Source organism: Ostrinia nubilalis, chromosome 5 (genome assembly GCF_963855985.1).
Source record: "Ostrinia nubilalis chromosome 5, ilOstNubi1.1, whole genome shotgun sequence".
In the NCBI taxonomy this organism is placed as follows: domain Eukaryota; kingdom Metazoa; phylum Arthropoda; class Insecta; order Lepidoptera; family Crambidae; genus Ostrinia; species Ostrinia nubilalis.
This window is the reverse complement of record NC_087092.1, coordinates 3,281,980-4,408,202: the sequence shown is the minus strand read 5'-3', so window position 1 is coordinate 4,408,202 and position 1,126,223 is coordinate 3,281,980. Positions and strand designations below refer to the sequence as shown.

General features: G+C 37.6%; 28 protein-coding genes, 5 long non-coding RNA genes and 2 other non-coding genes across 43 annotated transcripts; 17 read left to right on the top strand and 18 right to left on the bottom strand.

The window, feature by feature from the left end:
* The first annotated feature begins 46,608 nt into the window (after positions 1–46,608).
* Positions 46,609–49,736, top strand: LOC135071701 (cilia- and flagella-associated protein 299-like). Its single transcript, XM_063965479.1, has 4 exons — positions 46,609–46,885; positions 47,284–47,461; positions 48,061–48,258; positions 49,257–49,736. The coding sequence occupies exons 1-4, from the start codon at positions 46,716–46,718 to the stop codon at positions 49,425–49,427; spliced, it is 717 nt and encodes a 238-aa protein (XP_063821549.1). The 5' UTR covers positions 46,609–46,715; the 3' UTR covers positions 49,428–49,736.
* A 100-nt stretch (positions 49,737–49,836) lies between these two features.
* Positions 49,837–101,880, bottom strand: LOC135071700 (nitric oxide synthase-like). 2 transcript variants are annotated; one of them, XM_063965478.1, is made up of 23 exons: positions 101,789–101,880; positions 101,140–101,367; positions 66,713–66,849; positions 66,180–66,342; positions 58,873–58,964; positions 58,522–58,663; positions 57,783–57,922; positions 57,390–57,564; positions 56,373–56,554; positions 54,998–55,112; positions 54,476–54,706; positions 54,240–54,344; positions 54,077–54,156; positions 53,893–53,996; positions 53,578–53,807; positions 53,254–53,499; positions 53,012–53,168; positions 52,748–52,917; positions 52,377–52,587; positions 52,185–52,272; positions 51,831–52,107; positions 50,596–50,787; positions 49,837–50,284 (listed from the first exon to the last, which is right to left on the bottom strand). In XM_063965478.1, the coding sequence occupies exons 2-23, from the start codon at positions 101,332–101,334 to the stop codon at positions 50,168–50,170; spliced, it is 3,549 nt and encodes a 1,182-aa protein (XP_063821548.1). In that variant the 5' UTR covers positions 101,335–101,367; positions 101,789–101,880; the 3' UTR covers positions 49,837–50,167. The 2 variants fall into 2 exon arrangements, with proteins under 2 accessions (XP_063821548.1, XP_063821547.1); XM_063965477.1 differs by lacking the exon at positions 101,789–101,880 and having other exon boundaries at positions 101,140–101,593.
* Positions 74,484–74,556, top strand: Trnaf-gaa (transfer RNA phenylalanine (anticodon GAA)). Its single transcript has one exon. It is a non-coding gene; the product is annotated as a tRNA-Phe (tRNA).
* LOC135072217 (uncharacterized) lies at positions 80,729–82,048 on the top strand. Its single transcript, XR_010257372.1, has 2 exons — positions 80,729–81,186; positions 81,278–82,048. It is a non-coding gene; the product is annotated as an uncharacterized LOC135072217 (long non-coding RNA).
* Positions 86,775–89,582, top strand: LOC135071699 (uncharacterized). Its single transcript, XR_010257312.1, has 2 exons — positions 86,775–88,720; positions 88,812–89,582. It is a non-coding gene; the product is annotated as an uncharacterized LOC135071699 (long non-coding RNA).
* Positions 101,881–110,562: 8,682 nt separating the features above from the next.
* On the bottom strand, positions 110,563–139,789 carry LOC135071698 (nitric oxide synthase-like protein). The gene is made up of 22 exons (XM_063965475.1): positions 139,390–139,789; positions 133,805–133,941; positions 132,384–132,546; positions 127,353–127,444; positions 126,536–126,677; positions 125,123–125,262; positions 122,752–122,926; positions 121,877–122,058; positions 119,955–120,069; positions 119,211–119,450; positions 118,675–118,779; positions 118,535–118,596; positions 118,351–118,460; positions 117,786–118,015; positions 117,171–117,419; positions 116,867–117,020; positions 116,363–116,532; positions 114,160–114,370; positions 113,747–113,834; positions 113,228–113,498; positions 112,933–113,124; positions 110,563–112,748 (listed from the first exon to the last, which is right to left on the bottom strand). The coding sequence occupies exons 1-22, from the start codon at positions 139,678–139,680 to the stop codon at positions 112,638–112,640; spliced, it is 3,630 nt and encodes a 1,209-aa protein (XP_063821545.1). The 5' UTR covers positions 139,681–139,789; the 3' UTR covers positions 110,563–112,637.
* A 120,084-nt stretch (positions 139,790–259,873) lies between these two features.
* On the bottom strand, positions 259,874–263,617 carry LOC135072215 (uncharacterized). 2 transcript variants are annotated; one of them, XM_063966163.1, is made up of 3 exons: positions 263,535–263,617; positions 262,225–263,281; positions 259,874–260,412 (listed from the first exon to the last, which is right to left on the bottom strand). In XM_063966163.1, the coding sequence occupies exons 1-2, from the start codon at positions 263,608–263,610 to the stop codon at positions 262,242–262,244; spliced, it is 1,116 nt and encodes a 371-aa protein (XP_063822233.1). In that variant the 5' UTR covers positions 263,611–263,617; the 3' UTR covers positions 259,874–260,412; positions 262,225–262,241. The 2 variants fall into 2 exon arrangements, with proteins under 2 accessions (XP_063822233.1, XP_063822232.1); XM_063966162.1 differs by lacking the exon at positions 259,874–260,412 and having other exon boundaries at positions 261,601–263,281.
* Positions 263,618–289,340: 25,723 nt separating this feature from the next.
* LOC135071709 (UDP-glycosyltransferase UGT5-like) lies at positions 289,341–298,579 on the bottom strand. The gene is made up of 4 exons (XM_063965491.1): positions 297,649–298,579; positions 296,346–296,568; positions 292,475–292,691; positions 289,341–289,921 (listed from the first exon to the last, which is right to left on the bottom strand). Exons 1-4 carry the CDS (start codon positions 298,486–298,488, stop codon positions 289,603–289,605), a joined length of 1,599 nt encoding a protein of 532 aa, XP_063821561.1. The 5' UTR covers positions 298,489–298,579; the 3' UTR covers positions 289,341–289,602.
* Positions 298,580–298,726: 147 nt separating this feature from the next.
* On the bottom strand, positions 298,727–302,666 carry LOC135072214 (vesicle transport protein SEC20). Its single transcript, XM_063966161.1, has 5 exons — positions 302,446–302,666; positions 302,181–302,353; positions 301,888–302,045; positions 300,814–300,917; positions 298,727–298,984 (listed from the first exon to the last, which is right to left on the bottom strand). Exons 1-5 carry the CDS (start codon positions 302,584–302,586, stop codon positions 298,820–298,822), a joined length of 741 nt encoding a protein of 246 aa, XP_063822231.1. The 5' UTR covers positions 302,587–302,666; the 3' UTR covers positions 298,727–298,819.
* A 716-nt stretch (positions 302,667–303,382) lies between these two features.
* Positions 303,383–315,327, bottom strand: LOC135072213 (NADPH oxidase 4-like). The gene is made up of 12 exons (XM_063966160.1): positions 315,107–315,327; positions 311,551–311,646; positions 311,263–311,461; positions 310,369–310,466; positions 309,703–309,881; positions 308,895–309,012; positions 307,242–307,337; positions 305,949–306,227; positions 304,548–304,654; positions 304,327–304,449; positions 303,648–304,091; positions 303,383–303,562 (listed from the first exon to the last, which is right to left on the bottom strand). Exons 1-12 carry the CDS (start codon positions 315,155–315,157, stop codon positions 303,439–303,441), a joined length of 1,914 nt encoding a protein of 637 aa, XP_063822230.1. The 5' UTR covers positions 315,158–315,327; the 3' UTR covers positions 303,383–303,438.
* Positions 315,328–316,379: 1,052 nt separating this feature from the next.
* Positions 316,380–334,302, top strand: LOC135071697 (protein downstream neighbor of son homolog). The gene is made up of 9 exons (XM_063965474.1): positions 316,380–316,597; positions 316,914–317,041; positions 317,118–317,316; positions 317,396–317,529; positions 318,023–318,248; positions 318,637–318,787; positions 319,311–319,546; positions 333,031–333,359; positions 334,036–334,302. The coding sequence occupies exons 1-9, from the start codon at positions 316,517–316,519 to the stop codon at positions 334,265–334,267; spliced, it is 1,716 nt and encodes a 571-aa protein (XP_063821544.1). The 5' UTR covers positions 316,380–316,516; the 3' UTR covers positions 334,268–334,302.
* Positions 334,303–334,755: 453 nt separating this feature from the next.
* LOC135071717 (uncharacterized) lies at positions 334,756–336,076 on the top strand. Its single transcript, XM_063965498.1, has 2 exons — positions 334,756–334,908; positions 335,814–336,076. The coding sequence occupies exons 1-2, from the start codon at positions 334,779–334,781 to the stop codon at positions 335,990–335,992; spliced, it is 309 nt and encodes a 102-aa protein (XP_063821568.1). The 5' UTR covers positions 334,756–334,778; the 3' UTR covers positions 335,993–336,076.
* Positions 336,077–337,567: 1,491 nt separating this feature from the next.
* On the bottom strand, positions 337,568–366,846 carry LOC135071718 (chromodomain-helicase-DNA-binding protein Mi-2 homolog). The gene is made up of 21 exons (XM_063965500.1): positions 366,663–366,846; positions 366,177–366,247; positions 365,888–366,010; positions 364,358–364,502; positions 363,717–363,862; positions 363,019–363,195; positions 362,168–362,353; positions 360,153–360,293; positions 359,644–359,769; positions 356,859–357,034; positions 355,184–355,307; positions 354,455–354,604; positions 351,759–351,934; positions 350,479–350,653; positions 346,914–349,967; positions 346,250–346,588; positions 343,472–343,666; positions 340,197–340,359; positions 338,520–338,665; positions 337,926–337,979; positions 337,568–337,838 (listed from the first exon to the last, which is right to left on the bottom strand). Exons 1-20 carry the CDS (start codon positions 366,697–366,699, stop codon positions 337,971–337,973), a joined length of 5,859 nt encoding a protein of 1,952 aa, XP_063821570.1. The 5' UTR covers positions 366,700–366,846; the 3' UTR covers positions 337,568–337,838; positions 337,926–337,970.
* Positions 366,847–367,155: 309 nt separating this feature from the next.
* LOC135072212 (uncharacterized) lies at positions 367,156–368,468 on the top strand. Its single transcript, XM_063966159.1, has 4 exons — positions 367,156–367,357; positions 367,439–367,571; positions 367,846–367,995; positions 368,162–368,468. The coding sequence occupies exons 1-4, from the start codon at positions 367,293–367,295 to the stop codon at positions 368,372–368,374; spliced, it is 561 nt and encodes a 186-aa protein (XP_063822229.1). The 5' UTR covers positions 367,156–367,292; the 3' UTR covers positions 368,375–368,468.
* A 975-nt stretch (positions 368,469–369,443) lies between these two features.
* LOC135071695 (TRPL translocation defect protein 14) lies at positions 369,444–391,106 on the bottom strand. 4 transcript variants are annotated; one of them, XM_063965470.1, is made up of 9 exons: positions 390,901–391,106; positions 390,576–390,643; positions 390,157–390,194; positions 389,730–389,767; positions 379,275–379,403; positions 377,922–378,058; positions 373,102–373,649; positions 372,643–372,833; positions 369,444–371,179 (listed from the first exon to the last, which is right to left on the bottom strand). In XM_063965470.1, the coding sequence occupies exons 1-9, from the start codon at positions 390,962–390,964 to the stop codon at positions 370,887–370,889; spliced, it is 1,506 nt and encodes a 501-aa protein (XP_063821540.1). In that variant the 5' UTR covers positions 390,965–391,106; the 3' UTR covers positions 369,444–370,886. The 4 variants fall into 4 exon arrangements, with proteins under 4 accessions (XP_063821540.1, XP_063821542.1, XP_063821543.1 ...); XM_063965473.1 differs by having other exon boundaries at positions 371,087–371,179; positions 372,669–372,833; XM_063965471.1 differs by lacking the exon at positions 369,444–371,179 and adding an exon at positions 371,196–371,391.
* A 14,507-nt stretch (positions 391,107–405,613) lies between these two features.
* On the bottom strand, positions 405,614–407,145 carry LOC135072121 (DNA repair protein RAD51 homolog 4-like). The gene is made up of 5 exons (XM_063966075.1): positions 406,803–407,145; positions 406,504–406,714; positions 406,242–406,419; positions 406,033–406,158; positions 405,614–405,864 (listed from the first exon to the last, which is right to left on the bottom strand). The coding sequence occupies exons 1-5, from the start codon at positions 407,063–407,065 to the stop codon at positions 405,614–405,616; spliced, it is 1,029 nt and encodes a 342-aa protein (XP_063822145.1). The 5' UTR covers positions 407,066–407,145.
* A 185-nt stretch (positions 407,146–407,330) lies between these two features.
* Positions 407,331–419,982, top strand: LOC135071694 (FACT complex subunit spt16). Its single transcript, XM_063965469.1, has 18 exons — positions 407,331–407,512; positions 407,583–407,693; positions 407,983–408,144; positions 408,489–408,788; positions 408,868–409,283; positions 410,483–410,627; positions 410,966–411,125; positions 411,736–411,744; positions 412,225–412,464; positions 412,785–412,983; positions 413,397–413,794; positions 414,282–414,495; positions 416,616–416,870; positions 417,331–417,478; positions 417,967–418,099; positions 418,539–418,764; positions 419,150–419,314; positions 419,759–419,982. Exons 1-18 carry the CDS (start codon positions 407,444–407,446, stop codon positions 419,763–419,765), a joined length of 3,357 nt encoding a protein of 1,118 aa, XP_063821539.1. The 5' UTR covers positions 407,331–407,443; the 3' UTR covers positions 419,766–419,982.
* On the bottom strand, positions 419,976–426,556 carry LOC135071693 (protoheme IX farnesyltransferase, mitochondrial). Of its 2 annotated transcripts, none has more exons than XM_063965467.1 (8): positions 426,402–426,556; positions 424,060–424,172; positions 423,577–423,790; positions 422,983–423,178; positions 422,482–422,657; positions 421,438–421,617; positions 420,759–420,893; positions 419,976–420,642 (listed from the first exon to the last, which is right to left on the bottom strand). In XM_063965467.1, exons 2-8 carry the CDS (start codon positions 424,147–424,149, stop codon positions 420,389–420,391), a joined length of 1,245 nt encoding a protein of 414 aa, XP_063821537.1. In that variant the 5' UTR covers positions 424,150–424,172; positions 426,402–426,556; the 3' UTR covers positions 419,976–420,388. The 2 variants fall into 2 exon arrangements, with proteins under 2 accessions (XP_063821537.1, XP_063821538.1); XM_063965468.1 differs by lacking the exon at positions 426,402–426,556 and adding an exon at positions 426,356–426,379.
* Positions 426,557–432,771: 6,215 nt separating this feature from the next.
* LOC135071671 (E3 ubiquitin-protein ligase TRIM37-like) lies at positions 432,772–444,869 on the top strand. Its single transcript, XM_063965439.1, has 11 exons — positions 432,772–433,030; positions 433,115–433,374; positions 433,643–433,853; positions 434,435–434,643; positions 435,897–436,028; positions 436,701–436,910; positions 441,380–441,559; positions 441,999–442,113; positions 442,518–442,716; positions 443,722–443,881; positions 444,389–444,869. The coding sequence occupies exons 1-11, from the start codon at positions 432,977–432,979 to the stop codon at positions 444,786–444,788; spliced, it is 2,130 nt and encodes a 709-aa protein (XP_063821509.1). The 5' UTR covers positions 432,772–432,976; the 3' UTR covers positions 444,789–444,869.
* Positions 444,870–444,923: 54 nt separating this feature from the next.
* LOC135072120 (uncharacterized) lies at positions 444,924–457,032 on the top strand. Its single transcript, XM_063966074.1, has 11 exons — positions 444,924–445,041; positions 445,085–445,207; positions 445,251–445,373; positions 446,550–446,752; positions 448,974–449,079; positions 451,342–451,446; positions 452,635–452,793; positions 453,482–453,679; positions 453,751–453,843; positions 454,363–454,520; positions 456,657–457,032. The coding sequence occupies exons 1-11, from the start codon at positions 444,924–444,926 to the stop codon at positions 456,810–456,812; spliced, it is 1,542 nt and encodes a 513-aa protein (XP_063822144.1). The 3' UTR covers positions 456,813–457,032.
* Positions 457,033–463,106: 6,074 nt separating this feature from the next.
* LOC135072119 (uncharacterized) lies at positions 463,107–562,900 on the bottom strand. Its single transcript, XM_063966073.1, has 23 exons — positions 562,721–562,900; positions 561,512–561,940; positions 561,208–561,429; positions 560,600–560,841; positions 559,141–559,692; positions 558,817–559,031; positions 557,961–558,065; positions 557,118–557,198; positions 556,346–556,516; positions 555,660–555,713; positions 555,164–555,269; positions 553,671–553,767; positions 553,254–553,337; positions 475,007–475,165; positions 473,392–473,581; positions 472,323–472,528; positions 471,578–471,788; positions 471,089–471,232; positions 469,414–469,673; positions 468,570–468,696; positions 467,811–468,063; positions 467,190–467,251; positions 463,107–465,799 (listed from the first exon to the last, which is right to left on the bottom strand). The coding sequence occupies exons 1-23, from the start codon at positions 562,898–562,900 to the stop codon at positions 465,147–465,149; spliced, it is 4,803 nt and encodes a 1,600-aa protein (XP_063822143.1). The 3' UTR covers positions 463,107–465,146.
* Positions 484,379–486,693, bottom strand: LOC135071689 (uncharacterized). Its single transcript, XR_010257308.1, has 2 exons — positions 485,337–486,693; positions 484,379–484,738 (listed from the first exon to the last, which is right to left on the bottom strand). It is a non-coding gene; the product is annotated as an uncharacterized LOC135071689 (long non-coding RNA).
* Positions 562,901–562,903: 3 nt separating the features above from the next.
* On the bottom strand, positions 562,904–920,626 carry LOC135072118 (uncharacterized). Its single transcript, XM_063966072.1, has 4 exons — positions 920,536–920,626; positions 914,660–914,842; positions 871,430–871,800; positions 562,904–563,095 (listed from the first exon to the last, which is right to left on the bottom strand). Exons 2-4 carry the CDS (start codon positions 914,700–914,702, stop codon positions 562,904–562,906), a joined length of 606 nt encoding a protein of 201 aa, XP_063822142.1. The 5' UTR covers positions 914,703–914,842; positions 920,536–920,626.
* Positions 621,416–622,395, top strand: LOC135072211 (uncharacterized). The gene is made up of 3 exons (XR_010257370.1): positions 621,416–621,592; positions 621,805–621,947; positions 622,272–622,395. It is a non-coding gene; the product is annotated as an uncharacterized LOC135072211 (long non-coding RNA).
* Positions 792,807–793,544, top strand: LOC135072210 (uncharacterized). The gene is made up of 2 exons (XR_010257369.1): positions 792,807–793,032; positions 793,369–793,544. It is a non-coding gene; the product is annotated as an uncharacterized LOC135072210 (long non-coding RNA).
* Positions 920,627–926,550: 5,924 nt separating the features above from the next.
* On the top strand, positions 926,551–926,622 carry Trnae-cuc (transfer RNA glutamic acid (anticodon CUC)). Its single transcript has one exon. It is a non-coding gene; the product is annotated as a tRNA-Glu (tRNA).
* Positions 926,623–966,251: 39,629 nt separating this feature from the next.
* LOC135071672 (protein scarlet) lies at positions 966,252–986,855 on the bottom strand. 3 transcript variants are annotated; one of them, XM_063965440.1, is made up of 14 exons: positions 986,600–986,855; positions 984,849–985,044; positions 983,506–983,554; positions 981,847–981,896; positions 981,304–981,440; positions 980,658–980,828; positions 980,082–980,320; positions 978,724–978,919; positions 975,905–976,039; positions 974,757–974,984; positions 973,987–974,122; positions 970,660–970,765; positions 969,823–969,923; positions 966,252–966,528 (listed from the first exon to the last, which is right to left on the bottom strand). In XM_063965440.1, exons 1-14 carry the CDS (start codon positions 986,702–986,704, stop codon positions 966,353–966,355), a joined length of 2,025 nt encoding a protein of 674 aa, XP_063821510.1. In that variant the 5' UTR covers positions 986,705–986,855; the 3' UTR covers positions 966,252–966,352. The 3 variants fall into 3 exon arrangements, with proteins under 3 accessions (XP_063821510.1, XP_063821511.1, XP_063821512.1); XM_063965441.1 differs by lacking the exons at positions 984,849–985,044; positions 986,600–986,855 and adding an exon at positions 984,315–984,334; XM_063965442.1 differs by lacking the exons at positions 984,849–985,044; positions 986,600–986,855 and adding an exon at positions 984,142–984,227.
* Positions 986,856–995,805: 8,950 nt separating this feature from the next.
* LOC135071686 (protein white) lies at positions 995,806–1,020,084 on the bottom strand. Its single transcript, XM_063965464.1, has 13 exons — positions 1,019,823–1,020,084; positions 1,015,378–1,015,609; positions 1,014,848–1,015,086; positions 1,013,908–1,013,979; positions 1,012,721–1,012,900; positions 1,012,141–1,012,298; positions 1,011,540–1,011,720; positions 1,009,125–1,009,301; positions 1,008,345–1,008,476; positions 1,007,575–1,007,803; positions 998,207–998,312; positions 996,823–996,994; positions 995,806–996,112 (listed from the first exon to the last, which is right to left on the bottom strand). The coding sequence occupies exons 1-13, from the start codon at positions 1,019,904–1,019,906 to the stop codon at positions 996,011–996,013; spliced, it is 2,064 nt and encodes a 687-aa protein (XP_063821534.1). The 5' UTR covers positions 1,019,907–1,020,084; the 3' UTR covers positions 995,806–996,010.
* A 1,868-nt stretch (positions 1,020,085–1,021,952) lies between these two features.
* On the bottom strand, positions 1,021,953–1,049,957 carry LOC135071685 (phosphatidylinositol 4,5-bisphosphate 3-kinase catalytic subunit delta isoform). Its single transcript, XM_063965463.1, has 19 exons — positions 1,049,672–1,049,957; positions 1,049,257–1,049,509; positions 1,048,600–1,048,831; positions 1,048,268–1,048,494; positions 1,047,776–1,048,028; positions 1,046,818–1,046,987; positions 1,041,019–1,041,237; positions 1,040,488–1,040,690; positions 1,039,691–1,039,882; positions 1,039,102–1,039,308; positions 1,038,296–1,038,439; positions 1,037,526–1,037,650; positions 1,036,434–1,036,578; positions 1,035,295–1,035,483; positions 1,034,385–1,034,527; positions 1,033,509–1,033,678; positions 1,032,848–1,033,027; positions 1,031,981–1,032,100; positions 1,021,953–1,029,481 (listed from the first exon to the last, which is right to left on the bottom strand). Exons 2-19 carry the CDS (start codon positions 1,049,401–1,049,403, stop codon positions 1,029,359–1,029,361), a joined length of 3,189 nt encoding a protein of 1,062 aa, XP_063821533.1. The 5' UTR covers positions 1,049,404–1,049,509; positions 1,049,672–1,049,957; the 3' UTR covers positions 1,021,953–1,029,358.
* A 74-nt stretch (positions 1,049,958–1,050,031) lies between these two features.
* On the top strand, positions 1,050,032–1,055,273 carry LOC135071673 (28S rRNA (cytosine-C(5))-methyltransferase). The gene is made up of 6 exons (XM_063965443.1): positions 1,050,032–1,050,267; positions 1,050,379–1,050,634; positions 1,052,505–1,052,767; positions 1,053,199–1,053,312; positions 1,053,732–1,053,906; positions 1,054,312–1,055,273. The coding sequence occupies exons 1-6, from the start codon at positions 1,050,145–1,050,147 to the stop codon at positions 1,055,211–1,055,213; spliced, it is 1,833 nt and encodes a 610-aa protein (XP_063821513.1). The 5' UTR covers positions 1,050,032–1,050,144; the 3' UTR covers positions 1,055,214–1,055,273.
* Positions 1,055,274–1,063,005: 7,732 nt separating this feature from the next.
* On the top strand, positions 1,063,006–1,096,522 carry LOC135072078 (echinoderm microtubule-associated protein-like CG42247). The gene is made up of 20 exons (XM_063966025.1): positions 1,063,006–1,063,521; positions 1,075,650–1,075,838; positions 1,077,296–1,077,412; positions 1,077,690–1,077,767; positions 1,077,807–1,077,820; positions 1,078,528–1,078,655; positions 1,079,011–1,079,149; positions 1,080,130–1,080,279; positions 1,080,934–1,081,105; positions 1,081,794–1,081,889; positions 1,085,884–1,086,021; positions 1,086,765–1,086,896; positions 1,087,198–1,087,326; positions 1,087,397–1,087,525; positions 1,087,647–1,087,775; positions 1,088,076–1,088,238; positions 1,095,349–1,095,531; positions 1,095,753–1,095,848; positions 1,095,931–1,096,045; positions 1,096,361–1,096,522. The coding sequence occupies exons 1-20, from the start codon at positions 1,063,006–1,063,008 to the stop codon at positions 1,096,512–1,096,514; spliced, it is 2,967 nt and encodes a 988-aa protein (XP_063822095.1). The 3' UTR covers positions 1,096,515–1,096,522.
* A 2,578-nt stretch (positions 1,096,523–1,099,100) lies between these two features.
* LOC135071669 (alpha-ketoglutarate-dependent dioxygenase alkB homolog 4) lies at positions 1,099,101–1,100,701 on the top strand. Its single transcript, XM_063965436.1, has 2 exons — positions 1,099,101–1,099,926; positions 1,100,011–1,100,701. The coding sequence occupies exons 1-2, from the start codon at positions 1,099,178–1,099,180 to the stop codon at positions 1,100,237–1,100,239; spliced, it is 978 nt and encodes a 325-aa protein (XP_063821506.1). The 5' UTR covers positions 1,099,101–1,099,177; the 3' UTR covers positions 1,100,240–1,100,701.
* An 89-nt stretch (positions 1,100,702–1,100,790) lies between these two features.
* Positions 1,100,791–1,108,115, bottom strand: LOC135071670 (CD63 antigen-like). Its single transcript, XM_063965437.1, has 5 exons — positions 1,107,937–1,108,115; positions 1,104,812–1,105,012; positions 1,104,035–1,104,196; positions 1,103,324–1,103,581; positions 1,100,791–1,101,484 (listed from the first exon to the last, which is right to left on the bottom strand). Exons 1-5 carry the CDS (start codon positions 1,108,045–1,108,047, stop codon positions 1,101,311–1,101,313), a joined length of 906 nt encoding a protein of 301 aa, XP_063821507.1. The 5' UTR covers positions 1,108,048–1,108,115; the 3' UTR covers positions 1,100,791–1,101,310.
* A 2,256-nt stretch (positions 1,108,116–1,110,371) lies between these two features.
* On the bottom strand, positions 1,110,372–1,113,882 carry LOC135072077 (CD63 antigen-like). Its single transcript, XM_063966024.1, has 5 exons — positions 1,113,876–1,113,882; positions 1,113,277–1,113,485; positions 1,112,572–1,112,742; positions 1,111,716–1,111,973; positions 1,110,372–1,111,316 (listed from the first exon to the last, which is right to left on the bottom strand). The coding sequence occupies exons 1-5, from the start codon at positions 1,113,880–1,113,882 to the stop codon at positions 1,111,134–1,111,136; spliced, it is 828 nt and encodes a 275-aa protein (XP_063822094.1). The 3' UTR covers positions 1,110,372–1,111,133.
* A 1,352-nt stretch (positions 1,113,883–1,115,234) lies between these two features.
* LOC135072208 (uncharacterized) lies at positions 1,115,235–1,117,544 on the top strand. Its single transcript, XM_063966158.1, has 4 exons — positions 1,115,235–1,116,116; positions 1,116,204–1,116,356; positions 1,116,482–1,116,580; positions 1,116,793–1,117,544. Coding segments are annotated over exons 1-4 (648 nt in total). The 5' UTR covers positions 1,115,235–1,116,114; the 3' UTR covers positions 1,117,187–1,117,544.
* Positions 1,117,545–1,126,223: the final 8,679 nt, after the last annotated feature.

Genomic DNA, 1,126,223 nt, shown 5'->3' with positions numbered 1-1,126,223 from the left:
ATTTGTCATTTACTTACTTATACAACGGAAAGTTTCTAATTACAAATGACGTAAGTGGTACTGACTAACTTTTACGTCGGAGTAATATATTTGTTTAAATTATTAACTGCCACATAAGCAATTGTACACGGGAACAAAGTTCAGCTACTACTGACCGTAACTCTCACTCTAGGCCCATAGTCCTGCTCGACGAGGCATACCAGCGTCCCGCCTCGTTTCCCAGATAGTTGCATTTTGAAGGCACTCAATACCTTAAGATTCTTCCTTATCTAAGGGGTCTTTTGACTGAAGAATACTTGTAGAACCGGTAAATTTTCTTTGTCAATAGTGCCGGCCAGGTTTGACAGCATGGCATCGAGTCCGAAGATCCACATGGCTCTTTTTTGAGTTCGATCTTGTGGAACATTGAATACAACTGGGTACTAAATGGAACCCTTTTCAAGGGCATGGATATCTCAATATTTCATATTTTCTGTCATGCAGATAGTTTCATCATTACATGAATATCCTCATAAATAAATAAATAAATAAATAACTATCACAGCGAGGCGGCTTGCCTGGGCGAAACAGACGGCATTATGTTCGCCCTAGGCCAGGGACCACATATATTTAAAGGTATCCCTGACACCTTAACCTGACGCCCACACCACTGTCAAAACTAAGGCCCAGATCAAATATATAAGAGTTATCCTGTTAATCACCAGTGGCGCCAAGTATTGAGTGCAAATACGGTGACCTTAACTGTATATAACCAGTGGCAGCTCGCACTTTTTCCAATTCGTCGCCATGCATATGGAAGACAGCTTGCTTTTTCATGGCTGCTTCCCTAATTTGGAGGTCCGAAAACTCTATGTCGGAAGGCTATGGAGAAAGGCCGGGAGCTCTATACTGGCACCCTCAAAAGCATAATTCTGTACAGGACTCCCATCTAAGGCATCACCCTCGTAGGGAAAGGTAACGCTGCCCATCTTCTAAGACCTTAACAGGCCCAGAAAGTCTACAGGGCTACATCGTCGGCTTTAATGCAGCGTGAAGAACGAGGTGAAAGCTCCGCATTAGGAGGACAGAGAAGCCGTTTGACGTGAGACTCGCTAGACTGTGCTGTAGTCTAGTAGTTGATAAACTACCTCGCCGTAGCTAAGTTGGGTCACTGAACTTTATTCGCACTCGTGCAGAAGTTTAAGGTTGCTCGAGCGATCGCACCATGACTGGGCACGGATCCTTCATGCCCTAACTGTATTGTGGTGGCTAGGAGCATACGGCACACCATATTCTTGCGGGATAGCATAGTCAAAGCTATGTGGGCGGTAACAAAACCTGGGTGGTAATGAATCACCTCTATCTGAGAAGACAAGGTGCCGAAAGAAGCTGCGGTACGATAGCGCGACTACGAAGCAAGTGCGGGTGCATTTGAATTCGCTCCAGGGAAGGTGACAGTATGATTGCGTCCTATCTTCCTTCCTTAGTAATGGCCAGCGTAACGGGGTCGTGAGGCTGCACGGGAGGCATTGCATAGGCCACCACCATCGTCTGCTGACGGTGAGTGTGTGTACGGGAAAGCTGTATACTTCCAGCTGCTCTCGTCCCAACTGTCGCCGTGTAGGCGGGAGGTCTTTGTCTGGAACCTCAAAGTTAGCACTTATAGCGAGTGACGGGGACATCAGGGTATTTTTAGTGGGTATACCTCATCCTTCTGACGGGTATGTATGCAATATCATGTAAGCATTATCATGTAATAGTAGCTTCTAACTACAGTTAATTGAAACTTTTGTTTGTAAGTGTTACCTACTTATATTTATTTCTGAATGCCATAATATGCTTGATAAATAAATAAAATAAATTTTACGATATTTTTACAAACTTGTATCTTGTAAAAAGTAGCATAGGAGAAGAACTTGGTTGCGTTAAGTCTAATAAATGACCCTAGATACTTCAGTCGTGTTGTATATCATATTTTATATTGTTTTGTCTTCACTTTTATCTCCACCAGATATTGCTAAAATACAATTTCTCAGCGTAAAACACCGTTACTGGCACTTGCTTATAGACATAAAACAAACTTTTCCAAAGTAAAACATTTATAGTGGCAGTTACGGCTAGAAGATACTTTAATTTTCCGACGTAAAAATAGGTAAGTGCCACTTACTTATAATAGTAACTTTAATTTTCCCTAGTGAAACAACGCAACTACCAGGTTCCTACAGTTAATTGATTAATTTGCCGTTGGTATAATGTTGAGTGAAATAGATTAGGTTAGAAACCATAATAATACCTATTTTCTTCATAAATTACGTATCAATTCATTCGATCTGCGCGAATGAAAGTGGCAGTTGCGGGGCTGGGCGCGCGGGGATAAGCGTGAGGTCCAGCGAAAAATTTCGTAACTCCCACTAATGCAATTTTACTGCGGAAATCGTTCTAATTTTGTAGTTGCGGGATTTGTTTTTTGGGGTTTTAAGGTTCAATTTAAATAAAAAGTGTATGTTTTTTGAACTGAGCCGCAACTGTTGGGTCCTCTGAAGGTTTTGCAAACAAAAACGGCAAATCACGGAACTGGTAGATACTGAATTGTACGTAGGGACCGTCGATATGTATCTGGGGGCACGGCAGTGCCCCCACCAAGTCGAGCAAAAAAGCGGCACGGCCGTACCATCCTTTTCTCGAAGCAATTCAGGCCATTTTCGACCGCCTGTAACTTCGTTGTGGATAAAACTAGAAGGCTGAATTTTCATTAGCTATGCAGGCATTGTAAAGACACGTTATATTTAAAATTTCATTCAATTTGAACCAGTAGTTTAAGAATTATAACGGGTCAAAGTTACTTAATTTTGTCACTCACTGACTCACTGACTCACTGACTCACTGACTCACTGACTGACTCACCGATCATCAAAATTCTAAGGCACTTCTAGCAGACCTAGAAGCTTCAAATTTGGAATATAAGTAGTGTTTGGTGTATGAATCAAGGAAAAACTAAAATATTTGGGGGCACGGTAGTGCAACCGCCAAGTCGAGTAAAATTTTTCAATTTCGGTCCAGTTTTCTAGATACATAACTGCTGTCTACAAAATACAAAAAGAAATGAGATTTGGGGGCACGGTAGTGCAACCGCCAAGTCGAGTAAAATTTTTCAATTTCGGTCCAGTTTTCTAGATACATAACTGCTGTCTACAAAATACAAAAAGAAATGAGATCCCATCAAAAACAATACTTGTCAAAAAAACCAAGTCTCGCAACTCAGTTGTTCTACGGTAAAAAGTTGTGAGATCCATGTAATACCAAGTCCAGGCCAGGAAATCTTTAACGTTTTACATAAATATATTGACTTGGCCATCGCATGAAAACACGTGTAAATTAAATTATTTAGTGCGATGGCCAAGTCAATAATTTATGTAAAACGTTAAAGATTTCCTGGCCTGGACTTGGTATTACATGGATCTCACAACTTTTTACCGTAGAACAACTGAGTTGCGAGACTTGGTTTTTTTGACAAGTATTGTTTTTGATGGGATATCTTTTTTTTTGTCAATTTCATTAAAAAAATCCTTAAAAGTGAGCTCCTACCACATTTGGCTCTTAATTCGTTTTATCAAGTGACATGGTTCACAAATGGAAAAAGAAATATTACCAGCATTATTGTACTGTTAACAACCTCGCTGCTTCATGATGGCTGCCATGCCGGTCGGCAATTTAAATAAACTGACACCATTGATAAAAATTCCGATGGGTGGTTCATTCAATGCATACGAACGAAGCAATTTTCGGATGTCAATATTTTTTAAATTCGCGTTCAAATTAATGTTTTCTGTCGTGTAAACGTGCATGCGTTAATTTTTAATTGTTTTACTGTAAATATTATTCTTTTGATTTTATATCAAACATTTATTTTCATCTGCCTTTATTTGATAACGTTAATAAACAGATAGCTTGGATAATAAAATATGAGTCACGATATTCCAAAATGATATGAATTTCACAACAGTTACTTTCTTTGTTTGTTTTAACATTTGAAAGTATCGCATTCCACTGTACTACAGAAAACTCGTAGCAAGCCGTAGTCCCGTAGAATACGCTACACTTCCCGTAGCGTCTACGAAGTCGCGTTGGTTCGCGTAGCTAGCTCAGTGTGAAAGCTCGTAGAATGTAATTCACGATACAATTGATTAGAAAATAATAACAGTGTAATAATTTTATCAAACAGTAAATGTATAGAAATAGACACTCAGCACAAGAGACTGGCTGTGAAGCTTCACAAAGCTTCACCGTACATTACTTATACACTCGGGAGCTAAAGTATGGAATCACTCTAGTTATTCCTAGATCATATTCGGAACTAAATGACTAATACTCGCAGAAGATAAATAAAATGGTACCATTTTTGGTACTGGTGGGTGGTAAATTATTTTTATATGAATTATTTCTCTTGACCGCTAATCATAAAACAATTAAGAACCCACAAGACTTCCCAAAATAAAACCCCAAGGAGAACGGCAATATATCATACCGGTGTAATCTCTCCTACAGAAAGCCGAACCTCTAAGGCGCCTGTGAGAATTATTTCAGCTTCGCACATCTAGCGGAAAATTGGGCGGTTCTCATTATGTACGAAACATTAGTTTCAACTAGAGAGGTTCTGTTTCTGTTACAATAGCGTACTTGTATTTTTGGAATGCACAGTTGGTTCTTTTTTGTTTTATGCTGAACTGAGACTGTAGCTGTTGTTGTGATTTCACTTTGGTAATACGGTTTGGATTATTTTATTGGTATTTTGTCGGTATTTTTGATTTTATGAAGTCCAATACTCTTTTTAATATTTTCTCGCTTCCTAGTTCGAGCAAATTTCAGTGAAACCTACCAAATCTGTGTAAAACCACTTAATTATATTACCTGGAATTACGCAAATAAAGAAATTTGATTTGATTTGATTTATCGAACATTTATGTGGACGTCATTCGGCTGAAACGAACGAATGAACTTAAATAAGTTTTTTTTAATTTCTTAATGCCTAATTACTCAGTAGACTTACTCAGAAGTGCCTTAAACCTAGGTACTCACTAAGCATGTAATTGAAATTTATGGCGGCAAAAGATATTTGTTATTATTTCGCTATAACTCACATTATTTCGCTTGACCACTTGCTCGTATTAATAATCCTGCCTAAAGCAACTTTCTGGTCACTGACTGACTCACTCTACACGAAATCTCAGAAGCTACAAGTTCTAGGAGTCACTAAGACGGGATTTTGCAAAATTCAACCCTTAAGTGGGGAACAACGGGCTCCACGCGTACGAAGTCGCGGGCGGCTGCTTGTAATATTATAATAATGCACAGCTTTTGAACTATCTGTATAATTATAATATTTTAAACTATTATGTTGCACTTTTTTTTTACTATAAAAACCATGACTCGTGCAACCGAGCCGAAACGTCGGGAGGGTAAATATTTTATTTACCGTTAAAATAGATAGTTATGCATCCGTCAGCTCCCTCTGCTCTAGACTAAACAAGATAAGTCATCACTTTCCGCTCTACAGTGTAAGCATTCGTAGAATTGTTATTCACATAAGAGATGTGTCAGCAGAACTAAATTGTAAACACCGTACTGGACGACTGCGATCGGCCACAATATTAAATCATTATTAAATCGCCTCCAACTCGGCGAGGACGTGATCACTTAGTTTAATTAAATATAATCCTTTTTAAAAAGCTTCCACCCCGCTCCCGAAATCTGACTGGCGCAGCCGGTAGGATTTATTGCTGCAAGTTTTCCTAAAGTTTACGCGATTGGTGTCAAAATCCGCCGTTTAAATTCGTGATACTACGGGAAACTAATAAATCCGCCGAACCAAATAAATTTGTCATCGAAGTACGGGTGGAACGAGTATGCAGAGAACGGTCGGTTGGTGAGTAGAACTTTTCGCCAATCCTTCCACTCCTTATCCTCTGTGTATTTTTCATGCTTTTTAAATCGTAGGGAAATATTGCTACTCCGGGATAGAACTTCTCCCAGGGTATCGCATTTTGTGTTTTCGTCATAAAACTTTATCGTTAACACTTTTCGTTTAGATTTAAGTGAATTAAATATTGAAACAAAGTAAAGTAAATAAATTGAAATAAAGTAAATAAAGTGAAATAAAGTAAATAAATTGAATATTGAATTAAATTAAATAAGTTTATTGTTTAAAGTAAAAATTATTAAAGTTTTTAAGTTAATTGTCTCTCGAAATTGAACAATTAAATTAAGAACCACTCTTATTTTTACTGTGTATTTTATTGTGTATTTTATTGTGTGTTTTACACGGTAATCACTACGTGTATTTTAATTGTGAATATTGTGTAAAGTACTGTTACAAATTCTGACTGGCGCATATCAATTAATAAATTTAAATTCAGAAAAATGGCTTCACCACAAATCGAATCCGTACAAATCACGCCAATACCCAACGAGATGCTCAGATTAATTCCATTTTTTAATGGTGACAAAAAACATCTAAATTTGTTCCTTAAAAAATGTGAGTATGTTATATCGAGATATAGAGGTGGGGTTGAGCAAGATTTATACGTGTACCACGCTATCACTAGCCGCCTTACAGAAAATGCAGCAGCACTGTTATCAGAACAAGAAAATTTAACAAACTGGTCGGAACTTAAGGAAATTCTGACACAACATTTTGGAGACCCGCGTAGTGAGGCATGTATTAATATTGAATTAGAATCATTAAAAATCAGATCGAATGAATCATACACAGACTTTTGCAACCGCGTGCAATCAACCAGGTCAATGCTTATATCCAAAGTAAACACCATAGCAGACGAGTCAATCCGTCACGCCAAAATCACCATATACAACAACACCGCGTTAAACGTGTTTCTCTATAATTTACCAGAAAACCTTGTGCGCATTGTGAGACTAAAGGCACCGTCCACTTTGGAAGCCGCCCTCTCGATTGTGCTCGAGGAAGTAAACTTTATGGACCAATATAACATGCGAAGCAAAATGCATTCGCAACCCAAACCTAACAATTCGTTTACGCCAACTCAACAGAAATTTTCAGGCAATCAGCCTCATTTCGTCAGCCTAATGCTTTCAAACCGATAATTCCTCCACAATTTAAATTTGGCCTTCCGCCTAATCAAGGCTACAAACCCTTCCAGCAATATGGAAATAAACCTTTACAACAATTCGGCTATTTCAAGCCTCCGCATCAACCAGGTTTCAGACCGCCCCAGCAATTTGGCTATAGACATCCTCCTCAGCAATTCGGTTACAAACCGCCTCAATTCGGCTATAAGCCACAGTTCGGTGCTCAGCAAGCCCAACAAGTCCAGCCGCCACGTATGCAGCTGACCGACGTGTCTATGCGTACGGCTACAAAACCAAACAATGTAAATGAAACAAACTTAAATGATCTGAACTACGACGAAGCAGAACAGTCGTATTACGATCAATATTATTGTGAATACCCTATAGATGAATATAATAACATGTACAGCGAACAGTATTACCCTGATTTCGAGGAAACTCCCGAGGAAACCCAGGAAACTGAATTCCAACAGGATTTTCACGAAACAGCCTCCATCAAAGAACAGAACAGATAAACATTAATTGCGATCCGGAATTAACATTACCATATATTTACCTACCGGAACTGGATGCTCGCATGATGATCGACACTGGCAGCATGCGTTCGTTTTTCAGTCCGCGTATTGGCTACCAGTATTTCAGCGAATTCATTAGAAATGAACCGTTCCAAGTTGTGAGTACACATTCGTCGAGTATTCACGATGAAACTATGGAAATCCCCCTTTTACCAACATTTAACAGTGACAAACACCACAAATTTTATTTGTATGATGTAGACAAAAGATACGATGGTCTTATTGGAAATGATTTGTTAGAACAATTAGAAGCACTAATTGATTTGAAAAACAGGGTACTTAGGACTAAAACAGCATGTATTCCGATAATTAATAACAACCTTAATTACGTTATTAATTTACCTCCACGTTCAGAAAAACGCGTAAAGTTACCTGTTGACCAATATTCAGGTGACGCTATTCTAAATTACAGAGAATTTACAGACGGCGTTAGAATGCCTAGTGCAATCGTTAACTGTCGCAACGGATACGCATCCACGATTATTCAAAACACTTTAGACAGACCAATCAGTTATAAAATCACTTGCCCATTTAAAGTTAATAAATTCGAATTGACTGACATTCAAGTTAACACGACACAAAACATGAATGACATCGAAATTGACAATTTGCTTGAAGAGAATTTGGTAAAGTTACGATTAGACCACACAAACGACGAAGAGCGTGAAAAAATTTACAGCCTTTGTCATAAATATAAAGACATATTTTATTGCGATCAACTTCCATTAACATTCACAAACAAAATTAAACATCAGATAAGGACAAAAAATGAGGATCCAATCCACGTAAAGCCATACAGACAGGCCCCAGCTCAGCAAGCTGAAATTACTAAACAAGTAGAAAAAATGTTAAAAGATAATGTAATCCAGGAATCCCACTCTCCTTGGAGTGCACCAGTTCACCTAGTGCCAAAAAAAATGGACGCATCTGGTGAAACAAAATACAGAATGGTTATCGACTACAGACGTTTGAACGACATAACGATCGACGACAAATACCCATTACCAAACATTAATGACTTATTTGATAAATTAGGAAAAAGCGTTTACTTCAGTACGATTGATTTAGCTAGCGGATATCATCAGATTGAGGTAGAAAAATCCGACAGACAAAAAACTGCCTTCAGCACACAAAACGGTCATTATGAGTTTCTCAGAATGCCCTTTGGCCTTAAAACAGCTCCGGCAACATTCCAAAGAACTATGGATAATATACTTAGAGGTCTACAAGGACTCCATTGCATGGTTTACCTTGATGACATAATTGTGTATTCCAGCAGCTTAGATCAACACCTGGAACATCTAAAATCAATTTTCGACAGACTTACGGCCGAATACTGAAACACTACTCAAATCTGTCACTCAGCTGACGGGCTCCTAAATTTAAGTATCCTTCAATTTTAAATGGTATTCTCAAACGCTACTCAACGGATTTGAAGCCGTGATCAGCTAAGCAGCTCTCAAATGTTTACTTAATGGCAACATTTACCAAAAAAAGTATGTTTTCATTTACACAAATGATAACTTTACGTCTTTTATCCATTACACGCAGCATCGTTTGGTTATGTATTGTCTTTTATGGAAATATACTCAATCAACTTAACATATAACAGTTTATTTTTAGTTTCTATTATATATAAATCTCTCTAAAAAAATTAATGCTTGCATTTTTATTTAATTAAAAAAATAATTTTAAAGGTGATACTTTTTATTGTTGAAATCTATTAAGTGGCGATCGTGGACCGAAACGTAACCACAATTGACATTTATATCATTGTTGACTGACAGAGCATCAAATTGACAAATCAACAACTCTTGGAAATGCTGCTATGCGATGTCCCCTTAATCCTCAGAAATAGGCATGTTTATGTAAAGCGATTTCATAGCAGCTATTTTGGTTGTTACTTCGTGCACTATACGATGCACAGTTGGCTGTTAGATTTGGAAGATATCACCTAGTACACGTTCATAACTTCCCGTTGCGTAGAATAGTAGGGTTATAATAAGTATTTGGTCCACTGGTTGTATAGCATTTGGTGAGGGGTTTCAAAGAGCTTCCAAATTATGAATCCAGAAACAACACCGTTTCTTTAGGGACGCGGAACCTCGCTCGGAATTGCATGTCATTATAATAATATTTTTCAATAGCGTTCAGCCTTATTGCGTTCCTGCGATTAGATCTAGGTATTTCCTCGAGGCTCGAAAGAAATGATAACGATGACACACATTATTTACCACTATTTAGGTCGATTTAGGTATAAGAATAGGATTTAAGATACCGCGCAAGCACTCTCAAATTTAACAGCTGCTTAAGACGATTTGACAGTTGTTTGAGTAATGCTTAGCGTTGAATGGCGTTTCAGTATGCGAAAATTCATTTAAGTGGCGTTTGAGTGCAACTTAATTTGAGAGGTGCTTAAAAATTGAGAACTGCTCAGATATTGTTTTGAGTATGCGAAATGTAAGTTTAGGAGCTGCTTAACTATTTGAGAAGCCGTCAAATATTTAAATGGCGTTTGAGTATTCGGCCGTTAGAGCCACTAACCTTAAAATTCAACTTGATAAATCCGAGTTCCTTCGTAAGGAAGTGCTTTACCTAGGACACACCATCACGAAAAACGGTCTTAAACCTAATGATGATAAAATTGACGCTGTATTAAATTACCCAATTCCGAAAACGACCACAGAAATAAAGAGCTTTTTAGGACTTGTAGGATATTACAGGCGCTTTATTAAAGACTTTGCTAAAATTACAAAACCATTAACGTCATGTTTAAAGAAACGAAATAAAATCGTAATAAATCAGGAATATACAGACGCATTTAACAAATGTAAGGAATTACTTACACATGCCCCATTATTACAATACCCAGACTATGACAAGCAATTCATATTAACAACAGACGCATCGAATGTAGCATTGGGCGCAGTACTCTCACAAGGACAAGTAGGCAAAGATAAACCCATAGCGTATGCTAGCCGCACACTCAGTGATACTGAAGCTCGATACAGTACAATCGAACGCGAATTACTTGCTATTGTATGGGCTGTAAAACACTTCAGACCTTATCTCTATGGTCGTAAATTTGTCATTTACACAGATCACAGACCTTTGGCATGGCTTAACTCGCTAAAGGATCCAAACAGCAAATTAACTCGATGGCGTTTACGCTTACAAGATTACGATTTCGATATCGTGTACAAAAACGGGAAACAAAACACAAATGCAGACGCGTTATCCCGCATAAAAGTAAATGCTCTCGATTCAGATAATCAGTCCATGAAAGTAAATGTTAGCAAAAAGGAAAAACGTATTCAAAAACATGTTGATAAAGTAGTAAAGAAAATAGAAAAATTATCATCAGGAAGTACAATAGTAATTTCCGACTCTACATCCTCAGAAGGAAGTAGACAATTAGGTTCAGAATATCCGATTCCGTCGTCAAATAATTCAGACTGTGTCGATGAACAATCAAATAACTCACAAACTATTCATTCCGCAAAGGATACCGAATCACAAGGCATCCCAATCTTAAACGAAGCAATCGATAACAAACCTAATCAAATATTAGTCTTTGAACGATTCGATAATGAACTTTCAGTCAAAAACCTTTCGCGCGATAAGCAAAAAGTTCTTGAAGTACATTTACCTGATAATAATGCAGAATTGGTAAAACAGTTTTTAAAAGAATATATCAAACCTAAAACAAAATATTTCATTTATTTTGAATCAGATCAACTTAGACGAATTTTCACAGACGTAATTATTAAACTTTTTAAGAAAGATGTAGTTCAGTTTTACGAGTGTACAGAACGGGTAAATTACATAGAAGACGAGGGTGAACAAAAAGCAATAGTTATCCAATACCATGAAGGAAAAACATGCCACCGTGGTATTAAGGAAACATTGATTAGAATTCGTAGAAATCATTTTTGGCCTAACATGCAACAAACAGTTTCCGCAATCATTAACGCTTGCGAAGCCTGCCGTAAAATGAAATACGATAGGAAACCCATAAAACCATTTTTGCAATTAACTAAAACTCAAGATTCCCCATTTCAGGAAATTTTCATTGATCTCTTCAGTATTGAAGGAATCACATATTTAACCCTAATTGACGCCTTCAGCAAATTAGGACAAGCAATAGAGATACCAAGTAAATCAACATCAGACGTTACTAGAGCACTTATGAAATATTTCTCATTCTACGGAATTCCAAAACGTATAAGCTCAGATCCAGGAACCGAATTTAATAACGAACTCATGAAAGAATTTCTAAATTTACATAAAGTTGAACTTCACATCGGAACCCCAAATAACCCTAATTCTATGGGACTTATCGAACGCTTTCACTCGACAATTATAGAGATCTATAGATTGGCTAAATACGAAAGACGATGTACAGATGCCGCATCAGTTATGACATATTCAGTAATGGCATATAACCACACCATCCACTCTGTAACTGAGTTAACACCATTTGAGGTAGTTTTTGGTCATACAGATTCAGACAGTCCATTTAGAATCAATTTCGAAAAGCAATATTATCAGCAATTAGTTCAAGATCATGCGAAACGTACAAAGCACTTATATAAATACATAGCTCAGAAAACGACAGCCAAAAAGGAAACCATTAGGGAAAAGAAAGGTGGTGAAACAGACATAGAGTTTTCCGAAGGAAACATAATATTTGCAAAAGACGTAAATAAGCGTAAAAGCAAAGACAAACCACGTTATGTAAAAGCAAAGGTTGTAGGCAAAGCCAAGCGAAACATCTTACCAATTAAAGTAGGTGATAGGACTACCAAAGTGCCTATTAAAAACATTAAACGCCCTCCGCAGGTGGTGCCTTCTGCTAATGATAGGGACGCAGGCGCTGGCCCTTCAACTAAAGATAATATCTAAGAAAATTACCCTGGTCTCAAAAATGTTCGACAGTTTCATAAATATTTCAGAGCAAATAAACAACAACTCTATTATTATTGATGAACGCTTGAAACGAGTTGAAAGCCTATTGCAAAACATAACGTCCACACAAAACGATTGGACTTTTTCTACATACATACTAGGAGTGTATAACATATTCATAAGTAGTTTCCGTACAATATTTATAAGATTAAGTGAAATAGAAACAGCATTAGCATTAAGTAGAGTATCCATTTTACACCAAGCAATTGTAAACTCTACAGAATTATTGTATCATTTAAAGTTAATTTCAAACTCTGCCAATTTAGTTTACCAGCCTACGGAAAGTAATTTGTTAAATTTAGAAGAAACTATTTGTGTAAAATCTTATATGAAACAGGATCAGATAACATTTATTTTAGAAATACCATTGATAGATAATTATACTTACAATTATTATAAGATATACTCACTTCCTATATTCCAAGAATCCCAAAACGTTACGCTTTCCATTTTCCCCAAATTTCCTTACCTTTTGGCGAAGGGTTTGAAATACTTACCGATCGTAACACCGTGTCGCCCGCTTGCCGCCGGCGATCGCTTCCTGTGCTCTACGAACAACCAGGCTCTACATAACGAGCCTACCTGCGTGGAACAGCTGATGAGGTTCAGTAAGGACCTTACCTCCTGCAAGCAGCACCAGATCCAGCTGGAAGAAGTAAAACTCCAGCAGCTCAACGCGAACAACTGGATTCTGTACAGCAGACTGAAAGGCACGCTGACCAAACATTGCGACAGCGAAGTCAGTAAGCAGTCAGTCTTCGGCACGTACATCATCACCATCGATGAGCCCTGTGACCTGGAAATCCATGGCCTGCAGATCCACCATCAACTCTACATTTCATCAGACGCCGTAGAACACGTACCGGTGATTCACCTACCCGAGCTACCTGTAAACGCAACGCTATCCGGTGCACGCGCACTCAATATGCATGGAATCAATTTGGATGAAATCAAATACATGTCGTACGCCCTGAAACACAGTGCAGCAATCAGTGCTAGTGAAAATGAAACAGACACTTCTTATTTTACATACTTTACATTTGTATTAGTTTTAATTCTTTTTATGTTAATTGTGTTAATTGCCTTCCGCAAACATGTAGAAATTTTATGTAAACGAAATTATCGGAATACTCATAAAAATGAAACTTCCGATAATTTCTCACTTAGGGAGGGAGGAGTTATGCATCCGTCAGCTCCCTCTGCTCTAGACTAAACAAGATAAGTCATCACTTTCCGCTCTACAGTGTAAGCATTCGTAGAATTGTTATTCACATAAGAGATGTGTCAGCAGAACTAAATTGTAAACACCGTACTGGACGACTGCGATCGGCCACAATATTAAATCATTATTAAATCGCCTCCAACTCGGCGAGGACGTGATCACTTAGTTTAATTAAATATAATCCTTTTTAAAAAGCTTCCACCCCGCTCCCGAAATCTGACTAGATATTGTTGCAATAAATCCCGTGAAGTGATAATTTTATCTGTATAATTAACTATACTAACCGTATGATACAATTCAGTTTAACTGCATGTGTATGCACACGACACGTGGCGAAATAAAGAGGAAAGTTTGCAAACTGCATACTGCTGTTTTAAAACTAGCGATGAGTCGCTTTATGATGAGTCATAGCAGTAATTTTAAACACTAGCCGAGTTCAGTGGTGGACTCTAGTTTTATGGTATTAACTGCTTTATGTTTGAAATTATTATTAACATAACAGCTTAACTACCTACATTATGAAAGTGTCCGAATGCTGACTCTATAAGTCTTTTGTAAAATCGAATGGTTTCATAATTTGTGCCACAAATACAAACAAAATAATTTCATTTTATGTTAATGAATATTTAATCATTATCACAAGCACAATAAATTGTTCAAATTAGTTCGTGGTTCAAACATATTTATAATTAGCATCACTAAACCTATTTCGCATCCGCTATTTACAAAAAACAATGGCAACATTATTTTGTGAAGCGGTAATTCCCCGGCACGTTCGCAAACCAAATTAATTTATCATGCAGCGGTAATATGAATACTTGATTGATTAATTATTATTTGTGCAATATTGACCAAAAGGATTTTGGTTCGTAAGCTATGAAGTTTAAATTAACTATTAAACGAAGAAATCACATTGCTCTGCAAAACATTTGTTTTGACGTAACTCTTTACGTGTCTTCAAATTGACGAAATTGATAAAGTCAAATATAAAAATAATATGTAAACCGTATGAATTTCGATTAGGAGCAGAAAGGTATTATTGCTTTGTTTCATTATAAAATAATTCATATTTATCTTATCTACCTACATACAAACTAAAAAACATACAGAGTTTATTATACATTTTAATCGAGTATTACGTAACTCTACATATCATTATAAGATTTTATTTTGCGAATTAGACAGAGGCGTAGGTATGTCATTACGATTCTCATTATGTAGAGTGTTCTTCAAAGAATTAGGTTGTAAATCGTATCGTCACGTAAATTACGTTATTTGTTTGATTACTCGTAGATTACATGTTAAAAACGTCACATCACATGTAACTAGCGGCCGCCCGCGACTTTGTACGCGTGGATCCCGTTTAAAAAAAAGGGTGGATTTTCGTAAAATCTTTTCTTAGCGGATGACGACGTCATAACATCTACCTGCATGCCAAATCTCAGCCCGATCCGTCCAGTGGTTTGGGCTGTGCGTTGATAGATCACTGTCAGTCAGTCAGACAATCACCTTTGAGTTATAATATTTAGATGACAGGTTTATTTTTCAGTTAAAAGTTATCTGAAGATGGTAAAATCAGCACTTATAATTAGTTTTTTATTTTCCCCCGGGGTATTTCTAAATGGGAAAGAGTTCTTTGCTAATGCTATGGTGAATACAGAGTTAGCGGAAACGCGTGCAGAGGAAAAGCATTGCCAAACAAAATGCACTCCCTTGACTCCTATCGCCCCTACCAGTGTTACACACACAGGTTAGATAAAGTTACTAAACATATGACAATGTGACTGCAGAATTTCTATATTTACTTTGAGAGATTGAGGAGAGAGGGAATTAATAAACCCATGAACTTAAATCCACTGTAGAGTTTCAATATCGAAAACTTTACGATTTACTCATTACACTCAAAAATATCTTCAAAAAGTTTTGCATGTCAACTTTATTAAGTAGTCCAATAGGGCATCTAGTGACGCCAGTTGAAATAATGATTTTGAGGCAATAACTAAATTCTAAATTCAACTAGCTAAAAAAAAGTGACAGAGGTTCAACTTGAATTGCAAAATGGACAAGAGTGAAGGGAGTTATTATCAGTTGATGGAGAGGAGACGTGGTGTCAACCATCCAATTCTTTCGTTTAAACTCTGCGCTTATTTTACATGTTGCAAATCGCATTTGTCAAACTCTACCTTGTTTTACTTCTAGCTCGATTATCGAGTGAATTAAAACAGTGTTTCATAGTACGGGCGTTTGTCTATTCCCTCTCCATTAGGACCGTAGAGCCGGAGTGACCGAGCTTTGTCCGACTGTTTGCAAACTTTGCATCGTTCCAGCGTTGTTCGATGAAGTAGGCCGCCGTTTGTTTTAGCTTCGATTTGTATTTATTGCTCGGGTTTTATTTATTATGCTGTAGAATAAACCTGACACTACTACCTACAGGTACGAGTAATTATTACGACTTAAAACTTATAAACTGCTTATTTATGACGAGCTTTTGCGCTCAGCTTCACACGCGTGAATTTCTTCCGTCACGAAAAATTTTTGTCGCGTAATGTTTTAGTAACTGACGAACTAAAAATGCCATCCTATTTCCCCCGTTTAAGGGATGAATTCTTAAGAAACCTGAAATACGCGTTAACTCATTTATCGAGTACTTATACTGAATTTCAAGCAAGTTTCAGTTTCATTTAATAATACAAGCCTATACTACTTATTTACTACTACTAACGTACAGACTTAATGCTTATTTAACATGTGAAGTCAGCTCCCAGAATGACTATTAAATTATTCATACGTTTATTCAAGTGCTGGTTATGGTTAGTTCATCACCTTCAACCGTCGGACTGAAGTACAACGCAAATACAGCTCGAGCTATGTTCCGAATATTGTTTGTGTACAAAGAGAAAAGTTATGTACGTGTGTTTTACTGGCATAGTTTCTCTGATTAAATGTATTATTCATTTCGCAATTCAATATTATGAGCCGTGATGAGTTTGTGGAGAGCTATGGTTAAAGCTGAAAATTATTGCCCGCTTTTAACTTAGTTACTTAATTTAATAAACAGTATATTTTATACAAGTTTATGTAAAGTGTATTAATTTAAATAGTCCACCGCCACGTCTAGTTATGTCCGTATAAGCACAGAATACATAATAGTAGCAACAGAAATTGCACTCCTTTGTGTAGGATCAGATGCCGACATTTTAACGGTAATAATAATAATGCAAAATATCCAACGCACATGGTGCATTCGAAATCGCACCTTACACTACGCTCACAAGACCGCAATTTTTTTGTGTTCAGAATTGATCTACCTCACAGCTCAAGCGTCAGGGTTGAATAAGCAAATTAAAATAAATAAAAACTTAATTTTAAGAAGCATTTATTGTATTTACGATTGGTAAACTTTAATCTAGTGGTTTTTTTATAATCGTACCATCTCTAAAGTACCTATTAATAAACTTCAGTGTTGCGATAATTCGAAATTGGACACACAGTTTTAAAAGGTGTAGTGTCGGAAAATAGACACGGTGAAGTAAAATTAATGTTTTTATTAGCTAAATAATTTTTTTGCTACAGTTTTTTGTCATAAGTATTTCAAAATTATTTAAATTGTAGTTTTTTTTAATTATTTAAATTACTACAGTTAATTATTATTCCTAAATATTACGATTTTCCATTAAAGAAGAATAACAGTGCTGTTGGAACAATAAACCTTGATTGCGACGATAATCGACCGAGCGTGTATAGAAATACGCGTGTGCTCACAGGCGCGTCACGGCGCGTGGCGGCCTTGACTGATTTGCAACTTGAAGTTGTCGCGCGCTGTAGGTAATTATCTCGGCCGGCATAGGCGAGTGACGGAGGCCTGGTATAAGTTAATCTCTAAAACTACTTAAGATAATTATGAAGTGTTAAGTAATAATAAGGTTTCACTATTAAAAAGGGACACTCTTTCGGCTCATAATTTAGACCAAAATTTTGCGAAATTAAGCTAAACAGGTTGATGATAATTGTTTATTAGGTAGGAAAAATTGTCCCGTTTTAGAGATTAGTGTTACCCTGCTAAGCCTTAGGTTTTAATTGTGAAATTATAAACAGAAAGCATTGCCTCAAAATGCCTTTTGGTAACCCCTGATATACGAACCCACTTTATGATCCAGAGGTAAAACTCACTCGCGAAAATGTGATTAGTGTTATAGCTCATGATTTAGTACTATCAACAATCATCTTCAAATCGGTAGCCCAGTCCCTGGATAAAAACTTTGACTTTGATATCCCTTTGCTTAAAAGCCTATCACGATAAAAAACGTAATCATTCCTTTAAACGTTTGAAAGCGGATTATTAATGTGAACAACAAAAAGCTATTAGAACTGCAAAACACGTGTCACCAGCCATGAACACCCGGCGGAAAATTAAACTTCTTAATTTACATTGAAACTGTTTAAATCACGTTCTGGTCACAATCAAACTGGATTGCAGTAAGATCCGGTTTCCACCAAGACGGAGCGTAGAAGAGAAGAGATGTGTCGGGCGGATTAATATTTCTATAGAATTTGACAGCGGTGGCGCGGCGAGGCTCAGAAAGGAGAAGTGGAAATAATGAAATCTGATTTGTTATTCAAAACACATCTCCGCTCCGCTACGCTCCACCTTGGTGGAAGCCGGACCTAAGACCATTTTTGAACCATAACCAGTCAGATTTTGTTATTTACATATCTCCTCTTCACTCAGTTTGAGAAATCTGATTGGTTATTCAAAACTCATCTCATCTCGCCTTCTCTCCTTTTGGCTTTGGTGGAAATAGGGCTTTAGTCGGATACAGAATCGCACAATTTATAGATAAGATGCTTGTATAAATTGCAATACAAATAATGCACTGGAATTTTAATGCTTAACAAGTAGGTAACAAGTGTCTCAAATGCAAAAACTATAACATATCTTTGTAATTCTGTTACAAAATTTGAGTTTAATCTGTTTAGAGACACCCACTGAAATGAATTTTATTGTAATCTAAAGTAAACCAAAACAATGTAAGAGAAAATTTTCAGAGTTTGATACAAACTCCTTGTACCACTTAATTATTATTGGCAGTTACATACGTGAGAGACGATGTTATTAATAATATCAACATGATTAAACTTTGGCGAGCGTTTTGTTCTTTGATGCTGAAGATGGGATTGAAGATGGCACGTCAACCTACACACATGACATCTTATGTAGAGCTAATTATTTTCTATTTTTATAAAATAATTAGTTTGATTTGCTTTCAACTGCACTCGTACAACATAGCCTAAACAGTTACCTGAAACTTCGTAAAATAAATGATGATCACGCCGCTCGTGCGCGTCGCACCGCCGCCGCATCGCATCGTATGCTTTGGTTCTCACTTATAGGGTATCTAAGTAAGCATTAATTAAGAGCCCCGTCAAATAAAACCTAGACACTTCTAGCTTTTAAAGTAGAAATAAACAATTATTATCAGGATTTATATTATGTTTGATATTTTTTATCAAACTAATAGGCACTTACCTATTTCATTGTAAACGGACAGAAGCGAAAGGTTGAAATTTCCACCACATTGCTATATAAAAACTTCCCTCTTTGTTGGAGGTCGGAGGGAGATCCCTCTCTCAAATATTTGTCGAGTCATTGAGTGGACTAGACTCTTCTATTGGGACGATGCTTAACGTGGAGCGGTTTGTATAATCAAATTAAATAAAAGAGAAATGTTACGGGTTTATCGTAAGGTAATATTTTATGGTTGATTTACTATTATTAATAAAAGATTCAATAATTTGAAAAGTAACATAGTAAACAGATCCTTCTTTGTACCTGTTTTTCTTTAATTCTTGTGTTAAACCGCTCGATGGCTCATGAATGCACCATTCTAAGGGACCCATTTGATACAAAAATGTTGTCTTGCTCTTATTTGTATTATTTTTATTTCTTTTACCAAATAAAGATTTAGTTATTCTTTAATTCTTTCCTTCCAAGTGAGTAAAGTCGTACTTTATCAACATCAAACTAGTTTTACCCAAACTTTATTTTTTTAACAGATTAGGTACCTTTAGGAATTTTACGAGGGTTTCAAATCCAATTTAAAAATATAAAACCTCTACACACGAGACCCAATACAATACATGCCAGTACCAAACCAATACGAAGGTTGCTGAAAAGAGCTAATGCGGTGACTTTTGTACCCAACAAATATCAGGTACCCTGATAGTTGTAGTAATGGAGCCAATCATTAATTGGATGTCCCCGCAAAGCGGTCGAGATGTCCTCTGAGGTTGAGGGTAACGGGGATAAATGCACAACACTCCATGTCAAGTAGCGTCAGCGAAAACATTGATAAAAAATTCATAAAATTCATAAAATTCATTTATTTTTGCAAATAGGCTTTAAAAAAGCGCTTTTACACGTCCCAATATTAACCCTACCACTGCTTCGGGACAATAAATGGGCCAGTGCTGAGAAGAAGCAGCGCAAGAAACTCAGTCACTATTGTCAGCCTCCTTTTCAAGGTTTTACAGTCTTTTAAATATACAAATTATAGTCATAAGTATTGATGCGAGCTAGGTAGTTAAACATTCCAAACATTTTTATCTTTTATATAATCATCAACTTTATAGTAGCCCTTTTTCATTAAGGTGCTTTTGATATGTGCTTTAAATTTATGAATGGGCAATTCTACAACAGTTTGTGGTAATTTATTGAAAAGTTTAATACATTTCCCCATAAAATTAAATGAATTACCAATCTTGTGCAGTCTGAAATTTGGAACGGCAAGTTTATTTTTGTTTCTTGTATTGAACTTGTGTAAATCACTCTTTCTAGTAAATTGCTCTATATTTTTGCGAACATATAAAAGGTTTTCATAAATGAACTGTGAAGCTACTGTCAGTATATTAATCTCCCTAAAGAATTCTCTCAAGGAAAATCGGGGTCCAAGGTTATAAATGGCCCGCACTGCTCTCTTCTACAGAACAAACACAGTTTCAATGTCCGCAGCTGAGCCCCACAACAATATGCCGTATGACATTATACTATGAAAATAGCTAAAATAAACTAGCCTTGCCGTTTCAATGTCAGTTAATTGCCTTATCTTTCTCACTGCAAAAGCAGCTGAACTGAGCCTTGCTGACAAGGTTTCAATATGAGGACCCCACTGAAGTTTAGAGTCTAAAGTGATTCCCAAGAATGTTGTGGAACTTATGCTATTTAATGGTTCATTCTTCACCATCAATTGTGTGGGAACCTGCCTCACATTAGGTAAGGTAAATTTAATACACTTAGTTTTGTTTGCATTTAACAATAAGTTGTTAACAGTAAACCAATGCAAAACCTGTGAGAGTGTGTCATTTATATCATCAAGGTTTACTTTACCTCTATCAACTTTGAAAATGAGAGATGTGTCATCAGCAAATAACACAATATCACATAGATCTTTTACAAAGTAGGGAAGGTCATTAATATAAATAAGAAATAGCAAAGGTCCCAATATCGATCCCTGCGGCACACCCATGGTAAGAGGTGCTCCAGAAGACTCAGTTCCATTAATACAAACTTTTTGCTTTCTGCCTGTGAGATACGAGTTCAACAGATCAAGTGCCTCATCCGAAACACCATGTCGCAATTTTTTTAGTAAGGTTTGGTGGTCTACACAATCAAACGCTTTTGAAAGGTCACAAAAAATACCAACAGCGTCTTTCTTACTCTCCCAAGCATCAAAGACGTGTTTCAGTAGTGCTACTCCAGCGTCAGTAGTACTTCTACCTTTGGTAAAACCAAATTGTTTATTGTGAAGTAATTTGTTGAAAATAAAATGAGAAAGAAGTTGATGAAATATAATTTTCTCAAAAATTTTGCTAAGTACTGGTAAAATAGAAATCGGCCGAAAATTAGAGGGGTCACATTTATCACCAGCTTTGAACAATGGGATTATTTTACTTAATTTCATTAAACTAGGAAAGCAACCTTGATCAATGCATGTGTTAAAAATGAATACAAGGTGAGGAGCTATGGTGTCAATAATTGTCCCAATTATACTGACAGAGATTCCCCAAAGGTCCTCGGTTTTTTTCATATTCAATTCTCTGAAGGTTTTAATTACTGTATTACAATCTATATGCCTGAACTGGAGTAGAGACTGGCACTCGGTGACATTAGATTTTAAGAGAGACTCTGCAAGAATTGGCGATGAATTCAATGCTTTAGTTGTTTCGGACGCAATGTTTGAGAAGAATGTCTCAAATGTCGTTGCAACATCTGTATCTGAATTTATAACTTCATTCCCGACTTTCAGTGAGAAGGTGTTATCCTTTTATTTTTACATGTTTGTTTATTTATTATGTTCCACGTAGCCTTAGCTTTATTATTAGAATTTAAAATCATGTCTCGAAGATGATTCGATTTAGCAGCCACACAAACCTTTTTAAATATTTTCGAGTAATTTTTAACGTATTCTATAACATTCGGATCTTGCGTATCAGCTTTAAGTCTGTATAATTCATACATTTTATTTCTACTCTTGTGAATGCCGGTTGTAGCCCATTGTTTATAGACAGTTTGAAAAAAAAAACTTTATTTGATCCGAATGGGGTGTTTCTGGTGCTCAGATTACTATTTTACTATCATTATCATCCATAGAGCGTCTCGTAGTGCAGGGAAAAGTTGAGGGCACCAGACCACGTGGTAGATCACCAATGAGATGGACGGACCAGATCAAGGCCGCAACTAAGTGCTCGGTTAGCGAAAGTACCCGGAAAGCTGCAGTCCGCGAGGAATGGCGCCGTATTACGAGGAACATCACTCTGAATCGTGATTCAAGATGATGACCACGACCACTCTGACAAGAGTGTACCGACTGAGAAGAAGATCATTATCATCGTCAGGTCATTTCATCACTGCAGGTATTTACCAGACAGATTGAGGATTTTTCCTGCACTCCTGACGGTAAGAAAAGTTGGGATTGGTGCTCCAATACAAGATTTTTTTTGGACCCATGGAAACCTACAGAAATAAATGCTCATTTTTCCTCACTAAATGGCTGAACCTTTAGTGCTTCTAAGATGAATAATAGAAGTTAGAACTGACTCGCTGCATTGGGGTGGCAAGTAAAAATTGGGCCATTAATTCAGTGAAGTGATATTCGATCACTGTTACACTTACTCGACTGGTGCAGTTGGAATCATTCTTAAACTCAATCAATTTAAAAAATGATTTCGTTTCATAACAGTCAGTGATACTGTTAGATACTGTGGATTCTACAACAACTCAGTTTAAAATTAACTCTACTTTTTCTCAATAATGGGTTTCTTCAAACGATACAGCCAGTATATTCCTATTTTGTAGTATTTTCTTCGTTAGTTGTCATAGTTTTATTAATTTTGTGTAACTTTGCTTCTAACCCTACGTTCTTGAATGGGTTCGCTCGTATTAGTGTTCGGTTTGCTGTGTCGTTTGTACTGATTTGTTCGTAATCAAATGAACGGCTACTCCTCGACTAAGGATAGGGTTTCGTGGTAATCTAAGTACATAATCTAAAACAGATCTTTGCAAAAGTTTTTCAGAGAAAGAGAGAGATTGATTATTTCTTCTTTTAAATCGACTTAGGTAAGGGTTTGCGAAAGATGTTTAACTTCAAAGAGAGAGAGAGAGAGAACGTGAGAGAGATGTTCTTGAGTAGGTACAGTACAGTTGTTGTTGAGTACAGGCCACATTAATCTTAATAACCTGTGATATAACTCACCTTTAATCAAATTTTCTTGCACTTACACACTAGTCGTAGTGATAGGAGTCATTTTGGAACACACACAATCGTATATTCTCATGTATTGTAGACTTTGTATAAGCATTTTTCTCAAACAATTTGTTCCAAATAGCAGCGCGTGGGTGCAACCATTTATATAACGAGACAATCCCGTTAAAAAAACACTTAACACGGTCCAGGAAGGGCTGGAGACTGATGCCTGGTTGTTCCCAGGATTAATCGAAGGGATGGTTTTTACATAATTTTAAACGGGCTATCTTAGTTGTAAGGCTGCTGCACGCAAAATTCGGGGCAGGGTCTTGAACCTTTTCAGGGCAAAGTTGAAATAGTATTTTACTTGGTGCGTAATTATTTCCTATGCAACTTGAATAAAACCAATTACAACAAAGGGTTACACAGACATAGAAAGGAAAGAAAATTACTTGACACAAAAAAGATCAAAGAGAATAAACACTAGGTATTATAACATAAATGGTATTTTTGTGCCAAAAAGGAAACAGATATTCTAAATGTTCATTGATAAAATATAAACAACGTTCAACTTTTTTTTTACAAAAAAATTATGTTGTTTTGTTTTGTTCTTCAGTTTTTCACGTACCTACTCCAATATTGCGTTACTTACACTGTCACAATGTTTGATGATTAATTCAAAATCGTGATCGCTACATCCCAAATTGAGTATAAAACCGTGGAATAAGTATCAACGGTATTAACAGTATTAGCACAGAATAATAATAAGTACTGTATCAGCAACAACATTTTGATGATTGGCTTTCGTAAAGACCTATCAACGCTAAAATTTTCACAGTCATCATTTTCTATCACAGCTTCATGTTCGGACCCCGTATTATTTTTACCTACTCCAAATAGGAGGGTAATGTTTTTACGTAGGCTTTGCACATCCCAATTTGCGGACTCGAGAGGTCCGCAAGAAAAACGATGCCAGAGTAAATAATGAGAGCCTATTTTATTTCCATCTAAACGCCAACATTTTGGGATTTGAATTAAGGATTTATATTCTGTTTGTTGGTGGCTAATTGCGACTTTTCACTGTGATGTTGTTTTAGGCGCTTTGTTGCTAAAATTCCGCGGGAATAAGTTCAAAATATTGTTTACTTATTTTTACGCGGCGCGTTCTAATCGCATAATTATTTAATAAGTAGAGACGCTCGACGTTGCATTAGTTAGTATGTAGGTATGGCTGCAAGCTCGTGCAGGTGGGATTATCATCAGATTATAAAAAAAAGTATTTAAGTATGTTTATATTATATATTATATTATATCCGTTGAGTACCCATAATACAAGCTGCGCTTAGTTTGGGGCTAACGGCGCAGTGTAAAATGTCCAAGGATATTTATTTATTTGATGAAACACGATGAAAATGGCGTTTCCATTTTATTTACGCTCTTATTTTGCTAGATTTCCAATTTCTATCGATGCGCGCAACCATCGAATATCATTAACACTCTCTTACCCAATAGAAAAACGCTTTTATATTTATACCGTTATAAAGAAGTGTTTCTTATCACGCTACAAATAAGATCTAATAGAATTTTTCGCTTTCCAAACCAGTCGCCGCAAAGCCAGGGGCGGATTTGACTTAGAGTCTTAGATCTTCTTTCAGAAATGTGAGAATACGACATAGAATAAGGTGCTTAGCTCACGAATACAAGTCTTATTGTGTTCAGAATATTTTCTCCCAAGCGACAGAACCGGATCTCACGTTCTTTTCAATTTCCTTGTCTGAACAAATTGTTGGTAACAAGTCGGTAACTTTTCTTAATTTCCGTTGAAGGTAAGTTCAATTAGACAATGTCAGTCTGCGTTAAAAGGGAAGTCGCGCTTTTTCCATGTTTGTCAAAGTGTTCGTCTTTATTTTTTCCTTGAAAGCAAAGGTTGTATCATAGATAGATAACATGACCTTTTCGCTTTATTTTTCACACACTTAAATATTTCACTCACTTAAAGGAGTCTATTTTAAAGCAATACAAATGCTCTTACGTTTTACATCGTCAGATTTACGTGGGCTCTTTTTATCCTTACCCTGAGCTATAAAACGTGCTTCGCGGTCTCCAGCGTGCTTCCACACATTCAGTCACTTTTCTTTCTTATATTTAGAGCCCCTCCTGTCCCCAGAGTCCGGGCCAGTGCAAAAGGCGTACAATGCTCGGCGTCAAGCAATCCGCTCATAAAACGGTAGATAGACGACCCAAATCTATGTTCAAGGGATTTTTCTATTATGTTTGAATCCTTTGAGTCTTTGTGAGCGTCTTAAAGCTTTTGTACAAACTGAAAAACATTTATTACATTTACGCATTGTCTGCCGGAAGAGGATTCAACGATTTGATTGCCTACAAAAATTATTTAAAGCTTTGAACTCTTGAAAGGGTGCTTCCAAAGGGCCCAAAGGCATCAAAGGTCCATTGTTAGTTGGGAACTATTTGCGTGATATACCTACTCGTACTTATACTACCTAGTCCGTGACTGGTTAAATTTAGATTTGAGAGATCCATGAAGTAGGTAGTTCTATTTTAGTAGGCTTTGAGAAAATACTCTTGAAGAAATTATAAACAAAATGTATTTCAATTACTTACGTCATCATCATCATCATCATCATTTCAACCACAGGACGTCCACTGCTTTACTTACGTAACTTTTCGTTATATTTTTCTAATGAGACCAATACTGAAAAACAAAAAAAAAGTAAAGTCCACCGCGATAGTTCCAACCCTAATACCGTTGAGCTATTTTCGTCTAACCATTATTATTAAATTTTTAAGTGATCTAACTAGGTAAATAATTTTCAGACATCACGTCTTAGAATTGTTAAGGTACGTTTTACAGGATTTATTCCATTTTTTTGCGGATGCCTGAAGGAAATGCTTCTGTAGAAATGTGTCAAGGCTGTCCAAACTACGTTAGTAACTTGTCGCGGGCTCCATTCGAATTGTGCTGACAGCTAGCTTGCCTGCGCTCGTCGAGTTAGTGCGAGCGCGAGCTAACGAATGCAGATTAGAAGAAATTACGCGAGCGTCTACGTCGCGTGGTTTCAAAGTGTAGAATGAGTGTTGTGTTCCTTAGTTGAAGAAACAATAGTATAAAATACAAATGGAGAGGCAGCAACAAATATTTTCAGGCTCGCACTGTCAAAAAGTTACTAGATCTCATGTAGAATTAAGCCTCAAACTCTACACGCCCTAACTACAATCTCTAACTCTACAAACTACTTATATACTTTTGTCAAATTTAATTAGTAATATGGCTTGGCCGTTTTATAACTACAAGAACTATTTTATTAATAACAGGAAAGTAATGAATGTTGAATTCCGTTAGACTGTATTTATAAATGATAATATTAATTGAAAGTGTTGATGAAGTAATGCATTTCTGAAGCAGGAAAATATTGGAAAATGAAACATAAGTAATTGTTAATTTGAGGCAATATTATGGCTAGATGTCTAGAGTTCGGTTTATAGCAATAAGATCGCCTATTGTGACGTATCTTTTGAATATTTATTTCTTTTTCTTTTCTTGTCTTAAATATGGTGTACAATAAAATGTGTTCTAACTACTATTTTCTCTATTGATTCATAAAGTTGTCATATAAATGTTGTCTATCTCATATAGTATGGCTGTCCGTGCCAATCTATATATTTTTGTATAAATACGGAGAGGTTCAAACTCAAAAGAGCCATATCATTCTTGATTTCGTAGCCTGGGCTCTCCATTCAACAATTGTAAACGTTACTAAAATAGCCCGAATCCCTTTAATAATGAGTTTTTAAACCCCGACATTCCGCGGACGGTAGGCGGAATCTTGTAATGTCCCTTGGAATAAATCAGCCGAGAGCGATTCGATTTACCTTTCCCTAAGCCCCGTGAGCTTATACCTGTCCCGACTCAGCTCAAAACTGTAACCGAACTGAGATCTTTTGTTTTTAGAGTTAACGAGAGAAGTCCAATGTCGGTATGTGGTACATGAATCAGTTAAATGGGTAACAAATAGGTATTAAAATGACGTTAAAGAGTTTTTGAAATAAGTAGCACTGGCACGTTAAGGCGTCTGAACTCTTTTTTCTACATTCCTGTGCAGGGGAAGTGCATGCCCTGTGACATAAAATATCCTCATTTCAGTTTCTGTAGGATAGGTCTTGGGGTCTGTACCTTCTCTTTTCGTTGCTCTCCGAACTCTTGATTACCTACTTATTTCATTTGGTGTGCCAGTATCTTTGGGCACGGTATTTGAGTGTAGCTGCTATCTATCTTGTACGTAGGTACTAAGTTTTGACTCTCTCTTTTATTTCTTCCTTCACTGTTTTGATCCCATGGTTGTTTTGAAAAATAATTGAAAAAAGCTAGTAAAGCCAACAAGAGAATAAAAACCTCAACACTATCACATAGCATAGCAGTCAAAAACGAAGCGCAGGTAATATCCGACGGGCTAACAAGTTGCATAGTCAATTTGGCTAATGAACGGCCGAATACCGGACGATGGCCAACAAACAATTACGGTAACGAGTATTAGCTTTGCCGGCTGATTTCCGAATAAACAACCGATTGTACGGTAAGCGGAATCACTGTCCGATTCCGATTGAGTTGCCAGATCTAAAATTGATTGAGTTCTTTTTTTAAATGATCTGGGGGCACGGCAGTGCCCCCACCAAGTCGAGCAAAAAAGCGGCACGGCCGTACCATCCTTTTCTCGAAGCAATTCAGGCCATTTTCGACCGCCTGTAACTTCGTTGTGGATAAAACTAGAAGGCTGAATTTTCATTAGCTATGCAGGCATTGTAAAGACACGGTATATTTAAAATTTCATTCAATTTGAACCAGTAGTTTAAGAATTATAACGGGTCAAAGTTACTTAATTTTGTCACTCACTGACTCACTGACTCACTGACTGACTCACCGATCATCAAAATTCTAAGGCACTTCTAGCAGACCTAGAAGCTTCAAATTTGGAATATAAGTAGTGTTTGGTGTATGAATCAAGGAAAAACTAAAATATTTGGGGGCACGGTAGTGCAACCGCCAAGTCGAGTAAAATTTTTCAATTTCGGTCCAGTTTTCTAGATACATAACTGCTGTCTACAAAATACAAAAAGAAATGAGATCCCATCAAAAACAATACTTGTCAAAAAAACCAAGTCTCGCAACTCAGTTGTTCTACGGTAAAAAGTTGTGAGATCCATGTAATACCAAGTCCAGGCCAGGAAATCTTTAACGTTTTACATAAATATATTGACTTGGCCATCGCATGAAAACACGTGTAAATTAAATTATTTAGTGCGATGGCCAAGTCAATATATTTATGTAAAACGTTAAAGATTTCCTGGCCTGGACTTGGTATTACATGGATCTCACAACTTTTTACCGTAGAACAACTGAGTTGCGAGACTTGGTTTTTTTGACAAGTATTGTTTTTGATGGGATTGAGTATTTTCTGAGTGATACATTTTGAGTGTAACACGATTGCCTATTAAAATATGCCTTCCTATCTTAGACAGATAAAATCTAAACTATAGGTAAAGTTGCAGAAATGTAGCCAGCAACAGCCACTTTCTTCATAGTCTATCAAAAGAAACAAGAACTGTGTAGCCAGTAACAGCCAGAATCTCAGAAACACTCGCGCGATGATGATTGGTTACCACCAGGCCCTCAATCTCCCTCTTCTAAAATCATTTTATCTACATAATTGTACCTAGTTTGCTTATTAGGTAACTTAAGTATTAACACCTTTGCTGCGGCAGTAACTTTCTAATACTTTCCATTCCTTCGGTACAAGGTCAGTAAACCTGGTATTGAAACTTACATTGTGGCGGCACAAGGCTTAAAGACCTTGTAATATTTAAGATATATTAATTTTATTTTTGGCTTCATGTTAATAGATATTGTGTTTTTTTTCTTTGAATATTAATAATAATGCATTTATTGACATACACCTGAAGGCGTTCGTGAATAACTTGTTTAGTATAAAAATTATAGCTATATTCAAAATACAAGGCTTATGCACCCTGTGCCGCACTGAAGTAGGGAAGTCTGGTGGATATTCTAGGGATGTGAAGTACAAATATCGATAGTTTAAATTAAGTTTTAATAAAAATTGAAAAAAGTAACAAACAAAGATGTTTTAATAATTTAGTCTAAATATTTTACAAATAAGACATACGTGCATAAATACTTAAATAAGCTATATTTAAAGAAAACATATTATTTAATAACATTTAGTTACAACTTCAAATGTTTGTCACGAAAAACATTATTTAAATTAGCAATAAATCGGTAATTAAATTATAATCAATTTGCAGTTTTGATTTTGTTTGTTTCTCTTGACACCATGTCGACATGTGCGTTTCTTACGAATGCGAGGCAACACTGGCTGCACGAAGCTAGCGTGGGGTGCGGTACCAGGTGCGCAGGGTACAAGGTGCTTCGACCTGGTTTCGCATTGTGAAGACATTTTATTACTTCCGTGCGGTACCAGGTCTAAAAACCTGGTATTAAGGTAGGTACATCATTGGATTCTATTTTAAGAATACATCATAGATATATATTCATCACTTTCCTACACCGGACCCAATTGAAGTTATGCCTTTCGCACGACAAGGAAGACTATAATTTTCTTAGCCGCACGGTAAGCGAGACGTACACAAGGTCTATAGACCTGGTTTCGCACTCAACGTGTTAAATATCTTCAAAGCAACAAAAAACAATTTATACAGTAGAAATATAATTTATGTCAGCTAATTTTATTATTGTCCTCTCGCTGATAGCTTTTAAATTCGCAAACTCTCAAGTCGAAGTCGAAATCTACTGAAATGCTCTAGCGACTTTCGAAGTACTGTTTGTTTACTGTTTGGTGCAGCTCTGTTATTTCAATAAATTATTTATGAATTTTAAATTCACCTAGATAAGCATGAACAGTAATGATTAGCAAGTTGATGTGTATCATTTAGTACCTACCAAATAAATATTTTTTCTTTCTTTCTTTCTTTCTTTCAAGTTGTTATTTTGAAGTCCTAATTTAACCTTTATGTAAAAACCTTTATGTAGAGCCAAGCATTTAGCTTTACAAACCCTAACTTCACAAACTCTACACCTTATTCAAAATAAGTGGCTTGGTCGTATTCGCAGATATGCATTTTAACTTTTTTTTTCTAAGAATTAATTGGTCCCGTTTACCTCTCGTACTACACTAGGTAATTTTATTATGCTTGTGTCACGAGTGGGCTCACTACAATAGTCGAGCGGCGGCGGAGTTTGAACCCGCGTTCCTCGGATGACAAATCGGCCAGTCCAACCCCTGGTCCAAACCCCAACACCCAACAGTGGTGACTGAGTTTGTTGCGGCGCTTCTTCTCAGCACTTGCCAAATGTTTGTTTCGAAGCGCTGCAGCGCTGGTAGGGCAAAAAAAGAATGAGACATGTATAGGCTCTAAGAGCATTTGACGATTTGTAAGTACTAATTTAATTAGTCTACACAAATAAACATAATTTTGATTTTGAAATGTAAATATATTTTTTTGATTTTGATTTTAAAATGGTTCTAGCTAAATTCTCTTTCGGAAGATACGTATCCAAGCAATCTAACTTAGCTGCCACTGGACGCCAGGGCGCGCGGCAGACGGCTACCGTGAATTCGTTATCCCCGCAACTTCGGTTTTAATCAACACAAACAATTTTACTCTCACCCACTTCGCTCGCTGAAACCACAGCCTGGATAGAACAGTATACTCACTTGAAGGATGAGGCGATCAAAGATCAATGGTTTTGGAGTAAAGATTTGAGACTTACTTGACTTAACTTGACTTAAGGTCCTCTGTCCCCTAGATGGGGCAGAGGCACAATCTAACTGACACAAAAGTATTACTTACAATAAAAATAAATGTACATCATGTATAAAATAGATTGTGAGAGACTGGTGTCTGAGCTAGGCGAGGGGCCTGTACTATTTATTGAGCTCACCTAAGGGGCTGAAACGGGCGTCTAAAGCTAGAGGAAACAAGACTAGTTTTCTATGATATTATTCGAAACTTCACAGAAGTACTCCTATCGATAAATGAATAAACACGTGTTTCAGTTTTGTTTTTCAGAATTTATCCCTCAAATAGGGAATTGGGGTGACAAAGTATGAAAATCAACATGAGTATTTGTAGGGTCACTAATTGCGAAAACAAAGTCTATATCACGTTGGTACTTTCTGTGACAACAGAATACGCGGACGAAGCCGCGGGCAAAAGCTAGTGCTATTTTAATTACATACTGCAACGTGAGTAGACTCACTGTACGATACTTCAGACATGATTAACTTTCGATTGTTGTGGATCGATGAAACCTTGTGAAGTGGCTGTACTTTACGAGCTGTGCCGAGTCCGTCTACAGAACGGAAACATTTATAACTGCTCTGAACGTCCATTATTCCGAAATACCGAAATGGAGTCGGTTAAAAGACTGCAGATTAAGATGATTATTTTTCATTAGTCCTACTCTTGTTTATTGTCATCGGTTTATGATTTAACCGACTTCAAAAAGGAGGAGGTTCTCAATTCCCTTTTAATTTTTAGGATTTGATCTTGTTTTGTTTCCCTTTTAATGTTATCAACTTCTGTTTAGTAATTTGGATTTAAAATCAAAATAAATCGAAAAATGTATCAACCAGGTAAATGATTTTGGTCAATAAAGTCTGCAAATCTTCAGTGGTAACAACATTTTTAATTTACGCCTTTGAAAATCCACTATTAAAATAACAAGTAAACCTTACTTCAATTACAATCAAAACAGAATGGTCAAACTTTTGTTTTCAAAAAATCTTTACTCTTTAAATAGCCCAAAGCGTGCGCTAAAGAATGCCTCAACTTGAGGCAACTTGAGGCATTCTTGTTTTTATTTCACTTTTACTGTTTTTGCATTATTCCTCAGAAATAACTATGCTTCATCCTACTGCCTACGTTTCGAGGTACGAAAGACCGCATATCATATTACACTATAACATCTATGAGGTTGTAATTGGAACGATTTTGCCGCAAAAAAGTATAAAGTACTAACATGCCGTCGACTGTACTGCCTTTTTCATACTTTTTCGAATTCAAAACTTTTTAATACGCGTTAAACTTTCTCGTTTGTATTCAGAGGGAACTTTTTAACTTGTTCCTGAATATTTTGTGCGCATATTTAAGTGGATTTGACGATTATCATAGGAAGTGGGATAGCTTAATTTTGGAAAAGACCAAAGTTAATACTTGCCTGCTAAGTAAGTAAGTAGGTTCTTATAAGCATTATAAGTCACACATTGTTTAGTAAAAAATATCCCATCAAAAACAATACTTGTCTCATACACTAAATAATTTAATTTACACGTGTTTTCATGCGATGGCCAAGTCAATATATTTATGTAAAACGTTAAAGATTTCCTGGCCTGGACTTGGTATTACATGGATCTCACAACTTTTTACCGTAGAACAACTGAGTTGCGAGACTTGGTTTTTTTGACAAGTATTGTTTTTGATGGGATCTCATTTCTTTTTGTATTTTGTAGACAGCAGTTATGTATCTAGAAAACTGGACCGAAATTGAAAAATTTTACTCGACTTGGCGGTTGCACTACCGTGCCCCCAAATCTCATTTCTTTTTGTTTTGTATTTTGTAGACAGCAGTTATGTATCTAGAAAACTGGACCGAAATTGAAAAATTTTACTCGACTTGGCGGTTGCACTACCGTGCCCCCAAATATTTTAGTTTTTCCTTGATTCATACACCAAACACTACTTATATTCCAAATTTGAAGCTTCTAGGTCTGCTAGAAGTGCCTTAGAATTTTGATGATCGGTGAGTCAGTCAGTGAGTCAGTGAGTCAGTGAGTCAGTGAGTGACAAAATGAAGTAACTTTGACCCGTTATAATTCTTAAACTACTGGTTCAAATTGAATGAAATTTTAAATATACCGTGTCTTTACAATGCCTGCATAGCTAATGAAAATTCAGCCTTCTAGTTTTATCCACAACGAAGTTACAGGCGGTCGAAAATGGCCTGAATTGCTTCGAGAAAAGGATGGTACGGCCGTGCCGCTTTTTTGCTCGACTTGGTGGGGGCACTGCCGTGCCCCCAGATTTTTTTAGTTTAAGGGGTTGAAATTGGTAAACTCTACAAACGCCAATTTGAACGTCGTTTGGGAATACGATTTGCATCGTACTTTTATCTGACCGTAGTTTCTTTCATGACAAGTTTAGATACATAATTAGGTTGAGGGATATTCTTCTTTACCTAGCCCTTTTTCCCATTATTTGGGATCTCGTTCTGAGACGCCAGGACCCAGGACAGTCTGTCCTGGGTTGTTGAAATATTTGTTTAGGCACGCTCTAAGTCCTTGGCCACCGTGGACCACCAGGTGGCCAGTGGGCATCCTCTACCCTTCCTGTTATTTGGCATAATTAGGTTGAGGGATAGCGAGAAAACAGGGGCCTGGGACATCTAAAGCTCATAGCAGACTTATCCAAATATCCACTCGGAAAGGAACACCTTACTTATCGCCTTCCGCGCGCTGTCAATCGCGAGGCGAGGCATTTACGTTACGGTGCAGATAAGTGTGCGTTGCAGTATGAAGTATGAGTCTTCCATACAAAGACTATTGATCGCCTCCAGTTGATACGGTTACGATCCCTCTTCCTCCTCCTTCCTCTTCTGAGTTGGTAAATGTGCTACGTCCTAATACCACACACTACTCATTAAAAGTCGGTGACAATAATAACCAGGGTTTTAGTGGACGAGTTTGGCAACGTAACCCACCACGGGACATTATTATTTCGGCGTTTCGAAGTGGGCCGCATTCATAGCCCGCACTCGAAACAGGCCAGACGGTGGAGTCAGCTGTGGGACTCCCGTACTATCGATTGTAAACTCACTTTTGCAGTCTCACTCATTCTTTTCACATTTGCCCAATCTAGCTTGGATAGAGTGGCAATATAAGTTTTGGGCTGAAAACTAGTTGTTGTTGGCAAGCCAGACAGTGGAGTCCGCTGCGGGACTCGGCTGAAAAGCAACTTTTACGAAAGTTAACCTTGATTGTTTAGTAAGAGGACACACGGTCACATTCAGCCATATCAAGCCTTTGATGACTTATAAAATCCGACACCATTATCCAGACGAAAAAAAGAGGTTTTCAAACACTTCAGAAATGTAGAGATTTACAGTATGTAATGTAAAAAATCAATAGGTAAGGTGAACTGTTATTTAGACACTGGTGCTGCTCCGTTGCAAGCTTTTTGTATTTTTTATCATGTTCCTTAATTTGATCATTTTTTAAATGACAATCATTCGGGAAGCGACCATAGTAACGGCACCCTAGTTATTGGTTGCGCCGAGCTCACTTCACGCCGCAATCACAGGCTACTGTCGCCTCAGTTTTAATAACACGCAGTTAGGAGACACTCAAGAAGCCCATTTATAGGTCTCATTACACTTATCAAGAAACTGAACCGATATAGACTGAAGTTACTCGACTTTCGAGTCGAGCACCTTCGAGAAATGATGGCCGTTGGGCAAAACACTTCTAAAGTGGCGACCACGGGCCGGAAGATGTAGTGTGGACCGAAGATCTGGTGAAAGTCGCGGGAAGTACTTGGATGCGGGTAGCGCAGACCCGGTGGTTGTGGAAATCCTTGGGGGAGAACTTTGTCCAGTAGTGGACGTCACTTGGCTGAAACGAACGAACGAATGAACACGTATCAAAAGACACGTATCACTAATACAAGAATCTGAAGTGATACCGACTGAAGTTACTCGACTATAGAACCTGTATAGGTACAATTTTGTACCTGGCACTGTGGAGATGGCTGGACACTGGTCAAAGAGTCCCGTGAGATTTTTTTTTAATTAGAAAAGTTTATGTCAAAAAAAGAGGGAACGATCCCCGCTCTGGGTGTTGGTTATGTCAGCACTGCAGGTCTCTATTGCCATTCAATCTAGCAATGCTGCTGGTATTGGGGCCCTTATGGATCGGAACATCATCATCATCATCATCATTTCAGCCACAGGACGTCCACTGAATCGGAACTGGATCGGAACATACTAAAAGCAAATACCTAGCAGAGCTTGCTGCGAAACATCATATTGTCGTAATTGGTATAAATAAAATCTTATTATTGAAAATCTTTCATTCCAAGCCAACACAATTTACATAAAACCATTTCTCTTCTAAGAAATAAACACAATTCACATTTCTATCACCCATATCACTTTTCAAAGCAAAGGATCAAGTCTAGAAAAGGTGCGAACTGCAAAGCTTATTTTAAGTGGCTTGAGTCCTCAGGTTGAATTCAAAACTAGCTTTGTATTGTACTAAATATTTAGTCAAGTCTTTGTTCAACTCCACTTTTATTCTTATTTGAACGTCTATTGCTTGGATTTTTTAATTAAATCATTTCGTTTGTGTAGAGAGCTAGAAAATTACAACGTCTTCAAAACAAGTGTACGAGTACTTAGGGACTTAAGTAACCTAATACCTACCTTAAATTATAAAGTTAAATAGGAGTCGAGCGCTGTCTTGCTGTGAGGTCATGAAAATGTATCACTGGTAACAACTGAAGGGATAATTCTGTTGTCAGGTTTTATTGGGCTTTAAAGCAATCTTTATGGTTTATTAGTTATCATTCTCTATGACCTCACTTACGTCTGCGTGGTCAAGTGTTAGAGACTCTTTCTCTGGAGTTCCAAGGTTTAATTCCCAAGTTTAAAATCTAAAAACTAATATAATTATTTGCATACGAAGTCTTTAGTCTGATTAGCCATAACAGAGCTCTCTGGCGGCTCATGAAGACATATAACAAGGTTTAGATTTTCGATGTCTTGTAGATTATAGGTCTCGACTAAAACTCTTGTTTTACTTTGAGAATAGTCCCTCTTATTTCCTAATAAGGGCCCTCGCTCACGGCGACTTTATCAGCATCGCTACTAACGCGCGTTAGTCGCATTTGCAACGCACTACAGAAGTGATGCGAACGCGCTACACGCGCTACAGCAGCGCGACTGCATCGCTACAAAAAGTGGCCGTGGGCGAGGGCCCTAAATAATAATTCCTCCACGTCAATGCATATTGTTTATTTTACATACATACAAGTACATAAAGACAAAAGCTTCCGACACAAGAAAAGGGGGCAAACAAACATGTCGCGTTGTTTTGTTTACTTGTTTACTAACGACGCGCTACGAACTACGTAACTAAGCGAACTGTTCCTTCTTTGATATGAGGTCTGTGATGTTCTGTGCACTTATGTATTTGTACACGTGAAGTACAAAGCTAATTCAAAGACAGAGAAAAACGTTTAAAATATAGGTAATGTAAGGCAAGGCCTACATTGCAGCTGTGGTAAATAATGCTATATCTAGCGAGTACTTTATGAATACGCGGATTACATTACATCGATCATCTGTACGAATGTAACGAACGAACGAGTAAACCTTGCGGAACCTAAATATTACATGGCAATCATTAAGCAACATTCATCATTGTTAGTAAAGTATAATAGGACCCAGTGGTTTCCATGAAACCTACTCGTTTATTAGCGCTTGTTTCAGTCTTGTTTTAAGTCCTTCAGTCGTGTTTCATTTGTTTTCTGGTTCTCAGAGAGTGTATTCAAGATACAGCTGCCGATTTACAACAGTCCATTTACGTAAGCCGGGGTCAGTGTGTGTCAAGCCGTACTAGTACAAACAACAAAGCGGGAGTGTACACCATGCATAATAAATCGGAGGCCGCGCGAGCTGGCGAGCGATCGTGTGTGCGAGCCACCGAGCGACCGAGCCACCGAGCGAACCATTGGACTGAATCGAGGAATGTGATAACTGGGTAAAGGGCCATTCACAGGTGAAATATACGCCCTTGCCTATTAACAAACATTACTATGAGGTCTCACAGTGCACGTAGACGCACAGGATGACACGCGAACCAATCACAAAGATCTATTCAACGCTGTGCGTTCGATTTGCTGCTTCACTTAAGCAAGCATCGTTTGTGAATACGGGAGTTAGTGTAACTAATAAAAGATTTGTTGACTTTAGGATGTTTATAGCTTCAGCAATTCTACACTTGTTTAAGGGTTAAAATGTTAGGTTATTCACATTCTATGCGGCAAAAAATTTAATTAGTATCTTTTTCAGACAGGAATTTCATGTGCAGGGAGTGCTTTATACGCATCTCACAGTTAATGTGTATTCGAAATAGTAATTCACATTTCAACGAAATCATAGATTGTTCAATTGAACAAATGCCATAATACCACGAAACTTTATTCACTCGTGATGCCTGCTGCTCCTGTGAAAAATGTGTTACTTTTCAGCATCAAAATTATTACTAGAAGCTCTTTAGAGCTTTATTATTTTAACTTCACCCTGAAATGAAACAAACAAACCTGAAACAAAACAAAACACATACCTAGTGACATAACAAAAATAATATATTATGTGTAGTGAAAAGTCCCAAATAACATAACTAGGGTGGCCATCTTTTGAGAAAAACTAAAGTTTGCAGCGTGTTTACGTGACCCCACGTCGCGGGTCCATTTGTCACTCGCGCGCCGGCCGTGCGTGCGGCTTTTATGGACTGACCCTTACTTGTTAATACGCAACTACCCTACTATAGTTAATACCTGCGAAAAGCCAAACACACCGCTGTGATCTTTGGGAGACGTCTTAGTAGTAATTTTGTTTTTGCGCAGTGAAATAGGGTTTACAAACGACTACACGAATCTGAGATGCATAAAAAACTTATTCAATTTGTAAAAGTTATCACAAATATAACTTATTTATAATAACTGATTAACAAAGGAACATTTGAACTTCCATAGAAAATTTCCCAACGTCCGATGGCTAATAAAAATATCTCAAATTGAAACACTTTTGGTTGAATATTTTGATGTTTTTGGTTTTTATACTCTGAAAAGGAATGTATGAAGAATAAATTAATGAATATAATAACAAAGACTGACAATACTTAGGCTTAGTTGCACCACCTTACTTTAACAGTAACTATGACGATAACCGATGTGTTTTGTATGGAGTTTGACAGATTTTTGATGTTTGTCAAAGTCAAAGTAAGATGGTGCAACACAGCCGTAAGGCTGCGTTACACCATCTTACTTTGACTTTGAATATCCCCGAATCAGATTCGGGGATATTTTGACAACCTATCGCACTCACTCCATTATTAAAAATGTAAGAGCAAGTGAAAGGGTCAGGCAAACGCCATGTTTAAGTAACCAAAACTTCTCTTTAACTTTAAATTAAGATAATCATTTTGAAACTGAGTAATCAGGCTCAATTTAGATAGAGTTACAGTTTGTTTGACTAATTTAATAACGGGCTCAAGCCACTTCATAGGCAGAAGTTAGTTGACAAGTTACAAGCATTCCTGCGAACTGCGACCGAGATATTTCGGTATAAAGTTCTTTAGCTAAGATAACTCATAGTTCAAGGTCAAGGAACGATAGTGATTCACGCCCGTATTCACAAACGATGCTTGCTTAAATGAAGCAGCTAATCGAATGCACAGCGTTGAATAGAGCTCTGTGATTCAAAATCAAAATCAAAAATATTTATTCAGTTTAGACCACAAGTGGCACTTATGAACGTCAAAATATAGTAAATAATAAAAAAAGAAAAGGTAGCCCTTATGGGGCACTTTACATGTCTCCTTATCTTTCGTTCGATTGGTTCGTGTGTCATCCTATGCGTCCACGCGCACTGAGACACCTCATAGTAATGTTTGTTAATACGGGCGTCAGTCTCCGAAAAGAGCTACCTTGATTAGGAAAAGTGCACTTTTACTAGATAAGAACCGAATAATCTAAACTGTACCAATGTAACTATGGTTATTCCATCATTACAATAATGTTTACCTAGTATTTTAATAGACTAATAAATTAAATGTTAAAGTATTAGTCGACATGTCCTATTTTAAGATCGTTGAGCAAATGCTACCGTACTTTTATTACCTAAAAACCTTTTGACACCTAGTGCGTAAAGTGACATTTAGTTAAAATCTTATTCATTAGCAAGTTTTAGGCTGGGTTACACCATCTTTCTTTAGCTTTAACAAGTCAAAAATCTGTCAAACTCCATACCAAATACACCGATTATCGTTATAGTTACGGTCAAAGTTAGGTGGTGCCACTCAGCCTAAAAGTGTCAAGAGGCAGGTGGTGCCATTTGTCACTAATTAAAGTTATTTAATCAGACACTCAGTGACGTAACATCAGTGTAATTTGGGATTACAAGCTGGTTTATTCGAGCGAAGTTTTTAACTGGTCGTCTAGCAAAATTAACTTTGATTAAAGATAAACTCCAAGGAATATTAAATTTTCTAACAAATTCACGGTAAATACTTTTTGAGCATATTCTGACACTGTGTCAGTTTAATAAGGAAATACTACAAGTTATTTTGGAACCTTGTGAAAATAATTATATGTAGGCCTGTCGATGGCAAACACCTTGGCTTGGTGGTTCGCATAACGGCCTACAATGCTTTCGGTTGCAGGTTCAAATTCTCCTGGGGACACAGTAAGGAGAGTGAGTAGGTATTTATTACGTTTATCCTCCTGCGTACATTTGTCCTACACACAGTACATAAAAAATAAAAAAATCTGTTGGCTTCATTTTACTAGAAAACACTAAACTATGTAACTTTTAATGTTACTTGGCAACACTAATCTATGGTAAAAAATGAAAACGTCAACTATTATCTATAATTTGGTCTAAAATGGCGTCCAGAGATAAATCTGTGACTTTGATTCCGCGCAAAGGTAAATAAATCTTTATTCATCTATAGAAATAATAAGTAAATATGTGTTAGTTTGTGGTAAATAATATATTAGTTGTATAAACTAAAGATTTAAAGTTCTATTTTGTTGAAGAAATAAATACTGTGGTCCTACCCTCAATTTCATTTTTTATGTCCTTTGCAAAGTACAATAGCATGTAATTAATACTAAAATTCTAGAGTTCTGATGTTCTATGTAAAGTACATATACGTAAATTTAAGTTTTTTACAGCGGTTAAAAAAAGATATCATTGCAGATATCTTAATGACTCCAAATCGGACTTTTCTGGTGATGATTCCGATGAAAATCCTGAGTTATTCCCACCAAAATTCCAACAAAGAACAAATGACCATCGTATCAGTGAATCTAGTAGCTCGGATGAGGGAGAGATAGCTTTGATCACTCCTGTGGATTCTCAAACATCTTATGCATCATCAGATTCCTCATATCTACCACCAATAAGAGGACGACTTAGTATTGCATCGCGGGAGCGGGGATATTCGCGTGGCTTTAGTCGTGGCCGTACCGAGGTGTTGGTTCGCCATCGGTATCTACGCCAGAAAGCTATGCAAAACAATGCTAACACTCAAAATAGATGGCCAAATGACACACTAAAAACAGAAAATTAAAAAAATGATGCAACCTGCTTATTTTCCAGAACATAGTGTAAAACAATCGCGCTGCAGAAGCATTGGTTGTAATAAAAAACTACAGTTCTCTGCAAAAAATGTGGGATCTACCTGTGTTTCACTCCTAATCCCAACTTTTTCACCAATTTCCATGTAGAATTCATAAATATGAGTCTTAAAAACTAACTATTATGAAGAACTGACTGATCTCTAATGTTTCTAATGTTAAATTATAGTGATTTTGTAAGAGAAAGTTAAATTTTGAGAATTATGTTAATTAAAATTTGAATTTCGTTAATTTTGATAAAGAACAATAAAAATAAATATTATACATCTAAAATTATGTTTGAAATAACCTATTATTTTGTAGTATATTCTAGAATAACCCGCAAAAAATGGCTATGTCCTTTACAAATGACATGTTGATTAAATACCGTTGTCCTTTATAAAGGACATAGTGAAAAACAAGATTTTCCAATTTGATAATTTTTTTTCTATTTTTTTTATACTAACTTACCATAATGTAGTGCACTACAAAAATTTCATAACGGAACTCCAAAAAAAGTATGTCTGGTACTCAGGAGGTTATTCAAATCTTCCATGACCTACTATTGTACTAGGAAAAAATATTTGAGATGAATCCAGAAAATGAGATTCCTGATCTGATGGTCTCTACTTTGTGTAACAAAAAAGATTTAGTTTGTGAATGTGCAAATACGAATCTTCAGCTTAGTTATTCTTTGGAACAAAATATTCGTTCCTGTCACTTTATGACTCGTATATTCTATTACGACAAAAGAAGCGAGAGATATTATTCATCTACCCTAAACCATTCTCGACAACTCGAAACTCATACATACATTTATAACGTGAATTTATAAAGTTGAAATACTTGCTATCCAAACGGTGGGGAGGTGGGGAGATGGGGAAACTGCAAAAGGACATAATATGGGTAAATATACCCACGCATTCCCGAATTTCGGGGTAAAATATGCGCATGCATTGCCCGCACGTGCGAGGCTGTGTACATATCTCCCACGTGAAAGTGTTTATAGTACCTACAAATTCATTGTTTTCGAATATCGCCCTTATACCAATAACAACACTTTGTTTATTCTGGAAAATTAATGACTACCTTAATACTTACTTACTGAAAGAGTTTCTTGCGCTACTTCTTCTCAGTACTGGCCCATTGTCCAAAAGCAGTAATGGTAGGAATTAAAATATTTAACTGAAATTGTCTTGCGCTGCCTTTTCTCAATGCCCTCTTATTTTGTCCCAAAGCAGTGGTAGGATTAAAGTAATACTGGGACATGTAAAAGCGCTTTTTAAAAGCCAATTTGCTGAAAATAAATTACTTTTATGACTATTTCAAAAAGTACGAGACTCCAAAACAAAAAGTGTTCTACGAGTTATTAATAGATACCACGTCTTCAAAATTAGTGAGCTACTCAAAGAACGTCTCGGCTTCTGGAAATAGTGAATTAATCAAGCCTCTGAGATGGTATTAATTTACAAGGAGCAGCGAAACTTAGCCGCAAAGGAAAATATTTTGTGGCTGATTAATGTACTGATACTTCGGAAAAATGAAGCTGTTCTTGCCATAATCCGAAATGTAACTTTAAAATTTATGTCGTGGACATTTATAATATTTTTTTCGGATTAGTGTATCTCTAGCTCTTCCTCATAACGTATCTAGTTTATGTAATGTTTTAACTTATAGGATGGAGAACTGGTGTCATTTACATAATTCCATAAGTGAATCAAGGCTTGTAGGTGAAAAAGTATCGATAAGATCACTATTTTAACATATCCTTGGGGGAGGCCTTTGACAAGCAGTGAACGTCATTTGGCTAAAACCAACGAACGATTATAAATATCACAGCTATAAATCAAAAGTACTTAACTGAATGTAGAATTCTTATCTTGTCCGTTTATCAACATTTTACTGGCAACTGAAGAAAGGTTTTCTTAATTAAAATTGATTGGAATCTAAGTCAAGAGACGGTTATTTTTATGGTACTTTAACATAGTATTCGTGTCCAAATTAAGCCTGAAGTTTAATTACTACAACTTATTACTAGTTATTAGATTGCTGCTTAAACGGTTAGAACGACAAGACCCTATTGTCGCCATAGTCAACCAAACTACTTTTCGATAGAGTTGTATTATAGATAGGTACATAACTATATCTCTCATGTTATAGGTACTAGCTTTCTACATTATTCCTTCTACGACCTAGAGTGCAATGTAAAGAGGATCCTGTTCACACAAAATGAATCTTATGCCATTGTTTAAAGAGTGAAGATGACACGAATGGAAAATAGAAATAATAATATTCTCAGGTATGAAAACAAGGAACTTTGGTTATTTTCTCGGATAATGTAATGTAAACTCGGGTTGAATGCAAATTTTGTCACGTGTTTGCTTTCTAGAAACGTCTTCGGTTTCATACTGAGAGAATAGTGTCCTATTCGAAATATTAAAATTTTGGACTGTATTTTCCGGAGCTTTTCTGGTGATTATAGTTGGGTTTGAATATAGTTTTAAGTTACTTTAGTAATAAGTCAAACAAGGCAGATTAATCTTTGCTTACATAGATGAGATCTTATTAAAATAAATCTTTTTACGTGCAGTAAAGCACAGCGTGGGATGTCCACCCACAAGGTGGACAGATGACTTTGTAAAAGTTGCAGGAAGGTGTTGGATGCATGCCGCAACCTATCGGCCAATCTGGAAATCATTGGAGGAATCATCACGTCCACTGCTCAGCATAGGCTGTTCAGCAGTGAACGTCCTGTGGCTGAAATGATAATGATAATGATCTTTTTATATTAGAAGATGATAGGTATCCACCTACCTTTCGTTTGAACAACTGGATTGATTACTGAACTGAATCATCGGTATTTGGAAGCAAAAACGTATTCTCTACACAACTCAGTGATAGATAACCCGTTGATTGATGAATGTAGATAATCCGCATCAGAGCTTAATTAGAATTAACTAACAGCTAGGTATTTACCCATTATTATACGCCTCTCCCTACGATTTCACTTCCACCCAATCAGTTTTACAGGATTAAATTGAAATACACGTAACATACTTGTGAAGAGAGGTTTTCAAAATTTAGCTATTGGTCGCGACACACCAGCGAGATTGGAGTTGAAGTAGCAAGACGATTACCTACAGCGGCTGCTTTGTGGTGCTAGACTAGGCGTTCCCTGCGGATTTTACCAGGTGCGACAAATCTATACTAATAATAAAATTATAAAGCTGAAGATTTTCTTTGTTCGTTTAGTGGGCTCAACAAATAGTCCAGCGGCGCGGCGGGGTTCGCAGGGGGCGCGAAACCAAAACCAAAGGATTAGACACCAAACTTTTCTGCATAATTTGTAACGAAAGTTTATTACAAGTATTTTCGAAATAGTGGAAGAACTTACTTTTCGAAAGCTTAGAAAGCTGCAATTACTTTATTCTACATCTAACCATCGAATAATAATTCTATAGTTCGTTTAAAAAACATCTATAGACACAACAGGACAAATTCACTTTTACTTTATAATTTCTACGGCAATTCCTAATGCTTCTCCAGGGGTACTCGAAAAAATTACCTCCACCTCGAAGTTACGATTAAATCGATTTGCCTGAACCGCGTGTGCCACCCTAATTTGGTTGATTTTTATTTGCCGAGTATGTAATTATCTTTGTCAATAGAAGGTGCCTTCCTTGTTCGGAGGCTGGCAATATCTAAAAAGCTTCGGTTTTGGGCTGTGGCTTCGCTGCGAGAGAGTAACGATCAGGCGCTCATTCTTATGTTTAATCAGGTTTCAGACCTTGACTTGCTCTTGAGCTTAAGTTAGTTTAGCTTAGCGCGCTTAGCTGACGCAGTTTTCCATAGTTGTATGCAAATTGCAAACTATACAAACACTGTGGGAAACTGCGTCAGCTATGCGAGCTAAGCAAAAGTAACTATTAACTCTTGGTCTGCAACCCGCAATAAAGTAATCTAGATTTTTTTACATCGTTCGTTCGTTTCAGCCGAAAGACGTCCATTGCTGGACAAAGGCCTCCCCCAAGGATTTCCACAAAGACCGTTTTTTTACATGTTTATATTTAATTTCAGATCGGCACAGTTGATTGATAATTTTTACTTCTCTTCTAATTGTTACTCAGGAGCAAAATAATAATTACCTACTAGCTGATGAAGGAACTTAATCAAAATAAAAATAACTCGAAAAGCCATATTGTGCTTGTTTATATCCCCTCAGTAGTAAGTTGTGTTCTATAACTATATTTATTTCAATGACTCTAGCTCTCAGTCAGGCCACCGCATTAATCCGGTCGTCGCCCACTTTGATGCGCACAACTTGGATGTTTTCCCGCGTCACCTACTAATGCTCATTTAATTACTTTTCTTGTTACCTAATTGTGTGCAGTGTCCCTTTTCGCCTTGTTTCATTTGTGTCCACTCAATAGCCTATTACTGCACAATGTTCGTAGTTATTTGGGGAACTAGGGAAAACTTTCTTTATTTTAAGGCGCAAGTACACTATGCGGAAAATTGTCCAAGTCGAAGCGCTAGCCTGCACACCGAAGTATAGACGACGCACCACCATCTCCTTCCCCCGAAGGAGAAAGTAATCGAGATGATGTTCACACTATTACGTCTTGGCCAATTTTCCGCATAGTGTACCTGGGCCAAGATGAAAAGGTTTCATCAGGGCTGACACATGAGAAACAGCCTAAAGATGGAATGTGGACGTTTTTTTATGACTTAGATCTGAGCACCTAGGAGTATGTATACGGGACTAATCACTTAATAATTAACTTAAGTCCCAGTCTTGTGATAACAAGAATAATAATCATGCTATCATATCTTCTAACTTAGAGCCAGAACCCTAAACTAATGTCTAACCTGAGATACCCAAACTACTTCATATTCGCGGTCAAACTGCGTGTTATTCCAAAGTTGGCCAAAGTCGGTGATCTTGTCCCAAAGTTCAGACTAAAGTTAAGATTATACATAAATATCAAGTTGAAAGTTTTTTGGAAGTATTAGAGGGATAATTTATGTTCGTAACTATTACTTCGTTCGTTCGTTTCAGCCAAATGACGTCCACAGCTGGACAAAGGCCTCGCCCAAGGATTTCTTATTACTTCAATATATTAAACTAAATAGAAATAATAGCGAATAGGAAATTTTACATCGCTCTTTCGTTTACTAAGTGAACAGAATGTTATGTGAAAATAAAATGTTATTTCATTTTAGAGAAGGCTTCAAAGGATTGGAAAGATTGTGTACGTTGGGAAAGAGGATTGTGATTTGTGTGGATCCAGGTCGACGTGAATGGCTCACTCATAGTTTAATGCGCCTTTACACTATATTTATTTACGCGACACTTTTCAACGTGTTGCTTTCTAAAATGTTCTTACAAAAATAATATTTTCTTCAATCACAAACTAGTACGTCAACCTATTTTTTGTAAAAAATAGTTTTATACATGCTAACAATGGACAGATAAACTATTGCAGTTGTCATATAACCACGACACTTTGACACGACATTTGACACCGACCGTGCCATGTACAATAATAAAAATTTATGATACTTACACAGCTTTTGTATAGTTTATTTTGATAAATATTTTTGTAAGCAACCATGGCGATGGCTGAGAAGAAAAATGAATACCCACCGAGTGTGGAAGCAGACCGGAGGCTGTTGCCTTTTGAGACTTGGGAGGAGTATTTGGACTCCCTCATAGAAATTGCTGATCTGAGAAACCTAAGGAGTATTGCTTCTGCGAGGACCATCGCTGCACTTGGTTATAGGTAAGTTAGGTTTTGATAGTGAGCCACTGAATCTAAAGCAAAACCTAACATAATAAAAACCTTGTCTCTTTTTGATAGCAAATGAGCCATTTAATCTGCAGCAAAATAATTTAAACCTTGTCTCTACATAAGTTTAAAACAAAGTCGGTCTTACTCTCTGTGCGCTTATATCTTTTAAAGCGCAACGGATTTTAATGCTGTTTTCAGCAATAGATAGTGATTCAAGACCATGGTTTAATGTGGGCATAATGCATAGCACCCGTGTAAAGCCGAGCATAGTGTAGGAGGTTAAGGCAGTGATCGGTTGGTATAAAATCAGATGTAAAGAATCAGTTTATGCTGCAAGAACCTTCTTTCAGCAGCATTCTTCTGAGATACTTAAATCCTACCTCTTTCAGAGCCAATGGCGACACATTGACCGAGAAAGAGTTCTACAAACGTCGCGCTGTGATCCACGAGGTGGTGTTCCCAACAGCACGAGCGTATGTCCTGGTCAGCGAAGGGGCTGATGTGGAAGACCCCTTCAACAGGGAGCTGGCCGTCAGGGAGCGGGCTAATAGAGTCGGGATATTACAGGTGAGTTTATTTCTTAAGGTGTCGAATACAAGCAGTTTTGAAATCAGGCAGCAAAAGCTTGAGAGCGTTCCATGACCGTAGAGTCCCAAATAGATGATGATGATGGGCGGTTAGGATAAAAGACAGAATCTTGCCGGAGCTCCTAGCAAATGATCACTTAGTGTGTCTTATGCCCGTTTTTACCATAAATCCTACATTTTTAAGTGGCCCCTATGAAAACAAAATTCCTGTTATGTATTACCATAGGGATCACTTAAAAATTATGGATTGATGGTGAAAACGGGCATTAGACAAAAGTCTTTAGAAGTCTACGACTTTTGTATCATAATGATTATTGCGTTCAAACTGCCACCTGATTTGATTATGGATGAAGAGCGCAATCCCTAAATCATGGGAGCTATGTGTAAATTTTACAAGGTTGAAAAATGTTTTAACATTTTATCGAACAGTTTTAGAAATATCTATGGTTATTTTTTGTATGATCCTATTTTTTGAAATCTACAAATATAATGTTTGCTGACATGTTCATCAGCTAGCTAGAGCAAGCAACATAATTTTAATTTTTTCGTTGCGTTAGTTAATGTATTTGTCCTTTACAGTCAATAATCTTCGTCCGCCACTTCACCAAAGGTGGCTTCGAGATCTCAGGCTACATAGACTACGCGCACCGGCTCATCACGGAGAACTGGGCTCCGTTCTTCAAGTCCAACAAGATGCTGTGGCCAAGGGACACAGACCTGGGCTATTACCACTGGCGGCACGGGACAGTTAGGAGCAACATGAGCAGGAATTATAAGGTAAGTGTACTCTTATAGAACGCTAGACTAGGTTTGAATACAAATTAGACTAATCGAGAGAAAAACAAGCCCTTGCAAAGATCAACGATGCGACCAAAATTTTCGGATATTTTTAAATTTGTAAAAAGTTTGCCTGATATCGATGCAATAAAAAACGAATTGTATGGAGAACGAATGACTAAAATACAACACCAATATGAGCCAAAATTAATATCTCAAAACAACTAATAAGTCGTTTAATTAAACGAATTTGGTTTAATTTGGGTTTATCGAATCGGCTGTTTACAAAATACACGAATACATTTGATTTGACTAATTAACTTCATATTAATTAAAAACAACCTATGATCCAGTAGGCCTAAGATGCGCGCCGTGATAACTTTTATCGACGTCAATTTGTATGGGCAAAATCGATAAAATACGTAAAAATGTAAACGTATCTGGTAAAATATGATCGAAATGTCCAATAAAAAGTACTATCACACGGTTCGAAACATTATATTATGCGGGAACAATGCCGATATCGACTGGGTTGAGTTTCTTCGGAATTCCCGAATAGTTTCAGGTTGTCTCGGAGTGTCAGTGACGTCAACGCGATATAGGAAATACTTTGGTGACTTGAAGAATTTATAGGACTTGTAGTGTGTGTGTACCAACCGTTTATCCAGTCAGCAACTTGTTAATTGAATTTATTACATAGGTACCAACATCTAAACATTGGTTTGGAGTTTTTTTTTTATATCCACAACGAGGAAGCTCTTGGCCTGTATCTCAGCTGTTGGTATTCTTATTTTATTTACTTTATAGATTAACTAAAGTGTTACTTTAGGTTAATATCCTATCCTATACTAAAACTTTGTTATCGTAATATTATTTTAAGAAAAAGAGCTATTTATTTCCTACTGATGATGTCGATAACTCTACATTTTCAGTTACACATTCCGCATAAGTTAACTGTTAAAAGTTTTAACACTACAATTATTTTTATAACATTTTAGCCCGTAATGGACACGGAAAAAGGTCTATTGTTCCAAAACCGGCACGACCACAAGATCATATGCCCCGACCCCCAACAGGACCCGGGTCAAAACACCTCGAAGCAGAGGATATTCTCACCAAGGTACACCCAAGTTGAAATTTACGACCACGTCGTTAGAAGAAAGAGCTAGAAGAAACAAGAAATTTTCTAGAATAGTAAAATTGTATGCATCGATTTGCAAAATCTTGGCTTTGCTATTTTCAATATTTAAAAAAAACTACAATTGAAAATAAAACTTTATCCACGCAGAATGTTTGTAATATTATTTGTACAAAATGTAAATTGTTTTTAAGGTTATACAAATAAAAATGTAAAATCTATTCAAAAAGCGTGTCTTTTATTTCAAATAATACATTACTTAGTACTTAATTTCTCTCGATAAAAATATTTTATTAAGCTAACACTTCCTTTAAAATAAGAAAAACGATACAATCATTGTACACAATGGTAACTTAATTAAACAGAATGATAAATCTTAGATAAATAACTATTTTTAATTCCATTAATTGATATTTTTATGTATAGTATTTAAATGCAAGTTCATAAAGAAATTGTTTATTTGTTTGCCCGTCAGAGGATTTCTCTCTCGCCTTGATTATTTGACCCGAAAGTTTAATTTAAAACTTTATTTCAAATATTATTTGCCAGAATATGTGCAAACCACGCGAATCCATACCTACTAATAGTAAAAATACAAGTTTAATATAGAGACGAGCAAAATCGGGGAGATTTATACCACGAAAAGTTAGTCGGGTTATAAACCCTAAACAAAATGATTTTTCTTCAATTGATTCATCCATGAAACTATACGTTTCCATGAATTTTCGTCACAGTATGTAATAAATGTTATTATTAATTTTATAATATTAATTATTGAGATTTTGTAGAGTTCAGGCGAGTCTTTTTGGCGAATTCTCTTGATGCGCTTTGAACTTCAGCTGTACGGAGAGTGATGCCGAATATGTCTTCGTGGTATCTGTTTTCGTCCTAGAAAAATCATTAATCAAAGTTAACCAATCTACTGTAAATCAAGGTAAACCTATATTTTACAATGATTTTCTGGTATAGAATAATTTATGTAATAGGGCCCGTGCTTTTGTGAATGCAGTTATAGTGCCGTTAATAATCTCATAGGAACGTCAAATATTGCTCTACTTAAAATTGGTAATTGAGTACGTTCTGTCAGTTAAGTTACTTAAGCCACTATTACATTTCTTTACAGTCTGCAAAGACAGTCGTGAATCGAAGCAAAAGTACTCAAAACATTTCCTAAAGTAATCTATTTATGGCATCCTTACCATCATCTCCAAAATGAACTCTTCGACTTCTCTATCGGACATGGCCGCATGCTTCTTCACTATTGACTTCAATTTCTGCTGGACCTCTTCCGCCATTTTGCAGTCTCCACACACGTAGAAGTGGCCGTCTTCGTCTACTAGCATACGGGTGACTTCAGCTCCATTCTCTTCTAGGAGAGTCTGAACGTGTTTCTGGAAGAATTAAGGAGGGTATACGAGGGTGGTCTGAAAAGTTTCCGACCTCAACGTGATGATGGCAGCACACATCAATTAAAGTCAGGGAATGTAATTGTGCATCTTTTGACAGCAACACTTCAAAGTTTCAGCCATTTTTGACGCGCGGTTTTTATTTGAAAGTCGTTTGAGTGAGTCGATGTGAGTATTTTTGTGAAAATGGAAAAAATCGAGTATCGAGCTGTCATAAAATATTTGTTTTTGAAAGGGAATACCCCTACGCAAATCAAAGATGAGTTAGATTCTGTGTACGACTCTTCACCGTCATTTACCACAGTAAAATTTTGGGCAGCCGAATTTAAACGTGGCCGTAAGAGCTTGGGAGATGATGAACGTTCGGGACGTCCAAAAACTGTTACTACTGACGATAACATCGCTAAAGTTCACCAAATGGTGTTAGACGACCGCCGAATTAAAGTGAGAGAGATAGCAGAGGCAATGAAAATGTCCAAAGAACGTGTTTGTCACATATTAAATCAAGATTTAGGCATGAGAAAGCTGTCCGCGCGTTGGGTGCCGCGTTTGCTAACGTCAGACCAACGACGTGTTCGAATGAACATTTCCAATGCTCTGTTGGCGCAGTTTAGGCGCAATAAATCCGAGTTTTGGCGCCGACTAATTACTGTAGATGAGACTATGTAGAAAAATAAAAATAAATTTTAAGAAAAAAAATCTTGTATCTATGTTAGGTCGGAAACTTTTCAGACCACCCTCGTATTAGTGAAAGATGTTTTGGTATATGGCGCTACATACTGCACTTGCAAAGAAGCATTTTCTACTCAAAGACTTGTGCTAGCAAAATTGAAAAATAGTCTAAGTTCAATCACATTGGCATGCATGGTGGCTAAATCAGGAAAGTATGATGATACTGGCGAATTAAGAACATTTTTGCTCCTATTATGATAATTTGGGAAAATACATGCACAAACTCTGTTCATCAAAAAGTATATGGGGTAAACACATTTCTATAATAAGAATGAATATGAAATTAATAAATTTACCTTATCACTACATGGTTCTCTCGACAAAGCCAACAACACCTTATCAAGGACCCCATCTTCAAGTGCCTTTTGCTTTTCTTCCTTGTACAAGTCCATGCCACTGTTCCTACATCCAAAGAACAGCCACATAGGTGCTGGTTTCTTATTGTCTGGTCTGAGATTCTTGTTCTGTTCTCTTCTGTGATGCCAGAACCCTCTGAATGGTGCTATACCAGAGCCAGGACCAACCAGGATGAGAGGAACTGATAAGTTTTTGGGCATGTGAAAGTTTGGGGCTCTGAAAAAAGAAGAGTTAATTTAACATAGATTCATTAGTCTTATAACTTTCTAAGATTGTTTTGAGAAAAAGCTTACCGTCTTGTGAATATGAGAAGTTCTTCTCCAGGTTTTGAGTTCTGTAAATATGTGGAGCATACCCCGTAATGTGTAGGGCCTTCTCCATCTGAAAATTTAAAAATGTATATTATAGGTACCTAGTATGTTAGGTCAATTTACAACACATGATTTAGAAACCAGGCCCAATTTTTATTCTCTCTAGAAACTTACTTTGTGTTTTATACGTGACAATGGCGACTGTTATATGTATTCTCTTCTGATGTGCTAGAGAACTTGAGGATATAGAATAGAATCTAGGCTGAAGTGGAGGTAGTAAGGCTGCCAGTAATGAAGCCTGCGGCTGACATGATGGGAACTGTTCTAATACTTCAGCAAGATGAGGAAAGTATAAATGTCTCCAATCATCATATTTATTGGAATCCTGCAAAAGAAAACTTTGTATTTATATTCAACAACTAACTTGTAAAATTGTCTTACTACAGATGACAACCGACCGAAATTTTTCGGCTTATAGCATTGAGCATTCGAGTCTTTGCATTAAAGCAACAAGCTACTTTTAAAAACAATGTGTATGATTTTACTGTAGCCAGTTCTTTTAGTTGATTAGCCTCGTTTTGGTCGCTACATCTACTTGCTAGGTATTTCAACACAGTCGTTGACGGAGGTGTTGTTATGTCCAAGAATCTCGTAAAGATATCCCTAACTGTGGCAGCTGGAAGTCGTTCGTGTTTCTCCCATGTCTTGAAAGTACCTGAAGAAAAGAATATGAAAAGCATAATGATGATAGTTGGTATAAATTTTTGAAGTGAGAAAAAGGTCACTTTAGATTTGTATCACTTTCATACCTGTAGGAGTAAGAGTTTCTTTCATAAGTTGCAATTGTACTGGTTCATCATAATATTGGTCCACGTCATTCAGTCTTTCAAATACAGCGTCCACGATTTCTTTCCTATTACAAGCCATTACTCCGACATGATCACCAGGATCATATTTTACTTCATGCTGTGAAATAAAAAAAAACAATATTTCAAAATGATTCAGGAACTGCTTTTGAAATATGGTGTCAAATCAAAAAAGCGCTGCTTACTTCAGGCTCCATATCAACAAATATTGTCGCTCGATCAGCCGTGAAGTCACCGAGCATTTTATTTTCTTTCACTGTGCATCGTATTAGTTGCTTTCTAAAACCGCATTCAAGAGCTCCTTTCAAAGTCACTGGTTCAGTAGGCTTCCCAAATCTCACCGTCTCCTCCGTCAAAGGCATTGTTCCTAGAGCTCTCTTTGCATCTTTGACCATATCATTTTCATCCAAGCAGAATGATTCACAAGCCACCTATAAAGGAAAATATAATGACGTTTTTACTGAAGACCATCAATATTAAAAAAAAAAAAATGATTTTAGGTAACTTACATGGAAAATATTTGAAGACCAACTTCTAAACTGCTGTTCCTGACCGTACATTTCATCTCCACATGCTATTTCTAGCAATCTTTCTCCACCCAAATCGCCTAATATTTTGTCAACTGTTTTGCCAAAGTTACAAAATTTTGGATACGCACTTGAACCCAGTGCAAACACTGCGAAGCAAACGTTGCTGAGTGGGCCTATTTGTTCTACTGATGATGTACCACCAATACTACCTGTTATGGAAATGGACAAATGTTACAAGTTGCATGACGCATGACATAAGTGTCCACTTAAAGTAAAACAAAAAATTATACATACTTTTATTAGACTCTAATCTTGTCAGTTGTCTTTTGTATTCAATACTTGGTGTCATCACACTATTTGTTCTCATTAGTGATTTCGGTGTAGGAACTTTGATATTCCTGCGAAATACAACACTCATTTTATTAGAAGTGACATCTTCACTAAGCTCCACTAAAATTACTCTGAAAAATATACATACGCTGAGTTGGTATCTGCTGTTTGGTCTCCGATATTCTTAGCCTCATTATAAAACATTTGGAATAGATGATCAGCAAAGTCCTGCAAGCAAAATACTTTAATTAAAACTATCGTAATTTGAAAGCAAACATGATGGTTATTGACTGAATCAAACGAAGTCTTACCATTCCATTGGCAGGAGGCTCACCATTTCCAAAAGTTGATGTCACAATCAGAAGTAGCGTCTCGTGTTCTATTGAGAACATGTCATAATCGGACATACAATGAACCTGCAATTTGAAAACATTGTAAGTTACTTAGTAACACTGTCCTTTAACTAGATTTTATAAGTATGCAAAAGTCTTTATTGGGCACGGACATCGACCAGTCTCAAGTTTATTGGGTGGTAGTTTTCACTAACCTGTGCATTGAACGCGTGTCCGAAAATGGTACCTAGTTCTTTGGCATACTGTTCAGATTTGCCTGTCTCCGTAGCGTAGAGTATAGTAGCCTTGATGCGCTTGGAGAGAGCCCTGCCGAACAGTTTGGAAGTGAACTTGACAGCGCGCGCAATCTGCTTGAAGTGAAACTTTCTGTGTCCGGTCTTGTTGCCGACTGACTTAGTCCACTGGTGAGTCTTCCAGGGAGGTTCCTGCGTGTAAAGTTAGTTAGTCATAATAATTTTAACTTTGAGATCCTTCACGCTAAATATCTAAACACGTGATAAAGCTATATTTAAGACGTGTGTTTAGTGTCCAAAAAAGGGCCAACAAGTATGTATTAGTAAATAAATAATTGAAATTGAAATCTGTTACTTATGATATTCAGTAACATTAATATTGACCAATTTAAGTGTCAGTTAAAAATAGTACAATTATACAATATACATCGGTACTTGGATTCGCAATTTAAAAGAGATTGTTAAACAAATATTGTTACTTACTTGATAATCATAAGATGGCCTGATGTAATACAAAGCCATTTCCTGATGGAACACAGACGTGAGCGAGCCCGACATCGGCGGAACGATCCAGACCCAATCCGAGGGGCACCCTCCTCTGAAATAAAAACGCTGATTCATACAAGGCCTACTGCGGAACGTATTCGTTTGTGGAGCCCTGTAGTAAAATTCTACAATTTTGTTTTGTGACTACTGAGTATGAAAAGAATGGATGTTCTTGCTATGTTGTTGTATGTGTAAAGAAGTCTATTTCCAAGACGTAGCGACTGACTAATGCCCGTTTTCACCATCAATCCTTAATTTTTAAGTGACCCCTATAGTAACACATAACAGAAATTTTATTTTCAAAGGGATCAATAAAAAATTAGGGATTGATGGTGAAACAGGCATTAGTGTCTTTTTTCTGTGATGCGGATTCTGGCACGCGTGCGGTCTGCCCGCTATCGCGATTCAATTTTTTCATACAATAAGTTATTCCGTTCCGCATGCGTGTAGCCCGCATAATAAGAAAAACATGTATGAAATAATGAAATATGGTAAACCCGCATGCGGACCAGATCTGCACGCGAGTAAAATCCGCACCACAAGAAAAAGGCACTTGGGTAATTAAAATTTAAGTAACACCTGTTGTAACTTTAGCAGCTAATTACCTAAAAGAATGACATCAAAGATTCATGTTTGTTTCTAAGACAGATTTTTTCAGGAAGCTGCTTTATTTTTCAGTACTCAGAATACGAAATGATGCCTTAAAAAGTTTTTATCAAAGCAATCCAGGTGTCCCTTGTGCCTCTGACATTTATATTGAGGACGGAAGTTGTAGGGGCACTTCCTAGGATTTATGAGCACTAGGAAACCAAGATGTAATCTTGAGAAGAATTTACAGACATTTTATAAACGTTGCCTTGGTCCTTTGCTGGGAATTTAAATGGTAAAGAGCATAGTTTTAGATCTTAATTTGCCAAGTTTTCTAGGGCTTGAATTTTTAGTCAACACTTAAATAAATTTTTGAGAACAAAGTTTAGAGGCGATAATTGAAAATGTACAAGTAGCAAATTAACATACTATTTGTATTTAAAAGCTCGCAGTGAGTAATAAAATCTTATTACATAAGTCTTTCCCGGGAACTTTACAGACATTTGTTTGGATGCTGAATTTGATTACAAACACTTACAAAACTTTTGGTAACGGTAACATAACATATAAGCTTTAGTAAATAAGCGTCTGTTTTAGATGCTGCAGTGTACTAATCACGATATTATAGGATTATTTTTAAGATAATTCGCGACTGGTGGTTTCAAATAGAAATTGTATTACAAGGATAAGCAAAGCATTAAGTATATGGCAAAGAGCTTCATACCTGCTCTTGTTCTCATTGTCCAAGTGTTTAATAAACTGCTCAGACGCGGAGTGGTGATCCACAATGGACACGTTGTCCCGATGGAAGCTGTGAAGCACGGCTATGTTCACTTCGACCAGGGCCTGGTCACGCCATAGGGTCGCGAAGGAGCTGGTGTCTAGCCCCATTTTTGTTGCTACAGTCTGAAAAAGTTTAAGATTTACAGTGATGCCCTGTCCTGTAGGAGTAATATTCCTTATCTAGCTAATTTGATAGTCAGTATTTGTTCCACTTAGCATTAGCATGACGTACTCTTTTGCAAACGAGAACTTGTGTTAATACCTAAAGTACAGTCATGACCCTTGCACTTTAACCGTTGAGCGTTATTTCGCGTCGTTAAAAATATCATATTATCTCGAATTCTTATCAAATGCAATACAATCTTTATTATTGAATAGCGGCCGCCCGCGACTTCGTACGCGTGGATCTCGTTTTATAATATCCTGTTGTAACTAAGCTTTAAGTTTACTAAGGTACCTGCATGCCAAATTTCAAGCGTCTAACTTAAGCGGTTTAGATTATTCATACAAATGTTTTTTCCCGCTAACTCCCGTTCCCGTGGGAATTTTGCAATATCCTGTTGTAACTAAGCTTTAAGTTTACAAAGGTACCTGCATGCCAAATTTCAAGCGTCTAACTTAAGCGGTTTAGATTTTTCATACAAAAGGATTTTCCCGCTAATTCCCGTTCCCGTAGGAATTCCTAAGTATCCTATAACCTGCCCAGGATTATGAAGAATAATTGTACCAAGTTTCGTTAAAATCCGTCGAGTAGTTTTTGTTTCTATCAGGAACATACAGACAGACAGACAGACAGACAGACAGACAGACAAAAATTTTACTGATTGCCTTTTTTGGCATCAGTATCGATCACTAATCACCCCCTGGTAGTTATTTTGAAAATATATATTTCATGTACAGAATTGATCTCTCTACAGATTTATTATAAGTATAGACAACAAGTGACTCTCAGTCTTACCTCTACGATATTCAGTCGATTAGCGTCACCGAAATTCCGACAGCCAATCTCCGTGCCCATGTACCAGCCATTGAAGGCTGTTCCAGTGAATTCCAATCCCCCGCAGTCCATCCTCATGTTGGAGACAGCTGGTAAAGCATACCATCTCAAACCTAGGTCTTTGAACCATTCGTACCTGAAACGTATTACCCAGTGAAGAGAACGTAGAAGCATGTAGAAAAAATTACATCGACGCTTTGATACGAACGGGGCAAACGTGGGGAGAGTGCGAGGGAGAGTCGCATTCCAGCGAGATACGTAATTAACTCGACCGGGTTGTGATTGTGAGAACAGTTTCTTCTGGCTCTTCATAGGTTTACGAAAAGTTTGGCTTCCAAAAAGTTAGATTCTTACTTTGGATGTTCCATTTGTACTTCCATGACAATTTCTCTGGGAATTTCGAAGAATTCCGGATCCTTGCCATCTGCTGATAGGACAAGTGGCAGTATATCCCACGCCGTGCGGTCTGGTTTCCATCCGAGCTTTATACATATCTGCAACAAGAAGGGCATTTTTACTATTTCAAAATCAACATTATTTTGACTCGGACTAAAGATAAAAATAATATAAAAATCTTCTAGATTAAGAGTAATTGAATACTTTTGATGTAGCGGTACTTCTGGGTGCTATTAACAATCTTGAACAGTAAAGAAAACTGAATGCATAAAATTGAACGGATTCGTGTTTTCATCATGAGGAACTTATAGGTTCAAAAAAGTTTGTTTTAAAACAATTTTTTGGAAAATCCAATTAACTACATGAACGTAATATCGATTATGAGGCAATCAACGTGTTTTCATTGCGGTGAATCCATTGTTGCAAGTAATTAGTGCGAAATTAGCATTGAGCTCCTGTTCAGTTTAAATATAATATTCATTGTTTAAATTTTAAAAACTGGTTTTGGTTTCGAAGTTTCTCTAGTAGGATTTTAAGCCATCTGCCTACATCAATATAGCTTGATAAGAGTTTAAATTGATGCTTCTAAGAGCATCTAGTGTAGTAAAAGCCTTTTTCCCATAGCTTGATTTTACACCCTAAAAACGGTAGTTATTAGCTTTTACGAAAATAGCAATAATCTTAGATTCCCAATTACCTCGGTAAATTCCACCCGAGCTGGATCTCCCAGAACAGAGCCATCAGGCTGGATGTACCCCGCGTAGCTGATGAGCTGAGGATTCCAAATCCTGTAGTCGTGTTTGCCATCTGTTCGTTGTGGAAATATAGTGATCGCTGATCTGTAGGAAAAAAAAATTATAATTTGCTACAATAGCATCTAGAAATATTGCAAGGCTTACTTTCAATAGAGATTATAATCACGATGCTAATGGTGGTTGTGTTGAAGATGATCATGTTATTGATGATGATGCAGACGACAATGATGATGGTGAAAGCAAAGAAGAGAAAAAGCAATTAAAGTAAAAACACAACATCAATTTATTATTACCTAATGTTCCCTTTATTAGTGGCGTACTTGATGTGGTTGCAGAGTGCTTCAAACATCCCACTAGCAGTTGTGACTTCTCTGCAATCGAATATCTGCAATAAAATATTTAGATCAACTTCTACTAACGAAATTCTTGTAATAAGGCGTTCGCATAGTCAGGTTGTATATTAACTTTAGGTAAATTGTTTTTAATGGCGATATTATTAGCGAGTATCCCAAACTGAGAGTATAACAAGTCCAATATACAGCGAGCTATGAAAGGACGCTTGTATAAGAAGGGCAAACAAATTTTGGAAAATAAATAGATCTGGCGGTTATTTTTGATGACTTTTACGATTTCCTTAGAAGATCTCCTGTTTTAATTTCACGTGAATGGAGTTAATATTTGTTTTGAACTTGCTGCGACTGTGACTATTTTCCCAGTTGTTTATTTTTTCCATTTTCATAATTTTAACGTGAAAGTGATAAATTGTTTATATTCTACCTTTAAACACTAAAGCCTTTATGACTCCTATTTAGATTATTAGTATTGATATTGATAGATTATTTAGGTATTTATTTAGGCCGTTTGCATGTTAAGATTTTCGAAATAAGTAAAGGTACAGAAACAGATACAGAATGACATGCTCATTACTAGCACGAAAGCATGCCACTATTGAGCAATTGCTACTTAGTAGCACATTGTGTCGAAACGTTGCTAACAATAAGCATGCTCATTTCGGATTTTTAAGCATGCTAATAAGCGTGACATTGAGCATTTGTAGCTGTATAGTCCCACGATTCTGAAACGTCAAGTGGCGAAATTCAAAAACTAACAACCCAGTAGTAGCGCTAGTAGTTGTCGAACGTGGCAAAAATCGGAAACTAATCAAGAACAGATTGTAGCGCCCTCTTGACAATGTCATAGCTGGGACGGTTCATTGTTGAACATCTATACCGTTATTAATTTAGTGCACTGTCACTGTTAGACTAAGAGCTAGTGAACGCCAGACCCAGTTGTTTCCACATCAGCCAGACAGTTTTGAAAGTTCCAACTCCTTGCCGGACAGTTTTTGTAGGATAGCTGCCAAAGCCACGATGACCAAAACTTCATGATTCACCAAAATTCTATCCTATATTGGGAGCATACGCTGACAAACTTTCAGCTTTTATAAAATGACGTAGGTCTGGCATTCACCAGCTCTTAGTCTATGTGTTGCAAAGATGGCAGTCAGACAACGTTGCCGGCCTCTAACCTGTTGCGGTTAGCATCTGTATCTTACAGGCTAATGATATCCCGTTTGAAGCTCGTTATAAGTTGAGGCTTTAATTAAAAGTTCACCCGCTGTGTTAAGAGACTACATATATTTAACTTTAAGCTTATGTATATTAGACTGTTTAGTTGTACGTAAATCAAGCATTTTTGGAATTGTAATTGGAGTGAATGCAGTCAGTGTAGATTTAGGGAATAGGTTTTACGTCCATGTAAAAATAATTTAGAATTTGGTGTACGAGAAGAAATTCTGAAATTTTGAAAATTTTACCAACACAAAACGTCACATCAGCACATAATATTCACCTTTAAAAGACGCTCTTATGTTAATTCCAAGTTCTTATTTAGGAAGTTTCAATATTTAATGCAAAGTACATAGTTAAGTAAGTAGGTGCCATAGGAACGTGCGTCACTACATAATAGATAAGTTTGTAAGTTCCTTCAGGTGGAAGGTGTTAGAACATAATGGTTGATAATGTTACATTTCATCCCGCGAACTCTCAAGTCTTAGTTCTGTACAGAAACGCGCTATTTGATCGGAATTTCGCGTGCCGAAACTAATACTGGATCATACACATAAAGTAGAACTACTTAACGACTAGACTAGTCTGAATTTTGAACATAACATTTTCAAAATGAGATCCTAACTGGATTCCATCGGGAGCCCAATTCCGAGGGGAATATGCTGTATCCCTCAAGTAATGAGCTAACATCTTTTAACGTCCTTTTTTGCCGACCATACAAGTAGGTACGAACACGCAACTCATCCCGGCCCGTTTTGGCACAAATCTATCTAAATTCATCTTGTCTTGAGTTTTATTATTAGCCGGGTCCGCCGTATATTATTATGATGCGGAGCGTTTTATAGGGTCACTGGACACTTGGAGAAATCGTGACTCGGCTAGTTTTGATTTACTGGTGTGAGGGAAATATCGAAAGGAAAATATTTGGTAGGTATCTATAATTGATAACACCGCAATATCATATTATTATTTAAGTGCCTCTTATTTCTTTTTCGAAATTAAGCCCGGAATACTTAGCTCTTACACTTTTGCAAATCTCTATACTTTAGGGGGTTTCTATAGGGTAATTTGAAATGAGTAACCTACGAAAATATACATGTAGCTTCATTTACTTCAAATGTGGATGCAAAAGAATCAGATCATAGTTAATCATCTAGTTGTCTCAATTCTCATGGCTAGTTTTTGCGGATCTCAATTATGAATAAAGATTTGACAAACTAATTTATGACTTGGCATACAAACGCTAGCCAATTAGCGCCTATATTGCAGTTATAAACACAACGATCTTCAAAACACAATAAACGTAGAAACCCATTTATGTAAAGTCTAAAAATAAACTGTGTTTTCACCTGGCATCCTTGATATCTAAGTCCCCGCAGACTAAAGACTTTTGGTAGGGCTATTAATCAGTATAAACAAGTATGAAAGTAGGTGCGCATATTATGACCATGGATTTGTTATCGGCCGATTCCTCATACTAATTCGAGCCGACCAAACTATCGGCCAATAATAAGTCTGTAGTCTACAGGAACTCTTACTCTGGATTGCACCATCTTACATTAACAAAAAACGTCAAAAATCTGTCAAACTCCATACAAAAACACCGGTTTGAGTTATAGTTACGGTTAAATATTGTTCAACAGCGTGGGACGTTGACAAATCGTGCTGCAATTTATATCCTTTAGCCATTGATTGTATAAATTGATGGAAGAAGTCCGCAATAAGTCGAGCGTCACGTTTTCACGATCGTCAATTGTTGTCAGGTGATGAGGCGACGATGGCTCTATTGTGTCCAAAATTTAAAAGTGATAAAAGAACGTTTAAACCGTGATATCTATTTGAAAAAGCTCAAACAAAATATTATTCTTCCCGTTATTAGCCAGACTTGTCTGACCATCAATCTGACCACTGAGAAAAACTGATTTACTTTCAAATACTCCACGTAACTAGGTCTACTTTAATCTATTTATTGAAAATGATGTTGAAATTCTGATATTCAAGTGTTAACGGTTGACGGATAAAATCGTACAATGTAACTCTATACTGCGATACTAAAAAGGACAATGTTCGTTCTCCATACATTGTTCGCCTAAGAACCAACAATTTTGACATATTACTACCCGAAAGCGAAATAATAAGATTCTGTGTGTAAGAACAATGATTCCTGATGGACACTTGCCATAAAATTAATGATTAAGAATATTAAATCACAGCGATTTTATAATATGTCGTTTATGACAACATGGCGTCTAATGTATTGTGTGAATGTATGAACACCGATTCGCGAAAAATGTTTTGTATTGTCGTCACGCCGAGTCGCAGCCAAATACCTACCTAGTATAAAATAATAGAACAAGTTTTAGAAATACAACTCGGCATTCCACTTATATAATATGCCCACATATTGCACGTAAATAAACAACATGAATCGTAGGTTGTTTCCACCCTTGTCATCTGACACATGAAATAAACTCCTATTGTATTATAGATATCGAAGCCGAATCGTATATAATAATAGAATGGGTTTTGGAGATCACTCGGGGTTCCACTTTTATAAAATACCTACATATTGCATAAAAATAACACGAATCATGGGTTTTCTTTTCACCATTTACATCTGACACGAGATAACAAACTCCTATCTCCATGACTACCGTCGTAGTCTATGCCAAAGACTACAATATTTTAAGCAAGAAGTTTCAAACCTTAGCGGCTACAGTAACCCCTGGGCCACATACATCGTGATAACATTCGGTCGACACCGGAACGAAGTCTTGCGATTATGCAAAAAAGCACCGTATTCTAGTGCGGCTATATCACGTTCAACTGGGGTTTTAATTCGACTAAAGTCCTGACTAAAGACTGGAAGAAAATACGCCGCATTGGATGAGCACTTCAGCGGCTTCAGATCTAGAGCCTACATAGTTTTCTTTCTAATAATATCCGCAAGTAGCGCTGCATGATCTTTACAACAAAAACGGCAATAGTTATTAAGGTGCCAAAATTATATGATTACTTTGGCATGGTATTATCCACGTTCGAAGATCTGTCATTTTCATTCATTTCATCATCATCATCATTTCAGCCACAGGACGTCCACTGCTGAACTTAGGCCTCCCCCAATGACTTCCACATTGCACGGTTGGTAGCGGCCTGCATCCAGCGCCTTCCCGCTACCTTTATCACGTCGTCGGTCCACCTTGTGGGTGGACGTCCCACGCTGCGTTTTCATTCATTTATTATTTTCTTAAAGTGCCGGAAAAAAAATAGTTTCTAGCTGTCCCAGCAACTTCGTCAATAAAAAGTTGTCTTGTCTTATCTTTAAAATCGTAATATTAATTTCTGAACGTATCCTGTTTGACACCTAATAATATTATTTGACATAGCTGGCTCGGCGAATTTCGGCAAATTAATTTTGACATTGCAGAATATGACTTTTGATAGGTTTATCATAGAATTCGGCGGGGATATCCTCACGGAGGAAGTTCGAAAAATAGCGGAACAAGATCTTATAATAATGCAAGGCCGAAGCTGTAACGCGCGTGCTCCTACGTGTAATCCGGCGAGTATACAATAAATAGTAATGTCTGGTAAATAGTGGTAATACGTATCGTTCGTTCGTTCGTTTCAGCCGAAAAGACGTCCACTGCTGGACAAAGGCCTCCCCCAAGGATTTCCACGAAGACCTATCCTGCACCGCTCGCATACAGGCACCTCCCGCGACCTTCACCAGATCGTCGGTCCACCTAGTGGGAGGCCTGCCCACGCTACGTCTTTCGGCTCGTGGTCGCCACTCAAGAACTTTCCTGCCCCAGCGGCCATCAGCTCTACGAGCTATGTGCCCCGCCCCGTCTATGTCTATATGCGCTACGATTACAGGGTATCATTTTGCATAGTCGCAAGACTTCACTCCGCTGCTGTCAAATCATTGTCGCATAATGTTATCGCAATGTGTGTGGCCCTTGGCCAAATCACAGAAGCCTATGCGAAGAAAGAGCACTTGAATGACAATGAAAATCAGGGTTACCATTTTGTAAGATCTCCTCACTATTGAGGGTAACAAAGTAACATTAATAATCTAGCCATTAATTACGTTTATTACCTATACGAGAAAGTAAAGCAACATGCGGTTTTATTTTAATTTGTAAAATATTTGTAACAGTTTGTTCTAAGTTTAGTTTTACAACAGTATTGCTGTTTCAGCTGTCACTGTGAAGCTTTGGGAAAATAAATAAATAGAAAAAATATTAACATAAATATTTATTTAAGTTTTTATGTTCATTATCATAATATAATGCCAATTTAAGTTACACTGTGTGACAGTCTTTGACACTAAACAAACTCTTCAGCTTAATAATACCTACCTACAGGGCGTTTTTATAGTTACTCTTGCTGATGAAACAAGAAGGGTTGATTCTACTACTGAAATACAACTACTTTTCTTACAGGACCAATATCAAATTCTCAAAAAAATTCACATCCTCATGATGGTGATAATTTCTATGGAGAGGTTTTTTTTATATTCGGTCTCTTGGGATAAGTTATTCCATTTGAGCAGTAGAATTAATCCTTTTTATTTGGTCACATATAAAAATAACACAAGTGTTTAGGAAAACTTCTTCTTTGGTATGGTATCACCACGGAGTTATAATGGCGGCAACTCTGTATCACTGACTTGTAACTTTCAAACAGTATGAATAATAAGGGCACCACATTGGTTTTCTTTCTGAAAAAAGGCTTTCACTTTTAGTACTAACCCTTTAGCACTATTTCATTGAAATAAAAATACAATAAACGCACAGAAGACTGAAATTGAGTCAACTGACGTGACATTTATAATTTGTTGACATTATGACAGTTTGAGAAGACTGGGGATTGAAAAAGTTTTAATTGAAAAAGTAAAATGACAATTTATTAAAACGATTCACAAGGATATAATCGATTAAAAATATTTATAAAATGTTCTGATACTTGCCTGTAGCGATTATCCAATCCTGGTTTCTACTGAAAAACTACCTCGTTGCAAGATTTTAATAAAATAATAAAATCTTTTTCTTCTCTTTCACAATATATAAAAGTTCATTTGGTCTATTATTATACATGTGCTATGAATGAGGGTTTTCGCGATTGAAAAATCCGCGAGATGGCAATACGTAGACGTTAGGTCCAAATGCAGCATGATTGGTGGATTTTGACATATCTGTCAATGTCATGTCAAAAATAACCAATCATGCAGCATTTAGACCTCACGTCTACGTATTGCCATCTGGCGGATTTTTCAATCGCGAAAACCCTCATTGGCATAGATTATGAGAGACTGGCAACTATACTAGGTTGATATATGTTTCTCTCACTTCAACTGGCATTGGATTCAACATCGGATTCTGACACTTTTACAGTTATGATACCATGAATATCAGTTTATGGTCCTAATTATTTTTATTTTATTTACGACCTTCGACCAGTTGGACACTTTAAATAGCTTCTTGTAATAGTGTCAATATCTTTTTAGCTTTTAACGCAAATCTAGTCTTCAAAGCAGTGTAATCGATTTATTTTATTTTCAAAATCGATATTTTATTGTCTATGATGGCCGCAGGAACATCACTATACCATGGACTCCCAGCAATAAAGTACGGTAATGCCTTGTACAGATTTTATCGGCAAAAATTATGGAACTTGATAGGTTTTAGACCATGCCACGCACCAAAACGTCCGGAAGTTGTAATAGTATTATAGAATAAACGTTAAAAGACTTATTTATTTAATTTTTCAATGCTTCAGTGTCCATTAGAATGAAAGGGTGCTTAATGTATTAAAAAAATTAGAAAATAATTATGATGGGTTAATGTTTTTGGGCGGTTTTTAGGCGATTTCTGACAATGTCCTTTCACCTGCTTTTTCAATCAAACTTTTCCAATCCAGTACCTAAACCAGACTAACAGAACACCTTCAAACATTCAGGACTACCGCAATCGTGTTTGCCCACCAACTAACTGCTCTAACACAAGCAAATAAAGGCGACCGCTCACTTGCAACTTTTTCCACTGTATCCGGCCGATGCACCGGCTCGCGTTGCGCCAGGCCAGCTTCGCTCCGAACACCAATTCTGAAGTTTTCAATTGATATGTGCCTTTTTCTTTTAATTCCGATTTCACTTGTTCCAGCCGCGCGGTGTGCGAGTCTGTGTTTTCTCTGAAAAATGGTTTATTTGTTGTTTCAACATAGAATTGTAACAGGTGGAATTGGAAAATAGCTTTATCAGTTAGGTATTCTCATCGGGTAGTTATTTTACTAATCGTTTCAGTCAAATGAAGTCCACTGCTGGACAAAGGCAAATGGATCCACAACGACGCCACCCTATGGAGTTTTGCGCTGCTGGCAACTAAGTGCTTCCCGTGACCTTTACAAACCGTGATTTTTCATATTTTCTAACATCGCACTCATAACTATGAGACCCGAAAAATGTTAACTTTAAGAGTTTATGTGCCCTAGTAAGGGCCTATGTACTGAATAAACTATTTGAATTTGAAAAGTAGATAAATTATAAAAACCGTATTCTTACCTTCGTATTGAAGCAAAATACTGTTTCAGGAACGACTGAGCCTCTTGGTACACCTCCTCGGAGGTGCGAGGGCTGTTGCCTCTGCCCGGAATGTCCATTATGCTGGATTGACAAAGTTTTTCTGTACATTTTGTGTTCTGTAACAAAGAAATATCATTAATTGTAATACCTACCAGTAGGTATAATACTATTTAACAAATATTCTAACGTCTGAAGTCTTTTTTGACTTCTCTATTATTAGTCAAAGTTTAAAAAAGTTAGCTTTTTCAAGCATTCCATTTTGTAAATATCATGAAGGGCTTTTTAAATCTATTTCAATGTCAGCCAGTCCTTACAGTGTTAGCTGGCCTGAAAAGACTCTATAAAGGTGCAAATGTAAATATAACATAGACAGAATATCGAAGCTGTTTATAGGATAAAGCTGGGGTACAGTGTGTGTGAAATCTTAAGTTGAAATTCATTGTACACTATCAGTATTTGGATGTACGTCATTCAGTTCAACTGACCGTGAATGTGCATCTTTAAAAGGATTTTTTGTTGAAGGATGCTTTTTTCAGAGTATATTCCATCTTTAGATCCGTTACCTAGTAACAATGGACTATTAAGTACTGTTATTTACTGGGAAATCATATGAATGGCTTCGGCGTAACTCGCTTGCGTTATTATAATTGCTAGAGTTATTGTTCGCTCGTGTCATTGGAAGTAATCAAGGTGGACATTGGCACTTATTTAAATTAGCACAGGGAAAACCAATTAGTACGTCAGATGCAATGGCGCTTGGAACTTCTGAAGACACCTTCAGGTGGTGGAAGGTTATTTCTAGGCCTAGACAAGTTTACCCAGCTCGAGAATATCGCTCTGATGATATTTTCGGAAATATTCTCAATCTGAAGAATATTCGCCATTCGAGCTTGCTGATTGCAGTTTGCCGAGCATTTTTGTCGGCAGATAGTTTAGTCGGGCAGTTAATCAGTATAGGCATGGTATGGAAGTGCGCACATTACATCGATTGATTCTTCATACAAATTAGAATCGGGCCCAACTATCGGCCAACTAAAAATCGGCGGTCTGCGCCTAGGCTATAAAGCGCCACATAATCCTGTTTAACTTATCTTAAGCTGTATTAAAATCTCAGGTCAGTATTGATTCTGACTATTATCCTCATTAAGTCAAAACTAATTAAAAATAAAAATGATTTTTTTGAAGTTTAGTTTGACGCTTATCTAAGCATTGTTCGCCATCGCTGTACGCCGGTTGATCGCGTGTGATCGCGTTGGTTTGTCCGAACCTTAACAGTATTGGCTCTTTGTGATTTTTAGGTTTTAGCTTCTGTGTGACGAGCACGCCGAAGATTTTTCTGAAGTATGAACTTTTCTATTAAGCTATGCTAAAAATCTTAGTTAAGAACCCGGGTGATAGTGTACCACGTGTTTGCAATAGGTATAATCAATCTAAGCACGTATTAACACAGCGCCCCATCAAGCAGAATAGCGCTAAGTGCACAATACGGAATCAAGCACGGATAATCTTGGCAGATCACATTATGAATACTAAATTGCTATGTGCTCAGCGGACTGAGTTAGTGTCTGCCTGTGTAGACACAGCACTATTAATATATTGACTAAGGTACACTAGTAAATGACCTGTTCAAACGTCATTGTACGGATGATGGCACATGGAGCTCAACACTAAATCTAGTGTGTTTGTAATACTCGTAGATGTTATTTTGTTATGTGCTGGTGACTGGCGACTGTACAAAAGCTATTCAGCTTAATAGCGTGAACTACTACTTACGCCATCTAAGGTTACGAATTCGAATTCGGCGGGGGTCATACTCGTACTTAGTAATCTTAGTATGATGAATATAATTATTGAATAACTAGATTACAAGGCAAACTTTGTACCGCCTATAATATTATTCGGAAATAATGTAGGATTCTAATGATGAAAGAATTTTATAAATTGGTGGAGTAGTTTTGGAGTCCATTCAAAACAAACAAACAATCTCTTTGTAATACCACAGGTAATACTAACTTAAGGTAGGTATAAAAAGGGTTAGTGTGTATTTTCTCACATATGTTGGTGTCATGCAATTAGTTAAATCATTAGTCGCTTGCTTCAAACGAATCATCCATGACTGGCATAAAATTGCCATGTTTAACTGTGTGTTTAATTTTGGATGATAATTGACTCCACCTACGCTCTATTGTTAACATAGCCCTCTACTAATAAAAACTAAGACAAATAATGAATTGAAATATTTTTGTGTATCGTGCGGGTTGATAGCCTTAAGTGCGTAGCCTACTATCAAATCAAAATAAGAATCCTATGTAGATTATTATAGGCGCTATTTTGCAATAAAAATATACAGTCTGACAGCATAATAATATGCTGTTGACTGAGGGACAATAACCCAGAGTTATTCGAAGCATGCAACCACTTTTTTACAGTCAGTCTGTTAGTTAGTTAGGTACTTTTTGACTATTCACTATTGATACTATTGATTTATTTAAGAATCTCACATTAGAAGCTCTCCGCTATAATGCCATCCTTAACCAATATCAACAAATCCTGTGAATATCTATTGATTTACAATAATAAGAAATTAAACCATTTCATGTAGGCCGCCACCGCGTAAGGCACTTGTCCCACCCCGGGCGAGTAAGCGACTAAATATTATCAGCTATTTCCTCAAGTTGTTAAGTCAAACAACACATTTCACCCGTTTTATATCTGGAATTAAGAAAATTTGCTAATGAGACAGACGATCCTGTATCCTGTCCTGTAAAGGACAAATGACGACCGGGTGATCTTTCAGCGTCCATTCAGGAAGCATCGCTCAGCGAATTTGTAGTTGACAGCTCTTGTCACTATAAGATGCTAGTAGAGAGAGACCTACGATAGCTGGGTGAAAAATCAGTGATTTATTTTAATTATTAATTATATTTTTTTGACACAAACTCTACATGTAAGTATTAAACGTTTCGAGAAAATAGTATTTTTTTACTCGCTGCCTCGTCGGCGGTGGGTCGGATCCTAAAAGCACATTTTCCGTGACGTGTCACATCAAACACATACAAATCAGAGCGATAACGCCACTGATAAACCTAACACGATTACACTAGCCGGTAATGCACGATATGTCCATTATTTATAATACGGAGCGAATCGATGAGCAATATTCGGTACCTACGTGAAAGTAAACACTGATAGAACTGTTATCTTTTTCGAAATAATACGGAATGAATGAGTATATTTTGCACTTTATAAAACTTGTGTAGAGATGAAAAAACTGAGGTATACATCCATGTGAATGAAACATTAATATACAGTGTGAGTCACGTTAAAGTGTACATATGAAAATAGATGAAACTTGACCTATTTTTATCGACAAAAAAGAGGTCAAAAAATTGTTGAGATTTTTTTTTAATTTTTTATAGATTTTTTTTCTTCCAATTACTTATTGTAAAGAAAACGTAATAACTTTTAAACTAAGCGGTATATCCTGATAAAATAAAAACAGTAATAATGCTAAATAACAGGCGATACTAAAAAAATACATAAAATACACAAAAAATGCCAACAAATAATAAAAAAATTTTGAAAAAAAATCTGCTTTTAAATTCGTGTTTTTTTGGTTATTTGATAAATTTCTCCAAAAAATGCCCCTATAACAGATGGTTTTTATTACTTTTTATTATTCTCTATCGTATTATCTTTGTAAAACCAAAATCGCATGTCTCTATGCCTATCACAACATTTACTATGAACGTTTGAACAAAGGCCTGCCACAACATTATTCTCCGCTACAGGTAGAGACAATTTTGATTTGAACTAAAATGCTTATTTTACTTCGAAATCTTTTTTTTTTATTTGAAATTTAACTTGTCTTTATCAAAATACAAATCTAGAGCCATTTTCAGTTTCGTTGATAACGAAGCTTTGAATGGCGCGCCCGGAGAGGCTTAGTTCAAACGATCATTGCAAACGTTGTGATAGGGATAGAGACATGAGTGATTTTTGGTTTTACGAAGGTAATACGATAGAAAATAATACAAAGTAATAAAAACCACCGGTTATAGGGGCATTTTTTGGAGAAATTTATCAAATAACCAATAAAACACGAATTTTAAAGCAGATTTTTTTCAAAAAGTTTCATTTTTTTATTATTTGTTGGCATTTTTTGTGTATTTTATGAATTTTTTTAGTATCGGCTGTTATTTAGCATTATTACTGTTTTTATTTTATCAGGATATACCGCTTAGTTTAAAAGTTATTACGTTTTCTTTACAATAAGTAATTGGAAGAAAAAAAATTCTATAAAAAATTTAAAAAAAATCTCAAAAATTTTTTTACCTCTTTTTTGTCGATCAAAATAGGTCTAGTTTCATTTATTTTCATATGTACACTTTAACGTGACTCACACTGTATTATACGGTCTCATCCTGAAACGGATGGAAGGAAGGTTTATCAAAATGTACTGTAAACGAAGTTTAATTATTGTAACAAAACATTTTAATTCTCATTTTTTTCCTTTTTCATCACATCCCATCCATTAAGGTATTGAAAAGATATACAGGGTGTTAGGTAAATGGGTATATGAGCCGACACTAGCCCATGTTAACATGGGCATATAAATGGTATGGTGAAGTCAGAAATTTGATATCATCATTTTAATTTTTTTAATTTTCATATAAAATTAATTTTATAAAATCCGATTTGTATGAAAAATAAAATAATTAAAATGAAGATATAAATTTTCTGACTTCACCATACCATTTATATGACCATGTTAACATGGGCTAGTGTCGGCTCATATACCCATTTACCTAACACCCTGTATAGTATTAACTCTAACATAGAAATGATAATCAAGGGACTTCCCAATTTATAAAAATACTTACTTATTTTCATAACAATTAAAATATCTTTTAATATAGGAATTTTCAATCTCGTCACTGATTGGAATTTTTAACAATTAAGCTCGGCTTAATTAAAATAACCAATTAGTGACATTCTAAACACATTTATGTTGCATATTTATTACAAAATTATACAAATGGCCAAAATAGAGTTGTTTGCTCCTTTTTGGGAAAATTTTAAATAACATGAGGTTAATAAAAGAGTCAACAACAGATTATGTCGTAACATAAATTAAAATTTTATGTCTTATTTAAGTAGTGGTAATTTTTTGGTTTTTTTAAGGGACATAATGAATTACCTACGCACAGGGAAATATATTTTTTGTGCAGGTGATAGAAATTTTATTTAAAATCCATGTGTTATTTTAGAAACTTGCTTCGAATTTTTACTATCAACCCAACGATCATAATTATTTGTGTTAGAAGCCTCCCAGGTTGCACCCACGACCTGTGTTTTAGAATCACATAGATATTTCTATTTATTTATATAAATTTATGTTATGTATATTGTAGACCGTTATTGTGACGCCTTCACCCTTAATTAATTATTAAAGTATACAAGACGTGGCAAGCAAATTTTAGGGCAGACCCTTCTCCAGTCGACTGACGACTTAGGGGACTAAAAATATCTATAAAAGGTAACGAAAAAGATATCCTTACTATAAAGCTATTCAAAATTATTTTTTATACGTCTCTAATATTTTTACCACACAATTTACGTCATTCTTCTCATAATGATTATGATCTTATATCCGTTGGCTAGTTTTTAAAGCTCTATGATACGGTATTTGAATTCCCGAACGTTTTGGGTTTTTCCTGCTGATACAAATTAGTAACGGTTCCAATGCCTTCTATAACGCTAATGGCCGGTCATACTATTTCTGATCCTAGGACTTTGACTTCAATAGATTCCAAACAATAGACCTGAAGAATGCAAGTTTTTTCAAAATGATATTAGGATCTGTCTGCACGAGGTCACTGCCATGTGTTACAAATACATAATTATTTGATCGAGTTAAGGTGAGTATACACTAGAGCATTTTCTCGAGCATTCCTATGTAATGAAACGTTGTTACGAATGGTACAATACAGGTAAAATGTACGACGTTTAGTTCGTGAAAAGGCGATTTTTTATGGGACCTCCTGTCCTCCGCAAACAACCAGACGGATCACCTGATGGTACACTAGATCTCGTAGAGCTCGAATATCGTACAGCGGCTCTGTTCTGTTACAAGTAAATGATCTGGTTTATCCTCACCTTAAGTTTGCCAGTCACCTTTCCTAGAAGCCTTTTGGTTCCTAATCGAGATAATTTGTATCACTTTTTTATCAAGACATTGGGGTCTATTCTGAAATTGGCAATTTTATCGACTGTTTCCGTCTTGCTCACTATTAGTAATTTAACAGAGACAGATAGAGTCGGAGTCGGACTGATCGAAATAGTTTTGCAGTCTCATGTAAGAAGTACCTACCTAAGTTTTAGATGTAAAACGACATTGTATTTGAGATAAGACTGATCGAACGGGGTATTCAAAGAGTGACTATATGATTTAAGATGTCGATAGCCATGTCATTTATAATCATTATCGTGAATCATTGGACGTATATTTAATTATCTTGCCTGAGATATAAGTTTTCGTCTGGTTTTTATAACATTTAATTAATTTAAATTGTTTAGTTGATTAAATAGTGTGAATTACAGTTGGTTAGTGTTTAAAATCTTCCTTATTTCTTTACCTGCCACTGCCAGACAGATAAATCACTTATATTCCGCGCCAATAGACTTCAGCAATCTTGCAAACGAATAAAATTTTGGAAAAGTGAAAAATAAAAAATAAATCCTTCCAAAATTCATCTCTCTACTGTTGTTGTCCTTTAAGATTTTTACAATATTGTGATTACTGTGTGAAATAGGTCCCTTATTTTTATCACTGATACTGATTCAATAGATTTTGTGAAGATAGATATCTAATTTTAACATGTTAACGCTGAAAAAACCACAACCTCAAGACCCTGAATGTTGAAATATCAGCTAATTCCATAATAATAATATGTGCCTAGAATTTTATAATTTAATTATTTTCGAGTGTATTGTTTAAAAACTATGAGCTTAACTGTTTTGGAAAGCAAAAAATAAGGTCTAAATGTATAAAAAACACCTTAGCACTTATTCCTTAAGCCTATGGCCGATAGTTGGATCGATTTCCAATTTGTATGAAGAATCGGCCAACTAAAAGTTGGTGGTCTGAGCCTAGGCTAAATCTCATTAAAACCAAATTAAACCATTAACCCATCAACCGGACATCACTAGCATGAAATTCAATCGCGAGCCGCCGGCGTATTTCCCGCATCCTGCCCATCAGCCAGTGTTGCCATGAGCAAAAAATAAATGTTGCCGTCATTTAAATAAAAAACCGGTTAATAGCTATCATTGTAAGAGTAATCGATGTTACTGTGAACTCTATCAGATGGACAATAGGTTCATTGTAGATATAGGTTGTAATGTGGGAGGGATCACGTGCTGTGAATGACATTATAATGGCACGTGCTTTTGTCTTCTGTACATTGATAAATTTACTTCTTTTGATGATTGAAATGAAATTCAAGTCGTAAAAATGTTTCCGAATTAAGTAGCGATAGTAGACTATTTTTATCTTTTCTACCTATTTATATGAAGAATGAGTGGGTAAATACAAAAGATATTCCCATAATGTGATAAGGAATGCTATTTTTAATGTAAGATAATAAAAGATAATTTTCAGAATGTGTAAACACAGGAAAAATGTTGTTTCAAAAGTTTTTATATATCTGTATACAAAGCAATCATTAATTTCGTCAATTCACACATCGCCGAAATAGCTCAGTTGGGAGAGCGTTAGACTGAAGATCTAAAGGTCCCCGGTTCAATCCCGGGTTTCGGCAAGAATACTTTTTGTATTTTTTTATTCGTGTTATTATATTAACTTTTTCAATTATTTTTATTCCTATAATATTTTATTTCAAATTTAATGAACCAAAATAAAATAATTCTTTTTATACTATCGATTTGTTTGTTTGTGCCTAAATCACTGCACAAATGTAGTAAAAAATAAAATTATTGTAAAACCTAACCAAATAAAGTAAATATTCGTGGGATACCTACCGAATGACTGTGACAAACAAACAAGTGTACCCGTAAAGCCAATACCCTTGTAGGATATAGCATTTATCCTACAAGGAAACTATAGTAACGGCTTAAAATGAAACAGGTTTTAATTCTCGGTCAATAACTGTTTGACATAATGAGTAAATATTACCTTAACCAGTCTGCCGGCGGAATGAGTAAAGGTGAAACAAGTTACGTCATCGTATTAAATTGCATGTTAACTTGAACTTGACCGTATTGGTGAGGCACGCTTCAAAGGTGCGCTTGCGCATCTCTTTCTTGGAAATAAACGCAGTTTTAGTTTATTGTTAGGCGTCATTTGCCAACAAGTGTTGGACTGGCTGACTTGAGAATCGAGGAACGCCTGGTTTGAATATAATTTCTTCTCTATCTACGAATTTATCTACAGCTAGCGGTCTGCCCTGGCAGGGTACATTTTAAACATTATGTATTTTAAAAAATATGCCTATGTTAATCAGAAAAAGTATGTGGATTCTAATGATGAAATAATTTTACATTAGTTTGGTTAAAAATCCTATGATTCAGACCACAGACTGAAACAACTTATGCCCATTGCCCACATACATAGGACTCAGGCACCCAATATACTCGTACACCTGATGCTGATATAAATTGGTATTTCAAACATTGTCATTTTGTTAGCAGGTGTCAACACTTTAACGCTAATTGACAGCTAGAACATGTTGTAGAAATGAAATGATATCAGTTAATAGATAGAAAAACAATAACAGAGTTAAATTATCAGCTGTAGGTATTAATAAATCAACTGAATACTCCTTTCAAACTCAAGCAAGGATTCAAATCTGTTTATGGTGCAATTTCACGTTCTTAAATCTATTTTTCTGTGTAAATAACTTAATATAGTCAGCGACAAGTACTTAGTTCGTGACATACAAAGTGGCCAAAAAGTTGAAAAGACAACCTTATTCAAATTGTAACAAAGACGCGTTGCGAACTTTTTGGCTACTTAGGGCAGTCTTTCCCAAAGTGGGCGATAACGCCCCCTTGTGGGCGCTGCAGGCTTAAAGGGGGGCCGTAAGAGACCCAGAAAAAAATCGGGACGTTGTGTAGAGGCTTGGGAGGCGTCATTTACTAGGAGGACTCTTAGACACTGACTGAGCTCGACTCTTGACTGCAAAAATGGGGGGCGCTAAAAATAATTTATTCTCAAAGTGGGCAGTAGATTAAATAAGTTTGGGAACCACTGACTTAGGGTGTCACGAACTATTTGACGCAGACTGTAACACTGTTAGATTTTCTCTTTCGTGTGGGTTGTATGTAACACTAACGGCCGCCCGCGACTTCGTACGCGTGGATCCCGTTTTACCCCCTTAGGTTTGGGCTGTGCGTTGATAGATCACTATGTCAGTCAGTCAGTCACCTGTGAGTTATATATATTTAGATTTTTATAAACCACGGCAGTTTCTATTAAGGAACAAAGCATTAAAATCATGATCGCACATCTTTGACTCTCTAAACCCTTTCTCTATTCTACGTCGTGATATTTAAATTCATATTCCAGACAATGTATGGTAATTGAAATATCATTACTATCTAATAATTGAAACCTTCAATTGGCTTTAATCAATGCGTGAGACAGTGCAATGACAAGGGGCAAGGGGCAGGGAAGATCCCCAATCATGTGCATTATTATGTCTTATAAGATTACCTTTGAGTATACTATAGAAGCTGTGCATTAATGTGTCTTATATGACCTTTGAGTAATACACTTAGAAGTTAAGCCTTCTCTCGGTCGACTGGTTTTGGAAAAGCAGAGGCTTATAAACTGCAGGTAAGATGAAAGACTCATCTTAATCATAAGGGATTCCCTTTTTCGTCTAGGTAATTTAGTATTTTTTTCTTCGAGTCTTCGATACACGAACAACATTATTTTGCATTATTACTATTTAAATAGTTTTTATCCCCGATTTGAATGGGTAACGAAGCGATATCGAAATAGAATCTGTCATAAATGTTGCAGTCTAGTGACCCAGGTAAACTATCGCATTATCGAATATTTTCTTCAAATCAACTAACTTGTATATCAGTAAGAAGTATTATCTATAATACCTGTATTTTCTTATTGTAAGCTTTGGATTACTTAATTATTTTGTTTTTTGTACAGTCACGGAATGAAAAGGTTCGTCAGTTTTCAAATTGATTCCTTCAACGAATCGCGAGCACATATTACCTTTTGAAACTATGTTACAGAATAATCTCAAATTAGAGAAAATAATCTTTAACTGTTCGTCAGTAAAGTTCAAAATTATTCAGATCAAAGTTGTTTGACGATTTATCTTGTCAAGAAGATTATTATGATTGATAAACTAAAACCTTCATGTTGGTTCAACCTGCCATTATTATGTCTATTAAATAAAAAAAACTATTGTCAATTGGTCAATGTCATCATTGCATTGCACTGATGTGATAGAAAAATAAACAAGCAAAACCTTATTCGTCAGTAAACGTCATATTTATTTAAATGTTAGCAGCACTGTTTCTTGCACTGTTATGTTGGCAGGTTTGACTCTTTGGTGCAAGCGAAAACCGACACTAAGGTGACGAACCTTTTCATTCCGCGACTGTACATACTTTCTTTATAATGAAAGCTCTTGATGCTTATATTAAACGTACTTAATGCGTGTGATCAGTACCAATGTAACTGGATGGGATTTTTTCCCAGCGAGTAAAAGGGACTCGTTTGGGTGTGAGTGTGACTCATTGGGAACAAGCGAAATTAACACCTGGATAAATGTAAGGCCGAAGGTAAATTGGATTAGGGGGATCTTGTGTACTAGATAATCACTGCTTTTGATGGAGCAGATCGGTTTACGTACATAATTGATTCCGTTAGTTTAGGAGTTTATCCGCTATTTGCATAGCATCCCTACAGCCTCACAGGGTAGGTACTTATCAAACTGAGCCAGCAGACTTAGGCAATTTGGGAAACATGGGAATTTTGCTGAATTCCTGGCGTCAACTCAGTCTTTGGCGCTAATTCAAAATTCAAATTCAAATATTTTATTTAGTACATAGGCCGTTTCTAGGGCACTTATAGGTACACGTCCCAAATATAGCTTGCCCTACCACCACTTCGGGACAACATAATATGGGCTGGTGCTGAGAAGAAGTGGCGGAAAAATCTCAGTCACCTTTGTCAGCCTCTTTTTCAATAAAATACAGTAAATAATTCCGTCATGGCGCAACAAAATTAAGCTTTTTCCGTATATCATTGACTTTTTCCTTGATAAAGAGTTTAAAGAGCCTATTTCACCGATCCAATGGAAGTTAGTTCTGATCGCGGTTTACGTTCGCACCGGTTTCACCGGCTTCGTTCACTAAAACTTAGATTAGCTTTGACAAATAATGAACGAGTGCGTACAAAGTGTTGCCTTTGTGTCGTCGTTTGACTGAAACGAACGAACGAACGAACCTAATTTGTGTACCGCTACAGGTACACAAATTAGGCCTGGGAATCGAATCTACAGCCTCCGAGTTCACCACGGAAGCGAACACAATGAATCGAAGCCATAAAACGATACTATGGGAATGACCCCGAGTGATTGGTAGATAATTATGCACATGTATTGTTACGTTTCGGAACCCTTGGCGCTAATTAAGGCTAAACTAATTAACGCGAACGTGAATGGAAACGTTTAAGATGGGGAGATATAGACTAAATAATTGCAGGTCAACATTTGTACAGATGACAGCGCATTTGACTATACATTTTTGTTTAAAAATGGCATCTATTTACAACTACTTAAGAGACTTCATGTTCAACTTGATATGCTGTCGTTTGTACGAGTACATTAATTTACACCCCTGTATTAACTGATTGCGTAAATAATGACTCAACAAATACTTTTGGTAGTTACATTTTTGTCATGAAAGCTTCATAAACGAAAGATTTTAACTGAAAATCCACGCCATCACCATCCACCAATGCAAAAAAGGCACGTGTTTAGTAGGCTGCGTTTCCACGAAAGACCTGCGAGGATGCGTAGCGAGGGATGTTTGTAAAGAACCAATAGAATCGCTTAATTTACCGAGGTAAGGTAACCAATAGAATTTCGCCCGAGTAGCAAAATCTGATACTATAAAAGACCTAAGAACGTTTTAGAATATGGTACGTTATGTCTGTCTCGTCTCCGCTCAGCTTCAGTGGAGACGGTTGAGCAGAACTCCGTTCCACTTTATTGGTGGAAATAACCCTAAGCTTCTCCAGTACCGCATACCTACATCTCGTATTGTCTCTACTTTGGTGGAAAACGGCCCTTAATGTCTTAACTACATCTTAATCCCTAAATATTAAAGACACTGAACCGGATATGGTAATTCCACTAATAATAATGCGGAAAATTAACGATGGGAACAACACAATCACAATAAACAGACCTTCATGGAAAAATAAAGCTCTACATTGAGTGTGTATCAAGCAACACATACTTATAATACATATACATAATACATGTGCTGTAGCCATAGTGCATACTATAAGTCTAGGTCTAGCGATTATTTATATTTTATTATATTAGTTAGTGCTTGAGGTATGGGAGCAGCACGGGAGGGTGTTTTTGAGACGTCAAACGTCAGCGAGACCAGATTTGTATGCTCTGTCAACGTCATAATTATGTCTTTATTTATTTATTTATACTTCAATGCCAAAAATATTAACATTAGGCGAACTTAATGCCATAAGGCATTCTCATCCAGTTTACCTTTGGGTTATGCAGAAAAATTAGTTTGGCGGTATAACAAAAAAAAATTTAAATAAAACAAAGCGACGGCAAAACAAATATGCTACATATACACATACCTACATAAATAATATATAAAATATATAATAAATAAATACATACTAAGATGATAGATATAATGATGGATGACGATAAGTTAAAACAGAAACCATTCATGAAGATGATAACATTTGGAGAAAGTGGTTATGGACAGATTTTTTGAACGAGAACTTGCTAGAGGCTTGCCTGATATCTTCAGGCAGAGAATTCCAGAGCCTTATGGCCTGGAGACGGAAGGAGTCGGAGAGAAAACCAGTTCGGTGAAGAGGAGTGGAAAGGACAGACTTATTAGAAGAACGGAGCTGACGTGAGTGCGTTGAACTGAGAAGAGTGAACTGTGACTTGAGATAAGTCGTAATGTGACGTGAGAGATGTCAATGTCACCTCTCCCACACTGACTGAGTTATACCAGACCTATAGCTAGCAACTAGCAATTTAATCACTGAATCTGTTGACTTTAAATCCTGTCTATAAATCAGGCCTAACCCACTGCATACTGAACAACAAAAATATTTGAACTAGCCCAATTACATCAGCCAGCCCGCATGCAATTCACGAGCAAATACCAGCCAATAAATTAATAATGGCCCACTAACTACGTTCGGAAACTCGTTCATTATTTCTGTACGTTCTCCACAGGCCGGCTTTGTTGCTAAATTAGCACGTCATGCATCGACTTCGGTTCTCACGGCCGTAAATCGTGAGAGTTTAGATATAAGCAAAGTGCAAACAGGAGAGCCAGTTATAGGTGTCACTTTTAACTGTGTCCATTGGATGAGTAAATTAATCGAGTATCATTGAGGTGTTTTAATTGAATTACGACTGACGAAACTCTTACTGAATTCGATTTTTTGTTGTCTATACTAATATTATAAAGAGGTAAAGTTTGTGTGTTTGTATATTTGTTAAATTGTAAGGAATAATCTCGGGATCTACTAAACCGATTTTAAAAATTCTTTCACCAATAGAAAGCCATATTATTGCTGAGTGTCATATTAGGTATAGGTTAATATGAATTATAAAAAAAAATAAAACCGACTCCAAAAAACCTACACTAAAACGTAGAAAAATAATTACTAATTACCTACTTATTTATTAGGACGAATTATTAATATTTATGTAGTGTAACGTTGCCGTTTGCTGTTTTTTCACAAATTAATATTTCTTCTCAATATTCTGATTTTGGATACCACTGGCGACATCTATTGGCGTGATTTAGAATTAATTTGCAATAGATGGCGCTTTTTGCTCAGTTAATTGAAATATACTTTGATGAAACATTTCCTAGTGTTTTTATATTGATTATTCTATTTTTCAAATAGAATATTTTCAGTGTTCTGGAAATTGTTTTCATCATGGTTTTATTAGTACAGTATTTACTTTTTCAAACGGCGAAACGAAACGTATCGCGATGTCTATGACAGAGCGGCTGTCAGTGGAGCTGTCAAATCACTTAGGAATTTGTCGATCGTGCGCAACCGCAATTTGATTATTTTCGGGAATGTAATTCCTTTTATTTCAAATCGGGTGGTGCAAAATGCATCCACGATAATTTCTTGATGAATAAATAAAAATAACACACATGAGGTAAGTTCCCGTCGGAGAATTTATTTATTTTTCGTGATTGATATTTTTCGTATTCCAGTACGTGGTTATTTCATGTGATCGTTTCTTTCAGAGATTCCCTAAATCGTATTCGGATGAGGGTATTGGGATGCTGAAAACTGCGAGTAAGGTTTAAATTAGCGAGCGGTTTTCGTGAGTATTTGTTTCCCATTGCGGTTTTTTTCATAACCTAATGCCACGTTCCACTTGTGATTCTGACACTAGTATTTTTCGTTTCAGATGCGGGATTTCATAATTTTACAATATTTTGTAGTTTAAACAATTTCATAAATTTCATAGATTTCATATTTTACATGTTGATATTTCATATATTTTAATTTCTCTTCATTTCGTATCAAATATTTGTCCTTTCTAAACTGCTGATCTCTTCGCATTTCCTCCTTGTCATCAAACCTCTGTCTCTGCAAGAGTTTGGACGCTTACCTGTCGAAGAGATGCAAGAGCTTCATCTGGCACTGCGCGCTTGAGGCCGTGGAGGACGCTGCTTGGAGCCTAAAAGTGTGCGAGACCCGTTGGACCCCGGAAGAAGAGAGGAACGTTCAGGGTAACGGCTTATAACCGCATGGCTTCCAAGGTACCCACTTTTCCATCCTTCAAGTAGGAGTCTTTCCGACCTGACATCGTGCAGTTATCTTAACTATTAGAGTCTTTTAATATTTAGGCTGAGTTTTAAGAAATTTGTAGTGGCAATAATATTCACCAAACCGAACCTAATTAACGACCCTGAATCCCTTGAGATTGGCACTATTACAGTAGTTATTATAATATCGTAATTGTTAACTATATAGGAGCATACGAGATAAAAATAAATTGTGTCAATTGAGAGGGAGCTGTTTTATTTACATTTTCTAATTTCACACAAGGAACGGTAACTTATATAAATTTCTGCAAGCCGGACAACCTCTTTTTCACGTGCAGACAATTCACCATCTTCTCCGTCTGCACCGGTGGCGGTTCAATTCCAGTCACCAAGCCGCCAGGAAAAAAATACTTTCTTGCAGTGGCGCCCCTCTTTGGTGTTTATTATTGCCACCCTTTTTGTAAAAGGTTTATGGGTGGATGGTTAATAAAAGAAGCGACATTGTTTGCTGACTATCCTCTCATACACTTTTATTTAGTTATTTTATTATTGTAATTAGGGAATTTCTCATGTTGTGTGTTGTGTTTGTCCTGTATTTTATTTTTGTGGCCCACATTTTGTTAACAACATAAACTTATAACCTATTTATAACAGAGCGTACTTACTCTTATTTATGAGGAACTACATAATGTTTGGTTATTTTGTTGAGTTGAAACTTGTTTTATAGTTGGGACAAGTAAGTAACATTTTTATTGTTAGGTTATCAATTTAGTATACCTACACTGCTTTAGTGTTTCTTTATGTAAACATATAACCCGTTACTTACTTTAATTTTAATTAATTTTTCAAGGACAAACACTTTTGTTGAAATTTAAAATTAGTTTATGTAATAGGATAACAAAGTACCTATTTACCTGTTATTTTGTACTAAGGTAACAATTTCCTTTGTGTCACTGCGGACATATAACATTAATTTGAAGTTACCTAGTACATTGTTTTTTTTGGTAATTATTTACATACTTGTTTATTACTTGTATTTTTTTTAAACAATAACATTATTGTTGTTATTGTGTGTTTTAGAACATAAGTGAGAGGTTTTATCTAATCTTGTAAGGTGCCATTCTCAACAAATTTGACAATTTAAATTCATTTTCATTCTAAAGTTTTTAAATAATATTTTTGCCACTTAGTTTATTTTACACATAGTTTTTTTTAACAATGGATACCAAAACGGTTTACTACCATTCATTATTACGCGACGAACTTATTTATGAGATAACTGTTCGATCTGAGTCTCCGGAAGATACGGTTCCCAAAATGAAAAAACAACTTAAGTCATTGTGTTCTGAGTTTAGTCCTGAGGAAATTATTGATGAAGAACTTAAACCTAGTGTGGAATTGCCCAATATTTCTGGCAAGTTAAAGGAATTACAATCACACTTAGATAATTTCAAGAAGACTAAGGAGCGGTATCAGCTGACTCGTGCGAAGGCTTTGTATTGCCACTTGCTTCACCGACTGGATAGGCTAGCAGCGTGTAAGGAAACTGTTGACGCAGCTATTCATGCTAGCTTAAGACAGAAGTTGAACTTGTGCTTTTCAGTTTTAGAAGGCTTTGTCACAAACAAATCAGATGGCGAATCTAGTTCCAATTTACAGTCAGACGATTGTAGGGAAACTGTTGTTGTGGACCAGTCATCGAAGGTTAATATTTTAAATTGGAACATAAAGTTTTCAGTTGATTCCAGTGTGCATTCCTTTTTGGAATTAGTTAATGAACGCGCGACGGCTTTTGGTGTTTCTGATAGTGTTTTATTTAAGTCGGCGTTTTGTTTTTTCCATGATCAAACACTTTTATGGTATAGAGGTGTCAAAGATCAGGTCTCGTCGTGGAAGGAACTAAGTGAATTATTGGTTGAGGAGTTTGCACCTGCAGATTATGACTATAGGTTAATAGGAGAAATTCGTTCTCGTACACAAGGTCAGGATGAACCTACCCACATTTATTTTGCTATCATGAATGGAATGTTTTCGCGTTTGAAACGGCCATTTTCTGAACAAGATAAGATTGAGATCTTGTTACATAATATTAGGCCTATCTATGCTGAATTGTTAGCTTTACACGACTTCGACACTGTTGCTGACCTCAAGGATAAATGTCGTAAAATTGAAGTAAGACGTCAGCAAACTAGTACCTTCAATGAACCATCTAAACAGCCGTGTATGAATCCAGAGTACACTTACAAGGGTAAATCACCAAAGCCTGTTACTGCTGTCACACAACCACCCTTTTCTGACAGTAAACCAACTTCTAACAAAAAACTCTTATGTTTGAAGTGTAAGGCAAATACACATAGTACAAAATACTGTACGGATAAACGGTTGTTATGTTTTAAGTGTGGTGAAGTAGGGTACACTACTAAAAATTGTGCTAAGTGTAAGAGTGCTACCAATTCAAAAAACTAGCAGGTAACCGAAGTAATGTTATTTCAGAAGATGTCGAACCTTCTGAAAATAAACAATGGTTGGACATTGTTGATTCTTATTTCAAAAACAACAACGTTACTTCGGTTTTGTTTAAACCTAATATAAATGATGTTCGGCCATATTTGAACGTGAACATTTTAGACATGACTGTTTGCGGACTATTGGATTCTGGAGCTGCAATTTCAATTATTGGTAACGGAGCACACCAACGTTTCATTGATCTGGGTTACTCTTTGGATGAGTCGTGTGCATCAACGGTTACTGTTGCTGATGGGTCTTTCTGTAGCACTATAGGAACCATCACATTACCTATTACATTTAAGGACGTCACAAAGGTAATTACATTTTATGTCATTCCTTCAATTGTCTCTGATGTCATTTTAGGAGTAGACTTTTGGAAAAATTTTAAATTAATGCCAGAGATTTTTCAAAATATTTGTTACGTAGAGGCACCTAAAAATTTTCTTAAAACTTCATCGAACATTGACAAGCCTATCAATTTTATTCAGTCTTTTGAAAACTTAAACTTGGAACAACGTGAATTGGCAGACAGGATGATCAAACAGTTTCATAGTGTTTCTTTTGAAAGCAAGGGCTTAGGTAGGACGGATCTTATTGAGCACACAATAAACACAGGCGAAGCTTCACCGATTAAGTGTAGGCCATATCCCATGTCACCTGAGAAGTCTAAGGAGTTACATAAGGAGGTAGATAAGATGCTGGAGCTAGATGTTATTACACCTAGTGAAAGTCCGTGGAATAATCCCGTACTTATGGTTCCTAAATCTGACGGTTCATGGCGATTTTGTTTAGACTGCCGTAAACTTAATGCAGTCACTAAAGGTGACGCTTACGCTATCCCGTACATACCTCAAATTTTAGACAGCCTTAGAAATGCTAAGTACATCAGTTCTGTGGATTTTAAATCTAGTTTCTGGCAAATTAAATTAGACGAACAGTCACAAGAGAAAACTAGTTTCACTGTTCCAGGGAGAGGCTTGTTCAAATTTAAGGTAATGCCATTTGGTCTTTGCGGAGCACCTGCTCGTCAGCAAAGATTGATGGACATGTTGTTCGGAACGCCTTTTTGTAGTGACATAACTAAAGGAATGATCTTTTGTTACGTTGATGACGTCATAATAGTTGCAGAGGACTTCAATACGCACTTATTATTACTACAGCGACTGCACCAACGTATCCAAAGTGCAAATTTGACGATTAACTTCGAAAAAAGTAAATTTTTTAGACAGTCGCTGAAATATTTAGGGTACATCGTTGATGAGTATGGTTTGAGGACAGACCCAGACAAAGTGCGTGCAATTCTTGATTTCCCGGTACCAAAAACTTCGAAAGAGGTTAAAATGTTTATTGGCACTTGTTCTTGGTACCGTCGGTTCATCCGGAATTTTGCATCCATTGCTGCGCCTTTGAATGCCCTCACCAGTACTAAGACTAAATTTTTGTGGAACCCAGCTGCACAAGAGGCTTTTGAATCTTTAAAAAATTGTTTGGTCTCTGCTCCAGTTTTAGCATGCCCAGATTTTGAGAAGCCCTTTTCTGTTCATTGCGATGCGTCAAGTTACGGCATAGGTGGTATGCTAACCCAGACAGTAGACGGGAATGACCATCCTATTGCATATATTAGTAGATCACTTAATAAGAATGAACGTAACTACAGTGCAACCGAAAGGGAAGCACTAGCGGTAGTTTTTGCGGTAGAGAAATTTGAACCGTACCTAGGCACCAGACCATTTAAGGTTATTACGGATCATGCTTCCCTTAAATGGTTCATGAACTTAGAGAACCCGACAGGTCGTTTAGCTCGTTGGGGATGTCGTCTGTCCCAATACAATTTTACTATCGAGCATCGTAGGGGGAAGGATAATGTTGTCCCAGACGCTCTCTCGCGTTTATTGAATGTAGATGCTATAGATACCTCAGTTTCAGTAGACGTTGATGACGAGTGGTATAATAAAGTGATACATGGTTGCACGGCTTATCCAAAGAACTACCCCAACTATCGCATTGAAAATGGGAAACTGTACAGGCTTAGTAAAGGTAAATATACCCTGACACAGGAGTTTGACTGGAAAGAAGTTGTGTCCAAGTCCAAGAGGAAAGCAGTCATCGCCGAAAACCACGAACCTCCGACTTCAGCACACTTTGGTGTATTCAAAACACACCGAAGATTGAGCCTGAGGTATTATTGGCCGGGGATGTACCGCGACGTCATGGACTTCGTAAAAAATTGCACAACTTGTTCCGCGTACAAACACAAGACTACCTTGACACCTGGACTCATGGGTCAGCCTAAGCAATGTTTCAGACCGTTTCAAGCTTTGTCGATAGACTTAGTCGGACCTTTGCCTAGATCCCGATCAGGTTACATTCATCTGTTAGTGGTCACTTGCTGTTTTTCAAAATATACAATGCTATTTCCCTTGAGACGCGCGACTAGCGCAGCTGTGGCAAATGCGTTCGAGAACTATGTTCTCCTGGCTCATGGAATTCCTGAAACCGTAATTACCGACAATGGGGTTCAATTTACGGGATCGGAGTTTCGTAGCCTGTTGGAGAAATATAACGTCCCTCGTGTACATTACGGTCCTAGATACACGCCACAGATAAACTTGGTCGAAAGGTATAACAAAACAGTAATGACTGCCGTATCTTCGTACGTGAAAGAAGATCATAGAACCTGGGATCTCAATTTGTTTAAGATTCAGTTCGCACTTAACAGTGCTGTGAACGAATCTACCGGATTTACACCGTTCTTTTTGGTTCATGGCAGAGAACCTATAATAAATGGCTCCTTTTATAAGCAAACGGACGACTGCGAGTATGAAGTTGCTATGCCAAGAGAAGACTATGCAGGGGAGTTTGGCGTCTTGAAGGAAGTGTTCGAGAAGGTACGTTCGCATTTGCTGAAGGCCCACGCTACGAACACCAAGTACTACAACCTCAGAAGACGTAACGTCAAACTTTCAGAGGGTCAGGAGGTGTGGCGCAAAACGTACATTCAGAGTGACGCTGAGAAGTTCAAGGCTACCAAGCTTGCCCCAAAGTACGAGAAGTGCATTGTCAAGAAGGTACTATCTCCGCTTGTTTATGAATTAATTGCTCACAATGGCAAGCCTCTCGGTACTTGGCATATCAAGGACATCAAGGTTTAATCCTTGTCTTTTGTTTTCACCCTCAGTTCGCCGAATAGTTTTTTTGCCAGGGTTCTCAGCCGTAGGACTTGTTTCACAAGTGTTGTTTGGTATTCTACCAACAATGACGCCAAGGCTACTTTTCCCTTTTAGGGAAACCTTTAGGTTAGTTTTTTTTTGTGATCGCCCCATTTAGGGTATGCGATTTAATTTTCTTTTTTCGAGTGGACAAGTATCTGCTGTATACTTGCCTCGTGTTTTTTTTTCTCTGTGACTTTATAGTCCAGATTTTTGTTTCCAGGGATGACATCATGTGTTTTGAGCACTATTCCCTGTGGTTGTGTTTTGTTGCGATGACGTCCAATTATATTGTTATCAGCGACGTTTTGTTCTGCGGTTTTATAACCCAGGCATTTTTATTTTATTTTAGCAAATAATGTTAGTTATGGCCGAAATAGCCTAACAACGTTTTGGAAAAAGAACGAGTAGAATTGCATGTCAAGTTCTACTTTACTGGGGAAATCGAGTACCACTGGTTCACAGTTGGGACTTTATGGGGAATTTTGGATGCTCGGACAGGAGAGATTTTTTTGGCTGGTAGAACATCAGTCCTGGTAGATGGATTATTTTGGTTTGGTATTGCTTTTGTGAAAGTTTAGTTATAGTTAGTAAGTTAGTTTTTTTTTCTCAATTGGACTTTTTGGGGGTCTTTCTGGTGTAAAGATTCATTTTTTTTTTCTCTTTTTCAGTTTGTAGTTCGCTGAGGGCAGCTCAGATTCTTTCTCCGTGCGAATGTCTAGGGGGGAGGGTATTGTAACGTTGCCGTTTGCTGTTTTTTCACAAATTAATATTTCTTCTCAATATTCTGATTTTGGATACCACTGGCGACATCTATTGGCGTGATTTAGAATTAATTTGCAATAGATGGCGCTTTTTGCTCAGTTAATTGAAATATACTTTGATGAAACATTTCCTAGTGTTTTTATATTGATTATTCTATTTTTCAAATAGAATATTTTCAGTGTTCTGGAAATTGTTTTCATCATGGTTTTATTAGTACAGTATTTACTTTTTCAAACGGCGAAACGAAACGTATCGCGATGTCTATGACAGAGCGGCTGTCAGTGGAGCTGTCAAATCACTTAGGAATTTGTCGATCGTGCGCAACCGCAATTTGATTATTTTCGGGAATGTAATTCCTTTTATTTCAAATCGGGTGGTGCAAAATGCATCCACGATAATTTCTTGATGAATAAATAAAAATAACACACATGAGGTAAGTTCCCGTCGGAGAATTTATTTATTTTTCGTGATTGATATTTTTCGTATTCCAGTACGTGGTTATTTCATGTGATCGTTTCTTTCAGAGATTCCCTAAATCGTATTCGGATGAGGGTATTGGGATGCTGAAAACTGCGAGTAAGGTTTAAATTAGCGAGCGGTTTTCGTGAGTATTTGTTTCCCATTGCGGTTTTTTTCATAACCTAATGCCACGTTCCACTTGTGATTCTGACACTAGTATTTTTCGTTTCAGATGCGGGATTTCATAATTTTACAATATTTTGTAGTTTAAACAATTTCATAAATTTCATAGATTTCATATTTTACATGTTGATATTTCATATATTTTAATTTCTCTTCATTTCGTATCAAATATTTGTCCTTTCTAAACTGCTGATCTCTTCGCATTTCCTCCTTGTCATCAAACCTCTGTCTCTGCAAGAGTTTGGACGCTTACCTGTCGAAGAGATGCAAGAGCTTCATCTGGCACTGCGCGCTTGAGGCCGTGGAGGACGCTGCTTGGAGCCTAAAAGTGTGCGAGACCCGTTGGACCCCGGAAGAAGAGAGGAACGTTCAGGGTAACGGCTTATAACCGCATGGCTTCCAAGGTACCCACTTTTCCATCCTTCAAGTAGGAGTCTTTCCGACCTGACATCGTGCAGTTATCTTAACTATTAGAGTCTTTTAATATTTAGGCTGAGTTTTAAGAAATTTGTAGTGGCAATAATATTCACCAAACCGAACCTAATTAACGACCCTGAATCCCTTGAGATTGGCACTATTACAGTAGTTATTATAATATCGTAATTGTTAACTATATAGGAGCATACGAGATAAAAATAAATTGTGTCAATTGAGAGGGAGCTGTTTTATTTACATTTTCTAATTTCACACAAGGAACGGTAACTTATATAAATTTCTGCAAGCCGGACAACCTCTTTTTCACGTGCAGACAATTCACCATCTTCTCCGTCTGCACCGGTGGCGGTTCAATTCCAGTCACCAAGCCGCCAGGAAAAAAATACTTTCTTGCAGTAGGTATACCATGATTGATACTTCTGGAGTCGGTGCCAAGATTATGAAACATGTAAAGTTTGCCTGCACCGACTCCAAAAGTATCAATCATGGTATACCTACATAAATATTAATAATTCGTCCTAATAAATAAGTAGGTAATTAGTAATTATTTTTCTACGTTTTAGTGTAGGTTTTTTGGAGTCGGTTTTATTTTTTTTATAAAATTTTACTTATTTCTTGCTTTTTAGTTAACTAATTATTACCTTGATGTTACCACTGAAGGTAGGCAGTACACTGAGACCAAAAAAAATTGGTTCATAATCGGCGGAGATATTGCGTATAAAAAAGTTCATCCCCAATTTTCCACCCTTGGGGGTGAAATATTTTCTTCAAATTCGCATGAAACCACCCTTTTGATAATACCTATTCAACAAAAAAATAATCGTTCAAATTGGTTTATAATCGGCGGAGATATTGCGTATAAAAAAGTTCATCCCCAATTTTCCACCCTTGGGGGTTGTTTTTTTTATTATTAAATTTAAATGGGACCACCCTTGAGGTATTACCTATACGCCGAAAAAAGATTTGTTCAAATCGGTTCATAATTGGCGGAGTTATCGCGTAACAAACATAGAAAAAAAAAAAAAAAAAAAAAAAAAAAAACATACGGGTCGAATTGAGAACCTCCTCCTTTTTTGAAGTCGGTTGAAAACCGAAAAATTCCACGCAGGCGAAGCCGCGGGCGGAAAGCTAGTTATTAATATAGGGTGAGGTTTTTCATATAAATACAGCCTATTTTAGGGTCGATTCGACCAAACTTTTATCCGAGAATAACTCCTGGTATAACTGGCACATTGACAGTTTCAGATGGGAAATATGTCAAACCTGACGATTTATTCTGAGATTAATATTACTTTTGTTTGGTCGCATCCACCCTTAATGTCCTATATTTTATCAGCCAATATTTACAATGCGGTTATGAATTAACAGTTCCATGAAAGAAAACAAATAAGTTAATTATCAAAGTGCCTACCATTAAACCTCATGGTATTGTACTAATGAGAAAAATCCAGTTAGCTATTAGTAGAATAATGTGTGAATTAGCGAGTAATAAATCTGTCGGCCTCTGGCACTCAAGCGTGCCAGCGATATCAGAACATGCATGCATGATCGCATGCGCAATCGATATAGCACTATAGGCTCTATAAACACTGCGACTTTTAATTTGCAGAGATATAAACACGATTCAGTCTCGATTCAGCATCGATAATCGCAAATCGTCACACACGCGTTACTAAGGCTGGGTTGCACCATCTTACTTTGACTTTAACAAACGTCAAAAATCTGTCAAACTCCATATGAAATACACCGATTATCGTTATAGTCACGGTTAAAGTTAGTTTAGTCAGCCTAAAAGTCGCGCGGCTGTTAAACGCGTGTTTGTATCGCTACAAAAGTCGTAATGTATGTATGTACTAAGGGGCTTAAGTTTTTAATTAATTATTGGGAACATTATACATTAATTAATATACCTACTAGTCTACTACTACAAACTCTTTGAAACTGCCTTTTCATAAACTGATATAACAGATTCGAAAATCCCTATAAAACAATAAAAGTTTAGTTTTTACACAAGAAGATGTCTACTTGGGCTGCCCTCGTCTTTACAAAATAAAAATAAAAAGGAAGAAACAAAAACACTGTCAATTCGTATAAAACACTCTTCGTCTGCAATCAAATCCTATTCACATTTGTCTTTTTCCTTAAGAGCTCAGATTTAAGACATAGTTTTTCATGTCTTTTTTTCACCCTTGCAAATATTTCTTTGGTATATACTTAACGTGATTTTAGAGTACTCGCCTGAAATTAAAAGTTTTCAAGCAAAAATCTTAAAATCTTGGCATACTTTTTAGTTGAGGAAAAAACATTTTTATTTTGACGAACTAAAAAAATTACATGGAAAAGGAAAATGGAACATTTTCATACCTTAAAAAATATGTAGAGATCGAAACCACTTTTGATAATTTACTGCTCTTACGTCTCAGATATTGAGGTTTTTGCAATTAGAAAGCTTTTGAGTTTAGTTTATTTAGTTAAGTATTTATTTACGATTAAATACTTAACTAAATAAAAAGTATTTCAAATAAAAAGTATTTCAACAAAAGACGTACCGATATTATAATTACTTAGTACATAATATTTAATAGAGCTCATCTAAATTTTTACCACGCGTTATTGGTTTTAAGTGCGTTATGTGGTGGTATGACTTATTTATGAATAAACAGCTGTTTTTGAAATAGAATTGAATAACAGCGGAATAGTAAAAGAAAATGCTAATTATTCGTCATGGAACGCGCCAAATTGTGCCTGGCTGATTACCCTCAAATTACCAGAGTATTAAAACCTAATTTGTGAATGAGATCTGTCTGTTGCATATTAATGGCCTTGTCCACGAAACAAAGTAACCCTTTATAAGCGAGAATGATACCGCGGTAATTACCCCCCACCAATCTTTGCCGTTAGCTTATTTAACTTAATTAAGGAATTACAGGGGGCTTAATGAAAATAATTTACCACTCAATAGGTATTCCTCACGAAAGTTTCACAGATTAATTTTCTGACTGATCATTGTGAGACGCGGTATAATTTTCGCGAGTACGTTTCGTAATTTTCAACAATTCGCTCGGGTGTAATCAGTTTAACGCTAATTACGTTAACCTTTAAGTGTTCAATTAATTAATTTATAATGGACAGAAAACTTCAAGTTTTGCTTAACTTTTGTATACGCAACTTCATAATGATGAAGTTATAAATTTAGCTTTCCACAGTAAAGTCTTAGCGTACCTAACAACCTGTGGCTACCTTGGTACCTGTGGTACCCTTAAATTTTGAGGTTGAGAGCCATCTGCGCTCACCTCTTTATTGCCCAGTGAAGTGAGAAAGCCACTCACAGCTAGTCTAGCTCGCAGCATAGTCAGTCCGAAAAAAAAACAAATCTATAAACTCGGTTCAATTTGAAGCATTGATATTAAAACTTTTGATTACATAGGTAACTTTGCCAGTATAATTCTATGAATTAAATTAAAATTCGCCAGTATTAATACAAAGTATTTTACCTTTTTCCGAGCATCATAGAGTGTTTCAAGGCATCATGGTTCGGATAAATATTAGATATTTACTAGACTTTAAAGGCTTTTTACCTATATGTGCAGCGCTTGAAGCGGTACAAGGACAGGTGGGAGAGGCGCTTAACCTTTAACTATGGACGTCGGGTCTCAGAGGCCCACCCCCCTTTCCGATTTCTCGGTTTAAACACCTTCCCGCCACGTGCTGCTCTCGACCATCTCAGTAGCTTCAGTTTTAACTGTGTTTGAACCGAGGAGGCATAAAATCGCGTCTTCCGGCACTTATTACGCGAGTAATAACCATCCAAAATTTTGTCCGGGCCTGGGAGACCCGATGACTATAATTTCCATACAAACATACTTGTATGGATGTGACTTGTCAACTATATTTTTTTTATATTATATTATTATAATCTTAAGTAAATTGCTCTAGTTTAAGAATACTTAATGGCAGAAAGTATCTGAGTACATCAGCTATATTATTAGCCCAACTATCTAAAGAACATTTTAGGAGTAAGGTATTACTTGTAGACGATTCTTCTTTTGAGTTTAGATGTCTTAGAATTCACCATTGCTGCAGATTCCGATTCTGAATGGTGTACGTTTTGTCTATCAAAGCTCTCAAAGAAAGATGACACATGCCTGTAGAGATAATTTGTTTTTAGTGTTCTAGGCCACTGTGTATAATTTTAGTAACTTTAACCCTTGTCAAAATTTTTAATTTATGTCCTTCATAAATTTTGTTCATGTTTTTATGTTACATGATTATTAATTAGCAAGGAAAAAAATGATTACTTTCATTTCTTAATAATTGACTGTAATTGAGGAGCCTATATGTGATGGCAAGTCAATTAACTCTGAAAAATGTCTAAGTTTTTTAAATTTGCAAAAAAATAATTAAATGATGGTTAAAATTTGATTACATTTACCACTAAATCCTTTATTAATAGTTATTAGATATATATCAACTCTTTAATAAATTCAAATTAGTTCAGATATGAAAATAAGAAGAATTTTAGATAGGGGTCTGTGAGACCCGACGTCCATGGGAGTGTGATTATTTTTTTACGTCCATAGTTAAAGGTTAATGGGCCCTAACTTCCCATTTATTGCTTGTAGCCTTATCTTTGGGAAATTGTTTTTGGGGATCCAGACCTTATGGGGCTTTATCGGGGGAGGGTGATAAAATGAATCGTATGTGAAGTGTTGTAGAGCTACATTACGTCAACAAATTGATACATCTTTTTTATTTGACAGTTGTCAATATGTAAATCTTCTTGGGTAATTAATCTTCATCTCATTTTATTTGATTTTTCTTTCACTTTAGTGGTATTCTTGTTCTTTTAAATGTTTTTTAAGTACCTAGTAACTGAAGTCACCCTGTTGACTTTTGACACTGATATGGTTCATTTAGACCGGACGGCTTCACACGTCCTTTTAAGTATGTAATCATAATACATATTTAAAAGGACCCCATAATCAAGAGTCGCTAGCTCACAAGACCACGGGTGTTAATATTTCTACTACTAAATGATATATTGTTAAAATCTACAATGCCTTGTAATACCGCTTTTATGTACTTACGCCAAAACATGATCATTGTTTGATTGTTTTTGCGGTAAACCGTGTAAAACGATGTCCAGTGCGACGAATCAGTAATAATCCAACCGTTACGGTGATTACCGTATCCATATACCGGTAACAGCCTTGGGACCGGGAGGTGCTGTGGTAAATTGATTTAGTTTTTTGGTAAATTTCAATTTGCGTCTTATTAGCAAGTAATCGTTAATGTTTAGGTAGGAACAGACATGCCTATTTATGAAGACATATTTTAAAAATATTTTTATATTAAGTTATTTTAAATGGCTCAAATATATGTACTGCCTCTTATGTAAAAATAGAGAAATAACAACCAAATTTAATCAGGCAATTCGTAAAATACTCGTAACTATATTTAACTACTCTAAAATGTAGAGTCTACATAAAACATAGGTAAGTACAATCACCATTAGTAGCTTTCACCTCGACACTTATTAATATCTAAATAAAGTCAGTTTCAATTATTAACACCCGCATAATAATAATTAAATAGTAGCACAAAATATTTAAATCGCCAATATCGATAATATCAATTTTTAACAAACAAATGCGAGATCAGCTTATGAATCGTGAGACAATCGACGAGACAAGCGTGATAATTCAACAATTTTGGTGAACGGTTCACGTTATGTAATAAACGTTACTGACACGATATACTCAGTAACCTTAGTGCAATGAGTTTAGCTATTTCGAATGTGGATAAAAAGTTTAAGGATAGATTTATGAGTATAACGTGCCCTCGAAAAGCGGAATCATATTTCATAGAGACTCCTGAGACATGTATTGTAAAGGCATATTTTATGAGCATTAATTGACGATTTGCAAGTACACACAAACTTACTAATTAATTAGTCTAACTAAACAAATCCCACCAAAAACATTCGTAAAAAACTAGTCAAGTCTCGATGGAGCTGTTTGTTTATCTCTAAAAAGTAATGAAATCTAGACAAAGTCGTGCCAAGTCTATGGTTCCTTACTGCAATTTCTTTATTATTATAGTTAATGTTGTGTAACTTGGCCGTTGAACAACTTTATTAAGATAATCATACATTAGTATTATTGAAATACGCAGCTTTATCAAACCTACAATTGATTGGTTATTTAATCAACGTTTTCCAAGTGGCAATTTTCCATTGTTAATGCGTAGCGGTTCTGGGGACAGATTGGTGCAATTGTGTCATGGAGCACCTGGTTTTGTACCCTTCAACGGCCAAGTCATACAACATTAACAATAATAAAGAAATCGCAATCGCAGATAAAGATATTTTTTTATTTTTTTTATTTGACTCTAACTTGCTTTACTAAGTAGGAACCCAACACATAAGCGAATAACAAAACTTCACAAAGAAATATCAATCGCAAGCATAGATTGCAATACGCTGTACAGTTACGTCATTAATGCATAGGCTATCAATTATGATCATGTGTTAAAAATTACAACGTAAAAATATCTTGCGTTGACAAGAGGCGTGCCAAGGACGTCTAAACAGTGGCTAATGGTTAATCTATTTAAGTACAGTCAACGGCACATTAGACTCTACAATTTTGTTGTAATATCGTATATATTACAAGTATACAAGAGTGTTTAGCTAGATGGCTGTCGATTGTACTTTTATAATGAGTTCCCACAGAATATTAAGTACATCATAACGCGAATTAAATTGGTTACTTATCTTTATCGTAGTCTGAGTAGACTATCAATCTTTAGTAAAGGAAAACATATGGTTTAATTTGAACTGCTATTACCAACACAATGCAAACTTTCGTATGCACAAACCTGTATATAAATAATTGTACAAAAGTTCCTCTTTTTCAATCGGGGCTTAAAATATTTAGATTCTGTTAATTAAATTGGCTAAATAACTGTTAACAACTCAAAAATGATTTTTTTTCTTAGAAGAACTCGGTTTATTAAAATTTCCTAGTTGGTTGGTTAGAGCAGTCGCCTGGCAAACGAAAGAAAATACAAAAATCCAGCCATCAATGGGTAACTTTTGGAGTTGGTGCTCATAATTAGTGATCCGGGTATATGTAGGTAATAGGTATGATTATTATATCAAACGATAAAAAATATACAATGCGATCAATCTACCGCTGACAAGATATTGGTAGGCGGGCCAAGGACTCGCAGCGGCCTCACCATGTTTGTTCTGACAACTATTGTCTAATTTGGCTAATTAACTACTTCGTAACTAGATTGTTCCCAGAATTTTTCCTAGTAAGATTTGTAATTAGCAATTGTCAAACTCTAGCATGAAGATCTATGATTGGTTAAGTGTCGGCGCAAATGGGCCACCGACGACAGCCACCGGTGACCAGCGACGGCGACTTAATACACTTTTTAATATATTTTGTATAGTGGCGAGTCGCGGACACTACTGTAGCGAGTGGCCGCCACCGGATACACGTGTGCGGCGCGTCTATACAGGTGGCCCATTTGCGCCAAACCTAAGTTTTAATATTTATACCAAATAAATAAGTATCCCATTCTTGATTGAAAATTAATAATTTGAAAGAAGCTTTACAATACGTGCCATTACACATATAGCTGAGAACTGAAAATAGAACCTCCTCCTTTTTTCGATGTCGGTTAAAATGACCAAGAAAGGATCTCAAATATTGACGTATTTATCTTCACATTTAGGCAGGCCTATGCCTATGTCTTATTCGTTCGTTCGTTTCAGCCAAATGACGTCCACTGCTGGACAAAGGCCTCCCCCAAGGTTTTCCACAATGAACGGTCCTGCGCTGCCCGCATCCAGGCTCTTCCCTTGTCTTATTACAAGCTTTATATTGACTTCGCTTGTTAGTTAGTGTGGTAGTCTTGTAACTGAATTTATTATTTTTGCATACTTACTCATACTCTTATTTGACCAATTTGTAAAGGCATGCCTTGTTGGCCAGTGGTGTTCCTTATTAATTTCTACTTATCTTTGTCATGATGAGTTGACATTTTGACAATCTAAATAGCCAGACGGGGAACTCAATAATACGAGGGTCATTCTACCGCTTGACATTAAAGTCTTCTTCTTCTTATTTTGTTTATGGCCAGTCATTATAGTCTATGAACTTGTACTTTAATAAGTCTGGTTGCACCATCTTACTTTAACTTTAACAAACGTCAAAAGTCTGTCAAACTCCATACAAAAAACACCGGTTATTTATAGTAACTATTAAAATAAGGTGGTGCAACTCAGCCTATGTAGATTTATGAAGTGTATCGTTTTATGGTCTACCCACGTTAATAGATGTCCACGTCAATGACTCTATATTTATTGGGTCCCATAATACGTAGAAATAATAAGTCGTGGCAGCCATAATCCTTCCCATATACGCGTCAATGTAACCAATTGTCATCCGGTGGGTAGTAAATTCATTGTGTCTTATTGCCCTGTGGCAAACGCTGGCGATAATTGCAGTACATTAATTAAGGCGACTGCACTTTGATTTTAATTAATTCGCAAGAAAGTAGGTACCTGAACTGCGGTATTTTCCTGCACGTTAATAGTTTATTGTGGTCTGATTTCCATAAATGAGTGGTTTTATTGGAATAATTGCTAACAGGGATCAATGAGGCAAATTAACTGGTCAGGCGTAATCGGTACCCAGGTACTGAACTAAAATGTTTCCAAAGCACTTTGATTTTTTAAATATGCTTTCTTGCTTATAATCTACACTTCTACACTAATATTAAGAGGAAAGATGTGATTGTTTGTTTGTATTAAATAGACTCCGAAACTGCTGGGCGCCCCAAGCAAACTTGGCGGCGCACTGTGGCAGTCGAGGCGAAGAAGATCGGCAAGACTTGGAGCGAGATAAAACACATAGCTCAAGACCGAACGCGATGGAGGACTGTTGTGGACGCCCTCTGCCCCATCTAGGGGACATAGGACCATAAGTCAAGTAAGTCAAGAAACTGCTGGACCGATTTGAAAAACTCTTTCAGCATTAGAATCCAAATTTTGGCGGTACAAAGTTCGCGGGGTCTGCTAGTAAATTATAAAAAATGCTATTCACACTTAAGCCAATAAAGTGATTTTTGATTAAATATAGAGATAGTTTAGTTAGACCTAGGGAAAAGCAGAATAATATTTTTTTACCCAATTTTTAAAAGGAAAATCTCTGTTACAAACCGAAATTCACGCGGGCAAAATCGCGGTTTGAAGTTAGTGTCTAGAGTTTATAAATATACATCTAGAGTTAGTTCCAACACACTAGACGGAAGAAAAAAAGATTAGTCACAATGATCGATGACCTTTTGGACACGTTCCATCTGCATCACGAAAAGTTTAGGGAAAACTGATTCAAAAATATTCAGAATGTAGAGTCCGCGAATCATCGTGTCATTCATTAACACACATTTAGCATCTGTCTGAATCTGAACTGAACCGTTTTGAAAACAGCTGTTTGGTTCTACTGTAGCCTACTCCTCAAGATAAGTATATGACAAAGATGTAGGTATGACTATTAGGGCTCCTGCACACGACGCCACCACCGCGCCGCCGCCGCGCCGTCGCCGCGCCGCTATACTGTTTATACGCGCCGCGTGAACACCGCTGCCGCACCGCCGCTGCGCCGCGGGCGAAATTATGCTTTGATGGCGCGGCGGCGGTTTTACTCGGTGCGTATGAACAGTGCAAAGGCGCGGCGGCGACGGCACGGCGGCGGCGCGGTAGCAGCGTCCTGTGCAGGAGCGCTTACTTGACAAATAAAATAAAAACGTGTTTGCTAATACATTTTTATCTGACTCTAGATTTAGCTAATTAGTCACAAACTCCAATCCTTAATTTATGATAAAAAAGAACAAAATAAAAGACTGTAAAAGTTAATGCTTATTTATTTAGGTATTTTTCTTTTAAATACTCCGAAAAAACTTATTCTAAAAATGTTTGTTACTCATGTCACCTTATTCTAGATAAGGTATCTCAGCTAAGTGCTTGTAACTCTACTATTTCTAAGACTCTACTTAGAAATGTGAAATGTTATGCCCTTGTTTTTCGATTGATCTAGAGAGATTTCGATTGATCGAGTAGGATGTATAATTACGATAATTACATAATTTCCGTATAATAATATTTATCTATTTGAGTCATAAACGCTGGAGAGCACTTTACTTATCAGATTAGAAGTTGAGTGCTTATATTTTATCATATTTCATATGTATTTTAAGTGTTTATGGTCTGCTCTTAATGTAAATAAATGTATACAGCTGAAATCAGGCAAAACAAGAAGCTAAATTGGGCATTATTAACTTTATAATAATAAATTTTCCAAGAATCTTATGTTAACGCATCTGAAACAACAAACAACATGCATATTTTTGGAGTTGTTTAAACAAATGTTGACCGCAAAAAATATTATCTTTTATAAAAATGGTGGGTACTTTAAACATTTGTAAGCTCGCATAAACTTTATACCTACCATTGTGGGCAATCATAATAAATCTTACTTAAACACATATTAATAAAATGTTGAATAGTTGGAAGTTGGAACCATAGCAATAAAACCATAGAAGAATGGTGAATGTATGATATCTACTTATAAAACTGAGTAACTAATTAGCAGAAGTTCCAATTAAATTAACACTGTACCTATTCTACGATCTTTTTGTTTTATAACTTGAACTTATGCATAACAAGGCAGGTATTTGGGCACAATCGCACCTGATGTTAAGTGGGATGCAGTCTAGGATGGTACATATCTGCCCTGTAAGTGCCTATTCACTCTCGCCATGAAAAGGCCCGGATTAGGTATAGTCTTCGGGAAAGACAGCAGCAGGCAGCGAATATCTTGAACTTTTTTATTATTACCCTGTTGACCTCATCTCTACTATTTCTGTCCATTTAATAACATATTTTTCGTCTGGATTTGAACTTGAACCATTATTTTAATTTATTAGAGCAACGACTACGAAACAACTTAATTAACATATTATGACAAATTATATCATTAGTAATGTAGACCACAACGCTATCCTTACTACAAAAACAAGTAAATATTTTTTTGTAATCTGAGGATAGCATTGGACTAAATACTAAATATTCAATTAACTAATTACTAAAAATGGGGCTAAATATTGAAATGTAACAAAATCACAGTCTTAATATTCATAATAAATTATTCTGTTGATACTGTCAAATGTTTCTCTCATTATGGTAACATCCTCAGCGTAAACGACTTATGATTGGACTGTTTGCCGCCGTGGGCCGTGGTTAGCGATTATATGCTTGTTCGGTGATACACATCCTTGGCCAAACCTTGGAATAAACTAGCTCAAATGTACGGAATTGACGAAATTGTATTAGTATCTAAGTACCTACTTTAATTTAAATTGGACTAGCTCATATACTGTTATAGCTTGTGTGAAACCTAAGTATTTTGTAAAGGGCAAAGCATTAGACAAACGTAAATAAATACGTACTTATCATGCATAAATATTTGCACTATGCATCGAACGTGCTAAAAGTTTTGGTTGGCTATAGTGAGAATGTTTGTCATTGTTTGGAGATGAACTTGTAGAAACATTTTTTATAAAAAAACATCATTTGTTTTTTTATTATAAATCATGCTTATCGAAGATTTATGTCCCACCATTATTGAACGATCACCAAACAAGTACCCAATAAATATTTCTGGAGTTTCACGAAAGTTTGATAAAGAATAATGTACTTACGATGCTGGAATACTCGTCGGTTCTGGAATGTAGAGTGTCGAAGTTCTCTTCTTGGACGAGATGGTTCTTCAGTCTCAACGGCTGCGGGACTTTGATCCTGAGGTTTGGCTTCACATTTTTCTGCTCCAATTTAGCTTCACTTTCACCACTGAAGGGGCAGGACGCGGGAACGAAATGGCCGTTCATTTGCTCCATTTTCAGAAACGTGTCCTTCACCCCCTCGCCGTCCTTCACGCAGCAATAGTTAAATATGTTTGACATGACTTTGATCACTTAACAACTAATTATTAAAAAAATATCAATGGCTTTAAAAACTTTTTGCTAATTTTAGTGTATAGAACTTATTTAATTAAAATGTAGTGCAATTTCTAAGGCGTTTGTTAAAATCGCGCGCGGGAATTGCGTAGACTGAGCGCGAAGCTACATGCACAATCGTATATATGCATACTGGAGCAGTGCCCAGCCGATACTAAAGTGCCTCCGCCAAGACTATCGTGGTACCATGGGTTATGCGTGAGAGTCACGCTTATTATAGCTTAGCTAATGAGATTTTATGTTTAATAACTTGATGCTGTATTAATTAAAATCCAACTTTTGTTTATGTTTCTGTTTACTAACATCAAAAAATGTATGATTATCCGATTGATACCTGGTCAAAACTGGTCTGCGAAACAGGTAAAGGCACTCACAAAAAACGTCAACAAAAATTGACAGCGACCGGCGGTGCCGCTACACGCTTTGGCGTTTGGACGCAAACTACATTCAGCTCGGATATTATCACTGGCCAAGGTAAGAGATCTAAACAGATAGGTATATAAAAATGTCGTAATATTAATTAGAGAGTATATCCCGCATGGGTGGCGGTGACGTATGACTTTTGTGACTTGTTTGACGTTTATATGTTGTTTTAACAAGAACCATGATTTAAGTGTAATTATAACACGGTTTTTATGGTTTCTAAGTGTTTGAACATATCAGTATAGCCTACAGGAACTAAATTCTCAACACTTTTGTGACCTTTTGTACACTGATTTAAGAATTTATGCACTTCTTAAGCCGAGCTTCTGGTAGAGCATGAAAATATTGAATACCGCATTGTGATTATACAATTTGGTAGGAACAACCTATTTTACTAAATGAAAAATAGCAATACGTATTTTGGACTGTTGTTATACGTGAACGTGAGTATGACGAGCTAAAAGTTTTGTCAGAGTCCCCATGCGACAGAAATATTAAGTGGGTAAGAAATATTTGATATGTGAAGTAAGGTCATATTATAGAGTATTCTGTCTTAAGACTCAAGTATTATGTACCTCATTAAATCATCAGCAAGTGGATATGACGGCAAAAACTAGTTGTAGGTACACAAATAAAGACAAAGCATTATTGAGATATTTATAAGTTGACTGCTAAATAAACAATACATCTTAGAATACAACAGACGCTAATGTACAATTACAAACGTACAATATTATAGGATGTAATATGCAGTAACTTTTATACCTTATTTTCTGTTATTCATGCCTACTACTTACTTAATTGATTTGTGAAATCTAGGTAAATAGTAACTCTACAAATATTATTCTGATTAATGTTAAACCTTTATTTTGGAGCTTTTTACCAGGGAACTTTTAACAAATCATTAAAAAAAATATGAGAATTTTTAGAAATGAAATGTTTTCGATATGAGGAAGAATACTTCAAAAATCTGTAGAAAAACCAAAACAAAAATCTATCACAAGGAATGGTGAGTTTCTATGTACACCACCAATGATTCAGATATCCTAACCTAAAGACGGTGTGGAGAGTCTCTGGGAAATACAGATTTAACAGAATTTTTTACTTTCTGATCGCACGAGGCTGTTTTTAGAACGTCATCAGGACAACCGTGAGACGACACCTCTAATCTTGATTTTTGAAAGCTGATGCAGCTCTTGAAACTTTAACCATTACAAAAGAAACCAAATAATAAGACTAGACCATGCATTAAATTCTAACAAAGTATACAAAAGTCTTATCAAAACCTACTTTATTTGATAAATTATAAGATAGTCTAAAGAAGAAATGCTTAAAAGTTGAGTCTTCAAAAAGAAATGTAAAACACACCAACACAAAAATCATTAGTGATACCTACATTAAGCTAGTAGAACACTAATCTATACTTAATATTATAAATGCGAAAGTAACTCTGTCTGTCTGTCTGTCTCTCTTTCACGCCTAAACTACTGGACCGATTTTGATGAAATTTGGTATAGAGATAGTTTGAGTCCCGGGAAAGGATATAGGGCAGTTTTATCCCGGTTTATGAAAGAGGGACGCGCGCGATAAAGTTTTTATGTGACAGACAAAATTCCACGCGGGCGAAGCCGCGGGCGGAAAGCTAGTATTATAATAATGACGTAATGTGCGTTTCATATCTAATACCAGTGTATAATTTGTGTAAAAAACGTACCGACCCGGAACAAAATTCGCAACCGTAGCTTGTCATAATTGAAACCGTTGTAATGACGTCATAGGTATTATCTCAAAAGCTCAATGACAGTTGTGATCTTTTTTTTTTTAAACAGAATAATACCCTTCCCATTCTACTACCTTGCAAAAAAACAAAAGATCTTGGCGATACAGAAAATAAATTGATGAGAATGAAAAGTGGATTCAGTCCATCTCCACTATAATCTTCTCAATTAATAATTATAATCTTTTGAAAATTAAATAAATTGTGCATTTGAATGAGCAAGATTCAAAGATAAAGCTACACTACAGATGTCTCTATATTTTGCAGTCTCGGAATACATAATAATAACTAGGTTTTAGCTAGAGTTATAAATCGATAAAGTCCTTTTCCACTCATAGTAGTTCAAAAGGAAAATATCCACTGTCAAGTCAAAGTCTTCCTTGTCCCATAAATATCTCAATTTTCTTCAGATTAATATTGTCTTGTTTCCACATTTGTAATATTCATTCGGGGCGTGTTCAATCATTGAAACTAATTATTCCTGTCTAGTGTTTTCCCAGCTACAAAGACAAATAGCTGGACAACAACATAGGAAGATGTAGAAAGCTAAGTGCGTGAGAATTTAGAAATGTGCCATTTTTTACTGGAATCAAATTGCTATGCAGAAGTGAAAAATTTTCATCATCATTTTAGCCACAGGACGTCAACTGCTGAACATAGACTTCCCTCAATGCGAAAATGTTAATCCTAAGCTAATATTTTAATTAGCTTTACTTGAGCACCTTATCCACTTACACAAACTCACTGAAGCATCCATTTTCCTATATCCTGCAAGGGACCGATTTTCATACATAGAGCCTGTGTATATATGACTACTTTTTAGGGCATGCTTAACATGCTCGTATGCTTCGATTTTCGGTCTTCAGGCACGCTCCATCATTTTTTATTTTAAGTGAAAAACCTACTGCTTGAATTTACACTGTGGCCGATAGCCGGATCCTCGCCAGTCACTAACCTAGCACAACGCAAATAAATCATACCTACACGCTTCACAATTATGTCCTTTGTTATCTCAGTCTTATTGTCTGTAACTAATTACTTCGAGAAACATTCGACTTCTGTTCGAGTAGACTTAATCAGGGCAATTTTCTATAGCGATTCATTAAGATTTATCTTTTTGTTAAAGTTTCATTAGTTTTCTAACTTTGAAATTAACTTGTAGGTTATAAATTAGCAATAACACCTTTATTAAACAATGGAGAAAGTTATGAACTAAAAATTCAGTGACAAAATAAAAAAATACGTACTACCATAACTGAATTTGTGTCTATTTTCAGGACAAGTCGCCTTAAAATAACACACTGTATTTATTGCAGCAAACAGATCTGTTAGAAATAGGGTGAGTTCTAACTTCTAAGTCAAAACGACCACTAATTGGATCCCAAAGGTCGGAAAAGGACAGCATCGTTTGGCTTATAAAGACTTATCTCAAGCTTTGATGGGCTGGACCATGTAAAATAATTAGCTTTAACGCGAAAGATTAAATTTGGTTAATGTTATGATCAATCTAACCATACGTGTGATAGTACGAGCACAGGATGGGTACAGGTAACAGGTAATCCCTTTTGGACATTAGTAGTCACACAGTTCATGGTAAAACTTATGCGTTGGTTTAAAAAACGTGTCAAAGTGCACGCAGCACTTATGCTTTGTGTTTTAATGCTTGTAGGTATTCAATGTAGAGATGAAACGGATATCCGGTAACTATCCGGTAGGCCGGATATCCGGCCTAATTTTACTATCCGGCCGGATACCGGATAGTAGCTCACTATCCGGCCGGATACCGGATATTAAAAAACTACGACAATTTCCTATAATAAAATGAAATACTTACATTAACCTTTGAGGTAAATATCAATCAAATGGCTTATAAGACGGCTTTTATTTAAAGTCGAAAAAGTTACAAAAAAGCCATTCAAAAAATTAATATGTTTTGCTGGGCTATTCGTTCTAATAACGAATAAATAAATAGTAAATAATTATTGTTGAAATATTGCCAAATACAATAGGCGATCTTTTTTTCACTGATGGTCTGATGATGCAGTTCAGTCTGATTACGCAGCAAGTAAACTAATTTAATTTTCACTATTCAATCACACACTCATGATGGCAACCGAAATCGCCCGAATTGATCTGCCCCCTAGACAAATGGCAAATCTGACATTCTATTCGGCCGGATTCGATTTTCGAAAAGTGTGACTTGTCTAGTCCACTAGACCCACTGATCACGTTCGAAGCACCTGTGCGGCGCTAAATTCGTCACGACATGCAACGAGACAATGGGCCAACTATCCGGCCGCCGGATATCCGGCTATCCGGCCTAGCAGCTCGCCGGATATCCGGTATCCGGTATCCGGCCAAACAACTATCCGTTTCATCTCTAATTCAATGTATATGGCAGCTGACATTAAGACTCCAATGTATAAAAGGCAAAAGTCAGTATGAAACTTATTTGCTCGATCTACAGCCAAAATCCGAATGCGATCCCAAACCGATTATTATCTCTGAGGTCAAAGACCATAGTCTAGAGCTTCATGTCCAGTCGATCACAAAATAATCATGTCTAGCTTATTAGATAGACAAATCACGATTCATACACACTTACAGACGGCTACTTACCTGTCTAATTTTCAATTGATGAGTCACCAATGCCTGTCCGATGGAGGATTTACAGGTTGTTTTCTGTAAGATGTCTAGCGATTTGATTTGATAGGCGATCGTTGATTTGACAAGTGTAAAGAAACACCCTGTATACACTTGTACATTTTAGCAACATCATTACTGTTATGGGAATACCCTTGGCAGAGATCGTATTGGATTGTTGATTGATACCATTATCAATTTAAAATTGACTAGTATTCATTACCTACTCACGTACCTATAGTTACCATTCATTCATAAATATACATAGTTTCCTGCAGCATGGCGATAAAATTATTTATATAAATAGTTGGCGTATTTACTAAAGCTATTGCGGATGCCGCATATAATAAAATGTATGGTGCGAAAGTCAAACATTGGTTTAGTCATAAAAAATACCTGGTTGTGGACACGAGAACGAAGTATAAGGAAGACGACATCGCGGCAGAGCGCGATCATGGTCACGTACGTTCAAAACTATGCCCTATTAAAATGATTCTTACAATTTAAGGCCTAACTTCACCTTGTTATTATGGTTATTGTTTCAATATGAAACAGAAGGAAATTAGAGTAAAATTGCACGTACGCACCTATTCAAACCCAGCGTTGGTGTTAATGACACAGTGCAGCATTGTCCTGAATGCATTGCGTAAATGAAAAAAAATCCTTCGCCTAAGTCTCTTCCAGAAATTTTACATACCTACAATTTAAGAAAAAACCTTTTCATTCCTCTATTTTAATACGTCACGTGTAAGTATTCTACTCGTAAATAACTTATAGCTATCTTAACTTGAGGATAAAATTAATATTGTGTATTTTTATTAAAAAAGTAAATTCATACATCATCGAATTCTCCTACAGTAACTTCAATTAAAATAACCTAAATTTTTTATATGAAGAAAATTTTCATTTTTAGCTAAAGCATGGAGCTGAATTCTCGCATCTAAAATTTGAGAAAAAAATTTAGGCATACACAATACTTAAGGTTTTTTTCGTGAGGTATATGGAAGCGTACCATTTTCAAACAAATACTTACAGATAGCCAGACAGACAGTCCTTCACATTGAAATAAGTTTACTTTACATGTTAGTTGTGACGCGAAGCACCTAATACGGACTCATTTACAAGTTTAGTCACAATTCCTAATTATATTAGTAGTCCAATATTTACGTATTTGGCACTGTTAAACTCTTCCGGGTCTTGATTAATTTACGTAGAATGAGGTACTTGTGCATGAATCATGTATTATTCAGAGGCGTCAGGAACATGCGAATATTATTGATATTGTACTTGTTTATTTCCTAATGTTACCTGTAGTTCCAATATCTACTTCAATATATTGTTCCCCTAACGTCATAAATGCTACTGAGAAAAAGTGATTTTGTCATTGCTATTGATTTCTTGTTACGATAGCATGGGTTTATGTTTGCGTCACATTTGTAACGTGCAATGTCTCCGATAGATTATTTGACGTGTATTAGCCGATACAGTTCCTAGTTCAATAACTAAATAGATTGCATCTACATTGTTTTGTGTGGGGGTGATCGCCCGCGTGCAATTACCTGCTTGATTATAGAGTTTAAACGGTTTGCATATCATTTTTCTCGTCCTAAACGTGACATAAGATTGCCTTTGCAATTAAGGACGTGTAGAACTTTAAATAAAGCATACAATTCCCTTTGCATGCTTCTAATCCAATATATTTTTAACGTTTGCAAGAGCGAGCGCGGTACGGCGCGACACAGTAGCGCGGCGCACACTAGGAAGGTTCCATAACGATTCGTCATAATTTGATTTACACCACAATACGAGGATTTGTTGATACTGATGTAACAGACAGACAGACGCAATGTTCATTTTGCATAAGAAAAACAATCAGAGTCATTAGGATAACGAACATTTTCTTGGTGAAAAACACGTTGATTTCATTCTCTCAATATCGTACTAACTAGATACCCAGCTATACTTCGTACTTACTATGTATGTAGATACATAGTTATTTAAACCACAAACAGTAAGCTATTAGGATTTAATACAAGTGACAAAATTTATGAAGTTAGCAAAAAGAAGCGCGCATCTCAACATAAAATTAAGAAAGGCATAGTTATCTAAAATAAGAAGGATATATCTATGAAAAAAATCGGAACATTTCATTTTGAAATATCCGTGCTTCTTCCGGGTATTTCCCTGATACCGTAACAGTTCTCTTGGAGTGCAATGACATCATTAGAATTCAATCACAAGAGACAGTACGACGGTGTCCATTTCTAAGAAGGTTCGCGCTATTCATTGGTGCCTACGTGAGAGGTGGCATTTAACACTTCAGCTCTGACTCTTTGATAAAGGACCTTCATCAGGACCTACGTCACTTGAGACAAGGATCCAGTGGGTAAATACCAAAACCAAGTGTCTTTTTTTGGGAAAACCCAGTCGTGGAACTTAAACTAAGCCTTAAGCATAACTATTCGATTCGACATGGGAGTTAGTTCAGCTGTGGCGGAATCTATCTTGTCTCAAAATTGTAATGTAACGCTTACCTGTCAGTTCTTGTCACCATTTAATTCAAGGTAGGTAGTTGTGAGGAGCACTAAAAGTGCTAAAAGCCTTTGCACTCAAAGCTGCGGAAGATTTTGTTGCGGCGCTTCTTCTCAGCACTTGCCAAATGTTAGTCTCGAAGCGCTGGTAGGGTAAAAAGATTATGAGACATGTAGAGGCTCCTTAAGAGCAAAATGACGATTTGTAAGAACTATTTATTAGTCCAAACAAATAAAGAAATTTTGACTTTTTTTTTTTTGACTATTTTAAGTATTCAATATTATGTAGGTAATCGTACCTACTGTTGTACGATACATAACTAACTAGTAGGCTCTGTAAGCTTAATAACAATATTAATGGGGATATAGATATTTTTTGCACCTCTTTGAACAGGCTTAAATACCAACTTCATCATCTAAATTAATGTTGATGAGCCTCACTTTTTTTTAATACTAGTTATATATATTCATTATATACACCTTTAAAGGTGTACCTTGTCAACTTTTCATGCATGCAGTGTTTACCGTACTATTATTGTGCACTTAGTTCTAAGTTATTGTTATCAAATTTTTTGTAAGCATTGGTGTAACAATTATTGGTAAACCAAATAAATAAATAAATAAATAAACTATGTAGTATTTTCTACTTACCTATTAGAGTCATGGCAGCTCTGATAGTTTCATACGATCATTTATGTGCTATATGAATTATTTCTTTGCATTGGCATTTTAAAATCCCAACTAATATTATAAATGCGAAAGTAACTCTGTCTGTCTGTCTGTCTGTTACGCTTTCCCGCTTAAACCTCGCAACCGATTTTGATGAAATTTGGCATAGAGATAGTTTGAGTCCCGGGAAAGAACATAGGATAGTTTTTATCCCGGTTTTTGAAACAGGGACGCGCGCGATAAAGTTTTTCTGTGACAGATAAAATTCCACGCGGGCGAAGCCGCGGGCGGAAAGCTAGTTATAATAATAAATGCACCTTATTGTACACCATACACAGTAACAAGAACAAAAATAGCTACACAGGGGCAGTAGATTTTTTTTTTACCTTTCCCAATTAACTGCCACAAGCTGTAGCAGAAGTTTGGGCACTACGTTACGTCAGGAAAAACAGTTTTCTACTAGTAGTGTGACAAACAGGAAAAAAGGCTCACTAAAGTAGTTTACTATTATTACATAGTCGTACATACATACTTACCCAAGAAAGTTTGGTTGACATGTCATTAGCATGATACATCATTTCGTACTAGCGAGTCGAAGTGATGTAGCGGTACGTAAGTAATCAGTCTATCTGCACAAAATATATTTCGTTTCATCTGTCACCAATTGATGTATTCCGAGCACCTTCAGTCGATATCAAGAAAAACATCGAGCATTAAATCGAAAGATGATCGACAACCTTGGTATGTTACAATTATGAAAAATTGTGAAAGAAAGGATTGCTAACTTAGCAAAACTTATACAGTGTTGCTTCTTTGTTGGTTTGGACTTTGGTGGCATTTCCTTTCTTTCACAATTTTTTATAATGATAATAAATTTTAATAAGCTTTTATTAGAAAGAATAACGCATAAATTTATTGCTAAACTCAAAAACCGACCATAAGGCCCAGTTTTCACCAAAGGGGACAGGAAGGTAATCTGACTTAGGTAGGATATATTATAAGTAAAATACTTTTGGTTCATTTTCGAATATGAAGGAACTTTATTTGATCATTAACCGACAATTTTATATGCTTTTCCATAAACATTTCAAACAGTTTTCGTTAAGATGAAATGGTGCGTAGTTACTTAATTATATTTTGCGTGATATGAATTCCATAATAAGTTATATTATTTTTAAATCACAAAGTGTGCATTCGATTAAATTTAGAAGATATGAAAGACCATAATTTTAAGTTTGTAAATATTCGGTAAAGACAGTTAATAAATGTATGATATAATATTAATGTTATATAAATATTATGTATCAGAAAAGACTCTTGTATAGTAAATTCTTATAACATGAATAATAGAAAATATGGATACATTTCTTATAGCTATTAAATACAATCACAAATTCACACTCACGCTACTAAAAATTTGCTTTAGTAAAAGTCACAAAAATAAAATAGTTTATATTGTGGAATATAAATTATTTTTAAGGAATTTTATACATTTTAATGATAAATATGTCAATGAACATGAATAACAACTAATAATAAATAACAAGATAAATAATTTGAGGAATATACAACACGTAATGATAAAATGTTAGCATACAACAGAAATTGCTTAATTCATAGATTATACAATAAAGTAGGTAACTTAGAATTAAATTTTATTTACAATAGCACAAAATAACCTAACTATACCGCATTCTGTACAAGATTTGGCAATGATAAATATTTTCACACAAAACATCGTCGTTGTATTTACCAATATAATAAAAGAATAAAATGCTTCATACTAAAATTATAAATAGCAATTCTGTTACAATCCATAAAGCCTAACAAAATTATAATTATTCTAATATATTTATTTATCTATATTAAAGTGGACAATATTCAATTTCATAGAATGACATCGATGATTTTTTTATATTCATTTTGTAATAGTAAATAGTAAGTAATTTAAATGGAATAAAATTACACCTAATTCAATTCTATCAAATATTATGTAAGCGGTAAATTCTTATATTTTCTTTTTTCATTTATTAATGCATAATATTTAAGAAGCTGTTGGAGAAAAATTTACCAATACGCTGAAATGCATTTGTGCGTTATCAATATAAATTCACCCTGCTTCAAATCCTTTTAAAATAAATCTCTAAATAGTTTAAATAGCTGCTCTTGAAGACTTTATTAAAAAAATAAAAATACTCTAAAGGAATGTTAATAGTAACTGTAGTGAGGTTGTCAGAGTTCAGTACTATGTACAATATCAGGACCCACATTACGCACAACCTCTGTATCATTCATTTGGCCCGTGAAGCTTAAACAAATTAGATAATTGACTTATCTAAAGAACGACCCGACAAATTAAAAATTTAAAGCCAAAAATTATGAGATCCGTGGAAAAATTCTCGTGAACTTTGAATTCCAAATCGTAGGAGATTCTAGGCCAAACCGCCAAACCAATATCAAATCCTAATGATTCGGGGCCGAAATTTTCGGCAGTTATGAAGCAATGCAGTAAATGATGCAGACATAATTAGCTCTAAAACATTTAGTGTACCAACTGACCAACGGTATTCAGCAAGGATGCTTCGAGTACATTAATTAACATCATCTGCATTCTGTTTAATAGCATTCTGGGCTGAACGATAACTTTGAATATCTGTTGCTATTACATTGCAGAATTTGTTCTATTACTTTTCAAACAGTTTTTTATAGACCTATACATCAATTTACTAATCAGATAAAGGACTTGTGGTTAGAAATGTATTTTAGTTCCGTTAGTTTACTTGTTTTTTATAGCAGTAAAATTACCATCAGTATGATATTATTTTGATTAATTACTTTAGATAATATCTTGGTCAAATGGTTTGTTAATTGAACAGTCAGCTTCTTTCTTATGGACATTATCATTGTCAGCAATGATTTCGTTTTGTAAATCATTGGTTTTCTCTTGTAATTTGTCGTTAGTATCTAGCCTGTTTCAATCATCATCAAATTTTAATCATTTTCAGTTATCCGTTGATCTGTTGGGGTTGTATCATCGTTATTATCAATGGTGGTTTCTGTTTGCAAATTGTCGTCATCAGCTGATCTGTGGGTGCACTTACTGGCTACATAAGCGCGAGGGGGACCCTGGAGGACCGGCGTCAGGGCTGCGCCGCCACTCGGTTGCGGCGCGCCGACTCGCGGGACGCGTTGTGAACTTCGGCGGTACGGAGGGTTATGCCGAAGATGTCTTCGTGGTAGCGGTTCTCTTCCTATGTTGGAAAGTGGAGGTGTATTAGTCAAACGACAATTTAAATAGACATAGACACCAAAAAGTGCTTAAAAACCATATTCAGCAGTATGAAATTAGTTACTAGTCGTAAAGAAATCTGAAATAGCAACCAATCAATTTAAGTCAACATCCATATTTTGAAAAAACACCGATCACAAACTCACCTTTAGCATAAACATAAAGTTCTGCACTTGGTCATCAGTCATATTTCCGTGCTTCTTGATGATGCCTTTCAACTTTTGGTGAACATCCTCAGCCATTTTGCAGTCGCCGCACACGTAAAAGTGGGCTCCACGGTTTATCAACAAGTCGTGGATTTCTTGGCCCTCCTTCTCAGCAACTTCTTGCACATACATCTGAAACATTTTCAGTTAAAGTTCTGTCCAAGTTTTGAAAAAGCCTCGAATTATTTTAGAAAGGACATTTAGAGAACCAAAAACTCCTGAAATGGAATCTCACCTTTGGAACGCACTTCTCCCTGGACAAAGCAAGAAACACTTTCGATAGTACACCTTCCTTGAGGGCCTGTTCCTTTTCTTCCCTGTACAAGTCCATGGTCTTAGTCCTGCATCCAAAGAATAACCAGACTGGTCCAGCGTTCTGCCGAGAGCGTGAGTTCAACATGGCTCTGCGGTGGTGCCAGAAACCTCTGAAGGGTGCAATGCCTGTTCCCGGGCCTATCAGTATCAGGGGAACTGATAGGTCTTGAGGCAAATGGAAGTTAGGAGCACTGAAAGGTTCATTAGAGCGTTAGTACAATTTCAATTGTAACTGGTCTCCGTATCAGCTTGATCGATTTCTTACTGTTCAAAAAAGATAAGCTTGAAATTTTCGTACTTAGTAAACAAAACAATCTTGTATAATGATAGTAAGCAATCATGTTTTAAGACTCTTCTCAAGAGTGAAGCGACCACAATTATTCCACTAAAAGCCGAAGTGTTTAACGCATACACAGCTATTGATGTTAACGTTGTGTACCTTCTAATAAACAAGTAAACCTCATCTCCCGGTTTACGATCCATGAGGTAATTTGAGCAAACGCCGTAGTGGACAGGACCTTCGCCATCTGTTTGAACATGACATCATTTAATCGTGTAACCCAGATATAAAAGTGATCTATTGTTCGTTTACGTTATTAATAGTCGTCAAATTTCAGATTGTGTACAATAACCGTCGATGGAACCAGAAATAGATTCTTGTAATTTTCTTCGGAATTCATGATATCAACAAAGCGTACGTGGGACTTTACGATAATAAACTGTGATACATTAGCGATGTAATTTCGGGTGAACTGTAATTTTGCTTGGAAAGTCAACAATAGATTATGCATGATTGATGAGTGGAGTATAAAAATAGAAAATAATGGCACTAAAGTTGTTTGGTTTTCTTACCTTGAGTTCTGTATGTGACAACCGCAACCGTCAAATGCAGTCTCTTGGGATGAGCAATTGGTGATGAGGAGATGGAATAAAATCTTGGCTGGAGTGGCGATAGTAGAGCGGCAATCAGGGAAGCGCTTGGCCTAGCTGATTGGAACTGATCTAGAACTTCTGGCAACGTTGGGAAGTGGAAGTGACGCCAGTCTTCATATGCACCGGGATCCTAAAATACAAGTCCGTAATAATACAGTGTGAGTCACGTTAAAGTGTACATATGAAAATAGATGAAACTAGACCTATTTTTATCGACAAAAAGAGGTCAAAAAATTTTTGAGATTTTTTTTTAATTTTTTATAGAATTTTTTTTCTTCCAATTACTTATTGTAAAGAAAACGTAATAACTTTTAAACTAAGCGGTATATCCTGATAAAATAAAAACAGTAATAATGCTTAATAACAGGCGATCCTAAAAAAATACATAAAATACACAAATAATTCCAACAAATAATAAAAAATGATACTTTTTGAAAAAAATCTGCTTTTAAATTCGTGTTTTTTTGGTTATTTGATAAATTTCTCCAAAAAATAATAATAATAATAATAATAATAAAAAGTTGTTAATCCGAGTGCTCCCGAGAGTCGGTCAAGACCCTCGTCTTCGGCTTGCCGAAGTGGAATCCGAGAGGGTCTGCAGGACTTTCACCTCTGGCTTGCCTTAACCGGCCGGCCAGAGTGGAGTCGCTAGAGCTATATGCTCCAGGGGTGGAAGTGTTAAAGGGCATAACGCCGCGAGTAACCTCGGAGAAAGCGCAGCACACCTCTCTACACCCCTGAGCTGGCAGACGCCAATGTTGCCCCTCAGTCCGGTCTATACGACCCATGACGCCAGGGGGGGCCCATTTAGTCGCTGGCTAGTCACCGCCTGCCATTTTTTCAGTCCGAGGCTATGAACCAGGCAGGTGACCCGTAGTCTCCATCCATAGCCCAGTAACCAGTCCATCCATCCTTCATCCATAACCCTAGTCCATTCTCCAATAACTGCAATAGCTCCTGTGCACAGGCTGGGGCTGGTCTCTGGCTACATCCCATGATATAGTCAGAGACTAGATCCAGCATGTGCACCACTTTCACTTTTGTCGATTATTTTGCGCTTAAAACGGCCTCTACGTGTTGGATCTGTATCCCCACGCAAGCCTTATAAAGGACCGGGCCACTTTTGACCCGTGAGCTCCAAAGCGTACAAACATAATAATAATAAAAATGCCCCTATAACCGGTGGTTTTTATTACGTTGTATTATTTTCTATCGTATTACCTTCGTAAAACCAAAAATCGCATGTCTCTATCCCTATCACAACATTTGCTATGATCGTTTGAACAAAGGTCTGCCACAACATTATTCTCCGCTACAGGTAGAGAAAATTTTAATTTTAACTAAAATGCTTATTTTACTTCAAAATCTTTTGTTTTTATTTGAAATCTAACTTGTCTTTATCAAAATTACAAATCTAGAGCCATTTTCAGTTTCGTTGTTAACGAAGCGTTGAATGGCGCGCCCGGAGAGGCTTAGTTCAAACGATCATTGCAAACGTTGTGATAGGGATAGAGACATGCTATTTTTGGTTTTACGAAGGTAATACGATAGAGAATAATACAAAGTAATAAAAACCACCGGTTATAGGGGCATTTTTTGGAGAAATTTATCAAATATCCAAAAAAACACGAATTTAAAAGCAGATTTTTTTCAAAAACTATCATTTTTTATTATTTTTTGGCCTTTTTTGTGTATTTTATGTATTTTTTTAGTATCGCCTGTTATTTAGCATTATTACTGTTTTTATTTTATCAGGATATACCACTTAGTTTTAAAGTTATTAGGTTTTCTTTACAATAAGTAATTGGAAGAAAAAAAATTCTATAATTTTTTTAAAAAAAATCTCAAAAATTTTTTGACCTCATTTTTGTCGATAAAAATAGGTCTAGTTTCATCTATTTTCATATGTACACTTTAACGTGACTCACACTGTATAATGAATCGTTGAATTGTGAGTATGCTTTAGTTGATTAGATCATAAATTATATCTATCGTTGTAACTTTATAATGTATTTGAAGTGTTTGCCAAGCTACTGTCCTGAGTGTTCTTAATTGCAACAAGTTTGTACTACCTTATTAACTGATATGAATACATAAGTCTAGTTTTTTTAATGGAACATACCGTAGCCAAAATGCTCAGTTGCTTTCTTTCTTCTTCATCTTCACAGGTCTTGGCCAGATATTGCAGCAGTATAGTCGTTGGCGGAGTAGTGATGTCCAAGAATCGCGTGAAGAGATCGCGGACACTTAGCACGGGAAGTCTTTCATGAGGCTCCCAGGATTTCACCGGACCTTTTAATAGATAATATACGTGAAAAGGAAGCAGTTAAGTATGTATTTGTTTAGTATCTATCTACAACATTCAATGGGATATTTATCGGCTATACACGTGTGACGTAAGTTCATAAAAGAAGTTACGGACAGAAATATAAACATGAAGGGAATGAATATTACCGACTCATCGATTTATGATGAGTATGATAAAGGTGGGTGTAAAAATAACATTTGTGACACGTTCTGAAAAATAAGCCTAACTTTTACAACGTCAACATCCATAACGCCGGTTGTAAATTCTTTACGAGTGTAGATCTAGACGAAATTCTCGCGTGCAAAAGAGACAACTTACCGCTGGATGTGTGCGTTTCTTTCATCAGCTGTAATTGTAATGGCTCGTCGAAGTCATCAACGTCTTGTAGACGAGCGAGCAAGCCGTCCACTAGCTCCTTGCGGTTGCAAGCTATAATTCCTACGTGGTCACCAGGGTCGTATTTTATTTCATCCTACAAATTTTACAAATAGATTTTAATTATCTCTGAGTTGCTAATAACTATTTTTAAATACATTCTATGAAAAGAACCAGGAAAAACTCTCTTGAAACATTAGATTTAAAAATACCTAAGTTCATTACAATACATTCACATTTTCATTACCTTGGGCTCCATGTCGATAAAAATCGTGGACCTTTCTGCGGAAGCGTCGCCTAAGTCCTTGTTGGCTTTCACTATGCAAGTCACGAACTGTTTATTCAGAGCGGATTGCAAGGCCGCGGGGAGGGTCGGCGGTCGCCCGACCGCGTGAGCAAACCTCACTGTCTCCTCACTAAGAGCCACTGTCCCCAAAGCCCTCTTCGCCTCTTGCAACGTCTCATCATCGTCCAAGCAAAACGTCTCACACGCCACCTAAAAGAAAACCTTTTCAAAAACCAAACCTAATTTCCCCAAGAATAATCAAATAAAACCTGCTTCAATTAAGCACAATAAACTTTGTACAATCGAGTTCCATTTCGGGCTTGGGATTCTGATTGATTAGCGTGAACAGTACCTACTAAAATGTAATAAAGCGCGTTTCTCCGTGATACAATTTGAGTAAAAGTTTTTGGATAAATACGATTATGGGCTTTACAGCTTGCTTTATACTCATCGTTCGTCTAAATTGATTGCTTAAGCCTGTGTTCTATTCTTTTCTTTTAAATAAATATGAAAATTTTACTTTAGTAAATTGTATTAGCTAGCAATAGCAGAACTGAAAATTAATCTACAACTCACATTGAAGACACTCGAAGCCCACTTCCTAAATGCTTGATCCTGCCCACACATCTCATCTCCAGTGGCGATATCGTGGATCCTCTCGCCTCCCAAGTCTCCCAGCAGTTTGTCCACGTATTTCCCAAAGTTGCAGAAGTTGGGATACGCACTGGACCCAAGAGCGAACACCGCGAAGCGAACATTGCTGAGGGGACCAAAACTGTCTATGGAGGTCGCATCTGTAGCACTGCCTACAAAAATATACAGATCTGTTTTATATAGTGAATTTTATAACAGCTATTATTTGAAATAGTCATTAGTGATAACTTAAATCAAGTTGAAACTTTTCTTTCAACGATATTAACATAAAAATCCAAAACTAGTTACTTTACTCCGTTTAATAAACTATAGAAAGAAGATGAAAAAGCTTGGCCAATTGCTTATTTCTTTTGTAACCTAATTGGCTGAGTGACTTTACTTTGACTTTCTTCAATTACTATAAAAGATTAGTATGTAGAACTTTCAGCAATGAATCAACATGCAAATAATTTCTTGTATAAGAAGTTTCATAATCTCCGAACTTTACCTTTAAGTGACTCTAACCGACTCAACTTTTTCGGATTGCCAGCGGCATATCTTTGTAGTTCCATCTGACTGTTCGCTTTTATGAAGGATTTTGGTGTCAGCATTTGATTCCTAAAAAGATTTTCAATTTTCAATGGTCCTTAGAAACAATGTAACCTAAATTAAAACTCAAGTTTAAATCTTACCCAGTCATTTCTTCTCCAACTTGATCGGTGTACAGAATCTCGCATAAGTGTTCGCCGAATGCCTTAAAGGTGAAATAAAAATGTTGCATAATTTTCTACTATAAGTACTAACTCCAATAAAGTATTGAAGATATACTTACAACGCCATTTTCTGGAGGATCTCCATTACCAAAGGTTGAGGTAACCACAAGCAATAGAGCCTCGTGCTCTATTGAAGTGATATCATAATCTGCCATACAGTGAACCTATAAAAAATCATTACCATCTAGTAGTTTTCTTATACCTTCAGGTAACGTTAACATCATTAATACACATACACAAATACAAGGAAGGTTCCTTTTCGGGTTCCTGTAAATATAATATAAAAGATATAAATAAGATTGTTACTAATAATAATAAAGGAAATGGTGAAAAGAAAAATAAGTGACAAAACAAAAAGATTCAAATAAAGAGAATGGAGAGAAAGAAGACAAATTAAACTTGATAAGATAAGAAATACGCAAATAAAAAGAAATGTTCTACGTTGGTAAAAATAAACATTATAGCCTAACATATTTTTGTTGAATAAAGTTTTCATAGATTCTTTAATATTCCTTCAATCATCACTCTTTCCTATCAACTATGTATTTATATCCCTAACATCATACATCATCTCTGCGTCCCTTTTGTCACTTACCTGAGCATTGAAGGCGTGTCCGAATATCACTCCCAGCTCTTTGGCGTATTGCTCCGACTTGCCAGTTTCAGTAGCATATAGGACGGTGGCCTTGATCCTCTTGGAGAGGGCTCGTCCGAAGAGTTTGGAGGTGAACTTGACGGCGCGAGCGATTTGCTTAAAGTGGAACTTCCTATTGATAGGCCTCTTCCCAGTGATGGGCTTCGACTTCTGCCACTGGTGAGTCTTCCAGGCTGGTTCCTAGATTTTGAATAAAAAGTTACTTTTTATCCCGAATTTAAAGAATGTGCTACACCACTATCACCTTATTAGTACTATGTCGCCACTTTATGTCATTTAGTCTCCACTGCAGGAGAACGACCCTCTTTAATTACTAGAGGGGCAAATGAAGGGCTAGGCCTAGAGTAGGCCTATAATCCTCCATTTGCCTACCCTGGCCAGACGGGTTGGGGAAACCTGGTTTTCGCATATTTCTTCTTTAGTCACCTCTTATAACATCCACGGTAATAGTGGGAGAAATAATGTGTTACATCTTATGTCAAAGTAAAAACAGTAAAGAAAAGCCACGTGTAAAGTTAGTTTATCTTACTTATGCTAAAAAATAAAAGTTATAATTACAAATGGACTTGGGTTTTCTTTAAAAGAAAAGCACCTTTAATTAAGAATTGTCAAATGTCAGAGGCTCATTAAAATGTATTAGGTCTTAATTAAATAAAAAGTCGGCGACAATGTAACGATTCTGACCTGATATTCGTAGGACGGCCTTAAGTAGTACAGCGCCATCTCTTGGTGGAAGACTGGAGTTATGGACGAAGACATTGGAGGCACAATCCAAATCCAGTCAGCTGGGCAACCAGACCTAAGATACAAGCATTAAAATTTCAATAATTTACACATTTTGATCATAACACAAATGTTTTGTTAAAGAAGATTCGGATCGGACGTAGTGCAAAACCCCTCTTAGAGCGGGCTCAGGGAAGCGTTCTGTGTATTTAAGCTCATTGGAAGCTTATGTAGGCGTATATAGGACCTTTTGCCACATTCAAGACCTATGATACCAAAAATAGAATATTTTGACAGTGGATCTATCAGCAACCGGTAAAACTGGAATTTAAGATTTTGTGTAGAGTCATTTTTATCAACATCTCATCATCGAAATTTAATCTTATCTTGATTCCGATTCTTTGATCTATAAATTTAAACATCATGATAAAATATACAACCACTTGTAAAGTATAAATAAATCTCAAAGATAGTTGGAGTGCTTTAAGATAAGCTCTCAAGCAGTATTTATGATGATATCAAAGAGCTCACAGTACCAATACTTCCTTGCATAAAATGAAGGATATTTTACAAGCCACGTGATGGCTTAGTGCTACAAATTGACAAAGTATCAAGTGAAGCGTCAGACCAAAACAATCACACGGCCGTGTTTGCGTATCCTTCACAGCATGTGTGTAATTGTTCCGACTTGTGAAAACAAATCGCAAGGATCCGACGACGGTTTAATGGCCCGACGTGGAGTCTGCATGCAATTATCTGCGGTTCTCATCTGTGTTTACTATTTTGACGGAATTGCGGCTTTGCCTAGGCGCAGACTACCGATTTTTAGTTGGCCGATACTTGGGTCGGGCGGTTGATCAGTATGAATATGTATGGAAGTATGCACACTACACCGATTTGGTATCGGCCGATTCTTCATACAAATTGGAAATCGATCCAACTATCAGCCAACTAAATAAAAGTCGGTGATCTGCCCCTAGGCTTTGGGTGACTAGTCAGATTGTATGTTTGGCAAATTTTGGGCTACAGATTGCAAAGTTCAGTAGCCAAACTCATTGTGACTACTTATAATCATATTTTTTGCGGGTTACTTAGTAGGTAATGTTTAACTAACGTAGGCACTAAAAAGTGACTTAATTATAACTTTGACCGAAGTTATGACGAAATCACTAATACCCATTTAGAACAGTGACGCACTTATTACCTGGTAAAATACGTAACAAGTAGGTACTAAGATTCAGACAGAGAACGTAAAAATAACTCAGATCAAGACAATGATGTATTATAGATACGAAATCATAAGTGGCATTATTTATTATCATAATTAGCTCATAACATAAACACTGACGAACTTTACAGCCAGTTGTGGGCAATCCGGCTGTTGAAACTGCAAATAATTACGCCATCAGCCATTCGTACTTAAGCAAATAATGCTTAAGGAGATTGTTATGCGTGACTGGCATGCTAGTTTATACGCCTTTATTTACAACTTAGGCACGCCTAAAATTTTTAAAAGTTAGCTGAAGAACTATCTCAAGTTTCATTATTGGAAAATAAGAAAGTTAGCCGTCATTTTAATTTTAATCAGGAACTTCTCTAAAGCAATAGATTAGGCCAATAATTAGAATAATGCAATGAAATAAAATCAGCTACAAAAACTAATAAGAAAACCTTTGATCACTTCTACAAACATTCTTCTTTTTTAATGGCATAGATTTTTGAATGTTTCTTAAAAAGATAACGATACCAAGGTGATTGCAGTAATTGGTGATGTAAACTACCCAATTTTGCTGTCCAAAATCTCTAAGCTTATGACTACAGACAGAGTCATAGAAAAAACAATATTAAAGTTGGCATTAAAAGAAAACTTAAAACATGCTTACCTAAGCCTGTTCTCATTATCCAGATGCTTGATGAAGCTCTCGGATGCGGTGTGGTGGTCGACGATGGTAGCGTTCTGCTGCTGGAAGCTGTGTAAGACAGCCACGTTGACTTCGACTAATGCTTTGTCCCTCCACAGATTCACTGGCGTTCTTGTGTCCAGTCCCATCTTCTGGGCTACTTTCTATCGGGAAAATTCAAAATTCAAAAATTCTAAATAAATTTATTTATTTTCTTATAAGACACATTTACAGGGGTTGGGTGTCTCCTTTTAAGTTTAGAAAACTGTATTAGGAGACGCCAACGGGAAAAGTTAGCAATGAGTTCGGTGATTGTCTTATTATTGACGCTTTTCTGATTAATATAATGATTAATGTATCTAAGTCATTCGCATTCAATTTAATAACACCAGTCAGCCAGATGTTAAGTATGGTATTCAAACTGTTAGTGTTGTATAAATTTCTATAATCATTCCATTTAAAGAGTTGGCTGTGAGTATGCTTAAGACGGACTGGAGAACTTAGTAGCGGATCTTAAGCTCCGAACAGTACCTTAAGTATTCTAAGAGTTAACATTGTTTATAATACCGCCAAAACATTTCATGCATTGGTGTCAATTGTCTTATGCTTCAACCACACCAACGCGTGCAGATCGCCATCGCCGGCGCGATCACGGCGTGACCTGTCATTGGCCTTTGATCGCGCCGGCCGATGTTGAATGAAGCTTCAAGTTTAGTAGTTCCCTACCCAATAGTGGTGCTTATGTACTAGGTATCTAAGTATTTATAAATTAACTTTGAACATCTTTTAAATGATATGGAGAACGTACTAGCGGATATTCAGCTCTAAGACTGAAGTGTTCTAATTCTTATTTGTACCTCCAAAACGTTCAATCTGTTGGTGTCGCAGAAGTTTCTGCAGCCGATCTCGGTGCTCATGTACCAGCCGTTGAAGGCGTTGGCCGTGAACTCGATGCCACCGCAGTCGAAACGCATGCTGGATACCGCTGGGAGCGCATACCAACGGAGGTTCAGCTCTTCGAACCAATCGTATCTGTGAGAGTAATTATAATGTAGTAAATGTAATACCAGGCCTGTTCATCTCCGTGAGTTTACATCGAAAACAAAACACGCACGATAGCCCACCTACAGGATACTATTCGACAAGGCCTCACATACGAGCGAACATTGACTCACGCACGCGTATTCTTGTGTATGATGGAAGAAAATAAAGAAAATGGTGTAGGTATTTAACTGTGCAGTATTTAATTGCCTAAATAGTAATAAAAACACAGAATGTACTTTTTTAAGTTGCCTCAAGACACTGAGAGGTAAATAAGTAGTTAATATTATTCATGATAATTTTATTCATTCTAAATTATGTATTTCCTCCGCCATTTTCCGCAGTTTGGCACCTCACGTCACATCATTTTACCGAAGTCAGCCCTATAGCTTCGGCGCAGTGCCGATCACTGACGTTTGTCAACAAAATGGTGCTTGACTCTTGAGACAGGCTAAATTACACCATATTGTTAATGACATTGAGCATACATTTTTTTAAATACTTTCGAGAAGTAAAACTTCTGTACGTAGTACTTATTATTATTCTGTGGTAATACTAACATTATTGAGTATGCACATTGCACTATTTACAACTACTCAATTTGAGAAATATTTAACAGCATTTCCAATAAACGACGTCTTTGTTTATCAATCGTGATGTTCATAATAGTAAAACAAGTTTCATTTTTATATCGGTAGTAGAAATTACAATCCAAAGCAACATTATTCCGATTAATTGGGTTCATTAAAGAACCACAGACCCTCTAGGGACGTAGGGAAAATAGAAACAGATGAATTGAGATTAATCCCGAAACACGCTTAAGGTCAGCTAATGAGGCCATAAGTTCGCGCAAACTACATAGTTTGTTACGCGATGTAACAAACTTTTGTAACGTACTGTCGGATATATCCGACCATCTTAAAACTTGACCCTAAGTCGACACTTTACTTTTACAACTTAGCCGAAACGGGTAGAGCTATTGTGCTCAATCGCCTTGGGCGCGAACACTCAATTACAACTTATCACGGCATTTTATATCGCATTACAGCCTTTTAACATTATCAATAGCGATACATTATTGAATGGCCGTAGACTTATGGGCAGTAAACGCAGATTGGAGATCACTGGACCACGGTTTTACGATAAGCAATTTAGTCGGCATGTGTGGGCACTCGCCTATTTGCGCGCGTTTACCTCAGCTCACAATATGCATTCCCGTCTTTTTATGTCGCATAAATCCGTGATGGAAGGGTGGTATGTCGACACAAGTATAGCGGTGTAAGGGTGTGTCCACATCGGAATACTTTGCTTGGAAATCGCATTGGCGTAGAGAGTATTCATGCATTATTTGTATTTTTACATGGCTACGAGTAGGTACGACAATATTCTTAGACGCGTTTATTTTCAGGCAGTGAATATACCAAGTATTTAGATTAACTAGGTTAGATTGAAGGCCTTTTTGCTGATAAAAACCTATTAAAGGTCTGGAAAGTCTGTGAATTTGAATACATTTAGTTTACAGTTAGTATTTAGTACTTGTACCTAGATAAACATTGTAGCAAAAGATTCCGTATGTGGACGCACCCTAAAGGTCTCCAACACACCCTTTTGGAGATTCAAAGTTTTGGAACGCGATTGTTGCGATTCTATTCTACGGTTTATGTGTTGGGAGAGATTTTTTGAGTTACCTTTTTATGTTAGGTTGACCGTAACTTTTGTACAGAGAAACGTCTTTATACGCTAGGTTAGACGGACAGTATTGTAATACAAAACGCTATTGAAAACGATTCATCCACGCCGTATTTTTTTAAGCAAAATTTTGTTTGAATGAAAAGGTTTTTGGTGTAGTTTACAAAACTCCGTGATAAAATAAACGTCTTTTTCCTTCCCGTTGGCAGACAGCACTAGTGTTAGGTTGTCCCAGACTTCCAGATGCATTGCAATTCTCACCACCAGTGAAACAGCAGCTAGTCTACGACATCCCATATTCACATTAAATTAATCAATCACTCATCCATGATTATGTCATCTGTATATCCATGACGGTCCCTGGGAGTCTCAAAATAGTCCGGGTCCTTTCCATAAGCAGATAGCTCTAGTGGTAGGATGTTCCAGGTGAATATTATATTGCATTTTCTTACTACAATAGCTAGTCTACGACATCCCATAATTTAACAGGTCACTCACCCAGGATGCGTCATGTGTATCTCCATGACCAGCTCTCTAGGGATCTCGAAGTAGTCCGGGTCTTTCCCGTTGGCGGACAGCACTAGTGGTAGGATGTCCCAGGCGGTACGCGGCGGCTTCCAGCCCAGCTTTATGCAGAGCTGTAAGAAACATCTTGGGTAGAGTAACTACTAAATGAACCTTAGTAACTTGTATCATGGTCGAGAAATTTTTTTTCTAAATAGGCATGAATGGTAAAATGTTTATGGACGGGAACTCGTAACAGTACCTCTCTCGCTAAGAAAAAGTATGTAGATAGCATATTGGTTTTTCTGTGTGCCTTCTTTTATTTTGATTTAGTTAAGCTTTAGCCAAACCAACGCGTGCAGATCGCGTCGGCGATGGCGATCACTGCGCGTGCATAGGCCAATGATTATGACGGGACGCGCGACCAATGTCACGAAGCGCGTTGGTTTGGCTGAAGCTTGACTGTCAGGTTGAGTTCTGCAGACTCTATTAACTTCAGTCTAACACGTGTGATAAAGATTTTTCTTTTTATAATAATAACATTGATTATGTAATTATTAACTGTTAATAACACTTCTTTCGGGTCATCACAAACCACAGTCAACAAGACCCAGCTGCGTTACGTCATTCATAATAAAGTGCAGTAGCCGGAGAACATAATAGTAGCGAGTGGAGTCGGGCAACGTCACGTGGTGTGATTTATCCACAAAATCCGCTATAAATCCGTTATTTATTATTTTTGAGCCATTTATTACGGATTGTGTCAAAAATAATAAAACTGAATCCAGTTTGAATGGCTTTACAGTTTTCAAAGGTTTACGTTCGAAATTATAGGGATGGCACAGATTTGCATCCTGAAATGCTTTCTGTAAAGATAAACACAAACGAAGAGCAGTGGCTGGGAGTAGGTATAAAAACCTGTAAAAATATTATAAGCAAATACAATTTTTTTTAAATAAAAATAAACACTGAAATGCTTGTTTCATACTCAGACTGTTGCCAGAAGACTAATCTAAAACCTAAATGATACCGTCGGGTTGACTTTAATTATATTAGCTGTAGTCATGTTCACAACCTGTGGGTACATACTGTTATTGAGGTTGAACTACCTCTGTAAACTCGCAGTGCATGGGGTCCCCTAGTACGGTGCCATCGGGCTGCCTGTACCCTGCGTAACTGATGAGCTGACTGTTCCATATCCTGTAGTCATGCTTGCCGTCTGTTTGCTGGGTACATACTGTTATCAAGGTTGACATACCTCTGTGAACTCGCATTGCATCGGATCCCCTAGCACGGTGCCAGCGGGCTGCCTGTACCCTGCGTAGCTGATGAGCTGGCTGTTCCATATCCTGTAGTCATGCTTGCCGTCTGTTTGCTGGGTACATACTGTTATCAAGGTTGACCTACCTCTGTGAACTCGCAGTGCATCGGGTCCCCTAGTACGGTACCATCAGGCTGCCTGTACCCTGCGTAGCTGATGAGCTGGCTGTTCCATATTCTGTAGTCATGCTTGCCGTCTGTGCGTTGGGGGAACACTGTTATCGCCGACCTGTGGGCAAAGAAAAAGTATAATTACTCTGCTCTCTTAGGCCAAATTTGTCGGCCGTTTGGTGTAGTGGTTTCGATATGGACTACTATGCCGAGAGGTCCCGGGTTCGATTCCCGGCCGGGCAGAAATTGAAATGATGAATTTTGATTTCTGTGATGGGTCTGGGTGTTACTATGTATAATATGTATATATTTACAAAAAAAAACTATTTAAGTATGTTTATATCCGTTGTCTAGTACCCATAGTACAAGCTTTGCTTAGTTTGGAACTAGAAGCGTAGTGTAAAATGTCCAAGGATATTTATTTATTTATATTCATTTATTTATTTAAATAGGGTGACTCAAAACAGAACCTATATCGAGTAAGCCCTATAAGAAGAAATAAACTGATAAAGATTATAGCTTTTAGACAGTTTGATCGGTTTAGAATTGCTTCAATATCACTCTATGATTAAAACCATTTCCTATTTTGCTAATGTTTTCAAAACAGTTAAATTTCAGTAGAACAAAATTTGACTGAAACTCTTTATAAACGAAACGCATTTCAGCTTTATGTACTCATGCTCGAAAATATTTTTTCTAGTCAAAATATTTCAATTTAAGCTTCAACATATAAAAGGCTTTAAAGTTAGGCTTTAAACAGCATGCATATTAAAGTTCAGTTTGTATGTCGGACCTGATGTTTCCTTTATTTGTGCTGTATTTGATGTGGTTGCAGAGAGCTTCGAACATCCCGCTGGTCGTAGTCACTTGTCTGCAGTCAAATACCTGAAAAGGAGACATTTTTAGTATTTTCGGTCTTCAAAAGTAGGCTTTTGAACGTGAAATTACAAGTGACTTATAAGATAAACTAGCGTTGAAGGGCCATTCCGCGGACGAAAACATTTTTACCCGCGACGGAAGGCTTGAATTTGCACGAAATGACGGGATAAACTTCAACCTGGTATATTCTCGTATGTGTATTAATATGTGTTTTCCTACTCTTTATAGCCATGAATTTAGACAGCATTATCAAGACTATAATAGGTAGTTAAAATTCTCGGTTACTGAACCAATAAAAATTAACGACTTGGCACATCATTTTGAGCGGCAATGATACGGTTGATATCCAATCAATCTCAGTAATTAACGATGTTATAACAAGCCGTTAATTTCTGTTGTCGACGTCTGAAACCCGGTAAATAATACGCAAAAATCAAAAACATTGGGAAATCTATTTATGATAATGATTCCATCATAAATTGGAAAAGATTTCATTTTGTGAGTCAAATTCTTTTTTACTTTTTACCCAGTCAGAGCTCAAATTTTTGCTAAATGAATGTGTACCGCGTCCACATTGATTTATGCTAACAAAAATACAGAGCCCAATCTAGCGCTCCGTTTTGGCATTGCGGTTAATTTCACGGTTAATTCCGGGTAGGTGGACTCGAAATTAGTCGTGATTTCAACCAAACTACTAATTCTTACAAAACTTCCTTCGGGCACTCTACCTAACAGACCAAAATACAGAAAGGTATTCCTAAACGTCATGTACAAATGCAAAGATCGCGTAAATACATCTCTACCTTGCCGTAATCGTTTTAATAAAACCCCTTTTTCACCGCTTCGTAATATTATTAGGGAAAATTGGGTGAACTCTTCGTCCGTCAGGATTTCCATAACATAGATTTGGGGCCAGAAGTGTGCCCTTATAGCTTCTCGGGGTCGCTTGACCTTTGCTTGAAAGTCTGCGGTAGGTAACTCAAGTAGGGTTAGTACCGCAATCATCTTTATGATTTCGTCAATGACAAATAAAGTTGAGAATATGAGAATATTTTTATGCAAAGGAAAAACTCGTGCGCTATCTTTAATAGTTTGGTAATTCAATGGTAGTTGGTAGTTGAAGCGCAATAAAAGCCAAGCCTTTTATTGCGCTTCAACTCACAAAACGGAAATTATTTTTGTATGAATTTAATAATACATAAATTACCCAGCCCATTCAAATTTTCCCATCTACTTTTGAGGGTGAGCAAATTGAAAACATCAGATGTTTTATCATCAGAACAATGCTATTGACCTAAAAACCCAAAATTCTATAAAATCATCCAATAAATTAGTACAACCACGCTAAATGAAGTTCCACAAAATAACGCCTGATGTAATTAGCTCCACCATGCCGCACTGAGGCGAAGTAGCACCTATTTTATCACTGATTCAACGTGCGATGTAGGCCAGTGACTAAATAAGATGGAATCGCTCGCAATTAGTGTATGTGCAGGTAAGTGATTGGTAGCATTTGTAAAGGCGTGAAGATGTGAGTCGGTGACAAAGTGCTAGGTGCGTATTGTGCGGTTTGCGTAACGTTAAGTAAAATTAAATCGAGAATTTTCTCTACTAAGGTTGAAAACTCCGTATCGCAGCATTTTGGTAATGAAAATAAACGTGAAAAAACACTCCTTCTAGCGCAGTCGGCTAAAAAGGGATGTAAGACTAAGCTACCAAATATTCGCACGGAACAGAATCGTAGACTAACCTGCTTGTATGAATTTCACATCGGAAATATACGGAATAACGGAATTAAACAATAGCTTTTTATTAACCTGAAATCGGCTGAATCGGCTCGTAAATCAACTCTATTGAAATGTGTCAAGGTTCAGAAACGATAGTAGGTTTTATAAAGATCTTTCAAAGTTACCGAACCCCAATAATTCGTATCCACTCATCACTTTATCAGTAAACAGGTTCGCTCTACAACTGAAGAGGTGATCGTCTCCGAGTGACGTCATCGCTCACTGTCGAAACGAGCCACTACTTAACGAAACGCACCGTTCACTTAACCCCTATCAGGGAGGGTTTATTTGGGACAGGGCATTTACACAGAATAAACAAATTGAACAAGTTTTAGTTTTTCTAGCCATTACATTGATTTTGTAATGGCTAGAATGGAAATGGAAAACAATTAAATACGTGTGATTTTTTTTACTAATTAAATTGATTACCTTTTATAATAGTTTTCCTATTTAATTTAAGTTATTGTAACCTACTGTCAAGTAAAGTCGTAAAAATAATGTTCACCAAGTCCATTCACATTGTATAGGAAATGTCAAAAAGACTAGAACCGGCTTTTAAACACTGCAATTAATCGGTTTTTAAACCTCCAAATAGTTGATCCAATTTCGTTTAACTGAAGCAATCTGGAAAAGCCGCGTAATTACTAAGTTTATTCGCGATCATCCCCGACCATCAACCGTAAAGACTGGCTCCTATTTCGGAAAGCGATCGCTTTTGGCCGTGTGACAGTTTTCATAGGACTGATTTTTTTTTTTTTTTTATGCTACATTACAGGCAATACCTCAGTCTCAAACTCTACATTTTAATTTACGACTGTGATTTGATTAACAAAGCAAAATCTGCAATTATTAAATACTTTTATTAGCTCTTCTAACTCTCTATCCTTTCCTTTTTATTTCAAACAACTATCCTCTCCTGGGCAACCTGGGGAAGATTTGCCTGGAAGAGGATTAGAGCTTTTTAGCTTTTTTAGTTTTTCTGTCAGTTTTGTGCGATAGGTATGGGCAATAAAAAGTAAGTCTCTATCAGTCGTCTTTGCCACACGTAATACAGAACTGGTAATGTGCCTTAAGTCGGTCCGCCTCGCGACGCAGGAAACTGAATGGAAACGAGCGGATAAATGAATCAGGGACGTCACTCTGCTACAGCTTCATCATTCGATTCGGCGGCGTAATTAGTAAAATATCTAATCCCATTGATGGATTGATGGTTATGTATTTAGTTGATGAAACAGTGAGTACCTATACATTATTTTATTCACATTATACTAAAGTTGTACTTTGTAAACAAACACAAATCGTTTAAAAGAAGTCTATATCAACAAGCATCCAAAGCATGACCTCAAGCCGCTTATGACGAAATTAAAAAGTAAACTTTTGGTACAGATGTCACGTGAAAAACATAAAATTAGACGTACCTAGGTAAAATGCTGCGGTACATGCCCCTTTGGTAAACACATTTTTATGACTTGTAAATAAACTTCAAAGACATTTGCTTCTATGACTAATTGCATGAACTGTGTAAATGTAAAAATATGATAAAATACTAAGTCTTGTTTAAAACTTTGTGTTTTTTTTCTATTACAGCTAAAAAACCTTCTGAACACTTTTGTTTATGTTATGGAAGTATTTAAATCACTATTAATAACAAAGTTTATAAGAATTCGTGTATAATCTGTGTACAATTAATATTTAGCGGTTCAAAGATACATTTCCCGGTACATGTTACAGTAGTACCTAGTAAATAAAAATAAATATTTAGGAAATTCCTTCTCGCGGGCAAATTTGATTCACGCGATACAAAAGCGCTTTGACTACAAAGAAATTGGAAAGAATAGCGCTATAGATTATTCAGTAGCTACGTTAGTAATAGGCACCCAATAGGCCCATTGACTGTGTGAAAATATTACCTACTCACATGCTATTTCATGGATCTTTGACATGAATCATGTATCAAATCTGTGTTTGAATAAAAATTACATATTAGGCAATAATTATATTTTTTAAAATGGCTAATTATAAGAATATTACGCACATAAGCCTAATCCCTAAACTTATCTCTTGGTATTGTCGCATCCAACAAAACGTTATTTGCGCAGTTTCTAAGCATCAGCAATCTTGTTTTGTCAGCCCTTTTGACAAACTCATTGCATAGTACGTCATCAGCCTAACAAATCTATACGAAGCCATTCAACCTAATTATGTTTTAATTGAAATTGCATTATTACTATTATTTACCTACTATCGAGAAAAACATTGATTTGCTGATCGACACTTCTGTACAATTATTGTAATTTAAGTATGTAGCATGTAACATAGTATGTAACAATTTGTGCCTAATCGAATTTGCGTACCTAGAGTCCTAGAGTCGTCTTCTGTACTTAAATTATTATTTTTGTATCAAAAAACCAGTTACTTCATTGTGTTCTATTACTGTATTTTATGTTCTCGCGAAAAAAGTAACAAAATTAGTAAACTCCATTGAAAGGTCGAGAATTTACTCAATTGTAAAACAAAACGAGGCTTTTCTCATCAGTGCCGGCAAATTTATTTAGTTCGTTTTCATCTCCGCCAACCACTTAACTAGTAGCAAAACGAGTTAATTGATTTCAGTCGGCGATTTCCTTTTATCAATGGACCGCAGGTTCATTTTTACAGCTTGTTTACTCTTTCATCGTCACGTCTTGTGCAGGCTCCTTTGAATGTTCATTCAGAGGTAAAACAATCAGTGTGACCGTGGAAAATGTATTGGAACGATAACATACTGGAAGGTTCTGATTGGACCGTAAGACTGTTGAATAAATGAATGAATGTCCAATGTTAAAATTACGCTTGTCGACTATTTCTTAGAAGTTGAAATGATTCAATGAATTAAAAAAATTGCTGGTTTTAAATACGAGTGTATTAAAATCTGTGCAATCTCTTGCTTACAACTTCTTTTTGTATTTTCTTCTGTCATAAATAGACGTGTTTTGTCCACTGCTGGGAAAAGTCTATCCTAGATGATTGCAGCGATCTGTGCCAAGTACCAATACTGGTACAGTATACCTAGGAACATAGGTACACTTTTATTCCACAATCACACCTATAAAACCATCACATGGCGCCACAGCATTGACCTAGATATGATAGATGACCTACATAAAATCCAAACATACCTGAAGCTTGGACCATTGTATCCTTCCTATACAGCGGCTGGCGTTCCTCCATGCCAGCTTGGCTCCGAAGACCAGCTCGGTGGTAGTGAGCTGGTACGTGCCAGTCCGAGCCACTTCATCCTGGACTAACTTCCAGCGAGCTTCGTGCGCGGGCGTGTTGGCTCTGTATTGAAACACAACTTTTTGTATTCATTGGTTTCTTAAAAGGGCTAAAATAAGACCTTAACACAAAAAAAATAGCAAAATATAACTTCAAAAAAAAATAGCGCCTTACCGAACCGTAACCATGAAAACTAAATTAAGGATAAGTAAAAACACAAATTACCCGTTATATTCCCGTTAAGTCCTAAACCTAAGCCAATATTATTCTAGTGTTTAAGAAGGTTCACCACAATAGGTGACAATAGTCCCACGGACCGAACTACCAAATCGAATGGCCGTTACACCGTTATGCTATAGGTAGTTGTGCTATTGTCGCTTCAAAATTATTTCTTCTTTAAGTTCAAGTTCAAACGTTTATTTGCCAAAAACACAGTAATACAGGGTGACAATATTATAGTAGGATCATGTGTTCAGTTTGCTCGCAGACGTGCAAAAATTTCGAACAAAAATACTTGGATTCGGATCAAAAGATGTAAAGATTTTCTAACGATGTACTACATAATATGAATAATAGCTAATATGATTTAAATTAATGCAGTTTCCATCAGAATTAAAATTAACTAAGTATTCAGTAATTGAATTCATTGTCTATGAAAAGCCAGAGCGAGTTGGTATACTTATTAATCAAATAAATTATTTCGGCATTGATACCAACTGCACGATTTCAAATTAAGTATGCAGAACGCTGTTAAGTGATTGGAACATAATGAAAATATCGATTATGTTATCATAATTATAACAATACAAACCCTAAAACAATATAAATATGCGCTATTTAAAATCAATCAATAAATTGTATCCAAGACTTCAAAATTTAAAAAAAAGTCACTGATTTTAGCGTGAATATGATAAATAATCTCAAGTAACTTATTATTCTAGTTTCGAAAATCCTTGAATCTCGCATTTTAAGCATGTTCGGTGTTATACTTACTTCTAATTTTAATTAATTCATAACCAATGACTATTTTCGTACAATATTAAAGCAGATGGGATTGTTTGTATTGTTTTATGCAAATAATCCATACCTATCTTCTGATGAAAGCGAAGTATTGCCTCAAGAAGTCTATGGTGTCGCATTCAAAAACTATTTTTTTTCTTTGTACATACTTCGAGCCAAGGAATAAAACTATACAGCCTACGTTCTGATCGAAGCGAAGAAGTCTGGCATCATTGAACGCTTCCTCATGATCTTGAATAAAAACCTATTGTTTTTTTTTTTCATTTCACTGCATGCAAAGGCATAAAACTGTACAACCTACCTTCTGATCGAAGCGAAGTATTGCCCAAAGAAGTCCTTGGCGTCGTTCAGCACTTCTTCGGGGTCTCGCGGCTCCTCGCCCCGCCCTGGAATGGCCATGAGGCTGCCGAGGCAGGCCCGCTCGTTGCATAGCGTTGGCTGAGGACAAAATGTTATTATTAGTAAAAACATGTTTATGACTGAACTAATTAACATTAGTAACCAATATTTCCAAGGTAAACATTCTTTAAAACACTTGGGTACTATTTAATGAATGTCACATAAGCCACAGATCTTTAGTTAGGTAGGTACTTTAACATATTTATTTAAATTGAGTGACATGAAATAATACTTTATGAGTATCTGTATTTTGCTTTTAATTACCAAGTGAAAGGGCATAAAAAATAGCAGCTTTCATAAATCAAAGAAAAAATATAACACCAAAACAATCTCAAGAATATTTTACTTTCGAATGTAGATTAATGCTATTTGCATGCGACACAGTGTTCGTGCGAACTCAATAAAACAATCGTAAACAGCTGCTACCTGAGCTCAATGTGTTTATTATGGATTGCAATGCGTAAAATATAAATTTGATTCAGTATAAGCCTACAATGAACCAGCTGCCAAATCTGTAACAAATCTAAAACTTATATTTCTCCATGTTTAAAATACTAGCTGTGCGCGTAGTCGCGTGAAAATATTCAAACTATTTTCACATGCACACTATTGCACACGTCCACTTTTGGCAACATTTTTCATTGATGCACTGGTTTTATTGGTCGTTGCGTTATAGTAGTAAGTAAGTATAACCTTTCTAAATAAATGACTATCCAACACAAAAATATTTTTTTTGGCAAATCGGACCAGTATTTCCTGAAATTAGCGCATTTAACCAAACAAACAAACTATTCAGCTTTTAATATTAGTAGGTACCTATAGATTAACATCTCGTCTATGTAAATAAGTTTGTAAAAAATACCTAAATAGTACGAGTATAAGTACATGATTGTAATATTTTTCATTGAGGACAATGTCTCTTGTCTATTTTCAGTAAATCGACAATCACCGGACATCCAGACATAACTATCCATTAAACCCAAAACAAATAGTTACCGCAAAATATTATCGAAGGTAAAAGAAAACATTGTCTCAGCACTCACATTGTTCCACAAATTGTTAACAAACGAACTGGCGCCAAAATGGAACAAAAATAGACATGTTGTTTTTCTTTTTTTTCGCGTCGCCCGTAAGCTCCGTTACAACCAGCCAGTGTTCCATGTTGCGGAATAAAAACTTTTGCGTAGTGTTAATGCGTTAATTTGTTTAATAAATGAGGTTCGTTACGTTTCCAATATTTTTTTAATGGTGTAGTTTAATATTCATGGGATACTAATTATAATAATGAAGTTTAGGATACTTTATTTGGCTCTAAGTATAATTAAAAGAAGCCGAAACCTAATAATGTATTTTTGTATATTTGAATGTAGGTATATCATGATGTAACAAACATTCTGTAAACAATTAACTAATTTCGTTTCTTAAAATAAAGTCCCGTTTTGAATGCCTTCATCGCAAAATAGCCTCCTGCGACACAGACTGCGTATCACTTCACGCCCTGTTTTGTAAGTGGGTTGGACCTAATCTTCGTTTTGCACCTCAATTGAAGTACTACTTGCTGAAATGAGGTAGTTTGTGCATCTTTGTAAGATTATAATGGAAGCGCAGTTTAATTATTGTTTCATATTAAGTTTTTATATAAATAATGAATACGTGGGTAAAGTCGTATATTTTCATCATCTTCTGACAACGCCTTACAGCGAACTTCCGTTCTAATGATTGTCGTGCACGACGTTTCTACGTCAAGTTTTATGGTAGAGCACTATGTGAAATACAAATCAAAACGTTCGATTAAAAATATAAAGTAAGACCCAAAGCTTAAAAATAAAGCCATGAGGATTCGTTGGGACCGTTGGAACCTAAAAAACCCTACAATGCCACATGTAGCGAAGTTCCGCTAAGTTTGCGCGGCCCGGGGCGCTTTCACTGCGAGTTGTTGTAGACTAGTGTTTCTCAAAGTGGGCGACAATGCCCCTTGGGGGCGCTAAAAAGTGATGTTGTATAGGGGGGCGATTTGTAATTCCATCTTCTTCGTATGTTATAATTCACTAAAATTAAATAAATAAATAATAAATATCCTTGGACATTTTACACTGCGCCCAAGAGTCCCAAACTAAACAAAACTTGTACTATGGGTGCTAGACAACGGATATAAACATACTTGATTTTTTTTTATAACTACATTCATAGTAACACCCAGACCCGTCACAGAAATTAAAATTCATCATTTCAATTTCTGCCCGGCCGGGAATCGAACCCGGAACCTCGCGGCGTAGTAGTCCGTTCTGGACCGCTACACCAAACGGCTGACAAAAAATGAAGACCTACCTAGTAATTAGTTCACATTTAAGATCTGGTAAAAATTGTGGGCGCTGAGAAATAATTAATTTCAAAGATACGGAATAAGATTGAGAACCTCTGCCGTAGAGAATAATGCGAAATAAATATTGGAGCTGGTTGTGAATGCGACGCCGCGGGCGGGGTGACGACGTCACGCGGACTTGGGCAGACAAAACGTACCTTAACTGGGACACGTACGAATTGGGGATACGTATGTACGCTTTACGCGTTATATTAAATGAAATTGTTTACGTTTTTTAACCACCGGTTAACGGTTTTATAATTATGGCAAAGAATATAAAATTTTCAGGGTAACATTACTAACTTGTGCCTGTCGTTACTTATTTTTCACATTAATTATGCGTATGACGGTAGCAAAACGGCCAAGCCACATATTTTGATTCAGGTGTAGAGTTTGTGAAGTAAGGGCTTGTAGAGTTAGGGATTACACGTCCCTAACTCTACAAGCGTAATGAGATCTCATAACTTTTTACAGTGCGAGCCATAATATGGTCTCGTTTTTAGAGGTCACATAACATCTAGTCAAACTTGACCTTCACTGGTTGGGATTTTATTGGCAGTTAAGCTGTAGATCCTGGCTACACAGGAGTTGCAGCGGTGGAAATAGTCTCGTTACTTTTAATACGATTAGGTAGGTACTTTTTAACGCATACCTTTTCCTATAAAAAAATCAAAATTTCCAGTCACCCCATTTGTCCAAACGATAACTACCGTGTGTTATGAAACAATCGCCCATCGCTTCGTGACAATAACCGACAGTGTTGCCACCTTAATGACTCGTGACAAAGCAAACAAATCTTTTGTTTTTCCTCGCTCCTCGGGACCAGTGTAAACACATAGACGTTCGGAACGCACCAAATCGCAAGCAATAAAATCAGAAACGCCGGAGTGATATCAGTGTTAAGTAAATACTACACGGATTCCGCGCGCTGGATGTGAAAGGGAGTATCCTTTATTGTGACAAGGGTGGAACAAAAATAATGGAAGACAGTACTTAATAGGTGAAGGAATTGACATAACATCTTTTGTTCTGTACCCAAAAGGATGAAGCAGCGAAGCGATCACGATCTCCGTAGCTTCATCATTTGTCTACAAGTACTTGCATTTCACAGATAATATCTTTTTAAGCAAACTATAGTATTATTTTCAGGATAGAGTCTATCAAAAATAATTAATAGTACCTCTACCTACTAAGAATATATCGACAAATCTTAGCTTAGCATCACAGTTTCAGTACTTTAGTTTATTACATTACCGTTTTAAAAATACAATAACTGCCTATTACAATATTGCCTGCAAAAGTTATTATAATAGTTAGGGAGGCGAGGTAGCTAAATGGCGTAATTCAACGGCGCCGTCGAGACCTATCAAAATCGAAAGATAAAATAATTTCGAAAAGAAAAGCTCGTATGGCAAAAACCATTTTAGCGGTAGGTTTGGCGTGTACGGTTTTTCAAAAATGTTTAAAAAAAACAGTTACTTTGGGCATTCTCGAGCGCGTCAGATATTCATACTACGTATGCCCCGAGTGCCTCTGATAACAACGGTATACTAATCTGCCGGTTTGCGTGGTGGGGGTAGGCATATAAAGTAGTCAAAAATGAAAAAAAAAATTACTCGATCGCGTCAGATTTTCGGAAGGGGTGTTAAGTAGGCCCCAAGGAAGCTCCCTTTAAAAAACTGACGGTTTCGGCGTGACGATAAGTTACGATGAATTTTTGAAAATGCAAAATAAAAAGTTTTTTTGAAATACTCGAGCGCGTCAGATTTTCATAGGGGAGGTTTATCTCGGTATCCTGAAAGCATATTTTTTTAATCTGACAAAAATGTTGGTGGGTTCTCTTAATCTGACCGAAAAAGGTTTTTTGGTTTCTTTTTTGTCCTTTCTTTCTCCTTGATAAAATGGGGAATTTAAAAATGTCAATAAAGCGATAGATACAACCAACGTAAATGTTCATTTAAACTTTTTTTTTTGTAAAATGTATCGTTCGCGACTTATATGCCGTAACGCGTTCTTAGGAAGACGAAATAGCTTCTCCACACTTCCCGTCATGCGGAAACCGGCAGATTTTGTATTTTTAGTAAGTTTTAGATTATATTCTTCAAAATAAAAAAATAAAAAATCGCGCTCGAGAATGCCGGATTAACGTTTTTTTTTACAAGTTCGCGACCCTATAACTCGGCGGCGTCAAGGACTTATCGTCAGATTAGTTAAATTTAGTCTTTAAACACTAAAATCAACCCCCAATATGTTAATCTGACGCGCTCGAGTATTTCAGACTATCTATTTTTTTTTACTAATCTGATTGTCTATCCTAGGCGCGCGTCACTACATATAGAGCTAAATACTTTACAAGGTTGTTCTATTAGGTCTAAGGTATCTCTCATATCTTAAACTGCCACGCTCGAGTATTGCCGAAAATTCCCCTACTCGCCTCCCTAACTATTTAGTCATAGTCATAGTCATAAATGTTTATTAGAAAATCATATCAGAAAATTACACTCATGGACTCAAAAAAGAACCGTAATTTATCATGTTTCTTTATCACAACCAGGTAATTTATATCTACGTTCATTATTTACTTAGTGGGCGCGTGCTTACAAAGTTATATTGTGATTACAAAGTAAAACAAACACGAGATTATCTGTCTATTTACATGTGTCTCATTTATTTATTACTCATAATATACGCTAGTTAAGATTTTAAATTATGTATTGACACAAAACTAAACAAACATTTGAAACATAGTTCGAAGGATTTTTTAGTTTGAGGTATCTTCAAAAAAATTAAGTGTCTTTAGTTTGTACAAAATATCAATAAATTATTTTTGACGATAACATCGTATTTTTATTTTTATTTAATAATTAATGTAATTAAACTTAAGCACTTGTCTATTATACCTATGCTATGTAAAATACTTTGCCTGAATCAAAAGAGGATGATATTGGTATTCATTATACGTTTTAACTATTAATAATAATAGAGATTTGTTGTTTTTTGATATTTTGAATTTGGTCCAATTCCAAAAATTTTACGTTTGAGCACTCCCAAATCACCTCTCTTCAGATCAGACAAGGACATCGGAATTTGTCACACTTTGTAGTCCGTTAAAAAAAGGTACTCACAACTCTTGGACAAGTGTCTTCGTAGAGACGATCGTACAGGTAATCGTGGGACTCGTAGTTCTTCAGCACCTTAGGCCTTATGACCCTACGGACCGGCTTCTTCAGCTCTTTCACCTCCTCAATCTTCACCTGACCATCTTCTGTCCCGTTTTCGGGGAAATCAAAATGGTCGATGGGGCAAGTTTTGGGTTGCACCAACAACTGGTTCATAAAAGCCCCATTGTCAGCCGCGATGACTTCCAAAGAGTTGTTGATGATGGTTTCCGAGTTCTGGATGACTCCGGGAGCCATTTTTAATGTCAACTTTTGATGATTGTATGATTTTTGGATGACTTTAAAATGGAAAAGTTTTTTGTATGTAAGTTGTAACGGTTGATATATTAATGAGGCGGGCGCGAATTTGCGAGCGCACTAGTAACAATTAGGTGCGACTGGTGTATTTATAAGAATTTTATCTTTTAGACGGACTACTAACCTGTGACGGTTTGTCTCTGTAGGCTAGGGGCTAACGTTCAAGTAGGCTACAGTATTAGAGTGCTATAAATAGGTACAAAATAAAATAAATTGATAGTGATGCGTTGTTTGGTTAAGAATTCCATTTCAGTAAGGATTCAGAAAGATTTATCTTTATACAAAGTTTAGGATATTATTCAAAGGAATCTGTGTAGCGATCAAAATCTTTTTATAATTCTAATTTCAAGTACCTACCTATATTGAGCTGCAGAAGGTAAATACACCTATTATTTTTAAAAGATTATATAAATTAGAAACTTATATGCTAAGAGAATAACCTTACTTTTGATCTCATTATAAATGAGATGAGCATGGAAAAAAATCGTTTGATTAAAAAAAGCCGAAAGGTCTCCTAGCCCTTGGAGTAATATTTTACAAATAATAGTCGCGCGCTTCGTTTGTCTTTATCAGCTGACATTAGCAGCAGCCCAGCACTGTCATAACACGGCCACCGACAGCTTGAGATGTTAAGCCTTGAGACAGCAAGCCTGTGCAGTGAAGGAATGTGTTTATTGGTGTTCAAGTTGCATCAAAAATTAAAGAAAACTCATAGAAGACTAAACAGAGACTTACAAAAAAATTTTTTTTGAGATTATTAGTGATTTATTTATATTGCACAAATTACTAATAGTCCCGTTAGCCCCTCGTACTTAGCTAGATATGCTTGTGTCACAAGTGGGCTCACAACAATATTTAGTCGAGCGGCAGCGGGATTCGAACCCGCGTTCCTCTGATCACGAGCCAGCCAGTCCGACCCCTTAACTGTTCGGCTATCGTGGCTATATTTAATTATTGTAAACAAAAGAACATCGATAAGCAATCTAGTGTCTTACAAATAAGTAGACCCTTCATAAATAGAGTGAACATTAAAGGAAATTGAAAAGAAGTTCTGAAATCTAGTAAGAAAGCTTTTGAGACGCGCATCAGTCACTAATCAACACCACAGTCCTTCGGTACACTTCGATTTTGTTGAATCCAAGTCGCATCTTTAAAGGTGCGAGTTGACGAATAACTCGAATCCAGACTCTTATTCTTATAAAACAGAACTCAATTTAATTTAAGTGTAGATTCATAACTTGACTATGTATTATTTCTGTCTTAAATTTTACTGAGTGAATAATCTACTCTCCTATATTTCTAACCGGAATAACAACGAAAATATTTCGAATAAAAGCTAGAAAAGACTTCCATTCTCGAGTAAAACCACGTCAAACTTCGCATAAATCTTATTCCTACGATGTGAAGTCCACTCGTGCAATATTGCAAGAAAACCCGATTCAAATACAACATTATGACATTAGCATTTGAAAGTACAGCCTCGGAATTGCATTTCAAAGTTTAAAATTGTTTTCTACAATATTCACCGGGGCCGAGCGCAACAATATTTCCCAGAACTCTATGTCCTTGTTTCGAAAAGGTTATAAATTCATTCAAAAGCTTAGATTGAAAGTTGAAAATAAACAATATGACGTCATAAAGTACAGACATTTTAATAGACTCTCCGTCTATGAAGTCCTAGAACATTACAGGAGTAGGAACTAGTTTTTCAACTCTTTTGATGTAGCTCGCTTTAGAATTTGCTTATTAATTTTAAATCTCATATTCATCAGAATTAGCTTGGTATCGACCAAAGCGGAAAACTAATTTCATACTAAGTTTGGTGATGGTCTGAAAAAAAAGAAGAAGAAAAAACGATTTTTATGCATTTTGGCGCAGGCAAATTATGCTATAGGACTTTCAGCTTTAAAATACTTTTCCACATTTTCTGAACTACGCACATTATGTAGAGTCAATGTTTTATTCAATACTTACAACATAGATGTAGGTCACATTGTTCATCACTCGATAACAATAAGTTCAAGGTTGTGCACAGCGACAGGGGTTAATAATTATAACATTAAGGCAGTGTTTGATAAATATCCGCAACATTGTTGTAAAACATTCTGTAATTGTTATACTTTCTTCTAGCCTGACAATGTTGGAGTATCAGAACAGTGTCTGTAGTCAACGTGACGTTAGATTTCGATTTGAAATCGTTAAGGCATTGCTACGAACCAAGGATAGAAGAATAAAAAAATAGTTGATCCACACTTATCATTGCAAACTGACTAGAATTTAAAACAATATTAACAATACTAAGCTGTGAAGATGGAGCTTAGATTTCAGTAACTTGGACAATTGCCTTCTTTTTCTTATTTTCGCGTCGACAACAAACCTACACAGTGTCAGCTACTAATTACTATATAGGACTTTGTCCAGCTCTTGCTGAAAACTATTTTTATTGTGAAATACAAATTGGTCTGATTTGTCAGTTGTTTGGATTACCATAATCTGCCCTACCCGTCTTTCTCGAAGATATCAATGGATAAATTTAAAAAATCCTAAATAAAATAATGTTCCGCATGTAGGCCTACAACACAGGATGCCTAATGCCAAAGTAATTAAAATAAAACAAACTTTGGTGACGTATCTATCGTCACGCGTTATTCCAAGTACAGCTTTGAGCAAGTATTGTCACAGTGACTCGTGCGCCGACCCCAATGGAGTCATGTGATCCACAATATTTGCGCACAATCACAGATGCTTGCTGTAATCATTCTGTTGACTGGTGGCGGTCACATTTTAGCTAATCATGTGTTACCTACTTTTATGTGTGTTAAATGAACTTCTTAAAATTACTAAAATAAAGCGTGACGTCAACGAATCGAACCAAAATACAATGAATGTTACATTTTAAAGCATAAAAAGTGAGCTCCAATGAAAATAAAAAATGCTAAATTTCGCTGAAATGTAATTAAAATGTTGAATTTCGCTGAAACACAATCGTTTCGCTGAAAATCCACATAACGTTAGACCAGTCAATTAACAATTATTTAACAAGTTCCATTTTAGTAATATGAATGGATATTAAAAACCATTTCAGGTAGTTCTGTTTACTTAAAACTATCTCTGTTATCCAACAGCAATTCTGCAAATATCACGTATTGGGTAACGCAAGAAGTGAGTGGGAAAAACAATGAACTAGTTTTCATTAAGCCACCCGCCGCGAGAGGTCGGTAAAAGCGGAATTAAAACCCGTGTAATGTAAAAACATGGTCTAAAAGCTCCCACCCTAAAACAGTGTTCGGAAGAAATATAGGTATAAAGAAATATTGCTTTGCACCCACAGTGTATCTACACATGTATTTTCGAATGGGAACCAAGATGTATTTAGGAATTTAAAGTTTTTTATGTAAAGTTATTAGATTTCTCCCCGCGTCCATTTAAAATTGGATGAGCTTGGGAAATCTTCTGCCATGTGAGTGTAAAAGATCATAACTCTTAATGTCAGGATATAAGAGCCACCATAGGCACACATAGGCGTTTAACACGGCTAAGTCGGAGCCATGGGCTAGTGTAACTAAACCAAACAAACAGTAAACATACATTAAAGTGACACTTTATGCGTCCCATTTAGGAATTGGCACTTGTATGAAGATCTTAGGTTAACCACAGGGGCGTCATTTGTAAAAATCTGTATTCCATTTTCAATTCCATTAGACCTACTGCTACTGGTGTTTAATTGAAATGTCAATGCTGGCTGCAATTTAAAACTGGAGCCATATTGTGTTCCAGCCCCTTGCAGGAGCGAAATAAGGTAACCGCAAGAGAGAGGTCGTGAGGCGTGTGACATCCGCCGATAACCACAGCGCGGACAAGGCCGATCTGTTGAGATTGCCGATTGAGGAGAAAATGCAGAGTTACATCATTTGTTCATTATTTTTCTGATATCGATCTTGGTTTGCTGCTGGCCAGTATTTTGAACTGACGCTTTAGAATGAATCACATCGGTGATTACCTAGTTGTAAGAAATTCATCCAACGGATTGAATGCGTGTTTTAAAAATATAATTTATGAGAATCATTTCTTTACGCAGAGAGCCGTATGCGCCTCTATGTAGATGACTGGATACAGAGAAAATATTTAGTTAGGAATGAAAAATCTACAAAAGAAATGAAAAATAACAACGACAAAAATGACATGTTTATTTATTTTAATTCACATTTCAGTTGGTAAATCATTTCCATCTAGATAAAGCTCGACTTAATTTATACCATTCGATAACAAATGATATTGTGATGATGACAAAGGATATCATTCCGTAAAATAATCCAACGTAGAGCAACAAATTCTACGATAAGCTACTTTCGCCGAGGGTAAAATATAAAAGCGGATAAGTTATTTATTATTGTCCTGCTGAAAATAAAAGCATTATGTTATTCAAGCCATGATATTTTTACGTCGTGTCTTACGATAGGATTCATAAAATTTCAGATTGGATTATCGGTTTTATCTCGGCCAGCCGTAATCCTCATCTTAAATTCCGAAAGATAAACTTTTTTGTTCCCTCAAAATTATGTTAATTTTGTATAGACGAAAAAAGCTATATCATTCAGTTTCAAAGAATAATAAAAGGTTTACGAGCCAATCAAATGAATCCTACTTTAATAAACCGAATATTTTTATTGTAAAAATACAAGAGGTAACGTAGACAATGCAATTTAGTTTGGAATGGATTTTTATACGAAAATAACAGACGCTATTAAACAGAACCGTAATTATACGTGGGTTGAACCGTGGCGGAGTCACGTAGTCACAATAATACTTTAGGGTAGGTTCAATAAAAACACTTTAGGGTAGGTTCAATCTGTTCCCAAAGTATTTTCATGTAGTGTTATCTTATCATAAATAACACGCGCATGTCTTGCCGAATAAATCATAAGAGTTTTACAAATGCTGTAGTAATTTTTATATTACGCCCACTAAAGCTTCCATAACGTACCTAATTAGTAGGCATATAAGGTGTGTATATAGTAGTAGTATGAATCTATAAGTAGTACATTACTTATTATTATTCTGTGGTAGTACCTAATGACTGGGATTTTAATTTGCTACATTACAGGTTTCGGTACAAAGTTTTCATTGATTAGCCCCAGCTGTAATTACTATCGCTCAGGGAACTCGCTTACTTAGACGTGATCATCCCGAATTGCACCACTTTTGCTTTAACCGTAACTATAACCAGTATTTTTGTATAGAGTTGGAAGGACTTTTGACGTTTGTTAAAGTTAAAATAAGATGGTGCAACCAGGCCTTAGAATTTTATATTTCCATTACCAAACATCATTCCCAATATGCAAGATTTGGACTACCATCCACATCAGCAGAGCAACTTTCCGAAACTTCACTAAACCAACTTTGCTTTTAACTGCATATTTTATAATTTCACCAATACCGCTTGCTTCCTGTCGGCGAAGTTAACGTGCCATAAATTGTGATTTTCGCTGAAATGTTATTAAAACCCCATTACAGTCTATTGCATGATACATTGACGTGAGTTTCAGGGTTTCGTTAAAGAATTTTGGGATGTCATAATTATATTTAAAACTATGTTTATTTTAAACTCTTTGTAAACCCTTGAAAAAGAGGCTGACAATAGTGACCGGATTTCTTGTGCTGCTTCTTCTCAGCACTGGCCCATTTATTGTCCCGAAACAGTGGTACCTACGTGTAAAAGCCCGCTTGAAAATAGCTTTTCCATTCTAGTCTAGTCATGTCGAAGCGAATAAACACAGTCCTTCCGTAAAGTCGTCTTACGATATTAAAATTAAATATTAGACCTATTTTTCCCGCTCGAATATAAAAATCTAGTAAACTAGTCAGTCACTCGTTCAGTAGCATTTTCCATTGCTTTTTAAGAAACATACGTGCATACGACATCAGTTAATTAAACTCCTTAAGTAACTACTTAACTTAATAACCTGTATATTCCTCTACTCTTTCGCGGTCTTCAGAGCGCCTTGATCTGTCGTCTTCTTAATTACTTAGAAGTAACTTTTAAACGGATCTTCATTAATGACAGACATGTTTCCACCGCTATTTGCAGTAAACTCTAAATGAGTATCAGTTTCAGATTAACTGAGATCATCTCTTTGCGCTGCGGTGAGTGTTAATAAAAAAGTTAATCGGCCGTGAAAGCGCGTCGCATTCCCATAGAGTTACAAATCTAAAGAAACTATTCACTAAATATACTTTAATTTTAAATTTTTACTACATTATCATCATCATCTCAGATATAGGACATCCACTGCTGAACATAGGCCTCCCCCAATGCTTTCCTTGTTTCCCGGTTGGTAGCGGCCTGCGTCCAGCGCCTTCCTGCTAACTTTATGATGTCGTCGGTCCACCTTGTGGGCGGACGTCCCACGCTGCGTTTTCCGGTACTACTATTTTACTACATAGCAAGACATTATTTATTTAGTTGACATGACTTTTTTTCAGTAAAAGTTTCAGAAAGTATGAAACCGCTTACATTCTTTATAGATTGAGGTCCTCAAATACATATTATTTTTATGACAGTTATCGCCAATTCGCTATGAAATATAAACACTTTTTCAGTGGACCGAACCTTAATAATTTTGTATCACTGTCAACCTTGCTTGTCATTTCTGAAATGGAAATCTGGTAAAATTGTGCCCTTAAAAATATTGAATGGCTGTCATAAGTCACAACATCTTTGTGGTTTGTATAAATCGAATACAGCAGCGCAGCACTTTTTATGGGGATGAAAAGTTTGTAGTAGAGCCTCATGCTTTTCCCATTATGACGATTTCTATTTAAATTACGACGGATGCAGGTTGAGTTAGTCTAGTAATAAGCTTAAGCAGATCATAAGTACGCAAAAAATATTAATCTCAGCTATCAGAATTTGAAAGCCTGAAATTAGGAAAATCTGTTTATAAGGTTCACTCTTCACTCAGCTCTTTTTCCGCTGCCCTCGCAACAAATTCGTTGAGCAAAGTTTTAATTACGCCCACTCTGTCCATTCATAAGGCACGGTGACGCAGCCGGCCGATGTACAAAGGTTACGGTATAAATATGCATCGATCCAGCCTCTTCGAGATGCCCATAAAGACTAGTTGGAAATCCTACCTACATTTTATATTCATTTTAGATAAAAACTCATCAACGTCGGTCCACTTTGTGGGTCGACGACGTCCCATGCTCCCATGCTGTGTTTTCCAAACATAAATAACTATTGATAGAGATACCCATAGTTTATTTATGTTTCATACTACTGACTAGTATGTTCTTTAATTGTAAAAAAGTATTGAAACTTTTTTAATAAAGTTCCGTGCAGTGATTTAACATAAACATCCATTTTGTATATTTGTTTTGGAACTGAAATATTGCAGAGTTAATCTACGGTTTTAAATTGCAAAGCTGAATGAAACTTCAGCGTTTATTCTGAATAATACAAACGAGCGCCATCGGAACTTAATTAATATTTTTACATCTCTTCGAGATAAGTTATTTAACAATTGCGAGCGTTCACAAATGTACGAAATTAATTAAGTCTGATGAGGTTTTAATTAACTTGTAATTTTTTCACTGATAGTCATTTCTCGTTAAGGATATTATTTCATTTCCATTTGCTACTTATAAACAAGAATTTTAATCAAATATAATTAAGTACTATGTAAATATATTTCTTAAGCAGTATTTAACTTTTTGACTATTTAATTACCGTCTCAATTTTGTTACAATATCTACTACCAATACCATATCTTTTTTCTCTATCAATTAATCTAATCGAATAGAATTTGAATGTTTCAAAAATACGTCTCTAGTTTTTATTTAAACAGTATTAGAAAAATTATAGTAGCAAATATTACTCATTCTTTAACTAAATAATTACATAGTGCTGAAAAGAAAGTTTGTTCAAGTCATATGACAGTGACTAAGCGCCTAGATTTTATCATTATTATTATGTTAGAGTATCGCGAATGTAAATATTATTATTAGGAAGGTGTCTAAGGCCATTGTGTAAAATAGATATTTGAATATTAGGTGAAGTCCAAAGTTATTGTATTACAGTACCTGAATTATTAGTAATGTTATTTTAGTTACGATGCTTAATAAAAGTTAAGAATAACTTAATTCAATTTTTCTGTATAAAAGTTAAAACCCCAAAATAAATATTTTGTCGTGCATCCATACAATGAGAGTTGAGATAAGTCTTAACCAAATTAGAGCTTCTAAAATAAAAAACTTCTTTACATTTTCACACTCAAAGCTTTCTATGCTAATTTAAAAAACAGACCTGGTCCCTGTAGGATTATACGAGGATTACAAAGAGTTTTAAGTTTTTAAAAGATGACGCTCTCAGTCTGAATTAAAACTAGATGCAGAATTATTTTACCGCAGGAAAACTCTTCTCCACGGGATATATTTTTACGAAGTGCCGTCTTGAAAATCGTTTTTGAAATACATAAATCTTTCAGATATCCACCACTGTAACCAATCTATCTATACATACATTATATGTTGCGATTTTTTGTATGTTTAGGTAGACGGTATAGATATGTTGCGAATTTTCGTATTTAGTTTAGGTAGACGGTAATTAAAATGTACCATGGGCCATAAAACCTAGAGTGAATTTGATAAAATTAAGGTAAATGCAATTTTCACGCTCCCTTTCAAACTAAATTATATAGTTTGTTGGGGGTCCCAAGATATATTAACTTCCCCAAGGATTACTTAATCTTTGTTGGTTAAATTTTATGGGCTCACAAGCTTTAGATCCTCGCTAACCAGGAGTTGCAGTACACTTCCTGGTTATCATGGTCACCATGGAAAATTGCAGCTGTGTAATGAATAAATTGCAAAGAGAGCCCAAATTAAATGACACAAGTAGACGAAAAACAAAGTGTGCCAAAAAAGGTATCCGGTGCTAATCACAATATATGCCACGACGCTGGTTTTCGGACCTTTAGGGCACTGGGGGTTGTGATAAAAAACAAACAAATAAACAACATTAGAAACGACATAATCATTTGAAGAGATTCAAATGCACAAAGCAAATACCTATGTAGTTTGAATTAGAACAAACAACATTACAGGCATCTTGTGATTGTGTGCGGAGGATTAATCACGTGCATGCGCAACCAAATATGGAGCTTTCTTTGCACAGCCTGATAACTATATTAGGTGATATTTGATCAGCGCTTACCGCCAGATAAGCATATTAGGTAGAGACAATAGACAACCCTAACATTCAAATATTTATAAGGGAAACAGTAGGTATTTGTCTTTTCACTTTGTAATGGCCTTAAATATAAAATTTTAGTCGAAGAGCGTAAGTTACTTCTTATCTTATAATTTGGATTTGAAAATTAGATATCATGGAAAATTTGAAAAAAAAAATCACCACTTTGTTTGAGTCCTTATAAAGTTTTAGTAACTAGACAAATTTAAGCTTTCAGTGGACCCGCAAAAAAATAATCAGAAGAAAATTGGAAAAGTACGAAAATAATCATTGACTTCTCTCTAGCGCACCATATTAAGGCTGGGTTGCACCATCTTACTCTGACTATTAAACGTCAAAAATCTGTAAAACTCCATACAAAAAGCACCGGTCATTGTTAAAGTTACGGTTAAAGTAAGTTGGTGCAACTCGGCCTTAGAATGCACCGCGCATATGAATTTCCTTGGAATATATTTCATATTGAGTTAACTACCTGTTAGTGACATTTTTGTCGTCATCGTCTATCAATCAACACCAGATTCCCCTGAAGTACTTGATAATCACTATATCTAACGCCACTCGCACATCGAGGGCAATTCCAGAGAACACAGCCCGATGTTAGATAGGACACGCACTGGCTCGTTACGTACTCAATATCGCTGAGCCCGAAGAGGTCAACAACTATAAATTTTAAACATTATTTTTGCAATTTGGAATTTAATTTCTATTTTGTTGAAAATATTTTTCAACCTTGTTCGCTGTAAGTTCCAACGCATAATTTTAAAAAGTGTTACATAGAAGTTACCTGGTTATAAAATGGCAATGGAGATGATAAATCTAATCAAACTTTTCAGGCATGCATCAAGCCTTTTTAAATACTTAAGTATGATCACAATATTAAAGTAACTCATTATATCGCTCTCCTAAATAGAAATATGCGCTGTGTAGTACCAATTTAAATTCATAATACCCAGCATAACTACATAAAACATGCAAACACCTATTTATAACTTTATAAATCAACAAATAAAACATGGTATTATTTGTACATGACATGCACAATGTAATAAAATTATAATTATTTCGTAAACTAGGTCACTGTTTATTCTCAACCTAGGTTCAGTGTGCGGTCCTATTTCGATGGCTTTACGAGATAAGAACTGCATCAAGACATGTTATCACCTGAACAATAACATTTGCAGTTGCCACTCGTAAACGCCGTGCGCAGTCGGTGAAGCAAACATCACGATGTTTTGTGTTTGCATGGTGAATGTAAAGTATTCGTTGGGTACATAGAGACATGGTAGATGATTAGGTTTTCTTTAGGATTTAATTTTTATTTACCTGACCAGTCCTACAATGGACAAGATGATATCCCTTAATTTTTAATGTAATTTTCAAATCATGCAATAATTTCCAAAATAAGTGATCTTAGGAGTATAATTTTATTTATTTATTTAATAACAATCTTAGCTCTAACATTCTGTTGTTATTTAAATAATAATCAAATACATCGTTTATGATATTCCATAAATAATGCATCGGTCCTTTGTTTTAAGAAGCGATTTGTTTGCGATTAATTAAACATGAGATGAGAGATCCCACGGGCGTCTTGGCTCGGACCTCTAAGCCCTTTCTTGGATGTTAAACCTTAAACAGATGTAAGATACGGTTTACACCTTAAAGGCGATACACAATGAAAGCGAATTGGGCAACCTGAACGAATAATCTTAAGAAAAATTGATAAAAGCTAAGAAGCTAAGGTTTTCCATTTAATTTTAGGATTTAAAATAACAGAGTTAAAAGAAAACAGGTAACATTCAACAAACAAAATTAACCCCCAAAGTGACTCTTGTCATACTAAGACTGCAAAATGTAAGCGAACTTCTGATAGTAGTCATAGTCAGGAAAGTAAAAAATGAAATAGTTAACCCTATTTTCACTTTTACTTGAACACTATTTGATTATAGTGTAAAATTTTATAAATGCCCATTACTGTACTCGTTTCCTTGTTGATTTTTCGTAGCTCTTGTCGTTCCCTCGCCCAAAAATACCGACATGAGTACTTATAGCTGCAAGGAAGAACTTTCTCGCTCTCTTATATCTTACGGTGTGCAACCGTCTTTAATGCTTCCAAACGTTTTAGAGTCGACACTTTCAGCATTAAACAATGTGAATATTTATGGAAGACAAATTGAGAAAGCGTAGTCGCTTTAAAGAACCTGTCTAATGCTCCTGATTATTTTAGAGGGTTTAGACTAGTCCAAAGGCAAGACTGAACTATTCATTAAAGCCCATTAATTATTTTAAAGACCCGCTCAAGACGGTCCACGGATTTTAGTTTAAAGATGATCCTTCTAAAGTGTAAGTTTTATAAGTAGCTTATTGTGAAGCTTGTATTCACCGGCGGCTTCGGTTGTGGCTAAGAAGTCTACTTCCTTGGGAAAAGCACTAATTCCTTCGAGTTACTAACTAGGTACTAAACTTTATCGCAGTCGAAACGTCAAGCCGTGAGTACATAATGTACCTAACTCATTAATAAACGTCGCGTTAAGACCCGTGTCTTACTATTTTAGTTGAAATGGAACGCGAAAGTTTAAAATCTTATATAAAAAGTTTTTTTTCCAGTAGGCAGATATTAACTTACAGTCGACAGCATATCGAGCTTACGTGTTTTAAGATTGGAAAAATGATACTAGAGTATTTTGATGAATATCAATAGTTGTTTGTAAAAAGCAGTAGCTGTATTTGAGCTGACACTGTGTAGGTTTGTTGTCGACACGACAAGAAGAAGAAGAAGAAAAAGTAACTGTATGCTAAGATATCTTACCAAAATGCATAAAATGGGTATCTCTAAAAAGATAAATCAAAAGTTATATTGCGAATTGAAGAAGGAAAAAAAACTTGTCAATTTATTTGTAATATCAAGTTCATAACAATATTAACCCAAACGTGGAACATTACCTGCGTTCAAATTAAGCCGATTTGCGCGAACGTTCGCGCGCGTGCGATGTTCTGTCGGACAGATTACACCGCATTAGCGGAGCGTGTCTCAAATGCTCGCACGAGCACGGGACAATGACGTTTGAGGGCATTGTTTGTTCTGAAACCTTACTTAGTAACTGTACTCGTACCTACATTGTTTTTAAACAAAAGATAATAAGTTATTCTTGATGACTACCTGACCAGGTGATTCGTGTACTGAACCAAAACGCCAGAGTTGCGGGTTTGAAACCCGTGGAGAACAATTTTAGTATGATAAGAAAATACATAATAATTATTTTTATCTTTCTACAGTTCAGCTCTTAGATGAAACAATTCAACCCCCGAATGCAACCGGCTTTTTTCTTCACGAATACGCCTCTTCAAATTCATTTCTGAAAATTACTTACTTGCATTAACATGTTTGACCTTGAGCCTTCTTATGAGGCCCATAGTAAGCGACCACGTCTCAGAGCCATACACCATCACTGGCAACACACACTGGTCAAATACTTTTGACTTGAGACACTGCGGTATTTCGGACGTGAGAATTTCGCGAAGCTTCCCGAACGCTGCCCAGCCGAGTTGGATTCGACGGTTAACCTCTTTCTCGAAGTTGGACCTACCTAACTGGACTGTTTGTCCCAGGTATACATAATTGTCAACAACTTCGAGTGTAGTGTCTCCAACCTTCAGAGGAGTGGGTACAACACGGGCATTTGACATAATTTTTGTCTTGTCCATGTTCATTTTAAGACCCACTTGTTGAGAGGCTCTACTGAGGCCATCGAGCATTGTGTTTAAGTCCTCCACGGTCTCAGCCATGACTACGATATCGTCCGCGAAACGAAGGTGGGTGATATACTCGCCGTTGATATTTATGCCGAATCCGCTCCAGTCCAGAAGCTTGAAAACATCTTCCAGGGCGGTGGTGAACAGTTTCGGAGATATGACATCTCCCTGTCTCACCCCTCGCTGCAACTGGATAGGTTTCGAGTTCTGATCCTGGAGGCGGACCGACATTGTGGCGTTTTCGTACAAGCCCTTCAGCGCTTCGATGTATCTATAGTCAATTTGGCACCGTTGGAGAGACTGTAGCACTGCCCAGGTCTCGATCGAGTCGAAGGCTTTTTCATAGTCCACAAACGCCAGACAAAGTGGCTGATTATACTCCTCGGTCTTCTGTATAATCTGCCGTAGCGTATGTATGTGGTCTATGGTACTAAAGCCTTTTCGGAAACCGGCTTGTTCGGGAGGCTGGAAGTCGTCGAGCCTGCGAGCAAGACGATTCGTAATGACTCTCGAAAACAGCTTGTAGACATGGCTCAGAAGTGACTGACATAGCCCGCAGAATCGCTAAAATCAAGTGGCAGTGGGCGGGGCACATAGCTCGAAGAGCTGATGGCCGCTGGGGCAGAAAAGTTCTTGAGTGGCGACCACGAGCTGGAAGACGTAGCGTGGGCAGGCCTCCCACTAGGTGGACCGACGATCTGGTGAAGGTCGCGGGAAGTACCTGGATGCAAGCGGCGCAGGACCGGTCTTTGTGGAAATCCTTGGGGGAGGCCTTTGTCCAGCAGTGGACGTCTTTCGGCTGAAACGACGACGACGATTAACATGTTGTAATTCACGAAAGCGAGTGAGCTTTACATGTGTGGTGGCTCGCTATTGTTCGTTTTTCAAAAGTTTTGTTATGTAAAGTTACAAGTAAAGCTCACTCGCTTTCGTGAGTTGCAAGAACTATACATTTAACCTTGATTTCCGGGTACTTCTCATTTACACTCAAATTTGATGGTCACACCATAATAGTTCATAAACGGTATAAGTTAGAACAATAACTTTGAAATCAGATGATAAAATATCTATTTAGCTACATACAAAATAAATTTTATCGTAATAGAAGCAAAAATAATACTAAAAAATCACATGAAACGATAAAAAACGGGGTCATTTTTCGCGTTCTCATCGTGTCACACCTTCGGTTACGCTGAAACATTTGGTTACTGCATTCACAATTTTCATTCAATTTGTGTGTAGCATATACTAAAATCATCGTAATTAAATATACTTTCCACACAATAGTCAAAAAAATATCTTCTTATAATTATTTTGAATTGAGAAAGCGAAATATGTTGGTCACACGATTTTAGGTACCTAAAATTTTGAGTAATAATACAAGACTGTCGTTAAACCGAACATCAGCAACCAATCACAGCGTTCTATTCGGTTAACGTCAGTCGCGCTTCGACCATTGGGGAGGTGAGATAGGTCGATCGTCGCTCCGCGAAAATAATACATAACTTTTTGTGATTATCCATAGACATACCGTCGCTTGCTTGAACAATATTTTCCACCTCTAAAATTTAAACAATTTAATTGAAAATTTGCCATTGAAAACTTAACATGTTAGACTTATTTGTGTAGTATTCGACTTGAACCGTTAAATTCAAATTTAAGGATAATTCATAAAAAACTAAAATTTTCGTCACCTTCGTGGCATCACCTTCGTGGTGTTTTATACACGAAGGTGATTTTAGGCCACGAAAGTGATTTCTGGCTTTGGTTTATTTTAAAATTTTATTTATTTATTTCACCAAATTAAACTACATAGTGAATATAGTATCAGTCATATCTTTACATAGTGAAATAAATAAATTAATGAAAATATGGTAACTGGTGTTTATGTTTTTACAATATTTTAATAACTAATAAATTATACGTGGTAAGTAGAGTTCAGTACATCAATAAAAAAATAAGTGCCTCGTGTTTTTGTTGTCTGTCTGTCTGTATGACTGTATGTATGTCTGTATATGTGACTGTGTATCTGTTTGTAAGATAAATTTAATCTGAAGTTTGAGTTCAAAGTTGTACAACAAAAATACGAGGCCCTCTGGCCTCAATCTATACAAATAAAAATGAATTGCTGTTCGTTAGTCTGATTCAAACTCGAGAATGGCTGGGCCGATAGAGCTGATTTTGGTTTTAAAATGTTTGTCGTAGTCCAGGGTAGGTCTAAACGGTGAGCAAATAAGGAAAAATTGCGATGGCTTATTTATTGCCTTTAAGGCGGAACAGAGTTCGCGGGGTCAGCTAGTAAAAAATATATTTTTGTTGAGGTACTGATAATCAGTTAGAGTTCTTTTTTATTGAGGTACTGATAATCCTTTTTTTGCTTCTTTAGCATTTCAGAATGCCACCAGTATCACCCTTAAAACCAATTGCGTAGAATCTTGTAACTTAGTAGGTGACGTTATCGGTAAAATTTTATCTTGTATTTAAGTAGGTACCAATTTATATTATGTTATTGCAATTTATCTATGAAAATAAGACAAAATATATGTTTTATAAACACTTAAGAGACATTTACAGTAGTAAAGTTTGAAAAAAATATTGCTGTGAAGTACAGAATCACTTTCGTGGCATCAAAAAATTCAAAACGTTAAAGCTTCCAAACGAGACTCACTATTTGACTGATTTACTGAGAATACAATCTTCACATTAAGCGCTACAATTTTTGTTTACATAAAGTTGAAATAAGTTAGAAATAAAATTTGCCACGAAGGTGACGATGAGAACCGTGGCGATGAGAAATACCCTTCCACTTTGATAACAGAAATATTAGAAGTTGACCAACCTCAAAATTAGCCGAACCTTTCAAAAGGGATTAACTTAAACGCCATCACTTTTGAAAGCGTTAACAGTTCTGTAAGTGTAAACTCGTTCCCCGTAACGAGCGGAACACATGCGCGGTTCCGGGGCTTAACGTCATTCGGCCAACTTTTACGCCGTGCGAACGTACGTTTAATTTGAGAAACACAAATTAGGCTTTTGCTGTTTAGAAAATGTCGCGCACAAAACTTTGAATACAAACAAATAAGTAGTAACATTTTCAGGTAGTAAATTAGGAGCAAGCTTTTATGGTTGACTAGCGGCCGCCCGCGACTTCGTACGCGTGGATCCCGTTTTACCCCCTTCATCTATCTTACGCGGTTTAGATTTTTTCATACAAATGTTTTTTCCCGCTAACTCCTGTTCCCGTGGAAATTTTGCAATATCCTGTTGTAACTAAGCTTTAAGTTTACTAAGGTACCTGCATGCCAAATTTCAAGCGTCTAACTTAAGCGGTTTAGATTTTTCATACAAAAGGATTTTCCCGCTAATTCCCATTCCCGTGGGAATTTCGGGAATTCCTTTCTTAGTGCACCTCTACGGTACCTAAGCTACGACCCTTCCAAATTTCAAGTGCCTACGTTTAGCCGTTTAGGCTGTGCGTTGATTTGTCACTAAGTCAGTCAGTTTCTCCTTTAAAAGATGTAGCAAAATCACCTTCAGTTTACTGTGAATGAAGCAGTTACGTCAGACATATAAATGTGACGTGTTTATTGCGTCAATATGACGTAGCATCTGGTATCACAATCTACATAATGTATACTATGTCCATGTGAACTCCTACCAATCTGAAATGAAGGTTGAAATTTCAGTTTTATAGATAGTATTGTTATTTTATTGTGTCAATTATAGATTTTTCTATTTCTATTTCTAATAACCATAAAGGTACTCGTCGGTCTGACTTATCAATACGCGAGTTTAACAAGATTAAAACAAAGACAACAGAATAATTGCCGGCATCTCAATTAATAATCTCCAACGTAATATCTTAATAACCCTTCGTAATTCCAGCAGGTTACATCCAATAACATTTCTATGCAAACCTTACGGTCGAGCGAACTTTGCTCGCGGGTCCCGCAGACCACGGATCAAGTCAGAATTTGTCCTTTATTAACACCAGCTGTCGAGGGTTGATTAAATTCCAAGACTCGGGTTAAACTGTTTCAAACTTGCGTGGCGACTTTACAATCTGCTAGTGACAATCAGATTTTAATACACATTGGAATGGATTGAAACACGTTGTTGCAGGTTTTGTTCAATTGCAATAATTGTTTTTAAACTAAAATGGAAATGTTGTGCAAATGTAGAGGTTAAGACTACTGAGGCTGGATTGCACCATCTTACTTTAACTACATAGAACAGACGTCGAAAATCTGTTAAACTCCATACAAAAAACACCGGTTATGGAGTTACAGTTAAAGTATGATGGATTACGTGTTTAAAAAGTAAGACTACGTACCTATGTCGAGTCTGCAATTTACTTTAATTAATAGCTCATGTTGTAATTGAAGCTGAGATCTAAAATAGAGCACTTATTTAGTAAATACCTTATTTAGTCGTTTGTTTAAAAAAAAAGTTAAAGTTCTAAAGCGAATGATAAATGCTTGTCATTATTCTCTGAGTAATAGTTTAATCTCGAAAATGCAGCAGTTTGGAGTAAATAATGACGGTGACGAGATAAAGGTAATGACGTCATAGAGACGTTTCGACACAAAATGAAAGCAGTAAATCTGAGTTTCATGCAGTGCGTGAGGACGCACTGGGCTGAAATGGCGCAGTTTTCTCAAGTTGCTTGATATTATGATATTTTAGTATCTCTCTCCGGTGTTAGGGGCCATAGAAAAAATAATATGAAATTATTTTTTATATTGCTAGCCCTTTGATTGATTGATCCTTTGAACAACTTTCAACTCTTTTGTTAAAAAAGACCGATTTTCTGGCATACATGAGTCTGGTCCTGGTGTATGCGTTTCCACGCTTTTGCCAGAACTTTACGAAAACTTCTTAAAAGTGGGGTACGGACTCCACTCTGTTATATAGCCATGCGGTGCCAAAATTAAATTTTACTCCATTAGTTGGCTATTATATTTTTTATTTCGACTGAAATAAGTATGCCATTGAAGAACAAAAATGAACTGCCTGATTCGCTCTTAACGAACATTGAACCTTTAATACTCCCATAATCTCGTTCTCACTCCAGCAGCTTCCCTGGACACCGAAGTACTCGTCAACGTTCAGACATGTTTGCTTTATGCTATCCCCGCGGATAACTGGATAAAAAGGGTCACCTTCTAAACAAATAAACCGATTTTAGGGCTCCGTAGTAATTCGAGTTCCGACCGTTCCCAAATAACGTCCGCAAACTTTATTAAACGCAAATAAAAGAAATGTAAACGACACAGTAATCTCTTGTTTCCATTGTGTTTACGACCGGGCACATAAAGGTTTACACGTATTTTAAATTGTTTATACTCATTGCTGTTTTCAATTTCGACACGGAAAGAGCTGAAATAAAATGTGTCCTATTTTGTTATCTTGTAATTATGACGACCCGTTTTTCATTTGTTATTTCCAGAATTAATATTACACGTGTTTTCCTATAAAAATACGTCAAAAGATGCATTTTCGTTTTTCATTGACAATAATTCTTTGTTTACTTAATTAACGGACGATTTCGGGTGGAAAACATGATGTTTCGTGAATGTAATTTGACGGTTGCCATTGTTTATATCAGTGTGTCCATGTTTGACAAAGCATAAGTAGATCAAACACACCAGAGAACAATAAACGTTTATACGAATAAGAACGCACACTTCAGATAACATCGCTTGTGATATTTCCGTAAGTATATTATTAAACATTTATTTGTGAGGCCCATAAAATAGGAGATAGAATAAAGAAGAAGAGCCTAAAAGAACATATTTTATGAGTGCCATTAATGAATCTTAAAAAGCAAATATTGGAAACTTTTGCCTTTGTAAAGTTACATTTTTTTTCCATGATCCTAGTTGTACATTTCGTAATACAGGGTGTTTGGCGCATCGTGTGCCAAAATGATTTGGCGGATAGAATGGGTCATTACCTATATTTTCAGCCCCCATAACACGTTACATGCCAGGCGGCTACTTTTAAATTATTATTTTTAGTAATTTCACCAAAATACCCAAATCGCATCATTTAATGTCGATTTAAAAAAAAACTACTAGGCGTAGCCTCAAAGTAAATATTTTGTTTTGATGTGCGTTGATGTAGGGTTGCATCAAATCTAAATTTACTATCAAATATCGTCTAGTTTTTTTTAAATACAGCTTTGAAGTTTTCCGAAAAGTTAAAAATGGGCTGAACATTTAAGTTTACATGGCTATAATTTTTTTTTAAAAGAGATAGCGATCTTCGGATTTTATCAAAACTTCTCTAGTATATCCCCATTCAAACGGTATACTAATCTTGTTTAAATAATAACAACAACTTCACAAATTCCTTAAATTAGTGAATTGACTCTACTCGGACTGATTTGCGAAATTTGTGTGTAAAGCCCCTTTTTGTGTGAATAGCACGTTAAACACCTAACAAGTAAAAATTATTAATCTTATGCAATGTAAAAACCTTTTCCCTATCGTTTTTCAATGTGGATTTCTTGAAATTAAAGACGAAAATAATTATTTTGATCGTTTATTAATTATTACAAATTTTGTTCAAAATGACCGCCTCGGCAACGTATACACTCACGACATCTTCTAATGTCGACTGTTGTCGTATGCAGCCACATTTTTCTTTTTATTACTACAAAGGCGTTTTCTACTCGTGGATTGGAAAAGATGGCCCTATACAGTGGCCTGCACGTTCCCCAGACCTAACTCCGTTAGATTTTTACGTCTGGGGACAAGCTAAAGAACTGGTATACGTAACGGATTCAAACAATAGAAGAACTACAACAACGAATAGAAAACGCCTTTGTAGTAATAAAAAGAGAAATGTGGCTGCATACGACAACAGTCAAAATTAGAAGATGTCGTGAGTGTATACGTTGCCGAGGCGGACATTTTGAACAAAATTTGTAATAATTAATAAACGATCAAAATAATTATTTTCGTCTTTAATTTCTAGAAATCCACATTGAAAAACGATAGAGAAAGGGTTTTTACATTGCATAAGATAAATAATTTTTACCTGTTAGGTGTTTAACGTGCTATTCACACAAAAAGAGGCTTTACACACAAATTTCGCAAATCAGTCCGAGTAGAGTCAATTCACTAATTTAAGGAATTTGTGAAGTTGTTGTTATTATTTAAACAAGATTAGTATACCGTTTGAATGGGGATAGACTAGAGAAGTTTTGATAAAATCCGAAGATCGCTATCTCTTTTAAAAAAAAATTTATAGCCATGTAAACTTAAATGTTCAGTCCATTTTTAACTTTTCGGAAAACTTCAAAGCTGAATTTAAAAAGAACTAGACGATACTTGATAGTAAATTTAGATTTGATGCAACCCTACATCAACGCACGTCAAAACAAAATATTTATATTGAGGCTACGCCTAGTAGTTTTTTTTTAAATCGACATTAAATGATGCGATTTGGGTATTTTGGTGAAATTACTAAAAATAATAATTTAAAAGTAGCCGCCTGGCATGGAACGTGTTATGGGGGCTGAAAATATAGGAAATGACCCATTCTATCCGCCAAATCATTTTGGCACACGATGCGCCAAACACCCTGTATACTTACGTATAATAAATCGAATAAATAAAATATTTGGTACACTGCGCCACAAGTTAGTAAAGCTTGTACTTTGGGACAGTGAATACTTAAGTAAATGCTATTTTTTCAATAAGTGACGCCCGTATTCACAAACATTACTATGAGGCCGACGCACAGGGTGACACATGAACCAATCACAGAGCTCTATTCAACGCTCTGCGTTCGATTTGCTGCTACACTTAAGCAAGCATCGTTTGTGAATACGGTCGTGAGTTTGCTCTATTATTTGACCTATGTCTAGGGCTAAAGAGCAAACGGCATGACGTCAAAACAGTCAGGTGACGGGTGTTATCTCAAATGGATGCCCAATGTGTCAGGCGCAGCCGCGCGGTACGAGGGTCGTACAGCCCTCAACAAGTGTTGGCAGAAACACAAAAATTAAACCCTTTTTTTAAATGTTAAATGTTATGGAAAATACCTATCATCATAATAGAAACTCGCATCGAGTAATTATGTAGCATTTTTATGCATAACAAGGCAGGTATTTGACCGCAATCGCACCTAATGTTAAGTGAGATGCAGTCTAGGATGATACTTAACTACCCTGTAGGTAAGTGCCTAGTGTGAAATTCTTTTGTTTTTCATCAGTCAGCATCATTAAAGACATCTATGTATAATGAACTCTTCAAATTTTTATGCCTTCAAATAAAATTCAGTAAAAAAGCGCAAACTTAAACGTCCTAACTTTTAGGACTGAATCATTGCGAGAGAGAGAAAAAGCCGGTTTAAATCCTTGAATCACCCGGATCATGAATTGAAAACGCCGTAATCAAAATCACAAGGACTCAGCAAATATGTTTCCATTAGAAACTCCTTCCGTTCCCGCGCCCCAAATAGTTTAGTCGGCTGCCGGCGTCCCCCCAGTGCGGACGTCCGAAGTGTCCGAACTTGCAGCGTCTTCAATACGTCCGGAGCGTCCGAACTTGCAGCGTCTTCAATTAAACTTCCACCTGGCATTCTTCGCGAGCCGGACTTTATTATTCATGGCTGCGAATTTTTGCGGAGCGGAGATCCGTAATCCCGGATATCAGAGGCACGGATAAATTTTAAGCGGAGAATTACGCTCTGTTTACATTTCCTTCGGACTTTATTTCATTGTTTTCGTGGAAAGTTGTTTTCAGAGCCATTTTTATTGAGCCATACAAAAATACTGTACCTACTAATAAAAAAGATACTTACATTTTTTATTTACTACTGAGATTCCACCACTCCACCGATCCATTATTATAAAAAGATAACTTCGCCCGTTTCACATACTTAGTTAAAGAAAAATACTGACAATGAGCCTAAAATAAGAAATACAAAATGTTGTAAGTACCTACTATTATTTTATTTTCTTTTCTTTCTTTTTTTATTTATTAATTAATTAGGTTAAATACATATAATTAATCAAGTTAATTCGTAGACGGTATTATAAGGTCGTATATTAAGGTCTATGTGACCTGGAAATTATTTTATTCTGGAGAGAGACGAGTATACAAATCAGCCAATGAATGAAAATTGTCTGATACCCTTAGTGCTTCTTAAACAAAAGGAGAGTCTATTAAAATATAAAGTGATTACGTAAACTAAAACGTTAATGAACCACTTTCCTTGTATTAAGTCTTCCACGTCATTACCCTAACAGATATTTTGCTGACCGTCACCTTCCTTTGGCACTGTATGTACAGACGATAGCACATCAGGCTTAATACATTTTTGTAGTAAACTCGTCACTATTACAACTGATTAAGACCCCACAGTGTATAACTCGTGCTGCCGTCTGTACAGTGCTTAACGCTTAAGTAGAGACGTTAAGCAGGGTACTCATCTAGCCGTGTAGCATGTAATGTATCAGATACTGTATCAAGTGAGTAAATAGACACGAATTGCGAGCTGCTCGCGCGTGGTTCGCAGGGAGATCGCAGCGACCCGCCGAGTGGCGGTATCACTGCGAGCACAAAGGCGGCTCGCAGTAGGAGTCAGGAGCTCGCAGCCAGATACGCGATGACCGTGGACGAGCCGTACTCACTTGAAGGTTAGTTACGTTACATGCTACGTTACGTGCTACATAGCAGGTGAGTACCCTGCCTTAAGGTAACTTTTAAGGAAATCTGGCGCGTTACCCGGTTTTTAATACTCATGAATAACACATCCGGAGTGGGCATTAAAGCGGATTGTATGAGAGCATTTCCTTTTTCATAACCAGGTATGTATTAGCTAAAACGCTCGTTGATTTATCACTATTATATTCTTTTGTGTACTCGGCCCCTCGCGATTTTAGGGTCCGTGTCCTTTGTATTATTGTTTGTCGACGCAAATTTTTGTAATGAAGTGTACATTGCTGCGGTATTTTTGGATCCCAACACGAATTAATAATTGTCGCCGATATGAGCGATTCAGCACTAGCGAGTAGGTACAAAACAAAATACTTGCCTGCCTATCATATATTTATTCAACCAGCTATTAATTAAAAGGATATTAATTAATAATTAATAAATAATAATTAAAAGGATGAATAGAAAATTAGATCAAAATACGGTTCTGTCGAGTGAATAGTAATAGATAAATTAAAAATATAAAGTCGGATATAATATTTAAAAGTACGCAATTCATACAATCCACGATACCAGAAGTGACATTTCCGTGCGAAACCAAAGAGCGGCCGCAGAATCGCGGCGCACAGAACAGAGCCTGTTGACTATCTTAACACCATAAATCTAGCGTTGTTCCATGTGTTTATCGAAACCTTAGTGAACCACAGCCATAACAGCGAGATTAACCTTCTAATCACGAACGTGACAGCTAACCACGTCGAATGAAATTTGCGAATTCGTTGTTATGAGCGACCCCTTAGCAAACAATAATGATTGCTTGGGTCCGGGCAGGAGATTAACAAAAACGAGTTACGAGGACAATGGGGATACCTAGCCTATTGCGAAACACATTCGGAATGTAAATACAAATTAATTGTAAAGACCACACTCCAACAATCGCATGTAGAGACAATAGAAAATCAGGTTACCCGTTACATTAGTTAGACTACACGAGCAAACTCTATTTTTGTAGAGCTTTATTCCTGTGACTATTTTATCTATCCTATTTCTGTTATCTTTTTAATCGCAAGAAACGCGTCCCCTCAACCCCTATATTAACTATTTTTCTTTTTCCTTTGGTTATTGTTATGTTTCATAAAAATATTACATTTATTAGGTTAAGAACTACTTTTTTAAACCAAATATTTCGTCTCTATTCACACAAGTAATAAAACTAACCTGTTTATTGCAAAAAAAATCCGGTTTGTATTCGTAAATTGTTTCATATATTATCCAGGACACAGAAATTAAAAACTAATAACATCACAGGTGCAAATGCGACGTTCAAACAGAATGTAATCAGTAGCTGGCGAAAAGTATACTAGAATTAGCTATGCCATTTGTGAAGCTGCGATCAAGCTCAGCCATTTTGGTGACAGTCGGAATATTAGAAACATCCTCAATAATTCAAGAACAAAGCATTTTGAATACTAATAAAGTTTTGTAATACTAAACAGGGTAGGTATTATTCCTAAGGACCTGTGACAAAGAATGTGCGTGAGCGCAGCTTAGAGATGTCTCATGATTTGACAGTCGTTAGTATGAATGAGGAAATCCCAATACAAAAGGTATTGGGACGGGACTACAACGAATTACAAGGAAGACATGATAATTTTCAGCCACAGGACCTCCACTGCTGAACATAGGCCTCCCCCAATAAACACAGCAAAATCCTTTTTTGAAAACAGTTAAATTGTAGTGATAAAATGGTCAGTTATTCAAATATCTATGAAACATTTGATATCTTAGTAAATTCTACAACTTTCATTCTCACTTAATCTTGAACCGTAAAAATACATCGTTCTGTATTTCAGACTTTCTTCAAGGAAAGAAAGAAGTTATTCAATCATCGGTATTTTTTGAGGCGACAAGGAAAACCCGGTGTTTCGGTCTGGAAAGATTTCAAGACTGATTTCTAATTTCGTTAGGGCTACACTTTCACACTGACTGGTTCCGCACCGCTTAATGTGCACAGAGTAATGTAAACCAGAGAAGAAAAAAATATTCAAAGTAATTATTAAGTAAGTATTAATAATAACTAAGTAAATGCGAAAAGAGTATCTAATGGAATCAAGCATGTCATATCAGAAATTATCCTTTGTAACTATTTTACAAGATGTATTGTTGTCATCTCTGATGTAGCCGTCTTTGGCCATAAAATACCACCAAATAAGAATAAAATCTCCTACTTCAGAGACTTCACCTCTCACTACTCTGTGCTTTAAAAGTCAAGTGCTCTCTTTGGCGGGACTTGTAAATGTGCCTAACGAAAGGCAAACGGTTGGGGGTTTCGTAACAAAATTCATGACAATTATTCTTTCGATTCAACTGTAATTGTTTGTACTTGCTTGACTTGCTTTGGTCTCCTTTGTGCCGAGTTTTATTGGCGCTAACAACATGATTTTCCTTTTAAATGTTGATTTAATGGCTTAATGAAATCATAAGCAATAATAAATAGGCACTTTGGAAAACTTGAGGCAATACTACTGCTTTTGTTATTAAAAAAAATGGTTATGGTTATGGCAACACATTTTCTCTGGTGTGGTGGGAGAAAAAATAATGTTTTCACTTATCAACTATACCTAATCCAATAAAAATCGTTGAGTTTCTTCAAAAATAATCTCTACTGTCAGAAAACTGCATCTAACACTATTTAAACAATAAACAAGACCTTATACAAACGATATAGCTTATGTTTTCGGTCGTCAAGACCCGTTGTAAGCGTACAAATCCTTTCGACGCAAAGTTTACCGATGGACCAAGCAATATTGGGCCAACGTTTGCTAATCCAGGATCAGGCGAGTCAGCAAAGCACCAACATCAGCTCAGCCTTGTCTGATGCACTTTCGATTTTGCATAATTTACTAGAATACTGTTACCTACCTGTTTCGAATTTTGCTGGAATCTAGTATGCGGCGCCACGTGGACCAATATTGTTGGTCGCCAATGTTGATCACAATTTCCTGAGTGTTAAATTCATGACTGTTTTCATTTTTTAATTCATTCAAACTTTAATAAAGTGGCTCTTGGCTCAAAAGGAATGGTTGCAATTAAGTAGTATCATGTGTAAAAACACACACTTATATTATCAACAAAAAAGTGACGAATTTCGTGCGTATTCTACGCATTTTAGTTTAAAAGATGCATTCGCTAATAAGTCTTCTTATAAAGATAAACAACTACTATTCAATTGTTTTAGTCTTAATTTTGTTTCGTTAAAAATTACCTTGCACCAAAAGCCTCAAAAATATGAGTACTTCACATATTTGCTTCCATTATTTTGTGTAGAGCGAGAAAACTTCACGAAGTTTTCTACCAAAGCCGGCTTTATGTATTTAAAGAGTTTAAAGTTTATGTATTTATTTACAGCACGTCAGACTATACATTTTTGTTGCATTATGGCACCTATTACAAGACAAATAAGACGTTACAGTGTTAAGCTTGATTTTTATGTGTGAATTAATCCTTAAACATTTATCACGTTTCACTCATTTAAAAAACTTTAGCAATATGTGTGCTCACGCAATCAAATTAACAAACAATACAATAGACATGAAACTTTCATGCGTCTTGAAATCCAAAACAAAGTTAGTTCCTGGAAGTTGAAAATGACTAAACATAAAGACAATTGTATGTTGCGTGTGCTGATAATACTCCCAATTAGAGATGAAACGATACGGTAAATGCAGGTAGGTACGATACTATCAAGTCGATACCAAAATACCGAACTTTTGGTATCGATACCTTGAAACCGACATAAAATATTAAATAGTTCGTGCGACATTTAGATACTGCATCGGGAAATTGTTTAACAGCCATAAAAAATTACCAGTTTTCATTTTTCTAGAATGGCAGTCAGCAACATCGCTTGACTTTTAAGCCTGCCTCTGGAAGCATTACACTTTTATCTGTTTTTAAATTAAAAACATCAACCGATATAACGCGATATCGAGTAAAAGTATCGATACGTCAGTGGTATCGTTACATCCCTATCCAACTGAGAAACAATTCCAACCGAGCAATTTGTTACAAAATACCTATCCCCCTCAGCTAAGTTATCGTTGTCATGTTATAGTCCCATAACTTATCAGAAACTATGATGTATTCATAAGTTACCTTTATGTAATATTTAACTTTCATATAAGTGAAGGTATTGCTGAACAATAGGAAAAGCATTCTCATTTCCACACGAATCGTGCATTGAATTCTTTATTTGGAACTCTTTTACTCATATATTTTCGATTTTGCTTCATTTGCAACTAATAGAGTTATATTAAAGTCATAAGTTTCGATCTATTGTGATAGACAGATACAGAAATCTTTTTCGATATAGATCTTAACTTTATACATATATGTATTATCTTTAGTATAAGGCTCGATATCAATTGAGGAAATATGTCATTTTGTGGTGGCATCAGGACCATATTATACAGTGTGACAGAGCAGGGTTTTCAGTAATATCATAATATAGAACCCAAGCTTTCAAGACTCCTGAAAGGTTATTAGTCCAGTCATTTCGTCCGAAAAAAAGGCAAATAAAAGAAAATGAATTTGCGCTTCTAATTTTTTAATATGTTGTAGGGGATACCTAGAAAAGCTTAACTTGAAATTGTCGACCAAGCTTTCCTAGGAGCTTTCGCCGCCATCTTGGAAAACGCTTAAAATTTGTTTTTCGGCAATAACTCGGCTATCCGATGAGATTCGAAAATTTTTGTAGGACACTTTTTGTAGCTTTCTTTGTGCTCTACAATAACGAACGAACCATTTTTAGCGTATCATGCATCGTTATCGAGATATCGATAATCACCTCTCACTACTCCCGCCAACCAAAAGCGCTGTGCGTCAACACATTTTCCGGACGTATCTCCAGGTTCAAACCTGGCTCGGATTTTTCAAGGATCCACAAAGATGGGGTTGGCGACAGACCAATCGAGGGCTCGAACCAATCACCAGCACCGCCGAACCCGCTCCGCCTGAACTATTAAAGCTCATTTCCTGTAAATGTAAAGAAAATTGTGAGGCCGCCTGTGGGTGCATGCACTGCAGTGGGCAAACATGCAGTAACGTCGCCAGAGTCGACATTTTGCTTGACGACGACGACGATGTCTGGAACGATGATGATGACGATGCTCTCATCGAATCAGCATCATTTCCAACGGTTCAACAGACACAACAACTCGAAGAATTTACGGAGGACGAAGATCTTCAGCCTGGACCATCCAAGCGAAAAAAGACATAAAAAAAGTCCATCGTTCGTGTCTCGAGTGCAGAATAAAATATTTTTCTTTCCGTTTATTTTGTTTTGTTTATTTTGTATTGTAAAAAAATATTTTTTTTTACTGCACAAACAAATTATTTGTTTAATAAACTACTATTGTGTGATCCTTAATTTGTTGCTCTATGTACTTATTTTTTATCCCATCAATTTCCTGAACAATTTCCCATTCGATTCGACATCCAGACACAACCGAGCGAGCAGCGCGCTCGACGCTGAGTGTGGATTCACCGACTTTGCGGCGCGCTGGAGATCGTAATTTTTGTCCAACATAAAAAAATCCAAGAAGGAAATTGTAGGTCTGAATATGCTCTACAAGTTTGAATTCCACAATTTTTCATATTTATTAAGACCCAAAGAAAAAAAAAAGAAAAAAACAAAAATTGTGTCCAAAATTTTTGACTTTATCGATCGATATCTCGATAACGATGCATGATACGCTAAAAATGGTGCGGGCGTTATTGTAGAGCACAAAGAAAGCTACAAAAAGTGTACTACAAAAATTTTCGAGTCTCATCGGATAGCCGAGTTATTGCCGAAAAACAAATTTTACCCCTTTTTTCAACATGGCGGCGAAAGCTCCTAGGAAAGCTTGGTCGACAATCTCAAGTTAAGCTTTTCTAGGTATCCCCTACAACATATTAAAAAATTAGAAGCGCAAATTCATTTTCTTTTTTGAATGTACGTAATGACTGGACTATATGGATTCATGAGATTTTATAGGGCCAACTACGAATGAGGTATAAAATATATGTTACGTAATTTTTCTCAATTTCAAAATTCTTTTTTACTACCTACGTACGTCGTAGGTACATTACCTATTTACATATAACACAAAATAGATAGCTCGAGTAGGTACTATCCCTACAAAAAATACTCTAAGATCATATTTTCCTAACTAAAACCAAATTAAAGGACGCCTATACATACTTGGCATAGAATCTAACCTGCCTAATTAATCTTAAACTAGCTTCCACCCAACTTAAGTTAAGATACAACTTAGAGTTTATTATCAATGAACAAAGTTGCAAAACGGATCGGACAGCTGCTCAATTAGTCACTGGTCTAGGCGAGATTAGAGATGATTGTGTCCAATACACCTTCGGAAACCCGCGACTCTATCTTTGTACACCTCTTTGGAACTATAAAAGGACATTGTCAGAAACCGCCTAAAAAACCGCCCAAAAACATTAACCCATCATAATTATTTTCTATTTTTTTTAATACATTAAGCACCCTTTCGTTCTAATGGACACTTAAGCATTGAAAAATTAAATAAATAAGTCTTATAACGTTTATTCTATAATACTATTACAACTTCCGGACGTTTTGGTGCGTGGCATGGTCTAAAACCTATCAAGTTCCATAATTTTTGCCGATAAAATCTGTACGAGGCATTACCGTACTTTATTGCTGGGAGTCCATGTATAGTGATGTTCCTGCGGCCATCATAGACAATAAAATATCGATTTTGAAAATAAAATAAATCGATTAAACTGCTTTGAAGACTAGATTTGCGTTAAAAGCTAAAAAGATATTGACACTATTACAAGAAGCTATCTAAAGTGTCCAACTGGTCGAAGGTCGTAAATAAAATAAAAATAATTAGGACCATAAACTGATATTCATGGTATCATAACTGTAAAAGTGTCAGAATCCGATGTTGAATCCAATGCCAGTTGAAGTGTGAGAAACATATATCAACCTAGTATAGTTGCCAGTCTCTCATAATCTATGCCAATGAGGGTTTTCGCGATTGAAAAATCCGCCAGATGGCAATACGTAGACGTGAGGTCCAAATGCTGCATGATTGGTTATTTTTGACATGACATTGACAGATATCCACCAATCATGCAGCATTTGGACCTCGCGTCTACGTATTGCCATCTCGCGGATTTTTCAATCGCGAGAACCCTCATTCATAGCACATTAATAATAGACCAAATGAACTTTTATAGATTGTGAAAGAGAAGATAAAGATTTTATTATTTTATTAAAATCTTGCCACGAAGTAGTTTTTCAGTAGAAACCAGGATTGGATAATCGCTACAGGCAAGTATCAGAACATTTTATAAATATTTTTAATCGATTATATCCTTGTGAATCGTTTTAATAAATTGTCATTTTACTTTTTCAATTAAAACTTTTTCAATCCCTAGTCTTGTCAAACTGTCATAATGTCAACAAATTATAAATGTCACGTCAGTTGACTCAATTTCAGTCTTCTGTGCGTTTATTGTATTTTTATTTCAATGAAATAGTGCTAAAGGGTTAGTACTAAAAGTGAAAGCCTTTTTTCAGAAAGAAAACCAATGTGGTGCCCTTATTATTCATACTGTTTGAAAGTTACAAGTCAGTGATACAGAGTTGCCGACATTATAACTCCGTAGTGATACCATACCAAAGAAGAAGTTTTCCTAAACACACACACTTGTGTTATTTTTATATGTGATCAAATAAAAAGGATTAATTCTACTGCTCAAATGGAATAACTTATCCCAAGAGACCGAATATAAAAAAAAAACCTCTCCATAGAAATTATCACCATCACGAGGATGTGAATTTTTTTGAGAATTTGATATTGGTCCTGTAAGAAAAGTAGTTGTATTTCAGTAGTAGAATCAACCCTTCTTGTTTCATCAGCAAGAGTAACTATAAAAACGCCCTGTAGGTAGGTATTATTAAGCTGAAGAGTTTGTTTAGTGTCAAAGACTGTCACACAGTGTAACTTAAATTGGCATATTATGATAATGAACATAAAAACTTAAATAAATATTTATGTTAATATTTTTTCTATTTATTTATTTTCCCAAAGCTTCACAGTGACAGCTGAAACAGCAATACTGTTGTAAAACTAAACTTGGAACAAACTGTTACAAATATTTTACAAATTAAAATAAAACCGCATGTTGCTTTACTTTCTCGTATAGGTAATAAATGTAATTAATGGCTAGATTATTAATGTTACTTTGTTACCCTCAATAGTGAGGAGATCTTATAAAATGGTAACCCTGATTTTCATTGTCATTCAAGTGCTCTTTCTTCGCATAGGCTTCTGTGATTTGGCCAAGGGCCACACACATTGCGATAACATTATGCGACATTGATTTGACAGCAGCGGAGTGAAGTCTTGCGACTATGCAAAATGATACCCTGTAATCGTAGCGCATATAGACATAGACGGGGCGGGGCACATAGCTCGTAGAGCTGATGGCCGCTGGGGCAGGAAAGTTCTTGAGTGGCGACCACGAGCCGAAAGACGTAGCGTGGGCAGGCCTCCCACTAGGTGGACCGACGATCTGGTGAAGGTCGCGGGAAGTGCCTGTATGCGAGCGGTGCAGGATCGGTCTTCGTGGAAATCCTTGGGGGAGGCCTTTGTCCAGCAGTGGACGTCTTTTCGGCTGAAACGAACGAACGAACGATACGTATTACCACTATTTACCAGACATTACTATTTATTGCATACTCGCCGGATTACACGTAGGAGCACGCCCGTTACAGCTTCGGCCTTGCATTATTATAAGATCTTGTTCCGCCCTTTTTCGAACTTCCTCCGTGAGAATATCCCCGCCGAATTCTATGATGAACCTATCAAAAGTCATATTCTGCAATGTCAACCCACCACAAGGTGGACCGACGACCTGATAAAGGTAGCGGGAAGGCGCTGGATGCAGGCCGCTACCAACCGTGCGATGTGGAAGTCATTGGGGGAGGCCTATGTTCAGTAGTGGACGTCCTGTGGCTGAAATGATGATGATGATGATGAAATGAATGAAAATGACAAATCTTCGAACGTGTATAATACCGTGCCAAAGTAATCATATAATTTTGGCACCTTAATAAAACTGTTGCCGTTTTTGTTGTAAAGATCATGCAGCGCTACTTGCGGATATTATTGGAAAGAAAACTATGTGGGCTCTAGATCTGAAGCCGCTTTAACGAACACGAAGTGCTCATACAATGCGGCGTATTTTCTTCCAGTCTTTAGTCAGGACTTTAGTCGAATTAAAACCCCGGTTGAACGTGATATAGCCGCACTAGAATACGATGCTTTTTTGCATAATCGCAAGACTTCGTTCCGGTGTCGACCGAATGTTATCATGATGTATGTGGCCCAGGGGTTACTGTAGCCGCTAAGGTTTAAAACTTCTTGCTTAAAATATTGTAGTCTTTGGCATAGACTACGACGGTAGTCATGGAGATAGGAGTTTGTTATCTCGTGTCAGATGTAAATGGTGAAAAGAAAACTCATGATTCGTGTTATTTTTATGCAATATGTAGGTATTTTATAAAAGTGGAACCCCGAGTGATCTCCAAAACCCATTCTATTATTATATACGATTCGGCTTCGATATCTATAATACAATTTCATGTGTCAGATGACAAGGGTGGAAACAACCTACGATTCATGTTGTTTATTTACGTGCAATATGTGGGCATATTATAAAAGTGGAATGCCGAGTTGTATTTCTAAAACTTGTTCTATTATTTTATACTATTTGGCTGCGACTCGGCGTGACGACAATACAAAACATTTTTCGCGAATCGGTGTTCATACATTCACACAATACATTAGACGCCATGTTGTCATAAACGACATATTATAAAATCGCTGTGATTTAATATTCTTAATCATTAATTTTATGGCAAGTGTCCATCAGGAATCATTGTTCTTACACACAGAATCGTATTATTTCGCTTTCGGGTAGTAATATGTCAAAATTGTTGGTTCTTAGGCGAACAATGTATGGAGAACGAACATTGTCCTTTCTAATGTTTTAAAGAATATTAGCAATTTATATACAAACTAGCTTTCCGCCCGCGGCTTCGGCCCCGTGGAATTTTGTCTGTCACAGAAAAACTTTAGCTATCGCGCGCGTCCCTGTTTCAAAAACTAGTATAAAAACCGTCCTATATCCTTTCCCGGGATTGAAACTATCTCTATGCCAAATTTCATCAAAATCGGTTAAGTGGTTTAGGCGTGAAAGCAAGACAGACAGAGTTACGTTCGCATTTATAATATTAGTATAGATTACTAATAATCCCGTTAACCCCTCGTGGTAAGCTAAATATGTGTTACAAGTAAGTTCAATATGAGTGTTACAATAGTTGAGCGCCGGCGGGGATCGAATCCGCGTACCTCAGATCACGAGTCTGCCAGTCGAAACCTTCACCGTAAGCTTATCGTCGCTTCATTTCGTAATTTTATAAAATTGCCAACATACAGCAGAATTATCATGATATAACAACAGAGTAGGTACGAATAATGATTACACAGGATATAATTGTAAAACTAATTAGACATTTTCAGTTAACTTTAAGGTCGCTAACTAGAGCGGTCGGGTCGGATGGCGCCGACCCAAGTCTATAATGGCCTGATCAAAACTTTTGTGGCAATGATTGATAAAATCTAACTGTAGTTAAGAGACCCTCGGTTACGATATATTTATCATTCTAAGCTCAACTTATTAATCGGGTATTAAATTCATTCAGTTAGTGAAATGCTTGATTATAACTTTTTAACAATTTTTCCGCCCTGTATTTGTCGAGACAAATTGTCTCGAACAAATATAAATTAAATTTACTTTTCGACTTAATTATAATGGCAAAAACTAGGTAGGTATAAACTATGTTTTTAATTAATAAACTCAGCAAAATAAGTCTTAACCACTACACGATACATTAATTATTTGAACCCATTATGATAGAAGAAAGCCTACTAAAGAAACCTAAAAATAAAGGAAGGCATCATTTTTCTATTACAGGTAGGCGGTGAAAATTTACTTGAAAATTTCGAAGGTTTTTTTTATTTTATTTTTAAATTTTACACCGTGTGCTATAAATGTCAACGCTTAATAGTGATGCATAGGACGCCCTTGACGAAAGGCACCTTCTAAGTTGCTTACACACTATTTATTACATTTCTTTCATATTAATAACCTCCAAGAAGTGATTGATTTCGATATCAAAACACACGCAAGCTCTCAGATATATTGTTTTTCGCGAAATTATTAGAAACGTGCGATGTCAAATTTTCTGGCTGATTTATGAAAGGCCCTTTGACATTATTTGTATCGTAGATGCGATAGGAAGTCCCGGGGGATGCCGTGATCAGATTTGTACCTGCGACATAGTTTTAGTTATTTATATGTCGTACCTACATCATACAGTCGACAACGCGTCTTTCCATTCTATACATAGCCAGAACGCAAGGGTGTGAAACTAATCGAGTATAGTTTGGATGTGACTTTTTTTACTAAGCTCCTCCAAACTATACACGACCAGTACGCATACGCTGCGTACTGCTCGCGTATACTTTGTAGTGACTTAGGTCAATTATCTTACTCCAAAATATACATCGTCAGTACGCATACGGACTAATCATGTATGTATTGTAATAAGTTCGCGATTACAATGTATACGCGAGTACTTAGTTGCATGCTCGTCATTTTGACTTATTTACCTCTCTTTCGACACGTGCCATTGTTTTGATAAAGAGCTTTTTGGTGTTTCATATTCTGCCATAGAAAAGATATTTGTTTTGGGGCTGAATAACTCTTAAATTAAGAATTATGTATGTCAAAATGATTTTTGTTCTTGAGATAAAAGCTTATAAATAAAAATAAAAATCCCTGGACATTTTACACTGCGCTTCTAGTCCCAAACTAAGCAAAGCTTGTACTATGGGTACTAGATAACGGATATAAACATACTTAAATACTTTTTTTGTAAATACATACTTATTATACATAGAAGACACCCAGTCCAATACAAACAAATATCAAAATATGTTCATGCACACAAATTAATGTTTGTACTGTGCGGGAATCGAACCCGCTACCTCCGGAACAGTTATCCGTTTCGAACCACTACACCGAACGGTCGACAATTTTAGTTAATAATGCACGTTTAACTTTCTTCATTCACTCTCACTATTATATAATTGTTATTTAATTTGAAATCTACCTAATCAATTTAATTTCAGAAACCACTTACATTAGTGTTATAAATCTAGATTTATTATAATAATATTATGTAGATTCAGTAAAATAATAATATTTTATGTAAAAATTAATGAATTTAAAAATGGCATCACCGTACGTGATCTACATAGGTAGTTCTTATTTCTAATCTCGAGGACAAAGCACGAGCATAATATCTAATAAATGTAATAATTTTGAATATAATTCCATATTTTATTAAATCAAATAAACTAAACACACTCTAGTCAACTGTAAGTGGTGTAGTATAGTTTGGAGCGAAGACGGAATCCATCCACGATACAAACTATACACGATCAGTACGCAAAATTCGTGTATAGTTTGTAGTGACCGACTTACAAAGAGACACTCCAAAATATACACGAGCAGTTTCCTATGGGTGCGTTCTGGCCATGTATAGAACGGAAAGACGCGTCGACAACTTGCGACTCTATATTTTTGTCTCTATAATCGCACCTAATAAATTAAAGGACATATTGATATTGACTAAAAAGTTTCATAAATAAGCGTAAATTATGAATTACTTTATGTCTGCAATTCTATGACTAAAACCAATTAGCGTGCCTGCACGACCAATTTGGCACTTTATACAATTTAATAAATCGCTAAGTGACCAAAAAGCTCACTATAAATAATGTCGTAAATGAATTCTATACCTTTCAATAAATACTCAAAGGGCATAGGTATGAACGAATGTAAAACCAGCATGCCCGAGACTAGATGTTAGTTACTCGTATCTCGAAGACTTTAGGGTTGTATGAACTTCGCACTCATTTGAAGTAATTACAAATTGAAATGCGGCTAACCCAAAAAGTAGGTACCTAACATTTCGATTGTGTCCTGAGTTGCGTTGCCCCCAAGACCGTATATGCAATATAGTATTATTGTCTACTGCAATTGGTTCATTGATTCGTTCATTCAATAGCTTTGCTTCATTTCCGTGATTGGACCTGATTGGACAGGATTTGGCATACTATTCAATCCCGTTTTACAACACTTGGCGACTGAATTTGTGGCTATAGTCGCCACAAAACATTTGGACTTACGCGTCTGTAACATTTCAGTTAAGTTCATTCTTTGTTTCGTGCTTTTGTTATACTTTTGGCAGCTGTTTTTAATACTTTTTGGCAAACAGTTGGAGCTGTAGTGAAAACCAGTTCCAGCTCAGCGGATTTTAAAACTTTTCTACAGGTTTAAAATGTATGAATATTGTTTTCTATTTAATCATTTTTAATTAAGTAGGTAACTAAATAAGCAAAATTAATACTACATCTTTTTTTTAAATTAAGTGTTGTAAAATAGGTACCCATGAAAATCCTTAATAAAAATTTAGAACAATAAAATCGCGGCAGCGGTACAAATAGTTCTGAATAATGCGTAAGACTCACGTATTGAAACCGATTTTATTCGCTGTTATTTTTTTAACGTGTCTTATATTTTGCAGATTGCCTAAAAGCAGCGGCGCTAAGTGTGTAAATGCGCGATTACTTTGGAATCGCGGCGGATTTCCTTAGATAAAACAAAATGCTTGTATATCAGAGAGCAGGCAATCGTATAAATCTGTCGCGCGGCTGTCGCGTTATCTCGAAATATGGACGGGAACGCCTGTGGGACACACGTTTGCTATTTCAAGTGTTAAGTCGGCGGTAAAGTGTTTTAACATTTATTGAAATAGCTTCTGACAAATTCTGAGATTTTGCGGCATTGATCGCTTAAGCAATGAGAAATTTGCTTGGTCTTTAAGTTGTTCCTTTATTAGATACACCACCCAGTCAACTGATTCGTGTAGGAGACTACAATGCCTGCTGAAATTGCAGATTCAATTCCCACTGGAAGCAAATGTCAGTGTGATGAACACGAGTTAGTATACAAGAACTAGGAGCTACAGTACCTAAGCTTTCCTTTATTTAGCACAAGGTTTATAATGTTTGTATGATTATATTTAAAAACAATATTATTATAAAGTCTACCAAAACATACGAAACCAAAAACAAACTTAACTTCCAGACGTTTCAGCTTCATAAATTGTTGAACAGTTGATCAGACACCAGCAAAATATTATTTTTACAACTCTACAAATGAGTGTTACATAATAATTGAGGAATTGGTTCAACACGATCTGAAATCCGAATGGCGGAAAACAAGCGCTCCGAACGAAAAAAGCTTAATAATTAAAAAACTACAAAAATACAGATAAGACAATACTGTTAATCTTTGGCACGTAATTTCATTTAGCAGTGCCTTTGGCACCTTTTATTTATTTAAAGCTGGACACTTGCAGTTCCTTTTGGGTCTTACAGCACACTGCTTAAAGATGATGTCAAGTTAAACCTATCAAACTCGTTGTTCTCTCTCTCGTACTTTTGTGAATACTTACTAATAGCAGCATTTAACGGACTTGATTGGTGAAGCAGATCAAGGAAAAAATATCCTAAATATTATGGGAACAAGACGAATAGGAAAATCCAAATTACTGATACCTTTAATGTCCATAAACAATACAATTTATATCCCTGTTTTGCTAACCAATTTACTGTATTTATTTTTATGTTAAATCTTTCAAGTCACATTAGTATGTTATATGCTTGCTCAGTAAATATTCAATCACTCGACCTTAAAAGCATTTATAGAATAAATACACAATCACCAAATTCTAGTTAGTTACTTACTTTTAATTTATTAAAGTTATTACGTATCTAATCTGGCGAAGGACTCATTTGTTATTTCTTTTCTTTTTCTTACCAACTTTGCAAAACTTAACACAGCTTTTAAACAGAAAAAGCATTAATCTATCCAGCCTACGTATCTTGGAGCCCAATTGTTGCCTTTGCCAAGGAAACGAGAACTTTGCGAGTTCTTCTAAATATTAAGATGGTAATCTCCACTTGGCGCTTGGCCAATAGTTACATAGTGATCGTGATCGCCTTCTTTGATTCAAACTTTGAGCCCTTAAATTAATGTCGCAAAATGTTTGTGGAAGATAATTGGTGTTTGGGACGCTCTAACAATCATGTCCCTTTAGTGCTGGTGATAAAACTCCTACTATATTATAAGAAGAGTTTTTTTGTGACAAATTGAAAATGTATAAATAAATACTAGAATATTTTAATCAGCTGTGTTGGTAACTTAATACATTGGAATTGTTTTATAGTTAAAAGTTAAATGGTCTCTCATAACTGCAGCATCCAGTACAAATATCAAACCATATTTTACGATAGCTCTCAAGTTCATAAACAACATGAAACAGAAATACAATAAAATATAACTATAAAATGTATTGCATATTGTTACTAAAATAGGTCAGTCCAAACTAAATTTTACGATCATAGATCAACTTTTCGGAATATCCCGGAAAACTCTTAAAGCAAGGCGACTCTACCCACCATAGATATTGGCAATTTTCTTATCGTCTCCTATTAATAAGACAAACACGATTTTGTTTGTTTTTCCAACGAGAATCTGGAGGCATGGAACCAGGACGCTTAAAAGAATTTCTTGGGAGGAACAAATGCTTTCAGCGACTTCATTAGAGTATCTAAGGTTATGTTCCCACTAGTGGCTGGCATTTGTTTATTTTGAGATAGGCAGAGGATACGTACGTCTGTGTGTTTTTTAGAAGTTATTGTTATGCCCCAATATTAAAATTTAATAGTAGAGTATTAAGGGACTTTACGTTACTTGACGTGAGACGTCCACCTACAAGGTGGACCGACGACATCGTAAAGGTAGCAGGGAAGCGCTGGACGCAGGCCGCCACCAATCGATCAGCATGGAAAGCATTGGGGGAGGCCTATGTTCAGCAGTGGACGTCCTATGGCTGAAATGATGATGATGATGATGAAGGGACTTTACAGGACCCTTATGCAGAACTAGCGGCCACCCGCGACTTCGTACGCGTGGATCCCTTTTTACCCCCTTAGGGGTGGAGTTGCGTAAAATTCTTTCTTAGCGGATGCCTACGTCATAACATCTACATGCATGCCAAATTTCAGCCCGATCCGTCCAGTGGTTTGGGCTGTGCGTCGATAGATCACAATTTCAGTCAGTCAGTCACCTTTGAGTTATACATATATTTAGATTATTGTTCAATGGTAATTAAGTACTTTTGTGTGTGAATTTCAGTTCCCTCTCTTCTTTATAAAAATTGCCCCAAGACCTTAATAAGACAGCATTTTTCTAAATGATAGCAATTTAAATAGCCTAATGTAGATTTCAAAAGGCCAATCCTCCCGACTATCCTTTACGAGTCCCAGAATGAGAAGACTAACCATTATTGAAGTTTATCCACTAACTGTTAAAGTGGCAGTAAAGAGCTTGAAAGACAGGGGTCCTCCACTTTTCCAGCATAAAAATAACAAAACTATTACCCCAGTGTGAACACAGCCTTATTTAAGCCCCGCTGCATCCCTTAAGTGGACTTTTTATTGTCTGAGAGGGGAAATAGGCCCATGATTCACCCACCTTTGTGACCACTTACAATAAACTGCAAAAGTGGCCGTAAACGCCAAGAAAACTATAGAAATGTCAGTTGGTCTTATTAAAACTAAAGTAAAGTAAGATTTAAGAAAAAAAGGTTTAACGCTTCATTATTAATGTTTGGTTTATCAGAATAATATGGCGCCTTAACTTTCTTCGTGGCCTTTCCTTGTAGGCTTGTAGGTTTTATAAAAACCACAGTCAAAACAATGATGTCAGACTTAGGTTGAGTTGCACCATCTTACTTTAACTTCTACAAACGTCAAAATCTATCAAACTCCATACAAAAAGCACCGGTATTTGACGTAGGCGTCTGATATAGCTCTATCGCATGGATACTTTAACTCGCCCCCGAAAAACGGAATCAAGAACAATCAAGCTTGAACTGCAATTTCAAGCTGTTCATTGGTTAATAAAGTGCCAATTATGAAACCAATAGTATTGTTTACCTTTACTTATTTCCTTCAATCAACACAGTGTAACTGCGGTAACTGCCATCTTTCATTCATATCTATTGGTTCAATAATGTCACACGTAGGTAAGTTGCGCTGTCAAAATGATTGCCATATTTGGCACGTAAACAGTTTTCGCTTTCACCGACTCTACATTTGTGATAACCTGCAATTACATTGTCATGAACAAACGAAATTGTGCATATTTAACAGATGATAGGAGCGTTATACTTATAGCACAGTTACTAAATGTTGGTCAAATAACAAGATTATGCAATTATTTAAAAAATACACGTCTGATAAAGAACATTAAAAGTTGACACTTGTATGCATATTTATTTAGCCTCCAATTTAGTTTGCGTGGAAAAGTACCTACATTGACCGAGTTTCTAGAAGTTCCTGATTTAGTATGAACATTAAATATATTATTTAGTACAGAGACTACACATTTCGTAGCATACCTGCACAAGATGTCACTGAGTTTACCTTGATGTGCTGTCATCTTTTTTTTAAGGGACGCGCGCTGGTAGCTTTAAGAGCTTTTCCAGCTTCACCTGGCAGAGTAGCGAGTACAGAAGGTACTCTAGCCGTTTGGCGATCGTCGGTGCGGGCGCCGACGAGGCCGAGTGTGGGCTTCGCCGAAACCCACGACTCGTCCGCGTCGGTCGCAGACCCACGTTCGCGATCGGGCCGTATCGAGCGCATAGGCGCCCGATCAGTGGCGAACCCAACTAGAGGGTTGCCCACCGCGGTGTTGGACCAAAGTCCAGCCTACGGCGGGTGCCGTCGTCTGTAGAATAGGTATGGGTTTATTAGTACGTTCTGGGTAAAAATAGTAACTAACGCAGCAAAATTCGTATCGTCACTATGATGACCACATAACACCACAATGCAATTTACCACTGTCATGTCAAAAGTCATGAAGGATTTAGCTAATTGGTAACCACGATAGAATAGAACCACTAGGTGGACCGACGAACTGGTGAAGGTCGCGAGAGGTTCCTGGATGCGGGCGGCGCACGACCGGTCTTTGTGGAAATCCTTGGGGGAGGCCCTTGTCCAGCAGTGAACGTCATTCGGCTGAAATGAACGATAGGATACGAAGTCAATGGTTTTTAATATAACATTTGTGTGTGTTAAGTAGTCCATCTGTTATGCAGTAGTAACGGGAAAGACTTTGACAGGCTTTGGTTTATTGATAAAAACTAGATGCAAACTTAATTGTAAAACTTTTTATCACAGATGTTTTGTTAGCATATCCTTGTGTTTTGCCTAAGCATTATACTTTAATGATCTTTAAAATTAATTAACAAGACGTTTCACGAGTAAGACATTATCATGCCCGTATCAATTCCATTTACGTAAGCGTTATGTTACGTGAAGTGTTACCAGGGTATTTTGCTTCAGTTTCCCGCAGTTCAACTTTGATACAGGAGAAACCATGTCAGTATTTTCATAGTGCAACAATTAGGGAATAGAAAATTTTTTGAGCACTAAAGTCTTGCTTTACTTTTTTTTTTCAATTTCAATTAAATCAAAATTAGTGGCCCACATCTCACTTAGTTATTAGTTCCTATGCCTACATCTTCCTATATCAAGGGTAACTAACCTTATAGGAACACTTAACCGTTGTCTAAGTTAGTAGTCGATCTAAGTATCCTCATTTGTGCACCAAACTGTATATTTTGGCAAGATAGCCAGTTCCTCTGTGGTTAAAGATTCCGGGTGCAGATCATTTCCACTTTCTGATCATCACATTTTACACATTCGCTTCCCCATTAACGGGTAAAAAGCTCCCACATTATAAACCTTAGCCTAAAACATGGCAACACTGTCTACAAGATCGCAACTCCGACGCTACTGAGCGAGCAATTAGCGCCGCGACGCTACACGTCAGCGCGTAACCAAATGTGCTGAATGAAATACGCCGTCGCTTAATTAATTTTACCACTGCAATGAACTAACTCTTGATATTCATACTGTCTATCATAAACAATGACATCTGTCAAGAATGTCAAACTGGATGGATTTTGCAGTTTTCTGTAATGTAAGGTGATTTCTAACACACCAAGACACCGTTAAAATGTTAAAAGTATCGTAAGAAAACCCACATATTATTCATACCTGCTTGAGCATTTAAGTTTAGACTTAACAGTCATGGCCTTATACTGAGTGGATCCATTTTGGTACCTGTGCCTTATTTAATATTATTTTTTGTGATGATGAGAGCATTGTGCCAAATAAAATATTTCTCTTTCTTTCAAAGAATTAGCTCAAAATTCTCAAACCACCGCCTGTAATTCTGTATTTTTTAATTTCTCATTTTCATCAAGAACAACAACAAACACAGAAACGCTGTTATTTAATGAAACACTCGTAGGAAATGAAAGTTCCACGCCAACACTAAGTGAACAATCGCGGAGAAATGCTAAAGGAGTTAAGTAGTTCTCGTTGTTATGAGGCCAAACATTTCCAAAGTTATTTACACAAAAGTTATTTTAAAATCTCTTTAAAGTCCATTCAGTAAGAGGTCGTATACAGGATTAAAAATTTAGAGAAGAATGGAACTTTTCAGTCTGCTGAAGGACATTGATTTAATGACAACAATTTTCTGAATAAAGGAATCTAATTTCAAATGCAATCTGATTATTGAAAAGTCAGCTCTATGAGAGCTAATTTTATTGTATAAATTGAATAGAGGGCAAGCTTTACATCCAATTGATGGTCTTAGACATGTTCTCAATGCCATTTTTTTTTTTGTTATGTTGTTTCTATGTATTATAAAACTTTTTACCTCGGAGAATCCGATTTGAAAATATGAGAGGAACTAACTATGTAGTCGGAAAACTAATAATGTTGTTAAGAAAATTATAAAAATCGCTTTTTGTTACTTACCTACATTTTCTCAAGTGATAGAAATTTATTTTCAGCACCCCAGCCTTATAATATGGATACGTTCGTTATAAATAGACCCAATTTGTAAAAGCGAGTGCAGGTTCATCGTGTCATGTAATAACACTTTATTAGGTAACTTCGTTACTTGCACGTTTCTATTGCCCTTCACTCGAGGCACAGATGGTGTAATAAATGGATTACTTCCTCAACGCGACATCAGCTCTTGGAGCAGTTGTGTCTGCTGAGGGTCAAGCCTCGATTACAGTAGGGATGATGGTACTCATGGACTTTATGGGTAAATAAGTGTGAACACTCTCGTTAATAGTAAAAATAAATATTGGACTTGTCTTACGTGCACAACTGTTCTTGTGCTTATAGTTAACTTAAAAAGTAGAATGGACAAATTCCTTATTTGTCGCAAACAAAAACCGAAATACAACAATAATAAAAAGAAGCCCCTTTTGTTTGTGCCAAAAAGGACACCTGCTCAGTTATATCCAACACCTAAGAGCGGCTGGACACTCATTTCCATCGGGCTCCTCGGATACCTACTCGGAAATGCTGCATGCATAATATAAAACTTATGTTATTCCACTGTTTAAGTTCGTATGTTTTAACGTGACCAAAATTAGAGCTAACTGTACTGTTTTATCTTTTATCAGTATTAATTTCTCATCAATTTTGAAAGCCCGAATGTGTGTGGCTCCAAACAATCTGTGTTACGTGTAAATGCAGTTACAACTGAGACGCAGCCTCAGCTGCTAGTTGTGGTCGGAATTGCCTGCGGTGTTCCCCCGTGTACAGACGATAGCACGTCAAGCTAAACACGGTGGACTCTTATGAACTTAGTAATAGAGTCCATTTTACAACAAAATTGTTAAGTCTGATGAGCTGTCGTCTGTGCCGTAACAACATTCCTTGCTTTAGCTCTACACTAGCATTCTTAGTTTCTCACTGAATACTAGAATAAGCTGTAATTTTGAAAACTTCGAATTCCTTTGTAATACCGGCTGACCATCGGATTTTGAGCTCGCTTTGTGTATTGTGCAGCGACAAAGTGTACGTGACTTAGATTATGTTACTTTCATGCATGCCTTACATTTTGGTCGAAAGTATGTCAAGTTCATTGTAGCTAAAAATAACCTGACATTTCAATTAAGTTAGTCAGAAGGTGTTTAAGGGACTGTATCGTCTAACACAATGATGTTTATAAATTTTGCATTTGCTCCAAAAAGTTCAGCTATTCCTCAAATCTAATTAGTACCGATTCTTATAAAGAAACCATTTCACAAAGCATTTCTGAAACAACAGTTTCACAGCCAAAGCTGCGTACAAAAACTGCAACGAAGCGCTCTGTCATTCAGCAAATGGTTTTAAACTGCTGGTTTTGCTACGAGTCCATCCTACAATGTTGCTGAGTAGCGATGTAAAGCGAAGCGTAGTACTTTTACCAATAATAAAATTGCTTCGTTTGCGTCGAAACCTAGGAAGAACTAACTAAACTACAATTCTGAATTCGATATCTATCTTTTTTTTCTAGTTAAGAAAATCCAACTTTTTTATCCACAACTTTTTCACTCACTTTGCAAATACTTCCAACAGTTGAGGTTGAGGATTCCGGATAAAGCTCGCTTCCACCTTCAGCCTGATCATCACTTACCATCAGGTGAGATACAGGCCAAGAGCTTCCTCGTTGTGGATAAAAAAAAGTGTCAATCCATGTATTTTGTCTGGGTCATCATCATCATCATTTCAGCCATAGAACATCCACTGCTGGAACATAGGTCTCCTCCAATGATTTCCATACGGTGTCCAGACCCAGGTGTGTTCTATTAATTTACGAGTATCTTAAAAATATAGAGAAATAGTATTTCAGAATAGAACTGGGACGAGTGACATAGACTGAAATCCACTCTTAGCCAGCTTCGCGCTGATCCTAGTAAAAATATAATTTCAAAGGTAGCTAGCATTTTTTACAAGATGCTTCCAATAAAGCATCGGCCACCTGTTTCACCTGAGCTGAAGTGGCCATTTACATATACATTAAAGTGGCCGTGCAGCGTCAGCGGTCTTGGGGATTCCTTTGGGGTATTCCTTTTTCATTGAAGACTTGGCTAGGCTAAAATTAGCAATACAGTTTTGCTGACAAAGGGTTTAAATTTTCAAGTAAGTTTGGAATCGAATGTTTTCAAATTAAAATATCGTGAAGTTACAAAATATTAAGCTGGCCTCAGATAAACTCATTAAGCATGGCTTCCTTCCCCATGTGGTAACTGAATGTTGTAAGTTACATCTCGTTCGTCCGTTTCAGCCAAGTAACGTCCACGGCTGGACATAGACAAATGCTTTTCCCAAGGATTTCTACTCTTAATAGCTCACGCAAACATGTTTTTCAAACCTGAAAAAATTTTGTACACAATCTCGTAGTATGAAGGTCCAATTGAAGCTCGCCACTCCGTAGGTATACTTATTAAAACCCATCTGTTTAGGGGCAAAAGCCATTAAAACCGCATGATTATGGTGTTCGTGTTAATGGTGTACCCTGACTAAACAGGAACACGTAGAAATCCTATCGCGTGGGATTAAAATACGTGCGCGTAAGCAATTTTCTTTTGAACGCCTGAATTATACAGAAATGGGACGAAATAATGAACAAATTTTCTATTAAAAAAAACAGAAAGTGATTTTTTCTGGACGGTCTGATAGAATAATTAATTAAAAATGTCTGAAGGCAAAGTTATTTTACTTAAAAATTAATTCTTCTTCTTCTTCTTCCTCGGTCCCTCCTGATGAGGATCGCGACAACATATAGTTTTAAAATTAATAAACTGATAAAAACATAACCCAAAATAAACAGCAGAAAACATCTTCAGTATAGTTTAAGTACCTACCTAAATTAGAATGAATACTTTAATATTGTGATTTGTTAAAAAAATGTAAGTAGAATCAGTAGAATAAAGAAGGTATATAATAAAAACATGGTTTATATTTAAAAAGAAATACACGAGCAACATCTTGGTGATAAAACCTTTTCCAATATTACTTCATAAATCCAATATCAATATTTCAAACGGGAAACTTTAAACAATTTACAAATACCTCCACAAACTTGGGGAGAAGCATTTGTTATGCACTTTACTTCGTCGATAAAGTATAAGATTCGAACTTGCCGTGTCGTGTCTGTAGGACATGGTATGAGATACTTTGTTATGCGACAACCAGTGCCGGATTAGCCACGTAGCAAGAGTAGCAAATGCTACGGGCCCCGCGAATTTGGGGGCCCCGCGCTCCAACGCCTGTCTGACCGAAATAAAAAAAGATTAATTTAGATAGGAGCGTAAAATATCTTGCATGCCTTAAACGCGAAGCGCTTAGGCTATGCTTTACTTTCACTTGAAAATCTAAAACTCTATTTCATCACGTTAAATCATAAAAATAAGTAGGTAGGTATTTTACGAACTTTTGAACGTGAATGTTCTAATGTTTAATTATAATCGATAAAACTCATTTATTTCTGTAAATAGGCTTAAAAAAAGCACTTTTACACGTCCCAGTATTAACCCTACCACTGCTTCAGGACAATAAATGGGCCAGTGCTGAGAAGAAGCAGCGCAAGAAACTCAGTCACTATTGTCAGCCTCTTTTTCAAAGGTTTACAGGGTTTAAAATGTACAAAGTTAACTATAAATATTTATGCGAGCTAGGCAGTAACGCATCCCAAACATTTTTATCTTTTAAATAATCATCGACTTTATAGTAGCCCTTTTTCATTAAGGTACTTTTAATAATGTGCTTTGAATTTATGAATGGTCAATGGGTAGTTCTACAATAGTTTGTGGTAATTTATTAAAGAATTTAATACATTTTCCCATAAATGAATTGCCAATCTTATGCAGTCTGAATAGGCCAGTAGAATTAAACACAAAAATGAATTAAATCGGAAATAATTCCTACAAAAGATTTTATTGCTTTAATGGCTTCATTGGTTGCCCATAAAGACTCTCCTAGGTTTTCGACTTCGACGGAGTTGTGCTTAAGTGGTGGGGGCCCCAGAAAGGGGCGTTTTTTCGGTTTTCCGGTTATACTGCGTAAAGGACTTACCCTATCGAAAAGTGGTCTTCATGACGGTTGAAGGGTACTTAATCCTGCATTGAATAAGACCAAATTCATTATGTTTTGGACAAACCGTTCACGTGCTTATCTTCGACAAAGTAGAAAATTTACGTTTAGTTAATAACCCTCTCTACGTCCAATAGCTCGTCACCCGCAGGCTCCCAAGCCTTATAAAGGGCCACCTTAACCAGCGTATCCCTGTCAGGGCTCGCGAGTTGGATTCGCCTATCCTTGTTCGTCCCAACCGATCCTTAACTGCGGTTGCTGCACCTCTTCCTTGCACTGAACGACACTGTGTTATCTACTATGGTTCCCCCTCTTCCTTGTACCCTCCTGTACGACTGTATTGCTTAGCCGTATGCCTGGTCCAAGGTTCGATGCCACAAAATCAACTTCATACGCGTGAAAATAGTTTAAATACTATTTCCCGTGCTTGCAACATTTTTCTTTACTGCTTCGCCTCTATTAGTCGTAGAGTGATTGTATGTATCCTATAGCCTTTCTCAATTTATGAGCTATTACACAATAATAATTATTTAAATCAAACAACTAATTCCTGAGATTAGCGCGGTCAAACAAACAAACAAAAAACTCTTCAGCGTTTTAATATGAACTTGTTGTTGTTGATTTTTGGCGTCGAACCTTGGACCAGGCATACGGCTAAGCAATACAGTCGTACAGGAGGGTACAAGGAAGAGGGGCAGCCATAGTAGATAACACAGAGTCGTTCAGGAGAGTGCAAGGAAGAGGTGCAGCAACCGCAGTTAAGGATCGGCTGGGACGAACAAGGATAAGCGAATCCAACTCGCGAGCCTTGACAGGGATAAGCTGGTTAAGGCGGCCCTTTACAAGGCTTGGGAGCCTGCGGGTGACGAGCTATTGGACATAGAGAGGGTTATTAATTATACGTACATTTTCTACTTTGTCGAAGATAAGCACGAGAACGGTTTGTCCAAAACATATGAATTTGGTGTAATTCAATGCAGAATTAAGTGCCCTTTAACCGTCCTGAAGACCACTTTTCGATACGGTAAGTCCTTTACGCGGTATAACCGGAAAACCGAAAAAACGCCCCTTTCGGAGGCCCCCACCACTTAAGCACAACTCCGTCGAAGTCGAAAACCTAGTAGAGTCTTAATGGGCAACCAATGAAGCCATTAAAGCAATAAAATCTTTTGTAGGAATTATTTCCGATTCAAAATCTAATTCTACTGGCCTAGAAATTTGGAACGGCAAGTTTATTTTTGTTTCTTGTATTAAAGTTATGCAAAACGCTCTTTTTCGTGAATTGCTCTATATTTTTGCGAACATAATATAAAAGGTTTTCATAAATGAACTGTGAAACTACTGTCAGTATGTTAATTGATTTGGAGAACAGCCTAGGTGGCGAATTAGTGCAGTTTGCAGAGCTTCTGAAAACAGATTTCTTGACTTACTTGACTTACTTGATCTTAAAACAGATGTGGCTACTCTTATTGACAGCAAGAAACAGGAGCCTCTGGAGCAGCAATTTTATAAACTTTTAATAAATAATTCTTTAGAATCGTGTTTTCCAAACTTAGAAATTGCCTTGCGCATTTACATGTCTCTCATGATCACTAACTGCAGTGGCAAACGTTCTTTTTCAACATTAAAACGTATTAAAAATTAATTAAGGAACACGATGGGACAAGAACGTCTTAATCATCTTACTTTGTTGAATATACTCGTAGAGCATGATTTCCTTAAAGAAGTTGATATTGAAAGTGTTATCTCTAAATTTGCCCACATTAAATCAAGAAAAGTTCATTTGCAGATAACAGTTTTGTTTCATTTAATACCCTAAACTTGAGAACCTAAAGCAAACCAAGGGCCCCTTGATAGAAATTTGCTACAGGCCCCGCGCTGGCTTAATCCGGCACTGGCGACAACACAAAAGTTTGAAGTTTTTAGATAATATGTAGAGTTAAGAACCACAGTCCAAAACTTCCTAGAACTCTTACCAATTATAACATGCATGCATGCATGTCGGCCGTTTGGTGTAGTGGTTCAGAACGGACTACTATGCCGAGAGGTTCCGGGTTCGATTCCCGGCCGGGCAGAAATTGAAATGATGAATTTTAATTTCTGTGACGGGTCTGGGTGTTTTCTATGTATAATATATATGTGTTTACAAAAAAAAAGTATATAAGTATGTTTATCCCGTCGTCTAGCACCCATAGTACAAGCTTTGCTTAGTTTGGGACTAGAGGCGCAGTGTAAAATGTCCAAGGATATTTATTTATTTATATATTTATATAATTTTCTGCTACTACCTACCTATTTCAACTATTTTAAACCTATTAAAGTCATAACCCTGCTATTAGAGGCGCCATAACTGATATGACTCATGCTTAGCGTCCTTCAAATCTCAAAATCATGTGTTTTCAAGGAATTAATTTCCACACTTAGCATTTTTATTAAGAATCAGAATAACGATCATGTACTGAAAAAACGCATTCTTTGAAAAAATATTCTTATGACTGTGTATGAGTGAATTAAATAGCTCTTGATATCATATTTAAGTAGTAGAAACTCTATGAAAACAAAAGATAAAATTCTCAATCACTTAATGAAATCCAAGCAAAGTTTCGGTCCCACATTCTTCTTACCTCAGCCAATCACAATATTTGCTCAGGCTCCTTGTTCACGCCGTCGCAGATTAAATTAATCTCCAGTTAATCTAACTTAATGAAATTGATTGCGTCTTTATAATCAAATTCATTGGCGCTAATCCTTTACCTATACTAAGCAACTTCGTGTGTTAAGATTTAATTTGACTAGTTTCTATCATGTCGAACTTATTGAGTTAACCAAACACTCTCGATTCTGCAAGCAATTTTGCTGTGTCTAATACCTATTAGTATACAATAAACAATTAATATTCAACAATAGCAATTACGGGTCATGCTTGGGAGGTATTATGCTGTATTAAGTCCTAGATACTCCGGGATCCAGTCGGTTCCACTCTATTATCATTACATTGTCGCCAAATTTAACTAACCCTGTTTGATAAGGGTGATGTCAGATACGAATTATTAGGCTTATAGGTCATAGAAATATTATTTAATAGATGGATAAAAAATTACTGATATTTACATGACAAGTACCTAATTCCTTATTAAGAATTCAGTTATTTTACTAGGTACTTCAATTTACAGATTTTTTACTTAGAATGACAAGTATTTTTATGATCTAAAGATGTAAAATATGTACAAGTATGTCATTCCCCAATTAAGTTCAAAAGATAGTTTCGATTAATTTACGCTCGATTAATTCAAATTCCACAGCTTTAATAACCGCATTTCTATAAATCACAAAGGATTTAATCTAGAAATCGGTTATATTTTCCTATCAACTTAGTTTTAATTGACACAGCCAACTATTCCAAAAAGGGTCCTGTTCTGGTTCTCCTAATTGGAAAAGGGACAGAACCACAACGAAAACGTCCCCGTTTTTGCAGAAGTAAGCTTTCGATACGACATAATTTAAGTGGGCTTAAGTATACGTTTATACTGACGTTTCTCTGTATCCATCAATTAATCTTACGTTTGATTACTGCACGAAGGGTCCCGTCAGGCCGGATTGAGACACAACAAAGCGGCCCATAAAACAAATAATAAAACCCAAATAGCCAAACGATCGTCGTTAAATTGTACTTTATAGTCTAAGAGACCCGTGAAAGCCTTTGATACGGTTAATTTTCGTTTACGTACAAAGTCAAGCTCTGAAATATCGGAGGGATTCCACCAGTCAGCTGTAGAAACTGTTGAGTCAAATATGGAATATAGCTCAAAGTCTTTTTGGAGTAGCAAGGGACTGCTTATTTAGCATAGAATCATTGACTGTAAACTGTTGAACGATGCATTTTACAAATGGGCTCTCATCTTAGCGGTGCAAGCAGGAACGTAAACGTAAACGAAATGGGACGTGTTTGGGAAATAGCATAGTGGATGCAGACGTGGTCAAGATGGACGTTTAGTAAGTATGCGCAAAAGATTCCCGAAAGGCCGAAGCACATCGTTGGACGGATGTGGGTTCCTATTGAGTGCAATTGTTTAGGTACTCAGATTTATTTTATGATTTGATGTCTGAAATAAGTAAATACATAATGGTTAATCCTAAGTTTCATGATTTTTTTAAATAACAAAATTAAATCAAGGTCAAACTGAAGGTACTCGAGTTACAGTCCTATTTCGTGTACTCAAAATATTTAACTGTCAAAATGTTAAATCTCTGTAAAACAGAGATCGTTCCGTTTTACGTACTAATCCATAAAAATTAAACGTAGCTGTTGTTCCAGTTTTGTTGACTTTAAAACGGAATACGTCTCTTAACATTTTACTGGGGCTATTTAGTCGACATTCAACAATTAACTTTAACATTTTTATTTATGACGTATTCGTTAAGTTAGTTTAGCTGAGCTGACATAGCTGACGCAGTTTTCCATAGTGTTACGTGGAAAATCGAGGTCGTGCGAGAAATAAAACAAAAGAGCAGCGAAATTGGTTGATAAAAAGTGGTTTTTCTTAGCAGCCAGTGTCGCGCAGCCAAGGAGGCAGGCGTGTGCAACTGCAACATTAAAGCTGGTTTTAGTGTCACGCGGACTGTCAGTGCGGATCGCTCCGCACAGCCGATCTGTATGAACTGCTAGGGAGCGAGCGGTTCCTCCGGACCGCATTACTCTAAAACGCTCCCTAGAAGTTCATACAGATTGGCCGTGCGGAGCGGGTCCGCACCGGACGGTCCGCGTGACACCAAAACCAGCTTTAGGTTGAGTTGCACCATCTTATTTTGACTTTAGCAAACGTCAAAAATCTGTCAAACTGCATACAAAAAACACCGGTTAACGTTATAGTGCAACTCAGCCTAAGCATTCAAATATTAACTGGCGACATTACTATTCTCAAATTCCTCATAACCCCACTCAATTTTCATAATGCTAAAAGACAGAGAAAGTGTATTCGTTAACTAAAGTCAGGTGCGCAAACAGAGACCACAAATAGTGGGCAGCAGTGTTCGCAACACAAACAGTTTGTTTAGGTCCACACACGACTGTACGTATTTACTGTGGAATAAATCTAGAAGCCATTTTTCGCATCGGATTACTCGTACAGTTGAGAAACTACGACATTGTGCGTGAGCTGCTTCAGGCGTTAAACTAACAATATTGTCGTTGTTATTCAAAACGAACAGAGGAATTTTAAATTAAATTTGAAAATTAACAAGATGTAGGGTAAAGTTCCAGTCATTGGACGCTACTAGTCTTTGGACAGAACATTGAATATTGCCCTTTTATCACCATCAGTCGGAATCTATAAGGTGTTGAAATAGAAATGCTATTTTAATTCAATTTTAACTGTCTAATAACTCAACTACATGGCCTTCATGTGTCCAATGACTGACAGTTTACCTTACTTAGATTATAGTTTACCTACTTATTGCAAATAAGGTTTCACGGAAATGAATGGCAAAATTTTTGATACGCTCTCTTTTATCACAATATATAATAATTTATTAAACAACTACGAGTATTGATTGTGTAGTTGTTAAAGCAATAATATAACATAAAAGAATGCCATTAAAAGGCACCCCTCCTTTGGCAGTGGGATAACGATGCTTGACAAAATATGGAGCATTTAAAAATAATGATATTTCATGCAATATTCTACCTGGAATCAATCACAATGCAAGTCAAAGTATTCCAGGTTCCAGTCTCTCAACTAAATGGAATTCCAATATAGTATTCCACGAATCTCAACGCTTCAATTTTGCAATCTTTTCGGAGTAATAACTGGAGTTTCATTTTTTGTTCATCATCAGATTTCATTATATCTTTACTATTACCAAAAAGTCATATTAAAGTCGTTGTTAAAGGCTTTTCCAGCAATATTGAAATGTATGTGAAAAACTGACAAATATCTATTCATTTATCTCTTTCATAATAGTGATCTGTGTTTATTGTGCGTACAGTGTCTATCAGTATTTAAATTACTTTTTACTATTTAGTATAATATACTGCGCATCAGGGTATCAGAAATAGAATTTCGGTCGTCGGTACTTACTTTAACTAATACGATTGACAGACAAGATTGACGCTGGTTTTGCACTAGGTAAAACAAATTCTCTCTCAAAACTTATCGTGTGTTTATTTCTTCTAAAGAACTCTCTAATCTTTCTTCAACTATTTCAAATACAATGTAGGTTGTCTTACTATATCGATAATGTCAATATAAGCTGCGTACAGCACTCTTAACAAGCCCGCGGCTGGTTCCACAGCGGCTGCTCTAAAATGCATTGTCGCCATACTTCTGCATTTGCAATGCATGACTTATTGTGCGGCGAGTGTGCATTGTACTTATAAGCTGATTTAAATCCTTAACCGCTTTTAAGCAGCTATTGAAACCAACTTTGGTAGAGTTGATATATTTTTCGTCTAAAACTTTAAACATTACGAGTAAAGTCTAGTTATTGTATTTAAAACAGTAAACAAAATACAAATAAGTTTTTAATAATTTTGTGAAAAACATAAAAGCCTATTATGTTAATCCGCTCATGTTTATAAATTATGTAGTTTTCGAACAATATTAAAAACTTTTCCACAAACTCTAGACAAAATACTCAAAGATTCAAGCCTAAGTTTCTTAATAAGTGTTAAAATTACATTTATGCTTGAGCTAATTTGATTCCAAACAAAATGTTTTATTTCTTGCTGTGTCAACGAAAATGCATTGCATGCAATGCAGATCATTGCAAGCGGGCTTTATTTGAGGTCTGAGTCGAAGCCACGACGCGTGCTGAATCTACGATTTGAATGCCACATTATGTGTTGAGGCAAAATATTTACCGAATTATTATTTGAAAACTTAACTAGAACCTACTTTTAATTTCCATGGTGTTGCGTTTCAATGACGTTCCAAGTTGCAGTCCGAAATCGCTTTGCAATTTCCATTGATCGAATAAGTGTTTGTTAAAATAGAGAATCACGGGTCCCCCCAAACTCCCCAATCTCACGTTACGACCGGTGACTCTTTATTTTCCACCAAACGTGTTTGCAAAGTTTTAGTTACAATAACTTTAATACTAATCTGCTGCGGAATTTACAGCAATATACAGCTTGATCGCTTCCTTAATCTCACGAAATGGGGATCAAGCAGCAGATTCGGGCAGTATCATAAGCATTCCTCAAAGTTCCAAGGCTTAGAAACATTGTTGTGTTATAAAACTTGTGTAAAAAATATCCGCTCGTTAACTCCTAAATCCTTCGGGGAAACTTGCTTCAACTCCCATCTACTGTTAAACTTCAAATTGGTTTCATTACAAACTCAAGCATAATTCCCAAAGCCGACGTTCTCTTGTACTACATAATTAATCGCGCACCTTTTTTCCTTGCTGTGAGAAGTAGATGCAAATTCAGTTAGTGGGTTTACATCCTGAGAGCAGATAGAGATGTTCTGAGTACCATCTTGTATAAAGGATCAAATTCAAACAAACGTAAAAATACAGGTGCTTAAAGTAACGTAAAAATTAAAAAACATTTAACATAACTCAGAGCTAAACATAAGTTCTTTACTCGGCAAAAATAAATTAGGTCTATTTTTACAACTTTTACTAACTTCAAAACTTGAATATTCTATAAATAATATTTGTTAGAAAAATTACTTCGCATCTTGCCCTAATAGGAAGAGGGACTAGAAAGATTAGCAACAAAGTTATCCCTAAAATTAAGCTTGTCAAGGTTCAATATTTCTCAACTGCTTATGCAAACTAAAAGCTCAAAATAGAAATATTCTAGTTGATGGCAAAATGGCAAAAAAGATTCTTTAAAAGTTACTTATTCTTCAATAACTTGGTTGTGTAAGATGAGTCCCGTGATGAGGGTAAAGGAACAAAGGCACAAGGAAGGCAAAATTCCCAAATTCCTCCAGGCACATCACTAAGGCCGTACGTCCCAGGTGCCTCCTATACATCAGCTCATGATTGGATTTATCGAAAGACTCATTATTAGCCATGAATATAAATTGGTGCGAACGAGTATTAGCTCCCATACTTACTAGGAAATTGACAAAGGAAGTGTATGCCAAAACTAATTGATTTTATTACTGGGTAGAGACGTATCCTGATTTGGTAAGAGTACAAATTGTTGCAGGATATTTACTACCAGTATGGACAAGTTGGAAAAGCTAACAGTAAAGTCATTTCACTGTCTAGGTATTTTGATTTAAGCATTTTGGGTGTGTTTTCATGAGTATTTTTTTTTATTTATGAAGAATCTTCCGCGAATGGAACACGAACGAAAAAAAAATATTTGTCGTATAGGTAATTCTCAATTTTGATTTTCCTTCAGTATTTCTCACATAAACCACACAGAAGTCTTAGAAAAATATAAGGCACAAAGCTTAAAAGTCTGCAAAACTATCGGAGCTCGGAACGCTACTAGATCTCCAGAACAAAATTACACTAATATAAAATCCAATTTGGGAAGGAGACTTTGTCCTTGAGCACTAGCGAAAGTTTTGAATCAAGCCACTTTATGTACAAGGAAAGTAACGGTGAAGCTATAAATTCAGCTGATTTAGAGTTCTGGACGTGAAACTACTTAGTAAATGAAACTTTTGGAGCTAAAGTTGCGTGTAAGGAATTCATTTTAGAACTCTTCTAATGCAGCTGAAAACAGAAAATAAAAATAAAAGTTGTTTTTGAAAACACTGCAGCAAATCACTTGCACGAGGGAAGACCTAGTTAGGTCCAAGGGAAATGCGGGTCACACAGTTTTGGTGTGATGCGACCGTTGATGCGAGAGAAGAAGCAAGATTTTTTAACTATAAGATTTTACTTTCGCGTTTCATTTCAACTAAAATAGAAAGACACGGGTCTTAACTTGTCTTGTCTTCTTGTAACCACGGCTGCAAGATACAGAAACGTCAAGCCGTGAGTAGGTACATAATGTAACTCATTACTAATAAACGTCGCTTTAAGACCCGTGACTTTCTATTTTAGTAAAGATTATAACTACTGATAAGATGTAACTGCGAACCTCTAAAACGGCATATAGACGAATGATTATGAAACTAAGCTGATCCCGTGAACCACTGCCTAACAGTCCAAGTCATGTTGTTTTATTCAACAATTCAGAGAAATCTGTCTAGCCATTCTACATTGGTGAAAATCCAACTTTGATGTATATTGATAGACTACTCTGTATCATTGGGGTCTAAACAGTAATATAATATTACCCTCACTAATGCAGTCTTTGACGAGCCAACCGTAGACCATACCCCAGAATTACTTAAGCAGTTTACTAACAGCGTCGACACGCAATTAGTTAAGATTGTCTCCGCTTGTGATACGAGTAGTACGCGTTTACACAGGATATATTGCTGTTTAGTCGCGTCCAGTGTTAGCGAAATTATGTTTAAACACGCTGCATACGTTAGTAACAACATTTGTTTAAGCAGTACTTAATAAGAATCAGTGTGTAGAGACTGAACATATTTTGCTGATTTACACCACCTAACCTTAACATAACCGGTGTTTTTTGTATGGATTTTGACAGGCTTTTTGGCGCTTGTCATAGTTAAAGTAAGATGGTGCAATCCAGCATTAGTGTTTCCAAAATTGCTGTTACATTTTGAATGCACATAACTGATGTAAGTCACAGTCATTACAACAAACCCATACTCTAAGGCACTCTTTCTCCAAAAAACAGTTTTCTTTGTGAATGCCCAATTAGCTATCAATAGGCTGTAAAATTGTTTGAAAATTAATATCAAACTATTGATTCGATAAGCAATTCACGTAATAGGTTCCATTCTTTAAAGGGAATCGTATTTTGACAAATCATGGAAGAAAATATTGATTCATTGACTGGTAAAGACTTCCCAATTGTATTAACTGTAAAATATTTTTATAAAAAATCTATCACTGGAAAAGACTAAACGGTAAATGTTAATTAAATGAATGTTAGAGTCAAATCTTAATCTTCATCTACTTTGTATACATTTAAATTCTTTTGGCTGGAACTACCACCAACCAACCAATAAATCTCTCGACTTCATGTCTTGTTAGGAAATATGCTCGTTTATTATATAATGGAACAAAATGGAATTGTATGATGTAAAATTGAATTGTTCATTGCGCTGGCCAAACAAGTTCCAATTGCGTTCCACCGACCAGGTCAGCCATGCAAACGGCAACGTTTAGGATATGAGCATGATAATTGTCTTCCGAATAAAAATCAGATCAGGAAATAATTTCACTCGTTTCCGCGGACTCGATCAACCTTGGTTTAAAACGAGCAAATATTATGCTTCAAGGGACGCCAATAAAGTGCCCTCGACTGACTTCACTGGGAAAATTAAAGATTTATCGTTATAAATTTTATCAGATATTGTTATAAGTTATGACTTTTTACAGAAATAACATTCTTAATTCATTATAACTACGTTTTGTGGTAGCATTAACTTCTCATCAATCCGCACTGCACTGCACTATACGGTATTTTTCTCATAACTTTCATTCCAAAAACATAAATTCTCTTACATCGTAGCTAACATAATGTATTAAAAACTTTATTGAAGAACTGGCTAGAGGCAGGTCAAAAACTTACAAAGGATTTTACAGCGTTACCGTTGTACAAAATTGCGCGAATATCCCATCGGCTGATCTACATTTGATTCTAGATTCCTGAATCAAAATGTAGATGCAAATTTGACGCACCCAACTGGTAGAATTGATGAAGCCTGACTGTTAATATTTATTCCAGCGGCTGTGCTGATCCTCGCCCAAAAGGGAACATCAAACATCAACGGCAATTTGCGCGCCGCACACACCTCGCTTATTTGCTTTTCAAAATTCGATGAGTAATGCTGTCTATAAAAAATTTCGATATGATATCGATAAATAACAGCGAAATACAAATTTAATCTGGCAATGATTGAAGGAAGAGGCCTCCCGTGATCCTCATCACAAATGATGAAAAAAAAAAAGGTGTTTGAAAGGGGAACAATTGTTTCTAGAACTACACAAGCAATAGGCTGTCTCTTGGTGTGTTGCATTTAGAGTCCCTAGACTGATTGCTTAGCTTTGAATGTGTATATTGTATGAATAACATAGTGGGTCGCAAACATCAAAGTAAATTCGTGCTTACCACAATCTGTACAAAGGGCCAATTAATATAGACTGTAAATGGAGCAGATTGAACTGCCAGAGAGGTATGACACAAGACACAGCTTAGTAATGGCTGTCTATGTCAGTTGCGTAGACAGACTATTTGATATGTTTGCAGATCAAAGAAAATGCCGAAGTCTGTAGCATACGTCTTTAAGAAAACATGTCAAATTAATATTTAGGTACGCTCTCTGTGAATTTGAAACAACCAGTTTCCTATCTGTTTAATTACACGCACGCATTTTTTACACATTTACATCGATAAACTTTCAAAGGTCAAGTATCGACCATCGAACGTCACTAAATTGCTGACTCCCGAATCTCTCATTGCGGTTTTTGTATGCGGCCAAGAGTTCCTCTGGATGTGGAGGTGCATTATTGATGAAGGTGTACACATTCTTTACGTAGGTAAGCCCGTAAAGTTCAAGTGCCTTAGTGTTATGATAAATTATGGAGCAAGCTCTTCGGCTTATTGTACAGGAAAAGTTTAAAAGCTCAAGATTATGCTAAGATTTACTGAACTGGAACAACTGTGCTTATTTCAACATTTATCTTCAAGTGCGATTGAAACAAGCTTTTGCTTCGTGCACTGCTTACTTTTAATTGTCTTTAACTGTTTATTTTTATTATCTGAGAAAAAATATAATAAACTAAGCTTATAAGCTACGTTATTCAAATACCTATAATTTTGTCAATTTTGATTTCTCATCATTTTCAGATATCTACTAGAGGAGCACGACTCTCTCTAATAACTTAACTAGAGGCAAATACAGGAATAGGACTACACTCCCAACACATCAGGTTAGATTCTACTGAGAACTTTTTTACGAATCAACAATATAACCACGTAATATTACACACAGTTTATACTACTATCGCAAATACAGTCACGTGCGTATACCCATTCACACTACAGAGCGTTTTCAGTTCTAAAAGCGGCGCCGCCGTGGGTGTTAAAACGTGTACATATTTTCGCAGCTGACTGTACTAAGCTCGCGCTCAACGTTAGGCGTTTAAGCCGCTTACAGCAAATAGACGCAAGATGCTCACGTATTTTGCATCAAGCGCCACAAAAATACGTGAAAATGTTTGCGAGTGCTGCGTGGAGTCATTTGGTGAATGGCAAGGATTACGCTTTTACTTTTGTAAACTGGCAATGCTGGAGTGGTGTAGAGTTTCATAAATATTATTTTTGTTAAAGCACTTTGTTTCTCAACTAGATATAAGACCTACTCGCAACTATAGGTATATTTATGTTTGTGTGCTTATTGCTTATGTTTTGTTTTGAGTTAAAGTATGCTTGATGTCATTAAAGTGATCGTTTTTTGAGGTCGATGAGCATGGATTATCGATGTACCTAAATATATATTTTTTTTTTATGTGATAGGAGGCAAACGAGCAGACGGATCACCTGATGGTAAGTGATTATGATTATGGGGTGCAGTTACATCAAAAGCTTCCTTGGGTGTTTCAGTGTATTTTTAATTGAATTTTATTTTATGATTTCATAAAATCTTCATCACACATCAATTATTATTTAAACCAAAAATTTGTAAAATATAATAAGTATGCAGTTGTAAAGATAAATACCGCAAAATGACTACAAGCATGTTCAAAACCCTAAACAAAAGTAATTATGTAAATGAATTAATTACTTGGCAATTTTTTGGAAACTGCGTTGAAATATTAAACATTTAGATGTATTTGTATTTCACTCCTTCTCATAATAGCGCACGCTACATTCGCTCCACACTGCATAGCCATAAAGGTGCCAATAAAATACGGCTTATTTCACGCGCGCGCGCTATTTCACGTGGCAAATAAATAGGTACAGTCAGCCACATTATACGCGCGCCGTGACTGCGGCAGGCGGTAATATAACAATTTTATTTGAACGTTTGCTTTACAATTTTGATGTGCACAGAAATGTAGAGTATTAAGTTCAAAGTACGTAAATTGTTAGATATTTGACGCTGTAACATACCTATGTTTCAAAATAAATCATCTTGTTCTTGTTTTATTTCAGAACCAATTGAAATCAATATTACTATAATTAAACTGTTTGTACTCAGTTGTACGCGGAAATGTTTAAAATTGCAGTAATTACTGATTTTCATGATCAATACTGGTCGATGTCATCAACTAATACTCGAGATCATCAATCAATTGGTTTAAAGCTTGACCGGCTCTCTGCAAACACTCGCCCTTATTGTTATACTAATCAAAACAAGAAAGGCAAGTTACGGCAAATATCATAAATACAATTAAATTCGACGTAACTATTAATAGATCAATTCAAGACCTAGGTCTATTTCTAGAAAACAAGGCGTCATCGCTCCACGTCAAACTATTAGATTGACCTGCCTTAATCCCCGGCACGATCCGCGTTGATTAAACCAATATCGCCCGCTAAAATTAATATTTTGCACCGAACTGTTTACTCGTAGTTTGGGGAAATTATTAACGAAGTTACTAATCCGTTAAATAAGTCGGTTAAGACATTATGAGTTGCTCTTGCACAGTCTCATCTCGACGATGTTCTTTTAGCATTTGGCCTTAATTCAATTTAAAATTGTTAATGACTGTACTTAGGAATGATTAGTGAACTTTGTAATTTGAGATGGGGCTTGAGTGGTTGTTATCACATAATTTGTAAAAATTACTAGAAACTTTGAAAAAGTAAATGTTTAAAGTAACTCAGATTAACACTAATTCAAAATTAATCATCCGTTTATTTTACTAAGCGAGGGTTGCTGTTATTTTAACTGCTCTAGTCAAATTAGTATTCTAATGTATTCTGTGTGTATATTTTCTTGTAAATCGTGCAGACGACGACGAGACTAAAATTAAGGTAACTCCAGATGGAAAATGAGCGAGACATTCCGGAGATAGCTATTAATTTCAAAGACTCATATTAAAATTTCAACTATTAGTTCTAAGTTAGCACAAAATTTCAGTTATTTTAATTATAATGTCTCCAACTATTTATTTGATTTCTGATTTCTGGTAACTATATTTATTTTTGTAAAAATTATCAAAAATGAGTGATCTCATCAAGACAAACATTAACGAGCCCAGACACGATATGGTTCCTGTAAGACTTTAAGATGATCTGCAGGTGGCCCTGATAGAAGCATCAGGTAAAAATCAATATAATATTGCATTATCATCAAGTTTATGCAGAGGACTAAAGCTACAGAAACTGGCTTAAAATTCAGTTACATTTTACTGTAAAACAAACTTGATGACTGATGAAAAGCTTGTTAAAGCACAGTTTTTTAATATCCTATATCCAATAAATAATACCCTATGCTTTATTTTTTGCTAGGATCGTATCTCGTGACCCAGGGTAACGATCCGGGGATGTCAATCTATTCGTTAAATTGCACTGAAGAATGCAATCGCATGCCTGATATAGCTCAGAATATTCATTTTACACTCGCTTGGGCCGCAACCGGTCTCGGGAACTTTCAACTGATTTCACGATTATGAACTCTTGAGCTACTTGCACCAAGTTACTTTGAAATGTTTGAACAGGATAGAGGCGCGGTTGATTGGTGACCGTTGAGGTAGAAGTCAGGTGGAGACAGATTACTAGCTTTACATTGTTTGAGGCTAGCCAAAATTCACTTATATCTTGACACATATAGATAATCAAAGAACTTAGGTAAACCTAGGTAGGTATGTGTGTTTAATTATTTTATCATTACAATAATAATTTTGTGGAAACCAAAATACGAAACGTTCCCCTTTTTAGTGTCTTTTTAAGTACTAGGTAGTATAGAAAAAAACATGCCTCAACGGCATTGCTTGTTTCTTATTAAAGTAAATGTTACATCTAGATTAGATCTAGAAATGGAATATGGCAATGAGAATGTACAAAACCCTCAGTTAACGACTAGTTTTTCACATCTGCAAACCGAACAAGAAGCCTTTCAAACTGGCACCATCAGCAATCCAGTTAAAGTTGAACCGGCAAATAAAAACTAGCGATCTCCGGCCCCTGCATCCTTCGTAAATAATTCCCTCCGTCGTAAGTAGCGGCAGCAAACACTCCACTCAGTCGATCGACGACAAACAGCACTGACGACGGATGGCCTGATTCGCGACGAGCGCAAATAAAACTGCTCGAGCCGAAAGATGCATCGAACGAGCTTGCTCTCTTTAGATATGCACGCTCAGGCCTACATGAATATTCTAGCTGTAATGTCGGAAAACTTTAAGAAAAAGCCGCGGAAACAATGTTGTCTCAATTTTTTACTTCGTTTTATCCTAATTATTATTCTCACATCTAACTACCAAAATGAGTGGTGCCTAGAAAACTTGAAAAAAGCCGCGAAAACAACAATGTTGTCTCAATTTTTTACTTCGTTTTGTCCTAATTCTCACATCTAGCTACCAAAATGAGTGGAGACTTGAAAACTTAGAAAAAGCCGCGAAAACAACAATGTTGTCTCAATTTTTTACTTCATTTTGTCCTAATTCTCACATCTAGCTACCAAAATGTGGAGACTTGAAAACTAAGAAAAAGTCGCGGAAACAATGTTGTCTTAATTTTTTTTAACTTCGCTTTAACTCTTACATCTGGCTTCCAAAATAATAGAGAGTTTTCTTTTTAACGCGTTCTTGAAGATAAAAATGTTAACAAAAAAAGTAATTCCGTGTTTCAGTTGTTATTTACAAGGCACTGTTTATTGTGGGACGTGATCGTTCCCCCTGATAAAAGGTAAATTGAACCAGGCTACAACAATCTTATGAAACTTTTGGGAATTTATGTCAAAACTTGCGAACAGAGTCAAGTGTCGTCACCTCTCGAAGGCTTTTAATCAAAACAAAGCTCTCATTATAAAAACAGATCGTTTACAAGCTCCTTTGCACTTTACGACTCTACATATTTATGTTTTGTCTAATTATGAAACTTCTTACATAATAGTGAATACAGTGTTTTGTTGTTTTCTTTTATTTTACAATTTCGAATATATAACTATCGATAAAAGAAGAAAAAAGCAAAGTGTAACTAATTAGGGGAAAATTCGATATATTGTATCGGCGACTGAATTGGATCACCCTCCTATTTCGTCTAACTTTGCATCAAGATGTGGTTTCGTTGACCAACTTATTAGTTATACCTGCTGAAATTGTAAATTATCTGAGTTTGAAAGCTCCCCTGACCTTATAATGAAACACTTTTTTGCAAAGTTATTAAACTTAAATTAACAGACTTTAATTATTCAAATGTTCGGACGAAACGGCCGACTAATTAAAACAGGGCAGTATAATTCGCAGGACTGTTGAAATTCATACAAAATAATAAAATTATGTCGTTGGGTTCAGAATAAGTTAGTGCTAACCCAAAACTTCTACTAACAGTTTAGTTAATCGATAAAGTACCAAATAATTAATATTATTCAACAGCTTAGAGACGAGATTATTTTTTTGTCTACTATGTGTGTGAAGGTGGTAAAGAAAATTGTTTTCTTCATAATTTGCTCACCAAAGAGTAATTTTGATTACCTTGAGAATTAATTGTAATTTTTTATTTAGATTACTAAGCAAAGCCAAAACCCAAACAAAGAAATTATATAAAATTTAAAACACATATACAGGGTGTTAGGTAAATGGGTATATGTTAACATGGGCTAGTGGCAGCTCATATACCCATTTACTTACCACTCTGTATACAAAAGTCTTTACTATATTTTCATATACTAAAACCGAACGTCTCAAAGTTAAAAGTGTATAAGTTGTATAACATCGGGTGAAGACGGCTTTGTATTGGCTTATTGTTATCTAACTCAGCAGCTTTATTACCGCCGCACCATCTAATCCGGCTAAGAGACAATTGTATCGGGGACTTAGTTGTGTCGACACAATGAGAACCTACTTGGACGTCTTTTTTAATTACGAAAGTCCACTGAAAACTATTTTCAAGTTTCGCCTTTGAGATAATGATCTGACACAATAATGTTGTGTGTTTAGAGAACATTGTAACAAAACAATGGATTACCACTGTAGAATAGGTTACAGAAATACGTAATTGGCCCTTCTAACACACACACACATTCACACACACACACCACATTCACACATATTCACACACACACACACACACACCACATACTTACTGTTACTTTATTTGGCTCACTAATTTAAATTATACTTTTAATCGAACATGTACTTAATTTAATTATTTAAGTTTTACATAGTCTCGATGTTTAACTTTAACTTTCATTTTTGTTTTTCTTTTGGTTTGAAATGTTTACTGCACCCTACCAAGGTTTTTTACAATGCTATGCTATGGAAGAGCGGCTACCTCTGACACAGGTGCTTATGTACTTAATAGAGGAAGTCCACACCTAATTTGTAACCCTAAAATTGCAGCGAATAAATGTTTTATTTATATTTATTTATTTATTTTATTTATAAAGGAGAGTGCATTGTTTATTAATACAACAGAAAGAAAATTGGTGCCGGTGGTGTTTTAATAGGTAAAATCGAGTTCATAAGTCACTTTTTTGTAAAACTCAAAGTTTAGCTAAACTCAGAAATCAACGGTCAGTCAGTTCTTTATCCTTAGCATTTTGTTTATATCACGTTCGCTAATACATTAGGTACTAATTTACTCGTATTATTCAGTGTTAATCCTAATTTGATTGGTCCAGCATTATTTTCGACAATAACGTAAAGTCAGTTAAAACCGGCACTTTAACTAATTAGCATGCAATACCCGGATTAAATGTTCTTTGTGCTTATTACATAAATGCACAATATAACATTAAGCAATAAATGAGCAATTCGGATATGGAGGCCGTGCCGCACCAATTAAATTTTCAACGATTCAATTAATTTCAATATTGGCCGATGTAATAAACACATTCGGAATAATTATACAATTTTTAATTTAACTGATGATTAATCAACGCATTGCAGCTTATGAAAATAACTTTCATTTTGTGATATTGGACGAATGAGTGAATAAATAGGGATGTTTCCTGGTTAAAAAAGCAAGAGATTTAATTAGTCCGTCAGTTAGCTTATCAAAAACTACTCAACACGTATTTTTCATTTTTTTAAATTAATGAAAATGTAAAGAGATAAAGCGTGCCAAAGTTCTAAAGAAAAGGCCCGTGACGTCAGTGAGTGCGTAAAAGTGCAGCACTTTGTGACGTCGCGCGGAACTTAAACGAACTATAACTTTGTAATTATTTGTTTGATTGACAATTAAAAATATACGTGTCCAATATTTTTTATACTAAAATTGACGGACTAAAAATATTTTTTTAGGAAACTAACCTTTCGTTTCAAATTGTATTAGGTAATTCTTGGAATGAAAGCGTATGCACAAATATCAAAGTTCAATTATTGAATTATAGCTAAAAATATTGTAAAAGAATTGTATGAATTTCTGATTTCATAAACATATCGCCCGCCACTCGAATGACTCGAGTCGTAGCACTTGAAACAGCTCGGCACATTAGAGAGCTAAGTTGCAAGTGATGTATTGTTATCGGCCTGATAACTTACTACAGCACGGTTTTCCCCAATGTAATATCACTTTTTGTAGATTATTATGGTGATAATCTATTGTTTTGGTTTATGACATTATTAGACAAAAGTATTATCCTTGCCGTACCTACTGTGACACATAATGGAATATTTCGATATATTTTTAATTAGATGAGTAGAGAAAAATACGTCATGACTAAACATTGTTTCCTGACTCATGCTTAGGCTTCGGTTTTGATCACCTTCGGCCAAAAAGGGTTAAAGTTTTGGCCGAAACCGAATGTTTCTAATAGACTCTGAAACTGAGGTGATGAGCCGAGAGTTTTTAAGAATATGCTTTGGTCTAGTAATAGACCTAACGGTCGGGCACTAACAAAACGCTGCTTTACTCTCGAAGTACGAGTAATCCATTAGTTTCGACAGTTAGTGCAAAACCGACAGCACTTCAACAAACAAAAAAATCTTATATCTACACTTACCATAGTACTGTTCCCGTAGAGCGAGTCATAGGACTCCGCCTTGGACGCCACATTGCGCAATTTGCAGGGCTTCTTCAGCGGCGGCGGCGGCTGCTTGTGCGGCGACGCCTGGTTGACCGTCTTGCTCTCTTTGTCCTTCTCCTTCTCTTTCAGCTTGCTGTTATGAGTCAGGTTGTTCTTCGTGAAGTTGCCCAGCTGCTCGAACATGCTCGTCAGGTGTTGTGACATCATTTTGACAGTCTTTTCCTTCCAAAACGTTAACCGAACCCGAACACTCGCCGGTGCATCTTTCGTTACACTTTGGTGGTTCAGATTTAATTGTTCATGCTACGGTTGGAAACGGCTGCCGAATGAAAATTCGCCTTTAAAAATGGTTTATAAAAAGCTATACTCAACTAAATCATTAGGTCCTATCCTATATGAGTTATGCATATTTTGTAGAGCGCAAGTTAATAAATTATTCATCCGCTATTTTAGTCAACAAGCTTAATTAACAGGTAATTAATTAGGTACCACTGGTTTTATAATAATGTGTAACCTAATAAATTGAATAGTTATCATTATAGCTTTAGAGACTGATAATTTTGTGGTTTGTGCCATAATGCAATATTTTCAGAATTAATTGTTATAATACTTTTTGCACTAGGTTATGTAAAAGTATAACACAAACAGGTCTATAGACCTGTATACAAACTAAAATCTTTGAGTAAGTATCTTCTATACCGAAATATCGTAGGTAGAATCTTAGTAGCATGAATACATTTGCTCTTCCAAGCTTGTAATTAAATAGATCGAAAAAGTTTCTAATTAAGTTCTATTGTAGCAAAAATACCCACTGAACTGAATTAATTTTCGTAACTCATTTTCATAAATTAATTAGTAATTACGTTTCTAAAATTGAATGTCCCATCTGACATTTGAGGCAGTTGTCATCACACTTGATTGTTTAGGATCTATCCCGAATATGTGAAACCTTTCACAAATTAGCATAGTTTCGCGTTATCGTATATTAATAGACGTCACTGCAACAGTTTCCGAAATATCTGCGACTGCGGGACGCGGGACAATGACGTCACCGCTCCGATAGTGTCACCGGAAACGCTGCCTCGCGCTAGAAACTGCCTAGGGTTAACATTAACGTCTTTAAAACTTTATTACAAAACTGAGAAATATTACGAGTATTAATAAATAGAATCCATACATTTATTTGACACAGTGACATAAAGATCCCAGTCAGCCATCGTTGTCTGAGTACCTATGCAACAACGTTGATTTTCCGCGTGTTATTTTTTTACATAAATTAGTTTCATTAGGTACAATAGTTAAGGGCTATATCAGAATAAATTTTTCTGCATTAGTACGCTCCTGTATTGTGTACAGTCCACCTTCTTATCTATAAATGAGTATGTAGTTTATTGTACGAAAATGCAGCAAAATAAAATAGTCATGCGAGTGTTTCAGTCAAACGCTTAAACGGTGCCAACGATCTAGTTACATAACATATTTACCAAACTCAATTGTGTTTACAAATACGCATCAATAACCTATAGGTACTCATGGTAAGTAATTATCAGTCAGTTTGTCATAATATGTTATGTGACCCTCAAACTAAGTTGGAATAACATTATTGTGTAAGTGGCAACCCTGCTCGTCAATAAACTTGCGACGCTTAGAAATACAAATGGAAGATCGTTAACAAGGTGTTTAATATTAAAAAAGTTACATCGCACCTGTAACGGCGGGATGCCTTTGTTTTACAGAGCTTGTTTAACTTTAAAATGAGCAGGTGGCGATGGGACTTCGGTAAGTTCGAAAATAAACTTAGCAGGAATAAGAGCTATTGAACTGGTTTAAGTATTTGTGTTTTAGTTGTTGAAGTTATAGTCATCATGACTTCTATAATTGGATTATTCTGTAAAGCTAAGAAGTGCCTAAACTGGCGCCCAACTTGTTGATTCGTCATTATGTGACAATGAAATAGAGCTTATAGGTATCGTAATTTCAGTCAAAAATGCTACAAAACAGCTGAACTAGCTGTAACTTGATCAACTTTACGTGATGGGCGAATACGTGGTTGGCTTTTTATAGCCATGGAGGGAGATTTTCGTGCATTACCGCTACGTGCGGGAAAAATGCAACAATACTATGAAAATTTACGGCTTCCGAGGGATGCGACAGACGTGTGCGAGTGACTACTGAAACGTTTCTATGTATTTTCGCTGCTATATATTTTCATAGTGCGAATTTTTATCTTAACGAAGAGTCTATTAAATTATGTCAGTCAACAATGTAGAGTTTTAGGCTGAGTTGCACCACCTAACTTTGACCGTAGCCGTTTTTGTATGGAGTTTGACAGATTTTTGACGTTTGTCAAAGTTAAAGTAAGATGGTGCAACCCAGCCTTAGTTTCATTACGCGGTAGTGTAACCTATGTTCATTAGTAAATCATGTAGACACAAATACCGCTAATAGCCAACTTTCGAATGAAGACATACCTACCTACCTATTGGAAAGCTAGATTATTCAAGACGTTATCATCCTAATGGACCATTACAAAATAATGTGCTGGTGGCGTGAAGGATAATAAAAACGTAGTAGATTTTTCATATAGCAATTCAACTATGTACATGAAAAATCTACTCCGCTTTTTATTAAATAGCTTTTTAATAAAACAAATTGAAGTATACAACAATAAAATGTCTATATTAGTAATGAAACTGGCAAATGATCGCACAGCATCTGCTGCAAATTGCCGATCAAGCGCAAGTGGAGCGAGCTCAGTCGACTTGTTGATTCGATATCTCGCTAAGTCGCCGTGAGTATCGAATTCGATACTACCGTTACTACAATACGTATAGCACACACAACATTTGGAGATGAAAATCTACCAATACTTTGGTGTTAAATGATAAATAAAGATATTTGAATCGTTTTACGACTAGGTACCTACAATATTTCGACTGCATGACACATGATTGTGACGGTAATAAAAATCTCATAAAACTCATTTATTTTTGCAAGTAGGCTTTTATAAAGCCCTTTTACACGTCCCAGTATTAAGCCTACCATTGCTTCGGGACAATAAATGGACCAGTGTTAATAGTAGTCAAAAGGCAATCTAATCAACCCTAATACGTTAAACATTGAAGTTTAAGTATTCAGAAAGTCCCCAAGTACTACTTATAATAATTTTCTTAACGTTTCCCGCAAATCTCCGGAGCAGCGGAACTTCCGTTTCTATTCTCAGAGGCTATCAAAGGAAATTCGCCGCAAAAAATATAATGAGACAATATTTTGAAAGGAAGTGTTCGTCCGAGACAAAGCCCCAAAAAACGGGGACTACAAAAGATCGATTTTCTATTATCGCCAAGTTTTTACAACTTTGTTTTATTGATAAAATTCATCGTTGATCGAGAGTGATATTAAAATAGCTCAAATCGTACGGCTTGTTAAATTGTTTTAAATTTCTAAACGTTTGCATTTAAGATACTAACTTCTGCTTAATTTCATTGCATAAAATAAATAGTAAACTATCCCGTGGGATAACTGAACATTCACCGGTTGGGTTTTTAATCATTGTCAAGCTACAAAGGAATTGCAGCGAACAGTCTGTAACAGTTATATGTAGACAGACCAAACCGTTACATCATTGATTAATAATTTTAAATGTAGAGCAAACATAAGTAAGCTTAACATTGGAACGTGTTTAATTAAAGAAAATGGTATGCAGTATTCAATAAAAAATTGGACGAAGATACACAACAAAGGGGTAAAGAAGGAAATTCAACGAGTGGTGCGTTTAGCAATCGATCCTTTGGTCGAATCGAATAATTCCCCATTGCTTCGGAAGTGAACTAATTAATGTTAACCCGTTGACTGATTTACGAGGTTATTCCTGACTTAGGAATTCCGTACAAATGTTTAAAAGGTCCACAATTAAAAAGTACGGAAATAAACTTAGGAATTTAACAACAACAATTTGGTCAAACGGCTTAGAGAGGGGGTCGCTCTGTTAGAAGTGAAAAACATTTCGTACATTGTGTAGAATTGTTCTAATGCACTTTTGTGAGATTGTTTTTAAAATCATTGTTTGCCATAGAATTAAATGAAATTAAACATTTGTGCCGCATTGCAGCAAGAGACTTGGTACTTAGTTAAGGATGTTTTGCAGCATAACATTTTCAAGATATTAGAAAGTTAAAGTTAATTCCATCTTATCTCACCTTACATTGTAAGATCTTTTATGAGAATGTGTTTTTATGAATAAGTAGGTACCTAATAACATTGTTATCCTTTATGTTCGTTATATTTAAATGAAATCTAGCGTTAAAGATAAAGATTGTAAAAATGAAGCCATCTAAGGACGCTTGGAAAAAGCGTGAAGTAACTTCATTTAAATATCAGAATCAACTCTAATTTACTCATTATTATTTCAAAATGAATTCAAGATAAAGTAGAATCCTTCTTAGAAGGCAAAAACATTCAGCACCAGTCAAGTGTTAACCCGAGCCAACATTTCCAAGTGGAACATGATTCCACCCACGTCCTCAAGCAAATTAGAGCCACAATGTCTAATTAATGTGATAGTATGAGCGAGTATTTCGGTGGCAACTAACATTCGCTTGTCGGAAAACATCAAAAATTTCGAGATATACGAAGAATGATGGTAAAGACGCTTGTACACTGCACTATCGACCGCCAAAATTATATGTATAGAGCTATGCAGTCAAAACCCATTTGATACATTATTTAACTAGATAATCCTTTAGTTTTGAATGTTGGTTTTAAATCAGTTACTTATCAAAGAGATGATAGCAGACAACATTCTTGCACTGACAGATGGAACATTATCTACAATAACTAGTAACCGGGGGTCTAACTCTACGTAACCGTAAAACGCAGGCAATGCAATGAAAGTAGAGAAGTCCCTCAGAAAAGTTATAATGGACATGGCGCACAATTTTTGTTGAAGATGCCAAAAAAAACTACAAAAAATTAGAATGAATACTGTATTTTTACTTTTTTGATATCTTTAAAAAGGACTGAAATATTCAAGCTCAAAGTGCGCTCTTCCGCTAGGAGCGATTTTCCGCGCGGATTTTGAAAATGTGACGTAGTAACATGAAAAGCTGCATGTAAGATATTATCTGTGTACAATGGTTAGAATGGTTAGTAGGGGAGCCGAAGCGGGGATTTCGGGACTTACTAAAGAGTGGCAGACTAACATACAAGGAAATACTTTGTACTGCTTTTCTCTCTAGAGTTTTCTTGTCTTGTCTCCTAAATAGTTTTATATCTGGCACTCAGCCTGAAGGATATCTTAGACTTGGCATGCTCACTAAAATGTCTCTGGGGTAGTGGCGTGTGAGTCGGGTCGTTACATTCCCTATAATATGGTCGAGTGAAGCGATGGCTGGTTCACACGTCATGTCTGTGAATAGGCGCTGCCTTCGGGGACTGGTCAAGGAAAGATATACCTGACATAAAATATATATGTATCAAAACGCAACAATTAACCTAGAAATTAGCACGGCACTAAATAAATATATTCAAATCTGCCACGCGGTCTCGTGCTAGATGGGCGTCTTAAAGGCCACCTTCTATCAACGGGAGCGCGTGGTAAGTAACTTCCTTCTAAATGTATTGTAACTTCCTACTTTTTTATATTTTTAAACCGGCAGACAGTGGTGACTGAGTTTGTTGCGGCGCTTCTTCTCAGCACTTGCCAAATGTTTGTCTCGAAGCGCTGGTAGGGCAAAAAAAGAATGAGACATGTATAGGCTCCTTAAGAGCATTTGACGATTTGCAAGAACTAATTTAATTAGTCTAAACAAATAAAGAAAATTTTGATTTTGATTTTGATTTTGTACCTGGTTGATTACCTCTAAGTATGAATTTTTGATATAAAACGGCATTAGTTCTTATGCCTCTCACCCAAAAAATACCTCAATTAAGCCCAAATTTGAGACCGCAGCCAAACTTTGAGTGACGATGGAAACTAGCCTAGATGGAGGACACATGAAATTGAACTTCTGCTTCTTCATTGATAAAGACTTATCATTTACCATACCTTATCATTTTGTATTCCATTTTCAAGTCACTTTTTTTTCGCTTACTGTAAAACAAAACGTGGGTTTTTTTTTTAAATCTCAGGTCTTTTGAACGCACATCTGAACGATGTCTGGTTTTAATTTCTTCAGTTACTCCGTGACCATGGCGCTTGCAACAGTGCCGAAATATTGGAAACTCAAAACTAAGGTACATGGTAGCAATCCCGTCAGTAATAATAATAGGAAAATGTCTTGAAAAATAAGTAAATCGTATATTACTTTATGTAGCTTATTTTATTATGTATCATACTTATAACTAATCACTTCATTCAGAACTAGAAAACGATTCCAAGGATTCCACTTTTCTTCAATAGATGATCAAGATAAAGAGGTATTTATTTTAAATTACTCTTCCACCATTTCAATTATTCTATCTTACATCTTACTGTCTTGATGAAATCTTTTTCAATTTTATTTACATGGTCATAACATTTCACCATTCCTCTGCACCAATTTGTGAGGTACACCTGAAACCCCCGATAAAGCAGCTATTATAAGAATAATATTTAAAAAAAACCCTTCTGACGCAGTTAGGTAATAAACTAAATGTATCCAATTTCACTCCAACTTACTGTCAACTCAACGACGCGCTTTAAAATCAAAGATTGACTTTGAATTATGCCTTATTTTACAATACACATTGAAAACAATATGACTTGCTTGAGCTTTTTCGACTTTTTCACAAAAATAACAAATAGGCATGAAGAGATTACAAAATTTCTGCAGCGACTGACAGTTCAATTGATTTACTTTGACAGGTGACAATAAATCCATAGACATTTGCCATATGAAAGACACACTTTTCCAATATTTTTGTTTGCCATGAGATTCTGGTACACCTATACCTATCATTTAATGAAAAGATAAACTAAATTTTTCAGCACAACGAAAATCAGTTTTGGCGCGTAGCAATGCAACGTGACAATTCTGCAGTTCGGACTTCTTTATGCGTCCACTACACATACAATAAAATTCGAACTATCGCACATTTTTTCTTTTTAATTCTAATTTAGTAAAAAATGTTTTTGAAACCTTCATTCAAAATTCAAAAGTTATTATCATATGACAGAACTTATGACCAGACTATGTACATTGAATAAAATATTTTTCTTTTTATCATCAAGCTTAGCAGTCTAATAAGTTACTATGACACTCGAGTTAATCCACATTCAGCACCATAGCCTCCCCTTCTACAAGGCCCTCTACAAATGTCAAAACGTCACTTAACCCTTTTAGCACCAGTTCTTTTGTTTTTGAGAAGATGTACCCAAATTTTTATATCAATTAAATTATAGTCCAGTCGTTTGGTACAAATTAACGTGGTTACCTGGAAAGTGTTCCGGGAGTTTTGAAAATTGGTGGTGTTGTCAAACCTCCTTTTTAGTTATTTATGGTTTTGTCTATTTATTTTACTTTTTTACTTTTGTCTGTTGTTGCATTACAATGGCGTAACAGAATTGCTGTGTTTTTATTTCTATTCACATTTTACATAAGTTTTGCCCTTTCGTTAACAGGTGATTAAAATAGATTTCGCTATACTCTCTGTTAGTCTGTTAGTTAAGTGTGATTGCCGCGCTCGTTGCGAAATTGGAAAAACGCTGCCTTAGAGAAGATTTTTGATAGTTACATTCTTTCCTATTTCGTCGTTACAGCCAAATGACGTTCACTGCTGGACAAAGGCAAGAATCCTTTGGGTTTTCCATAGGTTTTTCATAATGAACAGTCCTGCGCTGCCCGCATTCAGGTTCTTCCCGCGACCTTTACCAGATCGTCGGTCCACCTAGTAGGAGGCCTGCCCACGCTACGTCTTCCAGCCCGTGGTCGCCACTCAAGAAATTTTCTGCCCCAATGGCCATCGTCTCTACGAGCTATGTGTCCCGCCCACTGCCACTTGATTTTAGCAATTCTGCGTGCTATGTCGGTCACTTTGGTTCTCCTGCGGATCTCCTCATTTCTGATTCGATCACGCAGGGAAACCCCGAGCATAGCCCGCTCCATCACCCTTTGGGTGACCTTGAGCCTTCTTATGAGGCCCATAGTAAGCGACCACGTTTCAGAACCTTAAACTTTCCTATTTATTTCACGACTAGCTTTTGCCTGCGGCTTCACCCGCGTGAAATTTAGTGTCACAGATCGGCATAAATTATAGCCTTTAATATGTTAATCTGGGTTACAAACAATAATATTGTACAGTTTCAACAAAATCCGTTGAGTACTTTTTGCGTGAAAGAGTAACAAACCTGAGCCACAGGAATCTTCCTAGTTCAGGTATCAACCCACCAACATTCTTACTTTTTGTTTTTCCTAATTGTTTGTTATCATAATATCATCTGTTATGTTGGTGAGAAATAAACATTACTTTACTTTATTTTAAACTTCCAGACATCCAAACTTTCGCATTTACCTATAATATTAGTAGGATACAATTATGTAATGTAGAAACAAACAAGACAAAAAAAATGTATACTTCAGCAACGCGAATTTTTTTTTACTTCAGCATATATTATTATTTAGGACACCCGGCAGCGTGTCCTGCCATGATCAAAGAAAAAAGAACTCGCAATTTAGCAGGTACATTAATTTAACTGTTTCACAACTCTAAATCTATTTAACTTACATTACATGAAAATCACATTTATCAAAGCTTCTTAGCTTGTCTATGTCCCAAAAATTATAAAATGAAAAAATTCCGGAAAACTTTCCAAGTAAAATTAACAAAACTGGAATATTTACTCGTTATTGAGCACAGAGACACAAACTTGGTTATTTTTCCAGAAAATTTATATTTAAGTGCATAAATGTAAAAATGGCTTCATATTGCACAAAATTGGCAATAGGTGGCATAATAATGGTTACTTTTTTAGCGCCTAGTTTGAAATGTGATTGAACGATGACAACTAACAACACAGTTGTCAGTTAGGTAAACTTTTATTTTAGTTGGAAAAAGACAAAAAGTGGTAAATGGGTTAACGTGCGGGGGCTGCAAAATCATGTTGTGACGTCACGCGCGAATATTGGAAATTTTTTAAAATTTTAAAAAGTCCGTAAACTTCTCGAGGCTCTATCTTCGGTAATACTGGATGGATTGAGGTGAAATAAAAACTAGTGTAATGTGTGTGATCTAAACTTTAAATTAAGTCATAATTTAACTTAATATTACAACTTATGCGTGTTGTCCATTTCGCAATCGAAGTAATCATATGTGAAAACTTGCAACAGTTTAAGATCGGCTTCATAGAGCCTTGAGGTATGATATTTCAGCTTTACAGCACGAACACAATATTTTATGGGGACCTCTGGGTTACATAATTATAAAGATTTTCAAACTTTATAACTAGTCCTTATAATGTTACAAATCAATCCAAATCCAGAACACACTATCGCCCGTATTCACAAACGATACTTGATTAAGTGAAGCAGCAAATCGAACGCACAGCGTTGAATAGAGCTCTATGATTGGTTCGTGTGTCACCCTGTGCGTCCACGCGCACTCATAGATTACTATGAGGTCATAATATGATATTTGTGAATACGGGCATATGAATCAGCAAATAAAACTACCTAAAAAACCTCGCTATCGTATCTCTGCAGCCATCGGCAGTCTGCAGGGACCATTACAGTAAAACAGGGATATGAACACACATCACGGTCGCGACGAAGTACAAAGCACATGAATATCTTATTATAAAGAGACGTGTTTCGCCTACGAGAAACGATTCCAGGTATTTTTAAATTTAACTTTTTTCATACTTTGTGGTGTCGTTTGCTACAATGTAACGCAGAAACGAATATCTGCGCGTATTTGTATGAAACCAATATGAATTTTCTTTCATTAACATTTTAGTACTAATGTACTTAAATGGCATTCATTATGTTTATAGGTTAAATACTGTTAAATATCTATAAATTATTGTCGGTTTATGTAACTTCTAATGCTATTTTTCGTGGCTCTAGCTGTTTGCGTTAAAGTTTCCTTGGAAGCATAACAAGAGCAACCGTTTTACTCATCTTGAACATTTCTTATGATCAAGCAACCTTCCTGCCTATTAAACATTTTGATGTCAACACAATGTAACTTAAGAAAACACACTACTATTTCAGTGCTAAATGGCAAAGCAATTGCCTTCCAGCATTCTACTAAAAGTTAGGAAAGATATTATAAAACAATAGACGCGCGGCGAATCGGCAAGAGTTGTTATAATTTATTGCATCGGGACCGCGCCGAGTTCCAGAAATGACGTGACTATTCGACGATGTTCCAAATTCAAATCAAACTCCTATGGGACGGTACATGTATTCAACTTTTTTTTACAATCTAGTATGCCTAGTACTGCGTTGCCAGTATCATGATTAAATACTAGTTCTTGCAAGTGAGAACAAACTTTTTTTAAGTCGACAAACTAGCTGTTAACGTACCCGCATTCTGCTAAAGATCCTTTTATGGTTAGAAAAGATATTAAACAATGGACTTGCGATCAGGAAGTTTATTCTAATTTATTGCATCGGGACCACGGGGGGTCCCAAAAGTGCGGGGACTTTTTAGTTGACGTGACGATTCGGCGACGTTCCGAATTCAAATGAAGGGGATGACAAATTAGGAATGTAACTCTTTATAATGCTCAATCTGGCATGATTGATGTGCCCACTCCAAAAACATTAATTATACCTAATTCTGTTAATAAGTAAAAGTGCAAATAAAACTAATACAATTTGATGATGAGCGATCGATGGTCGTTCAACTAATTGCGAAAAGAGGGATTTGCATTTGGCTTTACTGGGTTTACCTACTCAGTGACTAATGGAGGATAGTCGTCACCCGTCAGGGGAATCCCACATGACCTGCTGTCGTCCCCACGGCAGTAGCAGTACCTAGTTAAATCCTTTCCAATGTATAGTATAGGTACTCATAAAAGATGAAAAACTACCCTTTTAACGCAGCTTACGATAGAATAAATAAAACTTTAAAAAAAATAGATCGTAGAGAGTAAATTCAATATTTCGTTGCATTCGTTCGATTAAAAATATAGACATCAAAATAAATATGAAAATGTTAGAGGCTTTATATTTGCAAAATGCTCGGGTTTCATAAAAGTTTAACTGAAAATATTAATTAAGTACGACTTCGCTCGTATTGCGGAATTTTAACGAACATATTAACGCGTCATTTCGCTTATCATCGGTAAATAAACATTTTTTCGATGTGTCATATTTTTTATTTTAAAATAACGAACGAAAGCATTTCAGTTTGCGAATTCAGCGTTTTTGTGCTTTTGCTTACTTTATTATTCGATCCGATTTTAATCGAATAATTTCGTTTGACTTTTACTAAATTATTTGGTTGCTATTCTCGGCATAAATACTTTATTTTTCGCATACGAACATCCATTTGAGATTGAATAACACAAGGGAACAGCTTTTTTGTTGCATGAAAAATATTATGACTAATATTATGCATTCTAGTGCTGATTTCAGATCTGAAGTCAGATGGTTTATGTCAGCTTTAGTTTTTGAAATATAATTAAAACGAATTTTTGAAGCCAAAAATTTCAACGTTATAAAGAGAACATCCTCTTGTTTAGAACAAAAACTGCTTTTTTAGAAGCTTTTATTTAAATTATAGCATCAAAATGGCATGCGTCTACATAAAGGGTGCCTCACACGGTGCGATACGAACGGTGCGGATTACGGTGAGAAACGTGTTTTTAAGAATACGTTCGGTGCGAGAATATTAGTCTGGTTTAAGGTAACGGATGACGTCGATGCGTCACGGACTTTAAGTACCGTGTTACATACATGTGTGTTACACCCATTACTTATTACAAGTGTGCTTTAATACTGGGACTATTTTACCTACCACTGGTAGTGGTAGGGTAATTAGTGGGGCGTGTAAAAGAGCTTTTTAAAAGCCCACTTACAAACTAAACTATTTGGATTTGGACTGTTTCGAGACAATAAATATGACAATACTGAGAAGAAGCAGAAGGAAACGATATAATCCAAAATCTGTTTGTAATTGCATTATAGATAGCTCTATCTTTGCAAACAAGACATATAAGTGTTCAATGAACAATACCTACATTCTAACTTAAAACAAAAGTTCATATTTCAAAGACAAAGTTCCTACAGAACAAAATGTTGTGTGTTGTTTACGGCATATTATTGCAATAAGTGACAAAGTGAATCAAAAGCAATATTTCAGATGCGTACGTGCGATACAGCTAATAGCCGTTATAAAGAGTGAATTAACGGAAATTTGACTGGTTTTTGTACGCTAACATCCAATTAATGTAATGATAAACCATAATAAAACCCATAACAATAGATCCGGCACAGATAAGAATTGTCACAAATGATAATTGTCGTTAATTCTTATATTAACACTAACGAAAGATACGTGACATACTTTTAAGTCACTGATCAATTAACTCAAACCTATTTTTATATTTGTAGCATATGGATCAATGTCATAAAAACAGAATTGGACTGCTTCAACTAAAAGTATACTAATATAAATTCGGTAGAACTACTTAGTCTGAAAAATCTGTGCGTCTACTAAGTTTTCACGCCTTGGGCCTAACCCGCTAAGCTAATTTGGATGAATTTAGGTATATAGAATGATTTGACCTGGGCGAAGTACATAGGCTACCCTTTGTCCTAAAATAGTTAGAAAGGGTAGTGAAAAGCCTATTTCTTAAACGAGGGATAAGAAAATGCTTTTGCTAATAAATAAGCAGTGTTTAAATATTAGGAACGTTTTAAATCGCGTGACGGAAGAAGCCACGAACAGAAACTATTAGTTTATATTTTATAATTTTAAGAGGATCAACACCTAAATTTCCCTCAAGGTGTGCTCTATAAAGCTGGCATTATAAAACGCACAGCTCACACGATACGCGTTATAAACTGCCGGATCATCCGGATTGAACGCTCGATGGGACAGCGTTACGCTCGTACGCTCGTTACGTTCTTATCCCGGCCCGAGACGCATCGAGTGACAACTGTCCTGTCATAAAAATAAATGCGCAAAGGTAAATTGTTTTTTTTTCGCATACGAAAGAGAACGATCCTGGTTCTGGTAAATGGACGTGTTGCAGGTGGTACGTTTTGTCTTTGAACATTCGCGTATCATTTTCTTTATGGAGAAGTGTATAGGAAATGTCAGCTGTAGATTATGTAAGATATTCGTTTTCCTAAATTGGGTACTACCCGTTCGCGCTAGTTTGCCGATCCGTGGAATGCGCGTCCCCTAACCGCGATTAAACGCAATTAGTTAGTGATTAAACGCAATTAATGTGTCTTATTTTACGCAAACACATAATAAATAATAAATATTTTAAATATAGTTTGATAAAGTTATAGAAGCTTCCCTTCGAGTGACGTCATATCGCCAGCGGCAAACTTAAAGCGAACGGATAGTAGTCGAAACGACTCTCTCACATAGATTTTGTATAGCAATAGGAAGTAGGAACTCTATTATCATCTATCTCACTATTTCGCCACCTTAGTTGACATAATTAATATTTGTTAAGTTCTAGGCAAATAGGTTAGAATCTAATTTGACAATTAATTTGAAACTAATTGAGTTTTCAGAGCCAATATGAAATGATTTTTGTGTTCGTTTCTTAACTAATTCAGCTACCCATTTTGGGTATAATTATTGAAAAGACTTTGAATATAAAGGCGGTTAGGTACTTAACGGATAAGCAAAATGAGTTCTAGTAACATTTAACGTTACAGGCCGATGTGATAGCCGTTTTTCGTTTAAACGGGTGATCTTACGTGGCAATTTTTGGTAACGACACGACTATTTAATGGCACTAAGGATTTTGCTCGCTGTTGACTGGTGGAATGAAGGGAATTGTAGTACTGCTTTAAGTTGCTTTCGATCTACTTGTATAATATGGAAAAATTCATTTTAATTTTAAAAGTTGTGCAAACTATAGTCAATTTGTCAATCTGTTTAATTTGTTTATTATTTTTAGCTATTAAATTTATAAGACTCTTAAAAAGTTATAAAATTTAAAAATTAAGTTATTAAAGTTTTTGCATATTACTACGAGTACGTGAGAAAATCAATAGCCACTTTGAAAAAAAAATTAAGGGTTTTATCATCTTAAATCAATATAAATTTCAAAAATTCCAATCATGAATTTTAAAAACTTTAATGACTGATTTAGTTATCACCGTTAAAAATTGACTAATGAATCTGAGGTTTTTATAAATTTTTTTTATGCATGACAAGGCAGGTATTTGACCATAATTTTAAAAAATATTAATTAATGTAGGTATGGGGTCAGTCTTTCAAAAAGAGTGATTTTTGTGATTTATATAAACTGAAAAAAGTTTTAAAAATTAGAGAACAGTTGTTACTTACAGCTTTTGAAGACTGGGGATATAAATTAATGATTGAAATTGATATATTTTTTATATTAATTGTAAGTAGGTACTAACGTAACTAAGTTGAAAAGTAGTTTAAAAGTTTTGTAGGTTAGCCAGAATATTAATTAGAAATATTGCAGTTATGTAATACTATTTTAATGCATAATTAATTCAAATAAATCAATCAAAAGACGAATTTCCATCGGCAAGCAAAAAAAACTTATTTACTTTCAAAATTTTCGAACTTATAAAACTTGTTCCAACTTTGGTCGGAGTTGCAATTGTTTTTAGAGTTCAGTGCACTACGATCGGTGGGTGCAGTGCATGCTGCGACCGCGAGCAACGAGGGTTCCGCGACGACTGTCCACTCCAGCATAGCGATGGGCGTTATTCGTTATCACGGGTTATTAAACGAGTGATCAGCCTGACCAGTGATCACTCGTTATCCAGAAACGCCTAAACTAGTTTTTTTCTTAACGTCATACAACGTTAGAATCTCTTCGTTATTCAACACGATTGTTTCCACAACGCTCTAAAGCTAAACTGAATTCACTCTTAAGCAAACAACATAAGGTAGATGTTTGGTTGACATAAAAAATAACGTGTTTCCCGCTTCGTTATGACAGATTTCAGGACAACGTCGTACATTGACGATTCTTAAACATATTTTTTGTAACCTAAAGGAGTAAAGCGAGTAATGTATGGTGTCCAATTAATAAGGATCGCAACGAAACGAGTGCGTGTGCGAGTGAGAAAGCCATAGGACGTTAACATAAGTGTGGATGAAATAGGTATAATGTTCGTCGTACGTTAGATATTCAATTGAATTTGAGTCTTATTTTGAAGGTCATAAGTTCCTAAATGCCTTGCAGCTAACCAAACACCTAACGTTATAATTATCACGCTTGCTTGAGAGTTGTGGAAATAACTTCGTTTAAAAAAAACTAGTTTTGAAAACGTTATTCGTGATTCGAAAACCGTCGCGTTTAGTTATTTCAAAAACCCATAACGACACATCTTTACTCCAGCACCAGGAGTTGGCGACCAAGAAGCGAAGCATTTCTTCAGCGGACCCACCGCGCATGCGTGAACAAACTCCGCCCAACAAAACTTTTTAGACTTCCATTCGCGTGAACTTTTGGTAGACATTCTTACTAGGTATTGACGAAGGAACACTTTATTACCAACTATCTATGATCATAAATTTATAGAACTGTGACGTCATAAGTACGTCAGCGGTTGCGTCACAGAGGCGATAAAGATTTCATAGCCGAATTTCAGATGATTTCATAATATGTTTGACATTATGATTTGCATGCTTTAACTGGGTTAATGTGTGTGTACGTACATTATTACGTAATAAATCCATTAATTTCTGATTCCATTGTTATAGCGATTTTGACATGAAAACATTATCTTTCGTGTTTAATGCTAGGTAACCTACTTACTTGTAACTATATTTTTTAACTTTCCCGTTGACGAAAAATGTTGACTGCTTTTAATTAAGCAACCCCTATTCCAATGGCAATTCAATAACAAGGAATTCTGCAGGAATGGTTTATCCTCCCTCCTAAAGATACGCACTCATATTTTGTGTAATTAAATGGAGGTATTATAAAGTTATAATAAGTTTCCTGCGGGTTCCAGGGTAGCCTGCTTATCATAAAAGGGCCTACGCACTGCTCGCTCGTGATATTATGGCAATGAAATTTTTTGGTGCTCCAATATTTGTGAACTTCAATCCATGCTTAGTATTGAAATTCCAACTGAAATAACCTTTCCAAGTTTATGACTTACAGTTATAGTTAGGGTGAAATGAAGTGCATAACTAGCACTACGCATTTTCCGTATTAAAATCCCTGAAATTAGAAAATATAGAAAAAAATATTATAAGGTCCATCATATCATATCATAGTATCTACAATATAAAATTTCCAAACACAGTATGAAGTTTGAAACCACTACTTGAAAAAGAGGCTGACAATAGTGACTGAGTTTCTTGCGCTGCTTCTTCTCAACACTGGCCCATTTATTGGCCTGAAGCAGTGGTAGGGTTAATACTCCCAGTGTAAAAGTGCTTTTTAAAAGCCTACTTGCATAAATGAGTTAATGAGTTTTTGCTATTTAACATCAATGCTATCAAACCATTGACTTATTGAAAATAGCTAGTCATGTAAATATCTGTCTGCCATTCCAGTTAACCTCTGTTCCTCTAACCGACGTTAAACAAACTGTTCCGAGTACCTATTCAAGGGATTTCAGATTAGTTTCTCATGCAATTCAATATCAACAACCTCAATTGCACTAATTAGCTTTCTACGTAAATTAGTTGTGTTAAGTTTCACACGCCGTGTGCTTCAAACTGCGTCTTACGAGCTCAATCTTGGGCAAGACTAATGGTGACCACAATTTCTACAAATGCTGCATGGAGTAATTTAAACAAAATAAGCGCTGATATAAAGCACTAATTCGGGATTAATACTGATAATGTCAGATTTTGGTAATTTCTTTGAATAATATTCTACTTTCCCTATTTTCATAAAAATAACACTTAACTACTTTTTAATGTATCTATGTCTTAAACAAGTTCCTAGGTTCATGTAGGTGCTTACAAATTGTACAATGTACTGTCGCCAACACATCGGTATATCAAATAAAAAATACAACTACAGATCCGAAGGACTAGAACTAGATGTGCCGTCGTCAGTAAAATATTCAAGCCAACAGTTTAGTTTTTAGATTGGGGGGGACGCCCTACTTGAACAAAAATTGGCACTTTAAACTTTAATAATTTGCAAACAGATCCTTAAATGGAAAAATAGTCTAAGATACCCCTAAGCCATTTTAAAAGATCTATCCAACGATAGCCCACACGATGGGGTAGAAGATGAAAAAAAAATTCACCGCCACTTTACATGTAAGGAAAAAAATTTTTTTTTTAAATTTGATTTTACCGTTTTGTCGGCGTGATTAATATACATACCTCCACAAAAGTACAGCTCTCTAGTGCCAATAGTTACTAAGCAAAACCTCGGACAGACAGACAGACATATTGAAACTATAAGGGTTCCTTGTCAGGACTACGAAACCCTAAAAATATATAAGTATTTTTTGCAAATAGGCTTTTAATAATCGATTTTTTATGCATATCAAGGAAGATATTTGACCACAGTCACACCTGGTGTTAAGTCTAGGATTTTACATATCTGCCCTGTAAGTGCCAATTCACTCTCGCCTTGAAAAGGTAGATAGAGCTTTTATAGCTAGGAGAGTTATAACTAAACTATGAGATAAAGGGGAACTATATTTAACTCTTTCAAACGGAATTCTCGTGTTATTGAACGTTCCCATGAATAAACCGTGTTCGGGGAATCTAACTAATGGTGTGACAGATAGCCGAGTATGATATTCGCGGAAACATATGAAAGATGCATTCAAAGTCTGAGAATTTGCAATTTCGACTAAAGCTTTCAGTAACAATCGTTCTGTGATTTTTAGATGCTTTCATTTTATATTTATTGAAATTGAATTAAATATGACTAAGATTAATATCTAGTTAAGATAGATTATCTCTCTGCTTAAGGTCCAGAATAGACGGTGAAACGCAACTGCAACGAAATTGCAACTTTCTGATGATTCTGATGAATGAAACTGAAAGTTTCAAACTGACACTGACTCTCAACGGACGCTATGGCAGAAACTTAGATGCAACTCAAAAGTAACTAGCAGTTGCAGTTTCGTTGCAGTTGCGTTTCACCGTCTGTTCTTGGCCTTAGTCTAAGAATTATCAAGATATAGAGACAGCAGAGTTTTGTTTCATTATGTAGCAAGAGATTTCCGAAACCACTTTCCTTAACATTAATTGAACATTAAAATGTACTTTTTCAAACGGCTGTTATACAGGGTGTTGATTTCAATCCTCGCCATATTTAGGGAGTTGATTAAGTAGCTTATTCTGATCACGAACCAGTAAAAAAAAAATTAATTTGATTTAAAACGAACTTTAACTTTAGTTAGTCAAAGAAAAAGTTTACTTTTTAAATAATGTACCGTATAAAATTAATGTGTCTAAAGAGTCATTAAGAAAATCTCTCTCTAATCACAGCTATATTAAGAAATTAGTGCCGTTAATAGGTCTAGCCCTAGTAGGTACTACTAATACCTTTTTTTTTCTTTTTTATGCATAACAAGGCAGGTATTTGACCACAATCGCACCTGATGTTAAGTGGGATGCAGTCTAGGATGGTACATATCTGCCCTGTAAGTGCCTATTCACTCTCGCCTTGAAAAGGCCCGGATTATAGTCTTCGGGAAAGACAGCAGCAGGCAATGAATTCCAGTCCCTAGCTGTGTACTTTATGTAGTATGAGTAGAGTAGTGATTTGATGCGATAAACGTGTTCGAAACTCTCGCATTCGAGTATAACTAGCAATGCAACGAATGCCTGCTGCACAGAGCTGTTCCACCAAACTTTACTACCCTTTGAACATACGTGTTCAATTCCGGGATGCTCTCGTTTGCATAGAAATATGCTAACACTAATCCTACCGGGAAAATCGTGGGTAAATATTTCGTGTCAGAGCTCAGGGTGCCTTTATACCTGCCTGTAAACCGTTTACAGCCGCGACACGGTCGCTTTACACCCAAATCCGGTTTTAGAGCCCATCCCGTTACCCGTAAAGCCAAATTCTGAATCGTATTTAATAGCCACACTCGATGCTCTATTCTGAATTTAACATCTGTTCAAAGGTAGGTTTGATAAAGATAGGTATTTTGGGAAAAAGTTATAAAAAGTTTGAATACAATTTTAAGCAGTTATTTTAATTTATCTCGTACACAATTGACGGTGGTTTTTGCAATGGTTTTATGGCAAAAATATCCAAGAGCGTTGTGAGTTTTTTTGTGCATTAAATAATTATTACATGTATAAGCATAAGGCTTTAAGATAACCTTGATTGATGATCGACAGTTTTACCAATGTTTCTACGGAGCGACTACTCTGACCACTGAACTACGGTACAGTGGTCAGAGTAAGTAGTCGCTCAGCAAGCCAAAGGTCTTGGATTCTAGTCCCAACTGAGGTATGTAATCAACTTTTTAAATATAAAAATAATGTATCACTTTTCTTTCACATGATTTTTTATTTATAAAGGTCATACATAAACTCGTAACTGCATGTATCACAACAATTAAAGAAATAATAGTGGTGAACGAACAGACAACTGCTGACGACCCTCGTCTATATGGTTATGAATATGATCGCGCTGTTTCAATACAGATTGTGTTACCTTTATGTATTCGAAACTAGTTCGATAAGTTCTTTATGTTTTTCAGTATTGGTAAAATTAATATTGGGTACCCCGCTAAGCAATTTAAAACTTATCATCTCATCTTAGTTATTCCTTTTTTTATAATCTAGCTTTTGCCGTTGGCTTTGTGTAGTTATAGTCTATCCAATATAGCTTGATTAGAATGACAGCTGTCAAACGAATGTGACTAGTGCTGGGTATGTTTCGTACGGTTCACATAGATGTATCGATAAGTTTTCGAAAAAATGATATAAAAAAATGCACCCAATTTTTCTTCATATCTTTATTCATAAAAATGACAATTATAATTTAAATTTAAAGACAGTAAAATTTAAAATTCATGTCAAGGGTGTACAACCTAAGTCGTAGTCATTATCATCAGTGTTCTTCAGTGGTTTTTTCCTCTCGCTAGAGGGCGGTGGGCATCTCTTCTAGAGCAACGGTGCTATGAATACCCAAAAAATTACCGGTGATTGATTTCCGATGTTTGATTATTTAAGAATGAAATGTTTTTTGGTTTTTAATAGTGAACATTTAGAAAAACGTATAACTTGACTTAAATATGTTAAAAAATTAGTTAAAAATTTTTTTTATTAAATATGTTAAAAAATTAGTTTTAATTTAATATGACATTTGTCGATATGTCCCAACACTAACATTTTTGTAACTCGAGATAACCTTGTAGAGACGTCGTTAATACTCTAGCTTGATTTTTATAATTTCGAATTACTACTTATTGGTGTAATTTAACGCTGCATTTACACGAAATTAACATTTTTATTGGAAGCACTGTCGTCGAAAATATTGTTTGTAGGTCAGACGTGAATTATTTCTTGTCCGCCAATATTTAGCTCTCATTGATCGCTACTACAAAGTTATGTCGTTACTTTTGATGGCAGCTGTCATTCTAATCAAGCTATATTGGATAGACTATAGGTTCATTATTTACCTACTTAGTATTTAGCTATACAGGCTGTTGATTTCAATTCTCGCCATATTTATTTAGGTGATCTATTAAGACTTATTTAAACGCATTATCCACCAAAAAATAAATTACAAACGAAAGTGGAATTTTTAGGGAATATTTTCCGTGCGTAAACACTGTACTGTGGCTCGCAATATGCAATACGTTTACACTGCGCCACCCATCGAGCTACGTGGATCGCTCGAATATCATGTAGGATAGCCTACTGAAGGAAGCCACGTAAAGTTGGTAATGTAAATAGGTATTTTTAATACTACCCAACAACTTTGTACAAAGCCTGTATAGTTAACTAGCGGCCGCCCGCGACTTCGTACGCGTGGATCCCGTTTTACCCCCTCCATCTATCTTACGCGGTTTAAATTTTTTCATACAAATGTTTTTCCCGCTAACACCCGTTCCCGTGGGAATTTTCCTATTTCCTGCTATTTTCGTTTCCTATTGTAACTAAGCTTTAAGTTTACTAAGGTACCTGCATGCCAAATTTCAAGCGTCTAACTTAAGCGGTTTAGATTTTTCATACAAAAGGATTTTCCCGCTAATTCCCGTTCCCGTGGGAATTTCGGGAATTCCTTTCTTAGTGCACCTCTACGGTACCTAAGCTAAGCTACGTCCCTTCCAAATTTCAAGTGCCTACGTTTAGCCGTTTAGGCTGTGCATGTCAGTCAGTCAGTCAGTCAGTTTCTCCTTTTATATATTTAGATTAATGTACCTATAACCGTCCGTCCTTATTTATCCCAAATATTCACATTTCCTATACCATAAATTGTTCCTTTATCCCGTAAAGGACGAGTTTATAATGAGCGTTTTTACTACTGCCCCCGCTCGCGCCAGATTAGAAATGTTATCAACCGTTTAGCCCTCAGATCATAGAAAGAGAATAGATATGAAGTCGCGCGTAACTACAACGAGAACCAGTGTCCCCACATTTCCCCCACCACAGCTCCCACACACACATTCAACTGTGTAAAAACAAAGCGACTGAGAGTCTACGACAACATGTGCAACCGGCTTAAAAGTGCTGTGATTGGCCAGAAGGCGTGCCTTATGGCCAATCAATGGCCGCGTGACGTGACGCACACTTTGAAAAAAGCAATTAGAGAGAAGAAAGATAAAATGGAGTCTATAAGATATCGATACTTTAAATCCTGGGGGCAAGGCTCGAAATTGGTTTAAAAAATGCTTGTATGAAAACCTTTTTATTAGGGGAGAGTTCGGTATATTGTACCGCCGGGTAAATTGTACCACCCTCATATTTCGTAAAGTATTTATTGAATGTCTGTAATTGCAACACTCAGCGATACACAACTAAAATCAATTAATATCGGCCATGTGGTTTTTTCCGTGACAACAAACACGTGTGTTTTATTTTGAAAAGTATTTTTTCATTGTTTTCAAGTAACTTTTGACAATACATGTTTAGATTGTAATTTTGTTAAATTTAATCACAGGGTGTTTCTAATATGTTATTTAGAAGCGTAAATTAGTGTGGATTACAATTATTTGAAACATTTTTCGGTATTTATAAGCTATATTTTTTACCGATTTTTTAAAAGCACTATCACCTAGTCGGCTAAATTGTACCACATCAAGTTGTATGGAACTTTACCAAAGGATTTTGAAATTTTTTTTAGTAAATCATATTTTGAAGTTATAATAAGCGTAGTTATGTTTGACTAACAATAAATGAAAGCAAAAGATAGGCAAAGTAGATTAGGTACATGTGTGCGTTACGATAATTGGAATTACAAAACTTATACTCAAAATCGTGATAACGTGTAAAAAAATATCGATTGTCTATGTTATTAACTACTGTTCCTTTTCGTTTCCTAATTTGTTAAGAATGTATCGTATAATATTTTGCCATAGTTTTTTTATAGGCTTGAAATTTATTGAAATCCAATTTAGTAACCCTGTGGTACAAATTATCGAACCGGTTGGCTAAATTGGACCGAAGCTCTGAACTCGTACTTTGTTGATTTGTGCTAAATATACAACAATCATGTTAATTAATACTTATGAAATAGTAAGTTGAATAATGTATCTTTTATTATATACCATGGACATTAGCAAAAACAAAAGAAAACTATGTGTAAAATGGGATTGAAAAAAACTGGTCCAAATTAGCGGACTCTCCCTTATTATACGTTATTATTATGTTCTTTAACGATTTTTGCATAAAGGAGTCAGTTCCATTTTGTATGGACGAAAAACTCAGAATCAATTATTGGGACTAAATGAAGTTACCTTATAATCATTTACCCCAACCAAAGCTCAATGTCGTTATCGATGGAGTATAGAAGTTATAGACTGACAAAGTTTGTATGAAAAGTCATGGGTTAAGTAGGTACTTGCGATTTTTACCAGTATTTACAATATTGGTAATATATTATTATTTACTTTAATAATAATAACAGGATCACTGTAATTATTATTAACTACTATATATATGGATTGTGAAAGAAAGAAATAAATGCTTTTTATTATTTTTTTTTTTTTTTTTATTACTATCGCGCATAAACTTTTTAATTATGGCGAAATTCGTACCGCCTATGTTTATCAAAAATAATGCCTATATTAGGCTTTCAACTAGCTCTTATAGTAATTACATAGTTGACAGTTACTAATCCCTTCTACTATTGTTATTGTTTTTGTAAAAACTTAAAAATCGCAAGCAACTTATGATTTTTTCATTCAAAATTAGAAAATAGAAAATAATAATTTACTTCTATTTATCGATAATAGGAAACCGTATTAGAACACGAGCCCTGCACTATGTTACGACCGGCACATGCGGCCGTACTGTGTATTTTCACGCGTCAGTGGATATCGGAAGAAATAAAATACATTGCGCAGTAGTTACGCATGACATAAAGTGGTTGCTAACTAAATCGTCAATGTACAACGTGTTTGAATTTTTATCACCACTAATTTCGATATCGCAGTAAATGTCACGGCACTGAATTCGTTCGTAAAAATGTTTAGTTTTTTTTATTTATAAGCAAAATACCAATGGATTTGCAATACTTACATGTGGTAAATGACTTCATTGTTCCTGTAGTTCTTCGTTTCACTTATGTTATTGCACGTTACGACGCATTATCCAACAATATCGGAGAACATTTCCTCAGTACGACTGAATCGCGACTAACCTGGCGTCGCGGGCGATGTTCGTTTCTGGGCATATCGCGGAGACACGCGCCACGCCCCCGTTTCACATCTATTCCCTTCTATGATCTGAGGTTTAGCCGTATTCTGTTTGGATACACACAAAGTTGAAATTGCTTGCAGCCCGTAAAACAAGCGTAAAAGTTGCACAGCTAACAATGTATGATTACTGTACGAGCAAAAACATTTGAGGTGCTTTTATGAATGTTACGTTTTGGTTTACGGTTATAAATGTTTTATCAGGTTATTTGGCCTTTCAAATGATTTAAAACCTTGTCACACTGGCTAAGTTTTTATTGGCGGTCAAGCTGTAGATCCTGGCTACACAGAAGTTGCAGCGGTGGGAAAGAGAGGTGGGAATAGAATCCCGTAAATGTACTTATGATTAGGCAAGTCTACAATTGTTTCGTTTCATTTATTGAACATGATTTTTCTAATACTTCCGTTAGTCCCTCGTACTAAGCTAAATATATGCTTGTGTCACGAGTAAGCTCACCACAATAGTCGAGCGGCGGCGAGGACCGAACCCGCGTTCCCGGATCACGAGTCGGCCAGTCACCATTCGACTATCGTGGATTAAAATGCATGCATTCATGAAAAAGTCATACATAGGAAAGTTTAAGGCCTTACGAATATTCTACTTTCTGGTATCTCAACATGCAATCATGGTTCATTCAACAGGTGTAGCATAAACAAGGCATCATGGCAATCACGAGCGACGTAAAAGGAGATAGTCCATAAAGCGAACGATCCATTCCCTTTTAAAACCACTATACACTCTATGGCTTGATAACTATTTCGAGCCCCATCTTTGTGGCCCCAGTTTTATGGGAGCTGATGAGTTCGGCCCCCATCATACGCCATAATAGACATTAACTCTTTAATCAAAAGACGTATTTTTTATTTTATAAAGTAAAGCTATAAAATACACCTGTTAACAGGACCTGTCAGGACTATTCAGTAGACTATTATGGAATTATCCAGCCCAGCGGTCGATGAGGGCTGAAATAGCGAGCTGATGTCTCGTTCAGTTATGTATTTAAGGCTTTGGATTTCGTTTAAAGCTCAAAACTAGAGTGACTCAACTAGGTAAGCTACTTTCGTGAGAATTAGATTTATCAGATACTAGCTTTCCGCCCGCGGCTTCGCCCGCGTGGAATTTTGTCTGTCACAGAAAAACATTATCGTACGCGTCCCTGTTTCAAAAACCGGGATAAAAACTATCCTATGTCCTTTCCCGGGACTCACACTATCTTTATGCCAAATTTAATCAAAATCGCTTCAATGGTTTAGGCGTGAAAGCGTGACAGACAGACAGACGGTCAGACAGAGTTACTTTCGCATTTATAATATTAGTAGTATAGATTTAAGCCCTTTAAGACGCTGTTTAGTTCAATTTTTTCTCTATTTAAGCGCCCATTTTCGCTTGATAACACGTTTTCCCTGCTTATCACATTTCCTGTGCCATACCCAGCAGACTAAGCGTTCGTTAGACATGTAAAGGCGCTGCGGGAATCTGTAATATCCACTTCGGCGGATTGACGTCGGTGTCAAATAAAGGAGATCAAAGGAGCGCGGATCCTATAGTACGAGCGCACGCAGTATTTTGTTATTTCACGTCACTGAACCGTTTCGGCGAACTATTTGTAGGGTTAAGTTGAAAGTCGAGTTTTATATGAAAGCTATAATTGCGTGCGGATATTTTAAGATTGGTGTTTGACTTGAATGAAAAATATCATCTGCACTGGACAATGATTTTTCACATAAAACTGTAAAAATAGATCACAGCTTTAGTTTAGTAAATGGATGGAGGTTTTGAGATGAAGTTTGTGCTTTAAGCTTGAATTTTGAAGTTTTTTTCCTGGTATAAATAAATTACGTTTAATTCTCTTTTTGTTAAATAATTACTGAAAGGTAAATCATTTTGTTTTGTTTTCGTGACAGCTTATGAAAATATTTCAGATTAAACTTAGATTTAACTGTGTTATAAACCATATTCCTTTTCATTATCATCTAAGATGCAACGACGTGCAAGATAGTGTCGTGTGACTAAAGAGAATTTTAACTTCTCAATATCCATTCCCACGATCACGGCATTCGAAGCATTGTCTTCCACGCAACGCGATAAGATACAAAACATGGTTGTTGGATTAACATTTGTGAAAACTACCAAGGTTTTTTCTGTTATTAAAGTTTTATGTGGTTTCCAAATGAGCAAAGGAAGTGGTGCTTACGGTGCATGGGGCAAAATGTGTGCATTATAGTACCCGGTTCAAAATAGTCACGACCGATAAATGTAATTATTTTGTGACCCAAACACTGTCCAGGATATTGACCACCTTCTCAAAGTTTCTCCGAGATATGCCCAACAAAGGGAGACACATGTAGCCCTATGTCATCACTTAGACGTGTCTCCATTCGACATACCAGCACTAACAAATAGTGAAATAGCAATTAAGTCTTTCGCGGAATTCTGTAAATATATTGTAAATACCCTTAAGGAATATAATTATACATAGTTCATAAAAATGCATAAATAAAAATTTAAAAAAAAAAACAAAACAAAAAAAAACAAAAAAAATATAATGAAAAAAATGACAAAAGAAAAAGATCTTGTAATATAACCATCATCATCATTCGCAAATATAACCATCATCATCATTTGTAAATATTGTCTCGCATCAATGTCTTTTTCAGTTTGCTCGTAGAAAATTGCGAGAAACTATCCTACTCTCTCAAAACTCAATAAAAGTAACTTAATAATAACTTAACATCCAATTAAAAAAAAACATTTATTCTGGTAGCAAAATACCAGTAAAAAAAAGTAGTTTTCAACTACTGATATCCATTTAGTCCCAATTTCATTGAATTTTTTTATCCATGCAAATGGTCCTTCTTCTTTCTTCCCATAAAATATTATAGCTTTATCAATGGACACTTGCATAATAAAAAACTTCATCTAAAATAGCGGATAATGTACACTTAAAAACACGTTTGTTAAATTCACCAATTAGTTTTAAATACAATACTGTGGTTTACGATTCAATGATTCTAAGACCGCTATAAATTACTGTAAAAATTTACGGTGTCCGTAGTGTGTCGCATTTTCTCTTGGATATCGCATCACTACCATAGATCCATCATCATCATCATCATGAATTTTCTTGTAAGTAAACTTATTATTGTTATTTTCATTAAATAATCTCACAAATAAAGCTTTTGTATTGTGGTAAATACAATACAAAGACTTACATGTTGTAAACTTCTAGAAAAGCGGTATAAAACAAGTATTGTGTAACAAGGCGGGTGTGGGCACCGTTAACCTAAAATACATTCATATCACGTAAATTCTGTGCACGTAAATAATGGCTATGTTTTATCAGTCTAAGAGTAGGCGCACACCATCTGGGGGCACGGCAGTGCCCCCGCCAAGTCGAGCGCGAAGCAAACACTGCCGTACCATCCTTTACTGGAACCATTTCGCCGCATTTTCATGCCCCTATTTGAGAACCTCTGGATAAGACCAGAACGCAGAAATTTTCGTCATCTAGTAAGCTATAATCACATAGTTAAAATCCAAAATTTCAAGTCTGTAGGTCATTTAGTTCCGAAGTTAAGCGAAAGCAAAGTTTCGCATTTATGACACTCACTCACTCACTGATGATCATCAAAATAGAACTAGTACTTCCCATAAACTCAGAGAGCTGAAATTTGGTACAGAGTTAAGGTTTAATGGCCACTTAAAGGGAAAACTATAAAAACTAGGAAAATCGAAGGTCTGGAGTAACACCACATTCATAATCAATACTACTAGCGCCACACCGGCACCGTGGTGTTCGCCTGTACCGCTCACCGCTAGATGGCGCTAGCACTTTGAGCGTCGATTTTCCGCACCGCGGTGTCCAGATTTTTTTCCTTTCTAGACCCCCCCGTCGATTAAGTTGAACGTTGTGTAGTTTTAATTTCGTTGATTTCGTTTATTATATCGTGAGGTTCGCTATGGTTATGTTATTAAACCAATCATTCTGATTTTGTCCATTTTAAAGGTCGTTGAGTTAATTTATGTTTAATATCGTAAAAAAAAATGTCGGTAATATTAAAAGACGACGACGTTAAATAATAATTATGCCACTTTCTACAAAAAGAAGTGAAATCCCACCAAAAACATTCTGTAAAAAACTAGCCAAGTCTCGATGGAGCTGCTTGTTTATCTCTAAAAAGTAATGAAATCTAGACAAAGTCGTGCCAAGTCTATGATGGTTCCTTACTGCGATTTCTTTATTATTATACTTAATGTTGTGTGACTTGGCCGTTGAACAATCTTTATTATGATAATCATCCATATTAAGTATTATTGAAATACGCAGCTTTATTAAGCCTACAATTGACTGGTTATTGAATCAACGTTTTCCAAGTGGCAATTTTCCATCGTCAATGGGTAGCGGTTCTGGCGACAGATTGGTGCAATGATGTCATGGAGCACCTGATTTTGTACCCTTCAACGGCCAAGTCACACAACATTAAGTATAATAATAAAGAAATCGCAGTAAGGAACCATCATAGACTTGGCACGACTTTGTCTAGATTTCATTACTTTTTAGAGATAAACAAGCAGCTCCATCGAGACTTGGCTAGTTTTTTACAGAATGTTTTTGGTGGGATTGATTTTTCGTCGGCCGATAGTTTAGTCGGGCTGTTGATCAGTATGGGCATGTATGGGAGTGCGCACACTACGCCGATTCGATTTGGCCGATTCTTCATACAATTTGAAAACTATCGGCCAACTAAAAAACAACGGTGTGCGCCTACTCTAACTATATTATTATGATATGAGCTTAGGTTTTTGATAATAACCTTGATTTTTTTTTTGTATTTGTACTATTTTGCACCGCCCACTTAAATTCTCTGTTTTGTCTAATTTTCTGGTTAACTGGAAGAGAATGCCACATGGCATTAAGCTCGCCTGTTGTACCACTGTTTCTTATGTGTGCAATAAAGATTTTAAATAAATAAATAAATAAAACCTGATCTTATATTATGACCGAAAAATTAGGTAACTTTTCGCGTGTATGGTTAAAAAGTAAATGATAGTAATTAATGGGAACTGTAACTGAAGGTTACCTTAAATAATTAAATAAATAGACTAATTTATGATGTTCCAGCTTTTAGTTCACCTGCAAACCTTAAAGTAACATGCACACAAATATTGAGTACCTATGTTATAAAGTAATCAGCAAATAACTTACTTGAAACGCCTGTTTTTTCCAGAAACTTTTCTTCGCCATGATCCTCCTAGCCGCCTGCTTAAGCTTGAGCGCTGCCAGCCACAAGGTTCTCAAGGTGGACAAGCCCCCGGTAGACCCATTCCTGCCGGTGCCCCCAGCGGATCCCGACCGCGCGCGTATCTTGACCATCTTGGAAACCATCCGCAACCCTGGCACCGTCAACCCGCTGCTGGCCAGCGCATCTGCAGGACGAAAGTGAAACAAATGAAAGTTCTGAATTCCTTATTTGAATTAAGAATGACGCATGAATGATTTGAATGAGTCAATCTTTTTTTCTTATTCTTTTTTTTAAAGGCTGTTTGACTTACAAAACTTTTTTTACGTTATTTATTTTTAATTTTTAAGTGATGAGTTAGCTACTCTTTGCAATATTTCTTATTTACCGTCATAGGTACTCGTAGTTTGTGAGGCACCTGTCTCTGTTCTGTTCTTATTAAACATTTTGTTGAATTTTCATGTTTCTTTATTTAACTTCGGAACTACTTTTTTGTTTTTTTCTGACCGTTTATTTATTCAAACTATGGCTTTATATTTTGATCTGCGCTAAATGATTATGAATTACGAAATTAAATCTGGTCGCCGAAAGCAAGCAAGAAAGAAATTAAATTACTTTAAACGATCGCTAAAACAGGCTATAAAACAAAGCTAGATCGCTGTAAATAAGGTGTCCTTTCTGGTACCTAATGGTGCAAGTAATTTTGAATTGGATGCAGCGGCTGCGCGGCCCGCGCCTCATCACAACGCAGCGGGGCGGAAAATAAGCGCGGGCGCAATGGACTGGCAGATGCAGCTACGGAGTACTAAATCAGTCTTACATAATACGTATTTGGAAGACGTAGCGAGGGCAGGCCTCTTACTAGCTAGATGGATCGACGATCTGGTAAAGGTCGCGGGAAGAGCCTGGATGCAGGCAGCGCAGGACCGTTCATTGTGGAAAACCTTGGAGAAGACCTTTATACCCAGCAGTGGACGTCATTCGGCTGAAACTAACAAATGAATACGTATATGACACTCAGAACTCGATTCAACTCTCAGAATAGGTATTAGGCATCGATACTTAGTTCGTCTTTTAGGCAAAAGCTAGAAAATATACGGTTCCAGAGACTGCACGTAACGCGATTAGTACCTAATCTGCAATATCGAATAAATATTACGATGTTGACAACACTAGTCGTCCTAATCCAGACATAATTAATATTTATTTATCCTATTTGTCAGGGATTCTAATATTTATGAATACGGAAGTTATTCTCATAAAGGTTTAGTGGCCATCTTATATTAATCATCACTGATCCAAAGCATAATATCCAACTCATTTCACATTTCATCCAACGGCGCAAAGAACGTATTAATTCTAATCAGCATCACTTTATCATAATCAAAGATCGATAAGAACTAGTTTTGCTGGAAAAGCCATGCCTTATGCTATTAGCAGATTTTCAAAAAATCTTATTAAATAATAACTAAACATAATGCCTCAATAAGTGTGAGCTTTCATAGAAAGAATGGTAGATGCCTCAACTAAAAGTTTAATCTCTCTCAACATTTGTCTTATGATTTTAGACTAGTTTCGCGATTAAATAGATCCCTTTCACTACCATTAACTGGTTCTTGGCCATATAAAGGGGCTTTTACTAATGTACAGTGAAACGAAAAACAGCATCCAAATACTAACTACCTATTAATTAATCTATTAGTTAGTCGCAAAATAATAAAATGTCTTGATACTTCTAGCATACTCTACGTCTGCAGTGCGTCCACAATGTGGCGCTCAACATGTTGCCTACCCAGATGAGCGTACAAACGAATAACAATCGCCAATCAGGAAATAAGAAATTCCTTTGTCATTTCCAACATGAACTATATTCCAGATTCTAGAGCTTACAATGTGAGTACGTTGCATCGCTCCGTTTGCCCGGGCCGGTGATCAAACGCAGTGACTGCGCAAAACTAACCGGGAAGAAATTGAAGTTCCCTTTCCATATTACTTAGAAAAGTGATTCTGCTGCAACATAGTCCTGAGAAGTTTTAAAACCTGATTAACTTCCAAAGTAATTTCTTATCGAACTCTCAGCAAAAATATTATTTGAACTAATGCGTGAAATCCTTGGTCTTTAGCTTTCGTGGCTTTATTCAGTTTATTTCGTGTTAACCAACACTATTAATTTGATTCTGACATTTCTAGCACGTCAATTTGTCAACCCACCTCTCCTCTTTCTTAAAAAAAACCTTAAATTTTCGTTATTCTTCAAATTCATTATATTTGCCCACAAAATGATTGAGTCCACGCGACAGCCTAGTAATTACTCGGCAAACATGCGAGGCGATGACCTATAAATAATCAATTTACAAGCCAATTATAACCACGATCCTGCGTCTTTTGTGAGCCGTGATTTATGAACACATTCATGGAAGCAAGTAAAATTCTATTTAGTTAGCTAGAAATTGAACGGCGATTGTATATAACTACTACTCGACCCAAATATTATAGAACTATTCCAATAGAAGTCTATTATAACCGTGAAAATTGGAAAAATATGCTTGCGAATGTACTCCATACCAAAAATCTATCATACTGCTCTAGGCGAACATTTATTAAACCTCAATAATAAAGATTTAAAAATCATTCAGTCCTGTCCGAAACATGAAACTATATTCCGTGTTCTTTTTTGACGTGGTAAACGTAACTGAAACGAAAGTCAATTAATTTTCCAATTTAACCACAATCTATAAAAACGCGTGCGCGTTCATATCTGATTTCCACCATCCTAATAGTTACTTTGTTAAAGTACAGTGGCTAAACCGAAACTCAAATGGAATGATAAATTTTAAAAAGTCCTCAGTCAAAGCTATCAGATAGCCAGCTGGAATTTGTGGCAGAAATTAAACCGCAGCTTCGACCCAAAGTGTGAAAATTCCGGGAAATGCTGAATGCCCCCAGGAAAAGCCACCAAAATCTGTTCTGTTAAAAATTGAATGGATTGCCGAATTGGAATTGTGAAGCTAGCAGATACATTTTTAGTAACTGTAAGTTAATAACCCGATTTTTATTTTTTGTGGCTTGTTGGACAAAGCCACAATATAACAACCACGATCTATTTTCTTTTTTCTTTCTGCTTCACCATACCATGTCATATTGTCCTGTGGGTAGTAAGTACCTACTATTTTATCCTACTTTTAGTACTTTCTGTTTGTAATGTGTGTTTCTGTTATGCAAATAAACGTTTTATTTATCTATCTATCTAGTAAAAACTAGATGTACTTACCTACGTAAATTTTACTAGTTTAAAATAGCTAGCAAAATTATCATAAAACACTATTGCAGCTAGATTTTAATCATAATATTGTAGCCATAAAGTCATTTTCAACTATTCAAGCGGCTTCAACCAGCGGCAGCACTACTCTACAAACTGCCTGAACCACGCATCTACTCCTTTTAAAACCATTACGGCTTTAGCTAAACGATTTAGAGCAATTATAGTGTGGTAGTCATTTTCATTTCGCGCGCGCGGCGCTGAAGCGATTGATTCGAACGGCTGCGACCGGCGGCCAGCGGCACTAGCCCGCCGGAAAATTGGACTATCATGCGGCTCGCGGATATTTTTAACTGCCGTTTGTAGATTCTTATAGCGCTTTGTGCTACGTTATTTAATTTTGTGACACATTCCCATATACATTCCATGATACTGAAGAAAAAATATTCCCCACGACACTACTGGTAGTGTGGTTTGGTAGTGCGGTGGGTCAGAAGGGAAATTTTATTGGGTGGAAGAAAGGTATTTGAGGAGTCTTTGTATTTTTTAAATATTTATTTCATACGTTATTTAATTTTGTGACACATTCCCATATACATTCCATGATACTGAAGAAAAAATATTCCCCACGACACTACTGGTAGTGTGGTTTAGTAGTGCGGTGGGTCAGAAGGGAAATTTTATTGGGTGGAAGAAAGGTATTTGAGGAGTCTTTGTATTTTTTAAATATTTATTTCATACATTCATACTTTCAGCGACTGAATGTACAAAACGCATGTTTATGTGTTATAATGAAATATAATTAATTTTTTTTCTCATAAAGTATTCATGCGAAATATCTCGTCCACCAAAGCACAGTCAAAATCATAACGGGTGATGCGTGAAACGCGTGCGCGACATCTGTTACGATGAGAACCGCGCGCTCATACTGTACCCAATTAATGATGATGACATAATATTATAACAATAAATATGGAAAATTACTATTGACATATTTTATAGGTCTTTAGTGTTTCACTTTTAAGAAAACACAACTTAATAAGAAATATAAATGGGCTGACCTTACTATTTAACTATACTATAGTAGTTATAGGTTTAATCCCGGGAGGATAGTCTGTTATACTAGTTACAGTATTTTATTTATGAATCTATCCGTTATTGTGGTACCATTGAAAGCTTTACGACGCTCTCTTTAAGACACTTCCACTATTCGTTCGTTCGTTCGTTTCGGCCGAAAGACGTCCACTGCTGGACAAAGGCCTCCCCCAAGGATTTCCACATAGACCGGTCCTGCGCCGCTCGCATCCAGGCACCTCCCGCGACCTTCACCAGATCCTCGGTCCATCTAGTGGGAGGCCTGCCCACGCTACGTCTTCCGGCTCGTGGTCGCCACTCAAGAACTTTCCTGCCCCAGCGGCCATCAGCTCTACGAGCTATGTGCCCCGCCCACTGCCGCTTGATTTTAGCGATTCTGCGGACTATGTCAGTCACTCTGGTTCTCTTGCGGATCTCCTCATAAAACAACACTCTCACCTCTCTCTCATCACTCCTCATAAAACTTCCTCTATAAAACAAAACAAATAAACAAGACAAATGAATGTGTCAGCAGAAGTCATTTACCTCCAATAAAGATTAGCCAGCGTATTCCACAATTCCACATGCGTTTCACTCAGGGCTGCGGGCGCGTCTAGTTAATGTCAATCAAATAAAAATTCCGCGCGCGCTGTGTCAACCCTGAGGCGGGGTAATTCGTCAAGTCGCAGGGCTGCGGCAACATCAGCTAATCTTCCTCAGGGGTGAGCGATAAATAAATATGTGTGAAGAAGTTGTTCTGTTATATGGCATAATATAATTGTAAACTTACGTCATAGCGTGCTATTGGTATTCTGTAAGTGTCAAGGTTCTTTAACACTAAATACATATTCATATTGGACTGTCAAATTGGATCAGCAACGTCAAACATCTTTATTATTACCTAATTAAGAATCAAATCCTGACTAAAAACTATACATATTAGTATCTAAAATAGCGGCACTCTACTTTGAAGTAGCGATTTTGCTACGAAAACCAGCTTTTGAACAAACATTCCTTGCCTAAACTTCTTACGATGTAGAGTTAGTTTTCTTTCAGGAGTCGCGAGTTCTATCGAATTTTCTTATCGACTAATTTACTTATTTATTGGAAAAAAATACTATGATTACTCTTATCTCTTATTTATTACCTACTTAACCCGGATTTATGGACTAGTTACTTAAGATAGTTATGAGTGCAAACTTTTACCACGTAGAACCTAGGTTAAAAGTAATATTTCTCCACTGAAAGTCCACTTTTTAAAACTTACTACTTCAACTCTAGAAAAGGGAGACAATTATTCATAAGTGGACGAAACATAGACCGAAAGGAAAACTAATCAACATAACACACTGTACAATTTCCAATAAGTAATCAAATCTTAACTCAAATCAGCAGGCAAACTTCAACCCGGTTCATTTTCCTGGCTGATCGGGCCACAATTAATCCCTGATCCCGTCGCTAATCCGTCGCGCCGATTTATTACCTCCTCGACTTTATGGCCCGGGCAAACATATCAGGCGCTAAACCGGCCAGGGCTGGGCTAGGACTATTGAAACGTAAGTGTCACGTAGTTCAAAGTCAAAGTCAAAATTTCTTTATTTGTATAGACTATTAAATAGTTCTTACAAATCGTGACTTTAAGTCGTGAGGCAATCGCGCTTGTTTCAGAGGTACTAACTTTAGTACATCAAAAGCATATAAAGGCTTATTTACACATATTAAGTAGTTATGTAGGTAAATAAATTAGTAGCAACAAAGAATTTAGTAGCAAGTTGCAAGTTAAAAATTATAATTAAAAAAAACTTTTTTAAAAACAAGCTTTATTCTGAAATGCAGTTGTACTAAAACGAAAACAATAATTGTATGCAATGTTCAAATTCAAATAATTTCGAAAGCTTGTATCGCGCATGGAATTTATTCTTCTTTTTTCTCTTTGCGCTACAACCTTTTGAAATTATTTGAACATTGCATACAATTATTGTTTTCGTTTTAGTACAACTGCATTTCAGAATAAAGCTTGTTTTTAAAAGTTTTTTTTATTATAATTTTATTTTACACTTTTTAGTTGTATCTCAATCTGGGCCCTGGTCATCAATTTTTTACATCAATTAGCACCAAAGTGCTCGGGAAGACGAATCCAACGAACCCAAACTCGATAAGTTTCCGCCGTTTCGTTTAGGAGTTCTTATGGCCACCTCCCGAATCCATCATCAGGACCCTGGACATTATCTAGCACTAAAGTGCTGAAAAAGACAAATAACGAACCCAAATTCGATGCGATTCCGCCGTTTCGTTTAGGAGTTCCTATGGCCACCTCCTGACTCCACCATCAGACCAGCTCAATGGTACCATAACATTGCATTGTCATCGTACTTACATAGGTATACCAAATTTCAGCTCAATCGGTTGAAGAGAACTGGTCTTAATTTCAGTTGCAAGATTTGTCCCACACATACTAACAAGTGAAGTCAATATAAAGCTTGTAAAAAGCTTGTAAAAAGCTTGTAAAAATCACTAAAAATGAAGATAAAATTTAGTTACCTACTTAACTACTTAACACATGTTAATCAGCCTTAAACGAAGCTCAGCTTGCCAACATTGAATTGCACATGTGACATAAATAAAACTATCGTTTGCGACTTCTGATATTAAAAATCATAAGACAGACACATAGTACGATACTTGCACTATTTATAACGACTAGAGAGAATGACGTGACTTTTTGCGAAAACACCGAATCCGGCCCTGACAGGACCACCTTATTGTTTCACGGCTGGGAGACGGGCCAATTTGTCTATCCGGTTTCTGTCACCCTTTTTATCTGGCCCGAAATGATGTACTGCCCGAAGACAACTTCCGCGCGGTGCGTACTCAGGGATACGTTTTATTTGAGATTGTCTTTTGTTTATGTTCCTCTGTCGGCGGCGAATTCGCTGTTTAAAAAGGTTTAAAGGTCCCCAAAGTCCAAACATACGTAAATCTGTTATCTCTGAGGGTAATGTAAAAGCAACGAAAGTTGTTTGGGCTAAATACTGTTTAAAAATTACACAGTCTGTGCGAGGATAAATAAGAAATTTATAATTTACAGGTATCTGACCAATATAAATACACCAAGACCATAACAAGACAAAAGTGTGTGAGTATTATTGTTATGAGTAGGTAGTTAAGTGTCGAAAGTATCAATTTCGTGGAAAGTCTACGTAACACTTGTTTCATAAAACGCGCTCAAGCACAGAAACTCATCTTGTCCAAGGTTCCAAAGCAACATCGCAGACGTTTTAGCCCCGCGTAATAACCGCTTCTACTCACTGTGGTGCACTGTGCATCACATCTGCAACAAGCATGGCCCGGGCCCAATGGTGCGTGGCTGAACTACGTAGCGGCAAATTGTAGCGCGCAAACTCGATATACATAAACACTTTTTGATAATAAATAAAATGAAACATGTACTTACTCGCAATTTTTCAAATATTTAAGTGTTTATGACTGGAAAGAGAAGCCATTTTTCTATGTTTTTTGTATAAAAACAAGAATTGGTATAATGTAGAGATGTAGGTACCTTAAAAAAAGAAGTAAAATAGTCGAATTTAATTCTATGCAGATGTAACATAATATTGTACAAATAATCATAATTTTTATAACAACCAATGTCACCATAGTGTAGCTAATTAACAGTCCAAACAATTTGGTACATTAACCACATTAACCAATTCCATTTTTACATTAAACTGGAAACCACAGAACCGTTTAAGTCGCGCGACTACACCGCATTCACAGATAATGTGCGTACCGACGACGGCACATCATGCTGAATGCTATAGAACCTTATGTAGTAGAGCTAGAAATGCTATTTTTCAACAAAAATGTAGAGTCTGCGCTGCTGCTTGTACAAACAGTAATATTAAATATTAATTGGAAATCATTGTGTGGTCGCGGACATCTGCAATAAAGGCTTTTCGCCGAAAGCTGAAAGCCCAGTGTGCAGTGATACGAAACAATGTTGTAAATATAAATCTCTTGCCTGATTAATTTTACCTAATTTATGTAAGTAGGTATGAAATTAATTCAATTTCGACTCCAAATTCTTCTTTCAGAATATTTGAGTAGGTATCTTCCTATAATAATTTATGTCTTGAGCATAAGATACAGGTGTAGATAAGTTTTGTGGGTTTTGAGGTGTGATCAATACAGGTCATTAGTCAGATTATGTTGTAGGTTAGTTTTCGTCCAACTTGTGGTGTATTTTTTCATTATTGGATACTATCTGTTCATATACGTTCTGATCGTGCTCAGACCTGATCTGATCTGTTCCTAAAATATTCGCGATCGACGAAACCCTGAATCTATTAAGTAATTCATTCTCCAAAGTATTTGACGGCTAATGTAACCGTGAAATATTCGGCGACAGACTATTACTCTTCCAGGGCGGGATCTAAATGTTTTTCAGCCGCCCCTCCCCATGAAAACAGATTCATTTAAGGTAAGTGTCATTACGACCAAAAATATCGCGAAAAAACATTTTTTTAACTGCAAACGTCCAAGAAACAACGAGGGTAACAATTTTAAAGATCTCCTAGTCGCTGTCTGCGATAAAAAGGACCCTCGTCGGATGTAAAAGAAATATTTCATTTTCTCGAGAAATTTACTGATGCCTACAAATATTTTGCCCGGGTGAAACGTCATAGTTTTTGTAATAGAATTTTTGGAATGTTGTGTGCATGACTTTGTACGAACGGGTAACAGGATTTTAGCTTTATCTTATCATTCAAAGGTTTCTCTTAAATCTCATTTGGGTTTACTGTTACGGTGATTTAGGTGATATCTATTTTAGACAGCTGAAATAAACCGTCCTTCTTCGATTTGTGAGTGATCTCTTGTTTGTTTTTAATGTTAGCTTTTAAGACATTAAGGTACCTACCTAAGTAGGTACTTTTTTTTAACTGCTATTTTGCTACCAGAATCAATGTTTTTTGTTTTAATTGGATGTTAAGTTATTATTAGGTTACTATTATTGAGTTTTGAGAGTAGGGTAGTAGATCATACTAAATACACAATGCAATTCATAGCTAAATATAGATCTTAAACAATTCCTTTTACTTGAGTAAGATATATTTACTTCGATATAAATCCGAGTACAGCATTCAAGGCAATAAGTTGTACTTTGTTACGTTCATAGCAAAGTCACAGTGACGATAAATTCAGCTGCGATTTTAGCGGCAGGAGATTTGTTTTTGCGTCGCGACGGTACAGGATTTCGGCACATACGCAGATAATATCATCTATACTTATAATAAATCTGTAGAGAGGTCAATTCTGTACATGAAATATATTTTCAAAATAACTATCAGGGGGTGATTAGTGATCGATACTGATGCCAAAAATGCAATCAGTAAAATTTTTGTCTGTCTGTCTGTCTGTCTGTATGTTTCTTATAGAAACAAAAACTACTCGACGGATTTTAACGAAACTTGGTACAATTATTCTTCATACTCCTGGGCAGGTTATAGGATACTTAGGAATTCCCACGGGAACGGGCATTAGCGGGAAAATCCTTTTGTATGAAAAATCCAAACCGCTTAAGTTAGACGCTTGAAATTTGGCAAGCAGGTACCTTAGTAAATTTAAAGCTTAGTTACAACAGGATATTGCAAAATTCTCACGGGAACGGGAGTTAGCGGGAAAAAAACATTTGTATGAAAAAATCTAAACCGCGTAAGTTAGACGCTTAAAATTTGGCATGCAGGTACCTTAGTAAACTTAAAGCTTAGTTACAACAGGATATTGCAAAATTCCCACGGGAACTGGAATTAGCGGGAAATTACTTTTGTATGACTGACTCACAGCCTAAACGGCTAAACGTAGGCACTTGAAATTTATAAGAGACGTAGCTTAGGTACCGTAGAGGTGCACTAAGAAAGGAATTCCCTAAATTCCCACAGGAACAGGAATCACCGGGAAAATCCTTTTGTATGAAAAATCTAAACCACTTACGTTAGACGCTTGAAATTTGGCATGCAGGTCCCTTAGTAAACTTAAAGCTTAGTTACAACAGGATATTGCGAAATTCCAACGGGAACGGGAGTTAGCGGGAAAAAACATTTGTATGAAAAAATCTAAACCGCGTAAGATAGATGAAGGGGGTAAAACGGGATCCACGCGTACGAAGTCGCGGGCGGCCGCTAGTATTAAAATAAACCAAGTAATTGTAGTAATCTAAACGAAGTATCAAACACAGCCCTTGTTGAAACACCGACAAGAAATTGCTAGAATAAGTTGTTGTTTCTAATACCTAATTAATATCTTACCACTGGTGGTTTTTCTCACGGTTTTAATATCTTGGTGAGGTGCTCGTCAAAATTATAAATAAATGTTTCATTTAGTGACAGTAATCAAGGAAAGGGTTTATTTTTAATTACTCTAATTACTCTGTAATCTGGAATCCATAGTACATTTCAGTTTCCTACAAATAAATGTAGAGTACCTACATAAAAAATACTTATCTCGCTAAGTATCCATTTTAAATGTTTTTCTTAAACAGTGGTAAATACCTAATATAGTGCCAGTCAGACAACGTAACATCATTTCATATTAGGATCGCTTCATTACATCACCACTTTACGTATACTAAAATAACTTCATAAGAACCTAAGGACATTATACCTAACATGTCTCAGAAACCTACCATATCATCTACAGGATCAAATATGTCTACGAATGGAATTCCAATACATTTAACATAGTGAACAAATCTGGTTTCTAAGTTAAGCTACTCAGAATTTATTTTTAGAAGGGCACTCGCACAAAAAACTGAATCTAATAATGACAGTCTAGGACCAACATACTCGCCTTTAATTAATATTGAAGGCCTTTGCCACAGTGTAGATTGACGCAGAAGCTTTATTCCATTCCATTATGTCAGTCGGTAAACCAGGACTTAAGATCAGCGGACAAATAATATTGGATGTCTGTGAGAAAGAGCAACTCTACATATTTTTAGGACCACTGTTTACTTCAAATAAACTGTGCCACAGTTTATTACAGCTAATACCACCGGCTCCGGGATAAAACTGGGTAAAAAAATTTGCCATAGTTGAGAGGTTAGAACTTCTAACCTCTTAGAAGAATTAGAAGATATAACATTTTAATTTGAAGATATCTACGACAGTCTTCTTCTTCTCTTTTCTTCCTACAGACATCCACTGCTGGACAAACACCTCCCCAAAAAACTTTTACAATGACCTGTCTAACGAGTAAACAGGTTAGGCCCAGAACAGACGGTGTAACGAAACTGCAACTGCTAGTTACTTTTGAGTTGCATCTAAGTTTCTGCCATAGCGTCCGTTGAGAGACCACACATGACGCGACCAGTTTGAAACTTTCAGTTTCAGTTTCATTCACCAGAATCATCAGAAAGATGCAGTTTCGTTGCAGTTGCGTTTCACCGTCTGTTCTGGGCCTTAGTGTCTATTAACTGATTCAAATGTCAAAATTGTTAAAGAAAAGGTCTAATTCTTATTTGATCAGCTATATTGTGGTAGTGTTCCTAACGAAGAATTCGAGGCTTGCGAAAGTCCCATAACTCCGGCGCCTACACAATGTGGGGCAAGCGCTCGCGCAGCTGATTTATCTGCCCGATTGATTGCCAATACACTGTTTAAACTTGGTGCTAGACTATAGCTCAGCTATTATGGCAAACCTACACTGTCTAAAGATCTACTTGGAAGATTGCTTAAGAAGGAGAACGCGTAATAGGTCTTATGTCTTTCATCTATGAACGCAGAGCGATGTGCTAATTGTTCTAAATAGTGGCTTTAAACAACATTAGATAACGACTTGTTGAATTAGGAATAAGACATAAACAAAGATTGACAAGCCACAAGGGGAGATAAATCAAATTGATTTGGTGATAACCGGTGAAGACTGCACTAGCTATCACTCAATAAAAAGATCATATTATCAGACACTAGCAAATCAATTCAAGTTCAATATAAATTCGCTTAATTGAAAAAAAAATAGGGATAAAATAACAAAAATAAGCACTCGTTTTTCATGAGTAGTTCAATTAATTAAATAATTGTATTTTGAGAAAACTCTCAAGAAAGAAATGTTTCAAAAAAGATGCTAAAAATAGAATTTGCGTAAGATCGCTCGTAGATTTATCTGCGACCTCACAGCATCCACCTTGATTGATGGACCGCCCGATACGATTCCTCGCGATATGTAACTTTGTCCAAGGATATTGCATAGAGCTGTTATCACCTTTTCCTTATTGATTGGTTCTTAGAAAACTTACACAATGTAAATGCACATACTACAATTACATATTATTATATTATACTCGTATAAAATTATACAAAATTTAATAGATATATCTTTGCAAACTGCCATTAGGCCTGAATATTTCAAAAAATGATTTGTCTTGTTCTAATTTTTTCAGATATTATAATAATGGACATTTATTAAATGTAGTTTAGTATACGTACGTAGTAGTTACGTAACTCACTTTTTCAAGATAAAATCTTCACTTAAATTTGACTTTAAACACTTAAATAATCTTATTTCCGGCGAAACGTTAAAGTATCACTGGCATAATAATTCACTTTTTTATATCTCAAAAATACCCAAGTCATACGAACTAACAACCGAAGTTTCTTTTACAAATTTTCTTGAAATGTGATAATAATTGGTTTGCCACTTAAGACCATGACTTTAAAGCATCCGCATTTAAAGTAATGACACCGCCTAGGACGACGTATCAATGTAAAAACACACCTTCCGAAGTACCTACGTTATACAGTGTGAGTCACGTTAAAGTGTACATATGAAAAAAGATGATACTAGACCTATTTTTATCGACAAAAAAGAGGTCAAAAAATTTTTGAGATTTTTTTTTAATTTTTTATAGAATTTTTTTTCTTCCAATCACTTATTGTAAAGAAAACATAATAACTTTTAAACTAAGCGGTATATCTTGATAAAATAAAAATAGTACTAATGCTAAATAACAGGCAATACTAAAAATACATAAAATACACAAAAAAGGCCAACAAATAATAAAAAAATTATACTTTTTGAAAAAAATCCGCTTAAAAATTCGTGTTTTTTTGGTTATTTGATAAATTTCTCCAAAAAATGCCCCTATAACCAGTAGTTTTTATTACTTTGTATTATTCTCTATCGTATTACCTTCGTAAAACGAAAAATCGCATGTCTCTATCCCTATCACAACGTTTGCAATGATCGTTTGAACTAAGCCTCTCCGGGCGCTCCATTCAACGCTTCGTTAACAACAAAACTGAAAATGGCTCTAGATTTGTAATTTTGATAAAAACAAGTTAGATTTCAAATAAAAACAAAAGATTTCGAAGTAAAATAAGCATTTTAGTTAAAATTAAAATTGTCTCTACCTGTAGCGGAGAATAATGTTGTGGCAGGCTTTTGTTCAAACGATCATAGCAAATGTTGTGATAGGGATAGAGACATGCGATTTTTGGTTTTACAAAGATAATACGATAGAAAATAATACAAAGCAATAAAAACCACCGGTTATAGGGGCATTTTTTGGAGAAATTTATAAAATAACCAAAAAAACACGAATTTTTAAGCAGATTTTTTTCAAAAAGTATCATTTTTTATTATTTTTTGGCATTTTTTGTGTATTTTATGTATTTTTTTAGTATCGCCTGTTATTTAGCATTATTACTGTTTTTATTTTATCAGGATATACCGCTTAGTTTAAAAGTTATTACGTTTTCTTTACAATAAGTAATTAGAAGAAAAAAAAATCTATAAAAAATTTAAAAAAAATCTCAAAAAATTTTTGACCCCTTTTTTCTCGATAAAAATAGGTCTAGTTTCATCTATTTTCATATGTACACTTTAACGTGACTCACACTGTATATTTACTGGCCTTACCAAAACTGTATGAAGATTTTTAAGCAAGATAATACCGGTTCCGGGATCGTGGAACTTTTTAAATACGAGTTCCTGGAACTTTATTACTTACCACCAGTGTAATTCACAAAAAAAACTGTTTCAGAGCAAATTTTACTCGTATACAGATAATAATAGAGATACGTTGTCAAAGTGAAATTATATCTTTAATGGTTCCAACTGACTTATTGAGCACTAGCGGCCGCCCACGACTTCGTACGCGTGGATCCCGTTTTACCCCCTTCATCTATCTTACGCGGTTTAGATTTTTTCATACAAATGTTTTTTCCCGCTAACTGCCGTTCCCGTGGGAATTTTGCAATATCCTGTTGTAACTAAGCTTTAAGTTTACTAAGGTACCTACATGCTAAATTTCAAGTGTCTAACTTAAGCGGTTTAGATTTTTCATACAAAAGGATTTTCCCGCTAATTCCCGTTCCCGTGGGAATTTCGGAAATTCCTTGTTGTAACTAAGCTTCAAGTTTATTAAGGTACCTACATGCCAAATTTCAAGCGTCTAACTTAAGCGGTTTAGATTTTTCATACAAAAGGATTTTCCCGCTAATTCCTGGTCCCGTGGGAATTCCTAAGTATACTATAACCTGCCCAGGAGTATGAAAAATAATTGTACCAAGTTTCGTTAAAATCCGTCGAGTAGTTTTTGTTTCTATAAGAAACATACAGACGAACAGACAGACAGACAGACAGACAAAAATTTTACTGATTGCATTTTTGGCATCAGTATCGATCACTAATCACCCCCTGATAGTTATTTTGAAAATATATTTCATGTACAGAATTGACCTCTCTACAGATTTATTATAAGTATAGATAATTATGACAACTACCAAAAATCATTACAATAAGTTATTAATTGTTAATAGTGGCGCAATAAATAGAAGTATTGAAAGTTCTTTTCAAGAACTAAATGAACGAGCAACTTCTTCGAAATCAGTTAGTGACATTATAACAGCTCTATGTATTTATACATCTTCAGGCAACTTGTTTAAACTGGATAAGTGAAACAACAAACTACAACAGGGATCCTTTAGTTGCGCTCGCAGTCCGGACGACTTTATCGGACGCCCCTCGGGCTGCGATAGCGCTCCTAAGCGAGACTACTATACTTTATACAACTTCTATTGTGTTATAAGAACTAATAAATAACTATCCTACTCCTTCTTCTATCGATCAAAACGTACCTAATAACTGGAGCTCATCCTGCCAGAGTTCTGCTTCTGTTGTTCAAAACGTTAAAATTAGAGCTCAATGTGCCAGAGTTTATAAGTCACAATAAACATCTGACAGCTCAATCGGACCGATAGCTTGCCCTCCGAAACACGGAAAGATATTACTTTTTTTCAGGTTGAATCATTTATGCAACCTTACCAACCAATTTGATTTCCAACTCGACCTTAACAATCTGAGAAAAATAATCCAAAAAAATATTTTACAGAAGTTACACACATTTCTAAGGAAGACACAAATTCAATTCAAAAGCGAATTTCGATTCAAAGCTCAAAACTTCCAGAGCCTTCACTCTCTTACTTCTCACCACTAGAACATGGAGGCGTTAACCTTATTATGGGTATAAGTACAAGTTGTTAGTCGGTGATATTCTAGGAACCCATAAAACATATCCCACATAAAGTGAGCAGTAAAAAAAATTATTTGCTTATCCTACAAATCCTACAAAACGTGCTAACAACTAATGTTGTAAAACCTTGAAAAAAATGCTTCATAAATCGTCCAGTTATCATGTAAAAAGTTTACATTGCGGGTAACATTAAAAAACCTGCCTAAAGCATGATTCATACTCGACAGAAAGCTCTACTAAATTTATTCACCTGAAAGACGAACCATCATTGGACGAACAATCTTCAAAAAACTATTTTTCAACAAAAAATTGTTTGGAAGTTTGGACAGTTGAAATTGAATACCATCTACGAGAGCATAATCCTAAATGCATAGCTTCATCTTATAGGCTAATGTAATGCATTAGCTGTCAACACTAGAATATGGAAACGAAAAGTTACGAATAGAAGACAATCGCAAGAAAGAAATCAGTGTTGAAAAATACGGTCACTAAAACACATTTTTTACGACCCATCGTACTTTTGAATTGCCTCGATAGTTGTTTTGACTACAAATTATTTAATTACCTTAATTTACTTAAATAAACAATAATTTTACTTTAAGCATCATAGTGTCATTAAATGTATTTTAAACATTCGGTTGATTTTTCTGCCATAGTGAAGCCAAACACAAAAGTGTGCCTAAACTGCCAAAAATATTATTGGTATGCAGCTAGCAGTCTGCATTTTGAAGAATTAATATTCTAAACACTTGCTTGCGATAACATCTATTGTGTTTTTATTTTAAATTATAATGTAAGTTCGTCATAGATAAGTACCTACATCAAAATACCATTAAAGGTACACAATAATAATATTTTGTAGAATACCACAAATCAATAAGAAAAATATGTTATATTTATTTCCGTTGCTTTTAAAATACATGCATGTAATTTAATGGAACTGTATAAAAATACATCAGAAAGATGTTAATGTATTGCTTAAACCAACAAATAACAACACCAACCTGTTAGATGTACCATACTCACCTAAGTGTTTAAGTCCCAGCAGGGGTTTGCAAAGCTTTTTGCAATAGTTTTCTCTAAACAGCCTCTTTATCAACAGGCTACATGTAGTAAATGGGAATGGAAATGTTATCCTACTATACTATTCCTACTAATATTATAAATGAGAAAGTTTGTATGGATGTCTTTTTTTTTATCCACAACGAGGAAGCTCTTGGCCTGTATCTCACCTGATGGTAAGTGATGATCCAGGCCGATGGTGGAAGCGAGCCTCACCCGGAATCCTCAACCACGGAGGAACTGGCTATCTTACCTGTAGGCTCTAACTGCCGGAACACAACAATGCTGTTAACATTGTTGTTATGGCGACAGACTTAGGTAAGATGGTGGTAGCTAGCCAGACGGACTTAGAACAAGCCCTATCACCAACCGAGGATGGATGTTTGTTACTCTTTCACGCAAAAACTACTGAACGGATTTTGATGAAACTTTAGAGTATTATTGTTTGTAACCCAGAATAACATATTAAAGGCTATATTATGACGATATGTGACAAACCAAATTTTACGCGGGTGAAGCTGCGGGCAAAACTAGTAATCCCATAATTATCTCGTAGTAGCCTTCCTCGTAGGTATAATAATGATCACTATTTCGTCTCTCTCTCTCTCTTTCGGTCCGCGCTGCAACTTGAAGAATGCGCCTAGGCTGGGCATTATGTGCAAGTATAAATACACTCGACAGCAAATAAATCGCACCACCCGCGACGCGAACTTTAAAGATTTTCTTTTGACACAATAATGGTGCCCCAACAATATTGGTGTTATTTGAAAGCCCAATAAATATCCTTAAAGAAAAACACATTTAATTTCTTAATAAATGATTAACATATACCATAAATGTGACTTGAAAAAAGACCTCACTTTGGGCTCACCTCTGGGATCAATTAGACCAAATTTTATGGTTATAAAACCAAATAATGATCACACGTGTCCTCTTTAACAGATGGATAGCGATTAATCCCAACTTAACAGTTTTATAGCCATAAAAGTTGGCTCAAGCGTAACTATTTATTTTTTGAAGAAGTGACTCTGGATCCTTCTAAAGAAACATTTTTGGGGTAAAAACCTTTCCTATAATGAAATGAAGTTTAGAACTAGGCTTTTGAATGGTATCAATATTGGTGTGAAGTGGGGATGCATACGTTTGAAAGCGCTTGTCGCGGGTGGTGCGATTTATTTGCTGTCGAGTGTAGTTAGCCTGAGAACTATTTATAGACTGCTCTAGTATCTAGCACTCTGAAAGTAAAAGTTCCGATACTATGGTATGTTGTCAAAGCATAGATGATCCGATAACTGTAGTATGATCGAGTTTAAGTTGATGATTTGCGTCAATGTGCAGTCCACCTTATTCTACCTCAAAATAGCAAATTTCCTCAATTTATTTAAACCTCATTACTTACTAAAGATTAACCCTACTTATGTCTATCCTTAATTTTATTGCCAATACTGAAAAGTAGCTGAATGGTGACTTAGGTTTTTCCGCTGCTTTTCACGCAAATTCTTACGTTTTGACCTAAATCAGTATTAGGGTTACCTATGTGATAGAGCTTTTAAATATCCACTTGAAAAAGTTGAAAGTACTTTTATGACTCATCGAGAATAATAATTATGAATATCGCCTGTTAGCAATAAATCGTTTAAATTGTAACAAGACTTAACAGGGTTATGAATACGTTCAGCGTGTAATGTGTTAATCAATCAACAACGCCAGCTAACCTTCAGGCATAATAACTGAACCACGTCGTCTGACAATCCCCTCCAGAATGACTCCCACTACAAATATTTTACATAAAAATTAAATGTTAGTTGTATGGATTTTTAGATATTGATTTTTTTAATCTTTACTTTTTGAGAAGGGTTTCTTCTGAAAGAAAATGACACCCACATAGAACTCACACAGTGTCACCATAATAGTAATTATACACCACCATCCACCATAGTAGTATGTTACGTCGGGTTATCGCAATTTTTACAAGAGAGTTACAATATTTGCCGAATCTTTTGTTAATAAGTAAACATTTTAGGTATTTGGCACTGGAACAAACCTGTAAAATAAATTTTAAAAAAATACAAAGAGCTACATGAGTAAACGTATAGGACTGCCGTGACAGATCTTTTAAATAAGTAGGTACTTTTTTTTGTGCGTATTTATATTCTCAGTTTTCCTTATAACCGGGTTCATCACCCGATGTTCACAAATAAATAAGTAGGTATAAAAAATCCCTGAAACAATTACATTGTTGTTGAATATTTATGACTAGATATCGCATAATAAACCGATATTTTGTTTTGACAAGCAAGGTCTTAGGAATTTTAATTATTATGTTTTTGAATTCATCTCGTGTAGCAATTGTTTGTAAAAAATAATCAATTCAAATTATTTTTATGCATGTCACATAATATGGTGTTGGGTTAACAAACCCAAAGCTCATGTTAATAAAATAGGTACAAGTTGTAACACTCAGTTACGTCTGTAGCAGGAGTTAGTAGAGTAGTTATAGAAGACAAGTAACGGGACTATTCCCACATCTCGTTTTCACCGCTGCAACTCCTGAGTAGCCAGGATCTACAGCTAGACCGCCAATAAAAACCCAACCAGTGAAGGTCAAGTTGGTCCCGGGGGAAAGTTAAACTGTCATTGGACCCGCAATGAAATAAATCAGAAGAATATAGGAGGAGTTCGAAGTTAAGGAAGACAAGTAGGTAGTAGAAGAGTGAGACTCTCTCGCCTATAATGGTTTTGAGTTCCACTCCCAGGTAGGGCACACATCGTTGACAATCACTGTGTGTTGTGTATTTATGCCCAGTCTAGACAGTAATCTGATGGAATTTGAGGTCTTGCGATGCGACCAAGCGATGTGGAATATATTGAGGGAGGTCTATGTTCAGCAGTGGACGTCTTATGGCTGAAATGATGATGATGCAGTCTTAAATCAATCCGATTGCCTGAAGAAATATGATCCCGTGCGAAGTCGCGTCCCGTCACGTATGGTGGTTCATCCAGTATCTCTGACCTTAGTTGTTACATCCCACACAATGGAGGATATGATGATTGACATAATAATACCCGTGTAATCAATAAGGTAATACCTGTTTAGGATTCAGAATGTACCTGACTCGCTTGATAATAAAATATCAATCTGCAATAAAATGTTGACAGCAAAACACGAGGGGGAATCCAGCGCACACTTATATGGGTATGATTTTTATTTAATAGGTAATTGCTTTTCCTTCAGTTCTGTAGTATTTTCCCTCATTGAAAACCAGTTTCATGGACACAAACAAGACTAAGCTGATCAGGGTGCCTTTTTATATAATTATGATAAAGTGTATACTCGTAGTTCCCAAATTACTAAAACATGCTTTGGGTTCACCAGAATGTTGCAGCACACGACGAGGATTCAACTGCCATCCCTCGAATCGGCATGGACACCTATTGGGCTTATGTCCAATCCTCTTTTATTTTTAATATTTTTACTTTAATACGAGTACAACTACGTTATGTACTTACTTAGTTCTGATTCGTTCTGTCCGCAATAATATTTATTAATTGTATAACTAAGGTGGAAACTTTTAATTGGCCTTACTTTAATCATAAAAATCACCTAACGTAACATTTAGCTGTAAGTTTTCCAAAAAATTGTAAAATAAAATAAATAAATAAAATCCCAATCCTAATTATTTCTTTTATTAAAAACTAGCGGCCGCCCGCGACTTCGTACGCGTGGATCCCGTTTTACCCTCTTCATCTATCTTACGCGGTTTAGATTTTTTCATACAAATGTTTTTTCCCGCTAACTCTCGTTCCCGTGAGAATTTTGCAATATCCTGTTGTATCTAAGCTTTAAATTTACTAAGGTACCTGCATGCCAAATTTCAAGCGTCTATCTTACGTGGCTTAGATTTTTTCATACAAATGTTTTTTCTCGCTAATTCCCGTTCCCGTAGGAATTTTGCAATATCCTGTTATAACTAAGCTTTAAGTTTACTAAGGTACCTGCTTGCCAAATTTCAAGCGTCTAACTTAAGCGGTTTAGATTTTTCATACAAAAGGATTTTCCCGCTAATGCCCGTTCCCGTGGGAATTCCTAAGTATCCTATAACCTGCCCAGGAGTATGAAAAATAATTGTACCAAGTTTCGTTAAAATCCGTCGAGTAGTTTTTGTTTCTATAAGGAACATACAGACAGACAGACAGACAGACAGACAGACAGACAGACAGACAAAAAATTTACTGATTGCATTTTTGGCATCAGTATCGATCACTAATCACCCCCTGATAGTTATTTTGAAAATATATTTCATGTACAGAATTGACCTCTCTACAGATTTATTATAAGTATAGATGTTAACAACCAATATAATCATAATATTGTTGTGATTTGCATAAAAAATGTGTTGTAATAAGTAAACACGGAGATTATTTATTGCCAGTAGATCGTCAGAAAAGGTGTTTTATCACTAACCCCGTGAAATGAACGGGATCGTAAAATGTTTATGGTGATGTTCACTGCACTAAACTCGTCTAGGGTAACTATCACCTCTCATTTACATAAACCTTATTGAGATAGCCATAGAGTAAATTTTGATTTGCCTATAACTGCGGAAACCTTCTATTGAAGTTTACGCACTTTAAGTTTACAAATACTGCATCAATAATAATATAACTTATTATTTAAGAAAACTCTGTATTAGCTCATTAGTTACTACAGACTAAATTAATTATTATTACCATGATGAAAATGTGATTGTATTGTGATGTATTTTGTAGCTAATCAAAGTTTTTCATAATGTGATTACAAAGCTTTGAATAACAATACACCGTGTAGGTATTATTATAATTACTCGTAAATCTTACATCGTATCGAAATCAGGCAAATTAATACAAAAATTTATGAGGGAAATAATTTATTTACTACATAATAATATTTACAAACGAACATGCATACTAACTGTAGTATTTTTTTCTTACACATAGGCGAACACTATCCATGTAAACATTACCTTTGGCAGTAGGAATGATTGGCAGAATTTTTAACCCAATTTGGATTTTTTCTAAGTACAATAAGCCAATTATGAATAATCCAACATTATATTCACAAAGTAACATCGCGTGTTCTATGCACTGTTCATCCGGCGATACATTCAGAGAAACTAGAGCGATTAACTATTATAGTATATTACACACGAATATATTATCACAAGGTTATCACACCGAGATAAACTTTGTATCACACATCGGCTAAAGTCAACCAGAACACTAAAGCAACAGAGAGTCCACATAACATTACTCTCACAGAACTAAGATGAGAGGAAGATCTACTGATTCTACTTTATTTACATCACTAATACTTTGCATTAACAACAATAGACGTTTGGTGCTAGATGGGCTTGACATGGTGACCTCTTTTGTAACTGACACCAGGCAAACTGTGTCATGTTAAAGAAGCTTCGATCGTGTTGCACAGGACGTATGAATCAGCCCATCCTCATAATGTTGCGGCGTCGGAGCAGGCGCTCCACGGCGTAGAACACGCGATCCGACCCTCAGTAGGGGCACACGATGCCGCCGGCGCCGGGCACGGCCACGGAGTCGGGGAAGTGCACCCTGCAGATCTCCTTGTAGGTCTTCCCCTGGCGCGGCGCGCGGTCGACGTGCTTGGGCGCGTTGTAGCTTGGATAGTAGCCGTTGTAGCCGCTGTAGTCGTAGTTGCCGTAGCCATAGGAGCGGCGGCCGTTGCCGTTGATGGCGTCGTAGATGGCGTCGAAGAACGGCGCGGCCTCGCAGGCTAGAAGCGTCACGAGCAGCACGGCGAGCACCAGGCGCGGGGAAGCCATCGCGGAAGGGTTGGGAGCAATTGTGCCAATCAGTTCGCGGTCAGTCTGGCCTCGTTCTGCGGAAGCTCGCGGCGGTGGCGGTTAATCGCGAATGGTGCCGGGTGTTCAGGCCGCCGGCTTATATACCGGCCTCGGATCATCCGACGCGAGTAAACAGATGCGCGCGCGACGGGTTCACGGTCCGTACCCTGGAATCGCATTGACGCGCCGATTACTGCGGAATATTGGAAGGGTACAATTTCGTAATGCGCTCGTTTCGACACAAACAGGAAGCGTTTGATATTGTGGAACCCAGATAACATTTTATTCGTGAGCGAATTGGCATGAGCTTACAACACAGGCGGCCGGAATCGGTTTAAGACATTAGGGCATATTATGGGTATTATCGTACGTATTGAATAACGAGGCGAGCATTATGCAACGTTGCGGTAATGTTTGTAGTGAACAAAGCAAAGGTAAATCCGAGTCAAGTTCACCGCGAATGTCGTGCGTTCACCTCTGCCCGCGAATGCGCTCCTTGGCCATCACCTGCGCGAGTGCTGTCTACTTGTGCAATCGCTACTCACAAACCGAACATATATAATTTTTTCTTAAACATCTTAAATACTTGTTATTGCACAAGTTGTGTTCTAGTGCTATGGGGTCTATAGACTGTCGAATAGCTGACCTACATTGGTAGTTTATTTAGTTGCGGCAACGGTTAGGAACCTATTCTGTTATAAATCGGCCGGCCGTTAACTGGTAATAATTGTTGACATTAGGTGTAGTAAATTATCATTTACTGTCCTGCAGCAATTTAAAACGTGAGTAATATGCACTGAACACGTCAACCTTAGGAGTGCCGATGTTTCTTGGCCGACTCTATGAAACACCATATAAGTGGACGACATACTGATTAACTATATTGTCCTCAGACAAGGGCCTGTCATTATTTTTTACGGCTTTCCAAACATAGTGAGACCGTTGCATATTTCAATTAACTAGAAAGAATGTACTGATATAGTCGACTCTACCTCCTATGTACGAGTATTTTCAATCACTCATCCCGTAAGTTCGCATGTAGACAGACTTAGAGGTTGTTCTCAGGATATAATTGTAACATTACTGTAACAGTCTTGCTTGTTTACTTGGTAATAAATACATTTTCCTCATTAAATGACGGTGATTCAATTCTAATTAACTTCAATCATAAAGACTAAATACAATTAATATTAAAGCTTATCTTTTGCACGAAATTGCGACGTGCGTTCTAAGTTTAATAATATTTACAGTTATTTACATAGTACACATTACATTGCGACTAATTAATACCTACTGAGAAATAAGACAAATTACTTATGTAACGCTCCTATAAATAGAACGTTCTATATAAGAATTATGTGATAGCAGACACATAAAATAATAAAGGTTGAATACAAGCAACTTAAATAATAATGACCCGTTCAATACTTATTATGCAACTTTCTTATTTACTTTTTTCTTATGTACCTACTTTATACTCAATAACAGATTAAACTATTCTAGAAAAATTTTGAGCTTGTGCTATAAACACAAATAATTGGTCGACACTTTAAAACGGCGCACCCAACCCTAAATATTGCCAGTTAAAAGTGTCTGCAAGTTCATAAATCTATTTTCCATTAAACGTAATAATCATAGGTATTAAATGGAAATACTAGTCATGGTAGCACCACGGAATCGATAATGGTGGTAGTACGCACGCCAGTGCGGCTGGCTGCGCCTACGGTGCTATTCTGTAAGCCAGTGTGAATATTTTTAGCTTTTTGTCATCTCTCTCACACAGCACGCAATACGGTGAGGTGTAAATGTGACAGGTGAGCTGAAAATATGGAAAACACGTTGCGGAATAGGCCCTTTTGCGCGGGCGCCCTTCACTGACCGATATTGCCGCGCTGCGCGAGAGGAAACCATGTCCTTTGACTGCACACCTACAGACAGATCAAACAGCACCAATAGATCAAATGTGAACTTCATGATCCAGAAAGTTCGTCGTTTCATCGGAAAGGGGCACTATTATTCAGAATATTTTCAAGTTTAATTAACGCAAAAGTTTGCATTCGATGCGCAGTTACTAGGGCCAACAGAGTCAAAGTCTTCTTTGAGAGAGTTTCCAGGTTAAGATCTTCATTAGGCCATTTTTGAGATAAATATTCTAAAACGGTGTTTGGGTTCCATGTAAAGTTATATTTCGGTCTTGTTGGTCTTAACCTGAAAACTCCTTTCATGAATCTTTTGATTCGATCATCATTAAGTACATTATTTCCAAGTAATAAGGATAGAGCCGACTTATGGCTGTTAATTGTTCCATATTTGGCACCAGAATCAAACATTAGAGTTAAAAAATGTATTACAATCGGTACTGACGCTGCTGTATAATCATAACTATGTGAATTACAATAATCAATCCATTTTCTTATAGAAGAATCATATTGCTTATAGGTATTTTCCGATAAGGAAGAAAGCATTATTTCGACAGATCTGTTAGACAATGATCTTTTCAATAAAGCTTGCCTGATAATTTCGCGGCAACCAACCTGAGGCTGCGGTGTAAGTTGTGAGGTTGTCTGGAAGGCGAGATCAAAAGGTTAATATCAGGATCAAATGTTATAATGCTATTGTCAACAATTAGAGTTTGAAAGAGTGGAAACCAAGGCTGGGTTGGCCAATAAGGTACGACTAAAATGCCTTCTGCCCTGTCATTAATGATCTTTTGAATGCTTTTTAAAATGAGTGAAAATGGAGGAAAAGCGTAAAAGAATATTTTATGCCAAGATATTGTGAAAGCGTCAACGGCCCATGCATCAGGGTCGTTCTTCCAGGACACAAAATGGTGACATTTTGTATTTTGGCGAGTGGCGAACAAATCAATGTTAGGATTTCCAAAATGGTTTTTTAGTTGTAGAAATACATAGTCTGCCAACTCCCATTCTGTATCGCTAAATTTCTTTCGCGACAATCTATCAGCATTATGATTGTCCTTTGTATTAATATACGAGGCAAAAATAATTATTTTTCGCTTTTCACACCATTGCCAAACCTGTCTTGCAATATTATTTAGATTTGGGAATTGTAAATTACCCATTTTATTTAGACAAGAGATTGCAGTTACGTTATCAATTCTTAATAATACCTCACAGTGTCTTAAGTCGTTGGCAAATAATTTAAGTGCAAAAAAGGCAGCTCGGAGTTCTAATTCGTTTATGTGTAATTTTAATTCATCATTTTTCCAAAAACCATGAGATTCTTTTGCATTGCAATATGCGCCCCACCCAGATAAGGATGCGTCAGAAAATATTTCTATACAAAAGTTATTAAAACGTAACCGTGAAACGTCAGATTTTACGTGTTGCACCCACCAAAGCAAATCATTTTTTATCTCAATTGAAATTGATATATTTTGTTCGTAACTTAGGTTTTTCATCAAAAATAAATATTTGTGTCGTTCTAACAATTTAGTGTACACCCAAGAATAATCAATAGCTGGGCAGGCGGATATTAACAGTCCAAGTAGTCTAGCAAAATCGCGCAATTTGCAAGATTTTATTCGAAGAAATTTATTTAAAGTGTCTGTAATTTTTAAACGTTTTGTGTCTGGTAAATAAATAGACATATTTTTTGAGTCAAACACGTATCCAAGAAATTGACAAACTCTGTTCGGTATCAAGCAGCTTTTTTGAAAATTAATGATAAAACCTAATGATTGCAAAAATGATATAGTGGCTTGTACATTCTCATCACATTCTTTATAGGTACGTCCGATGCATTGTAGGTATGTCATCAAGATAAATAACCGATAAAAAATTCTGACTTCTTAAATATTGCATGACTGGTTTGAGTATCTTAGTGAAAACAAATGGTGCTGTACATAAACCGAAAGGTAAACAATTAAATTCGTAAAGTGTGTCGTTATAATTGAACCTGAGATACTTTCTTTGTGATTTGTTTATATTAATTAAAAAGTAAGCGTCCTTTAAATCTACTGATGCCATATAACAGTTTTCGCTTATTAACTTCATAGATGTTCTATAGTCTTCCATTTTAAAATGAGAAGGCTGGATAAATTTGTTCAGGTTTTTTAAATTCAGAATGAATCTTTTTTCACCGTTCGGTTTAGGTACTAAAAATATGCTGGATATAAATTATCCCTCAACATGATTACATTTGGAAATGGCATTAATATTTAACAATTTTTTAATTGCAATTTCAAAATCTAATGACTCTTGTTCTGATTTTGGGTAAACGTTTGGTTGTGAATACTGTATAGGTTTTGATTGAAATGGAATCACATATCCTTTAATCCAGTCGAGAACAGTTTCATCGTCGGTTATGTCAGTCCACTTATGAGTGTAATTGCTAAGACGACCAGCGTACTGTACCTCGGATTGCTGCGGTTCTAACGCCGATAGTGTTGGTGTTGCTGGGTCCTGGGGGGCGGCGGCGGCGGCGGCTGCGGTGAGCGGGTGCGGCGGGGCGGCGGTGGATGAGTCCTGGCTGCTGGAGGTGCTCTGTACGCGGCTGAGCGGTTCTGCCCCGCATCGAACCTGGCCGTTGTCTGTCTGGGATGCAGGGCTCTGGTGTTTAACCTTCCTTTGGGTTTGTCCTTGTTGTTTACATTATTTTTACCAGTTTGTGGACGCTGTTGATTTTTCAACGTGTCACCTGATTTTTGGATAGTTTTTGCCGCGTTTAATTTTTCGGTCAAATTTTCTCCGAATAAAAACTTGTCTCGACTTGCCTCTATAAGTGCACCTTTTAGGTTATAGTTGATAGACGATATGACGAAACTACGCCTTGTTTTCGTCTCTATGTGGTGGCTATCACAGAGAAGACGGCTGGCATCACTGAGTGGTTTTAACAATTTTTCTCTTGAAAATTCGTTAGATATCAACATGTCGGTTACCTGCGCTAGGGCGGCAAGCGCTGCTGCTATACCTTTTTGTTTATTTAGCAATGAAAAATCTCTTTTTACCAGAGCGTCCGGGAGTGCCGCTTTCGCCTCTGGATTTAAGATTGGCGGTACCAATAGGACGCAGTTGGCAGGAATAAGGTATTCACTTACCAGTTTTTCTTTGGTTTCTTTGGGTAACCCTTTGGCGAGTATTTCTTGCCATCTTGTAGCAACATCTTTGTGGATATTGTTTCCAAAAACAGTTTCAGGTTTGGGTGCATCGCCCAAGAGACTTAGTATAGAATCATCGAGGTCTTGTTCGGCTGCTGGTACCGGAACTGTTGGTGCTGCGCATGCCGAGGATGGTCCAGGCTGTGGCGACAAGTCTGCCACTTGAGGAAGTGCAGCTTCTTGGTTCGATGAGTTAGCTGGCGGTGATCGCTCGCAATTTGGTGTCATTGTGCCGGCCCAATCACTTGGCGGTAGGTAAATAGAATCGTCATCCTCGTTATATGCGAGGCAGAAATCTTCAGGTATGTATGGGCCTGGAAAAAACCAAGCACCATTTTTAGTAATGAAGGAGAATACCCAGTGTGGTAAGCTCGCAACATCTTGTATTTAACGGTAAAAGCCCAGTGTGGCAGTTACGCATTTAAAATTTACGAATATTGGTAGGTAGGTGAACAAAATAATCACTATTTTTAGCTATGAAGGAGAATACCCAGTGTGGTAAGCTCGCAACACAATGAAAGTTTTTAACGGTAAAAGCCCAGACAGAAAACAGCATAGTTTACTTACTTGGTGATCTCTCTGGAGGTTGATCTTTATTTTTTACATTCTTTAACTTTCCTTGTAACTTCTTAATTTTCTTCATTATTTTTTCGTCGTCCATATCCATATCTTCATACTTTCGTTTTTTCCCCATCTTTAGAGTTCAGAATAATATATTTTTTACGAGTGACTGTGGACGTGCGAAGGCTACAGCACGGACACGCAGAAATGAGCAACAACTCGAAATCGTTGTCGGAAGAAGGGTAGGGATAACAACTACGGTAGTCAATTGAGTGACTTTTTTATTTTTAATTTTAAATTAAAAGGAAAAAGTCATGTAAAATTGCTTTAAAAAATCGTGCAAGGCTGTAGCGTGGCAACGCTACTACACTATGTTATATAAATCGCTAAGAATGAAGCTGGAAACATAATTACCACAGTTAATATTAACTTTGAACAGAAACTAAATGTAAACGAATGAATGAAGAGTGGAGTTTATTAACTTAAGTGTACGCTCTAACATGTAACTGAAACAACCAGTAAATAGATTAATAAAATACTCGGTACCTACATTTGATCCCCAGGTAGAGAAATCAAAGCCCAAAAATCAGTTGCAGATTAATTAGGGTAATGCAGGATTAAGTCAAAATGTTTGACCGATAACCAAAACTTTCGGCCATCCCACAGCACTAAACGAGGAAAAAAGTTACACGGTTATTTAAAATTACAATTTAAGTATATCTTTGTATAACAACCAGCTATACAAAGATATACTTAAATTGTAATTTTAAATAACTTTTAATTTAATTCTGAAGGAACAGCTCTTAATAAAACACGAAAGACACATGAAAGTTAGCTTAAAACAAATAAGAACCACATGCCTTTCTCCCACAGACTTTAATTATATGCGGAGCTAAATTTATTGAGGGTAATGTAAATGGATAATGCCAAATTAAGTGTTAACTTTTCAAAATGTTAACTTCAATTAGGTATTCGAGTTTATTAAAAGTTTGCCATTTCTTATGTAAACACTGCCGAAATGTGAAAACGTAGGCGCAAATAAATGGGGTCTAATGGAGTCCAGCCTCGCAATTACGAGTATGTGTAAACACAATATTAACCGCAATATACATAAATAAAATTCGCTACTTCAGAAATTCATTCACTCGTTAAAGTATTTTTTAAATATAGTATGAAAAATCTGAATGTCTCTACTAGATTAGTGAGTTTAGACATGTTAAAAATACCAATATAAGAACTAACGCCCATATTCAAACACGATACTTAAGTGAAGTACTTAGCAAATCGAACGCACGGCGTTGAATAGAGCTCTGTAATTGGTTTGTGTGTGACCCTGTGCGTCCACGAGCACTGTGAGACCTCATAGTAATGTTTATGAATACGGGCGTTAACCTCGTATGTCTAAAAACGGACCTCGTTCGTTTTCAGCCAAATGACGTCCACTGCTGGACAAAGGCCTCCCCAAGGTTTTCCACAATGAACGGTCCTGCGCTGCCCGCATCCAGGCTCTTCCCGCGACCTTCACCAGATCGTCGGTCCACCTAGTAGGAGGCCTGCCCACGCTACGTCTTCCAGCCCGTAGTCGCCACTCGAGAACTTTCCTGCCCCAACGGCCATCGTCTCTACGAGCTATGAGCCCCGCCCACTGCCACTTGATTTTAGAAATTCTGCGAGCTATGTCGGTTACTTTGGTTCTCCTGCGGATCTCCTCATTTCTGATTCGAAAAACGGACCTACTTACCAAAGAATCCTGAAATTGAATCTGTCACGAATTTTAATGATGGTTGGTCTAATTAGTCTAATAAGTCTTTGTCTATTTTTAGATCTTGGAGTAATACTAAATTACTAACATACTTACTTAATTTATGACACTATATTAAAGAGCCTGGTGTACTTAAACCCATTCCGCGGCCGTCTCCATCTGTCCATCAATCTTCGCTGAAACGCGCTTCATTAGTGAGGCCCCTGCAAATGGCTGGCAAATGTCGCGCCTCACAGTTGTGCACTATCTCCAACGTAATGCTTGCGTCATATCACAGGTGATGTAGGGTTCTCAACTTTATGCTGAAAACTTACTCAGATAATAGAATGTTGTACTAAAATTTACTTGAGACTGGGACTCGTTAATAGCAAACTAGCAACAAACGTTAATAGCAAACTAATTAGCTAAAGCTAACAAGCAGCTTTTATAAAAATATAGTATCCTTTCATCAAATAATTTTAGCAAATATTGTTTCATAAAACAAAACGATTGTTACATTTCTGTACTTTCTATGTATAGTTTATTAGTGGACTGGATTATACCGATTATGCCGTTCTGGCACTATACCGTAAATTAAACTACGAAATCGAAACATTTGACTGAAATTACCTGAAAATCTCAAAATGCACAATAAACAGATTTGTGGTCAATTAAAAAAAAGATAATTGCTTAAACTTAAGATCGCCAACCCTACAAGCTAGCGGTCAGCGCTAAATCACAAGACCTTACAGCCGGGTTACTAACGCTCATCGCCGTTGTATTCTCTTTATAGGGTCATATGCAGATAGCTTGAACTTTATTATTGAACACTATTCTAAGCACCAATCCGACTTTACACCTCTTACATAACAAGAAATAAAATGTAGTTTCTCAAAGCGTTAAGCTTTAGGGCTTGAAAGCTCTCCTAATATAGATAGATCGCGATAGATACAGTCTTCAGTTTTAATAACAGCGTCGTGTTCTGGGTTTTATTTACCACTCCAGAGCATGACACATGCTGAGCGGTGGCCAGTTTTGGTTCTAACTTGTATCTGTTATCTGTTTTTTTTGTTATCTGATTTTGTGTGCTATATTTTAAGTTGGAACCAAATAAATGTTTTTCTTTCTTTCTTTTTTTCTTTCTTTCTTCCCTGGACTAGATCTGCTGCTATAAATTATAGCAAACCGTAGTAAGGCCCACCGAGTAATTTTTTTTTATTCACAACGAGGAAGCTCTTTTATTTCATCTTCTTTTATTTCATTGCTGCAGTCCACTGCTAGACGTTTATTTATAGAGCACCAAAAAGCTCGATTCCGCATTTTTCATTCAGGCACAGTCTAGGACACTCTGGGAGCATCTTAAAATTATCTTCTTATAGGTAAGTATTTTAATTTTAAAACCGTTTGGCACAGCTAAATTAAAGTCGGCAATTTCAAAACTTTGCAGTAAAACGTTTAACGTCATCGCTCAATTTTGTTGCACCAATTTCAATCCCCAGACGGATCGCAGCCGCAGTAAAGCACTGCAAGACGTGTGGCCACTGTAAACAAGCTATAAATGCTGTGTAACCGATGCTCGTATGACGTCGGCCAGACACATGCTGTGACCACACGTTACGATGTCAAAAATAGGATAACTAGCTTGGACGCAACAGCGTCTTTCCGTTCTATACATGGCCAGAACGCACCCATAGGAAACTGCTCGTGTATATTTTGGAATGTCTCTTTGTAAATCGGTCACTACAAACTATACACGAATTTTGCGTACTGATCGTGTATGGTTTGTATCGTGGATGGATTCCGTCTTCGCTCCAAACTATACTACACCACTTACAGTTGACTAGAATGTGTTTAGTTGATTTGATTTAGTAAAATATGGAATTATATTAAAAATTATTACATTTATTTGATATTATGCTCGTGCTTTGTCCTCGAGATTAGAAATAAGAACTATCTATGTAGTATCACGTACGGTGATGCCATTTTTAAATTCATTAATTATTACATAAAATATAATTATTTTACTGAATCTACATTATAATAAATCTAGATTTATAACACTAATGTAAGTGGTCTCTGAAATTAAATTGATTAGGTAGATTTCAAATTAAATAACAATTTATTTATTAGTGTAATCATAAATTCATTTAAAATGAGAGAGAGTGAAAGAAGAAAGTTAAACGTGCATTATTAACTAAAATTGTCGGCCGTTTGGTGTAGTGGTTCGAAACGGACAACTGTTCCGGAGGTAGCGGGTTCGATTCCCGCACAGTACAAACATTAATTTGTGTGCATGAACATATTTGTTTGTATTGGAGTGGGTATCTTCTATGTATAATAATGTATTTTCAAGAAAAAAGTATTTAAGTATGTTTATATCCGTTATCTAGTACCCATAGTACAATCTTTGCTTAGTCTTTAGAACTTTTATGCCTTAAGTCACATTTCAACCTCGACGTGGGGTCTAACGTTTAAAATCCTCCGAGTAATATATTCGGCCACTTATTTAAGCTCCATTTGCTATGGTGCACCAGTTTGGGCTGACAGAGCTACTATAGGAGCCGCTCGACGGAAACTACTCCAAAGTCAACGCCTTGCATTGATTTTTCTTTGCAAAGCTTACAGAACTGTGAGCACGGAGGCTCTGCCAGTCCTGGCTGGTGTACTGCCGGTCGACTTAGAGGTACAAAAGCGTGCGGCTATGTACTTCGCATCAAGGGAAAATATAACCTCCGATTTCTTAAATAGCCGCGATCGTTCTAAAATAAGTCGATTATTTGATTCCCGAGAAGTCGTTGAAGAATATTTACTTAATGAATGGCAAAAGAGATGGGATACGTCAGTCAAAGGACGTCACTTATATAAATTCTTCCCGAATGTACGCGAACTTCTAACTAGGCGATGGTTAGAAATCGACCATTGCTCGTCGCAGTTCCTCACGGGACATGGCAACTTTAAACATAAACTTCACGAATTCAAACTAGTTCCGTCTCCTTTTTGCGAGTGTTCCACTGATGATGTCAGTCATGAGCAGTCTGCCCATCATATCTTGTGGGAGTGTGATCTTTGGAAACATGAACGTGATATAATGCTTAATTCAATACAACATACATCTGTTTCCGCAATTTATTACACCGATCTTGTCGCGACAAGGAAAAATTTCCGTGCTTTTAAGCGATTTTGTGAAAAATATTATTGGCAGGTAGTTGCTAATTGCTCATAAGATAGGCCCCCTTAATTTATTTTATTGTCCGTGGTGCATAATCTTTTCTTGAAGGTTTTAAACCTTTGTTTGTCACCTGTCATCCGCTTTGCGATGGAGGGAAGTCGAACCTTAATTTCGAACTCCTCCTATGTTCTTCTGATTAATTTCGTTGCGGGTCCAATGACAGTTTAACTTTCCCCCGGGACAAACTTGACCTTCATTGGTTGGGTTTTTGTGGCGGTCAAGCTGTAGATCCTGGCTACACAGGAGTTGCAGTGGTGGGAACGAGAGGTGGGAATAGTCCCGAATCTTTGCTTAGTTTGGGCTGTGGTTTGGGACTAGAAGCGTAGTGTAAAATGTCCAGGGTTTTTTATTTTTATTTATAAGCTTTTATCTCAAGAACAAAATCATTTTGACATAGGTACCTACATAATTCTTAATTTAAGAGTTATTCGAGAATTGATAAAATACAGCCCCAAAACAAATATCTTTTCTATGGCAGAATATGAAACACCAAAAAACTCTTTATCAAAACAATGGCACGTGTCGAAATTGATTCAATGTTTAAAGTAGACACGCAGATATGAATTAATATGTAATAGAAAGAGAGGTAAATAAGTCAACATGACGAGCATGCAACTACTCGCGTATGCATTGTAATCGCGCACTTATTACAATACATACATGATTAGTCCGTATGCGTACTGACTATGTATATTTTGGAGTAAGACAATTGACCTAAGTCACTACAAAGTATACACGAGCAGTACGCAGCGTATGCGTACTGGTCGTGTATAGTTTGGAAGAGCTTAGTAAAAAAGTCATATCCAAACTATACTCGATTAGTTTCACACCCTTGCGTTCTGGCTATGTAACTATAGAATGGAAAAACGCGACGCAACAGTTGAAGATTATTACTGCAGGACATGAAGGAGATTACAGACATAATAACAGCTGAATGTGCGCCAATATTGTACCATACCTAATACAATTTTAATTTTGATAGTATATTTTAAAATACCAAATAAAAAACTAAATAAAAATAATAATGTTTGGAAAAATTTTTCCTACTTTCTTTCTTTCAAATGCCGGTGGTTCTGACAGAATGGAATGAACCTACCCGCACTCCTCCCTTGGTTGTCCTAAAGTGACACATAGCCTCCCCAACCCATAGTGGCATAGACCTCCCCAACCCATCTGATCAGCGTGGAAATATTCGTTTCAGCCATATGACGTTCACTGCTGGACAAAGGCCTCCCCCAAAGATTTCCACAAAGACCGGTCCTGCGCCGCCCGCATCCAAGCACCTCCCGCGACCTTCACCAGATCGTCGTGGAAATGTAAGCCAATCTATCTCTGAAAATTGGAGAGGGTCAGGGTTGTGCTCCCGCGGTAGAGACTAAAATGACCTGATGATCATAATATCAAATTGAATATTTTTCTGTCTTATGATCTTCAAAATATTTTATTCGTTCGTTCGTTTCAGCCGAAAGACGTCCACTGCTGGACAAAGGCCTCCCCCGAGGATTTCCACAAGGACCGGTCCTGTGTCCCTCGCATCCAGGCACATTATTTTATTAGTATGCTCGAAATATTGAGATAAGTAACCATAACAAAAAAATTGGAGGTACAGAGTCTATCCACATCATTATAGTTGGTCTCTCACCGTAAGCTTTGCCGCAGTTTCGCAAGCACGGTCGCTGCAGTCCGGAGGCAAACGAATAATTAGCTCTTTGAGCGAACCACTCTAAATGTATCAATCATTGATTCGGCACCGCTTTACAATTTGTTTTTAGACAAACATAGCCTCATCTTGGGTTTGTTCCTTCGTTCGTTTCAGCCAAATGACGTCCAATGCTGGACAAAGGTCTTGGGTACTATTAGATTATGTAATTAATACCTAAAGGAAATATTTGAAAAATAACTATATTGAAATTTCAGGGTTCAAATTTAGTGTTTATTGAAGTTTTGTCTTGGAATTTTTGGAGAATGGTTACCTATTTTTAAATAATCAATAGGTAAATATCAGTTGTAAAAGAGACCTAACCGTCACAAGTCAAATTCTTACTTCATTAGATAGCTATTTTGTCATTTATTCCCTTTATCATGTATAACACCATTATTTAAAAGTTACCCAATGCACCTCACAATCTCCATGCCGTGTATTTACAGATGTACCCCATCGAATCACTTTGCCATAAAACACAGTTTGAACAGTCACCATTTTGTCTCAGGGAGGACTCTTTATACTCTGTGTTTTCAAAACGGCACCCTAGAGGACTCTGCCATGTTTGTATAGGACCCGGCTTACTTGGTTAGTACCCAACTAAGGCTAATAAATGTGAACTCTATCCCTTTACAGATAAAAACTAAAGTTAACTGACGAATTTCCAGAATAAAATGCTCGCTTATTGATATAAATGCTCAACCAATATCCTAAGCATCTATTACAAAGGTGGATAAAGTCAATAGACGTGATATGGCCGTAATGTTAGAACATCCGAGTTGTTTTAACGTGTTATTAAACCAAAACCAAGCGGTTTGTTGATTTGTCAATTTTATCGTATAAACTATAATTAGAAATATTATTTTGTGTACAACAGCTAACACTGGTTATTTCCTGTTGTCTCGTAATTATGAAATTCTACTGAAAAAATCTGAAGATAAATTACTGAATTTCTTTCCTTCTTTCAGTAATCTGCCGCGCCGCTACGAGCTTTGAGTCAAAAAGAATTCAAAAGAAGTGTCTAAGTTAGACATAAATAATTACTATAAATTCCCCAAGTGATTGATGATTGTTAAATTATAACTTTTATACGGTATTAATCAAGTGTGAAAAATCGGTATTGCAATTTTTCCCTAATACGAGTAGACCGGAGTACCTACGGCAAATCAATCTTATCCGCTAACAACCCGGCCAAGACAAGCATGCGGTTGGCATAGTAATTGTACAATTCAGTGCAACTATATTGCTTTCACGTCCAAGTGACTCAAATTGTCAAGCCAAACCGCAGAGTTGAGTGACTCTGAAAGTTATGTATTCGAGGAGCACGCTGCACGCGGCGATAATGCCACGTACCCTGTTTAGCGGCTACACAGAGCCGCAACTCGCCCGCAAGACTTTCAGTACAAACTGTATGTTTGTGATGTACTTGGTAAAGTACAGTCGACAGCTCAACATATATACATTTTTTGTTGCAAAATCACCCCTATTTAAGAGTTCCTTATCAACTCAACTACAGTTCTTTCGTCAGGACTTAGGAGTTTAAACTCAGCGGGGCTACATCTCACCTATCGCGTTGTATTTCTAGTCTACCAGTCGTTGCACTTAATATGATGAGCTAAGACCTCGAAAAGAGGGATTAAAAATAAAATCATAAGAAATAATTAATCACAATGAACTTTTTCATTAATGATCATATTCATCAGAAAAACTAGGTGCAATAATATGCTGTATTCTTTGATCTTATTTCACATTGCTACGAGTACGAGGTACTTTTTACGCATTTCCTGTTCAAATAATTACCAAGATTCAATACAAAGAATCGCTTTGTCCTACTGCCACCTTGGTATATTAAAATTCATACTGTGCCGGTATTTATGCGTAATCAAACGATAAAAATATTGTATGGCAGAGTCAACAGCGTGCATTAATATTCTCATCTTTATTTAATGTAAATCTAGAGACCCTAATCGTTGTATCGGTGAGTAATATCCTCTAATAAACGATGGGTGACTGACAAAGGTATTATGTAGCCTACACGCTAACACAACCTATTTTATTGGTTTATTCTAATAAGGAATACCCACTACCTGACTGCGTATTTAGTGCGTAGATGTACAGCCAGCAATTCGATCAATTTTTTATCGTAAAATCGCACTTATTAAGACTGCATAAGATGCTACAGTTAACGATTAGCTTACTTGATGGCATCTGTTTATACCTACATCAGATACAAGTGTGTACTTTATATCAGGTTATTTACTGTATGCGGATTGCTACGTAGGTTTTATAATTTCCTATAGCAATTTTATAAAAACAGGAAAATTAATTACTTGGCACTCGTATGAGTAGTTAATCTTCAATTGGAAAATACTATTTTTCTCTAATAAGTATACATATTTCATTACGTTGTTATTGTGAAAGATTTAAATCACATTAGTATTCAGAAAACGCAGTATCTTTATCACCGTATTAGACATTATGGAGCCATAAGTAATAAATAAGCCTTTATTTATTAAGGATTTGCTTAGTTTTGTTTATTTTACTGCCTAGATTGCATTACAAAACTACTTTAGCTAAAATATAAATGCCAAATGGAAAATGCTTGCAATACCTACTTGAGAAATATTTGATAAGTATTTCATTTTCAATCTACTGGCGATTGTAGAAAACTATAAGAACACTCGTTGGAAAAACAATGATTTCCTGGGGGCAATCATAAACCGCAGCTACAGAGTGTATATTTTATATACAATACTGAAATCAAATTAAACTAGGTACATAATTTTATTATTTCAATGTTTTCAATTATATTGCTTTCACCGTAGCTTGGCTTGGGCGGCGCGAGTGTTTGGGCAGCAGTAAACTCTAGCATGGAGTCGATAAGTAAGTAGTTTTAGGGGTAGATTGAATTAAATGCTAAGTACTTCTAATAGTTACGATAGTTACACTAAATTAAACAAAACTCAAACAATAATACGCAGTAGGCTTATTTGAAAGTAAACGACGTCGATGCCGCGATGGGCGGCGCAATGGTTGGGCGGAAGCACTTTCATCTTAATTTAATTATTCGACAACATTCGACAATTCGAAATTGACCGAAACTCTAAACAATAGGTACTGCAGTAGCTACGTATAAGGTTACATCGGTTTAGATACAACCTGTACGTAAAGTTAGCGATGTAGACAGACGCGTGGTTGCTTGGGCGGCAGTAAGTGCTACAATAGAGTTGCTTATATTTCAAATGAAATAAATAGCGAGTAAATACTCGCCTAGTCTTGCTATCTATGAATAAATGATTCTAGACCAAAAAGTTGATAAATAGGTACTGCAGTTTTATAAGGTTACATCGGTTTAGTTCCAACCTGTACGTAAAGTTCGCGGCGTTGATGGGCGCGCGAGTGCCTGGGCGGCAGTAAACGCTCGCGGGTGCCGCATTACGGACGTATAAACCCATAATGCACTCGGCCTCTGATAACTCCTGCTTTTAGCTTCACGAGGATAGTTATGGAGGATTCCTTTTTATGTAGGAAAATAATGCAGGACAAAAACTTATATGTCTAGTTGTAAAAGCTTGAAAATTATTATTCTCTACTAAAAAGCTCTACATTAAGAGTAGTAGTATTTATTAGATGACTTGACAATGAAAATATAATTTTTACTGGTAGTCGAATTTTGTTGAAAAATTGTGATAGACTGAAACGCACTGAAACTTCTCAAATAGATATTAATAATAGCAAAAACTACTGGCAAATAGACGACTATCTGATATAGTATTTTGATGTTACACTGATAATTATCTTATTTGTAGAGTCTACATTGCCTCTGGATTTAATCTCGTGTAAATGTATTCACGAGGTAAATAGAACTGAATTTACCAATTCGCCTACAACTAAAAGCAAAATTATATTTCAGTCTTCATAACCAAATATGATTGTCGTGGAAATTACCTATTTGCCTGCAGTCAGGTTCTAAAAATGGCACAATACGAGTTCCGCCGCTAGGTCGGCGCATTATTGTGCCCAAATTTGCATCACAATAGTAACGGGGAAATTCAATTATCTAGAAGTACCAAACTTCGAGGGAACACGCCCTATCCGCGGTAAATAACAGCGAAATGAAAAATTGCAATTGCTTATACAAAGGCACGGTAGAGCACTGGCCACTGTTTATGCTGCTGCTACCGCTAAAAAAAGCGATTTACTGGGATGTTATTGCGTATTTCTAGTTGAATACTGGTCATATCAAGATCGCTGGCCAACCAAAGCCTATTTTTGTTGTGGAATGTTTGACACAGACAGCAAGAAAGTTGTACTTCCTCGCTAGAGAGTTTGGTAAGAAACATGACTACGCATTTTGCTGGACTGCACATGGTAGGGTGTTTCTTCGTAAAAGAGAGGGAAGTACTTCCGTCCGCATTGACTCTCAAGCTGAACTGGACCAATTGCTCTCTCAATCTGATAAGTGACTAGAACTATTTTGTGAGTTTCTGTATTTTTCTTGGATATTCCAGTATATAATAATTTTATTTTACTCTTGTCACTACTATTTCTGTCAAGTACACTCTCTTTTTACATCAAAAATTTGTAACCAAATTAATGTTTATTGTAGTAGCCCATCACACTTACATTCCCACACTCACACTTACAAAAAACACACATTAATTTCATCTGTTTCTAGTTTCGCTATTGCAAGAAATAGCTACACTCTGTCAATTAGGATGCGGGTCACGGAATCTAAATGCAAAGGTTATGTTTATTGATAATATTACTAAAAATATCGATTCCATAGAGGTTTCGGACTCGATGATCTGCTGTCCCGAGGATATTAAACACTTCACTGACGTTTCACAGAAAGCTCTAAATATTTTCCATACCAACATACGCAGTATAAATTGTAACTTTAATGCCCTTGAAGTTCTTCTGGCGAGAATTAATATCCAAATTGATATACTCATACTAACAGAATGCTGGTTGAGTAAAGCTACAGTAATTCCCGAAATAAAAAATTATACATCCTATATGTCTAACTTTAAAAATCAAAATGATGGTGTCATTATATACGTTCTTAGTAATTTAAAACACACTGTAACTGCACCTTCAGTGGCGGATGCGAATTGTCTTTGTCTAAGTTATAATAATGAATTTACTATATTCGCTATCTATCGGTCCCCTTCTTATAAAAACATTGAAGATTTCTGTGACAGTCTTGATCTGTGTATCTCATCTTTGAAAACTGCTAAATCTATCATTATAATTGGAGACATCAATATAAATATATCTCCGGGCAATGGTGACTCAAACTCCGATAAGTATTTGGATCTCATGGCACATCATGGTCTTCTACCAGCTCACGTTTTTCCTACTCGAAATGATAATTGTATTGACCATGTAATGCTCCGATCAGACAAACGTGCTAAAACATTTATCTTAGACTCTCTGGTAACGGATCATTCCCCAATAGTTTTCAGCTTAGATTATAAAGTTCAAAGGTATAAAGCTAATACATTTTTTTCGAAAATAGACTTTCCTGCCTTAACAAAAACTCTAGAAAATACGAAATTTGATGCTGTTTATAATACGGATAACGCTAACACTTCAGCTGAAGCCCTTACGAACATAATCTCAAGTGCTATAAAAGTTCACTCTAAAAATATTAAAGTTCCTCACCGCCGTTAAACCATGGCTAACTCCGGGTCTTGTACGCTGCATCCGTAACCGAGATAAATTACATATAAAAGCTAAGCAAGATTTAAATAACAAAATTCTTCAGATTACTTACACAAGATATCGCAATTTTTGCAACAACCTTCTAAAAAAACTGCGACTAGAATATGAGAAACAAGAACTGCTGAAAAATAAAAGAAATCTTAAAGGTTTATGGTCCACTATAAATAAAATAACAAACATGAAGCAAACTTCTCCCCCACCTAGTGAATTACTTAACCTAAATAATGACCCTACTGACTCAGTGAATCTAGTAAATGATTACTTCGCTGGAATTGGTGCAAAATTGGCAAACGAAATTCTGAACAATCGATCTTCAAATGGGATTGGAGCATTCAATGACAGTAACCAATCCACATCTTATGTTGACTCAATGGTACTGTTTAACACTGATAATAGTGAAATTGAAAATATTATAATAAATCTCAAAATTAACTCAGCTGCAGGCATTGATGAAATTCCAACTCAAGTTATCAGGAGCTCCAAAAACTTTATTATTCCTCCCCTTACATTTCTTTGTAATCTATGTCTGTCTACTGGCGTTTTTCCTAACGTGCTAAAAAAAGCTCTGGTGCATCCTATCTACAAAGCTGGCGACAGGGGCAGTGTCGGAAACTATAGGCCGATCTCGGTATTACCTGTAATAGCTAAGATCCTGGAGAAGGTTTTGAACATAAGACTCACGAAATTTTTAGAACATAATCATGTCATTGCAACAAATCAATTCGGTTTTATGAAAAATAAATCCACTGAAGATGCTACTCTGCTACTAACCCAAACGATAGCTAGTCATCTTGATAAGAAACAAAAGGTTATAGGCGTATTTTTGGATCTGGCTAAGGCTTTTGACACTGTCCCTGTGCCTCTTTTGATTCGTAAATTGGAAAGTATTGGTGTACGTGGAATTGCATTAGAAATTTTTAGTAGCTATTTGTCTGACCGTACACAGTGTGTAAAAATAGGAAACTTCAGAAGTCGAGATGTAGGTATCTCTTATGGAGTGCCGCAAGGCAGTGTACTAGGTCCGACACTGTTCCTTGTCTATATTAACGACCTGTGTCAAAAAGCTATCCCATACTGCAATATTGTCACTTACGCAGATGACACAGCGTTAATCATACATGGTGAAGATTGGGAGGTGACTCGAGTACGTGCTGAGGAGTCTATTCGTGAAGTTATGAAATGGCTAAATCAAAATTTACTTACCTTGAACATCAATAAAACAAAATACCTAACTTTCTCTCCCAGTATTATTACGCAACCTCCTAAACTTTTTCATGTCAAAGTACACACGCTGTGTGATCGAACTGATAAGTGTACCTGTCCGGAACTTATAAGAACATCATCTATAAAATACCTGGGACTTATCATTGACAATTTGTTAAACTGGGATAGTCACATTAAAAACATTTCTTGTCGCATCAGAAAACTGTTACCGATATTTAGAAAGTTGAGAAATTCGGCTGATCGCGAAACATTACTTTGCGTTTACTTTGCTCTCGCTCAGAGTATTCTTCAATATTGTATTGTTACGTGGGGAGGTGCTCGTGTTACAACTATGCTACTTGCAGAGCGATCGCAAAGGGCTATTCTTAAGGTGCTGCTTGGGAAACCTCGCAGGTACAGTACCACACTACTATATTCTGAATGCTCAGTACTAACTGTTAGACAACTTTTCATTATGCACGCCATACTTCGAAAACATAAGGAAATAGACTTAGATAAAATATCCAAACGCAATAATAAAAGACCATGCCTTAGCCAGCCCCATAAAACTTCGCTTGCCAGTCGCCAGTATTATGTCTGTAGCTCCCACCTATATAACGTAGGAAATAAGCATAACGATATCATTTCGTTGCCTCATTACAAATGTAAGCAAAAAATTCGACAGTGGTTACTTAATACTAACTACAAAGAAACAGAGGAATTACTTTCAAAACATTATTAGTAAAAAGACTTTTCTTGGTTACACACACACACACACACACACACACACACACACACACACACACACACACACACACACACACACACACCTCACATACACTTACACAACACACTCACCGTGAGGAATCACTCAGTCATACACAACACATACATGTCTAGTTTTATTGAGTATTATTGTTTTCTTCTATTATGTTCTGTCTTTCGATACATAGTTTAAGCTTTGCCTGGCTCCCATAGATTTTCGCCACTAGCCATCCAGTCTGCAACCTTGTCGTGTTGATAAGGTCATTAGATCTGATTTTCATTGGCTTTTAAATTAAATTGATTGTGTGCCGTTGCGATTCTACACACGACCTATAATCTTTTAAATTTGGTGATTGCTCCTGTGGGAGCTTGGCCTCACAAATTTACTAACTTCTCATTGTAACTTTGAAGGTGGAAGACGCTGACAGCTGTGACACAGTGCATACTAGTACAGCTGTCATCGTAAACCTCTAATAATTTGCTTAGACCTAAGTTAGTTGATATGTTTATACATATTATGTAGCTACTTAAGAGGGCATATTTTTGTAACTCCGGATACATTAAATAAAATATTATTATTATTATTATTTTATTCCATTTCTTTTCTCCACCTTTTTAAAGATGGGTTATTATATCTGTTATGCGGGCCTCAGCCAAGCATAACAGCATTAAATGACGTTAAGTCCGATGACAAGAATTTACGAGTGAGACGACAAGTGTTCAGAATTACGGCCTTTTGTAGCAAGTATGTTATTTTTTCATTGATGTCAAGTACTTTAAGGCTCTTTGCCAATGATTTAGGAACTACCCCTGTGGAAGATATTACTATAGGCACTATGTAAACAGCATTTGCACTCCATTGTGTTTTCAGTTCTATGGCTAGGTCATGGTACTTTGTGAGTTTTTCTGAGATGGTTGTTTGTAAATTATGTGTGTTGGGGATCGCAATATCAATGAGGTATACGGTTTTCTCAGATTTGTTATGTATTGTAATGTCAGGTCTATTGTAGTGTATTGTTTTGTCTGTGATTATGGTTCGGTCCCAGTAAATTTTTAATTCGTTGTTTTCTAGGATAGTTGATGGTGTATATTTGTAGTACGGAGATTTATTTGGGATCAATTTATGTTTGTGTGCTATGTATTGATGTATGATGGCTGCCACTTGGTCGTGTCGATGCTTATAGTCAGATTGGACTAGAGATTTGCAGGCGCCGGTGATATGCTGGATAGTTTCCGGTACGCTGTTACATCTTCGACATAGATCCACCTGCAATTCTTTAGTAATGTGCTTGCGGTAGTTACGCGTCGCTATCACCTGGTCCTGTATCGCAAGCATAAAAGCCTCTGTTTCAGGGAATAGCTCGCCGCGCCTCAGCCATGCGTTCGATGCATCCTTATCGACGTGTGGTTGGCTAAGGTCAGCTTTATGCCTTCCGTGAAGAGACTTTTGAGCCCATTGCGCAGCTTTCTCCTGATCAAGTGAGCATTTTTCATTCGGTTGTGTGCTTTTGTCGTGTAAGTTAAGAGGTGTTAGTTTTTTATCTGTCAAATTAAGGTTGTGATAAAGTGGTAGTGTTTCAGCTTTTTTGTGGAAGAACTTTCTTAGTGTAGTGATCTGTCTATTGTGTAGATTTTTTATGTCAATGAGTCCTCTGCCTCCCTCGTCTCTTGAAAGAACGGTCCTCTGTATACACGATTTTGGATGGTGTTTTCTGAATTTTGTCATATGTGTATTTATATTACGTTGAAGTGTGTCTAATTCTGTTTGTGTCCAAGAAATAATGCCAAAAGAGTATGTGAGTACTGGAATTGCGAATGTATTAATTGCTTTGATGAGATTTCTAGAGCTGAGATGTGTTTTGAGTATGGTTTTAAGTCTGTGTTTAAATTTATTTTTTAGTTGTTGTTTTGTTTGTTTCTGCAATAGTTGTCGCGCTTGATAAAAACCTAAGTACTTATAGCTTGCTTCCTCGTTCATTGCTTCTATTTCTTCGCCTGTTTCCACAAAGTATGGGTTGTGTTGGACCTTACCTCGTTCGATGGAGTGTACTTTGCATTTATCAATTCCAAATTGCATTTTAATGTCTCTAGAAAATGATTCTGTAATATTTGCTAAAGTGAATAATTCTTCTTTACTGCTTCCATATAACTTGATGTCATCCATATACATCAGGTGAGAGAGTATCTGGTGATTATTTTCAGTTGTGATGTCGTACCCTAAATTAACTTTGTTTAATAGATATGAGAGCGGGTTTAATGCTAAGCAGAACCAAAGTGGGCTTAAGGCGTCACCTTGGAATATCCCCCGTTGAATTCGGATAGGTTCGGTCGTTACTGAAGAACCATTCTGTTGGATTTTAAGTACTGTTTGCCAGTTTTGCATTGTCGATTTCAAAAATGTAACTATAGTCGGATGTATTTTATATATATTCAGAACGTGTATTAGCCAGCTGTGAGGAACAGAGTCGAATGCTTTTTGGTAATCAATAAACATGGTATGTATATTTTTTCTCTTTCTTTGTGCCTCCCTCATAACTATTGCATCGATGGTTAACTGCTCCTTACACCCTTGACTGCTTCTTCTGCATCCTTTCTGTTGCTCTGCGAGGATACAGTGATCATCTAGGTGTTGATATATCGCTTCACTTACACAAGACGTCATAATTTTGTAAATGGTTTGCAAGCAGGTGATGGGCCGGTATTTAGCTGGGTTACTTGTGTCATGATGGTCCTTAGGCAACATATAAGTCACCCCCTGTGTTATGAATTCTGGAATAGTATGTGGTCCCTGTATGAATTGGTTAATGTGACTATGGATGTACGGGTAAGTGCTAGTAAATTTTTTATACCAATAATTGTGTATATTGTCTGTCCCAGGTGCTTTCCAATTGTGAGTTCGTTTTATTACTTGAATAAATGTGTCTGCAGGTATGAATTCAAAATGCATTTCTGTAGAACTTGGGTATAATTCAGAATCATTAATCCAGTCGGCATCATTATTGTGTTCTAGTGGATTTTCCCAGATTTTGGCCCAAAATTGACGGAGTTCCTGTGGCAAAGGTGCTCTATTGTCCGGCTGATTGAGTTGGTTTTGGTTTTGATCGGAAGTGAGGTGTCTGTAAAAGTATTTTTCATTGTGTCGAAACTGATTATTTTGAACTTTGCGTGCTGTACATGTAAGGTATCGTTTGAGTCTGCTGGATGCTGCGTTTAATTTTATTATTATTATTATTATTATTATTTCAAACTAGTGATTTTGTATCGATATTTAAATATTTTTTTCCACAACGAGGAGCTCAGTTCAGAATTGACCACAGAGGTCACTAAGGCTGAGTTACACCACCCAACAACAACCGGTGCTTTTTGTTGTAACAATAACCGGTGAGTTTAACAGATTTTTGACGTTTGTCAAAGTTAAAGTAAGATGGTGCAACCCCGCCTTACTAAATTGCTTAAATTACTAAAGTAATGTAACCACACAGTGTGATTTAGTAAGTAATCACTTTCCACGCCTGTAATTTACATCTTTAAGATTTTAGGCAATTCCAAGAAGCGAATTCTATTAAGAACGCCGCGATCTCCCGCAAAAAACTACCTACCCCTGTCTACACGCTTAAGTAAACGTTCCCCAGAAATTAACGGGAAATAATTAACAGCAAATAAGTGGGAGTGGATCGGCAAACATCCATCTCCAGCAAACACGCTGACTTGAGTAATTCTCATTATGCGGCGCGCCGCTGCGTTACTTACTACGTGACACGCACGGTGCGTAGTGGAATCGATTTGGCTTAAGGCAGCTTCAATTCAATGCGTACTAAACAATTAATTAACATAAAATATAGACAGTTATTTGCGACAAGAGAGAGCTAGAGAGCTTTGTTTCAGTAGGTACAAATAATTTAATTCTTCATTTGTACAGTTAACCAGCTATATAATTACGTTATTTTAATAAATAAATAAACAAATAATAATATATTGTAAATAAAAGGTGGACCGACGACCTAATAAAAGTAGCAGAGGAAGGCTCTGGGTGCAGGCCGCTACCAACCGTGTGATGCGAAAGTCATTGGGGGAGGCCTACGTTCAGCAGTGGACGTCCTGTGGCTGAAATTATGATGATTGTAAATAACTCAAATCTTCTAGGTTTATTACTTAATTGAAAAATTGCTAACTAAAGGATCTTACCGTTAAGGTTTTGGGTAAATCCAGTTATTAAAGTTAATGTCTTGGATCTAAGATATCAATATTGTCCATGAAACACTTCGATCGGCAATGGTCTACATTAAGCACAATGAGGTATAACGTCTTAATTAATAATTATTTAATCATTTAATGTTTACTTTAATCATGTAATGTGCGGAAACGTAATTAGTTAATACACCACAAAGTAATGAAGAGTTTGCGTGTAAATCGTAACGTAGAGCCGGTTTTCGGTATTCCAATCAACAATCACTACCTTCTTATTACTTCCCAAGTAACATTTTACTCCATTTAAGAGTTCACATTTAGTTCCAATGTGTACTTAAAACATTAGTACAGTTCACTCGTGATGTATAAGCTGTATTATTGCAATTAATTACACCTATACCTGTCTAAGGGACTTATAGGAGTGTAGACTAGTGTAAAGTTATACTTTTATAATACGATTGTTGGATGTTGGTGTTATAATACTCTAACAACTATCCTTTAGTCAGCCATCTGACTAAGAGCATTATAGGAGGGTAGAGATACGGCAACCGCTGTTTAACGGCCTACTTGTACGATGTTATAGAGCTAGCATTTTAATAGAACACACGTGGTCATTTATAAAGCCAAAGGCTGTTATGTTTACTTGTTTTAGACTGTTATACAGCTAGTAGCTGTAGTAGGACTTGTTTGTGATAATTAAAATAACCTTTTTTTACTATCTGTACAAAAGTGTTTCAATGGTTCGCATGTACACTGTAGGCTGTTAAAAGGACTATATGTGTTGTCCATTAACATCAATAGCAGTTTATTTGTCCACAAGTACTACTCTTATTTGCTTTAAGCTGAACACGAATGTGAATGTGATATTCTATTACACATTTCCCCAAGCCTGTTTTTAGTTGTTCATGGTGGTTCTGTATATGATGCAGAGGAAAATATTATGCCTGAACCTGAAATTTCCCTTCAAAATATACCAGATATCAGAGTGTGATGATTGCAGTTCTTGTGATAATGAATACCATTTTGATTTGGACAATTATTTAACCTTTCGCAAAAAAAAAATAAGAACATGGGCTATTGAAAATCGTATTCCTCATTCCGCTTTGAATAAATTGTCAAGCATAATAAACGAATTTAAACCGGAAACACTACCGTCTGATGCTTTAGGTATTCATACTTGACTATTAGTACCTGGGCTAGGCGATTTAACGGACATTAATAATTTTTATTGCGGATCTCTAAAATTTCAGTATTTGAAAGAATTAAAGATACACAATTGACCTGAACTAGGTACATCTTAAAGCTGTACATAAGTTCACATTAGAATAAATTTATAGACATTAGCGCTGTAGTGGTACAAATGTGGAACTTCATATAGATAACAGCATTCTAACAGAACACAAGTGAACCTAATATACGCTCACCGCATTAAATTGGAGTTATAACAGTTCACATAGCCGTATTTCATTTCCACCATTTTGTTCTACATAACCTAAAATATTTACCAAATAAATCTCCAAAATTAATGCAGATTTATCACAAAATTCGCAGATAGAGCGATTGAGTTTTGGTTTCATGTTATAATTAATTACCGTAATATAATTATAATGCCAATCCAATATCAAAAACTGAAAATTGTAGATTTCCTCTCAGCCAGTTTTAAATATTTCAAAATGAATATCGCGTTTTTACAGAGGCGCGTAAATATTTTAGCTGTAAATATGTATACATTTCACGATAAAGTTGCATTCCCAATGGCATTAACATTATTAAGTATTTAAAACCCGTGTTATTATTTGCATAAATGATTATCCGCCCGAGTTGTTTCCCTCTTGGCACTCACGTACAAATACCAAACTAATATTAAAATGTGGAAATAATTTAAGACACACGTGAACTTTAGGTAGCATTGGAGTACTTTTGTCGGACTTTATAACTTTGAAAGCTGTGCATTTAGCCACTTGTTACTCTTTATTGTCCTCACGTACGTTGTATGGTTCACACTGCGTCCCATATAGTGCCGTAAGTCAGCCTTAAGTACGATGTTACTACTTAAACTGCTATTATAATGCTATTATACTGCCAATGTACAGCCATAGTGAACTTAAAGCTGTCTAATTTGTGCCCAAACTGGTTCTATAAAAGCATTATAGCAAGCTATACAGCTCGTATACAGCTGACATACACAGCTTGTGGAGTACATGTGAACGACTATTGAACTCTTAAATGGAGTAAAATGTTACTTGGGTTAGTTTAGGCTTAATCCCAAACGTTTACGTGTAATCATCATCAGACAAGATTAAGGGCCTTAATTGGAGAAAAAGAATTGAGTGGCTTTAACTCTACATTTATAAATAAGACCCAGTACCATGGAATAAGTAATAGTCAGTACTAGTATTTATTCCTACTTACTTATTATTTGATTATTATATTATTCTTGTTTTTCTATCGTGTGTCGCGCGCGCGCATCTGTACTTATGAATGGGTATGTATGTGACAAGACTCAATTAGGCTAACGTGTCATCTCAAGCTTGAACGAATATCTCAAGACATAATATGACGTGCATGTACTAGGGCTGTACAGTATCGAGGCACAGCACAGGGCACAGATGTTAGGGCGCTGAAAAAAACCAACTAACTAAAGGGCTGAAGAACAAGGGCGCAGTTACCTATAGAAGCACTGGACGTGTAAAAGGCTAACTTACGACACAACATACGTACTCGAGTATGCAATATCATAACTCAACTGAGAACCAACAAGTACTTAAATGTCACCTTCTTTGAGACCACTAATATAAGACATAAGCATATGAATTCATTTCTCTTACTACTACTGCGGAAATATAATATGTTAAGGATATGTTTATGCAAAGGTTCGCGAAAGTAGAAACATTTCCTTCGTGGAGCAACAAACGGTTCGGCTGGTTGCGTGCGCGCACTGACCTCGCCCAAGTTCAGTGTCAGCGCGCGATGCGCTTCTTCCTCCTCGGTACAACTACAACGATACCGATACGATAAATTACCGCCTTAAAATAGGCATGCGTCAATACGAGTTTTATCTTCATTATATGTACTTCAATGACATTGATAATATTTTTTCCAAGTAAATATTACGATTTTACTTTTAAATTACGCTGCAAGTTTGAAAACAAAAGTTTCAGTTTAGTCCATTCAACGTAAGATGGTGATTATGACAGTTCTATTTAGTGAGGCGCTCCTTATAAACCTAATCGATATTTTTTAGAATCGAGAATATTTTCTATAGAAATCTAATCGCCTTTTATTTGTTTGATTTTTAATCTTGATCAAAATTATATCTATGAATTTGAACTATCTGGAAATGGAATAAACGTGAATATTCTTAGTGGTACAAAATAAATCACAAAGAATTAAATATATGCATTTTATTCAATAAAACATCAAAATAACAATAACAAACAATACGTGGAGAAATCGCATAAAACAAAACCGTCATCAAAGGCAAACGCACACGTACTGACTTAGCTTTGACCTGCCTGAGATAATAATCGTGATTCGATGGTAAGATGACCACCATGCCGATTACTGATTTATTGCGATTGTTTATGTCCCATCCCTATGAGCAAAAGTTCCGACTAACGCAGAAGCAATTCATTTAATATTTTTTCACAATTTTTTCTAAATAATAAACTAATAAATAATTAGAAATTCTTGTTTAGGTTAATTGAGAAAGATTAGTGATTGATATTTTGGAAGGATGAAAACACACAAAAGTAATTGATTTTTACAACTCAATATTTTTATTCGTAGAAAGTCAGAATCATAAAACGAAACGTTTTATCTGTCTAAATCACCATCATAGGTTGAATGAACTATAATAGTATGTTATAGCTGCATTTGAGTTTTTTGATAAATCAGTGGGTCTAGACAAAGTGCAAATTATAATCGCAAACCGGTCGATAAGTGGTCGAAAAGCCCCTTTTTTGTATGGAGTTTCGACGGATTCGATTTTCGATTCGATCAAAAAGTGCGTTTTGTCTAGGGGGGCAGTTCAATAAGTAAAGCAAAAGTTGGCTTGAATTTTATTAACGTCGCTAAATGACGCATTTAAATTATTCCGAATTCATAATGTAGACTGTAGAGCTTAATCTTTCGAAAACAACTCAAAACGTAAACACATAGTCATAATCATTCAGTATCATGAACTCAAAACAAGGATACGCTCTTTCAAGGCTTTGTCATTTGGTATATAGCCTGGTATACACTTGTTTATTCAACTAATAAACAACACGCTAGTAATTTCCCGGCGCGAGCGTCACAGGATCATTGTTAACTGCAATCAACTCTAGGAAGCGTTCACGCGATGGAACGCCGAGCACATTAAAACTTCATTGCCAAACAAATTTTTCTATCAGTCATTTCTCGCGATTCGGCCTTAGAGTTGTGCCGAAATCAATCCTAATCGGTGGAGTGAGGCCGACGCTGTAAATATGTCTCAATGCCGCAGGGTGGAGGCCAGTTCACACACCAGGCTGACTCACCACTTCACCAGCCATCCCGCCACTTCCAGAAATCAATCCGGATTAACCCATAATATGAAAATTAAGCAATTGCTTAGGGCATCACGACTTAGGAGCACCAAAAAGAGCACCAACAAAAATTTGCTTGCACATAAAAAAAAACTGTTTTTAGCGAATTTAAGCCGCAAATTTCAAGTCGCATTTCAATAAATAAAATAAAAATGCTTAGATTTATGGATTTTTAAATAGGGCTATAATAGGTGTGGATTGCTTAGGGGCATCAAGTGGTCTTAATCCGGCACTGTATCCTATGTAATCCTTCATTAATACCTACTCGCAAATATTGTCGGACAAACGTTTAGCAACATGATCTGATTAGTGATGGCACATCCTCGATCTAGCCACTTAGGGCAAGACGTTTATTGCCACTCTGGCGTGTTTTATGTTGTGATGATATCGTCCCAGAAACAGAAACATGTTCAGAATTTTCACACATTTCTTTTTTACGTTAAACGCTGTGACCTTGACTTGAGTTACATGCCCTGACTCCCTCTTCCCACATCTATTTCCTCTCTCAAAAATAATACTTTGCAGCATAAATACTGTTTTTCATCTCATTCATCGTCTTTACTTTTCTCATTCCATATTTGCACATTGGCAACAAAAAATAAATTGAAATGAGTTTCGCTCGAAAGAAAAATCCAATAAGAGGTGCAATTCAAATCAAAAATTAATAAACGCTCGCTGCAATTGCATTACAATAGGTATGAGTTTTACATATTTCCATCGGAAAAAAGCATAACTGGAACGTCCTAAAACGAAGCTTATTGGATTGAAATACCGTGAATAATAAAACACATTACAAATAAGTAAAAGCCCATTCATATGATTTAAAAAAGGACCTCATAGATTGTATCAAATCGGAATCATGTAGCATCTCTACATTACGACAGTAATAACGTTCTAACCGTCCCTAACTCTAGTCACATTTAGGGCACGTTAGGGCCGACCGGTTCGCTTGAATCAGGAGATATGGAAACTGAAACAAATGGCAGTCTTTGTACCCCAACGACGCCCGGGGTACCAATATCCTTGAGAGTTCACGATCCTTAAGATCACTTAAGAAATGTAATGATGGGACTGTTTTATGAGTTTGGTAACCCCAAGTTATGTCCTCTCCTCGGATATTGATCATAAGTAAGTTTCGTTTATTCTTTGGAGGTTAATTTATGGATTTGTTAAACTCTTTTTGCCAAGAAAGCCTAACTCTAAACTCAGTTTCAGTCTCAATTTTGACTATCGACTATTGTATTTCAAAAAGATAATATTTCGTGTTTAATCGATTCCTTATATCCGCTCGTCCTTAGCCTATTTTATTGTAAGTCTGTTTCGAGCAACTTGCTTCGTGCTGGCTAGTATTCCAATAGTTAATAGAACAAGCATAAAGTGACCCAGCAAGTCACTAGGACCCTTAAAGTACATCTGTACCTATATTGTGGGTACATTAAAAACAGTAGTAAACAAACAAGGATATTGCAAAAGTCCAGAGTCAGATTCCCGACGGGCCAGGGTCGCGCGATTAGCTGGCCTTCCCGCGACGCGTGCTCTGTCACGCGGCGACGCGCGCGCCATTTGAGAGCATTTAGCACGAATGCACGAAGTACCCTCAGATCATGAAATCTGAGAAAGTAACTAATTATTGTGTTCATGCCCTACTTTCTTACGTTTCCCTGATTTACTTTATAGCTTGACACCCAGCCAAGCCACAGGAAATAAACACGATTATATCAGATCTGTTAGTCTTACATACCTACTAACGTATCATTATAGAAAAAATCAATCCCAAAATCACCATTATAGGTGATTTTTATTTTACTCGGAAAAAGTAACAATTTAATAATGCAAATGCGAATCTCTATTTAAGCATCCTGTACAATCTGTCAATCAGCATTAACCTTAACTATCTACAACACTGGCCACAAGTGCATGCACTCTATTTGTATGTATGTAATAGACTATACAAAACCGAATACCGGTGAAGGTTAAAAGTTGTCCACATCGTTGCATCATTGACTATGATGCATCTTGTTGTTGAATAGTGGAATTAACAACACAAAGGCAAGAGATAAACCAGTTACGTTGCAGTGCAGATTGTGATACTTCAGAACTGACTTTTTTGAAGATCTTGAAGCAACATCACATCACTATTTTGTTTCATCTCACGCGCGTTCACGAAAACTGAATACACTATTATTTCACTGAATTTTATTTCACTGAATTAAACACTTTACATTATTTTTATTTCACATTAATATTAGTTTGAACGTTTTTTGAAACTAAACTGCGCTGACGTGACTTCTTTTTTCGTAGATTCGGTGTGACAAAAGACCAATGACGTTACTAATTTTAACCCCCCGATGAAAAAACGACGGGGTATTGAAGTCAATTGACTAATTTATTAATTATCAATTTAAAAAGCAAATACTTAGATATCCATATTTTCAGTTGATTGAAAACTAATAGGTAAATAATTGGGATTAAATGTACAGTGAAATGTTTTTTTACAAAAGATGTAAATTATAGGCTAAAATCTCAACTATCCTCTCATTTTGGTGTCACGAAAGAAATAATAGGTACTCGTAATAGAGCTGAATGTGTATATCGGATTTTAGTTGCAGAAAATTGCAGATTAGTCTCAGTGGTGTGTGTGGGTAAGTGGGCAATTTGGTGTGTAAAATAAAAGAAATACTTTAACCAGTTATAACTTGTAATGATTGGTTTATTTTATTGACCCTATTTATTACTTATCTTACCTACATAAATAACACAACACATTATTTATTATGTACAGCAGATACAGAAAGTGATTGTAGTAAAATAAATATTAAACAGAACAATTTATTGTTTGATAAAAATTAAAGCTTCTACTTAAAATTATGATTCATACTCGTAATACATTATTGTCAACTGAAAATTAATACTTAACATTATAATTACATTAATTAATGCTATTGGAATTCTCATTGAGCTTTAACTTTTCGACTTTTAGCTTTAGGCTCGACTTGTCGACATAAAAGTTTACCTAAAGTCTTACGTAAAATATATTTGAGCATTTTGAAAACAAGAGAGCACAGCCAAACAAATAGTGCAAAAATCGCAATGAGGAAACAGGCGACATCTAGTAGCAGAGTCTCGAACCACGCGCTGCGGGTAGCAGGGAGAGAAGGTGGGGAGGCGCGGTGTCGCGCTACGTACTCCGTCCAGTAGATGGCGCTATCCAAGACTGGCATGGGCCGGTCGTGGAAGAGTTTGGAGACCCTTTGCGCACTTTGTTGCATCCTGTCGAAGGAAAGTAAAGGGCTGTAAAACTTATGGAAGACAAAAACAAAGCTGAAATTGACGATCGCTCGGTACAGGATAATTTTGTCCTGGAACAACTGTATACAGGCAGGCGCGGATCCAGCCCTCAAAAAAGGTTGTGGGCACAGCCACCAAAAATTAGCAAAGTGAGAGGTGTGCGTTACCTCAGCGACATGGTGACGCTAATCAAGATGTGCATATGGGTCATTCCATAAAAATCTGTATATTTTCGACGTCATTTTGTCCGTAACTTTTTTAAGATGCTTTTGAATACTTTATTAGTGTAAATTATAGTTTATTAATTAATTATGTTATGTCTAAAAGGGCCAGTCACTTTATGCTTTATTTTAGGAGAAATTATAATTTTCAATTTTTTCATACTACATTACTCCTATATGACTTCTAATAAAGTATAAAACTTATAACCTTAACATTTATAGATAAGTTAATATACATAATGTAGTTGTTTTGTTATTATCACTATATAAAAAACATCATTCCCTAAATAGTAATTTAGTCCCAAGTGCCGTTTAAAGCTAGGGCCTGACGCTCTAGGGACTGACGATTTGGAGTAAAACTTAACACAAATGCAGATTAACTTTATATTATAAGATGCTTAATACGATGTGCCGAAAATAGCCAAAAAACCACACGTAAATACTAATTAAATTATATACAATTTCTTACTGTAATCAATAAAGCTACTCAACTAGGGACTGACGAAGTGACTGGATTAACACATTTTTCCGCAACAACTGGCACGTTTGAACTAATTCAAAAAACGGCTACCGCAAAGCCAGTATGGTCTGAGGATAACTTCGTATCGTACTTTAAACTCAACTAAATGTCATTCACTCTAAATACATATTAAAGCGCAAAATTATAAAATCAGTCCGTGGCGAGGGAATGACGCTAAAAGCTGTAGACTCTTTTTCAACTAAAGAAAATCAAATTATTGTTTATTGAAACCGCAAAATATTAATAGAATTTGGTGTAATATACATTTAAATAGATTATTCGTTAATTAAAACAAAGGATAAAGTTGATGTTTTTATAAATGTGGGTCCCAAAACACAAACTTTTGGAGTACGGACATGCCTAGGGAATGACGTTTTGGGTCATTCAAAAGGAATTTAAGACGTTTTAAAAACAGTTTCAAAAAATATAAATGGGTGATGAATAAAGCACATTGCGAGCTGTTATTTAACAATTTTGGAATAAAATATTAACAAATATTTCATGTGAAATGTGGCGCGGACTAAGAGTTGACATATTTTTGTGGAATGACCCATATGTGGAAAAGTTAGTGCCTTATATCTTATCTTTCTTCAATCTTATTTTCTCCAATTACTCCAAAACCTTAATGGGTACAAATGCAAGATTCTCGGCACATTTACAGGATATAAGGCACTAACTTTTCTATATAGGCACATCTTGATCAGCGTCACCATGTCGCTGAGGTAACGCACACAAGTGAGAGTTGGATCACTACATGCCCGGACAAAGACACATCGATCTTATCAATAGATCATAATTAAAACAAGCAAATTAGGGTTGTGGGCATGCCCACAGTGCCCACAACGGTGGATCCGCGCCTGTATACAGGGTGGAAACGATAAGTGATCTCACTCGATTCTAAACTATAAAAGATATCGAAACACCAATTAGTGATCTTGAAAGTGCTTCATGAGCTCTATCAAACGGTATCAATAGGTTACAGAATAAACTGGATCTGTCCGAAAATTCAATGTTTCCAGCTTCATTTAGTACAGCCACACAATAAATACAAGATATCAAAAAACTGGCTACTGATCGTTATCACCAATAAGTGATTATTATCACCAGTAGTGTACATTGATACTACTTACATACTTAGATAACAGTCTAGACTAAGTAGGTTAGCACCACATTACGCAACTTTATTTGTGTAAGAATGCTATGGATTTATTATTCACTAGCTATTCCCCGCGGTGTTACCCGCGGTAAAACGTAGCCTATGTGTTAATCCAGGGTGTCAGCTAACTCCATACCAAGTTTTATTAAAATCGCTCTAGCCGTTTAGACGTGAAGAAGTAACAAACACACACACTCACAAACTTTCACTAATATTATTAATTAGTGTGAAGTGTGATAATATAGTGTGATAATCTTATGTTGATTAGGTACCTATAAGTACTATCGGCAACAGTGTTAACTACCCATTGCCTGTCATGTCGTCTCGTTCCATCGCAAAGAATCACCAATTGATAAGAGCGAGAGCATAAAAGGGAAATGGCTAGTAAACACTGATCGATAGTAAATATCCCCAAATACGATAACGATACGACCGTGTAATACACGTACCTACTAAAAAATATTTTTTGTGGATTTTCGATTTATTGGTCCCATAAAAAGTTTTTTAATAAATTGAAGATGAGATAGTTCTTACAAGTTCTATGTTTATGTTTTATGTACCTTTACCTATCTGTGTGACAACTTTGGAAATTCTGTTTTAGACTTGAAGTGGTTATAAAATGCTAAAATGATCCTTACTCGTCTGACGTCAGCTTCATCAATGCTTCATATAAAGATTCCTCCGTGAGGTCTTGGAAGAAGATGTATGTGCCCATGCCAGACTCTTTAATGGCCGCTGCATTCGAGAACTGGTCCCCGAAGAACGGGACAGCGATCAGCGGCGTCCCGCAGTAGGCGGCTTCCGAGTAACTCAGCATGCCGCCGTGGGACACGAAAGCCAGGACTTTCGGATGACCTGAAAATTTTAAGATGAAGTTCTGTCATGTCGGTAGCACTTTTATTACAAAACCTTACTAATTAACCGACGTCTTCCTGGTTCTTCTGATCCCTACAATAGCAACGATTTGTATTGTATTTATGGTTATGCAATAAGTGAGAGGTAGTGATAGAGTTCGGCTCTCACAGTTTAGGTATGCAATAATCGTTATTTATTTATTAAAACGCTACCACACCTGCTAGGTCAAGGATGCTATATTAGCGCCGTCTGTAAAGTGACTAAATAATTTTGAATCTACAATAGAAGATAATTATAATCTAGTATTTTGTATGACTAAAATGCTTAACACGTGACGGAATTACTGAATATCAATGCCGCGTCTTTCCGTTCTATACATGGCCAGAACGCACCCATAGGAAACTGCTCGTGTATATTTCGGAGTGCCTGTTTGTAAATCTGTGACTCCAAACTATACACGAATTTTGCGTACTGATCGTGTATAGTTTGGAGGAGCTTAGTAAAAAAAGTCATCTCCAAACTATACTCGATTAGTTTCTACTACACCACTTACACTTGACTAGAGTGTGTTTAGTTGATATTGATTTAGTAAAATTCAGTAAAATATGGAACTATATTTAAAATTACATTTATTTGATATTATTACATAAAATATTATTATTTTACTGAATCTATAATAAATCTAGATTTTTAAAACTGTTGTAAGTGGTTTTTGAAATTAAATTGATTAGGTAGATTTCAAATTAAATAACAATTTAATTAATATGAGAGAGAGTGAGAGAAGAAAGTTCAACGCGCATTAAATACAATATTATGCGAGACTTTAAATGCTAGGTTTGTATTGTCGGCCGTTTGGTGTAGTGGTTCGAAGTGGTAGCGGGTTCGATTCCCGCACAGTACAAACATTTGTGTGCATGAACATATTTGTTTGTATTGGACTGGGTGTTTTCTATGTATAATAAGTATGTATTTACAAAAAAAAAGTATTTAATTATGTTTATATCCGTTGTCTAGTACCCATAGTACAAGCTTTGCTTAGTTTGAGACTAGAAGCGCAGTGTAAAATGTCTAAGGATATTTATTTATTATTTATTTTATTTATTAACTTTTATCTCAAGAACAAAATCATTTTGACATATTTCCATACCTAAAATTGGTGAAATATCAGCCCCAAAACAAATATCTTTTCTATGGCAGAATAAGAAACACCAAAAAATCCTTTATCAAAACAATGACACGTGTCGTAAGATGATTCAATGTTTAAAGTAGACACGCAGATATGAATTAATCTATCTATACAGGGTGTTAGGTAAATGGGTATATGAGCCGACACTAGCCCATGTTAACATGGTCATATAAATGGTATGGTGAAGTCAGAAATTTGATATCATCATTTTAATTTTTTTAATTTTCATACAAAATAAATTTTATAAAATCCGATTTGTATGAAAATTAAAATAATTAAAATGAAGATATCAATTTTCTGACTTTACCATACCATTTATATGCCCATGTTAACATGGGCTAGTGTCGGCTCATATACCCATTTACCTAACACCCTGTATAAATAAAAATGAATTGATGTTCGTTAGTCTGATTAAAACTCGAGAACGGCTGGGCCGATTGAGCTGATTTTGGTTTTAAAATGTTTGTCGTAGTCCAGGGTAGGTCTAAACGGTGAGCAAATACGCGCGCGATATTGTTTTTCTGTAACAGACAAAATTCCACGCGAGCGAAGCCGCGGGCGGAAAGCTAGTATGTAATAGAAAGAGAGGTCAATAAGTCAAAATGACTAGCATGCAACTACTCGCGTATAAATTGTAATCACGCACTTATTACAATACATACATGATTAGTCCGTATGCGTACTGGCGATGTATATTTTGGAGGAAGATAATTGACCTAAGTCACTACAAAGTATACGCGAGCAGTACGCAGCGTATGCGTACTGGTCGTGTATAGTTTGGAGGAGCTTAGTAAAAAAAGACATATCCAAACTATAGTCGATTAGTTTCACACCCTTGCGTTCTGGCTATGTATAGAATGGAAAGACGCATCAATGCCATGCCACTTTAGAAAAAGACCGGAGCAAATTCTCGACCAGCTGCAGACTTCCACAAATTAAAGCGTTTCTTTTATACTAATAGCTCTACGAACCCCGTCCTTGTCCATGCTTGACGTCATAGGAATCTAATTACCTCATCTATCTCATTTATCTCTTTAGCACACTTAATTAGTTTTCGTTTGCTTTTTATCGTGAAATCGTTCTTTCAGAGCAAAATGAACAAAGCCCAATCTGTTATTTAAAATTGCTGTGGCAATATTAAACTTTCTTTCATTGAAATGGTCAAAGATCGTAACAATAAATAAACAATATTGTAATATAATTAAAAAAATGCATTCATTATGATAATAGCTTTTGCCCGCGGCTTCACCCGCGTGAAATTTAGTTTGTCACAGATCTTCATAAATTATTGCCTATATGTTATTCTGGGTTATAAACAATAATACTGTAAAGTTTCATCAAAATCCGTTCAGTAGTTTTTGCGTGAAAGAGCAACAAACATCAAGACATCCAGACATCCAAACTTTCGCATTTATAATATTAAGCTTTCCGCCCGCGGCTTCGCCCGCGTGGAATTTTGTCTGTCACAGAAAAACTTTATCGCGCGCGTCCCTGTTTCAAAAACCGGGATAAAAACTATCCTATGTTCTTTCCCGGGACTCAAACTATCTCTATGCCAAATTTCATCAAAATCGGTTGCGAGGTTTAAGCGGGAAAGCGTAACAGACAGACAGACAGACAGACAGACAGACAGACAGACAGACAGACAGAGTTACTTTCGCATTTATAATATTAGTTGGGATAAGTAGGATTAAGGAACTCACACATGATTGTTGTAATTTTAAATCGTGAAGGGAAAAGGCATGAATGTAAATTACTCTCTAACACGTTGATTATTATTTAAATCACAGCGGAATCTCAGAATCACATGTTACCTTGGACATACAAACAAACGACGTTTGCCTATCTTGACTAAATGTTTGAAACAACTTTACGATTGGGCTAAGATTATTTTGCATCTATAATACACGGACCGCTCTTGCTGTCTTTCGTCGTGCTGCAAAGCGCCCGAAGCAGTCAGAACTGCTCGAGCGGTTCCGTGAATCTGTGTATGTAAAAGGTGTGTAGTTTGCTATGCAGTCGCACCTTGAAGCGGTCGATACTAGCTGCTTCAAGCTGTCCGTGTATGGCGATCCTAAGTAAAACTTTGAAGTTCATTGTAGTATCTACATCATTGAGTTATAATGTTTACTTCAATGATCTACATCTATAAAAGCAAAAGGTCACTGATTGACTGACACACTCACTCATCACGAAATCTCAGAAACTACAAGTGCTAGGAGTCTCAAATTTTGCATGGGGGTTCCTTTTAGAACGTAGGTGCTCACCTCAGATCATAGAAAGGGAGTGCTCACTAATAACGGATTTTACGAAATTCCACCCCTAAGGGGGTAAAACGGGATCCACGCGTACGAAGTCGCGGGCGGCCGCTAGTATTTCTATAAATATTTATTTGGTCATGATTAGCCTACTAAAATACCTACACTACTAAAGAAATTAAGATGGGATCAAATAAAGAATATACTCACACAAAACGTCGACTTGTGAAAACCATTTCTTGGCCAGGATATTATCGTGTCCCGCCGGGAAGGTGTCGTTCTCCCACTTCCAGAGGACTTTCTGCGGGATCCTCTTGAGGGCTCCCAGGAACTGGTCCATTTTGTGAGGGGACATCGTGCTCAGCCTCAGATTCGAGCCGAAGCTAATGTAGATTGCCCCGTGCTCGGCTGTGGCGAGGAAGTCCTCGATGTCCTGAAATAGCATTCATGGTTTATGAGATTCTAATGCTAAATATTAAGTGCACCTTCGAGTTCAACTCAAGAACTAGTAAATAAATGAAAAAAATACAGATTTGTTCATATAAAAACGCAGGATGATCAAGTGTTCATACCCCTCTTGCAAAAATCCATTTGCGGTGAGCACGCGGTCCCGATGCGTCATAAATGCAAAAACTGATAAATCTGATTATCTTATTTGTTATCATTAAATATACGAAATACATAAAATATAAGTTTTAATTTGTTAGTCTGTCAGACGAATGTTTAGTGAAACCGTTACATCAAATTATGTTTAGTGATCTCTAGGGAACTAATTGGTGACACAATTATTAGAATACTTAGCTTAGATAAGACCATTATTTACTCGTATTTATTAGTTAGCTAACACAATGCAACTAAATGTTGAGTATGGAATGGTTGTTGCTATGCTGGCCCACAAAACCAAGCGATTGCTATGCTGGCCCACAAAACCAGCGGTTGCGGGTTCGAATTACCTACCTACAGGACGCAATGTGTCGAGTACGATAGTACGAGTAAACCCAGACGTTTACTAAATGGTCTGTATACAATCGTCATGGTAACATAGTGTCTGCTTAGTTTGGAGTTAGGTATGTAATTAATTACCTACTTATTTCGTTGATCAGATTCGTTATTACTTCTTTTTTATTTTATTGTTGTCTATTATTAGAACAGCAGCTTAGATGCTGTAAATCAAATGGTATGTGTTCTTAGTACTTAAGTGTACGAAGGTCACTTTTTTAAGAGTTTAAAGTTGGATTGTGGTTAGGTAGGCAGTGCACATAATAACATTTTAAGATACATAATTACAATTAATAAAGACACTTATGAACGTTTCTTTTATCATATGCAAATAGGTAGCTACTTTATGTTTACACATAAAAACAAACATTACCTAAATCTGTGCGCAAACAAAACTATGTACTCGTACTTATTTAGTCTGATAGTTTCACAAGTCGATAGACAGAATCCAGTTCATATTATTGTGCTTGAAATCTAGACATCGCATGATGAAATAAAATTGATATACTCTTACCTTCGGTACAGGTTTAGGCTTGGATATGTGAGCGCCAGCAATCTCCAACAGCTGGGGCGCCAGCAGCCGCGCGCCGGTTATCGAGTGGTGCTGGTACGAGAACATCATCTTCGTCCGCTCCATCACCAGGCTCTCGAAGTCGAACGACAGCTGCGGCTGGTGGTACCTCATCGCGTCATACATACACTGCTGCCTGTGCCAGTTGAACAGCACATTGAAAACAAAGTACCCGATTGTGGCCTGAACCTTGTTAAGTAGAGACGGGTTAGAACCCCCGTATAAGAAATAAAACGCATCCGTCGCAGGGTTGAAAGGAATCCCCAGCCGCCGGTATGCCCACGGCAACAGCACGTGCGACGTTATCCCAATGATGGGCGCGTCGAACTGAGTCGCTGCGTACACCAGCCCGCAGTCCCCCAAAAATTGCTCCACAAACACAACATCGTATTTATTCCCTTCAGCTAAATGAGCTGACGCGTTTTCATTCAAAAACAAATTGTCACACTCCTCACGGACCCGCTTCGGCGCCAACACCAAATGATGCCAAAAGTTAGACACCGGTACCAATGAGGCGTACGCATTTTCGTAGCTCTCTAGTGTGGAGGTTTTCGATATATTCGTATAATTTCCGTTGATATCGACAAATCTCAGGTTCTTCAAGGGCTCCTCATCAGGAAAATGATTGATTACCGTGACATTGTGTCCTCTCTTTGCAAATTCGCGGAATAATGGCTTGAAAGCCATGTAATGACTTTTGAGCGGAATAGAAACGATGGCAAGTATATTGATCGCGCACACATGGCTAGCGAGCAGCGAGACTATGATAATTTTACTCCACATTATATTGCCGCGATTGTAAGGTCATTGATCGGAACAAAGCGCGGCACGCGGTAAGCTCGCGGCGTGGTCGGTGATTGACTGAGTCACACGGTCACGCCGACTGACAAGGACCCAGACGAACGCGCGTGCAAGTCGCGATTCGCGCCTTGCATAGAGTTCACAATAGGGAGTCAGCATTATAGTTAACCGCACGGTAACACCGAACAGGAAAACATACCTACATAAAACTAACTTTATAGATTCGGATGTATATATTTCATAATAAATACCTACTTATAATAGAATTAAATTAAATTATAAAATCGATAACCATTACAAATACATGGGGTTCCTAAAACAACCTCTTCTGCACAATGTAGAGGCAGACGGCTAAGAAGAAGAGGAATGCAAAGAACATAATGACTTTGTCCGTGAACTCGCGGCGGCCGTATTTCGTGAGCAGCTTGCTGGACTGCGATATTGTGCTAGCAGTGTTTTGTAGTTCCGATTTTGTGCCCTAAAACAAAATACATAAAGTTCTTTATGCTTGCTCGGTAAGCTCCGATTTTGTTCCCTAAAACTAAACACAAGTAGTACTACAAATTGCCGCGAGAATCTTGTGAATACATAGACTGAGACCATGCATCTTCCCGATAAACCAGTTTATGAACAAGTTCTTACAAACGCATGCATTACCCACTAATAAGCCTACAACGATTTACCCATGAACCCATAATAGCTTTTGACATCTTATAACAAGTAACTAATTTAATAAAAATGTATGTATGGACAACTACAATATTACTTACTAACAACACAGCTACCAAAAATTAAGATTTTTCGCTATTGCGGCCCTGAACTACATCAGCTCAGAAAAGTGACAGTTTATTTTTCCTGTAATGCATATTTTGGCACGGTCTGGTGTAATTTTTCATCTGGTTTCATTATTTCATACATGTTTTTCTATTACGTGGGCTACACGCACGCGTGCGGAAATCCGCATCACAGGAAAAAAGGCACTTAGCAATAAGCCAGTAAATCATTAATAAGAATAATATAATCTGTTTGCAAAAAAAGTATCATAATCTCAGAGCCATGGCATGAGTGACAGGCGTGAGACAAAAGTATATAATTTGCTATCAATTGATTAATTAATCTCAAAAGGAAGTTAGAATAGATTATGCAAAATGCCTTTAAATCTATACTAATATTTATATGTATGTTACGGTCAAAGTGATAAATGTGAAAATTATGAATAATCGCCGGTTATTATGAATAATTACCGCATGATTTGGTAAATGTGATTAATATGAGGTCATTTATGTGTGTATAAAACTAAATAGGCGGCTTAGGGGTGGCCCAAGGGCCACCCCCGCCGCAACTTAACCTATTTTTCACTTTAAATCAAAACATTATGTTATAGGCATCATGGAAAAGTAATATTATGCAAGAAACATTCCAAACTCATTATGCCAAATTATATTAATATACGATATCAAAACGTTCAAAAGTTTGGCTGTACACGAACACGTACACAAGATGTTGTTCTCTTTTATGAAATTTGTTAGTACTAAGGTTGAATTATTAAATAATCACTGTTAAATGTGATTAATTTATCACTTTTACCGCGACTGTCGGGAATTATTCATAATAACCGGTTATTATTAATAATTTTCAATTTATCACATTAACCGTAACATGTATACTAATTATACTAATTTACTAATAATTTACTAATATATTACTAATTTACTAATAATATTTACTAATAACAGTAACTCCGTCTGTCTCTCTGTCTTGCTTTCACGCCTAAACCACTGAACCGATTTTGATTAAATTTGGCATAGAGATAGTTTGAGTCCCGGGAAAGGACATAAGATAGTTTTTATCCCGGAAACAGGGACGCGCGCGATAAAGTTTTTCTGTGACAGACAAAATTCCACGCGGGCGAAGCCGCGGGCGAAAAGTTAGTAATAAATATTTTCCCAATTCATGAATGATGAAAATAAAGAATGCAAGTCTGCAACATTTATAAAAATTAATTAAACAATTTATTAAACAATTGGGAAGGTCCAGAAATAAATCACCAATGTAGACAATGTTGTATAATGAAATTACACAAGACATGATAAAGATACTCATCCCAAAAGTTAACTGACAGAAAATGCCTTATGAAATAAGGTTGATTTACTTAATAATGTGGCACTGAAGACTAACCCCTTACTAATAAAACTTACACGCTTGTTGGACAGTGTTTTAAAGCGATGTTTAGTATGGAAATGTCATTTTAAAACAGTGTTCAACAACTGTGTAATTTTTATTTTTATTTATTAAAATTGTACTCACATGCACTGTGGAGCTGGACGACACTAAGCTATCCAGCGTGTCTTGGCTCCTCTGTGTTGTGTCTGCCAATTGTCTGCTGATGGATAACAGTTTATCTGTCACACCTACAACAAAATAATGTGTCATTCAGTAACATTTCAATAGTGCCAGGCCTGTTCATCTCCGCGAGTTTACATCGAAAACAAAACACGCACGATGGCCCACCTACAGGGTACTATTCGACAAGGCCTCACATACGAGCGAACATTGACTCACGCACGCGTATTCTTGTGTATGATGGAAGAAAATAAAGAAAATGGTGTACTAAATACTGTGCAGTATTTAACTGCCTAAATAATAATAAAAACCCAGAATGTACTTTTTTAAGCTGCCTCAAGACACTGAGAGGTAAATAAGTAGTTAATATTATTCATGATAATTCATGCTAAATCATGTATTTCCTCCGCCATTTTCCGCAGTTTGGCACCTCACGTCACATCATTTTACCGAAGTCAGCCCTATAGCTTCGGCGCAGTGCCGATCACTGACGTTTGTCAACAAAATGGTGCTTGACTCTTGAGACAGGCTAATTTACACCATATTGTTAATGACATTGAGCATACATTTTTTTAAATACCTTTGCGAAGTAAAACTTCTGTACGTAGTACTTATTATTATTCTGTGATAGTGCCTAGAAGTTAGAATACAATTTGATTACTTTTGTTTTATTATTTTTTTCAGAGGAAATAGATTGGGTTTATTTCTTCATTAACGTAATTTAAAAAAATACTAATGAAATTATTAAAATAATCCAAATAATTTATTGAATTTAAAACATACATTAACAGTTTTTTGTTTCTGTATTAGTTAAGGTATATTTAAATTCAATAAATTATTTGTATTTGCATAATGTCCTCAAAGCTTTGTGAGTAGGTACCAAACCTTAACAAACCACTTTTAACCAATAAAGCCATAATCACATTAGACTGAGGAAACATACTTGAAGGGTTAATGGCAAGTGTCACACTTCTAATAACAAAACTCTAATATCAATTTAATAAATACCATTATTAATTATTTCTTTAATCTATTTACCTGTAGACATTTTTAATAAGCCATCCCTGTCAACGTTCTTCTTTCTTTGCGTCAACACAGGCTCTTGTCCCTCCACCGGCCTCAGCAATTCTTCTCTTTGCAATTTCTCTATCACGAACAATGCAAAAATGTTCGCATCTTTGAATTCCTTCAGAAGTCTGTATAGAAAAACAAATTTATAAATTAGAATATGAAACAGCAATTATTCTTTTTAATAAATAATTAAGAGTCAGAAGTGCAATAGTATTATTAACTACGGAGTGGTTATTTTGCCTAATAATAAACTTATTTACCCAGCTAGTAAACGCCTTTGCGTCTCCAGCTCAACAACATATGTCTTGTCTCCACTGTCTTTGCCATACAGCTCCATACTTTCCATTTCTTCCCTTAACAATGTTATCATAGCTCGTCCCTTCTCATTCAATTCATTCAAAGCATCCATGGGACCTCTACATTCTAAAATATCCTGAAAAATAAAATGTTTACAATAGAATATTTTAATACTCAAATTCAGTTCAAAATACACCTGTAATATTCATAAAATTAACACAAAATTACCTGTATGATAGCTTTGACTTGAAAATGAAACTTCGCTAATCTTTTCACATAATTTTGATAAGTCACTTGGGGATTTTCTAATAATTTTGGGAAGAGCTGTTGGTACGCTTCCGTACTATTTATATCGTTTTTAATATTCATTCTGATGAATATTTAAAAATTCAGAAAGTTCTTGTGCTGTTTTGCTTTTGCTTTGCAATTTTTCAATTTATTTGTCATTAATGTCACTGTCAAAGTGACAGCGCGACGTGGGCTGCGTTCCGATTTCAGTGCTTACAGAAAAAAATATTATGTTCCGAATTTGGTGGAGCGAAAGACCCGGCACAGCTCCTCTACTCAACTCCTCGTTACTTCAGTGGAAAGGCAACCTTATATTTTGTTTAAATCGCGATCAATAATCCTAATGAATAATCGAGGTTTTAACTAATTACCGCTACCCCCGCTGCTGCGTCTCAAAACTCTCAAAATCATCGCTAGATGCGATTTTACTAAACTGTCCTTGGCATATTATCTGCATTCTGTTTCACCCAGGTGGAAAAATAGGCTAGGCATTTTATTCACCTGATGTATTTTTTGGGATACGGAGGTTCTATGTGTAAGGTGGTGAGGGTTTCAAGAAGTGTATTAACACTGGGATCTTCAAACACTGTCTACTCTAGTTTAGGTATTTATAGCCTACTTCATTTACACAAAATTATCTCTGAATCTTAAACCATTATTTCCCAAAGCTCTATCTAAAACCACAGTAGGTAATGGAAATCCATGGAAGAACGAAAAAGAATGGTCTGAATCTGATTTATAACATAAAGCTCCTTGAGCCATTATATTTCTCTCAACATCTAACACATCGAAGTGCTCATAAATGTTATCTTTTGGTACAGTAAAGTATTAATGTCGATTGAACCTCATAATAAGTGTAACTGTAAAATAAAACAAATTTCATAATAAATGCATTTTAATAAATAAATTAAGGTAATTGTAGCGTAATACTGATCATGAAAAACCTTCGTGAACGAATGTAAATTTGGTTTTTGTCGTGCTAGAGATATATTTACACTTGTTTCTTAACAATTTTACTAACTTCTTTGGTCCACAGCAATATAAATTCAATTGGGCTCTGAAACAAACATATTTTTTTAATATTTATTTGTTAAATCGACTGTAAGTAACGAAAAGTAAGATAAATCAAAATAAATACTCACTGAGGGTACAAATGCACCCAATACCCAAACACGCGGTCCCAGTGCGGTCGTCCCCTTCGTACCCTACATCCCAGCAGTGGGTACTCTTTAGCTATGCTATACTCCCCAACACTACTCCCTTCATTATCCACCCCCTTAACTAAGTTCCCATTCCTTCGTAAATTCGGAGTCAGAAGCGTTGCTTTTTCATCGTCTGTAAATTCTCTTTTATGAACGACTCCTTTTCCATTAAATGTAACTAAGTGTATGGTTTCTTTATTCTTAGCATTCAAGTTGTTCTTGGTACTTGTGACGTATAATTCAATGTGCAGGCGGTCAGGTCGATTGGAATCTCGTAGCCGCATCATAGTTTTGGTGGCTAAATCAGCCAGCCAAGTTATTTCTTCTTCGTGTCTCACTATCCATAGGAGGTGGATCCTCCCTGGTAAATAGCTTCTTGGGTACCTGAGAAAAAAATGAGGAATTAGTGACGTGTTTTAAACGAACAGCTTTTATTTGGGTAAGTGCAAAGACAATGGTCCTTCGAGCCGGATACTGAAAATATTAGATTTAGACATTAAACGACTGTTTGTATCCGGCTCGAAGGAGTTAAAGTGATAATAATATTTATTATTTAATATATCTTCGTAGTTTATTTTATACAGTATAAACAGTACTAACTATGACAGTAGTAACTTACAAGAACATATTCCTTAGTAATGCGACAAAAGGAGTAATGCCAACACCGGCAGCTACGCATATCGCTACCGAACAGCCCGCAACACCTTCCATGGGGCTCGAGAACGGACCATCCACTAATACACTGGAAACAACATAAAAAAGTTATTGATGGAACATCTTAATAATACATAGATATTTGAATAGAAACAAAAATATAAGTAATTTGGCAGAATAACCCACCTTAGTCTAGCAGGATCTTTATCTAATAACAGCCTCTCTAAAGCTTCAGTCCAATCACCCGTCACTCTTATCCATATAACAAAATCGTTTTGACTAGATTCAGGTATCTGAAACAAAAACAAAGTTACATCCCAACTAATCCCAACTAATATTATAAATGCGAAAGTAACTCTGTCTGTCTGTCTGTCTGTTACGCTTTCCCGCTTAAACCTCGCAACCGATTTTGATGAAAGGATAGTGCCAGGGTCTGGACCAAGTGCTGCCCAGAATCAACACATAGTGCATTTTGTTCCTCAGACCTATACTAATGTGTGAACAAAAGCGCACTGAAATCTATCCCTGGAGTTAAGAGAAAAAAAGAGTTTTGTTTTGAATTATTTACATACAAAATATCATCGATGTATACGTACTACGCATAAGATTTCGCGATTGTGGCATTAAATAACACTCGCTATGTTGAACTTAACCATACTGCATCCGTACACGTTACTTTAGTGCGATTTAGGCATTCTTTATAAACGATCTAGCGCTGTTTTAATTGTTTGGTAAGTTGACAGAAATTAATTATTTCCAAAATGAAGCAAGAAGTTTTAGTTTTTTATCCTTGCAAAAAGTTAATGTATTGGTGTATTACAATCGATTATTGAAGTTATTGTAAGCAAAAACTTCTTGCTCCATTTTGGAAATTATTAATTTCTGTCAACTAACCAAACTACTGCAACAGCGCTTGATCGCTTAAAAATAATGTCGAAGTCGTACTAAAGTAAGGTGTACGGATGCAGTATGGTTAACTTCAACATAGCGAGTGCTATTTAATGCCACAATCGCGAAATCTTATGGGTAGTACGTATACATCGATGATATTTTGTATGTAAATAATTCAAAACAAAACTCTTTTTTTCTCTTAACTCCAGGGATAGATTTCAGTGCGCTCCAGTTTACAAATTACTATTGGCCTGAGGAATAAAATGCACTATGTTTTCATTCTGGGCAGCACTTGGTCCAACTTCCATACATGGATTGGCACTGTCCTTTGGCATAGAGATAGTTTGAGTCCCGGGAAAGAACATAGGATAGTTTTTATCCCGGTTTTTGAAACAGGGACGCGCGCGATAAAGTTTTTCTGTGACAGACAAAATTCCACGCGGGCGAAGCCGCGGGCGGAAAGCTATATTACATATTTTGATAAATTCCATGAGTGGCCGTGAAGACTCAAACGCTTTCTCAAAATGAGCGTTTATAGCGCTCGTGTACAGTTGACCCTTGTTATCATTTATTTTATGACTACCCTCGATCGCGATCATTACATCACTGCAGCAGCACGTACTGTCCCGCGCGGCAGGCGAAGCCTTCGTGGGACAGCTGAGGGTCAGTATGATAACTACCCTCACAACATCTCACCTTGACGACAGTAAAGGGGTGCCACTCCAGCAACGACGCGTCAAGGCACTGTAGCAGCACGTACTGTCCCGCGCGGCAGGCGAAGCCTTCGTGGGACAGCTGAGGGTCAGTATCATGACTACCCTCACAACATCTCACCTTGACGACAGTAAAGGGGTGCCACTCCAGCAACGACGCGTCAAGGCACTGTAGCAGCACGTACTGTCCCGCGCGGCAGGCGAAGCCTTCGGGGGGACACCTGAGGGTCAGGCTCATGGTTCGCCCGGCCATGTAACTCACCTGAAACAAAATGTTTAGCTGAAAAATACTACCTATAATTAAAAATATAGACACAATAATATAATCTTGTACGACTAACAACGTAAATCACGATAGAGAGTTGAGGTTTTCAAACACAGAAAAAGCTTGTTCTTCTTGTGGCTTATCAAGTAGCAACTAAAGCGCATTATAGTCGAGTCTAATATAAAACCTAATGGTTTTATTTCCTTCAGAAAGCCTAGCTACAATGTCTTAAACAGATTGGGCACAAATGTCACAAAAAGCTCTCATTAGGTAGGTACTCTACATATTTTATAATAAGTAAGTTGTACTACTTAGGTAGTTAAGTCATATTATTCAGGAAGACGGTCGACGGTGCTTTATTATGTAAGTCGGCATCCTGTCTGGAAGCATTAGCGTGCAAATCCTTCGAATCCAATAATACGCGTTCATAAGTGGATAATACAATATAATCGGCCTACATTATTGCCGGGATTGCGCCATAAATCGCGCCCTGTATTGCGATAATACATAATTATTGCACAATTAGTGCATTCGCAGGTAGACAATACATTAAGTGTATTTTGTTCCATTTCTACTGTTAATTACTCCCTGGACATTAATTATGCGTGTTGAGTCCATGTAGAGCCACAATTACAGGTATCTGTACCGTACCGTAAACAAACAACATACAAATAGCATAATTTATAAGATTAGTGTTAGCTAACTGCCAGCGCTTTCACTCTATTTGCTTTATCCGCGTTAAAGATCAAGGTTTAACTTTATCGAAAAACACAATTTAACCTACAAACTCACCCCCTACCACTGACAAACTAAACATACAAAACTGAGTGCAATATTTTTACGACCAAAGTTAGTTATTATTTATTTATTTATTATATAGCCTTCTACAAGGTAAGTAGCGTTATGTAATAAAAAGGTAAAGTTACTCGTGCATGAGCATACTGAATGTTACTAGCTACTTATGTAATCAATTTAATATTTACGTATTTGATTTGAATATAGGTAACTTACTTGTAATATATTGACTCTCGCCCGATTTCTTGACAAAATTCGCCAAATGAGATCCATTATAAAAAAGCTTAGAGGAAAAGCCATCCACAACCAGGTCTGAAATGAAACAATGTAAATTGAGCTTCCAGTTTATTGATGTTATTTTCCCAAACTGACGCACTTTGAAGCTAACTCTACAAATAATGCCTAGCCTCTGTTATTTATTTTGACTTCAATCTAAACTACGAAATATTTTAACGCTAACCAAGCGGTAGATGTTGGATCTCAATAAACAAGCATAAATTCAAGACTGCGATTTGTTGAATTTCAATATTTTGAATCAATTGCAGAAAACCTATTCAAGATTTTAGATTTATTCCTACTGCCTTAGGTCAGTAATAGTCCTATTGATATTAGGTAGTTGCATCATCTGTAGCTGTACACATTATAGTATCATCCCTATTCATCCTCGACTAAATACAGGCATTGTTGTACATTCCCACGGAGCAAATCCATCACAACAGCCAAGGTTTGAGACATAATGAGAGGCGTGACCATCGCTGACGTCCATAAAATAAACTCTACATTGGATTAGACCAATAATATCGACTAGTAAACGACTGTTGTCACTAATTGAACCATAAATTGCAGTTTGATACTTTGGTTTAAGTGGATACGCATCGTCGATCGGACTGACGAAATGACTCATTAAAATTCTAATTAATATGCATATTAAATCAATATCAAGTAGCAAACTGCGCCCTGTAAGCACATTTTCAATATTTTCCCTTTGTAAGCACAGCATCATAATGAAATTACGTAATTGGAGCTTCCAAATGAAAAACTACTTAGTTTACAAATTATAGAGCCCATATTATATACCTAACATAACAATGTACCTCCTTTGATCAATCTTATGGAGTATCGTAAACTACTGCTTTGTAGTAGTAAGAGGTTTAAAAAAAACACTAATAAAGTCGTAGATTCAAGCTCCAACAGGGGGCAATCGAAATTAAGGCAACTGTGTTATGCGTTCCTAACATTTTTGTTAAAAAAAAATTCAACCATTATTTATCTACTGATAACTATCTCCTAATGTTAAAATGCTTTATCGTGTTACTGGCATTTTACCTGAAAATTACTTCATCTCCCCAAATAATATCACGTCATAAAGGGGAGAAATTAGATGCAGGATCTGCAATTTCGTGTAGCGACGTGTCGACAGTAGAGTGGCCCATTCCGATCTATTAGCTTAATATATTCAATTACAGTGAGAACTTACAAGTACTGCATGTCACGTCTGGCGTAGTAGAGATTGCCGGTTAATTACTACAGTCAATAGAGGGTGTTTCAGTTAAGTTTATATTGTGATAAAAGCTAAAGTTTTTAAACGTAACGAAGATGATCACTGAGTACTTAGAGCCACGTTGCCAATAGATAGCGAAAAATTTCAGAAACTACAGCACTAATTTCAGGAATTTCAGATTGATTTTGCGTGTGAGGAAATAGCAAAGCGGTTATGAAATCGTAACTTAAAAGCTTTTTCACAGATCTGAAAAACTCTATTTGTAGAGTTCTTCCAGATCTGTGAAAAAGCTTTAATGTTATGACATTCATTGGTCAGTACATACTTTCTCATTTTGATGAATGAGTAAAGGCTTTTTGTACACTTACCTGAGATTTTATAGAGACGAATTTATGAGGAACATTTTCTGAAGAAGTGTTTGAGTAATGCATGTTTTGACTAGTGAGACTAGCGTCTTCGTCGATGACCTCTTTCTTTAATACTCCGCTAAAACAAAAACGAAATGTAAATATACAGGGTGTTTACTAAATTGATCAGATGAATTTATGTGGGTATAAGTTGATATGTTTACTGACGTGAAATATTGTTGTTAAATAAATTAAGATTAACAATCCTTCGGGTAAACCTTGACATGCTCGCGTCTCGATTTGGTATCGTCTATTAATATTGCCCTTGCTCATGTCGCCTCAAAAATGAGTCATTGTTGCTGACTCAATTTCAATAAACGCGGTCAGTTCTGTTTGAGCAATAAACAACAATAAAGCTCTACATGTAAAGACGATAAAGATGTAGGTCTGTATGAACAAGGAAAACGTAGGCAAAGCAAAATTACACAGAAAAGTTCTAAGAACTTTAATGTTGAGGAAATTTAGTAGTAGACAGGACCTACTTAGTAAAGTCTTACCAAAAGTGCGAAGGAACTGACAAATCGTAGAGTCCGGTGAAGACTGTTACGTTTTGACAAGTAGACGGTGTAGGTTCCACAGTGCATACTAGCTACTAAATAAAGCATTTTATTCATAAAAACAGTGGTTTGATATTGGTACATGTATAATAGATGGACATGTCCATCTATTGCATCCCTCCAAAGCCCGTCAACCCCAAGTGGGTGTAAGTGGTAAGTGTACGGTATGAACATAATTTTGAACAATCATTAATCATTAAACTTCAACTAACCTCAAGGGATGAACGATCAGCAGCACCAAGAACAGCATGTAGAGCTGGTGGGTGTACCAGAAGGCGTTGTACAGTCTCCGCCGAACTGCCCTCATGGAGGTCAATGCCATGCTTACTACTATCAGCAGCATCGACACACCCGTCAGGCCTGCTTGGCTCATCAACAGCGATAGAGGATTCTAAAAAAATAACATTGTAAAATGGTCTTAAAATAATAATTTAATCAACCAGCGTGCAGCGCCCACTTCACTTAGGCCACTAAGGGAGAAATATGCGAACTTAAGATTCTGCACTGCGTGGCGTAGGCAGGCCTCCCACTAGGTGGACCGACGATCTGGTGAAGGTCGCGGGAGGTGCCTGGATGCGAGCGGCGCAGGACCGGTCTTTGTGAAAATCCTTGGGGGAGGCCATTGTCCAGCAGTGGACGTCTTTCCTGAAACGAACGAACGAAAATTCTGCAACCCATTTGGCCAGCGTGTATGTGTGTGTAGGCCATATCCCATAAATTTGCCTTATGGGAAATTGGAGGGTCGACTGCAGAGGAAACTATGGCCTGATAAGTAGGCTATGCTGCACATTTGCTATGAAAATTTATCGTATTTGTCCACAACTTCAGCTACAAGCATTTGTACAAACTTTCAAAGGGACGTAACTTTAGTAACTAACCTGATTTTTATAGTTGGCGAAGTTTATCTCGCTCCTTTCCTCGTCGTAGCCTCTAGAGAAATTCCACAAGTTCACAAAGTGAGATATGGAATGTATCACTGAAAACACGTTCTAAAATTATTCATACAGCCATGTGTTATTAAAGTATTAATGGGAAGTTATTTCACATTTTCCAGCGGTGAGTGAGACAAAAGCACCGTGTAATTTATGGGCAGACATCTTATAAGAACAAACAAGTGTGATCTCCCCTTGGTCCCATAGGTAAGGCACAAAAGCTGGTGCTAAGCGGCAGTGACGCCATTAGCTTTCGTCTCGAGGACATAATGGTGCCTAGAACAAGAGCCTTTTAGGTTTAACGGTGATTTAGTGTTGAAACCACTTTGGTTGGTTTCACACTAGGATTATTATAAACCGTGCGCGGGGGACTCATTGAAGCTATCGCTCGTTATTTGCTAAAGCATCGTTTGACGTGATTTACACGCCTATAAATTCATTCGGAGCTCAAACGTAAATAAATGCATTATTACCACTTCGACAGTTATGATCGGGATTTACGAAAGTAGTTTTAATAATAGTTGCTTGCTCTAACCGCCAAAAATAATTCACGTCATGCTGCCTTTCCTTGAAAGTTTTAAAAATCTCAACTGCTCAAAGAAGTTTCAATTTTTTAGCTGTAGCAGCGCCGAGTAGAATTTTATATAGCCTAATCCAATCGAAGAACTAAGAGCAACTAACAAAATTAACTAAAGCTGTTCATGTGCGTTCCTTCAGTTTTCTTAATTAGAATAGTAACTGCCCAAATTTTCGAAATACATAGCTAAAGTATTTATCACATAATAAGCCAAAATATTAAATGTAGAGTCAACTCGTAATGGCATTGATTGATTAACTCACCAGCAAATAATACTAATGTAACAGCAACAGTCATGTGGAAGCTCTTGGCCTTCTCCAGCCAGAAGAAGAAGACGCCAGGGCAGAGCCCCGAGAGAAGGCGGTAGACCACCAGGTTGAGTTTTTTGCAGAGTGGAAGAAGCACCAGCGCTGAACTTATGTTAAGCACCGACGCAGTGCCTCTAGACACACATAGCCCTATCTGGAACATACATTGTTAATAGTAGAGACCTTTTTTCATACCCGAATTTAAAACTTTTAATACAATAGTACTTTTGGTCCAACACTTACCCCTAAAATTCGTCTCAAATAATGAAACTCACGACCGTGGAGATAATAAATAAAAGTACTATAAAAAAGGTATATGACTAATGAGATCCATGATATCTGAAACAATGAACACAATAATTATGAATTATTTTAAAAATTAAGAGAACGTTACCATTTAGTGCTAACATTAATTTGGACTTTGGTCATCACTTAAAATTAAATCCGACTATCGTTAACTGAGTGTTCTTCATCCTAATCTTAACAAAAACAAACTGTGGCTATTTCTGCGAAGCATTCAATTAAATCTGGAATCTTTCGAATTATAAACAGTGATCAAGGGAACTCTATATTTACTCTTCAATCTGTTACTATGGTTTTAAGAACATTTTGGATGCCTTTTATGAAAAGATTTAAGTATTTGTGCATTTCTAGCTTTAGCCTCGCATACCAGAACAAATGACTTGTCCTGGATTCGTAATCCACGTGCAAGTCGTGCAAAGTTCGCTGAAATTCATTTTTGGGTCATATCAGTGTGAATGTCCACTCACTATATCTCGTTTGCAACGCGGCGTGAAGTGCGAACACAAACACCGCGCGCGTCCGGCGTGTAAACCGATGTCTACGTACAGCTCTACATCAGGCAGACAGCATTCAGGATGTCCGCTCTCCGACACGTCTCTACCCTAACGATTGCTTTGTGATTGTAGGTATTGATTGCATATCCATCTAAATATTGATTCGGTTCTTTTGTAAGCAAAATGACGCTCGAGCTCATCTAATAAGATTCCTACAGATAAAAATTGTGCATGAATGAAATTTCGAATAGTTAGTAAAATTTTAAGATCCTTGCACACTACCCTGGACCTAAGATCGCCTCAAATGATAAGAAAACATTTTATGGAATTATAGGGTGTACCTACCATTTGATTTTTTTTTTACTGCAGCTTTGTTTCATGACCTAAATCCTACTTACTTACAAGACGAGACGCTTGGAGCTTTTTCCTAAACTTAAACGCTAAGGGACAGTTTTAAAGGGTATCTTTGAAGAAAATCGCTGAACAACCGAGTGAACGAACTAAACTCTATCAAAATAAAACACTCGAAGATGCAACTGCACGAGACGTTTTCAGGTTACTACGGTCCACGACCTGAATGAAAGAAGTGCAACACAAACAGCCGTGCGTCGGAAGTGTAGTGTAGAACTGTAGATAGTACAGCCAGACTCTATTCAGGGTGCGTATCGCTTTGACAGGACCACTGGCCCATTGAGCGCTGAATGGCCGATGCGCGGCGCGCATTAATTACCAATGCCGAGCTATCATTGCATCTCATCTGCATGTGACGGGATTTGTTCCAATAGCAGTGTTTAATAGGCTAAACAGAAGGTTAATGAACTTTACTTGCAGTACAAATCTTTAGTGTAACACTCTGTCTCTAAAAATGACCAGTTGATTCATTAGGGTTCTGTAGTCTGTGACTTTCATCTGCATTTGACGGGATTTGTTCCAATAGCGCAGTGCTTGAAGTCTGTATAATAGGCTACACAGTTACACAGAAGGTTAATGAACTTTAATAACAGAAGCACTAGGTACAATCTCTCTCTGTGTATGTAAATTTAAAAAATACTAGTCTGATTCATTATTTCGGTTAAGAAGTAACTTAATGTCTGCGGTTAGTAAAAATTGCCCCATAAATTATTATCGAATATGTCTCTCTCCGATCGTCTCGATCGGCAATCAGAGAGATCGCTCTTGGTGATAGGAGCGCCAAAATGGCTACATCGTCCTTCTGAAAATGTACGGTCTCTAATTATCACTTCAAATCGCACGATGTCCAAAATTGAGGGCGAATATTTTTGTCCATTAATAACTGGACATTATTCAGGATGGTAAAATAAAATCGTCAAAATTCATTGAACTGTACCTACTTTAACATTATTGGTCTAAAATCTAAATTATTAATAACCCCTTACAAAATGCTCTCGTAAAATTTGATAATATTCGTATAGCACTGTAGCTGAGCCTTTGAGGCATTACGGGCAAAGTAAAGAAGTCGCTGGCTCGAGCCATGCATATTGTAGAGCGTGCGGAGCGCTGCAACTAAGGCCTTGACTCAAAAGCTCTCCGTAAAACTATTTCGTCACATTCGACTTTGATCCGACTCTTTCAGTCCTATGAAAGATAAGAGAGACAGGTAGAGAAAGAGAAATCGAAATCGCTCGATTAAGATAGACCCACAGTCACGTTCCTTCGAGATTAAACGAAGTGAATCATATTCAACTCTACATTTACATCTCGTTGTCTTATTAGCAGCTACTACGTAATAGTAAACGCATATGGGTGACACAATCTTATTTCGGATCGGTTGACCCATTGTCGGTACAATAACATTCAATACATCATTTAATGTTTTCACTCCTTGCAGGATTCGACCCCTGATCGCTGGAACTTTAGTCATGGTGCAACTACCGATACCGGCATAGTTACCTTGGTAACACCTACACAATTAAGAAGAAACTAGTACACATTTGTTATCATCATAATTTAGTTTACATTAGAGCTGTCTGTGTTTAACATTATCTTTGCGTGGATGATGATCAATCAACTACAAGTTCACACGTACGCGTCGTCAGCCGTCATCGTAGTTTGTTCTATAGCTACATGACTAAACTTCTATTTCTTACAGGAACATTTTCTCTCGCACAATTTTTATTTACTATGAAGTTCAAAGTCAGACGCCGTAATTTACGCGGATCGTTCATTAAAACGAAAGTGCCTAAAAGCAAGTTCTTTTTTTTATTTTACCCTTTACTTTTTTGAGTTTTGGTACTCCGTGCTTCGTTTATCCGAAGACCGAATCATTAAGTAAAATAATATGTAGAATGTAGAATACTAAACTTATGTTCTGCGATGGAGTGGTGACGATTTTTTTGTTGATTGTGGTTCTTGATTTCGTTTGTTTAACTCCTAACTACGCGACTTTTTAGTGCAGATTGTAAAAAAATTATACGTTACCCGTTGATGGATTGCCTCTTTATTACCTGTGTACATGATTATGGTATATTCCATGATACGTTTTATGCTGACTACTTACTCATTATAGGATAGTCTAGCTAGATGAACCACAAAGCCCTTTGAAAGGTGCAAAAATAGAAAAAGAGTAGGTATGTTTTTTAATACTTTCAAAATTATTTCATACATGGATAGCAAATTATTATTATTCTTAAAAATAATAGTTAAATATCCTACTTGCTAACTAATTTATGATAGCGCAAAGATATTACCTAAATCTTTCGCCTTTTAATATAGAATGTGATTGTAAAATAATGTTGAAGCTCAATTAACCGCATAAAGACACGGTTAAAGTTAAACTAAAGTAATAAAATATGCCGCGAGCTGAATGTCTTTCGGAACACGTAGCCTCTGACATCATCGCTTCTCGGAATATACTCGAGCCTTTAAAATGTTTCTTACTTAATATCCTCCTGTAGATTAAAATACCTATTGTATAGTTTTTAGATTATTTTATTAACCTTTAAATTAGTTATAAAATATTATAAAATAAATACAAAACTTACCAAAAAGATGCGACGCCGAAGAAACTCAAAACTTTCGCTAAAAATTTTCATTTTTATTGAAAAGTTACCAATTTATTGTGTAGCCAAGTTATCGTAGTTTTTGAAAATGGAACAACATTTCCCCGCTCTTTTCTGTTTGCTTTTTAATTTTATAGCTCCGACCGAAATAGCACAGCCATGACATAAGTTCAGTGTGCAAGCGAGGGAATTCAGCGTGCGACTGCCGGCCGGCCCGGCCGTGTCGTCATTGAAAACGAGTTGCGCGGGCCTGTCGCTAAGCCCGCCTATGTTCAGGCATAATGTATTACAGCATACCCAACATAACATACCAAAGAAGAACGGAAAACTATTCAAGTCTTTGTAACTTTGTTAAAGCTTTAGAGGGCAGAGGGCTATTCATGAATGTATGAAACTATAAGTTCGGGCGAGTGCTTTTGCGCTTGCCTATCACGCAACGTCGCATGCACTTTAATTCTAAGAGCTCAATCAACAGATTCAAACTTATTTTTTAATAATAACTTTTACTTAGGTACCCACTTAGAAACGTACCTACTTATTTTCACGATTTTTTAAGTTACCAAATTCAATCTTGGCTCAATATGAATGCGTAAAATTAAGAAACAATCTTACTTTGATCAGTTCTTTATTTTCTTTTTTACGTTATTAATACTACTCGTAAGTACTATAAGTAAGCAGCAAACTTTTATTTGTTCATGACAATGGCAAAAAAAATGAATATAAAAGAACATGACACATTTCATTTTTTTTTTGCGACGACTGGCTGAAGTGGCCGATCCTAGGATCTCGGGTTCGATCCCCGCCGCTCGACTATTGTGGTGGTGAACCATAAAGTTAATATTCCTCCATATTAACTTTATGTGGTGATGAACCTACTCGTAACACAAGCATAATATTTATTTACCTTACCACTAGGGTTATCTTTATTTGTATTTACAAATTGCTAATAAACTTTTTAAATAAAATAAAAATTTCGTTTGTTTTTTTGTGTACCTAAGTACTGATTCAATTAAAGGCATGCGGACAAATTAAGCTAGCATAAAACTCATTGTAGAAAAATAAACTGCCGTTAACCGATTCAGCGTTTTTTATGGAGCGTTAATTTATTCAGCGTCATTTTATTGCCTTTTTACTATTTCCGGTAGTCAAATCTGTGGTCTATGGTCGTAAGTCGTAACGGAAACTTCATTGATTGATTGGTTCGCCGTTCATTCCATTCATTGAAATTTGAATTCATTCATTCATAAACGTCAAAAAGTTGTGTGTTTGGTGGGGAAGTAAACATTATGTTTTTTCTCGATGTATTTGAATTAAACTAGAATTATTATCATAACAACAATAATATATTGTTAGATATAGTGTGTGTGTTAGCTGATAATTAAATCAAAAGTTATGGAGCCGCCTTCACCATGGAAAAGACCAAACGAAGTTATGCAATTACACAAGTTGAAAAGACGAAAGAAAGCTTTGCAGGTAACTTTTCTTATTTAGTTATTGCAATACATTTCATATTATGAAAATATAATTTTCTTTTTATTAGTATATTTACCTGTATGATACTTAAAAAGTTGTTGTTTACAACAATAGAAATTCATCTATATACGTTCGTATTCTGTAAGCGTTTATGTTTGTACTATGAAATCAGTTTTACAGTTCATTTAATACTGTATTTTGTAGAATTTATAATATTCTAACGTGATTATTTACTAAATTCATGTCATAGTTCAACCACACAGCAGGCATAACATAACCTCTATCAAAACACTTGCTAACTACTATATTTTTTCAGGAGCGTATGAAACAACCGGCTCCTTCAACCAGTAACGAGCCAGTTGCCACGAGCCAAACAGTAGATCTAGATTTTTCCAGATTAATAAACGGAGATTATGGAGACAAAAGAAAAAATCCCTTTTCGAAGTAAGCTATCAAAGTTTCACTATTTCGATGCATGTAGAATTAAAAACATATTATAAGCATCACAATTATATTCTAGAAACAACTCTCAAGCAACCAAAAAGCCGAAAGTGGAAGTGGAATCGCCTTTAGACGAGTCAAACGACAAAACATTATTTGCACTGCTGAAGTTACCTGCAAAATTACCGCAGAAACCTCCCCAAGACCTGGACACAGAGAAACTATCCACATTCTCCAATTTATTGCAAAAATTCACAGCAGAGCATTCCGTAGAACCTGTAAGTGTAAAGAAATAGTAATATTTTCATGTTATAAAATCCTAAACAATATTAGTTACTTAGGTAATATTATTTTCAGCAACATATCGAGAAGAAGTATAAATATCTGCCCATTGATTGGGCATTAAAAACTAAGATTAGATTAATGTCCCCAAAGCCTTTTGCTTGGACATCCAAGTTGAAAGCAAGTGAAGAAGCATCAGGAATCACTGGGTGAGTAATTTTAACTTTTAATTCAAAATCTAAAAGTGGCTTATTTATTTATTTACTTATAAATAAAAAAGGTACATTTATTAAGATAAGTGATAGAATTCATTGGAAAAACTGTAGATCCTGGCTTTGCATTAGTTAGAAAGAGCGGTGGGATCAGTCCCGATGTGGCTTACAATAAGTTACAATAGATATTTTCTGCATATTTATCTACAAGCGTTTTCTTGGATGACTTCTTTCAGTTGTAACCAAAAACACACACAAATTAATTATACTCGGAACTTTAAGTATCATAGTGCAACTAAGGTAGCTAGCCTTTCGATCTAAGCGTCACAGACGCAGTGTCTTTAGCTTTGGTATTTAGTGCCAGTAACGCTGCGTTTGAGTGACATTCCCTAGAATTTCATACATTTGCATAGAACATCTATTTGTCGCTCTGTCGCGGCGTCATAGTCGCGACGCCACTGACGCTATAGATTTAATATAAAATGTGTAGATTCGTCCGCTGCCTCGACACCACCTCGTCATCGTCCCTGGACACATCTCCCCGTGCGCTGTTCCACCAGACCTGCCTGTACTGGCAGCACCCGCACCTGCCGTGGCTGCAGCTGTTCCCGCGCTCGTCGGGCAAGGTCGCGGCCACCAGCTTCATGGCCACCAATGAGGATGTCAAGCAAGCCCTACATAGGGAGTGGACGGAGAGCTTCAGGTCTCTGTTTCAGGTAAACAGCTAATTGATTGAACAAGAGGAGTTAGATATGTTGTGTAACATTTTAGCATAGGTATAATATTCTCTATTGACTGAATCAGATAATTTTTATGTTAGTCTCCAAAAGCCCCAACTTTTTTAATCATAATTTTCTTACATGCTGCCAGGTTTGATTTACTGGGTAAGTTTGATTGCTCATAAATGCGCCTTTGACTATGTAAGATGATAATAGTTACACTCTACTGATTTGTAATCAGTTTACAAATAGCATACAGTTTCCGTCTTCCCTAAAGTGAAGCCTAATAAAATTTTGAGGCTCTGTGGTCATTGAGAGGTCCAAATTGTAGCTACATTACCATTGTCTTAATCTTGAAGATTTGAATGTAGGTCTTTCCTTTCAGCTAGTTCGCGCACTGCACTGCCCATACTTCTACGTGTGCGCGAACACGTTTACGGTACTGTTCCGCGCTGCCGGCGTCTGCGGCGTGACGGAACCCTGTGCGCTCATCGCGCCCACCTCACGTGGATTCCGGCAAGCGCTGCGGCAGGAAGGTATATTATATCTCTTAAAAATATACATTATTTTTATGCCTCAATACTTACGGGACTTATCCCACCACTGCATCTCCTGTAGGATCTGCAGCTTGGTCTCTAATGTAAATTAACCAGTGAATTTTGAGTAGTTCTGGGGATAGCTTTCTCTTTTGCCACAATAATAATGTTACTCTTAAATTGAAGACCAACATCTTCGTAGTCTTGTAGTTTATACTGGACTCGCAGTGGTTGTAAATTCGCTTCTCTAGAACCCATTATGTAAATTCTCTGTGTGTACATTATTTGTTACCAGACCTATTAGGATGTATGATTGAATCAATAATTAATAATGACCATACTTCAAATTAACCATGCAAAGGCAGATCTTAAATTCTGACACCGTGATGGTGAAACGATACGGTAGAAAACATAAACTTGATCTTATAGATTTGACTTGCGCTCATGATGACACTCCAAGATCACTTTTTAGTCACCACTTCTCAATAAAACACTTCTTTTTTTTTTTCATTTCTGATATCAGATGTTGAATTCACAATGCCGCTCCGTTCGGACGCCAAGAAAAGACTGAGCAACTCCGACGAGGAGAAGCCGAAGAACTCCTCATTTGACAGCTGCTACGACACCATGGACGAGGGCTCTAGGCTAGACCCTCCGGAGGGCAAGGAGGACGACGGGTCAGGGGACGAGGACCCTGACCAGTTCCTCTCACAGTTGGGACTGGAGACGGAGGTTATAAAGAAGATCAACATCAACCAAGTAAGTTATTGGTCTACTTTGTCTAATAAACAAAGTAACTTTTTGTTGTTCTAGCCCATCTCTTCCTACTATCGTGGGAACGATATAAGGAATGTGGGAATTTTTTTAACCTTTGGCAACGCTATTTGACGTTAGCTATTCCTCATACCTATACGTCAACTATACCCAGTAAAATTCGCGAGTTCCGCGGATACAGAATGGCAAAAGATCGTTGTTGCAGCATGCTTTCCGCCGTACCAGAAACACACTCCTGTCCCATTCAGCACTATAATTTCATACCCATTTTCTTGGAATTCTAAGTTGTAAATCTGTAAATAATAGTACAAGTTTTACAAAACAATAAAACTTGTATTATTGAGCAGAGACGATGCACAGCATCTGGTGAGAGAGATGCGTCTACTTCCGGTGTAGTTTTTTACCATTTTATACCTTAAATGACGTCATTTCCGCAATTATTTAATAGGAATTGATTTGACTTACTTCCGTTTGTCGCCATTTTAGTCACCTGGGGGCGAGCTTGCTCGGAGTTCTTCATAGAGAGCTCACCAGGAGGCCTTCTTGGGATGCTGTGCATCGTCTCTGCTCAATAATACAAGTTTTATTGTTTTGAAAAAATTGGTCTATTATTCGGCATGTGACGATGCACAGCATCTGGTGAGAGACTTGTTTATTAGCTCCTGGTGACTACTTACCAATGGCGCTATGTGATGAAAGTTTTCGAGTTTCTGTAACAGAACTAGATTAGAACATGATTAATTTCAGGGTATTAACATATTTTGTTCTAAATGCCCAGTGAGAGCAGCACTTATATCACAAAGTAGGAGGGTTTGTACTTTTGTATGTTTGAAATGAATAAACTGGAAAGCTACTGAACTGAATTCAGAAATTCTTTCCTCATTAAAATGCAGATTGAGTGTGTATTGATATAATTTGCCCGCATGGCAGTGAGATTCATGCGAGTCATCAACATAAGTTTATATTACAGGCGTACGATGTGATTGAAGAGGATCCAACATGCTTTAGATCTGTTGATTGAAAGTTATTAATTAAATAATATGTTATTTGGCGTATCGGTCGTAGATCAGTTAATAAAAGTGTCTGCCTTATAATATTGCTATTATTGTTCTGCCTACGCCAATATCTCATCAAATAATTTCATCTATGGCTAAATATCAACCCGAATTAAAGATGCCACAACGAAGTCAACAATGCCAAGAGAGGTTTTAAATCCAACAACCTTTATACTGTTTTTATCCATGTAGATTCCTAGTATCACTTGGTGTTGAAAAATAAATAAATAATGTGTTATTATATTCCGCTGTTCGCCTCTGCTCGCCTGATTCTAGTGTAATGATTTTAGAATTTATATTGTATTTTATACGATTATTGGTTACTTTTAAATAGTTATTGCAACAATTTTAGTATTTGTATTGTATTTTAGAAGAACCCAAAAACCCATTATTAAATTAAAATACTTTATTTGATTACTTCCTAGGCATTTTTCAGACATTAGAATGATTTTAGAATTTATTTTGTATTAAATCCAATTATTTCATATTTATTATTTAATTTAATTATTTTAGATTTTTATTGTATACATTTTAGTATTTTAAAAATTAAGAAAACAGCTAATTATGAAATAAGTATTGCATTTGACTAGTTCCGGAGCATGCCGTCGATAAGTCGTTTTGAACCGGTCGACTTTCACTGATGGAAGGGGAAGTTACCTTATCGCTGGCATGCCGCTGGACAGTCAGTTCGATTTGAGCGTTCAAAGCAAGAGGTACTATTAAGATGACGTCATAATGTCGGAATTGTGTAAATCAGTGATGCTGAAATACAAGTTAGAACAACCTACAAGAGTGTTTCATTTCAACTCAGAAGTGGTACGTGATCTACAGCTCATAAGGTACGTTTTTATTTATTTGGTTAAAAAGTAATTGATTTTAAAAGTTCAAGTAGAAAAACGTATGAATATTTCGTTTAATGCATGAAATAGTTATTTTTAAAAACGAGGCTAGACGCGCCTTCAGTTTATCAGGCTAGATGCGCCTTAGACTATGACTAAGACTATGACTATGACTAAGACCATGACTATGACCATGACTAAGACTTAGTATAACGAGGTTAGACGCACCTCCAGTTTATCAGGCTAGATGCGCCTTTGACTATGACTAAGTATTACAAGGCTAGATGCGCCTTGGACTATGACTCAGTACAACGAGGCTAGACGCGCCTCCAGTTTAATAGGCTAGATGCGCCTTAGACTATGACTAAGTATTACAAGGCTAGATGCGCCTTGGACTATGACTCAGTACAACGAGGCTAGACGCGCCTCCAGTTTAATAGGCTAGATGCGCCTTAGACTATGACTATGACTTTGACCATGACTAAGACTTAGTATAACAAGGCTAGATGCGCCTTTGACTATGACTAAGTATAACAAGGCTAGATGCGCCTTTGACTATGACTAAGTATTACAAGGCTAGATGCGCCTTTGACTATGACTCAGTACAACGAGGCTAGATGCGCCTTTGACTATGACTCAGTACAACGAGGCTAGACGCGCCTCCAGTTTAATAGGCTAGATGCGCCTTAGACTATGACTATGACTTTGACCATGACTAAGACTTAGTATAACGAGGCTAGACGCGCCTCCAGTTTACCAGGCTAGATGCGCCTTTGACTATGACTAAGTATAACAAGGCTAGATGCGCCTTAGACTATGACTATGACCATGACTGACTTAGTATATCGAGGCTAGACGCGCCTCCAGGTTATAAGGCTAGATGCGCCTTAGACTATGGCTATGACTTAGTATAACGAGGCTAGACGTGCCTCCAGTTTATCAGGCTAGATGCCCCATTGACTATGACTAAGTATGAGACATGTAGAGGCTCCTTATGAGCAAAATATTTGACGATTTGTAAGTGCTATTAATTAGTCTACTAAACAAATAAAGATATTTTGACTTTGGCTTTGACTTTGACTTTGACTATAACTATGACTATGAACTATGACTATGACTATGACTTAGTATAACGAGGCTAGACACTCCTCCAGTTTATCAGGCTAGATGCGCTTTTGAATATGACTAAATATAACGAGGCTAGACGCGCCTCCAGTTTATTAGGCTAGATGTGCCTTGGACTATGACTGTGACTTAGTATAACGAGGCTAGACGTGCCTCCAGTTTCATCAGGCTACATGCGCCTTGGACTATGACTGAGTATGACGAGGCTAGACGCGCCTCCAGTTTATCAGGCTAGATGCGCCTTAAGGGCCCCATTGTTTAGGATAGTCTCTAGAATGAAAAGCCTTCTATTACTGACATAACAAGCAAGCCGTCCAGTTGTCACATGAGTTGTGTGTGAAGGTCGCACTGAATAAAATACAAGTATAAATACAAAATCTTTATTTGTGATGCATAATTATGTATAATAGAAACATGTCACAATGGTATTTTACTACACTTTGCTCAGGGAGCATAATATTAATTGTCAAACAAAAGATTTTTTTAGATTTATTTTTTGAGATTTAGATTTTTGGAAAAGACACAAATCAAACTTTTGCTTAATATAACATGAACATAGCTTCCATATGATGTTGAGTTGATGCTGGTCAGACACAGTTTATTTCGTCGAGTACTTTATTTCACAGTTGAGTACAACGACTACTGAAGATGGAGCTCGTATGCCGCCAGGGACACCCGTCAGCTGACGATGAAATAAGCGTGCTAAGCGGACGAAGTTGTCGTCGTCGTCCAGTAAGAAGGCGCCACCACGATCGTCTTCTATGGGGCCAAGGTTAAAGAAAAATACGCGAAGGAGCTCATCTTCTTCCAGCTCTACTGAAAGAGCTGTGCCACATGAGGTTCGTAAAATTTCTGGTAGACTCTAGTGAAGAAAAGTGCCTATTTTTTTATTGGTAGTTTTTTTTTTATTGCGCACACATTATGAAATATTACGCATACCTACAGTAAAATGGGAATATTAGCTTATGTAGTAAATCTTTAATAGTAATAATTAAAGGTAATGATAAAGTATTCGATTATAACGTTTAAATTAACGTTAGAGTAAATGTGCTAAAAAAAAAAAATATTTTTTTAAATATTTTTACACAAGTGAATTAATTAATGATTCGTTTATTTTAAAATTGTCGTCGGTTCGGACTTTCGGTAGGTTCTTTTGCCAAGTACAATATCTTGTCTATAGATCTATAATTCCACTTCAAAAATATATTTCGAATTATTCTGACCTCTGATTACATTAGTCTGACCTAGATAGGTAGTTTCTAGTTGAATTAAGCTTTTTCTTCTAATTTAGTTTTCTCAAAGAACTACATCAGTTAGCGAGCTCAAATAAACACAATAGGTATTATATTACTGTAAGAAGTCATAAAAAAAAAGTCATGCAATTTGTAACTATAAAAAGAACTTAGTACCTGTACCAAGGTTTCATAGGTTAGGTTAGTCATTTTTTTGGTAGAGCAAAAGATATGAAACGTCAAGGTTCCATAATGAGCAGAAGTTTAAAGTTTTTCTTTTAGTAGTCTTTCATTTTATGACAATTTTGTGAGCGCTATTATAATAGCTAATGCAAATAAGAGAATTTTGTCTTTGACTTAGACATTGCAAAAGTTAATTGGCTTAGCTAAGAGAACTACGGACGTCTGTTAGAGGAAATTTTGAATCCTGCTACTTGAAAGGATGAACAGTTTACGTAATTATTTTTATGACAAAAATATCTGAGACTGTTTTGGTAAATGAAAAATCATTTTAAGTGTTGGTAGTGAGTGCACTTGTTGACGCAAAACCGATGCTGAAACTAAGTATAGTTTGGCAGATCATTTCAATATCAATTCCAATTGTAAAAGTTGTGGTCAATCATCAGTCATACCTCTAAGTATAGAGCTAATATAAACAAAAATGTTGATGAGATTGACGCTGTTATAGAAGTGTTAGTGATTGATGATGTATAGCAGACTTCACTGACAATGGACGATTTGACACCGATATTGATTCGATATTACAATTTATTAAAGACATTCTGATCTTGAAAGCTTAATTAATCTGAAATGACCTGTAAATTATCATTTTTGGTCGGATTGTAATTAAGAAAAGTAGTTTGATTAAATTCACAAAATAGCGACGTCACTTGCTTGTCGTGCCATACGAAATCTATGGGAGTTTGATTTAACAGTTTTTAAAAGTACGTCAATTAACTGGCGGTGTCAACACGTCTATTGGTCAAAACTTCACGCAACTGCAATTTCTCACGGTTTTGAATACTGACATTCTATAAAATTCCTGGTCAGAATATTTTCGAGAGCCACGAAAATGACGGACACAAGTGAATACCAGTTAACATAAATTTCTAGTTTTACAGAGGATAGTTTCTGGCGTTTACAGTTGCCTTTCGATTTAAATTTTTAAAATAACTTGACACCTGGCGAGCTTAAGGCCGTGGGTTCGATTCCCGCCTTAGGCGGTTCTATATTTTCAAGTGATATTTTATAATGCGAATAGCTTTCCGCCGAGGGTTCTTCCGCGTGGAATTTTGTTTGTCACAGTTGTTTGTTTTGTATGTTATGTATGTAAATTAAACAGGGGGCTAAGTACCGGGTGTTTAAAAGAGCCTTTTTAATTCACAACGGCAAAGGTGAAATCGTTTTTGGTAATTTGTCTCCTAGTCCAATAACACTTAAAGCAAATATTTTAATAGCTACTTCAATGCATTTTGGAGCATGTCCAATATGTCATGTAAATCGAATTGTAAAAGACCCCTCAGCTATGGATACTCTCGATAGAGCTGATATTATGACTAAGCCCGGACTTAGTTCCGACATGTTCTGGTTAGTTAGATAAGCTTTATACTCTTTTGTGAAATTATCGCGATTGTATTGCTATAAATCTGACTGAGATAGGACGTACACGTGCAGTCTTTGATGTCAGGATGAAAAAGAATGTGCAAATACCACCATTACCACTTATCTCATTACAAAAGGGAAAAGGGTTCAGAAAACCATAGATGACTAACTTGATCCAATGCTATGATTATCAATATTATTCAGGACTCTAAATCATATTTAAGTCAGATCTTGATGATAAAGAGAAAAGTCTTCAAAGTTCTGTAGCAGTCACTTACTTTAGTCGACCCACAGACAGACGACCCCTGAGGAAAGACATCTTCAATGAAAGACAACTTCTATGAGTTAGAGACACTAGCTGTGGTGTGTGTGCTAAAAAAAAAGGTATGTCTTTTACGACTTAAAAGTTTCTACTGGTTATGCTGCCTTAAGAACCACGTTAAAAAAAAAAAGGAGAAGAAATTTAGTTCCGCGAATAGTCCAAATACCAAAATTCAGTCATAGAATCTGACGACAACCCATCCAAACATCGTAATCTCTTCAAATAGCAGATACAGTAAGGTTATCAAATTATTTTTAGTGGTCCCACGTACAGCTAGATGGCAAATATGTTGCGCTTATCGTGATGAAATCGAGCATCACAGACATTCAGAAACACATAATATAAGGACACTGTAATTGTACCTATTGGTTTCAAAAACTTGGAAAATTTGTAAAGAAGAAAATTATGTTAAGGCCTTAGGAATACATAATTCTGACGAAAGTGCCTTTAGTGTTAATCATAAATCGTGACCACAATTCATTATTTGCCAGATTACGGTTACAAATGGATATAATTGGATATACTTAATATTAACGTTTTGACATGTTCTTATAAACTTAATAACTTTCACATGGCAGTCATGGCAAGATACACTGTAATTAAATTGATTATGTACTAACATCTAATGGACGTGTATTTATGTGAAATAAAAATTTGGATTTAAAAAGAGAAGTTTCCAATATATTCGATATGGTAGTTTTGAGAAAATTATAAAGTAAAACGATTAATATCTGAATTTCATGCAAATATCCGTTATTGGTTATAAAATAAGTCATTACGAATAATATAGATTAGGTGAAAATGTATAGTGTGTATAAATGCCTACAAGATTTTTCTCCCTTAACATTTGTTACTGGTTTAATATGAAGAATAGTTTCTAAAATGCATTATTAATGTTAAAACACTTGTTAACAAGTTGTCATAGAATTGTTTATCATTCTACTATATATAAGGTGTTATTTTTTGTACTGATCATACTTTACCAACGCATCTAATAAAATCATACAAATACAACCCAAGTGTTTTTAAAAAAAAATTCAGGCTAGTTTTTGTTTTTACTTTTCCTAACAAAAAAAAGATATTATTTTTACAACCATCCTGTCTTCACTCACTGCCTCTCTCTCTTTCTTTACTCATTTCATTCATACGAGTACGAACAATGGCCGCGCGCATTCATTCAACGTTCACACACATAAAGGTTAGATTACACTAAACCTACGTTACCAAAAATTATCACTCGTGAGTATGTACGATGTTACGTCATGTTAATAGGTACTACGCGCTGGGAGAAACAAAATCTAGCTACATAAGTAGGTAAATAAGTGTATTTTCATTAGTGTAATAGCGGGGGACTTTTCCAACGAACCGAGGCGAATCATCCGCGTTAAACTAGAAATTTAAAAAAGGATAGAAATTGGAATTCAATATCTACGGTTTCGTAATGCCTACGCAATTTATTTAGAGACGTAATAAAAAATTGATAGGTACATACCTATTACTACTTCGCTTCGCTTCAGTGGAAATGCACCCTAATATTGAATATGAATAGGTAGGTGTTGTAAATAAAACTCACTGATCAATTTTCCTGGTTTTAATTCCTAAATTATGATTTGCCATCACACTTTAGATTCATTGATTTTACTTATTCACACATTTACCTATTTTGAATGTTGTTATTTAAAGTTCCTAGGTTATTATTACACTAATCACAATACATTTTGAACGTCAAGCCTTTGTTGAATGTTCACGTAAACACTGTCTTGCACTGTCTAATCTAGCCACGATCGAATTGAGGTAATGCTTTCGGGCTGCACACTTGCTTGCTGTTCACTAGACACCACGTCGGATGTTGTATTCACAATTCGCGCACTAACTTTTTTACGGAAAAAGTCCCTTTCGCGTAAACAAGCACTCATCTGTCCAAATCACACTGTAGGTATGTACCTAGGTAGACTTCCGCAATAACCATCGATAGAACTAGGTCGCGGTCGTGGCCCTCTGGCAACAACTCCTTGATAAGGCATTCCGTATTTTTACGCAAAAGCCGCCGTCTGCGGCGCTCGCATCTGGGTACCGCCAGCACTGTGCCGGTGATTGAAATTGAAATCCAGAACTTCGTCCTCGAAGCGCACGGAATCTCGTCAAGTCAGGATACGGCTGCGCTCCCTGAAGCGCTGCGCGGCTCCAAACAAGCAAGGTATGAAGGTTTTCGACTCGTCAATGTTTCTCGTCGGCCAGTTAGTGTGCCCGAAACATAATTTCACCTGCGTTTTGTTATTGATCAAGCGCGGCATTGTAATAAATCACACATACACTGCAATACGTTTGGGCGCATTGGACGGACTGGGACGATTATTTATGTTGTTGCGCTCCCGCATGTCGATCGGCGGCTCGGCGCGGGCTGTGGGCGTGGAGCGACTGGCATGGCAGCGAGCGATATCAATATGGCCGACTCACGCGGCGCGGCACGTGGCAGTGGTCGTTGCCCTCGGCCGGCTACTACGATAGTGCGTACAAACGAATACTCACCGCGCTCAAAGGATGATTTATTTTTTATTTTTTTCGAAACATTCTTTGTCGTTTTACTCGAAAACTAGCCTGAATTTTTTTTTAAAAACACTTGGGTTGTATTTGTATGATTTTATTAGATGCGTTGGTAAAGTATGATCAGTACAAAAAATAACACCTTATATATGCTTCATATTGTAATATTGTTTGAAAAGTAATATTAATGATTTTAGAATAAATCCTTATTAGACGTGAATGCCGGGAGGCATCACGGTGTCGGATGGCCGAATGTAATGATTTTAGAATTTATATTGTATTTTATACGATTATTGGTTACTTTTAAATAGTTATTGCAACAATTTTAGTATTTGTATTGTATTTTAGAAGAACCCAAAAACCCATTATTAAATTAAAATACTTTATTTGATTACTTCCTAGGCATTTTTCAGACATTAGAATGATTTTAGAATTTATTTTGTATTAAATCCAATTATTTCATATTTATTATTTAATTTAATTATTTTAGATTTTTATTGTATACATTTTAGTATTTTAAAAATTAAGAAAACAGCTAATTATGAAATAAGTATTGCATTTGACTAGTTCCGGAGCATGCCGTCGATAAGTCGTTTTGAACCGGTCGACTTTCACTGATGGAAGGGGAAGTTACCTTATCGCTGGCATGCCGCTGGACAGTCAGTTCGATTTGAGCGTTCAAAGCAAGAGGTACTATTAAGATGACGTCATAATGTCGGAATTGTGTAAATCAGTGATGCTGAAATACAAGTTAGAACAACCTACAAGAGTGTTTCATTTCACTAGTAACTTACACAACCGTAACAAGGGCATACCTATGTTGTTTTTTGGGATTTGCCGTCATTTTTTCCAGTTGTTTGTATGATGCCGTAACGGTGCCGAACTTACTCGTAGGTCAAGGTTTATTAACTTAATCTTGAAATTATTCAGGTGAGACTATGTTTTATCATGTCAGCAGCTGATGTAGATGGTAGGAGAAAAATATACATAAGCCAGTCTGCGAGAAGCCTCGTAAAGGTCACATTTTAGATACCTACTGTTGGGTTTAAGGCCTTTATCAGGAAGTGAAATTGGTTAAGCTTTTATGCTTAGTAAGAAAATTAAAGTTATCTTTAATATAGTTTTAGATTAGTAATACCAGCCCCCCTAGACAAGTAGCACTTTTTGATCGAATCGAAAATTGGGTACGTTATAACTTCATATAGAAAAAAGAAGGCTTATCGACCATCCTTCGACTGGTTTGCAATTTTAAAGTGAATTTTGTCTAGACCCACAGGGCATAAAGGTAGTAGAAGAGTAGATAAACGATTTAGTCTAGCAAATAAATCTTGCTGTCGAGCTTCAAGAGGTAAGTATATAGCTACGACTGTTTTCCTTAGGCCATTAGTTTAACAACCAAGGCCAGGTTATTTTATAAGTTTTTAAAGTGGATTTTTGCCAGGTATGTTTTAGGAACGATACCTTATTACCCCCAACTCAACAGACTAAAAAATTACATGTTACCTGATCCAGACGTGGAGGTCACCATGTGGTAAGAACATGGTGGAGATTCTGTATTTTGAGGGTCGGCCTCGAGCCCTGCCTGGTAAGACAAGCCAGAAAGGTCACTTCGAGGTGCTAAGCAGGTACCTTTTGCCGTGGTGAGAAACGGGACAGCAAAGATTTAGCCTAGTTTAACACCATAGCCACCCTGGCTGAAGACGTTGCAAAGGCTGCTGGTGAATCTCTGTGGGGTCTCTGGATATCCGGTTTCCCGAACTTTTGGAATATTTACCGTTGGATCTGAACGCAGGAGATGCCACTAAGTAGGTTGTTTTCCCCGTAAATCGACCTAGATCGTCAGATAAATTTGATTGAATCGACCTAGGAGATAATATTTTGCGCTGTCAGAGCTATTTTTACCCGACTGAACCGGAAGGAGGTGATGTTTTTCAAGTTGAAAAGTTAGAGAGACAGTTCCAATAGAAACTCTGAATGTGCCCCTTCCTCCCTTAGTTTCGAGTATAGGCTATGCTTTGATTGTCCGATAGCAAAATTAGTGAACGCACATGAAATGAATGAAATAATGAGAAATCCCCCATCGCTGATTATGATTTCTGATATTTTATAGACATCCAGATGGTTGTTAAGAGATGCTGAGCTGGAGTCTTGTGTATTGGATCGGTTGTGTGGGGTCGAGTTGTGATGAGCCCTCACTGGAGATCAAGCTTACCATTATAGGCACTTGTTGAGTCGTATAGATTTCGTATTTACCGACAAAACCCTTACAGATGACGACTTGTTGAACCCGAGTTCACGTAATTGACAAGGTTTAAAGTGTTCCAGAAGATGAAATGTTACACACAAACCTTCCGTTCTAGTAGTTGCTGTCTCGTCTGGTTTGTCAAAGGTGACGAGGTTTAGTAAGTAGTTTGTGATTGTATCAATGTTTTTCGGTATGCAGTAGATAACGAGATATTGATAATTTTAGGGTACCTTGACAAGACATGCGGAGAGGCCGGCGATGTCTCTGTGATCGGTATCTGCATCCAGATTTAGAATTTAGCATTCAACTACTTCAGATCGGATCAATACTTACATAATTGTATCTACTGATTAGGACATTTAATAGAATAGGTTGTTTGGTCTGTCCTTCTTGCGAAGGGATAGTGTGGGGAGCAGGCTCATGCTGAGCGGTGCCTTATCTGGTAATTTCAGCACCTGTTTTAACAGGATTTCGGTTTATTTGGTCAGCGTTAGACAGTCAAGAGTGTTAAAACGCTGAATAAAGCACGGCGTTGCGTTGAAGGGACAAGCACCGGCTTGGAGGTGAATGGCAGACGCATCCCTGGAACCATTGTCAGGTAAGAGGTTGACCTCCGCAGTCTGATGACGCCTGCCACTGCCCAAGATACGCTCAAAGGCAGCCTCCGTAGAATTTACTGAGTGGAAAGTCACTTGACTTTGCTATTCTTATTTGGTCAGCGTTAGACAGTCAAGAGTGATAAAACGCTGAATAAAGCACGGCGTTGAAGGGACAAGCACCGGCTTGGAGGTGAATGGCAGACGCATCCCTGGAACCATTGTCAGGTAACAGGTTGACCTCCGCAGTCTGATGACGCCTGCCACTGCCTAAGATACGCTCAAAGGCAGCCTCCGTAGAATTTGCTGAGTGGAAAGTCACTTGACTTTGCTATTCTTATTTGGTCAGCTTTAGACAGTCAAAGTGTTAAGACGCTGCATAAAGCACGGCGTTGCAGGGGCAAGCACCGGCTTGGAGGTGAATGGCAGATGCATCCCTGGAACCATTGTCAGGTAACAGGTTGACCTCCGCAGAATGATCTTATTACGCTGCCCTGCCCTTCATTTCTAATGAATTTTATAATTATTGATTTATTGGTCGTCAAGGGGACCTGAAGGGACTGATTTGGAATCCTTGGCTTTTTGTTCTAAATCGAAGGGAGTTATTTTGAGGCTTATGTATTTGCTTTAAAGATAATAAGATGTGTAGGTAAAGGTTACTTACTTATTCGTATTTGACGATTTGTAAGAACTAATTTAATCAGTCTAAGCAAATAAAGATATTATTATGTTTTGATTTTGCGTGAAGTGACCGGCTAGAGAACCAAGGTCGGATTATTTTTTAGATATCACCAGTACGAGCACAGGGTGATTTTGCCGAACAAAAATCCAGCACTGGGAGGGTGCTCCTCGCACAATGCTTATTAGGAATTTTAGCCAGGATACGCTCGTGACATGTTCAAATTCAAATTCAAAAACGTTTATTGCATGTCACATTACAATTTATATGTTGTTGCAAAATAGAGGTATACATGTTAGATGCACTCAGCACATTTTGTCATACTTATTAAGCTTCTTGATTTGCAAAAAACATTAGAATTTAATAATTCAAGCTGTAAGCTGGCTCAAGTGTTGGGGGTGGCCGCCCAGTCTACTAATAGTTGTAGTTTAAATTGCTTTGTTGATGTGGTAAAGCATTTGTAGGTGCTTTATTTTATGAGCGTAATGAGCCTTTTTAAAGGGGTATTTATTAAGAAACTCGTACCAGAAAGAGTTATCGTTCGATTGTGGTGATGCTAACAACGTATTTCGATTGGTACCTAATGTTTGCGATTGGGGCTGACGGGGCCGCCGTTAAAACTGTATAAGATGGTTGTGGGTACGTTATTCAATCTATTTATACAATATAGAGATTCGCGAGAATGCTCATTTGATCGAAAAGAGTGTTAAAACTATTAGAATCCCACGTACCTCGTTTCATCCGTTATGGATCTCGCCGGGGTCCGAGTTTCTCTGGTATCCGACGCTCTGGGTCCACCTGCTCGTCGTCCGGAAGACACCCGTCCCCTTTGGCGCCAACCACCATCACGTACATGTCGTTCGCGGTCACACACGCGCGGTCAATTGCACTTTTTAATTTTAAACTTAGTATAAGAACGTTGAGAAATAAATTATTTCAGTAAAAATCTGAGCAGAGTTTCTGCTTACGATGTTGCTAGTTTGGAAGTTAAAGACGCTATGAAGAACTCCGAGCAAGCTCGCCCCCAGGTGACTAAAATGGCGACAAACGGAAGTAAGTCAAATCAATTCCTATTAAATAATTGCGGAAATGACGTCATTTAAGGTATAAAATGGTAAAAAACTACACCGGAAGTAGACGCATCTCTCTCACCAGATGCTGTGCATCGTCACATGCCGAATAATACATCTTTTTGTTAGGCAGATAATTTAAATGGAACATTTCCTCCAGACCCGAGTGGCCCAAACCGCGGAAAGCAGCGTGGACAGCGCGGCCGAGTCTCTGGTATTCGTGCGCGGCGCGGACGCGCAGGCGCTGTTCAACTTCCTGCTCAACTGCAAGTCGGTGGTGGGCCCCACCGGGCCGCTGGCCGGCGTGCCGCCAACGCTACTCGCGCCCGTGGCCTTCCATGGAGGCACGCTGCAGGCGCTCAAGGTAACATGTTCCACTTCCTGCCCAACTGCAAGTCCGTGGTGGGCCCCACCGGGCCGCTGGCCGGCGTGCCGCCCACGCTGCTCGCGCCCGTGGCCTTCCATGGAGGCACGCTGCAGGCGCTCAAGGTAACATGTCCCACTTCCTGCCCAACTGCAAGTCCGTGGTGGGCCCCACCGGGCCGCTGGCCGGCGTGCCGCCCACGCTGCTGGCGCCCGTCGCCTTCCATGGAGGCACGCTGCAGGCGCTCAAGGTAACATGTTCCACTTCCTGCCCAACTGCAAGTCGGTGGTGGGCCCCACCGGGCCGCTGGCCGGCGTGCCGCCCACGCTGCTGGCGTCAGTCGCCTTCCATGGAGGCACGCTGCAGGCGCTTAAGGTAAGAAGGTCATTTAATCGTTTGGACGCAAATACCCGTTAAAGTACAATGTCTTTACGTTGCGTTGGGCCACACAGTTGGATTCCGATATCGCTTGGAACGCCGGCGCACGTGCTTTGTGTGAGATTTCATTACAGTTCAGTAGTACGGCGCTTGTCAAATTAATGTTCCGCAGCCAGTGTAAAAATGCTCTTCGCATGTCAGTGTTTGCTGGGGACACTTACTACCACACCACATTATGAATCTTATTGTCCTGTCAAGGTCCACAAAATATAAAAAATTTGTAGTTCCTGAAGCTCAAATTTAATTTTTTGCTCGCTGAAGGCCAAAATTCAGCAATGGAATCCTCTGGCTGATATTGATTATGAAGCTCAAAAAAACCTGAGTATTCCACTCTCAACTTGACATCTGTTTCTCAACATCCAGGTCCGCGAGAACACGGTCCACTCGGACAGCAAGAAGTACTACTCGATCGAGCTGCGCGGGCCCGTGCTGCCGACGGCGCTGCACTCGCTGCTGCGCGTCCTGCGAGACAGTTCTGCTGCTACCTTCAGCGCCACCTGCGCGCACCACGCGCCCTCGCGCGCCTTCAGCACGCCGCGAGCGCACACCGCGCCAGGTGAGCGAGCACGCCGTGCACTCGGACAGCGAGTACTAAAGCCTGGTCCGGGAGCACGTAGAATCCAGTCCAATGACCCCAAGCTACCCATCCTTATCGCTCGCGTGTAATTATATTGCTGTCGCGCTCGCACACTCACTGCGGGCGCGCGTCGCACAGTGCTCACGGACCAGGCTTTACTCGATCGAGCTGCGCGGGCCCGCGTCCTGTGAGACAGCTCCGCCGCCACCTTCAGCGCCACCTGCGCGCACCACGCTCCCTCGAAAGCGTTTAGCACGCTGCGAGTGCATACTGCGCCAGGTGAGCGAGCACACGGTACACTCGGACAGCGAGTACTACTCGATCGAGCTGCGCGGGCCCGTGCTGCCGACGGCGCTGCACTCGCTGCTGCGCGTCCTGCGAGACAGTTCTGCTGCTACCTTCAGCGCCACCTGCGCGCACCACGCGCCCTCGCGCGCCTTCAGCACGCCGCGAGCGCACACCGCGCCAGGTGAGCGAGCACACGGTACACTCGGACAGCGAGTACTACTCGATCGAGCTGCGCGGGCCCATGCTGCCGACGGCGCTGCACTCGCTGCTGCGCGTCCTGCGAGACAGTTCTGCTGCTACCTACAGCGCCACCTGCGCGCACCACGCGCCCTCGCGCGCCTTCAGCACGCCGCGAGCGCACACCGCGCCAGGTGAGCGAGCACGCCGTGCACTCGGACAGCGAGTACTAAAGCCTGGTCCGGGAGCACGTAGAATCCCGTCCTATGACCCCAAGCTACCCATCCTTATCGCTCGCGCGTAATTATATTGCTGTCGCGACTGTGCGACGCGCGCCCGCAGTGAGTGTGCGAGCGCTACAGCAATATAATTACGCGCATTGGACGGGATTCTACGTGCTCACGGACCAGGCTTTACTCGATCGAGCTGCGCGGTCCCGCGTCCTGCGAGACAGTTCTGCTGCTACCTTCGGCGCCACCTACGCGCACCACGCGCCCTCGAAAGCGTTTAGCACGCCGCGAGCGCACACCGCGCCAGGTAGGCACAGACATAAACAGACGCAAACTGCGCATGTTTCCTTCTACGCTCAAGATACGTGCCGGCGCCGGGGTCACAAGAAACTTTCGAACTATTAAAATGTCAGAAATAAAACACAGATACTTCTACACATGTTTTGTCAACTGTCAACAACAAATGTCAACATTCATGCAGGGTCACACAATACATCTGAACTGTTCTAACGTCTGAAAAAAACGTCATTCTCATCCAAAATATCATTATAACCAGTGCAGAATGCTACTGCTGCTGGTAATTGGAACAATGTTCCTGTCAATGGCAACTGTTCAAACGTCTGAAAAACCTCATTCTCATCCAAGATATCATCATAACCAGTGCAAAATATCAGTTATCATCATAACATTCTGCTACTGCTGCTGGTAACTGGACCAATGTTTCTTTCCATCATAATCATCTGCCTCTAGACTAAACTAGATCTCTTATGACTGTCGTTCCAGTGAGTGGTACCTACACCTGACCTGTCGCTGCCCCTAATTTAAAATTATTATGCAGCACTTTTTCTTATATTGTTTTCATTTTACAGACGACAGCTCCAAAGAGAACGAACCGAACGCGTTCAGCAAAGCGTTCAACAAGGAGAACCTTTCCGACTGCGGCATCAGCGAAGACATGCTGCAGCACTTCTGCTCGCCAGACCCAAACCTGGTCACGCTGCTAGACAGCGTCAAGTACAACACAGAAGACGACACTTACTCCTGGTGACACGCGTGTTTTATTTATAACTCTGTTGTTGAATGTGTTTTGTATCAATTGAGATCATGAATTAAAATATTTTTCATAAATAAACCTTTTATTTTCAATATAAATAATGCGAGACGTAGTGTACATAAATATGTGTCGCTTAACTTCAAACTCGGATAAATCCAATTCTAAGATTTTTTGAGATTTTGGTGTCAAATCAAAGAGAAAAAAAAAATGTTTTAAACATTTTTATCAGTCGTGTATAAATCAGCGTGGTTCTTGAGAAATAAGCCGTTAAAGTCGTAATATTTTATCTAAGAGAGATAGATCCATGAGACATTTTTTTTCAAACGTAGCTAAGTCCATGAGAGCCAATCAGGTAATTGCATTTCTTCAACATGGCCGCCAGTTGACGAAAACTCAGCGACCAGTGGCACCATGCGCTCCCGCTTTTTATTGTTTATTTGCGATATTCAGACAGTTCCCATGGATAATTATATTAAAATTGTGTCACCAACTAAAGCCCGCAAGCGGCTTAATATAAAAGTTCGCCTTAGGAAAGAGGAAAAAGCGAAAACTCGGTTTTGAAATACCTATCCCTGTGCGTCGTTTGGAATTTGGAGTTGGCACTAGTGTTGTGTTAACCATTTTCGATTATTATTTTGTCCTTCTATTGTTACAGAATATTTTGGACATAAGTATGTTTATGATATACCTAATATTGAGTACATTTCTTTCTCCGATCCAATTTGTGTAGGTATGTTCATGTAAGTTTTAGAATATAAGACATGCTTTGTGGAGTTGGGTCGTCTGGATATGTTTTGCAGTTTTTTGCTAAATATATTAAATTTGTAAATGTAATTATGTGAAATAAAATATTGATCTATTTAAATGATTTATAATAAACTAACTTTTTTTTTCCTTTAAGTTAGGGGCTGGAAACGCACTTTAGCCAATTGGGCATAATGGTCATTGTTGGTGGAATTGAAATATGTATTATAAAAAATGCTTAATATTGAAAATGTGATAGGGCGACCAATTCACGAAGAAGAAATTGAAGAAGATGACTGAAGAAATATTGAATTGTGTTTAAAATAATTAAATTGGGTACTTCCTTTTTTTTATAAAATAATAACTAGATTTTCTTATTTTGTTTTATTGTTCTATTCAGTTTGCTGCTACAAATTTGACTGTCGATGGTATACCGCGATTTCGTCACTACCACATGTGCTACCACATCCCTAGCTCTAATCGTGTTTTTTCATAACTAGATAAATCCGAATCTATTAAATCAAAACTCTATAAATCCTCATTGCGTTTTTTCAAATTTGGATAAATTGCATTCCGTTATATCAAATGAAGGTAAATCCAAACCAAATATTAAATTTTTGAGAGAATGCGTGATTTAAATACTGAAATGAATAAACAGGATCATTTTCTTCAATAGTAGTGCCATAATAAAAAAAGACTGCCTTTTAATTCATTAAAATAAGACTACACTTTTTATTAAATATCTCCGAACAGGGTAGAGTGGATTTATCCGAGTTTGAAGTTAAGCGACACATATAGCCTGGATAATACAAAAAAAGTCAAGTCATCACTTAATTGTATGATTTATTCAATTTTCATTTTTGGTAAATTAAAAATAAAGATTTCATAAGTCCACAATCACTTACACGTAAACAAGATTCATACAGATCAGGATGAAATAAATAATATTGTGAGAGTTCTGTTTCAAACGACGTAATATTATGTTACCTAACATAACTGCACTAATCACTATAATTATCACTTCAACCAAGGTGGAACAGGAATCTTGGAAAGCTTACATCTAAAATATTCATCTATGTGACCATTCCTCCACGCTCTGGAACAAAAAAATAAAAATTAGTATTTACTTGTTAATTTAGAACAGAAAATTATGTTTAGTTTATATCAATGTAAAACCAATTACCTGTAGGTGTGTCAAATTGCAATACAATGTATAAGTTACGCGGGCTTATGATTTCTGAAATAGAAAAAAGAACATTGAATTAGATACAGCTAAAATAATAATTTCAAATCACCAATGATTGATGATGACCTCAAGATAAATAAAGCGCTTTTACATACATTGGATTTGACTAATAAGCTGATCTAGCTACTAGAGGCTATTTTAGCTATAGAATTACCGAATTATTTAGGTTCATCTTTAAACGTATAGCTAGATCTACACATCGGCAAATGAGGGTTTTCGCGATTGAAAAATCGGCCAGATGGCAATACGTATACGCGAGGTCCAAATGCTGCATGATTGGTGGATTTTGACATATCTGTCAGTGTCATGTCAAAAATAACCAATCATGCAGCATTTAGACCTCGCGTCTACGTATTGCCATCTGGCGGATTTTTCAATCGCGAAAACCCTCATTAAGTAATCAAGTCACCCGGGGCAAAAGCAACTATGAGGCTAGTGACTAATTGGTTTTATTCTTAATCTGATGGATTTTGAACAAAGTGTTATCTGTTGAAGCATAAAAAAGCAATGATTGGTCTATGTTCAACTTACATTAGAAGATCCGGTGGATGTGGGCTGTCCCGGCACGGAGTACTGCGGGCGGAAGTTGGAGAAGTTGGCGGCGGCCGCGGCGGCCGGCGAGAAGCCGGCCAGCGAGCCCGCCGCGCTGAACCCGCCCGGGAACTGGGGCATTTGCGCTGCGAAACAAATGTACACGTCAACTACTACTCGTATCGTACCTTAGAGTAGGCGCACACCGTTGATTTTTAGTTGGCCGATAGTTGTGCCCGATTTCAAATTGTATGAAGAATCGGCCAAATCGAATCGGCGTAATGTGCGCACTCCCATACATGCCCATACTGATCAACAGCCCGACTAAACTATCGGCCGACGAAAAATCAACGGTGTGCGCCTACTCTTAGTCATAAAGTTAATATTCCTTCGGAATAGAGCAACAACCACGAGCTGTCAAACGAAACCGATTTTGGATGACACTGGACGTCATTTGTGTGTCAGTGGTCAGGATTATTTCAGTTTTGTACCAATAAACCAATCACTATTGGTTCAGTGATTACCACGATTCTGAAGCACTATTTCTTATAAACATCCACGATATCACTGACGTAAAATCTGAAAACATCTCAGACTTCACGTTTTCAGTGTGTCAATAAGTGCTACTAACGAACTGTCATACTTACATACATACTTGTAAAAATCGGTACTGTTTGACGTGACGGCGATGGCATCACGCATCAAGCTATCAGCGCTACCAGCGCTTCGAGACAAACATATGGCAAGTGCTGAGAAGAAACGCAGGAACAGTAGCGGCGTAAGGGGGGGCGGTGGGGGCGGTCCGCCCCGGGTGCCACAAGCGGGTGACACAAGTCGCGCAGATTAGTACTCACCGGCGCATCTGCATATCTGCATGGCAAGTCTGCAGGTCTATGTCATGATACTGGGGGGGTGGGAGGGATGCGATTGTCTTTCAATCTTCGAATCGGTAGTTCACCCCAAAATTCTGGGGGGGTACCAGGGGGTGCCTTAGGATATGGGGGGGGGGGGGGGGTGATCGCCCCGGGTGCCAAGCCATGCTACACCACCACTGCGCAGGAACAAACATCTCTTTTTATCACACAGTGTCGCTGCTAGTGACGTGCCGCGACACGTCCGACTGCATGTCCGACGCAGGCCAGCTGCTTGTGTTACCACAGAATAATAATAAGTACTACGTACAGAAGTTTTACTTCGCGGAGGTATTTAAAAAAATGTATGCTCAATGTCATTAACAATATGGTGTAATTTAATTTAGCTTGTCTCAAGAGTCAAGCACCATTTTGTTGACAAACGTCAGTGATCGGTACTGCGCAGAAGCTATAGGGCTGACTTCGGTAAAATGATGTGACGTGAGGTGCCAAACTGCGGAAAATGGCGGAGGAAATACATGATTTAGCATGAATAATATTAACTACTTATTTACCTCTCAGTGTCTTGAGGCAACTTAAAAAAGTACATTCTGTGTTTTTATTATTATTTAGGCAGTTAAATAGTGCACAGTATTTAGTACACCATTTTCTTTATTTTCTTCCATCATACACAAGAGTACGCGTGCGTGAGTCAATGTTCGCTCGTATGTGAGGCCTTGTCGAATAGTATCCTGTAGGTGGGCCATCGTGCGTGTTTTGTTTTCGATGTAAACTCGCGGAGATGAACAGGCCTGGTGTTACTGACCGGCGGGCACGGGGTTGCCGGCGGTGGCGGCGAGGCGCGACAGGATGGAGCGCTCGGACATCTGCAGGCGCTGCGCCACCGGCGGGATGCGCGCCAGCGTGGCCGGCAGCCGCGACACGTCCGACTTCATGTCCGACAGCAGCTCCTCCAGCTGGTTCAGCACCTGGGAACGATCATTAAATAAAAATAAAAATTCTCCGTCTCATACAGGAGGTACCTCCCTTGCCGCAGGCGCGGCGGCGGCCTCGGCTGAGTGCTCCAAGCGGCGCAAATATGCAGCTCTCAATGAGAGTTATATATTTGTGCCGTTTGGGGTTGAGGCTATGGGACCATGGGGTCCAAGCGCTCGTTCCTTTTATAAGGAACTGGCAAAGAGGCTCACCGAGGTGACCGGTGATCAAAAGGCTGGCAGCTATTTCGGCCAGAGAATTAGCCTGGCCATTCAACGTGGCAATGCTGCCAGCCTTTTGGGCACCATTCCTGACTGCGGCGCTGGGGGTGAAGTATTTTTTATTTTGTAAATAGTTTTTATCATTAGTAATTTTAAAATTTTAGTTTTTAAGTCATTTTAAGTTAATGTATTATTATAAAATTTATTCTCTAATAAATAAAAAATTTAAAAAAAATATCCTTGTACATTTTACACTGCGCTTCTAGTCCCAAACTAAGCAAAGCTTGTACTATGGGTACTAGACAACGGATATAAACATACTTAAATACTTTTTTTTTTGTAAATACATACATATTATACATAGAAAACACCCAGTCCAATACAAACAAATATGTGCATGCACACAAATGTTTGTATTGTGCGGGAATCAAACCCGTAACCTCCGGAATAGTAGTCCGTTTCGAACCACTACACCAAACGGCCGACAGTTAGTTGTGCCCGTGAATGTGACCTTGAGAGAACATGAGCCGTCCGAAGATTATTACTAAAGCCCGGTCTGTGAGCACGTAGAATTTTGTCCAATGACCCCAAGCAACCCATCCTTATCGCTCGCGTGTAATTATGTTGCTGTCGCGCTCGGGTGCCCGTCGCACAGTCGCGACAGCAATATAATTACGCGCGAGCGATAAGGATGGGTAGCTTGGGGTGATTGGACAAAATTATATGGCTCGCAGACCAGACTATAGACAAGTTGTTTAAGGCCTATGCGATAACTTGCACAGGTGCACGGAGCCCGCTCCGGATGTCTGACGCGGGTCTGCATATTGATACACAGAAATGCACAATGTGGAAGCCTGTTGCACGCGTCGCGCTACAATTCATTTATTTATGGGGAAATGTATTAAATTATTTAATAAATTACCACAAACTGTTGTAGAACTACCCATTCATAAATTCAAAGCACATATTAAAAGTACCTTAATGAAAAAGGGCTACTATAAAGTCGATGATTATTTAAAAGATAAAAATGTTTGGGATGCGTAACTGCCTAGCTCGCATAAATATTTATAACTATGTATTTTGAAAACCTGTAAACCTTTGAAAAAGAGGCTGACAATAATGTCTGAGTTTCTTGCGCTGCTTCTTCTCAGCACTGGCCCATTTATTGTCCTGAAGCAGTGGTAGGGTTAATACTGGGACGTGTAAAAGTGCTTTTTTAAAGCCTACTTACAGAAATAAATGAGTTTTACTGAGTTTTTTTAAAGCGCTATCATTTGCTGGGCACTTTTCATAAGAAAAAGAATACACCAGTGGCGAGTCGATAGGTGTTGCCACACACCCATAAGGTAATTCTCTTCCATATGGGAACATTTGACAGCACATCAGCCTATTCATTTTTGTTGCACAAACTCTTCTCCACATAAAGTGCCGCTGTTTAGCTTGAATGTGCCGTGTTCTGGACCATAAAGTGATTAGGGTACCCAGTAAGCGAATGTCTCGTGATTGGGGTTGGATTATGTGAGTAAAGAAAATCGTCCATTCAGCGTCTTTCTCGTGTATGTTTGAGCATATACCTTGTGCAGCACGGCGTTGGCGGGCTTGTTGCCGGCCAGCGACTCCTTGCTGAGGTGCTGGTGCGACTCGGCGAGGCACTCGACCTCGGCGAAGCGCGCGTCGAGCGACATGGCGAGTGGCCGGCACATACCTTGTGCAGCACGGCGTTGGCGGGCTTGTTGCCGGCCAGCGACTCCTTGCTGAGGTGCTGGTGCGACTCGGCGAGGCACTCGACCTCGGCGAAGCGCGCGTCGAGCGACATGGCGAGTGGCCGGCACATACCTTGTGCAGCACGGCGTTGGCGGGCTTGTTGCCGGCCAGCGACTCCTTGCTGAGGTGCTGGTGCGACTCGGCGAGGCACTCGACCTCGGCGAAGCGCGCGTCGAGCGACATGGCGAGTGGCCGGCACATACCTTGTGCAGCACGGCGTTGGCGGGCTTGTTGCCGGCCAGCGACTCCTTGCTGAGGTGCTGGTGCGACTCGGCGAGGCACTCGACCTCGGCGAAGCGCGCGTCGAGCGACATGGCGAGTGGCCGGCACATACCTTGTGCAGCACGGCGTTGGCGGGCTTGTTGCCGGCCAGCGACTCCTTGCTGAGGTGCTGGTGCGACTCGGCGAGGCACTCGACCTCGGCGAAGCGCGCGTCGAGCGACATGGCGAGTGGCCGGCACATACCTTGTGCAGCACGGCGTTGGCGGGCTTGTTGCCGGCCAGCGACTCCTTGCTGAGGTGCTGGTGCGACTCGGCGAGGCACTCGACCTCGGCGAAGCGCGCGTCGAGCGACATGGCGAGTGGCCGGCACATACCTTGTGCAGCACGGCGTTGGCGGGCTTGTTGCCGGCCAGCGACTCCTTGCTGAGGTGCTGGTGCGACTCGGCGAGGCACTCGACCTCGGCGAAGCGCGCGTCGAGCGACATGGCGAGTGGCCGGCACATACCTTGTGCAGCACGGCGTTGGCGGGCTTGTTGCCGGCCAGCGACTCCTTGCTGAGGTGCTGGTGCGACTCGGCGAGGCACTCGACCTCGGCGAAGCGCGCGTCGAGCGACATGGCGAGTGGCCGGCACATACCTTGTGCAGCACGGCGTTGGCGGGCTTGTTGCCGGCCAGCGACTCCTTGCTGAGGTGCTGGTGCGACTCGGCGAGGCACTCGACCTCGGCGAAGCGCGCGTCGAGCGACATGGCGAGTGGCCGGCACATACCTTGTGCAGCACGGCGTTGGCGGGCTTGTTGCCGGCCAGCGACTCCTTGCTGAGGTGCTGGTGCGACTCGGCGAGGCACTCGACCTCGGCGAAGCGCGCGTCGAGCGACATGGCGAGTGGCCGGCACATACCTTGTGCAGCACGGCGTTGGCGGGCTTGTTGCCGGCCAGCGACTCCTTGCTGAGGTGCTGGTGCGACTCGGCGAGGCACTCGACCTCGGCGAAGCGCGCGTTGAGCGACATGGCGGGGTGGTTGGGGTCCTGCGTCAGGTTCAGGTACGCCGCGCGCCGCAACTGTTCTTCGATGACCAGAGCTTGTTCTAGGAGCTGAAACAATAAAATAATATACATAAGCCCTATTTAGTAAGATGTATAAATCATTTGGTTTTGGGACGAAGAAGATGACGAAGTGTAAAATGTAACTCCTCATGAACTTCCGTTAATTATTTGGAAAGGTTTATTGATGATGGCGAAGCGTCTAAAGTATGACGATACTGGCTAAAGTCCGGTCGCCGAGGGTCGCACACTCACTACGGCTGCCCGTCGCACAGTCGCGACAGCAACATAATTACGCGCGAGCGATAAGGATGGGTATCTTGGGGTCATTGGACGAATTTCTACGTGCTCGGCAACCGGACTTTAATGGCGAATAGTAAAGGCGTCTATGCCTGAACTACAAAAAACTACACATAGACTCACCTTGAACTGTCGCGCCAGGAACTTGTTCTTGATCTCGAGGAAGTTGCCCTTCCCCACATCCATCTTGAAGGGCTCGTTGATGATTGCGAAGCGGAGATCGTTCTGTATGTCCTGCCAGCGGCCGCAGCCATGTGTCACTATCCCAGCCAGTAGCCAGTAGTCATGGCTTCAACGAAAGTTCTATATTAGAAAGAGACTCACCTTGAACCGTCGCGCCAAGAACTTGTTCTTGATCTCGAGGAAGTTGCCTTTGCCCACATCCATCTTGAAGGGCTCGTTGATGATTGCGAAGCTCAGATCGTTCTGTATGTCCTGCCAGCGGCCATAACCGTGGGTTACAATGCCAGCCAGTAGCCAGTAGTGGTGGCTTCGACGCCAGTTCTACAATAGAAAAATACTCACCTTGAACCGTCGCGCCAGGAACTTGTTCTTGATCTCGAGGAAGTTGCCTTTGCCCACATCCATCTTGAAGGGCTCGTTGATGATTGCGAAGCGGAGATCGTTCTGTATGTCCTGCCAGCGGCCATAACCGTAGGTTACAATGCCAACTAGTAGCTGTAGTCGTGGCTTCGACGCCAGCTCTATATTAGAAAGAGACTCACCTTGAACCGTCGCGCCAGGAACTTGTTCTTGATCTCGAGGAAGTTGCCCTTGCCCACATCCATCTTGAAGGGCTCGTTGATGATTGCAAAGCGCAGATCGTTCTGTATGTCCTGCCAGCGGCCGTAGCCGTGCGTTACTATCCCAGCCAGTAGCCAGTAGTCGTGGCGCCGGTGCCAGATCTACAATAGAAAGAGACTCACCTTGAACCGTCGCGCCAGGAACTTGTTCTTGATCTCGAGGAAGTTGCCTTTGCCCACATCCATCTTGAAGGGCTCGTTGATGATTGCGAAGCGCAGATCGTTCTGAATATCCTGCCAGCGGCCGTAGCCGTGCATCACTATCCCAGCCAGTAGCCAGTAGTCATGGCTTCAACGAAAGTTCTATATTAGAAAGAGACTCACCTTGAACCGTCGCGCCAGGAACTTGTTCTTGATCTCGAGGAAGTTGCCCTTCCCCACATCCATCTTGAAAGGCTCGTTGATGATTGCGAAGCGCAGATCGTTCTGAATATCTTGCCAGCGGCCATAACCGTGGGTTACAATCCCAGCCAGTAGCCAGTAGTCGTGGCTGCAGACGCCAGTTCTATATTAGAAAGAGACTCACCTTGAACCGTCGCGCCAAAAACTTGTTCTTGATCTCGAGGAAGTTTCCCTTGCCCACATCCAACTTGAAAGGCTCGTTGATGATTGCGAAGCGCAGATCGTTCTGGATGTCCTGCCAGCGGCCGTAACCGTGGGTTACAATGCCAGCCAGTAGCCAGTAGTCGTGGCTTCGACGCCAGCTCTATATTAGAAAGAGACTCACCTTGAACCGTCGCGCCAGGAACTTGTTCTTGATCTCGAGGAAGTTGCCTTTGCCCACATCCATCTTGAAGGGCTCGTTGATGATTGCGAAGCGCAGATCGTTCTGAATATCTTGCCAGCGGCCATAACCGTGAGTTACAATGCCAGCCAGTAGCCAGTAGTCGTGGCGCCGGTGCCAGATCTATATTAGAAAGAGACTCACCTTGAACCGTCGCGCCAAGAACTTGTTCTTTATCTCGAGGAAGTTGCCTTTGCCTACATCCATCTTGAAGGGCTCGTTGATGATTGCGAAGCGCAGATCGTTCTGTATGTCCTGCCAGCGGCCATAACCGTGGGTTACAATGCCAGCCAGTAGCCAGTAGTCGTGGCTTCGACGCCAGTTCTATATTAGAAAGAGACTCACCTTGAACCGTCGCGCCAGGAACTTGTTCTTGATCTCGAGGAAGTTGCCTTTGCCCACATCCATCTTGAAGGGCTCGTTGATGATTGCGAAGCGCAGATCGTTCTGGATGTCCTGCCAGCGGCCGTAGCCGTGTGTCACTATCCCAGCCAGTAGCCAGTAGTCATGGCTTCAACGAAAGTTCTATATTAGAAAGAGACTCACCTTGAACCGTCGCGCCAGGAACTTGTTCTTGATCTCGAGGAAGTTGCCTTTGCTCACATCCATCTTGAAGGGCTCGTTGATGATTTCAAAGCGGAGATCGTTCTGTATGTCCTGCCAGCGGTCATAACCGTGGGTTACAATACCAGCTAGTAGCCAGTAGTCGTGGCGCCGGTGCCAGATCTACAATAGAAAGAGACTCACCTTGAACCGTCGCGCCAGGAACTTGTTCTTGATCTCGAGGAAGTTGCCCTTGCCCACATCCATCTTGAAGGGCTCGTTGATGATTGCGAAGCGCAGATCGTTCTGTATGTCCTGCCAGCGGCCATAACCGTGGGTTACAATCCCAGCTAATAGCCAGTAGTCGTGGCGCCGGTGCCATATCTCGTATTCCCGACCGGGCGCGGCGGCGCGTTCTTCGTTCAGCCATAATGTATGCAGTTCCGTGAAACCGCCGTCGGCGATGTTGAACATAAACTTGCGTCGCTCCACTTTGAGATCTTCCTCTTCTTTTACTAGGACGACGTCGTCGTCGTCTTCGTCCTGCAACGAATTATTGATCATTATTGAATAAAATGTTAAATCAGTTTTGCTGACAATAATCAACAACTAAAGCCTGGTCCGTGAGCACAATGACCCCAAGCTGCCCATCCTTGTCGTTCGCACGTAATTATGTTGCTGTCGCGCTCGCACACTCACTGCGGACGCGCGTCGCACAGTCGCGACAGCAATATAATTACGCGCGAGCGATAAGGATGGGTAGCTTGGGGTCATTGGACGGGATTCTACGTGCTCACGGACCAGGCTTTATAAAAAGATTGATTTATATGTAAGTCTGTCATGGAGAAAAAAACAAATATTTACATACCTTCTTCTCATCCTTCGGCTTCTCCGAAGCCTCCGACTCGGCCTTTTCGCTCTTGGCGTCGTCCTTCTTGTCTTCATCCTTGACCTCCTCCTTGAGCTTCTCGGGCTCCTTGTCGTCCTTCTTGTCGTCGGGCCGCTCGTCGTCGCCGTCCTCGTCGACGGACATGCGGCGCTCCGGCTCCTTGGCTTCCTCCTTGACCTCCCGCGGCGCCTCCTTGTCCTCGGGCCGGTCGTTAGCCTCGGCGGTGTCCATGGGCTCGTCCTTGGGCTTGTCGTCCTTGTCGGAGCCGGCGGGCGAGGCGGGGGCGGGGGTGGCGGGTGCGGCGACTGCCGGGGTGGCAGATGGGGCGGGCGCGGGCGACGGCGCGGCCGATGTGATGGGCGTGGCGGAGGACGGCGCGGGGCTGGCGGCGGCGCTCTCCGCCTTGACCGGCTCGACGGGCTTGCGCACCAGCTCGGGCATGCTGTAGTAGCCGTTGATGTGCTCGAACTCCTGCACCTTCTTGCGGATGAGGCTCATGACGCCGATGCGCGTGAGCACGTGCTGCCGCGACAGGCCCTCGCGCGGCACGCCGTCGGCGAAGGCGTCGGCGTTGTCGGCGCCCGGCTCGCACAGGTGGCGCATGAACAGCGACACGTAGGCCTTGAAGTTGCGCTCGGACTTGCCGCGCAGGTCGCGCACGAGCCACTGCGAGTTGAAGGCGTCCTGCGGCGGCATGCCGTAGCGCATGATGGCGTTGAGGAAGGACTTGCGCTGGCGCGCGTTGAAGCCGAGCACCTCCATGTTGCCGCCCACGCGCGCCAGCAGCGGCGGCAGCGGCCGGTCGCGCTCCTCGCGGCGCTCGAGGCGGCGCTTGGAGCGGCGCGAGAGCAGGTCGCCGTTGTCGTTCTTCTCGTCGAAGTCGTCGTCCTCCTTGTCGTCCTCGGAGCCCTGCGAGAAGTCGGAGTTGTAGTCGGAGCCGTTCTCCTGCCAGGTGGAGTCCTCGCGGTTCTCGGTCTGCGCGACGGAGCCGTCGTTGTAGTTGACCTGCTTGCGCACGCGTTTGCCCTTGCCGAGCGTGCGCGCCTGGTCCTCCTGGTGCTGCTCGTAGTGGTGGCGCAGCAGCTTGATCCAGTAGGCGGGGTCGCTGTTCTCGGCCTCCTGCTTGATGATCTCCGTGTCCACCTCCTCCTCGCCGTCGCCCTCCTTGGTGGAGTAGCTGGCCACCTTGAACGAGCTGAGGTACTCGTTGGCCCACGACTCCTTCTGCTCGATACCCTCCTTGGAGCGATCCAGCAGTTCCCCGACCGCTTTGTCGTCGTAGTGGATGGCCTCCTCCTTGCCCTCCTCCTCCTTGAACAGCTCCTCGGTACCGAACCTCAGGATGTCGTCCAGTTCCTGCTTCGTGAAGTTGGCGCCCTTCCCGCCCATGCCGGGCCGGACGACCAGGTGAGTCAACATCATCTTCCTCTTGGCCACCTGAGTCACTCTCTCCTCGACGCTGTTTCTGGTGACGAACCGGTAGATCATGACTTTGTTGGCCTGCCCGATACGGTGGGCGCGGGAGAACGCCTGGATATCGTTGTGGGGATTCCAGTCGGAATCGTAGATGATCACAGTGTCGGCGGTTGCCAAATTGATACCTAGACCGCCAGCTCGCGTCGACAGCAGAAACACGAATTGCTGTGCGCCGGGAGCGTTAAACCTATCGATGGCTTCCTGACGAATGGTACCGGTGATACCTCCGTCGATTCTTTCGTATTTGTAGCCCTCACCCTCTAGGAAATCTTCGAGAATATCCAACATTTTTGTCATCTGAGAGAAGATCAGAACTCTGTGACCCTGCTCCTTGAGCTGTTTCAACATCTTTGACATGAGCACTAGTTTCCCTGATGCTTTGATCAGCGCTTGCGTGTCGTAGTTTCCGTGGGGCCCCAGCGGCGCTTCCTCTGCGGCTACAGGGAACAGATACGGGTGGTTGCAGCACTTCTTGAGGTCCATCATGACGTTGAGCAGCGACACGGTCTGGCCGCCGCTCTTGGGGTTGAGCGCCTCGTAGTTGCGCGTGAGGATGTACTTGTAGTACTTCTTCTGCATGGGCGACAGCTCCACGCGCACGATGAACTCGGACTTGGTGGGCATGTTCTTGAGCACGTCGGCCTTGAGGCGGCGCAGCATATGCGGCCCCAGCATTTCGTGCAGCCGCTTGACCTGCTCCTCCTTGGACACGTCGGCGAACTCGTTCTGGAAGGCGGCGAGGTCGTTGAACTTGTCCTTGTTGAGGAAGTTGAGCAGGTGGAACAGCTCCTCGAGGTTGTTCTGCAGCGGCGTGCCGGTCAGCAGCAGCTTGTAGTTGATGTGGTAGCCGGCCAGCAGGCGGAAGAACTTGGACTGGTTGCTCTTGAGCCGGTGCGCCTCGTCGACGACCAGCACGGCCCACTCGATGGAGCCGAGGCACGTGGCGTCGATGGACACGAGCTCGTAGGAGGTGAGCAGCACGTTGAACTTGACCTGCGACTTGATCTTGGAGGGGCGGCCGCCGCGGTTGGCGCCGTCGTCGAAGGTGAGCTCGTTCTCGCGGATGACGGCGCGCGAGTCCTTGTCGCCGACGTAGGTGATGCAGTACAGGTCGGGCGCCCACAGCTCGAACTCGCGCTCCCAGTTGATGATGGTGGACAGCGGCACGGAGACGAGGAAGGGGCCCTTGCAGTGGCCCTCCTTGAACAGCGAGTAGAGGAAGGTGACGGTCTGGATGGTCTTGCCGAGCCCCATCTCGTCGGCGAGGATGGTGTCGATGCCCTGCCCCCAGGAGTAGCGCAGCCAGTTGAGCCCCTCGAGCTGGTAGGGATGCAGCTGCATGCCGGTCTCGTACACGAAGGGCGGCTGGTCCTCGTACTTCTTGTTCAGGTTGGACGAGGGCCGCTCGGGCGGCGGGTTGTACTTCTTGGGCTTGGGCTGCAGGCCGCCGCTGTTCTCGTCGTCGTCGATCACGTCCTTGTTCTTGCTCTTGCGGCCGGGCTTCTTGCCCTTGCTACCTTTCGACTTGCCTTCCGAAGTGATGAAGGCACGCATATCCTGTGGAAAAGACGTGGAGATTATTAAGTATTAACCAGATAAAGATCTGGATGCAAGCGGCGCAGGACCGGTCTTTGTGGAAATCCTTGGGGGAGGCCTTTGTCCAGCAGTGGACGTCTTTCGGCTGAAACGAACGAACGAACGAACGAACGAACCAGATAAAGGTTCAGCAAATTAAGTAGATTAGATTTTACATAATAAGTAAAAACTAAGTAAATTTTAATTAATAACAAATTGACTTGTATAAAACATTTGCATGCTTGTTCAAATCTGGTGAATGTGTTCTGCTCTATCTTATTATGTAACATCTAATGTACCACATTCTGCAAATAAATAATTTTCATTTTCATTTTCTGAAATATATTTGTGGTATGTATCTGGGACTGGTTCTTGAATATCTGGGAATGTTTGCTGAGGTCAAGTTTTTAGTAATCTCATAGCTTCTCGTATTTCTTGCTTATAATACCGAACCATCAAGGACATTCTACCTATTTTTAGAAGGATATCACACCTGATAATACTCGATGGCTGCTTTGAGGCCGGCGATGTCCTCGTGCTCGGCCTCCCAGGTGGCCTGGTCGTAGGACAGGTCGCGCCACTTCACCAGGTAGTACGTGGTGCCGTCGCGGCCCGTGCGGTGGTTGATGACGCGGTGCACCACCAGCCACTCGGGTTTTACGCCGTATCTGGAAGGAAAATGATCCATCAGTACACGCGAATAGAGTAGTTCACAGTAATCACAGTATACAATCTATGATAGGGTAGTAAATAGGTCGACGCATAATTTGAAAGCCTAAAAACATAGAGACTCAATGCTCTTAGACGCAATTAGGCAAGGTAAACTACTAGCCTGACTTATAGGAACACAGCGATTTGCTGTCTCATATACGAAACGTGCACAAATATAAGCACGAGACAAGTTTAGTGTTTCGGCTATGAACGTAAACTTTACGTTCAAAGCCAGACACTTCGACGTCGTAGAGCGACACGCGCTCTGTTTGACAGCATACAAGGCTAAGTGATCTAACTCGTCGTGTCACCAGCCTGCGCGTTAGCTTACAGGTTGCAATGATCAATCATAACCAGAAGCGTAGCGTACCTTGGCGGGGCCCCGTATAAAGATGTGTTTGGGGGCCCATAGGAAGGGTAAATATTTCTCAAAAAAGAAAAAAATGTTGGTGTTGCTTTACTCGGGATAAAAGAAATAGCTTTTTTCATACTTTTCTTATTTCTGAAATTTTAAAAATTTGGGAAGTTTTTTTAATTTTTGCTTAGGTACGCACCTTGGGGGCCCCCGTAGGCCGGGGGCCCCGTATAATTGATACGGCAGATACGGCGGTAGCTACGCCCCTGATCATAACTCAGCCTCTTCATTATGCCTCAGTATCATGTTGGAACAAATCACAACACTAGTTTAGTCATCACTGGTATTTCAGATTTTTTTTTTATACACTACGAGGAAGCTCTTGGCCTGTATCTCACCTGATGGTAACTGATGATCAGGCCGAAGGTGGAAGCGAGCTTCACCCGGAATCCTCAACCACGAGGAACTGGTTATCTTACCTCTAACTGCCGGAACACAACAATGCTGTTAACATTGTTGTTATGGCGACAGACTTAGGTAAGATGGTGGTAATCTAGCCAGGCGGACTTAGAACAAGCCCTACCACCAACCAAACCAAACAGAAAAATCTGCACCCACTGGGAATCGAACCCGGGACCTCTGCGTCTGAAGCAGGTAGACTTACCACTAGACCACAGAGGCGGTTAAAGATCTGTATGTATTGTTACCTGTAATACTTCTCCTCCAGTATCTTCTCGTCCATGTACTGGTCCTGCTGCTTCTGGTCCTTGAGGCGCTTGGCGCGGGTGTCGCGCTCGTCCAGAGGCTCCTCCAGCTTGGGCGGCTCCTCGGGGTCCGACTTGCGCATGTAGTACCGGTACATGAGCGGGTGGAACACGTCCAGCTAGGGAAAAAATAAGTATGTTAAACTATAATATGAACTGTAGGTACTAAAGCCCGGTCCGTGAGCACGTACAATTTTGTCCAATGACCCCTAGCTACCCATCCTTATCGCTCGCGCGTAATTATATTGCTGTCGCGACTGTGCGACTGGCACCCGCAGTGAGTGTGCGAGCATGATAGCAACATAATTACGCGCGAGCAATAAGGATGGGTAGCTTGGGGTCATTGGACAAAATTCTACGTGCTCACGGACCAGACTATATCATATGGTTCTAAGGGCCTTGCCACACCGGCGGAATGCAAGCGTATTTTGGGCGGAGCAGCGGCGCGGCGCGGTACGTCCCAGCATTTTGGCGACCGCGGCGTGCCCGCTTGCAATCCGCCAGTGAGACAAGACCGTAAGCTTCTTTCATGTGAGATGCATGAGCGTTTCATCTAGATGCTATCATTCCTTTTTTTTACTCTTCCAGTATCTGTCCTTTTATCACGTGGTGGATTACATCTTTTCTCTTAAAAAAACTTATTCTATTGTACTAAATTTTATTGCTTTTGGACCAACGTGTTTTGCAGCAGTATATCATAAATAAACTAGAAAATACATGATAAATATCCATTCACATAGGCACGAGATGTATCACGGAACGTGTAAAAATTATTCGAAAACGCAAAGGTTCAACCTACCTGGTAATATGGATACCTATAGCTCACATCTGTGTCTGCGGGCACGAAACTGGCGACGCGAAGCGGCGGCGATGAGGAATAGTATTGCGATCGCCCCGCCCGTTTAGTGCGCGTCACCTAAGTATTTGATGCTAATGAAGTTGTACGCACCTGCAGTTCCGAAATCCAGCTGCAGTGCCAGTAGGAGCGCTCGTGCCACTTGACGAAGAACTCGCGGCTGCGCGGCGCCTTGGACTTGGCCGCCTGCTCCTTCCAGCCCGCGTCAGTATCATAGCTCGCAGCTTCAGTGTCTCGTGCTAGAGGATGCAGCTGTACGCACCTGCAGTTCCGATATCCAGCTGCAGTGCCAGTAGGAGCGCTCGTGCCACTTGACGAAGAACTCGCGGCTGCGCGGCGCCTTGGACTTGGCCGCCTGCTCCTTCCAGCCCGCGTCAGTATCACAGCTCGCAGCTTCAGTGTCTCGTGCTAGAGGATGCAGCTGTACGCACCTGCAGTTCCGATATCCAGCTGCAGTGCCAGTAGGAGCGCTCGTGCCACTTGACGAAGAACTCGCGGCTGCGCGGCGCCTTGGACTTGGCCGCCTGCTCCTTCCAGCCCGCGTCAGTATCATAGCTCGCAGCTTCAGTGTCTCGTGCTAGAGGATGCAGCTGTACGCACCTGCAGTTCCGATATCCAGCTGCAGTGCCAGTAGGAGCGCTCGTGCCACTTGACGAAGAACTCGCGGCTGCGCGGCGCCTTGGACTTGGCCGCCTGCTCCTTCCAGCCCGCGTCAGTATCATAGCTCGCAGCTTCAGTGTCTCGTGCTAGAGGATGCAGCTGTACGCACCTGCAGTTCCGATATCCAGCTGCAGTGCCAGTAGGAGCGCTCGTGCCACTTGACGAAGAACTCGCGGCTGCGCGGCGCCTTGGACTTGGCCGCCTGCTCCTTCCAGCCCGCGTCAGTATCACAGCTCGCAGCTTCAGTGTCTCGTGCTAGAGGATGCAGCTGTACGCACCTGCAGTTCCGATATCCAGCTGCAGTGCCAGTAGGAGCGCTCGTGCCACTTGACGAAGAACTCGCGGCTGCGCGGCGCCTTGGACTTGGCCGCCTGCTCCTTCCAGCCCGCGTCAGTATCATAGCTCGCAGCTTCAGTGTCTCGTGCTAGAGGATGCAGCTGTACGCACCTGCAGTTCCGATATCCAGCTGCAGTGCCAGTAGGAGCGCTCGTGCCACTTGACGAAGAACTCGCGGCTGCGCGGCGCCTTGGACTTGGCCGCCTGCTCCTTCCAGCCCGCGTCAGTATCACAGCTCGCAGCTTCAGTGTCTCGTGCTAGAGGATGCAGCTGTACGCACCTGCAGTTCCGATATCCAGCTGCAGTGCCAGTAGGAGCGCTCGTGCCACTTGACGAAGAACTCGCGGCTGCGCGGCGCCTTGGACTTGGCCGCCTGCTCCTTCCAGCCCGCGTCAGTATCACAGCTCGCAGCTTCAGTGTCTCGTGCTAGAGGATGCAGCTGTACGCACCTGCAGTTCCGATATCCAGCTGCAGTGCCAGTAGGAGCGCTCGTGCCACTTGACGAAGAACTCGCGGCTGCGCGGCGCCTTGGACTTGGCCGCCTGCTCCTTCCAGCCCGCGTCAGTATCATAGCTCGCAGCTTCAGTGTCTCGTGCTAGAGGATGCAGCTGTACGCACCTGCAGTTCCGATATCCAGCTGCAGTGCCAGTAGGAGCGCTCGTGCCACTTGACGAAGAACTCGCGGCTGCGCGGCGCCTTGGACTTGGCCGCCTGCTCCTTCCAGCCCGCGTCAGTATCGTAGCTCGCAGCTTCAGTGTCTCGTGCTAGAGGATGCAGCTGTACGCACCTGCAGTTCCGATATCCAGCTGCAGTGCCAGTAGGAGCGCTCGTGCCACTTGACGAAGAACTCGCGGCTGCGCGGCGCCTTGGACTTGGCCGCCTGCTCCTTCCAGCGCCACGTCAGGATCTTCGCCACCTTGCCGTCTAGAGGCGGACACTGCAACGACAAAGAAAAATAGTTTTAAACCTTATAGCCTCGTTTGGTAAGGTACTTGGCGGCGCACTATAGCAGACGAGGCGAAGAAAATCGGCAAGACCTGGAGCGTCATCAAACGCGAAGCTCAAGACCGAACGCGATGGAGGACTGTTGTGGACGCCCTCTTCCCTATTTAAGGGACATAGGAAGTCAAGCCTCGGTTCGAAATAAAGGGTAAGGTTCGAACCCAATGGTTCGTTAATAAAATGAATGGGCTAGTAGCTCTTTTGTACAGTGAATCGTATCTTATGGCCAGTCTATAAAGATATGTAGTGAGTAGCACGGAATTTTTCAGCAAATGACATTGTGTTGTGATCACTTGCCCACTGTCTCTTTTCATAGTTCACTGCTCAGTCACTAGCAACTAGTAACAAAATTTCTACCAAAACATTTAGGTACAAAAAAACATTAAAAAAAATATCCTTGGACATTTTACACTACGCTTCTAGTCCCAAACTAAGCAAAGCTTGTACTATGGGTACTAGACAACGGATATAAACATACTTGAATACACGACAAGCCGGAAAGTAAAGTACTTACACTACATCGAGGACACTTCCATTCCCCGTCAGGTACTTCTTCAAGCGGTGGGTTGAGGCAGAACCGATGGTACGCGGACGGGCAAGAGTCGCAGCATAGCAGTTCGCCGCCATCTTTACAGATTCTGTAACGATACATTTTCCTCTTTAACCCTTTCATTCTATTTAGATATAAATTTGAAGTATGTGGTTATTAACTAGGATGCATAGGAAGCATAACTTTGAGTACTGCAAGATCGAGGTTACAAAGTAAGCGTGCGCGGAGCGTATACGACAAAATAGCCAGTAAGGGTATATGGCGGGTGACTCTGCCGAGAGTCCCTTTAACAAAGTAATGCCCGTTTTCAACATCAATCCCTAATTTTTAAGTGACCCCTATGACAACAAAATTCCTGTTATTTGTTACCACAGGGGTCACTTAAAAATTAGGGATTGATGGTGAAAACGGGCATAAGTAGACCTTCAGTTAGATATGCATTATACAGTTTTATACACAGTTTGCGAATTTTTATCATACAAGAATGAGAAGTCTGCAATCTTTTTTTGCTCAGCGTCCACCCGCAAGGCGGACCGACGACATCGTAAAGGTAGCAAGAAGGCGCTGGACGCCGACCGCTACCAACCGGGCAACATTGAAAGCATTGGGGGAGGGCTATGTTCAGCAGTGGTCGTCCTATGGCTGAGATGATGATGATGTGTCAATAAAGTTTTTTCTATCATATATCTATCTACCTTTAAAGGTTTTAAACATTTGTTTGTCACCTGTCATCCGCTTTGCAATGGAGGGAAGTCGAACCTTAATTTCGAACTCTTATATTCTTCTGATTAATTTCGTTGCGGGTCCAATGACAGTTTAACTTTCCCCCGGGACAAAATTGACCTTCATTGGTTGGGTTTTTGTGGCGGTCAAGCTGTAGATCCTGGCTATACAGGAGTTGCAGTGGTGGGAACGAGAGGTGGGAATAGTCCCGTTTATATCTAAAGCCTGGTCCGTGAACACGTAGAATCCCGTCCAATGACCCCAAGCTGCCCATCCTTGTCGCTCGCACGTAATTACACTTTAATACATTACAATTTATTATTATTATTATGTACACACACACAGTTTTGTTTTTTAAATATTATCTTTTTATTTATAAATATCTTATCACATCTTTTCTACTTCGTCTATATCGTATGTTATTATTTTCTACTACGTCTGTATTTACACTTAAAATTTATACGCGCTCTATTATTATTATTTATGTATGTATATTTTATGCAGTATAGGTTAGTGTCCGTGACTCTCACTCGGCATGGCGCACACTGAAAACCAGCGTCGTGGCTTCCCTCACCGGGGGCCACGGCATATGCTGAGTGGGGTCCCATTGCGATGGGCATCGCTGTGCGACAGGGTGGCACTGCTTAGTTTACTTGCTCACTCATTGTATGTTTTATGTCACCTCTGTCTTATTTGCTTTTTTTTTTTATTTTACCTCTTTTGTCTTTTGTGATGTCCATGGCAATAAATGTTTCTTTCTTTCTTTCTTTCTTAATTATGTTGCTGTCGCGCTCGCACACTATCTGCGGGCGCGCGTCGCACAGTCGCGACAGCAATATAATTACGCGTGAGCGATAAGGATGGGTAGCTTGGGGTCATTGGACAAAATTCTACGTGCTCGCAGACCAGGTTTTACCTGCAGAACTCCTGGTGCTCGTCATCGTCGTCCTGGTCCTGGTTGCCCTCGGCCTCGCAGTGCGGGCACGACCAGCGGCCCTCGGGCGTCTCTTCCAGCTCGGGCTCCAGGCAGACCAGATGGTACGCGCGCGGGCACGTGTCGCACAGGATGATCTCGCCTCCTTGTTGGCACACCTGGAGATAAATGTATGTTTAAACATGTTCCTCCTTATACAAAAAAATTAGCACTGGTTAAAATGTACATTTAGGCTGAGTTGCACCACGTAACTTTAACGGTAAGGCGGTTATCACACTGCGCCGCGCTCCGCCGCGGAGCGCGGGGCGACAGATTTAATCATTGTATGCAAGTACCTCAGTTTGTATAGAAAACACGCGCGGCACTTCACACTGACAACGCGTCCGCGCGCGTCCCAAGTAACATTTTACTCCATTTAAAAGTTCACATTTAGTTCCAATGTGTACTTAAAGCATTAGTACAGTTCACTCGTGATGTATAAGCTGTATTATTGCAATTAATTACACCTATACCTGTCTAAGGGACTTATAGGAGTGTAGACTAGTGTAGAGTTATACTTTTATACGATTGTTGGTGTTATAATACTCTAACAACTATCCTTTAGTCAGCCATCTGATTAAGAGCATTATAGGAGGGTAGAGATACGGCAACCGCTGTTTAACGGCCTACTTGTACGATGTTATAGAGCTAGCATTTTAATAGAACACACGTGGTCATTTATAAAGCCAAAGGCTGTTATGTTTACTTGTTTTAGACTGTTATACAGCTAGTAGCTGTAGTAGGACTTGTTTGTGATAATTAAAATAACCTTTTTTTACTATCTGTACAAAAGTGTTTCAATGGTTCGCATGTACACTGTAGGCTGTTAAAAGGACTATATGTTTTGTCCATTAACATCAATAGCAGTTTATTTTTCCACAAGTACTACTCTTATTTGCTTTAAGCTGAACACGAATGTGAATGTGATATTCTATTACACATTTCCCCAAGCCTGTTTTTAGTTGTTCATGGTGGTTCTGTACATGATGCAGAGGAAAATATTATGCCTGAACCTGAAATTTCCCTTCAAAATATACCAGATATCAGAGTGTGATGATTGCAGTTCTTGTGATAGTGAATACCATTTTGATTTGGACAATTATTTAACCTTTCGCAAAAAAAAATAAGAACATGGGCTATTGAAAATCGTATTCCTCATTCCGCTTTGAATAAATTGTCAAGCATAATAAACGAATTTAAACCGGGAACACTACCGTCTGATGCTTTAGGTATTCATACTTGACTATTAGTACCTGGGCTAGGCGATTTAACGGACATTAATAATTTTTATTGCGGATCTCTAAAATTTCAGTATTTGAAAGAATTAAAGATACACAATTGACCTGAACTAGGTACATCTTAAAGCTGTACATAAGTTCACATTAGAATAAATTTATAGACATTAGCTCTGTAGTGGTACAAATGTGGAACTTCATATAGATAACAGCATTCTAACAGAACACATGTAAACCTAATATACGCTCACCGCATTAAATTGGAGTTATAACAGTTCACATAGCCGTATTTCATTTCCACCATTTTGTTCTACATAACCTAAAATATTTACCAAATAAATCTCCAAAATTAATGCAGATTTATCACAAAATTCGCAGATAGAGCGATTGAGTTTTGGTTTCATGTTATAATTAATTACCGTAATATAATTATAATGCCAATCCAATATCAAAAACTGAAAATTGTAGATTTCCTCTCAGCCAGTTTTAAATATTTTAAAATGAATATCGCGTTTTTACAGAGGCGCGTAAATATTTTAGCTGTAAATATGTATACATTTCACGATAAAGTTGCATTCCCAATGGCATTAACATTATTAAGTATTTAAAACCCGTGTTATTATTTGCATAAATGATTATCCGCCCGAGTTGTTTCCCTCTTGGCACTCACGTACAAATACCAAACTAATATTAAAATGTGGAAATAATTTAGGACACACGTGAACTTTATGTAGCATTGGAGTACTTTTGTCGGACTTTATAACTTTGAAAGCTGTGCATTTAGCCACTTGTTACTCTTTATTGTCCTCACGTACGTTGTATGGTTCACACTGCGTCCCATATAGTGCCGTAAGTCAGCCTTAAGTCCGATGTTACTACTTAAACTGCTATTATAATGCTATTATACTGTTAATGTACAGCCATAGTGAACTTAAGGCTGTCTAATTTGTGCCCAAACTGGTTCTATAAAAGCATTATAGCAAGCTATACAGCTCGTATACAGCTGACATACACAGCTTGTGGAGTACATGTGAACGACTATTGAACTCTTAAATGGAGTAAAATGTTACTTGGGGTGATTTTTTATATGAAAATCACGCGCTCCGCGGCGGAGCGCGGCGCAGTGTGTTAACCGCCTTACTATGACGATAACCGGTGCTTTTTGTATGGAGTTTGACAGATTTTTGACGTTTGTCAAAGTTAAAGTGAGATGGTGCAACTTAGCCTTAGTATGGAAATGCCAACCAAGTCGTCCTGGGTTTATGTTATCTTATGGCCGCTAATAGGATCGTCTGCAAGGGGCATGACCTACGTGTAAAAAAATTCCACATCACTACTGAATATCCCATTTGACATGTCGACCGACAGCACAAAAATCATTGCTCTCATGTAGCATAACACAAACGATAATGATTTTGTCATTTAAATGTTTTGACTTTGATAATGTTTAGTGAAACTTTTAGTATGCATTATTTTAATTTGAGTCTTCTTACCTCGCAATAGTCCTGGTGTTCCTGCTCGCCCTCAGCGCCGTCGGGGAACTTATTTGTCGTCTTCAATTTCTTCTTCTTCTTGCTCTTATTGCCAATCTTTGTCTTTGCCTTCTTCTTAGGTTGTTGCTGAAAAATCAAATGTATAATTATTGTAAGTTAAATCCTTAGGGTAGGCCTTTGACCAGCAGTGGACGTCATTTGGCTGAAAGGAACGAACGAGCGGCAATGGATGCGAAATCTTTTAGGAGCAAACTAGGCCCAGAATGCTGTCTAAGTGTAAAGTGTACATTGTGATCCGTTTATTTATTTATTTATATTAGGAAGACCAGGGTTTACATAATTGATTATTTTACAATTAATAACATTAAAAGTGCGACTTGCTCACAAGCAAGGCAAAGTACAGTGACTTATATTTTAATGTTATCAAATTAATAAGATATCTATGGAGTCTATTGTAAATAATTGATATCACCTTTATTTCTTTTATTTTAAGGTTCATTTCGTCTTACCGGCGCGTTGGGGTCTTCATCTCGCGGCGGCGCGGCGTCGTCGGCTGCGGGCGGCTTGGGCTCCTCGGCCTCTGCGAGCATTTGCTCGAACTCCGCGTCCGAGTCTGTGTTCGCGCCAGGACTGCCTTCTTGCTCCTCCTCCTGGGGGAATAGTCACTATTTATGTCTGTATGGATAAGGGCTACACGTACGCGGAACAGAAGTAATGTAAAGCGGGCAGCAGATCAGATCCGCACGAGTGCCGAAATCCGCAACATAGGAAAAAGGTACTAAGAACATGATTATGACAATCTTACAAACAAAATTTGCGTTAAAAGTTAGTTGGAGACTAAATGTATGATTTCGTAGTCGACTCCTGGCAGCAGCAGCAGACGACGTGACGTTATGACGCGTATACTAGTTTTTATAAGTATTTCTAAGAAATACGACCCGTAGTTAGCAAGACGCTGAGGACCTCATAAGTTCACGGAGCGGGTGCCCGATACGGTCGTCCATCGCGGGTCTCTCTCTGCATCCGCAGCGGGCACTTGATGCATGACCACGGACCCGTCCCCACCGCGCGCGTGGAAACTCGTCACGTGTCCGCGCCACAATGCGCTGCTCACACTATTTTTTGAAAGAGGTACCTCTATAACTACAGTACTCACGCTGCTGGTGCGCTTGCGCTTGCTGAACTTGATCTTGAGCGTGGGCACCTTGGGCTTGCGGCCGGGCTTGCCGCGCGCCGCGCCCGCGTGCTTGGGCTTGCGGCCGCGCTTGCGGGGCGCGGGCGTGCCCTCGTCGGACGCTTCCTGTTCCTCTACCACTACAGTACTCACGCTGCTGGTGCGCTTGCGCTTGCTGAACTTGATCTTGAGCGTGGGCACCTTGGGCTTGCGGCCGGGCTTGCCGCGCGCCGCGCCCGCGTGCTTGGGCTTGCGGCCGCGCTTGCGGGGCGCGGGCGTGCCCTCGTCGGCCGCTTCCTGTTCCTCTACCACTACAGTACTCACGCTGCTGGTGCGCTTGCGCTTGCTGAACTTGATCTTGAGCGTGGGCACCTTGGGCTTGCGGCCGGGCTTGCCGCGCGCCGCGCCCGCGTGCTTGGGCTTGCGGCCGCGCTTGCGGGGCGCGGGCGTGCCCTCGTCGGACGCTTCCTGTTCCTCTACCACTACAGTACTCACGCTGCTGGTGCGCTTGCGCTTGCTGAACTTGATCTTGAGCGTGGGCACCTTGGGCTTGCGGCCGGGCTTGCCGCGCGCCGCGCCCGCGTGCTTGGGCTTGCGGCCGCGCTTGCGGGGCGCGGGCGTGCCCTCGTCGGCCGCTTCCTGTTCCTCTACCACTACAGTACTCACGCTGCTGGTGCGCTTGCGCTTGCTGAACTTGATCTTGAGCGTGGGCACCTTGGGCTTGCGGCCGGGCTTGCCGCGCGCCGCGCCCGCGTGCTTGGGCTTGCGGCCGCGCTTGCGGGGCGCGGGCGTGCCCTCGTCGGCCGCTTCCTGTTCCTCTACCACTACAGTACTCACGCTGCTGGTGCGCTTGCGCTTGCTGAACTTGATCTTGAGCGTGGGCACCTTGGGCTTGCGGCCGGGCTTGCCGCGCGCCGCGCCCGCGTGCTTGGGCTTGCGGCCGCGCTTGCGGGGCGCGGGCGTGCCCTCGTCGGCCGCTTCCTGTTCCTCTACCACTACAGTACTCACGCTGCTGGTGCGCTTGCGCTTGCTGAACTTGATCTTGAGCGTGGGCACCTTGGGCTTGCGGCCGGGCTTGCCGCGCGCCGCGCCCGCGTGCTTGGGCTTGCGGCCGCGCTTGCGGGGCGCGGGCGTGCCCTCGTCGGCCGCTTCCTGTTCCTCTACCACTACAGTACTCACGCTGCTGGTGCGCTTGCGCTTGCTGAACTTGATCTTGAGCGTGGGCACCTTGGGCTTGCGGCCGGGCTTGCCGCGCGCCGCGCCCGCGTGCTTGGGCTTGCGGCCGCGCTTGCGGGGCGCGGGCGTGCCCTCGTCGGCCGCTTCCTGTTCCTCTACCACTACAGTACTCACGCTGCTGGTGCGCTTGCGCTTGCTGAACTTGATCTTGAGCGTGGGCACCTTGGGCTTGCGGCCGGGCTTGCCGCGCGCCGCGCCCGCGTGCTTGGGCTTGCGGCCGCGCTTGCGGGGCGCGGGCGTGCCCTCGTCGGACGCTTCTTCTTCTTCCTCCTCTTCCGCTTCTTCTACTGCCTCCTCGTTCTGGTTGATGATACATTGATTAAGGAATGATGCTGAAGTGAGCATTTAAGTTACAAGTGCTGTTGACTTCTTAGTGCGTTTAAATGCGGCGGCAGCGGAACCGCTAGCGTTCCTTGGATTTTTATAAGGCCCTACACTACACCGCCGTGTTTTATAACGCCGCCGCCGCGGCATAGTGTGTAAGCACGCTATGACTTTCGATTTCAAAGTGTTAGTATTGAATATTCATCATCATCATCATTATCATCATTTCAGCCATAGGACGTCCACTGCTGAACATGGGCCTTCCCCAATGCTTTCCATGTTGATCGATTGGTAGCGGCCTGCATCCAGCGCTTCCCTGCTACCTTTACGATGTCGTCGTATTGAATATTACTTAATATTAGAGTTAACATTCGTCTTGAAGGAAACCTTTTACCGGCAGATTATTAAAATCCCATGGATGGATGTAATTTACACCCATATTTTAATGAGTCGTGAACTATTGACTAAAATAAAATAAAAAACACTGGATTCCCAAATCCACTAATAGTACACAAGTATGAAGTTCCCAAAATTATGTCAAGACATTAATCTGACTCACAGCATCATCACCACTTGATTTTCCTGTTCCACTGTTTAATTACAAACAAGTAAAATGGCAATGAATAATAATTTCACGTTACCTTGGACTCCTTAGGCGTGCGAGCCGAGCGCGACTTCGGCGCGTAGTCCGAGCCAGTGGATGTGTTTGTGTTCTCTTCGGAGCCGATGTTCTGCGAGCCGCCGCCGAGGTTTGGGTTGGTCTCGCAGAATAGCCGCCACTTGGCCGCTACCAGCATCATCAGCTTTGAAACTGGGACCTGATAGGCCAGATAAATATTAGCTCGGTGCCCATTCATCAGCCATAAGATTTTTTTCTGCTCAGCCCGAAAGTAAACTGGCAAAGAATGCCTTTACAGCATTAAGTTCGCCTTATTATGTGGCAGTGCGGGAGGAATGGCGACGGATTTTGAGGCTTGCCACCGTACCGGGTGTGACGACCACGACCACTCTGGCAAGTGTAGCGACGAAGAAGAAGAATTATGTGGCATTAAAGCTTAAGTTAATAAATAATTCTCGAAAGTTAAACACTTAGAACATAGAAAATAGCCATGAGCTGGCAACAACATTTAGATCAGTCAAAATAATGCATCTTAGAAATCTTGCATTCTTTCTTAGGATAAAGTAAACAAATATAAATCAACTAACAATTCAATCTAGGTTTCTGGGTTGTTTTACTTGTTTTGAAATACTAAATGAAAACTTTTAAGTATATTAACTGTGGAAAAAAACAACAACTAGTATTTGATATTTTTTTTGTTTTCATGAATTTGATACTTACTTTGGGATTTTCCTTCACGAGCATGGGGCGCACGTGTTGCTGGAATAACTTGTATGACGTCAAATTTTCAAAGTCAGCATCAGTGTACTGAATGTCAACATCTGAGAGGCCAAATGACGAGCACACTTCCTCAACTGTGGGCATTCCTGTGAACAAATTATGATAATGTTTAGATTTATCCTTTTGCAAGTTTTATTGTAGTGGAAAACATGAAAATCAATTTTTTCCTTCTATAGATAATGGAGTGAGTGACCTTGCACTTATCTAAATAATGACTGCATTTCATTGAACTGTGGGGTGCTGAATAAATGTGTTCGGTGAGCTGTTACCCACAGTAATTAAAGTAAAATTTTTATTTTGTTTATTTTCATTATAGAAACATAGTCTTATTTGATACATGCAGCTTAAAATTAAGTGGGTAATACATTGGCCTTTAAAGTTTTTAAAGCTAGTTTTTACAGTCAATGTTGAAAAGGAGACAGATGTGAAACATAACTGGGCTAAAATAATATTTATAGACATGAACAAATTTTGTTCAAAAGTGATAAGTACTGTCATTGGTTGCGGCGATCTATGCACGTGCAGTGATCGCCATCGCTGACGCGAGCTGTACGCGTTGGTATGGCCGAAGCTTAACTCACCAGATCCCGAGTCAGAAGCTACAGGCGTGGCGGGCGCGGCGTGCTTGCTGCCGCGGCCCTTGCGCGACTTCTTGCTGCTCGACATGGCGCTAAGAGCATAATCGCTGTCGCCCTCCGCCTCGATCTCCAGGCCGAACTCCTCGTCCTACGCAACAAACATTATTCAGGGCTGATTTGACATGTTTTCCATACATTTGAACAATGTGCCAAAACTTATTCTTCAGTTAAGTTATCCAACGATTGAAAAATCAGTCCTAGGGTGTTGTTAATATCTTGCAGATTTCATCACGAACGCGGAACTGCCCGCAGCGTGACACCCGCAAGTTGTCCATTCAAGTATTTATATTTATAATTTTTATTAGTTAATATTTATTTCTTTTCATACAAGTATTTCTATTTATTCTTCTTCTTGTCATGTTAACAACAAACCTACGTAAATACCTAATTAATTATTTATTGTAATGCGTGGAATACGCACGCGGGACGCGGGATCCTGGACAATAGCCCCGCGTGCGTGTGCGCTTCTATGAGTTCTATGAAACTTAAAACCTGTGTGAATTTACTGTCATGCGGAGTGCACGCACGGAGGAAATTTTCTACGTGCGGGTAATCCCGTGTTTTAAAACACCCTTAAATATAAGTGAAAGAGGAAACATCAAAGTGACTTGAATTGAGTATAATCAAACTACCTATTCTAAATTTCATACTGCATAAGTTTGGTAATTTTCGTAAAGTGGATACCACAGCACATATGCAAATTCTGTAGTTGTGGAACTGCCTATTCAAAAATTCAAAGCACATTTTAAAAGTACCCTAATGAACAAGGACTGCTGTAAAATTTATAAATACTATAGGAACAATAGCAATGTTTGGAATATTACAAATGCATAACTTTATACTGAGATGTATAAGTGCTTATAAAAACCTGCTTACACAGTTTTATTTTAGTCCTAATTATGCACAATGTGCAGTGATTGCATTTCATTTTATCAATTTCAATTCAATAACCATCATAGAACATTCAACAAATAAAATGGTGCATGTTCAAAATCACATGGCATTATTCCACCTTACACTTTAGATTAATTCGGTTTAAGAAAATTATAAATAAAGAAATATTTTCTCTTCTTTCCAAATTCTTTCTTTAGTGTCAATAAACTGCAAACTCAGATTCTGCTCACAATTAATGTATTCTATAATGTTTCATCTGCTGGGAAATGAATATTGTGATAACACATATCTTAGATGATTCAGGATAAGTAAACAGATAACATTTATTATCATGATTGCATCTTCCTTCCACTAGCTGTGTGTATTTAATAATTCATATATCATTTGGTGGGATGACCATTTATCCTTTTTAGAAGTTTCATAGCTAAACAACTAAATAACTTTTTATGGTATCTTTTCGGCTTATCAACAATACAGAAGTTTTTTTTTGCAAGTAGGCTTTTAAAAAGTGTTTTTACATTTCCCTGTATTACTTTCACCCTACCACTGCAAAACTATGTAATTAAAATTGCTACTTACATCTTCACTCTCATTCTTTCGCTTCTTTTTTTTCTTTCTACCTTTTTTCTCTTCACTGCGGGCTTTTCTCTTTTTGCCTTTTTTCTTCTTCCTTGCATCTTCTGGTGAATAATCTTCATCCTCCTACAAATGTATCAGTGTTAGAAATAAACTAATAAAAACTCCAGACAGAAATCTGAATTTCTAATACCACCAAATTAAGTTGAAGTTCACCATTGAATTGTAAATCATGCATCACAATGAAGGGAAACTGGTGGCAACTAACAATATGGAATCCAGGTGGCCATACCTTTGGGGGTGCTTCATCACTCTCACCAGAGTTTTCATTCTGACCCTCGCCTTCCTCCACGTCCTCGTCACCTGCAAGTGCACAAACTGGTCAGACCACTCCCGCCGAGCCCCACGCCTGCCCCTGTCCTACGAGCCCCTCGGAACCAGCATTTCACTAAACACGCGCACTCCTCGCGGTAAGGTCACTAATCCCTTTGTTTGGCGGCGTCCATTTTGTTAAGTAGTAATGAGGGATATTGCATGTTCTTTTCTGTCACTGGCTGCCACATAAAAATATTTACAACCAAGCAACAACAAATACGCCATTGAAACACTCACAAACACGTTCTTTGGCAGTAGGAGGTTATTGTCGATGTACATCAGATTACCAGTTTCATTTTGAATCTCCAAATTTTCTCAATTATAATTGCATACACCGCAAGTAAACACATGATACCGCTATTCGCGGCTTACCTATGACATGCTAGCTAAATAGACCGTTTACCTGCAAAAGAGCCGTCTACTTCTTCGTCAGAAGCCATTTGGAACACTATTTAACACAACCTGGAATAAGATTATAGATTTTGGTCCAGAAAAGATAAAGGACGCGCAGTTTTTGCGACAAATGGTAATTAATTCAGAAATTGATGCCGCCGTCACCGAGAACTAGAAGGAAGGATTTGCTGTCTCTTTCACGCATATTGATAGTAGAAAAATAAAAAACTAAATATTGGGGTGACCAGCATAAAAATCCAATTCACCACTCTTAGAAAATTTCTACCACACTGAGCTCCATATAGCTCAAAAACCGGTTTCTATATTTTTGTCTGGTACATCCCTATTCGTCCAAAGACAATAGTGACAAGAACATTTTTGTGCCTGAGAATTTTTGGAACTAAAGTTTGTGGCCAATAGAAATAGGATACGTAACCTAATGACCAATAGAAACTACTGAAGTTTTTTTATTTTATTTATTGTGCCTTATGCACAAGGATCGTAGCACTACTACACAACTGTCAAAATAAAGTCTGCAGTTTGTCTGTGGTTCTTAAAACTCGAAGCGAAAGCAAGCATTCTTCCTCTCGTTTTCCAAAATATCGATTAAAATTAAGCATTTTCATCTTAGTTATCAACCATGAATGCTTTATTAGACTATGGATCTTCGTCTTCAAGTGACTCGGAACAAGAGCAAGATGAAACGTGGGCTTTATTTAATATTTCGCAATGTTTAGGTTCATTGGCTTTTCTTCTTGTTTTAAACTAGTGTTTTATTATTTACAGAATCAACAACGATAAGCCAAAGTTGCCCAAGCCAGCGCTTGGAGAAAGTGCGCTTCAAACTTCGGTATTTTCTAATCCTTTCGTGGAAGCAGAGTTAGCAAAGGCTGCAATACTTGAGAAGCACGTCAAAATGGTACATGTTGACTTTCTATCAACTCTTTACTTTAACATATTTTATATCTACCTACTAAAATATTATATAATACTATTATCACTAAGTTAACGTTCAATGAAACTGCTTTATACTCTGAACTTTATTCAATAAAGTAACCTCTCAAGTGTTACTGACCTCTAAAATGAAATTACACTTACATTCATTATCTCACATAATAACTGCATAGTTAAGCAAGAAACCATAGTATCCAATTTCGCATGTAATCGTCAAGTACATAGGCAATGACTGTAAGGTTCCAGGCAAAGACAACACGATCATGATCAACGGTAAGAAGATATGCTGGAACTACAGAAAGGGGAAGTGTCGGTTTGGCCACAATTGTAAATATGCTCACGACTCCGACATTCAGAAGACTAATGAAGAATTGGATGCAGAAAAGCAGGTGAGATCTTTTGAATAGGTAAATAAATAAAATAAACAAATGTATTTTCTCTATGTAAGTAAGGTTTTATATTTTGTATGGAATTTAGTTAGCAGCTAAAATAGAATTTAAATCGGTAATTGGTGCCATCAAATACACATCTCAATCTGTTTTATTGATATTTCAGAAACTGAAATCAGTTGTTTGCGAAGGAGTGGGCACTGTGACCTCATTACCACCGCCACAGACAGAAGCAGTGGCACCTACAGATGATGCTATCTGGGAAGGTGGAGCAGACAAGAAGAAACTAAAAAGACCAGGCCTTAGTGAAGGCTTAGTGCCAGGAAAGAAAGTCCTAAAAATGTACAAACAGCAAAAAATAAAAGATTCTAAAAAATAATTCAAGTTCTTGAATTTCCTATTACACCTCTCACAGTAAAACTTTGAAATAATGATTTACTATTCATTAATAAATATCTTCTCTTCTTGCTGTATCTTTTCTGGGTTCCTTACCCGTGCCGCGGGTACCTACCTAGTACCTACTTACTCAGATACTTTTGTCTATGTAAACTTGATGATTAGGTATATTATTAAACAAATTCCAGTTAAAAAATAATACGAAACCCGATTAACAAACGAGACCACTATGAACTAAGATTCTTTTTTTTAGAGTGCCTACATACATCCATGCGGAGCAGCGCAAACTTAGTAGGTTAGGTAGTCACGCAATTTTTTAGAGATATTAATCCGGCTTTGTAGTACTCTACAGGCTAGCTAGCACCGAAGTTATAAGTAAGGCTTGTGTAAGACTTATTATTTTTATTCTACCTACTACCTACCTCTAAAATTAAATTAAACCGAAGTGAAGGCTCTGTTCACAGGTGAGACATTATACATTATGTATTCGAATTTCGATAGGATGTTTGTATACAGGGTGGAATTTTGTAATGCCACCTAGAGGGAAGTACTGTTTATAGGTACTGTAGTTAGAAAATGTTATTCAAAGAAAACATTATTTTAAAAAAGAAAGAACTGCATTCAAAGATTTCCAAAAATTTGCTTTGCCACACCCCAGGAACCAACTAAAATCTGTTAAAAATTACACCCTGTATATTTTTATTGCATCGATCGGTTTAAGGTTAAAATCTCTAACAAACTTGATAAATCAAATTAAAGGAAAGCCATCAAGAAAATTGGTTGGTATGGTGGTAAATTTTCTCGAAAATGTTTTGAAAATCTTTGAATGCTTTCTTTTCAAAAATAAAGGAATGTTTTCTTTGAGTAAAATTTTCTAAATAAGCATTTCCCTCCAGGTGACATTACAAAATTCCACCCTGTATACGTGACGCACGCAACCGGTACAGCAGATGTGAGCTTGAAAGAGAAAGCTAAAGATGTATCGTGTGTATATGTGTATCGAAAATGGGGCAGCAGAGGAGTACTCAACATCAAAAAATAAAACAAAAACGAAATTTGCATTTCTTCTTTATTCAGAAATGATGCAGAATGTATAGACATGCAAATTTTAGATTTTTACATCCAATAGCTATATCAGCGACAGCATACACGGAAAAATTTGCTACACAGTAAACAATAGAAATAGTATCACAAAGCCATATTTGTACTAATTAAGTACCACACGTACCGTGTCAAATTTTCATAACAAGTTTATTTCTGATACTGTCGGTAGCTGGTCGTATTAAAAATCCATCTGAAATGAGCCTATACATAATAGTTGTCACATGTTTATTGCCGACACTTGTTAGCTAAGATTGAGCTCTGCATTTCTCAATTATAATAGCACAGCCATTAACGATGCTATGATGGCTATTCGCCAAACGCATGAATAGCCTCATCACTAACATACTCTCAAGTGTAGACATACATACACTGAAGACGCTTACATTTACACTTCTGTAATCAACATTTTATCATTTTGCAATAAAGTAAATATTAGGGCAAAACTGACGTTGCTTCAATCTACCACAAAAATATATTTCAGCATATTCGACCGTAGCAGGCCAGCACAATACTTTAGAGGGGACCACTAATTTCATTAATCGAAGGGAATCTAACATTTGGACCCCTAAATTAAATCTACTATAACGCCACGACATCAAGATTTTTAAAATTGATCTTAAAACTACAAAATTAAATAAATTGTATTATTACATTTTAAAATTCTTGCAGTTACAGTAAACGTTGGCAGATTAAAAGTAGGCAATAACCAAAGAATTCGATTTATGGTGCGTCCACACTAGGCGAACAGGCTCGCGCGGCAAGCTTGTCATCCTGCTCACCTTGCTCTTGAGTGAGCAGGATGTCGAGTTTGCCGCGCGAGCCCGTTCGCCCAGTGTGGACGCACCATTACAAATACAAACATAAAATGAAATGCTATTCATTAGGTAAAAGTAGATAGTACTTACTAAGATAATCTAATCATACTGCAACAATACTTAAATTTACTTTATTGCGACGCATTAAGTACTTGCGACAAAATAGATGTAATACATGTAATAAATATGTTCAAGTATTCAAATATATAATATTTATGTAAAGGCACAAACCATATAAAGTATTATTTTCAATACATTTCGTTTTTACAATATTTTATTTCATAGAGTGCATCGATATTTCATATATGTTACGCTCAAGGAATACTACAAAAATAGATTTCATTTGGCATTTGTACATTAATATGAATAAATACAATATATGATATAGCCATATGCGTACTTTTCAGGTTTATTGGCGGTAGATATAAAAGTTTAAGTATGATTTTATAGTATAGTAGTAATCCCTAAATCATTCTTAATAGTAATTTACAAACAATTTGGTGTATATTGAAACATTACAAAGTGGAATTAAAAAAATTACATCTATAGGTAGGTAGGTATAGTTGAATATCTTGTTTATATCTTAAGCGCAACCTTGGGTATCTTTGGTGATCCGAGATCGATTCTGTGGGAATTCTTTAAGTTTTCCACCTCAATGTCGCGAGCGTTGCCGTTCGGGACGACCCCATTGGTTTTGGCTTTCGGCCCGGAGTCGTGGTGCCCGTTCATTTTGACCCCATTCTCTTTGACGCCGCATCCGTTGATCTTCTCGTGCACGTGGCCGTTAATTTTGTCCCCGTGGCCGTTAATCTTATCGCCATGGCCATTCAGTTTCTCATCACTGCCATTCATCGACCATTTAGCAACTCCTGATAAACCACAAAAAAACACCTTATAACCCCTCGCATCTACACACTCCCAATGAAACACTGGCGCTATTGTGTTAGTCGCGAAAACTAAGTGTTAATGTCCATAACAATGATAAATGTAAATCTTGAACCGTAATATTAGTCCGTGTTAGATGAGTCATCGGTTGACATACTATCAGAGCATTTATGTCCCAGAATAACTGCTTTCGAATCTGCAAAATCATTTTTTGGCTTTAAACAAATACTTGGATGATATACTGAACAGCTATAAACTTCCACACTAGCGGTCACACTACGGTGCGGGACGCTTGAATGTGAAACTAAAAACACCAACAACTATAAACATTTAAAGGAAAAACTAGGAACAGACTAAGAATAATAAAATCTAACACGACTAATAAGGTGACTAAGAACTAAATACTAAACACAATTACGCCAGTGTCCACATGGAAAGTTGTCACATGCATAAGAAATGATTTGAGATTTGAGGAAATGTAAACAACACATATCGCGACAGGTTGGTCAACTGTCTCTTCCGTTTGTTGGATCAACCAAAGTACAGTTCATGGCTGCTAAGAAAACAAATGTATCCAAACAGAAAAATAGAGTTGTAATATTTTGCTTATCACTTGTAGCATAATGACGTCCAAAATATCATTAAGCAGTTAGTACTAGAGATGAAACGGATAGTTGTTTGGCCGGATACCGGATACCGGATATCCGGCGAGCTGCAAGGCCGGATAGCCGGATATCCGGCGGCCGGATAGTTGGCCCATTGTCTTGTTGCATGTCGTGACAAGTTTAGCGCCGCACAGGTGCTTCGAACGCGATCAGTGGGTCTAGTAGACTGGACAAGTCACACTTTTCGAAAATCGGATCCGTCCGAACCGAATAGAATGTCAGACTTTCCCACTTGTGTAGGGGGCAGATCAATTCGGGTGATTTCGGTTGCCATCGTGAGTGTTTGATTGAATAGCTAAAATGAAATTAGTTTACTCGCTGCATAATATGACTGAACTGCATCATGTCATGTCATCAGATCATCCAGTGAAAAAGATCGCTTGTTTTATTTGGCAATATTTCGACGTTAACAGATATTTACTATTTATGTATTCGTCGTTATAGTGAATAGCCTAGAAAACGAAATTAGTTTTTTGAAAGGCCTTAATATGTTTTTTTTGTAACTTTTTGGACTTTAAATAAAAGCCGTCATTATTATAAGCCATTTTATTGATATTTACCTCAAAGATTAATGTATTTCATTTTATTATAGGAAATTGTCGTAGTTTTTTAATATCCGGTATCCGGCCGGATAGTGAGTTACTATCCGGTATCCGGCCGGATAGTAAAAATAGGCCGGATATCCGGCCTACCGGATAGTTACCGGATATCCGTTTCATCTCTAGTTAGTACTGTACTTAATAGTTGGTAAAACAAGCGGAAGTGTTCGGTGGTAAACTCACCATTGCAGTCATTGCCTCTGTAATACCTTTTGGATGTCTTCCAGTCTTCTTTCAGAGACAAGTTATACATTGAGTAGGCTGGGTCACCAGTCACCTCCTTCTCTATGGCTAGAAATTTAGGAAGCGAAGCCAGTAGCGAATCTTGGTCGTACGCGGCACTGTATGTCTCGAGCAACACCAAGCCGCGGCACCTGGAATATCAACAACTACATTTTAGACTACAATGAAAATAACTGACGAACTAATTGAAAAAACTGCACGACTAAACACTACTGAAGCCTCAATAATTTACCTGAAAGAGACGAGCCGCTATACCGTTTTGAGGTACTCAAATAAATAAGATAAGCACATAGCAACACTTTTATTAATAAATATAATACATAAATAAGTATAAAATACTTAAAGCTGCAGAGTAGATAGGTAGATAGTGAAGAGAATCAAATTGAGAGTAACAATCACCTGGGATGCGTGGGCTGTCTATAAATGTCCAACTGGTAGTACTGATTGTTGTAGATGAAGCAGCGGCGTTTTTTGAATATCGTGAAGTGGGCGTCGTCTCTCTGCGGGAGCATGTTGAGATAGTCGCGGTGCGTGAGTTGCGTGCGCACCTCTACGGATTGACCATTTGTAGGATGGAACTTGCGAATGGTGTGAATATACGACCAGTGGCCCTTTTGGCCGCGCTTGCGCAAGCGAACTTGAGCCTTGCGTACGTCGCTCTGCAAGTAATTATGAACGACATCGAAGTCCTGGAAAGGTGGGAACTCCGTGTCGGCGACGAGCGGCGACTTGACGAGGAACTTGCGCTTCTTCGAGTTGACGTTGAGCCGGTCGCCGGTGTCGATGCCGATCTTCTGGCACACGCACGCGATGAGCCGGTTCATCTTCTTGTCGAAGTCGGTGGAGTTGTCGATCACGTCGAAGTAAGGGTGCCCGATCCACGCGGCGGCCGCGTTGTAGTCCAGCTCCCGAGCCAATTCGACGCCCTCCGACCGGCAGGCGTGGTCCTGTAACAAATACAAACATAATTATAGACCCACGTAAGAATTGAAGGTCTAAATTATTACAATTCAACATAATGAACCGAGTTCTAAGAGTTTTGAGAGTAGTTGAATAAGAATACTACTAAGTGAATAAACTTAATTGTTTGTAAACTTTAATAGTGAGTAGTAGTATTGACCTTGACGGTATTATGTCACGAAACCAAAACAATGGTTATCTAAACGATGAACGAGATTAAAAATACCCTACAGATAAGCTGCATTAACACAGATAAGACAAGACGTGTAGTGAATAAAAAGAAAAATAATTCACATCACAAAATACACAAACAATAATATTAATTTGAACAGTCATAAGAATCAAAAATTTTAATTTATCTAACTAACTAAATCATGATGCTTGTGTATGTAAATAGTTAAATAGCGTGTAAAAGGAACAAACTGTTTGTTCAATTTTATTATGTATCTTGACACATTCATAAAGAACCACCTGTCATACACTTGATTAAAATTATTATGCTATTATTCTGTCTCGGAATGTAATCTAGACGAGTAACTACATGTATCGTAGAAATATTATGTGGGACTGTTATAATAACTAGTGAGGACTGGGGTTTACAATCACAAACCATAACTTAGCTGTGTTAAAACACACTTTTTCGTCTCGGAATGTAATCTAGACGAGTAACTATACAACGTGTCCCAAAATTCAAGGATAAGCCGGCGCCGCAGGATGGACATAGTCATGACTACTTTAGGAAAAATAAGAAAAAAAATCTATCTCAATTATTTTTTAAGTTACACAATAAATTATGAAATTCGTCGAAAATTGACACCCCTTATGATATTTTACATTACCACGACTACAATTTTTCAAATACTTCTGTTTTTTTGTTTGTATTGGCAACTTAAGTAGTGCTGCTGTCCACCCCAATTCTTAAAACCCCCAGAATCCTTGCAGTTTTTACACAAAAGTTAATCAAAATATGATATTTCTTTAAAATTTTGAACGATTTTTACTTTCACTCCACTTTGACTCGTCGTTTTGTAAAAAAACAGTATGAACACTACTGCGGCAAGTTTATTATAAAGTTGACGCAACTATCCAAGATTCTAAAATGGTATAATACTCTAAGAAAACTAGTCGCAAAAAAGATATGCGTACCATTTTTACAAGCACTTCGCTTGTTAGTAGTATGGGATAAATCTTGCAACTAAATTTAAAACCAGTTCTCCTCAACCAATTGAGCTGAAATTTGGTATACTTATGTAAGTACGATGACAATGCAATATTATGGTATCATTGAGCTGGATGGAGTCTGGAGGTGGCCATAGGAACTTCTAAATGAAACGGCGGAATTGCGTCTAGTTTAGGTTCGTTAGATTTGTCTTTTCAAGCACTTTGGTGCTAGATGATGTCCAGGATCCTGATGATAAAGTCAAGATGTGGCCAGGAGCTGGCAATAGGAACTCCTAAACGAAATAGTGGAAGCTTATCGAGTTTGGGTTCGTTAGATTTGTCTTCTCGGGCACTTGGGTCATGAGATTGAGAAACAACTAAAAAGTTTAAAATAAAGTTAAAATCGCGCATGGAATTTATTCCTCTTTTTTTCTGTTTGCGCTACAAACTTTCGAATTTGTTTGACCCTTGACTATTTGAACCTTGCATACAATTATTTTTATCGTTAAATTCTTTCGTAAAATTTCGCATTAATTTTTAAATCGCTTGTTTTTAAAAAAAGTTTTTTTTATTATAACTTTATTTTACCTACACTTTTTAGTTGTTTCTCAATCTCATGGTCCAAGTGCTCGGGAAGTCAAATCCAACGAACCCAAACTCGATAATCTTCCACCATTTCGATTAGGAGTTCCTTTGGCCAGCTCCTGGCCACCTCTTGACTTCATCATCAGGACCCTGGACATCATCTAGCACTAAAGTGCTCGAAAAGATATCCAACGAACCCAAACTAGATGCGATTCCGCCGTTTCGTTTAGAAGTTCCTATGGCCACCTCCAGACTCCATCCAGCTCAATGATACTATAATATTGCAATGTCATAGTACTTACATAAGTATACCAAATTTCAGCTCAATTGGTTGAGGAGAACTGGTTTTAAATTTAATTTCAAGATTTATCCCATACTAACTAACAAGCCAAGTGCTTGTAAAAATGGTACGCTTAACTTTTTTGCGACTAGTTTTCTTAGAGTATTATATCATTTTGGAATCTTGGATAGTTGCGTCAACTTTATAAAAAACTTGCCGCAGTAGTGTTCATACTGTTTTTTTACAAAACGACGAGTCAAAGTGGAGTAAAAGTAAAAATCGTTCAAAATTTTAAGGAAATATCATATTTTGATTAACTTTTGTATAAAAACTGCAAGGATTCTGAGGGTTTTAAGAATTGGGGTGGACAGCAGCACTACTTAAGTTGCCGATACAAACAAAAAAACAGAAGTATTTGAAAAATTGTGGTCGTGGTAATGTAAAATATCATAAGGGGTGTCAATTTTCGACGAATTTCATAATTTATTGTGTAACTTAAAAAATAATTGAGATAGATATTTTTCTTATTTTTCCTAAAGTAGTCATGACTATGTCCACCCTGCGGCGCCAGCTTATCCTTGAATTTTGGGACACGTTGTATGTATTGTAGAAATATTATGCGGGACTGTTATAATAACTAGTGAGGACTGGGGTTTACAGTCACAAACCATAACTTAGTTGTGTTAAAACACACTTTTTCATCATTTTATTATACGTCGTTGTTCCAAGTACTATGCTAAATCGAATATCATGCAAATTGCCGTCATAGCGTGATGGTAATTTGCAAAAATATATGTCATGAATAATGACGACCGAACAAGCGAGCTCTAATACCGCATTAGGAACGTAAAACGTAATAACAGTTATTTCTCTCGTTATACCACTTGATTTGTATGTATGTACTTATATTGTGTCACGTTTTTTACAACGTTGACGTTCGCGCACGTGTTTTAATGTAATAGATGATAACTAGATATATTGTAACGTGACATCTCTAGGTCCGAAATATGCATTTGTAGGCGTAATAATTATACAATGTTAAAATGCTCCTTATCTACATTGAATTAGGAATATATTATGTTCAGTATAAACCGGTATACTACATTCTGCCTGTGCAAACGATAAGAGAGGTGAGGTATTGATTAAAACAAAATATTGCCTATAGCGTAGCACATTCTATCACAGTTCATCTAGCTAATTACTAACTTGCGCACGTTCATTCCGCAGCAAGTCAACATACCTCAAAGTGACGTACTTCCCCAATAAATTAGGAACTTAAGTCTTTCAGATAAGGTTCAAATTAATTTGAGATAACTTTTATGTGAATTACCTATTGGATTTTACTGGATTTATGAGCTAGCAAGGTAAATATTATTATAGCTCAGTACTGTATCTTTCTTTAAGATTTGTGATGCGATTAAAATAATCCTACATGAAGACAAAACTAATCCTATAATGGAAGACGATTTATGATGTTTTGTGTCATCATCACCATATAACGCAAAATTGTTTTCAATTTCAGTTCATAATTGTGCAGTGTGATAATTAACGTGATGAATCATTGGCCTGCCAACTTAGTCGAGAGCGAGTGTGAAACGTGACGTCACGAGCCACTTTGCCAAGATTGGCTAGGGACAGGGATTTTTGCCGTTAATAGGTACCTATTTGGACAGCATGCATTAGCGTAATGGATGTATTTTTAAGCGTGATAACGACACCGCAACCGCTACAATATTGCTACAGAGTGTACAAGATTGCATCTTGGATAGCCCTGAAAGTAGGTATAAACACTTTTCAAGAAAAGTGATATAGTATCACAATGATAATGATAACTGAAAAATATGTATAAAGCTGCTTCTATATCACTATCCACATCTAAGATCTTTTTCAACGTCATGTTGGCAGCATCAAAATATAGCTCCGCAATATTGTTGGTAGTATTTAGTTTATATTTGGATATTAACATTATCTGCAACATGCGAAACGAAAGATAATACATTTCATTTGTCTTATTTTACTTTGTCATGATAATGATAGAACAGCTTCAATAATATTCGTCTCAAAATCGGTATTATCATTTCAAATGTCTATTTTGTTTAGGAAATTCCTAAAACAAGACCTTACTGACTGACGATATGTTCCATTATCTCTTAGTTGCTGTCAGCTATTGTATTCACCGTGGCCGTTACAGAAACCTCGATATCGACGACAAAATCTCGATAAAAAACGTTACCTCAGTCGAGTAGAAGTCTTCGGCTCCATTGGCAGCCGACACCATGTGCACGATGTGGTTATACCGGTTGTCCCGCAGCTCTACACTGTTCCAGTTATTGGCAGTCAACATGGCCTCCCACTTCTCCTTCGATATAACTGTAAAGATGGTACTTGGTTAGATACAATTAAGATACTTGTTCACTGAATGTTCGTTAGCATTCACTAGAAGCGTTCGCTTTGCGAATTCAGCTTGCGAGCATTACCTTGCGCGAGCAATGTTATGAAAACATAATCTTTCGCAGGAGGCTAACAGTTTCAGAGAGCACATGAGTCCTGATTCTATGTTTCTAACGCCAATGGTGTCAGACTTCATGAATCGCCATAGGCTGTGTAATGTTTGGATTACACATCGAATGCTCGCAAACTAAATTCGCGGTTGCTCAAAAAGGGTCCTCTTTATTTAGACCATGACTGAAACTAATGTATGTTATTTATGCCATGGCAAGTTAGTGGTTGAGGGATAGGACTTGGTTAGACTCTACCACAATAGTCCCCTGTCTTAGTCTGTGCTAGTATGTCACTAAAGCCGTATTTTCAATGTTAACCTACCACTTCAGGTTTTCCCTGGGAGTGCTCAACAATGTAAGCAATAATAAAGAGTATGATGATAATAAACACAAATCAAAAACGTCACATTCACGTGAGAATGCAGATACTTATCACTGTGTAAGTATGTAGTGACATTTAGATACCTACGTAAGTATATTGATCATCTTTCATACATCATAATGCATATAATAATATATAATAATATTTATCCCAGATTTGCTAAAATGAATATTATTTAAATGGCCAAACGTCATTTAAACCATATCGCATAAAGTTCGCAACTGCAAGATAGACAAATAAAAATAAACCATTTAGATCCATAATCCATTAACTTTCTTATCATTAATCGGTAGGTAATTAATAAAAAGCGTCTATGTGTAATCTATAGGTACTTTTCCAACTTTAGCTCCAATGTAAAAAGATAAGTGAGAAAATAATATGAATATAATTTGTATCTACTAAAAAAATCTGTAGGTGTTTTGAACCGTCCACAGCCACACAAAGACTTACCCAATCTAGACGCTTCCCACAACCTTCAGCAGGTCGTTGGTCTACCATGAAGCCTGCCTACAAGGTCATACGATGCGTGGTCGTCACACGTTTCTTCCCCCAGTTATGCGGCTTACCCCCAGCCTTACTTTAGTACTCATAATAGTCATATTATTTCTGATTGGATCAAGTAGAGATACTCGCTCTATCGTCCTTTCGTTTGGATGGCCTTTTCTCTTTTGAGGCCCATTAACGTATCTTATTAAAAACTTACATGCACTAGCGTCCATGGCGCCACGGTCGCAGATGATCAAACAGTTCCTCTGGCAGGTCCGGCCCAACTCGAAGAACGTGTTCTCAATCTGTATCATCGTCTTCAGAAGGTTCTCCTGGAACTTCGTGGCTGCAACAAACATTTCAGTCATTAATAAGGCTAACAAACTAATTGCTTCGCTTGAAGGAACTGCAAGTGAAAATATTATCTTCTTTGTTTTGTTTTATGTCTACTTTCTAAAATGCATTATGTGGGTTGCAGACCAAGAGCTAAATTCAACTGAAGCAGTTTCCCAGAATTGTGTACAAGCTGCAAACTATACAATAAAAACTGAAAACTACGCTGCGTTAGCTATGAGAGCTAAGCTGAAGTAACTTAGCTTAGCTCTTGGTCTGCAACAAGCTTTAGTACTCATCGAACTTATATTCGTTTAATCCAAAATAAAACCTCGTCGACATACATGATTTATGAAGGTTAAGTCTAAGGAACAAGATATTTTTATTTTATCATTCGTATTTGTAATCTTCTTAATAATAAAACGTACCTATTTTATAGTAAATTGATAAGATACGACTTTTTGACGTCTACGATAGCGGGGCTTTGTTTATTATTGTCAATATTTATGAAGTATGTTTGTATAAGTAGAGGAGCTAGACAGACAAGTTTACAAATACCGTGTTTAAGTGCAGATTCAGAGTGAAATATGGATAATGGGTAAAGTAAGCAAGATACGTATAGCCTAAATTTAGCGGCTCCTATTTATGAGGTCGTTTGGGTCGTATGGTCATATGATAAAAGCAGACTTTCTAAAACAATAAACCTACAATTTGCTCAGTTGAATTGTAGCCAAAACATACGTTGTTAGAGCGACCGCTGCCAATACTAGGGGTTTCTTAAAATTGTCTTTAGAACTTTGTGTTATTTCAGGTCAATGAAAAGACGACTTCATACATTATTTACACTTCGCAAAGGAAACTTAGATTAAAAGACGTAAAAGTCTTCTTTGAAATTCAATGTTACCTCAAAAAATCTTTTCCTGGATAATTCAGGCGTCGGCAATATTAGACTTTGAAATGACTGTTCACAGCAAAATAATACTGCTTTGCTCAAGCAAAATTAGGGTATGTAGAGTTTGCGCCAGCGAGCATTTTATAGGTACTGTTTTTACGACAGACGTCACTAGACGAGATAAATGGCTTCCTCTCGAATTAGACTTCAGTTCGACGATAATGTTGTATAACTGTTAAAAGAATTTGTAAAATCTGAACTTCGGACTTCAACGTTTAATCGACAATTCAAGACCAAAATACACCACTATCTTTGCCAATATTATATAATCGTAGAATAACGCGGTATTAAAACCATGTCAGCTTCATAAAAAACTCATAACCCACATATTGTTGGACGTATGTTTCATATCTCTTTGCATAATCATAATGCAAGTACCTATAATAAATGTGTGCAAGCGCTTTGTTATTCAGTTGGCTATAGGAAAATATCTGTTCACATACAATTCAGTTTTATAAGTGACTAATATAGCGCAGCAAACGAACGAAACGAATGCCAGTCATTTGCAAGCGCATCGATGCACCTTATGCAAACTAATTAAGATGCATCCTCATAAAATACAAAATGAGAATGAATTCATTCATGTTATTCGAAACGCGAACCTTTCGAATTAATTAATTAAGAGTAACATTTCAACGTAAGCATTGAATATTAGGAAACTGATCTAATTTTTGGGCCCTAAAATGCAAATATTTGCTTGGTGACTTCGTATTTACATGTTTCCAAGCACGCCAATTCGTGAACAATTTATTGGGTACGCAAGCAGAATCTAATCCCTAGTCAAATAGGTAGCTCTACATATATTTCATTACCTAACAGCTAGAACATAGTTTCGCTGGTTTTTCCGACTGAGAACACATTGTGATTTTTACCAAACGTCATTTTTTGTGTAAACGCCGTGATGTGGATATTCTCAGGATTGAAAACGTACAATCATCTTTTGCCATTGTCATTCAAAAAGCGCGTGATGGTACAAACCTAAGTATCTACCCATGTTACGTATACGTACGAACGTGCTATCTACACCAATCATCATTGTAAACGTACATCGCTGTGTTAATGACCAAACACAATAACTACCTGACAATTGTCACGATGGAATTCGGATTACATAACATGTATATCCAGTTAAATTACAAATTAACTGATAAGATAGTTTGAAGCGTTGCAAGTAGAGAATTTGGAACTACTTGATTCTGCATCGTCTAGACTCTAGTCGACAAGAAGTTAGCAACAACTGTTTATTAGCAGACTGTTTATGACCAGTATCAGTTTACATCGGCACTTCACTTAGTCGATCTGGCTGACACAAGAGATATCTAGTTTCTACACCGAAGAAGCTTCGATTACAAGGTTTAATAAAAACCGATTCACACAAGTTTAAAACCTTGGTTTACAGGAGTTAATAAAATTGTGAACTTGAGAAGGGTCAGATGCACGACACTTGTTTTCCTTCGAGGTTTCAAACATAAACAATTGTGAAAGTAAACAGACATTGAGACATGTGACTATCCTGTAAGAGCTTTAGAAAAAAAAGACATGTGACAAAATATTCTCGGTCTTGTTAAAAAAAAAGAATACAGTATTTTTGACTCTGGCCTGGGAGACGAGCTGGCCGTGAGTGTCGTGACGATCTAGTTGCGTTTTATTTTCAGCTACCTACTATACGCCAATGAACTCGTCCGCGTACTGTGCTACAAGATATCCTATACTTTTTAGGAGTTATCTAACTATCAATGAGAACAGTTTCATAGAAAACATAAAAAATGTAATTGAAGAAATAATGGCTATTTCGAATTGCGGAAGAAAAAACTGTCTGCGGCTCTTGGCCGACGGACAGCTGCGTCGACCGATTTATGTGATGGTGACAGCCGACAGAGCGAGAAAAAAATATTTAGCATGCAAAATCTCACTCGATGTGAGTCATTTCGATCGCGGAATCGTGATCTTGAACAGGCGCTAAGAACCGTATAGAGTTAAACAAACGTTAATTTATTGATCACTGATCGATATTATAAGTTTTAAAGCAGATCAGTAAAACAATCGATGAAATGAGACATCAACTCACAGGGCAAGGAAATTGTCATTAGATACAAAAATTTCTTGTTTTATTTTATTTAATTAAAACGTAATAAAAAATGAAATAAACGGGGTAATGACAAAGCAAAGAAACAAGGATAAACGTAAACAAGGAAGCAATAGATTTTTTCTTAAAATGTTTCCCTGTCTTTCCGTTTCGGCGACTACCAATTAATTTTTATCAGAAGGACTGTTCTGTAATCAAATAATGGAATTGTTGTAGTTAATTGAATTCTAAAGGTCGAGGGCATTTCTTTCGTACCGAGGACGAATCGAACGGCATCAAACTTTCATGACTATGGGTTTGTGTTGTCAATAACGTATAATCCATGTATCCAGAAAATATCACTAAATGTTATGAAATCAAATTGTTATGTAAATTTTGTGAGCCATCTAGTTAAAACTAGTTGACCACACGCTTAGTAGGTAGGTATCACGCAGACGGGAGGTCAGTTATTATCTGCAAGACCAAAATATTTACGATATTTGAGTTGTATGGTCGATGACATTATGTAACTAAAGATTAATATTCTTATTACTCTGCGTGATCCTCCAACCAACGTAGGGCTTTGTCACACTGACTGGCAATTTGTGAACAAAGACACCATGTTCAAGCTAGAGTTAATAGCGGGTGCACGACTAACATGCCCTGAAGAACCCCTTATACCCATATCAGAGTAAATACCAACCCTTCACTAAAATATTGATCATCTTTCAGTAAATATACTACCGTTTATTGCATAAACAGTTTGAAATGCAAATACAGATACTAAGAATACGGAATGAAACCGAATATTAATAAACATGCAAACAACGAAGACATCGGAGGAAGTTTATTTGGATATCGCGTGTTTTAATTTTGATGTCGAGTTATTCTTTCGTGTTTTGACAACAAAACGATATCCTTTGTTAGATACAAATTACGTTAGGGCTATTAAAGTACCATTACTTCGTATTTGCGCATTAAAGTTTGCGTTTTCTTTGGCAATAAAAGAAGAATAGATTTATTAAGTTTCAACTTTTTTTACAAGTCACATGTAGGTATAGGTACTACGTAATAGAACTGGTTATGACGATTCTTCGAAAAATGATTTTAAATTACAAGTTGCTCCAAAACTAATCAAGTGTCTCCATATTTTTGGCACAGTAAAAGTGGACTTTGCCAAAGTGACGGACACGCCCCTGGTGACGTTAAACAATATTACTGGCTAAGTACTCGAGATTCCTTGGAATATCGTCATCATTGTAGTCAACAATGGAGGTGTCAATGGCATCTTTGGAAACCGCGTGATTTTGAGAAGTGGTTTCCTTTACGGTTGGAAAAGCTTACAGCATGTAGGATTACATAGAATTTCTGGAATTGGCACGGTTTGGAATTATCGTAGCAACATTGCGGGGAATATCTGTTTTTGACAATTATTCAAGAAACCGTGTGATATTGGGAAGTCCTCTTTGGTTACGAAACCTTTCAACACTTTGATAGCTGGTTTCTGATATTATTAGTCAACATTTATAGGGAAAATATTTGTAAAGAATCATGCAAACCACCGAATTGCGCGTTAAAATTGCCTGCACGTTCCAATAAAGATATTTTAATCACCAGCAACCGCAATTAGTAGCTATAATTAGAATTCATAAAAAAACCTAAAACACTTAAAAACATTTTAAAAGTGAATTATTTATGTCATTATTTAATGCGGTCGTACAAAACCGGTCACTTCATTAGAGCGAGATAAGATTTATTTTTACTGGCCCCAAATCAATTATTTAGCTATACAAGACGACTAATTATTTATGGTAATGAACAATTAGATTGCGAGGAAGAGAAGATTGAAACGGTGCGGTATTATGAATTCGACAAGTGTGATCTAGAGGCGCTCAATTCATGTAGACCTGTGAAGCATCAGTGTAAGATTCAATTTTGAGCTCGTAGTAAAAAAAAACGCTCACGATAGAATCTAGCATTTTATTTACGCGATAGCCCCCAGTGAATGAACGCCCTTACAATGATGGCTTGTGGTGAGGTTGCATCACAATAGCGCAAGTCCTACTAAGGAAATGGAAAAGTGGCTGCATGATGATGATCACTCAGACCACTCACCACTGTTACCCTCGCTCGCCTGAGCGACGGCCGCGGCAGTGCACCGCTTGCAATCCGCAGTGCACTTCTTGCCTGAAACACTCACCGGCGATTCTGATACAGTTCACCACAAAACAATAACAATAAAGGAGCCGACCTTACAGCATCAAGTTACCCAATAAAACGTGGATACGACTGGACTAAGAAAACAATTGAGACATGAAAACATCTAGAGGTTACATAAAACGGGTGCGAGGTCACCCCATGAATAGAGTTTCGTAACGATCCAATACTATTTTCTACCTATAGATATCTACTTCTTTTGATATTGAATAACATTGACACTGATAATTACACGTTACCAACCGACTACGCTACTTTAGAAAAAGCCAGAGCGTTTGTTTATTTCGACACGCATCTCAATTTGACAAGATAACGATGTTGCTAGAAAAAGAAACCTAACTTTTGTTATGTAAATGCGTTTAGCTCGAATCAAAACAGTGCTCCTGGCGATTTTAGTCGCAAGATAAGATAAATGTTTAAAGTAGATGCAAACAATGCTGCCTCCTACACAATCATCCGTAGTGTTTTAAAACCGCGATTGACGTCATGCGACGGACATTACATTACCAAAGACGTGATTATTGGACTGCATTATACATCGGTTGAATAAGAATCACTGTTTCGAAAATTTGCTACAGCATTTACCTACTAACTTATTTGAATGATACCAACTCAACATTGTTGTGAAGTTGGTATCAAATTATCAGCGTTCAGAGTCCAGAGACTATTGACCTCTCAAAGATCTAATGGGTTAGCCAAAACGGATTGATGAAAGAACAGAGCGTTGGCCTGATTAAGATCTTCAAGCTACTGATGATTTTGGCACAGGAACTGATATCACGTGAGAATAAGTAACATTTAAAACTGAACTACGGGCGTGGGTGCAGGATGTAGATAGAAGATACGCTGATTGAGATAACGTAAAAATATCGAACTATACACAGATAACATTAACCAAATATGTTTAAAAATAAATCGGTGAAATTCACAGGAGGTGGTAGAGTGAGTCACTTCATTAAACATGCAAAAAGTAAGCAATTCCGCAGTTCCAAGTTGTGCGTCACTTGAGATGATGCAAAAGAATACCGTCATCATTGATGAAGCTCCAAAACAGTACGTAAAACCTAGTTTTGTTTGTATTTGCAATCACGCTCGATAAAGAGCAATGAAATGGTAATAATCAAATGGTACATAGGTCGTTAGTAGAGCCAGAGTCGCTTGGCTCTAACGATAACTATGGTTATAGGAATCATTTCTCTCTATTTCGAAGTGAAACTTTCCTACAACGGGAAACGATGCCAATGATTCACAGTAAAATAGAAGGAAAACCTGTAACTATGATTTCTACAAATATTTTACACAACATACCTAACCAGTATCGGTTGTACAACACTAACAACCAATCAGAGTCATTAAAACGCGCTATTGCGTTTGAGAAATCTGCCTGAACATAATGAGAAATAACTCGAAATATCAAGATGCTGTTGGTATCAATCTATCGCAATCTTGTATACCCATTCTTATAAGATAACACCATACAAGAATGCATGGTAAATTCAGTGAACTGCTCCTGAATCGAATGTACCTACTACTACTATTTATATTTATTTATATTAACCGGCAGACAGTGGTGACTGAGTTTGTTGCGGCGCTTCTTCTCAGCACTTGCCAAATGTTGGTCTCGAAGCGCTGGTAGGGTAAAAAGATTATGAGACATGTAGAGGCTCCTTAAGAGCAAAATGACGATTTGTAAGAACTATTTATTAGTCTAAACAAATAAAGAAATTTTGACTTTGACTTTGACTTTGAACATCTTGATAATGTAACTGAAGACTACAAATGGTCCTAATAAACAAGCCAGATGTATGTATGGAACATAAATTATACCTACCATACAAAGGATTGGACAAAGTAATTTGTATTTACTAAATTATAGCCCTCAGCAGATATTATGACCTAATAATGTTGTCCTCGATTTCGAGTACAAAGTTAAATTGACAATAGCCGAGTTATAGCTAATAAAACTTCGATTTTATACGATAGAATAGAATCATTGTGAAACAACTCAGGAGAATATTTATGATTTCAGAATGAATTATTTTAATGAGCAATGATAATGTTGGTGTTTCGCCAATATGCCGGCGTGCTACGCTCACGTTATTTTGTATGGGTTATAGGCGTGGTGGTACGCAGTTTTATTTCTAGTTCGCGGTGATGCCGTGAACGTGGCCGTGAAATTTTACGTCATCACGTCACGTGCTCCCGCCGCTCTGGACTGAAACCCGGCAAGTGACACACCTCCTGCATATAACTCTATTCATATAAACCAATTAAAAATGCGGATGAAAACACCCCATGTCGGTAAGGAATTACCCAGCGACCTTGTAGATGTTTTTATCGGATTTATTTAAACGACTTATTTTCCTAATACAATAGGAACCAAATCGGATGACAATAGCTATTATTGTTATAAGTAAATTGAGCAATGACCAATTAGGGTAATTGGGCATATCCAAGATAATGTAATGTATAGTCGGCTACTGCTATTATTCTTAATGATTTCGACTAAAATGTCCGTGGTTTTAAGAGTCAGTTGAATTATGAATTAATAAATGCGAGCGTAGATGAGCATAATTTAGTTTTTTTGTTACAATTATCTACGTTCGCGTCATTCGCGTGGGGATTCGCGAGCCATTCTAGTAATAAATATTCAGCTTTAGTTTCGGGGTTTACAAAAAAGCTTTTGAAGCGAAAATAAACCTCACACGTGACTAGTGGAGCTGCTGAATTAAATCGCACAAAGCTAGCGCAAATTCACACAGCTTTGTTACACAATAAACCTACATAAGTAACTATCATTTCGTTTTAATGTAAATCCAAGTGGATCATTCAAAGCGGACTTTAATCCCCTATAGTACGATTTGGCAATGAACTACATCATAACTCTGGCTGAAGTGTCAGAACAAATCATTACAAGTGTAGTAGTTTGTAGAAATTTCGTCTATTTGTCCTGATCTTTGCCAAGGGTTTTGAAAGAACAATTAACATGATAATAATGAGCGTGTTATCTATTTATTTAAATTTCAAACATTAGTTCCTGGTCAACTTTAGGCTGAGCGCGTGGACCAGGTCATCTTCTCATTTTAGTTTATAAAACAAATTTTACATGTTATTATTAACCTTTAGCTACTGAGGTGGATTTAATTTCACGTAAACACTGACGTGGGGGCCTGAGAGGCCCGTACATATATGTGCTTATATTTAAAAATATATAATCTTTTTAGGGTTTTATGTTTAATAATTATTAATAGTGGTTATATTTAAATACAATAAAACGATTTTTATGTAAATTATTTGTTAATAAGTATGTATTATTTCAATATTTAGAAAACATGTAGCATTTTTGGCAAAAATCTCATGAAATCATGATTCACAATGTTATCATGAAAAATATTCATAAATTCAACAAATCAACTTAGAATCTTAATTTTCAATAGTCTTTTTAGCTAATGATAAATCAGTAATCCTAATATGAAATAGGGGGAAAAAATTACACACATCAAATAGTGCGAATTAAACACAGTCTGGATAAACTTGCTTTGCTCAGTGAAGGAAGCCATACATGTTTTTAAAATGTAGATTTCATTTTAATCTTCAAAATACATGTATGACACTTGGTTTCATCGTTTAAATCTTGATAGACAGGTACAGGCTTATCATTTCCTAGCATACGTGCCAAAAACTACTGTTCTTCTATTTTTCGTTAAATACTGGTTATTTTTACTTCCGAGATACCGCTTTCTCTCGAACGACGTGCTGTGGGCTCCATATTATAGATTTTTTCAAATTATTTCAAGAAAAGACAAAAACTAAATGAAAACTGTAGACAAAAAAAGTTACGCCAATGCTGAGGTGGGGGCCTGAGAGGCCCACAAGAAACTTTAAAATTAATTTACCTACTGAAATTGCGCGTGCAATCACGTGCACCGTTGTTGACAGCCTCGGCGCAATGAAACTCGAAGGTACTAAAAGTTTCGGGTGTGTCGTGCACGTGGGGGAGGAGAAATTCAACAATTTGACTTTTGCAAGGCCTGAGAGGCCCCCACGTCAGTAGTTAAAGGTTAATAACAATCTGGGCGTTTATCTTTGTTTTCATTAAATTTATACAAACACTGGTAGGTAACAGAGTATGAAGTGATAAATAATTGAAGTCTTATAGACAGTGTCCGGAAAAGAGCGGGAAATGAGGTCAAACAAAAATACATACGTAGACACTGCAGCCCATTTGGCAGACTTAGTATTGTCGACCTGTCTCACATTCAACCTACGTCAGTGTTTTAGAGGTGCACTAAACATAATTAATGTTGACTAGCTCCTGCCCGCGACATCGACTGCGTCAATTTCGATTGGATTTATTGTATTGGTGAAGTTTCAAAATTTTCACCCGAAATAACTATACATTATACGAGTCCGACATTTTTTTTCTATTTAGTCGTCGATCTCTTCTATTCACGAGAATCGCTCCCGGGTAGAGCCTTTTAAAACTTGATCATGGTCATGCATGGGCCTAGTGCATGGCGGCAGAGGTCAATGGCATCGCAGCGCGTTAGAAACTGGTAAAACGACCACTAACTTAGACAAGGTCGTCTCGTGATAATGAAATTAGATAAGAAAATAACAATTTTAACAATAAATACGTCGACTTTGGCATGATGAATGAGCGTAAACAATAGATGACGTTTTTCCGGTCATAGGTACCTGACTGAACTAGAATTGAAAATTGGCTATTTACGAAAAAAACGCTTACATAGCATGTCGTCTATATGTATACTGTGAATAAAAACAAATAATAATAGGTAAAATACCTAAGCTACCGTGGTTTTATTACTGCAAAAAATGTCGCCTAATGTTCGCATCTTCGAACATAACAAATTGCAACACTAACCAGTTTCATTTCAACTTATAAGCCTGATAGGACTTATGTTAAAAAATAATAACCACTAAGTATTTTTTTCGGCATTATAAATTACAGTAATTATTAGGGTCAATAAGCTTTATGTGAGTTCCTAATAAGATACATTGTTATTAAAATACTGCTCAAACTGACATGTGGTATTTATGAGTGGTATTTTAATAAACAATGAAAAACAAAATAAACATCTTACCTTCATCCGGGCTGAGATCTGCAAACTTCACACCACCACTGCAAAAGAAAATAAAATACTTTGCAATAAACTGTAATCTAAAACAGGCCTGCCCAATTTATTTTATCTAATTTATAAATTAAAATTACATTTCCGTTAAATATAAGGGGTAACAAAAATTTATGAATAACATTACAAATTTCATCATCAGGAAAATAAAAATTATAATTAACACTAGCCATAACATTTTAAATTATAGAACATGAAAAATTTTAATGTAAGTACTGTAACAAATTATTTAATAAATTGTTTTATTGTGTTTTAACACAGAACAAAGTATTTATAATTTACTAGCACTATTGTATTCCAAAGTATATCAGATATCTGCATAATAGTCTGAGGTGTATCTACATGCACTTGGTCAAGTTATGTAGGTTACACTTCGTACCTTAACAGGACGGTAGCCGTTTCCGGCACCCGGAACACCTGGAAATAAACACAATGTGGAACCATGTCTTATCGGGTCTCCGATCGGAGATACCAAACCCTCGGGAACATTTTGGCTGTTATGCCAGCAAAAGATTTCAACATGAACACCATTTTACAACCATAAAACAAAGCGATGACTAAAAGCCACAATCAAATAAAACAAAATTGTTTAAATTTTGGAAAAGTACTGAAGTAGTATTTTTGGAAAATAAAGAATTTCAGTCCAATATTGACAATACACAGCTTACAGTTGATTAAATTCAATAAAAGCATAATAATAAGAGCACAATGGGTTGTAAATGTTGTAATTTTTTTTTTTTTAATAATTTGGACTGTATTTACAAGGCTTACACTAAAATTAAAACAGTGAATGCTCACCTTCCATCCCAAATTCTCGAAGAATGTGCTTAGACGCGATTGTCCCGTAGTTTTTCCACCACAAGGTCCTGTACAGAAAAAAAATACAGACTTCTGTTTGCTGAAATGCGCTCATAAAATAACCCACGTGTAAGTTTTAGGACTAAATACGATTTGTCAAAATATCAATGAGTGGCACTGAATAAAACACAAAAATCTACCGTAAAAGGCACGACAATCACTTGAAATATTTACTGTAATTATTAGGCATTTGATTAGTAAATCTAGCAATTAATAATTCCAGTTAATCTTTGGATATTCTACTAAATATCAAAATGACACTTACCTCCTGTGAGAACAATCTTGTAAACCATTTTCTGGGACTGATTCGCCATTTTGGAGAAACGCATAAATACAATTTAAACTAAAATTACACTACGAAGAAAACTAAGAAGATATAAATATCATAAAAATGTTGAATTTACAAAAGTGTGAAATAGAGCCATCACAAGCTACGCGCATCGCCTGTCAGGCGCGCGATCAAATGGAAGAATGAAGAATGAAGGAGCGAACGCGCAGCTTTAGCATTTTATCACCATTCATTCGTTCATTATTAAGCTAGTTCTAGTAATACACGAACGTCACGAGTCACGAAGTCACGACTCATCTTTTTTTTTTGCACAAATGTTTTAAGGAAGATGGTGTTTTTTTTTTGCATATTATGCATTTTCAGAGATTCAGACCAAAATAATTTGCCTTCATAGTAAAATTTTTGCTTGTTTGTTTTAATATTATTTGTTTGATAAACTTCTTTTTTCCTTCGAATTTATAACAAAAGGATTTACTTTTACTTCTACATTTATGAAAAAAAAACTTAATACTCAATAAGTTTATTGCTCAATATGTTGAGAGGTAGATTATAAATGTATTATTTTGGTATTTTTTTACACAGCGTAAGTGTACACCGACCCTTACAATTAATCAATGAAATCAGCGAATCTGTGCGACGGGAAAAAGCGCGGGAAACGGCGAACTGAGTAGGCGTCTTTTTTTGGCTTTTGTAAATTTAATTTGAAATAAGGATCAAATAAGTGGTGTATTGTATATATTTTGTTACTTTTTATCTGTATTTACGTAGTTCTTGTGTAGTTTCATCAGTTATTCGGTAAGTCATTGCATTTTGATTTTTTCGTGATGTGTGAACCTGACGACCCTGGGGGAGGCGTAGTCCCCCAGGCGTCCAATTTTGTTACGATTTCTAATAATTTAACCGATATGGAAACTGATGGATCATTATTTGAAAGAAATAAGAATAAACGTAAACGTTCCTCTGTGCAAAAAGTTTGTAAACACTGCAACAAAAAACGGAGAAGGAATCGAAAATCTAATTTAGGCGGCACTGCTAGTGAATTTGAATGCCAATGTATCAATGAACTTGCTACTTTAACGCAAACTGCTTCAACTCCTACTGATTCTTCACAAGTAGGTGATACACTTGTCCCAGGTCAAAAGACTAGTGAAATTCCAGGTTCTAGTGAAACACGTACTCCTGTAGGAAGAGACCTTTATGTAGCTACTGACTTAGCCCCTTACACAGTTCATGTGCAAAAAGAACAATCCTCTCCAAACGAAAATTGCACCTTACACCCCGTATCATTTGGGCATTTTCTCAAAAGAAACAATATTAAAAACATTGTCAATGGCAGTCTTAAAAGGATAGGTAGAAATAGAATTTCAATTGCATTCTCCAACTTTGAGGATGCCAACGCTTTCCTCAACAGTAACTTGCTGAAATCAAATACTTACAAAGCATTCATACCCACATTTAATGTGACACGGATGGGAGTCATCAGAGGTGTACCTGTTGGCTGGAGTGATGAGGATATAATAAATAATATTAGTGTTCCTACAGGATGTGGAAATATAATCAAGGTAAGGCGCTTAAAGAAAAAGACAACTTCTATTGGCAAAACTGAGTTTGTGCCAATTGAAACTGTCGTAGTGACATTTGATGGACAGATTTTACCAAAAAGAGTATTCCTATGCTACAATTCGCTTCCTGTGGACCTGTATATTTACCCCACAATACAGTGTTTTCAGTGCTGCAGATATGGACATGTAAAGAGTCAATGCCGATCATTAGCAAGGTGTTTTAAATGTGGAATGGGACACACAGGTGACACTTGTGATGTTGATGAGGAAAATATATCCTGTTTCTTGTGTTCTGGTCTTCATATGGCCACAAGTAGGAAATGTCCTGAGTATGATAGGCAAAGAAGCATCAAAGAATCCATGGCTAAAAGCTGCATAACTTATTCAGAGGCACTAAAATTACATCCTCCGATATCAAAGTCATACGCTGACGTTTTGGTATCGGGGCGTTCTGGCCAACAAAATCCTTTGATTCCTCTCAGCCCACAGCAACCACATAATAATAATAAACAGAACATTTTAAACTCGTCATATAAGAAAACAGTTTTCATAAAACCTAGAACACCGCATAGGCCTGTGGGTCTAGTCAAAATGCCATCGCAAACCGATATGAAGTTTTCACTAATGTCAGTCGCCGCGTCACCAGTAATTCGATTCGATCGGAAAATGGCAGCCAAAATGCACATTGAACCACCAACGACGCGGCGATATAAAAGTTCATTCAAAATCGAAAAAAAGTTAAAAAATGTCTATGACTTTGCGATTGTTTTTACTTTTTTTAGCTTTTTTTTTTTTAATTTGTTTCTTCCTTCTTTCTGCTCTCTGTTTACGTCTATGCTTCGCCGTCAAACTAACTGTCAAAACGACATCGCGATACGGATTTGTCAAAACAGCCTTAGGGTGGGTTGCACCATCTTAGTTTAACGTTGACAAACGTCTTAAATCTGTCAAACTCCATACAAAAAACACCGGTTAACGTCATAGTTACGGTCAAAGTTAGGTGGTGCAACTCACCCTATTGGTTTTTGATCGAATCGAAGCTTATCACCGGGGTTTTAGTAATCGCAATGAAAATGGCGGGTGTTGCGATTCGATTCGATTTTGATTGAGTCTTAAATGCATGTTGGCTAAGCCTTTGTATGGGAAATTTCAATCCAGTCTTTCGATTATCGATAGGTAGGGCTTTGCGATTCGATTTTTTGCCGTTTGACTAAGCCTTTTTTGTTATCGACCTCTTTTGCGATTTGTTTATTTGTTTGCGACTGGTTTGCGATGGGTTTGCGATTTTAAAGTGCGTTTTGACTAGACCCGCTGGTAAAGGTTATGATCGTCATGAACACGAAGCACTAACTAAAGACTACAATACTCCTATCTCCCCCAGTAGAAGCATTCTAAATAATGATACAAACAGTTCACTTTCTAACCTCCCTATTAGAGACCTTATCATTGCGCTTATCACATCTTTGACACATAACAACATATTACCGTCCAACGTTGCCATACCGAAAAATGATGTACTAGTAAATAATATTTCTACTGTTTATGGGGAAAAAGTCCCTAATAGTGCAGTGGAATTGCAGGAGCATTAATAATAAGAAAAGCGACCTAAATTATATAATAAATTCCTTAGATCCGTTTATAATAGCTCTACAAGAAACTTGGCTTCGCCTGACTCTGTTTTTAAAATTTCCGGTTTTTCTTGTATTCGAGAAGACCGTTTTGACAACTATGGTGGGGTTGCCCTACTTATAAGGCACCCAATACCATTTGTAATTCCTATTCCGCAGCATAGTAATGATTTTTCGATTATCGCTGCTTCTGTAAATAATATTTCTTTTGTTTCAATATACAACGTGTCCCAAAATTCAAGGATAAGCCGACGCCACAGGATGGACATAGTCATGACTACTTTAGGAAAAATAAGGAAAAAAATCTATCTCAATTATTTTTAACTTACACAATAAATTATGAAATTCGACGAAAATTGACACCCCTTATGATATTTTACATTACCACGACCACAATTTTTCAAATATTCCTGTTTTTCTGTTTATATTGGCAACTTAAGTAGTGCTGCTGTTCACCCAAACTCTTAAAACCCCCAGAATCCTTGCAGTTTTTACACAAAAGTTAATCAAAATATGTTATTTCCTTAAAATTTTCAACGATTTTTACTTTCACTCCACTTTGACTCATCGTTTTAAAAAAAAAATGTATGAACACTACTGCGGCAAGTTTTTTATAAAGTTGACGCAACTATCCAAGATTCCAAAATGGTATAATAAAGAAACCTAGTCGCAAAAAAGATATACGTATCATTTTTACAAGCACTTCGCTTGTTAGTTAGTATGGGATAAATCTTGCAACTGAATTTAAAACCAGTTCTCCATAACCAATTGAGCTGAAATTTGGTATACTTGTGTAAGTACGATGACAATGCAATATTATGGTACCATTGAGCTGGATGGAGTCTGGAGGTGGCCATAGGAACTCTTAACGAAACGGCGGAATTGCATCTAGTTTGGGTTCGTTGGACTTGTCTTTTCGAGCACTTTAGTGCTAGATGATGTCTAGGGTCCTGATGATGAAGTCAAGAGGTGGCAGGAGCTGGCCATAGGAACTCCTAAACGAAACGGCGGAAACTTATCGAGTTTGGGATCGTTGGATTTGTCTTCCCGAGCACTTGGGCCATGAGATTGAGAAACAACTAAAAAGTTTAAAATAAAGTTGTAATAAAAAAAAACTTTTTTTAAAAACAAGCTTGACTTCATTTGAAAATTATAATTGACTTCATCATCAGGACTCTGGACATTATCTAGCACTAAAGTGCTCGAAAAGACAAATCCAACGAACCCAAACTAGATGCGATTCCGCCGTTTCGTTTAGAAGTTCCTATGGCCACCTCCAGTCTCCATTCAGCTCAATGGTACCATAATATTGCATTTTCATCGTACTTACATAAGTATACCAAATTTCAGCTCAATCAGTTGAGGATAACTGGTTTTAAATTCAGTTGCAAGATTTATCCCATACTGACTAACCAGCGAAGTGCTTGTAAAAATGGTACGCATATCTTTGTTGCGACTAGGTTTCTTACAGTATTATACCATTTTGGAATCTTGGATAGTTGCGTCAACTTTATAAAAAACTTGCCGCAGTAGTGTTCATACTTTTTTTTTACAAAACGATGAGTCAAAGTGAAGTGAAAGTAAAAATCGTTGAAAATTTTAAGGAAATAACATATCGCACCCTTAATAATATAGGGGCACAACTCAAAATTTTTGGTTTTTTACTTTTTGTACTAGAGAGGCATATTTTCGTCAGTTCTACAAGGTGGCTTTCACAGAAATCGAAAACTATGATCAGATTAAAGAGTTCTACATTTTGTGCCCCTTCCATACTTTCATCTATCTTCCCGCTAGAAGGGCTGAATCAGAGACATGCCGATATTTGTCGAATCCGGCCCCCGCGACTGTGGTCCAATTTGGAGTTGTGCCTTTGTGTGACAAACTTTTAAGTAAGTGTTAGTGAGCTAAGTCTAATTAATTCCATATATTTCTAATAATATGTTACATTTTCATTTTTATTACATTGATAAAGTCCCGTTAATCATAGAAAATTATAAAATATAACTTTAACTTTAGTTAGGCGGACCATGGATGGGTGTTTGTAGTTAAATTTATAACTCTCCTATAAAAGTAATTTGCTTCTTGGTATTAAGTTTCATACCTATTGGTTGATTAGGAGCCTATAGAATGTTTTATCGCGATGCTAAGAAATAAAGCGGTGGTTATGAAATACTTCCCGACAAATAAACTAATGATTTATAAAATAAGAGACATACCTACGTGTTAAGGCTATTAACGTTCGCTCGGGGCTCGGGTTGGCTTTTTTCTTTGTTTATTTCATGAATAAACGCACTAGTCAGCCAAAAGGTGAATTACTTTAATATGTTAGTGTTATAATTTATAATAATTATATTCTTTAATTTATTACGGTCACATAAATTGATGCTAATTAATCACTCAGATTCTGAGGACTGAGGATACATCGAATTTATTTTAAAATTATCTTTTCACGTATTAAGTTACTACAATTTTACTGATCAGCTATTAGACCTTGAAATTTTCAGTTTGTCTAAATTTAAGTTCTAAAGTGCTTTTTGTCTTAAAAATGTGAGTTCGTAATGTAATCTTGTGTTAACACCAGTTTTTATTAATATGTGGCAAATATTGTACACAAAAGCAAAGAAAAAAGATCACGGAGTTTGTGATAACAAACCAAGCATACTCTGGGATAAAAATTGTACAAAATAATAAATATTGGGTGTCCAATATCGTCGTAAACCTTGTGTACCTAGACTCTTTGCAATACTGAAGTCAAGCAGGACGTAAAGGGCTTCTATTTGGAGGGCCAAAGATATGTATTGAGCTTTCTAATCACTAAAATGATCAAAAGCAAAATGATGATGAGTACGGAAAAATTAAAAGCAGCTATCTTCGATGGACTGCAAATCCGTGCTCTTATAAAAGACTGTATTTGTAAACCATATAACACAAATTGAATCTGAAGCATGGCTAAGGTGCTTTAGTAGTAAAATATTTTTTGGGGAATGTTAGAACACCAGAATAGATATTCTTGTGTTCAAAATTGGTTGCTAAAATTCTTCAAAAATTACACACGCCAATTTGAGTATTAAATTGTATTTTTTACAATAGCCATTTGAACTGATTCCCACATAATGTGGGTGATTATAGTAAGGGACAAGGAGAACGGCTCTTTCCACCAGGACAGCAGGATAGTGGAAAAAAGATACCAAGGTACTGGCTGTTGGACTTTAATAAGTGATTATCCTGAACAAATCCATAACAGAAAACCTTACAGAAAAAGTTTTTGTAGGTTTTTTCTTTATTTGATAAAAAGCATATTTTTTATAGGGTAAGAGTCCCTATCTATCTAAGTAAAAATATTTTGAATGCATAAAATTAGTATTTTCATGTCGGTTTTCTCAGAGAAATAGCTAATAGTCTTTATTTTAATCTAATTCGACATATCTAATAATTTTCTAGTATTCAGCACCCTACTCTTATACTGAATTGGCTATAAGCTACTAAAGCTACTACTAGCCAAGACGTCGACATCTTTGCCAACTCCTTAGAGTGTTTTGTAAAAAAATTAAGATTGTATTTGTCTACTAACCATAAATAGATATAAGTACTTACTAACATTAAATGTAATTTCAAATTGGCAATGTGAGCGCTTTGGATATAAATCTGTAAGCTCACTTGCATTTTAATTAAATAAATAAATAAATAAATAAATAAATAAATACTATACCGCACAATAACTGTCCCCAATGTTATTGGGCGTAAATCAATATAAAAATCGAATAATACACTTATTTTTAAATATTAGAGAGCAATATTAGGGAATATGCCATATAAAACAATTCAGCCTAAGGATTAGATGGGCACAAGTAAGTAATACCCAAAATCACAACAACAGAAATAGTAAAATAAAGGCCTAACTTTGAAATATTTTTTTAAACAATTTTTTTACATACTCATAATTAATATTTTCAAAAATGTCTCATGTCAAATTATATAACAGATACAAGTGATGAAGTATGTTTAATTTGAAAGTTGTAGCTGATAAAATAAAGATTTTAGAGCCAATTATGTAAAAAACCGCGATCCGCCGATTGGTTTTTTGGCTTTTCCCAAAAAACTGAATTTTGGAGTTGTGCCCATTCATTATTAAGGGTGCGATATTTTGATTAACTTTTGTGTAAAAACTGCAAGGATTCTAGGGGTTTTAAGAGTTGGGGTAGACAGCAGCACTACTTAAGTTGCCGATACAAACAAAAAAACAGAAATATTTGAAAAATTGCGGTCGTGGTAATGTAAAATATCATAAGGGGTGTCAATTTTCGAAGAATTTCGTAATTTATTGTGTAACTTAAAAAAATAATTGAGATAGATTTTTTTCCTTATTTTTCCTAAAGTAGTCATGACTAGGTCCATCCTGCGGCGCCGGCTTATCCTTGAATTTTGGGACACGTTGTATATTCCACATCCCTCAACTTCTATTTTTGATGAAATCGAACCAATTTTGAGTGTAATACCTAAACCCGTTGTAATAATGGGGGATTTTAACTCTCAACACCAATCTTGGGGAAGTACTACTTCTAATCACTATGGAAATCGCATTCTTGACTTTTTGGATAGAAATAATTTATGCTTCCTAAATACTGGAAATGCTACACGGCGCACCCTTCCTGACGAAGGGGTGAGTGCTCCTGATCTCACAATCTGCAATCCCAGCCTTGCGTCCTCTCTAACGTGGTCGACCTTACTTTCTACATACGGAAGCGATCACTATCCGATATCTATAACCTTTCCAACTGACCAAAAGATATATCCTGCTCGTCCACCACGCCAAAAGCACAAATTGCAAAACGCCGATTGGGATTTATTTAAAGAAAGAGTTCAAGAAAAGGTTTCGTCACTGCCTCCTATAATTAATACCAATCATAGCGAATGTGCTGAGGCTTTAGCTTCGTTATTGTTAGAGACTGCTGACGAAACCTTTCCTTCAAAAAATCCTGCTCGTAATAAGTTACCTGCTCCCCCTTGGTGGGACTCTGAATGCTCTGGTGCTATTAAAGAAAGAAAGGCAGCTGAAAAAAAGTATTTTTCGAACTCGACTGAAGAAAATTTTGAATATCTTTCGCAAGTTACTGCTAGTACAAGAAAACTTTTTAAACAAAAGAAATGGGAGAGTTGGAAGAATTTCTGCTTTTCCATCTCTCCGGATACGCCTTCATCTGCAATTTGGTCGAACATTAGACGATTTAGGTCAGCTTTTAAAGAATCCACCCCAAAGGTTCTCCCTACATCGTTAACCGAGAAATTTTTAGATAGATTAGCTCCATCATCTGTCCCGGAATTAATTACTCCCTTGGTTATGTCTATGTCAGATAACGTACAATCTGGACTAAATGCTCCCTTCAGTTTAATTGAACTTAAAGGTGTTCTTTCTTACGTCAAGGACTCATCACCTGGTCCTGATGGAATCCCTTACTCTTTTCTCACTCAGCTTTCGGATTCATCTTTGAATTATTTTTTGAATTTAATTAACTCTATAATATTTACTGGAAATATACCGTTTATTCCCGATGTCCCCCACTATTTGTCCACCACTGGTGGACATCGAGAAAAAAAGTTGCAATGTCCACCAGTGGGGGACAGCGCTACTGAAATCTTCCCGTTGGGCCCTACTGGTGGACACTGAGAATAAATGAGTTGCTCTGTCCCTCAGTGGTGGACATCGAAACCAAAAAAGTTCCGTTGTCCCCACTATTTGTTTTGTTTTCGTGATTATTAAAAAATAAACATTTTTAATTGCTATCAAATATAATTCTCAGTTTTTTAACATAATATGAAGGTTGACCTTCGCGTTGATATTAATAGTGTAAGATACTTATACTTTTATTTTTATTAAGCCAGTGCATCTTATTTTTTTCCGATGCACACATTCCCACACTTGTAATCCACTATTATGCTTTCTTTTTAAATTGTATTGATGGCCTGCAAGCAAAAGAACTTTCCCACCTTTCCTATTTATGTAAACTTTTTCAATTTGTCGTAAACTAGATCCTGCAATTTCCGACATTATTACAGATAATAAGTGCAAAATAGTAACACTACCGACACAATAATTTCTGATAACATGAACATTGTGGGTACTTGGAAAATTAAAAATGACAAAACCGTTCCGATTAATGCACACTTCCTAGGGGCGTCAGTATAAATTAAGGATTGTTTTAAACTATAATAAAAATGCTTTAAAAATGTATGTATTATAATTATTAGTATAAGATTTACTTAAAATTGAAGTGACTTGAAGTGACTGGTCAGGCTGCAGCCGACGCCTTTGCCGAATACTTTGGCTCAGTGTTTCAGAGTGAGGTTCCACAGCTAGATTCTGGTGAGGCTGCACGTTCAGCACGTGCGGATGCCACTGCCATTTCTATAGATATCATTGACAAATCTGATCTAAGAGAAGCAATGAAGCGCATTAAGGCGCGATCATCTGGTGGCCCCGATGGTATTCCAGTGTTTCTTGCTAAGGACTGCATATCTGCTCTTCAGGAGCCCCTTTTGTACATATTCAACCTCTGTCTCAGACGCTCTAAGTACCCGAAGCAGTGGAGGACATCGCGGGTTACGCCTATTCCTAAGGGGGAGTCCACTATGGATGTCTCTGGTTTTAGGCCTATTGCCGTGCTTTCAGTGTTTGCGAAAATTATGGAATCAATTTTGAATTTACGTATCGGCAAACAAGTCAACCACTTGCTGCATGATGATCAGCACGGCTTTCGAAAAGCACGATCGACCACTACTAACCTGGTTAGGCATGTCGATTATGTGCACGCTGAGATGGATGCTGGTCATCAGGTAGATGCAGCCTACTTTGATTTCAGAAAGGCGTTCGATATGGTAGATAATGATATTCTCCTTCAGAAACTGGCTCTTATAGGATTAACTCCAAAACTTTTGGATTTTTTTGCCAGTTATCTTGAAAATCGAAGTCAATTTGTAAGAGTGAATTGATTTGAGTCTGATGAATACTACACACGATCAGGTGTCAGTCAAGGTAGTACCCTTGGACCCACACTTTTCTTAATCTTTATAAATGACCTACCTACATGTGTTAAATTTTCTGAATGCCTACTGTTTGCGGATGATCTCAAACTTTGTTTGGGTGTCTCCAGTGTTCCAGACGCTATAGCATTGCAAAGCGACATTGATGCGGTATTAGAATGGAGTTTCGTCAATCGCCTAGCATTTAATACTGACAAGTGTAAAGTAATTACTTTTACACGTAAACGTTCTCCATTGAATATTAATTATTATTTATATGACACTCCACTGGAAAGAGTCGCTGACATACGAGACCTAGGTTTAATGCTAGATTCTAAGTTGGACTTTCACAAACATGTGACAAAAATTTGTAAATTGGCTAGTAAGTTATTAGGGTTTGTTATAAGGACGTCTGCTCAATTTGACGATATTAGGGTAGCTAAGATATTGTATAGCGCATACGTCCGTAGCAAGCTTGAGTATGGTGCTGTCATTTGGGATCCCTACGAGGATAAATATGCCTTAATGATAGAAAAAATTCAACGCAAGTTTGCTCGCTGGCTGTATAAAAAGAGATACGGATATTACCCCTATTTGTACCCGTCCTTGTTTGTCTCCGGCATGGTTGATTTGGAAACCCTTAAGTTTAGGAGGATAATGTCAAGTATAATATACTATTTGTCGATTATACATGGGAAAATTGATAGTCCACAAATATTAGCGAAAGTAGGCTTATCAGTGCCTACGCGCATACCACGGGATGTTACCGGGATGGTTGAACCGCGTCGCCGCCCTAGGCTGCTACACCGGCCGGTCACGCGCACCACTCGCGCAGCGAGCGCGCCTTCTACCCGCGCATTACGTTTAATCGGGGACTTAGTTGCTCAGCACGATATCGACATATTTGCCGACCGCTTAGGTACAATAATGGTATTAATTCATAGATTTTTGTGTAAGTAATAACTTTGAATAACTTTGACATTGATCTCTGGACATAAATGTATTTATCTCTTATTCTTATTAGTAGTCTTAGGTATGACATTCTATTTTGGACTTAATTATTTTATGTATTTAATTTTAATGTTATTTGACTATTATTTAATTTATCGTTTTAATTATTTGACAATTTTACATATTGAAATTGCTATTATAAATTATCTGTATTGTATAACTTGTTGGCGCGTTGGACTTTCTGTAAGCCTTCAAGCAGATTATAAATAAATAAATAAATAAATAAATAAAAAATAAACGAAAAAAAATGTTTGTATTCATGAACACAAATATGATAGTGGGGGACATTGGAACTTTTTTGGTTTCGATGTCCACCACTGAGGGACAGAGCAACACATTTCTTCTCAGTGTCCACCAGTAGGGCCCAACGGGAAGATTTCAGTATCGCTGTCCCCCACTGGTGGACATTGCAACTTTTTTTCTCGATGTCCACCAGTGGTGGACAAATAGTGGGGGACATCGGGAATAAACGAAATATACCCTCTTCATGGAAAGTTCAAGAAGTTTTCCCTGTACTAAAACCAAATAAATGCCCCTCAGAGGCAGAATCATATCGCCCAATAGCTCTTTCTTCGGTTATGGCTAAAATTGCGGAACACTTAGTTAAAAACCGATTAGAGTGGTATGTGGAGAATAAAGGATTTCTAAGCAATAGTCAGTTTGGTTTTCGAAAAGGTAGGAGCACGTCAGATAGCATTGCAATATTCACCACTGACATAAGACTAGCGTTTTCGATTAATGAACATTTGTTAGCAGCTTTTCTAGATATTTCCGCCGCGTACGATAACGTAGTGTTGTCCGTACTTGTAGAAAAATTGTATAAATTAGAGGTTCCTGTGATTTTAATAAATTTTATTGTAAATATCTTAGTTGGAAGAAGTGTACATATTTTTAATGAAGACTTGGAAAAAAGAACGAGGTTATTATGGAATGGGCTCCCTCAAGGTTCCGTTTTAAGCCCTCTTCTTTTTAATATTTACTCACATGATCTAGAACCTTCTTTTAGTAATGACATTAGCGTACTCCAATACGCTGACGATTTAGTTTTGTATATATCTGGAAAGAATACTGAAATCTTATGTAATACTTTGAACCATAATCTTTCAGTTTTAAAATTGTGGTTAGATAATAATGGCATGACTCTATCCGTACCTAAAAGTTCGGTTGTTCTTTTCACTCGAATGAGATGTCCACCACCAATTACAATTTCTTATGATAACATCCAAATACCGATAAGTAACGAAGCTAAATTTTTGGGAGTCATTTTAGATTCAAAGTTGACAGGACTTTCACATTTCTATTATATTAGTGCAAAATGCGAACGCTTACTTAATATTCTAAGATGTCTGCGGGGAGTATGGTGGGGAGCTCATCCGTTTTCACTAAAACTTCTCTATAATGCAATTATCAGAAGCATTCTTGACTATGGAACACAATTCCTGGAACCTTGCAGCGTGGTTGGTTTACGAAAACTAGATGTCATACAAACAAAAGCACTACGTACTGTTGTAGGTGCAATGAAATCAAGTCCCAATAATGCTTTACAATTAGAATGCGTGGATCCTCCTTTAAGACTCCGGCGACAGTTTCTTAGTGATAAATTTTTATTTCGTGCTTTGCAATTATCTCAACACCCCCTTTATCACAGATTACTAACTTTATCCGAATATATTCAATCTTCTTCGTATTGGACACATAAAAACCCTCCATGTTTGGTAATTAGCTTTCAAAAATTTAAATCTCTTCAAGCACCTACTCATAGATCACTTTATCTCCCAATATTCTCTTCAGATTATGATTCATTAATATTATCCCTCAATATTTCCTTCGATATTAATATATCTAAGATGGACAGATATGCTAACTCAAAGTTTAATTTAATATTAGAAAACGACTGGTTTGATTGGCATCATTTATATTGCGATGCTTCAAAACATAGCCAGGATGGTCCTGTTGGAGTAGGTGTTTTTCATCATCAGTATAAAATCCATCAAATGATAAAATTACCCCCTGAGTCTTCAGTATTTACTGGGGAATGCGTTGGTATACTCAAATCTTTAGAATATATTCTTTTGATGAAACTTAAAAAATCTGTAATTTTCTCAGATTCTAAAAGTGCCCTGCAGGCCTTAGCTAAGTACCCCTTTAAATCTAACATTTTTTATCCAGTAATTATGAAATGTAGGAGCTTGTTTCATAAATGTATTTCTTTGGGATTACAAGTAGCTTTTGTATGGATTCCAAGCCATTGCAACATAACGGGAAATGTCAAGGCTGATCATTATGCGAATGATGCGGTGTCTAATGGTGACAATTTCCCATACAAAAATTACTGTCACGATTTAGTAGCTCTACCTAAAGTGTATCTTCGTCAATCGTGGGAACAGGACTGGAGCATTAGTAGTCAGACCAAAGGAAAACATTATAAACAGATACAACCAACTATTCCAATTAAACCATGGTTTTTCAAATCCTATTTACCTAAAATTGCTACTACAACTCTTATTCGTATGAGACTGGGACATGTGTGTACACCTCAACATTTGGCACGAATTCACATTATCGCTGATGATACTTGTGAATGTGGAGATGAAGTGGGCGATCTAAATCATATCTTTTTTGCCTGCCAGAAATATGATTGCTCCTCCTTTATCCAGTCATTAATATCCCTCCGTGTCCAACTACCTACATCCATAATTTGTCTGTTATCCTCTAATGATGTAAATATTTATAAATGTATATCTATGTTTATTATTACTTATGATATTAAAATATAGCCTGATACGGCTATATTTTATCCTTTTTATGTCTGTCATAAACATATTTTCTGTCTAATGTACATAGTAATATGATTAGTTATTATTATCCTGTAAACAATAACACCTTTCCTGCCTGATCCTTCAAAATTTTCGCTCTTCCCGGGTATTTTCCTTTAAAATCCGTTTCCCAACCTTTACACCTCGTCATTGGCAAATGCACAAGCCGTGCGTGCCACATATAAAAAAAAAAAAAAAAAAAAAAAATCTGTGCGACGCGTGGTGATTTTGACAGGTCAAAGATATAACTCATATAACATAGATGGATAGGGCGCGTTAGACCTTTGCGTGCTTTTGAACGTAATTTGTTTATAATATTTTCAAGTAATCAAAAATTCTAAGTACCTCTCATATACCAATAACTATGATACCAATACGACATATTATTTTATTTTTATAGTTCGTTACATAAAAAGTTTCTATACTTTTCTGACAAAAAAAAAATTTTGCACCTGGGTAGGGTTTCCATGTATTCGGATTAATCCGGACATGTTCGGATTTTTAAGAATAGATAACGGTCGGACTTCGTCAGTTTTTTTCAATTAAGTGAGTATTAAAACTAAATCGCGATGTATCCATTAATGAAATGTAATTAGGCTTTTTGTCAGGGGACTTTTCAAATAATAAATCTTGTTTGGAATACATACTTTTTCTTTTATTTACTTATGGAAGTAATGCCACATGCATTCAATTGTAAGTTACAACTTTTAATATTACCCTCAGCAGACTTCATTTTTGTAACTGTTAAGTGTGAACAAATGTGTTTTCCATCACACAAAATTGGTTGAGATTTATCTAATAATAAAATTACAGATGGGACATGGCGCCAGTAATTCCCTAGGCAGCGATTTCTTTTTTCTATGTAGGCTGTTTCTCTGTACAGAGTTGTTGATTGTTCCTTGTATTCTGAAATGTTAAAATAAATTCATTGTTAACTCACAAAAAATATTATACCTACAAAGTATTATAATAAGCTTGACAATGTTTTAAAACAGGAGAACATTTACCATGTTCTACATAAAGTGGTCTTAATTTTTTTTAATAATAATGAAGTGAAAGTATTTATTAGTCTACCTTCATCCAAGTCTGAGACATCTTGATCCACCCATCTTGTCTGTAAATTTATGCAGACAATACCAAGTTCAATGTCATTCGAAATAAATCTACAGTAATTTACAAAAGTATTCAACAATGCCAAACCTGTAAAAAAGATGAAAAGATGTTAAAAGAAGTACAATGAAGATAAATAAATAAGAAATTTAGTTAAAACATGAATGGCTCACCAATTTTATTTTCATCACCAAGATACTGAAACATCAGGCAAGGCAAAGAATCAACAATAATCAAGGATAGATTATCAAAAACTATTGAATTATTTTTGATCTTCTGTAATATTTCAATAATTTCATCCATTGTCCATACATGTATTATTTTTATTTTGTACATTACTAATGCCATTTCCTGAAAAAACATAATTTAGAAAAGATTATCCTAACAAATATTAAAATTTATATTTAACGATATTCGATCAGAATCTGTTTGTACCTTATGATTCAGACCTTCGGCTTCTAATATTTTTTGTATTCTGATTGCAGAAAAATCACCTTTTGTATCTAGATAAAGAACTGTACCATTAATGTGTTTTACACAGTTAATAGCAAGTTGGAAACATAGCTGTGTTTTGCCAGAGTCTGCGAGGCCAAACAGCTCTGTTATGTGTCCCACAGGAATACCTCCGTTGAGGATGAGATCTAAACTGAAAATAAACCCAAGTTATAATAAAATAGAATAAAGTATCTAGCTATAATTTGAATTTACACCTAACAAAAATAAGTGTGGCGAACCTTTCTATTCCAGTCTGTACAAAGTTTTTTTTCGTCTTAATTCTTTTAAGCAGAGTAGCTCCATTGATCAAAGGTGCTGAGTATTTGTTAAATATATGACTACGTAAAGTAATGATGTCTGGTAAACTTAATTTTGTTAAAGTTGAAAGTTTTTCAATGTCTTCTTGAAGAAACTCTAAAATAGTGATAATGCGACCTTGCGTTAAAAGTTTTAGGACACTATCAGTTAGAGTAGCATGTTTAACTGCTTTAAGTTTTTGCATTTTGCTTTTAAACTATAATCTGACATGCAAAAGAAATAAAAGTTTTTGTTTACAAAAAATTAAACTTCCACAACATTTGACAATGCAATGACACAAATGACAGTTAAATTTCGAACAAAAAAACACTAGTTAGTGATGTGATCAATTTGAAAAATGAGCTCAATGTGTGACGAGAATTATCTTTGGTAGCTTTGTTTGGTCACTGCATTGGTGGTGTATCCGAAATCAGCCATAGACAAAATAGAAAGAAACAATATTTCCGACGCCCGCCATTCGTGTTTGCTGTCAATAGCACTAATGTCGTGAATAAAGTTTTGTTCGTTGAGGCGTAATTATCTAGATTATTGATATTAGTTAGGGTTATTATTACTATACACAATGTCTAATATATCTCTTGATAAGGAGACATTTTACCGCCGTATGAAAAGGCTCTATGCAGCGTGGAAGGTAATCCACTTTCAAAGTGTTTCTTCGGCCACATTTTGAATGATTTAACCACGAAATATGTATTTTACAGGCAGCTGCAGCAGATCCAAAGAGCGAAGATGCCTTGGCGAAAGTTGATTGCCTGGTTTCATGTGTCGGAGTTGATGAAGATACCTTGTACAGTAAATCAACAGCTCTACAGGTTTGTTTTTTTGTTATGCCGAAGTTATCTTCAATAGGTACTGTGTAAGCTTTCCTCAGGTCAATAATGTAAGCAATAGACATGTTATCTTTTAAATACTGCTAGCTTTCTCATACATAATGAAATATCTAAGTGTTTTTGGGGTTATAACATGGCTACAAACAGACAATAATCTAATTAATTACCTACACATGTGACAGACATTATTTGTACTGAAAATTAATGATGAAGAAAATATATTTATAGAAATGACTAATTTTAATGTATTTTTCTTATTACCTTTTTTCAGACCTGGTTGTTTGGTTATGAGCTTCCCGATACAATCACAGTGCTCACAGAGCACAGCATGAGTTTCCTCGCCAGCAAAAAGAAAATAGAATTTCTTCGACAAATTGAAAATGGAAAAGATGAGTCTGAACTGCCCCCAGTTAAACTACTTATTCGAGATAGGGTGAGTACTAATTGCCATTATTATTATTGTCATCTTTAAGGTTTAAAAAACATGTAATTTTATGGTCTCATCTTCAGTTGACTACTTGCATAACATTGTCCAGCATAGAAAATGTGATAAACATGCTCTTGAGGCATCTAAAAGTAGGGTTACTTTCTACGACTAGATTCATCAAACAAAAAACATTTGGATTGTACAACATTGTGCAACTGTTATTTATAAATATATCCTGTCAGTCCTAGAATCAACAACCAAATAGATATAGTTTTCTTTAATAAAAGATGTCTGGCACCAAGCTTGTGACTTGTAGATATAAATAAATATTTATTTATTTTCTATTTTAGAATGATAAGGACAAAGAAAACTTTAATAAACTTATACAAGAGATTAAGAAATCAAAATCAGGCAAAAACCTTGGTGTATTTGCCAAAGACAATTATCCTGGTGAATTTTGCGAAAGTTGGAAAGCCGCTATGAAGGCAGAGAAGTTTGAAAATGTTGACATCAGCTCGTCTATAGCTTTACTCATGGCCCCCAAGGAAGACCCGGAAGTTATCACAGTTAAAAAAGCATGCTTGGTCACAGTTGACGTATTCACAAAGTACTTGAAAGATCAAATCATGGAAATTATTGATTCAGATAAGGTAAGTGTATGAAATGGCTTTTCTAGATTGTTTTGGAAATTAACATTGCAGTTGCATTACTTTTACTCTACTTTTGCAGAAAGTAAAACACTCAAAACTAGCAGAAGGTGTAGAAGCAGCGATATCAGACAAAAAATATGTGACAGGAGTAGACACCAGCCAAGTTGACATGTGCTATCCACCAATCATTCAGTCTGGTGGCAACTACAGTCTCAAGTTCAGTGCTGTGTCAGACAAAAACCACTTACACTTTGGGGCAATTGTATGCTCCTTAGGTGCCAGATATAAGTCATACTGCTCAAACATTGTCCGTACATTGCTGGTCAACCCTACAGATGAGGTGCAAAGTAATTACAATTTTCTATTGAATGTGGAAGAAGAAGTGATGAAGCATCTTGTAGCTGGTGCTAAACTGTCATCAGTGTATGAAGCAGGTTTAGAATTAGCAAAAAAAGAAAAGCCTGATTTGGTGGATAACCTAACTAAAACTTTTGGGTAAGTTTTCTTATACAATTTTTTTTTAATTATGTTTAGATTTATTTTCATTTGTAAATAAAATAGGGATGTTTCCTGGGTCAAAAAGCAAGAGTTTTAATTAGTCCGTCAGTTAACTTATCAAAAAATACTCTACACGTATTTTTCACTTTTTCAAACTAATGAAAAGGACAGTGCCAATCCATGTATGGAAGTTGGACCAAGTGCTGCCCAGAATCAAACCATAGTGCATTTTGTTCCTCAGGCCAATACTAATTAGTAAACCGGAGCGCACTGGAATCTATCCCTGGAGTTAAGAGAAAAAAAGAGTTTTGTTTTGAATTATTTACATACAAAATATCATCGATGTATACGTACTACGCTTAAGATTTCGCGATTTTGGCATTAAATAACACTCGCTATGTTGAACTTAACCATACTGCATCCGTTCACCTTACTTTAGTACGACTTCGACATTCGTTATAAGTGATCAAGCGCTGTTGCAGTAGTTTGGTTAGTTGACAGAAAGTAATTATTTCCAAAATGGAGCAAGAAGTTTTAGCTTACAATAACTTTAATAATCGATTGTAATACACAAATAAATTGACTTTTTGCAAGGATAGAGAACTAAAACTTCTTGCTTCATTTTGGAAATAATGAATTTCTGTCAAATTACTAAACAATTAAAACAGCGCTAGATTGTTTATAAAGAATGTCTAAATCGCATCAAAGTAACGTGTACGGATGCTATATGGTTAAGTTCAACATAGCGAATGTTATTTAATGCCACAATCGCGAAATCTGATGCGTAGTACGTATACATCGATGATATATTGTGTGTAAATACTTCAAAACAAAACTCTTTTTTTCTCTTAACTCCAGGGATAGATTTCAGTGCGCTTCGGTTTACACATTAGTATAGGCCTGAAGAACAAAATGCACTATGGGTTGATTCTGGGCAACACTTGGTCCAGACCCTGGCACTATCCTTAAAAGAGATAAAGCGCGCCAAAGTTCATAAGAAGAGGCCCGTGACGTCAACGCGTGCATAAAAGTGCCGCACGTTGTGACGTCGTGCGGAACTTCAACGCACCATAACTATGTAATTATTTGTTAGATTGACAAATAAAAATATATGTGTCCAATATTTTTTGATATTAAACATGACGGACTAAAAAAATTTTTTTAGGAAACTAGCCTATTCATTATAAACTTTGCAGGTTTGCAATGGGTATAGAATTTCGAGAGAGCTCTATAGTTATTGGTCCAAAAACTTCAGTGGTAGCCAAAAAGGGCATGGTGTTCAATATCAACATTGGCCTAGCCAACTTGACTAACAGTGCGGCCACTGAGAAGGAAGGAAAGGTGAGAATCAGACCTATAATCTTTTGTCTTCTCAAATGGCTATGTTATACAGGTGTTAGGTAGATGGGTATATGAGCCGACACTAGCCCATGTTAACATGGGCATATAAATGGTATGGTGAAGTCAGAAATTCGAAATCATCATTTTATTTTTTTTAATTTTCATACAAAACAAATTTTATAAAATCCGATTTGTATGAAAATTAAAATGAAGATATCAATTTTCTGACTTCACCATACCATTTATATGCCCATGTTAACATGGGCTAGTGTCGGCTCATATACCCATTTACCTAACACCCTGTATTGCCAGATATGTCACACAGTAGTTATTTTCAGACGTACGCACTGTTTATCGGTGATACAGTATTGGTAAATGAGGAGCAACCTGCTTCTCTCCTCACACAGTCCAAGAAGAAAATCAAGAACATTGGTATCTTCTTGAAGGACGACGACGAAGAAGAAGAGGAGGAAAAAGAAAATAAGACTGAAATTCTTGGTGAGTGTTTGAGGAAAATCAACATTTTGTTAAAGAGATAAAGTTTAGTTTTGCTTTTCTAAATTTAACGCCTTGTGCGCTTGTATATTTTGCCTATTTTGTAACTTCAAAATGAGGTGTGACACTCATTCTGCTATTGATAATTGCAGTCAATCCTGCTAGCAATAAGGGTAATTATCAATTGTCCTGTAATCTAAAAATCCTGTAATACAGGTATACTAAATACCTAGCATAGGCATCAGACTCACACAAGAATAAACATCAAACGTATCTTATACATTCACTATGTAATTCTGTTCGATTTTTTGTGTGAGTAAAATAAAGATTTATGTATTATTTATTATTAATTAACCATGATTCATCATGTGATTAAGGTGTTTCATGTTGAGACAATCTGACAATGTGTTTTTAATACTTATGTATTTGAAATAATAAGCTTTCCTTCAGCAAGCTAGTAAAGATTCTTCTCTTATTCATTAGCAGAAGCAAGAATTTTAAACTATTTCTTGAGTTTTAGGCCATGTAATAACTGCTCAGTAATAATATTTAATGAAACTGTGTTTTATATTTATGCATTCTTATTTACTTACATGCAATCATGGATGGATAGAAAATGGAGGTGAGTTGGAATGTTTTACTCAAAATGAGCACTAATTGCATGTCAAGTTGATTCCTGTGTTAAAAACTGAAACAATAGCTATTAGTAGTAATTAAGTTTCATTAGTTATAAAAAGGCCTTTCTTATCATTTGGTATTATTTCATTCAAATAACAGATGTATTTATTGATGAAAGAAAGGTTTTTTCATTGCTAATTAATAGATTTAGAATGATAGCATAAATTTTAGCCCCCATAAGAATATCACTTTAGTAGACCCTGAGTGTGGTAACATTTGATTGTTCATGTAGAAGTATTTTGACCAATTCTAAATTAATTTTGTGATAAAATTACAAAAGTGACTTGATAGATAGTTCTTTGGTAGCAGTATTTTAAAAGTAATATTCACACAGTTATAACAACAGTAAATTGCATGCACAAACCCAACTGAATGCCAAAAAGCATTAAGTTGACGGAGTCGTATAATACTGGAGCGATTTCAGGCAGAGGCAAACGGACAGCGGTAATAGAGTCCAAACTCCGTACGGAACACTCTTCCGAAGAGAAGCGTAAGGAGCACCAGAGGGAGTTGGCGATAGCGCTGAATGAGAAAGCTAAAGAACGTTTGGCGAAGCAGTCCAGTGGCAAAGAGGGAGAGAAGATACGAAAGAGCACTGTTTCGTACAAGAGCGTCAGCCAGATGCCCCGCGAGAATGAGGTCAAGGAACTCAAGCTTTATGTTGGTAAGTATACCGTAATATTTCTAAATGTCTTTTATAGTTTTTATAATTTTGAAGTAATCAGAAACTTCACCAACATTCGTCGTCATTGTTGTTTACTTTGATAGCTCTTGAGAAAGTATTTTTCCTCATCACAGAGCAGCAGAGGGTGACTATTGTGACCTTTTTAGATTCGACGCTCTGATGAAAGAAATTGATAGAGAAAACTTACAGTAGTTCCATTAGTGTTCCACTGTTAAATATCCAGAACTTTTGCATAAGATTAATTTTATTAAATATCTGCTAGAATTTGAACTTTTTCTAATCACTTATCATATTTGTAGATCGTAAATACGAGACAGTAATCCTGCCGATATTCGGCGTGCCCGTACCATTCCACATCTCGACCATCAAGAACATCTCTCAGTCGGTGGAGGGCGACTATACGTACCTTCGGATAAACTTCTTCCACCCCGGCGCTACTATGGGCAGGAACGAAGGCGGGAACTACTCGCAACCTGACGCTACCTTCGTGAAGGAAGTGTAAGTATCTTATACACAGACCGGTTTTGGAGATTTTTTTTATCCTTAATCTTGTCCTGTATCTCACCTGATGGTAAGTGATGATCAGGCCGAAGGTGGAAGCGGGCTTCACCCGGATTCCTCAACCACAGAGGAACTGGCTATCTTACCTCTTACTGCCGGAACACAACAATGCTGTTAACATTGTTGTTATGGTGACAGACTTGCAATGTTTCTTGGCAAAATTGTTTCTTAGTCTGGATTCCATAGGGTTTCTTTCTTTGGTCCTGTTGCCAGATCAGCTGGAATCTAATTCAATTGTTTTCTTTTCTATTCATTTCAATCAGTCATTTGGTTATCTGTTGTGTTTTCTCTCGTCATAACTTATGACAATTTGATTTCGCTAATCTTCAAATTAAAATTATCAATTGCAGCACATACCGAAGTACAAACACAAAAGAGCCGGGCGAGATATCACCGCCTTCCGCAAACCTTAACACAGGCTTCCGACTGATCAAGGAAGTTCAGAAGAAGTTCAAAACGCGAGAGGCAGAAGAAAGGGAAAAGGAAGATCTGGTCAAACAAGACACACTCGTCATGTCCCAAAGCAAAGGCAACCCCAAACTCAAAGATCTGTACATTAGACCTAACATCGTCACGAAGAGGATGAGCGGCTCTCTCGAGGCACACACCAATGGCTTCAGGTTCACGTCCGTCAGAGGCGACAAAGTGGACATACTCTATAATAACATCAAGAATGCATTCTTCCAGCCCTGTGATGGGGAGATGATTATACTTTTACATTTCCATTTGAAACACGCTATTATGTTTGGTGAGTGCTTTTTACATTGTGGTAATATTAGTTTCTAGTTTTAGTTTCTGAAACGAATGTATAGTTCCAAAATACTGAACTGTCCTATGCATGACATTGACAGTGGGGCGCCACCGTCAATACCGGATCGCTGGTTCCGATTTTTGCCATGTTGGAAACCATATAGTTGAACGATGGTAGCGCCCCCCTGTCATTGAGTTTGGTGGGACAGTTCAGCGTGGGTCATCTATAACACGAAATTACGTTTTTATTAGCGCGTTTACGTTCCTAAGAGCCGCACATTTTGTCTTATACGTGCTCGGTAACCGAGCATATACTTATCTGCTCGCTATATGAGCTGATATGATAATCTGAAAGACTCATCGTTTCTTCAAAAAATGAATTCGGTAAACCTGCTTCAACTCTAGTGCTCCTTGCACAGTTTAGAAGCATTTAAAAAAGTATTACTGCTCCTTCGCAAAAACTATAACTACCGTATCTTCCCCAGGCAAAAAGAAGCACGTGGACGTGCAATTCTACACAGAAGTGGGTGAGATCACCACCGACCTGGGCAAGCACCAGCACATGCACGACCGCGACGACCTGGCGGCCGAGCAGAGCGAGCGCGAGCTGCGACACAAGCTCAAGGTCGCCTTCAAGAGCTTCTGCGAGCGCGTCGAGAACATGACCAAGCAGGAGGTCGAGTTCGACACGCCCTTCAGGTGGGTGGCTGGTAGAGGCTGCACGGCGCACGCGACCGCCACCTGGCGGCCGAGCAGAGCGAGCGCGAGCTGCGACACAAGCTCAAGGTCGCCTTCAAGAGCTTCTGCGAGCGCGTCGAGAACATGACCAAGCAGGAGGTCGAGTTCGACACGCCCTTCAGGTGGGTGGCTGGTAGAGGCTGCACGGCGCACGCGACCGCCACCTGGCGGCCGAGCAGAGCGAGCGCGAGCTGCGACACAAGCTCAAGGTCGCCTTCAAGAGCTTCTGCGAGCGCGTCGAGAACATGACCAAGCAGGAGGTCGAGTTCGACACGCCCTTCAGGTGGGTGGCTGGTAGAGGCTGCACGGCGCACGCGACCGCCACCTGGCGGCCGAGCAGAGCGAGCGCGAGCTGCGACACAAGCTCAAGGTCGCCTTCAAGAGCTTCTGCGAGCGCGTCGAGAACATGACCAAGCAGGAGGTCGAGTTCGACACGCCCTTCAGGTGGGTGGCTGGTAGAGGCTGCACGGCGCACGCGACCGCCACCTGGCGGCCGAGCAGAGCGAGCGCGAGCTGCGACACAAGCTCAAGGTCGCCTTCAAGAGCTTCTGCGAGCGCGTCGAGAACATGACCAAGCAGGAGGTCGAGTTCGACACGCCCTTCAGGTGGGTGGCTGGTAGAGGCTGCACGGCGCACGCGACCGCCACCTGGCGGCCGAGCAGAGCGAGCGCGAGCTGCGACACAAGCTCAAGGTCGCCTTCAAGAGCTTCTGCGAGCGCGTCGAGAACATGACCAAGCAGGAGGTCGAGTTCGACACGCCCTTCAGGTGGGTGGCTGGTAGAGGCTGCACGGCGCACGCGACCGCCACCTGGCGGCCGAGCAGAGCGAGCGCGAGCTGCGACACAAGCTCAAGGTCGCCTTCAAGAGCTTCTGCGAGCGCGTCGAGAACATGACCAAGCAGGAGGTCGAGTTCGACACGCCCTTCAGGTGGGTGGCTGGTAGAGGCTGCACGGCGCACGCGACCGCCACCTGGCGGCCGAGCAGAGCGAGCGCGAGCTGCGACACAAGCTCAAGGTCGCCTTCAAGAGCTTCTGCGAGCGCGTCGAGAACATGACCAAGCAGGAGGTCGAGTTCGACACGCCCTTCAGGTGGGTGGCTGGTAGAGGCTGCACGGCGCACGCGACCGCCACCTGGCGGCCGAGCAGAGCGAGCGCGAGCTGCGACACAAGCTCAAGGTCGCCTTCAAGAGCTTCTGCGAGCGCGTCGAGAACATGACCAAGCAGGAGGTCGAGTTCGACACGCCCTTCAGGTGGGTGGCTGGTAGAGGCTGCACGGCGCACGCGACCGCCACCTGGCGGCCGAGCAGAGCGAGCGCGAGCTGCGACACAAGCTCAAGGTCGCCTTCAAGAGCTTCTGCGAGCGCGTCGAGAACATGACCAAGCAGGAGGTCGAGTTCGACACGCCCTTCAGGTGGGTGGCTGGTAGAGGCTGCACGGCGCACGCGACCGCCACCTGGCGGCCGAGCAGAGCGAGCGCGAGCTGCGACACAAGCTCAAGGTCGCCTTCAAGAGCTTCTGCGAGCGCGTCGAGAACATGACCAAGCAGGAGGTCGAGTTCGACACGCCCTTCAGGTGGGTGGCTGGTAGAGGATGCACGGCGCACGCGACCGCCACCTGCAGAGCGAACGGAGACCGAGGTTGAGGTCGACTTGGCCTTCAAGTTGGTTCTTACTACCAATTTGAAGGACTTGTCGAACTCGACCTATGATACCACGCGGAGCTGGAGAGATCACGAGCCTTCGGCCGTGTGTCGATACGCGGCCTGCTACGATCACCACTTCACGTGAGCAAATAAGATTCACCACTCGAACCCGAAAACAACTTTTGGCCTGCACGCTCAGATATAAACCCAACCGTATTATATTGACAGTCAAGCCGTAGTATCTGAATATACAGGAATTGTTCAGCGATGGGAACGAGAGGCTGAAACAGGAGAACCTAACCTAACCGGAAAAGTTTAATGTTCAACTATTATGTGTAAAATTGATTTATAATTTACTTACATATGTCACAGTTCCAGCCCTTATCATATTGGCCGTATTCAACATCGCCCACGAACTAAACCATTCAATTTGCTTTTAGAGAGCTGGGTTTCCCCGGAGCGCCGTTCCGCAGCACTGTCCTCTTACAACCCACATCAGGAGCCCTGGTCAACCTAACCGAGTGGCCGCCCTTCGTCATAGCCCTCGAAGACGTGGAGTTGGTGCACTTCGAAAGAGTCCAGTTCCACCTCAAGAACTTCGATATGGTGTTCGTGTTTAAGGACTACGCGAAGAAGGTGGCCATGGTCAATGCGGTGCCTATGAACATGCTGGATCATGTTAAGGAGTGGCTCAAGTGAGTGTTTATTTATTACAAACTTTATTGCGCATGATACAGAGTATAAAGAACTGAATGCAGTCTCATTTTATGGCATTCTTTACCAATCTTTGGGCCAAGCAGAAAATATCGACGAGTATCTTCATAAATAGAACTTTTTAGTACCCATTTGAGCTAATTTCAGATTCTAAGATCAATTTTATTGAAGTTTTATAAATGTCTCATTGCAATGAGGGTTTTCGCGATTGAAAAATCCGCCAGATGGCAATACGTAGACGCGAGGTCCAAATGCTGCATGATTGGTTATTTTTGACATGACATTGACAGATATGTCAAAATCCACCAATCACGCAGCAGTCAGACCCTAAATCCACGTCCCGCCATCTGGCGGATTTTTCAATCGCGAAAACCCTCATTAAATAAAAATTGAACAATCTTTTCCACCTTCTCAGAGGTATACAAATGCTTTCCTTTCCAGCTCCTGCGATATTCGCTACTCAGAAGGTATTCAATCTCTAAACTGGACCAAAGTCATGAAGACAATCACGGACGACATCGAGGGCTTCTTCGACAATGGTGGTTGGTCGTTCTTGGATCCGGAGTCGGATGAAGAAAATGCTGCACAGGTTTGTACAAAACTCATCTACATGCTATATTTAAAGCGCACTTAGTGCCTGAGATATGGTACGGGAGGGGTGACATTGACAGTGGGGCGCCACCGTCAATACCGGATCGCTGGTTCCGATTTTTGCCATGTTGGAAACCATATAGTTGAACGATGGTAGCGCCCCCCTGTCATTGAGTTTGGTGGGACAGTTCAGCGTGGGTCATCTATACAATCTGAAGTCTCACTGACGTTTGATCGTCACAGAAACACTCCTGTGCCGCTCCCATACCTCAGGCACTGAGTTAAGAGCTTGACCTATAAATACAGCAGTTTTTTAATTTCGTCATTGATTAAATGACCCAGAGACTGATGAATGCAAGTGTGTTATATTCTGCAATGTTATTATCATGTCATGTAATCGCTATAGTTCCTTGCCTTTAAACTTCTTTTCTAGAACATTGACTTGGTAGACTTCGCAGATTTTTTTACTTCTTATTTGTCCCACAGCAAGAGGAGGATTCGGAGGAGGAGGATGATGCGTACGAGCCCACGGACGCCGAGTCGGAGGAGGAGTCCGAGGACGACTCCGAGTACGACTCCGAGGCCTCCGACGAGTCCGACGCCTCTGGGGACAGTGAGGGTACGTTACAACACTGGAACGCTACAATCACTTGCCATTTTAAAACTGCTCTTGTTCTTGAAATAAGTCAAACGGTAATGTTGTAGGTGTTCGTGAAATAAGTCAAGCATCTGGTGTTAAGTTTCATCAACCCAGTGCCACCTGGGTTAAAAACTGCTGAAGCGATGTTTCCATGCATTTTTACAGCTTTCACTTCGGGCTACACTTCTCACATCCACGACATGCTTATGGTTGTCAGTTTGATTCAAATCGCCGCATTTACAGATCTCGATTGATGCCCAGCATCTATTTATTCCATTACTCCTTATCATGATTAGGAATGACATGAACAACGCATGCTTTGAAGTTTGAACGACTTGTAAGGCGCTAGTGCTGCCTTCTAGCGCCAGAATATAAAGCTAAAATATAGCTTCTTCTAATTCTCCCCTCCCCATTCCAGAAGAGGACGAAGAGTCTGGCAAGGACTGGTCGGACTTGGAGCGTGAAGCCGCTGAAGAGGACAAGAAAGAGCGTGGCTACGAGCGCGAGGACTTCGACAGCGCTTCGAAGCGCAAGGCCGGCCGCGACCGCCCGCGCTACGACGACGACCGCAAGAAGCACAAGCACGACAAATCACACGCGCACAAGCCCTCGAGTCACAAGAGCCCGTCTAAACATAGCAGCAGGTGACTGTACTGGCTAGGGCTGCAAATTAATTTATGTACGCCAAAAGTGAAACAACAAAAATGGCCGCCTGCTCTAGTAGTTTGCACACCGGACTACTATGCGAGACACCGCGCATTATTATTATATTTGTAAGCCTTTGGTTTGTTTGAGACTAAAAACGACGTATTATCAACATCAATTCACTAAGAAAAAGCTACACTACACATAACATGCCTCTTATTAAGTGGGTTCCGTATGTCATTATAACTGCATAGCTCGCACCTAAACCGTGACTAAAGTGACCCGAGTTTCTTGAGCTGGTTCATCTCAGAATTAGCCAATTAATCGTCCCGAAGCAGTGATAGGTAGTGCAATTAATTGACTTAAAAATTACCTTCTTTACAGCAGTCCGTCGAAGAACCGCGACAAGCACCACAAGTCGTCCCACCACTCCGAGAAGTCGTCGCACAGCAAGTCTAACGGCGACCACAAGAAGCACTCGGACCGCAAGTCGCACAAGCGCTCGCGCGACGACAGCCGCGACCACGAGCGCAGCTCCAAGAAGCCCAGGTCGGTACCAGACCAGTATTTAGCATAAATACAACTGGTGTGATAAACCTTTAAATTGTCTTACTATAAGATGATAATTCAGGAAGCTGACAATAGTGACAGAGTTTCTTGCGCTGCTTCTTCTCAGCACTGGCCCATTTGTTGTCCTGAAGCAGTGGTAGGGTTAATACTGGGACATGTAAAAGTACTTTTTTTAAGCCTATTTTCAGAAATAAATGAGTTTTATGAGTTTTTTAGCTTCCTAATCTAGACAACAGCACAAATAAGATGCCAGTGTTATTTTGATGTTCTATTCCGTACATTTTTTACTATCTATCAAGTGCTTCGCAGCTATCTTCGTTCTTGGCATTACTAACTGGCTATGTCAAATTCTTCAAACGCAAGTCATAATTTTTTATGTTTTCTGTAACATTACAAAAAGCTATAACATAATTTTTGTTGCAGGAAATAAATTAAGAATCAACATTATTTTGGAGTTAAACGGGTTCCCCTGGCACGCGGCTCGCGACTTCGGTTTTAAGTTTAGATACACCTGCCCAGTGTCCGTCTGCATAATGTTCAAAATCTGATAGCCTGTATGTTCTTTGTATGTATGTAGATTATTTTCAATTCCATCGATAAATGAATGTAATTAAATAGCAACACAAAAATAAACATAAGATTTATTATTTGGAAATTTCATTTATTCCTGTGTCATAATAAGTTAAAGGAACTACTCATTCAACAAAGTTAGCGATATAACAACTGAATACGCTTTTATGTCCACAAAACAAAGAATAGTAAAAGATACAAGCAATAAAAACTAATTATTCTATGCAGGAATGCATAAGTATTACAGCAGTGTACCGAAATCAAATGGAGAGCAATATTAATATCAAATAAAGAGTAATTCTATGCCATAGAACTACAATACTAAGTACAAAAAAAAGTTTCTTTGTCCTGTGGATATAACAAAAATCTCGCGGTTAACTGATTGATAACTTACATCACAATCTAATTGAATCACATAATTAAATTGTACATTATTTACAACAAAAATACTATATCTACGTCCACGTAGATTGTTAAAAGCTATCAGTTTTCTGTTGATTGCTCTGTCTCCTGAGCGGCGACTACAGGTCCTCGCGGCAATACTGATATCCTCTTGGATTCCGGCAACTTACTGACGTCCAGCGCCTTCGACGGATCCTTTTGCTCCTGTGTGTCGCTCGAGCTCAAATACTTCTTATTGACTAGCATAAGTAACATAAGCGCGGGCAAGTGTATTAGAGAGAATCTAAATAGCTTTCTGGAACTCCCACTATCTGATTTCTTGTAGAATTCCCATGCTGAAACAAAAATAACATGAATGATCAATTAATTGAATATAGCCTTGAAAACATATAATTCAATGCATATTTTCCTCATAACAAACTTGGAGTGTGTGGTTAGATTAGAAACTTACCTAAGTACATAAAATAAATATTTAACGGGAGCGATTCGAGCGCAAACCACTTGTTCGTCACTTCAAGGTACGGCGACGCGAGACAGATTCCTGTGATGATCCCGGTATGTCTGAGCGCCACTCTTCTGCATAAAGCTGAAAAATATTGATCAATGTAATATTCTTATTTTCTTTTATTAACAATGAACCTGTGTAACTAATGAATCTATTTTCTGCAATTGCCTGCTGATCATGATTTTTAACATAATCAGGGATGTTACACCCTAACGTTGTTTACGTATTTTCTAAATTATCTGTTACTTGTAGTCTGAGCTGTAGCTCAGACTACAAGTAACAATAGCTGCAGCTCAAGCTGACATCTCGTTTTGCGCGAGAGACCGTTAGACCAACGATCTGGTGAAGGTGAAGGACGCTGGTGCGGGCACAGCAAGACCAGTCGTGTCGTGGAAATCTTTGAGGGAGGCGTTTGTCCTACAGTGGACGACGTCATTAGGGTGAAACGAGTATTTTTTTTATGTGACAGGAGGCAATCGAGCAGACGGATCACTTGATGGTAAGTGATTACCGTCGCCCATAGACACCCGCAGACCCAGGGGCGTTACAGGTGCGTTGCCGGCCTTTAAGGTGAAGATACGCTCTCTTCTTGAAGGTTGTTAAAACTAAATACTCATGTACGTACCAGGGTCAGTGACCGCCATCATCCGGTACCCGGCGCGCGAGTAGTCGGGCCGCAGGTTCCAGGACAGCGCGTTGAAGTGCGGGAACTGCCACGAGTACAGCAGCCCGCCCAGCACCGCCGCGCCCGCGTCGAGTCCGCCCGCGCACCCCGCCCAGCCCATCAGGGGCGGGATCGCGCCCACTGGGAGAATATAGGGGTAGTGTGAAAAGATGTTTAGACAGGCTTATTCCACTATTGTAAAAGTGCTTTTTAAAAGCCTATTTGCAAAAATAAACGAATTTTATTTTATTTTATTCCCCGTTGACAATCCCCGTCAACGGGGATTAGTGAACAAAAAGTTCATTAATCCCCGTTATAATAGGATTTTATTTTGATTTTATAAGTTCCAATTGGCGTTAACGGGGAATAGTGAACAAAAAGTTCGCAGGCCTAACAACGGCGGGATCGCGCCCACTGGCAGAGTATTGGGTTAGGGATAGTGTGAAACCAGTGTTTAGACGTTGTAATAACTATTTATTAGTCTAAACAAATAAAGAAATTTTGACTTTGACTTTAGACAAAGGCAAAAAAAAACGCAAGCGGCGGGATCGCGCTTAGACTAAGCGCAGAGCACCGACTTTTAGTTGGCCGATATTTGGGCCCGATTTTAATTTGTATGAAGAATCGGCCAAATCCGATCGGCGTAATGTGCGCACTTCCATACATGCCCATACTGATCAACTGCCGGACTTAGCTATCGGCCGACGAAAAATCGATGGTCTGCGTCTAGGCTTACTGGTATAGTCCCTATACCATACCAGTAAGCCTAGACTAGATCATGTGAAACGAAAAAGACACATTAAAAACTGTGACCAGCTAACAGCGCGACGGAATCATGATCACGTCTTGATAGAGACAGTATAAAAGAGTTAAATTTACTTGTGTGTTTAGATTTAGTGTAGGCTGTGTAGGTACATGATTACATTGAGGTAAATAGTATCGATTCAAATGTCACCCTAGATTAATTTCAGTAATGATTCAAAGGCGACTCATCCGTTTACTTACCCACAGAGCCCAACCATGTGTTCAGAATCGACATCCTCTTCATAGGAGTATAGACTGAAGTATAAAGGATAAGGTTTCCAGCCCCTAATGCAGCCGTCAGCGGGTTCACGCCAAAATACAAGAGGCCCAGGCCTGTCGCACTGGTCGCCGCCGCGAAGCCGATAGCATGCGATGGCCTGTAATCCACAAATTGAGACATTTAATATTAAATTTCTTATAAAACATGTATTTAAAACTGAAAGCAAACCAATAAATCTTGTTATTCTTATTTATTCAACTATTTTATAGTTAAGTTCCATCTTAATCTCATCTCATGGACTGACTGATGTACATTGTAGTCTAGCCAATATGAGAAGTTTATAATTTCAGGACAGAAGTTTAAATCTTTTAAAGTAAAGACATCTGAAATTGGCAGGGTGAGTGTGTAATAATGTAATTCATAAAACTTTGACTTCATTTGCATACTTAACAATCACACTGCAAGGACAAAACTTCACTTACTCTAGCAATCCTTTCACAAGGACGCGGTTCTTGGTGCGCGACATTTGCGCGTCGAAGGGCACTTCGTGGTATTGGTTGATGGAGTTGGCGGCGGCGGATACCAGGCCAGTCCCCGCGGCGGTTAGCAAGAATGTCGTCAACTCGAAGGGAGCCGGAGCCAGCGCATAGCCGGCCATGGACGTCATTACCACGAGAGCTGAACGAATGTGTGAAAATTAAATTCCAATTCATCTGAATTCAAATTGAGGGGTTCTTTTCAGCACAGCTGTGGGAGTTCTTTGCTGATTCTAAACAGCAATAAAAACCACAAACTTCTTAAAGATAAAAATAAATAAGATAGCTCACAGAGAAGTCGAGTCTAAGAAGAATGAACACAGGAAAAAATTATTACATTACACTTTGAATACACAATTTTACACAAAAAGTAAAAAATTTATAAATAAGTTTTGTGAACACCACAACTAGGAATTTAACTTGTAAAGTTATCAACCAAAATATTAATGCATTCACAATATAAAATATGAACTTATCAAAGTAATGGAGTAAGTACATCATAGGTACTTTTGATATTGAAAAAACATCAATCACACTTACAAGTCAACCGAAATTTGGACAGCATCATACAATACTGTCCCAAATTGTTCTTTCTGTCCAGGGACGGGGTTTCCTTCCACACCCGATTATCCTGCGGCACATTTTTGCCTTTTTTAGTGCTGGTGGGCGTCTGGCTAAGGGTGGTGACAGGCAACTGACTTTTCCAACAACTTGTAGTTGATATTCGTGCAAGCTGCTGGGTAAGGGTTCCATTCTGTTGATATTAAAGTTTAGTAATAAGACAGAACCAAAACTTTTGTATAAATCAACATATTTATTAAATAATTAGATAAAAGACTCAGTAGTAGCATAAATGCATAAGACTGCATGGTAAACAAGTAATGGTACTTTAAACAATAAATTCCAAACCTTGTTGCACAATGTTTTTAAATTCACTGTCAATCACTGTGTACCTTAACCATAATACAATAGGTAATTTGCAGGTATTTCAATGAGTTATTAATCATATTAGAAGATAATTACCCCTATTTTTAGCAGCACAGATCTGGTGGACATGCCCATAGCACCATGTTTGAGGCAAAATGTGCATTGAAGCACTTTGATGTAAGACATAGTGGTATCTTTAAGTCATCATCCTGAAAATTAGGCATACAGCCACAATGTTAACATGATAAGATCGTGCTTGATGAAAATGACATGCTTTGACTATAAAACTATTAAAGTAATTGATTTGTAATTTTAAAATGTTGGCTGGTAAACACGAGAATAATTCCATTTACACAAATCAAATATCCGAAAAGGTTTCAGTAAAAAATAAGCACCAAGTTACATAATAATGTAAATGTTTTGATAGAACACAAACACGTAAACCACAGATTAGAGAGTATGTCTAAAGACAGATAGGAAACGGCCCTAGTATTGGTTTATACGATAAACAAACTGGTACCGAGCTAGATTGTCCAGTAGGTGGCGCTGAATACAATATGGCGTCTGCCGCCCACAGATTAAATATACCTGTCATACTTTTTTATGATCCGTTCCTTTTCATGTATTGCGGTTAAAAATAAAACTATTGAAGTATCAAATGAAACTTTATTGATGAAATATAACATGAAATATTTTGTTTACGAAAATCAATAAGCATTAAAACTATTGGATTTTAAAAGATTACAGTTACTGTTGTGATTACAGTAGGTACATTGTTTTAGTTTTTACATAATGTACTCACGGCTTGACATTTGTATGTAACTCATACAAAATAAGTTGCGTTATGACTTATAGTAAAATAGTTTTTAATGTTCTCCATAAATTCACACGTTCACTCTCACTTTGGTTCTGTCCAATCCAATAGCCACTGTAAGCAGGCCAGATCTACACGTTTCTCACCACCTGTAAAATATATGAAATATTTGTAAATTAAGAGCAAAAAGATGCGCATGTCACCGTAAGACTGTAATCTCCTACATCATCTACATTCTACACTAATATTATAAAGAGTACAGCAGATAAACAAGTGATCTGTCTTATCTACCATACCTATCTTACTGTCTGTTTTGTTTCTAGATTTGCACTACTTTGTTAAATAAAATTAATTTACCTTGTCAAATGTGTACTTGTCAATCAATTACATGTACATTCACAGAATCTGGATTCCACCAATCTGTAATTAAATAATTAACTTTTATTTGATCCTAGTCGAAAAGCGTCAGAGGATAGTGTTAGAATCATTTTGAGGGTGTTTTAAATTTTAAAGGTACTTACCAAATGTTCTTATCAACAGAAGTTAATATTCATCTAATACAAATCTTCCTAATTTAATGCATTTATGTCATGGCATAACTTGCAAATGATATGAGTTCATCGTTTGTAATCAAGCATTCTTGGTCTGGTTTTATTACTTATATAGGTTTCTTCTAAACTTATTTGAATAGGAAGTAAAGGTTGGTTCATCTGGATTTTAAGTAACAGTTGACAATAATGATCAGCACCGGTGATTCCATAGCAAGCACTTTTATTGTAATTGCAGCTTAACACCTTATAAGTTTGATATTAACCTGAAACAAATAGGTACTTAGATTCACTGTATAAAACACGTATCATCATTCACTGTGTCCTGCAATCTATGCCTGCAATGTACCTACGTGTATTGTATTTTGGGTCCAAACTCCAAAGTATGTTGTTACTCCATGAAACGATCCATATTTAGTTTCCATTGATTTAAATGGAGTTATGAATGATATTGTAATGAAGATTTAATCCTTTGTGTGGTTCAATACTTGATAAAACATGATGTTGCTGCAAGCTGCAATAACCTTTCTCGAGTGGATATCTTACTTGAGAGAAATTTCTTCTTAAAACAAACATTAATCCAACTGGCAATCCATGCACATGTAGTTCTTATTAATATTGATTGAGAAATTATTGATTTTAGATAAAATTTGTTTAAAGAAAAACACGTTTTTTCGATGAAAATTTTTGACGTTTTTTTTTTTTAATAATGTCACAGTTGCAGACTTGAGACGGAACTAAATTGATTAAAGTGAAAATTACGACTTTGAATTAATATACTTTTAAATAAACATTTCATTTATAGAATGCAAATAGATTCAATAAAATAATTTATAAATAAAAGTTGAAGTTGTAATTCGAAAATGTTTACTAACTTGATTCCAGACACGCAAAAGACCATTGCCATTGTCGCATAAAGGACAACTATAAAAAAAGTCACTTCCTCTCGGAACTGTCAAAAAAATTCACTCTCTATAGAGCTGTCAAACTCTATGGCGTTTCCACCCCGTGACGTAAACCTGGGATGTACAAGTGTATGAAAATTGTAAACTTGAAAAAACCACACTATCACGCACCTATGAAATTTAACTTAATATAAATAAATATAAACGTCGAATAATATCACACCACTATAAAAAAATGCAATAAACAGGATAATTCAAAATATTGAGAGGTTTTTTTTCAGATAACCCCGTCTGAAAGACGTCGACTTCACAAGTGACGTTTTACTTTATTTTAACCCTCTAACCCTAAAATGTTCAATGGTTCTAGCGGAAAAAGATAAATAAAGTTTCTTGTCTTGTTTATAACCATAGCATTAAAATTGCAGAGAATCAATACTTTTTATTTGCATATGGCAATAATAATGTGACATAAATATGTTGCCAAATTAGTGAGATATTACGTTTTTTGGGGTAATTTTTAAGGGTAGAAGGTACGGAGATTTTGGTCTTGTTGGAATAGTCGTACAGTCGTACTAGAAAAGTAATAGTTTATAATACGAATTATTGCGCAATTAGTATTGATTATTAGATTTGTATTATAGAATTAAAAAAACGTATTTTTGTGAATAGGCCAATTTTTATATTCTCTTAACAAAAACTTGAAGAATATAAGCCTTTGATCATCAAGTTTTTTAAAATCTTATACGAATTCACACAAGATTCTATAAACTTTGAATTCTTCATTCTTCCTCCTCGGCTGAACGTTGCCGCGTTGTGCCAATAGCCATTAATGAATAGATTTCAGCTGCTAGAAATCCACTTAATTCTTTATTTTCTTTAAGACACTTTCGCTTCATCGCTATATGGTCGGTAGCATAATTTCTTTGCAATCATTCGTATTTAAAAATAAAATATTGTTTGGCTAAGATTAGATCTTCCCAAACTTGTTCTATTGTGACGCCCCTTTGGAGTTTGCAATGAGGATCAGTACTGTTGTAGAAAATTCAATAAAACTAGTATATACGTTAATCTTTAAGACATAAGAAAGATATATCTTTTTGAATTATCCAAATCGGACCATTACTTACGAAGATATTAAGTAATAAACAGGCCGTTTTTGCCGCTAAAAGTCAACGTACGCAAGGCCGCGTGACGTCACTATATCCGAATCGAGCGCAGCCGGCGTACTATTGGGATGGAAAATATTTTTTTCCGGCTAAACTATCAGTTTTAGAAAAAAACTTTTAATAACATTTATTCTTCAAAATAAAGTAACCTATCGACCAGTAATTTTTAAAAATAAAAATTGTGAAAAATAAGTATTGCTATGTCCAAAAACCAAATTTTCATAGGATTCGATGCAATGCGGAGACGCGGTTGGGGTGAGTGTAACTTAATGATTGTTTGTATTGAACATAATAATACATAATATGATGCTAATACCCAGTTTCTGGCCTGGGGGGGGGGGGGGGGGGAATAAGTCATACCCAGCTTATTGATTGATTTTGTACTACACTTTTTGCTGAAAGCCAGTTATTGTTTTGAAATTAATTTGTGATTGATTGACACCTTACCTAAATTTTACAGTATTTAAAAAAATTAGAAACTGCTCTACTTTCTACACAATACAATATAATAAGTAGAAGGACGACGAATTTTTAAAATTATTATTGGTTACATAATGGTGTCAATTAACCCACGAAGAACTTGGTGGGAGGGGGGAGAGGCAAGTCATACCCAGTTTCTGGCCTGGGGGGGGGGGGGGGGTAAGTAATACCCAGCTTCCGGCCGAGGGGGAGTCATACCTAGCTTATGCTTATGGACTGGGGGGAGGGGCTAGCCTTACCCAGCTTATGGCCTGGGGGAGGGGGGGGGGGGTCAAGTCATACCCAGTTTCTGGCATTTCTGGCATGGGGGGGGTGTCATACCCAGCTTCTGGCCGAAGGGGAGTCATATCCAGCTTATGCTTATGGCCTGGGGGTAGGGGCAAGCCTTACCTAGCTTCTGGCCTGGGGGGAGGGGGAGGGGTCAAGTCATAACCAGTTTCGGGCCGGGGGGGGGGGGGGGGGGGGGGTAAATCATACCCAACTTCTGGCCGAGGGGGAAGTCATGCCCAGCTTATGACCTGGGGAGAGGAGAGGGGCGGGGTAGTCGTACCCAGCTTCTAGGCTAAGATTAAATAGATTTCCAGCACGAAGCGGCTGTCCTTTCCTGCAGCAGCTGGCCCGCCCATGGGAACGGCGAATAGATAGGTAGGTGCGTAGGTTTAACTCAGAAAAACTAAATAACAGGTAGGTATTGCGTGTACATCGAAATTATTTTCATAGCAATGTCTTGTAGCCTAGGCAGAGTGTATCTGCCTCAGCTATACCTTATTGTTAGAAGTAAATAAATTAATACTTATACATTTTTATATTTTACTTGGAAGAAGATATGACTCTAACAACACTTATGAACACTTTATTTTAATAAATCGCCAAATATACCACCGCGGAGACCCCAATCGCGTCTCTGCGTGCCATTGAATCGTATGAGCGTATGGATTTTTTGCGTTATTTTTCACAATTTCTATTTTTAAAAATTACCTATCGATAGCTTACTTTATTCTGATGAATAAATGTCATTACAAGTTTTTCTCTAAAACTGATAATTTGGCTAGAAAAAAATATTTTCTATCCACGCAGTACGCCGGCAGCGTTCGGATCGGATATAATGACGTCATCGTCCCCGCGCCGGGCGGTCAGTGAACTTTTTTAGTAATTTGGCCATAACTTCGTCAATTTTTGTCGAAGAACATATTGAAACTACACAATGGCGGATAACAGACTGCATTTATTTTATTTCTTTTCCATATTTAAACAGGTTACAGAAGCTATGACACTAGGTGGCGCTAGTTTAATTCGTTACACTTATAACACTCTCTCCTAACGAAATAAACTAAATACTGTTCCAACTAAAACATAAAACAGAACAATATTCCTTGGAACAATCTTAAACTTCTGATATGCCCATTAAATCTTGACTATGGTAGCATTATCTGGCCTATCCACTAGTGTCCAAGTGCCATTATCATCGAAAGACTTCAACTCATCTTGAATTGCACTTTTCCACTGCTCTTTTTCAGGTCCATTCATGACTTCATCTAATGAAATTTGTTCCCCTGTCACTTCCTCCACGCACATATTAGCAAATGTGAATCGATCTGGTTTTCTTCTTACACGTTTTTCTGGAACATTCTCCACATCTGGCTGTGTAGTGACATGAGTTTCCTCGGGGCTCATAGTGTCATGAAAACTGGTGTCAGACTCACTTGAATCTGGAACATAAGTTGGATCACTTACATTATGTCCTTCAACATCTGTGACATCTGTCTGACTGCCCAGAGTTTGGTCTTGAGAGTGGTCTAATCCTTGGTTATCTTCACTATTCTTTACTGGCAGATTGCTGGTTGTGTTATCCTCGTCCTTCATGTTCTCATTAGAGTTCTCCATGACCACAACATCTCTGGCAATAACTATTTTCCGCTGATCTAGATTGTATAAGCGATAGCCTTTTGTGTTTTCCGAATAGCCAACTAGGATCATCTTGTTTGCTTTCTTATCCCATTTACTGCGCTTCTCTTTCGGAACATGGACCATTACTGGACTACCGAAAATTCGCAGGTGACTCAGATTCGGTTTTCTGCCCGTCCATACTTCAAAAGGTGTAACATCGCGTTCCAATCCTGCTGCTGGTGATCTATTTTTTATATAAACTGCTGTGTTAACAGCTTCAGCCCAAAACTTTTTCTCTAACTGAGCATCAAAAAGTAGACATCTGGCTTTTTCAATAATAGATCTATTGTATCGTTCTGATACACCATTTTGCTCCGGAGTGTATGCATTTGTCTTCTGATGAACTATGCCACTTTGCTTCAAGTATTCCTCCATCTCAGTTGAGCAGAATTCACCTCCATTGTCAGATCTTAGAACCTTTATCTTCCTGGATTTCTGGTTTTCTACTAACGTCTTGAATTCCTTGAAGTATCTGAATGTCTGATGTTTTGACTGTAGAAAGTAGACAAAGCACATTCTGCTATAGTCATCTACAAATAGCAACATGTATCTGGCCATTCCGAGCGAACTGTTCTCCATTGGTCCACAAAGGTCTGTGTGAACCAAGTCCAGCACATTCTGACTTTTGCTTTCACTCATAGGAAACGGGAGCCTTGTTTGCTTGCCCTCGCAGCAAATTGTGCAACTGGATTTGTCAATTTCGCTTTTCTCTTGGAATGTCACGCCGTCAACCACTCCATTCTTCATTTTGCCAAGGTCTTTTGAGTTTATGTGACCTAGCCGCCTGTGCCATGTAGTTACTGATGTTTTTACTGTCGCTGCCAAAACTTGCTGTGACCTTGCTATGTTCAATTTATAGACATTGTTCTCTAACTTTGCTTCACCAATGCATTCATTCTGTGAGTTGTAGATAAAACAGCCTTTCTTGTTGAAAACCACTCTGTTTCCACTCGCGATGATTCTACTCACAGACAGCAAATTAGCGGTGAGGTTAGGAACACATAAGACATTCTTTACATTTACTTCATACTGCTTGTTTCCTACTGCAGTCGTAATCTGTAAGTCTCCTGAACATATTACTTGCACACTGGTCTGATTTGCCACAAGTATTTCTTTGGTTTTCGGCTCATACGAAACATTCGACAACATCTTCTCGTTTGATACTAGGTGAGTACTCGCGCCGGAATCCACATACCAGTCATTCTGACTGAATTGACTTGTCAAGAAAACGGCACTAAATGCATTCAAATTTGCTTTCCCTGCTGTACACTGGCTCTTGAAATGTCCAATCTGTTTACATTTGTAACAACGAATCTTTGAAGATTTGTTTACATTATTGACATTGACAGAATTGACATTTTGCGTTTCATTACTTCTTCGATAATTTGAATTACCGTAACTGCCATTTTGACTTTGTCGCTTTGAGGAATTTCTTGCAATGAATGCACCTTCTGTTTTCACCTCAATATCCGTGCCCATATCTAAAAGCTTCGTCTTTATCGCATCAGCACACAGCTTCATCCCCGAGTGTTCGATCGCCATGATCATCGGACTGTACTTCTCTGGGAGACCCGCTAACAGCAAAGAGCCTACCCACTCGTCACTGATATCGAAACCAGTCCCCTTTAGCTTCTGTGCTGTTTCTACTAGCTGTGTAACATAACTAGTCATGGAATCACACGTCTCCAAGCGAATTGAGATCAGATTTCGCAGTAGATTGATCTTGCGTGTGTAGCCGGAGTCGTCAAACAGTGACTTCAATTTGTTCCACACTTTCAGCACTGTACTTTCCCCTTTAATGTGTACGTAAAGGGTGGGATCGATGGTCATGATCATCTTCGCTCTGGCTTTTCTGTCATTCTGTTCATCTAGCACTTCTTTACTAGACAAATCGACGCCTTCGAGGATCATAAAATTTTCAACTGCAAATGCCCAGTCGTCAAAATTCTCACGCCCTTTCAGTTTAGGAACGTTTACTGAGTAATTTCCTGACATTTTACTACTGAACACTGCGAAAATACTTGATAAAAACGGATAAAAACGGGTCTGGGCCCATAACCTATTGAAACTACACAATGGCGGATAACAGACTGCATTTATTTTATTTCTTTTCCATATTTAAACAGGTTACAGAAGCTATGACACTAGGTGGCGCTAGTTTAATTCGTTACACTTATAACAGAACAAAAATTTTTGCACTGTGTATTAAGGATTTCTTAGCCCTATAAATCTGCATTCACAGCTAAAAATCGAAATGATCCTCATTGGAAGATAAAGGGAAAAACCTGGAAAATAATTTTGTTAGTTATTAAGAACGAAAAGAAAATATAAGGACGAAAGAAATATTTGTTTTTCTTTGTTGAATGGTCACTAATTAGAAGGACGTGTATACTTTTCTGAGTAAAGCCTCTCAAAACGAGGCTCAAGTTTAATTAAAAGGACGTGTATACTTTTCTGAGTATAGCCTCTTAAAACGAGGATCAAGTTTGGAAATTGCCACTCTCATATTCCTTTCTCTACATTTATTTTCGATCGCTTCACGACACATCTATCATCACTACATATAAAACAAAGTCGCTTTCCGCTATCTGTCCCTATGTTATGCTTAGATCTTTAAAACCACACAATGGATTTTGATTTTTGATGCGGTTTTTTTAATAGATAGAGTGATTCAAGAGGAAGGTTTATTAGTATACTTAGCACCCGTGCGGAGTCGGGGCGGGTCACTAGTGTGATAATAATTTAGGGCAACGTACAGTTTGGAAAGCTCTGGATTTATTTATAATAATTTCGCCAAGAAATTGAAAACTGAAAAAGAAGATTTCTCTAAGACAAACATAAATAATGAATCCCCTTCTTCGGCTTCTTCATCTAAGTCAAAGAATACTCATTCATACGGTCATACCTAAGTACTTTCTCTACTACTTTGATATTATCAGCTAGTGGGAAATAATTTATCATAGTATGGTATCACATTTTTTTTGTTTTTATTTTGATTCGATTGATATTCGAACACGGAAGTGATTTCGTTTCGTTCGTGTGTTGACGCTCGCATTGCGAAACATGTCCTATAGCTTTTTTAGAACTTTATAAAAATGTCTAAATTATGGTGAACGATTCGTCGGCCCCATAGTAAAGGAAGTAGATCTGAAGATGGCCTCGAGAGGGGACAAAGGGAATGGAAATGGCGAGGAGCAGATCGTAGAGGTAAATCGATGTGGCCTACATATTTTGACAGACAGGTAAACTTGACCCGAGTATTTAATGAGAATGATGTGATGATGGTTGCAGACGTTGGCGGAGGTGTTCCGCTGTTTCATCTGTATGGAGAAACTAGTGGATGCGCACCTATGTCCCCACTGCTCCAAGTTGTGTTGCTATGCCTGCGTGCGGCGATGGCTGACGGAGCAGAGGTCCCAGTGCCCTCACTGCCGAGCCTCGCTGCACCTGCATGAGCTCGTTAACTGCCGCTGGGTGGAGGAGGTCACCCAGCAGATCGAGACCATGCAACAGACTAACTCCGCTAGTCAACGAGAGAGCTTTAGGGATAGGTAATAAATCTTCAGATATTCTTTATGATGGTTTCTTCATTGAAAACTTATAAAGAAGTTCAATTTAATTATTCCCACGAGATTTCTAAATGGGATATGTTTTTATTGCAATATGTGATTGTACTGTTGACAACATTATTTGAACTTCAATATTCAAATTCTAATAGTTTTAGTTATCAATATAAAGATGTGGGTAGATACATATCAAATGTCATATAGATAGTAAAATAACAATCATTATGAGATAAAAACAAATGAAAAACACCAGATGCCCAACACACCAAGAGAAGCTGACGGTGTACTGCTGGACGTGCCGGCGCTGCATCTGCCACCAGTGCGCGCTGTGGGGCGGCACGCACTCGGGTCACACCTTCAAGCCGCTGGAGGAGGTGTACGAGCAGCACGTCACCCAGATCCGGGACGAGGTGGCCCAGCTGAGGCGAAGGCTGATGGAGCTCATTAGCCTGGTGCAGGATGTGGTGAGTCAAACTAGAAATTATTTATGTGGGCACTTTGCAGGGTATTTACATTTAGAAACATGTTCCAAATATAGTTTTGCCCTGCAATAATAGTTATATGAGATTAAATTAGTATTCAAATTTGTTTATTACCTACAAAAACACTCTAAAAGCTATTTATTTATCAATCTATAATTTTGGACCAGTCACTGGTCACCAGTGTGTAGTTTCTAAGAGTATTAGTTGATAATTAAGAAGAACTACATTATTATACAATTTAAAAGACTGGTGTAATATACATGTCTCATTTTTTGCCAGATACTTGTCAGGTATTTTAAAATCTAAAAATCCTTTTTACTGTAGAAGTGGATTATTAGCACAAAAGTTAGTGCCTAGCACCTGCCATTGCATGTCAAGGCTGTCCCCTGAGCCTAGAACAAACAGTACCAAGGTTACAACTTTTAGCAAATAAATATGTAATTTTGAATAAGTAAGGACAGCAAATTCATTCCTCTGAAAAAAAACTAACTGTAGTCAATAGGGTGGTCCTTATTCCTACGAAAAAATTTTTTTTCTTATAAAAAGCCAATATTATTCTTTAGGAGCGCAACGTAGAATCCGTTCGAGCGGCGAAAGACGAGCGCGTCCGCGAGATTCGAAACGCGGTCGAGCTGATGATCTCCCGCTTGGACTCGGCGCTGAAGGCCAAGCTGCTGACGCTCATGGGCCAGAAGAACAGCCTCACGCAGGAAACAGAGCAGCTGGAACACCTGCTTCAAGAAATAGAGCATCAGCTACATGCTAGCACTAGGTGAGAAAACTTATGTAGGTAATACTTAAGAAGAAGACCTAGGGAAAAGATACGGGCGATTGTTACTAGCTGCTGACGCTCATGGGCCAGAAGAACAGCCTCACGCAGGAGACGGAACAGCTGGAGCACCTGCTTCAAGAAATAGAGCATCAGCTACATGCTAGCACTAGGTGAGACAACTTATGTAGGTAGTACATTAAGTAGGAGACCTAGGGAGAAGATACGGGCGATTGTTACTAGCTGCTGACGCTCATGGGCCAGAAGAACAGCCTCACGCAGGAGACGGAACAGCTGGAGCACCTGCTTCAAGAAATAGAGCATCAGCTACATGCTAGCACTAGGTGAGGCTTACATAATGTAGGTAATACTTAAGAAGGAGACCTAGGGAAAAGATACGGGCGAATGTTACTAGCTGCTGACCCTTATGGGCCAGAAGAACAGCCTCACGCAGGAGACGGAACAACTGGAGCACCTGCTTCAAGAAATAGAGCATCAGCTACATGCTAGCACTAGGTGAGACTTAATGTGTAGGTGATACTTAAGTAGGAGTCCTAGGGAAAAGATACGGGCGATTGTTACTAGCTGCTGACGCTCATGGGCCAGAAGAACAGCCTCACGCAGGAAACAGAGCAGCTGGAACACCTGCTTCAAGAAATAGAGCATCAGCTACATGCTAGCACTAGGTGAGACTTAATGTGTAGGTGATACTTAAGTAGGAGTCCTAGGGAAAAGATACGGGCGATTGTTACTAGCTGCTGACGCTCATGGGCCAGGAACAGCCTCACGCAGGAGACGGAACAGCTGGAGCACCTGCTTCAAGAAATAGAGCATCAGCTACATGCTAGCACCAGGTGAGACCTAGGGAAAAGCTAGGGGCGATTTTTATTTGACCGTCGTCTTCTGTTTTTTGAACGTTCTCTAATTGAGACTATTTTCTTTCATACGTTCGAAAGTAGATTATTTTCGATAATTCATCGATTGTTCCAATAGCAATATCAGCGCAATGCGCGTTGTTTGTTACGCCGACTCCACAATCGATCATCGATTTATTTATTTGTTTTCTGCTTCTGTGTTGCGGTTGGGAATGACGAAAGTATAATCCGAAATTAAATCGAGAAATTTTATAAAAAAAATTCGTGTTCGATGTTACAGCTTTGATATAATTTGATACAGCACGGCTGTAAATCTTATGATGAAGATTAATGAACATTGTTGAATAGTTCTTTTTTTATTAATGCCAATATTTCTTGCAGATCCGAGCTGATCGCCAAGAGCGGCGAACTATCGAAAATGATCCATCAAGTGCGAAAGAAACCGATGGCTAGCTTTGTGACCGCGCCCGTACCGGCCGATTTCCATAGGCAAGTTGAGAAAAAGATTGATAGGTACAAATACACACATCTCCTAATACAAGAAACTATTAACAACATTTTAACAACATTATTTATAACTAAATTGCATGGGTAAATGGGTATAGTCCTAATTTCGGTGGCAGTGTAGATCTCAAGAGCTATTGAAAATATTTACTAACAAATTGGCTTCTTTATCAATAGATAAACTCCATTGTTGCTATTACATTTAATTGCGATAACGCTGTTTTATATTAGATTATCATGGATGATAGAAATATTATTATGTGATATCCTTTGCTTTAATGACTCAATAAATGCCTTAGATTTTAGGTCATACACTTTATAATCAAACTCTATTTCAACCTTATGATAATAATGCAAGGCATAACTTCTTAAAGTTCAGCAAAAACCTACAAGTTTATGATTAAGTGAAAAAATGGACATTTATTTGTTTTTAATAACTCCAACTCCTTCCACACACGCAAACTGAATTTTGAAAGAGCGTGCAGGGACTGCATCAAGGCTCTTTTCCCTCCCTCGTTCTTCGCTCCCTACAAACTTTTCTAGTCCGTCCCTTATCTTATCAATTTTCTCTCTTTCGAAACTTGGCACCACAAAAAGGGTACCATGTACCTACCTGTAAGAAAGAAAATCTAAATTACTAACTACAACAGTACACACATTGACGTGATACCGCCTCGACAGCGAAATCGTGCCGAGCTACGACAGCAGTACGTTCCCGCTTACGAACTTCACGCAGCTGCAACACGCGGCGGCGCCCGTGTACTCCCTGCCGCTACACGTCAACGGGTTATGCTGGCGACTGAAGGTCTACCCGGACGGGAATGGAGTGGTACGGGGGAATTACCTCTCCGTGTTTTTGGAACTCAGCGCCGGATTGCCCGAGACTTCCAAGTGAGTTATGCGCGCCTGGTACTTAGGATAAATTTTGAAGTTTGATAGGACTTTTTGAGGGGAAGTGAAGCGTTATGTTTAGTTTTGTTTTATTTCCTAAAATACATATTTAGCCGACTATTAATATGTAATAATGGTGGATTATTACCATTATGTGTTATGAATGTGTAGGCAAATAAAACAAGTAGCTATACAACATATTACTTTGTATTCCCTCAAGAAGTCCACGTGAGGTTTCAGTAAAGTGCCACATCTTTACTGATACTTAAGGGAAAGGGGAGATATCATCATCATTATTTAAAAATCTTGAACAGGCGACGTAGATTATGCAACTCAGAAAAGTAACGAATCGGATCGGAAGTTTATTACGAATATAACATTTGTCTCAAAACACTGAGCTACGTCACCTGTTACATGGTAGATTTGCACAATAATAATAAGTCTAAAGAGTTTTAAAATGTAATACCTAAAAACATATGTTATTATTATAATTATTTCACTGAAAATGTTTTTGCTACATTACAAAATAAACTTAACAATTTTAAATAATTGTTCGATTATCATTTCTAAATTTTTTAACTGATGTTTTTAACTTGTGTTTTAATTATTTAGCGGCCCTATTAGTATCACGATACACGGTATTTACTGTTTTTATAGCTGAATAATGTAGTGTTTCGTTATTGCAAGCACTGCTAATTTAAGGGTAGGCAAGAGGTAAGTGAGACAATCACTGATATTATGACCGTTTATATGTAGTGAAGCATGTTCGTGGCCGTTGCTGATATGTTACAAGATCATTAATTTTATTTAATGGATATTTATTTTTTAACAAAATAGAAAACTATCCTGTTTACAATATGTAACGTGTTTTGCAAGAAAACTTTTTTTTCTTTTATAATTGTGTGTTCTCATTTCAGTCGTTATTACGACATAACACACCTATTATTATACCGTATGAAGTACAGTAATTTATCATGTTCATAAACCGTAAACGACCTAATGAATAATTGAATCTTTTTTTGTCAAAATTAGCTTATTAACCAACCAATGTAGGTCAAGATGAGAATAATATCAAACATCTTAATCAGATTATAATATTGTTGGATTATGTTGTAACGAAAATACAAATTGCTTAACGCTTAATGTTATTGAATTCACTGGAACTAAGTTTTAAACTTATGTTTTATTTCATACAATGTCAATGGCAAGTAATTATGTTTCAAGATTTAGGTATAATCTTCCCTGCTGTTGCATGTTGTTGTTCTATGTTGGCTCTTACTTCCTCTCTTCTATGTAAATTATTTATTCTCAGGAGATTGAGAAGTGTGAAGTTGCGCAATCTTTTAAATTTTGATTAAATACGTGATCAGATATTGATGTTTTACGAAACTCAAGAATACATGTATTATATTTCCTATTTCCCTACAGTTGTGTTACAAATACAAATGATCATGTACTGTTTGTTTCAATAAATAAATTGAGTAAACCTTGTAGTTGTAACTATGTTATGTAATAACTAGTGGGGTTTCATGCTTACCACTTAAGTATAAAATAATATTTCCTTACATGTGCAAAATAATATTTTCTTACATAAACGCTTACTTCAATAGCTTCCTTTTTCGTTGTCTATCGCTGTTCAAATGTTGGTGGAACCCTCAGATCATAGAAACGGAATAGATATGAACTCGCGCGTAACTACAACGAGAACCAGTGTCCCCACATTTCCCCCACCACAGCTCACACACACATTCAACTGTGTAAAAGCAAAGCGACTGAGAGTCTACGACAACAGGCTCAAAATTGCTATGATTGGCCATAAGGCACGTCACATACACTTTGAAAAAAGCAATTAGAGAGAAGAAAGATAAAATGGAGTCGATGAGATATCGATACTTATTTATTTATTTTTTTATTTTTTTTTTCTTTATCTTTATTAAAGAAACATACAGCCTTGTTTGACACATGCAGCTTAAAATTAAGTGGGTTATAGGGTAAACCAGAGAGTGATTGCCCACTGGTAGTGATTGCCCGCTTTAAGAATAATATTGTCAGGTGCTGACTTTGAATCACTCTAGTTAGATTTGAATTTACTGAGTAGAGGGCTCCGAGATCAATGTACAAGTAGATTTAAAATTTACAATAGGAAACACAAAAAAAATACAGTTATGGCGGATTTTGTCAAGACGGGTGAAAATGTTACTCAAACAGGTAAAGACCACGGTAATACTATCTATACAGTATTCCAACTCGGCCATATTTTTGAAATAAATGTCAACAGCCGCGCAGTACGTCACCGTATGACAACATGCGATAGGGCTGCCCACCTGCAGACCCTATTTTTATTACATCTGCCTACTTAGAATTTCTATCTAGTTTTGTGAATGTATTTTGTGATTGTAATTTTTTATTTTATTTTGAAAAACAAAATATTTTGTGAATGAATGATAAAAATGCATGTTGTTTTGTGATTAGTAGATTTAATTAAAAAAATATATTTGTGTTAAAATTTAGTAACAAGTGACTGAGGCGTACAAAATGCTTGATTATTATACAGGATGTTAAGTAAATGGGTTCATAAGCGGACACTAGCCCATGTTAACATGTGCACATAAATGGTATGGTGAAGTCAGAAAATTGATATCATCATTTTAATAATTTTAATTTTCGTACTAATCTGATTTTATAAATTTTATTTTGTATGAAAATTAAAAAAAAAATGATGATAATATCACTGACTTCACCATACCATTTACATGCATATTATGTTAACATGGGCTAGTGTCGACTTATAAACCCATTTACCTAACACCCTGTATAAATAGGTACTTGTAATTATTTTTATAAAAAAAGCACTTACTGTTTAAAAAACAACACATCGTCCGTTTATTACTGTGGCACATTCGTGACACCCCCGACTTTTGCATATCGAGCGCATACCGAGATTTGAATTTCGAAGGAAAGCTCGCGTTTCGTCCGTTTATATGAAGTTACAATACTGTATGATAGTATTACCGTGTAAAGACTTTAACAATTTTACTAAGGAATTACTTGCTTAGAGGTTAATTTTTTTTTGCAAGTTATTTAATATTCAACTAATGGTGTATGGTCATGATGAAATTATAAGTGTTTTCTCCATTATCAATGAAAATAACTGATAAAATTTGCTTTATAACGGTCATTTTAACGGTGGGTAATCACTGCACGTAAATCTGTATATTTTTAGTTATTGCCCACCATCATTTCAGTTATTGCCATATGTTAATGTATAGTTATTGCCCAGGGCAATTATTATTAGTGTTGCCACCATGCAGTAGCAGTGTTTAAGTTGCTCATTGCTAGACTTGTTTTGCAATTTACAGGCATAAATATTGAAATGGCTTTTAATGTTTCATTTTCAGTATGCCAAAGACTCCAAAAGTTCAACATAGCATAGAAAATTTGCAAAAAGCGATCGAAGCTGTACAAGATGTATCCAACAATTTATCTGCAAGATAAATTGTTGAAAAATATGGTTTGGCTTGAAAAAAATGATAAAAATTCAAACGCAAATACAAAAAATTACAATCCTACGTTAAATCTACTAGTGAAAATGTTAATTGTAAGGAAATAGATACAACTTTAGGGAAGAATAACCAATAGCTAATTGAACATTCTGAGCAACCACTTGAACTGATATCAAAGAAGACAAAAAAATAAATACATATAAAATTCTAATTTTTGCGTCATCTTTGTTTTGAAGTAGATGATTCTGTCTCTACCGATTCTGACTTATCAACATCAGCTCAAGAAATATTTGATATTATATTTGATAAGGCCAAACGCAATTTATTTTGAAATTTTGAAGACTGTATTACTAGAATTTAAGTTTAATGTTTTGTTTTGTTTATTTAAACCCTGTTTTGTCATTTTAAAATTGATTATTTTGTTTTAAGATGCTGGGCAATTACTGTGCTTTGATGTGGGCAATTAGTGTAAGTAATGGGCAATGACTGTACTTTTTGGAGGATTTTAAATTTATTTCAATATTTTCTAAGTTACGTAAGTTTTAACTAAAAATTGTTAATATTCTGTTTAACAGTTTATTGAGGTATAAGAAAAAAGTCATAAATGGTCGATAAATTAAAATACTTTCTTTAATTTTTCATCTCAATGTGTTTGCAATCTTAAGTGGGCAATAGCTATACGGTTTACCCTACATTGGCCTTTAAAGTTTCTAAAGCTAGGTTGTACAGTCAAAGTTGAAAAGGAGACAGATGTGTAGCATAATTTATGCATGCAAAAGAAAATATGAACATTAACATTACAACTTTCAATCCTTCGGGGCAAGGCTCGAAACTGGTTTAAAAATGCTTTTGTATGAAAACCTTTTTATTATTATACGCGCCACGCCCCCGTTTCACATCTATTCCCTTCTATGATCTGAGGTGGAACCCCAAACGTTGGCCCAACTGACCAGCACCAACCCGCAGGTACGAGTACCGGGTGGAGATGCTGCACCAAGTGTCTCGCGACCCGTCGAAGAATATCGTGCGCGAATTCGCGTCTGACTTCGAGGTCGGCGAGTGCTGGGGCTACAACCGGTTCTTCAGGCTGGACTTATTGGCCAGCGAGGGGTATTTGAACCCGGAGACTGACACGCTGATCCTGAGGTGAGCATTGCAGCAGTTGGTTAAAGGTACGCGACTATTTGTTGTTGCGTTGAGCACCCATAGTACAAGCTTTGCTTAGTTTGGGACTAGAGGCGCAGTGTAAAATGTCCAAGGATATTTATTTATTTGTATGAACCAAAATGACGCGTACCTTTTAGATTTATTTATTTGATTTAGTTTTCTAATAAGATTCCATTGTGCAGTAGGCTTCAAATGTTGTAAGCTTTTATCGCGCCATTTTATCGATTTTACGCGATAAGCAGCGGGCGGCTGTTAAAGCTTGAAGCTTGTTTCTAATTGTCTATCAGTATAGTTTAACTGGAATCGTTGTGTGCAATTCCAGGACTTTCTAGCTCTACGAAGATACATAAAATCAGTATTGTTTTTAGATTTGTGCTTTATTAGTCACAGTAAATGTGTGAATATTGTTTTGCGCCAGGTTCCAAGTGCGTCCGCCGACGTTCTACCAGCGCTGCCGCGACCAGCAGTGGTACATCAACCAGCTCATCACCATGCAGAACCAGCACGTTCTGCAGATCAATGATCTCAAAGAGGTAATTACACCATCCACCAAATTATACATTTGTAGCAGCTTGACTTGTCTCGTTTTGTATCGTGAGCAGTTTTGGGACACACGATAAGACGATGTAAATGTATTAATCTACTACGCTTGTTCTCCGATCACTCACATAATTTGATATTATTTATAACTAATAACTGGTAACATCATCAGTGTCTTCATTATCTCATTTACTACCACCGCAAATTCGACCTGCACCTAACATAGACGCAGACCACAATAGGTAGTGTTTTTCTAAGCCGATTTTCTTGCGCTGCTCATCTCATCTTTGTCTTACATTGTCCCGAACCAGTGATAGAGAAACTAGTGTATAAAAAGCCTATTTGCAGAAAGTAAATGGCCTTTATAACCGACTGACATCCAAACTGTGTTTCCCAGCGTCTCACTCTAGAGATGTCTCGCAACTCGCTAGCGACCGCCGCGACTCGCGCGCCGCCTGCCGCCGCCGCCACCGAACCCGACAATCCCGCACAGAATAACCCAGTCGATGGGAACAGCCTCAGCGACTCCATGGTCTTCAACCAGTGGAAGTTCAACGCGCATAACATCATGAGCGGGCAGCGGCTGGCTAGTCCCGGTTAGTGTTCTATAGCGTCTCACTCTAGAAGTGTCTTGTCAATCGCTAGCAGTAGCTATGAAGCCCGAGAACCCGGCGCAGAACAATCCTGTGGATGGGAATAGCCTCAGCGACTCCATGGTGTTCAACCAGTGGAAGTTCAACGCGCATAATATCATGAGCGGGCAGAGGCTGGCCAGTCCAGGTTAGTGTTCTATAGCGTCTCATCTAGAGATTTCTTACGACTCGCTAGCAGCAGTTACATAGCTGACAAACCAGCGCAGGACAATCCAGGCGATGGGAACAGCCTCAGCGACTCCATGGTCTTCAACCAGTGGAAGTTCAACGCGCACAACATTATGAGCGGGCAGAGGCTGGCTAGTCCAGGTTAGTGTTCTATAGCGTCTCATCTAGAGATGTCTTACTACTCGCCAGCAATAGCAACGGAGCCCGACAATCCCGCGAAGAACAACCCAGTCGATGGGAACAGCCTCAGCGACTCCATGGTGTTCAACCAGTGGAAGTTCAACGCGCATAACATCATGAGCGGGCAGCGACTGGCCAGTCCAGGTTAGTGTGCTCTAGTGTCTCACTCTAGAAGTGTCTTACTACTCGCTAGTAGCCGCTACAGAGCTGACAAACCAGCGCAGGACAATCCAGTCGATGGGAACAGCCTCAGCGACTCCATGGTCTTCAACCAGTGGAAGTTCAACGCGCATAACATCATGAGCGGGCAGCGGCTAGCCAGTCCAGGTCAGTGTCTGAAGAGATTTTACTGTTTGGGCAAAGTGTGAATTTTTACTTAGTTTGGTGTGTACTGTTGCATAAGAAATGATGGTTGTTGATGACATAAACGTACCCAGATGTTCACCAACTAGACCAATGAAGCCTTTTTTAGACATAACATAATTTCGATTACAACTTTTCAAGTATAACATAAATTTTATCAAAATGTTGAGCTATAGTTCTTCCCATCTGTACTGAACAATAAATTTTGATTACCATAACATTGTCATTGTTTCCCAGGCATTTTGAACACGACTATCTTCGCTGAAGACACTCGCAACAACGAGGTGTCGAGCCAGCCGGCCTACGCTTACGGGGACTACCCGCAGCCGCCGCGTCTGCCTTCCCATCCGCACGCCACGCACGCGCTCGACGCCTACAACCTACCCTCTACTTCCAGGTCAGTTTCTAACCCTGAGCAAACATGGGACTACCCAGCAGACATAAAACAATAATGGTTTGCTATCACAGATTTTCTTTCGCTTCTTCATCTCAACTTTGTCTTACATTGTGCTGAACACTGGTTCAGTGATAGAATGTGTATTGAAAGTATATTTGCAAAAGGTAAAATTTGACCTTTATAACTGTCTGATATCCAAACTGTTTCCCAGCATCTCACTTTAGAGATGTCTCACAACTCAAACGACAGACTATCGTAAATATTGAAAGAGAGAAGTCGATCCTTAACTTCGAACTCCTCCTATCTACTACTAATTAACTTGGCCTTCACTGGTTGGGTTTTTATTGGCGGTTAAGCATTATATCCTGACCACACAGGATTTGCAGTGGTGGGACTCTTGTCTCACTACCGAATAATTTTATGCCGAAATAAGTCTTGATTACCGTCAATAGCTTTTCAGTATTTTTTTTTAATATTTATATTTAGCCCCCGATGTAATGTTTGCAGGTCGGCGAATTCGCTGCACGCGCCCGGCGCAGACAGCATGGCGCTGGTCAGCCTGCATACACTTCTGAGCGCGGGCCGAGCGCCGCGCGCCGCCAAGCCGCCGCGCCTCGACAAGCGCCTCGCGCTCGCCAAGGACTCCTGCACCACGCTCACTGGTACACAAACAATGTGCACATTCCCTACACGCGCCCGGCGCAGACAGCATGGCGCTGGTCAGCCTGCATACACTTCTGAGCGCGGGCCGAGCGCCGCGCGCCGCCAAGCCGCCGCGCCTCGACAAGCGCCTCGCGCTCGCCAAGGACTCCTGCACCACGCTCACTGGTACACAAACAATGTGCACATTCCCTACACGCGCCCGGCGCAGACAGCATGGCGCTGGTCAGCCTGCATACACTTCTGAGCGCGGGCCGAGCGCCGCGCGCCGCCAAGCCGCCGCGCCTCGACAAGCGCCTCGCGCTCGCCAAGGACTCCTGCACCACGCTCACTGGTACACAAACAATATGCACATTCGCTGCACGCGCCCGGCGCAGACAGCATGGCGCTGGTCAGCCTGCATACACTTCTGAGCGCGGGCCGAGCGCCGCGCGCCGCCAAGCCGCCGCGCCTCGACAAGCGCCTCGCGCTCGCCAAGGACTCCTGCACCACGCTCACTGGTACACAAACAATATGCACATTCGCTGCACGCGCCCGGCGCAGACAGCATGGCGCTGGTCAGCCTGCATACACTTCTGAGCGCGGGCCGAGCGCCGCGCGCCGCCAAGCCGCCGCGCCTCGACAAGCGCCTCGCGCTCGCCAAGGACTCCTGCACCACGCTCACTGGTACACAAACAATATGCACATTCGCTGCACGCGCCCGGCGCAGACAGCATGGCGCTGGTCAGCCTGCATACACTTCTGAGCGCGGGCCGAGCGCCGCGCGCCGCCAAGCCGCCGCGCCTCGACAAGCGCCTCGCGCTCGCCAAGGACTCCTGCACCACGCTCACTGGTACACGAACAATGTGCACATTCGTTTCAGCGAAATGACGTCCAATGCTGGACATATATTCAAAACTGCCACGCGGTCTCGTGCTAGATGGGAGTCTTAAAGGCCACCTTCTATCAACGGGAGCGCGTAGTAAGTAACTTGCTTCTGAATGTATTGTAACTTCCTACTTTTTTACATTTTTAAACCGGCAGACAGTGGTGACTGAGTTTGTTGCGGCGCTTCTCAGCACTTGCCAAATGTTTGTCTCGAAGCGCTGGTAGGGCAAAAAAAGAATGAGACATGTATAGGCTCCTTAAGAGCATTTGACGATTTGCAAGTACTAATTTAATTAGTCTAAACAAATAAAGATAATTTTGATTTGATTTGATTTGATTTGACAAAGGGCTCCCCTTTAGGATTTCTACAACGTCCAGCCCTGCGTGGCCCGCATCCAGGCACCTCCCGCGACCTTCAACATTGTCGGTCCACCTATACTCGGCGCAAAGACTCGTGGCAGGCGATGTAGTAATAAAACAGTGCATATCACGTTTTCTCTCGCACTTACACTGGTTATGGGTGACGTCACACAGAGGTAGGCATAGCGTTGTTTATGTTTCAAAAATTACATGTGGCCCCCGCCTGCCATGAGTCTTTGCGTCGAGTATAGTGGAGGGCTTGCCCACGCTACGTCTTCTGGCTCGTGGCCGCTACTCGAGAAGTTCGAGAACTTTTCTACCCCAGCGGCCATCAGCTCTGCGAACAATGTGCCCCGCCCACAGCCAATTTATATCTTGCAAATCATATTCAGTTGCACCAACCCCTGCGACAAGTCAACCCCTGACAAACTTCACCCTGAATCCTTGACCACAGAGGATCTGGCTATCTTAAACCACCAACTGATAAAACTCAACAATAGCATTGTTGTTATGGCGACAGACTGTATCGAATCCAAAACACGACTAGTCTTTTAATGTCTCTATAAACAACTTTCCTGTAATCAACATGTTAAAATCATGCATGCATGCAACATCATAAAAAAAAGAGTTGCATGCTCAATATGAGCAATCTGTTGTAACGAATTTTATGCCCAAACAACTGCAAACTGTACACAGAAAAAGCAATAAATAAATTCTATTCTATTCTAAATTGTATTCTAATTCTATTCTATTCTATTCTTAATCTTACTTTTTTTTACAGCCGTTGCAAGTACTCCAGTGACGGAAGCGAGCCAAGCCGCAAGCAACGTGGTCCTTTGCTCCTCCATTTCGTCGCCGGAGCTGCAAGCCGGGCCGGGGGCGAAGCCCGAGCCGCAGGCGCCCGAGCCGGCCGCGGAGCCGCTGGACAGCTCCAATAATACGCAGGCGGCGCACGCGGCCTCTGAGACCAGCAGCGATACTGGGGTAAGAACTCGTCGTCATTATCATTTTAGCCATAGAAAGATAGAAAGAAAGATAGAAAGATACATTTATTACAATGGACATCACACGTGGACATCACACAAATACAGGCAATTACATAGACATAACCAAAGTCGCTGACATAGCCCGACGGATTAGCAAGCTGAAGTGGCAATGGGCAGGGCACATAGTACGCAGAACTGACGGCCGATGGGGCAGAAAGGTTCTGGAATGGAGGCCGCGTACCGGAAAACGCAGCGTGGGACGTCCACCTACAAGGTGGACCGACGACATCGTAAAGGTAGCAGGGAAGCGCTGGACGCAGGCCGCTACCAATCGATCAACATGGAAAGGGCCTATGTTCAGCAGTGGACGTCCTATGGCTGAAATGATGATGATGATGATGACATAGACATGACAGTGGCACATAATAATGGAAAAAGAAAAAAAAAACAAGAGTAAACTGAGCAGTGCCACCCATCCACCAACAAGATGCCCACTGCAACGGGACCCCACTCAGCATATGCCGTGGCCCACGGTGACGAAGGCCACGGCGTTGGTTTTGGCCTAAGGACTTACACAGCTGAACATTTCCTCTTCTTCCTCGGTCCTTCACTGATGAGGATCGCGACCACAGTATAGTGTTCCTCCACAGGCTGCGGTCATAAGCTGAACATTTAGGCCTTCACGAATGATTTCAATAATGGCAGGTTGATAGCAGCCTGTATCCAGCGCCCTCCTGCTACCTTTATAAGGTCGTCGATCCACCTTATGGGTGGACGTCGTCGTCAGTGTGAATTTTTACACACTCGTGCAACCTTGTGAGGTACCCTGTCCCTGTCGGAGGCCGCGCAGCAACATAAAATATGACATACGAATGTCGCGATGCAAACCGACCGATGAAATTAGCCGAGTAATGAAATCACACACTTCGTGTTCAAACTTCGGAGCACTTCGTCGGCCCCTTTGATTCGAGTGAGCAGTGTAGCTGATGATTCTAATACATCAGCATAAATACCGGCACGCGAAGTGCTTATTCAGTGTAATAATGTTCTTTGCTAACTTTGCGAGTAGTGTAGCCGAGGTATTAAAGCCCGTATTCACAAAATTACTATGAGGTCTCACAGTGCGCGTGGACCTCAGATCATAGAAAGAGAATAGATATGAAGTCGCGCGTAACTACAACGAGAACCAGTGAGAGACGCACACTTTGAAAACGCTAGTGAGAGAAGAAAGATAAAATGGAGTCGACAAGATATCGATCGATACTTTAAATCGCTAGGGGCAAGGCTCGAAACTGGTTTCACAAAATGCTTATGTATGAAAACCTTTTTATTATTATACGTTATTATTAACTACTATCACGCATTTACTTTTTAATTATGGCGATCTGCGTACCGCATTTATGTTTATCAAAAATAATGCCTATATTAGGCTTTCAACTAGCTCTTATAGTAATTACATAGTTGACAGTTACTAATTACTTCTACTGTTTTTTTGTAAAATCTTATAATCGCAAGTAACACATCATTTTTTTATTTAAAATTACAAAATAGAAAATTATAATTTACTTCTATTTATCGATAATAGGAAACCGCATTAGAACACGAGCCCGGCACTATGTTACGACCGGCACATGCGGCCGTACTGTGTATTTTCACACGACAGTGGATATCGGAAGAAATTAAATACATTGCGCAGTAGTTAAGCATGACATAAAGTGGTTGCTAACTAAATCGTCAATGTACAAGTGTGTTAGAATTTTTATCACCACTGATTTCGATATCGCAGTAACTGTTACGGCACTGAATTCGTTTGTAAAAATGTTTAGTTTTTTTTATTTATAAGCAAAATAAAATACCAATGGATTTGCAATACTTACATGTAGTAAATGACTCCATTGTTCCTGTAGTTCTTCGTTTCACTTGTTTTATTGCACGTAACGACGCATTATCCAAAATATCGGAGAACATTTCCTTAGTACGACTGAATCGCGACTAACCTAGCTACGCGGCCGATGTTCGTTTCTGGGCATATCGCGGAGACACGCGCCACGCCCCCGTTTCCAATCTATTCCCTTCTATGATCTGAGGCGTGGACGCACAGGATGACACACGAACCAATCACAGAGCTCTATTCAACGCTGTGTGTTCGATTTGCTGCTTCACTTAAGCAAGAATCGTTTGTGAATACGGGCGTAAACGTGCTATATCTTGGTGCTTAGGAGCTGATGTTCAGCGAGCTGGAGGTGTTCGCGGACGAGGCGGGCGCGGGCGCTGCTGATGACAACTCCAACGAGGAGAACGACGTCGACGACGAGACCATGTCCGGTAAATACAGCTTCATTTCTTCCCATATTCCTCTGTTTTACCACCATTTTCCCTGTATCCTTACTTCCATGTACTCCCCCGTACCTTTATCACAATTATTCACGATAATTTTAAGTAAAGACTGTTTCTTTTGTTGTCAAATAACAACAAAAGTTTTGATATATTTTGTCAGTTTTTGTCGATTTCTAAAAACGTGCTAAATCTATTTTTTATGAATAAGAAATGAATTATTAATTTATCAAAAAACTTCTTGGTAACGTAACGTATGATTCACCGGGATAAGAACTTTGTAGTCTCAAACTAATCAAAACATGTAATCAACTTCAAGCAAGCAATTTTTTCATTAGTATTTTTTTGGACATTGTTTTCCTTAACTTTGCTGAATGGTATCCATATAAACAAACGGTGTCCATATATCGCGTTTACAACAACGATAGGGCCTCCACCATACCTATCCTCTATCACAAGCGTCTCCCCTCCCATCCCCTCCTCTATCCACAGACGGGTCGTCCGCCAGCGAGTCTTGCGAGTGGTGCGCTCTCGGGGAATCGCGGGAATCCCCCGCGTCGCTTTGCTCGGCCGTATCTGGGGCATCAGGGGCATCGAACGCGTCAGGCGTGTCGGGCACGTCGGCACGATACTTCCGTCGGCACCGCCACCCGCCGTACTCACGACGAGCGCGGGCGACGCGACACAACCCTCACCACGAGCACAGTTGCGGAGACAATGACGGATACGCACATTAACTAACACTGATTATGCACCACACTAAGGCCCAGGACAGACGGTGAAACACAATTGAATAGCGTAACAGTTTGAAAGTTTCAAACTGGTCGCGTCATGTGTCTCTCAACGGACGCTATGGCAGAAACTTAGATGCAACTCAAAAGTAACTGGCAGTTGCAGTTTCGTTGCAGTTGCGTTTCACCGTCGGTTCTGGGCCTAACGTAACACCAATCAATGTGTAATAGACCACAATATGAACATCTTTGCGCGAACATGAAGTACAGCACACAAACAAAAATTACTAAAAACACACCACAATACGAGCCTTGCGAAATATACGATTAGTGATCAGAATAGGCATAAAATATTAAAGCAAGACAAAACTGTTAAAACCATAACTTGATTTGAAAAATTGAGGTGATTTCTGGTTCAAACTATTAATATAAATAAAAGTTTGACAGTCACAATTCGATTACATATTTTTTGATTTAGTTACGACCAGACTTGTTTGAAACAAAGTCAATCCTATGTATTCCGATCACTACATGACACTACATTGTGACGCACACATATTATTCGAATCATACACACACTTGTGACAACATATAACATGTTCTCATACAATAACGATTAACGAAATTATCAAATAAAAATACTTCCATTTTGATTCATACCAGTTGTTGATTCGTTGATCTCATTTGTTTAATTTTCTTCAAAATGTTTTCTTTTGTTGTTTAATTTATAATTATTAATTTAAGCATTAAAATTTAATTTGTAATTGTCAGTAAATCTTTCACCTTTCCATAAAAACCCAATTTATTGATTTTATTGAAACATTTCTAACTTTGAGCGTATTCGAACATAGACGTCTTTAGCTGTTATCATGTAAAAAATCCATACAAAATACGATAATGATTTTTTCCTGCTAATGACGAGTATGTTCGAATATGCATTTTACAAATCAAATAGTTGAAGTTGTGGACAGAATTAAACAGTAAGTAGTTCTGGATGTTGTTGCCGGTACACACCAAGCGACCTCGTAAGACAACTGGTGAAACTTTTAATATAAACTTATGAAAATAACTGCTTTCCAAAACTTACTTGTATGCCTCATAATATGTTATTTGTGGACTTGCACAGATTAAAAACACTGTGTTGTCAAAAATCTCTAGCATACTCAAAAAACCCCTAATATTTTTATCAACGCGTTACCAAAAAACTTCTAGCATGCTCAAAAACCCCAAATATTTTATCATTACACGTTAGGTAGCCGTAACTTCAGTTAATTTTCAGGATCAGTCTGTTCTTTATAGTCCATGAAGTCTTTGACCTTATGGTTAAAAACTTCCAGTCCAGGGAACATATTTAGCAGTTGAGGCAAGAGAGTAAAGTTGCGAAAGTAAGCAGAGTTTCTGTTACCAAATTCCTTATTCGTGCAATAATTTTGCCAGATGTTTTCCGTTGATATCTCAACGCTTGGCGTGTACCGCTTACTACTCCGTTTTAAACCAAAGCTCACTGTTTCCCCACCCCCAGGCGAAAACGACATCGAGGGCGCCGTCGCGTGGGGCCGCGCCGGCGACGCGGGCAGCGACATACTCAGCCGCCTGCTGTGCGCTGTGCAGACGAGAGGAGTCACTGGTATGTAACAGACTTCTATCCAAGGTTATGTGGTAATGAGTTTTATTTCACAGTCACTTTATGATGCCGGCATAAGCGTCTGAAGGTCTACGCTAAAACTAGCATTGATGCCCGCCTATTAATGCACGGAAATGCACCACTCGGAAACCTATTTCACGCGTCCGCGTCAAGCTGCACTGTTCATACTGGCCGTAGGCCCTGGCTGATAGCGTCCAAGCTACAAGCAAAAATATAAGAAAACACACCATAAGTTGTTACCCCTACCACAGAATAAATGATTATATTATTATTATATTATTTTTTCTTATTTCCATAGTACTGATTTTTTTTTTATAATAGCTGAAGAATACGTGCGCTTACGTCACTCACTACTCGCTCATGAATGCCTTGTAGATTAAACATCCCAGGAGAGTACGCCGTCGGTGTTTTGTTTTCGATGCTTGCGGAGATGAACAGGCTTGCTACTACTATAGTCTGGTCCGTGAGCACGTAGAATTTTGTCCAATAACCCCTAGCTACCCATCCTTATCGCTCGCGCGTAATTATATTGCTGTCGCGACTGTGCGACTGGCACCCGCAGTGAGTGTGCGAGCTGATAACAACATAATTACGCGCGATCGTTAAGGGTGGGTAGATTGAGGTCATTGGACAAAATTCTACGTGCTCACAGACCAGGCTTTAGTAGTAGTTATGTATGGAAATGCACGTCCGCGTCGGGTGCCCGCTCATATTAGTTTTCGATACAAAAACGCGCGCGGGGATCCGCTTCAGTTTAAGCAGACTTTCATGATGCCGATATAAGCGTGTGAGTGGTCGAGTCCAAGCTACAAGCGAAAATATAAAATACACCATAATTTGTGTAGGCCATATAGTAGATACGTGTATGGCGGTATCAAGACGTGGTCCTCCCAATAATAGTTCTTAAGGATTTACCCGCGCACCATACATTTTAATGTAAATCTTCTCAACTTCGCTAACACTGTTTCCACTGATTCGGAGCGGAGATGAGATGTGTATTTTGAGCAATGTGATTGGTCAATTTTTATAAGTCCCTGCTCAGCTCCGCGCAGCTCAGCTTCTGTGGAAACGCAGCCTTAAGATGTTACATGTATGAACCTTGGATGTTACTTTGTGAAGCTTAGGGATCTCCCATACTTGTGCAATAATTTTACTTTTGTCACCTTCCAGGGCACGGCGGCGTGACGCCGGCGGGCACGGACGGGTCGGCGCCGGCGCCGGTGGCGCGGCCCGAGCACGACCCGCAGCTGTCGACGGCCGCGCACACAGACATGCTGCTGCTCAACCTCATGCGCATCAACGGACTCACGCCCAAGCACGCGCGGCACGGTCAGTACAATATAACATGGTTAAATCGTCAAATAAGTGACATAAGGCGTCATTTATTTGACGACTGATGTTGCTAGCCTGCTCACAAAACTTCATAGTGTGCATTCGTAGCATGCACTAAATGCCAACATACAATTGGCTTAAGTTTGACAGCTCGCGAAAACTACATACTGTAGCCCGGCTGTATCACGGTATAAATTGGACCAATCTATACTAATATTATAAAGCTGAAGAGTTTGTTTGTTTGTTTGTTTACTTGAACGCGCTAATCTCAGGAACTACCGGTCCGATTTGAAAAATTCTTTCAGTGTTAGATAGCCCATTTATTGAGGAAGGCTATCTTACTAATATTTGCTCTTTCACGCAAAAACTACTGAATGGATTTTGATGTAACTTTACAGTATTATTGTTTATAACCCTGAATAACATATAGGCTATAATTTATGACGATCTGTGACAAACTAAATTTCACGCGGGTGAAGCCGCGGGCAAAAGCTAGTAGGCTATATACCATCACGCTACGAGTAATAGGTGCAGAGCAAAAATGAAAAATGTTGCGAAAACGTACGAAGTCGCGGGCACAGCTACTCATGTATAAATGGAGATAATATTACAACGTCTTTTTTCTTAGAAAATTGGTTATGTCAAGTTATTATAAAAAAATATATAAATTCAACGTTACCTACAGGTCCAAAACGCCACTGGGCAGCCAGCACCCAAAGCCCCGAAAGCGAGCACCGCTCTCCAACCAACAGCGGGCAGGGATCGCGAGGACCGCGCCGTGCTAGTACCGCCGCTTCCCGCTCACGTCGCCTGCCCCGCACACCTATGTTATCCCCGGGGCAGCTTAGGCATACGCACCATAGTGAACCAGTGAGACCTGCAGGTAAGAGCTACTAGGAAGTTAGTAACCAAAGCCCCGAAAGCGAGCACCGCTCTCCAACCAACAGCGGGCAGGGCTCGCGAGGACCGCGCCGCCTGCCGCACACGCCTATGTTGTCCCCGGGCAGTTAAGACATACGCATCATAATGAACCAGTGAGACCTGCAGGTAAGCGCCACTAGGACGTCAGCACTCAAAAGTTCATAAATTGAGCACCGTTCTCCTATTAGCGCCGCTGCTTCGCGCTTGCGCTGCCTGCTGCTGTCTCCGAAGAAGCTGTAAGAAGCAAAATGACCACACCCAGAGAACCAGTAAGACCTGCAGGTAAAAGTAGATAGCTAAATTGTATACGATCCAGTCGTACAACTACTATTACAAACGACACTGTATTTACTAGTAAAGTCTTGGTCATACCAGTACGCCTAGAATGGGCGCCGCTATAAGCGGTTATCACGCCATTTTATTGATTTTGCCCATACATTTTGACGTCAATAAGAGTATTATATCACGGCGCGCATCCTAGCCCGACAGGAAACTAAACTGTTGTGTGGTGACTGACAAATAATGTTTAGAGTGCTTTCGCATCTAACTTAGCAATCTTATCAAAGTCTTACTTCAGAAGTTATCATTTTGTATTCAAAAGACGCACCTTTAAATCGATATTCATCACATTATTTCCATCCTCAGAGCCCGACCGCTCGGGGCACTGCTCGGGCGCCGGCGCTGGCACGTCGGCGATCTCGACGGAGCGCGCGTCGTCGCCCGCGCTCGCGCTGCACGACTACTGGCCCTCCGTGTCGTCCGTCAGCGACAATGACGAGGTCGAACTCATTTTGGACTACAACGTAAATATTCACTTCACTACTGCTTTGTAACCACTCGTGTGCTGACTGCTCCGGTAATGGTCTTTGGTAATATGCAGAGTAAAGGCATGAGTATTATAGTGTAGTCCCTAGGTGAATAGACAGGGAAGATCTTGTAGAGGTACAGTCAACGTCAAATACACTGGTCATCACAAAAATCGACCCTCCCGCGACAAGCAGTTTCAAACGTATGCATCCCCACTTCCCACCAATATTGGCACCATTTAAAAGCCTAGTTCTAAACTTCATTTCATTAAAGGAAAGGTTTTTACCCCAAAAATGTGTCTGTAGAAGAATCCAGTCACTTCTTCAAAAAATAGGTAGTTACGCTTGAGCCAACTTTTATGGCTATAAAACTGTTAAGTTGGGATTAATCGCTATTCATCTGTTAAAGAGGCCATGTGAGATCATTATTTGGTTTTATAACCATAAAAATTGGTCTAATTGATCCCAGAGGTGAGCCCAAAGTGAGGTCTTTTTTCAAGTCACATTTATTGTATATCGCGTTTATGTTAATCGTTTATTAAGAAATTAAATGTGTTTTTCTTTAATGATATTTATTGGGCTTTCAAATAACACCAATATTGTTGGGGCACCATGATTGTGTCAGTAGAAACGAGTTTTCCTGTAAAACGTAGGTGGGCCAATTATTGTGATGACCAGTATAGTTCGTGACGACACCCAAAGCGGTCAAAACGTAGAAAACACACTTATTCTAATTTTAATAAAGACGTGTGCGAACTGTTTTGGCTACTTACGGTGCCACGAACTATTTAACACTGACTGTATACAGAAACAATAATATTGATGAAAAGCGTCTTTCTTCCCATTAATATTGTTGTTACTGTATGCCTTTACAAGACCCTCCAAGTGTATTCATTTTGGGTCTGTCACATTATACTATCTAAAATAAAGAAAAGGGATTAATACCTTTTATCAGATATTAATCATAATATACGTAGACGTCTGACCATTATTGGAGCAGTGCTTGTTTTAGCATTTACTAACTGAGCAGCTGAAGACAGCAGCACTAACAGCCGTGGGCGCTTACGACTTTGTGACGTGGATTATGGTGAAGCTTTTTAATTATACACTTATGTATTCATTTTCTTACATTTACTAACATTTTGTCTTTTTGCACATCTTGGTGGAATCAGGTTTCCTACTCCTTAAATATACAGAAGAATCCCTCTACTAATTTTTATTCGAATATACTGTTATGACCCGTCTATCCCAGTGTATATTTTAATATTCGAACTATGATAACGTAAACAATATGGCTTGTTTGTAATACACTTTATTCTTTATGTTTCGACTCCAGAGTCGGAATTGTGCGGGGAGAGAGGTGACTGACCTCACCACGTCCTGTTTGAATTCTCTCGTATGTTACTAATATTAATTATGTGTATAGATAATATGCTATACTACTAATTTATTTTCATATTCTTTATATTGATATAACTTTAGATTTATCTATTTTGAACTGCTTCTAAAATAACCCTAAATTCTTGCGTTCATCTGTAAAATTACACTAGAATTTATGTGTTGCTTTATTAATATGGCTTGTGAAACTGTTACTTCAATGTATTTTTTTAATAGCATGACTGTTAAAGATATGGTTTTCTTTTCCGATTCCGAATAAATAAAATTAACTATCCACATTTATCAATGTTCAACAAAAATGATTATTATTAGCATGATTATTTTTCATGTAATACAAATGAATGTGGAATTATGTAGGAACATTGTTTGCCGCATTCGCAACAATAATTTCAATGCAACTTCACATTTAGAGCGCTCGGGCATTTGGCCTCTAGTCGCCGCCATTGAGTGTCTTCAGAGCTGCGAGCAAACATTCTTGAAATTGTGTCTACTATAATTATTATTACTGACGGGATTGCTACCATGTACCTTAATTTTGAGTTTCCGATATTTCGGCACTGTTGCAAGCGCCATGGTCACGGAGTAACTGAGGAAACTTGCGGGTGAGATGTAATGGTAGCAATTCCGTCAGTAATAATAATTATGTCAGTGACCATGAAAGTTTAAAACAATATTGTGGCTACTAGTGGTCAAGTGTGCGGTTACTTTATACTAACAACCCACCTCCAACAACAGGACACGCTTTTCGATATGCTGCTGAACACGCTATCCCTGGAAAGTCCCGGCGCCGCGCCGGAATGCCTCGGCTCTGAAACCGGCGCGCGCGCCGCCACGCCGCCAGTTCAGCCGTGGTCGCCGCCGTCGGCGCCGGCGCAGCGCGACTTGGATTGACCCGGCGCGCCCCAACACCTGTGCGTGTGTTTCGCCGCGCCCGCCCGCTACCGTCGCGAGTACCACCACTGATAGGCTTGGTTTCGAAAGAGGTTCCCAATTTGCGTAGACGCAGATTTTGACTAGGTGAGCTCGGTGTCATACCGCGTGGGTCCCCGCGGAATTGCGTTGACGCAGATTTTGACTGGGTAAGCTCGGTCTCAAATCGCTTGTGTCCCCGCGGAATAGGCTAGTTTCCTAAAAAAATTTTTTTAGTCCGTCATGTTTAATATCAAAAAATATTGGACACGTATATTTTTATTTGTCAATGTAACAAATAATTACATAGTTATGGTGCGTTGAAGTTCCGCACGACGTCACAACGTGCGGCAATTTTATGCACGCACATGACGTCACGGGCCTCTTCTTATGAACTTTGGCGCGCTTTATCTCTTTAAATTTTCATTAGTTTGAAAAAGTGAAAAATACGTGTAGAGTATTTTTTGATAAGTTAACTGACGGACTAATTAAAACTCTTGCTTTTTGACCCAGGAAACATCCCTATTGCGTTGACGCGGATTTTGACTAGGTAAGCTCGGTCTAAACTGCGTATCCCCGCGGAATTGCGTTGACGCAGATTTTGACTAGGTAAGCTCGGTGTCAAACCGCGTGGGTCCCCGCGGAATTGCGGTGACGCGGATTTTGACTAGGTAAGCTCGGTGTCAAACCGCGTGGGTCCCCGCGGAATTGCGGTGACGCGGATTTTGACTAGGTAAGCTCGGTGTCAAACCGCGTGGGTCCCCGCGGAATTGCGTTGACGCGGATTTTGACTAGGTAAGCTCGGTGTCAAACCGCGTGGGTCCCCGCGGAATTGCGTTGACGCAGATTTTGACTGGGTAAGCTCGGTCTCAAACCGCGTGGGTCCCCGCGGAATTGCGTTGACGCAGAATTTGAAGCGTAAGCTTGGTTTCATACCGCTGTCGATTTGTCTGCGTAGGCCCAGATTCCACATAGCACTGTGGTGCTGTGTTTGTAGCGTCCCCGTGTTTTTGGATGAAGGAATATTTTATTTCTTTTCTCGTTTTCGATGTGCTGATGAAATTGTAGGCATTATTAATGTGTTATGAATGGAAGATAGCACTGCCTGAGCATTTGTGGTTCATTGTTAGTCATTAAAATGTGGACCCTCAGCCTATGCGTGCTTATGTGTATATCGGGTGGTTGTAGAGGCTCTCTCTTGATGTAAGTAAATTCAATTGATGTTGTGAATTATTGTTCTGAACTCTATAATGTTGCTACATTTTGTTCAATGGCTATATTATATTCTAGAAATGTCTATGGTTGACATTTTGGAAATAATTTTCATTAGATATTCGCATTATCATATAAAAAGCTTTCGGAGATAAATAATATCTATGTGCTTAATGTACGTGTGACATGTTGCTGGATAAACATTAAAACTTCTTACAATGTCGAGCCCCCCGATGTATGCATTACATTCAATGAACATGTGTTCTTATACTGTTTTCGCTATTAAATGGTACTAGGAGAACATCAAGGCTTCAAAAGATAAAGATAAGTTTGGTGGACATGTTAATTAAAGATGGCATACCGACTTTTTATTTGTTAAAATGTTCAGGTATAAAATATGTCCATCTAACAGTACTAATACGCCTAAGCCTTTTTAACTTGTAGCTAGAATTCACAAATTGATGATGAATTTTTAGATACTAATCTTTCGAAATGTAGATAGGAAATCACAAAGACACCTTGTCACAAAAATATTTTTGTTTTATATAGGTACTTGGTGATGAATTAATACATAATGAGGCAATATTTTATGTCTTAGCTATGATGACATTAGCGTTTTTGATCAGCAACTTATTCAAAGGCCACTGAAGGCTACTTATCGTGCTGACACTTATAGCCGAATTATTTATTTATACTCATAATGATATTTTTATTTTGCTAGAGAAAATACCTCTTGCCTCTACTTATTTTTTTGTTGTTGTATGGTAAATAAGATTTGTTTTATTAGTTCTAATCGCTTGGAAAGATAAGTACTGCTTGTGTGTATGTGTGAACTGTTTATTATTTTAATGGGCATTAAAATTCTAAAAGATCTCTTAATATTTAGACGGGAAAGTACTAACGAAAATATTTAAAGAAATTACATTCATGACTGATTTGTGTGCTAGGTACATTTTATTTGATATTTGTCTGCATTTATTATATGTATTTCAAATTACTGTACGTTTATTGTTGTTAATGTAAGTATGTCAAATATTTATCTTATACCATAGTTTCAGTGTCTGTAGTGGGAGTGTTTCAAATAATATTACAAATAGTCTTTAGCTATATATCAATAAATAAGCAGTATTATACAAATATCCGAATAATATAATATATAATTTGTATCAATTGTGAGAGTTTTCTACATTTTGTTCGGTTTATTGTCAGTCTACATAATTGAAATCAATCAGTTTCATGATATTAGTAATTTTGTTAAATAAAATCTAAACACAACTTCTGTAATATGGTTTATTATCATGTAAGATTGCCGTTACTACTTACGACGAAGGGGCAATGCCTCTATTAGCTTTTTGGTGTTTTGTGTAATGCTATGGTACGTTTACTTTAGATAAATTTAGGTCGACCAGGCTGCCTTGCTTGCTGTCACGAGAACACTTGCTTTTATGAAAATGAAAAGTTTACAAACTCTAAAAAATTCTGGGTACAACTTCGATTCTTACACTTGGTGAATGAAAATTATATTTTTGATTCTGTATCGTGAATGACTAGATGTTAATGTTTATTCGATGAACGTAATATGAAATAAAACACTATAACACAGTATACTGGCATTTTAAACTAACCCCTATCCTGCTATTCACAAAAAATACGTAAATCACACAAGTCAAGTTTTAGCCACTTATTAACTAAATGACATTAATGATAATATTCAAATTAATTTCAAATGAAAGTTGTTAATTTGAACTTTTTTTTTTTTTTTAATGGCAACCAAACCTCTCTGGGAGGTTTATTTCTGCTAATGTCGAGTGAAAATTGACATAGTTAACAATAGAACGTAGGTGTTTCAGTTCTATTGATTTTTCATGGATTCCGTGGAGTTAAGTATGCCCGTAAGCAGGTTTCAAGACGCCACCGGGTCCAAAGCGGGTTGTTCATACGACAACCCACTCGACACTCGATGCGCGCTTAAATTCGAAGTATTTCAATGTTTTTTATAATTTATCACTTCACTGCACTTTAGAACACAAAATAACACCAAATTTGTACACTAAAGTCCATTAAATAATAAATTGAAACCATTAAAACAGATCGACCATGCTTCCCGTTCAACTACCCTCCAAGTTTGATAAAATAATACGACAAAATGGACATGCCAATTAAAACTACGTAATAAATCTTTACAAGTCTGCCAACTTCACGTCGTATTCTGGCTAAGGTGCCAACTTCACGTCGTATTTTGGCTGAGGTACCAGGAGTGCATAGGACTAAATAGTACTATGTTATCTGTGGCATAGAGAAAGAGAGATAGCAAAACATCCTCTTTCACAACCTGAAATGGCATGATGCGCTTGATAATAGGTGGGAAAGAGAAATGTATTAAGCATTGTTCATCGTCAAAAAATAAGTAGCAATATGTGGATAGATGTGATTTATTAAAGCGAACGATTGATCTTGTGAGACAAAACATATGTGTTGCCAGCTGTTAGAGAGAGATGGAATGTGTGAGTAGTGATGTTCAAAGCAAACTCCTGCGCACTTCTGTGCTCCTAGTACCAGTGCGCAGGTGTAAACTAATTTAGTATGGATAAAAACGCTAGTTTATTGAAAACTTGTCGATTTCTCTGTAAAAATGCAAAGTAGTTCTACAGCTTATGAATGTAGAAATGCAGCCTTACGAATGTTTTATTTTTCAGAACACACACATAATTTTAATAAGAAAAACTTTAATGGGTGGCTAATAATTCTGCTTATTATTTAATTTATTTTTTTATATACTTTTCAATCATATCACAAAATACTAAACTAAATTAACTGTAAATTTCCTGATACGTATTAAATATCACTGAATCCACTTAATAACTTATCATTATTGTCATTATATTAATGATAATATTGAAATTACTTTCAAATGATAGTTATTATTTGAACTTAGTTTGATAAAATAATACAAGATGGACATGTCAATAAAAACTACGCAATATTACCAACTTTACTTCGTATTCTGGCTGAGGTACCAGGAGTGCATCATAGAACGAGTAGTATGTTGTGTGGCATAGGGAAAGAGAGATAGCAGAACAACCTCTCTCACAACCTTATAGACTAAGAGCTAGTGAACGCCAGACCTACGTCATTTTATAAAAGCTGAAAGTTTGTCAGCGTATGCTCCCAATATAGGATATAATGTTGGTGAATTATGAAGTTTGGGTCGTGGTGGCTTTGGGAGCTACCCTAAAAAAACTGTCTTTCAAGGAGTTGGAACTGTCAAAACTGTCTGGCTGTTGGGGAAAATACTTCTAATTATTGTCCAAATATTATACATAAAAATCAGATTTAATGGTATAACGTTAGTAGAATTACAGTCTTTTGAATATACAGAAAAAGCCACCGTAAAAGTTAGACTTACGTTATACTATAAAATCTGATTTTTATGTATAACATTTGGGCAATAATTAGAAGTATTTTCCCCAACAGCCAGACAGTTTTGACAGTTCCAACTTCTTGCCAGACAGTTTTTTTAGGGTAGCTCCCAAAGCCACCACGACCCAAACTTCATAATTCACCAACATTATATCCTATATTGGGAGCATACGCTGACAAACTTTCAGCTTTTATAAAATGACGTAGGTCTGGCGTTCACTAGCTCTTAGTCTATTAAGTATGCCGCATCATGATGCTATTCTAAATAGGTAGAAAAGAGACAAATGTATTAGACTATGTTCCTCGTCAATAAAAATAGAGGCAATATGTGGGTAGATGTGATTTATTACAGCGAGCGATCTTGTGAGACAAAGCATATGTATTGCTAGCGGCTAGAAAGAGATGTAATGTATGAGTAGTAATATTCTAAGCAACTCCTGCGCACTTCTGTGCTCCTGGTAGTACCAATTTTCTAAACTGACATTATCCTAGTAAGAAAATGCTAGTTTTGCATTAAAATTTTGTTTCTATTATGGTTTATGGCTTACCAAGTTTAAGAAAGACGTTTTAAGAATTATTTTTCCGAACTCGTTATTACCGGACCGACTGAAATGGCCTATGCTCATAAAACGAACACATAAACTTCCTTCCCACACAAACTTCGTTAAGTAGTCAATTGTTAACTTTGTTAAATATACTTACTTATTTATTTCAAAACAACTTGAATTAGTAAAAAAAAGTTCCTTCTTCAGTACTGTATGACATGAGACCCGCCTATGTTCGTCCTACCTGCTTAGATCTTGCATTGTTGGCCTACCAATAATAACAGTTCTGCTTAATATTTACTTTTTATTTACTTATTCAATAATATTACAAAATAATAATATGATTTTTCCATGTACTACTGGTACTACTACCACTGAAAAACTAATTAACTAGTAAATAAGTAGAAATAAGCTGTAGGACTATTTTGCACGTAGCAAATGTTTATAGAGAAATCGACAAGTTCTCAATAAACCAGCCTTTTTATCCATACAAATTGGTTTACATACGCGCACTGGTACTAGGAGCACAGAAGTGCGCAAGAGTTTGCTTTGAATATCACTACTCACACATTCCATCTCTTTCTAGCAGCTGGCAATACATATGCTTTGTCTCACAAGATCAATCGTTCGTTTTAATAATTCACATCTACCCACATTGCCACTATTTTTAGACGATGAACATAGTATAATACATTTGTCTCTTTTCCACCTATTTGGGAGCGCATCATGCCTTTTCAGGTTGTCAAAGATGATGTTTTTTCGTCTCTTTTTAGCAGCTGGCAATCTATATTTTCGTCTCTCACAATATAATTCATTCAAAGATTGTGACGTATGATACATTCGTCTCCTTTGCACTTATTTGGAGGGGTATGATGCTTTCTCCGGTGGTGGGAAGGGGCTTTACGTTTCGGACTAGCTCTTTTTGTTATGCAGCCCTGGTACTTTTGATTGCGCGGCTATGTGATTGTAGGTTAGTTTTTGCTTGCTTGCCAAATTTTATAGCTATGCAACTTCAAGGAATAATGTTTCTATTATACCTACAAAGAAAGTTATATTTTTTTGTGGGTTTATATTATTAATGATTGTAAAACAAACACTGTTTTAAATGATTCAATATTTTATTTCCATTGCTCCAAAATATACACAATGACAAGTATATCGTAAACCTGGATAAGTTTACACATTTGCAAATGTCTTTAATAGGTGGTTATTTTTAAGTTCATAGTTGATTACACGAAGAACATGAATAGATTGTTTGAATACAAATGTTTTGCAAGCGGACTCGGCGCGGGCGCACGCCGCTACTGCCGCCTATCCTCTACTTAGAATATTCAGTAAAATTAGTAAATTCACTGTTCCTACATTAAATGATATATTTACAAATAAAACTTTAAAAGGAACGCTTTGCAAACATTCAACAAACTTGAGATCGTCTTAACGTAAAGATGGTATAAAATTTAAAAAAAGTTAAAGAACGAAAGTCAAACATCATTTTAGGACAAAATATTTACAAGAATAATTACAATTTTATAAAAGGAAATTGTGCCAAATCACATTTTACAGCTTCCGAAAATAAATAACAATTGAATTTAGCCTAAAATACTTCTCTTTGATACATAAACAAAACAATAAAAAATAATTGCATTCAACAAAGCTACAATAACAAATTTAATATAAATTAATCGTAAAAGAAATGTACAATTTTTACAAAGCTAAAGGGATCACTTTCATCATTATCACTGTAATGTAGTGTTACGTCAGTTAGTCGCATTAGACGCTATTGGATAAACATATTGTAACATAGCGAATATAAATGTAATAATAAGTTCATGTAATGCGTTACTATTTACAATCGTTACTCTATGCCGAAGCTTTACATTCTACTTGCTTGTCGTCTCCTATCAATAATGGGAAATCTTATGCTCCAGAATAATATTCAAAAAGTTTAATTAGGGAGACTACAGGTAACTTTAATATCCGTAAAATATTTATTAAATTGAGAATATAATTGTGCATAAAATTCAAATCAGCTACAACTATTGTAAAGGCAAGTAGGTGATGTACGCATTTTTCATAATATTATTTGATAATCACTATTGAAATTTCTATTCCGAGCTACCTACGAATATACCTACGCATTACTTAAATTAAGTGGTGTTATAATGTCTGGTCATATATTCTGTACCCTCATGGGTTGTATCACTTATCATTAAAATTACGCCCGAGGGCAATATTATCTAATAAAATTTCATTGTCTGTACTAACTATAACTCTAGTAGCACTAATTTAATGTATATTATGCATTTCATTTGCACTCTCATGTCCTACAGCGACTCCGTAAAAAGTAGTTCAGTACCTACAAAGGGAGTCGAGCTACAAACGTGTAGTTTGCGAACAATCTAATGACAATGGTAGTTATGTACATACACAATACAATATTTTGCTATTCTTATAGGTGTGTTCATTTCCTTGATATGGTTGCTTCGTTGAAGTTCCACAGCACACGAGCTAGTCCGCCGCGCCGCGCCGGGGCGCGCCGCACACTTCATACTCAATTGTCAGTTTCATTATCATTCTTTGGCATTATTTAGTGAGCTAAGTTCTTTTAGGCTTCCACTAACAAATTCTTTTCATTTTAGAAATAATTCTACTACACGACGTTAACCGTATTGCACTGTTAATATAATAAAATTTATGAATCACTTTCGCTTTGTATATTATCATACATAAAATTAACCTACGCTTCGTTACACATGATAAAGTTGAAGATTTGAATACAGGGAATTTAAAATTCACATCGTTCATCGTTGACTTACACGAGTTGAGTATTCGTTTGTATATTTAGATAACAGGTATAGCTCTATGAATATTTGTGACCTAATCTACTCAGTCGATTGAATCAAATCAAAATAATAGCCTCTCTCTGGTCGAAAGCGTCGAACTGTCAGTGTCGTTTCGGTACCGGTCAAGGTGAGGGTCAGCAGAACGAGCGCGACGCTCCCGCGGCCTCCCCGGGCCGGCGAGGCGCGTCTCGTGGGAGCACACAAAAGAAATCCGTCGAAGCACCAGCCGAGTGCGAGCCGCCGACTCGGCCTCAGAGCGAGTGCGAGTGCCGGGCGCGTGGGCGGGCCCGCGCGGGTCACACGTGCGACTCGAGCGGCGGGCGCGGCGGCGGCACGAGCGGCTGCGGCCAGGCGCCGGCCGTGAGGTCGGGCGACGACGTGCGCGTGTGGCGCGCGCTCCAGCCGTCCTTGTCGAAGTCCTTGGTGCCGCCGACGGTGTGGCGGCGCTTGATGCCGCGCTCGGGCATGCCGTTCTTGCGCTTGAGCTTGGTGGAGCGGCTGGCGGGCTCGCGGCGGCGCACGCCGGGCCAGTCGGCGGCGCGGCAGTTGAGGCTCTCGGAGCGCAGCACGCGGCCGGGCGGCGAGGCGGCGCGCTCGCGGGCGGGCGCGGGGACGACGTTTGTGCAGTTCTCCTTCTCGGAGTCGTCGGGGTCGTCGCGGCGGCGGCGCGGCCATCGCTCGGGCTCGTCGCTGCTGGAGGAGGAGTGGCGCGTGTCCCGCGCGAGCCAGGCCGCCTTCAGCTCGTGCGCGCGCGCCGCGGGCGACGCGGGCGAGGCGCGCGACGACGCGTCGGACCGCGAGCCGCTGTCGCTGGACTTGGCCTCCTCGGGCTCCTCCTGGCATTCGTCCGCGTACGGGATGCTGCCGTCGTCGAGCGGCGACGAGTTGTTCAGCGTCCGCAGTTTCTGGTCGAACGTGCTGGTCAGGGACGACACGAGGTCACCGGCCCCTGCGGGAAAACAATAATGTTACATGATGTTACGACAGTCGGGGCGGTGGACAGTGATCAGATGGCGCGTTTTTTGTCGCGTTGAATAAAGATGAAACTAAAATACAACACACGGAAACAACGAATTGTACGAGTAAAAAGCATCATCTGGACACTATCTCAGTTACGAGTAGGTACAGTCACGGAATGAAAAGGTTCGTCAGTTTTCAAATTGATTCCTTCAACGAATCGCGAGCACATAATAAAATTACCTTTTGAAACTATGTTACAGAATAATCTCGAGTTAGAGAAAATAGTCTTTAACTGTTCGTCAGTAAAGTTCAAAATTATTCAGATCAAAGTTGTTTCGACGATTTATCTTGTCAAGATTATTATGATTGATAAACTAAAACCTTCTTGGTGGTTCAACCTGCCATTATTATTTCTATTAAATAAAAAAAAAACTACATTTTGTAACATTGCATGGGATAGAAAATTAAACAAGCAAAACCTTATTCGTTAGCAAACGTCATATTTATTTAAATGTTAGCAGCACTGTTTCTTGCACTGTTATGTTGGCAGGATTGACTCTTACAGTACCTAGTGCAAGCGAAAACCGACACTAAGGTGACGAACCTTTTCATTCCGCGACTGTACATAAGCGTGTTAGAGTCGTCTGTGTCGTTAAGTGATACGGGTCAATGGAGATGAACGATATGTACAGTGGGATGCGATGAAGTGTCCTGTCTTTCGATGCGCGCGCACAGAAGCCGTGCTGTCAGCGGCCGCTGTTCTAAGCGTTAGTTGACGGAGCGGCGCGGCTCCGTTGTTTACGCTTTCGAATTCAAGATGAGTCTTAGTAATAATTGATTTCTTTGACAGCATTAGTTTATAGTAGTAGGCGCTTATTCGGATGGCATTCGTTAAAAATGAGAGTTAGCCCCAACAGCTGTTATTCGGACTCGAAGGACAGTTCCGATTGTCGATCGAATCCGAAAAAATCTGTTGTGTGCTTGGATCCTTAACGAATGCCACCTTTTGCTAAATTAATTTGCACACGTAAACAAAAGAAGCCGTGCCGACTGGCGCGTACACGCACACACTTGCAACACGCTCGCATTCCTATACCTTGGAGTGTGGACAAAAGAAAGGGATTGCTGTGTCTACTCTCTGACGTCAGAACTGGACACCTAGTGGGGCAAATAAGTAGACACCTTTTATAAACTAGAATACATATTAAATATTGGATATGTTGGGAATGGGGTAGCTACTTTATTTAATAGCCTTGTATGCAGTAAAAAAAGTAAATACATACTAACCATAGAAATTACCAAAGATTTTGCGACCATATCAACTAGGTCTTAAAGATCAAATTCATTAAATAAAGTGAGAATAAAAGTAAATTATTTACCATCTATGGAGAAGGTTTCATTGCGCCCGCTTCTTAACGCTGCCATTGTTTCTATTTCGATTCTGGAAATAAAGAAAAAAATACTTGTAGAATATGGTCCTTCGAGCCTGATACATAAAGTATTTGCTATAATGCAATGCATTAAGGTAGTTGACCAATTGACTGTCCAAACGCGATTCTTCCCTACTACTAACCTTGTGAATCTAAATGCATCTAGGCTAAGTTTTATTAAGTAATTTTATTCTTATTCTTATACATTTTATACCTCAATAAGAATCGGGATTCACATGTGACCGAAAAGTGATTGAGTTTTTGAGGTTAGAATGAAGTTTTAGAGAATTCCTTTAGAATTACTGATCCAAGTCTTATTGGACCTGTAATTCCGAAGATATTCTCTAAATGAGGGTTTTCGCTTCGCGTATGAAAAATCCGCCAGATGGCAATACGTAGACGCGAGGTCCACATGCTGCATGATTGGTTATTTTTGACATGACATTGACAGAATGTCAAAATCCACCAATCACGCAGCAGTCAGACCCCACATCCATGTCCCGCCATCTAGCGGATCTTTCATATGCGAAAACCCTTATTGCTTTGAAATATTTCGAAGTTTAGGCTTACTTGTTAACACTCTCGTGCTGGCCGGAGTATCTGTGCGGCAGGCCGTCGTACTCCGCTAGTGACGTTGTCAGATGCGCCGGCGGCGACGTGAGCGGCGACCGCGGGGGCGAAGCGCCCGGCGACGCCTCCGCGCGGCTTTTGTCGGGCTCCACCCACTTCTTGTCGGCTGTCTTGGAGCGCGGCTTGCGCTGAATCTTGCGGTTGGCGGCTGATATGATTGAAGATACGATGTCGCGGGTTGATACGTCTTTACCTGGAAGTTTTATTTCGTTAGGCAGTTGCTAATGGTTTCTGTATACTAATAAGAACATACTGGTACATGCTTAAAAAAGGTCGGCAGAGTGGCCTAGTCGTAGGGTTGTAGTTGCACAATAAAAACATTTGTGTGCCTGAACATAACTGAACCGAGACTATAATTTTGGTAACGTCCTTTTTCCGACTAGTCTAAAATTGTTTATGTTGTTAACAAAAGTTTGCAAGCTTTAGGCCTGATTCAACCAAACTTTTATCCGAGATTAACTCCTGGTATAACTGGCACATTGACAGTTTCAGTATAGGAAATATGTCAAAACGTCAGTTAATTAGACAAGAGTAAATATTAATCTCAAAATAAACCGTCAGATTAATATTTACTCTAAAATTATAAGATTAACTGTAAAATGTTGGTAGATTCCCCCTTAACTTTTTTAAAACTTTAAATAACATTTAGGAGACTATAACTGTTCCTAGACTGCTATAGCCTGCTGACGATGAGCTTACCTTCAATTTTCTTAACATTATGTATGAGCAGGTCGCGCGAGGGCGCCGGCGCGGGCGACAGCTCCTCGGCCGACGGCGGCGGGTCGTGCGGCGGGTCGCCCTCCTCCTCCTCGAAGTACCAATCGTACTGCAATGCAAGACCAATCTGATCAGTATAAGTCTACCTTTGGCTTCATCCAGTGTATCATAGATTTAAAAGATAAAGAGTCAAAAATCCTTTGGTTTCATCCACTTTGCGATTTGAGTTTAGCTACCCTATTTGCGCTCACTGACTAGGTGAGTAAGTGTTCTGCCACACTAGCGGATTGCAAGCGGTTTTAAAGCGGAGCGGCGACGTGGCGGGTATGCTGCGGATGCGCAACATTTCCGCCTAGAGTTTTCGCCTCGTGTTCACCGCTCTGAAAACGCTTGTGATCTGCCAGTGTGGCAAAGCCCTAAGATCCTGTCACTCGCTAGTGGCGCCGATTGACATGCTGTATACGAGCTGTCAAAACACGTTTCAATAGTAATTTGACGTCACACGTTCGGCAACTCAATCGAGTACTTAATTTATCAATTTCAAAGCAACAAATGATTCATTCAATTGAAAACCTGATAGGTTTTCAGGGCTAGAATAAGGCTGCGTTTCCACCAGAGATGTGCGTGAATGCGTAGAGAGGGATGTGTTTATAAAGAACCGATAAAATCGCTTCATATGCGAGGCAAATCTTTGAAACGCAGCCTTAAGTGGTTTTAATGAGTTGTGTCTCCATAAGTAAAAGTGTCGACTATTTAGTGGCAACATACGATTTGTCTCATAATGATTGGTTAATGGTGTCAATTACTGATTGGCAAGGCAACTTACATGCGTCAAGAAGGACTCTATGATGCGGCACTGGCTGGACATGTCATTGACCATGGCCAGCATGTCATCGCTCGCGGCTCGCACGAGAGTCGGCCCGAACACAATGGCCAAGTTACGCGCCTCCATTTTGTTATGCGGCGCCAGCGCCACCACGCGGCGTAGGTGCTGCACTAAGTACTTTAGTGTCTCGTAGTGCGCGTCCGGTAGTGCGCGCACTAACCGCCGTAGTTGACGCGCGCGCTCTGGTGACCGGTCCGCCGCTGAAATTAAATTAAATACTTGTTTACTATGTCTATGACATGATATGAGGACGTGAGATATTGGTTGACAGTGGTTAAGTGAAAAAAGAGACTGAGCTTTTTGATGCTCGTTAAGAGGCTCTCGTTCAACTCCAGTTATTGTACCTAGCTTCTGAGCATAACAGTCTTGTCAATGGGGGGCATACAGATCTTTTTAGTTCTCCTGCGCTTAGGTAGGTATTTAAGGATGAAATATGTATGTACATTATAAGGCAGGTATGTAGGGAATATCATCCTCAAGGAAGTAGCTGACTTCCCTGCCATCCTCATGTACGCCCGTCGTCCTTACGTCCGTTGGTATTAGCTGAGATAATGCGATAATGCCACTGTTGGACTCTAGGCGTGATTACTCTGTTATATAAAAGTTACACACTCACGAATAAAGGCTGGGTAGAGCTCAGCAGTGAGCAGAGGGTCGGGCAGCCGACGCAGGTAGGCCTTCAGTAACGACGAGGCTACATGCACGTCGGCCCAGCGAGCGTCGACGCCACGATCCAACGCCGCCATCGCGTCACATATGACTACGTTCATAGACACTCACCAATAAAAGCTGGGTAGAGCTCAGCAGTGAGTAGGGGATCGGGTAGCCGACGCAGGTAGGCCTTGAGTAACGACGAGGCTACGTGCAGTCGGCCCAGCGTGCGTCGCCGCCACGATCCAACGCCGCCGTAGCGCCACATATGACTACATTCATAGACACTCACCAATAAAGGCTGGGTAGAGCTCAGCAGTAAGCAGGGGGTCGGATAACCGACGCAGGTAGGCCTTGAGTACCGACGAGGCCACATGTACGTCGGCCCAGCGAGCATCTCCCGCCGGCGGGGACTCGCCGCGATCCAATGCCGCCGTCGCGTCACATCTGACTACGTTCATAGACACTCACCAATAAAAGCTGGGTAGAGCTCAGCAGTGAGTAGGGGATCGGGTAGCCGACGCAGGTAGGCCTTGAGTAACGACGAGGCTACGTGCAGTCGGCCCAGCGAGCGTCGCCGCCACGATCCAGCGCCGCCGTCGCGTCACATATGACTACATTCATAGACACTCACCAATAAAGGCTGGGTAGAGCTCAGCAGTAAGCAGGGGGTCGGATAACCGACGCAGGTAGGCCTTGAGTAACGACGAGGCCACGTGCACGTCGGCCCAGCGTGCGTCGCCGCTACGATCCAACGCCGCCGTCGCGTCACAAATGACTACGTTATTAAACACTCACCAATAAAAGCTGGGTAGAGCTCAGCAGTGAGCAGAGGGTCGGGTAGCCGACGCAGGTAGGCCTTGAGAAATGACAAGGCTACGTGCAGCGTGCATCTCCCGCCGGAGGAGGCTCGCCGCGATCCAACGCCGTCGCGTCACATATGACTACATTCATAGACACTAACCAATAAAGGCTGGGTAGAGCTCAGCAGTGAGCAGGGGGTCGGGTAGCCGGCGCAGGTAGGCCTTCAGTAACGACGAGGCTACATGCACGTCGGCCCAGCGTGCGTCGCCGCCACGATCCAACGCCGCCGTCGCGCCACAAATGACTACGTTATTAAACACTCACCAATAAAGGCTGGGTAGAGCTCAGCAGTGAGCAGGGGGTCGGGTAGCCGACGTAGGTAGGCCTTGAGTAGTGACGAGGCCACGTGCACGTCGGCCCAGCGAGCGTCGCCGCCGCGATCCAACGCCGCCGTCGCGTCACATTGACTACATTCATAGACACTCACCAATAAAAGCTGGGTAGAGCTCAGCAGTGAGCAGGGTCGGATAACCGACGCAGGTAGGCCTTCAGTAATGACGAGGCCACGTGCACGTCGGCCCAGCGAGCGTCGCCGCAACGATCCAGCGCCGCCGCCGCGTCACATATGACTACGTTATTAGACACTCACCAATAAAAGCTGGGTAGAGCTCAGCAGTGAGCAGAGGGTCGGGTAGCCGACGCAGGTAGGCCTTCAGTAACGAAGAGGCTACATGCACGTCGGCCCAGCGAGCGTCTCCCGCCGGCGGGGGCTCGCCGCGGTCTAAAGCCGCCGCTAGCGCCGCCACGCCCGCTGCGTTGCCTGGCACGCGGTACACGCCTACTGTGCGGAGACCGTACGCCTAAAATAATAAAAACAATGTGTTAAGTCAGTGTTAAGATTATGTAAGACAAAATGAACGAAAACATTTGTCATAATAGGACACCACCAAGCACAGGGAAAGCAGATTTTTAAATGAAAATGTGAACTAATTGTCAAGCTCCTCAGCTTCAAGGTTAGTTCACTTTTTCTTCTCTTTTTTTGTAGCCTCTTACAAAAAGGCCTCTGAGATGCTCATTTCACCCTGCCTCACTTAAGATGAGTCATATTATGTATGTAAACTCCCTTTTTTTATAAAGATTATTAGTAATTTGTTATGTCACAAATTACTAATACTTCCGTTAGCTCCTTGTACCAAAGCTGTCACGAATGAGCTCACCACAATAGTCGAGCAGCGGCGGGGACCGAACCCGCGTTCCCCGGATCACGAGTCGGCCAGTCCGACCCCTTCACTATCGTGGCTTTGCAATTCCTAATCATAGACTAGATCATAGAGACTAATAGAAGACTGATATTCTTAAAAGAAGGTTGCGTTGGCAGTTGATACCACGCTTACCTCGACAGCCTGTGCCGGCAGCGTGACCGCCTTAGGCACGAGCGGGTGCTCCGGATCAGAGGGACAGCGCTCCAACGGCGCCCCCAACCAGCCGGAAGGTGCCGGGGCCGTGCTGGTGCCTCCATGCATGCGCCGCAGCTGCTTCGCCATGCGCCCCTTCCACGTCTTGTTCTTGGGCGACGAGGGAAGCGTTGGCGTTGGTGGACCTGGAACAATAACATTTATTAGATCTTATACTATCTAACTCCTATGTTTTTCTAATTAAGTTCGTTACGGGCCCAATGACAGTTTAACTTGCCCCCGCCGGGACAAACTCAGCCTTCACAGGTAACTGGTCTAGCTCTAGATTCTAGCTACACAGGAGTTGCAGCGGTGGGAACGAAAGGTGGGAATTGTTCAGTATACATAATCATAATGGCAAAAATGCTAAGCATTAAAATTTTAAGGCTTTAAACACTTTCAGCACAAAACGTAACAATAGGAAATAGAAACGTTTGAGTAAAATATAAAATAAGCAAATTTTTTGCAACATCATTCTAACAAGACAATACTTTAGGTGAGAATCAGAAGATGACCTACTGAAACTGACATTGAAATCGAGGCCTTGGGAAAGGACAACCGACTACGTTTTTCAGATTATGTAAACTAGTTTTCACTTTTATTATTTTTGTATTCCGTCATTTGTTTTGGTCTCGGAATTCGTTTCTTCTAAAAATTAAGCAGGGTCGCTTCTTTTTTTTGTTCGTGTCTATATGAGGGAGCGTTAATTTATAAAGTACGTAATGTCAAAAGTAGACTTTGATGCAGGCCTCTACCGACCGGTCATTATGGAAATCATTGGGAGACGCCTATGTTCAGCAGTGGACATCCTATGGCTGAAATGATGATGATGAAGATGATATCGTCGTTTAAGAATTTAAACGACGATCACCACGTAAGTCATTTTTAGCAACTTTTCAGGAGATTGGACAAAACGACGCGTCTTTCGATTCACTAGCGAATGGTATCAAAATGCCAAAAACTTATATATAAACGACGATATGTGAAAAGGAGAGTTTGTGTTTGTTACCTGTAGGCGATCTATTTCTCCCGATCTTCTTGCTGCGCTGCGGCGGCAGCGGCGAGGCAGTGCAGTCGGGCTGCGCGGGCGCCGGTTGCGTGGGCGGCGCGGGCTGCGGCGCGGGGTCCGCGGGCGGAGGCTCCGCTGAATGTCTTCGCAGCGCCGCTAACCAGCGCTGTGCGTCTGTCGCGCCGTCAGCCTATTGAAAACAAGTCATCTATATTTATAAAAATGAAACCCGTTTCGCGTTGTCACGGCATCACGTGTGAACGGCTGAACCGATTTCGATAATTCTTTTTTTTAAATGTTTGTGGAAGTCCAAGGATGGTTCTTACGGAAAAAAATATTAAGAAAATCTCTACGCTAAGGCGGTACGAAGTTCGCCGGGTCAGCTAGTTCAGTATAATATTTTAAACTTTCGCGTTCCATTTCAGATAAAATAGAAAGACACGGGTCTTAACGCGACATTCTTCTTCTTTTCGTGTCGACAACAAACCTACACAGTGTCAGCCCAAAACTCCGCCACAAAAGTGGCGTTGTCAGTAGCACTCATCAAATCCTCCTGAGTGCAGTTGCTTGGCAACATTTATGAATAAACGTTAAGACCCATGTCTTTCTATTTTAGGTCATTTAGTACCCATTGCAATAGCACGTCTTTCTCTAATTGCACAAATTACTCGTACTAATAGTCCCGTTAACCCCAAGTGCCAAGCTGCTGCATGCTTGTGTTACGAGTAGGTTCACTACAATAGTCCAGCGGCGACCAGCGTTCCTCGGATCTCGAGTCGGCCAGTCCGACACCTTCACCGTTGGACCATTGTCGCTTAGTTACCAGAAGCAATTGGATTGGCCTCTCGTTGGCTTATCACCAATTCAAATCAAGGGTCAGTGGGTAACTAGTAACCTGTTCATTGCGTCACCAAAAAAATTGGGTCAGCTTACTAACGGAAAACTCGAATTTATTCGACGTTTGTTACTCAATCCCATAAATAATGGCTTTCCTATAACCTCATACTATTTATGGAAATGTTATGATGGTATTTCCTAATCACACCGCAACGATTAATGATGAACATAAGATTATTTAATACCTCATTAGTAAGTGACACAAACACGTATAAGTACAAATAAATTCATACGACTATATTTCAATCGACCCTGGTGTGGTGAGAGCGAATTTATAAAGAATCATTTACGCCTACACATAGGTGACTAAGGTGTAATATCAAAAGCCCCAATTTATATTGCAAACAGAATAACGTCTCTTGGTACAAAATTGCAATTAGTTTGTAGTGGCTATGGATGGTGCAGCAACTCTGAATTAAGTTGTTGCCAGTGAATAGCACGCTCTATCTGTGTGATGAGAATAGAATAGCGCATCGTGTATATGCTCTACACCCTGCCTGCTGCTGGTAGGGTATAGCGCATCACCTGTTTATCCGCTTTGCACTTAACGAAGTCGAACCTTAACTCCTCCTATTTTCTTCTGATTAATTGCGTTGCGGGTCCAATGACAGTTTAACTTTCCCCCGGGACAAGCTTAACCTTTACTGGTTGGGTCAAGCTGTAGATCCTGGCTACACAGGAGTTGCAGTGGGAACCAGAGGTGGGAATAGTCCCTTACCTGCAGCAGCAGCTCGGCGCCGGCGGCGGTGGTGACCCTGACGACGTGCTTGCGCTTGGTGTAGTCATCAGCGAGCGCTGCCAGCGAGTAGCGCACGTCCAGCGCGTCACGTGACCCGCTCTGCGCGTCCGCAGCTGAGCCGCTCACAGCACCGGGGCTCTGCAACAAGCAGAAATAGAAAATTAGGATATGGCAAACATATTTGCTGAAGAACACGGTAAAATATGATGATACAGTTGATGGAAATGCAGCGTCTCACTCTTTACCTTATCGGGATAAGTAGGCGTACTTCGTAATTGTGTTCTGTAATAGTTATTGTGTGCTTTTTTGTATTAATGTCAAGTTTTCAGAAATAAATATCTTGAACCGTAAAATGTGATGATTGATTACAATCAAAAACTAAACTTCAGATACAGAGAGCCATTTGCGTAATCTTGAATAAATCTCGAAAACTAAACTTCAGATACAAGAACCATTTCACTTATCGATTTTTTACTAAAGTCAGGGTCTTAGTATTGCGTGCGAAATGCTTATTAAATACTATCTCGAAATGTAGAGCTTTCGAATGAAATTAAAAGAAATGATACTGCAATACAGTATCGCTGAAGGTCACACGACTAACGCGGCTTTTGGCAAGTCCAAGGTGAAATTTGTTTTTATTAGCGATGAATGTCACGACTCGCGATGCCGGTCTCGAAAGATAACTAGATAGCATTTAACACCGTGTGAGAATTTCACGAAGTCTAAAGATGAGAGATAACTTTATTTTTAACGAAACTTTTCAATGTTACACTTTTTCAACTGAAACCCACGGTCACTTAGTTTTGTTACAAATGTACTTATTACTGTTAATGAATACATATTCTCTCTAATACATATTTATTGAATATCCATCAATCACCATCAAAGGTTTAACTCTCCTTTTCGAGAAAATGAAACTTGTTTATGTTCTTTACTGGCTGGTATCACCAAAACAGCAATAGACAAATCGTGTGAACAAAACGCCTGCTCACGGAACTAGAATAAAAATGGCTGCAGCTTTCACCCCCTAATTATAGGTATTACCTTTCAAAAAGAGCAGACGTGAATCAGACAAGTGCTTGAAATGTTGCTCGTGTTTTTGCCTCCATTATCTTTTGGAGGCGGCATTAATCAAATGAGTTGGTAGGGTTGCCAAAAGTTAAGCTGAAGGTCGATACGTTATTTTCAATGCAAAAGCTTTTAGTTTTTAGACTCCACCTAGTGGTATTTATGCAATTCTTTTCTACTTCCTTGACTATTTGACTAAGTGCGAAGTTAAGTAACTTAACATACATGACTACATTATTTTCACTTTCGTTTTGCAGCAATAATGTATGTTTACCTTTTTTATAGATGTAAGTAGAACAAAATATACAACTTATTAATTGGATACGAGCAAAATGTAGATGAAACATTAATTTAAAGTTTTTAGAGTGGTGGCCCTACCATTGGCGCCGGCGTGCGCAACTGGGTTCCCGTGCACTATGTTGACCGAAAAATGTCGCGGCATTCGTCCGTTTGCATTTGTACACGTCTCTCTACCACTTGCCGGCGATGTGTTACACTAATAAGGTAATGCGAGTTACTTGCTCCCACTTAATTAATGAAAGCAGCTCTTTAAGGCGGTTGAAGTTCTTCATGTAACTTGTACATATTAATAACTAGCTTTCCGCCCGCGGCTTCGCCCGCGTGGAATTTTGTCTGTCACAGATAAATTTTATCGCGCGCGTCCCTGTTTCAAAAGCCGGGATAAAAACGATCCTATGTCCTTTCTCGGGACTCAAATTATCTCTATGCCAAATTCCATCAAAATCGGTTCAGTGGTTACAGGTGGTTAAAGAGAGACAGACAGACAGAAAGACAGACAGACAGAGTTACTTTCGCATTTATAATCTACTATATAAAAATAAGTCGGGTTTTCCTCCCTGACGCTATAACTCCAGAACGCACGAACCGATTTCCACGGTTTTGCATTCGTTGGAAAGGTCTCGGGCTCCGTGAGGTTTATAGCAAAGAAAATTCGGGAAAAGGGGGTAAAACGGGATCCACGCGTACGAAGTCGCGGGCGGCCGCTAGTATTAGTATAGATGCAATACTTTGCGTACCCACCTATCTTATTATGTAGTTCCTATTTCTATTGCATAAATCAGTTGAATGTAAGATGCCTCTGATGAGTGTGGCCAATACCTGAGAGCGATTACCAACGCAATTGCAATACACGTTTGTAATCTCCCCGGCCTACGCAAAAATAAATGGGTGCCTTGTGTAGGCTTGCTGGAACATCTGTTAGCCAGCCGCAGGCAACGCATAGTTTGAGGAGGAAATCGAAAGTAGAAACAGACCTGAAGCCAATTTCCGTGGAAAGATCTTCCGTGGCAGGCCGACCGCGACAATGAACACAGGGGAAGCGTGCGCGATGGTTGAAGACACTATTTTGTTTGTCATGTCACGCTTAGTGACCCTTAATAGTGTTTGCATGTATTTACGAATTCCGCAACTTTTGTACAAGCAGCAGCTGTGTCGTCGTGAGCCAGATGATGTCGGTTACAATAATATGTGTCTTTTGGGGAAAACAAAAAGAAATTGTCGTTAAAAATAGCTCTACAGTTGATCACGAACAGAATGCAAGATTTTACGTGAAACTTTTGTTCGAGCTAAAATAACTAGTCTACGCCACGAAATCACGCGGTTTGACCGAAACCAAACGGTAACACAAAAGGAGACAAAATCGAACAGATCGCCGGTAGTTCACAGCTATCTAGATTCGATATCATTCCTTTTTTCGAGTGGTGAACAGTCATGCTTTTTCAATAGAGTTAAGTCGCCGGAGATAGCGAGTAGTCGATGATTTATTGCCGCTGACCTGAATATTCACTTTCCGTATTTGCATCACAAAAAACGTGTTTGATGACCGGCGACAACATTTCACGATCGCAACCTATTCACATCAAATGCAATTAGCGGGTCAACGGTCTTGTCAGAAGTGGCACAGTGACGTAACGTCAATCTTGCGTGCGCCGGCTCAGGAAAGATGCTAACGAACAATTAGCAGGCATCCGTAACGAGGATGCATTTGCCGACCATACGGCTAGGCTAGGCGTTGTTTAGAAAGTGAGCGAAAAAGTCGAAACTCTATGCAATTGACCCGATAAATAACCGGGCGGCGCCTTTATCGGATAGTAATAACATATCACTTGTAGGTCAATTGCTCGTACCTCCCAATGTTGGTAATTGCGCGCCGCACGCCCTCATGGCGAGTCGCTCTCGATAATAGTTTAACGACGGCGAGACGTCGTCCTCAATCAATTAATTGGTATCTCTGGCTTTCAGATTGAGAAAGGCCAGTGTCAAAATCGAAATTGCTTTTATGGCGCTTAAGCCCCAGCTCGGAGGCGATTAGTTTCATTTTCACCATATATAAATTGACGAGTGGAACTTTAATTGCTGTAATAATTGGAAATCTTCATTGGTTCTTTGGGTCAATAGAATTGAAAAAGGTGCCATGAGACTTCCGTCAGTGAATTAGATGCACTTTGTAGTTTGTTGTACTTATGAGCATTTTTTTTAGTCAGGTATCGAAGTAGAAAAACACAGAATCTGCCTACAGCATGACAACGAGAAACCATAGGAATCAAAATGTACGTTAACAAAAGCTCACCAATATATCGGTGTACCAGAGCGTCATGATTTGGCTGAAGTCCACGCGCGTCAGTTGTGGTCACTATACGTCTTGGTCATTGTCACTGCTTGGCAACCGGCACGCATAATAAATGCACTCGTTTCAGTCTGTCTCGAACACAATATACAGTTCCAGTGGCTTTTGCACGTAAATTCTCCAAGAGGGCATCGTCCCGCGTCACCGGGAAGCTTCCAAAATATCACTGGATGCTTCATGCATAATTCACACCGTTCAGTTTTCAGATCGAGGTTACTGGATGTATGAATCTACTTCGTCAGTCGGAGACAAAAGATAATTGCTCGGTTCGATAAATATTTATTCACATGAGCTTAACAAAAAAACGTGCGGAAGCGTTGTTCGCGACACGGGCGGGCGGCGTCCGCGCATGTCTGAAGGACTGTGGCGCGTCGCGCGTCTCTCGGCGGGCGCGCAGAGAAAGTGCTCCCGCGCAGACTCCGCGGCGTCTGCCAAATTGACGTTTTCACGCTTCGGAAATTGATGGCTTTTCCGGACGAGTCGCTTCGAAACAATACTGATTTTACTTTCTAGATTTGAAATACTTGAATAGTTATTGCGGGCGTAATGGACACTTTTAAAAGATCATTAGCACTCCGTTTCCGTCACTAAACTGGGATGTGATTATCCATCTAGTTGTAGTTGTCGATACATTTATTGTCGAGCAACTTACAGGTTATAAAGCTTTGGAAATTGATTGAAATTAGTTACAAATTGATTTGCAATTTACGATCGGAGCTGTCGCCAGTAATTTCATGTAACCCGCTAACGCACCTCTGTAATTGAATTCGTCATACTTTTCCTTCGCGCTTTGAGCATCAGGGTTGTCCGCAATTATTTTAAGTTCATGATTAACGGCCATTGTAGCGGGATGACATCTGGCTTTGTGCTTACCCGTTGACGTTAAATCCAGCGTTCTTGCCAAACGGTTCTAAGAAATAATTTATTGCATGTTCTAATTCTAAAGGACGTTTTCTGTCTGAACGGAGAACAAGGAAGGAAAAGGGGGATTTAGCCATGTGACAACCCTTGTAGAGATTGTCGTCGTCTTGTCATTGACCTCTTGGCAGTCATTTTCGCGCTTTCTGCTAACATTGAATTACTGATGATGTTCCCAACTCATCGTATTACATACCTGTAGGTATATTTAGACGTCTGAGTAGAAAACTTCCGCAGGTAACGACCGCTGTATCTTATGAAATGTAAGAAGATTTTGAAAGCGACGTTTGTACACGACGACCAAAGTCATGCGATCACGTAAGGTCTTAACTCTTAACACTGATTCAAATCTGGTTAACAGCATTAGTTCTTAAACACCGCATCAATACTCGTACTTATACTGTACGATATACTTGTCCTAAGTGTTTAGATTAAAATGCAGTTTAATTTGGCTCGAGCTTTGCATTTGGTATGAGGTTACTTTGGAACCGCAATCGTTTATTTTATTAGCTTTATTTGAGGCAATCTATTTTCTTTGACTCATGCTTATTTCTGAAGGTGTGCGAGTGATCGGTCACTGAATATGTAGGCCGCGTTATAAATGACGGTTGATCATCAATCATTGTTCGGTGTTCACATCCAAATGATGAAATTGTCTAGTGCTTGTAGGTGCGTTGCATAATGCTGCACTTTTGAATGGTCTAATAATTCTGGCTGATGTATGAGCTGAAAGTACTTCGTGACTAAGTATCGGTAAACAATGAAAGTATCGACGGTGACTCAGCAGTAAATGGGGGCGAAGGAAGACGGCTACCGTAACATTTCGGCGATTATGATTCACTATTACGTGATATCGATTAAGGGGTTATGCGAGAAGATCATATCTGATGTAAATTATGAAGGCAAAATAATACAGACACAGAAAATAATAATGTAAAATCCAGATTGTAAAGACGAGTTGGTCAAGTTTCACAATAAATCCAGAACGCTTAAGGAAAATCAGGACATTTCAGGAATTTCCCCCGGAAAAGTCCCGGGAAATTCATGTCGTCACTTGGTAGATCAGTATGACATGGATTAGCGAAAAAAGAACGGAATGTAGGTACGAGTAAAATGGGGTAAAAGTCTGGTTTCAGGATACAAATTTAGTTTTTGGCAACCTGCACCTTTAATAATACCAAAAAGAATAATACCACGTACTAAATTCTTGATTAGCGACGATAGCCGAACGGTGATGGTGTCAAACTGGCCGACTCGTGATACGAGGAACGCGGGTACGATCCCCGGCGAAAGTGTCAATAGGACGACCAATCTCTGGTATCTTTTAATAATAAAGAAATAGATTTAAATTACAACTGCAATCACTGGATGTAACAGCAGCAACGACTGCACAGCAGGGGCATTAACAATGCAGATCGCCCGTTTGTTTTCCACCACCAGAAGATTACCATAGGTATGCATGACTTTCTTGAACTATCCGTAATTATAAAAGAGGTTTATTACAATGTACGCTTTGAAAACTTGATTTTTTCAGTGTTTTTTTCGAACGAACGAACGATGTATGTAATTACATATTTGTTAAGTTAGACAGGTGTTGAGTAGTAGAGCAATTAGCTCCTCAGTTTGATTGGATAAGTACTCAGATGCGTAACTTTTGTAGTTAGCGTTTGTTTTAAGGGCCAATCGGGAATGTAGGTAATTCAAACATTTCATCATGCATATCGAATCGGCTATCCAGAGCATTGCGCAGCCTTACGTCAGGTGCGTACGTCAGCGTATATTTGGGTCAGTTTATTACGGCATAATTTACAACCTATTTTGAGTCTATTTATACACCAACCGGTAGAAAGTAGATCAAACAAAATAAATCGCAAGCGTAATAGATAATGTTCAGGCATTGAATTATTTCTCGTTGATCGATATGATGTGATGGAAACAACCAGTCAAATTGATTGATATATCCTTAAAATATTTTAATCTCAATCATAAAAAATACTAGTTTATAAAATCTATTAAAAATAACAGGTAATGATAGCTTACATAAAACTGCGGAAATGCGTAAGTCACACTCGATTGCAATCCAATTATAATATCAGTAAACAAAAATAATCGAATTAAACGGTATGTATCATGTTAACAGGTTGCATAATCGATCAACGCGATCGGCCTTCTGTTAAGTGGTTAATTATTTCCTTCAATGTGTCAATTAAGTGCTGTTATTACCTGTATTACGTTTTGTTTATTTGTGTGACCCGAAAACGCGTTCGGGCGGCGCAGGCGCACGACGCACGCGGCCGCGCGGAACCGCGCGCGTGCGCTCTGCCTTAATGGGTTTATTCAAGAGTCGCGTGTCTGCGCATGGCCTTATAAGGTAATGTGCAGCGATATGCATACTAGAGGAAACGGCAGACAAACTGTTGTCTAGGGTACCGTTGGCGATAGGGGTTTTGATATCTTTCAGTGTTTAAGTTAAGTAGGTGCTCTATCTTTTCACTGACTTTAAATTTTTCAAATCGCAGCAATTGCAAATCGCAGGCATCACAACCATGTAAGTAAGATGAAACAGTGTTTAGCTTGCTTGAAATATGTTAAATTACAATTTTTAGTCAGGAACTTTTAGAGTGAGCTCTGGACATGTGTGTGGAGTGTAATTGGTGCGTGTGCTAAAATTGCGTGCAAAACTAAGGGTAGATTTATGTTGATATGCAAACCGACTCATTTAAATTAACAACATGCAATGCAAATCATGAACAAACAGTAGGTAGGTATCATTTAAAAAAGTTATATAAACGGTTGTAGGCGTTGTTAGGGTACTCATTGAATGCAACATGTGCTAACTTATAGTGATTCGATCCCCGTATGATTCACGGAACCGCGATACATATGCGATTAGCTGTAGAAAGTAAACAATATAATTGGCAGCGGCCCACTCGCGATTCATAGAGACCATTGTCGCGGAAACTGAGAGCCTGGAAGAGACGTGGGCGATATTGTCTTCAGACATAGGCTGGTACTCATAAACCGATCTGCATTGTAGTTGCTATTTTGATTCACTTAAAATTACAAAATTCACATTATTCTGTGAAAACTTCGCGATAAAAAGTACTTTCCAAAGATAGAGCACGCAGTTATCAATTTGGTATCTCTTTATATGTGAATAATAGAAAGGCATCTGGATAAGGATGAGGATCTGTCTATTAATATCTGCCCTAGACTCTGCTTAGGCGAAAGTCGCACGTAATTATGTGACTAATTTATTGACTAACTCATTGCATAAGTATTAGTATATTACTCCTCCCACAGATTTGGATACACGTGAATGGGTGATCAAGCAATGCATTAGTGTTTATGTAGAGCTAAATAATGCATTGCATTATGTTAGCGGAAATCCGATTTTATTATACTTATAAATATCCACACTCTAAGCATAACTTCGATGCATTCTTGGCTCATTAAAGACATGTCAATATTCGCTATTAGCAGACTAATAACATTAAATAGTCTATTCACGTAATTTATTGCATAAAAATAACATTCGATGAGAATTCAGATACGGGACCAATTAAGCGCCGATTCAATTTTCTTGTGACATAATAAATGCTATAAAGTTCTTATTATAGAGCTAGACAATCGCGAATCGTTTCCAGCGATTTTATCTATGCACTGGTTGTCTATGCACAGGTCGTCGACCCCGGCAGCGATGCGCTGCAACGTGCGTACGCGCATACAAGTGATTCTCGGATAAACGATTGACAGCGGGAGCCGGCTTGTTGAGATTTTATTATTTCAAGCACTGATGAACATTAAAATAGAACTGTGTTCTGGTTTCGCAATCGGTTTGCTATGATCGTGTCATACAACAGTTGATATTTGAATGACTCTACACAACTATACTCGTATACTATTCGCACAGTAAGCTATATAAGCTCTCTTAGAAATCATACCGAAGACAATAAATGGATAGAGACGACAGTTTCCATTCTACCTACTCTACAATCACCGTTGGTTGAGTCGACTACAGGTAGTATGAATTTCAAAAGAGATAACCTGAAGAATTTTCAGATTTGGAAACGAGAGACAAAAAAATCAAGTTACAGTTGAAAGTTTCAGATCTGACATATCCCATGAATAATACAAAAATGAGTCATTATCCTATTTACGTTATTAAACATCTGAATTTACTAATCAAGCAAGTTATGAATCGATCTCAGCATGCTATTTAGCAAGCAATGCGTCCAGACAGCGGGTCTGGCGCGGCGGCCATGTGGCGATGTCCCGCGCTGCGCCGGCACACGAGTGCGTTCAATTAGACTGCCGGTCGCTGCAATTGCACTAAATGCACTTTATGTAGTGCACTTGTGTGTTGACTTTAATGTACCGCGTGTATTGTGTATTTACTTATGAGAAGAAGAATATAATTTTCGTAAGTTCAATCAAATTCCATCATCATCAATCACGTGGATTGTTAGCTGAATATCAATGCTCCAATTTATGACATTGGAGCAACAAAGAGTCAACATGTATTATATCAAATAATCGCACATCTATCAAGGTACCACGGCAGCTGTACAGGCAATGAATCTCATACCAAAATATTCCAAAAATGCGTAAATTCTTTCAATGCCATTAAAATGTCAGTGGAACTATTGTCACGGTTAGTGGCTTTAGGCCAAGTGACATAATAGAATTTAGATTTAATTAGTTAAATAAAAGATAGATTTAAGTTAACAAGTCTTTTATTTCAATTTAAGAGAAAGAGACCTTAAGGGTGTGGGTTACGAGCAAACTATCGTATCGCACGAGATTCGTCACCGGTGGTAGTATATTCAAACCACTGTCCTCGCTAGCATTGATGGTTATGTGGTTTGGTTCCTCGAGTTGGTAGGCCCGCAGAGTCGTCGACGCGCCAGACGGCTAGGGCCGTACGCACTGTGGTGTAGGGCCACTTAGAGTGTGCGCACGGGCCGTCCGACACGGCAGGCAGCTCTGCCGGGTTGAAGAGCCAGGTGGTAGGTTCGGCAGTGGTGACCATGCATGGTGTAGTAGGTAGGCGTAGAAGATGTAGGTGAACGTGAACCCTGCGAATCAAAGCGGACACTAAAGCAGTTGCTAGCTTTTGTCCGTTTGACTGCGACATCAAAATACTAGCGAAGCAGATGGAATGATTTGGTAATAAATGGTGATGTAATGATGTGGCAGTCAAACAGAATTACAATAGGTGCAGTGAAAGTGATTGCAGTGAAGTAGGCAAAAATATTAAATTATGTAGGTAGATAATTATTTAGAATATCATCTATATAGGCAATTAATTTATAGAACAATATAGGTAGGCAATAATTTAGAATAATTAGAACAGTAGAATTAAATCAGAATAGTTCAATTTAGCAAATTAAATAGAATTTGGAATGAGTGTCGTTACAGTACGAACAAGGTCATACAAAGGTCATGACGTGTCGATGTCATTTCGTAAAATCGATTCATTTAATATTTTATTATGTAATAAGATGTAAAATATTACGAGTAACAATTGTAGCAACAGTTAAAATTACGAAATGACATCGTCCAGATACACTGAGCACATGGATTGCACATTTCAAGAACAAAATGGCGGCTAGGTACTTACATTTAGCACAAGTATAAAATCTAGGCATTAAAAATTACTTTTGCAACACTCACCCGGTAGCGGGGTTCACGAATACGCGATTACATTTTGGAGTTTTATAAAGTTACGTACATCGCGGGTCCGGCGGTGACGGACAGCGATACGTCCGTGCTCAATAACGCTCTGGCTCGGACTACGAGACGCGGCGGGAGCATCGAGGCCGTAGGCGCGTCGCTTGCGCATGCATAAAAAACAGCCCGCCCGCTCGACAGAGAACAAAAGAATTATTTAACAACTTGTTTCGCGCGGGTTTGCTTGTAGATTTATTATTTTATTTATTTGATTAGTGTAGAACATTATGAATTATTTAATTAAGTTATTTAGTTAGGTAGTTTACGTAGATTTAGATATTTTATTATTTAAGTATATTTATTTAGGTAGATAATAGTAATTAAATTAGAATTTAGATCTAAGATAAAGGTCAGCGGTAACGCTAACCGTTACATATCCCCCTTTTTACGGTAGGATTTTACCTAAGGAAAATCCGCTATCTTAACTGTACTAGCTAATCTTGAGTCTGACTAACAAAATAAACATTTTAGGTCTGTTTACTTGCAACCTGACGTACAGAGTATATGATTTTTAGTAGATCTCATAATACTCACAAGATTTATTAAGTTAAGATTTAGAGAAAGTCATAAGATAACTATAAATTAAATGAAGAGGTCGGAATATTATCTGTAGGGTAGACTACAGCTAATTACAAGTATGCGCAGTTGTTTAGCAACTGCTGCACCCAACAACTTCCTATCTTAAGTCCTAAGCAATGCAAAGAGGTACTTAGTAGAGTGTACCTTGCAATCCATTTTAGATGGTGCGTCAGACAAGACAGTTAAAAATAGTTTTAGACTTTATAATTAAGTTAGATTTCCAAAGATAGGTTTAAGAGATATCAGTAGGTAAGATACGAGTAGGTATAATAAATTGTTTATTTTTAGTAGTATTTACAATTTATTATTTAATTTAATAGTTTATTTAGAAGTAACGTTTTTAGTTACAAGTTAAATTTATATTTTAGATTAGAATTACCGAGTACGTAATATAAAAAAATACTAGGTAGGCACGCGGGTGTGTGTTGCAATTTACACAATACAACAGTAAGCATTACAATTTAGTTTAACAAAATCTATGTGTGGTAGGTAGTTATTAAAAATTAAATAATATTACCAAAGGTAGGTAGAATTTAGTTAATATTATAAAATGTAGGTAGATACATTTTATATTTAACAAAATTATAGTAGGTAGAATAGTGTAGCAATTCTCCACAAAAATTACAAGTTTAGTACTACCACACAGAGATTACAATATTAGTTACAATCTTAGAACTAAGTTATTTGAATGCCAACACCAAAAATAACCATTCATTACAAGTAAAACTCACTGGTAACGTCTCAAGTGCGATAGAATAGACCGGTATGGGCGCCAATGTCACGGTTAGTAGTTAGATGTAACGGTTAGCGTTACCGCTGACCTTTATCTTAGATCTAAATTCTAATTTAATTACTATTATCTACCTAAATAAATATACTTAAATAATAAAATATCTAAATCTACGTAAACTACCTAACTAAATAACTTAATTAAATAATTCATAATGTTCTACACTAATCAAATAAATAAAATAATAAATCTACAAGCAAACCCGCGCGAAACAAGTTGTTAAATAATTCTTTTGTTCTCTGTCGAGCGGGCGGGCTGTTTTTTATGCATGCGCAAGCGACGCGCCTACGGCCTCGATGCTCCCGCCGCGTCTCGTAGTCCGAGCCAGAGCGTTATTGAGCACGGACGTATCGCTGTCCGTCACCGCCGGACCCGCGATGTACGTAACTTTATAAAACTCCAAAATGTAATCGCGTATTCGTGAACCCCGCTACCGGGTGAGTGTTGCAAAAGTAATTTTTAATGCCTAGATTTTATACTTGTGCTAAATGTAAGTACCTAGCCGCCATTTTGTTCTTGAAATGTGCAATCCATGTGCTCAGTGTATCTGGACGATGTCATTTCGTAATTTTAACTGTTGCTACAATTGTTACTCGTAATATTTTACATCTTATTACATAATAAAATATTAAATGAATCGATTTTACGAAATGACATCGACACGTCATGACCTTTGTATGACCTTGTTCGTACTGTAACGACACTCATTCCAAATTCTATTTAATTTGCTAAATTGAACTATTCTGATTTAATTCTACTGTTCTAATTATTCTAAATTATTGCCTACCTATATTGTTCTATAAATTAATTGCCTATATAGATGATATTCTAAATAATTATCTACCTACATAATTTAATATTTTTGCCTACTTCACTGCAATCACTTTCACTGCACCTATTGTAATTCTGTTTGACTGCCACATCATTACATCACCATTTATTACCAAATCATTCCATCTGCTTCGCTAGTATTTTGATGTCGCAGTCAAACGGACAAAAGCTAGCAACTGCTTTAGTGTCCGCTTTGATTCACCGGGGTTCACGTTCACCTACATCTTCTACGCCTACCTACTACACCATGCATGGTCACCACTGCCGAACCTACCACCTGGCTCTTCAACCCGGCAGAGCTGCCTGCCGTGTCGGACGGCCCGTGCGCACACTCTAAGTGGCCCTACACCACAGTGCGTACGGCCCTAGCCGTCTGGCGCGTCGACGACTCTGCGGGCCTACCAACTCGAGGAACCAAACCACATAACCATCAATGCTAGCGAGGACAGTGGTTTGAATATACTACCACCGGTGACGAATCTCGTGCGATACGATAGTTTGCTCGTAACCCACACCCTTAAGGTCTCTTTCTCTTAAATTGAAATAAAAGACTTGTTAACTTAAATCTATCTTTTATTTAACTAATTAAATCTAAATTCTATTATGTCACTTGGCCTAAAGCCACTAACCGTGACATTGGCGCCCCACGTTGGGCGCCAATGTCACGGTTGGAACTTTAGTAGCTGTGACATATTTAGAATTTAGAGTTAAGTTTAGAGAAATAAAAGATAGATTTAAGTTAACAAGTCATTTATTACAATTTAAGAGAAAGAGACCTTAAGGGTGTGGGTTACGAGCTAACTATCGTATCGCACGAGATTCGTCACCGGTGGTAGTATATTCAAACCACTGTCCTCGCTAGCATTGATGGTGATGTGATTTGGTTCCTCGCTGGTGGTCAGCCCGCCCGCTCGACAGAGAACAAAAGAATTATTTAACAACTTGTTTCGCGCGGGTTTGCTTGTAGATTTATTATTTTATTTATTTGATTAGTGTAGAACATTATGAATTATTTAATTAAGTTATTTAGTTAGGTAGTTTACGTAGATTTAGATATTTTATTATTTAAGTATATTTATTTAGGTAGATAATAGTAATTAAATTAGAATTTAGATCTAAGATAAAGGTCAGCGGTAACGCTAACCGTTACACTATGGGACCGCTGTCGGCGCGAGGGTCCCACAAGAGGCAGCACACACATAGCCAACAATTAGCCGTGCGCTTGCAATATCTGCGGCCAACGTAATGGGTTAATGGCGGCTGCAATAGCTCAGCTGCGCAGGAGTGCCGGCATCCGTTCCTAGAACGGAGGAGCTACAGACAGAGCGACGCTTGTAACGTCAGGATCGATAATATCTGCGACATGCATGATGAAGTTCATTCATTTGTTGTTGCAGATTGTGAAGATTTCGTCAAGAAAATTTCATGATGTTTTCGTTTTAGATTATCGACATTTCATCAGACAGGTCTACGAAAATTACAATTTGTTTGCCATCAAATTGCCCGGCCTAAATGATGAGGTCAGAGATCTCCTTGCGATCCACCGGCGGAGTGACATATCATAACAATACTATCATCTATCTATAGTGACTGTCATCACTTAAAATTAAATATCGATGTTACATCGTCTAGCGGCCCGACTGTACAATGAGCTGGGGCCGATGGTCAGATACGTCGGAAATAGCCGATGTCACAGTTGCTCAGTTGAGTGATGACAGGCCCGGCGAACAAATAGGCATTGCATAAGATTTAGATGCGAACAAGATTACACCGTTCGGCGGCGAGCCGAACAGTGAACACACCAACTCTATAGCTTAGCGTAATGTGATAGTTTTGTGACGTAATGCATTTTTAAAAGCGTTTTAATCTTCATAAAGAAGCTTTCCGAAGATCGTAACAGACAATAAATTAGTTGCTCAATAAACGGCTCCGACTGTGATGCCACTTCCACTCAGATTTATGCATCCATTGTTTTTGGAAATCGAATCACATTAGCATAAATTATGTTCTTACTCGTACAATTTTTTAACATTAATTTGATTGTAGGTTTTATTTCATCAATGTAGAGTCGATGACTAGAGTTTGGTGTCGTCACTGTCTTAGATGCTTGATTGCAAAATGTAAAATACATACTTTGTTCAATAGAAAAAGTAGTATGTTTCAGATGGTTCTATAATCTTTTGTTTCGCCTCGCAGGATGAGACAGATTTGTGGACGTTAGAATCAATTCCCCGCGCCCTTGCTCTAATACCGGCCGTCCCCTATCAATTATGTAATCCGGTGCATATTGGGTCAATGGCGAACGCATAACTCACCATAAAACTGTGATTCTGATTATTTTCGTATCAGAAATACTAGTCGGTGTAGAAACAGCTGAGTGCTGCCAAAGAAATCTCTAATAAAGTGGAGTGCGTGCATGACGTTTGTTTACGAGCCGGTTGCGAAACGGTTCGGATTCGGCGCGTTGTCGTGTGGAAGCACACGTACACCATAGGGTTATGAGTAATGTATTGATATTAGCCGATGACTTCGTCCTGTGTAGGTAGTTTAAAGTAACAAAAGAGAGTTAGAAAGGTAATTACCAACATTTACTCAGGTTTTAATTATAGTCGCGCGAATTGACACAAACTGGAAAATGTTTTTCCTACCGAGTCTGGAATAGTCTAAACACACATGACGATGGATTTTTATCACAGAAATTATTGTTAAAATGTCAGCACAAAAGGTCACACAGATTCTATAGCAATCGCATGAAAGTCATACACGCAAATCAACACGTTGATCCACAGTGACATGATTACATAGTGTTGAATCATCGGCAGCTTTCTCATACATGAGCATTACCGACAGAGCAACATTGTATTGTCCACCCTACAGGTTGAATGCCCGCCTTTATGTCATAGCATTATTCAATAGACATAGAAGTGTGTTAATATTAAATAGTACCACATTCTTACGCAAAGGAAATATTATCAACAGATGTTGAAGAAAACGCAAAACTAGTGAAGTAGAGTTAAGTCCTGGAATATCTGCTTTTTTCTAGTTATGATAGGAAATCTGACAAATAGGTATGCTATTAAGGTTTATTATCATTATTTATTTACAGAGGTATGTACAAATAGGCGCAATGCAGTCTACTCATAATCCTGTTATGAAATCATCATTTTTTTTTGTCAACACACTTTAAATCGTTGGTGAAATTCAAAGTAGTTTTTTTTAATCTAAAATTGATAGCTTTCATACATGATGTTCAACACAAAATCTGCTCATGAGATAGAATTATGTAAATGTGAGGATGATCAAAGTACCTATTGCAGTCATCAGTAAGCTTACATAAAGCTATTGCGCCGCCGATTGATTTACTGGCGATAAATTCTACTTTCAGCGGAAGAAAATATTAATGATTTTTACGATTTGCGTATACTTTCCAAATGTTATTGCACGGGTTCATAATGGTTGAGATCAAAGGATGTTGATTTGATTTTATTTTGCTGCAGGGCATCATCAGATAAAATGTATAACTTTAGATTCTTTGAGATAGTACGCTCGTTGTCATATGGCGTGGTGTTTATGAATTCGTTATGGCGCGCACTGGTCCCCTATATGGCCCTGCAATAGGTTAAAATTGCTGATTGATGTGCCACACGGTGCCCGAAAGCGTCGCGCGCGCAGCCAGCGCATACAAACTGCACATAAATTCGTTATGAAATCAATTGAACAGTTTCGATTGTCATCGCATAACAACGCCGCTGCTGAATACTAAGGACTCGCAGACTTATTGTTCGCTGACTTTTTTTAAGTTATATTATTAACTTTGACACATCTGACAAAATTTTATCCTCTATCTATTAACAAGTTTGATATCAGAGATTTAATCTATTCAAAAAACGATTCAGAGAAGAGTATAAGGAAAATCATCGTTTTAAAAGTTTTTTAACCTTAATATATTGAAATTTATTCTACGAGACTCTACCAAAGGTAGGCATTATAAAGAAAATGGAGACTTGTCCACCCGAAGCTATGGAAACGCCCCAAGGAACGAATTTGGCAAAACGGCTCCGTTTAAAATGTGCATATTTAATCCAGTATCATGTTCGGATCCCACCGCAGCGGCACGCGCGGAAAAATAACAATGTCGTACACTCGGGAGCAAGCTATCAGCACAGTCGGGTTACAACTAAGTGGATTTAAAAGGCGACGCACTATAAACTAATTGCGTTCCCGATACAGGCACGGTTCTTTGTCTATCTTTATCAACGTTATATTTAGATATCTGGTCAGTAACGAGCTGAATTTCGATGTAGAGTATAAGTATTTACATACTTCAAATCACACGACGTGTCATTTTCATGAAAAAGCATCATTATCCAAGTAAACTTTGCATCATCTTTACAACAAGCACTAAATCCTCTGGTTACCAGAGAATATTACGTTTTTTACGTTTTTACCTGAGTAAGGGAGAGAGGGGCTAGAAGTAACAGGTTCCAGCTTACTTAGCAGGTTTTGATTCAAACCAAAGATATCAATCTCAATCAAATAATTGCACGTTCAACTTAAATTTTATTGGCCCCAAGTGTAATTCGTAAGCCTCAAGGACGAACGTAACATTAGCAGGAGGCGCACGCGCACATGGCGTCACATCCTCGACGGAATTGGCCAGTAATTAATAAAGATATGCGCGGCCACTACCTTACTTATACGTACAGCATATCAGACTATACACTTTTGTTGCAAAATAATCTCTACCACAACGACATAAAATGCCACAGTGTTCAGCTGGGTGTGCTATGTTCGGGAACGCATTGTGATGATCTGAGGATTGTTCACAAACGCACCCGAGCCTTGAGTGATGACGGGTGGACAACTGTGAATCATTGAGTGACTAAAACTTTTTGGAATGAAGACTACTGATAGGGCTTTGTTTTTAAGGTACATGATTTGTCCAGAGGTGTGATAGAATTTAATGTCTACGAGTAAACCTACCTAAAATTTTATGCGTCATAAGGAACTTGTAGTTGGAGCAAGTGTTATGAAGTTAATAAGTCTTGAGTTTTGTAATTTTTATTGTTATTTAAATAAATGACACTGCAGTACTACTCGTATATCAATTCTTATGCGCATAACTTAGTAAAACACTTGGCATACCCATCCCAAACATTCGATGCCCGACCCTGGAGTTCACCCAAAGCGCCTATTTCTGTATATTTATCCCACAGAATCGCCACAAATCTTCCAAATCATTGCTAACGTCAAAACAAAGCTCGATATGTAATAATATGTAATAAATTATTGGATGTTTAAACTTGTCTGTATATGGTTATATCGTATTGGTGAGTCATTGAGTAGATAAATAATAATTTCCTTTAACGTGATTACCATAGAGTTTTGCAGGTGCAAGTGCCATAAGGGCAGGGCAGGTGAATATTTAAAAGATAATTAAGTTTAGATAAAATGCAACTTAACTATAACCTCAACTAAATTACTTTAATTTGGAAGCCATAAATAGTCTTGCTCGTTTCGTTGTAATCGACAACCACTTTGTTTCAGAAGCAGCCACGAGGATGACTAGAGACCTCTTGAACTGGCCATAAGATAACGTCAACTTTCAATATCACGATAATTTTATCGAAAACCGGCTTATTATTGTAAAAGGGCCGAGACCTTCGCGGCGTTTCCTCGTCGTCAGCCGTCTTGGGCCGCCATCGCGCAGCTATCGAGCTGTCATCTCCCTATTATGCGGCATAGACGCGCGACCCGGCCGCAAGGCCGGCACCGGGCTCGCCAACCTTTCCTTTGTATGAATACTCCTCGCCGGTTCAAGAACTTGCATGGGAACGCCGCCTCATTGTAAGCACACGCGTGCAACTAATTTACTAATTAATAATTAAACTATCTACTCGATCTTATCTTCTTTTAGCAACCTTTTTTCTCAAATCCATTTACTTACTTCCTTCCCCAACATTTCTGATATAAGACACACAATTTATGGCGGCAATATTATTCAGCTGGTAATTATGATAATCTATTGACGTTTTAATATTGCGGTTGAATTTATGATCCCGGCGCAAACGCATTAGTCCATACAACCCTGTTTCACCAGTTTTCTACTTAATATGTATGCGATAAGGCATTTCTTTCATCGGGTTTATAGATTTGCTTCGCCGAGAGCCGATATAGCCTTAGTTAGAATTATTACGAGAAACAACTTCGTAAGATTCAATCTTTACCACAATATCTAAAGAAAGCCAACCCGTTGAAACGCGGGGACATTGTTGGTTACTTTCACTTCACATAAATAATTTGTTATTAATACCCAACATTTGTTGGTGGCAGCCGGATTAATCTGCAATTTATCCAATTGGTTAGGTTTCTAATCCTTACATCACGCGCGATTATCATTAGAGATCTCTCATTTCTATACGATTCTTTGTTACCTCTGTAAACATACATTCATGGAGTTTGCTTACACAACCTTCCCGAAGCAGTATCGGAACATTTTCGAGGACTTTTAGAAATACGGATTCCGATATCAAAGTAGATTTTCCGTGAGATTCTACGAATGTCATGATTGGTTCGTTATTGAACCGTCAACAAGTCAGCACAATCTTCAAAGCATTTTATTAGCAGAAGGGTGCGTCGACCTCCAAAACCCTTTGGAATGTTACAGGGAAAGAAAAGTTAACTGATCCCAGGAAATTGGAGGCGAAAATCGTGCGGTACGAAAATTGGCGACGTATAAAGAAAATTAACTAACTATTGAGAAAATTGGTGGTCGTTGAACTCTATGAACAGACGAAGTAAACAATTATAGTTACGGCAATTTCCTAAAGGTTTTTTGTTGCAGACTTTTTAGAAAACCTGTATCTAAGTGCCGATGAATTTAATCAAAAGACTTTCAAAATAGGGAGAAAGAAAATCGTTTTCATCCTTTTGTGTAGCATTTGCTTATAATGAGTAAACTCCGTCGACCTTAAAGAACTTGAAGCGGCGTCGTGAAGCCTGTCAATTGAACGGTTTTTACTATGTATTTAAGGGCGTCAAGTACAAGGAAAGAAGGTTCGACAGCTGTTTACCTCGCGACAAGGTTCAGATGTTTTGGTAACATTAGGGTCATAGCTTGCGCCACTGAGGCTCCGCGCGTGGCCAACTGGCCCGCGATAATCGGGAGCTGACTTGTGCAATGCTGACCGCAGGCGAAATACTCGATTGAATGAACGTTTCGATCGATTATTTAATTTTATCGATAAGTCGGTAAAATCGGAAGGAGTTAGCGGATGGAAACGGACGCCGCAGCGACGAGTAATGTGCAGCAATGCAAAGTAGAGTGGAGTAATCTGAGATGATATTCAAGTGCATTATGCATTTTTAATGCAGTATAATAGCCTATGTAAAGACGTAAGATAGCATAACAGAATATTTAAGCATTTTAATATGCTTATGATGATATAACTTATAAATGGCGCCGAGTTAAAGAATAATAATCTTGAAGCTTTCATAAACATAAACGTTATTGTTGGTTAATGTTGCTTATTGTATTGGCTATTGAATGTGAATGAGAAAACATTTTAAGAAATTACGTTTGACCTTATTAGCCGCGCAAGGTGTGAGTCCGTCAATGAACTGTAACAGATTCGACCGTTTTGTTTCACAATTACACCTTATGTCATAGGCAAATGCTGCTTTAATGAAATTACGACACGTCTGGCTCTAAAATATATAAAAATGTGCTTATATATAGCGTGTTTGACCTCCAATGTTTTATTATACCATTGCTGTGCAAAATATCAACAAACGAAATAGAAAGTTTAAACTTCTTCCTGTTTATACGGAAGGAAAAGATCATAGTGATCTCAGTGAATATTTGCAGTATTTTAATGCTCATTCTGAACAACAAATATTTGCAACTGCATGCTTAACTGATGTTAAGATAAAATATTAAGTAACAAGGAAATTAGCTATTGTTTAATGTTTGACACTTTGGCATTAAGTACATAGTTATCTATTTGCCTGTGTATTGTTGTGCCAATGTGTTATATCGTGAGGTTATCTTCATCTTCCATCGTGTGGGTTGTAACGTCTGAGGTCAGAACACTGATGTAAAACTTCACGAGTTTCTATAGGCATCTGACATGGCTCAATCGTATTGATAGCTTAACATCAATAGTTCTTTGTTAAATACAAGCTGAATTGATATTTATTGATTTATACATTTAAAGCTTAGACGTAACAAAAACATTTAGAAGTACAATCGTAATCTAGAAACCTCTTCATTGGTAATTCGCTTATTTTGACACACCACAAGTCACAAACCAAATGGGATAACTATGGTCGTAAATAAACGAGTTATCGCCTATTACGTCGGTGACACAAATGACACTAGTTGCTTCGGCGGCTATTTTTATGCTTTCCGCTTATAATACTATCCATCTCTAGTCTCTACATAGAGCGAGACCATATAAGGGCAAGGGCTGCACGAGGGCACACATGATAAGGCCGCGCGCACACCTGGAGCATGTTAACTCTTAAAATGCAAATAGGATAATGGACATTGATAATGCACTTTGAAAGGTTGAGAGCCTTAGATAAAGCTATCGGATTATTACCTATTCAAACAAGGAACATGTCCGTAAGATAAGTTTAAGTAACCATTTTTTTGTTGGTTGATAAACAGAAGTCTTATAGGTTTGAATTTTGTTTTTACTACTGTTTATTTTGTACATAGTTCACTTTTATACGGAACGAATATTGTAACACATTTTCCAATAACATTACATTCTATTGCAGCTGTTAAACCTACCTATTTTAAATTTAAATATCGTAAGGTGTACGGAGGAATGCAGGTCTGGCTACACCTGGCATTGTGTAATAGGTTAAGCAAATAACGCCGTAGGAAATTTGGAGCAGAAAGACGACCCAAAGACCGTTACTACACCGCACTGCTATATTTCGTCGATTAATAATGAGGAGGTTGGGAAAATCCTCGACTCAGGTTAACGGCATTGTGCTCATAATTGTGGCTCTATTCATCAAGATTATAAAGGTTATTAGCTAGCATTAAATCTAAATAGGCACCTGTTGGCTCGCGTCTTGTGCCCCACTTCCCCGACAAGACAATGCTCGTTAGAGGCATTTCTCAATGTTACTCCCATAGCGTGACACGGTGCCCTCGCCCGGGCTATAAAGGGCTCGCAAAGGTCACGACCAGCGTACAATGTACATGTACTACGGACAATGTGTAACCAAAATTACAAGTTTCCTCGAGCTTTGAAACTTTAAGAGGCATCATCGTAATAATAGCTCACGAACTCTTGAAAATTTGATCACCTCGAAACACTAAGGATTCGGTTCAAAAGGATAGGATTTTTCGGAATATAACCAAATGAAAATAATGTCGTTTGGGAAATATGAAACGAAATTATAGAAAACAGATTAGATAAATCCGAAGCGAGGGATCAAATCGAGATGAGGAAGATTGAGTGTAATAAATTGGATTACGCCCAAATGCAAATAGGGATCCGCCCTTGAGACATGGTGCTCAGAGAATAACAAAGTTCAGAACTCACGGAGAAAACAATAGGCATGTCAAGGTTACATGGTGGGACATGGTGAGACCATTAAAGGGTCGGGTCAAGATCAACACAGATAACAAGGGACATCTGGGGTGCGTCCGAATGTAAATACGGGCCCGCCCAAACCGCATTGGGGACTTGTAGGAATTCAACAGAAATCATATTATGAAACTAAGTTTATTGTGTGTAAAAGATACTTGGATTGCGTCAAACACAACAAGGATTTAAAACAGTTCCAGCATGACTTTTAATACGATCCAGTGGTTTAAGGTAAAATTACGAATAAGTAGGATATTGGTATTATGTTTTTCCTGTTCGATGTTTTGGCGTAATGCTAAACGCATACATTGTAACTGCTTTCATTTCCTTAATTATCTGTATGTCACGGCAAAGTTCATGACGATATTACGAGTATCGGCACTATGACGTTTTATGTACGGCGCTTGAGTAGGTATCTCTGCTTATAGTGTTTGTCCCAATATCGTTGAAAGGCTCGGAATTTCGGCTGTTTGCCTCAAGGATGACTAGTTTTTATCTGCGGTCGCAAACAGGATCGTCTGCTCAAGGACGACGGTTCAAAATCGCGTGCGATAGTCCGATTTCACGGCTCTCAAGAAATTCCTGAGATCGATTAGAGAACACGATTACGTCATATTCTTTATTGGCGCTGTAAAATTAAATATAAAACACTAAATGCATTTGTTAAATAAATTACCACAAATTAGTTTCCATCGCATTACGTATTTTCTCAACACCGCTCTCACTTACAAAAACAACTTCTCACTCATTATGTTAAACAATACATTATAATTGTTAACTAACATAAATGGCAATCAGTGCTACTGGTGTTATTTATTATTGAATCATATATAACTGATTATTTTTGTTTAAAACATTAGTTTTGATGATTATTGGATTTTAAATTGGATAATTATGTCCACTGATAGTATATTATAATCAACACGTCAAATCTACACTAAAAGTGTTTACTAGAAGATGAGTATTTTTAGAAGAAAAGGGCTACAGGAATAATAGAAAGCGGTCTACCTCTCAACTTGCTCATAAAATATGACAAATTATGTCTATTAACTCCTTTGAACCCAAATGTTGTTGCCAAAAAACTACTATGACGTAAGATGGACAAACGCAACGACAATCAATAGGCTTTCATTTATCGTAAAAATTAACAGCTTGTTTAAAACAAATGAATGCAAAAGCGAAAATAGCAATGCACCTTTTGTTTCTAATAGACGTTAATAGAACGACTGCGATTAATTGTATAGCTTTCACTTCATCACTCGCTTCGAGATCGAAATGAAAAATATCCATTCGTTTTAACGAGTAAATATTTAATTTTGTCGAAACGAAATGTTAAAAAGGCACACGTGTGGTGGTTGGATGCATTCCGTTAATTGCAAGGTTTCAAGAATATGTAAACATGTTATAAATGAACCTTGACATATTAGTTTCGTGGTGCGTGGGAGTGGATTTTATTTATACTAAGCGTACGGGACTGCGGTTGTTCAAAAATAATTTATTGTGATGGTGTCGCTACGTGCGTTTACTATTTTAGTTTGGCGTTTACGATTATTTATGTACAAAACAGTTTTGTAAACTGTAATTTTGAAATCAAAACACTAAACGTTTTCATGGTTGTTATGCGTAGGGTGCCATTGAAGTCGTCTTTGTACAAGATTAGATTTTATTTGTTAATTTACAGTGGCTGTATCGTAAATAAAAAGCTTAATAGCAGCAATTGCATCAGTCGAGTCGCTTAGTTTTGTTCAGGAGCTTTAAATGAACATACTATTACGATGATGTTTTGATGAACCGAAGTGAAGTAGAGTCCCTTTATAATAAATTGTACAGAAATTCTAGCTCCAAATGTGGACGCGAATAAATCGTCTCTATTTTCAAACACAGCGAACGTGTTTACTGGCTCATAAAAACAAAACACGATCAAATCGTAATAATCGAAAACGCGAATGACATTACACGGGCGAGCCGGCGCTTGCGCAAGTTACGTAAACGGCACCTGAGCGGAACCTGTTCGATGCGGCCAGTTCCGAGCAAGGTCCTGGCATAGACACTGCGAACGTTACCCCCCGCTGGGATACTGATGCTATATTTTTAACGCGATGCAGCTGTTACAGTTTATCAAGCCGACTTTACTTTGTTACGAGGATCACTCATCCCAACTGTAGATCTATAGCTATGAACTTTCGAAAGCACAAAAGACTAAGTACCCGACAAAAGTTACATAAGAACGACTCAAACAAAGAAGTCAAATTAATAAAAGCATTATCTCCAGACACTATTATTTTGAAACACAATACGCTAAGAAAATGTATTTCTGTTGTGACCTACATACCGAAGCGCTATTTTTTAATTGTAGGAGGTATTTTCTTTTCAAACCACAACATGATCACAATAAACCAAAAGTCAATCCGAATTAATGTCAATGTCGCACAAAATCCGTCTCCAATGTTACAGAAACCACATACGCGTTTAAATGTACAAAATAAAACGTTTTTCATGATAAAATTAATTGGACAATAAAATCAACTTTTATCTGTGTTTGCTAAAATTAAGTAATTAAATAAATTAAATACTGAACTCACTAAAAGCTATAACGAATCCTTTAGGCCGAAAAATCTGTGTATTTATTATATCAATTTATTAAATTAATGTAAACTAGTCATCTAAAACGGTGGTTAATATACCTAATTAAATAACCGTTGCTTTGATAGACGAAACGTGTCTTTCTGATAGAAACGTCGCATTATTTCTCATTATTTTATTACAAGATTTTGTGACATTAGATTTAAGTACGAATGCCGGCTTGTACATTCCTCATGAATCACGAATGCATTATGATTTGACGCTGATTTAGAAGACTCGCCGAAGAACGCGCTTTGCCACAAAACAACTAAAGCGAATCAACAAACAAAAGCTAAACAAAAACGGTGAAAATTGCCTTCGGAGCATTGTTTGTGTTCATTGGGAAAGAAATAAATACATCGATGTAAAAATTGTTGGCAGTGAGATCTACTTTTTTAAGCTTTTCGGGCTATTATGGTTAGTAATTCATGGGATGGAAAGGGGTTATTTTACAAATTCATCACGTTATTACTATAAAAATAACCATTCTGAATTATTACTTTTGTAAACAAAGTTATATTAATAGATTTTGAAGGAAAGAAAGAAATGAATGAAACCTTTGTTTGTTTTTTCAGCAGACTTTAGCAATTTTATATTTTTAATGGAAAACTCTACTGATCTTTAGACTTTTTCTTCTCTTAAACTTTTCAATCAAGGTTTTGAATGAACCAAATCTGCCCACTTCTTTTTTTCACGAAAATGTCATATAACATTTGCGTGGGGAAACACAAAACTAATACAAAAGAATATTTGCTTGGAATAAAACTCGTACAAAAGAGGCTACGTTGTAGACGTCAGAAGAACCCAGGGGGCACAACACGTGCGGGAGCGCCGCGGTCACGCGACGGCCACGCGATCGCCACGCACGACCCCTGGCGATCGAAAGCAATGGCTTCGGCTAATAAAAATGGTATAGACGTGTATATACGAGTATATACAGGGGATAGGAGTTTACGAAGAGAGCTTCACGCGCACGTGAATACGATTTCATTTGATTTGAACACGTGCCATTTATGTGTAAAAGAGGCTTTAAACTTTTAAACTTTACTGCACAAAGAAAATATTATTGAAGGACTTAGGTCATAGAGCTTTCTCAAGCAGTCTTAAGGATAATGTAAAGATGACTCAATCAAGCTTTTGCTATTCCGTAATAATTCAAATGTCACGGTATCGGAATCCAATAAAGTGGTTATGATTCTAATATGACATATCAGTTTGGGAATATAATATGTAGTTTATATGTAAATAGGAATTCATCTGAAAATAGTACAATTCCGAGAATTCCGGAACAGATAGTAAGTTACGTACATTTTTAGTGAGGCAAAGAGTGCGTTTATTCAAACAAATTACATAGACATTACTTAGTCACTGGAAAATCCTTTGTGATTTGTATCCAATTATTTATCTTTCTTTGTGACCTTTATTTTATTAGATATTACAAGGCACCTGCCTTTTGACCACAATCGCACCTTGTTTCATAAGTACAAAATAAAATATTCAGTTAACCGTATAATAATGTAGAGTCACAGGTTATCTAAGATATAGTTGTAGGGGCTGAGAGTAAATGTTTAATTTCGAATTGAAATGTAACATACATACTGATATTATGATATGTCCGTAATAGCTGAGTGAGTATTATATAAATTGTAGAGTATAAATAAATAGGACGTGCAATTAATCGCAATATACATGCAATATTTTGTATTGAACCGGTTTGAGTGATGTGTTATATCTCGTCGATGAAAAATAAATACTTATTTTATAACCAAGTTTAAATAACTATACCGGTTTTTATATAGACATTTTATAATCGCATTTCTCTATCATTTGTCTTTCAACTGATTTTAAAAAGTTTATTTTTTACAAATATACACACAAACAATTTGTATATCAATACAGATTGAGTTGGACGTCCAGGTCAGCGTTAATAGCGATATTTATTAAAGTATTAATTAAGGCTGTCACTCAAGCGATTATACATAATGGGGATCATTTACAAACACAGGGCAGTGACCTTATTATATTTCCGCATATAAAAAGTCAATTGTAATTGTGTTTTGCTTATCGAAAAGCTACATAATATTAAAATGATTCTATAAAAATATAGAGTTGCTAATTAATTAATACTAATTAAATTAAAGTTTAGTACTTCATGCCGCCTATGTTCGTCAGAAATAATATAGTATTTTATCGAATGATGAAAGAATTTTTGAATCGGTTGAGTAGTTTCGGAGCCTATTCAATACAAACAATGAAATCTCTATACATATAATATTAATGTAGATTTAAATTAATCGCGAAAGAACTCTTATAAGAATATTACAAGAGTTCTTTCAATAATTTTAATTTAAACTTGTATTCAAGGTTCGCGATATTGTTTTGTGTATATTAAATGGGCCAACAGGCAAACTGCACGGTTTTCGTAATCGCCGCAATTTGTTTACCGTGTTCATCTGACCGCGACGAGGATTTAATCTATTTGACTACTAATTACAGTTCCGACATCAATGCTTCCACAATAGAGTGGTACAATGTAGGTATGCAAGATATAACTAAAATTTGTAAATAACAACCAAGCAGTGCCTAGGTATCTTATTAGATTCATTAAGTACGCGCTTTTGTTTCATTTGATACTTATAGATTTGATCTTTTGCTTATTTTTATAACGAGTCTCTTAAATTATTTAATTTCGATATCCATATTACGTGGTCCTAACTAAATTTTATGTAGGTATACTAATTCGTAATTTAGTGTAACCTTTGACCTAAGAGTCTGTTTTGACTGTAACCTGTATGTGTACTTATTAAATAACAAAAACTGGTAGACTGTGCTTCCTCTTAAAAATAATAATACAAATAATTATTACACACAAATAATTGGTAAAATCTTAGGGCCTTACCCACGATCCAGTGGAGCCCCAGCGTTTGAGTCTCTTCCCGAAAATGTTTTGGCACTGCGACAGGCAGGACACCGACGCGGCGGGCTGAATTTTACCGACAAAACTGTCCCCTCTGTCCAATGTCATTGTACACAGTCACAATTAGGTACCACTGAAAGTATTTGGAATGTTTATGGCAGTACACTAGTTAACACCGATGCACGGTATCACGAACATAGAACGTTTCACTCGCGAGCGCGCGACATCAGTTCGCCTCGGCTAGCGCGTCGTGAATGGTCGGCGAGCCGGGTTTTCTCACTCGGGAAACTCGCCGCCCGCCCTCGCGCCGCCTATACGTACTAAGCCCAATTGAGCGCTATTTTTCACACTTTTAAGTGGAATCGTATTAGTGTCGTAAAGTGTAACATTATTCTAGTGTCAACGGCTCGTTTCGGATTCCGATGAAGTGTCGCTGGGGATTTCTAGAGTGTAACACTTTTACCTGGTGCGAAAATAAATTGTAATATTTGTTAATGTTCTTGATTGTTTCAGCGCTGTCTTATCTATTTAATAAGAGGTCCAATTGTGTACATATAATATTATTATTACGCATTGTTTTTACTACGATAAAACCATCATCACCCTTCCACGCAACTCCTAAGAATCTAGTAATATCGTTTCCAGCCGGCCACTTACATGGAAGTTAATGGACACAGAAGTGGTTTCGAAAGAACCGTGTAAGTAGTTTCCGCCGCTAGTGCAATGTATTACCTAACGCTCATATGCAGCCTTACGGGGAATATCGTTTACTCTACATCGAGAGCAAAGCCTTTGCGGATATATGAACTTTCAATAATATTCAGATAGTAACAGCGAGAAATACATATACAACAATAGGGTGTAATGTAACCTACGGGAAACACGTGTATAGTTTGATGGCCCCTACACAACAAAACGTGCTACTAGGTATCTTATATTCCCGTAAATATTTTAATTTTGCTCGGGATCTCTTTGTCGCGTTTCTTATAAAGGATTTTGTTATTTCAGATCTATAGGTAATTCAATTTATCTTGGATTTGCTCATCAGACTATACGCACTAATACTTCGTACAAGAACACATTATGAAAGGATGGAAAATGTGTAATGTACGGTTGGCAACATAAGCTAACATAATTACAGTGGAAAAAAGTGGGTTAGTTGGGATTTACGTGGGGCGAGTTGGCTTCACCCCTTTTGTACCCTCGGCGTGTCCAATATTGACAGCCCCTATTCAACTAACGGCGCCTACACCAATTACCCGCACACATAATAAATGTAAGTTACCCCCAAAATCATAACCAGTTAAGTGTAGGAAAAGTACTGGATTCACGCAATAACGCCCACATTCACAAACATTACTATGAGGTCTCACAGTGCGCGTGGTCATACAGGGTGTCAAACAAACCAATCACAGAGCTTTATTCAACTGTGCTGCAAGCTGTGCGTTCGATTTGCTGCTTCATCGTTTGTGAATACGGGCGTAAGTACATTCGTGTAGTAAAGTGCACCTGCAATGTCAGCTCATGAAGAACAAAGAACCGAAAATTATGATTTATGTTTCATCCTTGATTTAACTTGTAGGCACTAGTAGTCACTCTTCTTGTATGGAAACTTTTTTACTAGTCGCCTGGCCTATTAACGAGTAATTAGCAAAAAAATTAAATGTTCTGAGAACTTGCAAAATCTACAACATTTATAAAATAAAATAGTTCTAGAACAGAGTCGTGCTAACACTAGGCTGTATTGAAAATACTTATAGAGAATTATAAATTCGTAAGGACGAGTATAGTGTGCTTACGATGCGTTTACGTTAGGTGTGTTCGCTAGCGACTGTGTAAAATAATTACATTAAATGTATGACTTATTGTGCAGCGGCTATACTTTCAAGAAATAAAATCTTCATAGATTTTTTTGACGTTACTCGCTAGCGAGCACACCTAACGTAAACTCACGGTAAGCACACAGGACAGTTTAGTGCTAAGAAGTTACACTAAGCTCTAGCTCAGTAATAAAAATGTAGTAATGGCTGGTATTAATAAAGTAAGGGTAGCCGCGCCCAGGAAGCTCGCGCCATACTGACACCCTCCTCGGTTGCTAAGCCCGGAGTAGCTCAAGGTCATGCCTTGATTTGATCGCTCTTTGTGTGCCGTGCTACACTTTGATGATGATAATACACTGGCTTTTATTGGCGATAAGGTTCTGACCTTACTTATATACTTACAGTCCTGGTATTATGCTCTAATACAGAGGAAAGGCAGCGAGAGTGATTTTAACTGTAAATACGTCAGTTTAAAATAAAACTCTCCTTCGGGCGCAGTCGATTAAAATGCACTTGTCTACAAAATCAGTTGCATTATTAAAGGTTTAATTGGCAGAGTGAGCTACGAAGAATGCACCAAAGTATTAATTCAGCAGATTGCCAACCTAAGGTGGGGTTCACCATTTTCTTTCGTTGTTACGCAATTTTTACGCGAGTCTACGATACAAATGATACAATACTCAAATATAATAACATCTTTTTTATTACTTACAATAATTTTGCATGCCTATAAACAGCGTGGTTTTAACCAGTTGTTATAAAATATTCCAAAGTCATAGGTACCTACCCAAGTATGATCGTCATGGAGATACTGATGACGTATAAATTGTGATTATGCAAATTATTGAAATTATAATATAGGGATAACGTCATAAAATAATAATTACGGAAAATATTGCTTCATGCCAAATAAGGCGTATTGTACCGATGACTGATCTAGGTAGATATGTAAGTACTCGTACATTATTATAGATTATGGTATCTTCGTTCAAACGTTTGTTCCTACTCCTGTAAACTATGTTTATTTCAGTAACTTAGCCTAACATAAGTAGTTGGAGCTTTCTACTTACCATAGAATGCTATTGAATCACTAGTTTATATCTATTTCTATGTATAATATGTATGTATTTATAAGTACTTAAGTATGTTTATATCTGTTATCTAGTATCCATAGTTACTCGTAGAAGCTTTGCTTAGTTTGTGACTAGCGGCACAGTGTAAAATGTCCAATTATTTGATTTATTTCCTAAGTCCGCGCAAGCAGCGCCACGTACAAAGAGTAGTTACGTGTCTTTATATCGTTTTATGTGAGATGAGAACTCTTTGATGATATCTGAATTAAAGCGATGCTCAGGCACTTTACCCATAAGTATTTCCTGAAAAAATATTCAAATTCAAAAACGTTTATTGCATGTCACATTACAATTTATATGTTGTTGCAGTTGTATTTTTTAGTTCCAAAATTACGTTCAAGGTGCTATTTACAAAAACTGAACGCTAGCCCGACCTTATTACGGAAAAATGTAAAAAATTGATAAATAACATAAAAGCAATTTAACAAGTGAGTAATAAATTAGATTGGAACCTGAATTTGAATATTTTTGAAGGCGTATTTATATCGCTTTTTATATTGTAACAATAATTTACAACTACCTTAGAAGTATATCTTTATAGTTTATATCAAAGAGATACAAATTCATATTATTATTTGATCCCCCTACGCCCGATGACCACGTTTTCTATGCTAATATAATATGTTAAGTGGTTTGTAAGTGAACACACCTATTTATAAAAATTTTTCTTATACAACTTCAAAAATTGGTTAGCAAATTAAGGGAAGGCTCATTAGGTGTTAATAAAAAATCTATGGGATAATCGCGTTTTAACAGTCCATAAAATTTATGTCAATTAATTAGTGGTGTCTGTCACTATCCAATTGCCAAATGCAACAATAACTTTGCGACAAACCAAATTCCAAGCAAGCGACAGCAGGGGCTTTGCTCGTCATCACATAAAAGTCTATATGATTATAAAAAATATAAATTTGATACCAACAAAAATATGCGCGATACAATTTATGGTCCGAATGCTACATTCCGACATTAACAAGCGTTTTAAAAACTATTCCCGACGTTTACAAGTTACCTTCTTAGAAATTACCTCTTTGTGGGCAGGCGATGATTTAGTAACGTTTCAGATGTAATTTTTCGAAAACAAATTATTGTTGGTGAATGAAAAAACGATTTTGCAAACAGTACATTTATTGGGCACTTAATATGATTTTAAATGGCACTATAAAGATCAAGCATCAAAGAGTAGTTGACAAATGAACGTCGCGGTATTTGGTACAGACTTTTCATAAAAATCAAAACGTTAAGTAGGCTTTACGAGTATAATGTAGTGGACTTAACCCATTTTAAATGTAAATAAACTATGATGTTTACAAACATTGTTGTAACAGTCGAAAAGACGGCTTAACTAATTACCAGAAGCACCAATTAGCACTATCAGATTGAACGGAGCCTTTCTAACGGCGGGGCGAGGTCCTTCGCTTACGAAACGGAATCCTAATGTTTCATTGAAGTTAGCAACTGAAATAACTTGATATTTCCGCAGGCAATTGTCTGATATACCTATGAGAATCGCGAATTTTAATTAGTAGAGTCTTCCGCGTGCTTTATGAATGGTGACCATTCTGTTTTTTAAATAATCTATGATAAAAAAATGCTTGCGCAAATTTTAAGCGTTATTTGTTTAGGATGTAAAATAGCTTATAGGTATTTTATATGTAAAACAAGGCCAATTGTAATATACTTTTAACGTATGAGTGAGTCAGTGAACACCTTTTTGTTTTGTCCATCAAAATCAATTAATAGACAAAGCTTTTCAAAAATAGCTACATGAAAGCACTTTATTTTAAAGTTTAAGGTCAGGACTTTGAAATAACGAAACGTAGATATGCACGTTTGTTCCTGTCTGCTCTTGTTCTATATCCGAAGCCATCTCCGGTGAGCTCCGAGCGGACCTTGTGGCTTCCTGTTCTATGCACACAGCCTGGGGTACAGGTACAACTATAGACGCGATCTAGGTCAAGCCCACGGTATATTACCTAATAGCAAAACAGACTTAGCTAGGCGGGTCTGTTGATAAACAAGGTCGTCTGTTATCGACACTAAGAAATTTATTAAGTCTGAGAAAATTGGATACTATGGAAGCCAAGGACTTTTGTAAATTATGCTTGAATGTGACCTTCATTTCAATAATCTGGTCAAAGCACTGCTTAAACTTAGTAATTACGACATTCTTTAGATACTGACTGATATAGGAATATGAGAAATAATGCGTGGAATGAGGAACATCCTGTCAAATGTTGGAAAATTTTACAAATTAGGCTACGCTTACGTCAGTACCTGACCACGATATTACATGATAAGGTACTTCATTACTGGGCGGCGCGGTTGTTAGGCGGGCGGCTGTCTGAACAGGCCTATGGGGTGGCATCGAGTGGCGACGTGCGAACACACCCATCATCCGCATGATTCATGTTTGGATTGCGATTGATTTTCCTATCTGGAATCATGCCATGCCTGTAGTGACGTACGTTGATTAGGGAATGTGTGGGACACCGGAAAATTTCTAGGTGAAAATACGAGGAGAATCAAGTGGGTTACGCTTTTTTGGTAAAGACAAATGACAGCTAATTAAAAATAAATGATGGTCTATGTTACTATTCAGTTCAGTTGTGGCGTGTGATTATGTCAATAAAAGCGGTTTTACACTCGTTGATAAGGAAAATTTAACACGTTTAAGTCACGAATGTGTTAACGAACTCATGAAAATGATATTATTTTTAATGAATGAAATTAATTAAAGAGGGGGAGTGTCATAATGATACCTACCAATAGTGGTCTGTATCACACAATATAGTAAAAGCTGTATATGAAATTTCGACATATCAACAATGTGATATCTCACTACTAATAACAACTTGGTTAACATGTGCGTCACGCTCACGCCCCTTTATGTTGCGTTTGGCAGTGACGCAGTGTAAGGGTTAAGCAGGGAACCGTAGTAGGAAGGATCTTCCGGCCTATCCAAATACGTCAGTATATCAAATCCGTATTAGCCAATACGGCTTGATTACCACAGCAACTGTATCCCAACGTTTCGACACGCACTCTCCGGGAAACACACAAACAATCACAATCGCATCAAATTAATGGCGGCCTTGCGCTTGCGCAATCTCTACCAGTACACTACAAGGTGTATTAATTAGTGCTAAGGCAATCTGATTTATATTAAATAAAAACTCGAAACACTAAATCAATTTCGACATTTCGTTGTTATACTTGTTTCGTCACGGATTGGTATCAATTTCAAATCAGATTTTGTAAAGGCCGAAGATAAATTAACTCATTTATTATGCTTCCTCCTACCATCAAGTGCACTGGTTAATAACAGTGGAAGTAGATTTAAAAAGCCAGATAACCGTTAAAGGTTTAATAGCCACTATCACATCTGGTGCATAGATAAGTAAGCGCTAATCAGCAAGATCGGAGCCTACACTTTTAGATCGTATCTAGTCTGGTTTGATTCCCTGCAATTTTCTGCCTTATTGTGTGGACATAAACGTCGAAATTGTCGCCCATTTTTGGTGTTGAATGCAGATTGAGCTAGCGTAGGCTGGATTCTAGCCCGGCCTAGGTCGCAGCCTACGTCCTAACTTGTTCAATTGCCGATTAATCTGCACGGTGCATTCAGTCTATTCAAAGTTCTTCATTCAAGCACATCCTGGAATGTCGCCTACGCCATGTTTTTTTTTGTACAGGGAACAGAAATAATGCAACCAGACAAATAATAATTAATAGATATCTCATATAGCAATCGCACCTCGTCTTAGTAACAATGCAACTTTAATGAGTATCTTTTAATTCAGGAAGTTTTAAACAAAAGTTTTATTAAATTAATATCACTGATTTATCCTTCATGACTTCAGATACCAAGTCTATTTTTAATTAATCCTATCTTTTATCATATCCTTTAGGTTAACAAGGCTTGGGAATAGGTATTGTAATTGGGTTCCAGCAAGATGTAGAGTTTCACTAAGTTCAAATAGTGGTAGGAAATATCATTTAACTGAGCGAAACCCCAATCGGCAATAGTCTCGGTACTCTACAAACGACTCTCTCTATAACATTTCTATTTTTATATTCCCACTTTAGGAAGCCGAAATGTCATTATTATCGTAAGTGTCATTATATTATAGTGCCGGCCGCCTTTCTGTCAAACAGTGGTCTTTATAGGCAGTAAATCTGCGGCGTAAACTCGCTGCGGTATAAATATACGGTGGAGCTTCTACGACATAACTGTCCTTTGTTTTGTTTCAAAGGTGATTGATTAGTACGAGTAGAACGCTAGATATTTTAAAGATAGTTTGTAGATAAGGATAAACATGATCTGTTTTTTAAACTTTTACAGAAATTTTGATTATTTACGTTTGATATTTTTAGTTTTAGGAAGTGTATACTACATCCCTATGATATTTTAATATTTATATCTACGGGACATGTAATTTATAATTTGTTTGTGAATGGTGCGCCCCAGTACCAGCTTCTCCCTCTGGACCGCATTGAACGGAGAGCAGCTCGAATCGTTGACTGCCAGGACATTTCGGATCGGCTTGACCCCTTGGCGCTGCGTAGAGATGTATCCTCACTGTGCATCTTCTATCGCATGTATCACGGGGAGTGCTCCGAAGAATTATCCGGACTTATTCCTGCCGCCACTTTTCGCCACCGATCTACCCGACAGCACTTCCACCCCCATCACTTAGATGGTTGGCAGTCCACAACAGTACGTTTCTCTAGAAACTTCCTGCCCCGTACAACCAAACTGTGGAATGGACTGTCGTCTGCGGTGTTTCCGGACGGATACGACCTGCAAGCTTTCAAGAGGAGAGCGTATCTTTATCTTAAAGGCCGGCAACGCACCTGTAACGCCCCTGGGTCTGCGGGTGTCTATGGGCGACGGTAATCACTTACCATCAGGTGATCCGTCTGCTCGTTTGCCTCCTATCACATAAAAAAAAAAAAAAAAAAAAAAGAATGAAACTTTATTTCTATTGTTTAATAAAATGAAAGACAGTAGGTACTTTCATATAATTGAAATTTTACGTTCATTATAATGTCTACTGAATAGTTATAATATATTTTAACCGGAATGAATTGTAAGTGTGACTTTGATTTAATTTAGTATTCTCAAAATTTAATTCACGAGTTTAAAGTAATTTTGCGAATACAAACGCTTTGTTTAACATTATGACAAATATTTCGGTTTAACATTAAATTTGATTCCTCGGTACAGAGATACAATTCGTCATGACGGCATTTTAATTATAGAAGACAAAGCAGAATTAAGTGCACAACAGAACTCACCCTGCTGTTATAATTCACACTGAAGGTCAACCTTCCTTTAGGTGTCTTTATAGAAACCACGTGCCAAGATTCAAGAGTTAAATACAGCAACAAGTTCTATAAGATTCAGTTAAAAATGACAAGTGAAATTACGCTTAGATACGGACATTCACCACGTTTCATCATCTTGTCATTCTTTACAGTACATTTCGTAGCAAAAGTGTATGATAAAACGCTGCTATTAATCAACAAAAGTGGACACTTATCACGACGGCATATTTTCGCTGTTCAATTGTTTTGAATAATTCGATTTAAAAACGTTTGCGTACTTAAATACCCACCCACAAGCGTTAATTCGTTTGCGTATTTATTTAATTTTCTCCTGCCGCGTTCCATTTCACCTTTACGAAACGAAATCTGTGACGTTAAATACGTTTACGCATTCACGCGTATCCCGTAATTACGTCCGCAAGGACGTTCAATCAAACCGTTGGCTTTTAAATTAGGCTCAGACGTGGCCTGACGTCGCGGTATTTAAAAATAGAATTATTCTATTTGTGAGCAAGTGACGTCCTCAGGTAACGTGACTTCCCACCGTAAAGAGTGGACGCTCTCGATGGCTCTCGGACATGTAGGAGAGCCACAAAACAAATAATAGTATGGTAAAGGTGTATTTTATAACGCGTGATCGGGAACGCTCCAGTATCTATTGATACCAGATACAATTAAAAATTATGAGAACTACATACTGCAATGTAAATCGTTGACGATGCCTGGGACATACCTGTAACAAAATAAAACATAATTTAGTTTTTATACAATTTTTAGAGTTGGAATTCAATATTGTAGAGCTTGTAAAGTCTTCGTTTTACTTTAATATTTTTTATAAAAAGGAATTGTAATGCATATTTTACAATGCAAATAAGTAAAGTCACAAATACACTTGAAAAGGGACTCTGACAATGGTAAAATATCTACGCCGCAAAGGCACACCGCGCCGGTGGGCGGCATCCAATCACGTTTGACATTTAAGTATTTGCTCCCGAAAGCTTGCTCCCCCAGGACCTCTCACCACAACTCAAAATGCGCTCTATGATTTCCTCATTAAGGTCTGATTTGACTAAATGCCTTAAATGTCAATCTTTCCTATAGAACGTAAACGGCATGAATGTAGATTGCTTTCCAAACTAAACTGATTTAGACATTGTCACCGTACTCTTTGCTAAGTTTCACAAAACTTCCTATGTCGTACTCAACCTACCACTGAAGTCGGTCAAAGTCAAATTCAAAGTATTGTATTAATTTGACTTACGTATACCTGCTTTGCGTAAAATTTTTGCTTGTTAAAAGTATATTAAGTAATTTGTAAAACATTAAGTACATACTCTAATAAATTGCTTTATTTAATTTAATAATTACCGGGAGAGCAAAAGCAATATTTACTAAAACGTTTCGTGTGCGGAACTTTTTAATTTACAAAATATTTTTACAGTAAATGTTACGGCCTTATTTTAAATGTCAAAGTAAGGTCAGGTAATTATCGGGCAATTTAGATACATATTTAAAATTACAGTAAGTAAGTAATCAGAATTGTGTCAAAATTCGGACACCTACAACGATGTTGGCCAATGGGGCAGTCGTCATGGCTCATGCGAAATACAGCGAATGATTCTACGAGTGGCCGCAGTCGGCCGTGGTTGCGCCCCAGTTCTTAGCGAGCAGACTTCTCGGTATGCCCCTTGATCCGATCAACTACTCGTAACATGTTAGGGTTGCTATCTCTACCGACATAGGTACAGCGAAATGTAACAAAAGTTACGAGTGACCAAAATACTGTAGTTTGCACCCCAGTTTTATGTGGTAAGACTTCTCGGCATACCTCATAATACTATCGTTGTTAACACAATACGGCGAAAAGTACCTACGAATTGCAATTAAACTTAGCCGTGGTTGTGCCACAGTTCTGACCGGCGAGACTTCTCGGTACGCCCTCTTGATCTGATCATACTATTCATAACATGTCAGGGTTGCCATCGTTTTCATAATACAGCTGAATGTTGCTACGATTGATCACAATTTTGGCGTGGTGGAGCCCCAATTTTTACAGACGGGACTTCTCGGTATGCTCTTTGATTCGACCAAATTCGAAACATGTGTGGGGATGTCATGTAGAACATACAAAGAAATAAAAAAACATATGTTTTATGTTTAGTAGAATCTATCTAATTAATTTATTTTTAAGGGCGTGAATTTATTTTTATACACTCTCACCCAAGTTGCAGGTGTAATCTGTAATGAAGCGTGCTTGCTCGGTGAAATTTTTTCAAATCCAAAACCTACTACATAGAGTAACCGATGAAATGATCATGCTGGTAGATTTCTTTGTTTTGAAAAACGTTTTCATACCTGGCAACCCTCAATACATGTAACATGACCACCGGAGCGAGTCGCATATTCCTCATTTCCCCGCCACGAATATAGGTTACGGCGCAGACAATAAAACATTTGAGGACGCACCACTATTTATACAAGCAATGTAAAAAACACGCATGCGCCCCGGAAACGGATAATTAATTTACAGACGTTGAAATGAAATCTAAACGAAAGGCGAAAAGTTTGCGCACACACAACAAAAATATTTAAAGTTTTTAAAGCACCAAAAATATTCCTTTGGGTAAGAAAAATAATCTGGAGTAATTGTCACAATCACAATTGAAGGGGTGAGTGGACAAAGGTCATAACTAACAAAATGAGTTATGAGTGTTTGAAAATATTAATCTGCTCATACCACATTTGAATCCTGAAATGTATGAATGCTTGTCAGATAACACCTTTGTTAAGGTTTGACACGTAACAAAATTGCGTGTTTTGAGCTCATTAGTCAATTTTATCATCACTTAAAACCTATGTTCATGCAAAAAAGTCGATACTTCAGTTTTGTCAGATAACACCTTTGTCCATTCACCCCTTCAATTACTTATTAGATGTTTAAAATGTATCAAAGGAGTGCTAGATTCCTACCTAGTTGTCCCCGATTGTTTTACGAATTCAGTTAAAACAAAAGACAAATGCAGTTCGTAAAAACTAAATGCAGATTTATGAATGGCAGATAGAAACGCTTTGAGAATTCTTTGTCCAGGTTTTTTCTTTGGTGACTCTTCATCATTAAAATATTATCAAGATATTAGAATGTTTCGGATAATTTAAAAGATAAATATTAATTATACTCAAAATTGTGTAAATATCAGTCGCGCGAGAATTAGGTCTTTAATCTAATCGAGTACAGTGAACCACATTAATTAGAAGTCAATGAACAATCGAGTAAAGTGATTTTCTAATAATATTTGTCTATTATTTGTTTGTGTCACATTTTTCATACTCATCTATATTCGTGTCATTATAAAAATAAAGAATTATAAAAATAAAAATAAAGTGATTACTAAATCGAGTCATTTCACATTTTTTGTGCAGCGTATAAATCCACGTTACTTTCATTGTACGATTTGAATATGAGTTATTACCAAATTAATTACAATGGATAAACAATTACCCACTGGAATGAGTAAATATTTGATATGAAGTTGGAAAGTCTATTTTTGGGTCACAATAGAGATTATCGGTGATTTATTGCAGTTAAGCGAGCGCGGCCAGTCGGAGCGTCAGATTGTTTTGAAACTTGTGACGGATGGCTCGACCTTTATCCGTTTGTTTTTTAAGTACTTATTGTTTATGCATAAACTCGACTGTAAGTAATGATTATTTGTGCATCGAAAACAAACGTTTGCACAATGTTTGAACATTATTGACTCAGTTTCTAACGTTACATGTTACTCAAAAAGTGACTAGAGAACTAGGTACTAAAGAAAACTAATAACTGATCTCACTACAGTTACCTACCTACACCTAATATTACGTTTGGTTTTTCATTATTTTCATAAAATCCACAAAATGGCTAAATATCCGAAAGATTACAATCTATCTGGGTTTATGACTAAGAAAGGCGGTGAAAATTTATGGCACAAACAAAAACAGTTGATTAATGAACTCCTGGAAAATTAATAAAGTTCCAAAATAGGTCAGTGGGCAACTTTCAACCTTGAGTTTCAGGCTTTGCTTAAGCCTAGATTACGTGATATCCGGCGTAATTACTGATAACAATGACCATTAATCTTTGCATTCAATATTCATTAGCTAAACCATATTTGGAGAGTCAAATTAGGTAATTTATTATTGTGTCTACAAAGTGTAATTAGTGTTGCCATTTATTCTTAAACAATGAGATTAGAATATGTTTTGAGTGGAAAACCCGTGGGGCTTATTCCCGAAAGGTAATGGTTTTTTGAGCAATTTTTGAGTGATATATTTCTGTTTCCGACTGTCCCTTGCTCCGGTGCCATGCATATCTAATATTCTGCACCGCCTCGATCGCCTCCTACGGGAATTACGTGACACTAACATTCACATTTCAATGCCAGGTGAAAACCAAATGCATATTAACTCAAATCCTGTTATGATGGAGATATGCATCAATATGCAAATCGCAAGTTCTCATTGGACATCGCATTAACTGAGGAAATTCGCTTAACCTTTAAAGGGATTCAAAATGTGGGTTTATCGTTTTTCGGAAACAGCAATAACTGCCTTCAGTCTCTGTTCCTTGGAACCGTAAATCTTGTTTCAGTGGAGAAAACGGATTTTAATATATTATGTCTATTCGTTTTGATCGCCATTAATTAGGTTGACGAGAACATAACGTTTTGTTACGGGGCCGTGTCCGAGAATACGCTGGAAGTCCTATTCTGGCCACCTTAATTTATATAAACTTACGAGAATATTTAAATTTTAATGCGACGGAAAAAGATCGTTCTGAGAAAGTTAACATAAGTCGTCGTCGCATCAAATCACCGGAATAGCCGGGATCGTGAGATATGCAAAGCTTTCATCTTCTCTCGGCAGGAAATGTCTTATTAGGGAGCCATGTGTTTTGGCATTGCTTTGTTATACACTTTCTTCGCTTCGCCCCAATTTCTAATGTCTTTGTCACGTCCGAAACCGAAATTTATGTTACTAGGGCTTGCGCCTTAACTTTTCCATTTATTCACAATTTTCTTGAAAGCCACTCAGTTTTGTTGCGCGATATTCACAAGCGTCCTTGATTCATTACGTGGCCGCGGTATATAGGGCGTTCCGAATTCTTAGAAGATCGCGTTACGTGAAAAAAGACCCAATTGCCGGTTGAAGACACCGTATGATAATTATAGAGAGTTAAAATAAACAATGTTAATTTTGGGTGAACGAATGGGAGAATTATAAATAGCCCATGTGTTGCAAAATACATGGCCGAGTTATGTCAGAGCGTCTAAGCGCAGGCGCGTTGATGCTGCGCGCGCGCCTAGAAATTGGAGCTGTCATCGTAGAATGTATGAAATGTGTCTGCGTGGCGCCGTTACACAATTAGATGTTCCTTGTGTAAGTGCTGCTCAAAATATTATGTTTTAATTTATTTTGAGACTCGTTAATCTTATCATTACAGGCTAGTCTACAGAGAATCTAAAGATACTCGTATATTTACGTAATTAGCTATTAAGAGCGCAAACTCTATCGCAGCCTTCGATTTACCATACCGATGATCTTAGCTCTAGCTTTTATTACTCTTTTAAAATACTCTTTAACATTATCTTAACAGGAAAAGCTAATGACAACTTGGTATGAATCTGCTATCCGTTGTTTTGCACCGGCAGACAAGTGGTACGACTGTTCACATAATCAAGTCGTATCGTTTAAGGCGATTACATGGCCGAACGACCTTGAGCATTAGAGCGAGACAACGCGCCTCTCGCCGCGCGCCCGCGCTTCTGCCCGATATCAAAGAGCGCTCAGAATACAGACGCGAAGCGCTGCCAATTCTAACATAACTGCCTACGGGAATATTGACTCGATTTTAATTTACGCAGATCGAAAAACATTGCGATGCTTATTTTGTGTTTCAAAACAGAATTAAAAAAAAATCATATTATACAGAATAATAATAATTCTCGTCAGCATAATTTTCAAACTAAAACAAAATTAAATTATTGAAATATAATATTTCAATTAGTACATCATTATACTTCAATTAGTACCATAATATGAAAAATAAACAGTAATTTCCTCCTGAGGCTGAGGTTGACGATATTCGTGTGTCAAGTGAGTGACCTTCTAAACAGATTTTTTATGTGTGTGTACGTATGTGTACCTACCTAAATGTAAATGTCTGTCTGTGCAAGTATTCAAAATATTGGTGGTAAATATTGAATAAAATATTATTGATCATTGAATACAATTTTAGACTTTACTTTCTCTGTTATCTTTATCACTGTACCATATTTCAAGAATTAAATCATTTGAATTTGAATGAAAAAACAAATTCAAAATTTGTTAGGTATGCATCGCACAACAACATTTTTGGTTTGGGATTATGCTGGCCTGGCTGGATTATAATAATCCAATTTACTGTTCTTTTTTTTCTTCTTTAATGTACCTTTTTACACTTGTAATTGCCATTACTTGTCTCGTGCCAAATAAAGATTTTTAATATACAGATTATATTACATTTCGAGCCTCGTTAGATTCGCAGTGTCTCGATGTTGATCTGCCCCCGCCATTGTGTGTTTTGAAAGTAAAACACTAGAATACATGGAACACATATTTGGCTATTATGAGCCTGACAATGATGAAATATAAGATTTTAAATTTTGGGGTTCCATTTCAAGTAAAATAGATAAACACGGATCTCAACGCGACATTTTTATATTATGAGTTACTTGTCAAGTACGAATACGAATCTGTGTTGTGTGTCGAGGTAACGCCACTACAATGTAACATTATGAAAATATAATGGTAGTTTAAAATATTTAAGCCCACCCGAACGGACGATTCCGCCAGCCGCCAGTCTGCTTGTGATCACGGCTGCATCATAGTCAGCCGAAACATCAATAGCCGCACACAAAAAACTCTTTTTTTCTATGCAGTTATTATTTTTGATTTGATTTTGAAATAAATCATATAAAAAAGATATGAAAAGCAGTAATATCAGAAAAGATGGCGATGTTTGAAGAAACATTCTATGGATAATTTTTGTATTATTTTTCCATTTTCTTCACTATACTTTGAAGTTTTGGCGAAATCCAATATCTAATTCACTACAAGTGATATAGTTATTATCATTGGAAAGAAGAGAAGCTAAAGATGTTTTTAAATGATCTTCAAAACAATCCACTAACACATTTCATAGTTTTAATCAATTTCTGAGTTAAGTTTTTTATCGTGTTTTGTACTTTTGTTAAGCTTTGGCGGCTCATAATTAGCTATCCAATCATTATCTGGATATAAAATGTTTTAATTAGACTAAAGACATATTGGATATTAATACTGAATAAAAAAAATCGGTTGAAAACACGCGAGAAAAAAAAGAAGCAGTTTTAGGTCAAATTTTGGAAAAAAATAAATCAAAAATATAAATAAGAAAAGTAGCTCATTTAGGGTCAAATGGGCGAACTTGTATTCAAAATGACCATTTACGAAGTTTGTTTAACGTTGTTCCAAACACCTGTATATTTTATAATATTATTATCAGGGATCGAAATAGGTGGTATCAATTTACCTAACCATATTCGCGACGAGACGATTGAGCTGGATGAATCGAAAATTCCCTGGGAATAATTCCGATTTTTTGTGGAGACCAATGAGATAAAAAAAACTCATACCAACCAAAACCAATGGACCAACGGAGTACCTTGTAAATTACCAATAATACCAATCGAAACGCAAAATGCACAAAAGTGATGTAATGGTTTCCAAGAAATTAATAAAATGCGTTTCTGCTAATTACAGAATTTAAATAATCCTTTGTAGGTATTTTTTGTTGTCTTGTGATTTCCTATACCTGAGTGCGTTGTTTTATTATTATTATCTACTAATACATTAGAAAAAATACCTAGGTCTTGTCTCGAAGTTTATATTAATCTAGAAAAAATAGGTATAATCAGCATCTTGTGTACTATTTAAATTATCTTAAAATTTTTATAATGCCTATACTTATTTAAAATGACGTACTCAGAGGTGGAATTGTGTAAAGCAATCGTAATCATTTGACAGTTCATAACGTACGATAAAGTCAGTTAAACAAAGTGTTTGACAGAATAATATAACGATTGCTTTACACAATTTCACTTCTGATCACTAATTCAGCCGCCGACCTACTATGAGTACCGAGTGTACCGTCTGCGCTATAAACTCTTTATAGAAAAACAAAGGAGCGGAGCGGGCCGAAATGCGACACAGCCTCCCCGTGCGAACGCCAGTGAAAGACTGAGCTCCCGCTATCGCGCGGCCCGCTTGTGGAAATTACAGGGTATTTTGATTGTATGACACGTAATAAGCTATTTTTGAAAAAAAAACGAACAACAATTTTTTAGATAATTAAATTTTCTATCATTTGGTGAAAGAATCATTAAAATCGCTTCAGCCGTTTAGGAGTAGTAGGAAATTTATTTGGTGAAATTAGAAGAAAGTCTAGATTTTTTTCTGTCAAAACTAATAGTTGTAACAAAAAAAACGAACAACAATTTTTTAGTTTAAGATATCATACATCTCATACATATTTTTTTTTCTTGTTTGGATCATCAATTTAGGAGGAGTAGGGATTCAAAGAGAGGTCTTTTTTGCAGTTTTGCCTCACCTATCGCCTTAAGCCCACTGCCTCGATTACTTTATGACACTGACTTTACTATTCATATCACTGGCACATTAATGAGTAGGTTAGGTACCTTATCACATCATCGGACTTTACCATAAGGTTGATCGCATTTCGTATGAGTAAAGTTACGCATAATCGAATTTTCACCTGATTTTGAAAATGGGACGCGGTTTACTCCAATTTTGCACTCGTACAGTCATTCACATTACAGGACTTAAAAACCTAACCCATTTTTAAGCAGATTTCTTCGTCTGGTGACGTGGTTTTTCAGACTGTAATTTTATTTACAATCGTATGATGAATCAGCTAAGAACAAAAGTTACTCGTTCGATTCGACGTGTGCTGAAAGGAGTAACGCAAGAAAAAACAATTTTATTGAAACAGATATTTATTTATTGTAGGTACTTTGCTATTATTTAACAGATACTAGGATGGTCAAATTGTTCAAAAAAATGTATAAATTTTTGCCTGCTCGACATTTATCGTATGATAGTGTGTACCTGCGCGTGCCACTTACGACAAAATCCGCAATCTCAGCCACGCGGGCCTGCGAGGTTCTATTGCCAGATTTAGGGTAATCATATCAGGAATCCAGGACGAATTTATTTTTGGGAAAATGTCACAATATTTTTAGCGACGAACCAAAAAATATACAAATACCCAAGGTAGTTCAATCAATCAGCTAGGTTACTGTATTAGATGTTACTTGGGAATTCTAGGAATAAAATAAGCCTCAGTTTAATTTTACCCCAAGAAAATTAGAACAAACAGAATTAGAATAGATATGAGTATCTTTGAAGCAGTAACTTCCATGATATAGCACTCTTGGCGGAGAAGCAGATAGCACTTTTGTCACATCGTAAAACAGAAAATTAATATGACTTATATCAAAACCAGTCTTAGGGATCTGCATTTAAATTAACGATAATGAAAATTCCACTATAGGTACTTGCAGAATATGCAAAAATATATAATTAGTTTTGAGACAGGAACTAAAGGATTGAATGTTCGTTTCTTAATGTAAATAGGAACTGTATTTTACAAGGCACCTGAAGCTATGATTTTTATCAGTATACTATAATTATACTGCAGTGCTGTATGTAAATGATTATCAGTTTCTTATCTCGCTCAGATTATGGTAAATGATACGAGACAAAACATAAATATTAGGAATTGTCATCGGTTATAAAGGTGCACAGTCATCGGACTCTCTAAATTTTTTTTTGCAAAGTCATATCTATTAAAACTACCTACATAAAAACAATATTTAATTTAATGTACTTACCTACTGTAAATAAGTGCAATAATTACTTTAGTCTATGTAAGTATAACTGCAGTCTGCTGTTCTGGTCATCATTTGTTAACAATCTATTGTTGTAGACGGTAAAAATAGCCGTATTACAAAGCTCATAACACCACAATTAGCTTGCACAATTTGTTTACAGAGCGATGATTTACAGAAGCATGCGCACGCGGCCTAGATGCGCTTCCCATTTAAGTATCCCTATTTGTTAACATCACGTGAAGACGGTAGAGAGAAAAAATAGATTCTAGACGTGAATTATTCAGAAATTAAACGTAAATTGTGTTGGGATATCAGAGTGACTAAAGCAATAATCGATAAAGGTGTACTCAAATGAGTATTCTACAAATCAAAATCGTCTTCTAACTAAAGCTGTTTCGTTTTTTTCTTATTCAATCATTTTGACAGTGTTACTAAGTGTTTATGAGCTAAAACGGTGTTACAACACTATTGAAGCTTTTAAGCTCCATGAAAACACTGTAATACGTACTTAATCGTTACGTACGTACGTACTTAATTTATATTGTGTAACAATACCTGAAACAAATTACTTTTTCTTTTTTATATTTAAATTGATTTAATTAATTATTTTTTACATTATTTTATTTAATTTAATAAAATAGGCTGAAAAATAATATGTATAATCTAAAGTCATAATTATGATTTATATTGTCAATTAATGTTAAATTAATATGGAGAGCGGGGATATTCTACCACAAGTACCTATTTATTTACTTAAAAGAATTCCTCGATCGCAATATAGAAATGTAAAAAACACCTGGTTATGAATAAAGAAATTTGAATTTTGAATTTGAATTTGAAAATTTGAATTTGAACCTTAATAACTGCGCTAGTCATTACAAAGACGTCTCTATCGGATTACGCACTTCAAAACGCGAAAAGTGCGTAAACGAAACGAATAACAAACAAAGCAACGGGAACAGGTCAAATCGTTTACGATTATTAACCGATCCGCGTATATCCGAGCCGAGAGGTTTACGGCGTCGTTCCGCAAACCGAGTTACGGGGATTACGCGACTACCTGCGCCGTATTACAACATTTTTATTGGGAATTCACACTCGCTCGGGAGCGATAGAAGCGAGCATGTCAAACAAACTGACAGTTTACTTTTTAATCCCACAGGCTTAATAAACTGATTATTTTTGAACTCGACATATAGGCAGAAGGGACGAAAAAGATATTTTTCAAATTCATATCGATGGTTTCACTATACAAGTGGTTTTTATCGTACGAATTGGAGTTATTGAAGTTTCTGTTAGCTCGATAAATAGAACTAACAATAATCGGGTCACAACAATAAGCAGCTAATTAAGCTCTTCTAAATAAGCAATTTATTTTCAGCTTTCAAACAAATAATATAAAACATATTATTATACTAATAAGACTTGGTAAATGATCCTCGATGTTCGTATTAAGGTCACACAAATTCTGTAAATATCGACTTTTTAAGACGCATCCGTGTCTAATCAGTGTTATTTTGGCGATTTTATTGCGCTCTCTGTACGTCTGGGCGGAAAGTTTTTGAATTTTTTTTTTACGCAAATTGGTCGTATTTGCGCTCATTTTCGTCAATTTAAAAAAGTTTATATTTGGGAGCATACAGCCTTATTCATGTTTTCATATCGTTTACATTTCCATTTTGTTTTGACGGACTCGATTTTACGACATTGAAATAATTCGTTCGTTTTCGTGTATTTATGTTACAAACGAACAACACATTTGTGACATTTACGTAAAAGTTACACGATACGATGCGATGGCATTTAAAGTTCATCGCACCGATGTTTAGCTGTGCATTAACAATACAGTATTTAATTATAACTTAGTGTTACTACTGAACAAATGTTTCTATTTTGAAGTCAGCGAAGAACAATCACCTAAAGTAGGTATGCTTTCCACTAAATACTATGACGTGAAGACATATTCTTTGTCGCCTGTTTTCCCATTCATACTTTTCGAGTGTGTAACTGAAATACCTCCATAAATTATGTTCGCTCTGCTTTGATGGACAAGAGCCTTAAACCAACATATATTTAACACGTTCTGCCCTAATAATTCGTGATGTAACGTTGCCGTAAACTGTGGTGGATAGCGATTGACGAAACGATAAGCGCTAAGCGTTCGACTCGAGTAAAACCTCGCGTGTGTGGAGGCTACTGCCGATGGAACGTCGGCGATGCATCATGATGATTGATAAATAAATAATATGCGATGTTTTATAAAGGCAAACCAATAGACAACCAGTCGAGGCAGCGGTTAAGTACAATTTGATAGCAGTACCTAATTGTGTTTTATATCAACTGGCAAATGTGGATTCACAACATTATGTGGTTGAGTCTTATGGCCAAAGCAAAAGGTAAAGTTCTAATTATTTTTCATAAAACTCCTCATTGTTATGATAAGTTATCTTGTTAGAATCTCAGAATGGATAGCAAGGTTTACACGCCTTGCAGCCTTGAGCAGCTATCTTCGGCTGGCAATTAATTCCTGCCGACCACGCGTCCACTGGGCTAATTAAACAATTTGATTGACTAATAAATTTCAGCTCGCCCTGGACCGATATCTTGAGGACAATATGCTAGCGTAGATAATTAATTGTCAAATTAATATAGGAATTCAGACTATTTTCAATTTGAAGTTGAATCGAACCTGGGACCCACAGCTAAAGATTAGTCAGGAACAAGAAACAAGTAGGTAGAGTTTCAAATGCCTCTAGACAACTTGCCTACCCATTTTGATTCTACATAATCCATTTTGTTTCGAGTAAAGTGACTTGACGTAGCAAGCCGAATTGATATCGAATACATACCTAGTCAATAGGCACGGAAGCATTACCATGAATGACGAAAACGCGCTTAATTTGATGCGATTATCAAGTAAAAAACGCACCAAGAAATCCGATACTGCCTTTGTTAACCAAATGCGTTTTATTTCTTTTCCGGCAATTTTTAAATGGACGAATACCCACCAAAGTTAGAGGATGCCGTTTGGCGTTGCTCGCCTTCGCCGCTTTTAAAGAAATACCAAAATAAAAATTCCTCAGCATAACACAATGCAGGAAACCGCGATCACTTATTTCGCTTCGGCATGTAACAGGAACTTTCATACATTGTTCTTGATATATTTTAATTTTAAAATTCATTTTATCACCGTTTTGAATGTCCGTAAATGGGCACCTCATTACGTTTTATGTTGTCGCCGTGTAATCGTATTAGAATTTAGAAAACGATCACTAATTCTGCATTTTACGAGTAGTAATAACTTTATAAAAATATTATATCCTGAAGAGTGAATAATGTTATAATATGTAGTTAAAAAAAGCTTTCAAATATTTTATCAATGAAAAATAATGATGTTTAAAGGGCATTTAACCCTTCAGTGTGTTTAGGCACGCAAAACTGTAAGGTTATTGAACTGAGATACGGCAGTTCAGAAACAGTCGTTTGGTTTCGACAATTTGCTAAATGCTAAACAAACGAAGCCTATCTGAAGCATCGGCACAAATAAAGTTATTTAGAAAGGAGCATAGTTTATTTATACAAACAAACATGTTTAAATGTGAATGCTTTTATAATAAACAGCAGAGAAGATAATGGTATGGCCTAGACTTATGTGACTACGAGTAGAGCATATTCTCCAAAGTAGACCTATGGACATGGATACCTAAAGGACCGGCAGACATGCAACCTCCGTGTGGTAGTATAACCTGTGTCTTAGAACCTTTGAGCGTTCTGTCGTCATTGATATTTCCACAAGACCCCGTGGATTTTATTTGGAAAAGACCCCGTCTTAATATAGAAACCCGTTTTAAAAAAGTACATAATCCAATTTTACTTTTTGATTTGGCTTATAAATGAAATTGAGAAAATAAAAATTATTTATTAAATTAAAATTAAAACCTAATAAAAGATCTGTCGATCAAAACCAATAAATGAAATTAAAAAAATTACGTCATAAAAGATCAAGGACGAAGATGTGACGTCATAGCACTGGAGGGATGATGTAATTTAGGCCCGGAGGGTTCGGGTCACAGGATTTATTTGTAAACGGATTTCAAATTACATTCCGTAAATACTCGTACATATCCGAAATTCTAATTGCATCTAACTTGGTTTGAGCGTGTCGAGGGTTTTTTATATGTCAATATTTTGTGATTTACATACATGTATAATTTTCATCACTAATTAATAAAGGACACTGACGAATGACGTCATAGAACAAGGATTCAATAAATAGATATGTATAAGTAAAATATTATACTAGTAACATCAAAATTCGGTACACTTACCGTAATAGCCTCTCCTTATAAGTCATTGTACGCATGACAACACATCAATCTAAACACTTTTATGCACTTGTAACAAGTGTGATTTTGCAACGGAAAGGTAAGTACTATAGCCTAATATGCCGTCGACTGTACATTGCACTGGGGCTTAGTCCCGACGTGGGTCCATTGTTAGAATTTCAATTTGAAGTTGACGCGCTATCAAAGTCTGCACGTAGCGGGAGCAGAGTTCATCTATTTCGGAAATCTAAACATAGCAACACAATGGCTGAACGATTCAGGGTATAAACACACGTGGACGTTTTTGATTAGACTGCTTAGATTTTATTCATCAAAATGTTATTACACTGACCACATACCAGTATATTAAATTAAAAGATGCGCACAAATTGCATTTGAATGCTCTCAAGTTTTGATTGATATAGAAAATCGATAAGAATTTATAACTTCATAAAAACTGCCACTAATAACACTTACTGGAAACTTCAGCTCTCAAGTTCTTAACCCACATATTTCTGAAATGCATCAAATACTGTTCCAAGACCTAAGAGAGTTCGACTGTTAGTTGATCCAAAGGACCGAAATTCATCCTCCAGCTGGGGCATCCAAATTGAAAAATCTCTTCCTGATTCAGGCTTAAATAAAATGAAATCTACTCTTTAAAACGAGGCGAAATCCACCCCGTGAGATCGTACCTTCAGCTTCATGACGCAGCAACGTGAGGCTCGCGCGCACGGGTATCAGCGCAGATTTGAGGAGCTCGTGTTGTGTGGTCTTAATGGATGCATGTTAATTATAGACCTCACCTATAGGTACTAGTACAATGGAATGAAATCTTTCAGTTTTAAACCACTTCTCTTTAAAACGAGGCGAAAACCACCCCGTGAGGTTGTACCTTTATGACGCAGCAACGTGTGTACCTGCGCAGATTTGAGGAGCTCGTGCTGTGTGGTCTTAATGAATGTAAGTTAATTATAGACTTGTATTCATGTTGACTAATTCTGGAATCCTATTTGCATATCCCAATACTCTAGTAGAGACAGGTGAAGTCTTTGGAATAGGTATTTGGAATCAACGAATCTAATTCGTTTCTTATACAAAAAACGAATACGAATGTTATTAGAAAAGAACAGATCAACTCTGAGAGGAAAAAGGTAGATTATGAAAATACATTGAGTTTCTTCTATCGAATGCTACATATCCCATTTTATAAAACGACTCCGCTCGTGAAAAGCTATCGAACAAGAACTAGTATAATCGAATTCCAAGACGAAAATATAATTAATAGATGTAGACACATAAAAACAACAGCTCCCTACAGCGCTTCCATTATTGGCTCTAATAAGTAAGTTAGCATTAACACAATAAAAAGTTGGGATCTCGACAATGGGTACAGATCCACAACAGTAGGCTCGGTAGCTTTATCCACAAAACATTACTTAGGTTTACTGTTCTATTCAATCCGTGAGTGTTTCTTAATCGGAAATCATTCTTGGAGCTTAGGATAAGAAATTACTAAGACTGGGTTGCACCATCTTACTTCAACTTTAACAAACGTCAAAAGTCTGTAAAACTTCATACAAAAAACACCGGCTATGTTTATAGTTAGTAAGTATAAGATGGTGCAACTCAGCCTAAGAAAGAAGTAAATGATGTAAAGTCCTCCTCTACCGGACTATCCAGCGTAGTGTGTAGGTCAAATTTTTCCTTTTAATTCTGGTAAATTATACAGTGTGGTCCTGGGTCCTGATGATGATGAGTATTGACTTTCTTTCGTGGGGACAGAAATTAGAAGAATTAATATTATGTAAGAGGCTCTACTGAATACACCACTGTTGTAGCGCTCCTACGTCAGAAGTGGTCTATTCTAGTACCAGATAACGATCTCGCTACCTGCATCGTGTTTACCCCCGCTCTATTATTAGACACCGAGTTCAATAGCTTTGTTATGTAATGATTTATTTCAGGACCACGTTAATTAAGTTTCGGTGTTGTTCCAACGGGATTATAACTTGGTAGACAAATATACGAGTATATCTTTCGATTCAAAACACACATCCATCCGATAATCTTTTAGGATAAAATGTTTTTCATCCCGTCATGCTTCAAAGTTGAAGATTTGTAATAACTGATTACTTTAATATTTCTGTGATTTGAAAGAAACTGAGTACACATTGTAATTTCGTATTTTCTCAAATTAAATTCAATTACAATGCTGTACTTACGCTAATTTTCTTTAATCTCATTTCAATAATAAAGGAGGTTTCTCACACAAGTCAAACTTTGAATAGGCACTTTACAAGATCTTCGATAGCAAATCAAGTTTTTAGTGGCAATAAAATTAGCTTATTGAGAAATCACTTAGTGACACGTTTTTCACTGAACTTCCTCATTTCCATTCCACCATAGTAGAAGTTACTAGAGTAGGAACACCATGGACCATTCTCACTGGAGGTTAAATAGGCCTATATTCTTCAAGGTGGCCTATATTTTAGAATAGTTTGTCTTTAGGCTGGTATCATGAGACTCAAACGACAGGATAGAATTAGTTCCAGATAGTAACAGCTTTAAGAAGCTCCGCTGAAAGGATGTGCTCAAGATGCTTAGTTTTCCATTATGTGATCGCACAAGATACCCTGTTTTCAAACGTACTAAAGTGGAGCAGAGCTCTACTTGTGTCAGGAGTTGGATTTCAAAATATCAAATGATGCTCAAAACTGTATTCACACTCAAGCATGGATTTGAGCTATAAATTATTCTAGAGCTTAAATTAATTTTCATCGGTATAACAATACCGAGGTCATTGGGTCACAACCTTTGCCGCTCTTAAAGAGATACAATAAAGAGTTTTAAGATAGATTCTACTGTAAGCCTACTGTATTATGGTCACCCATCTATTGTTATCAGCGAACGTATTTTATTTCTTTACGATAGTGAAAGTCTCCTAACGAAGAAAATGTCGCGCGTTTGCATATAAAATAAATTAAGGTGCCGGTAGAGGCTTTTACGCGAGTGTCGGTACCATTACTATAGGCATTAAACGTAATTTGTTATCTACTATTTGTATGGATATATGCTTCTATCTAAATATGTATAACTCAAAGGTGACTGACTGACTGACATAGTGATCTATCAACGCACAGCCCAAACTACTGGACGGATCGGGCTGAAATTTGGCATGCAGGTAGATGTTATGACGTAGGCATTCGCTAAGAAAGGATTTTAAGGGGGTAAAACTGGATCCACGCGTACGAAGTCGCGGGCGGCCGCTAGTAAAGCTATAAAACTGCAGTTTAATTAGGTGCAGTCTAGAACAAAGTATCCTGTTTGAATTCAGTTCAACAAGACGGGATAATTAATTCAAATAACATAGGATTTTTTGTGGATCTTTGGCGTATCCACAAAAAGTTTCAGACATAACATTAAGTTATGCTACGCATGGATTACCATTAGCATGTGTTTTAAACCAGTTATTGTGTCCGACTGTACCGCATGTTGCATCGCAAATTAGAAAAGCGTGATTGTGATAAATTAATATAGAAATCGTTATCGTGTAAATAAATATGTTTTACAAGGATTAATAATAAGCAATACATAAATATTAAACATTATTCATTTATGTATTTCTATTTGACGCGAAAAGATGGTTAATATCTGTCTTTTACTGTATTCATTTATTAGCCATCTAGAGGCACTTATTTATGAAAATAAGAAAAAAGTTTTTATAGAGTCGTGCTATATTCTTATTACGTAACTTCCAAAAGGCGAATACGAATTCGAAAGGAGCCAGGAAGTAATAAATGGCAATAAAATATAGTGAGCACAGGTCGGATCACCAATTCGTGACGACCATTGCTTTGTCTGAATGGCGTGAATGATTTTATTGTGATTTAACTACCTATTATGAACTTCATGCACAGTCAGCACATCATGATTTACAGTTCTATTGCAAAATCACTGTAACTTAACAAATTTATAATGGTTAAAAATATTTTAGGACCAATTATATTATTTGATCCAGGTTTAGCTAATATGAATAATAAGCCAATGTGTGTGTGTTTTCGCTTTGTTGATATTTTTTTAAACTAGCATTATACTTCAACCTAAATGTCCCTTAACGAATAATAGTAACAGCTTTGTATGAGAATATAAGATTAACCTTTGGCGTGCTATTGAGCCGCGCAAAACTGCACCCCCCAACTGCTACGGTTTTCAAATGTGTTTCAAAATGACAAAGTAGTCTTGTCTTAGATCTGAGACATAGCAGTTGACGGAGGTTGCACAGATCTGAGACAAAGCATAGGAGAGGTTAAAGCATTATTAAATATTAATATTAATGATGGGCATTCGGACGGAAAAATCGGCATTAACAATAATCACAGTTGACACGCAACTTAAATGTTCGGCCATTCCAAAACTGCCCGTTTCCGCTCGTTCGTCGTCACGCACAATTTTATTCGAAATCGAAACGTTTTGACATCATCTTACGTAACAATAACTACCTTAACTTCAATGGTCATCACATTACGACTTCTGATGGCATGTGAAGACACGATAGTGGGTTAATGCTGGCAGGAAAAAATATGTTTTTTACAAAAAAACGTTTTTAAACAAAACACAATCAACTGTGCTGCGTGCAAACGCATTTCCAATGCAAACCACAGATTAAAGAGATATGTGATACCTGAGTGTGATACAAACTTCGAACTATCAGAACTGTCAATTCGGAGGTGCAATTTTACTGAAATATTTTTGGCGAGAATTTATTATGATTACACTACATAAGTACGCATGATGAATTTTTTTTTTCAATTTTGTTCATACACAGTTTGTCGCGCTGAATTGCTGCGGTTGTCTTCGGACTTGCACCTTTAACGAAATTCGCCCTCGCGATAGGTATAGTGCCAAGACAATCTAGTTAGCGTCGAGCGTCATCAGACGCGTGACGTCACCCCGCACCCTATTGTCTCGGTTGACAACTGTCGGCGGGTGTCTTTTGTTTTGTTTCACCGTGGGGACACCAGATACTTTGAACTCCTAGACAAGATAGTGTGCGCTGACCAAAAATAGCTTTCACTCAAGAAAAAAAAAATCCACAAATAATGACAATGATTTATCGGTCTAATAAAATAGTATAAGACTTAATTTTTCCGACTTTGCAGTCATGCTCGCTCATATCAACAACATAGCGAGCAATAACTTTTGGCACAGCCAGTCTACGTAGAGCTTGAAATCTTTCTTTGCCACTCGTAACTAATTATTGAGCGTCTCCGATTGAATTGAACCTGAAGAAGTTTGAAAGAAATGTAGAGAGCTCTAATATTTTGTTTGTTTACCAATAAAATAAAAATATCATCAAAGCTAAAAGTGTAATTTTGTCAATACATTCCATTCATTATCAAAATTATGAAATGTAAATATGATTATCGTATTAATCACTTTGTAACCTTTAGTAAAGATGTAACCTTTTAGAAAACATAATATTTATGACCTTTTTTCGACAAAAGATGACAAAACACATTAAAGGCTAATATCGTTTATCTTTAAAACAAGACGCGAAAGCATTTACATTTAAATAAAATTACACGCGAATGACGCAACATCGCCCGTATGACACCAAAAATTGAGCTATTTCGGGGGAAAATGGCAAAGGTCGGCGAAATTAGACAAGAGGTAATTAAATTACATTGTCGGGAGAGAGGGCTCGAGGTACATACATACGTACCTTAATTGACCGTAAATATAGCCTTGATTAAATTCAACGACAATCAAGACTTCAAATTATGATTTGGGTCTGCTCGATTAAAGGCCAAGTTAAAATTGGTTTATAAATAGACTTTGCGATTCGCAGTTCCATTTTGGTCAGTTAAGGGATAAGGACTGGGTTAAGTTATTCCCATTCTCCTCCACAAAGGGTTTGAAGTTTAGTGGAAAAATTAATACAGCAAAAAAGGCATAATATAAAGTGATAATAGAAAAAGTCAAATGAAAGCACCATAATCTCGTTTAATTAATTTGTTATCTTTCAAGACAACTTTTATAAATAAGTTCTAGAAGAAAGTGAGCCCAATGTCAATTCAATACGCGTTAGCATTATTGTTTGTTTGCCACCTAGGTTAGCTAAATTAATGGAACCCATGCGTGTACGCAGCGGGGCGTGCAATTTTCCCATCGTACACCATAAACAACAACAAGCGTGTAAACGGCCATGGAAAACTCAGCAAAACACTTCTCTGAACGAGCGAAAGTGAAAAACCGTTAAGTAAACATATTAAATTAGATAAATAGTTTACATGACGCATTTATTTTTGGGTTTATCCCTATTTTTAACCCGCACCGATGAGTAGGTGTGTGTAAACGTTGAGTTCACTTTAATCGGAACTGTTTTGACTGGGATGTTAAAAACAATGCAACTATAATATTTACGTCATATTCTCCCTGTTTGTCTGGCCTTGGGATGAAGTTATGACAATTGGGAAAATAATCGTTAGAAACTTCTATCGAAGTGCATTTGGCATGCAAAATGTCCATTCTCGAACCAACACCAATGCCGCATAATTAACTGAGTGACCGGCGATTTACGGCGCGTTAAAAATAGACGCTTTCATTCCTTCCTAATAGAGGGAGTTTCCTCGACAAATCAGGAACCACCCTGCTGTTTAGTCTATGTTAACGTAAGCAGAGGCTAAAGATATACTGACGTCACGTGTGCGGCCTTGGTAAGTGTATTGGAGGCTACGTTTATGCACACTAAACTTATCACGGAGCTTTGTGCAAACTTTTTGTCACCACCCAAAGGGAATCGGCCTTGCTCTTGAGATCAAGAGCTTAGGGTGGTGATTTTGCTGATGTTTTCGTCCGTTATTCTAATTGTGGTCTAATTTCAAAAGTGAGGGCCTTTATGGCTAGTTTTTAGACGTTTGCCCCACTGTGCCATGTAGTTCCATAGTTTTAGGTCAATTTATCAGGGATTTAGCGTAGAAATTAAGGATAAGGATTCCATTATTCAAATCTCGTGGCTGACCTAATAACGCGTTAATGACTAATTACTAGACTCGCTAAAAATAGGTTATTCTCATGAATTAAAATTGGGATTTGACTTTAGTCTTCTGATAACTTCTCAGAACCGTATTGACTAATGAAACATAAATAGGTCAAATCTATTAGTATCGTGTACGAGTTAGTTTTACATGTTCGCAGACAATTCGCGCGCCGTCTACAACTTTATTGAGCGTAGAAGGCGCCACAAAACAATTAATTCTTTGTCTAGTGTTATTTTTGTAGTTTGTGATGAAGCAGTCGCACTGCAACTATTTCAATTTCGGGCCAACTGGTGGCAGTAGGTCAACGGGCAATATCAACAGAGACGTAACATCCATGTTGATTTTGTAAGCGATAATTGAAAATCGGGTTTTAGAGGCAGAAAAATATTGTTTGGCAAGACAGATTGCATATGAGCCACGTACAATAGAACCCACTTAAGAAAATAGGTAAGACAAAGCATCATTATTTTAAGACGAGAGTTTGTAGAAAAATACGAATTTCATTCAAGTTACATTTATTAAGCTTTAATAAAACAGAAATTATGCAGGAAAGTCTACGGGCGCCATTGTTTTTAATCTTCTTTCCAATGATTAATACTTATACGAAATTTTAATGTGACCTTTAAACAAATCCGCAAACTTGGAGCTTCTTTAAGAAGAGACTAAGAAATAATTAAGCGAGGGTTTATTAAATTTGACATTTACAGTAACAGCTTCAAATTAATAAGTTTAATTATTAAATACTTGTGGGTGTTGACAATTAGTATAAAATAGGTAAGATTTAAGATTATTAATAAACGATAAGCCGAGAACATTAAATATAAAGCAGGAACAACGTAATCAGCCATTTCTCGATAAGAAAAAATTTCAAAAAGTCTAATTTACATTTTTCGATACACGAGGCGTCTAATATTTATACTGGCCTCATTAAATGGTCACCAGCGATCAGACGAGGTATTACGGATGGGCGACATCGATTGTTTCGGCGACACCCCTCGGGCGAGGGAGACCTTTGCAAACACCGGATTGTGGGTCAAGCGTGATGGCAGGCAGTGGAAAATTTGCCCCCCTGGGGTTCCCGTGACGTAACTTCAGGGTTGACAGATACTGTCACTATTGAATAGTTCCAGAGCATTGTCTTATGAAACTTAATGTTACACTAATATTATGAAAAATGAAATAAATGAAGATTGTTTGTATTGGTTTATATTCCGAAACTACTAGAGCGATTTGAAAGACTATTTTATTTCACCATTAGATTTCTGATGAACATAGATATGCGGTATAGTTTGCCGGGTCATCTAGTAAAAATAAATCTAGTATCCCCAGTTTGGGTTTATTATGGGTTTCATAGTCGTTGGTAGAGTCTTATGATTGTTTTGTAATATCAAAAAGAGCTAAATTATTGAAGTAATCTGGCTTCATAAGATATTATTTAACACATAGTTGCCATATTTAACACATATGGCAAAACCCTCCACTATAGTGGAGGAGGCTCATAGTCCAGCAGTGGACTGTAAAGGGCTGTTGATGATGACATAGTTGCACTTCTTGTGTATTAAACCATTAAAGCAGTTGATTTTTTGAAGGGCCTTGATTTATATTTGGTAGAGCTTATTATGTAGACAAAAGAGTGTAAACAAAGCCCAAACGTGAAAAAGCGACGTAAATGTGTCATCGCGATAAAAACTTTGTCTCGTGCTCGTTTAATTGTGTCATACGTGTGAAGTAAGACAGTTTGTGTGTCAACCCTGGGGGCGAGTTTATGAGCAGGAGGCGTCGGGTTCACGAGTGATTGCTTTGTAATGAGAGGGGTGGGGGGAGTGGTGTGACATAAGCTAGCCGAATGAGGCAGGTTCACTTGCTTAGAATTAGAACAACCAAGTACTTTATCTATATCTATACTAATATTACAAATGCGAAAGTAACTCTGTCTGTCTGTGTCTTGCTTTCACGCCTAAACCACTGAACCGATTTTGATGAAAGGCATAGTATCTCTATGCCTTTCATATAGTTTGTCATCATATAGTTTGAGACCCGGGAAAGGACATAGGATAGTTTTTATCCCGGTTTTTGAAACAGGGACGCGCGCGATAAAGTTTTTCTGTGACAGACAAAGTTCCACGCGGGCGAAGCCGCGGGCGGAAAGCTAGTGTTGAATAAAAAAAAGCATAAAAAACTTTTTATGTAAGTTTTTTAAGAAAGCACTTTCAATAACACCCCTCTTTTTTACGCCGGAGGTTAAAATAGTATAAACATTATGCATAACGAAAAGAAACGCACTGCTGACAGTTGGTAAAAAAGATCTCACGATTTGTAAAATTTGGTTTTCAAAGTGCAAAACAAGTGCATGTTTGTGTGAAACAGAATGCAGCAAGCATTATTATGAAGCACGATATGAGCCTACTACATGCATTTTTATTTATTCTACTCTACTACACACGTGAGGGCTAGGCTATTTTTGGCATGACACCACGGAGTAATTTAGCCTCACTTGATGTACCTCACGACAGCCTCCGTGACTTGGAACTTTCAGAACTAGAGCACCGATCGAGATGTCTTACAATCTTACATTATTGGGCGATACTTGTTAGCGAAAGACAAGATGAATGGGTAAATACACAACAACAACCACCAAATGAATGTTAGTTCATATTACATAGCTAGGGCAAGAACAATAAAATAACTAGGGCAAGAACAATAAAATAGCTAGAGACAAACGTTTTAAAAAAAGTTACAACGAATGTTAGTGTCTTTTATTCAGGCTTCAGGAATTCTGGCAGGTTTTTTCGAATTGTGCATCGAAAAGCATTCTTTGCAGCCAATTTTATATCCGTAAGTAGAAAGTTCTAGTAATAATAGGACCTCGTGACATTCAGCTAAACTGGCAGTTATCCAGCTAAAAAAACCACCGGAAATACGGTTGTTCAGTTAGATAACCCGCGGAATCTTTAACATGGAATTGTATAATTCGTTACAGATTTTTCGGAAAACCGTCACCGATATAGGGCACCGACACATATGTACGTGTCATGCTCTCGAACGAATAAAAAAGCTAATGAGTGCGCGGTGAAGTGGCGCGGAAGGAATGCGGCCCAGTTGCGGGCAGCAGCTCATTAAGAACAGTTTGTTTACTTCGTTCGCCTGGAATTACAAAGAGTGTGCACTATTGTACTCGGGCGAGAAAGTGTGTGTCACTTGTGTGTATAATTGTGTCATTATAGATTTCTTAAGCGTAACGGGTAATGCGTAAGCCTTAGGACTTAGCAAGGTCAAGAGGTTAATGTAGGAGTCCTAAAGGGTATAAGAGTACAGAGGAATGAAAGAACATGCCTTCTATTTCCAAATAAAATTGCATCATCCTTTGGTAAGTTTCCCTAAGGAAATTCATATCTCAATTGGCCGTTCTTTTCGCCATGTATCCGGGAAACCATCCAGGCAGATCAGCGAGAAACCCTCGGAGACACTCTACACGGAAAATTACTCACACGTCTCTCACTCGGGGCGTGTTTATAATGAAAGGGCGGGACTGTTGGTGTGTCTCACTAAAACCGGGCTTTGTTCGCGTCTATTCGCGCGTATGGACAAAACTGGGGCTTACAAATGTTTTTCCGAGTGTACAAGGACGTTCAAGATACTGTTGTTGGGGAAATGTAAAAGGAATTACGTATGTAATGTTGATTTTCTAAATATTTCTTTACATTGTCGGAAGTTTTTCAAGAATTAATATTATTATTCATTATAATATCCTTCCTTGTCATTTTCGACCAAGAGGTTCACTGCTAGACTAAAGCCTAAAGATTATAGTCTCTAACAGTATTTTTCACAGCACAGATGGGTTTTAGTCTTAAAATAGCCCATACAATCCCAATACTTTCGCACTTACTATTGGATAACGTGTCAGACTGTAATGTCGGCGCTTGTTCCAAAAATAAGGCGGTGTGAATATCGCAGCTAATTGCGCCTGCGACAAGGAGGGCATCCGACGCGGCGCGGCCCGGCTGCGCGCGCCATTCATTCATGCGACGACGGCTTTAAGGTTAACACCATGGGATCGTATGTGGTTGTAATAGAAGCGAATTTGCAACAATAATGTAAAGTCTGATGTACTGTTGCACGTATATTAAGCCCTACGTGCGCTTAAAAATAGGGAAAGAAATAAACATCATTAACTTCAAAGTCTACCGGTTTATGTACTTAAAGTTCTTATAAGTCTCTCATGTTTCATGAAATACTTTTATTCTTCTTATGAAATGCTAATTACTAAACAAATGAAATATGATAACTTCACCTGGTTGAGCGCTTATAACTATTTCTCTACATTGTTGTTCACAAGTATTGCAATTCCGTAAACTGGTTGCATAAAATCTGCGATAGTTATGTGCTCTCTTCTAGGGAATCTGTCGATAAATCCTTTGATTTTCCTGTTTTCACACATTCTACGGAAGACCGCCTCGCAATGATCGGAATTTGTTAGCATTTGTGTTGCCAAAAACTTTACTTGTTCCATACTATCAATTGACGCAAAATTACGCATAACAATGTGCCTTATCTCCCAGCGTTACGGATGAAAATAGTGTGACAACATTAAATGTATAGAGTCGCTCGTATTATTATGTGACATAATTATGACAAATGGACCTTTGTATTGGTATGTTGCGCTTTGTTGCAATGTTGCTGATTGAGACTTGAGCGACGTCGCATTACGCTGACTGATTGAGGACGCGAGTTACGACTTCATTTGATACATGATTTATTTACTACCGACGTTTATTGGTCTACGTATGTTCGCAACGCGCTGAGTGGTCGCATGATGGTATTGAAAGGCCCTCGAATGTAAATTAGATTCATGATCGTAACCTATATAGTAGATTTATGATATTGCCGGATGAAGTTTTAATTGCGTTGAAGACGAATATTTTAGTGCTTGTGATTATGTCATTAAAACGATGACAAAATTACCGCTCTGTGTGTAGGTTTAGATCATGGGCTACTGATTAATAAAAATGTTTGGTGAACTAAAGTGTAACGCGTAAGGAATGTGGGTCAATTTTGGCGTTTTCTGGACAATTTCGCGATAATATCTGCAGGATCACTATCGGCAGACATGATGACAGACATACCTATTACGTATTTGGGACGGCGCCGGATTAGATACCGGGCAGATTGTTTCGTAATTATTCCAGGATGTATTTCGGGACTATTGTTATTGGCTCGGCGATGATTTGTTGTTTAGGGTATCCGGATTTTGGAATGTTTCTTATGAGTTATGTAGTTCAGTCCGAAGTTTCCATAACAATGTTTTGGGTTTAATGTGGACTGTGGATATTTTTATAAGTGACTGTTTTGTTTTAGTTACAATGTCAGTTTTCATCTTGCATACACGTGGATTGGTTTTAGTCTAGAATGTTGTTATGTTTCTTGTAAGTAGGCCGCTTCAGTATGAAAATGTCACATCGTCTCCACTGTTGGACATTTTTCGCCTCCCACAGGTCTACGTACAGAAAAAAGGGGACATCCCTAAATGTTTACTATTGTGATTGTTATAATCTACCTCGATCTATTTCCAAACGAGAGTGGGTAGACCTATTTGTTTGATGTCGCTACATAGACGAATTGATTTCCTGGCGATTAAGGCCATTTATAGCAAATAGGAATAGGACCCTTTCTACTATCGTTAACGCTAGCTGGTAGAAGATTTAAAGAGATGTTAATCTTAATTCCAGACAAAAAAAAGTACACTAATTGCTTCAACTTTTACCAAGAATTTTTTTTTTAATTTATTCTACATTTATTAAAAATAAAAAGTTAATTAATTTAGTCTTTCTACACTAATATTATAAAGAGGAAAACTTTGTTTGTTTGTTTGGTTGTAATGAATAGGCTCAAAAGCTACGGGACTGTTTTTAAAAATTCTTTCACCTTTCGAAAGCTACATTATCCACGAGTAACATAGGCTAAATTTTATTTTGGAAAAAATAGGGTTCCGTAAAATATGCAGGCTATATAATGTAGTCCACGCGGGCGAAGCCGCGAGCGGAAAGCTAGTATTTCATAAAGCTAGGTCAGGTACTTTTGAAGTTATTGAAGATTTTCTAACTTACCCTTTTTTGCGATCCAGTGTTATAACCTACTTTAACCTATTCTATGATAATGTGATTGAATTTATCAATAAAACTCACAACAATTTTAACTAATTTATTAGAACTTGATGTGTCGTCACTGTCGTCCACAATTGACTTGAACCAACTTAGTAGTACCTATTTCTACTTACTCTAATGACGACTGCTTGAGGATGGCATTAATAAGGACGGATCTTATTTCTTTTGCAGATATCAAATATTAAGTCAGTATAAGGCCTCACATCAGTGAAGACCAGTATACTGTCGTTGCCTTTCTTCAGGACAAAACTGCTGACACCATACAACGTGTTGTTGTAAAATAAAAGTGCTCCTGATCTAATACGTTTGGAATTGTCAACGTTTCTGATACAAATGAAGTAGCCCCAGTACCGGGGCATGTACTCTTCGCAATCTTCAATCACACTTTCGTCCTCCTCATATGCTTTTGACCTCATGATGGTATCCCACTCTCGTTTTCTATGTAAATAAGTGTACTTGAACGGTTGATCCAATATATCTTCCTTCCACGCTATCGCCGTCAGCATGGGCCCTGCTTGTCGGTAGCTGGTTCGAGGGCCCACCCCGTACTGTGTGAATGAGTAAAGGCTCGGATTGGGGTCGATGAATGACACGTGCCATCTCTTTATTTTCATGATCATCAGATCGTGGAGTGGACTGAATTCTCTTTGAAACCCATGCCACAGTTCGTTGGGTGACGTGGCGGTAGGCATCGGTATAATTTGATGAAACCAGTCTATTCTAACGTACGGTGTCACATAATTGACATCTGTTTGTGACACCCGTTTCCGCTTATATAAAACGCGTAATCTTAATGCTCTGAAAAATTTAAAGTATCCGTGTAGTTTTATTAAATGTCTGTATGGGTTGTATGATGTCAAAACGTGTTGTTTAGTCAAAAACACGCCTTGAGTTACACGTATTTCGGTGAATCTTTTTTTTTTCAAAATATAATTATCACAGATTAAGAGAACAACTCTGTCAAAGAATATATCCATATCTATGTCCTGTCCATTTTGGTCGGCCTGATCCACCCATCTCAATTGTGTACGAAAGGCACCTTCCGACACGTGCCATGAGGCCAGCGCCAGAACAATATGCAGTTCATTCCTGAAGACAACGGATTAAATTAACAACTGGAAATAATTTGGATGCAACAGTATTGCACTTAATAATTTAAAGCAACAGCCATATTGAAATTATTAGAGCTTAATTAATTACTATTGTAGCAAAGGAACGACATGATAATGCTTATTTATAACTTAGATCTAACAAATGTCACTTACATTTATATGTTTTATTAAGTATATCTCCCGATGTGCTCTTATTCCCACTTCTTTAGTCAGCCTGTTGAATCCGACTGATATCTTATAAGCATATCAATTGAATTTATTGGCACAACAAGCCCTGTTTACAAACAAGAATGGAAGTTTAACAAATTCTTATATTTCTCATTCTTATACAACAAATGGATACAAATAATCGAAAACAAATAAAGACGGAATGTCTTGTTTTGTGGACATTCGAGCCGTCGACATGGCCGCACTGAGTGTATCCTGGAGAAGAATTTTTTTTTTATTCATTTATATGTTGATATCTATCCTAAGTGACTGTAGGTACTTATCAGCAGATCAGACTATTCATACTTGCAACCTGGTATTGTAATTAAATAAATTGAACAGAGACTGACTTAAAATAAACGATAACCGACTACTTTGAAGAGAAATATCATTGTAATGTGACTGCTAGCGATTGTAGAAACTCTACGACATCGCCTGCCGTTTGCACCCTGCCTAAGCGTCCGAGCCAGGATATTTGTCAGCGCCCTAGAACTGTCCAAGGCAGTGTTTGCTGGTTCCCTGTTTTAGCCTAACCCAATTAATTTCATTTAGCCAGGAATGGGGTTAAGTTAATTTGCACTAGGATTCATTACGGAGATAAGTGTTCGGTGAAATGGAGCATCCAAACTTTATTTTTAACAAATTTTTTTTAGTCAAGTCGAAACTTTATTATAAAAACTTTATAAAAACATAAGGTCATGAACTGAGTCTGTCTTTGCATGCAAGTTTTTATTCCCACCTACGTACCTATAACATGTATGTATGTTGTACATGTGATTTAACGGCTTAACAACTCCAATGCTCGTTACTCAGCAAATTAAAAGCGAATATTAGTAGTAATCGTCCGTTTAAAATAAATGGACGGCGCAGTCCCTCATTACCGGTTCGTAGCCGGACCACCATCTTCGCGGCTTACGTTTTAATTTCGTCAATTTAAATAAGTTAAAGGGTAAACCATATTTTACTATCGGTTGGACAATCTTCACTTCCTACCTTCTCTTGGAGTCACGATGTGATTTAACGACGGTGGTACCTTACAAATTACTTTGAACATGGAAAAATAATGGACATGATTTTTTATTGTGCTTACACCAGAAAAGGGAAGACGGCCGGGCTTTTTGATATTTCTTTATTGGTATTAACAATACGCCCATTAAATGTTTATTGATGTATGACGAGTATTGATTGTACGAGCACATCGGTGCGTCAGTGTCTTCCTTTATTAATCGGGTTTATTTAATCGGTAGTATTGTCCAAATATGTACAAACCGCATATGTAGACTGTTTAATAGCTAACTAATAGTAAAAAGTACCTGCCTAATTTTAACAATTTACATCCTAAATCTGAGAATAAAACGTTCAATGTTCTAATGAGTTGACACGTTGATAATTTTCGCCCACACAAATACCAATGCTATTTTTACGTTGCATGATTAAAACAGATCATTAAATATATACTGCGTCCTACATATTTATACTTGATCGCTTTCCTCGGAAACACGATGAGGGTTTAGTAGGTCGGCCAATACTGGGAATGTCTGTTTGTTGCCGTAATCCTGCGGTTAGGCGCTCGCCGCGGATCAGAGTTGTGGTTAGCCAAATTCTATTATCGTAAATATGGCTTCAATCATAGTGGAAACTGAAAGGGCATCAAAAGCCTGACGTGTTATTGGACAAGAAATGTCTGCTGATAAAAGAATAGTTCTCCATGCATTGCTTCAGCTGCCCGGCGCGCTATTGCACACCAACATTCTGTGAAGCGATATCAGCGCGCCACACGCCCCTAGTGCCGCAACCATTTAAAGAATTTTAAAAGCAATATCGTGTCGCGGTTGCGGCGGTAACGCAACCCTCGCCTATTGTTTTGACGGCCCACTATTTAACCCGCTTCGATAAACGCTTCGTCGATAGCCGCAGACGATAAAACATCGTTAACGTCATCCGTTTAATACGAACGCACACGATAGATAAAGCTGGTTTTCGCATCTAAAGGTCCGACGTTGCCCAATAAGGCTAGGTGTCCGATCCGCCACACAAGACGGCGATTACGCCAAATCGAACGCCACCCTCAAATTATGCGTGCGCGCCGCTGTCAGCGGCTTAACGACCTGCCTCAACACCGTAGGAAGTGATTATTGTTTATTTTTATAATTACCTCGGCAGGAAGTCGGGTCGCCGCGAAAAGCCGCGTTAAATCAGGAGGCGCGACACAAAATAAAACAATTTGAGTTCCGACGACAGTAATTGAGTAACTCAGTCTCCGTTTGATTTACGAGCGATTCTGTATCGAGCGAGTGGATTTGGTCCGCTTATTTTGGCAATCGACGATGTGCGTGAATCAGTCGAGAGACAGTTGATGTAGTTGGAACTGCAAATGGATTTACTAGGTTCCATAAAATACGTCATAGAGTTCGCTCGTTATTGGATGTCATCCCTAAGGTGAAAGCCCTTCTATTGACGTAAGAGGTGCTCTAAGTCGGAGTGACAATGTCGTCTGCAGTTCGATAACTCCTCGGTTCATAATAAGTGCAGTTCATCTAAATGTCTTTGAACTTAGATTGGCGTGGAAAATATGATTAAGCTTAGAATTTACTAAGATTGGAACTGATGAGATATTAAATTATTTATTATAATCGTATGAGTGGGGTCATATCATACGTTAAATAGGCATAATGTAAAGGCTTCAAAGATGTTGTGCATAGTCTGGTCGTGTGAATGACGCCCACGGAGCGTAGTGTTGTGGCGAGCGCTTATTTTTGTGGCCGGTGTTGCAAGCGTGGTGCTTCAAGGCCGCGGCTATAAATAGCGCCCTGGCCACCTGTGGGAAGGGTTGCCCACTAGTGATCTGTAAGCCCTAGACGTAAATTTAAAAGGTGTCAAATTCAAATTCAAATTCTTTATTGCTCCAATGTTGGTATATAAAAGTTCTTACATATAGACATAAGTGTGCATCCATGCAGCATCACAAAAACAGAATCAAAATCCCAAGGTGTGGAAACCAGCATCGTTACATGGAAAGAACTACATACAATCCCATGCTGTATTGAAAATACAAAAACCAGGTTGTTTCAAGAAAGGTAGTCTATGTGAAATACATAGTTTTTTTTTTTTTTATGCATAACAAGTTCCATTGGCATAATTTAATTATTAAGGCTGTGTAATTTGATGACCCAACAAAAGTAACTATCAATCATTAAATAATGATGGGAACTTAGCTATCACGTATTGTGTTTTATTTTTGTCTTCCAATTTATTTGGTAGTATTTATTTAACGGGTCCTAAGGCGCGAGGCCGAGTCCTAGTTAACCCGATATTTATCGCCATTGTTATTCTAGTTCTCATAGTTTAGATCGCTCCCGTTTCACACGGGCTCTTAAAACTTCACCACCGCCTATTTCGGGCGTGGTTAATTGACTTGAGCGTTATTTTAACGGCACTTATTTCGGGAACGCAGCGTGAACAACAATGCAGCACAATTATAACATAACAAAAGGTTTATTTCAGATGAGGTCGTATACCTACGCCAAAAATTCTTGCACCTGCGGCATTGGGGAGTGCGAACAATGGATGCGTTGTTTGGCTATCGTCGCGGTTCGATACGATTGATCGCCGCCTGCGCACGATGCCTTTTTGAGACCGACGAGCCTACGTAATGCATGCGTAAGCGGCCGAGACAACTTGCGGCGGACGATGTTCCTTAAATCGTCGCGTCCACTTTCCACAAAGTGACGCCGTATGACGCGTCCGTAGCTGAAAGCAATAAATCACCTGCCCGAACAAAAACAAAACTACGGAACCGCTGCAACAACACGTCTGAAACTTGAATTGTTGGTTTTAAATTAATCGCAATCATAATAAATTGAGCAAAAAGTACTGCAGCGGCAACGATCCATCATATTTGTTAAGAGAGCAATAAAAACGGATGCTTGTACAATAAATACTGGTATAAAACTAATATGTTGTATGCTCGTTAGTTTTTATGGAGTGGCTCGATTGAGTCGCGGAATGCGGGAGCTTAATCTATCAAGTGGCAAAGGTTTTCAATTATATGCGCGATTGTAAGTCATCGGGGCGTGTGGGTTGTTGATCGTGGACGCTGCGCGGGAGACGATCGCGATCGCAGATTGCGCGCTGCCACGATGAACGATGCATTACACGGTATATTTGCGCGAAATTGCCTTTTCGTAATGTGTTTGTCAATACGCGTTCTTGACGCAGTGTTAATATAGTTCGAATAACGCGTTTTCTTCACTCCACATGTGGTCAAATTCAAATACCAATCTAATGAGCGCGTTATGCCATGCCTGGTAATTACACACAATGTTGCAAACATTGAACGTGGACTTATTCACCAATAAACAACAAATCTAGTATGAAAACTTCCATGGACCAAACTAGTTATACAGTAAATTGAATCCCTGTTATCGACATTGAGATCAGCCTAACATTTACCACTCGCCAAGTTCAATAACAACTATTTTTGCAAGTTGAAACCAACTCTACAATAGTTCGATTGGAATTGCCATTAACATAATGAAAAATACTTGAGCTCAGGCCAAAAAGTTTGCAATAAATAAGAGCGGTAGTTAACAATTTTCATATATTAACACTGACAAGCAAGCGGTGCCCGAGGATAAATGCTAAGTAGTATGGGATGGTCGGCCTTGGGGCTTGTTTACAGCCTACTATGGACCTTTTACTGGAGCTATTTTCTTTTAAGGAACTATAAATAGGAAGCTTTTAGCTCTATCCTTTTTATCTTAATATTATGAACCATCTCTAGCTTTATCTAATCTTTTTGTGCGACCGTGAAGTTCTCTTTACTGACTAAAGATAAAACTTAAGTTGCTTTTTAAAAATATGTGAAAAATAACATGCGTATCAGGTTTCTATTTCCGAAAACCCAAGAAATATAATCCGGAATTTGACGTACTAATGCCCCTGAGTTTGCGTCACTGGATTTTTAAAGCTCGTTCTGCGTGATTTATACAACTCTTTAATCATGTATGGAGTTCTTGGTACTGCAAATTAAAATTCTTTTGACATTGATTGACTCTTAATCCTGAAAATTAGTATGAGGTTCTAATAATGTAAACAGGAAAACCCAGGAAGGAACCATAAAGGTTCGCAAGTTTGGGTGGTCAAACCGTCTGGGCTGTATCATCAATTTTACGTTCTGTCTCGTCTAGTTTTCAAAGGCACATTACGCATTCAATCATTCATGTTTGCACAACACGTTTTAACATTATTTTACTGGAATTTTACTATAACACATCACAACAATCATTATTTGGCTTAACTAATAAAGGACTTTTGATTCGAGAAACATTTTAGGGTAGAAAAATAATGCACAAACCTTGAAAGCTTTGAAACTTGAATAACAACAAGGACCAAACACAAGAGATCCATGCCTGTTACAAATAACAATTAATTAAATATTTGTTTCAAACTACAATGGAGGGAGGAAAACGTTACCATTTGCATCGTGATCTGGAATTCCAAAGCATTGCAGTGCAATAGTTATTTAGCAACCATTTGCACTCCGATGGCTTTTACGATTGTCCAACCACCGTACAAAAACATTTCGTGATAGCTTATTGTCTTATGGTATTACATTTTCAATAATAATAAAGCATTCAGTGTTCACAATGGACACACAGTCGTAATGGAATACAGAAGATCAATAGTAAAACCAACCAAAATGATTACTTTTTTATAGAGTCAAAGTAGACGTCAAGGTATACTTGAAATATAATTTCAACACCAAAATCAGCAAAAATATGCAGATACAACTAATATCAAGCCTATGGTCCTTCTATAGAGCAGGTCCCAATAATCAAATAAAGGTGCATCTCGAATGAAAATAACTAAATTTGGTGAGGATCCTAAAACCGAATAAACCACGGTTTGATAAGCACACTCATATTATTGGTATGAATGGAATGGAAATCTTAGAACGAACCTCGTAAAACCGTGGGTAAACATAGAATTCGTCGAACTTCACTAGACTTGTTCTCTAAAATATATTGCTTTCCCACAGAGGTGATTTGCACGTCGTCAAAACATAAAAACCAAATGATTTTTTCTGATAACTAGATGATATAATTCGTTGATATGAATTCGTTGTAAATAACACTGCACAACAAAATTGCAACTTTTGGCTGATGATTGACTTTAATTACATGATGTTTACTAATTTGACGTCGCTGATTCTGAATCTGCCGTCCATTTTTTCGTAGCAGCTCTTGTTTACGTGTTATAGCTTTCACTCAAAAATTGCTAAATTTCAGTCTTAATTCGCCGACAGTTCAAAAAATACTATGTTTTCTTTGTATAATTTAATATGGTAGCATTAAGAAGTGTTTGTGTGATTGATCTAAATCAATTTTGTTTCATTTGCGGAGAGGATATGTTTAAATAATCCGTTTAAATGTGACAAAGTTCGTAAAATTGGCTTACAAAAATTAGTTTGGGGACCCAGTGGAAATGAAAGATAAGCCTTGAATTCCGCAAAAGGCGTGGAAAAGATGCGTTGAGTTTTTACGTTTATAAACAAATAAGAATATGTGTAGATTTAGGTACGAAACCGCTATGATCTGAAAGGAACCCTTGAACCATCGCGACGACTGTTATTTTTATTTTTGAACAAAAATGGTATTAACCAAAAAATATTGAACTAAATGGTAATTCCTTGCATCCGTTTGGCATGTAGATGTCTTTTCAACCCTAAGAAGTCACCTGAACCTCATGTTGATACTTCACATGAGGATTTTGAAGCGAAAACTGTCAGTGTGGTAGAGACTTTGAATGTGACCTGAAATTTTCAAAACCATGTAGCCAAGATGGTTTAAACGATCGTTTTAGAGATTTAGGATCTTCAAGTCTTCCGAAAAGACATGGAATGAGTTATTTTGGCATTTAATTTTTTTTTTTGGAAAAACCGAAAAAATCTTACTATTCTTACACATCGAACAACGTATGAGTCACTTACAAACATGTTTTTTTGGTTGGATGTAATATAAACATCGAATTACACTCTCTTCGCAATCACCTGAACAATTTTATCACAACTCTTAAGGATCTAAGTGAAGAACATGGCGAGCAAATCCACCAGGGCCTTCGTACGATAGAGGGACGCTATCAGGGCCACTGGAACGCACACATGATGGCTGACTGCTGTTGAATCATTCAGAAGAGCTGTCTGCCTTCAGCATCAGCAAGGAAGTCAAATAAAAGAAAGTTTTTTTAACTTAACAACTTCATAAAATAGGATCATCTCTAAAAAAAGAGTGTTTTTTTACAAAAATACCCAAGTGTCATATTTTTTTAACCAGAGCTGATACAGATATTTCAATCACAGATTTGAAATCGTCATTAAAAATTGGACTAATATCATGTAACATAACCCAATCATCAGAAATGCTGTTGTGCAGTGTAATAGTACTTAGCTGCTTTTTATCTTAAAATACTTCAGTATATTTTTAAGAAAAAAGAAAAAACAGAGCAAACATTTTTCTATTCTATTGAGTAATTTCCATGTAAGGCAATAAGTATTTAGAGATAGTATCTATTATAATTCATAAAATGTATTCCATTAAAAATCCTTTAAAACACTGGCGACATAAGAATAACAAACTTCTATTTTTTACAGCTCCGTTTAAAATACATAAGCTGAACAATGATTACTATTTTTAACATGCTTTAAAAAGCATGCTACGATCAAAGAGTTAAAGCTTTTTACTGTGCTATTTCCATCCAGGGCATAAAATATGGCGGTATAAGTCGAGTGAGCCCTTGATTGAATTGCACGGATATTAAAAACGGGAAAGTTGGATGCCCACGCTCTAAGGAAAATATAAGTATTTCAGTTTTAACTTTGCAAGAAAAACTGCTCTGCATTTATTTAAATAAGTTTTATCACAGGTTGTTTGACGTGCATGCATAAATATGGTGACTTCCAAACCACCATTATCTCCGCCGAAAAAAGCAACTTTTCTGCTTCGCATGCTATACCGTATATGGTAAGGCTGGTAAGCGATGAAGTCTAACTAAAATATCAAGAAAATGTTAATTAACTTAATTAAATGTTATTCCCTAATATTACACGTAAAAGTTCTTAAGTCCATTTAGGTTTAGTTACTGCGTTATTCGCGGGATAAACGCATATTAAATAACAGTTAGCTAATCGATTGTGTACATGATTCTGTACGTAATAATAGCTGGAACACAATAATATAAATACTTGTGTGACATACGGATTTTCCATGCTCCGTATATTAATAAACGCAAGCGAAATATCACCGCTTCTCTTCTCGGAACGACTAAATCCATTTCAATGGAATGTCTTCCGTGAAAGTGAAAATGGATAGTAAAATTAGCCTTTACGGCGCCGGTTTAGGGATGGACGGTAGGCTGTAAAGCTGAAAGGGAATTAGTGAAGCATCTTACGTTTTATTACACTGCACCGGAATAAAAATTGTGAGAAAAAATCTATATTTTTTAACTTTTTTAAAATAAATAAACAAAGTGAAAATGGATAGTAAAATTAACCTTTACGGCGCCGGTTTAGGGGTGGACGGTCGGCTGTAAAGCTCAAAGGGACTTATAAGACGGTAGAGCGTCTTACGTTTTCATTAAACTGCACCAGAATAACAATGGTGACGAGAAAACCTTTTTTATGTTATAACTATACAACTAATATTGATCTAAACAGCGTCTGTAAATAATTCGTGTGTAATTTAGAGACGCAGCGAAGTGATCACGAAAACGAATTTATAATGAATGACAAATTATCTAGATGGCAACAAAAAGTAATGCTAATTCAGTGCATTTGATGTGTTTTAACTCTTCATTATTTGTTTTATTACTGACAGTTAAAATTGTCTTCTGCCTGACATTATGTTTCATAAAATGACTCTAACTTGTTTTGTGAGGCTAAATAAATATGATAAATTGTCTGAAATAAATAATTGTCGAAAGGATAATAATTTTTCACACGTTCAAGTGTAATCTGAAAAATCTTCGCCGAATGACACACTCCCTTGGATCCTACGTGATTTCATTTGAGTTTTCCTCAAACATCCAAAATAACGTGTTTATTGCGCAACACTCTAAATATGATCGTGTTGCTGTCAAATGTACAGTCGACAGTAAAAGTTATTATCGACTTTATATCTGAGGGATAAGAAAACATGCAACTTGTGTTGCAGACTGTAACGCCCCGTAAAATGTTCAGTTAACAGTCGTGTTGCGGCGGAATTAACTGTAGGATTAAAACGCCGTGTTCATTAGCCGCAGTGGACACACATTTACGTTAAATTAGGGTATGTGTCCACTAAACAATAATGAACTAAGAAGTTTACATGAGGAACAGCATGAGAAATAGTTTGTTTAAACGAGTAGATCACTCGTATGTATGTCATTGAATTTTCTAACCAGAATTTGCCTTTCCAGCAACGCTTTAACAGCTTCTAAATAATCAATCAAATCGCCAGTGGGAGAAGGCGTATGTGACTGCACCAGACAGTCTGCCAACAGAGAGAGATGGCGGGAGATCGTGCGGAGATGTCAACAATGCCTCAACGTGACTACGACCGTTCAGCCAAGAGCGAAACAAATAGAAGAAGTAACCAAAAGTAGCGTAAGCTCTCTTTTGCGCACTGGACACAGTGGCTAACGTTTCATCGTGACATTTACACGGCGTGTTCTGAAAGGTCGTCCGAAAATATATTACTTTCCCGGATTGATGGCCCGCGCCCGTGACGCGGGAGTCAGCCTTCGGCGCGCAAACAATACGATAAAGGTTCGGTCACACCAACGCCTGCAGCCTGAGTGCGCGATGGCGATGGCGATCAGATGTCGTGTATGAAACTTGTAGCGATGACTACACATCAAAGCGTCCTGTCATTGATCGCCATCGCCGACGCGAGATGCACGCATTCTTTTGGCCGAAGCTTAAGTTCGTCCACGCGGCTCGAAAAGTGGTGTAGAATGAAGAAAAGTGTCATAGAGGTGATATCAATAGACTTTGGATCGAAAACGCTAGTTTAAGATGCTGAAAAACGTAAGGAAGTAGCAGCGCGTATGTAATCAATGCACTAAGTTCGTCAACGCGCCGCGAAAACGAAGAAAAACGTCGTATAGGTGATATCAATAGACATTGGATAGAAAACGCTTCTCTAGCAGATCAGAAACACCAGACACTATACTGTAGTGGTGTGATGGTGGTGGTTGAATCATATCTGCTCGTTTGCCTCCTATCACATAAAAAAAAAAATATTGAAGGAAGGAATAACAGTAATATTGCTGTCATTATTACTAATAGAGTCTGGTCCGTTTTTAAGATACTGAAAAACGTATGAAACGTTTTGGTTTTGATATTATTTAAGATAATATGCTCATATACCTACTTCAGCTGTCTAATATTAGAGTAATTATTATAAGTTAAAACCTAATCCTGTCCCTATCAACTTCGATCAAATGATAGCGATCAAATAATGTTAGATCGAAAGATACGAGTAGGCTAAGTAATTGTGGATTGTGCAAGTGCAACTAATGCCAATTAGAATTTATATTGAAAGGCATATTATATGAAACTTTTAATAGCCGCTTAATTGAATACGCTTGTCATTTTTTAGAGCTTTGTTGATTGATGGATTAATATTGAAATTTTATTTTTACCTGCACTCTTTTGATGACATTCTAGAACAGGTATTCAGTGACTAGAGAAAGAACGATATTCCAGGCTTAACCTTAGCCACTACTAGGTTAGTTCCTTAAGCAGTATACATTTGTACATGCCAGTGTAAATAAACAGCCTAGGATGCCAGTTACTACGAGCACATTACTACTAATAATAGTAGTAATGTTAATTATTATTAATTCGAAGAATTCACGGTAGGTACCCATTGATAACAATCTGATAGTAAATTTTAAGACATCGAATTAAACCATAATGGCTTCATTAGTACCGTATGCTACGATTATTAGCCTCTTACACAAAAATTATGTTAATTTTCAAGATAGAGGTGTGTGAAGATGTCAGCTGTCTCTTCGTCTGTAGAGTCAGAAAAAAATGCAATATCAATAATTAGAGCTGGTTTGTATAAAATTTCAACTGGAAAATAAGATAAGGGATCGCATGATAATCTAGATAAAATATTATTATAATTAAAATTGTAAAAACATATTAATTATAATATTCATCGCCATTATTTAATCACATATTTTCTCATCGGTTTGTCTCAAATGAATAGTTTTTTATCAGTCAGTCAGTATTAGGATTGTGAATTTATTTGCTCTTCTAGGACTGCTTATAGCTGGCAGCTTTTGAATGACAATGGGAAAAGTTCTAGGGAATGTGCACTTACCAGGTGCGCGGGCTGAGAAAAGTACCCATTGAAACATTTTTGTATCAGTCAGTATCAGAATTTTGTACTTATTCCTTCTTTTGGGACTGGCAGTACATTTTCATCAACAGTTTTGTTGCTGTCCCTACTGCGTATCGGTTGGTCACACACGGCGCGTGCGCACGCCAGGTGCGCGGACGCATACGGGCTGCGGGAAGTGCCCATTTGAACAATTTTGTATCACTCAGTATCAGAATTTTGTACTTATCCCTTCTTTTGGGACTGGCAGTACATTTTCATCAACAGTTTTGTTGCTGTCCTTACTGCGTATCGGTTGGTCACACACGGCGCGTGCGCAGGCCAGGTGAACGGACGCATACGGGCTCCGGGAAGTGCCCATTGGAACCAGATAAGCACGCCGCGTGAATTTTGAGTAGAAGTCGCGTGGTCGTAGTCTAACGGCTAAATTGCCGTAATAGTACCTACGCCAATTTTTGGTAAAGACATTGGGAATCAAGCACAAATGCCAATATTTATTATTTTAAAACCATTAATTATATTATTAGTAAGAATCTGTTTATAGATGATTTATAGACTCTTAATCTTGATCTGTAGGTATTAACTTATCAACGCGAAACTGTGATGGATGAGTGTTTGTTTCTCTTTCGCGCAAGGAAACCCAACCTCTACTCTACAACAATTTCATTAAGTAATGCAAACTTCTAAATATAGCCTTATTACATCCAATTACTTAATTGGATTTTGTTTTACCAAAACACGTGTAAACAATAAACATCTTGGGTTAGCATGGTGCAAACAGGGGCGGTATTTACGTGGAATCGTACGCATAACAATATTCCATTACGAGCCTGCGTGCAAAATATTTGCTTGGTACACGGCAAAAACCGGGTATGGTACGGTACACACTTCCAGCTTGATCGGCACTTCAAGGCTTTGCATGCAAGCAAACAATTAGAAGGATAGGCTTTAGGCCAAAGATTGGGTTAGCAGGGTTGTTGATCATGCTTTTACTTATTTGTGTCTAGTGTTTGTTTACGCCACTTCTAGCACAAAACGTAGCAGCCAAACTGATTAAAACGACACTCTGTGTTCAGATCCTAAGGCAAAATCAATGCGGTAGCATAAACGCCGAAACGCATATTGATGGAGTTTCATTCTCATAGAGCTGCAGGCGTTAGTCACACTTTATAATTCGCTTCGTAATTTGATTTATTATCTTTAGTGATATAACGTGTATTGACTACATTGTCTGTAAAATGACTCAAACAACAAAGGATTCCTTCAATTTCGTCAACATAAAAACAATTTAGCAAAAGGATGAAAATAACGTTCGCATTTTATCGACACGTGTCACTCATTATTACGGGATAAGATGTAACGTAAACAATACTCATCCCATCTTAGTTATTTGGGTTACAAAAGTAGGCAGGTACTTCGTTATTTTAGCGTTGAGATAAAAAATGTAAAGTGATGTTATTACGCAAATTGGCCTTAATCTTACACGCTGTTAGTTTCCACAACAAAGCTCGTAATACGACCAGTCTTCAAATTGACCTGATTCCGAGAAAGAGGCAAAAATAAAAATATTGGCTAAGCCTGAAATAACATCTGAGAGTACTGGAGTTAAATACGTTTTAACCTGTGTACATTCCTTCCGAAAATATTGTTTTATTTACGACTGTTGTGTATCAAAAGGGCAAGGGATTATTTGCTAAAGCGCAATACAGAATACTCATAACACCATTGATCTTAATTTGCCCAATCAGTGACGCACTAAGCTCACAGCGTGATGACAGCGACGTCATAGTGATACATTTACAAAGAATACATTCCCATGGTACGAGTAAGTATTTGCATCAAACGTGTTTGGAATGTGATTTTTCATGGTATAGTCAGCGTCATATTATTATAGTTCGGGACACCCAAAGTAGCCAAAAAGTTCGCAACACGTCCTTGTTACAATTTGAATAAGGTTGTCCTGTAAACTTTTTGGTCATAAATCGATATAAATAAATAATACAGTGATTAATCTAGGACTTACCTGACTGGGATGGTGCCGGTACAGATACAGCTTCGTCCCGTGGAGCACCCCCCACACTTGCTTCCACGATCTGTCACTTGCTCGCTGTTAAAAAAAAAACTCATTTTTAGTAAACAGTAAACTGTCATAAAATTACCTCCACAAAGCTACAGGATGTGTATTGTTGAGATTATCTCCACATAGCTACAGGAGGTACATTGTGGATATAAGTTTAATATTTAACGTAAATACCAAGTATGAAGTTGCGTTTTAAAACGAAGATTTTTAACTACTATTTTTCACCAACAGATGGCGTTATTGGTTATTAATATTATATATCCCCCGATGCAAAAAAAACTTTTGTCCTACTGTATCTGATTACAATATTGCGCTTGTATTTTTATTTATTAATTTGGATGGTACACATAGTTTTCTTACCTTCCCATTGCTCACCACCATCTTGACTTGCACATTCCCCTGGACGTCTCCTTCGGCCGGCACAGCCTCTACTGTCCCTTCTCCCTTCTTCTCTGAACTAAGGGAAACATAGGAAAAATATATTAGTAACCGACCCTGTTAAATTATGCTAGAAATCATCATTGAAAAGGTCTTGTAACTTTAAAAAAATATGATCTACTAAAATTGATAATTTAGGTCCCAGTATGGTAAGTATTAGAATGAGAAAAGTGCTCTATAGCTAGTATTTCTATAAGTAACTAGGTCGTATATTGTTTTGAATATATTAGGTTTAGGATTCTAATCTCCGCCTTACCTCCAAAACTTATCATCTAACATAGATAACAATATAGCATGCTAAACATACATTCCATTATAACTACGACATCTTTGTAAACATCCAGATTCATGCAAACATCGAAACTTAAGTCCTCATGCAGCACACGCTATGTTGGTAACTCAAGTTACTTTTGTGGTAATTGTCAACTGTTTTATTAGATTCGCCATTTTAAACCAATAATTTTTGTATTTAATAAAGCTGCTTCCAGACACACATTATTTTAACTTCATTTAACGGCCTAGTGTACTTAGTTGCTCGGCTTTATACACATTAATTTGGCTGTTATATTTCGCTGCAAGTACCAACAATAAACCAATTAACGAAGTATTTTTAGGCAGATGCAGTGCAAGGCTCTCGAATATCCATAATAATTTTCGAGTAGGAGCTACGATATTTTTTGTTACAAAACCTCGCACAATGCTATCATTAGCGCCATCTATTGCTGCAATTGTGTAAACTACCGCACACATCGTAAAAAGCGCCATCTATCGGGCAGCAGCTCAACTGCGTCGTCATGCGACGTACCGCACTGGGAGGACCGCGTGGGGGTCGAATATACGCAGGAGCGGCGTTATGTCGTCCGTGAACCGTGGAGGGCGCCACTTGCGGTGCGCGCTGTATTTATTTTCCAAAACCCAATTTTAGTCACCCGGTTAGTCAATGTATAATTTACAATTTGAATTACCAATCACCTGTATAGTGTTAGACCCACATCTATGTTCAGTGGTTACACACTAACTACTGGGACAGGTACAATATAAAATGATTAACTAACTACAACAAATTACACTTTATGTATAGTGAAATATCGAACAGTCTCAGAAATACATAAGTATAATGATATGATATAAGAGTCTAAAATGTTAATTGGAATTATACAAATATGCTAATATAATAACTATTAACTACTGGAAATTTTATAACATTATGTCAGGTTGAATCATAATTAGTTATCGTTGTAAAAGATTCTAATATTTTAATAAAAAACAGCAGAATACTCATGACTCTATCCTCACACGAATTGTATGCAGACTTTTTGGAACATTATGTTCCTGGCAACCCACATTCAATTCGCGCGCTTTAGATTTAAAAAATGTAATTTGAATTTTGAAAATGGAATGAAATGTCAACGTACTTTCTGAGGGCGTGGTCTGCGTCGGGCTCCACATCGCTGTCGAGGTGCAACCGGTCTCCCCACGTGGCTTTTAGATACGACACCCTTCGCATTGCTCTTTCTTCTTCTGCTTGATGAGGTAAGAGAAAAAAAACATGAGACACATTGGAAGTCAATGATTTCAAATCATTACAATAAATTAGTACCTTTATGAAAAACTACAAGACTTGCAATCGTGCTAAGCTAATCTTTTCAATATTATGCTTGACAAACTATTACGTATATGTTATACGCTATGTAAATGTTGAGAAAAATTTGTTATCAGGACGGGCTCTTTCAGATTATCTTTTTCTCGGCGTGTACATAATAAATTAGTTTCGTAAGTGCTTAATATTCTCCTCGTCCACTATACGATAACGACGACATAAATCTCGAATGAAATACATGTAAAACTAATTATGTACAAATAAATCTGAAAGGGCCCTTTGTACTACAAAACTTAGAACCATGCACTAACCACCAAGTTGGGCATCCTTTTTCTGTCTTCTCGTGACCAAGTCATCGGCAAAACCTGCGAGGAAACAACTTTTTAGTTTTCTCTCTTTCGCTTATACGAATCACAGAGATTAGTATATTAGACACCGAATGATCACGACGGTTAGTCCGCATTAGTAGCACACCTATAAGCACACACATGGCATTCCGTTAATTGATAGAGAAGAAAGGTTAGATCCTGCGCCTCCTCCCCTGGGCGACTCCGAATGTCGTTGCGTACATTTGGAGTCTTGCGTTATTGGTAAGTTATAGTTGAGACCCCAATCACTTTCAACAAGTGTTTTAAGACTTTAACGACTTTATGAATCCAGCAACTGCACGCTAGCGAAGTGACGTTTCCATGCTTATTGTTAACCGATAGCAGCAGTAAAATTGTATGGAAACTTAACAATTCGCTTAATGCATGCTGCAGTCATGACGCAAAAAGATTATCTAAGACGTACTTGCACAATTTGAATTCGACAAATCGCATATTTGTCCAAACGCAGCTAAACGTTTTGTTAGTTAGTCCAATCAATGTAAAAGCTTATTCAGATTCAATGAGAAATAAAACTGTGCAAGTGGATCTAGTCTTAAGCCTAAAGTGAGTGTGGTCTCAACCGCAGCGTAGCAGGCGTAGGGGAGAGGCGGCTAGCATGAAGTCGCGACCTGAGTCGGCGGGTGTACTCGGCGTGGGCGATGGCGAGGTCGACGCCGACGGCGGCGCCAGGCTCAGCTGCGTGGGCCTCTCAGGCCCGCTCGCCCCGGGCAGCGACACACGGTTCATGGCCTCCATTTGCTCCCTGTTCAGCCCCATTCTCCTCTTCGCGTGACTGCCATCTTGGAAAGTGTGTGCTATTAGCCGTGCGTGCCGTCTCAGTGTAACGCTGACCGTAAGCGTTTTGAAGCTACAAGCTAGTGCCCCTTGTGATTGATATTCACATGACGGGTATCGATGGATCTGGCTATTGAATCTCGTGACGTTCTAGTTTACCTTATTGAAGATATGGGTGTATTATTTTACATTTATTTGGGTCGGAGGACGATGGTACTCAAGAATTAATTTTATTTTCACTTTATTAATTGAATATTTCTGATAGATTAGTCTCATCATAAATTAAGTAAATTATTAGAAGATACATTCGTCGATCCAGTAGCGTTCATAGGTGTGTAGCATCCTTAATGTAGGCACGAGATTTAATAGATTCATCAGATCATGTTTCATAAACCGGTGGGTGTAAGACATATTATTATGTGTATGAAAATCTATTCGTGTTGGTGCGAAAAAGTATGATAGGAAAATTAGATCGCTATTTGCTAAGGCCTATTATTATCAATTAATCGATAACATCACTATGATGTGAGTGTGGTGTTGTGTAATTTTATTATGAAACACACATTAAAATTGAATTAAAATGTCATATTTTTAGGGGATATTTACCTGTGGCATGTTGTCTTCTGATGGGTAATCCTTCACTACCGGTACTATTTGACCTTGTTCGCATTTGAACCTTTTCTGTTTCTGGAACAGATATAACGCAACTCAATAAAAAGATCCATTATGTCCAATAACACCTCACTAAAACCATAAAAAGACGACAAATAAAATTTATCGCAATCAAATATGTGTTACGAGTCCGAATATTTACAATCGAGTGTCTTACTCATTCTTTAATCGTATATTTCGGTGTTTATCTAATCAATTCATGTAAACATTAGTAGTAAAGATTACATTATGTATTTTTATTTGCTTATCATTTGGATTGGATCATGAGAACTTGGCAAAAAATTAAGTTACTTTAGGTAAAGATAAAGTTTTAGTTTGATAAAAACAAATCTTCCCGAGTTTTAATTAAATGGATCAATTTTGCGCATTGCAAAATAGTATAGCGAAAGGTCACTGACTGACTCATCACGAAATCTCAGAAACTGTGCCAGGAATCTTAAATTTTGCATGGGAGTTCTTTTTAGAACGTAGGTGCTCATATAAAACGATATCTACGGCGTACGAAGTCGCGGGCGGGATAGTTACATACCTACTTAAAGTCGTGACTCTCGTGAGTGCCGTCCATACACTCGAAATTTGAGACACATAGATTTCATGTAAAAAAATACTAAATTCGCAAAGTTGCCAAGTTAAAGAATAGTGTTTTCCCTGTGTAACTACCGCATAAGGGACTGCAGTTTTTGCGTGAAGGAGTAATTCACTCTCATAAATCACGGTTAAAATATTAGTATAGATGTGTACACACAGCTTAAAAAACTTCAAACAAAATAAGCTAACCGGGCACATATCCTTCTGGAGGTGGGCAATGAAGGTGCTTGCTGCCGGTGATCATGAGCTGGTTGCCGCACAGACTGCCGCCCAGGGGTGTCGCATCGTCCACATCTGTGTAAGGAACAACGGTTACAAGCCAAGCGAAGACATCTCTGGACAGTCAGGGGTCAGAGAAGAGTGCGGGAGGGTAGATTATGGCAAACAAATCCGAGGTTATGAGTTGAAAGAGTCAAAGAAAAACATTTGGAATCTGCTCCTCGTCATTGAGTCTTAAAGATGGTTTAATCAGTCAAAACATTACTCACCAATGTGCCTAATATTTCAGCAGTCTTCATTTAACTTCATCTGTTAATGCTTTTTCTCGAGCTATCATGGGCTATTGCGAGTTATTACTTATTTTTCGAGTGGAGGCACAATTGCGCCAGAGACTGGCAAAAGGTCGAACTTGTTCTAGCTTAATGCACCTTCCAAGATCTGGCCACCAGCCTGGTGGGTTGCGTTTAGATCTCCTTGCGTTGCAGTGCCACACTTGGCTCAAGTTTCCACCTGAACTGGCCCATTGAGAGTTTTCTCCTAACTTACCATGTTGCGGTTGCACGTCCAGCGACCTGGCCTCGCGCCTGGCCGCTCAAAGCGCCACGATGAGCTCAAGATGTTTGGTGAAAAGACACACCGGTTACTGACTACTGAGGGTTACCTTTAGTGCCATAACTCTTACCATGTTGCGGTTGCACGTCCAGCGACCTGGCCTCGCGTCTGGCCGCTCGCGTCAAAGCGCCACGATGAGCTCAAGATGTTTGGTGAAAAGACACATCGGTTACTTAGGGGTACTGAGGGTGACCTCCAGTTCCATAACTCTTACCATGTTGCGGTTGTACGTCCAGCGATCTCGCCTCGCGCCTGGCCGCTCGCGTCTCGAACTCCTTGCGTCGCAGCGCCACGCTGGGTTCCAGACGAGTGGTGGAGAGACGCGCCAACTCGCTGCGAGCCACTTCTGTGCGCCTTTCGCCGCCTCCACGAGCTTCTTCTAGTTGCCGAGTCCGCGCCGTCACTAGTTGCAGCTCTGGTACTGGGTATCTAGATAGAAAACATGGAAGAAAATCATATGTAAAGCATAAGGTTCAATTAATAAAATTGGTGAACGATAAAGAGTTAATTCAGCACATTAAACCGTGTTGGCACGCACCTGTTATCCTGATTATTCGGGTCTTCTTTGTCTCCATTTGTGACAGTTCCAACATTATTGCTCTGAATACTAGGCGCCGTTTCTTGAATCTTCGATAGGGTCGACACAAACTGATTCTTGTCCTGTTTTAACCTGCCTCGGTCGTTGTGTGTTCCGTTCACCTCCCCGTAGCCGCTGTAGGTCCCGCTGTCTACGCTCGCGGAGCATTCCTCTTTCTTCTGTTCCTGGTTCTCCTGGTGTGTGGGAGGGGGTGAGGCGGCGAGGGGAGGGGACGCCGCAGGTGGCGGCCATGCTGGCTTCTGTAGTTTCTGTGGTCGAGCATAGAATTCCTTCTGCTTGATCGGCGGTGGAGCGTCAGGGGTGACCCAACCGGTCGGCTGACTCGGTCGTCGGAGAAAAGCCTCTTTTTGCTCGAGACTTTTGCGTATTCGGGATAAGATGATCGAGTCGTCGAGTTCTCGGCCAGTAAGCGTTGAGTTCGAATCGAAGGAGCCAAGGCTATCTTTGCTCTCGGCAGCTGACGAAGGCAACGACGTATCGGATTCCCGTCTGCTATAATTTAAAAAACACTTTGTTATTTTGTTCGTTGTGAATGCACGAGTAAGTAAATAACTGTTACACGCTCGAGGCAGCGATTTAATTAAATTGGAGACAAAAATAAAGCAAGTATCAAGACAAGCGTGAAGCGTGTAATTGATTGTGAAGTTTCATTCACGAGAATTCGCTGAGGCAAATCAACTTTTCGTTTACGCGACATGCTTTGGATACTTGTTGTAATATTAAAGCCAAGTTTGCTCTATTTTATATTATTACACTTGGTGTATTCGTTGTGAAAAGTATGTGAACGTTTTTTTAAATTCTTTTCTTTCTCATTTTTATTTAGCATTATCAAGATGAAGTCAACGATGGTCGTGACTCGTCTCTAGTTTACAATTTAAATAAATAATTAACACGCACGAATACCAATACTAATTAGGTGCGAGCATAATTACACTCTTACAAATCTATTCTTAGATATTTATTGGCAATGACAATGAACTTTAGTATCACTTTGTTTGCTATTTTTAGCTAATATGGACTATAAAAGACCACGTAAAAGTTTATATGAGCACTCTTCCACCCACATTGGAACGATGATTATTCTACTTAATAAATTCATTTGAAAACCTACGTCATTTTGTTGAAAAATCACCAAACTGCTAAGACCCACTAACTTAGACGTTAGGAATCTGTTGGGGTGGGGATGATTCTTTGCATAGTAATTTTTTCGGCTTAAAATTTTAGGCCTGGTTTAGACACGCGCGATAATTCTCACTCAGGCGGTAACCGTCCAGTTACCCTTTGATTGAAATGTACGAGAACTGTTCAGCGACCCCGATTATCGCTGTTTGAACTAGGCCTTAAAGAAAAAGCACTCATATTATCTTTTGACAAATTTTAAGTAGGTATATTTATTTACCTGTCATGCAAAAGATAGTACTGCGGTCCGGCCAATCTCGCGTCGAACCTCGTCGGCGCGAGCGACGCCACCGTCGCATACTCGGGGTCGTCGCGCAGCCTGGCCGGCGCTTGGGGGGCCGGCAGCGCAGCCCTAGGCCTGCGGTATGCGTCGAACAGCCGCGACTCGTGCTCCGTCACCGGGGCCGGCATCTCTAGTTGCCGCTGGTTCGATTCTGGGTTGTACGCGGCTTCGCTGAAATACTGGAGACGGAATAGGGTTTAAGAACAACAATTCGGAGATGCTGGAATAAGAAATTTATGGCATGAGGCTGATAGATTGTTATTATTTTGATCTCTGCGTCAGTTGGACAACTCTGGCGTAAGGCGCCCTAGAGCGGCTGCAGGCAAACAGTTTCCCTTGACGGCCAGTACTTAGGGCTCTTGTTGTAGCACACTCACCCGTTGTAACAAGTCGTGGTCCCTCGGCACGACAGTAAGCATGAGCGTCCTGGGCTCCTTCTGCGCCAGCTGCACCACTCTGGCGTAAGGCGCTCTAGAGCGGCCACAAACGACGGGCTACCCTTGACGGCCAGTATTGATAACTAAAGCTAACCATAGCACACTCACCCGTTGCAACAAGTCGTGGTCCCTCGGCACTACTGTAAGCTTGAGCGTCCTGGGCTCCCTCTGCGCCAGCTGCACCACCCTGGCGTACGGCGCCCTAGAGCGGCCGCAAGCGACGGGCTCGCCGTTGACGGCAGCACCCAGTGCTATAATAGAGCAAGACTCACCCGTTGCAACAAGTCGTGGTCCCTCGGCATTACTGTAAGCTTGAGCGTCCTGGTCTCCCTGCGCCAGCTGCACCACTCTGGCGTACGGCGCCCTAGAGCAGCCGCAAGCGACAGAACTATAGGTTACTAGTAACACTCACCCGTTGCAACAAGTCGTGGTCCCTCGGCACTACTGTAAGCTTGAGCGTCCTGGGCTCCCTCTGCGCCAGCTGCACCACCCTGGCGTACGGCGCCCTAGAGCGGCCGCAAGCGACGGGCTCGCCGTTGACGGCCAGCACCCGGTGCTGTAATAGAGCAACACTCACCCGTTGCAACAAGTCGTGGTCCCTCGGCACTACTGTAAGCTTAAGCGTCCTGGGCTCCCTCTGCGCCAGCTGCACCACCCTGGCGTACGGCGCCCTAGAGCGGCCGCAAGCGACGGGCTCGCCGTTGACGGCCAGCACCCGGTCGCCGGCGCGCAGGCCCGCCGCCGCCGCCGGCCCGCCCGGCCGCACCGACCTTACGAAGATCGTGTCCATTGGCGCGCCGACCGCGCCCACGGCCAGGTGACGCGCATCCTCGTATAACTCCTGGAATAGACAACGTGTTAATCAAAGTCTGGTTTATACGCGCGTGATAACCGCGCGGTTTCTGGGCGGTTCTTATTGGGAAGGCAATGTCGATAACCGTGCGGTTACGGTTTGATGCAAATGTACAAGAACTGCCCAGCAACCACGCGATTATCGCTGAGTAGGGCCCAGGCATAAATGTGAACATAGTCGACGAATCAGTTTAGCGTGCATGTTATTTCATAAGGTCAGCTATCATGACGATGGAAAAATTGCAAGATTGTGAAAAATCCGAAATTGAAAATGTTTCTGTTCAATTTAGAGTTCTCAAAAATTTTGATGCTTTACAAAAGTTATGTTTTATGAAAAATATAAATATTAACTTTGCTTCTCACCTTCATCAGAGGTGATTGAGGCAGCAGGGGCTAATGAACGTCAAGTTGCAGCTAACTGAATTCTTATTGAAAACAGATCTCGTTTTTGAATACTACTATTTCATTGACCATATCAACGCAGAAATGCTCTGATTTTCTTGAAAGCAACATAAATAAGTAGATATAAACTTAGAGGGCATTGATAAGAATCTCACCTAAAAGAAAACCAACCTGCAGGGACTCCGGCGGGTACACAACTAAGTGTCGCAGCGTGAACCCGAAGCCGTGCCTCGCGTCGGGCCGCTGGATGACGATGGTGCGCGGCGCAGCGTGAAGCGGGCCCGTCGACGCGGGCGCAGCCGTCGGCGGTGGCAGCGCCAACGGTTGAGCGTGAGCGACCATAGCAAACATATCATAGCAAACTGACCTGCAGCGACTCCGGCGGGTACACAACTAAGTGTCGCAGCGTGAACCCGAAGCCGTGCCTCGCGTCGGGCCGCTGGATGACGATGGTGCGCGGCGCGGCGTGCAGCGGGCCCGTCGACGCGGGCGCAGCCGTCGGCGGCGGCAGCGCCAACGGTTGAGCGTGAGCGACCATATCAAACATATCTCATAGCAAACCAACCTGCAGCGACTCCGGCGGGTACACAACTAAGTGTCGCAGCGTGAACCCGAAGCCGTGCCTCGCGTCGGGCCGCTGGATGACGATGGTGCGCGGCGCGGCGTGAAGCGGGCCCGTCGACGCGGGCGCAGCCGTCGGCGGAGGCAACGCCAACGGTTGAGCGTGAGCGACCGGTTGCGGCTGTTGACAAAAAAGAAGGATTTAGTTTTATTGCTGAGACTGGTATTGAAACACCCAACTAGACCAAGGCTACTTATAACTTACCCCCCTTATTAATAAAAAGTTACACCTAGGATGAACTTTGGATTAAAATGACATTTCCCTACTAAATAACAATTTAAGCCAGAGTTCAACTAAGTAGGGTGTAACTTTTATTAATAAGGCCCTAAGATTTTTAATTAAACATTGCTTAGCGAACAGAGCTGTCGCCGGGCAAAAGGTTATGGGTTCAATTCCCACCGGAGGCAATTGATATAATTAAAGAAAAAAATTGAGATGCAACTCTCGCATGCTAAAAATTTTAATAACTTGGGACTTCTGTTAAACATTGAATTTCTCATGATTCTATGTGTGAAAAGACTAAAAGTTATCTACGTGCATCTTAATTGAAATCTCAATCTCAATAATAAAAGCTAGAAATGATGTTGTATAATAATTTAAGCTGTGAGAACAGGAATGATGTTATCTGCCCATTTTATGGAGACATCGAAAGCTCCTGTTGAACTGGATATAACAATCAGCATAAAATTGCTATACATGCAATAACACAAACTCATTTCAGAGCAATAAATAGGAGCGACATGGTACAGTCAGATGCAAGAAATGTAACACATTACTAAGCCGAAGAAAATCAAGAAATATTTTATTGAGTCTTATTTCATTCAAAATTGTTTGGGAATTAAAATATCTTGTTGCCAGGACTTTTAGCTCATGTGTCCTTCTCCTTAAAATAAGTTTTAGTCAGATTGTCTAAAACCGGAAGAGTAGCGGATCTGCTTATTATCCTACCTAGTCGATTTACATATTTTACAAACTTAATTATATTGAGTTAGTGAGAAACCATATAAACTCGTTTTTTTTTATGTGACAGGAGGCAAACGAGCAGACGGATCACCTGATGGTAAGTGATTACCGTCGCCCATAGACACCCGCAGACCCAGGGGCGTTACAGGTGCGTTGCCGGCCTTTAAGGTGAAGATACGCTACGTACGATACGTATAATAAGAGTTACTAAATAAACTTGCACGAACGTTTTTAAAGAAAATGAAAGTAATATCTAGCTGAGTGTACACGCGTAACGGGTTGTCGGTGGCACCGTGTTCTGCACTAATTAATATGCGGATAAGGAGCGCGGGCGCAGCTCATTTGTGCGGACCAGAACCGTCACAACTGCTCGCTCAGTTAGCTGCGCGTGTCATAGCAGACTTGTAATATACTGCTTGACTGGACAAGCTGTTCTGAATAAAAATCTAGGCTAGGCGAGTTCAAAATTGTGAGTCACTAAGGATGTAAATGCAGTCAGGCCCGTAAGCGCTGTACTTAATTAAAATTTCATCATCGAGTATTTAAAACCTACCAGTACCTACCTACTTTTTTTAATAAGCACCACTTAAAAACATACCTGCTGAGAACAATCAATCAAAATCAAAAATATTTTATTCAATTTAGACCACTAGTGGCACTTATGACAATCATACAGTTCCTCTGTAAACGAGGGTTTAGATGGGTAAATAGGTTTTGGCGTACATGACTTTGCGTGAAACGTAATGACCAAGGTTTACAGCAGAGTTTACAGTTCTTAGATTCTTAAGTCCTTCATAAAATGTAATCTCTACTTTATGTTGGTAATTGCGAAGACTAAATGAGTACATTTATCGTCTTCCAACAATATTCGCTCGATGTTTTTTGCGATTTGCCTTAAAGTGGCAAACGTTTAATGGGAGAAATTGTGTGGATTGTGTATAGTGCATGCTCCTAGAGTGGGACACGGGAGTGGGCCAATGTACTAGGACGCTTTCCTTCCAATAAAAACTTAAGTGACGAATAGGAATGGCCATTTAGCACGCGTTGTTTTTTCTATTAACCGTGCGTGTACGTTACCATGAAAGATCGCTTATTACCTACTTATTGTCTTTTTATTGGCTCTTTAGAAACCTAAGGCAGCTAGCTGCATATGGACATGGTCTATAAAATTATTATAAATACGAAAGTGACTATGTCTTTCTGTTTGTACGATTTCACGTCGCTGCAGATAACTTAGGTATCCAAGAAAGATATGCAACTTTAAGTAAATTATTTTATGGAGTCGAAGTCAAAAAGGCACACCTATGATGTTTACTATTTCTTCACCCTGATTTGCAATTGTCCTGTCGACTCTACATTTGCATTACAATCGTTGCAGTAGATTAAAAGTACTTGTAGGTAGTAAAGTCTCGAAATACTTCTGCTCTATTCATCTTATATCACTTCAGCCCATAAATCAAGTATATCCCTTAATAATCCTGCGGTAATCCGTGGCACGTCAGGTTGTCGCAGCGTGCCCGCCACGGACTCGTTACGTCGGCGATTACGCTGCGCCCACGCCGCGTCATCGCTACGACTCGTTTGCGATTTCACAAGTTCAAGACTTGCAGACTTATGACTAAGATACTGGGTAGGTGGAAGATAGAGTTATGTGCATGGTTTTAAATAAAATATTACTTTTAAAGGTAAATCAATGTGGAGCTCGTATGTTTTACAAGTTCAATACATTTATCAGTAAGAAAAGATTTCCTAAGGAAACTTTTTTCTGAACTGAATATTTTGGATTACAAAGTGGAAACTAGTACGTCAGAGAAAAATCTTCGGCCACTTCTAGCACAGGATACCTTTAATTAAAGTGTACAGTCAGCCCAAAAAGTATAAAGTAAGTTTTTTTTTGTAAAATGTAAGATACCAAAGTAGACACCGCCAATAGCAAATTGGTAAAGTAATTGACGAAAATTAAGTTCTCTATCACTTTAGTTTTTATGCAAAAACAATAGTGACCTGTTTGGTCCTATAAACGTGACAATATAAGATAGACATATCTCCGTTCAATGATCCTATGGTATGATTGTAGCGAATTTTTGGAAAACTTTAGAATTTAGTACCTTAACACTACTTACTCTGAAATCAATCAATCGAAATAGCCACAAATGTTTACAAGATAATTTTTTGAAACTGATTGTACCCAATAAGGCGAACAGAAGAAGCCCCACTCACACGCATCATAGTGTCAAATTACCGAGATTAAGACGCCGGTAACCAGATTTCTGGACACGTTCCCTGCTTCCGGCTTTGTAAGGCTACCTTGTGAGGAACCCTTTTTTAATCGTTTTTAATAAGTACCTACTTAAAAATATGATGTTTTCTGCTGACTTCAGTAAGAACTTCGAAAAAAATCGAGCATCAGTAGGTTGAGGCCAATAGTCGCCGGGACAATTCACGATCACTTTTATATTCCTGAAGACGAATATTTTTTTTCCAATGAAGCCCTAAGCGATTGGGTAGGCTACAGCCTTTTTGAAATAAAACTAATTTGAGAAGTGCCAACAAATTACAATAAGATTTAGCCTTAAAAACTGTGCACTGGACTGTCGTCTATTTGTAAACTCGAGGAGCGCCATGTAATCTAATGGCTCTAGACAAGATAGATAGTAATTAATCAGTGAAACCTATATCAGGCTACAAAGCAGTCAGGCCAGCTTGACCATCGTTAGCTTGTCAAATGACAGTTTTACTGTGATTTATTGACCACAGAACATTGTATAATGCGCTCCCAAGATAACCTAACGTAACTCGCGACGTAACCATAGACAAATTGATTAATATTTCAGAGACAAGCAGTAAACAGATTGCTACCTGTTTAGTATAGTAAACACTATGTTTCAAGCAGTCCGAATGTGATTAATGATTAATGAAAATCGCTCGTTTCAGACGTAACACACGGGTATAAAGCGGTAAGTAATAATTCACGTTGAATTACCATAGCGGGAGAGGATACGGTAAGTTCTCTCTAAATCTTCTATGAAAAGTGACTTCCATAGGTGTACAGAACCTCTAGCATGATCAACTTTCGTCTTCAAATCGTTTGCGAATTCGACAAAATTCGATACTCAACCTTCGAATTAAACGATAACGTGACAATTTTGATTATCAAAATAAGTTTTGTGCAACCATTTCTCATACTAAGTTCACTTTGCGACACGTTCACAAGGGCGCTGATGTAGTTTTCGTACTAAATCTTTTGATGGCGATTCGAATACGCAAACGATTCAAACTCGAAAATTTTTCGTGCTAGCCGTACCGACGACAAAACATCAGAATATACATTTTTGTTGATTATGTGCTTCTAGTAAAATGAAAAAAGGCCTTCAGTGTGGAACCTGATGTGCCACTTTGGCCGTACAATGCGTGCGAGTAAATATTAATTGATTCAATTGGAAGGTCCTGTAGGTTATTTCGTGCTTTAGGAGGCATGCAAGTTGGTTACGAGCCACAAATACTAAATGTTTCTATTTAAACATGATGATACCTAAATGAAGATGTCGCTAGGGGGTAATGCTACCTTATACCTCTACATTTTCGCCATATACGGGGTAACTCAGTGAAAATTTATGCCTTTTAATATCTTGTACACCCAACGCGCAAGTCATCCGTCACTGTCTTCATATTGGAGCTTAATTATGAATCTATCTTGCTTAGTTTGTCGCACCTTGTTTCCTGCGAGCATGTTTATTAAAAAGTTATTAAACCCGCACTTGGTAAGGTAAAGGCTTCTCTTCACTGCGGTCAAGGAACTAATATTACTGTATTACTAGTACGATGGGTACATTTTATGAAGACACGCAGGTACTTGGGTAAGTATTTTATGTCTTTGAAAGGTTATAAATACTATTACCTAAGTAAAAGCACGGTAATGCTCGTGGTAAGAGGTAAGCCCACAACTTTTGATGAACTAAGTAACTGATTTACCAAAGGGATATTTTCGAAATTACTTTGAATTCACAGGAAATAACAGCTGAAATGTTATCTATCCGCAAAAATCTTCAGAATTTCAAAAACAATTAGGGAAATGTATTACAGTAAATGTTTAAAATAATTAGAACTCTACGTTAGTCATAATATTAACGCATGCGTGCACCGGATAGAAAATCAAGTAAAAAGAGCACTTTTCATCTTCTAAAAGGTCAGGTGAACACGGAAAGCCGTAATAATTAGTGTTAATAAACAATTTTTAATGTCTAAGCTCGCCATTTTACGATTCATAAAAAGTTCCCACAACTAAGTAAAAGTAAGCGTTGATGACATAAAACGACACATTGCCTAGCAAAGCCGGACATGGGGTCCGTATTTATAAGACAACGTTTGAAACTCGATTCTTAGTCACAGATTTCGCCCTATCTAAGAGTAGGCGCATACCGTTGATTTTTCGTCGGCCGATAGTTTACTCGGGCTGTTGATCAGTATGGGCATGTATGGGAGTGCGCACACTACGCCGATTCGATTTGGCCGATTCTTCGTACAATTTGAAATCGGGCACAACTATCGACCAACTAAAAATCAACGGTGTGCGCCTACTCTAAATATTGAAATTCAACCAAAAGCTCGAGAAGGAGAAAGAAAGCTTGAGCTAAGTTGAGACCTTGCTTGAAATTGAGTCAAGTTCTGAGCTTGATACATTTGTTTATCCCATCCTGTGAAGTTACTATCAAGACTCGAGTCCAACCCAAGCATTGATGCAATCCTGAGATTCTATTATTGACTGTAGATTCATACTCGTTTTGTAATACGGGTCTTACTAAGGCTGATCCAATCGTAAACAATTCGAATAAGTGACATCAAAACTTTATTGTTCCCGATGAAATCGAGAGGATATCACTAAGAATAAACTAACGGCCGAGAGAAAGTGCAACAAACACGCACTCTTTTACGATGCGATCCTTTCTGCATTAATTTACAATAATTATGTAGAATACATGTTGATTAAGCAAATAATGAAACGGAGTCTGTTATTTTGCATTTAAATTGCAAAATGTTATCGAACCATTTCAAGTTACAGTTCATTTCTGGAGAAGTTACTTAAGTAAGTACTTTATTTACTTGAATGAATAATATTCATACATTAGTTGCATTTTGCTCTTCGTGGTACAAAGGAGAGACATATTTATAGCCTAGGCTTGTTTAGGTTTGTAAACATAATAAATTGTTTTTCTTCATAGAAGTCTAGACATTCAGGTGTCTGTAATTTATGGTTTTATGGAGCTAAAGACCGTAGAATATTATGTAATTTAATAGCTGCGACTTTGCAACAAAAAAATAGATTTAGTTGAATCCAATTGGACAAAACTTTGAGATGCCTGGATGCGGGCGCGCCGGACCGGTTTTTATGGAAAACCTTGGGGTAGGCCTTTGCCCAGCAGTGAACGTCTTTCGGCTGAAACGGACGAACAAAAATTTGAACATTTGCATGAAGGATATGATATACCCAAGGATTTTCCTGGCGCATAAAATCACAGGAGATATTTACGTATCCTACCAATCACAATTTTAGTACATTTATTGAGCTTTACATAAGAGCCATAACATAAACAAAATTATATCTTACCGGTTGAGTCGTAAACTTTATCGTCAGTACTCGCGTATAAATATTTACGACTTTAAAATTGTCAGTATTAAAAGTACGTCCGGAGTCTCTATTATTTACATTTTTGCAGGGGAAAATGGCTTTTCCCTGTATCTATACCTACTTATCTATACTAATATTATAAATGCGAAAGTAACTCTGTCTGTCTGTCTTGCTTTCACGCCTAAACCACTGAAACGATTTTGTTGAAATTTGGCTTAGAGATAGTTTGAGTCCCGCGAAAGGACATAGCATAGTTTTTATCCCGGTTTTTGAAACAGGGACGCGCGCGATAAAGTTTTTCTGTGACAGACAAAATTCCATGCGGGCGAAGCCGCGGGCGGGAAACTAATAGTAAATATCATCATCATCATCAGGCCATCTAGTCTCCACTGCTGAAGCACGACCCTCTCTAATTTACCAGAGGCAAATGGAGGATTTTATTTGGCCTACACTCCCCACGGTCAGACGGTTTGGGGAGGGGAATGCCAAATAGTATTAATATACAAATGGCATAAACATAATGTTTAGTTTATGAAACGACTAGATGACAATAATATAAGTATGAACGTTTGCCCAACTAAGTTATTCATCTAAGCATGAGACAGATAAGGAAATTGATATATTTAGTACTAAATAACCTACCCAATCCTTTCATTAGTGTCCGCTACCGTAATTGTGGTGGCTTAATAGTTTGGTAGTGATATTGATCTCTCAAATCGATCCAGTAATGGGTCTGACAATTAAATCCTACCGTTTGTGATTACGTCCAACGATTGCGTTATAAAGTTAGTGAGATTATTGGCTCGTAATGGATCAATTAGTTTTATGTTAAGAGGCAGAATACATTGGATTGTAGTCAAATATTAATAGTCACTGATAAATATATTTGTAATCAAAGATTGAGGGATGTCTCTATCAATATAAAATATGAGCCAAAATAAACTGGTGCAGTTATAAGTTTAGGTTTATTACTTTTCCAACTCAGCGCAAACAAAAATGAACACAAAATGTATCTTAATATAATTCCAAATTGAATGGCCATTAAAATTCAATCATAAAATATTATACGATAGACATGTTAACCCGTCACACCAGACGGGGGTAGAAACGTCCATGACGTCAAAACTTTATACGTTTCGCGATTCGTTGAACCTGAGTTCTTAATGTTCGTATAAATAGCAGATTCAAATTCAGAATAATTCAATTCTAAAATAAAGTCCCCACGAACATTTTGTTTGGGTTGAATTATACATGACCGAATATATTCTATTTTTGGAGCAGATATTAAATTTGTCTACGCGGTTCGTTACAAAGTTCTGTTTGGGCGACAGATTTGTGTTATTTTTAGTACCTAAAATAAACTGACATTGCTAACGAGTCCCGAATTAGATTGGTAGATAACTGACAACTTACTGTGGTTGTTATTATATCGCTCTAAATAGTCTCATAAAGCAATAGTCGTGTTTTAAATTTAAATCGTAATAACATATTTTTTATGGTGAAAATATATCACGTTAAGGCTTGGTATTTCTGCTAAAGTAGGTATTTCACGCTGTCAAAATCTGCGCGCGCAATACTTCGCCGAAGACAGCGCGCCAAAGAGCTCTCCCAGCTACACAGTATAAAAATACCAGTTGGTTAGGTTAGGTTGACTTCCTTCCGTTCAAGCGTCACACTCACAACACTTTCAAATACAAATCATATCCAAGTGATACAAATTAAAACACCTTTCAGAATTTTTGGGAATATATTTTAGAATCGAATAAATATAAAATATAACTGCCAAAGTAAACACGGTTCAAAGAGGCGTGGCATCACCCGACCTTCCGGAAGTTCAAAAGAATTTCAATATTACGTCACCCGACCTATCGGTAGGTCATTTAATAATCAGTTCATCAGAAAAACATTTTATGATCAGTTACTCGTAGTAGCGATTATTTAGAGCTTGGATAATAAATTATAGTTGTTGCAATTCACGAAACTTTGCATGTGGTTAATTACATTAATCAGTACACGCATCAATTTTGTTCAGTCTTTTTGTTTATTAATAAATAAAAATATCATACTAAAATTGCATACATATTTGTTTGTATTGGTCTGGGTGTTTTCCTTCCATAATTTATGTACAACGTATTACGGGGCTCTGTATCGAAAATCACTATGAGCATCACACGCGGTTACCTGGCGCAGGCACCCGCTCTGAGCACTCATAGGAGTTTATGCAGAGGTTGCTAGAGTTTGACTTTGAGCTTTGTTTATAGTCATTACGAAGCAGATTTTGATGGGAAACTGCACTGTCTTGAATTCGAAAGGGTAATTTGACGGTGTTAGGGGAATTCTAGGAATAAATGCAGAGCCTCCTCATTGAGATTGAGACATTTCAATTTGAGATTTCACTTGACATTGATTGCAATCTGACATGGAGTTTTCAAACACTTGTAAAAATAAAAAGTAATTAAATCAAAAGCAGGAAGTATCTAGTATTGATATCAACTTCGACGCAAATGACTCCCAAAATAACTTTCTACCCCTTTCACACGTTTGTCATGAATTATAATATTAAGGAATTGTTAAGCAAAATTTCAAGTAGATTGAACCAAAGAATCACTGTCCCATACAATCTTTGCCCCCTTTTTTCACCCACTTCATTTCATGACCCCATTTCGGAAAATCGGATGCCTACGTCATACAAAGAACACACCTTCCAACTTTCAGGTCTCTACGATATCCGTCAGTCATTTAGGACAAAGCATTTTTACTAGTTGTCCAATACTCTAACGTTCCAGGTATGTCATTGACAGGAGGGCGTTACTATCTTAATGGTTATTTATTAGTCCCAACTTTATGCCACTTGACATTTCAGAATCGTTTGACTTTAGATACCTAAGCGATTTGATATTCAGAGTCTTTTAATGAAATCAAGTTCTAAAATAACTTGAGGTGTTGTACCCGATCAAGCTTTTCATTGCAGGACAGTTAAATAGTTTTATTATTAGTTTCTTCTTTAAGTCTTGATTTGTCAGAGTAGGTAAAGGCTCCATGAGAGCAAAATTTAGCTTTATAATAGTTTTTAATTTTTTTCTTGAAATATTTGACGCCTTGTAATCTCTCGTTAATATAGGTCCACACAAATAAAGACTTAGACTTAAATAATTATTATGCTCGTACATAATTATAAATAAACTAGCTTTCCGCCCGCCGCTTCGCCCGCGTAGTATTTTTCGGTTTTTGTATAACCTATTACACTCAGATATAATGTGGCTTTCTATTGGTGAAAGATTTTTTAAAATCGGTTCAGCAGATCCCGAGATTACCCCTTACAATTTAACAAATATACAAACACACAAACTTTACCTCTTTATAAATTAGATAAAGATAGGTAATTTGAAACCCTATTTTGTTTTATTCTTTTTTTTATTTTAAACATTTCACAATCCAAACTAATATTTACTGTAGGTAAGTAAATGCTAAACTAAATAGTAAAATATTAGTTTGGATTATGAAATATCCTACTTCCTACTAATATTATAAAGGCGAAAGTTTGGATGTCTGGATGTTTGTTACTCTTTCACGCAAAAACTACTGAACGGATTTTGTTGAAACTTTACAGTATTATTGTTTATAACCCAGATTAACATATAGGCTAACACTTATGACGATATGTGACAAATAAATTTCAATAAATAAATAAGACGTGTCTAAAAAGCGCCATCTACCTATCGTCATTGGTTAAAATCTACAGCGCTGGACAAACTACTGTATGACGTTCGTAAATATTCATTTGGGGGAAGCCGTGAAACGCCATCTATCAACATGATATCTAACGGGGGTAAAACGAGGTCTACGCGAATGAAGTCGCGGGCGGCCGCTAGTTTATATAGGTAGCTTTCCCTCCGCAACCTTTTTGGTATTCCATGTATGTGTCTTTTAACTGATTTCTGTTACACATTTCATGTAAAATTTGTCCAGTTATAACTCCATTTACATCTGCATCTGTAAACAAGGGTTCATGTTCTCCAGCCCAGATGTCGAGTAAACAGAATCGTCTTTCAGTGACGTGCAGCTGCCCCTATATTTGACCCACTGACCTAATTTTTTATTATTTATTTGTATCAGTGTCAGTGTCTTCTAAAGAGTGTAAAGACGATTGTATGTAGGTACTATTAAAATGTAATTTTAACTCATTGGTTTTGTCTCATATTTGAGGAATGTACTATGTATCATGAGTAGAGTCTTCGTTTAAAAGGATGCGAACGATTTAAATTTCAATAGGTAGACAAAATTGATAATTCTTAATTATCAAAAATTTTAGCTTTCTCCAGTAGCACTGATATTATTATACTGTGACTCATCAAAGTCATCATTGTCAAAAATATTGACAAATCGCGAACTGTCACGGCCATAAAACTGACACGCGTCCGTCCTCCGTAAGCGCCACCGCGCGACTGATTGAGATTGTCCAAGCCGTCATGGACGATTTTTTCCACATTTTTTAACATAGTAACTAAATAAGACGCAATATAAAAATTTCATCCGTTAAAAGCCCTCAAGTTATTTCTGAACTTTAGTTTAGTAAAAGATTTAGAATCTCAAATCGCTTATTTTAAAAATAAAACCATAAATAGAAAACGAATAGAGGTAACTTTGGGAATTTATTTTATCGAGTCAACTTCATTAAATCGTGTTTCCATCCGTTAATTGCCCTAGAAAATATCCTCAACTATGCCCAATAAAAATCTTAGCCTTTAATTTTACTGTTTAGTACCTCAAAAATGATAAATGAAAACCTCATTTTCGCCATTTTCTCTGCTACCCGGCCTTAAACACTTTCGTGTTGCTAAAGGTGTTGTATTTTCGGAAGTAAACGCTGTGTCATTAATATGTATAAGAGCAACATTAAATCATCGCCTCTACAAAAAACGCTCTACCTCGGCAACAATGTTTCATGAAAGACGACCCCGCAGTAAAAGTTGTTGTTATTGACAAGTACCTTCGGTTCTATAAATATGACACAAATTGATATTAACAAGACCGATATTAGTAAAGAAGACCACTAGTTTGCATAACCAGCGCCAACCTACAAAATTTAAGTACCTTTAAATAAAACACCGACAAAATTAATGTGCGGACATAAAAAAGTACTTAGCGTAATTACAACGTCTACAAAGTAACATAACATGTTGAAATATTAATAACCAAGCAAAAACTAGTATTAAAACAGTAGTAAAGAAGCGTGGGAGTTGAAACCTTGATCGATTTACCGATAAATCGGCCAATCTTGGAGAAAATAGTCACCGGGTCAGGTTCTGTGATTGACAGCCCGACTGGGGCTTATCAAGCTATAAGGCCAGCCATACACGAACTGCTTCAAGCATGCTGCTGTCATTCATTCGCTGCCGTACACACGACTGCTCGAGCAGTCCTATAGTTCACCGCGCGGTCGCGGCTTCAAGCAGTCTGTCTCAACAACTGCTTGACTATAGTTCACCGCTCGGTCGCAGCTTCAAGCAGTCAAATTCAAATTATTTATTGCTACAGTCCGTGTACGGTTGGCCTAATGATAACAGCGGAACCGAAGTAAAAGCTGCAAAGTGGTTACAAGAGCGATGCCGTGGGCTTGTGGGGGTATTTGTGTAGGGTTTTTTACATGAGACAGACCCGTATTATTAAACAATACAAACTTATAAATTACGAGATGTGGATGACTTTGACAACAGGTCAATGTCATGGAGTTTTGGAGGCCATTTATTCGCGTTAATATCTTACTTCGTAATTATAACTCAAATAAGCATTATATTTATTTTTAAGGATACGAAATAGTTTCTGAAAATAATTCACACTCGTACAAACTGTATCGTGATAATTAACTTTATTTAAAATGAATCAATTTTGTAAAATACTATTCGAGTTATTTACAACGGCCATTAAAACCTGAACAAGTTTCCATGGACCATTACGGTCCATTCAATAAATAGCTGTTTCGCCTCACAATTATTACTTTATCCCTAAAATGCGTTTAATCGGAAGTGTAATTATTGTCCGCGGACGAACATGACGTGCAACGAATTGACGTAATTAATTTGAGTGTAAATAAGTGTCAATAAAACGACTTTTCATAAATCGTTTCCGGGCATTGATAACTATATTAAAGACCCAAAACGACAGGTGACGCTAATTATACCAAGCCACACACAGTTTTTTTTAAATACGTACAATAATTTAAATAAAAATGCCCAAAAGAAACGCAAAAGTGAATGGGATACATGTTATCTCAGCGACGCATATGCATACATTACAGTCACTATCTTATTTTAATGAAAGGTATAAATGAAAGGTGTTAATACTAATTAGAGACGGCAGCAAAAAAAAATCGTCGCGTTTAAGCTTTAAAAAATAAGAACAAAATCTCAATGACATTTAAGTTCTCTATAAGGAGTAGGCGAAGTAGACCCAATTAGCGATTAAGAGTAAAGTAAATCAGGACGATATTGTGAGGTCATTGCGGCCCTATTAGTGTACGGGTTAAACCCGTTCGAAAGTATTGGTAATTAAGTGAGGTCGGAGGAGTTTATTGTTATCGGAGGCATATCGTGCGCGCCCGAAGGCCGAGGCTGCGCTATGGATCCTTGTACGGCGCGCGCGCCGACACGCCGGCTGAGATGACGTTTCCCCTCATTCATAAAACCGCGTAATTTCCTAAATGACTCAATTACACCTTTTGCGCAACAACCTATGATTAATGACACGTCCATATTACATACCTATTATACCATTATCGTGTCCAAAACCAACAATATTTTACGTTGTGTGCAATAAAACTTTAAAAGCAGTAATAGTGAGTTACGGCGAGATATTTGCGTTCTCGTCTGGATCGTAAAAAGCACTCAGCGAGAGAGGGTTATCGAAATGTCATGTGCACGATGCGCATTTTAATGGCGGACAGCAGTTAGGTTTTATGCAGGCTATTAGCCGAAAACGGACGTCCGATGATATAACAGCCATTGTTTTATGGCACTTTCACTTATTTGTTAACGATTTTGGGAAGGCAGTTTGTAAGGGGTGCCCTCTTAGACGCATAACATTTTTCATCATAATTTAGTTTGGTATAACAGTATTTGCATAAAGTTTTTACGCATAAACTTTGATATGCATAGTTTTCTAAATGCATAATGGTTTCTTAGGCATAATAATAACTTTCTCTAATTTTCAATACCATAATTTAAATAATCATAAATTTAAAGAACATAATTTTTATATACATAAAGTTTGTTTTTAATAAAATACTATAAACATAATTTAATTATTTATAACATTTAAAGTCATAAATATTGTCTATAAGAGCAACCAACATTGAAGAGAATTATCTATTTGTGATGTTGCGATCGATCCTCCTTCCACCTTTATACTCTTTCGGCCTATAGATTTGCAAAAACTAAATTCTCTGTATCATTGTCATTTTTGTTCTTAATTTTTGACCTGTTTCTTAGAAAACTTAAGCTCGTGAAACTACATTCTGTTTGATCTTGAATCCCTCTTATCTATTATAACGCACATATTATACAGTCCACATTTCTTTTACAACATTAAGCTTGCCTGGTCTGAAATTATGTTGATCCCGACTGGCCGTGGTCTCTTCCACGTGGTACTAGTCTGCCCTATACTAGAGTGTAATTTAAAAGCCGGAGGCGCGGAGGGAGTGCGGTCCTCGCTCGCTGTAACATATATCCGGCAGCCGTGCGAGCTGGAGCGGCTGAGGCTGGTCGCCGAAGGCGACCAGCAAGCCGAAGCTGCGGAAGCGAGCATGGCATGCCGGGTATATGTTACGCCAGAGCGGAAGGACCGCACTTCCCGCAGCGCCGGAGATAAAGCAATCCTAATGCTTGCTTGCATGCATGCTTCCTTGCTGCTTGCTTGCATGCTTGCTTGCTGCTTGCTTGCATGCTTGCGTGCTTGCTGCTTGCTTGCATGCTTGCTTGCATGCTTGCTTGCTGCTTGCTTGCTGCTTGCTTGCTGCTTGCTTGCTGCTTGCTTGCTGCTTGCTTGCAGGCTTGCTTGTTTGCATCCTTGCTTGCATGCATGCTTACATGCTTCCTTGCAGCTTGCTTGCATGCTTGCTGTTTGATTGCATGCTTGCTGCTTGCTTGCATGCTTGTTTGCATGCTTGCTTGTCTATTTATATTTGTTAACTTATAACATTTTTATATTTCATATTTGTTAAAATTATGGTATTTTGTATATTATGAATGATAATATTTATGGCATTGGTTTAGATGCCAATAAATGTTATGCCTAGAAATCGTTATTAAAAAAACAAGTATACAAAAAAAATATATACTAAAATATTATTATAATAAAAGTGGTTATGGCAAAAAAAATATGCCTTATGAATTATTCTGTATGAACGTTATGCGAAATGATGAGTATGCCAAAAAACTTTATGCACTCTTAAATTATGACAATATTTTTTATGCAACCGAATATGGACCCGTTTGTAAGAATGTAAAAGACAAAAGAAGTGAAAAGTATGGTAAACTGACTAATTAAATTGATAGTTTGAACGAAAATGGCAACTACTCAAGTGGGTTTCATTTTGTAATTTTGAATTTTTATATTTGTTAAAACATTTTACTTTTTATAATCATTATAAAACACATATTCTTCGGTGAACTTCTTCAGAGTAACGTAGGTATAGATGCCCCCATTAACGGAACGCAGCTAAATAAGAAGAACCCTGTGGCTTTTTAATTTGAAGCTAACAAAGTCACGGGGTCTGCTTTATTTAATAATATCAAGAAGCCTACTTATCGCCCGTGCCGAAACATGATCTCCGCTGGGATTCGTGTGGACTTTTATTTTTACATTTAAACTCCTTAAAGTTCACCTGTAGTTACAATCAACTTAAAATTCTTCACGTTTTAGACCTTATTCCTTTGCAATAAGCAGGAAAGGGTGATAAATAATATGTTTATATCGGCTCAAATGTCTTTCGCGTGTGTTTGTATGAGGAACTCGGCAATTTTGAGGTTTTAAAACAAAAAAGCTGGAGTTACTGCGTTTATGGCCAGAACAAGGCTACATTCTCTTAGAACGTAATTAACGCGGACGTCATGTTTGATAGCAATCAACAATTAACTGCAATTATGAAAGTTTTAATAAAAACGCAATATTTTAAATTACTCTTTGTTTGTAAAATGGAGCAATATTTTCAACTCTGAAAGCTATTCATTCCCGCATTCAAGAAAAAAATTTAGAAGTTTCGTAGCTCCGTATAGTCGCCAGCACATCAACCTACCATTTCTAGTAACAATTTCTTCAATAGCTGAGAAAATGCAGTTCGAAATCCATTGGAGGAATTTATTATTTTGCAGTGCACTAAATGCTGTATGCGACTCGACTACGAATCACCGATTCATGTGATTGGAGTGACAAAATAATTTGAAGTTAAAAAAATAGCAAAGAATTGTCAAATGGCAGAAGAGTCACTTCAAAGCAGAATCCCAAATCAGCTATAAGTAAACTACCTACCCGCTCACGATTACTACGCTATACTAGTAGTCGTTTAGTAAGCGTTTCCTTCAAAATAAGACATTGAAATGTTGCCTATTTCCCAGAGAGCCCAGCTGCACTGATTAGGATGTGATAACCGCAGTCATTCGAGTACCGACTCTATTGATAACTTTGATTAATAGTCGGAATTATCTTAATGGACGTAAATGTATTACTTAAGTGAAAATATCCGTTAACTGCTCGCACAGCGACATAATGATAAACTCATTTGTACTACGTTATTACGTTCTGTCGCGCGGATTACGATTTTCAGAGGAAATCTGTTATTTAACTGTGAATACTGAATTGATTGAAAATTATTGATGAAGCATTATCTGTAATGTTTTTATCTGTTTCTTACAAGTATTCGCTCTCGTTTCTGTTGTTGTTAATGTTTTTATCAGTGCCTTACAAGTAGTCGCTGAATAAAACATTTCATTTTCAGTACAGTAATAATAAAGAATAGGGCTTTGCTAAGGGGCTGAGATATTGGTGTGATAATAATTAAAGGTTAATAAGTTTCATAACTGAAATTCGAAGAAACCCATTACCTAAATGGAGGCTTTAAATATGCAAAGAAAAAAAAATCTTTTTTTTGAAATCGATAAAAAACAAACTAACAAAAAAATCTGTAGGTACGCAAAGTAAGCACCGCCTCTCGCATCCAATCTTTTTATAACAAAACTGAAGTATTTCACCAATTTGCAAATTATTGAGAAACTCGTACAATTACTGCAACATTAAAGCGATAACTCCACGGGAGCAACAGTTATTACTGTTCGCAGTAACACGATCCGTTCGCGTAATTGCGGGTTGTAGGTAAAAACCAATATAGTCTTTAGTGTTAATCAGGGGCTTTCGATTTCTGCCATTCACGTGCCAATGACTTAATTTCACTCTCTGCGCGTTGATTAAGCTTTGATAGCATCGCTGTCTGCAGCAGGGCGTCTTGCATAGACACTACGGCGAAAGAAATTTAGAATGCTGCGTCTTGAACGCTTGATTAAACGTTATGACATAAATTTATCATGATCAGCCTATCTACCTAAGGTATAGGTATAACAGCCCAATGCATTGCTCCATATAGGCATTATAGGCCTGTATTTGGCAAGACAAATTGTGTCGCATCCAGATTCTGATCTTAATAGGTATTCTTAATAAATTGTAATAACTGAACACGAATTCAAGTCAACACGACGTTGCAATGAAAGTGCAGGTAAGATCAAATTATCCACCTGATCTCTAACATACCAATTTGTATCATTTCGAAATCTAATTTCGTATAATAGATAAGTTTGGTTACTACCAAAACTAGCAATAATTTGATTACCATTCTACCAAAACTATAATATTTTTTGTGAAACCCTCCAAAGTTATCTCATTACCCTGCATTAGTGGTATCATGCGACGCAAACGTCTCCGATTTCACAGCGCAAATTATCCGAAGATTGGGGCTATTGAAACGCTCGCCAGGGCGGCGCCACCGTCGCGCCGGCGATCGTCAGATGTTTCATTGAGTTTTCCTTTTGACGTACGAAAATAGCAATGACGTGGGAAAAATTACCAAACAATAAAAACAGGCATGTTTTTGAGGAATTTCCTCTCATTTCATTATCAAATCTTTGATCTTGGTGATAATCGAATCTTTTTGTTTTTTTGTTATCCCAGCCAGATCCCAGAAAATTAGAAATTGTGAATTTACACTTAGGCTGAGTTGCATCACCTAACTTTAACGGTAACTATGACGACAACCGGTGCTTTTTGTATGGATTTTGACGTTGGTCGAAGTTAAAGTAAGATGGTGCAACCCAGCCTTAGAAAAGATCATACCTACTGATATAAAACGTTCTTTTGTTTTGGTATGTCGGTTAAAAATTAATTTACCAAAACTACTATCTAAAGTTTATCTTATTATTATTCAAGTCAATAATAGTCACGTAATAAATTACTATTAATAACTTTTTTAACGTTGACTTTGACAGTTGAAAACGCAAGTAGCGCCTCTCGACTCTCCGCGAGCATTCATGTCGCTTGCAAATGCATAATTTGCAATACCCACGATACCCAAGTACTCAGCCCGCAGTAATGAGAGTCCGGACACCGAATGGGCTGTTTGCTGAAACCACCTCGTTTCGACGAGAAACTAAATTGCTATGATAAAATGACACCTACAAGGTTAGCAATTTGGCCTCTACCACATTACACATGCTCCCAGCCCGTGTTTGCTTTATACAAGTTAAATCATGAACGTTTATGTGGCCTGAGAAAGGTTGTAAAAGGAGAAAATTTATGTACCTGGATTATGTTATGGTGGGTTGTGTAAGCCTTTTCTAATACGTGCTGAGGTTTGCTATTAATTTTCTTTTATAGGTCTGCAGGCTAATTTATGAGTGAAATGTTGAAAGGAAATCATTTTAAAGTCAATTGCGGATAAATAGTAAAGATTGCAAGTAAATGATTAAGTTTACTCGTAAAGATTAATGGGTATGGTCGTATACATAGAAATACCATTATTAGTTTCTTCTAAATAGTTGTTCAATAAGGGTACCTAGGTACACTGTTTCTTTTTTAGGGTTCCGTACCTCATAAGGAAAAAACGGAACCCTTATAGGATCACTTTGTTGTCCGTCCGTCCGTCTGTCAAGACCCTTTATCTCAAGAACGCGTGAACGTATCAAGCTGAAATTCACATGAAATACTCAGGTCTATTGTCCCTTTAAGCTGTGAAAATATCAAACTTCTAAGCCAAGCCAATCAAAAGATACAGCCGATTATGTCGATATTTTCAACAAATTTTCGACACTCGCAATGGAATCAAAACCTACAGGATACTTCCCGTAAACTCAGAATCTTGAAATTTGGCATAAAGCATTGTCATATAATGCAAATATAGGAAAAATTGCGAAAATTTCATTTTTTTAGTTATATAATATAATAAAAATATTTTAATAAAATGAAACTTACTACCTTATTTCTCACGAACGAATAAAGGTATCAAATTGAAATTTATACCAAATACCTAGATCTATTGTCCCTTTAAGAAGTAAAAAAATCAAACTTCTAAGTTAACGCGATCAAAAGATACAGCAGTTTATACCGACACCTTAGACGAATTTCCGTCACACGCTAGGGAATCAAAACCTACAAGGTACTTCCTGTGAACTCAGAATCTTGAAATTCGGCACGAAGCAACGTTATATAGTACAGATAAAGGAAAAATTGCGAAAATGATAAATTTGAAGTTATATAAAATTTAAAATATTATTTTTGCTTATATTATATATTATTATATTACATGACATAAAATATTTTTTTAATAATTATAAACTTACTACCTACCCTTTTTCACATGAACGCGTAGAGATATTAAAGTTGAAATTCATATCAAACACTTCTTAAATCTAATTGCCTCTAAACTGTGAGAAATTCTAAATCAACGCAAAAATTCAAAACGCTGAGGTAGGTACCTACCTATAATGCAAATATAGGAAAAATAAATAAATAAAAAATAATCATACCGCATATTTTGAAATTCGCCACTACTCGCAACGGAATCAAGTAAGTAATTTGATTTAATACGTCATAAATTGTAAACCGCTACGTTTGTACGGCGGAACCCTCGGTGTGCGAGCCCGACTCGCACTTGGCCGGTTTTTATCTAGAAATCTCAAAGATTGGGCTTTATCATTAACCAAAGCTGAAGAACATGGATAGACATTCTGCTGAAAAAGAGATGAACAGAGAATTCGTACTAAAGAAATTGTTTTTTGTTCTGTGTCATATTTTTGTTGTACCATGCCTTCAATAAATGAAGTTGGCGGTATAGAACTAATATCCATCCCACACGCGAAGTTTTTAACGCGTTATTATCGCTAAAACACACAACACTAGCATGTGCAAATATGTCGGACCTAGGTTTTTTAATATTCCTTTCACGCTTCAACTTTCTATGCATGTGCCGATAATTGGCGATGGCGGTGTATACGCCAATAACAGTTTTAAGTCTCGCATGGAGATGAGTTTAGTGTTGTGAAACATGTAATTGTTGCAATAATTTATGCAAGAATTCGATTCAAGAGATAAAGAGTGTAATTTTGTTTTCTAAAAAGACGTGATGATCAGATTTCTTTTGACGAACTTTGAATAACAAAAAACTTGTGTCAGCGAAACTGAAAGAGTACTTTTTGTGTTTCAAATATCAGTGGTTACCATATTTAATCGATGTTAAGCAGTGAAACACTATATTAGTTAACAGCAATATTGTTTAACAAGTGGTTAAACTTTCAATTTCGTTTACAGCACAGTAAATCAAAAGCGGCAAGCTCGAACTGTATTTATGTGCGCCATAATTCTTGGTTAAAATTTAGACAAACGGGTGCGATCCAAAATCGACTTGATGTTTTATTGTTTTGTAACAATAGTGTTGGAAAATTTAACATTCAATGGATTAAAAAAACGGTTAAATTAAAGATACTTACTTATTAAATTAATCCTTTTGTCCCAAGCGAAGGCCAAAGATATCATTAATTTACTTTTGAGAAAGTTATGTTTAGTTATTTTTGTTACACGAGTACCCGTACGGTCTGAAGTATCCTATAAAAGAATTTGTGTTATACGGTCAGAGTTCCAATTCGCATATTATTATCCTTTTTGACACATTAAGGTTGAGTTGCACAATCTTTTTTTAACTTTGACAAACGTCAAAAATCTGTCAATCTCCACACAAAAAGCACCGGTTATCGTTATAGATACCGTTAAAGTTAGGTGGTGCAACTCAGCCTAAGTCAAAACAATAAGTACCTTGCTCACTCACCAGCCAGTGTCACTGGCTCTTCTCTTTGAGCTACCTAGTTGCGGTCCCCTAACGACAGCATGGTGTGACTGTCCCTCATTACGAGGTATCATTACCGGCGATCCGCGTTGTCACCTTCCATGAAAGTGAATATTATAGCCTATAGTTAAATTTCCCACCGTTTTAGAACTTGAGTGGTGTAATAAATGGCTGTACCGGGTTTTAAGCGACGTTTAGAGGTTTATTTATACTGTAATGTCAAATAATTTGGAACATAAGGTTTCAGGTAGCTAATCGTAGATGTATTTGTGATCGACTATATTTTGCCTGTATTCACAGGCAGCCGTTCATTAGAGTACCTACCAAATCAGAAAGCAATAAGTTGTGTGTTTATCAACACGCAAAATGTTGCTTATTACGAATAACAATTACCATCCAAAACAAGCAGAGTCACGTTGCGCGCCGACTTTACCTAGTGGATACCAAATTGTACGTCAGGCAAGTCTTTGCTTATAGGTCTCTATAAATCAGAACGCATGACAACGATGAGATTCGATTCATCATCCTAATTTCTCATTGTATGCAATGTTTTCTATCCCCAAACCATTGCCAGTTTCGCGTCGACTCTACCTAGTGGATACCAAGTTTTCAAGCAAAGGCGTATAAATCAGAATATGACAACGATGGGACTCGATTCATCGTCCTAATGGAGGCTCGTTATGGCCTAGCTTTCTGCGGTCACTAACGACCGTCTGGTGTGACTGCCCCGCATTACCGCGACAATGCCGTGCTGTCGCCATACACGAATATTTGCCCCTAATTATAGTGAAATTTTTGGTTTCACTCGCGATTTTATGTCGATTTAGATTAACTTAGGTCAAAGTACGGTGGTCGTTTTCATTTTTCACGGAACGAAAGTGAAATGTTCTTTCTTTGTTTCAAGCAAAGTCTTTGTTTTAAAGCTCTTTTTGGCTTCTATTACGGTACGGCTGTCTTATAATTTAGCAAGTTCTCGGAGGACATCATCATGATCATTTCAGCCACAGGACGTTCACTGCTGAATACTTATTTATTTATTTTAAACTTACATGCAAATAGAACGGTGTACGCCTTCCCTAATCCCTAATTTCCAAATAGAATGGTAGCAGCAATGGTTCTTCATGCTACCTATATGAGGTCGTCTGTCCACCTTGTGGACGTCTCACGTCGAAGGACGATTTGTCTAAATGTTAAATGTTTTTATTACAATGCAAGTCCAGAGTCTAGAGCCTCAAGTAGTGTTGGTATAAAAAAGAAAACTGCACTAGAGCGCAAATCTCAATTCTCAGAACACCAGCTATCCATTATTAATAGGATGTAATAATTAGACTTGCAAGAAAAGAAAGTCACTATGTAGGTCAAGGGACGATAGACCAGACGCGCCGTCGGTCAGTCAGTCATTTTGACCGACGTCGGTCACAGTGATTTATGAACACTGGAACACTTTCTAAAACGAAATGACTAATCGCGAAGGACGTCATTGTCTGATGATTTTATTATTATAATGCAATGTGAGGAGCTTTTATGAGCTGTCATGATAAGGTGATAGAGTTGAATTTAGCATGAATTTGACACACGATGTTCTTTTATTATTTCTATTAATGACTTTAGATAGAACAAATGCCAAAATCGAAAGTTTTATTTTTTGTTTGTAATGAATGTTCTCGATAATAATCTTGCAACTCAAAAAAAAATTTTTTGACTGAATAGAGTGATGGATGACAGATTAATTTTAATAGGTTTTACTTGTATGTTTAATCTCCAATTTCCTTTCCCTTTTGAAAAATATTTGTGTCCGCCATATAATTTATGAGATACCCTAAATAGCATAGACACATTCCGAATGAATAAAATATTAATTTAATAAAAACCAAAATTAATGGACTCTAATTTATGACTAGCATCCATCACCTCTATCCTTGAACGTCGACCTCTTTGGCTACTAGCGCCACCTAGACACGCGAAATATTGCACGCAATTATTCAAGATGGCGGCTCGCCCATTAATATGATTTATTTATGGCGAGCTGATGAGTTCGCGGTTACCGTATTACACGTTACTTCTTGACTGCGGTTAAAATGTGTTGAAATGTAAACTTGTCTGTAGCGGTGGAAATGAAAGGGTAGTTCTGAATAAGATCTATGTCATTCCAACCACATGGAGATTATCTCCTCGTTGAGACTACGATCTAGAGCACTGTTTCTTACAGAACCCTTAAGCTAAGCGTCCACTTGTCGGTATCGTACGAAACACATCGTATCGGATGTGCGATGCGTACGATGCGGACAGGTGGACGCACTTATATGAGTTTCCATATAAATAATAAGTACTACGATCCGTTGCGTGCGATACGTCCGATGCGTACGATACCGACATGTGGACGCTTAGCTTTAGGAAATCAAGCACAATTCTAAGGACCCCTTAATAAAAAATATTTGCCGATTACGACACTTTTTCTGGCCTTTATTTAAGATTGTTAAATGGTCCATCCATATTCATAATTCATAATACTTTATTACATAAATAAGGCTGCGGACCCCCATACATATTATGCTTGCTATGTTTGCCCACCGGTTAAGAAATACTGATCTAGATTCTCTAGGATCTGGGTTTAATTTCGTTAGCGCTAAAAGTATGAACATGTTAATACTTAGGTTCAAAGTTTTCCTATGAAACATTTTGAAGGATCTGATATGAAAAGTGAGTGCTTAGGAGGACTTTACAAATGTGAGTTCCACTGCTTTTATTTGTGCTTATTTTAGTAGCAAAGTATACAGTTAAATTGGTTCTTAGTATTCATCAACGTTATATAAATACTGAAGGCTCTGTGAAGAAAATTGAGTGTATTAGAGGTTTTTTAAATCAAGCTACAAACTCTTGTTAAGGCAAGCTACGTGTAAAAGCGGCCCTGGAAAGGGTACTAATTCAAAGTTTTATTTGATTTGAACCATTTCCTATTTAGACATGATTTGGCTGCAAATACCCGGCAGTAGTCTAGTAAATTCCACGCCAACATTCCCAGCCCTAATACCCGGATATCGCGCTCATAACCGGCTCTCGCCCGGTTCGTTAAGCTGCACCGGCCGTGAATCAGCGCAGGCGCATCCCGCCCGACTTCCAAAATAGAACGGTTGACACACATAAATAATATCGGCGCGACCGTAAATACGTGTATGACGTCCCATTTGACGTGGTACACTTAAATGTTTTGGTAATTCGTTTTGGATTTTGAAATTAAATTGTAAGAGCTGAATCTCTCATTCTGTATCACTTAATTTGCACGGTTGATTTATATTGTGTTTGCAAACGCTCAATTAAAAGAAAAGTTATTATGACTGGCAAGAGACCACTAATTTTTTTTTTTATCCACAACGAGGAAGCTCTTGGCCTGTATCTCACCTGATGGTAAGTGACGATCAGGCCGAAGGTGGAAGCGAGCTTCACCCGGAATGCTCAACCACGAAGGAACTGGCTATCTTACCTCTAACTGCCGGAACACAACAATGCACAATGCTGTTAAATTCAGGCAGGCAACTTAATCAACATGGAATAAAATTTAGAAAAAGAAAAATACAAAATTAAATAATTTAGGTACTGGCAAGATACAATTAAATATGCCACTCAGACAACTTATCGTTGTAAACAAAAAAGAAGAAAAAACAAAACAAAATCAATGATTTTCAAATTTAGAATCTCCAGTCACGTCACCTATCCGCAACGAATGCTTTCCGTGCGTAGCCGGCACTTGGAATCAATACCGCGGTCGTAAAGCTAGAAATACTCGCGGACTGCGTAACGCATTGTTCCCGCTGGGCTTGCGTGCGAAACGCGCGGTTTAAGACGGTAAGCATAACAGCTTTCGATTCCTTTACGTTTAAAGTTATTTGACGTAGAAACTGATGCATGGATAAAATAGATTGATGTTCAAACTTGCTCTAATGGAAAGTTATTTTGGTTATTTGTTTCGAGGTTCATTTGTTATTCTCTTTGCATATTCATTGACAAAATATTATTCAACAAGTACTTAAGAGTTTTCCTAAAATACGATTATGGTCTTCTCAAGTAAGCTTAGGATTCTAATGATATTTGCTGTGGTAAAAAAAATGGTATCCTTTGATAGCGTTCACCTAAGAATTTTAGGAGTCTGCTGGAGTAACCAAAGTTCAAAATGCCATACCGTGGAACCGCTCTCGAATATTGTCGGTTGAATTGACATAGATTGTGTTTTTACCTGAAACAAAAATAAATTACAATTATAATAGAGCCACAAAAGCTACACAAAACATCCTAAAACTAAATTTTATTTATGAAAATCTGAAAGTGTAATATTTTGCAAATACGCAATAGCACTAGAGAAATGAGGTTATAGAGCTAATTACTCAAAGAGATAGTCGCGTATGTGCAAACACGGGCGTGGCTGAGGGCAGCCAGTCTGCCCTCCAGAGGTTGTTGTTACGCCACCGCTCATGTACAATGTGCTAGGATGTGGGGTAAGGAAGTTTAGTTATTGTTAGCTTTTAAATCTTATCTTAAATACTCTTAACTCTCTAAGAAGACATAATTTAGCTCTAACAATGCTGAAATAGCACGTCTATCAAGGGAAACTACCACCATGGATTTTTTGCCTATGATTTAACAAGGACAGTTACCCAGTATCTTGCACTATTGCCAATATTACTGTCCAAAAGCTGATGCTTATGCCTGCCGATGCCTACCGATGTAGGGTTGACATTTAAAAAAATTAGAGTATGTTGGACGTGTAAGCTTTTTGAAAGTTTACTTTTTTTAGTTGTTCCTTGATTTATAAATGCATTTTCTCGTACAGTACACAAGGATGTAAAATAGGATGTGTTTTAAGGCTACTACTACTATAACACCTGAAGTTCGTTAAGCTGCCCCATTAAGAATCGCGGATATGTGCGCGCGTACGACACGGGAACACACTTAGCGTTATGGCTCCTTCACTGTTTTAACGCGAATTTTAATGCCCGCGGAACTATTAACGCAAACTGTTTATCGCTAACCTTTTTACTTAGTTCAATATGTATCTAAGTAGTTTAAACTGAGATTGCAGCAGGATAACGGCTACAAAGTAAACATTTATAGGAAAAGTGGACGCTATAGGCTGAAAGTTCTTCTGCTTCATTTGAATCTACAGAGGCAGTGTTGGATCTTTATTTATTTATTTTGACCAAGATTTGACACTAAGTTATGGACTAACCTAGCAACTGACTAGATTTTCTCGCAAAAGACGACAAGCTTTATTTTGTTGCAGTCTTATTCCCTATGGAATTTTGTTTTCAAATGGGTCACTTAAAAATTAGGGATTGATGGTGAAAACGGGCATTAGTATTAGTATTATTATTTTATACTATTGGTAAACTGAGGTGGGATACCAATTTAGCTTTAAAATTTTGAAGCATAAGTAAACTCAGCGCCAGCCAACATGTCCCTAACTGGTGGTTGGTAGAGAGTTATATGGGACGTGTAAAAGCGCTTTTTAAGCCTATTTGCAGGAAATAAATAACTTTTATGACTGTACTATAAAGGTGAATTGGAAACTAATGGAAATTAGTTAAAATCTGTAATATATGTTAGCTAATGATCACTCAATGAACCTGTGGTTCAAAAATAGGTGGTCCGCTTACACCAGAGTCGGTACCGTGTCTAGTCTTCATAATTAGTTGTAAATATATTCGTATTTAGGTCGCCAGACTGTGACGTTCATTAAGAGCCGGTGTCAAAGGCACGTTGGCTCGCCTTTAGTGAAGTGGGTGGAAAGATCTTACCTAACGTTGATGACTATTGGTGCAGTGGAAATTTCTGGATCCACGCAATTTTATACTTCGGTGGAGTATCTAGATTAAAGTATACAACAATGTTAAGCTTTAACCGTAATAACGATAACTGGTTCTTTTTGTATGGAGTTTGAGAGATTTTTGATGTTTGTAAAAGTTAAATTAAGATGGCGTAACTCAGCCTTAGCGTTTCTCATAGGTGTAAATAATACACCAGAAAGAAGAGATAGAAAAAATAAGCCTTTCCATAACATCAAAGCCTTACTACGACGATAATAAAATCTCTAAACGATCTTCATACTTCTTAAAGTTCACACATGAGTAATTTCCATCCTTGAATATTGTACAATTTGATTGACCGCCCTGTATTTACACATTTCACAACTTGACTAAGTAGCAATTTAGGTGAGTATTCGGGCATAATAACAGATCTGCCAGCGTGTGCCAATCGGAGTACAATCGTAAATATCCATCAGCTGCGCACGATTCACCGACCACCGCTATTATACCGCCGCTTGACGGCCCTAATATCATATTGCGACATCGCCGCGCAGACGCGTGGTGTGATATGGTTTGAATGTGTAACGGTAGCGATTTTCAAGACCTACTCACAACAGTAAGAGGGTTCTTTTGAGTGGACTCATAAGCTCAAGTTGAAAATGTCATTGACTTTCAAAAGTGGGACATAAATCTATGATTTCATGCGTTGTCTACGCAGCAACAAATGCATCGCGTTGTGACGTACCGCTATGCGACACAAGAGGCATAATATAGCTAAGCATCGAGATTTAATCCACAATAAGAAAGTCTTGTAATTTCTATGTCTTCCTCACGCCAATACCTGATCAAGAAGTCAAGAACTACGAGTATACCTACTCTAGATTCCATGCGTCTACAGTACGATTCAACACACCACAACTACGTTTGCTACAATCAAAACAGAATTGAACGGTGTACTAACGATAATGTAAGCGACTCTCTCCCCACTTACACCACCCACCATCTGGATCAACAGAAGCTGCTAAGTGGATAATGTCAATTGCCAGGAGCCATTCCGCATTCCTGGCTTGAATGGCCCATTTGACATTAATGCGGCGACATTAATTCATTAAGCACTGCCCTGGACTGTGAGATCTGGCGAAACGGGAAGACCCTGGTTAAGGGGACATGTATGGTAAGTGCTTACTTTAAATTATAGCTCATAAACTATGTGAGAACTGTAACCACCTTCTTGAGTAAAAAACAAATATCGTATAAAGTATAGTAAGGCCATCTCATAAATACCAAATGTACAAATATATCTAAGATCCCCCTTATACAAAATTAAACATAAAATTCTAAAATTAATACAAAAGAAAATACGACGAACGTTTTCTTCCACACAAAATATTTATTTCAGTAACAGGATCATCACAGAGAGTAAAACTTAAAAATAGCCCAATAAAAGATAAAGTATAGCTAAAAATAATACACTTTGACCTTAGAGAAAAGATATAACAACAATACGTTAAGTGATATGAAAACGAATGCCCCTGAAACCAGTGAACCAAAACAGTCTAATAATACAAAGAGAAACTGGGGATAAATGAAGACGACCGAAGCTTACCGTAGTATGTAGGTACAGAAGACGGCACATTATGGTAAACACTATAGTATCTTATGTAGATAAGTTAAGGGCTATTTTGCAACGAAAAGTATGGTCCAACTGATATAAGCTAAATTGATTGATCACTCCTAAACAGATACCTTTGCGCATGAGTGCGTGGAAATGTAAGCAATAAGCAATGTGTACGCTTCATTTGGCCAATTTGTAAGTCTCAACGATGTCTATGACTTATTTGGTCCATCGTTTATGTAATGGACGCAAATTGAAGCAATTGCGGTAAATTCATACATTAGGATAATGTTGCAAGTAACATGCATCGTTACGTCATCGAAATGGTTAACTGTAGTTATTCGGTTTGGTCTAATTTTGGCCTGGTAAGATTTTTTTCGTGTTAATCTAAGGCTGAGTTGCACCAACTTACTTTAACTGTAACTGTAACTATAACAATAACCGGTGCATTTTGTATGGTGTTTGACAGACTGTTGACGTATGTTAAAATTAAAGTAACAGGTGCAACTCAGTCTAAATATGCTTGTGTTACGTACGTAAAAGTGAGTTTGACCACAATAGTCCAGTGGCGGTGGGGTTTGAACCCGCGTTCCTCGGATCTCGATTCGGCCAGTCCAAAATCGACACCATTGATTGAGCTATTGTCGGTTGAAATTGACAGAGAAAAACTATGGATACCAGTCGTTAAAAATAAAAGCTCTAAATTAGAACCATGCAGCAATGTATCGTACGTGAACTCACTAGCCAAACATTTGCTAGGACCGTCGCAAGCGCAGGCCGCAGGAGTTCACTTTACGCACGTTACATATAAAGAATGTAGGGCGACTATAAATTCTTCCCTGACACGATTGCGCAAGAAGGGGGAAAGTGACGTGTGCGCGTTATCCCGCAGACAAAGCGACACCTGTAAAGGACATAGTACCAATAAACAGTATCTTAACTATTTTTCAAGTATCCCCAAGAAGTTTGGCCAGCGTGGGGACTAGTGGGGAGTGTAGGCCAAATCCTTCATTTGCCTCTGGTATTAGAGAGGGTCATGCTCCTGCAGTGGAGACTAAATGACCTGATGATGATGATGATGATAACTATTTTTATTGAGTGACTAATAGTCGGGAGAGGTCTTTGTCAAGTAGTGGAAGTCATGGCTGAAACGAACGAATAGAAACAACAAGACAGAAAACGTGAGATAGGAATGGGCTAAGTTGGTGTTATAGTAAAAGTTTACCATAACGTATAATCAGCATCAGCACCCCTTACTCTACAAAGAACTTTTTTTTTAATCGTTAAATCATAATTTACGGGAAAACTGCTGAAATAAATCTAATGTATGTAGATTCTTACATGCCATCCTAATCGTGAAATGTTTTGAAACAGTTTCCGATGGTAAAAATATAGCTTGCATCGTTTTCATGTCTTTATTTTAATTCAAAGTTGCAATACTTCTTAACATTTACTGTGTACGCCACCTGCGCCGCGCTGTTACGTCAAAACGAGCCTTGTTATTTATAGCATAAGGGTGGTAATGACGTGAGGACTTCGTCATTCAGCCGTAATTTAGAGTTAGAAAGCAAAACTAACGCAAGGACTGGACGAACATAACTTACTATAGACATTATCCGTCTTTACTCTAGATTCAACACCCTTATTCTAAAATACGAGCGCTTAAGCAAAGCGCTTACTAGTTATGAAATAACTTAAGTTACAACCTAAATCTTTCTTAATACATCTATAATTTATTAAAGTTATAAGTTTTATTTTTAAGAAAAAGCTTATAAATATGTTCTCATAAAAAAATGAACATTTTTAAGACTGCTTTACTCTGCAATTTTAAACAAGTAAGGATCTTAAATATTACAGTAAGATTTTTACATATGACATGACTAGGTATCTTGTAAATACAATTTAAGGGCAATAAACATTGATACAGGATTGCCTGTCTCTAGTGATATAAAATACGTAACCTATTTTAATTCCAGTTTATTCTTTCCAATTTAGAGATATCCATTTTCTGGAGTTTTCTTTTTCGTCTTTATCCTGCTGGTTTCCGAGTTATTGCCATCTAATTTTAAACTTTATTGGAATAAATTCCTTTATTCTAAGGCTCAAAACCAAAAGTAAAGAAAAATATTTTCCTCCATACTTGGATAGATGAAAAATATTCCACAAAAGGTTTCAGAATAAGGCCGCAGACATTGTTAGTCGTGAATTATGTTCTATTCTCGAGGCGGTGATGCTCTACAGTCCCGCCGTTTCGTAATTGCACGAGTTTGGTAACCATCTGCAGTTGAAGTTGAAAAACTCGTCTTTTGCCGTTTATCTAACGAGTTGACAAATCTACGAAGTTTTCGCAGATTTGGAGGTTTTTACAAATTGAAGTATTCATTGATTTCAGCTAACGAAGCATACTCGTAGATACACTCAGACATAGATACATTTTAGTACATATTATCACGTAGTGCGAATGCCTAAGATAATAGTTTGACTGAATAACAGAACCGAAAGAGCCTTGAAACTAACCTTAACAAGATTACGGTTTCATTCCATTAATAGAAGGTAAAACCTATGCACTAAAATACAACCCTGAAATCCAAGCTCTCTTTCTCGAAAAGCTCCTAGACAAAAACTATAAATAGTGCCCTCAAAAATAAAAGGCGATAGTAACCTTGAATTGAACACTGCGTAAACAATGCCCATATTACCATAATAAGCCCGAATCAATTATTTATGAGGTCGATTGCATCTCAAGTCTAGGGACGTCGGCTATCAATTGTGAGATAAGACAATTTAAAAGAATTAGAGGTACAAAGCTGCATTTTATCTGTTAGCCCTGTCACGAATAATAGGGATTCAAAGGGATTACTCTGTGGATCGTAAAAGGGTGATAAAATAGAATAGAATGTAGCTCGATTGCGCAAACGCAGCGCAACGTGAACTTTCGTTGCGGTCAATGTCGCTACTGTGTAGCTGAGAGACTTTTCAACCACTGGCCAATTTATTGTCCCAAAGCACTAGTTTTCGCTACTGTGTTTCTGAGTGACTCTTCTCAGCACTGGCCTATTTATTGTCCCGAAGTACTCGTAGATGTAGGGTTCAAATAATGAACGTGGAGAAGCGCTTTTAGAAGCCCATCGCAGAAACCAACGTGAACTTTCGTTGCGGTCAATGTCTCTACTGTGTTGCTGAGTGCTCTTCTCAGCACTGGCCCATTTATAGTCCCGAAGTAGCGCTAGAGTTTAAGTAATATTGGGACGTTTAAAAGCCTTTTTGCGTAAAAAGCTACTTTTATTAAGGTAGTTGCACACAAGTCAGTCAGTAATAATTGTTAACTCATCTGTGACTCAACATCGGATCAGTAGCAGCGGATCATATTTTGTTTCGTTTTGTCAATCATCTTGTTCGGCTATAATATTCGGCTTAACGTCAAGCATCAGGTTCAATTCTATGGTGATGAGAGAATAACTATATCTATTAATGCTAAGTTCTTGTAGGTTATAAAAATTGAACAAAGCTTTTCTCAACAATATCTTAGAGAAAATTCTAAACTATGACGCAAACGAGATCAAACTTAGCTCTTGAAATCCTACGCTTCTCTCTCAACAAAGGCAAAATCCATTACGAAACGTATACGAGTAACATCTCAACACATTATCATCAAAACAAAAGCGTCACGTCACCTCGACATTGTCTTTCGTCCTTATCAATAGATACCGAGTGATACGAGTTAGCCAATAACATACCACTTGATACCGCCGGGTCGTTGCCCTGAGTATAGTAAGATACAAAAACATTTGGCAAAAATTGGCCAAGTGCGTGTCGTGGCACGCGTAGTGTAGGATTCCGTAGTTGTCCGAAAACAGAAGCAGGCAATTACTACATATAATAATATAAAGTCACTTTTCATATTTTCTTCTAAGGATTTTTTTTTTCAAAATTTTATTCTACCACTTTGTCGGCGTGATTACTATACATACCTCCAAGAAAATTACAGATATCTAGTGCTAATAGGTTCCAAGCAAAACCTCGAACGGACAGACGGACAGATAGACATGACGAAGTATAAGGCTTCCTTGTCATGACTACAGAACCCTAAAAATTGTGCTGTTGAACTGCTGCCGAGAGTTTAATCTACTATTCCTAAGGGAATTAAAGCAAATATAGACAAAAAAAGCCAGTGTTTTACCGTAACATCTTAGCTTTATTACTTTCTTAAAAAAATCACTATGATAAAAAAGACAAAACACTTTCTAATTAGAACCGTTGTAAGCATAAGATTTTATTATTTTTTATGAATAAAACCCCTCATAAAGTTACACCATAGTTGAACCCTGTTTTAAAGAGAGTGGTGTAACTTTTCATTAATAAGGGGGAAGGGTATAAGTAATACCTAGCGCCGATACCTGAGACTTGTACTGGGAAGTATTTGGAAAATGTGAGAGCATTTTCTATTTAATATCGCCGACTGTACGTCTGAAACAATGAAATTGTTAGTGACAGCTCAATCCGTCACGGTTTTTATCTAGAGTCAGCAAGTCTGCCTGATTAATGGCAGAAATGTGCGGTGTCACGGGAACTCGTCACTGTGGCCATGTTTCAAATTAATCAGTCCATTGCCAGGAGTGATACAAATGAATGAAATGATATCATGTAAGTAATTATAATTGTCATTAATTTCTCCTCTAAACTACATAAGGTATTTGAAATATTTTTAATTATTAACGCAGTCCTTGGTCAAATACAAAAGAGCAAATCTAAAAGGAGTTAGTGTAAAGCCTCGTTGAAAATAATAACACAAGCTAGATAAGGAGAGAAACTAAAAAAAAAAAACGGAAAAACTATGTCCTATAAACAGACAAAAACAAATGAAAAGCGTAGAGTGTTGAAAGAAAACCAACTTAAAAACTTAGGTCCCAAACAGAAAACAAATGAAAAGCGGTGCTCTACAAAAGTGAGGGTATAACAACGAGCTTTAAGCTACAAACCACACAAGTGGCAGTCGAGACGGTATGAAACAAAAAATGCAGACGTCTGAAGTTCACCTCAAAAGAGATCTGAAAAAAGATAAAGTAAATAGCAGACGGTGAAAAGTTAAATGAAACACGGATGACACGGATTATGTATGAAATATCGCTTCGCTGCGGCTCGCGTTTTAACTCAGAATGCCGTTATTTCTTTATTTTGTCAACTTTATTGCAGTTTGGTAATTTGTGAATTTAAATTGCACTTTCTTCTCTCGAGTTTAGTGTAATTCAGCGGCAAATTTAACAACTTTTCTTGTAGTCGTTTGAATTTTCATTTTGTTCAGTAAATATTTGATCGCTTGTAAAATCAAATAACTGTCAGACTTTCACACAAAAATGACAAATTCATGAAACGATATCTTAGAGCTATCTCCAGATGACACGTTTTAACTCGCGCGAGCGCCAAAACCCGCGAGTGCATGTGGACAGAATGTATGAAATTCTACTTCCTCACGCGATTGAAAACGCGCGAGAAAAAACGCATCATCACAAGCTCTTATTGCAGCTTCCACATTTTCCAATGAATTTCCAATGGCATTAGTGGCGCCGTGGTGCAATTAGCAGACTAGGGTGGGAGGGCGTCAATCAGCATAGCCAAGGTCGCTCCTGCTGGCTGCGACCCAAGCTGATTCACTGTCGCAGGGACGGCTGTCAGCCGAGATGTGGCAACTTGCAATTAGTATTGATTATTCGTCCAAGGTAGAGAAAAGTTTGTTATGAAAAGAGTAATTCTTATGGAGGTCTATGTTTAGCAGTGGACGTTCTTGTGGCTGAATTTATAATGAAGATGACTAAAAGTGTTTTAGAAGACGGGAAAATGCGGACCCCTTTTTGAGAGCAAATACGACAGTCAAAACAAAAAGCAATGCAAAAATATTTTTTAACATATTTTTTTCAAATATGTGTCTAACATAAAAACATCTTCTAAGTTCTGCAAAACTGATGTATTTAAATTGCCCACTATCGTAAAACGTTTTAATCAGACTAGTCCTCTAAAAAGGCAGTATGCAAACTAAATAGCAGCTCAAATGCATACGATTGCCTAAGAACGCTAAGGTCAGACCCGGGCCAGACCATATGGCGTCTCGAAAGAACATAACTTAATTGAATATTTATGTCCAGCACAACTAAAGTCAATGCCTTAAAATGGAGAAGAATTCTAATGTCTTCATTGGAGCTGGTATAAATAAGCCGATACCCGTCGAGGACTTATTAGGTAGAGCAGCTTTCGAATAATGTATCGGTAGCGAGTATTCGGAGTTAGGCAAGTCTAGGTGTGAATGGCGAATAAGTAAGTTCTTATACTTTGTCACGTCTGGCCGCTTTCCTAAACGGGAGATAAGCTTAATAGATTTCAGATGTTGTAGTCGAATATGCTTTGATTTTAATTTGCAATGGAGTGGAACAGTTATAGGAGCTAGCGTCAGAAGCTAACGGCTAAATTAGCGCTCGTGGCTTGTTTGACAGTATAATGCTGTACAGCATAACTCAGAATCAAGTAGTAGAGTTTTAGAGACGAATCACTGCAATAACAATCTGGTGCAGGTTGCTGGAAAAGCCTGGATGCGAGCAGCACAGGACTGGGCGTTGTAGAAATCCTTGGGGGAGACCTTTGTCCAGCAGTGGACGACTTTTGGCAGCACCCCTAATTTATTTTTAGTTGCAATAAATTAATCATTTCCCTTCTGAATTGGTTGTCCAAACACAAAATAGCTCGCGAAATGTTATTTTAGTTTGTTTACCAACTTTATTTCCTTTGGCCAGCAGAAACTTTGGCGCTCTCCCGAATGTCTTAATTGACTGCAACATGTTTATACAGCAAATAGGTTCGGAGTAAACTTGACACAGAACTGAAGCTGCATTGTGGAGGAAATTAGAGATCTTTAATGGTATACCTAAGTATTTATCGATCAAGAAACACTGAGAGACCGCATCTTTTCTGAAAAAAGAAATGATAAGCACAAACACCAACAAACATAACTTTTAGAACAGGATAAAGTGACAATCATTTCATCTTATATTCTGGTACCCAATGATTGGAAGAAGGCTTTTGGTAGAAAATAATCAGGAAGGGAAGAAGTTCTTTAGACAAAGTCAACTGCATACAATAGGAAGCCAAATACTGATGCTGTTAGTAAAGGTAAAGACCTGAAGACGGCAAATATAGTTAAACGCTTCGTTAGTATCTTATGCAACTATAATAGCTGCTATTTTGAGTATGTGATATGCTGTCACCTTACATTCTCAGTCAAGACAAGGTAATAAGATACACATCAATCATGTAACCATTATGCAGATACCTCATTAACAAAATAGAGAAAACGTAATTCACATACCGCACTGAAACAAGAATGTGACAATGCATCAGTGTACACAAATGGAACGATCCATAACGCCAGATATCTGTGTTACATAACTTTATGTAACAATTGAGCCGCTACGTCCAGTGATAATTGACAATATCGATAATCGACTACTGAACTGGTTGTGATTGTGAGTCACACTTGTGTAACAGTTCTACATTTGTCAACAAACCAAATATCACCTTATAATACAACTGTTGATCATGCATGACAGTAGTAAATTAAATCATCCAACACAATAAGCAAATGCTAAATTGTAATAAATATTGAGTATCAAAACATTTTATTCAAGTGTAAATAACTATAAAACTACTATAAATTTATCAATAAATAAATTTGTTGGTGGAGCTTTCCCATGCCGCTCTATGGCAGCCATCTTTTCTATCACTGATTGTAACGCCTTAAACAGTCAACTGTTTTTTATCAAACAAAAAAACATCAGCTATTATTCAACACTGAACGCAGAGTTCGTTGAACTTTAACAATCTACTTGCGAAAAAGTTCACGCGTGTCGAGTTATTTGTTTGGCGCGTGAAAAATAAACGCTGGGGAAAATGCGTGAAAGAAAAAACATTCCTGACATTTTCAATTTCCTTTCTATTACATAAGGTTGTGTATTTCCAATTTAGCTTCTACCTTAACGGGATGAGTCTATTAATAAGGCTATGTAGGCGTACTTCTGAGTTCTGTTACGTCACACTCCATTCAAATAAGCAAACATAATTCTCTTTCTGTCACTGATAACATCTTGATCGTAATAAATATGAAGCATTAAAGATAATAGTTTTGTTTATTAATGAACGAGCCATTATTTGGAAAGTTATGGTAGATAAATAAGATTTAAGGCGTCCACGAAACCGTTTCGGATAATTTAAGACGCTTGTGTTTAATGAAAATTCGGAATTGACTCGATGACATAGTGTTAACGAGCAGTGGAATAAAGATGTCTTGGAGATATTTTGTTTTAATTGGAGATGCATGGCAGTGGGAGAAATTATATCGCTCTCTTGGAAAAGGCAATTTAATAAAACTGGAAAATGCATACGAACTATATCGTGTAGCTAATTTTCCTGCGCCATCTGACAATGTCATGCGTCAGTGATGAAACTAGAATTATCTTCAGCCAGAATTATTCGTGGTTTCATTACATTAAAACTTCAGCCTATGGCTTTAATGCTGAACGTAACCTCGAGAAGAAGACTGGCAGCTAACTTGATGAAAAAAAATAACATCAAACTGCTGCGAACCGTCTTCCTGACGTTGTCGGTCTAAAGGGCAGGTAGGCGTCTTACTTACCTATATTAATCTGTAGTCTTAAGCTGCGGACTTTTAAGATACTTAAAGCATTCCAAATCTTCATCATCAAGTTACATCTGATCCGTCGTCGTTTGACTAACGCAACTGCTGTCGTCACGTGGGTTCATGATTTGTTCTATCACCACCAAGAATTACAATGCCATCTGTCAACAGGCTTCCACGAAAATCGAACCAACCCCAACACGTTAAAGTTCAAATTCCCACGTAGATAGGTGTTAGTGAGCTAGCTATCTTGCCTATTACAGCTAATCCGGTGCCTGGATATAACAAGCAGCCTGACTGATTGATGGATGACTGGCAGGCGAAACCAGGTGCTCTTACAATGCGGAAGGTTCTATAGGAACTATACGCGATTGTAACACTGCTTCTGGTGTGTAATTTGAGACCATTTCATACTAATTCCCATTTGACATTCACTAATTGACGGTTCAAAATACTGCATTTATTTGAAGTAGCCGATACAGATAAGAATTAAGCCATAGTCAAGGTTGACGTGTGATTGGCATATACAGAGCGCGTACATTGAATCTAACAAGATCTACAATTAAAAAACAAATGAGTTCTATTGGCAAAATAAAACAAGTTTAATTTTATCGTGTTAGGCATCGAATTTCGTTCAATGAAGTGTACAATAGACGTGATACAAAAACAATTAAAAGTATCAATTACGACAGCAGTGTAATATTTTATTTATCACTTGTTGTGTGTGCTGAATTCAGGGTCATGGTCTCAAATGTCTGTGCCAAATTGTTTTAAAAGAACAAACACTACTTTTTAGGCATCATGCTATCATGAAAGTAACTGAAACATTATGCTCATTTCTTTTTTGTTTATTATTAGAATTGTAATTGTGGTACAAGTAATTACATAACAATAATTAAAAGCAAAACTCTACATATTTATGTTTCTACCAACTTGGGTCTTTACATCTTGTAATGTTAAGGCTTGGTATGGTACTTTACGCGCATTTAAATCAGTGAGTAACTGAGTATACTTCTGTACTTTAAAATTAAATGTTTGAGTTAAAAAATGAAAATTGTATACTTAAGTATCTCTTCCTGCCTATTTTATCTTTAAACAGGTATTAAACACGTTAATACCACGTAAAGTCAAAGTTTTCCAATAAAAATATTATTAAACCAAAATATACGAAATAGAGATGCACTCAATCGCGCGTAGGATGTTATCGATATGCTTTTTATCGAAACAGGTAGTAACTTACGATTTCACGGTACAGCTTCCGGACAGCGGTTGTAAATTTAATCGACCGTAAATCTCTCATCGCTCTCTGTTTACATGTTTGTAAGTTCGATATTATATTGCCTACTATATCGTTGTTTCGCACCTCATATTCGCCATAAACCCACTCAATAAGATAAGCAAATAAATTCAAATTGTTTGTTTTTGCTCAGGTACAACGACGAGGAACTAAATCACGAACTGTATTAATTTCTCGTTGATATTTGATTTACGGCCATAGATACCGGTGTATTTTCGTCCAACCTATAATTTTGAGCCTATTATGGTGCACTAGTTTGCGCATAATGCTAATTGCTAATTGACTTACGCCCGATTCCCATATTCAATCCTTGTCCAAATCCGGATTACAACTGTCAAATTGAATTCAGTTTTAGATTATATTTCCAAAATTTTCGATGCATTTACACTTTAATTTTGTTTAAATAGTCTTATAAACAATATAAAAATGTAAAAACATCAAAAACTGCAGTTATTTTGGCCAAATACATATTAAAATTTGACAGTTGACAATCCAAATCCGTATAATTTGGATTAGGATTGAATATAGAAATCCACCATTAATTGGTTAACCTTTTGGTACGTAATTTCAATTTGTTTCGCTCAGATTACTGTAATACGATACGCATAAGTAATAAGGCACGTTGAAAATATATTTTGGTTTTAGTTTATCGAAAGATCAAACGCTATGGCCAGAAGAAGGAAGTATTGCAACATATCAAAGTTAAGCCCACTTGCATAGACAGTAACAGCTTTATTCAAAGCAATTAAGCGAACCAATTAACAGGATCTGTTCCTGTTGAATATAAATTAACAATGTCCTAATTACAAGTATTACGATGTTAATAACGAGAAATAGTTTATCGATAATATCGATATTAATAAGGGTCTCGTTTCAACACTATTATATTTCACTGAACGTGTTTTTAATTTTATAACGAGCAGGAAGAACTCTTCGGAGATTATGCAAGCAGTGACCGACATCATTGGTTAAGTATGATAAAATGGGCAATGAAATATGTAACGGAAATTATTAAACAATTGGTCAGTGATTATGTTAATCACCGCTGATTTGTGTTTCTTGGGGTTGAGTTACGTCTAACGGGTTCAAATACGTTATTAATTTAATGTTAAAATCAGACAGCAAGCAATTAGTTTCATAATTCAGTGGTTTCCCACCCCTGAGCTTTTTGCAGTCACTAAAATATTCTGCATTGAAATAAGTATCATTTAGTAGCATTCGCAGCCTACCTAAGTACTGGCTCTTTTTCTTTATTTGGAGTGACATTAGAAAAACAAAAGAAAGAAAAAAGATTCGGTAGTTCAAAAAAAGAACTCTCATCTCGATCAATCAAAGCAAATTACGTCATGCCAAATCGAGCCTCGTAATCGTAACACCATACAACCACACCATAAAAACCATTGTACAAAGTTCATTGACGCACCAGTGATTCATAGCCATCTGCTATCACCATTTATTTATCTCTAGCATTCTAAAAAAGCTAATCAATTTTAATAATGTTTTTTCGGTGCCCTTAACTTTTTGCGATGCGTTTTTATTTTGCTTCAAGGTTGGTTTCGTGACAATGAACGTACTGTCACGCTAGTTAGCGAGCTTTGTTTTTTAGCTTCTTGTTTTTACCTTTTTCTGAGTGGTCAGCTAAAAGAAGCAAGGCGAAATTTCGAGATTTAAACTGGCACTGATCTAAAAAAAAGCGTATCGCCACGATAAAGAGTTCAAAACGACAACATAAACACCTATTTGTTACCTTTAACGGTTGTTAGTCGCAGTGTTTAAATAAGTAATTCTTAATGAAAGATTATTATGATTGATCTTTCTATTGTAGATTTTATAATAAAAGTCGACTTGATAAAAAGGCCACACGCAACATAGAAGGCAAACATTGAAAAAATGAAAATGGTGCACAAATAACAACAAAACATTAATATTTTATGTTACAATTAACAAAAGCTATTTGTTTAATGACTCCCGAAACTGCAAAGCTCGTTCGCGAGCAAGCTCGCCGAACATCGCACCCGTGTGTATCGCAGCTAACAATGGGAAGAGCGCAGTCACGACCCGCGATGTGCCCGCCGATTGCTCTAGCAGGCCGAAGTGTGAAATATCACGATCCGACTGCTAAATGCCGTGAAATGTCGGATAAATATGCAACTTTGCTCGCCCTCGTTAGCAGGTGCTTTCGCGGATTGTACGAGTAGGTATAAAGTATGAAGTATACTTGTTATTGAACGGCCTATGCTCGGACTGCGGGTGAAGTGATCAATAGCGTCATGACGTCACTAGTGCGGATAGTACTTCTATCAATTTTTGTGGCAAAATAGCTCCTACAGCAACCGAATAAGATGTCACAGTGTTAAGCTTGATGTGTCGTCGTCAGTAAGATCATTACAATGCAATGGTACCTGAGACATGGATGACTCCAACAATAAATTCGCAATGTTTTTTTATGATGTTATTATGTCAATTCCTGTACCGGAGAGCGCTGCGTAGGACGTCCACCCACAAGGTGGACCGACGACCTCATAAAGGTAGCGGGAAGGCGCTGGATGCAGACCGCCACTAACCAGCCATTGTGGAAATCATTGGGGGAGGCCTATGTTCAGCAGTGGACGTCCTGTGGCTGAAATGATGATGATGATAAAGTCAATTTATAATCTTTCTTGTAAGTAGGTAGTAATGAGTGCAAACATTGTATTCAAGGAAGATGTCACTTCAAAACTTAATGACGAGGATGCATAATAAAACCATACTTTTGCACAACTCAAAGTTTATTCAAGTCACACGTATGTTTATTCCCAACACAGATTTCCACTTAGCATAAGAGTTCCTTGTTATTCAGCACATACAAGTTAGTGGTGACCTTTTAATTAACGTTATTACGAGAGCCGGGATCTGTGCTCGTTAAACCGCGTTATAACTAATGTTGGCCTTATTTCGCTGGGTTATGTGGGAAAATAGCGTCCTAGCATAACCGGAATGATTAATTAAAGGAGACACCATAAAATATTCAATTACACTTTTGACATTCTTCATTCGACGTCATTTAGATAGATAAATCATTTATTTGCATACACTTAACACACATGAAGAGTAAAGTTGCAGCATAACAATATTAAGGAAAGAATAGAATACAGCAGAATACTATATAAGCATGCATAAAACAAACAAAATCAGTAACAAGTGGAAGAATACTTCCTGCATGATGTGTGTCGCAGCGATGCAAAAAGCAAAGAGCTCAATGTAAACACTGCCCTGAAAAGGGCAGAACACTGATTTTCAGCTCTTGCTCATTTCAGCTACAAAAGTGCTGAATGATTTCCAGATTTGACTAGATTTTTATCAAATAGTAGAAACCTTCTTACTCGTCAAATACAAAAAGCTTGACCAAAATCCTAAAGGCATTGCCTCTACGTGTCTTCTATCGTAATCTTTTTGCTCTACCACTGCTTCGAGATAAACATTTGGCAAGTGCTGAAAAGAAGTGCCGCAACAAACTTACGCCCGTATTCACAAACGATTGCTTAAGTGAAGTAAAAAATCGAACGCACAGCGTTGAATAGAGCTCTGTGATTGATTCGTGTGTCACCCTGTGCGTCCACGCACACTGTGAGACCTCATAGTAATGTCAATCGCGTAAAACAGTAGGATAGTAATTCAGCAGCACTTCTATGAATTTACCACGCACTCTTGCATCTCTAGCATTTGTTTATCCAAAAGATGCGCATGAGTGCAAGTTCGCTTCACAATTTATCCCAACTACACGTCCTAGGTGACTGTGAATAAACGAAAGTCAATGCAAATTACTTTGTTCATATGTACGACAATTTACTATGAATTAACTTTCACACATGCAACTAGTACTTTGTGTACACTTTATAAGTATAGTTCAGTAGGAAACAATTCTAGGAAATATACCTAACTTCTAATGTCACGTGTGAAGCATAGACAATGGAGCGATCGGCGCGTGCACGTCGGATTATACGCTTTGATATGTCCGCTTGTATGAGAACTGTATTCTAGTTTGTTGTCTATGTTCCAAGCGATTAACTATGACTTGGCAAGGTTAATGTCTTTACTCTTTTGCATATAGGGTAGCTATTCTGAAATCATGCGAATCTTACAGCACGTCAGCATAAAAGAGGTATCAAAAATGTACGAGACTTACTGCTCCTAAGCCTTACAAATGTGACTGCCTTACAAAAACTACTAGATACCATATTGAGCTACAAGCACCATCAATATTCAAAAAGGTATTATGACAGACAAACTGTATTTCAAAACACAATGCTACACACGAAATTGTTCAAAACACTTTTGTTTTCAACACAACCATTTGAAAAATTATGTGGTTACAATGACAGCAGAACAATCAAACATTTCGAAACCGATGACGCTATTCCCATATTACAAAATCCGTTTCATCACACGTCCAGCTCCCATAGATTACGCCGAATTTCACTGGATAATTACATTTTTTGTTGTTAGAAAACGAGAGAAATTGACATCTGTTGTGTTGGAAATAGGGCGTATAATGGTGTAAGTGTAACAGGTAATTTTGTTTTGTGGGAGTACAATAGAAGTGTAAGTTAATGAGTTTGACCACACGGGCGAAGTGGTCATGTGTCGCAACGCGTCGTTTGAGATTCAATTGTCGAGTGATTTGATAATAGACACACTTTCTTTGTGCGTTACGGATAAAAGTTTAGTGACATGTGAACTGAATGATGAGATATAAAGTATCTAAGGGACGATAGTTTTGTCTGATTTCACACAATAGATAATCATATTATTTAAGTCCATAAATTCCTTCGGGAAGACGTTAGAGCCGTCAAATCGTCATTTTATCGGTAGAAGCGATCACAAATCGACGGCAATCATCGTAGATCTTCCATTGAATGGAGTAGCCATTTTCTCTCGATTATCATTTACACGTTGGAAATTGATTTTATCATTAGTCTGAACAAACATTAATCATAATGAATTGTATGTGACAGTAGCCATTTTAGAATTAACAATGATAAATAGCTAAGGAATACGCGTGTAGGCAAGTTAATACATAAACAGATGGAACAAATTGAAAATCAATCTGTGAAATCAGTTATTCGGTTGCCTGTGTGGGTAGCGTTAGCTTGTACTTTAAAACTTCTAAGATAAAGGGTTGATAAGGTTCACATTTGGTCCTCCAGCGATGTGAACTGAGGAAGGTTTCTTTATTGCTAAAAATGTAGTTTTGACTTTCAATAAATTTGCTAGTAATCATTTTCTGAGGGCTAAAACCCCCTTTTCCTTTCCTTACAATATGCTACGTGTTTCTGCAACCGCGATTAAAATACACTCGAATCAAATAAAAATAGACGGTCCATTTCTAGAAATCGTGTTCGTTGAATTTTATGAAAGAAAAACAAAAATATATTTAACTTGGAGTTCGTTGGCCCGGCCACGTGTTGTGTGTAAACAAATAGTTTACATGTAGAAATTAATAAACATTCGGGCAGGAAACCCTTGAGATGCTCTAAATAAGTTGCGCGCGCGCAGACGATATGGCGCGCTGGGGTGGTCAAGCGGTTCATTTTTTGCGGACATTCCTGACAGGCAAGTTTTGGAATGATTACATCATTATTTAGTAGTTCTATCGCGATTGTTGTGATTTGTCATACTTAATTAACATAATTTGCAGAGCAACAAATATCTTGGCTTCAAAAGAAAAACCTTTCATTTTCCGCTATCTAATTACGAGTAAGTTTTCTCATGCTTTTTTATGAACCTACAGCTTCCCACTGCCAGGCAAATCTAGATCTCATCAAATGTACCTGTGTAGAGCCTTTAATAAAACTTCATAAGATTATGGACAATTCAAATGATAGTACTCTAATGAAATCCGGTTAAATATTGAACTGTTGGTAATACCACACGCTGTCAAGCACGCATTCGCGAATGTTTATATCAATGAACACGGAATAAAGTTAATTTCGGTTCTCGGAACCACAAAGTTAGCTTCACTTTCTCCGGATAGCGTTGTTTTGTAACATCAAATTGTTTCCTTTGGAAAAGAGTGTAATCTTACGAAATTATAGCGTGGAATTTGAATACGCGTTTTAGTCATTCACGAAATCACGAGTAAGAATTTAAATAATGCTTTTTGATTTCTTTAAAAGTATCAAATGTTTTTGTAATAATTCTCTGAGGTCAGACTTTAGAAATAGCTCAAACTAATAAGCTAACTGAAATTGATATTGACTATGCCTCCAGTAATGTGCGTAAATTATCTTTGATTGCAAATTGAAATAATGTAGAGATCCTAAGACGGGTCAATTTAATTTGATTATCATAACCTTATAACGCAAAATACTAATATTACGTATCTCATTTAAATGTTTGCTAGTGTTATTGTCGCGACTGTGAAGGACAAAGTCGCTCCTAATCACTTCAAGCTATTTGTAATCCCAAAAATACGCAAATGAGATTCACAGATCTCAAATTACATCTGCTTAGCGAAAACCAAATGAGATTTGTAACATTACCCTCGTCCTAGGCGAATGGTGAACCGTCATACCTGCAAGCAAAAAGAAAGATTAGAGCCAATCCAATTGTACAGTAATATCAAATCAAAGGTGGAAACGTATGTAGTCGATAGCACATCATACTATAAATTTTTGTTGAAAAATAGACCTTGTTACAATTGCGTTAGATGCTCTCTTGTTTACCTTGATGTGCAGTCGGTATACACGCGCACACGCACGTGAAGCGTGAAGTCCGATAACGGAACACGCATAATGAGATTAGGGATCGCGTGAAAATGAAGACTGCCGGGATGTAGTCAGCAGGGAGGTGGAAATCAATCAATGCGTGGTAATGAATGACTAAAGCTGGGTTATACTATCTTACTTTAACTATAACAAACGTCAAAGATCTCTTAAACTCCATATAAAAACGCAGGTTATGGTTATATTTACGGTTAAAGTAATTTAAAATACTTTAAAAAGATTTGATGTACCTACCTTAGTACCTCAAGAAACAGCTTGTGTATTGATATTTTGGTATCTAGTGATATAATTATGTGTTATTATTTTTGATAAATTGTGCCTTGATAGATTGCAGAATAATCGCTTTAATACTAGTTATTATTCTAAAACCGCATAAATAGTGAAAATTTGCGCAGTCCGGTGGCGCCAAACAACTAATTATTGCATGGTATGTTCTTCTAATGTTTACTCTTGCTTTGTCTACCATATTGTGCTGAATAAAGACTTTCTTATTCTTATTGTTAATATTCAACTCGACCGCATAGAAAGAGGGTCGGTTAGAAAATCTTCTATATTTTCTTCAAAAGTAGGTAGGTACCTAGCTTAGTTTTCATTTTTTTATATTTCTCTGTTTTGTGTCTGTCAAATAGTATAAGAAGTTATAGTAATTAATACAAATAAAAAAATAACTAGGCCAGTGTCTCAGGCCGGCGGATGGCTTCAAACGGCGAGATAACGCTTCCCGCGGTCTCGGCGCAGGCGCAGCGGAAACAGCCGACGTGATCTGCTTATGCTTTGTTATTCTTATCCGATTGATATTGATATAAATGTATAGAATTAATCGTGTTACTAAAGCCTGATCCGTGAGCACGTAGAATTTTGTCCAATGACCCCAAGCTACCCATCCTTATCGCTCGCGCGTAATTATATTGTTGTCGCGACTGTGCGACGGGCGCCCGCAGTGAGTGTGCGAGCGCGACAGTAACATAATTACGCGCGAGCGATAAGGATGGGTAGCTTGGGGTCATTGGACAATATTCTACGTGCTCACGGACCAGGCTTTAGCTTTTATTGAAATGTAGTGCTAGTGTTAGTATTCATACCTACATTGTCTGTTTTCAAGTTTGCAAACTTTGACACCTAGGCACTTGCTAGTTTTTTGTATTAGGCGAATGTTGACGGCACCCAACTGCCTAGTGCCTATATCTTTACTAAGTAGATTTTTGGACTGCAACGCCTAGACTACAAAAACTCGCTGAGGAAGTTTTAACTCAGACTTAAAAGGGCATAACTTACGCCACCTTTTTATATTCTTGCTTATGTTATGTATATTTAAAATGAATGTAGTTTATTTAAGATCATTAACATACTCATAAACTATCTGCTTGGAACACTGCTATCCTGACTTTTGCAATGTTAAGTTCTTGTATCTCCAATAATACGGATCAGATTACAATACCACAGATGGATCCATTCCAGAAGCTAAGGAGGGCTTGCTTTCACCGAGGATTCAGTTACGAGAGCGATAAGGTCGTATTTTGCTTATCATTTCAAGGTTAAGCCCGTCTTCCACCGCCAAAGTTTCGTGTGCATAAAATAGGATTGCTGCTCCACCGAGAAAGAAGTTCGGGATTTGATGAGCGAGCTCATTTTTATAAGTTTTGCCCCGTTTGACATTTTCCTTCGACTCTGTCGGTGGAAACTGGAAACATTAAAGTTAATATACCTAGCGGGATAGAGGCAACAAAGAACTGAGCGAGCGAGATGGCACTAGCAGTAACACTGTGTGATACAAAAAGAGATGCGCGATGCCGTCGCCGTCACATCCGAACAGAATCGTTTTTTGCAACTATGTATTTGACAGTTCGGAGGTACTTATTGGCACGCTGATAATGTGAACTCTCAAGATATTTTTCGATTTTACGTAAGTGAAATCGTGGATGTTTATGAGAAATTGGGCTTCAGAAACATGAAAGTGATAAAATCCTGACACAGACACACAAACGATATCCAAAATCGGTTTCTTTTGACAGCTCGTGGTTGCTCTCTTCTGAAGGAATATTAACTTTATGGTGGAAACAGATGTTTGCATTTTTATATTGCGAGGTAAACGCAGTCATTAATGGGCTCGCTCCGCTCGCGGTGGAAAACCAGCTTTAGTCTTGCACCTCGGGGCGTGCGCATATCGTTTGATCTCGAAGTGTATGGTGAATTCATTACCGGTGAATGTGTGTAAATGGAACGGAAGCTCTATACATAATTCAGTGTGATACCTTACTTTAATAATAGGCCTAAGTCTGCAACTACTGTTTTGTGCTCACTTGCGTTTTGCATTTGTTTTATTTATCACAACCGGTAAGTTATACAGGGAGTAAGAATTAAACGTTCAGAAATAGTTACATTGAATAGGATCAAGGGCAGAGGCAAAATTCCCTCACAAAAGGAAAATTTTAGTTTAATTATTGTGGCGGGAAATGCTGACGAAAATTACGCCAATGTTGTTTATAGACAACACAATGGTAGATGTTTGGCCAAATCCAGTTTAAAAAGTAAAGAAAAAATGGAACGAGTCTCGGGCTAAATAATAAAAAATTTAACTGCAACATTAAACTTTTGAAAAAATGCGATCACTCACACAAAATTAGCCTAATATTATCAGTCCCAAATACTGCCACCAGAATTTTAGCCGCCATTGTAGTTAGTAGACCCTGTATAACCTTATAATGAGAAGTAAGTGATGATGTATCTGCGATAATTATTTATAAGCCCGTTAGTATTCTCCCAGTACTATGCGCAGCCTTAGCGATTGATTTGTGTGCGAACCATAGCTTTATTCTGCGATGACTGTCTCATTTGTACGACGATCACGACGGTCCACTTCAAGGGACTTGTCGTATTCAATCATAAGGTCGATTGTCATGCTAGTTGTAGGCATTCGCTTTGTCATACTTTAGTCAAGCTTAGATAGTTATAGATAGAATTAGATAGTTATAGACTTTATTGTATATCACACAAGACAAGAAAAGAAAAATAAAGAAATATGCAAAGATGCCGATGGGGCAGCAAGGTTCTGGAATGGAGGCCGCGTACCGAAAACGCAGCGTGGGACGTCCACCCACAAGGTGGACCGACGACCTGATAAAGGTAGCAGAAAGGCGCTGGATGCAGGCCGCTACCAACCGTGCGATGTGGAAGTCATTGGGGGAGGCCTATGTTCAGCAGTGGACGTCCTGTGGCTGAAATGTTGATAATGATGCAAAGATACGACACAATTTGGGCGTTATCGTTATGTTAATATTCTACGCAAGGTTTTCAAGCATTGTCTCTTGACGACACATCAATAGTTGCACTGTGCGAAGTCTCTTTTATTTAGCAATGAATAAGAGGGATTTCATCGATTTCCAGCTGATATTCTGTTGTATTGCAAAAAACAAAGAAAAATGTAATCGCTACTGAATTTTTAACGAGTAATTTATGCCTTCCGCTCAAATTAGTACTTTAAAATTCAAACCTCTTTCAAATACTCCTACACAAAAAAAACATCAGCACAATTTTTAAATTCGCTTTCCAGTTTTGAATACCATAGCAACAAGGTTTGCTCTCGTCTCGTGAAATTTCAATAGCGCCAAACGCGATGGAATTTCAAAAATAGAACCGCGTACGCCAGCGCACTTGGAGCGTACTCGGAGCCTTTGTACTCCCATTTTATCTCCAGAAGCACTTGAATGCAGCCGACGTCGGCTTCGAGGGCGAGGCGAGATTGTCAAGAGTATGGGGTGAATGCACACGTTTGTTTACTTTATTCTAGGTATTGTAAGACTTTTGCTATGTAATTAATTTGAGTTTGTAAATTTTCCTTTTTGGACATGAAACATTATTGTATCCTTTTCGATTTAAGCGAAATAATATACAGTCACATAATAATAGTCGATACGGTTGATAATGTACTCTTGCACTTATTTACAAACACAAGCACATAAGATGTTAAAATGTGGAATCTCTATAACTCGAATCTCAAGGGAAATGCAAAAAAAATCGAGTTAACGAGTTTTCGACTTAACAAGAACTTCGAGATACAAGGACTTAACTGCTGAAATTTCGACTTGTAGAGGACGGACAAGCTCCGCTATAAGTAATCGTGTCCTGTGGCGACAAGGACAAACATCACGTTCACAGCTGTGTTACTTAGAAAGTTTCATTGATGTATTCTTTCATTGCACGTGTACAAGACAAAAACAATAGATTAGAAGCCCCGAACCAGAACATTCATTTTGGATTTTATTGCTACATATTATTTCGGGGAATTCCAAGTAGGTAAGACGTTATTATATTTTACTAACTACGACTTACGGAGTCCCCTTTTTTTTTGGAGTTATAGAGTATAAATATGTATCATCAATACTTCGTAGGGAAATAACATTTTGTTCGAGTTACAAAGTCTAAATAATTCGAGATACCGCGTATTTAGGTGCTCAGCGGAAGGGAATGGCAATTTTTTTCGACTTACTGAGGATTTTGACTTAACGAGGTTCGAGTTATAGATTCCACTGTACTACCTAATTTCATTTGATGTGTTGTCGTTCTGACATAGACGACAAATTAAAAAACAAACAGTAAATTCTTCGTTAAAGAAATAAAGCATTATTTAACCGCTATTAATTTTCAAAAGTTCTTTTCCACACCATACTTTTTCTCAGTCTGGACGGACGATCTATTTAATTAACGAGAAAAACCACCACATTACATCCCCTTCCCCTTCATTAAGGCAGAAACTCAGCAGTGCAGAAATGCACGTATAATTTTCAAAAATGGAACAGCGGGTGCCGTAGACGGCTGGAGTGTCATTGTCGCTTTATCTCCAGGCTCTTCAATGCAGCCGACTTAGCATCGGGTGCTCGGGGACCGACTGAGAGATTGTCAAGCGGGAACGGCCCGGGGTGAACGAACTTGAGGCAGGTCGGGGTTGGCTGAATTGTGAAAATGCATTTTTCATTTTCATGAATGAAACGTGGGCGGAACTATTCATGATATAATGAGAAGTGCTCCTTTCAGATGATTGAGCAGCGTATAAAAAACTTTTTTTAGATATTTTTTTTATGCAGAACAAGGCAGCTAGCTATTTGACCGCAATCGCATCTTATGTTAAGTGAGATGCTGTCTAGGAAGGTACATATCTGCCCTGTAAATGCTTATTCACTCTCTCGCCTTAAAAAGGCCCAATTATAATGTACGACTGAAAAAAACAGTTGATCTAGATACACTTTAATTCCATCATACGAGTGTTTATCGACAAATGTCACACATTCTCAACTATCAATATTGATTCAGACTTGTCACGATCAATATGGAACTGTGACACAAACAATAAAATTCTTATCGTCCAAAAAACAATTTGGGACATGTCATATCTAACCTAGACGTGTTATTTACAATCGAGTTCATGCTATCTAATAAATAATGTAATCTCGTCTGCCAATATCGCAAAAAAAGAGAATGTTGTTTGTTTTTATATTAAAAAGTGACACAAATCTAAATATTGTTTAACTCAAAGGTGACTGATTGATTGACTGACTGACTGACTGACTGACATAGTGACCTATCAACGCACAGCCCAAACCACTGGACGGATCGGGCTGAAATTTGGCATGCAGGTAGATGTTATGACGTAGGCATCCGCTAAGAAAAGATTTTACGAAACTCCACCCCTAAGGAGGTAAAACGGGATCCACGCGTACGAAGTCGCGGGCGGCCGCTAGTCATGCATCATAATTTGTGTACATTGGGTTAATTAGATTTAAACGACGAACGCAATTTAGTCGGATTACAGATTTTACGGAGGTTGACCGGGCTCAGGGAAGAATATTCATAACACCTATTTTCGACTGTATCTTAACTGCCTAAAGTTCAAATTCATATGGTGTTTAATCAACCAAAGCCTGGTAAAATGTTAATCCGACTGAATACGATTACCCGTTTGACGTCATTGGCAGGAGCTAAGTTTCGGGACTGTTGGGACCTGAATAAATTAAGTTGTCTAACAAACTTTGCCTAAACGCTGTTCAGTCATGAATAAAATAATGGTATTAGTCGATCACTGGCCTGTGAATAAGATGATTAATTCCTCTTTAATAGATCTATATCTTTAAAAGCGAAAGGGCACGATTGACTGACTCACTCATCACGAAATCTCAGAAACTACAAGTGCTAGAGTCTCAAATTTTGCATGGGGGTTCCTTTTAGAACAGCGGTTCTTAACCTTTAAGTCATGAGGGACCATTTTACCAAATTTCTGTCTTGTCAGGGACCACCTCATAATCGGTCAAAATCAGTTTGACTGCAAAAATCTGTTAAAAGTGGTTTTAACCAAGGTGTGCAAATACACTACGTGGACCACTTGGAATGTCTCCAGGGACCACCAGTGGTCCAGGGACCACCAGTGGTCCAGGGACCACCAGTGGTCCGCGGACCACCGGTTAAGAACCACTGTTTTAGAACGTAGGTGCTCACTAAGAACGGATTTTACGAAACTTCATCCCTAAGGGGGTAAAACGGGAGCCACGGGTACGAAATCGCATATTAAAGTACATAATAAATAAATAATGTTACGTAGTAAAGAATCTCCGCAGACCAAATTACACCTTTTTGTTCGACTATTGACCAACTTAAAGTCTGTAGTCTAAGAGCTTAAGGAATATCGACCTCAATTAATATTTTAGTATCAATAAATAAATACAATATTGTTGTTGTTGTTCGTGATAGTATTAATTGATGAAATAAAAAAAAACTAAGACTTATTCATATGTATAAACATAAAACAAAACTACAAAGAAATGCATACCTATTATTTCACAACTAATAAAAATATTTCACCGATTTACGACCTCTTCTCAGTTATGAAAACGTTAACAGTAAATTATTATAACGTTATAATATTAATAAACATATCAACTGATCTGATATCAAAACTGGTAGTGTTTACCATCAAAATTAGGCCACGTTCAAACGAAAAAGTTAAAATTTGTTCTGTTAAATTTCATTTTTCTCAGAGATTGAACCAACAATAATCTATCGCGCTGCTAAAGGATGACAGGAAATAAAGTTTTTACACCCGTATTCACAAACACATGAGGTCTCACAGTGCGCGTGGACTCACAGGGTGACACACAAACCAATCACAGAGCTCTATTCAACGCTGTGCGTTCGATTTGCTGCTTCACTTACGCAAGTATTGTTAGTGAATACAGTCGTTAGTGTTTTCAGGTACACTGACACACTGTGGCAAATATTTTATTGATATAGCTAATCACTTGCTCTACCACGAGAAAAGACTGCGAAGTTTCTAGCAGAAAAGACACACGCAACTTCATATTCACTCCCACTCGTATAATTTAGCTCATTTTAAAATAAGCACGTAAATATTAGTTGGTCCCAAAATACGTATCATGTGCACACAGCCTTAAGTGCGTGTTCCAAAAGTGATAATTAGTTAATATCTCCGAGGTGTCCGAACCGTTAGCCCGTATAGAGCCCATCAGACTTTACATTGTTATTGCAAAAGAACTCTTATTAGAACTACGTATGACACCAGTGTTAATCTTGATGTGCTGTCGTACGTAATGGGCTCGCAGAAGCGACCGGAAGGCTGTAAGAGGTTCACCTATATTACTGAATACTAAGTGCTTTACAAAGTGATATTTGTCGCAATTTGTAATAATACTGTATAAGTCTTGTAAAAGTTTTAAATTAATAAGTCGGTAAAGGTAAATTTTTGTTTTGGGTTGCCAAAATTTGCCAATTTGAACCTACCTCGTCCGTACCGACGTCTCTAAAAGACAAGTCTTTATTATCAGCACCAGCAGCCTAAATATAGCCTTCTGTGTCCTATTGATAAAAACATAACCCTCCTTCTGGCGCAGTCGGGTAAAAAGAGGAAATATTGATTAACCTTATTTAGTTTTACTCGTATATTTACGTACATACATCCAGATAAACTACTCGTACCTTCAGTTTGCTCTTTGCTAAAGGTCACTAACTCACCGCCACTTCACTCAGCTCATTTCTCAGCAATGTCAGTGCTAACATTTCTCTATTTTTGCCGCGTTTCGAATACTTGAAAGTAACTTCACCCTTCGTTCCAGGGCGGCTTTAAATTAAAGCAATAAATGGGACTAAATCGCGCTCGTTACTCATGTCTGGTGCACAGCAGGTGAAGAAAAAAAGCAAAAATATGGGCAAAGGAATCGCAGTTGGGAGCCTAGCAAGGCGAATGTTAATGTTCTCGGTGATCGGTACTATGAAATACTTGTATCGCAAATCGCGATCTATATGCGCGAGAGCAGCTGTCAAATACAAACAAAATTAGTTTTCATTATTGAAACGACTGATGCATGCCTGGTTCTTTATACCAATCACATAGTATAGATGACCCACGCTGAACTGTCCCACCAAACTCAATGACAGGGGGGCGCTACCATCGTTCAACTATCAAGCATAGGACAGTTCAATATTTTGGAACTATAGTGGGTCTTACGCTCGTATGCACAAACATTACTATGTGGTCTCACAGTGCACGTGGACGCACAGGGTGACATTGGAACCAATCACAGAGCTCTATTCAATGCTGTGCGTTTGATTTGCTGCTTCACTTAAGTGAGCATCGTTTGTGAATATGGGCGTTAATGAAAGTGTGTTTTAATGAACCTATTTATTGGTTGTTGATGATAATACGTTCGTATAAAAGCCGCTAAGCCGATGTAAGAGTTACGATGAGCCAAGGAATACCAGTTGCGGATCATTACCATAAATGAATGAGTCACATTAGTCGTAAACAGCGGTTAAGTAAAGATTACCAGCATCATTAATCTTCATGATTATCACGTCGAAGGAATATCTAGTGTTGAGTAATGGAGAAACGTTTGTGTTTGAGAGTGAGGTTTGACTATATTTTTCCATCATATTATTTTGACATAAAAAGAAAACGACGAGGAAAACTACGTTTTCAGGAACTACAATATCAATTCGAGGAAAACACGTTTTCAGGAACTACAATATCAATTCAGTGGAAGTGGTTAAAACTACTTAGTATGAAAGTTAGGTTCATCATCATCATCATCATCATTTCAGCCACAGGACGTCCACTGCTGAACATAGGCCTCCCCCAATGACTTCCACACCGCAAGGTTGGTAGCGGCCTGCATCCAGCGCCTTCCTGCTACCTTTATCAGGTCGTCGGTCCACCTTGTGGGTGGACGTCCCACGCTGCGTTTTCCGGTATGCGGCCTCCATTCCCGAACCTTGCTGCCCCATCGGCCGTCAGTTCTGCGTACTGCGTACTAAAGTTAGGTTACATGTCCAAATGTTTGGCAACAGTCTTCGAAATAAAAATTTGATTTAAAAAACATAACCCCTTCTGGCGCAGTCGGATAAAAGTAATGACACAATCACGTCCTCATATAGCATTTGAAAGACCCTCAATGAAGTACTCGCACAATGCATTTGATCAGACCTTTTGCTCAGCGGGAGTGTTGCCAAGTATTCAGCCCTTGAGCCTTTGTGACCCATGTGTCCCAGCCCTGGGCAGGGGTGATACACCCTTCGTAATATTAATAAGAATTATTTTCTAAGCACGAGCATACGGGTCATTATATGGCAACAGAGCACCAATATCATCCGCAAAACTAAAAGATTTGAAGAGAAGAGAGAATAACTTTTTGATAGATTTTAATAAACAAGATGTATCAACACTTCACGTTAGGGTATTAGCTTCAAGAGCACCTGAGCTATTTGCTGACGGATATCTGAAATTATTTAAAAAAAAGGCAGCTGACGATTTCTAGTGTAAACACTGCCTAAGCTGTGTCGTCTCAGTTTTTTTTTGTATTTATTTTATAATATTTTGTACAGTAATAATGTCTCCGATTCCTACCCTACATTTACATCGTGATTGAAAAAAAGTCCGTTACTTAATAAAAAATACGCTTGTGGTCATAGTTACACAAAACAATGTTCGCCACCCCTTATTTGCAGTGTCGTTGCAATGTTCCACAGCCCTTGTGCCAACAAAGCTGATAATGGGGCCCTTCAGTGTAATGGTACCGGAGGAAATAATTGCCAAGAGCAATCATGGCACTTTTGATTTAACAAGCTGGCTGTAAAGAATATTCGACGCCTTTGTTTTGTCTAAAAATTAAAAAAGTACTTTTAACAGTCTTTTATCTGTGCTTGAAAGTCAGCAATCACTTGATGGCACTGGCAGCATGTTCAATGCCTTTGCTTTGTTCAAAAATTTAAAAGTAAAACTTTTAGGCGTTTATTATCTGTACCTGTATGTAGAGTTAACTCTGTGGCAATTGGTGACCAAATCAGCTGATGTTTTATTAAATGTAACGAACATTTAAGTCTATAAGTGATCTATTGTGCATTTGCACTGTTTTGAGACAAATAAATATCTATCTAATTATCTCATCAAACACTTCGCCACGAAATAAGGAGAATTTATATTAAAACACCAAAAATTACGAATAAATAAGTATTTTGAACTATAAATTAATACCTAAGTCGTGCTTATCACATTAATATTTGTCCCCCACGGCAATCGAACTTAAAACCACATTTGTTTTAGGCTGGGTTGTACCATCTTACTTTAACTTTGACAAACTTCAAAAATCTATCAAACTTCATACAAAAAAAAAACACCGGTTGTCGTTATAGTTACGGTCAAAGTTAGCTGGTGCAACTCAGCCTTAGAATTCCAGTATACGAAACATCAGCTGTCGTTAATTGGCTGCATTGGCATGGCTGAAGCGACAACTTAATTACAATGTCTATAAAAAAATTGACGGATAATAACTTGCATTAATTACAGGAAACACAATTAATTGTTCTATTCTTGTTGCAATTTCTTTCTTTTCTTTTCGTGTCGACAACAAACCTACACAGTGTCAGCCCAAAACTCCGCCACAAGAGTGAATTTCTTTCTGTATTAATAGTAAATAGATGCTTATTTACTTGCTATACATAGGTAATATACGCATTTCAAGTTGTACGTAAATCGGAGAAGATCGATCCAGTAAATCTATTCTGGCGCGAATACATAAGGATGTGGCATTTGATAAAGCCGTGGGTGAACTTTATCGATAACAACTTTTATCAATAGTTAAATTAATTTAAATGGAAAAATGGCAACTACTATCGACAAAAGGTATTTAAATAAAAAAAAATGTTGTGTCATTATACGCTAATTAATTGCGTTTAATTGTATTCACTACAATAACTGACTAATGAATGACGTAGGCGCAGTTTTACTTACAGTATCTGTGAGTTCATGGTTGGTCAATTTAACGAAATTGAAATAAGGAAAACCAATATTGGTTTATTATGACTACCCTGCTAACAATGATACAATACAACAGCTATTTTTGATGCAAATTCCAAACAAAGGCAAATCTTAGCCTTATTTCCCATCGACAATCGATATAAAACAACACTGGATCTCACAAACAAACGGCCCGAAGATAGACAAGGCCCAGAACATGAATAGATTAATTAAGTTACGAAACTACGCAATGGGTTCCACAAAACAAACATAGGGCTGCTATACATACACACACTTTCCGGGCGGTAACTGAAAGTGCCCTATGGTATGAAAGAAATTATTCACGTACGGAGGACGGTATATCAAGATAAATACATATTCTGACAGAGTTGCACCACCTAATTTTGACCGTAACTTTGATGATAACCGGTGTTTTTTTACAAAAAATACATACATGGAGTTTGACAGATTTTTGACGTTTGTTAAAGTTAAAGTAAGATGGTGCAACCCAGCCTCTGGCGTCTTAGTTAGGTGGTAATCGGGGAAACCGAGGTGAGTTTTATAGAGCAGAGTTGTGACATTATCGAACTAAAAAACGCGCACTGTTACGAGCTCGCTAGTAGCTGAGAAGTTCCAAAAAATCGACAATGTCAAAACTCTCCTCTATTACTCTAACTCACCAACTCGTTTTAAATGGACAACGTCACAAATCGAGGAGAGTTTCAACACACCACCTCGGTCTCCCCTAAATACATGCGATGCCGTAGACTGCATCCTTGCATTTTTAACTGACAAACAAGTTAATTGAAGCTTGCAATCCCTAACAAACCCGAGTCTTCGGAAGAGTTTAACTTTAACTTAATTTAACCACGAAGAAGTTTGCCCAGTAAAAAGCGTCGTTGTCTATTTGTGTTCAAAAAAGATTTGTACCTTTAAAAGTAACTCACAATACATTTTGTTTGTTTTCGCAACCAAATTAAGCTTCGCATTGCAGTATTAATAAAATAAATAACGGCCCTACGTTCGCGTTAAAAAGAACTATACGAGATCTATGTATGGCCAAGTTCACTTTTGTGAGTCACTAGTTGCAAAGGGCCTAAAGATCTTAATTCTTTTGCGAAAAGCGAAAGTGGGCTGTAGTGTGCGGTGATAGAGTTTATTTCGTGGTGTGTTGGTGGTATCATTTATAAGGTAATAAATAATAATGGATCGCTGGCCTTGGTGAAATTAGTCAGCGTCTCGCGGCAGTAAATTGTGAATTAATGCCGCTGGACGAAGAGGGGACATCATGTTTGTAATATTAATCGCGCGAAACGCAAAAATATAAACACGAAGTGCGTAAATCGGACTGGAATGTGCGTGAAACGTGAACGTTGCTCTGAAAAGTGATAGGACTGAGGAGAATAAATATTTTTTTCGGGAAAATCCTTCAATGATGCAAGATTGTCCTAATAAAGTTGTCATACAATCGCCATAGCAATTTCCGCTAAGTTTGGGGAAGGCTGGGAAAGATTTAAGACTAATTAATTGAAGTTACGTCAAAACATCGGTTGGTTAGAGAGCCTTTTAGGCATAACATACACCTGTATAGAACTCTATCTATACCTACCTACTCGTAAAATTTTTAAATAATGATAATTATTACATTATTCATAGTTTTTACAGATTTATCTATATTAATAATTTCGTCAAGGGGTACGGTAGACTGGATCGAAACCTTATATGAATAACAAAGCATAAAAAAATATCGATTTTGAGTCGACAACATATATCCGCAAAATTCGGATAATGGAGAATTTCATTAAATTCCGATGGCACTGACAAACAAACCATCTTTCTGCTTTGCTGTCGCCATCTTTAGTAGTTCACCATCCACTCACTATGCGATCAGCGCCAAAACCTTAAACTATTTGCTGGGTTGTCATCGATCCATAAATAAATGGAGATCAGTGCGTTTCGCGATTTTTATGATATACTCTTTGTTAAGTGTTTTTTCTTTAAACCTGGTATTGACCGATTCAACCACAGAAAAAGAATATTAGCCATAACCATAAAAGTTGAAGTTCAAATGTCAATGTCATTTAGTTTCGCACAGTGATAAATTCCAGTGACATGCAATTTTTGTAATGGCAAAATATTTGTAAGAAACTGCAAACAAATGCAAATGTGCAGTCGATGTGTGGAATGCGACAACATTATACTCGGTAAGCGGCTTAATATTTTTTTTTATTTAACCCGACAAATAATAATAAATGACCATATGCATAGCCTGTGTTGAGTTGTTATCAACATATACAGAAACAAACACGATTTTTGCACCGTTTTTTCTGATAACGGAATAGACTCCTTCATGCGCAAGTTCCACTTGAGCTCGGCTGGTTCTTATTATAAATAATTGTGTAATGTATTTTTGCAGATAATTTCAATTATTGCGAGTGTTGTGGCTTAGAAACAATTAGGCAGTTAAGAATAAACAAGGCTCGGGCACTATCAAACCTTTTTCCTAAAAAGCAAAAAGCTGCTTCTGCTGCATCACAAGATTTATTTGATGACTTTCAGGTAAGTTAATAGTGTAGGTCACTGAGTAAAGTAAAATAAATATAGAGGTGGGAGGATATACCTACACCTACATACATTTACAATACTTATTATTATTTGAATATTTGTCTAAAAATAAAATATAGGTATTTCTCTTATTAAACTCAGCTCAGATGGTAAGAGCGCGACAACGGAGAAGTCGAGGATGTAGGTTCAATTCCTGCATGTGGTGTATTTTTTCATCACATCTTATTAAATTTGTTTAATAAGAGTAACACAATATAGCATTAAAAATTTAAATTAAATCTTTAAATTAGCTATTCATAAATATATTTATCTTTTAAGGTTGATAACGAAGAGTTGACGCTAATCGAGGATTCATTGATGATTGATGATGCTTCTTCGGACAACAAGAAAAAACAGCTACTGTCAGTCAGCAGTGATGATGCTTCTTCAGACAACAAGGAAAAACAGCTGCTATCAGTCAGCAGTGATTTTATTTCTTTAGAAGAAGAAGAGAAAGAAAACATATCAAATGGCGGGCAGACCCCCGAAAAAACGTAAATATTCAAGCAGGTTTAGTACAGAATATCAGCCCCCCAGGACTAACTATTTATATTTAGCACTTTTAAATATCACCATTCAAGTATCAGTACATTCAGTTGGTTCTATGATTTATGAATGTGTTCAATGTCAAGCACTTCATTTTTAGGTGAAAAAATTAAAAATCATTTGAAGACTGTATCAAAAAACTTAAAACAAAGAGATTTATAGAGAGTAAACCTTAAAAATATGCGACGTAGTTTGTTTGCGGTTCTTCGACGCTTGCGCTTTGGAACCGCGTTAAACTTAGTTTTTAAGTAAATATTGACGTCAACAAATGGTAAAAATATTTTTTGACATAATACTTTTCTGACTATTAATAAGAGTTATTTACATAACCTATATTAACGATTGAATTTGATTGTTTTGTTAATTTGTCTTAAGTTTATTTTGAATGTTGATTTAAAATAAAAATAATTTGTGTAAAAACTTTTGCAGTTTTTATTTATCATATTTATTAAACACAACTAACGAAGCTATATGAATCTATATTTAATATTCTTTGAGAACCGATGACTACAGAAACATCTATCTACATTTTGCACCTAGAATTGTGTATTATGAGTCAAATTTCACCCGAGCGAAGCCGGGTTTTCATCTAGTTATCTTAAAAAAGTTGAATCGATGAATATATGCGTCTCTACTCGGGGTCAGATTCATAATTTATATTTTCACTTGCAAATAACGTCATGCAATTGCAAGTTACAACACGCATTTATCTTAATCCCAAATATTGGTTCGACAGTTGGAATGATTGACTGAAACTCTTGTACTGCGTCAATGTGTCAGCGTAGGTACATAAAAGTACATCGCATATTACAAGCAGCGTTACAAGTTTACGTTTTAAATATTTATAGGAGCTTGTTATTTCGCAAACTTATCGATCACCCATCGTTCGTACAGTCAGCTGCGTAAGCGGCCTAAGGGAATATAAAGTACCTACATACAGTTTTCAACCGACTTCAAAAAAGGAGGAGGTTCTCAATTCGACCCGTATGTTTTTTTTTTTTTTTTTTTTCTATGTTTGTTACGCGATAACTCCGCCAATTATGGACCGATTTGAACAAATCTTTTTTCGGCGTATAGGTAATACCTCAAGGGTGGTCCCATTTAAATTTAATAATAAAAAAAACAACCCCCAAGGGTGGAAAATTGGGGATGAACTTTTTTATACGCAATATCTCCGCCGATTATAAACCAATTTGAACGATTATTTTTTTGTTGAATAGGTATTATCAAAAGGGTGGTTTCATGCGAATTTGAAGAAAATATTTCACCCCCAAGGGTGGAAAATTGGGGATGAACTTTTTTATACGCAATATCTCCGCCGATTATGAACCAATTTTTTTTTGGTCTCAGTGTACTGCCTACCTTCAGTGGTAACATCAAGGTAATAATTTAGTTAACTAAAAAGCAAGAAATAAGTAAAATTTTATAAAAAAAAATAAAACCGACTCCAAAAAACCTACACTAAAACGTAGAAAAATAATTACTAATTACCTACTTATTTATTAGGACGAATTATTAATATTTATGTAGGTATACCATGATTGATACTTTTGGAGTCGGTGCAGGCAAACTTTACATGTTTCATAATCTTGGCACCGACTCCAGAAGTATCAATCATGGTATACCTACATAAATATTAATAATTCGTCCTAATAAATAAGTAGGTAATTAGTAATTATTTTTCTACGTTTTAGTGTAGGTTTTTTGGAGTCGGTTTTATTTTTTTTTATAAAATTTTATGTTGCCAAATATTCATTGATTAGGTTGGTGTGCTGTCGAACATCAATGGCTTTTGGGAAGGAGCCCTTGGTAGTGTGGTGTTCAGCAGAATATTCATGGACAGAATAATAACAAGAACGTTTAGCTAATAATCGTAACTTTTAGACAAATTATTGAAATGAGACAGAACAGCGTTTTATACGACTTATAGTTTTGATGAATACAGGGCAAGTAAATAATTTGTAGCTTTAACAGTGTTTCTGATCTTGGGTTCATATTTTTTAAATAACTCACTTGTTTATGTAATATTTAGAAATACTATGTTAACTCATTTTTAATAAATGAATAATAAAATGTGCAAGTACATTCATCTGATAAAAACTATACAAAGAACAAGTACGTTATTCTTTGGCCAGACTCTGGAATAGGTAAAAACTGTTTATCTACTTTACTGTACCACCTGTCAATCTGACAGGCGCGTGTCTTTCATGTACCCCGTAGCTGCAGGCCGATGTAAAGCAGCCAATGTGAATGTACACAGTTTTATTTTTATTACAAATTGGTATGCGAACGTTTAAAACAATGATGTGCTCTTGAGCGAATGTAAAGGAGCTGAGATCGGAAAAAAGTGATACGAACAACTTACGCAAAGTATAAAAATAATTGTAGTTTCTGGGAAGGTTGTTGATTTGACAATGGGATGCATTTAATGCAACGGTAATACAAGGACAAGTGTTTAGACAGTAGGTACATGAGCTGGGGACTAACAAATGGACTTTTCGGCTGTGTTACGTAAAAATGTACTGTACTCATGATGGTATGTAGTGCATTTTATTATTTAGTAAAATGTCAAAGTCAAAGTCAAAATTTCTTTATTTGTTTAGACTAATAAATAGTTCTTACAAATCGTCATTTTGCTCTTAAGGAGCTTCTACATGTCGCATATCGATGGCTCCTACGTATAAGGGCGAAACTGCCGCTTACGCCTTTTTCCAATTATTTAAGCAATGATTTCACTTTGCTCTAATCTATAACATCAGTAAGAAAAAAAATTTTTTTTTCCATTAGATACAAAATAAAATTTTAGGCAAATAGGCGTATGTGCTAAACTACGCCACGTATAAAGCCCAATCATACGATTCGTCAATCTATACGAGTAGTTGCTTACATAAACATATATTTTTTATAATCCAAATCTTAAATAAAGCCATGAAAATATTTAGCAAATTGTTTTATTTATAAATTATGACACATTATATAGTTATTTAATTTTTAGCGTTAAGAGTCGCATCTCAAACTAATTTGAAAATTATAAATAACTTGAAAAAATCGAACTGCCTAAGGCATCGTGGGTTCAATTCCCGCCTTAGGCAATTCGATTTTTTCAAGTTATTTATATTTGTTTAAAATATGACACATTATGTTAAAAGACCTAACTAAATCTCGAGCACAGTATATGGGCGTATTTGCGTTAAAACTTAAAACGGTACATTAAACGACTTTTTCTAACTGATTTATTATTGATATAGCACATGATAACAATTAACATAATTACATGCATAAATAAAGAGAGTAATCGCTTAAAATATTATATTTACGTTGTCATTTAAGTCTCTTTACGTTGAACAATATACATGAAATTATAGAAATATGCCGACGTAAAAGGGCAATGCGTAAAATCTCAAAATATATAAGAAAAATATAAAAATTGATAACAGCAGTAGCAAAAGCATTACATGTTAAGGCTAAATGTGAAATTTCATTAAATTCGTTTTAGTAGGTCAGAAGATATGACCCCAAAATATGGTTCTGGCCACTAAAATGGCTCTCCTGTAAAATTTACTTTTTTCACTTACGCCAGTATACGTAGGAGCCATCGATATGAATCTCATTAGTCTCAGTTTTAAACGTAACATAAAGCGCAAACTTTATTTATTATAACTTATTACGGAATAACAGTTAGATGGGTCTTGCAGATAAATTAATGAGTCAAGAAAAAAAACTTCTACGTCAACGAACTGCACACTTAATTACAAAGCAAAGACAATTACCCGCACAAAGTGCACCAATTACAACAAATGCGAAAGGTGTGCGCCGGCGCAGCTGCCCGCTAACGTCCGCGATTCACTTAATTGGCCACATAATGACTCCATTGAACGCTAATAACAGCTCTTAGGTATATGGAAGTGTCTAATCAATGTAATAGGCATTAAACTATTAAAGTGGCGACTCTGCCGCGCCGTTTGATCTTTGGCTGTTAAGTTCGTTACACTTGCATTAGTATTGCATATAAATAATTTCATAAAGAAAATTTGTTCCCACACAATAGTCAATTGAATATTGGATTCAGATCCTATTTATTTATTTTACGTAAGAAAAGAAAAACTTCCACAAAAGTCAATTGAATATTTTATTCTGATCATATTATTTATTTTACGTAAGAAAATGAAAAAAGTAGTCAGACTTATTTGCACAAGGGCTTAATCTTTTTCTTAACTAAACTCATCATTAAGTATCATTTCATAATACGGGTCATAGAGATTAATTAATATTCGAGGAGTACTAAAATAATATAAATTATATATTCTTACATCTTAGAATAGCGAGTAGGTACTCGCTTTTCTAAGATGTGCAATGTGTATAATTTACTTAGCTTTCATTAATAAAACTACGCCCTACCGTGACATAATCACTGCAATTAAACATGACCGTAAAGTCACATGAAATTATTATTTCGTTAAACGGTAGAGCAATATAATTCAATGATCTCCGGTGATTATAAGTCATTTTGCAATAAAATGGCAAATGGATTGGCTGTTCACAAGCCGTCAGTTTTTGCCCGTAGGATTTAACCACAGAAAAATTATAGCTACAGAATTTAAACTTCAAGTTAACGTCGTGTAAATTGCTGTAGATGAGCTTAATTGGGATAAACGTCATAAAATAGGAGTAAAGGTGTCTGTTTAACATGAACTGTTTATTATCTTTTAGCCACAAAAGTATCCTTAAGTCGAGTGCACATCATTTATGGTCGCTAGCCAGTGGTAAAAAAATATTCACTTAAATTAGAAAATACTCAGCCTTCCCCATGACTCGTCTTAAAATGCTTTTGCGTATTACCTGCTCTATTTCTTAAATGGTCTTAACATTTCAGGATGCAGAAGATCAGAAAGAACCCCCAAATTTCCGGCATTTTACTGAGAAATATGCACAGATATTACGTTAGCATAGATTTGAATACGTACAAGATATGCACGCATCTTAAGACACAAATTATACTTGACAAACCTGTCTTTAAATTCTTGAGTCACACCCTTACGAAGATACAACGCAGACATTAATCAATGGACCTGAACATAAATATAGGGCAATTCTTAAATAGCCCACGAACCAGTTGACAAAAGGTGTGAGAAAATTATCGACTAAAAATAGCACACGTAAACCAAAACGGTTATAAATTATTGTTTAAAACGAGTGTAATCGATACTCGCAAATTGATCGTTTAAGTTAAAATGCTAGGGGAATGGTTCCAATTCTGTATGAGAGTATTTTTTTATTATAAAATAAAGGCAATTTATTAACATAGGCATGAGTCACGTCTGTTATAAGATGTATAAGAAGAAAAATATAAATAACTTTTGCTTTTACTATGAATAATGTTAGTTTAATGTTCTATTCATCAAGAAACTAGGAAGTCTGAGCAACAAGGCTCTGCGTGTTGTGAATATTCAGTATCGAAATTAATTTACACAAATTATAGTGAAAGGAGCTCATATTTCACCGTACTATTACAGATTTAAATACATGTACAGAGTAGAATCGATTAGAAATGCATAACTGCATTCACTCTCACACACAAACACTTTCGTTGAGCTTTTATTTTCAATATTGATAAAAACATACATCATAGTAGAGTCTGTATTGTGCAAATGCTACACGTACTCGCACTTATTCCTCTATCTTATTAACAATGATGAGTCCCTAAATAAAAATGTATAAGTTAAATAAATAACTATTAGGTAGGTAGCAACATAATAAGCAATGTCGCAAAATTGCTAACACTCGTAACAGAATGTCCCAGTTGATCAAAATCGTTCTTTCAGGCCGAATGACATCCACTGCTGGACCAAGGCCTCTCCCAAGGATTTTCACAAAGACCGGTACTGCGCCGCCCGCATCCAGGCACCTCCCGTCAAAATATTGTAAAGTATTTAGATAATTTGAAACCTTAAGCGCTATTCTACTCCTAACAGTTGAAAGACCACTAGACATCAAACTGAGTACTAAGCATCAGCTTACACACGCATTGCCTACATCTGGTGCTACAATCAAGACAAATATATTGCTAATAGACCTTCAGATAGCGTCGAATCCGCATTCCCGTTGTTCTGGGCTCATCGCATAAAATACCGTACGCCTTTTCCGGCCGTATTTAGTGAGATTACATTATTATTTATACCTCTGGCTGCTTGTTTACAAGGAAACAGCGAATAAAGATAACAGTTTATAGGCCAAGTTCTAATATAAGCGATTTTATAGTCCGTCTACCTGGTGCACCGTACTAAGCATAAATGTGGGAAGAAATAGCTAGGATTTTGCACAGACCATTAAGGGATAATACGGATTTATTTGAAAGCTAAAAAAGTCTAAGAATAATGAGCACAAATAAAAACCTGCAAGGGCCGGATTGTGACTAAGACCGTGGCGACTTCAGAGAAAAATGCAGTTAAAAATAAACCTGGATAGTCTATATGCGTTGCAAGGCTTTTCGTTGCATACATGGCATGACTACTCCACAACCTATTCAAATGTCCAGTTGTCGTACAAACAATCGTTTTATTGAGGCGAGCATCTTGTTTCTCGTACAGACGACAACATCCACAACGAACGTAACCATAACTAGTTTTAATCTTTATGCAGACGCGTACAAGGAGAAAACAAGGAGTTACATCTGCGGTGTACTGTACCGTCTATATTTAGTGTGGGCGATGAATGCAAGAATGTAACATGTAATTAATATGACTGAAATCGGCTGTAATGAAAACAAATGAGCAGTTACGTTCGCGGTTATGATGCAGCTCGCTCTATAGTGGACGTAAAGATATGCGTTATGCAGCCATTATGATTAAGACGGAGGAATTAACGACTAATGTATCGCTCAATTAGACGTCTGAACGACTCGTCTCGTCATTTTAATTGATCCGCATGACAATAATACGGTTTCTTAAATTATTATCATCTCTTAGATGATTTCTAGAGTCGTAGGTTTTCTTTGACGAGGGCGTTTGTGTTTTCAATTATTGTTATTTCTAGATTAATGACAATTTAGTTCAATAGTTGAGAACTTTTTTACTACGTCAGAGGATGTTGATCCTCGCCTAACACAAACATAAGTGTGCATGAAAAAGTTACAAAAGTACTTACGTATTTTGAAACGGTACGATAACTATAACTTTGCTTAATTTGAGGCAAGGTGGCGTAAATGACGAATTATTCAGGTTACATCGTGTTAAGTAAATTATCAGGTTTGTAAAGTGCATATTAAATGCCTGAGTTATCTCTATCGTGAGTTATTTACGATGCAGATTAAAAAAGAGAGTAAAGCTTACTCAAAGGTACTTACATTAATCCTCACAAATGTTGTAAATCCCAACTAATATTATAAATGCGAAAGTAACTCTGTCTGTCTGTCTGTCTGTCTGTCTGTCTGTCTGTCTGTCTGTTACGCTTTCCCGCTTAAACCTCGCAACCGATTTTGATGAAATTTGGCATAGAGATAGTTTGAGTCCCGGGAAAGAACATAGGATAGTTTTTATCCCGGTTTTTGAAACAGGGACGCGCGCGATAAAGTTTTTCTGTGACAGACAAAATTCCACGCGGGCGAAGCCGCGGGCGGAAAGCTAGTTAAAGAATAAAACGGAATTACATAAGCTTGCGTTGTATCCCCGTGTATTTTCTCGGCTGTTACATTATTTAAAGTTAATTAGTTATTTAAATGTAGATCACAATCGACTGTATTTTTGCCACGTTATTGCCTCGGTTAAAAGGAGAGTTAAAGACACTTATTGCGTTTAAAGAAACGATGTATGTGTTTTAAGTTTAATTATTTTCTGTTGGCATTGCACAAGACAGTATTTTTGTTTGTAATTTTGAAGGTGCCTAAAATACACAAATTAATGCTTTTGAGCAGACAATTATTAAGGAAAATCCATTTGGACTAAAGGAGACTGATTTTTGGATAAATGTAAAGTAATATGATGGTCCTTAATATCTATTACTTAGAGCTTAGTATCATTTTAAGAGAGATTAAGCTGTATTAAAAATATTCTTATTACTGATTGACCATACTATTTCACAACCTTATTAACTTTATTAGACTAAACATTTTTGTAATAAAATAGCCTGTATGAAAACGTGATAAAAACTCCACTGTGTTAAGCTCGTTTTCAGTTGTTCATAATCTAGCAAAACAAATAAATAGCCGCATAATAACGATCTTTGAGTAAATTGCTCAATTTTCTCGTAGTTAAAATAAAATAAACACAGACTCAAATTGCATTTTAAATGTGTTTAATGCTGACATGTTACTTCATTATCGTGTGTTCTCGTATAAATGTAATGCATTTATTATGTACTTAATAATGCAATAACGTGCGCTACATGCTGTATTTAGATCTCTTATAGAACCGTTATGGAACCAAAGATGGACGTATTAAAATAGATACATATTAAGTGGTTTTCTTTAGGTAAGTTTATCATACAAAATGTACAGGTTGGATTTTGATCAAACTTCATCTGAGTGAAAATAGTTTAAGCTAAAATTATAATCTACACGGAAAGCAGTTTGGTATCTGGTAAAATGGTACGTTCAAATACTGAATTCAAAATTCATTACCTTAAAATTTCAGGTAACAATTTACTCACTAAAGGAACTTTAATATTCAATCCGCGGCGATTTGCATAAATTAAAAATTGAGGAAAATCATAACAGATATTTGAATACCAAATACAGTGACTGGCAACGAAAGCGTATGCTTCATTCATAATCATTAGTGTTAAAGACCTTTTAATAAGGAGATTTTATTCGGTCTATTCATGCCATTTACGACAGACGAAAGTGTTATACCGTGAAGTTGCGTAATTTAGAAACGAATAATTAAAACAAGAGCAAAATTAAGAATTTTAATTAATTAACACATTATAAAACGCCTGCATTTTGCATAAACGAAATGAAAGTTGTATTTCTTAACGTGTGGAAGGTTACTGAAATATTTAAGACGTAGACAATTAAACAATGAAACTATTAAGATTGTTAAATACACAACGTTATGCAAACTTCTCATTATATTAAAATGACGAGAGGTTAGTAGGTTTCGGAAAATTACAGACGGTACAGTTAAGGCGATGCACTGCTTCTTCCATGGAGTGCTAAAAAGCTCGAATAGATACATTTTATACAGCTTAGGCTGGGTTGCACCATCTTACTTTATCTTTAACAAACGTCAAAAGTCTGTCAAACTCCATACAAATAACACTGGTTATGGTTTTCGTCAGGGTCAAAATTTTACACGTTAAAAAAAAGATGGTGCAATTCCCTTAATACTGTCAGTTGACAGTAAAGGTGACTAAGGGACAAATACGCGTTCACCAGGTCTCCTCAACTCGAACATCTAAATAAATCTAACATTTGCCTCTGATAAATTAAGGAGGGTCAAAGTCCTGCGGTGTAGTGATTTTGTGACCTGATGATGACGAATGCTCCATTCAGGAGAGTATATAATTTGTACTGATATGATCCATCCATTGATTCAACGATTCGACAGCACTTCTCCAAAGATCTAAGCATCTACAGTCGCTAGTACTATTAGTTATGTGCTTAGAGCAAACATTTTCAAGCGTGCGCTAGCGCGGTGACGTCACCCCACGTGGTCACGCGCACGTGGCGCCCATGCGTGATGGCTCCGATGTTATGCGAATGGCAATATGTGAGCACATGATAATAGGCGGCAGTAGGGTTGCCAGTGTAACTTCGTAAATACGAAGTATTCGTAATACGATCAGTGTCTCCAATCACACATGACATATTGGAAAGTGTACATGTCGATTCATGCCTTTTTCATCCTATTAGTTCAAATTCCTCTCTGCATTTTGGGATTAGGAGCAATTTGCATAAGGTGAGATGGCGGCCAAGACCTTGCTACCATAACTTAATAAAAAAAACTTGTCAATTTAACTTGCTAGTTAGTCTAGTTGCTACTAGAAAAGTAGATAGATTTAATTTTACGTGACAACCCTACGATGCACGCGAAGAGGTATGTCCTATTGTTGTGCCCACATAAAGGGGCACTACTAATATCTATTTACGATGTTTACCTGATTCTTGCGAATACATGTTTTATGGAATGCACGTTGCACAATGTTCTTCCAGTATACACCACGTTTGGATTCTTGCAATTTTTGCATATATTGCAAAAATAAACAAATGCCTGCGAGTATTTTAGGGATAGGACACACTAAACCCAGAATGAACGTTTAAACGTGGACAAAACTAAGCTCATGTCCAATGTTTTGTCCTACCCAGTATCGTTTGGGAGCTTCATTCTGGAGATTGTTGACAAATAAGTACACAAGTCCTTGTATTCCTTGGACAAGCTATCCAAGAGGTAGGCAATTTTCAGAGAGATATAACCGTAGAATCCAGTTTGAGAACGGCATTAATAGTGTAGATGCATTTTCGGCATAAATAGAAGGTATTCCGTTCCGAACCGAACGTGCCGACCGGCTTACGTGTTGCTTACAAAAGTGGGCTTCTAGATTAATGGCCATTAGAATCCTTATTCGCTAACCCACTTTCTTGATCAGAACCAGTGTGTAAACTCCAACGCACTCGATTTCACGGTCGAGATCCGAGGCAGTAATTACGCCGAAAAGCGCCGAATAACAATTAACCGCTTGTCAAACAGAGCCGAACGCGCGGAAGTTGTTCACTTCAACGCTTCGAGATACTTGTAGACTAGCATGAGAGAAGCGATAGCGATGTAGTGAGTTAGGAGCTTGGCTGAGTCTTGATTAGACATCTGTAAAAGGGCTGATTTGAACGCGCGGAAGTTGTACACTCCAAACGCTTCAAAAAAAAAAGCTCGTTGAGTAGAGTGAGAGAAGCGATAACGATGTACTTAGAGCGAGCTACGAGCTTGACCAAGTCTTGGTCAGAAATCTTCAAAGGGCTGACTTGAACGGGCGTATGTTGTACAGCTAGGGACTGGAATTCGCTGCCTGCTGCTGTTTTTCCCGAAGACTATAATCCGGGCCTTTTCAAGGCGAGTGTGAATAGGCACTTACAGGGCCTTACTTATTTATATGTTCCATCCTAGACAGCATCCCACTAAACACCAGGTGCGATTGAGGTCAAATACATTCCTTGTTATGCATAATAAAACTCTTAACGCTTCGGGAAGTAGGTATGTTGACTATATTGAGAAAAGCGATAGCGATATACAGCTACGAGCTTGACCAATTCTTGGTCAGAAATCTTCAAAGGGTTGACTTGAACGGGCTGAAGTTGTAGACTCCAACGCTTCGACAACCATGTAGGCTAGTAGAAGAGAAGCGATAGCGATATATTAGATGACAGATAGGTACGAACTAAAGGGCTTGGCCGAGTTTTGGTCGGTTATTTTTCAAAAACCTGACTCAACATGTGATTCTAGTTTGTTTCATTAACAATGGGCCTAGGATGGATGCTTGATTCAACCAGGCGGCTGCGACATTACACAAGACAGTTCTTCAGTTGATGATGATCAATATGTGTGTAACAAGCCTTACACGTTTACGCACTGAGTATTGAAAATGTACTTAATAAATAAATACTACGATAGATAGAGGCCATTTAAAACTTCTAACAACAAGACTGAATTGCACCATCTCATTTTGATTTTGACAAACGTCAGAAATCTGTCAAAATCCATACAAAAAACACTGGTTATTGTTACAGTTACGATCAAAATAAGTTGGTGCAACTCAAACTTAGCCATTGAAATCGTAGGCAACTTAATTTCCATTTGTTTCTTCAACTATTTGCATTAACTATTTCCACTTTTACCAGTCCGCTCTACATTATGTGATTTGAAAGTTAAATTAACTAACGCAGAATTGAGCGTAAACACGAAAACCATTGTTACGTTACTTGACCGATTACGGAAGTGTTACGGAAAATTTACGCACATAACAATATGCTGATGCTGAACAATTTGTGTAGTTGTTGTTTGATTTGTTAGTTCTAACTTTTTTGCTTTTACAGCGCATTAACAAGAATGATATGTTGTTATGTTTGTACTTTTTATTACAACTACTACAGGTAAATGTTTGTATAGTATCGTTCTATGTAGAGTTACCTAGCTATTGTTGTCCTTAGGTAGGTAGTTAGTTCTTACTATCTATCGAGTTGCACCACCTTACTTTAACCGTAACTATAACCACAATCTGTGTTTTCTGTATGGAGTTTGACAAGCTTTTTGTCGTACGTTAAAGTTAAAGAAAGATGGCCCGACCCAGCCTAAGTAATTAGATAAATTATGTCAATTAACCGCAGAACATAGATTTCTATTATCTGTGCAATATTTCTATGATTTGTGAAATTAACGATATGTGATAGCGTTGCAATAGTATCTACATGTAAATAGTTGTAGTTAGTATCTAGAGAATAAAATTAGGACCTTGCCTGCGTCTAAATAACTCCGGTTTCGTATTTTTGGGACTATCAGAATCTGTCGTTGTCACAGAACGAATTAAATTCAATTATTAATTTCTTTCCTATTTCAAGAAAATTTTAACGACATGGCGTCAGCATTTAATTATATTTACTATGTAAGAGGGATGAAGGGAAACTTTGAATCAAACGAGAGTTCGAATCATAATCTTGTGCCTAAGCAATTTGTCCCCATTTCTTGATTGTTACATGAGCTGACAACACTAAACTATATCATTTAACCAACATTGAGCTATCTAATCTAAATTATGAGCTAATACGGCAACTTGTCCATTTTAATGCCTTATTTATGCAATATAATGGTAATCTCATTGCACGTGCTTCGAATCCCAGCTTGTTGGAGTTAATTAGAATAAGATAGGTTATTTTAATGATCACCCAGGCCCCTCATTACCCAGTGAATATTTATTCGGTAGCTGCGTAACAAATTAGTTGGTTATGTTAGGGAAATGCACCGTCATAACACAGTTTGTTTAGAACAGCCAGAAGTGTGAACCTCCTTTTACATACTTAATATTGATAAAAAAAGGTAAACAAACCACTATGAATGTAAGTAAGTAGGAATTTTATGTATTAGTTCCTTTGATTACGAGTAGATAAACGATTAGTACAGGGTTACAGGAGTTTGTAACACTGAAAACGATATTGCGAATAATTTTAGCACACTTTAGTTTTTTCAACAAATTTATAATTAATTACGAAGCGTTTTTCAGGGGTTAGAGCCAAAATCTATTCTTGTCGTAACACTTACAGTTTGAGTTTTTAGTGTAGGGCTCTAGGCTGATTGGTGGTCAAGATGCAGCTTTTGGCTGATTTTGATGTGTCACTGTGTGCCACCTTACCCTTTCTGCGTTGTTGTATGCACTATTGTATCGTATCGTATCGTATAATAGTGGTGAGACTCAGACCCACAGGCTAGCTGATGTTCATGGCTGGGTTAGCTCTATCATGTCATAGTGGTGAGACTCGATACTCCTGCCGGGCTATACATTTTATTTTAGACGACAAATGTATGTGCTTTTCGCGTAAAATCGATAAAATGGCGTGATAAACGCTTATCGCGACGCGCATCTTAGGCCTACTGGCTGGCTGATTAGTTTGTGCTGTGGTGATATTGTGTTGTGTTATGTCGGGTGCACTGACTCCGTTGCACAACTCTGTTTGAGCAGTTAATTGCCCGTTAATTTTGACTTTGGTCTGGGATCGTGCTCGCTCTGCTGTGCATTGTAGGCTTGATAACGCTTCGTTTGGCCCCAAACTTGTTTCTTATAAATACAGTCTTAAATACATCGGGCTGGTGAGTATGCAGTTTCATGAATTTTCAAGCCGAAAAACCAAAAAAAACATGTTATGGATTTTTGAGAGGAGTCTGTAGTGCTGGAATAAGGGTTTGTGAATTGTGGATTTTGACATATCTGTCAATGTCATGTCAAAAATAACCAATCATGCAGCATTTGGACCTCGCGCCTACGTATTGCCATCTGACGGATTTTGCAATCGCGAAAACCCTCATTGCTGCGAAATCATTTCAAATGTTTTTAAAGGTTACTGTATCTGACATTAAAATGAACATCACTTTCTCCAACAAAAAAACTTCTTTATGTCACTACCAGTATTCAACGCTACTGTCTGTCTACCAACTGTCTAAATACTGTTATAAATGCTGCATTTGCCCCAGCGATTTTTTTCAATTAGTTCAGGGCTATAAAATCTAGAGCTCTCATTTTCAGCACCACACACCTCTTTTACTCTGCAAGTATTTTATTTCAAAACAATTCAAGTAGCGCCTTGACCTCTAACCGAAACTAAATGTACCGCTAGTTAGTCACAGTTACAGTTCGGAACTGCGAAAATTGCTAACCGATCAAAAATCGCGGAGTACGATGACCGCATTATAATAGGCTTAGGCGGTCGTGGTTGAACTCCCTTAGGTAAGTAGTGATGGCGAAAAAAAATATCGATATCGATAATCAAGGTGTACATTTATCGATAACATGTCTTAAGCCGGGTTGCACCATCTTACTTTGATTTTAACAAACGTCAGAAATCTGTCAAACTCCAAACAAAACGCACCGGTTATCACCACTAGGTACGATTGCGGTCAAATACCTGCCTTGTCCTGCATAAAAAAAACTTTCCATTGTAAATTAGGAATGTATGGTGGATGATTTATCAGTTTTCCTTAAATAAAAATACCTCTCTAGTATGGTTCGAAGCAAAAGTAAGTATTAATTTTATCTGAGCTCAGCTTTATATTTATATCCGATGAACACACTATCTGCTTACTAAGTCCTAAAAGGTTGCAAGGTTTAACTGCTAGTTCCATTTTCAAGTTTTTTAAGTTACTTGAAGATTTTTTAAATTGAAGGAACAGTTTTGTCACTCTATACTTTTTTATCGAGAAAACATCGACACCTGTTCCCAAGCATCACTAATCAAAGGTCGACGACCCTAAAAGGTACAAAAAGGCAAAAAGCAGTTGAATAGGCCTCATCAATCATAAGGACGTTGAAAGACGCTAGTTGCCTCCAAACACTCTCACTAAACTTCGATGTCGTCAATCAAAGTACTCGGCACATCAAGCTAACATAGCCTTATGTACTTGAAATAAGGTGCCATTTTGCAACCAAATGTAAAGTTGAGCGATTTGCGTGTGAAAAGACTTAGTTGTTAACTTGATTTCTAAAGTTTCTGTTGATTGATAACTTGGAGTATGATAGAGACGAAGTTATGCGTAGTAGTACTATTTATGCAAATATTGCTACTTTTCTTGGAGAAGCTGGAGAACTAACGCCTGCATTCACAAACATTACTATGAGGTCTCACTGCGCGCATGGACGCACAGGGTGACACATGAACCAATCACAGATGCTTCACATAAGCAAGCATCGTTTGTGAATACAGGCGTAAGCTTGTCAATTGCGAATTGATGCTGCTTGCAATATTTAAATAACTAGTCTCTTGCATATCGTCTATCGTTAAAAAAGGGAGATTCGCCATAAGACACTAAAGTTTGTTGGAAATGCTAATAAGTAATTTCAGCCTCTTTATAGTTAAATAAGGTAATTAACATCCACCATATGCAGTACCTTAGGCAGTTAGATTTTTTCAAGTTGTTTATTTAAAAACCCACCATATGTGCTATTCCTAACGATTCCTAAACATGATGTTTTCACATTAAAAAAATGTAACTTGATCCAACATCTTTGAATTACAATCATCTAATCTTCAGTGATGTCCAAAACATCAAATACAATATTCGAAGTCACATGTCACATCATACATCTTTGTCACAGCAAAATTAGTGTAACGACCTCAGCACATTACGTTGTTCTCTCGGAGTTAATTAAAATTAACCGTCGTGAGGTCATCCCAATCAAACGTGTAAACAAACACTAATGACGGAGCCACACGGCGTGAAATCATCGCTAAAGTCTGCAGTCATCGATGATATATCTCTGACAAGTATTATGTGTCGGAGACTCTCTAAAGATGTCGTTGACAACAATGTGTGATGGCACGTGTGATGGCGTATGCAATACTCAAATGATATAGCATCATGTATTAGATGTGGTTCTATGACAAGATTTTTTATTTTTATTTCTAGAGTATGCGGCAATTATCACTGTCATCATCAGATTATTCTGTCCCCATTGCTGGAGCACGACCCCTTCCAATTTACCAGAGGCAAATGGAGGATTCGGTCAGCACTCCCCAAGCTTACCAGATTATAGAAGCTTGATGTTCGCATATTTGTTCTTTAGTCGCCTCTTACGACATTGACAAGAAAATTGGAAATGATCCCATTCCACTCTAAACTAAACATAGTCAGTTTTCCTAGTCATCTTACAATAAGAAACCTAAGTTTTATTTTTATCGTATAATTCTTTAGACTACCTTCGTATCCAATCGCACACATCCCTTTCACAGTTCGTCATCCCGAATTGTGTCATTTGCTGCCAATCAGCACATTAAATCAGCGCAATGCTTATCCGATGAATCAGCGCGTGCGCCGTTTCGGCGACGAATGTAAATGGGCAAAAATAAAAAAGACAATGTGAGTCACTGTGTCGGGAAACTGACACAAAAGTCATTGTCTGGTTGGTTATGCGCAAGAGTCGTGACGCAGTTTGGTTTAAGTATATTGATCGTCATTTTTTTAATGTTATCGTTATTTTTTTATATTGGTATGCTTATTATTGAATATTGATTTCATTTACCTTTATAGAATTGATTGTGTTTGTGTACAATCAATGCAATCAAAAGGAAAAAAATAGGTAATTGTGTGATTTCAAGGTTGTTTCTAACTTATTTCTTATTACTATTAGTCATTAAGTACACTTGCACTGACTTCGATATGAATATTGAAGACGTCAGATTTTTTAAATAGTCACGTTTCTAGTACTTGTGTTCGAGTTAGGGATGTTGCGGATCCACTTTTTTCCACATCCGCGGATGCGGATGCGGATGCGGATTTTAAGAGGCTCACATCCGCGAATGCGGATGCGGATGCGGATCTGTACAAAAAACTTAAGTGTTGGCTTAGTAGAGAAAGAAACACAGCCTTATTTATCATTTTTTATTTAATAATAAAGTAGAGAATGAATTACTTTTAGTAATTATTATATAACTTAATAATTAAATTTGAAAAACTGTCTAAACTACACTTTTAGCTAAATTTTAGTTCATATGACAAATCTAAGATTTTGGATTCAAAATTAAGTTTTACGTAACTCGTAGGAACGGCCCTTATTAAAGAAATTACAAGTTTTTAAATAGCTACCTATATAATTACCCAAAACTACTATAATATCATAAGGATAAATCAGCGATGTCAGACAATAATAAACGCCCGACTTAACAAAAAAATATTGCATAAAATATAACTTACCGGCATCATTTTTTTATTTTCTGTAGCTTTTCGTTATTTGCTTTTTCAAACAAAGCAAACTCCTTAGCGTGCATTGATTTCAAATGATTTATTAATGACGATGTTGTTCGGCCCTTTCGCGAATATGTTTTGTTACATATTTTATATTGCGATTTCTCCCAGTCGTTGTCCACAGGTTTGAAATACGTCCAAATTTCACTTTGCGTAGGTGTTGGCATAGTTCACTTATCCAAATAGTAAATAAAACTTTACTTAAGGTTCGTAATACGAATGAAGGTATTACGTATTACGTTAAACAATACAGTTAGTTCAGTTCTTAACAAAAACCACAATAAAATCAAACGTACGCTTCAGTTCTTGTCACTTGTCACAATTACTCACTAGTAATTACAACAAAACAATAGCAAGACGCGCCACCGTCACCGATTCACTGAGGTCCAAAAACAAAAATCATTGCTTTCCTATTGGTCAATCAACACATTTGGTTGACGCGCGCCACTCGCCGGGTCTGCCCCTTTCTTTCTTGTCGCGACCTGCTACAAATCCGCATCCGCATCAGATCCTCGTCGATTTGTGCGGATGCGGATGCGGATGCGAATGTCAAAATCAATGCGAATGTTCCGCATATGCGGATGCGGATGCGAATATTCGCAACATCCCTAGTTCGAGTCAAGGGGACTGACAATAATAAAGCTAATGCCTTTTATAAGTCTGTCAAGTTATGATTGGACTAACATTTATTATTAAATAGAAGTAAAAAAGATAATTTTTAATCTGTTATCACATGGTAAAAAACTAGACACTCATAAGATCCGAACCCACGACAAATCGCTTATCTCTTACAACTTACGCCACACAGTATCCATGCAATTTTGACGGTGTCAACGGTTGCAACCGTCTCGCTCGACCTTGGGGAACATACCTGCAACAAAACATACAGTTAAACTTATTGTTAGTCTACACATGTACTTATAATTATATTGCACAACGTTTTCACACCGCTTCATTAAACTCTGCTTAATTGATTAGATAATGGTTGTGTAAACAATTGAATTTAATTATTTTCGTTCAGTGTAAGATGTAATTAACGTCATTAATTACTCGTAAACACATATAAGATATGAATAAAGTAAGAAAGACACCAGTTCTTTTATCTTTTACAACACTAATTAAAAATTGGGAAAGATTTTGTTTGGAAGTAAAAAATTTTGGAGCTATTTCAGTATAGGGTCATTTACACACGAGTGCTAATATTTTATTATAATCAAATCGTTACTTGAATTACTGCCATACCTGAATGTACAGTGTTAATATTCAGTTAACCTTTATCGCATTCCAGTAAATAATAACCTAATCGAATACAACCATAATAACACAATCAAAGTACAAACCGCAGTTACAAATATGCGTACTCTAATCATAGGCAAATGATAGTGAAATCGTGCGGATTTCCATTAAAATTATTACAATCACAAGCCAGATAAAGGTTTGTTCACATTGCTACGGGGAGTTGTGCGGGGCGTACGATTTGGATGAAACTGAAAGGAGTAACCCAGGAGGTAGCCAGAAATAACACGTCTGTAGCTTGCGGTCTAGCTTCGCATTAAAAAATATAGCCCGCAACTCCGCTTTTTAGCTCCGCGTCTATTGACAGACAGTCCGCAATTCTGTTCCGCATTACTATTCGCTCACTCTACTCCACTGCCTTGCTCCGCTTCGGTAGACAGTCTTACGCCCCGCAGCAGTGTGAATCTACCTTTATCAATTCCCTTATAACAATTCGATTTGCTAGCAAATGTACGTAAATTTTCAATGAGCAATTATTCCAGTCAGACTGTGGCAGCTACAAACTGAAACGACAGTAATCGCAAAATTATGTATGAGAAACCGCGGAGTCAAGGCCCGGTATGGTTATTATGTCTGACGAAGTGGATTTAGGCGTTTAGGCATTTATTCCACTGTAAAAGATGAGCGCGAAGCGAGAAATTAGGGCTAGAAACTAGACACGAGTTGGTGAGAACCTTGCTGGTGGACAGATGACCTTATAAAGGTTGCAGGAATATGGTTCATCAGGGGAGGCCTATGTTCAGCATTGGGCTTCCTTTGGCTGATATGATGATGATAGCTAGAAGCAAGTAAGGAGTTTGTAGTTATGATAGTTTGTCGCTGGGCTATAAGCGATTGAGCGAATGCCTCGGGCGAGACGCACTGTAGAGTAGAATTATGACTGATTGGTCTTTTGGTATGTATTTAATGGCAGCAAATATCAACTTTGATAGCTCTTGTCGCTGTGACAAGCTAGTGAGTATGGAGTCCTTACAAAGAGAATAGTCAGCTATCGCTTTATAGTCGCTTAATCGCTTTCTCGTTCATGGTATAAGTTCCTTATGCCCTGTCAGATGAATTAGATACAGTGGGATTTAATCTAATGTCAAGATTACAGAATAACAATATAGACATTAAGGCTGCCTGACAATAAGTTACGATTGTTCAATGATCGTTTAGCCCTTTACATGTGTACTGTTATTCGAATGTGTGTTGACTGTTAAGTGAATTCACATCTCAAATTGTGTGACAAAACTGTATATTGAATAAAATGTTTAATTAAAAACAACAGGGTTTATTGCAGAGACAAAAATGTGAAAAAGACAAAATATAATAAATTGATCATAATAAATTTCATTATTACCAAAATAACATTTTCCCTTTGCTTTGTTAAGAAAATATGTTTCAGCTATCTTTATAAAAAGATATTTGCGCAATTTATAAAATATATATTATAGGTACTTCCAAACAACGTGCATAGTGTAAATTCCATGCATTATAGTGCGTTTATGTAAGTACATATGATGTAACCCGATTAAAATTCTTAAAACTTTGTTTCCTGACGTCATTACGAGTATAACGTGCAGCTGTGTATTGGTGTTCTTCGAATAAATACATCGTAGTAATTTTAGGAATCCCCGAGACACAAATATGTAAGAATTAATCAACACTACACAACAACTAATAATTTTAATTGAGCTAAAATTGTTAACCAATCACCAACAAGCATCTAAGCGAAAAATTTAAATTCTCAAATCTAGTTAAGTAGGTACCTAGGTATGTTGATCTATCTAAAAAATTACTACATAATATAAATTAGTATATCAAGAATTATGTGGCTATAAAAATATTGTGAGAAGCTGTGTTTTGTTAAATAAACACAATCTTCTCATAATTACCTTACACTGTCGTAGAAATCTAAGAACGATAAATGTAAGTAAGTAATTAAACATCCAAACTTGTCTACTAAAATGTTTGTTATATCACATCCCGGGATTGTCGCGTAGTATGTTATTGTCACTTGTGCAACCGCCGGATTTGAATGTTTGGCGACAACTTTAGGAATGACATTCGGAAGTTACGTAAAATGACACTAAAATTCTAATTAAAAAGTGTGTGTTTCTTTTCCGTTCGAATTTTTCCGAAGATCGAAGTGACTAAGATGTGATGTGTAGTGAAATAAAGTTATTTTTGTTTCTTATAATAAAAAGGATAGTTATGATGTGGTTATGACGTTGACCCAAAGAGGTGGTTAGATCATTTGGGAAGGATATCTGTAATGTACAAATTCCAATAGAATAACACCTGAAAATTTAAAGAAAAACACTTTTCATTTGCTACGATCGCTGGAATGCTCCATTCTTATACTTAATCCATAGTGACAGTGACTGATGAATTATTTTTGATGTAGGATCTAAATATTAGCTAATTATACTCATTTTATTATTCAGAAGTTATCAATTAGATCTTCCTTTTTTGTCCGTGATTAAAAAAGAACTTGTATTTTTAAGTTTAGTCTGTGGCAAGTATTTCCCGCAAATGTATCTATTTTTATTTTGATCGTTATAATAAACAACTATTCCGTTCGATCCGCATTATAATCGATTTTAAAACTTTCGTTTACCGGTCGAAAATGTTATTTTTATGCACCGATGGCTTGATTACTTCATTATAACATCTAATTGGAATAGTCATTAGCTATTTGTAACTTATGTTTGTTTACGAACAGTAAATTATTGTAGAACAACATCTATAATTACACGAATAGCAACATCGGCTAGAATTATGTTTGGAAGCACGAACTGTTGTTTTAATTTAAATTTTGCGTTCGCTTTTACGTTATAATGACGTTATTAATAAAATGTTGTTGTAAATACTTACTAATATGACTATTATTTAATCACGTGATAAATACCTGCCTATTAATTAAGTATATTTTTTATAATCAATAGAGACCTTAGATTAATAACGCCTTACACACCCGTATTCACAAACATTACTATGAGGTCTCACAGTGCGCGTGGACGCACGGGGTGACACACGAACCAATCACAGAGCTCTATTCAACGCTGTGCGTTCGATTTGCTGCTTCACTTAAGCAAGCATCGTTTGTGAATACGAGCATTAGAGACACTATTTGAAAGTAAGGTATCACTGTCTAAAATTGCTCGGGCTCGGCATGTTATAATCAAAATATATGTATTACAAACATTGTTTACCTTAAGCATTCTTCTGAAACAATGAGAGCGACTTTCAAAGGAAGCCCTCCAAGAAATGTACGTCAGCACGAATATCGAAAGTCGCAAAAATATCTACCAAAATATTCCAATAATAACATTCCCAATGGAAAGTTTCTTAGAACGAAGCCGAAATAAAACTTTTGTTTCGAAATAACCCTTGATCCAAAAATAGAGGTTATGTCTAAAATTTTAAGGTAACTCTTTACCTTTCCAACTTTGTAAGGAGAGTCGTAATAAAGGGCAAAGCAATTAAGAATTGGGCTAAAGTTTTGTTTAATTTGATAAATTACATAATGATAACGATTTTTTACAATGTTACCGTATATCAACAGAAAATACTATCTAGCTTAGGATAAACATACTGCTAATGCTTATTCAATATTGTCTTGAAAAGGCCTATTCACGCTAGCATTAACGGCACGATATAATTTTGATATGATTTTATATCGATCTTTCAACGACTACGATTACGATTTCTTTGAGTACGAGTATATCGACTAAACTGAATGTAAGGCAAAGCATATTAAGGATGCAATAATGTAACACCTCACTACAAAACATATAATCGATGTTAGATTACATGTAAAGTTTACATGGAATCGTTCAGTTACGTAGTTTACGTACGTTATTATTGTTTGGCGGAAATTAAAAACCAGTGCAATGCCCATAGCGGTGTTTGTAATTGTAATTGTAACCGACTGCCGATGTTATCACGTAGCCTACATGACTGAACATCAGCCGACTGAAACATTTGGTCATGTGAGCAAAGAATGCACCGAGGTAGTGATGCGATAAAACGAAAGTCGATAAAACCAATCGACCGTGAAGGTTTTAAGTGTTATTGATTTTTATAATAGCTGGTTAAAAAACAATACGCGGCTTATCCCACCTCTATTTCCCACCTTTGCAACACATGTATAGGTAGCCAAGTTCTACAGCTTGGCCTTGAAACAGTGAAGGTTGAGTAGTCCAAGGGATTAGGAACTTTACGGGACTTATCCCACCACACTTTCCCAGCACACTGCAACTCCTGAACAGCTGCAGGTTCTACACCAGCTTGGCCTCCATTTAAACTCAACCAGTGAAGGTTGAGCATTGGGGGATTGCTAACCGTCTTGGAACCCGCATCGAATTTAATCAGAAGAATATAAGGGTGCTCACTGATCATGTGTAATATTGTGATCCCTGTATTCGTAATCTGCGGTATTACATAGAAAAAAAAATTACCTTCCTCATGAATGGAAACAAAATACCCACTCAAATTGAGTGTCAAATAAAAAAGTTAACAGAAAGTTCCTCCATTCATAGCTCGATAATTTAATTCACATGTGCGCTGTAGCGCATTTTGTAAAATACATGCTAGCAGCGCACCGTAAATAATACAACAAATATTTTTGTGTTCCATTTCGTGATTGGATTTTAATTTGCGTGATAAAGAATGAAGGAAATAAAAACGGATTGAAAATAATTTTATTAGATTATTTATTTTTACTGAAAATTGAGCAAATTGTTTTATTTAAGTTTCATTAAGTAGGTATAATAATACTTCTGTATAAAATTTTGAATAAATATGAAATTTCGAGACTTTATTTCTTTATTTCTCTCTGATTGCGATCTTTTTAAAATTGGAATCTTTTCTTTTATAATGTACAATGGCCACTCGTGCAAATAAAGAATCATGACAGTGGCTACAACACTTAAGCTATCACCTATAAACAAATACACAAGGAAACACTTCACCGTCTCGTACATCACTAGCTCACGCCGACCGCTCGTCGGCTTTCCGAATTCCGATCCCGAATTCGGAAAAGAATTCGCATTCCGTGATCACGACGTCGTGAGTCTTTTTCAAAAGACAGTGTGCTCGACCCTTTATATAGATTTTTTATTCGGAAAACGGACGCTTATTCCGTATTTGGGAACGGGCTGTGTATCTTTAAAGTTAAGGGCCGGAGATGGCATAAAATAGTACCCTTTTATTTGAGAAAGTTGAACATTAAAGTCTTATTTAAATGGCTTAAGATTACTGGGTAAAAGTTGTTTCGTAATTTCGAATGAGCAGTGATTTCATGTCTAGAAACAATCAGAGTTCTAAATTGAATCAGGCGAAATGGAACACAAAGTTAAGGAGAGCGCGGTGCAAGTCATTGCAGACGAAAGAATTATTTAATGGGCGAGATCTAGGAGATAGCAGACCCGCCCTGTCTCAAGTCACGAGATAACAGTCAAACTGTAATGCATTTATGACTTGCTGTTGGTCACTCTTTTGTCATAAACAGGTTTATTTACAAATTCTGTGAGGTTACTTTAGACACAAGTATTAGTTTATATGTCGAGCTTAAAGCCGTGGTGAGATGTAGTAATGAGTAATGTACTTACTCGTAAAAGACTTATTATGCTAATCAGACTACTAAACTACATTTATTAAATGCTTCCCTATTGACACAAAAATAATACCAGTAGCTATTATTGATAGGCTAAATCGTAAAAGGAGTCATGGACGGTTGTTTGACAGTACCTCTCAATATATCTAGGTCAGTTAATTAATTGTTTTGATGAGATGTGTGTACATAAATATATCGTAATGTATTTGCATCTGATGAATGTAACACTGCAAATCTATTTACTTAGAAGATCAACCATAATAGGTAGTTCTCGTAATAACTGTCATATACAAGGGCAGATCTTTTGACTTGCACCAAATCTGCTACAGATTCGTTCGATACGGTACATTACGAAACTGGCCGATACGATCGAACTTTCAAGGCGCTGTGATGACGTCCCCGCTCCGTTGGACAACAAAAACCATGGTTACGTAAACCCAAAGCTTATCTATGAGCTTTCTTAACTGGTTTAAGTTTCGGTGGAACCGTGAAAATGCTGTTAATTATGTAAAACTGTCGAAGGTTTGTGGAACAAGCTTATGAAGTTATGGGAGTGTGTTAACAGCTGCAGAGCAACATCTCTATCTCTAAGTTTATTCTAATCTATTAAAATTATTATGGATCATAATAATTGCCATTATCTTGCTAGCTCATAAAGTCCCCGTGAGTCAGTCAATATTATTTCTGTATAAGGACTCATCAATGCACACCACGCCGAGCTTGATAGTATCTTAAAAATAATTAATATAAGATTATTTTACACGGCCAAGTTTCGTGAATAGCTCTACATACTTTTAAAATATAGGAATCCATGCTGTCTTCATAATCACCTGGACGAATTTTCTGAATAGAGAAATATAGAGAAAGAATTCACAATCTCTACTGAATGTGACAGTGACAAAAGCATATTCGTCGAAAAATCTTATGAGCTTTTACGTTATCTATCTCCTTTCAAGCCAAACATTAAGCTAAAATATTCGCAAGGTCATAAGCTTATATTTTCTAAGATAAAATCGCTCTCATAAATAAGACTTCATTACTTTTTTTGGCTCGGACCAAGTCTCTGATAACGATCTGCGATGGTTTCAATGTGATAGTTCCGGAGTACAGTCAAAAGCAGATCAGACTGTATATTTTTCTTGGAAAATAGCTCTTATTGCAATGGTATTAAGATGGTACAGTTAAGCTTGATGTGCTATCGTGTGTAAGCGAATATTTCGAGTTACGTCATGATCCGTCGGAAGTAGGCGAGCCGGGCCGGTCGAGAATCTGTACGGAAACGTTGTCGACTTAGGAATGTAACCTTTGATAAACTTTAGCTTGTTGCTACGTAAGTTACGGATGTTTCATACAGTTTTGCAAATCGTTCGTTTCAACCAAATGACGTCCACTGCTGGACAAAGTCCTCCCTCAAGGTTTTCCACAATGAACGGTCCTGCGCTGCCCGCATCCAGGCTCTTCCCGCGATCTTTACCTGATCGTCGAACTTTACCCAGTAGGAGGCCTGCCCACGCTACGTCCTCCAGCAAATCCATTTTTGCCAATAAAACTCTTAAAACTCATTTATTTATGCAAGTAGCCTTTTAAAAAGCAGTTTTACACGTCCCAGTATTAACCCTACCACTGCTTCAGGACAATAAATGGGCCAGTGCTGAGGAGAAACAGCGCAAGATACTCAGTCACTATTGTCAGCCTCAATGGCTCAAACGCCGACACCATAAGAAATTGTATGAACAAGTGGTGACGTTGTTCTGGTCAAATGCGTAAGAGTAGTTAGTTGTGAAAATGAGAGCCAACTTGAATTGCGTGGTTATCGATTTCCTCGACAAAAGAATTGACTACGTCCTCCAGCAAATCCATTTTTGCCAATAAAACTCTTAAAACTCATTTATTTATGCAAGTAGCCTTTTAAAAAGCAGTTTTACACGTCCCAGTATTAACCCTACCACTGCTTCAGGACAATAAATGGGCCAGTGCTGAGGAGAAACAGCGCAAGATACTCAGTCACTATTGTCAGCCTCAATGGCTCAAACGCCGACACCATAAGAAATTGTATGAACAAGTGGTGACGTTGTTCTGGTCAAATGCGTAAGAGTAGTTAGTTGTGAAAATGAGAGCCAACTTGAATTGCGTGGTTATCGATTTCCTCGACAAAAGAATTGAGATCTGAATGGATGCCAAGTTCTGAGGATGTGACAGGGCTAGTTTTGTTATTATGTTATGTAATATAAAATACAGCTGCTACATTGCCAGGTCCATTTCCTTGGCTTGAACTTGGCTTCGGAAGTTCTTAGTCACTGTTTTACTTTTTTTAATGATAATTTTCGAAAGTGTTTCCAACCACTCTACCATTAAACCACTCAAACTTTTATTTCACACGAAAATTATTCAAGCCTTAGCACTAGATTTGCGATAGTAAAATTATTAGTTGAGTAACCTTATTATTAAATGACACGCTAGGCAGGTTATTAGTATAATTTAGAAGTGACGACATTTCCTCTCTCTGGTCTTAAGCTGGTGTTTTTTATATCATTTCCGTTCGATCTAGATTAATCATCCTAGACCATCGACAAATTAGCATAGGAAGGAATTGTAGTACAACAATTTCCTGTGTACTTTACGTAGGTGAATTTAAATAACAAAAAATAGAGATAAATCTAGTAATTGGTTCCACAACTAGTGGTTTGATTCTGAAACGCTGCAGAAACATGCGCTGTTCTTGTCCACATGAAATTAATTAAGCTTTAGAATTTGTTGAAAAATATAACTTCCTTTTGCATACTCTAGATTCACATCCTTGATGCAAATCAACCGGTTATTGATTGTAATCTTAGGGGCAAAATCAAAATTATTATCTAGCTAGACTAATGTAAAATAAAAACTGAATCTTTCAAATAATTTATGTAAAACAACCGTTATTGACTGATCTATCAACACACATTTGGCAAGCAGATAGTTAAAATGACAGGCATCCACCAACAAAAGATTTTCAAAAATTCCTCCCCTAATGGGATGAAATGGGGGTCCAAAGTTTTTATTGAGGGACAAGAGGCCAAAACCATGGGTGGAAAGCAAATTTTCCTTTAAATTCCAAGTAAAACGAAAACTAAACGTACAGGCTCATACGTCTGGGCTGCGCGCGCGCAGACGGGAGCCGGTCGTGAGTCACGCGCGTGGCGGCGGACATGTTAATTGCAATAGATTCATGAGCCTATCAGTGCGGATCGTTTCCGTAAATATTGGGTATATTGCTATGTGCTTTGATTGCGTACATAGGTAAGACCTAGATTGTGAAATTTTCAAAATGATGGTCATTTGGTTCAAAGACTTGATGACTTGGGAGTTACTGCTGAAATGGAGGCCTTTGTTTAAGAATTTAATATCTACCCAGATAATAGATAAAACAGGTAATAATTTAAAGGTATAATAACTGCTCTAAAAGACTACTTAGAATACAGTTGCTCTGCTCGGAAATCAACAAAGTTTGTCAAGACTAAGTACCATTTTTTTTATGATCACCGATAGAAAACTAACTGTAAATCATGGAGAATTTAAGTCTGGCGATTATCGCCGTCTCCGTAGGCAGTTCTAGTCTATTTTTGTGATTATGTGCGTTATAAATACATAAACTTATGTATATGTTTACTAGAGCCCTGAGTTATCAAGTTAGGTAACTATAATAAACACATGGGCCCTTAAATAGGTTCTAAAGTCTACTTAGCGGTTATTAAAATGAGTATTACGTAGCGACTGCTCGATTAAATGAGTTAAAGAGCGTATTTACCGGTAATCATAGTTACCAGAGTAAATTATTGCTGTGTAAAGCCAATCTTGGGCAATGCCTGTTGTGACGTGTGGAGCCTGTCAATGTGCTGATTATAAGGGAGGCTATTTTATTAGGTAGAATATTATAAAATGTGTTTTTTATTCGTTGTTATATTCTTGATTTGCTGCTGACAAAAAAACTTATTTTTCTACCTAATAACGTATTTTTAGGACAAGGTGGACCGACGACCTCATAAAGGTAGCAGGAAGGCGCTGGATGCAGGCCGCTACCACTACCAACCGGTCATAATTGGAAACATTGGGGAAGACCTATGTACAGCAGTGGGCGTCCTATGGCTGAAATGATGATGATGATGTATTTTTCTTGTCCCGTCTCTTCAACCGTTCAGCGTAATTTCAAAATGTTCGTAGGATTAATGTCACATGGTTATTCAATATCTCTAACGTGCAAAAGTAGCGTAAAAAACAAATGACTATCAATTAAAACAAAAACAAAAGATATCTCATGACGTTACAGACGCCACACAAACTTCGTGTGGAATATTTTTAATTCCCGCGTTTATCTTTAAGAGCCAGCGTACACTTAAAGCGTGGTTCTGGTCACAAAGCAGTACGAACGTTCCTAAGGAGAGCCGTCGAGGCGTGTCGAGGCGTTCACAGGCGCATTTCACCGGGCGGAGATGTCAACCGCCGCTAATTTACAGCTTTGGCATTTACGAGTAATTATGACAAAAATTAGGGTTTTTTTAAAATGATGATACAAGAGTTAGTGTGAAATCTGGTTATTGCAAAGGTATGATTTTCCAAAACATGAATTGGTATGGCGCTATGGGAGGTATTTCTTGGCGTGTACCATAATAGCTCTGAACAGACTAACGATTGGATCTTGGCGCCATAGTAACTTTTATACTTATTATAAGAGTTATCCAATGACGCATCACACTCATTACTATTGGAGGTGAGTACCAAAACCATAATCCTTTAAATTATTTTCTTATTTTCTTGTCTGCGCTGGCCCTAAATGCGCTTGGCGATAGCCACCGGGGGAGTTCGATAGCGGGTTACGCGTTGTATAATGAATGACAATCTCTGTAGGCGTAATATGTGTATAACTAGTTTATCTTTGGTAAACTGGATTCATGGACAACACGTGTTTTGTTGATGGCAGAGAGTGTGGACATTTACTTTATCACTACTGCTCATCAAGTATGTAAGTTTTAGTGAGGTAGCATAGCAACGCATAGTAAAAAATTGCCGGCAAGTATGATATTTTTCCCTAAAATCCTAATGAATTCGGAAAAAAATCAAGGAATATTGTTAATATTCAAATTAGAACTATACAGGTTACCAACTTACCCCTCACTATTCCTAACTTCCGTGCGTCTATGACGTCATAAGCGGTCGTGTATTCCCGACTCCGGCGCTGGAGCATGTTAAGAAAACGTTGAATACTCCGCACTGCTAGTGTTGTGCAAGTTTCCAAATCTTTGCGTTTTTCTATCATCGTTTATTTAAAATTTATATCGTATTACAATTTAATTAATTCGTCTGTTTAATTCATAACGTTGTACTTATCTTTCTGTATTTAAATCTACATAAACTAAAACGAATTTATACATTTTCATCATAATTAATTTCCATTTCATTAAAATGATGGGAAGATTTTACTACAACACTATGGTCTTTTATTAACGACTGCGGCGCTGAGGTCCTAAAATAATATTGCTTTATGCGATGTGAAATTATGGTGTTAGTTTTTTTTAAATATGTCACGTTTAATAGGTGCAATGAAGTCCGAATTCATGAATTAAAACAATGTGTTCAAAGTATTGGATTTTTTATTATTATCTTTCTCATGGATCGTCTCATTCCCTTAGAATAGAGTGGCAAAAATTCAGTCTGCTATGCCCGACTCCGGCGCTAGTGCCCCCAAATTCTGTTGTCGGTCATACGCGACTGCGGCGGTTAATGGGTTAAGAATACAACTACTTATCTAGATGCTAAATAATGTTCATATAAGTTATCTTTTTAAAAACTAGCTTTCGTCAAAGTAAAGAAGAATATTCTTATTAAACTAACCTTGCCTCTGAATCAAACGTCATTAATTGTCATTGAACGAAAATATCTTCATGCATTAGTGATTCTATAAATAAGTTATTGTTACGGCGAAAGCCTTCATAGCGATAATAACATCATCTCTATTCAGATATAAGCTTCGTGGAAGTTCAAAGTTCCCGACAAGGTCACCTTAGCCGCCATTAATATATTAGAGGTTGATTTATTCATTAATCTGAGTTATTCGTGTTATTTAAAACGAGCAATTTATTTTATAATACTAGCTTTCCGCCCGCGGCTTCACCCGCGTGGATTTTTGTTTGTGACAGAAAAACCTTATCGCGCGCGTCCCTGTTTCAAACACCGAGATAAAAACTATCCTATGTCCTTTCCCGGGACTCAAACTATCTCTATGCCAAACTTCATCAAAATCGGTTCAGTGGTTTAGGCGTGAAAGCAAGACAGACAGACAGACAGACAGACAGAGTTACTTTCGCATTTATAATATTATATTAGTATAGACGTATAGATTAGTATAGAAGTATAGATTAATTTTGTGCGAGGCTTGTTACATTATACATTGAAGTAATTCGACAGCACATCAGATTATACAAGTTTATTGGGAAATGACACTTATTTTAAGCAAATAAGGTGCCCGAGTGTTTGACTTGATATGCAATCTTTCGAACTAGTATACGAACATAATCTAAATTATATAACTCAAAGGACTGACTGACTGACTGACTGACTGACTGACTGACTGACATAGTGATCTATCAACGCACAGCCCAAACCACTGGACGGATCCGGCTGAAATTTGGCATGCAGGTAGATGTTATGACATAGGCATCCCCTAAGAAATGATTTTACAAAACTCCACCCCTAAGGGGGTGAAACGGGATTCATGCGTACAAAGTCGCGGGCGGCCGCTAGTTGTACAACAAAAACTGAACGTTATTTTCATGCCCAGTCAAGTTATTTTCTTTTTGTTTGAAGTTTAAAGACGAACTTCTCTTTAATTGACCACACGTTAGTTAAAGTTCGTGGTTTTTGTAAAGTACAAAGCTACCGACAAAGGATTTGAGTGGTTTGAGCTGTGTTTGATAGCTCTGTCATTTAGTAACGGTTGCTATTAACAGAAGATGAAGAAATATTGACAGAAGACCTCATAAAGGTAGCAGGAAGGTGCTGGATGCAGGCCGATACCAAACGGTCAGTCTGGAAATCATTGGGGAGGAATATGGTCAGCAGGGGACGTCCTGTAGCTGAAATAAGGAGATATCGTACATTTTCAGACAGAGCCGTCTTTGAGATAAATTATTGGGTTAATTTTATGTTAATTGCAGTAATTAATTAGCTATACCAAATAGGGTTAAAAGATGGCTACAAGAACTTTCACAGCAGGTTGGTGTGAAGGCTGAATAATATCATTACACCGAATAGACAATAAACATCAGAGACGCGGCTCTGTCACGACCTGCAGTGCATAAGGGGCATAATGACAACAGCTAAACAAGACCAGCAAAACCAAAGAAAACTAATCGCAGCTGCCGAAGAAGATGAATTTAAAAAATTAAAATAGACGGTGTGAATTCCTGATTTAATTTTTAAGAATTTGGTATGAATGTTGTTTAACTCGTGGACTTGTGAAAATACTAGGCTCATGTATCAACTTATCATCATCATCATTTCAGCCATAGGACGTCCACTGTTGAACATAGACCTCCCCCAATGATCAACTTACGAGTATACCACATTATTATTCTGTGTTACTACAGAAGCAGGAGTAACCTTTAAATTTGAATAACATGCCGGTCAAAGCAAGGAATCGTATTTATAATGGCAAGTTACAAAACGTTCCAAATTATAACTTACCTACACCATTTATAATCTCCATAATTTTCCACGGTGTCGGTGATTGTAATACATTCGTAGGACCTTGATAACGTACCTGCAACAATAACATAAAGCTATTAATTGTTTGTTTACAAATGTAATCATAACTTACAATTACATGCTGGTATAATTTTAATTGATCAGATAAAATGGATGACTTTTTTGCAACGTGTTAAGCTAACTAGGTAACGAGCAAAAGAAAAACCTCAAGTTTATTTCTTGACTAATTATGAAGACCTATTTAATAACCAATCTAGGTCAACACTTACTATGTTTATTGACACTAATATTATGAGTCTTAAAAGATTTCGAGTAAAGCATTACGCACGCCCAGACTTCGACATTCAACATTTCTTAATGAACTGACAGGGCAAAGAGCTCCCGCACAACTTGGCTGTTCTTCTCCGGCTGTGACCGCGATGGGCATAAGGGGCATCATGGCTCAGTGGGAATGGACGAGCCATTGTGATGTCAGGCGCACGCCGAAGCGAGGATGCGAGTGATAAATTTGCGCCGGGTTGGGGTTACGGACACAATTTAGCCTAAGGGAAGCACTACGCTGCGCAGGAGTTGGTAGCGAAACGAGATCAGTAAATCAACGGTGAAATATGATCGGATCTCGAGCGTGAGTTATGATCTACAGCCGATAACAGCTTTTGTCTAGAGCACAGGAATTGAAAATAATAGATTTTGTTTCTTGAACCCTATAGTTAGAAAATCTAAACGTGAACGTTTGTCAGAATGGATGGACAATTTTGATACTTTTTCACCCAAAAGCTGTTGGAGAGATTTTGATGGAACTTCACAATTTCATAAATTATTCGTAAGAACAGCCCATATGCCGGCTACAAGAACCAAGCCGCTGGCAGAAGCTAGGTAACGAATAAATAAAACAGTGCATTTTTATCATAAAAAGCCACTTGGTAACAGCAAAGATAACCGCATAAACTATACCATTAATCTTAATGGCGGTGCATTTTTACCGTGGCATGTCTTACCCTATGCGCGTGCGACGCTCGCACGTTTTGGGTCAAGGCAGCTGGGCCGGTGCAAGATTACAAATTACGGTTTAGTGCATTTATCACAACCTTTGAGTGTGTTCAAAAATCGTGGTTATGCTAAAATACTGCTTATAGTTATATTTATACGTAATAGCTTTAGTGCTGTCTTATGAGATTTTCGTCCAAAAAAAGTAGAGCTAAGTTTAGAAGTGAATCAAAGGATGCATGGTGTTGATGGTAAAAACAATTTATGAAAATGCTATTAGGCATAGATAGGGATTCCCTGAATCAATGGCTGTATTATGGCCCAATATCAATAAAACGATAAACTACATACATTTATCTCATAAACGGGGAGTTCCCTATGAGTCATAAGACCAGACGCACTAATACATAAAAATATGAAAATCTACTGTATTTTTGGGCTCTTTCATTTCATTTTCCAACTGTGAAATCGTATGTAAAGACAATTTAATGTAGATAGTCTATTTTTGCCATCCTTTTGTTATTATTGTAACAAATCTAATTGGTAAGAAAGAGAGAGTTATTGGTGTTCCGGTTGGCAACAATAATTTTAGTTCAAGCACTCAAATAGAGTCAATAGTCACACTTCGCGTACACAATTCAATATGATAAATTCATTGTTAGTTTCCGCGAATCGACGCAGGAATAGTCCTGTTTGTCTTCAAACGATCAAAAGCAGTTATTTTGAACTCTACCCCGATAGACATAGAGCGAAATGTGTAATATTTCCGGATGTACCAAAATACGAAGTAAAACATTCTCGGCGTTGATATATTACATACGTATGACGTATTGGCCGCAAAGCTGGAAATATTACGTACGCGTCTGTGCCAGTTATTTGAAGATATCGGAAATTGATATAAGACTGTAGCTAGAAATTCTACAAGATGGTTTAGATTTGTGTTCTTTTGGTAAAACCACTGCATTTTTACAAGGTGTTTTAATTAAGGAAATATTAAAAAAATTATGCAAATTCAAACGTAGATTAGGCCAGTTATTGTTTGAATTAGAATTTGGACCAATCAAATGCCTAAATCCATTATGTCAATAGACGATTGCTGTGGATATTGAAGTGCATATTGATAAACATACCGACCTTCAGTCAAATCCATGTAAATCAAGTTAATTTTAATTAATGAATGAAGTAGTTTACTTCTAACTCAACCAACCATCGTATTTCAGTAGTGCATGCAGATGACTCAACTGAAAAATCCATCAAAAAGCGAAAATTCCTAGCGTTTGCACACGAAGCGCAGCGTTTCATAATCGTAACTATCCATACGCCTTGATGCCGATTGCTTTTCTGGTAACCGACGTTAACTAGAAATTGAATCTTGATTCAAGCCCTTTAGGTAACTGGCCAAATTGGCGTTGCATAAAGAGGTATCGTATATTTACATGATTGTAAGGTAATAATGCCAGAATCTAGAGATGTCCCTTAATGTAGTAAGCAAGTAAGTTATGTTTTTAAAATTTACCGTATACGATTCAAGCACTAATTGCTTTTTAATTGGTAATTAATATCAATTTTGATAACTTCATTCTTTTTCATAAAATATTGTTAGTTATTGTTGTGTGATCCGAATAGGGGATTTCTCCAAACTTGAAGGCACATCCTAATAAACATAATGCCATTGTATTGTGCCATAAAGTACTCGTAATTAATTAAACGCCATACTGTAATTTACATTTCAAAGGTCATGCTAAACCATGTTGGTGTAACCGTCACGATAGAAGAAAACTTTTTAAGGATCAGTATGTGGTAAATAATGCCTCTTCAAAAAGGCTCATCCAGGATTTACGAGTCTCTACAATTATGGCAATACGGCGATCTAACATTTAAAAGTAAAATAGGAAATATTTGCATCATTTTAGCATTTCAGCACATCACTAGCTAAATCAGAAGTCGGCGGAGCCGTGGGAATGATAATAATTGAACAGCATGGGAATGGCCGGTGGTCGTGATCGCGACGGATCCGCGGCGAAGGACCTAATGGTTTCCATGATGGAAGAGTGACGACTGACGGTAGACCATTACACGATGTTATGTTATTAATGGAATGTTTAAACAGTTGGTTATTGCCTTTTATTTCGCAACGTCTTTTATTTAATAAGGTGTCTGAAATGTTTTGTACTTAGTGCAAATTATTTTCTTGTAATTTTTCGTCTCCACGCTAGCACCTTTCCTCAAAAGAATCCATCTTTTTTGACATTCATTCACGGCTCACTTTTTTTAGAAAAAAGTATTTACGTAATCTCATGGAAGTACTCTACTATAGGTAATATTAATAGCATTAAGATTTATCGCTTCTATTGCACCTTATAATTTTATTGAATGACTCATTTACAGTCATGAATTGATTTGCGTCTCATAACACTGGTAGGTAAATAAAATTTATCAGAATCGCCTTTCAATTCCATTTCAAATTACCCTCCTCACATTTCCTAGGCGTCATGAGGAAATAATTTTGAGTCCCAATATGAATAGTCGAATCGAAACGTCTTTACGACTTTCGTTTATGTAACAGTTGATAAAACGGACTGAAGTCACACGGGGAGTTTGTATAGGTTATATAATATTTAAAAACCACTGGCGCTGTTAATGTCGACAAATAACCACAATTACAGCGTTTTATGGCCTTCGATGGCGACGTTAAGCTGCATAGTGGCGTTTTAAAAAGCGGTAAAGAACACATAATTGCTTTTTGCGAAGATGTTATTTAAGCAAGCGGGTATAAAACAACGTAAATTGGCGATCGGCCACGCATTGCAATATTTTAATGCTGAAGCCTTCTCAAAAGTGATTGAGAGAGATCGTCCCGCAATAACTGATGTGTTTATTCTAGTAAGTGCTCGCTTGAAGATTTATGCCTTTTAAAGGCAACTAAACAGAAAGTTGTCAGTTTTTAACCAATTTATGGAAGGCGATGGAGAATAAATTGAAAATTTAAGTAACTATTGTTCTGAAACGTCTTTATTTATCCTTTCTCCGACTACTTTTTTATTGTCTATCGCAGGAAATGAAAGACTTCCACAGTTTATTAGAGCCTTAATCAAGCATGATACCTTCGAATTCAATATACAAAGTAAAAGTGGAGGGACCGATCCCTTCTTATTACTTATACACATCCTTCCGTGGGAATAAAGACAACAGGTGACGTATCACATGTGTTGTCACGGAATGTGCACACCGAGGTGCAAGACCGAACGGTGAAATGGAATATCGGATGATAAGTCACGTGATATTTATGCTTACGAATCATGTGATTTTAAAATTAGAATCGCAACACCTGAAGCTGACTAGAAAAAGAAACAGCTGTGACTCAATACCTTCGAACATCACGCTCGGTCATAGAAAACAAATATAACTATGTTTTATCTCCCATCGAGCCATTGAACGCGAAAATACACGATACTTCCGCCCGTTGAATCATTTCGCGCTAGAGAAGCGAAAATTGATGCATTCCGATGTGTCACAGTGTCACACGTTAATCACGTTATGCAAGTTATTTACGAAAAGTGATTTTGTGGGGTAATTTATCATTTGGGCATAATTATAGGGCTCAAAGCATCAACTGAAATGAAATACGTTTCTTTATGGGCATAATAATATGATTTAAATTGCATATTTGTTATTTCGTATCTTGAACATTATCATTTGTCTTATGCTTTTTATCAAGGCAAATATAAATCAACAATGTGGTAGCGCTTTACGTAACTGCTTCAGTGTTGATATTAATAAAATACAAATGACATTGGAGAGTCTTTACATGTAAACAGATATGGACGATCAATCATTCATTGTTTAAGTACATTGTATTAAAAACAAGTAGTAGTTATTACGGCAATCAAGATACAAATAAGTATAAAACAAGACCTAGAGAATATCACGCCCTAAATGTTAAATACATAAATGTATGTGCCTAAAATGACGGATTTTCGACGTTTCTTAAAGTTAAAATAACATGGTGCAACCCAGCCTAAAAGAAGCCACAAGATTTCCAGGTTGGGCGGTTGGTAGCAGCCTGCATCCGGGCCTCCATGCTATCAAAGTCAAAGTCAAAGTCAAAATTTCTTTATTTGTTTGGACTAATAAATAGTTCTTACAAATCGTCATTTTGCTCTTAAGGAGCCTCTACATGTCTCATAATCTTTTTACCCTACCAGCGCTTCGAGACCACCATTTGGCAAGTGCTGAGAAGAAGCGCCGCAACAAACTCAGTCACCACTGTCTGCCGGTTAATATAAATAAATAGAAATAGTAGTAGTAGGTACATTCGATTCAGGAGCAGTTCACTGAATTTACCATGCATTCTTGTATGGTGTATCTTATAAGAATGGGTATACAAGATTGCGTGGTATATTAAACAAGGTAGTGACGTGGTGGATATCTTTATGAGGTTATGTCTAAAACCACCAATCTAAAATAACAGTAAAATACTATTGTCACAGTTTCAGAGCTGTGACAATCACCCCCCTCACTAGTTAGTGTAACGGAACGTACCGACATTTGCTAAAGGTAAAGTGGGGTGATCGTCGAACTGTGTCCCCGGTGAGGGGCACACGAACGTTTTGTAAATAACTTGTACTGTGTAGAAGGGTTTTATTTTCAAGACCATTTGTTTCGAGGAGATGATATGAAAAGTATTGAAATGGTATATGACACCACCAATCAATTGAAGTTCTTTTTAAAACTGTCAAAACGAGACTCCCATAGATTTTGCATGGCAATACTAGCCAGTGACGTCGCTATTTTGTCAACTCAATTATATTCCTTCAATTAAAATGCAGCCAAAAATCTTAATTTACAGGTAACTTAAAATTAATAGACCAGAATAAAGTGTCCTTTTTTAAAAACTTTGTGCTTTACAATTATTGAGGAATCGTGTCAAATACCCAATTCTCGTGGTGACACTATTGGAACAGTTATCCTACTAAGCACCACTGGACTGGAATATTTTTTCAAGTGAATCCAATCATAACTTTTACGTCACTATCTGAAAAAACACCTGTTACTTCAATACCATTCTATTATTGCGTCTAAAATAAATCAAATGTTCAATAATTCTTGCTGATATTAAAACACAGTTGTTGGATTTTGGCGAAACATACAGACGACATTAGACTATACATTTTTATTGCAAACTAGCATTTAGTACAACGACTTAAGTTAACATAATGTTTAAGTTTGATATGCTGTCGTCCGTAAAGTCAGCGTCAAATAGTTCAGGACACCCAAAGTGGTCAAAAAGTAGACAACACAACCTTATTCCAACTGTAACAAAGACGTATTGCGAACTTTTTGGCTACTTCGGGTGTCACGAAATATTTGACGCTGACTGTACATCGTTCCTTTGGGACTAACAGATGTTGCGCCGATATTTTTTGCTGTAAGAACACCACAAGTGAATGTTATTGTTATTTTTTGTAGTGCCCTTTTATTTAATAGCTATATTTTGGAGTTGGACAAAAAGTTATGTGGATTTAGGGTTTTGCCTTTTGCTGGATCATCGATAAATACGTAGTTATTTTAGTGAGAAATATACTAGAGCTTGTAAAATTGACATATGATATTTAGCTAATGCTAAGTTTAAAGTTAAGTTTTTAGTAAAATTTTCTGGGATCATAAAATACTTATACGAGTACATAATATAAGTATTCTGTTGTTTTATTATGTATTCCACCCATTACACTACGATGTGTTCATGTCAGAGCTCGATCCAAGATTTATTTTAAAATCCATAATCAATAAAACCAACAATATTTACATCACAAAACAGTAGGAGCGTTAACCCTCCGAGCACCCGATTTAATTCTTTGTTGATTTTTTGCATTTTCAAAATAATCCTGTTTAACAATGTCGCGCTCAACCTAAAGCACGATGATCCATGACAAATGATCAGATAAAGTGGGGTTAACTTGCCATCATCTGGGGGATAACGTATTAAAGTAAAATAATGTCTCTTTACTGTACAAATATTTTACTAACTTGAAAGATATTTATGTAGAGAAATCGTGGAAATCGCGCCTACTTTAATATATTATAGACCTGTGATATTTCTAATGGCCTGTCCTATAAATAAGTGATACATATTGAGGTTGTCTGAATGTTAATATGTTTATAGAGAGTGACCTCTATAAGCAATATGATTATTGTTAGGCTACATTATATATGATAGATAAGCTACATTAGGTACATTCTTGATTAGCGGGGTTACTCCGAATAACTGTGGAATAACGTTGTAAGAAAGTTTCGAATATTGCAATCCCTCTCATGCAAAGCGAAATGCCAGCATGAGTGACGATGACAGATAGACCCGAAACTTCGTAAACAGCGATTCAGCCCTGGGGGGTCTCAAAATATTTTGTGTCTTTATATGCCGCCAAAGGGTTAATTGAGAGCTTAACTGTTTAAACTAACACTTAATATTTATTTATTGGTAAATCAAAAGTGCCGTTACATGTAATAATAAGTGATTAAGCCATTGTCTGACTGACCTAAAGCTCTACCATTATAGGTACTAAAATACTGCTATGATGATTGCTGAACCATTAGCTTTGCACAATGAAAATCGCGTTTGCGTACATCGGTAGCGCGAATTCGCTATTAATTTTGCCGCCATTGTCGCCGCGCGCGCAGCGTGACCCGACTGTTTTGCGCAACGCTTTGTTAAAAAATACGGAGAAAAATTGTTTTATAATGCGCGTGCGCTCTTTGTCGTAAGGGGAGCGAATAAAACGCCCTCTATGGAGGGATGTTATTATCGGTAATCATTTCTCACGGGTAAATTTGACAAAGACCATTTCTGAGATGATTAAATGTTAAGTCAACTTACTTAACTGATCACATATTTGTAGTTTTCCTAAAAGTGAGTAAAGACTAGATTATTTGCTTGTAACAGAACGAGCCGCTCTATAAAATGTCTACATGTATTTTACGTTAAACCCAATACATAGAAATGCTCTAGTCTACCTTTAGAGAAAATATATGAATGAGTGATTAAGAAACTTAAATTTTCCAACTGTGTTTTGCATATACGATAGAGACTGTATGTCAGCTACACTAGCACGGACAAACTTGAGGAAAAATCTTATATGAACTTTAAGAGAAGCGTTTTATAACGTAGCTTAGGATATCAATTCTATTTCACGCGGCTAACATTCTCACCGAACCGAACCAAACGTCATTACACACGGTCGAAATAGCAACGGCCGTTCAAATTGCATTTCCCATTGATGAAGTTATCAAACCTGATGTAGGATTCAGTCGACAGCACATCGAGCTTCAAAATTGTTGCAATATAGTCCTTATCACAATGACACAAGGAACCAAAGTGAAGTTAAGTACAGTGATGCGCTGGCGTTGGTACCACACGCGCCGCCACGCGTCCCCTAGGCGGGAAGGGAGCGAATGTCCCTCCCTGAGGCACCCCACTGTCTCGCAGATTCATTATTTACGCATGCATGGCGCATATTACTGTTATGTGCATAGCATACTGATGACGCAAGAATATGTATGTTTTGGAAGACAATCAGACTAAAAGGTTGGAAAAGTCAGACTTGGGAATTTTTAAGCCGATTGAAGGCACAAGGCAGATTTGTACCACATTACGATATTAGACAATTACCTGTCAATATTATGGAGTTAATAGAATATTAGGATCAAAATAAAACAAAAACGCAACTACACACCCATATGCGATTGAGGAAAACTCGACAAATATTTGCGTTATTTTTAGTGACATGCATAATAAATCATAAAATAAAAAGAAAGACCGAACGGTAATCATTTCTAAATATAACGATGAATAAATCGTACTCTTTTTTCACTGGAAACTGCTTTTCAGCGCTTGATAAAAGTTTATCATGAAGAACAAATCTTATCAAATTGCAGTGAAATGTTCAGGACAATATTGAGAACTTTCTTTTCCACGAAAATTATTGCGCAATCGAAAGTCATGATCTAAATAATAATAGTCGTACAAGTGTCAATAGTAAAATGTATGTCACAAAGGTTGTGCGAAAAGATATTTCTTTTTCCTCGACGGCGAATGTTTGGTTTCCTTGCCAAAAGTGTACCTTAGGAAATGTCACAACCTTATTAAGTCAGCGCCTGAAGCCATCCAATTCCAGGGAAATGTCCCTGCACAGGTGGAAATGGGACCGTTGACCTTTCCGTCCCAACTATCCGAGTTGTACCCTAATAAAATTTGATTTACATTTATCCTACACTGACAGGCGGTATTTGGCCGTTTTGTCCCGAAATAGCGATAAAGGATTGAAAAAATCGACATTATCACGTTATAAATTTTCTTTCCCATTGTCCTGGATCGGTTTATAAATCGTCAAGCTATAGCGGGGTAATATACGTAGGGCACAACCCTTCATATTCTGTTATTCTCTTAAATCTCCAACGCGAGGGGTAAACTCGCAGATTTATTGGAGTATTGACAACGTCAAACGCATGCTCTCCCTGTCGTATTACATAGGCTTAGATAGGGTTAGGTATAGTGTGAGATTTGCATGGGGACAATTCGACCCCTGCAATTTGTATCATGATGTTATTACAGCGAACAATGGGGGTTTCAAATATTTTCCCTTTGATACTAAAATAGTAATCATCTGATGAATAAAGTGCTGTTTTAGTCTTGATTAATTGGAAACATTTTACTTCGATAAAAGCCAGCCATGGTTCAACTTTATTTAGCAAATAAGGATAGTTATCTATATAGTTACATACATACGTTAGCACTATTAGCATAGAAGTATAAATAGACTGTCGCATAAATAGGTATGAAAGCCAGTAAAGCGTGATGCGCGCTCCAAATACCTGCGCGTACGCCGACGCAGCGGAAACGCACGCGCAGCGCACGCATATAACTGTTGCGGTGTTGTTGTTTTGCGTAGTTTGTTGGTATAGTTTGCGTAGTTTGATTGTGGTCGTTCGTCGTTTCAGCCAAATGACGTCCACTGCTGAACAAAGGCCTCCCCCAAGGATTTCCATAACAACCGGTCCTATGCTACCCGCATCCAGGTTCTTCCCGCGACCTTCACCAGATCGTCAGTCCACCTAGTGGGGGGCGTGCCCACCTGGCTTGTGGGGTATTTTAGCAATTTTGCAGGCAATGTCGGTCACTTTGGTTTTCCTGCGGATCTCCTCATTTTTGATTAATGGTGGTTTGTGAATTGTGCTTTAATTTAGTAGTAAGTAAAGTAAATTGATTTTTAAATGTCATAATCGCTTGTAAACAGATAGAGCCAATTAAATGACTCAGGGGCAATGTTGATTTTGAGTTAATAACTATGTAATTAACTTTATTGATAGATAATATATCAATTTAATACAGTTTTTATTTTACAAATCCGGATAAAGGCAAGTTGCTATTAGCTTAAGTATTTCGGTGTCGAATGAGTCTACAAATTATTGAAGTAGGTACAGACGTTCGGAACATATTTTATGAGCGATGAAAAAGTTTTAACTTGACAAACTATTGAAAATTTACCTCTATTCGTACTGATAAATAGGTTGTTTGAAAATGATTTTTCAATACATACTTTATTTCTCGACATTGTCAATTTGTAATGCACAATAAGGAGGATATACCTACCTATCTAAAATTCACATAATAATAGCACGAAAAGGAGAAATGAAAACGAACCGCTTCGGAAATTGAAAGCGCTACACAGATCACTATAGCAATACCAATTCACGATTTACTTGGAAGCAATATCGGTGAGAGTTACCACAGTGAGTTTACAGCGGAGCTATTTGTATTCTATGATTGATTTCCTATTTTCCCTCGCGACCAGAGACCAGTCTTGAGCGCTAAGTAGCACTGGTGCCTTTACACCTAACGGGTTTGCGAGGACAGTAGCCTTTGTGGTGGGCAATTGTTTTAATACCATGAGTTTACATTAAACGTCATCGCTAGCGTGTAAAAACTCTACGAAGAGATGTTCTTGAAAGGAACCGCTAGGGTCGCTGTACAATCTGATATACATTTCATATCATTTTTTTTACGCAGAGGACACCTAATATAAACTTACAGGTTGATTGTTGCTTTACAAATTGAAACACTGATTTTGATCAGTTAATAGAGACTGATTTTCAGACGTTGAATATTTTATGATTCGACAATTATGGCACAAAAGCTTTTTAGATTCAGTAAATGCATATAATGGTAACCAAAAGTCAAAGGAACTAAATAGCAATGACGATTTTTGTAATTCTGTGCTGACTTTGCAAGTATGACGGAGTGTGCACTCAAGCAGGGTAATGAGACTAAGCAAAAACAGTCAAAACGACAATGCAATCATTTAATGATCATATGACTGTCTGTTCAACAATAATTTATTAATGATAGGCATATTTTAAGCTCATAAAATGGTTCTGTGTAAACGCCCTTTGCCTTTCAAACCCGATACTTGGGCAAACTTGTTTCAGCAGATTAAACGTTTATCTTCCGAAGATAAAGCAACAGCTTATTAATGTCAAAACAAACTATCTATCATTGAAATCAAGTTATCTGAATGATGGGTGGCCATGATCTAGTGCAGATACACTGGATTGAAGGTATTGTGTTTAAGTATGGGGATTGGAGAGCTTGGCGCCATAGGATAAGTTTCTATGTTTATTGAAAGATATGAGATTGTTTTTATGTACAGACACTCGGAACGTTGATTTTGAGTAAAATTACATGTAATTGACAAGTATGTTTTGAAACTTCTCTATGTGTTTTATTCATTTAAAAAAAAACAATCTTATATTACGCTAATATTGTCTTCTGCTTACGCTAATAATTTCTTTATGGCCCAAAGGGTGGTTGGGCAAGAATATCCTAAGGCTAAGGTACACATAAATACATATTTAACTGATCAAGGCTTTTAACTCAGTTCCATTTTAAAAAAGGGTAAGTAGCTCTGATGACAAGTGTGGTCAAAGAGGCGAGAGCTAGTCGCAAGTTTCATATTTGCAAATAGAGCCAATCTACCCGCGTACAGTTCCCGGTGACAGCACCAACTTTATGGTCAACTAGTTATACACCTTGACTAGTTGGGCCCACAAGATATGACTAGTCCAACAATAATTATCAAGTTGACATAATTTTTAACTGCTACGGGTCTTCATAAACCAATCACATTTAATGATGTGACAAGCCATTAATTTTTATCGACTTGTCTGAACAAGGTTCATCGATATTAACTCATAGGGATGGTTTGTTTTTTGTTTCTTGAAATTAATAACATTGTATGAATAAATCAATCATTTATTGATTAGATTTTATGATCCCTTTGCTACGTCCTCGTCTCTAAGACTGAGTTACACCACCAAACTTTGACTTTAACTATAACGATAACCGGTGATTTTGTATGGAGTTTAACAGATTTTTGACTGTGAAAGTAAGATGGTACAACCCAGCCTAAGTGATGTGTCACTTGACACAGTCAGATGTATGAGAATCTGGTTTTTATGGATTCTGGTTAAATTACAATCGTTCTCGAAATCAAATATCCTGAAAAATTACCTGAAAATAACTATGAATTTCTAGCTTTAGATAATAGACACGTTAGAGAAGAGAATTGGCAGTTATAATGTTTTGAAAACATACCTACTTGCATCTGTAATGTGTTATGACGTGAAAACTTCAAACAATCAGTAACAAAGGACATTATTATTATACAGACTTAACGAGAGTTTAGCCATAGCATTAGCTGAGAACAAATCAAATCAAATAAAAAAATAATTCCAGTATTTTGGCACTTACCTACTTAGGAATGTCAAAAATAGTAATAAAAAAGAGTCACTTTAGATATCTCCTTATCTTTCCTAACATCTATCTATGTTATTACTTTGCTAAGAGCAGTATCACATATCAAGTAACATTCATGAACCATTTTCTGCCTCTTCGTTCGTTTCAGCCGAAAGACGTCCACTGCTGGACAAAGGCCTCCTCCAAGGATTTCCACAAAGACCGGTCCTGCGCCGCTCGCATCCAGGCACCTCCCGCGACCTTCACCAGATTGTCGGTCCACCTAGTAGACTACCTCTTATTCATAAATAATATGAGCCTGAGCTTATTCATAAATAATTTGCCCATTGAAATCAGTAAATGTTTGTCTATTTTAATGAAAGAAGTAATCTTTTATGCTCTAAACTTATTTTTTATAATAGTACTTTTCATATGTTAAAATTATGAATTGGTGTAAATAAACTTATAACGATACGAGTAAATATAAAAACTATTATCTCCAAAACAACACCCAATGACTGATAAGTTATCATTACCAATAAATAAACATTCGAGAATTTAGAACCAATTGTTGTTGATTATGTTGAAGACACGAAGTAAATAAAATACGATTACTAAGCTAAAATAGCTCCTATATGGTAGCAAATAAGGGTGATCACCAAGTCTAGTTGATTTGAACCTGAAACTGTATTTAACTCCTTAGAAGTTCAATGAAAATTTAAAAATAAAATATCGTACAAGCCAAATTGTTTCCAACCCATTAAAGGCTTAATTTTAATGTCTTGCTTAACTTTTTGCCCCTTTAAGACGTAGTGAGGCATACATTCCCAGAAGTTTTAAAATATTTAACTGCAAAGCATACCAAAACAAACTTTAGTTTAAAGCCTCAAAGATCATTTTAAGTTAGTTCTAAAGTTACACAAGAGACAATGTATGCTCCAGTTCCAAGTACGGCGTTAAGTTAAAATTAGTTAAGTTTGGTCTTAATAACCACTCCCTGGCTTATAGTTTACACTATAGTTAGTTTATTATTACCTGTTTATTATTATTGTCTCTTTAACAAGAAATACTTAATAAACCTGCTTTTGAAAAATATCTTTAACTAGCTTTTGCCCGCGGCTTCACCCGCGAGAAATTTAGATTGTCACATATCATACCTACTGTAAAGTTTCATCAAAATCCGTTCAGTAGTTTTTGCGTGAAAGAGTAACAAACATTCAGACATCCTGACATCCAGACATTCAAACTTTCGCATTTATAATATTAGTTGGACTAGCTATGCCCCTCGGTATTTATTACCCCGCGGTAAAACGTAGCCTATGAGTTAGACCAGGGTATCAGATTTTATTAAAATCACTACAGCCGTTTAGATATGAAGAAGTAACAAACAAACACACTCACAAACTTTCATCTTTATAATATTAGTGTGATTTCTTGAGAAGAGAAACAAAGTAATCGGATTATTTCTTCGAAAAACTTCTTTATCCAATGACCGAAATATAAATATTTGTTTATCGACGGATAAAAGTTATAAATGCAATTCATCATAACACTTTATAGTGATAAATGATAAGGATAAGATAGATACTGCAATATCTGCATTGTTTTTAGTACAGTTGATAAGACATCAGGCGATATTTACATTTGAGTTGCAAAATATTGCTTATTTACAACTAAATAGGATTCCAATTTACCTTGATGTAAGATCATGTATGTACGAGTACATGGCACTAAAATTTTCCTCTTCGTGTTTGATAAATCCATTGTTTTGCTTTGTTTTGCTTATTAATATCTTATCCTTCTTTCGGCATAGAAACTCATTTTGTAACAAAAGGATTATACATTACCTTTTAACAGAATACCTATTATCTTGCTAATGTCCTTTAAATGAATAGCAAACAATGATTAAATTAACAAGCGGTCTTTACATTAAAAGTCGTTTTGTAATCGGTGTATAAGTTTAATAATATTATAGTAAATAAACCTTACAATAATAGTGAGATAAAAAACACGTGATTCGATATTGATAGGTACCTACCACAACAGCTGGCAGTAGTAGAGTAGAATAGTGATACAAGTAACATTTTTATATTTTTAAGAAAGTAGGTAAGTTGTTTCAAGACAATTTCAGGTAATGATGCCGTTCAACATGGTTGCTGATATGTCTACATCTATTAATTTAAGTACCTAACTTATTTTTGACTGCAAAGAGAAACAATATCAATTGTACTATGGTAGTTCATGTATCAAAATCATTTTAATCATTAATTGCTATTTTTTTTTTAATTACCTTGAATTGTGTTGCTGTTACTACTGCACCACTACTGAAGAAGATGCGATGTTCCTAGACCATATAACATTTTCATTTACTTATAAAATAAAATAAAAATAAATAAATAAATTGCATTAGATGAATCAAATAAATGCACGTCAGTTGTTGATCAACAACAGCAGTTAGACCACTATGCTCCCAAACTCACCAAGACAAGTTGGTGACCAAATCAACACTTATTCAAACGATCGTAATTTGTTTATTCGTAGGCCCCGTATCATCCGCCCGCATGCCGCATGCCACTGCGCGGCCAATGAGTTAAGAGCCATTTCACAAAAATATTCCGCGCGAATTTAGCTACAAACTGTCAACGCAACGACAAAAGAGTAAAAAGAACGCCGAAATGGACAAAAAAATCTTGAGCCGTGACCGTATTAAGACTTGATATAAGTTATTAATTTTAAGGTAGAATAAGGTATTAAAACATGATAAATTAATTTAAAATTTTAATAGAGTTTATTTAGTCTTTTAAAGATTTTTATACTTATTTCGATTAATAATGAAACACGAATAGGTATAATATGTAAAATATATTATATTAAGTACAAAATAAAGACAGTCACATAGTGAAAAATATCTGCCCCCTTGCAGCTATCATCCAGGTCCATCATCGGACCCTGGATATCATTTACCTAGACGAAGTATTCGTCAAGGCGAATTACACAAGCCCAAACTCCATAGGGTTCTATTGTTTTGTTATAGAGTTGCAATGGAGGTGGCCATTGCAACTCCTCCAGATCCATTATCAGACAGAGCTAAGAAATAAATAAATATTATTATTATTTAACAAATAACTAAAATAAATTCATCTTACTATCTTTCTTCTTACTAGTCTTACTAATATTATAAATACGAAAGTTTGTACGGATCTTTCGATGTTTGTTACTCTTTCACGCAAAAACTACTGAACAAATTTTGATGAAGCTTTACAGTACAGTACAGCAGTACTAGGCAGTTTGTGTTCAACTATCACTCGGGTCGGACGTTCCTATCGCAAGACCGTTGGTTCACTCAGTTCCGATACGACTCTAGTGCTGTGTGTAATTATTCTCGTGAATACACTAAGTTTATTAATTACTATGAGTGGATTTCATTTTGCCTGAGAACTACGTCATGAACCCTTAACCAGAAGACCCTGTCGCCAGCGACAGCGACGCTCATCCATCCCTGGCGTCGACCAGAATAACAATATATTTATGACGATCTGTAGCAAACTAAATTTCACGCGAGTAAAGCCGCGGGCAATACTACATATTTCATACTAGCTTTTTGCCCGCGACTTTTTCCGCGAAGAAGTGGAAACTGGTACAAATAAAATTAAATTATTCTAAGAAATTATTAATTTTGTTATATGATAATATTTTTTAATATAAAACCTACAAATTATTAGGTATGTTTAAATATCTGAATACTTACAAAATTATGATATCTTTCTACAACAAAATTGAAACATTTCCTTCGGGTGCTAAAATCACCAGGCTATTGTGTGCACATACTCTGGAGCATACAACTTACAACTGGCCGTCGGAGAGGCATAGATTTCCCTTAAGTCTACTCCCGCTACCACATGGAACTCCGCTAAAACTCGTGAGCCAACACTTGTTTTTGTATCGAAAATTAGTATGAGCAGCGCACGCGGTTGCCCGTTGCAGGCTCTATGCAACCACGCTATTTTAAACCGTGGCCCCTAAGCATGAGATGGGAAACTGCACTCTCTAGAATTCTCTTGAATTTGATGGTGTTAGGGGAATCCTAGGAATGAATACAGACTTTCCAATGGAATCTCCTTATCAATATTGAAACATTGCAACTTGCAATGCAATGTTTCGTTTTCATTTGTATTATTGACTATTACTTGATTTTTCAAACACGTGTCAAAATAAAAAAATAATTTAAATCAAAAGCACTAAGGAATATTTAATTGATATCAACTTCGAAGCAAGCACAGATCACAGAAACTAAAGGGAGATGTGATAAGGGGGCGGAGCCGGTGTCGCAACAATATGCCCAAAAACAGAACATATTGCTTGTGAAAGCAATGATGACAGCAGCGACGTTATAATGTAAACAGTTTACATTGCTTGCATACTACTAAAGATTATTCGAACGTGGAATACTGATACCGCAGTGGATAATGAGCACACATTTTGATTTCTTTGACACTGAGTTTCGAACTCAGCGCATTACTTAGCATCTTTCTATATCTCTATGGAAGCAAGTTATCTTCAAAATAACATTCTACACCTTTTTAACCAAATACGAAGCACGTCATCTATCAATAGGGAATATATTTTAGAAGTTAATAAATTATGCATAAAATAATTTCTAAAAACTAGTACTGAAATCGTACTGGAAACAATAAAAAAATATTCATATGTTATCTAATTTATTTATTAAACGACCAATTATCGAAGATTTTGGAGTAAAGTTTTTGAAAATATTTTATAGCCAACATAGGAAACATTTAGTGAAAGAATTTCTTTTCGGAGCCTATTGCCTTCAAACAAACAAATAATCAAATCTTTCCTCTTTTATTACTATTGATTTAACAACAAAACTTTCCTCTCGAAACAAAACGGTTCTTTTTCTTCTTCACGAAACAAAACTCAAAGCGGATAAATAAATAAACAAATCTTTGGACAATTTCACAATACCATCTAGTCCCAAAATAAGCAACTAATATGCTTGTGTTAAGGGTGCTAGCTTAATGGATATACTATGTACTTACAACCTTTTTTATAATTTATTTATTAAATTAAATTCATACATAAATACATAGTTACTCCCAGTCCCGTCAAAGAAATTAAATTTCATCATTTCAATTTCTGCTCGGCCGGGAATCGAACCCGGGACCTCTCGGCATATTAGTCCGTTTCGAACCACCAAACGGCCGACTCAAAACGGACCTCCCGGCATAGTATCAAAAGTATTTGGTCGCCGTATAAATCTCCGCTTCATGACACGAACACACGTAAACGTCATGGCGGGAAAAATGACACAGGTCCTGCCTTGACGGGCGCTCGCGCCGTACTAATCGATGTCGGCTTCCGCATTGTAATTTATACTGATATTCACATCAATATTTTGACAAAGTAGTTACTAATATTTAAACAATAACTGTGGAAATCAATTCTCCAATGAATATTCTTTATTTTGGGATACTTTTATTGCTGTTATTGCTGTGTATTAAAACCAAAAATCACGATCAAAATGTGACGTAAATCTTAAAAATTTGCCAAAATATTTTTAGATTTTACTCAATAATGGTAATGAAATTCAAGAATCCGTTTGATTATTGGACTACAAGAATATATGTCCGATGATTTCTATATATTTTTAAGCTTATTATACGAGCATAAATAATAGATACAGGACTTTGAAATTGAGTCTGCGGCAATTTTTCCGTAAAATGGTTGTGGGAGATGGGGCACTGAGAATTAATCAAAAGAGTTTTAGTAAATCCGTTACATTATTGGTCAACAAAAAGGATTGAACTATCTTTCGCAGTAATTAAATAATCTCTGGGTGTTGCTTAAGATAGTAATTCATGCTTCCAAAATCTTAGAAATTTGCACGAAAATGTAAAATGGCTCTTAAGTGCGATTGTCGATCTTTATGGCCATCGAGGTGGTGACGGTAGGAGGTATAGAAGCTGATTGAGAGGACTTTTATGTAGCCGAGAAAATATTTTTTTAAAGAACATCAGTAACTTGTATCGTACAAATAACTAATAGTTCCTATAAACATACAAAGATATACCTCTAGAGATAGGAATCAATGAAAAAGTCATTAGACAAAATCTGTCTGCCTTGTTCTGCACAAAATAAATACTAGAAATAATTTAACCAATATGTATTTTATTTGATGGTTGTCAGCAGCTAGATATAATCTGCTTATTTATATCAACTCATTCATTTTAAATTTTAATCGAATCAACGCACAACTACCAAATGGAAAGGAATTAGGCGAACTGGAAAAAGTCAGTTTAATTCAGAAGCAGAATAAATATCACGATCAATTTCAGTAGTTCCAAACAGTTTTCATCAAAATTTCATTTGGACGCCCGCCGTTCTGACGTTCAACTTTATTCATTAACTTTTTAACTGCTAGTTACAGTTTGTAACTCCAGTTTTAATTGCAGCACTATAAAACTCCCATATTGAGTTCAAAGTTGCAACTGCATTTCCTGTAAAAATGGACTCTACAAATTAATTTTCCACTGGATTTCATTTATGAGGCATTGAAAATTCACAACCCCAGGTGTCCAATTTACTAACAAACTTTTTTGTCAACACTAATTAAAAATACATTAGCGATGGCCCTAGTTACTGATTACGGGGAATCCCTGCTACACTCACAGATAAATAGAAATCAATAGATCCAATTATCCAAGAGAAGACCCCAAAAGTCACGAGCCACATCAATCAAAAGCATTATTTTCAACAATCTAGCAGCTCATTCTCCATGATAAAGATCGGTCGTGTGATAAGAGTCCGTCCGACGAGGGTTAGGGGATCATCCGTGCACCGTCCGTGATAGGTTCTGAACTTGACAGAGCTGACCTTAAAAATTGTACAGACGAGCACTTCAAGCTGAACACAGCTGTGTCTAATGCAGTTGGAATAGATGCTAAAATGCAAGAAATATGTTTAGGCTGATATGATGTTGTAGTCCTACTCTTATAATGATAGATTTCAATGTCAATCATTTATAAACTCTATAGACGAATGAAATGACAATAAAATTGAAAGAATGCTTCCTGGAAATATCATTTTGACTCCATTCAAATTGGGATTGAAGACAGGATAGTATCTTACAAAAACTAAAAAGTTGCTAGTTATCAATTGCGAAGGTAATATTGCGAAATGTCGTAATCACCATTGTAATTGTGCCATTGGGATCAATTTCTTGTCGATAAATGAATAATTAAACTTTTTGATTTCCAACTAATAATCTAGACCTAAACGAAACAGAGTAGATTCGCTAGTAAAAAAATTGATAAAAATAAATAAATGCGTTTGACCATAACTTCGGGTATAAAACGCTCGCATTCTCACACTAAAATTAGCCCTTTGCAGGATTCGAACCAATTGAGTCATCGCAGTCATCTTTGTAGTCCGTTACACAAACCACCAGGTCTAAATGCCTAACAACAAATCATTATTCTATTGGCTATAGAATCAAATGAATAAAACGCGTTCAAACCGATCGAATAATCGCGTGACTTGTAACCGGGATGGCCGGAAACTAGATTAATTTATCAGTTAATGGCTTGAACTATTTGTTCTAGTCGATATTTGTTTATAGATAGTTAGCATAAACACCGGATAACATACCAGCTGCTACTTGATTATGTATAAACTCGGCTTTATAAACTGTGACACTATAGACTTAAGGCATAAGAAATACAATGTTTATGGTCATATTATGTCTACCATTGCTATCTTAACTAAGTAGTATAACTGTGTCCCCACGAAATCTCAAGTAGAAGATAGACCATTTCAGGAATTAAACGCAAAATAATGTTGAAATACGATGCATTAATTTTTATGAATTTCAGTGCGAAAAGTAGCAATATGCGCGATAAGAAAATTCGCTACGCGGTGTATTAAAATACGCGTAAGAGCAAATATTTTTCTTGCTGAATTTTATGATTAGAAAGATCATTAAGTATGTATGATTGTATATCAAATATCATTCAGTATGTAACATATGCTCAATAATCACTACGATAATAAACTTTCTGTATATTACTGGACACGTAACTACACAGTTCTGACCATCTGCGATTGATTTACGAAAAAATAATGACGCAACAGAGAACATCAATGAATTCATTACCCATTCATTCATTTATCTACGCACCACGACAAAACATTGATTCGAATCACGACACAGGCAAATTCATAACAATATTTAACGTACACACACTCTTATACGCAAATCAACTTCTGTTCTATAGTTCGGAATTTCAATGATAAGAAACATACGTAACAGTGTATAGAGAATATGGGAAAAAAGATGGAACCATTATAGGCTTTGGAGTGCATGAGTCCAGGTTTCTGATAGCTTGGTAGAGTAAAGCGCAAGTAGTGTTAAGAAAGAGAGTTGATTGTGACGTTATAATTGGACACACACTGGGAGAGGTGACTGTAGCCCATATTAGACTTTGGTATGGTGAAGTGTCAGTATCGTGTAGATCTCGCTTGACAGAATTACCCGCTTTGCCAATTGTGAACATTTCTACAAATAAGTTTGAAGTCAAACACCAACTTTTACATTCTCGGAGTAAAGAACGCTCGCATTAGGACCGGTCCAGGTAAGGAATTTTCTCTTTCCCACTACTGTAATTCGCGGAAAAACTTCAATGTGAATTTAATTAATTGCTTGTCACAGAGATCTGTCTGTGACGAGCGATTGAGGTCTCTAACCTAAAGAGATACGGGTCACACTTAAATTGCAATCAGGGGAAATTAATGCCTGCTTGATTGCCGTGTTCGCTGTAATTCATTAGGTCTTAGGTTACCGAGACGGGTGCAGGTTGCGACACCTTTCGCTGGAGCCTATATGGGCCCAGCTGCCGTTTTTTCAACCATAAAAGACGCGTGCTCGACTGGACCGGTCGTTTTATTGTTACCAGGAACATCACCGATTGCTCGAAAACGGCAAAAAAACGAAAGTAACGCAGAATACACTTTCACGTAACTTTTGTGCATTTTCGTCAGAATTAACAGAAGAAAGCCAAACAGCGATCGTGTGGCTCCGTGTGTTTGCTCGCGATAACCAGCGCTGATCGGAACCGCAAACATTGTGTTTGGACATGACAAGACGCTAATCTCGTGAGCCAACGATCCAAGCCCGGTCGATGATCCACACAAAGCAATAGATCTCTCGTCAATGTTTGACGTTACAGTTCTCGGTATATTTACATTTCCCTCGTGTTTTAGTGGGACACGATCGCTTTGTTTCCAGGTAATCGAAGCTTTTACAGCATTTCTCTTGGACTATCAAAATTTATTGCACACATCACTCATGGGATATGTTACATTGTTATGTTTTAAGAAACTAGGGTACTGCTCACTAAACGGTTTCTCGGAAGAGGTTTAGATACGTTCAACACATTCTTGAGTTAAGGAGCAGTGTCCCATTACTCCAGACTAGTTGATAATGCGACGTTAAAGTGGTGTACCGTTACCCACTCTCGTCGTGAGTATTTTTCTCTTATAATGCCCGGCATTTAAAACTATCTGGTTCACGAGACAGTGTAATTACGATAATTTAGATACAGCTTCATGCCTTTTAGCAGACCTCAAAACAAGATACAACACGCTCGACCAGATAGCTGAGTAATTATAACACCTAAATCAACGGTTTAAAACGTGGAATTGGTGATCAGTCAATTCTAATGCCGTTTGTAAATCAATTTAGCTACTAAAAATTTGCAACTAACTGGATACTTTCAAATTGATTTCCATTTTGACGGAAGGACGAATTTATGACGACTGGATTAATCATAATAAACATAAACTTAATTACAAACAACTAACAGCATTAGATCTCTACATTGATTATACGATTTCAATTTCATTCGTACGGAACGATTGAATGTGAAAGACCGTAATATTCGAGATACTATCTACTACAGCAACAAGAACTGGGCGTAAAATATTTTTCCTCGTCCCACGACGATGTTAATTGAAATTCTATTTTAATATAGGCTCCAGGCGGACGGTGGCGGCCGTCTTTCCTTTTGGGACAGATCTTCGTCGACCACATTCCAAATGACCTGCCAATTACGCGGGATGGCAACACTGAAACGCATTTTTTGCTGCAAACCAACCGTTATTCGACGACTTCGACAATCGTTAACAACCCAAACCCGCCGTATAAGGGCAGTCTTGTTCCGATTTTCTAGCCTCATCGCACATTTCCACTTTTTTCCCACACCCGCGACCCTACGCCTGACATATTGGTGTCAATGCAACAATAAAACTTTACGTGCATTTATTCATAAGAAAGACGCATCCAGTTTGCAGCGTCGTGCGAATTGTCGTCGAATTCGATTTTACCGATACGCGACCTCTTAACCAATATTTGGCAAACATTAAATCTTTGGCCGAAACAAATGAGGCCCCACTGTTTTTGTTCGGAAACGAATTAATTTAAAATAATTGCAGCAATCAATCCGTACGACACCAATCGTGAAGCCGATCTTGCTGCGATCTCGGACTGAATCGCATGAAGGCTGTTCACGGATTACCGATACAGGATCGGAAAGTGAAACCGAATCGATATCTAATTACAGCGATTAGTCGAACACGAATAGGTCACATGGACCGGTCGCGAATTTCTCGCTTCACTTTTTTGGCGATGTGACACGAATAAATTAAGTCAAAATTATAGACTCATTGTTTTTTGTTTTCTATTGACACAATTAAACATCCTTGATGCAATTTACAACGCTGAGCTACATTCAAATTCAACAATCAAATAAAACATCAAGTAATCTATCCCAGAAACTCATCCGAATCTAACATCTGCAATTAGACGCTTGACGCTTACAAAATATTATCCAAGGTTACAAGACGAGGGACCTACATAACAACGTAAACGATCCATGAGAACTAATAATAACAAGTAACAATGAGTGCGCTGGGTGCGTGGCGTCATAGCCGCGCGCGCCACTCGTAAAACTAAATCAGTCCAAGCAATTCCCAGCTCAAATGCAGCCGGGAGTTGAGAAACACCAGAACTATTAATACTTAGGACTAAAACCACCGCCAGTCTGGAAAACCACCCAGACAGATGTTCCTTTTCTCAATGAACAACCACTTGCATAAATTCAAATCAATCACTCGAACATATAAAAATATTAGTTTATAGCTCGTTTAAAAACACATAAAACGAAACCGTAAATTTCAATCCGTCTCAGATCACGATATCGGAGCTCACGTTTCTTGCAGAAATTGGAAAAAATTTCGCGCGAAGCTGACGAAAGTTTTACTTTTATGTTGGTCACCGCTGGAATTGCAAACGCGGTCGACAAAAAGTGTCGCAGAAGGGGCTTTCACTGCGCCCGTAAAATGTTAGCCCATCAGAGAGACATCGGGCGTCCACGGGAACGTGATTCAATTTCGCAAACAAACTACACGCGTCAATGTAAAAGTGGATCGAACCTTGGCATATGATGTCCTGGCCAAAGGCCAACACAGCAATTGAATGAGTGACGATTAGCGCCGACCGAACCAGGGGTAGACGGTCACGCACATTCGGTCTATTTCGGTGAGGTCGGATCTTCTGAAGTAGGTACCTGATTCAGAAAGCACTTGTAGCGATCCCATTGAATTAGATCAAAACCGTAGCGATGTGTGCCGTGCCGTAGCTGCGTATAACACTAAATTTACGTCGACCACAAATGCCTCTGTCGAAAGCAATATAATTTCTTGCCAGTGAATAGTATAAAACAAATTGCCTGAAGTTCAACCAGTCATATCATTTATGATACCTAATTATTTCGTATGATTTCTATGAACATACACAATAGCAACAGAAACAGAAATAGATATGCGCAACGCATTTTTACGGGTCCTTTAATAATTCCGACACGTTTAGGGTCGGACCGTTTTAATGTCGGTAATTTCATTTTATGGGAGCCCAGGTCGTTGATGTTCAAAAATCCACGATCCAACGGAGGTTTGTAAGCAAATGGGCGTTTAATACTGACTGTTAGATATGAGGCAGCGAATACTGTGTCAGACGTGACTGGCCAACCAAAGGAGCCTTGTTGGTGTCACGTACGCGGCGCGCTGTCTGACCACCGACTCTTATCTGACCAGCAGTCGCAGACATGATGTGTTCCACAATCGTCAATGTCAATAGATACGACAAGTTCATCAATCAGGCGAAGCGAAGCTAACAAATTGTTTCAAGAACTGGTGAAAGATAAAGATAACACGGATTATGTTGTTCGAGGAATCTGTCCGAATGTAGACCGTATCGACAAAAAAAGGGTTCATTGAACATAAAGATCGGGTAGTAGCATATGTTGACAAGATGTTCGCTTTGTCAATGTCATCAACACTTTGTAATGCAAATTAATACGCTCAAAATATAATCAATTATCTCAAGATGCCGGCAGTCCGCGAAAATTTAGATGGCATTCAATGATAAAATGTTAAAATTGGCCTAAACAACCTGACTCAACAAAATAGGATCGCTACGATAGATTTATATTCCCACCTAAAGGTCTAGGAGTTATCGCATACCGAATAGTAATCTCTTCATTTCTTTAGCAATGTTGTATGAGTAATTGGCTCGATTGGCCAGCTCGTCTGATAACCAGCCGAAGAATTTGGCATCGAATTCGCCACAGAAATACAACGTCATGCATCAGAGAATATTTGAGGTGATTCTACATAAATTCCTGTCGAAATATCAGCAATGTAAATAGTTCGTAAAAATAGCATTGTTTTAAAGTTTTTTCGGATAGCAACGGTGTTTTTGCGTGAAGTAAATTTATTTCGGAATGTTGCCTCGTACATGTTAGACCTAGTTAGTTAAAAACAAGGACCTTTTTCTGAACTCACGTTAAGTCAGTAGGTTAACGACAACGGTAATGAAAAAACAACGTTGATGTTAGCAGAAATGAATGATGTTGGATTCGCTGAGAATAATATGGCGGCAGATAACTCGATAACCATAATAAATTGTGCCCTTGATAAAGTACCTACTTGATAACAAGCATAATAATGATAATGACACGCTTGTACCATAACCTTGGATAAGTACAAAAATGATTTATGCTTTTTTGGTTGCGGAAATTTTCAACGATACCGCGCATATTATTATAATGTATAATTAATATTTGCTTTATCGATGGGAATAATAAAATATATTGGCGGTGCTTTTGATCCTCGAGGTCTCACAGTAACATTATATTTTTTAATAAACATTTATTTTCTTTACCAAAATCATAATCGACATTGCCTCTTGAAATTCTTTCCTAGTATTAATGGGATGAGGTCAATTATTGAGGCGTGAGGAAAACTGTAACTAATGACAGTATGTATTTGTAAAATAAACGTAGAGCACGTAACGCAGGCATAAAACAATAGATTGCGTGCAATAACATTCTGTTTTTCCGTGTAACAAGTTTCTTCTAAGGATTACTTGATGAAACGGTATTGCGGTTTTTTGAAGAAATTTACTTGTGCTCTATCAACTTTACTGTAATTTATGCATCGTTCAATATTACGTATTTCAATTCGACACAGTAACTCGGTAGGTTTTTCTGGTAAACAGGAATTGAGCGTAGGTATTATAAAACTGCGACAAGCGGAACGTTAGATAAGACTCCATCGACGCAGATATCAACGGTCCATGGTTTTTGCAAAAGAAATAACGAACGAAATACATCCGATGTTTGGTAATTTCGCTCACCTTAGTTGCGGAGTTGTTGGCGTTCATCCAACTGTGGATGTGGACTCTTTGGCTGTCGCCGAAAACCGTGTACCACCTCAGTTTATGAATCTCCAAAAACCGCAAACCAACAGCACAGTTCAAAACACAACACTCACACACCGTTCTATTGAGAGATCGTTTTTTGTTTCGATATAACACAACAACCAATGCTGGTCTTTCACATCACATCAAATATTTGCGTAGTCACAGGTGTATGGGTGTAAATAACGCGGCGTAAGATACTGGCATCGACACGTGCGCTTTCGTCGGAAAACCGCGAATAATTGTGGACGGCGCGCGCGTTCCCCTCTACCACGACCGTAGCTCGCACGCGGCGCAGCTAGACTGTCGGCGCGCCGCTGCCGCCCAACCCTCGGCCGGACCCCGGCTCACAAAGCCATACTTTTTACCCCGAGCAAAAAATGAGATGCCAAGCATCATCCGAGCACTGCGCGTTTTAGCCGTGGAATCCGACCGCTTCTTCTGTCAACCGAGTAATTATTCACGCCTTTTAAGGCTCCCTGAATTTAACGTACATGCGTAAATAATGACAGGCGACAACGTCATAACAATTCTCGTGAGAATGCGCCCCTTTTCCTGAACCAGTGTTGGTGCCCATAAATTTCTAAGCGGTGCGCGATTTGCATTTTTATTGGAACAATTTTTCACAATTATTGGCGCTGCTGTCGAGAAAGCTGATCGGTAAGAGGCAATTAATTGTTTTAATCCTCTGGTTTCCTGCTATTATGATTAGAAACGAATTTAAATGTCACGCTGACTTTATCATTATCGGAATAGGTAGCACCTGCAATGAGTTCGTTGCCTTCATTGATGACAGTTTCACTTTCAAATTGTTCTGATGTAAAATTCTAATCCAGGCAGGTGTGAGTAGATAGTAGAAGTAAATTGGATATGTTATTCAAGAGCAAAAGTGTGTCACATCCTGGAGGCAAGTTAATGGGTCGATAATGATAGGCACAGTGTGTCCCGCTAGGCGCTAGGATCACGTAGAGCCAACGGTACCATGTCTGCACATCACCGACGCCAAAAAGGACAGCCAGGTCGTTATTCAGACGCGGTATCAGAGCGCACATTTCGACGGCATATTTGGAGCGCTGCCAATAACTTTGCTGAGAATGCAAGCATACTTCCAAGTTCATTCCCGAATGGAATATACTTGGACCGGATGCTGCAAACACTACCGATAAAAGTGTATTTTAAGCGCAAGATAAAGCCGTCGCTGCTGGATAAACAATGCCAAAAAATATAATTATACCACTATTTGCATATCCGTTTCCATAACTATTTGCAAATTATTCATCAACTAATTATTATGTTGACGGTTTAACAAATAATTCGGATTTAGCTTATCTTCTGTAAACAACATTATCGCTAACTTCATGTTGGCTCCTGATTCATCACCATATTAATCGTTTGAGTTCCGAAACGTGGATGCACGCCAAAATCGATTAACGAAGATTCAGTTGATAGACACCAGCGGCTGCATAACTGGGCTAAATTTTGTGGCTGTTCTACCCCACCTGTGTCCAGGGACGTATTTGAATAATCGTCTCACCTTAGGTTTCGGGGACAATTGAAGCATTGGGTGCAACAAGGGCGTATCTCGTAAAATTGAGTTTCGAGAAAATTGACGATGAAAGTTTTAATGTCTTATATTTTTTTAATGTTTATAATTTGACTTACACTTACTTTATTATTTGTTAGTCCCATGATTTAGCAATAAGATTAAGGTATTATAACTATTTTAAAGCAATCGAAAATATTTTAAAATGCGATTTTTTTTACTTGTGTTATCCGCCCTTGTTGCACCAAACTGGTAAACAGATAGGACGTTAATTTAATTATTATTTTTTATGGAAAATAAATAACAATTTGAATACTTATTTTATTAATTTTAACTAAAATGTAAGTTAAACATGTGTATTTATTACAATCACCTTTAAAATATTCAACTTTCTTAATATTTTTTTCCGAAATTTCGTGTTTTAAGCAGATTTATCAAAATATTCACTAGACTGAAGGGAATCTTCCGAATCAGCTGCAGCTGGCCTGGAAGGTCCAGCCTGATCCTCCAGGCCTGCCTGGAAGGTCAGGACCAGTTTCAACCACTCATTTGGCTCACTTTTAGCTAGGTCTACGGACCAAGTCACCGGATTTAATTTTTAAATATTTTCTTCTATTTTTAACTGGTTTCCGCAATTTCCGGAGCTAAAAAGGTGAACCTTCAATGTTTTTGTTAATACATTAAACACCAAATCAACAAAAATCTACTCTAGAATCTTAGAGTGAGTCCATTTGCCGGAGGAATAAATTATTGAAAATTCAGTCTAGCGACTTGGTCCGTGGACCAATCTAAAAGGGGGCCAAGTCACTGGAAGACTCAAAATTCGTCTACAGTAATTTTTTACATTAATAAGTTTTCAAAAACTGCATACAGGTCGAATTTAAACGCACTTTTGTTACTGTGTGCAACAAGGGCGTAGCGCCACTTGTGACATAAATTATTCTCACGCCATCAGGGAGCGGCTGATCGAAACGAGTTTTTGGGATGTTAAACTAGATGGTACAGTGCATGTTTTGATGTAATAACATCAAAACGGGCTTTCGGTGCCGAACGCCCTTGTTGCTCCCAATGCTTCAATTGGTGGTTTGATATAACGAGTCGTAATTACCGCGGCCGGCATAGTTCGCCGTACATCATCCGGGGCCATCGCGGAGGTGTTTCAGATTTACGATGCGATATCAATTATTATTACGAGTTTATTCTGACGTGTAGCGGTTTGTGCTGTAGGGTTGTGTTATTTGATCATCATAGATAGCATTTCTTCAATAGAGTTTCTGGGTTAAAAGATAGGATTCACAATATAATTTTCAGCATACTTACTCTTTATCTTCTAACTTATTTTCCCTCTATCTTTTGTCTTTTTCACTTTGGACATAATTATATAGATCAATCAAAGTGTCCAATAATTATACCATTCGGTATTATGAAGATTCAAACGTTAGTTGCATCAAAAAATCTAATCCCAGGGTTTACCTCAATTTTTCAAATCTACTCCAAAGAGAAATTTGAAAATTGAAATAGGTAATAAGAGCAACAAAATAAAAATAGCGCTCAAATTGTAGCTCCACTAAGAAAATCTTCCCACTCAGGATAAAATAAATGATAATTAACTTGATTAGAAGCTACGCAAAGTTATTTAGAATTACATGAAAAGGGATTTCAACGGAAGCCATCGCGCGATGGTTTAAGAGAAGATATTTCGTAACGAGCGATCGCCAGTCGGCGAGATTAAACGGAAATCTATGAAGTGATGTTATTAATCATGGCTCGATTGAATCTGATGCGACCGGTGTAGGCCAGGGGCTGGTAATTAGTTCGCTCACTTTTTAAAATATATTTGAATATTTGAAAAATATAATAAAAAATGGTTCGGACAGAGCTAATAAACTGCAAGGATGTAGTAAATACTTACTGAGGTAACATAACTATTCTATTACATAGTACTTTATACTTACGTATCTATATTTTTCTACCAGACAACTAAGAATAATGTGTCGAAATAATTATCATTAAGATCGGGTAATAATAACTCCATAAGTTTTTGTTTTGGTGCATTTTTCATATTCTATCTTTAATAACGAAGTCGTTAGCCCCAATAATAATTTTAAACCTAATAGTTAACCGTGTTTCTAATTTGATATTTTATATGATATAATAATAATAATACTTGGTTTAGGCCCGTGAATACCATTAATGCACCGATGTATAAGACATCGAGATACACAAAGTGTAAACAAGAATAATAATAATAATAAATAACTTTATTTCAGTACCAAAGTTTCTTATAACTAAAAACAAAGGTTGACTCATTCTTTTAAGTGCATTTGCACCTGTGTCAGAAGGAGCCACTCTTCCGTAACTACAAAATGATTGCTATTAACAATTGATACATGTTAAAGTTTAATACATGAAAAGAGAAACAGTAGTGAATCCGCAGTAATTATCCACACCAATATTATAAAGAGAAAATATTTGATTGTATAAAAATTTAGAATATAGTTTAAGTTGTAGTTGTAAATATCCAAATCCTAAGGTAGGTAAAACAATGAGAATTTATCCAGATTTGAGTAGTAGTTCGGTCTCTGTATAATCTAAGGTTTTTAGCCAGGATGTTACCAAAGTCTTAATTTCCCTGCATGGCATAGGATAGATGTCTAAGATTTCGTTTATACGATTGTACAAGAATGATGACAGAAAGAAAAATTGACTTTTAGCAAATTGTGAGTGTATCTGCCTACTAGTGGCCACCTTGTGACGTCTTCGTTTTTGTTGTGTGTTGGGATCGAAAATCAATAACTTGTGTGTTTTTATTACGGAGTGTAGAATGTAAAGTTTTCGAATAGTAAGTAAGTCCGCTATAGAGTATAAAGCCTCTGTTGAAAATCTACGCTTTTTAAAATACATCACCTTTAATAGTGCTCTTTGAGCACGTTCCACATCTAAAAATTTTGTTTTTAGAGCCCCACCCCAAACAGTTAGACAGTAAGTTAGAACGGACTGCGCTAGTGCCACATAAATCCGGTTGAGCAGCTTTTCGGAGGCTATATGTCTCAATAGTTTAAAGATCCACATCAACTTCCGAGTCCTACCCACAACGAGATCGATATGCGATTATGCGATATGAAAAACTAATAAGCGTCAATTCTTTAAAATAAAGGTACTACAGTCCCCAGGCCTTTTTACCCGAGTTCTCTCGTAAGGGACGGTCGTGTCCGCGCCGTTTGATGAACACATAGATTCGATCGGGCATGTCGCTCGTTACGGCCTCTTCCGCATGCTCGCCGCACGCTCGCGCGATCACGAGCGCATTGATCGCTTCATTTGAGAACAGTCTACATTGTCGAAACAATGGGGGTCCAATTCATGTTTTGTCATGACGTATTTTTTATTGTTTACGGCGCGTTCATCTTGGTACCGATTTAAATCTAAACATGAAGTATTAAATGTGTATGTAACTACACTCGCGAGCAAAAGTATGGAATCACTTACATGAAGTTGTTTCCACGCGAACTTGTGTACTAACGAATTTGTTAGGAACAAAAAAAGTAGCACCATTTTAAAGATTAAACTTTTATCTTTAAATTGATACCAAATTCATTTAAATCACACCAGTATTTAAAAAGATATCCCGGCTGATGTGAAAAAGTAACGAAAAAGACATGTATCAACTGTTTGATACGTCGCGAGTTGCGGCCTATTTACCCCCTATAAAAGCACGCGTTTTGGGATTTTTGCTTTCACACGTTGATTCATACACATCTCCGCTTCTTTTGACACTTTACCTGGGATTCTACACCTTCAGAAGCAGCACAAATCGTTGCACTATTGCAAGAAGGGTTCAGCCAGCGAGCTGTTGCACGTCAGCGCCTCATAAGCCAGTCCTGGGTTTCGAAAGTTTTAAGACGCTTTCGGGAGACTGGTGGCTTTATCCCGAGACCAAGTTCTGAACAGCGCCGGCGCACATCGCAGAGGGAAGACCGTTTTTTCATGTCAACCTCTCTATGAAATCGTCATTTGACTGGAATCGACGTCCAGTAAGAGCTCAGAAATGTTCGTAGGATAGCTGTTAGCGAGTAGACAGTTTGTCTAAGACATAAGCAATAGAATTTAACTCCAAAAAGGCCTGCCACAGGCTCGAAACTGACGGCAGGTCACCGATAAGCACGCTTTCAATTTGCTCGTACACATCTCGATGTTAAGTCGAGCAAGCCACCCCCATAAGCCACTGTTTCAGCGAACCAGCACTGCACAAATCGCTCCTCAGGCCGCCTATAAACCCGACCTCTTCGACTGCTGCCCTGCAAACACAGTTTGCATTCATCGGAGAACAGAACTCGCCTCCATTACTCGCCTTCCCATCGAGATGTGTACGAGCAAATTGAAAGGGTGCTTATCGGTGACCTGCCGTCAGTTTCGAGCCTGTGGCAGGCCTTTTTGGAGTCAAATTCTATTGCTTATATCTTCGACGAACTGTCTACTCGCTAACAGCTATCTTACGAACATTTCTGAGCTCTTTATGGAAATCGATTCCAGTCAAATGACGATTTCATAGAGAGGTTGACATGAAAAAACGGTCTTCCCTCTGCGATGTGCACCGGCGCTGTTCAGAACTTGGTTTTGGGATAAAGCCACTAGTCTCCCGAAAACGTCTTGAAACTTTCGAAACCCAGGACTGGCTTATGTGGCGCTGACGTGCGACAGCTCGCTGGCTGAGCCCTTCTTGCAATAGTGCAACGATTTGTGCTGCTTCTGAAGGTGTAGAATCCCAGTTAAAGTGTCAAAAGAAGCGGAGATGTGTATGAATCAACGTGTGAAAGCAAAAATCTAAAAACGCGTGCTTTTATAGGGGCTAAATAGGCCGCAACTCGCGACGTATCAAACAGTTCATACATGTCTTTTTCGTTACTTCTTCACATCAGCCGGGATATCTTTTTAAATACTGGTGTGATTTAAATGAATTTGGTATCAATTTAAAGATAAAAGTTTAATCTGTAAAATGGTGCCACTTTTTTGTTACTAACAAATTCGTTAGTACACAAGTTCGCGTGGAAACAACTTCATGTAAGTGATTCCATAGTTTTGCTCGCGAGTGTAGTATGGTGTTGATGAACTGACATAGCCCGACGGATTAGTAAGCTGAAGTGACAATGGGCAGGGCACATAGTACGCAGACTGACGGCCGATGGGGCAGCAAGGTTCTGAAGCGGAGGCTGGGCCACCCACAAGGTGGACCGACGTCCTCATAAAGGTAGCAGAAAATCACTGGATCCTGGCGATGAGGAAGTCATTGGGGGAGGTCTATGTTCAGCTGTGGACGTCCTGTGGCTGAAATGATGATGATGGTGTTGATTGTTATTTTTTTGTGCTATTTTGTATGACATTATTAAGGATCGTGATCGTTTTAGTCTTTACTGAATAAATCTTAATTCGCTAACATTATACCGAATGAACTTCCTGTATGGCAGTGCAACGAAGTGCCTATTTATTTAACTAACTCTTCCGACTATAATCACAAAGGTCGACTTCCTCAATTTGTCACGACAATTATCACAAATCGTTATTTCCTCACGACTTAGCGTATTTCGTGAGCGAAATTGGAGTCATGATTTGTTTGTGTGCGTGCGATTCGCTATTTATTACTGAAAGAAAAACAACATCAACATGCAAATCAAGCTTGACACTGTGGCATATTATGTGGTTGAAGTTGGAGCTATTTTGCCACGAAAATGTAAAGTTTTACATGCTGTAGACTGAAAATAAATGATTGCGTGTGAATAAAAACAATTGACGTAAGGGTTACCGTGGAAGCAAACAACAAAGATCGAGCAAAAAAGGTAAAAGCAGTTAATAGAGTTAAGTTTATTTACGAGTACCTGTACTTTAAAATATTAGCAACCTTAGCTATGACTACAGCTAAGGCTTGGTAAACCAATCACAACATTATTAGTGCCAAAATATTTGTCTAAGCTAAATAAAATATTTTTGGTTTGATTTGATTTACTTTATACCTACTCTACATGCAAATTTTTCCTAACAAAACTCGTGTAGGTATTTGCATAATGATTAGCAAAATATGTTTCAAGTGTTACAACAATGGACAATATAGCTTGTCCACTTTATTAAGGAAATAAGAGCACTTACACTTATTAATAGCAATAATACCTATCTGGGAACAAATTATTGTAGCGGTTAATCTTTTACTAATTGTTGTGTTTATTTTCCCTGCCCATATTAACCTGTCAAATAGTCATTTTAGTTCAATTTATGGACGCTACTTGAATTTCATGAGCTTAATAAGCAAGTTCCCTTATAATCTGTGTAATTTCATACCTACTTCATTCATTTCTATTTTAGTTTACATTTACTACCTAATATAATTAATTCATTGAAGCTTCATAAGTTTTAATCGTAATGTAACTTCTTTATAGTAATCTTTTTTTTTAATAACTTGGACATTTTACACTTTGCCTGTAGTCCTAAACTAAGCAAAGCTTAGACTATGGGTAGTAGACAACTAAATTAATAACCATCTTTAACATTATTTATTTCTACGTTACGTATTCGAACAGCAACTTTGTATTTGGCCAATCACATTCGCAAATAGAAACACGGTCGTAAATGGCCTCCGAGATCCCATGCAATAACACACAACACGATATCCGCAATGAGAGAGATCACATTAAAACTTTACTAATCTGTTGGTGGTCTTTTAGACTTAAACTACAATGTAAAATTTCACGGTTATTCAAAGGTTAAACCCTAAAGGCGACGGTTCGCGCCGCGACAGAAACAAGTGACCGAGACGGTAGACCGCGACCGTGTCTCTTGCTTACGAACTGATCCTTATGCCGTAAGTACACTCTCGTCTCGTCAAGTCTCGTCCGAGGGCTCTCGCCCAGCCTCGCCCGAATGTTTCGCGAGACAGCCCCATGTGCCAACAAGGGACCGAGAGCGAGAGAGCGCCAGCGAGACACCCAGAGATTCCCTGTCCTCTCTTGCACTCGGCCTGTCTTGTGGTCTCTCGGAGAGCTCTCGGCAAGAGTGTATTGCCAGCATTATACAGTGCCTAAAGTTATAAAGGTCGCAGTCACCCATATTGGTCTCTAATTGTCTCGGTGTGTCTAAGGCCCAGAACAGACGGTGAAACGCAACTGCAACGAAACTGCAACTGCTAGTTACTTTTGAGTTGCATCTAAGTTTCTGCCATAGCGTCCGTTGAGAGACCACACATGACGCGACTAGTTTGAAACTTTCAGTTTCAGTTTCATTCATCAGAATCATCAGAAAGTTGCAGTTTCGTTGCAGTTGCGTTTCACTGTCTGTTCTGGGCCTAAAGGTTCCGTCAAACCAACTCGATTACACGCGATCAGCCGGCGTGCAGCGATGGCGATCAGACTTAAATGCATTGATCGCCATCGCTGCAGCCTGCACGCCGGCTGATCGCATGTGATCGCGTTGGTTTGATCGAACCTTCAGTCGCGGCGCGAAACATAAGTACGTAGCATGTAAGTACGTCACAGAATTTATAGTTTTACTGCTCGCTATTACGGATCCCCATTTACGCGGGCAAAAGCCGTTTACTGTTTTATTGATCCATAATGACTCGTAACTTTGATTAATTAGATTGGCCATTAGCACCGTAATCAGACCTGGGGCAGGATAATATCAATTAGAAAGCGGTATAGCGAATTATTTATGAACGCGATGATACTAATTGTTCAACTCTTGCAAGGGACGTGTGGGAGGTACAGTTAGTAATAGTGATATGTAAATGGTATGTTCCATTGACCCATTTGAGAGGTATAAAGTCTCGTTTGATCACGGAAGTAGGATGTTAGAACTTGCAGCAATAAGTTAAGATAGAGTTAGATAGAGTTTTTCAATATCTTGTATCTTAATTAGAACTCTATTAATACTCGTATCTTCTTTCTGGCATATTTCCTTAGGTTTATTAATGTTATAGGAAATACATAATAAATTTTCCGAGAAATTTTCACGGAAAAAATTAAGGCCTTGCAAGCTGACTTCATGGTTTATGCAGGTTTATAAAATCATTTTGTGATACAAGGTAAGTATTGACACCTTCGACGATTCGACGTCAGTCCACATGATTTAAACCTCTTTCTATGTACTCTCATTTCCATATAATGATCTTTCATTTACTTAAACAAAAAGAAATCCTTCTACATTTCCCCACTTTATTTTTGCCCATTCCAGTAATATCTACTTTCTCTTCCCATTGTAGTGTTCGTTGCGATTTATAGTCGAACACGGACGACACGACTCGGGAATCGAACCCGTGATAACAAAGCCATAAACATGCCCGAGCGGGTTGCGACTGACCCGTTGGTACACATATGGGGCTGTATGGTGAAGTAAGGCGTTTGAATGTTGATAAGAGATTGTCTGTGAGACGTCAGCCGACGCGAACAGTGGAAAGAAAGAAAGAAAGAAATAATAGTTTAGTCATAACAACTCAGTATTACAAAGAGCTCAGTATTACAAAGAGATCGGTTGTGGATTCGAATCCTAGAGGGAGTAAAGATTTCGCACACATAGATAAATATTACAAGTACAGCTATAAATAATTCTTTTTACGTACTTAGTGTTTGACGCAGATTCCGATAATCGTAATAACTCGATACTGGATTTTTTTTTTATGTGATAGGAGGCAAACGAGCAGACGGATCACCTAATGGTAAGCAATTGCCGGATTATTTTGAATTGTGTTGTGCTACACTTTATGTAGGTGTACGGTTTAGCTTTATTATTTAGTAATTTAGGACTACGAAAAATCTGTTTAAGTATCTATCCAATATTCCAAAACTACTCTTACATGGATCAAAATGAGAATAATTCAGCAAAAATATGTTAACGAAACTCAAAAACGGGCTAAAAGAGTGGTAAGTAAACACTGAGCCATGTTAATTGAATTAAATCTGAAGTTGGTAAATTCAGCAACATACAGACCGTGGCTAACGGAAACAGCATATCACGTAGCGATAAATGCCACCAATTAATACCTGCGCGTGCGCCTGTTCGGGGCAGCTACCGCGGGAATAGGGTTGCCACTTTGACTAAAATTAGATTTTAACCACTTTATTACTTGTAGTATTGCTTATGAGTTTATGAGTCTACTTTGGTGATTTGGCTTGATTAATTTAGGTATATTGTATTTAAAATCACTAGAATATGTATAAGTAGATAAGCACCTGGATGCGAATAGCCAGGACCGACTGTTGTGAAAATCCATAGGGGAAGCCTTTTTCCAACAGTGGACGGAAGTGGAAGTGAACCGAATTGCCTTGCCGTCATTAGAAAAAATTAGAAAACATTCATGCTCGAACAAATATGCACCTTGAAGGACAATAAATGAATGTTTATGTCTAAGTTAGTGTTCAAACCATTGTATAATAAATTAGTAAAGTTTTCACTTGATTGATTTGTTTATTTCATTAAAAATAAATTAATGATACTGCCAACCCTATCATGAGAGCGGGAAACATTTCCCCACTAATTGATATTTGCATCGGCTACTGGCTGCTGCACCGCTCGTTAGGGCCGCCACACGGAACCCGATTGCATGTTATTATGCCCGTGGGAAGTGCCACTTCGTAATTTTTTTAAACTTAATTTAAGTGACATTTATAATTGGCAATTAACACGTGCTTATCTTTTCCAAACGCTTCCAGTTTTAACGGATGTTTAGCTTCAGACCACAGCACATAAGGTAATACTGTAGCACCTTATGTAGCTGGAATAGATGCGATTTCACAATAAATTAATAGTCTAATGTGCGCTTTACTTTTACGAGTATTAAATTTATTATGTGTTAAAAGTTGAAACAGTCTTTTTATTACAATTCAGTAATTTCACTCTCGGAAACTCATTAAGGTTGACTTGTAACACCTAACTTTGACCGTAACTATAACGATAACCGGTGTTTTTGTATGGAGTGTGACAGGTTTTTGACGTTTGTCAAAGTTAAAGTTAGATGGTTCCACCCAGCCTTAGGAACATAAAGCACTTAGATCATCTAAGTCTTTAGATCTTTAATGTTTAAATGACAAAAAGCTTAGAAAATACAAACTATTAATAGTACCTAACCAAACAAACATTTACAACGCAGTAAACACCTACTTACATACCTACTTAATACCTAAGTAAACACAATTACTGGGTAATTTAATACTATTCATTATCAAATCAGATAAAACCATTTGAATAAGCATAGTGCTAATTCCGCGCGTTATTTACATAAATTAGAATTTGCTGTCATATCTACTGATCCGGACAAATTGTGTAACGTATCAGTAAATCTTTAAGGTGTTCCTTTACTTGAGCATTACATTGGTGAGGGAGGCGAACAGAGCATTACATACAATGCGCAAATTGCCAATGTCTTCATACGTTTAATGAGACAATTTTGTTTTCAAATTTAAGACGAAGTTCTTTAAAGGTACTTCATGTATTTATTCAAACTTTTTGCACTAAAGATTAGGCGGTTATCACACTGCGCCGCGCTCCGTCGCGGAGCGCGGGGCGACAGATTTTTTCATTGTATGCAAGTACCTCAGTTTGTATAGAAAACACGCGCGGCACTTCACACTGACAACGCGTCCGCGCGCGTGATTTTTTATATGAAAATCACGCGCTCCGCGGCGGAGCGCGGCGCAGTGTGATAACCGCCTTAAACATTGGCGATCTTAATGCCGGGTGCTATTCTCATGTCTGTCGGTCTTTCTTATCTACTTCATTAACATCATAATTATCTTCATACGACCAGTACAGGATGGATGGATCAAAATCGGCAATGTCACATTACAGAGAATAAAAAAGCTCGTCTAGTCAGAGAGGCAGTTGTAATAATGCTCAAAATTGAATTTGGTGTATTACATTACAGACGAATGCTACAGGTGTGGAAGCACCTTAAGTAATGTATCAGTAGAAATCTTTATGAAACAAGCTATTAGAGTTAGAAACACACGGAAATGTCTTTATCCGTAATGTTGTGGTAATTTTAATGGCATTCAATTAGCATAGGTTACTGAAAGTAAAAGTTAAGTTTACTCGTAATAGAGTTCCTTAACATAATATGATTAGGTAAGGTCATTTCTTGATTCTTTCTTTTGATGCAAAAAATCTTGCTATGGTTAAAATGAAAGTTGGTATGATTCAAATAAGTACATTGACCAAGTGGGTGGTAAAAGTCACCTAATCAGTGCAATCCACCACCCCAGTGGCACAAAATAATGAGAATGCGATTATTTATTAAAGTAAAAAAGAATTTCTGATCAGGGAAGGCGAAGCGAGGGCGAAGCCGGAATCAAATCTATACTAATATTATAAAGCTGAAGAGTTTGTTTGTTTGTTTACTTGAACGCGCTAATCTCCGGAACTACTGGTCCGATTTGAAAAAATTCTTTCAGTGTTAGATAGCCCATTTATCGAGGAAGGCTATAGGCTATACAACATCACGCTACGATCAATAGGAGCAGAGCAATAATAAAAAGTGTTGCGAAAACGGGTTTTCACGCGTACGAAGTCGCGGGCACAGCTAGTGCTTGTATATTTCTTACACTGTGACTAATCATTTCACTCACTCATTTAAAGTATTTAACTTAAGCATTAGGTTGAGAAAATGCAAGAATTTATATGTTTTCTTAACGGGTACTAATTACTAAGCTATATAAACTCAAATCTATTAACCTTTTCTCTTGAGAAACTGCCATGTTTATTCAAAGCGACCATAAAAACCAATCTATTAAATTAGTACCTCCGCCTGTTTAGTTCCCACGATATATCAAGAAATGTTTTGTTTTAATTGGTGTCGCGCAAGGAGTTATTTTATGACCTCTATCATTCCTAGTTCGTAAATAATATGATTTAAACGTAATAGCTTTAGAATTAAACGAGGTTATAAATATTCTAACAATAAACGGTTACTTTAGACTATTAGTTGCAAGACATCGATTTCTAGAAGAGGATTCTAACTTTCAATTACTGCAAGTTAGGCAAGGTGTAAATCAGGTACCGTGGCGCACGACTGAATCCTATCACGTACTGCAACAATGTTCAAAGGGCGCAATATAGTTTTACACAACCAGTGAAAACGAAGGTATTCTTACGTTTATTTATGGTTTTCGATTTCGATACAATGTGTGAGACTAGTATATGTTCACGTTGTTGTGTGTAATCGTTTTCCTGGTTCGAGTTGAGTTTTAAAATAAATAATCTTCAGAAATAAGTATGTAATTTACACATTATGTCGTTAAATTATTTAAAAACAATATTAACTAGTATGCTAATATCAGATCCGTTTTAATATTATGGAATATTACGTCACATTGTAAATATTGCCTAGGCACAACAAATTGAAATAACTAGTTGTTTTATACATAATAGAAAAGATAAGATATTGTTGCAGCCATATTATTTCTTAGTTAAGTCGGACACAATAAATGTGAACAACAATGACCTATTCAAAATGAAGAATACATGAAGTAACCACTTGCCAACCAACTATCAAGAATAATTTGATAATAGTATTCAAAAGTATTTTGGATGGTAACGAATGTAACGATTACGTAGGTACTTGTAGAAGCTGGTAAGAGCTTGTATACAACTTTAAGAAATTTTGTATGAAGAGTTCGACGGAAAGGAGTTGTCCCAAAATGTATGGAGCCTAGGCCCACAACCTGTACACCTACCAAAAAGAAGGGCTTTTAAATGTACAACAGTTTCTTACTATTCAATTTCTTTTAAATGGTTTAGTTTATTCGCTTAAAACAAAAGATTGTTAAGAAAATAGCAATACTCAACCACAAAAACCATCATGGTGGACGAATGTCATTTTGATGACATCTGTCACTTTTGACATTAAGTCGTATCTTGGTGGAGAGTGACAGATGAAATCTGACAGCGACTGACATTTAGTTAGTCTATGGTTCATCTTTTTTTTTTTATCTGACGCCATACGCCATCTTGTGTATGCATTTGAGAATGATAATTCATGAATAGTTTTTGATTTTGAGCGGCTAAATTATATGCTAGATATAGTTATTTATATTTTTCCCTTAATCAGTAGATTTTTCTTGATTTTTGATATGGCGTACAACCTCTGGGCCGAAATTGGGACATCTCCTTTAAATGAACTAAAAAACGTATATCAATTAAATAAACGAATTGATACCAACATTGAAACAATAAATAAATACCAAATAGGACAATTATTGAATATACAAATGACGAACTTACACATTCGTAAAAAAAACGGCGATTTTTATGTCATTACGCCTATTATAACTAGTAGTACTTTTTCCAAACAGTTAATAAGTTCCATTTCAAAATTAAAATATTATAAAATGTATTTTGTTTCAGACGACACATCAATACAGACATAAGGAAGGACTGCTAATAGCAGTACGAGTGTGACAACAGAAACAAGGAATATGGACGTAAATATGTCACCGCTATTCCGGGAACAAGTGTGACAAAAACTAGTGTCACTGCGGCGGTAATTGAACACTTGCATCGTGGGAACCCTTGTAACCTTGCGCTGCGCCATTTTAGGCACGTCGTTTATATGATCCAGGTTATAGCATGAAGAAGAACGGCTAAGTCACTTTGGTGAAGTTTAAGAACTACATTTTACACGATTTCTTTTGAATTTTGCTATATTTACATGGATTGCTCTTGGTATATGTATGTATGTAGTCTTCTTTTGACTATTGTTAGTGCAATCATACAATGATGAGTTAAACATAAAACAACGATTGTAAAAACTGCAGTGATATCATCTTATTTTAAAACATTTATGCATTAGTTATATCTTCTATTCATGTTCATTTTACTCCGAAATTAATTTGGTAGGTACTATCTCGAACCTTTTAAGAGAGCATAGGAGTAAAAGCACCAAACCGAGATTACGACTGGTGGGGTATCAATAATAATTGTTTGCCTTAATTCTAAAAGTAGTATTATTTGCTGTGTGAGGGTCCCCCACTAGGTGGACCGACGAAGGTGAAGGTCGAGGGAGATGCCTGGATGCGGGCGGCGCAGGATCGTTCGTTGTGGAAATGCTTGGGGAGGCCTTTGTCCAGCAGTGGACGTCATTTGGCTGAAACGAACGACGAACGAGGAGGTTATACGCCTTATGATCTGGCTGCAACCTTTAAGCTGTGGCCAACTGTTTATCCCATTCGGAATGGCAGCGAATCAACATGAAGACGTTATAAATTTTGACCGCAATAAGAAAATAAGTGTGTCTGTATACATAAACTGAGTTTTATCGCTTCATTCGTTGACGAACGCCGTGACACACCGAGAAGTACTTACAGACGACTGCACGTCAAACTATAGATACTTTTGCAAAATCGCCTTTATCACAAGTACATAAGAATGTCAAGCTCGATGTGCTGCCAGTACTTGAATGTTTATTGTCATGTATTTTACCCTTTCTGATGTTTTTACAAGTATCGGACGCTGTTAATTCACGAATTGTGATATGTTTACTGGATGCTGATGTGTTTGGCCTTCGCTTAAATTAGGTGCTTCATAGTGAAGAGGTGTTTTAAAATACCTATTTAGCATTTTGATGAAAGCAGCAATACCTGTAACAAAAAATGGTAATTTAAATATAAATTGTCTGTGAATACGAATTCGATTAGTGTAGTGTTAATTTCATTTCGCATAACTTACTCGTACATGCCGATTACAAAATATTGAAATTTTAATGGATTTTGATACGTGATATTACAAGGAGAGCTATAAACTATGACTCTACATCGGCTGTAGGAACATCGATATGGAAATGAAAAAAATTACGCGGCTCATAAAAATTCATAAAACTTGTAAAGAGATTCAAGATGAACCTTTTAAATAAGTTTGTATACAGTAAATACATATTTACCAACCGGGCAACATGTAAAGCATTGTGGGAGGCCTATGTTCAGCAGTGGACGTCCTATGGCTGAGATGAAGATGATGATGATGAAATACATATTTTAATGAAATTTAATACAGTTAATGAAATATAGCAAATAGTACCTAGAAATGGTTGAAAAACCAGTGACTAATAAAATAGTGACCGAGTTTCTTGCGCTGCTCCTTCTAAGCATTGGCCCATTTATTTTCCCCAAGCAGTGGTAAGGTTAAAGTAATAATGAAAAGTGCAAGAGCTTTTTGAAAGCCTACTTGAAAAAAACATACTCGTAGAGAAGAGAGGATGGTCGTTGGGGCAGAAAAATTCTCGAATGGCGGGAACGGGACGGAAGACGTAGCATGGGCAGGCCTTTCACTGGGTGTACTGACGATCTGGTAAAGATCGCGGGTAGAACTTGGATGCGGGCAGCTCAGGACCGGTCGTTATGGAAATCCTTGGGGGAGGCATATGTCCAGCAGTGGACGTCATTTGGCTGAAACGAACGAACGAAAGTTTATCCATTTCATTAAAAATTCTCAAGTCTCAATAAAGGTTCTTGCTTGGACAATATCTAGATCAACTTCCAGTAGGTCTAAGACAACCTAATAGCAATAAGCCAGCACAACGTTATCTGTCCGCAACAGTTATTATTATTATTACGTCGATGGCCATTGCCTTTATATTTACGGTAATAACAACTGATTGGTGTGTTTCGAAACTGAACAACAGAACACGTAAATAATGAATAGTAATTGAGGTTGGGTCACTGGAGTATTATTGATGTTATTTTAGGAGTAAAATTAGGTAAGTGGCAATGGCTCGGTGATATCTAGATGAATGAAAGGTGGTAAACGGGCTTTCGACAGCAGATCCAGTGTATGTCACTCATTTGCTCAATGGCGTCTGAAGTCTGATGTCCTCGAGGAATATTTGGGAGTGGGTAAATGAAAAAAGCGGGAGCGAGATCGCGATATTAGCGCTCCTTGGGGAGGATTACTTCTAGCTATGGATTACCTGATGTGATTAACATTAAAATTTTGTAACAACTAACAAGGTTTCTTACAGTAATATTACTAATAAAACTGACAGTCGGTGGACCATGTGTAAGACTGCAATGCCAGCTGTGATTGCGGGTTTGACTCTCGCTGGAGGCAATGTTTGTCATAATACGACATTGATCCCCAAAGTTAAAAACGTTAGTATACCTGGTCTATTCATTTATCTAGTCCAATATGTTCTAATCGCCACAGTATAAGCTCTGCTTCGTTAATTCTTAGAACAATTACTTACTTATTACGTGTCAATTTGGCATCAATGCCCATAAAAGGCCTACCTACGTATAGCAGTAAATAGTACGAATGATGTGTAGCGTATTTTGTAATGTAAATAAGTTGAATTGGATCACACGGCGCATGACTGCGCATAACTTTGAATAGTACTCAATACTCATACTTGTTGCGCTAAATAAATTATGTGGATATTCTAAGGCTGAATCATAAATGTGGAACGGTCTAGTATTGACGGGCCTAGGTAGATTTATTTCAAGGTAGTAAGTACTTGACTTACACAGTAGTTTGTATTCTCCTTGCTAAAATGCCTATTATGAGAAAAAATAACGAAAGAAATTATTTTAATTTAATTAGGTAATCTAAAACCACTAAAGAATTTCGGATTTCTAAATTGAAAATTGTAACAATAACCGTCATAACGCAAAACTTAACATCTCCATTAAACAACAACAAGAACTTTTAAAGACACTTACACACTTTTATTTTCAATCCGTAGGTACACTGCCCTATCTGCATTGTCAAGAGCACTCATTTATAACGTCGGAGGCACCCCCGCAGTAAGTCGCAAATCATCTTACGACCTTTCAAACTAAAATAGAAATACTGAATCAAAATCTAGATCATTATGCATCGCGATGCAGAAAGCGGGAAGAGGACACGCGACCAATGATATATTGCGTTAGCATAATATCGATGGGCTGCTCACTGTTCAGGCAATAGTGTCACTTACGACGTTCTTCTCAGGACCCTTTTTACTAAATCATAAGCGTTCGTATAATATCGATGTGCTGCTCAGGCAATAATGTCACTTACGACGTTCTTCTTAGGACTTCTTTCGCTAAATCACAAGACAAATAACGCCCTTTTGGATTAACCAAAGTCATGTATAAGCGCCCACTACCCAGACAGTTGTAAACAATTTAATACAACGTATGGAAAATAGCTCGACAAGTGACGTTGGTGTTGATTCTATTGTCCTGAGGACAAAAAAATAACGACTGAAACGTCTAGAAGCATTTGTATGTAAAGGATGAGATTATAATTTCAAATACGAAGTCGAGTACTGTACCTAGTACCTACTCGATAGAAGTTTAAGTGTTGCGAATTTTAATGATGTTCGACAATAACGGTAAGGATAGTATTGTCAGCACTTTTTACTCATCACTCTTTGTATTTGATGAATTTAAATAAAAATAGTTTAAATTTAGCAGACGCAGTTTTATTGCAGAGAGATTACCACAGACAACAAGATGGCGACATAGAGCGATTTTTCTATTAACTAGAGACGTAACTACATACTAGTGTAGATCTGCTGAATCGGTAAATAGGGTTCAATATTAATAAATACAACACTCTCACCTAATTTGAACCCTTGTTCTTAAAACATAACTATTTGCGAACCAACACAATTAACATTTTTCATTTAAAGTTAACTTAAAGACATATTAATAACTCTCACCAAAAATTAACAGTTTTAGTAATGTGCAAGTCTCATAATACCAATTTTACTTCTAAGATACTGAAACTTGTCTCTAGGTAAAGCTTTAGTGAATACATCAGCATATTGCTCCTTAGTACAAACATAATTGAGATCAATTTGTTTCTCTACATATTTCTCCTTTATAAAATTATATTTGACATCGATGTGTTTACTACGCTTATGGTAATCAATATTTTTGATTAAACAAATTGCACTTTGGTTATCTATATTCAAACAAATTGAATCCTGATTGAATTTACCAATATCTAATAACAGTCTTTTCAACCACAAAGCTTCTTTTGTCGCAGAACAGGCGGCCATAAATTCCGCTTCAGTGGTGGAAAGTGCAACGCTTTGCTGACGTTGTGTTGCCCATGTTATTGCTGCGCCGTTTTTGATAAACACATATCCCGTCAACGACTTCCTTGTAGACGTGTCTTTAGCAAAATCTGCATCACAGTATGCCTCTACTTGGTTCTGCTGTGATGTTTTATAACACAAACCATAGTCTTTGGTTTCTTTCAAGTATTTCATTATTTTCTTGACAACATTCCAATGTGTCTGATCAAAACAATTGAGATATCTACTCACCAAACTGACTCCATACATAATATCTGGTCTGCTTACCACTGCCAGATGCATAAGTAAGATATTGCTTCATTGTATGTTTGTGGGACTTGTTCTGCTGATACCTTGTTATCTGTACATATATATGTATTACCTTGCATTTTGTTCATTCTCGCTTTAGATCTTGATTAATACCTTTTTCGTTTTGGGGTCCAGAAGCCTATATCCTTTAGTCTGTTCACTGTATCCAACAAATATCATTTTCTCTGCTTTTGTATCCCATTTCTTTGATTTTTCTTTTGGAACATGAACCAATGCTTCGCAACCAAATACCTTCATGTGAGTTAGAATTGGCTTTTTACCGCTCCACATTTCTTCCGGTGTTGCAAAAGACAAAACTCTTGTATGGCATCTATTTGTAATGTAGGATGCAGTAGATATCGCTTCTGCCCAATACTGTTTTTGAAGTTTTGCATTTAACAGCATACATCTAGCTCTTTCCAGCAATGTACGGTTCATTCTTTCTGCTAAGCCGTTTTGTTGAGGCGTGTACGGAGCTGAGGTTTGATGCAAAATTCCAGATTTCTTCAAAAAGTTTTGAAACTCATTGCTGAGATACTCTGTACCATTATCTGAGCGTAAGATCTTTATAGTCGAATCAAGTTGGTTTTCAGCAAACGCTTTAAATTCTTGAAATTTTTGAAATACTTCTGATTTCTTCTTTATTAAGTATACAAAAACTTTCCTGGTATAATCATCAATGAAGGTTACGAAGTAGCGAGCACCTCCAAGAGATGGTACCTCCATTGGACCACAGACATCGGAGTGAATAAGTTCTAGCTTCCTTTTTGCACTTGAACCTTCTGAAGGGAATGGAAATCTTGTCTGTTTCCCTTCCATGCATGATACACATGTCACTTTATCTGCGTTTTCTAATTTTATTCCAGTACTTTCTGACATTTTCTTCAAGTCTTCAAAGTTCAAATGTGCCATTCTCTGATGCCATAGATAACAATCATTTTCAGTAGTAGCAGATATGTATGCCAAAGCTCTAGGTGTATTTAGCCTGTACATATTGTTTACTTTGGTAGCCGCCGCAACTTGTTTCTTTGTCTTGTTTAGTACTTTACAACCTTGCGTGTCAAACTCTACCTTACAGCCACTATTAATGATTTGACCAACTGAGAGCAGGTTGGTAGTCAGCTCTGGAATATACAGCACATTCTGTACTTGGATGGTTTCTATTTTACCTTGCGTATTGACCACATTCAGATTCACCTTACCACAGGCCTTTACGGAGAGCTTCATGTCATTGGCCACTCTTATTGTGGAAATCGGAGGTAGAATTTCATCATACAGTAGGTCACGGTGCTTAGTCATATGCATTGACGCTCCAGAATCAATGTACCAATTACTGTCGTTGTTTGTGGATGCAGACAACACTGCGACATAACCAGAATCGGAGATCTCACTTGATTTTGCGTCTTTCTTTTTGTTTCTGCAATTTTTGCTTATGTGCCCGTATTTATTACACACAAAGCACCTTGGGCCTTTACCACTTTTATTCTTATCGAAAGTTTGACCTTGTTTGACATACTGCGCCTGATTCCCTTTGTTTTTCACAAACAGTGCACTGGACTCAGAGTTTCTAACATCTTGCAGAAGCTTAGTCTTCACGGAATCGGCTGTTATTCTTACACCAGAGCTCTCGAGTGCCATTATCATCGGCTGATACACTTCGGGCAGGCCAGCGAGTAATAGAGTGCCAAGCCACTCGTCATTCACTTCAAACCCGATGTTTCTTAGCTTGTGTGCGGAGGTCATTATTTTGTTCACATAGTCTTCTATGTTCAGACAACTTTCAAGAGTGGTTGTGATCAGATCTCTTAGCAATCCAACACGGCGTGTCAAACCGTTATCATCGAACGCTTTGGCGAGGTTATTCCATACTTCTCTTGCTGTTTTGGCCTTTTGAATATGTACGTAGTTGATAGGATGTACAAGTAAAATTATTTTCGATTTGGCCTTCGTGTCAAGTCTGGAATTAACAGGCTCCTTCGCCGTTATACAGCACCAAAGTTCCTCATGTTCGAGATATGTTTGGACTGCGAATTTCCAAGTGGGATAATTATCTCGTCCTGTCAGCTTTTCGATTAACGCCATTGTATTATTTGACGACATTTTTGCTGAATTTTAAAGATGGAACCACGTGAAAATTTTTGAAATATTTTTGCGTATTTCTCACTTTGCTAACTGTTATACTATTTGCTTTATTCTACTGTTCACTTTTATGCAAAAATCAGGTGGCCTGGGCCCATAACCTGATGAATTTAAATAAAAATAGTTTAAATTTAGCAGACGCAGTTTTATTGCAGAGAGATTACCACAGACAACAAGATGGCGACATAGAGCGATTTGTCTATTAACTAGAGACGTAACTACATACTAGTGTAGATCTGCTGAATCGGTAAATAGGGTTCAATATTAATAAATACAACAGTATTTAAGAAAGAAAGAAGATTTTTAAAATATTTTGTCATATGAATGAAAACCTTCCAGTTAGAAGGTTTTTATACGTTTTTATAACCTTCAAGAATTTTCTTTATAACCAAGTCAGCATGACATATTTTTTAGTAGAACAAGTGATCATAAAGTCAACATTTTTGAATGCAAACCGTGAGCATAAAACAATACGGCCATAATTAACACAAAATCACAAAATGTCGAGGGCGACTTTCACAACTAGAGCTTCTTGGAAACAATATCAGTTTTCGTGCTCTCCAACTATCTAAATGTCACGAAAAAAATTCGATCAAGATTCTTAACAATGAAAAAAGGTCACACTAAGTGCCTGTACTTTTGTCGTTAAGGTCTATTATCATCTGAGATATTTCCAAATTGATGAAAATACTCGACGCTCTTGGGATTCTAGCGAAGTTCAATTTCGCAATACTCGATTGGATTCGTTTTACAAATTGCTTTAGCATAGTATGTCGCCATTAAAAGTGAATACGTTCTTTCCATTATTTATACATACCATTTAAAGTAGGTGGGCCGATTTAAACAATAACATAATAACTTAACTACGCAACTCATTTTCTCGTGCTGTAATGGGCAAAGAATTTTATTCAGTCTCAATTATTCTTCGATTCGTCGAAATCTGTTGCTTGTTGTAATTGATCCGATGCCGAATAAGGGGCTCTACTCTGTAAGATTTCAATATGTTGGATAGTCCCTTTCACTCATTCAAAATATTTGGCTTGAGCGAAAAGGATAGATAGACTCTACTACAAAATTTTGTATGCTGAGAATTGCCCCCAATTTTTTTCCGATTCGCCGGAACTTCTGCGTAAAACTATTGAGCAATAAAAAGTTTTACTGCGACTCTGCCAATTTAAAAGTTTGAACAAGAGCGCTTTTTACGACGATTTTTAATCAAAATTACGACGAATTTTATGATCCCATATTTTAACTTAAGAATAATTAACACCAACTTTCCCCTTTCCAGTGGGAAAATAATAAAATAAATAAGTGAATAAATGTTATACTTAATTGAAGTTGCTGACATCACATGTGTGAATGAGCAATAAAATTTTAAAACAAAATTAAAAAGATAATAAAATAAATAAAAGACGATCGATGTGACCAGACAAGGTGAGTTTTACGGTAATTAAATTGAAACAGTAAAAGCCCGCGATTTTGATCTGTGATGGCGAGATAGCTGCACGCAAGTTTTTATTATGGGACACAATACACTTGCATTATTGTAAGAGGGTATTTAATTGGCAAATCGAAAACAAAGACTTGGTAAAGTTTACGTCCACTGCACGGAGAAGGCAATTTTGAAGCGCTACCTAAACTATGGTTGGATGTAGGTAGTTATTGAACAATTATGAAGAAATCCGTTTCTGAAAAAAAAAACAGTCGAAGTGGTCTGTCCTTCACCAAATTATGATACAAAAGATAACCGCTCTACCGCCACAAATATGTGGAAAAAGATGTGATAATATGACTCTGCCAGACTAAACAAGCAATGAGCAGGTGAATGATGAACAGTAAAGGATCAATGAAGATAGTGCAGGCACAATACCTTGATCAGTCATTCAGTGCTTGGCCCTTTTATCGAAAATTTGAGGGCATTGTCAGGGGAGCTTCCAGAAGTGGACTATCGTTAGATATTTCCTTCGCATTTTTTTTTAGACGTCTCATCTCCGCTCAGCTTCAGTAGAAATAGTAGAGCAGCAGAAATTCACCTCGCTATGGTGGAAATAACCTGCTCGCTATGTCACTCGTCTCCGCACATTTTGGACTCCGCTTTGATGGAAAACGGCCCTAAGTCCGCGATAACCGAAGGGCGATAAGCTCGCACCGGTCGCGTGATATGCCAACTGGTCGCCGCGAATCATTGCCACCATCGCGCCGCGACAATTCTTATTGCACGACGATGCCGTCGCCGTCGACGATGAAGCTTGATATGCATCAAGCTTAACACAGTGACTCTTATGCCTATAGTAATAGAGGCGACTTTGCAACAAAAATGTAGAGGCTGATGTGCTCCATCGCCCTGTAACAATTCTTATGTAGCTAATTAATTGCACGGAGTTAGTTCGGTATCGGACGGATGCTGGCGACACGCAAATTGGTGGGAACCACGGAAAAAGTTGGAACAATAAGAGGAGAGGGCTTTTTGGTAGATCGCATTGGATATGGTCAAAATAATTACATAAGGTATCGTATTCTGCTTTTATAGTTCAGATCTTATCATGTCATGATACATATTGATGTACCAACATAAAGCAAATAAATAATTTCAACATTAGCTGAAATTGTACTTCTCCATAATATTAACATTACATAATCTGGGGGCACGGCAGTGCCCCCACCAAGTCGAGCAAAAAAGCGGCACGGCCGTACCATCCTTTTCTCGAAGCAATTCAGGCCATTTTCGACCGCCTGTAACTTCGTTGTGGATAAAACTAGAAGGCTGAATTTTCATTAGCTATGCAGGCATTGTAAAAACACGGTATATTTAAAATTTCATTCAATTTGAACCAGTAGTTTAAGAATTATAACGGGTCAAAGTTACTTAATTTTGTCACTCACTGACTCACTGACTGACTCACCGATCATCAAAACTCTAAGGCACTTCTAGCAGACCTAGAAGCTTCAAATTTGGAATATAAGTAGTGTTTGGTGTATGAATCAAGGAAAAACTAAAATATTTGGGGGCACGGTAGCGCAACCGCCAAGTCGAGTAAAATTTTTCAATTTCGGTCCAGTTTTCTAGATACATAACTGCTGTCTACAAAATACAAAAAGAAATGAGATCCCATCAAAAACAATACTTGTCAAAAAAACCAAGTCTCGCAACTCAGTTGTTCTACGGTAAAAAGTTGTGAGATCCATGTAATACCAAGTCCAGGCCAGGAAATCTTTAACGTTTTACATAAATTATTGACTTGGCCATCGCACTAAATAATTTAATTTACACGTGTTTTCATGCGATGGCCAAGTCAATATATTTATGTAAAACGTTAAAGATTTCCTGGCCTGGACTTGGTATTACATGGATCTCACAACTTTTTACCGTAGAACAACTGAGTTGCGAGACTTGGTTTTTTTGACAAGTATTGTTTTTGATGGTACCTACTTACACATTACATAATACACACATTTTAAGAAGGAATAAACATCTATTGATGTATATGTGGAATTATTTCCACCTCTCGTTCCTATCACTGCAATTTCTCAGGATCTATAGCTTGACCCTACGAATAAAAACCTAGCCAGTTGATGTATAGTCAGATGTTTAAACCACAAAACATGTGTTATTTACATGAAAACTCAGAAGCCTAAAATGGAACTGCAATAACAATTTCAATTTAACACTATGTTAAATATAAAACGTCAATCGTTAAATATGATTTTAAAGTGTCTAGATAACGCGCCATTGGCAATTTCCCTAAAAGCAACTGCTTCACTAATTAACCTTAGCCGGCGCGAGTTTTCGACAGTTTTCCTTAATTGGTCGCTTAATCGGCTCGATTGCGATCTCACGATGTGTGGTCAGCACTAGTGCTGCGATAGATGCATAGGCTGAAACTAGGTATCGATAACTTCAGTCGATAAAGTTCAATGTCTTAAATCACATAATTACTTCTGCTTGAGTCTTTTCACTCAGAGCTTTTACTTGACACGTTACGTATTACGTGTTATGAATCTGATAATAATTTGTAGCTAAGTAAATATTGTCGTAATAAAGGTAGTAGCGAAAAAGTTACTTAGATTTTATTATATTTTAGACGATTATTAAAGACCATAATCGTTGTATCCTACTTATACCGTCCATAACTGTAAAATATTTTGGGACACTTTCTTTTGTAAGACTGGAAGGACTGTGTTCAATTAATGGGAGTCAAATACATTGTGCTTGCCAATATTGACTATCGATAAACTTACTGCCTAAAGCAATTTTGTCAGCACTAGCCGGCGCTGGGCCTATGCCCAAATCAGCGGGGAGATCTCCGTGACACTGCGCGCGCAATTATGCATGTGGACCACAGACCACACAGCCGAAACGCGTTAAAGTATCGATAAATTGGGCGGTGACGATTGTTTTTGATATGTTTGCATTGAACACTGATTGGTATTTTGGGGCTACCTGTTAATCACAGTTAAGGTGCTAAACTCTGACTTTAATAGGTTTGTTGTTTTAATTTTATTTTTTTGGGCAAGGTGTTGAATAATGTGTAACACAGAAAGGATATGTTCAACTTTTATAATCGCTGGGGCAAATGGAGTCTCGTTTCTCCCACTTAATTCTCCAGTATACCCTGGCAAGCTTGCCCATCAAGACATTGATCTATCTATAGTAGGTATAATACCTTTACAAACACCGTTTATAGATTCAAACATCGACATCTCTTATTAAATTAACTTTCATTCACGCGTGTTCGAGTCAAGTGTGTCTCGCATGCGTAAACGAGTGACATCACCTCATAACACTATTGTGCAACAAAACAGGCGCATCTCTATCGAATCGCACCCCACATCGATATTCCGCTAACTTTCATTCACGCGTGCTCGGGTCGGCTGAATCACGATTCGCAGGCGTAAACGAGTGACATCGATATAATTACCTCATAGCGCCTATTGTGCAACAAAACAAGCGCATCTGTATCGATTCGCACCCCACATCGATATTCCGCTAACTTTAATTCACGCGAGCTCGGGTCGGCTGATTCACGACTAGCAAGCGTAAACGAGTGACATCGACATAATTACCTCATAACGCCTATTGTGCAACAAAACAGGCGCATCTCTATCGATTCGCACCCCACATCGATATTCCGCTAACTTTAATTCACGCGTGCTCGGGTCGGCTGAATAACGACTCGCAGGCGCAAACGAGTGACATCGACATAATTAACTCATAACACTATTGTGCAACAAAACAAGCGCATCTCTATCGATTCGCACCCCACATCGATATTCCGCTAACTTTCATTCACGCGTGCTCGGGTCGGCTGAATCACGACTCGCAGGCGTCGGACACGAGTGACATCGATATAAATAGACTCTCGGATGTAAACTAACACGGGGACATGACAGCGACACCGCGACAGGAATTTTATTCCGTTACATTGTGCCGATTGTGGATTTAGTGAAGGAAAATCTCGCGGGAGAAAGTTTTAACAGGACAACGATATCGATGGGTTTGATAGATAGTGTGTCCTTATCGCGAAACATAAAAGTTTCGCTGGACATAAACGAGATTGTTAAGATGTTTTTTCGGAGACGACCTGTTCAGCTATTGCAGGCCCAAACTTGTTAAAACTTTGAAATGCATCCCGAGGCAGAAATAAAGAAGAACGGTCATCTGTGACCCAGGCCCGACAGAAACGAGACATACCTCAGTTTTTTTGTCATGTCTTAATTAGTTAAATTATATATTTTTTATATTCGAAATCTATGTATAACACCAAAATATTACCCTTTGTTTTTGTTCAGGCGTTATACAAAAACTAATACAAAATGCCTATTTATCACCAAAATTGGTAAATGTATGTACCTAAATGTCTATTACAGCTACTATGGAACGTATCTAGGTGACCTGAAGATACAGCCGGATTATACAGGGTGGAAACGAGAAGTTACAAAATCCAAAAATTCAATGTTACCAGCTTCCATAATCTGTAACCTATTATTGGTACCATTTGAAAGAGCTCGTGAAGCACTTTCAGAATCAGTAACTAGTTTTTCGATATCTTGTATAGTTTAGAAATAATCGAGTGAGATCACTTATTGTTCCATATGTATAACCACCCTGTATAATCCAGCTGTATCTCCAGGGTGACCTGGAGATACAGCTGGATTATAGCAGCTAGGTGACTAGATACATTCCATAGCAGCTGTAATAGACATTTAGGTACATACATTTACCAATTTTGGTGATAAATAGGCATTTTGTATTAGTTTTTGTATAACGCCTGAACAAAAACAAAGGGTAATATTTTGGTGTTATACATAGATTTCGAATATAAAAAATATATAATTTAACTAATTAAGACATGACAAAAAAACTGAGGTATGTATCGTTTCTGTCGGGTCTGGGTTTTTTTTGTATGGGGCGTGACCGTTCTTCTTTAAGTCTGATATTTTCTTAAATTCTTTGAGAAATTCTAATTTACATGGGGCATTACAAAAATAAAAGTATAGAAATGATTCGAAATCCTAAATTCGTCTAGGTTTTCATCTTGTCTCGTTTAATAATAAAAATTACAAATAGTCGAAATATTCTGAATTTAGTAGATCGGTACAAGAGCAGTTAAAGTTTACAGATTGTTGTTGCTCGACTTTCCAAAATCGATTACCAGCTTCGAAAAACTAATCGATCAGACAGAGGCGACACAAGAAACAAGTTGGATATTGTTCACAAAATTGCATAATTGGGACTTTTATCAGTGAAAGTGAGGAATCGCTCACGAGTGCAGCTAATGATAGATGCCGTGTCTTCGTAGAAAGTCAACAATTCATGATCAAGCCGAACCTATTGTTGTTCTTTGACTGATTTACAATCATGTCCGTTATCGTGTGAAGTAGGTATCAGGTGGATTCTGACCTAAGTTATGTTTTTGTTTTTATCGAAAATTTCTCTGTAACGTGTTATTTTGAGTTTTGCAATATGCGACTTTTTACAATTTAGTACTTCAAAACCACGTAATTGTCATCATCATCATTTCAGCCACAAGACGTGCACTGCTAACTACATAGGCCTCTTCAAATGATTTACATTATTGGCCGGTTGGTAGCGGCCTGCATCCAGTGTCTTCCTGCAAACTTTGTGGGGTCATCTGTATAGGCCACAATATAATGCTTGATATGCAGTCATCCTAGAACTTCAGTACTTGTCCTTGTTGAAAGAACTGATTTATTTTGTTTATTGATCATGAATAATTTAAAAATGTAATTAACGATGGGCGTAACTCGACTGGTAGACAGGCGTCACTGCCCCGTAATAATAACAAGTCGAAATCATACAGTCTATATTTAACGTCAAAACTTCGCCAACAAAGGGTTTATCTCGTGCTCTATAATTAACGACTATCCAATGTCACTCTAATCGGTCGATTACAGAATAATGGCCGTTGCGTGACGAAAGGGTGATTTCGCATCGAAAACAAAAGAATGTTGACCGGCGAAAAAACAAAAAATTATCGTGTTGTTGCCGCAGCGATTTTCACGCACAGAGATCTTATTATACTGGTTTTAAACATGGTACGGTCAGCGTCAAATAGTGACACCCAAGCTGGCCAGTGTTGATAACTCAACCAGGCCTGGCTCACTCCGCGCGGTACATCCGATAATTACCTACAGCGAAGCGCCCCGCCGGCGGGTATTATATCAGTCGAGTGTCACGCGCGCGCCCGTCAGGACGCTGGCGTGCGTTGTAGTAACTAATTCTATGATCGAAGTATTATTTAAAAATGGACATAAAGAGAAAGAAATATTATTGTGCGGCGTTCGGGTGTTTAAATTCGAAAAGAAATCTACCGGATTTATCTTTTTTTTCGCTTCCCAAAGATGCTGAAAGGTATGTTGACCATGTAGGTAATCAATAATTCTTAGGATAGTATAGGAACCTAACCTACCATGACTACTGCTCAGAATGCGTTCGTTCGTTTCAGCCAAAATAAATGACGTCCACTGCTGGGCAAAGGCCTCTCCCAAGGTTTTCCATAATGAATGCGTACTTACCTACATACATACCTCATAACAAATAAGTAGATTAATTATTTTTTTACTAGACACTACTAGACAGCAACCCTAACAGCGTAAGAAGAGTTCAGAGGCACGCGATAGAAAGAGACAAAACTTGTAGGTGAATAAAATTGTAGGTACGTAGTGCTGTGCGAGCTGAATTCCACTGTATCGCGTCGTAGCAAGACTCGCATTTATTTAAATCGTCTTGCGGAGTAATCCTTCTGTACCTGTACTATTACTTATTCTGTGACTCAACCTTATTTCAATAGTAACAAAGACGTGTTGCGAACTTTTTGGCTACTTTGGGTGTCATGAACTATTTGACGCTGCTGTACTGGACCAAAAAGTTCACGTTTCGAATTGATATTTGGAACAGTTTCAGCTGAAATAAAAAAATAAGTTCATGGCTTCATTGCGTTTCCAAGTGAACATTAATTTTTCATGACAATGACCTTTTTTTGACTCCACCGTAACTATAGGTACACTTAACAGTAAGTTACTGACATCCTATATTAAATGCGCCAAGAATTAATTAATTATTGCTAAGGCCAAAAACTAAATCACACAACCTACATTTACTCAGATGGATTACTTGCAATCATAATTACAACTTAAAATACAAAGCGCCTTCTCTACAGTTGGTAATTAGTAGCATGAAGGCACGAAACTAATCGTATTATTATGTGCAAGTACTTTAAATACTATTATGTTTTGTTTAGGGTCATTGTTTTGTTTCATATGTATGTATGTATAATCATATAGGGTATTCCGTAACAGTGTATTCCTATATTTTTTTGGAATTGCCCTTTTTGAGAATTCAATAAAAATTACACGGGAAAGGTAAAAAGCTAAGCTAGTAACTATAGAAGGTGATGAAAACATTCAGAAATTTTAAAAACTAGCATTGGATTATTAAGATAGTCGGAGTGATTAGCCATTTTTTGGGCAAACTATCATATTAGGTCATCGTCGACCTTTACTTCAGACCAAAGTAAATAATAAAAGAAAATGAAAAAGAAAAGAGCCCAATAAAAAAGTCAGAATCTCCTATTTCACTAATTTCACAATACAACAACGCCAGTCCCTATTAACAAAAAGGAATTGCATCCAATTCCCATTAACTTTATCAATGGAGTGGCAATTAAAATCTACGTGTAAACAAAATTTAATGTTTCCACTTTCGCGTTTGCGTTTCCACAAGCTGACACTGTGGTGTTGTGTTCAACACAACAGTATTGCGGTGACGACTGTGTCGACACAGAGTTGCCTGAAAGTTGGTGATTGGAACGTTGTAAAGCTGCATCTACATGAACAAGGTTGCATTTGTACCTAAAAAAACAAGAAATGGACATTGGACAAAGCGGATTTAAAACTAGCTACTAGCTACCGGCACTTGCTCGCGAGGATTAAGGTCTGTTACAGAAGTGTTAATCGCACGCTTTGTGATAAAATACACATATTAAGTACAATTGTGACTTAGCAGGTTAAAATATACTGAAAATTAGAGATGAATATTCCTGTTCACTGAACTCTACAAAAAATGCATATTTCAATCAAAATAGTTTATAATAATGACGTCAAAAGGGCTACATTTCTTCACGTGGCAACTATCAATAACGAATCTACAAATGTTTAAGGATTTCCCGGTTTGAGGAGAACATAATAATAATACGAGTATCCTAGGACATGCTAAGAGGAAATCACTTAATAAACCTTTATGAGACAAAACAATTTTTAAACCACATAGCACGCTCACATAGGGTCCACAGACACTCAATCCTGCCTTTCATCTGTGTGCACCAGGCTTTACCCTGGCCATTGTACCCGTTTGTATGACAGGAATTTCGCCGTAAATCACAAGATTTGAAAGGAGATTGTACACGAACCACTTTTTGCTAATTTTATTGTTTTAATATTAAGAATTTATAATTGAATAACGGTTCACGTTTCGAGCAGTTTCGAGCAGTTGTTGCCCGGAATTCAATTACTAGCAATATCAATTTAAAATTTCTATTATAATATTTTTGCTTTGAAATTGCCTATAAAATAAATTAGGAATGCTTGTTTAGGCTGTTCATTGAAATTTTTAAATTGAGGAAATAATAAAAATTAAGTTAGTTCGGAAACCACGTTGAAAACTTGATTAATTTACAATGAATAGACCAACCAACCAAGTGCGAATCTGACCCTGTATGAAAGGTTCCGTATCTTGAGCATTTATTTAAACAGTGCCTTAGTTTCTTACGCGGCTTCTTCCCAGCAGCACTGGCATATTTATTGCCCTGAAGCAGCGGCAGACATAAAGTGCAATATTGTTATTTAGAGCTTTTTTTCAAAATAAATGACTTGCATTAACTTTTTTTGCGTAAAAAGTAAGTGAACTAACCTTTTCTAAACTAATATTTTTGGTTCCAATTTCAAAACGCCGGTACAGCACAGGCGTGACACAGCCCACACGGCTTGCGCCACGCTCCTGCGCCCGCTGCCGGAACCGCGCAAAGCGGGCCGTTTGTCATTGTTTGCTCTAATTGTTTGACATACGCTCCGTGCTGACGGCCAGATGCAAATCGCGAACCAAATAGTCGTAGAAGGGCGGGCTTCTTAATTTTTCGAAAAAAGAACACTAGTATTTGAAGAAAAAAAAAAGATGAGAACTTTCTTGGTAGAACAAACTTTTTAAAATTTTTCGAAATGGCAAAGCGCGCCGTTTGTCATAGTTTGTTCTAATGACTTCCACTCCGTGCTGATGGCCAGATGCAAATTTCGAACCAAATACTCGTTGCTGATGGAAGAAAGAAAATAAAAAAAATTGTTGACGTTCTTCGAAATTAGAACACAGAAAAAAGAAAAATTAGTTAAATTAAATAGTTTGGTTGAAGACAAATTGTCTGACACCAGACTTTAATCTGAAAACCATATTATGTAACCCACCCTAAAACAAACAAGGAAAAGAAGTTTCAGTGGAGCAGCCATTAGAGACAGCACTCCTAAAAAGGGTGGCGCATTTTCTTACATAACTTTTCAATTCCTATCATTGGAGGTCCGAAAATATTTCTCATACAATTTGATACCATAATGATCATTCTTCATAAAAAATTTAAAACCTACATATTTAAAAACATAATCATTGATATTCATAATATCACTAATCATACACTTAGTTTTTACTAATATTTGTTTTCATATATTTTTCTATACTAATGATCGAAACTCATAATCATTCGAATAAATAATTATAATATTCATAAATGTCATGTATCCTAATATTTGTTTTCATAAATTTATTACTCATAAGTGTATTTATCCATATTATTGAAAATCATGATGTCTATATTCGTATTAAATCGTATTTTAACATTAAATTAATTTGAAATGGTCCAAAACAGGCAATATTTTGTGCCACAAAACTAACGTGACAGAAACGAATCGCTGCAAAACCGACTCCACGTAGTCTTGTCTGCCCTACCCCTAGAGTGTAATTTAAAAGCCGGAGGCGCGGAGGGAGGGCAGCCCTCGCCCGCTGTAACGAGGCCCAGGCGCCCGGGTGAGCTGGAGCGGCTGAGGCTGGTCGCCGAGGCGCCGAAGGCGCCGATGGCGATCCAAAAAGCCGAAGCTGCGGAAGCAAGCGTGGGTGCCTGAGCCTCGTTACGCAAGGGCGGAAGGGCTGCACATCCCGCAGCGCCGGAGACGAGGAGATACCAATGCATGCTGCATGCTTGCTTTCATGCTTATCTACTCTATTAAATTATATATGATTTTTTTAAAGATACGAGTATGTCTGTTATAAAGTAAATTATTCTGAACAACAACATTATGAGTTGAAGTATGTTCTTAGTAACAACATTATTAATTAAAATGAATGATGATCAATGAATGTTATGAAGAAAAAAGATCTGAAAATAAAAGTTATGTATTTTAAATGGTTCTTGGTAGTAACAGTATTGATAAAAAAATTATGATTACTAACTGTTATGAGCTCCGATGGTAGTAATAAAAATGTATGAATAAAAAAAGTATGAAAATTAAAATTATGAAGAGAGATTATTATGAACACAAATCGGTAGTAAGACAAAGAATAGGATTAAGAATTTTATGTGAGCCAATATAGAACCCCTAAAAAGTTCTAGTAGTTATTAATAGCATTCAACTTACATCTTTATTAAGATTTCTAAATGTTTATAAAAGAACAAGTTAGTAAATTTTTACGAAACCATCAAAATTAAAGTACAGTTACGAGGTAAATAAAGAAGAGTAGGTACCTATATTCCGATAAGATACTATTATTTTTTATTACATGTTATTATTAATTACGTATGTATGTCAACGCTTGTATTAAAACCGTTACGTATACCAATTATCATTACAACATTGTACGTCACTCTGAAATGTCACTGAACCCACTGGCCAGCAATTAAAACTGGCCGTAACACAATCGATATGAGTCAACGGTATTAAGTTTACAAATCACTCGATTATTATCGATTATCTAATACCGATTATGGACCTCCCACACGACTGTCGCGGATCAAAACCGATGTGATTTGTTGATGCATTAGGAACTTTAATAGCAATTTATATCGTGACAAGTCTCTAAGTTTTGTGCACTACACTATTATTAAAAAAAAACATTAAATTAACTTTTTCTCAGTTCAGAAAGCATGTCCTAACATCACATAGAAATGATATAGGCAAGTGATGGTGGTAACTAGCTCAAAGGACTCAGTCAGAAACAAGAATGTACAAACATAACGGATTAAAAGACTGAACATAACAATTTGTTGAGCAACACAGCAAAGCTTTTAAAAGTTAGAGAGACGATCAAGAGCATTTTGGCAAGTACAAAGAGAGGTTTAAAACTACCAAATTAAAATTAAGTTAAAGAAAATACATAATATTCAACGATACATACGCAAACCCTCGAGTCAGTAACTTAAAAACTATGGCTTGGCACTGACATTGTTCTTGGCCATAACAAGTCATAATAGAACATAGTATGTCAAAAACAAAGTGCGTAGACATGGCTTCGACTTCCTGAATATTGTTACGGTACCTATTCGTAGGCGATCGAAATCACTATTAACGTTCGTATTCCACCCCCCGGAGTTTCGTTCATAAACATTACGTAGTGACGTAGGTGTTATCGACACGAATATCGAGTGATGAATACCATATTATTCCGATTGTTCGAAACTCCTTGGCATTAGTCAATACCGGTTGAGGAAGTAACTATTATGCATTCACTAGAATTATCGCACGTGGCTTGTTACAAGATTCAATTATTACAAAATAAATAGTCTGTTCTGATAAAGTTATATAAGTTTCTACATATTTTATTAGGTTAGAGTTTATTAAAAAGCGATTTCTATCTCCTCTTCAAGGCGAAAGCTGTTTTCTATAACACAAGAGATCTACATCTGGACAAATTTTGTTATAATAAGTGATCACTCCATGTTCTTGGTATTAGTAAGCTTTTATTTTATTTTTTGTGTTATTGTTTTATGCAGAGTAAGTATACCTTACCATACCATACAATGAATTACTTGCTTATATAACTTGAATTCCTGCCTCGTAATTAAATTAAATCAAATATGTAAGGGCAAGTGAATCGATTACATTAAATAAATCGATATAAAACAAGTGATACATCGCAACACTGATCGATCAGCGCTGACCAGTGCTCTTCACCGGAAAATGAGGCGCGAACCGGTCCGCGAGAGTGAAAGCACTCGCGCGCATCCTAACCGCGCGAAAATCTGGACAGGGCCGGTTCACACTGATTGCTAAGCTACTGCGCATTACCAGGCCTGGCTCACTCCGCGCGGTACATCCGATAATTACCTACAGCGAAGCGCCCCGCCGGCGGGTATTATATCAGTCGAGTGTCACGCGCGCGCCCGTCAGGACGCTGGCGTGCGTTGTAGTACCTAATTCTATGATCGAAGTATTATTACAAAATGGACATAAAAAGAAAGAAATATTATTGTGCGGCGTTCGGGTGTTTAAATTCGAAAAGAAATCTACCGGATTTATCTCTTTTTTCGCTTCCCAAAGATGCTGAAAGGTATGTTGGCCATGTAGGTAATCAATAATTCTTAGGATAGTATAGGAACCTAACCTACCATGACTACTGCTCAGAATGCGTTCGTTCGTTTCAGCAAATTAATGACGTCCACTGCTGGACAAAGGCCTCTCCCAAGGTTTTCCACAATGAATGCGTACTTACCTACATACGTACCTCATTACAAATAAGTATATTAATTATTTTTTTACTAGACACTACTAGACAGCAACCCTAACAGCGTAAGAAGAGTTCAGAGGCACGCGATAGAAAGAGACAAAACTTGTAGGTGAATAAAATTGTAGGTACGTAGTGCTGTGCGAGCTGAATTCCACTGTATCGCGTCGTAGCAAGACTCGCATTTATTTAAATCGTCTTGCGGAGTAATCCTTCTGTACCTGTACTATTACTTATTCTGTGGCATTACATACAAAAATTACAAACCAGGCGACAATCTTTTTCCCAGTAATTCGCGTCGCATACCTATCTGCCTACTGTGCCAGGATCACCAGTTGGATTCCTGCACAGTACCACATTTTTGGGGGCTCGAGCGTAAGTATTTACAAAAAACACATTTAAAGTAAGTTTGCACCCTTTGCCTACCCATAATCTAAGCGGCATAATAAAAATGTTGAGGATTTATATAGCTACTACTTCCTATCTACTTGAAGTAGCTTACTCATAAAGCAGACGACTTTAAATAATTTTAAAAATACGAAATTATTTCCATTTTTGAAGTTGCAAGCTGATATTATGTAGCTTTCACTGTGCGCATGACCAATCTGCCAATGCAAAATTAATTCGAATTTGGAATCTTATCAAGGACATAAATATTTAAGTTACAGTTCTCATTATTGCTTTTATATGTTTTTAATGTTTTTAACGAAGATGTTCTGAGAGAAAGTGTTAAATCAAGGATGATCAGTTATTGCTGGTTTGGAAAGTTGTTGTTTTAAATTGAAATCGCAAAAAGTCTAAAGAAACATGTGGTTGAGAAATCTTGTATTACTTTTATTGATTTATTTATAGATAAATCATTGTACAGCGTTTTGAAAGTAATAGTTATGCAGGATTCAAAATATATTTTTCATAGGTAAGTGATAAATAATCATCCACATATAAAATAACAGGTACCTAGCAATATTATTAGCTGAGCATCTGTTCTTAGTTGAACCGTATTAAGGTGTTGTTTCATCTGATATCAAATTTGTGTTTGAAATACAGTCATGGACCATTTCTCTGAACAAGCGATTACATTTACAAAGCGTCTCAATTACTACGGAATGAAATTGTTCAATCACATTAATTAGGAACCATCCTTTCAACATGTTCCATGGACCGAGACCGAAAACGTTCACGTGGGACTGCTCAATGAAACAAATGAACATCTAAAATTGACAAATGACGATCATGAAAATTTGTGTTGTAAACATTTTTCTTTTTCAAGTTTCGAAATTGGAACGAACTCAAAACAAACGAAAGGCGTTGGCGCCAAAGATACAGATTATTTCCAACTTGTAGCGTGAGTATTTGTAATTTTATTCAAAAGCATTGGAGTTAGTTTTCGCCTTTGCCAAAAATCTGCTACAGCTTAAAAGTAATACATTACAAGCAATTTTAAAACAAAATAAACTTGCTGGCTGCAATCCACATGCCCACGAAAGGTTGACTCACCGATTTAAGTGCAATCGAATAATCTGACAACTGATCTTTTTCATACATACCAAATCACTGTATCCTTCACATAACCGCCGGTCGTAGATCACGGTTAAAATATGACGAATCCCAAATAGCGTCCGATTAAGTCGTCCTGGTTGCGACTCGAAAACAATACATAAAGATCGAGATAAATGTTTCGATTAAAATAATCGTGGTGACCTTTTCGATTCCGATCCGTCAGCCAGTAATAGGGTTACCACAAGAAATAATATTGGCAGAGTGCACTTGACTTTTATTGGCCATGCTAGATCGTATTTATCTTTCTTTGATCAAGGAAAAACGCAGGATTTTTTTCAACATAGCTGTATCTTTTTATAGTAGGCTTTCGCCAAATAGGAAGACAACACAAGTCTAACGCCCGTATTCACAAACGATGCTTGCTTAAGTGAAGCAGCAAATCGAACGCACAGCGTTGAATATTTATTTATTTATTTATTTATAGAGAATAGAATAGAGCTCTGTGCTTGCTTCGTTGTCACCCTTTGCGTCCACGCGCACTGTGAGACCTCATAGTAATGTTTGAGAATACGGGTGTAAGTATTTTGACCCATATCTATTGTTCTGTAAAACAAAAATATACGGACTTGCTGACAGTAAAAATACCACAGAAGTACTTAGCTCGTAAAGAGTTTTCATGTAAAACGAAATTACAGTGTTATCATACCTTGTAAGTAAATCGAAACAAATTGGGTTGTTTCTACAATTAATAAGGCAATTTGTAGTTATTTGTAAAGTGTAAAGATGTGTAGAGTTCAGGCGCTAGCACATAATTGTTGTTGCAAATTCAATCCTATTACAACTGCTTAAGAGTCATTAGTGTTAAGCTTGATGTGCACTCGTCCGTACATTAAGATATCTGTTCCGGTCGCTTTTTCTTTGACTGCAACAAATTTGTTCGATTTAAGTTAATAGCATGTAAACCAATGAGGCATTGACTACTTACATTAAGTTATTTAAAGCTATTTTATGTAATTACAAGTATTTACAAGTAATGAGAATGAAATTAAATGGTGCGATTTAAATGTCTAAATTTTTTTCCATGTCAGTTTTTTTTTTCACTAAAATAAACAAATAAATAGTTTTGATTTATTTGCAACTATTTAGTGCAAATGTTTTATTTATTTATAAGTTTAAGTGCAAATGTCTTTATCTTCTCATTTTCATTCTCGTTTCCATACTCTAAGAATTAATTCTTTAATAATTGGCTCTACTATATCTCTTTCACACACATAGACAGATGTTTTGATCCGCTGACAACAGAAATCAATATTGAGTAACTAGCTTTTGCCCGCGGCTTCACCCGCGTGAAATTTAGCCTGTCACAGATCGTCATAAATTATAGCCTATATGTTATTCTGGGTTATAAACAATAATACTGTAAAGTTTCATCAAAATCCGTTCAGTAGTTTTTGCGTGAAAGAGTAACAAACATTCAGACATCCAAACTTTCGCATTAATAATATTAGTAAGAAGTAAGATTTAAGTAGTTTAAATCTAATTTTTCCGCGATTTTCTAAATAATAACTTATTCTGATTTTAACTTATTCAGATACGATACGATACGATAGGGTTTACGATTTTATAATCGTAAACCCTACAACCTATCACATAAAAATATCCCTTGTGTAAATATGACGTGTAACAATCCCTTTAAGGTCACCTGCGCGTGCGCTGACAGAAAAATTGCTAAGTGCGCATTGTCCGAGACGTGTAGGTACTATGGCCGACTTCACCCGGACCCTGGGGGTATGACGTATGATTTATAGTGACGTACAACTTATTCGCATGCGAATTTTGATGGGGCCCATTTGTGGAGCGGCAATAAATGTTCTGATTTAAAATGTTGCAATTTTAAGAATGAAAGGATTGTCTTTTTTTCTGCGTACGGAAGTACAGGTTTTCATCTTGAACTAGCTAACTTGCTTGTTAATAATTTCTATATTTACTTTTGGCTTAGTATTTCATGCTCTATACATTTTTGAGACACTCAAACCGTTAGGCTTTTATTTTAAATGGATAAAAACATATACTAACACACCGACAGAAACCTGTCGTTCGCCACAGCATACTACACGACGCTACACGATGCGACACAATGCTATGCAGTGCCAGTAACACGCTTGGTTGCAACGCACCGCATTTCAGTGTAGATTGACCAAATATGCATAAAGGTCCACCACTAATTCTTCTCGCCAAGTAATAATCGTTGCGTCTAAGATCTGCAGCTAGATCATCATTATGTCTATGGTTTACATCGTAACTTTTACAAACATAGACATCAACATCATACACAACTAATTCAATAATAAACTTGTCTCATCTAGCGAAACGAAAGCGAACTTATGAACAACATAACTTGTTACAAATTAAATGAACGATCTCTGTCAACCATGAGTGTAAATCCAAGTAGTTTTACGATAAACGGTATCCAGACATATACGTTAGAACCATATACTTGATACATAACGGTTAGCAATGAAAATTTTACGTATCTTTTATGTCTATTACAGGTTGATTTATGTTTTGCAGTTCCCTTTCGACGTAACGCCATATCAAGTCATAGTCGTATGTTTTCAGCGTGGAGAGTGTAGACCAAATCTTTCATTTGTTTGTGGTAAATTAAAGAGGTCATTCTCCTGCAGTTGAGATTATATGACCTGATGATGATGATGATGATGATTGGTGACTTACCCCCGACAATACATGTTCACCCCAAGTGGTCAAAAAGTTGACAACACAATCTTATTTCACGACGTTGTTGCGAACTTTATTTTATTTTATGTTTGTAAGTCTCACTTAACCCCTGATTGCCCACGTAGTTTTCATGATGTGTGGGCTTCAAACCAATTATTATCTCGTTAGAAATATGATGTCGTGCTTCCAAACGTTCAGTTGTAGGACATGTTAAAACCGTTAGTTCAGGCGGCAACTTAAAAGGGGCATGTTAATGACAGTCAGTTTCCGAGATGCTTTGATCAGGCCGAAGGCTCGACATGGCCTTCGTAGCAAATAATCAGCTTATCGCCTTATTTCAGGTTCTAGCTGGATAAGAGTCACCTAAGTCGCCTATGGCGGTTATAACACCAGGGTTGTTTCAACCCACGCAAGTAGCGCTTATTAGCCTACTACCACAGAAGGGATAATAGCGCTGCATTAGAGCTAAAAATAAACCATATAAAATATTACATGGAGTTCGATCTTAAACTCGATATGAAATAGACTTATTTTTACGCCGATCACGTCATAGATTTTCGTCTCAGAAATGCATGTCCGTCCATAAATTAAATAAAATGTTGTATGTACTCGTACTTAGTTTCAACTTCCATAAGATCAATCGGATCGATGGCATTACGTATACTCCGAAGTATGGAAATATTCTTTCTTTTATTAAATCGCGCAAAGTACACGCATTTTCAATTTGTGACGAATCCGGGAATCGATCTCCTGATCGAAAGAGTTCACTCACTATAAAACTATTAGACTACGGAAACTAATCTATTCCAATCTATGATTATGAAGGAAGGCAACTCTTGCCTCGGAGTCATAAAACGAATTTCATTTATAACATCCGAAGATGTTTATTCATAAACGGCAAATTATTATTCTATTCCGTTACATTATACAGGGTGACATCGTGTCGACATTCTTGTTAAATTAAATAAAAACAAATGACTGACTAACGCGGTTTATTTGGAAATGAAAAACAAAAAAGAAAGTCAAACAAAAGACTCGATTTTATACTTATTGAAAGAGGTTCATATTTCACAGCAGGTTAAGTAGATAAAATATTTATAATTTATATTCAAAACAGAGCATTTTGCGATCTAATTAACGATAATGAGGTACTATCGGACTTGTACTAGCTATTTAAATGAGAAGAGCACACTGTAGCGACGTCCACTCAACTGGCCCGTTTAAATCTTTAAAGAATAATATTATTAATGTATTCCGTATGACTAGAAGCAAGATGTCAACGATTAATATTTTAAAATCTGATTTTTGCAAGATTTGCATGATCGACCAATTACTGATGTTAATTTTCGTATAATATCTAATGTTAATTTGCATCTAATCCATGTAAATGTAACTATTATTAGGGAAACTGCTTTTTAATGTATTTGTGTCATAGCATGCATAAAGTGGGCAATAATCGTAATTTTGTTAAGGCCTGTAATGGCTAAATAAAACGCAGTGGCAAGTCGCTAAAACGTTTTATGTTCACTGCCTTTTTTAGATATTCGCGGGAAAGGCCGCTACTTATTCCCAGTACTACACTTATGGCGCGGTTACACTATGCGGGTAATGCGGGGAATAGATCGAGACCCGGTCAAAATCAAAATCAAAAATATCTTATTCAGTTTGGACCAGTATTTTTGCACTCATGAACGTCAAAAATAATATTTAAAAAAAGTAGTCTTTAAGAGGCACTTTACATTATCTCCTTATCTTTGGGGCCCTACTAGAGTAGAAGAGACAAACATTATAGCAAGTGCTGAGAAGAAACGCCGGAACAAACTTAGTCACCATGGTAGAGTTAGCTGCACACCCGGCAGTCGTGACGTCACATCGTCACTGGCACGGACGGGGCGAACGCGGGTAGTTGTACGAGTTTGTAAGGGAAGAATAGTCGCATTCCAGCAAGGTGCGCAGTTAGCTCGATCGGGTTGTATAGTGTAAACACGCACTTCAGCTGGTTTCGCCGTGTGTCGCCCATACTTCGGCGTGTGTGCTCGCGCTTCTGTTCAATCATAGTGTAACTGTGCCTTTAAACCTCGATTCTAAATCAACCTTTTGCATGTACTAGAGTTGAGTAAACAGGAAAGTAATGTAATAGTGTCAGATCATTTTATAGGACAGATAACTTGTAAAGCCTTTTCATGATGGTCTCTTGAAACTTAATTTATCATAAATAGTTTTACAATGGTTATAAAAGTAATTTGTTTTCTACATACATACATATAGGCTTTTATATGTCCCAGTATAATTTTATCAATGTCGCGAACCGTCTTTTTGATTAGAGAAATAAACGATTAATAGGTACGAGTAAGTCCCATTTAATTGATTTTACTCGTTTATTCTTGAATATCAGTGTCAATTTTGTTTATCTATACCATTTAATTGTTTTAATTGCTAATTTATATTTATTCCTTTTACAGTTTCGTATTAAACGAGTAGCAGTAGATAATGCTAGAGAGAACTAACCACAAATGACAAAACCAAGTGTTGTGTGACAGCACTACGATTTTGTTTACCAAAAGAAGAATATAAACCGCTTTATACGGTGAAAGTCAGTACACAAAACCTATCCTAGGAAGGGCGTGGATTCAGACAGATATTTAGATATTAGCCCTAATCATTGCTACTAGGATTATTTGTCACCTCCGTATGAAGCCTTCCTAAAGTATAAAATAACCTGCAATATCCATTCTATTTCTACGAAGTCCACTTTATCTATTTACTGTAAATGCTTTCTATCCATTAATACCGCTACCATAACATCATGTGTCCGATTTATTAATATTGCAGTTAGCACTAAAAGCTTCAGTGAAAACTTGAAAAGGAATGAACGTAGTTTCACTAAGTTTTCTTAACCCTTTCAAACCAAACGTCGTAGTATGCCACCAATATTTTAAACGTAACTTTAACCATAACTGGTGTATTTGTATGGCGTTTGACAGGCTTTTGACGTTTGTTAGTAGTTAAAGTAAGATGGTGCAACCCATTACATAGATATGTGCCATTACAAATTCCGTAAATATTTCAGTAAAATACAATATTTATTACAAATTCCCAAGATGACAGGGAGTTCAACTTGATGTAGGTACTGTCGCACGTACAGTCAAGCGTCGAGTAGTTCATGACACCCAAAAAGTTCGCAATATATTTTTTACATTTGGAAAAATGTTGTCAACTTTTTGGCCATTTTTGGTGTCTCGAAATATTTTACGCTGACTGTACAAATTTTTCTCATGAAGCAATTTATTTATTTACCATCATACGTCTATAAAAAAGAAGAATCGTGTACACTTGATGATGAACACAGTTCTTCAGTTGACATGTGAATTGACCATTAGAAATACGTCTATTTTAAAGACTGAAAAGGCTCCGCCGACTTTACGAATCTAATATAAGTTTAGGTGGTCACATAAAACCATTTAATGTCGGAGCAGGAAAATAAACTCTAATAAAGGAAAGCACCTACGTGAACCTGATGTGAATGTTGTTTTATTTTATGACCAAAAGCAAATAGGCTGTAAAATGAGTAGAAAATTGAGGATCGAAGTTACGCAATTTAGAAATTTGTTTCGTTTAGGTATTTATTAATTCTACTAATATCTTTTACTTTCAATGAAATCAAAGTACCTAGTATTTATTTTTACATTTTATTTATCATTTACAGACGACGGCATACAAAACTACACTCAGAACAGTCTGAAATCTTGAGTCTAACGATAATTATTATTCTTGTTTCTCCAACCAAGGCTTACCTTTTATATAGCTCCGTGCGTGCGTCCTAAAAAACCTACTTCACGCCACTGAAAACTCTATTCGAATGGCAGATTTCTGACCCAACAAAAATATAAAACAGTTCATTTGTGAAGAATTGTGTCAAATCTTCTAACCTTGCAGTCCATCATCCAGTGGCACGACAAAGAATAAATCAGGCCAATTCCCCCGTAATTGATAGGACAAAATACGTGAAAACATTCTTCACTCAACCCTGTTTCATCATCAAAGCTTCTTTGTATAAGAATTACTTCCGAGTATTTTACGGCTCAATTCCAGAGACAAATTAATAAGAAACTTACAGAATTTGTTGTACGGAAGCGTGAAATGCGTCACATACACGTCTAGCCGTATCGTAAATCGGGCGACTTCAAAGAGATGCGCGCGCGCCACTTAGATAAAGGGTTGCCACTTGCCACCTTATTTCAAACTCATAAAATCTATATAAATTGGTCATTACGATATGTTATGCATTGATTTTAGTGTCAAGAAGCATAGAACTAATAAAAGGGCAGACCTTATTAAATAATTTGTTCAATTATAAAACTTCAATGAGGGCTATCGTTTTTATACTTAACAGTTGGCACCCCTGGCGATTGACAGGACCTTACTCTACAGTGGCGCCATCTTGACGAGTGCAAATGCGATAGTCCTCCTACCACTTTAGCGCTCACAAGTTGGTGCCACTGTCTTCGCGACTAGCAAGTGACAGGACCTTACTCTACAGTGGCGCTAACTGGTGAGCGCTAAAACAATAGCCCCTCATTAGAGTAATTATGTGGTGGAAAAATACATTTAAGTTGTAGGCCGGCAATTCCTAAGTAATTAACACAAGAAAATACATAAAAACGAGTGTCTACGTTACGTCGTCATACGGCAATTAATATGCAAAACTTTAAAATTTGAATGCCACAGTATTTAATTAAATACTATTATAGAGACGTAAATAGTAGTCCTAGTTAAAATCACACAAATAGGCAAGTTTGTAGTTATTCTTCAATATGATTTAATTCTAAGCTGTTTCTCGTGACAGCCCTAGCCCAAAGCTCTGAATGCGCGGGCGCAGGTCCGATGACAACGATCTTACGTTACGTTGACGTAACGCGTGGGAATGAGGGATGGGGCACGTGTGAAAATACACTTACACGAATTCGCCACATCATCGTCCGTCACACATTGCATTGTTACAACTCTAATGTCGTCTCTTCAGACAAAAATTTAATAATTTTAGAAGAACGGGGTTTATTTCTGGATGATATTCGGGAAGAGATGTCAAGTTCGAAATTATAAGAAGAGTTTTAGTCAGCTTGTTGGTTTCGCATTAAAAATACTTTACATTTTTCATTTTAATGTTGGCCATTTCATTTAGTTTTATCTTAGAATGTTTTCATAAATTTTCAACGTAGAAAATACTCATTATTAAGAATAATTTTCAGCATCAAGATTCACGAGATTTTTCCAAGCACCCCATTTGCAATATCAAGCAGATTTGTTTATTATTCAAATGCGGGGTCCGCCGGTGATCAGGTGAATCGTGTCCACTTAGCCAGCGCCATTAAGTCTACCGTTGGACATCAAATAAATAGATAAAAGCCGGTCCAGTACCGCACGGCCACATACAGAGAAGAGCAGCCAGGGTAATATACTTCCCACGTACTATCATGGAGTGACAGACGAGAGTTTAACTAACAGTTTAACTTTCCCCCGGGATGAAACTTAATTTTCACTGGTTGGGATTTTATATACAGGAGTTGCAGCGCGGGAACGAGAAGTGGGAATGGTGCCTTACCTCCTGGAGACTTTCTATCGCTGCAATATTTAAAGCATTCTGGTGTGTCTTATGAACTTCAGTAACGCTTAGAACAGAACGCTATTGATACTTTTCACGTTTTATTTCATTATTCAAACACAAGTGAATTTCGGTAAAATCCACATTAATACTTACACTTCTATTGTGACCCAATATTCTGTTAAGTATAGTCAGATAAACCAGATCAAAGTAAAATACTTAACAAGAACAAGAACCATTTTATTCAATTTACAAGTACAAACAAATGAATATTTTATTCGGTCTAAAGAGCTAGATTTCTGCAATTTATTCGAATGTGTGTCGACCGTCCTCTTTCGGCTAGAACACAGATGAGTAAATACGATAATCTAGGCTCATCTAGATACAGACCTAAATGTCACTGCGGCCCGTGAAAGCAACATGGCCGCGGTTTCACTTGTCATTCCGCAAATGAGATTTGAACATCATCTAGAAAGTCGATCCAGGTAAATTGAATTAATGTTCAGATGGTCTCTGGTAGTTGCGTCATTAGGGTGCAAGTAAATGTTGGCAGTTTCAACGAACTTCAGCAAGACAGTTCGTTCCGTCACAGATTTGCTCAACTTTCTCGACGTGTGCTTATTTACTACTTATGAATTTGGTACTTACCGAGCGAATCAGTTAATCCCAAAAAAATGGTTTCAAGCGAGGATTCTATCGCCAACTCAAGGAAAGTTAATTTGTTTTGTTTCAGATTTTTTTTCCGGCGTCTTGCCAAATGTCAATAATATAATTTTAGAAACTACAAGTGTCTATATATCAAAAGATATCCTTTTATCATTCAATTAAAATAAAATAAATAAATAAAGTCAAAGTACATCGACCTAATTTGCACGCACCTTTAGCCGCTACTTGACCACTGAGAAAAATTTCTAGTAAACCTGAGCATTATAATTATGTAGAAATTAAATTAACATTTCAATAAAATTAACCAGCGGATTTTTATTGTGATTAACGAGATTAATCAATGACTAATAATTGTGGAAGAAAGTATGTATACGAGTATTCACATGCTTATCTTAGGGATATGTTACGATTTCTTCTTACATGTGTTATGAAATGTGGGTCAAACCAGTGTTTTCCCTGTCTGGGTTTCTTTTTATCGGAGGAAAAGTCTCATAATAACGTGTCTCGGGAAATGTCTACAAACATTAAGTCTGACCTCTGTTAGCTTTTTATTTATTGAGGTCAGAATTTTCAGACATATGTCAGACAGATTTTCTCCTTAGTGCATGAACTGGATTAGATAATATAAATATTTAGAGAAATAGATGATGCAATTTTGATCATGGTAATTGTGCAAACCTATCACGATCATTTTAACAATTGAGTGTATTTAGAATTAGATTCTATTTATATCGGACTGCATTAAGTAGAGGGTATTATTTGAAGTTATGATCTGTCATGAAACAATAAAAAAAAACATAATACTTAATAACAATACTTTAAATAAATTACTTACATAAAACGGTCTCTTGCTTCAAAGAATAGTGCGTGTGTTGCAAAAAATTTGCTTACCTGAAAAAAGAGAGGAATTGTTAAATAAATTATGAAAGTAGCAAAGTTTTTTTTCTTATAAGTATCCATAAAAGCGAAAGGTCACTGACTCACTCATCACGAAATCTCAAAAACTACAAGTGCTAGGAGTCTCAAATTTTCCAAGGAGGTGCCTTTTAAAACGTAGGTGCTCAGTAGGAGGGGATTTTTCAAAATTCATCCCCTAAGGGGGTAAAACCGGATCCACGCGCACAAAGTCGCGGGCGACCGCTAGTATGCTACGAGTATAATGAAAATAAAACCCTGGACCTATAAAGAATTGTACATTCCACTCTGTCATTTCCTACTTCCTTACACCCCGTATAAAATATCGAGATCGGCTCCAAAGCTATACACCGTGAAATATTAGTGGTTGTTTTCCTGCGGCAGAATGATTTACCTTTAGTAGTAGGTACTATCGAATCGTGCGAGTTATTTTTGAAAAAAAAAATGTTCTCAACTAATCAAAAAAATATCATCACCTCGAAAGTAAGAAACAATAGTCTTTTCTTACAAAATGTGACGTATTTGGATACTGCCTGCCTCACGAAATCAATATTTAAAGTAAAAGAAGCTCTCGCACTAAGTAAAACCATAATACCTACAGCATAAACTGAATCTCACACGCTCCGTACAGGCAAATTTTTTATTTGAATTGAAAAAAAAAACTTCCTTAATCTATTATACTAGTAAGATATAATCATTTTACTGCGGGAAAACAACCACTAAAATTTCACGGTTCAGAATGACTGTTTTATTAAACTATGTATGTTAGACCAGTTTCATCGGCTGGTATCATACGCCGCGCCTTCCAACTAATAGAATATTGCACATGTAAACAATGCTATCTTTTAATTGAGATCCACATTTCAAACCACTTTCTTGAAGGTAACTAAAGTTTTTAGAGGTAATAAAATAAGGTACAATCGACCGCACATCGGAGAATACATTTTTGCTGCAAAAGCGGCCTTATTGCTACTAAATAAGAAGCCAGGTAGTTTTTGATGTGTCGAAGTCTGTAACTATCAATTTTACTTTAAATATCGTTTTTGTAGATCAGCGCTTTAGAAGGAAAGTGAAAATGGGGCCTAGTTATAAGTTTAGTTAATAAATTCACCAGTAGCCGAGATTGATCCTAGCAGTTCATAAATATTGAAATACTTCCTTGAATTTAAAAGATGATGATGACAATAGTTAAGTACATTAAAAATTAAAATTAATTATTTGGAAAAAAGTTTCAAAATTGGTTTCGAGAGCTATGAACAAGGATTACAAAGTAGCAAGCCATATTTTTATATGGCGTAATAAAGTAACTGAAACTACTAAGAGGTTACTGTAATACAGAGATACCGATTGATAGGTGATTAAACCAATAGGATTGAGTCTCCTGCTTAAATGCTACTTCCCTAATGGTAATAATTGATGTCCCCGTACTAATTTGCTTATTACTGATGACCATTCGTATGAACCGTTAATTTTTTTTTTGAAGATTCGAACTCCTTTGTCTTAAACAAAATATGTAGTTGCATCTGAGAAGTAGAGTCAGTCGTTTTCTATGGTCACCCACCAATAGGTCGCCCTGTAACAGCTTACGCCCGTATTCACAAACGATGTTTGCATAAGAGAAGCAGAAAACCGAACGCACAGCGTTGAATAGAGCTCTGTGATTGGTTCGTGTACCACCCTGTGCGTCCACGCGCACTGTGAGACCTCATAGTAATGTTTGTGAATACGGGCGTTATAATGCATTATAATGTCTATCCATCGAACCTATTGCGCAACAATAACCGAATCGTTACAGGTGTTTAGGCCGCGTTAACCCGGAAAGCGCGTTATTTATGGGCTGACCGGCGCGCGCGCACCACGTAACCTTTACGTTAACCACTTATTTATATTTAGCTTTACGCCTACGTGGTGCAGAAGTAAGGGATCATCATTTCAGCCACAGGACGTCCACTGCTGAACATAGGCCTGCCCAATGACTTCTACATCGCCCGATTGGTAGCGGCCTGCATCCAGCGCCTTCCTGCTACCTTTATGAGGTTGTCGGGTACAGTGGTAAGGGTTGCTTTTTTAAATTGCTTCAAATCGCCGACACGGGTTCTATTTGAAGGAGGGACACAAGAAGACGGTCAGGACAGGACTAACTCTTTCGGATGAAAGTTGCATTTTAGAAATAATGTCGGATGACATTTATCAAGTTAAATGTCCGTAGCCATAGCTTTTTATCAGGGCTCTTAAAGGCAAAACGAAATGTATTAATTTACTCAAGTATCTTTATCTCAAATCCTTAACAGATATGTTTGTAAATGTGAAATGCAATAAACAATTTGAATTTGATTTTAAACATCTATGGATCGTGTAGAGATGTGAATATTACCTTAATTCGAAAACCATACGATTTTCACTGCCGCTAAACTGTTTCAATTAAGATTAGAACCGTATTTAGATACAGCTGATACAGCAGTTTATTGGTAACTAATTGTTTCGTCTCGCTCTTGCCAGATATCTTTACCAGTTAGATATTTTACGGCAGCTTCTTACTTTCATCTAAATAAGCCTCAGCATCTCAAAGAAGTAATTTATGTAGAAATCCAGAACCCACGTAATCAGTCAAAATGAGCGCAATTATAAAGAAATTAAACAAAATAAGTAAATAGATTATTGGTTGAGTTGCACCACCTTACTTTAAAAAACGTCCAAATCTGTCAAACTCCAAAAAAAAAACACACAAGATAATGTTATTAGTACGGTAAAAGTAAGTTAGTGCCACTCAGCCTAATATTTTTAGAACATTTTGCTTTTGACGAACTGCATTCAACTCGCGCGCTGAGTATAGATGAACACTTTTCAGGCATGAATGTATAGGTATGTATTGGTTTTGCAATGTGTCACTATGAAATTGTAAAAGTACTACTATGTCTCAACAACAACGTAGTCTCTTATCGACTACATAAAATACAGCAAGTCTCTCACAAAGAAAATAGGGTTGATTTAACGCTTTTCCAGCTAAACCCGGGTGTCCAGCCAAGTGCACCGCAACTCGGAAAGCATCGACAGAGCACTTAATCCCGGTTGAAATATAGTTTTCACAACGTATAAATAACTGCGAGCGCGATTAAAATATCAATGGGCTTTCACCGTGATTGTATGCTAACTACGGTATCGTTTATATGGACAATGTATAAATTTTCCAGCGGAGGCGTGAGCCGTGAACACGCCAGGTCGCCAAGTTTTGGGTATACCGTGATGGAAGCATGGATTTTAGTAGATGAATTGGTTTGAGGTTTAATTTGCACCGAAATAGTAACTTGTCTGTTTGGCATAGTTCAGCGTGAGTCATGTGACATATAACGCTCTTTAAAGGTTCTCAAATAAATGGCAACCTTGCCAACTACCAGTGGCTTAATACGGCGGATAAGTCCCTTAACATTAAGCTGTTGGGCCAGGGTACACTCCCCGTAGGCCAAATCCTCCATTCGCCTTTGGTAAATTAGAGGAGGTTGTTCTCCTGTGGGCTGAGTGTGAGTTTACATCTAACGCACTCACTAGTGATCGCTTTACAATCCGTCATACATTTAATGTCATTTTTGATGTAAACTCACACTAGGCCCTCTGCAGTAGAGTCTTGGTGTCTGTAATCATGGGGCATGGTCTAAGGAAAAGTCTGTAGTTTTAGAGGGATGAATCCAAAATTTTCAGGAATGTCTCAAAGCCCTACGCATTTTTGGTGCACCCAGTGCATTTTAAATCACTCCCGCGCATCTTTCTTGCTCTCAGCATTGTTTTACTACCGCATTTTGCATATTTAAATTTATTAATCAATTACATTACAATACATTATGTTCTTGTTCCGCGTCTTATTGTTTTTATATATTTATCGAAGCCGAAGTGAATAATGGTCATTGTGAAAAATAAATTGGAATTTGTGAATCACTTCTTCTGTCAAATAAAGTAACTGCGATGCAGTTAAAAACATATACACGACACGACGTTTACTCTACGAGTAATATCCTCGTAAACTGAGCATCTCTACATTTTCATTTTAAGGTGTGGAATAAAATAAATGGGTAAGAACTAATTATTATTGCTATTAAATTGTATTTTCAAATCGATTAATATTAAATAACTTCAAAATAGGCAGATGAGATTTGTTCTTATCTGATTTAAGTTAAAACCTTGTATTGTCTTAAATATGTTTTAGGTTTAAGGTCTAATATAAACAATCTAATTCATTCGTAATGTACGATCTTAATTTAGAAATGCATTTCGCCGATAATTCAGAGCATATCTAATCACGTCGTGATCCGCCGAAAAGGATGCTGGCATTCCTGTATCGCTTTCACCATAATATAATTTAATTCAGTATGTTCACCCACGACGAACAGAGAGCGCGAGTGTAGCGTTGCAACTGCCTCTGCAATCTATCTTCTCCATAGAGATATTGAAAGATGTCAACTAATGCGCTGAGTTTGAAACTCAGTGCCGCATAAGAAATTCACACACACAAAGTAATCAAAATATGTGCTCATTATCCACTACGGTATCAGTACTCAATATTCGAATAATCTTTAGTACTACACGCAAGCAATGTAAACTGTTTACATTATGACGTCGCTGCTGTCATCATTGCTGTCACGAGCAATGTGTACTGTTTTTGGACATATTGCTGAAACACCGGCCCCGCCCTCTTGTAACATCTCCCTTCAGTTTCTGTGATCTGTAATCTTCTCTATGTACTCGAAAATAATCGTGACAATCAAAGACAAAGACAAAGACAAAGACAAAGACATTTATTTGCAAAGAATAGGTTGATACAGATAGTGTTGTAAATACAAAGTGCTCTATTCTGCTAAAATACATTAACATGCAAATTTTTGTCCAGAAATTCCTGAACACTGTAAAAGCAGGAAGTGGTTAGCCATTCCCTAAGCTTCCTGGTCATTACTTTTGCAGGACCTATTTTAAATCTTTCAGGAATTTTGTTATAAACCTTAATGCACATAGAATAACAATTTTTATGACAAAGTGCGATTTTTGGGCAGAAGTCAAATACTAGTCTATTTGCTGACCTTGTGTTTCTCGGGTATACCTCAGCAGCAGTTTTAAACAATTTTGGATGTTGTGTTACAAATTTGTAAATTTCAAGTATGTACATCCCGGGAACAGTGAGTATGCCTAGTTTCACAAATAATGGTTTACATGTTTCAAAGGGCCCTTTACAACATAGAGCTCGTATGCATTTTTTCTGAGCTATGAAAACCCTTTGTATATCGGTACCATTTCCCCAAAGTATGAGCCCATAGCTTATAACAGAAGCAACATATCCGTAGTAGGCACTTAACGATACACTCAGAGAAGTAATTCTAGTCAATCTTCGAAGGACGTAAACAAATCTATTAATTTTTTTACACACATTGTCAATATGGCATGAAAAGTTTAAGTTTTTGTCCAATAAGATACCTAAAAATGTCAAATTATTTACGTGGTCCAAGGTTATTTCATTATTATAATTTATGTCCATTTTAATTTCTTTACGTCCTTTTACATTGAATTGTATATATTTCGTTTTAGCTAAATTAGCAGTCAGATTATTAAGGTTTAGCCATTTCATTATGTCATTTATAGTATTGTTAATGTCATATTCATAGAGATTTAATTTGTCAGCATTACATTTGATTATTACGGAAAGATCATCTGCAAATAAAATACACCTATGTTTGGTAGCAGATGGTAAGTCGTTTATATAAAGTAAGAAAAGTAGCGGTCCCAAGACGCTGCCTTGGGGTACACCAAATCTGTTAGGTTTGTAAGTAGATCGGCATGTGCTATTTTCGTGATTTGATTTGGTTATTTCAACACACTAGTGTCTGTTCTCCAGATATGTTTTAAACCACTGTAGCGCGTTTCCACGTACTCCATATACTTCTAACTTATCCAGCAATATGTCATGAACTACCCGGTCAAAGGCTTTAGACATGTCAAAAAAAAGCGCAGTAGCACATTGTTTTGAATTTAGGCCAAGGACAACTTCATGGACCAGGTTGAAGCAAGCTAGAGTAGTGGATTTTCCTTTTTGGAAACCATTTTGTTCTGGATTGATAATGTTGAACCTTAGACAAAATTTCATTAGCCTAGCTTGCATAGCCTTTTCAAATATTTTTGATAGCACAGGTATCAACGTTATAGGGCGATAGTTACCAATTTCAGACGTGTCCCCTTTTTTGTATATGGGCTTAACTATAGAAAACCTCAATTTTTCAGGAAACTGTCCTGTCTCAAAAGATAAGTTAATGAGATATCTTAATACAGGAGCTAATTCATGGCTACAGTATTTTAAAATTTTTGTAGGAATTTCATCATACCCACATGCATTAGAATTTTTAAGAGACTGGATTAAATTTATCGTCTCTTTTACATTTAAAGGTTCCAAGAAGAAGGAGTTAGGAGTAGATTTTAAATTAGTTAATACTTTTCATTTTCTTTCGTTGTCATAAATAAATTTGTCACCACATATGTCAGTATAATAGTCGTTAAAAGCTTGAGCTATTTTGTTTGTATTTGTTATTATATTACCATTTAAGTCAATCTTTGAAATACCTAGCTTCAGTTCGCGGTTTTTTGTTTCATTGTTAATGAGAATCCATGAGGCCTTGCATTTATTCTGACTATTTAGTAAAAATTTATTACTACAATTTTTTTGTGCCGTTGAAATACATTTTTTGAGTATTTTACAATATTTTACATAGTTTTCTTTTTTAGTTTTGTCAGTATTTCTATAAGAGGCAAAGCGAAGCAATCTTTTCCTTTTAGTAGATATTTTTAAGCCTCTTGTGATCCATTTTTGTTTTTGAGGTTTATTATTAATTTTTAACTTTACCTTTGGAAAACACAAATTATAAAGCAAACACAAAGTTTCATGAAATATATTAAATGCTTCGTCCATATTTTTCTCTTGGCATACCTCGGAAAATGTCAATGATTTCAGGTAGTTACAAAATTTGTTTTGGTTTTCATTACAGAAATCTCTTTTATATACAATCCGGTGTTGCACTAATGGCACTTTTTGAACGGGTATACTGAGCATTTGTGCAGTGTCATGGTCAGATAGTTGTAGTGGCAATACTCTTCCGACACCATGTTTTATATTACTAAGTATGTGATCTATACAATTTTCGCCTCTGGTAGGTTCGTTTATGTGGAGAGTAAGGTCAAAATTTTTGGCAATATCCATTAAGTAACGAGATTCTTTAGTACATATTAGGGTATTTAATCATTTGGAGTTACTACATTTCTCATATGATTCATCATTTTCGCCTCAGCACTTGTCTTGATGAAGGTAATTGCAAGGAAATCCTAACTAACCAGGCTAATGTTAATTTGCTTAAATAGTAGTTAGTTTCAGACCAAACAGTACGAGGTGGGCAGATATAAAGCAAGATCTTCCATCACAGAATGAAAATTAAAAAAAAGATAAATGTGGCTACGATAACTTGAAGATATAGTCCAAAAACTATGAGGTAATCTTTATTTTTACAGGGGAAAATCAATGTTATCAGTTACAATAACTGGACCTACTGTAATACTTCTACTATGCTTTCACCCAGTTCGGAAGGCTCGATTGTGCAATCGCATATTTGAGATACTTTTCGTATTGTGTTGCTATAATGAGCGCTCATTAGATAATTATGGTCACGCTACGCATTGCCTGTATAATTTTGGTTATAAAACGACTGTAGGAATGCATGCAGTAAAAGGACGTAGATATACACGTAGCGTTATATGTTTTGATCTGAGTCACAAATAAGTAGTTGCTGAACTGAGAGACTAGATATTGTAAATATAAAAACTTATCATAATATATGAAATAATTCAAGTAACAGAATGTCGTTACATTTGAGGTATTTACAGACTACGAGTATTTAAACTTTTAATAGGTATTCGTGACTTCGTGATCTAAACAGTTAAATATTTTTATGAATTTTGGTATAAAGATGGATTGGACTCGAAGGACCTTTTGTAAAATAGGGGCAGACAAGTTATATTATACATTGACATATCACGATCCACCGCCGGCAAAGCTAGTGAGTAATAAAATATTACTTGCTCATTTTAATTAACAATCTGAAAACAAGGTGTATCAAGATCAGTCGCTGACAGTATTTTTAAACCAAATAACACACCATATGCAAACAGTAATTGTAAAGGCACCTTAAAACCATCGAGCGATTAATTACAACACAGACAGCATAATGAGGGCTATCGTTTTAGCGCTCACCAGTTAGCGCCACTGTAGAGTAAGGTCCTGTCACTTGCTAGTAGCGAAGACAGTGGCACCAACTGGTGAGCGCGAAAGTGGTAGGAGGACTATCGCATTTGCACTCATCAAGATGGCGCCACTGTAGAGTAAGGGCCTGTCAATCGCCAGGGGTGCCAACTATTAAGTATAAAAACGATAGCCCTCATTGGGTGGTGCATTGGAGCCTTAGTGTAGTCCAGGGCCTACTTTCACTGCGACCATTCGGCTTGATATTATTTCTTTTGTTTCGACAACAAAAGCTCGGGAAAAGCACAGCTGCTACTTCTGAGTGGATTTATTAAAAAGCTCTCCTCCTCTTTTTAAAGGTTAGTGGGTTAACATTTTATGAAGTAGATTAGTAACGTTTAAAAATATTTCAGCATTTTTGTAACAATAGAAATTTGGGGTTTAGACATTTTCAAAACATAATTATTATTATTTAAATCAAAATTTTCGTATGCATCGGATAAAATAGTTATGCAACTGTCGTTTAGATACTCGTTTTTCTGTTCTTTTTAGTTTTTGATCAAGAAAGCTTGTCTTGTAAGTAGTTCATAGTCTTACTACATTCAAAACCTACTTTATCTTACCACCAGGAAAAGACAATGATAGAGCGAAATTGGTCACAAAGGAAGGAAACTTTAGCTGGAAATAAACCAGCGTTGGGCGCTAAAAGCGGAATTTTAAAGTATTTTCTGGAAGCGTTGAAAAAGCGATTTATTTTATGCTTATCAGATGTGCGCGCGCGCAGAACAATGGCAGCCTCCGCGATAACGTGACAACGCATTTGTGGTTTCGTGCTAGTGCTTACTTTGGGCTTTTAGAGTATCTTTTTGGTGTATCGGTTTAAAAGATTTCCTTGAGCATGGGATAGTATAAAGATATGTAAGGATAACAGGGACTGCGGTATCATTAGTTATAATAGGCTCTATTATGTCGTATGCGCTGTCGCCTTCATCGATTTTTAACAAAACTTGCTCTCTTACAATTTTTTTTTTATACAGGCTGTTTAAACAGTCTTATTCTTTTTAAACAGGTAGCTCAGTAACATGTATAGAAAACAATGCAACTAATCCCTTGGCATAGAAGGTAAATCAATCTTACTTTATAGTACTTATAGTAACTTAAACTTTTTTTTAGTTAGTAACCTTTATAACTTGAGTTTTCAAGTTGGTCCCATACAAAAAGTTGTTGAACCATCAGAATCTCCCCCTTCCCGATTGGACAAGTTTTTCTCAGGCGTTCTCACAGGAAATATTGCTTACATAATTGTGGGGCATTTCATGAATAATCCTGTAAATAATCCGCCCAAAATGTGGGGTAACTGCACTCTCCCGAACAGGAAAAACATCCCGGGACAATAGTCGGCCGACAAAGCGATTCCGCTACATTATTTCGAAGCTATGAATAAAACATTTCGCCAAAACGGTCGCGCTCGGGTCCAATTTTGGACGCGTGCGCATTTATCATCGTACATGTGTACCGCTCGATAACTTCCGTGGTTTTGCGACCGGTTTCCAGTTTATGATTAGCGGTTTTTAGGGTTCGATTGGATGCGGGATTGACGTTTGGTGGTGTTAATGATTTATTTTTTCCTGAAAGTTCATAAACAAGTTACAATTGGCATGTAACTGGTTGGTTTTAGGTTCAGAGAGTCCGATTTGAGAAATTTGAGTTACAATTTGTGAATTGTATGGTCTCACTCTGGTTCCCTGGGAACGGGGACGGGCTTTAGTTTGGGACGTTACATGTGTCGATACTTTAGCCCCTTCCCACCTCAGGGAATCAGTCGCTAAAGCTGGGGCTGCAGCGGAGTCGGCTGAGTTAGCCAAACGGCGCAAATATGAGTCACTTTCTAATGATTACATATTTGCGCCTTTTGGTGTCGAGACCTTCGGACCTTGGGGACCGAATGCTAAATTATTGTTTCGGACCATTTCCCCTAAATTAATTAAAATTTCGGAAAATCTAAATGCTGGCTCTTTCCTTGCACAAAGGCTTAGTATTGCCATTCAGCGAGAAAATGCAGCCAGCATCCTCGCCTCTTTGCCTCACGGACACACTTTCATTTTTGAGTAAAATAAGTTTATATTTTTAATTTGTGAATTGGCAATTACAGACTATCATGACGATATGACAAGACGGTTTAAGCATGCATGCGGCTGGAGGCATTTGAATTCCAAAATTCATTTGTATTTTCCCATCTTGTAAGATATTCGTATAATTTACCTGGAAAGTGTGGAAACACATGAAAACAACACAATCAAAAGGAGTTCATTTTTAAACAGGAGTATCTTCGTGTAAACGATTTGTTTTTTTCTTGTTGCAATTTATCTTTAAACGTGACCGACGCACTCTTGGCCATGTATCATATTTACAACAACCAATCAATTTGTATTGACGCCAAACGTGTTACGATTCGCACACGAGTTCCTTTTAGGAATTTATGACGTCTGATTTATATTTTTTTACAATTAAATTTCCAGTCGCTTGTTTTTTTCTGGCGGCCACTGTAATTGCCTAAATGATGAATGGAGAAATTAATGTTTGTGTTTTTCTATTTTGTGTAAATGAATACTGATTTAATTGAATGTCGTAATAAGGTTTTAAATAAATAATTGAAAAATGTTGAGTGATTTATTTCTATTGATTATTATTTACTTCAATTAAAACGGTTTTCACCAATTACGTTGTTTTGTAACATTACAACGAAGAATTTCATTCATTAACTTTACGCGGTGTCAACTCAATTCAACTATTTACAAGGACCCAAGAAATGAGTGAAAAGAGTTTTTTTTTTCAGGATGTTGTTCAGTCGATTAAACATGAAGAACATCTGAGATATTGCAAACAAAATACCTCAATGTTAAGCTTGATCTGCCTCCTATAGAGTCCTATAGCGTCTCGCTTCAGACTGGCGACCACCCACCAAACCGATGGCGCGCATAAAATTACCATCAGTTATTAAAGCACGCGAACCTCCAACTTTTGGGAAGATGAATGGTCGTTCTAAGGGTCCTTGAACACGATATGTTTGTGGTTAGCTTGTAATGAGCCTTAATTGAGATTTTTATGACATTAACCTTTTAATAAGAAACGAAGTTTAAATTCTATTCAAATTCAAGTAAAAATGGAAAGGCTAACATTAACAGACAGCTAAAACCTTTTAGTACCTTTATAAAATGTGATGTTTGTTACCGATTTATCTTGTGATCACTTCACTATGCCTCCAGTCTGAGTAACTTTATAAATGCTAGACATCCCTATGTGTCCCTAAAGAATCGAAATTGACAATTAATTAACTAGATTCTTGATAAAATCTCTACTTATACAAAGCATTTATGAGTAAAGGAAATATGTAAATATACAAGCCAAAAATATAGGAATTACAGCTTTCTCTTGATTTAAAATGCAAAGTTTACATTGGCTACAGAATCTCAAATCATATCGATACAATGGATGCTTGATTAAATGGATCAAAAGACGTTAAATAATAGCTAAAGTTTCCGTAACAAGCTCGTTTAAGCAAGCTAGTGCGTGCTCTTTATTTATTTTACCGCTAATATCGGATCAGATAACCCAACCAATTTATAAAAGGTGAAATAGCATCATCGGCAAAAAGTCACAGGTTGAGTGTCGCTGTAAATGGCGCTGTCATTTTGAATATTCATTGAATTTAAAACTGAGGACTAATTGTCGACCCCCCGACGAGTCGTGTGGAGTTGGAAGTCGTAACTGTAGAACCATCCTTTTAAGCAGGACATAATAGTACTTACATCAGCACAGTAAGATAAACGTTATGGCATTTATTTATAGCATCTTATGTTCGTTCGTTTCAGCCGAAAGACGTCCACAGCTGGACAAAGTCTTCCACAAATCAACAAATCATCATCTAATGTAGTCGAACCTTAAAATAAAATAAATACCTAATAAATTAACTTCAAACTCCTCCTATGTTCTTCTGTTTAATTTCGTTGCGGGCTCAATAAGTTTAACTTCCCCTGGGACAAATTGGACCTTCACTGGTTGGGTTTTTATTGGCGGTAAAGCTGTAGATCCTGGCTACACAGGAGTTGCAGCGATGGGAACGAGAGGTGGGAATAGTCCCAAAATCTTATGTATTTTATCTTTTAGAGGATCGCAGCTGTAATCAACGTAAAGTGTGATACAGTCTTAATATTATAAAATGTGTGACAAAACAAAATAATTACGAAACATTGCACTCAGATACAGCTTCCCGATGCACTAGATATGCCTGTAAGACGCAAATGGGCAGACTTCTGGCCATAACTTGAAGCTCCGAGGAAGACGGAATAGTTGCGTAAACGCACTTTCGCTACCCTATATGCAGAACATCATTTCGTTACCATATTAGATTCTCCACATCGTAAAAGAGGCTAAAACAGCCGGTTTAGTGTTAACCCTTAACCAGCTACCTCTTGTTTCAGTCCACATAACCACCTACCGGGAGTCTCTCAGACTCCTCTCATCTTAGGACTCTACACAAAAAGTAAGTTGTCAAAAGATAAATTAAGTTAAAAAATGAATTTTTTACAGTTTTATTAAAAAAAAATATAGGCGTAAACAATTTAAGACATTTGTCAAAAAAGCTTAAATCTCTTACAGCGCATGCGACTAGTTACGACAAGAACCAAATTCACCGGAGTCTGAGAGACTCCTGGTAGATAGTTAAGGGTTAAAATTGCAGTTTCTGTATGAATCAACGGAAGAGGTCAGGATATTGCAGTTAAAGAAAATGCAAATGGTTAACACTTATGCATTCTCGATATGGAATGGGACCTTATAGGTCGATAAGTCGATAATCATAACACTATTGCAAATGATCCAACGGTAAACGCAATTGTAGGTGATAATATAAGAGATAATAATAATCATTGGAAATTGTAGTTTATTAGAGCGAGCTCACACGATGTGTTACGCATAGAAATGGGCAGTTACGAATCGCGATATGTATAAGTTTAAAAACTCGCACTACCTATTTCTCGTTCTTGTTATATAAAGAATAGTTTTGTTACATAAAATAATAGCTTTACGTAAAATAATAACCTTATTAAATTATGTTGAGTTTATGATAGAGATGAAACGGATAGTTGTTTGGCCGGATACCGGATACCGGATATCCGGCGGCCGGATAGTTGGCCCATTGTCTCGTTGCATGTCGTGACGAATTTAGCGCCGCGCACAGGTGCTTTAAACGCGATCAGTGGGTCTATTAGTAGACTAGTCACACTTTTCGAAAATCGAATCCGTCCGAATAGAATGTCAGATTTTGCCACTTATCTAGGGGGCCGCTCAATTCGGGCGATTTCGGTTGCTATCGTGAGTTTGTGATTGAATAGCGAAAATAAAATTAGTTTACTTGCTGCGTAATCTGACTAAACATGTCATCAGACCATCAGTGAAAAAAAGAACGCCTTTTTATTTAGCAATATTTCGACATTAACAGATATTTACTATTTATGTATTCGTCATTAGAATGAATAGCCCAGAAAAAGAAATAAGTTTTTTGAAAGGCCTTAATATTATGACTTTTTTGCAACTTTTTGGATTTTAAATAAAAGCCGTCATTATAAGCCAGTATTTCATTTTAGAAAATTGTCGTAGTTTTTTGATATCCGGTATCCGGCCGGATATTGAGTTACTATCCGGTATCCGGCCGGATAGTAAATTTAGGCCGGATATCCGGCCTACCGGATAGTTACCGGATATCCGTTTCATCTCTAGTTTATGATAATAATAATAAAAGTATAGAATAGGTAGTTAATGGGTATAGGATACAGGCTTAGAGCTTCCTCGTTGTGGATAAAAAAAATGAGTTAACAATTTCCCACAAAAATTTAGATTTCTTCACTAACTGCAAATAAACAGAGTTCCATCCATCCATCCATTCCAAACCATAGTCCAAAATGAAGATCACATCACCCCACAAAAGAAATTCTAAGGCGGTGCAATAGAGAAAACACGCTTGCAAACATAAAAACATCGATAAAGATACACATTACAAAGTATAGTGAGTTTAATAAAGAGATTTGTCTTTGCAGGGTCGTTCAAGACGAGTCCATAAACAACAATTAACGTGACAGCGCCAACTAGTGATGGAATAACACTCGAGTGTTCGAGTACTCGTCACTTGAATGACTCGATACTTCAAACAGCTTTATTTGAGTTGCTGCGTATTTGGGATGCACCATTTGAATTCCTGAAATAAATTGTAGTAATATGTCTTCTAGTTTCTAAACTTTTAGGAATTAATAACTTACTTTTACTTTGAGTGAACTCTATTATTAACATACAACTTTTAAGAACTTTTTATTGTTATCAATTTATGTAATTTAATTACATAAAGCATTATGTCTAGCCACTTTTGACAATGATTAGGCATACTTAAAGTAAGGAAGTGAATAAAGTAGTATAGCAATACAAGCGTTTCAAGTGAATCCGATTTTTAAATTATAAATGAATTCGCACACTTAGGCACATAGCTCGAAGAGCTGATGGCCGCTGGGGCAGAAAAGTTCTTGAGTGGCGACCACGAGCTGGAAGACGTAGCGTGGGCAGGCCTCCCACTAGGTGGACCGACGATCTGGTGAAGGTCGCGGGAAGTACCTGGATGCAAGCGGCGCAGGACCGGTCTTTGTGGAAATCCTTGGGGGAGGCCTTTGTCCAGCGGTGGACGTCTTTCGGCTGAAACGACGAAATGAATTCACTGTATTAATGCGAAATAAAGTCATCCATCACAGATGTAATCTCCGTAAAAAACACGTCGCATTACTGTGCCATACATGGCATGCCATATGGTATCATATCGAGTGCTAACTCGATAAAATTTCATCGAATACCAGACCAATCAGATACCAACAATGTAGTCTAGGCACATCACTACCATTTTGAACTGTGATGTGAATTCGGAATCAATCATAAACATTGATGGTACTCTCTCTGCCCTTACAGGGTTACATAGTCGTCCTATACCGTCAATTTGTACTACTTTTAGTCTTATTTTTAAGGTACTATGAGCCACATTCGAATGAAAGATTTTTAAAGTAGAGCACACAGGACGTAATGTTGTCACTTTCTATTAGTGATATCGGTTTTTATTGCTTGTTCAGTCTCTATGACATATTTGTTGTTATTAAGTACTTATGCTAGAAGGAGTGACATTAGCGGTTTGCTTATTCGATTTAATTTAGATCTAAAAATGTACCGAGTAACTGCAATTGGGTGAATTAGCCTCAAAGACATAGTTTTGTTTTAACGTAACTACAATATTTTTAAGACGGAAAATTATTTTACTCTTTTGATGTAGGTACGCTACTTTTAGGTTATAGTCTACGCACTGCATCAATGTTTTTACTCATGTGTTATTGTAATAATTACTGTAAATTGTATCTACACTTATTAAAATAATTATAAATATCATCTGCCCTAATGTCGACTCAATTTGTGATCCCATCCGAACGGGTCCATATTCGGTTGCATAAAAAATATTGTCATAATTTAAGAGTGCATAAAGTTTTTTGGCATACTCATCATTTCGCATAACGTTCATACAGTATAAATCATAAGGCATAATTTTTTTTGCCATAACCACTTTTATTATAATAATATATTAGTATATATTTTTTCTGTATTCTTGTTTTTTTAATAACGATTTCTAGGCATAACATTTATTGGCATCTAAACCAATGCCATAAATATTACCGTTCATAATACAAAATACCATAATGTTAACAAATATGAAATATAAAAATGTTATTCATATAAAATATAAGTTAACAAATATAAATAGACAACCAAGCATGCAAACAAGCATGCAAGCAAGCAGCAAGCATGCAAGGAAGCAGCAAGCAAGCAAGCATGCAAGCAAGCAGCAAGCAAGCAAGCATGCAAGCAAGCAGCAAACAAGCATGCAATCAAGCAGCAAGCACGCAAGCATGCAAGCAAGCAGCAAGCATGCATGCAAGCAAGCATTAGGATTGCCTTATCTCCGGCGCTGCGGGAAGTGCGGTCCTTCCGCTCTGGCGTAACATATACCCGGCATGCCATGCTCGCTTCCGCAGCTTCGGCTTGCTGGTCGCCTTCGGCGACCAGCCTCAGCCGCTCCAGCTCGCACGGCTGCCGGATATATGTTACAGCGAGCGAGGACCGCACTCCCTCCGCGCCTCCGGCTTTTAAATTACACTCTAGTATAGGGCAGACTAGTACCACGTGGAAGAGACCACGGCCAGTCGGGATCTACATAATTCCAGACCAGGCAAGCTTAATGTTGTAAAAGAAATGTGGACTGTTTTTTTTAATTTGTATAATATGTGCGTAATAAAAGATAAGAGGGATTCGAGATCACACAATGTATTTTCATGAGCTTAAGTTTTCTAAGAGACAGGACAAAATTAGGAACAAAAATGACAATGACACAGAGAATTTAGTTTTTACAAAATAGGCCGAAAGAGTACTCGTATAAAGGTGGAAGGAGGATCGCTCGCAACATCACAAATACATAATTAATTACTCTTCAATGTTGGTTGCTTTTATAGACTTTAAATGTTATAAATAATTCAATTATGTTTATCGTATTTTATTCAAAACAAACTTTAGGAATATAATAATTATGTTATTTACATTTATGATTTTTTAAATTATGGTATTGAAAATTAGAGAAAGTTATTATTATGCCTAAGAAACCATTATGCATTTAGAAAACTATGCCAATCAAAGTTTATGCGAAAAAACTTTATGCCAATACTGTTATGCCAAACTAAATTATGATGAAAAATGTTATGCGTCTGAGAGGGCACCCGTTCGAACAACGAGCGCTCGTTCAACCTACATTCGGCTCCGATCAATTGAAAACTATTTCACCATTAAAATCAATCAGATATTGAATTGGAACTAAGTACCTTATTGAACCGTAAGGTGTAGAGTTGCGAAACATTTGGTAATGGTTTTAAAGGTCAAAGTAGAGAAACTCGAGGCGAAAAGTCAGGTAATAAGGCTGGAAGGTTATAGTGTTCACAGACGAATGAAGAAATTTGATCCAGAGAAATGAATGTATTGTTAAGTTTACGCAATTTCATTCACGCGGATATATTAAATGTTTTGATGCTTATATCTTATCGTTTCTTCTTGGTTCTACATAGCCCCGTTTTATCAAATGTAATAAAGGATAAGCAAAAACGAGATCCAATAAAAACTTTTTTTATGGAGAACAAAGCAGGTATTTGACTGCAATCATACTTGATGTTAAATGAGATGCCTAATCTAGGATGGTACATACCATTTTCATGTAAATTGTTGCCTAGACGAGTCCAATGATTTGCATCACGAAAAATATTTTCAGATCTCATATAGAGTCAAGCTACAAACTCCACACCGTGTAAAAGTTGTCAGATCCATCTCATGCAGAGGTAGAGACAAGCTTCTAACTCCACTCGCCCAAACTCTATCCTTACCTTAGTCAAAAAATGTGGCATGGCTGTTACATCACATGGGTATAAGATGAAAAAATTTATCACTGTTCATTACTTAACAGTTTTTGCAGTAACAAACTCGTAGATATTCTAAAATCTTTCCAAAATTAGATACGTAAATTTTCCCCTTCATGTATTAATCTAAACATACACAATCTTAATAGCTTTTCGCGATATTAATACGAACTTAGCTTTACGTGAAGAGAAAAGCTCTAGCAAGCTTTAATTAATAACCTATGTGGCCTGGTGTCGCGACTCCGTGCGATGAGGTCGCGGGTTCGACTCCCGTGCAGGTGCAAATAAACGCTTCTTAGGATGCCGTTATTATTTTATGTGCAAGTTTAATTAACTTGTGTTTAGATTAATAATTAATGCTCTCTCAGATTGAAGAAAGTGTTTTATAAATCGTTGTGACTTATTAACTAAGGACGGATAACATGAAAATATAAAATAACCTTAATAAATAAGATAACCGTAAATGAGAGTGAATAAGAGTCGCCAATTCATAAGGTGCTAGGAAACACTTGTAGATAGTTGCAATTATTTATTTTTATTATCATATAAAATTTAAATTATTATGTTTAATATGCTCTGTGAATTTTAGTTATTTCCTGCACTGTTCACGGATAGAAAGTAAAAAATACTTGAAAAGTTCAAAAATGCGTCGAACGCACCCACCCAGAATTCATTGCATTTTATACCCCACTTTACTATGCATTTTTTCGATTGCCACGTACAAATCCGAATAATAAAGTGCATTTTCGAAATGTCCAGCCAATTTAATTTGGTCATTTTGTACAATTACTAATTAGGTACCGAAGTTATTAACCACACGGCGCTGTTAACCTGGGACTTGACCTGCAAGAAATTTAATAAAATGTACGGCATAGCTGAGACGTATTTGGTCGCATGAGGTAAAACTGTATATCCAATTATACCAAAAACGTATCGCAGTGCCGTGTACATCCAATAAGGTAGTTCAATTAATTATTATTAAAATCAGATCATATTATTGAGGAGTTAAAGCGAGTTAACGATTCAAGATTCAATGAACGGGAAATAATTGTGGTCTTCTGCTGTTGAAGTTTAAACATATAGATTAAAGCATTGAGACATCAAAGTAAAAGTGCTTTTTAAAAGCCTATTTGCAAAAATAAATGAGTTTTATGAGTTTTTTTTTATCAATACTATGTACGGTACAAGAACAAATATTTATGGTAAATTGTAATACTTACGACTAGTCGGCGCTCGCGACTTCGTCCGAGTAAAATAAAATAATTACGAGTTTATTTGTTCAAGGGTTCATCTATACAATGTATTAATATTCTAATAGCAATTTATATACAAGAAAATGTAGGTTTCCCCATTAAAAATCCCTTGTTGCTTCATCGCTTTCAAGATAATTTGCAGCAAAAGGTTGAGTTCGTCCAAGATTCCACAAGTCTCTACCCCAATACCCAAGGTATTTAATTATTCGTTCCTGAAAACTTACTTAGCTACTCTAAACCCGGCAAAGTACATATCAATGAACTGCTTGAGTACAGAATATACTCACACACTGGTTTGCAACGCGTGTCCCTGTTGCGATATTTTCGCGAATCATATCTTTGCCTATAAATAAGCCGGGATCTGTGCTATCTTCAGTAACACTGTCGACAAATCATACAGGCACCACAAGAGGTCCATAAATCGTTCGACAGGGGCGCAGGCTATTCCTCTCGCTGCGAGACAAATTCCCTCCTGTAGGGTTACCAATGTGAAAAAGAAAATTTTATTTGATAACCCTTAAACCCTGGATGCAAGCGACGCAAGATCGGTCGTTGTGGAAATTCTTGGGGGAGGCCTTTGTCCAGGACGTCATTTGGCTAAAACGAAAGAACCCTTCAAACTATAAGGGTAGACTTTGATTTTAAGCAAACTAGCATAATTAAAATGACATAAAAAAGCCTAGAAGGCATGAAGATTTTGCGATTCGTTCAATAAATTAGTAGGATATAATGTAGAGATGCGATGGTACGATTTTTTTATACGATCTTAAACATGTCATTTTACTATCAACAATTTTTCAAGAAGCTGAATAAAATGACAGCATGCTGGATGAAAAGCTATAGGATAGGACCCAAAACATAAGGATACACATAAAAGGGCTACTTTTTTAGGGTTCCGTAGCCAAATGGCAAAAAACGGAACCCTTATAGAATCGTCATGTCTGTCTGTCTGTCCGTCTGCGTTTCTTTTAATCTGATTCAACTTAGACACACCGAAGTAACCTAAGCAGCTTAGTTAAACCCTACTGTCCTGAAAAGTCCTCAAAATACATAACTAATAGTGACCCTACGCCCAATCCGGTGGGGATAAATCACGAGATATCGCTTCTAGTCGTGACAAACGAGCCCTCTTTGCGACATCGATGTGTAGATAAGCGCGTGCGCAAATGGAGAAGACGTTTTTAATCATGACATACGGGTAGGGTTGAATGAGAATAAAAAATATGCAAAGAGCGGTCGCAACTTTGTATCTGAAATTCTATTCATTTATTTGGTTTTGAATTGTCACAGTGTCATTTCGCAGGCGCTATAAGCCCAAAAGCTTTTTACTAAAGCTGCTGCCTGTGATTTAGCACAAACTCTTTTTAAAAGAATTTGTTTCTGTCACCTTACCAAAGCGCATGAAAAAAATACCATATTTATCACAATATACACTTTAGGGGGGGCCTTTTGTCCAGCAGTGGACGTCATTTGGCTGAAACGAACGAACGAATAAACACTTTTAGTGATCTACAAACTTATGGTTTCAGGAAAAAAATCAACTATACAGGCATTTTCCGACCTCTCTTTCCTTTTTTGACCCTATGTAAAGCTTGACTGACGTGACTGCACCAGACAGTCTGCCAACAGAGAGAGATGGCGGAAGATCGTGCGGAGAGTTGTATCCGCCTCTACAACCGATGCGAACAACGCCTCAACGTGACCACGACCGCTCTGCCAAAAGCGTAACGCTTAAGAAGAAGAAAGCTTGGAGGCCAAGTTGGTCCTGGTGAAGGAAGTTAAACTAGACAACGCGGAAACTTTTGAATTAATATTTTTTTCCATACCTTGACATTTTTATTATCAAACCCACGTCTTTCTTCTGCATATTAATGCCACATCCTAAATGAGCGTTCGTACGTCAAGGGCCGACAATGGTTATTGTTTCGCGCCTCCGTCGCGCGCGCAGGACAGACGCTAAGCCGCGGGCTATTGCATTAGCCTGCTTAGGGAGCTAGAAAGCGGTGATATTGATAAATCCTGCTAATCGTCGGACTTCAAATTGGTTGATAAATCGACGCTTTTACTTGTTAATAATATGTTCCGGATTAAATGTTAGAGGAACGAGTGAGCGATAGTCACGAATTTTCCTTTGTCTGCAGGAACTAATAAATAAATTATTACCTACCTTGCACATTTCACACTGCGCCATTTCTTACTAAAAATTTGCAAAGTTTCTAACCAGACCACGGCTATAAACATACTATGATAGGTAGGTACCAGTTTATTAGTTGTAGTTATAGACAGAGCCACCGGGGTGGTTGGGACTAACCCTTTGTAGTAGACCACATAATGGTAGCAGGAAGGCGCTGGATGCAGGCCGCTACCAACCCGTCAATGGGAATCAATAGGGGAGCCTACGTTCAGCAGTGGATGTCTTATGGCTGAAATGATGACGATAAAGACAAGACTTGTTTATTGTTAATTCATACATCTTAAACCATCAAAATGTGTCTGACGTGACTAGCAACATAATTTGTCTACTTTTAAGTTAAGTACTTGCTGTTCTGATAAATTTATTGAGAGAGGCAAAAAATCCTGTCGAAATTGACCTGACACAAATAATCCAAGCATTTTGCAATTGGGTTACAACTAAACTGCGTATAATAAGAGTCCAGACAACAATACGAGCGGCATCACGTAACAAATTACAATGTCGCAAAAACGCGCGCTCGATCTAAAATCTAAACGTGGTTTTTGGCAAAAAATGCGTTTATGTAATTTCGTTGGGTCACGTGGAGCTTACAGAAGTTGCCATTGGTAATATGGTAACTCGTTATTATTTAAAAAATAATCTTTACCAGTAAAAAAACCTAAGGAAAACAATTGATTACGTACGATTACTACATAAACGCAGTTTATTTTTAAATCAGGTAATTTTTACCCTTTAGCTAATCGGTAAGTGCAAGGTAAAATGTTTCCTTTGCTACTTTTTGCGATTCCTATTTCTATTTTCTTATGGCACTGTGATTGAAAGTGATGAGTAATCTTCTTCTGAGATTTTCATTTTTTTTTTCGAGCATAAAAAAAGAAGTATATAAACATAACATAGCGTTATTAATACGACTCATAGATGCCATCAAGCGATCTCAGGATATGTGACTATGGATACGTGACCTCCACACGAGGCCGAGTGGGAAAGTGCCGAAGACAATACTGGCAGGATAACATCGCTACATTTAATTAAGAGGGGACACACGGACACCGAGTTCGCTGAACAAATGTACGTTTTCTCGTAGCGGATTTCAGTAACGAGTAGATAAATGACATAAATTATATCGATACCTTTAGTTAGACATCAACAGAATACATTCTGCCTACGAAACTTTACTGCCTAGCTACAGTCAACTATGGCCTATTCCTAATTATAGACAACGCCTGGCCTCAGCACTGTGGAGTCCTAAGAACCGCTCTGGGGTATACGAACGAACCACGGAGTGACAATGTGGAGGATTCTAGAAGCTGCAGAAGTAAAGGAAAACGTAATCTCTTTAAGTCTTTTGTGGATGGTGGATTGGTGTTGATGGTGGTTTTACAATTTTACTTTTTTGCAACCTTTTTCGTTGCTGCGTTTTCTGGGCTTCTCGACCGTGTGTAACCGCATATGTTGATTAATTTATATAAACGTGCAGTGATATTAATTATGGCCTCCCAGACGCTACAGTTAATAAGCCTCGATTTATTACCGCGAGCATACGTCATGTTCCGGGTTTTGGTCGAATTCGGTTCATTCTGACGTCATTTCTGATATGATTTATTGATGAAAGAGTTTTTAAAAGATCTTACGATAGGTTATTTTAATATACTTGATAATTGTCCAGTTTAATATTTAACAATCGGGTTGAACGGCAAAGAGGTGGTTACGTGCCCTATTGATTGATTTAAACTGTCGTATTAAATGCAAAAATGAACGTTTTAGTGAATGGTATGACAGGGAAAATATGTAGATACATATATCAGTCATTATTTTATTTACTACTCAATCGACTCAATCGAAACTTATAATAAAAGTTCACCACCAAAAAACATCACCCTACAAACGAGCGCTGAAAAATTGAATAACAGGAGAGCTTCAATATTTACAATAAATTTATTAAATTACAAATCTAACAACTTTTGAAGAATTAATAAAATGTTGGCGTAATTATTTATGTTAATCTGTAAATTAATACAATTTCGCGTTTCTCTAATGGATGTAATATTTATAAATATCTCAAACATGTCTAATAAATTAAATTAAAACGAACCAAAACTCTAAACATAATCCTCATTAATACTCGCCTTAAATGAATTCGCGAGTCAAATTGTTTATCAAATGAAATTAAAACGTCACATTCATTAAAAAGTGAAAGGATTTCTTAATTTAACATCAAAACATGGTTAAACCAGGTGGAATGGAACCGTCAAAGCAATTTATGTATTTAGAAACCAGAATGACAAAGCTGCCGGATGGCAAATGGCGAGTACTGCCAATTTCTACTATTGATTATATTAATTGTCTTCGAGCAGATATGTGAGGTACTATTGGTTTGATTGAGTTTTTAAGTCACGCGAGGCGATTGTGAGTTTTGCGTGAATTTCGATAACCCTTCTGTATCTATTATCGAGTATTTGTATTACAGATTAAAACTTTGTATAATTCTAAAATTATCGAGGTTAGCAGTAATAACAAAGTTGTTAGAAAACTGGTTGTATTTTTTTAAGATAGAGTGGGTCATGAAGTGTGAAAATTACCAAGGCATGGCAGACCAATGTTCAGGAAACATTCAACATAAATAATTTTCTTTTCACAGACTCGAATGAATCCGTTCTTGAGACATTTTAATTTTTAAGTGTCCAAGTCCATTGATAAAATACTAGACTTATGTCTGGACATATAAGTATCACATAGAGACTGGTCTTTATGTGATCATAGAACATTTAATAAGTTTGCCTATATCAATAATTTTATCTGCTACATACTCAATCGGAAATTAGAAGTAATTTAATAAGGACACATTGAGATACCCGTGGTAGGGGCAATAGCGCGAATAAAACAATATTTTCGGCTAAACCGGTCCCGCAGGAAGCGACGTGACACGACCATTTCTGTACTATCGGGGACTCGGACGCCTTGACACCTTAAGGGCCTAAATTGTTTGCACACACACGCTCGATTAAGCTACGCCCCCGTTCATTCATGTTTCGGGTCTAAGCAGCGTCGGCGCACCACTGTAGATGTTTGCCCTAGCAAACCAAGCTCTATGTAAAGCGTTTAGGATTGAGTATTGCTTAGCTTACCCGCATCCGTAGCGCTCGTTTGGCAACGTCGCATTTTAGTAAATTTGAAACCCAATAAAGAATCGCTACAAAATATTATATGGGGCTTCGTGTAAAAATTGAACTAGCGATTGCCCGCTCGGATCACAAAATTGCTATCGCACATTCCGAGGTAACTGTGCAATTTCCTGAGAAAAAAGTAGCCCTTTCTATAATTATTGTTGATATTAAGATTGTAAATCTCATGATATTAGTTTAGCTAGTTAAGGCGAGAAATGCAAAATCATACAGTCACTTTCGAATTTTACTTGTTTAATAGGTATTTAATTTATTCGGAACTTATAATTTATAAACTATATGTTATTGAATTAATTAGGAAATAGTTAAGGAATATTTGTGGCTTAAAAACAATTATTGTAAGATCTGGCTACATAATAACTTTCTTAAATCCTTGAATGTAAATAAAAACCTATAATAGGTTTCTATTTATTTTTAATACATTAGCAACTTTTGTTTTCCGTTTAAAAGAAACACTTATCTACGTTATTACAATTTAATACAAATATTGTAACTAGGTAGCAATGATCCAGGTAATTGGTTATTATAAATATTATAATATTAAGTTAGTTTTATTTCAAATTAATTTTTTTATTGCACATTAAGTGTCTTTACACAAGATTTTAAATCAATAAAAATTAAACTTCAAACTAAATAATACTTAAACAGTTAACAATGTATAGATAGATAAGTTTGTAATTAAATATAAGAATTAAGAATTATTTTGAGAGGCCATGATTCAGTAATCGCGCGGAGGTCAATAAAAAGGCAATCAAACAGTCCAATTACTAGCACGGGTCAACACAAAACAAAATCAATCGGTTAGGGATCACAAAACTTCACAAAAAACAAAGGAGAGAATATGTCGACAGTTCGCCAAAGCAAAAAGCAGACAGACCTCGTATAAAAATACAATATTAAAAAAATACATATTATCTATTTGTTTGTAACCAAATTCTATTATTAAAATTCTAAAGCTGAGTTGCACCATCTTACTTTAACTTTGACAAACGTCAAAAATCTGTTAAACTCCCTACAAAAAGCACCGGTTACCGTTATAGCTACGGTCAAAGTTAGGTGGTGCAACTCAGCCTAAAACTAAGAAAGATTGAAGAAAAAGAAACATTTCGTTTTAAACCTTAACCGTATGACAATAAAGTGCACAATGGTATTTCGTATTGCAACCTAAGCCCTGATTGTCTCTTATTGGTCGTAGTAAAAATATAGTAAAATGCGTAACCAATTAGAGACGGGGTGAGCACGTGACCGGAGCGATGCGCTTACGCTAAAATTTCTACAAAGTGGTCAGGCGGAAGAGTCCCCGATAGTACCTACATAATGTAATTAAGGCTATTAATCTTCTACATTTATGTTCGGACATGTGTATAGAAAAAGAATTAAGACAGCCAGATATATTGTTAGAAAGGTCTTAATTTAAATTAACAACTTATTAAGACTGTTTAAGCTTACATAATAAGCTTTGGGATAGTAGGTAGTTAGAAAGAAGAATATAAATAAACTTTGAAATGCAACTCAATTTTCGTCTTGGATTAATATAGATTTTTTGAAAACTATTTATGCAAGGGCGTAATAGAATTCATGGATTTTATCTAATTGCGAATGAATTGAAACAATAATGCTAGTTTTCACCATCAAATCCCAAATTTTTAAGTGTTTCCTATGAAAACAAAATTCCTGTTATGAGTAGTAGGTAAGTAAAATATATAAAAAAATAGGGATTGATGGTGAAAACGGGCATAAGTCTCCTTATCCCATCATCTTCATTTACCTGACTGATCTAAGATCCCTCGCGTTCAGGTAATCATAAAAGCATCAATTAATTACCTTCACATTAAGTAACATAAAGCAATACCATGCTTTTTCCCCACATAAGTAACAGTACTAAAACAATAGATAGACGTCTAAATCATCTCATACGCGTATTTCTTACACGTAATTACTGCGAAATTGCGCAAAACATGACAAATGTAGAGACAGCACATTAATTTAAACACAGTAGCATCTTATCTCATTGTAATAAAGACTATTTTTCAACAAAAACGTGTAGTCTGACGTGCTGTACAAAACAATAACCGCACAAAAAGACAAGTGCAACAGAATCTGCCTTTGTTCGATAGCTATCGAATTGATATCGATGCCGTTTATCAAACGTCGACCTCGGCAAAACCGTGTCGCTCGATAAGAAAGCAGTATCGACATCGGCATTGTCAGTGATATTTTAGCAAAAAACATCGACAAGTGCGAGGAGAACGGTGCTAGATTGTTCCGTACATATTGCAGCAGTTTACAAAGATAGACATGGATTTCTTCTTCAGAAAATCCAGATTTTGTTTTAACTAAGTATGTAGAGTTTACACAATGTATTTAAAGTTTACCAAATGGTTTTAAAAATCTGGTTTAAGGACTCTGACGCCCGTTTTCACACCATCAGTCCCTAATTTTTAAGTGACCCCTTTGTAAACAAAATTCCTGTTAACACAACAGGAATTTTGTTTTCAAAGGGGTTGTATTACCGATGATTGTTATGGGTCACTTAAAAATTTGAGATTGATGGTGAAAACGGGCATGAGTTTATCATGATGCAGGGTTATGCACGATGATAAAATTATGGATTGTGTCTTTATGGCCTGGCTATAAATGAAATAAACAAGAGCCTGATCCTGTTATCTTTTGTCTAATATTATTTTTTTCTTAGATCTAAAAATACAATCGATAGTTATGAAACTTCCAACTATCTGCTTCTCCATCAAAGCACGGATCCCTAAAAGTGACATTAAACTTGCATCGAACAAAAGGAGAGAAAGTGTATTAACCGAGGCCAGGGCGTCGGCACAATGGAGAGCATCCGTCAGAGCGATTATACCCGGGCACTATTACAAAATACGCAAAAACTGAGAGTGAGAATTCAATGGTGATGGGTGGCAAAAACCCGACGTGTGACACGCGATTAAGACATGGGCACATTGTTATTAGGTTTCTCGAAGTTATGGTACAGACGACAAGGACATTAAGCTAAAATGATTTGTTCTAATAGATGCGATTTTGCAAAAAAGAAAATATTCTGCCGACTCTACATATCAAAAAGCTTAAAGCTAGAACCCAAAAACAAGGGGTTAGTAGTAGTTCCACACGAAATTCGTTCGCACGAATATGCGAAACGTCCAAATGCGAATGTCAATAAAAATATTTTTTTTGTAAATATTTGTTTTTCGCCCGGATGTATTAAAAGTATTAAAATCGCGTGCGAATCGACTCCTTCGAGAACTAGTAATCTCATACTACTAATTCTCGAAGAAGTCGATTCGCACGCGATTTTAATACATCCGGGCGAAACGCCTACTAAAAAAATGTTATTATTGAAAGGGGACGTTTCGCATATCCGTGCGAACGAATTTCGTGCGAAACTACTATCAGAGTAAATACAAATGAGTAGGTCATCTTCATAGAAACGCACCGAGCGCGGTTTGTATGACCTACTCATTTGTAATTACTCTGCTACTACTAACCCAAAACAAGACATACCTCTTCTTCACTCCACCTTAACCTCCAATGGAACGACCTCTTATAAGAAGAAGTAAGACCCATGAAACTAGTGTCACTATAGTATCATAAAATTCGTTAAATCAATTATGCTTTAGTCATTTTGCCCAGTAGCAATCCATAAATGGACGTTAGCCAAGAAACTTGCTCAGTGGTTAATCCACAACTGGGCGTAAACCAAGAAGTGGTACAAAGCGAAATCTCCCCCTTTTTGACCCGCTACTAGTTATCTTCTTGAGGTCGTCGGTCCATCGAGCATGATTCCTACGCTATTTTTGCCGAGAATCGAGACGTCTATCTCCATTCGCGAACCCGTTTACTTTTCATCAGTTCTCCGACCCGATATGGCCGTATGGTCGTGCATGGTTTCGTATTAATTTACAAATCTCTATTTTAGTAAGTACAAGTACATCTTCACTGGCTGTTGTTAACCGTACCCACATGTTTACTTCTAACAAGCTGTTTAACATTTTGAGCACATGGCATTAGTACAAAATCATCGGTTTCTGCAAAGGTTAAGTGTGCGTCTGACATGCTAAACGATCGTGCATCTAATTTATTGCAGTCAGTTTAATGTGTAATGTACACTTGTTATAAAGAGGTGAAAATTTTTGTATCTTACTAATATCAAATAAAAATCTGTTTGCTACGTATTCGCACCTAAACCTAATTTAATAAATTTTGATATAATTAGTTAAAATTATCACTTCACGAGATTTTACAACAAAACTTTTACAACGGTAAATAAGATATTTACCCACCCTCCCGACGTATCAGCTCGGTTGCGAGAGTCATGTAAATATCTTATTTACCGTTATAAAGTTTTGTTGTAAGTAAAATCCCGTGAAGTGATAATTTTATAGTAAAAAATGCAACATAATACACTCAACATCAAATAAACCGCACCTTCCGCGACGCGAACTTCAAAGATTTTCTTCTGACACAATCATGGTGCCCCAACAATATTGGTGTTATTTGAAAGCCCAATAAATATCCTTTAAGAAAAACACATTTAATTTCTTAATAAATGATTAACATATACCATAATTGTGACTTGAAAATAGACCCTACTTTGGGCTCACCTCTGGGATCAATTAGACCATATTTAATGGTTATAAAACCAAATAATGATCACACATATCCTCTTTAACAGATGGATAGCGATTAATCCCAACTTAACAGTTTAATAACCATAAAAGTTGGCACAAGCGTAACTACCAATTTTTTGAAGAAGTGACTCTGGATCCTTCTAAAGACACATTTTTGGAGTAAAAACCTTTCCTTTAATGAAATGAAGTTTAGAACTAGGCTTTTAAACGGTGCCAATATTGGTAGGAAGTGGGGATGCATACGTTTGAAAGTGCTTGTCGCAGGAGGTGCGATTTATTTGATGCCGATTGTAGTTTAAAATATTAATTACCTAAAAACCGGACCTGGAAAAAGATTTTCTCACATAAAATCGGGAATCCATAATTTCTCATGTTACCGATATGAAATTGTATGTTTATTTATGCAAAAGGTAAATGGTACTTATAAGGAAGGACATAAGGTCAACGCGGGACTCGATAAAAAAATTGTTTAGTCAAATATCGCACGATTAACCCAGACATCAAGCTACCAGTGATAACTGATATCACTAACTTATCTTCATTAGATGTTTTTGCTTGGTATAAGTTGTTTTAGTAAAGCGGCTATTCTGATGATGACAAGTTTAACGTACACAAAAATATTTTTACAACAAAACTTTCATATCATAATCCTGCTTTCTCAACTTCGGGTTTTTATCAGTTTATTGCCTAACGAGTGCCCGCTAATAATGCTGCGTACAACCGGCAAGAATTTTAATGTACATGTTTGTTTTTGACAGAGATCTTTGTGTGGAGAAAATACATGTAGATAAAATCACACATTTTGTCCTTAAAATAAAAAACGCGTTAACATAAAACAACGAAAGGTTTGATAATAATAACAAGCAGGATTTGTTTTTGACAATGGTGGAGAAGAAAGGTACAAGTAATAAACAGAAAAATAAATTCAGTCCTCTTTCCTAGTTCTTGGATCTAATACTCTTAGGATAAACTAAGACTACCCCGTTTGGTGTATGGCAAATCCTCTATTTTGCTTTTAGTAAGGGTTTAATGATCCTTCAATGAAGACTAAAACGTGATGATGGTGCTAAGACTATGTACAATGATCGATTGTTAAATGTGTTTGTTTACTAAGCTGTTTAAAAGGAAAGATTCATGCGCGTGATGTTGTATTAGTACAACGCCATCTGTTGATCGTACTAAAGAATAACGCTCACAAAAAACGAATTGGTCGCTACGGTTTTATCCCACCACACCGGGACCACCTAGACTGGGAAACCCTGTAACTCCTGAATAGCCAGAATCTACAGCGGGAAAGAAAGAAATGGTCTTAAGTTTCAAAATAAATGAGGCGTAAAGTTTAAAGTTACAATTCCCAGTTTCTATGCTAAAACCATTTTGTTTCTCGTTGTATCCTACACAAAGTAAACAAACATTTCAAGTCGAACGATTCGGTTCGCTTGTCTGTAGCGCGGAAGGGCTCGGTTCCCGTTCAATCCAATCGCCTTTGCATAGGCGTGGGTGGAGAAACGCTGGTCAGGGTCGGTCTGGTAAATCAAAGTGCAAAAGTTCTTAAAGAAATATTATGGGACATCACAGTTTTTTACCCCTTGCTGATAGCGACTGAATTTGTTGCGCTGCTTCGTTTTCAGCAGTGACACTCGATTTGATTGAACTAAATTAAAACATATTCATTTCGTGCTACATACCATAAACATAATTATTTCTGTTGCAATCAGAAGCATAAGAGAAAAAAAAACTAAACTCCTAAATTCCCCTATCTACGATAGCTATGACGAAAGATAGCAATTATCAGTCACGCTCACGCTGTAGTCCATGGCTAGGTATAGCAGAAATACAGTGATGAGATCCAGATGAGATTAGCCGCGTCTCACGTACTCCCAAGTAGAATTAAGGCTCTTAATTGAAGCACAATTTACCACATTAAACCTGTAGTTTATTACTTCACTAGCTGTGCCCGCGACTTCGTACGCGTGAAAACCCGTTTTCGCAACATTTTTCATTATTGCTCTGCTCCTATTGATCGTAGCGTGATGTTGTATAGCCTATAGCCTTCCTCGATAAATGGGCTATCTAACACAGAAATAATATTTCAAATCAGACCAGTAGTTCCGGAGATTAGCGCGTTCAAGTAAACAAACAAACTCTTCAGCTTTATAATACATACTAGCTTTGGTCGCCCGCTACGCGGGCTACAAAAGCTAGATCTGCGATGCTGGCCGCTCCGGGCTTCGCCCTACGCGGCGCTCGGCCTGCGGCCTCGCATTCGGAGCTCGGCCTTCGGCCTCGCAAAAATTACAGGGGGCGTTGTCGTTTGTCACGGTGCTCTTGTGCTTTTTTGACGCAACGCAAGTTTAACTATGGTAACTCTCGGGATTTGAACCATCGCTCGGCCTTCGGCCTCGCCTTTCTGTCTGTCACTGGGCTCTAGTCCTTTTTTGACGCATTAAAAATAAATCTATGGCGACTCACAGGCTTGAAACTATCGCTCGGCCTTCGGCCTCGCCTTTTTCTACGTTAGCTAAGCCCCCCTGCATACAATTTGTATGGAGAATTTAGTCCCTTTAGGAAAACTGGTGAACGCTTGGCGGCCATCTTGGATTTCCAAAATTTTGCATTTTTGCCTTAATCTGGACCATTTTCCGCGCCGAACCCCATTTTTACTTTTTTTCTAACTTTACCCAATCCCGAATTCATTTGTTTCTACAATTTCTCATTCCTCCGTTGTCCCAAAACTTTGAGTTCCCCTAACTCCCAGTGTTGCCAGGTGATCGAGATGAAAATGGTCAAATGTCATTAGTTTGACCTATTTGCAGGAGGCGTCATCCAAATTTCTGACCGAAAGTCGTTATTTCCATTTTTTACATTTTTGGACCAAATCTTCCAAAGTATGGCAACACTGGAAATTTTAGTTTTCCCAAACGATACTCCTTGACAAACTACGTAATCGCCCCATACAACTCGACTTTCCCAAATGTTGCCAACTGCCCGAAAAATGCATTTGAAAAATCAGAAATCTGAAACTTTTTACAAAATGGCCGCCCGCTCAGCCGCCATCTTGATTTTCTGACATTTCGGATTTTTCCCATAATCTGGGTCGTATAACCGACCAAACCCCATTTTTGGATTTTTTCTGCCATATCTCCTTCTGTCCGTCCTTAACTTTAAAGACACCCATGTCGAAAAAAATACTTTTCCCCGTAGCTCCCAGTGTTGCCAGGTGATCGAGATGAAAATGGTCAAATGTCATTTGCACGACCCTTTTGCAGGAGGCGTCATCCAAATTTTTGACCGGAAGTCGTTATTTCTACTTTCGACATTTTATTTATTTATTTATTTATTTATTTATTTTATTGGGCTATCAACATGAGATACAGTATTATACACAATTAAAAAAATTAAGCCAAAGGTCTCTAGCTAACTGCTCTCACACAAACGATAACCACAGCATGCATAATATTATAATGTAAGCAACCCGTGAACTTTACACAATACAATAACATAATATAGTACCTAATTACAACTTTGAATTTAAACAACAAAAAGAAAGCAACAAAAAAATAAAATAATAAGAGACCTCCTAGATGCATGCCACCAGGGGCACGTCACCCGTCTTAATTGTTTTTAAGAAACCAGCGAGACTTTGAAAATGTATATCAAGTTCTGGCAACTTTTTGCTGAGATCATTGTACAAACGAGATACACGAACAATTGGTGAATTGCGACCCATCCTCGTCCTACAAAATCTATTTCTAAACAATCCACAAGGGTAACGTGGTATTTTCGGACCAAATCTCCTAAGGTATGGCAACACTGGAGAAATTTCTTCACCCAAGCGAAACCTCTCGACAGGACACACAACCGCCTCATACAACTCGACTTTCCAAAGTGTTGCCAACTACTCGAAAAATGGATTCCAAAATTTCGAAATTTTCAACTTTTTACAAAATGGCCGCCCACGCCGCCGCCATCTTGATTTTTTGACATTTCGGATTTTTCCTATAATCTGGGTCGTATATCCAACCAAACGTCATTTTTATTTTTTTTCTGCCACGACTCCTTCTGTCTGTCACTAACTTTAAAGACACCCATGTCGCAAAAAAAACTTTTCCCCATAACTTTCAGTGTTGCCAGACTTTTTTCATAAAAATGGTGAAATGTCATTCGGGTCCCCAAATGTCACCAGATTGCATTCCAAGTTTATGGAATTTTTGGAAATTTCCATTTTCTACTATCCGGGGCCGTGGTGGAAAATTTTCTTCCAAAATGGTAGTTTTTTCCGATTCATGGCAACACTCGAATAACAGACCAACAATCGCCCGGAACATTGTACCCCACTCCGGTGTCGCCATCTACCGGAAAATTGCTGTCAAAGTTTAGAAATTTTTTGATCGCAACAAAATGGCCGACGGCTCAGCCGCCATCTTGTTTTTTGATAATCTGTAAATGTGGCCTTGAAGCAGACTATATACGTCACAAAAACTCAAAAGAAGTTTAAAAAAAAAATGACGCATCTCGGAATGACACCTCCCTAAAAACACCTCGAAATCGCATTTTCAATCCAAGATGGCGGCGCGGCCATTTTGTTTTTCCGTTTTTTTCTCACATTTTTGAACACACCTTGGCAACCCCACTTAACATTTAAAAAATAAAAAATTCAGGACCAGAGACAAAAAAGTGCTCTTTTGCTTTTTTGACGCAACACAAGTAAATCTATGGCGACTGTCGGGATTTGAAACATCGCTCGGCCTTCGGCCTCGCCTTTCAGTCTGTCACTGGGCTCTAGTCCTTTTTTGACGCATTAAAAATAACCTATGGCGACTCTCGGGCTTGTAACTATCGCTCGGCCTTCGGCCTCGCCTATTTCTACGTTAGCCAAGCCCCCCTGCATACAATTTGTATGGAGAATTTAGTCCCTTTAGGAAAACGGGTGAACGCTTGGCGGCCATCTTGGATTTCAAAAATTTTGCATATTTGCCTTAATCTGGACCATTTTCCGCGCCGAACCCCATTTTTACTTTTTTTCTAACTTCACCCAGTCCCGAGGAGCAACGCCTTAAAAACACCCATGTCACAAAATTTTGTGTTCCCGTAATTCCCAGTGTTGCCAGGTGATCGAGATGACAATGGTCAAATGTCATTTGCACGACCTCTTTGCAGGAGGCGTCGTCCAAATTTTTGACCGGAAGTCGTTATTTCCATTTTTTACATTTGTGGACCAAAACTCTCAAAGTATGGCAACACTGGAAATTTTCGTTTTTCCAAACGATACTCCTTGACGAACTACGTAATCGCCTCATACAACCCGACTTTCTCAGATGTTGCCAACTACCCGAAAAATGCATGTGAAAAATCGAAAAACTGAAACTTTTTACAAAATGGCCGCTTACTCGGCCGCCATCTTGATTTTCCATGATTTCGGATTTTTCCCATAATCTGGGTGGTATAACCGACAAAACCCTATTTTCAGATTTTCCCTGCCATATCTCCTTCTGTCCGTCCTTAACTTTAAAGACACCCATGTCGAAAAAAATACTTTTCCCCGTAGCTCCCAGTGTTGCCAGGTGATCGAGATGAAAATGGTCAAATGTCATTTGCACGACCCCTTTGCAGGAGGCGTCGTCCAAATTTTTGACCGGAAGTCGTTATTTCTACTTTCGACATTTTTGGACCAAATCTCCCAAAGTGTGGCAACACTGGGAAAATTTCTTCACCCAAGCGAAACCTCTCGACAGGACACACAACCGCCTCATACAACTCGACTTTCCAAAATGTTGCCAACTACTCGAAAAATGGATTCCAAAATTTCGAAATTTTCAACTTTTTACAAAATGGCCGCCCACGCCGCCGCCATCTTGATTTTCTGACATTTCGGATTTTTCCCATAATCTGGGTCGTATATCCGACCAAACGTCTTTTTTATTTTTTTTCTGCCATAATTCTTTCTGTCTGTCACTAACTTTAAAGACACCCATGTCGCAAAAAAATCTTTTCCCCATAACTTTCAGTGTTGCCAGACTTTTTTGATAACAATGGTGAAATGTCATTCGGGTCCCCAAATGTCACCAGACTGCATACCAAGTTTATGGAATTTTTGGAAATTTCCATTTTCTACTATCCGGGGCCGTGGTGGAAAATTTTCTTCCAAAATGGTAGTTTTTTCCGATTCATGGCAACACTCGAGGAACAGACCAACAATCGCCCGGAACATTGTACCCCACTCCGGTGTCGCCATCTACCCGAAAATTGCTGTCAAACTTTGACAATTTTTATGCTCGCAACAAAATGGCCGACGGCTCGGCCGCCATCTTGTTTTTTGATAATCTGTGAATGAGGCTCTAAAGCAGACTATACAACGCCTAAATACTTAAAAGAAATTTTCAAAAACAATAGCGCATCTCGGAATGACACCTCCCTAAACACACCCCCGAAATCGCGTTTTCAATCCAAGATGGCGGCGCGGCCATTTTGTTTTTCTAATTTTTTCTCAATTTTTTTAACACATCTTGGCAACCAAAATAAACTCCCAAAAAGGAAAAAATTCAGGATGAAAAACAAAAAAGTTGTTGTCTCAAAAAATGCCGCCATTTTGTTTTTTGGTTCAAAAAATTTAATAAAGCTGGCAGTCAAAAAATCTAGTTTAAAACAAACACTAACAATTTTACCCCTCTCCCCTCTAAATACCTCAAAAATACCCCTGATCAGTGAGTGAGTCAGTCAGTGGTAATCGAGCTTTATATATTATAGACTAGCTTTGGTCGCCCGCTACGCGGGCTACAAAAGCTAGATCTGCGATGCTGGCCGCTCCGGGCTTCGCCCTACGCGGCGCTCGGCCTGCGGCCTCGCATTCGGAGCTCGGCCTTCGGCCTCGCAAAAATTACACGGGGCGTTTATTGTCTGTCGCGGTGCTCTTGTGCTTTTTTGACGCAACACAAGTTTAACTATGGTAACTCTCGGGATTTGAACCATCGCTCGGCCTTCGGCCTCGCCTTTCAGTCTGTCACTGGGCTCTGGTCCTTTTTTGACGCATTAAAAATAAATCTATGGCGACTCACAGGCTTTAAACTATCGCTCGGCCTTCGGCCTCGCCTTTTTCTACGTTAGCTAAGCCCCCCTGCATACAATTTGTATGGAGAATTTAGTTCCTTTAGGAAAACGGGTGAACGCTTGGCGGCCATCTTGGATTTCCAAAATTTTGCATTTTTGCCTTAATCTGGACCATTTTCCGCGCCGAACCCCATTTTTACTTTTTTTCTTACTTCACCCAATCCCGAATTCATTTGTTTCTACAATTCCTTATTCCTCCGTTGTCCCAAAACTTTGAGTTCCCCTAACTCCCAGTGTTGCCAGGTGATCGAGTTGAAAATGGTCAAATGTCATTAGTTTGACCTATTTGCAGGAGGCGTCATCCAAATTTCTGACCGGAAGTCGTTATTTCCATTTTTTACATTTTTTGACCAAATCTTCCAAAGTATGGCAACACTGGAAATTTTTGATTTCCCAAACGATACTCCTTGACAAACTACGTAATCGCTCCATACAACTCGACTTTCCCAAATGTTGCCAACTGCCCGAAAAATGCATTTGAAAAATCAGAAATCTGAAACTTTTTACAAAATGGCCGCTCACTCGGTCGCCATCTTGATTTTCTGACATTTCGGATTTTTCCCATAATCTGGGTCGTATAACCGACCAAACCACATTTTTGGATTTTAACTGCCATATCTCCTTCTGTCCGTCCTTAACTTTAAAGACACCCATGTCGAAAAAAATACTTTTCCCCGTAGCTCCCAGTGTTGCCAGGTGATCGAGATGAAAATGGTCAAATGTCATTTGCACGACCCCTTTGCAGGAGGCGTCGTCCAAATTTTTGACCGGAAGTCGTTATTTCTACTTTCGACATTTTTGGACCAAATCTCCCAAAGTGTGGCAACACTGGAGAAATTTCTTCACCCAAGCGAAACCTCTCGACAAGAGACACAACCGCCTCATACAACTCGATTTTCCAAAATGTTGCCAACTACTCGAAAAATGAATTCCAAAATTTCGAAATTTTCAACTTTTCACAAAATGGCCGCTCACGCCGCCGCCATCTTGATTTTTTGACATTTCGGATTTTTCCCATAATCTGGGTCGTATATGCGACCAAACGTCATTTTTATTTTTTTTCTGCGATAATTCTTTATGTCTGTCACTAACTTTAAAGTCACCCATGTCGCAAAAAAAACTTTTCCCCATAACTTTCAGTGTTGCCAGACTTTTTTGATAAAAATGGTGAAATGTCATTTGGGTCCCCAAACGTCACCAGACTGCATTCCAAGTTTATGGAATTTTTGGAAATTTCCATTTTCTACTATCCGGGGCCGTGGTGGAAAATTTTCTTCCAAAATGGTAGTTTTTTCCGATTCATGGCAACACTCGAATAACAGACCAACAATTGCCCGGAACATTGTACCCCACTCCGGTGTCGCCATCTATTCGAAATTTGGTGTCAAACTTTAAGGAATTTCATGATCGCAACAAAATGGCCGACGGCTCAGCCGCCATCTTGTTTTTTGATAATCTGTAAATGTGGCCTTGAAGCAGACTATATAAGTCACAAAAACTCAAAAGAAGTTTAAAAAAACAATTGCGCATCTCGGAGTGACACCTCCCCAAAAACACCCCTGAAATCGCGTTTTCAATCCAAGATGGCGGCGCGGCCATTTTGTTTTTCCATTTTTTTCTCACATTTTTGAACACACCTTGGCAACCCTAATAAACTCCCAAAAAGGAAAAAATTCAGGATGAAAAACAAAAAAGTTGGAGTTTCAAAAAGTGCCGCCATTTTGTTTTTTGGTTCAAAAAATGTGGTAAAGCTGGCAGTCGAAAAATCTAGTTTAAAACAAACACCAAAAATTTTACCCCTCACCCCTTTAAACACCCCAAAAATACCCCTGATCAGTCAGTGAGTGAGTGAGTAGGAATCGAGCTTTATATAATATAGACTAGCTTTGGTCGCCCGCTACGCGGGCTACAAAAGCTAGATCTGCGATGCTGGCCGCTCCGGGCTTCGCCCTACGCGGCGCTCGGCCTGCGGCCTCGCATTCGGAGCTCGGCCTTCGGCCTCGCAAAAATTACAGGGGGTGTTTATTGTCTGTCACTGTGCTCTTGTGCTTTTTTGACGCAACACAAGTAAATCTATGGCGACTGTCGGGATTTGAACTATGGCTCGGCCTTCGGCCTCGCCTTTCTGTCTGTCACTGGACTCTAGTCCTTTTTTGACGCATTAAAAATAAATCTATGGCGACTCACAGGCTTTAAACCAGGGTGCGGAAACTTCCATACTTCGGTCTTCCAAGTGTAACTTGCTTGCAAACAGCGACATCGGTGGATAAATTCAAATACTTTTTAACTACCCTAAAACGCTCTAGATGTCGCTGCTCCTGTTTCCTTCATATTTTCATTTTTTTCTTAATTAAAATGTATTTGAGAATATTTTAATATCAATGTGAAAAGATTTTTTTAAAATGAACTTAATTTGTTTTAATTTAAAACTGAACGGTGACATTTTTTGTTATAATTTACATAATAGAGTAGTAGAAATTACTATTTAACATATGGCAACTTTGTTTTTCCTCCAAAATAGCCGGTGTTGTTTTTGCTATGTTAAATGCATTCTTGTTTTCTTAGCGATCGTTTAAGTGTTCTGTGGCCCTATTAAAGTATTGAAGAGTCGAGTCAGTCAAATTAAAGTTCATTCCTTCGTACCTGCTGCTGTTCTGGTTCATCGGAGTTTTGTTCGTTCCTTCGTGAATCGCGAAGAAACTTTCTGTTATGTTCACAAGTGATCTGAGTTTTCTCAATGTGCAAATGCTTTTTTAATGTTGTTGAAAACTTTGCGAAAAGACGCTTTTGGTGTATGATATTATATGTGTTCATAAATAAAGTAAAATTATTAAATTCAAAAGTTTTTGTTTATTTGCATTTCCATGTGCAATGTAGAATTTTTCCAAATCTATTGTTTTGAAAATAGTACAATACGTACACCATAAAGATAAATATTTTCAAAATAATGGATTTGAAAAAATTCTATATTGTACATCATAAAAACAATAATTCTTTGAAGGTTATGAGGGCCTATGTGTGCGTGGACTTTATGTATGTATGTGTGCGTGGACTATGTATGTATGTGAGCGTTACGTACGTAGGTTAAGTACAGGGAATTTAACACCAGGCTGTCAATTAGTAGGTTCAAAAATTTGACAGAGAGGGCTCTCTATTTCCTATGTATTACTTTTCTCTATGCTTTAAACTATCGCTCGGCCTTCGGCCTTGCCTTTATTTTCGGTTATATTATTATGCTTGATTCAATTAGCTTATCTACCTTAGTTATTTGTTGGCTATATATTACGGAAGTAGGTACCTATGAGATTCTCCTAACAAATTACAAATTATTTTATAATAATCAACTCTATTGTTAAATCTTATGCATTCATTCATAATAATAAAAGTAATAGCTAGTGTACCTACTTGTTTATTAATTTTATTGTCGTTAAGAATGAATGTAGTCTATCATGATAATGTGCTGAAATTACAGAATGCTTTAGAAATAATACCGACAGGAGGCACATCGTAGCGCTATCATCATTGATTACTATTTAACAATGCGCCACCTATCGATTTTATTTCCAAGCATTCTCTAGTTACCGTTGTTAATGGAGTGCTATGTTACATGAAAGTTTGAGTGCAGTTTAGTTTAGTCATATTATTAAAATTTAATCATCTTATGTTGTACCTAAATGAAAGCTGTTTAGGAAACAGATATCAAAGATATTAAGCCTGTGTGCGAGATAGTTAAGTCTGTGTGTTAGATATTTAAATCTGTGTGCGAGATAGTTAAGTCTGTGTGTTAGATATTTAAATCTGTGTGCGAGACAGTTAAGCCCGTGTGTGATTATAACTCAACCTACATTGTGTTTATTAATTAATTAATGAAGAAAAAACAAAAAATTGCTTCAAATAGTATATTTATAATGATTAAACAATTATTCTACAACTTTTGAAAGCATACATTTGACTGTAATATTACTATGTCTCTGTAAAGGAGCAATCTACTTTCGTAATTGATCTATCATTTAGTACATTAAATAAAAAGACAAGCTTAAAGGGAATAAAGTGCTACATGTAGCTTCAGTGCTGACAGTCGGATTTAAAAATCTAAGTTATCTAGAATGACTGGATCAAGCTACGATTTTAATATAAGCGAAAAATAAATTCCAATGATAGTAGTTTTACTTAGCTAAGACATGTTTAATTCCAAAATATTATGTAATCATAATAATCATCATTTCAAGTGCAATATTTATAATATGAATGCAAATTGACATTGGCTAAATGATTATGTTACATTTTCCTACACAAATGAAAATATAAAAAATAATCTGGATCAGAGATGGAATTGTGTAAAGCAATCGTAATCATTTGACAGTTCATAACGAACGATAAAATCAGTTTAAGTGTTTGACAGAATAATCGTACGTCATGTTACGTACGTAACTGTCAAATGATAACGATTGCTTTACACAATTCCACCTCAGTTTTATAAAAAACTTATGGGCTGATTTTTCAACCGTCGTATAACTTTTAACTGAAGAATAGTATGAGATATGTCAAAATGTTTATTCTTTAGCAGATATTCAACGATTAAAAAATCAGTCCCAAGTCACCTAAATATCCGAGTAGCTGGCATTTTATGTTCACTAAATTAATATTAGAAAATGAAAAATAAAAAAAAAAAAACAAAAGAGCCATGATGAGGTTCAGCATAGGCTGCTACAAGTCTTGGGTTATGTTATTATTACTGATCAGTAAACAATATTAATTTGAATAAAAGTGCATAACTACTATGTTTTAATTTGTAAATATCTCTAATTATTATTTTCTTGCTTCCTCTGTAGAACGTCAAGCATCTTCAAATCAGTGTTCATCGATAGTTGACTGCTGTCGTCAATCCAATACCGGAACTTCAACTGAGATTTCAAGTCCAATGTCGATAATTCCATGATACTGATGAACCTGGAAATAAAAAGACAGTTGTAATTATTTCGTTTTAATGATTTCATTCTCTTATATTTTATTCGCAAAAAAGGACTATAGGTAATTAAGAAATGACAACATAGAGGTGAGTGGATGCGTGGTAGTAGGTATTATCACATAATACCTAATTATTAGTTAAAGTGGCATCTAAATAAAATGCGGCAAGCATTTATTGTGTGACATTTGCGTTTAAAATAAGATTTCAAATTAAGTATAAATATCTTTAAATAAATAAATATCTTTGGACAATCTCACACAGCGCCATCTAGCCCCAAAGTAAGCAATTAATATGCTTGTGTTATGGGTATGAAATTATGCATAGAATTCATTTTATAAGAATAATATTGAACATGTCTCGGAAATGGATTTGCAATAATATACAATAGGGATGATGACTGGGTAATGAAATCAAAATTATATTTAGTCCGTCAGACAGATAGAAAATATTAGACTCGTATTTTTTTTTCTATAATCGAATATACAGTATTAATTAATTGAGTTGAAATGTCGCGTGACGTCACTTTTGAGTAAAAATTCTACTCAAGCGTGACGTATCGCGCCATTTCAACTCGATGTAGCACTGTTATTATTTAATTATAAAAGAAAATAAAAAATATGAGTCTAATGTTTTCTAATTATCTGTCTGACGGACAAATAATTGAAATTTTGTCATCTAGCCTATTACTTATCTCATATTTCTTGGTCGTTTAACGTAATAATGTTAGGTAGGTACACTTACTTGTCGTGTCGTGAACTACTATTTGCGTCTTGCGTTTATGTTTTGCCTTCTTTTCTTTCTTCATTCTTAGCCTTCTTGCTTCGTAGAGTAATATTTTACGCATTGAGACAGTAATTTCTTCTTCGCCAAGAAAATATGTTATCGCCATATCACTCCTCCTTCCTTGTGAGATGTGATCAATTCTATTCTATTCATGGCGTTTTACCTGTTGGTTAAATTTTGTTAAAAGTATTTTTTATAAAAAAAAAATGCCTTTAAACAAAGGTAGTAGGCGCGCGTGAACACCTGCCAGTAGAGAGGTTATATGACCTAACGACAGTTGGTGAAAAGAAAAAAGAACACTGGCTGAGTACTCCAAAGATATGTCCAAGCTTAATGTTTATGGTATCTTAACACTTACTATTGATTATTGCGATTGAGTTGTAAAATTGTTTTACTTACATAATCAGAAAAAGGTCGTGTGGTGCATTGTCAGGCTCCGGTTCAGTTCAATATGAAGTAGCGAAACGTAGGTAGCTAAGTATTATATTACATTTTAATTTTTATTATTTCTTCTAGTCTATACCTGAAATAGATGGCATATTAATATTATTAATAGTGAAATGTAATAAGACAATTATAATTGTATAATTTATATAAATATAAATCTGAAGATTGAAGTTGCGTTTACCTTAATTAGTAGTTAGTTCTTTTTATGTTTATGAATTCTTCAAATTTGCATTATTTTGTCAGGGCTGCGTTATTAATGCTTCATCTTGAGGAACTTGACTTGCGAGTAGATGTGGTGAGCACCATCGTAGCAATTTTAACTTTTGCATCACTCAAGTTTCTCTTTTGGCTTCTATACCTGAAATAATTAATATAAAATATGTAGTACCTTGTCCAGCAGTGGACGTCATTTGGCTGAAAAGAAGAAAAAGAAGATGTAGTACAGATTAAAATACTAATACATATTAGAAATGCGAAAATTTGGATGTCTGTTACTTTTTCACGCAAAAACTACTGAACGGATTTTGACGAAACTTTACAGTATTATTGTTTATAACCCAGAATAACACATAGGCTATAATTTATGACGATCTGTGACAAACAAAATTTCACGCCGGTGAAGCCGTGGGCAAAAGCTAGTCTTTTTATAAATTAAATAATAATTTTATTAATATTTTTAATACTTACTCTTAGTATCTTTTGAGTGTACGAGTGACAGTCATCTTGATGTCTAATTGAGTATCTTATCCAGATAAGATATAAACAGTGATATTACTAATAAATCGTTTGTCATCTGTAATATAAAACATATTAAAATTAGATTTATATTTGGCTATGCATTGTTAGAGTTTACATCGATGTATAATTAGAGACACATCAAAGCATTGCACGGCTCATCTGTGTTTTGTGTGAATGAGATGTTTCCACATTTATAAACAAGTTAGCTGCCACACACTGCCAGCCTGGTTAGTCCATCTGCAAGCTCTATAACATGACATACAATGTTAGTAAAAGACAGCCATAAATATTAGTTAAAGCCAGAGCCTCGTCAGTAAGACAGCAGGGAGCACCGCAGCGGAGCGTCTCACTCTCGCGGTGAGCCACGCCGCTGCCGCCAACAGCCGGCTGTTGGCGCGAGCAGGTGAGGTTGGCACATGGGATAGTACCATAACATTAATTTGATCTTATAATTAATTAAAGGCAAGCCAATGGTTAGTAAGATTAGTTTTGTTATGCACTCTCCCTTCTACTCCCCATCTACCTACATGAAATGTATAACATTAAAAACAGATTTTAATCATTCGCGTCCCACCCATTATAACTAAACGTCAAGCAGTGAGTACATACATGTAACTCATTCATAAATATCGCGTCAAGACATACCTAGACACATAGAAAGACACGGGTCTTTCTATTTTAAATAAAAACCATTTCATGTAGTTAGATCGCCCTACTGGGCGAATTCGATCTTCTAGCTACAATTAGTTAGCAAATAAATAATATGAATATGAATGAATTCTAAGCCCAAGCAGCGCAAGCATTTTAAAGCAGCAAGCAATTGCAAAGCAGCTACTGAAATGAATCCAAAATTTGATAGATTTGCCCGGGTAAGCCGATATTGTATATGATGAGTGTTTACGTGTGCAGTAATGTAAGAGAAGATGGGAAAGCAAAGTGAAATGGAATATGAAAAATATCAACCCATTACTGTAAGAGTGGTATATCGGAATATAACGTAATCACTTTGGAATCACCATGACATTAGCGCCTGATTCGGAACAGGAGCCTCCTCAGCCAACCAAACGAAGGAAGAGAGAATGATACCGCTGACTGAACGAACTGATTGACAGGGGAAGACTGTTAGGACGACACCCCCAGCCTGCAGGGGACGTCACTGATCCACGTGGGTGACACAGGCAGACGCCTCAGAGAGGGTGACGCCATCGAAGCGAAGAGTGTGAAGGCGACAGCCAACACAGCACGAGCATAAAGTTGAAGAGGTCGAGCGGAGGGAAGATGCAGGGTTAACGAATCAGGGCAGAGAAAATAACCGGTCGATAATGTCCCGGGTGTCAATCAAACACCTCAGCGTCGACGGAATATCAGGGTGTCCAGGTACAAGTACGACTATGTCAATATAACAAACAACACGTGGTTCAGAAAGCAATGAGCAATGGATGTGTTCAAATGAAGTTAGTTAATGCCGTCATAAGCGAAACTGAACGAAATTGTTCTCACCAGCATAATAAGGATCGTCGTATAATTGTCATTTTGTAAAATTAATAATGTAACCGTCGCCTTTTTTCGCATTTCTTAAATAAACATTGCAAATACATCACAGGTTTCACTAAAAAACAGGTACTTTTAAAGGTATATAAAGTGCAATAAACGGTTACAAAAACAAAGTCAAAATTTATTTATTTGTAATTTTAAATAGTACTTAAATATTAATTAACAAGAATAAACAATAACGTTACTTATTTAATTAGTTATTTATTTCAAGTTTATAAAATGTTTAGTAAAAAAACTTTTAGTTATTGTAAATTTTATGAAATTGATCAAGTAGCAATTCCTGGCAAAGAAAGAAAATGTCACGTCCATTATGAAAACCCTCTCAACAATAAAATTACCTCATGCATGATAGCAACAACAAACTTGTAAATAAAAGGAGTAACTTTAATATTAAGAATGTGAAAGTATAATGGTAATAAAATAATTAGAAAATTCTAAACTGAAAATATAGTAAACATTAGGTACAAAAGAAGTGAAAGCCCAAATAAAAACAAACGGTGTAGTCGATATCCAATGCTCACTTGTCTTCAGCAAGACAAGCGATAGGATGTTTTAACACCTACGACCTACAGTGCTCGAGATCCGTCGCACATCTATCTCATCAACGAGAGAAGAAGGAGGAAAATATTGAACAGAGTAGTTGAAACTGATAAATGATTAATTTTAACTTCAAAGACAAGAGGTAATTAGGATAATATTTAGCGAGGGAACAGACAGCAGTTCCCAAAATGGGACCCATTTTTATCACAATTTCATTGTTAGGTTAAAATGGACGAACATAAAATATGTACCTACGTAGGACATTAAAAACAGTGCACCCAAAACAAAATTCTTATTGTTTAAATATATGAAATTATTAAAAAGTACTATTCTGTAATATGTGAATAAGCTAACAAACATAACAAACTGAATTACAATAAAAACATTATAGGGTAGGTGGTAGTCAATATTCATTATTAATTTATAGTTAATATGTACACATTAAGAGAAAAAAGTTTTTGGTTCTTTATTAAGTTATTGCAAATTTTAATATTATTAACAAAGACAGGTACTAATTAATAAAAAATATTATTTGTTGTGTAGCAACATTTATGACTTAAATGTGATTAAAAATATGAATTCCTTTTAACTATTCGTATAGTGTCGATTCGAATTAAAAAAGTATGTCCTAAATGTATAACAAGAAAAGTAACGTTATGTTTTAAATGTTTTTAGTTATAAAAAAAAAACAATTTCTTGTAAAATTGTTAAAAAATCTTTATATCATTTGGTTTTGGACTATTATGTATTCGTTAAATATTGATTAAAACCCAGTATTCATAAAAAAACTGAATACTCCATGCAACAAAATACGTTAAGAAGTGTTTAGGATTTTAATTATTAACAGTTTAATGTCAGAGTTAGTTCTAGCTTTAACTACAACACGGATATTTAACCGGATAATATGTTCTGCGAAAATTGATTTTCTCGCCAAAAATCTTGTTTAAATCTTCTGCAGCCATAGCGTGCAGTAACTAATAATATGACGTGATTGGATTACTAATGTTTGGTCAAAAACGTTTCCCAAATTATCACATCGCAAACAACTTATTTCATTCTTTTTATCGAAATATTCATTAACAAGAGGTGATTCTGGCGCTCGGCGGCCGCTACCGCGGCACGCTGCGCTCGCCTTCGCGCGTTAATGGTCACTGTTCTAACCTAACCTAACCCACTATTTTCTGCAATACCTACTTTTTGCAAACATACAATTTTATTATTAAAATTATTGTTTAAGAAAACTATGATCATGTGCCTTATGCTTTGATTTGTGGGTAAGTATATGAAGTGTTAATTTGATCAATCAAATTATTTGGATATTTGGCAAAAAACATTTGCTATACAAAAATTTGCCATAAAAAAACTTGAACAAGTAAAATTTTGCCAAATGATAATTTGACCAAATGAATTATCGCATCCCACCGCTCCTGCCAAAAGGCCACGGCATCCTCTCTAATGGTGCGCTTCAATTCCCGGCGCTCCCTGGGGGCCAGTTGGATTCCCTCCTCCGCAAGTCGTCCTGCACGAGAGACTTACAGGTAACGCTGCCGTGCTGCACGACCTGTAAGCCTTCGTGAGTAAAATGAGCGCCGGTCGCTGAGTATTCCCTCCAACCACCTTTCTCATTACAAAAATCGATTCCCTCCAACCACCTTTCTCATTACAAAAATCGACGAGCATCGGTACCATACGGCCGCAGCGTATGTCATCGTGGCCACATAAATGCCTGCGTACAGCACACTTAGGGCGGGGTATCTCACGCCCCATGACGTCTTGCCAAAACCATTGGCAGCTTGTAAATCAATCAATTTCGCATGCGGCACATAGGACCTAGCCTCGTCGAGGGTCACACCAAGCGATTGCGATCGTCACATCGTCTGCGTACGCTATTACGTGTACCCACTCAGGACACGGCAGCATCAGGAGGTCGTTGAGCAGGAGGTTCCAAAGTGTCGGGCCCAACATTGATCCTTGAGGACATCCCATGGTACTGCGCTTCCACGACGTTTGAGCCCCTACATAGAGGCCCACACGCCGGTCTGTAAAGTAACTAACCAATGACCTGAAGATATTAGGTGGAGCTCCGGTCTGTTTGGCCTTCAACAAAATCATCGGCCACCACGCGTTGTCAAAAGCACCGGAGATGTCCAGGAAGATCAGCTGCACGTATGACGCAGTACTGTTCTCGGTGATCGAGTTAATGAACTTGAGCGCCGTGACCGTAGACCGGCCACGGGTGAAACCGTGCTGAGCGTCAGATATATGTCGGTGCAAGCAGGGAGCGCAGGAGATGATGACGCGCTCCAGGATCTTACCCAGGATTGGCAAAAGAGTAATAGGCCTATAGGCCTTCGGGTCAGAGAGAGGCTTACCGTTTCCCTTCGGGAGGACCAATAGTCTACCTACCTTCCAGATGTCTGTAAAAGAACCTTCAGCAAAGGTGGTGCGATAATAACTTTAAAAAAAATAAAACCGACTTCAAATGCGTGAACACAAAAAAAAACTAAAAATTAAAAATATTGCGTATAAAAAAGTTCATCCCCAATTTTCCACCCTTGGGGGTGAAATATTTTCTTCAAATTCGCATGAAACCACCCTTTTGATAATACCTAATTCAACAAAAAAATAATTGTTCAAATTGATTTATAATCGGCGGAGATATTGCGTATAAAAAAGTTCATCCCCAATTTTCCACCCTTAGGGGTTGTTTTTTCTATTATTAAATTTAAATGGGACCACCCTTGAGGTATTACCTATACGCCGAAAAAAGATTTGTTCAAATCGGTTCATAATTGGCGGAGTTATCGCGTAACAAACATAGAAAAAAAACATACGGGTCGAATTGAGAACCTCCTCCTTTTTTGAAGTCGGTTGAAAAGTAACAGTTGCTAAAAGTTTATTTGGGAAATGAAACATTGGCGATAAGTTGTTTGCGAAGCGAAATTTGGCGAAAAGTAATTTGGCCAAACGGAAGGATACCGACGCGATTACTATTAAATCGTAACAAATAAGTTTATGAAATGTTTATTTCTAAATGTAATAATATCAATATAACTTTAAAAAAAAACCGACTTCAAATGCGTGAACACAAATAATACCTATTCAACAAAAAAATAATCGTTCAAATTGGTTCATAATCGGCGGAGATATTGCGTATAAAAAAGTTCATCCCCAATTTTCCACCCTTGGAGGTGAAATATTGTTTTTAAATTTGCATGAAACCATCCTTTTGATAATACCTATTCAACAAAAAAATTATCGTTCAAATTGGTTTAAAATCGGCGGAGATATTGCGTATAAAAAAGTTCATCCCCAATTTTCCACCCTTGGGGGTTATTTTTTTTATTATTAAATTTAAATGGGACCACCCTTGAGGTATTACCTATACGCCGAAAAAAGATTTGTTCAAATCGGTTCATAATTGGCGAAGTTATCGCGTAACAAACATAGAAAAAAAAAACATACGAGTCGAATTGAGAACCTCCTCCTTTTTTTGAAGTTGGTTGAAAAAAAAGGTGGCATAGGGGCCCGAGCGCCAGCCTCGCCGCACCTTAACCTATTTATTACACTGCATTAACTTAAATTATACTGGTAAATTACTAATATTAGTTAACCATGCCACCACCCCAGAGACATTTTAGTGAGAATGACAAATCCAAGATATCTTTTTTCATATTCTACTGATAGTAATAATTCAGACTGAAAAAACTTAAACACAATAAGATTGAAGAGGACCCCTTCCAATCGTGTAATGTTTTATTACCAATAATGTGACTGTTTTGACACTAAAGTAACCAAAAATATTTTTGACTATCTATGGGAACTGTGGCAAAGTAATGTTATAACATCACCCCATTCAAAATTAAAAGCGTAAAAATCTGGAAAACTTGGTTTGACCAGTCCCCGAAGGCAGCGCCTATTCACAGACATGACGGATGAGCCAGCCATCGCTTCACTCGATCATATTTTAGAGACATTTTAGTGAGAATGACAAATTCAAGATCTTTCATTTTAATTTAATAAAAATAACAATTCAGACTGAAGATAATCTTGACAATGGAGGGGATCACTTTATTGTCATAATGTTTTATTACTAATTTATGATATTAATTTATGCAACATAGTATTAAAAATAGGTCAAGTTGCGGCGGGAGTGGCCCCTTGGCCATCCCTAAAGCCAACTGTATTTTTTTACATACAATATAAAAAAAATCGGAAAACCGCGGTTTAGACAGCAAGAAACAAACGGACATATTCATTACGTCACGGTCATTGCATGGGTTCAAATATTATATGTGCTCCCTCGAAAACCTACTCTCTACATAACCGTTTAAAGCACTTTATATATCTATAAAAGTACCTATGTTCTTCAGTGTAACCTACGACGCAGCGTGCATTGCTTATTCAAGTAATGCGAAAAAAAAGGCTACCCCTGTACATTATTTCAGCTTCAACCAAACCAACGCGTGCAGATTGCCATCGCCGGCGCGATCATAGGCCAATGACTGGTCGTGCGACCTGTCATTCGCCTATGATCGCGTCGGCGATGGTGATTTGCACGCGTTGGTTTGGTTGAAGCTCACTTTTACAAAATGACAATTATACGATATCCATAATATGCTGGTAAGAACAATTTCGTTCAGTTACGCTTAAAACGGCATATAACTAACAAAAAATCAACACACCCATTGCTCATTGCCTCCGGAACCATGCATATGTTTGTTATATTGGCATACTCGTACTTGTACCTAGACTTCCTGACATTCCGTCGACGCTGAGGCATTCAATTGGCACAAGTGGGACATTATCAAGCGGTTATTAACCTTACCTTGATTCGTCACCCCTGCATCTTCTCTCCGGTCTCTTCCCCCTCAACTTCACGCCCGCAGCTATGCGGCTGTCGAACTCCACACTCTTCGCTTCGATGTCGTTACCTTCCCCAAGACGTCCGCCGGTGTTTCCCACAGCATCAGCAACATCAGCCCACAGGCTGGCGTGTCCCCCCAACAGTCGTCCACGTCTATCCTTCAGTTCGCCCTTCAGTGATATCATAACATCTCTTCTTCAATTTGGTTGACCGAGAAAGCTCCTATTCTAAAATCAAACACCAATGTAAATGGATTTATACTCCAAGTGACGACGTTATACCGATCCACCCCTACAGTGTAGATGATATTTAACATAGCCCATTCCCCCGATACTTCACTATCTCCACTCACACCACCACACACGCATAACTCATATACACAAAACCAACATGCCCAAACAAAAACCACCAAATTTTGAATTCATGCGAAATGAGTATAAAAAAAGCAAAAATAAATAAATAATGCACGTGTATAGGCGTGTCAGCGTGATTTTAATTGATTTTAAAATATATTTACACAAAAGATTTGTCAATTGATTGATGAGGTGAATTATATTTACACTTTCCGAGAAACTGCGTACAAATAAAAAAAAAATAATAAAAAAAGGAATCTAAAGAAGTTGCGGGTATACTACATTATTTAGCAAAAGTTTATTGTCGATTAATTTATCGCGCGAAACTAAAATTTTAATATCCGATTTTTCTTGGACCCGACCTAACGCTACATATAATTGACCATGACTGAACACGTCCGACCGCAAGTCTACGCCTACCCGATTTATAGTCTGCCCCTGACTCTTATGAACAGTCATGGCATAACATAAAGCTAAGGGGAATTGCCGACGCGTCATTTCGATGGGGCTGTCCGGTTCGATCGGAGCTTTAAACAAGATACGCGGAATCAAAAATTCGTTTGTTTCGCCTGGCTTGCGAACAATTATTATGCGCGGCGTAGTTTTTACGACGATAACTTTTGTGCCATTGACCAGTCGGTCTGAAAAACTAAGATTTCGGATTATCATGCACACGCATCCTACTTTTAGTTTTAGATCATGTTCTGGAACACCCTTTGGTTGCAGTTTATTTAACGCGTCCGCGCCTAAAAATATTTCATCTGTGTTTTCGGAAACTACTTTATCAATGGAATAAAAGTGTAAAAGTTCCGACTCTACTCTATCTAATACTATGGAATTAATTTCCCGAACGTTTTGATTGTGTGTGGTGAGTATTGCTCGACCAGCACACGTGTCCGGTTCAACAATGACTACATGTGAAAAAACAAAATCTATTAAATCGTTCAAATCTGTAACATATGAAAGGTGGGAAGTTAAATCTACTAAATTTAAAACTGAACGATTTACTTTTAATGTTTGAACCGGCAATTGATTCGAACCCAGTTTTAATAAAAAGTCAGAATACTCTGGGTCGTCTCTGTTACGTTGGGAAGTGCTCAAATTGAAAATTTTAATTTGCTCCCAAATTGGTGAGGACTTAACTGAACAGTTAATAATATCAGAATTACTTTTAGCTCTAACAACGACAGGAGGTATCTGACGGAAATCTCCTGCGAAAATTACGATTTTCCCACCAAAAATCTTGTTACAATTCATCAAATCGCGGAGAGACCTATCAAGAAGGTGAATTAAATATTTGTGAGCCATAGGGGCTTCGTCGTAAATAATTACGTCAGCTTGTCGGACAAGCTCAGCGCGCTGCGAACCATTGGTAATGCTCCAGTAACCAAGATCATCTACGGGGTTGAGGGGGAATTTAAACATGCTATGGGCCGTAATGCCGCCTACGTAATTTTGTGCCGCGATACCCGAACTCGCCGTACACAAGACAATTCCTGAATTTCCGCGTGCGTGTGCAGTAATTACATTTAAAAGCAAAGTTTTACCTGTTCCGGCAGGCCCGTCAATAAAAATGGCAGTATTGTTAGAGTTTCGGAACTCGCTGTCACTCAGGAGAGTGTGAATATAATTAAACACGAGGTTTTGATCGGGGGATAATTTTGGTAGCCAGCTACTTACGAAGGTATTTAATTCGTCGCGATTATATTCGACGCGCTCGCGGCCTACTTCGGTTGAATCGTCTATAACGCCCGGTAACCCTTGCTCGACAAGGGACGTCCCATGTCTACGGAATAATCGGTCGATTTGGATGAGACAAAGTTTGTACGCTTTTTCTGCGTCATCGGATAAACGCTGCAAAAAATCCTGACTAATTAAATGTCTGTACTTATCCCACAAAGAAACTACCCTAACCCCATTCACAGCTAAGAGTACGAAAAAGCTACGCAGCCGTGGTCCAGTCAAAAATGTAGATGCTTCCTGCATAGCAATCTCATACTCCGCTTCATCGTCCGCGATCCCGAGAGCTTTCGCAGCTTCCTGGAAAGTTTTGCACAATGGACCACCAAGTTTATATAAGTCGTCGTAACTACGACACGGCTGAGACGCTAAAAGAAGACGCAAGTAAAATAATTCACCTCTGTTTGGCGCGACCCAGAATAAACGCGATACTAATTCGCCCCTTTGCCGTCTTGTCAAAAATTTATTATTGCTTAATTCAAAGATTTCAACGTTTCTAGTGGTGGGACGTCGCGAATGAACAATATACCGCTCGTAAAAATCTAAATATGTCAAGTTATCAAATTGTTCACCGAGAGGCCTTTTAAAATAAGTTATTAGGTCCGAATGAGCGCGGCGCGCGGCATCTGCTTCGGTTCCCGGTTTGAAAAAGATGGATTGTTGGCCCTCAAGGTGTACGGCGAGCTGCTTTACGTTCGGTTCGCGAGCTGTTATGTCAAACTCTAAAATACGCCACGTCGCTTCGCAAGAACCAAGGTAACGTTTAGTGACATACTGCTCGATTTCATTATTTTTATCAGAATCGGGAACGACTGTAACGCGCGATTCGTCAGGACCTTTGGTCATGTATTTGAATAGATATTTGACGATCGCGCGTGCGGAATAAGCTAATAAATTAATGTGACAGTCATACTTGAGGAGAAGAGCGGCATTGTACGGAACTACCCACAAATCACTAACCGTTACGTCTCTATTTCTAAATTTAATGGTGGCTTGGTTTTTACTATCACGGCGTAAATGAACAAAACCTCTGTCATCGCAGTAGGTTACAGCCGTTTCAGATTTAGGGAAATACCTTGTGCATTTCATTTTTTCAGTATCCCAACATGGCAAATCTGTTCTATGTGGAGGTCCACATGGGCCGTGTATCATGTGATCAAGCACAGCCTTGCGTAATCTACCACCTGCCTCAGAAGGAGGAGGGATATCTGCCCTTACAAATTGATCGATCTCAAAATTTTGTATGGGACCGCCCCCTTCGATTCTAAAACAAATGTGGGCATGGGGCAGTCCTCGTTTTTGAAACTCTATGACATGCATAATATACATACATCTACCAAACCAAGCACCAGTTCTAAGATCTTTCAAAAGTTGTGCGAGTTTCAAGTTAAAAACTCTTGCACAAATTAAAGGATTAAGCCTTTGACCTTGTGGAATAGATTGTTGGATCTCGGGCCACTTTGGATTGCATGTCATCGTTAAAAAGTATGATGGAGTGCCCAGTCTATTGACCAGTGCAATCGCATCCATATATTTAGTTTTCATATAACGTGGACCTCCAGTAAATGTATTGGGCAGATAGACACGTCCCGGTACAACACCACCCTCTCCCCGTATGGTTTCATCTGCTGCTATCTGATTACTAATCTCTACTGAGTTTTCTACTTCCTGAAGGGGAGCAGATCTAAGAGCAGAATCTGAGGAATGATTCTGCATATGAAAAATGTACTTAAGTCGTTCCTCTGAAATTCTACAAAACATATCTACTATCCATTCCTCAGAAAGTCTGTTCAACTCTGAAAACCGCGGCTCAGATAGCAACAAACAACGGACATATTTATTTTGTGTTAGTTTTATGCCGTTGTTATCGAGTCTATTCGGTAACCAACCGGGATTACCGTGTGGATATAGCAAAGGATATTGGAAAGTTTCATATAGCGGATGTAAAATGTCTACAGTGTGCGGTTTTCGAGCACCTATGCGCCATATGACTATAGCTTTAGGAATATAGCGTTCGCGTTCTGTGCTCAGAATCGCGGCTATTTCCGAACCGATTGGCATGTCTCCTAAAATATTACCATGGGAGCGACGCGACGTGGGTTCAAATATCAAATGTGCCTCCTCGGAAGGCTCCTGACTTAATCGTTTAAAACATTCTATATACGGACTAACATTATGCATGAAATTGGTAATAGCACGAACTACCGCCATGTCTAAACTTTGGCTTACAGCTATCCTTTCGCGTTCGTCGTAAATGTACATACCGATAGGATTATTTGTGTCGGTGTAAGCCAAATCGAAAACACGATGGTAAGTTCGGCCCTGAATTTTTAGGAATGACACACCGGTATTCGGTTGTTGAAAACCATGAGAAACGCCTAATGCGCTAAATGAAAACAAATTGTTAAAAGCTCGCGGTCTTAAAAGGAAAGCTGGGTGGCAATAGAACTCTTCGGTTAACGGCGGTAAATTTTGAACATTATATGCTCCAGAACCACAACACCACTTGACTCTACCTTTTTCCTCAACAAACATTCGCGCCTGACATTGGGGACATCTGAGACTGTCATTCAAAGACAGTTTTTTGAAAGAATGAGTTTGAAGTGAATCTAAGTCGTCGTTTTGTTTTTGCCCGATCAAAATATTGGAATTACGCAACGCGGGTTCTAAGTTTCGATTTACTACACTGTATTGTTTTGACGATTCTTTGTTAACTTCCGGATGTTGTTGCGAATACCGTTTAACCGAGTCCCTATGAACGGATGGATTATTTTGAGTGTATCGTTTTACCGCGTCCCTGTGAACGGAGGGATTTTTTTGAACGTACCGTTGAACCGCGTCCCTGTTAACGGAGGGATTGTTTTGCGAGTAACGTTTTACCGCGTCCCTATTGATAGTTGGGTTCTGGGTAGCATAACGTTTTACAGCCTCTCGGTGTCTAAGGGTTTTGGTTGACGTTACGTTACTAACCCGACCGCTATTTAAATCGACCCGATCAATTACAACGACTGGCTTTAATTTCAATTTGACATCAGAAAGTGTAGTACTGACGGACAAAGGTTTCGCATCATGGGCAATTTTTAACGCAGTTAAATCTACTCTCTCAAGAACCACAACTGGTTTTAATTTTTCATTAATTAATTTAGATTTTTTCGGTGCGGAAGAATCTACTTTAGATTTAGATGATCTCTTTTTTTTGGGTCGACCTCGTTTGGTTGATTGCACCGGTGCAATGTCTATTGATTCTAACTCAACTTTTTCAAGGACTACGACAGGTTTCAACGTTGTTAATTTCGCGTCGCGTGGCTCGAGTGGGACGACGGGATCTAAGTTTAGCGCAAAATTTACTACAGTTAATTTATGTATAGAATATTGCGCCGAGGTATACGCATGTCCTATGAACAGTAATTTTGCGAGATCTTCTAAATTTTGGCAACAAAACAAACGCGCCTTATTTTGAGTTTCGTCCCGATGATTAAATTGATTATTGATGCCAACCGCATGGCTATTAAATAAATAAAATTTGTTGCCAAATTTCCAAAAAGAAACCGTGTAATTGTTCCCGGTGAACAAGTAACTATCCCGAGTATCGTTACGTTCGCGAGTGAATACACGGTCGCGCAAAATATGAACTAACTGCAATGTTGCAACATCAACATCGCGCAGTGAAGCTGGAAAAAGCCCGTTTTCAATCCAGTTGGGTTCCATTGCATTAATTTTAATCGCGAAGTTCCCTACTCGATAATCATTTGGCAATTCGTCTGGTAATAAGAAAACGTGGTCCCGAGGTTTGCACTGCAAGTAAAGTAAATCACCGTACTGAAGAATAGTATTGATATCCGCAACATCAAACACGGCCCGATTTTTAATAACTGACAAAGCGGATGCACATGCTGACATGGCTACACACTGTGCATTATTACCTTTATACCGTGCATCGCCTTGATGGGACAATCCTTTACCAGAAATTAATAATTAATAATAGTCTGATTGACAATGAAGTCGCGCTTATTATGCATTACGAATACATAATTTAAAAGAAAGTAATTTGCTTCGAAATACAAAATGCAGGTGGTTTCTTTATTTTCAGATAATATGCTGATACCTTATCAAGACAAAAATAACGAAAACTCTAAAAAGATTCAAGTCAATCTTCTCTTAAAATTATTGTCATAAAATATAAACGTGTAAAGAATGCAACTTCAGTATCTAAATTGAATGATAAAAAGTGTTATAGATTTATATGACACAGGGAAGATAATTAAAAGATTGGTCACATAATTAATGCTAATTTTCAACTCAGTTAAGTATGTAATATTATAAAAATACTTTCATTATCTTATAAATATCTAAAGCATTTTGACAAGGCCTTAGAACATCACCTTAAAGCAATATCAATCATGCTAATTTTGAGGTACACACAGAAAACAAAATGACAAACTATAGTGCCAACAAATTTTCTGAAAATATAGGTATCGTCAATAAATTCATATTCAGTTATAAATGGTTATGCAATGAACAAGTGATAAATTTTACAATGCCTACCTGATTAATTACTTTTATTGTTTTGGTAATTGAAATTAAGTTTGTTTTTTACTAATAAATAAAAGAAATTAAATTAAATTTAAAAGTAGATATACCTACCTACCTATAGAGACCTACCTAAACCGAAAATCCAAACTCATACAATTAATAGCAGCTAGTGCTAATAGTAATAAGAAGTTTAATGTAAACAAAAGTTTGAAATTTTATTATAATTGAACAACAACATTACTTACTTAAGTAGGTAGGTAATGTATCCAAATCACTAAAGAAAACAGTAAATTGTATTAAAAACAAATGCCTACCAGTTAAGGTATGTTATGATGGAAATCAATGATTACACTGCACAACAAAATTGCAACTTTTGGCTGATGATTGACTTTCATTACATGATGTTTACTAATTTGACGTCGGTGATTCTGAATCTGCCGTCCATTTTTTCGTAGCAGCTCTTGTTTACGTGTTATAGCTTTCACTCAAAAATTGCTAAATTTCAGTCTTAATTCGCCGATAGTTCAAAAAATACTATGTTTTCTTTGTATAATTGAATATGGTAGCATTAAGAAGTGTTTGTGTGAATTATCTAAATCAATTTTGTTTCATTTGCGGAGAGGATATGTTTAAATAATCCGTTTAAATGTGACAAAGTTCGTAAAATTGGCTTAAAAAAATTTGTTTGGGGACCCAGTGGAAATGAAAGATAAGCCTTGAATTCCGCAAAAGGCGTGGAAAAGATGCGTTGAGTTTTTACGTTTATAAACAAATAATAATATGTGTAGATTTAGGTACGAAACCGCTATGATCTGAAAGGAACCCTTGAACCATCGCGACGACTGTTATTTTTATTTTTGAACAAAAATGGTATTAACCAAAAAATATTGAACTAAATAGTAATTCCTTGCATACGTTTGGCATGTAGACGTCTTTTCAACCCTAAGAAGTCACCTGAACCTCATGTTGATACTTCACATGAGGATTTTGAGGCGAAAACTGTCAGTGTGGTAGAGACTTTGAATGCGACCCGAATTTTTCAAAACCATGTAGCCAAGATGGTTTAAACGATCGTTTTAGAGATTTAGGATCTTCAAGTCTTCCGAAAAGACATGGAATGAGTTATTTTGGCATTTTAATTTTTTTTTTAGAAAATCCGAAAAAATCCTACTATTCTTACACATCGAACAACGTATGAGTCACTTACAAACATGTTTTTTTTGGTTGGATGTAATATAAACATCGAATTACACTCTCTTCGCAATCACCTGAACAATTTTATCACAACTCTTAAGGATCTAAGTGAAGAACATGGCGAGCAAATCCACCAGGGCCTTCGTACGATAGAGGGACGCTATCAGGGCCACTGGAATGCACACATGATGGCTGACTGCTGTTGAAGCATTCAGAAGAGCTGTCTGCCTTCAGCATCAGCAAGGAAGTCAAATAAAAGAAAGTTTTTTCAACTTAACAACTTCATAAAATAGGATCATCTCTAAAAAAAGAGTGTTTTTTTACAAAAAGACCCAAGTGTCATATTTTTTTAACCAGAGCTGATACAGATATTTCAATCACAGATTTGAAATCGTCATTAAAAATTGGACTAATATCATGTAACATAACCCAATCATCAGAAATGCTGTTGTGCAGTGTTATACAAATTAGTACTAACCTATTTTACTGTAACTGTACCATTTTGCAGTAAGTTCATATTACAACAAGTAATTTTATTAGGCTAATCCTACCTAAAAAATGCATTGCATTGATACAATATTTCCTAAAATAAAACTAATGCAAATTCAAATAACAGGCTTACCTAACCCCATTGAGACAATAAGTAGGTACCTTCTGCTTATCAAACATACCTAAATTAAATTAGTAATAATATGAATCAAAAGAAATTTAGAATTTATGTTTCTGTAAAAATGAAAAATATTATAGGACCTTTTACTGTAACTGTACCATTTTGCAGTAAGTTCATATTACAACAAGTAATTTTATTAGGCTAATCCTACCTAAAAAATGCAATGCATTGATACAATATTTCCTAAAATAAAACTAATGCAAATTCAAATAACAGGCTTGCCTAACCCTATTGAGACAATAAGTAGGTACCTACCTACCTAATTTCTGCTTATCAAACATACCTAAATTAAATTAGTAATAATATGAATCAAAAGAAATTTAGAATTTATGTTTCTGTAAAAATGAAAAATATTATAGGACCTTAGATTAATAATCTAAGTAGATATAGGACCAATTTCAAACATGATGAATATTGATAACTTCAATCAATTGGTGCACATCTATTTGAATTTAATTAATTTATGACAAGAGATAAAAATTAAATGTTATTAATACCACTATTCAAGTAGGTAAATTATAATTAGTATAATTATTAATCTTGATTTATAAAAGGCTAGATATTATGGTCAGATCCAGACATATAAAAGTTCAAAAAAAAGTACCTATACCTAGTAAGATGAATGTCAAATCAGAATTCAACGCACTAAATTGAAAATATTGATAAATAAATACAAATATAACAAGCGCAGGATATATTTAAGGAGTATCAAATGCAAATAATCCTATTGCAAATCTGAAGGTTTTCAAATAATATTTAAACTGCATTGATATTACCTACCAATATTTGAGAAGGATTCAATCAAGTTCTTATTATTGATTTGATTTCAGAGCAAATCAATTATTTTACTACACTGAAACATTAATTAAATTAGATGTGATTCAATAAATGCTTTGTTTATAATAAGAATTAAAGTTATGCTTACTTGTGTATTTTAAATACATAATGTAACATCAATTTCAACAGTAAATAATCCTACATGTAAAATTATTTTACATAACTATTCATATGAAAACCATCTCAGAGTAAGAAGATCTAAATAACTTTTATTGATAGATAATGTGAATTTATGTTCATCAACAATGAAATGATAACTTGCCTGTTAGCACATTATTAATACAAGTACCTTGTGTGGAATTGACATGTTTCAAAATATAAAGATTTCTTACGTGTTATTAACTATTTACTGTTAGGCATGGACCTTTTTTTATAGGTCCATGATTGTAGGTAGGTGTAGGTAATTTAAATAACTTGGCAAATAGAATAAGGGGCTACGCCCTTGTCAACCATATTTAGAAAATGTGTGAAGTTATTGACTTGAAAAAGCTAGATCTTATGCAGTTATGAACTACCTACAACACCATTGCCAAGTCAATTAAAAAAGAAGAAAAATGGCGGTCCATAACTATTCATCAAAGCCAAACATAGTATATTTTTAACGAACCAAAGGACCTAAACACAGAAAATAATGGAAAGAAGAACAAATAAGACTATAAAAGACTTACCCGTGGCGATGCAGACGGCCGTGGTGGAATCGTAGTTGAAGCGGGGCATCGTGAAACTGCAATTATACACATTTAATGAACTAAAGAACCACAAATTATGGCACTGAAGAACCTAAAATACACTTAAAACTTCGATCATTACACTTTAAAAAGTTTTATACCATAAAAAGTTGTTTGTTTAACATTATTTCATTTGTTTTACAATGGCGTCCCCTTCAACAAAAATGATGCCTACACTAACGGAACGATGAAAAGAAACAATTAAGTTGATATATCATCGAAATTGATTTGTACAATAGTTTTTTATTATTTGACAAATCAATGGATTATAATTTTAATAATATTTACACATAACTTACCGCGATGAAACAAGATGCAAAACAGTTGCGACCGAGAGGGAGGCGGAAGTGAATGAGCGCGAAATGTCTCACTCAACTTTTTTTGGCCACAAAACTTATGACCATAGACAACTTTTGTTTAACCTATTGGTCACCAACCTATTTCGCCTGGAACAGTAAAAAAATATATTTCTGTTTTGAAAATAAAGATTTAGGGTTTTAGGCAATCGCAAAAATACGCATAAAATAACTAAAGCATTTCTATAAGTATTTTTATCAAAGAAATATTGCACGGAAATGTTAAACGTTTTGTATTTTAAAAAAGACCATGGCGCTCTAAAGCATATAGAACGCAACTCAGATTTTATTTAATCTGATTTGATTATGATGATTAATTATGATAGAAAAAGAATTATTAATAACAATCGGTTATTATGAATAATTTGGTAAAAGTGATTAAAGAAATCATTTACGTATGTATAAAATTAAATAAACTGCTTAGGGTTGGCCCAAGGTCCACCCCCGCCGCATCTAAACCTATTTATTAAATTTTAAACAATTCGTTTAAATTTTAAACATTCCAATCTCATTATACTAATTTATGGATTACTAATGTTTGGCCAAAAAACGTTTCCCAAATTATTACATCGCAAACAACGTTTCGCAAATTTTCATTTGGCAAATTCTCATTTGGCAAAACAACTTATTGCAAACTTTTAATTCGCAAATGTCGTTTTTGGCATATTATTGTTTAGCAAATTATTGTTTGGTAAATAAAGTATGTTTTGCCAAATGTTTCATTTGGCAAAAATATTTCACGATAAACTATTTACAAAATAATTTGATTGGTGCATAGAATGGAATACAAATTAGCTTGTGGTTATTATTTTGTTTAGTGGGTAGTAAATATAAAATTTGTTCTAAAATAATTTTCTTATTTCATTCTTTTTATCGAAATTTCAAATGATTCATTAACAATAGTGGTGATTTTAGCGCTCGGCGGCCGCTACCGCGGCACGCTTCGCTCGCCTTCGCGCATTAAGGGTCACTGTTCTAACCTAACCTAACCTACTATTTTCAGCAAAACCTACTTTTTGCAACCATACTACTTTCTGCAGTCTCTTTGTTTTACATAAAATTCTTGTGAAAACCATGATAATGTGCCTTATGCTTTGATTTGTGGGTAACGGTGGGTAAGTATTTGAGGTGTCAATTTGACCAAACAAATTATTTGGGACATAATATTTGACGAAATAAAACATTTGCTATATAAACATTTGCCAAGTAAAATTTTGCCAAATGACAATTTGACCAAATGAATTAGTTGCGAAAAGTACAGTTGCTAAAAGTTCATTTGGGAAATGAAACTTAGGCGATAAGTTGTTTGCGAAGTGAAATTTGGCGAAAAGTAATTTGGCCAAACGGAAGGATACCACTAATTTATCCCAACTAATATTATAAATGCGAAAGTAACTCTGTCTGTCTGTCTGTCTGTCTGTCTGTCTGTTACGTTTTCCCGCTTAAACCTCGCAACCGATTTTGATGAAATTTGGCATAGAGATAGTTTGAGTCCCGGGAAAGAACATAGGATAGTTTTTATCCCGGTTTTTGAAACAGGGACGCGCGCGATAAAGTTTTTCTGTGACAGACAAAATTCCACGCGGGCGAAGCCGCGGGCGGAAAGCTAGTATTAATATATTAAGATATCAAAACGTTCAAAATGTGTTGCTGTACACGCTGTACACGAGCCGGTGTTCTCTTTTAAGATATTTGTAAGTGATAAATTAATGTGATTACTTTCTTACTTTTACCTCGACTGTCGGTAATTATTATTAATAACTGGTAAGTAACATAATATACATAAATTAAAACGAACTGTCCCACCCATGACAGTGACAGGGGGGTGCCACCACCATCAATACCGAATCGCTGGTTCCGATTTTTGCCACGTTGGAAACTATATAGTTGAAATGATGGTGGCGCCCCCCTGTCAATGTGTTCGGTGACACGGTTCAGTTTAAATTGGTTCATCTATATGACTGTAAGTAATGAACAGCGCAGCCGCCGCCGGTCTTATTGATCCTTGAGGGGATAATGACATTAATTAATCAGTAAGACGTACTAAAGATCGAAATAGCGATTTATGGACATATTGATTTTTTTCTTTCATAATTTCTATTTGAAAAAAATACTTATCGAACGTAACTTACGTTATTCTGATGAATAAATGTCGTTAAAAGTTTTTCTCTAAAATCAATAGTTTGGCTGGAAAAAAATATTTTCCATTTTCGTTGTATGGAATGAAACTTAAAGTAATCGATTTCGACTAAGCCTATGGCTTGTTGACTATAATCCTAAACTATCAGCGCGCGCCCAAAGTTGCCCGTTCAGAAGTTACAAGGTTCCAAAATATGAGTGTAATACTTGTTAAGTTGGTCTCGGGGTCGTGAAATAATGTTGAAGGCACAATTCAATCATCAACAAGTATATTGTCAATTTAACACAACGAAATGTACATAAAACTTTGCTTATATCAGTCAAAACAATATCCAAACATCGAAATATTGAGAGAGTAATAATCAAGCGTCGCGGCCATGGGCGGACTGGCAATAAGGTCGAATTTAGAAAAAACGCCGGTTACAAAATAAAGCCCGCCAAATTCGAATGCGAGCATTAACCACAGAGGTCGAGTTACATGAGTTAAATATTTGTCAGTAATTTAAGGTTAATTTAAATTGTTAACGTATGGAATCTTTATATTTTCGTTGAATCTTTAAAGATATTCCAAAAAAAGTCACTTTTACTAACTTTTTTTTCATTTTTCAGAACCACATAACTTGTGAACGGGCAACTTTAGGCGCGCGCTGATAGTGTAGGATTATAGTCAACAAGCTATTTCATTCCATACAACGAAAATGGAAAATATTTTTTTCCAACCAAACTATTGGTTTTAAAGAAAATCTAACGACATATATTCATCAGAATAACGTAACGTACGATAGGTATTTTTTTCAAATAGAAATTATGAAAAATATCGCTATGTCCATAAATCGCAATTTCGATCCATAGTGTGACGTAACCTATCATTATGAATTTAAAAAATAGAAGTTGTGAAAAAAAAACGCTGTCCAAAATTTCGCTTTTCGATCGATCCATAATAGAAGTTTTTTTTTTAAAACATGATGATGACATTCACAACGTTAAAAAATTATTATTTTTATCTCATAAAGATAAAAGTAAATTATGCCTGCTCCACTTTTACCTACTTTCGAGAGACCTTAATTTTTCAGTCGTACAAAACAAAATTTGACAGAAGGGCGCTACACGGGTTAAAATTCACATTTTTGTCCTTTGACGTTTCAAAATCTTTTGATTAAATTTCCGAACGAAACATCCTATCACTCTCTAATCTATGGTCCCTACACCCCCCCTCTTGCCAAACTGTCAAACAAAAGTTAGTTTTGATTTGGTTGGTGTTGTTTAATTCGAATGAAATTAATAAGAATAGTTACTTACATACATATCTCAAAGAAATAATCTATAGCTGAAACAAGTGATCTTAAAAATAATAGTAACAGAAGCCTTGTACAATATTGCAACAATATCTGAGTTTTCAATGTGATACTGTTACGTTAACTCTATGCATATTTTGCCTGTGTAAAATAAAGAGAATGGTGATTGCAGCGTAAGGTAATGCTTGATGATAACTATGAAACGTTTGATAATTGATGGCACTATTAATTATTCAATAATATTTAAGAGGTCAAAGTTTTTGAGGATGAATGTTTTTTACTCTTGCACTCTAAAAGTATTGTACAGTTTTGATGAAATTGTTTAACTATAAGGCTGGGTTGCACCATCTTACTTTAACAAACATCAAAAATCTATCAAACTTCATTCAGAAAACACCAGTTATCGTTAAAGTAACGGTCAAAGTTAGGTAATGCAACTGAGCCTTAATGTTTACAACAAAATGTAAGCACAATATCTATCCATTTAATTAAAGTTATATATTTTACTTTTCAGATGTTAAAGTGATCAATAATGATGTACAACTTGTCCCGGAAAACCAATATTTAATGAAAATTAATAAAATCTTAACAAACCAAAGTAAACTGTTCATAATTCCAAAATATTTAATTGAAAATAAATTGATTATTATCTTTAAATAAGCCTTCTTAATAAATGAGTGTTTTAAAATTCATTGGGTTTTAATTAATATTAAATATCTAATAAGTTGAGATAAAAATGATATAGGAATGTTATCAACTGAACTAAGTACCTAAATATACTATAATAAAGTATCAATCAATCATCAATGTTAATGGAGTTCAAGATAATAGTAATATTTTGATGGTAATGATACAGACGGAGACAAGGCTATTTTCATAAATAAAAATAGATGAAAACTTTTAAATACTATGTCACTTTTAAGAACTTATTCTACATAATAATAGGTTTGGAAGTTCTTTACAAGCTTAAACTTGTTTGTTTGGCTCTTGTGCATAAAATCTTACTTTTACAGGCATGGTATGCAGCTAAATGCATCAAATAAATTATTAAGTAAATACTTTTATCCTTCTTACTGTTAGAATTTTGCTGTGTGTAGGTTTTTCATATCCAGATTTATTCTTAGAGATGTTTTCTTTGTGTAATGAAGTACTACTAACTTAATTTAGTAGTAAGTAGGCAATACTTACCACATTTAGTTTCAACAAATGTCATAATAATACGAGTAAGTACTTTAGTAAGTCCTGTTCTTTATATTTTTAAAAATTATTTTGGGACTGGATGGCGCAATACAGGGTGGAATTTTATAATGCCACCTAGAGGGAAAGTACTTTTAATATTGTAGATAGAACCTTTTTCTCAAAGAAAACATTCCTTTATTTTTGAAAAGAAATAGAACTACATTCAAAGATTTACAAACATTTTCTTGCCACACCCAGAATCAAACCAACTGAAATCTATTAAAAATTACAACCTGTACTTTTATTGCATCAATTGTTAGGGTTAAGTATAAGGATGAAATCTCTTTAACAAACTTGATAAATCAAATGAAATGAAAACCATGAAATCTTAAATTATTTTATTTATGTACAGAATACATTGTATGGTATGGTAGACAATTTTCGAAAATCTTTCAATGCAGTTCTCTTTCTTTTCAAAAACAAAGAAATGTTTTCTTTCAGTAAAATTTTCTATCTTAGTATTATGAGTACTTACTGATATGTAACTACCATCCTAGACTGCATCTCACTTAACACCAGGTGCGATTGCGGTCAAATACCTGCCTTGTCTAGCATAAAAAAAACTTTCCCTCTAGGTGGCATTACAAAATTCCACCCTGTATATCCAATAATATTTATTTATTTAATTAATAACTACAATTTATAACACACAAAAGTTAGTGAGATGGTTGAAAGAAATTTCGGTAAAGGGGGTAAAACGGGATCCACGCGTACGAAGTCGCGGGAGGCCGCTAGTTATTTCATAATGCGCGCTCGTTGCCTCGCACAAGTACCTATACAGGGTGGAAACGTTAAGTGATCTCACTCGATTATTTCTAAACTATACAAGATATCGAAAAACTGATTACTGAATCTGAAAGTGCTTCACAAGCTCTTTCAAACGGTACCAATAATAGGTTACAGAATAAACTGGATCTATCCGAAAATTCTATGTTTCCAGCTTTCTTTTTTATTATTTTCTATAATAATTTTGACGTTCATAAGTGCCACTTGTGGTCTAAACTGAATAAATACTTTTGATTTTGATTTTGATTTTTGATACATTTAGTACAGAAACAGGCATGGCACTCATGTCTTGATAATATTATAGCAAGTAAAGCCTTAAACCAATGTTTTCAAAGAATCATTTTGAATAAGAATGCAATTTACGAGTTCATTTTAAGTGTTTATTATTTAATAAAAAAAATTAATACTTTCAATATTGTTTGGCTGGCATACATTTAGTATGGAGGCTGGAAACATTTAATTTTTTGATAGATCCAGTTAATTCTGTAACCTATTATTGGTACCGTTGGATAGAGCTAGTGAAGCACTTTCAGGATCAGTAACCAGCTTTTCGATATCTTGTATAGTTTAGAAATAATCGAATGAGATCACTTATCGTTTCCACCCTGTATAACCTATGTATGTACAAGTTACTGATTATTGCTTTAGAAATAATAAGAATTAAAATCTATAAAAATGTGTAGAATATAACTACCCACAAGGGCTGCTCCCATGTGGTGGGGCTTATCACTCTGCCAGATGGGTAGGATTATATGAGTTGAGAACGCGGGACATTACCAGGAGTATTGGCGTGTGCCTCAAACATTCGTCAGCGGTCCCTATTCGGTCTCACACAAGGAAAACGTCATTACGTTTTCGGCTTTCAGTGTGCGGCATGAATGTATTGTCCTGGTGGCCACTGTTCGAGGCCTATTAAAAGGGCAGGGGATGAAGAAGTCGATTGGTCATGTGGAAGACTACAGCCGGCAGAAAATGGTCGTTACCTACCTAAGTGGGCTTTCTGGAGCGGTATTATGACCCGTAGCCCGTCAATGCTAGTGTCATCCGGTTGGCAAATGACCATGCTACCCAATGTCGCAGTCACTATGCCTAGACAGCCTCCACCACTCGCCACTGGTACCTCCGGAGTCGTCCTGTGAAACTACCCTTAGTGTAATTAAACGCACTGCCCTCTAATCTATAGATATAAACCAGTTAACCAAGTGCGTGTCGTGCCACGCGCAGTGTAGGGTTTCGTAGTTGCCCGTCGTTACCGCAATATATTTCTGAAGCAAGCAATTAGTACTTCATCTTAACACTTTTAATGGGGGGACGCCCTAAGTTACTCGAACAAAAATTGGCTTCAATAAAGTGCTAGGTACTTTAATATTTTGCAAACGGGAACCGTTTAAATAAAAAAATAGTCTTAGAAACCCCTAAGCCATTATAAAAGACCTATCCAACGATACCCCACAAATGGGGTAGAAGATGAAAAAAAAATCCCCACTTTATATAGGGAAGCTACCCTAAAAAATATTTTTAAAAATTTTGTTTTATTACTTTGTCGGCATGATTAGAATACATACCAATGGTAAATGGTAAAGTGGCAATACCTCCTAACTAACAATACTAAAATTTTTTAAGAAATCGATTTAATTTCCTGTGGACATTTTCCATTCGAAATTTTTCTCCTAACTGATATTTATTTATAGATAGCAATAAAACTTTGTGGAAATAGCTGCTATATGCGCAAGTAATATTCTTATAACACTGGGCTGCAGTCCTGTCTTAAATATTAAAATTAAATGTATGGAAAGAAAGAAAGAAAGAAACATTTATTGCCATGGACATCACAGAAGACAAAAGATGTAAATAATAGAAAAAAAAGTAAATAAGACATAGGTGACATAAAACATACAATGAAAGTGAAAGTAAACTGAGCAGTGCCACCCTGTCGCACAGCGATGTCCATCGCAACGGGACCCCACTCAGCATATGCCGTGGCCCCCGGTGAGGGAGGCCACGACGTTGGTTTTCAGTGTGGCGATTTTCGTTCTTTGAACTATCGTTCGGCCTTGGGTCTCGCCTTAGTAAGCTCCTGTATATAATTTGTATCGAGAATTTAGTTCGGTTACGAAAGCGATTGACAGCTTGGCGGCCATCTTGGATTTTCAAAATTTTGTATTTTTTCTTTGATCTGGACTACTTTCCGCACCGAACCCCATTTTTACTTTTTCTCTAAGTTTACCGAGTTCCGAACAGCAATGCCTTAAAAACCTCATGTCCAAAAATTGTGTAATCCCGTAACTCCAAGTGTTGCCAGGTCATCGAGATAAAAATGGTCAAATGTCATTTGTTTCACTTATTTGCACACGTTTCAGTAAAAAAAATCATCACCGGAAATCATTATTTCCATTTCTTTCATAAAATATAAGGATCAAATCTCCAACAATATGGCAACATTGCAAAAATTTCTTTACCCAAGCGATACCTCTTGACAAGACACATGAACGCCTCATACAACCCAATTTTCGCGAATATTGCCAACTACCCTAATAATGCATTTTAAAAATCAGAAAAATGAAACTTTTTACCAGTTGGCCGCTTGCTCCGCCGCCATCTTGATTTGCCATGATTTTTTATTTTTCTAATAATTAGGGTCATTTAACTGACCAAACACCATTTTTAGATTTTTTCTGCCATATCTCCATCTGTCCGTTCCTTAACTATAAAGATACCTACCCATGTCGCAATAAATACTCTTTCTCATAGCTTCCAGTGTTGCCAGGTGATCGAGAAGAAAATGGTCAAATAACCTTTTTAGGATTACTTTGCACGAGTTCACGTTCAAATTTTTGACCGGAACTCATTATTTGCATTTTTTAAATTTTTTTTGACCAAATCTCCCAAAATATGGCAACACTGGTGAAACTTCTTTACCCAAGCGACACCTCTTGACAAAACACACATACAATTCGACTTTCCCAGATGTTACCAACTACCTGAAAAAAGCATTGGAAAAATAAAAAATCTGAAACTTTTTACAAAATGGCCGCGCACTCGGTCGCCATTTTGATTTTCTGATATTTCGGATTTTTCCTATAATGTGGGTCGTATAACCGACTAAACCCCATTTTCAGACTTTTTCTGCCATAACTCCTTCTGTCCGTCCTTAACTTTAAAGACACCCATGTCGCAAAAAATACTTTTCCCCATAACTTCCAGTGTTGCCAGGTGATCGAGATGAAAATGGTCAAATGTCATTTGCACGACCCCTTTGCAGAAGGCGTCATCCAAATTTTTGACCGGAAGTCGTTATTTCTACCAGTTTTTTGGACCAAATCTCTCAAAGTATGGCAACACTGGAGAAATTTTGTCACCCAAGCGACACCTCTTGACAAGACACACAACCGCCTCATACAACTCGGCTTTCCAAAATGTTGCCAACTACTCGAAAAATTAATTCCTAAATTTCGAAATTTTCAACTTTTTACAAAATGGCCGCCCGCTCAGCCGCCATCTTGATTTTTTTACATTGCGGATTTTTCCCATAATTTAGATCGCATATCCGACAAAACCTCATTTTTAGTTTTTTTCTGCCACAACTCCTTCTGTCTGTCCTTAACTTTAAAGTCAGACATGTCGCGAAAATTTGTTTTCCCCGTAACTTTCAGTGTTGCCAGACTTTTTTGATAAAAATAGTGAAATGTCATTCGGGTCCCCAATCGTCACCAAACTGCATACCTACTTTTTGGAATTTCTAGAAATTTCCATTTTCTACTATCCGAGGCCGTGATGGAAAAATTTCTACCAAAATGGCAGTTTTTTCCGATTCATAGCAATACTCGAGGCACAGACCAACAATCGCTCGGAACATTGTACCCTACTCCGGTGTCGCCATCTACCGGAAAATTGGTGTGAAACTTTATGGAATTTCATAATCGCAACAAAATGGCCGACGGCTCAGCCGCCATCTTGTTTTTTGATAATCTGTGAATGTGGCTCTTAAGAAGACTATACATGTCACAAATATTCAAAAGAAATTTTCAAAAACCATTGCGCAACTCAGAATGACAACTCCCTAAACACACCCCTGAAATCTAATTTTCAATCCAAGATGGCGGCGCGGCCATTTTGTTTTTCCGTTTTTTTCTCACATTTTCGAACACCAAATGACAACTTCAACCGGCCCCCAAAAAATAAAAAAATCAGGACGAAAAATGAAAAAGTTGGTGTGTCAAAACGGGCCGCCATTTTGTTTTTTAGTCCAAAAAATCTGATAAGCTGCGTGTTGAAAAATCTAGTTCGAAACAAGTGCTGTTACTCGTACCCTCCTCCTCTCTAAACCCCCCAAAAATGGCCATGATCAGTGAGTCAGTCATTGAGTAGTAATCGTGCTAAGCATACAATTTGTATGGAGAGATTAGTTCAATTACGAAAACGGCTGAAAATATGGCGGCCATCTTGGATTTTTAAAATTTTGCATTTTTCCCTTAATCTGGACCATTTTCCGCGCCGAACCCCATTTTTACTTTTTTTCTATCCTCACCCAGTCCCGAGGAGCAACGCCTTAAAAACACCCATGTCACAAAATTTTGTGTTCCCGTAATTCCCAGTGTTGCCAGGTGATCGAGATGAAAATGGTCAAATGTCATTAGTTTGATCTATTTGCAGGAGGCGTCATCCAAATTTTTGACCGAAAGTCGTTATTTCAATTTTTTTCATTTTTGGATCAAATCTCTCAAAGTATGGCAACACTGGAAATTGTTGTTTTTCTAAACGACACTCCTTAACAAACTACGAAATCGCCCCAAACAACTCGACTTTAGCAAATGTTGCCAACTGCCCGAAAAATGCATTTGAAAAATCAGAAAACTGAAACATTTTACAAAATGGCCGCCCGCTCAGCCGCCATCTTGATTTTCTGACATTTCAGATTTTTCCCATAATCTGGGTCGTATAACCGACTAAACTCCATTTTTAGTTTTTTCCTGCCAAATCTCCTTCTGTCCGTCCTCGCCTTTTTCTACGTTAGCTAAGCCCCCCTGCATACAATTTGTATGGAGAATTTAGTCCCTTTAGGAAAACGGGTGAACGCTTGGCGGCCATCTTGGATTTCCAAAATTTTGCATTTTTGCCTTAATCTGGACCATTTTCCGCGCCGAACCCCATTTTTACTTTTTTTCTAACTTTACCCAATCCCGAATTCATTTGTTTCTACAATTCCTCATTCCTCCGTTGTCCCAAAACTTTGAGTTCCTGTAACTCCCAGTGTTGCCAGGTGATCGAGTTGAAAATGGTCAAATGTCATTAGTTTGACCTATTTGCAGGAGGCGTCATCCAAATTTCTGACCGAAAGTCGTTATTTCCATTTTTTACATTTTTGGACCAAAACTCTCAAAGTATGGCAACACTGGAAATTTTAGTTTTCCCAAACGATACTCCTTGACAAACTACGTAATCGCCCCATACAACTCGACTTTCCCAAATGTTGCCAACTGCCCGAAAAATGCATTTGAAAAATGAAAAATCTGAAACTTTTTACAAAATGGCCGCTTACTCGGTCGCCATCTTGATTTTCTGACATTTCGGATTTTTCCCATAGTCTGGATCGTATAACCGACCAAACCACATTTTTGGATTTTTTCTGCCACATCTCCTTCTGTCCGTCCTTAACTTTAAAGACACCCATGTCGAAAAAAATACTTTTCCCCGTAACTCCCAGTGTTGCCAGGTGATCGAGATGAAAATGGTCAAATGTCATTTGCACGACCCCTTTGCAGGAGGCGTCGTCCAAATTTTTGACCGGAAGTCGTTATTTCTACTTTCGACATTTTTGGACCAAATCTCCTAAGGTATGGCAACACTGGAGAAATTTCTTCACCCAAGCGAAACCTCTCGACAGGACACACAACCGCCTCATACAACTCGACTTTCTAAAGTGTTGCCAACTACTCGAAAAAAGAGTTCCAAAATTTCGAAATTTTCAACTTTTTACAAAATGGCCGCCCACGCCGCCGCCATCTTGATTTTCTGACATTTCGGATTTTTCCCATAATCTGGGTCGTATATCAAACCAAACGTCATTTTTATTTTTTTTCTGCCACAATTCTTTCTGTCTGTCACTAACTTTAAAGTCACCCATGTCGCAAAAAAAACTTTTCCCCATAACTTTCAGTGTTGCCAGACTTTTTTGATAAAAATGGTAAAATGTCATTCGGGTCCCCAAACGTCACCAAACTGCATACCAAGTTTTTGGAATTTTTGGAAATTTCCATTTTCTACTATCCGGGGCCGTGGTGGAAAATTTTCTACCAAAATGGTAGTTTTTTCCAATTTATGGCAACACTCGAGAAACAGACCAACAATCGCCCGGAACATTGTACCCCACTCCGGTGTCGCCATCTACCGGAAAATTCGTGTCAAAATTTGGGAATTTTTTGATCGCAACAAAATGGCCGACAGCTCAGCCGCCATCTTGTTTTTTGATAATCTGTGCATGTGGCTCTAAAGAAGACTATACATGTCACAAACACCCAAAAGAAATTTTCAAAAACAATTGCGCATCTCGGAGTGACACCTCCCTAAAAACACCTCGAAATCGCATTTTCAATCCAAGATGGCGGCGCGGCCATTTTGTTTTTTTAATTTTTTCTCAATTTTTTTAACACATCTTGGCAACCAAAATAAACTCCCAAAAAGGAAAAAATTCAGGATGAAAAACAAAAAAGTTGTTGTCTCAAAAAATGCCGCCATTTTGTTTTTTGGTTCAAAAAATCTAAAAAACCTGGGTGTCAAAAAATCTAGTTTAAAATAAACACCAACAATTTTACCCCTCTCCCCTCTAAATACCCCAAAAATACCCCTGATCAGTGAGTGAGTCAGTCAGTGGTAATCGAGCTTTATATATTATAGACTAGCTTTGGTCGCCCGCTACGCGGGCTACAAAAGCTAGATCTGCGATGCTGGCCGCTCCGGGCTTCGCCCTACGCGGCGCTCGGCCTGCGGCCTCGCATTCGGAGCTCGGCCTTCGGCCTCGCAAAAATTACAGGGGGCGTTTATCGTTTGTCGCAAGGCTCTTTTGCTTTTTTGACGCAACACAAGTAAATCTATGGCGACTGTCGGGATTTGAACTATGGCTCGGCCTTCGGCCTCGCCTTTCTGTCTGTCACTGGACTCTAGTCCTTTTTTGACGCATTAAAATTTAATGTATGGCGACTCTTGGGCTTTAAACTATCGCTCGGCCTTCGGCCTCGCCTTTTTCTACGTTAGCTGAGCCCCCCTGCATACAATTTGTATGGAGAATTTAGTCCCTTTAGGAAAACGGGTGAACGCTTGGCGGCCATCTTGGATTTCCAAAATTTTGCATTTTTGCCTTAATCTGGACCATTTTCCGCGCCGAACCCCATTTTTACTTTTTTTCTAACTTCACCCTATCCCGAATTCATTTGTTTCTACAATTCCTTATTCCTCCGATGTCCCAAAACTTTGAGTTCCCCTAACTCCCAGTGTTGCCAGGTGATCGAGATAAAAATAGTCAAATGTCATTAGTTTGACCTATTTGCAGGAGGCGTCATCCAAATTTCTGACCGGAAGTCGGTATTTCCATTTTTTACATTTTTGGACCAAAACTCTCAAAGTATGGCAACACTGGAAATTTTTGTTTTCCCAAACGATACTCCTTGACAAATCACGTAATCGCCCCATACAACCTGACTTTCCCAAATGTTGCCAACTGCCCGAAAAATGCATTTGAAAAATCAGAAATCTGAAACTTTTTACAAAATGGCCGCTCACTCGGTCGCCATCTTGATTTTCTATGATTTCGGATTTTTCCCATAGTCTGGGTCGTATAACCGACCAAACCCCATTTTTGGTTTTATTCTGCCATATCTCCTTCTGTCCGTCCTTAACTTTAAAGACACCCATGTCGAAAAAAATACTTTTCCTAGTAGCTCCCAGTGTTGCCAGGTGATCGAGATGAAAATGGTCAAATGACATTTGCACGACCCCTTTGCAGGAGGCGTCATCCAAATTTTTGACCGGAAGTCGTTATTTCTACTTTCGACATTTTTGGACCAAATCTCCCAAAGTGTGGCAACACTGGGGAAATTTCTTCACCCAAGCGAAACATCTCGACAAGACACACAACCGCCTCATACAACTCGACTTTCCAAAATGTTGCCAACTACTCGAAAAATGAATTCCAAAATTTCGAAATTTTCAACTTTTTACAAAATGGCCGCCCACGCCGCCGCCATCTTGATTTTCTGACATTTCGGATTTTTCCCATAATCTGGGTCGTATATGCGACCAAACGTCATTTTTATTTTTTTTCTGCCATAATTGTTTCTGTCCGTCACTAACTTTAAAGACACCCATGTCGCAAAAAAAACTTTTCCCCATAACTTTCAGTGTTGCCAGACTTTTTTTATAAAAATGGTGAAATGTCATTCGGGTCCCCAAATGTCACCAGACTGCATACCAAGTTTTTGGAATTTTTGGAAATTTCCATTTTCTACTATCCGGGGCCGTGGTGGAAAATTTTCTACCAAAATGGTAGTTTTTTCCGATTCATGGCAACACTCGAATAACAGACCAACAATCGCCCGGAACATTGTACCCCACTCCGGTGTCGCCATCTACCCGAAAATTGCTGTCAAACTTTGACAATTTTTATGCTCGCAACAAAATGGCCGACGGCTCAGCCGCCATCTTGTTTTTTGATAATCTGTGAATGGGGCTCTTAAGAAGACTATACATGTCACAAGAACTCAAAAGAAATTTTCAAAAACAATTGCGCATTTCGGAATGACACCTCCCCAAAAACACCCCTGAAAACGCGTTTTCAATCCAAGATGGCGGCGCGGCCATTTTGTTTTTCCATTTTTTTCTCAATTTTTTTAACACACCTTGGCAACCCCAACAAACTCTCAAAAAAGAAAAAATTCAGGATGAAAAACAAAAAAGTTGTTGTCTCAAAAAATGCCGCCATATTGTTTTTTGGTTCAAAAAATCCAGTAAAGCTGTCAGTCAAAAAATCTAGTTAAAAACAAACACTAACAATTTTACCCCTCTCCCCGCTAAATACCCTAAAAATACCCCTGATCAGTCAGTGAGTGAGTGAGTAGGAATCGAGCTTTATATATTATAGATTAGTAAGATTTTCATTTAGCACAGCCCTAAGTCAAATGCGCACGCGCAGCATTAGCGTCGCCGGCGACGTGAGCCTGAGTTACTCGATCCCGACGTCGATGTCACCCGGAAAATTGTCGCCAATCGATTTGCATAAAATTAAACCGATATTCGAATCCTGAAACTGATCCGAATTGACGGTAGTTAGAACCGGATTGAATTAATAAAATAGCACTTGGATCATACAATGTATCAGTCAATTTACATAGAAAAGAGGAAATGTTTTCTAAATCTATACAGGAAACATTGAGCTCTTTTTATTTATGCCAGGAAATCATAGTGACCTGGTATTATCATATTATATTGGTTTGTGTAGTCTCATAATACAAGGCAAATAACAAAGTTATGTAAAATGATTGGTCTTCCAGCGACTTGGATCACTTTTAGCTAGGTCCTTGTTTATTATGTTTTTTATTAATAAATTGAACACCAAATCAACAAAAATCTACTCTAGAATTTAAGGGTGGGCCCAGTTGCCGAAAGAAAAAAATATTTAAAAGTTAAATCCGGCGACTTGGCCCATGAACCAAGCTAAAAGTTGGCCAAGTATAAATTCTCTTTCAAAGAAACAAAAACATTAATTAGAAAACAACTGTGTAATGCTAATACAGTAATTTATTATTTACTAATGTCAATAAATCGATCCTAACTGTACCTCCAATTAAAGTCCACGTGAAATATCTGACACTATAAAAAGCGATTTAGTATCTAAACCAGCCTTTGACCCCGAACTTAGCTCAGGCTTCGATAGAGACATTTAGACAAAGACAATAAAATGAGCAGTAAATGAAACGACCAGTGATGGGGCACGAGTCGATGGATTTATTCGATGATTGCTCGTTTTTATTAATCAATCGTAAAATTTAATGTCATCATCGAAGAAATGTAATGGGAAGTCATCGAAGGTGATGAATGAAATATCATACCACATAATCAAGTAAGAGAAAGAAAGTTACTTAAAAAATTAATAAAGAAGGTTAGATATTAAAATGTGCAATGGACATATTTCATTTTTTAAATTAATTAACAATAAGAAGAATTTTTGCCGACAGTTGATAAATACGGTCTTTGAACTATTATAGGGCAGTTCGGTTTTAAAGGTTCTCGTCAGTCCAGTGTTAATATGTTAATACAACGATCTAGTCACGATCCCATCCAGTCGTTTTGGGCCACTTATTCCGCTTACGCTTTTGACACGTTTATAATCTTTATTCCGACGAGCTTTGGTTCCTTAAGTCGATATGCAACTTTAGGTAGACTTTAAATGCATACCGTTAATGTCCCGTTTTGGGTCGTGAGAAAAGTTAGGAGAATTTAGAAGCGTAGTTTAAAAAGATCAGTTTTTAAACCATCACTGAAATCGGATCTACATTTATCTCTTTCTCTAAGTAAACTTTAATAGACTGTTTTGCACCCATATTTTTCTGATTACTTTGGGCCAATTTCCCGGATGATACAAAGGTTTAGTAAGGTTTCTAGTGGCCAAAACACACACACCATCAGATTACCACCACATTAAAAATACTAAGAACTTTTAATAAATACGTACACATACGAGTATACCACAGCAAACTATCAGATAAAACTCTACCTACGTCCTACGGAATTTCAACTTAGTTTTCACTTTTATCGACAATATCTCGATATCGATGTTACACAGGTGATTCACTAAGATACAATCTAACAGCTTGTCGGCACGTATAATCGTCCGTGACTACAATGCACTATTTTATGGCTTAATGGCTCTATCCAGCTCATAGTCGATCTAGAAAGTGGACTGGGCTGTGTCTAGACCGAACTTTTATGCAATGAATCAAGATCAATTATTGCAGTTACGTAACCAATGCAATCAAACGTTTGACTTTATTGTGGAGGAAATGATAAAATTGCTTTATTTGTGGCAATTAAGTTGATTTGTTGATTTAAAAATGTAACACAACGAGTAGATTTCTGTAGTTTCTTTTGCTTTTGGTCTTAACCCTACAAGGCACCCAGTTCCATTTGTGGAACACCGACTTTAATCGTTCCTATAGCTATAAAACAATTAGTAGCGACATCTTTTGCATCTTATTAGAAGCTACTGACATTTAGCAATGTAGTAATACGAAGTTTTACCTAAAGATGTCGTTCGTATTTTGGTTGTAGTGCACTAAGTGTGAAATTTGAATGAAAGTGACAAGTTAGTCGTTTGTCTAAATTCAAAAATAAATGAAAAATAGTTATTGAACAGTTTTGATTAGAAAAAAAATACTCTGTGTTATAAAGAAGTGTATATTTTGCAGAGGTAAGTTGTATTTTTTATTACAATAGTAAACGTATTAGTAAATCACATTTTTATTGTAGTTCCACATACGGTACGTTGAGCTTTAGTGTCCGTTTTTACTTACGTACTTACGACAACTTACCATATGAATATTTTGATTTTATTGCAGATAATGTCGCGAAGAAGATTGCGTAATGGAGAAATTGAGGGTTTCTTAAATATTCATTCTGGGAGTGATGTGGAAGTGATGATGACATCGAAAAATATCAGTCCATCCAAAACTTTTTACACTCTGGACTACACTGCTGGACAAAGACCTCCCCCAAGAATTTCCACGAAGACCGGTCCTGTGCTGCTCGCATCCAGGTACCTCCCGCGACCTTCACCAGATCGTCGGTCCACCTAGTGGGAGGCTACCCTCGCTTTGTCTACCGGCTCATGGTCGCCACTCAAGAACTTTCCTGCCCCAGTGGCCATCAGCTCTACGAGCTATGTGCCCCGCGTACTGCCACTTGATTTTAGCGATTCTGCGGGCTATGTCAGTCACTCGGGTTCTCCTACGGATCTCCTCATTTCTGATTCGATCACGCAGGGAAACTCCGAGTATAGCACGCTCCATCGCCCTTTGGGTGACCTGGAGCCAAGTACATCAATACTACCTCCTCGTGATGTCAGTCGTGATGGGTTTGAGCATTTCCTATTTGGGGTGAAAAAAGACAACGATGCAAATATCCTGGTTCCAAAGTAAAACGTCCTTATCTCAAATGTCACGTAGAACTTTTCCTAAATAAATATAATAACTAATTATTGTTTTAGATCTTTTCATCAATAAAAAATAACAAATTTATGATATTATTCATATGATTATGTTTATTATAAATTGTAATAATATAAAAAAGTGAAATAGATAATAGTTATTTCATTTTATTAAGAATAATAATTTTAATTATTAATACCAAAAATTATAGTTAAGGCTCAGGGTACCGTATGTGGAACTAAAATAAAAAGTTGATTTTTCAGTAAAATATGATTTTATTTTTATTTTTATAAGTTTTTCCTATCTTCTCATCACTAATTACAACCAATATATTTTTGTCGCGCACTAAAAAAAAATTGAGCCTTGTAGGGAATAGGAAGTTCATCGTTTGAGCCAGAAAGTTAAATACTTTTTCAGCCAAGTGACGTCCACTGCTGGACAAAGACCGGGACCTATCGAGTACCAAAAACAGGAAAATAGGAAGTAGTATAATTATTTTAAGTGTGTAACATAACATAAAATACTACATGATTATGTTTTGGATGTCAATTTCTTCATGATCATCATCCTTTTAGCCATAGGACGTCTACTGGCGAACATAGGCCTCCTCCAATGTTTTCCATGTTGACCGGTTGGCAGTGGCGGGGCAAGACCTAAATTTGATGTGGGCAAGACAGATTTCGCGAGGCCTTGTTCTGTGGCGAACTGAATTATAAAAAAAGTAGGTAATAATAAAAAAACAATGAACACTGACAAGTTTTTATTCATAAAAATACAAATTAGATTAATATTAAAAAAAATTTTTTTTGAGGCGCGACACAGTGGATCGAAATGGCAATAAAGTGGACATAGGGATTTTTTCCGGAAAATCGAATTTTAAAAATTGCCAATCGATAGGCCTTTATAGTTCCAAAATACTGGACTGTCCTGTCGATGACATTGACAGTGGGGCGCCACTGTCAATACCGGATCGCTGGTTCAGATTTTTGACATGTTGGAAACCATATAGTTGAACCAGTGGCGGCGTAGCATAGGTTGGCACCCGGGGCGGCACCCCTCCCCCCCCCCCCCCCGTCATAATATAAATTATAGCCTAAGGCACCCCAGAATGGCACCCCCCTGTCATGACATCACGACCGTCCTTGCCATGCAGATGCGTCAGTGAGTACTAATCTGCGCGACTTTGTCACCCCCTGATGCTTGGCACCCGGGGCGGACCGCCCCCACCGCCCCCCCCCCTTACGCCGCTACTGAGTTGAACGATGGTAGCGCCCCCCTGTCATTGAGTTTGGTGGGACAGTTCAGCGTGGGTCATCTATACTCACTCATCACGACATGTCATATCACATTTTTCTCTAAACCTGATACTTTAACTTAAAAAAAATAATTTGTGTTTTTTTTGTATGAAACGAGACATAAAGTACTAATTTTCTCCGAAGACCTGCTAGATTGTGACTTGAAACAACCTAGGTCGGTATAACTGCATTATTTACTAATATTCTAAGTTATTTCCAGCTGCTCCAAACCGCAACTTGGCCTGTTAAACGATTCCGAAAAAAAATTAAAATTGACTCTTCTTGTAATTCTATTTTAGTACTTTTTTTTAGAAAAAGCGTCTATTACGGTACTAGAAAGTGATTTTATCGTTAGGTGACATCGTTATCTATTCTCAGAATCTGTTAAACCCTTTCTTTCCTATCAGCACATGACTTCAAAACAACAATGAAGTTACACATACCTTGTAATTAACGTGTTTTGCGAATAAGCAGATAATGGTCAGGGGTGTGGGTAAAAAACAGATAAGGATTGTTTATTGGTCTTAAATTTAGTTAGGGCTGTGTAACGTCACCAATAAAATTCAACTTTAAATGCGGTTTTTAACATGTAATTACAATGGAAGCTATTGTGAATAATATAGATTTGTTCGTAGTCTTAAGAAATACGTTAAAACCTTTGATAGACAGTGAGGAACTTTATAATCACCTTTTGCATAAAATGGTACAATTAACAGAAGAAAACAGTGTTAAGTTAAAAAAGTTTTGCCGGAATTTTTGTACTAATCTTAATGGACGACGGACAAACAGTCATCTATCTCTTCCCCAATTTTTAAGAAGAAACAGTGATTGGCTTGAATCTCCAATTAACTGGGTCTGACGCGCTCACAATGTATGAAAATGTTTGTTTTTGAATGTTTCCCGCTAGGGGCGCTGTACAATCCGTCATACATTTAATGTTATTTTTTGACGCGCTCAATGTAAACTCACACTAGGCCCTCAGATCTTTTTAATAGAATAAGACTCACTTATACGCGCCACACAGCTTTATTTCTGTTTCGGAGTTAATTTATGTAACGGTTTCCTCGGGATAAAGGAAGTAGTCGAAGCATGTAGTGTAGAAGTGGCACGTTTTCTTTAATTGCATTTATATTTGACTAACACCAATATTGTTGGGGCACCATGATTGTGTCAGAAGAAAATCTCTAAAGTTCGCGTCGTGGAAGGTGCGATTTATTTGATGTTGAGTGTAGTTGCCAGACCCAGTTAATTGGAGATTCAAGCCAATGACTGTTTCTTCTTAAAATTTGGGGAAGAGATAGATGACTGTTTGTCCATCTTCCATTAAGATTAGTACAAAAATTCCGGAAAAACTTTTTTAACTTAACACTGTTTTCTTCTGTTAAATGTACCATTTTCTGCAAAAGGTGATTATAAAGTTCCTCACTGTCTATCAAAGGTTTTAACGTATTTCTTAAGACTACGAACAAATCTATATTATTCACAATAGTTTCCATTGTAATTACATGTTAAAAACCGCATTTAATGTTGAATTTTATTGGTGACGTTACACAGCCCTAACTAAATTTAAGACAAATAAACAATCCTTATCTGTTTTTTACCGACACCCCTGACCATTATCCGCTTATTCTCAAAACACGTTAATTACGAGGTATGTGTAACTTCATTGTTGTTTTGAAGTCATGTGCTGATAGGAAAGAAAGAGTTTAACAGATTCTGAGAATAGATAACAATGTCACCTAACGATAAAATCACTTTCTAGTACCGTAATAGACTAAAAAGTACTAAAATAGAATTACAAGAAGAGTCAATTTTAAATTTTTTTCGGAATCGTTTAACAGGCCAAGTTGCGGTTTGGAGCAGCTGGAAATAGCTTAGAATATTAGTAAATAATGCAGTTATACCGACCTAGGTTGTTTCAAGTCACGATCTAGCAGGTCTTTGGAGAAAATTAGTACTTTATGTCTCGTTCCATACAAAAAAAACACAAATTATTTTTTTTAAGCTAAAGTATCAGGTTTAGAGAAAAATGTGATATGACATGTCGTGATGAGTGAGCAAAGGCCTATCGATTGGCAATTTTTAAAATTCGATTTTCCGGAAAAAATCCCTATGTCCACTTTATTGCCATTTCGATCCACTGTGCGCGAGGCCCCTTGTACCGCGAGGCCGTAGGCGGTGGCCCACGTCGCCCACGCCTTACGCCGCCTCTGCCGGTTGGTAACAGCCTGCGTCCGTCTTCGTGATTAAATTGAACTAATCGGAATGAAGCAAATCAAACTTTCGAACACCTAGAGTCATGAAAATGCAGGAACTATCACTAATTAGAGAACACGGACACTGTGTTACGAAAACGTTTTATAGCGATGAGCAGACCGAGAACCGAGAAGTCGATAAAGTATCGATTTCAATTACGCAACCAGGCGATGACATATCGGCACAGCAAACAGATAAACTCGACTTCCGCGTGCATGTCGGTGCCAGCGTCCAGGGGAGATAGCTGATGCGGTTTCCGCTGCGCGAGAGCAGATAACTCAAAAACAATTTGCCGATACCTTGTAGGTGTAGTGACTGTTGATTTTCTAACAAATACAAACGTATAGATCATAGAATAAGTCATTTTACAATTATAAAGTTTTTTTCAAAATATTTGTCACCAGCTTTTAAGAGAAGTCGGGACCGAAAGAACATCCCTAATTTATGTATAAAGAAAGGAGGCCTAATAAGGTCTTTCTAGGAGTGTGTTCTCCTATATAGACGTGTGTCTTTTGGCTGAAACGTGAAATTGTGAACTCTGTTAGTTTATAATATAACGCGTTAGATTGTAAACTAACAGTGGGTTAGGTTAGGTTAGATTATAATTTAACTACGTCAGATTAAAATCTGACGGAATACACAATTTTACGGTGACATATACAATTCAGGCCTTCAAGGCAGGGATCAAGTTTCTTCTTCAAAGTCACTCTTCCGTTAAAAATGTAAAAACATCGAAGATCATTTCGATCAAAAACAGATTGAAATTTGACAGATGAAGGACGGATTTGGATTGGGATTGATTATAGCAATCCGGCCTCAGAGTAAATAAAAGCTACTTATCTGATTCTTCAAATCTGTATTCTATGAATTCCATACCTCTCTAACCCCGACACCATAGACAGAAGTACAGAGAAGCGGGTGTAAATAAACCTGGTCCTTTCTTATGTTCGGATTTCCCTTGACCACTTCTAACTTTTGTCGGCCGTTTGGTGTAGTGGTTCGAAACGGACTACTATTCCGGAGGTAGCGGGTTGGATTCCCGCACAGTACAAACATTTGTGTGCATGAACATATTTGTTTGTATTGGACTGGGTGTTTTCTAAGTATAATAAGTATGTATTTACAAAAAAAAGTATTTAAGTATGTTTATATCCGTTGTCTATTTAGTACCCATAGTATAAGCTTTGCTTAGTTTGGGACTAGAAGCGCAGTGTAAAATGTCCAAGGATATTCTAATTTATTTATTTACTTTTCTCAACAAAAAAATCTAATCTCAAATCTGTATTCTATGAATTCCATGCCTCTCTAACCCCTACCATAGACAGAAGTACAGCGAGGCGGGCGGTGAACTTTCTAGCGTGGGCGCAACTCCCGCGCGCTAATTAGCGAACGCAGACGCATCGGCGCGGATCGAGGAACCAGGAATCGTAGAAACAAATAAATAATTTAATATGTACCTGGAATCGCGCAAATAAAGAACTTTGATTTGATTTTAAAATGAGAAATCAAATCAAACGTGGTCGCCCCAAGCAAACTTGGCGGCGCATTGTGGCAGACGAGCCGAAGAAGATCGGCAAGACTTGGAGCGAGATCAAACGCGAAGCTCAAGACCGAACGCGATGGAGGACTGTTGTGGACGCCCTCTGCCCCATCTAGGGGACATAGGACCTTAAGTCAAGTAAGTCAAAAATGAGAAATGGTGCTGATGAAAGATATGATTGGAAAGCTCATTTTATCATCACGATAGAGTAAGTATGAAAATTATAAGAATTAGTATTTTCAGGAATGGGAGTTGCGCGCATCGGCGCGGATCGAAGAACCAGGAATCGGATACAAATAAATATGAAAATGAGAAATGTTGCGGTAGTAAAACATATGATTAGAAAGCTCATATTGAGAAACTAAAATAGTTTATAAGAACATCGTGATAGAGCAATAAGAATAATTATAAACATTTCTATTTTCAGGAATAAAAGTTGCGAAAAGATTGTGTGAATCCAACACAAAGATCTTCCTATACCACATATTCTTCCAATGTAGGGTAGTTGTCTCTTATCAGAATTCAGTCTCGTTTAGTATGATAAATACATTTCAAATAGATTAACATAGGAGATGTCACACTGTCGTCGCAAGAAAAGTCTTGGTAAACATTTCGATTTGAAACTGTGAAAATATTGATTTGTTTTCCTAAATTTCTACCCGTAGGACAAAGATATCAAGAAATCAAAATATGCCTCGTCCATTCATACAACCTCCCTGCAGTATCATCTTGAAGGCTCACTTTCTCGAGATATAATTTAGCAAGACTCACATCGCCTTTGGTGCTAGACAAGTCTGCGTATAGTATAAGTGGCTCCCAACCCAAACGAAAGTGACTAATCGTAATAGTACCTACTTAAAAAAAAATTAAATTTAAAATTGTGTTTACTTTTCTAAAACCTGAAATTCTTGACCTATGAAGCTCTTTGGCTGAGTTGCACCACCTAACTTTGACCGTAACTTTAACGATAACCTTTTTTTTTGTATAGAGTTTGACAGATTTTTGACGTTTGTCAAAGTTAAAGTAAGATGGTGGAACCCAGCCTTAATGAGTTATTTTAATTTGACCAAAATTGTGCTGTATCTTTTATTTATTTCTTTTTCTTTTCTTTTGTTTTTGTAGTGTCTTCTATGTATCTATGAAAGAAATAATCGAACTGTCTATTTATTTCAAAACAGAAGTTAATAAACGCAATTGGAATAGTATCAGAATATTTTTGCCCGAAATCGGTACATTTTCGAGTCACGCACGTTGTTCTTTGGTAGAGACAGTCCTGTTCCAAATGAGAAGTATGGAATGACGTCATCTATTTTCCTGAGTCGTCTAGGCTTGAAAATGAAAAGAGGCATTTTACGGTTAAGAACTTTTTTATGACACTATAAAAACGACTTTTTATAGTCAAGCTCCATCGTTAATAACCTAATGTACCGTCATCACATCAGCGGTGCTGACTATTAATGTCAGAATTTACATTGTTGTCATGGATACTTTCCATTTAATCGATAAGCATTACGTATTTTAGCACCTACAGTTGGATTCAATGCTCAAATACAACGCCACTTTTTATTTAAAGTTATTTGCCCATTGAACAATTAAAATTTGGGTCAAATTTAGTCATCAGACCCAATTTTAGTCTCATATGAACGCTTACAGCGAAGAAAGTAAGTACAGATACCGTTTGATTTTCTCTTTCAGTTAAAACCTTTGGGCCAAGCAGAAATTAGCTACCAGACCAAATTTTTTTTCTCACATATGGATGTCACCAGCAAAGAATAAAAATAAAATATGTATCATTTGTACTTCTCTACATCGACAAAAACATATCGATAGTATTCTATTATTTATTAGTACTAAACCCTGATCGAATTAATCGCGTAACGGTGCCGATTAGTCGTAATAAAACCGAAATTTGTTAACAATGAGCTGTTCAAGCCTATTTAAGGATGTAATGCATAATTATCAGCTAACGATCTTTCAAATAACTGGTTTCCTTTAAACTAGATAGTGTTACCCAATGCAAAAAGAAGCAGTGTAGTCGGTACTAACAGACTTAATATATTCAGTAAATTAGGATTAACATTGGGACCCAATTGATGTCCCAAATATGCATCTCAACATTATCATTAACTTTGCTAACTTAGGATCATTGATGAGATCATCATAACTCAAGTAACTTATGATTCTGTATTTTTGGATTAAATCAGGTGAGGTTCTTCAAAAATTAAGGACCAGAAGAATAAAATGGCAGTTGTCTGCAGAATGCTGAAAATGTTTTTTTTACAGTTTATATTTAAAGTCAATTTCTTACGTAACTTCCTTTTATAATTCTTAAGCCATGAATCTTTAATTTAATATTCGTGTTATAAATCCGTGTGTCAAAGTTCTATTGGACCTTCTGTATTTTCAGTTCATTATATTGTCTGGAAAATTATATAACACCGGTTCGTATGTAATAGTTTCTTAACACGACGGTTAATTAGCAGAAATGTTGGATCGGAGGTGGTGAAAGCATTGTTTTGGTTCGGCTATTGAATTGGATGAACTGGGTCTCATTCACGAAATTGACTAACTATAATTTTATGGTTATCATTGGCTATGTTTTTATTGCCGAGGGTCAAGAACTCAAGAATCATGATAATTATGTGAAAAACTTTATGCTGAACTTTGATTGCTGAAGTTTGGTTTATTCCAATTAACACTAAACAACACTAAGGCTGGGTTGCACCACCTTACTTTAACTTTGACAAATGTCAAAAATCTGTCAAAATCCATACAAAAAACGCCGGTAAAGCTCACTTGATTGTATTCGTCGGAGACTTTGCGATGAAAATGGAAATGCCTTATAACCATTATGGTTAAATTAAATCTTTGTATATGTCAAACCGGCACGTGTGTTAGATCTTTTATTTATATCATACGCTTTTTTTTATAAAATAGCTCAGAAAAATTGTTCCACAGTATATTTTCCAAGTAAATAGGCCGATTTATATGTTGCACGTGTATCACAGGTATTAAATTGCAGATTCATTACCCGCACAGCTTTTCCGTACACGTAATTTCTAGTTAAATTTGCTTACATATAATAATATGAACCCGTAGATATCGTTTCTTATGGCTTGACCTACAATGTTGCTAAAGGGTCCCAATTAAGATGGGTTCAATAGGCCCAAACCCAGCTGATTGCAAAAAGTGTGATAGGGAGTAACAAAAATAGTGTCAAAAAGTGTTGGTATTAACTAAATAAGACTTGAATCTCGATTTCCGGTAATTACATATTGTTATCTAGAAGTAACAGTTGTAAAGAAATATGAGTACTTCCAAAAATCAAACTCTTGTAAAATACTTTGGCGTAAAATCTATCTTGCATAGCTTTTGTCAATTTTTGGCGTAACATTTGCAAGCTTTTATTTTTTTATTTCAGAGATATCAAGAGGTCCTTCGTGCTAAGCTAAATTCGCTTGTGTTACGAGTAGGTTAACCACAATATATCAGCGCGGCGGCGGGGTCCGAACCAGCGTTCCTCAGATCTCGAGTCGACCAGTCCGACACACCTGCTTTCCCTGGATGGTGTGATACCAAGCGATCCAGAAGAAAGAAAGAAGATCCAGAAGGTAAGAAGCGACCCTACTCAATCTAATCCCATTGCACAAGGGTGGAGGCGGCGTGGGTAGAAGTATGCATAATTAGAAAGCCCAACATAACTAGACCCGCTCTTTCTCGCTATACTCGAAAACACACGAATAAAACCTAACAGTCAAAGGAAACTAAGGCTCAACATAAACTGGTCTTGGAAACAAAGACAGTTAATTTGTCTAGGTTTATAATTAGGTTCCATGAAATTGATTCCGTGTGAACGATAATCATTGTCGATTTAATTGGGTTTTTATGATTTAATTAGTTTATAACACTGTCTAATTAAAGTGCAAAAAATATGTCGTTGTTTTTGCAGTAGATATTTTTTTGGAATGGTGGTGGACACAGGTCCAAAAGTTTAACAAAAATTAAAGGCAATGAAAGAATTATTCATAGTTATGTTTTTTTAAATCTGGTATTGGAATTGGGGTTCGAATGGAAAGTCTGCTTAATCATCATCATCATCATCATTTCAGCCATAGGACGTCCACTGCTGAACATAGGCCTCCCCCAGTCTGCTTATTTTATTTCAAACATTGATTCTTCTCATTTTCTTTGAAATAAATTTGATTTGCGTATTAAAAATCACTTTTATTTACATTTTTAACAAACAAATTACATTATTCTTTAGTTTATACGATATTTTTGGGAGTTCTGGTGGGTATCGGGATGGGTTTGGATGTAATGGGCAGGCACTTCAGGCAACAGGAAAGCTGTAAATAAAAACAAGGGCAATTTAATAATCATCATAAAGACCATCTTAGGAGCCAGGAGTCTGGTTTGGCTCATCAATAATAAGTTTTTAGATTTTAAACTTTCGCCTTCCATTGCAATTAGAATAGATGAACACGGGTCTCAGTATGACAATTTTATATGAGTACCTACTAATGTAACTCACATAAATAAGTCTCAATTAGAATACTAATAAGTAGGTTTTTATCATGCGTAATGTAATCAGCAAGAAACTTTACTAAACATTTTAACACATCAAAATAATAAAACTGTTTTCATTCAAGTTTAATACCCTTTTAGAGGAGCAAATACACAAAAGGGTTAAAGATACGCATAAACGTTTTTTGCTCCATCTCTGAGCTATTAAATTACGTTTAAGTGTACACCCACAGCTTTACATACGCATTTGACTATGACATATTGAAAAAAATATTACAAAACGATTAGGACTCGGGTCATTGACACGGCTATCCGCGATAGCTAGTGATGAGACAAAAAATTATACAATCGAATCTCAGTCGTAGGATTTGTATCGTGAATTTATTTATATGACGTATATTTATTTATGCAAATGTAACGATCGAGTTACGTTTATTTGCTGTTTTTTTATCGTTTAACAATTGGCTCCATTCAAATTTAATATCCAAATAGCTCAACAAGTTTAACAATGTCGCAAGGCAGATCTCTATGTTGTTACTATCATTTTCCAAAAGCAACAAAAAATAGTCCCAAAGCTCAGACAGGACAGGCAGGCAACATTGTGCACTTTTATAAAACAGGGTAATAAAACGATAAGATGCCTACTACTTATCTTGAATTCCTACACAGAATTGAAGAACAATCGATAAAAAAAACGAATTTATTTTTGCAGCACTAACACAATTATAGTGACGCAACCGTTGCGTTATCGATAGAGGTTGCGTTGTATAATCGTTCGATGCACTGTCTCGATAAATGCGAGGTGTTGTTTTATTCAGCGCCAGACAGGCTTATGGATTTATGCAGATGAGCGCAAGGGGCTTAAATGTTACGTTGTGTTTGCTCTGTTGCAAAATTGTCTGGGTGTTACTTATGGCTATGTTTCAGACTTGCACCCAAGGTTTGGGTAGTGCTTAAACCATTTCGATTCATTATTTTGTTTAAGATTTGGAAGTAAAAAGGAAAAAGCTTGAAAAAAAAAAACTAGTTATAGAATCTGATATCTGATACTGTAGTAACATTTTCATACTTTTAATATCGTGTCATTTTGTAGAAAATAAGTACATTTCAAATCAAGAGAACATTGCATGAAAATTATACTAACTACAATACTAATGATCGACTTTCTAGCTCAGACAGTTCTCAGAAACGGCCGGACTAGAACCAGCTCATATCGTCGGGCGATCATATCGATATTCCGAGATGTAGATCGGCCGTCGTATAATCGTCGTTGATATCAGATCGACGCGTGTCGTGTGGGCCGGCCGCACAACGCCTGTTTGACTAAGTGCCAGACGCGAGGGTTACCAACCTCTGCTTGCGGTATGATTTATCGATATTAGATTGCGGTGGTCACGGGACAACCGTAATGGATGTACGGTCAGTAGATAAGATGCAATAATGATGTGTACATAGATGTGAGTATGCATTAGATGAAGTTGGAGGAGTAATATTTTGTTATGTAATGATTATATTGATATGTAAACAAAAACCTTTTGGGAGGCCTTTGTATAGTGGTGACTAGACCAGATGAGCCTGTCCGTTAAAAAAAAAGATTTTAACGTTGATAAAATAACCCAAAAAACCTACATTTACTTACTAATATGGAGGTCAGAAGGCTATATTCTGCTTACCTGTAAGAGAGAAAAAACACAATTAGTCGATGTTTTCAGGTATGCATTTTCTTAACTAAATAAAATCACAAAGTTCTTTCCCATTCATTGGACACTCACTGGGAAGTGAGAAAGTGGATAAAAATAAGGGTCTCAAACGGTTTAAAATATTCAAATACATTATATTGATGTTAATAAATACACACATTATCCTTACTCATGTTTTAACAAAAAATTGCCAATTCATTTCTTAACATAACCTAACATAAGCAATAAGCATACAGGAAACAAAGGTACAAAAACATCAACATGAAATGGGCAAGTACTAAGAATGAATAATGTGAGGGGGATTTTAGAGGCAAATGGGCAGTGTAATATTATAATGAAACGAATGCCTCTTTCAAATTAAACTTATTTAATTTCTAACTGTTGATAATTGTCATTTTTTTAACCTACATTAAAAAAGGCGGTACTCAATTCGACTGTATGTTTTTTTATTACAACGCAGTCGTCATACAATTTTCCGTGTGCGGTTCTGCAAACGGACTACATACACAGCTTCAACCAAACTACGCATTGTCATTGGTCGCGCGTTCTGTCATTGGCCTATGATCGCGTCGGCGATGGCGATCTGCACGCGATGGTTTGGTTGAAGCTTAACATCCGGCTCAAAACGTTCAAACTTATTGGAAAGAGCCTTAATGCCTGTATATTCAAAACTACGGTAACGCGTTGGTGTGAAGGTCACATCCTCGCCACTGGCCCGGTCACGGCCGTATTGATTAGCGGGGAAAACGGAAAGCTTTCATAAAAGCTTTTATTGTCTATGAATCAGAGCTTTTGCTCTATGAATTATGTAGATAATATTTCTTTCTCTATCGATTACAACATGTACGAGCATATCGTTAGTAGTTGTTAATGAGAATGAGGTACAGATTTAAAACTGTTGATTTTGACTAATAGGATTTTCATGATATGCATAAACATGACTTAGTCACCGTCATTACGATTTTAACCTATGGCAGTCAACAGATATTATATCTTTTTGAGATCATTGGACCGTGAACTAGGGGGATAAAATAGACAATGTTATATAACACAAAGTAACATCTTATACCTGTTCATTGCTTCTTAGTCTTACAGATAACGAAATTTAATTGCTATAAGCCAAGTCTAAGGCACTCTAAAGTTACTTTAGAATTCATTATAACTCATCACTTTCAAGACGGCTTCCAATAAAATTACGATAACGTAACGTTCTTAGCTCTATAAAACTAATTGAGGCACTCAAACTCACCTCCCTCGTAACAATAGCTTTTAACCTGGCCTTTGAGCCATAAAACTGCGTATCTGATCCAAGGTCGAGGTGAATCGGAAAGCACAAGGATAGGTCGGGTATATGGGGCAGTGAAATGGGTCAGTAATGGTAGGGTTGGGCATTCCCAACCCTGCTAGCTGCATTGAGCTTTTACACGGTATGACTGGCAATGAGCTGTATTAGTTCATTTGATGGAGAACAAAATTTAGTAGAATGCTTAAAATATGGTATGAAGTTAGATTTGTGTGAAGTGGATTAATGTATTGTAAGACCGTGTCATGAACGTGATTTGGTCATAAATAGAAGTATGAATTTGAAAAAATCTATTGCTTCCTTTTCTTTATTTGAAAGCAACCATTTTCGTCTGAAAAAAGTAAAAGATAATTTAAATTTTGTTCAAATGCCCTTCTCTTGAGGGCTCTTCTACTAGTCCTACTAATATTATAATCTTACTAATCCTACTAATATTATAAATGCGAAAGTTTGGATGTCTAGATGTCTGGATGGATGTTTGTTATTCTTTCACGCAAATACTTACGGACGGATTTTGAAGAAACTTTACAGTATTATTCTTTATAACGCAGAATAATATATAGGCTATAATTTATGACGATCGGAGACAAACCAAAGTTCACGCGGGTGAAGCCGCGAGCAAAAGCTAGTTACCTATATTTTATGATTGTGCTAGCCACCAATAAGATAATTGAGCAACAAAGTTGCAATCGGTACCTGAGTACAACATTGTACCGAGCTTTATTCATGTCTCAATAAAGCCATTATTTAACAAGACAGATCATGGAATACAAAAACTCATTTTAATATTAAAACACACGACATTAAATTTTGTCGTTTACATTGTTCGGTTTCAATGAAATATGTCAAGAAGCACACAGTGCTCCGCAGAAATGCAAACAAAAACACAAAATGCCCATGGAATTCAGAAACAATTCGACAATGGCGAGCACAATCGGAATTACGGATTTAAGAAACAATGGAAGATGCAAATTGTGAAGCGTGCATTAATTTATTGAGGCGCAAAAAATATGGAACGTGCTCCGTTGAGTACGTGTAGGGTTGACAAAGGATTGTAATTACAACTAAACATAGTAATTTTGATAGGTAAACATTATCACCAACACTATCTTCTAACTCAATAGTGATTTTATTAAAAAAATAGTCTTCACCAAATGATTGACGAGTCTCTTGAATCTGGCTCGATGAGGGCACGATTGTTTGGAAATTTCACTTATATGATGTCATGTAAAGTTCCAAAACCATATTGGGAAACATAATTTAAGTGAACGAGGTCTTAAACAGGTAGATACAGTGCTATTATTTTAACAAAGAGAATCTAGTAGTTAGCTTTTTGTTATCCAAATGCAAGAAAGATTTGAGTGAAAAGAAAAGAGCAAATTCATTCGAAAATTAATATTGATAACCCTAAAATAAAGGGCACGATGAGCCTTTATGGCAGCTGCCATTGTCAGGTAAATTATATTAGACTCAGGAAGGTCGTGTGTGAAAAGAAATTCATATTCATACAAGAGAAATAATTAGGGCCATGACGCGGATGCCAGGATCCGCATATGAATAGCTGCAGATTGCTCAAGTGCGGGGAATAATAATAATAATAATAAGCCCCGCAGGGCAGCTTTGTGGCGAGCTGTTGGTGAGTAGCGACACCACGGGGCCAGTTGTTAATCCGAGTGCTCCCGAGAGTCGGTCAAGACCCTCGTCTTCGGCTTGCCGAAGTGGAATCCGAGAGGGTCTGCAGGACTTTCACCTCTGGCTTGCCTTAACCGGCCGGCCAGAGTGGAGTCGCTAGAGCTATATGCTCCAGGGGTGGAAGTGTTAAAGGGCATAACGCCGCGAGTAACTTCGGAGAAAGCGCAGCACACCTCTCTACACCCCTGAGCTGGCAGACGCCAATGTTGCCCCTCAGTCCGGTCTGTACGACCCATGACGCCAGGGGGGGCCCATTTAGTCGCTGGCTAGTCACCGCCTGCCATTTTTTCAGTCCGAGACTATGAACCAGGCAGGTGTCCCGTAGTCTCCATCCATAGCCCAGTAACCAGTCCATCCATCCTTCATCCATAACCCTAGTCCATTCTCCAATAACTGCAATAGCTCCTGTGCACAGGCTGGGGATGGTCTCTGGCTACATCCCATGATATAGTCAGAGACTAGATCCAGCATGTGCACCACTTTCACTTTTGTCGATTATTTTGCGCTTAAAACGGCCTCTACGTGTTGGATCTGTATCCCCACGCAAGCCTTAGAAAGGACCGGGCCACTTTTGACCCGTGAGCTCCAAAGCGTACAAACATAATAATAATAATAAAGTTTATTTATTTCTCTTTCACAATATAGTCACTACAAAATACTGTTGTGAATACATCAAAATGCTTAATAACTATATTGTGAGAGACTGGTGTCCGTACTAGGTAAGACCTGTGTTACAGATTACCAGGCTCCCACCACCTCACCGCTAGTAGATAAAGAATAAATTAAGGAAGATTCAGACATATTATGTAAATCCAATTTTAGAGAAATTAGAAGAATCCAATAATTGAGCCTCTAGGTACTGCATGTCAGGTGCATTGTGTGTGTATGTGTGTGTGTGTGTGTGTGTATGCAAGTGTATGTGTGTGTAAGTGATTGTGAGTATAAGTGTTTTCAAGTGTGTTGTTTTAAATAATAGTACGTACGAAACGATGTATTTTAGTTTAAGGTATGTAGTAACTGTTCTGTATCAGTATATGTTAGGTCTAGTAGCCACGAATTTATTTTTCTTTTACATTCTATCGTATTTAGTGGGTAAATATTTAAAAATCGGTTAGCTGTATTGTATAAGTGGGGGCCAAGAAAGTGAAAAAATCTTTGGGTAAGCTTTAATTTAAATTTTGGTTTCGAGAAAATTTTATGTTTCCGGCGTTTGTTCTTGTTCAGAGTGGGGTCATATACTGATTGCGAGTGTTGTTTCAGTAGGGTTTGCTGGATAAAGATTTGACGGACTGTTAGGACTTTGGTTTTTTGATACAGTTCAGTGGTCGGGAAGAAGAATGGGAGGGAACAGCAGACCTTTAGAACAGCTCATTGAGCACGTTCGAGCTGTATGAGGTGGGATTTTGATGCACCACCCCATGATGTGATGCAATATGATAAAATAGATTGACACAGTGCGAAGTAAATCATTTTTATAACCTTTTCATCTGCCACATGTCTTAGGTTTTTAAAAATATAAATAAGTTTACGTGTCCTCTTGGTTAATTGCTCAATGTGGGACTGATAATTCAGATTTTTGTCTATTATTACTCCAAGATATTTTATAGTGTCTACATTTTGTAGTTTCTGGCAGGAACACAAAGTGGTGTATGGATCAATGCAAGAATGTGCTATAATAAAATGTTGTGTAAGGGTGTAGGGATGGTTAGCATTGTTTGGAGAAAAAGCGATATATTTTGTTTTGTCAACATTCAGGGTGAGTAGGTTATCATCCAGCCAGCGCGTTACCTTGTTGAGTCCAATCTGAGCAAGTCGATAAGTTTCTTCCCAAGTATCACCAGAGAAGAGTAAAGCCGTGTCATCCGCGAATGTGACTATTTTTCCATTTTTAAGTGATAGGTTGCAAAGGTCATTTATGAAGGCAAGGAACAGTGTTGGGCCTAGTATACTGCCCTGTGGAACTCCGTAAGAAATAGGAAGGTCATCACTATGAATACCGTCGATCGTAACACACTGTGTCCGCCCTTTTAAGTAACTATCTATAAGTTCCAGCTGTATTCCACGTACACCAAGGTTGTTCAGTTTATGAAGAAGTAATGGGATGGAGACCGTGTCAAACGCCTTCGCGAGGTCCAGGAATACGGCAATAACCTTCTTTTTATCGTCCAGCTTAGTGACTAAGAAATTAGTAAGTTCATGGACAGCATCGCTTGTTGATCTTTTTGCACGGAATCCGTACTGGGAGCTTGATAGTAGGTTTTTTGTCTCTAAATAATTAGTCAGTCTTTTGTTTATGATTTTTTCTAAAATTTTTGAAAGTGCCGGAAGTATAGAAATTGGCCGATAATTACTGACACGGTCTCTATCGCCATTCTTATGGATGGGATGAACTAAAGCGCGCTTAAATGACGAAGGAAATATACCAGTCATCAAGGATAGGTTACTAATGTGGACCATAATAGGAGCAATAATGTCTTTGTATCTTTTGATGACGGCATTCGGGATATTATCTATACCAATTGCACAAATTTGCTTTAGATTATTTATTATATTTTTAACCTCGTCCACATCAGTGGGAAGCAAGCAAAGGGAGTCTGCGTTAGTTAAGATGGGAGTCAGCGCTAATGTGGTGGGTTTATGGCTTTTGTTGAGTATGTTTTCAGCTAGGTTTTTTCCGACATTCACAAAATATTGATTGACTAAGTTTGCCGAATTAACAGGATTACTATTAGTTATTAGTTCTGTACATGAAAGTTTTGGGTTTTTTAGGTAGGTTATGTTTTTAATAACTTCCCATAATCTTTTGCTGTTATGTTGTGCGTTTTTAAGTTCAGTTTTTTCATGTTCTTGTTTCAGCTTTTTAATAATATTGTTACAGTGATTACGGTAGCGTGAATAGGTCAATTTGAAAACTTCATTGTTAGGATGTTTTTTGCATTTAGTAGAATGGCGTGTAATATGACGTCGCTTTGAGATCTATGAATGTGTGTGGTGAGCATAGCTGGGCATTAACTCGTTAATCCGTTAATCGTTAATAAACGAAGTTAACATTTCTATTAACGGATTAACTTTTAAGTTAACTTTAAAAAATGTTAACGGACTCGTTAACTTCCGTTAAATTATCCTAAGTCCGTTAATCGTTAATCCAGTACCTACTATTTACCAAAAAGATACAGCAGGCACGCTGAAAAACGCTAGAAAAACGCGTTCTGACAAGTAGGTTCGGGCTTCCAGAACTTCCAGAACCCAAAACAACAGTTTTTGTAACCAGATCACCATTGTATGTGTGGGACAACTCTTGCAACTGAATTTAAGACCAGTTTTCCTGAAACGATTGAGCTGAAATTTGGTATACTTATGTAAGTACGATGACAATGCGATGTTATGGTATCATTGAGCTCATAAAACTCATTTATTTCTGTAAATAGGCTTAAAAAAAGCACTTTTACACTGGCTGAATGTAAATGTGATGGCAAACTCATTTATTTCTGTAAATAGGCTTAAAAAAAGCACTTTTAGCTGGTCTGATGATGGAGTCATGAGGTGGCCATAGGAACTCCTAAATGAAACGGCGGCATCGCATCGAATTTGTGTTCGTTGGATTTGTCTTTTCGAGCACTTTAGTATTAGATGATGTCCAGGGTCCTGATGATGGAGACAGGAAGTGGCCATAGGAATTCCTAAACGAAACGGTGGAAACTTATCAAGTTTGGGTTTGCTGGATTTGTCTTTTCGAGCACTTTGGTGCTAAGGCTCTGAGATTGAGATACTACTAAAAAGTGTTTTAAACTTTTTTAAAAACAAGCTTTTATTCTAAAATGCAGTTGTACTAAAACGAAAAAAATAAATTGTACTTATGCAAGGTTCAAATACGAGTACTTTCGAAAGCTTGTAGCGCAAACATAAAAGAGGAATAAATTCCATGCGCGATACAAGCTTTCGAAATTATTTGAACCTTGCATAAAATAATTTTTTTTCGTTTTATTATTATGTTAACGGATTAACTATTAACGTTAACTTGCGTTAAATATTGCGAAATGTAACGTTTTAACGTTTAACGAAGTTAATTTTTTTATTAACGGTTTAACGATTAACGAAGTTAACTATTTGATTAACGGTGCCCAGCTATGGTGGTGAGGTATAATGACGTCATTCAGCCCTTCGTTACTTACATATTTTTCTTTCAGAGGTTTTTCAGAGATACGTGATACACATGCGAGCATTTAGTAATAGTTTTTACGATGAAAAAGTTCTGGATGCTAAATCAATTTACAAAAATTATACCTTTGAAGTCATTTTGCCCTCTTCTCGCCGGGTTTTACATACCATACCTATCTAACATCAAATTGAACCAAAATATATGATATTACTAGCTTTTGCCAGCGGCTTCACCCGCGTGAAATTTCGTCATAAATTATAGCCTATATGTTATTCTGGGTTATAAACAATAATACTGTAAAGTTTCATCAAAATCCGGTCAGCAGTTTTTGCGTGAAAGAGTAACAAACATCCAGACATCCAAACTTTCGCATTTATAATATTAGTAGGACTATCTGGCAACGTGTACGGGCTGCTGTTTCTTACTAAATATTAAACGATCGCATGTTTGGGTACCATAAGGGGTAAAAGCTTTTGAAAGAGGTAAATAATTAAATATATGCCCTGTCTACTCAGTTTTAGACTATGTTTTGTACATATGTTTTAACAAGTTTTTAGACGATACATAATTAATGTTAATCGTCATAATCAATTTCCCAGGGAGAGCAAAATAACAAAAAGCACTCAACCATTAATTAAATCGCAATTATTTGAGAAAACTATCCAAGTTATTTCATAGTAAGACATATCGGTCCATAAAGAGCCAACTATCACATATGGCGACAAGTATTTAACTGTTTCCTTCATAGAAATGTTATTAAAAACGTAATGCGATTCATGACATGCCTTCTGATCATTAGAAGAGTTTTTCACGGAGTTATTAATTGGTGCAATAAAACTAGTCTGGGGTTTCTAATAAGGGAACGGTAAAAGCGTAGATGAGTTAAATAACAGGTAACCACCTGTTCACGACTAACTAAACCTATTTCGTAAACGACGAAATAAACCAATTTAATCAAGAAGGCTCTATGAAAATCCCAATGGAGTACCTACACAAAGTACTTTGTGAATAATCCTTCTTCTTTCGCAGTCGAGTAAAAAATCATTGATATTCAGTAAAATAGATTAGGTAAACTCTCAATCTAACATAGACAAATGATTTTCATATTAGAAGTGGGCAAATCTTAGAAAGAAAGTAGAGTCCTAAGTTACCTTTCCTGTAAATAGTATTTTCACCTTACTGCTGTTAGATAATTTCTCCAATCAATGTGCGTATCAAATAAGCAAACCCAAAAGAGCCCTTAGGCCGGGTTTTCACCAAAGCGGAGAGGAGATTTGTTCGAAATACCAACTGCATTTCGACATTTTCACATCCTCTCCGCTCAGCTTCGGTTCGGAAACAAACACATCTTTTCTCCTCACCTCGCTTTGGTGCCTTTGAAAGTCATGTGAGCAGTTTCTACGGTTTTTCCTGGCATTTATGTTCTAAAAGCCATTTTCCCTGCAGACTGGTTGTCACTCGGGAACATTACGAGGAAGTTCCGACTCCGATTATGACCATTAAGTCGGGTAGTCGTTGATGGTCAGCGGTCCGGTCGCGTGAGACCTCACACAATGATGCTAGGGCTGGGCAGGTAGAACTTTACTAATTTTAGCACTATTTAGCAAAATTCTCGGTATTTCGGAAGCTACATTATTTTGGTCATTGATATGTTGCCAACATTGCAAATGGCACCCAAAAGTAAGAAAGAGGGAAAAGTTTTGTAGATTATGAAACATGTATGATGAGAGCTTTGCGGAAATTATACTTTGGCACGGCCTACAGCATGGCTTGACGTGTCGTTAGATTCGTCTTAATCGTGAGAGTGACACTGGCTATAATAAAATTGAAAAAAATCAAAATTATTTAGGATTAAAGGCGACATAATGTCTTAAAAAAAATATTTTTTTGAACATTTGTGAACACTGTGAGGCTTGTTTTTATCTTTTTAGACCATTTTTACGGAGTTGGGTTTTTTGTTTATTCAATAATTTACCCATAAACTTTGGGAGTAATATTACCCTTCTTCATTCTCCTTTACACTCCCTTGTTTCTCTTTTCCTCTAACGCAATATTTTGACAAAGTGCCGCACATAAAAAATACTAGTAAAGCGACAACCATAAAATCATGTAGCTACTACAACTCTTTAACCACTCAACCGTGTCGTCTATTACAACCTACTATTACAGTAAACCTCCATTAATATCCTTAGTCCATTGCACTATATTTTTACGTACACTTTCGCGTCTCACCCACGCGCACGTGATCCGCTCTGGACGGAAACGGATCGGAGTCCATCGGATATTTATGCGCCGGAGCAATAAAATACATAGTAACGTTACGAACTTACGGCTGTGAAGCACGAAGTCGCTTTCTTCGCGATAAAAGGACGATTTACACCGTCCGTGCCGGGCTGCGGGCGCAGACGAGACGTGAAATTGGATTGGATAGAAATTATTAAGAGGTTAAGATGTTTTGGAAACGAAAACATGTCTACTGTTGCAAAAGTAAATAGGTAAATAGATGCGTAGTTTCTTAAGGTCACGACGACGATGAGACTTAAGAAAATCATAGAGTTGACTCCTGGCCTGGATGATAAGGATATAAGCATAATTGGAAAAATATTTGATTCTTCAACTAGTTGACCCGGCGAACTTCGTACTGCTTATGTTCATCAGAAATAATAATGTAAGATTCTAATGGTGAGAGAATTTTTCAAATCAGTCCATTAGTTTTGGAGCTTTTTCAATGCAAACAAACAATCAAATCTTTCCTCTTTATAATCTTAGAGAAGATTACTAGTTGTACTTATTTCAATGACGAAAATAAGTCTTTTATTACATTATAGGCGTTTCATAGGAACCCAAAAGAATAATTTTATTCACGTCTCGTACACGTCTCGTCGACATCTCGTCGTCGCCTCGGACTCGGACCAGCACGGTATAAACCTCAAAATCTTGATCTGTGTTAGCATCGGATTTCTATTGTAGCGTTGAAAGTGCCCACGGGATATAAAATACTCCTTTGTGCAATTATCTAATACTTGTCGCTGCCTACGATGCAGTTTATCACTTTACCCTGTATAGATGAATATTCAGACGATATACAGGGTGGGAACGATAAGTGATCTTACTCGATTATTTCTAGACTACTGATCCTGAAAGTGCTTCACGAGCACGAGCTTATTCTGTAACCTATTTTATTGATACCGTTTTGGATAGAGCTCGTGAAGCACTTTTAGGATCAGTAACCAGTTTTACTATATCTTGTGTAGTTTTTAATATTATGTGCCTACTGTACCAAATGTATGGAAGCTGAAAAAATTGAATTTTAGGATACTAGTTCTAGTTTATTCTGTAATATTTTATTGGTACTGTTTGAAAGAGCTCGTAAAGCACTTTCAGGATCAGTAACCAGTCTTTCGATATCGTGTATACTTAGTTTAATAATAATCGAGTGAGATCACTTATCGTTTCCACCCTGTATATATGAATATCTGAAGTAATACTGAACATAAGCGACTTAGCGGCACGGAAAAGGTGATTGTAGAACAGGGTTGATATGAACTAGATTTTATAAATACTTACAAAGAACGTTATTAGGAATTTTGCATTTAAGATGGTAATAAACTTATCTCGAATTAATTTAAAAACTTGAGAAAATCGACTATGTTACGGCAACTGCATTGGTGAAACGACGCAAGCAAGAACGAAAATTTCAAAAGGTTTAAGTACCGATACTTCTATAGCTTAGCGGTCAGAGCCATCTGTCAAATAAAGAGTCGTGGTTTCAATTCCTACCAAAGGCAATCGATTTATCCGAATTTTTAAATTGATTTAAAGACAAATTTAGATTTTTTAGAGACAATACTTAGCATGATTTCGCACTCCCGAACGTCGTCCTTATTATGGCGTAAAACGTTTAGCTAATATGTTGGCCCTTCAGCCCTTATTTAATCATGTCCTTCTACCTTACAAATGGGACTTGTCTACTAACGGGACAGAAATATACTTCTATGATCTAACAAACCCTACGAACAACTAACAATGCATACAAGACCGTTAATCTTACCAGTCCGATGATTACCTACAAAACCCTCCAATAATCTAACCTTTACTGGCCACAATGCTACTGCATCGGATTCCTTTCACCGCAATCACTGCATGGCATATACATACTACATATAGTGGAGCAATAATAATTCAAACTATTAGTCGAAATTCGTGTTCCCAGCCAACCAGAGAAAGTAGCTCGCTACTGGGCTTTGCAGCGCCTTGCGTGTGGTACAAGTCAAGAGAGCTCTGCGAATGAGAAATATTTTTAAGATCATCATCATCATCATCATTTCAGCCATAGGACGTCCACTGCTGAACATAGGCCTCCCCCAATGCTTTCCACGTTGATCGATTGGTAGCGGCCTGCGTCCAGCGCTTCCCTGCTACCTTAACGATGTCGTCTTTAAGATCATAAAAAATAAATAGATATGGCATTAATTAATTTATTGTTTATATTCGAAAACTATATCATTCGGTCAGTTGACACTGAGAAGTATGTACTCTGTACTAAGTGGAACAATGTTTTTCTGATTGCAAAATTAATTGTGTGTCGTCGTATCAAGGATAAAAGTCTTTAAATGCAGTTCGGAGGAAAAACTTATTTTTTATAAGGCATAATATTTGCCCAGTAAAAATTACTACTAGAAGCAGGCGTAAGAAGATAACTTTTTTTTCAGACCTATTTCATATGATTTTAGTAGGTACAGTCAGCTTCCAATCATTTGTGCCACCCAAAGTAGCCAATAAGTTGGCAACACGACTTTGTTACACTGGGAAAGGTTGTATTGTCAACTTTTTGGCAACTTTGGGTGTCACGAATTATTTGACGCTGACTGTGCTAGAGTGGTGATAATAATATACCTACTTTGGGCGACGGTAATCATTTACAATCAGGTGATCCATATGCTAGTTTGCCTCTTGTCAGATAAAAAATAATGTGATACACGCTCAAAGCGTGTTACTTGCACCACACCGCCTAAGCGCGTGCTACGGCTACCAGCCTCCGATGTTTATCGCCTATTTATTGCTGCATTAACTTGTAAAAAGCCTATAATTTCGCCTCACCATGGCCGGCGAAAAATGTCTCTAGGGCCGCACTCATCTCCGCACCGATATCGACAGATAACACGATCGATAACCACGTCATTTGTGATTCGATGCGACCAATTATTTTAAAGGTTAAATTTACCATGGCTAATCATTTCAAATTAACATTTATAATTTATCGAATGTCATTCCGTTTTTCACGGTACGAGGATAAACGGTACGATGTCATAACCGATCAATCTGTCGGAGAAAGATATGTTTTTATTGGTGACTATGTAACTTGTTGAGCTGAAGGAATACCGGTTTTAGAGTCAGATGCAACTTTGGATTACCTTATCCTGTTAATGACTGTTATTATTGAAAGTTTGTGTGTTCAGTGCTCAATCATAATTATCCGAGTGCGCCAGAAGGTGGGTTATGTTTTTACGACAATGGCTTTTAGATTCTGATGAAACTTGGCGCTTAATAACACTAGTTACTTCATTCGTGATGATGGAGTATGCAAATTTTATCATTCTATCTTATTCAAACATATTTTCGCTTTTTAGTATCTTCTATCCGAGTTGGCAACACAGGGGCCGTGCTCTGAAAAAAGGATGCGCCTGCGCAAACTCACGATAAACCTACCTACACCGCCATCTTTCGACAACCGTGCAAAGCCGGATTTACCCCATTTATGGAAGCAAATCATTAGCGAGCAGTCGAGTCTGCGTGTCGCTCGCATCTAAAATACGCGGCCCGTTCATTTGTCATAGGCCTGTATATTCAGCGCCAGTAGAACCTGGCAGTTTTGCTACCATAAAAAGCCTAATAACATTTACACAGAAGTTAAGTATTTTTTAGTAATTTCACAATTTAGAGATTTCGTCATTAGCAAAGTGAAGTAATGTTACGATACATACACTTCAGCCTCGGACCTCGGTTCTAGTTGATTTTTATTATGTTACTAGCTTTTGCCTGAAAGCCTTTTGCCTTTGCTTTCACCCATTTGAATTTCGTTCTGGCACATAAAGTCTTACTCGACCAAATAAATACCCATGTTTATTTTCAGGCTGTCACCCCCACAAGGTGAAAACTTTTAGGGAATGATTTCTGAAAAAAGCCTGAAGCACATGTTTATTAATTTATTGATAGGGGTTAGTATTCATGTAAAGTTTCTAATAAAATAGTCTAACTTATCTTGTTTCTCCCGTACAAACTTTGGAGAGCCCCGTTTCACCCCCATTACAAAATTATAAAAACCCTTTCCTTTAAAACTCGCGCTGGTGCACGGAGCGGGTGTCCGCGCGAATTTCAGCGGAGGCCCTTAATACACGCCACGCATCTCACAAGGAACCTACGTGCCAAAGAGCCTACACCCTGTATACAGAAGACATTTGCAAAATTGTCAGTTTCTGTTGGCGCAGCCTATAAATATCAGTAGGGTGGGTGGGCCAGGAAGCGGGCGCCCACGGCCTCTCAACGCGTGATTCATAACCCTCGGTCACATTAGCTGGAGTCTGTCTTTTTGAGCCGGTTTGCTCCTCCTAACTTATCATAGATTTACGACTTATTAGCATACGAGTACATTAGTATAAGTTAGCATTCGCTAGTTCGTTGTATTTAGTTACGTTTAAATGCCAATTAGTTGCCTCAGGCTGTTTGTTTCTACTATTTTGAAATAAAAGATCACGACGCTTTCAAAGTAAATAACTTAAAAGCCTACATTATCACATTTTTACAAAGGTAGTAAACATTTACATACTACTAGGTATTTTCTTACGTCGCGTCATCCTAAACATTGAGCACATTGAGCATGTCTACCTACCTACATGGATTGATATTCCACCATTGGTTATTCAAATGAAGGGATCAAACCAGATACCATTCAGAGCAGGACCACCTCTAGACCAAACGATAAGAAGTTAAACAAAGAAAATTGACAAATGGATCCATGTACCACCGCGACCAGTCCCCATTCTCTGACTTTCAGTTCTGTGCCCGATGTTGACAGATTACAGCTCCGCCCTACGTTCTTATCAGCTCGGTTGTGGAATTCTATTATTTGTAGAGACCTTCACTTTCTCAATCGTGATGCTCGTTTGTTTAGTTATAAGCAATCTGCAAGATAGGGTTTGCACACATCTTGAGATGGCCAATCTTCATTAATCGCTCTAGTAAATTTCATTTATCCTAACAGCCTGGCCACGTGCAGGTCAGCGATCCAATTTTGAACCGAAAAAAACGAATCGTTCTTTATGTAGTTTCTACATTTTTTATTTATCCTAATAGGTAACTATGCCCTAGAGTAGATACTTTTAAGATGGACCGCTTTAACGAGTTGATGCCACATGCGGCTAACTTTCATAAAATCGCTGACACTAAGAAACTTTTTTTTTCTGATTCAATTGTTTTATTGGACGCTTTCCATAAAACGAAATAGTTTGATGAACTTTGATGTAACCAAAACAGGGCTCTAAAACCTAGTAAAAATTAAATACCTATAGCTACCGTTAGTCTATTATTGTGAACAAAGCTTTAAGATCCGCAGACTTTCCTTAGTTTCCAGCAAAATGCATTCACTTAGCACACGATTATCATCAAGGGCACTTTGAAAGGGAATTCTGAGATACGGTCAGTTTCCTCAAGTGCGGGCAAAATAAATCTAGCCAAGTCTACTGTAACAAAGCAGGAGCGATTTTAGAACATTGGGAATAATCTTCAAAATTTCCTCTGCAGGAAATTTTTCAGTAAGAAAATTATGACACCTATTATATGTTTCTCTAAGAACACAACTGTCAAACATAACTGCCTTATTGACATAATCAAAGCCAACAGTATAATCTAAATATATCAAAGGTGTCTGACTGACTGACATAGTGATCTCTATCATCGCACAGCCCAACCCACTAGCTAGACGGATCGGCCTGTGGCATGCAGGTAGATGTTATGACGCAGGCATCCGCTAAGAAAGGATTTTACGAAACTCCACCCCTAATGGGGTAAAACGGGATCCACGCGTATGAAGTCGCGGGCGGCCGCTAGTGCATCATAAATTACCCACTGTCTTCCCCAAATAATGCGGTCTGTGGTCCATCCCAGATGGTCCCACAATAACTTCACAAAGTCCGTTTGGCCGCATTGTGAGTCCAACTTTTCGAAAACCCCCATTCAGCCAGCACGATTTCGCGAGATCATATCAATAAAAGAAATTGATTAATTGAAAAATTTACTGTACAGTCGACAGCATATCCGACTCTGCTTTTTTGTTGAATAGTCGCCCCTATTATGTTGAAATAAGATGCCATAGTGTTTACCTTGATCTGCCGTCGTCAGTATATCTGAACTCTGTACCTATATTCGACATCAATTTTTTACGGGATCCGTTTACTTTCCAATTATAACGAACATGGCGGTTCGCGAATCGTCACCGCTCCGTCAAGGAAGAAGGCCGCGACCTAGAAGGCGAATGCTCGCGATAAGTGAATGCTCGCCAAGATAAAACTGTGGACCTGAGCATTTCGTTAATGGGAGATTTATCTCCCTTCAAGCGCGAGAATTTTAGAGGTAAAAGTTGGAATGTAGGTCGTTTGTAAGTGGGTTTATGCCTGGTTTATTTACGAGAGGGCAGCGAGTGACAATCAACACGCTTGGCAACGTCACTTTATTGCAAAGTTGAAAAGTTATAACCGTGGTTGGAAAGTAAACGTCAAATGTTTTCAGATCAGTGCTAGACTTCAGATCGCGTAACAGTGAATCATAAATTACAGTTCGCTATAAATGCTCAATCCGGAGCCACTGAGGAAATAACGGAGCGTTCACAATACCCGCTTCCCACCTATCACTGTAGCGGACTGACGAAAGCGACCATTTGCAATCATTTGCATGAGGAAGCAGATAACCGCGCGCACGCCCCGATACGAGCGAGGGTGGCCGCCGCATTCGCAAACCCAAACTACCTCATTAAACTTTCTAAACATAACCCATAAAACATAACACAATCGCCAAATTAGCCCACAGACAGAAACAGACATGACACAATGATTTAAATACAATCCGCGACAAGCCCCCTATCGATTGCGCCCGTAAATCCTGAACTCGTACACACATTAAAATCGGTAGCAACGACTGTGTCGACATCATAACGTAATTTATGGTTTCATTTTATCTGCGAACATTTCGCTCGCTGTTGCCGGGGTTACGGTAGAACAATAGGCTGACATAAGCCGCGAACAACTGGAGTGCGATACCGTTGCCGCGAAAACTCGCCGAATAAAAACTTAAATCCGACGGGTCAACGAGATACGATCCTTTAAACGGCGAACCATTGGCACCGGAGAAAGGTCCGACTAAAAAACACGAACAAAGATTACTCGGTGTGTACCGCGCGGAAGTGGAAAACAGGACGACCGCTGGACTCACAGTTCTGATCGTAAATCAAGAGGCGTTGTTAAATATTTAATGCTTCCTACAATTACAATGCGTCGAATTTGTAATGCGTGCAATACCAACGGGTACATCATTATCCGTAATGAATATGAATCGGCTGATGGCTGTCACGTCGTTTAATAGCGGATCGTTAACGATAGACGCCTCCTCCGAATCCATGTCACCCGCGAAGTAGCATCGTAATGACTTGTAAAGGTCCGTTGGTTATCAATTTCCTTCATACAGTGTGCTAAAAGGCTGTCGTTTTTGCATACACCGCAGAGTCATTAGATAATGTAGCCATAAAGAAAATTGCAGGCATTTCCACTCGAAGTGCAGGTAAACATTTCCCTTTGCTTACCTCAAGTCATGCACCTACACCGCGGGGCAACAGTGTCCATGAGGATTTATGCTCTGCGACGTACTAAAAGATATAAAGATATTCACGAGATTACAGTCGTGATCGACTGCAAAATCAATACAACGAAGGGATCGTGCACAAAGTGGGCGTTTAACCTCTGACCGAGGGCGTGCGCTGCGCGGGCGCACACGGCGCGTCAAGCCATCCATCATGGCCGCTATCTGAGGCAAATTAAGCGAGTATAGACGCCACCGACGCTCGCCGACCAGGTTATCGTGACACCCGACTTCTAGTATCGTGGAATGTCCTTTAGATCATCTCCGCCGGTCGGCGCAGATGCCCGAATGTGACGTTTACAAATCGCCCGGTGCTGGTACGTCACGGTTTCCAATTTACTTTCTTCTGCAACTCGAATGTGTCTGACCTCACCGGCCGCAGGAATCACGGGTCTCATGGGAAGTGCAATTTGCATATCAATGTTTCAAACGGTTTTATTGATCAGATAGCTGTTTTTAAATGAGTGAAATCAAACGCGTGCAAAGGGAAGTGATTGCTTGATTTATTTAACAACTCCTTATAAGGTAAACAAGCCTTTGAATTCGAAGGTAAAAGTGACAGAGCTTTGGGATAAGTGGCTAATGAAGTCGAAATTCTGCATAGCAGCGTTGCGTTGGGAGCTGCAGGCGTCTACTGCGACAGTAGTTGTCAGTCAAGACGAGCTGATTGCGCGATACGGAGCGAGGCTGACATCGCAAACGCCAATTATCAGCGTGAACAATTACGCAACCCGAGCTGGGGCGATAAGAATGGTGTTGATATACAGGACCCATTAAATTGGCGTTTTGCTTCGTTATTCTTGTCTATCTGATCATCACCGATAACTTAGGTGTGCCTAGGGTAAACTGTCGTTTTAAATAGGTATGGCCGGAAGCTTTTGAAGTACATAAAGTAGTGTCTATACATACACTACACATAATTTGGAAATGTAACCTCAACTTTACACGAAGGATGTGCCAGAAACACTTATAGGAACGTACGTGATAGGCCAACGGCCGAATTATCCAAGCATCATTAACATAAAATACAAGCTTCGATTTCGCTAAAATTGACCAGGGTAACCTCATTTTTGTGCGGTGAAACGTCCCAACGTCTGATAGTATGGCTTCCACATTATCTTATGTAAGATTATTGACAAAATGTAGTGGCTCGCCCGGGGCGGGAGCCCGCGTCTGCGACCGATAGCGATCGACAATTATCGACCATTAAACCAAGTACACTTTCGGCCACGGTGAGTTTAGCCACAGCAAGGAGAGAACAGCCGATTTTAATCAGCATCAAATCTTAATACCGTAGTGAACCTCGTTGATGTGCGTCCTAATACAAATCTACATTTCTAAATAGTTTTCCGATTTTTCTCTGGTGCTACCTGTATCAGCGTTATGTGTTATAATAATGCTTTACGTTTGCTTGATGATGCCCCGTTGTAGTAAAACGTTTTTTCATTCTCACAATCAGTTTTCGAAGAATTATCATCTCGTCCCAATCAAGAAGTTTACATCGAAAATGTCCAAATTCGGTTAGTTGTAATTTTTTCGCTATATAAAATTCGTGACTGACAATTTTCGTTATGTCGCAGGCACGCCTGTGTGGACATAATATTATCATAAGCTTCTCAACAGATCATAATAAAGGAGAAGATTGTTTCATAAACAGAACGGTGGTTGGAATATGGGGTAACCCAAAGTTTCGTTCTAGGCGAACGTTAAAATTTTGGATCCTATACCTAAAACCATATTTTCACATTATCACCGAACGTTACAAAACGTTTGTTTGCAGATTAAACAACGATTTATTCATCTAAAAGATCAAAGCCTCGAACATGTTTAACCACAACATCCACCGAACACAGCATGCGCGCGCGCACGTCGACGGACGATTTACGAGTAGATCAAGGAGCGGACAGACACCGTTAATCGATCCACGATAGATCTGCGACTCTATACATCTTCCGCCGGCCCACGGGCATTGTAGGGCCACCAGCTTTACAGAAGCCCTTTTTATTAAAAGGCGTTACTAAAATAGCATTTCAAAGTAAAACTATACTTAGGCAGAGTTGCACCACCTTATTTTAACCATAACATTGACAATAACTGGTGCTTTTTGTATGGAGTTTGACAGATTTTTGACGTTTGTCAATGTTAAAGTTAGATGGTGCACCTAAGCTTTAGTGTGTTAGATAAAAAACTACGTTTCTACAACAATGGAAGAAAACTCTTCTACGTCGAACAAAATATTAGGTCTGAGTATTAGACTTCTAGTTAAATAATCATAACAAGTATCAGCCGTTAAGTCATCGTGTTCCGTCCGATTGAGACATGTCATGCCTATGGCGGTTCATTAAAGGCTGCACCTGATAAATGAGCAGACCATAACCGAATCAATTTACATATCCATAACACAGGTCAATTTTTATCATCTTCACTTTCTGTAGGCCTAGGATGCGCGCCGCGATAAGCGGTTATCACGCCATTTTATCGATTTTGCCCATACATTTTGACGTCGATAAAGTATATCACGGCGCGCATCCTAGCCCGGCTGGACATGGATTCCCAGTTGGATCGTAGTCTAATAACAGGGCTGTGACTTAATTAGTTATTAACCGATATAAAAACGAAATAAGATTCAATTTCCTGGCAACCCTACCGCAAAGTATCCAGACAAAGTATAATTTACCGCGCGTAATATCTGCAATACATATCGATATCTGACGTCGTGTAATGAAGAAATCTATTAAGCCGAGTGTCCCGAGGGCACCCGTAGCCCACAGCCGGACATCGTGGAAAACGGGACGTAGATGGGGGTGTAATGATCGGGAATGATCGGAGACAAGATCATTGAATATGATTGTGCCTTGAGATGAAATCGCCAAAGATTGGCATAGAAAACCCCGATATCGGTGCTGCGTTTTTGTTTTAGAGCGCTATTACATTTAGGCGATTTAGCAGCGCGACAAACGCACGACTGACGCGCTGCCGAAAATTTCATACTATGTGACAGCGGATGCATGTCTTCACATTATAAAAACGCCGCTGTCACGCTGCTGTCGCGCTTTAACGCCAATGTGAAAGCGCTCTTAGGTGGCATTTTTGTGAAAAATTTTAGTTACCTTACATAACTTGTACGAGTATGCTGAGGGCGCCCGCAGCCCAAAGCCAAGTAATTGTTGAAAGTAGGACATTGATGGGGAATGTAATGACATGGGAATGGCCAGGATAAACCAGTTTTCCTTGAGGTGAAGCTGCCAAAGATACTATCAAGCGAAAATCATTCTACCATTTGACCAAAAATAGTGTAAAATCACTGTAAATATTAACAAACAGATTTAACAAATGATTCCGTGCTTCCGACATTCAACTGTTGTCGGTCAGATTATGCTATCTGAGGCATATATGGCGGCTTATTAAGTTGGTGTACTTTTACAACTTTACAGAACAAAATCTACATGCAAGTATAAAGACTATCATTACTGCATTAATATCTATAATGTCACTAAACTTAGAAAAGCTGGCAAATAACATCCATCTCGCGTCAATTCACCCCTTTTAACATTCCATCTGGATAGTCCAATAACCATGATGCGTTTCTCCTAAAAAGGCCAATATCGATTTATAAAGCACCAAGAGCCGCATCAGGCCCATTCAAGTCACGATGCCACTTTACCCTTCAATAAAAGTTGATCCTACCTTATATTGACGTGGCCATCTCTAAAGGCTTAGCGCAATCTATACCATTAAGTTTCGATTATTGGCGATTTAGTGGCTCTTTGTGAAACTGATGTGCGGAGAAAATTTATGTGGCACACACTTGATCTTGAACACCTGCCGTATGCGATTTCCAATCACACAGACATCGTAAGAGTTTGTCAAATGATAATAAAAATAAATGATGTATTGCTGGTACACGCGAAAATTGCTGGAAAACTGCTATTCCATTCATGGGTTTGTTAATTTATACACTTATTTGTAGACTTGAAATATTTACAAAGTTACAGCTGATACTACTAAAGCACTTGATAGAGTCAAATGAGTATGACTAAATACAAATTGGTTGACCAAACCAGATGCTTGTAGAGTCCGTCCACGCCGATAAACAAACAACCTTGCAAACTAATAGAACCAGGTTACATTGGATTCGAACGGTCTATTTCGGGTTAAATATGATAAATGCAATTTTGATTGCAAATTACTCGTAAATTCTGAGGATATTGAAATAGCTGGACGTCTATTTCGAGCCGATTATTACCATACCCTATTTACAAAATTGCCGAGGCCTATTGCCGCAGACTATACATGGCAACACGTAGTTTGCGAGTGGCACAATCTATCTAATTTAACGTAAGGGGCTCTAAAATAATGTTGTTTACGAACTGCAACTATGTAAGGTAAAATGCGATAATACTAATGCCAGTAATTTTAGCTTAAGCCACTTATATAGGAAATGCTCAGAAGAAACGTGTCCGTAATAACTCATAATTGGTGGCAGACTGTTGTAAACGTGTCGTGGTGGCAAATATTAAGTTTGCCAAGAAAATCATAGACCGTAGGTGGCGTGCAGTCTGAATACAAATAAGTTAGAATGTATTGCTGCATAATTTGTTTGTATACCTAATTAATCGTCATAATCACTAAGGCTGAGTTTCACCACCTAACTTTGACAGTAACTTTGACGATACTGTGTGCTTACCATGAGTTTATGTCAGGTGTGCTCGCTAGCGAGAACGTCAAAAAACTCTATGGAGATTTTATTTTTTGAAAGTAGCCGCTAGGGGCGCTGCACAATATGTCATACATTTAAATGTCATTTTTTTACGCAGTCGCAAACGAGCACACCTAACGTAAACTCATGGTAAGCACACTGGTGTTTTTGTATGGAGTTTGACAGATTTTGACGTTTATCAAAGTTAAAGTAAGATGGTGCAACCCAGCCTAAGTATTACAGGAGCATGACTCTCACAATTTATCAGAGGTAAATGGATGATTCAGTCTACACTTTCTGCGTTGTTCAAATGGGTTAGGAAGACCTGATGCTATTGGATGATATTATTTTTCCTATAATCGCATTTTACAATACAGGATGTTGATCTCAATTTTCGCCATATTTATTTAAGTGATCAATTATGACTTACTCATTATCCACCAAAAAATATTACAAAATAAAGTGGAATTTTTAGCGAATATTTTTCGTGCGAAATCATCTGTACTGTGGCTCGCAATACTGCAATAGTTTACTCTGCGGCACTCACCGAGCTACGCGGATCGCTCGCTTATCATGTTGGATAACCTCCTAAAGGAAGCCACTTAAAGTAGGTAGTGTAAAAGGTATTTTTATTTGACTACCTAAAGTTAAAGTTCGTTTTAATTTTTTTTCGAAGTCAATTTTTTTACTGGTTCGTGATCAGAATAAACTACTTAATCAACTCCCTGAATATGGCGAGGATATCCACACCCTGTATAATATTCGCTTAAAGAGTAGGAGTGGTCCTATTTTTGCTGGAACCACATGATTTAACAACTAATTAAATGTAAGTAGTTGTTGACAGACAAAATAGCTGGCCAGTCAATTAGATTCTGGCCTTAAGATTCCTTCATAACATATGTCACGAGGGCGTCGTAAATTAAATGTTGTTAAGATGCAAAAACGTGGAAATTCATAAGGCGATACGTGTCGTATAAAACACGAAAACCTTATCCTTTGGCTTCCTTGTTGTACAAAAAGTGAAAAAGTCCAATTGGGCAGGTGATTTGAGTGTTCCGTAGCATATCATAATATTTTTTTGATAATCTAAAAGCAAAACACGCACCCAACAATTAAGTTTATAAAAATATCCATACATTCCAAAAACTACTGAGTAAACTTAAGCAATTCAAAGCTTTCTAGTTTATACAAAGTTACTACTGTTTCTCAGTAACTTACTCATACTAATTCAATAATTCAGAGATAAATAAATAGTACATAATCATCCTGAAAGACTGTAAAATTAAAGTACACAGATAGCTTTGAGTTTTTTGGTTTGTACCTGTCATTCAGTGAAGTTAGAAATTTTGAAGTCAGGTCAATTTTAAAAATGTATGTACTGTAATGATTGTACCTCATAGTAAATTTTTTGTAGATGTTATCAAAGTTATCAAGACAACTGTAATAAGTAAGCAAACATTACCTGTTTAAATATTACCTTGCGGAACCCAAAAAAGCTACGGATTGTAAATTTTATGTAGCAATTAGCAACATTGCAGCGTCGACGAGCTTCATTCTTATTGGGAAAGCTCAATAATGTATGTCACGAAAAACCTTGTAAAATTAACCGATGTGTACTCAAATTGATTTATATTACGGTGCGTTAATTATTTGTAAGGTTTATGGAGAAGTCTGTAAAGTTGATTAGCATAAAACAGTCAGAAAAGATGAAAAGTGGAATGTACTTTTGACATAAGGAGATATATGGTTTTAAATTGTCAAAAAACAGCGTTTCTTGCTCTTTATTGGCAATGTTTATTCTGGGTATTCAGTTGGTGTAGGTAGAGCCTTTTGTAAAATAACGCAGGGTAACCTTTTAAGGTTATCTTGGAGCAAGTATTACCAGGTGACCTTAAGCAAAAGCTTCCCTTTAACTTCAACACATAAGACTTTGTAAAACTCGTATTGTCAAAAAATATTCGTTTGACATAGATACACTTTTGACATTTAGCTCAAACTGTGGCAATTTTCAGGAAAACGTTTAAAAACTTACAACTCACTTTTAAGTGCAATTAATAGCGCTAATACCTTAAAATATTCTTGGACATTTTTACACTACGCTTCTAGTCATAAACTAAGCAAAGCTTGTACTATGGGTACTAGACAACGGATTAAATAATTAAATAAATAATTTAAATAGTGCTGTTATTTGATATTACTCGGCAACAGCTTCTTGAATATTCACAAAATGTCACAGATCATGCTCAACGAAATCCGTGCAAATATTCGAAAATCCTTGCAACAGCTAGAAAGTTCCATTTCCAATATTTCATAGCGTTAGATCCATTAATAAATGGCCCTTATAGGTCAGTGGTGAGAGCTGGCATCCGTTTGAGGCGCGGATTAGGGACGGACCCGATCAATTCACTCGATATTAGTCACTGTGACTTTCAGGTGATTTAGAGTGGCGAAAATCATTGGCACTCCAGCCAGGCAATTTTGGTAAATGACTGTAGGTGACAAAAATTTGGTACATTGATGGATTTAATGACTTTATTATTTATTTTTACTTTCTTCTTTGTATAATTATCCGTGCCGTGTGGGGACGGCCGTAAAGAATACAATTCCCCACCGCCAACAGGAGGCGTGTCGTAAGAGGCGACAAAATCCTGTAGCACAAGATGGGCAGCAGCGTTTGCGTGCGAAATTTATAAAAAACTGCGCTCGCCAACCCGCCTGCCAAGCGTGGCGAGTATCGGCAATGATCCCCCCAATGAGGAACACAACAGCGACCAGGCCCCCAGTCTCCGGTAGCCCCGCAGTTCCTGGCTACGGTAGCGGTCAGGGTAGCAGCGGGGCGGGGGGTGCTAAGAATCTCCGGAGGCGGACTGGCTACCCACACCAACGACGACTAGCCCTGGTAACGCATAATATACGCACATTGAGGACTGACGAAAGGATCACAGAGTTGGAAGACGAACTGAGTAGGTTGCGATGGAGTATAATGGGACTATCGGAAGTCCGACGAGAGGGCGAGGACTAGGGCTTGAATACCGGAATTCCGGAATTTCGTAACTCCGGAATTTCGGATACATTTTTTCCGATATTTCAATTCCGGAACTGAAGCCAATATCGTATTCCGATATTGAAATTTTTCAAAAAATATTTTAAGTTTTCAAAACGTTTAAGTATCAAAATTGGTTCTTAAATAAGGAAGTCCTTGAGATTATGTATTCACAACTTTATTAGTAATAATATTAAAGAGGCAATAGGACGAAATCAAAGCTCCAAAATGTTCGCTAGAGACAACTCTAATGGGCGAAGCCAGCTGAAGAGAGCGGATGATAGTGTAAAACCTGTTAATAGCTCAGCCACAGGACAGTTCCAACAGCTAAGCTAACTCGATACTATACCGAAAATTAGCCGGACATCAGCCCTTACGTGATAGGATGGCTCTCAAACAGCTAAAGAACAACAAGGCACCGGGTGATGACGGAATAACCTCGGAGCTTCTGAACGCGGCAGGTGATAAGCCGATACTGAAAGTCCTTCATAGACTGTAACTCCGTCTTACTCCAGGGAATAATGCCAGAGGCACGGAACAAATGCTTGGTGGTGTTTTTCTTTAAGAAAGGGGTAAAAGCCTTATTAAGGAATTACAGACCCATTTGGGTTCTGACTCTGAGTCATTTGTACAAGCTGTTTTTGAGAGCCATCACGAATAGTCTCGCGCGTAGGTTCGATGACTTATAGTCTCTCGAGGAAGTCAGTTATCGAAACGTTTACACTACCATATACCGCATCTATACGCTACGGCAGGTTATACAGAAGACCGAAGAGTCTAACTTTCCTATATGCTTGGCGTTCTTAGACTATGAGAAGGTCTTTGAGCCTGGCTGAGCACGAGGGCGATTCCTCTGCGATTGCTCTGCAGCGAGCTGTGAGGCAGGGAGATGTAATAATACGTCGAATTCAACTCGGCTGGGCAGCGTTCGGGAAACTACATAACATCTTTTCGACCAAAACACTTCAGTGCCTAAAGACGAAAGTCTACAATCAGTGTGTGTTACCAGTAGTGATGACACACGGTTCGGAAATGTGGCCTCTTACTATAAGGCCTTATAATAAGCTCAACTCAAAGTTGCACACCATGGTATGGAGGAGAGTGCTATGCTCGGTGTTTCTTTTCGAGATCGAAACAGAAATGAGGAGATTCGTAAACGAACTAAAGTTGCCTGACATATAGCGATCGGATTACCAAGCTACCAAGGCAATGGGCAGGGCACATAGTACGTAGAACAGACGGCCGATGGGGCAAGGCAAGGTTCTAAAGTGGAGGCCACATTACGTGTGTACGTGTTTGTCGGGAGGCGCTTTCTTTTTTTTAACCAACTCCGGAACTAGAACCGGAATTCCGGAGTTGAGTGCCCAATATCGGAAATCAGTTCCGGAGTTGAAAACTATCCGATATTGCAAGCCCTAGCGAGGACACGATCATCCTAAAATCCGGCAACCTACTCTACTACCGGGAGGGCGAACAACTGTCCCAAGGTGGTGTCGGGTTTCTCGTCCACAAGTCCCTCATTAACAACATCATCACCATCGGAAGTGTGTCGAGCAGGGTTGCTTACCTGATACTCAGAGTATCCAAAAGATACTTGCTGAAGGTAATTCAGGTATACGCACCGACCTCTACACACCCAGATGAGGAAGTAGAGGCTATGTATGAGGACATAAGTAGGGCCATACATACTACTAAAACCTACTTCAATGTTGTTATGGGGGACTTCAACGCGAAGCTGGGCATGCGAAGTGATGATGAGCTGAGAGTGGGGCAATTTGGATGTGGGCAACGGAACCCCAGGGGGCAGAGGCTGGCCGAATTTCTGGAGAAGGAAGACCTCTTTGCGATGAACTCCTTCTTCCAGAAGCCGCCTCATAGGAATTGGACATGGATGAGTCCCGATGGTTCTAGGAAAAATGAGATTGACTTCATCATGACCACAAAGCGACGAATATTTAGTGATGTCTCCGTGATCAACAGGGTGAAAACCGGTAGTGATCACCGAATGGTCAGAGGCATACTAAATATTAACGTCAAGCTAGAAAGGTCCCGTCTGATGAAGTCTACGCTCCGACCCTACAATTCCCATATCCACTGCCCCGAGAGCTTTCAGCTCGAGTTGACAAATCGCTTTGCATGCCTGGAAAACTGCGAGTCAGTGGATGAGATCAATAACGGGTTCGTAGAAACTGTCCAGGCGGCTGGGCTTAAATTCTTTAGACCTTGTCGTAAAGACAAGCCGCAAAAGCTCACCGACCACACCCTCAACCTCATGGCAGAATTATCTCTAAAGCGCAATTAAATAAATAAAATTTCACGCCCAAAAGGAGTGAGAGAAATGAAATTCAAGGTTGTGCGAAATACTTACATAGTAGGTAGTAACAATAACAAACCAGTAGGTAATTGGTAGACAAAGTCTTGGGTTAAGATCTGTCCGTCTGCTCAAAAAAAAAGATACGAACTCCGATTTATCATATTAACTTTTAACCAATCTGTGGCCGAACTATAACGAAATTGAACAAAGCACAAGAAAGCCTGGCAGATAGAAGCAGTTACTTGACTAATAATTTCAAACAAAAATGAAACTAAATCACAGTTCCGCAACCCTCACATCACTATAGAAAACATTATAAATCTTCAGTTGGATGCGCTCTGATTGCTATTCCGGGGACAATAATTCAATGCGCAGGAGGCTTCGCGGGAATATTAAATCCAGTCGGTTATTAACGTCAGAAGAAAACCGATATTAACTTGAAGATAGTGAGAAGACAAGATTATCTACAGGTAGGATAAGTTTTAAAATGTATTTATGAGTTTACTTTTCTACTTTTCTAGGCTAAATCTCTATTTTTGTTTAGTTGATTGAATTATACCAAACTACATTGTATCTATGCAATTTTTGTATTTGTAAGCTGTTTATTTTTGAATAAAACAAAACAAAATAAAATAAACGTAGGTCATGAAATTTAAAAAGTTACAAAATTAACGATAACTTCTAAACTACGAAAAATCGTAGAACATACATAGGGGTGGAATTGATAGGTATGATCATCACCTTATCACCTAGCTACGGCTTGACACCTTACAGGAATCAGCCTAACACAGATAAAACACATAACAATATTCTAAAATCAATATAAAGTACATAAAATTAAACTTTAAACATTAAGTACCTTTAAATTATTTATTTTAAAAATACCTCATTCGTAAAAGAACTAATAATTTACATTAATAGGCGTCATATCCAAAAAAGCATTTTGTGCCTGCTTATAAATCATCAATCATTTGCGAAATGCCTCAAAAGGACGGCGTGTCATTTTCGTAATCATATTGGATTGGAGTATAAGCAATTGTGATTATCGATCGTCTCATTGATTTTTTGTCATTATCAAGCAAGTAGATTGTTATCGACCTATGTAATGCGAAAAACTTTATGTTCTTTTAGTCCAGTAGAATTAGCTTTTAAATCGGAAATAATTCCTACAAAAGATTTTATTGTTTTAATGGCTTCATTGGTTGCCCATTAAGACTCTCCTAAGTTTTCGACTTCGACGGAGTTGTGCTTAAGTGGTGGGGGCCCCCGAAAGGGGCATTTTTTCGGTTTTCCGGTTATACCGCGTAAAGGACTTACCCTATCAAAAAGTGGTCTTCATGACGGTTGAAGGGCACTTAATCCTGCATTGAATAAGACCAAATTCATATGTTTTGGATAAACCGTTCTCGCGCAAAAGTTCGGCAAAGTAGAAAATATACGTATAATTAATGACCCTCTCCAAGTCCAATGGTTTGTTACCCACAGGCTTCCAAGTCTTGAAAAGGGCCACCTCAACCAGTGTAACCCTATCAAGGCTTACGAGCTTGATGCGCCTATCCTTGTTCGTCCCAGCCGTTCCTTAACTGCGGTTGCTGCACCTCTTCCTGGCACTCACCTGAACGACTCTGTGTTACCTACTGTGGCTGCCCCTCTTCCTTGTATCCTCCTGCATGACTACGTTGCCTAGCCGTATGCCTAGTCTAAGGTTCGACGCCAAAAATCAACAACAACAAGTTCATATTAAAACGCTGAAGAGTTTTTTGTTTGTTTGTTTGAACGCGCTAATCTTAAGAATTACTAGTTTGATTGAAATCATTATTTTTGTGTTGAATAGCTCATACATTGAGGAAGGCTATAGGATATATACAATCACTCTACGACTAATAGAGGCGAAGCAGTAAAGAAAAATGTTGCAAGCACGGGAAATAGTATTTAAACTATTTTCACTCGTACGAAGTTAATTTTGTGGCGTCGAACCTTGGACCAGGCATATGGCTAAGCAATGAAATCGTACAGGAGGGTACAAGGAAGAGGGGCAGCCACATTAGGTAACACAGAGTCGTTCAGGAGAGTGCCAGGAAGAGGTGCAGCAACCGCAGTTAAGGAACGGCTGGGACGAACAAGGATAAGCGAATCAAACTCGTGAGCCTTGTTAGGGTTACACTGGTTAAGGCGACCCTTTACAAGGCTTGGAAGCATGTGGGTAACAAGCCATTGGACGTGGAGAGGGTCATTAATTATACGTATATTTTCTACTTTGCCGAACTTTAGCGCGAGAACGGTTTGTCCAAAACATATGAATTTGGTCTTATTCAATGCAGGATTAAGTGCCCTTTAACCGTCATGAAGACCACTTTTCGATAGGGTAAGTCCTTTACGCGGTATAACCGGAAAACCGAAAAAACGCCCCTTTCGGGGGCCCCCACCACTTAAGCACAACTCCGTCGAAGTCGAAAACTTAGGAGAGTCTTAATGGGCAACCAATGAAGCCATTAAAGCAAAAAAATCTTTTGTAGGAATTATTTCCGATTTAATCAATTTTTGTGTTTAATTCTACTGGCCTATTTATTCAAGGCTTGAAAATCAATTGATTATAATGATATTATAATATGAATAGTGTTTTATAGGGTCTGTAAAGTTAAACAATAGTAACTACATTTTTCTAACAGAGTTACTAGACGTGGTTTAATGCGTGTGCAAGAACCAGTTTTTAAAAAATCTTTATCGATTGGCGAAAGGAAAAACTGATTAAGAATTAAAAAATTTCAGATTTTTTCTAAAATAAATGTGTCAAACTTCACAAAATAAGCTTCTATGTCGGAATACAACGTGAACTGAACTACTGAGTCGTAAAGTATAAAAACATACGGGTCGAATTGAGAACCTCCTCCTTTTTTTGAAGTCGGTTGAAAAATGGCGGGGCACTCTCCGATCGGCCGGCAATATTAATCACTAGCTTCCACTCGGCCGGCTCAGGCTTGTCGGCACTAATTAATCCGATGTGAGCACTCGGATTCGGCTCAAAGTGGAGGAACTGGCGATTTGCATTTAAAAAGAAAAATCTTTCAGTTGATACTGGCTGATATAAACCCCCTGCAGAGGAGAGCGCCACAAAAAAAGGAAAAAGAAAATGACTGGACTGTCAAATGTGGACGGTAAAACAAAAGACGCACGCGCACAATGAATAAATTGTTGAACTCGGCTGACTGGCAGAAATAAAATTGATTCTTAGAAATCTAAATTGCAGATAGACAGCTGATCGATGGATGGATAGGCATGATAATTCAATAAAAAATACGTAGGTATGAGGAAAGTCAGAAACACATTTAAAAAGGTTACTAATTATAAAATCAATGTTCTGAATCAAAATAAACAAGTGACAAATATGCGGAATCGAAATTTTTTAAGTCACTGAATTAGGACATACATACATACATTAAATTATTCTAATTGATGATTTAAAACAAATAAAAAACACAAACTTTATAGAGATGAAGCGGGTAGGTACAGTCTCAATAAATTAGCAGTACCACGAAACACTTGTCGACATCTAGGATTAGAAATCTAAATATTTGGCTACTAACCATGAAGTCCATGTTAATTACATGCTCTACATCATGCAAGTAGGTATCATATTTCGTATGCATAATTTCTAGATAAATATTAGAGATGAAACGGATATCCGGTATCTATCCGGTAGGCCGGATATCCGGCCTAAATTTACTATCCGGCCGGATACCGGATAGTAACTCACTATCCGGCCGGATACCGGATATTAAAAAACGTACGACAAATTCCTATTATAAAATTAAATACGTTAATCTTTGAGGAAAATATCAATAAAATGGCTGGCTAATAATGACGGCTTTTATTTAAAGTCCTAAAATTATATCAAGTATACCATATTAAAAGAGCGTTTACGCCGTTTGGCGCAAAAACAGTAGGTACTTTTTCAACCCGTTACAATCATTAACCAGTTACATTACAAATATGTTATAGGCATAAATAATTAGGCAATTTCGTCGTGTAAATAGTTAATTGAGAAAATATTTCGATTAGTATAGTATTTAAGAATTCTATCAAGATAAGTCCACACAGGTTTTCAAATTTCCACTTTCGCGTCAGTTTACAAGCTGAAATTTTTATAAAAATGCTGTGAAAACGATATAACAAACATTTATATCCTATAGCATAGGTCCTTAGGCAAATAGTTAGTTGAGAAAATTCTTAGATTTAAGCATTTTACAATAAGAAATCACAAATTCAAAGAACGTGAAATACCCAAAAATCAAAGTGATTTTTACACCATTATTCTTCTTTAATTCAACATAAAAATAGCTTAATATAATAAAATAACATCTTCTTTATAATATTTACTTTGAAACGATATATAATTCATTGTTATTGTTTTGCTATAAACATTTGAAAACTGTTAAAAAACGCCGCACGCGAATCATTTCCAATGATGCCCCTTGAAACGCCGCGCTTCGCGTAAACGCTCTTAAGGCCTTTCAAAAAACTAATTTCTTTTTCTGGGCTATTTACTCTAATAACGAATACATAAATAGTAAAATCTGTTAATGTCGAAATATTGCCAATTAAAATAGGTGATCTTTTTTTCACTAATAGTCTGATGACATGATGCAGTTCAGTCAGATTACGCAAGTAAACTAATTTAATTTTCGCTATTCAATCACACGATGGCAACCGAAATCGCCCCTAGACAAGTTGCAAAATCTGACATTCTGTTCGGACTAATTCGATTTTCGAAAAGTGTGACTAGTCTAGTCTACTAATAGACCCACTGGTCGCGTTCGTAGCACCTGTGCGGCGCTAAACTCGTCACGACATGCAACGAGACAATGGGCCAACTATCCGGCCGCCGGATATCCGGCTATCCGGCCAAACAACTATCCGTTTCATCTCTAATAAATATACTGTGAGCGTCAAAAACAATGGTAAAAAAATGCGACAAGCTTAACGGACTGGCCGACTCGAGATCCGAGAAACGCTGGTTCCAATCCTGCCCCTGCTATACGATTTAGCTGTGATGAACCCACACGTAACACAAGCATGTTAAGTTAACTATTAGTAATTTGCAAGTACGTTTCAGGTAAATAAAAAGACAGTAAGAGTAGGCGCACACCGTTGATTTTTCGTCGGTCGATAGTTTAGTCGGGCAGTTGATCAGTATGGGCATGTATGGGAGTGCGCACACTACGCCGATTCGATTTAGCCGATTCTTCATATAATTTAAAATCGGGCACAACTATCGGCCAACTAAAAATCAACGGTGTGCGCCTACTCTAAGCCCACGGGCAACAATGTGTTTTGACGTCTGACGTCATACGTTGCTGTTAGATCGTCAATTGTCTCATCGTCACTCCATTTCAACGGCCATCCCTCAAATTAACGGCTCTGTAGAGCTCGTTTCCCCACGAACCATGACCACGGTCACGGTGCGACTTCGGAACGCCCACGGAGTTTCGCCGAGTCGAATCGAAAATTGTTGCGGCCCAACACTATGTAACGAACACCGTGGATGCATTAATATTCTGTACAGTCAGCGTCAAATAGTTCGTGACACCCAAAGTAGCCAAAAAGTTCGCCATCGTCTTTGTTAAAAGATTGTGTTGTCAACTCATTGGGAAACCTTTCATTGGCTATACTATCAGTCTAAATCTTATAACTAACATTTTCAATGTATCGCTGTTGGTTTCTATAAAATAAATAAATAAATAAACTTTTTGACAATTCTGGGGAGTCACGAACTATTTGACGCTGTACTACCAACATTATTATTCTGTGGTACTACTCGTACTACAATAGTATTGCTAGAGATAACATGCGACGCAAATAATTCAATATCTTCAGTAGTTATGTTACATGCTATTTAGCAACAAAAATTGTTAGTCTGATATGCTGCGGACTGTACTTTTGGGAGTTGGGATCTATGCCGCAAAACGAATTTGATACATCTGTCTGTGCGAGTGCTAGTGTGAGAGTTAGATAGAATTTTAGGTCAATAATTTTCGACCTATCTTCATAGTACGGGACTATTCGCACCTCTCGTTCTCACCGCTGCAACTCCTGTGTAGTCAGGATCTACAGCTTGACAACCAAATAAAAACCCCCAACCAGTGGTCAAGTTTGTCCCGGGAGAAAATAAAACTGACATTGGACCCGCAACGAAATTAATCAGAAGAACATAGGAGGAGTTCGAAGTCTCTAAATATGTACCTAGTATCTTCATAGTACATACTTTTTTTTAATTTAATAATGACTTGACTAACTTTTAAACAACGCTTTATTTAGTCTCGACAACGAGTTTTGGAATGCATTCCCAAGTTCCACAAAATCCACGTCCATGCCTAATGCAGAAATTGCGCAATAATTCTAACAAGTTGATATCCAAAACAATTTTTTACACTGTTGATTAAAACATAAATTGAAATTAACGTGTGAGCACGTTTCACTGGGCCCGTGATTATTGATAAACATATTTGATTCAAATCAATTTAAACCTCGTTCACACAAACCGATGTTATTTTAGCATGATTGTTACACGACATAATCCAGTCTCGGTATTTGTATTTAGCCTATAAATGAAAAGAATAAAAAGTTTTGGATGGCTAAAATGTAAACAATTAGTCAATGTTTTACGTTTTCATTTTTTTTTTGTTCACTACTGTCCCATTAATACCTACGTTGAAACTAAAAAGAACAGATGTTATTAAAATAAATTACATAATATGAAATGGAGTGGAGTGGTGTACTTTTTTGTTTGAACTACATTTAATTGAACCAATATGCTTATTTAGATAACGGATCTACATGTTACAATGTAGTCTCGACCTTACATATCGATATATTATGCAACCGATCGCACATCGAGACGATCCGTCCCGATGTTCGATTTCTAATCCGAACGATTACAAGCGCATTATCGAGCGTTATGACAGCGAAACCGCATCGATCGTAATTGATGATATCGATCTTCGCAAAAGATTATAACATCGCATAATCGAATGATTCTCTCTTTAACACATATGTGGGCGGTTCGTTGCAAAAGTGACCTGGCATCGTCATGTAGCATTTAAAATGTTAATAGTGCAAGTTTAAAAAAATCTTTCTGCTTAGTAAAATATTAAAAGATCAAAATGATCATAAAACGAGAAGGATTTATTCGTTTTTTTTTAACGCGGAACAAAGCAACTACATATTTGACCGCAATCGCACCTGATGTTAAATGAGATGCAGTTAGTGATAAAAATACTGCAAGGTTTAAAGTTATTTTACTACTAAGCCATGTCCCTAATTAACTAATGCAACCCAATAATTCTGCTTACTTATAATATCTTCTAGGATCTAAGCCAAAATTACATGTCACTGCTTGCGGTAAGCGGTCTTATAAACTACTTATGGACAAAACGCTCTATAAAACAACATTTGGCGAAAATACTACTCATAGTTTTAACAATGGTATCAATTACCACAAAACACGGCCGGCAATACGGTATAAGCTTTGAAAGCTCTATACCAATGTCAGTGTACAGTAGTGCAGTGTTAGTTTGCAGTATTAATGGCATGCATACTAATCGTGCATAAACATTTAGCCGGGCCTGGTCGTAGCTTAGCGAGCTGACGTGCTTATGTAAGCAACATGTTCAGGAAAGTTAAGACCACCAATTGGCTGTAAACTATGGGGATGTAGAGAAACAAATTGAACGTTACATTGTATTAGAGTTGATTAATTTATTTTTAATTAATTACTTCAGCATAAAGAAGATTGTTTGTATAGTATGATATTCGTATTGTCTCAGAATTGGAATCAAGAAAATATCAATTTCAAGGGTAACTGACCTGATAAGTAACGCGCAGTATTAACGCTATATTTAATCACTAAAAGTGGTGTAATCTGCCAGAAGAAGGCGGAATTAGGAAAGAAATGTGAAACAGAGATCCAAAAACAAAGCCAAATCCTACTAATATTATATGCGAAAGTTTGTGTGGATGTCTGGATTTCTGGATGTTTATTACTCGTTCACGCAAAAACTACTGAACGGATTTTGATGAAACTTAACAGTATTATTGTTTATAACCCAGAATAACATACAGGCTATAATTGATGACGATCTGTGACAAACTAAATTTCACGCGGGTAAAGCCGCGGGCAAAAGCTAGTCTAGTGTAAAAGCAGATGTAGATTCTAATTGGAATTCGATTTGTTCAAAACTACTCCCCAGGGCATCCCACTGTGTTAAATCCGTTTTTCTTTGTCCGAATAGAAAAACGTTTTACCAGTGTTTTATTGAGCGCCATAAACCGTATTGTGTGAGAACAATGGTGTTCCTACAATGTATGGTGAGGACCCATTCTTTGGATGTAAGTGGTGTTAAAACATGCCTCTACAAAGTGATTATCCGACGTAGATTTTAAAGCCACAACTTTGTAGATAAGAAGAGCGTGTAAGACAAGTTATAATATTAAATTGTCTTTTACTCAGCTTCTTCAGAAACTTAAAATATTAGAAAACAATTTTATTCCGGATTACTTAAACCTAGTGGGCAGTACTTTGGATTTAGCTTATAAAAGTATTCGCAATACATTAATATTTCGAAATATTCGTGAAATACAAAATCAACCGCTACAACGATAGAGCTTTCTTCAGGTGTGTATTAAAAGCAATTAACGCTCAAAACTGAATTCAATATCAGTCATATTTTTTTCCTGTGACTGGTCTATCTAAATATTAAAGTTCAAAAAGTTTTGATTTTCAATCTATGCCTGAAACAGAAACAAGCTTTAAGCTTTGTTCTGTAATATTATTCAGAAAAAAACCTAAAATTCAAACTCTAGCATAGATTGGTTTCAAATATTGTCTTTCAAACAACCACACTTGAGTTTTGAGAGCGTTTCAGAATAAACCTATTAGATAACGCTACACCCACATACCTAAGCAGTTGTTTATGTTAGTTTTCTCCAAGACGTACTCGTACCTAAACAGTGACCGAATTATTCCCTCTCGGAATTCGCTTACCATTTCAATGGCAAACAATGCTCGAACAAAACAAACAAGTCTCAAGACTGCAGCGTTTGCATATGAAAAGGCTTTTCTTCGCTCGACGTCATTGTGCGCGGATCAGCCGTGACGCTTTGGGAAAAAAAACAATTTGCATACTCATCTGGTGTGTGTCCATTGTCGCACGACAATGACGGATGGGCTCGTTGTAATACATAATAAGACGTATCGGTTGCTGTACATACCTGAAACAAAATATACGAGGAAGATTAGGAAAAGATTTTTTACGACGACCATTATAAGCGACCTACTTTAATAATTAAAATTTGTTATTCCATTTCATCATATTTTTTATGGTTTTTAATGCATAACAAAAGCTACACGCGGCACACTCCAGACTTCGGTTAGCCTAGTGTCAGCTCATGCTATACTAGTTATTTTGTTCTGTAATACATTTTTTTTTTAATTTTATATATCGTTATTAAAGAAACATACAGCCTTGTTTGACACATGCAGCTTAAAATTAACCATAGAAGATACGAGCGATTATTTATTTTCTATTAGGATTATAATATTGACTAGGTATATCACTTGTCAGTTAATTACAATACATTATAGGAAACTAAAAATATGCAGTCGCAAAGCACGTAGTAATAAAAGAAAATAATAAATCAAATGGATATTTGACTTGACAGCATTATCTCTATTTTCTTTTTGAGAAATAATACAAAAACGAAGAAAAAAAGGGCTGTATATTTCAGAGTAAAAATCACTCGTGATTTAGATTCGTGGCAGTAAATTATTTTCGTTACAGGCAGAACCCGTGTAAGTGTCCGTAAGTTAACAAAAGAATCTTTAAAAAATTTGGACAGATGAGAAGTGTTCCTGGTTGTTGCGGCGATTGTGCATTGACTTTAGAAAGTGGCGCGTATCGCCGTTAATTCGTAAATTCATTATTGTAGCTCAATCTTATACTATTTTTTGCAAGAAATAAACAAAACAATCAAAATATTATTTATGACAGACGGGAAATTAATGTTTTTTATATGACAAACGAGAAATAATCGTTGTATAACGCAATCGCGCGCTGTCACCGCCGGCTGTCAGTCACGCGAGCGGCGCGCGCGCAGCGTGGGCGGCGATTGTGCGTTGACATTGGAAAGTGGCGCGCATCGCCGCTAATTTATACGCGCCGTGTTTACGATAAGTGCGCTTACGCACGCTTATGCGTAGATACGCTAGAGTGCATGCGGTCGTTTTACGAGATTTGTAGTTTTTGTCGATTTATAGCTTTGGGTTTCACCCAGGTGTAAAGTAGTTCTTTACCGTATATCTAATAAGTATAAATTAAGTAAACATGACGGATGGACTGACCCAGAAGTGAAATAAAAACTCTTTACTAACTATTTTCTTTACGTTTGACCCTCGAGATGTAGTAGGAGGTAGGTACTTACAAATTCAAATATTGTATTTAAACAAACAAATCGTTCACGCATACACATTCAAATACAATTAGAAACAATAGTGGCAGCTTTATTCGGTAAACTTTGTCTGCGGGTCCCACACTAGGAATAACCTGTGTCGTGGACACCCAGTGGTGCTATGTAACCAGTATAGCGAATACTTCCTGAGAAGTTACTCCTGCACTTAGTACGAGTATAGTTGTATTATTATCAGATGTTTATAATCATGACTCTACTACCCCAAGACTTATTCCTGCTCTGATCTCTAACTCTACCACAATTAACCATGAAATCAACCATGATATCGACTTGAGTCATCGTCCCCGTCACACGACACTCGACTCGGGAGATCAAGAGATACGTTCAAAGTGGCCATCAGCCAGCGCCCGGTGTAATCCACGTATCCTGTTACCGAAATATTATGTTCCCGCGGAGCAGCTGTCTAGCTAGATGATATAAATGACAAAAAGTGTGAAGCTTAAGCTTTGTCAAAATAAATAAACTGAGATAGGTTTTTTATTCGAAAGGGATAGAACTGGCTGCCAAAAATCTTCCCGAATTAGTACCCATTCCTATAAAAATTATGCTCGAAATTTACTAAAGATAGTATATCATTTACACTTATTTAATAGGTTTACGGTACGGTAACACGGCAGAACTGAACTGATTTTTGGTATGTATGTATGTACTTTCTTGTGCTGTGTGGGGACGGCCGTAAAAGAATACTTTTCCCCACCGCCAACAGGAGGCGTGTCGTAAGAGGCGACAAACTCCTGTAGCACCGGACGGGCAGCAGCGTCTGCGTGCGAAACCAAGCAAAAAAACTGCGATCGCCAACCCGCCTGCCAAGCGTGGCGATTAGGGCAAAACCCTCCAAATGGTGGTAAAAACAAAAAAACGGCCCCTAGTCCCCGGCGGCCCCACTATCCCGGACCACGGTAGCGGTCACGGTAACGGTGGGACAAGGGGTGCGAAGAATCCCCGGGGGATGCCAGGCTACCAACACCGACGACCTCTGGCCCTGGCAACCTATAACGCTCGCACACTGCGTACAGACGTGAAGCTAATGGAACTCGAGGAAGAGTTGAGCAGGTTACGGTGGGATATCGTAGGATTATGTGAAGTCCGAAGAGAGGGGGAGGACACCATAATTCTTAAATCCGGAAACCTGCTCTATTTCCGGGAGGGCGACCAGCAGTCCCAGGGTGGTGTCGGGTTTATCGTCCACAAGTCCCTTGTCAACAACGTGGTCCAGATCGAGAGTGTTTCGGCGAGGGTAGTGTACCTGATACTCAGAATCACCAAACGGTATTCGCTGAAGGTCATACAGGTATACGCACCGACCACGGAACACCCCGACGACGAAGTGGAGACCATGTATGAGGATATTTCCAGAGCCATACATGGCTCCCGGTCCCATTTTACCGTTGTGATGGGGGACTTCAACGCGAAGCTAGGTAAACGAAGCGATAATGAGCCGAAAGTGGGGCAATTTGGGTACGGAGAGAGGAACGCACGTGGCCAACTGCTGGCTGGCTTTATGGAGAGGGAGGGCCTCTTTATGATGAACTCCTTCTTCAGAAAGCCAAAACAGCGAAAGTGGACATGGCTGCATCCCAATGGCGCTACAAAAAATGAGATAGACTTCATCTTGTCGACGAAGAAGCATATATTCAATGATGTCTCTGTGATCAATTCGGTCAAAACAGGAAGCGATCACCGAATGGTAAGAGGCACATTGAATATCAGACCCAAGCTCGAGAGATGTCGACTGATGAAGTCTACGCTCCGCCCAGCGCCCATCCAACTCCAAAACCCCGAAAGCTTTCAGCTCGAGTTGCAAAATCGTTTCGAATGCCTAGGAGACTGCGAAAATGTGGACAAATACAATGACAGGTTCGTGGAAATTGTCCAAACGACTGGGTCTAAGTTCTTTAAAACCCGTCGTTCAAAAGGAACCAAAAAGATCTCTGACCTCACCAATCAACTCATGGAAGAGAGACGGAACTTGGTTCTGCAGTCCTCTGAAGATGCTGCTCAGTATCGGCGCCTTAACAGACAGATCTCCAAGTCTTTGACTCGCGACCTACGCCAATTTAATACAGACCGTATTAAAGAGGCGATTGAGCGAAACAAGGGCTCTAAAGTGTTCGCAAGAGCTCTGTCTGTTGGCCAAAGTCAACTGACCAAGCTGAAGACAGAGGATGGCAGAGCCATTTCGTCGGGGCCGGAGATATTGGAAGAGGTCGAGAAGTTCTACGGACAATTATACACGAGTGTACGTGCACCTGTCACAAATCTAGCCGAAGACCCAAGAGCTAGACTGACCCGACACTATACCGAAGATATCCCGGACGTCAGTCTGTACGAGATTAGAATGGCTCTCAAACAGCTGAAGAACAACAAGGCACCGGGTGATGATGGAATCACGGCTGAGCTTTTGAAGGCAGGCGGAACGCCGGTACTGAGGGCTCTTCAGAAGCTGTTCAATTCCGTCACCCTCGAAGGAAAAACGCCTACGACATGGCACAGAAGTGTGGTGGTACTCTTCTTCAAAAAAGGTGACAAAACCTTATTGAAGAATTATAGACCCATCTCACTTCTGAGCCATGTCTACAAGCTGTTTTCAAGAGTCATTACGAATCGTCTCGCTCGCAGGCTCGACGACTTCCAGCCTCCCGAACAAGCCGGTTTCCGAAAAGGCTTTAGTACCATAGACCACATACATACGCTAAGGCAGATTATACAGAAGACCGAGGAGTATAATCAACCACTTTGCCTGGCGTTTGTGGATTATGAGAAAGCCTTCGATTCGGTCGAGACCTGGGCAGTGCTACAGTCTCTCCAAAGGTGCCAAATTGACTATCGATATATCGAAGTGTTGAGGGGTTTGTACAAAAACGCCACAATGTCGGTCCGCCTTCAGGATCGGGATTCGAAACCTATCCAGTTGCAGCGAGGGGTAAGACAGGGAGACGTCATATCTCCAAAACTGTTTACCACCGCCCTGGAAGATGTCTTCAAGCTTCTGGACTGGAACGGATTTGGCATAAATATCAACGGCGAGTACATCACCCACCTTCGATTCGCGGACGATATCGTAGTCATGGCTGAGACCTTGGAGGATCTAGGCACAATGCTCGATGGCCTCAGTAGAGCCTCTCAACAAGTGGGCCTCAGAATGAACATGGACAAGACAAAAATCATGTCTAATGTCCGTGTTGCACCCACTCCTCTGAAGGTTGGAGACTCTACACTCGAAGTTGTCGACAATTATGTATACCTGGGACAAACAGTCCAGTTAGGTAGGTCCAACTTCGAGAAAGAGGTCAATCGTCGAATCCAACTCGGATGGGCAGCGTTCGGGAAGCTTCGCCATATACTCATGTCCGAAATACCGCAGTGTCTCAAGACGAAAGTCTTCGAGCAGTGTGTGTTGCCAGTGTTGACATATGGATCCGAAACGTGGTCGCTTACTATGGGCCTCATAAGAAGGCTCAAGGTCACCCAAAGGGCGATGGAGCGGGCTATGCTCGGAGTTTCCCTGCGTGATCGAATCAGAAATGAGGAGATCCGTAGGAGAACCAAAGTAACCGACATAGCTCGCAGAATTGCTAAAATCAAGTGGCAGTGGGCGGGGCACATAGCTCGTAGAGACGATGGCCGTTGGGGCAGGAAAGTTCTCGAGTGGCGACCACGGGCTGGAAAACGTAGCGTGGGCAGGCCTCCTACTAGGTGGACCGACGATCTGGTAAGGGTCGCGGGAAGAGCCTGGATGCGGGCAGCGCAGGACCGTTCATTGTGGAAAACCTTGGGGGAGGCCTTTGTCCAGCAGTGGACGTCATTTGGCTGAAACGAACGAACGTATGTACTTTCAAGAAAGGATCACTTGATTTGAGAGGATTGCTATAGATTTTTAAGAAAGTTACAAAATTGAAAGTGATGAGTCAGAAACCATAGCCAACTTACGCTTATCTATTAAATTAATGCAGATGATAAACAAAATTTATAGATGTCTTGAACCAAGATTGACATAGTAATAGCAACACACTCATTGCAACCGTACAATATTAGAAAAGTAGCACAGAACAGGCCATCGGCATTTTAGAGTGCATAGTTACCGAACACCAGTAAAGATTAAAGGCTGACATTACGATAATGACAATGTGAAGTAGTTTTCGCTAAACCAGCCCTAGATTCGCATTATCTAAATAGTTTCATGTCCAACTTTACGCCCTTTTAGATAGGGCGTGGAGCATTAGCGAAAACAGAACACATTTATTACAATAGGGTTATCGAGGAACCGCGCCCGCGCACTCGCCACAGAGCAATGCAAATAATACCGCAGAAGTCACATAAAGCAGATTAGTATTATGCCTATCGCTGAACATAGCTAACAAGGGAGGGATGCCTTAAGTTTCATCTAGATCATTATTATAGTTTGACATATTTTCTTTAACTGGGATATATTTCTTTAGTATTTCTTTTTTTGTTTTATTGTTTTTGGGCTGCAAATGCGTCTCTATCTCTACTTTAGATGCAGTGAAAATAACAGAGATCTAGCAGAAATATAAGTACTTACTCATGCAAAAGATTCTGCACATTTTTCATTACATAAAACGTCTGTAACGCATAAAGAAGACAGCCGTCCCCAAATAATCGAAAACGGCTAGGATAAAGATAAAGAAAAATACTCTTGTAAGCGTAGTATCTAAGGCACCAAATTTTAATCCGAGTAGGTTTGTATCCCTAAAATATGAAATAAACAGTTCCAACTAACAAAAAGCAAATTTTGCAAGCATTGTAATACTCGTGTGCGCAAACGCCGTAGCAGGTGATAATGTAATAATGAATCGGTCACTGCGCAGAGCCCGCGGGCACGCCCCGCCCCGCGCACTTTCAGCGAAAGCGACAACCCTGCGAAGGGCAATACTAATGTGTATGGTAGGGAGACAACGCTGTAACTTATGAATATTTTTACACTCACTTTAGGTACTTGAAGTTCGAGAAAAGTAATACCTTCATAATGAAAATTGAGGAAAAAGTCTATACAGAGCAACAACAACAGAGCTTTGAAAGAAATGGTTAGAGTCAACCTCAGATCATAGAAGGGAATAGATGTGAAACGGGGGCGTGGCGCGTGTCTCCGCGATATGCCCAGAAACGAACATCGCCCGCGACGCCAGGTTAGTCGCGATTCAGTCGTACTGAGGAAATGTTCTCCGATATTGTTGGATAATGCGTCGTAACGTGCAATAACATAAGTGAAACGAAGAACTACAGGAACAATGAAGTCATTTACCACATGTAAGTATTGCAAATCCATTGGTATTTTGCTTATAAATAAAAAAAACTAAACATTTTTACGAACGAATTCAGTGCCGTGACATTTACTGCGATATCGAAATTAGTGGTGATAAAAATTCAAACACGTTGTACATTGACGATTTAGTTAGCAACCACTTTATGTCATGCGTAACTACTGCGCAATGTATTTTATTTCTTCCGATATCCACTGACGCGTGAAAATACACAGTACGGCCGCATGTGCCGGTCGTAACATAGTGCAGGGCTCGTGTTCTAATACGGTTTCCTATTATCGATAAATAGAAGTAAATTATTATTTTCTATTTTCTAATTTTGAATGAAAAAATCATGAGTTGCTTGCGATTTTTAAGTTTTTACAAAAACAATAACAATAGTAGAAGGGATTAGTAACTGTCAACTATGTAATTACTATAGGAGCTAGTTGAAAGCCTAATATAGGCATTATTTTTGATAAACATAGGCGGTACGAATTTCGCCATAATTAAAAAGTTAATGCGCGATAGTAGTTAATAATAATTACAGTGATCCTGTTATTATTATTAAAGTAAATAATAATTATATTACCAATACTGTAAATACTGGTAAAAATCGCAAGTACCTAAAAGTCATGGGTTAAGCCCATAACTTTTCATACAAACTTTGTCAGTCTATAACTTCTATACTCCATCGATAACGACATTGAGCTTTGGTTGGGGTAAATTAATATAAGGTAACTTCATTTAGTCCCAATAATTGATTCTGAGTTTTTCGTCCATACAAAATGGAACTGACTCCTTTATGCAAAAATCGTTAAAGAACATAATAATAACGTATAATAATAAAAAGGTTTTCATACAAGCATTTTTTAAACCAATTTCGAGCCTTGCCCCCAGGATTTAAAGTATCGATATCTTATCGACTCCATTTTATCTTTCTTCTCTCTAATTGCTTTTTTCAAAGTGTGCGTCACGTCACGCGGCCATTGATTGGCCATAAGGCACGCCTTCTGGCCAATCACAGCACTTTTAAGCCGGTTGCACATGTTGTCGTAGACTCAGTCGCTTTGTTTTTACACAGTTGAATGTGTGTGTGGGAGCTGTGGTGGGGGAAATGTGGGGACACTGGTTCTCGTTGTAGTTACGCGCGACTTCATATCTATTCTCTTTCTATGATCTGAGGAGTCAACTCTTCGATGAAAGATTTTGGACCGACCGACCTGTGGTTGGCTTAAAGTATCTTTAGAAGTACTGCCATAAAAGTATACCTACTCATAAAGCAATTCGAATGAAGCACCAAACAAAAATAGTGGCACATTTTTACACTCTCTCATTAGTCAATGACTCAAAGAGTCTCATTTTCAAGCAATTAAATTGATACTAAAATTAAATTTATATCAACTAAAACACCATGGTCACCCTAATGATAGCTCGCAGCCGTCAGCTGCAGAATCTGACCGACGAATTATTGCTAAGGGAATTACAAAGATCTCATGCGCTTTCTACGCTGCGCTCATTGGCTGGTAATAAGCCATTTTTCAATTGCGCCCGCGCTGATTTGGCGCCTTTCTCGGAATGCTTTAGAGCAAGAGCTAGTGAACGCCAGACCTTCGTTATTTTATAAAAGTTGAAAGTTTGTCAGCGCATCCTCACAAAATAGGTAAAAACGTTGAACCATCAAAGCTTGGGGCAAAGAAAAAAAAAGGCTTGGGTCATCGTGGCTTTGGCAGCTACCCTAAAATGCTTATCTAGCAAGGGGTTGAAAATATAAAGTAAGCTTTTTTTCACGGTAAATTCATTAAACTGTAATTCTACTTACGTTCTACCATAAAAGCTGATTTTTACATTGGATAATAATTAGATGTTGTTTCATCATCAACCAGATAAGTAGTTCTGACAGTCAAGCATTTTAGGGTATCTGCCAAAGTTGCGATGACCCAAACTTCGTGATAGTCCAATGTTATTCCTATGTCGGGAACAGGCGCTGACAGACTTTCAGCAATAAAATGACGAAGATCTTGCGTTCACTGGCTCTTAGTCCATTTCTGCGCGTGCGCAGCAAGGGAATTGATTTTACACTTCCTAGTTCTGCAAATTGACGGAAGATTGTAGGATTGTGGAATTGATGTTTTGTTGCTACTGCTGTATCTAGGAACAATCTAGCTTAGCGATCTAAGTTCGTAGCTGAATTTTACTTTCGTAGCTAATTTTTTGTTTTACCCTTGTTGAACCCTAAATAATAAAAGTTCTTATTGTATGTAAAGTTTAAATACCTAACTAGGTATGTTAAGATGAAGTTATCTATCACAGAATGGCTTTGGTTTTAAAAAGTTTCTCATTGTTTTCATTTCTCTTTTTATATTAGATGGGTTTGCTATTAATCCCGAAAAATAAGCGAAGCATTTTTTCCCCGAAAATATTATTTCAGACGCACTTCAGACGTTCGGGTTATATAAATTTGGGATCACTGACGTAACGTGAGCAGTAAATTCCACTCTTTGGTTTTAGGTACGCTTTTTATTCTCTATCTTTCATTGTGTGAATTGCAGAAACTAAGGTCACAAGTCTGATGTCAGTAGTAACAAGCCGTCAAAGGCGTCTGACACGGTTCAATCGCACCTAATAAGGACTCGTAAAAAATAATGAGCATTATAAAGATTCATCTCTTTGTATAATTGATACATCAAATCGATTACCAACTTCATCAAAGCCTTTCGCAATCGATTGAACATCGATCGAATGTGTCATTCGATTTATTGTTTTATTGCTGCACTCTCAGATCAACTTTTGCAAACCGATTAAGAAATACTGCTCCGAGCATTACAAATCCTTGCCAGACCGGCTTAGCATGTGGGTGTATTCCTTGTTCGAACAATTAAAAGGTCGTTGAACTAACGGTCATGGCGATATAATAGCCATCAATAGTGACATAGTATCGGATATAGCCATTCGAGCACCCACGCGAACGATCTATGTTTGATGCACTATTCGATTCAATTTAGTTGATGTTATGACTATTTCGGTCGAAGTAATGATAAGCTTGAATATATTGCTGTAATAAAATAGGCTATTAATATGACGAATTAGTGTTAATGCATTCATGATGTTTGATGTCAAAGAAGAAGGCATAGAATCTATGAAACTTTAAAGGAATAATGATAAAAGAGCTATTAAAATTGAATTTTATTATCTGCCTGACCAACACGAAATTTATAATTCTCAGACCCTTTTGAAGAAAATAACATCTGTTTGCACAATTTAAACAAGATGGAAGCTTTAATTTAACATCTTAATAGCTTTAGGCCTTGCTAATTGACATGACGATTTCTAATGCTAAATGTTCTGCAGTGTTAGAAACCTCGATTCTAACTAAATATAGACATACGAGAGGTGCAAAGGCGTCAATTAAGATGAATCACGTCAAAGCGAAATTAAATTTCCCAATGACTTCGTATTTTCATTGAGAGTAAATCAACAACAGGACCAGTGAAATTTTTGACTTTTCTGGAGATACTTCAGCTTTGAGGCTAATAAATACGAGTATGATGATGATGATGACGATAGCTGCATTTGTTCAAGTTATGTTAAAGCTGAAAGAAACGAGTTTTAATACCAAAGTGCCACACATATTGGGCGAGGCCAATAGTTGAAATGATGATGGTGAGGTGAAGTATGTCAAGCAATTGCCACATTGTTCAGCGCGTCCTTTCATCTTTCGATCTTAGTCTTTTCGGAGGAGAAATTGCACAACTGTATAATACTTTTCCTACAAAATATCCATATGATAATGTCTTTCTATCCATGAGTATAAATGTAAAAGTATAAATAAGCCGATTCTTTAAAATTCATCCATCTTTGAAAGCCTTCTTTCAGATGTACCTGATCCGATCCTTTCACTGGCTATTCCATAATAAAACTAGCTATATGATCACTAGCTAAGATTGCTACGACTATGTATTACAACGGGACACGAATCGTAAAGATAGCAACGATTGAAATCGGCTATCCGATGTTGTTACACTCAATAATGTCTTGTGCCTCTATCTAGCCGATAGAGATATCTTTATATCTTTGCGCTGTTGAAAATATGTACTTGCTGATCTATTCGAAGATACATAACAAGTAAATTAAAAAATATGGTGCCTATTATTGAGAATAAACTACATTCACTTACCTATAATAGTACAGAAACACCCAATTCTGAGTAAAATAAACATCAGATAAGGGCAAGGAGCACAAATTAATTGAAATAGACTTTGTTATGGTCGAATTCGTTTCATTTTACAATACTTATTTATCTCAATAGTTTGTTTTGGAGACTATGTAATTAATATTCAGGTAACGCATACAAAAACTGACACGCGTCTTCACCAGCTTTTTAACCAGACCAATGATTGTCAAATCAAATGCCAATATTATCGCAGATGGTAAGCGCCAAAGTTACGTCACAAACTACCAACCATATAAAGGTCTACGCACAACCGTTATCCAAACCATACACGACCATACACGTGTTTGAGACAACACACAACACATCAAACACTTGATCTAACACGCAACATTTATTGATTCACCGTTATTCGTTCGGCTTCCACTCTTGCCTGTCAACCCGACAATGGTACAGTCGGAGTCAGAGGCATAGTTAAACCTGTCATATTTAAAAAACTACTACACGAGTAGGTTTTATCACAGCGAAATTGATATTTGACTAAAAATTATACTGCATGCTAATATGAAAATACTTAGCAGATTCTTAAAGATAGCAAAGAAAAATAAAAAAGGGAAAATATTTATGTAAGATAGAGACAATGACGCTTGCCTTTCATCCAAATTTACTGAAACCAAGTAAGTATATTCCTTTTTTTTTGGGACATTTAAATTCCTGTGTGTTGAGGATTCCGGGTGAAGCTTTTGGCCTGATTATTATTTTCCATCAGGTAAAATCTACATAAATGCTATCTCTTATAAAAATGAGGGTACACATAATTGCACAGGACTATACAGCAATAAAATCGAGACAAACGATCTCTTTCAATTCGTGCTCGATTGCCTGTCGAATGCAGAACGCCGTTCTGATATTCGATCAAACCAAAGCAGAGAGGTAACGGCCATCCCATAAAATTTTGTCCGACATTATAAAATGTAATACTAAACCAGTCATGCTGTTTATAAGGTAAAGTTGTTGCAATTCACGAAGGCGAGTAAGCTTTACATGTGTGGTGGCTCGCTACTGTTCATTTTCAAAAGTTTTAATAGAAATTACATGACATGTGTGTATGTATGTGTACACATACACACACAAGTAAAGCTCACTCGCCTTGTTGCAAGAACTGTACCGGAAAGCTAACAATACAATCAATAAATTAAATAATTTGTGAACCCTGCTATAAAGGATGCACAGACAACTCAGGGCTATAATGGCGTGATAAGTGGAATCAGTTTGTAATCGACTATTTTGTCAGAATCTATCGAGTAACCTATTATACTATAATTAGACGAAATTTTACATTTTCATCCGAATTCGTTACAAAACAATGAAATAATTAGCAACGATGTAATTATGGTAATGGAATGTATTTCATTAATAAAATCCGTCAGAGAAAAGCTAGCCGTTCTTCCCGAGCTGTGATGCCCAAGCGCAGTCTGAAGTGGGCCAAGTCATTAGTCCGGGCCCTTTACTGGGTCAAATTTAAAACCGAATTGACCGTCGTAATAATTTCTCGGGTGAGATGACAAGGCGATAACTATTGAACTACATGAGTCTGCTAACAAACAATATCTGAAAGAGATTGCTCGAGTATTGCTTTTCAAAGAACTTATTGTGTGTAACAAGGGCTGCAGAACAATAATAAAGATTCAGAGCAAAGATAAAGGTTGTGTGATTTTGCACTAAACCTTTATAGTCCCCTCAGATTTAGTCATATGTGCCTTAAGACTAAAGACTTTTCATCGGTCGATAGTTTTTTCGGCTTCAAATTTGTCTGTACCTGATACCCAATCGGTGTAATGTTACTTTTATACTTGTTCGTTATCCCAATGAACAGCCCGATTAAGCTATCGGCCGACAAAAGGTAGGTATTTAGTCGGCGGAGGCTCCTATTTAAATCTAAAACATGCCCTATAATATGAACTTCATAAACGCTAAAAATATAGTAAATGTAAATTATGGAAGAAAATGCCGCTCTATTGAAGAAAATCCTGATAAAGCTGCAACCTTTATCAAGGCAAGAATAGACGAAAGAGTAAGGGAAAATGTCAAGAATAGATGTAAATGTAAAGGGCTATATGTATGTATGTATGTATCAATAAAACCCTATTTTAATAGAGATGCTTACCGACCTAATTATACTACATGCTGAAAGTATTATCACAGAATAATAATAAGTACTACGTACAGAAGTTTTACTTCGCGAAGGAATTTAAAAAAAATGTATGCTCAATGTCATTAACAATATGATGTAATTTAGCCTGTCTCAAGAGTCAAGCACCATTTTGTTGACAAACGTCAGTGATCGGCACTGCGCCGAAGCTATAGGGCTGACTTTGGTAAAATTGTGTGACGTGAGGTGCCAAACTGCGGAAAATGGCGGAGGAAATACATGATTTAGCATGAATTATCATGAATAATATTAACTACTTATTTACCTCTCAGTATATTGAGGCAACTTAAAAAAGTACATTCTGTGTTTTTATTATTATTTAGGCAGTTAAATACTGCACAGTATTTAGTACACCATTTTCTTTATTTTCTTCCATCATACACAAGAATACGCGTGCGTGAGTCAATGTTCGCTCGTATGTGAAGCCTTGTCGAATAGTATCCTGTAGGTGGGCCATCGTGCGTGTTTTGTTTTCGATGTAAACTCGCGGAGATGAACAGGCCTGGTATTATGATCAAAATATTACACATTGTTCTCCAATAATATTAACTCGCTAAAATTACCAACAACTTTATAAAGCTCGCCAGACTCGAATCAGACGTACAGTTTGGGCCAAGGTTCGGTTCCGCCCCGTCTCGCCGGCTCATTACTCCAGACCCTTATCTGGGTCACCGATATCAGACAATCACCTCTCCATTCACATCCTTATGTCAAAATTAATAAAGTCCAAAATGCAACAGGAATTATTAAGCGAACTGTACTTGCAACGGGACTGCACATCTGCTCTGATTGTAAAAAAAACTGAAGTTACAGATTGATACAAGGTCAATGAAGCCTTGACTGTTGACTGATAAACATCCGGACGATGACGGACGATTTCGATCATATAAACTGCTGTCATTATTATAGGACTATTTACCTAGCTACTTATTACGGAGAAAGACATAATACATACATACTAATACGAGTACGTATTTTTTGCACTTAATTTAATAGCACCTATTTATTACTAGGTACATAAAATATTGTGCATAATATAAAACAAAGGTGCTTCGTCTGCCTCTACGCTTGATTTGATTGAGCTTCTTGATTCTTCTTTTACCGTGCCGGTAGACTAACCTATTCACCTGGATAAGTAGGTCACATTTCCAAACACTTCCTTCACATATCGGAGTAATTTAAAAGCAAAAATATTTGTACTTTTCAATACCGTTGAGCCGTTGACCGCTGACAAGGCGGAGGGCATCCGATACTATTTATTGGCCCTAAGGCTCTGCACAAACGGGCCACCGACCACAGCCACCGTGGCTATCACGTACCACCTTTGGCAGTGCGCAAATGAAGGGGGCTATTCGATTAAATCGATTATCCTCATTGACTCGCCTCATGAATGGGGATACGTGAAATATCCGCCGCCACTAGTAGTCAGTGGTTTGTAATAGATTTGTATCCAGTCATGTCAGTCATCATGGATGACATGTCGCGGACACTGAGTTACAAGTGGCAGATACCAGTGGAGTGTGGCGGACATTAAGTCGCGAGTGGACGCCACGTCTAGTCTAGAAAACGTGTTTATTTTTAAGAATTTGTAAATAAATATGTACATTAATTGGCGGGGTTTGAACAAGAGTTCCTCGCATCTCGATTCGGCCAGTTCGTCACTATGGACCGATTGTCACCCAGCCACCACTGGCTGTGGTCGGTGGTTCGTTTGCGGGGAGCCTAACAAGCTCATTGAATGAACGGCCCATTCACCGAGCTAATATGGCCGTAATACTCTTAATTAGCCTGGGCACTATTTCGGTGAATGCCGTATTAAGGTCAGATTAAATCCGTCAATGATACTAATTTCGCGGTCGCAGATAAGTGGGCGTTAATCTTCGGAAGGTTGTCAATATCTCAAAGCATTTTAAGGAAAATTTGTAGCTTAAAAAACCTATTAACTTGGTAAATGATATGACTTGGTAAAGAACCGTAAAAGTAACGCGTTGTAATTTTAACCCCTCTTGAAGGGGAGGGAAGGGTAACCAAAGGAAAAATGAGTGAGAAGGTTAAAAGCTGGGTTTGTGCACCATCCATTGATTTTTAAAAAGGGGCAGATTAAAGTTGTACCTATGACTCTCACAGAACACAGAACAGAACCCTATCCCCCTTATTACAAAAAGTTAAGACTGGTTGAACTCAACTTTAAATTGACATTTAGTATGGAAATGATATTTATTTTCAACCAGTGTTCGTCCCAGGTTTAACTTTTTTGTAATAATGACTTCAGGGATAAGTTAAAAGCCTTAAAAACTTTTTATCAGAACTGTGCTTGTTATGTAGAGGAAATCATAACCGACCATCAATCAGCACAAAAGCACAACAAAATACCCACACTCATTGCAATAACAGCAAGGATGTCAAATAACAAAAAGATTGGCATAATGACTGTCACTTTCATACACTCGTCACGGAACTTCAAAAACCCCAGTCACGTCTCATAAACATACAAGCCTTGTTTACAACAAACCGTGGGTGTCCTCTTGATAATGTATCGTATGCTAATCATCATCGGATGACGCAGCGATTCCGATTCGATGCGAAAGCGATATCGATATGAATCATCGAGCACAATACATCATTGTTATAGCTATTGGCGCCACGCGATGTTTGTATCGCAATCTAGGGATGTAATACCGACGTAAGGCTTGCCGATTGATTTAGTATATGTATTGTATGCTACGTTGCGCAACAATTAATTAAAATAATTAAACGATTAATTGACTTACTAATGATGATTTGTGTAAGATTTGCGAAGTTATATCATTACTAATAATGCAAACTATATTATTTTTACTGAAATATTTTTTCAGCATTTCTGCACATTAATTTCGGCCAGTTAATATGATATCATTACGCGAAAACCGGCTACCGTGTTACACGCTCATGTAAAAGAAATAACGATAAAGTTTTTAAGTCACTGGTCAGTTTCATGCTTATTTTAAAATAAGAATTCCTACTTATCTCTTACTCTCTTATTCTCTTACTCATCTTTGCGCTATGGAGCTTTAATCTGGGGAAACTCTGTACATAGGGATAAGGCATTTATTATGCAAAAGAAATGTATTCGAGCTATTTTTGGACTACAACAAATAGACTCCTGTCGTCCCTTTTTTAGAAAATATAATCTGTTAACTTTACCTTGCCTTTACATTTTTGACTGTTGTTTATTTGTCCAACAAAATCAAGACTTGTTTATTCAGAAATTTCAAATTTCAAATCGAAACCTACGCTCTGTATACAGAAATAAACTAGTAAGGCCTCAGACAAAATTAACACTAGCATCAAGGAATGCTTTTATTATGTGTATAAAAATATATAATAAACTACCAGACGATTTTAAAGAACTAAAATTCTCAAAATTTAGAAATGTTATTAAAGAATGGTTAACTAAAAAATGTTTTTATAGTGTACAAGAATACCTAGATTATAAATAAATATGTTTAGATATAAAAATTAAAAATGTGTATACGCCTGAAAGGGTAGGATCAAGTGATACTCTGTAATTAATTTAAGATCTTTCTGTAACCTTGTTTCTATACACAATAAAGAACTTACTTACTTACTTACTTACTTACTTACTTACTTATTCCTTGCGCAATTTTTTGACAGTGGCTTGTAACCGCTACATAGATGGAAAGAAGGTTGGTAATTTTATTTAAGCTAGTAAGATCTCCTGGCCTACTTAGAATAAGCTAAAGAGTCCAAAACTGACCTGAACATCTCTCCTCGGCTGCGGCAGCCGCATCACTGTGTGAGGCACTGGAGCCGGCATTCTCATCGGGGGCGGCAGGACGGGCCTGTGCACCGGCGGCGGCGGCGGCAGGGCCGGCCTGGGGCCCTGCACCACCGTTATCGTCGGCACTAGCGGCGGGGGCCTGCGCTCCATGGCCCGCTCTACTATGGCCAGGTGTTCGGAGGGCCGGATCAGACGCGGGGGGGCCGGTAGGTCGAGGGAGGGCCGCGCGGGGCCCGGCGCGTAGGTCCGCGGTCGCGGCTCGGGGGGCCGCGAGGACTGACGAGGCGGGGGCGCCGGCACTCGCCTCCTAGACGCCTCCGATTCATCCGCCATCGGGGCACGCCAATCTGTGGACAAGGAGAAGAAACTTAAGTAATCATAATAAAGGTAGCAGGAAAGCGCTGGATGCAGGCTGCTGCCAACCGGTCATCTTTCCATATTAGGCATCTTTCCCTAATTCTATGACCTAGGCCTCTTCAAGGCCAGAGTAAGTAGACAAATATTATATGTACAAAGACCAAGACCCATTACCTACTTGCTCATGACAAAGACTTAACTAACCAATTTCTCGTCACCGCCAAGGAAATAATGTAAAAATATGACCGCTATACATTTCTTCTATTACCTACATGGAAAATTTAATAGATCATGCCTAAACTTGGAGTAAATTACACGGATTTAAATCACAAGAATTTGCATAGTAAAATTATTCCAACTCAGTACACGCCAGATTGAAATGACATGACTTTGACAGCAAAATTAACTTTTTTATGGATAAAATGTCTATGATTATTGTCTATACTTAGCAGCACAATATACAAATCAAAAAGGAAAATTTTCCACTTATTAAAAAAACGTTTAATAATTCCGCCCAGTAAAGTTGTTTAGGTAGTGGTAGGTACTTAGTGCTTGCATAATTTATTCGTTCGTTTGACTTCTATATATATAAAAATGAAACCCGTTTTCCGTTGTCACGACATAACATGAAAACGGCTTGACCGATTTGGCTGATTTTTTTTTTGTAGTTTTCTAATACTCTGTACAAGGTTTTTACGGAAAAAAATATAAAGAAAATCTCTACGCTAAGGCGGTACGAAGTTCGCCGGGTCAGCTAGTGATTTATAATTTTATGAAACAGCTGCAACACAAGACCAAAGGTAAATAAAGTAACGATCTCTTAAAATATTAACAAGTAGGTATAATGATAATTTCTATTAATTTACTGTATTAAAATTTTAAAATATCTCGTGGAAAAAAAATAAGCGCGATAAAGCTTATAAATACAGTATAACGCCATCTGTTAGTGATCTGCGGAACTCGGTAGGCGGGCAAACGCATGCCGCAACTAGCGGCACGTGTGTGCTTTTACGCTTGGTGGCGACACTAGTAACCAAAAAACGAAATAAAAAACTTATTTTTACACTTTTCTAAAAGATCAAGAGTACATAAATTAAAAACAACTATATAAACTGTAGTTATCCTTCCGACATTGTTGATAGTATTTTTTTCAGTACTGAAAAAATATTTTATTGGATTTGGATTTTCTTTTGGAAAATATGTGCTATAACAATAGTATACATTCAATAATTTAAATTAGTGGCACCAGCAAACAAATGTGGAAATTTTGTAGGAGCTTCGTAACAAAACATCCGGACGAGTATGGGACGCGACGAGTCCAATCAAAACATTATGCAGATTATGAATGTCAACAGAACGTTTTTGCCGCCAATTAGTGAAACGAATCTCAACCAAGTTAGAATAGAAGCGTTTACGTTATCTATTATGCACTCCCGTGCATTTATGGCTTATGAATAAACCATGACAATATCTCGTTAATAACGGCACTGCACTGTCGTTACATAAATCATACTGCATTTGAATACGGCGTGATATCAATTTTTGATGGCGTATCGATGTAATTCAGTATGGCGGACGTAGCTAAATCACTTATGGTACCGTTGTCGGTTTACTATGTTTAGATTGCATTTAAAATGCATGCTATTCGGTTACTTTGTGTGACAATAGAAAATTATCATCATTGTCACATACATCATAGAGTTTTGTCTAAGAATATTTCATGACTCCCATGAATATTTAATAAACGACACATTTTTCAGGTTATTTTATTAGCCTTACCTAGGAACGTAGACAGGGGCGTACTGTGCATACATGTGTCCTCAAAATAAAACAAAAATAGAAACTGAAAAAGTTTTTAATTGCCACGTGCAAAAATAAACGATTAGAAAAAAAATATGCTTATTTTGAATATCGAATCACTCTCAAACATTCTACTTAACAGCAATAGGTATCTGCTTGTATTTAAAAGCCAACAAATAGGTAATAGAGAGATCACTAAGCAAATTGTACAGGCCAGGAACGAGTATCATATCAAGGTGCTGTGTCATGTGGTATTTACTGTGACGTCAGCTTTCTACCTCGCTAGTTACAGCACTGGACAAGCCTGACCGCGACAGACTAGCAGTCTGATACGAAAAGCCAGGGTTGAACTTAGTTACTAGAGGAAAAGAAGAACGAAGAAGGGAGCTGATAGGAAGATTCCATGCTCAAAATTTGAAAATCCTGAACCTCCTAAAATTATCTTGAATCCAACAGCGTTTGCTCCTTCAAAAGAAGGTCATGGAATGAGTTGGAATGAAGTAGAGGTAGCAATTTCAAAAAATAAAGTGGAAATCCATGCTTGCCAAATTTCGTGATGTTTTCTAACCAGACAAAGGTATTATTACATTTTAGCAAAGTAAGTGAGGAAGTGTACTTGCTATGTAAATATTAATTAAATCCGTTATTTAAAGGCAGTGATGTCCTCGCAAACTAATATAAATCCCAACCCTAGTACACCTCTGGTACACTTTCGTAAATATTCCCTTAACCCGTTCACTGCTAACCGCAATGCTGCATGCGGTCCAGCCCGATCGGCCCGCTGCCCGCAATTAAGGGAACCAACTTCTAATTGTTAAACATACAAATACGGAATGTATGCTTCAATCAACTGTGGTAGTAAAGGGTTGTCAGGGGTGAAAGACCTTGAAACGTTGGCAAATTGTCATTTTAAACCTGAGAATGTTTATTCTCTACTTAAGTGTGAACTGGAGCCTGTTTGCGTTTCTTAAAGTAGACTCATCTAATTCTATGACTCACCTAATTCTGTGATAAGTATTTGCTTTGAGGGCAAGGTAAGTTGACTTGCTTTAGTAAATCTGGTATAGCTCTGAGGTATTTAGGAAAGATTGTGATTAATTGTGCTTGTGTCTATATTCCTTAAATAAGAATGACTAAAACTCAAGCAATTCTGAAGCGAAAAATAGGCTTGGGTTCGCACCGTCGTAGAATCTCAATTTAGAGACCGGGTTTTACCCACGGTTATAACCAAATGCAAAGTGATGACTTAATAAGACTGGAACTGGACTAAGAGAAATTTCTCATCAGTTGATTGTAAATGCATCGGAATTTAATGAATGGATGGTCATCCGTTGACAAAAACCACACAAATAAGTACAAAAACCAAAGGTTTGGTACCCCTACGCTAGATCCTTTTGGGACCGGTTAGACCAGGTTAGAAAAGTTCCGACGACGGGAATTAATTACGTGCTAATTACCGACGTCCTACTCAAATGCTGGTTCTCGTTCCATTGAAAACTTCAGGGCCGGGGCTTGTCAAGCAGTGAGAAGGATTCCGTTAAGGTTTGGCCCTATTCTAACAATGTAAGAAACTAAGAACCGTTATAAGCTTTAATTGTAATGGAACGCGAAAGTTAAAATCATATATTTAAGAAACTATATCGTGTAGGTATCCTATTTGTTGTTTGGAAAAACCTTGCCACTAAAAAAAGAATGCAGATTTTCCTAATCAAACTAACCTTGGTAGAAAGTTTTAGGATATACATTTAAGTAGGTATACAACATTATTACAACATACACAAAGGAAGTACTTACTAGTAAATTACGCAAAGTTGTGCAATATGCAGCCGGCTTTATCGTGCATAAAATGTAATAAGAAAAAGATAATTTCTTAACCTTAATTAAAATGAACCCCTGACATTATTCGAAATAACAAAGACTGTTTACACGCAAGGACCTTTTCAAAGGCACAAAAGTTTTAACGGCACACAACAAAGTAAGTTTAAAGTGTACCTACCAGAACCAGGTAAATAAACCTTGAGGAGTTCAATCACAAAGGCTTTGTGCTCCACCTCATCTGTTTACAACTGACACTCAATCTGTCGATAAACCTGATTTACACTAACCGACTTTGTTGAACGAACAAAAGAATGGAGGTGCAATATTCGTCATTGCTATGACAACACTGTGTACGCCGTTTTTCCCTCCAAAACGCGCGCATGCGCTGTGCAAAGATGCAAAAGCGCACGCTAACATAGCTTTAATTCCCTCTTGCATAAGTCGCTCGCAAAAGCAAAGGATTTGAATGAATGAAAAAAGCGGCTCTCGAGAAATTGACGACCAAAGTAAATTAAACTTTACTGAATCGTCATAAAAGCTTTTTTTGAAAGCTTGGTAAAGTCGCGTGTCTTGCCCCACGCAAGAAGTGACGATAGCCCGCAGTAGCAATTTTCCTATTGCTATTAAATATACGGTAGCGTAGGTTTGTAGGGGTGATTGTACGGGAAAAATGCGTTTCATTTTCTTAACAAAATGTCTTTTATTGATTTTTTAAAAGCCATGCAGTTTTTATGACCTGCTACGATTGCGTAAACGGAGATAAATTTTGTATTCCAATTTTTGTTTAAAAAATCTACGGGTAATTTAGCTTTACTGGTTGTTTTACTTATGACATTAATTTTACTACGAGCTTTTCATAGTTTTCACTATTCATCGAGAAATGCTATGTAGATTAACCAGAATAATTAACAAATTAGTAAGCAATGGCCCAAAGTAATCTGCTTAAGTTAAAAATGCCATCATCTTAATACACGGCTCCTGTTTTTTGAGATAAAGGGACATCAAAGTATTCCCTGCGGTGGAATCTTTTCTATGCATTTTAATAACTTTAAATCACGAGGGGTGGCAGTCGGAAGTTATTTGCTTAAGCTTTGAAAAGGGTTTTTTTTAACTGAGAGGGCTTTATTATAATGTTATTCTGAATACTTACATTCCACGAAGCGTGTTTTGAGAGATAATGAGCCACCCTTGCGAGAGTCGAGCGGTTTTTTAACCCGAAATGCAATCACGTACGAAACGACTCATCTTTTGGTATCAGACTAGCCCTTATTATTCACAACGCAGTATCATGGCGCCAGAAAGATCCCGTATATCCAGAAAGACATAAAAAGATTCGACGAAAGTTAGTATAATAGTTAATGAGCCGTTTATTATTCCAGACCACAAAGGCGTAGTTCTGAATACAATAACCTGTAAATTCTCGAAATGATTAAATGTGGCCGTAAACATTTAATGTGCTGTAACTGTTTTCGAGACATGATTTCGTAAATAGGAACAAACAGAATGAGTTGTTCGCTTCCAACTAGTTGTTTAGAAATTTTAAAAAATCAAGGTTTGGGGTTACGTCAAGGACTTGGGCATTTGCCCCCGTCCTGGGGGGCTTGTAGGGGGGCAATCGCCGGGAGGGACTGTGGTAGTGAAGGCTTTGACCGGAATTCCACAGTTCCTTCCCACTTAAGGCGAATGACGGAGCAAAAGGGTCGTTTTAATATATACCTGATCCTTCTGACTTGGTAACCTATCTTGTCTCCGCATGGTAGGTTTTTTTCCCCAACAAAAACTTGGGCATCTGATCTATCAATTTATGTATTTTCTCCTCATTACGCAAGATTTAGTAATATTCAGTCACCTTTACATCTTACTACATACGCCATCCTAGCAATACAGCTTTTTGCCTACCCCAGGTTTTGTAACATCGTAAATTAATTATAAGCCGAGCAAGAACTTCGGTATTCACGTCACAGGTAATTATCTCGCTTCTGTGCCACACGCGGCACATTAACGAGGGGACAAACAGACCACCCCAGAGAGGTACGTGTGGGGAATGGCGGTCAGAAGAGAGGGTTGACTAACCGAAATTGTAACGGCCAGAACTATTTATTTATTTATAAAATTATGACGAACCATTTTCATGCCTAGTGATTGAACTTAAGTAAGTGACGAAGACTAAACTTCCAGTATAGTTTCGATTACTCTTCCAAGCCATCTTTCTAGCCATAACACCATCTTTTTTAAGATGATTTCCGTTATATTTTTCCACGAAAGCCAAACTGCAGCATTGTCTCTTTATTAGTATTGGCAACAAATCGCTCTTAAGTACAATTTCATATTATTTTAGGCTATTCACTCTTGTGTGAATTACAAATGCGCTTTATCACTTTCAAGAAATATCTATAAGTGCAATTTCATATGCGTTCCGCAGAAACAGAGACGGGACAAATATTAACAGCTCCATCCGAGCGACAGATCCCGTGATAAGGTGCCGCGACCCGCAGCGAAGGGGTTAAGCGGCAAAGAGGCGTACGTGTGAAAATAACGCGAAGTTACGGACACGCAAGCAGTTTGTCTTTTAGTGAACAGTTCACGGGATTAATTGCTAATTGCGATGGGCGATTTGATGAAGAGGTATTCGAATCTCCTTTAATAAGCGGGCTATGCACCGCAATTTTTCTGTTGCAAATTGATATCTGAACCACTGATGTGGGCGGTGTGTTAATACCTTGGTAGTTACTATTACTTATTCTGTGGTTAAGGTCACTTTCTTCAGGTGACCGACATGCCCTATTAAATTGCATGCTCGTTTTGGTCATTTATTTTATATGGTCACATATCACCATTCTTGATGTGTATTACCTAAATCGTATCTCATTAAATAAATGCAGAAGGAGAATAACAACCTATACACAAAGTGCGTTTTGTTCCACTTAGGAATCGAACTCAGAATGTCAGAGACGACTCTAGCTGAACTACAAAGGCATCATAACCCTAGGTCATAGGTAATAAGTAATGGATTACCTTGACTATTATTTACCACTAAATACACTAAATCACACGTGATGACCCTTTTTCATCTGTCACAGCGCAAAATGAAGCCGGCTGCGCACACGCACGTAAATCGCGCGCTGTAAACCCTGCGTTTAATTGGAGGGAAATTAACGACCGCTCCGCTCCATGTTTACACACGGTAAATATAGTGATTTATAATTATATTTATTTTTGCCAACTTTCACGTGATAAATACGCGTGATATCATCTAGATATAATGGTTACTTATGGCAGCAAGCACTTTCTGCGTTTGTAACTTACTACCTACAATCACGGTCTGGGGCAAGTCTGAAAGAGTATCAGTAATTTCGATATAGGTAATAATATCTTAGCGGTCCAATTAAATCCAATTAGGTGTATGTTTCATGTACAATAAATCACTTTCACTATTATTTTAACTTACCCAGATGCGCATAATATAAGAACAACAATGTCGGTCTCTAACTCTACAATTTGCATTGGTGCGATCTGACAGTGCGGGCACGACGAGCAAAGAACAGAAACTGACATGTGCGGGCTGCGTTCATTTGACCTGATCGCAGACCGCATCTAGTGTGATAAATGCTTTTGGACGATATTCTGCCATTGGACGATATTCATGACAAATTAATATCTTTTGCTCGTGTCATTCTGGCAATTACGCCAGCTCAGTTAGACAAATTGACGAATCAAACACTTAAATGTATCAGTGCAATGAACCCAAGTTTTCAGACACCTTAAATGCAATTTTGATTTTCATTTATAATGGCTCAAACTTATGGTTCATTTGCTCGTTTCTTGAATAAAGTATAAGCGATATTAATTTCAAGAAGGTAAGGATCGGATTGCAGTAGGGAGCGTAAGTGACTGCACCAGACAGTCTGTCAACAGAGAGAGATGGCGGGAGATCGTGCGGAGAGTTGTATCCGCCTCTACAACCGATGTGAACAACGCCTCAACGTGACCACGACCGCACTGCCAAGAGCGAAACGAATAAGAAGAAGAAGGTAAGGATGAGATAGGTATTCCCATCGTCAGGGGTGCGATGGTGAGCGACCTCCTCGTGGTGCACCCTGGGCAACGTCCGCGTGGTCTGTTCACGCGGGCGGCTAACTTCTCACCTGCGCGGCAGGTCTCGTCAACTCGGCGGGTCTGTCGGGCAACCCGTAACCCACAATTGAGTGGGCCGGGGGCCGTCGAGGCATTTGCCCGGGCCACGATGCAGGGGACATCTTTAAAAACCCCCACAGGTGGGGGCTGGCGGGGCGTTTGCCCGGGCCCATTCTTTGGAGGGCCGCTCTCGGTACTTCTCTGATCAGCAGAGCTGACCGAGCAGCGGCATAGAGCAGACCGTAACCCGCTACGGCGGGCCGGGGGTCCTGTTATACCAGGGCCGCGAGGAGAAAACCTCTATAAAAAACAACTGGAGGAGGGGACTGGGGGTTCCCTCGAAGCCAGAGAGGCTTGCTCGTGAGCGAGCCTCTAGCCTGAGGCGGAGCTGCGGACGAATGTCCAACCAGGACAATAACTCGCGGCTCCGTTTCTTTGGGCTCTGGTGGAAACCGTCGGGTTTTAGTGGGTAGGCCCCGCCTTTAGTGGGTAGGTGGGGAGAGTCCCACATAACCCACTGGCCGTCCCCATAGACCAGTGGGTATGCGCAAAGCATTTCCCGACGAAAAAAAAAAAAAAAAAAAAAAAAAGGTATTCCCATCGTCAATCTAACAAAACGGTCCTCCATGTCCATGGATGGAAGTACTCAGTTCACATTGAAACTGGATACAAAGAATAGCCTCACTTCCAGCTTCTAACAAAGTCTCACAGGTGCAACAGTGTAAGTTGTAAGTAATAGTTAATGGTCTCTGATAAAACAACACGTGCGGTGTGAGAACTGTCACTGCGATCATATCGCGCGACCGATGACTCCGCGATACAGCCGCCGCAGGGTTATCAACCATACAAATTGGCATTTGAATAAAACTATCCCAACTAATATTATAAATGCGAAAGTAACTCTGTCTGTCTGTCTGTCTGTTACGCTTTCCCGCTTAAACCTCGCAACCGATTTTGATGAAATTTATCATAGAGATAGTTTGAGTCCCGGGAAAGAACATAGGATAGTTTTTATCCCGGTTTTTGAAACAGGGACGCGCGCGATAAAGTTTTTCTGTGACAGACAAAATTCCACGCGGGCGAAGCCGCGGGCGGAAAGCTAGTATTAGATAAAGCGTGCGCGCGATATTCGCTTCATTGTCTCTTAATATGTAAAGATGAAGTCACACCAAGCTAGTTCTTGTGGCATCTTTATTACCATTAATAAGAGTGAATAGTTTGTCAGATGTGTTCACAACTGCACAGTAGAGCAAACAACTAGGAAATTATTGTTTTCAGCTTGACGTAGATAAGTTTCTTAAAAAATATCCGACTTGAAACAAACCAGCTCTAGAATGCTTCTAGTTATTTCAAAAGAGCCTAGCTAAAAGCCGTGTCAGCTAAAAGTAAGACACTTTTTAAACATGACACAACTTACATAACTACACATAATTCAAGCCAAATGGCGAGACCTACAGACACCATTCATCATGAACTGGTCCACAGTGAAACTGACACAATATTTCACGGCAATAAAACATCTGAACTCTGATAACCCTAGCAGCAAGGAAACGAATACCTAACCTTAATATGCGTCGCTTTCTCCAGAGGGAGATAAAAATTTTATGTCCCCTTCAAGACACCGAGTAAAGGATAAAGCTCGAAAGGTGATCATTAAGTGAAATTGGGCAATACAGCCTGTATTTTATTTAATTTTTTTGTAAGTCGTATACTTGATCAAACAAAAAGGGTTGATTTTTTTAATGTAAGACAAGGCAGATATTTGACCGCAATCGCACCTGGTGTTATGTGAGATGCAGTCTAGGATGGTACATAATATCTGCCCTGTAAATACCTATTCACTCGCCTTGAAAGGGCCCGGATTATAGTGTTCAGGAAAGACAGCAGCAGGCAGCGAATTCCAGTCCCTAGCTGTTCGCATTTTAAAAGAGTTATCGATTCTGCTACTAAAAGGATCAATATCAAATTCGTAAATCCCCATACCAAACCACTGATTGCTGATGACAATTTGTATGGAAAGCTTTTTTTTAATATTTAAACTTCGGTCCGTTGGTGAAAATTGTTGCATTTGAGCAGTAGAAGCAATCTTTTTGATCAAGTATAAAAGTTACACCCTGTGTTATCGAGTGACGTAAGGGTATGATTGTAGGCTCGAGTTTGCCACGATAAGCTTTCGATAAAACCTGAAAGAGCGCATATGGGGCGAGACGAAAGTGACCAGCTGACGTAAAAGGTTATCTGATGATACGGTTTTGTTTTTGCGAAACTGCAATTGTTGCATGCTCTCACTTTCAACCAAGAAATATTGTACACCTTTTTGATATAAATTCGATAAAGATACAGCTAAACTAAGAGCAAGAGCTTCTTCGTTGTGGATAAAAAAAACGGAATAATGATAATAATATGATAAATGAATCGATATGTCTTCACAGCTACCAATAGCGGTGATGACATAATAAGTTGTTGATATAAGTCATAGTTGATTCCCATACAAAAAAAAAGTTTTCCAAAAAATGTTTTACTTGGTATGCAATGAAATCATTCATAATTTTGGTCAGTTGACTTCCACACACCTATAATATTATTTTGCACAGAAACATCGTTCTGATAAAAGGTATTTAAATCGATTGTTGCCGTCAACATGCATGGCCAATGCTGAAGTTCAAAAATCTGCATTCAAGTATGCCACATTGATCTGTCCTCAGTTAAGTGTTTGTTTACGGAAGAAATTGAAGCTGCCGGCCACGTATCTAATGATTACTGGAATTCGAATGAGGCGTCTTGATCTGAGCCGACTGCGAACAAGGATTCAACAGTTCGAGCGGGTCTAAGAACTCTTGAAACAAAGGTCTTAGTTAAGAGCTAGGTAATAGATATGATTGGATTGCAGGTTCTGGCACTTTAGAGTGGCAACACTGGCAACCAATAAAGAGCTTTTATTTAAATGCATTACATAAGTGTCCAACTATTTAAATAAAGTTTATGTAGAATGACTGGTCAAAAGCACTTGATATTTTTAGAAATAGGGTCGTAGTTCAAAACAGTAGGCCTCATTTGCCAAATCTTGACTTTCGCACACGTACGCTAGGATTTGTAGAACGATGCCGGCGATAAAGCAACAAATACGAGCTGACAATGACGTGACAGCGATGCACAATCACCGTGACCCTGCGCAGCGGTCACTGCCAGCTCTGCAGCGCCAGACACACGTATAAGCCATAACGCAGTAAAAGCCAGATTAGCCTGCAGATTGCTGAGGCGCGAATCGGACGCCTTTCTCCCGAGTGCTAACAAATGACTTTGGATGAAGCAAGCGTGATTTATTTATTCAAATCCGATACGCGATGGCTCGGGTCACGTCTTGCCTCATTGGTAGTTAAGGCACGAACAGCTGACGCCGGCCTGTGATCTTGCTTGCGCACTTGCACCATTTTATCTAATGCGATGTAATTTGTTACTTTCGATGACTTTCACGGCTCTGTTAGTGGCTCCCCGGTGCTGGAGAACACGTTTTTGTGTATAAGTGCTAAGTGCGGGCTTGCTGCAATTGATAAGTACTGGCTGTGATGCATGCATAACCAGTATTACCAGTTTGATCAGTGTCGCAGTCTACTCCATTTAGATTTGTGTTGTTATGCAGATTATCTAGGATTTCTTCTATTATGCTTCATCTATAGTTAGATTTCTAAATTAGTGCACCACATGTGCGAGTACCAATAATAGTAATGTACTTGTAAATTACAAGTTGTAATATCTGTATTATTAAGATGTTGGCAACGAGTTACATATTTAGATCTACAGTTATTAGATGTTATCATTTATTGGTGACCACATCGGGTATACCTCTACGTTATTGTCCGGTGGACTGTCGCCCAATATTGATGCATACATCTCCATAATTACAACCTTATAATTGGCTGTGAATGCACCCCTTTGGCACTAGGGTTGAACCCTTTGAAATGCCCTAATCATATAACGGCGTGTTTGCATAGGCCAGCTACAAAGGAGCTTACAAAGCTTGCGTAATTCAACCCGCCATTTGCAAGTTTAATTGAACACGTAGCTGTAATGGGAGAGAAGTCCAGCAAGGGAGGGTTACTTAATAATGAAGAAATTAATTAAAGTAAAAATATCTCAGTAACTTGAATTTATAAAGGCGTCATTATTAAATTTTAACTTAATTGGTCCTTATTAAGCGAGTCAGTGGCTTTTTGGTGTACCTATTACTGCTATAATAAGATTGATCCATGCAGGTCTGTTCGTATCAATTTCAACCTACAAGTGGTAAATAAATAACTTACTTTAGCACATCTTATCACCAGATCATTTGCATTTGCGTGCATCAACATTCTAATCATTTGTTTGCGCTACTCATACCAAGCAGACAGACACAGAAAGGAATTAAACATCAGTTTCCAGCGTCATGTAAACATGAAGAAGCATTGGGAGCAACAAGGGCGTTCGGTACCGAAAGTCCGTTTTGATGTTATTATATCAAAACATGCACTGTACCATCTAGTTTAACATCCCAAAAACTGGTATCGATCAGACGCTCCCTGTTGGCGTGAGAATAATTTATGTCACAAGTGGCGCTACGCCCTTGTTGCACACAGTAACAAAAGTGCATTTAAATTCGACCTGTATGCAGTTTTTAAAAACTTATTATTGTAAAAAATGACTGAAGACTAATTTTGAGTCTTCCAGTGACTTGGCCCCCTTTTAGATTGGTCCACGGATCAAGTCACCAGACTGAATTTTCAATTATTTATTCCTCCGGCAAATGGACTCACTCTAAGATTCTAGAGTAGATTTGTGTTGATTTGGTGTTTAATTTATTAACAAAAATATTGAAGGTTCACCTTTTTAGCTCTGGAAACTGCTGCAACCAGTTTAAAAAAGAAGAAAATATTTAAAATTCAATCCGGCGACTACTTGGTCCGTGGACCTAGCTAAAAGTGAGCCAAATGATTGGTTGAAACTGGTCCTGACCTTCCAGGCAGACCTGGAGGATCAGGCTGGACCTTCCAGGCCAGTTGCAGCTGATTCGGAAGATTCCTTTCAGTCTAGTGAATATTTTGATAAATCTGATTAAAACACGAAAGTCGAAAAAAATATTAAGAAAGTTTAATATTTTAACGGTGATTGAAATAAATACACATGTTTGACTTACATTTTAATTACAATTAATAAAATAAGTATTCAAATTGTTATTTATTTTCCATAAAAAATAAAAATTTAACTAACGCCCTATCTGTTTACCAGTTTGGTGCAACAAGGGCGGATAACACGAGTAAAAAAATCGCATTTTAAGATGTTTCCGATTGCTTTAAAATAGTTATAATACCTTAATCTTATTGCTAAATCATGGGACTAACAAATAATAAAGTAAGTGTAAGTCAAATCATAAACATTAAAAAAATATAAGACATTGAAACTTTCATCGTCAATTTTCTCGAAACTCAATTTTACGAGATACGCCCTTGTTGCACCCAATGCTTCAATTAACGTGTCTGTTGTGTGAATCAAATAAATTTCAACACAGCCCTCGGGCCCTGTCGAAACCGCGCCAAACACCTAAATAACGGCAAACGGCGTGCGCGCAGGTACACTCAGATCCAGATGGTGAATATTCACCTGCCATGAAGTATCTACACTAAATAAAAGGTGTATAAAAATACGTTTATTGCTAAAAAAAACCTACTTATTCGAACGATAAACGTGTAATTTTATCCAGGAGTTCCAGGACTATTCAAGAATATATCAAGAGATCAGTTTCTGAAGGCGAAAAAGAATTTGCTAAATAGGCAGTAGATTAAAAAACGTCGCGTAAGCAATGGGTAAGACGCTTCAAATCAACTAAAAAAGTATGCATGATGTTGAAGTTATGTTACAAGTTTATGCCACGTTTAACCTAGTAGTGTCCAGAATAGAGCAAGACTAATGACTTTTTATGCAGATGCGATCTATGGTTACAGAGCTAGGTTACTCAAAAGATGCTTTTTCATTTGTACCTTGAAAGCCCTAGAGTTGTATGATTTTGGGACCACAGAGGCTGCTTGGCAGTGCGCAAATGATCGAGCTTAGTGTGGACAAATAGTGGTGTCAAATTGGCTTTAAGTCCGATAAATGAATGCAGCTTCGCACCTGACTGTAGGTGTTGCGTTTGCGATTGCTCAAATACTCAAAGTGCAGTCACGAGCGAATAATTTGCGAGTTTTGGCATTTGCGGCGCACCGCGTTGAAGGTATCGGCACGCACGAAAGATCTTTATTAGGGCCCGGATTTATTGCTCAGTGACCCGTAGCACCGCAGTAGTGGAAACTGCGGGACATTCGTAACTCATGCGCATGTCATAGTGCACACAGGAAAACTCATTATATCAAAGAGTCATCGATGGTCTTCAAGCAAGTACCATTAGTGAGTTACATGTTAATGTGAGAAATCTCACAGCATTAGTTGGTATTTAATAGCAATTTACATAAGCTACTCGTAAATATTCGAATGTTATGGTCTTCTTAAGACTTAGTATCTGTGGTAGTTAGTATTCAGCTAGTTATTAGGTACCTTATTGAAAAATGATTCCAGTTAATATAATTCCTGTATTTCTCTCAAGAAGTAAACTAAATCACGATCACGATCCTTACCTGACAATAGAAAACACTATTAAAATTAATTTCAATAACACAAGCAACGACCACTCGGTTGTATCTAGCAGGAAGCATTAAAATAACCCTCTGGCGTTCGCTTGTCGTGTACGTAAATCTATGCCGTTATGTGCAAAAAAATCTACGAAGTCAGGAAGTCATTAGCTTGCATAAAAACCACTGGATAATTCCATCGCTTTGACCGCAAGGTGGCGGGATCCTATAGATTATCTGGATAGGGGGCGTGCGCCCGCGCAACGTAATGTGAAACAATTATTAGGAGTGCGGGGATGACTTGATAATGTTTGCAAGTGTCAACATGGTTGCTTCAGCGGCAACAACTTCAAAATGATTATCAAATACTTAGGCATTTAATTCTATAACGCATTCCTAACCAACCCATCTGGCCAGAGTGGCGTTAGCCAAATCCTCCATTTGTCTCTGGTAAATTAGAGGGTCGTGCTCCTGCAATGGAGACTAAATGACCTGATGATAAAGGCATTCCATTACTGCAAAATTATGTCATGGAATAAACTAAGTCAGTTTGACACGTTTTTATGGCAAATCCGCTAATAAAAATTTCGTACAGCGAATGAGAAGTGACTAAAAAGACTTTGTCGCAAAAATACATCTTAAGTGAGGGGTGGAATGGAGAGACAATTTAATGTATGAGGAACCCATATTTTATTATGTTGATGATATGAAAACTCATTTTATGCTTCTGATAATAAATAAATATGAGGGGCGGGAGGGAGATAAGGAAGGAATTTATGTTAGGGGAATGGAACCCACGCAGGCGTACCCGTGGGCAGAAGCTAGTTTAATATCTCTATAAGCCCGGTGACTCTTAAAGACTCCCGGTTTCCTTAAATAATGAAGGAAATAATTATCTCTAAGATGCACTTGCGATGACCGCTTCCGTTGCAAATGTTGCGATTATCTATAGCGGTACAGCAACCAGCTAATACGTTAAGCTTGCCTCCACATGTTGGTCCCAACGTTTGTCCCAACACCTGTGTGTGTGGATCTAGAAAATAGCTCGGACCAACGTTGGACGAGTGGTGCTGGGACCAACTTGTGGAGCCGACCTAAGAACTATCTTGCTATGGCCGAACGGAAAAGCACAGTCAGCGACATATGATAGACAAATGGGCGCATGGCTGATTGATTGACTAATCAAGCCTTTTTTGGGAATAATATCCTCAAGATCTGTGTTATGATTTTTCTTGCAGACTGTCCAAACCAAACTGAGAACAAGGGCCCACCTTATTTGCAGTCAATTCAAAAATAACACTCATTACTGTCAGAAATTACGCAATCCGCCAATTTTAAAACACTTTATCCGTTTCATCATATAAAGGATGTGCCTGAAGACTTCATAATTGATAGCGTAATAAATTATACTTTAACTGCTGTAATTAAATCAACTGCTTATAGTTAGAATCACTGACCCTTGTTAACATTTTACACCGATGACCATTAAATGTAATATGCTCAAGTCTATAACTTGCCAATAAATGCGACCGAAACTTTACGAGGGAAATCCTCGAGAATTTATTAGGTTTTAACCACAATTAAGGTAAATGCAGTAAGCAACCTTCAATGTTTGTATTGGCCTTTGAGTTGTGTCTAACAACCACTGACTTTCTCAAAGGAAAATTTCAAGTGAAAAATGATGCCACAGGGGAATTTGAGTATCACCAGGGACTCCAGATGAAGATAATCCACGACTACTGAATAGAATTCAAATACCTCCATTATTGGAACCGTGTTTTTTAGTTTCTAATTAATTGCAGTTTTACCAGGTTTGGTGGACTGACGATCTAGTGAAGGTCGCGGAAAGCACCTAGGTAGATGCGGGCAGCGCAGTACCGGTCCTTGTGGAAATCCTTGGGGGAAGCCTTTGTTCAGCAGTGGACGTCTTTTGACTGAGACGACACTAAGTTAGTCTTACTGCCTCTAGCTACAATGCGTTGTAAGTAGTAGAAGAGTAAACAGTCGTGACTAATACTACAATGAATTAGGATTTATGCGTACTGACATACTTCAAACGCAAGTACGCATCCCATAGTCTATGAAAAGTCGCCAGCACATCACGCATTGAGTATCCATTTATCTGTTTTCACCCTCCAACATTCATCGTCTAGGATTGTAAATACTCTAGGTTAGGGGCTCAGATCATAGAAGGGAATAGAATGTGAAACGGGGGCGTGGCGCGTGTCTCCGCGATATGCCCAGAAACGAACATCGGCCGCGTAGCTAGGTTAGTCGCGATTCAGTCGTACTAAGGAAATGTTCTCCGAAGTTTTTGGATAATGCGTCGTTACGTGCAATAAAACAAGTGAAACGAAGAACTACAGGAACAATGGAGTCATTTACTACATGTAAGTATTGCAAATCCATTGGTATTTTGGTTATAAATAAAAAAAACTTAACATTTTTACGAACGAATTCAGTGCCGTAACAGTTACTGCGATATCGAAATCAGTGGTGATAAAAATTCTAACACACTTGTACATTGACGATTTAGTTAGCAACCACTTTATGTCATGCTCAACTACTGCGCGATGTATTTAATTTCTTCCGATATCCACTGTCGTGTGAAAATACACAGTACGGCCGCATGTGCCGGTCGTAACACAGTGCCGTGCTCGTGTTCTAATGCGGTTTCCTATTATCGATAAATAGAAGTAAATTATAATTTTCTATTTTGTAATTTTACATAAAAAAATTATGTGTTACTTGCGATTATAAGATTTTACAAAAAAAATAATAACAGTAGAAGTAGGGGAGCGAGGGGCTTGTTGTAACGGGGGTAAGTAGTAACAGGCTCTTTTCACTAGGATCTTAAACGCAATTGACGTATGTCTTTGACTCGGTTTAACCTTTAAACCGCGCCGTATCATGTTGCCATAGCTAGTGTCACGCCGGCCGGCGCAGTGAGCGGAATTGTGCACGTGCTTCATTTTTGCCAGGTAATATAAAATTGTACTGTCGTAAAATTTCGGTTTGCGTTATTATTACTGACTAATTTCAAATGTTCTATATCTTATTTCCATTCAAATTTATCTATCTCTGATAATGTGTAACTGTTTTTATGATTGCTAAATTGTTTAAATAGTTATCTTGATAAATGTTAAAAATCATACCATGGGGTTAGTTGTAACAAAATGCGGGGGCTTGTTGTAACATGTTACAATAACAAGTAAACAAGAAGTGTTTAACTAAATAAGACTGCTTATTACTTAATTTTTAGGCATTGCTTACTAAAAAAGTGTATCTTCATTTTAGTTATTTTAATTTTCAATTAAAAAAGTGTATTTTCATTTTAGTTATTTTAATTTTCATACAAATCGGATTTTATAAAATTTATTTTGTATGAAAATTAAAAAAAAATAAAATGATGATATCAAATTTCTGACTTCACCATACCATTTATATGCCCATGTTAACATGGGCTAGTGTCGGCTCATAAACCCATTTACCTAACACCCTGTATAATACTTACTTTTAAAAGATGTGAATTTTATTAAAAAACAAGCAAAGAATAAATGATTAAAGGTATTATTGTCGTTTTTTTGGCGTTACTACTTGCCCCGCTAGATGTTACAACTTGCCCCAAGCACGAGGTAAGTTGTAACACCGCACTTCTTCTAGAAAATAATTGATTGTAAAATAATGACCAATATTTATGGTATTATTTTTACTTGATTTGGTACAGGAAGAGTTACAGCATCCATCCATCTTAATTTAGTAGACATTTAATCAATAGATCTCAAGGTATATTAGTTTTAATGAAAACTGTTACAACAAGCCCCTCGCTCCCCTAATTAGTAACTGTCAACTATGTAATTACTATAAGAGCTAGTTGAAAGCCTAATATAGGCATTATTTTTGATAAACATATGCGGTACGCAGATCGCCATAATTAATCCTTCAAGGCCCGCGAATCTAGACACAATAGATAATCAATTGTTATGACATTAATTAATGCCGTCTGGGACTCAAGCGGTTAAAAAGTAAATGCGTGATAGTAGTTAATAATAACGTATAATAATAAAAAGGTTTTCATACATAAGCATTTTGTGAAACCAGTTTCGAGCCTTGCCCCTAGCGATTTAAAGTATCGATATCTTGTCGACTTCATTTTATCTTTGTTCTCTCACTAGTTTTCAAAGTGTGCGTCACGTCACGCGGCCATTGATTGGCCATAAGGCACGCCTTCTGGCCAATCACAGCACTTTTAAGCCGGTTGCACATGTTGTCGTAGAGTGTAGACTCTCAGTCGCTTTGTTTTTACACAGTTGAATGTGTGTGTGGGAGCTGTGGTGGGGGAAATGTGGGGACACTGGTTCTCGTTGTAGTTACGCGCGACTTCATTTATCTATTCTCTTTCTATGATCTGAGGTTAGGGGTCTCCAAATTAGGCTCTAGATTCCGAAATCGTCAAGAAATATAGATAAGGACAGAATTTTTTAAAGTGTTTTGGCCCTTGAAGCATGCTGAAGTAATTATGGTACTTTAAAATTCAAAAGTTTGGAGGCTCCTGCTCAAGGTCATAAAATTTGCAGATTTGAATGTGCATCAAGTCTCTTATTACAGTCACATGTTCACTAGGGGACTATCCTTGACAAAAATGAGCAAGGCCGGAGCATCATGTTCGCAAGATGAAAGAAACACCACAGCATATCATCGATACATGACAGTGCTAGTCTAGATTGCTAACTTGTGCTGTCAGTAAAGATAAGATTATGAAATATGACTAACCAAACATGTCTGTTCTAGTTGGCTTGCGCCACAGTAAAACAATGGCATTATTGGTATTTGTCTACCTGTCAGGCCTGTCAAGCGGCGCACGATTGTCTCAGAACTAATGCATGTTGGACGTAGTCACTTGTGACTGCTAACTAGGAAAGCCAAGGGCATGGCTGTTTGCTGGGTCAAGATAAGAATGAGAATTGAGGCAAGCCAATGTTGCAGGTAACTTTTATACTGTCTATAGGTTTCATGGTAAGGTTAGGCCAGAGCTAATAAGCACACTACTCAGAATGTACATTAAAAGTCCACCCGATTATACTTTTTAAAGTCCAATCCTTCTTTTTGCAGGAAAAGGAAAAGGCATATTAATTATGCCATAGAGCCGCCAGAGTATAGGTTTTGACACCATAAACTTTTTTTTATTAATAATAGCGATGAACTTGTGTATCACCACAGTGATAGCAACAAATTTACAGTTAATGAAATGATTTTCATTATTTTTTACCTGTGCTTGTTTTCGGAAAAGAAAGGATGTGAAGTGCTTCATTTGAGCACATTATTAACAACATTGTTGCAGAATAAACATGTTCATGCCAATCCAGGGCCAATCAGATGGTTCGCAAATGATGCGCTCATTAAATGGGAGGGCTGTGGCTTCATTAGCGGCATCTGATAGCAGGACGAAGATCGCTACGGACATTTCTTTTGCGAATGCCGCAAACATGCACTCAACATGACAAAAGTCGAAACGAATGTACATCACTATGTCTATGCAGAATGCAGATGGACGTATCTAAGCCGTACACTCAATGGACAAGAATATAATCGACGAAACTTTATGTTCCAAATTATGAGAGTGTGAGAATACTGTCAGAAAATACTTTCTTAATACATTAAATTTTCAAATAAATGAGTACCTATAAATGAACCCCCCCATATTGTAAAAAATCATAGATATCAGACTGAATCCAATTTTAAATAGAAAGAGAGTTAATAAATAACCCTCCTTCTGGCACAGTCGGGTAATAACAAGAAACACTCATTTCAATACACACTTGACTCCCGCCCTCTACAATTTCTTGCATACTTTGTTGATATCTCTCCCATTCTTACTCTTATCTATCGGCGCAGACGCGGCAATGTCCTGAAAAATGGCTTTATTCATTCGCGAGTAGGGTCACCATTTCTTTTCATTAGTCGGGATTTTCCACAGATAAAAATACCTGATACACAAAGCGCAAATTAAGAATATCTGTAGAACGCGCTTAACACTGGCAGTAGCTCATTATTTTCTTTAGTTTTTTCTGTTTTTATAGATTTTTCCAAGTTGTACGAAATTTTTATGTGGTAACCCTAATTCGCCAGGGTCTTATCATTCAAAGGTCCCGCCTACGCCCTATAACTTCTCGCCGAAGCAGTAAATACATCATGGAACAAAGTTACACTTAATAAGGCGTATATCTATGAATTTATGACACTGTTCTGGGGGTGGGCAGCCTTAGATCTGATAGTTCGGCTTTCTTCGAATGTTTAGGGTTTAGGCGCACTGTGTAAGGTGTGTTCATATAACAGCGTGGTGTCGTTTATGACATTAAAAAACAAAATATGAACCGGTGAGCCATATAAGGAACTATGGAAAGGTCCAAAGTATGAAAATAGTCCAAAAAACAGACGAATGGAGACCACGTCTCAGAAAACGTAGTGCAGTGGATTACCCCCTGCCTGATGGACAGACAAACACAAGATAGTTGACAGTAGCTGGATGGCAAAAGCGAGACAAATGACAGATAAGATAAATTAATTAGTCCATGGCCTTTTCATAGCGAGAGTGAATAGGCACTAGGCTAGGCTGCCCTGTAGCAGATATGTAATATCCTAGACTGCATGACTACATCCCACTTAACACCAGTTGCGATTGTGGTCAAATATCTGCCATGTTATGTAAAAAAAATGTCGCTTCAATAAAGCTCATTTTACCCCTTTCCAAAACTGGCAACAACTTTCCTTCGCCTCATTACGAAGTGTTGCCTCATTCAATAGACTCAACAACACCAAAACACGAATTCCGAATAAAATACACGTTCGTTCCGAATTTCAAACGTCTGGATGACATCATGTGTGGATGCAAGCAAAAATGAAGTCAGCGTGGACCGCCCAACGCCCACATTTGCATGTCGCTAAAACCGGTAAGGGTGAGTCACCCGGGACTTGCACATTAAATGCACTTGTACGAAATTTTGTACCGGGTGTTGGATGTAGGTGGCTGGATGCGCCTGCGCATATAAATTAATTTGAATTGGTGAGCAGAATTCGAAAATAACTAATTTGAAACAGTCTGACGTACATAGGAACACTTGTCAGGAAGAGAATCATACACGTTTAATATTCGTTATACATGTGTCATATCATTTTGGAATAAGGTATTAATTTTAAGCTGTCATAAATCATTGGCATTTGGCGTGCCAACCAATGACTGCGATTCTTAATTCCGAGAAATGGAATCCCCAAAAGAACGCTAATCCTAAAATCGCTAGCACGCTATTCCGAATCACTCTATCCCGAATGCACGCTTTCCCGAATAACTCTAGCCCGAATGCACGGAATCTCGAATCACTCTAACATTCAATCTAGTTTAAAATTGATTGGAGTCATCAGCGACGACATTTTAAAATTTACAAACTTAAAGCGCTTAATTATTTCATATTGTTAAACTTTTTAAAACTTATCACTTCCAGTATTATCTAGCATCAAAGCTTGAAAACCCTCTGCGCATCATTCCCGAGGGTGACACCCCTACCAGAGGGTCGCCAACTCGACGACTTACCCTAAGCACAGAAGACAAATGTGCGTTCATTGGGAAAGTTAATTTACAGGGGGGAGTTAATTAATTATTTGCCAGCTCTTGACGTCCTAATTAGAATAGTTTGAGACTTTTAAACTTTACTTGTGCCAGGAGCACGAATAAATACCGTTCTCATTATGGTATGGTAGTCGTTGTGTATGAAAAACCAAACAGAGCTGCTATTATACCTAATTGTATAAGGAATACGATTACGTAAGCCATTCGTGCTCAGGGTACGGATCATTATTTCTTTTTTACTTTCCGATAACTCTGCCTATTTCGATAAGTAATAAATTGTAACTATTGTCATTCATTGCGTAATAAAAATAATAGAATTAAATCATTTCAAATGTTTCAATCATAACATGGTGTATAATAAGGTGACGTCAACTCTACCATAAAATCGATGTCGGTCGATTAATTTTATAACGAATCATTTTCCTGTACGTTTATAGCTGTAATTATGGCTTCTTATTATTTATTGAGCTTATTCTAAGTCCTCATAAAAGTTCATCTTATTTTTTTGTAAGAAAATGCTGATGATGATGATTAAATAAATGTTTAATCATAAGGTATTATGTTTAATCATGTTCCCCAGTCGATGAAGCACCTGATGTCGTGCCCTGAGTGCCCAATCAACTGCACTCAGGAGGATTTGATGAGCGCTGCTGACAACGCCACTCTTGTGGCGGAGTTTTGGGCTGACACTGTGTAGGTTTGTTGTCGACACGAAAAGAAGAAGAAGATAAGATATTATTTACTTTAGCTAGGAATAACATTATGAAAATAGTTCTAAAAAAGCCAACTCAAACTATTGCTAGGATAATTCCCAGTCGTGTTAAACAGAATGATGATGAGCTGATTGAATTAATGTAAGGGCTTGTTATTATATTACTATTTTATAGGATACTGTACAAACTTAGCTTATGTTTATTAATTTGCTGCTATGTCCACCATAAACAAAATTAATGTATGGAAATATCAGATGGAAACAGGAAACACGTACATATTTCTAATGATCAAACGTCTTAGAAATAGAAATAATAAAAGTAATAAAACGTAATTATCTATACGGCGATGTTGTGTAACTTTAAAATCATTAAACTACGTCTAAAGGGCAAGTGTTTATAAATGTGTGTAATTTGTAATTAAAATTGAGGATGTTCGAAAGTTATTTTACCAGAGGCGTGAATTGTATAAAACTAATGAGTTAGACAAAAAGTAAGAACGACAATACATCAAGCTCAACTCTGAGGTGTCTTATACATATTTAAATAGGTGCTATAATGCCACAAACTGTACACACCTACTTCGATGTGCTGTCGATTGTCTTAGGCTGAGTTGCACCACCTAGCTTTGACCGTAACTATAACGTTAACCGGTGTTTTTTGTATGGAGTTTGACAGATTTTTGACGTTTGTCAAAGTTAAAGTAAGATGGTGCAACTCAGCCTTACAATTTTCAATCCACTGATATGCATCAACAAAGTACCATGCATTTATCAGTAGGCACTGCTGATATGCACAGCAGGCCCCTTGAATTTTATGGCACAAGTTGTCTATAAACATGTCGGAGTTTTATTGTGACCCGTGAAAGTGGACAGTGGTTCCTTCTTGCTTAATCTCTGGATGATAATAAAATTTAATTTACGCCATGATTAAATTCAATATGTTAATAGTATCCAAATTTATAATCAACTCCCTGAATACCTAAAAACTGAAACAAAAACAAATACATTCAAACTCAAATTGAGATCCCTATTATTTGATAAAAGTTACTACAGTGTTGACGATTACATGAGTGACCTAACCCTTAAAAAAATGAAAGATAATGTGTCAATATCTTTAAGAAAGTAAAATGTAATGCAGTGCAATATCCTACTTATAATACCTAATATATAATATATAGTATATAATTGTACAATAAAATAATGTAATTTATATTAATATTAAGGAAAATTATTACCATTAAGCATTATTTTGTAATTGTTAATGTTAGATGTTAACTAAGTACCTATTAAATGATTGTGACTTTGCTACACCCTCACAGGGTCAATGTATGAATGCATGTATACCTGTATGTGCTGAATATGTTAATGCAAATGAATAAATAAATAAAGTATCTAATCTTCGTCAAATAACACATTTTTATAGACATGCTAGTTTCTGCCTGAGACTTTGCCCTTGTCGTACTCCAGCTTATTTACGAAAAGGCTGGGCCGAATTTGACGGAACTTACATAACTTCTAAGGAGTTATTTTCGATTCAGCCAAATGACGTCCACTGCTAGTAAAGGTCGCGGGAAGAGCCTGGATGCGGGCAGCGCACAGGACCGTTCATTGTGGAAAACCTTGGGGGAAGGAGTCATTTAGACTACTTTTATTTCTAAAGAATTAGCATCCGTTCATAAAAGCTAAGGCCCCGTTTCTGGATTGAGGTTTTTAGCTTGAGCGTGTAATTTTCTACTGAAATATGAACTTTTCATATAAGTTACAGGTGTCATGAAATTGTGAACTAAATTCATGACAAAGGCAAAGCCGCGTAGAAGAAAAGAAGCAAGTCGCCTATTTACCACTCGAATTTTTTCGAAGCATAAGTTTAAAGGCCTACCTACATGTACCTACTACTCGCTTTTATACAACTTTAATCGCAACCTTTGAAACCTAAATTCCTTCCACCGTTTCTCATTAGCCGCAGAATCACGGACGCCTGCGGTCGCGAAGCAAGCTGCAATTGCTCTGCGGTCTACCATCACTTCAGGGTTAGCCAACTAAGGGAATTGCTCACGTTGCACGCATTTGACGTGAACGTGATAGATGTTTGAAGTGAACAGATTCAGGATCGATTTGTGGAACACGAGCTGTGACCGCGAATTCGTACGCTTGGTAATCGGTGGTAGTACAATCATAAAATTATCTCTCATGACTATTAAAAATGATGGCATTATAAATCGAAATAAAAAAATACGCTGGGAAATAATGTGCTAATATGTAGTAAGTAGGTCACTGGAGTTACCACTCTCCGCAGAGTAACCGCCCAATTATTTTTAGGGATTAGTGAATTTAGATATTTTTTGCGATCATGTAATTTTTTGGTGATTTAGAACAATATTGTTTGTTTGTAACGGTGTAATGCACAGAACAAATAAAACAAATAACGATCCCTTAAAACAACAATTTGTACTCGGCATCCTATTACCGCCTTCTATTTGTTTAAAAACTCTAGTAGTCGACTTCTTTTTCTAAAACATTTAAAACCCTTTTACAAACATTTACCGATCCCAGCGTAAAACTTAAAGCAGTCGAAGTGAAGTATAAAACAAATAAGACAAGCTGATCACTGCAGCCAGAGACCCTTTGAATCAAGGGCCGCAAGTAAAATCACGTGAACGGCCGTCAATGCCACACGCAATTCGGCCCAATTGATATTCAGCATGTCTAAGTGTGCTTACGTCACTTTAACCAAAGAGGATGTATGATTTAGATATTATATCGTTTGTTGTAATGATTTAACTACTCTATTACTCATCCCTAGAGTCGTTTGTAATAACCAAGTGAAATTATTCAACGTTCAATAATAAAAATGCTTCTTTTTGTCCTGTCTGCAATGGCAATCGAAACCATAACCTTTAATACCTCCAAAGTGCAAGGATGATCATGCGCATACTTGGCATTTGACACAACTTGCAAACGTCGAATAGCCCGCATATTTCAATTGACAAGGGTAACGTATGCAAAAAGTACTCGCGAATACACTTAACCTTTCAACTCAGATATTATCTACATAAATAATGGGACACGTCCAGTCCAGATTCCATGGAAAGAAATAAGTATGCGAGCTGCATTTTTCTGGAGTCGGGTGACGTCATAAAGCCGCGCCGAATGCCTGGGCAAACAGCGTGTGCAGGCAGCGAGCAAAAAACAGCGTTTTACGCTTTACTTGAGCGACAAGTAAGAGCAATTTACAGCGAACACGCGGAGAGAGGTGTGGGTGGCCTAAGTGAGGCGAGTGAGCGAGTGTAATTTTAATTCAGTTGGCTAAACGCGTAAAAAAATAGTAACTTATATTATTAACTCAACAAAGTTACAATGAATGGAATGACTCTAAAGGTTGCTCCATGTGGATAAAAATATATTTTTGAAGATTCCAAAACGCTCTTTACAATATTTATCGTTAACACTAATTCTCGGCAAAAGACGTTGTAATATCAATTTGTTTTATGTGACGGAAGGTCTTTATGAGCGATAGTAAAGATATAGTTTTTGACAATGTAACCAACCTCTTTCGTGATCTAAATAAATAAATAAAGTACACAATGAACAATCGCTATCACTTACGACTTGTGCCACCAAACCGGTTACCAGATAGTGTGCAATAATGTTAAATTGAGGAAACCCTAATAACCTCACTGCTCTATATTCCGGCTAACTGTCCTGCGACCAATTAACCGTTTTAGGTCACACGTACGCGCCAGATTAATGGGCAAATTATCAACATCATTCTGCATCATCGCGTGCATGGATGAACAGTTTCAAGCGCTTAGATTAAATAGAAAGACAAGATAGTAATTTGCTAAAGTAGGATCCAGCGTGAAAATTGCATCGACGTTATGTAAAACCACATTGCATAGCAGAAAAAAGAGCATATCGTACGGGTCATTGCAAAATTTTCCTCAAGATCAAGTTTCGCCGTTCAGTTATTTACATTCTGCCAGTCAAGCAAGATCGATTCATTGAACAAGTTCACTTAATCTTAGCCTTTATTGAAATTACTCACCCATAATTTCACAACAAATTAACTGTACACAAAATCCACAAGTGAACTGTCTAACCGTTTGGTATCACGGTCGCTAATGGCGTCTTATCTAAAATTACGAACGGTCGAATTAACCCGTATAAAGCGACCGCCTACCTAATCGCTATCAACAATCGGCTCTGGTAATCGGCCAGCTCTTCGGAGCGTCTTCGATAGCGGATCGAGGAAAGCCAATTCAACTGCATGTGCTTCAGATCTTATCTGTTCGAGTTTAATAGCAAATAGGCTGAGCAATCTGCGACTAATTTCATGGTTCATGCTCCGAGAAAAATAACGTCGATTACAGTATTATTTGTTTGGGAGATGTATCATTTCTAGTTGAAAATGAAAAAGTAAGTAAAAATAAGATTCAAGCGTCTAACGAAAGTGAAAGGGTTAAAAAAAGACACTTCAAAATGGAATTGATTGTAATAAAAACCGCAAAAGCGTCCATGGCAACATGATATTTACGCAAGCAAAACTGGTAGTCGAAAACTAGGAGACCATTTCAACAATGCGAAGAATATAAAATGTTTGGGGCAAAAAATTCAATAGCGTTTTCGTGGGCCAAGCTCCATTAGCTCGGCCAACAATACCTCGGCATCTGATATCGTGGATAAAAACGCGAGAGTGGCACATTAATCATTCCAAATAATTCCACGTCCATTATCACGTGTGGCCAAATAAAAACATAAAATGTTACGACGACATTGAACATTTTCATTTCGATCGCGTCTCGGAATTTGATTCTTTGAAGATATTTATAATTTCTAACTTTAACACACTAGAAGAAGCTTGTTAATTAATAGATACACTTTAAAGTTAAAAATCCAATTAGATGTACGTGTGTACTTAACTACTTATCTCAATAACAAATATAATGATCATTATCTTCCGCACCATTAAAAATTAAGGAAGTTCTAATGTAATTGATTGGCTTATTGATTGTATTTTTTATTGAATATTACGAATCATGAATTACATACTATGTGTAACTAACTAACCATCTGTGCCTGTTTACGATTTCGTATAACATCTACTATATTTAATAGTAATGGCACCAAAGTAGCACCCTGCGGAACGCCAACCGGCAAGTCGTCGAACTCGGACAAAAAATGATTCTATGTAACCTCTATTACAGCAATTCTCCGTATAACCAGAATGATCCTCTATAAGAAGTTTAAAGCCAGTTGTAAACAACATGTTAAGAGGAAATACTAACAAATGTACCAACAAAAAAATAAATTATTTGAGTGTGTCTATTTCGTTTGATAGATTTCACGTACAGTTAATCTTATATTCATGCATATAAGACTTAAAAATGTAGTAAAGCCATGTATTTCATAACAACACTGTGTCAAACATGTTTTTGGTATCCAAAAAGATTTTCACAAAGCATTTGTTCAAGTCAGACTCAGACTTTGTACAAAGATATCCAAAGACTTACGAACGGGATTAACTCTCACAATCACAACGATGTGACGACGACGTGATTTATGGTATTTTTCAGAGAACTCTCACGACTGTCTTCAATAAATTTCGAATCAGTTGAGATTGTTCCAAAAAGTTTGCAGCGTTGCACACTGAGGTGGATGACCGTAATACAAATAAAGAGGTACATATAAACAAACATAAAGTGCTAATTTTATCACCTGTGCTTGGTTTAAGTGTAGTACGCTTTTGATACAATTCGTTTGTACAGCAGTGCAGTGTGGAAGACAAATATTGACATGAGTGTACATTACCCCGCTACCGTTTTCAAGTATCATAATGCACATAATGTTACGTCTATATTTTTGGTTGAGTGTAATCGAGATATTTTGGTGCGTTAAGAGCTATTATGGTTGGATTAACATTCTTTGAAGCACTATAAAGTGTTCCTTTGATGTTTTGTAGGTACCATTTTGAGTTGTGGTTCCTTTTAATTTTCAAGACAATCTTTTTACTAGTTCCTTTAAATAATATTTCTTCGTTCTTCGTCACTCTGGGTCACTTTATTTATTCTTTTGTGTATTGAAACACGAAATCCATTTGTCCTCAAAAATAGATCATAAGTGACTCATGCAAAAAATCCATACACAGTATCTACGCTATAACTAAAATAGCTTTGCCACAAATGGAATCACGTCCAAAGTTTTTGTTACATGAACATTAATTTATTTCATTGACTGGGCGTTTCTGACAGGCCAACAAAGCAATTGGTAATTATCTATCTGATTGTATTAGGAATATGGTGTTAAGTAACTCTTTAATAGCAATGTCATGTCTAGGAATATATTACAAGGACTTCTTAGGAACTAGTTAACTCTATTTGGTAAGACAAAGGAAATAGAACTTAGACCCTAATGTCAATGCACTGTACAGTCGCCCACACATAAGACTAAAATATTAGTAGTAAAATCGTACCTATTATAACTGTTTAAACATACCATTAAGTTAGATGAGTTGTCGTCCGTTCATCTTCCGTAAACCATTTAGTTGTGCTTGAATGTTATACTAACATCTAAATAACCCAGCGTTCTTCACGCTTAATACTTTGAACAATGAAAACTGTAGGTAGAATAATTTGCAAAGCTGCATTGTGTTTGAACCTATGTTCAAGTTGTGTTCAGGTAAGTTCTTGACAAGTAACTGTCTATAAGTTAACGTTACTTAGCATTCGGATCGTTAACAGCTCGCTAAGCGAAGTCTATTAGCATGCGGCTGTGAAATAAATTTGATTTAATGGTAATCAGCTAACCCATCATTCTTAATGAGCTGATATTATTGTAAACAGATTAGGAATATACGGTTATAGTCATATTTAAAAAGAAAGAAAAATACGGGAATATCAAAATAATTCAGAAGAATACTATAAAATGCTATAAAAAATCTCTATCTTCAGTGGTTCCCCATTTGCGGATTGATATAAGCTTTTAGAATAAGCGATAAAGCTTTTTCGTGGAACTCTGTAGATAACGTCAAATAGAGTCGATCGATTCCAGTTAGTGGGATATGTTTAGTCAACAAGATTACCCTGCATTTCGATCAGTCATAACATGTCTTAAACTCATCAGTTTAAAAGTGAAGTTTCACGAACTCATCAATTCAAAAGTGAAGCGTGTATATTTCCGCAACTTCAAGGTGTATTATGACTGGACGTAATTAAAATCGTAATTTCAGCAAGATCGATCGCAGACAACTAAACAAACAAGATTGTTGTTTGGATCCCTCAGACGAAATCATTTCTCGTCTAGACTGAATTGTAAACAATCCTACAGACAACATTGTAAACGAAACGTCAGCACATCATTATAGCCAACGAGGATATACGTTGTCTAGGGCACTGTCTCAGACAAGACTTGAGATGAACTGCGTATGTAAAGCTGTGATATGAAGGCGATGATGCTGATTTCAATTTCCAAGCTAGGAATCATCCAATGCATTAATGGATATAGGTCCAGCCATCTTCTACCCAAGGATACATTTAATATTAAGAGTTCATACTTTATTAGCAGATGAGCACGCTTCAGCTGGAAATATCAATTCTAAAACTTGAAAAGTATCCTAGCAGAGCTAGATAATTTGAACATTAATAATAATGAAGACATACAAACATCCATGGCTAGTCAACCGTCAAATTATGCGATTGTACTTTAAGGTCAATTTATTATTGATACGGATGCAATCAATGATGAAACACCGACACAAAAACATGAGATAAAAAATCTATGCATACAAGACCTTGTACCACAAAACGCGAAAAGAGCCGTTCCAAATTTGGTTATCGCAAACGTTACTCTAACTAATGAGTTAGGTACGTCCGGCTGACAGAAGTGGGCTTTGTAATCGCCCTTACCATCAATCAATGTATCAATACTCTAGTTAGTCTAATTAAAAACAGATTAGGGCCTTGCATAAAGGGCTTTCGGGGTCACGGTAAAAGGTGCTGCAGACTTGCTGTGTTTAAGATAATTGGTATTGTTGAAGTAATAAAATTCAAGATGTAAGGCAAGAAAAAACTAAAGTACAATTATGAAGACATGGTCTTCATTATCAATATACGAGTATATTATACTGTAAATTGTACTTTCGCTGTATCTAACGCTTTACTTAAATCTTAATCCCGATGGTACAGACTTTCTATGCTGCGGTAAACAGCTTTAATAATTCTTGAATTTTTATTATAAACAGGGCCTGAATAAATTGTGCTTTTAAGTTTTTTAGTTATTTTGTTCCACTTGCATTTTGTATCCTGTTTAAATACTTTAATTTCTTCAGTACGCGTGGTATAATAAGGAGTAATGTATTTAACTTTGCCGGAGAATATTAAAATCCCATAATTATCTGTAACTTGAAGTGTACACGCACTTTAACAAGCAAAGCAAGCAACAAAACAAAACATGTTCCTGACCTTGTTCTTAACGCTAATGCACGCCAACAATCTGTTCAATGTGCGTGTGATTCGATTCGTGTTGGAACATTTGTCATGTCTGTTTTTACTTATGAAGTGGTATAAGTTCTTTTGCAAGCAGTTTGTTTTTTTTTTTTTTTGTTTTAAATAACCCTACCAGTGTATTGAATATTTTGAATGCCGAACGCCGAAACAAAATATTCAATTTCTGTGCAGAGCAGGAAAAAAAAATCATTGTCAGCGAAATAAAAACAAGTCTAAAGACAAATTTTATGAAAAGCCTAGTGACCACGATGGTGTAATAAAGGACTGATGAAATAAGGAAAGAAAGAAATAACAAAGCCTGACTGAATATCGTAAAGTTCAGTTAAAACCATCCTACTTTTCAAATAGTCAAAAATTCTTCTACATGATGCATTATTCGTCTAAAAATAAAGCAAACTCACCGAAATTAGTACAAATTACGCATGAACATCTATTTGTCTGTCCGTCAGTTTGGTGTTGCCACCATCAATCACAGTTCTTCGTTAACTTCTGACTGCGTAATTACCTGGAACAAAAACAAAAGACACAATGAGGCTTTATTTGGTTTAAATCTTAAATTAAGTTTCGGTACACTTGAAGGATAATGGTATCTTCAAATCCAAGTTCAATCCTCGCTGCAATCAGCTGCAATCAAGCAATTTGACACGGATATGGTTACTGACATTTCATTCAATTGTTGGCATTTTTGAGTTTGTCAGCGGATTTAAATGATGCGTATCGTTTTAAAAAAGCGGGTTAAATAACTTCATAGGTAGAACAAGAAATTTAAGGCTAAATAAAATTGTTTTCTGGGTTGTATTTGTGTAATGTGTTCGAATGACATTAAAATTGCTGAGAAGATTTCTGGTTCTGGTAATACTTTTGTAAGTTGAAAGTAGGTAGTAACTCGTTCGTTCGTTCGTTACGAAAGACGTCCGTTGGACAAAGGCTTCACCCAAGGAAGTACCTACTTTTATAAAAAGTGGAACTTGAGGCCAAAAAGTCACTCTTTTTCGATATGTTCTTGAATAGATTACAAATTGTGCCTTTATCTCCAAAAGTCTGATAACCAAACTGCCTCGCTGAGAAAAATGTAGGTATCAGATAGCAGTGATATAAACGAAATATCAAGTTCCAGCTTCACATTAAACTTAGTAGTAGACGCTACTCTAGACCAGCCAGACAATCGTGACAACTCAAAGAAAGTTAATAAGGGCACAGGTGTTATTCACAGCGGAGTCAAGGCTGCGGCTGCGCACCGGATGAATGCATTTGTATGGTCGTTCTCACGAGATCTCATTAAGCTAAATGTCCTCTCACAGGGCCGTTTATTTGTACAGATATTGCTTAGGTGATCAATCTTATGGTGGAACAAATAGACAGTGAATGGAGATGTAGAGTCTACATTGTCAAAAACGCCTAAAATATTGGGCAATCAAACCGAGAATGGTGATGATTAGTGTCGATGGGAACTTCGATAAGTTTTATTTACTTTACACCTGATCATCGAACTAATAAAAGTTTAGTGCCTTAAAATACTATGTAGGGGTACTTAAGCGACTACAATTTTTCAGAACAAAGATATTTTCTGTAAACATTTTAGATAATGACTGTACTTTGGGCCGTAAATTATGTATCAGCAATACCCAGATCGTGGTCTACTATTTTACTGCAATTTCAAGCAATTTTAGCAACGTAACTGCAGTCTTCTGAAATTTTAAAACAAATCTTCAAGTACCGTTCGTCTTACATAACAAACCCAATAAAGCCGAAGTCATAATACAATTAAATATTTTCGAAACTTGCCACTAATTACCGCTACTTCAAATGTCATTGCATTTAATTGAGTGGCCAGTGGCTACAGCATTGGTTTTTTATTAAGGCCCATTGTGAGAATTCTATAAATCTTTGTAAGAGGTGGGAGTGACGTCTCGACTGATGGTAATGTTATTATTAAGCCATCGACATAATAAATGTACATACAACAGGCTCTCTTGCAGAAAGGTGCGACCATGCCATACGTTGCAGCTTCAGTCTGGTGCAACCATAGTAGGTATTCGGAGTAAATGGCTTAAACTTACCACGATTTTTGTAGTCTAACTATAACTACCCATCAGTAAATCTAGACTTATCGTCATCTAGACTCACAGTACGTTTACTGCTGAACATAGGTCTCCTCCAATGATTTCCGTATTGTCCGGTTGGTAGCAGCCTGCATCCAGCGCCTTTCTGCTACCTTTATGAGGTCATTCCTAGGTCCACCATGTGGGTGGCCGTCCTACAAAATCTAGTCTTACTGCTTCTAATTCTGTTGTGCTACGTCATCATATTTTAATGGTTACATCTGGCATGGCCACTACCTTGTGTTGTGACGAGTGCAGGGCCCACGCAAGATTTCGCATCAGTCTATATTTCTGATGAGAATAAATCATCCCAAACAAGAATATCAGAACAAAAGACCAACTCCTACGGAAATGAGCATCCTTCGCACGATATCTACCATGACCAATTAAATACTTCTTTTATTAGACTAAAACAATATTAGTTAATCCATTTTGAATTACCAGTAGGAATTCGGAGACTTTATTACAGAATGATGAAATCACTTCTGAAGGGTCCTTGGGGTAAGTGGAATCTACTGTAGAGACAAATAATCCAGTAAAATAATGGAAGTTTATTTGTAATTTTTGACCTTAACGTTTCATATCCTAGAACTCGCATTCTAGTAATCATGTTGAATTTAAGCTTATTTATTGCCATTAATCAATTTGACCCATGCGTCTCAATAGAGCACGTCCAATTTCCATATTTGCCCCATAAACAAAGTCTGCGGATAAACATAGCCCAACACGGTCATAAACTAAACCTACAGAATTCTTTTAACCGATCTACAATTTACGGAGGTTGTAGATACTTTTTACGTTATTTCGCTGTCAAAGCAGCCAGCGCCCGGGGCTCACGCGTGAAGGAATGCCCCGCCCGTTGCCAACAATTGCCGTTGCCGTTCTGACACGGCGATCTTTGTTGCTCTGATTGCCTGCATTGTGGTGCGCGTTCGATAAATTGGTGATATCGCGGCAGATGATTGCCGGCGCTTCGAGCTGATGTTTGAATGGATAGATTGTGCGCGGTAGTTTTAGCTGCACCATTTTAGTTGTAGACTATATTATGTCTGTTTCTCTGTACGCTTCGAGCACTACATTTTTCTCTACGTGGCGCTCTATGTTTTCTAAGTATCCTTCGAAGACAGTTGACGATGATGATTAATAAATAGGTACTGAGTGATTTCTCATGCAAAATGCATATGCTCAAAAGACAATGTATTGTAGACATGTCTTAGATTCCCTGAGACTGCATTTCGCAAGGCTTAGGTATGCGTGTGTGGGTGACGTATTTTCCCATTAAGGAGTGCACCATCTGAATCCGCCTCTATTATGCTAATAATAAGCCAGTTCCTATTCACAAAAGTTCACTGACACTCCCGTGATAAATGGCTTCATAACTGACGTTCGTATTCGCAATAATATCTTTATATTTTTTATCTCCTTTACTGCCTGAACGACGTATTTCTTACGAACGAAATAAAAGATAAATATTCAAAGAGTCCCTGTATGTTCATGTGTTAGGATCAATGAACGATACAAACACAGAAAAGGAAATACGGAGAATCGGTGACCAACGTGGCACACACTTACTACCTACTTCAAAAGTAAGTGTAAGTTTAACGCGATTACAACTTAAATTAATAAATGGGGCAATGGTTTACATTTAATCTTACGTAGATTTAGTTCGTAGTGTAATAGAGTTCAACTCTTTTATTTCACAGGTCCTAGATTCGATTTCCAGGTGGGACGTACAAATTGTGTACGTTTGTCACTGTGACAACTCGAACTCTACTCGTTACGATTCACTACCACCACAAGAATATTTCTAAGTTATTTATACGTTAGATTCTTCATAAACGTAGACGAATTTGGTAATTGTTTACTTCCACTACATACTTTTTGTAACTGTGCAAACATACCAGTAAAACAACTATTGCGTTAGTCAGCGTGGTTTCTATGGCTTTCCGTTCACTTTTTAGCATGAATCAAGCTTGATAAGAGATCTAATAAGGGGTAATACGGTTTTTATGGCGATGTAATAGCCCCATAGCCGTGCAATTGATGTGGCCGTAAGCACTCACAAGTCTATTACAATGGTGAATTGCGTTTTGTTACTACTCTGCTGGGCCAAATGGTTTATGTACATACGGTGAGTCATATAGTCGTATTTTCATTTACTTGACTAAACCATATTCATTTACTTTTGATATTTCAATGTTTATCTTTTTTATAGGAACATATGTAGTGCATAAGTCCAAATGAATTTTAAGCTCTACATTTTTTTATGGGAAAGAAGGCAGACGGATCACCTAACGGTAAGTGATTAAAAAGTTAAAGGTTTTCAGAAGATTTCGTTCATAAACAGAGCTAAGTAATACTATGAAGACAGTCCTTCTTAATTGCAACTAACATTACAAACTAAACTAAACTAAACAACCTCACAACTAATTAAGCTGAAATCGGTCTCATTAAAAGCAGCGTAACGCAGCTCGTAAGGCACTATCAGTGGTTGAATCTTGATTGACGCCCCCACCTGCTACTCACGCAATTATCTGCTTTATCTCGATTGGAAATAGATTAGGTTTGTTTACACCAGCTCTGGGCAGTAACTACTTGAATTAAATAAACGAACCAAAAGGGAATTAAATAAATATAAGGTGCAAACGGGGAAACAGTAAGACAACCCAAGACCGAGCCGCCTGGAGACGCAAAACGCCGAGGGCCGACCCCAAATAAAATGGGAATGGGCCAGGCAAAGTAGTAAGGTACAAACGGGGAAAATTCTCGAAATATAAGTATCTTGGTAACGTTATCTAGAACAATGGATGCAATCTTATCGTTTAGTGACCGAAGGACTTAGGTATTATTAGTACACAATGCAGGCCATAAAAATCCTAAGAAAACACAATAAAAACTTGCGATACTGCCTTCATAAAAATTTATCCTATATTCAAGACATGCGGTGTACTATAATAGAAACATAATTATGAAAACTTTTAACAAATATTTGTTTGTCTTGGCGTTTTTATGAAACAATGAAATAAATATCAGCACCTGTACGTAGGTATTAGAGCTATTCATAAATTCACAATTTGTAACGCTTACTACCAAAGCATACACAATGAGTGAAGTAAGTCACGGTAAAGATTTGTGCAGGCATTTGTTTAGGAACTTATCTAATTCCTAATTTTCATTACAAAGAAAAACAATAAGGCATTTATTCCCGTGTCATGAATAAGCTCCTTACGATGTACTTATAAAGGGCACTTAAACATTTACTTAAAGAGGGATTTACATAAAAGATACTTTTAAAAGACCCCACATTATGCTTTTAGTCGATCCCATAAAGCCAATTGACGCGTGAATCGACCATTACCGGACTTTACTATTATTTGTAGACATTGATCCTTCGAGACTGTCTCTTTCACACCTAAAAAGAGCATACAAGACGGAGATACTTGAGAATAAAAGTTATGTGATCACGCGCAGCCGATAAGCGCCTAAAGTCGTTTCTTTTTTATCGTTTATCGATAAAATGCATTGGATATTACAAAATCGATAAGTGAACGATAATTCCGAGGAGTTTAAACTTCTTATCACTTGTAAATAGTTGTAAATTCTTATCGGTTTTAACTGTATGCGCTTTTCTAGATTTAACGAGAATCGGCGACAAATAAGGCGTCATAACTTAAAACGGTTAAAGTAGTAGTAGAAGTCTGAAACCATAGACATGAAGTGACGGTTTACATGTTTTATTAAATTATCAACAACTATAGTTGCGTACGAGTGTGAACTAAAATACATAGAGCAAAGAACTGCCGCATGTTCCTGGAAGAATAAAACGCAACAAATGTAACGTCACATTTTAGGAAGTCTAATCGCGGAAGAGTATTAAACATATTCCAGACCATTCTATGAATTACAATGAATGTTTATAATACAACTAGTATTTCGCAATATTAAAACATGAAAGGAGTGACCTCTGATACCAATTAAAGATACGTTTCCTTTTGTCTTACCTTTGTTAACCTTCGGAAATTATTATTATTGACAAGGCATCGAAAATGCCACGACCCGATTATATTTGTGTTTTTATTTTATACTTATCAACCTTTAATTAGGCTTAATGACAATTTATTGCATAATAACAATAAAAATACAGTTCCTACAATGTTAAGTGTGAAACTTGAAGACAAAACCTTCTGAAGGATTTCATTGTATGAATCACAGCACCCAAGGGAAAATCGCGTTTAATTGCATAGTTAGCGAATTCATACTAATGTTAAATCGGAACAAAATACCAATTAGATCGATTTTTGTCCATCTCAATATCTTTAGAACAAGTTTGATGTAAATTGAAAACTATAGAACATACTTTTATTACTTTGTTAAAACGTTCATTCGTAAATGTTAATTGAAATAACATACAAGTTACGATCTTTATAATTATTCCTTAGTCACGAATTGAACCTACACGATTGCAAAAGCATTTAGACAATAAAATGTAAGTCAACCATAAGGGCAACCACCAAAAAACACGTGCTCTTGACATTTGCACCAAGTCATTATTATAAAAGAATAAAATGCAATTCTGTATGGAAAATCCGACTAACACATTTAACATGCATGCCAAACTCAGTAAAACTCAGTAAAAGTCATTTATTTCTGTAAGTAGGCTTTAAAAAAGCACTTTTACCAAACCAATTCCTACTACAATTCTTAGAATCATAAGCCATGCTAAATTGTTGGTTTTAAGTTAAAAATACAATAGCAGGGCAACCTTGTGTGAAGTGCTATGTAAAGAAACCACACAAATAAATTTTAATATGGTAGAGTTTATGTTAATATAGAGTAATGTATACTACTGTACTGTACTATTTTGAATGAAATTATATTAGAGTCTGGCCAACGAAAGCGTGACCTGGACTTTTTTTAGAAGTTTCATTATGGCAACATTATAAATCTGTCAAAGACAAGTCATAGTCTGTGGTTACGAGTTTGTAGTATGGCCATGAGGTATTGAGGCTTCCACCATACCACTGCGATCTCAACCCGATCGAGCTGATATGGAGCTCGGCTAAGCGTATGGTGGCAAAAAAGAAAATTAATCTACCAGCAAAAGAAACCGAAGCACTAATTAAAACCTCATTTGGTCGGATAACTGCAGAAGACTGGAAAAAAATGACGGACCATGTAATGCATGTAGAAAATAAATATAAACAGAGGGATAAAATAACTGAAGAAGAATTGGAAAAATTTATAATTAATGTAGGAGATGATGACTCCACTAATACCTCAGATGAATCCTTGGAGGTTGAATTTTTAGACTCTGATTTTGAGTGGGATGAATAATCAACATCAACATCATTATTATCAGCCTGTACCTACTTAACTATATTTTATTTTGTAATTCCTATTTTTATTAATAAATGTTTTTCTATGTACCGATTTGTTTGTGTCTTAATTATTTAAATAATTTATTTCCTTAAAACTTTTTTTACATCCTTGACAGTGATGGTTCCGTCAACGAAACGGCGCCTTTTTTTTATAAAAAAAATATAATAAAATAATCAAGTATCAAATTATTTATATCCTACAACAATTAGTGTTACCACGTGCAGATTTTTCAAATTTGCCGCGTTTTCTCAGGTCACGCTTTCGTTGGCCAGACTCTAGGTTATATGACGTAATCAAAAGTTAAAGAATTACGTATATTGGTGGTTGTACTTATTTAACAAACATTAAAACCTAGCACTGGATACTCTAGGACAGTGTTTTTCAACCTTTTTCATGACACGACCCCCCTAGTATAAAAAAAAATTTTGTCGACCCCCCAACCGTTCGCTTATTTTTCATGCATTTTATAATGTTATAAAGATGTTGTAGGGACCGAATACTTCAATCCATACAACATTTGCATAATTAGATTTCGGAGAAATATGTCTTTATAAGATTTTTTTTTACCGAGGTAGTTTTTACGACCTCTCGCGACCCCCCTATAGAGGCTTCGCGACCCCCCAGGTTGAAAAACACTGCTCTAGGATATAAGAGAGAGTTCGTGCTTTGTGACATTTTTTGAGGAGGATCACGTCCCGCCGCCAGTGGACTGCCATTGGCTGTAAATGATGATGATGAATCATTAATTGAAGCATTTTAGCAAAATGATCGCTTGATCAGCTGTAAGTGCCAATTTAATATGAATTTGTCTCGCGCGGTGTGATTCGAAGAAACTTGCTCATACATAAAACTGGAGATTACAGTTGCATCAAACGCCCTCGATTCTTTCTAGATTTTACAACTTCGCGAAATAATAAGTAGGTAAAACAAGTTGATGTCCATCAGTCCATCTATTAATGTCGTCAACGTGTCACCACATGCGTTAAACGCCAGAGGGGGCGTGTCAGCTGAGTGCGACTAGTGCGCACCGTTAGCGCAGGCGACAAGAAGTACAGTCTGGTGCGAATACATGAGCTAATCATGTATGTGATTTTTCCTTAAAATATGCGAAATCAAAACCCATAATTTACTGAAGGAAACATCAATAATATAAGTGAGGCTAAAAGCTTTTATATTTTGTCGATAAATAAATACGGAGTGCGGACAATTCGGCAATTGATAATTTAATTAGTTAGTAATTTGATTAGTCTATCTATATCTATACAAATAAAGATAATAGAAAATTTTAGCGTTAGTCACTGATGGGTTCAATGAGTTAGGACGCTCAAGAAACCTAATTTTATTATTGAATATTATTATTTTCTATCATCAAATCTACTTTGATTGATGATGATTGAAAATTTTAAAATCAGTTCTGTAGGAATTATAAAAAAATTATTGAATTTAAATTATGCACATATTTTAGCATTTGAGTGTACAAAGCGATAAGCGAACCCGCAGCGACCTTGCAGGGTCGATCACGACCACCTGCATCGAACTACGATTTCTAGAAGAACTGACAGTTACCTAAGTAAATGTAACAGAACAGAATAAGTTTCAGGAAATGAAGGTGTGCGAAAATGGGCTATCTTTGATAACATATGGCACAAAATCTCTTAAAACACCCACTATCTTTGAGAAAGATAACAAAACATGAGCCGGTTTGGAACACGCATCGAAAGGCGATTTCTTAGCGCCCACGAGGAAGGATGCGCGGCGAATTCCAAAGTTTGTGAAAATGAGGCGATTGGGGATTGTAACAAAAACTTTAAGAAATGGGGTCACCTTAACAATTTAACCGAACATAATAGGTTAAATCGATTCGAGCAGGCCTAAATAAATCAGTCTACGATTACAGAATTATTTCACTTAGTTCTGCAAAAAAGAAGCAGAAAAAAAAAACTGCTTGCATAAAATATTGCTCGATGAATGATTAATGTTCTAAGAATCTCCAACAGAACTATGAATCGATTAGAGATCCAATATCGATATGCGTTTAGCATTGGCACTGACCTTGAACTATAGGTTAATTCAGCAGATCGCAGCGATAATCGTGCATGTATCTATTAAACATTAAGAAACTGCAATGATATCCAATGTTGTCGATTGTAATCGTGATAATCGATTCATTAGTTGCCCAACCTTACTACTACTAGCCGAGAATGTCAGTTTTTACTGTATTTAATGGTAATGGATATTCGTACTCGAAGGGCACACATAATAATAACTAAGTAATACATATTTATTGGGCACATTAAACGTAAAAACTTGTAATGAAACTACAGAGAATTGTATTTTTAGCAATTCGTTAACCAGTATCCAGTAGCTGATAGGGATACCTACCTAAATGAGATTGTGAATATCAGGTAGGTTTACGATCTCGAACGTCCTCATAAAGGGTAAATAAGTTTAAAAAAACAGGATTTCTTATAATTTGTTTCTCGCAAATGAAAAATAGTCTTTAAAACAAAAATAGTTTACCGTAATGGTAATACATAATATGAAGTTTTGGGGCGTATTTGATAATAATCTTTGAGTCATGGTCGAAAGACGATTAAATTTCCAAAACTAATAACGCAAAATGTGAGAGTAGGTACGTCTATGCTATAATGGCGAGGTCAGAGTCCCCATTACAAAGGCTCATTTTGTTGGGCTGCGGTTAAAAAAACGGCAAATTGCTAACTAAAAGTTAATTCATTGGAGCTCCGCCCCTAAGAAAACTGGTTTGAAGCGGTCGTGACCGTTCCTTGACGAAGTTTCATGAACTTTAGAGCCGAAAATTGGTTGCGTTACTAAGCTCATCGCGGGGGTTCTGCAAATAGAATTTGAAAAAACTTTCTTGCAATATTGTACTTAGGTAATAGTTTTTAAAGGAATAAAAAGCTCGTGTAACAATGTTGAAAATCAAAATAACCATACAATCAATTAAAAGAAAACGTGATTGGAAAACTTAAATATGGGTAGAATTAAATTAGCAGATTAAATAAATTCCATAAGGATAATACTATTTTCCATCTGTAATGTAGAAAGGATAGAATAAGCCGCCTGAAGAAATAAAGAAAACTGAATAGAAACTGGATACATTTTCTTAAGGAATCCTAAAGTATAATAACCGATACTTATAAATATATCGATACGATAGGATCGATTCTAATGTACTCGATTGATATGCAGATTGAACCTTAGTCTCTTGTTATGTGCACTAAAGGTCAAGGCACAATGGCTGCTTTTTAATAACGTTATTACCATTTATAGCGTACCTAAGTGTGCTTTAAAGAGGATAAAATATATTACCAAAAGGCTAAAGATCACTTATTTGAACTTTTAACTTGCGAATGCAAATTACTTACAATGTATTACAGCTTCGGTCTTAAACCAATCCGTAAAGGATAAAATACTCGATCATTGCAAACGTTGTGATAGGGATAGAGACATGCGATTTTTGGTTTTACAAAGGTAATACGATAAAGAATAACACAAAGTAATAAAAACCATCTGTTATGGGGGCATTATTTGGAGAAATTTATCAAATAACCAAAAAAAACACGAATTAAAATGCAGATTTTTCTCAAAATGTATAATTTTTTATTATTTGTTGCCATTATCTGAGTATTTTATTAGTATTGCCTGTTATTTAGCATTATTACTGTTTTTATTTTATCAGGATATACCTCTTAGTTTAAAGGTTATTACGTTTTCTTTACAATAGTAATTGGAAGAAAAAAAAATCTATAAAAATTAAAAAAAAAACTTAAAAGTTTTTTGACTTCTTTTTTGTCGATAAAAATAGGTCTAGTTTCACCTATTTTCATATGTGCACTTTAACGTGACTCACTGTATATAATACGGGTCCAAAAGTATACTTTGTCGTACGTATAATAGTAGTTTTTCCCCTACAGGACCTGTTATCAGTCGTCTATCATAAAAGAGCCACTGTAACGTAAGTATAAGTACTCACGCACGACACAGAATCTTGAGCATCAATAAATGTTTTGGTCAAGCGCTCAAGATCTGTGTCAAGAATGTAGCCTGAATAAATTATCCGGAAAATCTCATAATACAAAAACTTAGTTAAGTATCATTCAATTAAATGTTTACTAACCTGTATAGATCCTGTACAGCGAGTCCAGTAATCCTTGCATCATCTTGCTAGCTTGCGTTCCACACTTTATTGAACACTAACTAACACTACACATTGAAACTGTGAACTAATCAACGCGAACAATGGCTACATTATCAACAATAATCAGATGTTCCCGTTGATTACACTTTGATTTTGATGACTCTGTTAATTATTTTGTAAGCTTATACAGTGTGAGTCACGTTAAAGTGTACATATGAAAATAGATGAAACTAGACCTATTTTTATCGACAAAAAAGAGGTCAAAAATTTTTTGAGATTTTTTTTTAATTTTTTATAGAATTTTTTTTCTTCCAATTACTTATTGTAAAGAAAGCGTAATAACTTTTAAACTAAGCGATATATCCTGATAAAATAAAAACAGTAATAATGCTAAATAACAGGCGATACTAAAAACATACATAAAATACACAAAAAAGATCAACAAATAATAAAAAATGATACTTTTTGAAAAAAATCTGCTTTTAAATTCGTGTTTTTTTGGTTATTTGATAAATTTCCCAAAAAAATGCCCCTATAACCGGTGGTTTTTATTACTTTGTATTATTCTCTATCGTATTACCTTCGTAAAACCAAAAATCGCATGTCTCTATCCCTATCACAACGTTTGCAATGATCGTTTGAACTATTCCTCTCCGGGCGCGCCATACAATGCTTTGTTAACAACGAAACTGAAAATGGCTCTAGATTTGTAATTTTGATAAAGACAAGTTAGATTTCAAATAAAAACAAAAGATTTCGAAGTAAAATAAGCATTTTAGTTACAATTAAAATTGTCTCTACCTGTAGCGGGGAATAATGTTGTGACAGGCCTTTGTTCAAACGATCATAGCAAATGTTGTGATAGGGATAGACACATGTGATTTTTGGTTTTACGAAGGTAATACGATAGAGAATAATACAAAGTAATAAAAACCACCTGTTATAGGGGCAATTTTTGTAGAAATTTATCAAATAACCAAAAAACACGAATTTAAAAGCAGATTTTTTTCAAAAAGTATCATTTTTTATTATTTGTTGGCATATTTTGAGTATTTTATGTATTTTTTTAGTATCGCCTGTTATTTACCATTATTACTGTTTTTATTTTATCAGGATATACCGCATAGTTTAAAAGTTATTACGTTTTCTTTACAATAAGTAATTGGAACAAAAAAAATTCTATAAAAAATTAAAAAAAAATCACAAAAATGTTTTGACCTCTTTTTTGTCGATAAAAATAGGTCTAGTTTCATCTATTTTCATATGTGCACTTTAACGTGACTCACACTGTATGTTGTAATAAAAGCTGAGACACATTGCCAGTCTCATAAATTAATTTAATGTTTTAATGACACTTTTGCACCATTTACCTAATTTAAATTCATGCCGTCTGGGTAATCTTTAAAATCTGTAGGTAATTATTACATTTACAAACTTATCATTATTTGGACCAATTTTATATCAGTTCAGAGAGTTTCACAAAAATTAACACTAAAATATTTTGTCTAATAATGAATTACTAAACCGGAGTAAAAAAGAAAATTGCAAAAACGCATTTTAAAAACGTCTCGTTAGAATCTAATGAATGCACTGATGAATATAATATAATTATTGTCATACTCCGATAATTAAGGGTAATTATTAGAAAACCTTCTAAACAGCGACAACTTGAGTAGAATTCTTGTAAAATTCTTCAAGTAAAAAAGAAATTCAAAAACAACATTCTAGGGATAGAAAACACGGCATCTACAAGTACAGTCAACAGCAACTCAGACTATACATTTTTATTGCAAAATTAGATCTATTACAACTAGATAAATGCCAGTGATTAACTTGATGTGCTCTCTGTACTTCGAACTAACAACCCATAATTGCAACCTTCTAGAGGACAAACCAAACGGCATACCGGCACGCAAGTGCACATAACTTTACAAATTCCGGATCGCAATAAACCTATTGACCGATCAATCGATGGACTGCGATAATCGATATCAAATGAAGATACAAACGAGGAATGACTTTAAGTATCGATGCTAGGGTCGCCATATAAAAACTTTAGAATTTAACAATGTCAAACGCTTATGGTGGATCATAAAATCTACATCAGGTTTATGACTACAATCATCGCAGAACACTCATGATAGAAGAAGAAGCATGATCAAAGCTAAAGCTTTTTTGTAGAACTTTAATACTGTGAAGCTGAAGATCAAAATTTCTGACAAGAGAATAACCGTTTCATTTGTTTTAAAAATGCGTTTAGTTCTCCATACAAAATATAACATTCAAAATCCAGAGCCATTAAAAGGCTCCTAGATTGAAATAACATCTCAGATAATACAACAAAAGCCTAGCAAACCAGTTAGGCAGTATCGTTGAACTCTAAGCCTCGGCCTGGACTGCCTGGGCACCCTACGAAGGTGACTGACCCGAATGACGGACGGTGGCCAAATCGTAGTAACGGGATACGGCGGATCGTTATCATCAATCTGTTTTGCGTAACTATCTACTAGCAATTACTATGAGCACGACGACTGGCCACGTGGAATGTAGTGCACTGTACAGTTACTATAGGACAGAAGGGACAATTAGATGTAAGAAATAAAAAGTAAAAAGTTGAAATTTTAAGAATAGTCACTTTTCAGTTTTCACATGAAAGGCAAAAAGATAATTTAAGAATAGGCACACCACCCAAGAAAATGAAAAATTGGAAATTGGAGTATTTACTACATCTGTGTGATAGTCTCCTTTGACAAATGGGATAGCTATTATAATGATTAGCATAAATAACAAAGGGTTCGTGTAACTTAAGAACGTACCTAAATATTAAGAATTTTATGGAAGTCAAGGTTCACCGATAAAACCTCCATGAAAGGTACCAATAAAAATGTCATGGCAAGTTCAAATGACGATTTACATGAAAACCGGTATACAAACAATAAAAAATAATGTAATAGCTAAGGTCAGTAATGTAATATGTGTAACTACGCCTACAACAGAAACTGACCAGGGTCGAAAAGTGTGTTTTACACACAACGACTTTCTGAATCAAAGCGTTAGATGAATCAGATGCTCAACTAACCACTAATCGAGTTCAATCAACTTTAAACACAAAAGACTAAGTAAATGACGTACAAAAAAGTTGAGATACCTATATGTACCTATTACCTATACAGAAATTAATTAGGAATGTATAACTTAAATGGTCAATCAGTGACTATAGTTTCAGTTATTTTACTAGACAACTTTGATTGAATTTCATTTCCATTATATTCTAGAGGTATGTGGTTGGTAGTCCATTTGTTTAAGGGAATGCAGAAGGACACACTCCAAAATATAAATTACCGACATTATTCCCAAATATTTTCGAGAAAATCGACGTATGTAAAGCCGTTCCACCAGACATGACGAATCCGCGTTATGGCTTATGGCCCTAATAATGTCGAAACCCGCGTGGGCAGGAACGAGAAGCATAAATTATATCCACAAAAAAGAAAAGCAAGTGTAGTAACACGACCTTGAAACTAAAAAAGACATTGTGGGTATTAACAAAGAAATCTTCAACGATTAACGAAAAGGAACGATGCCAAATTAGTTTGTATAATTAGACGGCGTCTGTCTATTTTAGTTTTGTAATACAAAAAAATTAAAAGAAATGCTAAGAATACAACGAACTACACAACAATCTAAAAACGTTTCAGGTTTCCAAACATTGAACATAATATGGATTTTATCACAAAATATCCGAGTGTAATTTTTATCTAGACGCTTTTAAGTGGGATAAACGATATCGCTGCGGTACTCCTTTTCATATCGTCAAGCGCAAATACTTGAAAAAACAGATCTTGGCACAGTCACCTGAATATGTCAAAAAATTCTAACAGGCGCTTCCCACAATCATTTTTCATATATAATAAGGCAAATAATTGTCTAACAATATTGAATAGACTGAGTTACTCTCGCAATTTTTCAAAACGTATTTGCCTAAGTTGACTGAGCTTCATAGAACCGAGCTATTTATCAAGAAACAAAAAGAAATAATCATTTACTGTCACAGTTGTATTGTTTGAGACTGTCTGGTATTAAGACTATTAAGACATCCCATCGAAAAAACTGATTTCAAGGTTGAACGTCCCAAAAGACAAAAAAGAACTTTAATCGGCCATTTTAATCCTCAAAATAAACTAACGACTTCAATCAAGTAAAAATACATGTCCGTGACGATTTATTACAAAAACAAAAGTCGTAATTAATGCAAAGCAGACTAAAACAAGAAGATTCTTTTGAATGGTGGATGAAATAGGGCTGTGAAACTCAAAATAACTGATCGTTTCTGAAAACAAGTCAACAAAATCAAATAACTTACAAAATATTCTCAAGAGTCCATAACACAAACAAACGAACTGATTGAGTAAGTGCTAAACACTCAAACATTAATCTTTTTGTTAAAAATAAACCACCGTTACCAGAGAAGAAATGAAGAATTTGCGTAGTCAATTGCATATTTTTTGCATGATTATACAAGTAATAACCTTATAAATGTGTATGACCTTTTGCTTTTAATTATAGGTTACTAACACCTGCGGAAGATTGAAGCACACCGAGAGACTAAACTACGAATTTGTATTATTTTGAATGAACTTTACTATAAACATGATAGAGCAAAAGCCAGAGAACGCCTACGTTATTTTATAAAAGCTGAAAGTTTGTCAGCGCATGCTCCCAACATAGGTAAGAACGTTGGTGGTCAAAACTATCTGGCCCATGAGGAAACATCACAAATATTATATTTAAAAATTAGTTTGTTGTCAGCCCTAGCAAAAAGAAACGTCTATATTTTAAAAATAGAGACTTTAGTAACAATGGATCCGCAAAGACACTAATGAGACGTGCGCGAACGGCGGAATTAGCCTCTCGAAACCATTACGACACTGCAAAAGCAAACAAGCCTTTTTATTTGTACAATTTTCACCCTTACTACATTGACTTAAGAACAAAGGGTTTGAACATCCTTCTGAGTACCATTGAATACTCAGAATTCTATGCCGGATGTCCAAGTAAGCTATGAAGAAGCAGGGAGTTAAGTTAACATCAAAGTAGATTAATCTATTTCTTTTTAATCCTGTATTATAACCTTGTTACATAAACCTCTATACGTACTGAGTACTGACCGTTGTAAATGAAATGTCAACAAAATAACCACAACTCAAGTTAAGGATAACCAAAGGATAAATAATACTAAGTAGGTACGCGCCCAACAAATGAGGACTTAAAAATTATCGATATCCCTTTTGCTCTCAAAAAACTATTATATCTTAGTTCTCACGAAATATTACAAGGAAAATGGTTTCCAGAATAATTGGACAGCGTCAAGTTATCAAGAAGAAAATAAATATGCGAATCATCTGCCTTTGATTTTGCAGGGAACGTCTGCATTCAATATTAGTCCTAGACAAAGACTAGACCCTACTTCAGAGACTAGCGATAACCAGACTGCATTACTGACATACTTTGCCGTCTAGATGTATTTGTGGACATAGTCACAGTCTTCTTGTTGAGGAAAAGGCAGACGCAATTAGACCTACGATACATTCAACCACTGTAAATGTAATTCATCACAGACGCGAAGAACTTCCAAGTTTACAGAAGCTAATGGAGCCATCGCATACACTGAATGATAGTGACAATATGTTAGTAGTAAATTGCATCTGACATGTTTGGTTCTCGTTTGGCAAGCGTGAGAATTCCAAGCGAATCTCGCACTTGAAATGGTAGTTCAAATTTTCAAAACAAATGACAATAGCTTCTTTGGAACCACTGCACGGGTTTTCACACAAAACAAAAGCCGATCACCGCACCACAATCACATTGTTGCAAAAACTTTTCGTTCCCACTTCATTCCGCGTCCATTCGTTCGCACTTCGCGCACGCTCGCCGCGTGTTCGCGACGTCCGACGCGTGCGCGCGCGCCGTCCGCGGTGTGCCGCACCGCCGACGCCACTGGTCACCGGGATTATTTATAAATCCACGCAGACAGGGGGTCGTAGAATTTGCACGACTTCATGGTATGCCAGCTAATGACTGCACCGGGTCGCGCCGGAAATCGGGTTCACATTCGCCAAAACGGTCTCGCTTTCTTTGGGTTTACGCTTCCCCTGCAATACTATAATGGTCTGGATCTGTCCATTAAAGAATTAGTGGATTCACTATAATTTCAAGGGATATCCTTGTCATATTATTTTCCTCAAAACCTATTGAAGATCAACAATTTTAACAAACCGATTAATGTATTTTGCGGAATTTGGAAATCATAAATTATAATTATATTATAACGCATAATAAATAATAAATAAATAAAAAGGCATTTAGCGGAGAGAAAGCAAACTATATCGAAAATACCTGTACAAAGAACATAATATGTATATTGAATTAATGAACAAATGAAATTAAAACTTTGCTTGTAAGACAAGTAAAATACCAGACATTTCAATTTCATGATCACTAGACGTAACCAAGTCACTAATTAAAAGCCTGAGATAAAAAGGATAGCGAAGTGATCATCAGTGAAGTGAGTCTAGAACTCTCTTAGACAAAATTACAAACGTGACAGATGTACCTAACTCCGAAATCGCTTCGCTCTAGCGCTCTTTTATAAGTTAATTCGCTCCGTGAAACAATTTTGAAATCGAAACTTTCATGAATGTCAGTTTGTCTATAGCCCATGTTACAGGTGTTAAATTTCATTGGCGTAGTCGATAGCGAATTCTCACGTAAGTACCGCCCACTGAACAGGTGGAAGTGCGAGTGACAGAAATGACACGTGGGCGAGCTATTTATAACAAGCACTCGGCTAATTGATGAGCGGTTTTTGATTAATTAATAACTACTGGGACTGCTGACGTAACGCTGACGGGGCGTGCCATTGAGGGGTTAGTCAGAGACACGCAACTGTATCACAAATTCACAATGTCTATTTGACACATTCTGGCTGTTTAGACATGAATCGATTATAAGCAAAGAAAGATAGGGACTTCATTGCATACCACACAAATCTGACAATTTTTGTTAAACTGCCTTCCTATTCGGGGATCATGGAACACCAGAGCTGGCTCATTCAGTAATCACTGCAGCATACTGCCTCTAAGCGTCCTCCCACCCACCACTAGTTAGGTTGGTAAGTATGTTTTTCACTAACTTCTACTTTCCCTTGTTTCCTCAATAATAGACAAATCACATGATGTCCATCGCTTCCGATGTGAAAAATGCAAACCGAACAAAATTCTGGCTGCGGCCAATACCTTCGATGAGTCATGTCTAGACTACAAAAGATCCGTCGTTTGGCACCATTTGCAATACATACCTGGTTCTTGACAAATGACTGCTAAAATTAAAACCAATGAGTTACTACTTTCAAAGTCGTGTGGATTTTGAAAACCTACATACTATTTTTTTTCAGTTTCGTTAATTTCGACTCGATTTATTATTATTCTGAACTTGAACATTTTTCTAAAGGCACAATGATATGAAATATTTATTGCACACATAATTCTTTCATCAACATCACTTTCTCCGTTTCAATGCGTTGCATGAAGATAGAAATTCAGATTTCTCTCACACGGAACACGGAATAAGCGAACAATCTCGGAACGCTCGAGTGCATTTCTGAAATATCAAGCATTCGTCAACAAGTGGTCATCGCACGTCACGTTTTATGACAGCATTTTTCAGTGGATTCTAAAGTGAAAAGTTGACAGGAGTATGATCGTCTCTCCGCGGTCTTAACCGCGTGACTGACAGATGGACAACATTACGCCCTTGCGATATTTGTGTCCGGGACGGTCTATTTTGGTGGACTGAATTTCGCATGCTCTTTCACTTGGGCGTCAATACGTTTTTAATTATTTTCAATATTTTGTTCATACTACGATCAAAGTGCATCGTTATGTGAATGACCGTAGAATGTTTAATGCCCTTATAAATCATCGCTGCATACTCCACGTGGATCGGAAGATCCAAAGGTAGATATTTTAAGTTTTATTCTAAACACGCTGTCATCGTACGGTTTACAAAAACCATGGGTTGTTTACATTCAGGTACCTCTGTAAACACCACGGCTATCACTCAACGCGTTATTCTCAATCCTGCGACCTTGTAACAAAAACGCATTTCTCAACGTAAAATTGTACGTCATTAATCGTAGTTTTGATTAATCTGCGTCTCGACAGCGATCTTCAAAGAAGATATTAATTTCAGAAGCGTTTTATATTTAATCTGATAATTATCGTTGACATCCGCAACGCCGCTTTTACACATTTGTAAATAATATAAAGTTGTTCACATATTTTTTCACAATATTTTAGGTTTACTTGATCTGGTTTTCGTGAACTACTTAATTAAATGCTTCTATAATATTATTAATACGCTACAGTTATTACATGAGACACGCCATCTGAAGGACAGTCTTAGCAAGCATCTTTAGTTCACTAAGGGTGGATTTGACCAAACAAGAGTAAATATTAATCTCAGAATAAATCGTCAGTTATTCCCATACTGAAACGGTCAATAACCAGTTATACCAGGAGTTATTCTCGGATAAAAGTTTGGTCGAATCGGGCCTAAGACATTTTCTATGGTACCTCACTCAATTTTGAGAAGGAAACGTACGGGACTCGCCTTCGTTTCGTCGTCGCGTCGCTTGCGCAGTCTTTTCCGAGTTTATGGGCGATAAAGCTACGTTGAGCGGCGTCACAGCCGACAGCTGTTTCGGACCGAACTGGACTCGTAAATTACTGTGGAATAACCAACAATCATACCGGTGAAGAACTAATGCCTGGTCGTACACTATTACACAACACAATCATGTTTGACAAACTTGAATTTTAACACTAATTAATAAATCACAAATTCCTGTATGACCTTTATGTCGGTTAGGATGATCATCAATGCGTGGGGTTTTACACGGATGATGTAACTTTTTTTAACCATTTGTATTTACTCTGATATCGAGGAAGTTGCTCATCTCACTTGTTGAAAATTGATGGTCAGGCCGAAGGTGGAAGCGAGTTTCACCCGTGATCTTCAACCATAAAAGAACTGGCTATCTTACCTCTAACTGCCGGAACAAATCAATTTAAAAATAAATTGTGTAATTAGATTATTTTATTCTTTTTTATTTTTAAGATGCAAAAATTACGTGTTTCTACTGCAAACAACTATGTAGCCTAGCCTGTGTAGCCTGGAACTTACTGCCTATAGGCATGAGCTATTCAAAGAAGGCAGGCTATGGCACTAGGCTGGTATTTTTAGTACCAGACTAGATTGCAACTACGATATAAAGTCTTATAAAAGTTACTGTGGTCATCATATCACCGCCGCGCCGTTTTGGTTAAAAGAGTAACATAAACAATGACGGTTCAGTTTATTTGTAGTTCTATAAATGGAGTTTTTAAGTCAATACCCGACTCGAGGTATTAGAATAGCTTGTTTATTGTTCAAACGCCTTTTAGTACGCGGTAAAAATGTACCTGGCGATCACCAGTAAAAATTTTGATTGGAAATTCCGCTGTTCAGACAGATTTGTATTTGTAGATAAATATTGTTTTGTTTTACTTTTAATTGTTAAACATTATCATTAAAAATATTAACCTATTTTATTTATTGCTTATACAAAAAGTAAAAAAAGATTATCATTTATTTTATTAAATTCTTGGAAAACATTTAAGTCAATACAATACACACTTACTTAGATATAAAAATATCATTTTTGTGACATCGCAAGCGGGATAAGTTTTCAGAAAATTCAATGTCTGGCTGGCGTCTTTCCATTCTATACATAGCCAGAACGCAAGGGTGTGAAACTAATCGAGTATAGTTTGGATATGACTTTTTTTACTAAGCTCCTCCAAACTATACACGACCAGTACGCATACGCTGCGTACTGCTCGCGTATACTTTGTAGTGACTTAGGTCAATTATCTTCCTCCAAAATATACATCGCCAGTACGCATACGGACTAATCATGTATGTATTGTAATAAGTGCGTGATTACAATTTATACGCGAGTAGTTGCATGCTAGTCATTTTGACTTATTGACCTCTCTTTCTATTACATACTAGCTTTCCGCCCGCGGCTTCGCTCGCGTGGAATTTTGTCTGTTACAGAAAAACAATATCGCGCGCGTATTTGCTCACCGTTTAGACCTACCCTGGACTACGACAAACATTTTAAAACCAAAATCAGCTCAATCGGCCCCGCCGTTCTCGAGTTTTAATCAGACTAACGAACATCAATTCATTTTTATTTATATAGATAGATTAATTCATATCTGCGTGTCTACTTTAAACATTGAATCATCTTACGACACGTGTCATTGTTTTGATAAAGTATTTTTTGGTGTTTCTTATTCTGCCATAGAAAAGATACCTATTTGTTTTGGGGCTGATATTTCACCAATTGTAGGTATGGAAAAAGTTAATAAATAAAATAAATAATAAATAAATAATATCCTTAGACATTTTACACTGTGCTTCTAGTCCCAAACTAAGCAAAGCTTGCACTATGGGTACTAGACAACGGATATAAACATAATTAAATACTTTTTTTTGTAAATACATACTTATTATACATAGAAAACACCCACTCCAATACAAACAAATATGTTCATGCACACAAATGTTTGTACTGTGCGGGAATCGAACTCGCTACCACTTCGAACCACTACACCAAACGGCCGACAATACAAACCTAGCATTTAAAGTCTCCCATAATATTGTATTTAATGCGCGTTGAACTTTCTTCTCTCACTCTCTCTCATATTAATTAAATTGTTATTTAATTTGAAATCTACCTAATCAATTTAATTTAAAAAACCACTTACAATAGTTTTAAAAATCTAGATTTATTATAGATTCAGTAAAATAATAATATTTTATGTAATAATATCAAATAAATGTAATTTTAAATATAGTTCCATATTTTACTGAATTTTACTAAATCAATATCAACTAAACACACTCTAGTCAAGTGTAAGTGGTGTAGTAGAAACTAATCGAGTATAGTTTGGAGATGACTTTTTTTACTAAGCTCCTCCAAACTATACACGATCAGTACGCAAAATTCGTGTATAGTTTGGAGTCACAGATTTACAAACAGGCACTCCGAAATATACACGAGCAGTTTCCTATGGGTGCGTTCTGGCCATGTATAGAACGGAAAGACGCGTCTGGCTGAGTAGCGCCATCTTACTTTAAATTTAACAAACGTCACAATTTGTGAAATCCTATAAAAAAAAACGACACTTATTGTTATAGTCACGGTTTGAGTAAGTTGATCCAACTCAGCCTAAGTTTTATACGCACACTTATCCAGGGTTGTATATAGGCACAAATAGAAGTGTGGGACCATAAGCTATGGGATCAGCCTTTTCATGGGAACGCCCCACAACACCAATTAAGAGGACAGCGATCATCACGCAATTAGAGTAGATTATACCCATTATAGTAAGCGGACGCGCGACATTACGCGACAATTGAGCGCGTGCGCATCCTTCGTGATGTCATCGCTATGCAAATTGGACTGTGGGCATATTTGGGTCAGAACAGGTTTACCTACCCAATAAGTATGCTTTTTGAAGATTAGAATTTGACCCACACAATTTTTATAGTAGTAGGTCAGACGGGCGGGTCACAAGTTATCATGGCTCATTTAGAGCTTATTAATAGAAGTTGAATTTTTTGAATGATGTTGTTAAAAAAATAACAGAATATTTATTGGACCAGATACATCGTGCATGTCATTTATTTATTTTACTAATCTACATTTTAATTATAGATTGATGCACTAACTGTGCAGTTATTTCGGTCGTCTCTCAACATCCGATATGGTCTAGTGGCTAGGATACCTGGCTCTCACCCAGGAGGCTCGGGTTCGATTCCCGGTATCGGAAAGTTTTTTTGGCCTACATTTTAATTTCTTATTATTTTTATAAAATATGTTTTTTTTATACGCAGTTTTGTAAGAAAAAAAAATTATTTAGACACACGATCATGTTCCAAATCCAAAAATAGGCATAGAACTTACTCTACTATCAGTAGCGGCGTAAGGGGGGGGCGGTGGGGGCGGTCCGCCCCGGGTGCCAAGCATCAGGGGGTGACACAAGTCGCGCAGATTACTGGCACATCTGCATGGCAAATCTGCGGTCTATGTCATGATACGGGGGGGGGGGGGGGGGGATTGTCTTTCCATCTTGGAATCGGTAGGTAACCCCAAAATCCTACCAGGGGGTGCCATAGGACTTGTGACGGGAGAGAGGGGGGGGTGATCGCCCCGGGTGCCAACCCATGCTACGCCGCCACTGTCTACTATGCATTTTCAAACTTGAGGGCATTCCCCTTTGCATGGTTGTTTAGTTGTACATAAAATTATATCTAGACTAGGTATTACATAGTTTGATTAATTAGGTATTTGGTGAGTAATTGGTCAAAAAACTGTACTGAAGAAAAAGTTTTTTACTTTAAAAAAAATTATGCCATCATCGGCTTATATTGTTAAACAAAATCTGTGACAGAGTCGCGATCCTAAAAAAGCACGTCAATTGATTGATGGTCAAAAAAGCCCTGTCCGTGTAAACCCCACTTTACCGCGTCCAAAAAGCTGCGCGTGCGCCGTCTTTATTAGCCATGGATGGCGATGGCCGTAAACAATTCGAAATAGCATTTCCCGCCAGGACGCGGGCTTTACTCCTGCGGCATTACGGGAATATTAGACTGGCCAGTATGAAGTCATAATGGCATTGTTCGCTTGCACGGATTTGAGCATAACTTTTTGAATGAGCTTAGAGTTTAGATACAGTGGGCCACAGTTCCAGCTACCCATTATATTTTTTCTCTCGCTCTCATCAAATGGTGATTCTTTGCGATAGAACGAGACGATATGACCGGGTGCTACCTAGAGCTGGAACTTTGGCCGAGTGCAGACGCCAGCAGATCAAAAGCTTATTAGACTAAATTTCAAGCCAAACATTGTGGTATTTTGTCTCGTAGAATTGGAGTTAATTTGCAACAAAAATTGTCTTGATGTGCTATAAGTAAGTAAGTAAGTAGAAATAGATAAATAGTGATGGCGGATAACTATGACTTCAGAGCATGAGCTTGCAGCATAGTAAGCTTGTCCACGCCAATAGAAACTGTAAATTTTCAAAATTACGTGTGATAAAATCCACTATACAGATTAAAATATTTTTGCAGACTTCTTGAATCACTCAACAGTTTCTATTGACTTGGAATACTTATACTGCCCCCATAGTTAAAAGGGCGCATGCAACAACAACAAATCAAAACGATGATAAAAAAAGTTTCAAATTATTTAAATTTCAAGTTATTTGTTCACTGTAAACAAAAAAAAATGTTAGATGCGCCTTTTTGACTATCAGAGGCATGAGTTTAAAATGTTACTGACGATAATACATTGTATCTTACCAACAAACTCGGTGCATTCGCCGCTGCACTTGTAAATATTTATGACATCGTACCTGTAAAAAGCAAGATAACGTGAGTATGCCTGTTACTCCATAAATAAATATAAGGGTACAAACAGACCTGTTTAACAGTACCTAAATAACCGGTCTTTATGGAAATCCTTGGGGGAGGCCTTTGTCCAGCAGTGGACGTCATTTGGCTGAAACGAACGAACCTAAATAACGCGAGTCCACATGCAACCGTGGCCTACACAACAATAATTTTACAGATCAATGTGCAAATTTGAGTCATAAAAAGGTCATAACTTAATCTGTCTGGAGAACTATCTATGTACCTACTGTTTTTTTTTTTAGAAAATTAAATAACAAGAAAGGTGTAAATCTAGAGACGTCTGTAGTAAAAATAATACTCGTAGTAGATACGTACGAGTATTTATTGAACAGACTGATGATCACCATGATTTTATAGCATCTTAAGAGGGCAACCAACTCAGATAAAGGTAGCCGTTTCAGCTGCGCCTGCGCTACTAATGTTTTAGATCGTTTGAGCGCTGGTCCGCGATAACAACCAATAGGCACAAATTGAAAATTAGGCGCAGAACAGAACCCACTGCTATCGGGCAGCTACGGTAATATTATTATCTTCTACATAAAAGCTGACTGACATCAGGAAATCTCGGAAACTATAACACCGACAAACTTATAGGGTGTAGACATTCGCTAAAAAACGGATTTTACGAAACTCCACCACGCCTACGGTAGTAAAACAGGGTAGGTACGAAGTCGCGGGCGGCCGCTAGGTAGTTAGATAGATAATATTTCTGAAATATTAAATATTATTCTGAAAGCTTTTCGAGTCAGGAATAGGATAAAGAGATTATTTGACACAAGCAATCCAATCCAATATAGATTTTGTATATGGCAATACATGATGATGACGTCACTATTTTAACAACCACCACCACCACCACCACATGGCCTCATAATCGATTTCCACTACCAAACTTACTAACCGCAATGTGTTCTGCACTTTAGACCGACAATCACTTGTGTGATCTAAAATTTAAATGTGTTATCTCATTCATTTAATTGGAATATCAATTTACTTTTATGCATTTCCGTATATTCATTTTGGCTTTTATTTCGCAAGAAACCGGATCCTAATCGTTTTTCGCTTTTATATTTGTGATAAAATCGAATTTATCAACTTTAAACCTTTATTATTTGCCATAAAACTTCCGATTATACCTATAATTTTTATGAACCAAAATGAAATCAACGCAGCTTATTATAAAACGAAAACATAATACAAGATAACATCGGTGATCAACGTTGAAGCCGTTAAAACAATTAAACAGAAATATCAATAAACATTTAAGATAAATATAGGTCGGTAATTAGCCTTCGTACAAAGCCGAGTGAAGTTAAAAATATGTTTTTAATTCAACTATTAATTAACAAAGAGGTGGTTTTAAAATCAAATCCTTGGCCTACAGGCACAAGATAATTGCGAGTGCTTCCATAATCGACATTGTTAAATACTTTTTTTACCGATCGAGTCAAGACAATCGGACACTTAAGTGTAATCGATGTATGCAATCGATAAACGAGTGTTAATAATTGAAAACACCAATGATTATTCAGATGAGTGGTTTTGTAACGGTACGACACGATATTGTTGACTTTTAAGGATGACTATAATTTTTTTACGTTTTCGAACATAATGAGTGAAGTGTGTATGAAATTAATATCTGTTTGATTAAGTAGGCACTTACTTACTTAGTGTAACTTTAGAGTTAAGTTAAAACTTAAAAGTTACTTGTGTAAACTGGGTATGCGTACTTATTCACCCAGGTGATCAAAATAGACTCCAGGCGACACTTTGATGTCCTTTGATCACCTATGGATAAAATCCCTAGGTGAACTAAGTGGACTTCTTATCCATGGGTTATCTCAGGACACCAGTGTCGCCTGTAGTCCACTTATGATCACCTGGGTGATCAAATCCATGTGATCAAAGTGGAATATACCCTTATTAACAATGGTACTGGTCTCAAGAGTAAAACGAAAAGAAATAGTGAAGATGAAACCAGCCAAGTTTTTGACTTTAATGAAATACTTATATTCCGTGATAATTCACGGGATTTCCACACCAACAAAACTAAACACAACACCTGTGATATTAGAAGCCGTATAAATGCCATAATGAACTTTAATCGGTCGTTTACAGAACAAACCGCAACCTTTTTGCTCAGACATTGTTCTCGTTGCACAAGATCCGCCCAACTCGATTCATTCGCAAATCGATTAAGCCGTGTATCGATTGCTGATACGAAATCAATCTATTCATTCGCGCCTGTCGAACACCGGCTGTGTGAGAATTTGACACCATTAACATAGCAAACAATGTAATTACAATGATACCAACATCTTAACACCTAACAGCTCCATTAGAAAATGTAGAGGTTATTACCTATTAGATTTCCCTGTAGTATCCAATCGACACAGTTAGATTCTTCAAGATACGATTCAGAACCGATGTATTGACATCATTCTTATCTGTGAACATTGCTTGTAACCCAGATAAGTCTTTCACATTGAGTAACAAAACATAATTTAAATCAAAAATTACCTATCTACATTCTAATGTAATAATATATAATGTTCATTTTACAGCTTGGTATTAAAAAATAAAGATAACTAAAAGCATACTTTGACGTTAAAAATAATCGAAGTTCTTTCATAGCACATGCCGATCTTAACTTGATTTTTATTGCTTCATTAGATGATATTATGATTACTACAGATCGTAAAGTTTAGAATACATCATATTCCAAACATGTTCGGACCTTTACTGCCATTCACACGTCGATTTAACCAGATAAGTACTCTAACATGTACAATAATGACAGACAAATCATTGCTACAAGGCTACTAGCAGTTCGAAACGTATTTTGTATAATTTATATTAATTTAATAATGGGCTACTGCTACTGGCGACCTTTACAGTTAATTAGATCGCATTCAATTATGACCTTAACGCCTATCAGTATAAAGGCTTAGATGGAAAGCAATAGCTGTGCTGCCTCAAGCTAAGTTCTGTCCCATTGCAATTTTATAGTTTGCACGTGGTGTAACGCAATACGGATCCAGAGTTCAGGTTTATTTCACTGTACCTATTAACGCACGAAGGCTGGGCAGTTACAAATCATGAGGAATCGATGGCTATTGAACGAGCTACTTATCTACCACACCCCATTGATTTAGCAGCAAACAACGATGTCATTGGTAATTTACAATCAATTAATATTTTGCTTTTAAAAGCAACAAGCTGGAATAAAAGTAATGACCACGTACAGCGGCACAGCTTGAAATCTATATTTTATGGGTGAAATATACACAATATTAATTAAGGTTTCAAAATATGTATAGCCTGACCAGGAACATAAAAACCCTCGCCATGTTGCGGAAAACTAATGGTACTAATTTCTTTTAATGGCAACAGTAACTGAAAACTTCATTGACATGTCACCTTGCATGTCAGTCTATTGCTGTCAAAGTGTAAACAAACTTTATTTTAAATGTGCGCAATTGGTTTTATGAATTAAATTGCTAAAATATTTTTATAGTCGTGAAAGAAAAGTGGTCCACAATGTGTTAAAGTATTTGTCGAAGAGAAATACTAAGGGTTCGGACAATATTTTCATTGAATAATGTTTCCGACAAAGGTTGTCAAATTGACTGACATGTTTATCGTATAGTACAGTCCACTATGAAAATTAGCTGTGGTTTGTTTCAACTACCTATTTTAAAAATTTTGTCACTTTCTAAGTGTTGAATTTTATGAGATTGGGAAAGAAGTACCGAGTTTGAAGCGTTCATGAGCAGACATTGCAGTTGAATATTCAAGTTCTGAATTTGATTATTGATGAATAATAAAATAAATCTACTAGCTCGATTGATGGTTTCATCTAATTTATTTAAATCAGGTTACCTATAATAATATTTTTTCGTTTATTTATGAAAATATCAAATTAGCCCGTAATCCTGAATCCTGATATATAAAGTTAGCCTATTAATTTAACACAGGTACGACTGTACTCAGTGTTGCACTATCAAATGCAATTGACGCGCCTCTATGCTAGGGTTTTTATGTTCCTGGTCAGGCTATAAGAAGAATTCTTACAAGGCACTAATTATGGCCCTTGTCCGGCACGCAATTTTACATAAATAGGTTATTTTTAAACGACCAACTCACATTCCACACACCACGGAAAGCACTAGGGAAGGCATATGTTCAGCAGTGGACGTCCTATGGCTGAGATGATGACGATGAACTCACATTTTTAAGACCTTGACGAGATCTTTCACAAAGCATCAAGAACTCCACCTAAACCAGATTCAATCCTATTATGCAATCACTTAGCGCATCTCGAAGATTGAAGAAAGAATCACATGCTTTACTTTTCGCGCACACATGGCGAGCACGGTGGTCGGACGATCGAAATCGAAAGCTAGTTGACATAACGGCCACATGTGGAAAGGTCACGTGGTCAGGCGGCATTTCTCTCCTTGTAGGGGGTACCACACCCTTTGTGGCAACGGATTGACGGGTGAACTTTGCGGTACTTAGAAAGAAAGGCTTTGTCCAAAAGTTACTGTTTTGACAGTTACAAATCGGTGATGTCCTTACTAGGAATTATCTAGATAAGCTAGAACAGGTTAAGGACTATTTTGGTTTTTAGGTCTTCTCAAACAGTTTGTTGGAAGATTCGTTTAGAACGCCATCTCCTACATTTCTAGTCCCAAATTGTCTGACGCTGACAGCACAACGTTTTATATCAATGCATTTTTACAGTCTTCACACAAATGCAAATCAGATCATTAGCTACTAACAGTACTTTGGTGGCAAAAGAATCTTCTATAACACTGACATCATTTGGCGTAACCATTCATCATCCGAGGAAAATCCATTCATGTCGGTTATTTTTAGAAGATAACAGATCACTTCACATCAACCCACAAATGTGATTCACATTGTTACGTGCACGCTAATACATGCGTGTTTACTAAAGCATATTTGAATAGCGTCAACTATATTTGCTCTCGACTTTAGCATGTTAAAAGCCAATAAATAATTTTCCTCGTTCAGTTTATTGGGAGTTTTAACGCGATCTCCGAGATGGATATCAAAGATAAGGTTTTCGCTAGCCAATTGTTCAAGTTGTAGGTTAGTGCTGTATCGGTTACATGGGACTGTTACGGTTCTAAGCTGTGGTCAAGGAACATTAAACGGGCTTTGAACAATAGACCTTTACTATAAATCGATGAGCTAAGCCAGGAAATCACGATACAAGAACTTGGGCAAAAATCCAGCAGACTCTGGGATTAACAAAATACTTGATGTTACAGTTAGTCAATAAATCATTCAAATCTACGAACTTGCAAAAAGAAGTTTCTCTGTTTGATTATAAAGTTTAATTTAGAATGCTGACTTAAGTAAAATGGAAGCCACAAAAGAGCCAGACGTGGGTGACAAAAAGGAAAATGGTAAAAAAACAGGACCCGAAATTACGGTTAGGTGCAAGATATTCGAGCCGGCCGGTGGCGAAACTGGATTCTTAAATGATGGTACTATTTAAAATCTTTAAGACCAACTTCGGAAAGGCAGAATTTTAATGGAGCTATAAAGTGAAATTGCAATTCATCCATTTTTTGAAGAAACTTAAGTGATGACTGACCACATAAAGGAGGAGCCGCGTCTTTTTGGTACCAAAATTATAATTATAGGCTTTTTTTCGCCATCGATTAAAAGAATCGATAGTGATTGGAGTAATTATTTAAAAGCGATACTTATAACACTAGAAGATACTTAAGCATTAAGCATGCAATAAATAAATCGTCGTTAGCTAGATAGACTTGAAACATTATGAAGTTAAAAAATTTACATACGTAAGGGATATTATGATACACGTCATGCAGTTACAAACAAAGTAACATGAGAAGTATTATGCAAAAAATATAGGTAAGTGACTGAGTTCTGAACCGTCTTTCAAAATGTTACCTACTACTGATCCTACTCGTGTTTAGATTCACGCAATGCGATCGGATAACAAACAGACAAGTCTGCATGTCTATCTATGGTCACCACATTCTGGTGCACGATTCATTGACATCGCGTAAAACGACTCAGAAGTGTTGTTTATCGCTGCGCCCGCGCTGATTGTGGCTCGTTTGGAACAATTGGCGTGTCGTAATGATGTCCAATTGCATTATTAACGTGCAGTGTCATCCGAAAATGAAATCATATTTGGCAATTTTTAATATTACAACTTGGACCTGTCTAACCTGGTGCAAAAATAAAACCACAAGAAGTGATAATAAACTTAGGTTTTTTCGTAAGTTGAAAACTTTGTTACTAACGTATTGAGGAATACCTAAATAAATACTTTAACCACAGCGCGGCGTTGGTAGGTATTTACCATGTATGAATTCGAAATTATGAAATATGAAAAAGTGTGTAAGTAAGCACTTAAAACTTATTTCGAAGATTTTAGCCACGTAAAAAAGCTTATTTATGAAGTTTGTGTTCTCAATCGTAAATCTGAGAAATGCAGCCGTAAACAGGTTAAGGTTCCCGTGTTTTTGCCTCCCCAGCTCCGCAGCTTGGCCAAAAACACTCGTAAATTGTCCTCCGATGTCAACGATGAAGTCATTTTAATGAAAATGATTGTTACAACGTTTATCGATTAAAGATTATAATCACATGTTAAGAAAAAATAACGAGGTGTCTATAAATTGGCCATGGACACGAGTTTTAAGGTGCCAGTTTCAACAGATTTCAACACAAAAACTTAATGCGCATGCAATTTATCTTTAATAATCCAAGGAAATGCACACAGTTTAAGCTTTATTAAAATATTTTCTGAAAAACTTTAGCAAAAATGGCGATAATGTGTGAACTGCTGGAATCTCATTTAACATGTTTATAATTTTTTCTACTCCTTTTAAAAGTAATGGGACAATTTCAAACTTATTAAGTGCTGAATATGCGATGAACTTTATAATTAGCAATTATCCGTAGATGTAGAAAATTCCGTAGACGAACATGATGTGACAAGATTAAAACTGCTCGTATGCTCTTATGTCACAATAATTACTGCGGTCGGATATTATATGTATCAGATATCCTTACATATTTATCGTCAGGCTAGATACCGAAGGGCTATACACTTATTAATCTCATGGAATATTGAAAATCGTCCAACCCCTAGAGCTAGAATACTTGCGATTCGTAAAAGTCAGAGATTTGTCAATTGTCAATATAGGTAAATTGAAAAGTAGGTTATGATTGACTGACGCTATTTAAAATTGCCGAAGTGTTGAAAAAGTCCACATTGTATAATCTTGTAACAAAACACTCATCCATGCTGTAACCGATTCGCCGAAACCCGTGAATTTAGCAACGTCTAAGTAAAATGATTCTGCTAATTTCCAAGAACAACGTGTTTATTGTTCGCCTTTAACAGTAGGCTAAACAACTCAATTAACAGACCGGAATACTAATTTTATTTTCAACATCGGACATAGGATATACGGTAATCTGCTTCTTTGGATCTTGAACAAAAGACGTTCCTATTGATAAAGACTAAAGTGATGAGAAAACAAAACAATGTTTTGATGGCAATAATATCAGTAGCTTAATCAACAAATCGAAAATTGGATGAGACGGACGGTATCTCGATAACAGGAGTGTAGTCGGATAGTACGTGTACCTAATATGAAGTGAAAGGTGAACGTCAGCAGCTGTGCAGTGCAGTGTACAGATGCCAGCACATTAAGCTGATCTTTATGTTGTAAAAAAACATTTATTGCAACAAAATAAGAGACTAAAGTGTGGAACTTGACATGCCCTTGTTCGTACTTAGGCCTAAGTGCAGTCGCCAAAAGATAATTCCACGACAAAATCACGAATTGAATTGAGGAAATTCATCGTTTTTCGTTTTAATGCTGGCGATTGTATTTCGATACCATAAATCTTTTAAAAGTGCAACTTACCAGGCGTCAGAAAGCCTATTAGAAATAAAATTATCTGAACTGTGCATCGGCGTTAGCGTTGATTCGTATAATAAATATCGAGATCTCCGCCATTGCAGCGCCGATAGTGGCAACATTGTTAGAAAATTCTTATTGCATTTACCATTTCCTATTTCCTAAAGCCAAGGAAGATTTACGAATTCACTGCTGCAGTGTTACTCAGCTATAATTTAGCTTTATCTTTAATAATATTTCCAGTTCTAAACACAAACCTAGCACCTTTCTAGTTTCTATTTTAACCTGAGAGGTTAATTTGATTTTATGTCAAATTCACTATTTCAATCTACAATATTACATTAGAGATTTCAAGATCTAACAGACGTGCGTAGTATGCCTGCTCTTTCATTAAATAAAGTATTTTTTTGTTTTAGCCTCTGTCATCATCATAATGAACGTTAGTCACTTAAAGATAAGTCTTTTTCAATGCCCGATAAACTCGGAGTCCAATTACAAATCTGTTGACAATTGTAAAAAGTTCAAACTCAACATGAAACACAAGCCAAAATCGTATACAGCTTCATGTTTTGGGTGCCCCAAAAACTTGATGCACGTCAAACCGCGAAACCTTGAAATCGATCCAACCGCATCATAGGTGTGCATGTCAACCCACTTTCGTGATTGGTATTATTTTCGTCGGGGACCGTTACCACATTATAGTTCTTACTGTGAAGACAAAAAGGTAGTGATGTGTGGCATTAACATGAATCGATTTTGACGCATGAGTTGGCTGCACGACGAAAGTCGAACAGTTATCGGGTGACGGTAACTCAACATGTCAAGCGCGACAATGAAATCTGTCTTACACTTTCTGAAGTTATGCATCACTTAAATTGGTAGCTAGATTTCTGGAAGGTAATCACTAAGGTAGAGAATTTGCAATTTGCAACCGGACCGAGAATTTTTATTGATGCTCCTCATGGATAAAGTCGTAACCAGCTAAAGAAAAGTAATCATTCGCGTCATGGCCAGTAGGTACCTACAGTTATAAGATTTTCTCTACTTATCCAATTTGTCCTTAAATCTATCAATTTATATGCGATGCCATACCGCTTCCTTTCTTCTTGGTGCCAATTGTATTTACTTGGCAACGTTCCGTTAAAGTCAGATTACATAGCATTAATAAAAGATTGACCACCTGTCAACAACTTGGAATCTAATTGGAAACTGTACGTAAAGGCGATAGAATTTAATCAGATTTCTCTAGTCAGTGTCGGTCTTTGACAAATACTTGTTATGCGACAGAATAAATATTAGTTAAAGCTAAGATCTTGGATTTATATGCGTTACACCGGATTTAATAGCTATATCAATTAAGCAATAACTTTAGATTCAATTCATTCAATACAAATGAGCATATTTTTTTTCTTTTATCACACACTATAGCCTGACCAGGAACATAAAAACCCTGGCATAGAGGCGCGTCAATTGCATTTGATAGTGCAACACTGAGTACAGTCGTACCTGTGTTAAATTAATAGGCTAACTTTATGTATCAGGATCCAGGATTACGGGCTAATTTGATATTTTCATAAATTAACGAAAAAATATTATTATAGGTAACCTGGTTTAAATAACTTAAATGAAACCATCAATCGAGCTAGTACGATTTATTTTATTATTCATCAATAATCAAATTCAGAACATGAATATTCAACTGCAATGTCTGCTCATGAAACTCGGTACTTCTTTCCCAATTCCATAAAATTCAACACTTAGAAAGTGACAAAAAAATTTAAAATAGGTAGTTGAAACAAACCACAGCTAATTTTCATAGTGGACTGTACTATACGATAAACATGTCAGTCAATTTGACAACCTTTGTCGGAAACATTATTCAATGAAAATATTGTCCGAACCTTAGTATTTCTCTTCGACAAATACTTTAATACATTGTGAACCACTTTTCTTTCACCACTATAAAAAGATTTTAGTAATTTAATTCACAAAATCAATTGCGCACATTTAAAATAAAGTTTGTTTACACTTTGACAGCAATAGACTGACATGCAAGGTGACATGTCAATGAAGTTTTCAGTTACTGTTGCCATTAAAAGAAATTAGTACCATTAGTTTTCCGCAACATGGCGAGGGTTTTTATGTTCCTGGTCGGGCTATACACTACTAACCAGAAGCAAAATTCAGTAATTTCTAAACTCGTGATCGTACTATGCTCTATGGTTGTACATTGTCTGTGGTCAGTGCGGGCCCTGTCCAACATAATTCGTTGTGACGCTGACCACGTGAGGGCGTGGGTGTCGCCTCGCTGCACCAGAGGCATACTGAACGGGAAATCGAAAGTGATAGTGCCTGAATAGAACATGTTAGGAAATATACGAATAGTAAAGTGAGTGACAGTAATAACGGCATGTTCGAATAATGCCGAAGGTTCTAAAAATATATCCGAAAGAGATGAGCAAGCAGGAAAAGAAATCCACTTTCCTATATTGTAAGAAAATAATAGCCCAATGCGTGATATTGATATTATCTGCATCTGCTGCATCTGCCTTCTTAGTTCTAGAACAAGTCAAGAAACATAGACTAAAGCACAGAATAAGTCTAAAGTGACCACGACCTACAAATGCATAATGGCAGTAGATTTAATAAAGCAATATCAATAATGACCGACTCATATTTATTTAATGCCAACAGGCGTGTCCACAAATGATTTGCACTGTAATATCATGTTCTACATGACTGCTGAAGTGTAAGACAAATTCTTAACCGCGACACAGATCGTTAACTGGAATAATCTCTTATTAATCTCATTCAAAGGCCACAATATTGATTACAAAGAGATTGTGCAAGGAGTTGAGATTATAATATGCAATTAATTTTGAAATTACAACTCAAAAGTAAGAAGGAAAATAACACTACTCAGTTATTAACACTACGCTGAAACGTCTGTGATTGAATTGAAACCTCATTTATTTTACGACTCTATTGAATTGCATTGTATCCAAGGGTAAATTATTAGAATTTGATACAGGCGAGAGTACGTCGAACTTTCAAAATAGCTGTTAGGTCCGCACAATAGCCTATCAGATCTATTGAGTTGAGGGCCCCGTACATTGACGGGTCTTCACAAGGCCAATTCACGCCGCCCATCCCCGATAAATGTGGTATTGTGCTCTATAGCCGACGCTCTTGTGATTCCATCGAAAGTTTAAGACATTTCATAAGTGAACATTGTATGCGCCTCCCTGAGTTCTCTGTTCTCACGCCGGCAATTTCTGCTATTGGAGAATTTCTCGTGGAGGAAATTGTGATTTTATTTAGAGATCAAGAACAGGACTTTACGTGACTTCCTGTTAAATGTTAATGGGATTTTCATAGACGCACCAATCATCAAAATCTTATAAGTAGAAGTTGTAACGTCAAGAAAATCAAGATGGAAACGTCCGGAGCTTTTCACTTGGCTAACGTAACGCAAGAAAGAAACGGCAACCTCGGTGAGGCAGTGATGATAAAAACAAAACACTGTCAGTGAACTTCAACCAATCCCTGCAGGTCAAGCGTCTAAATTGCGTGCAAGCAATATTGCAACAATTTGTCTACGAACAAAGACGGCTTATATCTATCGTGCATTCCGTTACTGTAAATTGTTTGCACATACCTCCGTCCCGTTAGTTGCTCTCTCGTGATGGGGCCTTAATTGAGCTTTTAGCGTTGACAAAGAATAATGAGAGATGCGAGATAGGTATCGTGAGACCCACTTTCGGATTGATATGTTTATGTCCCCAGATACAGAAAGGAGTTTAGTTATTCCGTATGCAACGGGGACGTGATAATGTCGCTCAGCCCCAGAACCCGTTGCACCGATTTGAAAGCGAATGGTAATTGGTAGAGTCACGTTAAACTTTCCGTTTGTCTCTTACAGATGCAACTAAAATAAGCCAACAAAGAAAATCAAAACGTTTAAGTCTCTCAGGAACTCAACATGTTTTCAAGAATGCTACGAAGATAAGCGCTAATTAATATTGAAGTACGCAATTAAACAAGAGAAAATGAAGCAACAGTCAATCATTTGATAACCTTTCTATTTATTTTTATTACTGTTACGTAACGATAAATTAATTTGCGTTGGAAGTAATTAAGTACTTGTATGTATTAATATGATTTATTCTGAGACATCGATATGACTCTATTAATCATAAACAAAGAACAATGTTATTGAGGATGTATTAATTACTAATGTTGTTTTATTATGGTACCTATTTGGTATTTAAAATGACGGTCATAATAATCTGAGCATAAAAAATTATCGAGTCTGTCCAGTGACTCGTCTGTTGACTCCTGCGCAGCTGTCTCGATGATACACCTGAGGCTTCTCTCCATCTTATCTTTAAGTCAATGGGTTAAGGTCTAATATTGCTAGTGGCTTTGAAACTGACAGATGTACCCTGACGTATGCCTTATCTAACCGCGTCCGAAGGTAACGCTACCCGATAACATTCCACGTGGCGAGCAAAAAGGATAAATTACTGTTTACCTATCAATATGCCTGCCAATGCCCATGTAAATGTCACTGACTAAGGCAAAATCAAATAATGTGCATCTTATTTTGGAAATCTGTCCATTTTAGATGGTGGCAGTGACATTTGTACATTCCTCGGGGTAACAGTTTGAATCGTAATGGGTAAATAATGGAAAACTTCATGAACATTACATTGAGGAAGGATGGAAATGATATCATTAAGGAAAATGATGATGTAGTTAACGAATTTGTTTAAGATGTTAAGAGACATAGAATTTTGTCTTTAGTTATTAGGTTTAGAAATAAAAAAAAGTTAAGATTAAATTACACACATTAAAATCCTTCTGACTATCTGCTTTTCCTGCTCAGTCCAGAATCCAGATACTGAAGCGATTGATGTTTACGATTAAATTTTTTTTGCACTACCTTTTTTTTTAATAAGCCGTCATTGCGAACTACGTCCATCGCAACTTCGCGCGTAATACTGGTAATTATACAGGCAGGACTCATTTGCGTGAAATAATGGCCGCCTCTGGGTACGACTCGCATAAACGAGGCACGAAACGTAATGAGAGTAGTAGAGCCATGAGTAGCACAAAAAATGTATGCCTATGAAGTAATAAAAGATAATAACACATAGTCACTTTTCGAGCTCACGTAATGTTGTAATGTAAGTTTATCAATGTCTACTTAAAGTACGGCCAACTAGCAGCGATACAAAAGGTCGATTCGACTGTCGAACTGACAATCTATTCTGTCTCTTTCCATCTTGTGTATTTGTCGTAATGTCTCGTTCTCCCGCCAAAATATGTCAAAGTCAAATCCCTGCTATTCCAAATGAACATGACATTGGGTTTGTTTACATTTGGTATCGCTTCTCGTTGGCCGTACTTTAGGCATTTATCATTTCTTTTGAACCCTTTTTATTTAATTTCCAATAGAACCAATTTTTATGTAACTGGTGGAACAACCAGCAATAGAAGTCGTGCGCGTTCTCGCATCGTTATCGCCCCAAGGTCGCAGATGCGCGTGAGTTTCCACAAGTATCGCGAGCTGTTTTTGCAACTCACTAAGCATGTTGTTACCATTTCAATGCGAGCGTGAAATTGCTGTAATGTAATTTGTCCACCATGAGGACCATGACCATAACCATGGACAAAAGACAACCGGCCGAGCGAATCGAGTAAATACCGGATTCATCTAATTTAAACAGCGAAGCAAACATATTTACCGTCTTCGTCTGTCTTCTAAGAATCATCATTTACCTTGAACTGTGTAAGTAGTAAGTACCCATTACAAGAAACTACCATACGAGTAGCCCTCGGGCGGCTATCAAAGTCCGTTGTTTTTCTATCTTGCCTGAGATAGGTAATTTTATTGAATTAGAAGAACTACACACATGAAATTCGGAAAGATACAATTATCTACATTCACGATAACCGTTGCCGTCGCTAGATCCGGCGGTTCCTTTTAATTGTCGAGATAACTAATTAATTATTGCAATGCACCAGCTTTATCAACGATCTTGCTGACTCCTGAACCGTCCTATACACCAGATATCTGGCTTTTTGACCCTATCGCCACAGTTCATGGAGAAAAGCAATCTCAAATCTGTGACCCAAGAAGCTGTGGTCAAGATTTTCTTTTGAAGCCTAAAATCAACTCAGCTCTCTCATTTACAAAGTCACACGCTTAATACATAGGTAAAGACGTCACTTTTAATCTGCCTAGCTACACCAGATAATAATGTGTCTAACTACACACACCGGCAGATTTAGAGGAACGGAAAAAAAAGCATCAATATCATCATTATTTTAGGAAAAAAATGCCTAATTATGACATTATTTTTTAATTTAATTCTAAATATGAAAAAAATAATTGCCAACAGTATATTTCTTTAAATTATTTTGTTTAAATTACCCCATCAACAGTTTCGTTGAGTGTTTTGAATTGAATGAAGCTTTTGCTAATTTGGATTTCTTTTACGTGAAAGATGTTTTTTTTTTCTGAGAATTTTGTTGTGTAAGCATTCAGTTACTTATAAGGGTTTATTATGCCCAGCTTAGCACCGTCAGAAATCATTAAGGCAGATGAAATGAGAAGTAACGGCCATGCATACAAATCGGCTGCCGAAAGACGTCGTTGATCAGTATCGACCACCCATGGCAGTAACCAACGGTACAGATTGATCATTTCTGTCGTTAGGAGGAGGGTTCAAGTCAGAAAAAGGCGTACTTCGCGACGGGATGACCGTTTTTTACAACTTCGAGTTTTCAGAAAGTCGCGGTTACCTGCTGTTCAAGCCAGAAATAACCTTAAAGACACTCGAGGAGTAAGAGTGACTGAGCCCACAGTTCACAGGAGATTTACTGAAGTTGGTATAGGGTCGTGCATACCCGAGAAAGCTCCAACTTGTGACACAGCACCGAAAAAACATATTGAACTTTTCACGTGAATATCGTGATTGGGTCTTGAACGACTGGAGGCATGATCTCTTCACTTATGAGTGCAGAGTTCTCTTAAACCAGATCGATGGAAGATAGCGAATATGGAGACACAAAGAGAACGTAACATTTGGTCTTCATTTTGAAAATATCGTGGTTTATGGAGGTAGCTTAATTCTGGTGTGGGGAAGGATTTGTTTGGGAGCTCGCACGGAGTTAGTGGTGGGTGATGGAGGAAATACGACTTCTGAATGGTACACTAGGAACATTTTAAAAGAACATGATGTGCCATTTACTCCATTTATTGTGGACTCCTTTAGTTTAATTCACGATAATGTTCGTTTTCACAGTGCTCGCTCAGTACAGGCACATCTAAACCATTTGGATATACCCATGATGCAGTGGCTGGCAAGATCCCTAGACAAGAATCCTATACAGCATGTTTTGGACTTTCTTAAAAGATGTGTTAAATTCAGAATACCACCGGTGGTGTTGAGAAACGCGTTACTAGAGGAATGGCAGACATTGCCCCAAAATACCCTTCATAACATTAACTGCAGCATGCTCAGATGAATGGAAACCATCATCAGAGCAAGAGGGGGAAATACCCATCATTAATTAATTCATTTGGTTAGTGATAAGCTACCCTAATTTTTAATCTGGCCACAATTTCTAATTTTTGTTCAAAACTGAAAAATTGAAATTTCGTTTCGATGATTTTTTATTAAATAAAAACGACTAAATATTTAAAAAATCTATGTTATTTTATTTTATTTTAATTATCTCTTTATTTTGTATAATAAATATTTCATAGATCAGTAGTAATTTTCCTTATTTTCATACTTTTTTTTGCGTTCCGCTAAATCTGCCGGTGTGTGTAGAATGTTCCTAATGCGACGACTACAGGTTGCCTACTACTAATTAGATTGATAGTTGAAAAAATAGTAGTTGGACATAAAATTATTTCAATTGTAGAACCTATCTTAATTAACTTACGTTTTAACTGAACTGGCTGTATTACCTTGTAGTTGCGCTCGCGCCGGCTATGAATATTGATCGGGCTACATCAATATGGTCTCGCCACGACCTTAATTATATCTGTTTACAGTATGCACGAGCATGCTCGCTCATATTGGATAAGAATACGGCTCCCGTTTCTATTGAACGATCCAAATGTAGGCTAAGACGTGGAGGTATGACGAGCTGTAAGATTAGGCTAATTAAACGCCCACTTTAGATTGGGTACTTGATCAAACTGTGGCTAGTGACAATCTATTTCAACTGAACAAACAATCAATCATTTAGTGCTCAATTAAGTAACTCGACTTCAACACAAATTGATAACTTGTCAGATAGTCAAGTAATTTCAAATAATACACACATGGTATTAAACTTTCAGCAACTAGCACCAAGAGTGCTTGCTTCATCTTGTCTTCAATTCAACCCAAAGTGGAATTCGCTTCTGTTTACCAAATTGGTTGAGGTTCTAAGAACGAATTAAAACCTTCTACAGTGCGATAAATGAGTCTCAGATTACTCGCGAACTTGCAGCGTGCATATTTCGTAACTGCATAGCCAGCCTTCATAAGGGATTATGGCCTTAATTGCTCCATAAATTCAAAAACCGTCTCTTTAATTGCTAGTAAATGTTATAATTGGCCACGATGGAAGTTTGGGATAGCTCGTTCTTGATTATGAAGCCGTGGAAGGCCGAATATATAATATTTGCTTAAAGCTAACGGGGAAACATAGTTAATCAAGCCTTATATGATCTGGTCGTTTTCATTGTCATTGGAAACTCCTTTTGGGAGACAAAACATTAATAACCTCCAAAGAAAGAATGTTGTCGTTGTAAAAGTGGAGAAAACTGCCAAAAAAAGCCAGAAAGGATTTGAGGTTAATTAATCGCACGTAGGTTTCCAATGCTTCACGTGTTCTGAGAATTATAAAGCTGACGTCAATCCAAATCATATCAGCGTTAGCTCGGACACAAAGCTGCGTAGCGATCATCATGCCGATACTGCGTCCACCGCAAAGGGTCTGCGGTGTGCACTTTCATCGCCACATTTCACTTCTAAAAAGGAAGTGGGCGAACTAGACCAAGTCTTTGATGATCGATGAACCTAAGAAACCTTTTAGCAATTTCCTGGTCCAGCCAATTACTCTACATTCACACTTCCTTGTTTGGGCAAAACAGGACGTTCATTATTTACTCGTATCTTGACAATAGTGCCACTTCTCGAACATAATAGAACAGGTTTTATTTATTGAACACCATAGCCATTAAATATACTACTATATGTACAGCGTCAATAGAAAATATATGATCCAAATTACCAAGTAGCTGTGCAATAAACGGATACAGTGGAACGGAAAACTGTACACTTACAAATAACAAATTAGCGTGACCAATGCAGTTATTTTTATATTTATTTCATCGGAATTTAAACCATTAGTGTCTACAATATCGTGAATCGATGGGAACAAAAAGTTAATAACGCTTTTGAGAACTCCGGAATGTTATGATGCAAAACAGTTAATTAGATCTGTCGATATTTCGTTGAATTGAGTGATTCATTGGTGTAATCGATTAAATCGATGCTATCAACTTTCGATGCTTGCAAAAACATTCCACAAAAGGTTTCGGGATTCAGAAACCGTGGGCTGCTTCACCGCGATGAATCACCAGTCACTCGATACGGATACAGCGACCGGCTTCGTTTTGCGGCTTATCCGGTGTAAGTAACATTATACAAAACGACGTTGCAGCTAATACGATTGTAAAACAAACATGTGAAACGGGCCCGCTAATTGAAGCGGAAAAACAATGAATCGCAATAAGAAACGACGGATTCAGCTACACAACTTGAATGTTTTAGTGCTACATACTCGACACTGACAACTCTTTGATATGTTTTTTGGAAGATTTCCCCTAAAGTACCTAGTTTAAATCCATTTTTTAAGCTAAAGCCCTTTAAAAAGTAAAACGAAAAGTAATTGTTTATCTTAGGTAAATAACAATGTTCCTTTAGAGTTATTAACACTGTTGCTTGTTCCATAAATCTATTAAGATTCAAGGAAGCACAGTCAGAGCCTAATAAAGGCTTGTTATGCTGAATTTTACTGGAGCATTGCACCGGGCTGAGCGCAGTAGGGCAATTAAGGGTCGGTGACCCGAGCAACGCACAAAGGGAGCTAGTGCTAAAATTTAACCTCCTACTGCACCGGGAAGTGTGCAATTCAGCCAGACGGGTTTATAACACACCTTAACAATAATTTCCTTAACTACAACTTTATAGCTAGCGCGAGTCTAAACTACGGATCTATTATCAAATGTTCTAACCAATTTTAAAACCATTAACTGTTTTATCTATTCCACAATGTTTCAACGACCTTCCTAAATAATTGATTACGTAATCAATCTTGTTTTGCCGTCTACAATTATCCCGAGTTCTCTGACGGTTACAAATGCAAAATAACATGTTACCCATTTTGAAATAAGACCAGTAATCAGTCAAGATACAAACTGCATGCCATAAGCGTGCATTATTCAAATACGGAATTCTGTAGCCCATTGTTTATTGTTAACGCTATTTTGAGGAATCAAGATATCAGAGCGTAGATTTCCACATGGGTTGAGCAATGCAGCGGGCAGCCGAGATGTCGCAGCCTCAGCGCATCGGCATTCAAGTGTCAGCCCAGGTATTGTCCAAAACGGGTCGGCCCTGTTCCCGGCTCGCTTTTTGTTCTGATACGTGAGACTCTACGGCGCGTCTTAACGAGCATCAAACCAGTTCCACATTTCATCGCGTCATGCCAAATCTGGTAGTAAATACTTCGACACTCCGTTTGTTCTCACGTAGTTTTTCATTACGACAGCAACGGCTACATTATCGCCCGCTCCTTTGCGAAAGGCTAACGGTGTCACATTTGTGAATGCACGCAGGTTATCACTATGACACTGGATCTTTCTTAAGATACAGATATGGTGATAGTAATTTAAAACATATCCATCAAACCCAGGTAACAAAATATCAACATTATTGAACATACGCCAGCTATCCTCATTATTGCCATCATGTACATAATTACGAGCTTTCACTTGTCTGTTGTTAATGTGACCAATACTATAGTAATTGGTTCCGAACGAGCTGCAAGAGATCGGGGAAATTATCCGCATTATAATACCAAGTGTTGTTAAAAAAGAGAATCATGATCAAGACTTTCTTTTCTGCCTTTCGGAATGTAAGTGGAGTTCGTGAAGTAACGTACACACCTCACAAGGCGTTATAAGAGTAAGACAAAATTTCAATTCTGTTGTAGAAGGGTGCTTTTCGCAGTGTTACAATGAAAAGGTGTGAGTCAATTGCACGTCTCTGTTAGGCACGTATTTAATACCAAGCCGGAAGATTGTAGAAACGCCCCTTAATTAACCAAGTTCGTGATCAATCTGCTACTAACAGTGATTCATTTTATGCGGAACCACGTATGACTTATTTCGCAAGTAGAACTCAACGAGATACTGGTCTTCTAACTAAAGATAAGTCAATAGTAAGTAAGTAAGTAAGTTCTTTATTGTGTATAGAAACAAGGTTACAGAAAGATCTTAAATTAATTACAGAGTATCACTTGATCCTACCCTTTCAGGCGTATACACATTTTTAATTTTTATATCTAAACATATTTATTTATAATCTAGGTATTCTTGTACACTATAAAAACATTTTTTAGTTAACCATTCTTTAATAACATTTCTAAATTTTGAGAATTTTAGTTCTTTAAAATCGTCTGGTAGTTTATTATATATTTTTATACACATAATAAAAGCATTCCTTGATGCTAGTGTTAATTTTGTCTGAGGCCTTACTAGTTTATTTCTGTATACAGAGCGTAGGTTTCGATTTGAAATTTGAAATTTCTGAATAAACAAGTCTTGATTTTGTTGGACAAATAAACAACAGTCAAAAATGTAAAGGCAAGGTAAAGTTAACAGATTATATTTTCTAAAAAAGGGACGACAGGAGTCTATTTGTTGTAGTCCAAAAATAGCTCGAATACATTTCTTTTGCATAATAAATGCCTTATCCCTATGTACAGAGTTTCCCCAGATTAAAGCTCCATAGCGCAAAGATGAATTTACATAGCCATTGTAAGCAGTGATAGCAGCCTCTTGTGATACAATTTGACTAATACGTCTAAGAGCGAAAACAAACCTATTCAGCTTTGAACAGATTTCAAATATATGTTGCTTCCAATCACAATGACTGTCCAAAGTTATTCCTAAAAATTTTGTATGTTGAACAGCGTTAATTACCTGTCCCTTAAAATGTATGTTAAGTTTCGGTTGTATTTTTTTATGTGTACCAAATTGTATGTATTTTGTTTTATCTATGTTTACTTTTAAATTGTTTCTATTAAGCCACTCAATAACCTTACATAATGCCATGTTTATATCACTTTCATGACATAAATAATTTTTATCTTTATCACCTTTGATAACAACAGTGGTATCATCTGCAAACAAGATACATTCATGTGGTATACTTCTGGGTAGATCATTAATATACAGAAGGAACAAAAGCGGTCCCAAGATACTACCCTGAGGCACTCCAAATTTATTAACTTCACATGATGATACATAGTTCTCTAAACATCTACTTTTAGGACAATACTTCTGAGTTACCACACATTGTTCTCTCTGTGACAAATAGCTTTCGATCCATGTGTAGCATGGTCCGCGAATACCATATTTATAAAGTTTCGAAAGAAGTACTTTGTGGCATACAAAATCGAAAGCTTTTGTCATATCGAGGAACAGAACTGACACTGGAATACCATCATTAACACAATTTGTTATAGGGGTCATTCTAAGTTAAGAGGTAATGTGTTGTATGGAGCGACGGCACGGCATTTTTTTAAATATTTTTACTTAAGTATATATCTGTTTTATGGAAACCTTTAAGTTGAAAATGTTTACAAAGTGGCCAGTCAATTTGTTGGTTTTTTCTCGTTTTATAAGCGACCAGGGTAAATACTCAGTCCAGGGTAGAGACAAGGTGCACAGGGGAGGAAACATTATGGACAGGGAAAAGACATAGACATACTAAAACAGTGTTATTTTTAGGAATCAACTTTATTTATTTATTTTAATTTTAATTATGAATTATTTATAATAAGACTTTTCATTTTTTAGCAAACTTTGTTAACAAAAATGTATTTTAAGCCTAGGTACAAAACATAAAAAGGTTCTTACTTTTACTTTCCATCAAACCAACTATCAATAGTCAATAACGAAATAAAAAGAAACAAAAACTTCTCTGAAACAGTATTGAACTCTTGTACTTAAACAACCATTTGAATTGAGAATTTAAGAGGTAGCTAAAAAAAATCTTTATGTAATACCTGCGTTCAAAGACATCAATAGATAGATAGATAGATAGATAAAACGTTTATTTGCATAACAGAAACACACATTACAAACAGAAAGTACCAAAAGTAGGACAAAATAGTACCCTCAGGACAATATGACATGGTATGGTAAGACAGAAATAAAAAGAAAAAAAAAAATCATTATGACATACAATATAGGTACACACTTTATACAGAAATGTGTGTCGCAGCAATGCAAAACGGCAATAGCTCAGTAATTGGTTTACTTAAAAGCAAACCACTGATTTTCAGCTATAGCCTAAGGACGAAAGAACGCGCGTAACACGTCAACGTGACGGTTGGGGTGTGGTGAGTTTAAGTACATAAATATAACTAAATAGATTAAGATATTTATGATAAAGAGGAAAGGAGAAAATACACTGATAAAAATAATATAAAAATAAAAATTATGCAAATTATGCCAGGGTTCAACAAAACAACCACGCATGAAACCACTGGACCAGATCAGAAACCACTACCAAGGCGCAATCAGGTTACAGGTTTTTGCGACTCCAATAATGCAGATTTAAGCAGAGTCTTAAATGCATGCTTTGATTTGGCCGCTCTTATTGGAGGTGGTATATTGTTCCAACACTTAGTAGCCTGGTAGCGGAAACTGCCTGTGAAACCTACAGTTCTGTGCTTGTGCATCGCTAGGGGTACACGGGCAGATCTGGGCAGACCAGGCCCGTAACGCCTATGGAAATCAGAAAACCTCAGTTTAGCATGCAGGTACTCGGGACTTTCTAGCGAAACGAGATCGAACATAATGGTGGCCATATGTAGCCTTCTGCGGGATTCCATATTCAGCATGGACGCACTATTTAGAAACGGTGATACATGTGTTCGTGGAGGTATATTAAAGCAAAAACGGGCACATGCGTTTTGCACACGTTGTATCATGCGTTTCGTTTTACTCAAGAGGCGTGGCCCGTACACGAGGTCACCATAATTAAGTCGTGACAATACCAGCGATTCGCAGAGTACGATACGCGACTTTTCGGACAAAAGATTACGGACCTTGTATAAAATCTTCAGTCGATAGAAACAGCTTCTGACGAGACCCAGCACATGGCTCTCGAAGCGCAAACCAGCGTCAAAAACGATGCCCAGATTTCTCGTTTCCTTAACCATCTCAATAACTGTGTCCATAATTTTTACTACAGGATCAGCGTTCACAATCCTTTCAGTCAACTTTGACGAACCAAGAACCATAAGCTTAGACTTAGTCGGATTCAGTGACAGAGCGTTGTCATTTGACCAGATAGCAATAGCGTCCAAATCATCGTTCAGTGCGCGTGAGGCAGCATGTATCTCAGTTGGGTCACTGGCGATATAAAGTTGAACATCGTCTGCATAACAATGGTATTTGCAGTGTTTGATTACATGTACCAGGTCTGCACTATATAAAATAAACAAGAGTGGACCCAATATAGAACCCTGAGGAACCCCACGATTGACCACACTGGGCTCCGAAATCGAGTATGAACCGTCTTCCTTTCGAAGTTTGACCGATTGATGCCGGCCACTCAGATAGCTCGCAAACCATGTAACTGTATGAGTGTCGAAACCATAGTAAGACATCTTGGCAAGAAGCAATGGGATGCTTATACTATCGAATGCACGTGAGAAATCCAGCAGTGCCATCAAAGTGCCCCGTCCATCATCCTGATCGGCAAGTATATTATCGGTCACATCGAGAAGTGCCGTGACAGTACCACGGCCTTTTCGGAAACCAGATTGATGGGACGGAAGGAGCCTATTGCCTTCTATGTATTTAACCAGTTGCGCGTGTATTGCCTTTTCCAATATTTTTGATAGAAATGGAAGAATGCTTATCGGTCGAAGGTCCTTTAGTTCGGCGGGGTGATCGACTTTCGGCAATGGGGTTATCAGTGCACTTTTCCATTGATGAGGAAATACCCCTGTCGCTATTGAGCTATTGATAATACTGGTAATAACAGGTAACGATTGCTGTAGAGTAAGCACGATCATGTCCCTGCTGATGCCGTCACTACCAATTGCATTAGATTTAATGGCGCTAATATATTTTGCTACCTCAAACTCCCTAACAGGACACAGCGTGAATGGTGGCTTGGAATCGTCAAAGCGATGATGAACAAAATATGACAATTGAGAAATTGAAATGGTATTGGTCCCAGGTACATTTAAGAAATGAGAATTAATGTTGTTAGCGTTATCGAAACATTCCGGCAAGCAATCGCTTTCATCGGCGCTCAACAGTACCTTTTCCTTTACATTTCGCCAAAATGCTTTACCATTGCTGACATTTTTATTAACAAAATGATTAAAATAAGCGCGTTTTTCATTATAAATGCTAGTGGAAACAATGGCTTTAAGATCTTTATAGTATTTCTTATGTACTATAGATTTTGTGCGTCGATATTTTTCATATGCCTCATTACGAAGGTTCATCATAAATTTGATCATGTTCGTTATCCACGGCAGCGATTGAGCCGGTTTGATCTTTCTCGTAATTAGCGGCGCGTGAATATCGAAAAGAGAGAGAAGCCGGTCGTTAAATTCGCCAACCATATCTTCCACACTAGGGATACTTGACACCTCCTCCCAGTCTATCGCGGACAAATCAGTCTCAAACTGAGCCAAGTCAATATCCCTTATAGGTCTAAATGTTATCACCTTTGCGGGGAGCTTAAGTTTCTTCAGTGAAAGAATGACATTAACCATTTTGTGGCCGATGGACCCGGTAATGTTAGAAACAAAAACATCTCGTATTTTACAGTTTGTACAGACCAAATCTATAAGAGTGTCGGAGTTAGCGGATAGATGTGTTGGTTCCCGCACGACCTGCTTTAGGTCCAAATACTGAAGAAAACCCTCCAATTTGGAAACCCTACTATCGCGATTATCTAGTAAATTAATATTAAAGTCTCCCAACAGAACAAGGCAATCGTGGTTCGCGAGGGAAACCACTGATTCCGTCAGTGCATCAAGAAATGTATCCTCGTTAACCCATTGAGGTCTATATGCCGTCCCGATTACAACACGGAAGCCATTCACCTGTGTTGACAACCACAACTGTTCAATATCTGCGACGGGGTGCTTCAAAAAGCGCACGCGTAGATCCCGCTTGACATAAAACCCGACGCCACCGCCCCTACCGCCACGCATGTGTCGCGGGCGTGGGGCGTTGCGCAGCTTGTACCCTGGCACGACAGGCGCACGCGCCTCCTGGCCAGCCGGCAGCCAAGTCTCGTTTATAGCAACTACATCCGCGTCAAACCTTTTCATTGCCACGATAAAGTCATCATGACCGGTTCCCAAAGATCCAGCATTATACAGCGCCAATTTAAGATATTTTGTTTTAGAGATCATTTCTTAAAGTAAATTAATAAAAAGACTTCACAGTGTAAGCTTGTGTATTTCATGTTTGAATTATTAGATATAATAATATAAATAAAATATACTGTATAAAAATAAAAATATTTTTTAGTTAAATATGCAATACTTACAATAACTGTGGTCAACAATACATAAAATAAGTCTTTACCAAATAAAAATAAGTTAAAATTACATGAACGTATATAGTATAAACAGTAAAACAATGTGTAATAATAATTATAGAAAGTCATGATATCAGAGTGTTGACACAAAAGACGTTCATCGGAAAAACCAGCAGTATTGCCCTGCATCACCACGACACACACACCGTCATACAAATAATCTAGAGTAAAATCATGGTTAAGCTTTTCAGATACCAAAAAATATGCAAGTGACAATATAAAAAAAACAAACAAGAGTAAACATCCCATGGCCAATGTAAAATTTCCCACCCAAGTCTCTCCAGCAATAAAACACAAAAAGTAAAGTACATCACTCACACTATTTGAAAACAAAACTTTTAACAAGCCCATACAAATCAATAGTATTAAGACAGCAACCTGATAATAGAAGAGAAACAAACAGCAATTACAATCAAAATACACTTTTAAAATATTATGGATAATTGTAACAATTCCGTAAACTCTTATAAAGTAACAACTGATGTTAAACATTGTTAGAGTCGCTATCACAGGGCAGCCATCACTATTTACCATCAACAAACGAACCAATGGCATCAGCACCAAAAACCCGGACCAAATCGGCCTCAGTGTAGAGACGAATGCGCGGAGAGTCTTTGCCGGGATGCTGACGCACATATATCCGGCCATCTCGTGTCCACACAAAACGCCATCCAAGCCGCTTGCCCAGATCACGTGCACGCCTAAATAACTGTCTATTGGTTTTTGTTAGTCTTTCATTGAGATAAAAACGACACGACGCTCCAGGAAGTCCAGTTCCCTCCGTAGTAGCACCTCGACGCACCCTGGCGGCCTGAAGCAATTGGTCCCGCAGCGCGCGCCGCGCCATCCGTACGACAATGGGGCGCGGGCGCGCAGGCGGCTCGCCGGACTCAGACTTGCGACCCACACGCGTGGCACTTACGATGTCCTGGTTACACAAAGCAACACCCAGTTTGCTTGCCAGGACCGTGACCACATGCGACAGACTTTCCTCCTTCTGTTCAGGTATGCAGGAGATTTCAACGTCGTTCAGAAGAAGGTCTTGATCTCTATCGTTCAGTTCAGCCTTCAGATGCTCAATAGAGGCCGCAAGGGATTTTTGTGTCTGGTCGTTGGGCTGACTGTCCTCCAAAACCTGCATACGCTCTTCGAGCTTACTAATGCGACTTTCACTCTCAGTGACTCTCTTAGAAATCGATGCTATAGTTTCATTAAGCTGCTGTATTTGTACTCTGTTGGCCCTGAGCTCTTCCCGCATCTCTTCTTTAAATGAGCGCAACTCCATAGCAAATATTTGATAGTCAGACATCTCAACGGTAATATTATGAGCAGTGTCATTTAAGTTACCCATAAAGGTTAATGACTGCTCAGTGGCCGACATGTCCAATTGTACAGGACTTTTGGTTGCAGCTCCTCTCTGCAGTGTGACGCCCTCGGCTGCAGCACGGACAGGGGTGTTGGTGTTGTCCAATTTCGGCTGGTTGCTCTTGCAGAGAGCGCATCGCCAGGCATCCTTGAAATCTTTTGGTAGTGTGTTGTTAAATCTCTTCTGCGAGACGTTAGCGCAAATCAAGTCGTAATACTGGCCGCAGCCATTACACAACAAAAATCTTTTGTCCTCAATAACAACACGGCACCCTCCACAGATAATTTTGTTCGGTGCCATTTTTCAAAAATATATTATTTAAAAGAGGAAATCCCAAAAAAAAAAAAAAATACAAAAAATATGTCACTTCGAGATTTGAACCAGGGTCCCAAGACAAGTGAACTTTAATCGCACGCTACGCTCACAACACCACGGTGCTACGCAGTGAGCGGGCGAAATTGTCTATTATGTGTCTGCGGTGATTTTACGATCGCAGACGAAGATCAACGATCCGATCCGAGCGCAGTGAGTTCAATGACCGACCTCGCCTAGCAAGGACACACGACACTATCGGTCACCACCACACGTTCAAAATGTAACAGCTGATTTTATAAATTCGTTCACTGTTTTAAAACTAGTCCACTTTTTAACACTCAAGGTTCACAGTTAGATAGATTTAGCAATTAGCGATGTAACTTTAAATTCACCACACATCAATTGTTCGGATAAATCATTGTAAACATTAAGATACACGGGAGCAAAATAAACACGTCCGCCCCGCTTCCGCGCCCCGCGCGTCTCATTCTCAATAGATTCATTAAAGCATAAAAAATGCTGCCCTCTCAATTTTAACTTAGGGTAGGGTAGTTTTTTTAAAACCTGATCCCAGGAGATTAAAGAAACATCATCATCAATTATTCATCATCATTATTTCAGCCATAGGACGTCCACTGCTTAAAATCGGCTTCCCCCAATGATTTCCACAATGGCCGGTTGGTGGCGGCCTGCATCCAGCCCTTTCCTGCTACCTTTATGAGGTCGTCGGTCCACCTTGTGGGTGGACGTCCTACACTGCGCATTCCGGTACGAGGTCTCCACTCCAGAACCTTGCTGCCCCATCGGCCGTTAGTTCTGCGTACTATGTGTCATGGCCTTTGCCACTTCAGGTTGCTTGATTGAAGACTTTCGTCTATAGGCACTGAGGTATTTTGGACGAAAAAATTTTGCGTAGTTTCCTTCACAGAAACAGTGACTTTAGCAGGTGTTTATGGATAATCCAAAGTAGGTACCCAATTCAAAATGATGACATAACTCTGGAGTCACAGAAGCATCTCAAACTTTTTATAATGTCAGCCAATTAGGTATAAATACGCTACCGGTAACATGGTGAACCTTTACTGTGCCTAAAAAAGTCTTTATACCTTCAGTAGAATCTAATGTTGCTGCTTTTTCCGATAGTATGTCTACGGTATATCTACGGTGAAAATTTTCATATTCGGGCAGGTTTTCTCAAGCGCTTTAGCTTTCTAGATGCCATTTTTTCTGTAAAAAAGTAATATTAAATTGTAAAGTTAAGATATACATAATACCAAGTAAAGGTTCAGAGAAAAATATAGAAGTATTCATGAAAACGCATACAAATGTATCTCCCCTGGACATTAAGAATCTCCCCTGCCATCAAAAAAGCCAGGGGAAATACGCCAGCGGAGATACATTTTCGATCAATATCTAAAATAGCCGCAAAAGTGTTTCTCGTACGCAATTCACAACCAAACGTAACAATGTATGCACTATTCATAGTAAATATTGAAGTTTACATTAGTATTTTAACAAATAATTGCTAAATAAAACTTACCAGAGGAAAGACTGCATTCACTCAACACTTCGACACCCAGCGAGCGGCGTGATTGAAATGGCGGTTAAAATGACTTCGCAGTCGGCTTATGCGCCTCTTGTTGATAGCTTCACGTTACATCCTATGCACTAAAGGCCACAACTTCCACAAAATAGTAAAACAAAACTGATTTTTAAACAAAAACAAAAAGCCAGGGGACGAGACACAAAATACGGAGGACAAATTTCGGCGTTGATATTATTTATGAAAAATTTGAATTTATGTAATTTGACTTATAAGACAGTGTTCCTAAGTTATTGTTCTGTATAAAATTGACAATGATGAAGTAATTATTTAATTTTAATACATTCATAATAACTGGTTTACAGATAAAGTCGGGTTTGGGACAGCCCAGGGGAGAGACGTTTTTCTTGTATTAGAACTTATTGTGACTAAACTGTGTACATTTCTGTAATAAATTTAAGTGAGCATGTAGAAGACATTTAGTTTTAAGCAATAAATAGGTTAATTAGGTAGTTAGAATAAAAAAAAGGTACTTTTTTGCCCTTGACATCGAAAGTACCTCTTAACTTAGAATGACCCATAGATCTAATTAATTTAAATGTAGCTAGTGATGTACTTTTACTTTTGCGAAAGCCGTTCTGTTCCTCTTTTATAACATCATTACTGTCTAAAAAACTATTCAATCTGCTAAACATCAACTTCTCTAAAATTTTTGAAAAAATCGGTATAAGTGTTACTGGTCTATAGTTCTGTAATAAAGATTTTGCACCTTTTTTGTACAACGGTTTTACAATTGATTTTTTTAAAACATTAGGAAAAGAACCTTCAAGCATGAGTTTATTTATTACAAATGTGAATTGCTGTACTATGATTAAAATACTCTTTTTAACAATATCTGTGCGAATCTCATCAAAGCCTACAGACATCGAGTTTTTTAGGGAGTTAACTATTTTTATGAGTTCAGTTTCGGATACTGGACTTAAAAATATTGTAGACTGTACAGATTCTATATGTTCATCAACCAAGTAAGAATTGGAGTTTTCATGGTGATTGCCAGAAACGCTATCAATAAAATATTTGTTAAAAACATTTGAAATAGTCTGTGGATCCTTATACTCATTTTCGGGTGTACATATCTTTTGTATCGAGCTTAGCTTTTCAAAATTCTTAGTGTATCTATTAATTACATTCCATACCGCTTTACATTTGTTATCAAATTTATTAATATAATTTAAATTATTACTTTTCTGAGAGAATTTAATACATTTCTTTAAAATAGATGAATAATTTTTATATAAAATACTGTAAGAGCCATAATTTTTTCGATTACATAAGTAAAGTGTACGCTTTCTTTGACAACTTCGTCTTATACCCTTTGTTAACCACCTTGAAGTTTCACTTCTTAAATACTTCTTCACCTTTACCGTAGGGAAACATAAGTCATAGAGTAACTTGTACAAACTGTAAAACTCGTTGAAAGAATCGGTAGCATTCAGATTTTCTTCATAAATTGTTGAAAATGACAATTTTCTTAAACACTCGAGGAACTTTTCTTGATTCTCGTTGCAATAGTCCCTTTGAAACTCGTACCACCATTTTGTTACAGGTCTCTTTCTTTCTTTGATTGGAATTCTAAGCACTTGAGCTGTATGATCAGATAGACCCAATTCATGAATACTGGATGTGCTACTTTTTATATTGGTTGCTATTTGATCTATGCAGGTTTTGGTGTTGTTTGTAATTCTTGTGGGTTCATTTATCTTTAATTCCAAATTGCAATTTTGTAAGACTTGTTGTAGTTCGACAGCGATATTAGTGTTTGATAAAGTATTAATGTTCCAGTCTCCACAAATTACTATCTTTTTGCGTTTTTTTTTACACAGTTCATACATCAGATCTGATAGCTTTTTGAAAAATATTGAGTTCGTAGATGATGGCGTTTTATTAGTATAAATACAAATCACAATTATGCCATATGCCGTTAATTCAAGTCCACAACATTCGAAGACAAATTTCTCGGATAAGCTTCTAAGGTGGTCAATCATCTTATATTCTATATCTTTTTTAAGTAATATAGCAACTCCTCCACGTTTTGAGCGTTTTCTAGAGAACCACGTCGCCATTGTGAAATTATTGAGTTTTAAATTTGACTCTGATCCCACCTCAAGGTTTGTTTCACATAGACAAACAACATCTATTGTTAATCGCTGTTCTTTTTCGAATTGGATGATTTCACATTGGAGTAAATCCTGTTTATTTAGAGCTCCAGCAATATTTAGGTGTAATAATCCAAGAGAGGTGTCATCATAGTTAATATATTCAGGATTTTTTTGGTCATTCATATCCACGAAAAAAACTAGTACTTGCATCGTTTATGTTACCTATTAACTTCTGAATATTCAAAAATATCGTCCTCATCCCAGCTTTGTTCAGTTTTCCTGTTGCTGTCGAAAACATTGTGTACTTCAAGTCCTGATTAGAATCAAACATGTAAACGTGTTGATGTTCTCTCACGTCATCGGATAGTGCTCTATTAAAAACCTCTACTTTGTAATTAAATATAGGCGCACCACAAATATATGTAGGTGGAACCAGAATGATGTTTGTGTGCATCACTGGTATTAGAGCTTTTCTAATTTCTTTCACTAATTTAGCATATGTTTTCTGATGGTGGAAATCGCTTTCCCCAAGTAATATGACACAGTAGTCTTCGGAGTTAAAATCTTTTACTTTGGAGTATAACCCGTCGAGTAGCTCTAAAACACTTGCCCCGTTCTTGATGTAATGACAATAATCATAGTAACTGTCAAGATTTAAGTTCTCAATAATGTTTGGGATATTATAGGTGTTTGAACTAGACAATATACACATTTTATGTCTTTTTAGATTAAATTTACTACTTGCAATTAACGTTTCTTTATTCTTGGGCTTTCTGCGAATTTTTTTCATTTCCTTCCTCAAAAACTCAATTAAATTATATATTTTATTCATTTCCTCCTGAATGTTCTCAAAATTGTTTCTTAATTTGTTAAACTGCTCCTCGACATCTTTGAATTGCGACTGGTAGTGCTGTTGCACTATCAAATTATCCTCTGAATTACAAGTTACGTCTCGGCAGTCGGATAAGTTTTGGTCTTGTATTGGTATAGAAGTATTGATATGACTTCTGTTTTTTTCCGGTTCTCGACATACATCTTTTAAGAAGCTCACTTTTTCTGTTAAATCTTGTACTATCCTGTTTAACTCATTATTCTCCAGGATCTTATTCTCTAGTTCATTCTGCACACAACTCAATTCTAATTTTAGCTTTTCTATGTCATTCTTCATGTCCTTTACTATATTTAGATCGCATACATTTTCCACACTTCTACTAATACTTTTATTTCTTGCAGGTAAGTTAGTTGACGTATCATGTTGAAGCAGCGACTCATACGACTTAGATATTGACAATAAATTGCGTTGTTTTCTACGTGTGACATTTCTTTGTGGAGAGTGTTCTGCTTGTACTGTTGCAGGACTTAACTTTTCTTGAATTTTTAACGATGAATGTATTGGTGTTGATGTAGATGGTGTCGACGTAGAATCTATTTTGTTGTTAATGCATACTGTTTTTGTTGACTTTTTCGGTATACAACTGTCACAAATCCATTTTTTCTTTCTTTCGGGTGTCATAGTATTATAAAACCTTTGTGTGGAGACATTTCCACAACAAAGATCATATTTAGATTTGCATTTCACACAGCACAAAAATTCTTTGGTGGGCAATGTTTTTTTGCACTTTGAACAAACTGCCATAGTTTTGTTTTATATTGAAAACAAATAAATAATAAAAAAAGAATATAAATAAACAAAGGAAAAAAAACCGGCAATAAGCTAAATTAGATTAATTTTAACTTCTAAATACCATACTACTTGTGTTGGTTTTGCTATTAATCAAGTCAAGAGTTCTTTTTCTAATGTGATTCAATAAAATTATAGCTTCTGCCTGCGGCATTACCCACGTGTGGGTTTAATTCTTAAAAGTTTTATAAGCGTTTGACTTTTTTCTTTGTCCTGGCCTATCCTGACAATAACCAATACAAGTGGCAATTTTATTAATATTTATTAAAATAATTTATTTAATTTCATCCTGCAGGAAGCATTTATAAATGTGTAGCAATTAGGACATAGTCATAAGATTTTGCATAATAATCTGGACCTAATAGATGAATTAATCAGAGTATGTATTGTACAGGTATCACTCAGCGTAATGATTCGTATTCAATTAATGCAGTCGCAGTTATTTCTACATCACGGTTTTAAATCCCAGTCGGGCAGGTTAAAACGGAAATCTAGGCTGCAATTTAATTAATCACATCCTGCTGGTCACAGCGCGAGGCATGTATGCGGGCTTTGGACAGGTACCCTCATTAACTGGTACATGCTTGCTCCAATCCCGCTGCAACGAGTTAAAATAAATTAAAAAATCAATGACTTTGGCTTTTGGATAGGAAGAGGGACTAGTAGGACACCAACTTAGCAAGTCGAGAACAATAGACATTTTATTTTATGACGTACTGATGATAGAATTAATGATAACTAAGAACGTAAATCTGTAGTCAGATGTCTAGATATGAAATTCAAAATCGTTATTGAAATAAAGCTACGCACGTACAGAGAAGCGTTAACAAGACAGAATGTCGAAATTTATTTGATGCCAGAATGGGGGTCAAAAGGGCGTGTGAGATTTCCAACATTAATGACGCTGTGGATAACAAGGTAGTGTCCGTAATGATAATCACAATTTCCCCGAGATAATCAGCTCTATGCAGTATGCACAAAAAGGTTAGATTTAATCAATGTCTGAATAAGCAGAGCCTATTTGCATATGAAAATGGAACAATTAAATTAATTTTGATTGTAATCAGACCTTGAAAGATCGTCAGCCATTAATGAGTAGGCGCGACGCGATGCAGCAAGCAGTTTTCCCCTCAACAAGCATGTTTATCGAAAGGTTCTTGATTGCCTAAGCCAAAGTAGGTGCGAATGCGAGATAGCTAAAGGAACCAGGGCCTTATCTGCAAATCCGTCGTGTAGCAATCTTTGTAGGACTCACTAGTTTTAGTCGAGAAGTTCGCCTCGACGAGTCGCACAGCACGCAAGCGTTATCTAAAACGGTAGGCCAGCAAACGACCTTTAGCGTCATTTGCTTGCTACCTATGGTGGCGTGACTCCGGCAATTAGGTCGATATCGTCCATGCAGATCTCAATCTTGTTTTAGAATTGGAGTCCAATTAATCAAAACTACACAGACCGCTTCCACAGTAGCTAAAGGACCGCCGCCACCGCAATATCTGTGAGAAATTTTGCTTTGGGGACAGTAGAACTTATTGGAATGTTTTGATTGTCGCACTAAACATCTGTAAGTGCATTCCATCAAAATCCCTTCACTTTGTGTGGGATCGTGTATGCAAATAAACTGTACAGTTGTAGACGGTATTTGGCTTCTCCACTGATCAAAATCATATTTGTTCCCAATCAAATCAATTTCAATTCAACCCAGTGGCGGCGTAGCATAGGTTGGCACCCGGGGCGGCACCCCCCCCCCCCCCCCCCCCCCGTCATAATATAAATTATAGCACAAGGCACCCCAGAATGGCACCCCCCCTGTCATGACATCACGACCGTCCTTGCCATGCAGATGCGTCAGTGAGTACTAATTTGCGCGACTTTGTCACCCCCTGATGCTTGGCACCCAGGGCGGACCGCCCCCACCGCCCCCCCCTTACGCCGCTACTGATTCAACCCAATTAATTTTTGCCTTAAGACTATTTCAATAGCTATTCAGCTCTATAGATCCCCCGTATGTATGGTTTTGGCAAAATGCAGATCGAAATTCGCACTGGAATTATTTTATTAAGGGTGACATCAGAAAACTGGATACGAACGCCCACAGCCGCAATCTAAAGTGGCTTTATCATGATGATAACGTAAGTGGGGGCAGAGATTTTAGCGTCCATAATACAAGTACTAAGTACGGAAAACTAACGCTGAATAATATAGCAGGACAGGCCTCACTAGTCTGGGACTAGATAAGTCCTATGATTGAAGTTATCAACGTAATGAGAGGCTCTGGCGCCGCTCTGTTGGCATTTTATTGGATTTGTCATGTTTGATAAATCAACTCTTGATTGTTAGTTACTTGAGTCTTATTAGAGAAATGGTTTCTGTAGATTAGTGTAGATTAAATAAATCATTGACAATAATGGGAGTGTTTGTGTTTGTTCTTTACAACTACAACATTATCCTCGTACACATTGTTGAAAATATTTCCTAACTTAGTTAGGTACTAGTTAACATACTAGATAACCTTTAGTTGTCAACTGAATGAACATTACTCAAATAGTTCAAGAAAATACCTATTTTATTTATACAGTTTCATGCTTACTTAAGTGGTTACAAATAGGCACCAACTTTCAGAATACAAGTCATCTGAGTTATTGTTAGTCCTATAACCCATTAGCATAGGCTTAGATAGATCGCAATAACTAGCTCAAGGGTTAATATTTACATGATAATGGATATTATATCCTACTTAATGTGGCTCTTGCTGAGTGGAATCCAATCATAACGATGATAGTAAATTAGGTCTCTTTCGTTTACCTATTTAATAACGGCCCAACAGAGCTAAAATAGGCTGGTAATTAGAAACAAAGATAGACAACGTTAATGGCCATTAGGTAGGTAGGTAGGTAGGGTATCAAGGTTGTAACAATTACAAAACAAAGTGTTTCATATTACCAAGCTATTGTTCAATAAGATAGGTAGGTATCATGACGTATTCTAATCAGCAAAATTTCCGATGACATAAGTTCGCATTAAATGCGTTGCCTGTTTTAGCCACGCGTCGTGCTGGTCGTGCAGGTTCAATGAAATGTTTTTAGAGGACGACCGAAATGCGTCCTTGTTTTAGTGTGCTCCCTTTGTAATTCCTGCAGGGAGGTTGCATTCCCAGCGCTCCGCGGCCCGCCTGCCGGCTTGCGCGGGCCGCTAACCGCCAACTAAACGGACTAACCCGTGCATTCATCCTGTTGCTATACGATATTCATGCTTATAAATACCATTTAAACCACCTTTAATCTAATTTTAAATGAATTTTGAGTCTATTTAACAAGCATTTATTAAAGAAAATTCATGTAGCTTCCTTGAAACTAGCAAGTCTTGCAAAGCTTGATCTTGAAAGTTCAATGCATTTCTTTTGGTTTCTTGAATGAAGCCGACTCGTCTTACTATCTCGCGAATGTACTGCAAGTACATAAATTCGATACGATAAGTAAATATTCAGTATAAGACGAATGTAGGGCATAAGATAAATAAATACTTGTTACTATCAGCGGAGATAGAGTGAATGTCTTACTAACCTGATGGCTCGGCGCAATCGCTCATACTCGTAATCCAAGCTGCATTTTAACCTCAAAAAGCACCTTTAAGCACGGTCACGATACGCGAAGGTCACTGTTATGCGACGTTGCATAATAACACCAAGCTTCACATCACCAATTGCATGGGAATTCAGAAAAAAAACAAAACACGACCGGATTACTGTTAATGCTGTTATCATAAACACACAAATACACAGTTTGTTTCACGTTTTTCATTCGTTTGAGTGCGCGATTCGTTGGAGACTACATCAGATATCATATTTATGATATTTTCTAATTTAAACAAGCACCAGTGTGCAGTCGTTGTCATAAGTTTTATGCAGTTTACGATAAAACATGTCACAGCCGTGCACTGCACTCCGTCTGACACTACGAATATGGCGGATGAATTTGAACTACGCTTGCGCCGGCCGAGCACGCCGACCCAGGTACAAAACATAAGCAGTAGTGGCGCCATCTATGGAAAAAGTAGCGGACCACTTGAATATTGATGCTTTTCGCTCTTGCAGTTGGTTTTTATGTAATGTTTTTCAATTTAGACAATAGATGGCCTTTACCTGCTTTTATTCCAATAAATATTTTGAAATGGGATAGCGCGGCAGCGTCTTTCCATTCTATACATAGCCAGAACGCAAGGGTGTGAAACTAATCGAGTATAGTTTGGATATGACTTTTTTTACTAAGCTCCTCCAAACTATACACGACCAGTACGCATACGCTGCGTACTGCTCGCGTATACTTTGTAGTGACTTAGGTCAATTATCTTCCTCCAAAATATACATCGCCAGTACGCATACGGACTAATCATGTATGTATTGTAATAAGTGCGTGATTACAATTTATACGCGAGTAGTTGCATGCTAGTCATTTTGACTTATTGACCTCTCTTTCTATTACATACTAGCTTTCCGCCCGCGGCTTCGCTCGCGTGGAATTTTGTCTATTACAGAAAAACAATATCGCGCGCTTATTTGCTCACCGTTTAGACCTACCCTGGACTACGACAAACATTTTAAAACCAAAATCAGCTCAATCGGCCCAGCTGTTCTCGAGTTTTAATCAGACTAACGAACATCAATTCATTTTTATTTATATAGATAGATTAATTCATAGCTGCGTGTCTACTTTAAACATTGAATCATCTTTCGACACGTGTCATTGTTTTGATAAAGGATTTTTTGGTGTTTCTTATTCTGCCATAGAAAAGATATTTGTTTTGGGGCTGATATTTCACCAATTGTAGGTATGGAAATATGTCAAAATGATTTTGTTTATTTTATTTATTTTTATTTTATTTGTTTAACAATGTTTCAACAGCATTAAATTGTACATAAATGTTCTTGAGATAAAAGTTAATAAATAAAATAAATAATAAATAAATATCCTTAGACATTTTACACTGCGCTTCTAGTCCCAAACTAAGCAAAGCTTGTACTATGGGTACTAGAGAACGGATATAAACATAATTAAATACTTTTTTTTGTAAATACATACTTATTATACATAGAAAACACCCAGTCCAATACAAACAAATATGTTCATGCACACAAATGTTTGTACTGTGCGGGAATCGAACCCGCTACCACTTCGAACCACTACACCAAACGGCCGACAATACAAACCTAGCATTTAAAGTCTCGCATAATATTGTATTTAATGCGCGTTGAACTTTCTTCTCTCACTCTCTCTCATATTAATTAAATTGTTATTTAATTTGAAATCTACCTAATCAATTTATTTTCAAAAACCACTTACAATAGTGTTAAAAATCTAGATTTATTATAGATTCAGTAAAATAATAATATTTTATGTAATAATATCAAATAAATGTAATTTTAAATATAGTTCCATATTTTACTGAATTTTACTAAATCAATATCAACTAAACACACTCTAGTCAAGTGTAGGTAAGTGGTGTAGTAGAAACTAATCGAGTATAGTTTGGAGATGACTTTTTTTACTAAGCTCCTCCAAACTATACACGATCAGTACGCAAAATTCGTGTATAGTTTGGAGTTACAGATTTACAAACAGGCACTCCGAAATATACACGAGCAGTTTCCTATGGGTGCGTTCTGGCCATGTATAGAACGGAAAGACGCAGCGCGGCAGCCGTAGTCTTCGTGAACATCAAAATAAAATATTTGTGCTTAAATTATCTAAGTCGTAATTTTATTTTTAAATTTTATAGGTGGGATTAAAATCTCAATTACATTATTGTACATTTAAGATCGTTAAAAATAATATTTCAGACCATGTGGCATTCTCTACCAGTCAACTTTTGTTTGTCATAGAAAGGAATTTTGATTTAGTTTTTAGAGGGGGGGACAGACAGGGGGGAAAGATACTTTATTTACTGAATTATTGTAAATGGATTGATTTAAAGAGTAAAAGAAAACTTTTGTTAGAACTACAAAAACAACTGAATCGTTCGTTCACTTATTCATAAATGAATAGACGCGAAATTCAATAACATCTTTTACATAGATTTATTGACCTTATTTACATCACACAATATATTAGTATAGACACCACAAGTAAATAGTTCAATAACAATAACGCTATATTATTTTCGCCTTGTCCTATGGCGGAGAGCTATGAGTGCCAGTAGGTGGAAGGCTAGGTATAGCACGAAAAGTGCTAGAACATCGTCCCATAGGTCTCCGCTATTGAAATCGTATCGAGAGAGGACCTCCTCTCCCGTGCTGAGGCACGGCATTCCGGTGGTGTTCTGCAGGCAGTCTGAAAAAAAAGAATAAAATTAGAAATGTATTTCAACAAGAAGCTAGAAGTGCGTAAAAACATTTGACTATCGCTTAATCAATGAATTCATTGAATTTTCTGTATCATCAATCATGCCACTTAATAAAAGTATGAATCTGCAATAAACAAAGTTTAAAACGTTGTGATGTCATAAAGGGTCGTCATCGGCTCAAAGCTCAAAACATATTTTTTTGGATCAATACCAGACCTGGATCCGTTGAATCCGTTCTCTCTCATAAAGATCCATGGTACAGCGTCATTCAAATCAATGAAGTGCAATTCACATCCAAACCAAATTAGAGTGCTATGTAGGTAGTAAGTATTGTAAAAAAAAGTAAAATAGGAAAAACCTGGCGCATATAATAAGTCCGAAGTTATAATATGCACTTGTAAACTTACGTTATTAAAGTCTCATTACAGGGAAGTCGACAAAGAAATTCGTCGAACCCTTCACGCCAGATGCTCATTGTTTATCGGTTACCTGACAGACCCTTTTTGTCGGGATACCCCAATATGGCGCCTGTCCTTTTGTAGGGTTCCGTATACAAAATTGGTTTTATTTCAACTATGTTAAATAATAATTCTAAACTATTTCAATGCGCCATGTGGTATTAAAGCGATAGGTAACTGTAATATAATGTACGTTCGACTGAACTTTTTTAATTTATTAGAGCCATAAATGGGATCAACGTATGTAACTAGTCAATTTTAATATTTGCTATAGGTAGGTTAACTACCCTTTAAACCTTCCTTTAGAAGCCAAGTTATTCTAAGTTCTAACACCATCATTTACCTATCATTACATCAGCTCTATCAAATATTGCCATATGAAATTATAGGAAGTTAAATAAAAGACTAACGGCCGAATACTGAAACACTACTCAAATCTGTCACTCAGCTGACGGGCTCCTAAATTTAAGTATCCTTCAATTTTAAATGGTATTCTCAAACGCTACTCAACGGATTTGAAGCCGTGATCAGCTAAGCAGCTCTCAAATGTTTACATAATGGCAACATTTATCAAAAAAAGTATGTTTTCATTTACACAAATGATAACTTTACGTCTTTTATCCATTACACGCAGCATCGTTTGGTTATGTATTGTCTTTTATGGAAATATACTCAATCAACTTAACATAGAACAGTTTATTTTTAGTTTCTATTATATACAAATCTCGTTTTATCATATAAAAATAATAATGCTTGCATTTTTATTTAATTAAAAAAATAATTTTAAATATGATACTTTTTATTGTTGAAATCTATTAAGTGGCGATCGTGGACCGAAACGTAACCACAATTGACATTTATCATCGTTGACTGACAGAGCATCAAATTGACAAATCAACAACTCTTGGAAATGCTGCTATGCGATGTCCCCTTAATCCTCAGAAATAGGCATGTTTATGTAAAGCGATTTCATAGCAGCTATTTTGGTTGTTACTTCGTGCACTATACGATGCACAGTTGGCTGTTAGATGTGGAAGATATCACCTAGTACACGTTCATAACTTCCCGTTGCGTACAACAGTAGGGTTATAATAAGTATTTGGTCCACTGGTTGTATGGCATTTGGTGAGGGGTTTCAAAGAGCTTCCAAATTATGAATCCAGAAACAACACCGTTTCTTTAGAGACGCGGAACCTCGCTCGGAATTGCTTGTCATTATAATAATATTTTTCAATAGCGTTCAGCCTTATTGCGTTCCTGCGATTAGATCTAGGTATTTCCTCGAGGCTCGAAAGAAATGATAACGATGACACACATTATTTACCACTATTTAGGTCGTTTTAGGTATAACAATAGGATTTAAGATACCGCGCAAGCACTCTCAAATTTAACAGCTGCTTAGACGATTTGACAGTTGTTTGAGTAATGCTTAGCGTTGAATGGCGTTTCAGTATGCGAAAATTCATTTAAGTGGCGTTTGAGTGCAACTTAATTTGAGAGGTGCTTAAAAATTGAGAACTGCTCAGATATTGTTTTGAGTATGCGAAATGTAAGTTTAGGAGCTGCTTAACTATTTGAGAAGCCGTCAAATATTTAAATGGCGTTTCAGTATTCGGCCGTAAGGAACCCATCTGACGAAAATTATTTTAAAAACTACCTACTGGTATTTTTTTCACAGCTGTCATTGTTAGAGGAAGTGTTAAAGCTATTAATATTTTATTTGGGGTAAAAATCTTATCGCAGAGATTTAATGGGCCCTGCGGCAAATTAACTTAAAATAACTTTTAGGAATAAAAAATGGATCGATTGATTCGATTGATAGGTAACGAACGCTTGCAGAATAAGTATTTTTTGTGACCGCAAATTGGATAGTAGACAATATTTTAGATAACCAATAAGTATGTTGTTTAATTTAAATACGACTGGTACAGCGCAGATCTGGCGATGATAATAATAAGGAAGGACTACTTTTTAAGGGATCAGTCAGGGGTGATACCAGAGTAAATACAAATGAGTAGTACGGAGTAGGAGCATGATCTTTTATAATTTATCTTTGACAAATAGGTATCACCAGAGTAAATACAAATGAGTAGGTCATCTTCATAGAAACGCACCGAGCGCGGTTTGTATGTGAGCGCGCGCCAATACGTATGCGGCGCGCACGCACACACTGACAAAATTTAGTGTTGATTAGCGGTGAGTTGCCCCGAATTTTGTCAGTGTGTGCGTGCGCGCCGCATACGTATTGGCGCGCTCACATACAAACCGCGCTCGGGCGTTTCTATGAAGATGACCTACTCATTTGTATTTACTCTGGTGATACCTATTTGTCAAAGATAAATTATAAAGGATCATGCTCCTACATGATGATAAAAGGACGGTAGAAGAGGGAGGTGCAAAAGGTACCATGGATTAAAAGATTTAGTCGGCCGTTTGGTGTAGTGGTTCAGAACGGACTACTATGCCGAGAGGTCCCGGGTTCGTTTCCCGGCCGGGCAGAAATTGAAATGATGAATTTTAACGGTCTGGGTGTTACATGTATAATATGTATGTATTTACAAAAAAAGTATTTAAGTATGTTTATATCCGTTGTCTAGTGCCCATAGTACAAGCTTTGCTTGGTTTGGGACTAGAAGTGTAGTGTAAAATGTCCAAGGATAGGTAGGTATTTATATTTATTTATTAATTTGGACGACGAGTAATAGCTATCTCTACATACCTAGCAAGAAAGAAATTCTAATAGGTTCCCAAGAATCATTGTAGACAATGATCTACCAAGATTAGAATAGTAAAGAATTGACATGAAAGATCAGTTCGACTTACTGATATTCTCCACGCCGTCCCACTGGACGATGCTCATGGCTTCGTTGGAGTACATCAGCCACGACAGGTGCCGGATCCACGACACGTATTTTGGTATCGAGCTGCAAAACGATTTAATTAAAGAAAAGTTAAGTCGCTGAAGGACCTTCAAAAGTACACACTACACAGTGCCTTTAAAAATGTAGAGTCGACTTTGATACGCATGTTTTGAAACTAAGCTCTAAACGATTTCGACATTGTACCGCAGAATAATAATAAGTGATTGTACCGACAGCATGCACATGATTATCCCTTTTGTACTGCAATTTCATACATACAGTGTTTGGTTTAGTGTGCCATCGTCGGTACATAATATCAATTATGTAGTGCAAAATTCAAAATTTATTTATTTGGTAATAATAGCACACAGCACAATAACCACCAAGGTTACAATGTAGTAATTAACTAATTATCCGGCCTATTCGACAGGATATACAATATTTTTAGTACCTACTAACTTATAAATATTAAAACACTGTAAGTACATCTAATCAAATTTTTGCACTAATGTTAATTAATGGCTTTATCGCAGCATAAAAGTAGTTTACAAATTAAGTTTTTATTTTATTGGTGTTAATGTCAACAATAAAACCATTGCATTATCGCATACATTGTATATTGCAGGTTTTATCAAATTGCTTAAAAGAAATACGTATGGAAAAACTCACGCGAATAAGCAACTAGTTTAAGTGTATAGAAAATACACTGTTTGACAAAGTTCAAATTAGTTACTAATGTTCTTACACCAAAAGTTTATATGACCAAAACTTTTAATACACAAGGTTAAATCCAGCTTACCTGAGCCTGACGAAGAGGCCAGAAGTCATCATGAGCGAGTAGTCGAAGGGCACGAGGTACGCGATCGCCACCGGCATCGACCCGAACGCGCACGAGAAAAACGAACCTGGGATCAATAGAAGAACAACTGTTAGAAATATTATAACTAAAAAAAAAAGTATTTTTTTAAGTATGTTTATATCCGTTGTCTAGTACCCATAGTACAAGCTTTGCTTAGTTTGGGACTAGAAGCGTAGTGTAAAATGTCCAAAGATATTTATTTATTTATGTATTTCCATCATCGTCATCATCATTTTAGCCACTGCTGAAAATAGGCCTCCTACAAAGATTTCTAGATTTGGTAGCGGCCTGTATCCAGCACCTACTTAACTGTAAACTTTAGAGGTCGTCTGTATTTATTTATTTAAACTTTAATGCCAAAATAAATTTGTACATAAGGCGAACTTAATGCACTAAAGCATTCTCGACCAGTTTACCTTTGGGTTGAGCAGAAAAGAAATTTGTTTGACGGTACTTCTAGTGCAGGAAAGGAAAACAAAACTGTACTCCTTGTGGTTAAAAAATATTTTTACGAGTTGGTATACAATCAGGGCCGCTTTGAAAACAAATGCCATTCCTTCCAAATGTAACCGGAATTGCACCATTATAACGGCCATTCTCAGATGAGCTAGTTTTTGCGTGTCCGGGCTGTTAAATCGTAAAAAATGACAAATTAGAGACATGCAAGTATTTTTATATGTTACTTAACAACCCTATCCAGTTGTGCATTAAATCATAGGCCTCTATTTTAAGTATTTGTGACTTAATTAATTTCATGAACCTCTGTTCTCTAATTACCGTTACGCGTCCGCACACCGACTTAATGTTAAAAGTTGGCTGTAATTTTTATGTCGTATAGATTTGGTTCACTCCATTCAACATTTTAAAGAGTACAAAAGATTGTCTTATGCATAGCAAAATATCTATTCAATAGAACCATTCTGTAAATAATTAGAATTAAAAAACTGCTTGTCCGAGCGAAAGTCCTAATTCCCGTGACGTTTTCTGTTTTTGGGCACACAAGCCTAAATAATAATATTTGACACATCATTTACGCGCGCGGCGCGAGCCCTTAGTTAGTTCTAAGACCTGTTAGCAAGTAGACGTCTATTGCGTTGGCGTACCGTCGATGAATTGCGTAAGAGTATAATTACCATATCTTTGGTTTTCAATTTTTCTATTTACCATGTCCTTATTTTTATATTCGATTTTTGAAGGTAGATCCACGTTGTTAATTTAAATAGAATCAGTACTTTGGCCTTCATACGTTGTAGTAAGACAGTATTTGCATACGCTGCAGATTTTGGAAATTTTGAAGAAAAACTGTCGTTTTATAATTTCCATGTACTAATTACCATATATTAATAATCACCGTTGTATGAAATTATTACCTACAAATTGCACTCACGATTGAATAAGTATGATGATAAAATATGAAATATACCTAGACTTTCCCATAACAACTTTACGGACTTTTCTTCCAATCTGAAGTCAAAATTTTGAAAAGCTTTCGTTAGAGTAACCTCGAAATAGATTCGATTTCATGACGAATGTTCAGCTTCAGTTGCTGCATGGTTGTTGGATTTTAGAGTATATTTTAACCCCTAAGGTAACCGCACAAAAAGAAGTTAGCTGGAGTGAAATCGGGGCTTCTTGATGGCCAGGAGATGTCACCCCTGCGTGAAACATGTCTCGTACCAGACACTTATTTTTACTATTAATATCATTGATGAACATGTTAAATCATTAATTAATTCTAATATAATACCATTAAAATCTATCCATATTACCTTTGCCCTAAGAAGATGAAATTGTCCAACATTAACACTTACCTGGTGCTAACTACTTACGTGATCACATTAAGAACAAAAGGGAACAAATCAACAGACAATGAGACTTTTCAAGACAAGAGTGTATAGGCACTTTGTACCATCCTAGACTGCATCCTAACTGATTTGTTATGCATAGAAAAAACTTCGTGATATGCAATGGATACTGGGCAGAAGAAGCTTGGAGAACAAACTATATACAAATGCATCCTATATCTATATCTATTACATCGACTTAGCCTCGCAAATGTAGAAATACTTTAACGTTTTCAAAATAAAGTATTAAAAATCTTGAGCTGTGCACCTTGGTTTACAAAGTTCACTGAAGTGATACCAAAAGTCAAAGAGGGTGTAGAAAATTCCTGTAAAGCTAGACCGTCATGAAATCTATTTGCTGCATCCCTTCTAAATTCTGAGAATTCTGCATTCAGGCTCAGGAGAAAGCGAATAGCATCAATCTGAAAACTTGTTTTATAAGAATCGAGGTGACCAATCATGGGATATGCAGAGCTGGAACTGTCATTATTACAAATTCAATTTAATCTGATAATGGCTGATGGCTGATCGTAGATAGATTAAAAAGAGAAAAAATCACTTACATCATTAATTACTTTTTCGATATATGCATATCCGAAAAGTCTAATTCGTGAGACCTCCTGATCCATTAATTATCTGTACGTTAAATCGTTTGTACCACATTTAAATTAAATAAATTATGATTAAGATTCTGATTCTGCTCTCATTTGAAATGTGACACGTAGCCCCTTCTTGCTGAAACTAAGTGTTCCTGTTATAGCCTCGATTCTTGCAGTATATCTACTGAAAATATATTGATACAATAAATAATAGAAATTAGTGTTTTTCTTTTTGCAAAGGGTTTATTAAGTGTACCTACAGCTTTTTTTATGACGCTATATATTTGTATACAAATTTATCAATGCAAGATGTTGTTTTTTTGCTATTTTACATATCTTTTCTAATTACCGTTAGATTAAGTATTAGCCTTATCTAATTACCGTGACCATAAAATTTTTGGATCTCATTTACGCGAAAACCGCTTTGAATAATTTGACGCCTTTACGATTGTTAAATTCGTACTTTTCATGTGTTTTATATTTAAATGCATTTAAGTCAATTAAGCCAAATTTCAAAAATGATATGGTAATTAGGCTGAGAACGCCTGATCGTGAGAATGACCGATAACACGAGATGATGAAGAATTTACTGATTCAAGTAGGTACAACTTTAACATGTTAAGTGTACCCAATACCCATAATGAAACAAATTAGGGTTCTTGAACATTTATCAGCTGCTAAGCTGAAGAACTGAATCTGACTGAACTGAAGACAATCTGAAGACTCTTATTGTATTTATTGTTGAGAAAGTAATATGTAGGTATAATAGACAGACATGAAGAATACTAGAACACTTCCCTGTTAGCTTCTCTAAAGCCACTTACCACAAGCGATGGCCACGTTGAGCACCAGTATGGAGATGAAGACGGTGAAGCCGAAGGCGTAGACTGTGCTGCGCAGCCCCGCGATGAAATACACCACTAATGTGAAAAGCGTCGGCTCCACCACCAGCCCCGGGAACTGGGGAAACACAATCAAATAATGAATATAATAGACATAAGTAGACTACAAGTTCATCATCATCATTTCAGCCATAAGACGTCCACTGCTGAACATAGGCCTCCCCCAATGATTTCCATGTTGATCGATTGGTAGCGGACTACAAGTTAGGTAACAGAAATACCTAGTCAATAATAAATTTGCGAGCGAGTTGAATGCAGAGCACTAGAAGAAAAATATTTCAAAAAGTCCACTTGCACTACACAAACCATACAATCGGATGCAAAAAGAGATTACAATGAAAATGAGGAGAGCCTGCAGAATTCCATATCTTAAAAGTAGCAGTGGATGTAGTAGGATAGCTCATGGATCAGATGGCTTTTAGTAGAAAAGTTCACGTCCAAGGACCGGTAAAAGTAATACGTTCTATTGAGGGTCGCGTAAAGCAACTGGATGCGACCAGCGCAGGACCTGTCAGAAATGGTCGTTGTGGAAATTTCTTTGTCCAGCAGTGGAACACTTTAACTAAGATTACACCAATATTATAATCTATCAGACACAGTGTTTATTTCCTACTACTCCAATGTTTCATAATGATTAAATACCTCAAACCTTAAAAAAATATCTTTGAAGTTGAACTTCTTGTTTCACTTACCAAAGCAATCATCCTAGACACGTAATAGATCGGCGTGGAGTACAGTCCCGCCTTCAACTCCCTGTGAAACAGCGGGAACTCTTCCGGGAACATATGGAGCACGGAATACATAGGGCTGAAGGTGTTCTCAGCGATGATGATGAAGAGCGCTCCTTGGACATCCTGGATGCCGGATTGTGTGAGCCGTGCTGTGCCTAGGAAGCAGAGCCCTGCTGTGAGAGCTATGGCCTGTAAAGAAAGTAACATTCTTTCTTCAGCTCACAGTCAGTTATAAAAGCCAATAGTGTGCCTTACTTAGTGTACTTTGAACTCCTCCTATATCTATACTATACTATCTATATCTATACTATCTATACTAATCTATACTTAATATTATAAATGCGAAAGTAACTCTGTCTGTCTGTCTGTCTGTCTCGCTTTCACGCTTAAACCACAGAACCAATTTTGATGAAATTTGGCATAGAGATAGTTTGAGTCCCGGGAAAGGACATTAGGATAGTTTCTATCCCGGTTTTTGAAACAGAGACGCGCGCGATAATTAATGTTTTTCTGTGACAGACAAAATTCCACGCGAGCGAAGCCGCGGGCGGAAAGCTAGTACTTCTATAATTCTTCTAGGTATATAATGCTTCTGAAACCCTTTATGTTCTACTGGTTTTAAAGGTAAATATTTTATGCTTTTGTTAGTAGTGGGTTCACCATTGATACAATAGTCCAGCGGTCGACATAGATGGAAATTTTGTTTTGAATCACTAGTCCGACACCGTTGGACTATTGTCGACTCAATTTTTTTCATTAAACTCAATTCAGAAACCAACTCAATTTAAAGTGATTGATTCGTGTGTTTATGTAACAGGCCTATTAATTACAGCATTTATTATTAACATACGTACATGGCCTTACACGTTTTAAGTGGAATTTTAATTAAAAACATATCCTTTACGCAAAAGATATAGCAATTATCATTTATCTTCAAACTTCTTTTTAATTCTCAAAACCAGCCTCTTTTTTAACGCCACGCTTTTCTTCTGACCCTGACATTTGGCAATAACTTATTAATATGCATTTTACAGACAAAAGCTTTTAGCGAAATTAAATTAAATAATAATAACGATTCACTTGGAATTTAGTTAATTGTGTATACTTACAAGTTTCTGCAATATCCTAATCAGTTGCACTCTCGGATCTCTGATGATGATGAGCATATACCGGTACACCAACCAGACAATCTTCGTGAAGAAGAATGGTGCCTTGAAGTTGTCTTGTTTGACTCGCTTCGATTCCTGAAATAAATTAATAGTTCATTGATCTACTAGATTAAATAAATACAATAAAAACTTAAGTCCGTTGTAAAAAAAAAATCATGCCTCAAAGTAGTAGGTAAAAAAACGAGAAACAAGATAAGTAAATCAATTTGATTTATTCTTACACCGAATACTTGACATAATCTGGTTAGTTACTTAATAAGGCGGATTAACAAATTCATTTAAAGCAAGAATATCAATATTTCTTATTGTTTCCGCATTTCGAGTCGGGGTCAGCGCCAGGGTAAAAAAAAGACATAACATGTGCGATATTAGTTAGCAGGTGTGTAAGACACGTGTCTTACGCCCGTATTCACAAACGATGCTTGCTTAAGTGAGGCTGCTAATCAAATGCACAGCTTTGAATAGAGCTCTGTGATTGATTCGTATGTCATCCTGTGCGTCCACGCGCACTGTGCGATCTCATAGTAATGTTTGTCAATACGGGTGTTATGCACCGAGACAACTCACGTGCGATTAGGCAGCATCGAATAAATGTTTGAAGTTTTGAACCACACGCCGAATCATATGCAGATACAGTTTACGTTCTATTAATTACACCCTCTTACATTTTTAACACATCAGTTAGAATAGTTCTATCGTAGGACTGCTTGCTTAGTACAACAAGAAACAAGTATCTCTCTCACTCTCTTGAACTCTAGGAATACTCATTATTGGGTACTTCTCATTTACACTCAAATTTGATGGTCACACAATAATAGTTCATAAACGGTATAAGTTAGAACAATAACTTTGAAATCAGATGATAAAATATCTATTTAGCTACATACAAAATAAATTTTATCGTAATAGAAGCAAAAATAATACGAAAAAATCACATAAAACGATAAAATACGGGGTCATTTTTCGCGTTCTCATCGTGTCACACCTTCGGTTGCAATGAAACATTTGGTTACTGCATTCACAATTTTCATTCAATTTGTGTGTAGCATATACTAAAATCATCGTAATTAAATATACTTTCCACACAACAGTCAAAAAAATATCTTCTTATAATTATTTTGAATTGAGAAAGCGAAATACGTTGGTCACACGATTTTAGGTAGGTAAAATTTTGAGTAATAATACAAGATTGTCGTTAAACCGAACACCAGCAACCAATCACAGCGTTCTATTCGGTTAGCGTCAGTCGCGCTTCGACCATTGGGTAGGTGAGATAGGTCGATCGTCGCTCCGCGAAAAAAATACGTAACTTTTTGTGATTATCCATAGACATACCGTCGCTTGCTTGAACAATATTTTCTACCTCTAAAACTTAAACAATTTAATTGAAACTTTGCCATTGAAAACTTAACATGTTAGACTTATTTGTGTAGTATTCGACTTGAACCGTTAAATTCAAATATAAGGATAATTCATAAAAAACTAAAAATTTCGTCACCTTCGTGGCATCACCTTCGTGGTGTTTTATACACGAAGGTGATTTCAGGCCACGAAAGTGATTTCTTGCTTTGGTTTATTTTAAAATATAGTGACTGGTGTTTATGTTTTTACGATATTTTAATAACTAATAAATTATACGTGGTAAGTAGAGATCAGTACATCAATAAATAAATAAGGGTCTCGTATTTTTGTTATCTGTCTGTCTGTATGACTGTGTGTATGTCTGTATATGTGACTGTGTATCTGTTTGTAAGATAAATTTAATCTGAAGTTTGAGTTAAAAGTTGTACAACAAAAATACGAGGCCCTCTGGCCTAAATAAAAAAAATATTTTTGTTGATTTAAATCAGTTAGAGTTATTTTTTATTGAGGTACTGATAATCCGTTTTTTGCTTCTTTAGTATTTCAGAATGCCACCAGTGTCACCCTTAAAACCAATTGCGTAGAATCTTGTAACATAGTAGGTGACGTAATCGGTAAAAATTTATCTTGTATTTAAGTATTATCTTCTATTTATATTATGTTATTGCTATTTATCTATGAAAATAAGACAAAATATATGTTTTATAAACACTTAAGAGTCATTTACAGTAATAAAGTTTGAAAAAATTATTGCTGTGAAGTACAGAATCACTTTCGTGGCATCAAAAAATTCAAAACGTTAAAGCTTCCAAACGAGACTCACTATTTGACTGATTTACTGAGAATACACTCTTCACATCAAGCGCTACAAGTTTTGTTTACAAAAAGTTGAAATAAGTTAGAAATAAAATTCGCCACGAAGGTGACGATGAGAACCGTGGCAATGAGAAATACCCTATTATACTATGCTCTACTAGCTGTTCCTATCACATCGATTTCCTAACCCACGATGCTGATGGTAAACGGGTCAAACAAGCACCACCACCACTTTAAAAATTACTCCTACATCGTCCTTCGGATCATGAAAGACCAAGGCTAGCTAAAACTTATAAGTATTATTATGTAGATAGATACTATGCCGTATGATTACCTCATCCTCATTATCCATCAAATGAAATTCCAAGTGTATCTCCATATCCAGTTCCTTAGCCGCGTCACTGACGGCGAATCGGTCGCAAATGCTCTTCACCGCCTGTCGTGACGCAGCCTCAGACCCAGGAGTCATTACCGGACCATTACCTTCATCATCTCACAGAGGACGGAAGCATACGGAAGAGGTTGTTAGAGAGCAGTACTCTCCAAGACTAAAATTAAATGTAATGTACAGGTATTCTTACCTCATCCTCATTATCCATCAAATGGAATTCCAAGTGTATCTCCATATCCAGTTCCTTAGCCGCGTCACTGACGGCGAATCGGTCGCAGATGCTCTTCACCGCCTGTCGTGACGCAGCCTCAGACCCAGGAGTCATCGCTAGCACCTTCATGAAGTAATCCGTAGGGTTGTATGTGAGAGGACAGTGGTAGCCGAGGCTGGGGACGAAAAGGGCCGATAGTTATTTTCAAAAACAAATCATCGATATTCGTTATTGCCTTTCACTTATTTCTAAACGACTGTCATCTAGGTTGTCTGGAGGAGATCGTTTTATAGCGATAAGACCGCGTAAAATGTGCCGTCTCTTTTGTGTATTTAACTTATTTTCTTGTCTTGTCTTGTGTGATGTAAATATGTGTTCTATCAATCTATCTTTCGTGATTTGTTCTCCTTCAACGTTGTGTATCAGACACCCTGAGTGATTGCTTCATTGCGATAAGTCCGCCAAAAAATGTGCCGTCTCTTTTGTGTATTTCTTTCTTTTCTGTTTTTGTGTGGTGTACAAAGTGTTTTATCTATGTATTTAAACAGACTTTTTTGCTCGAATTGACTCAAGTTTTGGGGTCATAATCCGCGTGTGTGTTTTTTTATTAGATTTATAGTATGTAAATCGAGCAAAAAGTTTTGTCCAATTAATATTCAAATTTTTGTCACATCACACCTCTATCACGACATAGGTAAGTCTTGAGTATAAAACATGATTGGTAGCAAGAGCAACGGAAAGTAAGTAGGTTCATATTACAACATCGTGAATCAATTTGAGTTGATCCATTCTTAGAAGTGAGGATGTTCTATTGAGGGCACCGAGTGCACTGCTCCAGATAATTCTAATGGTCAGACAATTGCATTCTGGATCTATTGAGTTATTAGTTTATTACGGTTATTATTCTATGCAAATACATTGTTGAAGCACTCTACGAGTATGTACCTACTCGTAACTGCAAGAACTCATAAAAGATTTTTTACTTAGGCAATAACAGAGATTTCTATATTTAGTAAACAAATAACGTGTTATCAGTCTCTTAGTCAAATAAACCTACTTCCTTCAGAATAGTGCATCAAATTAAAACTACTGATAACAGTGTAGCACAATTCTACTAATATTATAAAGGCGAAAGGATGCTGTGTTTTTACACTTCAGGAAAAAATTCCGTTGTTTTTGATGAAACATCAGATCAAAACAACAAATAACATCAGAATAAAGCCAATACGAATTCACATATTAAATTCAGCTGTTAAACAGGTATAGGAAACCTAATATAAAAGCCGTTATACATCACTTATACCCTTTTGCAATCTCAATCACATTCTCAAACTTACCTCTCAAAGAAACTAAGAGCGCCCGAAGCGTTTCCAGCAAAAGCTACCCTCCCTTCAGCCAGCAGCACCAGTCTATCAAACAACGCCATCAGTTCCGAAGAAGGCTGGTGGATGGTGCAGATGACCGTCTTGCCTTGGGCCGCGCTGGCGCGAAGGAGCGACATCAGCTTCTGAGCTGATGAGGAGTCTAATCCGGTAGTAGGCTCATCGCAGAAGAGAAGACCGGGGTCTGTTAGAAGCTAAATAAAGAACACCAATTTATAGATCGTTAGAATAAAATTAGCATACAGAGAAAAGCTCGTTCGTTTCATCCACTGCTGGACAAAGGACCCCCAAAGATTTCTTTAACATTGGTCCTGCGATGTTACTTAAAGCCGATAATAAGAGATTTCTTCCAACAGAGTTTTCTTTTTACCCGTAATGTATCCTTAAGCCACTGGTCTCTTTCATTTATCACGAGAGTCATATATTTAGGTAGAGTTTGAAACAAGTCGAAATTTCGAAATTGCTCATCAGCAATTTCAAAAGCAAATCTACTTTTTAGTTAAATTAATGACATATATTTTCAAACCTTACCTCGGTAGCAAACGCCAGCCTCTTCCTCTCTCCACCAGAAAGAGTCTTGTGTCCATCCAACCCTCCAATGCGGGTGTATCTCGCGCCATATAGAGCTAACTGCCTTAGGAGCTGATTCACTCGTCTTTTTCGAGCTAAGGTGGAGGTTCGTCGGTCCATTCGAAGTCGGGCCTAGAGGATTAAGTTAGTTAAGGAAATGTTATGTAGTGAATAGTCTTTAAAAGTCTCTACAAGGTCAAGTAGTTTTTGTCACCTTCAGCTATCCACTGTTAGGCAACAACGCATCCTTTGATCAATTGATCCAATTGAAGACGTGTGAAGTTTGGGGCACTTAACTATCTCTCCAAAAAGATACACTTAGTTTATGACTTCCATGTACAAAATGGGTTATCTTGTACTCAGTAACAGAATCACATTCGCAACTAGCCAATACATATTTTAAGTATTTATCGCCAAGCATTTGCAGTCGACAGACCTAATATGTTGCAAAATTAAAACTGAAGGCGTCATTACTACACCACGCCGTTGTGCGTAAACTTGAGGTGCAAGAAAATATGATTTCATTGAAGATAGTTTAGCTGCATTCTACAGAACTGAAAACTGAAATTTGACCAAAACGTTTGAAATTGGAGATAACAAAGCTTACCATAACAGTGAGGTGTTCGATGACGGTGAGGTTCTCCACAAACAGCTCATCTTGATGCATGTAGCCGCTCTCCCTGTGCATGAAGTCTCCCACAGGAAGGCCATTCATTGCTATCTCCCCGTCGATCACAGTCCCCACTGTAGCAAGAGAATTGTACGGACTGAGTATTGATCAACACATAGCTCAAACTACTGAAAAATAGCACGCAGATAAATATTTTTTAGTGTTCTCATTTCACCTCGGAACCATTTTACCCAGGTGATATCACCCAGGGGAAGTGACTTGACTAAAGCAGTCGTCTTTGTTCACCTAGGAATTAATTCACCCAGGTATAGAGCCTAACCCGCATAAGTGGAATAAACCGATGATAGTAGGTTGATAGGTTCTATCATATCGTAGGTATTTGCTGAGAAAGGATGTATTTCCAATATACGCGGACGAGACATGGATAGCTCTTTTTACCCGACTACGCAGCTGGTATTGTTTTAATGATTTCGTAGCCTGATGACTGAATGATAAATTTGTTTAATATCTGTTAGTTACCTGGACTTCGATGAGCAAGAGCTGACATCAATGTTGTTTTCCCAGCCCCACTGTAACAATAAAACAATATTTAATAAATTACATTTCCTGATGCCAAAATATCTTGACATAATCCTCCTGATAAAAAGGAGTTTTATCCTCCTAATAAATACGAAGTACGATATACGCGAATGCAAATGAGAATGGTGACATTTGTACTCCTAATTTTGGAACCGATCTTGATCAAGCTTTACAATAGAATTACAGAACTAACGATGTATTAAGGTAATAAACAATGACTTTGACGAATTGAATATTATGCGGATGAACGAGTTACCATGGCAGCAAAAAAATTATATTAAACAAATTTGAAATTATTTTTTGTGGTGTGGGCCTAGTACAGGTTTACTGAATTAAGGTGGTTACTAAATAAGGTTCAAGCTGTCATTGATAAATCGCCCTTTTGGAAGATACGGCAATTATCCCGCCAAGAGTGATTAAACTATTCGAAACTCACGTTTTAGTTAAAGGTCAAGGACTACGCAGTAGTTTGGTAGTAAATACTAGTAGGTATTGTAGTAACAATCTAGTAAGTTGTATGAAAACAATTTCAGAATGGAATGAATGCTTTTATTTATCACCGAGTGACACAATTACCTACTTGTCGTTCTGCACTATTGAACAGTAGTACACGTGTTCGCTTCGCCTCCATGTAAGACTTCAATTTCATCCTTCCAATATTAAGTACTACTGATTAATAAATCGATCATTGTTTGGTATGATCGATTTATCAATCAGTAAACTTTACGATAGAGTCACCAATTTAGAATTATAGGCTGGAATGAAACTAATTCTCTTGCTTGACGAAAGTTTTTGTCAATCGCTATGAAATGCATTTTTTAGTTTCGTAAAACTTTTTTCTTATTTCAATTAAACTCAGTGCATTTCTTCGTCCCGATCTATTTTCTATTTGACCAACAAATAACAGTACCCAACCACAAAACTGGAAATCCGGACGAACTGTCGAAGGATCTAGGTAAACCAAGTAAGACGAAACCCGCGGTATGTCGATTACTTAGTCATTCCGCTAGAGTGACTTCCTTGCGGTAGTTTTCTGTAACCGCGACATCTAAACCTTCAAAATGCATAGAAAGTACCGTAAACCACAATATTTCTGAACCACTAACAACTCAAAAATCATATAGTTAATTTTAATCATCATCATTTCAGCCACTGCTAATTATTATAGGCCTCTCCTAATGATATCCCGATTGGCCGGTTGGTAGCGGCCTGATATGCGCGCCGCGATAAGCAGTTATCACGCCATTTTATCGATTTTGCCCAGATACATTTTGACGTCGATAAAAGTTATCACGGCGCGCATCTTAGTCCTACTGTAGGCCTAAGATGCGCGCCGCAATAAGCGGTTATCACGCCATTTTATCGATTTTCTCCATACATTTTGATGTCGATAAAAGTTATCACGGCGCGCATCTTAGGCCTACTGGTCGCAAAAATGACAATGCTAAAGCTAAAAATAAAATTTAGAACGGAGTATTTTGGGATTAAATCCGTTCTACCAAGGCTATATTTTAACTAACTATTAGTTAGCTTGTTTTATGTAAATGTTATTACAATGAATAATTCAGATTAATCAATAAATGTCCAAAGAATGCCTACCTCGGTCCCATCAACGCAACCAACGTGCCGGGCTTCGCGATGCCGCTTACTGAAACAAATGAATAAATTATTATAATAGTCCCACCAGTACATTTCCTAAAGAATCTATCTATTGACTTAAAAATCCGTAGAAAAGCTTAATCGGTTGAATTCCATGAAAAAACAGAAAAGGTCTGAAAAGCTTTTCAGCGAGGCCTTTGGTCATTAGATCATGGGGACCCTTTTCATTAAATCCAAATCAAAATCGGAAAAAAAAATTCCAGCCCTGGGGACCAAGTATCATTGATACGGCTATTACGGCGGTAGTTACGACCCTGCCATCTTACCTCATTCCTTAACCCGAATATGCACGCTCAGGTCACTCTAGGACCATGTAGTGCATGGTAGCTGCGCGGGAGTCGGTCCTAACACTTCCTTCACTTCAGGGAACAAAAACCGCACGTGTGAACTGGTTACCTCACCCTCGTTGCATCTTACCATTATTGACAAGCCTCTTCAAGGCCCCTCCCTTGACCCGTATGTGCACGCTCAGGTCCCTCCAGACCAGCGTGCATGGTAGCTGTGCCGGAGTCGGTCCCAGAACCTCCTCCACTTCAGAGAATACTTCACTCTACCTCACCCTCATTATCCTCTTACCATTATTGACGAGCCTCTTCAAGGCTCCGCCCTTGACCCGTATGTGCACTCTCAGGTCCCTCCAGACCAGCGTGCATGGTAGCTGCGCGGGAGTTGGTCCCAGCACCTCCTCCACTTTAGGGAACAAAGGCTCATACTTCGCCCTATCTACCTCACCTTCATTATTTACTTACCATTGTTGACGAGCCTCTTCAAGGCTCATTCCTTGATCCGTATTCAATGAGCATGCTCAAGTCCCTCCAAACGAGCGTGCATGGTAGCTGCGCGGGAGTCGGTCCCAGAACCTCCTCCACTTTAGGCAACAAAGGCTTATACTTCGCGCTACCTACGTCACCTTCATTATTTACTTACAATTGTTGACGAGCCTCTTCAAGGCTCATTCCTTGATCCGTATTCAATGAGCACGCTCAAGTCCCTCCAAACGAGCGTGCATAGTAGCTGCGCGGGAGTCGGTCCCAGAACCTCCTCCACTTTAGGCAACAAAGGCTTATACTTCGCGCTACCTACCTCACCTTCACTATTTACTTACCATTGTTGACGAGCCTCTTCAAGGCTCATTCCTTGATCCGTATTCAATGAGCACGCTCAAGTCCCTCCAAACGAGCGTGCATGGTAGCTGTGCGGGAGTCGGTCCCAGAACCTCCTCCACTTTAGGCAACAAAGGCTTATACTTCGCGCTACCTACCTCACCTTCATTATTTACTTACCATTGTTGACGAGCCTCTTCAAGGCTCCTCCCTTGACCCGTATGTGCACGCTCAGGTCCCTCCAGACCAGCGTGCATGGTAGCTGCGCGGGAGTCGGTCCCAGAACCTCCTCCACTTCAGGGAATAGAGGCTCGTATTTAGCACGTGTCAGCTTGCTGACTCCATCTGAGTATACGATGTCTGATGGCTTGAGCTCCTGGGTGAAAGAAAAAAGACAAGTTTGTTAATGTTTTTAATGCATGATATGAATGAAAAATAGGGGTAAAATGCTGTAAATGCGAAAGTGTATTTGGTTAAAAAGCATAAACACATTTTCACGTTTCAAAACATTAAGAAGATAAGATAAGGTGAGTAATCAAATAAGAAATGGAATGTTCTAATGGGAACGCATTATTTCTTAAAAGGATTTAAAAAATAATGTTTTGTTTTTAGTGGCCGTGTTTTAAAATTTATATTTTTATTTACCGACCATGTTTTTATCGCGAGACGCGCGATGAAGACTGCGAGACTTCATTCCTATAATACAGCCTTTAACTGGGAAATAAATCTTAATCTATGCTATTTTTATCGGAAGACCATAATGTAAGGGAAACCCAATAATAATCTCGTTTTGTCCTATTTTATTTAATTTCCACGTGCAATACTTCTAATTTAATGCGAAATGACGAGACTACAAAAAGTCACCAATACAATGCTAATGGAATCCATTAATTATTGAAGGCATTTTTGTTCTAATAAAACTTGATATTATCATACTACGACCACCACTTGTGTTGTTAACACTTGCGTACTAATTAGTCATACCTAACGCCGTTTTATAGAATTTCAACACTGAGACGAAATCATTAATATCATTAAAACTAATAGCAACAATCATTAATGTTTTTTCAACCCTGAAAGCGCAGATCGATAGACCTAAGAACCTAAATGTCACTGTTGGGATTCGATTTTTTTTTTGTTTGTATAATTGTATAATCCGATGATAAGATGTGAACCAAATGTTTTTGCCATGCCCTTTCAGGCGCATCACTGTTATTTATCTACGAGTAAGTATTGTAAAATAAAACCTCTAATAATGTGAAACACAATAAACAATTTAAATAACGCAGATATAAAAGAAAATAGTCACTTAATTGTAACAGAAGAATCAAGAATTTACTAATTAATTATAGTTATCCTCCTGTAATTAATGATAAGTGTAAAAATGTATTTCTGGATTCATAATAAACATTCGAAAGAAGAAAATAAAGCACCAAGCCATCAATGAAATTTTTACTCCACTAAAGATTATCACCTAACAATTCCAATCAATTTCCAATACCCTACAACCAGTCTGGAACATTTCGATGGCTTCTGGCTCGTAGCATTTTGCGGTTGTTACGTATTGAGCCTTATTTCAAATCCAGTCAGCACAATATGTAGTCTCATAAACAAAAACGCATAAACATTCGTCTAAAACTACATTTCCTTAAAAAAATGGTAATGGCACTAGGTATTTAACGTTCAATTAAAAAACGTTTAGATGTGTAATCGAAATTGCATCAATATTAAAAGGAAATTTCTTTTAAAGAGATAGGTAGTTTTGTGTGCATTGGAAAATTATTTTCCACGAATTAGGCTGTCGTTCGTTACATTTCAATTTTCTCACAAAAGCTAGTCAAAGTTAAAACACATACGGATTAGGAACTAGGTAAATAATTAATTTACAAAATCTTATAAATATTTTTACTAAATAATCAATAAACACTCACATAAGATTCCTCCAGAGAAGATGGGTTCGATGCGTTGTTCGTAGACGGATTCCTCGATACATTTTTCAGTGATAACGACTTATCACTACTGGACTTTTTGCTCATTTTCCCGCGTAAAACTTGTGAATAAAAAAAAGTTCACGAACTTTTTGGTAACATTTTCGAGTGCGGACGAAGGCGCTAGAAACTGTGAGCCTACGCGCGACCGTCTACGGCTGCATCAACCGCGTTTTGACATTACGCGTAGAAAAGGACAGCACACATGGCGAGAGAGTGATAAACAAACATCGCTATTGAATACCTTTGTATTAGATGAGCAGTCGGAAAACCAGTCTTTTACGAAAGCTGAAGTAATTTTAATAGTTTTAATGACATTATAAAGTCAAATATAATCAGACTACTAGCACAGCTACTAGTGTGAATGGTGATTTATACCTCATTAAATTCAGGCCTGATGCCTACCATTGTAAATTAAAATATTTAATGAGGCTTATTAAAATGATAAAGTGAGACGCCTTTTAGAATTAAATTAAAATTACAATATGTATTAGGATCTGTTAATGGAATAGATATAGGATTCGTATTTAAGAGTCCGACATGCAAAATGTCTTGAGATTGAATTTGTTGGACTGATACTATGAGATGAGCCCATTGAATTTTCCAAGTGAAAAATCACGAATGGTTCAAGCCGCGAACAGTATTTTTTTAAGTACTACTACATACAAATATTATTGTATGGATCTACTAAAGTTTGTATTGATGTTTAGATGTCTGGATGTTAACATGTTTGTTACTCTTTCACGCAAAAACTACTGAACGGATTTTGACGAAACTTTACAAAATTGTTATAACTGAATGTATAGTACTAGCCTATTGTATTTTTTACTGTAGCTACTTTTAGACAGTGTATCTTTTTACCGTGTTTTAATGTGACAGCCTCTTAATAACAGGTGATCAAAGTTAAAAAAAACCCAAAAGAGCCACGAATAACCACAACCTTTGTTACTATGCACCCACTACTACTCAGGTGTAGACTATAAATAGATTGGAATAATAATTTATGAAATAAATATCAAATTATATCATAAAACAGTCACTATTTTTATCAAATTATAGTTTATTTGAATAATTTTGCATACATTTCAAGTCGGCTTAGTTATGTTTATTGAGCTTAAAAACCTTCCTCATTTGTACAAGATGACTGATTGTTTTTTTGATTTGCAAATACACCTACTATTCTAGTTTCGCGATCACGTTCCTTGTGCACCAAAACAGCGTGTGTCAAATTGGAATTTGGAACAATATTAACCTATTTTTCCAACAAAAGTAGTTTACTTACTTGGGTACGAATTTAAAGGGCATTATACGAGTACGCGGTAAGTAGAAGGTAATATTCGCTCCGATATCTGAAGACAGCATGCACCGTGTCGATCATTTCAAAATTAATTAGGACAATAATAACTGTCAAATAAATTTTGAGTAGAGTTTAGAAGTTTAGAGTGTCTGAAATCTGCAACCCTTTTAGGGTGGTAGAGCAAGAGGTTAGGGTGGTAGAGCAAGAGGTAAGTTTAGTTTAGTTTATTTCAGTTTTCCATAGTTGTGTGTGCGAACTGCAAAGTATACAAACACTGTGGGAAACTGCGTCAGCTCTTTAGATTAAGCTAAACTAGCTCTTGATCTGCAACCTTTAGTGTATAGGCTGTCAACTCAAATGCTATTAAAATCTTACTGTATTTTGTACTTAGATATTTGGTATATTTTATTGCCTTAAAAGTAGAGTTCAACACCCTTGGAACATTGAAAAAATATTTGGTAACATAACTTCTGAATGACAGAAAACGGTTTTATCGCTTTGGTAATAGTTTTAGAACCGAATATTAACCGACATCAGAAACCGGTCTTCCTAAAATACTCTAAAAGTTTTTATGCTAATTATGTGGGTTGGTGTTTTTATCATGAGAAGCCTTGAATTCCTACCGCAACGAAGATACGTTGCGCAACATGAGGCAACATAGAGATGGAAATCAAGATTTTTATCAGTTACTACAGGTCAAAGTTACGTGGTGTTTTTCGTCACTCAGAAAATCAATTAGTGAATCACTTTAAAATTTTCATTAATAAAGTCTTAATTACCTACTTGTCCTAGAAACATTACCGTAGATACAGAGAACGAATCTAGGATGCGCGCCGTGATAAAATCTTATCGGTGATTTTAGACGACAAATGTATGGGCTTATCAAGTAGGTAAAATCGATAAGCCTCTATAAAAGTTTATCGTGGCGCGAATCCTAGGCCGACTACTTACTGAGTTACCTGCTGTCAGACATTCATTCACATTTAGTCTTGAGCTCGAAAGCTTACTAGGTTTGTTTTTATCTATCAACTTAGTATCCACTATCCAGTAATCCTAAGGCTTTCCTTACATCATCATAATCGGCCAACAGCCTGCCCTAGACCTTCGCTTCACTAATTAATACCTCTGTTACCTCACTTACGCCCGTATTCACAAACGATCCTTGCTTATGTGAAGCAGCAAATCGAACGTACAGCGTTGAATAGGGCTCTGTGATTGGTTCATGTCACCCTGTGCGTCCACGCGCACTGTGAGACCTCATAGTAATGTTTGTGAATACGGGCGTTAGTTTTGTGGTGTACTATCAACTGTCAATAATCCTCCGAGTTTCGGAGCGTAATCTCATAAGCACAAATAGGCCGGCGCGATCGGCGTGAACGGGAAGCGATGTGACGGCTGTGTTGCGAGGCTTCGGTGGACAGTAGGGCTGCAGTGTTTTGGAGTCGCCTTTTGAATTTTAACTTTTGTCACCAATGCATACAGGATGTCCCAAAATTAGCACGTCTCTTGTTGGATATGTCTTAGGCTCAACTACATCTGATGTCAGTGTGATGACGTGCTAAATTATGGGACACCAGTAGAAATAGCATACAAATACCTAAATTAGCTATAAAGCGTGTAGGACTTGGACTGTATCGCGTTCATGACCAGAAGACAATACAAAAATTACTTCGAGGCCACGATAATTAATTCCATGTCTTAATAATTAGATACACGATTTTTATAAAAACATGGGATAATTTCGGTGATTGACATCATAATACCTACTTAATTACAAGTAGGATAGGTTCTACAAGATTTTCGTAAATTCTTTGCGATAGAACGAGAAGATATGAGCGACAATAGGATAGCAGCCGAGGGTAGCTGGAACTGTGCCCATTGTGCTTTTATTTATTTTGAGCCCAAGTGACTCCACTTGTGCCAACCCTATGACACTATGAGCGCCACGTGTGGATATTACATACTACACCGCGCAAAGTCGGGTCAACGAGCAATGCTGCTTCCGCAGCATGCTGTGCGACTGCTTGCTGTCTCATTCTTGTTTTTGAATGCTATAAGAGGGAAAAGGACAAAATATTGATTTTAGAAGGAAAACTTTCAGGAAAATCTCATTGTTGAGTGCAATTTTCTTCATATTTTTCCAGACTAATTCAGAATGGAGATTGGCGTATGCAAAGAAATTAGTTACCTATAAGAATTTTTTTTTCAATCGAAGGAAAAAGGATTTCAATACGGCAACTTTTCAGGGAAATCTGTGTGACTGTTTGATTGTAATTTTCTTTAAAGTTATCGCAATGGTATTTTTATTGGATATCGTCCAAGTTATTTTTAAGTTACTAACTCATGAACTTATTTATGAGGTCTATATTTAAAAATCTCAGGAATTATTTAATGAGACTTGACCATGTTTTATGTAAATGATGGCACATAAACAAAAGATTAAATAGAATTCTATAATAGAGGTCATAAAATATAGATTGTAGTTTGACCTCATCGATAATAATGCTATAAAATACAGGTTACATTTTTTTTTATTGACAATAAAACAATTATTTTAATGTTAGACAAGTTTATCGGACGATTACCCACTGACTGAATCAATGTTACAGGTACGGGCACAAAAACAAGTCATTTGTAAGATTTTTTATAGTAATCTTATCGCATTGTCAGTGAAAGTCAATATTTTGAACACTGAATAAAAGCAAGACAATTATCAAACAATCAACAGACAAAAATACCTATTTTGTATATGTGTTACGGTCAAAGTGATAAATGTGAAAATTATGAATAATCGCCGGTTATTATGAATAATTACCGCATGATTTGGTAAATGTGATTAATATGAGATCATTTTAGTGTGTATAAACTAAATAGGCGGCTTAGGGGTGGCCCAAGGGCCACCCCCGCCGCACCCTAACCTATTTTTCACTTTAAATCAAAACAATGTGTTATAGGCATTATGGCAAAGTAATGTTAAGCAATAAACATTCCAAACTCATTTTGCCAAATTATATTAATATATGATATCAAAACGTTCAAAATGTGAGGCTGTACATGAGCGCTGTACACGAGCCGGTGTTCTCTTTTATGGTGTTTGTTAGTATTAAGGTTACATTATGAAATAATCACTGATAAATGTGATTAATTTATCACTTTTACCAAGCCTGTCGGTAATTATTCATAATAACCGGCGATTATTCATAATTTTCAATTTATCACATTAACCGTAACATATGTACTTATTTACTTCTTGCAAATCGCAAATATTGACTAAGGTAAACGGCTACTAGTTCGTGATAGTACGTAAGTTCGTAAGTTTTTTTTCTAACTCAAATAATAAGCAAATGGAATATTATTTATAAAAATTCTTCATTACTACAAAAACTCTATTATTTAAGCTATCTAAAAAACTAAGTACCAACATTGTAGCGCCAAAAATGAGAGCAATACGAAGCTTCAAACTCTCAGAGAGCCAAAAACAGCCGTGCGACGTGCAAAGGTTGCTCTCACCGTAAGGTTAGCGCTCCAACTTCTTAAGCTTATAAAAAGGCGAGGGAACGTCCATTTAAATAAAACTTGTAATAGTGGTTTCATGTGTTCCTTGACAATTGATTTGGCATAGAAAAAAGTTATATGAAAACGTAGAATTCCTTTAAAATTTCGATTAATTGACTCACGAAATAGCGTACATATTATTTTTCGGGTGTCCCCTATTTCGTGACACTACCGATTCAAGGATATTATGGATAACATTTTGATGCTTGGTTTTTAAATAATTATTTATGATAATTTAAATGTAAGTTATGAAACAAATAATGCATTTATTTAAGTTTCTCATGACCTAAATTCGGTATATGTTTTGTTCACTAGAATTTATATGACACGAGTTTGAAGTTCACATATATGACCAATTTTAAGATAAATTAGCATAAGTAGTACCAGCATAATTTTGTTTTTATTTCGATTTGTTTTATTTATCTTTGTTTATTTGTATTGTATATGGGATAGATAAATAGTTAATTGACACATTTTAACAATAATCCATGAATTTTACTTGGGGAATTTGGAATAATCAGTATCACGAAACAAGGAACCGTATTATTGTTACTTTTTTCCAAGTTCGTGATATATAAATGTATGGTCTTAGGTACTTTTATGACACATACCATCAAAGAAATCGACATATTTTTTAGTTTTTAATACTTACCTACCTAAGAAATTAATTAATTACTTACTTTTTATTATGAGTCATTGGCGTATCTGGGGTTTATTTTCAGGGGGGGGGGCTACCGCCACTTGAAACAGCTCCAGGGGTGGGATTATGGGGAGAAGGGAGGGGGTTACAAATCAAAATTTTAGGGGTACGAAGGGGGGGGGGGGGGGTAAGTCCCCCCCCACATTTCTAATGGTTATATAAATATTTTCACATATCGCTAGAAATAACAAATCAAAATTTTATGGGTACGAAGGGGGGGGGGTGTAAGTTCCCCCCCCTACATTTCTAATGGTTATGTAAATATTTTCACATATTGTTAGAAATAACAAATCAAAATATTATACTAGACTCACATTATTTCTTATGAATATTTCAGGTAAGTAATATCGTCAATTTCACATAATTATTTTATTCTAAATTTTTATTATCGTTTTTAAATTTATTAAACCCTTAATCATTATTCAAATATCCTAAGGATGCATAAAACCTTATACCGAAATAGGGGACATGAGTTCACGAACTTAGAAACAGAGCAAAATTTTGTCACGAAACAGGATCCAAACAAGAGGTCCGCAGAACAATTAATATAAAAAAAAGTTCAAACTATATAACTATAAATTATGTATTAACTTACTGTCAAAAGACCAAAGTTTAGCAAACAAAAGCTTTCATACTGATATCATGCTTGGTTATTTTTAAATAAAATGTTAAAGTCGTAAGAGCCTTAATATACCGAAGTAGGGGGCACTTACCTTAATACAAGTAGGAAAAAATTTATCTAACATTGTTTCTTAATCTTACATGACCTAAAATGTTAATATGAATAAAAAAATACGTATTTCATCTACAACCTGTTTTTGTTTTTCCTGAACTTTGATAAGGTTTTAAATGTTTATGTTGTTTTTAAAGGATTATAGATATTGATATTACATTAATTAAAACTGCAATATAAAATCATTCAGTAGAAATTCATTTATTAATATAACACTTAAACTACTTATTTGTAATACATTCTTTAAAAATAGAGGCACAAATCTTGTACTAAGTAAATAATATGGTAAATAATAATTACTATGGTTTGATAAAATATAAAATGAACACATAAAAAATATATGATATAACGATGGTGGAAATATCAATTACTGTAAGGGACAAAACACGACTTTTCAGGAGAGCCAAAAAACGATTTTTTTTTTCTTTATACCTCAATATCTTTTTATGTGATGTTACGATTTAAATAGTTTCTATGGCAAAGTTTCTTAGAATTTTCTGTTCTTTCATAATATAAACGCCAAATTTTCGAAAAACGGGTAGTTTAAAAGATAGCATGTCCCTTACATTAAAGAAACGAGCTTGACTGTACCTTACAATGTTGAAATTTCACAGTATGGAATGTCATGTATGTTGTAAGGTACATTTAAGAATAAATACGACAGTAATATTATTGTAACTTGACAATTTTAACATTGAAACCTGATGTAAGTAGAGGTTGCATTCGAGTTTTCATTAACAAAACGAAGATAAGAGATAGAAACAAGACAACTTAGTGTTCACAAATGCAGTTGGAGGCATCAAATACACATCACCAACAAAACATTTAGTCACTGATGATGCGTACGTCTGCATTTGTGAACAAGTTGTCTTGTTTCTATCTTTTTCTGTTCATTTTTACGCAGTTAGGTTTTTTTTTCAATCATCGTTCGTTCGTTTTAGCCGAATGACGTCCACTGCTGGACAAAGGTCTTCCCCCAAGGATTTCCACAACAACCGGTCCTGCGCCGCCCGCATCCAGGCACCTCCTACAAATCTTCACCAGATCGTCGGTCGACCTAGTGGAGGTCTGCAGCACATTACGTCTTCCAGCTCGTGGTCGCCACTCAAGAATTTTTCTGCCCCTGCGGCCATCAGCTTTGCAAGTTACGAGCTCCACTCACTGCCACTTGATTTTAGCGATTCTGCGGACTATGTCAGTCACTTTGGTTCTCCTGCGGATCACGTCATTTCTGGTTCAATCACTACGAGCATAGCACGCTCCATCGCCTTTGACCTTGAGTCTTCTTATGGGGCCCACAGTAAGCGACCACGTCTCAGATCCATAAGTTATCAAAGACTTTTGTCTTGAGACAGTGCGATATTTCAGACGTAAGAATATCGCGAAGCTTCCTGAACGTTGCCAGCCGAGTTGGATTCGACGATTGACCTCTTCCTCGAAGTTGGACCTACCTAAGGCTGGTTTTAGTGTCACGCGGATCGTCAGTGCGGATCGCTCCGCACAGCCAATCTGTATGAACTGCTAGGGAGCGAGCGATTCCTGCGGACCGCATTACTCTAAAATGCTTCCTCGAACAGTTTACAGATCGGCTGTGTGGAGCGGATCCGCACTGGACGGTCCGCGTGACACTATAACCAGCCTAACTGGACTGTTTGTACTAGGTATATATAATTGTCAACAACTGCCGAGTGTAGAGTATCCAACCTTTAGAGTGCGAATCGAAGGTGGGTTATTTACTCACCGTTGATATTTATGCCGAATCCGTTCCAGTTCAGAAGCAGTTCTCCAGGTGGTGAACAGTTTCGGAATTTTCAGTTCCCCCTGTCTGCTGCTGCAACTGGTTTCGAGTCTTAATCCTGAAGACGGAACGACATTGTGGCGTTTTCGTACAAGCCTTTCAACACTTCGATGTATCGATATAGTCAATTTGACACCGTTGGAGAAACTGTAGTAGGTACTGCCCAGGTCTCGATCGAAGCTTTCTCATAGTCCACAAACGCCAGGCAAAGTGACTGACTATACTCCTCGGTCTTCTGTATAATCTGCCGTGGCGTATGTATGTGGTGTACTAAAGCCTTTTCGGAAACCGGCTTGTTTGAGAGGCTGGAAGTCATCGAGCTTACGAGCGAGACGATTCGTAATGACTCTTGAAAACAGCTTGTAGACATGGCTCAGAAGTGAGATGGGTCTATAATTCTTCAACAAGGTTTTGTCGCCTTTTTTGAAGAAGAGTATCACCACACTTCTGTGCCATACCGTAGGCGTTTTTCCTTCGAGGATGACGGAATTGAACAGCTTCTGAAGAGCCTTCAGCCCCTCGGTCAAAAACCAAACTGCGTAAAAATGAACAGAAAAAAGATAGAGACAAGACAACTTAGTGTTCATAAGTGTAGTAGGAGTGGGAGGCATTAAATGCATATCACCACCAAAAAAAGTAATTGATATCCTATAAGCATATTAACGTAAGGGCCTAATTATGATAAATCAAAAAGTTTAAAATGAAGTAAGGTTCAATGAGTTCAAAAGTTAAAACCAACAGTTTAGGGTAAGGGCTGAATTGTATTATTAAAAGGAATTTACGTCCTTTAAATCATTTATTTCCCCAAAAGTCGTATTCAGACGACTAAAAATGTTTAAGGTAAGGGACATTTTTTTAAAGATATCAACATTTCAAGTATACCAATCGATAGAGCCGAAAATTCTGAATCCGTTGGTATATATAACTCATTTTGGCCAAAATGTCCCTTACATTAATTGATACTTCCACCATCGATAAAACAAAAAAAATAACATGGCTATAATAATTATTATTGTATTTATTTTATAGCATAATATCAGCAACGTTTCAGCGTAAAATTATAAATGTAGGTATTATAAAAAATTAAAAACACTTCATACGTCATCTACTACGTAAGCCACGCCTTCAATTTATTATATTTGCAGATTGAACCGTCTTCTTTTGTTTCTAGTTAAAAGTTCACAAAATCTCCTTTAATAACTTTTCATATATTGTTAAAAGTCCACAAATTATCCTTTAAATATTTGATTAGGCTTATTATAAACAAAAGATTACTTGGCCCGGCGCGCACGCATCAGAAGCGCGATGTACGCCAGTAGTCGGAACCCGATGAAGAGCAGCACCATGTTGACGACGTCCATTTTGAAGTCATCCTGAGGACAAAGATAAATACATTGAGACAATGCAAATTATGTTTATTTGTTTTATTTAAAATCTTTATTGCACACAAACAAACGGTACAAGACTTTTATTTATAAGTAATTGAAAGTACTATTTAATTGTAACCCTTTTAAATAAAATAAAATAAAATAAAAATCATTTATTTTCAGACAAAAGCAGTCCATAGTTTGGTTAGTAACAATTTGAACTTAAGAGACTATATTAGTAGAGTTAGTAACAATGTTCTAAGAAATATGTTAGTCGTACATCATGGGTTCTGTATATTGACTCTTTATCTCTTTACTTTTGCCTCTGGTAAGTTAGAGAAGGCGTGCTGCTGTAGTGGAAGAGACTAAATGATTATTTGACTAAAGTTATTCTAATACTATAAAAATAGGCCATCAAAATTCAGTGTTTATTCGTATAAATGAACTGAAAAGACGACAGTCTTTATTAATTGCACGCACAATAACTATATATTTTAATTGATGTATTAATAAAGTATACATTTAAGTTATAATATAACTTAATATTAATACATATTCATTACTATTAGCGACCAAAAAATACGTCATGTTCAACAGTCACCATTCAAGAAAAGTATTTTATTATTCGTTGCGGTATTACATCATTACATGCCATGCTAACTGAAAGTTTGGTATCACCTTGTCATTGAAATACAAAACTTTAATCTATGACTTACCTCAGAGAAGCTAAGAGTCTCCAACACGACCTGCCCTGATGCAGGGCACGTGAAGTTCTCCCTGGTGCAAGCGATGGTCTCCACGCCTGACCACTGGTTGACCAGCAGCGCTTCGTTGCCGTACCGGAACCAGGACAGGTATGATATCCAGCCGAGGTAAGGAGGAACAGACCTGGTAGGAAGTAAAACAGTAATTTAGGACTTTATTTACCACATTTTTGGCCCAGTCTTCACTCTTACACTCTCTTACTTTTACTCTTTCTTACGCCCGTATTCACAAATATTACTATGAGGTCCACAGTGAGCGTGGATGTACAGGGTCACACACGAACCAAGACAGAGTTTTATACAACGCTGTGCGTTAGATTTGCTGCTTCACTTAAGCAAGTATCGTTTGTGAATACGGGTGTTATTCTTCTATTCCCATCTCTCGTTTTCTAATCAATAATCTACACAGATTCTGGCTACACGAGCCAAGTTTTTTCGTAGGAAAAGTTAAAAGCGTAATTGGACCCGCTTACACACTATGTAGATTTGAAACCAATAAAGATAAGATCACTAAAAACAGCAATAAATTAGGTATTCAACGATATTTGGGAAGAAACTTATGTACATAAAAACTTGTTTATTACATTGCATCTGCGTAAGCCAGACATCTAATTTAATAACAGTTCCTTGTGAGGATTCCAAATGAAGAGGATTGATGTGGCATTGTTGACAAACCAGTGGTTTGTTAACGTTTTGTATGTTGCTGTACTGCTGTATAAAGTTTCGGGACGATTCGTCTCGTTTCCACCGCTTCTGTAACTCCTGTGTATGGAACGACAGCTGGAATGCCAATAAAATCCCAACTAGTGAAGGTCAAGTATGTCCCTTTTGTATAGTTGTTGCAATTCACGAAGGCGAGTGAGCTTTACATGTGTGGTGGCTCGCTAACTGTTCATTTCTCAAAAAAATTTCATATAGGTACATTACATGACATTACACTATCATGTGTACACGTACACACATAAGTAAAGCTCACTCGCCTTCGTAAGTTGCAAGAACCATAAAGCCATGTATTCATTAGGCAACATTTATTAATAAACACTGTTTATAAACTGTTCATAAACATAGGTACCAAAAAAATGTTGCCTAATAAATACATGGCTTAATGAATACGTGGCTTTAGCATAAAGCAATGTGTTCATTAGGCAACATTTGTTCATAAACTGTTTATGACTAGTGTGAAACAAGTTTACCATAAACACAGGTTTCTGAAACTTGGCCGTCCACTAATAAGTTTGTATGACAAATAAACAAAAGAAAAGTATGCTCACCCAGTTTGTCCCTTGTGTAATAAAGTTTGTATGACAAATTAATCAAGTTAAAAAGGTAAGCTCACCCGGAGTTGAGGAAGAAACCACCGAACAACATGAACGGTATGATGATGGGCGGGCCCACCGACGCCGCCATGCTGACGCTGCTGCTTGCGCAGGAGATCAGGTAACCTGTATAGAACATTAAACCGCTGTAACTTCCTGATAACGCGAAATACTGAGACACAAGTCTTCCACTGACATTGATGCTAGTTAGGGTGAAAATCAAAGTTACCGATTTTGATACCTACCTATGAAATCAAAAGTTGAAGTTTATTTGATTGATAAGTTCCTAGTTGCTTATTAATGACTTTATCAGCAAGTCTGCTATTTTGCAACAAAAATGTAGAGCCTGATGTGTAATATAATAAGTTCCGAAGCTCATACAGGGGTATCCGCAAATAAGAATGAACATTCGTGAAAATGTTATCCATTTTAATGTAACATTGTGTGATATTCAAGGATGTATGCATGTGATTCACGGCTCAAAAAGGTAGGTTAGGCATGTGGCATACATTGATCAGCTGTATGTCTCGTGTTTCCAAGTACCTACATATAACCAATTTTTAAAAAGGTTACAATTTGATTGAACAGAATAAGTAGGCATTCATTTGTTACACCTAAAGTAATTAAAAATAGTTTTTATAGTTTTATGACGAACTTTTTAATTTATTACCTTCATGAGTATTTATATAAATTTAATAGATCGTTATTGCTTTATTCTCTGAACTAAATATATATTTTATTCGCTTGTTGCCGGCATATACAAATAATATGCAAATTAACATTCTTTGACTCTAAAAATCTTAAAACTCGCTCGTCGAACCGGTTGGTGTATCTACATTAATTACTGTCACCATTCAAGTTTTTATTAATAAGGGCCAGTGACGTTAATGCGTTAGAAAGCAAACTATTTCGGAATTCCACTATATCTAATAATAATATTAACCGAAATAGTTATATCACATTGCTAAACGATATTAAAAGGGCATTAAATTAAGCAAACACAGAAAACCATCACATGCTTAAGTAAATGAGTTTTTTTTTCGTATCACGTTTGGACTGGTCACGCCTACTGTGGTCACAGGTTGACAGGTGTATTCAGTCGAGTGTCAAAGTAAAAAATACTGTGTGACTCTACCATGTTAATGACCGGATTAAGGTTTCAGTAAATATAAAACATTCCTGTGTTGCTTTTATTGGGAGGAATAAACATACATAATACAGGGTGGCCAGGGAGACAAAGCTAAAAATTATCTCCTAAACTAAGCAAAATCGTAGAACATACATGGGGGTGATTTAGATACACCTTGATGTAAGGAATCTACATTTTAGCTTTGAAGGTCAACTCCCTGGCCACCCTGTATAATAGTTCTTGCAACTCACGAAGGCGAGTGAGCTTTACCTACTTGTGCGTGTACATGCACATAACGATAGCGTCTATCAAAACTTTTGATAAACGAACAGTAGCGAGCCACCACACATGTAAAGCTCACTCGCCTTCATGAATTGCAACAACTTTATTTGAAAACTGGTTCTAACTCAAGCACACACCTTCTAATGAACCTATGTACAGTTTTATATTTATCACAGTCACAGACTGCTGTCTCTGAGTCACATCATGTATTAATACCTGAGTGTCATTTTGTAATGGACCATAATCTGTCTTAGAATTCCCACGCTGTTGTTACGTATCTAATCTTAAATATTACAGACACGTATGATGGGAATATGATTGATGTATTGCTTCAATTAGAGCGTGTCAAGAGTAATTAATTGGATATTATCGACGGGTGTCTGGTTACAACAGTAGCCATTGATCGCTCGGCTAACGTAACGATTCTTCCGGAACCATGGATCTAAAAGCTTGACCAGCTTTTTCAGAAATAAAATCACGAGGTGCAGGGTAGAAATTATATTTCCAATAATTATTGCTCGATGGTTAGCAAAGAAGTGAATACATTTTCACCGTGATCGTTAATGTTAACTTCTAAAAACAGTGTTGCCAACATGGAAAAATAAGGTAATAACGGTTATTTCGTTATTTTACCGGTAATGTTAAAATAACGAAGTAACGTAACATGTAAAATAAAATACGACGGTTATTTCGATATTTAAATGGAATTGTTTAAATAACGAAATAATGCAATACCTTACTTAAATATAATTTCGTTATTTCAACAGAAACGTTCAAACAACGAAATGACCATGACCATTATCATGACCATAACATTAAATAATTTCATATTAAGGCTATTTTAGCAATGAAACAAGTATTAAATTACGCTAAATCTAACATTCGGCCATCCTGATAATATAAAGTTTGTCCTCAAACTTCACAATTTTAACAATTCAGGTACTCTTATATTTTCATATACACATTTTATATACACAATCTACAATCTAAAGTACAATATACCAAAATTAAATCTTGACTGCATCGAAGACTTCACCCAGAAACTAGGTCACCTTCGCCTTCCAGTCAACATCAACATCAACATCTGCAGTTGACCCCTCACCGCAAAGTCAAGGGCTTAACCAGCCTCAGGACTTCGCGATCGTGCCAACCTTCCAGATTCATCATACCAAGACTGCATCGTGATCCTTCACTCAACTCAAGAGCCAGTCACGCCTTCCAGTCTTTATCATCGTCCACAGACTGCATCGTGAACCTTCACTCTACAGAGAGAGCCAGTCACGCCTTCCAGTCTTTATCATCGTCAACAGACTGCATCGTGAACCTTCACTCTACAGAGAGAGCCAGTCACGCCTTCCAGTCCCATCAAAATCTTGAATTATCGTTAAATTTTATTCATAATATGTGTGAAATAGTTATACATTTTTATAAATCAGATGCATTATTATTATTGTAACATAAAATATATTCTTACCAATTTGCTAGTAAAAGTAAACTAATAATTATTATTATGCTGTTAATCATTACCATAATGTTATAAGGTTTTTAACGTATCGATTTATAATTATACATATAATTTTTACTTATAACACATAATTATTACTATTTTATTCAGAGAACAATGTGTATTTTTAACTTAACTTATAAAGTATTAATAAATATAATTAACAACGCAATGTCTTTTCATTTATTAGTGGTATCATCCTTTGCTAAAACCTCATTTGCCTCATCTGATGAAGATGAATCACTATCTTTATGTTCATTTGCTATTCTAATCCACGGTTGAATTCGATCCACCGACCAAACGTTAGTATATTTACCCTTAGATATGTTTGTACCTTGAATAGTAGATACTTCATAACGGTCGTTTGGTAACACTTTAGTGATCCTAAATGGGCCCGTATATTTGGGAAGTAGTTTGCGACTTTTCCCGTCATTGGACGGCAAAGGTTTTAAGATTTTTACCAAATCTCCCTCTGAGTATACATTAGCCTCCTTTCTAGTCTTATTGAACCTACTTTGTTGCTTTAATTGATCGCTATCAATATGTTCACTCATCTCTGTTCTAATAAGTTCAGGCTCTTTGTCGTTATGTCTAGTTTCTACCATGGTTTCCCCAAGTATACCTTCCCCACGATTAAGAGGGCGTTTGCAAAACAATGCTTCCGATGGTATCTTACCTATCCCCTTGTTGATGGTATTATTAAGCCCCCATTGTATTTTTCCTAAATCATGATCCCATTTGTTTTCTCCTAATCGATCCGCGTACGCCCTGAGACTATCTAGTACCGTTCGGTTATAGCGCTCGACCTGACCATTGGCTCGAGGCGCTGATACCGCGTTAAGAGTGTGCTGAATTTCAGATTCTGTACAAAATCGCTTAAATTCACCCGACGTAAAGCATGAACCCCTATCAGTAACTAAACGTAACGGATGTCCAAAAGTATAAAAAATATCCTTTAGGGCTCTGATGGTTGGCAGAGATTTAGTATTACGTAAAGCTTTAATAATACAAAATTTTGTAAACCCATCTACAACTAGGAGCAGGTATTGATGTCCATGGGTACTTTTTACGAATGGACCCAAATGATCCGCATGGACGGTATGGAATGGAATATTAGTTTTTGGGATGCTGTGCAAAAATCCCTCCTTAGGTCCTGCGGGTTCTTTGCCAAACGCGCAGTGTAAGCATGACTTGACATATTTGGTGATGAATTTTTTCATTTTGGGGAACCAAAAATCTCGCTTAATTTTCTCCAATGTTTTATCTATCGAAAAGTGTCCTATCTCATCATGATTCCGTTGACAAAGTTGCCACCTAGCGCTTTTAGGTACAACCCATTTCAAGCCATCGCCAACCTTTCGATAAAGCCGATTATTTTTCACGATAAAGTTTTGTTTGATATCCACTATATCATTGTATTTTGGATCCTCTAGTGCCGATCGAATATGTTGTATTTTAGGGTCAGTTAATTGTAAAGTAAGCAACCAATCGTCTTGAGTAATATTTAGGACACGTGAGAAGTGATCTAGTATATCGCCGTCATCTATACTGGGTAGTGGATTCCTGCTAAGGGCATCCACATGTTGCATTGAATGACCCGGTCTGTATTCAATAGAGCAATCATACTCCTGTAACGCTATCCACCAACGTGCCACTCTTGGGATTATATCTCTTTTCGCGAAGGTGGATCGAAGGGCATTACAGTCAGTAACAATAGTAAAATGTTTACCCAATAAATATACTCTGAAACGGCTCAGGGAGGCAACGACAGCAAGAGTCTCGAGTTCATACGCATGCAACTTTTCCTCATCTATAGTTGTTTTGCGGCTAAAATAAGCAATTGGCTTTAAAAGTGGGGAGTTAGGCTCTTTTTGAAATAAAATTCCACCTAATCCGATTTTAGAGGCGTCACAGTGCAATTCAATTGAGTATTGTGGGTTATATAATGTCAAAATCGGACGTTGTATTAGTTTATCTTTTAAGAATTGAAATGACTCTTTCTGTCGTTGTCCCCATTCCCAAGGTACGGTCTGGCGAGTAAGGTCTGTTAACGGTCTAGCAATGGCAGCGAAGTTCTGAATAAATTTTCTAAAATAACTTGCCAGTCCTACAAATTGCCGAACTTCGTGTACATTACTGGGCTCAGGAAAGGACTTAACGGCCTCTATTTTTATACTACCTGGTCTAATGCCGTCGGCAGATATCTCAAATCCTAAATAATCGATCTGAGTGTCAAAAAAATGACATTTTTGTATATTCAATGTAAGACCAGCTTCTCTCAATAGGACAAAAGTCTGCTCAAGCTTTTTAAGGCAGGTTTCAAAGGTATCACCCGAGACTAAAAGGTCATCCATGTATGCAATAGCGCATCTTTCATGGGCCCTACCGAGCATTTTATTTACTGTCCTCTGAAATACAGCTGGACAATTAGCTAATCCAAACGGGGCTCTTTTGAATTGATACAACCCGTCGGGAGTAATGAATGCTGTAAGGTGTCTACAGTTATCTTTGATAGGGATTTGATAATATCCACTTGACATGTCTAAGCTAACAAAGAATTTATTACCACTCAAAAGGTCAAGCTGATCATCAATTCGTGGCAGTGGATACAAATCCTTAATAGTTTTACGGTTTAATGCTCTGTAATCGACACAAAGTCGATAACCACCTGTCTTCTTAGAGACAAGTAGTACTGGACTTGCATAGGCAGAATCGGACTCTTCTATAATGTCATTATCCTGTAACTCTTTGATCATCTCCCGCACAACATCTTTCTCAGAAATACTTAAGCGGTAAGGGCGATAAACTACCGGAGTTTCGTCAGTCAACTTTATTTCTAATTCACTCAAGTTTGTTTTACCTATTTCCGAGAGGTTTTTAGCAAAACAGTCCCTGTATTTTTCTACTAAGCTGTAAACTTTTTCTTTTTGGTCAGTATTTAGGTTTTGATTAACTTTAATATCGTCTCTATCAATAGGATCATTTAAACATGTTTTTAAACACTTTAATTTATCTTGATTTACAAAATCGACAGGAGTTGTATCGATACAAGCTGGATATGCCCGAGTTATTAGGAAATCTTTAAGAAAATAAAGAGGTTGACTTGAACTATTAACATTCATTATTACCAATTGACACCTATTATTTTTAAGTTTATATATTCCTTCTTGTACACAATATTCATTTCCTTCCTTAGTTCGATAACTGCCTCTAACGTAAATATCAGAATCTTTTAAGTCCTTGCAATAGCAATCCAATAAGTCAATTCCAGTTACCTCGAAATCAGATAAAACGTACAACTCAACCTTTTTATGCTCTAAATTGTCATGGTCCACGTTAGGTAATTCGTCAGGAATAGCACGGGACATTATGTGTAAAGCACTGGCGGTTTTAGTAATTAATATTTGTGGCAACTCGGTAAAGTTTTGTCCTACTAAAATTGACGTGTGTAAGTATTGATTATCAATAACAAACGCAATGATTTCTGCTTCAACCGAGTCAATTCGCATCTTAACTATTGTTTTACCCAGCAGTGGTATGTTAAAATTGCCAATACCGCGAATAGATGGCAAACAGTCAGTTTCTAGCGTCAATCCTAACATTTCTGCTGTGGCTTTGGTAATTAACGTGCAATCACTTCCCAAATCAATGAAACAGTCTACTTCATGTTCGTTATTAATCAATGCCCGTTTATAGTATTTTAAATTACTTTTATTAAAGCTGTCGACAAGTAACACGCGTTTATCGGTACCTTTATCTTTGTCTTTTTTGAAAAAGCAGTCACTAATCGTATGTCCAAATCTTTTACATTCCTCACACTTTATAGCAGGTTTTGGACACTGTTGTAATTTATGGCCCTTTTCCTTGCAATTAAAGCAAACCAATGAAGCCGAACCTTGACCTACTTGTGCATTGTTTGCACGACACTGAGCGGCCCTATGCCCGCTTTCATTACACCTATTGCAAATTATGGCATTTAACTGCCTATTCCTATTCAAGCTAGAAGTCCTAGATATATCTTTTTGTTCCTTACAGACATCCTTCAAAAATTTATATAAATCTTCTAGTGCAGTAAAACGTGCGGATGACGCACCTGCCCGGATAGTGCGGTCGTCAATACCGTGAATCACACAATCTACAGCGCGTTTACCCGTAATATCACATGAATTTAATAGCATCACTTTGTCGTAATAATACTCGTCTAAACTGTCGCCAAATTTTAATCGCCTGTCAAGCATGTCCGATAAAAGAACGCCGTAATTAGTCTCAGTAGGGAACGCTTTACGCAAAAGTACCTGCCACTCGTCCCAACTATGTAAAATAGAGGTTTGACTTTGATACCACTTTTTAGCATTACCAACGAGCTTAGGAAGTGCATAATGTACGGTTTGCATTTCATCCCAACGATATATACTAGCGCATTCGTTAACTTTTGCTATCCACGCATCGATACGATGGCTTTTAACCGATGGATCGAACTCTGGTATCATGTTTGTTGAAGGGTTAATAGATGACGGCATATTAGGTCTAACAAAGGACTGTAATAATTGTGAAAAATCACTAAAGTTTACTAACAAGTTAGGAGGAACTGAATTATTATTGTACTCACAAGAAGTCTTCGTCTGCGGTGTGTTGTCGGCAGCGGTAGATGTGGTACCCCCTGCTGCTGCACACGATCCACTCGTTGGCGGGTGCTCCTCGGCACCGGCCCGGTCACCTGTCGCTGCTGGAGGGCGGCATTTGCTATCCCGTCCGGTCGCAGTATCCGTCTTCGCCAGTTCTGGTGTGCTTCGCTCGTACCCACTGGCTACACCTTGTTTTCGTCTGCTTGCATTGTTCTCTTTCGCCCGCTGCGGTGTGTAACATCTTCGCTCGGAAGCACTCCGGGAACGGTAACGCCTTGATGATTTTGATTGAGTCCTCCTTGGACTACGAGTTCTTCTTCTGCGCGGACTGTACTCAGTTTCTGAACTGGTAACCGATGAATCCGAGGAGTAGTCGTTAGATTTTCGTTTGCGCTTATTTGCGTGGCGTGAGCGTTTGGATCGCTTTCGCCCCATTGGGATCAGTAATTACGACCGATCCCACTTCTGATAAAAGCTTGACCAGCTTTTTCAGAAATAAAATCACGAGGTGCAGGGTAGAAATTATATTTCCAATAATTATTGCTCGATGGTTAGCAAAGAAGTGAATACATTTTCACCGTGATCGTTAATGTTAACTTCTAAAAACAGTGTTGCCAACATGGAAAAATAAGGTAATAACGGTTATTTCGTTATTTTACCGGTAATGTTAAAATAACGAAGTAACGTAACATGTAAAATAAAATACGACGGTTATTTCGATATTTAAATGGAATTGTTTAAATAACGAAATAATGCAATACCTTACTTAAAATATAATTTCGTTATTTCAACAGAAACGTTCAAACAACGAAATGACCATGACCATTATCATGACCATAACATTAAATAATTTCATATTAAGGCTATTTTAGCAATGAAACAAGTATTAAATTACGCTAAATCTAACAGATCTATGTGAATGACGCTTAAAACGGTTATTTTCAGAAGTTGTTCGGAAACAAAAGAAAGCATGAAGCGCTTTTTAATCATATAGTGTTCGATTTTTTTAGCACAGGCCACTTCATTACTGAGCTATAATATTACTCGGTCAATTTTTGTCTCCGAGTGTCTCTACATAGCCATTCAGTTTTAAATTAAAAATTAATGGAGTCAATTCTCATCAGTGTAGATTTTACAGCTTAGCGGCTTAGCCTAACAAGGCTTATAAGATTAGTTGAACCCAAGAAAGATAAATATTTTTAACACTCATGTGCATAATATCTTTTTCAACCTATAATATTTCAAAAGCCGGGGACTTCTGCTACTACAGTACTTCCTTCATTTCAACATAATTTCGTATGTATCGAACTAATCGACTTAATGACAAAGTATTTAAACTAATTGGATTGGAACGTCTTCAATATTCTCGGAATAGCTAATAAGCAAGCGTTAGGATTGGTAGCGAGTGCCGCCCAATCATATTTAAGTGTGAAGGGCATGCGCGTTACTGGTTACTTAACATATTGACAAAGGGAGCCTATAGAACATTACAATAGGAAATCATCAACGTAAAATCGTCGATGAAACCTACCTACCTATTCAGTACACTTATAGAGGATGGCACATCAATCTAAACACTGTGGCAATTTAAATTGAAATAATTAGGTGCGGTTTTGCGAACAAAAAAATTATCTCATGATAACTAAACTGGATATCTTGTGTCGTTTACACGTGCAGTTGAATACGTCATACATCTCATTATTTGTAAATAAAACAAATACAAATGATAAGACATCTTCATAAACTTGATATAACGTCATCATTAACTAAAACAAAAAAAAAACTAGTTCTGCATCTGCATTAGGAGACCTGTTATAGTTAATAATAATAAATAAATAAACGACTTACCAAATGACGTAGCAACGTTGGTGATCAAGGCCGCTAATCCTGAAGCAATGAAGAACCGCTCCGGCGCAGGGTTCAAGCCAATCATGTAATAGGCTATGGTGGTGAACACCAGAGGTATGGTGGCGAATACCGGCGCTTCTGCCAAGGTTTTTGATAGGAAATACACGTCAGCCCGGTACATTCCTGAATGGTGTTCCCGGATGAAGATTGGCAGTTCGGAGCAGAAGACCTGTTTAGGAAAATGTTTCATGAAATCCTATGTTCTTAAAAAGATGTCCGTCAAACCAATTAAACCACTACATAATACTTACGAAAGATTAACAATTTCAGCTTATTACCTATATGCTACGAATTTGCTACGAGTTTTATCGTAGCAAATCTATGTAGAAAAAAAAATGAAGTTTTTATTTTGGGCTAAATTATTTTAAGCAATATATAAATACTAAGCAACGTAGAGTAGGTACAACTACCAGTTACTCGGTTTTAGTTATTAAGATAACAACGCTTGAATTTCCTTGATTACTTCAAAGAAGGAAGTTACGAATGTGTACTCTCGTCTAATTTTCATTAAAGCACTAGACTGTGCTGTTCAAAATACTTATTGTTAATCTTTTTCAGTTGCCTATTTCTCATTCTTATTTCATAACTCGTGGAACCCTAAGTGGTCGTATGAGACCGCGGTAACTATTGTGTCTCGATTCGCTGGTTCTTGAAATGCTACGCTGCAGTTATAGCCATAGGTAGGTATTACTATAAAAGTTGTCACTTACGTTGATGACGGCGAATATGTTTTGGAAGGTCATGTTGGTGAGGAACATGAAGATGGCGCCGTTGATGTTCATGACGCCGTCTTGGTCCAGGTGCTGCCCGAAGTAGATCACGCCGATCAGGATTGACACCATCTGACCCATTCAAAGTTGAACTATCAGTCATCATCATCATCATCTCTTTAAAATGCTCACTCAACACAACTTCTGCGACACAGACCTGCAAGCCTAGTGCAGAAGTTGTGGTTTTTACATTCTAGAAAATGGAATTTGCGAATAAAATTTATTTTTATTTAAAAAAAATTAACAAAAGCGAATAAAGGATTTAGCCTATACCCCCCACGCTATCGCGCTAGCCAGATGAGTTAGGAAGGTTCGTATATGATCCCTTACTCACCCTTTATGATATGTACCTAATTGGAAAGATTGGGTATGATAATATGATCCCATTCTACTTTATCGGAATCACCCGGCTGCAATGATTTTTTTTATCAAAGTGATTAAATCAGATCAAAATTATCTTTATTTGTTTAGACTAATTAAATTAGTACTTACAAATCGTCAAATGCTCTTAAGGAGCCTATACATGTCTCATTCTTTTTTTGCCCTACCAGCGCTTCGAGACAAACATTTGGCAAGTGCTGAGAAGAAGCGCCGCAACAAACTCAGTCACCACTGTCTGCCGGGTTACATTGTTTGTCAGTAGAGGTAATTGGCGGTTTAATAGAACGGAAAAGCTTGTCATGAAAAAATAAACACGACACAAAAGCAAAGAATACTCACAATAGTCTGCAAGAAGCGCACTTTAATCAGCATGGGCTCCTTTGTGACTGAAAGCCAAGACCTCCACAGAACCGCCCTGAACTGAGCGCACCACGACGCCTTGTAGGGCGAACGGCGCGCGCGCAGGGCGGCGGCGCCCGCCCATGCCGCGTCCGCCCAGCCCGTCGTTAGTTTGCGCTTTATAAAACAAGAGCAGCGTTTACTAAAACGTTCAATAATGGCTAATCTATACTTAATATTATAAATGCGAAAGTAACTCTGTCTGTCTGTCTCTCTTTCACGCCTAAACCACTGAACCAATTTTGATGAAATTTGGCATAGAGATAGTTTGAGTCCCGGGAAAGGACATAGGATAGTTTTTATCCCGGTTTTTGAAACAGGGACGCGCGCGTTTTTTCTGTGACAGACAAAATTCCACGCGGGCCGAGCCGCGGGCGGAAAGCTTGTTAGTGATATAGTATAATGCGCTTTAGTGACCGAGAGCCAGGACCTCCACAGAACCGCCCTAAACTGAGCGCACCACGACGCCTTGTAGGGCGAGCGGCGCGCGCGCAGGGCGGCGGCGCCCGCCCACGCCGCGTCCGCCCAGCCCGTCGTTAGTTTGCGCTTTATAAAACAATAGCAGCGTTTACTAAAACGTTTGAATATTGGTTTATCGAGTTAAATTAGAAATAAATTGGCTCTTTAGTGACCGAGAGCCAGGACCTCCACAGAACCGCCCTGAACTGAGCGCACCACGACGCCTTGTAGGGCGAACGGCGCGCGCGCAGGGCGGCGGCGCCCGCCCATGCCGCGTCCGCCCAGCCCGTCGTTAGTTTGCGCTTTATAAAACAAGAGCAGCGTTTACTAAAACGTTCAATAATGGCTAATCTATACTTAATATTATAAATGCGAAAGTAACTCTGTCTGTCTGTCTCTCTTTCACGCCTAAACCACTGAACCTATTTTGATGAAAGGCATAGAGATAGTTTGAGTCCCGGGAAAGGACATCTTAGGATAGTTTTTATCCCGGTTTTTGAAACAGGGACGCGCACGATAAAGTTTTTCTGTGACAGACAAAATTCCACGCGGGCGAAGCCGCGGGCGGAAAGCTAGTTAGTGATATAGTATAATGCGCTTTAGTAACCGAGAGCTAGGAGCGTCCCAGCTCCGCCCTAAACTGAGCGCACCACGACGCCTTGTAGGGCGAGCGGCGCGCGCGCAGGGCGGCGGCGCCCGCCCACGCCGCGTCCGCCCAGCCGGTCGTTAGTTTGCGCTTTATAAAACAAGAGCAGCGTTTACTAAAACGTTCAATAATGGCTAATCTATACTTAACTAGCTGACCCGGCGAACTTTGTTCCGCCTTAATGGCAATAAATAACGGGATAAAAAGTATCCTATGTCCTTCTCCTGGCTCTAAACTACCTCCCTGACAATTTTCAGCTAAATCGGTTCAGCCGTTCTTGAGTTATAAGTGGAGTAACTAACACGACTTTCTTTTATATAATAGAAGATATAGATATTATAAATGCGAAAGTAACTCTGTCTGTCTGTCTCTCTTTCACGCCTAAACCACTGAACCAATTTTGATGAAATTTGGCATAGAGATAGTTTGAGTCCCGGGAAAGGAAATAGGATAGTTTTTATCCCGGTTTTTGAAACAGGGACGCGCGCGATTAAGTTTTTCTGTGACAGACAAAATTCCACGCGGGCAAAGCCGCGGGCTGAAAGCTAGTTAGTGATATAGTATAATGCGCTTTAGTGACCGAGAGCCAGGATCTCCACAGCACCGCCCTAAAACAGAGGCAGCGTTTACTAAAACGTTTAAATATTGGATTAGGAGTTAAATTAGAAATATATTGGCTCCTTAGTGACCGAGAGCCAGGACCTCCACAGAACTGCCCTAAACTGCGCGCACCACGACGCCTTGTAGGGCGAGCGGCGCGCGCGCAGGGCGGCGCCGCCCGCCCATTAAGGTCATAGCAGACTTATCAACTCGGAAAGGGATCAACACCGTATCGCCTTCGCGAGCTGTCATAAGTAGTCTTTCGCGCGCTGTTAACCGCGAGACGAAGCGTTTACGTTACTGCGGTGCAGATAAGTGTGCGTCGCAGTATGGAGTTTTTAAAAAGAATACTGGCCACCCCGAGTTGATACGGTTATCATCCCTTTCCGGGTTGATAAGTGTGCATGTTGTTGTGTTGTTGCAATTGCACGTAAAATATGTACAACAGCGGAGGACTTAATGACATTTTCTTCCATTTCACTTTTCTCAGCCGCAGCAGCGTGACAGCTACTGTCTTCGGACATGGCGAAGCTAATACCGAATGGTGAAGCTACTAATGAACGTGTGTATTCAATGGTGTGCCTGACACCCCCAAAATTTTATACCGTAGATGACGTGGTCTACCTTAAGTTATTAAATCATAAGCCTACCTCCCTCATCAGCGCATTCTCAGCCTCAGCAGCGAGTCGACAACCAATTTCAGACTTGGCGAATGCTGTGCACACCGTGTCGATTGTGTGCTTAGTAGCCTCCTCCCGTCCTGGAACTCCCGCTAATAGCTGGATGAAGTGGTCTGCAGGGTTGTAGTTGGCGGGACAGGCTGCTCCTAGCCTGAATAGAACATGTTTTATAATGCACAATTCCGTAAGCTTAGGAGTACCTTAAAATCTTGTTTTTGCAATTATTCGTCCCTTTAATCCATGGATTAGCATGCTGAAAAGCTGTCATTTTCTAGAGCAGCAAATGGTAACAAAAATATGGATAGCGTGTAATTCTTCAATATATTGAGGACCTAGACCGATTACAAAAAAAAACAAAACACGAAGCTATCTCATTTCTTTTACATAATCAAGTTGTATTCGAGATACAAAGGAATTTCTCTGCGACAGTTACGAAATAATTAATATTTGCACTTATTTCTGTGAATTCATAAGAAAATATTAATCTAGCTAAACCTTTAAACAAGTGCACATTTGAGACTCATTTGTTAAATGCAAAAATCCTAATAACAATGAACATTCAATCACTTACTCTTTGAAGAACTCAGTAGCTTGGTCTGGCGAGCCCAAGAAAGCTACTCTTCCGTCAGCCATGATGAGCAGCTTGTCAAACATGGCGTATAGCTCGGAAGAGGGCTGATGGATGGTACACACCACCGTCTTGCCCTTCTGGGCTAGGCCTTTGAGTACCTGTAGGGGGCAAAGAGTTTTGTCATCGGTGTAGAATCAATCAGGTATTAACTTACTTTAGTAACCTAAGTAAAAAAATCTTAAAACTGGATTTAAAATTCTAAATAAACGTCGTTCAAAGTGTGGGAAACATTTTTATACTTTGTTAATCTAAGTTTACTTATGAAGAAAAGTATTCAAAAATTAGTGTAGTTAGATTTCGTATAAAAAAAACTTCTCATGAAACACTCCCTGAATAGTTTTCCCAAACCTGTTTCTTTCAAAAATGCACGTTAATTTTGATTCTTCAAATTCAATTCAGAAAACTTAAAAACTTGACCTTTCGTTTCTCCAAATGTCTCTATCTAACATTAAATTGAACAAGAATGTAACTGATTTAATGCCATCAAGATACATACAATTATGTAAATAAGAATACAAACCTGTATAACATTTTGGGCCATAAACGAGTCCAGTCCAGAGGTTGGCTCGTCGCAGAACATGAGAGGAGGGTCTGTGAGGACTTCACTCGCAAAGGAGAGCCTCTTCATCTCACCTCCAGAGATACCCTTGAGGCGGCCTGGGATGCCGATTACTGTGTTTTGGCATTTTGATAGGGCCAGCTGTGTAATGGAGAGAATGCCTTACAAATTGTTCATGGTGGATATTTTATGGAATACAATGTGTGCGATACAACTTAAATATTTGCAAAAGCTTATAACGAATAAGGTATAGAGCAAGAAATGTCGAGGTTGAGTTTTTCCATCGCTTTAGGCCCGATTCGACCAAACTTTTATCCGAGAATAACTCCTGGTATAACTGGCACATTGACAGTTTCAGTATGGGAAATAATTTACTCTTTTTTGGTCGAATTCACCCTTATTAGGTTAACTTTAAGCGTGGAATAAATACACGAGTAGAAAAAATGTCCCTCAATGCTCAATCCACGTGACTCTACAAAGTATAAAGTAGGCCGCATCACTATTTACATAACACGGACCGTCTTCCACATACGAGTTTGTCTCTGTGGTAGTTTTGTATTTGGCGCTCCATTTATTCCTCTGTCCTGCAAGACCTGTCCTGAAGTTCCTGGGACATGATTCTTCGCCAAAAAATATAAGAGTTTCAGAGATGGAAAACGGTAGTGGCATATTATACCAATAAAATAAACTACCTATATTTTTATGTGTTCAATGAAATTGCAGAATTACGTCTTTTCAGCGCTACTCTTAAAAACAAGCTAACTTTTAGCCCTTCAAATACCTACATGAGACTATTTCACACGTTGTTTTTCTCGGATGCCAACAAGATTGCCTTGTATTGCATAACACTAACATCGTTTAGACGCTGACAAATCGAAATCATTTAATAGAGCCCTTCATTATCATCAACACATTAACAAACCGCTATCGTGGTCACAAATCCAAGGTGTTAGGAAAAAAACCCGTCCATTTTATCAAAAAGTAACGACGTTAAATGGAATGTAGTTGAAACCAGTCAATTTGCGTAGATCTCAATACATATTTACTTTGATAAATTGTGTAGTAGACATTGTTTCACTAAGTGCTGTGTAGTATTTGTAAAATTACGTTTATAAAATACGGAAACTGAATATCATTTAGTTACTTACCTCAGTGATGACTTCTTGAACTCTACGCATGCGCTGTGTGTAGGGTATATGCCGGTCCATGCGCACCAACGCCTAAATTTTGAAAATAATAATTTAATTTATGATTTACGCATATAATTTACGAGGATTATCATAATTTTAATCAAAAAGTGACACAAAATTACCATTATTAAACAAATATTACGTTATTTATTGCTCATTTATGACAGTTACTAATTACAGCAAAAAACTAATCATGTTGTTAAATGTTAAAGTTTAGAATATTTATTAGCTGACGATGGGCATTTGCCGGATTTTTACTACCACAACGCCCACAGCTCAAATGTTACGAGTAGTTATGGTTATGATAGCCATTGGCGTGAAGTCATTAGCATGATAAAGCAATATTGTCTATTGTTGAGATATAAATTGGCTCTACAGCCACACACATTTCATGTTACTATAGGTCAGTTTCGACAGTCATCTATCTAATCTAAATCAATAAAAACAGTATCTGACTTCTGTGGGTGTGGTCTTCTTAAGTTCAGGTGGGGATTCTTGGATGGCTCAAACTAGCGAGTGCAGGTGTGGTTTTGTTCCCCAGTTGACGAAGCACATGATGTCGTGCCATGCGTGCCCAAACAACTGCACGCAGGAAGATTTAATGAAGGCTATACTGACAACGCCATTCTTGTGGCTGGGCCGACGCTATGTAGGTTTGTTTTCGAAATGACAAGAAGAAGATGGGAGGGGTAAAAAATTTTGCTCTAGTCTTAGGCCCGGTTTCCAAAAAGGCGGGGCAGAGCGGAGAAGTGTTTTGATAACCAATCAGATTTCATTATTCCCACTTCTCCTCTCCGCTGCGCCCAGCTGCGCTCCGTGTCGCCGCTTTTAAATTCTATAGAAAAATTAATCTTGGTGGAAACCAGGACTTAGTTCTACCAAAGGTGCCGCTACGTACCTGAAAGATCAGATGCTCCTTAACAGTCAACGTGCCAATGAACAGATCCTGCTGCTGAACGTACGCTGACAGCGCTGTCAAAGCCTCGGGGGTGGCTGGCTGGCCGTTCAGCGCTCGGGTTCCACTGGCCACGACTCCGCTGGGAGTTCGGAAGGTCAGGGTGTTGAGCAGGGTGGTCTTACCGGCTCCTGAGGAGCCCATAATGGCTAGAAGCTCGCCAGGGTATGCTGCGCCGTTTACTGACAAGAAAAGTTATCTATGTAAAAAAAATTCAAATCGGAAGAAAATAATTGCGTCGCTGCTAAGGGTATGCCGTTCGATTCGCACACGCAGGGAAAATCGTTTATGAGGAAACAGTTCTTAAAAGTATGTCATCTTTTCCCAAACAATGAAGCGTATTTTCTGATTCTTTTATTTGCCTCTGGTGTTCCTACTGTGGCCAACAGAGATTCTACGTCTATCAATGCTTTACACACCCAATGTTTTATTGAATTAAATTGATATCGTAAGAAATCTCCAATGTTTCTTACCATTCCTGAGTAGCTGCTTCCTCTGCTGAAACATGCGATCCGACGAGTTCCTCCACATGTTCCAGAACCTTCTGCTCCTGGACCTGTTCTCGGTGGCGAAGGCGTTGACGTCAGCCCAGGTGTAGGTGACCTTTTCGACGCCTCCCCCGATGGCGCCGTAGTTGCGGTTTGGGATGGACAGGGTGACCTCACCGCCGCTAGTGCGGGGTGTCTCGACTGGCGAGTTACCATCCTAAAAAACAAAAGATAGATAGAACGCACTTTATTGTACATCACACAAGAAAGAAAACAAAAGAATAATGTAATTGTAATGCTGAATTCTTTTCCGTCAGGATCTTTACTGTAATGGCTATATTTCACCGGGACACCATGGCGGCGCAACCAGTCGCCGGCTACCAACAAAATGTATGCAGCTTTGCGCTACCAAACGGACACCAGGTGAGTAACTCTCTATAGAACTGTATACATCTTTACTGTATACATATAGATCTTTACTGTAAGGGCTATATTTCACCGGGACACCAAGGCGGCATATATTTTACCAACAAAATGTATACAGCTCTATAGAGAGTTACTCACCTGGTGTCCGTTTGGTTGCGCAAAGCTGTATACATTTTGTTGGTAGCCGGCGACTGGTTGTACACTAGTTGGTGCTAATTTTTTAGGCTATTATCTGTTGCGAACTGCTACGGAGCTGGTTGTCTACGGTTGTCTTCCCCGAACAATAGGAATGCCACTTCAAGGCAAGAGCAAGGACTTTCTAAGCATGTATGTATCTATCACCCTAGAAACATCTACAGTTAATATCAAATTAAGTTGCCGTTGAATATCAGCCTACGGCCGAAATAAGAAAACATGCCTATGAACCTAATTGGAGATATCACTGAAAGAAAGCTTCTGAAATTCGTAAACCGTTCTTTGTATGTAATTAGAAAAGAAGTTTTAACTTGGGTAAATGACCTAATTCAGTGCAAAATGATACGGTTATTGTCCCCCTCAGTACCGAAAGCTGTCCCTATGAGCATTTTACGCGCCATCGACTCCCGCGCACGTTACGCAAACGATACGCCGGCCGCGGATCAGCTTACTGGAGAAATCAACGATGTTACACATACCAAGCATGTCGAATAGATATGTCGTGAAATCCCGTTCTGTAAAGTTTGTAGATTTGAAGATAGAATACGTGACAATTCTAATTGGAGAGAAAGAAAGATGTTGGAATGGTACAATATATAGGCAGTCTTTATCGGTAGGAAGCGATCTCCTCCATACAACCTAGATAACGAGCAAATAGATAAGAAGCATATTTATTTGAAAACAATATACTTCATTTTCAATTACATCTACAACTATTTAATTTTGATCTGTACCTAGTTAGATATTTTCTTTTGATATTCAACGGTCTGTAATTTTCTTTGCTTGTAAAAATATTCAACGCGATTGATAATGGATTTGTTAGGAAAGGTATCCTAGATTCCTTTCGAAGTTGAGCTCATCTAAAAACTACAGACACAAATAAAATTGATAACAATGAAAGTGACGCAACATTGTTATAAACCCCGAAGCCCCAACCGAGTGATGGCCGGAAGGAATTAGACCCCTCGTTTTATCGGTTTCCACCAGTTCCTATCGCGTTACAACTCAACACGTGATACGGAAGCGTGGCGCCCGGGCCCGCGCTAAGTTTGCCGCTAGGAATAACAGGATTTGAAAACGGGTGTCAAATTTTGGTTAGTTTGGACCTCCCCTCAACTGTTAGTTCCGGGCCGTGTCGGTTTTGAGCCTATTAGACTAATAATCCCAGCGGTATTAAATTTCGGTAATGAAGAATGTTCACTAATTTTGTTTTTTAGCGCTCTGTATTCTCTGTTAAAAATAAAAAATACACGTGAAAGAATTATTTCGATACGTTAATTAGTTTCCAAGATATTGAATTTTAAAAGTGCGGGCGGCGGCCGGCCCGCCATTTTATGCGCGTGACGTCATATTACAACGACTGGCTCATATTTGTATGGGTGGAATCTTGCAAACTGAATTAAGACCCACTTCCAGGCAACCGATTAAGCTGAAATTTCGCAAACACATGTGATTTGGATGACCATGCAATATTATGATGACATGGAGCTGATCTGATGATGGAGCTGGAAGGTGGCCATAGGAACTCTATAATAAAACGACTTAAATGCATCGAGTTTGGGCTCGTTCGTTTTGTATTGATGAGTATTTTAATTCTATATAGTAATCGGGGTCTAATGATGGAGCTGGAAGGTAATTCGCAATAAAACGACACAATCGCATCAAGTTTGGGTTTGGTTCAATTTTAATTTCTGTGATGGGTCTGGGTGTTAATATGTATAATAAGTTTGTATTTACAAAAAAAATATATTTAAGTATGTTTATATCCGTTTTCTAGTGAGCGGACGCTGTGAATGTACGTCACACGGGGTCACGTGACCGTCGGCGGGACTCAATATTTAAGCGAACTTTGAATGCCTATAAAATCATAACTACTGGGTATTTTTGAATGAAATAAAAACTAATGTATTTGTAAATGTAAAAGCTTAACTGTAACATAGGTTTCAAGTGATTTTGCATACCTAGTAACATTCTCAATTGATATTTAAGTGGGTTTTTAATATCATCGTAAAATAGGTGCTAAGCTAACCATAACCACAATAGAAAGAATAATATGACCATTAACGTAAAATTTATCACTCAAGCAAGATCCAACTTCATCAATTAGGACGCGATACACAAGTCCTATATTCTCCGACATCTTGACAAAGCTAATCTTCAAGAACTTTGCATCTCAGCGAGCGTACCTAGCTGTATAGCAGGATATAACCGATTGGATGAATTGGAGACAATTAATGGGCCCAACCGTAGACCTTTGATCGACATCAGTCAAATCTTACAAGGGGAATTTTGTGATGTCAGTCAATAAAATCATACACATGACTTACGGGACTATTCCCACCTCTCGTTCCCACCACTGCAACTCCTGTGTAGCTAGGATCTACAGCTTGACCGCCACAAAAACCCAACCAATGAAGGTCAAGTTTGTCCCGGGGGAAAGTTAAACTGTCATTGGACCCGTAACGAAATTAATCAGAAGAACATAGGAGTTCGAAATTAAGGTTCGACTTTGCAAACATTGCAAAGCGGATGACAGGTGACAAAGGTTTAAAACCTTTAAGAAAAGATTATAAAATACACATGACTTCCCAAACTTAGTGTACCTTTCACCAAAGGTTAAAAGTGAGACATAATTACCGATCATTAAACATTGCATCAACAATAAAGCGATTACACCACGATTACAAGCCTTCATCGTAGTTAAGTTCACATGTCAATCTGAACGTTCAAATGGTAACCCGAGAATTTGGACTGGTCCAAAGTCAAACCGGTCCACTAGGTCTTGTCTCCGTGACGGCCCACGGAATCCGAAGATGGAACAAAAACCCGAAGTGTTTCACTAGAAACAAGTTTCTTTTTCATAGCACGGGCACTGTTATAGACGGAAACTTATCTTTGGCCTAGTGGTGAGGCTTGATTGACGCTGCTATTAGTAGCAGAGCTTTTTTATTTTGTTGCTATGGAATCAGTCATTTAATGTATTGTTGTGGTTAAAGACTGCGGTCCCTTTTATATTGTTTTTGATACATTTTAAATACAGTTTCTTACAGATCAAGTTTTGGATCTGTGATTTTAGTGACAAAACTTAAATTTAATTTAATATCCCCTTATCTTTAATTTCGCGTAAGTTTTTAGAAGATCCTAGAAGCATAGATATGATATGCAAATTAATGCATATCTATTTATTTATATGGTTGCGATATCTGGCACATACAAGTAGATATTGTAAATTACTTTTTATTATTACGTAAAAGTTAAATTTCCGTCTTTCAGCATCCGTTCAGCATTAGAAACAACCATACATCTCACATATGATATTTAATTAACGAAATTCTAACCATCTGCATATTTGTGAACTTGTTCTTTTAGCTTTAACTACAAAATTCCCGATAAAATAGATGAGACGGTTTCGAAAGAAAAATATATCGACTGCGTTCCTCAAATAAACCAGTTGCTAAGGTCTACGAAACCCATTAGATTCTTCTACTATGGTTTGGGACCTTGAAAGAATACAGATTACATGGCGCTTACAGGTACTTAGGTACACAAATCTGTATTTACAGCAGTAATACAAAATTTCAATAGTTCTAGATTCCTAAGTGAGATATTTATAAGAAAACAGTAACAGGTTATTTGACGTAAATATTAAATTCATGGAATGGAAAGTGTATATTTCAAAAGTTTTCCTACACTGGTAAATAGTCAAATAGTCTTGTTTGTAAGTAAACCAAACATTATTCAGTGGGAGACGGGTAAATAAGGAAAAAAACAGTTTTGCTAACTAAAACAAGGGTAAACAAACATCTTACCTGCGGCGTTGCATTGAAAGCGACCGTCTGGTTGTCGACAGACGTCGATATCAGAGGCTCGTGCTCCTCAGTTCCAACCGTCATTTTGGAATCAAAAAGTACACAAAACACTAACACTCCACTTTCATAGTACACAACACAGGTTTTGGCGGCAAGTTTGACAGCGCACGGCCGACTACGACGGGACAAGCTACCGACTGTACCCGCTACACAAATCGACTAATCACATGTTCGCGTAAAGTGTACATTTCCGAGATCTTTCTAGCGCGGACGAGCGAGCTTCGAGCATTGCCACACTATCAAATAGTTTTCTTTGCTATCATTGTGCATACTATGCATGTAAATAATTTCGTTTCACAACAGACAAATGACAATCGTGGAACGTCTGAGATAACTCTTTCTAGGCCAGTAGAATTAAACACAAAAATGAATTAAATCGGAAATAATTCCTACAAAAGATTTTAGTGCTTTAATGGCTTCATTAGTTGCCCATAAAGACTCTCCTAGGTTTTCGACTTCGACGGAGTTGTGCTTAAGTGGTGGGGGCCCCCGAAAGGGGCGTTTTTACGGTTTTCCGGTTATACCGCGTAAAGGGCTTACCCTATCGAAAAGTGGTCTTCCTGACGGTTGAAGGGCATTTAATCCTGCATTAAATAAGACCAAATGCATATGTTTTGAGCAAACCGTTCTCGTGCAAATGTTCGGCAAAGAAGAAAATATGTGTATAATTAATGACCCTCTCCACGTTCAATGGATCGTTACCCGCAGGCTTCCAAGTCTTGAAAAGGAGTGCCTCAACCAGTGTAACCCTATCAAGGCTTACGAGCTGGATGCGCCTGTCCTTGTTTGTCCCAGCCGTTCCTTAACTGCGGTTGCTGCACCTCTTCCTGGCACTCACCTGAACGACTCTGTGTTACCTACTGTGGCTGCCCCTCTTTCTTGTATCCTCCTGCACGACTACGTTGCCTAGCCGTATGCCTGGTCTAAGGTTCGACGCACAAAAATCAACAACAAAAAGTTCATATTAAAACGCTGAAGAGTTTTTTGTTTGTTTGTTTGAACGCGCTAATCTCAAGAATTACTAGTTTGATTGAAATAATTATTTTTGTGTTGAATAGCTCATAAATTAAGGAAGGCTATAGAATATATACAATCACTCTACGACTAATAGAGGCGAAGCAGTAAAGAAAAATGTTGCAAGCACGGAAAACAGTATTTAAACTATTTTCACGCGTACGAAGTTGATTTTGTGACGTCGAACCTTGGACCAGGCATATGGCTAAGCAATGCAATCGTACAGGAGGGTACAAGGAAGAGGTGCAGCCACATTAGGTAACACAGAGTCGTTCAGGAGAGTGCCAGGAAGAGGTGCAGCTACCGCAGTTAAGGAACGGCTGGGACGAACAAGGATTAACGAATCCAACTCGTGAGCCTTCACAGGGATACGCTGGTTATGGCGACCCTTTACAAGGCTTGGGAGCCTACGGGTGACGAGCTATTGGACGTGGAGAGGGTCATAAATTATACACATATTTTCTACTTTGTCGAACATTTGCACGAGAACGGTTTGTCCAAAACATATGAATTTGGTCTTATTTAATGCAGGATTAAATGCCCTTTAACCGTCAGGAAGACCACTTTTCGATAGGGTAAGTCCTTTACGCGGTATAACCGGAAAACCTAAAAAGCGCCCCTTTCGGGGGCCCCCACCACTTAAGCACAACTCCGTCGAAGTCGAAAACCTAGGAGAGTCTTAATGGGCAACCAATGAAGCCATTAAAGCAATAAAATCTTTTGTAGGAATTATTTCCGATTTAAAAGCTAATTCTACTGGCCTATTCGTTATTTTGACTATGTGCACTATTTAAAAATATCTTGAACTGTTTAGTTTTCAAACAGTAACTCAAATAGGTAAAAGTTTCATTTTTTCGGTTGGTTTATTTATTTTGATTTTTTTTATTTAGACAACATTCCGAGGAATTGCATGTTTTCTTTTCTTGACATTAACACTTCTCAACCACTGCAATGAATGCAGATTTGTTTGTGAATTTCTTTTTAAGATAATAAAAAGACTTAGTTAACAACGAAAGTAAAATTTAAATAAGTAGGGCCGAAATAAATACACAAATATCATCGTATGTAAATGTTTATTAAAAAAATCATATTTGAGATAGCAAATTAATTGATCGGTAAATTATTTATACAATATATAAATGAATACCCATTCGTACTTCCGTTACTCGTATGATTATATTATAAAATGACACATGACAAAGGAACTATTGTATGTAGACTCGAGTGTTTCATGACCCTTTACAATATGTATTAATTTACCAATATGGCTAACATATTCCTTTTATATATATAACTTAGTAACTATTTCACATAACATTGCGTTAACATACCTACACTAACTCCATTCATAATAGTATTATTTGGTAGATTACTTGAAAAATAGATACGCCTCATTGGAGTTTTCAATCCTTTTATTGACATTCTGTTCATGTCTGTATTTAATAAAAATAAAATCGTACATCTGAATCTGGGAAATTCATTGAAGATAAACTCGCTCAAAATTAGTTTCACGAGACGCCTACACGAATATACCATTTTTACTAAAAACAAAACGATCATTAACATTAATCTCACTTAAATTAATTAATAAATCAAATCTGTATCTTAATGTAATTGTTGAAATAATCAATAATAATAACATACAAGTTAAAACATCTTGGCAACATTCACAAAATGTCAAATAGTCTGGATACTCCATAATAAAATCAACAAAACTTATGTCAAAGTAAGTTACAATGGACTAAGGCGATCTATTTACGCTTTACACATAAATAAACGGCGATATTAATATGTACATTGCACAAACGGATCTCGTGTACCTAGTGAACTTAGTACGGTATATTTATTTTAGCTTCTTATTTAGCACTACATAGGAAGCATATTCGGTTACAGATACCATCAGCCAGGTAATTAATCTACTTAATTCACACTTCGATATTTTGGTGAAATATGAGATATAATAATAGTAATCGCAGCATATTCAATAGTATATTAAACTAAAACTATTCATATAGATAGTTAATATTTTGTCTTTGCGGTTATTTTTATTACTTACAAAAAACAACAAAAATAAACTTATCAGAATGGATTCTTAAACTTAATTGTAATAAATCTGTTTTCTATATTTCGGTTGCGACGTAAATTAATAATAAACATAAGACAGGAAACTGGAAACATAATAACATAAATAGGTTAAACTATGTATTCAAAATGCTTCATGATAGTAAAATAAATATACGTCCAAATACAGTGTCATTAGAATGCATAAGATTATTATTGGATTAAATATGTACGATTGGTGTATATTTACTAATCCTATAACAAGATATTTTAAAGAGGTACATACTATATTTTACAACCGTTACACAGATAAATTCAAAACTTTTCAATTATGAAGTTCAATATGAGTAATATTTTGTATACAAGCTATTATATTTCATTTATTTGTGATTATAAGAGTATATTCGGAATAACATGCATTTAGTTCTTATTATAAGAATAATTTCAGGTGTATTGCATAATTCAATTAAATATACTTATATTAAAACAGTTTGTTGCTTTCTCGCCGTAAACGTAATATGTAATAAAATATTTTTTCATTTCGTCGGAAGTAAATTCTTTGGAAGTATTTTACTGAGAGTATGTAGTATTGATCAGGTATGGAGAAGTATGGAATATAATTTATACTTACCTATGGAACGTAAACTACATATTCAAGGCTTTTAAATGATAATTAATACGTGTATGAACAATTTTAGAACGTATTGACAAAATATTATAAGCTAGCTAGATAATTATTTTAATTATAGATAATTTTTGATAGTGATAGAATAATAGCGCATCGAAAGCCTGTACTATAATTGAATAAATAATGGATTATTTAGCTAAAATAATATACAAATTTCAGTTAAATCGAAATAAGCCAATTATTTATATTCATTTATTAATGTTATACAATCACTATAAGAAATTATTATACCATAGCATAGGACTGTATTTTTATTGAACTATTGCTAATCAATTGATGGCAAATATTTTGTTTAAATCCGATAATTATGTTAAGTCAATAGTAATACAATTACTTCAGATAATAATGTCTATGCCTTGGTTCTAAATTGTATTAATAGCTAGACAGCATTTCTGGCGTGATTCACTAATGTATCGCGGTTTCTCTTATCTATGGCTAAGGCAATCAGTCTAGTTACTTATTGGCAGTGTGTACGGATATTGGTGAATATTGACTGACCATAAACAACAAAATCACCTCTTAGTCTTCATTTTTCTCTGTCTCTGCTCTCAAAACTTTTGTTTCTTCATAGAGCTTGTATGGAAGTTTGTATTGATTTTTTAAGTCCACTGATGGATTGATTAATTAATTCAAATTGAAGTTTTCTGATTAGAACAAGGGAGAGATTTTCCTTGTGTGTAAAATAAAGTATTAAAACACCATTTAATTTAAACAGTATTGTCTCTTTTCATCTGATATTAATACTTGACAGAAAGTGTCAAAGTATTTAATAAATAAAATGGACTCAAGCCACAATTTTCAGCATGGCTGGCCACCACCAAGTCTACAAATGACCTGGATTGCTCGATCTAATAAATCATAATTAAAACCACATCGCTGTATTCGGTTACTAGCGACAGATATGACAGTAACATAATACATTTCATTCTGGACAGAAACACGTATGATTTTCTTCGTGTACAAACAAGTAGAACACAAGGAGTAATCTACTTTGAAAACTGGAGATTAAAGGTTATTTTTGTTCATTATGTCTTGTTGCTATGGCCAACAATGTTCCCGTCATAAACTGAAGTTTTATCTGACCAGGTATTCGACCGTTTTGGTTACATGCTTGTAATAAGCTCTTTTTGTCATACAAATTCTGATTGCACTGGCAATTAAAAATATTTAATGAATAGGTCAAACCATTCAGACTTTTTGTTTCATTGAAAACACTGTGGAATTGCAATGAGCGAGGTTCATGTTAGAGTAGGCACACACCGTTGATTTTTAGTTGGCCGATAGTTGTGCCCGATTTTAAATTGTATGAAGAATCGGCCAAATCGAATCGGCGTAGTGTGCGCACTCCCATACATGCCCATACTGATCAACTGCCCGACTAAACTATCGGCCGACTAAAAATTAAAGGTGTGCGCCTACTCTTAGCTGGATACACTACAGGACAAAATGACCTAAGCGTGACGGTGCAATTTCGCTTTGTGCCCTGCAAATTGAGGAATATCAACAGTACATCAAACTTTGTCACGAAGTCAAGATTTTTCATCAAACTTTAGCAAAATATTTGGCAATCAATTCGTCCTGTAGTGTAACCACAGCTTTAAATTAATATTCGACAACGAGCGAACATTACAATGCACTATTTGTATTTATTATCTATTTTAGCAAATTGAGTAAATTGACTGATTTGCATCTTATATTTACTGAACACTACTGCAGAATTATCGAACAACTATGATGTATGCGAGGATTACACCTATTGATTCTGTGATATGTCTAATCTAGCCGAGGTATACATTGTTTAGGTGCTGTCTTTTATGTTTTTGCGTTCCCGTTGCATAATAATATCGTTATGCAATTGCTATATTATGCTATTTACTAATCTAAAAGTTACATCTTAGTGATCCTAGCCATAGTACTGATGGATAATTTGGTGGTATCATGGGCAAATCTCACATCGATCGGAGTTGCATAACATTGTAAAAGATAGCATAGCATGAAGCCAAATTACGACTACCCGAATAGCAACATCATTACTAATTTAAATGACTTATTAAGTAGAATAATCGTTAAAAAAGGTAATGTATATATTTATTAAATGTCACCAATTTGAACTGGTTTATGATTGCGGTTAACGACCGCATCGACCGGTTGCTCTTGGCAATTTACCCCCAATTTTTGTATAGGCACATGTTAAATTGTTCATAAAATTAAGTTCTTTATCATATTTCTCGCACATCTCACGTAATCAATCATCTTTTTATAAGGCGCATATTGTAAAATTAAAATTATTATTGAGGATTACAAAAGAAAGCAGTCGATGCGTCCCGACGAGTCAATAACTACCAAATATTTCAGCCGTAAACATCTTAAAACGTTCAGTAGAAACCGACCGTCAATAATTCACCTAACTATGCACAACGGTTTGTAACAACAACTTAATGCTAAAGTATATCATAAGGCATATTCATCATTCAAATATTATATCAATCCACACTAGTCCGTGTATATTTAACTAGAGCGTTCCAACGAGTGCTAAATTTTAAGTTCCAATATGTTTACTAACCTGCATAGATTATCTAGCGATTACAGACATAAGAGATTACGAGTCGATCTAGCTGGAAGATGGCGGTCGTCCACCAAAGAGGCGTCCACAACCTTCCTCTTCCATAGACAAACCCGAGATGAGGGTAAACTAACTGGCATTATTTAGTACACGACACCATGAGGTAGCCTGAAGTTACAATAAAAGTACTTAAAACGAAGATTTATTTTTCTCCTAAAAGATACGACGATATAATACTGCTAAGCCTATTTTAAATTACACGCCGTCGCAACGACACCGGGGTTCGTTAAAAAAACTACATGCAAAAATAAAGACTTCGCTACTTAGTCCTAAGTTTGAATGAGAGCACAATTCGCTAGGGTGCGCGGGCGGCAGCGGCGGCCCATTCCATCGCCTCGCTTCCATCCCCAAACACTTAACATTACCTAAAGTATCAACACCTAAAATTAACCAATGACCGGGAATGCCCCGCTATCGTCAAATTTTGATACGACCTCCTAATCTACCCTCTTTTTAGCTTTACATAAATCTACTAAATTAAATCAATCAAAATATATTCCAATATTTAAGGTACCACACAAATATCTGAGCGTTTCGTATAATATAATAATTTATCTCGATTATTATGATTCAATTGCTACATCGTACGTATATCGTTAACCAAAAAATGAATGTTTGATATTAAGATAAACTAACACTTAATAAACCCCAAATCCAAAAGAAATTATTAACTTTCATCTAGTCTGCGTTTGCGCACTTTCCACAAAACGCCAATATCACAGCCAAAATGGCCGCCGCTAGCCGAATCCATTAAGATCTCAATATTTTTTATTATTCAAAATCGGTGCTACGTTTAATTATTAAATATCAAAATGTTTTTTATTAAATATTACGCGAAACAACAATCAAATGGATAGCACGATGATAAATAGAAATAGATATGAATGGTCCAATAAGTTAATACGATTGGCCGTTATATGCTTAGGTTATTTACGATTTTCGAATTAATGTATTAGTTAACAATGACCTCATGTTCTACTGTTAGTTATCTAATTGATACGTCGCAATTTATAAAACTACCACAATGTATCAACACACGTGGAATATTTCGTCACACGTACACAAACGAACGAACATGAATCGAGAACTAATACTAGCGTTACGTTTTCATACTAAATCGCTGTATGTGATACAAAACCGCTACCTTATAACGAATAAATTGTTGTATCAAATGAAGAGGCTGTTATAGTAGCCTTGTTTTTTCGAACGATCGCGAATGTCATAGCTCTCATTCACTCACTTTATGCTACCGAATGAGTGAACGAACGGGAGCTCCTGAAATCATTCGGGAAACAACGAATGAGCCTACAGCGCGTCCAATGAATTGGATCTGTGAGGAACTAAAATCAATGACCAATTCGTGTAGTTGACATTGTTGGTGTTGTTGATTTTAGTTCCTCTAGCGTTCGCGAGGCTATGGTATTGAAACCAAATGTGCTAGTTGAAATCATTCTCCAAATCTATTTTGATTATCTTTTATAACGAAGACTGTTCCTAGATTTGAGTTATCTTTGTATATCCGATACTAGTGTTGAGTTGGGACACATACTTGTCAAATTTCAAACAAGTTCAGACAATGTTTTCAGCACAGCACTATTTACCTATCTAAGACAAGCCGCGGTGACGACTCGATGCGCCCGCGCAAGCGTAACGTAAACTATCAGTCTTAGGACAACCACGTCACATTCTTACCCCCGCTGTAACCGCTAGCCTCTTCAATTTCAACACCCCATTTGATTAATTGATACTACGACATCTAGTGTATCCTGTTTCAAAATGGACGCAGTGTCTGAGGCGCTATTACGAAAAACGATTTAAAAAAATCGATTCTTTCTCTCTCACTCAATTTGGAATACCAATATGAATGAAAGAGAAAAAAGTAGATATCATAAATCATCACACCGGGTCCATAGATTACGATTATGACGAGTTTTACTGAATAAGTAACATGTATTTATAGTTCATGGCTAGTTTTTATAGGAACGAATCTGTTTTTAAATAGTTTATTATGGCTAATGTCTTTATAACATTGTCTTGCTATGGATTGACCATCGCAAGCGTTAATATCTTAGTGGCGTATTTTGAAACATTAGAAATTTGCACAAATAAGATTCAAAATGCAAATATGGACTCTAATGCTTCAGACATACCTACGCATTCTGGTGTTATTAGATGCAAAGTTGCGCTTACGAGGGTCGTATTCAAATGCGGTTAAAGCATGGAAGGCAGTGAGCAATAGGATTACCATCAAATGCAGTTTGACGGGTTTCAATATAACATTCACCGCGGCATAATCGATTTCGCTTTAAATTCATTTCATACGTATTCCGATTCTTTTCGATCGCCCCGAAAATAACAGCCTATTATGATAACGAGTCATCGATAAGCATACGATCAATTTTAGTTAGTATATGCTTTTTATTCGTTAAGCCGATTAAAAGCTGTACGTTTAACTTATATTTGCGAATTATAGAATATTTGTGAACTACGAAATGCTATCGAATTGATTAGAAATGTGTCTATTAGTGTTATTTCATATGACAAATATTTAGACTCGTATTGAGAAATAGCTTCCTTAAATCTTTGGGCGTATTTCATAATACAGGCCAAAGACATAAACGAAATCGAGCTTCAACAAAAAGTAGCAGTAGACAATTGTCACAACGTTATCTCGGAATCGCTCGGTTATTTACTAATATCATCAAATTCGTTAGCATTTCTAGTTTTGTAATAGGCTAAGACCACACTAGTGAGCGCCTGATTTGATAGAACAGAGCACAGAAACTCTCAATTTCAAGCGTCTCTCCTTTTAACGCATTTTTATCGCTTGATTCTGGTGTGAGTAAATTGAACTAAACGGATATTATTAAGTGCTAATAAACTCTATAAGAAGCGCAAAGCCAGCGCATCTCAACTAAAATGTATTCTATTTTCAACCTTACCGCTCATCTAATGTGGTCAAGTCTTAATCCTGCATAATAAATTAATAATCGTTGAAAACTCGACCTTGTTGCCCAGACGGAAGGCTCACAGCGTCTGGGGCGCGTGCTTTGGCAGTTGCCGCTTGAGGCGCCTGCCGACGGGTCGCTGTCAGTTGTTCCTCTCGAAGTTGTGGAAGGCCCAGTTGATGGATGTTGTCCAGGAGTTCTTGACGGCCTCGCTGAACTTTGAACGGAAGTGCTCCATCGCTTTCTCTTCGGAGAGGTCCATTACCTGGATGACAGAATGGGTTTTTTTCGAGGTTTGAAAAGTTTCTGGGGGCGTAGTGTGAGTTTACATCAACCGGATTCGATATATATACTGCGTAAAAAAGTGACATTAAATGTGGCTAGCTAACTACGGGACTATTCCCACCTCTCTTTCCCACCACTGCAACTCCTGTGTAGCCAGGATCTACAGCTTGACCGCCAATAAAAACCCAACCAGAGAAGGTCTAATTTGTCCAGGGGAAAATTAAACTGTCATTGGACCCGCAATGAAATTAATCAGAAGAACATAGGAGGAGTTCGAAGTTAAGCTAGCCATCTAGCGGAAACTTTCAAGAACTAAAATCTTTATATATTTTTTAACGCAGTCGCAGAATGCGTTCGAGGTAAACTCAATACTACGCCCCCTGATCTAATACAGTGTGAGTCACGTTAAAGTGTACATATGAAAATAGATAAAACTAGACCTATTTTTATCGACAAAAAAGAGGTAATTTTTTTTTTTAGATTTTTTTTTAATTTTTTATAGAATTTTTTTTCTTCCAATTACTTATTGTAAAGAAAACGTAATAACTTTTAAACTAAGCGGTATATCCTGATAAAATAAAAACACAAATAATGCTAAATAACAGGCGATACTGAAAAAATACATAAAATACCCAGAAAATGCCAACTAATAATAAAAAAGGAGACTTTTTGAAAAAAATCTGCTTAAAAATTCGTATTTTTTTGGTTATTTGATAAATTTCTCAAAAAAATGCCCCTATAACAGGTGGTTTTTATTACTTTGTATTATTCTCTATCGTATTATCTTTGTAAAACCAAAAATCGCATGTCTCTATCCCTATCAAAACATTTGCTATGATCGTTTGAACAAAGGCCTGCCACAACATTATTCTCCGCTACAGGTAGAGACAATTTTAATTTTAACTAAAATGCTTATTTTACTTCGAAATCTTTTGTTTTTATTGAAATCTAACTTGTCTTTATCAAAATTACAAATCTAGAGAAATTTTCATTTTCGTTATTAACGAAGCGTTGAATGGCGCGCCCGGAGAGGCTTAGTTCAAACAATCATTGCAAACGTTGTGATAGGGATAGGGACATGCGATTTTTGGTTTTACGAAGGTAATACGATAGAGAATAATACAAAGTAATAAAAACCACCGGTTATAGGGGCATTTTTTGGAGAAATTTATCAAATAACCAAAAAAACACGAATTTTTAAGCACATTTTTTTCAAAAAGTATCATTTTTTATTATTTGTTGGCCTTTTTTGTGTACTTTATGTATTTTTTTAGTATTGCCTGTTATTTAGCATTATTACTGTTTTTATTTTATCAGGATATACCGCTTAGTTTAAAAGTTATTACGTTTTCTTTACAATAGGTAATTGGAAGAAAAAAAAAATCAATAAAAAATAAAAAAAAATCTCAAAAAATTTTTAACCTCTTTTTTGTCGATAAAAATAGGTCTAGTTTCATCTTTTTTCATATGTACACTTTAACGTGACTTACACTGTATAGAAGCAGCGCAAGAAACTCAGTTGCTATTGTTAGTCAGTTCCCGTTAAGGCCTACAGCTAAGCCAAATCCTTGTGTAGGTTCACCACAATAGCCCAGTTGATGGAAATCAAAATGGCAAACTCCAGAAATTCTCAAATTAGTTCGTTCGTTTCAGCGAAATGACGTCCACTGCTGGACAAAGGCCAACCCCAAGAATTACCATAACGACTTGTCATGTGCTGCCTGCATCCAGTAGCCTTATTCACGTAACAAAACTTCAACGACAACAAAACACTGAGTTGCGATCCTATCGGGTAATCGTTCTATCGAAAATGACCCTTGTGAATACGGATTTAAAACTGTTTTCCAATGGGACGACTTCTGAAAGTCAGCTAGATCTTGACTGTCAAAATACGTGAATTAGGCCACAGCTATTTCCCGCGACCTTCACCACATCGTCCGTCCACCTGCCCACAATACGTCTTCCGGCCCGTGGGCACCACTCGAGAACTTTTCTGCTTTTCTTACGGACGTAACTTATGGAAGGTACGTACTAGGGATGTTAAGGATATGTAGTTTCGGTTATGGATACGGGTACGGATATAGGAATAATATTATACCGGTTTCGGTTACGCTTATTTTTTTATTTCGTATATCCGAAAGTTTAGGTTACGGTTACGGATATCTGTGCTTTAGAATGCAATTTTCAGTAGTTGTCCAACATGGTTCATTAATGGCCTCATACTTTGACTTACTTGACTTTGCCTTTACATATAATGCTATACAAAAACAATTTAAACTGTCTACATCCGAAACTATCCGAAACTTTTGAATCGGTTTCGGTTACAGTTAGTTTTTTTTTATTTTGGATATCCGAAAGTTTCGGTTACGGTTACGGATATCCATAACATCCCTGGTACGTACTTACATTCTCCCCTACTCCTGGGAGCACCCATGGTTCCTTCTTCTATCTTCAACTAAAGAAAAACATGAAAACTCACGAGTGTCTCGCGCAAGTACTGCAGGTCCTTCTCTGAAGACAGCTCGCGCAAACCGGTGGAGATCATCATGGAGAACAGCGACAGGATCAGGTGCCCGTTCTTGCGGAGGATCTTGAACGCCTGCGGTAAACATAATATTATTTAACGGAAAGCTGGTTATAGATTGACAGATGTTAAGGGGCGTGGCTTAAATGCGTTGGTACATTTTAGCTATTCCTAGACCTTGTACAATCTAATTTACTCTCTTTCTCTCTCTACGTACTCGTACATACCGTACGAGTCAAAAGGTTTGCGGAGACGGAAGCAAGTGGACCAAAAAACTAAAAAGCATGATAAAGGTGTTCTAGGTAAACTAATACGTTGTGCAGTCCCCACACTGGCTTTGCATAAAATTGAGTAAATAAAACCCCACTCGCGCTTGAAGCCATACTTTTGCTTGAAGTGACAGAAGTCAATGTGGAAGTTACAACACTAATAAAGCCCTCACCGTCTCGCAGTGCTCGCGGAAGATCTTGAAGTCGATGGGCTCGTTGTCGCCGGAGCCGCGCTGGCCCTTGTTGATGACGTGGATGAAGACGTGCGTCAGGACGAAGGGCACGCGCTCGCGCTTGAACCCTTACTTCTGCTTGAAGTGACAGAAGTCAATGTGGAAGTTACAACACTAATAAAGTCCTCACCGTCTCGCAGTGCTCGCGGAAGATCTTGAAGTCGATGGGCTCGTTGTCGCCGGAGCCGCGCTGGCCCTTGTTGATGACGTGGATGAAGTCGTGCGTCAGGACGAAGAGCACGCGCTCGCGCTTGAACCCTTACTTCTGCTTGAAGTGACAGAAGTCAATGTGGAAGTTACAACACTAATAAAGCCCTCACCGTCTCGCAGTGCTCGCGGAAGATCTTGAAGTCGATGGGCTCGTTGTCGCCGGAGCCGCGCTGGCCCTTGTTGATGACGTGGATGAAGTCGTGCGTCAGGACGAAGGGCACGCGCTCGCGCTTGAACCCGTACTTCTGCTTGAAGTGGCCGAGGAAGTGGCCGAAGTCTATGTGGAATAGCTGCAACAATACAATACAAATTACTTAACATTAAACATTAATCTGACATTTCTACGCCACATGGCAAAATATGATGGACCTTTATTGTAATAGTTAAGACCTCATCACTGTACCATATTTTAAGAAATAAATCATTTGAATTTGAATTTGTATTTAATAACCCACCAACAATATTCGGCATAAGTTTCTAAGTGATTACTTCGTCATAAACTGTGATTGGTTTGTTCTTATATTCATCTTTCAAAATATAGAGATCTTTAAAATCAGTAAATCAAAAAGTTAACTCGTTCACTTTTTTGGTCAAGAAAAAATTGCCTGATTCTACTCCTAGCGATTTGCTGTTTAGCGAATATCGTCGAATAAAAGCACAAAAACTGATATCCAGCTATGTTGTTCAAGCTTTTGTAGTCAATCTATATCATCTGATTAGATAGATTGAACTGAATCACTATTTCCAGTGCTCATATGTTTCCAATCTTACCTGTCCACTCTTCTTGACCATAATATTGTCCGGATGCCTGTCAGCGATGCCCAGTACGTAGGTGGCAACGCAGTAACCGGCGCAGCTCATGGTGAATTCATCCACGGCTTTGTTGAACGCCACTTCGTTCTGCTTGCCGCCGTCGTCTTCTGTCTGCTTCTTTAGCCATTCTGTTCGGAGAGAGAAGAGGCTTATTATGATCGTAGAATTTCTATGATTTTTTTTTTTACTTTTGCGTGTCATTACATTTTCAACTGGACCAAAGGGATCCAAATGCGACATAAAGTAGTAAATAAGTACTTGCAGCATGAATGGTTTGGATTCATAATTAAAAAAAAAAACATTTCTAATCAAATTAAAAATCTCTAATCGCCTCTGGGCAATTGATTAATGAGGGTTTTCACGAATGAAAGATCCGCTAGATCGCGGGACGTGGATGTGGGGTCTGACTGCTGCGTGATTTTGACATATCTGTCAATGTCATGTCAAAAATAACCAATCATGCAGCATTTGGACCTCGCGTCTACGTATTGCCATCTGGCGGATTTTTCATTCGCGAAAACCCTCATTGGAGAGATTAAATAGCTAGGTCCACACAGCACACGATCTAATGTGGAAGTGTCGCGCGCGATCGGATCGCGGTGGATCGTCCTGTGTGGACATCTGATGATGACAATGATGATATAATATTTTAAACTATTATGTTGCATTTTTACTATAAAATTATCACTTCACGGTCTGCCCGCGACCATGACTCGTGCAACCGAGCCGAAACGTCGGGAGGGTAAATATTTTATTTACCGTTAAAATAGATATTGTTGTTATAAATCCCGTGAAGTGATAATTTTGACAATGATGATGATTAATAACACTCACGTAACAGCGTAGCTCGGTATATGGTGGAGGCGGCGTTAAACAGCGCGCTCTGCTTCTGAATGTTGGCCACGGTCTCCGCGTCTTCCACCACTTCGATCATGCCCACCTCGTTCTCCATTGAGATGCAGTTGTACGGGCTCAGTCTGGTTAAACAGAAACGTATTTTGAGTTGAGGTAAAAACAAAAGACGACTATATTTGGCTTTAGGGCTTCTATAGTCTGGTCCGGGAGCACGTAGAATTTTGTCCAATGACCCCAAGCTACCCATCCTTATCGCTCGCGCGTAATTATGTTGCTGTCGCGCTCGCACACTCACTGCGGGCACCCGTCGCACAGTCTCGACAGCAATATAATTACGCGCGTGCGATAAGGATGGGTAGCTTGGGGTCATTGGACAAAATTCTACGTGCTCCCGGACCAGACTATACACAAAACTGGGAATCAGCGCGACACAAAAATTGAGTGCGCATGAATTGAGTGGGAGTTCGTAGATTTTTACGATACGACGGCGCATCGCAGTTTTGTGTACAAGCCCTTACAAGGTTTGTGCGTTGTCATCTTCAAGTTAAAAGACGACTTGGCATCGTTACGTACGGAAGGCTATAGGCTACGTCACATCACGCTATGACCAATTGGCTCCACTCCTATTGGTCATGGACGAAAAATGTTGAAAAAACGGAAAAAAAATATTCAAATTACTTTCACGCGTACAAAGTCGCGGGTTAATCGTTTCAGCCAAATGACGTCCACTGCTGGACAAAGGCCTCCCCAAGGTTTTCCACAATGAACGGTCCTGCGGGCTAATAAACAATAATAAAGCCTATTAACACTTTCATTTGATTTGTACATATTCTGCAAACTTAGCATAAGTCGTCCATCTTTCTTCAAAGTATCTGACAACAAAACTCACCTAAAGTCATATCCATGGCTCTTCCACAGGCGGTCCATGATCCTCAACATTTGCAGCGTGAACATATCCTGACGGAGGTCGTCGCCGATCTTGAGGATGATCCTTATGTCCGACCCGTTAGGGTCTACATTCTCAAAGTCTACCATCAGAGGCCGCATCTTGCTGTCCATCACGCGACACCTTTCGGGCCTAGGAAAAAATAAAAAAAATCAAAAAATCAAAATCATTTATTCAGTTTAGACCACAAGTGGCACTTATGAACGTCAAAAAATAAAAAAATAAAAGGTAGCCCTTATGGGGCACTTTACATGTCTCCTAATCTTTTGGGCCCTACCAGCGCTTCGAGACAAACATATGGCAAGTGCTGAGAAGAAACGCCGGAACAAACTCATAAATAAAAAATGATAGAGTTAGACACAGGACACAGCTTGAGCTAGATGGGCTAGCAAAGTCTTTTTTTTATGCAGAACAAGGCAGATATTTGACCGCAATCGCACCTGATTACCAATAATAATAGAACCATGTTTTGGGCCTATGTCTATTATGTAAGATCCTTTGTACCAACCAACAAAGTGAGATGCTGTCTAGGATGGTACATGCTGCCCTGTTGTAAGTGCTTATTCACTCTCGCTATAAAAAAGGCCCGGATTATAGTGTTCGGGAAAGACAGCAGAATTCCAGTCCCTAACTGTTCGCAAATTTATTCACTAGAAAAGGGGTTACAAGTGTCGCTGAATTGACATGTGACGTCATCCTCACATACACGTCTGCTGACTGCGTGCAAAAACATCACCACGCCTTATTACTGTACTACAAGATTACTTCGAGATTTGAAAATTATAAATAACTTGAAAAAATCGAACTGCCTAAGGCGGGAATTGAACCCACGACCTTCCGCTTGCCGGGCGACTGCTCTTCCAACTGAGCTACTTAGACACTGGATGAACCCGTCGAAATTTTCAAGTGTAATACGCTGTTACGGCCAGCGTTTGTTTCATCAATGTTAAGTATACCAGTGTTAGGCAGTTCGATTTTTTCAAGTTATTTATAATTTTCAAATTAGTTTGAGATGCGACTCTTAACGCTAAAAATTAAATAACTACTTCGAGATTTTCTGCTTTTCGCTATATCTCGCTTACTTGATCCTCCTGCAGACGAAGCTAGGGTTGAGCGGCGACACGAAGTCGGCCAGCATTTCCACGCAGTGCGGCTCTTGTAGGTGTTGCTGTAGCGCTGTGCGCGCTCTTGATATCTCTCTCCTCTTGCGGATGCACTGGCTCGCCCCTAAAGTGATATAAATAAAGTTATGAGGATTCAATTCGCTCGTTGGTAGATGCTACATAATCGCAATACGGATAGAATATACAGGGTGTCCCAGAATGGGTGAATCAAACTGCTAGGGGAGGCAGCTCTACTAATGTACTATCCCTAAAAAATATGAAAAAAAAATTGAGTTCGGATTTTTTTTTTAATAAAGTGCTCTAAACTCTAAATCTAGTCATTATTTTCAAGTTTGTTTACAGATAAACGAAGCGATCATGTACAAAAAAGTACAAATAAACTCCAAACGCAGCGATTATAGCCAGATACTTAGGCAAAGCTGATTTATTTTCACTTAAAAAAAAAAAATTTTTTTGTGTCCTTATGCGCTTTATTTATTTTTCGTATTTTTTAGGGATAGTACATTAGTAGAGCTACCTCCCCTAGCAGTTTGATTCACCCATTCTGGGACACCCTGTATACCACTATCAAATGACTTGTGACACGCGCGGATTTGTTTTGTTTTCGCACGCGCCGTAACAATCAGATGGCTCGTTGTATTTTACGTTTTTCCATTTATCAGATTCGCGCGCCGATTTTCGCACGCAAATTCCGCTCCACAAATCGAAAGCACTTATATTTGATTTCGTTTTACGCAAAATCAAGCCTAATTTATTACGAAACATTCAAATAATAACGAATGGCATATCACTAAGGATGTTTTTAATATTGTGCGGATTTCATCACGGACGCGGGATTTTCCCGCAAGCGTGACACCCACAAGTGTCCTTTTCATACAAGTATTTGCACTTATCGCACGTCTCGCGTGCGTATTCCACGCATTAAAATAAATACTGGTATGAAAAGGGGGAATCCCGCCTCCGTGATAAAATCCGCACGATATTAAAAACACCCTTACACTGAATTCTTGTCCGAAATGAATTGAATTTGGAATGTTATTGGATACTCACACTTGAGTTTCTCGAGGCAGTTGATCTGCTTCATGAGGCTGTTGATGTGGTCCTGGCAGCCGCGGCAGTACGCTTCCAGCATCAGCCCGAAGCGCACCGACACAGATGGCATGTGCATCTCGGAACTGCGCACACGCAGATACAAGTAAATCAGTAAATGGATATACAACCCGGTCGAGTTAAGTGCGCACCTGGCAGCCGTGACGTCACATCGACGCTCTGCTCGTCGGGGGTTGTGCGGACAAGAGGGAGAGTCGCATTCCAGCGAGGTGCGCAGTTAGCACGATCGTATGCTAACTGCGCACCTCGCTGGAATGTATATGTGTATAAGAGAATAAGAATAAGAATATGTCGGTCGTCGTAATAGGGCGTATTACAGTACTTATTATTATTCTGTGGTATTACTGCAAAGTGCTGCCGCCAGAGTGCAGCACTAGCTCAAATATTTTTTTTAACAATAGGGTATTTGACACCACCGATCGATTGACGTACCTACTTTTAAAAACTGTCATAATGAAACTCTCCCATAGATTTTGTAGGAAAACATAAGACGATAACGACGTGACTATTTTAAATGACTAACTTTTTATCATAATTTACAGTTTATTTAAAATTAATTGAGTTTTTAAGATCAGAATGAAGTGTTTTTGAAAGTTATGCTTTGAACTCTCAACTCCAACTCAAGAGAACTCAATCATTCTATTAATTTAATTTTATAGAAATTGGCTAACTGTGAGACCTGCACAGAGCCGTAATAAGGGAGAACTGACCGTAAATGCCAGAAGAGGTAGTGCCCAATGATCATGTTCTTGAAGGCTCTCTGCAGAAGGAACACAGACAGGTCGCACATCAGGTAACACTCGTGCTTCAGGGCTTGCACCAGCTGTAGCAGGTATAGCAGCAGGTCCTCGTCACTGTGAATTAATTAAATTGTCAAAAAACATTACAATTGAATGACATCGTCATCCGAAGAATTACTCCCTAACGTAAAAGACTGCGAAAACGTAGATACTTTGTGTCTTGAGTCGCATACAAAGCCACCAATGTATATGTACTTTATTTTTACATAATCAACATGAAATCAGTCAGTCCCCGCACAGAGATACACTTTTTCCAACTTGACACAGTGTCAGTCCTCTAAGGCTAAGAACTCACGGCGCGATTTTCACCCGCGCCCGCGGCGGTTGTGGAATTGCGGTTTTATTTCGCGGGCGAAACCCGCGTGAGTTGTGCATTAGTTTTTACATAAGTATCTGCATTCTACAGAAGCTGTGGGCCCGCATCCGCCGCGGGCGCGGGTGAAAATCGCGCCATGAGTTCTTAGGCTAAAAAGGTTGTGGTTACATCAGAGCCACCCAAAAATTGGCCAAGTGTAGATATACACCTACAGGTTGGGGGTGCTATCACTGAAATTGGGACGTCACATATCTATCCAATAAGGGTTAGGGATTGTGGGAATGCCTGTCGTGCCCAATATAATGGATCTGCGCCTAAGACAACAATTCGGTGTGCCCGTGAACAAAGTCTACATCGGCAACAAAAAAGGTCTATATTTGCGCATCCTTGTAAGACTTACGAGATCTCCTCCAAGCACTTGACGGCGAAGCTTCTCACAGCGGCGTCGGCGTACGCATAGTCCAGTAGTTCTAACGCCGAGGCCAAGGGGAGAGTGGGCCAGTCCATCAGCATGCGAGACACGCTGGCCGCTTCTGCCCTGTCTCCCCACTCCACACAAGAGAGCAATCGCGGCAGAAGTTCCGGGGCTTCAGTTCGGAAGTGATTTCTGTGGGAGAATAAAAAAATTTGAAGTGAATAAAAGACAATAGTTACTTACTTTGAAACTCTCTTTTTGCCCCTCTATGTTTTGACATGGATACACGACTAACCCAATTTTCCGCATAACGTTTGAACTCCGTCATTTTCCGCAATGGACACCTCATGTCGCACTTTAATTTACTGGGCTGGGCTTTCTAATCGCTAATGAAATTATTGTAAGAGATTTTTTTTCGCATTTCAGCTACTTGATAAGGTTTTTGCTTTTTTTTGTCTATTATTATTTTTTATAATTTCGTCACCATCAGGTGAGATACAGGCCAAGAGCTTCCTTGTTGTGGATAAAAAAAATATATTTTCATAAGTATGAAAAATGATTTTTTGCAACATACCTTAGCGCCCACATATTCTTCTTGTCCTGTTCGTGCATTTCATACATGGGGTCCCTTTCAGCAGTTGCCCTTAGCTTTTCAAAGTCCCTCCCCAGTCGGGCCATGACGTCTGGAGATCCGCTCTCAATGTGCTCGGCATACCCACGTACCTCCTCTTGCTTTGGGAATAGAATCGGGTCTTGGCAATCGTAGCTGAAAGAAAAAGGTTACTCAATATCTGACTGATTAATCTCGGAAACTATAACACCTCTGAAATTAAAATTTAGCAAGTAGGTTTCTTACAGGGTGTAGACATCAGCTAAGAACGGATTTTATGACACTCCACCCCTAAGGGGATAAAACGGGGTTCACGCGTACGAAGTCGCGGGCGGCAGCTAGTCGGTACATTAAGGTGAACAAAATGCCATAAGGCATTCTCTGCTAGTCAACATTCGGACTTTAAACAGAATTGTTACACAATAATAATATTGTGGTCCAAAACTCAACTTGAACTGTAAACCGTCTTTTAGAAATGCGAAAGTCATAATGCCCCCAAAAAAACATCACCTCGGTGTTGTCAATCATGATTAACCAACTAAAGTCTGGTCGCGGAGCACGTAGAATTTTGTCCAATGACCCCAAGCTACCTATCCTTTTCGCTCGCGCGTAATTATATTGCTGTCGCGACTGTGCGACGGGCGGCAGCAGTGAGTGTGCGAGCGCAACGGCAATATAATTACGCGCGAGCGATAAGGATGGGTAACTTGGGGTCATTGGACAAAATTCTACGTGCTCAGGGACCGGATTATAGCACTTACTTGCAGAAGCGAACTTGCAGCGCTGCGCAGGAGTCGGTATTAGGGCTGGAGAGCACTGTTCCTAACGGGTGTAGAAGTTGATCGTCGCCTTGAGTCTCGTCTGCCACGTGGGTTGACATAAACAGCGTCAGCCCATCTGTGCGCAGCTGGTCTTTGTAGTCGAATATCATGGTGTTGGCCCATGCTAGCTTGTTTACAGAATCCTGATGGAATGAACAGATTAATAAGTCATTACATATTTATATTGTTTCCTAAAAAGGTATACTAATAGTGTGATAGGTATACAGGAAGAGAGTAGGGCTGAGTTGCACCAATTTAACCATAACTATAACAATATACAACAATATAGCTTTTTGTATGGAGTTTGACAGACTTTTACATTGTTAAAGTTAAAGTAAGATGCTCAGCCTAAAATGATATTTCATTTGTGATGTATATGAAATTCTTAAAAACTCTAATTTTTCTTTTTTGTGTTCAAAGGTACAGTAAAATGGTGATGTTTTGTATAAACAGAAGACCGAAAATACTAACCTTACTAGAGTCTTTCCCGCGTTTCTTGCTTTTGACTTTTATGATTTCGTATATCCCAAAGCAGAGTCTCGCCATCCTCGGCAGGTTGTGTACCATGATGGGGAACTTCAGTTTCTGGTCCCATTGAGCCACTCCTTCTTTGGATACAGGTGCTGCGCGAGTCTTTTGCGCCTCGCATAATGCTTTGCCGCCGTGGAATATGCCCGCTTGGCATATTACCTGGTCGTTAAAAGGTAAGCATAAACAATAAAAATCTTATGCATAGAGTAGAAGTGAAAGGAGATACAAAGTTGTGTTTTGTAAATATTTGTTTTTAATTTTACAGAAATTATTAAGCTGGTCTTTTACTTCAATATTTATAAAATATTATGAGGAATTGAAGACACGTATTGCAGTGTGGAAAAGGAAATAATTATTTTTTATTTATTCAAATTCAAAATTCTGTATGTATGCCCTTTTTAGGGCATTTCCAAATATAGATTAAGGAAATGAACAGCAACTTGATAACACATCATATCGTACCAAATACATGACATATTATTTGCCTTAATTATTATTAGTCCAAACAGCAATATACATTGTGCTTGCTTAACCCATTAGAGGTCACACACAAAGTACTAATATATTTTAAACTTTTTCTTTATTTTCATATTGAAATTAGAGCAAAAAAACACAAAATACAAGAAAATCCTGAAAAAAAGTTGTTTTCATGAAATTACAGGGGTGTACTCAATTGGGTACAATGACCTCCTAGGTATGCAAATTTTCAAAATGCGCCTTTTCGACAAAAATTGTTTTAAGTGACTTCTTACACTACCAACGCACTGTTAAGAGCCATTTCACAAAAATATTCCGCGCGAATTTAGGTAAAAGCTGTCAACGCAACGTCAAAAGAGTAAAAAGAACGCTGAAATGGACAAAAAAATCTTGAGCCGTGACCGTATTAAGACTTGATTTAAGTTATTAATTTTAAGGTAGAATGAGGTATTCAAACTTGATAAATTAATTTAAATTTTTAATAGAGTTTAATAAGTCTTTTATATTTCGATTCATAATGAAACACGAATAGGTATAATATGTAAAATATATATTAAGTACAAAATAAAGACAGTCACATAGTGAAAAATAAATCTGCCCCCTTACAGCTCCATCATCGGACCCTGGATACAAATAATGAAACACGAATAGGTATAATATGTAAAATATATTAAGTACAAAATAAAGACAGTCACATAGTGAAAAAAAAAATCTGCCCCCTTACAGCTCCATCATCGGACCCTGGATACGAAATATTCGTCAAGGCGAATCACACAAGCCTTAACTCCATAGGGTTCTATTGTTTTGTTACGGAGGTGGCCATTGCATCTTCTCCAGATCCATTATCAGACAGAGCTAAGAAATAAATAAATAAATATTATTATAAGTAAACAAATAACTAAAATAATTCATCTTACTATCTTACTTTTTACTAGTCTTACTAATATTATAAATACGAAAGTTTGTGTGGATGTCTGGATGTTTGTTACACTTTCACGCAAAAACTACTGAACAGATTTTGATGAAACTTTACAGTACAGTACAGCAGTACTAGGCAGTCTGTGTTCAACTATCACTCGGGTCGGACGTTCCTATCGCAAGACCTTTGGTTCACTCAGTTCCGATACGACTCTAGTGCTGTGTGTAATTATTTTCGTGAATACACTGAGTTTATTAATTTCTACGAGTGGATTTCATTTTGCCTGAGACCTACGCCATGAACCCTGAACCAGAAGACCCTGTCGCCAGCGACAGCGACGCTCATCCATCCCTGGCGTCGACCAGAATTACAATGTATAGGCTATAATTTATGACGATCTGTGACAAACTAAATTTCAAGCGGGTGAAGCCGCGGGCAATACTACATATTTCATACTAGCTTTTTGCCCGCGACTTCTTCTGCGATGAAGTGGAAAATGGTTCTAATAGAATTAAAATATTCTAAGAAAATTAATTTTGTTAAATGATTATATTTTTTGATATAAAATCTACACATCATTATGTTTAAATATTTGAATACTTACAAAATTATGAGATCTTTCTAAAACAAAATTAAAACACTACACCTGCCGCAGATTTCTTTGTAAACAATGTTTTTTTGTTTTTCCTTCAGGTGCTAAAATCACCAGGCTATTGTGTGCGCATACTCTGGAGTATTCCACATACAACTGGTCGTCGGAGAAGCATAGATTTCCATTAAGTCTACTCCCGCTACCATATGGAACTCCGCTAAAACTCGTGAGGGCGCCAACACTTGCTTTTGTATCGAAAATTAGTATGAGCAGCTGCGCACGCGGTTGCCCGTTGCAGGCTCTATGCAACCACACTATTTTAAACCGTGGTCCCTAAGCATGAGATGGGAAACTGCACTCTCTTGAATTCTCATGAATTTGATGGTGTTAGGGGAATCCTAGGAATGAATACAGACTTTCCAATGGAATCTCCTCATCAATATTGCGAAATTGCGAGTTGCAATGCAATGTTACGTTTTCACTTGGTATTTTATTGTAATCTGACCTTGATTTTTCAAACACGTGTCAAAATAAAAAAAAATAATTTAAATCAAAAGTACTAAGGAATATTTCATTGATATCAACTTAGAAACAAGCACAGATCACAGAAACTAAAGGGAAATGTGACAAGGGACAAATTGGAACATATTGCTTGTGAAAGCAATGATGACAGTAGCGATGTCATTATGTAAACAGTTTATATTGCTTGCATAGTACTAAAGATTATTCGAACGTTGAATACTGATACCGCAATGGATAATGAGCACATAATTTGATTTCTTTGTGTGTGTGAATTTCTAATACGACACTGAGTTTCGAACTCAGCGCATTACTTAGCATCTCTCTATATTTCTATGGAACCAAGTTATCTCCAAAATAACATTCCACACCTTTTTAACCTAGTCAGGTAATAATTTTAATAAAATACGAAGCACGTCATCTATCAATAGGATATATGTATATTTTAGAAGTTAATAAATTATGCATAAAATATAAACACTTTAGAAGTTTAGTTAAATCGTAGAATTTCTGAAAAACAAGTACTAAAATCGTACTGAAAAAAAAAGTATTAATATGTTATCTAATTTATTTATTAAACGTCGAATTTTATCAAAGATTTTGGACTAAAGTTTTTGAAAATATTTTATAGCCAACATAGAAAAAAATTAGGATTCTAAATCGTGAAAGAAATTTTTTTCGGAGCCTATTGCCTCCAAACAAACAAACAAACAATTAAATCTTTCCTCTTTTATTAGTATAGATTTAACAACAGAACAAAACGCTTCTTTTTCTTCTTCACGAAACAAAACTCAAAGCGGATAAATAAATAAACAAATCTTTGGACAATTTCACAGCGCCATCTAGTCCAAAAGTAGGCAACCAATATGCTTGTGTTAAGGGTGCTATCATAATGGATATACTTTTTTATAATTTATTTATTAAATTAAATACATGGTACCTACATATTATACATAGTTACACCCAGATCCGTCAAAGAAATTAAAATTCATCATTTCAATTTCTGCTCGGCCGGCCGACGCGAAACAGCCTCTCGGCATAGTATCAAATGTATTTGGTCGCCGTACAAATCACCGCTTCACGACACGAACGCACGTAAACGTCACGGCGGGAAAAATGACACACGTCCTGCCTTGACGGGCGCTCGCGCCATACTAATCGATGTCGGCTTGCGCATTGTAATTTATACTGATATTCACATCAATATTTTGACAAAGTGGTTACTAATATTTAAACAATAACTGTAGAAATCAATTCTACAATGAATATTCTTTATTTTGGGATACTTTTATTGCAGTTATTGCTGTGTTTTTAAACCAAAAACCACGATCAAAATGTGACGTTAATCTTCAAATTTGCCAAATTATTTTTAGATTTTACTCAATAATGGTAATGAAATTCAAGAATCTATTTCATTAATGAACTACAAGAATATATGTCCGATGATTACTTTATATTTTTAAGCTTATTATATGAGCATAAATAATAGATACAGGACTTTGAAAATGAGTCTGCGGCAATTTTTTCGTAAAATGGTTGTGGGAGATGGGGCACTGTGAATTAAGCAAAAGAGTTTTAGTAAATCCGTTTCATTAATGGTCAACAACAAGGATCGACCTATCTTTCGCAGTTATTAAATAATCTCTGGGTGTTGCTTAAGATAGTAATTCATGCTTCCAAAATCTTAGAAATTCGCACGAAAATGTAAAATGGCTCTTAAATGACAAAGAATATACCCCAGCTCTTTTTCAGTTTTGATAGGATATTTTCCAACTCATTTTTGAAGAAAAGCCATCAACTATTGGTACAGCCGGACGCATTTTCGTTGTTTATATAGCATATCTCTTCATCTAGTGACCAGTAAAGTATAGTAGGTACATAGTCTCTCAAGGTAGCTTGTGGTACTCACATAGTACCAAATCCCCTAAATAGGGCTTTATAGGAATCCCAAATATATTGTGTTGATTGGATACTGATATAATTATAGCCAATATAAATATCATAATGATAATGAGAAGCATCGTAGTTATCTATTGGATATAATAATATTATTATAATCAGCTTTTTTCAAATACTGTGCAAGTTTGAGGCCCTTCAGCTCTTCATAAAATATAGCAAACTTATCACCACAGACTTCGGAAGTAGGTATCTACAGAGATTGAAAAATTATGACTTTTGATTGGGTGCAGATTTGTGGGAACCTATCGGCTTATTTTTCACGCCAGTGGTTCATTATCACTGTCGTCCTATAAACTGCCTTTGCTGCCACTATCCCTTCTGTTCATAAATACCCTTTAGTACGTCTTACGGTATGAAAAACGTCGCCATATCCTCTTTTTCATTCAACGCACTTGTATCAGGTGGTATAATTATTAGCCAAAATACGTTCATCGTCATAACTATCCTGTAAAACGGCTCCAATAACATCTTCAAGTCCCTTTTAGCTCTTTTGAGCTGTAAAATGTTACGAAAGAGCAAAAAATAAATATAGTTTTTTTACTTACGCATGTTGTCATTGTACCCAACCGAGTACAGTAACTTTTACATGACCCTAGTTTCATTTGAGATGTAAATATTATATTATATTGTGCTTTATGACTTACTCTGATATGTATTCTAAAGTAATTAAACAAAAAAATCGACTTATGAGCAGTAATTGTTATAAAAAAAATAAAAATTAAACACCTACCTCCACTACGTTTCGGTGACACAACTTCAACTGTTACTTTTTATCAAAAAAAGTCCCACTACCCGCGTAATTTTTGTAAATATACTTTAATAGTGTCATAATGACGTAAAATAACAAGTCAACCCATGTTAATTTTGTGAGATTTGCAATTGACACGTAAAAATATAGCTGTACCCATTTGAGTACAGTGACCTCTAATGGGTTAATAAAAATAATTACATGCAATTTTACAATTAAAATACATTTTCTGATATGCTCTTGAGTGTACATGGAAAGAACATAATTTTATGTAATTACCTAGGTTTTCATGGACACAAAAAAATATTATCAAAAGTCTGGTCGCCGAGCACGTAGAATTTTGTCCAATGACCCCAAGCTACCTATCCTTATCGCTCGCGCGTAATTATATTGCTGTCGCGACTGTGCAACGGGCGACAGCAGTGAGTGCGCGAGCGCAACAGCAATATATGATAAGGATGGGTAGCTTGGGCTCATTGGACGTGATTCTACGTGCTCGGCGACCAGACTTTAGTATAATCTCACCTCCACAACCCGTCCGGGGTCGACGTTGAGTCCCCCGACGGACAGCACGTTACACGAGTAATTCTTCTCCAGATTCCACGACATGACGTACTTGGTGCGCCGGCGCATCGTGCTCGAGTGTTCGGACGTCAGCCTCGGTCGCTCCGGTATAAAGTAGTCTTGGGAGTCAGCTGGAAAGGAGTATACATTGAACTATGTATCGAAGATTCTAACAGTTTATGGATGAATGCTGCACAAAATAAAACTCTAGCCATCATGAACATTGAGGGCTATCGTTTTAGTGCTCGACAGTTGGCACCATTGACGATTGAAATTACCCTAGTCTACAGTGGCGCCATCCTAGCGAGTCTCCTACCGCTTCAGCGCTTGTCACCAGTTGGTGCCACTAGCTTTGCCACAAGCACGTGACTGACAGTGATCTATGGCCTAATTCACGTATTTTGACAGTCAAAATCTTGCTGACGTTCAGAAGTCGTCCCATTGAAAAACAGTTCTAAATCCGTATTCACAAAGGTCATTTCGATAGAACGATTACTCGATAGGATCGCAACTCGGCGATTTGTTGTCGTTGAAGTTTTGTTACGTCGTCCCATTGAAAAACAGTTCTAAATCCGTATTCACAAGGGTCATTTCGATAGAACGATTACTCGATAGGATCGAAACTCGGCAATTTGTTGTCGTTGAAGTTTTGTTACGTGAATTAGGCTACTGGTGAGCGCTAAAATGATAGCCCTCATCAGTTGGCAAAAAGGGCTGTAGTTTTAGCGCTCACTAGTGTGCGCCACTGGCGAGTAATTTACTTGTAGCTAAAACAGTGGCGCCAACTGTTGCTCTACGATCATACTGGATAGCTTTCAGAATAACCTACCTTACCTAATACAAAAAAAGCTTTCATAATACTATTACAGTCCTGTTTTAGTAAACGTTAAAAATATTGGAAAATAGATCACCGACTCACTCAGAAACTGTAGTTTATCCATGCTGACAGTCATGACCTGTGGCACGAGGTCTCTGGAAAGCATCTCCTGGATATACTGGAACTGTATGAGGGGGTAGTCTCCGAAAAGATATTCTTCGCGACCACACACTTTGAGCACATAGTTGGTTGCGGGTTCACTGCGCATATTTAAGGAGTTGGCCTGTCTTCGAAGGATTATTTCGATGTGCTGTGCTGGCGTCCTAGTTATAGGCACGCATAAGGACGATGAGAACTGAAATATAATTTGGCTGTTTATGTGTTGGAAAGTTGTTAAAAGAAACTAAACTATTTGGTTGCAAAATCGTTTTACATTAGAGGAACTTTTTCCTTATTCATTATCCTCAATTTTTGTTGTTTACAAACACGTGAGTCATTACTGAACTACCAAAACAATATTGAAGCGATTAACACTTATCTTTGTTACCTTCGAAACCTTAGCATATTTTTAGCTTTACAATTAAATTTAAATACCTCAGAGTTGGCGAATTTGGTTACAAGTATGAAGCAGTTCTTATTTAGGTGGCTCTTCAATGTAACTGGTACGGGCTGTTCTGCTAGCCTCGGTGGGCACTGGTAACGGAGTCTTTCCAGCCATGTGCTTTGCATTCTCTTCATCAGACTCTCTTCAGCTAGACTCCTCATTTGTTTACGAAAGTCATTCACTTCCAAACTTCTTAGACTATCAAATTCATTTAAACCTGGAATAAAATGATCACAAATTCAAAGAATTCTACCTTTTTATTTAATAGTAAAAAGATAAACAAATATCACTAGTAGATATTCGACCAATATTTTCAGCATACCTTTTCCAATTAAGTGACTTATTTGTGTGTTCAGCAAGTGTTCCCCTGGGACCTTGACTGACCGTTCTATGATCATCAACACACCACATACTGGCTTTATGTCCCGCAGGCGTTTGTTTTCATCATCCACCTCTTCTGGTGCGGCAAGTGAATTGACGAATTGGAATACATAGCCGGACATTTCGTGGAGCATCCCGAAGAGGGGATAGCTCCCTGCTCGGTCCCATAAGTCCTATAAAAACATATGTCAATCTTTCTTTACTCATTTCTCTTGGAAAATGGCAATTATAATCAGATATCATTAGTAATTCCATATTTAGGCATACATTTAGTCAAGGAAATATTTGCTAGGTCCAAATTTCATGTGACAATGGGCTTATCTAATACATTGGAAACTATGAGGAAAACCTCATAGATGCTTAAAATATCCACAGATATCTATTAGCCTTACAAAGCATAATAATTATCCTAAGTCTTCTGCCCCTGAGTACACTTATCAAGAATAATCTACATACACAAAATTTGTAAACAATTTGGTCTACTTTCTAAAGTGTAAACATTCATTGTCTGACCTAGTTTTGAAGAAAAAGGAAACGTTAGGTGATGCGAGCATGATGCGTGAGTCACACTGCCCACCAGATCAGGCTCGGGACTAACCTCCTTGACATCGTGCAGGGTCGCGTCCCAGCTCACTCTCAGAGGAATGTAAATAGAGTTCGGCAGCAGGCACGTCAAATCCACGCTATCGGACGGCGAGGACGTCCAATAGTCCCACGTATACGGACAACTCGGTGCAGGAACCATTGTTGTGATATTTTGCCCCTCAGGATTCCCAAATTACCCCCACAACATTTTTTGTTGACCTTTCACTGATAAGTCGAGTCCACAACAATGGGGTCGCTGCCACACACTGAAAACATTCCCAGAGAAAATTAGTCACTGTTATTGACCACTGCAATGTTGAATCATAGCATTTCCTGGTATTTACGAGGGGCAAATCGCCATTCGAGAACTGTCACTAACGGCATTACACAAACAACGTTGAAAAACACCGACGTGTTTATTTTATTACCTTCACACAGAGCGCTTACATAATTCAATTACAATATCACTAACGACTAAAATCACTGAAATATGTTTGTGAAATTGTAAATAAAGATTACGTGCAACAAACTACGGAAAAGCAAATTGTTTATGGTCTTTTTGAGCTGTTGACTTTTTTTCTATTTTTCATAGGGGTGCGTATCTAGCTAAAGCAATTAATCAATTATAATTAATCGATTAAAAGTTCAATACATTTTGATAATGGCTGATCGTATAATCGGATTCAGTCTATGAGCAAATAACTTCAATGGAGACGGCATAGATAGCACGAATCATTTAACCCGCTTACCCGCGCCGCGCAACCAAACAGCATATTTTTATAACTGAACGCATTTTAACCTAAAAAATATTTAGTTTGACATTTGTCTCGTGATTGACATTGAGCAATCTGGCAATTTACCATGAAATACGATTTTTTATTCACTGATTGCGAAAATTAAAATGTTTGAACACTCTGTGAAAGTACCAAGACATTATAAAGTTGCAGCGAGTATTTTTAAGAAGATATCCACTGAAGGTGGGAGCTTAAAATCTTTGTTATACGACGACAAACTTAAGCACTTTGTAAGTATTTACAAATAGTGATTTTAATGTTATTTCATGTATTTATTTATGAGTAATATGATATCATTGCTTTTCACAACTAGTTACAGTCTGTTTTTATACGTTTTGCAGCGAATTAATGTGCTTTATGCACTTATAAATGAAACCATTAAACATGCCGCTGATATAGACAAAATCTTTGAGAACTCTTGCTTATTAGACAAAGAGACTCGATTAGACCCATGGCTAGCCAAAGTTTTGACCGCCGAACTGCTGTTTGGCAAAAAAACCCTTCCTGGCAAAAGCAAACCTGAACAAACAATCTTAACTTACAAAGACCAGTTTGAGAAGTACACTAGCGACCATCAAGACGACTTGAAGACTGAAGGTAATATTATTGTTTATTTTTTCAGATTTATTAGCAACATAAAAATAATCATCTACAATGGCTGAGACTGATGAAGGTCCTTTGATACCCATGGAGACGAAGAGAGCAGCGCTAGCTCTGGCAAATCTATTTTTGTACAGTGTTGCAATGTTCACACTGCCTTTCGTTGCATTTTTCGGAATGCGACACATTCTGACTGAATATTACCCTTCAAATAGTTTTGTAGTGACCGCATGGTCAGTGATTGCCGCAGTGGTGGTTGTAAATACTATAATTTGTGTTTATGCGTATAAGGCGTACCATGAGAAAGAGTATGATGAGCATGGTAATGAAATTGACCAGCACTCTTACAAGCCTGCACCAGCTGTAGAAGCTGAGAAGAGCAGTTTAAATTTAAAACAAGATTGATATTGTTGTTTTCACATTCCAATAACTTCAAAATGTGGTTCAGTATTGATTAATTTCACATGAAAAGAAAATTTAGCTTTAGTTATTAAATTATAATAATAAAAATTTAAAAATTCTATGAATAGTTTTATTTGTACTTCTATGTTTAACTGTAATTTGTGTTGTTTTGTTTAATTGTATTGTGCAGAAATACAAATGCATATTACCTAAGATAGATCGTCTATTAAGCAGACCCATCCTATAGTATATCTACTATCTCCTGAATCTAAAACAACTGGCAAAGTTGTTGTTAATCAACTTCACCACTAATTTTTACAATAATAATTATTCAGATAGTAAATGAGTTACATATCTAAAATATAATATTTATTCCAACATATACCATAGAAATATGTTACAGTGGAATCTCTATAACTCGAACCTCGTTAAGTCAAAATCCTCAGTAAGTCGAAAAAAATTGCCATTCCCTTCCACTGAGCACCTAAATACGCGGTATCTCGAATTATTTAGACTTTGTAACTCGAACAAAATGTTATTTCCCTACGAAGTATTGATGATACATATTTATACTCTATAACTCGAAAAAAAAAGGGGACTCCGTAAGTCGTAGTTAGTAAAATATAATAACGTCTTACTTGGAATTCCCCGAAATAATAGCAATAAAATCCAAAATGAATGTTTGGGTTCGGGGCTTCTAATCTATTGTTTTTGTCTTGTACACGTGCAATGAAAGAATACATCAATGAAACTTTCTAAGTAACACAGCTGTGAACGTGATGTTTGTCCTTGTCGCCACAGGACACGATTACTTATAGCGGAGCTTGTCCGTCCTCTACAAGTCGAAATTTCAGCAGTTAAGTCCTTGTATCTCGAAGTTCTTGTTAAGTCGAAAACTCGTTAACTCGATTTTTTTTGCATTTCCCTTGAGATTCGAGTTATAGAGATTCCACTGTATTATTATCTGAATAATATTTTAATTTCTCTATGTTCAAATTCTAATAAATGATTAGGCATTGCAAAGCAATTCTCTAGCTAGATACCTTGCTAGCTATAGCTAGTTATATCATAAGATGTTCCATAATATTAATCTGGTCACTATAGTACCAAAGTAAATACAAATGAGTAGGTCATCTTCATAGTAACGCACCGAGCACGGTTTGTATGTGAGCGCGCCAATACGTATGCGGCGCGCACGCACACATTGGCAAAATTTAGCGTGGATTAGCAGCGGGGTGTTGCGCCGAATTTTGTCAGTGTGTGCGTGCGCGCCGCATACGTATTGGCGCGCTCACATACAAACCGCGCTCGGTGCGTTTCTATGAAGATGACCTCATTTGTATTTACTCTGATAGTACTTTGTTTGTATGCTTTGTTTGGAGCTATGTAAGTACCCAGCTTAATTTTGACGAATAATATTTAATTAATATACCAAAAGTTCATTATTAAAACCCCAAGTTTACAGTTGTCCGCAGGCCCCGGTATGTTCGCGTCAACACCAACTTATTGACGACATCAGACGCCATCAGAGCATTCCAAGATGAAGGCTACAGATTCATCCGGTGCACCTCCGGCTCATACGACGACTATCTGAAGCAAATACAGCAGCTCACTGAATATGACTTCACACAAGACTACCACGTGAAGACAATGTTTGTGTTCGCTTCAAATACAAAGCTGCACGAACATGAGTTGTATTTGGAGAGCCAAATTGTTCTGCAAGATAAGGTTTGTATTTTTCTTTTTGTTACTTGATACTGGCAGATTAATGCTTTCCATAAAAAGTAAAGCTCCACAGTGATTCAGTTTACTATACAATTTCTAAAATATTCTCCCAATAACTAATTTTTGGAGCCAGATGACTTAGTGTGGGCAGGCCTCCCACTAGGTGGAACGACGATCTGGTGAAGGTCGCAGGAGGTGCCTGGAAGCGGGCGGCGCAGGACCGCTCTTTGTGGAAAACCTTGGGGGAGGCCTTTGTCCAGTAGTCGACGTCTTTGAAACGGACGAAGTAATTTCTGGAACTACCTACCTACCTACTTAGGTACTTAAAATTATGAAACTGAACTATTAACAGCCAGATGCCTGAGGTAGTTTTAATTAACTGACTAAAAGTTATCTCGTTGATGGCGGATGATTTTATGTTGAATCATTTTCAGGCCACAGCGCTGCCCGTTCATTTGCTGGCGCCTCCACCTGGGAGCTGTGTCCTGGACATGTGTGCTGCGCCCGGCATGAAGACCACTCAGCTAGCTGCTTATATGAGGAATCAGGTAAGAATAATGACTGTCCAATTATATATTTAAGACCTAATGTACACTGTGAAATGCAATAAAGATTTGAGTATTGAGTATATCTCTCTCTTCAGTCGTACCCTCATTCTTGAGGGCCGTGACTCTTCGTATGTAGTTAACAGATAGCTTGTCTCCACTTATTGACTGCACATTACCTAGACATATTGATTTTCACAAAGACCGGTCCTGCGCTCACGCTTACATACGCTTAATCTGGTAGCACAACTCTGTAAAACCAGGATACCAAAACTTTTTCAATACATATATGCGTTCTCTTTGCCATTCTTTGCGGCTTAATTAGTTGTGCTACTGACACACCTAAACACTGAGTAGCTTTTTGTACAACAAATTCTTTAATCTAGTTTTAATGTTAATTAACCATTGTAACATTTTTACAGGGACGAGTATACGCCGTAGAGAGAGACACAAGGCGATACCAGACGTTATGCGACTTCGTCAAGAAAACCGACTCCAAATGCGTGGAAACCATGAATAAAGATTGCCTCGAGATAAAGAGGGGAGATTTGGACGACGTGGAGTACATATTGCTGGACCCCAGTTGTACTGGATCAGGTAAATGTTGGCCCTAACTTACTTTATTGTCCTGACACGATAAAATCTTATCGACGATTTTAGTCGACAAATGTATGGGCTTATCTAAAATCAATAAAATGCGTCGATGCGTTTATATCGTGGTCCGCACTGCGGTATATTAACACTAATAAATACCTACTATTTACCGGTATGTTTTTCACCCAGCTAACTTCTAAGTAGAGAGTAATATGATATGATATGGGGTTAACGACATGTTAATTTAAAGTAAACGGTCAAATATACGACACACTTTCAATGTGAGACAGAAAAACTAACCCGAAAATTGTGACCCCGATGTCTGCATGAGATTACAAAATTATATTTTTTCTTTGTTTGCGACACATTTAGCTACACATATCAAAACAAATACTTTTTTGTATACAGGTATGGAGATCAGCGTCCATAACTACGTGGAGCCCGCCAGACTTGCAAAGCTGACGTCACTCCAAGAGAAGTTCCTAAAACATGCCATGAACTCATTCCCCAATGCCAAGAGAATCGTCTACAGCACTTGCTCCATCTACCCTGAAGAAAACGAACGAGCAGTCAGCAACGCAGTCAAGAATTCACGAAGCAATTGGAAAGTCCTCGATGCTAAGGAGCTGATGAAAGGTCAGTGGAACAACTTTGGTTCAGGCATGTACGGTGTAATTGGCACGAAATGTCTCTACGCCAGACCAGACTCGGATTTCACTACGGGATTCTTCTTAGCTGTGCTGGAAAGGGGTCAAAAAGGTTCGGAAAACTCGAATAAAGAAAAAGTTAAATCTAATAAAAACGCCGATTCTAAATCCACAATTGAAGAGGAAGATAATTGCGAGAATACATCGAAAACAGTTACTGATGAAGAAGGACAAAAAAGTGAAAATCCTTCGAAAAAGAAGAAAAAGAAAAATACACAAGCTCACAGTGAAATGGCGGAGAGTCTTCAAGAAGAAGAAATCAACGCCGAAGATAACACCAAGAAAAAGAAGAAAAAACATAAAAGCAATGACGTTGATGAATCACCAACATATGAAAATGCTGAAAATCTTACTACAACAGATGGAACTGATACAATGACTTCTAAAAAGAAGAAAAAGAAAAAAGACAAAAACCGTGAACAAGATGAAAATGCTGTTACAGAAGCTCAAGCAGCTGACGATGTTAAAAAGAAGAAAAAGAAAAGAAAACTAGAAGAAGTAGATGAACAAAGCTCACAAGATAATTTAGAAGTCTCAGAAATCGAAGAGGTACAAAAGAAAAAGAAGAAAAAACGTAACAAAAACAATGAAATTGAAACGTAAGTTTCGTTACTTATTTTTTTACTTTGTTTTATAAATAAATAAAACGAGTTTGAATTATAATTATGAATTTTATTATTTACTTACCCACAGCACTCAAAGCTAGGTATATACTTTTTAATAATGGTCTCATGAAACCTGTTAGCAATTAGTAAGATCATTTAACACGCATACCATGCAAATATTATAACGCAAAATTACTTAATTGAGTCACAGTGCAGAACCTAGCATTAAGTGGGGCAAAATTCACAAGCGACATGCTAGGCGTCTAGCCACGGCTTCTAGGAACTGGAGTACCTACGATAATTTATTCCTCGCCATTTTTCTTTATTTCAATTTGGACTTTATTCCGCTCCAATAAGTTTTTCTTTGATGAATTGTGTGGTGTGGTGGGGACACGCCATTTTGTCACGAGATCACGTGCGTTCTTGTTTTTATTGCTTACGTCAGGTACAGAAAATGACCAGCTGGTTTTACAAAGCACTTTCTGATGGCAATCTGGCAGTCAACTTGATAGAATGCACCTCACTTTGAGGATAGATAAGTAACCGTTAAATTAAAAGCTGGAAGACTGGCATAGCTGATAATAAAGAGTAATAACTTCATTTCTATCGGACATTTCGCAGAGATTAGGTAGTTAACTCCTTTGTTCAAAGCAATGGTTCTCATTACATCGTTTTCTACGTTCCTTTTAAATCAAATTAACATAAATAAATAAATATCCTTGGACATTTTACACTGCGCTTCTAGTCCCAAACTAAGCAAAGCTTGTACTATGGGTACTACACAACGGATATAAACATACTTAAATACTTTTTTTGTAAATACATAGCTACTTATTATACATAGAAAACACCCAGTTCAATACAAACAAATATGTTCAATGTTCATGCACACAAATGTTTGTACTGTGCGGGAATCGAACCCGCTACCTGCGGAATAGTAGTCCGTTTCGAACCACTACACCAAACGGCCGACAAACATCAATGATATCCCGATGAACTAAATTAGGGAATTTGCTTTTCTGATTTTTTGGCTGCTCTATTAAAATGGTTCGTACACAACACAGCCTATTCAAATTGTAACAAAGATGTGTTGTGAAATTTTTGGCTACTTTGGGTGTCACGAACTAAGTATTTGACGATAAGGCAGAGCATCAAGGGACAGCCTACCTTCATTGGTTCAACAAAAAAAAAGTTGAACAAATTATATACCGTTATTGATATTTTAATGTATTCATTTTCTAGTAAAATTACCTAACTCAGATAACAATACTGTCTTGTATCATAACTTCGCGTGCTAACTGCTAAATAAATAAAGCCTCTCGTCACTCGCGATAGAACGGAAACGTGACAATGTAGCACCAGGAGTCATGTAATTCTTTTTGGGTCAATCGTTTTTGAGCAACGTGCTCCAGTTTATTATCCTTGAACTAATTGGTAAAGCAGCGTAATGCCCATACAATGTTCGAGGCGTGATTCTTTCGGTTAACTCAAAATGACGAAGAAATTAACAAGCTCTTAAGTTATTGTCGCCTTGTACCAGTTTAGTTGTTAAATAAATAAAGCTATTAACAATGTGCTTGACCATGTACTTATTTTCGGTTACGAAATGTAATGTAATAACGAAATGTAGTACAATGCTGTAAATAAGCAAAGGCTGTCCTAAAATTAAATATAAATTGCCTTAATTAAAGTATAATTTATGATTTGAAACTTTCGCGTTCCATTTCAACTAAAATAGTAAGACACGGGTCTTAACGCGACGTTTATTAATGAGTTACATTATGACCACGGCTGCAGCATCGCATCCGAAACGTCAAGCCATGAGAACTTATTATAACTCATTAATAAACGTCGCGTTAAGAACCGTGTCTTACTATTCTAGTTTAAATTTAAGTAATTACGAAAAATTCAATGAATGAACTCAACCGTTTTCTCAGCCGCCCAGTTACCTAGCAACGAGAAGCTGGGCGGGCCGTAGGGCGGCGCGATCCCACGCCCAACGACCGCAGACAGCCGCCCGCCTACCACGCGACGGATGCGCGCGTTATGACACCGTGTCAGTACGCGACTGACACCGTAATTACCTTGACACGTGGACTTTATAATCGACGAGTGAAGGGCGGAATCGCTTTGACAGTACGAGCTTCCGTTATTGGTTGGAATTGAAAGACACACCCCATAGAGCGTCCTATGTTTTACCTACTAAAAATTATGACTGCTAAATACCTAAATATGTTATGGTCGATAAATTAACTAATAGAATGCTTTATGGAGGGCAAAAAAAATCAGACTAAGTACTTAATAATGATACGCTACGCCTAGTCAAGTACATTAAAATACTATGTCGTATTAATGGAGATAAAAAATCGCGTTAAAAACTTGTATGTGCGTAAATACGTAAATGGCACACAATGTTGATTACTCCTACATAAGGTCTCATGTAGAGTGTAAACCTGTGCTTTACTACGTTCTTACACTCAAGTAAGTAAGGTACTCGTAAGAGGTTTGAAGGACATAGCAATAAAATAAAAATCACAATCAAAGGGTTTGCGTTCCACTCGTTAGCAAGCTGTAACTTTGTAAAACAAGACCATAGGGACAATAGAGTTTGGTGGAGTAGGCCCAGTGCCTTATGGTGGATTAAAATAAGGTTCACCCATAATCTTTCCGTGGATTTCGCGGGAGATGACAAATGGACCTCCCCAGCCCGTGTGCGCAGTCTCTTCAAGGCATAATGTCAATAAATTTTTAATGTATCCACCGTTCTAATTGTCAGATTTTCATTTAAGTCCATCGGACAGCTAGTAATTTCACGCTTTTATTGAAAGTTAGCGATCCCAAGAAAGGGTATCAAGATCTCTCTCTTTCTCTCTCTAATCTTTAATTTTCACTGGGACCGTACAACATTCATTTGCTAACATTTTCTTGACTATCAAGTTAGTTATGAACCTACTAAACCTATATCTCCATTGTATCACAACAGTTGACGGTTAAATGTTGTTTTTAAGTTCTTTCTCGGAACTGTGCGTGCTGCCCTTAATAAATGTAATCATATTTATCGGCGATCTGACGTGATCCGTTATTTGCGACAGTTTTCCCTAATGCCCTACGATAATTCCGGGTTTGATTCCGCGCAAGGTCAGATCTGACCTCACATTTGCATAAGACAACTTTAATAGTAGTAAAACAGTATTTAATTGGTAGGTAGTTCCGAGAAAGTTTTTTAAAATAAATGTTTTATTTCTTTGATAAGGCAAGTTAAAGATAATATCACAATCATCATCATTTCAGCCATAGGACGTCCACTGCTGAACATAGGCCTCCCCCAATGATTTCCACAATGGCCGGTTGGTGGCGGCCTGCATCCAGTGCCTACCTTTATGAGGTCGCCGGTCCACCTTGTGGGTGATCCAAAATACCTCAGTGCCTAAAGACGAATATTACAATCACAAACTATTATAATTATCTATTTGACAAAGTATATTTGTAAAATAAATGTTCTGTAAATATGAAAGACAAATAAATAATGTAAAATGTAGGATTTCAAAGTAATATTAAAAAGAAAACGTAAAATGCACATGCTCTTCAGTCTTCATACTACATTCGCCTACGCCCCGTAGCGCGTAGCACCGTAGACCGTAGCAACATACTGAATGCTGTAGCATACCGCAACATTACCGTGGAAGACAATTATTTAAAACGGAAGCAAGCTTGCCTATCCAGGTCAAGTATAGCATAATGTTATGTTACTTAATGACTTAACAAGCACCATTTATAACGTAATGGTTTGCGGTGGAAAAATTATGAACGAATTAGGGAGGTGGCGACACGGAAACTATGTTAAAACAGTGGCTAACCTTTAAGCTTTGCTATACATAAGATTTTTCTTTTTACATGACACATTTTTTTACCAAGAAAAACTTGAATTCTCAAACTTTAAAACTTAAGTAAAAACAAAATGTACTAAAACCGTACCTAAGCTCCAACTTGTTATATTTTTTATCATTGTGCAATTCGTGTGGTGGAGGTACAATCTTTATTTTCTTTCTAGCTTCTAACCGCATGGATTTGTACTGACAGTTTTTTATCATTGATCAAAAACACTTTTTTTTTACTTTGACAACGCATACCTATAGAAGTAGAAAAATACGGTTCTAAAAACTTTTATCCTTTATTTCACCCCCTTTTTTGGCAACAAAATGTAAAGACAGGCTACTCCCAGGTCCAGGTTTTGCTCTCCTGCTTTTTGAGTGGCAATTTATGTATGCACCTTAATTTAAACGACAAAGTGCATAGGCATTTAAAATCACAATCATGTAAATGTTCATAATAACCGTCAAATTGAGCAAAAACGTTTACGTGTAAAAAACCAATCACCTTGGGTGTTCTGGTATGTACTAGTTTGTGCGATTTCAAGAATTTAAAAAAGCCACGTCAACAAAGTCGGTGGAGCCGCGTGTAGGTACGAGTTAAGGTACAGAAATTGCATTTTACCGGAAATTATTAGCTAAGCACTTTAGTTAGGGACAAAACTGGACTAGCAAAGAGCTCTGTATTCGTTTACCGATTTAAAGAAAAAAAATATCTCTACATTTTTGGAACAATGAAAGGTGATTTCATGCCAAATTTCATTCAATCAAGTATGCATACAATTATAGTATAGATTTTATTTAAAAACATATTAAGTAGGTACCGAACTCCGCAAGTAACGTTTGGAAAGTCTCCCCCTTTCGATGCCTTCTGTTGGAGGACCCTCTTCTCAGCACTGGCCCATTTATTGTCCTGAAGCAGTGGTAGGGTAAATACTGGGACGTGTAAAAGTGCTTTTATAAAGCCTACTTGCATAAATAAATGAGTTTTATGAGTTTTTATTAGGACCATACGTAGGGCGGTTTGTTTGAGCGTACCAAACGCTTTCTGGATTTTGTTCACATTTCCTGTTTGTGTGCTTTTAAGTTTGTTTTCAATTAAAATACGCAGATAGAGCCGTTTACATCCCCCTTATTACAAAAAGTGAAGGTGAACACTAGTTTAAATTGACATTTAGTTTGGATTTTATTTTAAACTAGCGTTAATCGCGCTTTTGAGCTTTTTATGGCCCTAAAAGTCTTGAAAGTCATATACATCCTGCAAATAGGTTTTAAAAAGCACTCGCTTCTACACGTTAAATGGATCGTTAAAACATGATTTAACATAAGTTATTAATTTAATTTTTTGTCTATGTTACTGCAAAATTCGTGCTCCACTATAAAAAAATGTGCTTATTTGTAAAATTTTGTGAAATTAAATGGGGATTGAGACTTCAATATACATACTATTACATACTCGTATTTCCAGTAGCTTATTGTTATTATTTATGATGCTACTAATGTACCATAGAGGTAAATAATCTCATCAAGATATGGATAATTTACTGCAAACACCTAGTGCGACTTAGTCACAACCAAGGTCGGAGTAAATGACGTGTGAGTTGTGAGTCGTAAACTAATTATATGTATTATTACTCGCCCACTCTGCAACTTTAATTACAGTAAATTACCCCGTAATGAAAAAAGTATAACGCTAAAGCCTCATAAAAATCGAGCCGATTTTCAAAATTATTTTATTGAATAACTTAGCTGTCGAAAATTTTCGACTTAAAATTATTTTGGACTACGATATTCTTGGAAATATTACTTAACGTTCTCTTATAAGCTATTGATTAAGTAAGTTTAAGTTTAATCATTAAAATAAATGAGTTAGTAATTGGGGCTCATAAAACCCACTCCACGCGGAGTGGAGAGGCGAAAAATTATGGAACTAACCCACATAGACACGCCACTATATGCCTGTTGACCGGGCACCGTCTCGTGTGTGCGGTGCTAGCTTCACCACTTGGAATTTTTAATAAAAATATGAAAACCTTTAGACACTTAAGCCTATTAATTCGTTTTAGTACAGTGGAGGCACATCAGAATTACATCATTGTTGGATAATAGCTACCACCTATTACAACATAAGATGCCACAAAGCCTACCTTTATGTGCCCTTGTCTGTACTTACATAGTTAATGCAAGTAGGTATACCTGATTTGACAGCCGCTTACACTTGCCGGACCATACATCTCTACTTGCCATCAACGCCACGCCACTATCAAATCGCGTCTCAGTTATGCCAACTCTAAACTTAGACTAAATACCATTATTTCACATTTGTTACCATCCAAGTAAGCACAATATTTATTACCATGAAATTATATGATCATTATAATTACCGCTCTAAAGTAGATATAGCTAGCTCAAAATGTCATAATATGAAGTTTGACAATGAATGAGTACTGGCTTTAAAATTCTTTAAAAAGTCCTTTGCGTTTCTTGTTCATATTATCGAGTTTGATCTTGTAATTCTCGAATTGATCGAGTATAATTTAAGTGGCCCCGCTGGCGTGACTCACACGGGAGCGCTGCCCGCTGCCACCCCGCACGTTGCCGTCCATTCCGACCGTCACTCGATTCCGCTCACAAAACATAAACGGACGACTACACTTCCACATTCACAACAAAAACATCAAGCACACCCCTGTCACTCATTTGTGACTTCATACCAATATAACAAGTGTCTTGCAATTTTGTCTTGGACGCCCGAAAGTGTGTCAACTGTCGTACGTTGTATAAAACCGCCCGGAAACTCGCACAGTGACTTATAGCGACCGCCGCTTACACGTCGGCGTCACCCGTCGCTTTTTCCCGCGATCCGCGAATGCAATTGTAATACAATTAAATCGGATTTGTAATTCAGTTGCATGTGATTTGTAATTTGGTTCCATTCGGGTGCTTGTGACTCAATAATCGTGATTAACGGACTATCTGTGTATGACAACTGAGGAAAATATGGCTGCAGTGGCTGTGGTAAGATGCATTTATGTTATTCAATTTAACTCTACTTTATAACTTAGTAAAATTAACAAAAAAAATTAAACAAATGTTGTTAATATTTTAAAAATCTAGAATACGATTAAGTAGCTGTTGTTTTTAATCCAATATTATAGTTTAAGGCTAAATAATGCTGTATTCATTTGTTTAATTCAAATAGGAATGTTTTATACGAGTACATTGGAATTTATAACTACAAGGTCTTGCTTCAGCTTATTAAACTAGCCCGCAAGCATTCCTCTAGCGCTAGTAAGTACCTACCACCGAAAGTTATTTTACAAAACTATAGAGTATCCCTTTCTTTCTTCAAACAAAAGAGCTCAATAGTTTCTTGAGGCGTTGAGGGGCTCGCCAGTCGTGACTAGAATTACTTAGTCATTCACCGAGGGCCGACTCGTTAGCCCTTATCTCGCGCATCTAACGATGACTGGACGGTTACAGTGGAATAAATCATTCACAAATACTATTACATTATCTCTTCAAACACTTTCCGTCGCAATTTTTCAGAATTTAGGTTTCGGTGCTGCCTAAATACCGTTACATTATAGCCCCTCCAGTGAAATTTTCTTTCTGAACGTATAACGTTCTACATTCCATAAATCACGGTGTGTTGATTGACATCATTCCTGAAATCGTTTTGGATATTAACGACTCGATTCGTATATGGACTTCTCATATCTTGGCATATTTTCCGTTAGAACGGTCTTTGTTATAACACCGCATCCAATCAAGATCTTGACTTATTGTTAGCCACGTGTCCGTTCATGAATGAACATCCCTACGATCTACTACCGTATAGACAAGTGTCCGTCAGTTGATTGAATACTGAGAGGCGAGTGAGGCGCGCGGCGTTTAGTCGGCAGGCGGCAGCCGCAGGTGATGTCGCGTCGTCCGCAAGCCAGGCCGCGGCTACATTCGCGCGTCTGTCCGCAGGCCGCGCCCGAGCCGTCGCCGGCGCCCGAGCCTGCAGCGCCGGACCCTGACCCTCATCCGCCCTCCGATGAGGAGCGGGAGCTTCGCGAGCCCGGCGACTGGAGGCCTTCCCGGCCCGCGTCGCCGCCGCAGCGCCCCGACGACGTCTCCGAAGGCTCCGAAGCCACCACCCGCCCCACCAGAGCAGAACCGGCCAGCCGCTACGCCAACCTCAACTACTGGAAGGCCAGGCGCGTCACCTTCTACAGGAATGGCGACCCGTTCCACCCCGGCGTGGAGTTCCGCTTCAAGCCCGGCCGCGACCTCGCCTCCATGGAGGTGCTGCTGGACCGGCTCTCCGAGAGGCTGGAGCTGCCGAGAGGAGCCAGATTCATCTTCGGCATGGACGGCGATCGGAAGTACAGGCTCGAGGAACTCGAAGACGGAGCATCCTACGTCGTCTCCTCCTACAAAACTTTCAAGGTACCTTTCCGAATCTTTTATTTACTTTCAAAATCTTATGTAGATATTTGCTGCATTGCGCATGTGTTGCTTGACTCACCTAAAGTTCTTTAATAATATTGGCGGAGTCATCAAACGACTTTCATCGCGATCGAAAGGGGATGTACTTTCCATCGAAATATACATTATCGCGCGTCGACATCAGTAATCTTGGTTTACACGCACGCCTTTTTTAAGTTCTCGGCGCTCCTTCATCAATTACGTGGCGATTTATAATGTCTTAAACTTATGTGGTATTTTGTGGAACTACTATGTTCCTTTGTTAAGTAGAATTGATGTTTTTTTTTTAAATTAACCTACATTAGTTTTATTTCGTAGTTTTAACCACTGATTTTAAACAATACTGTTCGTCTATAGCATAGCACGATGCTTTGAATGCAGATTATTTGTAGATACAAGGCGCTATGCAAATGATGTCAAAGTAACTGAGTTACAAATGTGTCTCTACCTGCTGCTATTCATGTCATGTCATAAGTTCTCAATGTTTAGCTTATCATGTTGGTAGAGTTTTTATAACTATTCTTATTAGCAAACTGAACTCAAAAAGGTAGATAAAGTTAAAAACTGATAAAGCCCTAAGTTCAATTTTCTTTTACATGCGAGATTTTTATAATCTGAACTTTATTTTTCCATTATCAGATTTTCTTGGCTTTTTAATGGCTGATGTATCGTTTATAACGGTCAAATGAATCCCACCAAAAACATTCTGTAAAAAACTAGCCAAGTCTCGATGGAGCTGCTTGTTTATCTCTAAAAAGTAATGAAATCTAGACAAAGTCGTGCCAAGTCTATGGTTCTTTACTGCGATTTCTTTTTTATTATAGTTAATGTTGTGTGACTTGGCCGTTGAAGGGTACAAAACCAGGTGCTCCATGACACCATTGCACCAATCTGTTGCCAGAACCACTACCCATTGACGATGGAAAATTGCCACTTGGAAAACGTTGATTTAATAACCAGTGAATTGTAGGCTTAATAAAGCTGCGTATTTCAATAATACTTATGCATAATTATTGATTATCTTAATAAAGATTGTTCAACGGCCAAGTCACACAACATTAACTATAATAAAAAAGAAATCGCAGTAAAGAACCATAGACTTGGCACGACTTTGTCTAGATTTCATTACTTTTTAGAGATAAACAAGCAGCTCCATCGAGACTTGGCTAGTTTTTTACAGAATGTTTTTGGTGGGATTTCACTTCTTTTTGTAGAATGTGGCATAATTATTTAACGTCGTCGTCCTTTAATATAATCGTCATTTTTTTTACGATATTAAACACATCTTTAAAAAGGACAACGAATCAGAATTGATTTAATAATAACTAGAGGGGAAAAAAAATCTGGACACCGCGGTGCAGAAAATCGACGCTCAAAGTGCTAGCGCCATCTAGCGGTGAGCGGTACAGGCGAACACCACGGCGCCGGTGTGGCGCTAGTAGTATTGATTATTATGAATGTGGTGTTACTCCAGATCTTCGATTTTCCTAGTTTTTATAGTTTTCCCTTTATGTGGCCATTAAACCCTAACTCTGTACCAAATTTCAGCTCTCTGAGTTAATGGGAAGTACTAGTTCTATTTTGATGATCATCAGTGAGTGAGTGTCATAAATGCGAAACTTTGCTTTCGCTTAACTTCGGAACTAATTGACCTACAGACTTGAAATTTTGGATTTTAAGTGTGTGATTATAGCTTACTAGATGACGAAAATTTCTGCGTTCTGGTCTTATCTAAAGGTTCTCAAATAGAGGCCTGAAAATGCGGCGAAATGGTTCCAGTAAAGGATGGTACGGCAGTGTTTGCTTCGCGCTCGACTTGGCGGGGGCACTGCCGTGCCCCCAGATAACGACAAATTGCTAATAAGCTATTAGCCGTATTTTAAAAAGCCGCCGACATCCGGATACAATCATTTTTATTCAAGTATTTTTAATTAACCAACAAAATACCGTTATGATATATGAAGTAACAAGATTAATTACAGTCCCACGCACATGCCGCGTAATTTTTGGGGTTGTACAACTAGAAATGTCGTAGGACACGAGGCCAAATCGTGGCCTTGCCTCACCAGATGTGGGTCGGGGGATAAGGCCGGTCCTCACGCACCCAGTGTATTTGCATTTTGATTACAACAAACGAATTTCCACTTCCTCCCACATCGATAAGCGACTAATTGCAAGAAAATTGTTTCGACTAAATACTCATACTTTTTTTCGAGAAGGAAATTAGCGAGGCAATTAGATGGATTAAGTCTTCTGTAGCTACTGAAAAATTACACCGCATTTATATGGTCTAGGTGGAATGATTTATATAGTTAATTTTCGTGAAACGCTCCAGTTCCAGTAATTATTTTTTATAATCTCCGCTTTGGCAAAGTTAATTGAACGTGTTGGAACTTTAAATTGTTTTACAGTTTTTCACACAACATATTGAGGTTAGTTACGTGGAAGAAAATATGCAAACTTTTGAAATAGGTATGAATTGTTATAATATTTCATTTAAAACTATTAAAATATTCCCAGTGGTAATATTATATTCAGTGATTTCTTTTTCAAAATATTTTCCAAAACATTTTTAATATTGTCTTTTTAGTAACGACGCCCAGCTCTAGAAAATAATTACGTATAAAGATCACTGTTGTTGCGTATACTTTGCTACGACACTACGACGGTGCTACGAAAATCATCTTCACGTAGTAGCGCTTCGTAGTCATGCGTTTAGATAATAATATAAAAGATCGTGTACTACGGAGGGTTAACTACACTTTCGGTCACTGTCTATATTCGTATTAGTTGTCGAGTATAGATGGGTCGTATAGCCATCAAAATATCTTCTACTAGCGGCCGCCCGCGACTTCGTACGCGTGGATCCCGTTTTACCCTCTTAGGGGTAAGGTTTAGTAAAATCCTTTCTTAGCGGATGCCTACGTCATAACATCTACCTGCATGCCAAATTTCAGTCCGATCCAGCGTTGCCAGACGTCCCGATTTTTTAATCAAATTTAAATGTCCCGCGCGGGACAGGCTCGGTCCCGCTTTTCGGAGAGAAACACTCACTTCACCAGAATATTGTTTGAAACGCCATATTATTGTAAATAATAAAACTTTTTTAATTTCGATATTTTTTCTTTTTTTATTCTAAAGACGAATTTAATGATAGAGTAAATCTGTACCTCTAGCATGAACAACTTTCGTCTTCGAATCGTTTGCGTATTTCGATAAAATTCGATACTCAACCTTCGAATTAAACGATAACGTGACAATTTTGATTCTCAAAATAAGTTTAGTGTAAGAAATGATTGCACGACAGTTCACTTTACGACACGTCCACAAGGGTGCTGTTGTAGTTTTCGTACTAAATCTTTTGATGGCGATTTGAGTACGCAAACGATTTGAACTCGAAAGATTTTCGTGCTCGAAGATTTTTTTGTTAAAATACATTTTCTATGGCTACTTTTGCTATATATTGTCACGTAAACGTAATTTTAAGTCAAATAAAAAGATAAATATTTGAAAACCTTTGATTATTATACGTTTTTTTACTATGTCCCGCTTTTGACGGAAGAATCCCGCTATTTTCACTCAAAAAGTACCAAAGTCCCGACTTGGCGAAAAAAAAAACTGGCAACGCTGGTCCGATCCGTCCAGTGGTTTGGGCTGTGCGTTGAAAGATCACTATCATTCAGTCAGTCAGTCACCTTTTAGTTATATTTAGATATCTATCTTCTATCCTATCTCATAAATTTTCGTAGGTATTAAGAAGTGTGTATTATTGTGTTCGTACAGAAAGTTGGCAACGACACCTAACGCGAGGGCAATGCACCACCTTGCACTTAATATGCACCAAGGCGAGGCCATTACGTGGATTACACCGCCGAGTGCGAAGTTTTTTTACACCTGGCTAGATGGCATAGGGGTTTAGATAAGAGTTTGTACGATAAAGTAGTAAATAATGCGGCTGGGGTCCTAAATACACAGTCATTTAGTGGTTAGCTTTCTTTTGTACAGCAAAAGCACACGTAGATAACAGCCGTCAGTTATCTAGTCAATGTACCCGTTACTTAAGTTGAACACTGAGACATAAATTACATAAAATAAGTTCGTGCATGTTGACAATTTAACATTAATATCGATTCGAGAATAATATGCATATGCTGTTTTAATTTTATTTGTTTATAATTTATCACATAATAATATACAATTCAACGTCTTATTGTAAAATATCTATTCGCACAAAACTCTTGGTACACAATTGATCTGAATTATTAAGCGAGTCTCATATACTTATGTCGTTAAAATATACACAAAGTAGCTATAATATGTGTATTTAAGAACTTAGCGAATCGATGTGATGACGCAATGGAATAAAATTCCAAAAAATTGGACCGGGTCTCTTAATATAACCGCTACCTATTATCAAATTAGGTATCTAATCACTAAACCAAGGGTCTAGTGACTTGCGAATAAAAGTAGAGCTTATTTTATGATCTATAAAACTGAATTTGACTCAAATGAGTAACTTTGTAAACAAAAAACGTAAACACAAAACTTCGCCGGCTTTGTGTTACCAGCGAAATAAGCTATTAAATGTACAATACATAAACTCTCCATTATCTTTTGTTTCCACGTCCAAACCGCGGAAAGGACTGTAAATTATGAAGGAAGCAATAAATTACGCTGATAAAGAAGGACATTAGAAAATCTAGAAAGATCTTAGATTTTGAACGGCTATCCGTCTTGCCAGCCTGGTTTTGTTATTGCTGGTGGATAAAAAGATTAAAAAGAGCAATATTTCATAATCGTTATTGATAAGGCAGAATAAATGAATAGTAAATAGTGTAATATAGGTTCATTGTTGGAGTGATTACGTGAGACTGTTAAGAAGTTAAAGCAGGTACAAAGAAAACACGCGAACGTGGTTTGCGACACGCCTCATTTTTTGCGCTTACGATTAATATCAGTGTTACTAATAGCATAACAATAGAAAGGATATTTATATTTTGTGTAATCAACCGTCATTTATTTATGCCTGATCGTTGACAGCTCCTTGATTAATTATCGTAACAACTTCATAAACAATCCTATTTACAACACTTATCAAAATATACTGCAACCTTTGTTCGACTGTATTTTCTTTATTTGGGAAACACAGCTTACAGTTTAACATATATTTACAAAAATAATTCGCAATTTGTTTCATCAAAATCTACCATATTACCTGTATTAAATTTTCACAGTCAAGTCCCATTTAGCATACATATAATTAACATTTGTAGTAGTAGTTCGTAGTGGATAAAAATGCCCATTTATGATTAACAAACGTACTTTGGCGTTGTTGTTTAAACCCATCTCGTAGAAGTTGGTTCGTAGACACTACGAGACTACGGGTGACACTACGACACGACTACGACTTGCTACGCTTACTTGCTCCGGCTACGAAATGTGAAACTGACTACGGTGACATTACGACATGACTACGACTTGCTGCTACGTTTACTTGCTACGGCTAAAACGTAAGTAAAACTGACTACGGGTAACACTACGACACGACTACGACTTGCTACGGATACGAAATGTAAAACTGACTACGGGTGACACTACGACATGACTACGGTTTGCTACGCGGCTAAAGCTACGAAAAACTGCTTAGGATATAATATATTATTACTTTTGAAATTTCTATTTCGTTCCTTAATTTAAATAAATTAAATTAAATAAACTAATACACCTATTTCATGAGATTTCCTTGAACATCCATTAAAATTAGCATCAATTTTCCCCGTTCACCTCACACACGCCACATTAAAGATTTATGGGTTCTAGTATTTTAAGTAATGGACTATAGTCTAGCATTAGCAGATATTAGACGGACATACAAGGTTACCTCGGAAGTCATCACGGCTAGTGCTGAAACAAAAAGGCTTCTAACGACCAGGGCGCGGCGTACAGGTATGCTCAAAAACACAAGTCATTATCATATTAAGTCATCTATAATGATGTAATTTATCCAAAACATTCTGGTGCTTAGAGATAAGGAGCCAGTTATTGATAAAATCACGCCAAAAATTCAAATCCGCAATCGTCTGCTTTTCGTGATTTTCATAAAGAGGATCATATTTTAATCTTCCAGTAAATGACATATAATATAACTTAATTGAATAAAATCATTTATATCCTATCCCTTAACGTTTTGAACTTGATCGCAATTTGTTAGCTTTCTCATTATCATCAAGCGATTTTAGCACTATTGCAGTAGTGCTTACAATCCTGAACACTTGCTGACAGCGGTATGATAATGTTCTTTCTGTGGTCTGACAGCTGGCCTCTTGGCCTAACCTACTTACTAAAACGTTTGCAATATTAGTGGAGCAATATTACGAAACTTTATCTCAATCTTTTTATGGCAAGAAAACTTCCGAACTCGCCTGTACCCGATTGTAGGAAATGCATAAATTGCACTTTTCTTCCGCCGGCCATCGCAGTGTTCACACGGCGTCGAAGGCTCAGCGGCCTGTCGAAATGGGGATATAGGTCAAGCGTGCTTCAACAAATTGCCGAATGTAACGAACATTTTCACTCCGCTATTTCGCCTTAAACAACCCCGTGTTATTAGACCCATTTTATTTTGCACGTGCTTCAAAGGGCTTCTAATTGCGTTTACCGAGAACTTGTTTTAGGGTTTATGTAAACAATCAATTATGTGATAAAACCCACGTTTCAAATGTTTCCTGCCTAGACTCATTAGCACATTACCTTGACTGACCTCTTAGGTTTTAGGTCATTGCTTCAGCTGAAAAGCCATTCTTCATATTAATATTTGAACATTAAGCAACAAAAATGCTACATTTCTGCTGGAGCCAAGTCGCAGCATTTAATTGGATATATTTTTATGACTTTGACACACTTTCCACGTTCCCATTTTATTACGCATACACCAACGTAACAGCCACAGTTTACAGTGCCCATAACTTCTTAAATCTTACATAAGCAAAGCTTAGTAATAATCGAGAAAGTGGATCAAGGTCCCGGAAACCTTTTTTGTAAACATTTAACGTTAATGCGTGGTCCCAAATTAACCTTATCAGTTCGCGTGCGACGACCGTCGTGACCACAGCTGGAGCTGGGCATGAGCTCTAATAATTGTTTCACGTGAGAGCTCATAAAAGGGCCATAATACCACACCGTCTGACCGATGTATATCAACGTACTTAGTTGGGAAACGGTCAGTTACGGGGTTGCGTGGATTCAAGCGGAGAGTGACCTTGACGCCCCCACCCCGCCGCGACTTTCTTCCATCCACCACTGTATAAAATTCGAATAGTCTGCCACATCCAACCGTGCTTAACGGATACCTCTGTTATTTCGACTTAACGCTTTATCACGCAGCAATAGGGCTCCTAGTCGTGTGTGAGTGACGTGACGGTTACGTCGGCCCGCGTGCATCCACCGGCTTTTGTTTTGTCCGTGCTGCAAATTAGTCAGCTGTTGCAACAGTGGAGTCTAGTACCATAGCTGAGCTCTACGGACTACGACGTCTTATTTCGCAATCGCAATTGCCACTTATACTGTAAACAGTGATTACCGAGTGGTGTGGACTTTGCAAATTGCATTTGATCAGTGAGAAAGTTTGGCACACAGTTACAATACCCTGATTTTAAACATCGTGTTGTTTACATTGTGTATTCTTTTCTTTCGCTCTTAATTCTACCAATCTGTTTTCAGTCCGGAAAATTGTTTCATGAAGTACCTATTGTACAAAGCTATTAAGATGGTTTAATTTTATACAGTTCTTTTTATTATTTTCCGTGACAATATTACATCAACTATGCTTGTCAAAGTTTCTCAGTTAACAAGCAAGAAAAAGTGACCTACTTAGTTTCTAATTATAATTACAAAGTATCGCTTGGCGCACATAAAATTCACATTACTAATCCAGCTGCCGAGGCGTATTGTGAAACCAACTTTATCAAAAGTGTACTATTCAATTGAAACTTAAGTAGGTATGTGTTTCGAAATTCGGATAAATTATTATTATGTCATCCATATAGAATAAATGCTTAGGATGATTATTCAGAAACGAGTGACAAACAATTTCGATCGCTGTTACTTTGCATCGCTAAACAAACGTTTCCAATATCAACTACGTCAAGCTAGAATTTCTAATCTTTACTTTTGTTATTCGGATAGTTCCGCAGATATCTATTTGATGAAAATTGTGTGTTAGATCCAGTTCACGACTTAAATTCCATATTTCGTAACAAATCGCGTATCTCCTACGTTTACTGTTAGTTTATGCTAATGTCGGTCTGATTGGAGCCAGGGACCGGATAGACGTCACCCCGGGACAGTATGTTAAGCAGACATCACAGTTTATGCAAAACTAAGTGCATGCCAACACGAAGATGCTACATGTGTGTGTGTACGTCCACCGTTAGTTAGGTACTTGAACTTGACTCGAGGTGGTGAACGCGAGTGACATTTAAAACTGCAGCTTATTATACGTAATAACTTGCCGTCAAATTTTCTTTGACATTTGAAAAGTTTTTAAATATTTGTGCGCGAAAATATTTATCTTGATCTTCACTTTACAGAAGTAGAAAAGTAGGTGGATATTACCTACTTTTACGTGGTTTGTTTTAACTTTTTGCCGAAGTAGGTCAGAGTAGAGATTGGTTGAGTCGCTTGTGGTTAGAGAAGAAGGCAAACTGTGGCGCCCAAGTCGAGGCCGTTGGCTCCAGGCGGCTGAGGGCTCCATGCTGGACAGTGACGAGGAGTCGCCCTTCGTCGTCATATCGCTGCCAGTCTACACGCCTGAGCCCGTAGTAAGTGACCGAAATTGCAGCACTGTTCGTAGTCTCATCATGCATTGATCACTGACTGATCGCAAAAACTAATCAAGTGCGAGTTGGATCAGCCAGCACACGATGGGTTCCGTATAGAAGTAGATGAAACACCAAGCACTATATCGATATACCTTTTATCTATCAAATACTTTTGCAAGGACAAAAAAATGGTAGCGGTAACGTGTGTGGAGCCCTCATTTGCTTTTAACTTTTATTATTGGTATAATAGCTTTTACTTATTGTGATTAATATGAGATAGATACACATTCCTGCTGAGACAAACAGGCATATTAATTGGAACCCTTTGAGTTACGGATCCATAAAAAGATATCATCTAATGTCGTGTTTCGTTCGAGCATCTTTAAAACTTTAAATGCAGATAACTAGTTTATTGCTTGGGCATCTTATGACATGTGTGACCAAGTTAAATTTTATTTTGAAATCAACTCTATCAACAAAGGACATTTGAAACACTTTTGTTAAAATTACTTAAACAGTAGTAAATGCTAAAAAAAATACAATTTAAAAGTAATCTGAAGTTTCCGTGTATGTGTCAACGTGTTTGCGTGAGTTGTGGGTATCGGGCCGCTGCGTAAGATAGGCTAATGCTATGCTAATGTCATAAAGAGGGTAATACATGCACAAAATGCAAATTAGAAGCCTGATTGAAAGCTTGTAAACAACAAACCGGCATAAGTATGTTAAATTGTAACGCCTTTGTTCGTGTTCCAGTTTTCTTCACAGAAATATCTAAATGGATAATAATTCGTTTTTGCGTTCAAAATTATGAATTTCAAAATTCATGTGGAGCTAAAATGGAACAATAATGGAACCATTGAATAATAATTCTTGAAAGTTTCTCAGAAGTTTGAAAAAATGTATTTTTCATAAAATGTTGCCAAAACCAAAAATATAGGGTCAGTAAGCGCTTACTCACCACCACCAGTAATTTGCATAACATTATTTTCATCCAAACCATTTCCCCATGGCGACCAACAATTTCTTTGTAAACGACAAAATGACCAACATTTTCAGACATATTAATTTCACAAACACCGCAGTCCACTTGTTATGCAGCAATTTGAAACGTGACCTCGCGGCCGACGTATATTCGCTGGCCCACACGTGCGATGACTCTACGGTCTGTGTAGAGTGTAGACTATTTTTCGTAGAGCCCCGAGTAACAGACAGTGTACCGAGAATCGCGTGAACGTAAACTCTCGTAAGGAATTAGGGAGGTCCATCAGATTTGGGCTGCTCTAATTGCACGCACAGACTTGGCGATAAGGCGTCCTTGGACAGTACCTTCGGCCAAGGACTTCAGAATAATTTGGCCGTTGAGAAGCTTTGTTTACGGAGCAGTGGTCGACCGGTCGCCAGACGCGGCGCCTGTCGTACTGTATATTCGCTGACTTAGCAAAATACCGCGAATTAGGATTCGCTACCGCTCCAAAAGTGCTGAAGATTTGAGAATAACTATCATGGTGAGTTGGAAAGCTGATTGCAATATTACTTGCAATTACTTGCCAAACTTAATTCAACTTAAGCTTTGGATATTTACTGAGTTAACAGTGCGCTGCTGTATTGGTTATTTTATCTTGCTGCAAACTGCATCAATATTCGTAGTTATCAAATACGTTTAAGAATTTAAAAAGAGCTAATGCGTAAGTTTTAAACTAATGAGTGAATATTGTTCTGTCAGTGTTTATTTATCATTTAGAAAGGTAATTCATTGACTTTCAAAGCCAATTCAATTATTGAATAACATATACCGTTACCGGCCGCATGCCATGAACATAATAGAATCTCTACTACGAACACCTTCACGCGTTCTACTTCTGCCGCTCAACCACAAGCAATAGCAAGTGACTTACTTAGTTTACATGTGCTCCTTGCAAAAGATATCGTAGTTTTTTGTGATACAACTTTAGGACTTTGTATTTGTGTAATACTTCATGTTAAGACAGTGACCGGCTCCGTTTTCAGATAGCAATATGACATTTAAAGAGCTTTTTTCCTAAACATCGGGCTTAAATTGCAACTTAATTATTTAAATGTAGGTATGACAAACAATTAAATAGCAATTTTTCATAAATTCCTTCAAAGAGTATCATTAATTCACGAGGGGCGTTTCACAAGTCCAAAGTAAATGTTCATGCATGTCGTTTGTCTGAGAAAATTCGCCCATTTTATTTGCACATTCATCGAACCAAATGGTGTCAGGGGCGAGAGGCAAGGCCTAACTTGAATATACGTTAAATTACTACGTATGATATCAAATGGCTGGCCTTTTAAAAGTCTTACTAACATGTGTAGCTTCTCGACAGCTTAGGTATCCTACTAATACTATAAATGCGAAAGTTTGTATGGATATCAACATGTTTGTTACTCTTTCACACAAAAACTACTGAACGGATTTTGATGAAACTTTACAGTATTGTTGTTTATGACGCAGAATAACATATAGGCTATAATTTATGACGATCTGTGACAAACTAAATTTCACGCGGGTGAAGCCTCGGGCAAAAGCTAGTAGTTTACATATATTTATTATTATGCATTGTTCTTGTGGCTCATTGCCTATTAGTTCATCTGAATTAACCTTTACATTTATTACATTAAGTTTATGTAGGAATTCTTTATCATATTATTCTATATTAAAACTATCTAAGCTTGACACCTTTAAGATATACCACTTGGTACACTTACGGAAAAGGTCGTGGAACCTAGTTTAAATCAAATAGTACCTATTTATTTCGAGACATTTATTTATAAAGACTAATCCATCATGGTCTAACCAATGCCTGCTTATTTACTGTAGCCTAAAACGAAGTAAGCATGCCTGCGTGCCGTGAGGTCGATATTTTGGAACTTGCAATGTCAAGCATTTAAAACCAGTAGGCTTTTGAGGTAAAAATAGACGATTGACGTCAATTCTTAGTTTTATCAGCTTCTCTACCAAAGAACATGAATTTTTTAAACTTACCTACAATAACAATAAAACCTGTAACAAATTAAAGCTTAAAAAATATGAACTTAAACCTAGTCTAAATAAAAATCTATTCTATGAAAAAAGCTTTTGGGAATTCTCTACCAGTGTAAAGTTGCGCCGTTGTTTTACCCACAACAAAGAGGTTAGCTATTAGGTACCTTACCTGGGTCTCCAACTGTCCAAACACAACAAGAACCCACCTACGCGAAAATATTCTGATCTACAAGCGCATTTCCTAACTCTGTGACTGACAACAGGCAGCCAGCTACGGCAAGAAGAACGGCATGTGGTACGGGGGCACCACCACAGCAGCGGCGCCGGGTTGGTCCCGCGCCGGTACACGGAAGCAGTCGGTGGCGGAGTCCGACGCTCCACCCCCGGGCGGCGGCAAGCCAGCTAGCGGGCGCGTGATCCGCATCATCAATAACATGGACCATTCTATACAGGTATTTAAAATAACTAGGCACAAAACTCAAAGTAAACCCGCCGACAAGAGACGTCGGCTTTTGATATGTTGTCAAAAGTCGTAGAATATAAGTCGTCGACATGATTCTATTGGTATAAAGCAGTTCTTTAAAAAATGTAGTCCTATAAATGTAGGAAGCTCAACTAGGCAGAAGAGTGGACCATATCTGTAGGATGGAGAAGACATATACTCGAATGCAGACCGTCTCTGTACGATGTCTTACACCAATGACCTAAAAATAGCTGGCAGTGGCTAGAGTGGCAAGCGGGATTGCAGGTGATTTGTAGCGTCCCAGGGGAGGCTTAAGTTCAGAGGTAAACGACCTTTGACTGAAATTATGAAGCATATTATACCATTAAAAAAATATATTATAACTGATTGAGAATTCTTCTTTTTCCTCGGTCACTCACTGATGAGGATCGCGACCACAGATAGTGTTTCTCCACAGACTGCGGTCATAAGCTGTGTAGACCGCACGATGCAAACTAATTGCAAAATAATACTAACTTTATTTCCATCTAAATAACTTTTGGTTGTAGTTCGGTCTAATGAATGATATTAGTACATAACTACGAGTATAAGTACAAGCCCTTAAAGTTGATGGCGACTTAAGCTCCACCCCTGGGCGGTTGTCGTGTCATTAACTGACTGAACCACTCAATAAAGGTTTCGTGCTTAGCTGAATTAATTATAGCCATTATGTGGCGATCACAATGGCGATTGAAGCAATTTTCAGCTTATTCAAAACCATTTCTGTTTTATTTACTTACTTGTAAATTGAGTAGATTTTTACGTAACTGAAAAAGCTATTGAAACCAGGTAACTGTGACATTTAAAAATATCCAAGCTGTTACAAAGAAATCAACATGTTATTACTCCACATTGATGTTTTATCACGCATAACCATAACGCCTTTATGGGTCTAAAAAACAGCCACCGTTTCTAACTAGCATTTTATAAGAAATCGGTTTACAGCAATCCCGTGCCATTAAAAATGCAACTAGGTTAAGAAGCACAATTAAAACCAATAAAGCCCTACAATTTTCTTTGCAACTAACTTATCGTAGGGTATAATTGTGTAAAATGAATCTTTTGTGTCGATGTGGTAATGGACGCTTTCAATGCAAGGGCCTTGGTATGTAAACAGTGGGCGGCCGATTTTGATTGCCAGCGCTTGCAAATGGTTAAGGCCGCACAAATAGTAGCTGGCCGTGGCATTTAGTGATCTATAAATCTAGATTTCAGCATATAGAGCTATAGTTGGTAGTAGGCAAGAATAAGGTAGGTATGCATAAATTTTTTTTCGAGTTATCCTAAATTGGACATTCTTCCGCGGCTCCGTCTGTCTCTGTCTAGTTTCGACCCTATTTTACCCACATGGGCAAAAAGAATACAGAAACTTGTTATTCTTGTCAATAACAAAGTGTTATTTTACAGTGTCGCGTCTTACTAAACCTTCGCACAACACAGCCATTCGAAGAAGTACTGGAAGACTTGGGTCAAGTCCTCAAAATGAGTGGAGCAAAAAGGATGTACACAATCACAGGACAAGAGGTAAGTATTTACTATTTACACACTCTACTTACACTCCGTAGAACTTTAAATGCTCGCACGTAAGCTGAGGTACAGCTTATTTTATCTTTCCTCACATCTGTGGAGAGCAGAAAGCAGAGTACTTATACCTCTAGGTATATTTACACAAAGTTTCTGCTACGAGTATCAGAGCGGTAGCGTACCTCCATCATTATACACTCACATAGCACTCGTATATTTCTTAAGTCAAACATTTAGGATAAGAACTGAATCATTTAATTTGGTCAATTGTTTCCAGGTCAGAAGTTTCTCACAGCTACGAAACGAGTTCGCTGATGTAGAAACGTTTTACTTGGGCTCACTGATCGTTGCGCCCGCGCTTAGCCCTGGCGTTAGCGCCCCGCTGCCAGTCGAGTCTCCTATCAGAAGGTAACTTAGGCTTAACTAATAAATAATAGACATTTTTCACACAGAATTTGCCTATTGTACACTTTCTGAAAATCATGACACTAGCGAAACTATCGATACACATCTCAGCGTTGACTCTACCACAATTCGTATTGTGTTAATTAACAAGGTTTCTTAGAAGAAGATGTGCTACCAGCGAAAAAACTGACAATTACAAGTTACAAATACTCGCACCGCTGCGCTATATGTACTTCAATGAGGGCTATCGTTTTAGCGCTGTTTATCGTGTTAGCGCCACTGTAGAGTAAGGTCCTGTCACTTGCTAGTAGCGAAGACAGTGGCACCAACTAGTGAGCGCGAAAGTGGTAGGAGGACTATCGCATTTGCACTCATCAAGATGGCGCCACTGTAGAGTAAGGTCCTGTCAATCGACAGGGGTGCCAACTGTTAAGTATAAAAACGATAGCCCTCATTGTATCAATAACTCTCCTAATTTTATTTTGCGTTTAGAATAGTTTTTATTTATTTTATTTGAAAGAAAGGTATACAATCAGGCAAGACATAGGTACATAATGAAAGAGATACACAGATAGCTGCTTATGCCCCTCTGACAAAAAGGCACCCGCTCAGCATACATCAAGACCGCGCGTTTGACGAATTGAATCTTGCACTATCAACTCTGAAAAAAGCACATAGATTTAAACGATCTGATTTGATGACTGCGCTAGGTCCCGATCAAGAGGCAACGTGGCCGCCGCGCCGGCGGCGTCAGAGGACCTGCGCGGGCGCCGCGCGCGCAGCAAAAGCCGTCCTCGGGTGCTGTACGCTCCTGAAGGCGAAATTGTTCGCAATTCAGGTACGTATAGTAGATATTGATAGAAATAGTTCATAGCATTAGGAATCATTAAAAAAGTCATAAAACTCATTTATTTCTGTAAATAGGCTTAAAAAAAGCACTTTTACTCGTCATGGGCCAGTGCTGAGAAGAAGCAGCGCAAGAAACTCAGTCACTATTGTCAGCCTCTTTTTCATTCGACATTCTACTGCACGAGGACGACCAGCTGTTTAATTTTCGAAAGACTCAAGCCAGTCGGGTTAGGGTAGGCATTAATAACGAACGTTACCACTTTAAATGCACGGCCAGTTGTCCGATCCTTGATATTTCAGATCACAGAACTTTAAAAAGATTCCGTAAACTTCTTTTCTGACAGACTACACACTGCTAGAAGTGCTAAAGGAGGAGCCCATCAGGGTAACGATCCGCGGACTCCGGCGCACCTTCTACCCGCCCATCCACCACGCGCCCATAGACAACTCGCCGCCCGAGAAGAAGATGCAGCTGGACTGGGTGTAAGTAAAACTCTTGTCTATGGACTACACACTCCTAGAAGTGCTAAAGGAGGAACCCATCAGGATAACGATCCACGGACTCCGGCGCACCTTCTAACCGCCCATAGACAACTCGCCGCCCGAGAAAAAGATGCAGCTGGACTGGGTGTAAGTACAAGTCTTGTCTATGGACTACACACTCCTAGAAGGGCTAAAGGAGGAGCCCATCAGGGTAACGATCCGCGGACTCCGGCGCACCTTCTACCCGCCCATCCACCACGCGCCCATAGACAACTCACCCCCTGAGAAGAAGATGCAGCTGGACTGGGTGTAAGTTTAAACTTTAAAGTATCTTTCATGCCTCTGGATAGACGCCATCACAAAGGCTACTGAGTCCACCATGATCCAGTGTACTCGCTACGCCTCTAACCGTCAGAAATTGATGGCCACCAGCGCTACTCTCGGTTAAGACATCGAACACCCCATCAAACATTGCCAGCGCAACCACGACCACTTTGACAAGAGTGTCGGACTAAGACCCAGAACAGACGGTGAAACGCAACTGCAACGAAACTGCAACTTTCTGATCATTCTGATGAATGAAACTGAAACTGTTTCAAACTGGTCGCGTCATGTGTGGTCTCTCAACGGACGCTATGGCAGAAACTTAGATGCAGCTCAAAAGTAACTAGCAATTGCAGTTTCGTTGCAGTTGCGTTTCACTGTCTGTTCTGGGCCTAAGAAGAAAATAAAGTTCCATGTGATTTCAATTATTATATTATTTTGTGGCACTATTATTTATTTAGTAAAACCAGGGTTTTACAGTGTATAAAATGACAAGTTAGGCAACAAGTAAACCACTTATAGCATGCAATGAGATAGAAATGCTCGAAGTTTAATTTTAGCCAATTCGCGTGTTGACTAAAGCCACCGGCACGGTAACATAGTCAAAAACTTTTTGACCATATAAAAAACGCTGTTATGTAATTTTTTTTCCGTAGTTACGGCTACAGAGGCGCCGACAGCCGGCGCAACCTATGGGTGCTACCTACTGGCGAGCTGCTGTACTATGTCGCAGCGGTGGCCGTTATGTATGACCGCGACGAGGAGTCGCAGCGGCACTACATCGGACACACAGAGGATATTCAATGGTGAGGAACAGTCACAGGAGCTTGAAGTTAACTTAAAGGTGTTGAATTTGATGCGAGCATAAAAAGAAATAAAGAAACAGTAAATATTGCGTTCGGACATCACAAAAAAAATGCATAGTAATCACTTTGCTGTCTGCTGGACAGGACACAGAAAACATGACCAGACATGGTTACAATAGGTGATAAAAAAATAAATAAATCAACATGGTTATCTTCGCCATGGTATGGCATGTAAAAGTAGTCCGACTAGGCTGCCAAATACTATGATAGAGCCTTTTCACCCTAGAGATTTGTCTAGCCCTTTCATAGCGAAGCAATATACGCGGTGAATTCAACGCTCAATACGGCTAGCACGAAAAACTTTCGAGTTCGAATCGTTTGCGTGTTTCTAGAGGTACAAATCGTTAGTGTGTTTCGTCGCTCTACAAGTTAGAAGAAATCTTATCTTCCACCAACTCCTCATTCTACAACCCATTTAATAACATCATTAAGGCTGTGTTGCACCACCTAACCTAAACCGTAACTATAACGATAACCGGTGTTTTGTTTGCAGTTTGACAGACTTAACGTTTGTCAAAGTTTAAGTAAGATGGAGATGATGCAATTCAGCCTAAAATTGTATATGTGTTTTCTTCAAACTATCTTTCATTTTAGTATGGAACTGCACCCCTCCCGCGAGCTAGTCGCGAGCGGGCAACGCGCAGGGCGCGGGCGACGTGCACAAGCGCACGTGCGCATCTGGAGTACTGACACGCTGCAGACGCTGCACGTGTTCGGCATGGCTGAGTTTGAAGCTGGCGTGGCTGCCGTGGCTTTCTCGCAGCTGGTAAGATTTTTATGGATAGTAGTTGGATATATTCGTAAGTCTATTTTTTTTTATCCACAACGAGGAAGCTCTTGACCTGTATCTCACCTGATGGTAAGTGATGATCAGGCCGAAGGTGGAAGCGAGCTTCACCCGGAATCCTCAACCGCAAAGGAACTGGCTATCTTACCTCTAACTGCCGAAACACAACAATGCTGTTAACATTGTTGTTATGGTATATTTTGTTATACCATAGCGCATATAAGAAGACAACGAGCTGGCTGATGGGGCAGCAAGATTATGAAATGGAGGCCACGTACCGAAAAACGCACATAAGGAGGACGTCGAACTCATAAAGGTAGCAGGAAGGCGCTGGATGCAGGCTGCTACAAACCGGCCGGGCGGTGTGGAAATCATTGGGGGAGGCCTATGAAATGATTTTGATAAATGAGTTTATGTCCATTTTGTTGCACCATGGCGCAATTACAAAAATACAACAAGCCGGTGCATGGAGCTGCGCAAGTGTGATAGAGTCGTTTCTAGACGGAAATTCTGATCGTTTTCAGTGTGATGCTACAAATCTACAAGGTGGACAGATAACCCTTTCGAGCCGCTGGATGCAGGCCGATTCCGACCTATATGTTTAGCGGTAGACGTGCTCTGTTTGAAAATGAAGATGAATGTTTATTAATGACGTTATTTTCTCTAGAATGGCGGAAGCTACGTACTGGCCGTAGACGCTGGTCGCGAGAGTATACTCTCAGTATGGCAGTGGCAATGGGGACACTTGCTCGGAAAAGTTGCGGTAAGTGATCTAGTAGACTGTGTTTATATAAATCTTGGTATATTTAGTTGAGTTGTTGGTAGGTTTGATCCCTGCTTAATACAAACCTCTAGCTCTACGATATCTGTGTTAAAAAAATAAGTATGTTTATACACCGTGTTACTTTGCATTCTTGCCATATTCACAGAGATAAAAGTAGGGAACAATACCTATTTTAAACAATAGATTGCATTTTAAAGACAATAGATTGCAATAGATATTTAAAAATACAATAAAAAGTAAAAATCACCATCGCCAACAAGTGATGTGCATGCGTTACGATAATTAGTGGTGTGTTTAACAGATTGTCGATAAAATAAAATACTCAAGATTAAAAAACATAATTTTCGGGCATTATTTTGTTACGGATTTGTGTTCAGTATCAGTAATATAGTAGTCCAGTCAATGAACGCCTTAACGACGGTGTAGAGAGAAATCCGTGGAACACAATTTCTGACCTCGGGACTTTATTTAGCCTAGTTAGGTGATGAACATAGCAAAAGTCCCCGCCCTTAGCCCTTGAGCCGGCAGGGAGAGGGGGGTTTAAAGGTACCACTTTTCGGTTTTTCGCTTAATCCTCGGAAACTATGCGTCCTAGTGACATGACTACTATGAACCAAAAAAAGCATATTCAATTTGCTACAGGTGAGATAGTCAACTTTTTCTATATCTTGTATAGTTTTTGCGGCATCTGCTCTAGAAGGTCTGTAAAATTGGAAATTTAATTTTTGTCTTACAGGTTCCTATCAGGAGAAAATCGACTAAATCAACATTGAGCAAACACTATAGACATGCGGGAGCATGTTAAGCCTAGTTCCAGGGAGGGGACTGCACCGTGCGTATATTTAGACGAATCAATTGGATCCACTTTTGACTCCTCATCACTCAAAAAGCACTGTGCATTAACGCTTCAAATTAGGCTCATGTGTTAAGACTTGCAAGATAAACATCAGCTTCAAATTTCATAAATATACCTCAAACGGTTATTTAGGTATTGACGTTCAAAAATCGACATTTAGGACACTAAAATCTATCTATCACCTGTGAAATGTTAAAATTTACTGGTTTTTTATTTGTTCCTTTGTATTTACATAACTACCTTTCTGGATGCCAAATTTGAACCTTCGAGGTCACCTGGAAGTGGTTAGAATTTGGTATATAGGTCAGACATGTAGATTTTTGGACGTCAATACCTAAAGAACCGTTTGAGGCATATTTATGAAATTTGAAGCTGATGTATATCTTGCAAGTCTCAACACATGAGCCTAATTTGAAGTGTTAATGCACAGTAGTTTTTGAGTGATGAGGAGTCAATAGTGGCTCAAAGTGGTTCGTCTAAATATACGCACGGTGCAGTCCCCTCCCTGGAACTAGGCTTAACATGCTCCCGCATGTCTAGAATGATTGCTCATTGTTGATTTAGTCGATTTTCTCCTGATGGGAACATGTAAGACAAAAATAAAATTTCCAATATTACAGACCTTCTAGAGCAGATGCCGCGAAAACTATACAATTTATCAAAAAAGTTGACTATCTCACCTGTAGCAAAATTGAATATGCTTTTTTTGGTTCATAGTAGTCATGTCACTAGGACGCATAGTTTCCGAGGATTAAGCGAAAAACCGAAAAGTGGCACCTTTAAACCCCCCTCTCCCCGCCGGCTCAAGGGCTAAGGGCGGGGACTTTTGCTATGTTCACCTCCTAACTAGTCTAAATAAAGTCCTGAAGTCAGAAATTGTGTTCTACAGTTTTCCATCTATAATGCTTTATTGACTGGACTATAGTTACCTCTGTGAATATGGCAAGAATTCAAAGTAACACCCTGTATTCGATGCACCCAGGGTACGGCACAAACTCTGTTGATTACGCTGTGTAAAATATCCAAGGATTTTTATTTTATTTTTGTACAAAATGCAACAGAAAGATAAGTAAATGAAACTCACATTTCTTTATCTCTCGTCGTCTAGACGCTTATGCTGACATTATACATTCCACGATAGAAAAGATTCCGAATTTCGTCGACAACCTTGCTGCTAGCAAGGTCTTCGCTCGCATTAGTGCAGTGCGATGGCTGCACTCGATACAGCCTTATCGTGATCACTGGCACTGGCTGAAAACAAAAACGAAAATAAAACACGTTATCATTTGTAAGACTTGATGATAATAACAAAAGAAGGACGATAAAGTTCCGAAATAAGTTTTTAAGTTCATTTGTTTGTCAGTTTTCTTTTTTTGAAAATTGTCCCTGATCACGATTTGTGACGTATTTTTTTTACAAAATTGACAATATTAATTCTACGCTGTTGACATTCAATTTTTCAACGTTGCTATTCGAACAGCGCTGCAGCGTTAATAGTGTACATATTTATATGCTCTATCTATCGCATTAAATGTACATATATTCGTTTCAATAAGTCTTTCTTTTCAGTAAGTTTCACAAAACTGTAGATTCTCTGCATAGCGCGAAGTTTTTTGTACAATAATACTCGTATGTAGGTCACGTATTTTCGAATAACTTTATGTGATTGCAAACCTTTTCACGTTCCACGTAGCCAACTACTAAAATTATTGTAACAAAATAAATCAGACTTTTAAATCATTAAAAATCTGGTTTACTGTCTGAAAAGATCGCGATATTTTGAAATACACGAAGCAAAACCCCACTCGTAGCGTCTACAATGCTACGGTGCTACGGATCGCAATCACTGATACGTCACGACTCGTAGGTTTGTATGAACCTAGAACCTACGTAGAGCGTTCAAGGCTTTAAATTCACAGGTGTGGTGTTGGTTCATCAATCGTCACTGTAGATAGAGTAGATATTGTCCGCCCTTTTCCGTAGTCGAATCTACGGTGCTACGGTTGACTACATAACTACGGGGCTACGACAGCTACGGTTAATAAACTGTCGTAGTCTCATCGTCAAAAATATTATAACAGCCGCCCGAGACTTCGTACGGGTGGGATCCACCCCCTTAGGGATTGGATTTCGCAAAATCCCGTCTTAGTGAGCACTTACGTTCTAAAAAGAACCCCCCATGCAAAATATGAGACTCCTAGCACATGTAGTTTCTGAGATTTCGTGATGAGTGAGTCAGTCAATGAGTTTGACGTTTCATTTTTATAGATATGGATTTAGGTTATTACTCTTGACTTGCTACTACTGTAAGAATATCACTATAAATCTGATATTCCCTTTTTTCGTAGTTTGTAGTAATGCTACGATGCTACGGGCCACAATGCTATGAATAAAAATGTCCATGACTATGAAGTTAATAATATTTATACCACCAATAACAGGCTTGAACTTATGTTTGAGTTTACAATTTAAACTCAAGTCTCAAGTTTAGTTCCGTAATACAGCCCAAGTGTGGCTTTTTTAAAAGTGTTATGTACGAAATTAATCTTCGTATAGTCATATACATATGTGATTCGGTCACGTGAGTGAGTTGGCTTAGTGCCTCCTCCCCTCACGTTTAAAGGAAACCATTAATAATAGTATCCAACTGTTGTGCTCTATGCCTATAGACATAAAGTATGATTTGTTAAAATTCACCACAGCTCTTTTCTACCCAGTTCCTTACGAATTCTTACATGGCAACTTTGGTAACATAAAAAACAAATGAAGTATGTAGGCAATAGGGAATGCAGATAAAAAAGCAAGATTGTTAGACCAATAAATACTTTGCAAGCTTTCTTACAGTGGGAACATTTTACTTGCCTACGCTGTTCGTTGAAAATGTAAATCCTTCTGAGTGTACGAGTGTTTAATTGTTTTGAGCTCTGGAAACATTGGTAAACCTTTCTAAATGTCTGTCTGTCATGCGTGTAATGGGCAAAATATTTACATCCTACCCATGTTCTATTGCAACTTTAATGACAAAATGTTGAATTGTTTTTCGATCTTAAGGAACAAGGTATTAAATTGATGGGAACTATATTCCTATCACAATAAGGGTTAAATCTGTTCCCGCAGACACTTCAAGAGGAACTGACTGGGGCAGCCTTCCACCCGCTCGACGACAACCTGCTCATCACTCACGGAAAAGGACACTTGGCTTTCTGGAACCGCAGAAAAGACGGCTTCTTCGAGAGGACAGATATTATTAAACAGGTCAGTCCACCTAAATGGACAAGACTAAGCTCAACCACACCAACGCGTGCAGATCGCCATCGCCGGCGCGATCACGGCGCGATCATAGGCCAATGACAGCTCGCGCGGACTGTCATTGTGTCGCGCGTTCTGTCATTGGCCTATGATCACGCCGGCGATGGCGATCTGCACGCGTTGGTGTGGTTGAAGCTTAAACATCATGGTTATTGACAAGCTTTTCGAGATATCCTATGCTACCGACATATCGTCGCGTTGACGATTGTGATTTGTAACTCAAGATTTACCTATCATACTTAGGTAACTACTTACGACCATATTCACAAACATTACTATGAGGTCTCTGCGCGTGGACGCACAGGGTGACACATGAACCAATCAATTCAACGCTGTGCGTTCAATTTGCTGTTTCACTTAAGCAAGCATCGTTTGTGAATACGGGCACAAAAACGTCATGGTTTTTGACAGGCTTTTAGAGATATCCTACGCTACCTTATCGTTTGACGTATTGCATTTTAATTTGTAAGGACTCAAGGTTTACCTAATCGTACTTAGGCGACTACTTATGCTTGCCAAGTATTGCATGTATGTGTGGGGGTAACCTCTGGTTTCATTTGACTTTTTTTGTAGCTGTTAGCAGCTTACAAAGAATCGCCTTGTTGTAAATCTAGTGTTTCAAATAATAATTAAAGAAGAAAAGAAACGCCTTGAAAATCTAGTGTTTCAAATAATAATTCTTTCAACAGCCATCGCGTACGCACGTCACCGCGCTGCAGTTCGAACAAGATGGCGACGTGGTGACAGCTGACAGCGATGGCTTCATCACCATTTATAGCGTGGACAGCGACGGAGCGTACTTCGTTAGGATGGAGTTTGAGGTAAAACTTCAGTGAGGAATCAAAATGCTAGTAATTAGACAACTTCTACGATGTCGCGAACGATCAGACAGATTTTTTATATACCGATACAGCAACTGTTTTTTTCTTTATCTTCAATATTGGTCCTATAAGCAAAAGCGGCTGTATTTTACTGCTGTTTCAGGGGTCCCTAATCTGGATAACAGAAAAGCTCCATATGACTTAGCGCTTGACGATAGATTATAAGCCTGATTGAAAAATAAACTTGGTGAAGATATTGTCCACTGTCCACAGCAATCCTTGACTTTCTTGATATTTTCAGGCTCACATAAAAGGAATCAGTTCACTGGTTATGCTATCAGAAGGCACATTGATATCAGGGGGAGAAAAAGACAGAAAGATCGCAGCATGGGACTCGTTACAAAATTACAAGAGGATAACTGAGACAAAGGTATAATATTTAGCACAAGGTATGAGACAATGAAGTAAAACAATAATAAACCATAATGTGAACGTTTTAGCTACCAGAATCAGCTGGTGGAGTAAGGAGTATCTACCCGCAGAGACCTGGCAGGAACGACGGAAACTTGTACGTTGGAACTACGCGAAATAACATCATGGAAGGATCTCTACAAAGACGGTTTAACCAGGTTTGAATGATTTCCTTTAAGATTTTAGCCGTTTTTAAAAACAACACGTTGTTGGGCGCCAACTTGAAGACCAGTTACAAGTTAAAAAATTATGCTCAATATTTTATTATTACTTCCGTAGATTTTATTCGGACATCACAAGCAGCTAATGGGACTGGCTGTCCATCCCGATGATGAAATGTTTGCTACTGCTGGACACGACAAAAATATTGCACTATGGAAGGGACACAAATTGGTGTTCGCTACACAAGTAAGTAGGAATTGTTTTGATGTAGGTACGATTTGCCAAGATGATACAACTTTTCATGATTATTTTTTTTTCTTTCCTCTAAATAGGTAACTTAATTGTTTCAAAAATTTAGAAGTCTTCCTCTAATTAACTTCGGACAAACATTTAAAAGTTACGGGCGAAAGTTCTTTAAAATGAACAGTGTACACCGCACATCACGTAACTTTTTGATGCATAATCGCATCTATCTCAACAAGTAAACAATATTATGCTTGATGTGCTGCTGTTTGTACTTTTAACAAAGTTATATTTTCCCATCAGGTTGGCTACGAATGCGTATCCCTAGCGTGGCACCCCGGTGGCGGCGCCTTAGCAGCCGGCAGCACGGAAGGCCACCTGGTGGTCCTTAACGCAGACGCGGGGGCTCACGTGGCCACGCTAAGGGTCTGTGGCTCGCCGCTCAACTGCTTACAGTATAACTCAGGTGAGTGTACTCGGGCCTTTTCAAGGCGAGAGTGAATAAGCACTTACTTAGACTTAGAGTGCATCTCACTTAACACCAGGTGCGATTGCGGTCAAATATCTGCCTTGTTATGCATTAAAAAAAAAGTGTTCTAGTTCTAAATCGTTTAGAGCTCAGGAGCCGTAACTTCCTTGATTTCTTTGTCTATATTTGCTGTATGGAGTTGCATTAGTTGGTGAAAGAGAGCATCTTGAGTAAAGTCGCAGGCAAAAGCTGGTAAAATCAGAATCCAGATTCTGGAGTTACTTTTACTTTCCTCACCTATGCCATTCCGCATGGGGGCTAACGTAACGTTACATAAAATAGACTTATTAAATACACATTCAGAATTTAATAACTGCACTGTCGATTTGATTGGACCCAGGCATTCAGAATTAAATAACTTGGTTCAACAATTTCTTCTTATGCCTGGACTCTGCTTAAGAAGAAAGCCAGGACCTGTACGTCCTGGCTTTCACTTTGTTTCGTACCGAAATATATTTATTAGTTTCTTAATTTTAGTTTAAGATAAAACAACACAAACTGGAAGGAATTTGCTCTTTTTCTTAATTGCATTTTTTAATCACAAACTGGCAACATTCTTTCCAATCCTATGGAGCTAGGCTCGCGATTGCGATTGCGACGCCCCCCAGTGACGCAAGAGTTTTGAGTACGGAAGGACGCCCGTGCGCAACAGCGGTGTGTTCTTTAATTCGGCAACCACATAAGCGTTTGTCAATTTCCAAAATCAAGTGAATCTAATGAGTGCGGGATCCAGCCCCTATGGAACTATGGTCTTTCTCATCAATATGTGCTAATACTTCACAAACAAACTGCATTTCGGAGATACGCCGGGCCCGGCTGAGCACGCGGCTGGCACTGTGGAAAAGAGGTTTGTTCGCCGTTTGTTTTGAAAATTTAGTATAGCTAACATATTATTTGTTGGTCCTACGACCCGAATTTTCATTTTCCTTCCAATTGTGTAGTTTTATCGTAATTTTAGCGTACATACGTACCACATTTTTCATTCCACGTACGACCATCTTTGTAACGCAAAATGGCGCAATCGAAAGTGGAAAATGATTCCAAGACCTCATTAGATTCCAATAGCGAGAGTAGTAGTTCATGTGTTCAGGATATTTTCGAGCGAGATTTAATTTTAGACGATTTAAAGAGAACATTACAGTTTGCAACTACAGATATTCAAAAATTCATTTCACGTACCAAAGATTTGTCAGCTCTTCAAAGAAAGTTTAGCAAATTGCAAACTAAAGTCGAAAAGTCTCTCATTAAATCTAAATCATTCAATAAAGAGGAACAAATCAAAATTAGAAACGACTTCGACGATTCGTATTATGCAATTGTCACTCAAGTAGATAAATTAAAACAATGTCAGGAGCAAAGCAGACGAATGAGTCGTCCCTTTGCTAATTCAGAATTTTCTAGTAATGCTAAATTACCTACTTTGCCTTTGCCCAGTTTCTCTGGCGAAAGCACAGAATGGAATTCATATTTCGATTTGTTTTGTTCTCTCGTTCACCACAATACTGCCTACACGGATGCGGAAAAGTTTAGGTATTTGCTTCTTACGTTAAAAAATGAACCATTCAACCTTATAAAGTCCATTCCAATCACTGATGCTAATTATTTCGTAGCAATACAAATATTAACTTCACGTTATGAAAACAAAAGATTCATAGCTTCGAATCATCTTGATAAAATACTCAACATTCCATCTTGTAACGTAAAATCAACGAGTGATTTACGTAACTTATTAAATACATTCCAAGAAAACATTAAACCTCTTGAAGTAATGAAGTTTCCCACCAGTGAATGGAGTTTCGTTTTGTTACACATTTTACTACGTAAAATTCCCGCATCTGTTCGTAAGCAATTCGAGTTATCATTGTGTTCACCTTCAGACATTCCAGAGGTCAACACATTCATTTCATTTTTAGAGCGTGAACTTGTCGCTGAGGAGTTTTCTAACGATAATTTCGGGCAGTCGAGTAAAATTATTAACAATAAAGGCGGTAGATTTGGCTCACAGTCTAGCTCGCGAGCGGCGCCCCCTAGCGGCAATATGGCCGCCGGTCAGCGACAAGCCTTCGCGGCGAACTTCGCGCCGCAATCCTCTGACGTGTCAGGCAACACTCAGCCTAATCGGCATAGCGATAAGACACATTGTTTGTTATGTGATGCTCAACATACGTTGACGAAATGTTCTAAGTTCTTGAATCTTTCAATAAAAGAACGATTTTCTTTTATTAAAAACAAAAGTGTTTGTTACAATTGTTTACATCTCGGCCATAACGTGAGCCAATGTAAATCCAATTTTTCGTGTAGGAATTGTCAGAAGCGCCATCACACATTAATTCATTTTGACAATAATGTAAACAAAGCGTTCGATCCGAGTAGCGGTACTAATCAGTTCGTCCCGCTCCCGCTCACGGCGGAGTGTAATAATGTTGTCTCTGTTTCTACGACTGATGCCCAGCTGACTTTAACGTCAACTCGAGATAAGGAAAACGATTCTATTGTGCGTACGAGTACGGTGTTATTGTCTACGGCACTTGTCGATGTTTATATTGATGATCACAAGTTATCAACCGTGCGCTGTTTAATTGATACGGGCAGCCAAGCTACTTTCATTTCGGAAGCGTGTGCACAACGTTTAGGTATTTCACGTAGACGTGTGAACGTTCCGCAAGTTTATGGAATAAACAATAACAAACCGGTTTATCCTAAGGGAGTGACTTCTTTCTTCATTGCGCCTAGAAATCAATCGCAACCATCGATTCATGTTGATGCATTGATCTTGCCCAAATTAATTACAACACAATTGCCTACTTGTCAATTACCTTATACAGGGTGGTCTCATATTCAAAACTTAACTTTAGCAGATCCGAGTTTTCATACACCACAACCAGTGGAAATGCTTTTAGGTGCTGACATTATTCCTCAAATTTTATTACATAACACAATCACGGGTCTACCAGGTTCACCAATTGCTATGAATAGTATTTTTGGTTATTTATTGTTGGGTAAACTCGATTTGAATTCATCGACTGAGGTTTCTCTTCCGGTCCAGGTGTGTCACAGCTCTGTTAACGACGACTTTGACCTCCAGCGATTTTGGGAATTAGAAACAATTTCTGAACAAAAGTCTCTCACTCCTGATGAACTTTTGTGTCAATCTTTTTTTGAAAACACGCATACGCGTAATGAGTGTGGGCGATACGTGGTCGCTCTTCCCTTCAAACCTGACGCACCGCCCCTCGGCGAGTCGCGGGATATTGCTATTTCTAGATTATTTTCGTAAATTAGAGTACAAACTCGAGCGCAATTCGCAGCTCAAACATGATTATCACGCGTGCCTCCAGGAGTACTTAGAGCTCGGCCACATGGAGCCCGTCGATAGTCCAGCAGCTGCAGGTGGTAACTATTATATACCGCACCACGCCGTGGTCAAAGAATCTAGTGAAACCACCAAAACCAGAGTAGTTTACGACGCAGGCTCTAAGACTACAAACGGTTTTTCTCTAAACGACAATTTGTTAATTGGTCCAAAGCTTCATTTAGATATTGTTGATGTGTTATTAAAATTTCGCATTCATTTAATTGCTTTCACAGCTGATATCAAACAAATGTATCGTAACATTATGATTCGTGAATCGGATAGGGATTTTCAGCGTATAGTGTGGCGCACCTCGCTCGAGGAGCCCCTACGCGATTATAGACTTTGCACTGTGACCTTTGGAGTTAGCTCATCGCCCTATCTTGTTCTTCGCACCATTCAGCAGCTCGCTCATGACGAGGCCGCACGCTTCCCGCGCGCATCGCAGGTCCTCATGCGCGACGTATTTGTAGACGATGTCGTATCGGGTGAAAGTGATGAGTCACGGGCTCTCGCCCTACAACAAGAGTTGATAGGTATTTGTCAATCCGCAGGTTTTGAGTTGCACAAGTGGCATAGTAATTCTCCCGCCTTACTTCTCGGTTCTCAGCCGACAGTTTCTCATGGTGAGCGGTGCGAAAGTGTGCCCTTCGCACACATGGAGAATGACTCATCCACTAAGGTCCTAGGTATGCAGTGGGACCCGAACTTAGATACTTTTGGTTTCAGTGTGAAAAATTACTCTGAAAAATGTACAAAGAGGTCCATTCTTTCAGAAATTGCACGTATTTACGACCCTCTCGGTCTTTTATCTCCAGTGACTTTATTTGCAAAACATTTAATTCAATTATTGTGGATTTCTTCTGTGGACTGGGACGAAACCCCACCACAAGACATAGTCGATTCGTGGGCTAACTTTACAAGTCAGCTCCCACTATTATCTAAAGTTAGCTTTCCGCGTCATGTTTTCCCTCAAAATTGTAAATTACAACTTCACGGCTTTTCAGACGCCTCCGAAAAGGCATACGCAGCATGTGTTTATCTCCGCGCGCAGCGCGAGGATGGTAGTGTGTGCGTGTCCTTATTGTTAGCGAAAACACGCGTCGCGCCTACGCGTCGCGTATCTATTCCCCGTCTCGAACTGATGGGAGGTGTTTTGTTATCACAACTTATTAAAAAGGTGTTACAAAATTATAGTGATAAAATACAAAGTGATCAAATTTATACTTGGTCGGATTCAAGTATTGTTTTAGCATGGTTGCGTTCACCGCCCCATGAATGGAAAACATTCGTTTCAAACCGTACTACGGAGATATTGAATATTGTCCCCGCAGATTGTTGGCGGCACGTCCCGTCGGCCGACAACCCCGCGGACGCTGCTTCGCGCGGCATGTTACCCGCTGCTTTCTTGCACCATGAGATGTGGTTTCATGGGCCTCGCTGGTTGAGCGAGGATGAAAGTATGTGGCCTGTTCCAAAGCCTGTTCTTCCTACTGATGAAGAAAAGCGTAATGTTGTGTTGTGTTCGAGTACTTCTACTCCAAACGAGGACGTAGAAATTATTTCACGTTTTTCTTCACTCGGTAGACTTGTTCGTGTTACGGCTTTGATATTTCGTTTCTATCACAAGTGTAGAAAGGTCAATATTTCTAGTTCAAAACACATTACTGTGTCAGAGTATAATTTCGCTTTGAATCGACTTATACGAGTTGTTCAACATTCAGTTTTCAATGATGATATTTTGAAGATTTGTAATGGGCAATCACCATCAAATCAATTAAAACGTCTTAATCCTTTTATAGATTCAAACAAGTTGCTTCGCGTTGGCGGTAGAATTCATAAATCGCTTTTATCTTTTGAGTCAAAACATCAATTGATTTTACCTAAAAAACATCCTTTAACTTTTTTACTAATTGACTTTATTCACGTTTCAAACTTGCACAGTGGGGCTCAAAGCACCCAATATACACTTTTACAAAAGTATTGGATATTATCCAGTCGTGACGTCATCCGCCAACGCATTCATCGATGCGTCCGTTGTGTTCGTGCGCGCCCCGCGCACACGCAGCCGTCAATGGGTTTGTTACCCGCAGCTCGCTTGCGACCGGCCAGACCATTCATAAAAACTTCGGTAGATTTCGCAGGTCCATTTTACGTTCGGGCAAATAAGGTTCGTAACGCTAAAATAGTTAAATGTTATGTAGCAGTTTTCGTATGTATGAGCGTTAAGGCTGTACATTTAGAGATCGTTTCGGAGCTTTCCACAGAAGCGTTTTTAGCTACACTTAGGCGTTTTGTTTCGCGACGCGGTTTGTGTACCGATATTTATTCAGACTGTGGAAAGAATTTCGTGGGATGCGATAGGTATCTTACGGAATTGTATAGTTTCTTGCGTAATGACGTAGTACAAACTACGCTCAATTCAAAAGTTCTTGGTCAAGGCATCACTTGGCATTTTCAACCCCCATACGCTAGTCATTTTGGTGGACTATTCGAAGCGGGTGTTAAAAGCTTTAAGCATCATTTTCATCGTGTGGTCGGCACACGAACTTTGACATATGACGAGATGCATACGCTCTTATGTCAAATAGAGGCGATTCTCAATTCGCGCCCACCTTGTGTTTTAAGTGCAGACTCAAGGGATCCTCTCCCTTTGACTCCATCACATTTTTTAATAGGTGAGCCCTTAACGTCAATTCCTGACATTTCTTTAGTGGATGAGAATCCTAGCCGCTTAGTAAGATGGCGTCTCATCCAACAGTCCACTCAACATTTTTGGAAGAGATGGAGTCTTGAGTATTTACATCATATTCAACAAGCAACCAAGTGGTTTAGTAATCGCGGTGCCCCGATTCGTGAGGGCATGATTGTGGTGTTACGCGAAGACAACGTTCCTCCCTTGCAGTGGAGACTTGCGCGTGTTCACGCCTTACACCCAGGTCCTGACGGGATCTGTCGGGTCGTTACTTTACAAATTGGACAGTCGTTCTTCAAACGAGCTGTTGTTAAGATTTGTCCTCTTCCTGTTGAGTAGGGAGTAGGTACGTTTTGCATCTAAGTAAAGCTAGAGTAGTTTTAGGTTTATAGTTAGGTTTTCACTCTACGAATAACTTAGATATTTGTTAGTTTCTTATCTTAGGTTTTGTCTTGTTAAAAGATACTCGGTACTTTTAAGGTGAGCGGTATGTTTCGTACCGAAATATATTTATTAGTTTCTTAATTTTAGTTTAAGATAAAACAACACAAACTGGAAGGAATTTGCTCTTTTTCTTAATTGCATTTTTTAATCACAAACTGGCAACATTCTTTCCAATCCTATGGAGCTAGGCTCGCGATTGCGATTGCGACGCCCCCCAGTGACGCAAGAGTTTTGAGTACGGAAGGACGCCCGTGCGCAACAGCGGTGTGTTCTTTAATTCGGCAACCACATAAGCGTTTGTCAATTTCCAAAATCAAGTGAATCTAATGAGTGCGGGATCCAGCCCCTATGGAACTATGGTCTTTCTCATCAATATGTGCTAATACTTCACAAACAAACTGCATTTCGGAGATACGCCGGGCCCGGCTGAGCACGCGGCTGGCACTGTGGAAAAGAGGTTTGTTCGCCGTTTGTTTTGAAAATTTAGTATAGCTAACACACTTTTTTCCTCCTATTGCTCTAAATAATATAGACATAATGTGTTGTTCACTTACAGCTGGAGACACCATGGCCATCGGCTCACAAAACGGAAGCATCTACCTATTCCGGGTATCACGCGATGGGTTTTCTTACAAGAAATCGAACAAGATTCGAGGCGCCCAACCGCTGATGCAGCTGGATTGGAGTCTCGATGGCAACTACTTGCAGACAGTCACTGCGGACTACGATCTTGCTTTCTGTGAGGACTATTTTACTACTTTTTTTTTTGCACAAATTACTCATGGTCCCGTTAACCGCTTTATGGTATTAAGCTGATTAAGCACAAGCATATTTTTGTATTACGAGCAAGTTCAACAAAGCAACGGCAAAGTTTGAATGTTGAGTCTTTTTCCATTCTTGAACTTTAAAAACCTGACTTGTTCAACAGGAAAAATTACTTATTAGATTGTTTGTTTTTAGGGGATATAAAATCATTATCACCAGAGAAGAGTCCGATTGCTATGAAAGATGTGAAGTGGTCTACATTCAATTCTACTGTGGGCTTCCTTGTATCAGGTAAAATTGAGAAAAACTCATTATTTTAAGTGACTTATCTCTTCAAGGTGGACATTTTGAAATGACTACAAATTTTTTTTAGGAATGTGGAACAACAGATTTTATCCGATGACGACTTTAATTTCAACGGCCAGTCGATCAGCTGCTCATGACCTACTTGCTAGCGGAGATACTGACGGATACTTACGACTGTTCAGGTAAAAACAGCATTAAATATCTATCTTGAAATACCAAAACTAGTAAAATATTTTTTTCCAAAAACACCATGTTGGGCGCCAAATTGAAAAGTCTCAGAAGGTTACCTCATCTATTGGCTATAGATGGCAAAATGTTACGGCATACATATTTATCACCCAATACCATCGCCTTTTATGTTAAACATGAATTTCAGATTTCGCAAATTGGCGCCCAACGTGGTGTTTTTTGGAAAAAATATTTTTTGTTAGTAACTACTACAGCTTTTCTTTCGAAATTGAATAATCTTAGGGTCATTCTATAAAATCTCTTTACAGATACCCATGCGCCAGTCCGAAGGCCGAATACAACGAGACAAAGGTATACTCCGGCGCCGTGTACTGCGCTCGATTCTTATTCAACGACCGGTGCATGGTCAGCGCCGGAGGCACCGACGCGGCGCTCATGCTGTGGGAGCTGGTGGACGACTAGCGGGGCGGGCCGGGGCGCGTGCCTCCCCCCGCCGTCGTGCTCGCTCCCCCCACGCCCTCCCCACCCCCCCGCCATCACCCCACCTTCCACGTACTCGACTTCGACGAACTCGACTGAACGGCGGGAAGAGGTACCAACCTCTTTTTCAATTAAAGCCAGGGTGACCCCTGTTCTTGAGATTCGAGCCTCGAGGCGCGATGAGAATCTTCCCGAAACTGACTGTTTTTCTTTCGACCGTCGTTTCAAATGAAATAGACCATAATATCTCGGACTTTACAACCAGCCGGAATGTGGAAATGTTATGTCAATTAATTTGGTTCTAGATTGCTATGAGTATTTTTTGCATTCATTCACCACACCAGTTATCAAGTAAACATAATTTTACAAGACCTTCAATACAATGAGTGTTTTTATATGAGTAAAAATATTAATATGTGAAAATAATTATAATGGCAACACTTCACTTGACAGATAAAACAAAGTTTGTCTGTATCAAAACCGGTCCGAAATACACTGTTATGCTTATGCAAAAACATAGAATTATTTAAATAAATACAAAATTCACATTAAACCTAGTTACCCACATAACAATGAGTATTAATTTAAATAGCTTACATTTCCACATCTTGACTGAGATTTACCTTTTAAATGTCTTTGTGAAATGTCATGTTACTCTCTTTACCGAACCAAAATTCTAAAATATTTAACAAATTATACATTAAACATAATTAACTTTATAAAATACCTACATTACTCACTGCCATTGTTAACTTGCGTAAAATTAATATGTAGGTGCCTAGACATTAATTTATCACGCTATGGTGAAAAATATTATAGAATTTGGCTTACTTATTATTATAATGTTAAATTATTGGCGAGTATGATTATACATACGATATGAGTAACAAAATATATATTGTTAAATATTGTGATTGGTATAATTGGTGCTGATATTTAGTATTATTATTGCCTCAAATAAGAGAGTTTCATCGCAGAGAGAACAGTTTTATTATAATGAGAATATATAAATTGTTACATATTTATCAATGATATATGTATACAAGTATTTACGAATGAGGCATCATTCTATTATCTATTTGACAATGATATTCTATTGAAGAGATGTATGCAAGCATATTTAGTAGAGTTAGCCTAAATATTCACCTGAGTAGCACTTACCTTTCCATAGCAAGTGATAAAAGTAACTTTTAAAGTATTAAGGGACCTTTTTGAAATTAATACATTCAACCAAGTGGTTATTCAACGGCTAAGTGTCTGCGACATATACATATTATGTAATCTACAGTTTCTTAAAAGCAGTTTTATTTGATTGATTTGTGTATCTGTTCAGTTAATGAAATGGACTACCTACTGATAATAATATGTATTCTCACAACATTATAAATTACATGAAACACTGTGAATCTAGTAATAGATACTATAATCCATTCAAGTCACTGTTTTTTCTAATATTACCCTTTGTGAAAAAGATCTTAGGTAAAAAGCAATAGACATTTTTGTAAAAGTTTAGCGAATTGTGGCTGGCCACACTGAAGTATTTACTTAATCATAATTTGGTATTTCATAAAGTTTTTAAATAGGTGTTCAGATAATTCTGGTTGTTTTATTTTTTCTTACAGATAATTTTATACTTATATCTCTTTAATTAATTAAGTTCAATTTTATGAGCGGCACACGGACAGACAAATCATGTCTCATATTTTTAGGACATGTTAATGTTTGTGGTAATCATAAATACTCACTCCAATGTATTTACGAGTACAGTAGGTAAGCAAAAATGCGCATGGTATATTTATGAATCATCAGTAAACGATGAATTAACATTGCATTTATACTAGTCACGTGATTATGTTTATTCACATTACCAATGAATGTTATTATTAATAACACATTTTACATTTTGACACATTTCTACTTAGATGTAGTTTACAAAGTAGTTAAATAAAAATATTATAATGCACAAGAATTGGAAATCAATGCCTTCCTACTAATTAAGGGACGGTAGGTATTATTAATATATACCTAAGCAAAATTTTATTCTTACTTAGGTAAACTCAAAAAGTAATCCTTATCGAACAAAAATATTTATGGACATTAATGAGTAATCTTTTAGGAACAAATAAAATTTTATGTAATCATAAACAGAATTAATATTACCAATCCTTCGTTTCAATTGTCCTTTATTCTTTATATGTATCAAAATTTGGTCTCTGACAAAATATATTATGCATAATGATAATGTGCCTTTTATTTACCTAACTTAAGTAGAGATAATTTATTTTAACTATGATATTGGTGTTTGGTACTAGAGCTGGTTCAGATTTCATCTTATCGTTGTCTGAGGCAGGAATAATATAGTATCTTAAAATGGAATTAATTTGGATTTTATAATTACTTATAAATTACGAGACGTTAAAATAATAGGTAGGTTTATCAAATTATCAAACACAGACTACTCTTGGTTAGGAATCAATAAATCATTAACCATTTTAGTTTTCGATTTTGTGTAGTTTCGGACTGCAACAATTGACTGTCACATGCGATCTGTCACTGTCAGATGTCAGTCAGTGTCAAATGTGATTTTGCTGCCGATGGATTCGTAATTTAATTGATAAAAAGTCTTACAAATTCGGTTTCTTACCATGACTAAACCTAGACCATGTGGCTGCAAAGGTTGCCGAACTTGTCTGATTTGTGAGACACAATATGGAGCTGCAGACATGAAGTTACAACTGGCGCTAAACAAGGATAAAGGTTATGTTTATTGTCCACTTTGCAACAAAGCCTGGAAAGGCTGGGACATGGATCTCTATAAACAGCACCCTCACCACGAAGGCGAGTCTATAGACTACCCTGGAGTTTACATACAGCTAGATTTCATAAGCGAAGAAGAAGAAAAAGAGTTAATGAAAAACATCGACGACATGCCGTGGGATATCTCGCAAAGCGGGCGGCGAAAGCAAAATTTCGGGCCAAAAACTAATTTTAAAAAGAAAAAAATTGTTCTAGGCCATTTCAAAGGGTTTCCAGAATGCACCAAGTTCTTACAGGACAGATTTGAAAGAATTGAATTGTTGCAACATTATGAAACTATTGAGCAATGTTCTTTGGAGTATGACCCTAGCAAAGGCGCTTCTATTGATCCTCATATAGATGATTGTTGGGTTTGGGGTGAAAGAATCGTCACTGTAAATTGTTTATCAGATTCTGTGTTGACTATGACACCATTTCTTGGGGACAGAAAAAAGTATAATTTGTATTGTGCTGATGAGTATTGCGCAATAGTTGATTCTAAAGGCAAACTATTGAAAAATGGAAGTGATGATACAGCCTTAGCGTTTTGGAAGCCAAAAAACGATATGGATGTTATTATTAGGATACCAATGCCTAGGTATAATTTAAATACAAATAATTATTTTATTTTTTATTATTAAATAGTTGGAATTTATTAACAAATTCATTTGACACGTTTCAGGCGGTCTTTGCTGGTGATTTATGGTGAATCGAGGTACCACTGGGAACATTGTGTACTCCGGAAGGACATTGTGTCTCGTAGGGTGTGCATAGCCTACAGAGAGTTCACTCCACCATACATGAATAATGGTTCACAAGAAACCATTGGAACTGAAGTTCGAAGAGTTGCCAAAAACTTTTGGGATCACAAAACTGAATACCAAAAGAATGCAGAAGATGTTCCTAGTTAGTGTATTTAATATTCATTTTTGTAATTTATGCTATAGCTATTAAATGCAAGTATTATTTTAATTATCGTAGAGGTATGGGCAGTAAAACAGTAAAATGTCATTCAACTGTAGTAATTATACAATTTTCAATTCCTAGATTCAGTAGTGATATAAGTAGTGTTTATTACCGATAAGATAATTTGGTTATTTAAGTATTTATTTATCAAAATTTGATAATGTACTGATAAAAAATCCACATTTCTATGAATTACTTACTGAATATTAGCTGTAGATTATAAACATAGTACCTACATTGATTGTTGACCAATTACTAGTACTTTATTTATATCTAAATAAAAGACATTTGATGTTATTGTACATTTATATGATTTTCTTATTTTACATTATGTATGAAGAATACCAAACCATGTTTTAAATTGGTAGATTTTATAAGAAATTCCAAAAATACAGATTTTCATAAAACTTCATTCTTTCACTTTGACTGCTCTTTTATTATTTTATCCTAATTACTTAATAAAACTTATGAACTAAACAAAATTACATACTCCAAGTAAAATATAAAGTGTATAATATATACGTATAACAATATTATGTATATAATGTGTATATAATTTATTAACAACAGTACAGTCACCAGCACATCACAACTACCCATTTTTTGTCGCAATATCGCTCCTACGACAACTAGATAAGATGCCACAGCGTTTAGCTTAGGCCTAGTTCAGACACTGCAGAATCCGCGCGGTTGCTGGCAGTTCTCGGACAATTTGCATCGAACCGTAACCGCACGGTTACCGCCTCAGAGCCTCGCCAATGAGAACCACCCACAAACCGCGTGGTTACCGCGCGAGTCTGAACAAGGCCAAGGCCTTAGGCGCAGACTACCGACTTTTAGTTGGCCGATAGTCGGGCCCGATTCTAATTTGTATGAAGAATCGGCTGATACCAAATCGATGTAATGTGCGCACTTTCATACATGTCCATACTGATTAACAGCCAGACTAAACGGCCAACTCAAAGTCGGAAATCTGCGCCTAGGTTTAATGTGCTGTCTGTACAAATTTACGTAGATTAAGCAACACTGGACTCTGCCGGGGCGATGTAAAGAGTAGGGTCATTCTTCCTTTCTTCTTCCATGCGAGCTATAATGAGCTGCTCCCGAATCTTCCACGCCATCATGGCTCGTTCGCTTTTCAGCTTGCGGATGCAACGGGCCAGCAGCAACGCAAATGTTATTCCCAGGACCTGGACAAAACAATTGACTTTAGGTAGTTTCATTAATTAATAAGGTACTTTCTTCCTAGTTCTAGAAATGGTTTACAGATAAAACGCTTATCCTCTCACTTTTATCTTCTCACCCGGCTTATTTACAATTTAATTTATTTAATCATCAAGCAGTCATAAAATAGTAAATATACTGGTAGTACCACATGAACATGAATAATACTGGTAGTACCACCCTAACGGCAACTGTCCGAAAGCCGACAGTGCAGATTTCATAAAGTAGTGCGTTTTCCGCGTCCAGACGTTTAAACTGGGAGAGTCTAACGGCACTTAAATCAAATAACTGTTTTTCTTGCCAAACCCACAGTTCTAAGTGTTCCAACCAATGCAAAACTTAACAGCGATCAGCCCACCGCATAACCTGACGCTATAAATTACAACAATGAAATTCCTAGGGAACTTACCAATATAAACATAACTGACAGCCCCAGTACTCCCAAGACGGCAGCATTCTGAGAGATAGCGTTCGCAATAGCTTGCTTGCATCCAGTCGCGCGCAGTCGGTTGCAGATGGCCTGACTGTTGCCCACGCAGCAAGTCCTGGGCACCACCATGCTCAAGATGTCTCCGTCCACCTCGGTAGTTGGCGTACTTGCTTACAGTTCTAACCGCGATCAGCCTACCAGCTAGGGTACTTACCAATATAAACATAACTGACAGCCCCAGTACGCCCAAGACCGCAGCATTCTGAGAGATTAGCGTTCGCGATAGCTTGCTTGCATCCAGTCGCGCGGAGTCGGTTGCAGATGGCCTCACTGTTGCCTGCGTAGCAATTCCTGGGCACCACCATGCTCACGATGTTTCAGTCCACCTCGGTGGTTGGCGTACTTGCCTACAGTTCCAACCGCGATCAGCCTACCAGCTACTTACCAATATAAACATAACTGACAGCCCCAGTACTCCCAAGACGGCAGCATTCTGAGAGATAGCGTTCGCTATAGCTTGCTTGCATCCAGTCGCGAGGATTCTTGCAGATGGCCTCACTGTTGCCTGCGTAGCAATTCCTGGGCACCACCATGCTCACGATGTTTCCGTCCACCTCGGTGGTTTGCGTACTTGCTTACAGTTCCAACCGCGATCAGCCTACCAGCTACTTACCAATATAAACATAACTGACAGCCCCAGTACTCCCAAGACCGCAGCATTCTGAGATATAGCGTTCGCGATAGCTTGCTTGCATCCAGTCGCGCGGAGTCGGTTGCAGATGGCCTGACTGTTGCCCGCTAAGCATGTCCTGGGCACCACCATGCTCACGATGTCTCCGTCCACCTCGGTAGTTGGCGTACTAGCCTACAGTTCCAACCGCGATCAGCCTACCAGCTACTTACCAATATAAACATAACTGACAGCCCCAATACGCCCAAGACCGCAGCATTCTGAGAGATAGCGTTCGGCGTTCGCGATAGCTTGCTTGCATCCAGTCGCGCGGAGTCGGTTGCAGATGGCCTGACTGTTGCCCGCGCAGCAAGTCCTCGGCACCACCATGCTCACGATGTCTCCGTCCACCTCGATAGTTGGCGTACTTGCCTACAGTTCTAACCGCGATCAGCCTACCAGCTACTTACCAATATAAACATAACTGACAGCCCCAGTACTCCCAAGACCGCAGCATTCTGAGATATAGCGTTCGCGATAGCTTGCTTGCATCCAGTCGCGCGGAGTCGGTTGCAGATGGCCTCACTGTTGCCTGCGTAGCAAGTCCTGGGCACCACCATGCTCACGATGTCTCCGTTCACCTCGGTAGTTGGCGTACTAGCCTACAGTTCTAACCGCGATTAGGCTACCAGCTAGGTTACTTACCAATATAAACATAACTGACAGCCCCAGTACGCCCAAGACGGCAGCATTCTGAGAGATAGCGTTTGCGATAGCTTGCTTGCATCCAGTCGCGCGAAGTCGGTTGCAGGTGGCCTGACTGTTGCCCGCGCAGCAAGTCCTCGGCACCACCATGCTCACAATGTCTCCGTCCACCTCGGTGGTCACTACGGAGGTGTTGTGGCTGTCAGTGAACTCCATACCGATGTAGTCGAGGAAGGAATTGCTGCCGCAGCAACCGATCTGTAATTTGAACATAACAGTATTCAATCAATACCCTTTCCAGAAGATAAATTATAGCCTCCTTTTCAAACTTATGAAATCTTATTCGAGTGTAATAGTCCACAGTGGCGCCCGTGAGTTTCAAATGTTTGATACGTACAACGTATCACGCCTATTAGAATCAGATTATCAGGTCTGCTGAACTAGGTAGGTAGTAGGTGATTGTTCTTGGGAAAGTCACAGTGTTCCTGTCCCAGAAAAATACGACACATGAGGAACTCGTCATAATATCTATCTACGATCGAAACAGCCTTGTTGTGGTTTACAAAGAATGAATAAGTAGTTATTTATTGTGGTTAGTATATTATTGTAGTAGTAGTAGTCAAAAACTGTACTTCCTTTTTTTAAACCTTATTTTCTTATTTAATTCATCGTAACTTCAGCGTATTAAAAGTGTACGATGAGTTAACTTACCCCAGCTTGTAAAGCGTCGATTTCAGTCTGAATTTCCCGGTCTACGGGGTACTGTGCAACGGGAATGTCGATGTAGCCCATAAGAGCCGAAGATCCCGTCGTGAACGCCAGGATGACAATCGCCAACTTCACGATGAGAATCTTCAACAGGATCAACGCGTACTGTAAGAAAACACCATTTATTTATTAGAATTTTCTTTACTAACAGTGAATTTCGTTGGAAAGTGGGTGGACGGTTCAAAGACTGAAAAATCGTCTTAATTCCTATCAGCTGATCGTGCCCCACGCTAAAGATGCGATTGCCAAAGTGGGTCTCACGCCTGCGTGTGACGCAGTCACGGGATTATTCCCATCTCTCGTTCCCACCGCTGCAACTCCTATATAGCCAGGATATACAGCTTGACCGCAAATAAAAACCCAACCAGTAAAGGTCAAGTGACGCAGTCAGGCACACCAGTCTGGCTACATACCTATTATTTCTGAACCGTCCCCCAACCCTTTTGATCTTTTATATTCGTTCGTTCGTTTCAGCCGAATGACGTCCACTGATGGACAAAGGCCTCCTCCAAGGTTTTCCACAACGAACGGTCCTGCGCTGCCCGCATCCAGGCTCTTCCCGCGACCTTCACCAGATCGTCGGTCCACCTAGTAGGAGGCCTGCCCACGCTACGTCTTCCAGCCCGTGGTTGCCATATCTTGTGGTATCTTTTATATATTTTCAGCTATTTATGTATTACCCTTGTTTCAAAAGCACATGTCAAAAACTAATTTACTTACGAAGTTGACCATACACGTGCTCAGTTTCAAGCTGCCCATGAATCCAAAGGTCGACACGACCAGCAGAACGAAGCCGATGAAGACGCACATCACCGACGGCGTCATGAACCGCCCGCTCTTGACGCTGTCATAGAAGAACGTGAAGCTGTGGTAGTGCCCGTACACGGAGATGCCGAGGACGATCATCATGATCCCGATCACCTGGAAGGTAAAGTCATTTTAATTAATTGGTTTTTTAACGGATTTTTGGCGCAGAGAAATCTAGTACCACGTAGGAACGACAGCATTAACTTCTTTGACGAGTTTCATCATCACCGCTTGGTTACGTTTATTGCTATAAATAGTTTAACGTTACTTACGTCTCTATTCGATTTCGAATATGTAGGTCCAGTCAGCGACCAGCGTGTAATAATTCGTGACACCCAAAGTAATTAACAAGTTGATAACACAACCTTATTCTAATTGTAACAAAGACGTGTTGCAAACTTTTTGGCTACTTTGCTTGTTACGAACTATTTGACGCTGATTGCACCATCATTCATATCCTTGATACTTGATACGGTGACAATGTAGGTACTAAGAGAAACCATATTGTTGTATCTAAAGCAGGTTGTGGTGACCTGAGAACGTTGAATACCTACGTCTAAAGCCGGGTCCAGACATGATCATTTGACCGATCCTATCACCGTATCCGTATCTGCGTATTGTTCATTGTATCATGATACGTATATCATTACCCGTCCACATATGCGATCATGATACGCGTCGACGATACGGATACGGTGATCGGATCGGGCAAATGATACATATCTGGAACCGCCTTAAACTTTTTAACTGGAATATATAACTACACCCTGTATTTTAATTATGTTTTGTTTTAATTAGGTTTTTATCCTACATTAGAAAGTATGCGTTATTACATTAGATGTTCTTGTTATCACATGATATTATACGCGATCAGTGTGTTATCATTTTGATTGATTTGTCGGCATCCCTGATAATTCGATCTTTATTATTCAGTCGAAAAGAGAGAGTTCCTCTTATTTACCTGTGTAGGTAAACGTGTGTTTATTTGTATCTTATAAATAACACAGGTCAACAAAAAAAATAAAATTGTTTGTTTCCTGTGATTTTTTTTCTGTTTCTATCTCAAATTGACGCATATTTTTTAAATATGGCAACAGTTTTTCTCTAACAGCTTTTGTTTTTAAGTTATAGCTATCTACCTTCAATTAATATTTTTACTTGGATTTTTGATTTAATTAGACAAAAAGAAATATTTTGTTGGTGTTTTCGATATTGCTTCGTTATGAAGATGTTGTGTGCTTAATCCAGATTGCTTCTGCTATGTTTGTGGTAAATATAATATTTGAAAAATGTCGAAAACCTCTATCGGATTTCATGAAAACTGCGTAACATCGACACTTTAAAATAAATATTTGAAATTAATTAATCAAGACCACAAATGGGTTCTGTGTGTTCTGGGAATAGGTAACTTACTTTAGGCCAACAAGGGGGCTACACAAAATTCCCGTTTCATGTGTATCTGGAACAGTCGTAACAAACAAAAGCATTGGTTACAAAATATTGACCAGTGCGGCTTCCCGCACACACAACTTTTTGCTTTTCAGCTAAAGTTGATACAAACTATTTTATAAACATGCCTTTAGTTAGCCAAGACCGTATCGCCGTACTTCCACCACTTTATATTAACCTCGGCATCTTGAAACAGTGTGTGAAGGCGCTTGACAAAAGTAACGAATGTTATAATTTTCTTTCATGTAAGTTTTCAGGATTAAACACAGAAAACTTGAATGTTGGTAATTTTTGATGGGACTCACATTAGGCAACTGGTAAATGATCGTTATTTTAAGAAATCAATGACTGAAGTCCAGTCCTCAGCTTAGAATTCATTTTTTTGGTTATAAGTAATTTCCTAAGCAAAAAGAAATTGTTGAGAGCATGCTATCCAACTTGCAAGAGCTAGGGTGCAACATGGGCATAAAAATACACTTCATGTACTCGCATTAACATCGATTTCCACAAAATGTGGGTGAGTTTAGTGAGGAGCAGGATAAAAGATGTCATTAGAATTTTCGGACAATGGAAGAAGGTTATCAGGGGCGGTGGTGATCATATATGAATGGTAGACCATAGCTGGAGTTTGCAACAAGATCTACTCAAACTTGTCTATTCAAAGAAATCATATACAAGATCATTTGCTAGTGTTCAATAGATATTTTATCAAGACAATGTATAATTTTTCGTATTTTTTGATCAAAATAATAAAACTCTATATTTTTAAAAGTAAAGCTGTTGACGATCTCCCAGTATTTTTTTCATAATCAGGGCCATAGAAATACCCAATAACAGAAAAAAAATTAAAGGAAAAAAAACATGTGTTGACCAGTGTAATCTTAGGCAAGTTAAATTCACACTACTCACAGTGGCTATTTACTTAATCATCATTATCATTAATGTCAATAATACCTGGTGTTAAAGTTCTCTATTAAAGGCTTAAAAACAATAATCATATACTAATGTAATGTGGAAAACACATGCATTATGATAATATTGATTTTCCAAAGGGTATTAATAACATTACAAGGATAATATCTATCAGCCTTATCTTTAGCATAAATATAATAAAGTTTGTACCTATGTACTTGCATGTTATCAACAACGAAATCAGAAGTCACTAGAAGGAGCATTGTTTCGTTTGTGTAGCAATCATTTACTTATTAATTATTGCAGTTCCTCATTTTATTACATTTGGGAAAAAGATTTTCATCTTCAAAACAAAACACAGTTTCATGTAACCTTTTTTTTAAAAACCAGTTTAAACGCTATCGTCAAAGTAGAATAAAACTCTAGAATGTTGGTTTCGGTTTCGATTCCTACGTGGGTCACCATGTTGAATGGTTTCCAATAACTTAGCTAGTAGGACTTTAGCAAAACAAATTCGTGGTTCGAAAAAGCTCTAGTTGATAGAGTCGAGCCCATTATCGTATGACAATGGCCGCCAATTAGCGCACGCGATTCAAAATTCAAAACTCATTCCAGATAAGACAAGAATTGTACAAAGAAGAAAAGCTTTCGTAGATGGAAACATCAAAATTACTTACCACGAACATAGCCGTGATGGTCAACAACAGAAACCTTATAGATTTCATGTTGTACTCCGTCTCAGTCTTGGTGAACATCATGCCTTGCGCGTTCCTCGCAGGCGCAGTCATCTTGTAAACACTAGCTTTCCGGCTGTAGGGCTTGCGTCAACTGCCGTGGGCCTCGACATAGCCGTTATCTCCTGATAATGGGGCTGCAATCTGATAAGAATTGTTTTTCGTCTCGCAATCGAAAATTACATTTACATAGTGTTTCAAATCCGGCTGGTATCAAATTCGATTGTCATATCTATCCATGGCGCAGACTGACCTGATAATATAGCTACAGCTACAGTCCTAGAGTTTTAAAAATCGATTATTTCAATAAGATATAAAACAATAACTAACTCAAAATAATTCATGGAATTGCGCAGGATCTAGTTATCGCTATATTGTTCTTTCTTACACTAACAATTTTTTTGTACATCTTGACTAATCTGGTACATATCGTTACATCTCCGAATTTACCTATTTGACTTGGTTACTTATAGTTAGTTGAAACAATTTCTCAGTTGATCCATAACATAAATACTTATTTCAAATGCAAGTCACACTATATCGAAATAATGATATCATGCTGATTGAATGAAAAAAGAGGTATACATTTAATACTAAAAGTCGAATTTTTGAGTATCTTATCATCAGACCCGGTGATTCACCTGACTCTTATGCAAAAGCACATGGTTCTTGGTTCAGTTAAGTAGGTATAGTTAAGTATGGTGTGCGGCGTGTGGTATGTTGTGGCTCTATGTGTATCAGCAGTCCCCTATTCTTACCTTTTGATAAGTTTCACGCTAACTCAGTCAACCTTTCTTTCACCCTTATCTTTGACTTTATTCTTTTCTTTTCTTTTGTATACTTCGGTATGTTTTTAAACAGAGTTGCTTTTGCTTATTCGCCTTCATCTAAGAAAGTATCTCATACGCATATTATAGTTCTCCACACATCTATCTTTCTTGATGTTCCTGTCTTTCTCTGATCTAAGTAATGTTAGTAAGTATGCTGTTTCTGTTAAGTGTTTTCATGTCTCAAGATGCCAGAGTACAATGGAAAGCACGTTTGTGAGCAAACATTTACCTACTTATTGTGTATTAGCATTTTCCATTTTTCCAAATTATGTACAACATGGAATGCAATAAAGATATTGATGATAATTATTCAAAACGATATTTTTGCGGAAGGACGTTGATTTATTAGCACTTATCTAACACCAATCCTCGTGCAGCGATACGACTATCAGCATGTTACTTATCAAATGTGGTACGTAAAGCATTATTGTTCATGTAAAATGTAGGAGCAACAACCCATCATCTCCCTATTCCATTTCTCCCTTCGGGATACTTACTTATTATAGCCACGATAGGGGAGGGGGTCGGACTGGCCGACTCGAGATCCGAGGAACGCGGGTTCGAATCCCACTGCCGTTCGACTATTATGGTGAGCCCACTCGTGCTTATTTAGCTTAACACGAGGGGCTAACGGGACTATTAGTAATTTGCGTAATACAAATTGCCAATAATCTTTGAAAAATGTTCACGAACGCTGCTCTATCATATTCATAGCTAATCATTAGTGTGTAGACTACCACTGTAGTGTTTATCTATCTATTCTACACTGCTTACTTCTGGACTTTGATTTTAAACCAAAGCTTTTACCTTATTATTATCCAGCCTATGATTCTTAGAAAGCTAGCTAGCCCGATTCGACCAAACTTTTATCCAAGAATAACTCCTGGTATAACTGGCACATTGAGAGTTTCATTATGGGAAATATGTCAAAGCTGACGATTTATTCTGAGATTAATATTTACTCTTGTTTGGTCGAATCCACTCTAAAAAACCTAGCAAGCGTATCAGACTGTACAATGCTAACCAACACTGCTTTTTTGTAGCCTGTGACTTGCGGTTTCGGATTTTATTTATTTATTTACACTTTTGCACATACAACTGTACAGTGGCGAACTTAATGCCAGGTGGCATTATCTGCCAGTCAACCACAACGGATTCCACTGGAAGCAAATCTTAGCTAGAACAGACTTGAATAAAGTGTATGTGCCTACCCTGAAAAGGGCCTACAATCCCTACATACTAAATTAGAATTTCATGATATACGTATTATATTAGTGTCCTCAATGAAAGTGAAATTGTGTCCTTATTCGTACAAATCTGGGCCGCTATTGCTTTTTATTCTGGCAGCTCGAGGTTATCGACTACTTTGTATGTTTTCAAGATTTAGCCTTTATTGATGCAGGTTTATAGAAACTGAGTGTGTTTAATTTATTGATTAAAGTAATCATAATTACTTTAAACTCTACCATTTAGGCACTTCGCAACGAGTTGATGGTTTATACTTATAACTATTTTTAAAATATGTATAGTTTACTCAATTGAAACACATTTAAAGTGTAAATAAAATTTATTCAATAAAATATATTTATTATATTAATACTAGATTCATATAAAACAGTTCATTATTATAATTGACCAGTCATTCGTAGTTTAAACTGTGAAATTTATAATTTTATACATACATATAAGTACCATACACTTATTAAACTTTTGTAACGGTTTAATATTATATTCTAATGTTTTAAATTTATTTTGGTTTTATCTTATGTAGTAAACTGATATGGTTAGAGAAAGTAACACTAAAAAGTATACCTGAAATGCATCCCGAAATGTAATAGGATTGTGAAATAAAATAAAACAACAAAATAGGCATTGTCTTACGAAGCAACTAGCATTTGCAACTATTTAAAATATGAATTTATAACTATGGCATTTATTTAAAATACAACCTAAATAATAATGGAATGTCAAATCTTATTTTTCGCTGAATCATAACGTGAATTCTCTTTTACGCCCCAAAATATTACGAAATGAAATCACACTCAAAACTTGATTCAAATAAAATTAAGCATAATCATGATTATTTCAATTAATTTTGAATGTCCAATTAGGTAAGACTTGAATTTATTCATCATGATCGAGTCTCGATTTTTGTTTCATAATAAGAGCCCATATTACAGAACGACGCACAAAATTCAATTCAGTCTCAAGCATAGATTTAGGCGTTCTACTACGAGGGTCTGAACTCTCAATTGACTTCCGGGCGTCCTTTTGTAATGCGGTCCCTTCACGTATGATTGCTGCTGACATTTAAGCTACGGTCTGTCCCTGGAAGGGTACGTAGACTATTTGTGGGTGCTTCTCGTCGTTAGGGTTCAGTGACGTGTACGCATTGATCACGCGCTCCTGGATCTCCCAGCGCCTGCGCTCGCGGTCGTTCTTCGCTTTGCGGATAGCACTGGCCAGGGAGAAGGAAAAGACGATGCCGATGATCTGAGGAAGAGAGAAATTGAGGGTAAATTACCCTTGGTAATGTGATAAAAGCTTGGTGCTTACACGAAACCCTAAACAAAACGGCACTCGTATTGCAGCAGAGTGTCATAAATCGCCTGATTTAAAGGAACAACGCTACATCAATAAAAAGATCCCTCTAAACAAGGGATCAAGCAAAGAATAAATAATTATTCTGACTTTACACAAGAAAACAACGGAATATCAATCATAGAATAGTAATTAACACAGTAACGAACAACAATGGAAAATACTATCAATGTTTTTAGGAGTACGGAAATACATCATGAGTTGTGGTAATTAATGAATCAGCATCATTTGATCATTCGCTAGTCATTCTGCCCATGAAACGAACTAAATTGAATCTAAAACAATACTAACCTGAATGAATGCAATGGTCAGAGCTCCAGCGCCCAGGAGACCAGCGCTCTGGTAGACCAAGTAGAACACTCTGGGCATGCAGCCGTTGGAGTACATCTTGGTGCACTCTTCCACCTCCATTTCAGCCAGCATTTCGATCCTGGTCTCAGCGCAGCACGAAGACGGTACGGTCAGGTTGCCGTAGGTGATACCGGTGGCCACGCTTGGAGGCTTCACATCGCCCCAATCGAGGTAAGATTCGATACCGCAGCAGTTCATCTGAAACCATCAGATTCAAAGGTATATTTCATCATCATCATCATCATTTCAGCCATAGGAGGTCTGCTGAACATAGGCCTCCCCCAATGCTTTCCATGTTAATCGATTGGTAGCGGCCTGCGTCCAGCGCTTCCCTGCTACCTTTACGATGTCGTCGGTCCACCTTGTAGGTACCGGAAAGGTATATTTACAACCCAATATTGTATGTTAATGACGCAGCACAGCAATCTAAAAATATGTTGCAAATAGATATCCTTTTTGTTATCAGCCACACAATAACCTGATTTCCATTTTGTTTTTTCGCTATTGTCATCTCGAGAATATTTGCTTTGAATTTGTAGATAACATCTTTTACCTATTTCTATCTAGAAGTTCTCCTCCGTTCTCGGTTGACAGTTTTATTTTATACAAATTGCTTATAGTCCCGTTAACCCCTCTTTTCGTAATCTAAATACGCTTGTGCTACGAATGGATAGTCCAGCGGATGACGAGGTTCGAACCCGCGTTCCTCGGATAGAACCTCGAAAAATATGTCGCCTGGCGTTTGACATCATTCACAGGCTTCACAGTAGAAGCATTTACTCCTAAGGAAACTTACCCTAGACTGCATGAAGTCGAAGTACTCCTGCACCATAGGGTCCTTGTAGTAGTCGGGCATGCTCGCGCGCAGGTTCTCGTTCAACATGCCGGAGATCTGGCTGCGCAGGCTGTATGCAGCAATGGCCGCTGCCACCTCCAGCACGAGTACTAGAGTCAGTATCACTGCGAACTGGAGACAAGGTCTTTAATATGGAGATGCAAACATTTTGTAAACTGTCTCATCATCATCAATATTTCAGCCACAGACGTCCACTGCTGAACATAGGATCCCCAAAAGGATTTATTTATTCAACAATTATTATATCTGACATTACAGGTTTTCCCAATGCGATAGAGTTTATTAATTAGTTTGATAATTGAAATTAATACAAGTATTATCGCTATAACATAAAACAATAATAAAACTTTGGTGAATCCAGATTGGCCGGTTGATAGCGGTCTACATCCAGCGCTTTCCTGCTACCTTTTATAAGGTCGTTTGTCCATCTTGTTGGGGGACAGATCAATGATATTCGTTAAATCACTTAAGCTCGTATTAGAAAATGACACCTATGTAGGTAGGTATAGGTACACTCCATAACTGATTTAGGCCTGTGATTGCTCTATACTACAACTTCAATCAATTACAGCCTAAACATAAAATATATGTGACCTAAATCTATGATTGAGTTCTAAGTTTAAGATTATAATTTGATAAACTTACAATGTTGACCAAGCACGTGCTCTCCTTCAGGGCTCCAATGCATCCGAAGAGAGACACGAAGAGCATGATGACCCCGATGGCGATGACGAAGGCGGCTGGCGAGAAGAAGTGGTCTTCAAGCACGAAAGACACATCCTGGTAGATGGCGTAGATCGTCGTGCCCACTGAGATGATCAGCGCTGACGTCAGCTGCGGAATTTGGACAAGTGCTATGTAAGTATTTTAAATAGTAGTTTATATTATAGGGATTGGAAAGGAGAAGAAGAGGTTCTCCAGTACGAAAGACACATCCTGGTAGATGGCGTAGATCGTCGTGCCCACTGAGATGATCAGCGCTGACGTCAGCTGCGGAATTTGGACAAGTGCTATGTAAGTATTTTAAATAGTAGTTTATATTATAGGGATTGGAAAGGAGAAGAAGTGGTCTTCGAGCACGAAAGACACATCCTGGTAGATGGCGTAGATCGTCGTGCCCACAGAGATGATCAGCGCTGACATCAGCTGTGAAATATGGACAAGTGCTATGTAAGTGTTTAAAGTAGAGTAGTTTACATATTATTGGGATTGAAATGGAAAAGAACTGGTCTTCAAGCACGAACGACACATCCTGGTAGATGGCGTAGATCGTCGTGCCCACGGAGATGATCAGCGCTGACGTCAGCTGCGGAATATGGACAAGTGCTATGTAAGTAAATAGTAGTTTACATATTATTGGGATTGAAAAGGAGAAGAAATGGTCCTCCAGTACGAAAGACACATCCTGGTAGATGGCGTAGATCGTCGTGCCCACTGAGATGATCAGCGCTGACGTCAGCTGCGAGTAGGTAGGTATGTATTGGGCATTCTAATTCACTTTTTTCTTCACCATTCGCTCTCTTCGATCGCTCATTCGAAAAAAGTGAATTAGTCATGCCCAATACATACCAAACGATTTATTGTAATAATCAGAAAACTCACCAGTAATCAGCTATGCTTCAGTATCCACAACACAACACAAAATATTCACAAAACTGCACTTCACTGTTTAGATCACGCTCGATGGGAACCGCTTAGCCTGTTTATTGCTGAAGGTTTATTCTAGCGCGATTCGTCGTACTTTTATTTCATACTTCGTTCGGACAAGCACATGTCGTTCTTCTCACTTTTGCCAGAAAATGTCGGCACCCTGAACCGGAACCTTTCGCTATGGAGTGGCTCGTTCAGGCCCGATTGGTCGTATCAACATAATCTGAACTTAGTTTCAAATACTAAACACATTGTGCTATGCGTCCTACTTGTTTCGAAATAATTAGTACCTAGAAAAGAAACCTCGCAAGACAGTGCGAAACCCATGGCGATCACTATAACACTGGTGCAACACAAATGAACGATAGAATTGATTCATTTTTGATTTGTCAGCACTTGGTTCCCTGGTATTAGCGTCAGCCCGACGGATACTGCAACATGATATTATAGGTAGCTGTTGCTTGTATGAAATAATGCTACTAATATTATAAATGCGAATGTTTGTGTGGATGTGTGGATGGTTTTACTCTTTCACACAAAAACTTCTAAACGGATTTTGAGGAAACTTTACAGTAGGTATTATTGTTTATAGGTACATCAGAATAACATTATAAGCTATAATTTATAAAGATCTGTGACAAGTTAAATTTCACACGGGTGAAGCCGTGGGAAAATGCTATAAATAATGAATAATTATGAAATGTTACTTTAGAAAAGGTTCTGTAGAATATTACACAAATAAAATAAGGCATTTTGATAAACGCTGTTGTTAGATATTCCACAGGCACATGTTGTTTTCCTCTTTAGAACTAAACAAATTTCATATTATGACAATTTAATTTTTATTTAAAATAATTTGATTTCATTAGTTTTATAACCCTCTGGTGTGTGAGCACTAGTTGTAGGTGATATTAAAACATTAAAAGTATTTATGTTGAGTTATATTCTTTATGTAGTCATTAAAATGTAAACAACAAAATCTAAACAAACTTATTACAAGATATCAATTGTAAATGGAATTATAATGACTGACGGGCGGGATACTGTTTGAATTTTATGTGTTCAACAAGGAACCCTAATACTCTAATTATGAAATAATGTCAATTCACGTATATGTTTAACTAACAACACAGTTTTGAACTTAAAGTACAGTCACCTGCAACGACATGTGTAAAATTTTTACGTTTACATTAAAAACATAACCTGACCTAATACTAACGCAAATGTTCTTCAAAAGTTTAAGAAAGCAAGTTATAAAGCAACTAAAACAGAAACCGTAATCTCCACGTTACTACAGTTTGCAATCAAAAATAGGTTAACGATCAAAAGTTAGGTGTTAATATTAGCTTAAGTGTTATTTGTTTGCAAGATTGTCAAATACAATTGACATTCAAAGACGAGATACCTACCTACATTTTTTATGTATTAAGTAACTCTTAAATGTTGTTATTAATAAAATATTAACGCTAACTGTACCTAAACTAACCTTTGATCACACATGCTTACCTTTGCTGTAAATTGAAACTTTTGTTTTTCGTTAAAATATTGGTAAAATTTTATATTTGCTGATCATAAGGAACATTTTTAGGCAGTGCTTGTAAACCTTTTTCGCAATGTTAATTTTCACAGTTTTGCATTGAAGTTTATCTAAAAGTTTTTAACTTTTACGACAAAAATGTTTACGATTTCTTTGTCTGAATTTGCAAAATTTTGGTATAAATCGAGACCCCGAGTTCATTAAAAAGAATTAAATCAGTGTTATTATACCGTGTTCATCAAGAACCTGCAAAGTATTGTGATTGTGCTTCAACGAGAGGATTCCCTGCAAAAATCATGTTCGTAAGTTTTTTACTGATTCACTTTGATTGTGTTTATTGTGTGAGTGCTAATTTAGTGTGTTATGTTTATTAAATCATCTTTAGGTCGGACATTGAGTATTACAACAAGATTGAAGCCAAGCCTCGAGCTGCCCGCAAGCGGGAGGACTTGGAGGACGACGAGCGCCCCATTCAGCGACCTCGGAAGGCGAGCAAGGCGGTGTTTTACGATTCTGAGGACGAGCATGCTAGCAAACGGTGAGTTTAAGTAATTTTAGGCTTGACTGTCGTATAACTTGAGTTCGCGTATTATCACCAATGATTACTGTATGTTTATTTAAAATTACTTTGTGATTAAACAGATATTTTTGTTATAATTTCAGTACAAAGACACTAAAGAAGCCCCCACCGTCTAAGCGCAAGTCTGCTGCAGGCCTTGAAAAAGATCTCTTCGATTCGGAAGACGAACAAGTTCATAAGCGGTAAGTTATTATGCAATACTTAACAGAGTTACACATATTGGTTCTGGTAGTTAAGTTTATTAGAAATCTCTTATGGATGATAATTTTGCTCCCATCTTTAAATTCATCTTCTTTTGTTTGATAGTAAAGATATTATAATAAACGTCATATTAATTAATTTATAAGATGTTAGTTGTACCTATCATTTATTTATCGATGATTGATCTTTTCAGAGTCGGCAAAGAGACGAAGAGACCTGCAGCGTTGAAGCGCAAACGAGCTCGGGCTGACGGTTGGGAGCTGGAGCTGGACGACGAGGAAGACGTCGAGGCCAGCAGAGCGCGCGCCGCGCCCGGCCGCCTGCAGTCCGTGCTCACGCGCCGCGTGGCGGACGGCAACCTGCGCAGCACCGCCAACCTGCCCGGCGACCTGTTCGTGGAGCTGCGGCTCTACAACGCCAAGGACATCCGCTCGGTGGCGCCCAAGGATCGCTGGGAGAAATCGGTCTTGGCGCTCAAGTACCAGACGGATTCTGACGCTGAGGAAGTGAATCTCTTGCGCCAGTTTATTAAGAGAGCGCGCGCAGAATTCGTTGAGGAAGGTACATTTTTCCCCAATAGGAAGTAGGTAGATTTAGGTACGAGTAGTTTTAGTTTTTATTATAATTTGTATCTTAGTTGTAAGTTATTGAAATAATAAATACTTGATTATACTTTATAACGTACTGAGTGCTCAATCTATTTGATTTTATTTATAACAACCCTTTCCTTAAGTAACTTTTGTATTTGTAACATAAAATTAAATATTAAAAATGTCGAACAGATCTATATACTGTTCGGTTTGTGATATTTCCGTCAAAAGTAAAGCTTTCTCAGCTCATCTTAGAAGTACGATTCATAAAAATAACTCAGCCGTTGAAGTATGTGATGGTATAGAAAAAGTAGCCAGTGCTTTCCGTAGTCGAATCGCATCGTACCGATTGCGCTACGGCGCGGACGAGCCCGAGCGCGCCGCGCAGCCGCCGGCCGAGTTCCTGCGCGGGCTGCGCGCGCGCGTCCTGCAGCTGCTCCGCGCGCGCCAGTTAACTTTCGACACCATTAAGGTGAACTTTGAATTGTTTGCTGAATTCCACTTGAGAACCAATGATTCGGACAAGACTGAAATAAAGTCTTTCGCTACGGAAAACATTATCATTCACAGGAATTTTAATTTTCAAGACATTTTTTCTGAAATAGTTGACATCATTTCAACTAAAATTGACGAATTTGAAGAACGGGACAGCGGCTGGTTATTTTTACGTAATTGTCACTTGGAAGTTAATATCAATAAGTATAATCCTCTTCGAGCATCTAAATTTATTGACTTGCCAAAAGCTATAAAGCTTAAACGTGCGTGCATTAACATTCAAAATAGAGACGACTTTTGTTTCTTGTGGAGCGTCATAGCTGCGTTGTTCCCAGCTAAAAACAATGCGCATCGAACTTCTTCTTATCCTCATTTTAAAAACGTAGTGAATGTAAATAATATGTCGTTTCCCGTGAGGTTTTCCGATATAAAAACGTTTGAAAAAAATAATCCTAGTATAAGCGTTAATGTTTATGGGCTCAAAAATAAAACAAATATTGTTGGTCCGTTATATCGAACCCAGAATAAAAAAAGAAACCATATAAACTTATTGTACATAGAAAGAGGAAATTGTTCTCATTATTGTTTAATAAAAAATCTTACTCGTTTAATGAGATCGCAAATAACTAAGCATCACGGCAAAATATATTTTTGTGACGATTGTATGATATTTTTTGAGAATGAACATAAATTAAATTCTCATGTGTGTGGTGGTGTCACCACTATTTTGCCGAAGCGTGGTACACTTATTGAATTTAAGAATTTTGAAAAAATGCAGGATATGCCGTTTGTAATATACGCGGATTTCGAATCCCTTTTGCAAACCAGTCCGGATGGTCCGAGTTCAAATTGTACCGAAACGTTTCAAAAACACATACCAGCTGCTTTTGCTTATTACGTTGTCTGCTCTTATAATAGTTTATTAAACCGTTACGTATCTTACCGCGGTGAAGATTGTGTTGAAGTTTTTATAAAAAATATTAAGAGAGATGTATCAAGAATATTACAACTTTACAAAAATCCAATCCCCATGAAAAAATTAACAAATTACGAAGTGGAAATGTTTCAAAAAACAAAATATTGTTATTTGTGCAATCAATTATTATTTGACGATAGAGTTAAAGACCACTGTCACCTGACAGGCAAGTATCGCGGTGCGGCACATTCTTACTGTAATCTTAATTTTCGTTTACCGCAATTCGTACCTGTATTTTTTCATAACTTGTCGGGCTACGATAGCCATTTATTTATTTGTCAATTGGGACAAACATCAGGACCCATCAAGGTTATAGCTAAAAATAAAGAAAATTACATATCATTTACTAAGTTTTTTACGACAGATGACAATAAACATATGGCGGTTCGTTTTGTAGACTCCTTTAAATTTTTGGGCACAAGCCTTGAAAAATTAGTTTCAAATTTAAATACAGAAGATTTTGCACATTTACTTAAATTATTTCCTGAACATGAGAAGTTCGAGTTGTTAAGACGGAAAGGTGTGTACCCATATGAATATATGTCCACCTGGGAGTCATACAATGAAAAGGAACTGCCTCCTCGACAGTGCTTCTATACAAGTTTAAGTGATTCTACTGTTTCAGAGTCTGATTATAAACATGCTAATGATGTCTGGAAAGAATTTAATTTAAAAAATCTGGGCGAATACACAGATTTATATTTGAAATCAGATGTATTGTTACTAGCAGATGTGTTTGAAAAGTTTCGCCACACGTGTAAGACAAATTACAATTTAGACCCTTCGTTCTATCTTACAGCCCCAAGTTTGAGTTTTGACGCTATGCTTCTTAAAACGAACGTTAAACTTGAATTGATCGAGGACTTGGAAATAATTCGATTAATTCAGAAAGGTATTCGCGGAGGAGTATGTCTCTGTTCTACGAGATATGCAAAAGCAAATAACAAATATTTATCAGATTACGAACCGACTTCTCCGGATAACTATTTATTTTACATAGATTGTAATAATTTGTACGGATATGCAATGTGTTCGTATTTACCACATTCGGAATTTAGACTATTAAATAGTTCAGAATTTGATCGTCGTGAAATCCTTGAGACACCCGATGATTCTGAGGAAGGCTATATTTTGGAAGTAGATTTAGAATACCCAGAAAATTTACACGATTTACATAACGAATTACCCTTTTGCCCTCAAAAATTTTGTCCACCCGGTTCAAAAGCTCCGAAACTAATACCAAACTTATACGATAAATTCAACTACGTTATCCATTATGTACATTTAAAAACGTGTTTAACTCATGGTTTAAAGCTAAAAAAAATTCATAAAGTAATAAAATTTAAACAGAGCCCTTATTTAAAACAATACATTGATTTAAATACAGAATTACGACAAAAAGCTAAATCTACTTTCGAACAGGATTTCTTTAAGTTGCTAAATAACAGTATTTTCGGTAAAACTTTAGAAGATACGGAAAAAAGACTCGATGTAAAGTTAGTCAATAAGTGGGTTGATACTAAAAATAAAACAAAAAAACAATTCACTGCAGAACAATTAATAGCGAGACCAAATTATCATAGTTCTACTATTTTTTCTGAAAATTTTGTTGCTGTTCAATTGAAACCAGAGTCCGTTATATTGAACAAACCTATTTATATAGGGTTTACGGTGTTAGAAATTTCAAAAAGCCACATGTACCAATTTCATTATTCTGTTATGAAACCGTTTTATGGCAGCAATTTGAAACTTTGTTATACGGACACAGATAGTTTCCTTTACTCTGTGAAGACTACTGACGTATATAAAGACCTTAAAAATAATTTTCAAACCTATTTTGATACAAGCAACTATGAAAAAAATAATTCTTACGGTATAATATGTCAAAACAAAAAGGTTCCTGGCTTGTTTAAAGACGAACTAGGCGGACAACTTATTACGGAATTTGTTGGTCTGAGATCTAAATTATATTGTATCAAAACGAAAACTAAAGAAATAAAGAAGGCAAAAGGCATTAAAAATCCCGTGGTAAAGCAGTTGTTTTTCAAAGACTACAATCAAGCTTTGTTGGATAAAAAAATAATTCGCAAGAAAAATATAATTTTTAGATCTATCAAACATCAAATATTTACTCAATCTGTTAATAAAGTGGTTTTGTCATCTAATGACGATAAACGTATCATATTAAGGAATAATATAGATACATTGGCTTGGGGCCATAAATCCAGATTATTTTAGGTAATTACAATAAGTTTCTTAGATTCATATGAATAGATTGAGCATGCAATACAATATTTAGATTAAGTTTATTTTATATTTTAATTATGTAAATGTTTTAATTAGATTGCAAGCGCTTAGTTTAAGGCTAGGCTAACACAATTGTAAATTACCTATAAAATAAAATAACTAGATTAAAATACGTTTGTTGTTTTATTTAATACTTTTTATGTAATGTAACTTTAAAATATTGCTAAACTCAACCTAGGAATCGAACCCTGAACTGCTAGTTAACGAAACATTTAGATTATAATATTTTACAAATACATACCTGTAAAAAAATCGCAATCATGCAAATAGTTAACAAACGGGGTCATATTGCCGTGCAAGTTCCAGCATGTTTGCAGCGCGATAGGGTTGTCAGATATAAATTTTAGAATGTTGGTTCTAATAATTACTTACAACGCTTTGACGTTATTAATACATTTTTTTTTCTGTTCAGTTCAAAGGTTACCTGGCAGAGAATGCCCGATGTATGCCTTATGTACCAACTTTGTGATATTAAAATATAAATAAATAAATAAATTTAGTTACAACTATTAATGTTTATATCCTAACCAATATAAAAACGAGTAAATCTTTCGTTACTTTCTCAGTACCTGTTTATTATTGAATGTGTTATGGAAAAGATTGACAACCCTAGTAGCTGGACTTGAAAAATGTTAAGTTTGCAAGAAATTAGAATCCGATCAGATTATTATATTTTTTTGTCATTCATTTACTTTTCGAGCTCGGTTGAAGCGGTGTGCAATTGCATCACAAAATTGTAAGTATAATTTGATTCAAATTAAAAGGTTATTAAAAAAAATATCTATTTCCTAATAATGTGTGTAACGTATTTTATAATTATGTTATTTTATTGTTACAGAAAATGTCCGACTGCGAAATTGTGTTCAACCAGTACGCACAAGACCCATTTGGAGCTGCTAGTGCGTTCAGGCCAGTTTGCCCTGAGCTGTACCAGCCGAGCCCCGCCGTGCCCGTGCCCGTGCCGCGGGAGCGGCAGCCCCGGCGCAGGAGCCACCGCTGCAAGAAGTCTCGGCTGCGCAGAGCTTCGTACGTGATCAACAACGAGCATCAGAGGGGGACTCGTCTCATCAAGATAAAAGTGATCGATATAAGTGGAGAATTACCCGATACATCGAACATTGAATGCGATGAAGAAAATGTAGTGTTAAGTGCACAATATGTTGTAAAAGACGATTTGGACGACATAATGGACGATACGGAAACGGTAATAAAAAAAATATGTAAGAAAATAAGTGACAATAATAATTATTAATGTATTGAAATATTATTAGTGTATGTTATTATAGCGTTATATTATGTTAAAATAAAATAAATGTTTATTTCATAATTAATGTGTTTCTTTATAATGTCTAATCTTTTAATTCCATAGGTAGGTTAGTAATAATTTTGATAGGTACACATTACACATAAAATAAAAAAACAAAAGTTTTTTACACCATGTTTTTATTCAAAATGTAAATTATTGTCTACACACCATTTTTTAATACACAGAACATTTTTTAAAGCGCAGCATTTAATATTTCTATGACTTAAACAATTTTTAAAACTATCTTTAGAATAAAGTTCATGAAGGCATTTTAAATTAGGAATATTTTGATTGCTAATGTCTAGTACATTTTCATGCTCACTCAATTCTTTGACCCACTTAATTTTTTCCTCGCCCTTTACAAGAATTTTCTTATTTTTCAAATGAGGTTTTATAATTCTGTGGAATTCTCTATAGTCAATGATGCCTTCGCTCCAACGATGTCCTCTATTCTTTTCTATCCACCTCACATGTCGCTTCTCTTCATCAGTTAGCGCAAAAAAAGGATATGGTGGTTTTATTAAAAATATTTCTGTATGTTGTTGAGTAGCTAAAGCTAATTCTTTGATTATAAATTTATTATGTTTATTTTTAAATCCTTGCAAATCCAAGAATATTGTGTTACAGTTCATGATATTTTTTTGACAATATTACTCAAAGGCTTATACTCAAATATGCAATCGTTTAATAGTAAACAGTAAGCAGCCGTTTGGTCAGGAATTTCTTGATCTGACTCTATTTCAACTCTTACATCAATGGAACCTTTTAATGTTTCGTGTTGACGTGAGCAGTCAATCACAAATAAAGGAGCTACGTCTCTGAATTCCTTCAAACTCATCAACGGCTCTGGTCGACGTCCGTGATAAGACTGTTGAAATCTTGCGTACTGTTCGTATAATAAAGTAATCTTATCTTCTGAGAAACTAACATTTAGCCCTTCATATGGATAATATGATGAGTTTAAAAAAACTCTTATGTCACGCACATGACAATGATCAAACTCGGCCATTGACAAATCACTCCTATGTTTTCTATTTGTTTGTAGAGCTATAATAACATATCGCGGTTTTTCCAATTGAGATGATGTTTTGATGGACCACGTATGTTTACGTGTTTTTGGCAATAAAGGATATTCGTATAAGTCCCAATTGCGGAATGCTAAAGTGATAGCTCGATCTTTTTCCAAATGTTTTAATAGATTGATTCTTTCACGGTCTGATACTTTAATATGAGGAACCCGCCAAACAATTTTATTAATTAATATATCTTCTACAACTTCACCCGAGTTTAACTTCAAAGCGTTGAGATTTGTATTGCTTCGCAACAGCACTAGCTCATGTTTACAGTTCATTATGATTTTTTCATAATCTTCAGCAAAACCCAACATTTTGTTCAAAGGTATAGACGCAGAGAATGTACCATCGCCAACATTAGTTGTGCCTGTAGTTGACCATCCCCAAGCTCTCGCGCTTTTGGATTCATTTTCATTCAAGGATAGATATGACTTCATGGTTGTTGTAATACCTGCATTTTTAACTTTATCTATTTCTATTCCATTAAGTTCATATCGGATATCTTGAAATAGAAATAATATCGGATTATTTACAAAATGCACACTGGATACTTTTTCTTTTTTGCTGTTGTAAACGTTCACTTTGCCTTCGATATATAAAGTGCTGAGTGACGGTAACACATACAAGTCTTGTTGATTTATAGGTATTCTTATTTCATCATTCTTGTTGAAACTTGTTACATACGGTTTGTATGAGTGATATTCAAAACTTTCAATGCTGTTATCGTACGACGTTTGTTGAGATATATTTAAAATATTCATTTTAACAAACCTATTAACTTTAAAAATTCCTTATTGCTTTTAGTTAGCCTTTTTTTCAGCTGCACCGGTGTTCTTTTACGGGAAGTTCTTTTAGGACTGACTTGAATGCATGAGGTTGTTGGGTATTTATTGAAATTTATCATTTTGGTCTAAAATGTAAATACAACTGCACTTCTTCACCGCGTAAATTAATTTGGTTATTTTCTCCGTCCAGTAAACGTATATTAATCGCAGTAATGGAACTTTGATTAACTGGAAAATATATTAAATTCTTAGGTATTTCAATAATCCGATAACCAGGTGGTACGTTAGGAACAAATTCATAAATAATATGACTTGCTTTTCCATTCACAAAAGATCCACTAATCACATCACATTCGATGCGCACGATGGTTGTAGGTAGAATACTGACAGGGTACTGAGATTCAGTGCTTATATGTGCTTTTATTTTTTCCTTGCCGAATCCCAAAACTGTACCAAGTGAATTATTTTTGTTGAAATGAACTTCTTTAGAACAAAAAATGGTTGTCTTTAAAGTGTTATTATTACAAGTCAATTTTAAGACAGCGTTTTTAATATGACCTCTTAAATAATCACAAATATCTTGAAGTTCATATGATCCTTCTGGTATTTCGATAACTTCACTCTCATCATAATAAAACTTATTATTTCTTTCATCGATATTAGGTATCGAATTAAAAGTAGAAAAATACAAAAGTCCACATTCATAATCTCCGCGTAATTCTAAGGGTGGTGAGTAATCTGTTATTAAAGACGCTCCTCTCCCAGTGATAGACACAGTGAAAGACATGTTTATACTGACAATTTTATTTACTTTATTACATATTTAAATGATTTTTCCAATAACTTTTTAAAAATTTCAGACAAAGGTGACCACAGTTTGTAGTGCCAAAAGTTTGATGTTGTAAATAGTTATAGTTGACAGGTAAGTTATCTAAATATTTCATTAATTCTAATGGTGGCTTTAAATTACCAAAACTATCATAATATTCAGCGTAATTATTCTGCTTGACGTAGGCTACCCAATGGGTTCCAGGGTTTTTGGAACTATCCAAATTTAGTATTCCACACTCAATTTTTCTAGGTTTTGATGGTAATTTGTCTCTCATAAAAACACCTCGAAAGAATGGAATATCGTTAGCGTGTTCTAAAATATCTAGATTGGTGAGTGCACGTCTGGGTAGCCTCTTTCTCAGTTTTTTGAAGGGTTCAAATATAAACCGGCTCCCTTCTTATGAGGTTTGATGTAAAGGCCTTTTCCTAGTGCCACTGCTTCCATCATCCTGTTGTGTCGTTCCGCTTCCTGAAGATTTTTTTGAGCGGCTTTCGAATCATTAACAGCTTTTGCTATACCTGCAGCTCCTCCAGCCAGAGAACCCAAAGCCGACAATCCCGCAAAAATAGGGATAAGTGGTAAAAGCCCTCCACATTTTGGAATAGCAATACGGCGTGGTAAACGTATTCCTTTTTTATTTGTGAATACTTTCTTTGCTGCCGCATAGGCATATTTAATGGCTGATTGATTGTCTATAGATTTCAATTTTTTTAATTGAGATCGTATTTTTTTCACACCCGACATAAACGAATTGACACCAGCACCAGCCTTCAGTTTTGCTTTCATAGCATTTTTTACTATCCATGATGCGATTTTTTCTCCTTTTCCAGCATCTTTTGAATTTAGTCTCTTTTTCGCCATATTTAAAAGTTCTAAGTCGGCTTTGTGTCGATTGTTTAAATCACTGTTTGAATAAGCAATGTCGTGGTACATACACGCGTTATCCAATTTGTTTATACCACGATCACCTTTCTGCAACCTTTTCTGAAGTCTTGTTCCGGGGCCACAAAATTGATATCCAGGTAAATGTAACTCAAAAGGTAAATTGTCTATTAACTTATTAATAATACCACTGCCTTCCTTCATCGATAAATTTAAAGTGAATGCGAAAAATAAGTTTGCTTAATATATATATATACACATTTACTGTACTAATTCACTCTTATCAACCCAACTGTTTTCTTTATTACTTAAACCTAACCATTTTACAAAAAGTTTACTTCCCTTTCTTTTAATAACTTTTTCAATCAGATAATGATC

Bases quoted from the DNA above. Each gene is read 5' to 3' on its own strand.
- LOC135072077 (XM_063966024.1), bottom strand. The intron at 1,112,743-1,113,276 runs GTAAGTTTATCA...CCTTGTCTCCAG, and splicing joins GCACGTGCTTGGTCAACATT to TTCGCAGTGATACTGACTCT. The intron at 1,111,317-1,111,715 runs GTTAGTATTGTT...TCTCTTCCTCAG, and splicing joins TGACCATTGCATTCATTCAG to ATCATCGGCATCGTCTTTTC.
- LOC135072119 (XM_063966073.1), bottom strand. From the start codon at position 562,900: ATGTTTGATATGGTCGCTCACGCTCAACCGTTGGCGCTGCCGCCGCCG. The intron at 475,166-553,253 runs GTAAGTCCTAGA...TGCTTGTTGCAG, and splicing joins ACCGGCACCATCCCAGTCAG to AGCCCCGGTGCTGTGAGCGG. The intron at 471,789-472,322 runs GTAAGCGTGGTA...TTATTATTTTAG, and splicing joins TGCCGGCACAGGCTGTCGAG to GCGTACGGTCTCCGCACAGT.
- LOC135072208 (XM_063966158.1), top strand. The intron at 1,116,357-1,116,481 runs GTGAGTTTAAGT...TTATAATTTCAG, and splicing joins GACGAGCATGCTAGCAAACG to TACAAAGACACTAAAGAAGC. The intron at 1,116,581-1,116,792 runs GTAAGTTATTAT...TGATCTTTTCAG, and splicing joins GACGAACAAGTTCATAAGCG to AGTCGGCAAAGAGACGAAGA.
- LOC135071671 (XM_063965439.1), top strand. From the start codon at position 432,977: ATGGCCTCGAGAGGGGACAAAGGGAATGGAAATGGCGAGGAGCAGATC. The intron at 441,560-441,998 runs GTGAGCATTGCA...GTTTTGCGCCAG, and splicing joins ACTGACACGCTGATCCTGAG to GTTCCAAGTGCGTCCGCCGA. The intron at 442,114-442,517 runs GTAATTACACCA...TGTGTTTCCCAG, and splicing joins AGATCAATGATCTCAAAGAG to CGTCTCACTCTAGAGATGTC.
- LOC135071717 (XM_063965498.1), top strand. From the start codon at position 334,779: ATGCTGCCGACGGCGCTGCACTCGCTGCTGCGCGTCCTGCGAGACAGT. The intron at 334,909-335,813 runs GTGAGCGAGCAC...TTCATTTTACAG, and splicing joins GCGAGCGCACACCGCGCCAG to ACGACAGCTCCAAAGAGAAC.
- LOC135071670 (XM_063965437.1), bottom strand. From the start codon at position 1,108,047: ATGACTGCGCCTGCGAGGAACGCGCAAGGCATGATGTTCACCAAGACT. The intron at 1,105,013-1,107,936 runs GTAAGTAATTTT...TTTACCTTCCAG, and splicing joins CCATCACGGCTATGTTCGTG to GTGATCGGGATCATGATGAT. The intron at 1,103,582-1,104,034 runs GTAAGTTAACTC...TTCAAATTACAG, and splicing joins TCGACGCTTTACAAGCTGGG to ATCGGTTGCTGCGGCAGCAA.
- LOC135072121 (XM_063966075.1), bottom strand. From the start codon at position 407,065: ATGCAAAAACTTAAAGCAGTTAAACATGCTACTCTAACTGATAGTGTC. The intron at 406,715-406,802 runs GTTCGCCACACT...GTTTATTTTCAG, and splicing joins GTACAGACTGGAATAGAAAG to TTTAGATCTCATCCTCAACG. The intron at 406,159-406,241 runs GTGAGCCATTCA...TCTTTTTTACAG, and splicing joins TGGTGATGAAAATAAAATTG to GTTTGGCATTGTTGAATACT.
- LOC135071685 (XM_063965463.1), bottom strand. From the start codon at position 1,049,403: ATGGTTCCTGCACCGAGTTGTCCGTATACGTGGGACTATTGGACGTCC. The intron at 1,046,988-1,047,775 runs GTGAGTCGGTGA...ACTCCTTTCCAG, and splicing joins GGATAAACTACAGTTTCTGA to CTGACTCCCAAGACTACTTT. The intron at 1,029,482-1,031,980 runs GTGAGTTTTCAT...TCTGTCATCCAG, and splicing joins AGTACTTGCGCGAGACACTC to GTAATGGACCTCTCCGAAGA.
- LOC135071686 (XM_063965464.1), bottom strand. From the start codon at position 1,019,906: ATGACGGTTGGAACTGAGGAGCACGAGCCTCTGATATCGACGTCTGTC. The intron at 1,015,087-1,015,377 runs GTAAGAAACATT...TTTTCTTGTCAG, and splicing joins GAAGCAGCTACTCAGGAATG to TAAACGGCGCAGCATACCCT. The intron at 996,995-998,206 runs GTGAGCTTACCT...ACTTCCTACCAG, and splicing joins GGTTTCTTCCTCAACTCCGG to GTCTGTTCCTCCTTACCTCG.
- LOC135071701 (XM_063965479.1), top strand. From the start codon at position 46,716: ATGGCGATGGCTGAGAAGAAAAATGAATACCCACCGAGTGTGGAAGCA. The intron at 46,886-47,283 runs GTAAGTTAGGTT...TACCTCTTTCAG, and splicing joins ATCGCTGCACTTGGTTATAG to AGCCAATGGCGACACATTGA. The intron at 48,259-49,256 runs GTAAGTGTACTC...ATAACATTTTAG, and splicing joins ACATGAGCAGGAATTATAAG to CCCGTAATGGACACGGAAAA.
- LOC135071695 (XM_063965470.1), bottom strand. From the start codon at position 390,964: ATGCGTTTCTCCAAAATGGCGAATCAGTCCCAGAAAATGGTTTACAAG. The intron at 390,195-390,575 runs GTGAGCATTCAC...GTTTATTTCCAG, and splicing joins TCGAGAATTTGGGATGGAAG to GTGTTCCGGGTGCCGGAAAC. The intron at 373,650-377,921 runs GTAACGTTTTTT...TATTTGTTACAG, and splicing joins AAGACTTCTACTCGACTGAG to GACCACGCCTGCCGGTCGGA.
- LOC135072212 (XM_063966159.1), top strand. From the start codon at position 367,293: ATGAATGCTTTATTAGACTATGGATCTTCGTCTTCAAGTGACTCGGAA. The intron at 367,358-367,438 runs GTGGGCTTTATT...TATTATTTACAG, and splicing joins GAACAAGAGCAAGATGAAAC to AATCAACAACGATAAGCCAA. The intron at 367,996-368,161 runs GTGAGATCTTTT...TTGATATTTCAG, and splicing joins AATTGGATGCAGAAAAGCAG to AAACTGAAATCAGTTGTTTG.
- LOC135071698 (XM_063965475.1), bottom strand. From the start codon at position 139,680: ATGGCTCCCGGAGTCATCCAGAACTCGGAAACCATCATCAACAACTCT. The intron at 117,021-117,170 runs GTAATGAAAATG...TAAAATTTGTAG, and splicing joins TTATCGACATGGAGCCCAAG to GATGAAATAAAATACGACCC. The intron at 113,125-113,227 runs GTGAGATTCCAT...AAAATGTTTCAG, and splicing joins GGGAGAAGTGCGTTCCAAAG to ATGTATGTGCAAGAAGTTGC.
- LOC135072214 (XM_063966161.1), bottom strand. From the start codon at position 302,586: ATGAATATTAAAAACGATATAAATAGTACGGAAGCGTACCAACAGCTC. The intron at 302,046-302,180 runs GTAAATAAGTTT...TTTTCTATACAG, and splicing joins CAAAGGCGTTTACTAGCTGG to ACTTCTGAAGGAATTCAAAG. The intron at 300,918-301,887 runs GTAAATAGATTA...ATTTTGTTGTAG, and splicing joins CTTATTAAAAATGTCTACAG to GTGTGACAGATAAACTGTTA.
- LOC135072078 (XM_063966025.1), top strand. From the start codon at position 1,063,006: ATGTCGCGTCGTCCGCAAGCCAGGCCGCGGCTACATTCGCGCGTCTGT. The intron at 1,075,839-1,077,295 runs GTATTTAAAATA...GTTATTTTACAG, and splicing joins ACATGGACCATTCTATACAG to TGTCGCGTCTTACTAAACCT. The intron at 1,086,022-1,086,764 runs GTCAGTCCACCT...TTCTTTCAACAG, and splicing joins GGACAGATATTATTAAACAG to CCATCGCGTACGCACGTCAC.
- LOC135071693 (XM_063965467.1), bottom strand. From the start codon at position 424,149: ATGTCTTACATCAAAGTGCTTCAATGCACATTTTGCCTCAAACATGGT. The intron at 423,791-424,059 runs GTAATTATCTTC...TAATATCAACAG, and splicing joins CTGTGCTGCTAAAAATAGGG to AATGGAACCCTTACCCAGCA. The intron at 421,618-422,481 runs GTAAGTAAACGG...ATATTCTCCCAG, and splicing joins CACATGGTTGGGCTCTGTGG to TGGGCGCGATCCCGCCCCTG.
- LOC135071669 (XM_063965436.1), top strand. From the start codon at position 1,099,178: ATGACTAAACCTAGACCATGTGGCTGCAAAGGTTGCCGAACTTGTCTG. The intron at 1,099,927-1,100,010 runs GTATAATTTAAA...GACACGTTTCAG, and splicing joins ATTAGGATACCAATGCCTAG to GCGGTCTTTGCTGGTGATTT.
- LOC135071709 (XM_063965491.1), bottom strand. From the start codon at position 298,488: ATGTGGAGTAAAATTATCATAGTCTCGCTGCTCGCTAGCCATGTGTGC. The intron at 292,692-296,345 runs GTGAGTATATTC...TAAAATTTTCAG, and splicing joins TTCACAAGTCGACGTTTTGT to GTCATCCGAAAGTCCTGGCT. The intron at 289,922-292,474 runs GTAAGGATCATT...TTCCTTCGACAG, and splicing joins ATGAAGCTGACGTCAGACGA to GATGCAACAAAGTGCGCAAA.
- LOC135072120 (XM_063966074.1), top strand. From the start codon at position 444,924: ATGGCGCTGGTCAGCCTGCATACACTTCTGAGCGCGGGCCGAGCGCCG. The intron at 445,374-446,549 runs GTACACGAACAA...TTTTTTTTACAG, and splicing joins CTCCTGCACCACGCTCACTG to CCGTTGCAAGTACTCCAGTG. The intron at 452,794-453,481 runs GTCAGTACAATA...CGTTACCTACAG, and splicing joins GCCCAAGCACGCGCGGCACG to GTCCAAAACGCCACTGGGCA.
- LOC135072213 (XM_063966160.1), bottom strand. From the start codon at position 315,157: ATGAAAATTTTTAGCGAAAGTTTTGAGTTTCTTCGGCGTCGCATCTTT. The intron at 310,467-311,262 runs GTGAGTTAATCA...ACGTGTTTTCAG, and splicing joins TACATTAGTATTATTTGCTG to TGATACATTCCATATCTCAC. The intron at 309,013-309,702 runs GTTAGTTGAAGT...TTTTTGTTTTAG, and splicing joins CTGATCGTTCATCCCTTGAG to CGGAGTATTAAAGAAAGAGG.
- LOC135071697 (XM_063965474.1), top strand. From the start codon at position 316,517: ATGGAGCCGCCTTCACCATGGAAAAGACCAAACGAAGTTATGCAATTA. The intron at 316,598-316,913 runs GTAACTTTTCTT...ATATTTTTTCAG, and splicing joins GACGAAAGAAAGCTTTGCAG to GAGCGTATGAAACAACCGGC. The intron at 317,530-318,022 runs GTGAGTAATTTT...TAAAATGTGTAG, and splicing joins GAAGCATCAGGAATCACTGG to ATTCGTCCGCTGCCTCGACA.
- LOC135071700 (XM_063965477.1), bottom strand. From the start codon at position 101,400: ATGTCAAACATATTTAACTATTGCTGCGTGAAGGACGGCGAGGGGGTG. The intron at 58,965-66,179 runs GTGAGCGGTCGC...ATTTTATTGCAG, and splicing joins TACAGTGGAAAAAGTTGCAA to ATATTCGATTGCAGAGAAGT. The intron at 53,500-53,577 runs GTAAGTTACCTA...TTTCCTTTATAG, and splicing joins GGTCTTCAAATATTTTCCAT to GTGGCTTGTGAATCATTCTG.
- LOC135071694 (XM_063965469.1), top strand. From the start codon at position 407,444: ATGTCTAATATATCTCTTGATAAGGAGACATTTTACCGCCGTATGAAA. The intron at 410,628-410,965 runs GTGAGAATCAGA...AGTTATTTTCAG, and splicing joins CCACTGAGAAGGAAGGAAAG to ACGTACGCACTGTTTATCGG. The intron at 413,795-414,281 runs GTGAGTGCTTTT...TATCTTCCCCAG, and splicing joins GAAACACGCTATTATGTTTG to GCAAAAAGAAGCACGTGGAC.
- LOC135071673 (XM_063965443.1), top strand. From the start codon at position 1,050,145: ATGTTTGAACACTCTGTGAAAGTACCAAGACATTATAAAGTTGCAGCG. The intron at 1,050,635-1,052,504 runs GTAATATTATTG...CCAAGTTTACAG, and splicing joins AGACGACTTGAAGACTGAAG to TTGTCCGCAGGCCCCGGTAT. The intron at 1,052,768-1,053,198 runs GTTTGTATTTTT...AATCATTTTCAG, and splicing joins AAATTGTTCTGCAAGATAAG to GCCACAGCGCTGCCCGTTCA.
- LOC135071718 (XM_063965500.1), bottom strand. From the start codon at position 366,699: ATGGCTTCTGACGAAGAAGTAGACGGCTCTTTTGCAG. The intron at 366,248-366,662 runs GTAAACGGTCTA...GTGCACTTGCAG, and splicing joins AGTAGACGGCTCTTTTGCAG to GTGACGAGGACGTGGAGGAA. The intron at 363,196-363,716 runs GTAAGTATCAAA...CTGGCCTATCAG, and splicing joins TCGTGAAGGAAAATCCCAAA to GTCCCAGTTTCAAAGCTGAT.
- LOC135071672 (XM_063965440.1), bottom strand. From the start codon at position 986,704: ATGAGCAAAAAGTCCAGTAGTGATAAGTCGTTATCACTGAAAAATGTA. The intron at 976,040-978,723 runs GTAAGAATACCT...AATTTATTTCAG, and splicing joins TGATGGATAATGAGGATGAG to GAATCGAAGCGAGTCAAACA. The intron at 969,924-970,659 runs GTAAGCTGGATT...ATCGTTTTGCAG, and splicing joins GGCCTCTTCGTCAGGCTCAG to CTCGATACCAAAATACGTGT.
- LOC135072118 (XM_063966072.1), bottom strand. From the start codon at position 914,702: ATGATGCAAGGATTACTGGACTCGCTGTACAGGATCTATACAG. The intron at 871,801-914,659 runs GTTAGTAAACAT...CCTTGTCCACAG, and splicing joins GCTGTACAGGATCTATACAG to ATTGGCGTGCCCCGATGGCG. The intron at 563,096-871,429 runs GTCAGTTTTGGA...TTTTGTCAACAG, and splicing joins AGCCGAGGAGAGATGTTCAG to CCGCAACCGGTCGCTCACGC.
- LOC135072215 (XM_063966163.1), bottom strand. From the start codon at position 263,610: ATGAAGAAAATTAAGAAGTTACAAGGAAAGTTAAAGAATGTAAAAAAT. The intron at 263,282-263,534 runs GTAAGTAAACTA...GGTTTTTTCCAG, and splicing joins ACCTCCAGAGAGATCACCAA to GCCCATACATACCTGAAGAT.